Source organism: Ranitomeya imitator, chromosome 5, assembly GCF_032444005.1.
Source record: "Ranitomeya imitator isolate aRanImi1 chromosome 5, aRanImi1.pri, whole genome shotgun sequence".
Classification (NCBI taxonomy): domain Eukaryota; kingdom Metazoa; phylum Chordata; class Amphibia; order Anura; family Dendrobatidae; genus Ranitomeya; species Ranitomeya imitator.
In genome coordinates this window covers 121,341,714-122,495,146 of record NC_091286.1, presented here as the reverse complement: position 1 = coordinate 122,495,146, position 1,153,433 = coordinate 121,341,714, and the positions used below count along the sequence as shown (strand labels likewise).

Below are 1,153,433 nucleotides of genomic sequence, written 5' to 3'. Positions count from 1 at the left end.
TACACCTACTTCATATTGCGATTATGTCTTGGAGTTGGGATTACCCCTTTAATGAAGGAAAAAATCCTATATAGCTGTGCCACTACTTCTATAGGTGTAAAAATATGCTGACAAGGGGTTGACCATTAATTTGTTTTTTTTTTGTTTTTTTTTTAAAGTTGACCTAAGTGCTGGAAATGGTATCACTTTCCCGCCTCTCCTGCGTTACCACTTTTCTAGTACCTGGCGGTTCTTGCACCTATGTTGTTTCATATCTCAGACCACTGTAGCCAATTGCGGACCCCCAACGACCGTTTGCTATATGTGTATACATCAGTGTTAAGCCCAATGATTGGCTGCAGTGGTCACTTGTCTAATGTGTGACATGCAGCAACAGGCATTTACTGATTATGGATATTTTATACAGTTTCATAAATCCCTCTACACAGCAGATTTCTTTTATGCTTATTTAGATTATTTGTTGGTAAAGTCCTGGCTGAATCCTTCTGTTGTGGTTTTTTTTTTTTTGAATGGAAAAGTATCTAATCTGTGTAATTTTTTTTCTTTTTTTTTTCTTTTCTATGTAAGTATTGGCTGGTTAAGGCTTTTACATCATTGCCTCACTCATATCAGTGAATTGGAAACCATGATGGCAAGTGCAGCAGCCCCCACAGCCAACCTGTTACAGACGTGTGCCGCCTTGCTGATGTCTCCGTATTGTGGTATGCATTCACCCAACATTGAGGCGGTGCTGGTTAAGATCGGCCTTCAGTCCACCAGGATAGGTCTTCGCCTCATTGACATCCTTCTGCGGAACTGTGCTGCTTCTGGCAGTGACCCTGCAGGTATGGCCCGGCCCTTTCCGTGATGATGGGTGATTATTAATAGTTGGGGCCTGTTCAAATTTTTTTCCATTCAGTAAGTGTGCTGGGAAAGAACCCTATGTACGCACTTAAATATGTTTTTAGGGTTACAGTTTAAGGCAAACAATGTCCTTTTGATTTGTGTCTGGCCCATATATCTCATAATTTCATAGAGAAAAGTATGGAACAGTGTAGTTGATTATGGTATATGATGTCGGTATATTATTTTTATTTCTAATAAAGCCCATGTGTGATAGAAGGCACAGCATGGCATCCAGTACAATAATTTATTTGCTTTCTATAATGTATATCGATACAGTTATAGCCTAGGGTTGCCTAACCATGTCCTAGAATATATTTGCATCTGTTAAATCAATCCATCATGGAAACCGACTGGAAAAGCTCATGATGTATACATTAACCATTCCTACAGTAGTATATGGATAACTCATGGCCCTGTAGGAATCCTCAGTTTTCTTTTAAAATATACGTCAGGTTGTGGTCAGAGTCTTAATTCGTTTTGATCTTTTTCACAGATTTAAATAGCCCTCTGCTATTCGGAAGGCTTAATGGGTTGTCCTCAGATTCCACAATTGATATCCTCTACCAGTTAGGGACTACCCAAGACCCTGGAACCAAGGATAGGTACGAAAACCTCCTGGATATGTTTTTTTGTGTGTATGTTTGTTTTCTAACATGTCGAAATGAGTTATGCCATTTTGATGTTTACCATCCATGGGGGCAGCACGGTGGCTCAGTGGATAGCACTGCAGCCTTGCAGCGCTGGAGTTCTGGGTTGAAATCCCACCAAGGACAACATCTGCAAGGAGTTAGTATGTTCTCCCCGTGTCTGCGTGGGTTTCCTCTGGGTTCTCCGGTTTCCTCCCACATTCCAAAGACATACTGATAGGGAATTTAGACAGCAATGATATTGTGTGTAAAGCGCTGCGTAACATGATAGCGCTATATAAAAATAAAGATTATCATTAAGATTAGATTATAATCAGACTCGTGCTTTCTATAGGCTTCTGTACTTGTATAACTTTGCCAGCACTTACTGTTTGAGATAAGTTGGTTGATTTGTTACTTACTGGTCATGTATAGGTTACAATGTGAGACTCCATCAGGTATGATGTACTTAAGGTGAGAGAAGGATTTCACTTTGATATTGGGGCATCCAGCAGTCGCTGATATGTTGTCTTCTGCCTTTTATCACTTCAGGATACAAGCGCTGTTGAAGTGGGTGAGTGATTCTGCCCGAGTGGCTTCATTGAAAAGAAGTGGACGAAGCACTTTCAATCCCCCAAACAATTCTCCAAGAGAGTTTGGCCTTTTGATGCCCTCCCCTTCTCATTTGCACTGCGTAGCCGCTATTCTGTGGCACAGTTATGAGCTTCCTGTGGAATATGATTTGCCTGGTTTGCTGAACAGAGATCTATTTGAGTAAGTACATCACATTTGGGTCCTTACAATCCATGTTATTGGCCGAGGTCGCAAAATCGCCGATCATCACCCTACATAAGAGACAAATCTAGGCATAGAAAAATGGAGGGAGTAATTGCATGTTTTGTATCACAGATTCAAGACCTTTTCCTTTTAGATCCATGGTTTTATATTAAGCAGAGAAAAAAAATGTATACACGCGACAAGTATAAAGTACTTTATATGTTTATGCACCTCAAAGATTCATCCAGCCCATCCATAAAATCCTATTATTTTTTTTTCAAATTTGCATGAGAATTACGTGTAATTTACACGCTAGTTTGTCATGGTCTCTGCCCTCCTCCGAATGTTATTTCAACCTCCTTGGTTCTTTGTCAAGGCATGCAACCGTGTGAGGAGGTTCTGAGCAAATGGAGGTCTGATTAATGTGGTGGGCTCTGTGCTGGGCCTTCCCTCTGGTGGACCCAGTTATATGGATTATTTGCCTATTTATTTCAGTCACCAGCATGTATTAGATGGGCATTGCAGGATATGGTTGGTCTGGCTTTAGTTTTCCCCAATGAAAATTGTTGATTTTAAAGTTAATCAGATGATGGTCCAGCTTGGGTTCAAGAATCGTTTTATCGCAACCATTTTGTTCTGCTCAACTAGATGGAATGAGTAGAATTGAAGGTACAATTTAGACAACAATCTGCAAATCTGTGTCTTTGAGAACGTTCTCTCCGGATTATCAGCCCATAGCATGTAAACATTCGGTGATCACCATCATTGTCAATAGCGCATCACCCCATGTAAACCAGATGTGCTGCTGATAACATGATCGTTTCATCAATCATTCCTTTCCCACCTCGATTTGTAAACCAGTAAATGAGCACCAACTAACTTTAGTATATGGTCAACCTGCGCTTAACAATAGATTAAAACCGACCCACTGAAATGCCCTTCAGACAAGTATGAAATACAAAGTTCCTTCTCACCCTGATATATATAGATATATATATATATATATATATATATATATATATATATATATATATATATATATATATATATATATATATATATATATATATATATATATATATACTAGATGGCAGCCCGATTCTAAAGAATCGGGAGTCTAGAATCCATATATACTTTATTTATTCAAATGTAAGAATAATAAAATTAATAAATAATAGTAAGAAAGAACAAAAAATGGCTGCACTCACCAGCTCTTGACAATTCTTGTTATTTAAGGTACAGTTACACAGGATCCATGAACATGCTTATGAGGGGAGGGATGAAAGACATCAGACGACAACTTTGCGTGTTTGAATGCAGATATTAATAAATAGGCAGTTTATATTGCAGAGAAATTGCTGGGCAATAATGGACAATGTCCTTATGTGGCAAATAATAGAGCAATATACCCAATGTGGCAAAGAAGAGGTTAATAAACGGCAGTCTCTCAGTATAACAGTCAGTGAATAATAGGCAGTATATGGAGAAAACACCAAACAAAAGTTCAAAATTGGTGTGAAAATGTCACTGAACCACTTCACAACTAAATATATATAGTTTTGGTAAATGGTATTATCATTTTTTTGACGAAATTCGGCAGGAGCTTGAAGAGCAACGTCACTGGGCCCGCCTCCACGCAGTAGAAACTTGCTGTGAGGTAAAAATTCAAAAATCACACCAAAATGGCGGGCGGAGTGTGTCACAGTACGGCACGTTTCTGATTGGTCGCTCGCAGCAGGCGGCAACCAATCAGACACTGGACACTGTTGACGTCACTTATCTCCGGACATTAGCTCCGGACATTAGCTCCGGACATTAGCTCCGGACATTAGCTCCGGACAAAGCCACGGAAGTTGGCACAAATTGCAGGAATTAGTATTCTAGGCAATTAATCTCCGGACATTAGCTCCGGACATTAGCTCCGGACAAAGCCACGGAAGTTGGCACAAATTGCAGGAAGTAGTATTCTAGGCAATTATATATTAGACTAGATGGCAGCCCGATTCTAAAGAATCGGGAGTCTAGAATCCATATATACTTTATTTATTCAAATGTAAGAATAATACAATTAATAAATAATAGTAAGAAAGAACAAATATAATAGGCAGTATATGGAGAAAACACCAAACAAAAGTTCAAAATTGGTGTGAAAATGTCACTGAACCACTTCACAACTAAATATATATAGTTTTGGTAAATGGTATTATCATTTTTTTGACGAAATTCGGCAGGAGCTTGAAGAGCAACGTCACTGGGCCCGCCTCCACGCAGTAGAAACTTGCTGTGAGGTAAAAATTCAAAAATCACACCAAAATGGCGGGCGGAGTGTGTCACAGTACGGCACGTTTCTGATTGGTCGCTCGCAGCAGGCGGCAACCAATCAGACACTGGACACTGTTGACGTCACTTAGCTCCGGACATTAGCTCCGGACATTAGCTCCGGACATTAGCTCCGGACATTAGCTCCGGACATTAGCTCCGGACATTAGCTCCGGACATTAGCTCCGGACATTAGCTCCGGACATTAGCTCCGGACATTAGCTCCGGACATTAGCTCCGGACATTAGCTCCGGACATTAGCTCCGGACATTAGCTCCGGACATTAGCTCCGGACATTAGCTCCGGACATTAGCTCCGGACATTAGCTCCGGACATTAGCTCCGGACATTAGCTCCGGACAAAGCCACGGAAGTTGGTACAAATTGCAGGAAGTAGTATTCTAGGCAATTATATATATATATATATATATATATATATATATATATATATATACATACATACATACATACATACATACATACATACATACATACATACATACATACATACATACACGCACCTATACATATATATATACATACAGGGAGACCTTGGTATGTACATATATGAATTCAGCAGGAAAAAAGAAAGAAACCAGAACGTATCGTTCCTAATCACGTCTGACCACTTTTAACTAACAACCCAGTATAGCCAGCCACTAGACTCTAAAACTTAACATTTAATATGTATACCTCTAAAATTATGTGTACTTTAAAAACAATTAGGTGCTCATGTTTAAACGTGCACTAGACAAGAAAAATGGCATGATCTCACCCAATTGCTGTCTCTCTTCTTGTTGTAGATTCTTGTGCCTCATTCAGCGGCGTCCTCCATGTGAGGATAAGGCAGTCTGGGACTGCCTTATCCTCACATGGAGGACGCCGCTGAATGAGGTTATGTCTGCCACTGCAGAATACCTCCATTAACCTGGACATTTAACCTGGACATTTTATTCCCCTGATGAACCCCCGTAACGGGGAGGGAAACGCGTTGGGAAGAGAAAGAGGACATATCATCCAGGGTGGTTATACTAACCAAAGGGCTTCATTAAGTAGGCTCAAACTTGGGGACTGCCCTTGTTAGGGCGGGAGTCTTATACACGGGGCACGACAGGGAAGATAGCTTTAAACCCTTCCCCCCCACCTACCTATATTTTTTTTTTTTTTTTTTCTTTTTTTCTCCCCCCCATTGGAAAAGGTTTATTGGTCTCCATCCCATGCCGTGCTCTCAATAAGCACAAGAATCTACAACAAGAAGAGAGACAGCAATTGGGGGAGATCATGCCATTTTTCTTGTCTAGTGCACGTTTAAACATGAGCACCTAATTGTTTTTAAAGTACACATAATTTTAGAGGTATACATATTAAATGTTAAGTTTTAGAGTCTAGTGGCTGGCTATGCTGGGTTGTATGTACATATATACATTCATGCCTGCGATGAAAAGCTAGTAGTTGTCACTCCGTGTCCAAGTTCTCCATTAGGGAAGCCTCCTGACCTGTCCTACCCTGCAGATGCATTGTGAAAGAGGCCTTAATAAGAAAAAAGTCAGTCTTACCTTTAGAGCAGACATGTTGGTGGATCCTATTTATTCAGCACTCTCCCGTCCCCCAATCTTTTTATGTAGTTTGGAAGACTGATTCTTACAGAATCTTGGTCTTTATATTTTTACAATGCTAATCCTCAAGGGTTTTTTGTGAGACAGCCATCTCCTTCATAATACGCTAACACCTATGACGTCTGATTTTAGCTTTACTTGTACTGTATTCTTTGGCTTATCCACACTGTTTGTAGTCTGGTTGGCTTATGCGCAGGAATCTCCTAATTTAAACACGTCCACAGGACCCCATTGAAGCTAATGTACCGTATATTTTAACTTGGGAGCCTATAGGTGCTGGACGCAACTCTATTCAGTGGCATCTGTCAGATGTATGCACCAGGAAATCCTCCTGACATACACCTGCGGCCTATGCTACAAACATGGACTTAACCATTAATGAAATATGCTATCTAATACTGTTCTCTTTTTTTCCAGGTCCTTGTATAAATGGTCAATGTCTTTACCGTGCAACATGGTCCTGAAGAAGGCTGTAGATGGACTGCTCTGCTCAATGTGTCACATCCACCCGAGTTATTTCTCTTTGCTCATGGGCTGGATGGGTATTACCCCTCCTCCGATACAAAGCCAGCACAGACTGTCTATTACAGATGATAGCAAAAAGCAAGACCTTAATGCTGCTCTGACCGATGACTCCAAAAATGCACAAGCACCTCTTGCACTTACAGAGTCTCATCTGGCCACACTTGCTGCTTCGTCACAGTCTCCTGAAGCCATCAAGCAACTGCTGGACTCTGGTTTACCCTCACTTCTAGTTAGGAGCCTAGTCAATTTTTGCTTCAGTCACATATCTAATTCAGACTTTGCTGCGACCTCCACAGACGCCACACAGGAGAGATTCCGGCGGCAGCACTCATCTCAGCACTTTAGTAGGATGCCAGTCACGGCAGACCTGGTGGCACCTATTCTCAGGTTTCTGACTGAAGTTGGCAATAGCCATGTTATGAAGGACTGGCTTGGAGGTTCTGAAGTTAACCCCCTGTGGACAGCACTTTTGTTTTTACTTTGTCATTCTGGTGCCAGCTCAGCCGGTCATGTGAATGGCTCACAGCAGACCAATTCTAGGTGCACTTTACTAAACTCAACTACAGGAAACGGTCTGACCACCCAACAAAGAACCGCTGTGGAGAACGCAACCGTGGCCTTTTTCTTGCAATGCATATCTTGTCATCCAAATAACCAGCGATTAATGGCACAGGTATGAGAATGGGACCCGAGGGGTTTCTATTGGTTTCCTCTTAAGAAACTGGAATGGGCATTTTCTATACAGTCATTGTTAGAGATAACATTGTGATCTTGAATCTTACCAGTCCAGACTAGTATGCAGGTCTGTTGTATTAAATGATTGTATGCCCCGTGTAATTACAATTCTGGAGCATCTTTTCTTAGGACTTTGTATTGTGCCTTGGTTCTGTCACTTCTCCTGTGGGAAGACGTGTGATTGGACGGTATGAGACTATATAGGGGTAACTCCCAGTTGTCATTTTATTCATTTTTTATGGAGAATAAGAGAAGCAGCACATTGCAGAAATCTGAGAAAAGTAACTCCACAGCTTTTCATGAGTTCACCACTGCTGTGGCCCATCGTACAAAATTGTCATTCCTCAAAATCAGAAAAGTTTGCTTGTCACGAAATTTGCATCAGAAGTTACAATCACTGTAATTATTTGGTTCTTTTTCCACTCACTCCAAATGGCGGCCAACGTAAGATGAAGGATATAGCCCTATATGTATTGCAGTTATCATTTTTCATGTTTAGTGCCGCCTTAGGTTTTGGGAAGTGCCTGTCATGAGAAACTTCTGATACTCAGCTGTCTATTCTGTTTTTCTCTATCGCCTCTCATTGGAGGACACAGGAACCATGGGACACAGGAACCATGGATTGGCCCAGGAGAGCTTGGTTCGCGGAGCTCGTCAACCTTCTCGCGGACGCTCCCTGGCGCCTTCCAGACAGGCCCGATCTGCTGTCTCAGGGTCCGATCTGCCACCCGAATTCTCGGTCGCTCAGTTTAACGGCGTGGCTGTTGAAACCGCAGTTCTAAGAGCGTCCGGCCTTTCGGACCGGGTGATTCACACCATGATCCAGGCTAGAAAGCCTTCGTTCCTGGGCCAATCCATGGTTCCTGTGTCCCATGGTTCCTGTGTCCCCCAATGAAGGCTCCGAGAAACAGATTTTACGGTAAGCAACCAAAATTCCTGTTTTTACTGCCCTAGCCCAAACATGCTTACCCAATGTTCCTTTCTATTTAAAAAAAAAAAGGATTGTGGTGTAGATCCAGCTCATCATTAAAGCCGCTTGTGTATCGGGCGGTCTGGAGTTATGATCTTTATGTTCGGTTCATTGAAGTTTAGGGAGTAGTGATGAGCGAACATGCTAGAATGAGGCGTTATCTGAGGATGCTCGTGTGCTGACGAGTGTCTTCAACGTGCTCGAGAAATATGTTCACGTCCACGCCGCTGCGTTTTTGATGGCTGTTCTACAGCCGCAATGCCTGCAGGGATTGCCTAACAAGCAGGAAATCCCTGCATGTGTTCGACAGCCGTGAGACATGCAGCTGTGGGGACTCTCACATATTTCTCGAGCATGCTGAAGACACTCATTAGATAACGACTTATCCTAGCACGTTCTCTTAATCGCTACTAGGGAGCAAAAAGTTATTTAAACCAATTCAGAATCCAAAAAGTTGCCAAGTCTCCAAAACTCCAGCATTTGCTTAGAATCATGCCTCGGCTCTGCTTATGACCTTCGCACGTGGCCGTATGTGTCTTTAATCGTGACTTAATGAAGGATTGAACTTTCTGTACTTTACCCGGTGCTGGAAGTTTATCAACTTTGATTATTAAAAGTGTGAATTGAGCATAACGGACAGAAACAACTATTTGTCAGCAGTCATCTCTTGTTTTCGGTTCACACCTCTTTCGGCGCAGCAGGTCAGTTTACACAGCATAGAAGGAGCAGCAAAGTGGGCAGGAGATTTCTAGAAATCCCATCCACTGTGCTTGTAATGTAGAACGCAGTGTTTTGGACCTAGTGAGAATACGCTGAATCCAAAACACTACTACTACTGATCGTGGTTAACCATATCCACCATGTATTTCACAGAGGCAAAGGCAAATTAATGTACTATTAAAATTCAATAATTTATTAAACAAACACTTATTAAAATAAAACAAGCGAATTCCACATAATTTCTGAGAGTTAAAAACCGTGGACGATGAGAAATGAGACATATATAATTCATGAAGCACACTATTCATTCATAATATAAATTGGTATATAATCAACAATATTTAATAAAAGTGCTCAGTGATACAAATTATTGCCATAATGCCCAACTTATGATGTTATCATAACATGCTATTCACTAAATGTAAAGTGCCTAGTTCTAAAAGTGCTATATCATGCGCTATTGTCCATATCTCACAACCATCATTTACTTACATAAGTGTTTGTCCCTGTGTGAATACCCTCCGGTACCCCGACAGCGCCGTTTCACCGTATTGGCTTCCTCAACAGGGGGCATGTCAGATCGTGGGCACGCAGCCCTAACACATCCGTTTGTCATGTATGGTTTCTGACTGCAGTAAATAGGAGAAAGTTATATTTATTTTTGAATTTGAAAATCGCTGATAGCAAAAACGGACACAAAGATCAAACACTGATAAAAAGAAAAAAATCAGATGAGAAACACTGAGGTCACTTGGACCGTTTTTTGCATGTGAGAAAAACTACAACCTCTGAATGAAGCAGCAGAACCACAACGTAGGAGGCGGGTGGACCTGTATTTTGGGAACAGAACTTCTGAAGGGGTTATCCACTTTCAAATCTTTGTCTCTGAGCGGGACGTTTTGTCTACACGGCAGAGATGCTGGTCTCATCTGATTGGCTGCTGCATTGTCGACATGACGCCAGTGCCAAACACAGAGCCGCGGCAGAGACTCTGGTGGACCTGGGGACGGTCAGCACCGTGCAGTTTTGCTATCTTTTAACAAACTGCAACTAGGGCACAAATGATCTGAAAAGGAACATCCCCAATCAAACTTTCACTTTTATTTTTATAATTTTGGCAGTCATCTTTTAATTCTATATTTTGAAGAAGTCCGGTACAGATTTTGTTAGAGGCTTCTTAAGTCTGGTCATTTGTCCTTGGTCAATAGTCACTTTTTGGGAACAAGTGCACCATTTAGATCATTTGGTTTGCTGAAACGTGTGTTTTTGAAACAGTTTTTAATAACTGACAAAAATGTCTAATCTTTAGCTGTGTTTTCATTTATCAGCGCCTGACTTAGGCTTGTTTCACACTTGCATTGGGCAGAGCTGCGGATGCGCCAAACGCAACAAAATGCAACATGTTGCGTTTGGCGCAGCATCAAAACGACCCGTGGAGGCATCTGCATACATTCGCATGGCCTGCGTATCCATTGTTAGATAGGTATGCAGGACGCATGCTGACGTAGGCGGAGCTGAAGGAAGAGGCGCGGTAGTCGGCAGGACTTAACGGAAGAACTACGCAGTCCTCAGCACCTCTGCCCAGTGGAGTGGACTGGTCAGTGTCTTCTTTCCAGTAAACCCTCTGTACTTGTGTTACAGGTTCTCTGCGAGCTTTTCCAGTCTTCTCCACAGCGTGGGAATCTCCCGGCCTCTGGAAACATCTCTGGCTTCATCCGAAGGCTTTTCCTGCAGTTGATGTTGGAAGATGAAAAAGTTACCATGTTCCTTCAGTCCCCCTGCCCTGTAAGTATTGCTGGCCGCTGCATCATGTCAGTGGGCGCCTGAGATGTCTCTGGGTGGAGTCTTTCGGAAGAGATGTGCTTCTCAATGTTCCTGCCCTTGTCTTGTGAAGTCATTTGCTGCCAGTTCTATTTTTGCAGTGTCCTTCGTAGATGTGAGATCTCTAAATGGTTTGTCTGGGTCATCTTGTAGTCCATTTCAGCTTTTATTGCCATTTTTGTCTTGTTTCCCATATCAAAATGCAATAATGTCGCTTCTTCCAGCCAGCCGTTGTTCACAGTCTAAAAGCATGCCCCCAAGTAATCATATGAGCTCTGCCACATTGGTAAAGTCTATAAAACTAAGCCCCATATCTCTGAACCCGTATGATGGATTTAGGAAAAAAAAATACAGAAAAATAAGCGGACTACTGAAAGAAGCAGCAGGAAAGGATTGACAAAGAACTTGCCACTTTTCACCTGGCGACAGATGCTCTTTTATGTTTATTGTAAATTCTCTTTACACCGTTTTTTGTTTTGGGTGTTACATTTTTGACATTTGTAGGTTTTTATTTTTTCCTAATATTCAGCTATTCCTATAGGAAGGCGGCTGCACAAGTATGTAAAAGTATAGAAATGTGTTGGAAATGCAGAAAACCGATGCCAGCTCTTTTATGTCTTCACTTAGTGCCACTGCGCTTTTTAACCACATCCTGTCACCTCACTGGTTTTTCCCGTCTTAATAAATGTGCCACTTTCATTACTATGTGAGACTAATGAAAAGCCAGTGAGTCTTCACCCCAAGATCGTAATTTCAGGGTTAAGGATTTAATTCCTCCCCGCTGGCGATGTATAACCCTAGCAGACGAGATAAAGCTCTGCACTGCAGAAGTAGGAGTGTATGATCAATGCCATCAAAAGGTCACATGTTCAGGTGTACTTGTGAGACTAATCAATGATGGTAACATTTCTAATATGATTTGCGTTTAAAAATAAATATAGACAATTTTTCAGAATAAAGCATATAATAACGCGCCCACTCTCCCAAATGGATTCATATCTGGTTTCACCTTGTCATGCCGTGTAGCAACCAGTACAACTAAAATACATCATAATTTGTCCCGTCACAAAAAAAAAATACTAAAGACAATAGATGTCTTTTTTTTTTTTCTTCAACACAACTCACATTAGATACAAAATGGTCAAAAAGTCTTAGTTATTCCAAAATGGTATCAATAAGGCTATGTGCCCACGTTGCAGATTCATGTGTGGAATTTTCCGCACCATTTTTGCATAATCCACAGGTAAAACGCATTGCATTTTACCTGCGGATTTACCGTGGAATTCCTGCGGTTTTAGTGCGGATTTCACCTGCGGTTTTACACCTGCGGATTCCTTTTGAGGAGCAGCTATAAAACGCTGCGGAACCCGCACAAAGAATTGACATGCTGCGGAAAATAAACCGCAGCGATTCCGCGTGTTATTTTCCGCACCATGGGTACTGCGGATTTTGTTTTCCATAGGTTTACATGGTACTGTACAACGCATGAAAACAACTGCGAATCCACTGTGGATCCGCAGCCAAATCCGCAACGTGTGCACATTGCCTAAAAACTACAGCTTTTTATGCAAAAAAAAGCTCTCGTAGAGCTCTGTACTCAAAAAAACAAAAAAAAAAAAAACAAAAAACAAAAGAAACAAAATGTTTTGGCTCTCAGAATATAATGCAGGAACATTTTTTTTTTTTTCAAATTAATTTCCACCCCCCATTCCATTTCTCAATTAATAAAATAAAATAATTTTTTTTTCTCACACAAAAAATAAACCCTCATATTCCTCCGTTGCCAGAAAACAACATATTTGTTAAACTTGTGACTCAGAATATGGAAACACAAAGACGAATTGTTTCTGTTTATAAAAGAAACAACAATATATATTTATAGTATTAAAATAATAAAATGAAGTAAATTTGCTATTAATCAAGTTAGCCCACAAAATAAAGTTAACGATTTATATGTGTAGCAAATGAAAAGTGTAGCCTCTTGCCTAGCCATATCAGATCTCATACTTTGCACTGATGAGGGGCAACACCCCGAAACACTGCCTGCAAATAGAAATTCTGATTTGGCTTTTTTTCCTGAGTCATATAACAAGGCTCATTAAAGGGTCGATATTGACTTATCGCTACTGGTAGGTAGCAGGATTGCTACTGCCAATAAGCAGCGCCACAGATCAAGTCCTCGTCCACTCTGAAGAGGCAATTTGCAAATGAAAAGCATAAACTTTAAAATGCGGGAGAAAAAAAACAACTATTTCTTTCCCCTATTTCTTCCTGTAAATATTTAATAAAAATGAGATAATGGGATTTATTTAACCCAAAATGATGCCACTGAAAAATACAACTCGTGCCTCTGATAACAAGGAAAAAAAAGTTATTGCTCTTGGAATGTGACAATAATAAAAGTGTAAACAAGGGCACCTTAGGCCCGGCCTTTGAAGAGTTAATACCAGTTATCAGTATATTATTCTGTATTACTGAGCATATTTCTTACTCTCGTGTTATGCAAAATATATAATTAAAGGGAACCTGTCACCCCCCCAGGCGTTTGTAGCTAAAAGAGCCATCTTGTGCAGCACTAATGCTGCATTCTGACAAGGTTGCTCTTTTAGTTATTATTCGTTGCACTGCAGAGATAATCGATTTTGAATTTGGTCCCTCATACCTGTGAAATTGCCAGGGAGGCAGGTCTTTCCCCCTCATCGAAATGCCTCGCAGCCGTCACTCTGTGAGAAGGGCGCTGCCTCCTAGGCGTTATTCAGTTGTCCAGGCGCCTGTGTGGTCATATTCTGCCTTGGGCATGCGCAGTTCGCGCTGACCGACAACTGACATCACTTGATGTCTTGTTTACTGCACCTGCGTGCATGCGCGGCCCGAAAGTCACCTTGTCAGATTGCAGCATTAGTGCTGCACAAGATGACACTTTTAGTTACAAACGCCTGGGGGGGTGACAGGTTCCCTTTAAATTCATGGGTCAATTTTGCTTTAGAGTAGAAAACGGGGTATTCTGTAATGGTGCTCGGGGTAACCAATCCCCTCCCGTCATCCATGGCCCCGTCACTGTCTGTTCACGGAGTTCTAGTGATGGCATGGCACATCAACACTTGACTGCTGCAGGTGGCTGCACTATATCACTGTCAATACCACTACAGTAAGTGTTTGGCAGCAGCGATCATGCATCATGACACTTGTTCATTACTAGAACGGTGAACAGAAACCAGTGGGAATCCATGGAAGCATTGGCATGAGAACCGTAAGCCATTGGTAAGTATCACTCCTTTGTTATTTAGGGCGACCATTTCAGTACTTTACTGTCCAGCAGATGGCAGCAGACACCAGAGATTTAGATATAAAGCTTTGCTTTCCCAGGTGAGCACTATCCCCTCTCCAGGAGCATGATCTTTCAGAGACTCATTTATTCAGTAAACTACTGGAAAATGAGCTTCAAAACTTTTATCCAGGTATTTAGATACAATTTTTTGGGATTTTATACAAAACTTGTATGAATAGAAATGCTTTCCAGATAAATTGGCTTTATCGGTCAATAATAGATCTTCTGTTTCCATTTCAGCTGTACAAAGGCAGAATCAACGCCACCAGTCACATCATCCAACATCCCATGTATGGAGCAGGACACAAGTTCCGCACGCTGCACTTGCCTATCTCTACCACACTGGCAGAGCTGCTGGATCGGGTGTCTGGTAAGAGAGATGGTGTATATAATGATTCGGCGCTTGTGATTGGCACATGTCTGCATGTGAAAATGAACCTTCAGAGGCTTACCGGGGATGAAGCATATGTTCACACATTGTATTTTTGCTGTGTTTTTTTGTGCAAATGAAAATCTGCTCTTAACAGTACTAGAAAGGGCCATGAGCTGACAGAAATCTCCGGCACGCATTTTTTCCTGACTCAATTTGAGAACCGTAGCCTTTTTTAAATCTGCAACATGTAATTTCTTGCTGCGTTTGTTCACTTGTAGAAAGCAAGCAAGCGTGCAGAAACACAGTAAAAACCTAAATTTAAACATAACTAATAACGATTAGCCAGGTGGATGACCCTGGCTGCTGCATTAACAATGGACTGGAGAGGAGAAAGTAGAGTGAGGGGGAGGCCAATTAATAGAGCGTTACACTAGTCCAGGCGGGAGTGGATGAGGGTGACAATTAGGGTTTTGTTTCCATGGTGAGAAAAGGGCGGATTCTAGAGATGTTCTTAGGTGTAAGCGGCAAGAACGGGCAAGAGATTGTATATGGGAGGTGAAGAAGAAATTGGTGTTAAACATAACACCCAGACAATGCGCCGGCTCCTGGGGTGTTATGGTGCCACCCAAGAGCAAGAATTGAGAGTCTGAGTGCGCTATCACAGCCAGGTGTATTTTTCTCCTGGAACACTTCGGCATATATATACTGTAAAGTTCTGGCCAGAGACCAAGACAAGACTAGTAGACTAGACCAGCACCACCCAGACTAGTTAACAGGTGTCTCCCTTCTATATGCATAGGGAGAGACCTGTCAATCGCCTCTAGCAGCGCTGGATGAAGCCACCATGGTCTTTGGCTACATCTTCCAAAGAATATGGTCTCTGATACGCTGGGGTGTATCGGAGAAAAATGAGGCTCTGATTCATGCTGACCGCTGTTTGGGCAGAATGAGTCCTATGACTGATTCCCTTTAAAAGGAGTCTGATCAGTATGATTAACCCCACACACCCTCCCAAATTGCATGTATTGGGCAGGCAGATCTTTGAAATATCCATGTACACCTTTACATCTACTGTTGCTGCATTCTTGAGTAATTGGCATTTTCAGTCATATGCAAATAGATGTTAAGTGCTCTGAGAGTGACAGAACATTTAGGGTACGTTCCCATGGACGGTTAACGCAGCGGGTTGGATGCTACGTACATCCGCAGAGTCCAACCCACAGCATCCAGATGTTACAGCATAGTGGATGGGATTTCAAGAAATACCATCTCCACTATGCGTGCATCGACACCAGTGGCTTCCCTGCGGAGACGGACATGCAGCGTGTCTTTCCAGACCGCAGCATGTCTATTTATCTTGTGGAGACGCGAGTCTCCGTAACATAAATATCACCCATACAATGTATTGGACTCGCTGATTCCGCACGGTTCAATAATCACCTGTATTCAAAAGCGGAATCCCCTGTATTCAAAAGCCGGCAGCGCTTTGGACAGAGCGGACATGTCCTACGTCCACAGCGCTGCCTAATACTGACGGTGGGGACATACCATTATGGTGCCATTGTCCCCCTAGGTTTCCCTGCGCAGCACCAATCGCTTTAGCTCTGTAGCTCACTGATTTCCTTGCCTGACATCACAAGGGCAGTGAGCAATCAGTTAAAAGGATGGTCTGAAGGTCAAATAATCTAAATATCTATTTAGTGTCGTAATCTAAAAAATCAAACCCTAATAAACCTGTTATAAAATATTGAGCACTGTTTACTCTTTTAGACTATTGACTCAACCTGGATGGTGTTAAAATGTGGATGTTCAATTGAACTTTGAATGCCGGAGATGAGCAGCGTCATACCGTGTACTGATTTGTATCACGCCTCTGAGTGTTTGTGTTCTTCTGGCTTCTGTATAGGCCCTGTCACACTTAGCGACGCTACAGCGATCCCGACAACGATACGACCTGTCAGGGATCGTTGCTGCGTCGCTATGTGGTCGCTGGTGAGATGTCAAACTGTGAGATCTTCCCAACGATGCAGCAGCGATGCGGCAACATGTAGCGACCTGTACAACGATGTCACATGGCAGCTATTTCATGACGATTAACAGACCTCAATGAGGGACGTCCTGTCATGAGGTCGTTGGTAAGGTGTCAAACACAGCGATGTGTGCTACCCAGCGGGACCTCAACGACCAAAAAAAGGTCCAGGCTATTCCGACACGACCAGCGATCTCACAGCAGGGGCCTGGTCGCTGCTACGTGTCACACATAGCGAGATCGCTACTGAGGTCGCTGTTGCGTCACAAAAGTTGTGACTCAGCAGCGATCTCGCTTTGTGTGACGGGGGCTTAAGTCTGTAGTGCAGCAGAGTTAATTTATCTGGTCATTATTTATCGTGTCATTCCTGTCGGACAATGGACAGGGAAATGGATGAAATTCAAGTGTTTTGCATTTGTTATTTCATTATACAAGAAATGGCGATGCATTCCGTAATGGCTGCATTTACCCTCTGAGTCATGTCCATGAAAATGTCACAGATAAAACTGACTGCCGCTCCGCGACAAGAAGTCTGTGCAGAAAAGTGTGATTATGGGCTCAAAATATACGGATTCCTAAAATGTTCCAAAGTCAAGGACGGTGCGCTCCAACAAGGGCTCCGTGCAGCAAGTGTGATGGATTTCACATCCGCTAGGGGGACAGATATTGCTAGCGATTATTCTTGCATTGATAAAGCTTTCTCCTTTTAATGACCTTGAATAAGTGACTCGTGTTCCTTCCATGTCTGATGTGCAGAGATACTTACTTTTCTCCATCCTTCTTATATTAAGTATTGGGCCTCAACATCCTTACTAATTGTATTGCCCCTGTACATCTATAGGCAGATCGGGTTTATCTTCTTTATAGACCCCATTGTTATCAGTTGGCTTTATTTCATTGACCGATTGAGAATTGTTTTCTGTAACCTGTGGCTTTCCTAACATCCCATAAAAAGTAACCTGGAATTGAGATCGGATAAACATGGTGGTTATCTGTCCTATTTCTGATCTTACAGTACTTGCTGTTGTAAATGACTGGAAATATGAGATGCTGGTAACAGCATTTACCTTGTAGCCACTGTAAACTTTAGGTAGGCGCTGCTGGTGACATTGTGCCACAATGATAGTCCTTAAATAAGCAGCCTTTCTTTCTCTTTTTCAGTTTTTCCTTTTGCCTTCCTGTAACGTTGTTTTTCTGTTTGAGGGGGTTTGAGGTTTTTGTTTTTTTTTTGCATCACAAGTTTGGTTGTTTTTATTTTTATTTTTCTTTGTGATACTTAAATATCCTTACTGATATCTAAACACTTGGATGCTGCTGTCGCTCCTGACCACAGAATGTAAGGGATTACACTGCTATGGTTGGAGCTCATTTTTGACCACAGCAGGTGCTGGCTGTATGTGTGATATGGACGCGGCTATTGATAATGTTCTCTAAAGTGTAAGGATATTGTATCTATAATATAACGCTGGGAGCGTCACTCTGTCCGAAGCCTTTATAGACTGCGCAAGCGCCGGCGCAGTCTGGCCCCCACAGAGTGACGCTCCCAGGAGATCGCGGTATGCGTAAACACTGAACGCACACCACGATCTCCAACAGAGAAGCAGGGACCGCCAGGAGGGTAAGTATCGGCTATATTCACCTGGCCCCGTTCCACCGCTGCGCGCCGCCATCTTCTGGGTCCTCTGCCTGTGACATTCAGTTCAGAGGGCGCGATGAGGCGCTTAATGCGCGCCGCCCTCTGACTGACCAGTCACAGCCAGAGGACCCAGAAGATGGCGGCGTGCAGCGATGGAATGGGGCCAGGTGAATATAGCAAGTACTTGGGGGCCTGAACTAGCGGCGATACCGGCACCTGACCCCCACAGCGCGCCGGTGTCCCCGCCTGCTCAGGCCCCCCAGCACTCGGCGCCCAGTGACGATAGGTGAGTATGGTGTTTTTTTTTTTTTTTTTTTCATATATTGCAGCAGCATACAGGGCATATACCATGGAGCATCTTATGGGGCCATAAACCATAATGGAGCAGTGTACGGGGGCATATACAATGGAGCATCTTATGGGGCCATAAACCATAATGGAGCAATGTACGGGGGCATACACTATGGAGCATCTTATGGGGGCCATAAACCATAATGGAGCACTGTACGGGGGCAAACACACTGGAGCATCTTATGTGGCCATAAACCATAATGGAGCAGTGTACGGGGGCAAACACACTGGATCATCTTATGGGGCCATAATGGAGCAGTGTACGGGGGCATATACCATGGAGCATCTTATGGGGCCATAAACCATAATGGAGCAGTGTACGGGGGCATATACAATGGAGCATATTATGGGGGCCATAAACCATAATGGAGCAGTGTATGGGGGCATATACCATGGAGCATCTTATGGGGCCATAAACCTTTATGGAGCAGTGTACGGGGGCATATAATATGGAGCATCTTATGGGGCCATAAACCATAATGGAGTAGTGTTCGGGGTATATACAGTGGAGCATCTTATGGGGGCCATAAACCTTTATGGAGCAGTGTACGGGGGCATATACAATGGAGCATCTTATGGGGCCATAAACCATAATGGAGCAATGTACGGGGGCATACACTATGGAGCATCTTATGGGGGCCATAAACCATAATGGAGCACTGTACGGGGGCAAACACACTGGAGCATCTTATGTGGCCATAAACCATAATGGAGCAGTGTACGGGGGCAAACACACTGGATCATCTTATGGGGCCATAATGGAGCAGTGTACGGGGGCATATACCATGGAGCATCTTATGGGGCCATAAACCATAATGGAGCAGTGTACGGGGGCATATACAATGGAGCATATTATGGGGGCCATAAACCATAATGGAGCAGTGTATGGGGGCATATACCATGGAGCATCTTATGGGGCCATAAACCTTTATGGAGCAGTGTACGGGGGCATATAATATGGAGCATCTTATGGGGCCATAAACCATAATGGAGTAGTGTTCGGGGTATATACAGTGGAGCATCTTATGGGGGCCATAAACCTTTATGGAGCAGTGTACGGGGGCATATACCATGGAGCATCTTATGGGGCCATAAACCATAATGGAGCAGTGTACGGGGGAATATACAATGGAGCATCTTATGGGGCCATAAACCATAATGGAGCAGTGTACGGGGGCATATACCATGGAGCATCTTATGGGGGCCATAAACCATAATGGAGCAGTGTACGGGGGCATATACAATGGAGCATCTTATGGGGGCCATAAACCTTTATGGAGCAGTGTACGGGGGCATATAATATGGAGCATCTTATGGGGCCATAAACCATAATGGAGTAGTGTTCGGGGGCATATACAGTGGAGCATCTTATGGGGGCCATAAACCTTTATGGAGCAGTGTACGGGGGCATATAATATGGAGCATCTTATGGGGGCCATCAACCTTTATGGAGCAGTGTACGGGCATATACTATGGAGCATCTTATGGGGGCCATAAACCTTTATGGAGCAGCGTATGGGGCATATGGATGGGAGCAGCAAATTAAAGAACGGTGGCGCAGGATGGGAGCAACACATGTCAGAATGGAGGCGCAGGATGAGTGCAGCACATGTCAGAATGGAGGCGCAAGATGGGTGCAGCACATGACAGGATGGGGACGCAGGATGGAGCAGCACATACCAGGATGGAGACCATATACCAATATAAATGCTCAATATAGAATAATTGGAAATACCGCGCTACAAGTGGCTAGGACTGATTACCGTCCGTGATCCTAGAGTGACAGATAGAAACTCCTTATGATCATGGGCAGCAGCTACTACTATTTGTCCAGTTTGCCGGTTATTATATGCTTAGAAGAGGAGGGATGCATTGATCCTCTATATGCAACTAATTGTGGCTCACCTGCTGAGCCTGTATTGTAATAATACTATACCGCAACAGTAGGTGGTGACTAATGATATTCTATTACCTACTTAATGCAGCCGTGTGGAGATCGTTGAACGGCTGGGCTGCTTGCTTCGGGTTCAGATGTCGGACCTGCACACCCAGATATCCGTTGTCAGGAGGCTGTTCCCGTCCGCTTGGAGGGTGAGTATGCGGGTACCAGCGTTAGCCGATATCGGTGGCTGCGGGTACTGCAGGTGGAGACTGCGGGAGCTATGTTTCTTCACTTTTAATAAAAGTGAAGTTTTAACCTGTAGTAGGATAGGTTCCTTTTTAAATAAACCGCACCACACATTTGCAGTAATTAATCAAGCATAATGCCAGTAGTTTTTTAATTCTAAGTACCCAGCACACATGCAAATATAGTTTAATCTAATGTAGATCAGGAGACATTTTTATAATATATTACACACAGCGGGCGATCGTGTGCCTGCCTTCACGCAATGAAGGAAGAAACATATGGTTGCGAATATTGTATGGGGGACCATGAATGGATAGGAATATGCAGCTTTGTGAAGGTGTTGGTACAAAGCGGGGTGCGAGCAGGGTGCCTATATATATGGGGCTGGAGACAGTGGGCCTTAACCCTGATGGAGTGCGTGACACTTTGAAACGCGTAGGTTAGAATTGGCCCTACTGAGGCTCCATAGGCCAGTGACGTCACTCACTGCTCTGCAGTGTCGGCCATTTTTCCACGTGTATCCAGGGACACCTCCGGCCGGGACGTCTCTGGCGCTACACGTAGCTCCCGCAGTCTCCACCTGCAGTACCCGCAGCCACCGATATCGGCTAACGCTGGTACCCGCATACTCACCCTCCAAGCGGACGGGAACAGCCTCCTGACACAACGGATATCTGGGTGTGCAGGTCCGACATCTGAACCTGAAGCAAGCAGCCCAGCCGTTCAACGATCTCCACACGGCTGCATTCAGTAGGTAATAGAATATCATTAGTCACCACCTACTGTTGCGGTATAGTATTATTACAATACAGGCTCAGCGGGTGAGCCACAATTAGTTGCACTACGCATATAGAGGCTCAATGCATCCCTCCTCTTCTAAGCATATAATAACCGGCAAACTGGACAAATAGTAGTAGCTGCCGCCCATGATCATAAGGAGTTTCTATCTGTCACTCTAGGATCACGGACGGTAATCAGTCCTAGCCACTTGTAGCACGGTATTTCCAATTATTCTATATTGGTTTTTCATACTTTTTTGTCGGATTGGGCACATCATCTGACTGAGATACCAGCGGCACTTGTGTAGCTTACACCTATAGTTATAGCGCCAGTGTATTTTTTCGTCAATATAAATGCTCGCCACCCAGGCATAGAACGGGTTCAATAGCTAGTACAGTCTATATTGTTTCTAAGCACATTCCTGATCTTGCTGCTGAAGTCTCCCTGAAAGTGTATGCCTGTTTTAGCACTCATCTTCTTCATTGTATAATGAAATGGTGTGCATTTTTCTCATATTCTTTTTTTTGTTCAAATAGATTTTTATTAAGAACAAGGCAATTAACATGTTACATTCACATTTTCAATACCAAGTTTTTTTCTTTTCCCCCCTCCCCCTTCAAACAACCCCCTTCAATCCCAAGACCCCCCACCCCCACCCCACAAAGCAGCTCACCTTGCTAATTACTTCCATCATTAAGACAATAGAATATCCAATCCCTCAACCGATCGTATAAGCCACACTTTACATTACTATCCCATAGCCATCCATGAAGACCATAATTTATTGAACGTTTCAATTTTCCCTCTCTTCTTCTAAATCCCCTTTTCCAGTGTCAGGCCCTGTTTCATATACTGGAGGAACTCTCCTCTTGACGGCGGCTCTTCCCTAATCCAGTTTTGAGCTATTACCTTCCTAGCCATGTATAACAATCTGGCAATAGCTATCTTTAGGTGTTTATCTACTCCAATCTCATCCACGCATCCCAACAGACAACTGGATCCCTTGGCACCTTACATCCATACGCACCTTCCATACGACTCAAAACTACCACCCAGAAGGCAGCCAACCTCTGACATGTCCACATCATATGAAAAATATCAGCATCCGTAGATTTACACCTCGGACATTCAGAGTCATTACGCAATCCTGCCTTATATAGCACCATCGGAGACCTATAAACTCTGTGTATCACATAAAGCTGTGACAGTCTATACGGTTCACTCAGCGACAGTCTTGGGACCCATTCTAACACCGACTCCCAAGTCTCGTTATCTATTGGACCCAGATCCCTTTCCCATTTAGCTCTCGCCATTATTGGAAACCCCAATAGGAAGGTGTGCAACAAATCTTTATACAGAGTGGATATGACCCCTCCAGTAGTCCCGTCATTACACACATACTCCAGTACTATATCCCTTTGAATCCTAATACCTCCATCCCTACTCTGAGCTCCAAAGGCATGCCTCATCCGCAAATACTGATACTCCCCTGCAGTCCCAAGACCAAATTCCGCCTGCAATTGAGAAAATTATTTCAGTTCATCTTGCTCAATTATTTGGTACACATACTGAATCCCTTTGCCCAGCCACTCTATCAGTACCCCCAGTGCCTCAAATTCCTTCAGATTGTTATGCCATAGCGGCGAGTATCTAGTCAAGTCCGTGATCCCACGTATATGCCTTAATCTACTCCACAGCTTGCGTATCAACAGCACAGTTGGATATAACTTCCCCATAATCTCCAGGGATCCATCCTCCAAACATTGTACCACTGGCCTTCTTTTTGTCACCACTTCCATCAACCGCTGTACCGCTCCAGATGACCCTTCATGCGCCCAGCCCTTTAAATGTTGACTCAGGGCTGCAAGAAAATACAATTCAGGGTTAGGCAATGCCAGGCCCCCATCATCCTTGGGTCGCTGAAGTGTCTCCAGTCTGATACGCGGATGCTGTCTCCCCCATATCAAATTCCTAAACAGAGAGTTGATCTGTCTAAATTTCCCGCGTGGTATCCAAACTGGCGCATTGTGGAGAATATACAGTATTTTCGGCATCAGAATCATTTTGATAAGATTCACCCTACCTACCACAGATAGATGCAGCTTAAGCCAAGCATCCGCTTTTGCCTTAAGGACACCTAAGATTGGAGTCAGATTCTTATGTATATAGTCAGTGACCGGCATAGATACCCATATTCCAAGATACTTAAATTTACTAGTCTCCTCCAGTCGCCCATCCTCCAGTGGTTCCCCACCCATGTCGTCCACCTTAAACAAGATAGACTTACTCCAATTTATCCTAAGCAACGACACTGATCCGAATCGTTCAATAATCCCAATGGCTCCCTCCAAGGATGCAACTGGATCAGCCAGAAATAACAAAATGTCATCCGCATACAGCGCCACCCTTTCTTCAATCATCCCATATTTAAACCCCGTCATCTCATCAGATCATCGAAGCTTAGCAGCCAGTGGTTCCACAGCCAGAGCAAACAAAAGGGGGAATAACGGACACCCCTGTCTCGTCCCTCTAGCCAATCGTATGGTCCATGACAACTCCCCGTTCACCCTAACCCTGGCCATCGGCATCGAATGTATTAGTTGAATCCAGGATATGAACTGCGGTCCAAACCCCATTCTTCGCAACACCTGCCAGAGATACCCCCACTCCACACTATCGAACGCCTTGTGAGCGTCTAAAGATGCAATAACTCTCTGGCCACAGTTATCGGATCTGAGTTGCAAGTTCATATACAGCCTTCGTAAGTTGATCGCAGTTGATCTATCAGGCATAAAGCCAGATTGATCTGAGTGTACCAGGCCGGAAATAACACTTGTCAACCTCATCGCCAACACATTAGCCAGGAGTTTAACGTCTATAGTAAGCAAAGAAATTGGCCGATATGAGTCCGGCTGTGTCAGGTCTTTCCCCTCCTTAGGAATCACCACTATTGTGGCCTCCCGCATAGATGCCGGTAGCCTTCCACCATTCCTAGCCTCCTCCAGGACCGCCTTCAATTTAGGGATCAACACTTCCCCCAAGTTTTTATAAATTTCGGCAGGAAATCCGTCCACGCCAGGTGCCTTCCCATTAGCCATCGACTGCAATGCCCGTCCCTCCGTAATGGGAGCCTCCAAATCCTCCCTATCCATGTCACTCAGCCTTGGGAGCTCCAACTCCTCAAGGAACGCCACTGTGTCCTCCATTGACCCATCTACCCGAGTGGAGTATAAGTCTGCATAAAAATCTGCAAAAACCTCCAAAATCTCTGAAGTCTCAGAGACCGCAATACCACTCCCAGACACCAGAGAATGAACAAAGGAAGTATTTCTCTGGGCAGACGCCACCAGCGATAGCAAATGACCCACCAATTCACCCTCCTGATAATAGGCCAGATTCATGAATTCCCTCTTCCTTTCAGCCTTACTCAGCAAAACCGCCTCTAACTGACTCTGAGCTGCCTTTAACTTCCTCCCAGCCTCCAGAGTACCCGTTATTACCATCTCATCCTCCGCCACCCTCACCCCATCAATCGCCAACCTCTCTGCCTCTCTCGATTTCCGCTTACACTTACTAATATCCCTGAACAGCCCTCTCAAGTACGCTTTCATGGCTTCTCACACAGTAAGCACGTCTACACTTCCCTCATTTATCTCAAAAAATTCCACCAACTCCTTCTTAATCTTCTCCAAGTCTATACTGTGTAGCCAATTAGGGTGAATTTTCCACTCCCTCCTGCTCCCGGTCCGTGTCCCCACCGGCCGAAATTCCACTTCAACTGGATTATGGTCTGAGAGCACACTAGGCAAATATCTCACATCCCTTACCATCGTATCAGTAAACGGTTACCCAGTGCCAGATCAATTCTAGACAAAGTACCAAGAGCTGGCGAGTAGCATGAGTACCCCCTCTCCCCGATATGCCTAACTCTCCATAAATCAATCATGCCCACTTCCCCGACATAGGTCCCAAACGTAGTGATATGTCCCACTGTCCTATTCTGGGGGTTTTTGTTCTTATCCCAAAAGTCATCACATATATTATTAAGGTCGCCGATAATTAGTAATGGTAACGGTCCCCAACGCTCTACCCTCTCCAGCACCTCTCATCTTCTTTCTTGAGTATGGGGGCGGAATATACATTGCCGCTATACACATCAATACTCCATTCATTTTACATTTCACCACCACATACTGACCATCCACATCTTCCTTTACCACAACCTCCTCATACTGCACCCCCGCAGGAATCAACACAGACACACCCCTAGAGTACGTCGAGAAAGTAGAATGATACGCCCTCTGTATCCAGCGCTTATTCAATACGTTCACCCTCTCCCGCACTAAATGTGTCTCCAGCAGACATATCAGAGACCTTCTGCTCTCGAATATACTGTAGACTTGCCGCCCGCTGTGTTTTATCCGCCAGACCTCTCACATTCCAACTCAATATTTTAATATACTCTCCCCTCGTGTGGCTCATCATTTCTCATAGTATCCAATTTCCCAAGTATGAGCTGCCCTAACCCCCCCAGTGTAACGCATTCTTCCTTTCAGCAAGAGTGGGGCTCCACTGCCCACTGCGAACAGTCTCCCTTACTTAACCCTCTCCACTCGCGTCCCGCTGCCATAACAAACCTAATTTCCCCCAACTTTTCACTTTATTATATCTTAACTTTGCACTTATATGAACATATAAGAAAAGTACCAAACCAATTTACAGTACCCGCCATATCCCTCCTCCCCCACATTTAGTACACGGTACTGTCCCCTCCGGCCAGTCTTCAACATGGCCCAGCAAAAACCTCAGCAGTTGCTCAACTTTTTAACCAACGCTAACAAGCGTAAAACTCTCCGCCAACGACAATTTTTCTCATATTCTTATTGTATCTATTCTTTGAGAACCTCTGACAAGGCACAGAGACCCTGAATTTTGCGATGTCACTTACTGGGCAGCTTAGGCTACTTTCACACTAGCGTCGGTACGGGGCCGTGGGCCTGACGTACCGACGCAAACTGTGAAAATAATGAACAACGGGGGCAGCGGATGCAGTTTTACAATGCATCCGCTGCCCCATTGTAAGGTCCGGGGAGGAGGGGGCGGAGTTCCGGCCGCGCATGCGCGGTTAGAAATGGCGGACTCGACGCACAAAAACATGTAACGACGCATGTTACATGTAACTTTTTTTGTGCCGACGGTGCGCCAAAACACGATGCATCCATCGCACGACGGATGCGACGTGTGGCCATACGTTGCAATGCGTCGCTAATGCAAGTCTATGGAGAAAAAAAATGCATCCTGCAAGCACATTTGCAGGATGTGTTTTTTTATCCAAAACGACGCATTGCAACATACAGCAAACACCGCTAGTGTGAAAGTAGCCTAAGTGTATCTTTTATTATTTAAAAAAAAAAAAAATGTTTTTTCAACAGGAGATGATCACTAAAGGACTAGTAAACCTGCTGCCGTGTAGTTCTACCCCGCCTCCTCCACTGATTGGCAGCTTTCTGCCTATGCACAGTGTACACAGTTGCCAATCAGTGGTGTGGGCGGGTTGTTCAGAGCTCAGAGGAGATGCGCTTGTGGTTCTCCAGCACAAGCTTGTATTGCCTATTCAGATGAATCATATACGAGTTGTAACTAATAATAATCTTTATTTTTATATAGCGCTAACATATTCCGCAGCGCTTAACCGTTTGCACACATTATCATCGCTGTCCCGGTTGAGGCTCACAATCTAAATTCCCTATCAGTATTTCTTTGGAATGTGGGAGGAAACCGGAGTACCCGGAGGAAACCCACGCAAACACGGAGAGAACATACAAACACTTTGCAGATGTCCTTAGTGGGGCTTGCACCCAGGACTCCAGCGCTGCAGGGCTGCTGTGCTATCCACTGCGCCACCGTGCTGCCCGTAACTCTTACATTCCAGCGAGTATTTAACATGGGTGCTGAGTGTTCTTTACAGCATGTTGGATTTGAAATCTACAAATTAGAAATGAGTAGGAAATCACACTTCTGGTTCAAGTTCCACCAGTGATTCAACAAAACCTGCTTTATCTGGGGCACCTAGACAAGTACGTATGGGAAATGCTACCACACTGTTGTTGGCATTGAGAATGAGAACGGTAATAAATGACAGGTTGGTGTTGGGTTAGATCCCTGGTCAGAGGATTGGCTCTGGATTCTCACTTTGTAAGCTATACAGCTGTCTTAATAGGAACCAGTCAGTCACGCTGTGGTTATTTAATACACCAGAGGTTATACCAGATACAAGAGGGCTCCAATACCTGTGGGAATTTCTCCCAGTTGACATACCTCTCCTGGGTAAACGGGAGCGGATCGGCAGTACTCTGGGACAGACACGGACCTCTCCCGTGACCACATGACCTGCTAACAGCTCATCTCAGCTTTACCCCTAACCCTACCCCTAACCCTACCCCTAACCCTATTCTAACCTTAGTGGGAAAAAAAAAAAAATTCTTTTTTTTATTGTCCCTACCTATGGGGGTGACAAAGGGGGGGGGGGGGGGGGTGTGTCATTTACTATTTTTTTTATTTTGATCACTGAGATAGGTTATATCTCAGTGATCAAAATGCACTTTGGAACGAATCTGCCGGCGCACTGCGCATGCGCCCGCCATTTTGCAAGATGGCGGCGCCCAGGGAGAAGACGGCCGGACGGACACCGGGAGGCCGGGTAAGTATAAGGGGGGGGAGATTAGGGCACGGGGGGGGGGGGGGCATCGGAGCACGGGGGAGGGGGCATCGGAGCACGAGGGGGGGGGCCATCGGAGCACGGGGGAGGGGCATCGGAGCATGGGGGGGTGGGATCGGGGCAGCCACACTCCGCCCACGCACTTCCGCCCGCTTCCCCGCACTTCCTGCTGCAGCGGTTCTGCAGCACAAACCGCAATAAAACCCGCAGATATATTTTTGATCTGCGGGTTTTACTGCGGGTTTGACCTCACAATGGAGGTCTATGGGTGCAGAACCGCTGCGGCTCCGAAAAAAGAAGTGACATGGTACTTCTTTTTTCCCGCAGCTATTCAGCGCGGCTTTTTTTCCCGATTCCCGCATCATGTGCACAGTGGGTCCTGTTTTCCATAGGGTACATTGTACTGTACCCTGCATGGAAATCAGCTGCGGAACCGCAACGGCAAAAACGCTGCGGTTCCGCAGTAAAAAACGCACTGTGTGAACATGGCCTTAGGGCCGCAGTGTAAAGCATAGAGCAGCAGCCAAGCTTTGATGAGACAAGCTGTTCTCCAGACTCCGTCAGACTTTTACCAGAAGAAGGTATCCTAGGTTATGCAGACATCTGTAATATCAAAAACTAAAGGCCCCTTCACATTTAGCGACGCTGCAGCGATACCGACAACAATCCGGATCGCTGCAGCGTCGCTGTTTGGTCGCTGGAGAGCTGTCACACAGACCGCTCTCCAGCGACCAACGATGCCGGTAACCAGGGTAAACATCGGGTAACTAAGCGCAGGGCCGCGCTTAGTAACCCGATGTTTACCCTGGTTACCATGCTAAAAGTAAAAAAAAACAAACACTACATACTTACCTACAGCCGTCTGTCCTCCAGCGCTGCGCTCTGCTTCTCTGCTCTCCTCTTGTACTGTCTGGGAGCCGGAAAGCAGAGCGGTGACGTCACCGCTCTGCTTTCCGGCTCACAGCCAGTACAGGAGGAGTGCAGAGCGCAGCGCTGGAGGACAGACAGCGGTAGGTAAGTATGTAGTGTTTGTTTTTTTTTACTTTTAGCATGGTAACCAGGGTAAACATCGGGTTACTAAGCGCGGCCCTGCGCTTAGTTACCCGATGTTTACCCTGGTTACCAGTGAAGACATCGCTGGATTGGTGTCACACACGCCGATCCAGCGATGTCTCCAGGGAGTCCAGCGACGAAATAAAGTTCTGGACTTTCCTCAGCGACCAACGATCTCCCAGCAGGGGCCTGATCGTTGGTCGCTGTCACACATAACGATTTCATTAACGATATCGTTGCTACGTCACAAATAGCAACGATATCGTTAACAATATCGTTATGTGTGAAGGTACCTTAAGACGACCGACTAATTCTAAGTATTTTAGCTTTCTGAGTATCTGGTATCCGTATGCAGAGAATATCAGATCGGCACAGTCAGCCCTGGGACTCATAAGCATTCACGTCATCCATCCCATCTACTTTCCTGTGATGGCTTACTGTTGATTGAGTTTTCCAAAGTGACCTCCCTGTTTGTATCTCTTAATAGACACTCCGAGCATTACTGCTAAGTTGATCAGTGAGCAGAAAGATGACAAGGAAAAGAAAAACCACGAGGAGAAAGAGAAGGTGAAAGCGGAAAATGGATTCCAGGATAATTACAGTGTTGTTGTTGCTTCAGGTAAATGTGTATAACAGCATGTGAGCAAATCTTACACGCTTCATCCCTAAATCTAATTTACATGGTCAAAAAGGCACCTCCGCACAGCAGTGTGTAAATTGCCAGGTCACAAGTGCAGTCACGTAGCCCTGGAGTGCTGCTGAAGATAACATGATTGCTAACAAAATGGGAAAAAAGTGATACTTTGAAATCGATAGTGGCAATTTTTTCAGTGTAAATCCGTTTTGATAACTCTCCCAATATCTAATTGTATAATATATAAATATAAGAAGTGGTTAAAGGTATGAAGAATAATTTGTTCGTTTTTATGCCATTTATATGCATTATGTTACTCATCAATAGCTACATAAGAACCCACAGTTTTTTTTTATGAAGATTTTATGTAGCCTGAATTCTCTACATTGGCAGCAAAATTTTTCACGCATTGTTCTCAAAGAATATCTGTCCTTATCCATTTTTGTTTTATTTTAATCCAAAGGGTTAAAGTCCCAATCAAAGCGGGCTGTGTCCTCCACTCCACCTCGTCCACCATCAAGACGAGGAAGAGTAATGACTGATAAAGTAGGGGGCTCTTCCTCAGGAGTGGACTCTTCCAGCAAGACCATCAGCATCCCTGTGTTCCACCTCTATCATAAATTGCTGCCAGGTGGAGTTTCTTCACATAGTTTTACATATATTTAATATATGTGTGTGTGTGCGCACTCAAGATGAGCTAAAATTGCATTTCCTTTTTTGATTTGAACATAAATTGTTTCTGTTGTGCAGGTCAGCCCTTACCTCCAGAAATGACCCTTGCACAGCTCCTCACCCTCTTGTATGAAAGAAAGCTCCCCCAAGGTTTTCGTTCAGTAGATCTCACAGTTAAACTTGGTTCCAAAGTCATCTCTGATCCAAGCTTATCAAAAACAGATTCCTTTAAAAGACTTCATACCGAAAAAGGTTTGATTTTAATATATATATATATATGTATACTTGTTTTCATTTTTTCTTTCAGAAATTACGTTACATTAAAATGAACCTGTCATTAGTAATACTACCCGAATCACAGGCAACCTGAGTCCCAGCCTGGTTTCACGATTGTTAACGACTGTATTTTTCTGAAACTTTGGGAGATGACTATAGGAAGACACCCGTCTAGTCCGGTGCAGCCCCCAGCCGGCTACTCCCCGCCCTGCTTCAGTTGATTGACAGGTCTTTCCAGTGTTTGTTCCCTGCCGAATTATGTTTTCTGCCAGCATTTCAGAGAATTATAAGAGAAAACCGCATGCACTATCCGGATCAGGTGCCTTAGTAGGGTGCAAAGCCGTATATAGGGAAAGATATATATAGGCGCTCAACTTAAATGAGGTTTTTGTGATTTTATTGTAGTCATCAAAATATTTTGATGACTACAATAAAATCACAAAAACCTCATTTAAGTTGAGTGCCTAAGTTTATCTTTCTCAGTATTTCAGAGAAAGACAGCTAGCTGGAATTGTTCAACCAGGTTTTGATTCCAAGGTGTCCGCCTTGGGGACCTGTCGTAGGCCCCTGGCTGCCATAGTAACCCATCAGTACCTCTTGATTACTGGCAGATGATGCTTGGTAGCTGCAGTTAGTCCATTTATAAGCCACTGTCTGTTATGGAGAGTGACCATTATGTGGTTGAAGAGTAAGGATTGTAACCAACTTCAGTGCTGCTTCTACAGACAGATGCCAACTGTGTAGAACAGCTGACATGTGCTGCATATGAAGCGGACCAGGACTTCTCCACGGCCAATGTTGCAGAATCCAGCACACTAGCAACAAGTGCATCTCCATGAGTATATAGCTAGGTAGAGTTATTACATAGGAAATCTAGGAGGCAGAAACGCTGCGGTTATGAATATTAATCATGAAAAAGCCAATCTTATTGTTTGTTCTTCCTGTGTAACTTAACAGACAAAAAGCTTGTGAGGTTTTGAATTTGTGCATGGAAATATGGCGATAGCGGACCGCTGTACTCCACATAGTCCCATAGACTGTAAATGGAGCAGGAGTGTGCGTGTTCCACTAACGCTCTATTCCATTACGTCACTTGTTTTCACTTACCCTTTTATCACCACTTCTCTGGTTAGATAACTAGCATATGGGTGGGGGTCTCACCCCTGGAACCCGCACAGATCGGAAAAGCAGGGAACTTTTATCCCTGTTACAAATTGGAGCGACTTTGCGCATGTCCGACCACTGCTACATGCATTCTACATGTGGCTGCCAGAAAAAGCCGAGTGCAGCGCTCGGCAGCCACATAGAGCATGAATTGAGTGGTGGTCCATCATGCGCACTGCCACTCCATTATAACGGGGATAGAAGTTCCCCATTGTGCAAATCCCCGCTGTCTAATACTGTAGGATGGTTTCACACACACGGATAATGACCATTTTGATGCAGGTATTTGAGCCAAAGCCAAAAGTGGTTGCCATAAGAGGTAGTTTAGAGACAATCGTTGACAACATGCTGTAAACCAGGGGTGTGAAACTGCATTCCTCGAGGGCTGCAAACAGGTCATGTTTTCTGGATTTCCTTGTACTGCACAGGTGATAATTTAATCACCTACAGAAATAATGAGTTGGTGATTAAATTATCACCTGTGCAGTACAAGGAAATCCTGAAAACATGACCTGTATGCAGCCCTCGAGGAATGCAGTTTGACACCCCTGCTGTAAACAACAAAAAAAGCGTTAATATGCCAGCTGAAAACTTTAATAAGCAATCAAATTACTTGCATGTGGAAATATTCCTTTATAAAATTAGAATAACCCTTAAAGTCATCCCAGTATAATTTTCTTTCTTTTTGAATCCACTTCTCACTTTGGCTTAAACTGTATCAGAAACGGCAGTAGTATTTCTCCAGAATTGTTCTGTGTGACCCCAGCCTCAGCCTCTGTACAAGAAATGTCCATCTTTATATGAAGTCATTGGAAGGAATCCATACGTTATCACAGTTCTAAAAATGGAAAGTTTAATTAAAAAATGTTTCATCTTTTTGTGCCTAATTGGGAACAGAGTTGGCTTGGGGGTCCTGTCTGTTCATGAGCGACAGATTAAATACAGTTGTTATGACTGTGACAGAGCACTTCATTCTGATTTATAGCTGCAACCAGAGGCCTTTAAGTCGTTGTTTTGCTTGCCCCGTTTTACTTAGGCATAAATAGCTAGTTTTGCGCAATTACCAATTTTTTATACTACGGTTGGGAAATCGTTTGGTCTTTGCTGGCAAGAAATACACAAAACAGTTTTCCTAAAGGGATTGTACATCCCCCTTTACAACAAGCTGCTATATGGCCTGTTATATATTGCAACGAGCCACGGTGTTTCTTCCACATTATCACCATTTTAATTAGCTAAGATTCATATTAACTCATCAATCATTAAATTTCCATTGCTGCCTAAATTTAGATCCAGTTGTGTTTTTCATATATATTTTAATTGGATGTTTTATTTGGAGATGAGGAAATAAAGGTGGCCAGCTTCATTGCTGCATTTAGGCTGCAATGGCACAATAACATTGCTGCAAAAAGGCAATGTGTGAACACAGGTTGATGAGCAGGAACTAAAGAACTTCATTCATATTAACAAATGCATATTTGCTATTTAAAAAATAAAAATTCCTGAAATATTGCAGTTTTCACACTGGCCTTGAGCCTCACAGTAGGCTGACCATTTAATGTAAATTAGCATCTTGTGCATGATTTAGCAATACGTATGATGCGTTTGCATATTCATTGATCATTCATTTGTGGTACTTGTCTATCTTGCAAAAGAACACGGCGATCTGCTTGGCGCCTGCCCTGAAGATGACGTGTTGAGCCCAGGAGATGAATGCATGGAATCTGTTTTAGATGAGTCTTTCTTGGAAACCTGTCCAATACAATCACCGTTGCAGGTGTTTGCAGGAATGGGTGGGCTGGCGCTGATCGCTGAGCGTCTTCCCATGCTTTATCCAGACGTCATTCAGCAAGTAAGTGGTGGATTTAGAATAATGGCACCTTTAATGTACATGAAACCTAAAAATGTGTTCCCATTAGGGATTTTTATAGCTTATACTAGGGGCATACAATAAATCTCTGATGCGTGGTGCTCCGCAGAGACCTGCTTCTCGAGATTGGGGACCTATCACGTACCGCCGGGAATGGAGAGGTGGACTTGTACCATTCTCTTCATTTATTTGCATAGACATTCCTAGCTATAGTTCTCATATCTATAAGACTTTTATGGCACACCACGAGGATGTCATCAATGGCCCAGAGAGAAGTTTCCATTTCTGAGTGCAATGTGAGTGTTTTAGCAGATCAGATTTTATAAAAATAATATGAACTGGTGATTTGAATAAAAGGAACATTTATTTAGAATAAATTTACAGTGAAAAGGGATAGATAAAGGTAAGATATAAAATGTGTATACAGGACCCCTATGAATGTGAGAGAAAGATCTGACCTGTTGCAAAAGGGTGCATTATTTAAATGAAGGTTCTCGCTCGCAGCCATGGAGTTTGACCATGCTCAGACCCAAGAGTTTTCAACATCAGTAATAATTAAACCATTCATAAGCAAAATAAATACAATTATTAGTTTTCAATTATAACTATGGCGCAAAAGACTTTTGAGGCATCTTGTCTCTGTGAGCACGTCTTATCTACAGAATGGCATCTTATCTTATATAGTTGGAATATAACAAGTGATATGGCATATTGGCCAATTATAGATTGTAAGAACTGTATTGATGAGTTTGTTTTCACTACAAAGCCTAGAAGTACCTATAGACCTTTGATAACCTCCGTCTCTTCTAGTTTCCCTGTACACTCAGCTTGGCTCTAATCTAGGGTAAACTGTAGGTGGTTTTTGCATTTCTAATGTGGCATAGCCATCGTTTTCTCCATTGACATGATCTGTCGAGGGAGAGTCTGACCATTAGGTGGTCTTCAGATCCTAAGATTTTATGGAATACAGCCTTACTGTAAAATTTATAGTAAAAATGTATTTTCCATTTTTTTCCTGTAGGTCAGTGCCCCTGTGGTTACCTCAACAACACAAGAAAAACCAAAGGATAGCGATCAGTTTGAATGGGTTACCATTGAACAGTCTGGCGAGCTGGTCTACGAAGCCCCTGAAACCATTGCTGCAGAGCCCCCTCCCATCAAGTCTGCCGTGCAGACCATGTCCCCCATCCCGGCTCACTCCCTTGCTGCATTTGGACTCTTTCTCCGTCTCCCTGGTTATGCTGAAGTTCTGCTAAAGGAAAGGAAGCACGCACAGTGCCTACTTCGCCTGGTTCTGGGGGTAACGGATGATGGGGAAGGAAGTAAGTGCCATGATGCCGGCTGGTAATGAGCCCTTAGACATAAGTTAATACATTCATGATTTAATATATATTTAATTCTGTAATATAAGCACTGTGGGGTTTCAGTGATTTTGAGATTAGACATTGCCTTCCGGTGACCTCCTTTAGTTTGAGGTTATTAAACCCAGAGGCAAAATCTGTCTAAAATAGTTAAATTTGATTCTTTCTTTAATGTGCAATATAGCACTTCTGAAGCACCGCTTATGAGCAATTGTATGCAGCTCATCTAACTTCAGCTTTCATGATTTTGATATTGCGCAGCACTGTGACCGCACTTATATTCTGTCACTGTGGTTTTATGATATGGGGAGGAGGATAATCCTCTTCTCAGCTTAGCAGGTTATCATCTTATTTAATTCTGTGCTGCTGAAGAGACTGATTTCATGTATGATCTTTTTGTGTAATTCCGACCATATCAGATCATCTGAGACAGAATAGTATGCAGTAATTTAGGCAAAGTAAACATTAAAGAGATGATGTGACCTAATTAGACATCAAAGGCAAGAATGGGGTTAAAATGGCAATCTCTCATTTTCTCCTGCAGTCGCCTCTCTGGATTCAGTATTGGACGCACTGATACCTGTGCTGGCATCTGAAGCAATGATCTCGCCATTCTTTTGTCACTGGACCATTATGATTGGCTGCAGTGGTCGGGTTACTAGAACAGCGCATCATCATTAAAACATCCAGTGACATGGTCTCAACATCCCTATAATAGAACAACGGTGGCATCATCTCTTCCAGTGCCAGTGCAGAACACCAGAGTGGTCTCCACAGGAGTGACAGCAGGTGGGTATTCCACAAAGGTTGTTCCAGCACTTCACTTAAAATGCATAGTTTTATTCCATAGATAAAAGTACTTGCACAAAAAGAATCCACATCGTCAAATAATCGGCTGTAACATCCAAGGAAAAAGTCCTAAAGAGGGATGAGAGATTAGAGTCTTGGTTGATACGTTTCGGAGTAAAACTTCTTGGTCACAACCTGAACTCATTAATGGACGATGCGGATTCTTTTTGGGCAAATACTTTTAGCTATGGAATAAGACTATGCATTTTAATTGAAGTACTGGATCAACCTCTTTTCTCCTTCGCCACATTGGGGGACACAGAACCATGGGTGTTGTTCTGCTGTCGCTAGGAGGCTGACATTAAGTTGAGACAAAAAAGGTAGCTCCTCCCCTGCAGTATACACCCTCATGCTGGCTCCCAGAGACCCAGTTCAAGCTTAGTGTCTGTAGGAGGCACACAGGGTCTGCTATCCAGACCAGAATCTTTTATTAATTTTTTGATTTTATAATTTTTACCCGGATGAAGGGGCGACGGAACTTTTCAAGGCTCCGATCTCCCCGAGCCAACAGGTGAGCACAGAGTGTCGCCTCTCCGTATGCTCTGCTGTGACATGGGATGCCATGCCTGCGCTGATTTGAGGGGCGACGGGTCCCTTCAAGGGCACCGATCTCCCCAAATCTCTTAACAGACGAGCACATGGAGTGTCACCTCCATGTATCCTCCTCTGCAGCCAGGCCTATTGCCGGACATTTTGCCCTGCCCACCAGGTCATACCCTTGGATGATCAGTGGCACCCTCCATCGTGGCGTCCGTGCAGCCACCACTGCATCACCACTGAAAAAAGCTGACGGTGGAAGGAGGCCGACGGTTCCTCTCCACCCCCCTTTTAGGGGGATGGTGGATCGAGGCTCCCCCCAACCCTGCACCGTCCTAACTACCCCAGGCACAGCTCTAACCTGCTGCACAGCTGCTCTTCAATCCCCTTCAATACGGGGTAAGTGCCACCCAGGGGGGTCGTTTTCGGTGGTTATAGGAGGGCTCCATAGCGGCAGGAACGTCACAGGGCTCTGCGGCGTCTTTCCCGGCGTAAATTTAGTCCCCGGCTTCGGCCTAGTGCGGGCTGCCTCCCGATAGGCCCCGCCCGTCGCTTGCATCCCTCTAGCGGCTCCGCCCCCAGACCTGGCGCTTCTCGCTCCATGCAAGAATGTCTCCCAACTCTTGGTCGCCATCTTTCCAGCAAAGCACCGCTCTGCTCCGACTGCCTTCTGCACGTGTCAGCAGTCCTGGACGCTGGTCTTCCTCTACTCAGCGCCATCTCATCAGATTGCGGGACGCAGGACCTGGGTAAGGAGACTGCACTAGGTGCTTCCCTACAGCTTTACCCCACATCGCTTCCACTAGCAGTTTTTAACTTATATTGGGGTACATCATGTCGCAGTCAAAAGCTAAAAAGACTGCAAAAGTACATACCACCTTTTTCACTGCGTGTACCACCTGTCAGGCTCCTCTCCCTCAGCCTCAAAGCTCCCCTCTCTGCCCGCTTGTGATACCCAATGTGCTCAGGAGCCCTCCGCCACTACCGACCCCAGTGTATCTAGCCCCCCTCGGAGTGGGCCGCGTCACTGTCACAATCCATGGCTTCGTTGGCCAAAGCGATTGAATCCCTTCAAGACCCCTCCGAGGAGCGGGGTAGTCGTCTACCTGTGTTAAGAGACTCCCCCCTTACAGGGGAATCATCGGCCAGCAGGGGCTGCTCTCACCTGAAGGAGGTACGGACATCAGAAAACGGATCCGCACTACCTCACTTGAGCATTCACGCCATTCAGCCTCTGGTAGCTCCACTTCTAGCTCACCCTCTCCAGGGGTTTGCAGCGATCATGTCTCAGAGTATGAGTCTGAGGCATCTCTGGACACGGATTCTCCGGAGTTTCAATCGACTGTGGATTCTCTCATTGAAGCCGTCAATCATGCGCTAAAGATTGACGACGACCCTAGTTCGGCTCCGGATCGATCATGCGGTGTCTTTTAAAAGAACCAATCGATCCCATTGGGTGTTCGCTTTTCAGCCTGAGTTTTTCAGACATAGTCCAGCGACACAGGGAGCGAACGGATAAGCGCTTTACGGGAAAAAAAGTCCTTGGAGGCAAAATATCCTTTTTCGCCAGATCTTATCAAGGATTGGACGGAACCTCCATTAGTGGATCCTCCGGTGTCGCGTTTAGCTACCAAAACGCTTTTATCCTTATCTGATGGGGCTTCTATTAAAAATCCTACAGACCGACAAATAGACTCCCTTGCTCGCTCTGTTTACGAAGCCTCTGGTTCCTCCCTCTCCCCTTCTTTCGCTGCGGCATGGGTCGCAAAAGCAATGGTTTTCTGGGCAGATGCCCTTGCAAAATCATTCAGGACCAGGCTCTTCCGTCTGAGGCTGCGGATCTCGCCAAACAAATTGCCTTGGCTGGGGACTGTGATGTATGCATCCCTAGATGCAGCGAACTTCACTGCACTTGCAGCTTCAAACGCCGTCACCATTAGGAGAGCTCTATGGCTTAGAGAGTGGCGAGCGGACTCCTCTTCTAAAAAGTCCTTAATTTCTCTGCCTTTTCAGAGCGGACGTCTGTTTGGAGAAAAGTCAGATCAGCTTATTTCCGATGCTACAGGAGGGAAAAGCAAATTCCTCCTCCAGCAAAGGCCCAAGATTACTTTTCAGCACCAGCAACACTTTCGCTTTTGGCTCTTTCGCAGGAGCCCGTTTTGGCCTACTCCCACAGCCTCGTGACGATCACCATGTGCAGACAGAGTCCCGGCCCTTATACAGGCCAAACCAGTCCTGGCGAGGTAAACCTCGGCAACCCAGAACCAGGGGAACCAGACACTCCAGGTTCTCCTCACAATGACTCGGAGTCATCCGGTCGACACCACCAAAGTAGGCGGTCGCCTCCTTCTTTTTCAGCATGTCTGGCTTTCCGTCATCCACGACAAATGGGTCAGAGACCTGGTGTCTTCTGGTTACAAAATAGAATTCTCCACCCCCCTCCGGCATGGATCTTCCCTTCTCGCCTCCCAAATTCAGAGGCTCAGGCTCACGCACTTCACTGCGCCATTGAAACTCTCCGGCGAAACAGGGTCATTGTTCCGGTTCCAGAACACGAGAGATTCAGAGGTTTTTACTCGAACCTCTTCGTCGTTCCAAAGAAGGACAGGGTGGTGCGCCCCTTTTTGGACCTAAAGTTGTTAAACAAGTTTGTCAAGGTCCAACACTTCATGATGGAATCTCTCCGGTCAGTCATTTTTTCAATGGAAAGGGGAGAATTTCTGGCATCCATTGACATCAGGGATGCTTATCTCCATATACCAATCTTTCCGCTGCACCAAAGGTTCCTGTGTTTTGCCATTCAGGAGGACCATTTCCAATTCACGGCCTTACCCTTTGGCCTCACCATCACACCCAGGGTATTCACGAAGGTCATGGCAGCAGTCATGGCCATTCTTCACTCCCGAGTAGTGGTCGTCTTGCCATACTTGGACGACCTCCTCATCAAGGGACCGTCCTATCATGCTTGCGACACATGCGTCTGCATTACCTTGGATACTCTTTCACGCCTGGGCTGGCTGACAAACTTGGACAAGTCCTCCCCCGTTCCAGCCCAACAGATCTCCTTCCTAGGCATGATCCTGGACACATCCCAGGGGCTGGTTCTGCTCCCTCTGTCCAAGGCCCAAGCCCTTCAGCAGGGAACCCGGACGCTTTGTCGTCCCTCCCCTCATTCCATCCGGTTTGAGGATTCAGGGGAAAATTGTGGCAGCTATAGAAGCAGTCCCTTTCGCCCAACTGCACCTTCGCCCTTTGCAACAGGCGCTTCTGGACATTTGGGACAGGAATCCCTTATCCCACGATCTTCCATGTCCTTTGTCCCCGCGGATCAGGCAAGCGCTTAAATGGTGGACATTGCAATCGTCACTCAGCCAGGGAAGGTCTATTCTCCCAATCCACTGGCTGGTTGTGCCTACCGACGCCAGTCGCTTTGGTTAGGGAGCAGTATTTCGCCACCACACTGCCCAAGGGCGCTGGACGATTCGGGAGTCGAGACTTCCGATAAACATCTTAGAGATTCAAGCGATCAGGTTTGCCCTGAGACGTTTCCATTCCCTCCTTGCAGGTCACCCCATTCGAATTCAATCAGACAACGTCACAGCGGTGGCGTACATAAAGCATCAGGGGGGTACGTGCAGGAGGGCGGCAATGCGCGAGGTGTCCCACATCCTCCGTTGGTCCGAGATCAACCTCTCTATAATTTCTGTAGTGCATATTCCAGGTGTCGAGAACTGGACGGCGGATTTTCTCAGCCGTCAGGGTCTCACCTCAGGAGTGTGGGAACTCCCATCCGGAGGTCTTCCAGCAGATTTGCCTTCGCTGGGGGACTCCGGACGTGGATCTGATGGCGTCCAGACTGAACGCAAAAGTTCCCAATTTCATAGCACGATCTCGGGATCCACAGGCCATCGGGGTAGACGCACTGGTCTCCCTATGGCATCTTTTCCATCTCCCGTACGTGTTTCCTCCGCTTCCCTTTCTACCGAAGGTTATCTGGAAGATCAAGATGGAGGGGGTTCCTCTGATCCTAGCCGCCCCAGAATGGCCACGTTGCGCGTGGTACTCGGAGCTAGTACAACTTGTCTCCGACATTCCCTGGTGACTGCCAGATCGCCCAGATCTGCTTCACCAAAGGCCGATTTGCCACCAGAGCTCAGTGGCCCTACGTTTAACGGCTTGGCTGTTGAAACCTGGATCCTAACTCAAGCTGGTCTCTCCCAGCAAGTAGTTTCCACCATGATTAATGCTCGCAAATAGTCATCGGCTTGCATCTACCACCGCATCTGGAAAGCCTTCTTCTCATGGTGCAGGCACCGTGGACGTCCTCCTCTCGTCTTCTCGGTTCCCTCCATCCTGGAATTTCTCCAGTCCGACTTGGAATCCGGTCTGGCGCTCCGCTTCCTCAAGGGTCAGATTTCGGCGTTATCCGTATTGTTCCAACGTAAGATTGCTTCTAACTTACAAGTGAGAACTTTGATTCAGGGGTCTCCCACATAGTACCTACCTATAGGATGCCATTAGAGACCTGGGATCTTAATTTGGTCCTGAGTGTTCTTCAGGAGTCTCCTTTTGAACCTTTTCAAGCTGTTTCGCTGACTGTTCTCTCCTGGAAAGTTGCCTTCCTTGTGGCAGTAACCTCTATCAGACGAGTCTCAGAGTTAGCTGCCCTGTCCTGCCGGGCGCCCTTTCTTACCTTCCACCAGGACAAAGTGGTCCTTCGCCCATCTCCCTCTTTTCTGCCCAAGGTGGTTTCATCCTTCCACCTTAATGAAGATATAATTCTTCCCTTCTTCTGTCCACAGTCAAGACATCATGTTGAGAAGCCCTTTACACCTTGGACATAGTAAGGGCTCTCAGGAGGTACATTTCGAGAACTGCCCCCTTCCGTAAGTCGGACTCCCTCTTCGTGCTCCCTGAGGGTCACAGAAAGGGTTTAGCCACTTCTAAAGCCACGATAGTCAGATGGATTCGGTCAGCTATTCAAGAATCTTACCGGGTCAGAGGCAGACCTATCCCGGCGGGGATTAGGGCACACCCAACTCGATCGGTGGGCGCTTCCTGGGCCATTCGGCATTAGGTGACGGCAGAACAGGTTTGCAAGGCTGCAACGTGGTCCAGCCTGCATACTTTCTCGAAGCACTACTATGTCCATACTGAATCATCTGTCGATGCAGCCCTTGGCAGACGTGTTCGGCAAGCGGCTGTAGCGCATTTATAGTCCGTTGGTACATGGAGCTATTCAGTTGTCGTTGCCCACCCAGGGACTGCTTTGGGATGTCCCATGGTTCTGTGTCCCCCAATGTGGCGAAGAAGAAATAGGTATTTTTGTGTACTCACCGTAAAATCCTTTTCTCCGAGCCACTCGTTGGGGGACACAGCTCCCACCCTGTTAGCCTTATGGCTTGTTTCTTTTTGGCTCTTTGCTTACTCTGACATTTTGTACTCTAATATGATGTTATATGTTGTTAATAATTTCCTACTGCTTTTACACTGAACTGGATCTCCGGGAGCCAGCATGAGGGTGTATACTGCAGGGGAGGAGCTAACTTTTTTGTCTCAACTTAGTATCAGCCTCCTAGCGACAGCAGAATAACACCCATGGTTCTGTGTCCCCCAATGAGTGGCTCGGAGAAAAGGATTTTACGGTGAGTACACAAAAATCCCAATTTTTTTGGTGGACTGCCTTCCCTTGGATTTAGGATCGCGGGCACTCATGGATAGGTGAGCTGATCATATTCTCTCATCAAAGCAGGTAGGCATACCAGATCTTGTGACTTTTCATCCCCAACCATGTACCCAGTTTTAATTAGACCAGACAGCCCCTTTTAAAAGCGTACCTGTTGGCATGTTGTTTACATTTATATACTGGTGCTGCCACCTAATATACATTGTACTGCAAATCCTTACACCCTTTTACATAACCCTGCGGTAATACAGCACTCCTTTGAAAAATAGTTTAATAAAGGTCTCTCTGTGCATGCAAATCTTTGCCGAGCAGTCCGATGAGTGTCTCTTGCTGTGCTAAAGACCACCTCTCTGCCCACGATCAGATCCCCTCTTCATTTGATTGACATCTCCATGAAATGTGGAAGGGCAGCGATTGCAGGCAAAGAGGTGGTGCCCAAGAGCTGTTCAGAGACACTTAATGGACTGTCGGCACAGATCTGCATGCAGAGCAGGACGCTTGTGAAACTATTTATCTAAAGGTTTCCTCCAGGCACTCCGGTTTCCTCCCACATTCCAAAGACATACTGATAGGAATTCTAGATTGTGAGCCCCATCGGGGACAGTGATGATAATGTGTGCAAAACTGTAAAGCGCTGCGGAATATGTTAGCGCTATATAAAAATAAATTATTATTATTATTATTATTAAAGGTGTGCTGGGATCTAGAGGGGTTGTAGAAACACGTATATAATGTTGTGTCAGCAATATATAAAGAGAAATCCTGCCAACAGGCTCCATTCTATGGTTTCCAATATTTTCACTTTGGCCAGTAGATTAACTTGAAGAAAATTCTCTTATTACTTATTTTGTTTTTCCTTTTTTAGGTCACATCTTACAGTCACCATCTGCAAATGTCCTGCCAACTCTTCCTTTTCATGTTTTGCGCACCTTGTTCAGCACAATGCCCCTCACCACAGATGATGGCGTGCTCCTGAGGCGTATGGCACTAGAAATTGGAGCGATACATCTCATTCTTGCTTGCTTGTCTGCCCTGAGTCACCATGCTCCCAGGATCCCCAACTCTAGTTCCAACCCAGCGGAGGTAGGTGTGAAGACCACCCATAACTACAAAATCACTTCTGTGTAGGGACAAAATGCAGGATCATTATTTAGCCCTTGAGACTGTTTTTTAATCATGTATGATTTGCATATTTTTGTCAAGAACATAAAAACATCTCAAATAGAGTTGGAGCTTTGTGCACAGGCATTTTTTTTTCCTTTCAAGTGCTTTATTTTTACTTCCGTGACCAAAATAAATTTTTCAAATCTTGCGTCACTTTATGGTAATACTTTTTTCAACATGTCCCAGTGTTTGAGATTTTTTTTCATTATTATTATTATTTATTTATATAGCACCATTGATTCCATGGTGCTGTACATGAGAAGGGGTTACATCAAAATACCAATATCACTGATATAAATTAATAATAATCACTTACAGTAGACAAGCTAACAAAAAGGTAGACTGGTATAGAGGGAAGAGGACCCTGCCCTTGAGGGCTTGCATTCATTACATCTTGTACTTTGTTGTTTGTTAGTGGTAAGTTTTGTTCTATATTTTTTGCATTTATCATAATATTGAAAATTTGGCATATTACTAAAAATTAGGAATATTGCAACTTTGAATGTTTATGCCCTTAAATCAGATGATCATACTACACAAAACAAGTTAAAGGGGTCCTCTATATCTGGTCTGTGAGGGTGCGATACCAAGTACCCCCGATGATCAGCTGATCCCAGGTGACTGCCAGATGTGCTCAGTTGCAAAGCTAAACTGTACAGTTCCCGTCAACCGCATAGTGGCCATGGCTAGGTTCAGCACATCCGCCTCCTATTGTTCAGTTCTGCAACTCGGCACATGCAGCTGGCAGCGGGAACACATGATTGGCGGGGTTGCCAGGTGTTTCACCCCCAACGATCAGTTACTGAGGACCTATCCTAAATATAGGCCATCATTGTAAGAGTCCCGGACAACCCCTTTAACATTTCCCATATGTGTACTCTACATCAACACCTATTTTTTTAACATTTAAAGTTTAGCAGTGATTTCAATAAACTACTCAGGTTTGAAGTAAAACTATTTTAAAAACTAAACCTCTCAAAGATTTCAAAACAGCCAGGAAGTTTTTTAAACTTTCATGGGCTTCATAAGACCTAACGCAAAGTGGAATGAATGGAATAAAAAACTACATCGAAACAGGCCACCATGGGTGGCAGACCATGTGGCTCTTCCTAGCCCTCAGGTTACAATGACAACCATCAGGACCACACAATAGAAAGTACAGGGAGCTGAGGAGGTAAAAAAGAGCCCTCAACCTCTGTTAACAGACTAGATGCTGCTATTGCTTTTGACAGCAGGAGGTTAATCGGCCTCGATCAGTGCTTACACTTGCTGTGACCAATGGCAGCAGGAGTTTGGCTTTAGTGTACATCTGACATTCTATGCATTTTCACCCACCCTGGGGGCACTATTCCCTTATTTTTCAGGTTAGTATAAGGCGCATTGTCAGTCATTAATGGGATAAGAATTGATTCCTTCAATAAACTTTTGACAATACTTTTTTTCAGCACTCTGGTAGATGCTAGTGCACACACAGGGATCCGATTCTAATGTTAAAATAGTGAGTGGTTTATTGAAAGTTAATAAACGGTCACTGCTCACAAAACAGCCTTTTCTCGGCATAAAAAGTAAAAATAATCAATTCACATAACTGCATTGGCTCATCCGTTTTGGATAAGAGTCCTACTCTGAGTATGCTCTGTGTACAAGTTGATCTTTCCACCTCCACACACAGACAACTTTGAGGAAGCTCTGTTGCCTTTCAAAGGAATTGCAAAGCCTTGATTAGACAGTGAGAACCACCGTCCCCGCTCAGCTCTTGTAGTTGTTCCTAAAGCCTGGACCAAAAATCTGAGCCCATTATAAAAGACCCCCTCACCATTATGAGTTCTGCAGCCTGCTCCTCCAGGTTTCACATCACCAAGGCTAGGCACCTCTGTGAGGCACCACTCCCAGGAGATGTGCAGCTGCATTCCTACACCGTGTGAAGCTTTCATTTATTTAAAGCTTCCTTTCCCACTACTTCCCCTCTTCCCTGTCTCATGAACATGTCATATTCTGTTAAAAAAAAAAAAAAAAAACAGCTGAAGGCCATTTTCCTCAGAGGAGACAGACTACAGGGGTCACATGCTACAGTCCATTATATACTACTAGCTATTGACCCCGTTCTACGCCCGGGTGGCGAGCATTTATATTGGTATATGGTCTCCATTCTGACATTTGCTGCACCCATCCTGCGCCTCCATTCTGTCATTTGCTGCTCCCATCCTGTGCACCCATCCTGCGCCCCTATCCTGTCATGTGCTGCTCCCATCCTGTGCACCCATCCTGCGCCCCTATCCTGTCATGTGCTGCTTCCATCCTGCACCCCCATTCTGTCATGTGCTGCTTCCATCCTGCGCCCCCGTTCTGTCATGTGCTGCTTCCATCCTGCACCCTCGTTCTGTCATGTGCTGCTTCCATCCTGCACCCTCGTTCTGTCATGTGCTGCTTCCATCCTGCACCCCCGTTCTGTCATGTGCTGCTTCCATCCTGCACCCCCGTTCTGTCATGTGCTGCTGCCATCCTGCGTCCCCGTTCTGTCATGTGCTTCTCCCATCCTGTGCCCCCGTTCTGTCATGTGCTGCTCCCATCCTGCGCCACCGTTCTGTAATTTGCTGCTCCCATCCATATGCCCCATACGCTGCTCCATAAAGGTTTATGGCCCCCATAAGATGCTCCATATTATATGCCCCGTACACTGCTCCATAAAGGTTTATGGCCCCCATAAGATGCTCCATATTATATGCCCCGTACACTGCTCCATAAAGGTTTATGGCCCCCATACGATGCTCCATATTAGATGCCCCGTACACTGCTCCATAAAGGTTTATGGCCCCCATAAGATGCTCCATAATATATGCCCCCGTACACTGCTCCATTATGGTTGATGGGCCCATAAGATGCTCCATACTATATGCCCCTGTACACTGCTCCATTATGGTTGATGGCCCCCATAAGATGCTCCATAGTATTATATGCCCCCGTACACTGCTCCATTATGGTTGATGGCCCCCATAAGATGCTCCATGGTATTATATGCCCCCGTACACTGCTCCATTATGGTTGATGGCCCCCATAAGATGCTCCATGGTATTATATGCCCCCGTACACTGCTCCATTATGGTTGATGGCCCCATAAGATGCTCCATAGTATTATATGCCCCGTATGCTGCTGCGATATATTATATATATATATATTATATATATATATATATATATATATATATATATATATATATATATATATATATATATATATATATATATATATATATATAATCCCATACTCTCCTATCGTCGCTGGGCGCCGAGTGCTGGGGGGCCTGAGCAGGCGGGGACACCGGCACGCTGTGGGGGTCAGGTGCCGGTATCGCCGCTAGCTCAGGCCCCCCAGCACTTGCTATATTCACCTGTCTGTCCCCCGTTACAGCGCTGCGTCCGCTCCATGTTCCGGCTCCTCTGGCTATGACTGTTCAGTCAGAGGGCGGCGGCGCGCATTAAGCGCGTCATCGCGCCCTCTGAACTGTGAACATCACAGGCAGAGGACCCGGGAGATGGAGCCGCACGCAGCGCTGGAACGGGGGACAGGTGAATATTGCTATACTTACCCTCCTGGCACGTCCCTACCTCTCTGGTGGAGATCGCGGTGTGCGTTCAGTGTTTACGCATACCGCGATCTCCTGGGAGCGTCACTCTGTGGGGGCCAGACTGCGCTTGCGCAGTCTATAAAGGCTTCAGACAGAGTGACGCTCCCAGCGTTATATTATAGATAAAATGGGGGGAAAAGGAGTGAGGATCAGCAGAGGTCCACTGTAAAAATAAATATATATAAAAAAAATCTTGCAGAGCTCTGTAACAAGTGTTTTATTTCACAACAGAGATTGTTTCAGATCTACACAGCTCAGCTGTGCTGTATAATGTTCTCCATGTTGGTGCAGCTTGTCTCTGCAAGAGAAAAAGTGAATGAAGAGCAGGAACCCCCCTCTGTGCTATCGTCTACAGTAGAAATACTGCAGCTCATCTCCTCCACCCAGCAAACCGTGAATAGAAGTTACAGATAAAGCATGGAGAGAGTAAAACTGGCGTTATTGCAGGATATAATCACAATAGCCTAAAGTGTTATTCCTCGTGTACTCATACAGGACAGCTTATTCAAGAAAAGTTACTGGAAGAGTTACAGCACTGTTACCCTTGAACGGAGAATCAATCAGCTCTCTACAACGGTCTGTCAGCGTTTGCAACTTTTCTAAGGCCAAGTACACATTTGCATTCGGCAGCCCTGCGTAGGACCGCATACTTTTTCCCTTCATATATGCACAGCTGTGCATGCGTCATGCTTACCTATCTTTAACATTGGGTACGCAGGGACGCCGACTGCACAGGAATGCAACATGTTGCATTCGGCAGCACATCAAAACGACACATGCAGATGCATCGGCAGACAAACGCATGTCCCTGCGTGCCCAATGTTAAAGATGGGGACGCTTGCGCAGCTGTGCGGATATGAAGGGAAAAAGTATGCAGCCCTACGCATGACTGCCGAACGCAAATGTGTTCTTAGCCTTATATCTGTGTTTTCTGAGCCTCTCTCGCCTGATATATGACCACAGACAAAATCAAAGTTGAAAGTGCTAAGAAACCAAAGGGCTTTAGAACCAAAACTGTGCAAAATGTTTAATGAAGCCCATTTGTAAAAATGATTTTTAGCCCAAATACATTCATTTAAGTCAGTTTTTGAAGGAGGACAGCTTTCTTAACTCGATGCCAAAATAAAAGTATGGTCTTACTGAATTCATCAAATGTCGTGGGACTGTCCCTATTCTCATTGCTCTTTTTGAATACACTTCTTATCTTCATCAGCATTCTGCTGGCAATATAGGTACTGGAACTTCCTTGTGCGTTGCACCTGCCGTTGATCAATGACTTACCTCCCCTAAATTGAAACTGCCTCTATAATATGCCTGTATACAGTTTTATGGACAGGAGAGCGCAGGAACTAAGAAACGTAGCCCATGTTTACTATTACCCGTTTAGGGGTCTCAATACTGATAACATATCTAGTTGAGGAAAGTTGAGTTGGAGTTGAGTGCATAGCCAATTTATCGTTTTCCCTTCTTGATTATGGCGTTTGGTAGCAGGCATAAGGTTTATACTAAAGCTTTTCCAATATCTAGAAAAACGTATGTTACCTTTTTCTTTCATCAATGTCCATAAATACTAAAATTCATAAATTCCTACTGCATCCCCATTTAGACATGCTGTGTTCTGTGGGGTTTATCATAATTGTCTCCTAAAGAGACTGACAAACTGCTGTTATGGTTTACTAAACTTGCAGGACACATCAGGTCATTAGCTTTTAACTTCTTCCCTCAAGGCCAGTGTTCAGTTTTGCATGTTCGTTTTTTTCCTCTTGTTCTTCCAAACGCCTTAACTTTTTTTCAGTCTATATATCCATGAGGGCTTGTTTTGTTGGTAGAGGGATTTGCAAAATAAGTTGTTTTGATTGACCCCATTTAATTTATCATACAATGTACTGAAAAATGGAAACAAAACACCAAGTGCAGTGAAATGGTGACGAAAACGCATTTCTGCCATTGTTTTCTTATTTTTTTTTTTTTTTTATGTGCAGTAAACAGGGCTGTGGAGTTGGTAAGCCAAACCTCTGACTCCACAGCACTGGTCACTACTTAGCATGTACATAAAGTGCAGCACAGATTCATCTCCACTCCCGACCCCACAGCACTGCCTCACTACTGAGCATGTACATAAAGTGCAGCACAGATTCATCTCCACTCCGACCCCACAGCACTGCCTCACTACTGAGCATGTACATAAAGTACAGCACAGATCCATCTCAAAGCCGAGATCCTTAGATCAGGAACAGAACAGACATTTATAGGACATTTTATAACTTTCCCAAATTTTTATGAAAACATTTACAGCACATCCTGCATTGTGCTGCTGTGCCAGTGATATTGTATATTTTATGAGTCTGTCCATTGCATACCCACTCCACCAAAATGGGCAATGACTCAGACTCCACAGCCCTGCCAGTAAAAACCTGCCTACGTGATTCTCCAAGTCCAATACAATTATGATGATACCAAACTTGTGTAGTGTTTTTTTTTGTTTTTTTTTTCCCTTTGTCGATAAGCATATGTGAGGGTATGTTGCACAACGAGCTGCAATTTTATTTTATTTTTTTTTTATACCATTCTGGGTATTGATCAAAAATTGACCAATATTGACCAAAAATTAAAAAAGTTATGGCTCTGTGAAGGAGAGCAAAAAGCAAAACCGCAAAAACTGAAAACCCCCAGGTTGTGAGGAACACAAATAAATGAGTCAGACATTGTCAGTGGCTTAAAAAAAAGTGATCCCATCCCTTTTGCACCCCTTGGAGCAGCATTCGTTTTATTTGCCAATCTCATTGTAGGAAGAGTCGCGGCTCCCTTTTTTCATGTCCACCCATTTGGATGCCGCGGTCACTATTGACTGCAGTGTCTAAGGGGTAGAAGCACTGCAACAACCAAGACCCTGCGCACTTGTGACTGATGTACATGAAATGTTGCCACAAGGCTAGCCATCCCATGATGTGCTTGGCACGGCTATGCCATACTACCTTGTTTATAAACATTACATTGACTCTGACCAGCGCAGAGCGCTTTACTCTCACACTCGTTAGGTGCCTCACTTTCTCGGGCAGAATACAGTAGGTTGTACGCAGTTGATACAAGCTTGGCTCTTGCTGTCCTTTCTGGCAGCCATTTCCGATTTGTTAGCACACGCTTAACCCCCTGGTTTTATGAAGCGGGCCAAAAATCAGGCTCTGAGAAGGCAACAGCCAAGTTTCAGGATAAAACTAATTATATGTCAGTCTTATTAATGTTTGTGCATGCGAAGGAATTAACCCCTGCAGACCTGCAGTGATGGCGAGAGTAAGAAAGAAGCCCAGTGACCAGATTACTGTGTAGTGTGGCTCACACTGTTACCCGTCTAAATTCTGCTGTCATATATAACTAGAGGAGTAATCTGTGGGTTAATGCGCTAAACCGCGAGTACTTACAACTAGGAATTGGCCTGATGTTATGAGATTAGGCAAAGCCTCCACAATCCCCAACAATCCCTTTAAACACCAAATGGGCTTCGGAATAAAATCCGATATGATGCCGTCTAATTGCCAGGCAGCGTTTCTCGCTATTCGGTATAGATGTACATATCCTTTCAGACTAGTTATTGAGATTGCTTTTTATTGCTACAAGTTTTCAAACCTCCATTCACAGATGGCAGGAAAATTAGCATGCTGAAGATTGAGGATACATGCATAAATCTGCAACAGATTTAATAGCAAAATCTGTGGTGTGAACTTACCGTATATACTTGAGTATAAGCCGAGATTTTCAGCCCATTTTTGGGGGCTGAAAGACCCCCTCTCGGCTCATACTCGAGTCATACATGGGGGGTGGGCAGGGGAGGGGAGCGGGGGCTGTCTAATTATACTCACCTGCTCCTGGCGCGGTCCCTGCAGGTCCCTGGCTTCCCGGCGCCTCAGCTTTTTCCTGTACTGAGCGGTCACATGGTACCGCTCATTACAGTAATGAATATGTGGCTCCACCTCCCATAGGGGTGGAGCCGCATACTCATTACTGTAATGAGCAGTAACGGTGACCGCTCAGTACAGGAAGAAGCTGCGGCGCTGGGGAACCAGGGACTGCACAGCGCCAGGAGCAGGTGAGTATAATGGAGAGGGGGAGCGCTGCGCGATAATCACCTCCCCGTTCCAGGCGCCGCTCCATCTTCAGTGTCTTCTGCAGTGACGCTCAGGTCAGAGGGCGCGATGATGTGGTTAGTGCGCGCCCTCTGCCTGAAAGTCACTGCAGAAGACGTTGAAGATGGAGCGGCGCCGGAAAGAAGTCAGGTGAATATTGAAAGTGCCGGGGGCCTGAGCGACGGAGAGGTGAGTATGTGATTTTTTTTTTTTTTATCGCAGCAACAGCAAATGGGGCGAGTGTCTGTGCGGAGCATCTTATGGGGCCATAACGTTTGTGCAGCACTATATGGGGCAAGTGTCTGTATGGAGCATCTTATGGGGCCATGATCAAAATTTGTGCAGCATTATATTGGGCAAATGTGTCTATGGAGCATCTTATGGGGCCATCATAAACTTTATGGAGCATTATATGGGGCTCCTGATTCAATATGGATATTCAAAAACACGTAATCTACTGATGTCTCAATTAATATTACTTTTATTGGTGTCTATTTTTACTTTTGACATTTACCGGTAGCTGCTGCATTTTCCACCCTAGGCTTATACTCGAGTCATTAAGTTTTCCCAGTTTTTTGTGGCAAAATTAGAGGGGTCGGCTTATACCCGGGTCGGCTTATACTCGAGTATATAGAGTACGTTAAATGTTTTTTCCTAATCTTATTGCACTTTGGCATCAGTTCTGCTCACCGCAGCTTTTCTTTAAGTCACAGGTTTCCAGCACGCACAGCAGTGGCACTTGTGAAGAACAGCAGCTTTATTGGGCTAAGGGTACTGGATTTGGCACAGGATCTACAGCTTCCGGCTGGGATGTGGAGCAGGCCCTTACAAAGCAGAGACTGGAGGAGGAGCACGTCACCTGCTTGTTACTGGTAAATGTCGCTGCTTCTTTATCAAGCAGCTATTATTGTAATAGTTTTTTTATTTGCTTGTATCCATGCTTATTTGCAATAATGGATTTAATATATCTGGTGCCCGAAGGCATCATGGAACCTTACAGTTCGGGCAAGAACATTGCAATATTGCAGATTTATATCATGCTTTTGTTATTCCAATACTCTCCAGACTTCCAATTATTTGTCTCACATAACTTAAAGGGATGGTTCAGTTTAGAGAAAATAAAGTTGTGTGTAGGTAGGCAGAAAGTCATTACTGCAGGACAGTGATCAAAGAATTATGGGTCCATCACAGTAAGCGATAATTTCCTTGGTGAGTTTGTTATATTCATATGTCGTCCTATTCCCTGATTTGTGGCCATTTGTTAAAAAGACACGGACAAATTCTTTGTCTTTCATGTAAACACTCAGTTTTTACTTGCTGTACTGTTTGATATGTTGTAGCACCAACAGATCCGATCCCTTAGCACGGTGCAGAAATTGTCATTACTTCTGTTGGTTCCAGTGTCCATTGGTGCTCAGTACAAGTTCCTAGTTAATCTATCGCTATGTTTTTGGAATGTGGGAGGAAACCAGAGCACCAGGAGAAAACCCACTCAGGAACAGGGAGAACATACAAACTCCATGCAGATAATGCCTTTGGGTCAATTTAACCCCGGACCCCTGTGCTGCACGGCAGCAGCTAACCATCGATGGTTTATGAGGGGCAGATATTACTCAAGACCCAAAGAGTTTTTTTTTTTTTTTCTCAAAGTTTGAATTTCTCTGGTTTCAAGAAGTTTAGAAAATCTCGAAAGATTTGCATTGTAATAGTTGAATGTCTCATCACTGCAATTCAGTGTGTAGCAACATTGGAGAATCCTGCATCTGAGCTCAGCCAAGGAAAGCGGTGGTCTATGGAAAGGCCAATTCGATAAACTTCCCGCTTGAGAGATTCTTTTAATCTTTCTAAAATGCAGTATGAGGGATTTAGAAAAGGATTGCAAGATTGGATTGCTTTCCTACAGATCCATATAATTGAGTGAAGGGATTCATCTTGCAGTGTAGCCGTTTTTCTAGCCTTGTAATGAACCTTCTACGTTTTCTGGCATACACCTCAATGCGCTGCATGAATTCTTTTCGCTAAAAAAATAAAGTTTGCTTGAGAAACATTACTGAGTAAATGAACAGACATTCCTCAACATTAAAATTGCAACACAATGAAGGAAAAGTCATCAAGTCATGAAATTATGAAAATCACAGGATACATGTTAGTGATATGCAAATGGTGAAAAATGGAAGCATAATTTTCCAGTTCACCACCTGACAGCACACTGGAGGACGTCCTTCTTATCCTTGATGGGACAGGAACACGAGAGGTTAAAAGGACCCTCCCCCTACCACCCTTCAGTGTTTTTCCTGTCCCATCAGGGATAGGAACGGACGAGAAGATCTGCCGTTCTGTGCGGGGGGAATGTGGATCGGGGGGCCTTGGCCTCACCCTTCCCTCCATGAGACACCTGCTGGCTGACACCCGCCCGAGGGTCCCTCGGCCTACCAGTGTAGCGCTGCTCCTGGTTTGGGGATTGCTTCTCCCTGGCGGGGGCTCTCGATCTCTCCGTCCGTCCCCTGGTGCGCGCGATCCCAGTGGCGGCCTCTGCAGTTGGCGGTGTCTCCATGCTGCCGCTGGGGGAACCAGATCATCGCCGCACCTTCCTCTCTATCCGGCCGCACGTCACTTCCGGTTTGCGGCTGAGGGGGATGGACGGCGTCTCTGCAAACAGGAAGTGCAGGGAAAAGAACGGTGGAAAGTGCTGGAGCGCTGTTTTGAGGATGAGGAACAGAATAAAAGGTATGGTGCAGGGGCAGTAGCGATCTCTAGAGCATCATGGAGGACGCAGCTAGAGCAGAGGGGCAGGAGTCAGCAGCGCTAGTAAGTAGGGAAACCCTAAAAAAAAAAAAACGCTAGTGGTTTCTATATATATATATTTATTTTCATAGGCAGCCTCCTTATCCGAGAAAACTGTAAAGAAGCCCGGTAGGAATAAGAAGTGTCCTATCTGTGCGGTTAAGCTAAAGGATTCCTGGCAGTAACCCTTATGTGAAGCATGCACCTGCAAAGTCATAGGAGAGGAACAGGCGTCTCTTATGTCAAATATGAGAGCCATGATAAGGGAGGAAGTTCAGGCTTCAGTTTCAAGTCTGGTACTCCTTCAAGTCTCACCTTCACCTTCGGAGAAGCCAAGGAAAAGGCCGAGGGTCGAGTAATCTTCCGTAGAGTCATCATCCTGTGGGTCGGAGGTAGAGGAGGAAGATGAGAATAGAGATCCCCTGGAGAAAGGGAGAAGATATTTGTTCTCCGCCACAGAAACAGGAGAACTATTGGAAGCAGTGCGGCATACCATGCAGATCGAGGAGCCGCAGCCATCTTGCTCCGTTCAAGATTGAAATGTTTGGGGGCTTGCGCTCACAGACTTCTAAAGTCTTCCCTGTAAACTCCCATATCAGATCTATGATTCTGGAGGAATAGGAGGAAGCCGAGAAAAGACTGAATATCCCTAAGGACTTCAGACTTCGCTTGCCGTTCGATCCAGATGAAGTTAAAGAATGGGTCGATATACCAAAGATAGACATACCTTTGGCTAAAGTATGCAGAAGGATGGCGATTCCGTTTGAAGACTCTTCCAATTTAAAAGAGCCCATTGACAGGAAGGCAGATGGCCTTCTAAAAAGGGCCTGGGAAAGTTCCTCGGCGATTATTGGGGCTAATATTGCAGCGACATCAGTGGCCCGCTCCATGGACCTTTGGCTAGATGATCTTCAGGATCAACTGGTAGCCAAGACTCCCAGAGAAACTATTCTAAAGTCCCTACCTTTGCTAAAACTAGCAACTACCTTCTTGGCAGACGCATCTGCAGAATCGGTCAGGTTCGCGGCTAGAGGGCAATCTCTATATAATGCAGCCCGTAGAGCTATTTGGCTTAAGAGCTGGTCGGGGGACATGCACTCTAAAAATAAATTGTGTTCTATACCCTTTTCCGGGGGAAGGGTCTTCGGACCGTTCCTCGACGATATTCTAGAAAAAGCCGCAGATGTCAAGAAAGGTTTTCCGGAAGAAAAGCCTAAAAAATTCCAGCCCTTTCGGAGACCCCGCTATAATCAAAAACCCGATTATAGGGGTAAGGGAAAACAGGGTAGGTGGAGCTACCAGAAAGGAGGGGATAACAGGTCTAAAAATAAAGAAGCGAGCTACTCGGGACCGGGGTCTAGCTACCGCAGGAAATGACGCCATCAGAGTAGGAGGTCGTCTGACAGGATTTCTGGGAGGATGGAGGGAGATCACAACAAGTCCATGGGTTCTACAGATAGTATCCCAGGGGTACAAAATAGAATTTACATCCCTTCCTCCCAAAAGATTCCTGGTATCCAACTCTCATCTAAAGCTGTCATCCCCCATGTGGTCAGATATTCAAGACCTTTTAAAAATGGCGGCTATCGTTCCGGTACCCCCTCAGGAAGAGTGCCGGGGTCACTACTCCAATCTCTTCTCGATAACAAAACCATCGGGAGAATCGAGAACGATTATAAATTTGAAACATCTGAACAATTGGGTCCTTTACAAAAGGTTCAAGATGGAGTCGATTCGGTCTACCATCCCTCTGTTGGGAAAAGACATGGTAATGTGCACTCTGGACTTAGAGTGCATATTACCATGTACCAAATTTATCTAAATCATCAGAGGTTCCTGCGGTTCGCGGTAAACTTGGAAGGAAAGATCTTCCATTTCCAATTCCGCTGTCTCCCCTTCGGCCTGGCTTCCGCTCCCAGGGTTTTTACAAAACTTATGGTGGAAGTAGTCGCTTTCCTGAGGAATCAGGATATAATGGTGGTTCCCTACTTAGACGACTTCTTAATAGCGGCAGACTCAGAAGTCCAGCTCAGGATCAACTGTCAGTCCCTCATCTCAACATTACAGAATCTGGGATGAATTATAAATTGGGAGAAATCAGATCTAATCCCAAAACCCTGGGATACTTTGGAGAAAGAATTTGCTGTACCACTAGTTCACCAGCCAAATCAATCTGACGAGCTGTTAGTGTACCTAAAATGAAAACTATAGGGGTTCAGTGCTGTCCGTGTGATGAGTCCCCTGAGGTTATTTTCCCACACAGCATCAGGTTCTGCAGCTTGATAGCTCACTCTCTGTGACGCCAAGCACTACACAAGGAAATCAGACATTGAGCTATCAAACAAGCTAAAGAGGCTGTACAGGCAGGACAACAAACGTTGGAGGCAGAGGCTTGCTAGGTGCTCTTACACGCCCAGGGCATTTAATGCTCCATTTCCATGTGAATTAAAGGCTCTAGTTCCCCAGGAACGCAGAAACTCATAGAAGATATAAAGGTGTTGATGGCGTCAAATTTCAATCACCAGCATACCTATCTATACATTGGAAAGAAGGGGGTTATCTCTGACCTATTCCATTTAGTCCATGTCAGACAGGGCTTTGCTAGTTGCTAGGGATGAGCAAGTGGCTTCAGATAACTGCTTATCCGAATAGCTATAGCGCTTACCGAAGAAGCTGCAGCGGGAACCCGGCTACCTGGAGCGCTCCTGTTAATCAGTTGCTTGTGTCGCGGATGTGACAGTCAGGACACATGCATGGAGAGCCCAACAAGCAGGCTGCCCATGCACGTGTCCTGACTCACACAGCCGCGACACATGCAGCTCCAGGTATTTGGGTTCCCGCTGCAGCTTCTTCGGTAAGCGCTATAGCTATTCGGATAAGCAGTTATCCAAAGCTATTCACTCATCCCTACTAGTTGCTATTCGCCACCCACTGGACAAATGTTTATGGTGAATATGATCTCTCTGAACGAAAGTGAAAACTTGAGTTGTGCACAGGTTTACCAGATTCACCCAGTCTGCATTAGGCCACGTTCAGTATTTGGTCAGTATTCCAGATAAGTATTTGTAAGCCAAAACCAGGAGTGGGTGATAAATCCAGAAGTGGTGACGTGTTTCTATTATACTTTTCCTCTGATTGTTCCTCTCCTGATGTTGGTTTACAAATACTAGGAGGTAAAATACTGAACGTGTGAACGTGGCCTAACACTGATGAGCAGTTTTTCCATTATGAAACCATGTTTGCCTTAAATAAGTAATGGAAAGCGATATCTGCAATTGTTCTTTTATCTTCGTTTTTGTGCCTCTAGTGGAAATATTTGACTATTTACAATAAATTACATTTTAGCTCCAATCTTTCTGCCACTTGTTAGTCTCTTATTCTATTCCAGCAGATTTTTATACCAAACATACGGTAATTATATTTTTTTTCTTTTAGTATTTTTTCAAAATAGCGAATTTCCAGTGAGCATATGTGCTGCAAATCTGAATATTCTGGTTTCTTTTTACAGGTTCTTGCTAGCTATATAAATCCATCTGGGTGTGCAATTAATGGAGAATTGCCAGCCAATGAGAGTCGAGGGCAAAACAGTAACGCGCTTCCATCTGTCTTGTTGGAACTGCTAAGTCAATCCTGTCTTATACCGGCTATGTCATCATACTTGCGGAATGACTCAGGTACTTTTCCTAACAAAGTGTTAATCAAAAAAGTTAATGATGCATTTTCCATATATGTCTCACAGAATGTGTTCTGTCAATGGTATAAACGGTTCAGTTTGTCACATTATTCTAACATTGTAGTGTATGCAGATCTGGCATTATCCTTTGTGGCGATATATATTGGTTTTGTGAGCTCATCTAATGTTCTGCCTAGATGAAAGTATCCTTCTATATATCTACTAGATGGTGGCCCGATTCTAACGTATCGGGTATTCTAGAATATGTAGGTAGTATATAGCATTGGCTACGTACTATATTGCACAGTGACATAGTATATAACACAACCAACGTAGTTTATAACAGCTACGTAGTATGTAACACAGCCACGTAGTATATAACATAGCCACGTAGTGTATTGCACAGGCACGTAGTATATTGGTCAGCCACGTAGTATATAGCAGAGCCACGTAGTATATTGCACAGCGACATAGTATATAGCATAGAGATGTAGTATATAACAGAGCCCACACAGTATGTAACGCAGCCCGCGTAGTATGTAGCAATGTGGGCACTATATGCATGGTTAAAAAAGACTTAAGTAACTATCTGCCTGTAAGTTCTCCGCCCCATAGACAAAAAACCTGGGTTTCCCCTTTAGGGAGATCCAGATGTTTACATACACATGCTCTATTCTGCTCTATTTCATCCATGGCAATACAAAAGGCAGAATGTAGAAAATGTGCATGCTGTATATGCAGTATTTGGTGTAAATTTGCTGGCCTGTTAGGCTGAAAGATATCTTTGGGGAGCCTGCAAGCTTGGTCCCTGATAATCATAAAAGGCTGGTATACCTGGTGACACTCGCTATGAGGATGGAATATACGGTAAACTTTAAAACTTGCAGTGTTTTACGTTATGACAGATTATTACAAGCATTTCTAGAACTCGACCAATAGTATAGCTTATGATGAGAAGCAGTTATGTAACTATAAGGGTAAGTTCGCACAGGGCATTTTTTTTCAGCGTTTTTTTTTTTCCTGCAGCAAAACCTGATCTCTTGGCAGTAAAGAAGCTGCAGAATAAAAGCATGTTTTTCTTGTTTTTTTGCTGCATTTTTATGTGGTTTTTGCATTTTTTTTTCCCTGCAGTTTTGGCATGGCAGATTTCTCTTCAGCGTGCTGATAGCTTAGTGTTGGACAAAGTAAAGTCCTTCTCTATATGATCAGATTTTAACACAAAAAAATGCAAAAAAAAAACCTGATACCTGCAGGTTTTTCAGAATTTTTTTCAGTAACAATTCATTTCAATGGATGAAAAATGCTGAAAAGTGGTGGCATTGTCTATTCTGCAAAAAAATCATGCAAAGCGCAAAATCCTGATGACAAAAAACGAGCTATGTGCATGAGATTTCTGAAATCTAATAGGCTTTGCTGGTTCTTTCATACGCAGCTGAAAATTTGCATTAAAAAAGCATTTTAAAAAACGCTGCAAAAACACCTAGTGTAAATTTAGCCTAAAATACAAACTTCGTGGGATTTATCACCTCTCCACAGTAAAGGATGTAAATGTCTGAATGCTGGGGTCCCGCTGATCAGTGTCCTAGTGCCAGGACTTTCACTGCTGTACATACAATGCTCACTGACGGCACCCCAATCGGATGTAAACTGTACAGAGCTGGAACAGCACGGCTCTGTGCAGTGTGTGCGGCAGTACCTGAGAATGACCACCACAGTGTATGGCGCTATGACTCCGTTCAGTTGACACAACCGTTCCAAAGTTTAGAGTCACGTAGAAATGTCCTTATTTTTTTTAAATAAAAGCACAGTTTTTTCCAATGAAGCGAACATTAAATGATTCAGAAATGCACTCTATACATTAATGTGGTAAATGACTATTCTAGCTGCAATCGTCTGGTTTGTAATGCAATATCTTCATAGGTGTATAGAGGCCCATTTCCAACAACCATCACTCCAGTGTTCTTATGGTACTTTGTGTTTTCTAACTGTGTAAGAAGGCTATTGAATGGTTAGAATACCCCTGAACACCCTTGTGCAAGTATTTTAGCGTAGCTGAAAACAGTTTGACTGATTAGAGAACCTATAAACCTGACCTTCCTTTGAGCTAGTTGACAATCTGGAGCATTACATTTGTTGGTTCCATTAAACTCTCAAAATGGCCAGAAAAAAATAACTTTCATGTGAAACTCGACAGTCTATTCTTGTTCTTAGAAATGGCAAGAAACTGAAGATTACCTTCAACGGTGTGTACTACTCCCTTCAGAGGAAGGCACAAACAGGATCTAACCAGGGTAGAAAGAGAAGTGGGAGGCCCCGCTGCACAACTGAGCTACAAGACAAGTACAATAGAGTCTGTAGTTTGAGAAATCGACGCCTCACAGGTCCTCAACTGGCAGCTTCATTAAATAGTACACGCAAAACGCCAGTGTCAACGTCTACAGTGAAGAGGCGACTCCGGGATGCTGGCCTTCAGAGCAGAGTGGCAAAGAAAACGCCATATCTGAGACTGGTTAATGAAAGGAAAAGATTAATATGGGCAAAAGAACACAGACATTGGACAGATAAAGATTGGAAAAAAGTGTTATGGCAGACTAATCCAAGTTTGAGGTGTTTGGATCACACAGAACAACATTTGTGAGACGCAGAACAACTGAAAAGATGCTGGAAGAGTGCCTGACGCCATCTGTCAAGCATGGTGGATGTAATGTGATGGTCTGAGGTTGCTTTGGTGCTGGTAAAGTGGGAGATTTGTGCAAAGTAAAAGGGATTTTGAATAAGGAAGGCTATCTTTCCATTTTGCAATGCCATGCCATACCATGTGGACAGCGCTTCATTGGAGCCAATTTCATCCTACAACAGGACAATGACCCAAAGCACACCTCTAAATTATGCAAGAACTATTTAGGGAAGAAGCAGGCAGCTGTTATTCTATCTGTAATGGAGTGGCCAGCACAGTCACCAGATCTCAACTCCATTGAGCTGTTGTGGGAGCAGCTTTGACCGTATGGTACGCACAAAGTGCCCATCAATCCAAGCCAACTTGTGGGAGGGGCTTCTGGAAGCATGGGTGACATTTCTCCAGATAACCTCAGCAAATTAACTGCCGTGATTGCTGCAAAGGGAGCATTCTTTTACAAAAGCAAATTTTGAAGGAGAAAATTATTTGAAATCTTTTTTTTTTGAACCTTGTCAATGTCTGGACTAGATTTTCAATTCATTTGGCAACTCATTTGATTAATAAAAGTATGAGTTTTCATGGAGAACACAATTGTCTGGGTGACCCTAAACTTTGGAACCGTAGTGTACATCTGGCCACCGTTAGAGCTGATTACAGCTGACCAGAATGGTGATAAAATTATTAAAGTAACAAACTGCTACAGGTTCTCACCTGTGCAATACTAAGAAAATCCTGAAACATGATGTGTTTGGGACAGAGAGGACGGGTTTTCAGAAACACTGATCTATCATAAGGTTAGGTCATCAATCATACTCCTGGTCACCCTTTCATTGTGACAGAAATGCGTTTAAAGACTCTTTCTTAATAAAAAAGAAATTGATGTCAATAGGAACCCTGTGTAATGTGTTTTCCCCTGTTTCTTCATAACATGTATTTGATATACAGTGTGTCCGTAAAGTCATGGTGCACTTTTGACCAGTGACTGGAAAGCAACAAAAAACAATAGAAATGTGAAATCTGCTCCAAATAAAAGAAAAACTCTTCCAGTTTCATACCTATCACCTTATGCATCATGCCACACCACACGTTCACTTTAGGGGTGTGACGTTCGTGCTCAACGTAGACATGAGGATGTTCAGCAGCCTATATTCTGACATTATGGCGATGAACATGTCCACAGATATGGAAGGTCGCCTCATCGCTAAACACAATCTTCTGCAAAAATCTTGCATCATTGTCGATCTCATGAAGCATATCTGTAGCAAACGCGCATCGTGTGGGTCTATCTGCTGGTTTGATAGCATGCAACAGCCGCAGTTTGTACCCCATAAAACAGAGACGTTTCTTTAACACCTTATGAACTGTAGTCTTGGTTAGGTGTAATTGTCAAGCATATTCACGCACTGATTTTTTTTAGGGCTCCTTAGGTAGCTATCCCGTATAGCCTCTACAGACTTGTCACTGACTGATGGCCTACCAGAACGGGGTTTCTCCACCAAACTGCTGGTTTCCTTCAACTGCTTATAACACCGAGTAATGTTATTCCTATGTGGTGGTACTTCGTTATAAACACGCTGATATATGCCGACGTAGCACTTTGGTCACGGATTCGAATTTGGCGAGCTACCGAACACACTGAACTTTCCTCTGTACCGTCCACATATCGACTGGCATGGAAAACCACACAGCTGGCATAAGCTTGTGATTGCATGATGTCACAGACCTGGCAGTGTATTAATCAGAGTTAAGTTTATCCTGATAAATCTAGTTAATCTGACTGGGGGCTCAGCAACAGCTTAAATGAGTTTGTGTTGTTTGGTTCTTGTCATCTCTCCTCATGAACAGGTCTGATATGATTGGGCCAGAGAAAGGGTGTCAAAACGTAAACTATAAATAGATCCTGTGACTGGTCAAAAGTGCACCATGACTTTACTGACCCACTGTATTGTCAGGAAATAGGGTAGTATTAAAAATTGTTGTTAGGAATCCGGCTACACAGGGTTTCCTTGTTGTCTGTTACCATGGAGACGCATAGGTCTGTGTGCATCAAGACAGTGTGATATTTTTATTGACCATCAATTACAAAGTTATTTTATTTTTCCTTTTAGATGCATTAGAGTACTTTGAAATGCTCTTTTCCCACTAGTGTCATGGTTTTGTAACACGTAATTAACAGTTTGACTTATAACAGATCAGAGCCATTTCAAAGCGGTTTTCATGGATATTGTCTCCCTTTTATAATGGCAGCAGATAAGAATGTTAAATGGAATGTGTTACAAGGTTTTTGCTATGTATTGTGAGAGCAGAGGTGGAGACCTGGATGTAGAGGTGGAGACCTGGATTCTCATGTCACTGGGCTGCTTGGTTCTGTGTTGATAAAATCACAGTTTTCGTTGATGCAGATCTTGCAGTTCTTTGAATGCTGAGATCTGTATAACCCCGCCCACACCACTGATTGGCAGTTCTCTGTGTATACTGTTCATAGGCATAAAGCTTCCAATCAGTGGTGAGGGTGGAGATACAGTAGGACTACATGGCACAAGACAACTAGTCCTCTACTGATAAATTCTTATTGATAACTGTTTTTTTTTTTTTTTAAACTACGGCAGGCAGCCTAGTAAGTGACTGATCTCTGAAATTGGGTCTATGCCCTTACTTCATGCTGCTCTAAGATTAAATTACAAATACCTTCTGGCAGATTCCCTTTCATCAAATTATCCTCAACATTTATTTTAAGACCACTACCACAGGCTCTCCAGCAGAAACAGAATTTGGAAACCGCTAGATTTTGGAATGGAGGGGGTGCTTTTAGATCTTCAATTTAAGTTGAATTCACAGCTTGCAGTATGTATATGAATAATGTCCTTTTTATAAGTTCCCTTCCGGAGATGACATTTTTTAAATGGTTACGGTTTTGCAGTTTCCTGTATTACTGATCTGTCACTTCTTATCCACTGCATTATATAGCTAATCACTTGTTGAGCGTCCTCGTATATAACATTTTCATTTTGTACTGGCGTTCACTGTAAAATGCTGATGGCACCCATTACCAGACGATGAATTGGTGTGAATCGCTCGTTTCACCTTCCCTCAGAACTGCTAACCGAAACACTAATCGGTTAACTTTAGAATAATTATTTTATTAAGATCATGAACAATACATTTTAGCTTTGTTCATCAGTTTTCCTAGGCTTGAAATTCCATTTGTTAAAGTGGAAACTGCATAAAAGTTGAAGAATACCGTATATACTTGAGTATAAGCCGACCCGAGTATAAGCCGACCCCCCTAATTTTGCCACAAAAAACTGGGAAAACTTATTGACTCGAGTATAAGCCTAGGGTGGAAATGCAGCATTTACCGGTGAATTTCAAAAATAAAAATAGATCATTATTTCCCCATAGCTGTGCCATATAGTGCTCTGCACCGTTCATTATTTCCCCATAGATGTGCCATATAGTGCTCTGCACCGTTCATACTGCCCCATATCTGTGCCATATAGTGCTCTGCACCGTTCATATTGCCCCATATCTGTGCCCCATATAGTGCTCTGCACCGTTCATTTTTGTCCCATAGCTGTGCCCCATACAGTGCTCTGCACCGTTCATATTTCCCCATAGATGCTCCACATAAATCTGTGCCGCTGCTGCTGCTGCAATAAAAAAAAAAAAAAGCCATACTCACCTCTCTTGATTGCAGCTCCCGGCGTCCGGTCCCGGCGTCTCTCCGCTCTGACTGATCAGGCAGAGGGCGCCGCGCACACTATATGCGTCATCGCGCCCTCTGACCTGCAGTCAGAGCGCAGATAGATGCCGGGAAGATGGCGCGGCGCCCGGCGGCTGGAACGTGGACAGGTGAATATGACATACTTACCTAGTCCCAGTGATCCTGGCGCTCCCCGCCTGTCCCACGGTCTTCTGTGCTGCAGCCTCTTCCTGTCAGCGGTCACTGACACCGCTGATTAGAGAAATGAATATGCGGCTCCACCCCTATGGGAGGTGGAGCCGCCTATTCATTTCTCTAATGAGCGGTCCCACGTGACCACTGAAGAGGGGAAGAAGCTGCAGCACAGAAGACCGTGGGACGGCAGGGGGAGCGCTAGGATCGCTGGGACTAGGTAAGTATGCCTCAGCGCCCTCTCCCCCTCACCCGCCGACCCCACCGCTACCGTGACTCGAGTATAAGCCGAGAGGGGCACTTTCAGCCCAAAAATTTGGGCTGAAAATCTCGGCTTATACTCGAGTATATACGGTATATTTTGTCACATTGGCACTATTAATTGTGGTCTTTAAACTGTATATTATTCATATAAAAAAGTAGATGCAACTGTCCTTCATCCCATCATCACAAAAAAAAGCAGTACTAATCACTATTGATGTGAATGTCCGTCGTGCACTCACAGTTATGTACCTAAAGCTGTATGTAGTCCATTCCTTTAGTTCTTACTTTTACTCCCATAATTCCTCTTGCGCACCCCACTCAGCAGTGACAAACACAGGAGGCCCGTCCTTGTTTCCACCAGTTGAGTGAAGCTGACTATTCAAATAAGACGAATATCGGCCGAACGTTGGCTCTGTAGACAGTGGTCTCGCCAGACTCCCCCATACAAAGCACTCGGGTCAGCCTAGCACTCATGTCATAAGTGAGGAGAGAAGAGTAAGTCATCACTATTAGACACTTCTGTCAGTGGCAGATCTTCCCTGAAAACAGAATGACCGGGCATTGACAAATCCTTATCTCCCCAACATCTGTCTAGGAAGAGTCAAGGTGGGGAAGAGAGGAATCTTGTACACATCAGATGTTCTGGTATAATTGGTGGATTTGGCCAATTTCCATATCATGTGTATGGGGTCCTTTGAGGATTCTGCCTGAAGTGACAATTGGTGCTGATTTAGCTCCATGGCTTAGTCGATAACTGTACTTTACCAAATAAATGTTTGGGTGATCATTCATTTACATACAATTTTGTTGTAAGCACCACATTCCCATTTACATGGGGTGATGTGCTGCTGCAAAGCACAATTTGAATGTCCGCAATGTAGCTTCATTTGATCGTCCATAGTGATGAGTAAACGCACCCAGATAACGTGTTATCTGAAGCGTGCCCCGGATGTTATCCGAGCGTGCCCCGGGTGTTATCCGAGCGTGCCCCGGGTGTTATCCGAGCGTGCCCCGGGTGTTATCCGAGCGTGCCCCGGGTGTTATCCGAGCGTGCCCCGGGTGTTATCCGAGCGTGCCCCGGGTGTTATCTGAGCGTGCCCCGGCTGTTATCCGAGCGTGCCCCGGGTGTTATCCGAGCGTGCCCCGGGTGTTATCCGAGCGTGCCCCGGGTGTTATCCGAGCGTGCCCCGGGTGTTATCCGAGCGTGCCCCGGGTGTTATCCGAGCGTGCCCCGGGTGTTATCCGAGCGTGCCCTGGTGTTATCCGAGCGTGCCCCGGGTGTTATCCGAGCGTGCCCCGGGTGTTATCCGAGCGTGCCCCGGGTGTTATCCGAAGCGTGCCTTGGATGTTAGCCGAGCGTGCCCCGGCTGTTATCCGAGCGTGCCCCGGCTGTTATCCGAGCGTGCCCCGGGTGTTATCCGAGCGTGCCCCGGGTGTTATCCGAGCGTGCCCCGGGTGTTATCCGAGCGTGCCCCGGGTGTTATCCGAGCGTGCCCCGGGTGTTATCCGAGCGTGCCCCGGCTGTTATCCGAGCGTGCCCCGGGTGTTATCCGAAGCGTGCCCCGGGTGTTATCCGAAGCGTGCCTTGGATGTTATCCGAGCGTGCCCCGGCTGTTATCCGAGCGTGCCCCGGCTGTTATCCGAGCGTGCCCCGGCTGTTATCCGAGCGTGCCCCGGCTGTTATCCGAGCGTGCCCCGGGTGTTATCCGAAGCGTGCCCCGGGTGTTATCCGAAGCGTGCCCCGGGTGTTATCCGAAGCGTGCCCCGGCTGTTAGCCGTGCGTGCCCCGGCTGTTAGCCGTGCGTGCCCCGGCTGTTAGCCGAGCGTGCCCCGGCTGTTAGCCGAGCGTGCCCCGGCTGTTATCCGAGCGTGCCCCGGCTGTTATCCGAGCGTGCCCCGGCTGTTATCCGAGCGTGCCCCGGCTGTTAGCAGTGCGTGCCCCGGCTGTTAGCCGGGCGTGCCCCGGCTGTTAGCCGGGCGTGCCCCGGCTGTTAGCCGGGCGTGCCCCGGCTGTTAGCCGGGCGTGCCCCGGCTGTTAGCCGGGCGTGCCCCGGCTGTTAGCCGGGCGTGCCCCGGGTGTTATCCGAGCGTGCCCCGGGTGTTATCCGAGCGTGCCCCGGGTGTTATCCGAGCGTGCCCCGGGTGTTATCCGAGCGTGCCCTGGTGTTATCCGAGCGTGCCCCGGGTGTTATCCGAGCGTGCCCCGGGTGTTATCCGAGCGTGCCCCGGGTGTTATCCGAAGCGTGCCTTGGATGTTAGCCGAGCGTGCCCCGGCTGTTATCCGAGCGTGCCCCGGCTGTTATCCGAGCGTGCCCCGGGTGTTATCCGAGCGTGCCCCGGGTGTTATCCGAGCGTGCCCCGGGTGTTATCCGAGCGTGCCCCGGGTGTTATCCGAGCGTGCCCCGGGTGTTATCCGAGCGTGCCCCGGCTGTTATCCGAGCGTGCCCCGGGTGTTATCCGAAGCGTGCCCCGGGTGTTATCCGAAGCGTGCCTTGGATGTTATCCGAGCGTGCCCCGGCTGTTATCCGAGCGTGCCCCGGCTGTTATCCGAGCGTGCCCCGGCTGTTATCCGAGCGTGCCCCGGCTGTTATCCGAGCGTGCCCCGGGTGTTATCCGAAGCGTGCCCCGGGTGTTATCCGAAGCGTGCCCCGGGTGTTATCCGAAGCGTGCCCCGGCTGTTAGCCGTGCGTGCCCCGGCTGTTAGCCGTGCGTGCCCCGGCTGTTAGCCGAGCGTGCCCCGGCTGTTAGCCGAGCGTGCCCCGGCTGTTATCCGAGCGTGCCCCGGCTGTTATCCGAGCGTGCCCCGGCTGTTATCCGAGCGTGCCCCGGCTGTTAGCAGTGCGTGCCCCGGCTGTTAGCCGGGCGTGCCCCGGCTGTTAGCCGGGCGTGCCCCGGCTGTTAGCCGGGCGTGCCCCGGCTGTTAGCCGGGCGTGCCCCGGCTGTTAGCCGGGCGTGCCCCGGCTGTTAGCCGGGCGTGCCCCGGCTGTTAGCCGGGCGTGCCCCGGCTGTTAGCCGGGCGTGCCCCGGCTGTTAGCCGGGCGTGCCCCGGCTGTTAGCCGGGCGTGCCCCGGCTGTTAGCCGGGCGTGCCCCGGCTGTTAGCCGGGCGTGCCCCGGCTGTTAGCCGGGCGTGCCCCGGCTGTTAGCCGGGCGTGCCCCGGCTGTTAGCCGGGCGTGCCCCGGCTGTTAGCCGGGCGTGCCCCGGCTGTTAGCCGGGCGTGCCCCGGCTGTTAGCCGGGCGTGCCCCGGCTGTTAGCCGGGCGTGCCCCGGCTGTTAGCCGGGCGTGCCCCGGCTGTTAGCCGGGCGTGCCCCGGCTGTTAGCCGGGCGTGCCCCGGCTGTTAGCCGGGCGTGCCCCGGCTGTTAGCCGAGCGTTTACACAGACCTCATGTTTACACAGACCTCTGGTTGGGAGCAAACAATTCTACCCATGGTTGGTAGCGAACATTTCCACTAATGTTATTTGACCTGGTCATTTATATGCCACATCAACTTTAAATACAAAACTGACAACTGCTCATCACATTTCTGCCTTTACAAATAGGTGGTCAGTGGCATACCAGCACTTAATTCCAACATGTGGCCTGTACAGTGAATCACTTTTCAGACCTACCTGGACTTGCCCATTACTTTATTATCTTTGACTTGTCATTCATAGAGGTACCTTTTATTTATTTTTTTAACTGAGAAGGAAACATTGAAATCATTAATAATTTCAGTGCCTTCTTTGGAAAGTGTCATCGGTATGGCTCAAAGGCTAGACTGGTCAGGTGGTTGTGAGGAATGTCCCAGCTCATGGTGTAAGAAGGTGTCCAGATATGAACTTTCAGTGTCCAGATGCAGAGCTGTAAAAGCATTCCCACAGGCCCCAATCCAGGGTAACGTGAATGTCTCAACCTTACCTGTGTGTAAAGATTGTTTTTTTTATGTATGGCAGATATGGATCAGCCCTGCATGTTTAGTAAAAGTGGATTTAAATAACAGTTCATACATGTTCTTAAGACTCCTACTACCTAGACCCAGTGACTGCTTGACTTGAATATTGTCAGGCACAAATTCTTTCTATTTTTCATTTGGGCTAAAAAAATGAACATGCCAGGAGTTAAATCCTCTTTCGATTTGTCATGACTTCATCAATAATGTAACTTGTCTATGGGTTATTAGTCCAATCATTTGGAAAGCTCAGTATGTTACATGAATTACCATAATCTTTCTGTTTCAAACATTATTGCTTCCATGTCAGGTGTATACTTGGACACTTGGTGTGGAGTGAAAATATTTTTAGTTTAATTTGATCAAAAATTGAAATGTACAAATCCAGGTTTAATTATCAAAGTCAATGCAATGTATATATGTACATATAGTTTGCTTTATAGCCCGTTTAAGGCTGGTTAGACCTGAGGGCTACAAGTAGCTCTATCTTATGGATTGATGGACCATCTCAACCTATGCTGATACCTGCAGCACGTGTGTATTACTGTAAGTTGCACTTGTGACCTTTTGCATTAAGAAACGCTCTTAGGTAGGTCCCGTGTCGGGATGGTTCCACCTACATATCCTTGTTTTGGCCATGCAACTATAGAAACAAAACCTTCTATCCTCTCTTTTTGGGTAAGCTGAATTGCATTAATGAAGGCCCACAATTGAAAACTGTTTTCACCTCTTTATTTTGTTGGCCATCTTGACCTGCACATTTAGGGTCACATTATGTGAATATATTAAACAACTGCAAAGAGATTTTCATAAAAGAACCTGAATTCGTTGACCTGTTCTGACATTACCCATTGTCTTATTGTAATAACTTAATACATGGCTTTTCTTATGGAGTGCACAGTGCTGCAAATCCAATTCCACAACCAAAGCAATGTAAAGGGTGGTGACATGACTGCTTAGCTAGCAGAACGTCTCCACTTGTGTATGTGCGGTCCATAGTTGAGTCATGTCAAGCACCAGCTTCGCTGATCAAGAAATCATATTTCTACAAATTGACCTGAAATGACAATATGGCAGACCTACGTTAACAGCATAGTTACACCTAGAAGAAACTGTCAAGCTTGCTCTGGTTGTTCAAGATACATGAACGGTTAGTAAGCAATATCCATCCCAAGCATTTCTCACAATGGTCCATGTTAGTGAAACTGGTGCTTTGTTATAAATGGTACTTGGTTATAATTTCAATGTGTCAGAGCTATACGTGACACCTCAAATTGGTGAAGCATTAGTTAGAATAATGGGTATGAGGTTTAATACACACTTTGCTAAATTTACACATCTCCATCTCCCCCAATAATGCTAGGCTTTGGGTGTTTCCATGCCATACATAGTCCCATATTTTAATCTCAGCGATTCTAGCATTCCCAATAGAAGTTATATTGTATTCCTCCTGAATTATCACCTGTCCACACGCTTAATAGCTTACACATCGGCCACCAATGCCTCCCATTGTCTCGAACATCCATGACGTGATGTGACCTCGTTCGCTTTGTCTGCCAAGTTCTTGATGGTAAGTAACAAAACGTCGGTGACAAATTTAGTAAAGCGCCTTAGAAAATTATATAATCGGGGAAACAATGAATTGCAACAAAAATGTAATCCAGCCATGATTGCGCCGTTCTGGAAGAATATAATTGAGAAGTTATACATGGAGTTTAAGAAAATGTCTTGAATGTTTTTGCCTGTTGAGTGAGTGAGATGCCATAAGATGGACACAACTGTACAAATATTTCCTGTATCTTGGGTATTATGGCAGTATCACAGCACTCATGGGCTTGTAGAAAGGTGATGCAGAGTGGCATCTTTGTACATGAGTCCTGTCTTCTCAGCTTGGTTTTGTACTCCTATCTACATTGGCATATGCGCTCCACTGCCCATGGTCCACCTAGGCACTTAGCATTGGAATGTATTGGATGGTCTGGGGAGTCCCTTCTTAGAATTGTCTTGTCCCCGGCCATCATTTATGTAATCACTGAGGAGTCACCCTCCCCGGATAAGCACCCGGCGTAGAGAGAGACCCTCAGAGGGTGGTGTAGACGTACACAAACACAATGACAAAGAGATTGAGCACAGTCCCTATAATTCCCAGCATGGCTAAGATGGACTCCTCTTTCTCTTCTTTCTCCTCTTGCTTCTTCACTTCTGCTGCTGCTGCCGTGATAGCAGATGTGACCATGTTTCCCAGAAATGTCTTCAGCAATCCACCGAAGACTATCTAGAAGAAAAGCAATGGAAGAGAGAGCTGGATTTTACTTTCAGTAGTGTAGCTACTTATACAGCATTCATGCAGGTGTTACAGAAGGTCAAGGCGATAAGTTACTCAGATGCTAAGGAACAAAGCATAGTCCGACTGGTGTCGTCCCGAATCTCTCAGGGGCACGGTCAGGAATCACCCACTGAATCATCTAAAGGCAAAGGAATAACTGAACTAAAATTGATGTTAAAAAGTTTTAAAGTCCATAAGCAAAGGGTTAATATAGTCACAACAGACTGGCTAATGTTAAGTGCAGAAAGTATTAGTATATACTAGGCACGTGCAGCCAGTCATCCATTGTGTATTTGTGTTTAATGTATGGTCCCATCCCTTGTAGTGGACGTGGCTCTTGACATGCTGATAAATTGAGTGCTCTATAATCCATTTGTACACTTGGGATTGAATTGCCAATTAACCATCTCTGGAGAGCTCAGATTTGATCAATTTGGGGGCCCTTCACCAGAGGAATACGGCTGTTTCTAGTCGCTTGCCCTGCCACACCATATCGTTATGTTACAAGTGTTGATCTAATTACCATTAATCAGATATTACTGCATATTTCTATAATCCCACCCCCAGTCAGTTTACAAGTTTATCAGACTTAATGAGAGGTTTTCTGCAGCTTTTTGACGCTGCCATTTTTTTTGATCAAGCTACTGGGCTTGTACAGTCACACACAGCATGCATGCTTTTGTACATGTGAACATTCCTTTGTCTAAAATGTAGCTGAAAAAGGTACTGAAACTGCACTTTAAGGTAAAAATAAGTGATCACAATTGTGATCATGGCAGTGTTGCATTCATAGCATTTTTTACATGTGTGGAAACCTGAGGACATCCATGTAGCAATTCTGATTGTCTCATGCAGCAGCAAGTGTAACCCTTGTTACATTAGAGCCCTCCATTTCATACAGCCCCTTCAGTGGGTTACCAGGGTGTAAACTGTTTTGTGTGCCCCCTGACCAAGCCGTTTCATTCTAAGCATTTGTGGCCTTCTCGTGATGAATAATTAAAACTGGCTATCATTAATAAAGCTTGGTAGTGGGAGGTGTGGGCTGTGTGCAATTCTTTGTCTCCATTGCTGAGGGTACTGTAGTTCAGCGTGCGAGATAGAAGCTGGAGCGATTGCCAGTGACAGTCAGTGGAGGGAATCCTTTTGTTCTCGGCATGCAAACATTGAAAATGAGAATAGCTCCTTACCCTACTCTGCATCAGGAGTACAGTGGCATCAGGCATGCTTCTGTGTCCTCAGCACAATGGAAAGCCAAGGATGTCTCCTCCAGCAGAGCCGTAGCACACATGTATACATGCACTGTCCCTCTCCTTTTCCCTTCTTAATAATGAATGGCAAAAGAGCGACAAAATTCACGGCTGCTCAGTCTATCATTAATCCAATGAATCCAGGCGACGTGGAAAAAATGCTACTCTCAATATTGATCCACAGCGTGAGAAAAGCTTTCCAAGAGGCTTGTCCTCAGTTCAAATCCAAGTTGTGTTTTTTTTTTTTTCCTCCCCCTCTTCGATAGGCAGCCCCCGCTGATGGATGATTTGTTTATTTCACTGTATACGGAGTTTGGTCTCTCATTGACTTTGTGGATTTCCATTCCAAGATTTCCTCTTCCCCATTCCTCTCATATTTCTTATTCCTGGGAACATGGTTTTAGGTCCAGGAGGTCTAACTGAGCTCCATCCCAGGCTTTGCTGAAGGTCCGTGTACTGTAAGCGATGGATGGAGTTCCCAGTTCCAGGCACGCTTCACACCTAAGCAGGCATTAGTGGTAGATAATTCCAAGGCGTCATCCTGGACATGGCATAACTCAGCAGCTAGCCCCAGTAGAGAGGAGTGACCATGTTCTGGGTTGCGTTACAGTAGTGAGCCGTGACATTGACTAAGCACGCACCTGGCACTTGCAGAATAAAGGAGCTACAAGCTGCCCTCCCAGACAGTGAGTTGCATAACAATGCGCAGCGGCACCATTGTCAGGCCAGGCACATTTGAAATCTGCAGCCATTCCAGCGAGTAGCTTGTGCATACAGCAGGGGAGGGGAGTAAGAGTTAACCCCAGTCCTGTAAGCTCCAAGGGAAAGCTGCGTGACAAATGGTGACATTAGAGCATTGGAGCTGAAAAGCTGCTTCTCCCTTTTTTTTTTTTTTTTTTAAGTTTTATTATTCTGCTTCCTTTTTTGTTGTTTTTTCCATGCCTTGTTACAACGAGCATATTGTTTGAAGGGAGGCACTACCTCTTTTATAGTCACTCCTTTCAAGCTCGCCACCCAAATCAGATGGGTCACAGTGTGTGCGTCATCGAGCGGTAACCAATGCTGATGACTGGAGGGTAATGTCCCTCGAGCATCTGTTTATGGAAAGCAATTATTTGAACTAACCTTCTGAAAATTAGAAAGTGTATGTGTGCGCCCTTATGCTTGTGTGAGCTTACGTCGGAGAAATTTGTATCAAATTTTTATGCAATTTTTTTTCTCTTTTGCCTCCGCGTGAACATCTTATCCTTTTGGGTTTTATTAAAACCTCGTGGAAGCCTTTAATGATTGAGAATCTAGAGCAGCGCTGCTGACCTACAATGCAAAGGTCATATAAATATGCTGACTTGCTTTCCATGAAATGGCTCCATGTCTCACATGTGAATGTATCCATCTACCGTAAATAAGTAATTGAGTAATGGCAAAGATGCCTGTCCTAGCAGCACAAATGACTTGAATTTTGTTAGGCAATAGAAAGAAAAAGGCAAATAGGTTTATACCTTATTTTACGATTGTTATTGGGAAATGTTTTAGAAAATAAACATTCAGTTATATGAAAGTCTTTGAACAGTAAGAGCATGTAGGAATATACATTATTACTGTGTAGAAGATTTTTGTTTCTCAATTTCCACTATACAGATGTAAGATGTAGAATGTATTGGATATATATTACTATCCTATCAGCAAAGCAATAAAATGATTAACACTAGGACTACTGGTGTAGTCATTTTGACTACTTGCACTTCAGTAGTTCTAGTCGGGGTCACGAGTCCAGTAGTCCTAGTGTTAAATTGCTGCATTTAGAAAGTGTTGCGGCTCTTAAATTCTGATGAATGGAGTCCCAATGCAATGTCATAGCCTTCCGTTTGTGGAAACGCTCATTAAAAATGGGGAAAATATTCTAAGGCTATTTCTGAATGCTTGCACTAAAATGACAAGCATACCATGATGGGAGATGATTGTCTCATAGAAAATTGCCTTGCTTCATTTGTGCAGGTCTTGCTTTTTGTCTATACAAAAAGTGCAATAACTAAAGTCTCTGGCCCCAGTTCATCAAGATTGGCATTTTCCAAACTGGTTTTGATGAGTAGGTGTGCTGGTCAGATGTGTTTTGATTCATTATTAAGCGAACGCCTCTTTAAAGGGATTCTGTCACCCCTGGGACACCTCATGGCTGTTGCTGAGAAATAGACTTTTAAAGGGAACCTGTCACCCCGTTTTTTCAGTAGGAGATAAAAATACCGTTAAATAGGGCCTGAGCTGTGCTTTACAATAGGGTATTTTTTGTCCCCTGATTCCCTACCTATGCTGCCGAAATACCTTACAAAAGTGTCCTTTTTCGCCTGTCAATCAGGCTGGTCAGGTCAGATGGGCGTGGTCACAGCGTTGTTTCTCCCCCAGATCTTGCTTATGTTCCCGTTGGTGGCGTAGTGCTTCTCGCACGCGCAAGTGCCGAATGCACTGCGCAGCTGTAGAAAAAGAGCGCGCCCACCGAGAAACCGCTGAATAGCGGCGAGCGCGCTCTTTTTCTACAGCTGCGCAGTGCATTCGGCACTTGCGCATGCGAGAAGCACTACGCCACCAACGGGAACATAAGCAAGATGTGGGGGAGAAACAACGCTGTGACCACGCCCATCTGACCTGACCAGACTGATTGACAGGCGAAAAAGGACACTTTTGTAAGGTATTTCGGCAGCATAGGTAGGGAATCAGGGTACACAAAATACACTATTGTAAAGCACAGCTCAGGCCCTATTTAACGGTATTTTTATCTCCTACTGAAAAAAACGGGGTGACAGGTTCCCTTTAATCTTTCATGTTAATTAGTTCTTCCAGGCTCCGGGGCGTGTGATGCCTGGAAGAAAATTCTGCCTCCAGTGTTCGTTTTTCTTACCACCCCCCTCCCATGCAGGTCACAGTGCCATGTGATGTGCAGTTGTTGCACGAGAATCCCACGCCTGCATTTTGCCCTAGTGCGATTATGCGTACCTTTTCCGCCCTGCCATGGGCATTGGCTTCATTGTTTTTTCTGAGCAGGCACCAGTCACTGCTACTGAAATAGTAGTGACTCGCCTGCACAGGAGACCGGTGGCGTGCAAATTAGCACCGGAGGCAGAGTTTTCTTCCTGGCACCATACACCCCAGAGCCTGGAAGAACTAATTAACATAAAAGATTCCAAATCTATTTCTCGCCAACCAGACCAAAGCTATGAGACATACAGGTTGGACTATTTAACAATTCTATCACCTGTATGCCCATAGTAATAGCTGAAAAGCATCCCATAGGGTGACAGATTCCCTTTAATGAATCTGGCATGTCTAAAAAATCTCTCCAATGGGGCACAGGAGTAAAATTTGTGGTGTAAGATACGCCACTGCACATCATGTATTTGATGAGTGGGGGTTGCTGTGCCCCTGTTCCACCCACTTTATCAGAGCTGGCTGAAAATGGTATGAGAATGCCAAAAGTATCTAAATTATTGCGCAGCCTTCTGACACACCCAAATTTTGTGACTTTTCAAAGCTTTTTATTTAAAAATTCTGCATAAAAGCATTGATGAATTAAATTCTCATAAGCAAATGGTTGAAAAATTAGAGTGAACGTGTTCCTCAGTGAAATTGATAAGAGCTGGCATGCATGCTATGTAATTTTTCATTCACGCAATACATCCAGAAAATGTGCCCCATATTTATTCATTTTTGGCATTATGTTTCAGAGTTCTATTCTCTGATTTTTATTTTGTTAAAGGTTGATTGATTGTAGAATGCAGTGCGCTTGTTAGCGATCACTTGCTTTCCTGGCTGTTCATCAAAATGGCAGTTGCGACCTCCTTGGAGAGCAAAACTGCTGAGATGAAGTTCTTTTCTTAAGCTTGTTGGCTGAAGTGTCTCATACACCTGTTCCTCTGGCCATAATATACTACAGAAGGATCTAAAATGGAAAGTGGTCGGGTTGTCTGATTCCTTGCTTTCCAATGCTCTATGTAGAAATTCCCAGTAAATCGTAACTCTTACTGCCTGGAGGGGAAAAAGTTAATGTCCATGTACATACAATACACAATTATCGCTGCCCTCCAGATGATCATGTGCTGTAGTCACTGGCTGATACAGACAGAAAAGTGCCACTGTGCAAGAACAATATATGGGTCCCTTGCAGTCCAATAGCTTATCATAAACCACAATTCCACCTGCTTTGGAGGTGGAAATGGGCCCCTTACCTCTTGGGTCCCTGTGCAGCTGTTCAGGTTGCACCAATGATATGTCTGGGCCCTAGCTGTAGCCTAAACAGACTGCCAATCCTCCAACAAAAGAGCAAATTGCTTATTCGTCGGATAAAGAGGCCTTGTGCTGCTGAGACGAATGGCAGCTTATGCAATGAACAATCTGTTGCAGGTTGTGCACTGTCCATCTGAAGCATGGTGTAACCAGGCTATTAAATGAGGGCCACAGACAAGTGTGTTGCCATTTGCCGGTTGTTGCACACCACTCATCTTGCAGTGGTATTGCACCCATAGGCACTATTTACACCTGCAGGCCTCTGACCAATGTCCTTGTGGCTATAGAAATCTAAGCTGAGCCTTGCTGTGTCTTGCATTCCCATCAACCTAAAGAATGAGTTGAGCCTATTATAAGTCTGTATGAATTTACAACTAGCCATACATTTCCAATATATTCTAAAAATGATGGCCATCCATGTAAGACATGGATGGATTGGGTCCATCAAAGCCAACCCCCTGATAGTTCTTAGATCTGCCTCTTCGGAGATGGTGTAGAGTAAGGAAGCCAGTTCTATCAAAGCCACATACTATAAAAAGATTGAATGAGATTCCTGAGAGCTAAATAAGCTGGATATTTGTCTTCATATAAGCTTCAGGTATCAATACGAAACGTTCAGAAGGACTACAGTCAAAATGTGTATTGTTGGTTTTTGCTTTTCTTTTTTTTTTAATATATAATTCCTTGTTACAATTCTTCTCAATTTATATAATTCAGACAGTATACCCTTATTTAGTCTTTTATTTCTTTCTGAAAATTCATGGTGTACTTTGTCAGTTAGGTCACGTGATCTCATAGTGACCCCCTGGGGATTACATACTTTATATTGTTGAAGGCAGCTGCATGGACTGGAACAGTGAAGTTCATCACAACTTATCAAGGATATAGAGGAAAGGATCATCACAATCATTACCACAGCAGGCTGAAATATTTCTAGCTGCCCACCTGCTTTGTTTCCATCGATCTCCACCATTCTCTGGTCCTATGAAGCCAGAGCTGTCAATCACAGAGGGAGGTGGAGATTGAGGGGGGAAAAGCAGGTTGAAAGGTGTATTTAAATGATTTACCTGGCCAAGAAGAACCGACCGATGGTTGCTAGTTTGGACAGTCATTCTCTGCTGACAGTACCTTGAAAGACACCTTCCATCCTGGGACTGAAATGTGTTAATCTGAATGGACCACATAGTGGAACTGCTACAGCATGTGATAACCAAACGTAGTACAGCATTAAAGCAACCCTCCACTCTGTGGCTGAAAAGTGGCAAAGCATTTCACATGTTTAGTCACCCTGCCTGGTGCCCTCCATTTACCTCTCCATCTCCAAGCTCAGATCTGCGTTCTGTTCCTCTTACTTCCAAGATGGCCACTGCAGTGGTATGGGTGATGCACGTGTACACCTAAACCACTACTTCCATTCTACTTGCGCAGCACATGAGTCGTGGATTACACATAACACTGCACTCACTATGCCACAGTGGAGATCCTCTTTGAAGCATAAAGGAATGATATGAGCAGAGAATGCAGCAGGAGACACGCGGAGGGAACCGTGTAGGGTAACTATACATTTGAAATGGAGAATTCTTTTAATGCTGAAATACATTCTCTCATCACTCATTGTAAGGCCTAATTCAAGCGTTCGTTTTTCACGTACATGTTCTATGATTGGTTTTCACTGATGGCCCCATAGAAGAAATATCCATTATAGTCTGATTATGTCCGTATTTTTTAAATTAGTCACGGACAGGAATTACCCATACAATCTATGGGTCTGTTAAAATCAGACAGCTCACGTATGGCATCAGTGTAGAGTCCGTGATTGATACTGTAATGTATAGGAGAAGCTTTGTCGTTTGTTATTTTTTTCCCATCAGTGAAAATTCCTGATGTAAGACTGATGGTAAGATCTGAATCATGGATACTCATACCGTTATCTGCGTCAAGGAAAAATCAGTGACGTCTCAATGAGGCCTACCAGTGTGAATGTTGTAGCACCCATTCCCAGATGGACATCTTGCCTGAATACTGATTATTTGCCTTTTCATTGTCATGGTAATAGTATTTTTCCAGCTTGAAATGGGAGAGATTCATATTTTTTTTCTACAGTTGGCAATTTCCACTTACCGGTATCGGCTGAATATAACCTTAATGTATAAATAGGATAGGTAATGGCCAGACTAAGCAGTCTGCCAGTGACCGGAGAGGACGTTAAGCTGTCATAAGCCATTTCTCTGTTGTGCCTTGCAGATTACAAAGGTATCATATTGTATGTAACACTAGGTTCACATTTGTGTTGGAACCTGTCCTGATGTGTCATTTTTGCTGGGAGGAAAGCACCGCTTGCTACACTTATTTGTATTGCAATGACTGCCTCTTCAAGGAAAGCCTGATGCACCCCATTCTAGTCAAGTTAGCCAAAGAAAAAATACATTTTTTTGTAGTTGTGCTTTTCTATACAAAAAGACGAGAACGGCACTCAGAACTTTATTTTACACCTAGCCTGAGAGTTACCAATATAACCCTATGGTATGGGAGAAACCTTGTGTTCCACAGCTGACATGTAGTGAAAGAGGATTAAATAGAAATATATGTTGCCTTTATGGAATTGTTTGCCTTATTTCAATTTTTTGTGGCCGTTGGAAAATGATTTTTATTGGTTTAAGGTTTTGTTAAGAGGTGGATATGGATCAAGGATATTGAGACCGACATAAAGGGATTTTTGTTTTGCTTGCCCTTACAAACTTTAATGAGATAATTGGATGCCTAAGGAAGTGTGAGCTATTACACGTTCATAAGAAACGTGTATTGACTATGGTATAAATTCTATTGATACTTTTTCTGCTGCCTAGACTCTGATTTCATGTTCTATTTTGCGGTTTGGTTTGTTGACCTGTTATTGCTAACTGTTTTAACATAAATTACACGGGTCTGCAAAAAATAAAATTTCAAGAGCTGTGATGATTATTCCACGTAATCTTTGTTTTTTGGTGCGCTGAATCCGAAAATGACTTCCGTTTTGTCATAAAATATCACTTTTCCTGACAATTTACGTAACTATTTTAAATAAGGCAGTACCTTGAAATAAATGAAAATAGACTTCTAAAAATTATTTTTTATTACAAATTTTTCATGAAAATCATTTTTGAACTGAAACGAGCTCACTAACACTCACTAAAATCATTGATTTTTTTTTTTTTTACCCTGTGAGGCTCCTTTTGGTACATTTACGCTTGTGAGTAGCATCTGGAATGTCTCTCTGAAGCATCCAACAGTAGTCTGCCATCATTGTAATGCTACATTTTCCCTGGTATCTTCTTTCCATCTCTTTAATGTCCTGGTGGAATCGTTTACCTTGCTCTCCACTCAAGCTCCCAAATTTTCAGGAAAGTAGTCAAGGTGGGAATGGAGGAAATGGACTTTCAAACTCATCAGGCAGCCTAAACCTTAAAATGCTTTCAGCATTTGTCCGACAATCTTTTTGTAGTCAGGATCTTTTGTTATTGCCTACATTTTTTTCTACGACCTCTTTAAATGCAATCCACCCTTCTTTTCAAGGATCCGTCATGGTATTGACAAACTCTTTATCAGTTATAAGCCTCCTAATGTCTGGTGCGACGAACACACCTTCCTTCAATTTTGCCTCCGAGAGGCTTGGAAACTTGGCGACCAAGTATTAGAAGCATTCCCCATCTCTCGGATGTGATTTTATTGTATCGTCAATTGCATTTATTGCAAGTGATTGCATCATCAAACCCTATTTTATGTGGAGAAGTGGTAGAACTTTATAGGGAGGTACCAAAGTTTCTCGGAGGACTTTTTTTTTTTTACTGTGAGCACCCTCGGCTGCCAACTCGTCTTGGTCCAGTAATTTTGTTGGACTCGACTGTCCCACAGACACACAAAGCAACGGTGTTTGCTATACCCAGCGTGTTGCACGAGCAGCATGCACAAGACCTTCAAGTACCCACACACTTGCCAACCATGGTTTTCATATTTAAGTTTACAAAAGAAGCAATTCCAAGTTCTTCTAGGTTTCCTTCAAATGTACAGAATGACCTACAGGTATAGAAGCGTAAAAAACATCGTTGTGGAGTAAAACTGCTTTGAGACTTATTTTTGAAGGATCTATAAAAAGACACCATTGCGCTGAACCATATTGGATTTTGAATTGACCCATCAAACCTTCGACATCAATGCAATAAACCAACTTATCTTCCTGGGCAAAGTAAGGACAGAACTCCTTTTCAAGATGTCTGAACCATGATAAAGACACTCCTGGCAACATTAAATTCCTGCTTTTGAGCCTTCATCCGAGTAACTCAGCAACATTTTTGGGGAGATTCAAGTCTCTTACTAAATCCTTAATCTTCTCCTGGGGAAAAAAAATGTGGTTATGAAAAATTCTCAGTCAGAACTTGATCCGTCATCTGGTTCAGGTATGATTCCACCTTCATCCCAGCAAGGTAGCAGGGCCCTTGGGTACTGGTATATCTGTGCCATGGGGAATGGGACGAATTGCTGAGTGAAGATTGAGGTATGACATGGAATGCTTCCATTTAGAGTTATACCCTTTCACATTGCATGAACAAAAGTAACAGTCGTCACTATGGTTCTTTTGCTCTCCCCATACCATACGATTACCATAACGGAAAGCTTTTTTTCTTACCCTTGAACCAATTTTGGAGGTCCTCAACACACCGTTTGATCTCCAAGTTTTAGTCCACAGTTTGCGAAGTATACTTTTTTCACAAAGTCAGTAATATTCATCTGTTGATTCAACACTGTATATTCACCACAAATGAAACCGAAACGGTCAGGGGAATTAATACACTTCTGCAAAGCCATAACGCTAATTTAGGGAAACACAGTTGATGAATTAAATTCCAATGCAAGTTTCTTGAAAACATAATGACCTTTCATTATGTGACTAAATCACTTGACTGCCAACAGCCAATCACAAAGTTCATATTAATGTTAATGGGGAAAGAAAATAAGTTGCTTGCCGATTCACACCAGAGTTTACAGAAGAACCTATAGGTTTGTGGCAAATCCTGACATTTAGCATTTTTAAAAAAAAAAAATTTTCATTATCAAAACAACAAAATACATGGAAATTATATGAAAATAATCAAACCGCTTTTAAGTCGCAGACCTGTTATTATTACTAGCATCATTATTACTTTTATTACTATTTTTATTGCTAATAGTAATAGTACTATTTTTATTATTGGTAGTAATACTATTACTATTTTATTGTTACTATTATATTACTATTATTTTTACTATGAATATGTTTTTGTATTTCTATTTTTCATTTCTACTGTTAGGCTATGTGCATACGTTCAGGATTTCTTGCAGAAATTTCCTGAGCAAAACCGGATATTTTCTGCAAGAAATCCGCATGCCTTTTTTTTTTTTTGCGTTTTTTGTCCGTTTGTAATGCGTTTATTTGCGCTTTTTTGATGCGTTTCCCAATGCATTAAATAGCGGAGAAAACGTGAAAAATCCGCAAAATTAATGAACATGCTGCGTTTTTTTTACAGCGATGCGTTTTTTGTTTTTTTTTTTCGTGGAAAAAAACGCATCATGTGCACAAATTGCAGAATGCATTCTAAATGATGGGATGCATAATGTATACGTTTTTATGCGTTTTTATAGCGAAAAAAACGCAACGTGTACACAGCCTTACTGTCATTTCTATTACTACTGTCATAGAAATTAAAATCAATAAGACCTCTCCAGAGAGGAGATCACCCTCACATTGAACATGTGTAACTAAATCTAACTAGGGAAGAGGGAAACAAATTAAAATAGGAAGTGTGAGAGAAAGACCTAACATTTCAACCTCAATTGTAGAAGGAGCGTGACAGCAATGAGAATTGCTGAGAAAAGACAGTCAGATTCGCTTACACAGAGGCGAGAAAGTACGCTTCCAAACCAAACAGCTTCCTCTGGTCAAATCTCTCTAGACCTTTTGAAGCCAGCGGTCAGTGATGAATATTGGGGTCTGCATCGATCTGATAATAATGGGACATATATTTTTGGCGTCACAGCAAATGGACGTACATAACGCATTCAATCATTTCACCGTAGGCCAGCAGAACCCCTCCAACTTAATATTGGTCCTATGGATGGTGCTATCCATACCATGTTTCATATCTATAGGCAGAAAAAAATCACGGTAAGAAACATGACGACAATATCTACCACTTTGGACCTCCAGGGATGAAGATATCCCGAAAGTTAGGAATCTCATATAATTCTAACAGACCTAGCACATCCCTATCCGGCCCTCACATGAGCTCACCAAGAGGGAGGTATGAGGGTGTAACCTTGATTTAATAAAAAGCAGAATTTGGATGTCTGTCTTTGTTCATTTGGGAAGAGGTTCTCTGTGACTGTTCCATTTTCTCAGTCAAAGTGCTTCGCTCCATAAAGATAAGAGCCATTCCTGTAACATCAGGTTTAGTACTTCTTTCTATATTCCTTTTTATGTAATGTAATTGTATATACCACATTGTGGTTTTCCCATTTTGTAATATCTTTGTATATTTTTAATAAAGCCTGCCTACCTTTCTGGATTAAATATATAAAATGTAATAGCTCTGCCCCGCTTGCTCCTTAAACTGCAACCCTGAAGCCATATGCTACCTGTAACAGGTGTCCACTCGTCCTGTATAATCGATTGGTGGTGGCAGCTAGTATTGGTTCTTTATTTATTTTTTTATAAATATTTTCTTTTGTTATTGTGGAGCTGGCATTGACCGTAACGTGATATATACCGGTATATATACTCTATGCTCTGGAATTGGAGGTGTATATGCCATGTGCTCACTGTGACTTCCCCAATAACCGTCCTAGTAGTGGAAGCGGCCGCGTCCTTCCCTCGACAGTCACTTGCGCAATTGTCCTGCAAGGTTGCGTCCCCCTGACAAACTGGTGACAGTGATGAGAGCGCTCTGATGTCTTATGTGGCAAAGGGGTAACAGCGGTGTTATCAGGGCCAACCGCGATTATTTTAATAATATTAGCAGTAGTAAACTGTAAAATGAATAAACGTCTTTAGTTGGTTGTGCGGTCTTTCAGTAGTATAATACGGACTTTAATCTTATAAGACAAATTAGTTTCTTTCTGACCCTATATACATGTTACTTTCATTGACTGCATTTTATTAGCGTTCCTGCTAAATAATCAAATTTATGTGGAATCAATCCTATGAAAACTTACTTTTGATGTTTCTTTGGGGCAGGATAGTAAATTTTATTTACAGCTTCTTTCTAGGAACCTAATGAAAACTCACAGCTCCTTCATTGATCTCTTTAATTACCTTAGCCACGTATGAACTTCAGCAAAACATATTGCCTACGCGCTGTATACAGTAAATACGCTGATATTAAGAGGATTTCTTGTCTTCTCAACAGTACCTGAATTTATTGTCTGTAAGGTGAAAGTGTGGTCATCAGGGTGTAAGCGACTAATTGAGTGAGTTTTCTGTTATAGCATGTTATAGGCACTATTATTTTACAATAAATACTCTTTTTAGGACAGTTTCACATTTTGTTTTCTGCCTCCATCAGGGGCTTTCTTCTGAATCAGTTTGCTACACTATTGTGCACAGCATAAAAGACAGACAACAATGAGAAAAAACTGTAAAACTGAGTCAAAATTCTTATTATACAGTTATATGAAAAAGTTTGGGCACCCCTATTAATCTTAAGCTTAATGTTTTATAAAAATTATTATTTTTTTTTTTTTTGCAACAGCTATTTCAGTTTCATAATTCTAATAACTGTTGAACACAGTAATGTTTCTGCCTTGAAATGAGGTTTATTGTACTAACAGAAAATGTGCAATCTGCATTCAAACAAAATTTGACAGGTGCATAAGTATCGGCACCCTTATCATTTTCTTGTTTTAAATACTCCTACCTACTTTTTACTGACTTACTAAAGCACTTTTATTTGTTTTCTAACCTCATTGAGCTTTGAACTTCATAGCCAGGTGTATGCAATCATGAGAAAAGCTACTTAAAGTGGCCACTTGCAAGTTGTTCTCCTGTTTGAATCTCCTCTGAAGAGTGGCATCATCATGGACTCCTCAAAACAACTGTCTAATGATCTGAAAACAAAGATTCTTCAATATAGTTGTTCAGGGGAAGGATACAAAAAGCTGTCTGAGATTTAACCTGTCAATTTCCACTGTGAGGAACATAGTAAGGAAATGGAAGAACACAGGTACAGTTCTTGTTAAGGCCAGAAGTGGCAGGCCAAGAAAAACATCAGAAAGGCAGAGAAGAAGAATGGTGAGATCAGTCAAGGACAATCCTCAGACCACCTCCAGAGAGCTGCAGCATCAACTTGCTGCAGATGGTGTCACTGTGTATCGGTCAACTATACAACGCACTTTGCACAAGGAGAAGCTGTATGGGAGAGTGATGCGAAAGAAGCAGTTTCTGCAAGCATGCCACAAACCGAGTCGGCTGAGGTATGCAAAAACACATTTGGAGAAGCCAATTTCTCTTTGGAAGAAGGTCCTGTGGACTGATGAAACCAAGATTGAGTTGTTTGGTCATAAAAAAAGGCGTTATGCATGGCGGCCAAAAAACACTGCATTCCAACAAAAACACTTGCTACCCACAGTAAAATTTGGTGGAGGTTCCATCATGCTTTGAGGCTGTCTGGCCAATGCCGGCACCGGGAATCTTGTTAAAGTTGAGGGACGCATGGATTCCTCTCAGTATCCGTAGATTCTTGACAATAATGTTCATGAATCAGTGACAAAGTTGAAGTTACGCAGGGGATGGATCTTTCAGCAAGACAATGATCCAAAACACCGCTCCAAATCTACTCAGGCATTCATGCAGAGGAACAATTAAACTGTTCTGGAATGGCCATCCCAGTCCCCAGACCTGAACATCATTGAACATCTGTGGGATCATTTGAAAAGGGCTGTCCATGCTCGGCGACCATCAAACTTAACTGAACTGGAATTGTTTTGTAAAAAGGAATGGTCAAAAATACCTTTATCCAGGATCTAGGAACTCATTAAAAGCTACAGGAAGCGACTAGAGGCTGTTATTTTTGCAAAAGGAGGATCTGCTAAATATTAATGTCACTTTTCTGGTGGGGTGCCCATACTTATGCACCTGTCAAATTTTGTTTGAATGCAGATTGCACATTTTCTGTTAGTACAATAAACCTCATTTCAAGGCAGAAAAATTACTGTGTCCAACAGTTATTAGATATATGAAACTGATATAGCTGTTGCAAAAAAACTATTATTTATAAAACAATAAGCTTAAGATTAATAGGGGTGCCCAAACTTTTTCATATAACTGTATTAGGGATTCCGTTATTCTCATTATACTCAGTGGTTTACTTGGGGTTCCATCAGAGTCTGATCTTTTGGGTCTTCAGACAAAAGACTTTGATGGAGACCTCAAAGAATTCATAACTGTAATATGGAACTAACCTTATTCTAGTTAAACTCGGACATTGAACTTCCCTTTTTTTATTTTGTCTAGCATTATGAAAGCTTTCTAATCACTTTATTAAAGCATTTATAATTTCTTTAAAAAAAAAATTGCATCCGAGGGTCTTCCAAACCTCGGCGTTATCACAGTCTGTTTGCCTGACTTTAGCGGCATTGATATCCAAACATACTCAATTGGACTACAGATGATGGCATTGAAGGGTCAGAACCTGTGTCCTCCTTCAGTGGTCTACTTCCAGAGCAGTCTCTTGCAAAGGTTTAGCCCCAGAACTAGGGAGCTCGGCCAGCGTTCCTTTCCCATCACATTGCCATGATAAAGACCACCCACAACACGATCTCCTGACATTCCACTAAGCTAATGCAGACCCTCACTGCCACCTGTGTACTGTAATGGAAGCATTGATTTTGCTTCCACCTGCATGCTGTATGTATCACTGGAGGCATAATGAATACAGTGTGGTTGTGGAAGTAAATCCAATACTTTCAGGAGTTTTTTTTTCGGTAAGTACAACACTCAGAGGAGGTCGCAGGTGCTGATCCTTTCACTGCCATCATCTGTTCGCCAACTTGACATGTTCTGATGTCCATGCAGGTGAGATCAGGCAAATAGACTGGGGAAAATCAGGAGTTTGGAAGCCAAATAAATTTTTTTGTTTTAGAGATATAAAGACACATTCCCTAATAAAGTGATTAGCCAAGTTTCATAAATTTTCATGTTGGGCGCAATAAAAAATAATAAAAGCTTTTCAAAGTATTGGAGCATTTTAATGGGGTGGCGGATATTTTATGATCTAAGTAATGTACGCGTATCGCCACTAAAGAGTGGCTTCGTCACCCGTTACCCGCCCCTGACGAAGCCACTTTATATTCTGTGCATTTTGGTGGTCCCGGTTCATAGCATGTCCTCTTTTCTTGTTTCTTGTCTTATTTTAATTCATAACATACATTAGAGAGGGTGAAATATACTTTAATACGTGTATGTATGTGCAGTGGGGGGGTGTGTGTGTATATACAGTGGGGGAAATAAGTATTTGATCCCTTGCTGATTTTGTAAGTTTGCCCACTGACATGAACAGTCTGTAATTTTAAAGGTAGGTTTATATTAACATTGAGAGAGGGAATATCAAAAATAAAATTCAGAAAATCACATTGTATAAATTGTATAAATTTATTTTCATTTTACAGAGAGAAATAAATATTTGATCTCTCTGGCAAACAAGACTTAATACTTGGTGGCAAACCCTTGTTGGCAAGCATAGCAGTCAGACTTTTTTTGTAGTTGATGGCGAGGTTTGCGCACATGTCAGGTGGGATTTTGGTCCACTCCTCTTTGCAGATAATCTCTAAATCATTAAGATTTTGAGGCTGTTGATTGGCAACTTGAAGCTTTGACTCCCTCCATAGGTTTTCTATGGGATTAAGGTCTGGAGACTGGCTAGGCCACAATCCATGACCTTAATGTGCTTCTTTTTGAGCCACTCCTTTGTTGCTCTGGCTGTATGTTTTGGGTCATTGTCTTGCTGGAAGACCCAACCACGACCCCTTTTTGATGTTCTGGCGAAGGGAAGGAGGTTGTCACTCGGAATTTTACGGTACATAGCTCCATCCATTCACCCATTGATGTGGTGAAGTAGTCCTGTGCCCTTAGCAGAGAAACATCCCCAAAACATAAAGCCTCCTGGCTTGACAGTGAGGACGGTGTTTTTTGGGTCATAGGCAGCATTTCTCTTCCTCCAAACACGGCGAGTTGAGTTAATGCCAAAGAGATCAATTTTTGTTTCATCTGACCACAGAACTTTCTCCCAATCAGTCACAGAATCATCCAGGTGTTCATTGACAAACTTCAGACAGGCCTGCACATGTGCCTTCTTGAACAGGGGACCTTGCAGGCAGTGCAGAATTTTAAACCTTTACAGCGTAATGTGTTACCAATAGTTTTCTTGGTGACTGTTGTCCCAGCTGCCTTGAGATCATTAACAAGTTCCCCCATGTAGTTTTAGGCTGATCTCTCACCTTCCTCATGATCAAGAATACCCCACGAGGTGAGATTGTGCACGGTGCCCCAGATGTCAACTGACAAGTCATTTTGTATTTCTTCCATGTTCTTACTATTGCCTCAACAGTTGTCTCCTTCTCACCCTGCATCTTATGGTTTTGTAGCCCAATCCAGCTTTGTGCAGGTCTATGAACTTGTACCTGATATCCTTCTAAAGCTCCTTGGTCTTGCCCATGTTGTAGAGGTTAGAGTCTGACTGATTTATTGAGTCTGTGGCCAGGAGACATTAGGTGACTATGTAAGACAGCTGTCTTTAATGCAGGTAACGAGTTGATTAGGAGCATCTAACTGGTCTGTTGGAGCCAGAACTCTTAATGGTTGGTAGGGGATCAAATACTTATTTCTCACTGCAAAATGCAAATACATTTATATAATTTATACAATGTGATTTTTCTGGATTTTTTTGATATTTTATCTCTGTGTTAAAATTAACCAACCCTTAAAATTATAGACTGCTCATGTCTTTGTCAGTGGGCAAACTTTCAAAATAAGCAAGGGATCAAATATTTCCCCCACTGTACATGCTTATGTATGTAAGTGCAGTGTGTGTGTACATTCCGGCCAAAGGTGTACACTTGTAAGATTCCTAATTTATTAAGTGGTGTGCATCTGTTAATGAATTTGGTGTGTCTTACTCCAGCGGCCTCGCTCATTAAGATAAACTTGCATAAATCCAGTGTTAAAGAAACACAACCATGGTTCTCGTTAGTACATTGCTCGGTGTAAACAGGAGATGTGCTGCTGACAACATGATAGGTATGGAAACAGAAAGATCTATAGTTCTAACCATATCGTTCTTCATCACTTGGTGTTGTCGATTGTTGTACATGGAAAAAGTAAATGGGATGTCATGAAATTCATGATGGAATTTGCAGTTTGGAGAGTTGTTGATATTCCGGAATGTGATAACATGATTATATTTAAATAAATGTTGCATTTTTGTTCAAGAATATCGTACGTTTGGATTATTGTTGATGAAAAAATAAATGACATTCCAAAAAATAGCCCTAATATATCTTTCAGTGACAAAAATTTATATAAGACCATGTCTTATTTTTGGAGAAACATGGTAGCTTAGAATTTTGACCACTGCTACATCTACAAAAGAGAAAACAGATTCTATCAAAACTGCAGCAAGCAGCCCAGTAAGGCTACGTTCACATTTGCGTTGTTGAGCGCAGCGTCAGAGACATGACGCAACCAACAACGCATGTGCACAACGCAGCGTTTTGCGACGCATGCGTTGTCATAAGATCCTACAGATCAGGAATTTCGGCGCAGGGAAAACACTACAAGTAGCATCCTCTGCGCCCTGTCTTGTGCGTCTATATGACGCATGCATCATAAAACGCAGTACAACGCATACCGGCGCATGTCCATGCGCCCCCCATGTTAAAGATAGGGGCGCGTGACGCATGCGTCGACGACGCTGCGCCCAACAACGCAAATGTGAACGTAGCCTAAGTGACGCATGCCTGGAATCAGGCTTTCTTGCTTTATACTAAGCTGTTAGATTATATTGCTAAAACCTGCTGATAGATTCCCTTTAACTAAACATGTATTCATATACAATCTCTTAAAAATCTCCTGCTTTTTGACTGAATAAACTGGCAAGCTCATTGAAGGGGAAAAGCAGGACTATTTAAAAACTGCGCAACTTTTGTATGCTGCATATTAAGCCCCACCACTGAGCACTAATAAACGCCTTAACATTACCTAGCATCCTATATGCGGGTATCTTGATGTGCACAAAGAGGATGTTCTGTTTATGGGAATGTCATCTTCGCTTCTTTTGTGAAACTGGATAGTAGATACTTGATTGCTTTAATGGTTCGGCTCCTGAGTGTTTGTAAACTGGACTATATTGTAGAGTCTACTGGAGTGCAAATTAATAGCTAATCTGGCTCTATCAAGGAGAAGCTTCACAAGATCAGCAGACAGGCTGCTTAATATTCTGCCAGCCACGTTCTGGATATCACAGTGCTTCATGTTAATTCAATAGGCGTGCTGCAAAACCGCCTCTAGTTGTAATGAATCTTGTGGTTTGAAATAATGAAATTGAGGAAGCTTCTGCCGCTTATCTAATTATATTTATTTTTTACTTCATCTGTAGTAGACCCCCTAAAGATGATGTAAAATTTGTATCTAAGCGCCATGCATACTATCTATTTTATAGCACACTAGTGGTAAATTGACATGCGGACAGTTCAGTGACACATGCTCATGGATTTTTATAAACCCCATTCAGATACAGTTTAACATCTTTGAATCGCCTACATAAGGTGGTGTTGGAAAGTTTTTTTCACTTAGGGTACCGTCACACAGTGGCATTTTGATTGCTACGACGGCACGATCCGTGACGCTCCAGCGTCGTAGACTGCTGTCACACTTTGCAATGTACGACGCTGGAGCGATAATTTCATGATGTATGTGCGATGTAGAAGCCGTTGGTTACTATGCGCACATCGTATACAATATCGTGCACACCTTTGTTACACCATGCGATCATGCCGCCACAGCAGGACACTAGACGACGAAAGAAAGTTTCAAACGATCTGCTACGACGTACGATTCTCAGCGGGGTCCCTGATCGCAGGAGCGTGTCAGACACAACGAGATCGCTGGAACGTCACGGATATATCGCTGGAACGTCACAAATCGTGCCGTCGTAGCGATCAAAATGCCACTGTGTGACGGTACCCTTAAGAGCGGTGGTCCTCTCAAAGATAATTTCCAAGGTGCTGATTGTATAATGACACGGAAAATCTGTTGCTGTCACGGGAACGGCCCTAGGGCTGGTCTTTCTGAAAGGTGAAAGTAAAACCGGAATTTCTACAATAAATATGCAAAGTTTTAACATACCACATAGTGGCTAAGAATAGGACTAATACAAGATGTATTGGCGCCTTATATCGGTTAACTGGTTTCCTATTTATAATTCTGTTTCATAACATCTGTAAGGAGTTTGTATGATCTCCCTTTGCGTGGATTTCCTTCCGGGTTCTCCCACATTCCAAAAACATACTTATAGGGAATGTAGATTGTGAGCCCCCAATGGGGACAGTGGTGATAATTAGAGATGAACGAACATCGTCTGCACCCTCCTTATTCGGCAAGCTATAGCGCTTACCCAAGAAGCTACATCTGGAACCCGGCTACCTGGAGCGCTCCCGATAATCAGCTGTTCGGCGCCGCAGCTGCATGTGTCCTGGCTGTGTGACAGTCACAACACCCAGGCTGTCCATGCAGGTGTCCACGATAATAGGCTCTCCCATCCTGCTGGCTCCCCGCAGGACAGGAGTACCCCTGGAGGAACCCACCTGAGCTCAATATTACGTTCAACTAAGATTATAGCTTATAAAAAATAAAAATTTACTAACTCTGGTATGTCGGCATTGTGTAGGCACGTACTTTCTGGATTCCTGATTTCCTAATTGAGATGCCTTCTGAACATGGCGAATGGTGTGAATTGTTTAATTTCCTTTGTGACATGATTTATAATATGGAAGCTAATCATAGCAGACACTTCTAACCATTCGTTGCAGTTATAACATTTTTGTGCTATATATTACTTATTTCTGTTCATTAAATCTATTTGGACCTGTCACAATGATTCATCTTATTGTCCTTGCAGTTTATCAGTCGAGAACTTAAAAAAAAAAAAAGTAGTAGTTAGCTGTGCACAGAACAAAAATAAATGATCACGTGCCAATCTAGAGGTAATTCCGAGGAGGGTCTAAACCGTGTACTTTATAAAGTCTCTATCACAGTGAATTAAAGGTTTAGTCATGTATCATATGTAAAAGGGAATTTCAACACAGACCCCTCCCTTCCGTGTCTTTATTACAGGGGATGTCTTAAGGGTCCCCCTACACATAAGGAAAAGAGTATTTTGTAGTGGTAGAGGAGGTTGACCAGAATTTAAAAAAAGCTGCCTTCCGCCAAAAAAAGTGCCATCCCTGTCTCGTCTTTTATTGCATCTCTGCACCTTTCACTTCAACAGAGCTAAACTGCAATACTAGACACAAGTTGTGAACAGGAATGGCGCCATTTTTGAAGGACCAACACAATGTTTTCATAACTTTGGTCAACACTTATAAATTTCAGTGCCCAAATATTTTGTCTGAAGGGGGTGAAGCGGTTTACTGGTTGATTCTCTGGCCATCAGCAGTTGAAGGTGTATGGTAGTCTTGAGTCATTTTAAATTGACAAATGCCAGACCACAGGAACATGGGAGGTGGACTCAGTACCTGATGTGCTCAAATCTTTCAAGATCTTCTCTTCTAATGGCATTTACTTTTTCATATAGTGTAATGTCATCAGTATGTGAAATAACCATTGATAGCTGTAAGGATGGTCACTTCCATTTGGAACCAGTATGGATTTTAGTAGTGAGTAATATAAATTGAGAATGCCTAAAAATTATCGTACATTAGGCTTATTCAGTGGTTTGTCTCCTAATATGCAGATAGCTGTCAAATTAGGGCAGGAGTAACCAGTTACACCTTCAATTAAAATTGTAATTTGCTGCCAAAATGCACGATGGCACGACCACCACTTATGATACCTTGTTCAGAGTGCGTCAGCCTCTAATACTGGGAACTCAGGGGGTACATAGCATAGTCTGGTAGGCACATTTGATGGAAGCTTTGATGGTGGTTCCATCAAAGAGGCTTGCCAGCTACCATTGCTTAGAACCTCACAGAAAATAGAAGTCCAGTGGGCTCAATGGATGTCCTCCACCCAATGTAACTTCGATCGTTTCCGTTATCCAGAAGACAAGTAGCCCTATTATCAATGCTGGATATATGGCATTGGAGAAGTTAACATTTTAGAATGAAAGGGCTTTAGTAAATTGGCAAAATGAGAGAACTTACAGAGAAGGCAGATGATACCATATTGCTTTGATGAATGGAAATGGGACATCATAAAGTTGCACCGCTCCATATAACCATGTGAGGCTAATTTCTGAGCCACCTGATCTCTCAAATGGTGTAGAGAGGCTCATTTACCTTCACTGTCAGCCGAACACTTGTGATGTGAGGGGAGAGTCGGGAAACCTCTGCACTTTAGATGTTTGGCCGATCATGCTATGTATCCAGACACCAGGGCACCTTGTTGCTTTTACTTTGAGATTTTTGATATTGTGCCTAATGCTGCTATCATAAGGCGTGTCGATATTTGATTAGTATAAAGATGTTACCTTTGGGTATGATGGATGATGTATTTTTCTTCTTAGCACTCCTGTATTTTATGAACCTCAGTAGGAGTTGGCAAACCCTATGTGACTGCCACTAGACATTTAACTGAGCCCCTGGGAGCCACAACCTCCAATGCTATAGACATACTATGGCAAATGCCTGTGACGACGAGTCGTGACTTATGAGTTTAAAATGCAGCAGAGCATAAAACGCGTGGAAGTGACATGATGGCCAGAAGCGCACACGACCACATTCATATGTTTGGAAAGGTATAGTGATGAGGACTGGGAAAGCCTGCAGTGCTGAATTATTTAGCATCGGTAGGAGGAAAAGCTGAGCCCTAAAGGAAATGAACTACCTGAGCTATTTTATGCGTCTGTAGCAACTGTGGAGAGTTTAAAGCTTTTAATTAGAAAGGTTTTGTATTGTACGGTGCGGTTAGCCTGTGGTTCCCAGCGTACTGTAGCTGCTATACCTTTGTGTTACTCATGGAAGTGATCCTGCTGTGCCACCTTATTACACAACTTGGAATCTTAATGAGTTTCTTAACTCTGAGATGATGCCAGCCTGGAAGATGGCGCTGGTTTGTCAGGGGAATTATCATAGTCTATAATAACACAAAGTTAAATTGGTTCGATCCCTACCCAGCAGCACCATTGCAGGTATTAATGCAGAATCCAGTGCTCGCAGCTCTTCAACAATCTCCTTTGTATTTCTTCAATGTAACTGGATCGTCGTCCTCATCCAATTAAGCTGTATTCAAGTTGTTAAACGATTTGGAAAAAAGGAGTTAGCGCTGCTCAATATTATCCATTTACCAGCCCATTAGGTTTGGCTTTTTTATACTTATATCTTTATAGTTATTTCTGCACTAGTTGTTATACATCTCCAGCATTGTGCTTTGAATACCATATAAAACCTGACTCCAGCGCCGAAAATAGTGTTACCTGCTACACCTGCTGTTTGGGTGACCTCCTTTCAACCTTCAAGCACAGATATCTACAATGCAGCGTTACATTATATAATATACTAGCTGAAGAGCCCGGCGTTGCCTGGGCATAGTAAATATCTGTGGTTAGTTATAGCACCTCACTTCTCTTATTTTCCCATCACGCCTCTCATTTTCCCAATCACATCTCTCATTTTCCCCCTCACATCTCTCATTTTCTCCCTCACACCTCTCATTTTCTCCCTCACTCCTCTCATTTTCTCCCTCACTCCTCTCATTCCCCCCTAACACTTGTCATTTCAACCTCACATCTGTCATTTTCTGATCACTCCACTATTTTTCCTCACTCCTCTCATTTTGCACTCACACCTTTTCATTTTCACCTCACACCTCTCATTTTCACCTCATCACCTCAGTATATACATGTTTGTCATCTCACTTATATATAGTATACATCTGTATGTCATCTCCTGTATATAGTATATACCTGTATGTCATCTCCCCTGTATATAGTATATACCTGCTGTGTCATCTCCCCTATATATAGGATATACCTGAATGTCATCTCCTTCTATATATAGTATATACCTGTATGTCATCTCCTCCTGTATATAGTATATACGTGTGTCATCTCCTCTGTATATAGTATATATCTGTGTGTAATCTCCTGTATATAGTATATACCTGCATGTCATCTTCTATATATAGCATATACCTGTATGTCATCTCCTCCTGTATATAGTATATACCTTTAGGTCATCTGCTCCTGTATATAGTATATACCTGTGTGTCATCTCCTCCTGTATATAGTATATACCTGTATGTCATCTCCTCCTGTATATAGTATATACCTTTAGGTCATCTGCTCCTGTATATAGTATATACCTGTGTGTCATCTCCTCCTGTATATAGTATATACCTGTATGTCATCTCCTCCTCTATATAGTGTATACCTGTGTCATCTCTCCTGTATATAGTATATATCTGTGTGTCATCTCCCCTGTATATAGTATATACCTGTGTGTCATCTCCTCCTGTATTAGACCTCGTTCACACGTTATTTGCTCAGTATTTTTACCTCCGTATTTGTAAGCTAAATTGGCAGCCTGATAAATCCCCAGCCAACAGGAAGCCCTCCCCCTGGCAGTATATATTAGCTCACGCATACACATAATAGACAGGTCATGTGACTGACAGCTGCCGTATTTCCTATATGGTACATTTGTTGTAGTTTCTGCTTATTAATCAGATTTTTATTTTTGAAGGATAATACCAGACTTGTGCGTGTTTTAGGGCAAGTTTCGTTTGTCAAGTTGTGTGTGTTGAGTTGCGTGTGGCGACATGCATGTAGCGACTTTTGTGAGATGAATTTTGTGTGGCAACATGCGTGTAGCAACTTTTTGTGTCGAGTTGCATGTGACAGGTTAGTGTAGCAAGTTGGGTGCAGCAAGTTTTGCCCATGGTGAGTTTTGCGTGTGGCGAGTTTTATGTGTGGTGCCTTTTGAGTATGTGCAAGTTTTGTGTGAGGCAACTTTTGCATGTGTTGCAACTTTTGTGCATGTGGCAATTTTTCCGCGTGTGCAAGTTTTGCGTGTGGCGAGTTTTCCATGAGGTGAGTTTTGCACTTGTGGCGAGTTTTGCAAGAGCCTAGTTTTTGCATGTGGCGAGTTTTGAGTGACGACTTTTGTGTCTCGACTTTTATGTGGCGAGGTTGGTGTATTTGTGGTGAAATGTGTGCTGAGGGTAATATGTGTTCAAGCACGTGGTAGTGTGTGGCGCATTTTGTGTGTGTGTTCATATCCCTGTGTGTGGTGAGTATCCCATGTCGGGGCCCCACCTTAGCAACTGTACGGTATATACTCTTTGGCGCCATCGCTCTCATTCTTTAAGTCCCCCTTGTTCACATCTGGCAGCTGTCAATTTGCCTCCTACACTTTTCCTTTCATTTTTCCCCATTATGTAGATAGGGGCAAAATTGTTTGGTGAATTGGAACGCGCGGGGTTAAAATTTCGCCTCACAACATAGCCTATGACGCTCTCGGGGTCCAGACGTGTGCCTGTGCAAAATTTTGTGCCTGTAGCTGCGACGGTGCGGATGCCAATCCCGGACATACATACATACATACACACACACACGCACACACATTCAGCTATATATATATATATATATATATATATATATATATATATATATATATACATACATATACATATACGCTGGGAGCGTCACTCTGTCCGAAGCCTTTATAGACTGCGCAGGCGCAAGCGCCGGCGCAGTCTGGCCCCCACAGAGTAACGCTCCCAGGAGATCGCGGTATGCGTAAGCACTGAACGCATACCGCGATCTCCACCGGAGAGTCAGGGACCGCCAGGAGGGTAAGTACATTCACCTTTCCCCGCTCCTCTGCTGTGACAGTTAAGAGGGCGCGTTGACGCGCTTAATGCGCGCCGGCGCCGCCCTCTGACCAGTCACAGGCAGAGGAGCCGGAGTGTGTCTTCAAGAAAATGGCATCGGAAAGCGCGGACTGCGCAGGCGTCGATTCCTGCTGCCGGAATCGGCGCCTGCACAGTCTGAGCTTTCCGGCGCCATTTTCTTGAAGACACTCCGGCTCCACTGCAGGTGTGTCTTCAAGAAAATGGCGCCGGAGAGTGCGGACTGCGCAGGCGCCGATTCCGGCAGCAGGAGGACGAAGAAAATAGGCGGAAAGGAATGGCGTAAGTAACAAATTGCTGTGGCATGAAGCTGTGACACTTCATGCCACAGCAATTTGTTATTTACGCCACCTGATTTCTTTCCGCCGCCATTTTCTTGGTCCTGCTGCCGGAATCGGTGCCTGCGCAGTCCGCGCTTTCTGGCGCCATTTTCTTGAAGACACACTGCTGGAGCCATTTTCTTGAAGACACACTGCAGGTGTGTCTTCAAGAAAATGGCGCCTGAAAGCGCGGACTGCGCAGGCGCCGATTCCGCCAGCAGGAGGACCAAGAAAATGGCGGCAGAAAGGAATCAGGTGGCGCAAGTAACAAATTGCTGTGGCATGAGGCTGTGGCACTTCATGCCACAGCTATTTGTTACTTACGCCACCTGATACGGGGCATATACTATGGAGCAGCGTATGGGGCATATGGATGGGAGCAGCAAATTAAAGAACGGTGCCGCAGGATGGGAGCAGCACATGACAGAACGGGGGCGCAGGATGGGAGCAGCACATGACGGAACGGGGGCGCAGGATGGGAGCAGCACATGACGGAACGGGGGTGCAGGATGGGAGCAGCACATGACAGAACGGGGGCGCAGAATGGGAGCAGCACATGACAGAACGGGGGCGCAGGATGGAGCAGCACATGACAGGATGGGGACACAGGATGGAGCAGCACATACCAGGATGGAGACCATATACCAATATAAATGCTCGGCACCCGGGCGTAGAACGGGTTCAATAGCTAGTATATATGTATGTATGTATATATATATAGAGAGAGAGAGTACTAAAGACGGTAATACACATTACAACAATCTGTTTAAGGTGTCTGACAGTAGAACACACATGTGCAGGAAGAATAACTTTCTTACCCCTTTTATATCCCCCGCCGTACGCCTTCCAACAGATGGCCACACCAGCCCAACAAGTTTAGTGTGTAAGTGACATCCTGGAGCCACGAACGGCAGAATTTCAGTTTGCCTTTGCATTGTTCCCAAGGTAAATAAGCCAGCAATCGAGGCATGTAGCAGTGGCTTACTCCCCTCACCCCACAAACATGCGCTTGTCAATCTAAGACAAACCCTCTAACTTTGGCATGATTTCAACGCCCTAAGGTATTACCCTCAGTGTCCTGGTGGTTTTTACAAAAATCTGCCCATTGGTTGGGAGGAATAAATGCTGACTGAGCATTAGAGGTGTATTTGTATGGTTAATGTATGGTGGCTATATATATTTGATTTGATATTGGAAATCGGTTTTGGCTTTAGTATATTATTTAATACCAGCTAATGAGGGCACGGTAGGTGAAACGCTTTCAATTTTTGCATAGGTAATTTTCTGTCCCGTTACCCTTTGCAGCTGTGAGAACAAGTTGCTACTGGCTAAATCAATGTGTATTAGAGATCAGTAGTAAAATCCGAATGACTGATATCCTATATGGCCTTCTTTGACATTTTTTGTACATGAGCGACGATTGCATTCTTTTTTTGCTCGGAAATGTATAGTTCTCTGCTTTATTCACAATCCACCTTCTGTCTTGTGATAGAGCCAATCTGAATAGACATCCAGTTTAATTATCGTTCTTATGAATGTTCTCCGGTTTCCTTACTTTGGTTACGTGCTTGCGTTCCCATTATCAATGGCACATTACTTATTTTCATGGGTTTGTGTTTAAAGCTGTATTTTTCTATTTTGGGGTCATAGCAAGGGAAGAGCTGACAGTGCATGTCTCCCATGTCACTTTTCTTGTCCATGGTACTTAGAAGTGTGGGTGTAGGTCCAGCAACAATGACCTGGAATCTGATCTTTCTCTCACATGTTGATGGACACAGTTGACACATGATGCATGTTTGCAATGTATATACTTGCAGTCACATGCTAAGTCTCATCCCGCCTCTCTTATTAATTGAATATTTTGAGAACCTGTTTGAGATTTGTCAACCCATCATCTTCAACTTGCATGGGAGTACAGTTTACTCAGCGCACACACTCACAATTTGGCATTCACGTAGTCTTCAAACGGACTGCCCCTTTAAAACAACAATCTGGTGCGCTGTGTCTAAAAATGTAACCCATATATTGGAAAAAAAACAGAAGTGATACTATTTTAAAAACAGCACCTCTGAACGTATTCAAAACTGCGGTCAGGTAGTACAGTAATACAGTAGGATATGTGCACACGTTGCAGATTTGCCTCTGGAATTTTCTGTGCGGATTCTGCATCTCTTGGCAGAAAAAGCAGGTGCAGATTTGATGCGTTTTTCTTGCGGCCTTTGTGCAGTTTTCCTGTGGATTTCATGCGTTTTTTTACCCCTGCGGATTTCTATAACGGAATGGGTGCAGAAACTTAGCAGATCTGCACAAAAGAAGTGAAATGCTCCTTTCTTTTGATCTGCTGCGTTTTCCGTGCAGATTTTTCTGCACCATTAGCATAGCATTTTTTTTTGCCATTGAGTTACATTGTACTGTAAATCACTTGCAGATCTGCAGTGTTTCTGCACGGAAAAAAAGGTGCTTTTCAGGAATGAATGCAAAGTGGTGCAACAGGAAGGAAAAATGTTATTTTCACCACCTAAATGTTGCTAATTTCTGAACAGGTTGCTATAGCCGGCAGACTAAAAGGCCATTATTTGGCCATGAATTACTATGGCAAACATCAGGACCACACAATCATGATCTCAGGGTGCCGCTGGGGGTTAAAGAGGGAGCCCCCACACTCTTAACCTTCTAGATGTCTTGGTCACTATTGACAGCAGCGTCTAAGGGGTTAAATGGCCATGGTCGGTGTCGGCTCTAGTGTCACATGTAGCATTTTCACCTGTCGTGGGAAGCTATTCTCAGCTCACAGCTCAGTAAAATGTATTGGTGGTCATTGAGGGGGTAAATTTAAAAACTGTTAAAGGGGTTTTCTGGATTTTTTTTTTTTTTTTCCTACTTTTTAATCAATGAGCTCACGTCGAGTCAAAATAAACATAAAAAGCAAGACAAACACTGTAGGCTGCTATGGGATTGTGTAGTCATAGTATCATATACGGTCATATTCTATAATCAGCCAATACATGGAAGAGTGTGGGACACACTATTGCTAATAAGCTGAACCACTAAAAAAATAGTGCCAAAGTCCAATGATAAAGAAATCCATAGAAAAAGTTTATTAGATAAACAATATGACAAAGAACATGGTCAGTAAAGTAGGGGATGTGAAACAACAAACTACATTGAAACTAGGAAAAAGGCAATGATCCCCAAATAAGAGCCAATGAATAGTACCATAGAGGCACATCATATACAATGCATAATGAGTTCACATTAAAAATCATATAGCAATGTCTTATAATGGTGTCGGGAATATACTGTATTGAATCAGGAATGTATAGAATAACAGTATTATACAGCTGTTCACATAGTATAACGATGTCATACAGAGAAATCCCAGACATGCATAGATGAATAAAATGAATATATGAATCTACCACTAGTAAATGGGGGATCACGCCAGCTCCTGCCCACCCCGACGCGCGTTTCGGTATAGTCCTTCCTCAGGGCGCATTCAAAACAAGTTTTTGTTAAAAGTTTTACATATATATATATATATATATATATATATATATATATATATATATATATATATATATATATATATATATATATATATATATATATATATATATATATATATATAGTTATATATATATTTTTTTTTTTTTGCAATGATTTTTTTCCCAATATCACAATCTTTATTAAAAATAAAAAAAGATTTCTTTCAGTTTTCATCCTGACCACTGGGGCTTTTTTAGACTCTTCCCTTCCTAATTTTAGGAGGTACATTAGCCACCGTGAACAGACTCTGACCTCGTTTTTGTACTGAAGCATCTAATGTGAATGTACCAAGGTCATTGTGAAAGGACGGGGAGCAGGGTCAGTTGCGGCAAAGCCTAATGTGATTGCTGGGTCCTGTGTCATCAGCTGTGTATCGAGATTTTGCCTGTCATTGTAATCTGCCTCCGATGATGAGGAGCCTGCTGAAAACTCTAATTGAAAGGACAGGAAGTATGGCCAGTGTGAAAATTGTATACTATAATTATAATACATGTACATATAAATGTAGTTATGTAATTATAATGTGTGTAGAATTTATTTCACACACAAATCTGACTTGAAACCATAGGTAATTTTCAGCTGATAGCTTTCTTATAATAAATGATAGTTTTTCTGGTATACATAAAACTCTACACTTGTGTGTAAATTATATTTTTCACTATCATATTAAATTCAGAATTGCCAGAAACAATTGGAAATGTGTAACATTTTCTACAACCATGGTCTCCCATTGATTTTTTTTCTCATTTATATACTGGTTTGCGGCCGTGGATGACTCCTCTCAGGGTGACTAAGTATCCTTTCCATGACAGCAGCCCATGTTGGTGACATTGACCTGTGTACCATTTCTCAGCATGTAATAAAATCATGCAGTGTGCTGCACGTACCACTTTCTTCCTTGCCTGTATTCACTTGTAATTTGTAGTGCTTGAGGCCAAGGGAAAGTGTCTTCGGCAGGGTCACCGGTGGGGGGGAGTTCATACTGCCGGCTGTTCCCAGCCCCTAATATCATTATTGACAGTGGAGCATGGCAGGGGTGGCGCTGGGCGTAGAAGCCGTCCTTCTGAGCATCGCGGTTATCTGTATAGATAATTCCATCTCTGAAAGTGAAGGATGGTTCTGTAGGAAATATCCCTGCTCTGCGGGAAATGTTTGTTGGTTGTGGAGGGGAATTGGACGGGGCAGTCAGTTTTCTCGTCCGTACAGTAAAAGTAAGGTTTGTTCACATGTGATGAGCCATAAGTGCTGCATGTAATTTTTTTTTTAAAGATTCATCAGCAGAAATTCGCTGCTGTTAGTTTTCTGCCAGATATTCCTGCAAAGCATGAGCCTCATTATGTGGGGCTGATCTGCTGCTTTTCCATCTGGGATTCATAGAAATGCTAACCATGCTGAATATTAGGGATTTTTACATCTTCATGCAGAATATTGGCAGATTTGATAAGGAACTAAGGGGCTGAATTTGCATCTACTTCCTCACCACGTCCTGCACATGTGAACATAGCCTTAGGAGGTTTAGTGCACAGGAGCGACATTACACAGTTTTATCATTATCCACTATTATATTTTTCTTTCCATTTTGACAATGTTTTGGTGCGTTTCAACCGAGCAGCAAGTCTACATTCTGCCTTATGCCCATGTGTCAGGCTGCTGGCTACATTATTGTTCTCTGTCGTTATAAAGAGGAGAGAAATGATTCCGCTCGCTCTCCTCCTATCAGCCAGCAATCACTGGAGCACTTGGGAGAGTCGGTCCCACACAGAAGGATCCGGCACACGAGAATTAAGATCAATGTTTCTTCCAAAATTGTACAAAACCTCTACATCAGTGGATTTACCGTACCAATGTTGGGCAAAAGGTCCATACAACATGGGAGTGATTACGGTACTCGTTTTTGAGCACCCTGGGGCTGACCATAGTGTTCTATAATTCACTCCTTAGTCTTTTTACATCAAAGAACCGTTCCTTACCATTAAAGGTTAATTCTTTGTGACATTAATACATATTCTGTTGCATTCTGTGGTCCCAGCGCTGAATTCAGCTGATGAGGTCAGGTCAGAGGACCTGCGGCCAGTCTGAAAATCCGTGTCCTACAAGGACCAGCAAACACACGTGAATGCACTACTCCCATACTTGCAGCAAGAATACCAAATTCGACTAATTTATGTTCCCGTTCCAAAAGTCCCACTTCTGGGTGAGATGTTAGTAAGCCCCACTACTTTTGAGGTCTGATTTGCAGGATTGTCCTGGTAGAATCGGGACTGTTGGCAATTATTGTGTATTTGATTGGACCGTTACGCTCAGTGATACCCCTTGTTCTTATTGTGCACAGGCAGTGAGTGTAGTGATTCCTGTTATGCTGGGCTGCCAAAAATAATTTGCACTCTTGGTGTATGTTCACTTTGAGTTTTTTCAGTGAGTGGAAACTCTACAGAAACTAGAAGGTGCTAAATGGAATCACCAGATTTTTGCTTTCCCATCTGAAAGCAGCATAATGTAGGGGCAATGACCGATTCCAGCGATGTCACTTACTGGTTTGATCTCATTTTTGATAAAATAACGTTTTTTTCTGCTGCAGATCTACCAGTTCTCTGACTACTGAGCAGTGATAACCCCGCCCCCACCACCGATTGGCAGCTTTCTGCCTATGTACAGTGTACACAGAAAGCCGCCAGTCAGTGGTTGGGGGCGGGATTATACAGAGCTCATGAATATGGAGGACTACATGTCAGCAGGTTTGCTAGTCACTAGTGATGAGCGAGTGTACTCATTGCTCGGGTTTTCCCAAGCATGGGTGATCTTCGAGTATTTGTGAGTGCTCGGGAGATGGTTTTTGTTGACGCAACTGCATGATTTGCGGCTGCTAGCCAGCCTGAGTACATGTGGGGATTATCTGATTGCTAGGGAATCCCCACATGTATTCAGGCTGTCTAGTAGTCGCAAATCATGCAGCTGCGTCAACAAAAACGAAATCTCCGAGCAGTCACAAATACTCGAAGACCACCCGAGAAACGAGTACACTCGCTCATCGCTACTAGTCACCGAAGATATCTTCAGCAGATCATCATTCCATGCTGGCATTTATTTTTAATACGTCTTTGCCTAATTGCAGTTATTGTCTCCCCATGATTGGGGGAGTTTTGTTTTATAAAGAAAGTTTCCACAGTGTGTTCGCATTCTTTATGACTAAGGCCGCACACAGCACCAAAATCGCGTAACTGTTTTTTTCTATCACTAACGTGTGGATTTTAATTTTGACATATATGGAATAAAATTTGAAGATGTTTTCTATTTTTTTATCTGCCGAGCAATTTGATTTTTCTTGGACTACACAGCCCAGTAAGTGACACATTGGTGACATCAGGGTCTATACCTCTACAATATGCTGCGCTCTGATTAGGGGACAGATGCCCTTTAATAAGCCATGCGTTTTGATTGGATAATTGCAGAGTTTCTGCTTTGAAAACTCAGCAGTGTGAACACTCACTCCCTTAGTAACTTTCACCAGCAGAACCAAACCCCTTTGGTGGAACCGCAGGGAGTGCCATGCATGTTACCGCAGTACTGATCCCTATAAAGTGTGTTTGTGTGATTTTACGTCGAACATTTATTTTCTGCACAACTCCCTTTTAAATGAAATTTTCAAAAGGCCATTACCACTTTGCATCACCGATGCTCCCCTATTAACTGTAGGCAGAATATAAAGTCTTCTTTTTTTTTTCTGGAGCGTTTGGGCTCTTTTCTGTGCCTTTGTTCTATTGATCATCTTAGATGATTAACTCTTACTAACATGTATATTCAATATATTTTGTCTTAATAGTGTTGGACATGGCTAGGCATGTGCCTCTGTACCGAGCCTTGCTGGAGCTGCTGCGGGCTATTGCTTCATGTGTCGCCCTAGTACCTCTGTTACTTCCTCTGTCTGGAGGAGAGGAGGAGGAGGAACAGTCTGAGTCGCAAGCATCTGTGGGGACTTTGCTGGCAAAAATGAAAACCTGTGTTGACACCTATACTAACAGATTAAGGTAAGGCCTGGTTTTGACACCAAAAGCATATCTGTTTTTACATTTATAGTCTGCAGTCCGCAAGTCTTTTGCTTACTGTTCTTGACACGTAAAATAGCAGATTTTCGTGTAAAAAAACAAAACAAAACAAAAAAACACTGATTTTGGGATACTGCAATGGCTTATTCTTCACAGACCACCCCTTCTCCTAACAAGCAACCCTTTTTCTCCAGTGCAGTATGAGCTACTGGCACAATTAAATTTCAGATTCTTTTCTGTAGCTATTTTTTAGTATTCCTGCTTATGAATATAATAGTAACACTATCCTATATTGGGAAATATAAGATGGATATGATTGAAGATACTAATCCTGGAGTCATTAGGAAATCAAATTATCATATCCGTGAAAAAGTAAAGCACTGCACCTTTATTGTATCCTTAAAGGGACTCTGTCAGCACAGAATGACTGTACATACTAAGTACCGTCGCTCGGTGCTTCACGGTGGGGCCAATCATTTATATACCTGCTTATTTTCCCACTATCCCCACCCGCCTCTTCTTTCATTGACAGGAGTGGCTTCATAGCGCCTGAGAAGGGCAGCAATAGCTGGAGACCAAACCGGTGGGAAGGTGTATATAAATGATTGGCCCCGCCAATGAGCACCAAGTGCTGGTCCTGAGTGCCAGCGGCAGTGCCGGGTATTAATTTGAAAGACTCGTGCAATTTTCTCGAATTGTACACGCAAGTGTGACCCCGGCCTTAAAATGAAACTCTCATGTCAAAACATGCTGTTAACCTGCAGATATGGGGTGAATATGCAGGTTAATAGTGTTCTAAAGCCGTGAAGCCGCTGCACTGAAAGCCCAGTAGAAAATGAACTTTGTTCCCACAGCTATGTCATAGAGGTGCTGCCAGCATGGCTTCAATCACCACTAGTGATGAGCGAATATACTCGTTGCTCAGGTTTTTCCGAGCACGCTCGGGTGACCTCCGTGTATTTATGACTGCTCAGAGATATAGTTTTCATCAGGGCAGCTGAATGATTTACAGCTACTAGCCAGGCTAAGTACATGTGGGGGTTGCCTGGTTGCTAGGGAATCCCCACATGTAATCAAGCAGGCTAGTAGCTGTAAATCATTCAGCTGCCGCGATGAAAACTAAATCTCCGAGCAGTCATAAATACTCGGAGGTCGCCCGAGCGTGCACAGGAAAACCCGAGCAACGAGTAAACTCGCTAATCACCGGTCAGTACCGAGTGAGTGACGGCTGTTACCATGCCCGGACACTGTACAGCCGGCTGACAGTCCGTATTGGGACATAGTTATAGACTAGAGCCTGAAGCCACGCCTCTATGACTGAAAGCAGGGGGCTGCTTTAAGAAATATTAATTTCCTCCCTGCCGCAGGGCTTTAAGTTCGCTGGCCACTCTGCTTTTAAAAGGCTATTTACCTGCAGATTAACCCTAGATCTGCAGATTAATAGCGTTAGTTTTACATGACTGTGTCCCTTGAATTATTATTGCAAATTAGAACAGAGAAGACATTGTCTGGAAGATGGATATGCCAATCAGGTCTCTAAAATGAAGAGCTGTGTATATCATATATACGTATTGCAAAAATTAATTTTTACATGACCGCATGTATAATTCATGGAGCTACATGTAGAAGGCATGGATGTCAGTGTTTGCCACTAGCTAAATTAACAGTGTAAGTTATTAGCCTCTTCTCAGCCCTTCACTTCCGCCTGATATATTGCAATGGAAATGCTACTTTGTATTTCCAGTGATGGGCAGTGCAGGAAAGACATTTTTATTGAAACTAGAACTTTAATTCATAAGGCAACTCATATGTTGCCAAAGGGGATTTGATACAGAAATTCTTATCACGTTACAGTCAGAACTTTTATTTACATAAACTAAAAACCTCAATGACCCCGAGACATATGGCCATTTGTGAGATTGTTAGGAATTTAGAAAGAAAATAAAATCTGTTTTATTTAAATGGAAAGTGTTTCTGGATAATAGTAATTGGGGTTGTAAAAATGTTGTGTATAGTGTGTGTACAGGGCAGTGTTAAATTAAGGCTACTTTCACACATTCGTCCCACGCCGTCACACATAATCCGGCGGAGGGAAGGATTGCTGGATCCGGCGCAATTAATGTAAAAACTGATGGCGCCGGATCAGCTTTACTTCCAGATCTGGGATAAAGATATAATGTAAAAAAATAATAAGCAAAAATCATTATATTCTCACCTTCCGGCGTCCCCCGCAGCCTTCCCGTTCTTCACGATGCTCCCGGTCCCAGTAATGCATCAATTTATTTACTATGTAATACAGTAGTAACAACGTGGATGAAATTTGGCCAAATGTTACCCATTTGCTACAGAATTGGATTTTTATCACAAATTAACTTGGAGTATGAATATTTTTAAATTCTCTACAAGTCAGTTTTTATTATTGAAAACAAAATTAATCAGCTTACTACTTCAGGGTAACAATAATAGCTTGTTGGCTGCGGATCACAGGCAAGGCTGTGGACCAATTCCCAGGTTGTAAATAAGGTAAAGTAGATAATTCCAGCATCCGCAATTAAAAAAAAAATGTCAAAGAAGTTTGCAAATTGTCTCTTCAAAGAGGGAGGACTAGAACTCTAGTGCCACCTATTGGAAGTAGCAATCCTTACAGTCAATGTCGACCCTTTAGGGCAGGGCTCCCCAACCTGTAGCTCGGGAGCCACATGTGGCTCGCGGCCCCATGAATTGTGGCTCGCGACTGCCAGCTTGATGCATTAGGTCCAGGTCTAGCAAACAGGTATAAAGAGCACATCTCAAAATGGTGAATTTTGTGAGTAGCCCTGCACAGAATTGCAGATCTGGATGCACATTTACTGGTCTTAGGGGTTTAGAGATGTTTTAGGTATGGTAAGCTGGAGGTTTGTACTACCTGTTAGAAGAGGTGCTCAAAGCTGGATGTGACAGTGTGTTGGGAGAATACCCATGGATCTTAGTGTACTGCTCTGGAGTGATTTCTGTGGAAAAGCTTTGGTTATCATTATACCTGTAATGGGGGCTTTGGTTGACACTACTTTGAAGGAGGTGGGAGCTGGATGTGGCTCGCGACCCTCTCTCAGTGCTGAATGTGGCTCGCGGCCCTCTCTCTAAGCTGAATGTGGCTCTCAAGGTCAGAAAGGTTGGGGACCACTGCTTTAGGGTATGTGCACACGTAGAATGATCCTCTGTGGATTTTTCCACAGCCGATATGATAAAACCGCAGGGCAAAAGCTACGCGTTTTTCCTGCGGATTCCACTGCGGTTTTACACCGGCGGTTTTCTATTATGGAGCAGGTGTAAAATCGCTGCGGATTCCACCCAAAGAATTGACATGCTGCGGAATATAAACCGCTGCGTTTCCGCGTGTTTTTTTTCCGCAGCATATGCACTGCGGATTGCGTTTCCCATAGGTTTACATTCTACTGGAAATGCATGGGAAACCGCCGCAATGCTCTTCTGGGAAACAAAGAAGTTGAAACAAAATATTTGGCATACTCGTTTCAAACCCAAGTAGGGACCTTAATTGTAGCTGTGATATCACTATGACTTGGGGCCCTGCATGGGCTTGAAACACAGTCCTAGTGCATCTCAGTAGTGAGGCAGTGCTGTGGAGTCGAAGTGGAGATGAATCTGTGCTGCACTTTATGTACATGCTCAGTAGTGAGGCAGTGCTGTGGAGTCGGAGTGGAGATGAATCTGTGCTGCACTTTATGTACATGCTCAGTAGTGAGGCAGTGCTGTGGAGTCAGAGTGGAGATGAATCTGTGCTGCCCTTTATGTACATGCTCAGTAGTGAGACAGTGCTGTGGGGTCGGAGTGGAGATGAATCTGTGCTGCACTTTATGTACATGCTCAGTAGTGAGGCAGTGCTGTGGAGTCAGAGTGGAGATGAATCTGTGCTGTACTTTATGTACATGCTCATTAGTGAGGCAGTGCTGTGGGGTCGGAGTGGAGATGAATCTGTGCTGCCCTTTATGTACATGCTCAGTAGTGAGGCAGTGCTGTGCAGTCGGAGTGGACATGAATCTGTGCTGCACTTTATGCACATGCTCCGTAGTGATTGGTGCTGTGGTGTCAGTCTGAGTCTGTCTCCACAGCCCTGGTTTGTAGTATGAAATTAATTTGTGGTGGATTGTCCCCACTGAGGTAATAAGGGATAAAGAAATCTGCAAGCAAATCATTTTGTTGAGGGGTTTTTTGCAGATTCAGAGCAAGATCCACAAGTTTAGAAAAGTTTGAAATGAAAAAAATTAAAATACTGGTTTCTGCACACCAAGCCTTCAGCTTCGATGGGTCGTGTTGTGGCTGTTTATAAAGAAACCAGTGGGGCAGAAGAATAGCATTGAGACAGAGGCTTCAGAGGAGGTGAATACACGTTTTGTTTTTTGTCTTATTTTTGACACTTGTCTTTTTTCCCCACGGGTAAGTCTGCCTTAGAAGTCACTTGCTTTTGTGTGGTTTTGTCATGTCTATTTCCCTAAAATGTCCTCTAGATTTTCTGCACTAAATCCAATACTCGTGAACCTTTCCGCTTCAGAAAGAGTGCAGGTTAAACACTTCTTCATGGTTCCCTGGACACTTCCAACAAAGTTATGTTCAATATATATTGAGATTTGTGGTGTTTTTTGTATTAAAAGCATGTCTCACTATGACAACCCCTTCTCACATGCTGTAATAGTGCATATGAGCATCACAGGACACAGATGTATTACATCTTTTTCCAGTGTCCCATTGTGGAGGAGGAGAAGACGGAATAGCTTGATGCTAGATTATGCAAGGATTTCAAATGTCTAGGCATAGACTTGAATATCTGTATGGAGAAGAAAGCCACAAGTCACAGCTGAAGTAATGAAGGGTGCTTGTCAAATCAGATCTCTCACCAAGTTTCACGATACTGCATGCACTACTAAACACATCTTGGGCCTGATGATCATGGTGCACCTACTTTGAAAATCCCAACTTCATAATCTTGACATTAAATGGAATCTGTCACCAGGTTTTTGCAACCTGATCTGATCAGCATGAAGTATGGATAGAGACCCTCACTCAAGTGATGTATCAGTTACTTGGCTGTTTGCTGCAGTTTTGCTAAAACAATTATTTTCTCTGCTGCAGATCTATCCGTTTTCTGAATGCTGAGCTGTGTATAACCCTTTCACACCACTGATTGACAGCTTTTTGTATACTGTGCATAGGCAGAAAGCTGCCAATCGGGGGCGGGGTTACAAAGAACTTATGAATACGGAGGACAATATGGAAGCAAGTTTACTAATGATAATCTGCTGATAAAACAGTGATTTTCTCAAAGTAGTCCGGGCAAGTGACTCAACTCTGGCATTGGGGTCTCTGTGCATTATGCTACTGTCAGATAGGTGGCAGAAACTGCTGACAGATTCCCATTAACCCCTTCCCGACCCATGACGCCACGTAGGCGTCATGAAAGTCGGTGCCATTCCGACCCATGACGCCTATGCGGCGTCATGGAAAGATCGCGTCCCTGCAGATCGGGTGAAAGGGTTAACTCCCATTTCACCCGATCTGCAGGGACAGGGGGAGTGGTAGTTTAGCCCAGGGGGGGTGGCTTCACCCCCTCGTGGCTACGATCGCTCTGATTGGCTGTTGAAAGTGAAACTGCCAATCAGAGCGATTTGTAATATTTCACCCATTATAACGGGTGAAATATTACAATCCAGCCATGGCCGATGCTGAAATATCATCGGCCATGGCTGGAAATACTAGTGTGCCCCCACCCCACCCCTCCGATCGCCCCCCCACCCCCCCGATCTGGCCGGTACACTGCTCCGGCTCCCCTCCGTCCAGTGCTCCGCTCCCCCCCGTGCTCGTGCCCGCTCCCCCCGTGCTCCAATCACCCCCCCGTGCTCCAATCACCCCCCCTGCACTCCGATCCACCCCCCCCCCGTGCTCCGTTCCACCCCCCCGTGCTCCATTCCAGTCCCCCCGTGCTCCGTTCCACGCCCCCCGCGCTCCGTTCCACCCCTCCCGCGCTCCGATTCCTCCCCCCGTGCTCCGATCCCCCCCCCCGTGGTCCCCCCCCCACCCTATCATACTTACCGATCCAGCCGTGGTCCCGTCCGTCTTCTCCCGGGCGCCGCCATCTTCCAAAATGGCGGGCGCATGCGCAGTGCGCCCGCCGAATCTGCCGGCCGGCAGATTCGTTCCAAAGTGCATTTTGATCACTGAGATATAATCTATCTCAGTGATCAAAATAAAAAAAATAATAAATTACCCCCCCCCCTTTGTCACCCCCATAGGTAGGGACAATAAAAAAATAAAGAATTTTTTTTTTTTCCACTGTTAGAATAGGGTTAGGGTTAGGGGTAGGGTTAGGGGTAGGGTTAGGGGTAGGGTTAGGGGTAGGGCTAGGGGTAGGGTTAGGGGTAGGGTTAGGGGTAGGGTTAGGGTTAGGGCTAGGGTTAGGGTTAGGAATGTGCACACGTATTCTGGTCCTCTGCGGATTTTTCCGCTGCGGATTTGATAAATCCGCAGTGCTAAACCGCTGCGGATTTATGGCGGATTTACCGCGTTTTTTTCTGCGCATTTCACTGCGGTTTTACAATTGCGATTTTCTATTGGAGCAGTTGTAAAACCGCTGCGGAATCCGCACAAAGAAGTGACATGCTGCGGAATGTAAACCGCTGCGTTTCCGTGCAGTTTTTCCGCAGCATGGGCACAGCGATTTTTGTTTCCCATAGGTTTACATTGAACTGTACACTCATGGGAAACTGCTGCGGATCCGCAGCGTTTTCCGCAGCGTGTGCACATACCTTTAGAATTAGGCTATGTGCACACGGTGCTGATTTGGCTGCGGATTGGCCGCTGCGGATTCGCAGCAGTGTTCCATCAGGTTTACAGTACCATGTAAACATATGAAAAACCAAATCCGCTGTGCCCATGGTGCGGAAAATACCACGCGGGAACGCTGCGTTGTATTTTCCGCAGCATGTCAATTCTTTGTGCGGATTCCGCAGCGTTTTACACCTGTTCCTCAATAGGAATCCGCAGGTGAAATCCGCACAAAAAACACTGGAAATCCGCGGAAAATCCGCAGGTAAAACACAGTGCCTTTTACCCGCAGATTTTTCAAAAATGGTGCGGAAATATCTCACACGAATCCGCAACGTGGGCACATAGCCTTAGGGTTAGGGTTGGAATTAGGGTTGTGGTTAGGGTTAGGGGTGTGTTGGGGTTAGTGTTGTGGTTAGGGGTGTGTTGGGGTTAGGGTTGTGATTAGGATTATGGCTACAGTTGGGATTAGGGTTAGGGGTGTGTTGGGGTTAGTGTTGGAGGTAGAATTGAGGGGTTACCACTGTTTAGGCACATCAGGGGTCTCCAAACGCAACATGGCGCCACCATTGATTCCAGCCAATCTCGTATTCAAAAAGTCAAATGGTGCTCCCTCACTTCCGAGCCCTGACGTGTGCCCAAACAGTGGTTTACCCCCACATATGGGGTACCAGCATACTCAGGACAAACTGCGCAACAATTACTGGGGTCCAATTTCTCCTGTTACCCTTGTGAATCTAAAAAAATGCTTGCTAAAACATAATTTTTGAGGAAAGAAAAATGATTTTTTATTTTCACGGCTCTGCGTTGTAAACGTCTTTGAAGCACTTGGGGGTTCAAAGTGCTCACCACATATCTAGATAAGTTCCTTGGGGGGTCTAGTTTCTAAAATGGGGTCACTTGTGGGGGGTTTCTACTGTTTAGGCACACCAGGGGCTCTGCAAACGCAACGTGACACCCGCAGACCATTCCATCAAAGTCTGCATTTCAAAAGTCACTACTTCCCTTCTGAGCCCCGACGTGTGCCCAAACAGTGGTTTACCCCCACATATGGGGTATCAGCGTACTCAGGAGAAACTGGACAACAACTTTTGGGGTCCAATTTCTCCTGTAACCCTTGGGAAAATAAAAAATTCTGGGCTAAATAATTATTTTTGAGGAAAGAAAACGTATTTATTATTTTCACGGCTCTGCATTATAAACTTCTATGAAGCACTTGGGGGTTCAAAGTGCTCACCACACATCTAGATAAGTTCCTTTCAGGGTCTAGTTTCCAAAATGGGGTCACTTGTGGGGGGTTTCTACTGTTTAGGCACATCAGGGGCTCTGCAAACGCAACGTGACGCCCGCAGAGCATTCCATCAAAGTCTGCATTTCAAAACGTCACTACTTCAATTCCAAGCCCCGGCATGTGCCCAAACAGTAGTTTACCCCCACATATGGGGTATCACCGTACTCAGGAGAAACTGGACAACAAATATTGGGGTCAAATTTCTCCTGTTACCCTTGGGAAAATTAAAAAATTCTGGGCTAAATAATTATTTTTGAGGAAAGAAAACGTATTTATTATTTTCACGGCTCTGCATTATAAACTTCTATGAAGCACTTGGGGGTTCAAAGTGCTCACCACACATCTAGATAAGTTCCTTTGGGGGTCTAGTTTCCAAAATGGGGTCACTTGTGGGGGGTTTCTACTGTTAAGCCACATCAGGGGCTCTGCAAACGCAACGTGACGCCCACAGAGCATTCCATCAAAGTCTGCATTTCAAAACGTCACTACTTCACTTCCGAGCCCCGGCATGTGCCCAAACAGTGATTTACCCCCACATATGGGGTATCAGCGTACTCAGGAGAAACTGGACAACAACTTTTGGGGTCAATTTCTCCTGTTACCCTTGGGAAAATAAAAAATTGCAGGCTAAAAGATCATTTTTGAGAAAATAATTTTTTTTTTTATTTTCATGGCTCTGCGTTATAAACTTCTGTGAAGCACTTGGGGGTTCAAAGTCCTCACCACACATCTAGATTAGTTCCTTTGGGGGTCTAGTTTCTAAAATGGTGTCATTTCTGGGGGATCTCCAATGTTTAGGCACACAGGGGCTCTCCAAACGTGACATGGTGTCCGCTAATGATTGGAGCTAATTTTCCATTTAAAAAGCCAAATGGCGTGCCATCCCTTCCGAGCCCTGCCGTGCGCCCAAACAGTGGTTTACCCCCACATATGGGGTATCAGCGTACTCAGGACAAACTGGACAACAATATTTGGGGTCCAATTTCTCCTATTATCCTTGGCAAAATAGGAAATTCCAGGCTAAAAAATCATTTTTGAGGAAAGAAAAATTATTTTTTATTTTCATGGCTCTGCGTTATAAACTTCTGTGAAGCACCTGGGGGTTTAAAGTGCTCAATATGCATCTAGATAAGTTCCTTGGGGGGTCTAGTTTCCAAAATGGGGTCACTTGTGGGGGAGCTCCAATGTTTAGGCACACAGGGGCTCTCCAAACGCGACATGGTGTCCGCTAACAATTGGAGCTAATTTTCCATTCAAAAAGTCAAATGGCACGCCTTCTCTTCCGAGCCCTGCCGAGTGCCCAAACAGTGGTTTACCCCCACATATGAGGTATCGGCGTACTCGGGAGAAATTGCCCAACAAATTTTATGATCCATTTTATCCTACTGCCCATGTGAAAATGAGAAAATTGAGGCGAAAAGAATTTTTTTGTGAAAAAAAATTACTTTTTCATTTTTACAGATCAATTTGTGAAGCACCTGAGGGTTTAAAGTGCTCACTAGGCATCTAAATTAGTTCCTTGGGGGGTCTAGTTTCCAAAATGGGGTCACTTGTGGGGGAGCGCCAATGTTTAGGCACACAGGAGCTATCCAAACGCGACATGGTGTCCGCTAACGATGGAAATAATTTTTCATTCAAAAAGTCAAATGGCGCTCCTTCCCTTCCGAGCCTTACCATGTGCCCAAACAGTGGTTTACCCCCACATATGAGGTATTGGTGTACTCAGGAGAAATTGCCCAACACATTTTAGGATCCATTTTATCCTGTTGCCCATGTGAAAATGAAAAAATTGAGGCTAAAAGAATTTTTTTGTGAAAAAAAAGTACTTTTTCATTTTTACGGATCAATTTGTGAAGCACCTGGGGGTTCAAAGTGCTCACTATGCATCTAGATAAGTTCCTTGGGGCGTCTAGTTTCCAAAATGGGGTCACTTGTGGGGGAGCTCCAATTTTTAGGCACACGGGGGCTCTCCAAACGTGACATGGTGTCCGCTAAAGAGTGGAGCCAATTTTTGATTCAAAAAGTCAAATGGCGCTCCTTCCCTTCCAAGCCCTGCCGTGCGCCAAAACAGTGGTTTACCCCCACATATGAGGTATCAGCGTACTCAGGACAAATTGGACAACAACGTTCGTGGTTCAGTTTCTCCTTTTACCATTGGGAAAATAAAAAAATTGTTGCTAAAAGATAATTTTTGTGACTAAAAAGTTAAATGTTCATTTTTTCCTTCCATGTTGCTTCTGCTGCTGTGAAGCACCTGAAGGGTTAATAAACTTCTTGAATGTGGTTTTGAGTACCTTGAGGGGTGCAGTTTTTAGAATGGTGTCACTTTTGGGTATTTTCAGCCATATAGACCCCTCAAACTGACTTCAAATGTGAGGTGGTCCCTAAAAAAAATGGTTTTGTAAATTTCGTTGTAAAAATGACAAATCGCTGGTCGAATTTTAACCCTTATAACTTCCTAACAAAAAAAAATTTTGTTTCCAAAATTGTGCTGATGTAAAGTAAACATGTGGGAAATGTTATTTATTAACTATTTTGTGTCACATATCTCTCTGGTTTAACAGAATAAAAATTCAAAATGTGAAAATTGCGAAATTTTCAAAATTTTCGCCAAATTTCCGTGTTTATCACAAATAAATGCAGAATTTATTGACCTAAATTTACCACTAACATGAAGCCCAATATGTCACGAAAAAACAATCTCAGAACCGCTAGGATCCGTTGAAGCGTTCCTGAGTTATTACCTCATAAAGGGACACTGGTCAGAATTGCAAAAAACGGCAAGGTCTTTAAGGTCAAAATAGGCTGGGTCTTGAAGGGGTTAAAAGGAGCAGAACTGGAGTCATGAAATGTTCAGCCATAATACAGCCATTCTGATGCAGATTTTCAAAGCAAGTCTACCAAGCTCATCAGGTGTGCAATGTATTTTTTTAAAGGGACACTGTCACCTGAATTTGGAGGGAACAATCTTCAGCCATGGAGGCGGGGTTTTTGGGTGTTTGATTCACCCTTTCCTTACCCGCTGGCTGCATGCTGGCTGCAATATTGGATTGTTGTTCATTCTCTATCCTCCATAGTACATGCCTGCACAAGGCAAGATTGACTTGTACTACGGAGGACAGAGAATGAACTTCAATCCAATATTGCAGCCAGCGGGTAAGGAAAGGGTGAATCAAAAACCCCAAAACCCCGCCTCCATGGCTGAAGATTGTTCCCTCCAAATTCAGGTGACAGTGTCCCTTTAAATCAGATAGATTTTTATTGAGCATAATAAATGGTATCCACTCATATTTAATAGTGTATGCAGTGTCTGTTGTGAAATATGGTGACTGATCCACTTTAGATTAGTAGTTGTAAGCGTGTGCTAGCAGGAAATGTAAGGAAAAGACGTCTGGAAAGTAAAGGATTGTAATCTGAAGTACAGCCGTGGTCAAACACAAATGAAACAAATAGAACTTTCTGTGGCCGCGGATCACACCAGAGCCCATTGTAAAGGTTTGAAGATGATTAATTTTCTTCTTTTGCCAAGAACGATCCTCACTAGGCCAAGTGAGGGAGCTTTAATGTTCATGAGTTTTTAATGTTTTTTTTTTCTTTTGTGATGTAGACAAAAAATTGAGATTTTTATTTTTTGTAAATCCCAAGGCAAAATATAATTCTTTTCTGATCTCAAGAGACAGATGTAAACTACTTTCTGCTGCACCAGCTCTCTGCTTACAAAGAAAGGGGCTGGGGGATAAAAAAAAAAAAAAGAAAAAAGTGCTTGCTGGCATGAAATTTAGCAAAACATATTTGTAAAGAAAAAGTGCTGTGCAAGAAGAAAGTGGCATGTTAGCCAATTAATTCATTTAGTCTAATCCCCAGTCATATTTGTTTTTATTTCTGTGCTAAAAATGCTCTTATGCCAAATTGTTCCCTTGTCCCGCAAGGATATACCGCAGTGTGCTTTCTCTAACTGCCTCATGATGACTGATGCCAAATTGGACAGCAAAATGTCAGGCTACAGATTTTCGCTTTTATGGCTGCAGATTTCCATGGCATAATCCCTTCCTAAAGGCTGAAAAGTGCAATTAAAATGCACGTGACTCTGTAGTATTGATCAGCAAGAGAAGCGACTTGTGTAAAGCTGACAGTACTATTGTTTGCTTCCATCTACCCGAAAAAACTTCTTGTGCAGTACATGTCCTGACAGCTGTTGGCTCCGGTGATTTCTAAGAAAATGCCTCAAAAGTCTGGTATATCAGCAGAGCGACAATGTGCTGAATGCAGGGAAACTAGGAAAGCTGATTACGGAGGAATACGGTAGTATAATTTATTGTCGGTGTCACGGAAACGGCTGTGTACACCTTCCCCAGGTCTTCCCTCATCCTCATGGGGTCTACCCTAATCATACAGCAAGTGAATTTATCTTGTAATGCTCTCTGATAATATAGTGCTGATGCGATTTGTGACTTCCTCGTCTCCCCCAAAGATTTCACAATTTGATAACTCTGTGCTTCCTATAGCAGCGTTTCAGCATTTCCAAAACTTTGTTTTCCTTTAGTACTTTAATTCTAGGAATGGCTGCAAGGCCTCATTCAGACATCGGTCTGTTTTTTTTTTTCTTTAGTACGCAAATAAACTCAATGAGATTCATCAGTGGTTCTGATTCAGGTGTCATCAGTGTTTGCTCAAAATGTACGTTTTTTTACCATCACAGTTTGGCCTCATTCAGACGTACGTGTTGCACCTGTTTTTTAATGGTTTCAACACATGCCCCTTTTAATCTATGGTGCTATTCACATGTCCGTTTTTTTCACAGACCGCATGTCCGTGCAAAATATCCATGACTTTTTTTTCTGTCAGCATGGACGACAAGGGCTCGTATAAGTCTATACATCCATGAAAAACACATACAGCAAAGGAATTGCATCAGAGTGCTGTAAGGCTATGTTCACACGTTGCGTTTTGCAGCAGTTTTTGCTGAATTTTTTTTAAAGCAAATTAAAAGTTTCTTTTTACAGTACCAGCAAAAGCTAAAAGATTTCAGAAATCTCATGCATAAGATTTTGTTTTCGTTTTCCTGACGGAGTTGGAAAACTTCTTTTTTTGAAAACTGCAACATGTCAATTCTTTCAGTTTTTTTGTTGAATAAAAAAAGTTATTAAACATGTACAGTAGATAAATTACACCTATAACGAGCACTAAAAACTCCCCCAAAAAAATTATACAAAACCTGCCATTTGTAATCTGCTTCATTACTGCAGAGAGACCAGATTCTGCCTGCAGAAAAAAAAAATGCCACTACGGAATATGTGAACATAGCCCAATAATGCCATAATCTGAGCATACTTCCATAGTTGATTTGTCTGTTGCAGCTGGATGTTAGTTCAAAAAAACCCTCTTGAAATCTGCTAATGTTTGGCTTTCAATGCAAATAAATGGGGGGTTTTATCTCCCACATTTTCATTTTTCTTTATCCCCCATGACAGCACCACAGAGATAGGGGATCCGCTCTTCAGGGACAGGTAACCTACAGATAAAAGGGCGGTACCTCTCACTTGCATCAGTTGGCTTCCTGTCCCTAAAGGATGGGTTACCTTCAGTTTGGACAGTACCTTCAAAAAACAGAAGATCTGGGGCCAGCCAGTCTGAATACTGGCAGCGGGGAGGCCCCTGCCACGGCTGGTGCGGAGCCAGAAGCCGCCACTGCTGGGTCCGACGTGTCTTGCAGGGTGAGTGAGGTGGAAGCGTGGCCGCCGCTCCGGAGAGGATGCAGGGGGTCCGTTAAGGGCACACGCAGATAGCGTGCGCCCTGAGGATGAGTGAGCGGGTGGAGCAAGATGGCCGCCGCTCAAAAAATGGATTACTCCTTCCGGGTCCCGGGCCAGCGCATGCGCAGCTGAGATGCTCCCCGGGTGACGTGACGTCACACGTGTGGCAAATTCAAAAAGAACATCAGAGGAAGCATTCCTTGCTGCCTGCAGTCCTCTGCAAGATGGAAGACTGCGATCAGCAGCTACAGCAGCAGCCGCCTCAGCAGCAGCAGAACCACCACAAACAACAGTCAGATGCAGAAAAGAATCGTGCTTCTTCAGACAAGCTTTCCAGCCGGTCCAGCAGCCACTCCACACAGCGCAGCAGGAAATCCGGCTTGACTAATAAGTCACCATCTCTGAAACATCCTTTCCAGGATCCTGTCCCTCCTCCAGAACCGGTACCTGCGGCTGCATCTGGCTGGTGAGTGACATTCGAGAAAGTTCACCATTGTAATGGGGCTCACTTGTCTTTCTTTTTATTAGGTAAGGAAGAGATTGGGAACAACGAAAAACAGGTGCTGCCCCATATGCTAGAGCCTTGCCTGTGCCCTGGAATAAGAAGCTCTGCGATTCTTGTATAGGACAATTGCTCTGAAGAAATCCCAGACTTCGCCTCCGAACTTAGATCTGCGATTAGATCGGAGGTCCAGAGTATTTTAGAGGCATCCACATCTTGGGACAAAGCCCCAAGGCATGACTTTGCTATGGCCAAGGCCTCTAAAATATTCGTCCTCCCCTTTGTGGACATGGGTATACTTAAAGACTCCTTGGACAAAAAAAGCTGACACCTTTCTTAAAGGGGCCTGGGAATCAGCAGGGGGAAACCTTAGACCAGCCGTAGCAGCAACATGTACCTCCAGATCCCTAATGGTATGGGTGGAACAGCTCGAGAATCAGCTGAGGGAGGGTGCACCCAGGTTAAGATTAGAATCCATTCCCATGATGAGATGTTCAGCGGCCTTTCTGGTAGACTCCTCGGCTGATTCTGTCTGGTTAACATCTAAATCCACAGCTCTCTCAAATGCAGCCCAAAGAGCCCTATGGCTAAAATGCTGGCTGGGAGATTTACGGACAAAACTCAAGCTTTGCTCTATACCGTGTGAGGGCCAATTTTTGTTAGAGGAGATACTGGACGATATCCTCCAAAAGGCGGGAGATAAGAAAAAGGGATTTAAATGTTCCTTTCGGAACAAAAAGGTTTTTTGCAGGAAATGCCCGAGGGAGCAAAATAGATGGGATGAGGGTGGAAGAGTTCCTCTTTGGCATTTCCTCCCAGAATAAAATATCCTCGAAGTGACGATCCTCCCAGGGTGGGGGGAAGAAACTTAGTCAAGTCAGGCTTGACTTTCTCTCTCTCCCCTCACAAAACTATGTAGTGACTCCCTTAAGATCATCCATGAGAGAACAAAAGAACCCTCGAATGTGAAGTCATGAACATTGTACAAAAAGCAGTCCTTCAGGAAGTCCCACCTCAGGAAATGGGGAAGGGAATTCTAGTCCCCGCTATTTCTAGTGTCCAAGCCGGACGGCACCTATCGGGCGATAATAAACTTGCTGAAACTGAATGGCTATGTGAGAAATCAAAAATTCAAGATGGAGTCAATAACATCGACCATCAAAATACTGTTTCCGAACTGTTTTTCGGTTTTATGACCGTCTTGGATCTCAGCGACGCATACTACCACATCCCCATTCACGAAGAATCCCAGAAATTCCTCAGACTGGCCATTTCCATAAAAGGGGAAATAAGGAAATTTCAATACAGATCCCTGCCCTTGTTTTCACCAAACTAGTAGCAGAAATGATGGCTCATCTCGGGGAACAAAACACTTTCATATTCCCCTACTTGGACAATTTTCTAATAGCAAGAGACTCAGCCCAACACTGCAGAGAGCAGAGGGACAGAGTAATGAATACCCTAGTGAACCTAGGCTGGCTCCTAAACCTAAAGAAATCAAGGCTAGAGCCCAGCAAAGTACAGGAATTCCTGGGGTTAACTTTGGACTCGGAAACAAGAGTACTGCCTTCCAGCTCACAAAAAAGAGATGATTATATACATTGTGTCAAAAGCATTACAAAATCCCTCCATGTCGCTGAGAAAGGCGATGTCTCTATTAGGTTCCCATTCTGCCTGTTTACCAGCAGTCCAGTGGGCACAGCTGCACACAAGGGATCTCCAGTGGGACATATTAGAAAAACCAGACCACATTAAGGGGGCACTTAAGGGCCACATAACTCTAAATTCAGTTACTATTCAATCCCTGGGTTGGTGGAAAGATACCGGCAACCTATCCAAAGGGATCCCGTGGGTAACAGAAGTGTATCGCATAGTTACCACCGTTGCAAGTCCCATGGGATGGGGAGCTCACCTGGGCGACAGGGTCACTCAGGGGGTGTGGAAAAAAACAGGAGCTAGAGGCTTCTTCGAACCAGAAAGAACTTTGGGCAATGGGTTACGCTCTATCAAGTTTTCTACATATTCTGCAGGGTCATCATGTCCGAGTATTTTCGGACAATCAAGTAGTAGTGGCTTACATAAACCAAAGGGGGGAACCAGATCCCGAGCCCTAATGAACACCACATCTAGGATCCTCAGCCTAGCAGAGAGCAATCTTCTATCCCTTTCTGCATTACAGAAAACTAAAAGGCAGATTTTTTTGAGCCGCACTCAACTGAGACAGGGTGAATGGGTCATACCCCTTCACCCCCGGAGCTTTTTTCGTTTTTCACTCCCCTTCTTTCCAGATCATAACTTTTTTGTTTTTCTGTCAATATGGCCATGTGAGGTCTTATTTTTTGCGGGACGAGTTGTACTTTTGAACGATACCTTTGGTTTTACCATGTCATGTAATAGAAAACGGGAAACAAATTCCAAGTGTGATGAAATTGCATAAAAAAGTGCAATCCCACACTGTTTTTTTGTTAGGCTTTTTTGCTAGGTTCACTAAATGCTAAAACTGACCTGCCAGTATGATTCTCCAGGTCATTACGAGTTCATAGACACCAAACATGTCTAGGTTTTCTTTTATTTAAATGGTAAAAGAAAAATTCTAAAGTTTGCTAAAAAAACAAAAAAAAAAAATTGTACAATTTTCCGATACCCTTAGTGTCTCCATTTTTCGTGATCTGGGGTCGGGTGAGGGCTTATTTATTGCATGCCGAGCTGACGTTTTTAATTATACCACATTTGTGCAGATACATTCTTTTGATCACCCGTTATTGCATTTTAATGCAATCTCGCGGCGACCATAAAAACTTAATTTTGGCGTTTTGATTTTTTTTCTCCCTACGCCGTTTAGCAATCAGGTTAATCCTTTTTTTTTCTTGACATGTCTGGCGATTCTGAACACGACGATGCCAAATATGTGTAGGTTTGATTATATATATCTATATAGATATCTATATCTATAATATAACGCTGGGAGCGTCACTCTGTCCGAAGCCTTTATAGACTGCGCAGGCGCAAGCGCCGGCGCAGTCTGGCCCCCACAGAGTGACGCTCGCAGGAGATCGCGGTATGCGTAAACACTGAACGCATACCGCGATCTCCACCGGAGAGTCAGGGACCGCCAGGAGGGTAAGTATATTCACCTTTCCCCGTTCCAGCGCTGCGTGCGTCTCCGTCTCCCGGCTCCTCTGCTGTGACAGATCAGAGGGCGCGATGACTCGCTTAATGCGCGCCGGCGCCGCCCTCTGACTTACCAGTCACAGGCAGAGGAGCCGGAGTGTGTCTTCAAGAAAATGGCGCCGGAAAGCGCGGACTGCGCAGGCGCCGATTCCTGCCGCCGCAATCGGCGCCTGCGCAGTCCGCGCTTTCCGGCGCCATTTTCTTGAAGACACACCTGCAGTGGAGCCGGACGATGGGTGAGTATGGTTTTTTTTTTTTTTTTTATATGGCAGCAGCATACGGGGGCATACACACTGGAGCGTCTTATGGGGGGCATATAATACAATGGTGGCGCAGGATGGCAGCAGCACATGACAGAACGGGCGCAGGATGGCAGCAGCACATGACAGAACGGGCGCAGGATGGGAGCAGCACATGACAGAACGGGCGCAGGATGGCAGCAGCACATGACAGAACGGGCGCAGGATGGCAGCAGCACATGACAGAACGGGCGCAGGATGGCAGCAGCACATGACAGAACGGGCGCAGGATGGCAGCAGCACATGACAGAACGGGCGCAGGATGGAAGCAGCACATGACAGAACGGGCGCAGGATGGGAGCAGCACATGACAACAGGGGAGCAGGATGGGTGCAGAACATGTCAGAGTGGGGGCGCAGGATGGGAGCAGCACATGACAGAACGGGGGCGCAGGATGGGAGCAGCACATGACAGAACGGGGGCCTTTAAGGTTCCCTTTAAGTGCAGTTCATAATTATTCAGGCCTAGATGGCTCCCTATATAGTCTATTAATACAAGTTAAAGTGTGATAGTTAGATTTACCTAGAACGGTATCCACAAAAAAGTCGTGTGCCCCTTCACCCCAATGTGCGTTTCGCTCTTCTTCCGCGATAGAAGTCTTAGTAACTTCCTGAACTTTATGCTGTGAATTCCTATTATGAAGTCATGTAAGCAGACTATTAAATGGATCCTAATGGAACGTGTTAGTGATGACATATTGATAGGATAGGGAAAGTCATGGTCATGAGTATGATGGGAATACCCCTTTAAACGTTATTAATATATGGTAATACAACAATAATTGATGAATTCCCCTTAGTGGTTTTAACGGTTGCCTTTTAGCGCTGCTGTTTTGGATATTCTGATTTCTCGCACACTCTAAAAACTGGTCTGGTTGATCAAATGGCTTCCTATGAAATTTGCTGTAGTGTGCATGTCTAAGTGGCTCAGAGGCTGAAGACCACCATACACATTAGATGAGTTAGCTGAATCCACTGATCTCAGCCAGCAGGATCTGACCAATGATATGATCGGACCTTCCCGTCTCTTACCCGCATAGTTGGAATCTCTACGGAAGATAAGCCACTTACAGAGCTTTCTGCTGGCAGCTTTCTCCTACTTCCCCCATTGAAATCCTATGAACGCCTGGCAGTCACCCCCTTATGTGTATGGGGGAATGGAGAATGTTATCTGCTTAACCAAAATTGGTCTGTTGACTATCATGTGTAAGGCCATTTTTAGATTGTGGTTTAGGGTCTGAGCTTTTTTGTGACAGGGACTGATATGATGATGACCATCTTTGTGCAGCGCTTGGATTTATATTGGCGCTATATAACCAACTGGAATAAATATGTTTTCAGATCTTGTTTTTGACACAACCTGGCCTCTTGTCCTGTGCTGATTGGACAGTGCGAAATATAAGACTTTTTTACACTGTCCTCCTTAGTTCTGCTTTGTTAAAAAAGAACATGGCAGAAATTCTGGGTCATTTTGTAGTGTATCTGAATGGACTATATCAAGTTAATAAGCTTAAATGAAGGCAGCTTCAATCACAAGGAAAAGAAAAAAGACAGCTCACCTAATGAAACACAGGTGCATGGAAGTCCGTCCTGGTCAGACGTAAATGCAGAGCAAAAACGAGTGACATTTCTTTCAGCTCCTGAGATAAAATTCAAAATTTCTTTATTTGAAAAACATTAAAATTCCATAGAAAATTACAGGACATACAATATCGGACAGTCCAAATGAGCGACGCGTTTCGATCACCGAGGTAATCTTTGTCAAAGAAAAAATTAAATATTTCTATCTCAGGAGCTGGAAGAAATTTCACTTGTTTATGATCAGCTTCAATCACAGCCTGGCTGCACGATTACCAGTTATATTACTCTGTGGCTTTTCAGAGGAAAAACTTTGGAGACCATAGCCAGAGACCAGACTAGGCCTGTCCCTCCCCGGCTGGATCTTCTTAGCGCAGTTGAATAACCGGCCTCTATCTGGTCCATCACCTACAGCAGTGCTGAGATCTTCAAATTATGTTTTTTTTTCTGAAACGCTTAAGCATTTCAGAGAATAATATACCTGGCTCCAACAGAAGCTGCCCACAGTTTGGATGGGATGAATTATTTGACAGTTTCCCTTTAGCAATAAATATGGTTTATATTATGACATCTGATGAGAGATCGGCTTTCATTGCAGTTTTATGCCACAGAGTGCCAAGTAGTACTGCAGTGGCTCTGGTGTTAGCGGGCCTGTTATCTGAAAATGTATTAGAACATAAGTCTTTAGGAAAAAGCTGTGAAAAGATTTGGTATGTTCAAGCCTTTGATGTGATTAATGCATTTTCCAGAGGGCTTCATGACTGTTGTGCTGTGCAGGACTCTTCCCAGATAAATGATGTTGTGTCTTCTTGGTTCTGGGATGTCACCTTCTCTTTTATATCCTTCCCAAAAACTCATAGGTCCAAAAAAGATAAGGCTAAAGCTGGAGTGAAAACTGATGCATCCGATCCTGAGCCAGAAGGACTAACACTGCTGGTGCCAGACATTCAGAGAACGGCTGAGATAGTGTATGCCGCCACCACCAGCCTTCGTCAAGCGAATCAAGGTAAGACCAGTCATCTTAGGACCAGCTTCACCCTGCACAGACCTGTGAGATGTTTCAAAGTATTGAGGATTCAATGTTTTTGTTATATTCATTAGTTTTAGTTGTACTCACAAATAATTATGGTAAAAATACTTAGATCTGCAACTTGGGCGGCCTGCAAATAGTACAGGTGCATAATACCTGCCTGTTACGCCCACGACTTAACAGATGTCTGTTGATCTAATGTCATCGGCCCTGATCACCTCCCTGAGCCCAACTGCATTACCTTTTTAAGGCTGGGGTCCCTTACTTTAAAAGCTATTTTTAATGGGCCGGGGTGAGATAATAGACATATTTACGCACCTCCTTCACCCACAGTGTGCGCCTCTACCGTTCGACTGGCATCCTAACCACTGCAGCCAATCAATGGCTGCTGATAGGCTACAGACTTCAGACTTTATCCACGTAAGGAGGCCTGTTTGGATCAAATGTATTAAATTCCACAAGTTTTTATTTTAATGAGCTTTTGTTTGCATTAAAAATAAAAATCCAAATTATGTAACAGGAAAATGAAGATTACCGTAATTAGTTAAAAACCTGTTTAAGTGGAGAATATGCTAATAGAAACATATACAGGTGGCAGCTTTTATATATACGGTAGAGTTTTAATCCATTGCTACAGACAGCTGGTCAACTTTTATTGTGCATTATCCTCTTCTACTATATAATTGTCTAAGGGTCACTTCTGTCTTTCTGTCCTTCTGTCTGTCTCGGATATTCATTGGTCGCGGCCTCTGTCTGTCATGGAATCCAAGTCACTGATTGGTCTCACCAGCTGTCTGTCATGGCTGCCGTGACCAATCAGCGACGGCCACAGTCCGATTAGTCCCTCCCCGCTCCATACTCCCTGCAGTCACAGGGTTAATGCCAGCGGTAATGGACCACGTTATGCCGCGGGTAACTCACTCCGTTAGCGCTGCTATTAACCCTGTGTGACCAAGTTTTTACTATTGATGCTGCCTATGCAGCGTCAATAGTAAAAAGATCTAATGTTAAAAATAATAAAAAAAATTAAAAATCATTATATACTCACCTTTCGCGACGCTCCAGTGACCGCTCCATGCAATTGGCAGGTTCCGGTGCTAAGGATGGTATGCGACAAGGACCTGCCATGACGTCACGGTCATGTGACCGCGACGTCATCACAGGTCCTGCACGAGAAGGACCTGCCATGACGTCACGGTCATGTGGCCGCGACGTCATCACAGGTCCTGCGCGAGAAGTACCTGCCATGATGTCAGTCATGTGAACGCGACGTCATCACACCCTGGGACCGGAAGCTGCACCGTGCACAGGTGACAGAACTACAAGGGGCCCTCGGATCGGAAGGTGAGTATATGTTTATTTTTTAACCTGTGACATACGTGGCTGGGCAATATACTACGTTGCTGTGCAATTTACTACGTAACTGGGCAATATACTACGTGACTGGGCAATATACTACTGCATGTAGAAAAGCCGTGGAGACACCATCACGTGTTTCTCAACGCTAGCAATAAATAGCCAGGTCTTTCACCGGGAAGGAACAACCACGGGAAGGGCAGCATCCAAAAAGGAAAACCACCTATGGCAAAACATGGAAGCCATCCACAGACAGCTGTTTCGGGGTATTTGCCCCTCATCAGTGTGGAGTAAGAAACTGGCTATTAGGAGCAGTGCCTAGTAAAAGGACTATAAACATAAGGATGAATGACCTCGGGGAGATCAAAACATCCAACACCGCGGAGACACCATGACGTGTTTCTCAACGCAGTGATACATAACACTGCCCCCATCCCTTATGGGAAATATGCAAATGCATGTAGAAAAGCCGCGGAGACACCATCATGTGTTTCTCAACGCTAACAATAAATAGCCAAGTCTTTCACCGGGAAGGAACAACCACGGGAAGGGCAGCATCCAAAAAGGAAAACCACCTATGGCAAAACATGGAATCCATCCACAGACAGCTGTTTCAGGGTTTTAGCCGGGGTATGCTTTTCTACATGAATTTGCATATTTCCCATAAGGGATGGGGGCAGTGTTCTGGATCACTGCGTTGAGAAACACGTGATGGTGTCTCCGCGGTGTTGGATGTTTTGATCTCCCCGAGGTCATTCATCCTTATGTTTATGGGCACTACGAGGCTGGGCAATATACTACGTGGCTGGGCAATATACTACGTGGCTGTGCAATATACTACGTGGGCTTTGCAATATACTACGTGGGCTGTGCAATATACTACGTCGCTGCGCAATATACTACGTCACTGCGCAATACACTACGTGGCTGGGCAATACACTACGTGGCTGGGCAATACACTACGTGGCTGGGCAATACACTACGTGGCTGGGCAATACGCTACGTGGCTGGGCAATACGCTACCTGGCTGGGCAATACGCTACCTGGCTGGGCAATACGCTACGTGGCTGGGCAATACGCTACGTGGCTGGGCAATACGCTACGTGGCTGGGCAATACGCTACGTGGCTGGGCAATACGCTACGTGGCTGGGCAATATACTACGTGGACATGCATATTCTAGAATACCCGATGCATTAGAATCGGGCCACCATCTAGTTACGTCTGTATATTTAGTTGAAAATAAATTTGCTTTATAAAATAGTAATACATTTTTAATTTTGTTTGGTTTCAATTCTTCCTCCAGAAAAAAAGATGGCTGAATTCTCCAAAAAGGTCTCTGTGAAATCTAAACCTTTCTCAGTCTTGCGGTCCTTAGAAGAGAAATATGTAGCTGTTATGAAAAAACTCCAATTTGGTAGGAAAAATACAAATTATTTTTTTTTTCTGGAAATTATTTTCATTTGTACATTTTATTTGTCATTTGCCTTGAGTTTAGTGTTTTATCATCTGCAGTATGATCTGTTCTCCCTGCAGCACAGAAATAATATGCCCTGTGTTTTGCTTCTTTTACACTTGCCGTGATTTTGTGGCCCCAATAGATTTCTATGGGGCCGCAAAAACGGGCCACATAAATTTGTTGGAGCGCCGTATTTACGGCCGTCAAAAATTATCGTGCCTCCTCGATATTTTTCACTGCTTACGGACACTGCCCGGGCCGCAAAAACAACGGAAGATTGTTTTTGCGGTGCACCGTCAAGAACGTATTTGCGGATCGCCTGTTTCCCCCCCTTCTTTTTCCCTACTATTCTAAACCAGAAAAACGTCGATCCACAAGATTTTTGTGGCCTGTTCTTGCAGCAGACAGTGAAAATTACGGCAATATGGCCCCCAAAAACGGACCGCAAAAATCATTGCAAGTGTAAAAGAAGCCTTATTGCATATTAATATGCTCCTGGTGCAGTAGTCCCTGATCATCTGCATGTATAGTATAATGGTCATATTAATGGAATTGTCGGTTTACTGGCGGTATAAGACTTCTATGCCTCCTGAGGGTGGCGTAATGCTCATCTTGAATGTCCATAGTTTTCAATTATATGATTTGACAATTTTATATAAAATGCTTCTAGGACCTAAATCCTGTGCGTCCTGGTTTTCCTCCTTCCTCAACAAGTACTTGGTAGCGGGGGTTTTTTTTGTATACAGGAAGTGCTGCCAATAATAATTTGAGGAGGGGAACACAAGTGTTTATCTGAGTGCTGCCAGGATTTTAATAGTTTTTTTTTTTTTTTTACATGAATTAAAGAAGCTATGTAACCCTCAACAATACATTATCCATGTTAAATATATACCTTTTAGGTTGTCTTTGGGTATGTGAAAGACTAGCTAATCTTTTTTTTTTTTTCTTTTAAATATTGATCAGTCTTTGCAAAGTTTTTAATTTTTGTAATGTACATCATTGCCTTATCTTGCTTGCTTTTTCTCAAATCTCCATGCTGAAATGTCTGTTTCAACTGCCTGAACTGCAGGTCTAGCAATTTTTCAGTACTTCTTTTTTTCTGCTCCCCTTCCCCATGTTAAGACTCGGTTTACAAGCTCTGTCTGAGAATGGGGAAGGAGAACAGAGAAGTTCACACAGTAGTATACATAATTGCTAGACCTGCAGTTCAAAACCGCTACTCTGTGCCAGGACAAGGCAGTTAAAACCGCCTGCTCAGCATGAGGTTTGAGTGAAAAGAACGCAGTATAAGGTCATGGAGTAAGTTACAAAGATTTGTAACTTTGCACAAACTGATTAATACATTTAAAATAAAAAGTTGAATTACTCTTTTTAATTGAAAGGATTATTCACTGCTACGACACTCCCTTGTGCCAACGCCATTCCTGCGGTGTCATCACTCCCTCTCCCAGGGCTGCCTTCAGACCATACGTAATTAACAGGATGTTAGAGCTTCGTTTGTCTGCTCAACCCCTGTTAATTATACGTCTGAAGTCGGGGACAGTAACGCCAGCGGTGATTGTTCTCAGAGCTCATATGGACCCCGAGAGAGCAAGTCCCGACACTTCTGCAACACTTCTGACACAGGAGGTGTTTTTATGTTGATTGGAAATGAAAAGGGATTGTCATAGTAGTGGACAACTCCTTTGATTTCTTAATTTGGAGTTGAATGTACTACCTATAACGCCACTAAACCCCTCTCTTTCACCTCTGACCTCCTTATATTCTTTAATACAATGCGGTCATCCAATATAGAGATGAGCAATTACTTCAAGGGGTTTTTTAGTTCTAGCTTTTTGCCCCATATTTGCCTTGACTTAATTAAAATTATTTAACAGTTATAAACCAAAACCCCCCTTTAAATTCCCTTATTATAATTTATCACACCTTTCATAAAAATGTAAGCTCTTTTATAATTAAAATGTAAGTTTTCACCATCTTTTAAGAAGTTTATCCCTAAAGATTCTCCCACAATGGGAATGCTGACCCAGTTCTCTGGAGATTCTCTTACAGAGGGAACACTCGGAATGACCCAATTACACAGTCTTGTTAGCTCTGTTGTCAGACTGCACATAAATTCAGCAGCAGACGTTTCAGCGTGCCCACTAATGGACAAAATGAGGTCAAATTATTGTCTGGCTGTTTAGTACAGTGAAAAAACTGGCCAATCATTGCCCATTTACAGGGATTATATACTATTACAACCAAAGAGAAGTGGTAGAACGATAGGAGGAAAGTTTCATGTCTGACAGGTGATCTCTCCATGACAGGTCGGAGGGATATACAGTGTCGATCACAATAGTTATTACTTAGAAGGCACCAACCAAGTAATGGTCTTGGTCATATAATTGCCTCTGATTGGTTTGCATCTGTGTTTTTAGATACCTTTGAGATGGTGTCTGAAGATGATGATGGAAAGCTGATGTTCAAAGTGAATTATCACTACATGTCTCAGGTGAAAAATGCAAGTGATGCAAACAGTGCAGCCCGAGCCCGCCGCCTTGCTCAGGAGGCTGTGACGCTTTCTACATCATTACCGCTCTCGTCTTCATCCAGCGTCTTTGTCCGTTGTGATGAAGAACGGCTGGACATAATGAAGGTAATGTATTCTCTGTAAATGAATAAAATGTTAAGCTTAATAGTGTAATTTGGATGCTTTTCATATCCCAATATATCTAGCCTCCATCAGTGTGTTGCATATATCCAAGGCCCCCATGCACATTGGGCTAAGGTGCGGCCTATCCCAACGATAGTCTATGTATGAGGGCATTCTGACGCGTACCCGTTAAATGATGTCTGGCTGGGGCCAAGTTGAACGTTCCTGTGTAATGGGTGTTGGGAGAGAGTCAGCCAAGCTGTCTAATGTGTTTGGGGGCTTTAAATGCTGTGAGAGTACATGTAATGCTCAGATCCAGAACTAAATGGACAGATACAAGCTTATCTGATAGGTATGATATGTTAAAGCAAGTATCATCTTCATCTTATAGCGAAACGCGCGTTGGGGTTCCTCTCCCTCGTGCTGCTTTGAGGTTGGTTTATTTATGACACCCTGATTTTACCACATATACTAATAACGTTTATTTGTTTTTCAATTTCCTTAGCAATCATGATCTGACTTGGTTAGCCTTGTGTGGAATGGCAAAACTAATTAGGTTTTTATGAGATGGTCTTTATCCAAACCTTGCATTGCACTGTGCTCTTATCACTTTATATTTATATCTGAATTAAGGTCCTTATGTACATTCATAAATATCCTTTTACTTGCTATCTCACTGCTACCTTTTAATATCCATTGTGCTGCTTATTTATCAATTTACCAACGATGGAAACATCATATATGCATATTTTTATGTGATTTAATTATGCCTCTTTAATTTAACCAAACTCTCTTTGAACGTGGCGCTTAGGCGTCACTGCTTTTAAAGGCAGCCTGTCAGTCATCTCATGACTCTCATACCACATGTAGTAAGAATCGGAGCCTGGCTTCACTATTTCTGTCTTCAAACTAGCTTTAACTTGATAGGCTCTAGCTTTTCAGAAAAAAAAACATCTGGCTGCTATCGTGCAGCCAGGCTCTGATTCTTGCTGCCCGTGGTTTGAGCAGCATGAATCAAATGACAGGTTCCCTTTAACCCCTTTCTGACCTCGGACGGGATAGTACGTCCGATGTCAGATCCCCTGCTTTGATGCGGGCTCCGGCGGCGAGCCCGCATCAAAGCCGGGACATGTCAGCTGTTTTGAACAGCTGACATGTGCCCGTAATAGGCGCGGGCAGAATCGCGATCTGCCCGCGCCTATTAACTAGTTAAATGCTGCTGTCAAACGCAGACAGCGGCATTTAACTACCGCATCCGGCCGGGCGGCCGGAAATGACGTCATCGCCGACCCCCATCACATGATCGGAGGTCGGCGATGCTTCTCCATTGTAACCATAGAGGTCCTTGAGACCTCTATGGTTACTGATCGCCGGTAGCTGTGAGCGCCACCCTGTGGTCGGCGCTCACAGCACACCTGCAATTCTGCTACATAGCAGCGAACAGCAGATCGCTGCTATGTAGCAGAGGCGATCGTGCTGTGCCTGCTTCTAGCCTCCCATGGAGGCTATTGAAGCATGGCAAAAGTTTAAAAAAAAGTAATAAAAAATGTGAAAAAAAATATAAAAGTTTAAATCACCCCCCTTTCGCCCCAATCAAAATAAATCAATAAAAAAAAATCAAATCTACACATATTTGGTATCGCCGCGCTCAGAATCGCCCGATCTATCAATTAAAAAAAAGCATTAACCTGATCGCTAAACAGCGTAGCGAGAAAAAAATTCGAAACGCCAGAATTACATTTACATTAAAATGCAATAACGGGCGATCAAAAGAACGTATCTGCACCAAAATGCTATCATTAAAAACGTCATCTCGGCACGCAAAAAATAAGCCCTCAACCGACCCCAGATCATGAAAAATAGAGACGCTACGAGTATCGGAAAATGGCGCAATTTTTTTTTTTTTTTTTAGCAAGGTTTGGAATTTTTTTTTCACCACTTAGGTAAAAAATAACCTAGTCATGTTAGGTGTCTATGAACTCGTACTGACCTGGAGAATCATAATGGCTGGTCAGTTTTAGCATTTAGTGAACCTAGCAAAAAAGCCAAACAAACAAGTGTGGGATTGCACTTTTTTTTGCAATTTCACCGCACTTGGAATTTTTTTCCCGTTTTCTAGTACACGACATGCTAAAACCAATGATGGCGTTCAAAAGTACAACTCGTCCCGCAAAAAATAAGCCCTCACATGGCCAAATTGACGGAAAAATAAAAAAGTTATGGCTCTGGGAAGGAGGGGAGTGAAAAACGAACACGGAAAAGCGAAAAATCCCAAGGTCATGAAGGGGTTAAAGGTTTATAGATAATCTGAATGACAGGGCTACAATGTTTTGCCTGTTTTACTCTCAGCATTAGAGGACCTCATTTAAGTGATGAGTAATTTACATATTACTAGTTGAGTGAAATTATATTGACTCTTTAAGGTTACTCTTCCAAAATCATAATCTGGTGTCTTAATCAGCTTGTATGTACTGATCTAGCTGCATGCAGGGCAGCACATAAAGTTTATGCAATGACTATTCGTTATTTTCAGAACTCTGGACAACTGCTTGCAAGATTCATGTATTTAATGTGGCATTTGCTTTCCGTAGGTTTTGATAACCGGACCAGCAGACACTCCATATGCTAATGGGTGTTTTGAATTTGACGTCTACTTTCCTCAAGATTACCCAAATTCACCGCCGCTTGTGAATTTGGAGACAACGGGCGGACACAGTGTTCGATTTAATCCAAACCTTTACAATGATGGGAAGGTACAAGACTGTCTTCATAGTATTAGTATTTTTAGTATTAGTACTATACTTCTTAGTATTTTTGCTCTTAATCATGATGAGATGTGTTATAAGACCACTCTCTTTATGTGGGGTGGTAATGTCTAAAAGCGATAATGTATGATAGGCATATGTCCACAATGGTCATGTACTTAAGAGGGTTTTCTGAATGGAAACTCCACTGCATATTGTAGCAGCATTATGCATGAGATTTTACATATCAAGATTTCATTAACGCAGTCATCTCAGCACTTTTAATTTCTCCAAACCTTACCATTATGTATGTAATGTAATACTTACCTGTCGTCGTCCTCCTGGTTTCCAGCACCTCTCTGTTCTCTTCTGGACCTCGTGACCTGAAATCAGACTAACCAGATCACACTGGACTCTGTGTGGAGTGGATTTTGCTTTATTAATTTGTCTACGGAGCAGCGTTTTGGTTCTCATCACATTGTAACCCCTTAATGACCGCCAATACGTCTTTTAACTGACCTGAGATATAAGAGAATAGTATCCCCATACTGGTGACAATCCAGTAGCTGTCAGCTGTACACTATAGCTGACAACTTGCTGCATCAGCCATGATCAGTGTTTGCACCGTACATATCTGTTTAACCCCTTAGATGCTGCTGTCAATAGTGACTACATCATTATAAATGGTTAACAGAGTGTGGGAGCTTCTTCTTTATCCCAATTGGTGCCCTCAGATCATGATTTTGTGGTCCTGATGTTTGCGATGGCAATTCACGACCAAATAGCGGCCTTAGAGTCTGTCGGCTGTTGTAACCTGTTCAGAAGTTACCGAGATTTAGGTGGTAAAAATACACATTTTCATTTCTGTCATGCCACTTTGCAATAATTCCTGTAAAGCACCTGAAGAGTTAATAAACTATCTGCCCGCAGTTTTCAATATGTCAGGGGGTGCTGTTTTTAAAATAGTATCACTTTTGGGGGTTTCCCAATATATGAGACCCCTAAAGTCAATTCAAACATCGATAGTTCCCTAAAATAATAAATGTTGTAAATTTCCTTGAAAAAATGGAAAATTGCTGCTTCATTTTTAAACCTCCTCAAATGCTAACAAAATAAAAGAACATTTTACAAATGGTGCTGATGTAAAGCCGACATGTGGGAAATGTTATTTATTAATGGTTTGCTGTGGTATGACCATCTGGATTAAAGGGATAATCATTCAAAGTTTGAAAACTGCTAATTTTTTTACATTTTTCTCAAATTTTTGATATTTGTTATAAATAAACACAAAACATATTGACCTAAATTTACCATTATCATAAAGTATAATGTGTCACGAAAAAACAATCTCAAAATCACTGGGATTTGTTGAAGTGTTGCAGAGTTATTACCACATAAAGTGACACTGGTCAGATTTCAAAAATTTGGCTCGGTCACTAAGGGGGTAAAGGCTGCTTTGCCCCACACTGTGATCCGGCAGAGCGTTCACGTGGTCAAGAAGAGAATCGGACCAGTGCTGTAAACCTAGAAAGATGGCATCGGTAAGTATTTTAATACACTTGCAGCACATTTTATAATTAAGGGAGTTTAGGGAATAATATTAGACACCCCTTCTGTCGTTTGCCTGACACTGCAGATTTGACATTCACAGCATGTGGATTTATGGTGGTGGATTCCACGGTGGATTTTACCCTTTGCAATGTAAAGGGTGCAGATTTTTCCACTGCTTTTGGGCTGCAATTCCATCCAGTGATGAGCTAGCGTGCTCTGATAAGGTGTTATCTGAGCATGCTCATGTGATATTAGATTGTCTTCGGCATTCTCTAATACTATGTTTGAGTCCCCATTGCTGCATTGCCTAACAAACATTCAGTCCCTGCATGTGTTGTGGCTGTTGAGTAGCCGTGAAACATGCAGCCACAGGGAATCGAATATAGTATTCGAGTACACTGAAGAAACTCTATTTATTTTTATTATTATACATTTTTATAGCGCCATTTATTCCATGGCGCTTTACATGTGAATACGAGGCAAATATAGACAAATACATTAAACATGAGCAGATAACAGGCACACGGGTACATAAGGAGGGAGGACCCTGCCCGCGAGGGCTCACAGTCTGCAGGGGATGGGTGATGAAACACTAAGGAGAGGGTAGGGCAGGTTGCGCGGCGGTTCAGTAACTTCAGGAACACTGCAGGCTGTAGGCTTGTCGGAAGAGGTGGGTCTTCAGGTTCTTTTTGAAGGTTTCTATGGTAGGCGAGAGTCTGATGTGTTGGGGTAGAGAGTTCCAGAGTATGGGGCAAGCACGGGAGAAGTCTTGGATGCGGTTGTGGGAAGAAGAGATGAGAGGGGAGTAGAGAAGGAGGTCTTGAGAGGATCGGAGGTTGCGTGTAGGTAGGTACCGGGAGACCATGTCACAGATGTATGGAGGAGAAAGGTTGTGGATGGCTTTGTATGTCATTGTGAGGGTTTTGAACTGGAGTCTCTGGGCGATAGGAAGCCAGTGAAGGGCTTGACATAGGGGAGAGGCTGGGGAATAGCGGGGAGACAGGTAGATTAGTCGGGCAGCAGAGTGTAGGATGGATTGGAGCGGTGCTAGAGGGGAGTCCAGAAAGTAGGAGGTTGCAGTAGTCGAGGCTAGAGATGATAAGGGCATGCACTAGCGTTTTTGCGGTGTCGCGGTCAAGGAAAGCACGGATCCGGGAAATATTTTTGAGTTTGAGACGGCAGGAGGAGGCAAGGGCTTGGATATGTGGCTTGAAAGAGAGGGCAGAGTCAAGGATCACCCCGAGGCACCGGGCGTGTGGGACTGGGGAAAGTGAGCAGCCATTGACATTGATGGATAGGTCTGGTGGAAGGGTAGAGTGAGATGGGGGAAAGATGATGAATTCTGTTTTGTCCATGTTCAGTTGTAGAAAGCGAGCAGAAAAGAAGGCTAAAATAGCAGACAGACAGTGCGGGATTTTGGTAAGTAAGGAGGTGAGGTCAGGTCCGGATAGGTAGATCTGCGTGTCATCAGCGTAGAGATGGTACTGCATACCGTGGGATTCTATGAGCTGTCCCAAGCCGAAAGTGTAGATGGAGAAGAGTAGGGGTCCTAGAACAGAGCCTTGAGGAACACCGACTGACAAGGGGCGAAGTGAGGAGGTGGTGTGGGGGAGGGAGACACTGAATGTTCGGTCTGTCAGATATGACGAGATCCAGGAAAGGGCCAAGTCTGTGATGCCAAGAGATGAGAGAATTTGTAGCAAAAGGGAGTGGTCCACAGTGTCAAAGGCAGAAGACAGGTCCAGAAGAAGGAGGACAGAGTAGTGTCGCTTGCTCCTGGCAGTTAGTAGGTCATTGGTGACTTTAGTTAAAGCAGTTTCAGTTGAGTGATGGGGACGGAAGCCTGATTGTAACTGATCAAAGAGGGAGCAGGAGGAGGGGTGGGAGGACAGTTCAAGATGGACGTGTTGCTCCAGCAATTTGGAGGCATAAGGGAGAAGAGATATCGGGCGATAGCTAGACACAGAGGATGGGTCGAGGGAGGGCTTTTTGAGGATGGGTGTGATCTTGGCATGCTTGAAGGATGAGGGGAAGACACCTGTTGTGAGTGAGAGGTTGAAGAGGTGCGTTAGGGTTGGGATGAAGACCATGGAAAGGTTAGGGATGAGGTGGGATGGGAGCGGGTCAAGCGTGCAGGTGGTGAGGTGTGATCTTGACAGGAGGGTGGAGAGCTGATCTTCTGTCATGGTGGAGAAGCTGGTTTTGGAGGAGCAGGGTTGAGCAGCTAAGAGGAGCAGTGGGCGCTGTGGGCCAAAGCTTTCTCTGATCGTATCGATCTTCTGTTTAAAGAAAGAGGCGAAGTCATCAGCAGAAATGAGGGGGGAGGGAGGAGGTGCTGGGGGACGGAGTAGAGAATTGAAAGTGTTGAAAAGCTGTTTAGGGTTGTGAGACAGGGAGGATATGAGAGATCAGAAGTAAGTTTGTTTTGCGGCAGTGAGTGCAGACTTGAAGCTGGCGAGGGACTGCTTGTATGTAGTGAAGTGGTCGGCAGAGCGGGATTGCTTCCATCTCCGCTCAGCAATCCTGGAAGCCCGTCTTAATTCTTTGGTCAGGCTGGTCAGCCAGGGCTGCCTGTTAATTGTACGAGTTTTACTATGCATGAGCGGGGCGGCCTAATCGAGTGTTGCTGTTATTGTGGTGTTATAAAAAGTGGCAGCAGCATCTGTGTCATGAAGGGAGGCTATGTCTGTGAGAGGGAGAAGGGACTCAGAGAGTGATTGTAAGTTGAGATGTTTGAGATTTCTGCGAGGGAGTTTGTGGAGTGGGGGTTGCACATTAGGAGAGGAGAGGGAAGAGAATGTCAGTAGGTTGTGGTCAGACAGGGGGAGGGGTGTGTTAATGAGATTAGTAAGGGAGCAGAGGCGGGTGAAAATGAGGTCCAGCGTGTGGCCATCTTTGTGAGTGGCCTCAGAGGACCATTGAGTGAGGCCAAAGGAGGCAGTCAGTGATAGAAGTTTAGAGGCAGCTGAGGTGGAAGTGTCAATGGGAATATTGAAATCACCCATGATGATAGTGGGGATGTCGACAGAGAGGAAATGAAGTAGCCAGGTGGTGAAGTGGTAGAGAAAGGTGGAGATGGCTAGTTCTGGGGGGCGGTAGATGACAGCCAGCTGGAGGTTGGAGGGGGAGTAGATGCGGACAGAGTGCACCTCAAACGAAGGAAGATTAGCGGAGGGTGGTAGCGGGATTGGAGTAAAGGAGCAGGTGTCGGACAGGAGCAATCCAACGCCTCCACCACGTTTGTGAGCATGGTCAGATAACACCTTATCTGAGTGCACTTGCTCATCAGTAGTTATATCCCATGTGGACGTTTCCTAGTAAAATCTGCTCATTCTCAGATAGGGATTTGGAGGGCGGTATTGCCTTGAATTTGAAGGTGCGTAAGGTATTTTTGGGATCTCTAACACCTTGTAAAGGGCTTTTCTGTATTGCACATACCGGTAGACATTCAGCAGGCCCACCTGAGTGAGCTGGTGCGGATACGAGACTATATATCGCCATGCTTGGCATGAGAAGTGCGCTATTCATAGAATTACCATAAGTAGTGTACTGCTTTTATAGTGGTAATTAAATCCATGTAATCCTGTTACATCAGCAAGGCATGAATCCGCTGTATACCGTGGGCCTGTATGTGCTCACGTCAGTCTCCATTAGGACATTGGACTGATTACATATTGTTGGCTTATCTCTATGTAGGATAGAGGCCAGATAATAAAACCATAAGCCGTGGCATGCTTCATTAGGGTCATTGCACTGCTCACCAAAGAATGAATCAGCTGGGTTATATAACAAGATTTTCTGCTCCTGACAGAAATCTGTCCTCCGCACACCACCAGCCCCCATCCCCCATGCGCACAGACACGGCTTTCCTAATGTGTAAAGTGGAATTTTACAGGTATTTTCTTCATTTAACGAGATTGAGCCGTCCAAATATAGCACCTGCATCCCCGCGTGCTGACGATACGCTTTCTGTTAAACCTTTTGACTACCATTGCACGGGTCTGCTATATATAGAAATGCCTGAAGTACAGGGAGCAGCGGCAGCACAGAGGTCTCTCCGTAACAGCAGGCCTCCGAGTGTTTAACAAACCAATTAAAAAATCGGGCTGGCAAGGCGTTTAATGTTCAGGTGACAGCTATCCAGGGATAAATTCCTTCGAAATCTTACTGCCATTGCATATTATACCGGCCGCGTCTCTGACAGCTCTTTCCAGCCAAGGAAGTGGTAATGGAAAAGATGTGTAGCTGCTTCAAAATGACCACTCGCTGGATATCTGAGGGGTCCTTATTACATTTACTAATTTGTGGCCTCCATCAGATTTTTACATCTATGTTGAAAGAAAAAAAAACAATGCGGGGCATTCATTGTTACATGCAGCAGAATCCTGTCGTATTGGTAACTTGCACCATATTTATTGAGCATTAGACACTTGGGGGTTTTTTTGCATCCAAGAAGAGGCGTAGACTCACCAAAAAAGGATGGCTTAGAGCAATGTTCCTCAACTCCAGTCCTTCGTCTTGTACTTGCCCTGTCGAGGAATTGGACAGTATTGGCAAATCTGTCCCATTTTCTTATTTAGGTAACAAATATATATGGTTAATCTTTGTTTGCATCTACGTTGGTGCTGTGTAACTGTAACATGTCCATATGGACTTTTGAGCCTCCCATTAAGCAAGATACTGTATTTATGGCATATCTTTAGTCATTGGGTGCTGCTGTACTAAAATGAGTTAGAGTACATCACTAAGCAATTTTGGAGAGTACCGTATATACTCGAGTATAAGCCGAGGTTTTCAGCCCATTTTTTTAGGCGGAAAGTGCCCCTCTCGGTTTATACTCAAGTCATTGTCCCAGGGGGTCAGCCTGGGAGGGGGAGCGGCAGGAATGGCGGCTGTCACATCATACTCACCCCTTCCTGGCACATCTCTGCACGTCCCTGCTTCTCAGATAGTCGCTGGCGACGGCAGCTCTTCCTGTGTTCAGCGGTCATGTGGTACCGCTCATTAAAGTAATGAATATGGACGCGTCTCCACTCCCATAGGCGTGGAGCGCATATTCATTACTTTAACCCTGCTGTTCTGTTGGTCAAAAATGACCGACTTTGAACTTCAATATTCTTTAAAATATTCATGATGCGGCTCTGAAACCCGTGGCCGACCGACCCATCCTCATTTAAGTCAATCAACCACAAGTTTCAGAACCGCATCTTGAACACCCCAAAAAATACCAAAGTTCAAAATAGGTCTCCCCAGACCGAACAGAACAGCAGGGTTAATGAGCGGTACCACGTGACCACTGAAAACCGGAACAAGCTGCTGGCACCAGAGACCATCGGAGAAGCAGAGACGTGCCAGGAGGGGATGAGTATGACGGGGGAGGGTGAGCCATGCGATATTCACCTGTCCCCGTTCCACCGCCGGGCTCGGTCTTCCGCGTCCTCTGGCTGTGACGTTCAGGTCAGAGGGCATGATGACGCATTAAGTGCGTGCCCTCTGCCTGGACAGTCACAGCCAGAGGACACGGCAGAGACAGCGGCGCGTGGTGGTGGAATGGGGACAGGTGAATATCGCAAGTGCCGGGTGCCTGAGCCAGCAGTGGCACCAGAACCTGGCCCCTAGCAACGAGTGGTGAGTATTTTTTTTTTAATCGCAGCATCAGCAGAGTTATATTATTATGGAGCATCTTATGGGGCCACCAACCTTTATGAGGCAACATATGGGGCATATTATTCTATGGAGCATTTTATGGGGCCATCAACCTTTATGGAGCAGCATATGGGGCATATTATTCTATGGAGCACCTTATGTGGCCATCAACCTTTTATGCAGCATTATAAGGGGCATATTTTAATATGGAGCATCTTATGGCACCATTATTAACCTTTGTGCAGCATTATATGGGGCATATTTTTTGTATGGAGCATCTTATGGGGCCCATCATGAACTGTATGGAGCATTATATGGGGATCCTGATTCAATCTGGATATTCAAAAACACTTAACCTAACCTACTGATGTTTCAATTAATTTTACTTGGTATCTATTTTTATTTTTTAAATTTACCGGTAGCTGCTGCATTTCCCACCCTAGTCTTATACCCGAGTCAATAAGTTTTCCCATTTTTTTGTGGCAAAATTAGGGGTCTCGGCTTATATTCGGGTCAGTTTATACCCGAGTATATACGGTATTTTATTTTTTTTTAACCCCTTCATGACCCAGCCTATTTTGACCTTAACCCCTTTACCCCCAAGGGTGGTTTGCACGTTAATGACCAGGCCAATTTTTACAATTCTGACCACTGTCCCTTTATGAGGTTATAACTCCGAAACGCTTCAACGGATCCTGGTGATTCTGACATTGTTTTCTCGTGACATATTATACTTCATGATAGTGGTAAAATTTCTTTGATAGTACCTGCGTTTATTTGTGAAAAAAACGGAAATTTGGCGAAAATTTTGAAAATTTCGCAATTTTCAAACTTTGAATATTTATGCAATTAAATCACAGAGATATGTCACACAAAATACTTAATAAGTAACATTTCCCACATGTCTCCTTTACATCAGCATAATTTTGGAACCAATTTTTTTTTTTGTTAGGGAGTTATAAGGGTTAAAAGTTGACCAGCAATTTCTCATTTTTACAACACCATTTTTTTTTAGGGACCACGTCTCATTTGAAGTCATTTTGAGGGGTCTATATGATAGAAAATGCCCAAGTGTGACACCATTCTAAAAACTGCACCCCTCAAGGTGCTCAAAACCACATTCAAGAAGTTTATTAACCCTTCAGGTGTTTAATAGGAATTTTTGGAATGTTTAAATAAAAATGAACATTTAACTTTTTTACACAAAAAATTTACTTCAGCTCCAATTTGTTTTATTTTACCAAGGGTAACAGGAGAAATTGGACCCAAAAAGTTGTTGTCCAATTTGTCCTGAGTACGCTGATACCCCATATGTGGCAGTAAACCACTGTTTGGGCGCATGGGAGAGCTCGGAAGGGAAGGAGCGCTATTTGACTTTTCAATGCAAAATTGACAGGAATTGAGATGGGACGCCATGTTGCGTTTGGAGAGCCACTGATGTGCCTAAACATTGAAACCCCCCACAAGTGACACCATTTTGGAAAGTAGACCCCCTAAGGAACTTATCTGGATGTGTGGTGAGCACTTTGACCCACCAAGTGCTTCACAGAAGTTTATAATGCAGAACCGTAAAAATAAAAAATCATATTTTTTCACAAAAATTATATTTTTGCCCCCAATTTTTTATTTTTCCAAGGGTAAGAGAAGAAATTGGACCTCAAAAGTTGTTGTCCAATTTGTCCTGAGTACGCTGATACCCCATATGTGGCAGTAAACCACTGTTTGGGCGCATGGGAGAGCTCGGAAGGGAAGGAGCGCAGTTTGACTTTTCAATGCAAAATTGACAGAAATTGAGATGGGACGCCATGTTGCGTTTGGAGAGCCACTGATGTGCCTAAACATTGAAACCCCCCACAAGTGACACCATTTTGGAAAGTAGACCCCCTAAGGAACTTATCTAGAGGTGTGGTGAGCACTTTGACCCACCAAGTGCTTCACAGAAGTTTATAATGCAGAACCGTAAAAATAAAAAATCATATTTTTTCACAAAAATTATATTTTTGCCCCCAATTTTTTATTTTTCCAAGGGTAAGAGAAGAAATTGGACCTCAAAAGTTGTTGTCCAATTTGTCCCGAGTACGCTGATACCCCATATGTGGCAGTAAACCACTGTTTGGGCGCATGGGAGAGCTCGGAAGGGAAGGAGCGCCGTTTGACTTTTCAATGCAAAATTGACAGGAATTGAGATGGGACGCCATGTTGCGTTTGGAGAGCCACTGATGTGCCTAAACATTGAAACCCCCCACAAGTGACACCATTTTGGAAAGTAGACCCCCTAAGGAACTTATCTGGATGTGTGGTGAGCACTTTGACCCACCAAGGGCTTCACAGAAGTTTATAATGCAGAGCCATAAAAATAAAACAAAATTTTTTTCCCACAAAAATTATTTTTTAGCCCCCAGTTTTGTATTTTCCCTAGGGTAAGAGGAGAAATTGGACCCCAAAAGTTGTTGTCCAATTTGTCCTGAGTACGCTGATACCCCATATGTGGGGGGGAACCACCGTTTGGGCGCATGGGAGGGTTCGGAAGGGAAGGAGCGCCATTTGGAATGCAGACTTAGATGGAATGGTCTGCAGGCGTCACATTGCGTTTGCAGAGCCCCTAATGTACCTAAACAGTAGAAACCCCCCACAAGTGACACCATTTTGGAAAGTAGACCCCCTAAGGAACTCATCTTGATGTGTTGTGAGAGCTTTGAACCCCCAAGTATTTCACTACAGTTTATAACGCAGAGCCATGCAAATAAAAAATATTTTTTTTTCCACAAAAATTATATTTTAGCCCCCAGTTTTGTATTTTTCCAAGGTTAGCAGGAGAAATTGGACCCTAAATGTTGTTGTCCAATTTGTCCTGAGTACGCTGATACCCGATATGTGGGGGGGAACCACCGTTTGGGCGCATGGGAGGGCTCGGAAGGGAAGGAGCATCATTTGGAATGCAGACTTAGATGGATTGGTCTGCAGGCGTCACATTGCGTTTGCAGAGCCCCTAATGTACCTAAACAGTAGAAACCCCCCACAAGTGACCCCATATTGGAAACTAGACCCCTCAATGAACTTATCTAGATGTGTTGTGAGAACTTTGAACCCCCAAGTGTTTCACTACAGTTTATAACGCAGAGCCGTGAAAATAAAAAATCTTTTTGTTTTCCCACAAAAATTATTTTTTAGCCCCCAGTTTTGTATTTTCCCAAGGGTAACAGGAGAAATTGGTCCACAAAAGTTGTTGTCCAATTTGTCCTGAGTACGCTGATACCCCATATGTTGGGGTAAACCCCTGTTTGGGCACACAGGAGAGCTCGGAAGGGAAGGAGCACTGTTTTACTTTTTCAACGCAGAATTGGCTGGAATTGAGATCGGACGCCATGTCGTGTTTGGAGAGCCCCTGATGTGCCGAAACAGTGGAAACCCCCCAATTATAACTGAAACCCTAATCTAAACACACCCCTAACCCTAATTCCAACGGTAATCCTAACCACACCTCTAACCCTGACACACCCCTAACCCTAATCCCAACCCTATTCCCAACTGTAAATGTAATCTAAACCCTAACCCTAACTTTAGCCCCAACCCTAACTGTAGCCCCAACCCTAACCCTAGCCCTAACCCTAGCCCTAACCCTAACCCTAGCCCTAACCCTAACCCTAACCCTAGCCCTAACCCTAACCCTAGCCCTAACCCTAGCCCTAACCCTAGCCCTAACCCTAGCCCTAACCCTAGCCCTAACCCTAGCCCTAACCCTAGCCCTAACTCTAGCCCTAGCCCTAACCCTAGCCCTAACCCTAGCCCTAATGGGAAAATGGAAATAAATACATTTTTTTTTATTTTTCCCTAACTAAGGGGGTGATGAAGGGGGGTTTGATTTACTTTTATAGCCAGTTTTTTAGCGGATTTTTATGATTGGCAGCCGTCACACACTGAAAGACCCTTTTTATTGCAAAAAATATTTTTTGCAATACCACATTTTGAGAGCTATAATTTTTCCATATTTTGGTCCACAGAGTCATGTGAGGTCTTGTTTTTTGCGGGACGAGTTGACGTTTTTATTGAAAACATTTTTGGGCACGTGACATTTTTTTATCGCTTTTTATTCCGATTTTTGTGAGGAAGAATGACCAAAAGCCAGCTATTCATGAATTTCTATTGGGGGAGGCGTTTATACCGTTCCGCGTTTGGTAAAATTGATAAATCAGTTTTATTCTTCGGGTCAGTACGATTACAGCGATACCTCATTTATATCATTTTTTTATGGTTTGGTGCTTTTATACGATAAAAACTATTTTACAGAAAAAATAATTATTTTTGCATCGCTTTATTCTCAGGACTATAACTTTTTTATTTTTTTGCTGATGATGCTGTATGGCGGCTCTTTTTTTTGCGGGACAATATGACGCTTTCAGCGGTACCATGGTTATTTATATCTGTCCTTTTGATCGCGTGTTATTCCACTTTTTGTTCGGCGGTATGATAATAAAGCGTTGTTTTTTGCCTCGTTTTTTTTTTTTTTTTCTTACGGTGTTTACTGAAGGGGTTAACTAGTGGGACAGTTTTATAGGTCGGGTCGTTACGGACGCGGCGATACTAAATATGTGTACTTTTATTGTTTTGTTTTTTTTATTTAGATGAAGAAATGTATTTATGGGAATAATATTTTTTTTTTTTTTTCATTATTTTGGAATTTTTTTTTTTATTTTTTTTACACATTTGGAAATTTTTTTTTTTACTTTTTTACTTTGTCCCAGGGGGGGACATCACAGATCAGTGATCTGACAGTTTGCACAGCACTCTGTCAGATCACTGATCTGACATGCAGCGCTGCAGGCTTCACAGTGCCTGCTCTAAGCAGGCTCTGTGAAGCCACCTCCCTCCCTGCAGGACCCGGATCCGCGGCCATCTTGGATCCGGGGCTCGAGCAGGGAGGGAGGTGAGGAGACCCTCGCAGCAACGCGATCACATCGCGTTGCTGCGGGGGGCTCAGGGAAGCCCGCAGGGAGCCCCCTCCCTGCGCGGTGCTTCCCTGCACCGCCGGCACATCGCGATCATCTTTGATCGCGGTGTGCCAGGGGTTAATGTGCCGGGGGCGGTCCGTGACCGCTCCTGGCACATAGTGCCGGATGTCAGCTGCGATAAGCAGCTGACACCCGGCCGCGATCGGCCGCGCTCCCCCCGTGAGCGCGGCCGATCGGCTATGACGTACTATCACGTCCAGGGTCAGATAAGCCCAGGGCACCTCGACGGGATAGTACGTCTAAGGTCACAGAGGGGTTAAAGACCTTGCCGTTTTTTGCAATTCTGACCAGTGTCCCTTTATGAGGTAATAACTCAAAAACGCTTCAACGGATCCTAGCGGTTCTGAGATTGTTTTTTCGTGACATATTGGGCTTCATGTTAGTGGTAAATTTAGGTCAATAAATTATGCGTTTATTTGTGATAAAAACGGAAATTTGGCGAAAATTTTGAAAATTTCGCAATTTTCACATTTTAAATTTTTATTCTGTTAAACCAGAGAGTTATGTGACACAAAATAGTTAATAAATAACATTTCCCACATGTTTACTTTACATCAGCACAATTTTGGAAACAAAATTTTTTTTTGCTAGGAAGTTATAAGGGTTAAAATTTGACCAGCGATTTCTCATTTTTACAACGAAATTTACAAAACCATTTTTTTAGGGACCACCTCACATTTGAAGTCAGTTTGAGGGGTCTATATGGCTGAAAATACCGAAAAGTGACACCATTCTAAAAACTGCACCCCTCAAGGTACTCAAAACCACATTCAAGAAGTTTATTAACCCTTCAGGTACTTCACAGCAGCAGAAGCAACATGGAAGGAAAAAATGAACATTTAACTTTTTAGTCACAAAAATTATCTTTTAGCAACAATTTTTTTATTTTCCCAATGGTAAAAGGAGAAACTGAACCACGTAAGTTGTTGTCCAATTTGTCCTGAGTACGCTGATACCTCATATGTGGGGGTAAACTACTGTTTGGGCGCACGGCAGGGCTTGGAAGGGAAGGAGCGCCATTTGACTTTTTGAATCAAAAATTGGCTCCACTCTTTAGCGGACACCATGTCACGTTTGGAGAGCCCCCGTGTGCCTAAAAATTGGAGCTCCCCCACAAGTGACCCCATTTTGGAAACTAGACGCCCCAGGGAACTTATTTAGATGCCTAGTGAGCACTTTAAACCCTCAGGTGCTTCACAAATTGATCTGTAAAAATGAAAAAGTACTTTTTTTTCACAAAAAAATTCTTTTCGCCTCAATTTTTTCATTATTACATGGGCAATAGGATAAAATGGATCATAAAATTTGTTGGGCAATTTCTCCCGAGTACGCCGATACCTCATATGTGGGGGTAAACCACTGTTTGGGCACTCGGCAGGGCTCGGAAGGGAAGGCGCGCCATTTGACTTTTTGAATGGAAAATTAGCTCCAATTGTTAGCGGACACCATGTCGCGTTTGGAGAGCCCCTGTGTGCCTAAACATTGGAGCTCCCCCACAAGTGACCCCATTTTGGAAACTAGACCCCCCCCCAAGGAACTTATCTAGATGCATATTGAGCACTTTAAACCCCCAGGTGCTTCACAGAAGTTTATAACGCAGAGCCATGAAAATAAAAAATAATTTTTCTTTCCTCAAAAATGATTTTTTAGCCTGGAATTTCCTATTTTGCCAAGTGTAATAGGAGAAATTGGATCCCAAATGTTGTTGTCCAGTTTGTCCTGAGTACGCTGATACCCCATATGTGGGGGTAAACCACTGTTTGGGCGCACGGCAGGGCTCGGAAGGGAAGGCACGCCATTTGGCTTTTTAAATGGAAAATTAGCTCCAATCATTAGCGGACACCATGTCACGTTTGGAGAGCCCCTGTATGCCTAAACATTGGAGATCCCCCAGAAATGACCCCATTTTGGAAACTAGTCCACCAAAGGAACTAATCTAGATGTGTGGTGAGGACTTTGAACCCCCAAGTGCTTCACAGAAGTTTATAACGCAGAGCCATGAAAATAAAAAAAAAAATTATTTTCTCAAAAATGATCTTTTAGCCTGCAATTTTTTATTTTCCCAAGGGTATCAGGAGAAATTTGACCCCAAAATTTGTTGTCCAGTTTCTCCTGAGTACGCTGATGCCCCATATGTGGGGGTAAACCACTGTTTGGGCACATGCCGGGGCTCGGAAGTGAAGTAGTGACGTTTTGAAATGCAGACTTTGATGGAATGGTCTGCGGGCGTCACGTTGCGTTTGCAGAGCCCCTGGTGTGCCTAAACAGTAGAAACCCCCCACAAGTGACCCCATTTTAGAAACTAGACCCCCCAAGGAACTTATCTAGATATGTGGTGAGCACTTTGAACCCCTAAGTGCTTCATAGAAGTATACAGGTCCTTCTCAAAAAATTAGCATATAGTGTTAAATTTCATTATTTACCATAATGTAATGATTACAATTAAACTTTCATATATTATAGATTCATTATCCACCAACTGAAATTTGTCACGTCTTTTATTGTTTTAATACTGATGATTTTGGCATACAACTCCTGATAACCCAAAAAACCTGTCTCAATAAATTAGCATATCAAGAAAAGGTTCTCTAAACGACCTATTACCCTAATCTTCTGAATCAACTAATTAACTCTAAACACATGCAAAAGATACCTGAGGCTTTTATAAACTCCCTGCCTGGTTCATTACTCAAAACCCCCATCATGGGTAAGACTAGCGACCTGACAGATGTCAAGAAGGCCATCATTGACACCCTCAAGCAAGAGGGTAAGACCCAGAAAGAAATTTCTCAACAAATAGGCTGTTCCCAGAGTGCTGTATCAAGGCACCTCAATGGTAAGTCTGTTGGAAGGAAACAATGTGGCAGAAAACGCTGTACAACGAGAAGAGGAGACCGGACCCTGAGGAAGATTGTGGAGAAGGACCGATTCCAGACCTTGGGGAACCTGAGGAAGCAGTGGACTGAGTCTGGTGTGGAAACATCCAGAGCCACCGTGCACAGGCGTGTGCAGGAAATGGGCTACAGGTGCCGAAATGGGCTACAGAGAAGCAGCACTGGACTGTTGCTAAGTGGTCCCAAGTACTTTTTTCTGATGAAAGCAAATTTTGCATGTCATTCGGAAATCAAGGTGCCAGAGTCTGGAGGAAGACTGGGGAGAAGGAAATGCCAAAATGCCTGACGTCCAGTGTCAAGTACCCACAGTCAGTGATGGTGTGGGGTGCCATGTCAGCTGCTGGTGTTGGTCCACTGTGTTTCATCAAGGGCAGGGTCAATGCAGCTAGCTATCAGGAGATTTTGGAGCACTTCATGCTTCCATCGGCTGAAATGCTTTATGGAGATGAAGATTTCATTTTTCAGCACGACCTGGCACCTGCTCACAGTGCCAAAACCACTGGTAAATGGTTTACTGACCATGGTATTACTGTGCTCAATTGGCCTGCCAACTCTCCTGACCTGAACCCCATAGAGAATCTGTGGGATATTGTGAAGAGAAAGTTGAGAGACGCAAGACCCAACACTCTGGATGAGCTTAAGGCCGCTATTGAAGCATCCTGGGCCTCCATAACATCTCAGCAGTGTCACAGGCTGATTGCCTCCATGCCACGCCGCATTGAAGCAGTCATTTCTGCCAAAGGATTCCCGACCAAGTATTGAGTGCATAACTGAACATTATTATTTGATGGTTTTTTTGTTTGTTATGAAAATACACTTTTATTTGATTGGATGGGTGAAATATGCTAATTTATTGAGACAGGTTTTTTGGGTTATCAGGAGTTGTATGCCAAAATCATCAGTATTAAAACAATAAAAGACGTGACAAATTTCAGTTGGTGGATAATGAATCTATAATATATGAAAGTTTAATTGTAATCATTACATTATGGTAAATAATGAAATTTAACACTATATGCTAATTTTTTGAGAAGGACCTGTATAATGCAGAGCTGTGAAAATAATAAATACGTTTTCTTTCCTGAAAAATAATTATTTAGCCCAGAATTTTTTATTTTCCCAAGGGTTACAGTAGAAATTGGACCCCAAAAGTTGTTGTTCAGTTTCTCCTGAGTACGCTGATACCCCATGTGTGGAGGTAAACCACTGTTTGGGCACACGTCGGGGCTCAGAAGGGAAGTAGTGACTTTTGAAATGCAGACTTTGATGGAATGGTCTGCGGGCGTCACGTTGCGTTTGCAGAGCCCCTGGTGTGCCTAAACAGTAGAAACCCCCCACAAGTGACCCCATTTTAGAAACTAGACCCCCCAAGGAACTTATCTAGGTATATGGTGAGCACTTTGAACCCCTAAGTGCTTCACAGACGTTTACAACGTAGAGCCGTGAAAATAATAAATCATTTTTCTTTCCTCAAAAATGATGTTTTAGCAAGCATTTTTTTATTTTCACAAGGGTAACAGGAGAAATTGGACCCCAGTAATTGTTGCGCAGTTTATCCTGAGTATGCTGGTACCCCATATGTGGGGGTAAACCACTGTTTGGGCACACGTCAGGGCTCGGAATTGAGGGAGCACCATTTGACTTTTTGAATACGAGATTGGCTGGAATCAATGGTGGCGCCATGTTGCGTTTGGAGACCCCTGATGTGCCTAAACAGTGGTAACCCCTCAATTCTACCTCCAACACTAACCCCAACACACCCCTAACCCTAATCCCAACTGTAGCCATAACCCTAATCACAACCCTAACCCCAACACACCCCTAACCCTAACCACAACCCTAATTCCAACTGTAGCCATAACCCTAATCACAGCCCTAACCCCAACACATCCCTAACCCTAATCCCAACTGTAGCCATAACCCTAATCACAGCCCTAACCCCAACACACCCCTAACCCTAATCCCAACTCACCCCTAACCCTAATCCCAACTGTAGCCATAACCCTAATCACAACCTTAACCACAACACACCCCTAACCACAACCCTAATTCCAACCCTAACCCTAAGGTTATGTGCCCACGTTGCGGATTCGTGTGAGATTTTTCAGCATCATTTTTTAAAAATCCGCAGGTAAAAGGCACTGCGTTTTACCTGCAGATTTTCCGCGGATTTCCAGTGTTTTTTGTGCGGATTTCACCTGCGGATTCCTATTGAGGAACAGGTGTAAAACGCTGCGGAATCTGCACAAAGAATTGACATGCTGCGGAAAATACAACGCAGCGTTTCCGCGCGGTATTTTCCACACCATGGGCACAGCGGATTTGGTTTCCATATGTTTACATGGTACTGTACACCTGATGGAACACTGCTGCGAATCCGCAGCGGCCAATCCACTGCGGATCCGCAGCCAAATCCGCACCGTGTGCACATGGCCTAATTCTAAAGGTATGTGCACACGCTGCGGAAAACGCTGCGGATCCGCAGCAGTTTCCCATGAGTTTACAGTTCAATGTAAACCTATGGGAAACAAAAATCGCTGTACACATGCTGCAGAAAAACTGCACGGAAACGCAGCGGTTTACATTCCGCAGCATGTCACTTCTTTGTGCGGATTCCGCAGCGGTTTTACAACTGCTCCAATAGAAAATCGCAGTTGTAAAACCGCAGTGAAAGGCGCAGAAAAACCGCGATAAATCCGCCATAAATCCGCAGCGGTTTAGCACTGCGGATTTATCAAATCCGCAGCGGAAAAATCCGCAGAGGACCAGAATACGTGTGCACATACCGAAACCCTAACCCTAGCCCTACCCCTAACCCTAGCCCTAACCCTAACCCTAACCCTATTCTAACATTAGTGGGAAAAAAAAAATTCTTTATTTTTTTTTATTGTCCCTACCTATGGGGGTGACAAAGGGGGGGGGGGGGGGGGTCATTTATTATTTTTTTTATTTTGATCACTGAGAGAGGTTTTATCTGTGATCAAAATGCACTTTGGAACGAATCTGCCGGCCGGCAGATGCGGCGGGCGCACTGCGCATGCGCCCGCCATTTTGGAAGATGGCGGCGCCCGGGGAGAAGACGGACGGACCCCGGCAGGATCGGTAAGTATGATAGGGTTGGGGGGGAGCACGGGGGGGGGGGGGGGGGATCGGAGCATGGGGGGGTGAATCGGAGCGCAGGAGGGGTGGAACGGAGCACGGGGGGTAGAACAGAGCACGGGGGGGTGGATCGGAGTGCGGGGGGGTGATTGAAGCACGGGGGGAGCGGACAAGAGCACGGGGGGGAGCTGAGCACAGGACAGAGGGGAGCCGGAGCAGTGTACCGGACAGATCGGGGGGCTGGGGTGGCGATCGGTGGGGTGGGGGCACATTAGTATTTCCAGCCATGGCCGATGATATTGCAGCATCGGCCATGGCTGGATTGTAATATTTCACCCGTTATAATAGGTGAAATATTACAAATCGCTCTGATTGGCTGTTGAAAGTGAAACTGCCAATCAGAGCGATCGTAGCCACGAGGGGTTGAAGCCACCCCCACTGGGCTAAACTACCACTCCCCCTGTCCCTGCAGATCGGGTGAAATGGGAGTTAACCCTTTCACCCGGCCTGCAGGGACGCGATCTTTCCATGACGCCACATAGGCGTCATGGGTCGGATTGGCACCGACTTTCATGACGCCTACGTGGCGTCAAAGGTCGGGAAGGGGTTAAAAGGTCATTTTGCCATTAGTTCTCCCCTGATGATTTGAGCTCAGTTTATAAAGGAGGTCCTGCAAATTGTCCTTTGCACTCTACAGTACTAGTCTGATGAGGCCTATGGTGGATAGCAGGCTTTTCCCAACATAAAAGGTCTTATGTCATAGTGAATACATGTGCTGCAAATTGGCGCAAACTCTGAAGGAATATTGCGTAAAATCGGAACATTTGTCCTGCCACATATTATACTTTCTATATCCATAAATACACAATTAATGTGCTGCTTGTGGTAAAGTAATGTGCATATTCTTTCATTCACACAGGTTTGTTTAAGCATACTTAACACTTGGCATGGGAGACCAGAGGAGAAATGGAATCCACAGACATCAAGTTTTTTACAGGTACTTGTATTTAATAATCTGAGACTTATTTGAGCTTATTTGACTAAGAAGTCTTGTGCCTGGAGCCAGGGGTGGAAGTTTATCAATGCCAGTATACTAATTTTCTGCAAAATATATTGCACACAAAAGCCATTTTATAATGAAGGAACTTTGATACAAATTAAAATAGTTGTTTGTGTCAGAGGCATGGCGACTTAAAGAAGTTTCCAGGATTACCGAAATATCTGAACAGTAGGTTCACAACCGATCAGGTTGGATCAGTAGATTCAATATTTTTAAAAAGTTACTAAATCTTTTGAAATATGTTTGTTTCTTTAACATTTCATTTATTAACAAGCAAATTTTGGGGATCTTGAGAACCTCGCAGATTGCTCAAATCACCCCACCACCGGCTCCCCTTTTTCTCCCAAGAGATTTTTGCCCAGTTCCTGCCTGAGCTCGTACACAAAGCAGGCTACGAATCCTATGCTTTTGATTATATCCAGGCTACGTGCACTCTCAGGCAGGAGCTGTCATCTACACTGCGCACTTCTCGGTGAGTAAAGGAAGGTAGGGGAAGTTGAGCAGCATATAAAAAGGCCTTCATCAGTGGCCAGATTTTGCTCTTATTTTATTCTCTCTGCTCCCAAGCATTACATTTTTGGAGTCTTTAGAAATCAACCCCAACTGTTCCATAGATATTGGCCTTTTAATTTATGGGGGGGGGGGTTTACCAAGGGGGCGTGGCTCATAGTATTTTCTGGAGTCGCGCCTATGGCTGATGTGCATAATTACCCTGTGAGCACCGCCCCATTGGTATAGACCATAATAAAAATATATATGTGTGTGTATATGTATATGTATGTATGTATATATATATATGTATGTATGTATGTATATATATATATATATATATATATATATATATATATATATATATATATATACACAGAGAGAGAGAGAAAAAAACTTTTTCTCCAGCGATCAGTCCAATGGTAGAGTAAAATATACCTTTTATTTATCCATTAAAAAGTTCCAGATTTCTTCAGTAACAATATTGCATAGAGTCAATCCCAACAGTGTCACCGGCAAAGCACCCCCACACCATCACACCTCCTCCTCCATGCTTCACGGTGGGAACCAAGCATGTACAGTCCATCTGTTCACCTCTTCTGCGTCGCACAAAGACACGGTGGTTGGAACCAAAAATCTCAAATTTGGACTCATCAGACCAAAGCACAGTTTTCCACTGGTCTAATGCCCATTCCTTGTGTTCTTTAGCCCAAAAAAGTCTGTTCTGCTTGTTGCCTGTCCTTAGCAGTGGTTTCCTAGCAGCTATTTTACCATGAAGGCCTGCTGCACAAAGTCTCCTCTTAACAGTTGTTGTAGAGATGTGTCTGCTGCTAAAACTCTGTGTGGCATTGACCTGGTCTCTAATCTGAGCTGCTGTTAACCTGCGATTTCTGAGGCTGGTGACTCAGATAAACTTATCCTCAGAAGCAGAGGTGACTCTTGGTCTTCCTTTCCTGGGGCGGTCCTCATGTGAGCCAGTTTCTTTGTAGTGCTTGATGGTTTTTGCCACTGCACTGGGGGACACTTTCAAAGTTTTCCCAATTTTTCGGACTGACTGACCTTCATTTCTTAAAGTAATGGTGGCCACTCGTTCCTCTTTACTTAGCTGCTTTTTTCTTGCCATAATACAAATTCTAACAGTCTATTCAGTAGGACTATCAGCTGTGTATCCACCAGACTGCTGCACAACACAACTGATGGTTCCAACACCATTTATAAGGCAAGAAATCCCACTTATTAAACCTGACAGGGCACACCTGTGAAGTGAAAACCATTCCTGGTGACTACGTATTGAAGCTCATCAAGAGAATGCCAAGAGTGTGCAAAGCAGTCATCAAAGCAAAAGTTGGCCACTTTGAAGAACTTAGAATATAAGACATATTTTCAGTTGTTTCACACTTTTTTGTTAAGTATACAATTCCACGTGTTAATTCATAGTTTTGATGCCTTCAGTGTGAATTTACAATTTTCATAGTCATGAAAATACAGAAAAATCTTTAAATGAGGTGTCCAAACTCTTGGCCTGTACTGTGTGTGTGTGTGTGTATATATATATATATATATATATATATATATATATATATATATATATATATATATATATATACACATATACATACATATACACGCAGATATATACACACACGAGCAGCGAGAATACTGTAAGAGCTAAAGCTGCCTACTTTTTACCTGGTGTCTTTTTTAATATTTCTATATTGCTGCATATAATACACATCCATGTTACTGTGGACTGCAGGACACTCACATGCAGCCTTTGAAGGAACCCTGCTTGTTTTCATGTGGTTCATGCACTGTTTCAGCGAAAGCCAGCAGGACATATACGTAGTATAAGTCTGATAAACGATAATGTGTAGAGCCATGCACGTGCAAAGTATTACACTGGAAAAAGAATTGGGCCCACATGACTAATTTGTCAGATTGCTATTCCCTCATTGTAATAGCCCTTTAGTTTGTATATCATGCTGAAACGTACAGCTGTCTGTCCAGAAATCGGTCATAATGATGACTTATGCTCTCCCCGAGCAGTCTGGAGAGGAGCCTGTGATTTCAGCTGTCTTGCTCCAACTTTGGACTCATTAGTTAGAGCAGGGTATGAACTGCTTTCCCATTCTTTCCACATGCCACTGCATAGGTAATCCGTATTTCTGACCGCTGATCTCCGAAACTGACCGCTATTGTTAAAGGAACACAAAGCCTAGAAATGAATAGGATAAAAATGCCTATTTGTCAGTCTCCAAGAAGTCTAGCAGTGTCATGCTGGAGAGGAAAGTCCATTACCTGGTCTTTAATCTGCTTAGTACCCTCAATGTAAATCGTGTAGTTGTGGACGTTCCTGCTGTCGCCTGGTGAGGATTGATCTGAGCTGAGATTTCTGAAAAGGAGGAAGAGAAAAAAATCCTTATGTTAGTTGACATTCGTTTTTTGGGGACTTTTATGGTGGTGACTGAAAGTTGCAGCCAAAAGCACTGCAGTAGAAGGCTTTACACCTCATCCAAACTTGTTACACTCATAGGAAAAATGGGAATTAGGAGAAATGTCTCCATACACAGAGACTCCAAAAGTAGCATAAGGCCGGGTTTCCACGTATTGTGAGTGTGCCATGCCACAAAACTGCGCATTTTCTACCTTCAAAGTGCTGGAGTTTGCAAAGCGGTTTTAGGAAGCACAATTTCAACAAAACATACATGGCAGATATTCTTTGTAAAATATAGGTTTGTTTGTTTGTTTTTTTCTCTTTTCAACTTTATACTCAGCCACAGTGCTCATTACTTGTATGTGAAAAGACAGCCATAAAGTGGAGGATGATATCATGGTACCGTAATTTGGTTATTATATATGGTCTTAGACATTGTAGCTGACCCATTGGATCTGCTGTACATGTCCTCCTAGTACAAGTTAGGCATGGCGGGCACCCACTGAGCTTTTCTGTGATGAATGGACGAATTTTATTTCCAGTGCGACACATTTCACCACTTGATCTAACACTTGTTAGCTTTATGGAATTTCTTATGCTCTGTATAAGGAATTCCAAAAATTGACATTCACAGTGCATTAAAATTCAGCTTGTGCTTCTCATTCTCCTCTTCCCAATTCTTATGTCCTCCTGTAATTGTAGTAAATGTTGATTTCTCCTTGATTGTAGGTATTAGTGTCAGTCCAGTCCCTTATCCTTGTATCCGAACCATACTTTAATGAGCCGGGATATGAGCGTTCTAGAGGTACACCAAGTGGCACACAAAGCTCCAGAGAGTATGATGGGAATATCAGACAGGCCACCGTCAAGTGGGCCATGCTAGAACAAATTAGGAATCCTTCACCATGTTTTAAAGAGGTAAGTTTCCAATGGATTATATACTTTGGGTTTCATACAGTCGTTCCTTCCTTTTATAGAACTATTATGTTTAGAGTGAATTCACACTCTGCAGATTTTGTTGTTGCGACTGAATAAGGTTCCAATCGTATGAATTGGATTTTTTCCAATAAATGGAGCAGTTGTAAAACCTTATGCAAAAAGAAAATCAACAAAGTTGGATTTCACCCTTAAAAGGTGCAAATAGATCTAAGGATTCAGTCTCAATGATTTGATGTATACATTTTTGTGACTCTCATTCACATGGGCGGATTTAGTAGAAATTCACGCACATTCTGTAGAAATAACTCTAATATTGAGTGTTTTTTGTAGTTGTGGTCAAGCATTTTGTATTGATCCAAAAAAAAGGAACTAAACTTTGAAATAATTTTGAATACGTTATAGATCTGTTTTGTACGATTGATTCCTTAAAGGGAACCTGTCAGCAGGATTGTGCACAGTAACCTACACACAGTGTCAGGTCGGCGCCATTATACTGATTAAAATGATACCTTGGTTGATTAAATCAGTCTTAGTCCGGGGTCACACTTGTGAGTGCAATGCAAGAAACGCACACACCAACACTCTGAGCGTGCGACTGCATATAGCTGAACGCTCTGGCCCCTAGTGCCGGCGGCAGTGCCGGGTATTGATGCTAGAGACTTGCAGCCGTGCCTGCGCAATAGTGGATATCTGTGTATGTAGCTGTAATCCAATAGCCGCTACTGCACATGCGCCGGTAACGCCATCTTACTGGTGAAGAAAAAAAGATTCTCCTTCAAGATGGCGTCGCAGTAACCTCTATCGGAGATCATAAATAGCTGCTACTCTGCAGGCCTGCGCTATCTTAGAGGAGGAATTTTTTTTTTCTTCTCCATCAAGCGCAGTTGCAGCTATGGGATCACAGCTATATACACCGATAGCTGCTACTGCGCAGGTGCGGCGGTCGTCATTTTCAAATTTATTATTATTTTTATTATTATTATTGCTGAATAACATGAAGAACAGTTATTATCGGCACATAAAACATGCAATTATGCTATAGAGCGGGTGCCACGGCCGGCAGAAGGTTTTTTTTTTTTTTTTTCTTCAGTATGTATAGATATTCATTATGTAAACTAGGGGGCGAGTGACTGAGGGATAAGTGACCTGTCAGCAGTCTGCATTATGAATATCTATTAAGAGCACCACATGAAGACCCCCACCTCCAGGCCCGCCCTAGGGCACGAACAACCATAAGAAGGATTTCATCAACCAAGGTTTCATTTTAATCAGTATATCGGCGCCGACCTGACACTGTCTGTAGGTTACTGTGCACAATCCTGCTAACAGGTTCCCTTTAAACACGTTGCTCATACTAGAGGATGAACTGAGTTTTTAGCTGTGTGACCACTTGTCTCAGGACCTCGACCCCCATCAACCATTGCTACTGAATAGAGGCAATGGCTTATCCTAATCTCTTATGTTTTTTCGGATTATAAGACACATTTTTTTTCCCCAAATTTGGAAGGAAAATGGGAGTGCTTCTTATAATTAGAATACGCCTTACTGGCTGCGGTGAAGCGGGGTCCCAGGGTCGCTGCTGGCAGAGACTGAGTGGAGCGATGCTGCGGACCCAAGGCTGTAAGGAAAAGGTGTTCAAAGGTGCGACGCTGCAGGTGTTCTGTGATGCGGGAGCTCTGCCAACATTTTGTGAAAACCCGGAGCGCCCGTACTTCCATAGTTTACATTGCGGTTGACTCCAGTAAAATGGCCGCAGGGGTTGGCGCATATGCAAATGGAGATCTCGGCACCAAGATCTCATGAATCGAGATTTCAGCACCGAGATCTCCTCCATCTTAGCATGTGCGTCCCAGGTGGCCATTTTCCCAGAGTCCACCGCAATGTAAACCATGGAAGTGCGGGGGCAACAGGCTCTCACAAAATGTCAGAGGAGCCTCTGTACCACCAAACACACAGTGTCGCACCTCTGAACACCCCTTCCTTCCATCCTGGGGTCCGCAGCATCGCCCCACTCCTGCCCCTGCCAGCAGCAACCCTGCTTCACTGCAGTCACCACCCTCGGTAAGCATTGAGATGCACAGATTATAAGAAGCACCACCATTTTATTAAAAAAGGGTTTTCCTATTTTTCTTTTGAAGATTTGGGATGCGTCTTAAAAGCTGGTACGTCTTATAAACTGCAAACGGTATTTAGGGTTTTTTTTAACAGTAACATCAAGTACTTCAAGACAATCCTACAATAAGACAGCTGTCAACTGAAACAACTGAATGATGATCTTTCCAACATTTATCATCCCATAGAAAAAACCATTACACAACCAAATATTCATGTTAATTTAATAGCAAGTTCTTATTTGCCATGGAAACAACTGGATCTTATAGGAAACATTTACGGCAAGTGCCTTGTACAGTTGAAGGTTAATATATTGAATTGACCTATGTTATCAGAGTGCGCTGTTTGTGGTGACCATACACATTAGATGAGTTTTTACAAAATTCACTAATTTTGACCAGACTGGCGGCTAATTTAATGTCTAACAGGGTGTAGAATTTATCTCCCCCAACAGACCTAACGACAGATGTTAACTAGGGGGATCCTAGTTAATATCAAACTTACCTTGGAGCAGCCAGTGCCAGGCAGCAGCTGTTAAAAGAGGTTTGGATACACATAATGAGAGCATTATACTGCCTCTGTACAAATCCCTGGTTAGACTGCACATGGAGTACTGTGTACAGTTTTGGGCATCGGAGGGCAACAAATTTAATAAATGGGATGGGGAAACTACAATACCCAGAGAGATTAGCAAAATTAGTATTAGTTAGTCTACAAAAAAGACGACTGAGGAGTGATCTAATAACCATATATAAGGGGACAATACAAATATCTCTCCAAGGATCTGTTTATACCAAGGAAGGTGACGGTCATTAGGGGACATTATCTGTGTCTGGAGGAGAGAAGGTTTTTCCACCAACATAGAAGAGGATTCTTTACTGTTAGGGCAGTCAGAATCTGGAATTCCTTGCCTGAGGAGGTGATGATGGTGAACTCAGTCGAGGGGTTCAAGAGAGGCCTGGATGACCTCCTGGAGCAGAACAATATTGTATCTTACAGTTGTTAGGTTCTTTAGAAGGATGTAGATCTGGGGATTTATTCTGACAGAATATAGGCTCAACTGGATGGACAAATGTCTTTTTTCGGCCTTGCTATGTTACCATTGGTGCAAAGAAAATTTGGGGATGTTGTGTCTTAGCATGCCAGATCCTTTGGTTGTCACAGGAGATAAGCTGTCACCAGTGGATTACTAGCCATTCAAAAAAAATGCACTCTTGGCCTGAGCCCAGTGTCAATGCGACAGTCAGATGGGTCCTTATAAAGTCTCTTGGTCTGTATCAGCCTGGACTCTTGTTTCCTGCTTATGGACTCATAAACTGGGCAATGGAGTAATGCACTATAAAAATAAACTTCAGAAGGTATTAAATGACCTTTAAGGTTAACACAATCAAGACTGAATTAGCAGAGCCATTCATACCGAAGTCCATATAGCCCCAAGGCTCTGCGGCACATCAGACGCCAGTTTCATGGTGGTAGAGGCAGCAGAGAGCATAAGAAGCCAGCAGCACTTAGCGGATAATGAGGTGTGAATGTGCTGAAAAGATTACCAAGTAGTGTCTTGTAATGCTGCTCTGTGTTTGTTGTTGTCAGCATGGAAATGAGGAGCGCAGAGGCCAGCACAGGCAAGTCACTTAGTTTTGTAGCCATCTGTACCGCTGGTTGTCTTAATAACTTGTACAAGTGCGGCTGACACCCGGCCTCTCCCTTAGAAAGGTGGAGGAGTGAGATAAATCCAGATGGATATAGCCTGGTGGTAAGGCAATTGCTCACTGCGAGCAGATAATGACTTTTACAAAGTGCTTGTCTCTCCAGCTGCCTGCCTCTGTGAACTGGATTTGATGGGAATACATTTTGCTGAACGCAGAACCAGAGGCTTCACGAGTCAGACATTAAATTACACTACATCTCCCAAAGGAAATATTCTTTGACTGTTGGATAACAATTTTACTTCACAAATAAATTTGTCAGGTTTTGTGAAAATTCATATATTCAGAATAAAGGGACATTACTGTTTTTCTTTATCACACCGTCACACTGTATAGTTTCCTCTATCTTTCGCTGACATCTTTTATTTGCAGCTGTGCACCCAAATACCGTGATCTGCAAACACACTTTTCCTGATAATGACTCAGATCCATAAATATAGGTTCCTTGACTTACAATATGTAAATCTTTTCTAAACTGGTCGAGGAGTATTCAGAGTGCAAAAAAGTGTAAATCCCTAATCTACTTATTTTAGACAACTATTAAAATAAAGCTTTGTTTGGAGTTTGTATATAGTGTGTGAAGGAAATTCCTTTATAGCACTTCCTTTAAATTCCAACCTATGGTTCAAAAAGTTTATTATTATTATAATAATAATAATTATTATTATTATTATTACAAGTTGGATATAACAAGTGATGTACAGAAATAAACTGCTGAACATTTCACCATATATGCCATATGCAACATTGAGATTGAACATATTTAACCTCGTATACTCAATAAGTAGAGGTTAACATTATTAACATCGGCATTTATTCAATAGAATAAAAAAAAACTGTTTAAAGAAAATGTTAAGTGAGAAAATATATTTCCCCTTTTTCTCTCATCACCCCCCTTAAAAAGGAGAGGCTATCCAAGTTTTAGATTCAGATGAATCTGTGAAAGGGGTACAAAGCAGCTTAGCTCTCATTTATTCATATGAGCCTGCCCATAGCCAACTGTCGGGGACTAGAAGATCCTCCATATGAACCAGGTTATCCACGAACCTCTCCAATTTAGATGGGATAGAAGTTAGTGATGAGCGAATTTACTCGGATAACGTCATCTTCGAGCACTCTTGAGTGTTATCCAGAGTACCTTGGGTGTGCTCGTATATTATGTTTCTGTCCCCATGGCTCCATGTTTTGCGGCTGTTAGACCGCCTTAACAATAGGATGCAGGGATTGCCTGTTTAAGGAATCACTACATGTGTTGAGTCTGTCTAACAACCGCAAATCATGCAGCACCACGAATATAATGTACGAGCATGCCAAAGGTACTCGGATAACACCTGAGCATGCTAGGATAAGATGTTATCCAAGCACGTTCGCCCATCACGAATAATAGTTGATCTCCTATATCTAGGGATAATCTGTCTCATAGTTACTAAAAATATTCTAAAAATGCCCATTTTTGATGGAGTAAATGGACAAAGGCAGAAATGAGTGTAGCGCCACTTCTGGAATATTTTGAAGAGTAGTACCAAAGAGTTTGTTGTAGAGGTCAAAAATTTCTGTCCAGAGTCTAGAGATTCAAGGGCAAGACCACTAAATGTGGGTCATATTGCCAATGGCAGAGTCATACCTTCAACACTTATTTCAGACATTGGGAAACATATGTTATATACAATCTCTGGTCCTATACCACCTGGATATGATCTTGTAATTTGTCTCCTGGATATGACATTAGGTGGAGTGCTTATGAGTAAAGACAAAGGCCCTATTCCACTCAGACAAGAAGAAATATCCCACAAGTTCCTATTCCAAAACAAATTGGAATGGGAGTGGGGAGTTTAAGGTCTCCTTCCTCTTCAACAAGTCCGCACATCAAAGAGACAATGGGAGGGGGGTTCTTCCCTGATACAAATTTTTTTTCAAATTCAGTTAAAGGTCTTGTCCAGTTTTCACAAGAAGGGATTGCGTAGAGGAGACTATGGACATAGTGGTAATCCAACCAGGCCTGACCGTAGGTGGATTCGTTGGAGATAAGGTCCTCGAATGGTTTTAACTAGTGATGAGCGAATGTACTCGTTACACGAGATTTCCTGAGCACGCTCAGGTGTCCTTCCGAGTATTTTTTTAGTGCCTGGAGATTGTTTTTTCATCGCCTCAGCTGAATGATTTACATCTCTTAGCTAGCATAAGTACATGTGGGGGTTGCCTGGTTGCTAGGGAATCCCCACATGTAATCAAGCTGGCTAGTAGATGTAAATCATCCAGCTGCGGCGGAAAAAATTAAATCTCCGAGCACTAAAAAATACTCGCAGGACATCCGAGCGTGCTCGGGAAATCTCGAGTAACGAGTATATTCGCTCATCACTAGTATTAACCCATTTGACGAGACAACAGGTGTGTAAAATTGCTGTGTTCAAGTGGAAAATGTATTAGAGATAATTGACCCGGAAATGGTGAAAGCCTATATTCAGAAGCCAGTATATCCCAAATATTTAGTAAGGTGCGGTAAAGAGGAGACAAGGGAGATGTTTCTGACCTGAGTGTTTTTCCACCCCACAGCAGATCAATGAATGAAGTTGGGTTTAAGTGTTCTTCTATTTTGGACCAAATTCTATTGAGCGGGTTTATGACTATATTCAAGATGCAGCGAAGTATTGAAGCTTTTTTGGTAGGCCATAAAGTCAGAGACACACATGCCACCCCCTGATTTGGGTCAAGTTAAGACGGAGTGTGAGCTCCTGGATTTTGATAGCAAGCCACGCCTCCCCCTAAATTCCAACTTAAACCAACATCTCTATGGAGTTTTTTCTCGGTAATCTGGTTTGCAAAATAAAAGGGATTTCTTATCAATAGTATATTCGCTTTTCGTCTGTTGGTCCTTCTTGCCTATTTACAGTGGCTGCAGCAACTTGCAGTAATGTGATTGAGCCAACCCCCCAGTTAGGGTGTATTCTGTGAATATGCCACGTGTCCCAAGAGAAGCATAAGCTTGAAGAGACCATCCCATATTGCATCTGGACACTTAATGCCTTAAATTTCGTCATGAAAAGGTACAGTCATGGCCAAAAGTGACAAAAATTACCGTATGTATTTCTCCCAGAAAATTATTGCAATTACACATGTTTTGTTATACACATATGTATTTAGTTTATATTATAGCAATTGTAAAAAAAAGGGAAAAGGCAAATTGGACATAATTTCATACAAAACCCCAAAAATGGTCTGGACAAAATTGTTGGCACCTTTCCAAAATTGTGGGTCTACAATCTTGTTTCAAGCATATAATGCTTGCTCAAACTCACCTGTGGCGAGTAACATGTGTTGGCAGTATGAAAATCACACCTGAATCCAGATAAAAGGGGGAGAAGTTGATTCAATCTTTGCATTGTGTCTGTGTGGGCCGCAATAAGCATGGATAGCAGAAAAGAAGACTGCTTGAGGACTTGAGAACCAAAATTGTTGAAAAATTTAAAGGATACAAGTCCATCTCCAGAGATCTTGATGTTCCTTTTGTCCATGGTGTTCATCATAATAAATAAGTTTACAACCCATGGCACTGTAACTAATCTCTCTGGACGTGGACTAAAGTGATAAATTGCTGAGAGGTTGAAATGCAGGATACTCCGGATGGTGGGTAAGCAGCTCTAATCAAGTTCCAAAGAAATTCAAGCTGTCCTGCAGGCTCAGGTTGCATCATTGTCAGCGCAAACTATCCGTCGACATTTGAATGCAATGATCGCTATGGCAGAAGGACTCGACGACTGACAGAGACATAAAAACATTAGACTGCAGTCTGCCAAAACGTACTTTAGCAAGCCAAAATCTTGATGGGAAAGTGTCTTGTGGCAGGTGAGACCAAGATGGAGCTTTTTGGTAAAGCACATCATTCTACTGTTTACCGAAAACAGAATGAGTCCAAAATAGAAAAGAACACAGCCAAATATGGTGGCTGTTCAGAGATGTTTTGAGGTTGTTTTCTACCTTTGTGACTGGATGCCTTGACTGTATGCAAGGCATCATGAAATCTGAAGATTACCAAAATATTTTGGGTCGCAATGTAGTTCCCAGTGTCTGAAAGCTGGTTTAGCTAGATCATGGGTCTTCCAGCAGGACAATGACTCCAAACATACTTCAAGAAGCACCCAAAAATGGATAGAAACAAAGCACTGGAGAGTTCTGAAGTGGCTAGCGATGATTCCGTATCTAAATCCCATTGAACACCTGTGGAGAGATCTTAAAATTGCTGTGAGGAGAAGGCACCCTTCAAATATGAGAGACCTGGAGCAGTTTGCAAAAGAGTGGTCAAAAATTCTATTTGAGAGGTGTAAGAAGGTGGTTGATGGTTAAAGGAAGCGATTGATTGGTATTTTATTTTAAAGATTGGGAAACCAAATATTAAGTTGATGGTGCCAACAATTTTGTCCTTCCTATTCTTGGGCTTTCATGTGAAATGATATCCAATTTTGCCTCTTTTTTTAAAATTTTTTGTTGTTGCTCTTACAGTACGCACAAAATAAATAAATGTGCATAATGAAACCTGTAATTGCAGTAACTTTTTGGGAGAAATACTTAGTTTTTTTGGAACAATTCCACGGGTGCCAATAGTTTTGGCCATGACACTGTTATAGACTATACTACCAAACGGCTGTCTTATAAAATGTTCCAGACTTCAGGGCTCGTGTGATGTCATGGCACAGATGGAGATTGTGTTACCCCCACTTTGGGGACTCTTGTGATGCTCTACAACATAGTGAAACCCATCTGGGGTGGAAGTAGGAGAAATATGAGATTTTTCACAAAATCAGAAATTTCCAGAAAAATGACTAAGTCCCAAGAACTCTTTGAGCCAAACGTCTGGAACTGTTTTAGGTACTCGTGCTGACATTTTCCCCTCTCTGGAAGTCTGATACATGTCTGAAAAACGACTAAGCCCTAAAATAGCACCTTTTTTTTTTTTTTTTTAAAGCCCCCAATTTTTTTTTTTACACCCATCAAACAGGCTTCACCTCCTATATATATATTAAAAAAACACACACAAGCCTGATTTGATCAATAGTTCAGTAAATTAAATTATCACTCCAGATACTACAGGTGATGGCATATTGCCTGTCTTATAGTCCGTCCCCTAGCCTTATACTAGGCATAGACGTTTCCCAGTCCTTTAAAACAAGTGCAATTTTTTCATGCCCATGATATCTTGTCTCTGGTTTGTGCTGGGGTTTTGTCTATGCTTCTATGTCCTCTGTGTTACCTCTAGGCACAGGTAATGATGGCAGAACACCTGTGCTGCTCCCATACCCCATAAACGCTTCCCTGGGCTCTATGGTCATAATGTCTGGTTTCTTAGCTATAAGTCTGATATACATGTCATTGTAATGCTACGTTCACATTTGCGTTGTTGGGCGCAGCGTCGTCGACGCCACCCACAATGCATATACACAACGCTGCGTTTTGTGACGCATGCGTTGTCATAAAATAGTAAAGGACAGGAATTTTGGCGCAAGGAAAACGCTACAAGTAGCGTTATCCGCGCCCTGTCTGGTGTGTCAAAATGACGCATGCGTCGTAAAACGCATTACAACGCATACCGGCGCATATCCATGCGCCCCCAATGTTAAAGATAGGGGCGCATGAAGCATGCATCGGTATCCGTCGACGACGCTGCGCCCAACAACGCAAATGTGAACATAGCGCATAATGGCCTTTTATTTTATGTGAGGACATAAGTATGCACCCCCACCCCTCTCTTACCTGAATGTTTTACTGCCTGTACACAATCTGGTTTTCTTTGTGCCGTATATGTAAATATTGTAGGGACATAATATTTGTTGCATGTGATGGGCTCGGCAGAGCGGCTGCTCTGTATGTGCTTTTATTTTCCGATTCAAATTAAGATAACCGGTCCATGTTTTTATTTATGCACTCTGCCTATAGTAAATGTTAGTAATTATGCCACAACCAAAGTTATTTTGACACTGGCCATAAATTTTCCTGGGCAATTTCACATGTCTAATTGAGTGTAAAGGTGCGTGAGTGTCAGAAATACCGGGTTTATATCTTCCCGGAGGTATAATTGATAACATCTTGCCCCTCTTCCAAGAAACGGCTCAACCAAGAAAATTGAAAGATGAAATATTGCCTCCTGCTTTAAAAATAAAATGGGATGTTAAACATGTTAGACATCGTATGTCCAGCAAAGAAAGATAGCATCTACCTCCAGGCATGTTGCCGGTCAAAGACCCTGAAAAGAATGAGGACTGATTTATAATCTGCCGGCATAAATATTGGATAATTGAAGTAATTTCTGCTGAAATTATTAGTGGCTTGCATATTTCTTTATAATGGAGAGCCGGAATGACTTATCACAAGCATAACAATTAGCAGAAAATAGTTCAAAGCAGTTGGGTGAACTTGATACATAATTACATTCTAATCATTGCCAATAAAATATAATGAAGAGAAGGCTTGGCAAATAAGACCTAATTCTGTAGTCCAAGATGGGTCAGTGTTTATATGAGCCGATCCTTGTAGTCCAGCCTGTGTTTTATGTTTGCTTTTTTTTCCAGTTTACATTCAGTCTTGCCAAGCTGCCGTAAGGAGACTTATTGGCCATGCAATGCTCCTCTGGGAATTTTAAGTATGCAAATCGCTTGTTCAGAAGGAAGAGAAATTGATCCTTCTGAAGAGGTTATTTGCATATTTAAAATCCCTGAAGTGCATTGCATGGCCAATAAATCTCCTTACTAGTGATGAGCGAGTGTACTCGTTGCTCGGGTCTTGGGTGACCTCTGAGTATTTGACTGCTCGGAGATTTAGTTTTCATCGCGGCGGCTGAATGATTTACAGCTATTAGCCAGGCTGAGTGCCTGGTTGCTAGGGAATCCCCACATATAATCAAGCAGGCTAGTAGCTGTAAATCATTCAGCTGCCTCGATGAAAACTAAATCTCCGAGCAGTCATAAATACTCGGAGGTCACCCGAGCACGCGAAAACCCGAGCAACGAGTACACTCGCTCATCACTACTCCTTACACCAGTTTATTACTCTGAGCAAGGAGAAACGTTCCCCTTAAGGTACCGTCACATTAAGCGACGCTGCAGCGATATAGACAACGATGCCGGTCGCTGTTTAGTCGTTGTGTGGTCACTGGAGAGCTGTCACATAGACAGCTCTCCAGCGACCAACGATGCCGAAGTCCCCGGGTAACCAGGGTAAATATCGGGTTACTAAGCGCAAGGCCGCGCTTAGTAACCCGATGTTTACCCTGGCTACCATTGTAAATGTAAAAAAAAAAAAAAAACCACTACATACTTACATTCCGGTGTCTGTCGCGTCCCCCGGCGTCAGCTTCCCTGCACTGTCAGCGCCGGCCGTAAAGCAGAGCGGTGACGTCACCGCTGTGCTCTGCTTTACGGCCGGCCAGCGCTGACACAGTGAACCGCGGGTGATCCAGCGACGAAATAAAGTTCCGGACTTTCAGCAACGACCAGCGATGTCACAGCAGGATCCAGATCGCTGCTGCGTGTCAAACACAACGATATCGCTATCCAGGAAGCTGCAACGTCACGGATCGTTATTGTTCTAAAGCTGCTCAGTGTGAAGGTACCTTTAGTCTCCCAGTCAGAGGCCTCTCACTTAGCCAAATCAGATCTCCTGCTTTGTACTGAGGGGTTGCAACATCCTGAAATGTGTGTCTGCAAATGGAGTTTCTGCTTTGGCTTTTTATCGTGGAAAAGCTCGTTAGTCAATATTGACTTTTAGGATTTCTACGTCCAGTTGACAGCGCTAGAGATCAAATCCTCTTCCTTTTGAAAAGGCTAGCTGCATGTAGAAAGGGTTAGTATTTCTCCAATATCAGAGAGTTTACATTTAAAAATCTAATTGTTAAAAAGATGTTTGTGAACCCTTTGGCCATACACCAAAGTGCTCATGCAAATAGGTCCGGTCTCGGTCTTGCACGAACTCGCCTCGGCTCTCTCAACCTGAACGTCCCAGCTTCATATATTTCTATGAGGTGGGCCCGCTCGGGTCAGTAATCAAACAGATTTGCACTGATGTCTGCATGAGCCCAAAGATACTAATCTGCAGATCGGTTGCTAATCTTAAAGCTCTCCCCCATACACTTTAAATAGCTGTCAAACGATCTTTCAGCCAGCAGCTATTTACCTTGACTTGACCATAGTCAGGAGCACTCCGTTTACCAAGCACTCCTGTGTTCTCTCTGAAAGAGCCGCTATTCAACATCTATCTTATAGCTTATTATTATTTATTATTATAGTGCCATTTACTCCATGGCGCTTTACATGTGAGGAGGGGTATACATAATTTTAAAAAAAGTACAATAATCTTAAACAATACAAGTCACGACTGGTCCAGCAGGAGAGAGGACCCTGTCTGTGAGGGCTCACAATCTACAAGCTCATATTATACTCTTGAGAACAAAAGGATCAGTAATCAGGCATGCCACATCCTTTTGTCCTGTCGTCCCCCCAATTACAAAAGACATGTAAAAACTAGTCAATGGGTCCATTGGAAAAAAAAAAAAAACTGATAGCCATCCATGTGTCACACCTGTTGTTTTTTTTCTACTGTTTAAGGTGTAACAGATTGTTGGAATTTTTAAAAAATGTTTAATACTGGACAAATGGATCCCACACCTGTGGTAATAATGGATACTATTACCAAAAATGGATGCAGATCTTGTACAGCAAAGTAATGGTAAACTGTTTTTTCTATTATGCAAAAAAACTGAAGTCTGGCACAGACATCATACTCAGCAGATCATGCTGCCTGAATTGATATGGTTTTCCCAAATTTAAAGGGACACTGTCACCTGAATTTGGAGGGAACAATCTTCAGCCATGGAGGCGGGGTTTTGTGTTTTTGATCCACCCTTTCCTTACCCGCTGGCTGCATGCTGGCTGCAATATTGGATTGAAGTTCATTCTCTGTCCTCCATAGTACACGCCTGCGCAAGGCAAGATTACTTTGTGCAGTCATGTACTACGGAGGACAGAGAATGAACTTCAATCCAATATTGCAGCCAGCGGGTAAGGAAAGGGTGAATCAAAAACCCAAAAACCCCGCCTCCATGGCTGAAGATTGTTCCCTCCAAATTCAGGTGACAGTGTCCCTTTAAGGCTGCATTTACACACCTTTTTGCACACAGATCCATAGTGTCATTGATCTATACACACACCTGTTATATAAACAGATCCTTGTGTCCAGTCTGTAAGACTCGGCGCAGGTCCTTTTTTCATTTGTAGAAAATCGGAGGAAACAAGAGTGTTTAGGGTTTAAAAGAATTTACTTTATTATAAACGCATCAAGTGACATAAATATACTCCAAAAAATGTAATAAAAACGGATGATGTGCCAGATCATCAGCGCCACCCTATACCCCAATAGTGCACAGTACATCTAAAAAAGTAGAGGTATGCTCCAAATGCAGTATATACTTGTTAAGACCAAGTGGTCTGAATATGCAAGAACATAACAGGAGCAACACTTACCAAAAGTTAATGGGGAAAGTGGCCCCGGATCGCATCCAAGAGCGTCTCAACGCACGTTTCACCTATTGGTATAACAGCTTTGTCAAGGGGATAACTCTATAGCTCTGCAAGGACCTTTTATATCCCATTGGTGGTAATTGTGGAGCCGGTCACATGTTGTGAACCGGCCAATCCCTCCAGCTTGTACGGCGCGTGCGCACTGTGAGCCGCAGGTCCTGCACCGGCCGTCGGCGTCAGGCGCCACCGCGCATGCGCAGGAATGTGAATTCACTGCGCAGCTGCAGAAGGCCATAGAGACGCCGAGGCAGGAGGAGGAGCCGCCGCATCGACCACGCGCACAACTGGGTAAGATTAACCCACACAGCTCCCTGTGACATTTCGCCACCAATACACATGCATAATCATAAATAAATAAAAAGTCCCAAATCATTCCTGGTCTTTATACGATCCTCCAAGAGGAAATCCTCTTTCCATCAAATGACGCATGCATCTTGGATATTGGAGGCAGGGATGCCGCTGTATCAGGCTTACATGTAGGAGACTTGGGGTCCGGCTGGAGACACATGAGGATATACAGGGTGGAGCGCGGTAATTTGCTTTTTTGCACTGCATGCTGTGGCGGCACTGTCGGTCGAAGAGAGGGGAGAGTGGGTGTGGCTTACAGTGGCTGATGGGAGATTTGTATTCCTCTGCCTTTCAGTTGCCATCATGCAGTGGACACGTGAGGAGAGGTCATTTTGTGTTGAAGCGTATTTTTCAAATGCCCACTCGATCATTGCAGTGCAGCGTGCTTTTCGTTTACAATTCGCTGTTCCTCCACGCGGACGTGTTCCTGGACGGCAATCAATTGTAAATTGGGTGAATGCATTCAGAACAGCAGGGAATGTGTCATGTGTACGAAGGGGACCTGAGAGAAGGATTACAACACCACAAAACATCGAGAGAGTTAGAGCAGCAGTACTGCAATCTCCGAAACGCTCTGCTCGGAAGCAATCATTTGCTCTTGGCATTTCACGAGTATGCATCATTGGTCCTTACTTTTTTCAGGATAATGGTCGTGCCATAACTGTGAACTCCGAACGGTACTTGTCTATGATACAGGATTATTTTCAGCCGGCTCTTGAGGCAATGGAACTAGAGGATACATGGTTCCAACAGGATGGTGCCACTGCACACACAGCGAGGGTTACCATGAATTGTTTGAGGCAAATGTTTCCTGGACGGCTTATCTCTTTGAGGGGAGATGTGAACTGGCCAGCACGCTCACCAGATTTAGCCCCATGCGATTTTTTCCTTTGGGGTTACATGAAGTCTAAGGTGTATATCAACCGTCCCAACACCTTGGAAGACCTAAGGAACAATATTGAAGCTGAAATTGGCAGAATACCAGTGGACATGCTTGTTAGAGTTCATGAAAACTTCAGAAAACGTATGCAGCAGTGTGTGGATAGCGAAGGTCGACATTTGCCAGATACACTATTTAAAACCATGTAATTTAAAAATTCCATTACTGTTCAGTATAATTAAAATATAAAATAAATTTTTCTAATGATCATAATTTTTTTATTTAATTCCCAAATCAGCAAATTACCGCGCTCCACCCTGTACATAGGATACTCTGATCCATGCACAATTTCTTAAAAACTAGAAAAGTAATAGAAAAAAAATAATAAAAGTTAAAAACATGAAGAGCATTACTAGGATCCAATTCTATGATCCAAGGGGTGCACAATGATGGCAGAAAAAAAGGGACGACCTGATGAGCCCCAGAGTATGGTCTCTATGTTACAAAAAGGACGAGAAGCTCAGTGCCTCATTAAGCCCGTTAGGTACCATAGTACTGAGGCAAACTATCCAGTTCGCCTCTCGTTGGGCTAAGAGTTTTTTATAGTTTCCACCCCTCACCCCCAGATGAAGACTATTTTCATTTGTGTAGCGAATAACTTGGCCATTAAAGTCTACAGGGTTTCATTAGGCACAAATGAAAAACTGAAGACTTACTTTGTGCTTCAGTGCTCCATCCGTGTTTCATTCAGTTTTCCTTGATAGTCAGTGGATAAATAAGTTTCACCAGTCAACTTCAGTTTTAAAAAAAAATTTCAAAACTCCGGCAATACCGGATGACACAAGAGAGTTAGAAGGAGCCTTTTACACTGATGTAAAAATACAGATGTGTGACTGTAGCTGCTGGATGTCTCCCTGCTCCCACCATCGGCTCAGCACGGCGCTTTGTAGAGCCTTCACAGGAGGAATTCATGCTCATAGGAGTAAAGCCATTGTCTGGCAGTTTCCTGTATGGATGTGCATTGGGGTCTCCCGAGATGTTTGCACTCAGTCTCCAGTCTGGTGTATAGATAAATGATAGGCACCCCCATTAACTCTGGACAGATCAGAGCAAGTTCTCTAAACCAGACAATGCTATAAAATAGAACCGCATTCACACAGTCTGTATAGCATCTACTCCTGCATTGTGGGGACCAGACGGCTAGCCATCTTAGAGAACTACCACATATGTATTTGCATTCAGGAGCGATCATACAGTCCTATCCAGGTGCCATAACCTTGCCCCTCCAGCTACAAATAAAATTAGCTCTTTATTACATAGCAATAACATTGTATCTGCAGAAAACACAGGTAAATCCTGTCCATCAGTAATTGAGCAGCTTAGCGTCTCTAGGCACAACACGTTATGTTCTTTTAAGGGTTTGTACCAGTATTATAAGTCATCACCTATCCTATAGATCAGAGGTCCCCAACTCCAGTCCTCAAGGCCCACCAACAGGTCATGTTTTCAGGATTTCCTTAGTTTTGCCCAGGTAATAATTGCATCACCTGTGCAATGCAAAGGAAATCCTGAAAACATGACCTGTTGGTGGGCCTTGAGGACTGGTGTTGGGGACCTCTGCTATAGATGAGGCAAAATCCATTTTAATTAACATGTTTTGGTCCTAAATGGGCGAGATTAATTGTTGGAGAATTAGGAAAATTGACATCTTCTCTGGTTTGTGAAACCAAAGGCAAGAAGAAGTGTAGTACATAAAAATATTTATAAAGCTATGTGTTATCTATATATATATATATATATATATATATACAGGTCCTTCTCAAAAAATTAGCATATAGTGTTAAATTTCATTATTTACCATAATGTAATGATTACAATTAAACTTTCATATATTATAGATTCATTATCCATCAACTGAAATTTGTCAGGTCTTTTATTGTTTTAATACTGATGATTTTGGCATACAACTCCTGATAACCCTAAAAACCTGTCTCAATAAATTAGCATATCAAGAAAAGGTTCTCTAAACGACCTATTACCCTAAACTTCTGAATCAACTAATTAACTCTAAACACATGCAAAAGATACCTGAGGCTTTTATAAACTCCCTGCCTGGTTCGTTACTCAAAACCCCCATCATGGGTAAGACTAGCGACCTGACAGATGTCAAGAAGGCCATCATTGACACCCTCAAGCAAGAGGGTAAGACCCAGAAAGAAATTTCTCAACAAATAGGCTGTTCCCAGAGTGCTGTATCAAGGCACCTCAATGGTAAGTCTGTTGGAAGGAAACAATGTGGCAGAAAACGCTGTACAACGAGAAGAGGAGACCGGACCCTGAGGAAGATTGTGGAGAAGTGGAAACATCCAGAGCCACCGTGCACAGGCGTGTGCAGGAAATGGGCTACAGGTGGCGCATTCCCCAGGTAAAGCCACTTTTGAACCATAAACAGCGGCAGAGGCGCCTGACCTGGGCTACAGAGAAGCAGCACTGGACTGTTGCTAAGTGGTCCCAAGTACTTTTTTCTGATGAAAGCAAATTTTGCATGTCATTCGGAAATCAAGGTGCCAGAGTCTGGAGGAAGACTGGGGAGAAGGAAATGCCAAAATGCCTGAAGTCCAGTGTCAAGTACCCACAGTCAGTGATGGTGTGGGGTGCCATGTCAGCTGCTGGTGTTGGTCCACTGTGTTTCATCAAGGGCAGGGTCAATGCAGCTAGCTATCAGGAGATTTTGGAGCACTTCATGCTTCCATCGGCTGAAATGCTTTATGGAGATGAAGATTTCATTTTTCAGCACGACCTGGCACCTGCTCACAGTGCCAAAACCACTGGTAAATGGTTTACTGACCATGGTATTACTGTGCTCAATTGGCCTGCCAACTCTCCTGACCTGAACCCCATAGAGAATCTGTGGGATATTGTGAAGAGAAATTTGAGAGACGCAAGACCCAACACTCTGGATGAGCTTAAGGCCGCTATTGAAGCATCCTGGGCCTCCATAACATCTCAGCAGTGTCACAGGCTGATTGCCTCCATGCCACGCCGCATTGAAGCAGTCATTTCTGCCAAAGGATTCCCGACCAAGTATTGAGTGCATAACTGAACATTATTATTTGATGGTTTTTTTGTTTGTTATTAAAAAACACTTTTATTTGATTGGATGGGTGAAATATGCTAATTTATTGAGACAGGTTTTTTGGGTTATCAGGAGTTGTATGCCAAAATCATCAGTATTAAAACAATAAAAGACCTGACAAATTTCAGTTGGTGGATAATGAATCTATAATATATGAAAGTTTAATTGTAATCATTACATTATGGTAAATAATGAAATTTAACACTATATGCTAATTTTTTGAGAAGGACCTGTGTGTGTGTATATATATATATATATATATATATATATATATATATATATATATATATATATATATATATATATATATTATATATAGTGAAAAAATTGGAACAGCATCAAATTACTACCTTACAAGGCATGCAGAGCTCTCCCGACCAGCAATCCAATGGTCAAAAAGTAATAAACTCAAAAAAAGGAAAAGCAGCACAAAATAATTGAAAAAAAGTGGACTTTAATGCCTGAACGGCGTGGCAACGTTTCGGATGTGTTATCCTTTGTCAAGCCAAAGGATAACACATCCGAAACGTTGCCACGCCGTTCAGGCATTAACCCCTTCCCGACCTGTGACACAGCATATGCGTCATGAAAGTCGGTGCCAATCCGACCTGTGACGCATATGCTGTGTCACAGAAAGATCGTGTCCCTGCAGATTGGGTGAAAGGGTTAACTCCCATTTCACCCGGCCTGCAGGGACAGGGGGAGTGGTAGTTTAGCCCAGGGGGGGTGGCTTCACCCCCCCGTGGCTACGATCGCTCTGATTGGCTGTTGAAAGTGAAACTGCCAATCAGAGCGATTTGTAACATTTCACCTAAAAAAACTGGTGAAATATTACAATCCAGCCATGGCCGATGCTGCAATATCATCGGCCATGGCTGGAAACACTAATGTGCACCCACCCCACCCCACCGATCGCCCCCCCAGCCCCCCGATCTGTAGTCCGCTCCCCTCCGTCCTGTGCTCCGCTCCCCCGTCCTCCTGTCCGCTCCCCCCGTGGTCCAATCACACCCCCCGTGCTCCAATCAAACCACCCCGCACTCCGATCCCCCCCCCGCACAGCGATCCCCCCCCCCCGTGCTCCGATCCACCCCCCCCCCCCCCCCGCACAGCGATCCCCCACCCCGTGCTCCAATCCCTCACCCAGTGTTCCGATCCACCCCCCCGTGCTCCAATCCACCCCCCCCCCCCCCGTGTTCCGATCCACCCCCCCCGTGCTCCGACGCCCCCAACCCCCCCCCCCCGTGCCCTGATCTCTCCCCCTTATACTTACCCGGCCTCCCGGTGTCCGTCCGTCTTCTTTGCTGGGCGCCGCCATCTTCCAAAATGGCGGGCGCATGTGCAGTGCGCCCGCCGAATCTGCCGGCCGGCAGATTAGTTCCAGAGTGAGTTTTGATCACTGAGATAGGTTATATCTCAGTGATCAAAATAAAAAAAAAAGTAAATGACCCCCCCCCCCCCCCCTTTTGTCACCCCCATAGGTAGGGACAATAAAAAAATAAAGAATTTTTTTTTTTTTGTTCCACTAATGTTGGGGTAAGAACTAGGGGTAGGGTTAGGGTTCGGTATGTGCACACGTATTCTGGTCCTCTGCGGATTTTTCCGCAGAGGATTTGATAAATCCGCAGTGCTAAACCGCTGTGGATTTATCGCAGATTTACCGCGGTTTTTCTGCGCATTTCACTGCGGTTTTACAACTGCGATTTTCTATTGGAGCAGTTGTAAAACCGCTGCGGAATCCGCAGAAAGAAGTGACATGCTGCGGAATGTAAACCGCTGCGTTTCCGTGCAGTTTTTCTGCAGCATGTGTACAGCGATTTTTGTTTCCCATAGGTTTACATTGAACTGTAAACTCATGGGAAACTGCTGCGGATCCGCAGCGTTTTCCGCAGCGTGTGCACATACCTTTAGAATTAGGCTATGTGCACACGGTGCGGATTTGGCTGAGGATCCGCAGCAGTGTTCCATCAGGTTTACAGTACCATGTAAACATATGGAAAACCAAATCCGCTGTGCCCATGGTGCGGAAAATACCACGCGGAAACGCTGCGTGCGGATTCCGCAGCGTTTTACACCTGTTCCTCAATAGGAATCCGCAGATGAAATCCGCACAAAAAACACTGGCAATCCGCGGTAAATCCGCAGGTAAAACGCAGTGCCTTTTACCCGCGGATTTTTCAAAAATGGTGCTGAAAAATCTCATACGAATCCGCAACGTTGGCACATAGCCTTAGGGTTAGGGTTGGAATTATGGTTGTGGTTAGGGGTGTGTTGGGGTTAGGGTTGTGGTTAGGGGTGTGTTGGGGTTAGGGTTGTGATTAGGGTTACGGCTACAGTTGGGATAAGGGTTAGGGGTGTGTTGGAGTTAGAATTGAGGGGTTTCCACTGTTTAGGCACATCAGGGGGTCTCCAAACGCAACATGGCGCCACCATTGATTCCAGCCAATCTTGTATTCAAAAGGTCAAATGGTGCTCCCTCACTTCCAAGCCCCGACGTGCGCCCAAACAGTGGTTTACCCCCACATATGGGGTACCAGCATACTCGGGACAAACTGCGCAACAATTAATGGGGTCCAATTTCTCCTGTTACCCTTGAGAAAATAAAAAAATTGCTTGCTAAAACATCATTTTTGAGGAAAGAAAAATGATTTTTTATTTTCACGGCTCTGCGTTGTAAACGTCTGTGAAGCACTTGGGGGTTCAAAGTGCTCACCACATATCTAGATAAGTTCCTTGGGGGGTCTAGTTTCCAAAATGGGGTCACTTGTGGGGGGTTTCTACTGTTTAGGCACACCAGGGGCTCTGCAAACGCAACAAGACGTCCGCAGACCATTCCATCAAAGTCTGCATTTCAAAAGTCACTACTTCCCTTCTGAGCCCCGACGTGTGCCCAAACAGTGGTTTACCCCCACACATGGGGTATCAGCGTACTCAGGAGAAACTGGACAACAACTTTTGGGGTCCAATTTCTCCTGTTACCCTTGGGAAAATAAAAAATTGCGGGCTAAAAAATCATTTTTGAGAAAACAATTTTTTTTTTTTTTTTTTTTCATGGCTCTGCGTTGTAAACTTCTGTGAAGCACTTGAGGGTTCAAAGTCCTCACCACACATCTAGATTACTTCCTTTGGGGGTCTAGTTTCCAAAATGTGGTCACTTGTGGGGGAGCTCCAATGTTTAGGCACACAGGGGCTCTCCAAACGCGACATGGTGTCCGCTAATGACTGGAGCTAATTTTCCATTTAAAAAGCCAAATGGCATGCCTTCCCTTCTGAGCCCTGCCGTGCGCCCAAACAGTGGTTTACCCCCACATATGGGGTATCTGCGTACTCAGGACAAACTGGACAACAACATTTGTGGTCCAATTTCTCCTATTACCATTGGCAAAATAGGAAATTCCAGGCTAAAAAATCATTTTTGAGAAAAGAAAAATTATTTTTGATTTTCATGGCTCTGCATTATAAACTTCTGTGAAGCACCTGGGGGTTTAAAGTGCTCAGTATGCATCTAGATAAGTTCCTTGGGGGGTCTAGTTTCCAAAATGGGGTCACTTGTGGGGGAGCTCCAATGTTTAGGCACACAGGGGCTCTCCAAACGCGACATGGTGTCCGCTAACAATTGGAGCTAATTTTCCATTCAAAAAGTCAAAAGGCGCGCCTTCCCTTCCGAGCCCTGCCGAGTGCCCAAACAGTGGTTTACCCCCACATATGAGGTATCGGCGTACTCGGGAGAAATTGCTCAACAAATTTTAGGATCCATTTTATCCTATTGCCCATGTGAAAATGAAAAAATTGAGGCGAAAAGAAATTTTTTGTGAAAAAAAAGTACTTTTTCATTTTTACGGATCAATTTGTGAAGCACCTGGGGGTTTAAAGTGCTGACTAGGCATCTAGATAAGTTCCTTGGGGGGTCCAGTTTCCAAAATGGGGTCACTTGTGGGGGAGCTCCAATGTTTAGGCACACAGGGTCTCTCCAAACGTGACATGGTGTCTGCTAAAGAGTGCAGCCAATTTTTCATTCAAAAAGTCAAATGGCGCTCCTTCCCTTCCAAGCCCTGCCGTGTGCCCAAACAGTGGTTTACCCCCACATATGCGGTATCAGCGTACTCAGGACAAATTGGACAACAACTTTCGTTGTTCAGTTTCTCCTTTTACCATTGGGAAAATAAAAAAATTGTTGCTGAAAAATCATTTTTGTGACTAAAAAGTTAAATGTTCATTTTTTCCTTCCATGTTGCTTCTGCTGCTGTAAAGCACCTGAAGGGTTAATTAACTTCTAGAATGTGGTTTTGTGCACCTTGAGGGGTGCAGTTTTTAAAATGGTGTCACTTTTGGGTATTTTCAGCCATATAGACCCCTCAAACTGACTTCAAATGTGAGGTGGTCCCTCAAAAAAATGGTTTTGTAAATTTCGTTGTAAAAATGAGAAATCGCTGGTCAAATTTTAACCCTTATAACTTCCTAGCAAAAAAAAATTTTGTTTCCAAAATTGTGCTGATGTAAAGTATACATGTGGGAAATGTTATTTATTAACTATTTTGTGTCACAAAACTCTCTGGTTTAACAGAATAAAAATTCAAAATGTGAAAATTGCGAAATTTTCAAAATTTTCGCCAAATTTCCGTTTTTATCACAAATAAACACAGAATTTATTGACCTAAATTTACCACTAACACGAAGCCCAATATGTCACGAAAAAACAATCTCAGAACCGCTAGGATCCATTGAAGCGTTCCTGAGTTATTACCTCATAAAGGGACACTGGTCAGAATTGCAAAAAACGGCAAGGTCTTTAAGGTCAAAATAGGCTGGGTCATGAAGGGGTTAAAGTCCACTTTTTTTTCAATTATTTTGTGCTGCTTTTCCTTTTTTTGAGTTTATATGTATATGTATATATATATATATATATATATATATATATGTATGTATATATATATATATATATATATATATATATATATATATATATATACATATATATATATATATATATATACATATATATATATATAGCATCGTGATTACTTGCTAATCCCGCCCCCTGCACAGTAGCTCCGCCATCACCACACATAATCCCACCCCCACCACATTACCACACACAATCCCGCCCCCACCACATTACCACACACAATCCGCACCACATCACACATAATCCCGCCCCCCACCACATCACCACATAATCCCGCCTGCCCCCCACATCACCACACACAATCCCGCCTGCCCACCACATCACCACACACAATCCCGCCCCCCACCACATCACCACACATAATCCCACCTGCCCAACACATCACCACACACAATCCCGCCCCCCACCACATCACCACACATAATCCCACCTGCCCACCACATCACCACACACAATCCAGCCTGCCCACCACATCACCACACATAATCCCGCCCCCCACCCCATTACCACACACAATCCCGCCCCCCACCACATCACCACACATAATAATGCCCCCCCACCACAACACCACACATAATCCCGCCCCCCACATTACCACACGAGGCTCCGTCCACACACATTACCACACGAGGCTCCGTCCCCACACATTACCACACGAGGCTTTGTCCACACACATTACCACACGAGGCTCCGTCCCCACACATTACCACACGAGGCTCCGTCCCCACACATTACCACACGAGGCTCCGTCCCCACACATTACCACACGAGGCTCCGTCCCCACACATTACCACACGAGGCTCCGTCCCCCCACATTACCACACGAGGCTCCGTCCCCCCACATTACCACACGAGGCTCCGTCCCCCCACATTACCACACGAGGCTCCGTCCCCACACATTACCACACGAGGCTTTGTCCACACACACCACACGAGGCTCCGTCCACACACATTACCACACGAGGCTCCGTCCCCACACATTACCACACGAGGCTTTGTCCACACACATTACCACACAAGGCTCCGTCCACACACATTACCACATGAGGCTTCGTCCCCACACATTACCACACATAATCCCCCCCCCCCCCCCCCCCACATTGCCACACGAGGCTCCGTTCCGACACATTACCACACGAGGCTCCGTCCCCACACATTACCACACGAGGCTCTGTCCTCACACGTGATTGTGTTTACAGAGAAATTTTAACTTCATTTATGTTTCGTTATGAAATTTGTTTAGATGCTGGAATGAATAAAAAAATGCACATCTTACTGAATCCAGTTTGTTTTTCATTTTACACTGTGAATAAAATGTATTAGTAGTATTCAGATTTTTAATGATTATTATTATTAACTTTTTAAGTTAATTTACCACCTGCGTAAACACTATTGAATGTTGTCATTATTTACTTTAGTTTAATCACCAGCAGCGTTAATTAGATAGCAATGAGCGTGCCGAGCGTTAGCTGGCTGGAAACAGCTAGTATAAATATATGAAGAGTGGCTCCAACGCCTCCGTACCTCTATATAGTCCCTGTTGGTTTTTAATGTTTTAGGTATTACCTCTCACTGCCAAACACATTGATAAATTGGCTTTTTATGAATTCGGTCCTATTGTGTGTTTGTGTCCTTGCTCCTGAGAGGAAAATTGGATTCCTATTCCCAAGGGAAATTCTTCTGGGAACTGCTGCGTGAGATCTCTGTGTCCACAGCTCTACCACATCCCGGCATGTGTTTCTCCAGGACATAAGAAGTACATTTCTAGTGTGATCTCTATTGCAGCCGCAGATAATAGGATTGTTCTCTTGCTGTGTCCCCGGGACGTTCCTGCCAGTACATCTCAAGGGTACAACGCAATGGTGCACAATACTGATGCAACCGTCCATTTAGGCCATGATGACCTGTAAATGGTTTCCTCCCACAGAGTGCAGCAGTCTAACGTCTTCTCCGCAGACGAGATGAGGCTGAGCTCACAGATATTTACTCATTCCCTTCGTCCTGCTTCCCGCAATCACATAACCCTTCTATTTTACTTCTCTTGTCAGGTCTGACTTTGAAAAGGGCACACGTTTATTCCAGGGATCTAAAAATAAGTAGTCTCTCCTCTGATTTATGTCTAGAATAATTATAAGGGTCACTACTCAGCATTACGATCAGACATGCATTTCTGTTTTATTAGTACACACCGCCAAGGAGAGAACATGTCTAGGTTTTTTCCTCTTATATTAACAGGTCCGTCAGATCAGTGACAAGACAAGGCGCTCTTGAAACTGTATCGAGTCCTTTGCAGAGGCTAGGGATGACCTCCAGTGTACTCCTAAGGAGGGCACATCAAAAATTTGCAAACTGGTTTGACTCCAGAAATTTCCTATGCTACAGAATTCAATTAAGGTGTTGTCAATAGGGAGAGGAAAATAATCTGTAGCGAACACCTCTGGCTGCAAATATTTAGTGATGAAGAGCAGTATTCCAAATCCTTATTTCCCCTGACGTCTGCTCTTTGAGATCAGGACGTCCCTGTACATAAGTCATCTGGTCCCATTGAAAACCGCAATTTTTGCGAGCCATTGTTTAATGTGCATGGGCACGTGTAACATGCCATGAATGCTGAAATATCAGCTGTACAATATACCCAAATTGTCAGTTCTTCCCCATATCATGCTTCAGCCTTTACTTGCCAATCCCTTACCATCCAAATAAATCTTGTACTTCTGCTGATTTACCCTTTACCTGTAGAGGGCTGTAATTTTGAAAATTCTGTATTAACAGTGAAATTACTTTGAACCTGACATGTCTAACCTTTTTACTGCAGCTCTTGAGCGTACAGATTGATCATGTGACCAAAAAATGTCAATTCCAGTGATATGTCACTGGACTGCTTGGTGTAGTTCTGATAAAATCAGTTTTCTCTGCTGCAGTCCTAGCGGTTCTCTGAATACGGAGCCCTGTATAACCGCCCCCACACCACTAATTGGCAGCTTTCTGAGTACTGTGCATTGCCCGAAAACTGCTAATCAGTGGTGGGGGGAGGACTACATGGCACAAGACAACTGGACCTTTATTGATGATCCCCTGCTGATGAAACACTGATTTTATTGTAACACACCCAGTAATTGACACATCTCTGGAATTGGGCTTTTAAGGATCTGTATTGAAGACATTGGAAAACTTAGAGAGATTTCTGAGAATAGGTTTTCAAGAACCTCACCATGTTTGTCCATGGACTGTGCGGTATTGAAACTCAACCTTAGTTTTAGAGCTACAATCATAGACAAAAAATAAGACGCTTTCTCGATGTTGATAATAGCCTTGCCAGTGCGTGGGAAAGGGAAATGTATTGCACAGAATGGACTCTCCAGACTGGGTGAGACCACCTTTACAAGGCTCTCCTTTTTTTTTTTTTTTTCTTGCGTAGGGGGGTCTAACATTACCAATACAAGCCCTAACTGGGTATATAAAAAAGAGCTTGGGATGGTAAATAACAGTCAAAAAAAAGTCAGATAATAATGAATGACCATAAACAGTTAGGCAGTCCCCAATAAATATGACAAAAGTTCTTAGTTGTAGTAGCTAGTATATCGGGTACCTTCCTCGGGGGCTGCCTATGTTAGTGCAGGTGACTCAATGCCCAGATTGTGGCTAATGCAGGCACCAAAGGGAGCACCTGCAGCCACTGGCTTAGCTACGCATGCAGAGTTGCGTGCAGTGAAGTGTGCAGGCTGTCAGTGCTAGTGCCAAGGTATCAGGCGTTATGCAGAGCCAGGGATTCCCCGGCCAGTGTTGTCCCTGGATACCAAGCAAGGAGGAAAAAAAATGGCTGACAAGCCCTGCCCGTATGTGACGTCACAGTGGAATTTACTGTCCTATGGGGGCGATCTGTATACTCTGGGCATCATTCTTATTTGCATCAGCCAATGTCAGTAGCACTGTGTGGTGACCCTATGTGCAAGGTTGCTTTTTAACAATCACGTAGTAAGCCCCAGCGGCACTTCTAAGTTTCAATCTTTCACATTGTAGTGCACCACGTTGGATCATTAAATGAGCACTGGTTTGCTCCTTTCTCAGTACTTTTTGTTAATTTATCCTTTAGCGTGGCATCATCTTATATCACTTTCCAGTCTTCTGTTTGACAGAATTGGCACTTAGTCTTGATCCCAGCAGCTGAGGATTTTTGTGGTGGTTGAGTGCTAGTGTGTTTATTACATTTGTTGTCTGTTACATACTTATTTCTGTGAATACAGACCCCTGGAATAGTTTCTAGACTTCATCCACAGTAGAGCAGTCTTCTGAATTAGCCCAGCGCTGAGTACATTATCATATTCTCCTGAAAGGAAGTAAAATACCTTTTATATAGCTGCAAGGTGAAGACCACAAATACGGCAAAGCCCACCTATATATTGAGATCTCCTCTTCTGCCATTGGAAACAGTGTTGCAGATTTTTTCCCTTCCTTACTGTGTGTATAGCTCAGACATTGATATTCCAGTCATGTTCCGGTTGTGTATCGGAGCAGAGGTTGCTGTGTTTTTCAATGTTTCGGGCTAATGGGATGGTTCATGTGGCACAGTCTTCATCCTTCCTGCCAGAGACACATTCCACTGGAATAGACTTTTCATTTGTATCTCTTCCTTTATCCCACCTCGTAAAATGAAGCTGCTCGTCATTAATTATAGCAGCATTTGTGTGATTGTTTTCATTTTGAACCGTCAGTTTATGTCAAGGGTGAAGATTTCAGAATCTGTTCTTTCCGTAAACAAGTATCCCACTGCTTTAATTGGTACTCTAGTGGAAAAAACGAGGTACTAAGGTTGTGGCTGCCGACTGCTCAGACTATTCACATTTTATTGTCTGCTCTTAAAGAGGAAATTAATATTGATAAGAAGTTTCCCTCTGGATTATACTAGGAAGGTTATTCTAAATATGACTCGAGGAGCATTAGCTCCGCTAATAGGAGTGCAGAGAACTGTCATTTATGTGGCCCGTGTAAAAAAAAAAAATTTGGGCTTCGTCCTGCAATTATAATTAGCAAATGATAACCGCGATCAACACATGTAATATCAATGAAAAAAAGGAAATGAAATAAATGCCCATGAAAGCCCAGATACATCAAAATATGTGACAGTCTTTATTAACGATCAGGTGATAATAGATTAGTAAAAATGACCATATAAAACAAGCATACCCAGGATAATAAAAACCATAGGTCTTGAGGGAGTGAAGTAATCATACGTAGATAGAACGCTAGTGAGCACACTCCACTATATACAGTATGGCATGGGTAGTATCCGGTGTCCAAATCTAAAGGTATGTTATAGTATAAGGACCATAAACATGCATTAGTGCCTCGTGCAAAATTAAATGTTAGGTGCGGGCAACGCTCAGTGCTAAATATAAATAGGAGTGAAGGTGACAGCCGAAACGCGCGTAATGGTGGACACCAATTATATTCAGCATTGCCTGCACTGATCCATTTGATTTTGCACAAGGTACTGATGCAGGTTTATGACCCTTATACTAGAACAACTTTTACATTCGGTCACAGGATACTAACCATGCAATACTGTATATAGTGGCGAATGTTCACTAGCATTATCTTTTCATATGATTACTTGACTCCCTCAAGATATTTGAGTTTTATTATCCTGTGCATTCGTGCACTAGTATTCGTGTATTTTTTTATTCAAAGTACTTTTTTTTCTAAGTACTCGGCAGTTATAACATGGCAGTTAGACAGGGCAGGAGACAGGTAAGACAATCTAAATCTATTCCCTATTCACTTGAAATAGCACAAATACTCACCATATTTATTTGTATAATCTATATCCTGGCTGCTTCATTCACTCACATTCACCACCCTTGCATTAACTCTTTACACTCCATCCATATCGGCCCCTCTGTCCTTGCCTCTCCTATGTATAGCACTCATGCTCTGTTCACATTGCTCAACAGCACAGAACCATTCAGTCCCACCATCCAACACAAGAGACGCTCTCACAAATCACTTAACCATCTGCTCACTCTTTCGATCCTCCTTCTCCTAGTCGCTGGAGACATCTCTCCAAACCCCGGCCCCCCATGTTATAGCCAGTCAAACCTCCCAACTGCTACACTCAGAAACCCCTCTAACCTTATTAATGTTCCCTGCATGTCTTCTGTCTCTTTGAATTGTGCCCTTTGGAATTCTCGTTCTGTGTGTAATAAACTCTCCTTCATTCATGACTTCTTCCTTTCTAATTCTCTTAATCTCCTGGCTCTTACTGAAACCTGGATCCAGCAGTCAGACACCACCGCTGCTGCTGCTCTTTCATATGGTGGACTACACTTTTCTCATACCCCAAGATCAGACAACAGAGCAGGTGGAGGCGTTGGTCTGCTCCTTTCACCCAAATGTACTTTCCAAGTTATCCCCCAAGTACCCTCACTTGTCTTCCCTTCTTTTGAGGTCCATGTGGTCAGACTCTACGTCCCCTTCTCCATGCGAGTGGCGGTGGTGTATCGTCCTCCCGGCCCCTCTCATCAGTTCCTGGATCACTTTGCCACCTGGCTTCCACACTTTCTCTCCTGTGACACCCCCACCCTTATCATGGGTGATTTCAACATCCCCATTGCCTCTCCCCATCTGCTTCTCACCTTTTATCTCTATCCTCCCCTTTCGGCCTCTCGCAGCATACTAACTCTCCAACACATGAAGATGGAAACTCCCTTGACTTGGTCTTCTCCCGGCTTTGTTCAGTGGATGATTTCACAAACTCCCCTCTCCCACTCTCTGACCACAACCTTCTTTCATTCTCTATCAAGAACTGCCATCCCGCTCAGGTCACCCCCACTTTCCACACTTATAGAAACATACAGGCCATTAACACCCAGAAACTTATGAAGAACTTGCAGTCCTCATTGGCCCCAATCTTCTCCATCTCATGTCCTGATTCTGCTCTGAAGCATTACAATGAAACCCTGCAAAGTGCTCTGGATGAAGCTGCTCCTCCTATACATAAAACAACTCGGCACAGACGGCAACAACCGTGGCACACGCTGCAAACACGTTTCCTGCAGCGGTGCTCCAGGTGCGCAGAACGTCTGTGGAGAAAATCTAATCTACCCGAAGATTTCATCCATTATAAGTTCATGCTAAAGACATACAATTCTGCCCTTCACCTCTCCAAACAAACCTACTTCAACACCCTCATCACTTCCCTGTCCATTAACCCTAAACGTCTCTTTGACACGTTCAAGTCCCTACTCAACCCAAGAGAGCAGGCCCCAACCACGGATCTCCATGCTGACGATCTGGCCAATTACTTCAAAGAAAAAATTGACCACATTCGACAGGAAATCATCTCCCAATCTCTTCATACCATGCACTGTCCTCCCTCCCCCACTGCATCTAGTTCACTCTCTGACTTTGAAGCAGTTACAGAAGAAGAAGTAAGCAGGCTCCTTGCATCTTCTCGCCCGACCACTTGCACCAGTGACCCCATTCCGTCACATCTCCTCCAGTCCCTTTCCCCGGCTGTCACCTCTCACCTAACAAAAATATTCAACCTTTCCCTCACTTCCGGTATTTTTCCCTCCTCATTTAAGCATGCCATCATACATCCATTACTTAAAAAACCATCCCTCGATCAAAACTGTGCCGCTAATTATAGACCTGTCTCTAATCTTCCCTTCATCTCTAAACTCCTCGAACGCCTGGTCCACTCCCGTCTTACCCGCTATCTCTCAGATAACTCTCTTCTCGACCCTCTTCAATCTGGCTTCCGCTCTTTACACTCTACTGAAACTGCCCTCACTAAAGTCTCTAATGACCTACTAACAGCTAAATCTAATGGTCACTACTCCATGCTAATTCTCTTGGATCTCTCTGCAGCATTCGATACTGTGGATCATCAGCTCCTCCTCACTATGCTCCGCTCCATCGCCTCAAGGACACCGTTCTCTCCTGGTTCTCCTCCTATCTCTCTGACCGCTCCTTCACTGTATGTTTTGCTGGTTCCTCCTCCTCTCACCTTCCCCTTACTGTTGGGGTTCCTCAAGGATCAGTCCTAGGTCCCCTCCTCTTCTCGTTGTATACTGCCCCTATTGGACAAACAATCAGTAGATTTGGTTTCCAGTACCATCTCTATGCTGACGACACCCAATTATACACCTCTTCTCCTGTTGTCACGCCGACCTTTTTAGAAAACACCAGTGATTGTCTTACCGCTGTCTCTAACATCATGTCCTCCCTCTATCTGAAACTAAACCTGTCAAAAACTGAACTCCTCGTGTTCTCTCCCTCTACTAACCTACCTTTGCCTGACATTGCCATCTCCGTGTGCGGTTCCACCATTACTCCAAAGCAACATGCCCGCTGCCTTGGGGTCATCCTTGATTCTGACCTTTCATTCACCCCCCACATTCGATCACTGGCTCGCTCTTCTTACCTGCATCTCAAAAACATTTCTAGAATTCGCCCTTTTCTTACTTTCGACTCTGCAAAAACTCTTACTGTTTCACTTATTCATTCTCGTCTGGACTATTGTAACTCTCTACTAATCGGCCTCCCTCTTACCAAACTTTCCCCACTCCAATCTGTCCTGAATGCTGCTGCCAGGATCATATTCCTCACCAACCGTTACACCGATGCCTCTACCTTGTGCCAGTCATTACACTGGCTACCCATCCACTCCAGAATCCAGTACAAAACTACTAACCTCATCCACAAAGCACTCCATGGTTCTGCACCAACCTACATCTCCTCTCTGGTCTCAGTCTACCACCCTACCCGTGCCCTCCGCTCCGCTAATGACCTCAGGTTAGCATCCTCAATAATCAGAACCTCCCACTCCTGTCTCCAAGACTTTACACGTGCTGCGCCGATTCTTTGGAATGCACTACCTTGGTTAATACGATTAATCCCCAATCCCCACAGTTTTAAGCGTACCCTAAAAACTCACTTGTTCAGACTGGCCTACCGCCTCAATGCATTAACCTAACGATCCCTGTGTGGCCTATTTATATATAAAAAAAACAAAAAAAAAAACAGGTTCCTCGCATCATGTTCTCATTCACTTTATGCAGTTAATAGCCCTCTGTGTCTGTACTGCTACATACTTAGGCAGTTAACTGGTTCATGCAGCTTTACATGAACACCCGAGCCTTACACTATGGCCGGTCCAAATAACTAAAGCAATTGTTACCATCCACCTCTCGTGTCTCCCCTTTTCCTCATAGTTTGTAAGCCTGCGAGCAGGGCCCTTATTCCTCCTGGTATCTGTTTTGAACTGTATTTCTGTTATGCTGTAATGTCTATTGTCTGTACAAGTCCCCTCTATAATTTGTAAAGCGCTGCGGAATATGTTGGCGCTATATAAATAAAAATTATTATTATATTATTATCCTGGGTGTGCGCCCTTTGTTTTAATATGGTAACTTCCTGTAATTTTTTGTCCTCGTTAATAAAGACTGTGTTTTCATATGTCTGGGCTTTCATGGTCAAATTGTACTTAACTTTTTTCATCCATGTTTTCCACCGACTGTCCGGTTTCTCTTGCCATAACAGACCAATTTTATGTGGATTCATTATGTGCACTGTATTGATGCATGTTTTGAACAATTTCACATTTTCACAATTTCCACATACCAGTATGCCTATTTTTCCCTAATTCTTCATCTTATATGTAATATTAAGGATGGAATCTACCATGTTTTGTGTCTTCTGTAGTCTATACAGTCATGAGTTTAACGGGGTTGTATAGGCAGGTTCAAAAATAAATTAGAAAAGCAATAAATATTTCTCTCACCAATCCCAGTTTTGACACTGCCTGATTGCTTGATGGTCGTTGCTTCCCGCTGTAGTGATGCATTGGCTGTAGTTAGATCATTGGCTGCAGTGGTAACATGTCCATCACGTCACATGTCATCACTTAAAAGAAACTCTCAGCAGGTTTTTGCCATGTAATTGAAAGACAGCAGAAAATAGAAGCTGAAACACAAAATTCAGGGATGTGTCACTTGTCAGCTAACGCTGAAGGATTTATCACTAAGAGATGAACATTGCCGGACTACATTAGTCCAGCTATGGCCCCTCCTGCTGTGATAAGCAGCTCACTGTCTATGGACTTTGTGCATGCAGAGCCTGGTGTGGGTGGGGGCAGCTTTATCAGCTCTGCTTCGTTGTAAATCTAAAAGCTCTGATTTTGACAGAATGGCTGCACTTCGTAATCTAAGTGATACATCGTTGGGTTCAGCTTCTCTTCACCTACATTATGCTGTTACCAGATGAGGTAAGAAAAACCTGCTAACAGATTCCTTATAAGCAGTGGACTAGGCAGTGTAGGAACACAAGTGGTGGTGGGATTGTTGAGGTCAGTCGTTGCTTGTTTTATACGTTTTTGACCAATATGAGCATTTTATAATAAAGCTCCTTTACTCCCCCAGACCACCTCTTTTTTATACGATCACTTATGGATGACTGGATTTTGGATTATAATTAACAATAACTATTCTTGCTGCATTTTTCACTGGAAATGTTGGATTCAGTCTGGATCCGATGGAACTAATGATATTTTCTTGAACATTGTAGGTGATTCATAAACACTTTTACTTGAAGCGAGCAGAGATCATGGCTCAATGTGAGGACTGGATAGTAGATATTCAGCAGTTCAGCAGTGACAAGCGCGTCGGCAGGACGATGTCACACCATGCAGCGGCGCTAAAGGTAAGTTGTTTGATCTGACTATTGAGACCTAGTTGTTCAAGCGAATTTACGTCTATGACTAGTGTAAGTCATTCTCAGAATTCCCCCTTGCATGATCAGCACATCCTTTCACCTGTTGATGCCGGGAGGTCCCTGGGGCTCCTCGGAGTACGCTTTGCGTACACAGTGACTTCCATGCAGCACTGTGCTTTGTGGCTCTAGAGAGAACAATTTATTACAATGACATGCTGACCATACTTTTCCTTCTGCTTTGTGTGCAGCGACATACGGCTCAGCTCCGGGAAGAGCTCTTAAAGCTCCAGTGCCCCGAAGGCTTGGACCCAGACGCTGATGAGTCTACAGAAAAATGCCTTGCCACAGCGAGCTGCGAGGAGGCTTCATTGCACGAACAGGTCAAACCCAGCAGCAGTAAAGACAACCCTGGTGACTTCAAATTCTGAGCTGCATTGGCATGGACTTTACACACACAGGCTTTGAAGCACAGCCAAATATGTCCATATTTGTATGTAAGAAGCTAATTATGTAATAGTTAATGAAGCTAAAACTATTCTATGCCCTTAAGGTTATACAGATGAATTCAAGATGATCTTTTACCTGTAAAAGAGTGTAAACTTTTTTTTGTGCTTTTATTTTTTCAATTGTGAGAACCACTGATTGGTATGTTTAGCATATGTAAACAAGAAAATGGTGAAATCACTGAAATAAGGGAAATATTCCTTACGAAAGAATGTTTACTGAACGAATTCCTTTTTTTTTGTTTTGTTTTTTTTACTGATAGATTGAGGGCGTTGTAACAAAGAATATATATTGGTCATTCTTATTACTATAACTATTTAAAAACTGCAAATTTTCACAGATTTGATAGGTTTTGGCCATACCTTCATTGTCATTTTTTTGATTTCTACAGACAACTGCATTATTCAATAAACTTTAAACAGACCTGCTCCCTAATAAAAGAATTACTGGTACATTTTTCTTTTTTCTTTTTTTTTTTTTTTAAGAATTAACTATGGAAGAGACCTTAGAACTGGAGACTGCTCTTGTTAGACTGAATTTATCACAGTCTGTTTTATTTGATGCACATGAAATAAACGGACATGGTTTTACCTTCAGATCTTGCAGTTTATCGCTGGGTTTTGTTCAATATTATTACAAATTGGCAGTCATCATAAAACCAATTTCACACATGTATAATGAACCGTCTAAGTATAGACCGCCATGCCCTGCCCAGTTAATGGTTTCCTGACTGAAACTCGATGCTTTCATAGCTTCCATAGAGGTTGTGGTCAGGAGAGCAATGGCTGGTCTTGACATGGTGCTCTGTACTTGGGGAATGTCTGATGTGTGAAACCTGCCTAATAAGGTGGCCAAGGACACGAGTATACAGGTCCTTCTCAAAAAATTAGCATATAGTGTTAAATTTCATTATTTACCATAATGTAATGATTACAATTAAACTTTCATATATTATAGATTCATTATCCACCAACTGAAATTTGTCAGGTCTTTTATTGTTTTAATACTGATGATTTTGGCATACAACTCCTGATAACCCAAAAAACCTGTCTCAATAAATTAGCATATCAAGAAAAGGTTCTCTAAACGACCTATTACCCTAATCTTCTGAATCAACTAATTAACTCTAAACACATGCAAAAGATGCCTGAGGCTTTTATAAACTCCCTGCCTGGTTCATTACTCAAAACCCCCATCATGGGTAAGACTAGCGACCTGACAGATGTCAAGAAGGCCATCATTGACACCCTCAAGCAAGAGGGTAAGACCCAGAAAGAAATTTCTCAACAAATAGGCTGTTCCCAGAGTGCTGTATCAAGGCACCTCAATGGTAAGTCTGTTGGAAGGAAACAATGTGGCAGAAAACGCTGTACAACGAGAAGAGGAGACCGGACCCTGAGGAAGATTGTGGAGAAGGACCGATTCCAGACCTTGGGGAACCTGAGGAAGCAGTGGACTGAGTCTGGTGTGGAAACATCCAGAGCCACCGTGCACAGGCGTGTGCAGGAAATGGGCTACAGGTGCCGCATTCCCCAGGTAAAGCCACTTTTGAGCTACAGAGAAGCAGCACTGGACTGTTGCTAAGTGGTCCCAAGTACTTTTTTCTGATGAAAGCAAATTTTGCATGTCATTCGGAAATCAAGGTGCCAGAGTCTGGAGGAAGACTGGGGAGAAGGAAATGCCAAAATGCCTGAAGTCCAGTGTCAAGTACCCACACTCAGTGATGGTGTGGGGTGCCATGTCAGCTGCTGGTGTTGGTCCACTGTGTTTCATCAAGGGCAGGGTCAATGCAGCTAGCTATCAGGAGATTTTGGAGCACTTCATGCTTCCATCGGCTGAAATGCTTTATGGAGATGAAGATTTCATTTTTCAGCACGACCTGGCACCTGCTCACAGTGCCAAAACCACTGGTAAATGGTTTACTGACCATGGTATTACTGTGCTCAATTGGCCTGCCAACTCTCCTGACCTGAACCCCATAGAGAATCTGTGGGATATTGTGAAGAGAAAGTTGAGAGACGCAAGACCCAACACTCTGGATGAGCTTAAGGCCGCTATTGAAGCATCCTGGGCCTCCATAACATCTCAGCAGTGTCACAGGCTGATTGCCTCCATGCCACGCTGCATTGAAGCAGTCATTTCTGCCAAAGGATTCCCGACCAAGTATTGAGTTCATAACTGAACATTATTATTTGTTGGTTTTTTTGTTTGTTATTAAAAAACACTTTTATTTGATTGGATGGGTGAAATATGCTAATTTATTGAGACAGGTTTTTTGGGTTATCAGGAGTTGTATGCCAAAATCATCAGTATTAAAACAATAAAAGACCTGACAAATTTCAGTTGGTGGATAATGAATCTATAATATATGAAAGTTTAATTGTAATCATTACATTATGGTAAATAATGAAATTTAACACTATATGCTAATTTTTTGAGAAGGACCTGTATATGGTAAGTGCACACATTATATAGTATGAACACTCAGCAAACAAAAGAGGTATAAGCTTTGCACTTTGAAACCATGTTCCCACAGTGTAAGTGCTGCATTTTTCCTACTTTTTTTGTGAAAAAAAATCCTCCACTTGACAGTTAAAGAAAAGTGGATATGAATTCATAAAAACTAATGCCCACTGTGTTTCAAGCCATTAAACTGTGCATTTTGTAGTGATTTTTTTTTTCCACGAAAGCACAGTAAATTATATTCTCACCGGCATAAAAAAATGTATCCTCAAAAGAAAGCACATGGGAACATGGCCTGATATTTCTGCTTATTTAGATACTATGAAAACTAGGAAAGAGTACAAATAGTGTCTTATCTGAGAAGGTTAAAAGGTTAATCCATAGGATTGCACTCACCAGATGTAGCTGAGTTGAAGCATTGAAAGGATTCGATGCAGCAGATCCACAAGTCCAGGAAGGACCAGCCATTAGATACAGATTGGGATAATTGTGGTAAATGTCTGCCCTACTGAATCACTAGAATTCCAAAATTATTAGTACACGTGGCTTTATTATTCTACGAGTTTCAGAGTTCAAGACGACTCCATCTGTGGTGTCTCCTGATGGAGTCTTGAACTGTGAAACGCGTAGAATAATAAAGCCACATGTACTAATAATTTTGGAATTCTAGTGATTCAGCAGCGCAGAAATTTACCACAATTATCCCAATCTGCTTATTTAGATTGTGATTAATCAAAAAAATTACAACGTACAGGACACACCTTCTCATTTAACCCCTTACCGGCATCGGACGTACTATACCGTCCGATGCCGGCTCCCCTGCTTTGATGCAGGGCTCCGCGGTGAGCCCGCACCAAAGCCGGGACATGTCAGCTGTTTTGAACAGCACATGATCGGGGGTCGGCGATGCTTGTGAATGGTAACCATAGAGGTCCTTGAGACCTCTATGGTTACTGATTGCCCGTCGCTGTGAGCGCCTGTGGTCGGCGCTCACAGCACACGTGCAATTCTGCTACATAGCAGCGATCAGCAGATCGCTGCTATGTAGCAGAGCCGATCGTGCTATGCCTGCTTCTAGCCTCTCATGGAGGCTATTGAAGCATGGCAAAAGTTTAAAAAAAAAGTTTAAAAAAATGTGAAAAAAATAAAAAAAAACATAAAAGTTTAAATCACCCCCCTTTCGCCCCAATCAAAATAAATCAATAAAAAAAATATCAAATCTACGCATATTTGGTATTGCCGCGCTCAGAATCGCCCGATCTATCAATTAAAAAAAAGTATTAACCTGATCGCTAAACAGCGTAGCGGGAAAAAAAATTCGAAACACCAGAATTACGTTTTTTTGGTCGCCGCGACATTGCATTAAAATGCAATAACAGGCGATCAAAAGAACGTATCTGCACCGAAATGCTATCATTAAAAACGTCATCTCGGCACGCAAAAAATAAGCCCTCAACCGACCCCATATGATGAAAAATGGAGACGCTACGAGTATCGGAAAATGGCGCAATTTTTTTTTTTTTTTTTTTTTTTTAGCAAAGTTTGGAATTTTTTTTCACCACTTAGATAAAAAATAACCTAGTCATGTTTGGTGTCTATGAACTCGTAATGACCTGGAGATTCATAATGGCAGGTCATTTTTAGCATTTAGTGAACCTAGCAAAAAAGCCAAACAAAAAACCAATGTGGGATTGCACTTTTTTTGCAATTTCACCGCACTTGGAATTTTTTTCCCGTTTTCTAGTACACGACATGCTAAAACCAATGATGTCGTTCAAAAGTACAACTCGTCCCGCAAAAAATAAGCCCTCACATGGCCAAATTGACAGAAAAATAAAAAAGTTATGGCTCTGGGAAGGAGGGGAGCGAAAAACGAACACGGAAAAACGAAAAATCCCCCGGTCATGAAGGGGTTAAAGATTTTTCTGTATTTTCATGACTATGAAAATTGTACATTCACACTGAAGGCATCAAAACTATGAATTAACACATGTGGAATTATATACTTAATTTCAGTTTCACACTTTTTTGTTATGTCTCATATTCTAGGTTCTTCAAAGTAGCCACCTTTTGATTTGATGACTGCTTTGCACACTCTTGGCATTCTCTTGATGAGCTTCAAGAGGTAGTCACCAGAAATGGTCTTCCAACAGTCTTGAAGGAGTTCCCAGAGATGTTTAGCACTTGTTGGCCCTTTTGCCTTCACTCTGCGGTCCAGCTCACCCCAAACCATCAGGTCATCTGGCATAGCACCTCATCACTCTCCTTCTTGGTCAAATAGCCCTTACACAGCCTGGAGGTGTGTTTGGGGTCCTTGTCCTGTTGAAAAATTAATGATGGTCCAACTAAACGCAAACCGGATGGAATAGCACGCCGCTGCAAGATGCTGTGGTAGCCATGCTGGTTCAGTATACCTTCAATTTTGAATAAATCCCCAACATGGTCAACAACAAAGCACCCCCACACCATCACACCTTCTCCTCCGTGCTTCACTGTGGGAACCAGGCATGTAGAGTCCATCTGTTCACCTTTTCTGCGTCGCACAAAGACACGGTGGTTGGAACCAAAGATCTCAAATTTGGACTCATCAGACCAAACCACAGATTTCCACTGGTCTGTCCATTCCTTGTGTTCTTTAGCCCAAACAAGTCTCTTCTGCTTGTTTCCTGTCCTTAGTAGTGATGAGCGAATATACTCTTTACACAAGATTTCTCGAGCATGCTCTGGGGTCCTCCGAGTATTTTTTAGTGCTCGGAGATTTCGTTTTTATTGTCGCAGCTGAATGATTTACATCTGTTAGCCAGCATAAGTACATGTGGGGTTCCCTAGCAACCAGGCAACCACCACATGTACTTATGCTGGCTAAGGCTACGTTCAGACTAGCGTTGTGCTAGTCTGCGTCGGCGCCGCGTCGGGCGACGCAGCGGCGACGCACGCGTCATGCGCCCCTATGTTTAACATGGGGGACGCATGCGTTTTTGCTTGTTGCGTTTTGCGACGCGTGCGTCTTTTTTGCCGCAAGCGTCGGACCAAGAAAACGCAACAAGTTGCATTTTTCTTGCGTCCGATTTTCGGCAAAAAACGACACACGCGTCGCAAAACGCAGCGTTTTTGCGTGTGTTTTACCGCGTTTTTCGGTGCGTTGTGCGTCGCGTCGCCGACGCAGCGGCGCACAACGCTAGTCTGAACGTAGCCTAACAGATGTAAATCATTCAGCTGCGGCAAGAAAAACGAAATCTCCAAGCACTAAAAATACTCGGAGAACCCCCGAGCATACTCGAGAAATCTCGAGTAACGAGTATATTCGCCCATCACTAATCCTTAGCAGTGGTTTCCTAGCAGCTATTTTACCATGAAGGCCTGCTGCACAAAGTCTCCTCTTAACAGTTGTTGTAGAGATGTGTCTGCTGCTAGAACTCTGTGTGGCATTGACCTGGTCTCTAATCTGAGCTGCTGTTAACCTGCGATTTCTGAGGCGGGTGAATCGGATAAACTTATCCTCAGAAGCAGAGGTGACTCTTGGTCTTCCTTTCCTGGGGCGGTCCTCATGTGAGCCAGTTTCTTTGTAGCGCTTGATGGTTTTTGCCACTGCACTGGGGGACTCTTTCAAAGTTTTAATTTCTTAAAGTAATGATGGCCACTCGTTTCTCTTTAATTAGCTGCTTTTTTCTTGCCATAATGGAAATCTGCAGTTCCAGCAAAGGTAATCGGTTTTTGACAACTATGAGAGACAATTATCTTTCACAACTGGTTCAGGACCCAACAAGAAGGGGGGCACTGCTAGACCTAATATTAACCAACAGGCCAGACCGCATAGCAAATATAAGGGTTGGGGGTCACTTGGGAAATAGCGATCACAAAATAATTTTTCATGTATCCTTTAAAAAGATGTGTAATCGAGGGGTTACAAGGACACTAAACTTCAGGAGGGCAAATTTCCAACGGATGAGAGAGGATCTTGGTGCAATTAACTGGGACGATATCCTGAGACACAAAAATACACAAAGAAAATGGGAGACATTTATTAGCATCCTGGATAAGACCTGTGCACAGTATATACCGTATGGGAATAAACATACTAGAAATAGGAGGAAACCAATATGGCTAAAAAGAGCTGTAAGGGGCGCAATAAGTGACAAAAAGAAAGCATTTGGAGAATTAAAGGAAGTAGGTAGTGAGGAGGCATTAAATAAATACAAAAAATTGAATAAATTCTGTAAAAAGCAAATCAAGGCAGCAAAGATTGAGACAGAGAGACTCATTGCCGGAGAGAGTAAAAATAATCCTAAAATATTCTTTACATAAATAGTAAGAAACTAAAAAATGATAGTGTTGGCCCCCTTAAAAATAGTCTGGGTGAAATGGTGGATGAGGATGAGGAAAAAGCCAATATGCTAAATGACTTTTTCATCAGTATTTACACAAGAAAATCCCATGGCAGACAAAATGACTAGTGATAAAATTCCCAATTAAATGTCACCTGCTTAACCCAGCAGGAAGTGCGGTGGCGTCTAAAAATCACTAAAATTGACAAATCTCCGGGCCCGGATGGGATACACCCTCGAGTACTGCAGGAATTAAGTACAGTCATTGATGGACCATTATTTTTAATCTTTAAAGACTCCATAATAACAGGGTCTGTACCACAGGACTGGCGTATAGCAAATGTGGTGCCAATATTCAAAAAGGGGACAAAAACTGAACTCTGAAATTATAGGCCAGTAAGCTTAACCTCTACTGTGGGTAAAATCCTGGAGGGCATTCTAAGGGATGCTATACTGGAGTATCTGAAGAGGAATAACCTCATGACCCAGTATCGGCACAGGTTTACTAGGGACCGTTCATGTCAGACTAATTTGATCAGTTTCTATGAAGAGGTAAGTTCCGGATTGGACCAAGGGAACCCAGTGGATGTAGTGTATATGGACTTTTCAAAAGCTTTTGATACGGTGCCACACAAAAGGTTGATACATAAAATGAGAATAATGGGGATAGGGGAAAATGTGTAAGTGGGTTGAGAGCTGGCTCAGGGATAGGAAACAAAGGGTGGTTATTAATGGAGCACACTCGGACTGGGTAGCGGTTAGCAGTGGGGTACCACAGGGGTCAGTATTGGGCCCTCTTCTTTTTAACATATTTATTAATGACCTTGTAGGGGGCATTCAGAGTGGAATTTCAATATTTGCAGATGACACTAAACTCTGCAGGGTAATCCATACAGAGGAGGACAATTTTATATTACAGGATGATTTATGTAAACTAGAAGCTTGGGCTGATAAATGGCAAATGAGCTTTAATGGGGATAAATGTAACGTCATGCACTTGGGTAGAAGTAATAAGATGTATTATGTGCTTAATTCTAAAACTCTGGGCAAAACCGTCAATGAAAAAAACATGGGTGGATGACAAACTCATATTCAGTGGCCAGTGTCAGGCAGCTGCTACAAAGGCAAATAAAATAATAGGATGCATTAAAAGAGGCATAGATGCTCATGAGGAGAACATAATTTTACCTCTATACAAGTCACTAGTTCGACCACACTTAGGCTACGTTCACATTGGCGTTCCGCCAATGTGCGTCGCTGTTGCGCCGGCGACGCAGCGGCGACGCGCCCCTATGTTTAACATAGGGGACGCGTGCGTCGTTTTGGTGGCGTTTTTCGCCACGTGCGTCGTTTCCGACGCTAGCGTCGGACGCAAGAAAACGCTACATGTAGCATTTTCTGTGCGTCCGATTTTCGTCGGAAAACGACGCACGCGTCGCAAAACGCGCGCGTTTTTGCGTGCGTCGCGCGTTGCGTCGCCGACGCACGGCGGCGCAACGCTAATGTGAACGTAGCCTTAGAATACTGTGCACAGTTCTGGTCTCCGGTGTATAAGAAAGACATAGCTGAACTAGAGCGGGTGCAGAGAAGAGCGACCAAGGTTATTAGAGGACTGGGGGGTCTGCAATACCAAGATAGGTTATTACACTTGGGGCTATTTAGTTTGGAAAAACGAAGACTAAGGGGTGATCTTATTTTAATGTAGAAATATATGAGGGGACAGTACAAAGACCTTTCTGATGATCTTTTTAATCATAGACCTGAAACAGGGACAAGGGGGCATCCTCTGCGTTTATTATGCTTAAGCCTTTTTTCCTCCAAACGCGGATTCTTTACTGTAAGAGCTGTGAGACTATGGAACTCTCTGCCGTATGATGTTGTAATGAGTGATTCATTACTTAAATTTAAGAGGGGACTGGATACCTTTCTGGAAAAGTATAATGTTACAGGGTATATACACTAGATTCCTTGATAGGGCGTTGATCCAGGGAACTAGTCTGATTGCCGTATGTGGAGTCGGGAAGGAATTTTTTTCCCCAAGGTGGAGCTTACTCTTTGCCACATGGGGTTTTTTTTTGCCTTCCTCTGGATCAACATGTTAGGGCATGTTAGGTTAGGCTATGGGTTGAACTAGATGGACTTATAGTCTTCCTTCAACCTTAATAACTATGTTACTATGTAATACAAATTCTAACAGTATATTCAGTAGGACTATCAGCTGTGTAGCCACCAGACTTCTGCACAACACAACTGATGGTTCCAACACTATTTATAAGGCAAGAATTCCCACTTATTGAACCTGACAGGGCACACCTATGAAGTGAAAACCATTCCCGGTGACTACCTCTTGAAGCTCATCAAGAGCAGAGGTGTCAAACTGCATTCCTCGAGGGCCGCAAACAGGTCATGTTTTCAGGATTTCCTTGTATTGCACAGGTGATAATTTAATCACCTGCACAGAATGATTCCAGCACCTTGTGCAATACAAGGAAATCCTGAAAACATGACCTGTTTGCGGCCCTCGAGGAATGCAGTTTGACACCTCTGATCAAGAGAATACCAAGAGTGTGCAAAGCAGTCATCAAAGCAAAAGGTGGCTACTTTGAAGAACCTAGAATATAAGACATATTTTCAGTTTCACACTTTTTTGTTAACTATATAATTCCACATGTATTAATTCATAGTTTTGATGCATTCAGTGTGAATGTACAATTTTCGTAGTCATGAAAATACAGAAAAATCTTTAAATAAGGTGTGTCCAAACTTTTTGGTCTGTACTGTAAATCCCAATAAATGAAAAGCCTAGCCTGTGGATAGACCATCAGAGATAGCAATGGCTATTCCTATTGGATTTTGCCAGAGTCCTGGATAGCCAAACATTTTACTTATTGAACGTCTCTCTAGATTTGGCTCACTTGAAGCTTCATGGGACAACCACTTTAAAACGTATTCACACCTATGAAAAGTGAGAAGGATTGTGACAGGTGGCTTTGTTTGGCTCTGCATCTTACTATGTACCATCATTAGAGTTGAGCAAAATGATTTACAAGGTCTTGGTTCAGCAACCTCACTTATAAGTACTCCATAGCTGCCATAGCATTGTGAATGTCCTACTGTCTGCTGCATCCTTTGCACATCTTCTGAATAGTAGGCCCCTGCGATGTCATGACATGTATAGTGCCATGACATAACAAGGCTTACTAATTTGCGAAAGCACCAAGGCTGCAGCAGATAGTAGGGAGTTTGTGTGATCCTGTCTGACTGCCGTGGACTTACCAACATGGCTTGTAGAACATGATCATGCAGATGTTTCTGCTCAATTTTACCATCACTTTGTCATTTAATGAGTTTAAGAAAAGGTAATTCTGCAAAATATACAAATAAAACTGACAGCTTCTGATTACAAGCTACCTGTGAGGCCATGGCAATGGTAATTGTCTATATAACTATTACAATGGTTCCTGTATTGGAAACTCAATATCTTAGGGATCCTGGACTTCATAACGAATCAGATTACAACTTTCTATCACAGACATGAAACTAAAAAACAAGATTACTTTGGCTGTTTCAAAGCCAAGGGAACATATAACCGTAATCTGTTAAATTACAGGCAGCATCTCCACAACATAGATCTTGGAAATTCCTTCTAAAAATATCCACTTGTAATGACACTTTAAAGAAGTTTTCCTCTACTTTATCATTGATGACCTATCCTTAAGATAGGTCATCAATGTCAGGTTGATGGGGTCCGGCACCCCCACCGATCAGCTGGTCTTGGTGTTGGCTGCGACCGCCGGCAGGAACTGCTCCATCCTCTGGTAGTGGCCGCTGCAGGGTACTGCATATCCGCCACCTATTAATTTGAAAAACAGGCAGATGTGCAGTACCCTGCCCTGGCCACTATCCTTAAATGGAAAAGCTCCCCAATTGAGCAGTTGCGGCAGCCACCGACAACAAGAACAGCTGATCGGCGGGAGTGTTCAGCATAGGTTTCCTTCAATATATGTGACCATATTAGATTGGCAATCCCAGAGGGACCTGCCCTAGCAAGACCGAGTGGAAATTGGGATTTTGCTCTTTAAAAGCATCATAGGAGCATAAGAACAAGCAGCTTGTATTACATACATTACCTAATACTACTCATAACTGTTAGGGTGTCCAGGTGGATTTATTCTTCTCATACTTTCCATTATTTAACCTTTACTTCGACAGCCAGTTGTGACCTTCAAAATCTGGCATTCCCACATGACTATCTGGTAATCGCTTTTTAATGCTTTTACTCTTCCAAGTGACGTGAAGAATATTTGGTTACCGATACATTTTGGGTGATAATTCCTTGTTTATTTACTGGGGGGGGGAAATTGCAACATTTTTGAAATATGTTATTTCAGAGTTGAAATTCAAAGACAACTCACCGAAAATAGTCATACACTACATCTTCTTTGTGTTGGCATTTTAGAGAGAAACTTTTTTCTTTACAGTAATTAAACTAAAGTGAAGGTGACTTTTTAAACCCTTTCTGCCATTGGACGTAATATTCCGTCCATGTGGGGTGGGCCTTAATTCCCAAGGACGGAATATTACGTCCAGCGCGATCGGCCGCGCTCACGGGGGGAGCGCCGCCGATCGCGGCCGGGTGTCAGCTGCTTATCGCAGCTGACATCCGGCACTATGTGCCAGGAGCGGTCACGGACCGCCCCCGGCACATTAACCCCCGGCACACCGCGATCAAAGATGATCGCGATGTGCCGGCGGTGCAGGGAAGCACCGCGCAGGGAGGGGGGTCCCTGCGGGCTTCCCTGAGCCCCCCGCAGCAACGCGATGTGATCGTATTGCTCCGGGGGTCTCCCACCTCCCTCCTGCAGCAAGCCCCGGATCCAAAATGGCCGCGGATCCGGGTCCTGCAGGGAAGGAGGTGGCTTACCAAGTGCCTGCTCAGAGCAGGCACTTGGTAACGCTGCACTGCTCTCAGACAGATCGGTGATCTGTCAGAGTGCTGTGCAAACTGGCAGATCACCGATCTGTGTTGTCCCCCCCTGGGACAAAGTAAAAAAGTTTTAAAAAAAATTTCCAAGTGTGTAAAAAAAAAAAAAAATCCTAAATAATGAAGAAAAAAAAAAAATATTCCCATAAATACATTTCTTTATCTAAATAAAAAAAAAAAAAACAATAAAAGTACACATATTTAGTATCGTCGCGTCCGTAACAACCCGACCTATAATGCTGTCCCACTAGTTAACCCCTTCAATAAACACCGTAAGAAAAAAAAAAAAAAACGAGGCAAAAAACAACGCTTTGTTATCGTACCGCCAAACAAAAAGTGGAATAACACGCGATCAAAAAGACGGATATAAATAAGCATGGTACCGCTGAAAGCGTCATCTTGTCCCGCAAAAAACGAGCCGCCATACAGCAACATCAGCAAAAAAATAAAAAAAGTTATAGTCCTCAGAATAAAGCGATGCAAAAATAATTATTTTTTCTATAAAATAGTTTTTATCGTATAAAAGCGCCAAAACATTAAAAAAATGATATAAATGAGGTATCGCTGTAATCGTACTGACCCGACAAATAAAACTGCTTTATCAATTTTACCAAACGCGGAACGGTATAAACGCCTCCCCCAAAAGAAATTCATGAATAGCTGGTTTTTGGTCATTCTGCCTCACAAAAATCGGAATAAAAAGCGATCAAAAAATGTCACATGCCCGAAAATGTTACCAATAAAAACGTCAACTCGTCCCGCAAAAAACAAGACCTCACATGACTCTGTGGACCAAAATATGGAAAAATTATAGCTCTCAAAATGTGGTAACGCAAAAAATATTTTTTGCAATAAAAAGCGTCTTTCAGTGTGTGACGGCTGCTAATCATAAAAATCCGCTAAAAAACCCGCTATAAAAGTAAATCAAACCCCCCTTCATCACCCCCTTAGTTAGGGGAAAATAAAAAAATTAAAAAAATGTATTTATTTCCATTTTGCCATTAGGGTTGGGGCTAGGGTTAGGGTTAAGGCTACAGTTAGGGTTGGGGCTAAAGTTAGGGTTAGGGTTTGGATTACATTTGCGGTTGGGATTAGGATTAGGGGTGTGTCTAGGTTAGAGGTGTGGTTAGGGTTACCGTTGGGATTAGGGTTAGGGGTGTGTTTGGATTAGGGTTTCAGTTATAATTGGGGGGTTTCCACTGTTTAGGCACATCAGGGGCTCACCAAACGCGACATGGCGACCGATCTCAATTCCATCCAATTCTGCATTGAAAAAGTAAAACAGTGCTCCTTCCCTTCCGAGCTCTCCCGTGTGCCCAAACAGGAGTTTACCCCAACATATGGGGTATCAGCGTACTCAGGATAAATTGGACAACAACTTTTGGGGTCCAATTTCTCCTGTTACCCTTGGGAAAATACAAAACTGGGGGCTAAAAAATAATTTTGAGGGGAAATTTTTTTTTTTTTTTTCACGGCTCTGCGTTATAAACTGTAGTGAAATACTTGGGGGCTCAAAGTTCTCACAACACATCTAGATAAGTTCCTTGGGGGGTCTAGTTTCCAATATGGGGTCACTTGTGGGGGGTTTCTACTGTTTAGGTACATTAGGGGCTCTGCAAACACAATGTGACGCCTGCAGACCATTCCATCTAAGTCTGTATTCCAAATGGTGCTCCTTCCCTTCCGAGCCCTCCCATGCGCCCAAACGCTGGTTCTCCCCCACATATAGGGTATCAGCGCACTCAGGACAAATTGCACAACAACTTTTGGGGTCCAATTTCTCCTGTTACCCTCAGGAAAATACAAAACGGGGCTAAAAAATTATTTTTGTGGGAAAAAATTTTTTTTATTTTTACGGCTCTGCATTATAAACTTCTGTGACGCTCTTATTGGGTCAAAGTGCTCACCACACATATAGATAAGTTCCTTAGGGGGTCTACTTTTCAAAATGGTGTCACTTGTGAGGGGTTTCAATGTTTAGGCACATCAGTGGCTCTCCAAACGCAACATGGCGTCCCATCTCAATTCCAGTCAATTTTGCATTGAAAAGTCAAATGGCGCTCCTTCCCTTCCGAGCTCTGCCATGCGCCCAAACTGTGGTTAACCCCCACATATGGGGTATCAGCATACTCAGGACAAATTGTACAACAACTTTTGGGGTCCATTTTCTCTTGTTACCCTTGGTAAAATAAAACAAATTGGAGCTGAAGTAAATTTTTTGTGAAAAAAAGTTAAATGTTAATTTTTATTTAAACATTCCAAAAATTCCTCTGAAGCACCTGAAGGGTTAATAAACTTCTTGAATGTGGTTTTGAGAACCTTGAGGGGTGCAGTTTTTAGAATGGTGTCACACTTGGGTATTTTCTATCATATAGACCCCTCAAAATGACTTCAAATGAGATGTGGTCCCTAAAATAAAATGGTGTTGTAAAAATGAGAAATTGCTGGTCAACTTTTAACCCTTATAACTCCCTAACAAAAAAAAAATTTTGGTTCCAAAATTGTGCTGATGTAAAGTAGACATGTGGGAAATGTTACTTATTAAGTATTTTGTGTGACATATCTCTGTGATTTAATTGCATAAAAATTCAAAGTTGGAAAATTGCGAAATTTTCAAAATTTTCGCCAAATTTCCGTTTTTTTTCACAAATAAACGCAGGTAATATCAAAGAAATTTTACCACTATCATGAAGTACAATATGTCACGAGAAAACAAGGTCAGAATCACCGGGATCCGTTGAAGCGTTCCAGAGTTATAACCTCATAAAGGGACAGTGGTCAGAATTGTAAAAATTGGCCCGGTCCATAACGTGCAAACCACCCTTGGGGGTAAAGGGGTTAAAAAAATTTTTTACAGATATCCATTTTAATATTCAATCCATTTTATTATTCTTGCACACTAAGTGTCTGAGGCAAACAAATCTACACCCCTCCAGAAATGTAATCTAGGGGTGTAGTGAGCTTTGTAACTCTCGAAGCTGTGAAAATGAAATTTTTCCCCATAATCTGTAGTTCATTTTCACAAGGAATATAGGAGAAAAAGCACCCTACAATTTATAGTGGAATTTTTTTTTTTTACAAAAAACACCTGTCATTGTACACAACTATGTGGGCACACAGAAGGGAAGGCGAGCTATTTGTCTTTTGCAGCACAGATTTTAATCATGTATTTTGGCAGCTTGTCACATTTGCAGAGCTAACTGAAAACGGCTGAAAAGTGACTCCACTTTGGAATCTACATCACTGAACATTTTTTTCCTGGAGGGTGCTAATATAAATTTTTACCCCTCACAACTTTGAGATTTTCAATTTTTTGCTTTTTTTTTTTTTTTTTGCTCCTTTTCTTCCTTGAGCCATAACTTTTTTTTTTCCCCCATCAATATGGCCGTGTGATGGACTGTTTGCAGGACTAGTTGTACTTTTGAACGTCACCATTGATTTTACCATATAGTATACTGAAAACAGGAAAACCATTCCAGGTTCGGTGAAATTGAAAAAAAAGTGCAATTCTACAACAGTGTTTTTTGTTTGTTTTTTGGGGAGGGGGGGCGAGGCTTGTTATACCATGTTTAATAAATGCTAAAACTGATCTGCTATTATGATTCTTCAGGTCATTACGAGTTCACAGATACCAAACATGTATAGGTTTTTTTTTATTTAGTTGTAAAAAAAAACCCGCTATTTTCTATGACCTGTAGCGTTTTCATTTTTGGGGGGCTGGATGAGGGATTACTTTTTGCGCTCTGAGCTTACGTTTTTATTTATGCCATTTTGGGGTACATACCATGTTTTGAAGTGTTCAAAAAAGGAAAAAGCAGAGCTGCACAACCATACATCAGTGCCAGCCACAATCCATCTGTGGTGTGATAGGAGAGCCCGTTCTTCAGAGCGGAGGTGCTCGCATGAAAACAAGTGGTGAATCCATAGCAATGAAAAGAAAATGCGGCAGCACTCACCGGTCTTTGTGCGGTCCAAGTCCTTTATTTGAGACAATTAAAACAACAGCATTTTCACTGCTTGGGGGAGTAGAAACAAAAGGGAGGTGAGCAGGGATAGACGATGGCCATTTCGCGCCTACAACAGCGCTTCCACGGGTCTCTAGTGTCGGGAAATGACGCTAACAAGAAATAGGTGAGTGAACAATAACCACTCCCACCCCACGCCCATGCTGTCGTTTTAATTGTCTCAAATAAAGGACTTGGACTGCACAAAGACTGGTGAGTGCTGACGAATTTTCTTTTCGTTGCTACATATCATGTTTTGATCGCCTGTTATTGCATTTTATTATAATGTTGCAGCAATCAAAAAACATTTGATTCTGGCGGTTTTGATTTTTTTCTTACAGTTGATTTGATCTTTTTATATATGGTATTTTTTAATATTTTTAAAAACATTACTTGTACTACTTTTTTTTTTTTTACTGACTTTAACCCCTTCATGACCCAGCCTATTTTGACCTTAATGGCCTGGCCGTTTTTTGCAATTCTGACCAGTGTCCCTTTATGAGGTAATAACTCGGGAACGCTTCAATGGATCCTAACGGTTCTGAGATTGTTTTTTTTTTTGTGACATATTGGGCTTCATGATAGTGGTAAATTTAGGTCAATAATTTTTGAGTTTATTTGTGAAAAAAATGGAAATTTGGCTAAAATTTAGAAAATTTCGCAATTTTCTAATTTTGAATTTTTATTCTGTTAAACCAGAGAGTTGTGTGACACAAAATAGTTAATAAATAACATTTCCCACATGTCTACTTTACATCAGCACAATTTTGGAAACAAAATTTTTTTTTGCTAGTAAGTTATAAGGGTTAAAATTTGACCAGCGATTTCTCATTTTTACAACAAAATTTACAAAACCATTTTTTTTAGGGACCACCTCACGTTTGAAGTCAGTTTGAGGGGTCTGTATGGCTGAAAATACCCAAAAGTGACACCATTCTAAAAAATGCACCCCTCAAGGTGCTCAAAACCACATTCAAGAAGTTTATTAACCCTTCAGGTACTTCACAGCAGCAGAAACAACAGACTTCCACCACCACCGTCAGAGCTTGTATAACAGTGGAAACTGAATCTCTCAAGGAATTAATTTTCGATGTGTTGTTGTCATTTTGATCTCTTTTGTGTAGTCAATAGGGATTTGACCACTGCTGCATCTAAAGGGTTACATGGCCCTTATTGGCATAACTGCCAATTCTTACCCAGCTGTCAGTTAGGGCTTGTTCAGGCAAATGTATTTTTGGTCCGTGTGCAAGTGCACAAAGTCAATGTTCCATAAGGACTGATGATCTATATGGAAAAGTAAATATCACATTTTATGGACCTTTAAATAGTGCTTGCAATGGAAAGTGGCTCATACACCTAGTCACAATGAAGACAAGCACACAGTTAATCACGTTTCCAGAGGTGACTAGCCTGATTTTTACCTACACCGGTCTGCAGCTAGCATTACAGTTCTTATGGTGATATATCCCAATGACATACAGTATTGGTCAGCAGTTTGGACACACCTGTTTTCATTGATCTTATTGGAATGTGCAAATGTAGATTCAGCCTGATAGCAGCTAAACAATGAAAAAAAACATATTCTGGTTTGTTTTACTCCTTGTTTTTGTATGTTAAATATTAGATTCCTCAAAGTACCCATCTTTTACTCAAATCGAAGCTTTTAGACGCCTTTAACATTCTGTCAAACAACTTCATCGGGTAGTTACCTAGCATGACTTCAACAGCCTTCAATGATTTTCCCAGATGTGCTGGTCACTTGTTGGCTGCTTTGCCTTCACTCTGCAATTCAGCTCGTTCCAAAGTACAGGTGCTTGTCAAAATTATAGACTATCATAAAAAAGTTAATTTCAGTTCTTCAAAACAAAAAGTGAATCTCATATAGAGTTATTACAAACAGAGTGATCTATTTCTGTTAATGTTGGTGATTTTGGCTTACAGTCAATGAAAACCCAAAAGTCATTATCTCAGTAAATTAGAATAATTAACAGAAAACACCTGCAAAGGCTTCCTAAGCGTTTATAAAGGTCCCTTAGTCTTTTTCAGTAGGCTCCACAATCATGGGGTAGACTGCTGACTTGACATGTCCAGAAAGCAGTCATTGACACACGCCACAAGGAGAGAAAGCCACAAAAGGTCATTGCTAAAGAAGCTGGCTGTTCAGACTGCTATATCCAAGCATTTTAGTGGAAAGTTGAGTGGAAGGAAAAATTGTGGTTGAAAAAGATGCACAAGCAACTGGGATAACCGCAGCCTTGGGAGATTCACAAGGAGTGGATTGCTGCTGGAGTTATTGCTTCAAGAACCCCCACAAACAGACATATCCAGGACATGGGCTACAAGTGTCGCATTACATGTGCCAAGCCACTCATGACCAATAGGCACTGGCAGAAGCGTCTTACCTGGGCCAAGGAGAAAAAGATCTGGACTGTTGCTCAGTGTCCAAGGTGTTGTTTTCAGATGAAAGTAAATTTTGCATTTCATTTGGAAATCAAGGCCCTAGCGTCTGGAGGAAGACTGGAGAGGCACACAATCTAAACTGCTAGTGTGAAGTTTCCACAATCAGTGATGGTTTGAGGAGCCATGTTATGTGCTGGTATTGATCCACTGTGTTTTATCAAGACCAAAGTCAGCGCAGCCGTCTACCAGGAAAGTTTAGAACACTTCATGCTTCCCTCTGCTGACAAGCTTTTTTGGAGATGGAAGTTTCATTCTCCAGCAGGACTTGGCACCTGTCCACACTGCCAAAAGTACCAATACCTGGTTTAAAAACAATAGTATTACTGTACTTGATTGGCCAGCAAACTCGCCTGATTTTAACCCCATAGAGAAACTATGGAGTATTGTCAAGAGGAAGATGAGAGACACCAGACCCAACAATGCAGACGAGCTGAAGGCTGCTATCAAAGCAACCTGGACTTCATCAACACCTCAGCAGTGCCACAGACCGAGCATCTCCATGCCGTGCTGCATTGATGCAGTAATAAATAATAATACTCTTTATTTTTATATAGGGCTAACATACGAGGGGCGATCCAAAAGTAATGATAATCAATACTAAACACAATGAATATAGTCAAAAAATAAATTTATTTTTCTACATAGTCTCCTAACAAGTCTATACATTTAGTCCATCTCTTTTCTAAACTTAGAATTCCCTTCGAAAAAAATTCTTGATCTTGACCCTCAAAAAATTCCCAACAGCGGTTATCACGTCGCTATTGTCAAATTACTTGCCCCGGAGGTGTTCCTTGAGCCGAGGAAAGAGAAAGAAGTCACTGTGGGATAGATCTGGTGAATAGGGGGGTGTTCCACCAGTTCAAAGCCTGCTTCTTAAATGGTAGCCATGGTAACAGCAGCTTTGTGAGCCGGCGCGTTATCTTGGTGAAACAACACTCCAGCCCGCAGTTTGCCGCGCCTTTTCTCCTTGATAGCCTCCCGCAATCTTATTTGTTCTGTGTAGTAGGAGCCCGTAAAAGTGGCTCCCTTCTCCAAATAGTCCACCATAATAATTCCTTCAGCGTCCCAAAAAACGGACGCCATAACCTTCCCTGCTGAGCTTGACACTTTGAATTTCTTCGGCGTCGGTTCGTTTCCATGTCATCGATTGTTGCTTAGTTTCGGGATCAAAGTGGTGGATCCAGGTCTCGTCCATGGTCAAAAAACGTGACAAAAAATTTTCCTTGTCTGCTTGGAACTTTTCGAGATTTGCTATTGAAATGTCAACTTGTTTCTTCTTTTGTTCGTCGGTTAACATTTTTGGCACCCAACGCGCGGAGACCTTTCTCATATGCAATTCTTTTGCAAGGATTCTTTGAATACTGCCATATGAGATCCCTGTGACCTCAGCTACATGCCTGATAGTCACTCTTCGATCTGCCAATACAACTTCTTCAACTTTTTTCACGTTTTCTTCATTGAGGGACGTGGATGGGCGTCCTTCACGATGTTCATTTTCCGTCGATGTTCTTCCCAGCTTAAATTCCTTGGCCCAGCGTGCAACTGTGGAATATGGAGGAGAAGAGTCCCCCAATGTTTCCACCAAGTCGCTGTGTATGTCTTTGGTAGTCATTTTTTTCAAGCAGAGGTATTTGATGACAGCTCTGAGCTCGTTTTTTTTCCATTTTGATGTTCACTCCTCGGCAGTTCGTATTCAAATGAATGTAGCGCCCGGGAATCGTGGTCTATTTAAGTAATTTTTTTTCCCTGGACTAGTGGGTACCTAAGAGAGAAGAAAACATTTTATTTTAATTTCTGTGTGCAATAGAAATAACCGATTATCATTACTTTTGGATCACCCCTCGTATTCCTCAGCGCTTTACAGTTTGCACACATTATCATCGCTGTCCCCGATGGGGCTCACAATCTAAATTCCCTATGAGTATGTCTTTGAAATGTGGGAGGAAACCAGGAGAACATACAAACTCCTTGAACATGTTGCCTTTGGTGGGATTTGAACCCAGGACTCCAACGCTGCAAGGTTGCACCATTGAGCCACCGTGCTGCTGTGATGCAAAAGGAGCCCTGACCAAGTATTGAGTGAATTTACTGAACATACATTTCAGTAGACCAACATTTCAGATTTTAAAATCATTTTTCAAGCTGGTGTTATAAAGTATTCTAATTTACTGAGATAATGACTTCTGGGTTTTCATTGGCTGTAAGCCATAGTCATCACCATTAACAGAAATAAACACTTGAAATAGATCACGCTGTTTGTAATGAATCTATATAATGAGTTTCACTTTTTGTATTAAAGAACTGAAATAAATTAACTTTTTGATGATATTCTAATTTTGTGAGAAGCACCTGTATCTCAAGTGGGTTTGGCCATGTTATCTGACTCGAAACTCAATGCTCACCTTTTTGGTCAATTAGCCTATAGGTATATTTTGAGTCATTGTTTTATGAAACGCAAGTGATGGTCCCACTAAATGCAAACCAGATAGGACGGCATGCCATTACAGAATGTGTGCCTTGAATTTGGAATAAATTGCCAACAATGCAACAAGCAAAAGAGCTCCATCCCACTCTCCATGTTTCAAGGTGGCACCATCACACTCTTTCCATTCTTCATGATGGCACCACACATGTTGAAACCACCTTTTCACTTTTTCATGCGTATCACAAAGAAATGGCGTTTGGTGCCAAAATGATTACATTTTGAATCATAAGACCACAGTACAAATTTCAACTGATCTAATATCCAGTTATCAATTTGCTTGGCTCAAATAAGTCTTTTAGTCTGCTGTCCTCCACAGTAGCTTCTTTGCAGCAATGCTACCATAAAGACCTGCTTATTGCAGTCTTCTCTGCATAGTTGCTGTTGGTATGTGTCTGATACTTTGACCTTACATAATTTTCTGAAGACTGTTATCTGAGTTGGTGTCAATTTTTGGTTTCGGATGCTAATAACTGATGAACTTATCCTCTGCAGCATAACTAATTCTTGGTCTTCCTTTTCTGAAACAGTCCTCATGAGTCAGTTTCATCTGAGCAATTGATGTTTTATAGTATATTGTTGTTTATTAGTATATTGTAGCCTTCACCTAGCTCCATGGATGGAAAAATTAAAAAGTGACAGGTCTAAAACAAATAGCGCCGCAAACAAAAATAAATATATTTTTTAAAAGGTTATGCATTTTTTTAACCACTAAAATATAAAACAAAACAAAAAATCACCATAAATATACTGATCTGGAGAATCATGTTGTTAGGTCATTTTCTCCACAGAATGAACACCAGAAAAAGCTTAACCCCAAAAAACAATTGTGGAATTAATTAGATTACATGGTAAAATGAATGGTATCATAAACTACAATTCGTTCTGCTTAAAGGTACCGTCACATTAAGCGACGCTGCAGCGATATAGGCAACGACGCCGATCGCTGCAGCGTCGCTGTTTCGTCGTTGTGTGGTCGCTGGAGAGCTGTCACACAGACAGCTCTCCAGCGACCAACGATGCCGAAGTCCCCTGGTAACCAGGGTAAACATCGGGTTACTAAGCGCAGGGCCGCGCTTAGTAACCCGATGTTTACCCTGGTTACCATTGTAAATGTAAAAAAAAAAAAAAACAGTACATACATTCCGGTGTCTGTCCCCTCGCCGTCAGCTTCCCGCACTGACTGTGAGCGCCGGCTGGCCGTAAAGCAGAGCGGTGACGTCACCGCTCTGCTTTACGGCCAGCCGGCGCTCACAGTTAGTGCGGGAAGCTGACGGCGAGGGGACAGACACCGGAATGTAAGTATGTACTGTTTGTTTTTTTACATTTACAATGATAACCAGGGTAAATATCGGGTTACTAAGCGCGGCCCTGCGCTTAGTAACCCGATGTTTACCCTGGTTACCAGTGAAGACATCGCTGAATCGGCGTCACACACGCCGATTCAGTGATGTCTGCGGGAGATCCAGCGACGAAATAAAGTTCTGGCCTTTCTGCTCCGACCAACGATGTCACAGCAGTATCCAGATCGCTGCTGCGTGTCAAACACAACAAGATCACTATCCAGGACGCTGCAACGTCACGGATCGCTAGCGATATCGTTGGTAAGTTGTTCAGTGTGAAGGTACCTTTAAACATGCGCTCATATGGCTAGGGTAATGGCAAAATAAACAAAGTTATTGGTTTTAGAAGAAGCTAAGGGAAAAATGCAAATATAAAAAGAAAAACTGGCTGTGGGGGCAAATGGTTAAAATAAACTGAACGGAGGATGGGGGTTTAGAACTTTGGATTGTGCAGCCCCCTTCTATTACTATTGGGAATGTATAAATAAATTGCTAACTGAGTGTTGCAACACACATATGTCCATGAGTGCACAGACTATTGAGAAAGGTAACACCTAGTGTTTTAGATCTGCGGTTTTGCTGCGGATGTGCCTGCGAGAAACGTTGCAGATCGGGAGGGGGAAGAGTGTGTGGGCGGATACTGTGTGTGTGTGTGCGGAGAAGATGTGCCTGTCTGTGTGCTGGTGTTTGTGTGTCTGCGGGGCTGTGTGTGTGTGGGGCTGTGTAGGCAAGCATCATCCGATGGGACTACTATTCCCATCCGGCTATACCTGCTACAGTGACAGCTAACTGGATGATGAGACAGTAGTAGTCCCATCTTCCGGCTACTATGTTCAAGTGTAAAAAAAAACATACACATATACAGGACATACAGCACATTCAATATACAGTACATACCATACAACTAATCCCCGAAGCCCTCGATCACCTGAAAAAAAATAAATAAATAATAAACCAACAGTATACTCTCTGATCCGATGTAATCCATTTAATAACGAGGGGCCCACGACGATCTTCCGTGGAGAGCTGTCACCGGCAGATGCGATCGCTCTCCAGGGGCTCTGGGATAGAATGACGGAAGGTATCCTTCCGCACTGTATCTCTCCGCCGTCATAGGTCGCTGTCACTTGCGGCACCGCTGCATGGGAAAATTCTCACGCAGCAGTGCAGTAAAGTGAGAGGCCATTGAACCTCAGTGATAACACTGCAGGAGCCATTGTCTTCTGTCAGTGTGTCACTGGAGGCCTATAGAGCTGTCACAACTCCTGATGTGACAGCTCTATAGGGGAGATCGACATGGGACACTAGTTATTAAATGGACTGTGTCAAACCAGGGAGTATTTGTGTTGGTTTTATTTTTTTCCAGGAGATCGAGGGCATCACATGGATTACCAGTAACAAGATGGCAAAACTGTGTTTTTTTTCATTAAAATACTTTATACTGCATGTGTGTGTGTTTAACCCATTAACAACTATAGGATTAGTAATGGATAAGTGTCTTATTGACGCCTCTCCATTACTAAGCCAGCTTGATGTCACCTTACAATTCAAAGGTGACATGGTTAAGTGCTAGAATTGGCGCATCTGTAAGATGTGCCATTTCTGAGGCGGCTGTGAGCTGGTGTTTGTAGCCGGGGGGTGCAATATTCATGGTCCCTTCCTATGAATATCAGCCCGCAGCTGTCTGCATAGCCTTTTCTGTCTATTAATTATGGGGGACCCCATGTGGTTTTTATTGGGGGGTCCCCCTATTTTAATAGCCAATAATGGCTAAAATATATAGCTGCGGGCTTCAAAGGAGTATGTAAATGAAGAGGATGGACAAGAAATTATATCACAATTCTTTTTTTTGTTCAATAATAGATCTTTATTCAAAAACGCATAAAAATCCGCATCAAATCGGTGTGGATTTTTACCTGCATTTTCTTCCAAGAGATGCAGAATTTGCGCAGAAAATTCCACAGGCAAATCTGCAATGTGTGCACATACCCTAAGGGTAATGCAAGTGTTTTAAATGGCCGGTGATGGGAACGTTGACAGAGCTCTTGTCCTAAACATTACTTACCCTATAGAGAAACAGAAATTACCCACCAAGTGTCATATACTATATGCCTAGAATTAAAAAAAAAATGCATTTGTTACAAGGCTTCCAATATACTTCCATCTGTTCTGTTAGTTTATCCATGCTTCACGCTAACCTGTCAGCGACACTAGGCTGCCTCTTACTTACTATTTTGTTACCGTGCATCATTTCTAGTGACCTCTTTAACATTGCTTCAGAGCCATTTCATTCATTCATATTCTCCCTACAGCAAATGTACAAGGAGAAATCATGTATTAATTCAAACAGTCTTGGTTTATGGAATGGACAAATGTCTCACCAGCAAGCTCCTTCTTGAATTTTTATGAGATTCATGCTAAATCATGGGCAAAAGGTATCAGACAGTAGCTGAATAATTTAATCTGTATATGTTTTATTTTAAATGCTGCAATGTTTCAAAGAAAACATACAGTACTTTGAAAAGCTGGATGAGAGTAATGAGAATAGGTTAAGTAGGCAAGGGAGGTCCCTGAAGGCTTCTCCCCACACCCCGCCTTTTCTGTTTGACTGACAGGTCACTCCATATGTGTGTTTATGGGGATAGAACTATGAAATTAAAGATGAGGCACAGGAAGAAGCTGCCAAGGACCATCCAAGACACAGTTCCCAGATGGCATTTCAAAGCATGTTTTCTCAGAAACACCACAACATTTCAGAGTAAAATATAAGCTAATGAGAGCTCAGCCAGTGTCTGATTCATTCCAACTGTTAGCTGGGCAGCATGGATCATCTGAAAGTTTCTTATTAATATAAACCAAATTAACATAATACTAAAATCACTTGTCTAATATTTTGTATGACCTCTTTAAGTGGCGAAATATGGACTCCATGGATCAGACTGTATTTCCAGCACATCCCGTAGAGACCACAACAGATTGATATCTGAGGAATTTCAGAACCTGTCACCTCCTTGAACTGTAAGGGCACTTTCACACTGTGCTTGTTCCATGTTCGGTGGCCCCAATGGGGCTTACATCCTAACCTTCTGCAAAGCGGGATTCTGTTGTATGCGCTGACAGGGCCATTGACTATAATGTTGCAGACGGAGTCCGTGCATTATTTTTGGCAGTATATGCCTATTGGAGGTGGACAACTAGATGTAGTAGACTATGGGGCCACCGATCAAGGGAAAGAATGCAGTGTGAAAGAGCCAGTAAGGTAAGTGCATGCAGCGTCTTTTAGATGCCAGTGTTCTCTCATCATTTTTTAATCAGTAGACACTTTAGGAGTACACTGGATATTTTTTCCCTGAGGCACCTTTTCTGATGTCCATTGCCACCATTTTTTTTAACTTCCAAGTAGAAGCTGCCAGAAAAATGGACTAATGACTTATTTTAATCCGTTGACGGCTTTCAAAACACGAAGGGGTTAAAATCATGTTACAAAAATATTCTTGAATATTTTTTCAGAGGGCTAGGGGGACTGTATGCCGCTGAAAGAAGCCATTGTCGTTATTGAGTATTATTTCTAGGAAGCTCTGGGGTGGGGCAAAACATATGAGTGGGCCCCTAACCAGGCAGCCCTGATTTCAACTACAGTGGCAAACCCTAATAGTAGGTATAGGTGAACCTCAGCAGTTGACCGAGCTGTTACTCAAAATACTTTTCTACACAAAGGCCAACACTGATATTACCACCAAATAGTGGTAGATATAAGTCCTGCAGAACATGTAAAAGATTACAGTTCAGTTATAGATGGTGACTTACAGCTGACGTTCTTTCTGGTGGATTTGTTTACTTTTCCCGTTTTTTTTTTCATCTGGCCCAGACCGGCATGACGACTTTTCCAGCCACAACTTGTCTGCACAGATTACAACAAAGACACATGTGACTTCTCACATTTCCTGCACTGTCCTCGTCTATTCCCAACCTGCACAAACTCTTCATCCTGCTGATACCCCAATGATGAGCCACTGCTGTCGTACTTATCCCTATAACTGCACCTTGTGTGGTCCTTATTACTGCCCTTTATAATAATGCCCACCACTGTGCCCCTTACATAGAAAAATATTATCTAGATAGCCACAACACTCTTGAGTGTCCCTATAACCATAATGCTTAAGTCCCAACTTAACAATAATGTCCTGAGTCCCCCATGTACAGTTCCCCTTTACACAGTATAATGCCCCCACAACGCCCTTATACACAGCATGATGGGCCCACAGCTCCCCTATACACAGTATGGTGGGTCCACTACTCCCTTATACACAGTATAATGCCCCCACAGCTCCCCTGTACATAGTATGATGTGCTCACTGCTCCCCATAAACAGTGTAATGCCCCTCACAGTAGTCCTCACACTGTATAATGTTACGAACACTATATTTTGGCCAGCTCTGTACTACCCCACACTTCATGACGGTTCACAGTATTCCCCCCTTTAAAGGTCCCAACATTATCTCCCATACACTATATTATAGCCACCATATTAGTCCCTATACTGTATATTTACCCCCACATTAGCTTCCATAGTGTATGAGGGCACCCCACAATAGACTCTACACTTTAAGGACCCCAACATTACCCCCACACTGTATGAGGGACCCCACAATAGTCCCTACACTATATGATGGTCCCCAAATAGACCCCCACACTGTATGATGCCGCCACAGTTACACCAAAAGTTTTAAGTAAAATGAAAAATGTCATATACTCACCTAATCCAGGATCCTGACAAGTCCACCAGGCAGACCAACACATTGATGTCCCTTCACTACCTCTCTCAGCCACGGCAGGAAGATACAGTGGCCAAAGGCTTTGGCACATGCACAGGATGTCAGAGTCCAGAACTTGGCGCGATAACATAACTGTGCGATGTCGTCACCACACCAGGACTATGACCTTCCTTTCAGTGCGCCGGCGTGTTGCCCATTGCATTATCCTGCAGTGACTGAGAGCAGTAGTGCAGGGAGATCGTGTCTACTTGCTCTACTGCAGAACTTAAATATATATGCACGCTGCGCACGCCGGTAGAGTTGAGAGTAGCGTAGCTCCAGGTGGACCTCTCTGAGCGCAGGGCCAGTATTAACTTTCTAAGCAATGTGTTTTACATTAGTCTTCCTGTGGAAATGAGCCACATTAACTACAAGGACGGTTCAACTGCTGCCTAATATATCTAATCCTTTCATAGATGCCAGTGTCACATGAAAATGAATTTATTTTCTTTCCTTGTTAGTGGTTTTAATGTTATAACTGATCAATGTATAATTTGTATTTTTTATGAAGCATTCAAATACAAAATATCAAAATTGCTACATTTAAAATGTAAAGACTAAGATGGGCATAGCCAATAATAAAGAAATGGTGAAAAGAATGCGCACTTCTGGCATATTATTCATGAATGCTAATGGGACTATATGGGGTCAGTGCAGTAAACAAACCTGATCTTTGTCCAGAACATCGAATAGTTTAACAAAAACAGATGTATACATGGCCTTCATATCTTACTTATAATCAGGAAATGGTCCATGAGTGCTCGAAGCAATATTTACTCACACTGATGCCCGGAAAATATTTGGAAATGCTGTATCCTGCTAACATGGTTCCTAAAACTTTGAAATTCAGCTGTAAATGCAGAAAACCTTCATCCATCCCATTCTTAGCCATGTTTCACTCAAACTGGCCAGGAAAATGAAATTTGAGAACATTGCCTGAGTTCTCAAACTGGAAATCTGATTATCAGTGATCAACAAAACATTTCCTAATATAGGAAATGTGAAACATAATAACAGGTTAAACAGAGACAAACTAGACATGTCTAGAATAGCAAAGGACTAGGCATTCCATAGTAGACAACCCATGTACAAAAGCTTTTTCCTCCATTTGGATGTTCCCTTTCAGACTGTATGTCAGAATGGAGAGCCATTGTGAGATCACTTTATTTCTATAGCACCAAAATATTCTGCAGCACTTTACATTTTAGAGGGGACTTGTACAGACAATAAAAGACATTACAGCATAACAATAATCACATAAATCAACAGATACCAAGAGGAATGAGGGCCCTGCTTGCAAGCTTACAATATATGAGGAAATAGGGGAGACACGAAAGGTGGATGGTAACAATTGCTTTCATTGTTCTAAACAGCCATAATGTAATAAATCGGGTGTTCATGTAATGCTGCGTGAAACAGTTATCAGCCAGCAAATGTAAAAGCACAGACAGAGAGCTATTAAATGAATAAAGCATGGGAGAACATGATACGAGGTTCCTGGTTATGAAGAAAAATTTTAATGGGCAACACAGGGATGGTTAAATAAATGTGTTGAGGCAGTAGGCCAGTCTGAAGAAATTCGTTTTTAGGGCACTCTTAAAACTGTGGATATTGGGGATTAATCGAATTATCCTGGGTAGTGCATTCCAAAGAATTGGCACAGCACATGAGAAGTCTTGGAGACGGGAGTAGGAGGTTCTGAATAGTGAGGATGTTAACCTTAGGTCATTAGCAGAATGGAGGGCACGGGTAGGGTGGTAGACTGATATGAGAGAGGAGATGTAGGGTGGTGCTAAACTGTGGAGCACTCTGTGGGTGAGAGGGATCAGTTTATATTGCATTCTGGAGTGGATCGGTAACCAGTGTAATGACTGGCACAAGGTAGATGCATCAGTGTAATGGTTGGAGAGGAATATGATCCTGGCTGTAGCATTCAAGACAGATTGGAGAGGGGAGAGTTTGGTAAGAGGGAGACCGATTAATAGAGAGTTACAGTAGTCTATACAAGAATGAATAAGAGCAACAGTAAGAGTTTTTGCAGTCGAAAGTAAGAATAGGTTGAATTCTAGAAATGTTTTTGAGATGCAGATAACAATAGCAAGCCAGTTAATCGGATATGGGGGTGAATGAAAGCTCTGAATCAAGTATGACCCCAAGACAGTGGGCATGTTGCTGGGGAATAATGGTAGAACCACACATGGAAATGGCAATGTCGGGCATAGGTAGGTTAGTAGAGGGAGGAAACACAATGAGTTCAGTTTTTGATAGACTCAGTTTCAGATAGAGGGAGGACATGCTGTTGGAGACAGCGGTAAGACAATCACTGGTGTTTTGTAATAATACAGGCATGATGTCAAGAGTAGAGGTGTATAATTGGGTGTCCTTAGCATAGAGATGGTACTGGAAACCAAATCTACTGACTGTCCAGTAGCGTCAGTATACAAGGAATAGAGGAAGGGGCCTAGGACTGATCCTTGAGGATAGTAAGGGGAAGATGAGAGGAGGATGAGCCAGCAAAAGATACAGTGAAGGAGCGGTCAGAGAGGTAGGAGGAGAACCAGGAGAGAACAATGTCATTGAGGCCGATAGAGCGGAGCAAAGTGAGGAGGAGCTGTTGATCCACAGTGTCGAATGCTGCAGAGAGATCCAGGAGAGTTAGCATGGAGTAGTGACCATTAGATTTGAGATTGACGCAATCATGTATTAAATGGTTGTTCTAGTATGTACGTAAGTGCCCTTTATCAAAATATAAAATTGGCTTCCTTCCATATGCTGGCACAGTTAACATCCCAAGAGGATCAAATGTTGAGTCTAGTGTCCTCTTATGATAGCTTATGTTACTGAAACCATGAACAGGGCAGCTTTCTACATGTTCCGCCATTAGGATTTTTGCCCATTCCTCAAGGCAAAACTGTTCTAGCGCCTTCAAGTTAGATGATTCCCTCTGGTGAACAACAATCTTCAAGTCTGACCACAGATAATCAATTGGATTTTAAGGTCTGGTTTTAGAGTGGCCTAGTCAGTTGCTTTAGCAGTATGCTTTGGGTCACTGTCTTGTTGGAAGGTGAACCCCCATCCCAGTCTCAAATCACTAACAGACTAAAACAGGTTTTGCTCAAGAATATCCCTGTATTTCGCACCATCTATCTTGATGTCAACTCGGACCATTTTTCCTTCTCAGATGTTGAAAAACATCCCCCGCAGCATGATACTATCACCACCATGTTTCATTGTCATTATGGATGTTCTTGGGGTGATAAACTGGGTTGGTTTGGCGCTAGACATTGACGTTTACCTTGGTGGCCAAAAAGTTCAATTTTGGTCTCATCTGACCACAGCACCTTCCTCCATACATTTGGGGAGTCTCCCACATGTCTTTTGGCAAGCTCAAAACAAGCCTTACAGTTTTTTTAAGTAAAGGCTTTTTTCTGCCCACTCTTCCATAAAGGCCACCACTATGGAGTGTACCGCTTATTGTGGTCGTATGGAAAGATACTTTAGTCTCTGCTTGGGAACTCTGCAACAACTTCAGGGTTACCTTTGGTTTTTGTGCTGCCTCTCTGATTAATGCCCTCTGTGCCCGGGCTGAGAGTTTTGGTGGGCGCCCTCTCTTGGCAGGTATGTTGTGGTACCATGTTCTTTTCCATTTGATGATAATGGATTTCATGATGCTCTGGGGGATCATCAGAGATTGGGATATTTTTTTATAACCCAACCCTGATTTGTACTTCTCAACAACTTTGTCCCTGACTTGTTTGGAGATCTTCTTGGCCTTCATGGTGTTGTTTGGTTAGTAGGGCCTCTTGCTTAATGGTGTTGTAGTGGCCTTTCATAAAAGGTATGTATTTACTGACAGACCATGTAACACTTAGATTGCACACTTCCTTTCACTAAGCATGTGACTTATGAAGATAATTGCATGCACTATGAAAGGAGTGAGTATATATACACATTCCAATTTTTAGTTATTTAATGTCATACATTTAATTTATGCCTATATTGTTCTCACTTCACTAACTTATACTATTTAGGGCTGATAGATATATCACACACATCGGGTTACAAAAATATGTAAACACAGGTTGTAATGTAACAAAATAGATAAAAAGCCAAGGGGTGTGAATATTTTTGCAAGCCTCTGTAATACTCCATGTCACCTTATAAGAACTGAGAAACAAAACAATCAGCCAGTGACCAAGGTGGCTTCATTCTATACCTGATTAATAAAGGTATGTTTATTTCTGTACTCCAACAGTCCATATAGAGTTGAATGAAAGAGTGTTTGCCCCTTCAAGATTTCCTATTCTTTTGCATGTTTGCCACGCTTAAATGTTTCAGAACACCATTTTTATTGCTCATCAGTTGTTGTTTTTTCTTGGAACTCTGCCACCCAGGCCATTTTTGTCCGGTCTCTGTCTTATGATGGAGTCATGAACACGGACCTTAACTGAGGCACGTGAGGTCTGAATTTTTTTGGATGTTGTTGTGGGGTCTTTTGTGACCTCTTGAATGAGTCATCATCTTGGGCTAATTTTGGTCAGCCGACCACTCCTGGGAAGGTTCAGAACTGTTCCATGTTTTAGCCATTTGTGGGTAATGGCTCACACTGTGGTTCGCTGGAGTCCCAAAGATTTAGAAATGTCTTTATAACCTTTTCTAGACTGATATATCTCAATTAATTTGTTTCTCATTTGTTTTGGATTTTTTGTTTTAGCGTGCGGCATGATGTCTAGCTTTTGAGAATCTTTTGGTCTACTTCATTTTGTCAGGCATGTCCTATTTAAGTGATTTCTTGATTGAGAGAAGGTGTGGCTATCAAAATTGAACTCAGCTTCCCAAAGATGTGATAAACCAGAGTTAATTTATGGTTTAAGGGGGAAGGATCACTTTATCATACTGGGCCCTGTATGTTTGGATTTCTATTTCCTTAATAATAAAAAACCTTCATTTAAAAACTGCATTTTGTGTTTACTTGTGTTATCTTTGTCTAATATTTAAACTTGTTTCGTGATCTCAAACATTTAAGTGTAGCAAACATACAAAAGAATAGGAAACCCGGAAGCGGCAAACACTTTTTCACACAACTAAACATACCTCAACATTTAAACTGGCAACATCAAAAAGGAAAAGGTGTAGTATTCTGAAAACCGCAGAATAGATAGAAATGTTAATGGTATGTAAATTATTGTAACACTTTTTTTTAAAAAACATCTTAATTTATTCAGTATGAGATCCAAGTTCAGAAATGCATGCACTTAATTTGCATGCTATCAATAAACTTATTAGTGAAATAAGTGTAATAACCTATCTTGGTATTGCAGACCCCCCAGTCCCCTAATAACCTTGGTCACTCTTCTCTGCACCCGCTCCAGTTCAGCTATGTCTTTCTTATACACCGGAGACCAGAACTGTGAAAAGTATTCTAAGTGTGGTCAAACAAGTGACCTGTATAGAGGTAAAATTATGTTCTCCTCATGAGCATCTATGCCTCTTTTAATGCATCCCATTATTTTATTTGCCTTAGTAGCAGCTGCCTGACACTGGCCACTGAATATGAGTTTGTCATACACCCAGGTCTTTTTCATTTTCTTTTGCCCAGAGTTTTAGAATTAAGCACATAGTTATACATCTTATTACTTCTACCCAAGTGCATGACCTTACATTTATCCCCATTAAAGCTCATTTGCCATTTATCAGCCCAAGCTTCTAGTTCACATAAATCATCCTGTAATATAAACTTGTCCTCCCCTGTATTGTTTACCCTGCAGAGTTTAGTGTCATCTGCAAATATTGAAATTCTACTCTGAATGCCCCCTACAAGGTCATTAATAAATATGTTAAAAGAAGAGGGCCCAATACTGACCCCTGTGGTACCCCACTGCTAACCGCAACCTAGTCCGAGTGTGTTCCATTAATAACCACCCTTTGTTTCCTATCCCTGAGCCAGCTCTCAACCCACTTACACATATTTTCCCGTATCCCCATTATTCTCATTTTGTGTATCAACCTTTTGTGTGGCACTGTATCAAAAGCTTTTGAAAAGTCCATATACACTACATCTACTGGGTTCCCTTGGTCCAGTCCGGAACTTACCTCTTCATAGAAGCTGATCAAATTAGTCTGACATGAACAGTCCCAACAGACAACCTTGGCACAATAACACTACTAACAAGCTGCGGCAAGTGTCCAGGGTTGCAGTGCGGCGTTGGAAGAAAACACACTCGCAAGAAGACTTCACTGCATTCAAACAGGCAATACTCGCTTTTAAATCTGCTCTCACCTCTGCTAAACAGGCCTACTTCACAACCCTCATATCTTCCCTATCCTACAACCCCAAACAGTTATTCAAAACCTTTAACTCCCTCCTCAGCCCCCTGCAACCTCCCTCATCTCTGCTGAGGACTTAACCACACACTTTAAAAATAAGATCGACCAGACAAGGCAAGGCTTCATTGTTCAACCACCACAACCCCTTTGTATACCAGACCAATGCCCAAACCCCATAACCTCCCTATCCAACATCACTGAAGGGGGGCTTAATTGTCTCCTCTCCAAATCGCACCTCACCACCTGTGCGCTCGACTCTGCCCTGTCCTTCAAACCGCACATCCAAACTCTGTCCACCTCCTGTCGCCTCCAGCTCAAAAATATCTCCAGAATCTGTCCTTTCCTCAACCGTCTATCTACTAAAATGCTTGTGCATGCCCTCATCATCTCCCACCTTGACTACTGCAACATCCTTTTCTGCGGCCTCCCTGCTAACACCCTTGCACCTCTCCAGTCCATCCTTAACTCTGCTGCCCGACTAATTCATCTCTCTCCTTGCTACTCCTCCGCTTCCCCCCTTCTGCAAATTTCTTCACTGGCTCCCATTCCCTCAGCGTATCCAGTTCAAATTACTAATCCTGACCTACAAAGCCATCCATAACCTGTCTTTTCCATATATCTCTGAACTAATCTCCCGATATCTTCCTCACATAATCTCTGGTCCTCCCAAGACCTCCTTCTCTCCTCCACACTTATTCGCTCCTCATCCAACCGCCTCCAAGACTTCTCCAGAATATTCCCCATCCTCTGGAATTCTCTGCCCCAACACGTCTGACTATCAACCACATTTGTATCCTTCAGATGGAACCTGAAAACCCATCTCTTCAGGAAAGCCTACAGTCTGCACTGACCCCGCTGCCTCCTCATCACTACTGGAGATACTGCCTCACCAACACCGGAGCTCCTGCAACCCTCAACCTATTGTCTCCATCCCCATAATCCTGTAGAATGTAAGACCGCAAGGGCAGGGTCCTCGGCCCTCTGTATCAGTCTGTCATTGTTAGTTTGTTTACTGTAAGTTATAGCTGTAACTTGTATGTAACCCATTCTCATGTACAGCACAATGGTGCTATATAAATTAATAATAATAGTGAAGCAAAAGATAAGCAGCACAAAAAATAACCAAAATTATTGATCCCTCAAAAATCATCAAAAATCAGCAGAAAATTGGGAACATAAAACTTAATATTAACATTAACATATCACGACACAACACACATAGAAATCATATATTGGCCAGCAGCTGCCTAGGGCCCACACTGCTCCAGGGCCCCCCAGCCAGTGATGTCCCACTATTTGGGACACTGCGGCTTTTGCCGCTGTCCCCTGACTGCTGCGCCTTCCCCCACTCTTGTTAGTCAGAGATCTCCCATTCAGTGAGGCCAGGCTGAATATGGGGCTAACTCCCCACGGAGGGGGCGGGGCTTATCTCCTGCTCTTGGCGCCGGGAAGCACTGAAGCCACATCCGGATGCCTGGACCCGGACCTGTTGAGCAGCCGGTGTTATGGACCTGCTGGAGAGTGCGGTGAGGGATAGGATCGGCAGGGAAGGCAGCGCTTGGTTAGCAGCTTTGCTGACCAGGAGCGACTCCTTCCCTGCCATGGTGCAGGCGGCGCCGCCGGAGGGTCGGCGCTCTCGCAGAGCCACCCTGCCTCCGGCACGGCTGAGCCCGCCAGTGAATTCAAAAAAGAGTGCGCGCAGCTCTCGTGCGCGCGCCCCTGCTGCTCTCGGCGCCAGTGGGACGGGAGGAAGCGTGTTAAAGCAGGTGGGGGAGACACAAGGGTCGGGACGAGCAATATAAGCTGTATTCGCCCTTCTGCCCCGGGGACACTAGGAGGGAGTGCAGGTCTGCAAGTGCCAGCATTGTTAGCCGGAGCTGAGCACTTAATTAGAAACAGCATGGGGGGGGGGGGTCCAGGGAACGTCAGCTTCCTCGCAGGACTCGGGCTCAGCAGGGAAGGAGACTGAGGCTCCGCAGGGAGGTATTCCTCCACTTTCAAGGAACGCAGGGGAAGCTATTGCTAATACTGACAGGAGCAAGGACACGGCAACTGTAGCACAGCAGAACGCGGGATCATCTCACATAATATTAGCGCCAGGTCAGCGCGGTGCATACTCCCAGGCTAGTATAGGGGGCGAATCACAGTTTCCACCTTACCCAATTATCTTTAGTACTCCGTATTCGCAAATACCGGGCGGGCAAATTACTCCCTCTCAGGTGGCAGTAGTTGAACACCAGAACGCCCCAGCGTCAATGTCACTGATGGCAACTGGTGTTCGTGCCCCAATTCAGGGTGCTGGCACCCCGGCTCTGGATAATAGACAGAGTGCGGGTATCCGCCCCACGCGCAGATCATCGTCATCCCCTAGAGAGCATCGCAGAAGCAGACATAGGAAGCGCGATCGTCATGTTAGCAAACGGCGTTCGTTTAGATCTAGGTCCAGCCGGCGTAGTAGACGGTCTAGAGCCTCGCGGTGGCGCTCGCCTTCTTCAGCCGATAGTTCTTCAGGCAGGTCACACAGGCAGGAGTTCTCTCGTCGTAGGTCCATACAGCGCATGGAACGGCAAGGTCCAATGACTCCCGTGGCACGGGAAGCAAGCTGTCCGGATGCCAATGCACCGACCGGTGAGTACCCCTTTATCGGGGCATGGGGAGGGGAGAGAACCAACGCCAACCTTTCAGACACAGTAGCAAATGCAACCACAGGAAGCAGGATTTATGTCAACCCAAAATTGCTACAACCAGCGGGATGCGGCAGACAACCCCCTCCTCCCCGCCCGGAGGTGTATAAGGATGGCCTATTCTGTGGAGTTCCTCCGTTAGGGGCCCACTTGGATAGCACCATCAAGGAACAAATTTGGGCCAATGCTTTCATTGCCATATGGTCCCTGGTTTCCATGGACCAGCACTCGGTTGATAGAGAGAGGCGGTTGGGGGATAGAACCTATGAACGTAAACCAAAAGTTGCAAAAACCATTAATAACTGGTTGCAAGCGTTTGCGGTCCTGGGATGTGTTATGGGGGAGAGGCACCCCGAAAGGTGCTCCGAGCTATTTATATATCTAGATAGCATCTACAATTCCTATAAGGCACACGGGGGATCAGCTTGGTGGAAATATGATGAAGATTTCCGCCGTCGTTTGGCCGCCAACCCCCAATTAGGCTGGGGTATGAAAGCCACGGATTCGTGGCTCCGCCTGATGATGGCCAAAAGAACAACCCAATCATTTCACGGGCCCGCTGCCAGGTTTAGTAACAACGTGGCAGCAACAGCCATTCGTAGACCAGGTTCATGCTGGTTATTTAATGAGGGACACTGTAAGTTCTACGGGCTCTGCAAATATAGACATGAGTGTTCAGCGTGCGGAGGCCCCCATCCCGTGGCAAAATGCACACGACCGCCCCAAAAAGCTAACTCAGGAAAAAAAACCTCTACAGGTGAGGCTAACGACACCAGTGAGCGTAAAAAGTATGGGGCCGTGGCTGGACAAATACCCCAATAAATCGGCCGCGGCGCAACTTCGTTTCGGTTTCTCCTATGTTTTTTTCATCCCGTTTGATTGGTCCCCTGAGCCACAATCGGCCCCAAACTTACAATCCGCAAAAGAATTACCTAACGTACAAGCAGCAAAGTTGGGTAAGGAAATCAGGTTGGGTCGCTTTCGCGGTCCCTTCAATTCCCCACCTTTCCCTAACTTACGGGTTTCTCCCCTGGGTATAGTTCCCAAAAAAGTCAGGTAAATACCGTTTAATTCATCACCTGTCATACCCCAAGGGTATGTCCGTCAACGATGGTATACCCAGGGACGAAACAGCCGTCACTTATATTTCCTTTGACAAAGCGGTTGACCTAGTCAGGAATGCTGGCCCGGGGGCCCTTGTGGCCAAATCGGACATAGAATCCGCGTTCCGGCTGCTTCCGGTACACCCGGACTGTCACCACCTACTGGGAGCAAAATTTGAGGGTCTATACTATTACGACACATGTCTCCCCATGGGGTGTTCAATTTCCTGTTTTTATTTTGAATTATTTAGCACGTTCTTAGAATGGGTCGCTCGCAAAATCACCCGGCAAACCGTCATCACGCATTATCTCGATGACTTTTTGATAGTCGGTCCAGCTGGATCAGATGTATGCTCCACAGCCCTAGCCCAATTCAAAGATGCCATGGAACATTTCGGGGTTCCACTTTCCCCCGAGAAGACGATAGGGCCAGTATCAGTGATCACATTCCTTGGGATCTAAATCGATTCGGTCGCCATGGAATTTAGGTTGCCGAAGGAAAAAATTGAGAAACTGCTGGATCTCATCAGCGGATGTATCTCGGTTGGTAAAGTTACATTAACGCAAATGCAGTTGCTGCTTGGCTCCTTAAATTTTGCCTGTAGGGTCATGCCAGCGGGCAGGATCTTCTCGCGCAGATTGATGTTAGCCACGAGAGGAGTGAAACAACGCCACCATAGAATCAGGATTACAGCACATCTACGTTCTGATTTAAACACATGGAGGCTGTTCCTCAGCAATTACAATGGTAGGACTTGCTTTCAGGAGGCAGAATGCTCAAATGAGGACATGGGTTTGTTTTTTTGCAGCGTCCAGCCACACGGGTTTCAGCGTTCGTTTTGGTAACAAATTGTGTTCAGCGAATTGGCCTGCTTTCTGGGTTTCCAGGAAGTGGTACGCAGACCCAACCTTGATCGACCTTCTCCCTGTGGCAGTGGCCATGGAAATCTGGGGTCCACAATTGGCCAACAAGCGTATTCGTTTACACCTTGAAACCGTGGCGCATGCCATCAACTACCTAGCATCTCCTTCACCGCTGGTTTCAGACCTAATTAGGTTCATAGTATTGAAATGTTTAACATTTAATGTTTGGTTCAAAGCGAATGCACTAACCGTCGGTAATGAGAATGTTTCTGAGTTATTAACTGGGTCTTACTCGCAGGATGCACTGGGACGGCGCCTTCAGGAGCAATTGGAGGAGGTGGATTGCCCACATTCGATCTGGGATGTCCTGGGGACTTGATGCCGTTAATACGATCATCGATAGCCCCGTCGACCTGGAAAGCCTATGGTAAGGTGTGGGAGGAGTGGTGTTTTTAGCAGATGGAAAACCAGTGGGGTCTTCGGAGGATGCTTGAATGCAGATGACCATGGCGTTTTTATCCAAAATGCATGCAATGGGTGTGTCGGGTTCAGTGGCGCGCAACCGTGTGTCGGCGCTAGCTTTCCATTTCAAACTGCGAGGCTGGCCAGATTCCACAAAACATTATTTGGTTAGTCAGCTGCTGAAAGGTTGGCGCCGAGCGGATAAACAAGTTGATAACAGGCGTCCTATCTCCTTTGATTTGCTAGCGAACTTGGTTAAGGCCGCGGAATCTGTTTGCGATTCTAAATACGAAGCTGCGCTAACATCAGCGGCGTTTGGCCTAGCATTTTTTGGGGCCATGCGGGTCAGCGAGATCGTTCCTACTGCTCTGAATAAACCGGGTGGCCTTAGGCGAGAGAACATTCTAATTTGTGACGACGGTCTAAGGATCAGAATATGTAAATCCAAAACCGATCAGGAAGGTAGGGGAACTTGGTTCCCTATATTTGCCATCAACAAGGACATCTGCCCATTAACGTTAATTACGAACTACATGCGAGTCAGAAAGGATGGCTCTCAATTTTTCGTTCATGAGAATGGGCTTCCCCTAGTGTCGGGCCAATTTTTAGCTATATTGAGACGTGCGTTGTCACTATTGGGAATGCCCACAGCAGAATTTGGGACTCACTCATTTCGAATAGGCACAGCAACAGAAGCATCTAGAGCGGGTTTGTTTGAATCAGAAATTCAAAGGGTGGGTAGATGGAGATCCCGCTGTTTTACTAGATACATCAGGCCTGATTTATTGTTATAAAGTTTTGGTTAATTGATACTATTATAATATGGGAGCAGCTTCTGTAAAACATCGTGTAATTTACTTGGGGTTGTTGGTTTTTGGCTAACCGTATATTTTATACCTAGATGGGGTGCGACCCAGCGTCTGGATAGTGGGTCACTCATACGTCTATTGGTCTGCTCGACGCGCCGAATTGGGCCCAGGAGGGCGATCTTTGGGCTTCGACGATGTCGACGTAATATGGCGTGGCATGAGAGGCATGATGTGGTCCCAAGTCCTTCCGGAGGTTGTTCATATCGCACGGGTGGCTTCATCCCCTACCATTGTGGTTATCCATGCCGGAGGAAACGACCTGGCTTCGTCCCCACTGGCCGAACTACTTACGCTGATCAGATCAGACATGGACAAGTTTCCGAGTTTCTTCCAGTTGATGCGTCTGGTTTGATCCGAAGTAATCCCAAGGCTGGTGTGGCAAGGGGCCAGGGAATGGAATGCCATGGAGAGATCCAGACGCACGCTGAATCAGAGGATATCGCGATTTGTAAGGTTTAAGAATGGCATAGTTGTTCGGCACCATCGGCTGGAAGGGGACAATTCCGGTTTTCTGCTTCCAGACGGAGTCCATTTGAATGAGGCGGGAATAGATATCTTCCTCAATGGTATTAGAGAAGGTGTGGTTCAGGCAATGCATTCGTTGGGGGGGGGGGGGGGGTTAGTAGCTCTCTAGGTTCGCTCCTCCTTGGCGGAAGGGTGGAGTTTTGTTGGTGGTGAAGATACCTGCCCGGGAGACCGGAAGGCAGTAATCTCCCTACACCCCATTTGTTGGCAGATATTGCCGGTTTAAGCTGCGACCTAAAATATTTACCCAAAGTAAAAGATGGAAATGTTATGAGTATATTTCCCAATAAAAGTTTTAAAAGTTCTGATAACTGTTGTGTGTGTCACTTAATGGGAGAAAACGGTTATGGGTCGTAGCAGTCTTTGGGACACTGCGGCTTTTGCCGCTGTCCCCTGACTGCTGCGCCTTCCCCCACTCTTGTTAGTCAGAGATCTCCCATTCAGTGAGGCCAGGCTGAATATGGGGTTAACTCCCCGTGGAGGGGGCGGGGCTTATCTCCTGCTCTTGGCGCCAGGAAGCACTGAAGCCACATCCGGATCCCTGGACCCGGACCTGTTTCCCGCCCTCCCTCCCCTTTTGTTAGAGGTTGGTTAAGTTGCAGCTGCGGAAGGGTGGAGTTTTGTTGGTAGTGAAGATACCTGCCCGGGAGACCGGAAGGCAGTAATCTCCCTACACCCCATTTGTTGGCAGATATTGCCGGTTTAAGCTGCGACCTAAAATATTTACCCAAAGTAAAAGATGGAAATGTTATGAGTATATTTCCCAATAAAAGTTTTAAAAGTTCTGATAACTGTTGTGTGTGTCACTTAATGGGAGAAAACGGGTCGTAGCAGTCATAGCGGCACACCCAGCTTCTATGGGGCCCCTGAGTCAAGGGGGGTCCTTCCTGTGCTAGAGAGCAGCAGCTGGAGTGTGACGTCTAAGGAGGGGCATGCTACGAGAGTGGACCCTCTGGGTTGCGGCACTGAAGCTCCTACGAGCAAGCGAGCCAGGGATAGCCGACCAGAGCTATAGAGACAGGGCCACCAAGACGGAATACTTGGATGCAAGTACAGGCTTAGGTGACAGGGTGAAACAGAGGTAGGACAGGGCAGGTAGACAGGACTGGACAGGTAGTCAGGACGGGACAGGACGACAGGAAAAGGGCCAGAACAGCATACAGTAAGCACACGGTAATCAGGCGCCGCCAATATGGAGAAGCCGCCTGATATACCCTGTACCGACACCTAATTGGAGCGCAAATGCCTCTGGGAAGGTGCAGATAGGGTTAAGAGGGCAGAGGAGCGCACGCCGGTGACCTAAAGGTGCATACACGGAGCTGAAACAGACCGGAAAGAGAGAGGACACCACGCTGGATCCCCCTGGGGGGCAGGATGACAGGATGGGGAATCAGTGAGGCACCTGGAGCAGGGAGCAGGGAAGAGAACCCGGGAGCGGAGGTAGCATCGGCAGCTGGCGCTGGCATGACATGGTGACAGGAGCCTGTCCCTGCTGCTAAAGAGAAATAAATATTCACGCTTCCCCACGCCCCCATGGGCATGGAGAGGAGTGAATACCAGGCATGTCAAACACGCGTCCCGAGGGCCGCATGCGGCCCTTCACAGGCATATCTGCGGCCCTCACAAAAGTCTCAAACTTTGTCTCCAAACACAAAGTTTGAGACTTTTGTGCTGGTCGCAGATGCTCAAAACTTCACGATCAGCACTTCCAGCTCTTCATTCATTGGCCCATATCCCTGCATATGACCTAGTACTAGGTCAACTCCGTCCGTCTCTACTCACCCTTCAGCCTTCATCTGGCTGACATTAACATGCTAGTAATAACATGCTAGTAACCCGATGTTTACCCTGGTTACCCGGGGACTTCGGCATCGTTGGTCGCTGGAGAGAGCTGTCTTTGTGACAGCTCCCCAGTGACCACACAACGACTTACCAACAATCACGGCCAGGTCGTATCGCTGGTCGTGATCGTTGGTAAAACGTTTAGTGTAACGGTACCCTTACATATTACTACTTCATATCTTGTTTTCATTGACTGCTGTTAACATACGTGTGTGACATTAGCTGCTGTGTGCGGCCCTCGCAACAACCTCTTGTTACTCATGTGGCCCTCGGGGTGCCCTGAGTTTGACATGCCTGGTGAATACCATTTCACCTTAACAGCGGGTAGCGGCTGAGGCTACCACTGCCCACTGGTGCTGCTGAATCAGGGCCCTGGAGGTGGGTCCCTAAAGGGCAGCGAACCTTGATTGCGATCCCTGCAGCTTGGGACCAGAGCGCAGCTGCAGGGATACAATGTTGTCATCCTTCCTGCCCGCCTGCCTGGCACTTTCTGTCTGACTCAGCATGCCTGGATGACGTCATCATTCAGCGCAGCTGTTTCAGAGAGGAAGCTGCCGGGATGTGCTGTGACTTCTGGAAATGTGCAGAGAGGTGAGTGGGTGCTGTGTGTGTTTGTCTCTGCCTGCCTGCGTGTGTGATGCCTTTTTTATATGCAGTGCGGTGCTTTGTGTGTGTGTGTGTGAGAGAGGTGTGTGGTGCTGTATGTGTGATATTGGTGTTGTGTGTTTGTAATGTAATGATGATGATGGTGGTGGGGGAGGCAATGATGATGGTGGTGGGGAGGCAATGATGGAGGTGGTGGAATGGGCAATGATGGGGTGATGAGGAAAAGGCAATGATGGCTGTGGTGGAAAGGACAATGATGATGGTGGTGGGGGAGACAATGATGGTGGTGTTCGAATGGGCAATGATGAGGTGGTGGGGGAGAAAGCAATGACGGTTGTAGTGTAAAGGACAAAGATGATAGTGGTGGAAAGGGCAAAGGTGGTGGGGGAGGAGGCAATGATGGAGGTGGTGGGTGAGAAGGCAATAATGGAGGTGTTGATGAGTACAATGATGGGGTTGGAGGGGGGCTGCATTATACCCTTTCAGGGGGGCTGCATTATACCCTATGAGGGGGCTACATTATAATTCTGTGGGGGCTGCATTATTCTCTCAGGGGGCTACATCATACTATATGAGGGGAGCTGCATTATGCCCTATGAGGGAGCTACAATATATTCTATGGGGGGCTGCCTTATGAGGGGGTTGCATTATACTCTGAGGGGGCTACATTATATTCTGTGGAGGGGCTGTGGAGCACCCCCATGGGGCCGTGGGGTACTCGGTACTGGGTCCTTCAGTTCACAGTGGATGTCACGGTGGCTGACCCGGTCCGTGGCCCTGGTACATCCTTGTAAAAGGGAAAGGTCTTTAAAGGGATAAAATTTGTGTTCGTGACGCCACCTATGGTATTCGGTCAGGGTGACCGACGCTGCTTAAAGGGGTCTGCTGGGGAGATGTTATGGCAGCTAGATGGTATACCTTCCCACAGGTGAAGTATATCCCCATGGCTTCCCGCTGTGTAGATGGTGGATGGTGAGAGGGACAGCTCATAGAATCCCACGGTTTACAATATCATCTCTATGCTGATGACACGCAGATCTACCTATCTGGACCCGACCTCACTTCCTTACTGACCAAAATCCTGCAATGTCTGTCTGCTATTTCATCCTTCTTTTCCGCTTGTTTTCTAAAACTGAACATGGACAAAACAGAATTTATCATCTTTCCCCCACCTCACTCTACCCCTCCACCCGACCTATCCATCAATGTCAATGACTGCTCACTTTCCCCGGTCCCGCACGCTCGGTGCCTCGGGGTGATCCTTGACTCTACCCTCTCTTTCAAGCAACATATCCAAGCCCTTGCCTCCTCTTGCCGATTCCAACTCAAAAACATCTCCCGGATCCGTACATTCCTTGACCATGAAACCACAAAAACAGTAGTACATGCCCTTTTCATCTCCCGCCTTGACTACTGCATCCTCCTACTCTCTGGCCTCCCTTCTAAAACTCTGGCACCACTCCAATCCATCCTAAACTCTGCTGCCCGACTAATCCACCTGTCTCCCCGTTCTTCCCCAGCCTCTCCTCTCTGCCAGGCCCTTCACTGGCTTCCTATTGCCCAGAGGCAACAGTTCAAAACACTAACAATGACATACAAAGCCATTCACAATCTGACTCCTCCATACATCTGTGACATGGTCTCCTGCTATCTACCTACACGCAACCTTCGATCATCTCATGATCTCCTACTCTACTCCTCTCTCATCTCTTCCTCCCACAACCGCATCCAAGACTTCTCCCATGCTTCCCCCATACTCTGGAACTCTCTACCCCAACACATCAGGCTCTCACCTACAACGGAAACCTTCAAAAGGAACCTGAAGACCCACCTCTTCCGACAAGCCTACAACCTGCGGTGATCCCCAGTCTACTGAAGCACCACATGACCAGCTCTACCCTCACCTAGTGTATCCTCACCCATCCCCTGTAGACTGTGAGCCCTCGCGGGCAGGATCCTCTCTCCTCCTGTACTTGTGTGTGCCTTGTTTTACTCATGTTTATTGTACTTGTCTATATTTGCCCCATTCACATGTAAAGCGCCATGGAATAAATGGCGCTATAAAAATGAATAATAATAATAATAGTAATAATAATTATTTCCCTTCTATAACCTCAGTGTTGCACATTTTATTGCTGGCTGTATAATGATACCATCTAAGAATCCATCAATGAGACTGAAGTCTTTATAAGGCCGGGATCACACTTGCGAGAAATACGGCCTGAGTCTCACATGTTAATACCCGGCATTGCCGCCGTCAGCGGAGCGTGCGGCTGCATGTATTGCTATGCGGCCGCACGCTCCGCTTCTGAGTGACGGCAGCAATGCCGGGTATTAACATGCGAGACTCAGCCGTATTTCTCGCATGTGTGATCCCGGCCTAACTCTTATCTTCTCACTTCTCAGCCAATTTAGGACTACAAAAATCAGCTCAACTTTCATGTGGTGATAATAATGATAAATTTGCTGATTTGAGCTTAGAAGAATGAAGATAAGAGTTACAAACTCTCCCATCAGACCATGCTCACTGGCAGATGCTCATTTATCTAATTCAGCTATAGAATATGCAACAAATGGTGCAAAATATTTAATGAAAATTACAGAAACGATTTTTTCTTTACTAAAAGGAAATATGCATTTAAGTGAAGAAATGCCCCAAATGTGTCCATATGCTTTAGGATTGTTAAAGCTGAAAAATTAGGCTAAACTATTTACCTTTGCCATGGTAACAGATTGGGGAAACCGATCTGGGGCAGCTGGGGGCCTTTTAGAGTCCCCCATCACTGACATCTTTGTACATCTATGAAGTCCAGCACCAGGCTGAAATATTATAGTATATAGCACATGTGATCAAATGATTGCCGGTTCTAGCCCCATAGGGCTAATAAATAAAATAATAAACATACAAAATTTGAATCACTCCCCCATTACCCCATCTGAACATATAGAAAAAATAAACATATTTAGTATCCTGGGTTGAAACTCCACCAAGGACAATATCTGTAAGGAGTTTGTATATTCTCCCCGTATTTGTGTGGCTTTCCTCCCACACTCCAAAGACAAACTGACAGGGATTCCGGATTGTGAGCCCCAATGAGGACAGTGTCAATCATGTCTGGAAAGCGCTGTGGAATATGATGGCGATATTGCATTGAGTAAAATAAATAGAGCATGTAAAAGTCTGATCTATGAAGATAGGATTAAAGAAGACATAAGGTAAATTGAAAAAGAACTCAAAACACGAGAATTGCCTTTTTCAGTCACTTCACTTCATCCTAAAAAATGCAAAAGAAAGTGTCAAAATTAGTAATGTACCCCAGATTGGCACCAATAGAAATGGCAGATTGCCGTGCTAAAGCCAAGCCCTTACAAAGGTTCACCATAGTGTCAATTAAAACTATGACTCGTTTTTCAGAAAAAGCAAGCCTACATAGAGAGAAAAATAAAAGTTATGGTTCTTGGAAAACGGGAAGGGAAAAAATTAAAGCATAAAAATGAAAAAATGGGTCGTTTGGGGGTTAATGCCTAAGGTTTTGTAATGTGATGTCTATCGATGGGATTGTTGCATGTGTGATGGAGGGTCCCATGTCTTCATGAAGTCAGAATGGTCTATCGGTATTCTGTGCTTATTAAATATCTGATCTGCATGTACAATGATCCCTCGATGGCCGCAAACTAAGAGAGGGGAAATTAGAATTCGGATGAATTAAATGTTTTTGGTTTAGAAGGAATTGGCCTCATCAGAATAGGAGCAGTGACTATACAATCCCCATGGCTTTGAGCGCCTTATTGTAAAAGAGTTTAGCTTCCATCTTTCTCCTGCTGTCATAGAATGTGCTTGCAGCATTTGCGATATTAAATGAAGCATGTTACTAATGTGAACTTGTAGATTTCTATATACCAGAGTCAATTCCGTGTGCGTCATCACAGCAAAGCATCCAACCACATGAGACCAGTTTGTGTTTTACACCTACAGATTTCAGATGCACAATCAATAGTGGGCACTTACAGGGAAGCACATGCTAATATTTCCTACGTTGGGAGCTGTAAGCTGCAGAAAAAGAAGCTGAAAACTGCACTTCAGTTTTGTTTCAGAACCTATTGCTATCATGTATATGTGTATACGGTATTTGTTATATGGCGGACACCCGCTGATACAGCCTCCTCTGCTGCATGCTCTGTTGGGAGCATTCCTTGCTTTGACAACAATTATTGAGGAAGATGTCATTCTTTTATCAGACAACCCTCCAGTAGTTTGGAAAATACACCTACTCTCTGACATTTACTCTCTGTCACATCTACTCTCTGACATCCAATTGGTGGTCATCTACCCACCTTTTGCTCTTGCCGCCACCTTTATGAACAGCGTAATTATAGGCTTCTTTTGTCACCAACCATTCAGCTGCGTCCAAATTTCAATCAACTAATTCTCCCTTCGGCCCCTCCTAATAGTTGTCCAGTCACTCAGGAAGGACAATCATCAGACCTTATCTTCATCTGCATCAGTTCCCTAAGAACTCCTTAATCTTGCCATACATCCAGTGTCGGACTGAAGCACCTTGGGCCCACTAGAGAAAATCATTCTTGGGGCCCACTATGTAGCTACATATAAATAAATTCAAGACCATCAATTGTGTGGTAAAACAATGGAATGTGTTGAGAACAATAAAACCTAAATTTATCAACGTAAATCACAACTAATATCCCACAGAGGTCTGGAGTTGGAATGATGCTCAAAATCAAAGTGGAAAATGAAGTTACAGGCTGATCCAACTTCAGTGGAAATGCCTCAAGACAAAGAAATGATGTTCAGTAGTGTGTGTGGCCTCCAAGTGCCTGTATGACCTCCCTACATTGCCTGGGCATGCTCCTGATGAGGTGGCGGATGGTCTCCTGAGGGATCTCCTCCTAGACCTGGACTAAAGCATCCGCCTACTTCTGGACAGTCTGTGGTGCAACGTGACGTTGGTGGATGGTGCGAGACATAATGTCCTAGATGTGTTCAATTGGATTCAGGTCTGGGGAACGGGCAGGCCAGTCCATAGCTTCAATGCCTTCATCTTGCAGGAACTGCTGACACACTCCAGCCACATAAGATCTGGCAATGTCCTGCATTAGGAGGAAACCAGGACCAACCGCACCAGCATATGGTCTCACAAGGTGTCTGAGGATCTCATCTCGGTACCTAATGGCATGCAGGCTACCTTTGTCGAGCACATGGAGGGCTGTGCGGCCCTCCAAAGAAATGCCACCCCACACCATTACTGACCCACTGCCAAACCTGTCATGCTGAAGGATGTTGCAGGCAGCAGATCGCTCTCCATGGCGTCTCCAGACTCTGGCATGTCTGTCACATGTGCTCAGTGTGAACCTGCTTTCATCTGTGAAGAGCACAGGGCGCCAGTGGCGAATTTGCCAATCCTGGTGTTCTGTGGCAAATGCCAAGCATCCTGCACGGTGTTGGGCTGTGAGCACAACCCCCATCAGTGGACATCGGGCACTCAGACCATCCTCATGGAGTCAGTTTCTAACCGTTTGTGCAGACACATGCACATTTATGGCCTGCTAGAGGTCATTTTGCAGGGCTCTGGCAGTGCTTCTCCTGTTCCTCCTTGCACAAAGGCTGAGGTAGCGGTCCTGCTGCTGGGTTGTTGCCTTCCTATGGCCCCCTCCACGTATCCTGGTGTACTGGCCTGTCTCCTTTATTTTTTTGAGCAGTGTATAAGGTAGTACAAGTCTTAATTATGTAGCAGTGGTTGGGGTAGCCCCCTCATAGAATATAAAGTAGCCCCCCTCATAGAATATAAAGTACCCCCCTCATAGAATGTAATGTAGCCTCCCTCATAGAATATAATGCAGCCCCCCTCATAGGGTATAATACAGCACCCCACAAATATAATACAACCCCCTCATAAGGTATAATGCATCTCCTGCATAGAATATAATGTAGCACCCTCATATGGCATAATGCAGCCCTTGTCATATAATATAATGCAGCCCCTCCACAGAATATAATGTAGCCCCCCAGAGTATAATGCAACCCCCTCATAAGGCAGCTCCCCATAGAATATACTGTAGCCCCCTCATAGGGCATAATGCAGCTCCCCTCATATAGTCTGATGTAGCACCCTGAGAGAATAATGCAGTCACCCACATATAATATAATGCAGCCCCCTCCAAGTATAATGCAACCCCCTTGTAAGGCAGCCCCCCATAGAATGTACTGTAGCCCCCTCATAGGGCATAATGCAGTTCCCCTCATATAGCATGATGTAGCCTCCTTAGAGAATAATGCAGCCCCCCACAGAATTATAATGTAGCCACCTCATATGGTATAATGCAGCCCCCCTCCACCACCATCATTGTTCTCCCCTCCACCCCATCATTGTACTCCTCACCATCTCCATCATTGCCTTCTCACCCACCACCTCCATCATAGCCTCCTCCCCCACCACCATTGTCCTTTCCACCAATACCATCTTTGTCCTTTACACTACAACCATCATTGCTTTCTCCCCCACCACCGCATCATTGCCCATTCGAACACCACCATCATTGCCTCCCCCTACCACCCCATCATTGCCCATTCCACCACCTCCATCATTGTCTCCCCCACCACCATCATTGCCTCCCCCACCACCCCATCATTGCCCATTCCACCACCTCCATCATTGCCTCCCCACCATCATCATTGCCTCTCCCACCATCATCATCATTGCCTCCCCTCACCACCGTCATTGCCCCCCACCACCATCATTGCCTTCTGCCCCACCACCATCGCCTCCTCCCACCACCATCATTGCCTGTCTCCAATACTGTATCTCGAATACACACACACAACACCAATATCACACATACAGCACCACACACCTCTCTCACACACACACACATACACAGAGCACCGCACTGCATACACAAAAGGCATCACACACGCAGGCAGGCAGAGACACACACACACAGCATCCACTCACCTCTCCGCACTATCACACGTACAGCACCACACACAGCACCACTCTCACACACACTCACACACACACACACAAAGCACCGCACCACACCACATACACAGCTGCACACACGCAGGCAGGCAGAGACACACACACACACAGCGCCCACTCACCTCTCCACACGTTCCCAGCAGCCGCAGGACATCCCAGCAGCTTCCTCTCTGAAACAGCCGTGCTGAATGATAACGTCATACAAGAAGTGCTGGGCAAGAAGGAGGATGGCATCAGATCCCTGTAGCTCCGCTCTGGTCCCAAGCTGCAGGGATCGCAATCAGGGTTCGCCACCCCTTAGGGGCCCACCTTCAAGGCCCCGATTCAGCAGCATTGGCGGGCAGTGTTAGCCTCAGCTTGCGGCTAATGCTTCCCGCTATTAAAGTGAAGTGGTATTCACTCCTCTCCAGGCTCATGGGGGCCTGGGGAAGAATGAATATTCATTTCACTTTAGCAGCGGGGACAGGCTCCTGTCTCAGGCTGCTGCTCTGTGGCACCGGGAGGGCCCCCTTGACTCAGGGCCCCATAGCAGCTGGGTGTGCCACTATTAGCAACACATCACTGGCTAATGGGCCCCTGTAGCAATGGGGGCCCTAGGCAGCTACTGGCCAATATGGCAGCAGGTGTCAGTGCCTGGGCCCACTGGAGAATCCTCCGATTCTCCGGTGGGCAAGTACAACCCTGCATACATCTTAGATGGCTGTTGGCCAAACAATACATTGGCAGAGCATTCGTCCGAAAGCCATCTCAACCATCACTCCCATGCATCATCCCATCTATCTCAAGTGTGCCTGACCACTTTCCTCATCCATTGAACAGTTTGACTATGCTATCTGAACCCCATTTAGTTACTGTATCTTCACTTATTCTCCATTGGTCAGATCCATTTCCACATTATTCATGGATTCAATCACAGGACTTGCTTAAAGGGAATCTGTCACCCCAAAATTCACCTATAAGCTAAGGTCACCGGCATCAGGGGCTTATCTACAGCATTCTGTAATGCTGTAGATAAGCCCCCAATGTAACCTGAAAGAGAAGAAAAACAAGTTAGATTATACTCAACCAGGGGCGGTCCCGATGCGGTCCGGTCCGATGGGCGTCGCGGTCCGGATCCAGTGCCTCCCATCTTCATATGATGACGTCCTCTTCTTTGCTTCTTGCCACGGCTCCTGCACAGGCGTACTTTATCTGCCCTGTTGAGGGCAGAGCAAAGTACTGCAGTGCACAGGGGTCGGGCCTCTCTGACCTTACCCGGTGCCTGCGCACTGCAGTACTTTGCTCTGCCCATTCTGCAAATTCAGCGCGCAGATCTGGCATCAGTCGAACATTCCTTCGGCGGATATTAGCTACTCACAAATGCCACCCCTACAAAATCCAGCAGCTGCTGCATCTCAACGAGGGTGACCCAGATCAGTGCGCTGAATTTGCAGAATGGGCAAAACAAAAATTGGAACAGGACCCTAAGTTTAAACAGAACATTATGTTCAGTGATTCAGCAAACTTTTTTGGGTGGCCCATTTATATGGATACACATAAATAACATGGGAATGGTGACATTTTTCTTGCGTAGGGTGTCTTGCATTGAAATCTGCTGCAATGACCCAGGTACTGCACTCACCAGACATCAACATAATTTCTATCTGCTCCTCACGTGTTAACCTCTGTGACATGTCAATGACTGTAAACAAAGAGAAATTTGTAAATAACTCATGAAAGAATATAGTTACATTAAAACCAAACACACCTTTGTTTTTCTTGTGACATTCTCAATAAGCTTGATGTGTCACATGACCCTCTTTCCATTGGAAAAAATAAAGTTGGATAAAAAATGGCCGACTTCAAAATGGCTGCCATGGTCACCACCCATCTTGAAAAGTTTTCCCTCCCCATATACTAATGTGCCACAAACAGTAAGTTGATATTACCGAACATTCCCATTTTATTTAGGTGCATCCATATACATGACCCACCCTGTATAACCTGTATACACATATTAATAGTTCAGATAGGTGAAATGTGGTGACAGATTCCTTTAAGAAAGACTGTTGGATGTGGCTTTGGGTCATTATCTTGCTGGAGGACATAAGATCTTTGACTCAAACCTAGTTTTCTTACACTGGTTAGGACATTTTGCTCTAAAGCCTCTTGATAATTCTCTGATTTCATTATTCCAGTCAAGGCCTACAATACCATGTGCAACAAAGCAACCCCACAGTATTATGGATCCTCCACCATGGTTAACTGTTGGTAGGGTGTTCTTTTCCCTATAAGCTTCATTGCACCGTCTGTAAACAAACTTTTGCTTTGCATTTACAAAAAGCTCTATTTTTGTTTCATATGACCACAGAACATTTTCCCCGAAGGCTTATGGTTTGTCAAGCTATTCTTTGGCAAAGATCAGTTGTTCCTTTTTATGTGTTTTCTTCAGCAAATGTTTCTTCCATGGCCTTCACCCATAAAGCTCTGCTTAGTTTAGTGGGTGGTGTATGGTATTTGTTGAAACCATGACCCCACACTGTTCCAGGTTGGCCTTCATGTCTTTGGATGTTTGACGTGGTGTTTCTTTTTCCACCATTTGCACCAACCTTTGAAAACATCTCTAGTCAATTTTCCCTCTTTCCCCCAAGTCCAGGGAGGTTCTTAACATTTCCATGCTTGGAAAACTTTTTAATAACAGTGCACACTGTTGTAACTGGGATACTAAGGTCTTTGGAGTTGGCCTTAATCCCTTTGGAAGTCTTGTGTTTGCTAATAATAGAAGTTCTAATGTCCACAGGCAGCTCTTTTGTCTTCACCATTGTGACAAAGGAACAGGGTCTACCATGTGGCTTTTTAACACACTGAAATCATTCATTGGCTAATTCATGTCACATGGGCATTGACAATTAATCACAGGTGATTCTCATTTGTGATTTCCCACAGGTGAGTAAAAATCTGTTTCCATACTAATTTAATGTAAAGGATGCCAATATTAGTGTCACAGCAAGCGTTAGTTTTTCTATTTTTCCCTCCCATTGTTTTTTGTGTTAAATTATTGTTTATCATTTGCACTTTTGTATTTAGCACAAGTGCTCTATGCAAAAAAACAGTTTCACTTGATTCATTTTTTTCAGGAGACATTCCACATTATGTACTTACACTTCATGGGTGCCAATAACGATCAGCAGGTCTGTATATAATGCCATAATATTCCACAGCACTTTGCAGATATTATCATCACTGTCCCCATTTGGGGCTCACAATACAATTCCCTATCTGTATCTTTGGAGTGTGAAACCCACAAAAACATGGGAAGAACATACAAACTCCTTGTAGATGTTGTACTTGGTGGGTCACCATGCTACCCCTTATACAGTATTATCTAGTTATTGATCTGTCTTATTATATACCGTATTTTCCGGCGTATAAGGTGACTGAGCGTATATATGACTGTTATGAACTGGTGATTCAGAAACACAATGGACCTGGTGGTTAAGAGCACACAAAGTGACCTGATAGTTACTAATAACATAGGACGAGCTCTGGGACGTGGGAACTCTGCTGACCGCAATCCCTAATCCTATCACACCACACTAGAGGTAGCCGTGGAGCGCTCCTGACCAGACCTAGGCGCCTTGGGCACAGCCTGAGAAACTAGCTAGCCCTGAAGATAGAAAAATAAGCCTACCTTGCCTCAGAGAAATTCCCCAAAGGAAAAGGCAGCCCCCCACATATAATGACTGTGAGTAAAGATGAAAATACAAACATAGAGATGAAATAGGTTTTAGCAAAGTGAGGCCCGACTTACTGAATAGACCGAGGATAGTAAAGATAGCTTTGCGGTCAGCACAAAAACCTACAAACAACCACGCAGAGGGCGCAAAAAGACCCTCCGTACCGACTAACGGCACGGAGGTGCTTCCTCTGCGTCCCAGAGCTTCCAGCAAGCAAGAAAAACCAATATAGCAAGTTGGACAGAAAAAATAGCAAACAAAAGTAACACAAGCAAAACTTAGCTTATGCTGGGCAGACAGGCCACAAGACGATCCAGGAGAGAGCAAGACCAATACTGGAACATTGACTGGAGGCAAGGAACAAAGAACTAGGTGGAGTTAAATAGAGCAGCAACTAACAACTTAACCTCGTCACCTGAGGAAGGAAACTCAGAAGCCGCAGCCCCACTCACATCCACCAGAGGAAGCTCATACACAGAACCAGCTGAAGTACCACTCATGACCACAGGAGGGAGCCCGACCACAGAATTCACAACAGTACCCCCCCCTTGAGGAGGGGTCACCGAACCCTCACCAGAGCCCCCAGGCCGACCAGGATGAGCCAAATGAAAGGCACGAACCAGATCGGCAGCATGAACATCAGAGGCAAAGACCCAGGAATTATCTTCCTGACCATAACCCTTCCACTTAACCAGGTACTGGAGTTTCCGTCTCGAAATACGAGAATCCAAAATCTTCTCCACTATATACTCCAACTCCCCCTCAACCAAAACCGGGGCAGGAGGATCAACGGATGGAACCACAGGTGCCACGTATCTCCGCAACAATGACCTATGGAATACATTATGGATGGAAAAAGAAGCTGGAAGGGTCAAACGAAAAGACACAGGATTTAGAACCTCAGAAATCCTATACGGACCAATGAAACGAGGCTTAAACTTAGGAGAGGAAACTTTCATAGGAATATAACGAGACGACAACCAAACCAAATCCCCAACACGAAGTCGGGGACCCACACAGCGCCTACGGTTAGCGAAACGTTGAGCCTTCTCCTGGGACAATGTCAAATTGTCCACCACATGAGTCCAAATCTGCTGCAACCTATCCACCACAGTATCCACACCAGGACAGTCCGAAGACTCAACCTGCCCTGAAGAGAAACGAGGATGGAAACCAGAATTGCAGAAAAACGAGGAAACCAAAGTAGCCGAGCTGGCCCGATTATTAAGGGCGAACTCAGCCAAAGGCAAAAAGGACACCCAATCATCCTGATCAGCAGAAACAAAACATCTCAGATATGTTTCCAAGGTCTGATTGGTTCGTTCAGTTTGGCCATTTGTCTGAGGATGGAAAGCCGAGGAAAAAGACAAATCAATGCCTATCCTAGCACAAAAGGCTCGCCAAAACCTCGAAACAAACTGGGAACCTCTGTCAGAAACGATGTTCTCCGGAATGCCATGTAAACGAACCACATGCTGGAAAAACAATGGCACCAAATCAGAGGAGGAAGGCAATTTAGACAAGGGTACCAAATGCACCATCTTAGAGAAGCGATCACAAACCACCCAAATGACCGACATCTTTTGAGAGACGGGGAGATCCGAAATAAAATCCATAGAGATATGTGTCCAGGGCCTCTTCGGGACTGGCAACGGCAAAAGCAACCCGCTGGCACGAGAACAGCAGGGCTTAGCCCGAGCACAAATCCCACAGGACTGCACAAACGAACGCACATCCCGCGACAGAGACGGCTGTTATGAACAGGTAATTCAGAACCACAATGGACATTGAAGTTCAGAGCACACAAAGTGACCTGACAATTACCAAAAAACATAGGACGAGCTCTGAGACGTGGGAACTCTGCTGACCGCAATTCCTAATCCTTTCCAACCACACTAGAGGTAGCCGTGGAGTGCTCCTGACCAGACCTATGCGCCTAGAGCACAGCCTGAGAAACTAGCTAGCCCTGAAGATAGAAAAAAAAGCCTACCTTGCCTCAGAGAGATACCCCAAAGGAAAAGGCAGCCCCCCACATATAATGACTGTGAGTTGAGATGAAAATACAAACGAAGAGATGAAATAGATTTAGCAAAGTGAGGCCGACTAACTGAACAGACCGAGGATAGGAAAGATTGCTTTGCGGTCAACACAAAACCCTACAAACAACCACGCAGAGGGGCAAAAAGACCCTCCGCACCGACTAACGGTACGGAGGTGCTCCCTCTGCGTCCCAGAGCTTCCAGCAAGCAAGAAAAACCAATAAAGCAAGCTGGACAGAAAAAATAGGAAACAAAAATAACACAAGCAAAACTTAGCTTATGCAGAGCAGACAGGCCACAGGAACGATCCAGGAGGAAGCAAGACCAATACTAGAACATTGACTGGAGGCCAGGAACAAAGCACTAGGTGGAGTTAAATAGAGCAGCACCTAACGAGTTCACCACATCACCTGAGGAAGGAAACTCAGAAGCCGCAGTACCACTCACATCCACCAACGGAAGCTCATAGACAGAATCAGCCGAAGTACCACTTGTGACCACAGGAGGGAGCTCTGCCACGGAATTCACAACAATACCCCCCCTTGAGGAGGGGTCACCGAACCCTCACCAGAGCCCCCAGGCCGACCAGGATGAGCCATATGAAAGGCACGAACAAGATCGGCAGCATGGACATCAGAGGCAAAGACCCAGGAATTATCTTCCTGACCATAACCCTTCCACTTAACCAGATACTGGAGTTTCCGTCTCGAAACACGAGAATCCAAAATCTTCTCCACAATATACTCCAACTCCCCCTCCACCAAAACCGGGGCAGGAGGATCAACAGATGGAACCATAGGTGCCACGTATCTCCGCAACAATGACCTATGGAATACGTTATGGATGGAAAAAGAATCTGGAAGGGTCAAAAGAAAAGACACAGGATTAAGAACCTCAGAAATCCTATACGGACCAATGAAACGAGGCTTAAACTTAGGAGAGGAAACATTCATAGGAATATGACGAGATGACAACCAAACCAAATCCCCAACACGAAGTCGGGGACCCACACAGCGTCTGCGATTAGCGAAACGTTGAGCCTTCTCCTGGGACAAGGTCAAATTGTCCACTACATGAGTCCAAATCTGCTGTAACCTGTCCACCACAGTATCCACACCAGGACAGTCCGAAGACTCAACCTGCCCTGAAGAGAAACGAGGATGGAACCCAGAATTGCAGAAAAACGGCGAAACCAAGGTAGCCGAGCTGGCCCGATTATTAAGGGCGAACTCAGCCAAAGGCAAGAAGGACACCCAATCATCCTGATCAGCAGAAACAAAGCATCTCAGATATGTTTCCAAGGTCTGATTGGTTCGTTCGGTCTGGCCATTTGTCTGAGGATGGAAAGCCGAGGAAAAAGACAAATCAATGCCCATCCTAGCACAAAAGGCTCGCCAAAACCTCGAAACAAACTGGGAACCTCTGTCAGAAACTATGTTCTCTGGAATGCCATGTAAACGAACCACATGCTGGAAGAACAATGGCACCAAATCAGAGGAGGAAGGTAATTTAGACAAGGGTACCAAATGGATCATCTTAGAGAAGCGATCACAAACCACCCAAATGACCGACATTTTTTGAGAGACGGGGAGATCCGAAATAAAATCCATAGAGATATGTGTCCAAGGCCTCTTCGGGACCGGCAAGGGCAAAAGCAACCCACTGGCACGAGAACAGCAGGGCTTAGCCCGAGCACAAATCCCACAGGACTGCACAAAAGAACGCACATCCCACGACAGAGACGGCCACCAAAAGGATCTAGCCACTAAATCTCTGGTACCAAAGATTCCAGGATGACCAGCCAACACCGAACAATGAACCTCAGAGATAACTTTATTCGTCCACCTATCAGGGACAAACAGTTTCTCCGCTGGGCAACGATCAGGTTTATTAGCCTGAAATTTTTGCAGCACCCGCCGCAAATCAGGGGAGATGGCAGACAAAATTACTCCCTCTTTGAGAATACCCGCCGGCTCAGACAAACCCGGAGAGTCGGGCACAAAACTCCTAGACAGGGCATCCGCCTTCACATTTTTAGAGCCCGGAAGGTACGAAACCACAAAGTCAAAACGGGAGAAAAACAGCGACCAACGAGCCTGTCTAGGATTCAACCGTTTGGCAGACTCGAGATAAGTCAAGTTCTTGTGATCAGTCAAGACCACCACGCGATGCTTAGCTCCTTCAAGCCAATGACGCCACTCCTCGAATGCCCACTTCATGGCCAGCAACTCTCGATTGCCAACATCATAATTTCGCTCAGCAGGCGAAAACTTCCTGGAAAAGAAGGCGCATGGCTTCATCACCGAGCAATCAGACCCTCTTTGCGACAAAACAGCCCCCGCTACAATTTCAGAAGCATCAACCTCGACCTGAAACGGAAGCGAAACATCTGGTTGACACAACACAGGGGCAGAAGAAAAACGACGCTTTAACTCTTGAAAAGTTTCCACAACAGCAGAAGACCAATTGACCACATCAGCACCCTTCCTGGTCAAATCGGTCAATGGTTTAGCAATACTAGAAAAATTACAGATGAAGCGACGATAAAAATTAGCAAAGCCCAGGAACTTTTGCAGACTCTTCAGAGATGTCGGCTGAGTCCAATCATAGATGGCCTGGACCTTAACAGGGTCCATCTCGATAGTAGAAGGGGAAAAAAATGAACCCCAAAAATGAAACCTTCTAAACACCAAAGAGACACTTTGATCCCTTCACAAACAAAGAATTAGCATGCAGGACCTGGAACACCATTCTGACCTGCTTCACATGAGACTCCCAATCATCCGAGAAGACCAAAATATCATCCAAGTATACAATCAAGAATTTATCCAGGTACTCTCGGAAAATGTCATGCATAAAGGACTGAAACGCCGATGGAGCATTGGCAAGTCCGAATGGCATAACTAGGTACTCAAAATGGCCCTCGGGCGTATTAAATGCAGTTTTCCATTCATCGCCCCGCTTAATACGCACAAGATTATACGCACCACGAAGATCTATCTTGGTGAACCAACTAGCCCCCTTAATCCGAGCAAACAAATCGGATAACAGCGGCAAGGGGTACTGAAATTTAGCCGTGATCTTATTTAGAAGGCGGTAATCTATACAAGGTCTCAGCGAACCATCCTTCTTGGCCACAAAAAAGAACCCCGCTCCCAATGGCGACGATGACGGGCGAATATGACCCTTCTCCAAGGACTCCTTCACGTAACTCCGCATAGCGGCGTGCTCAGGCACAGATAAATTAAACAGTCGACCTTTAGGAAACTTACTACCAGGAATCAAATCGATAGCACAATCACAATCCCTATGCGGAGGTAGGGCATTGGACTTGGGCTCATCAAATACATCCCGGTAATCCGACAAGAACTCTGGGACCTCAGAAGGGGTGGATGACGAAATAGACAGAAATGGGACATCACCATGTACCCCCTGACAACCCCAGCTGGACACAGACATTGATTTCCAATCTAATACTGGGTTATGGACTTGTAGCCATGGCAACCCCAACACGACCACATCATGCAAATTATGCAACACCAGAAAGCGAATATCCTCCTGATGTGCACGAGCCATGCACATGGTCAGCTGGGTCCAATACTGAGGCTTATTCTTGGCCAAAGGCATAGCATCAATTCCTCTCAATGGAATAGGACACTGCAAGGGCTCCAAGAAAAACCCACAATGCCTAGCATACTCCAAGTCCATCAAATTCAGGGCAGCGCCTGAATCCACAAATGCCATGACAGAATAAGATGACAAAGAGCAGATCAAAGTAACGGACAAAAGAAATTTTGACTGTACCGTACCAATGGTGGCAGACCTAGCGAACCGCTTAGTGCGCTTAGGACAATCGGAGATAGCATGAGTGGAATCACCACAGTAGAAACACAGCCCATTCTGACGTCTGTGTTCTTGCCGTTCAACTCTGGTCAAAGTCCTATCGCACTGCATAGGCTCAGGTTTATGCTCGGATAATACCGCCAAATGGTGCACAGATTTACGCTCACGCAAGCGTCGACCGATCTGAATGGCCAAAGACATAGACTCATTCAGACCAGCAGGCATAGGAAATCCCACCATGACATCCTTAAGGGCTTCAGAGAGACCCTTTCTGAAAATAGCTGCCAGTGCAACTTCATTCCACTGTGTGAGCACGGACCACTTTCTAAACTTCTGACAATAAATCTCTATCTCATCCTGACCCTGACACAGAGCCAGCAAATTTTTCTCTGCCTGATCCACCGAATTAGGTTCATCGTACAGCAATCCGAGCGCCAGGAAAAACGCATCAATATTACATAATGCAGGATCTCCTGGCGCAAGGGAAAATGCCCAGTCTTGAGGGTCGCCACGTAATAAAGAAATAATAATCCTAACTTGTTGAACTGGGTCACCAGAAGATCGAGGTTTCAAAGCCAGAAACAGTTTACAATTATTTTTGAAACTCAGAAATTTAGCTCTATCTCCAGAAAACAAATCAGGAATAGGAATTCTTGGTTCTAACATAGAATTCTGAACCACCAAGTCTTGAATATTTTGTACTCTTGCAGTGAGATAATCCACACATGAAGACAGACCTTTAATGTCCATCACTACACCTGTGTCCTGAACCACCCAAATGTCTAGGGGAAAAAAAAGGCAAAACACAGTGCAAAGAAAAAAAAATGGTCTCAGAACTTCTTTTTTCCCTCTATTGGGAATCATTAGTACTTTGGGCCTCCAGTACTGTTATGAACAGGTAATTCAGAACCACAATGGACATTGAAGTTCAGAGCACACAAAGTGACCTGACAATTACCAAAAAACATAGGACGAGCTCTGAGACGTGGGAACTCTGCTGACCGCAATCCCTAATCCTATCCAACCACACTAGAGGTAGCCGTGGAGCGCTCCTGACCAGACCTATGCGCCTAGAGCACAGCCTGAGAAACTAGCTAGCCCTGAAGATAGAAAAAAAAGCCTACCTTGCCTCAGAGAGATACCCCAAAGGAAAAGGCAGCCCCCCACATATAATGACTGTGAGTTGAGATGAAAATACATACGCAGAGATGAAATAGATTTAGCAAAGTGAGGCCCGACTAACTGAACAGACCGAGGATAGGAAAGATTGCTTTGCGGTCAACACAAAACCCTACAAACAACCACGCAGAGGGGCAAAAAGACCCTCCACACCGACTAACGGTACGGAGGTGCTCCCTCTGCGTCCCAGAGCTTCCAGCAAGCAAGAACAACCAATAAAGCAAGCTGGACAGAAAAAATAGCAAACAAAAATAACACAAGCAAAACTTAGCTTATGCAGAGCAGACAGGCCACAGGAACGATCCAGGAGGAAGCAAGACCAATACTAGAACATTGACTGGAGGCCAGGAACAAAGCACTAGGTGGAGTTAAATAGAGCAGAACCTAACGACTTCACCACATCACCTGAGGAAGGAAACTCAGAAGCCGCAGTACCACTCACATCCACCAATGGAAGCTCATAGACAGAATCAGCCGAAGTACCACTTGTGACCACAGGAGGGAGCTCTGCCACGGAATTCACAACAGACGGCCACCAAAAGGATCTAGCCACCAAATCTCTGGTACCAAAGATTCCAGGATGACCAGCCAACACCGAACAATGAACCTCAGAGATAACTCTACTCGTCCATTTATCAGGGACAAACAGTTTCTCCGCTGGGCAACGGTCAGGTCTATTAGCCTGAAATTTTTGCAGCACCCGCCGCAAATCAGGGGAGATGGCAGACAAAATTACTCCCTCTTTGAGAATACCCGCCGGCTCAGGCAAACCCGGAGAATCGGGCACAAAACTCCTAGACAGGGCATCCGCCTTCACATTCTTAGAGCCCGGAAGGTACGAAACCACAAAGTCAAAACGGGAGAAAAACAGCGACCAACGAGCATGTCTAGGACTCAACCGTTTGGCAGACTCGAGATAAGTCAAGTTCTTGTGATCAGTCAAGACCACCACGCGATGCTTAGCTCCTTCAAGCCAATGACGCCACTCCTCGAATGCCCACTTCATGGCATAACCAGGTACTCAAAATGGCACTCGGGCGTATTAAATGCTGTTTTCCATTCATCGCCCTGTTTAATACGCACAAGATTATACGCACCACGAAGATCTATCTTGGTGAACCAACTAGCCCCCTTAATCCGAGCAAACAAATCAGACAGCAGCGGCAAGGGGTACTGAAATTTGACTGTGATTTTATTTAGAAGGCGGTAATCAATACAAGGTCTCAACGAACCATCCTTCTTGGCCACAAAAAAGAACCCTGCTCCCAATGGCGACGACGACGGGCGAATATGACCCTTCTCCAAGGATTCCTTTACGTAACTCCGCATAGCGGCGTGCTCAGGCACAGACAAATTAAACAGTCGACCCTTAGGAAACTTACTACCAGGAATCAAATCGATAGCACAATCGCAATCCCTATGCGGAGGTAGGGCACTGGACTTGAGCTCATCAAATACATCCCGGTAATCCGACAAGAACTCTGGGACCTCAGAAGGGGTGGATGATGAAATAGACAGAACTGGAACATCACCATGTACCCCCTGACAACCCCAGCTGGACACAGACATTGATTTCCAATCCAATACTGGGTTATGGACCTGTAGCCATGGCAACCCCAACACGACCACATCATGCAGATTATGCAACACCAAAAAGCGAATATCCTCCTGATGCGCAGGAGCCATGCACATGGTCAGTTGGGTCCAGTACTGAGGCTTATTCTTGGCCAAAGGCGTAGCATCAATTCCTCTCAATGGAATATGATACTGCAAGGGCTCCAAGAAAAACCCACAGCGCCTAGCAAAGTCCAAGTCCATCAAATTCAGGGCAGCGCCTGAATCCATAAATGCCATGACAGAATAGGATGACGAAGAGCAGATCAAAGTAACGGACAAAAGAAATTTCGACTGTACCGTACCAATGGTGGCAGACCTAGCGAACCGCTTAGTGCGCTTAGGACAATCGGAGATAGCATGAGTGGAGTCACCACAATAAAAACACAGCCCATTCCGACGTCTGTGTTCTTGCCGTTCAGCTCTGGTTAAAGTCCTATCACATTGCATAGGCTCAGGTTTATGCTCAGATAATACCGCCAAATGGTGCACATTTTTACGCTCTCATAAGCGTCGATCGATCTGAATGGCCAAAGACATAGACTCATTCAGACCAGCAGGCATAGGAAATCCCACCATGACATCCTTAAGGGCTCCAGAGTGACCCTTTCTGAAAATTGCTGCCAGCGCACACTCATTCCACTGAGTGAGCACAGACCACTTCCTAAACTTCTGACAATATATCTCTACCTCATCCTGACCCTGACACAGAGCCAGCAAATTTTTCTCTGCCTGATCCACTGAATTAGGTTCATCATACAGCAATCCGAGCGCCAGAAAAAACGCATCAATATCGCATAATGCAGGATCTCCTGGCGCAAGGGAAAATGCCCAGTCTTGTGGGTCGCCACGTAATAAAGAAATAATGATCTTAACTTGTTGAACTGGGTCACCAGAGGAGCGGGGTTTCAAAGCCAGAAACAGTTTACAATTATTTTTGAAATTCAGAAACTTAGCTCTATCTCCAGAAAATAAGTCAGGAATAGGAATTCTAGGTTCTAACATAGATTTCTGAACCACAATGTCTTGAATATTTTGTACTCTTGCAGCGAGATGATCCACACAAGAAAACAGACCTTTAATGTCCATCACTACACCTGTGTCCTGAACCACCCAAATGTCTAGGGGAAAAGAAAGACAAAACACAGTGCAGAGAAAAAAAATGGTCTCAGAACTTCTCTTTTCCCTCTATTGAGAAGCATTAGTACTTTGGGCCTCCAGTACTGTTATGAACTGGTGATTCAGAAACACAATGGACCTGGTGGTTAAGAGCACACAAAGTGACCTGATAGTTACTAATAACATAGGATGAGCTCTGGGACGTGGGAACTCTGCTGACCGCAATCCCTAATCCTATCACACCACACTAGAGGTAGCCGTGGAGCGCTCCTGACCAGACCTAGGCGCCTCGGGCACAGCCTGAGAAACTAGCTAGCCCTGAAGATTGAAAAATAAGCCTACCTTGCCTCAGAGAAATTCCCCAAAGGAAAAGGCAGCCCCCCACATATAATGACTGTGAGTAAAGATGAAAATACAAACATAGAGATGAAATAGGTTTTAGCAAAGTGAGGCCCGACTTACTGAATAGACCGAGGATAGTAAAGATAGCTTTGTGGTCAGCACAAAAACCTACAAACAACCACGCAGAGGGCGCAAAAAGACCCTCCGTACCGACTAACGGCACGGAGGTGCTTCCTCTGCGTCCCAGAGCTTCCAGCAAGCAAGAAAAACCAATATAGCAAGCTGGACAGAAAAAATAGCAAACAAAACTCACACAAGCAAAACTTAGCTTATGCAGGGCAGACAGGCCACAAGACGATCCAGGAGAGAGCAAGACCAATACTGGAACATTGACTGGAGGCAAGGAACAAAGAACTAGGTGGAGTTAAATAGAGCAGCACCTAACGACTTAACCTCGTCACCTGAGGAAGGAAACTCAGAAGCCGCAGCCCCACTCACATCCACCAGAGGAAGCTCATAGACAGAACCAGCCGAAGTACCACTCATGACCACAGGAGGGAGCCCGACCACAGAATTCACAACATATGACCCCCCAACTTTTCCAGTTAAAATATAAAATCTTAAAAGTTGGGGGTCTTCTTATATGCGATGTGTCGTCTTATAGGGGGAGTGACTAATGTGCCTTTTGGGGGGGTGGTCCCGGTGACGAAGAGAGGTGGCGTCTCACAGTGAAGTGTGGGTGGAGTATCCCCTTATTACCTCATTGTGGCAACGTGGGGTCTCTGTCTTGGAGAGCTGCGGCGGCTCCTCTTTGTGCCGCGTGGGTGCTCTGTGCTGTGGGGCGGTGGCAGCGTATCTTCGTGCAGCGTTGGGGCTCTGTGCTGTGGGTCGGCGGTGGTGGTGCATCTTCGTGCAGCGTCGGGGCTCCGCCGGCATTTCCTCACAGCTCAGAGGCACCGACAGCTCAATTGCTGCAATGCGGTGGCCTCTGGGAAAATGGCCGCTGTGGGCGGCGCATGCTCAGATTCAGATCTCGTCTCCCGAGATCTCGGGACGAGATCTGAATCTGAGCATACGCCGCCCCCAGCGGCCATTTTCCCGGAGGCCACCGCATCGCAGCAATGGAGCTACCAATGCCTCCGGGCTGTGAAGAAATGCCGGCAGAGCCCCGACGCTGCACGAAGATACGCCGCCGCCACCCCACAGCACAGAGCACCCACGCGGCACAAAGAGGAGCCGCCGCTTACTAGCACAGAAACCCCACGCTGCCACAATGAGGTAATAGGGGGATACTCCACTCACACTTTCCTGTGAGACCCCCCCTCTCTTCGTCATCGGGACCACTCCCCCCAGCCACCATATGCACATTGGTCTGTACCCGGCGTATAAGATGACCCCCGACTTTTAAGAAGATTTTCAGGGGTTAAAAAGTCATCTTATACGCCGGAAAATACGATATCTTATCTATTTAGTACATATTGGCCTCTTCTATATCTATTTCTAAAGGAATTAAATGCCCATGATATATTAAAAAATATACAGTATATATGACTGAAAAAAAATGAAAATACAATTGTATAATAATTAGAAAATGTAACTAATAATAATATAATTGAAATATTGAAGATAAAAAAAAGTTTATAGCGAAAAAAGCATTAAACTTAGTAATGCAGTAAATTGAAGCATTCTCTTGTCTACAATCACTTGTTTCCAGCAGCGAAGGGCAAGGACATATTGATTACTTTTCCATGCGCTGCTTGCCTGATGTCTGGGGACATATCATGCAAATCACGTTCTGTGATGTTTTTCTCTACGACTCCTTGAATCACTTCACCTCTATTCTACATCATACCAAATATCCAGTATCAAAGCCCAAACTAACATTGCAAATTTGCTCACGGACTTGGTGGCAGATGTGAGGCACATTCTAAGACATAACAAGATTAACAATATCCTTTCAATGTTGCGCGACTTTCCTTTTGTCTGAAGAATACTTAAACATTTAACCATCGATCAATCTTCCTATTCACCAGATATGATTAGAACAGTTATAGTGTGTTAGAGGACGAAGGCACCAACGTCTGATTTATAGTTTTATATCACCAAGCCTCTGTATTCAATAGGGGAATGTCATTTCTGGATTCTGAAGCAATGTCGGCTACTGGAGTTCAATGGTGGCCCATCCATTTTATAGCTGAATGACTATTTCCTGCAAGGTCAAATTACAGTAAAAGGATCAAATCTTTATTTCATTGTTGGTGCATGAAATTGAAAACATGCACCCAAGCATTCATAGTAAATAATTAACAAAGATAGGTTAGAGCTGCGCTGCCCTAGTCTGACGTCCAGTTTTGTCTGCGGTGGCAGTCAGAGCAAAACAGTTTTCACCTCTCCACTGGGCATCCTCGGCTCGGCATCCTGGGTGTCTCTTGTTCTTACTAGTTATTAAGCCTCATGTGATGTCATAACATAGCGGGATCTAGTAAGCTAAAGAAACACCCAGGATGATGGGCCATGTATGCCGGATGCAAAAGTGAAGACTTGCACTGGTCTAGCGTCCATGGAGAATTGTACTGCATGACTGACCAGGTACCGTAAATTTTTTTCACTCAACTCAGAGGTCAAATTCAGGTTGTACCTAGATTGACAATATAAGACAAGACATGGTAGACTGCTGGATCGAAAGAACTTGTGCAAGAATCTTCCTTGCAAAGGAAATGCATTGTTAACTAACAAATGATCAGGAAATTGGCCAATGGATCATGAAAAAGGACATTGAGATATTAAAATGGTTGTCCTCTAGTTTAAAGGTGAACCCTAGTGGGCCCAGGATGGGTCCACTACTCACATACTGGATGAGTGCCACTCCTCAATGTTCTGTACTCTATCCCTTGCTGTTCTAACATCCGGCAAGAAGCATGCTGCAGCCAAAGAGCGGCCGCAGATTGGATGCAATCTTCACATCCTGTCTGGACAGTACGAAACATCCTACCCTATGAGAGGTTGATAGTAACAGGAAAAGGGAACTTAACTAGAAACAAAGTTCCGAGTTTCCCTCCACCCATAAAACCTTCCTAGGAATTGTGAATAACAACTTTTTTTTATCAAAACCAATCAGTCAAAGGATTGTTTGGGTATTACTGCTGGGACCACACCGATTGGTCGAATGAGGCATTTTACCCTCATTAGCTTGGAGCAGCAGTGCACATACCTTGCTCCAGTCATTTGCCTAGAGGCTACCAAAAAGAGTCAAACACAGGACTCAGGAGTCCTAAAGGAAATTAATAACAGTGCCTCCTCCTATCCACAAGTTATCCCTTATACTACAAATACATAGTTAGCCATGCACAAGTAACAGCTGTTGCCAACATGGTTGTTTTTCTTATTTAGCTAAGCATGCATGTTTACTTCAGTAGGCAACAGGACCAAACTCCTCAGACAATAGTAATGAAAGATTAGGCATGTTGAAGTCCGACATGCGTGATACCTCTTTTCTCTGATATTCTGCTATTGGAAGAAAGAAAATTAGATGACCATAGAATCTCATAGAAATGAGGAGGTTCAGCAGACAAGAGTTATTTATTTTGGTAACTTATAGATCACCATCATATTCCGCTTCGTTTTACAAACTTCATCACTGTCCCATTAGGGCTCACAATCTAAATCCCTATTAGTATGTATTTTGAGTTTGGTAAGAAATCAGTTCAAGGAGGAAACCTATGCAAATACCAGGAGAACATACAAACTCCTTGCAGATATTGTTCTTGGTGGGATTTGAGCCCAGAACCCCAGCACTACAAAGCAACATTTATAACCACAGAGACACCATGCTGTCCAATGAAAACCTATGAAATGACTCAGATTATTAATATTATACACAAAATAAAAATCATATTGAAGTGTAAACCCGTTTAGGATGCAAGAACACAACATGGTTCTGTGATTTAATGTTAGGAAACCATAATTTCATTTCTGGTTGTATCACTTTGCCAGACTTGGAGAAAGTGCGCCCTGCAGGCCACATGCTTTTCTTTGACTGTTCCTGTGTGGCCTGCGGACTAGGACAGCCAGAAGGCTAGAAACAGTGATGTCCTGTATCACGTAGCTGTAATGCAGGCGATCTGAATGCAACAGCGGAGACAACAGGTGCGATCAACAATCTAGTTCTACTTTATTCCCTTAACGGTCAAATGCGGGAAAGATTATGATCACAGATAAATCGCACAAGAACAATATTCACAATATTATTTACAGGCAGTTATGTGCGTAGAGAATGAGATATATTGGTTAGTACATTACAAGAGAAATGTCCTCGAGATCAGTTCGAGGTATACAGTCCAACCTTGGTATAATCAGGAAGGTGGTATCCGCTGTATTTGGCGGGAACAGTCTTTCGGGCACCCTTAAAGGGACACTGTCACCTGAATTTGGAGGGAACAATCTTCAGCCATGGAGACGGGGTTTTTGGTTGTTTGATTCACCCTTTCCTTACCCGCTGGCTGCATGCTGGCTGCAATATTGGATTGAAGTTCATTCTCAGTCCTCCGTAGTACATGCCTGCACAAAGCAATCTTGCCTTGCGCAGGTGTGTACTATGGAGGACAGAGAATGAACTTCAATCCAACATTGCAGCCAGCATGCAGCCAGCGGGTAAGGAAAGGTTGAATCAAACAACCAAAGACCCCGCCTCCATGGCTGAAGATTGTTCCCTCCAAATTCAGGTGACAGTGTCCCTTTAAGGATTTCCAGGCCCTGACAGTCTAATAACACTTTTTGGGCCGCTTTAGCATCAGACAGACCTCATCTCATTTGCAGCCTCCCCCCTGCCCACACCCAGTACCATGAGCATGTGCTGGAAGCAACTTCTCACTCGCATCCTCTGATCACCTGCCTAGGTGAGAGTCTCTGTTCTCATATTCTCTAGGTGCTTGACTGCCAACGGGCATCTCCTCGATCAGGTAAATTGGGGGCTGGTCCTCAACTGGCATCATCTGGGTGCCGGGTCTTGACTGGCGTTGCTCTGATCTTCAGTACTTGACTTGTGTTTGTCAACTATCTGACCGGGACGGATAAGGACTGGACCTTCGGTCTTGACCAGTGTAGTCTGGATCCCAGGCCTCAACTGGATCTTGCTCACTGACTCACAATGTCTCTCCCAGTAACTGAGCTGCGGCGTCTCTAGGACCTGATTTTGCTCTGGTCATGGCATTCCGCTGAAGTGGGGCATAAATCTTCCCATGAATTCAGGCCTTCCAGAATCTACCGCTCTCATGCTCTTCTTTGGCTGTAAGCCTATCTCGCAGGCATACAACCTGCCCTGGTGCAGGTTCTGACACCAACTGCCTCTTCTCAGCCTGGCCAGGCCTTCTATCTCTAGTCATTGCAGCACAGGTGTCACTTGACCCGGTTGTCGTCCTTTTTAAAAACTCTTCCCCCTGGGACTATGTATTTCCTTCTTGGTTCCTGCTAACACAATTCTGTATTTTTTTTTACTTTCACTTTCAGCAGATGGCAAGAGAAATTGCGTAACTTTAAGCAAACAGTGCCAACTCTCTACATTTCTCCCTGCTTTACACTCGCCAGTCCTCGGGCAAGAAAAGTCTTTGTGCCCCTTATTGTTTTTTCGGAGGCGGGCTAGATGCCCACAGTTTATGTGCCCATTCCTGCGTCTCTTGCACTACATTTTGACAAAGTGAATAATTCTGCACGTATCTCATGGGTGGGACGCCAGTGTGGACTTGGTGAGTTCTTCAACACCTGTCTTGAATTTCCTTGTCAGGAGTACTCAGAACTTGAGGTACCTCATGTGGAAGATTGACTTCTTGTTCTTCTCCATGGGACGCAGTGATCTCTTCCACTAAGTCATCTAACTACACTTCACTATCAAGCCGCAGACCTCACTAGCCCCACAGCCATCAAGAACATGGAATGACACACTCGTACTCAATACCTCCTTCAGCTGCATTACTGTGCTGTCCCCAACACCTAACTGCACTAGGTGTGAGTCCTACTTCCTCCTCTTCTCAGGGGCCACCATCATCTTCAACTTCTGTGGCCCACACCGGCTCCACCTGAGTCGCTTCCATGCTCCAGGGTAATACAGAGATTTCCCTGCAAGCAAATGATGCAGTCTCAATCACTTCTTGGTGCCATGCACCATGACTCTGCCTTGCTCTGGGTAAGGCTTCACTCTGCTCACTATTCCGTTTCCTCCAGATCTCCGTCTGTCCTCAGTGGTCACTCTGCAATGGGCAGACCTTCTCTCTCAACTCTATCCTATGGGGGATTATTCCTTTCCAAGGGTCAACTCCTCCATGTGCAGCACTCTATCCAGTAGGCATGACTCTCGGACAAATGGGCGAATCTTCGTAGTTGGCTGTCTCGCGTGGGGCAGCTCCTTGAAATGTGTCCCATTTTTCCACAAGTCCAAAACTCAATTTTTAACCTGTCTGGTGGGTGCCTCGGTCTGTATTGCTGTCCTCCAGGAGAGGGATACCCCCTGTGTAATCGTTCTTCATCCAGTATATGGGATTAGATTCCAGGGTAGCTGCATGGGTTTTTCTTATTCTCTGCATCTCTCCTCTAATTTCTCGCATTTCTTGCCATAAGTTACCAGAGGTACGGGATTGGATTCCAGGGTAGCAGCAAGAGGTACTAGTACCAGTGTGAAGGTGATCTGTAGCTCACAGGGACTCCGACTCCAATGTACGTTTCGCCTCAGTGGCTTTTTCTCCTTGATCACCTTCACACTGGTACTAGTATTTCTCCAAAGACTTTAATGCACCTTGCTGTCTTGATAGACCATTTATTATATTTTGCACAAGCACTTTATTGAGTCTGGCTAGACGGCTCATTATTGTTGTACATGTGGGTTTTTTCTCCCCTGGAGTATATTTTGTCTGGTATCCTGTATTATATTATTTGGATCTGTTTTGTTCACTTATTATTTATTATTATTTTTTGTAATATGATATTGTACAGTTCTTTTGTCAGTTTTTCGGTTTTATATCTCATTTAAAATAAAATTGGTTTTTATAATTATTTGATGCTTTAGTTCTTGTCCATTTTAATATAGGTTTTGTATTGTTTGGTGTAAGTTATTCACTGTGGTGAATTGTTTCTCTGTTGAATAATATGATAAATTATGGCTGCAGCCAGTAGTGGGGGCCCTTATCAGAGACCAATTATTTCTTTATAGTGATTTGTATGAGGGCTTCCATTCTCATATCTCTATTAAGTCTTTCAAACCTTTGTTCCAATGATATCAGACTCCAGCGAGGAGTATCACGAGTCTTACTTGTGTCTAGAATATGGTGAAATACTTTTTATAATTGCCCTGTAAATAGCATAGTAGATGGGGACAGTGCTACAGAATCTGCATGAGCTCATGATCTTCAGGTTGTACCTTTGAATACCAGATTATAATGGAATGGAATTAAACATATCCTAAATCTGATCAAAATACGTTAAATAGTATGTGACCCCATAAGTAGGCTATGCAATAAGTCTCCAAGATTAAAGAGCATGCATCAAAATAATTATTGACGCGTCAGCTGTTCATTAATTTGGTAATTTAGAAGAAAATGTTTAGAACCAAAATATGCCAAACCTACCTGGAAATTTCACTGAGTGCAATAAAAAAAGATAAAACAAAACCAAAAGTAATGAACTGGAGTATAAGTTGGTATACATGCAAAGTGTAGAAATACTGTTTTCGATTAAAAAAAAACAAAAACTAATAAAAAAAAACATCCCACCAGTGCCATGGTGTACCCAGCCAGGATGGTAGGATGGCTTTTATGCATTTTTGTTTAGTAAAAAATAGTGTTTGCTAAGTACCCAATGTTGTATATGCACAATTGCTTTTCACTTACTTATATCAGGGTAAAAGTTCATTTTATTTCTATCTTAGGTTTTGGCTAAGTACAATAAATTTTACACATTTAGGCCACATACACACGTTGCGGAAAGTGGTGTGGATTTTTCCGGACTGATTTTGGTAATTCCGCAGGTAAACCGCACTGCGGATTTACCGCGATTTTTTTGCAGATTTTGTGCGGATTCCTATTATGGAGCAGGTGTAAACCGCTGTGGAATCCGCACAAAGAATTGACATGCTGCGGAATAAACAACGCTATGTTTCAGGGCGTTTTTTTCCGCAGAATGTGCACTGCGGATTTTGTTTTCCATAGTTTTACATGGTACTGTAAACTCAGGGAAAACTGCTGCGAATCCTCCGCAGCGGCCAATCCTCTGCGGATCCCCAGCAAAATCCGCAACGTGTGCACATACCCTCAGGCTGAAAAAAAAAATCGTTCCTTAAACACATAATTGATTTCCAAAATATATACTGTTTCACCATTTTAATCATTTTGATTTAGGTCTTAAGAAGAGAGTGAGTTATCCCGCCGAGTGATTAATTGATTAGTTTGATAAACAATCCCTTGCCATTAGTTTGTTATTGCCATAGGTGGGAGCGCAAGTCTCTGGTGAGTAATTCTGCATGAATATTTATGAGACCTCTACAATCTTATTGGGAGAAAGTACGACTAATTAGTATTGACACTTGGAAACACAATGTCTCATATAGGCAGACACCTTTCATTACTGAGGCTATGTCTGTGTTGCCACGTCTTTGGGTAATAGAAGTTGGGTCATTAAAGCGGATTTCACAGCACATCCTAATATCCCTTCAACTTTCTTAGTAAGAAAACAGGACAACTGTTATATTAGTAGTGATAAATTGTAAGACGCTATTGATGACCACAATCATAAATGATCTAAATTATTAAAATTTTAATATTATTCTTGTGCTCATGAAACCATCGGTATATGGACAAAAGTATTGGGACTCCTACACTTATGTACTACATACCTTGGGGAAAATAAGTGTTTGATACACTGATGATTTTTTATTTTTTTGAAATTGAAATACATTTTTAAATTTTTACAGAAAAATTAATACTTTTCTCAATTTTTTGAGACATAAGTATCTACAGAAAAATAAAATAGATTTTTTGCCATTTTAAATTTTCCCTATAATTCATAGGTTGTCAACCAATCCTATTCTATAATATAACTTTAACCCCTTAACCCTCCAAGGGTGGTTTGCACGTTAATGACCGGGCCAATTTTTACAATTCTGACCACTGTCCCTTTATGAGGTTATAACTCTGGAACACTTCAACGGATCCTGATGATTCTGACAATGTTTTCTCGTAGCATATTGTACTTCATGATAGTGGTAACATTTATTTGATATTACCTGCGTTTATTTGTGCAAAAAATGGAAATTTGGCGAAAATTTTTAAAATTTCGCAATTTTCCAGCTTTGAATTTTTATGCCCGTAAATCACAGAGATATGTCACACAAAATACTTATTAAGTAACATTTCCCACATGTCTACTTTACAGCAGCACAATTTTGGAACCAACATTTTTTGTTAGGGAGTTATAAGGGTTAAAAGTTGACCAGCAATTTCTCATTTTTACAACACCATTTTTTTAAGGGACCACATCACATTTGAAGTCACTTTGAGAGGTCTATATGATAGAAAATACCCAAGTGTGACACCATTCTAAAAACTGCACATCTCAAGGTGCTCAAAACTACATTCAAGAAGTTTATTAACTCTTCAGGTGTTTCACATGAATTTTTGGATTTTTTTTAAAAAAATGAACATTTAACTTTTTTTTATCACAAAAATTTTGGATCCAGGGCCTGCAGGGAGGAGGAGGTAGGAGACGCTCGGAGCAACAATCACATCAATCACATCGCGTTGCTCTGAGGGTCTCAGGGAAGCCCCCTCCCTGCACGATGCTTCCCTATGCCGCCAGAACACTGCGATCATGTTTGATCGCAGTGTTCTGGGGGTTAATGTGCCGGGAGCAGTCCGTGACTGCTCCTGGCACATAGTGCCGGATGTCAGCTGTAATAATCAGCTGACACTCGGCGGCGATCGGCCGCGCTCCCACTGTGAGCGCAGCCGATCACTTATGATGTACTATCCCGTCACTGGGAATTAAGTCCCAGGTCACCTCGGTGGGATAGTATGTCATATGGGATAAAGGGGTTAACATTCGGTTACATTTTCAAGTATGTAAAGAGTAAAAGCTCATGAACAAACAAACACGTAGACTCAGACAAAAGGAAAGGGGGAAAAATGATATAGAATGTTGTGACCTACTAATATCCATCTCATAGAGGTCATATATTAAACATGGCTCAAAAGGAATCCCAAGGAGACCAAACAAGATTAAATCTCTCTCCAGTATTGTCATTAAGGGCTGCCCGGTACTCAAAATTCCTGATATCCTTGATGCAAGAAAATAGATCCTGTTCGGAAGGTGGAGAGATTTGCTTCCAATGGTAGGCAATCAAACACCGTGCTGCTGTCAGTATATGTAAAAGCAACCTACTGTATATACTCGAGTATAAGCCGAGATTTTCAGCCCATTTTTTTAGGCTAAAAGTACCCCTCTCGGCTTATACTTGAGTCATTGTCCCAAGGGTCGGCGGGTGAGGGGGTGTGGCGGCTGTTAATCATACTCACCTGCTTCCGGTGCGGTCCCTGCTTCTCAGATTGTCTCTGACGTAGGCAGCTTGCTCCTGTGTTCAGCGATCACGTGGTGCCCCTTATTAAAGTAATGAATGTGGATGCGACTCCACTTTCATAGGGGTGGAGCGCATATTCATTACTTTAATGAGCAGTACCATGTGACCGCTGAACACAGGAACAAGCTGCCGGCGGCAGAGACCATCTCATTGGAGAAACAGGGACTGCGCCAGGAGGGTGAGTATGACAGGGGAGGGTGAGCATTGCGATATTCCTCTGTCCCCGTTCCACTGTCGGGCTCCTCTTCCGCATCCTTTGGCTGTGACGTTCAGGTCAGAGAGCGCGATGACGTGTTTAGTGAGCGCCCTCTGCCTGAACTGTCACTGCAGAGACCTGGAAGACACAGTGTCGCGCAGAGGTGGAACGGGGAAAGGTGAATATCGCAAGTGCCGGGGACCTGAGTGAAGAGAGGTGAGTATGTAATTTTTTTTTTAATCGCAGCAGCATATGGGGCATAATCTATGGAGCATCTTATGGGGCCATCAACCTTTGTGCAGCATTATACGGGGCATAATCTATGGAGCATCTTATGGGGCTATCAACCTTTGTGCAGTGTTAAATATTAATTATTAATTGAATTATTCTTATTCTCATTTCTGTACTGAGCACATTGTCTCTCGCTGACATTACATGAGTTGTTTCTGTATACTTAGCTCAGAGTATAGTCAACACCACATAGAGAGAACACGTAGTCTGTGGGACATATAACCGAGACTCACAGAAGGGTGGGGGCTGTCACCTCCTGCCTGCTTCTCCATCATTCTCCATAGACTTTAAACAACTCACAGAAGGAATGAACAACTGGTAGCCATGATGACTTCTATTCCATGACAGACACGCTTTTTACCATCTGTCACGATTCCCCTGACCGCTGTCACCAATTGGTCAGGATTCCCACCGTGACCGTCACCCCTACATCAAGGATTGAGGTGACTTTAGGCCAACAGACGGCTATCACATGTGCAGGGGGGCTTATCTTAGTTATCCCTCCACTCCACGATGTGATGAAAAACCACACACAAGGCTATTGACCTCTTAGTTTACAGCAGGGGCTTATTCTAGGTATCCCACTGCTTTTCTATATACCACGAACTGCAGGGATTTATGTATATCCCGCTTACAGTTCCACTTAACACTTGCAGCTCTCTGGCGCCCCCTTACTCTCAGGTCAGATTAGGTACTGCACCCTGGGTAATTAGTCGCCAGAAAGGCTGCCTGCTATGTACTGGCTATTGGGCATGCTGCAGCGACGCGATAACTACTCCCACTCAGGCAGGAACAATAATTATTAACGCCGCAGCCGCTATAACGCCACCCAACTACCAGTACAAAATGTATGCTGCCACCAGCTTCGATTAAACGGGTCCGAAGCTAACCCAAACACAGTAGCGTAATTCTCTTCAAGAGACAGGGTACATTTAGAGCATGGATGAACAAACTAACATTAAATATTATATCCCATAAAAATAATTAGGCAGTGCTTTATCAAAAATATTTTATAAAGAAGTTACAAATAAGACAATTGCAAATATGTACAAGGGTAATTATGAAATAAACAGGGATTAAATATGAAAAGTATTACTCACATGTTCAAAGCATTGCAGGAAACCAGGCTAGTGGAGTTTTTCCCATACGTCCCAGCTCATTTGGACGTGTGCAGGGCTCTTCCAGGAGAAGACAAGAAATCAAGCAGAAAGAGACTCCTCAGAGCCTGCCAGACACTTAAAACATTAAGGCTGTGACATCACAGAAAGGCTGGCTTATCCAGACCCTCCTCTCTCTACATTCTGCCTAAACTTTAAACTATTTTCTCTGATTTCTATAACTTCACTACAAAACATGTCAGAGTCCTAACATACTCCTCATTCATCTCGGATTAACGTGAGCATTCTAATGAGATCAAATATGTCCTATCTGGGATACATATTTACAGAGAAAACCCTACTTCTTTACCAGATGGAGTTAGAAGCCCGAGTTTCAAGGGATGGGTAGGTACACCGAGTGAGAATAAGAATATATATTTTCGTATGTCTAGCTTAAATCGTTTGCCTAATATCTAACAAAAACTAAACAAAGAATCTTTCATGGATCCTCGCAGTTTCTACTTCACTTATAGCTGAACAAGAGCTTACACAGGAAGTGCCGGTCGTAAATAGCTTTGGCTCTCCTAACCCCCACACTCTCTGAGAAGGAAAGCCAGGAATTTGCAGCTACAACTGTTGCAGTATCACTCCAAGAAGGGGGGCTTAGCCCACGCAGGCTAGCAAGAGAACTACTTATGATATTTCATATCATATCGTGACACCTCCCCCTTTTGGTGTGCACTAGGGAGGCAGTACCCCACGGTATGCCTCCATGGGCACCTCAGTAGGTTCACCCTGGTGGGAGAGTCCATCTGCATTCCCATGCTCTTTGCCTGTTTTGTGTTCAATGGTGAAGTCAAACTGCTGAAGGGCATGGCTCCAGCGTAGCAACCTGCCGTTGGTTCCACACATGGTGTTTAGCCAGCGCAGAGGGTCGTGGTCGGTCACCACAGTGAAGGTGCGACCGTACAAGGTAGGGCTGCAAGCGCTGCAGGGCCCAGACTATGGCCAGGCACTCCTTCTCGATGGAGTAGGCCACTTCCCTCGGCAAAAGTTTCCGGCTCAGGTATAACACGGGGTGCTCTTGGTCCTCCGAGTCAACCTGGCTGAGCACAGCACCAAGGCCAAACTCACTGGCGTCGGTCTGCACCAAGTACGGTCGACTGCTGTCGGTTGCTTTCAACACAGGGGCGTTGCACAGTGCGGTTTTCAACGCCTGGAAGGCCCCCTCACAGCCATCTGTCCAGTTGACGATGTGGGGTAGCTTCTTCCTGGTGAGGTCCGTCAAAGGTTTTGCCAGGCTACTATAGTGCTGTACGAAGCGCCTATAGTACACTGCAGTGCCCAAGAAGGACATCACCTGTTTCTTGGTCACGGGAGTGGGCCAGTTCACGATCACTCCCACTTTGTCAGGCTCTGGCTTCAGGCTGTTCCCGCCTACCCGGTGCCCCAGGTAGTGAACCTCCCTCATGCCCATCTGACACTTTCCCGGCTTGATAGTCAGTCCTGCTTGGTGAATTCGCCTGAGCACCTCCTCGAGATGCTGCAGGTGTTCCTCCCAGGAGGGACTGAAGATAGCAATGTCATCCAAGTACGCCACGGCGTATGTCTCCAGTCCCTGAAGCAGGAGGTTGACCATCCGCTGGAAAGTGGCAGGGGCATTCTTCATGCCGAAGGGCATGACCGTGGACTCGTACAGTCCAAAGGGTGTGATAAAGGCGGACTTTTCCTGCGCCTCGGGGCTCAGGGGAATCTGCCAGTATCCTTGACTCAGATCCATTATTGTTAGGTAATCTGCGCCAGCTAACTTCTCAAGCAGCTCCTCGATGCGTGGCATTGGGTGCGCATCCGAGGCTGTGATGGCGTTGAGCCCCCTGTAGTCCACGCAGAACCGGGTGGTCCGGTCCTTCTTTGGCACGAGAACTACAGGTGATGCCCACACGCTCTTTGACCGTCGAATCACCCCCAGCTGTAACATCTCATCGATCTCTTGGCGCATAGTCTGCTGCACCTGGTCAGAGATTCGATAGGGTGTTCGCCGTAGTGGGGCGTGATTCCCGGTGTCCACCTCGTGGACGGCTAACTCAGTCCTCCCAGGTCGGTTGGAGAACACGACCCGGAAGGGTTCCAGTGTGGTTTGCAACTGCAACCGCTGGGATTCAGTTAACGAGGCGCTTACCTCCACGTCCTCGATGGACCCATTGGCCTTGGCTTGGGCCAGCATGTCCAGGAGGGTGTCTTCCACACCGTCTTCGGGCACGCTGCAGACCGGTAGGACGAAAGGTTCACGTTCGTGATGAGCCTTCATCATGTTGACGTGAAAGGCCTTTCGCCTACCCCGAGCGTGGTCAAGCGTGACCACGTACGTGACCGGGTTGAGCTGTTGGTGGATGACGTACGGGCCCTCCCAGGCTGCCTGAAGCTTATCCGTTGGTACGGGGACCAGCACCCACACCTTTTGACCCACGTGGTAGGTCCGCTCCCGGGCGTTCTGGTCGTACCAGTGCTTCTGATCAGCCTGAGCCTGCGTCATGTTGTCATGCACCAACTGCGTCAAGGTCTGCATCTTGTCACGGAAGCGCATGACATACTCCACTATGGACACTTCAGAAGGGTTCGGCTCCTCTTCCCAGGATTCTCTTACCAACCCCAGGGGTCCCCGGACTCGACCGCCGTACAGGAGCTCGAAGGGGAGAACCCCGTCGAGGCCTGCGGAACCTCTCGGTAAGCAAACAGCAGGTGTGGGAGGTACCGCTCCCAGTCGCGCCCTTGAGTCTCAACCAGCATGCGTAGCATCTGTTTGAGGGTACCATTGAAGCGTTCACACAAGCCATTGGTCTGTGGGTGATACGCACTCGATACCAGGTGCTTCACCTGCATTCTCTTACAGAGAGCCTCCATTAGGCGAGACATAAATTTGGTCCCTTGATCAGTAAGCATTTCCCTGGGAAACCCTACACGTGAAAAGATAGCCAACAGGGCATCTGCCACCTTATCTGCCCTAGTTGACGACAGAGCTACTGCCTCTATGTACCGGGTAGCGTAGTCTACCACAGTAAGGATGTATTGCTTTCCAGAGCTGCTGGGGACGGCCAGCGGGCCCACAATGTCCACCGCGATCCTCTGGAAAGGCTCCTCTATCACTGGCAAAGGGATCAGGGGAGCCTTAAGAGCAGGCCCCGCCTTCCCCACTCTTTGACAAGTGATACAGGAGCGGCAGAAGTTTGACACATCTGTCCACATCTTAGGCCAATAGAGGTGTTGAGACAGCCGGGCCTTAGTTTTGCTGATCCCCAAGTGTCCAGCTAGCGGGATCTCATGGGCAATCCGCAACAACTCACCCCGGAATTGCTGCGGGACGACCAGCTGTCTTTCCCTCAACCACTCCTTTTGTGATTCTCCGGGTACTGTCTCCCGGTACAACCTTCCTCGTTCCCAGAACACCTTCTCCTTATCAGCCTCAGAGAAGTGCGTCCCGGCAAGTTGTCTCAAACTCTCTAGGCTCGCATCTGTGTGCAGAGCGGCCTGAAACTCCTGGCTAGGGGAAGCCAGAAGCGACGTCAGGGTCCCTTCCCCACGGGAACCCTCTTGGACCTGCTCTGGGTCCACCTCTGGTTCAGTCACAGTAATGACTGAGGAGGGTCCGGAAGGCCGACAGTTATCTGCGTTCCGGGCACTCTGACTGCGGGTGACAGCAGCTACGTAGGCTGTCTCCCCGGGGATTTCTAAAGACCCATCAGCCGGCGCTGCTATGGGCTCTACCTCCTCATCCACCCCCAACACTCCAGGGGCAGTGCTACTTATGGGCCAGTTACCTTCCTCGGTGGCACTGGTCACTTTCATGGCATCACCTTCCTCATGGTTCCCATGCATCTCCCCATTTCCTGTAGCACCGACACTTGCCCCTGTTAGGGGTTCCTCAGCCGTCTCACTCCGCAGAGCGACGTGGCTGAGCACACCTGTACCTATGGACACATTAACCTTCACAGAAAGATCATCATCAGGTTCAGCTGGCACAAGTACAACATTTTCACCATCAATCCTAGGACAAAAATGGTTAACAGATGCATCATTACAAGATAAAGCATGGTCAGGTAACACATGCGATTTCCCATCATCATCATCATCAGGGTTAACGTTACCCTCATTAGTAGATTGGGGAGGGGTATCAGTGACGAAGTGGGCAACCATCCTCCCCAAATCAGTCCCCAACAAAACATCAGTGGGCAAATTATCAGACAGCCCCACTTCCTTCACCCCGCTCCCGGCACCCCAATCAATAAAAACCCGGGCCATCGGTAAGTGACAGCTGATGCCCCCAATCCCAGTGACAGTTAGGGTTTTCCCCGGAATGATTTCTTCAGGGGCTGCCAGTTCGGGTCGGATGAGGGTTCGTTCAGCCCCGGTGTCCTTGAGGCCTGTAGCAACATGGCCTCCCACAGTGATGGGCTGTACGTTGTCACACACCCTCCCAACCACACCACCCACCAAAAGAACCGCTGCATTAGGCCCTGGGGCCTTGGCTGGGGGTTTCTTCGGCCTGTCTGGACAGAAGGTACTGATATGCCCAGGCCGCTTGCAGTAGTAACACTGGCGAGGTTCGGTGGTAGGTCTGGTGTTGTTGGCCACAGGGCCAGGACCTCTGGTGTGTTGGCTGGCAGGGGTACTGGCGTTGGATGCAGGCTTACCCCCTCTCCAGCTGGTGGCGACTGGCTTCCGCGCTTCCGATCTACGGTTGGCCTCATAGGCATCGGCAATCTGCGCTGCTTTCGTCACGTCTTTGGGTTCTCTGTCCATCACGAACTGTCGCACCTCAGCTGGGCAAAGATGAAGGAACTGGTCTTTGATCATCAGGTCTCGCAGCTGTGCAAAGGTGGTCACTGACAGTCCTTGGGTCCACTGGTCAAAGTGGGTCCCCAGTCCATGCACCACATCACTGTAACTGTCGTGTGGGCCATGTTGGAGGGTCCGGAACTTTCTACGGTACACCTCGGGTGTAAGCTGGTACTTGGCTATCAGAGCCTGCTTGATGGCCTCATAGTCACCATCTTGTTCTTGAGGGAGGGCAGCAAACGCCTCCAGAGCTTTACCTCTCAGCCCTGGTGTCAGGTATCGGGCCCATTCATCTGTAGGCAGCCGGTACTGTCTGCAGGCTTTCTCAAAGGCCCGCAGAAAAGTGTCCAAGTCTCCGTCCTTCTCCATAACAGGGAAGTGATCGGGCCGGGGCTTAGGTATCTGAGCGCTGCTGGGCTCACGGCTGGACTGGGACGACCCCTGCATTTGCAGTTGGGCTAACTGCAGCTGGTACTCCCGCTCCGCTTGCCGCTCGGCTCGCTGGGCCTCTCGCTCGGCTCGCTCGTGGTATTGCTGAATCAGCTGCCGACGTCCCTCTAGGTCATCTGCGGCGCATTGTTGCAGAGCCAGCTGCAGGAGGAGGTCTGCACCCCCCTGGTTGCCAGTAGGGCCCGTATTCAGTGGTTGGACCTCTGCTGCAGCACCATGTTCGCTTGTGCTGGCTTCTGCGGCAACTGGGCTTTGTGGCCTGGCTTGGTCTGCTTCAAATTGCACCAGTTCAGCGACCATTTGAGTCTTGGTCTTACCCTGGGGGTTCAGGCCATGGCACGTGCATATCCCAGCAAGAAAGTCCTTCTTCTGGTGGTTGTACCAGGCTTCCCCTTTCGCAGCCATGGTTGCCAAATAAAAGATAGAATAGAAAAACGAAGAGAAAGGGAGGGGATAATTACCCGCACACAATTGTCTCAAGACTAATAAAACACTGAGTTCGTTCTCCAAACTTATTTGCGCAGAGTCCTCGCAAGAACTTTCTGCAAGTTTTTAGTGAGAGGAATGATTACTCAAACCAAATCACTAATGCTCTAAGATATCCCACCGCTGCCACCAATTGTCACGATTCCCCTGACCGCTGTCACCAATTGGTCAGGATTCCCACCGTGACCGTCACCCCTACGTCACGGATTGAGGTGACTTTAGGCCAACAGACGGCTATCACATGTGCAGGGGGGCTTATCTTAGTTATCCCTCCACTCCACGATGTGATGAAAAACCACACACAAGGCTATTGACCTCTTAGTTTACAGCAGGGGCTTATTCTAGGTATCCCACTGCTTTTCTATATACCACGAACTGCAGGGATTTATGTATATCCCGCTTACAGTTCCACTTAACATTTGCAGCTCTCTGGCGCCCCCTTACTCTCAGGTCAGATTAGGTACTGCACCCTGGGTAATTAGTCGCCAGAAAGGCTGCCTGCTATGTACTGGCTATTGGGCACGCTGCAGTGACGCGATAACTACTCCCACTCAGGCAGGAACAATAATTATTAACGCCGCAGCCGCTATAACGCCACCCAACTACCAGTACAAAATGTATGCTGCCACCAGCTTCGATTAAACGGGTCCGAAGCTAACCCAACACAGTAGCGTAATTCTCTTCAAGAGACAGGGTACGTTTAGAGCATGGATGAATGAACTAATATTAAATATTATATCCCATAAAAATAATTAGGCAGCGCTTTATCAAAAATATTTTATAAAGATGTTACAAATGAGACAATTGCAAATATGTACAAGGGTAATTGTAATTATGAAATAAACAGGGATTAAATGAGAAAAGTATCACTCACATGTTCAAAGCATTGCAGGCAACCAGGCTAGTGGAGTTTTTCCCATACGTCCCAGCTCATTTGGACGTGTGCAGGGCTCTTCCAGGAGAAGACAAGAAATCAAGCAGAAAGAGACTCCTCAGAGCCTGCCAGACACTTAAAACATTAAGGCTGTGACATCACAGAAAGGCTGGCTTATCCAGACCCTCCTCTCTCTACATTCTGCCTAAACTTTAAACTATTTTCTCTGATTTCTATAACTTCACTACAAAACATGTCAGAGTCCTAACATACTCCTCATTCATCTCGGATTAACGTGAGCATTCTAATGAGATCAAATATGTCCTATCTGGGATACATATTTACAGAGAAAACCCTACTTCTTTACCAGATGGAGTTAGAAGCCCGAGTTTCAAGGGATGGGTAGGTACACCGAGTGAGAATAAGAATATATATTTTCGTATGTCTAGCTTAAATCGTTTGCCTAATATCTAACAAAAACTAAACAAAGAATCTTTCATGGATCCTCGCAGTTTCTACTTCACTTATAGCTGAACAAGAGCTTACACAGGAAGTGCCGGTCGTAAATAGCTTTGGCTCTACTAACCCCCACACTCTCTGAGAAGGAAAGCCAGGAATTTGCAGCTACAACTGTTGCAGTATCACTCCAAGAAGGGGGGCTTAGCCCACGCAGGCTAGCAAGAGAACTACTTATGATATTTCATACCATATCGTGACACCATCTCAAGAAAGATGAGGAACAAACAATGCTATGGACAAATGGACAATCTGTTCGTAATTATTTCACCTATTTTATGTTTTGCTGCAATGTGGTTTTTCTGTGGACAATCCAATAAACCACTACATTTTTTATGAAAATATCATGACATTTTTTCTTTAAGAGTAACGCATCTGGTAAAGAGTCCTGATTAACCCCTATCTGACCTCAGACGGGATAGTACGTCCGAGGTCAGATCCCCTGCTTTGATGCAGGGCTCCGCGGTGAGCCCGCATCAAAGCCGGGACATGTCAGCTGTTTTGAACAGCTGATATGTGCCCGTAATAGGCGCGGGCAGAATCGCGATCTGCCCGCACCTATTAACTAGTTAAATGCCGCTGTCAAACGCAGACAGCGGCATTTAACTACCGCTTCCGGCCGGGCGGCCGGAAATGACGTCATCGCCGACCCCCGTCGGCGATGCTTCAGAATAGTAACCATAGAGGTCCTAGAGACCTCTATGGTTACTGATCACCGGTGGCTGTGAGCGCTACCCTGTGGTCGGCGCTCACAGCACACCTGCATTTCTGCTACATAGCAGCGATCAGCAGATCGCGGCTATGTAGCAGAGGCGATCGCGTTGTGCCTGCTTCTAGCCTCCCATGGAGGCTATTGAAGCATGGCAAAAGTAAAAAAAATAAAAGTTAAAAAAATGTGAAAAAAATAAAAAAAAATATAAAAGTTTAAATCACCCCCCTTTCACCCCAATCAAAATAAATCAATTAAAAAAAAATCAAATCTACACATATTTGGTATCACCGCACTCAGAATCGCCCGATCTATCAATTAAAAAAAAGCATTGAGAGGAATCGCTAAACGGCGTAGCGAGAAAAAAATTTGAAATGCCAGAATTACGTTTTTTAGGTCGTCGCGACATTGCATTAAAATGCAATAACGGGCGATCAAAAGAACGTATCTGCACCAAAATGCTATCATTAAAAACATCATCTCGGCACGCAAAAAATAAGCCCTCAACCGACCCCAGATCACGAAAAATGGAGATGCTACGAGTATCGGAAAATGGCACAATTTTTTTTTTTTTTTTTTTTAGCAAAGTTTGGAATTTTTTTTCACCACTTAGATAAAAAATAACCTAGTCATGTTAGGTGTCTATGAACTCGTACTGACCTGGAGAATCATAATGGCAGGTCAGTTTTAGCATTTAGTGAACCTAGAAAAAAAGCCAAACAAAAAACAAGTGTGGGATTGCACTTTTTTTGCAATTTCACCGCACTTGGAATTTTTTTCCTGTTTTCTAGTACACGACATGCTAAAACCAATGATGTTGTTCAAAAGTACAACTTGTCCCGCAAAATATAAGCCCTCACATGGCCAAATTGACGGAAAAATAAAAAAGTTATGGCTCTGGGAAGGAGGGGAGTGAAAAACGAACACGGAAAAACGAAAAATCCCAAGGTCATGAAGGGGTTAAATAAATATGCGAAATAAGCATATTTAACATGCAGCATTATATGGGGCATAATCATCTATGGAGCATCTTATGGTGCCATCAGCCTTTGTGCAGCATTATATGGGGCATAATATTCTATGGAGTATCTTATGGGGCCATCATTGACCTTTTACGCAGCATTGTATGGGGCGTTTTTGTTTGGCGCATCTTATGGGGCCCATCATGAACTGTATGGAGCATTATATGGGGCTCCTAATTCAATATGGATATTCAAAAACACTTAACCTACTGATGTCTCAATCAATTTTACGTTTATTGGTATCTATTTTTATTTTTTAAATTTACAAGTAGCTGCTGCATTTCCCACCCTAGGCTTATACTCAAGTCAATAAGTTTTCCCATTTTTTTGTGGCAAAATTAGGGGTCTTGGCTTATACTCGGGTCAGCTTATACTCGAGAATATACTGTAATTGATCTCATAGATACAGCGGCATACCGCTGCTATGTGGCCGGTGAGCTGGGGAGGGGGACCGGTGTCAATGGGGGGTGGAAGAGTCTGCTGATACTCCCTCCTCCATAATCATTGTTCGCGCTGAACACAGAAGGTGGGTTCCGGCCGTCAACCCAAGCAATGAGGAGGGAGCATCAGCAGATGCTTCCACCCCATTATTCTTTCTCGACGTCTGATGTATCAGAGCAGCGGGCGCGATGGCGTAATTACATCAGACCCGCTGTTCTGAGAAGTGCGGCGTTTCACGCCACAGGCTCAGAACACCGGAACATCCGATGAAATGAGGGGTGAGTATTCTGTTTATTTATTTAAAATCAGTGGCTGGTCGCCATAATAGCATATGGAGGACCATGGGAGGGGGGTGCATTATATTGTATGGAGCACCATAGAGGGTGCATTTTATTGTATGGAAGACAGGGCTCAGAAAGGAAGGAGCGCCATTTGACTTTTTGAATGTAAAATTTGCCAGAATAATTAGCAGACGCCATGTCTCATTTGGAGAGCCACTGATGTGTCTAAACAGTGGAAGCCCCCACATGTGACACCATTTTGGAAACTATACCCCTTAGGGAACTTGTCTAGATGTGTATTGAGAACCTTGATCTACTGTTTGGGGTCATGGCAGGGCTTGGAAGGGAAGGCACGCCATTTGACTTTTTGAATGCAAAATTTGCTGGAATAATTAAGGCACACCACTTATGCAGATGTGTGGTAAGCACCTTGAACCCCAAGGTGCTTCATATAAGTTTAGAAGATTGAGCTGTGAAAATTTAAAAAAAAAAAAAAAAATCACATTGTTCCCACAAAAATGTTTTTGCTCCAAATTTTGCATTTTCACCAAGGTAACAGGAGATAATGGACCCCAAAATTTGTTGTGCAATTTTTTCTGAGTACACCAAAAACTACTTTTGACTTAAGGTCCAAAGCTCAGAAGGGAAGTAGCCATACTGGAGTTCAGATTTTGCTGGACTGGTTTGACAGTGCCATGTAACATTGGTAGAGACCCCCCATAACTGACCACATTTTACAAACTACACTCAGGGCTGCCACTAGAAATTTTGGGGCCCCATACTGGCAACATTTTCGGGGCCCCCTTGAGACTCCGCCCAGGCTCCACCCCTCGAACTGTCCACAGTCCCACCGCTCTCTCTTGGAAAAACTCCACTTCTCACCTATCACACATTAACAGTTCCCATCACCAGATCACACATATAGCCAGCAGCTTTTGTTTTGGCCAAAAGATTTTTTTAAGCCACCACAACACGGTAGACACTTTTGGCCGGGCCCTACTCTTCTGTAACCTACTAAATATTTGTTAAAATATGCAATACAATTTAGGTATATTTTTATTTGTTTTTCAATTTTTAAAATGACCAATAATATCACATACAAGGAACAAATACAACACCATGCCCAGACCACATATTACCACCAGTGACCGAATAATATCACATACAAGGAACAAATACCACCGCACCATGACCAGATCACATATTACCACCACAAAGTGCCGAATAATATCACATACAAGGAACAAATACCACCGCACCATGACTAGACCACATATTACCACCACATAGTGACTGAATACAATACTGATCAGTAATAAAAAAAACACAATACTAATATCACCATCAGTGCTATTATACACAGGAGATGTGTACTTAGTATGCAGTGTCTGTGTACAGGTTATACAGTGATCACCGGTGACATTATACACAGGACCTCTGTATATAGTATACAGTGTATAGTGTCAGTGTATAGGTAACACACTGACTCACCAGTGACGTCTCTAGGTGAAGTCCTTCATCTTTCATCCAGCACAGACTGCCATCACTTCATCCAGCCAGGACTCGTCTCTGCAGGAAATAACACAGTTATCTCGAGCTCCGCTTGCAGAACACATTACTTAATTTTTTCCAACTTCTACATTACACCACATGAAGAATAAAAGGCGACATAGTGTCACTCTACACCAGGGGTCCCCAACTCCAGGCCTCGAGGGCCGCCAACAGTGCAGGTTTTCAGGATTTCTTTAGTATTGCATCGGTGGTAATGTGATCATCTGCACAGGTGATGATTCCAACCCCTGTGCAATACTAAGGAAATCCTGAAAACCTGCACTGTTGGCGGCCCTCGAGGCTTGGAGTTGGGGACCACTGCTCTACACAGTAACAGGACCGCCCCCCATTTAAAACAGTGTCATCAAAAATTAAAATAAAAACATCACTGCAGTAATAATATCCCTTAATTAGCCCCTATGGTAGTAATAATATCCCCCACCCTGGCACGGTGTGTCTCATTCCTGGCTTCAGCCATATGTTCACCCATCCTGCCCTCATGAGTATCCATCCTGCCCCATATGATCTCCCCATCCTGCCCCATCAGTCTCCATCATATCCATCCTGTCCCATGATCCTGCACGATCTGTCTCCAACCCTGCTCCATCTGTCTCCAATCATGCCCCCATGTCTTTCATCCTGCACCGTGTCTCCAATCATACCGTGTATCTCCATTCTGCACCGTGTCTCCAATCGTGCCCGTATCTCCATTCTGCCCCCTATGGCTCCAATCATGCCCCCATGTCTCCATTCTGCCCCATCTGCCTCCAGTCATACCCCCAGTGTCTCCATTCTGCCCTGGTGTCCAGCATTCTGTCACTGTGTCCAGCATTCTGCCCCTCTATCCAGCATTCTGCCCGTGTCTCATAGTCTGCCCCTCGTGTCCAGCATTCTGCCCCCGTGTCTCACAGTCTGCCCCTGTGTCCAGCATTCTGCCCCCGTGTCTCACAGTCTGCCCCTCGTGTCCAGCATCCTGCCCCCGTGTCTCACAGTCTGCCCCTCGTGTCCAGCATTCTGCCCCCATGTCTCACATTCTGCCCCTCATGTCCAGCATTCTGCCCCTCGTGTCCAGCATTCTGCCCTTGTGTCTCACAGTCTGCCCGTGTCCAGCATTCTGCCCCCGTGTCTCACAGTCTGCCCCTCGTGTCCAGCATTCTGCCCCCATGTCTCACATTCTGCCCCTCATGTCCAGCATTCTGCCCCTCGTGTCCAGCATTCTGCCCCTCGTGTCCAGCATTCTGCCCTTGTGTCTCACAGTCTGCCCCTTGTGTTCAGCATTCTGCCCCTCATGTCCAGCATTCTTCCCCATGTCCAGCATTCTGCCCCCGTGTTTCACAGTCTGCCCCTCGTGTCCAACATTCTGCCCCTCATGTCCAGCATTCTGCCCCTGTGTCCAGCATTCTGCCCCTGTGTCCAGCATTCTGCCCTCCGTGTCCAGCATTCTGCCCCCGTGTCCAGCAGTTTGTCCCCTGTGTCCAGCAGTTTGTTCCTGTGTCCAGCATTCTGCCCCCGTGTCCAGCAGTTTGTCCCGTGTCCAGCAGTTTGTTCCCGTGTCCAGCATTCTGCCCCCGTGTCCAGCATTCTGCCCCCGTGTCTCAGTCTGCCCCTCGTGTCCAGCATTCTGCCCCTCGTGTCCAGCATTCTGCCCCCGTGTCCAGCATTCTGCCCCCGTGTCTCAGTCTGCCCCTCGTGTCCAGCATTCTGCCCCCCATGTCCAGCAATCTGCCTTTGTGACTCCCAGGAGACCAGGGTACCCAGCACCGGACCAATGGGGTCTGTCTCTTGAGGGAGATGTCATGGGTGGCTTGACCCGGTGCTGTGGCCTCAGGCAATGCACAGTGTAAGGGGTATCATGAGGGAACAGGCACTTACTTGATCAGCAGCAGGTTCTCTCAGCGGTGATGATCCTGATCCTGGATAGATAGCTATTGTCCAAATGAAAGTCTGAGGCACTGAAACGTTTAACCAGTTTACTTCAACATAAAGGGATTTACAACCAGTCCTGTCACCGGAGTCTGTATGGGAACTCTGAGTTACTTTGACCCTGCCGGGGTCTTCGCTTCTTATTGTACGCAGTTTCTGTGTGGCCCTGCTGCTGTATGTGAACTGGCTGCTGGCCCAATCTGTCCCCTCCGGGTCCTGGTTCGACGGGCAACCCGAGTCCTTTTTTCGGCTTACCCCCTCCAGGAGTACCGCTGAACTCTGTGTCTGTTGCTGCGTCCGGCCCTAGTGAAGCTGATATCACCTCACGTTTTTTCGGTTGCTGTATTATATATAATGAATACAGCCACGGATCCGGTATCCGTCTTTGCGCCTGTTCTGGGTAGTGATTAATGCTACCCGGTTCTCACAATGTCCTTTTTCTCCGTCCCTTATCTCCCCAGGCCGGTGATTTGGGCCTGGAAACCGTCATAGGGCTGTTAGAAATTCAGCTGTATGACCTCTCACTTTCAGCTCCTTAGCCCAACTGCCAGTTCTTCTCTCAGACCAGAATGGATCAAGGGGAGTCTCTGGAGCTCCCCCTTCTGGCCGGAGGTGGTAGTGCAGTCTTGCTATTTTAGTATTTGTATTTAGTGTCAGTAACTGTTTTTGTGGCAAATACCCCTAGGGGTGCCACATTCCCCCTTAGTTAAGAACAGTACTCCAGGACTGTGGGACGATAACATTTTGAAATAACAATTAATATGTACAGAGTCTTAAAAATGAAAAGTTACAAAAACCACTCAAGGAAACAAAAATAGAGTTCTGTAAAAAGTCATTTCAAATAGCGTCCATTAATACAGTTCTATCCTTGAAGGTACTAGGAAAGGCACTGCACTTTGTGTCCAAGAATTTAGTTCCATTTTTCCAACGGAGTTACCAATATAAAGTCTAAAGAAAGTTCAAAAAGAGCAAAAAGCAAAGTTCAGAAAGCAGTCTTTCCGGAGCTTTGATTTAGTGCCTCCGGGCTGATAAAAAGTTCAAGAATATGCAATAAGTTCATACAGACAAGTCTCTGTAGGTACTGGGCTTAAACGTTGCAGAATGATAACAATGACTATAGTTTTATAGTTGGTAATCCGCATACCTGGCCGGTAATTGACCCTGGGTACTACGCTGTGATCTACGTAATAGCGGTGTCTCTTCATGTGGTGTACTACTGTCTACTGCGGATGTAGTATCTGCCCGCTCTGCTAAAGATAATTCCACGACTATGGAGTTGGCAAGTCCACCGTGAATGGGATTACTCTGATCAGGAATCTGTTCTTCCTGGCCTGGAACCTCCCGTAGTACGGGGTCAGCCTCTTCCTGTCTTGGGACTTCTGGTATTGGGTTCGGTGTTGGGTAAAAGGCCACCATGGGAACCACTACTGCACCATGGTATGTTAGTAGGGTTTTGGGAAAGTCTCCTATACAGGTGTGATACATTTCCTCTTCTTTTTCCTTTACTGGTTAGACCTGCATGGGTTGAATAACTTCTGGTTCTGGCTGGACAACTTCTGGCTCTTTCAATGCATCCGGACATAATTTAAGATTGTCTCTTGACACTAGTACAGATGTTAAGCCTCCGTTTTTGCTAATGATACACATTTTAGGATTATCCATTCTTGTTGGTAAAACTGTGTAGGGTACGGCTTCCCACTGATTGTCTAGTTTATTGGTTCGACGATTTCTCTTGAGCACTTGGTCACCCAGTCTTAATGGGGTCGCTAGAGCATTCTGGTTGAAAGTTCGCTCTTGTCTTTGTCTAGTTTGCTGAAGGCTTCTTTCCACACTCTCTTGCACTTGGCGATACTGCTTTTGCCGTATGATATCCCAATTGGAGTCTTGAACTTCTGCGTCTGGTTTCAGAATTCCTATTTCTAGATCGATTGGTAATTGGCCGGGTCTTGCACGCATAAGGTAAGCTGGGGTGCAGTTGGTGGAGCTCACCGGGACATGATTATACAGATCCACCAAGTCAGGCAATTTCTCTGGTCATTGATTCCTTTCTGTCTCAGGTAAAGTATTTAGTAGGTCTATTACAATATGGTTCTTCTTCTCGCATAAGCCGTTCGTTTGTGGATGATAGGCCGTCGTCCGGATCTTTTTGCAACCATACATATTACAGAATTCTCTGAAGATCTCTGATTCAAAGGCTGTACCTTGGTCGGTGAGAACCTGTTCCGGATATCCATGGGGTCTACAAAAGTACGTTTGGAACGCTTTGGCTGCTGTTTTTGCTGTCAGATCTTTTACGGGTACTACTACCAAGAAGCGTTAAAAATGGTCCACGATGGTCAAGGCATAGACATAGCTGGACCGGCTTGGTGTCAACTTCACGTGGTCTATGGCTACAAGTTAGAGTGGTTGTTTGGTGATAATGGGCTGCAGTGGTGCTCTTTGGTTCTTTTGATCGTTTCTTCTGAGGTTGCACGGGCCACAATTTCTGCACCACTGTTCGATTGATTTTCTCATCCCGACCCAATAAAATCTTTCTCTTAGAAGTACTTCTAACTTTTTCCAACCGAAGTGACCAGCACCATTATAGTAAGCTTCGAGGACCATCTTCACATCTTGTTTTGGCACGATAATCTGCCAAACCAATTCATGTGTTTTCGGATTGGTGTACCTTCTACAGAGCTTCCCTTGATACAGGAACATTTTGCCTCTCTCTTTCCAGAGTTGATGCGTCTCTTCTGGGGCATCCTCATCGAGATATGCACTTTGCTCAGTCAGCAGTTCCTTCACCAACTTCACAGCCGGATTGCTGTCTTGGGTGTCAGCCCATCTATGGTGTGCTAACGGATTAAAATTCACCTCTTGTTGTTTCTGATAGGTACTTGACTGATGATGTTTTGCCTTGGGATGATGGAAGGCTGGTAGTTCAATTTCTTCAAGCTCCCCCGTTTCTTCTTCTACATCTCTCAAGTGTGGCATCCGGGATAGGGCATCGGCATTTCCATTCTTGCGACCTGCTCGATACTTGATTATGAAGTTGTAATTAGATAACCGGGCTATCCATCGCTGTTCTAACGCACCTAATTTGGCTGTGTCCAGATGGGTCAACGGATTGTTGTCAGTATAGACAATAAATTCTGCAGCGGCCAGATAGTGTTTGAAACGTTCAGTCACAGCCCAAACTACTGCCAGTAGTTCCAATTTGAAGGAGCTGTAATTTTCTGAATTTCTTTCAGTTGGCCGGAGCTTTCTACTTGCAAAGGCGATGACTTTCTCCCGACCTTCTTGCTTTTGTGACAGCACCGCTCCTAGTCCCACATTACTGGCATCGGTGTAGAGGATGAAAGGTTGATGGTAATCTGGGTATGCCAGAACCTCTTCTCTGGTTAGTACCTTCTTTAGTTGTTCAAAGGAGTCTTCCCTTTCGTCGTTCCACTGAAAAGGAGGGTTTCGGTTTGAAGGTTTCTTCGTCTGCCCTACCAAGGCGTCTTGCAAGGGTGCTGCCAACTTGGTAAATCCTTTTATAAATCTGCGATAGTAACCCACCAATCCCAGGAATTGCCTCACTTCTTTTGCGTTGGTAGGTCTTGGCCAATCCCTTATGGTGCTTATTTTCTCGGGATCCGGTGCTACTCCCTCCGAACTCACGATGTGTCCCAGGTACTGTACCTTTGGCTTGAGAAGGTGACATTTGGATGGCTTGATTTTCATGCCATACCTGGATAAGGCTTCGAACACTTCTGCCAGGTCTTTTAAGTGTTGTTCGTAAGTCTTTGAGTAGACGATCACATCATCTAGGTACAGGAGGACGGTCTCGAAGTTCTTGTGTCCGAGGCAGCATTCTATCAGCCACTGGAAGGTACCGGATGCGTTGCAGAGTCCGAATGGCATGCGATTAAATTCACATAGACCCATTGGTGTGGTGAATGCCGTCTTTTCCTTATCTCTCTCAGCCACAGGGACTTGCCAATACCCGCTTGTTAAGTCTAAGGTGGAAAAATAATTAGCAGATTTCAAAGCAGTCAAGGACTTTTCTATCCTAGGCAAGGGGTAGGCGTCTTTATGGGTGATGTAATTAATCCGCTGGTAGTCTACGCACATTCTCATGGTTCCGTCCTTTTTTTTTGACAATCACTAGAGGGGCCGCCCAGGGGCTACAGCTGTCTCTTATTACCCCGGCCTGTTTCATCTCCCTCAGCATATCTTTTGCACATTGATAGTGAGCGGGCGGTATGGGTCTATATCTTTCTTTTATTGGGGGATGGTCACCGGTGGGGATTGTGTATTCTACCCCTTCTATCCGTCCGAAGTCCAATGGGTGTTTACTGAAGACTTGTTCATATTCCGTCACTAGCCTATACACCCCTTGTTTTTGATGGGTAGGTGTTGAATTTATGCCCACGTGTAGCTGTTGGCACCAATTCTCCAATTCTCCATCTGAGCCGTTGACTTCCACCTGACAGGTTGGTTCTAAGGGCTCAATGGTTGTGATGGCATTGTTGTCAACAGTATATAGCTTTGCCACTGTAGCATACCTTGGCAAAGTGACCTCTTCCTCTCCACAGTTCAAAAGTCGTACCGGCACTCGTCCCCGGTGTACCTCGACTACCCCTCGTGCTGTGAGTATAGTGGGCCTGCTGTCGGTGTACACTGGTTCTATTAAGGCTTGATAATCTCGTCCCTTAGTACCAATGGCTGCTCTACACCATACCAGCATTTCTGTTTTTGGTGGGATTACAATAGACGTTGGATCACTTACCCTCACACTGCCGATTTCTCCACCTGCAACTTCTACCTGTTGCCTTAACATCAATACTTTTATTTCCCTCCGGAGAACTCTCTGCTGGTAGGATTGGGCAGTTTCAGCAATTTGCTGTAAGACAGAAATAACTTCGGCAAAGCAGTTCTCTAACACATTCATTCCTATCAATACAGTTGGTTCACAGTTCCGCCGGTCAACATCAATAACAATTATACCCTGTTTCTTCAATTCTACTTTACCAATCTTTATGGTCATCTCCCTGAATCCTAGTTTCGGTACCAACTTACCATTACTGGCCCATATATCTAGTTCAACATCAGAGGGCCCTTTATCAATATCTGCATCAGCCCAGTACCTCTTATAAAGGATATACGGTATAGATGAAATCTGGGAACCTGTGTCCAGCAAAGCGTTGAGGGGAATTCCGTCCAGCACGATAGGGATAATGGGTCGTCCTCCGATGTACCTGTCGTGCCAGGGTGTTGGGCCTTGAAAGTTCATTCCTGTGAAGCGGCCCGCATTCCCAGGGGATTCCCGTTTAAATCACAATCTCGTGCAAAGTGGCCTGGCTGCTGGCAACAGCGGCAAATGGGCTGTCCATCCGGTTGGTAGCGGTCGCGGGGTCGTCCTCTCCATGTCGGGTATTTCCGGGGTCTCATCCATGGAACATCCTCTCTACGGTTTGCAAACTCCATCTTGGGTCCTCTCATCTCCTGCATGGTTTTAGCCATTGAAGCAACAACATCAGTTAAAGAGTCAAGCTTTTGTTGAAGAGCCTCATTAGTACTGGGCCCCAGGGGCTTAGCAATGGCCCCGGACATAGCTGATGTCACTTGCACTCCCTGTTGTTGAGGTGCCTCTGCCATGGGTTGCGCAGGATCCTGATCCCGAGGTGCCTCTGCCAGCTGGAGACGTATAGCGCTCTCCTTTAATTGGGCAAATGTCAATTCAGGGTTCTTAAAAACAAGCATACTCACATGCCCCCGGTGAGAAGGGGTGTAGAGTCCCTCAATAATTTGATCTCTTAGCAGTTTATCCGCTCCGGTGTTAAAAATGGGTTCAGCCAGTGTAAGTGATTTAAGGGCTTCCTGCAGGTTTAAGGCAAAATCTCTCACGCCCTCATTAGCTTTTTGTTTGCAATTAAAGAATCGTACTTTAGCTTTGCTGCCGGCAGTGGTTTCAAATGTAGCTTTTAATCCAGCAAATATGCGTTCAACAGTGCCTTTTAGATCAGCTGCCCATGCTGTGACTTCTCGCTTAGCATGGCCACTTAACTGCATCATCAGGAGACTAACACGCTGAACTTCACCCACGGGGAACATGTCAAAATGGGCCAGCATCTTTTCTCTGAAATCGTCAAGGGTATTAGGCTCACCTTCATACATTGGAAGCCACGGGCCACCCGGGGTATATGGCATCAGCACCGGCATGATGGGTGCCACTCCTTGCACCGCTGCGCTACCGGACTCTCTATCGACACTCTGTCTTTCAGCTGCATTAGCGTCGCCGGGTGCTGCGGCGTCTCCGTGCTGCGACATACTGTGCCCCCTTAGTTAATCCGGACCCTTCCGGTCCTCCACTTCCGTCGGGATAGTGTAGATTCGTTCCGCTGTGCAGCAGGATTGGTTTTCCCCTTGCTCTGACGTCAGAGCGCTCAGCTTGGTGCGCCCACAATGACACGCCCCCTGCTGCTCCCGCCCGCCACGCGCTCTGTAATGGCGGATTCTGAAGTTTTTCAGTCAGACTGGGGCTCAGGTAATGGCGTAGCTCAATTAACAGTCTCGTGCCTAACGGTTATGAGGTGATGGCGGCCATCTTTACTCCATTATAACCAATGGGGAAAAGTCACTTTCAATAGTTTTTAATGGGAAATGGAATTTTCTTTAATAAAGTCAATTTTCAAGATTTTTCATCCAAGTTTTCACAGTTTTGGGCTCCAATCACGGCACACAATACCCGGTATACGGGCTGGCTGAATCCTGTTCGTGACGCTAATTGTGACGCCCAGGAGACCAGGGTACCCAGCACCAGACCAATGGGGTCTGTCTCTTGAGGGGGATGTCACGGGTGGCTTGACCCGGTGCTGTGGCCTCAGGCAATGCACAGTGTAAGGGGTATCATGAGGGAACAGGCACTTACTTGATCAGCAGCAGGTTCTCTCAGCGGTGATGATCCTGATCCTGGATAGATAGCTATTGTCCAAATGAAAGTCTGAGGCACTGAAACGTTTAACCAGTTTACTTCAACATAAAGGGATTTACAACCAGTCCTGTCACCGGAGTCTGTATGGGAACTCTGAGTTACTTTGACCCTGCCGGGGTCTTCGCCTCTTATTGTACGCAGTTTCTGTGTGGCCCTGCTGCTGTATGTGAACTGGCTGCCGGCCCAATCTGTCCCCTCCGGGTCCTGGTTCGACGGGCAACCCGAGTCCTTTTTTCGGCTTACCCCCTCCAGGAGTACCGCTGAACTCTGTGTCTGTTGCTGCGTCCGGCCCTAGTGAAGCTGATATCACCTCACGTTTTTCCGGTTGCTGTATTATATATAATGAATACAGCCACGGATCCGGTATCCGTCTTTGCGCCTGTTCTGGGTAGTGATTAATGCTACCCGGTTCTCACAATGTCCTTTTTCTCCGTCGCTTATCTCCTCAGGCCGGTGATTTGGGCCTGGAAACCGTCATAGGGCTGTTAGAAATTCAGCTGTATGACCTCTCACTTTCAGCTCCTTAGCCCAACTGCCAGTTCTTCTCTCAGACCAGAATGGATCAAGGGGAATCTCTGGAGCTCCCCCTTCTGGCCGGAGGTGGTAGTGCAGTCTTGCTATTTTAGTATTTGTATTTAGTGTCAGTAACTGTTTTTGTGGCAAATACCCCTAGGGGTGCCACACCTGTGTCTCAGTCTGCCCCTCGTGTCCAGCATTTTGCCCCCGTGTCCAGCATTCTGCTCCCATGTCTCACAGTCTGCCCCTCGTGTCCAGCATTCTGCCCCTCGTGTCCAGCATTCTGCCCCCCGTGTCCAGCATTCTGCCCGTGTTTCAGTCTGCCCCTCATGTCCAGCATTCTGCCCCCCGTGTCCAGCATTCTGCCCGTGTTTCAGTCTGCCCCTCGTGTCCAGCATTCTGCCCCTCGTGTCCAGCATTCTGCCCCCGTGTCCAGCATTCTGCCCCCGTGTCTCACAGTCTGCCCCTCATGTCCAGCATTCTGCCCCTCGTGTCCAGCATTCTGCCCCATGTCCAGCATTCTGCCCCCGTGTCTCAGTCTGCCCCTCGTGTCCAGCATTCTGCCCCCGTGTCCAGCATCTCTGCCCCAGCATGTCCAGCATTCTGCCCCGGGGCCCCCTGCATCGGCGCTCTCAAAAAAAAAATTAAAAAAATTTACCTGGCCGCGCTCCTGCGGCGGGCGAAGCTCACTCCCTCCACGCAGGTGAAGCACGCACTTGCCGGCAGCTGACAATGACGTCAGACGCCGGCGAAGTGCGCACTGCGGCTCAAGTCACCTGCCAGCCTCCGACTGGCTGGCGGCTGTTAACTATTGACGCGCGGGCCCACACGTCAATAGCGTGCCGCAGTGCCTGTAGGGGGGCCCGGTGAGCAGATGTGAAGGGGCCCAATGCGGGCCCCCTCTGCCCACCGGGCCCTATACGCCAGTCATGGCTGTAATGCCCTGAAGGCGGCCCTGACTACACCTCTCAATGAATTCATCTAGGGGTGCAGTTATCATATTGACACTACAGGAGTGTCACAGAATTTTATACCATTGGACAGTGAAGAAAAAATAATTACCAACAAGATTGTGTGCTAGCCCCAGATTTTGCATTTTCATACTTGGAAATGGGTAAAAATGGCACCAAAATGTGTCCCATAATTTCTGTAGAAATACAGCAGTGGATGTTGCTGTGTGAAAGTTACTAATAAGCTATTGTAGTGCCCAACCAAAGAGAGAAAGGGAAGCACAGCTAAATGAACAAAATAATAATGGGGTGCAGCACCATGCATTATTTGAAGTGTGTAGAAGAGGAAAAAAAAAGGGGATGCAAGAGTGATGCGCACACCTCATATCATGACCATAAAAAAACAAACATTTTATTAATCAAACAAGTGACATAAAAACAACCATGACACAAACTGATTTGTATAGGAGATAACTTATATCGATCTAATCCCAGACACCCCACGTGTATCGCTGTATAACACAGCTTCATCAGGGAAATTGTCAGTCAAACATTGTAGTGCAGCACGGTGGCTCAATGGTTAGCATTGCAGCACTGGAGTCCTGGGTTCAAATCCCACCAAGGACAACATCTGCAAGGAGTTTGTATGTTCTCTGCGGGTTTCCTCACACATTCTAAAGATATACTGATAGGGAATTTAGATTGTGAGCCCCATCAGGACAGCGAAACTAGAAAGCGCTGCAGAATATGTTAGTGCTATATAAAATTAAAGATTATTATTATTATAGTGACCAGTACGTTGTAGTGTCCAGTTCGTTATGCCCAGCTCATGCTTCTGAAAACACGCATCCATAAATTAGACAGTTAGACAGGCTCTCATCACTACAGAAATGCCAAACATGTGGACGCTAAATGTGGTTTAAGCACATAGGGATTCAGAAGGGAGGGGGCATTTGGATTTGGGAGTGCAGAATTCACTGATTTTCTTTTGGGGGGTAAGGTGCCATAGCGCTTTTCCAGAGCCTTTGTACTACCAGTAGCGTGGAAGCCCCATAAATTTACGTTAACAGATGACGGACCTGTGTCGGGACTTTCTTTTTTTGTGGATTGAGTTGATGTTGTTATTGGAAACATTTTACATAACATTTGGGATCACTTTTATGTGCCGCTCTATGCTGAGCATATAATTTGGAGTTTCATCTAAATCTCCGATTAATGTGACAGATAAAACTCCTGAGGGATCCATTCACTATAATGGGGCAACAGAGTTACTCTGGACTCCGTCTGGCCTGTGTTCAGCGGTGCCGTTTTTTTCACAAGTGCACAAAACTGTGGTCGACCGCGTTTTTATGCTTGCCTAAAAAGAAGTCCTATGGCATCCCCAGTGCCTCCATCTGCCTCATTATAGGGAATCTTTCGGTCACGGCTTTGCCGGGACTGAGAGGAGCCAGAAGATCGCAGAATCTGATTTCTCCTACTCCTGCACTGGTTAGAAACACTTCACCTACATATTAAATGGTGTTAATTTCTTTTAGCAGTGCAGGGTTTAATCTGCTCAGTTCAGAGCTCCTGTAAGCTTTCCTGGGTTAAGGCTCCCAGCTTTACACTGTTAACCACTCCCATCTCCTATATAAGCTGGGTATTGGCTAGCACTCATTGTCAGAGAAAGCTTATGCTGCATGGCAGCAGATTGTTGGCGGCTGTTGTTAGAGAAGGTGTTTGGTGGATTTATCTATGACTGTTGCTAGGTTTTGCGTGTGTGATAATTCCCTTTCTTCTCCTCCTTTGGTTTCACCCCATCCTCCACTCCCCGGTGTTTACCTCTGTTGTTTATGTGTGTATATTTGTATGATTAATATTTTCCTTTATCCCTCTTCGTATTACCTTGTTAGTCTGGCTGGTGTATTACGGTACACTTCTACTCCTCTCTTCCCTGGGTGGGATAAGGGTGCAGACTGAGGGCAGATTCAGGAGCTAAGGCAAGGTAGGTGGCCCTAGCATCTTCACTATCAGAAGAAATCCAGGGAATAGGGCAACCTAGGGCATCCCTATCGTTAGGGACAGGGAAGAAACCCCTGGTCCTGGTACAGCCAACAATAGAGTCGTGACACTTCCACCGGGAGTTCTGTCTGAATCATGTATTTCAAACAATTACACGAAAACCCCGATGTAAGCTCTCAGCGAAGGATAAATGTGAGTGGAGCCATACTATGATCTTTGGGATGCAGAATGAACAAATCAACTGCAGGTGAAAAACTGTTTTTATTTATTTGTTACGTTATTCCCCGTGTGGTACAAGTGATTAGACAACTTTATTCTTTGATTCAGTGCCATTACAGCGATACCAGATTAATATATTTTATTATATTTGGCTGCTGTCACACACTAAAAGACGCTTTTTATTGCAAAAATTAGATTTGTCATCCCCATTTAGACAGCTATAATTAGTCCATATTTCATCTGAGAGAGTCATGTGACTTTTTTTTTTTTACAGGATGAGCTGACCTTTTTATTTGCACCATTTCCAGGCACACAACATTTTTTATCGCTTTCTATTCCGATTTTTGAGAGGCAAAATGAACAAAAACAAGCAATTAAGGAATTTTTTTTTAGGGGTTTTATACCGTTTCACATGTGGTAAAATTGATAAGGTAGCTATATTCTTCGGGTCAGTACAATTACAGCGATACCACATTTATATAATATTTTTATGTTTTGATGCTTTTACACAATAAAAACTACTGTATTTTTCGAACTATGACACACTTTTTTCCCTCTCACATTTGAGGGGAAAATGGGGGTGCTTCTTATAGCTGGAATATACTTACTACTAGTGTGGCGGCAGCAGGAGTCCTGCGATTCTGCAGTGGTCCAGCGCTACAAGGCAATGATTTTACTCCCATCCCAGGTTGGTGTGGCAGTATTTGGTGGCGCAGGGGCTCCGCTGACATTTCGTGAAAGCCCAGAGCCCCCCCCCACTTCCAAAGCTGCAATGCTGTGGCCTCCGGGAAAATTGCCGCTGGATTGTGTGTATTGTATTCCCTTTCCCTCTAAAAATTTTCAATAAAACAATTTGATGAAAAGCATGTAAATCTCTGAGTGGGAACGATATCGGTAAAGTCTCAAAAAGATTTAAAAGTTTTGGGAGAATAGTAATTTTTATTGCTGAAATGTGGCCAAAAAGTGAGAGAGGGAGTGATATAAATAAAGAGATTATAAGTATTTCCATTTCGTCAATAAGGTTTGCATTTCTTTAAATAGTGGAGGGAAATTGTCCTTGTATAGAGTGGAGTACGAGGTTGTGAGATTGATTCCTAGGTATTTGAGAGAGGTGGTGGTATTTAAAGTCACTCTGGAGACAATCTAGATGGGGGTCATTTAAGTGGGAGGGCTTCAGTTTTAGTTCTATTTGCTTTATAAACTGATAATTGGACAAATTTTAAAAGCAGTGAATGGAGGTTTGGGAACGATGTAAGGCCTCTTTCACACTTCCGTCTTTCAGCTCCCATCACAATCCGTCGATTTTTGAGAATGCAGGATCCTGCATTTTCCCATAGTCTTGTATTAGCGATGGATTGTGACGGATGGCCATCCATTTCATCTGTCGTGCACTGGATCCGTTGGAAAATAGCGGTCTGTTGTGCTGAGAAAACGTTCAGAGGAACGTTTTCTCTGCACGTTGGAAAATGGAAGCCTATGGACGCAGGATCCGTCGCTGACCGTCACACAAGAAATCCAGCGACATATCACGTTTTTCCCTTCTGAGCATACCCGGAAGGATTTTCAAATCCGGGAAAAAGTCTCTCTCTCTCTGAAATTCTGGCAACAACACAAACGACGCATCCGTCATTACACTGGATGCATCACACACGTTTTTCACTATTTTCATAACGTCCGTCGATACGTCATTTTACTGCACAACGACGCACAGCAGAAGACGGAAGTGTGAAAGAAGTCTAAGAGGTTTTGTGAGTGTTAGGAGGATATCATTGACAAAAAGGGATAATTTGAATTCTTTGTCTTTAACCAATACTCCCTTAATGTCTGGTGATGCTCTGATATGAGCAGCCAAATTCTCAATGCAAATAAACAAAAAGTGACCAAAAAGGGAGAAAGTGAGCAACCCTGTTTGGTGCCATTTTTAATCTTAATTGGTTTAGAAGAGCTATGAGGAAGATATATTGTAGCTGAGGGACTGAAGTATAATCCCTCAACAGCATTTAAAAAGAGCCCTTTATGCCATACATCTCAAGGTCTTTAAGGTCAACTGAGGCGATTAAAGCCTTGCCGGCGTCCAAGCTCAGGAGGAGAGTGGATTCTCCAGATTTTTAGACTATTTCTATGAGTTCAACTGCCCTTCTGGTATACATACCGATTTTGCAAGTTTTCCCATCTACAAAGAATGGAGAGGTCTATAATTTTTATTGTAGGTACACTTCAACTATGACAGAAAGAATCTTAAGAAAAATCCAGGAAATTATATTGTATGATTTTTACATAATTAATTTGCATTTTATTGCATTAAATAATTATTTGATACAATAGAAAAATAGAACTTAATATTTGGTACAGAAACCTCTGCTTGCAATTACAGAGGTCAGACGTTTCCTGTACTTCTTGACCAAGGTTGCACACACTGCAGCAGGCATTTTGGCCAACTCCTACATACGGATCTTCTCCAGATCTTTGAGGTTTTAGGGCTGTCACTGGGCAACATTGAGTTTCAGCTCCTTCCAAAGATTTTCTATTGAGTTCAGGTCGGGAGAATGGCTAGCCCACTCTAGGACATTGAAATGCTTCTTAAAGGGACACTGTCACCTGAATTTGGAGGGAACAATCTTCAGCCATGGAGGCGGGGTTTTTGGGTTTTTGATTCACCCTTTTCTTACCCACTGGCTGCATGCTGGCTGCAATATTGGATTGAAGTTCATTCTCTGTCCTCCGTAGTACATGCCTGCACAAGGCAATCTTTCCTGCACAAGGCAATCTTGCCTTGCGCAGGCGTGTACTATGGAGGACAGAGAACGAACTTCAATCCAATATTGCAGCCAGCATGCAGCCAGCGGGTAAGGAAAGGGTGAATCAAAAACCCAAAAACCCCGCCTCCATGGCTGAAGATTGTTCCCTCCAAATTCAGGTGACAGTGTCCCTTTAAGGAGCCACTCCTTAGTTGTCCTGGCTGTGTGTTTCAGGTCATTGTCATGCTGGAAGACTCAGCCATGACCCATCTTCAATGCTCTTACTGAGGTAAGTAGGCTAGCCAAAATCTCACAATAAATGACCCCATGCATCCTCCCTTCAATATGGTGCAGTCACCCTGTCCACTTTGCAGAAAAGCACCCCAAAGAATGATGTTTCCCCATCATACTTCATGGTTGGGACAGTGCTCTGTGAGTTGTACTCATCCTTCTTACTCCAAACACGGTGAGTGGAGTTGATACCAAAAAGTTCTATTTTGGATTCATCTGGCTACATGACCACCTCCCATGTCTCTGGATCATTCAGATGGCAAACTTCAAACGGGCCTGATCATGTGCTGGAGTAAGCAGGGGGACATTCATTTTGTGTTTCTTCTATTTTATAATAATTGTGCCAACAGTTGTTACCTTCTCACCAAACTGCTTGCCTGTTGTCCTGTAGCCGATCCCATCCTTGTGCAGGTCTACAATTTTGTACCTGGTGTCCTTAGACAGCTCTTTGGTCTTGGCCATGGTGGAGATTCTGGAGTGTGAATGATTGTGTGGACAAGTGTCTTTTATACAGGTAACACGTTCAAACTGGTGCAATTAATACAGGTAATGAGTTCAGAGTAGGAGGGCTTTGTAAAGAAAAACTAACAGGTCTGTGAGAGCCAGAATTCTTGCTGGTTGATAGGTGATCAAATACTTATTTCATGCAATAAATGCAATTTAATTATTTAAAAATCATACAATGTGATTTTCTGATTTTTATTTTTAAATTCTGTCTCTCACAGTTGAAGTGTACCTACGATAAAAATTACAGACCTCTATTCTTTGTAGGTGGGAAAACTTGCAAAGTCGTCAGTGTATTAAATACTTATTTATCCCCACTGTATATGACCTTCCATTCTAAATCTACAAGAATTATTATTGAGTTGGTCACCATTTAGCAGTTACAACAGATCCCACTTTTCTGGGAAGGCTTTCTATTAGATTTTGAAATGTGTCAGTATTTCTGAGGTCAGACATTGATGTTGGACAAAAAGCCTACCTCTCAATCTACAATCTAGTGCATCCTAAAAGATGGGATTGAGGTCACGATTCTCAGTAAAGTTCTTCCACACCAAACTCATTCAACCATACCATTATGGAACACGCTTTGTGCACTGAGGCCTTTCCCAAAACTGTTATAACAAAGATGGAAACATACAATTGTCCGAAATGGTTTATGCCGAACCATTATGATTTCCCTTCACTGGAACTAATCAGCCTACACCAATCCCTGAGAAATTACCTCACAGTTTTAGCCCTCATTCACCAAATCATGCAGTGCAGGTAATGTTCTCTTGGCATTTGTCAAATCATACCTCCAAATAGAGAAGCGTGATTCATTACTCGATGGAACGCATTTGCACTGTTCCCGAGTCCAGTGGAAGCATGCTTTACAGTACTATCCATCTGGCATAGTGCTTGGAGATATAAGGCTGTGTGCCCACGTTGCCTTTCTTTTGCGGGAACGCTTAAAAAAGGCTTAAAAACGCATTCCCATGCAATCCTATGGGATTCCCCAGTTGCTGTGCCCATGCTGCGAATTTTCCCGCTGCGGAATCGCATAGCAGTAAAATCCGCAGCATATTCATTATTTCTGCAGATTTTCCGCCGCCATAGGATTGCATTGAAACGCTCACTTTACGCATGTGGCTATGCCCGCCATGCGTAAAATGAGCGCTTCATATGTGGATGGTACCCAGGGTCTGGAGGAGAGGAGACTCTCCTCCAGGCCCTGTGTACCATATTCCTGTAAAAAAAAGAATTAAAATTAAAAAAAGGAATATACTTACCTTCTGATGGCCCCTGAAGTCCTCCTGGTTCTCAGCGGTGCATGCGGCGGCTTACGTTCCCAGGGATGCATTGTGCGAATGACCTGAGATGACGTCGCGGTCACGTGACCGTGATGTCACAAAGGTCCTTTGCGCAAAGCAGCCCTGGGAACGGAACATACCGGGAGCGCCGCTGAGGAGATCGGGCCGTTGGAATGTGAGAATAACCATATTTTTTATTTTTTTTATTATTTTTAACATTCTATCTTTTACTATTGATGCTGCATGGGCAGCATCAATAGTAAAAAGTTGTTCACACTTGTCAAGCACCATGCAAATTCCACATGCATTTTACCCACGGCAGGGAATTGCGGAAATGCTGCGGACATTTCCGCAGCATTTCTGCAATGTGGGCACATAGCCTGAGACTTGTATTCAGCTACTCAGTTTAGCAAAATCATGACACGAAGCTCCCAATGTACAATGTTTCTGCTGATATTAATGCCACAGAAGATTTGCAAGGCTCCAGTTATCCGAGTTAGCTAAGCAATAGTTAGTTGTATAAACTATCTTATCAACCCGGCAATCCCGCTCTAACTTTATGTGCTCTGCCATGACAGCAGTCACTCATCTTTTAAATGATGTTGGCATGTAAGGCATGTGGCCACAGAGGCGAGTCATAGGCTGCATAGGTTACATGGTACACTCTGTGTACCACCAGAGTTGCTGACATTTTCTGAGCTACTTCTTAACGTCCGTGGGCTAAGACAATGAGGTATCTCATATTTTCCCTAAACTTTTGGACATAACACAATTGGAACCTCTTCTGTGAGGAAGGTGCCCTCCCAAATCTCTCACACCAGCTCCAAATGAACTCATACTTTTCTACCATACAGCGATTCGGAGATAGAGAACCCAGTAGAGTCCTGCAGCACCACTCAGTAGGCAAAGAGGAGATGTTGCAGGTTCTTCTCCCAGTCTCCCTCCTCTGACCTCACATACCGGCTAATGATGAGTTTGAGCATTCCGTTGAAGCACTCATGCAACCCATTAGTTTCAGTGTGGTAGGGAATGGAGTACAAGGGGCGGACCCCATGTTTCTCCCACAGGGTCTGAATCAGCTCGCTTTGAAACTGGGCCCCCTAGTCATTCAATACCTTGTGCAGAAACCCTATTCAACTAAAGATGTCCAGTAGAGCTTTAACCATGTGCTCCGCATCTATGGATGACAGGTCAATGACATACGGGTAGCAGATGGCAAAGTCGACCAGGGTGAAGATGAACCTCTTTCCGCTGTGGCTGGGGATGGTTAAGGGGCCTACTAACTTGATGGCAACCCTCCGGAATGGGTCACCTATCAAGGGCATAGATTGGAGTTGGGCACAACAGTGTACTCCCCCATCTGTTGACACACTGGACTAGAGGTTCATTATTTCCACATCTCTTGAGTAATCCTCAGCCAAAAGAAAATACGCAGGAGATGAGACCTGGTCTTTTTGACCTCCATGTGCCCAGCTGCAGAGACGTCATGGGCCAAGCGCAGCAGTCGGGGTCAGTACTGCTGGGGTACCATGAGCTGATGGATATGGGTGGGGTTCATGAGTTGAGCTTCCTAAAATTTCTTGGGATCTCTCTCCACCCAGTTAATGGCCACAGTCTGGTCAGGTGTCCGCATCGTCGCCAGCTCAGAGGAGGATGATGGAGGCATGAAGTACGGGTTATCCTCGGAAGAGGTGGCAGAAGGATCTGCATCAGGGTGCTGCTTGGCTTGGTTATGGGTAATGACTGTGACAAACTGAATAGACAGCCCTTGTCCTGGGTTGTTCCCCAAAATAACAGCGGTGATGAGGCCATCCATAAGCTTCACTTCAACCTATCCCTAGTCGGTCCCCCAGTCCAACTGCACATGTGCCAGAGGGATGTCCGAGCACAGACCTCCGGCCAGGGAGATAATCCCTTGGAGGACTTGGAAATGATGTTCTGAGCTGACCAGGGTGATGGAAGACCAAGTGTCCTGACGTCCCTGGGCCTGGATGTCACCAACCTTGATCAGCTGAATGCTGCAATGGAGGTTCACTGGTGTGGTGTGGCCAACACATCGTAGAGTGTGCATGGGATTTATCAGATCCTCCTCTGCTGGTACTGTATATCCTGGGGATAGCGTCCTACAGACCTTGATGGCTCATGTTGGCAGATGTTGACCGGCTGGGCCAGCACACTGCTCCAGGCATAGGGCCTGACCCTGGAGACAATATTAGCCATGTGTCAAAGACACCTGCACGTATAACAGCATGTAGAACAGCATCATAGGTTGGGCAAGTCATGGATCCTGTTTGTAAACTTTTGTCTTGGTGGGGTTTCTGTTGGGTAGCAGGATAGTCCTGCTCTAGAGGCTGGTGGGATCAGTGGGCACATTGGGTCTCCAGTGGGGTCCATTGGCTGTAAACTCATTGGGCTGCTTGCTCTGGGATGTTGGGCTTTCGGCTGGCTACCCACTCTCGTATTTCTGAGGCCATCTTCTCCATAAATTGCTAGAGCATGATTAAGCCTCGGAGGGCAGCAGTGTAGTGGGCATCCCAATCTTCAAGGCAGCAGCACCGTCGAAGTTGACTGCCAAATTCTACATAGAAGGCCCCCTGGTGAGACAACGTTCGGAACTTTGTGTGATATCTCTCGGGGGTAATGGTAAAAAGGGCCAACAGGGTGTCCTTAATAGAAAACATCAAGAATAGAGTACTATACAATATATAGAGTTAATCAAAAAACTTTATTTTCTTAAAATACATATTGGTAAAAATCACCATATAAAACAATGCAGATAATAGTTATGACAAGGACAAAACCCTTAGTAAAAAGCACAAGTCCGGAGTATATATAAAAGGTACAAACAGATACTAATCACAAAAGTTATTTATTTCAGTTCTTCCATACAAAAAGTGAAACTCATATTATATGAGTCATTCCACCAGAGTGATCTATTTCAAGTAATTATTTCTGGGATCCCTATCTGAAAAAGCTACCGAGAAATGCGCATCGGGACGGAGCATGGCTCCTGGTTATATTCACTTGTACATTATGGGTAAGCTTTTAACCTTTTTTGGGGGATCTGTTATACCTCTTGGGTATTCAAAATGATGTTTTATAGCAGTCTGACAGGGTCTGGTCTCTGGTACCATATGTAGCAGGACAGCATATTTATAATTATGTGCACTTGCTCTTCTCATTTTATTATAATTTTTTGTATACTACTGCCTTTGATACACTGGTTTATCATGGAACAGGTTCCCTTTTGACTACTATAATGATGTGATTTACTATGACTACATATATACCCAGACTTGTGCTTTTTACTAAAGGTTTTTTCCTAGTCATAACTATTTTCTACATTGCTTTATATGGTGATTTTACCAATATGTATTGTAAGCAAATAAAGTTTTTTTTAATTAACTCTATATATTGTATAGTACTTAATTTTTTTGTGTTTTCTGATATACAGGAGTATACAATCATTATCTATCCAAAATACATGGGTTATCATAAATATTTGGTGAATATAATAAGCTTCCAATCACATAGTATTAACAAAATTTCTGTGAGTTTTTTCTTTTTAGGGTGCCCTTAATAGTCCATGCAATTCTATGGACCAAGCGACCGGACAGCATCCTGGGCCCGGCCAGTCAAACTAGTTCACAGGTATTTGGTACCTGTTGCATCAGCATCAGGGTCTCAAAACTTTGCAGATGTTCATCAGCCTCGTTGTTGGACACACCTCTGTAGCGGTTATGATTTCTTTTGGTGGTGAACCATCATGGAGGTAGGGTCAGTGCTGGCAATAGGCAATCTGGAACTCCCAAAACTGATTCCATAACACAAGCCCTCTCCCCGCTTAAGGCTCCAGGCTCCAGTGCAACCAACAACTTCTGGATTTGGGCTGCTTGGGACTGGGTTGTTGATTCCAGACTGCCACTGGATCCTTGATCTCGCAAGCAGTTCAATTCCTCCAACCTTGTCATCCTCCACAACATTCTGGGCATCCCAATGGACCAATTCCTGACCGAGTGTCTGTGGCCCAGTATCCGATCTATATAAGCTGCTACAGCTCCTGTAGTTGCCATTTCCTGTTGCGGCTGTATATCCACTGCAGTCCTTTTCCTAAGGCTGAGCTGGTGGGGTTTGACATTGTGGCATCTAAAACCTTCTGTGTATACCTGATCTATTGCCTGCTGGGTCTGCCTGTATGCCTCCCTGGTTGTGGAGCCTTTGGACAGTTAAAGCTCACGCAGATCAAACGGGCTGAGTAGCATTCCACCGCTGCCACCAAGTGTGGAGACACTAGAGTCAGTGGGTGCTTTCATCCACTGCCCTGCATATCTTTAAAAAGCCCACATGGGCCGGGAATCATCACTCTGAATTCTCGTACTTCTTGCCATGGGAAGAACACTACTCAGACAACACAGGGTGGTAAGACTTTATTGGATCACCAACAGTCAACAACATATGTTACATTCCCAGAACATACACAAGATTGTCATTTAAACAGAGTCTCACCCTTCCACTAGAACCTCTGTGACTTAGAGAAATCCAGGGCCAACAACCTGTTTTCCACCAGCTGGAACTGTGGTTCCTAGGCTAACGTCCTGTAGAGTCACAATGGTGATAGGAGCACTGAAAACAGAATGAGGGTACAAAGAAAAGAACACAGTACATACAGTCAAATATGGTGGAGGTTCAAAAATGTTTTGGTGTTGTATTGCTGAATCGTGCACTGGGTGTCTTGACTGTGTGCATAGCATCATTACATCTGAAGATTACTAAAGGATTTGGGGTCGCATTGTAAAATCCAGTGTCAGATCATGGATCTTTCAGAAGAAACATGATCCCAAACATACTTCAAGAAGCACCCACAAATGGATGGAAACAAAGAACTGCGGAGTTCTGAAGTGGCCAGCAATGTGTCCGAATCTACTGTAAATCCAACTGAGCACCTGTGGAGAGGTAGTAAAATTGCTGCTGGGAGAAGGCACCCTTCAAATATGAGAGACCTGGAGCAATTTGCAAAATAAGAGTGATCCAGAATTCCAGTTGAGAGGTGTAACAAGCTTGATGATGGTTATGGGAAATGATTGATTGCAGTTATTTATTCCAAAAGGTGTGCAACCAAATAGTACAAACACACGAGTGAAAGAAACGTGTATAACATAACATTTGTAATTGCAATAATTTTCTGGGCTAAATACTTCATTTTGTGGAGAAATTTCAAAAGTGCCAACACTTTTGGTCATGACAGTGTATATATATCGACAGATTTATGCGGGGCACGCAAGGATCTGATGGCTTCCAGCGCAACAGACATCCTTCTACAGCTTAGCAGTCATCCTTCAGCATAGCAGTAATATCCCTGGACTGGAGATTGAACACGTGCACCTACAGCCAGCACATAAACCAGTGAGTACTAATTCACTATAATCTCTATAACACCATTATTATACATACTGGTATACCCCTCTTTTCATTTAAGGTGCCGCCCCAGCTTAATGCAGGGCACACCTAATTTAAGATACCACACTCCCTCCCTACTATCGGTAATATAACCAATTGCATAGAGTTTAACTCTCTCTATATCTGACTGCCAAGATTGATTCATTTTGACCAACTAGGGGAAAACCCACGAAACTTCTGGACCATCACAACTTTTAATGAGCACCTTGTATCAAATCAGGAATCACGGCTTAACAGGAGTAAGTTCTTATACATTCCATGAACCATTTAGTTCTATTTCTCATGTTAATATATATATATATATATATATATATATATATATATATATATATATATATATATATATATATATATATATATATATATATATATATATATATATATATATAGAGCAGCGCGGTGATTATTATTGTTTTTTCACCATATATTTATATATACTCTGAGCTCAGTGATTGGAGCTGTTATGACCTGGTGGTTAGGACAATAATGGACCTGGTGGTTAAGAGCACACGGAAAGACCTGATAGTTACAATAATACAGGACAAGCTCAGGGACGTGGGAACTCTGCTGACCGCAATCCCTAATCCTATCACACACACTAGAAATAGCCGTGGATTGCACCTAACGCTCCCTATGCAACTCGGCACAGCCTAAGAAACTAGCTAGCCCTGAAGATAGAAAAATAAAGCCTACCTTGCCTCAGAGAAATTCCCCAAAGGAAAAGGCAGCCCCCCACATATAATGACTGTGAGTAAAGATGAAAATACAAACACAGAGATGAAATAGATTTAGCAAAGTGAGGCCCGACTTACTGAACAGACCGAAGATAGGAAAGGTTACTTTGCGGTCAGCACAAAAACCTACAAAAAAAACACACAGAGGGCGCAAAAAGACCCTCCGCACCGACTCACGGTGCGGAGGCGCTCCCTCTGCGTCCCAGAGCTTCCAGCAAGCAAGACAACAAATTAAATAGCAAGCTGGACAGAAAAATAGCAAACCAAAGAAATACAAGCTGGAACTTAGCTTCTGATGGGAAGACAGGTCACAAGAACGATACAGGAGTGAACTAGACCAATACTGGAACATTGACAGGTGGCATGGAGCAATGATCTAAGTGGAGTTAAATAGAGCAGCCAGCTAACGAATTAACCTCGTCACCTGTGGAAGGACACTCAGAAGCCGCAGCCCCACTCACAACCACCAGAGGAAGCCCATGGACAGAACCAGCCGAAGTACCATTCATGACCACAGGAGGGAGCTCGACAACAGAATTCACAACATGGAGCATTGGCAGAGACTGGGAACTGGACCTGGGCAGTATAAGTACAGCATGGTTTGTTTGTTTTTATAACAAACTGCGACTGTGGACTGAGATGTTTTGAATGGGGACAGACACTTTAATATTGAACAGAATTGCTTTCAGCCTATTGGTTTGGCCCTCCACAACTGTTACAGTTTCTCAATTGGCCCCTCAGGAAAATTAATTACCCTCCCTTGTTCTAGATAGATAGGCCCTTCAGGGCTACACATGTGCCAAATTTATATTCTTTGGTATATAAAAGCGCTGTACCGCTGCTCTTTTGCTTCGGATTCCGGGTCTTATGTTTAGATGAGAGTGAGACATCACTGGCCTTTTCGTCAAAGAAATAAACTCGTATGCTGCCACCGCTCATAGTAGTAATGAGATAATTAACCTTTTCTCTCTTGCTGATACTAGAAGGGTAATTACCCTTTTCACTGCTGATGATGAATATTGGACAGTTCATTTTTTTGCGGCTTTCCAACCTATGCAATAGCAATGTGCTGACTAGTACTTTCATTACTGGTTATGGTAAACTTAATGCTTTAGTCACAAAGAAAAAGATTGGATTTGTAATTGTTTGAAAGGGCTAGTAATCACAGAAAAGTCTTATCATTGCTATTAGAACACTACTTCATACACAGCATACGATCAATAAAAAAGTCTACACATTCCTTTAACCCCTTCAGCTCCCAAGCCAGTTTTCACCTTCATGACCAGGCCAAATTTTACAATTCTGACCAGTGTCACTTTATGAAGTAATAACTCTGGAATGCTTCAACGAATCCTACTGATTCTGAGAATGATTTTTTCGTTAAATATTGTACTTCATGATAGTGGGAAAATGTATTCGACATAGTTTATTTATGAAAAAATTGGAAATTTGGCGAAAATTTTGAACATTTTGCAATTTTCAAACGTTTAATTTTTATGCCCTTGAATCACAGACATATCACACAGAGTGGTTAATAAATAACATTTACCACATGTCTCCTTTACATCAGCACAATTTTTGAAACAAATTTTTTTTATTAAGTAGCTATATGGCTGTGTGCCCACGTTGCAGAATAGAAGCAGATTTTTCAGCATCAAAACCGCACACCCTTGCCAAGGAAAATGCATGTGTATTTTGAAGTGTTTTTGATGCGTATTCGACGCGATTTTCATGCATTCTTGACGCGCTTTTCAAGCATTTTTTCCAATACAAATCTATGGTGTGGAATCGGCGCAATTCCGCAAAATTACTGAGCATGCTGCATATTTTTCCGCGATGCAATTCCGTTACGGAAAAATGCGCACCATGGGCACAGCAATTGCGGAATGCAATTAAAATTAATGGGATGTGTTTTGTTAGCGTTTTTTTAAGCATTTCCGTAGCGGAAAAATGCAGCAGAAATGCTTAAAAACGCAATGTGGGCACACAGCCTAAGGGTTAAAAGTTGACCAGCGATTTCTCATTTTTCCAACAAAATTTACAAAACTATTTTTTTTAGGGACCACATCACTTTTGAAGGAATTTGAGGGGTCTATATGACAGAAAATACCCCAAAATGACACCATTCTAAAAACTGCACCCATCAAGGTGCTCAAAACCACATTAAAGAAGATTATTAACCCTTCAGGTGCTTCACAGGAATTAATGGAATGAGGAAAGAAAAAATGAACATTTAACTTTTTTTCACAAAAAAAATTTAATTTAGACCCAATTTTTTTATTTTCACATTGGTAACAGGAGAATATAGACACCAAAAATTGTTGTGCATTTTCTCCTGAGAATGCCCATACCCCATATATGGGGAAAAAACACTGTTCGGGTGCACAACAGGGCTCAGAAGGGGAGGAGCACAGTTTGACTTTTCGAACGCAAAATTGGCTAGAATCGAGAGCGGCTGTCGTGTTTGGAGAGCCACTGATGTGCCTAAACAGTGGAAACCCCCCCACAAGTGACAGCATTTTGGAAACTAGACTTCTCATGGAACTTATCTACAGGGCCGTATTTGCCACTAGGCACTCGAGGGCACGTGCCTAGGGCGGGGACGATGCGGGGGGCGGCACCCGAGTAAGGGTTTTTTTTTCACCTCCCTACCGCCCCAACCCCCCGCATATTCATGAGCCTTAATGAGCGGTATCATGTGACCACTCACGCAGGAAGAAGGTGCTGCGCCTGTGCGCCGGGAGTCGGGACAGAGCCGGAGGGATGTCGGCGCGCCCGCTCGGTGTGAGACAGCTGACAGGTGAGTATAAGGGACAGAGGACAGGGGGGTGAAGGAGGACGGTAAGCTGCCCGCACCATGCAAGATGAGAAAAGGAGCGGGGAGCGTAAGGGGGTGGTGGAGTGATGAGCCATGCATGGGGGGGTGGAGTGATGAGCCATGCATAGGGGGAGTGATGAGCCATGCATAGGGGGGTGGAGTGATGAGCCATGCATACGGGGCCATAGGGGGAAACTCAGAAACACCCACCAGAGGAAGTCCATGGACAGAAGCAGCCGAAGTACCATTCATGACCACAGGAGGGAGCCCGACAACAGAATTCACAACAGTACCCCCCCCTTGAGGAGGGGTCACCGAACCCTCACCAGAGCCCTCAGGCCGACCAGGATGAGCCAAATGAAAGGCACGAACCAGATCGGCAGCATGAACATCAGAGACAAAAACCCAGGAATTATCTTCCTGACCATAACCCTTCCACTTGACTAGGTACTGGAGTTTCCGTCTCGAAACACGAGAATCCAAAATCTTCTCCACCACATACTCCAACTCCCCCTCAACTAACACCGGGGCAGGAGGATCAACGGATGGAACCACAGGCACCACGTATCTCCGCAATAACGACCTATGGAACACATTATGGATGGCAAAAGAAGCAGGAAGGGCCAAACGAAATGACACAGGATTGATAACCTCAGAAATCTTATACAGACCAATGAAACGAGGCTTAAACTTAGGAGAGGAAACCTTCATAGGAACATAACGAGACGACAACCAAACCAAATCCCCAACACGAAGTCGGGGACCCACACAGCGCCGGCGGTTAGCGAAACGTTGAGCCTTCTCCTGGGACAATGTCAAATTGTCAACCACATGAGTCCAAATCTGCTGCAACCTATCCACCACAGTATCTACACCAGGACAGTCTGAAGACTCAACCTGCCCTAAAGAGAAACGAGGATGGAAACCAGAATTGCAGAAAAAAGGCGAAACCAAAGTAGCCGAGCTGGCCCGATTATTAAGGGCGAACTCAGCCAACGGCAAAAAGGACACCCAATCATCCTGATCAGCAGAAACAAAGCATCTCAGATATGTTTCCAAAGTTTGATTAGTTCGTTCGGTTTGGCCATTTGTCTGAGGATGGAAAGCCGAGGAAAAAGACAAATCAATGCCCATCCTAGCACAAAAGGATCGCCAAAACCTTGAAACAAACTGGGAACCTCTGTCAGAAACGATTTTCTCCGGGATACCATGTAAACGAACCACATGCTGGAAAAATAATGGCACCAAATCAGAGGAGGAAGGCAATTTAGACAAAGGTACCAAATGGACCATCTTAGAAAAGCGATCACAAACCACCCAAATAACCGACATCTTTTGAGAGACGGGGAGATCCGAAATAAAATCTATAGAAATATGCGTCCAGGGCCTCTTCGGGACCGGCAAGGGCAAAAGCAACCCACTGGCACGAGAACAGCAGGGCTTAGCCTGAGCACAAGTCCCACAGGACTGCACAAAAGAACGCACATCCCGCGACAAAGACGGCCACCAGAAGGATCTAGCCACCAAATCTCTGGTACCAAAGATTCCAGGATGCCCAGCCAACACTGAACAATGAATCTCAGAGATAACTCTACTAGTCCATCTATCAGGGACAAACAGTTTCTCCGCTGGGCAACGGTCAGGTCTATCAGCCTGAAATTTTTGCAGCACCCACCGCAAATCAGGGGAGATGGCAGACAAAATTACCCCCTCTTTGAGAATACCCGCCGGCTCAGGAACACCCGGAGAGTCAGGCACAAAACTCCTTGACAGGGCATCAGCCTTCACATTCTTAGAGCCCGGAAGGTACGAAACCACAAAATCAAAACGGGAGAAAAATAACGACCATCGAGCCTGTCTTGGATTCAACCGTTTGGCAGACTCAAGATAAGTCAAATTCTTGTGATCTGTCAAGACCACCATGCGATGCTTGGCTCCTTCCAGCCAATGACGCCACTCCTCGAATGCCCACTTCATGGCCAACAATTCACGATTACCAACATCATAGTTACGCTCAGCAGGCGAAAACTTTCTAGAAAAGAAAGCACATGGCTTCATCACCGAGCCCTCAGAACTTCTTTGCAACAAAACAGCCCCTGCTCCAATCTCAGAAGCATCAACCTCAACCTGAAACGGAAGCGAAACATCTGGCTGGCACAACACAGGGGCAGAAGAAAAACGACGCTTCAACTCCTGAAAAGCCTCTACAGCCGCAGAAGACCAATTGACCACATCAGCACCCTTCTTGGTCAAATCAGTCAACGGTTTAGCAACAGTAGAAAAATTAGCGATGAAGCACCGATAAAAATGAGCAAAGTCCAGGAACTTTTGCAGGCTCTTCACAGATGTCGGCTGAGTCCAATCGTAAATGGCCTTGACTTTATCAGGGTCCATCTCGATAGTAGAAGGGGAAAAAATGAACCCCAAAAATGAAACCTTCTGAACTCCAAAGAGACACTTTGACCCCTTCACAAACAAGGAATTCGCACGAAGGACCTGGAACACCATTCTGACCTGCTTCACATGAGACTCCCAATCATCCGAAAAGACCAAAATATCATCCAAATACACAATCAGGAATTTATCCAGGTACTCTCGGAAGACGTCATGCATACAGGACTGAAATACTGATGGAGCATTGGAAAGCCCGAATGGCATAACCAGGTACTCAAAATGGCCCTCGGGCATATTAAATGCTGTTTTCCATTCATCGCCTTGTTTAATACGCACAAGATTATACGCCCCTCGAAGATCTATCTTGGTGAACCAACTAGCCCCTTTAATACGAGCAAACAAAACAGACAGCAACGGCAAAGGATACTGAAATTTGACTGTAATTTTATTAAGAAGGCGGTAATCAATACAAAGTCTCAAAGAACCATCCTTCTTGGCCACAAAAAAGAACCCTGCTCCTAACGGTGATGACGACGGGCGAATATGGCCTTTCTCCAAGGATTCCTTTATATAACTCCGCATAGCGGCGTGTTCTGGCACAGATAAATTGAACAATCGGCCCTTAGGAAACTTACTACCAGGAATCAAATTAATTGCACAATCGCAATCCCTATGAGGAGGTAGGGCACTGGCTTTGGGCTCATCAAATACATCCCGATAATCCGACAAAAACTCTGGAACTTCAGAAGGAGTGGAAGACGAAATAGACAAAATGGAACCTCACCATGTACCCCCTGGCAACCCCAGCTGGACACAGACATAGATTTCCAGTCCAATACTGGATTATGCACCTGTAGCCATGGCAACCCCAAAACGACCACATCATGCAGATTATGCAACACCAGAAAGCGGATATCCTCCTGATGTGCAGGAGCCATGCACATGGTCAATTGGGTCCAATACTGAGGCTTATTCTTGGCCAAAGGCGTAGCATCAATTCCTCTCAATGGAATAGGATACTGCAAGGGCTCCAAGAAAAAACCACAGCGCCTAGCATACTCCAAGTCCATCAAATTCAGGGCAGCGCCTGAATCCACAAATGCCATAACAGAATAGGATGACAAAGAGCAAATCAGAGTAACAGACAATAGAAATTTAGACTGTACCGTACCAATGGTGGCAGACCTAGCGAACCGCTTAGTGCGCTTAGGACAATCGGAGATAGCATGAGTAGAATCACCACAGTAAAAACATAGCCCATTCTGACGTCTGTGTTCTTGCCGTTCAGCTCTGGTCAAAGTCCTATCACATTGCATAGGCTCAGGCCCATGCTCAGATAGTACCGCCAAATGGTGTCCAGCTTTACGCTCACGCAAGCGTCGATCGATCTGAATGGCCAAGGACATAGACTCATTCAGACCAGCAGGCATGGGAAACCCCACCATGACATCCTTAAGGGCTTCAGAGAGACCCTTTCTGAAGATTGCTGCCAGGGCACATTCATTCCACTGAGTGAGCACAGACCACTTTCTAAACTTCTGACAATATATCTCCGCTTCATCCTGACCCTGACACAGAGCCAGCAAGATTTTCTCTGCCTGATCCACTGAATTAGGTTCGTCATAAAGCAATCCAACGCATCAACATCACGCAATGCCGGATCTCCTGGCGCAAGGGAAAATGCCCAGTCTTGAGGGTCACCACGTAACAAATAAATAATGATCTTTACTTGTTGAACGGGGTCACCAGAGGAGCGAGGTTTCAAGGCAAGAAACAATTTACAATTATTTTTGAAATTCAAGAACTTAGATCTATCACCAAAAAACAAATCAGGAATTGGAATCCTAGGCTCTGACATCAGATTCTGAACCACAAAATCTTGAATGTTTTGTATCCTTGTAGTGAGATTATCCATCCAAGAGGACAGACCTTGAATGTCCATGTTTACACCAGTGTCCTGAACCACCCAGAGGTAAAGGGGAAAATAGAGACAAAACACACTGCAAAGAAAAAAAAATGGTCTCAGAACTTCTCTTATCCCTCTATTGAGATGCATTAGTACTTTGGGTCACCTGTACTGTTATGACCTGGTGGTCAGGACAATAATGGACCTGGTGGTTAAGAGCACACGGAATGACCTGATAGTTACTGATAATAAGGACGAGCTCTGGGACGTGGGAACTCTGCTGACCGCAATCCCTAAACCTATCAAACACACTAGAAATAGCCATGGATTGCGCCTAACGCTCCCTATGCAACTCGGCACAGCCTAAGAAACTAGCTAGCCCTGAAGATAGAAAAATAAAGCCTACCTTGCCTCAGAGAAATTCCCCAAAGGAAAAGGCAGCCCCCCACATATAATGACTGTGAGTAAAGATGAAAATACAAACACAGAGATGAAATAGATTTAGCAAAGTGAGGCCCGACTTACTGAACAGACCGAGGATAGGAAAGGTTACTTTGCGGTCAGCACAAAAACCTACAAAGACCACACAGAGGGCGCAAAAAGACCCTCCGCACCGACTCACGGTGCGGAAGCGCTCCCTCTGCGTCCCAGAGCTTCCAGCAAGCAAGACAACAAATTAAATAGCAAGCTGGACAGAAAAATAGCAAACCAAAGAAATACAAGCTGGAACTTAGCTTCTGATGGGAAGACAGGTCACAAGAACGATACAGGAGTGAACTAGACCAATACTGGAACATTGACAGGTGGCATGGAGCAAAGATCTGAGTGGAGTTGAATAGAGCAGCAGCTAACGAATTAACCTCATCACCTGTGAAACTCAGAAACACCCACCAGAGGAAGTCCATGGACAGAACCAGCCGAAGTACCATTCATGACCACAGGAGGGAGCCCGACAACAGAATTCACAACACTTCCCATAATCCAGTGCATTGTCTCGACTGAGGTCCAGGTAGGCCTTCTGGGCCCACCGGGTCATTGGCAAGCTCTCCCACTCTGCTGTGAGTTCAATCACAGTGAAGAAGGCCTCCATATCGTCCTCAGGACTCATCTTCCTTAAGGCTGACCAAACTTTCTACCGTGCCTCCAAACAGATTTAGGTCGCTGGTGGGGCTGACTCTTGCATAGCCACGATCTGCTGCATCAATAGGTTATTTGTCTGCTGCAATTGGTGCTGCTCCTGCTGCCATTGCTGCTGCTCCTGCTGCCATTGCCCTTGTTGGCACTGAAACTGCAGCTGCATTTGGTGCTACTCTTGTTTCCGCTGTTGAGTGGGGACCAACTGCTTCAAAAGCTCATCCATCTTGTCAGCAGGCTAGAGCTGTAGTGTTGCAGGCTTAATTACTGACATACAGAACACTTTGGGGTATGCCTCAGTTCACTCTGCCCGCATTCTAAAACGATATGTAGTGCTGCGGTGTCCACACTGTGCAGTGATGAGGCAGTGATCCAGGAAAGTTCAAAGTAAACGTAGTTTTAATGTCCAAAACTTGTACAAATGTACAAAACAAACTGTATTCTCTGGATCTCAGCCGGGGAAAAAGATAATCTGTAACTGGGACCGGTTGCCGTGGGCAACTGCACCGCTGTGCACAGTGAGGGATGCCAGGTCTGTTGGCTCCGCTTGTCTCTGTGTTGCTTCACACAGGTTGGTTCTACAGAGCCTTCTGCTCTGCACGCTTGCAAAACCAAAACTAACACACCCAAGCTTCTGCTTTAGGGGTTTGTACAAGGAACCTGTGGCCTTAGGCCACATGGAAATCCTGGTCGGGAAAGAAACGGACCACCCCACTACCATCCTGTAGTCCATTTAAAAAATAAATGCCCAGAGCAGGTTTTCTTAAATCTGCCTCGGACAAATAGCTTGCCCTAGGCAAACACTCACTTTTATTCTGCATTGCAATCACAGCTAGGTCTGTGACTGCAATGCACTCCCACGGCCCCCATATGCTTCTTTGCATGTCCTGAGGGACACATAGCGACCCTCGCATATAACACCAGTCACTGCCTCACATACCCCCCCTCTGTTCACACTTGTGGGGTTGAACACTGGTCACTGCCTCACAGCTGATAATCCATATGTGGAGGAAAACTACTGTTTGGGCGGATGACAGGGCTCAGAATGGAAGGAGTGACATTTTGGAATGCAGACTTTGATGGAATGGTCTGCGGGCATCATGTTGCTTTTGGAGAACTCCTGATGTGTCAAAACAGTGGAAACCCCCCACGTGACCCTATATTGGAAATGATCTAGTGTGTCTTGATATGTGAACTTTATAATGTGGTGGCTTATGTAAATTGTGTACTGTGCATCAGGTTGGCATGTTCAAATTGTGTAGTGTACATCAGGTTGGAATACGTGACTTGTGTAGTGTATGTCAGGTTGGCATACATGAGTTGAACAAGTCATAAATTAATTTAGTGGTCCATGGGTGTGTGGTACAGTCCAGACTTAGCCAAAAGCGAGCAAGGGTGCCAAGAAATGGTGTGTATCTGATTAGCAACTCAGTGGCTGTCGGACGCACACACGGAGTGGTGCAAAGGAAAGGGGGAGAAAAAAAAATAGACAGACAAGAAAAAGTTGTGGAAAACAGCGAGCATGGACGCTGATCAGTGATTTGTGTCACTGATCAACTCTCAGCACACACGGAGGAGGTACAAAGGGAGGGGAATAGACAGGGCAAAAAAAGTCATCCAAAACAGAGAGCACGGACGTTTATTAGTGATTGCATCACTGATCAAAGCTCGAGGGCTACAAGACACACACAAAAAATATAGTTCTTACCGATAACGGTATTTGTCTGAGCCCATGACGGCACCACGGAGAGAGGGGATCCGCCCACCAAGGACAGGAAACCTACAGATAAAAAGGGCGGTACCACTCTCCCGCATCAGTTGTTTACTAGAGAACAATGGGAGACTATGGAACAGCTTATTAGTTTCAATATTACTTAACTTAATTGAGATACCGCGTGACCTGTCATAAATAAACTATGGCACTATATTAACGTGCACACCCATGAGTGAAGGGAGGGAAGTACGGGTGCCGTCATGGGCTCAGAGAAATACCGTTATTGGTAAGAACTATATTTTTCTCTGTCGCCCATGACGGCACCACGGAGAGATTTGTACATTCAGGGAGGGACCACCACTTCCAGAACCCTTTACCGAAAGTAAGGTCCGAAGAGGAGATAAGGTCCAATCTATAGTGCCTATAGAATGTGGAAGGTGATGACCAAATAGCAGCTCTACATATCTGGTCAATCGATGCTCCGACCTTCTCCGCCCAAGAAGCTGCCACTGCTCTCGTTGAGTGAGCCTTGACCTCCACTGGAACAGACATTCCACTTGATGAGTATGATAGGCTGATAGCATCTGTGATCCATCTCGCCAGAGTAGCTTTGGAGGCCTTTTTCCCCTTCCAGGGATCCTGAAAGCACACAAAAAGAGAGGCATCCTCCCTACTCTCTCTGGTGGCTTCTAAGTACTGTATGAAGCATCTCCTGACATCTAGTGTATGCAATGATTCCTCCTCCCTATTTTTAGGGTTAAGACAAAAGGAGGGTAGAGATATCTCTTGAGTTCTGCGGAACTGGGATGCCACCTTCGGGAGGTATGCTGGATCTATTTTGAGAGTAACACTATCCTCTAAAAACTGTGTATAAGGAGGGTTAGCAGATAGTGCCTGTATGTTGCTTATTCTACGAGTAGATGAGAGGGCGACGAGCAGGGATGTTTTGAGGGATAGGAGTTTTAATGGGATATCCTCTAAGGGTTCGAAGGCGGTTTAGACAGGGTTTTAAGGACCGAAAATAAATCCCATTGAAGGGAACTTTACTGGAAGTGGCCTCGAACTACCTGCTGCCCTGATGAACATGGAAACCCACCGATTCATAAAGTGATGTTTTAAGGGACAGATTCCCAGAGAAGCCTCTGACCGGGGTTCCAAAGGAGGTTTGGATAGGGATATAATATCCAAGTTTAAATTCCAAGGAGGAGTAAACCGAGAGGGGATGGGTCTAGACCTGGCCAACGCTTTGATGAACCTGGATATCCCCGATACCCAGCCGGGTCGTAATTGTACAGGGCTCTTAAAGCCAAGACCTGAACTTTTAAAGTATTTGTGGCTAGTCCCTGTTTCAATTCCTTGCAGAAACTCTAAGACAGTTGTTATTGGAAACTCCCTCTTCTAACTTGGAACCTGAAAGGAAGTTCCTCCAGGTATCCCTCCCCCAGAAGTTTGGTGGTTCCTATATGGTCTTCTCTACTCCTGGAAAGATTCACGATCAATATTATGGCTAATATTCTGAGGAGTTGCACCAGAGAAGTCTGGGTGACCAGCCTTTTGACCATTGCCACATATTAGGGCTCAGAGTAACGGCCCCCGACCACCTGCTCTATATTTCTACGAGGAGGGGACTTGGAGAAGCAACATGTGCCTTTTCAGACTGGATTACCCAGTCATGCACCGCGGCGTCTGCTTGCGTCATAAGGGCGCGCTCTCACCCTGCGCGTGCGCACTAGCCTCCGGTCCTGGACTGCGGGAAGATCAAACCAATAACAGTTAGTACATGGATAATGGCAGAGCATTAGGATGTACACACATTACTCATCCAGGAGATCACGTCTAAACAAACCCTAAACAAGAGTCAGGTGTTATTGCAACTAAGGAATACACAATACGGCAGGTAATATTTTCTAACATTACCAGAGTTGGCCTCTCATTAGAAACGTTGAAAGGGAAACGTGGATCATCACTCCTATTTTACTGATATTACACGCATATACATATCCTAAGAGGCAAGCTTGTCAGTATTATCTATCCACCCAGACAGCCATGGAGGGAGTAGCCATACTCTATGGCTAGAGAAAAGCAGGATTCTTCCCACCAGAGAGGTGCTGATTCGCCACAAGGTGCCAAAGGCAGACATGCCGTCCCTGGTAACCATTATACAATAGACTTATGGGACGAGAATCTGTCTACTGGATGTTAATCAAGGAAACCAGCCCGATTGTCACATGTGGAATTGGGAAGGATTTTTTTCCTTCCACCTCTTGGTATTTTCTGCTCCCAGGACAGTAGTCTGTCTCTTTATAGGTTGAGAAAAACTGTTCCATACGGAAGAACTGCTAATTTACTCAGGCAATTCAAGCAAAGCTGCTTGCTCAGCTAAGCCCTGTTGTAAAGAATGAATCAACAGAAGTTAGACCTGGGTACAAAACCACTAGGACTCTTTAAGCCAGGGTTGGGGCCACAAGACAAAAATGTGAAATGGTAGACCAACGATATGCCTTGTGCGTGGCTGCATAACCTAAATCGGAAGGTCTAACCCAGAGCCAACCGAAGTACTAGAAAGCACAGAGGCACTATGATACTAATGATACCCCCTGAGCACAGGGGCACTGAAGTAATATGATGCAAGATGACCGTAAGCACACATTTTGATGCATGGAGGCGCTATTGATGCAATGTGAAGCAAAAAATCTCAATGAAGCATCACGATGCAATATGAAGCACTATGATGCGACATGATGTAATATGATGCACAGAGGCACTGTCAACTATGATGCACAGAGGTAATAAGAAACACTATAATACAACATGATGCACAGAGGCACTATGATGCAATATGATACAGAGGCACTCGATATGATGTATAGAGGCACTAAGATGCAACATGATGCACAGAGGCACTCAATATGATGCATAAAAGCACAATGATGCAATATGAAGCAGAGGTACACAATATGATGCATAAAGGCACTATAATGCAACATGATGCACAGCGCACTCAATATGATGCATAGAGGCACTGATGCAACATGAAGCACAGAGGCACTTAATATGATGCATAAAGGCACCATGATGCAACATGATGCATAGAGGCTTTCAATATGATGCATAGAGGCACAATAATGCAATATGAAGCACAGAGGCACCCAGTATGAAGCATAGATGCACTATGGTACAATATGACACCCAGAGGCACTCGGTACGATGCATAGAGGCACAATGATGCAATACAACGCGCAGAGGCACTCAATACGATGCCTGGAGGTACCCTGGTAGAACATGATACATAGAGGCATGCAATATAATGCATAAAAGCACTATGATGCAATATAATACACAGAGACATGCCATATAATGCATAGAGGCGCCAAGATGCAATATTATGCACCGAGGCACCTAGTATAATGCATAGAGGCACTATGATGCCATATGACGCACAGAGGCACTCAGTAAGATGCACAGAGGCACCATGCTGCAACATGATGCAGGCACGCAACATAAGGCATAGAGGCACCATGATGCAATGTGATACGTAGAGGCATGTAATATAATGCATAGAAGCACTATGATGTGACATGATACAGAGACACGCAATATAATGCATAGAAGCAATATGATACACAGACACGCAATATAATACATAGAGGCACCGTAACACACAGGGGCACTCGGTTAGATGCATAGAGGCTCTAAGATGCAATATGACCCACAGAGTCACTTGATACGATGCACAGAGGAATCATAATGCAACGTGTTGCACTCAATATAATGCATAAAAGTATCAACATGCCATACGATGTCCAGCCACAAACAATATAAAGCATAGAGCTACAGTCATACTTGAAGATGTCAAACCGGCCCATAGTTAAAAGCAAAAGAACAATCTCTCAAAGATACTGATAAGCCTCCACTTTGAATAGTATATCTCATTTGTCAGACTGACCCCACCCGAAGGAGCTAACTAATGAGCCTCAGCTGAAAGGCAGTCTTCATGGAGACAAAGTGCTTCACTAACACTATATGTCCTCCCAAGGCATAGAGTAGTTAAGTTGCAAAGAAAAGTGAGACACCTGTTTATCAGACCCCCCAAAAAAAGAAAACCATGCTTCCAAAGGTCACTTTGAAGTCCAATCATAAGGCTCTGCGCGGACAAGACATGCAACTAACTTAAGCCAAATCATGAGATGTAGCCTGGACATATGGCCTTATTATAGCCTAGAGGTCCAAGGTCTGGCTGTGTATATGTGAAAACATACCTCGCATATGAAGCTCTAGCACAACGGTATGAGCTATCAACAGAACATTCCGCCATGCACTTACCTGGGCTGGCTCCATATCTGCTAAAAAACAGAGGGAGCTGATAACGCCGAGAGCCCATCATTCGGGAAGCGGCGTCCCATCAGGAATGCTGTATTGCTGTCAATGATTTTCTCTCCCCCATGAGGTCCAGGCCTGGCAACCGAAGTAGCGGTGGCTTGCCAGTCGGCGTTGGCGCAGAGTGCCTCCACTGCGGGCGGAAGCGCTCCACCCAGGAGTCTTCACTGGTCTCTGTGGCTGAGGGACCAAACCCCCCCCCCCCCCCCCCGGAGGGTTTCAGCCTCGGGCTCAGCTCCGGTGCTTCTCTGGAGAAGATTCTGGGAGAGGCAGCATGCGGCTTTTTTTTTTTTCACGCTGCACACCTGGGGCCCCGGCTTTAGCAGATTGCAGGCTTACGCTTCAGGAGGGAGAGCGCCACTCTCCTCTTAATCACAGAGGGACCCCCTTTATGTATATCGCTGCTGCTGCATCTCTTTTTTTTTTTGTGGCTAGTACTGCGGTTTGCGCTGCGGCTCCTTTAACCGCTTGATTCTTCCGGCGCCTGCGCAGGAACGCTGTCTGCCGACGCCTGCGGAATGTGCCATTATCGCTCTTTCCACCAGCTCGCGCAGTTTGCTCAAGATGGTGCCGCACATGACCCGCTGCCCACCGGAGCTCCCGGTCTCTTTGCAGCCTGCCCTAACGCGCGGTCCCTGCACCCCGGTCGGCTATGCAGTGTGCAGGCTGACGCTTCCAAAGGGAGAGCCGCGCCGCTCCTCCCGCAACCACAGAGGGACCCCCCTGGATGTTGCCGCTGCTGCATCTTACCTGGGGAGGTGACCGTGAACTCCATGTCACCTCCCCCACACACCCTGAAGGCCTACTAGCCCTAGCGGTGGTGCCTCGGGTCACCACACCAGCCGAGGCAGAGGGACCCCAGCTGCTGGAGTCGGACTGATTGGCCCCGGAATCCCACGACGATCTTCCTTCTGGTAAGTCTGTAGGTCTCCCATCAAGGACAGGAAACCAACTGATGCGGGAGAGTGGTACCGCCCTTTTTATCTGTAGGTTTCCTGTCCTTGGTGGGCGGATCCCCTCTCTCCGTGGTGCCGTCATGGGCGACAGAGAAAAACTGCCAAAATGCAAATGATCAAGTACTGATCAGTGCTCAGTGGCAGAAGGGGGGCGGTGACAAAGGGGAAAAAGGGAGGGAAAGGTGGGAAAGGGAAATTGGGCTGAATTAGGAAAGATCAGTTAAGGATCAGAGAGGGATCAGGAACTCCTCTTTGTTTCTTCAGCAGCAGCAGCAGGTACGTCAGTATTGATGGCACAGGCATGAAAAAGTCTGTGGCACCACAAGGCCCAGCACAGCATGACAGAAGTCTCAGTGACTGCTCTCCTCATGCCTGGAACCCGGAATGAGGAAGCTCAGAGCGGTCACTGAAAGTTCAGATCGTGTCTCTGCACACTGATTGTGCAATTGGACAATGATGCCGATCACACCTATCAGAGCTGGCCCTGTTGACCCTGGCATTGCTAGGCTCCAGCCTATAAGTGCTCTTAGAGCACTGATCATAATGTGGGCATCAGTGTTTCAGGCAATCTGATTGCCTGAAACACTAAGAAGTGCTGTGATTAACTGTTCAAAATTGAACAGCCAATCACACAGCGATTGTAGTCACGGGGGTTTGGAGACAGCCCCGGGGATGACAACTCCATGTGCGCTGCTGCAAGATGGCACCAGAATGTTAATGTAATCACCGCAACTGCGGCGCCGGTCGTGGTGTCACATTAAAGATATGATGTATCCATACATCCAAGATCGGCAAGTACCAACCAACCTGGAAGCATGGATACGTCAAAGGTCAGGAAGGGATTAAAATATCAGGTTTTTGTCATATAAAAAAAATCCTACCAAAAAGAATAATTTCAGAACTATTTCTACCTTCAATGTCACCTGTGATCTGTACAATTCAAATAAGCAAATGTTTCTGGTTGGAAATATAAAAATATAAGGCCATGTTCACACGTTCCTGATTTCCCTGCTGTTTTTTGTGCACTAAAAACCGCAGCTCTTGGCAGAAAACGCAGGTGCGTTTTTTGGTGCGTTTTTTGATGCGGTTTTTAGTGCGGTTTTTTATGCAGTTTTCTCTGCAGAGTCTGTGTGTTTTCTAGGAAGCTTTTTTAGGGTTAAAATGGCTGAAAATACCCTAACCCTACCCCTAACCCTAACCCTACCCCTAACCCTAGTTCTAACTGTAGTGGGGGAAAAAAAAAAACTCTTTATTTTATTATTGTTACTACCTATGGGGCTGATAAAGGGGGGGGGGTCATTTACTTTTTTTTTAATTTTGATCACTGTGAGGTTACCAGTGATCAAAATGTGCCTGGAACGAATCTGCCGGCCGGCAGATTCGGCGGGCGCACTGCGCATGCGCCCGCCATTTTGGAAGATGGCGGCGCCCAGTGAGAAGACGGACGGACGGACACCGGGAGGCCCGGTAAGTATAAGGGGGGGAGATGAGGGCACGGGGGGGGCGTCGGAGCACGGGGGGTGGCATCGGAGCATGGGGGGGTGGGATTGGAGCACGGGGGGCAGCTACACTCCGCCCACGCACTTCCTGCTGCAGCGGTTCTGCACCACAAACTACAGAAAACCCGCAGATATTTTTTTCGTCTGCGGGTTTTACTGCGGGTTTGACCCTCACAATGGAGGTCAGTGGGTGCAGAACCGCTGCAGTTCCGCACAAAGAAGTGACATGGTCCTTCTTTTTTACCGCAGCTATTCAGCGCGGCTTTTTTAGTGAATTTCCGCATCATGTGCACAGTGGTTCCTGTTTTCCATAGGGTACATTGTACTGTACCCTGCATGGAAAACAGCTGCGGACCCGCAGCGGCAAAATTGCGGCGGTTCCGCAGTAAAAAACGCATTGTGTGAACATGGCCTAAAACTAAAATAATGTGGTTGTTTGAATATCCACACCCTTTAACTAATACTTTGTTGAAGTACCTTTGAATTTATGACAGCATTCAGTCTTTTTGGGTAAGAGTCTATCAGCATGGCACATCTAGAATCGGCAATCTTTGCCCACTCTTACATGCAGTAGCTCCAAATCTCTCAGATTGTGGGGGCACATCCTATATACAACCCTCTTCAGGTCACCCACAGATTTTCAATTGGATTCAGGTCCAACCTTCTCCTGGCGAAGTCAATATTTTGTTGATTTGGAGCTATGTTTAGGGTCCTTGTTATGCTTAAAGGTGAAATGCGATACGGCCTTCCCAAAACCCTGTCTGATGACAAATGCACACATAGCAGGATGCAGCAGGCCTCCACTGATAAAGGCTAGGAGCGGCACAGGTGCAAACTACTTGATAAAAACAACCACCCTAACCAAACATTGCAGGGTTTGGCTGCCTAGCAGAAAAAATGCACATTGATATAACTCACATAGGACGCCAGTCACACTGATAGGTGTGGTGCACAGTGTCTGGTATGCAACCTATTAATGTCACCCCTTGTATTAACAGGCGGGCTGCCCAGCACTATAATATGCAGAACACAGTGACAGACGCCCCAGAAAAACCTAGCCAACATAAAGAGGCCTGGCCACATCCTGCAAAAAAGGATATGATATAGTGCAAAAAAATGCATGCGCATGATACGTTGTTAGCAATTCACAGTCTTTGCAATAAATCACAGTTCAAGCACAATTCCAACACAGTTCCAAGGCACACATGACCTGATTCTTCAGGCTTAAGTACGATCCTGTTCGTGACGCCAAGATGGAGCGCCCCCAGACGCAGGGCCACGGGGTACTCGGTACCGGTCCTCTCTGTCTCGGTTCTAGGGTTGTCACGGTGGCTGGACCCAGTCCGTGACCCTGCTAAGGGGCGTCCAATGAAAGGGTGATGAAGGTTGGTCAAGGTTTCGTGACGCCACCTGTGGTATTCGGTCAGGGTGACCAACGCTGCTTGGGGCCCACTGGGGTGATGGAATGGCAGCAAGATGGTATACCTTCCCACAGGTGAAGTATATCCCCAGGGCCTCCCAGTAGTGTAGGTGGTGATTATGTGAGGCGCGGTTAATAACGAGGACACAGGTTTGCAGTCTCTTTACCTTTTTACTGAAGACTTCGGGATCCGCAATCCAGAGCACTGCTAATAGGGCTGGCTGAGTCTGGCTGGTCCGAAGGCACATCCAGAGTTCCCTTTGCAATGCCTACCAACTAGCGCCTGTGTGTTGTAGTTCTTCCCTGCTGACCATTCGGGATAGTCCTCACAACTTTCATATTCGTTCTTTCTCTCTCTGTCCCCCAAGTATATCTGGCTAGGACGCACCTGTTTGACGGGAAGGCTCGGAGCTATTCTGGGACCCTAGAGACGCCCCTCTCCACGTTTGCCCCCTATGTCTGCTTAGGTGATGTAAGGTAGACAGCCAACCTATAATCAACTGTCCTGCTGCTGTTTGAAGTAATGCTTGGAGTCAGTTACTTCCTCGGCGTTTCGGCCACGCGCCTTGGTAGGATGTTGCTGATCTCGGGGCACGACTCCTACTGGTTCTCCTTTGTGCTGTGATCTCGTTTCTCACTTCTCCACAATATCCTTCGCTTCGTGTCCTTCCTTAGGATGCCGCCGCAAGGTAGTGCAGGCGCAGTTCCGTCACGTTCTGTCCTTTCTGCTAGGTACCTGCCAGGAACCCACCCCTGGCAGGTCCTCCCTGGAGCTCTCCCAGGCTGCGTTCTGTCTAACTTCCTATCCAACCCCTAGTTTTACCAGAGTGTGAGGAGTGGCCTAATACATAGTGCCTTTTGCTCCCCCTGGTGGCCGGAGTGTGAAGTGTAATGTGTGACTGTGATACCTGGTCAGGTGAACTCCTTTAGTGCAATCAGACATAACATCACTCCCCTTAGTGGCAGAGTGACATTACTGCAACGACCAGGACTTTGGGGCGCTGCATTAAAATAAAGGGTTAAACCTTGGAAAAAGCTGGCGTGGGCTCCCGTGCAATTTTCTGCGCCAGATTGGGAAAGCCAGTGACTGAGGGCAGATATCAACAGCCCAGAGAAGGACCATGGTTATTGCTCCCCCCCGGATCTTAGCCTCTCTCTTCCCACTCCCGAGTAGCGGTGGGATATGGGGTAAAAAGGGGGTTAATGTCACCTTGATATTGTAAGGTGACATTAAGCCTGGTTAATAATGGAGAGGTGTCAATAAGACACCTATCCATTAATAAGCCACTAGTCTGAAAGGGTTAAAAAACACACACACACATTAAGAATAAAGTATTTTAATTAAATAAACACATGGGGTTTTAAAGGGAACCTGTCATCCTCAAACTGCGCCCGAGGCATAACATAACAGCGCAGGCGCCAGGACAGTTCAAACCAACGCTAAGGAGGCGGCGCCCCGGGGCCAAGAGGGTATAAGTGACAGCGGTGATGCGTCTGCATTAGGGGGGAAAGACCTGCCCCCAGGACTGTTTCAAGGTATTTTGGACAAATTGCAAAATCGATTATTTCTGCAGTTACAGCACCAAGAACTAAAGAGCCACCTTGTCAGAATGCAGCATTAGTGCTGCACAAGGTGGCTCTTTTAGTTACAAACACCTTGGGGGGGGGGGGGGTGACAGGTTCCCTTTAAGTGACAAAAATCTGGCATTTAAACAGGTGTGTAGACTTTTTAGAACCACGGTATATGTCTACTATAAGTTTTCATTAGTGAACAGAATAAAACGCTAGTGATTTCAAAACACACAGAAGACTCAAAAGAAAGACCAGCTGCTGAGGGATAAAAATAAGGTCCTAATTTAATTAAGAACAGAACTGTGGTTTAAATTCCAATAAATAATCAACCTCCAAGTTCAATCCATTTGCGCTGTAATATATTTAAATTAGCAAAGGTAAGATACTACAGCTTGATTGGCGTAAAAACATCCAAACTTTAGCCTGCAGTCAGATGGGACAATGTCTGATTGTCTTGGTAGAGCTATAATGCAATGAACTTACTTAGTTGCCTGATTTACATGTGAAGATTCTGTACTCAGGGTGCACAGTGAGCTCTGATGTAAAGTGCTTGCTGAAAATCCAGTTCTGCTTGTAGTGATGGCAGGTTTCACTGGAATAGCAGATACAATGTCCATGAACCAGGACATTCTGACTAGTAGCGTTGCTCGTATACACATGGGTGAAGTCCAAGCATTGGCAGATGAATCAAAACTTATCAAGCCTTTGATTCAGCTGCTATATTGGGAAAAGTTAAACATGCTAAATAGAACAATTCCTTACTAAGAAGCATGGTGGTTACTTGGTAGTGCTCTTGAGCTGCTTTTTTTTTCTGGAAACCTCAAGAATGTAGAGGACAAGATAGATTCAATCAAGTATCAAGAAATCCATGGACAAAATGTCATGTCATTTGTGAGGAAGCTGAAAGTCTTGGGAGTTATTGGTCCTTCCAAAATGACTTTTATCCCAAACGAAAAGTCCACCAAATTTTGGTTTCAGAAAAAATCCTGGAAAACTGGCCATCATGGTTACCTGACTTGAACTCTATGGAAAATCTCTGGTGGGACTTGAAGGAGAAGTTTGCAGCCTGGAAACCCTAAAATCTTAGTTAACTGGCAGCCCATGCCCACATTTTTGTGAGGAAATTGTAATTTTATTATTTTCACGGCTCAACGTTATAAACTTCTCTGAAGCACCAGGGGGTTTAAGGTGCTCACCATGCATCTAAAAAAATTCCTTGATGGGTTTAATTTCCAAAAATGAGGTCACTTGTGGGAGGTTTCCACTATTTAGGCACATTGGTGGCTCTCCAAATGGGACATGACGTCCGCTAATAATTCCAGGAAATTTTACATTCAAAAAGTCAAATGACAATTCTTCCCTTCCGAGCCCTGCCATGCACCCAAACAGTAGTTTTTTCACTCATATTAGGTATGGTACAATTTCTCCTGTTACCCTCATTTGTGCAGAAAGTTAGATTTTTTTTATTTTTGTGGCTCAACATTATAAAGTGCTGTGAAGCACATGGGGGTTCAATGTACTCACCACACATCTAAATCAGTTCCCTGAGGGATCTAGTTTCCAAAATGGTGTCACTTGTGGGGGATTGTCACTGTTTAGGCATATGAGATGCTCTCCAAAAGAGACATGGCGTCTGCCAATTGTTCCAGCAAATTTTGCATTCAAAAAGTCAAATGGAACTCCATCCCTTGCGAGCTCAGCCGTGCGCTCAAACAGTGGTTTTCTCCCTCATGGGGTATCTGTTTGCTCAGGAGAAATGACACAACAAATTTTGGGGTCCATTTTTTCCTGTTATCCTTGTCAAAATAAAAAAAAATTGGATCTGAAATAATTTTTTTGTGAAAAAAAGTTTGTTTTTCCACATTCCAAAAATTCCTGTGAAGCACCTGAAGGGTTAATAAACTTCTTGAATGTGGTTTTGAGCACCTTGAAGGGAGCAGTTTTTAGAATGGCATTACTTTTGGGTATCTTTTATCATATAGACCCCTCAAAGTGACTTCAAATGTGATGTGGTCCTTAAAAAAATGATTTTGTAAATTATAGGAAAAATGAAAAATCACTGATCAAATTTTAACCCTTAAACTTCCTAACAAAAAAACTGGTTACAAAATTGTTCTGCTGTAAAGTAGACATGTGGGAAATGTTACCGTATATACTCGTGTATAAGCCGAGTTTTTCAGCACTTTTTTGGTGCTGAAATGCCCCCCCTTGGCTTATACACAAGTCATTGTCTCAGAACGATGGCGGGAGAGGGGGAGCGGCGGGTCACAGAGGCAGGGCCCGACCGCTACAGCTAAACCCTGTGCCCACTACTAAAGAGAAATGAATATTCATGGCGCTCACAGTGAATATTTATTTCTCTTACAGCGCTCAGTTACAGCCGCCAGCTTCCAGCACACATACTACATACTTTCCCTGCGCGCCCTCGCTGCGTCTTGTTCTGGCCAATGCCAGCAGCTCTTTCGGCCGAGCGATCATGTGGCCCCGCTATTAAGGTAATGAATATTCACGTTTGTCCACTCCCATAGGCATGAAGTGAATATCCATTACCTTAACCCCTTTCTGCCTATGATGTACTATCCTGTCGAGGTGACCTGGGACTTAATTCCCAGGGACAGGATAGTACGTCAAGGGAGATCAGCCGCGCTCGCCGCTGGGTGTCAGCTGATTATTACAGCTGACATCTGGCACTATGTGCCAGGAGCGGTCACGGACCGCTCCCGGCACATTAACCCCTGGAACACTACGATCAAACATGATTGCAGCATTCCGGCGGCATAGGTAAGTATCCCCTCCCTGCGCGCTTCCCTGAGACCCTCGGAACAACGGAATGTGATCGCGTTGTTCTGAGCGTCTCCTCCCTGTAGGCCCCGTATCCAAGATGGCTGCAGGGCTCCTTCCGGGTCCTGCAGGGAGGTGGCTTGCAAGCGCCTGCTGAGAGCAGGTGCCGGAAAGCCTGCAGCACTGCCTGTCAGATCGCTGAACTGACAAAGTGCTTTGCAAAGTGTCAGATCAGCGATCTGAACATATACAACCATGTCTCACCCTGGGACAAAGTAAAAAAGTTTTAAAAAAAACATTTACATGTGTAAAAAAAAAAAAAAAAATCCTAAATAAAGAAAAAAGTTTTTTGTCCAATAAATACATTTCTTTATGTTAATAAAAAAACAATAAAAGTATACATATTTAGTATTGCCGCGTTCGTAATGAACCGACCTATAAAACTGTCCCACTAGTTAACCCCTTCACCGTAAAAAAAAAATCGAGGCAAAAAACAACGCTTTATTAGCATACCGCCGAACAAAAAGTGGAATAACACGCGATCAAAAAGATGGATATAAATAACCATGGTACCGCTAAAAACGACATCTTGTCCCGCAAAAACAAGCTGCCATACAGCGTCACTAGCGAAAAAATAAAAAAGTTATAGTCCTCACAATAAAGCGATGCAAAAAAAATTATTTTTTATATAAAAGTTTTTATCGTATAAAAGTGCCAAAACATAAAAAAATTATATAAACGAAGTATCGCTGTAATCATACTGACCCAAAGAATAAAACTGCTTTATCAATTTTACCAAACGTGGAACTGTATAAACGCCCCCTCAAACGAAATTCATGAATAGCTGGTTTTTGTTAATTCTGTCTCACAAAAATCGGAATAAAAAGCGATGAAAATATGTCACGTGCCCGAAAATGGTACCAATAAAAACGTCAACTTGTCCTGCAATAAACAAGACCTCATATGACTCTGTGGACCAAAATATGGAAGAATTATAGCTCTCAAAATGTGGAGATGCAAAAACTATTTTTTGAAATAAAAAAGCGTCTTTTAGTGTAAGACAGCTGCCAATCATAAAAATCTGCTAAAAACCCTCGCTATAAATAGTAAATCAAACCCTCCTTCATCACCCCCTTAGTTAGGGAAAAATATTAAAATTATTTTTTTTATTTATTTCCATTTTCCCATTAGGGTTAGGGTTGGGGCTAAAGTTAGGGTTGGAGCTAAAGTTAGGGTTGGGGCTAAAGTTAGGGTTTGGATTACATTTACAGTTGGGATTAGGGTTAGGGGTGTGTCAGGGTTAGGGATGTGGTTAGGGTTATGGTTGGGATTAGGGGTAGGGGTGTGCTGGAGGTAGGGGTGTGGTTAGGATTGGGGTTAGGGGTGTGTTGGGGATAGGGGTGTGTTGGGGTTAGGGGTGTGGTTGGGATTAGGGTTAGAGGTGTGTTTGGGTTAGGGGTGTGGTTAGGGTTATGGTTAGGGTTGAGATTAGGGTTAGGGGTGTGTTTAGGTTAGGATTTCAGTTAGAATTGGGGGGGTTTCCACTGTTTAGGCACATCAGGGGCTCTCCAAATGCGACATGGCGTATGATCTTTATTCCAGCCAATTCTACGTTGAAAAAGTAAAACAGTGATCCTTCCCTTCCGAGTTCTCCCGTGCGGCCAAACAGGGGTTTACCCCAACATATGGACAAATTGGACAACAACTTTTGGGGTCCAATTTCTCTTGTTACCCTTGGGAAAATAAAAATTTGGGGGCTAAAAAACTAATTTTTGTGGGAAAAAATGATTTTTTTATTTTCATGGCTATGCGTTATAAACTGTAGTGAAAGACTTGGGGGTTCAAAGTTCTCACAACACATCTAGATTTGTTCCTTGGGGGGTCTAGTTTCTAAAATCTGGTCACTTGTGGGGGGTTTCTCCTGTTTAGGTATATCAGGGGCTCTGCAAATGCAATGTGACACCTGCAGACCATTCCATCTAAGTCTGCATTCCAAACGGTGCTCCTTCCCTTCCGAGCTCTGCCATGCGCCCAAACGGTGGTTCTCCCCCATATAGGGGTATCAGCATACTCAGGAAAAATTGAACAACAACTTTTGGGGTCCAATTTCTCCTGTTATCCTTGGGAAAATAAAAAACTGGGGGCTAAAATATAATTTTTGTGGGAAAAAAAGATTTTTTATTTTCACGGCTCTGCGTTTTAAACTGTAGTGAAACACTTGGGGGTTCAAAGTTCTCACAACACATCTAGATAAGTTCTTTGGGGGGTCTAGTTTTCAATATGAGGTCACTTGTGGGGGGTTTCTGCTGTTTAGGAACATCAGGGGCTCTGCAAAAGCAATGTGAGGCCTGCAGACCAATCCATCTAAGTCTGCATTCCAAAAGGCGCTCCTTCTCTTCCGAGCTCTCCCATGCACCCAAACGGTGGTTCCCCCACACATATGAGGTATCAGCGTACTCAGGACAAATTGGACAACACTTGGGGTCAAATTTCTTCTGCTACCCTTGGGAAAATAAAAAATTGGGGGCTAAAATATCATTTTTGTGAAAAAATATAATTTTTTGTTTTTACGGCTCTACATTTTAAACTTCTGTGAAGCAGTTGGTGAGTCAAAGTGCTCACCACACATATAGATAAGTTACTTAGGGGGTCTACTTCCCAAAATGGTGTCACTTGTAGGGGGTTTCAATGTTTAGGCACATCAGGGGCTCCCCAAACGCAACATGGCGTCCTATCTCAATTCCAGTCAGTTTTGCATTGAAAAGTCAAACGGCTCTCATTCCCTTCCAAGCTATGCCATGCGCCCAAACAGTGGTTTACCCCCACATATGGGGTATCAGCGTACTCAGGACAAATTGTATAACAACTGAAGTATAGTGAGACACACACTCGCTAACTCGCAAAGGATGAATCACTCCCTCAGCAGCAGGAAACAGGACAGGTAGGTGCCACCACTGTCAAATAAAAGACCAATAAATATAAATGTAACTGAATCCACGCTAAAGGGGTACCAGAATGCAAGAAGAATGAAAATATAGACTACTGTGATAGTACAAACAAAATCCCCATCAAATCCCTGTGATGGGCACTAAAGTCAGGGGATATGGTGAGGCTGCAGGGAATAAATAGTGTGCGTGCTATAATACCCTGCAGAACACAAGTTATGGTTTACCCAGTGCAATACAGGGAAGAAAGGGCGGGCACAAAGCTGAAAACACAATTAGTGCCACAACGGGCCGAAACTCAACAAGGTAGAAGAGCAGCGTAGAATAACGAGGTGAGGTCCGTCCTGATTCAAGGTAGAAAAACAACGTTGCATAACGAGGTGAGGTCCATCTTGATACTACGGTGAGAGGTCCAGCATGAAGGAGTGCAGGCAGGAGAGCAGGCAGGTGGGAGTAATTAACCGCAGCACAGCAGCACAACGAGGAAGCTGCGTAGAGCCAGGGAAAGCAGCGGCCGGTGGCGTCCCTGGATACGAGCAACGCATTTTTAAGGAGTTGGGTCCTTCTTCTTCAGGGTTATCGGTCTCTAAGTGCGCCCAAACATATATGCACATAGGTTGTCAATCAAATTGAAAAAGCACCGCCTAGCCATTTAACTCCTTGCTGCAGTGTCTGCTGTGATGGTAATAGGCTCATAGCTAAATGATTGCGGGACCCAGGCACCGTAGATGAAAATGGAAAAAAGCTATCCTAACACATGACATATAATATACTGAATTAAGGGGTGTGACAGCATTGCGCCAAAGTGTGTTAAAATGTGAATCTAACCTCTGCTTATAAGGCTTATAACCATAAAATAGAAAGACTGCTTATAAATAATTAAATAATTAAAAACTAACCTTTAATAAATAGTAGGATAAAAAATGTAATAAATGTGCGCCTAAAACGTATAATGCATGGAGATAAAAACGAAAAAATAGTCATACTGGTAAAAAGGACCACACCAATGAAAATATATACTCCTATAAAATTGTACATAAACATATATGGGTAACATAGTGACAGACCCACGTGGGGGGGTCTGTATATGATCTGGAAAGGGAACCCAGGTCGTAACAAATGAAATTGGATAAAACCGCGGGGTCGAGGTACCATAAAAATGAAAGATGAGGGAATGAAGGAAAATAAAATAAGAGTAAAAGTGGACTCGTGGATCTAATTGGTGGCCTCAAACAGTTTGCAGGGGAAGGGGGGGGGGGAATCACGGACCAGGGAAGGGGAGACAGCATGGAAAAAATAGAAACCAGTACTGGAAGGATATAAAAACAAATTACTAGTTAGAAGGCATATACTGTACCTCTATCCCGTGATTGAGGCCTTTTGGGGCAAGACTGTCGAGTGAAAAGATCCACTGGGATTCAGCCCTGGACATGGCTTGTATTAAATTGCCCCTCTTAGATCTTGTCTAATTCTCTGAATGCCCCCAAAAAGGGTACCTTTAGTTGATTTGTTGTGTCTCTGACTGAAATGATGTGAAAGTGAATGACCCATGAAGCCTTTCTGGATGTTGGTAAAATGCTCCTTAATTCAAACCATAAGGGACCTCTTAGTACAGCCTACTTATAGTTTCTTACATGGACATTCAATTAAATAGATGACCTTTGTAGTAGAGCATGATACTAAATTCATTCTTGGCATCAGAGTCGATAACCGTGGAGCGGCATGTTTTTTTGTTTTACATTTTTTTTATGCTTTACATTTATATAAATTGTATAACAACTTTTGGGGTCCAATTTCTCCTGTTACCCTGGATAAAATAAAACAAATTGGAGCTGAATTAAACATTTTTTTAAAAGTTACCGTATATACTTGAGTATAAGCCGACCCGAGTATAAGCCGACCCCTCTAATTTTGCCACAAGAAACTGGGAAAACTTAGTGACTCGAGTATAAGCCTAGGGTGGGAAATGCAGCAGCTACCGGTAAATGTTAAAAGTAAAAATAGATACCAATAAAAGTAAAATTAATTGAGACATCAGTAGGTTAAGTGTTTTTGAATATCCATATTGAATCAGGAGCCCCATATAATGCTCCATAAAGAATATGATGGCCCCATAAGATGCTCCATATTAAAATATGCCCCATATAATCCTGCATAAAGGTTAATAATGGCCCCATAAGATGCTCCATAGACACATTTACCCATTATAATGCTGCACAAATGTTGATTATGACCCCATAAGATGCTCCATAAAGATATTTGCCCCATATAGTGCTGCACAAACCTTGATTATGGCCCTAAAAGATGCTCCATACAGACACTTGCCCCATATAATGCTCCACAAATGTTTATTATGGCCCCATAAGATGCTCCACATTTGCCCACTATAATGCTGCACAAATGTTGATTATGACCCGATAAGATGCTCCATAAAGATATTTGCTCCATATAGTGCTGCACAAACGTTATGGCCCCATAAGATACTCCATACAGACTTTTGCCCCATATAGTGCTGCACAAACTTTATGACCCCATAAGATACTCCATACAGACATTTGCCCCATATAGTGCTGCACAAACGTTATGGCCTCATACAGACACTTGCCCCATATGGTGCTGCGCAAACGTTATGGCCCCATACAGACACTTGCCCCATATAGTGCTGCACAAACATTAGGGCCCCATACAGACACTTGCCCCATATAGTGCTGTGCAAACGTTATGGCCCCATAAGATGCTCCATACAGACTCTTGCCCCATATAGTGCTGCACAAACGTTATGGCCCCATATGATGCTCCATACAGACACTTGCCCCATTTGCTGTTGCTGCATTAAAAAAAAATTACATACTCACCTCACCGTTACTCAGGCCCATGGCACTTTCAATATTCACCTGACTTTGTTCCGGCGCCACTCCATCTTCAGCATCTTCTGCATTGACGTTCAGGCAGAGGGCGCGCACTAACCACGTCACTGCGCCCTCTGACCTGAGTGTCACTGCAGAAGATGCAGCGGTGCCCGGAACGAGGAGCAGGTGAATATCGCGCTGCGCTGCGCTCTCCTCCCCGTTATACTCACCTGCTCCTGGCGCAGTTCCTGCTTCCCGGCACCGTACTTCTTCCTGTACTGAGCTGTCACCGTTACCGCTAATTACAGTAATGAATATGCGGCTCCAGCCCTATGGGAGGTGGAGCCGCATATTCATTACTGTAATGAGCGGTACCATGTGATCGCTCAGTACAGGAAGAAGCTGGGGCGCCAGGGTGCCGGGGACCTGCAGGGACCACGCCAGGAGCAGGTGAGTATAAATAGACAGCCCCCGCTCCCCCTCCCCTGCCGACCGCTGGGTATGACTCGAGTATAAGCCGAGAGGGGGACTTTCAGCCCAAAAAAATGGGCTGAAAATCTCGGCTTATACTCGAGTACATACGGTAAATGTTCATTTTTTAACATTCCAAAAATTGCTGTGAAACACCTGAAGGGTTAATAAACTTCTTGAATGTGGTTTTGAGCACCTTGAGGGGTGCAGTTTTTAGAATGGTGTCACACTTGGTTATTTTCTATCATATAGACCCCTCAAAATGACTTCAAATGAGATGTGGTCCCTAAAAAAAATGGTGTTGTGAAAATGAGAAATTGCTGGTCAACTTTTAACCCTTAGGGTACGTGTCCACGTTCAGGATGGTCGGCGGTTTAGACGGAGCGGCAAAATCGCTCCGCCCAAAGCTCCGCCCCCTTCTGGGGACGCGATGATGCCGGATGTGTTCATTGCACACATCCGGTATCATCGCACCCCACACAAAGGGACCTGTGTTAATACCTTGTGGCGGCGCAGCATCGCCGCAAGGTAAACGGACATGCTGCGATCTAAAAAGATGCGCCGCATGTCCGGAATCGCAGGGCCGCCGGATGCGGGTTACCACGCATAGTGGAGACGGGATTTCATGAAATCCCCTCCATTATGCTGTAACATCTGGACACTGCGTGTTTGACGCTGCGGCTCTATACAGCGTCAAACACGCAGCGTTTCCTGAACGTGGAAACATACCCTTATAACTCCCTAACAAAAAAAAATTTTGGTTCCAAAATTGTGCTGATGTAAAGTAGGCATGTGGGAAATGGTACTTATTAAGCATTTTGTGTGACATGTCTCTGTGATTTAAGGGCATAAAAATTCAAAGTTGGAAAATTGCGTAATTTTCAAAATTTTGCCAAATTTCCTTTTTTTTCACAAATAAACGCAGGTAATATCAAAGAAATGTTACCATTATCATGAAGTACAATATGTCACGAGAAACAATGTCAGAATTATCAGGATCCGTTGAAGCGTTCCAGAGTTATAATCTCATAAAGGGACAATGGTCACAATTGTAAAAATTGGCCTGGTCATTAACGTGCAAACCACCCTTGGGGGTTAAGGGGTTAATGGGCGGTGACACGTGATCGCTCTGCAGGAAGAGCTGCTTTTGTTGGAAAGAGATGCAGCGAGGTCACGCAGGGAAGGTAAGTAGGATGTGGGTTTTTTTTTCTTATAGGAACCATGCATACAGGGATAGGGGATAAGGAGCCATGCATACAAGTACGGGGATAAGGAGCCATGCATATAGAGACGAGGAGCCATGCATACATGGACAGGAATGGTGAGCCATGCATACCAGGCTAGGGATGAGGGGACCATGCATACCTAACTTATACTAGAGTCAATAAGTTTTCCCAGTTTTTCGTGGCAAATTTGGTGTCTCGGCTTATTCTCGAGTATATACGGTATTTATTAACTATTTAGTGTGACAATTGCTAAATTTTCGTCAAATTTCCATTTTTTTCACAAATAAATGCAAGTCATACCGAAGAAATTTTACCACTATCACAAAGTACAATATGTCAGGAAAAAGAGTCTCAGAATCACCAGGATTTGTTGTAGCATTCCAGAGTTATTACCTCATAAAGTAACAGTGGTCAGAATTGTAAAAATTGGTCATTAACATGCAAACCGCTTTTGGGGGTAAAGGGGTTAAAGTGGTTATCTGCCACAGCTCACTTCTGCATTGGAGGGGAGAAGTGACAAGAATAACTTCTCAACTGCCAAGACACGTACATGATTGGCATGTATTGTGCTTGTGTCCTAGTATAATAAACAGGACATGTGCATAATAACTGCAGATCATGCACATGTCTTGGCAGGTGTGTGAGGTTGTAACATTGTCAGTATCAATAATCTCCAATGTGAATGTGAATACCATAAAGTTCAAGTAAGAACAATATGCCAGAGAAAAGATTACAAAATGCTTATGTACATCCTGGAAAATCTCTAAAACTTTATATCCAGCAGATCAGAACATATACAGTATATGGCATTGTTTGCTATATGTATCACTTATGTATATGTTTTACAATGCACTGCATGAAGTGGAAGATAGATCAGTCTATTTCAATCACTGGCTTGGCAGTAGGTTTCAAATCTTGGCAGATACAGATATTGTTGTACACCATGTACACAGTGACGCTGCTACCATGAGGCGATTTGAGCTCTTTGGCTCAGGCGGCAGAAGAGAGGGGGCGGCAGATTCTGTAGTATTATACTCATCTACTCCCGGCGCGGTCCCTGGAGGTCCCTGCTTCTTCCAGAGCTGCAGATTCTTCCTGCACTGAGCGGTCACATGGTACCGCTCATTACAGGAATGAATATGCGGCTCCACCTCCACCTCGCATAGGGGTGGAGCCGCATATTAATTTCTGTAATGAGCGGTAACTGTGACGCAGCGCCAGCAGTAGGTGAGTATACGGGGAGTGGCAGCGCAGCGCTGCGCAATATTTACCTCTCCTCGTTCCACTGCAGTTCCGTCTTCAGCGTCCTCTGGCAGTGACGCTCAGGTCAGAGGGCGCGGTGACGTAGTCAGTGCGCGCCCTCTGCTGAACGTCAGTGCCGAAGACGGAGCCGCACGAGGAGCGGTTAAAAGTGCCGGGGTCTTGAGCGAAGAGAGGTATGTGATTTTTTTTTTTTATCGCAGCAAAAGCATATGGGGCAAGTGGCTGTACGGAGCATCTTATGGCGCCATAACACTTGTGCAGCATTATATGGGGCAAGTGACTGTGCGGAGCATCTTATGGGGCCATAACACTTGTGCAGCATTATATGGGGCAAGTGACTATACGGAGCATCTTATGGGGCCATAACACTTGTGCAGCACTAAGGCTGTGTGCACACGATGCAGATTTGGTGCAGAATTTTCTGCATAAAATCTGCACTAAATCTGCATCTCCTGGCAGAATCCGCAGGTGATTTTTTTATGCGTTTTTGATGCATTTTTGATGCGTTTTTTGTGCAGATTTTACCAATGGATTTCTATTATGGAGGGGTGCAGAAACGCTGCAGAACTGCACAAAAGAAGTGACATGCACTTCTTTGAAATCTGCAGCATTTCTGCGCAGATTTTTCTGCACCATGTGCACAGCTTTTTTTTTTCACATTGATTTACATTGTACTGTAAATCACAGTGCAGTTCTGCAGCGTTTCTGCTGCAGAAAAATCTGCTGCAGTTCTGCACTAAATCTGCATCGTGTTCACATACCCTAAGGGGCAAGTGGCTGTACGGAGCATCTTATGGGGCCATAACTCTTGTGCAGCACTATAAGGGGCAAGTGGCTGTGCGGAGCATCTTATGGGGCCATAACTCTTGTGCAGCATTATAAGGGGCAAGTGGCTGTATGGATCATCTTATGGGGTCATAACGCTTGTGCAGCACTATATAGGGCAAATATCTCTATGGAGCATCTTATTACCCTTTATGCAGGATTATATGGGGCATATTTTAATATGGAGCATCTAATGGGGCCCATCAAACTTTATGGAGCATTATATGGGGCTCCTGATTCAATATGGATATTCAAAAACACTTAACCTACTGATGTCTCAATTAATTTTACTTTTATTGGTATCTATTTTTACTTTTGACATTTACCGGTAGCTGCTGCATTTTGCACCCTAGGCTTATACTCGAGTCATTAAGTTCTCCTAGTTTTTTTGTGGCAAAATTAGGGGGTCGGCTTATACTACTCGGGTTGGCTTATACTCGAGTATATACGGTAACTGGATTTGCGCTGCTAGGTTTTTTTTTATTTTTTTATAAAACTCCGGGGTCAAGTGCCCGCCCCCCCTCCTCCCTCCCTCCTTCCTTCACGCCCCCCCTCCAGCAGGGACTGTGGTGGGGGGCGCCATTTTTCCGTTCGCCTCAGGCAGCAGAGAGGCTAGGTTCACCCCTGCATGTACACAACTGTATTTATATACATTGACATTAGTTTCAAAATGAGGATGCTACATACTATTACATTTGTTTTCTACCAATTCTTATCGAATTCACATGAAGTAGCCTTACAAGTGCAAAAAAAAGTTTGGGGACTTAGTGATTTCAATAAACTCATAAATATAATAAAATGAAAAAAATGCTAGCCCAAGAAATAAGCCTGAAGGACATCTAGTGCTGTGCCCTGCAACTTACTTTGGATTTACTACCTTAGGCTGGAGTCACACACGTGTAAAAAAAAAAAAAAAAAAAAAAAAAAAAAAAAAAAAAATCGGTCCATTTTAGACGGACAAGAATCGCACAAATATTTCCTGAACAGTGATCCGTCTGTCATCCGATTTTAATGCGAGAATGCGATTTTATCGCATCTGAGTGTCCGTTTGACATCCATTTGACATCCGTCTTGCGATATTTTGTCGGCGCCAAACAAAATGGACAAATAACGGTTATTAGGTCTGAAAGTAATTTAAATCATCAGCCACACCTCTATTTATTGCCTCTACAACAGGCATGAGCCCCCAAACTTTGCAGAAGAGTCCTTGCTTGGTTTGTGTTATTTCTGCTTTGTGGCAAACATGAAAGACAGACTGACATTTAACACCACTGAGCAGGTGCTTTACAATTGGGTTTTATCCTGAGGTTTTGGGGAGCCATACCCTGTGATTGTGGATCCGAGAAGGCGGAGAAGAATGTGGGCCATCCATTTTTGAGGTGAAGGATAACAAAAGGCCATTTTCACAGTCTATACTTGTCTCTGCGGAGCCATCCGGACAAGTTTTTTCAATATTGTCGGATGACCATTCTTACGTTTGATATTTTGTTGGAGATTGTGCGCCCTGGGATCACGTTTCAAGACACCAGGATGCGCAAAGCTATTTCTGCTGAGGAGCGGCGTATCCTTACTTTACGGCATGTCTGACAACGATATGTTGATGTTTCAATCAGCATAGTAACTTTCCTGCCCTTGAACCTTACTTATTGTATAATTTTCGGAAAAATTTTTTTTTTAACAACAAGTAGCAGATTATAGGCTTGCGTATTATAAAAACAAGCCATGGCGTCTAATTTTATGTTGTGCAGGCATGCTTTAAAACTTAGCCAGTGTAAAAATGTAACCAATGCTTTGTCTGTTGTTTGTTGGCATTTTTTCAATTTTTTTTATTTTTATTTTTAGCTTCCTTTCAACTGGCCTTTCATATGCAGCTCTGCATTTAGAATTTTTAATAGGCACGTCAACAATATCAGGCATTGTCCGCTCAACATGTTCAGAAATGTGGTCCCGGCTTCATCTAGAGGTCATGCCAGAGCCAAAAATGGCTGACTGGTTGCGCATATCCCGTGGTTTTCAGGACACGTGCCAGTTTCCACAACGTATTGGTGCCCTGGATGGAAAGCACATCCGTGTGCGTAAGCCGCCGAACTCAATTCTATAATTATAACCAATATTTTTCTGTAGTGTTGTTGGCCCTGGTCGATAGTCAGTACAGGTTTATAATTGTAGATATTGGGGCCTATGGAAGAACTGGAGATTCCAGGGTCTTCAAGTCTTCCATTATGGGTCGGCGGCTGTGCAATAATGAGTTGGACCTACCACCACTTAAGCTTCCAGACTCCAATCTTGAACCGGTGCCTTATATACTTGTAGCAGATGAGGCTTTTCAATTGACCTGTCATGTCATGAGGCCAAATCCCCGTAGAAACCTTGACCATCAGCGCCAAATATTTAACTTGCGACCATCACGTGCTCGGCGACTGGTGGAGTGCGCCTTTGGGATTCTTTGTGCCAAGTGGCGGGTACTCCAGTCAGCCATTCAGCTGAGTGAAGCTACTGTAAATGTGGTAATCCAAGCATGTGTGGTCCTACACAACTTCACCCATGAATGCTCGTCATCTGATGGTGCTGATGTTGTGTCTGGCAATGAGTCTAGGCCTGGGACACATGTGATCCCTTCCCATCGTCCCCTCTCTGGACTTAAAGTACGTGATGTTTTCACTACTTATTTTGTTTCACCTCAGGGTGCTACTCCCTGGCAAGAGGATGCATTATCTAGGTAGTGTTTTTTGATTTTGCCATCATAAAATATTTAAAGTTTAACTTTTATTTGTTGTTGTTTTGCTACTGCTCTCCTGTTAGCTTTATCTAACAAATTACATAACATGTTATAACATCATCAAGCAGTCATTTTGAATTATAATTTTTAATTCTTATATATATTTTTTTTAAACAAAAAATTAAAGAACCATATTTGAAACATATGGCATAATGTTACAATCACATTTTTCGGAAAAAATAGAAAAGATAACATCAAAATATCCTTGGTCCAAATTTAAGGCACTCACTGTGTCACAAAAGAAATCCTACAACTGATGGTATGTCGGGGGTGGGGAAGGCGGTGGTCCAGATTGTGTGGTTTGGCTATGTTGCTGGACAACCTCAGTGTCACCATGTATGCTGGCAGACAGACCTGTATTCTGTTGGATTCTGTCAGGATCCAGTTGTGGGTTTTGGTAAGGATAATTTTGTAAATGTTGTTGGTTATCCTGAGTGCAGGGCTGCCCAATGTGACTGTATCCCCCAATATGGCCATGTCGCCCATACCCATGTTGTGGCCAGCCTACAACATTGGGTATGGGCAAGTGGCCATAATGGGCATGTGCACTATGGCCCATATATTGGACCTGTTGAGGCACATTTGTAAGGATTTGTAAGGATTGATGGCGGAGGTGTTGGCATCTGTGCAGGAGGAGGAGGAGCGGGAGGAGGATGAGAGGCTGATTCACCCTGCACTTGTTGGCTTCCCATCGTATGTATTTGATTATCATTTGAAAGCTGCCACCTTTCTAAAAAATTAAATACAGTGCTGGGATTATTTGGTGGGGTGCCAGCATCCAGGACAATTTGTATTGCCCCTCTGGTACGCAGCCTATACTCACGGGGAATAGCCCTGAGATACCGTGCCAGACTGCGTCCATAAGCTTCTTCCCCATCATCATGAGCAGCTGTGGCCAAATAATCTAAAACAATTTTGTCCACCTGCCTCCTTGTGCCAGAAGCTGCTACCTCTCTCCTTCTCCAGGCTCGCCGTGGGATGGCTGAAGCCTGGGGAGAGGCATCCAGAGGCATAGTGGGGCTGCTACTGATGCCCTGTTCCTCTGGATGTGCTGCCTGGTTTGCAGATTGCAGTGGTGGTGGTGATCTTGGTGGTGGAGATGGTGGCGCTTGGGTGCACCTTGAAAGCGATGGAGGACCAGCCTGCTCATCAACATCACCCACTGGATCTATTTGCACCTCGGAGTCGGAAGCAGTCTCCCTCTCTGTAAGGTTTGACTCGGTGCTATATTTATAATGAAATAAAAAAACAAAAAAAAACAAAACATTACTAGTTGACACCAAAATAGAATCTAAACCTTTATAAAGGCCTGCACTTACGGTCTCAGAGCCATCACCGGAGCTAGGAAAATCAGGCGGTCGATGTAGAGGTATTTCCTCTTGGTGGTTGCATCCGTTCCACTCTGGGCCCGCAGCTGTCTCTCCCTCCTATATGAGTCCCTTCAGCTGCGCCAACGCTTTGTCACATCATTCACTGCAATGTAACACAAAACACAAGTGTTTTAACCACAAATATGGATCTGTTCTGAGCATAAAAACATTTACTTTGCATTCATTACAAAAATTATAGTTTTTTTTGATAATCAGCTCCAGATAAATAATCCAAAAGTAGTAACTATATCAGGGGGAAAAAGGACCTTCATCACAACATACTTGAAAGGAAAATTACTACGATGATGTTTTGAGGTATGGGTAAGGACATCTATTATTACTTAAGGCCAAAGCATTCACCTATATACTGACTAAGATATGGGCAAAACATCAACAAGAAAAGCAACACATTTGTTGTGTGCTAAATTTTGGAATTATTATTATTTTATTATTATTATACATTTTTATAGCGCCATTTATTCCATGATAACAAGGCACACGAGTACATAAGGAGGGGGGACCCTGCCCGCAAGGGCTCACAGTCTGCAGGGGGTGGGTGAGGATACACTAGGAGAGGGAAGAGCTGGCTGTGCGGCTGTTCAGTAGGTTGAGGATCACTGCAGGCTGTAGGCTTGTTGGAAGAGATGAGTCTTCAGGTTCTTTTTGAAGGTTTCTATGGTAGGCGCGAGTCTGATGTGTTGGGGTAGAGAGTTCCAGAGTATGGGGGAAGCACGGGAGAAGTCTTGGATGCGGTTATGGGAAGAAGAGATGAGAGGGGAGTAGAGAAGGAGGTCTTGGGAGGATCGGAGGTCGCGTGTAGGTAGGTAGCGGGAGACCATGTCACAGATGTATGGAGGAGACAGGTTGTGGATGGCTTTGTATGTCAGTGTGAGGGTTTTGAACTGGAGTCTCTGGGCGATAGGAAGCCAGTGAAGGGCTTGGCACAGGGGAGAGGCTGGGGACTAGCGGGGGGACAAGTGGATTAGTCGGGCAGCAGAGTGTAGGATGGATTGGAGTGGTGCCAGAGTGCTAGAGGGGAGTCCAGAGAGTAGGAGGTTGCAGTAGTCGAGGCGGGAGATGATAAGTGCATGCACTAGCGTTTTTGCAGTGTTGCGGTCAAGGAAAGCACGGATCCGGGAAATATTTTTGAGTTTGAGACGACAGGAGGAGGCAAGGGCTTGGATATGTGGCTTGAAAGAGAGGGCAGAGTCGAGGATCACCCCGAGGCATCGGGCGTGTGGGACTGGGGATAGTGAGCAGCCATTGACATTGATGGATAGGTCTGGTGGAGGGGTAGAGTGAGATGGGGGAAAGATGATGAATTCTGTTTTGTCCAGGAATTACTGCATTTCTGAAATAATGGGGACAACATACAGGGATCTAGAAATTATATTGTGTAAAGATTAACACATAACAATCTGGTGTCTTACTTTTTAAACGGTTTAGCTGAATAGGAGGCCACATTTTTAACCCCTTTACCCCCAAGGGTGGTTTGCACGTTAATGACCAGGCCATTTTTTACAATTCTGACCACTGTCCCTTTATGAGGTTATAACTCTGGAACGCTTCAACGGATCTTGGCGATTCTGACATTCTTTTCTCGAGACATATTGTACTTCATGAAAGTGGCAAAATTTCTTTGATATTACCTGCGTTTATTTGTGAAAAAAATGAAAATTTGGCAAACATTTTGAAAATTTTGCAATTTTCCAACTTTGAATTTTTATGCAATTAAATCACAGAGATATGTCACACAAAATACTTAAGTAATATTTCCCACATGTCTACTTTACATCAGCACAATTTTGGAACCAAAATTTTTTTTTTGTTAGGGAGTTAAGGGTTAAAAGTTGACCAGCAATTTCTCATTTTTACAACACCATTTTTTTTAGGGACCACATCTCATTTGAAGTCATTTTGAGGGGTCTATATGATAGAAAATAACCAAGTGTGACACGATTCTAAAAACTGCACCCCTCAAGGTGCTCAAAACCACATTCAAGAAGTTTATTAACCCTTCAGGTGTTTCACAGGAATTTTTTGAATGTTTAAATAAAAATGAACATTTAACTTTTTTTCACAAAAAATTTACTTCAGCTCCAATTTGTTTTATTTTACCAAGGGTAACAGGAGAAAATGGACCCCAAAAGTTGTTGTACAATTTGTCCTTAGTACACCGATACTCCATATGTGGGGGTAAACCACTCTTTGGGCGCATGGCAGAGCTCGGAAGAGAAGGAGCGCCGTCTGACTTTTCAATGCAAATTTGACAGGAATTGAGATGGGACGCCATGTTGCGTTTGGAGAGCCACTGATGTGCCTAAACATTGAAACCCCCCACAAGTGACACCATTTTGGAAAGTAGACCACCTAAGGAACTTACCTAGATGTGTGGTGAGCACTTTGACCCAAGTGCTTTACAGAAATTTATAATGCAGAGCCGTAAAAATAAAAAAATCATATTTTTTCACAAAAATGATCTTTTCACCCCCAATTTTTTATTTTCCCACGGGTAAGAGAAGAAATCGGACTGCCAAAGTTGTTGTCCAATTTGTCCTGAGTATGCTGATATCCCATATGTGGGGGGGGGAACCACCATTTGGGCGCATGGGAGGGCTTGGAAGGGAAGGAGTGCCATTTGGAATGCAGGCTTAGATGGAATGGTCTGCAGGCATCACGCTGCGTTTGCAGAGCCCCTAATGTACCTAAACAGTAGAAACCCCCCACAAATGACACCATTTTGGAAAGTAGACCCCCTAAGGAACTCATCTAGATGTGTTGTGAGAGCTTTGAACCCCAAAGTGTTTCACTACAGTTTATAATGCAGAGCCGTGCAAATAAAAAATATTTTGTTTTTCCACAAAAATTGTTTTTTAGCCCCCAGTTGTGTATTATCCCAAGGGTAACAGGAGAAATTGGACCCCAAAAGTTGTTGTCCAATTTGTCCTGAGTATGCCGATACCCCATATGTTGGGGTAAACCCCTGTTTGGGCGCACGGGAGAGCTTGGAAGGGAAGGAGCACTGTTTTACTTTTTCAACGCAGAATTGGCTGGAATTGAGATCGGACGCCATGTCGCGTTTGGAGAGCCCCTGATGTGCCTAAACAGTGGAAACCCCCCAATTATAACTGAAAGCCTAATCCAAACACACCCCTAACCCTAATCCCAACCCTATTCCCAACCGTAAATGTAGCCCCAACCCTAACCCTAACTTTAGCCCCAACCCTAACTGTAGCCCCAACCCTAACCCTAATGGGAAAATGGAAATACAGTTATAGTTAAAATATAGTTTTTTAATTTTTTAATTTTTCCCTAACTAAGGGGGTGAAGAAGGGGGGTTTGATTTACTTTTATAGTGGGTCTTTTAGCAGATTTTTATGATTGGCAGCCGTCACACACTGAAAGACGCTTTTTATTGCAAAAAATATTTTTTGCATTACCACATTTTGAGAGCTATAATTTTTCCATATTTGGGTCCACAGAGTCATGTGAGGTCCTGTTTTTTGCTGGACGAGTTGACGTTGTTAATGATAACATTTTCGGGCATGTGACATTTTTTGATCGCTTTTTATTCCGATTTTTGTGAGGCAGGATGACCAAAAACCAGCTATTCATGAATTTCTTTTGGGGGAGGCGTTTATATCGTTCGGTAAAATTGATAAAGCAGCTTTATTCTTTGGGGCAGTACGATTACAGCGATACCTCATTTATATAATTTTTTTATGTTTTGGCGCTTTTATACGATAAAAACTATTTTATAGAAAAAATAATTATTTTTGCATCGCTTTATTCTGAGGACTATAATTTTTTTATTTTTTCTCTGATGATGCTGAATGGCGGCTTCGTTTTTTGCGAGACAAGATGATGTTTTCAGCGGTATCATGGTTATTTATATCAGTCTTTTTGATCGCGTGTTATTCCACTTTTTGTTTGGTGGTATGAGAATAAAGCGTTGTTTTTTGCCTCTTTTTTTTTTTAACGATGTTCACTGAAGGGGTTAACTAGTGATATAGTTCTATAGGTGGGGTCGTTTCAGACGTGGCAATACTAAATATGTGTACTTTTATTGTTTTTTTTTATTTAGATAAAGAAATGTATTTATAGGAAGAATATTTTTATTTTTTTGGAATTTCTTGGGGAATTTTTTTTTATTTTACACATGTGAATATTTTTTTTTTTTTACGCTATAACATTGACCCAGGGGGTGCATCATGTTATAGTGTAAGATCGCTGATCTGACACTTTGCTGTGCACTGTGTCAGATCAGCGATCTGACGTGCACTTCTTCTGGCTTCCCGGCGCCTGCTCTGAGCAGGCGCAGTGAAGCCACCTCCCTGCAGGACCCGGATGCCGTGGCCATGTTGGATCTGGGCCTGCAAGAGGAGGAGGAGGTAAGAGACCCTCGCAGCAACGCGATCATATCGCGTTGCTCCGGGGGTCTCAGGGAAGCACGCAGGGAGAGCCCCCTCACCTCACAATGCTTCCCTATACCGCTGGCACACCGCGATCATGTTTGATGTGCTGAGGGCGGTCCGTGACCGCTCCTGGCACATAGTGCCGGATGTCAGCTGCGATAGTCAGCTGACACCCGGCCGCGCTCCCCCCATGAGCGCGGCCGATCGCTATGACATACTATCCTGTTGGTTGTCATACGGGCCCACCCCACCTCGACGGGATAGTACGTTACATGTCAGAAAGGGGTTAAAATCCAATATAACATAGGAATATTGTACATTTAAGTTTGCAGAAACATTTTAAAAGTTCTATTTGAACATTTTGACATTATTTTACTTACTAATTCTCTCCTGGTCCTCCCGAGATCTGTCTGCACAACCTGGGAACATTTGGCAACAAATTGTTCTCCACGCTGCCACCTTGCATGCCCGGTCGGCATTGTGGGCATCTCTCTGATCCCATAGTTCAGGCCTCTCTTGGACCAGAACTATGAGCATTTTGATGTTAGTAAGCCTCAACATGCTTGTAGGAATCCGTGGAGGCGTTGTTCCATTTTTTTTTTAATCTGTTCCTGGGTAATTTGCATGCCAAAGCTTCCTGACAATGCCTGATGCAATTTCCTGTCACCTGGAGAAGTCTTGCGATTTTAAAGTCACACTTGTGGTTCGTTTGTAATCCGATTTTTCATCGCACCCATAGACTTGCATTGGTGAGTCCGATCCAATAATCGGTGACAATCGCAGCATGCTGCAATTTTCTCGGACTCAAATCTTTACTATGTTTTATTGGACATAAAATGAATAATTACACTTCTAAATCCCTTCTGGATTTCATTCCCTGAACACTTTATTGTATTTTATCAGTGATTTTTTTTTCAGTCTGTTTTTCTTTCATATTGTATTTATGTCCCCATCCAGGTTCTCATATTGTAGTTATATCCCCATCCAGGTTCTCATATTATAGTTATGTCCCTATACTGCAGTTATGTCCCCATCCAGGTCCCCATATTGCATATACAGTATGTCCCATCCAGGTCCCTATATTCTAGTTATGTCCGCATCCAGGTTCTCATATTGTAGTCATGTCCCCATATTCAGGTACCCATATTGTACTTTTGTCCCCATCCAGGTCCTCATATTGTAGTTATGTCCCTTATGTCCCTTGGTCTTAAAGGAGGAAAATAGAAAAAAAAAGTGAAGCCAAAAATGTGGTCAATTCTGTACTAATATGGCCCATCCTGTAGTGTGTGTATATATATAGATAGATATGTATGTATATCCCCAATCCAGGTATACATGGCCCCCTCATCCCTATCCTGGTATGCATGGCTTCCTCATCCCTATCCTGTATGCATGGCTTCCTCATCCCCATCATGGTATGCATGGTCTCTTCATCCCTATTCCGGCATGCATGGCGTCGATTCCCATCCTGGTATGCATGGACTCTTCATCCCCATCCAGGTATGAATGCCCCCCTCATCCCCATGCTGGTATGCATCGCCCCCTCATCCCAATCCTTGTATGCATGGCCCCAATCAGAAAAACATTAAAAAAAAAACAACCATCATACTTACCTTCCCTGTGCTCCCTCACAGCATCTTGTTCTAATGCCAGCAGCTGATTTATGCTTGTAAGCAGTAGATGGCAGTGATGTCGTGTGCTGCTTACAAGCAGAGGACAGCTGACGGAATATTCACTTCTCCCTGTGCTGGGACTATTGCAGTGGAGAGCAGTGAATATTCATTGATCTTTATATGGCGGCAACAGTTGCCAGCTTCCTGTGGCCGGGCGATCATGTGTGCCCGCCAAATAAGGGAATGAATATTCACTGCTCATCACTCCCATTGTCATGGAGAGCAGTGAATATTCACTTCTTTTAGCAGTGGGCATAGGGGTTAGCTGTGGCAGCCGGCCCTGACCTCCTGTGACCTGCAGCTCTGCCGCTGCTGCTCCCCCACTTCCCACAACAGCAGATACATCATTTCAAGTGACTGTGCGTCTAAGGACACACATTCAGCTGAAATAAAATGCTGCAGTCAGCAGATCCTCTGAACCGGGCAGGGATACCAAGGGGTCTACAGTGCCTGTAGGCCACATTAAGAGACCCCAGGGGGCGCATGTGGCCCGCAAGCAGCCTGCTTGAGACCCCTGATCTAAAGGATTAAGGTTGTGCTCAAGTACCCTGCACAGCAGTGACTCAGAGTACCCCATAGTAGTGACAACTGGTGTAGATAGTGGTAGTTTCAGCAAGAACCAATACAATTACAAAGTAATAACATAACAATATGATTTTTACTCATTGAGGCTGAGCAGCCACAGCAAACACAGCCACAGATATATGCTCCAATGGTTATAAATTGATGACTGAGAACTTGACTTCTGATACATGCTGCCTAATACTAAGGGTTGGTGTTTGCGGCAGGCAGACGCCTGGGGCCCCTGACTCAAAGGAGGCCCCCTACATCTGCAGCTCCTTTATGAAGTGACAAGAGGGTGTACAGCAGTGAATAATGTTGTGCATCCTCTGTAGTGCCAGTGCATCTCTCCCAAACCCCTCTCCAGCCCCTGTCTCTTTCTCCATGCAGTCAGGTTAGAAGTGGAGAGGGGGAGGGGCCGATTACAGCACAGCAGACTGAGGTCAGAGCTGGACCAGGAAGATGCCTGCAGCCCTGTGTGTCTGTGTCCTCATCATGGCTGCTTCTAGCACTGTCCTGGGAATGGATCTGTACAAGTAAAGCCGCAGAACCTGGTAAGTATACATCTATATGTGTATCTGTGTGTGTACATGTGCAGTATATGTAGGAAGGAGAGCCAAGTTAAGGCCTCTCCTGTGTGTCTGGGCTGGAACCGTAGGGGCTGTCACCAGTGTTGCAGGGGGAAGAGATTGCTGACCGGAGTAGTACAGGGCACCTGACTGATGGGGCGGGTCCGATATAAATAGCAGTTTGAGCGGGAAGACAGGACATTTGGCGGGGACCGAACTTGCGGGTAGAAAGACAGTTAACTCCCTCTTCATGGACCCATGTCCGCTAGCTGTGCCTATACCCCCAGCTAGCCAGACTGCCGACGCGCCCTACCCTCAGCCCAAAGACTTCCTCACCAGGTAGTGACCAGGATAGTGTACGAACCTTTGCTCCGCTCACCACCGCGGAGGCACTGCTTAGTCCATCCTTGCAGTGCCTGCTGAGGACCGGCCCGTGCCTGTGTCCGCTGGACTGTGTGCTCCTACTGCGGCCTTGATCACTGAACTCTCTTCTCCTTCTTATGCGCTGCCTACCATCACCCCTGCCTTACCGTGTGCACGGATCAGGAGATCGCATGATGAGGCATGATGAGAATGCACCCCATGACCCCTGCGCTGGAGGCTGAGGTGGCCATTATGGCCCTGGACGGAGAAGCCAGGGATTCAGTAATGTTACTGACACCACGAAACCGGGATACCTTTAATAAGGTGCTGCAGATCTTGGAGGAGAGACACGGGGACCCCACTGATGTAGGGGAACTGAGAACATGACTTTTTAGTAGGATGCAGAAGGACGGGGAGACCGTGACCCAATATATGAATGCCTTGCAAGAGCTACACACCACAATTATTAGGAAAGACGGCAGGGGAGTAGGACCCACAGACATGCTACGAGACCTAGTGACAGGCAAGAGAGACGTGCTGACAAAGCAAGCCCTGCGAGTACATGTACGGGTGAACCCCCAAATGACTTTCCCTGAAGTAGGGAGTGAGGCACGCATGCGTGAACAGGAGCAGGGGGTGACAGTCCCGGTGGGGAAGGTCCAGAGCATGGGGGTGTCTGTAAATGCTATTGCTGAACCCCAGTGGGTAGAAGAACTGAGAAGAGAACTTCTGAGTGTGAAAGTAGAACTGACTGACAGCGAGAAAAACGGAGGCTACCAGTAACCCTTCAGAGGGCAGGGAAGGTCCGGAACCCCGCCATGACTCCAGAATATTTTGCCGGCTGAGGCTTATCACATGTTACAACTGCGGAGAGAGCGGACACATTGCACGGGAGTGCCCTCGCCATGGAAGAGTAACGTCTCGTCGCCCGTTAAACATGAGGGCTCCAAGCCGGGGGGATGCTGCCAGGAGCCAGAACAGGTGAGGAGAAGTAGTGGAAGTCCCGCAAGTTTAGTGTCAACATGCCCTCTGATATGGGCAGAAATGGACGGACGTGCAGTACGATGCGTGGTGGACACAGGCTCGCAGGTGACAACAATGCCAGAGGCTTATTACCGGCAACATTTTCCCTAGGCAAACTGACCCGAATGGGGCTCTGAGATAACATTAATGGCAGCCAACCAACTACCCATCCCGGTCGCAGGGGTGGTATGGATGCAAGTGTCCATCTGTGGGAAAGACCTGGGATGGAAAGGTGTGGTACTGACATAGGGAGAGGTGAATTATGTATCCGATGTCACCTTGGGGATGAATGTGCTGAAGTTTGGAAGCCTTCTCCTCAGAGGCCCCTCTAATGAGACTCTGAAACAATGGGGGCCACACACACCACAGAGAAGAATTTTCCAACAACTGGCATGAGTACAGGAGTCTAACTATGAGGGGGGAGTGTTAGGAAAAGTAATTGTTCTGGCCTCCACCAAAATTGTACTTCCACTAGGACAAACACTGCTGTCCCTGCCAGTTCGTGCTTGTGTCCCCCTGGAGGGGGTTGAGGTCCAAATCAAACCATCCTCTTCGGAACCACTACCCACGGGACTCCTAGTAGTACGTTCGCCAGTGTAAGGGAAGTAACTGGTCCTGTGTGGTGCATTAACTTAGATTAGGACATTACTGTTGTTCCCAGAAGTATGGTGGCCCAAATCATGAACCTACCAGAAGAAGTAATGCCCCGTCGAACAGTGAAATTGGAGCTACAACCCGGAGACTCCTGGACTGTGTCAGTGAACTCCATTTCAGTGTCATTACATCATGGCTGACCCATATTGGAACAAATGCGGGATGAACTGGCCGAACTCGAACCTGCTCAGGTGCGACATGTAGAAGCTCTGCTGGGGAAGCATAAGTCTTCGCCCTCCACAAAGATGCTTTTCTCTGCACCACGGCCATTGCGCATGAAATAACAACTAGAAGCACCGTGCCCATACGAGAGCTTACTGGCAAATATCTCCACAGTTGTACCAGGAAGTGAAAAACCATGTTGAATCAGATGTTGCAGGCCATTGTGATCCGGGAGAGCCAGAGTCCGTGGGCTGCCCCAATTGTGTTGGTACGAAAGAAAGATGGCACCTTGCGGTTCCGTGTGGACTACCGAAAGCTTAACGCCTGTACAGTGAGGGACTCGTACTCGCTGCCCCAGATTGAGGAGTCCCCGTCTTCTCTGGGGAAAGCCAGGTTTTTCTCGACACTGGACCTCGCCAGTGGCTACTAGTAAGTCCCCATGTCTGAACAAGATCGAGCAAAGACTGCCTTCATTCTCCCCATGGGTCTGTACGAGTTCAACCGCATGCCGTTAATAGAAGCACAAAAAACAAAAGAGAAAAAGACGCAGCACCGCTGTAGTGCACTCACCCCTCGTGTGTGGAGCTTGTCCGGAAAGCTGAGACTCCAAACATCCAGGCAATCAGTCCTAAGAGGGTGCAGCATCCATGGAAAGCCAGTCACTGTAAATGCCAAAGAAGAAAGTGGAGCGCACTCCTCGATACGGACGAAGAAGTAATCTTTATTGAGACATCTTACAAGGAGGAGCGGACGGGAGAAAAATGTGTTCGGGAAAAACGGGACAACAGCTGTTTCGCGCAGCAAGCGCTTCAACAGGTCCTATGGCAGACGGGGATGAGGAGGAGGAACTTAAAGACCCAAAACAGGTGAAAATACCTCCCCTCATCAGCCGTGCACCAGACGTATATACGTGACCAATGTTAAAATGGCAAGCACTACAGAGAGTGCTTATCACACAATAAAAAAATATAAAAAAGAGATATATACAAACATGAGATGTGCTAAATACAATTACAATAAGAAAGAACGGGAGAGGAAGTACAAAATACAATAAATTCCAGACCACTTACAAAAAAACCGACATATCAAGGCGTTCATTTAACCCCATAGGGCCGGTAGCATTGGTACGCATTATCCAGCGGGCTTCGCATTTTAAAAGAAGTCGATGCATATCCCCGCCATAAGGAGGTGGATACACCCGATTAATGCCTGCAAAACGTAAGGTCTTAATATCACTTGCATGGCATGATCTAACGTGATTAATTAAGCGGGGGACTCCTTTACCTGTCCGTACAGAGGAAAAATGTTCCTTTATACGAATGTATAGGGGACGGATAGTTTTACCTATATAAAAGAAACCACACTGGCAGAAAATGACATAAACTAAATAAGCCGTTTTACAGGAGATGAAATCTTTAACGACATGCTTGATTGGCCCTATCTGTATCGTGTTACCCGTTATGTGCTGTGTACAAATATTGCATTGTCCGCATCTATAGTTGCCTTTGGGGGTATCCCTGCTGAGCCAATTTGTATGGTCAGTAGTAATACGATTACGTACCAGGATGTCCCCTATATTTCTACTACGGCGACTAGCAAACAAAGGGCCCTTCTCAAGTCTATCTGTTAATACTTCATCCCTACCTAAGATATGCCAATTCTTCCTTATTATGGACCTGATATGTGTATCCATTGGGCCAAATTTAAAACTGAAAACAAAAGGTTTAACTTCACTTGTATTTTTTTGGGACACCGATTTTTTAAGGCAGGGGATTTCCTTATCCGCCCTCATCAGGGCCGCATCAAGAAGAGGGCGTGGATAGCCTCGATTCTCAAAGCGCTTATATAGTTGTTGCGATTGTTTCTTAAAACCTGCTGTCGTGTTGTTAATTCGCTTTACCCTTAAAAATTGACTATAAGGCAAAGCCTGTTTTGTATAAAAAGGATGAGCGCTTTGATAATGGAGGAGTGCATTAGAAGAAGAAGGCTTGCGGTACACTTCTGTATTAATTTCACCTGCTATAATAGAGATTTTTACATCTAAAAAATCTAGAGACTGATTCCCATACAGGGAGGTGAAATTCATATTCATAGAATTATTGTTGGATAAAAAGCGCACAAAATCGTTAAAGTCATCCAACAAGCCGTCCCATACCACCAGGATATCATCCACATAGCGAATATATAATTTTATATGCTTCAGGTAGGGATTATCCTCCGAATATACATATTTGTCCTCAAAAAATGCCAAATATAGGTTAGCCAGGGTACATGCGACTGACGTACCCATGGCTGTCCCTTCCTTCTGTATATACCATTGGTTGTCAAACAAAAAGGCATTATGTTCTAGGACAAAAGTCAGACTATCACAGATGAAACTGATGGTCTGGGCGTCTGTTGGTGTTTTTTGTAAAATCTCTCTTACGACATTAACTCCTAGATTTTGTGGGATCCTGGTGTACAAGCTTTCTACATCAATAGAAGCTAAACTGAAGGTTTCCTGCCAAGTAAAGTGCCTTATTACACGTAAGAGGTGGTTGGTGTCTTTAATATAGGAGGGTATATCTTGAAGCAGGGGACGCAGGAGCCAGTCCAAATATCTTGATAAGGGCTCAGTGAGAGAGCCTACCCCTGAAACGATTGGCCGTCCTGGCGGTTCAATAGATGATTTATGAACTTTAGGCCGATGATACCAGTGCGGCTTATTTGGTAAAACCGGTATTAATTTTTCTGCTTGTCTTTTTGATAGTATACCCCCCTCAACATAAGTCCTCAAAAGGGATCTCAACTCATTCTGAAATTTTAATGTAGGATTACTTTCAATTTTCTCATATGTCGTATCATTTGTCAACTGTCTAAGGGCTTCAGACATGTAATAACTTTTTGTCAGGAGAACGATATTACCCCCTTTATCGGAAGCACGGACTACTGTATCCTGCCAATTTAATATCTCTTTTAGAGCCCTATTTTCAGTTTCAGACAAATTTGATGGCAATGACGGATACAAAAGCGCTTCTATTTCTTTAACAACCTGTGCCTCGAAGATATCCACAGGATTGCCTGGGGCAACCTGTGGAACAAATGTAGATTTAACACCTCCCATAAACGGCTCCATTGGAGGTTTATTTTTGTATATTGATTCTGCAACAGGATCTGTAAGATCCAATAGCAGAAGTGCGTCATTATGTGTATCTTCCGTTGTGTTATTCAAGGGCATGAAACCAAGGGGACCTATTTGACATGGAATTTCTCCAGGTAATGTTACTATGTTATTTTTATTACCACTGGTTTTGAACATTTTATATAAATGTATTTTTCTTACTGCTTTATACATATCGATCTTAAAGTCCACCAGATTAAAATGTTCAGGGAGACAGAAATTGAGACCCTTAGACAACACGGAGAGGTGTGGAGATTCCAAATTGTGAGTAGTCAAATTTAATACAGCGTTTGGGAGTATAAGCTCTATGTCATTGGCTTCCAAGAGACCTGCTTCCTTTTGCTTTTCCTTTGCGATCTTATTGCGGTACCTGCGGCCTCCCCGCCGCGTGCGCCGTCCAAGGGGAAAGATTGTCCCACAGATGCCTCCTCTGGATCCGTTGCTGGGGCTGAATCTTCATTTGCACTTGAATCAGAGTCTGTGGTCAGGTAATCCCATTTGGTATAAAGTTTATTATTTTTATGGTACGGTGTATATCTATGAGATCTTTTGATGAAGGCTCGATTGCCCTGTCCAGAACTTCTTTTGTTCCAATTGAAGATGTTGCCTGACTCAACCGCATGCCGTTAAGCCTAGCCAACGCTCCCGAAACTTTCCAATGTCTCATGGAGAGATGCCTGAGGACATGAACTTCGAGTTGACACTCATCTATCTGGATGACAGTCTTCGAGGCTTCATTTGAGGAACATCTACAACGCCTGAAACAGGTGTTGGCCCGCCTTCAGAAGCACAGACTAAAGATGAAGCCCCAGAAGTGCCATTTGTTCTGCATACAGATTGAATACCTGGGTCATGGGCAAAAGTGGACGAGGGCTGTAGAAAGTGTCGAACGTGTGAGCTGGCTATGCCGCCAGAACAGAAGGCTAACGTTCAGTCAATTATAACTTCCGCTCCCCTGGAACTCTTGACAATAGACTATCTAACCATCGGCTTGGCCCATCAGGGCTACGAACATTGCCAGGTAATGGTAGATCATTTTACAAAATTCGCCGTGATGACACGGGATCAGACTACAGAGTCCGCTGCATATGCAATATGTAAGAACTTCATTCAACCCTATGGGTGTCCGAGAGAATTCAATCCGACCAGGGAGCTTGTGTCTTGGGAAAAGTAATGGATGAATTGCACCGTCTGTACCGGATTGACAAGTCTCACATCACACCGTACCACCTTCTAGGTAATAGTGCATGTGAACGATTCAACGGTACACTGATCCAGATGTTAAGGACTCTAGAGGAAGATTGGAAGGCTCGGTGGCTAGAGTACATTTCTGAACTGGTGTGGGTGTATAATAATCGAATATACTGAACTACACCTTACTCTCTTCTGTTCAGCTGAGACGGAAAAGGAATCACCAAGTTGGCGTTGGACCCAGAAGAGGACTACCCACAGATGGGGGTGTCCTCCTGAGTTAGAGAACATCGACACCGCCTGCAGACCTTACACTGGTTAGTCCAGGCAAGGTTATAGGAGCTAGAGCATGCAGAGAGGACCTCGTCCGGAGCAACAGTTTCAAGCTGGAGACCGTGTCTTAGTACGGGAGAAGCGCATTCGAGACAAGCTGGAAAATCGTTGGGAGAAAAACCCATCTAGGGTGAAGAGAAGAGTTAGTCCAGAGGGACCTGTCTACAAAGTTCAACCTGAAGGAAAAGATGCCCTCACTCAAATTCTTCATCGAAATATGCTCCGGCCCTGCTTATCCAAGAACCTTGTTCAAGTAGAAGAGGAGCCAGAGGCTCCTGAAATGGTCCATATGCCTGTAGGTAGAAGGAAAGGACGAAGAAGGGGGTGAAGGATTAAGCGCTGAGAGCTTAGAACCGGAGGATGCAAGCTTCTCCATGGCTCTTCCCCCACAGCCGGATTCGGCCCCAGAAGAGTGCTCCACTACTTTTTCTGGACGGAGACGCTCCGAGCAAACAACAGCTGGCAAGCCCCCCGATCGCTATGACAAAGAGAACTTCATCTGGCAACAATTTGCACAGAGAAAGAGAAGACGGCCATACACTTCTCGAAGAGCCGCTCCCGTGGAATGGCGAGGAAAAAGAGCGGGGGCCATTTGGGCGCATGGGAGGGCTTGGAAGGGAAGGAGTGCCATTTGGAATGCAGGCTTAGATGGAATGGTCTGCAGGCATCACGCTGCGTTTGCAGAGCCCCTAATGTACCTAAACAGTAGAAACCCCCCACAAATGACACCATTTTGGAAAGTAGACCCCCTAAGGAACTCATCTAGATGTGTTGTGAGAGCTTTGAACCCCAAAGTGTTTCACTACAGTTTATAATGCAGAGCCGTGCAAATAAAAAATATTTTGTTTTTCCACAAAAATTGTTTTTTAGCCCCCAGTTGTGTATTTTCCCAAGGGTAACAGGAGAAATTGGACCCCAAAAGTTGTTGTCCAATTTGTCCTGAGTATGCCGATACCCCATATGTTGGGGTAAACCCCTGTTTGGGCGCACGGGAGAGCTTGGAAGGGAAGGAGCACTGTTTTACTTTTTCAACGCAGAATTGGCTGGAATTGAGATCGGACGCCATGTCGCGTTTGGAGAGCCCTTGATGTGCCTAAACAGTGGAAACCCCCCAATTATAACTGAAAGCCTAATCCAAACACACCCCTAACCCTAATCCCAACCCTATTCCCAACCGTAAATGTAGCCCCAACCCTAACCCTAACTTTAGCCCCAACCCTAACTGTAGCCCCAACCCTAACCCTAATGGGAAAATGGAAATACAGTTATAGTTAAAATATAGTTTTTTAATTTTTTAATTTTTCCCTAACTAAGGGGGTGAAGAAGGGGGGTTTGATTTACTTTTATAGTGGGTCTTTTAGCAGATTTTTATGATTGGCAGCCGTCACACACTGAAAGACGCTTTTTATTGCAAAAAATATTTTTTGCATTACCACATTTTGAGAGCTATAATTTTTCCATATTTGGGTCCACAGAGTCATGTGAGGTCCTGTTTTTTGCTGGACGAGTTGACGTTGTTAATGATAACATTTTCGGGCATGTGACATTTTTTGATCGCTTTTTATTCCGATTTTTGTGAGGCAGGATGACCAAAAACCAGCTATTCATGAATTTCTTTTGGGGGAGGCATTTATATCGTTCGGTAAAATTGATAAAGCAGCTTTATTCTTTGGGGCAGTACGATTACAGCGATACCTCATTTATATAATTTTTTTATGTTTTGGCGCTTTTATACGATAAAAACTATTTTATAGAAAAAATAATTATTTTTGCATCGCTTTATTCTGAGGACTATAATTTTTTTATTTTTTCACTGATGATGCTGAATGGCGGCTTCGTTTTTTGCGAGACAAGATGATGTTTTCAGCGGTATCATGGTTATTTATATCAGTCTTTTTGATCGCGTGTTATTCCACTTTTTGTTTGGTGGTATGAGAATAAAGCGTTGTTTTTTGCCTCTTTTTTTTTTTAACGATGTTCACTGAAGGGGTTAACTAGTGATATAGTTCTGACACTTTGCTGTGCACTGTGTCAGATCAGCGATCTGACGTGCACTTCTTCTGGCTTCCCGGCGCCTGCTCTGAGCAGGCGCAGTGAAGCCACCTCCCTGCAGGACCCGGATGCCGTGGCCATGTTGGATCTGGGCCTGCAAGAGGAGGAGGAGGTAAGAGACCCTCGCAGCAACGCGATCATATCGCGTTGCTCCGGGGGTCTCAGGGAAGCACGCAGGGAGAGCCCCCTCACTGCACAATGCTTCCCTATACCGCTGGCACACCGCGATCATGTTTGATGTGCTGAGGGCGGTCCGTGACCGCTCCTGGCACATAGTGCCGGATGTCAGCTGCGATAGTCAGCTGACACCCGGCCGCGCTCCCCCCATGAGCGCGGCCGATCGCTATGACATACTATCCTGTTGGTTGTCATACGGGCCCACCCCACCTCGACGGGATAGTACGTTACATGTCAGAAAGGGGTTAAAATCCAATATAACATAGGAATATTGTACATTTAAGTTTGCAGAAACATTTTAAAAGTTCTATTTGAACATTTTGACATTATTTTACTTACTAATTCTCTCCTGGTCCTCCCGAGATCTGTCTGCACAACCTGGGAACATTTGGCAACAAATTGTTCTCCACGCTGCCACCTTGCATGCCCGGTCGGCATTGTGGGCATCTCTCTGATCCCATAGTTCAGGCCTCTCTTGGACCAGAACTATGAGCATTTTGATGTTAGTAAGCCTCAACATGCTTGTAGGAATCCGTGGAGGCGTTGTTCCATTTTTTTTTTTATCTGTTCCTGGGTAATTTGCATGCCAAAGCTTCCTGACAATGCCTGATGCAATTTCCTGTCACCTGGAGAAGTCTTGCGATTTTAAAGTCACACTTGTGGTTCGTTTGTAATCCGATTTTTCATCGCACCCATAGACTTGCATTGGTGAGTCCGATCCAATAATCGGTGACAATCGCAGCATGCTGCAATTTTCTCGGACTCAAATCTTTACTATGTTTTATTGGACATAAAATGAATAATTACACTTCTAAATCCCTTCTGGATTTCATTCCCTGAACACTTTATTGTATTTTATCAGTGATTTTTTTTTCAGTCTGTTTTTCTTTCATATTGTATTTATGTCCCCATCCAGGTTCTCATATTGTAGTTATATCCCCATCCAGGTTCTCATATTATAGTTATGTCCCTATACTGCAGTTATGTCCCCATCCAGGTGCCCATATTGCATATACAGTATGTCCCATCCAGGTCCCTATATTCTAGTTATGTCCGCATCCAGGTTCTCATATTGTAGTCATGTCCCCATATTCAGGTACCCATATTGTACTTTTGTCCCCATCCAGGTCCTCATATTGTAGTTATGTCCCTTATGTCCCTTGGTCTTAAAGGAGGAAAATAGAAAAAAAAAGTGAAGCCAAAAATGTGGTCAATTCTGTACTAATATGGCCCATCCTGTAGTGTGTGTATATATATAGATAGATAGATATGTATGTATATCCCCAATCCAGGTATACATGGCCCCCTCATCCCTATCCTGGTATGCATGGCTTCCTCATCCCTATCCTGTATGCATGGCTTCCTCATCCCCATCATGGTATGCATGGTCTCTTCATCCCTATTCCGGCATGCATGGCGTCGATTCCCATCCTGGTATGCATGGACTCTTCATCCCCATCCAGGTATGAATGCCCCCCTCATCCCCATGCTGGTATGCATCGCCCCCTCATCCCAATCCTTGTATGCATGGCCCCAATCAGAAAAACATTAAAAAAAAAAACAACCATCATACTTACCTTCCCTGTGCTCCCTCACAGCATCTTGTTCTAATGCCAGCAGCTGATTTATGCTTGTAAGCAGTAGATGGCAGTGATGTCGTGTGCTGCTTACAAGCAGAGGACAGCTGACGGAATATTCACTTCTCCCTGTGCTGGGACTATTGCAGTGGAGAGCAGTGAATATTCATTGATCTTTATATGGCGGCAACAGTTGCCAGCTTCCTGTGGCCGGGCGATCATGTGTGCCCGCCAAATAAGGGAATGAATATTCACTGCTCATCACTCCCATTGTCATGGAGAGCAGTGAATATTCACTTCTTTTAGCAGTGGGCATAGGGGTTAGCTGTGGCAGCCGGCCCTGACCTCCTGTGACCTGCAGCTCTGCCGCTGCTGCTCCCCCACTTCCCACAACAGCAGATACATCATTTCAAGTGACTGTGCGTCTAAGGACACACATTCAGCTGAAATAAAATGCTGCAGTCAGCAGATCCTCTGAACCGGGCAGGGATACCAAGGGGTCTACAGTGCCTGTAGGCCACATTAAGAGACCCCAGGGGGCGCATGTGGCCCGCAAGCAGCCTGCTTGAGACCCCTGATCTAAAGGATTAAGGTTGTGCTCAAGTACCCTGCACAGCAGTGACTCAGAGTACCCCATAGTAGTGACAACTGGTGTAGATAGTGGTAGTTTCAGCAAGAACCAATACAATTACAAAGTAATAACATAACAATATGATTTTTACTCATTGAGGCTGAGCAGCCACAGCAAACACAGCCACAGATATATGCTCCAATGGTTATAAATTGATGACTGAGAACTTGACTTCTGATACATGCTGCCTAATACTAAGGGTTGGTGTTTGCGGCAGGCAGACGCCTGGGGCCCCTGACTCAAAGGAGGCCCCCTACATCTGCAGCTCCTTTATGAAGTGACAAGAGGGTGTACAGCAGTGAATAATGTTGTGCATCCTCTGTAGTGCCAGTGCATCTCTCCCAAACCCCTCTCCAGCCCCTCTGTCTCTTTCTCCATGCAGTCAGGTTAGAAGTGGAGAGGGGGAGGGGCCGATTACAGCACAGCAGACTGAGGTCAGAGCTGGACCAGGAAGATGCCTGCAGCCCTGTGTGTCTGTGTCCTCATCATGGCTGCTTCTAGCACTGTCCTGGGAATGGATCTGTACAAGTAAAGCCGCAGAACCTGGTAAGTATACATCTATATGTGTATCTGTGTGTGTACATGTGCAGTATATGTAGGAAGGAGAGCCAAGTTAAGGCCTCTCCTGTGTGTCTGGGCTGGAACCGTAGGGGCTGTCACCAGTGTTGCAGGGGGAAGAGATTGCTGACCGGAGTAGTACAGGGCACCTGACTGATGGGGCGGGTCCGATATAAATAGCAGTTTGAGCGGGAAGACAGGACATTTGGCGGGGACCGAACTTGCGGGTAGAAAGACAGTTAACTCCCTCTTCATGGACCCATGTCCGCTAGCTGTGCCTATACCCCCAGCTAGCCAGACTGCCGACGCGCCCTACCCTCAGCCCAAAGACTTCCTCACCAGGTAGTGACCAGGATAGTGTACGAACCTTTGCTCCGCTCACCACCGCGGAGGCACTGCTTAGTCCATCCTTGCAGTGCCTGCTGAGGACCGGCCCGTGCCTGTGTCCGCTGGACTGTGTGCTCCTACTGCGGCCTTGATCACTGAACTCTCTTCTCCTTCTTATGCGCTGCCTACCATCACCCCTGCCTTACCGTGTGCACGGATCAGGAGATCGCATGATGAGGCATGATGAGAATGCACCCCATGACCCCTGCGCTGGAGGCTGAGGTGGCCATTATGGCCCTGGACGGAGAAGCCAGGGATTCAGTAATGTTACTGACACCACGAAACCGGGATACCTTTAATAAGGTGCTGCAGATCTTGGAGGAGAGACACGGGGACCCCACTGATGTAGGGGAACTGAGAACATGACTTTTTAGTAGGATGCAGAAGGACGGGGAGACCGTGACCCAATATATGAATGCCTTGCAAGAGCTACACACCACAATTATTAGGAAAGACGGCAGGGGAGTAGGACCCACAGACATGCTACGAGACCTAGTGACAGGCAAGAGAGACGTGCTGACAAAGCAAGCCCTGCGAGTACATGTACGGGTGAACCCCCAAATGACTTTCCCTGAAGTAGGGAGTGAGGCACGCATGCGTGAACAGGAGCAGGGGGTGACAGTCCCGGTGGGGAAGGTCCAGAGCATGGGGGTGTCTGTAAATGCTATTGCTGAACCCCAGTGGGTAGAAGAACTGAGAAGAGAACTTCTGAGTGTGAAAGTAGAACTGACTGACAGCGAGAAAAACGGAGGCTACCAGTAACCCTTCAGAGGGCAGGGAAGGTCCGGAACCCCGCCATGACTCCAGAATATTTTGCCGGCTGAGGCTTATCACATGTTACAACTGCGGAGAGAGCGGACACATTGCACGGGAGTGCCCTCGCCATGGAAGAGTAACGTCTCGTCGCCCGTTAAACATGAGGGCTCCAAGCCGGGGGGATGCTGCCAGGAGCCAGAACAGGTGAGGAGAAGTAGTGGAAGTCCCGCAAGTTTAGTGTCAACATGCCCTCTGATATGGGCAGAAATGGACGGACGTGCAGTACGATGCGTGGTGGACACAGGCTCGCAGGTGACAACAATGCCAGAGGCTTATTACCGGCAACATTTTCCCTAGGCAAACTGACCCGAATGGGGCTCTGAGATAACATTAATGGCAGCCAACCAACTACCCATCCCGGTCGCAGGGGTGGTATGGATGCAAGTGTCCATCTGTGGGAAAGACCTGGGATGGAAAGGTGTGGTACTGACATAGGGAGAGGTGAATTATGTATCCGATGTCACCTTGGGGATGAATGTGCTGAAGTTTGGAAGCCTTCTCCTCAGAGGCCCCTCTAATGAGACTCTGAAACAATGGGGGCCACACACACCACAGAGAAGAATTTTCCAACAACTGGCATGAGTACAGGAGTCTAACTATGAGGGGGGAGTGTTAGGAAAAGTAATTGTTCTGGCCTCCACCAAAATTGTACTTCCACTAGGACAAACACTGCTGTCCCTGCCAGTTCGTGCTTGTGTCCCCCTGGAGGGGGTTGAGGTCCAAATCAAACCATCCTCTTCGGAACCACTACCCACGGGACTCCTAGTAGTACGTTCGCCAGTGTAAGGGAAGTAACTGGTCCTGTGTGGTGCATTAACTTAGATTAGGACATTACTGTTGTTCCCAGAAGTATGGTGGCCCAAATCATGAACCTACCAGAAGAAGTAATGCCCCGTCGAACAGTGAAATTGGAGCTACAACCCGGAGACTCCTGGACTGTGTCAGTGAACTCCATTTCAGTGTCATTACATCATGGCTGACCCATATTGGAACAAATGCGGGATGAACTGGCCGAACTCGAACCTGCTCAGGTGCGACATGTAGAAGCTCTGCTGGGGAAGCATAAGTCTTCGCCCTCCACAAAGATGCTTTTCTCTGCACCACGGCCATTGCGCATGAAATAACAACTAGAAGCACCGTGCCCATACGAGAGCTTACTGGCAAATATCTCCACAGTTGTACCAGGAAGTGAAAAACCATGTTGAATCAGATGTTGCAGGCCATTGTGATCCGGGAGAGCCAGAGTCCGTGGGCTGCCCCAATTGTGTTGGTACGAAAGAAAGATGGCACCTTGCGGTTTCGTGTGGACTACCGAAAGCTTAACGCCTGTACAGTGAGGGACTCGTACTCGCTGCCCCAGATTGAGGAGTCCCCGTCTTTTCTGGGGAAAGCCAGGTTTTTCTCGACACTGGACCTCGCCAGTGGCTACTAGTAAGTCCCCATGTCTGAACAAGATCGAGCAAAGACTGCCTTCATTCTCCCCATGGGTCTGTACGAGTTCAACCGCATGCCGTTAAGCCTAGCCAACGCTCCCGAAACTTTCCAATGTCTCATGGAGAGATGCCTGAGGACATGAACTTCGAGTTGACACTCATCTATCTGGATGACAGTCTTCGAGGCTTCATTTGAGGAACATCTACAACGCCTGAAACAGGTGTTGGCCCGCCTTCAGAAGCACAGACTAAAGATGAAGCCCCAGAAGTGCCATTTGTTCTGCATACAGATTGAATACCTGGGTCATGGGCAAAAGTGGACGAGGGCTGTAGAAAGTGTCGAACGTGTGAGCTGGCTATGCCGCCAGAACAGAAGGCTAACGTTCAGTCAATTATAACTTCCGCTCCCCTGGAACTCTTGACAATAGACTATCTAACCATCGGCTTGGCCCATCAGGGCTACGAACATTGCCAGGTAATGGTAGATCATTTTACAAAATTCGCCGTGATGACACGGGATCAGACTACAGAGTCCGCTGCATATGCAATATGTAAGAACTTCATTCAAGCCTATGGGTGTCCGAGAGAATTCAATCCGACCAGGGAGCTTGTGTCTTGGGAAAAGTAATGGATGAATTGCACCGTCTGTACCGGATTGACAAGTCTCACATCACACCGTACCACCTTCTAGGTAATAGTGCATGTGAACGATTCAACGGTACACTGATCCAGATGTTAAGGACTCTAGAGGAAGATTGGAAGGCTCGGTGGCTAGAGTACATTTCTGAACTGGTGTGGGTGTATAATAATCGAATATACTGAACTACACCTTACTCTCTTCTGTTCAGCTGAGACGGAAAAGGAATCACCAAGTTGGCGTTGGACCCAGAAGAGGACTACCCACAGATGGGGGTGTCCTCCTGAGTTAGAGAACATCGACACCGCCTGCAGACCTTACACTGGTTAGTCCAGGCAAGGTTATAGGAGCTAGAGCATGCAGAGAGGACCTCGTCCGGAGCAACAGTTTCAAGCTGGGGACCGTGTCTTAGTACGGGAGAAGCGCATTCGAGACAAGCTGGAAAATCGTTGGGAGAAAAACCCATCTAGGGTGAAGAGAAGAGTTAGTCCAGAGGGACCTGTCTACAAAGTTCAACCTGAAGGAAAAGATGCCCTCACTCAAATTCTTCATCGAAATATGCTCCGGCCCTGCTTATCCAAGAACCTTGTTCAAGTAGAAGAGGAGCCAGAGGCTCCTGAAATGGTCCATATGCCTGTAGGTAGAAGCAAAGGACGAAGAAGGGGGTGAAGGATTAAGCGCTGAGAGCTTAGAACCGGAGGATGCAAGCTTCTCCATGGCTCTTCCCCCACAGCCGGATTCGGCCCCAGAAGAGTGCTCCACTACTTTTTCTGGACGGAGACGCTCCGAGCAAACAACAGCTGGCAAGCCCCCCAATCGCTATGACAAAGAGAACTTCATCTGGCAACAATTTGCACAGAGAAAGAGAAGACGGCCATACACTTCTCGAAGAGCCGCTCCCATGGAATGGCGAGGAAAAAGAGCGGGGGAGTGTAGGGAGGAGAGCCAAGTTAATGGCCTCTCCTGTGTGTCTGGGCTGGAACTGTCGGGACTATCACCAATGTTGCAGGGAGAAGAGATTGCTGACCGGAGAAGTACAGAGCACCTAACTAATGGGGGAGGGTCTGATATAAATAGATTGAGCTGTAAGACAGGACACCTGATGAGGACTGAGCTTGTGGATAGAAAGACGGTTAACTCCTTCAGGAACCCACGCCCGCTAGCTGTGCCTATACCTCCAGCTAGCAAGCTCACCACCGCGGAGGCACCACTTAGTCCTATCCTTGTGGTGCCTGCTGAGGACCGGTCCGTGCCTGTTGCTGTGTCCGCTGGACTGTGTGCTCCTACTGCGGCCTTGCTCACTGAACTCTCTGCTTCTTCTTCTCTGTCGCCTACCATCACCCCTGCCTCACCGTGCATACGGATCAGGAGATCGCGTGCCGAAGAACCCAGAGGATTCGTCATTGCCAGGAGAAAGTGCATCGCTCATCTGCGGGACCGAATCGGAGACATCTCGTGCTGCCTGAGGCGCCGCCGAGGGATCTTCCAGTGCACAGAGACTGATAAGGTAACCTGTTACATTCTATTGCATTTTACTTTTCCCCCGTCCTCCAATAACATCCTTTACCCCTCTGCATATACAATTGATGTTCCTATATATAAAGAACCTGTTAACTCTTGCTCTGCCTTCTGTGTGTCACTGCATCCTACACATACAGTGTGCGTGTTTATACACTACCATTCAAAAGTTTAGGATCACCCAGACAATTTTGTGTTTTCCATGAAAACCCATACTTTTATTAATCTAATGAGTTGCCAAGTGAATTGGAAATCTAGTCCATACATTGACAAGGTTCGACAAAAAGATTTTTATTGGAAATAATAATTTTCTCCTTCAAACTTTGCTTTCATCAAATAATGCTCCCTTTGCAGCAATTACAGCATTGCAGACCTTTGGCATTCTAGCTGATAATTTGCAGAGGTAATCTGGAGAAATTTCACCCCATGCATTCAGAAGCCCCTCCCACAAGTTGGTTTGGCTTGATGGGCACTTTTTGCATACCATACGGTCAAGCTGCTCCTACAATAGCTCAATGGGGTTGAGATCTGGTGACTGCACTGGCCACTCCATTACAGATAGAATACCAGCTGCCTGCTTCTTCCCTAAATAGTTCTTGCATAATTTGGAGGTGTGCTTTGGGTCACTGTCCTGTTGTTTGAGGAAATTGGCTCCAATCAAGAGCTGTCCACAGGCATGGCATGGCGTTGAAAAATGCAGTGATAGCCTTCCTTATCCAATATCCCTTTTACTTTGTACAAATCTCCCACGTTACTAGCACCAAAGAAACCCCAGACCATAACATTACCTCCACAATGCTTGACAGATGGCGTCAGGCACTCTTCCAGCATCTTTTCAGTTGTTCGGTATCTCACAAATGTTCTTCTGTGTGATCCAAACACCCCAAACTTGGATTTGTCTGTCCATAACACTTTTCCAATCTTCCTCTGTCCAATATCTGTGTTCTTTTGCCCTTATTAATCTATTTCTTCTATTAGTCAGTCTCAGATTTGGCTTTCTCTTTGCCACTCTGTCCTGGAGGCCAGCATCCCGGAGTCGGCTCTTCACTGTAGACGTTGACACTGGCGTTTTGCATGTACTATTTAATGAAGCTGCCAAGCTGCTAGTGGAGGACCTGTGAGATGTCGATTTCTCAAACTACAGACTCTAATGTACTTGTCTTGTTGCTCAGTTGTGCAGCGGGGCCTCCTACTTCTCTTTCTACTCTGGTTAGAGCCTGTTTGTGCTCTCCTCTGAAGGGAGTCGTACACACCATTGTAGTAAATCTTCAGTTTCTTTGCAATTTCTCACATCGAATAGCCTTAATTTCTGAGAACAGGAATAGACTGTCGAGTTTCACACGAAAGTTGCTTTTTCTGGCCATTTTGAGAGTTTAATGGAACCAACAAATGTAATGCTTTAGATTCTCAACTAGTAGGGTTGAGCGAAACGGATCGGTCAATTTCATAAGTTGCCGACTTTTGGCAAAGTCGGGTTTCATGAAACCCGACCCGATCCCTGTGTGGGGTCGGCCATACGGTACGCGACTTTTGCGCCAAAGTCGCGTTTCGATGATGCGTTCAGCACCATTTCTAAGCCAATGAAGGTTGACGGAGAGTGTGGGCAGCGTGATGACCTAGTTCCTGGTCCCCACCATCTTAGAAAAGGGCATGGCAGTGATTGGCTTGATATCTGCGGCGTCACAGGGGCTATAAAGGGGCGTTCCCGTCGACCTCCATCTTACTGCTGCTGATCTGAGCATAGGGAGAGGTTGCTGCCGCTTCGTCAGAAGCAGGGATAGTGTTAGGCAGGGTACATTAACCCCCAAACCGCTTGTGCTGTAGCGATTTCCACTGTCCAACACCACCTTTTGTTTGCAGGGACAGTGGAGGGTACATTTTTTTTTTAAAAGAATACTCAAAACCAAATATATAGGAATCAAAAACTATAGTGTGCGCACATATAATCCCTTAAAACTTTACTTTTATTAATATAAGATATAAAACCCAAAACCGGCACACGCTAAGTTACCCTATTTATCAAGAGAGGGTTTTTTTTATTGCTACTGTGTGGTGTTTGGTCTAATTATTGGTGGATATAGGACCGTTACAACTACGGTTGAAGTGCAATATTTTTGGATACTATAGGGGATATCTGTGCAATTAGTGCGTTGTGCTGTATAGTTTGTGTAATTGTCTGGAGATACCTATATAGGTCCTTATGATGGTTTTTCCATTAATTTAGCTGTCTATTTTTTCACCACTGCTCTTTTTTCTATATTGTTTTCCCACCTGCATGGAGAGGGACATTGCAGGGGAGAGAGGGAGAGCCGGCGTTGAGTGGGGGCCCCAAAAAATCGTTCCTTAGGGTGTCAATCTCCACAGCAAGGCAGGCATGAGCAGTAGGTGTATCTAGGACCAGAGATAGGATAGAGTGTTTTTTGTGACATATTTTGATATAGTAACATAGTAACATAGTAACATAGTTAGTAAGGCCGAAAAAAGACATTTGTCCATCCAGTTCAGCCTATATTCCATCATAATAAATCCCCAGATCTACGTCCTTCTACAGAACCTAATAATTGTATGATACAATATTGTTCTGCTCCAGGAAGACATCCAGGCCTCTCTTGAACCCCTCGACTGAGTTCGCCATCACCACCTCCTCAGGCAAGCAATTCCAGATTCTCACTGCCCTAACAGTAAAGAATCCTCTTCTATGTTGGTGGAAAAACCTTCTCTCCTCCAGACGCAAAGAATGCCCCCTTGTGCCCGTCACCTTCCTTGGTATAAACAGATCCTCAGCGAGATATTTGTATTGTCCCCTTATATACTTATACATGGTTATTAGATCGCCCCTCAGTCGTCTTTTTTCTAGACTAAATAATCCTAATTTCGCTAATCTATCTGGGTATTGTAGTTCTCCCATCCCCTTTATTAATTTTGTTGCCCTCCTTTGTACTCTCTCTAGTTCCATTATATCCTTCCTGAGCACCGGTGCCCAAAACTGGACACAGTACTCCATGTGCGGTCTAACTAGGGATTTGTACAGAGGCAGTATAATGCTCTCATCATGTGTATCCAGACCTCTTTTAATGCACCCCATGATCCTGTTTGCCTTGGCAGCTGCTGCCTGGCACTGGCTGCTCCAGGTAAGTTTATCATTAACTAGGATCCCCAAGTCCTTCTCCCTGTCAGATTTACCCAGTGGTTTCCCGTTCAGTGTGTAATGGTGATATTGATTCCCTCTTCCCATGTGTATAACCTTACATTTATCATTGTTAAACCTCATCTGCCACCTTTCAGCCCAAGTTTCCAACTTATCCAGATCCATCTGTAGCAGAATACTATCTTCTCTTGTATTAACTGCTTTACATAGTTTTGTATCATCTGCAAATATCGATATTTTACTGTGTAAACCTTCTACCAGATCATTAATGAATATGTTGAAGAGAACAGGTCCCAATACTGACCCCTGCGGTACCCCACTGGTCACAGCGACCCAGTTAGAGACTATACCATTTATAACCACCCTCTGCTTTCTATCACTAAGCCAGTTACTAACCCATTTACACACATTTTCCCCCAGACCAAGCATTCTCATTTTGTGTACCAACCTCTTGTGCGGCACGGTATCAAACGCTTTGGAAAAATCGAGATATACCACGTCCAATGACTCACCGTGGTCCAGTCTATAGCTTACCTCTTCATAAAAACTGATTAGATTGGTTTGACAGGAGCGATTTCTCATAAACCCATGCTGATATGGAGTTAAACAGTTATTCTCATTGAGATAATCCAGAATAACATCCCTCAGAAACCCTTCAAATATTTTACCAACAATAGAGGTTAGACTTACTGGCCTATAATTTCCAGGTTCACTTTTAGAGCCCTTTTTGAATATTGGCACCACATTTGCTATGCGCCAGTCCTGCGGAACAGACCCTGTCGCTATAGAGTCACTAAAAATAAGAAATAATGGTTTATCTATTACATTACTTAGTTCTCTTAGTACTCGTGGGTGTATGCCCATATATACATATCATTCTCCTTTTATTAGGTTTTGGGTTTTATATCTTATATTAATAAAAGTAGAGTTTTAAGGGATTATATGTGCGCATACATTTTTTTTTCCTCAGCACTGTAGCTCATTGGGCTGCCCTAGAAGGCTCCCTGATAGCTGCATTGCTGTTTGTACGCCGCTGTGCAAACCAACTGCTTTTTTCAAAGCACAAATCCTGTTGCTCCTTCCTTTCTGCACAGCTTTCTTGTTTGTTTGTCCACACTTTTGACTTTTTTGTGCAGCAGTCCACTTCTTGTTATTGCTGCCTGCCATACTTTGCTGAGATTAATGCAGGGAGATAGTAATTGTAGTACAGTCCCTTTTTTTCCCGTTATATCTCTTCAAGCCACTTTCTGCCACAGAAAATATACTCTAATACAGTGGCCCAGATTTATTCACTAGTCTCCCTGAAGAAAAAAAAAAAAAAGGGTGCAGATTAAAATTGGCAAATCTGCATCAGTGGCAGTCCTGTGTGTGGCATCTGTGTCTCATTTTCTGGCACAGAAAACATACAGTCTAACAGTGGGCCTGATTTCTTGCCAATTCTCCCATAAATCAAAAAAAAATAGTGGGAGATTAAGATTGGCAATTCTGCCTCAGTGCCAGTGCTGTGTGTGGCATATGTCTCTCATTTTGTGCAACAGAAAACCTAGTGTGTAACACTGGGCCTGATTTCTTGACAATTCTCCCACAATAAAGTAAAACAAGTGGGAGATTAAGATTGTCCATTCTGCCTCTGTGCCAGTCCTGTGTGTGGCATCTGTCTCATTTTGTGCCACAGAAAAACTAGTGTGTAACACTGGGCCTGATTTCTTGACAATTCTCCCAGGAAAAAAAAACTAGTAGGAGATTAAGATTGGAAATTCTGCCTCAGTGCCAGTCCTGTGTGTGGCATCTGTCTTTCATTTTATGCCACAGAACATATACTGTATAAGAGTGGGCCACATTTCTTCAATATTCTCCCTGAAAAAATAAAAAAGGGGGAGATTTTTATTGGTAGTGTGTGCATCTGCGTCAGTCCTGTTAGTGGCATATCTGTCTGCCACTGAAGCTGTGTACTGTTATACATTGGGCCTGATTTTCCCTGCAGTCTCACCCACCTATAAAGGGATATATAAATCCAACAGAAGTTTGAGTTCACCTTGTAACTGGTTGTACAGTAACAAATACCGTTAGTTTGGTTACGTTTTTCAAACAATGAGGAAGTCTGGTGGAAGAGGTCGTGGCCGTGGGCGGTCATTGCCAGCTGGTAATGATGGTAGTGGTGGTGGAGCATCAGGTGGTCGTGGGAAAAGCAATATAGCACCTAAGTCTTGAGTTGTTGAGCCAGCTTCGTCGTCTGGCTACACAAGGCCTTGAATGCTCCCTTTTCTGGGAGTAGGAAAACCGCTTTTAAAGCCGGAGCAGCAAGAACAAGTTTTGGCTTTCCTTGCTGACTCTGCCTCTAGCTCTTTCGCCTCCTCTTCTGAAATTGCTAAATGTAAAAGCAGCGCGTCGTTAGTGGATGTTCATGGTCAGGGACAAGTCGCTTCCTTGTCTTCTTCACCAAGAACAACAGAGAAGGATGCGTCAGGCGACACAACAGGTAACTCCATGGAGCTCTTTACATATACTGTTCCTGGGTTAAAAAGTGAAATAGTTAACAGGTCATGCCCATTACAAGTTGAATCGGACATGGAGTGCACAGATGCACAGCCACAGCCAGATTACTATGCTGTTCCTTTGACTCAGACCAGAACATTGCCCTCGCAGTGTACGGATCCAGAATCTGACCCTGATGAGACTATGGTGCCCCGTCACGAACGCTATACCACCGGCTCACACAATGACATAGATGAAGTTGCACACGAGATAGAAGAGGAGGTCAAAGATGACCCAGTTGTTGACCCCGATTGGCAGCCATTGGGGGAACAGGGTGCAGGCGGCAGTAGCTCTAAAGCGGAGGAGGAGCCACAGCAGGCATCAACATCGCAACAGGTTCCATCTGCCAGGCCCGTATCTGGCCAAAAACGCGTGGCAAAACCAAAACCAGTTGTAGGACAGCATGGCCATCCGGTTAAAGAAGCTCAGTCTGCAATGCCTGAAAAGGTATCCGATAGTAGAAAGAGTGCAGTCTGGCATTTTTTTAAACAACATCCAAATGATCAGCGCAAAGTCATCTGTCAAAAATGTTCAACTACCTTAAGCAGAGGTCAGAATCTTAAAAGTCTAAATACAAGTTGCATGCGTAGACATTTAACCACCATGCATTTGCAAGCCTGGACTAACTACCAAACGTCCCTTAAGGTTGTAGCACCCTCGGCCAATGAAGCTAGTCAGCAACGCTACATCCCTTCCCTCACTAAGCCCACCATTTCCCGCACCACCTGCAGTAAATGTGCAGGTTTTGGCACCAGGCCAAAGCAGTCAGGCCAGGTTCGTGGTAGGAAACACTGCATGTAGGGCACCAGCAAGAATACCATCTCCAACCCTCTCTTAGTCTGCCATGTCCACCGGCACCCCCGCTAGTTCCACTATCTGCAGCTCTCCAGTCCAGCTCACCCTACATGGGACTCTCGTTAGGAAAAGGAAGTACTCATCCTCGCATCCGCGTACACAGGGTTTGAATGCCCACATTGCTAGACTAATCTCATTAGAGATGATGCCCTACCGGTTAGTTGAAAGCAAAGCTTTCAAAGCTCTGATAGACTATGCTGTACCACGCTACGAGCTACCCAGTCGACACTTCTTTTCGAGAAAAGCCATCCCAGCCCTCCACCAGCATGTAAAAGACCGCATCGTCCATGCACTCAGGCAATCTGTGAGTACAAAGGTGCACCTCACAACAGATGCATGGACCAGTAGGCATGGCCAGGGACATTACGTGTCCATCACGGCACACTGGGTTAATGTGGTGGATGCAGGGTCCACAGGGGAAAGCAATATTGGGACAGTTCTGCCTAGCCCACGGTCTAGGAAACAGTTGGTTGTAGGCATTCGCCCCCCTCCTCCTCCTCCTCCTGCAGAAGCAAGAGCTCGTCCACAGACCGCAGTCGCACGAGCACTCCATCCACAGCTGCCACTGTTGCACACGAGGTGTCCCATTATGGGACAGCTAGTGGCAAGCGTCAGCAGGCTGTATTGGCAATGAAGAGTTTGGGCGATGACAGACACACCGCAGAAGTTCTGTCCGAGTTCTTGCAGCAAGAAACTCAGTCATAGCTGGGCACTGTACATCTTGAGGCAGGCAAGGTAGTGAGTGATAACGGAAGGAATTTTATGGCTGCCATAGCCCTTTCCCAACTGAAACACATTCCTTGCCTGGCTCACACCTTAAACCTGGTGGTGCAGTACTTCCTGAAAAGTTATCCAGGGTTACCCGACCTGCTCCTCAAAGTGCGCAGACTTTGCTCGCATATCCGCCGTTCGCCCGTGCACTCCAGCCGTATGCAGAACCATCAGCGGTCTTTGAACCTTCCACAGCATCGCCTAATCATCAACGTTGCAACAAGGTGGAACTCCACACTGCACATGCTTCAGAGACTGCAAACAGAGGCGTGCTGTTATGTATTTGTGGGAGGATACACATACACGGGCAGGCAGTTGGATGGCAGAAATGGAGTTGTCAGGTGTGCAGTGGTTGAAGGTACAAGACCTGTGTCAAGTACTTCAGTGTTTTGAGGAATGCACATGGCTGGTTAGTGCAGACAGCGCTATAATAAGCATGAGCATCCCCCTAATGCGTCTGCTGATGCAAAGTTTGACGCACATAAAGGAGCAGGCGTCTGCAGCCGAGGAAGAGGGAAGCCTTGATGACAGTCAGCCATTGTCTGGTCAGGGCAGTCTACAGGACGAGGTAGCGGGCGAAGAGGAGGAGGACGAGGATGATGGGGATGAGTATTTTTTGAATGAGGAAGCTTCTCCGGGGCCAATAGAAACTGGTGGCGTTGCAAGGCCAGGTTCAGGCTTTTGGAGGGAGACAAGTGACGTAGATTTGCCAGAAACTGCCCCTCAACCCAGCACAAGCGCAGATTTGACAACTGGAACTTTGGCCCACATGGCGGATTATGCCTTACGTAATCTCAAAAGGGACCCACGCATTATTAAAATGATGACCGATGACGATTACTGGTTGGCCTGCCTCCTTGATCCTCGCTATAAAGGCAAATTGAAAAATATCATGCCACATGAGAACCTCGAACAAATATTAGCAACCAAACAAGCAACTCTTGTAGACCATTTGATTCAGGCATTCCCAGCACACAGCGCCGGTGATGGTTGTCACATGAGCTGCAGGGGGCAACAGGGCACAGGTGTTAGAGTTGCACAAATCAGAAGTGGCGTTGGACAGAGGGGTTTTCTGACCAGGTTGTGGAGTGATTTTGCTATGACCGCAGACAGGACAGGTACTGCAGCATCAATTCAAAGTGACAGGAGACAACATTTGTCCAGTATGGTTACTAACTATTTTTCATCCCTTATCGATGTTCTCCCTCAACCGTCATTCCCATTTGATTATTGGGCATCCAAAATAGACACCTGGCCTGAATTGGCAGAATATGCATTGCAGGAGCTTGCTTGCCCAGCAGCTAGTGTGCTATCAGAAAGAGTATTCAGTGCTGCTGGTTCAATATTGACCGAAAAAAGGACTCGTCTGGCTACCTAAAATGTTGATGATCTAACCTTCATTAAAATGAACCACTCATGGATTTCGAATTATTTTGCCCCACCTTTCCTGGCTGACACCTAGCTTTCCTATAAAAAGGTCTTGCTTGTGGACTGGTCTTACTGACTGTTCCAATCTCTTAATTCGTAGCTGCTGTTTGTCCAGCATACGACATGATTACACCTCCCTAAATGGGCTAACTCCCCCCACGGGGCCGTGGTCTCGCCACTTGGCGCAAGCATCCGTGAGAGTGCCGTTTGTCTGAAGAGGTGGGTGTGCCCACTTTTGGTCGACGGCACTGCCACTGGGTCCCTCATAGTACAATAAAGTGTCTCTGGCGGTGGCGGCGCGCAAACAACGTCAGACACACCGTTGTAACATGAGGGGCCCTGGGCCTGTACCGCCGGCCACAAGAGAGTCCCCCCCCAGCTCAAACAGTGCTCTACCACTTGCAAAATTATCTCTTACAGCTCCACCAATGTTTAGTCTATGCGCTGACATCCTTCAATGCCTGGCACTGACAATACCAATTTGTTGACATGTATGATGCTAGTTAAAATAGTCAGGGTCAGTGTCCTATATTGACACCAGTAAATACTTAGCGCCAAATTACTATGTCTGAAACTCAGCAGAGGAGCCCACCGTTGTACCCAAGTATGCCACCCTTTTTTTTTTGGTTTTGTTGATTTGCGAGACATTGACATCTATTTCTTTTTTGGGAGTACAAACTGTGTCAGACACTCCTTCCAATCGTCCTCCGCTGACCACACCGATGCTGCCTGTGTACCCCTGCCACATAATCGAAGGTGCTTTGAGCCTATTTTTTTTTATTTTAGGCCTACTAAGTCTGTCTGCGGTCCCTCCTTCAAATTTTCCTCCGCTGAGCACACCAATGTTGCCTGTGTACCCCTGCAAGATAATTAAAACTGCATTGAGCCTAATTTTTTTTATTTTAGGCCTACTAAGTCTGTCTTCGGTCCCTCCTTCAAATTGTCCTCTGCTGACCACACCAATGCTGCCTGTGTACCCCTGCAAGATAATTAAAACTGCATTGAGCCTAATTTTTTTTATTTTAGGCCTACTAAGTCTGTCCTTCCAATTGTCCTCCGCTGAGCACACCAATGCCGACCGTGTACCCATGTAACCTTTTTTCAACCTGCAGTGAGCCAACTTTGTGGTGTAAGGCTTACTAGCAGTGTCTGTCTGCGCCACTTAATACAGCTGTGCTCCTCTAAAAAACAAAACAAAACACAATTGTCTGGTTTTCAGCCTGTCAGAATTATAAAACTGCATTGGGGCCACAAGTTTCGTTGTGGTCTACAAACTCAGTCTTCCGCTCCAAGGTGTTCTCTATGTTGCCTCTCCCTCACTTCTATCTTGAAGCTCTTGTTAAGTAGTTGTTGAAACAACACTGCATTAGGCCTACAAGTTGGGTCTGGGTTGTAGAGATGGTGTCTGCTGCTCCAAGGTGTTCTCCAGGTTGACTCTCGATAGCTTCTATCTTGAAGCTCTTGTTAAGTAGGTGTTGAAACAACACTGCATTTGGCCCACAAGTTGGGTCTGGGTTCTAGAGACGGCGTCTCCCGCTCCAAGGTGATCTCCTGGTTGCCATATAATCGAAGCTGCATAGAGCCTACTTTTTGATTTTAGACCTAGTAAGTCTTTCTGCGGTCCCTCCTTCCAATTGTCCTCCACTAAGCACACCAATGCAGACGGTGTACCCATGTAACCTTTTCTAAACCTGCGTCGAGCCAACTTTGTGGTGTAAGGCCTACTAGCAGTGTCTGGCTGCGCCACTCAATACAGCTGTCCTCTTTAAAAAAAAATGACCTGCAATTATCAGGTTTTCAGCCTATCGGAATTTTAAAACTGCAGTGGGGCTATTAGTTTGGTTGGGGCCTACTGACATTGTCTGCCGCTCCAAGGTGTTCTCCTGGTTGCCTTTCCTGAGCTTCTATTTTCAGGCTCTTGTTAAATAGTTGTTAAATGGAACAACTGCATTTGGCCTACTGTCACGCACGCGCCCAGACTGGTTGGCGCGGGCATACAGGGGTGTGGCCCCACTGGACCACAGACCAAACTTTCCTGGAAGGGGCGTAACTAAGTAGCTTCCTAGGTGTTCGCTGGAGCCTCGGATGGTGAGGTCAGACTTGTGCAATAGGAAGCTACCAGGTGCCACTCCAGGGTGATGTCTGGCTGTGGCTGCTGATCCCACTAAGGAACGGAGCGGGCAAGGCTGGCACTCTGGCTGACAGGCGGGCACGGCTGGGACACAGGCAGGCAGACGGGTACAACAGAGACACTGGTGGGTAGGCGGACACGGCTGGCTCTCTGGTAGGCAGGCGGGTACGGCTGGAACATAGGAAGAACCGGTAGGGACCGGTCTGCAGGCAGGTATGTGAAACAGGTAGGAACCTGTTCAGACAGGAGGACTAAGTACCAAGTAGAGAAAGACCACAAGAGCGGATGCAGAGCGAAAGCACAAGAGCTAGAACCAAGAACAGAAACGCAGGAGGCTGAGTACAACTAGAAGGTGGAACTAAGAGAAGAGAAGGCAGAGCCAAGGACGGAGCCGCAAGAGGCGGAGCATAGAGCGGAGATGCTTGAGGCGGAGCCAAGAGCGGAGACGCTGGAGGCGGAGCCAAGAGCGGAGACGCTGGAGGCAGAGCCAAGAGCGGAGATGCTGGAGGCGGAGCCAAGAGCGGAGATGCTGGAGGCGGGGCCAAGAGCGGAGAGACTGGAGGCAGAGCCAAGAGCGGAGACGCTGGAGGCAGAGCCAAGAGTGGAGAAGCTGGAGGCGGAGCCAAGAGCGGAGATGCTGGAGGCGGAGCCAAGAGCGGAGACGCTGGAGGCGGAGCCAAGAGCGGAGATGCTGGAGGCGGAGCCAAGAGCGGAGACGGAGCCAAGTGCAGAAACACAGGAGGCGGAGCCAGGTAGAACCGCAAAGAACGGAGCCAGGTAAAACCGCAAGGAGCGGAGCCACAGAGCAAAGCCACAGAGTGTGGAGCAAGGTCAGAGTGCAGAGCAAAGTTACAGAGAGCAGAGCTGAGGGAAAAGCTGAGAGACACAGAAGCACAGGTAGTGGTAGAACTGAGCAAAGAGAAGCAGAGCCACAGACAGTGGCGAACAGAGCAGAAAAGGCAAACCAAGACAGATATAAACAGACAGTGGAATAGGACTAGACTAAAGACAGAGTAAGGAACGAGACAAGACACAGAGACATAGACACAAGCCAGGGTATGATGCCCCTCTGGGTGGCAGACATAGGCCAGGGTACGAAGCCCCGCTGGGTGGCTACACAAGACAGAGACCAGGGTACTAAGCCCCACTGGGTGGCTACACAGGACACAGACTAGGGTACAACGCCCCCCTGGGTGGCAGACAAGAGAGATTAACCGAGACAGGACCTGGCACCTCAGCAGCTAAGAACTGACTGAGGGAGTAAGTTGCACAGGCCCAGACCACAGGGTGGAGCTGCACTATATACAGGAGGCCTCTTGGTAATTGGTCAGGAACTGATTAGACAGATGCACCTGATTCCTATAAGAACCAGAGAGTTCAGGCGCCGGCCCCCTATACACATAGCCATGAACTGTCCTGAACTTCCATTTTCAGGCTCTCGTTAAGTAGTTGTTAATATTACACTGCATTTGGCCTACTAGTTGGGTTGGGGCCTACTAACGGTGTCTGCTGCTCCTTGCTGTTCTCCTGGTTTCCTGTCCTGAACTTCCATTTTCAGGCTCTCGTTAAGTAGTTGTTAATATTACACTGCATTTGGCCTACTAGTTGGGTTGGGGCCTACTAACGGTGTCTGCCGCTCCTTGCTGTTCTCCTGGTTTCCTGTCCTGAACTTCCATTTTCAGGCTCTCGTTAAGTAGTTGTTAATATTACACTGCATTTGGCCTACTAGTTGGGTTGGGGCCTACTAACGGTGTCTGCCGCTCCTTGCTGTTCTCCTAGTTTCCTGTCCTGAACTTCCATTTTCAGGCTCGCGTTAAGTAGTTGTTAATATTACACTGCATTTGGCCTACAAGTTGGGTCTGGGTTGTAGGGACGGTATCTGCCGCTCCAAGGTGTTCTCCAGGTTGCCTCTCCCTAGCTTCCATCTTCAAGCTCTTGTTAAGTAGTTGTTGAAACAACACTGCATTAGGCCTACAAGTTGGGTCTGGGTTGTAGAGACTGTGTCTGCCGCTCCAAGGTTTTCTCCAGGTTGCCTCTCCCTAGCTTCTATCTTCAGGCTCTCGTTAAATTGTTTTTAATATAACACTGCATTTGGCCTACTTGTTTTGTTGGCCCTACTAACGGTGTCTTCTGCTCCTTGATGTTCCCCTCCACTGAACAAACCAGTGCCGCCTGTTTACTTCTGTTACCAATTTTGAACTGCATTTAGCCTACTTACTGATTTGGGCCTACTCACTGTGTCAGCCTCTCATTACAGTTGTACTCCACTGAACAAAGCAATGCCCCCTGGTTAGTCCTGTTACCAATTTTGAACTGCATTTAGCCCACTTTATTCTTTGGGCCTATATCTGTGTTTCCTCCTCATCCTGCCCATTGCCCAGCCAGTGATAGATGAGTCTGCTGGTACATTGACTCAGAAAGCTACATTCCCCGTGCACGCTACACAGCCAGAATGTGACCCTGCTGAAAGTCAGGTTCCCCTTCCCGCATACCATACCACCTTACACGGGGACAAAGAGGAAGGTGCACATGAAAGTGCAGGTTCCTTTATCAGGTGGGGGTGGAATACTCGTTGGCGACGTCACTGGCACAGGGCCCCTCGTAATACGCAAAAGTGTCGCTGCTGGTGGGAGGCGCCCCCGCCGTGCAAACACACCGCCGTACTTTGAGGGGCCCTGTGCTAGTGCCAATGCCAACCAGTGGGCCCCCCCTGCTTGCTCAGGATCACAGCACTTGCAAAGTTGAAATACTTACCTCTCCCTGCTCCACTGCCGTGATGTGGTCCACATTTTCTGGGCCCACTAAATACTTGAACCAGCTCTACCCCCCACAACTTTAGCCAAATGACCCCCAATTTCCAATGCCGAACTATTATTATAAGGTAAATTAAGATTGACAAGCTTCAGTAACAAGAATGGATGTTTTTGCCATTAAAATGGGCACTGTAGGGGTTTTCCTGGCCTCCACTCACTGCCGACTATGCTTCCCCATTGACTTGCATTGGGTTTCGTGTTTCGGTCGATCCCCGACTTTTTGCGATAATCGGCCGATTTCACTCGACTCGACTTTTGAGATAGTCGGGTTTCGCGAAACCCGACTCGACCCTAAAAAACTAAAAGTCGCTCAACCCTATCAACTAGCTCAAAAGAAGGTCAGTTTTATAGGTTCAGCCAAACTGTTTTCAGCTGTGCTTACATACTTGCACAAGGGTTTTCAAGGGTATTCTAACCATCCATTAGCCTTCTCACACAGTTAGCAAACACAAAGTACCATAAGAACACTGGAGTGATGGTTGTTGGAAATGGGTCTTGTGGTGGTGGGATATGGTATGTGGATATCATTTTATTTGTATTAGTATTTTACTCATTTTCATGGTGTTTTCTTGTAGGATGCGTTATTTGCTAATTGATGAATGGCTGTTGTTGCCATCTGTTATCAGCCCCCACAGTACTGTATTGTTGTCTTCTCACAGGATCAGTAAATAATTCTGTTTGCCAATATGCTAATGTCGTATTGAACTAGCTTGTTGAAACAATAAGGCCCTGCGACCCACCACCCCTAACCTGTGAATCAGGGTGGTGAGACACAGATCAGTCCTGTGTGCAATAATGATGTGTTCACAGCACCTACGAGAGAAAGAAGAGTATATGAACTATGTTATCCTCTGTCTGCTGGATTGTTGGACTTTTATCCTGTTACTGAACTGCATTCAGATTCTGGACTATTTTATCCTTTGTGTGGTGGATTATTTATGGACCTTTTTCGTTTTGCCTATAATAAAGGTCTTTGGATTGTTCATGTGGTCATCGGACCTGTCGAAGTGCTGCATAGCACGAAACAGCTGTCGTCCTGTATGCGTTCACTACCCTCCCTGCATCACGTAACTATGTGTTAATAAATCGCTGAAGTTCACCACCGGTGAGTGCGCTTTCATTTTTCTTTCTTTTGGACACTTCTATATGAACTGTTTTTTCTTGGAAGCGGCACCCAGGTGGAATGCCCATGGCGATTGATGTTTTATTTTGACAAAAGGCATATACGGTACATTGCATATACCCCTGAGTCACAAGGGTCTAACTAATTACGGCAGTGCGGGTGTCATATCTCTTCAGTTTGGATTTGGATTGTTCACACTTGCCTAGCTCTGTTGATTGTGTGGTATCGGAGAAGGACCCCGTGACAGGCCTCTATACAACTATGAAGATATTGCATTACAAACCAGACGTTTGCAGCTAGAATTGTCATTTACCACATTAACAATGTATAGAGTGTATTTCTGAATCATTTAACGTTAGCTTCATTGGAAAAATTGTGCTTTTCTTTCAAAAATAAGGAAATTTCTAAGTGGCCCTAAACTTTTGAACGGTAGTGTATGTGTATACAGTATGTGTACGCATATATACAGTATATAGTATGATTGTGTATATCTGTGGTGCATGTAAGTGTGTATATATATATATATATATATATATATATATATATATATATACACATACACACACACACATACACACAGTATATAGATAGGTATTATATATATACTGTATACATATATACAGTATATACACACACATGTACTGTACATAGAGTAGATAGTATGTGTATGTATATTATATCTGTATACTGCATGTGACTGTATACACAGTGTACTGTACAGTGTGTGTTTCTATATGTATAAAGTATATATAATGTTGGACATGTATAGTGTGTATCTGTGCATATGTGCTGCATATATAGTCCTGTAATTGTAGTGTCGCTATAATAGGAATCAGTGGTTTACGTATCCCAAATTTTGAGGAGAAAAATAGGGAAAAAAACTTTTTTTTATAAAATGGTGGTGCTTCTTATAATCCATGCATCTTATTTCTTACCAGGGGTGGTGGCCACGGTGAAGCAGGGTCCCAGGGTCGCTGCTGGAGGAGGCAAAAGTGGAGCGTTGCTGCAGGTTGGAATGAGGGGGTGCTCGGATGTGCGGCGTGCCACTGCGGGTGTTCGGTGCTGCGGGGGCTCTGACGACATTTTGTGAAAACCAGAATCCCCCCATCCCCCCAGTTTATTCATTTATTTTTACTCATTTATATAGCGCTATTAATTCCACAGCGCTTTACAGACATTAGTGGCACTGTCCCCCAATGGGGCTCACAATTTAAATTCCCTATCTATGGAATGTAGGAGGAAACCGGAGTACCTGGAGAAAAACCATGCGAACACGGGGAGATCATACAAACTTCTTGCAGATGTTGTCCTTAGTGGAATTTGAACCCAGGACCCCAGCGCTGCAAGGCTGCAGTGTTAACCACTGAGCCACTGTGCTGCCCCAGTTGCATGGTATGGTTTCCTATGCGGTGGACTCCTGGGAAAATGGCTGCCGGATGCAGCGCATGAGCAGATGGAGATCTCGGCACCAAGATCTCGGGAGATGAGATCTCAGCGCTGAAATCCAGAGTTCACCCCATAGGAAACCATGCAACTGTGGGGGCTTTTGCCTTTCACAAAATGTCGGCAGAGCTCCTGCGGCACTGTAGACCCGCAGCACCGAACACTCGCAGAGGCGCACCTGCGATCATCCCAGCCTGCAGAAACCCTGGACCCCGCTCCACCGCGGCCAGTAAGGTATATCTGCATTATAAGACGCATCCCCATTTTCCCCCAAAATTTTTGTGAAAAAAGTGCGTCTTATAATCCAAAAAATACGGTATGTCTAATTCCTGTGTCTTACATTAGGGCCTGTTCACACTGCAGGGTACTTGCTCATTGTTTTAACCTAAAATACATTACGCTACCCTAACCTATTTATAAATAATAAATAATTAACCCATGATTGTTCTGCAAGATTTACAATTATTATTACCTCTGTGATATGATTACTAGTTCACTAACTATTCAAGATATGTATATGTAAGGGTTGTGCTCGGGACTAAGTTGTGCCCTGCATCCCTGTGCGCATCTTTTTAATAAAATCGGGTACGTGTTGCGTATAAAGTGTCATGCAATCTGATATTGTTTTATTGTGCATTAACATTTCAAAATGTTCATGCGTTGTGTAAATTATATATCTTTACTAGATGGAGGCCCGATGCTATCATATCGGGAGGGCAGTAATGTCATGATGGGGGCAGGCTGTGCAGCGTTGAGAATCTCTCCCCCATGTGCTCACCAACCTATCCACTCTCTCTTTCCCCATGTGCTGACTTCTTCCGTCTGTGCTCTATTCTTTGACCCGTCTACCCCATGTGCTGTCCCCCTTGTCTGCGGTCTCTCTCCTTCCTGTGCTGTGTTCTCCCCTCATGTGCTGTCCCGTTTGAGCTGTCTCCCCCCTGTGCTGTCTCTCTCACCCTTGTGCACTTTCTCTCTCCCCATCTGCTGTCTTCTCCTCTCATGTCATCTCTTTTTTTACCTGTGTACCCCATTTGCTCTCCCCCTTATCTGCTCTCTCTCCCCATCACTGTGCTGTCTTCTTCCCTCATGTGTTCTCTCATTTGAGCTGTGTCCCTCCTGTGTGTCCTCTTTCCAATGTGCACTCACCCCTCCCCCTGTGTTCCGGCAGCGGTGTGTTCGTGATGGTGTTCCGCTGGTGGTATCGCGCAAGAGCTGCGTATGGTGTATACAGTGTGTGTGTGTGTGTGTGTGTGGTACGACGGTGTTCCACTGGTGGTACCGCGCAAAAGGCTGGCACCACCAGCAGTTTCCATATTGAGACACCCATCACTTGGGTGTCCAATATGGAGGTCGGTGAAATTCCGCCGCTTGGAACTCTGGGATCCGGACACATCTGGATGGAACAGGATGTGAAGACATTACAAGGTAAGTATTTATTAAGATGGGTTAGGGATAGAGATAGGGAGATATAGTAAGGTTCAGTGTTAGTAAGGGTTAATATAGGACTTGAGCTGTGGGGGGCACTCTAGATTAGGAGATTAGATTGAGATAAAGTGGAGAAACAGCCAGCGGCTAGACTTAGGGGAAACGTCCGTGATGTCCAAGACCTAACGTCTGACAAGGATTGGCAGCGGCATCCTTTACTTTCGCCCAGGATGGGGAAAATGGAAGAGGAGCACCAGGAACAAGCTAGTTCAGCTACTCAGGGAGCTGCGGTACCGAAGGATACGGTACAGAAACAAATGGTGACAGGAAGAACCAGGGACAGTTCAGGGGAAAGAATGTCCATCCTGTTTGAAGATTGCTTTTTGGTGTCTGTATCTAAACTGGATGAGCTAAGTAAAGCTGTTATGTTTGAATTGAACTTGGACTCTGATGGTTATTGTGTGTTGCTGCAGAAGACCAGTACTCTGCAAGTTGAAGAAGTCTCTGATTCCCAAGTGAGTGAAATACTTTGCACACACAGCACACACCAGAAAGGACACTTTGCTAATGCAGTGTGGTACTGAGGTGTGCCGAAGCAGCAGCCCCTCGCCACAACAATCACCCCGCCCCCCGGTACATATATACACCAGTGCTGTATAATGACAGATATGGAAATGCACATTTTCCTTGGTTAGATCAAGGTCCTTCTTTTTATTGACCTGATTTCATCTTGGGGAGAGACATTGACATGCAACCAAGTTTAAATTCACCTTATGTTCACTAATTGTAAACTTACAGACTGAAACTGAACTTAAACGCCACTACATAAGTGATCTTCAAGAGGTGGAGTTAAATTAAATAAATATACTCCTATTTTCATGCTCAAACAGTTGTGCCTTAGGCATTTGCTTAGTATTTCTAGATGGCAGGCACTAGGTATATTCAGAATTGTGAATCCCCTCTTTCCTCTGCACAAGAAGTATGTAATTAGTAAAATCTTGCTCATCTTTTATATTGACAAGGAGAGACCTACCGTCCACGAGTTCAAAATTTCACATTGTTCTCTTGTATTTGAGAACATTCAGTCTTCCAGCAAATCCACAATTGTAATCGTATTTTCTAAACAATTGACAAATTCACAAATATTTCACCTTCCTTATAATTAGTTTGCTACTGTTCATGAATTAAACAACTTGACATAAGGAGAAACAGAGGTGGAGAATATGGCACCAGCCAATTTTTCCACTTCATTGTTTTTTAGTTGGACAGTGATATATTGCATTCATGAAATAGGGTATAAAACATCTGCTACCTGTAGAAGCAACAGCTTTCAACTCTCTTCAAATTATTTACACATTATAGGTGCCGCAATAAATCTGTGATCCTAAAGTTGTTCATTGCATTGACTCAAAGAAAATGTAGATGTTCACAAGTAACAATCTAATCACTTAAAGGACTACATACCATAAAATGCACATCACAATAAATAAAAAAAATTAAACCTTATATAATATCCTTCATGTCTTGTTTCTGGTTTGCCTGATTTTACAATTAAAGTTTTAAAAATAATAAGGTTGTGTATTCTTCATTCAGGAAGTTACCTTGCATCCCTTATGGTTGCAAACGTGACCAAGAAATTTAAGAGGAACGGCTGAGACTATGCGGTTAACTTTTTTGTCTACTCAGTAATCATGGCCATTTTGAAGGTAGCAGATGTCTAATAATCTTTCTCAGGTTTAAAAAAAAAAAGGCAGGAAAACGGTAATTAATCTTACCGATAATTGTATTTCCAGGAATCCATCCTGACAGCACCATGGAGGACGTCCTTCTTATCCGCAGTGGGACAGGAAACACGAGAGTTTAAAAGGACCCTCCCCCTTCCACCCTTCAGTGATTTTCCAAAGTAACACATCTGGATGGATGCAAACAGAAAATTTATTTTGAACATAACAAGAATAACACAAATGTTACTTCACATAAGTATAACACATTTACATTAGGGAGGGAACTATCCATGCTGTCAGGATGGATTCCTGGAAATACAATTATCGGTAAGATTAATTACCGTTTTCCAGGTCACCACCTGACAGCACCATGGAGAAGTACTAAAGGAGACTTCCTGGTTTAGGGTGGGACTACCGCTTGAAGCACCTTTCTGCCAAAAGCTAATTGGGAAGAGACTACATCTAATTTGTAGTGTTTTGAAAAGGTGCTAATGTTAGACCAAGATGCTGCCTTGCAAATTTGATCTATCGAAGCTCCCCCTTTTTCTGCCCAAGACACGGCCATAGCCCTAGATGAGTGAGCTTTAAGGCTATCTGGAGGATCTTTTCCCTGTGCCTGATAGGCTATGGTAATAGTGGATCTAATCCACCTGGCAATAGTGGATTTTGATGCTTTCTTCCCCTTATTAGGACCCCCATACAGGACAAAGATTATTATCCTGTCTCCAGGCCCTAGTCATGTCCAAGTATTTAAGTACCGTCTCCCTGACATCTAAGTTATGGAAGAAAGATTTTTTGATTTTTAGGGAACTGGCAAAAAGATGGAAGAACAACTTCTTGGTTAATATTTGAGACTGAAGCTACCTTGGGAAGAAACCCTGGGTCAAGCCTTAAAACCAACCTATCATCAAATATCTGTAGATAAGGGTTCTGGATGGATAGGGCCTGAAGTTCCCCCAATCTCTTGGCTGATGTAATGGCCACTAAAAAAACTGCTTTTAGGGAAAGATTAGAAATATGTATCTCCTTCTCTATATCAAAGGGCTCCTTACACAATTCATTAAGGACTAAATTAAGGTCCCAAGGAGGGACAGTCTTCCTGATTAGAGGTCTCAGCCTCATAACTGCTCTAGAAAATCGAGCGATCCAAGGGTGAGCAGCAAGGGAAGAGTCGTAAAATACGCTGAGGGCTGCTATCTGAACCCTCAAAGTACTTGGTCTGAGCCCCTTCTTGAACCCCTGCTGTAAGAAATCAAGAATCCTAGGTATGTTAGGGTGATCAACATCGATTGTTGTGTCTCCACAAAAACTGCAGAATTTCTTCCAGATTTTGAGGTATATTGTCGAAGTCACCGGCTTCCTACTTGCTTGTAGGATGGAAATCACTCCTTCTGATAGGCCTCTTGCCCTTAGGATCTGCCGTTCAGGATCCACGCTGCTAATCGCAGCTTCTCTGGGTTCTGATGAAGGATCGGACCTTGAGAAAGTAAGTCCCTCCTGACTGGAAGATGGTAAGGACTGTCCACTGCCAGCTTCCTTAGAAGGGGGAACCAGCTCCTTCCGGCCAGAAAGGAACCACCAAGATCACCTGAGCTCTGTCCTTGCAAATCATTCTGAGTACCCTTGGTACTAATGCTAGAGGGGGAAAAGCATATAGCAGACCCGTGCTCCATGACAGAGAGGGCATCTACCCCTGCCGGATTCTCCTGAGGATTTAGTGAGAAAAAGGTTCTTATTTTTGCATTTCTTCTGGTTGCGAATAGGTCCACAGTCGGGGTTCCCCAGCGCTGACACAGGGTATCGAAAATTTTGCTGTTCAGTTCCCACTCTATGGGTGATAGTTTTTCTCTGCTCAGAAAATCCGCAACCTGGTTTCTTGAGCCTTCTAAGTGAACGGCCGAAATCGAAAGTACCGATTTTTCTGCCCATGCGAAAATCTGATCCGCCAGATGTAGCTTCGGATGCCTTGGGCCCCCCTGATCGCGAAGGAAAGCTACCGCCATCGTGTTGTCCGATAAGATCTTTAGATGTTTGTTCTTTAATAGGGTCTGGGCTGAACACAAAACTTTCCAAACCGCCTGTAGCTCTCTGTGGTTTGAGAAATTGTTGCTCTCTTCCGAATTCCATTGTCCCTGGTAGTACCTGGCTGCCCCAACCTTGTTGACTTGCGTCCGTGGTTACCGTGACTGCTGGGGTCTGGATCCATGGGACCCCCACCTGAAGGTTCTCTGACACCGTCCACCATCGCAGGGATTTCCTGACTTGATAGGATAGGACAAACTGTCTGTCCAACGAAGACTGTCTTCTGTCCCATGTTGTTAGAACCGCTCTCTGTAATTGACGAGAATGGAATTGGCTCCAGCTGACGCATGGGATACAGGCTGTCATTAGGCCTAGGACCTTCATTGCATCTCTTATTGTTACCCGAGATCTTGCAAACTGTCGAACCCTCTATCAGGTCTGACCGCCTTTTGTCCGGAAGAAAAGATTTCCTGATCTTCGAGTCTAGTATTACACCTAGAAACTGTCTCTTTGATCTTGGAGTTAGGTGTGATTTTTCCCAGTTCAACACCCATCCTAATTTCTGCAGTGTGGAGATCACCAACTGAGAATCGATCTTGAGTTGCCCCACCAAGTCTGCCACTAACAGGAAATCGTCCAGATAAGGTATTATAATGATATCTCGCTTCCTTAGATAGGATACGATCTCAGTGATGAGTTTTGTAAAAACTCTTGGAGCCGACGCCAATCCGAATGGAAGGCAACGAAACTGATAGTGGAAGATTGAACCCTCCTTTTCTATTGCAAATCTTAGGTATTTTTGATGGTGTGAAAAAATTGGCGCGTGATAATATGCACTTTTTAAGTCCAAAGTGCACATTACCACGTCTTTTCCGAACAGGGGAATCGTGGAGCGATGGACTCCATCTTGAACTTTTTGTACAACAGCCATCTGTTTAGCAGCTTGAGATTTATGATGGTTCGGGATTCTCCTGACGGTTTTATTATAGAAAAGAGACCCGAATAGTGACCTGTACCTATTTATTGAGGACGTACGGGAGATATTGCCCCGATCTGGAGGAGATCCTGAATGTCTGACCACATAGGTGAGATCGAAGAGAGATGGGCGTTGGAAATGACATATCTTTCTGGGGGAAGGGAGTCGAACTCTATCCTGGACCCCTGAGATATAACCTGAAGGACCCATGGACTTGAAGTAATTTTCCTCCACTCCCCCAGGTAATTCAACAACCGGCCCCCTATCCTGGTGGCGTCATTTCCTCCGGAACTCAGACCTAGGGTTTGAGGGACCTGGATCTCTATTTCGGTTCCTATTTTCTCCCCCTTTCTGATAACTCCATCTCCCTTGTTTACCTTTACCCCTATAGTCTGATCTCTGACTGTAATAGGGTCTACGAAAGGGCTGGAATTTTTTCTTTTTCTCTTCTGGAAACCCCTTTTTTTCATCAGAAGCTTTCTCCAGAATATCATCTAATACAGGCCTAAAAACTCTGCCTCCTGAAAAGGGAATGGAACATAATTTGTTCTTAGAAGGAACATCTCCTGACCAGCTTTTTAACCATATGGCCCTACGGGCTGCATTTGATAGTGATTGACCTCTAGCTGTGAACCTGACAGATTCAGCAGTAGCATCTGCAAGAAAACCCGTAGCTAGTTTTAATAAAGGGATAGCATTGATAAGAGTCTCCCTAGAAGTTTTGGCTGACAATTGATCTTTTAAGTCGTCAACCCATAAATGCATCGCTCTCGCCACAGATGTCGCCGCTATATTTGTGCGGATCACTGCGGCCGAGCTTTCCCAACCTTTCTTTAGGAGACCGTCTGCCTTTCTGTCCATAGGCTCCTTTAAATTCGAGGAGTCCTCAAAAGGTATGGCCGTTCTTTTAGACACCTTCGCTAGTGGGATGTCAATTTTCAGTATGTCTTCCCAGTCTTTAACCTCCTCATGGTCAAAGGGAAGACGGAGCCTAAAGTCTCTCGGAATCGATATCCTTTTCTCTGCCTCCTCCCACTCTTCCAAAATCATTGAGCTGTGGGAAGAGGTAAAGAAGGGGTTAACGGCTGCAAACTATGAGCAAAACCAAGACTGAACTCGGACTCACCGAATGTGGGCATTAACCGGAAAGACTTTTGAAGTCTGCGAACGCAGGCTCCCAAACATCTCATCTTGGACAGACTGAGAGGTCGAAGGTTCTTCAATTTGCATAGTTTGTATGACCGCACCCAGCAGCTCGTCGATATCGTTGGAAGAAAACAAATACTTTTTCTCCTTATGAGGAGGGTCTCTACACACTTCCTCCATATCAGATTCGGATGGACTGTCTTCAGATGACAGATCTGACTCCCTCTGCCTTTTCCTAGACCTGGGAGGATCCTGGAACTCAGACTCGATTGACTGGGAGGCAGAAAAGTTAGATATTGAAGTCTGCACTTCTTCTCTAACCATAGCTCTCATGCTTGTTATTAGGGAGGCCTGTTCCTCTCCTACAATACGAGCGGTGCAGGACTCGCAAAGAGGCTTTTGCCATGAGACATTAAGCTTTGTGGCACAGATAGGACACCTTTTAGTCCTGCCCGTCTTCTTATCCCCAGATGAAGGACGCCCCTGGAATAGACAAAAGGACCACTAATAGTACCTTTAATAAGGCTATAGGGAGCGCACCATTTAGTGGGGACTCACATGGGCCAGGGAATTCTGCTTCTCTGGGACCTCCGTGCTGACTGCAGGTATAGCACTTGGTTCCATAACTCAGCTGCTGCGGTGCCTAGTGCACGCTACCTAGCCCCCACATACCTTATATCCTTTTGCTTGTGTCCCAGCACTCCCACAGGAGCGACGAGGATGACCGCCCCCTTGCTGCCGACCGTGACCCGGAAGTGACGCGGCAGCGGTGAACCGGAAGTTCATTGCGCCCATACTTGCCGCCGAAGAACACCTGATGTCCGGCGTTCTCTATCAGCGTTCTGCCGTACCTGCCTCCTCCCGGCACCGGAACGTCTGCGAAGGGATCACCCTTGCAGAGACCACCTGCAGGTACGCTGGGTTGTCATCTAAGGTAGAGAGCCCCCCCAGGGGGAAGCGACCTTCCTCACCAGGAGCAGCGCTGCACTGGTGCCGCTGAGGGACCCGATTACTTGGGTGTCAGCGATACAGAGAATATCCCGTGGGAAGGAAGAGGCCGAGCCCCCCCCCGATCCACACGCTCTGCAGGGACAGCGAATCTCTCGTCGTTCCCATCCACAGTGGGACAGGAAAAACACTGAAGGGGAAGGGGGAGGGTCCTTTTAAACTCTCGTGTTTCCTGTCCCACTGTGGATAAGAAGGACGTCCTCCATGGTGCTGTCAGGTGGTGACCTGGAAAAATAGTTTTCTACAATTTTTACACAACATGTTTCAAAAGTATTGTATGTAACCACTTGACAGTTGTGCTACATACTCTAACTAAACACATAGTAAATAAAAACAACAAGAAGTGAACAGCCCCTTTAATTATAGTCAGTCAATAGGGACTAAGTCTTGTCCTCTCTCCTACAAACTTCTCATTTCAACTGTGACGTCATGCAGGTGTACACTGCTCATACCAGCTAGGCTCTGGTCAAGGACAGGGGCACCACTAGACATTTAGAAACGGGGCCCAGACACAGGATCAGAAGTGCACTACCCCAAATCTCCGGTTAACTTTTTTTTTTTAAATAAACTTCCCGCAAAAAGCAGTACTAGTACGGCACACCGATCGCGCAGCCTCACGCTGAGCGCCGCGGCAATCGAGTGTGGGTGTCAACTCTATGTGACAGCTGACACCCCGCAGCAATGCCCACAATCGGTGATAGCACCGATCATGGGCATTTAACCCCTCTGATGCCGCTGTCAGTAGTGACAGCAGCATAAATAAGCATTGTGCAGGGAGAGGGCTCCCTGCACACTTCCCTCAGAACAACGCAATGCGATTGTGTTGTTCTAATGGTCTCCATGGAGACCCTCGGCACCAAGATGGCCGTGGGGTTCTTCCAGGTCCTGGAGGGAGGTGGCTTGTGAGCCCCAGCATACCTCCTTCTCTTCTTGTCAGATCGTTGATCTGATTCTCTGCAGTCAGCGATCTGACATTATATAGTGATGTCCCATACTGGGACAATGTAAAAAAGTTAAAAAAAAGAAAATATTAGAATGCGTAAATAAATAAAAATATATATACAGTATATATAAATACATTTATGTAAATAAAAAAACAATAAAAGTACACATATTTGGTATCTCCGCATCTGCAACGACCCACTCTATCAAACTATCCCACTAGTTAACCCTTTCAATGAACACCGTAGAAAAATAAATTAAAAACGAGGCAAAATACAATGCTTTATCATCGTACCGCCGAACAAAAAAATGCAATAAAACACCATAAAAAAGACAGATATAAATAAAAATGGTACCACTGTCAACTTGTCCTGCAAAAAACAAGCCACAATCGAGCTCAATAAGCAGAAAAATGAAAGTTATATCTCTCAGAATAAAGCAATGCAAAAATTATTATTTTTTCTATAAACTAGTTTTTATTGTGTAAAAATGCCAAAACATAAAAAAATATAACTGTGGTATCGCTGTAATTGCACTGACCCGAAAAATAAAGCTGCCTTACCAAATCTACCACATGCGGAACGGTATAAAAAAAACAAAAAGCAATTCCTGAATTGCTGGTTTTTGTTCATTCTGTCTCCCAAAATCAGAATAGAAAGCGATCAAAAAATGTCATGTGGCCGAAAATGGTACTAATAAAAACGTCAGCTCGTCCCGCAAAAAAACAAGCCAAAACCTAACTGTCGGACGTAATATGAAAAAATTATAGCTCTCAAAATATGGTGATGCAAAAACTAGTTTTCACAATAAAAAGCGTCTTTTAGTGTAGGACAGCAGCCAAACATAAAAATGGGATATAAATCTGGTATCACTGTAATCCCACCGCCCCGAAGAATAAAGTCACCTAATCGCTTATACCACACATATTGGGTATCTGCATACTCAGGAGAAATTACACAACAAATTGTATGGAGCAATTTCTCTTTTTACCCTTATGAAAATGCAAAATTTGGAGCTAAAAAAGATTTATCTGGGAAAAATGTGATTTTTTTTATTTTCACAGCTTAATGTTATAAACTTTTGTGAAGCACCTGGGGGTTTAAGGTGCTCAATAGGCACCTAGATAAGTTCCCTAAGGGGTCTAGTTTCTAAAATGGTGTCACTTGTGGGGGGGGGGGGGGGGGGTTCCACTGTTTAGGCACATCAGTGACTCTCCAAACCTGACATTGCAACTGCTAATTATTAATATCTATGTGTCCTAAATTATTAATTGTTAGACACTTCAATCAAGGGCGGCACGGTGGCGCAGTGGTTAGCACTGCAGCCTTGCAGCGCTGGAGTCCTGGGTTCAAACCCCACCAAGGACAACATCTGCAAAGAGTTTGTATGTTCTCTCCGTGTTTGCGTGGGTTTCCTCCGGGCACTCCGGTTTCCTCCCACATTCCAAAGACATACTGATAGGGAATTTAGATTGTGAGCCCCATCGGGGACAGTGATGATAATGTGTGAAAAATGTAAAGAGCTGCGGAATGTATTAGTGCTATATAAAAATAAAGATTATTATTTATTATTATCAATATACAATAACAAGGGGTCTGTTGTGGTGCCATTGCCACCAGACAAGAAATGATTCCAACCAGATTGAAGCTAAAACTACAGAATTTATTAATAATCAATTTAAAATAAATGGATATATACAACTACACAGGGCTAAAACCTCCACGTAGAGGGGGAGACACAGCACTATATCCTAGCACTATGGGTTAAGTGATGACAGAATAATAATAAAGATGTCAATCAATAAGAAGTTATAAACTTCAAAAGAGTACGTGTGTCACTAATAACAATAAAGAAACACTTAGTGCAGGAAAAAGATGAGCCTATATGCTAGTACCTAAAATAGGTTTACCTGACAAATAGCTCAGGATAAACGCACCACAATATATGATAAATGCATAATCAATATACTGGATAGGCATAAAATATCCCCTATAGAACATTCATTACCTTAACCCCTTCATGACCTTGGGATTTTTCGTTTTTCCGTGTTCGTTTTTCACTCCCCTCCTTCCCAGAGCCATAACTTTTTTATTTTTCCGTCAATTTGGCCATGTGAGGGCTTATTTTTTGCGGGACGAGTTGTACTTTTGAACGACATCATTGGTTTTAGCATGCCATGTACTAGAAAACGGGAAAAAAATTCCAAGTGCGGTGAAATTGCAAAAAAAGTGCAATCCCACACTTGTTTTTTGTTTGGCTTTTTTGCTAGGTTCACTAAATGCTAAAACTGACCTGCCATTATGATTCTCCAGGTCAGTACGAGTTCATAGACACCTAACATGACTAGGTTTTTTTTTATCTAAGTGGTGAAAAAAAATTCCAAACTTTGCTAAAAAAAAAAAAAAAAAAAATTGCGCCATTTTCCGATACTCGTAGCGTCTCCATTTTTCGTGATCTGGGGTCGGTTGAGGGCTTATTTTTTGCGTGCCAAGCTGGCGTTTTTAATGATAGCATTTTGGTGCAGATACGTTCTTTTGATCGCCAGTTATTGCATTTTAATGCAATGTCGCGGCGACCTAAAAAACGTAATTCTGCCGTTTCGAATTTTTTTCTCGCTACGCCGTTTAGCGATCAGGTTAATGCTTTTTTTTAATTGATAGATCGGGCGATTCTGAGCGCGGCGATACCAAATATGTGTAGATTTGATTTTTTTTTAATTGATTTATTTTGATTGGGGCGAAAGGGGGGTGATTTAAACATTTATATTTTTTTTATTTTTTTCACATTTTTGTAAACTTTTTTTTAAAACTTTTGCCATGCTTCATTAGCCTCCGTGGGAGGCTAGAAGCAGGCACAACGCGATCGGCTCTGCTACATAGCAGCGATCTGCTGATTCTGCCCGCGCCTATTACGGGCACATGTCAGCTGTTCAAAACAGCTGACATGTCCCGGCTTTGATGCGGGCGTACTATCCCGTCCGAGGTCAGATAGGGGTTAATAGGACTGATAAATAGGTTGTGCAGCTGGAAGTACCGGGGCGTGTGCTAATTATTCCAGCAAATTTTACATTCAGAAAGTGAAATGGTGCTCCTTCCCTTCCGAGCCCTGCCGTGCGCCCAAACAGTAGATTTCCCCCACATACTGTATGGGGTATCGGCGTGCTCAGGAGATATTGCACAACAAAATATATGGTTCGTTTTCTCCTGTTACCCTTGCAAAAGTAAAAAAAAAAATTAGGTCTAAAGAAAATTTTTGTCAAAGAAAAGTAAATGTTTATTTTTTCTTCCACATTCCAAAATTTCCTGTGAGGCACCTGAAGGGTTAATAAACTTCTTGTATGTGGTTTTGAGTAACGAGGGGTGCAGTTTTTAGAATGGTGCCATATTTGGGCATTTTCTGTCTATTGGCCCTCAAAGTCACATCAAATGTGAGGTGGTCCTTAAAAAAAAAATGGTTTTGCAATTTTTGTTGCAAAAATAAATCGCTGATCAACTTTTAACCCTCATGACTTCCTAACAAAAATAATATGTTTCCAAAATTGTGCTGATGTAAAGTAAAGTAGACATGTGGGAAATATTATTTATTAACTATTTTGTGAAATATGACTCTCTGATATAAGGTCATGAAAATTAAAAGCTTGAAAATTGCGAAATTTTCTACATTTTTGCCAAATTTCTGTCTTTTTAACCAATAAACGCAAGTCATAGCAAAGAAATTTTACCACTAAGATAAAGTACAATATGTCACGAGAAAACCTTCTCAGAATCACCGGGATCCATTAAAGCGTTCTAGAGTTATGACCTCATAAAGTGACAGTGGTCAGAATTGTAAAAATTGGCCTGGTCGGGAAGGTGATAACAGACTTCCGGGTGAAGGGGTTAAACATAAATGCTGATGTCAATCACGGAATGGTGATCCCAAGGAGCTGATGAGTTACCATTGCAACCGCTGGGGCTGCTGAAGGCCTCCCTCACTGTCAGTTTAGTGTTCAACTACAGGCTGAACTTCATAGAACAGCAATTTCACCATACATTGCAGTACTCCGGTATTGAAGTATATAGCATAAAAACAACTTTAAAAAAAGTATATTTTTCATTTTTGAATCAAAAATGTTTGGCATCCTCATGACCAAAAACGTCCGATCAATAAAAATTAGAAATGATTTAAAACTTTTGTTAAATGCAGAAAAGGAAGGAAAATAAAGCACTGAAAATGGGCCGCTGATCTTTTTAACCAACGCAACTGGTCAAAGATAAAAGAATGGTGTATTACACTTAAAAGTTTGTAAGGATCTTAGCTCAGTTATGGCTGTAGCCCAATTGATAATTTTTAGAGACACTCACAAGATTGACACAAGGCTAATACAGTGCCAATTTTCAAAAAGAGCCATAGATTTTTCCCAGGTAATTATAGACCTGTAATTTTAACAATCATTGTAGGAAAAATGTTTGAGATGTTTGTAAGGAATTATATTCAAGAATATGTGGTAGCAAAATAACTATATAAGTGACATACAGTCAGTTTGGTTTACAGAGCATCAGAGGTCCTCCAGGTTAGAGACAACAGGAAAATATACAATTTTAACATATTGCTTAGCAGGATTACACCATGTCTATAATCAAAATACACACTTCATATAATAAGGTGCTCACCGCACACGTGACGGGGGTGGTGGAATAAGCAGGTGCTGTCATGGGCTCTGAGAAATACCGTTATCGGTAAGTAACTATGCTTTTCTCAGTTGCCCATGACAGCACTACCAGAGAGATTTGCAGAGATTATTGCTTTAGGGAGGGACCACAGCCTGCAAGACCCTTCTTCCAAAGGTTAAGTCAGATGAAGAGGCTAGACCAAAGCGGTAGTAGTGTCTAAAAAAGGATGAAGGTGATGACCAGGTGGCCGCCTTACAGATTTTGTCTATTGATACCTCCGACCTTTCGGCCCAGGACGTTGACATAGCTCTTGTAGAGTGTGCTTTGAGCCCATCAGGAACTGTGTTTCCAGTGGACGAGTACGCCAAGTCTATAGCATCTGTTACCCAGCGAGCTATAGTGCTTTTGGAGGCTTTGAGTCCCTTCCTAGGTCCCTGAAAACAGTTAAAGAGAGACCCTTCCTTCCTATGCTGTTGGGTGGACACCTTCTCACATCTAATGTGTGAAATGTTTCCTCTTTCTTATTTTTAGGATTTGAACAGAAGGAAGGAAGGATTATCTCCTGGGACCTGTGAAAATTGGAAGCAACCTTGGGTAGATAAGTGGGGTCTGTTCTTAGTATTACCCTATCGTCCATGATTTGCGTGAAGGGAGGATTTGCAGATAGAGCCTGGAGATCACTTATTCTACGGGCAGATGTTAAAGCTGTGAGAAGGGCCGTTTTAAGTGATAAGGTTTTAAGTGGTATTGAATCTATGGGCTCAAATGGGGGTTCTGTTAGAGCTGACAAGACTAAATTTAAGTCACAGGTTGGTCGTCTTTTAATGTTTATGGGTTTAGACCTTACAGCAGCTTTAATAAACCTTGTTACCCATGGGTTAGCGGCTATATTCTCACTGTATAATGCACCGCCGCTATTTGCACTTTTAAGGTGCTTCCCGAGAGGCCTAGATCTAAGCCTTTTTGTAGGAATTCTAATACTTTAACAACTGGGACCCCATCTTGCAATTTTACCCCAGAGGTGGACAGAAACTTTTTCCAGGTTTTACCGTAGATTTTAGTTGTTACTGTTTTCCTACTTTTCAATAGCGTGGACACTAATTTATCTGAAAAGCCCCTTGCCTTTAGTAGTGACCTCTCAAGTTCCATGCTGTCAAGTGGAGACTCTCTGACTGAGGGTGGAACACCGGTCCCTGCGATAGGAGGTTCGGGAAATCCGGAAGAACCCAGGAATCGGTGACCGAGAGCATCCTCAGCCAGGAAAACCAGGTCCTTTTTGGCCAGAAGGGGGCTATTAGGATGAGTCTCGCCCTGTCCTGTCTGATTTTCCACAGAACTGCCGGGATAAGTATATGAGGGGGAAAGGCATATGCGAGACCTTGAGTCGAGGGAATCGTGAATGCATCCAGTGCCCGAAGGCCCCCCTGGGGTCCAGAGAACAGAATTCCTTCACTTTCCTGTTTTCTACACTGGCAAAAAGGTCTATTACAGGGACCCCCCATAGTTTGGTGATCTGATCGAAGACGCTTTGACTCAGTGTCCATTCCCCCTGTTTTAAATGGGTACGGCTTAAGAAGTCAGCTTTTTGGTTCTCTACCCCTTTTATATGTAGCGCAGAGAGGGATAGGAAGTTGTTTTCTGCTAAGGTGAAGATTTGGGAAGTGGCCTTCATTAGGGCTTGGGACCTCGTCCCCCTGGTGGTTCAGGTAGGCTACCACTACCTGGTTGTCTGAAAAAACCCGGACATGATGCCCTTGCAGGCTGGGAAGGAAAAATGATAGAGCGCGGCTCACCGCCCAAAGTTCTTTTTAGTTTGATGAAGCTCCGTATTCTTGACCTGTCCAGACTCCCTGAGTGATACTGTTGCCCAGGTGAGCTCCCCACCCCATGGGACTGGCATCCGTGGTAACTATCCGAGATATGTCTATTACCCAAGGAACCCCCTTTGATAGGTTGTTGGAATCCAACCACCAGGCTAGGGAACGAATAGTGTCTGAGTTTAGAGTCATATGTCCTTCTAGATGTCCCTCCAGTGTAATCTGATTCCTCAGAATATACCACTGGAGGTTCCTCATGTGAATTTGTGCCCACTGTATTGCTGGAAGACAGGCAGAAAGGGACCGCAGTAGTGACATCGCCCCTCTTAAGGTCATATGAGGGTTTGAGCAAGCTCTTGAGACAAGATTTAATATTTTTTTGTTTTTTTCTGGTCTGGAAGACGACATTCCTGTGTTATCAATTCCAAAGTTAGGCCCAAAAACTCTTGAACTCTGGTCGGTACTAGTTTTGATTTTTGGAGATTTAGAAGCCAGCCTAACACCGCTAAGAGTTTTTATTACTCTGTCGCATTGTTGGCGACAGTGTTGGGCTGAGTTGCTGACATTTAGAAAGTCGACCAAGTATGGTACTATTAAAATGTCTTTGTCTCTTAGATGGGCCATCATTTCTGCTATCAATTTGGTAAATATACGGGGTGCCACTGAAATGCCAAAGGGAAGGGCTTTGTACTGGCATTCCCTTATTTCTCCTCCCATGACCACTGCTAGTCTGAGGTATTTCTGGGAGTTTTTGTGGATAGGGACGTGATAATACGTGTCGCTGAGATCCAACACTATCATGAAGCAATTCGGAAACAGGTTTTTGATTGTTGATTTTATTGATTCCATTTTGAAACTTTGGTTCTTTACATAACTGTTAAGCTTCCGCAAGTTTATTATTGTGCGGATGGAACCTGTTGTTTTTCAAACGTTTTTATTGGTATTTTCAATTTTAAACAGGTAGAAATGAGAGAAAGGGGAAGGAAATAAACATAGGGTAGGGAAAAGGAAAGGAATCCCCAAGTGAAATGGGGAATGAAATATCAGGCATTAGAAAACAGACCATAAATTGGTAGCTTAAATATACTACATATATATGTCACTAACAAAGGGACGAAAATTAAATTAGTCTTGCGATGCAGTATAGTAAAAATAAGCATTAGCAGTAAAGAAAAATGTTGCTTAATAACTAGGCCCAAGAGAATAGACAAAAGTATACAAGTCAGAATTAAAGTAGCCTGTGCGATGAAGTAGAATAATAATAAGCATTTACAGTAAAGAAAAATGTTGCTTAATAGCTGGGCCTAAAAGAGAAAACAACCATATACATGTCGGATTCAAAGTAGCCTAAGTATAGAGATATACTGTATGAATATGATGCCTACTTATAAACACAATAAGTGGAATATCAAATAACGTCGCTGAAAAGTCAATATTATATGATGCTCAGTAATATTAGTATACACATTTTTTATAGCCTGTGAGATAAAAGTAGATTAAAGGTCGCATAATGTGTGAAATAATGCCTGCCCAAGTCCCAGAGTGCACATGGCACCCCTAAGACCTAGTGGAGGAAAGTTCGGTTTCGATCCAAGAAACAATCAAGTAACGAAAAAAAATTAAAAAAAAACTTTTAAAGTGGAATTAAGTTGTTACAGCTAGTCAAATAACAGATCTTTGTAGATTGTTCAACCAGAACAGTTACCCTTCAAGTTGTTGGTAGGGAACTGGATGTGGCTTCAGAGGAGTTGATTCCAATGCGTTTTAAAAATTCAATACCCTCGTCCGGAGAGGCAACATGAAATAAACCTGACGGAAGTCTCACCCGGAGGGTTGATGATCTTGTCCAGGAGTAAGAGAGGCCTGCACGCAGTAGTTCTCTTGTGGTATGCGAAAAAACTCTCCTGTTTTGGAGAGTGACTTTAGACAAATCCTTATAAAAAAAACAGTTGCTTGTAAGGGGAAGAGAGAAATCTCGGATTTTTTGAGATACCTAAGAGCGCGTTCCTGACCCAATTTGGGTAAAAAGTAACAATGACGTCACATGATAAATCCCTGGGAAGCGTGGGTGGTCTGCGTATTCTGACAACCTTTTCTATCAAAGGGCCTTCGGTAGAGTTAGGAAATAAGTTAGAGATCATTGATGATACATAACTCTCCAACTGGGAAGCCTGAATTGAATCTGGTATACCCCTGATCTTAACGTTATTCTTCCTTCTAAAATCCTCAAAGTTGTTTAAATTGGCCTTTAGAAGATCCATTTTTTTCTGAATCCCCTCCAATAATTCTGAAGGCTTAGAGATTGCTTGAGATAAGTTTTGTTCGTTTTTTTCAAGTTTGTTTTTATATGCAAATTATTCTTGAGCAAGTGAAGTTCCAGTAGCTATGCTAGGGGGGATTGACTCAGTGACAGAGTTTACAGATTTTATTATCTCTTGGAAAAGCTTTTTTATAAAAGCTTGGGAAGCCTTTGAATTAAATGATTGTTTAGGATCAGGGATGACATCTTTACCACAAATATTCACAGTGGTCAAAAATGATTTGAGGAGATACACCATAAAACCCTCAGTTGGATAGTCATCAGATGCTGGGATCCCTTCCAATGTTAATAAAGCAGGGGAAGAGTTTTTAAAGCTGCGCTTTTTAGGCAATTTAGATGACTCACAGGGAGCCTCACTTGATGTAGAATATCCGGAATAATTATCCGTTTCATAGTCAGAGAAATTAAAGCCCTCACTATTCACAGATGACTCGTTTGATATTGAACGCTCTGATCCCTCTAAGGATCCATTACAGCTGTTAGATATATTAGTCATTACATCTTCTACTTCTTCCCCTTCCCCCTCCTGCTTTCTTCCTGTAGCTCTGTTTCTATTAAAGTAAGTAATTAGGGACTCATAAAACTCAGAATTAAACCCAAGATCATCCATTATCATTTTTTGACTCCTAGATATTTCCCCTAGTGGTGTTTCATTGGGATTCTCTCTCTGCAGCTCTAAGATGTTATGGCAGGGGGGCTTACAACAGTAGGGCTGTGCTGTAATTGTACTTCAGTAGTGTCATGTTTCCCCTTAATGCTGGTAAACCCAGCTAAGCCCCCTGCGGTGCTATTGTAAGGAGATGACTGTTCATTTAAAATGGGGTAGTGCAGCACATTGCTTACCCACGCAGAAGTCCCTTGATCCTCTCCATTCTCAAGTCCGTTTGTTTTATAATCCACTCCTGTAGTAGTAGCGCATTCTTCTTTATCCAGGTTCCCTTGGTTCAGCAACCTGTCGCTCCTTTCCATATGCAGCAGCGCTCCCTCTTGTAATTCCAGTGTGAAACTTCCCTGGGGCGATCCCGTTACTGCTTTCTCTGCATAGAGCGGCATTCCTTTCTGTGACCCTCTTTGTTCTCATCTGCTGCTTGCTTCATCCCCGCGCCCAGTTCCACCACAGCTCCTTGCTTCTTTCTGCTGCCACTCACCAGTGACAGCACAGCTGGAAGGGGAGCTTTCTTGCTGGTCTGCACCCCAGAGATCAGCCTTACTGCAGGAGTCCTTGGTTTAGCTGGGGTCTGACAGGGTGTCGGCTTCAGCTGTGCAGATCCTCCATGCTTTCCTCCTTGCAGGGACAGCACTCCTCCAGAGCCACGGCTATATTTCTGTCCTGGAGAAGGTTTTCTCTTCACAGGACTGGGTCCATTCTTCTTGGAGTCAGTTCCAGGCATGTTGATAGAGCTTTAGGACCCAAATAATCCACTTTTTGTAGCTTTTTAGTAGCTTGGATCTGGGAAATTACAGGAGCTCCTGTAAAGTAGGTCTGCTCCTGCTCCCGTGCAAACCACGCCCCCCCGGATGGAACCTGTTGTGAATTCTGTGGCAGAGCTCCCTCCTGTGGTCACAAGTGGTACTTCGGCTGATTCTCTCTGTGAGCTTCCGTTGGTGGAGGAAAGTGGTACTGCGGCTTCTGAGTTTCCTTCCTCAGGTGATGTGGTGAAGTCGTTAGGTGCTGCTCTATTTAACTCCACCTAGTGCTTTGATCCTGGCCTCCAGTCAATGTTCTAGTATTGGACCTGTTTCCTCCTGGATCGTTCCTGTGGCCTGCTGCTCTGCATAGCTAAGTTCTGCTTTGCTATTTTGTTTGCTGTTTTTTTCTGTCCAGCTTGTCTTTTTGTTTTTTCCTGCTTGCTGGTAGCTCTGGGACGCAGAGGGTGTACCTCCGTGCCGTTAGTTCGGTACGGAGGGTCTTTTTGCCCCCTTTGCGTGGTTTTTGTAGGGTTTTGTGTTGACCGCAAAGTTACCTTTCCTATCCTCGCTCTGTTCAGAAAGTCGGGCCTCACTTTGCTAAATCTATTTCATCTCTACGTTTGTCTTTTCTTCTTAACTCACAGTCATTATATGTGGGGGCTGTCTTTTCCTTTGGGGTATTTCTCTGAGGCAAGGTAGGCTTATTTTCTATCTTCAGGCTAGCTAGTTTCTCAGGCTGTGCCGAGTTGCATAGGGAGCGTTAGGCGCAATCCACGGCTGCCTCTAGTGTGGTTGGAGAGGATTAGGGATTGCGGTCAGCAGAGTTCCCACGTCTCAGAGCTCGGTCAATGTTTTTGGGTTATTGTCAGGTCACTGTATGTGCTCTGACCTCTATGTCCATTGTGGTACTGAATTACCTTATCATAACAGATGTGACGGTCAGTTTTTTGAAATGTATTCTTTAGCCTTCTGATCGAGCACTCCGCCTCCTAGCCATAGGTGTTTTAATTACAGCAGGTCCAATACCCCTCCACAGAGAGAGAGAATTTTAGTCTAAGAAGAGGTTTCACAGGTACCCATTCAGATAGCGACGTTTATTCTCAGCGAGGAAAGGCAAGTGTAGGACCTGGTATAGGAGAGATGCCGTAAAGTGGCTACCAGGTACACATAAAATTGGCCATTTTTATGCGCTAAACGCTCTCATTTTTCATATTTCTAGTGCAGTAATGCAGTTCAATTTTCGTGTTTCATGTTTGCATGTTTTAGCGCTGCAGTGTGCTGCCTTATTTACTTGACTATATACGAGTTGGCGACTCTAGGTTCAGCACCTGTTCACACTTAGTCTATGTTTGGATGTGACGGTCAGATTTTTGAAATGTATTCTTTAGCCTTCTGATCGAGCACTCCGCCTCCTAGCCACAGGTGTTTTAATTACAGCAGGTCCAATACCCCTCCACAGAGAGAGAGAATTTTAGTCTAAGAAGAGGTTTCACATTTACCCATTCAGATAGCGACGTTTATTCTCAGCAAGGAAAGGCAAGTGTAGGACCTGGTATAAGAGAGATGCCGTAAAGTGGCTACCAGGTACACATAAAATTGGCCATTTTTATGCGCTAAACGCTCTCATTTTTCATATTTCTAGTGCAGTAATGCAGTTCAATTTTCGTGTTTCATGTTTGCATGTTTTAGCGCTGCAGTGTGCTGCCTTATTTACTTGACTAACGGTAGCACCGACCAGCGGCACTCGATGTCTCGACGAAGTCTGTGACAAACGGGGATCCAACATTGGCACTGACAACAGCGGTGCGTGGCATCTTGATGTAGTCTTTGAGGAGAGAGTAACTTTCCCGTGCTCACATGAGTCTGGCACGGTACGGAGTCCAACATATGAAACCACCAGAACAAGATTTTGCTTTGCAGTGTACACTGATCATGGGTAACAGAGCACGGGCCTGGACGCCTGTCTCTCAAGGTGTCGCACACACGGTGCAGTCTGTGGTGTCAAGTCTAGGTCACCTCCAGGCTTGGAGGATGGCGGGGGATTGCCGGTTAGTCGTCCACCAACAGTGACCTGTATGCTTGGATACAGGCGGGTCTGTCTGTAAAAACAGATCACTCTACCCTGTCAGCGGACACAGCACCCAACTCACTGCTCAGCTTTCCCACCCACACTCTGTCTCCTCTCTTGTGTGCAGAGCTATTTAAGTCAGCCCCGCCTACTACAATCACATGCAAGGGTTCATCCTGGAATGAAAGTCTTCCTCCCCTGCAACATGGGTGACAGCCCCAGCAGTTCCGAAGCTGGTGGGAGCAAGGTACCCCCATACTGGTTCTTCCTCTTACATTCCCTCTCTTTTAGCTTGCCATTCCACGGGTGAGAGTTTCTTTATCTCCCGATGACATTCTTCCAGACCTTGAACTATCTGCCGCCAAACTGGTCTTGATTGTAGCGAATAGGGGGTACACCTGTCGTGGAATGTTTGGAGCGCCGTAAAGTAGAAGGAATAGTAGATTCCATTAGAACAACTGAATCAGGTTGTCCTTGGGGACTGGTAGACATACTTTCCTCAGCCGAATTGTCGCCGTCGGACTCTTCCTCTTCATCTCTCACGAGGACTGTTGGAACTTTATTTGGAGCATCCAGTATCTCCTGTCCAGGGTTGGGATCTCTTGATAAGCAAGGCTGTAAACATGTTCCAGTGAACCATGCAAGTAGGAGCACCCTAGCATCGACTCTTCGTCACACCCGGCATGGGTTCTTCTCCCACCAGGACTCCAGCTTGTCCCGAGGACAACTCTCTCATACCAGAACATGGTCCCCAGCTTGTAGAGCTGTGCCACGTAGAGGAGTGGTCCTGGGATGTTCCAGTTTTTGGAGCAGACGATGTAAGGTCTGCAACTGATGTCGATGTTCACGAACCCAGGTAGACATTCCCATCCGTGGGTAGTATTCCTCAGGCTCTAGCTCCAGCTATGTAATTCCCCTCCCTCGACGACCGAACAGAAGAATGTAAGGCGTGTTGCCGGTAGTACTGTGTTTTTGGTTGTTGTATATCCACATTAGCTCGGCCATATATTCAGGGCATTGGGCCTTTCTATACTCTTCCAAAGTTCTCAACATCTGGATTAGGGTATGGTTAAACCATTCGCAGGTCCCATTTCTTTGGGGATGGTAAGGCATCATCCAGGACTTCTCAATCTGATACAAGCAATGTAGTTCTTCCATCACTTTTCCAAAGAAACAAGTGCTGTGATCTGAGTGTATGCGTTTTGGACACCCGTACACCTGAATGAAGTTCTTCCAGATGTCATAGGCGGCCGTTTCAGCCATTTGATCTCGCGTTGGAGTCACAACAGCAAACTTCGTGAAGTGATCCGTCATTACTAAGCAACCTTCGTATCCTTGATGTGCTGGGCCAATGGTCAGATAATTTATCCAATGGAGCAGACTTCCTTATGGCTTGTATGGGGGCCCTCTGTTCAGGTCGCTTAGCCAACTTGCAGCTCCAACAACATTGACAAGTTTCTTCCACTGCTGATTTCAAATGAGGATGATACACCAATCGCTGTAGCCACTGAAAGGTTTTCTCCGGTCCGAAATGAGCCCCTCTTTCATGTGCCTCTGTGGCCACTTGGGACAGCAGCATCTCAGGAATCACTGTTTGCCAGGTGACATCCAGTTCCCGTGGCAGTAGAACTTTCCGGTACAGAATCCCATCACTCAATTGCAGACTTTCCCAGTGCCGCAGCATCTGCAGGACACTGTGGGACAAAGCATCTCTCTCTCTTGCTGACTAAGTAACTGTCTGGAAGACACCCATTGTCTAAGTAGAGCCAGTCCCTCGTCCTCCTGTTGTATTCGGAGCCATTAATCGCGTGACTATAACAGTAGATAGGCTCGAGTCGACGTCTGCACCTGCTCCAACGTGGCTGTCACCGTCCTGGCAGAATCTCTGAATATAGGAACCTCCTCAGCCTCCAATTCTTTGTCACGGTTAGGCGTGGATTTCCCATAGTCCACTCTGACAAGGCATCAGCATGAGTATTCTCTGCTCCTCGCTTATAGGTTATTTTGTAGCGGAATTTTGCCATCCGAGCGACCTAGCGCTGTTCCAGTGCCCTAAGTTTTGCCCTCTCCAAGTGGGTCAATGCATTGTCGTCTGTACGCACATGGACTTTGTAACCGGACAGATACTCAGCCAACAACTCCAGCTTAAAGGAGCTGTAGTTCTCCGGGTTCTTCTCGGAGTCATGTAGGGAATGATTCACATAGGCTATCACTCACTCTTCTCCCGTCTGGATTTCGGACAGCACTGCTCTGAGTTCATGCAGACTCCCATCTGTATGCAGAATGAATGGCAGCGTGAAGTCGGCATAGGCCAGCACTGGTGTCTCTACTAAGGCCAATTTCAAAGCTCGAAACGCTTCCTCTTGTAGTTCACCCCACTGTACAGTTCTGTTTTTTGCACTAGATGGTACTCCCTTTAATAACTCCAGCAATGGATTCACAATGTGGGTGAAATTCTTTACGAAGTGTCTGAAATATCCCATGAGGCCTAGAAAAGCTTGCACATCTTTCACGGTCTTTGGGGTAGGCCAATCCTGTACCACAGCAATCTTTTCACGAGATCGTCTCACTCCTTTTGCGGAGACGACATGTCCTAGATATTCGATTTGAGTGCAGAACAGATGACACTTCTGAGACTTCACTTTTAGTCCGTGTTGTTGCAGGCGACTCAGTACTCGTTCCAGTCTCTGAAGATGTCCTTCAAGAGAGGGAGCAAAAACAATAATGTCGTCCAGATAAATCAGGGTGGACTCAAAGTTTAAATCTCCCAAGCATCTTTCCAAGAGCCGCTGAAACATGCCTGGGGCATTGGCAATGCCGAATGGCATCCAATTAAATTCAAATAACCCCATGGGGAGTATGAAGGCTGTATTGGCTCAGTCCTGCTCGGACATAGGCACTTGCCAGTATCCACTGGCGAGATCCAGGGTGGAAAAGTACTTAGCGTTCCCTAGAGCAGACAAGGACTCCTCAATCCTCGGCAACAGGTACGAGTCCCGCACCGTACAGGCGTTAAGTTTGCGGTAATCCACACACAAACATAATGTCCTTCTAACACACCAACACAATGGGGGCAGCCCAGGGGCTCTGGCTTTCCCAAATCACCCCCCTCTGAAGCATCTGAGACAACATACCCTTGACCTAATGATACATTTGAGGAGGGATCTGATGATAAAGTTCTCTTATGGGCGCAGCATTTCCAGTGGGAATCTCATGGGTGATTGCCGTAGTTCACCCAAAATTGTCCTCGTGTTTTGCAAACACATCCTGGTATTTTCCTAACAGGGCATCCACCTGCTGTACTTGTTGGGGCGCGAGTTCAGTCAGTTCTGCTCTCATCTGTACTAGAATTCGACATCCCTCTTTCAGTTGCTGTGTGTCCGGTAACAATGCCGTGTCCACGGTCACCATCCAGGGATCTCCTTGTTTGATGGTTAGCTGTATGGCCTGCGGTGACACCAACTCTTCTGGCATGCCCATGACATGGGCGAATTCACTCCTGGGGGGTAAGATTATGTCTTTTTCCCCCAAATTCACACAGCATACAAGCACTGCTCCATCTCGCACCATGGCCAACGTTCATGTTACAAGAATTCCTGACGGTAGCTGGTCTGGATTGCTCGGCTCAATTTGAACTTCCACGCCTTCCAGGGATGTACAAGCATGGACGAGCAGGGTCAGCACGGTTTGTCCGGGTGGTAGGACTCAATTGAATGAAGTAGGGGCAATTACCTTCCCCAAGGTCTTTCCTCCACTGGCGGTCTCTTCAGCTTGGGCTGCTCTAATTAGCTGTTGAAAATTTTTTGTTTGGGGCGTTTGAGTTCTCCCTTGTTTAAGGAATCTATCTAGGGACTCATGGATAAGGAGACTTCCAAACTCTTTCAGCACATTCATGCTCAGCATGACAGTATGTTCTTTATTGACCTCTCTGGCTGTCAGCACCACCCCTTTCCATCCCAAGTTTTTTTCCACAGGCCACTATATTCATCCAGACCACCCCTACAACCGGGATGAGCAATTGATTTGGGCCTGGTGATCAAGCTCACGGTGGCCATTCATGCCGCATCGCTTCAGTAAAGTGCCGGCGGAAATATACTTCGGGCATTGTGGTCACCTCAGAGCCCATATCAACCAAACAGCGTACGGCTCATCAGTTCATCTTTTCCCAGACTAGGGGGCACACAGACACCGGCTTTGTGGGACTTCTAGTACTACTTCTTAATGGAACAGACTCGAGGCAGCATCCCCCAGACTTGGAGTCCGTTAGTTTAACAGGCGGCTCTGGAGAGTCCTTCCCCTTTTGGTGCACCACCGGGCCACATGCCCTAACTCTCCACAGTTATAACATGCGGGAGGTCCTCCTCCGCAGCCCATTCTCATCGCTCACTGGGGGCAGGATCTTTACGATTTTCAAGATAGCTACTTCCGGGGGGTCCTTTTAGTCTCAGCCAATTCTTTGTGTATCTGGCAAATCTTCTACCCATTGGGGTGCAGTAATTGTGTTGGCGGACACCTCTCCACTCCGGACCGTCCCCACCGGAACTTGCCACCCCTTGTTCCTGCTCGCGTGTGCGTGCTTCACTTTCAATTTCAGAGGTCATACTGGTTTTGACTCTTAGGCATTCCCGTAAAGCTTGCTTCTGCATCACGTCACATAGGCCTTTCACTAGCTTGTCTCGCAGCACGATGTCAATGAACCCTACGCCTACTCCATCTTTGCGAGCAATGGCAGTATGGAGTTCCTGCAGCGCATTCAAAATTGGGTCACCGACTCTCTTTGAACCCGGCCAAACAGATGCATGCACAACTCTCCTATGTCCGTAGCGTCCCCATGCGTCTCCTCAGGAATTAGAACTTTATCCAGGGCGTTCCTCACCAGTGGGGGCCGGAGCATGACAGAATCCCTGGCCTCCCCATCCAAAGCCATCATAGCCACTTCTGCTTTTAGGGCCAGAGTCATGTGATGCATCTTCATCATCACTCTTATACGCTCTGTCCAACTCCAGAGCATGGTATTACTCCCAGTGATCTTCGGGAGATTATTTAACAAGGCCCCCAGGGAGATGGTAGCTCTAGGGCCCCCTCCAACTGGTTGATCTGTCGCCTCCACACCATTGAATGACATCCTGCCCACTGCCCCAAGTGAAGAAATCGCAGGAATGCGGAATGTAATCATGGACAGGAGGCAGATCAAGAGTTAGGTTTTATTTAACATTAAAAACACTCCACGCAGGGAGGAATACATTGCAGGGTAGTGATAGGGAGTAGGGTGGAATAGGGAGAGTGGCAGGTTAGGACAGGGACGAATGATAGTTCAGTAACTAGAGAGGTGAAACTTATCAGACTGTAGTCTTCTTGTTCGCGGCATCTCAGGGTTCCAACAGTGGCACCGACAGCAGCGGCACTTGATGTCTGAACAAAGTCTGTGACGAAAGGGGGTCCAACAGTGGCACCGTCAACAGCAGCGCATGGTGTCTTGACGTAGTCCAAGTTCAACGTATGAAACCACCGAAACAAGATTTTGCTCTGCGGTGTACACTAATCCTAGGTAACAGAGCACGGGCCTGGACACCTGTCTCTCACGGTGTCGCACACACAGTGTAGTCTCTGGCTTCAAGTCTGAGTCACCTCCAGGCTCGGAGGATGGTGGGGGATTGCCGATTAGTCGTCCACCAGCGGTGGACCTGTATGCTTGGATACGGGCGGGTCGGTCTGTACAAACGGATCGTTCTGCCCTGTCAGAGGACACAGAACCCGACTCACTACTCAGCTTTCCCACCCGCACTCTGCCTCCTCTCCCGCGCGCAGCGCTATTTAAGTCAGCCCGCCTACTACAGTCACATGCAAGGGTTCGTCCTGGAATGAAAGTCTTCCCTCTGCAACATGGGTGACAGCCCCGGCAGTTCCAGAGCCAGCGTGAGCAAAGTACCACTGTACTTTTTCTTCCTCTTACATACAAACGATATACCATCCCTTTAAAAGATAGACATTATTGATTAAGCCGCCCCATTATCTCTGATTATCTCCTGAAGATGCATATCTGCCTGAATGCCCTAATGTGTCTGTGATGTCTTTTCTTTATAATTATGTAAAATATACACTTCTGTATTTGAGAGATTCTGATTTTATCGTTTGTGAATGAGGGAAATAGATGGGGAGAATGGTTTTCTGAAAATGATAGACATGGACTTTCGTGGTGTCCCTGTTCATGCAATGGAAAAATAGAATTTAAGTGAAACACGAGTCTGGATGTTTTACCCTGGATATGGATTTGTATTCATGGTTATATTCTAGCTTTCAATATATTTATGAGTTTAAGCCCATCTATAACTTGTTTGAAGCCTTTACGATGTTGCGTTCTGATGATCCTACCATTGTTTTGTTTTCTATTTTAATCTACCTCCATTGTGTGACTCTCTCTCTCTGAATTAGAGAATTGCTATTAACCCCTTTACAACTTTTGACACACATTTGTCAAAAGTTGTGTCCCTTCCTTTGATGTGCACTCGCGCGCCAAGCCCACATCTTTCTCAGCAAATGATGGCTGATTTAAAGGGAATCTGTCACCCGAAAACATCCTGTAAACTAAGGTCACCGGCATCAGGGGCTTATCTACAGCATTCTGTAATGCTGTAGATTAAGCCCCCGATGTATCCTGAAAGTTAAGAAAAATAGGTTAGATTATACTCACTCAGGGGCGGTCCCGATTCTGTTTGGGTCCGATGGGAGTCACTGTCCGGGGCCTCCCATCTTCATACGCTGATGTCCTCTTCTTGTCTTCTTGCCATGGCTCCTGCGCAGGCGTACTTTCTCTGCCCTGTTGAGGCAGAGCAAAGTACTGCAGTGCGCAGGTGCCGGGAAAGGTCAGAGAGGCCCAGTGCCTGCGCACTGCAGTACTTTACGCTGCCCTCAACAGGACAGACCAAGTACACCTGCGCAGGAGCCGCGGTAAGCAGACAAGAGGACGTCAGCGTATGAAGATGGGAGGAGTCGGACCCGAACAGAACCAGAACCGCCCCTGGGTGAGTATAATCTAACCTGTTTTTCTTATCTTATTGCAGAATGCTGTAGATTAGCCCCTGATGCCGGTGGCCTTAGTTTACAGGCCTTTTTAGGGTGACAGATTCCCTTTAATCAGCCATCATGTGCCTTTAAAAGCCGTGGGTGCAGTAAAATGCAAAAAGAGTCGATCAAAACATCATATCTACCCCAAAATGGTATCAATAAAAATGTCACCTGAGTGTGCAAAAAAATTAGCCCTCACAGAGCTTCATATCCCCCAAAAACACCAAGGTTACTTACTGGTAGCCGTTTTTTCCGGAACCCATGACGGCACACCTGAGAGAGGGGATCCGCCCAGCCAGGACAGGAAACCCTACTGAAAATAAAAGGGCGGTACCTCTCGGTCGCTTCAGTTGGTTTTCAGAGCATGAGAGGCCCCCTGGTTAGTACACATGGCAATCCAACACCACATCATATTAACTAAAAGCACCCAAAACAATTGTGCACACCAAAAGGGTGATAAAGGGGGGGAATATATGGGTGCCGTCATGGGTTCCGGAAAAACCGGCTACCAGTAAGTAACCTTGGTGTTTTCCCTTCCCCCATGACGGCACACCTGAGAGACTTTTGTAGAAAGAAAAAACCTTAGGGAGGGACCACTGCTTGGAGTACCCTTCTACCAAAGGTTAGGTCAGCAGAGGAGGAAAGGTCTAGCCGGTAGTGTTTGAAAAAAGTCGAGGGTGAGGACCAGGTAGCGGCCTTGCAAATTTGGTCAATTGATACCTCAGCCTTCTCTGCCCAGGAGGTAGCCATAGCTCTGGTGGAGTGAGCCTTGATGCCATCAGGAACCGGAGTGCCACTTGCAGAATAGGACAGACTAATGGCCTCCCTGATCCATCTAGCAATGGTACTTTTAGCTACCCCACACCCCTTTTTACTACCCTGAAAGGCTACAAATAGGGTTTGATCTTTCCTCCACTGACTAGTCATGGTCATGTATTGTAACATGGATCTCCTCACATCTAACATATGGAACTTTTGTTCCCCCAGATTTTTAGGATTATTACAAAATGATGGTAACGTAATCTCCTGACTCCTATGAAATTTTTGGACTACTTTGGGGAGATACGCTGGATCTGGTGTTAGGATTATCCTGTCATCAAGAATCTGAGTGTAAGGAGGGCATATTGATAGAGCTTGTAAATCGCCTACCCTACGGGCCGATGTTAGAGCTACTAGTAGGACTGATTTCAGGGTGAGCAATTTAGGTGATATGTCCTGCAAAGGCTCAAAAGGATCTTTGGTTAAAGCCTCCAAGACCAGATTTAGATCCCAAGAAGGAATTTTGGGGATAATAACCGGTCTAGACCTGCCACAGGATTTTATAAATCGTGAAACGCACCTATTAGATGCTAGGTTGCAATTATATAGGGCCCCTAGGGCTGAAACCTGAACCTTAAGGGTGCTAGTTGCTAACCCTAGTTGCAAACCCACTTGTAGAAATTCTAGGATGGGACCCACTGGAGCTACATCCCCTAACGGTTCACCCAAGAAGTCTAAAAATTTCTTCCAGGTCCTACCGCAGATTCTGGATGTTATAGGCTTCCTGCTTTTTAACAGGGTGGAGATTAACCCTGGGGAGAATCCTTGGCGACTCAGTAACGCCCTCTCAAATTCCAGGCTGCCAGATGGAAGCCCTTCACCTGAGAGTGTGTCACTGGTCCCTGGGTTAACAGGTCCGGCACATCTGGCAGGATCCACGGGTCTGTTAACGACATCTGCCTTAGAAGGGAGAACCATGGTCTTCTTGGTCAGAATGGAGCGATGAGTATTATTTTCGCTCGGTCTTCTCTGATTTTCCGGACTACTGTTGGAATCATCACTATCGGGGGAAAATGCGTAAGCCAGAGAGAATTTCCACGGTATTAGTAGGGCATCTACCGCGAAAGGATGTTCCTTTGGGTTCAGTGAGCAGAACTTTTTCACTTTCTTGTTGTGTGAGGTGGCAAATAAGTCTATCTCTGGTGTACCCCAGGCCTGTACTATTTGTTGAAATACTCCAGGATTCAGGGACCACTCCCCTTGTCTCAGAAATCTGCGACTCAGAAAATCTGACCGTGAGTTTTCTACACCCCTTATGTGTAGTGCTGTTAGGGAAGATAGGTGTTGTTCTGCCCAATGAAATAGTAAATTTGACACCTCCATGAGGTTCCAAGACCTCGCCCCTCCTTGGTGATTGATGTAGGCCACTACTGCTCGATTGTCTGTCATAATTCGAGCATGGCGGCCCTGGAGCAGGGGAAGAAAATGTTTCAAGGACTTTTCTACTACCCATAGTTCTTTTACGTTTGAGCCATAGCTCTTTTCTTGGGAGGACCAAGTTCCTTGAACTGAATGGGATCTTAAGTGAGCTCCCCAACCTAAACCGCTTGCGTCGGTCGTGATGATGTCCTCGACTGGTTTCTGCCACTGGACTCCCATAGTGAGATGTTCCTCTATGGTCCATCAGACTAAGGAATCTCTTCCATCCCGATGAAGACGTAGATTTCCTTCCAAACGCCCTTTTAACAGTCTTTGGGCTTACAAAACTTCCCACTGTAGTTGTCTCAGGTGGAATTGTGCCTACCCTACGGCCGGAATGCAAGATGTTAACGAGCCTAGTAGGGACATCGCTTTTCTTAGGGTCATCTCGGGTTGGTGTATTGCTGCAGTGGTCAAGTTGATTATTTGCCTACCGTATATACTCGAGTATAAGCCGACCCGAGTATAAGCCGACCCCCCTAATTTTGCCACAAAAAACTGGGAAAACTTATTGACTCGAGTATAAGCCTAGGGTGGAAAATGCAGCAGCTACCGGTGAATTTCAAAAATAAATAGATGCTCCATACCGTTCATTATGGCCCCATAGCTGTGCCATATAGTGCTCTACACCGTTCATTATTGCCCAATAGATGTACCATATAGTGCTCTGCACAGTTCATTATTGCCCCATAGCTGTACCATATAGTGCTCTGCACCGTTCATTCTTGCCCCCTAGCTGTGCCATATAGTGCTCTGCACCGTTCATTCTTGCCCCATAGCTCTGCCATATAGTGCTCTGCACCATTCATTCTTGCCCCATAGCTCTGCCATATAGTGCTCTGCACCGTTCACTCTTGCCCCCTAGCTGTGCCATATAGTGCTCTGCACCATTCATTCTTGCCCCATAGCTCTGCCATGTAGTACTCTGCATTGTTCATTCTTGCCCCCTAGCTGTGCCATATAGTGCTCTGCACCATTCATTCTTGCCCCATAGCTGTGCCATGTAGTGCTCTGCACTGTTCATTCTTGCCCCATAGCTCTGCCATATAATGCTCTGCACCGTTCATTATTGCTCCATATATGCTCCTTATAAAAGTTGTGCCATTGCTGCTGCTGCTGCAATAATAATAAAAAAAAAAAAAGAAGCCATACTCACCTCTCTTGATTGCAGCTCCCGGCGTCTCGTCCCGGCGTCTCTCTGCACTGACTGATCAGGCAGAGGGCGCCGCGCACACTATATGCGTCATCGTGCCCTCTGACCTGCAGTCAGAGCGCAGAGACGCCGGGAAGACAGAGCAGCGCCCGAAGATGGAGCGACGCCCGGCGTGTTGAACGCGGACAGGTGAATATAAAATACTTACCTAGTCCTGCCGCTGCCCCTGCCTGTCACACGGTCTTCGGTGCCGCAGCTCTTCCTGTCAGCGGTCACTGGCACCGCTCAGAGGAATGAATATGCGGCTCCACCCCTATAGGAGTGGAGTCCATATTCATTTCTCTAATAAGCGGTCCCACGTGACCGCTGAACAGGGGAAGAGCTGCGGCACCCGGAGACCGTGTGACGGCAGGGGGAGCGTCAGGAGCGACAGGACTAGGTAAGTATGCCTCAGCGCCCTCTCCCCCTCACCCGCCGACCCTGCCGCCCACCGTGACTCGAGTATAAGCCGAGAGGGGCACTTTCAGCCCAAAAATTTGTGCTGAAAATCTCGGCTTATACTCGAGTATATACGGTACTTTGTTTTCCGGGAGGAGGCAGAGCTGACATTCTGAATCTAGTATTAACCCTATGAAGGACTGTACCTTTACTGGAACGAATTTCGATTTGTGAACATTTATCATCCAACCCAGCTCTATTAGAGTTGATGTCACTACCGCTATCTGATGGGAGCAATCGGCCTCTGTCTTCCCTATCACAAGAAAATCGTCCAAATACGGGACAAATCACGACATTCTGGGAACGGAGATATGACATTACCTCTGCCATCACCTTGGTCAAGACCCTGGGAGCTGTAGATAGGCCGAATGGAAGGGCTGTATATTGGTAATGTTTCACTTGGTTTTGTATGTAGAGTGCCACTCAAGTATCTCCAGTATCCGCGATGTATTGGAATATGGTAATACGCCTCCTTCAAGTCTATTACTGCCATGAAGCAGTGAGGAAACAGAAGCTTTGTGGTTGTATTGATGGACTCCATCTTGAAGGAGTGATTGTCTATTGAATGGTTGAGTTTTCCTAGGTTGATTAGAGTAAAACCCCCTTCCTATTTCCTAAACAGGGACTTCTTGCAAGACTTTTTTTTTTAATCAGACCAAGGACTTCTGTTTCTAGAGCTAATTGTTCCTGCTGGACTTTCCTCCGAGGAGTTATTACAAAATTGTGCCTGGGTGGATGGATACATTTTATTTTTAGGCCGTCTTTTATAATATTTAGAACCCAGGTGCTCAGGGAGATGTTTATCCAGGCTGGATAGAAGAGGGAAAGTCTTCCTCCAACCTGTGATTTAATGTCATTGGGGGGATTTTTTTGCTGAGGTATGGGGCCCTTTGAACATATAGCCCGATCTCCTTTTATCTTTGAACTCCCAATTTCTCCTATCTCCTGGAGGTCTGCCTCTATTATATCTTCTCCGAAAAAAGGGTTTTTTAGAATTCTTAGGGAAGGTTGGAAAGGCTTTATTTTTGTCTCCTGCCTGTTCCAATATCTCTTCTAACTTTTTCCCAAAGAGGAGTTGACCGTCGCATGGGATGGAGCAAAGCTTATGTTTTGATGGCAAATCTCCCGGACACCCTTTCAGCCATAAGGCTAGGTTCACATTGCGTCAAGTACATGGCGTTAAACGGATGCGTTAAACGCATGCACAGAAAAGGAGCAAAAATATGTGAAATTCGTCGTCACGGTAACGCTAGCGTTAACGCATGTGATCGCGTTTTTTCATTTTGATGTCCGTTTACGAAGTATCCGTTTGTCACTGTCAATAAAGTTTTTTTTTTTTTTTTTCCCTTTTGTCATTGTCGGGTGTGGGCACAGACTCATTCTCCATTTTGAAAGCATTGAGTGAACTTCTGCTAGCAAGATGTTTGTGTCTGAGCTCGTCAGATTTCACTTGATGCGGTTGCGACTTCGGCAGAGAAAGCGTAGTTCGCAAAGGAGATATTGGATCCACGAAGTGAATTTCTTGCGGAGTACATATGGTGCCTTTCACACCCTGTATGTGCAGCTTCGGGATCATCCCTTCAAATTCCAACGCTATCTACGGATGTCCATTGAGACCTTTGATGTTCTGCTCTCGCATGTGAAGGATGAGATACATCATCATCGCAGCACTTTTCGTGAAAGCATCAGTGCGGAGCAACGTTTAGTAGTGACTGTGAGGTAATTATACATTTTTTTTATCATTCTATTGACAAAGACTAGATCTCGGTATCGTGTGGCCTAATGTTCATTTAGCAATTGTATATTCTATTGTAACTAGCCATTAGATGATCATTAAAATCCTAATTTTTTTTGCTTTTTGTTTTTGAATGTCGACAGATATCTGGCTACCGGAGAAACTTTTGCGTCACTGCATTATCAGTTTAGACTTGGGAAGTCAACAATTTGTCAACTGGTTCGGGAAACTTGTGATGCCATTTGGAACAACTTGCAACCACTTGTGCTACCAACACCAACATCAGAAATGTGGCTAGCGATTTCCCAACAGTTTGAGGATGTGGCTAATTTCCCCAATTGTATTGGTGCCGTGGACGGAAAGCACATTCGGATTCAGAAACCTGCGCATAGTGGTTCCCTCTACTATAAGAAATACTTTTCTATAGTATTGATGGCGATTGCGGATGCCAGGTGCCGTTTTCTTGCTGTGGATATTGGTGCTTATGGCCGGACTAACGATTCCAGAGTATTCAGAGACTCCAACATGGGCCGATGTTTGTACAGCCAACGTTTAAACATACCCTCATCACGACCTCTTCCGGGGACCGAAGGCCCAAGTTTGCCCTATGTTTTAGTTGGTGACGAGGCCTTCCAACTAGGACAAAATCTCCTCAAGCCCTACTCAAGCCGTAGTCTAGACTCCAGCAGGCGCATTTTTAATTATCGCTTGAGCCGGGCTAGACGTTATGTGGAGTGTGCCTTTGGGATTTTGACATTAAAATGGCGGATTTTTCTAACCTGCATGCAACTGCAACCAGAAAATGTGGACCGTGTTGTGAAGGCGTGCATCTGTCTGCATAATTTTGTGGCGAGACATGAACCCCTGGTGGTAGACCCCGATGATTGCGAGTCGAACCTCAGTAGCATTGAATCGAATGCAGTTCGGTCAACAGCACAAATAATGAGGATTCGTGATCAATTTGCACATTATTTCACACATGAAGGCCATGTTCCATGGCAAGACAGATACGTGTGAAAATATTGTAAAGTCTTCCTGATGTCGTGTAAAAAGTTACGTAGTGTAAAAAGTTACCTTATGTCGTGTAAAAAGTTGTTTAACCTGATGTCGTGTAAAAAGTTACCTTATGTCGTGTAAAAAGTTATGTTGTGTTAAAAGTTAAAGTCATACAAGAATCTTAAATTTGAAACACTTTACTAAATGTTTATGGATTTTTCCAACAAACTGTTGGTACACAGGTTTAACATATGATATCCCATAGGGATGAAAAAAAAGGAAAATAGAAATTCACAACAAAAAACATAACAAAAAAAAAAAAGAAAACTTGCAACGCGGTAATTGCACCTGGCTGGGGACAGTGAACGGTACTAAAGACTTTGGTACTGCACGGGAGAATTGTCTGCCCAACTATATGATGGACTGCTACATTGTCTATGAGGTTCCACGCTCGTTTCACCCCGGCCTCTATATTGAGGGTTGTAGGCCGGCATGTCCATTCTTCTTGTTCCCGATGGAGCGGGTTCCTGGGGGCCCACAAATTCCTCTAGAAGCTCGTTCAGTCTTTGTCTAAACATAAGGTTTCTATGTGCCGGGATATTTTGTGCTACAGGCACATAGGATAAGAAAAGTAGCTTCTACTCATTAGCAGAGTATACAGACTCGCGTGCTTGCAGCTCGGTAATTTCTCGCCTCAGGTCTTTGAGCTCACTGCGACACATGTCCTCTACCCGTTGGAGTCCATCCACGATAATTGCATCAGCTTCATCTTTTTGTGATGCTCACTTGCGTCCACGCTGTGATTGCAACCGGGCACTCACACCTGCAGCAACAGTGCTTCTATCCGCAGATCGTGGCTCGCTGATGCCAGACACATCTTCAGGTTGCGTTGGTTCCACTGGAGAAGGCTCCAGTTCCTCTGTCGGTCTAGGAGCAGCGGTACTGCATATCGGGCTGTAACCCAAAAAAAAAAAAAAAGTAAAAGTAAATTAGTTTCCTTTAAACAATTTTGTCTCGCACACAGACCTATTTGTACTTACGAGCGCTGAGACAATGTTTTTTGAAGAAAGAGCAGTTGGTCGTAATGCACATACGGGGTCACCCGTTTACCACTGGATCCGCTTGGTGCATTCTGACTGTTCCGGTAGTCACGGACAAAGCGATCGCGGATGGACTTCCAACGGGTATGGACAGCATCGGCTTTAAATTTAAAAAAAAAAATATATATATATAAAAATAGTAGATAGATAGTTTTAAGATATAGGAAACATTTTTCATAGTTTGCTAGGATAGTTGACATATAAATAGTAGATAGATAGTTAAGAAATAGTTTAGAAATAGTGTATAGATAGATAGATATATAGTGTACAGATAGTTGATAATTGAGAGATAGACAACAAGTGGATAGGTTGATAGGATAGAATTTTTTTTTTTTTGGTTAACATTTTCCGATGTTACGTCACCAATATTTACCAATTTTTTTCTTTGAGGTTGTCGACTTCTCCATGTATCGGGGATCAAAGTGACAGATTATTTGATCCCACAACTTCCGGTTCTTCACGATGTCATGGTGGGAGCTGTCGCTCTGGTCCCATATGGAGGGGTTGGCTTCCACAAGGTTGATCAGTGTCTCGTTGTGGATAGTCAATGGCTCTTCGTCAACGACAATCCTTTTTTTTTTGGCCGCTGACTTGGACTATGTAAACACAAAAAGTTATGTTGATAGTGTCAATTTCACTGGATGGCCATATTCATATATACAGAGATAGATAGATACATAGATATAGATAGATAGATATAGATACATAGATATATATAGATACATAGATATAGATATATAGATACATAGATATAGATAGATATAGATAGATACATAGATATAGATAGACAAATAGATGGAGCGATATAGTTGATAGTTTATAGGTATAGTAGATAGAAAGTGAATAGATAGATTGTTGATAAATATTGGATAGAATATTTCTAATTTTATATTTACCACTGGCAGTTGTGGCGACGACAGACAGCTAGGGACCTTCTTTCTTTTGTGTCCTCCGTGTGCCACAACCTATTGTGTATGTAAAAAAAATTTTTTTAACATTAAATAATGTTAACATTCATTGGATCAATAAATTTATGCCTGAAAAATTCAACATGTGTGCTATGTACCTTTGTGCTTTTAGCATGTTTTTTGGGGGGTGGTCTAGCAGCCTCGGGCTCAGAAGACTCCTATTCACAATAAAACAATAAACAGGATTGTTATGCCTAGCTCAATACAATGGAGTTTCACACAACATTATAGTGGTTTTTTAAAGTGCAAGCCTACCGACTGTGACGAAAAAAATCGCAGACACGCTGCTGCTGCTGCTGACATCTGTGTGCAACAAAGCAATACATGTTTAGTACACACACATCCGACGGACATTACAGACTCCCATGATGTATACTGAGATATATATATATAGAAATGTACTTACATTTCAGGAGAGCTATTGCAACACTCTGTCACGTGCAGTAAATGTGTGGGTGGTATATTCCTCCTTTAATGGCCGAAATCACATTTCCTGTCACATGACACATGTGACCACCCTCAAACGCTATTAAAACGTGTGGTCCTAAATGGAAATTTTTCATGATTTGCGTCTGACTGCGTTTGCCATAGCCTTCTATGGCAGAATGAACGCTTCCGTTAGTAGTGCGTTAGCTTGGCCGGACCCGAGAACGCTGCAAGCCGCGTTTAAGGTCCGTAAGAAAAAAAAACGTTATGTGACAAACGCATACCAATTTAGGGATGCGTCATGATGCGTTAGACAATGCAAGTCTATGGGCGCGTATGTGCGTTACATTGCGTTTTTACTACTTAAAAACGAGTCCGTTAGACGGACACACCTAGCGCAATGTGAACCCAGGCTAAGGCTCTCCTGGCTGCGTTGGACAGGCCCGCTGCTCTAGCCGTTAACTTTGCAGTCTATGGAGGAATCTGCCAAGAAGGCTGCTGCCCCTTGAACTAGGGATATGTTTGCAAGAATGTCATTCCTAGGAACTTTATTCCTTAGCTGGTCTTCAATTTGTTGTAACCAGACCATTAGGGCGCGAGCTGTACATGTTCCAGCTATAGCTGGTTTCAGGCCTCCTGCCGCAGCTTCCCAGATGTGTTTCAAGAACGCATCTGCTTTTTTGTCTAGTGGATCTTTTAGGACCCCTGAATCTTCTAACGGAAGGGATGATCTCCTCAAGGATTTGGCTACTGCACTGTCAATCTTAGGGATTTTCTCCCATGATTCGGAGTCTTTCTTCAAAAGGATATCTCCTTTTTGATGAAGAAGGTAGGGTACCCATTTTTTCAGGTTTCTTCCATTCTTTTTCGATCAATGCCTTGATTTTTGCATTGACCGGAAATGTTCGCTTCCTTTTTTCATCTAAACCGCCAAACATGACATCCTCAAGTGACCTAGGCGTTTTTTCCCTCTTTAAGACCCATAGCAGTTCTGACCGCTTTAACTAATTTTTCTACATCCTCAGTTGGCAAACATGGACACCCCCCTGTATCACTATCTGAGGAGGAATCTGAGGACTGGACAGAGGCGGAAGAGGTAGAGGGAGACCGGGATGATTTTTGACTCCCTTGTTTCTGAGAGGCCTCCGAATCCGTAGACACTTTACGGCTTTTCCTCCCAGCTTTTTTGAGGGCCAATTTTAAGGAGTCTTTTATCTCTGCCTGAATTATGGCTTTAAGGCTCGTGGCAAAATTAGGGGTCTCTTCCTGAATAGTTCTATTAATACAGTCAGCGCAGAGGTCCTTCTGCCACTGAACTGCAAGCGGGGCTTTACAAAGGGCACATTCACGGTTCTTTGTTTTGCCGCTAGATTTCCTCGACCCCTAGTGATCAAACAGAAAAAATGGACCCTGTTACCATAAGGGTGACATTCACGTAGATCACTCACCACTGCCGACCGTCAAGGGTACCGATTTTGGAGGCTGGACAGATGCACGTGTAGTGTCCTTCCTGGACGCTGAAGAGTCTTGCCGGACGGGACGGCCGCCACTCCTACCACTTGAGCGGCTGCTCCTGTGCTGGTGGCTCGGCAAGGCATCTGAGAGCTCCTGACGCTGCTGCTGCTGTAATGGCGGCAGCTGCTGCTGCTCCTGTTGTCCCACTTCCATGTTGAAGCTTGTGGACATGAGCGCGTCTTCTGTGGTCAGACACCTTTTTATGGGGGACCACTGCACTCCCCGCCTCCTCCGGTGCCCAATAGTGATCCCTCCCCTCCTCTGCCGTGTCGCCGGAGTCCCATTCCACCGCCCGGCATGTCTTCATGGGCGCCGCCATCTTGGATCCGGCGCCCACCCCCAATGTCACATGGGCACGCCTATTCCCAGCGTGCCCTGCGCGTGACGTTAGATGGGCGACCCGGAAGCGGCCGCCGCACCTGGACGCCGGCAGAGGGAGGGCGGCGCGGCAACCACGGAAGGAGCTGGAACCTCCGACCGTGCTGCAACGCCCGCACAGACGCAGAGACCCGAGGGACCTGCGGACGGCGCTTCCAGACTCCCGAACCCGACGCACAGGCGTGCCTGATTCTTCCACGCCGGGACGGGACCTGGGTAAGTGGAATCACCGCCGTGTTTCAGTATGAGGGTCCCTATCAGGACAGGAAACCCAACTGAAGCGACCGAGAGGTACCACCCTTTTATTTTCAGTAGGGTTTCCTGTCCTGGCTGGGCGGATCCCCTCTCTCAGGTGTGCCATCATGGGGGAAGGGAAAAAAACGTTATGGGTTTTGGAAAATGGCAACATAGGCCAACAAAAAGAATTTCTTACAATTTTGTGAATTTTTTTTCACCACTATGCATGATTATGCAGAAGTCAGACCTGCAGCAATCCTACATTTATCCACTATACTGTGGATGGGTGATAAAAACATTTAGTGGGACAATGCTTAATGTTAGCTTTTATTTTAGTCTATTGATGACAACACTTAAGATTCCTTTCAAATAATCAGTAAATGAATGTAAATTTTTTGTCTTCTCAAAACGATGAAAGCTCATGCTAGAAATGTTTTAGTTGATTTTTTTTTATCCAAATCACTGGAAATGTGAATCAAACACAATAATTTCAACAGCTGTAGGAGAAAGTATTTTCCGCAATGTTATTCATGAGGGGCAAATTTATCATTTTGCCAAATTACTTCATCTGTCATTTTTTTTGCCTGGTCGTAGAAATCAATTGCAAACAAAATTACTTCATTTGGACATTTGACAGATATCTCATCAATGTCATAATCATTATAAATATACTAAGGAGATAAAAATAAATTAACTTTTATATGTTATTTTCAAACAGCTTTTGATCACTTCCAATGACATTTGATATTTGTGATGGAAGAATGAGAACACTAATTAAAGTTTTAATTTAAGCAATACTAGCCCTTGTGTCTCATTTCATTTGAGAACAGCTTGTTCTGTATTTCACAGTCTGTGCAATAACTTACCTTTACGGAGAAACATCGATCATGTCTGATTTCTTCCATGGCTTCTTGTATAAACTTCTTTAAACAGAAATATGGTACCATCTGTGAGAACTAAACGACTTTCGAGTGTCCAGCCATCAAGTTGCTGAGCAAACAAAATAATAAACTATAGCAGACATTTCTCGATTCCTCTCCTCTATGCTATTCAAAATAAACATTGCAAAAAAAACAGCATTACATTAAAATATTAATCAGCCTAATACATTAGACTTCAACTGTGCTGCATAAAACTTGCAGTCATTTAGGAATAAGTTCAACTGAATGTACATGCAACTTTGGAAGTCCACAGCTTCCAGGCTCCACTATAAAGAAAAAACACAAGTGGAACATCCATTGTGTAACTCAACACATGAGACTCATCAGATAGATCTAGAAGAAATGTTTGTTCTTCAAGCGTCTCTCTCTTCTGATTTGGCCATAGCTATTAGAAACCAGCTCGAGCAAATGTTCACATTTTTCACAGGGAGGAAAAAGCTAGAAGAACAAATAAAAGGATCAACAAGTGAGACTGGAGTCTCGCGTACAAGCCAGATTGTAGTCCAGTCCTGTCGAAATTTACAGTGTGGGTTAACTTTCCAGTTAAAGGGTTTTATACAATTGGAAACATTGTGTGTAAACTAATTACAATGTAGAAAAAAGGTCAATAACGATATTATGATGGACTTGGTTTTAAAAGTGCAATTAAAAAAGTTATTAGGCTTAAGGGAGAAGCTAACATTTTCACATAGTTGATGTAGTGGTTTCTATTTTTTTTTTTTAAAAGAGCATTTTCACTCAAAATTGAAATGCTGTGTCGTCACAGTCATTAATAAATCTTAATTATTCAGACGTCTTTTTTCTGTAAGCCAGAAGGCATAGACTTTTAGCTATATGTTGACTTTTGAATTTAAGCGTTTCTTCTTTGGTTGGTCAAGAAAGTGCAGACGTTTGTTCTTATACACCTGTAATATTGACTTTTAAGTTGACGTTTGTTGTAACATACAGTATGCGCTGTCTGAGTAGTATTATGCTCATGGTAAAAGGGTAGTGGGCGTTCGGTCGGATGAGCTCTGGGTCATGCGGTTTCAGGCTAGCGGACTAGAGCACCCACTGACCCCCCATGTCTCCACAATGCCCATATACCAGTGATGGCGAACCTATGGCACACGTGCCAGAGAGGGCACGCAGAGGCCTCTCTACAGGCACGTGGCATTACATCAGCCCAAGTGTATCGCCACTTTGAACTGCTAGCGTGATCATGCTAGCAGTTCAAAGCTGTGTCAGATTGGAGGAGTCATTGCTCCTCGCTCCAACACTCACTCTCCTGGGCCGCAGGCCTGCGACGTAAGGACAGAGAGCATCATTACGCTTGGCACCATCAAATGACGTCATGCGGTGTCATAACATCTTGTGCCAGAAGACAAAGGAACGGTAGAGTGAGAGCAGGAAGGCGAGTACGATTTTTGTTTTTAAATTTCTAACCATACAGGGGAGAAAAATGATGAGGCACATTTCTACATGAAGGGGATCATGATGGTGCACATTACTAAAATAAGGGGATCATGATGGGGCACATTACTAAAAGAAGGGGATCATAATGGTGGACATTACTACAAGAAAGGGAGCTGGATGGTAGACATTACTACAAGAAGGGGACCAGGATGGGACGTTACTACAAGGGGATCAGGATGGGAACATAAATACTGGCTATGGGACCATACTAATTGTGCAGGTGGTGAACACAGTAATTAAAAGATAACGTGTGTACCTTTTACTAGTTTGGCAGTTGTTAGCAATCTCAGCACCTGGATCGCCAGTGATCTAAACTTTTGACAGGTCCCATTTAAGTTTTATATATTATTTTTTATCAAATGTGGAGTCAGCAGCAAATATTTATACTTTTTCAGTTCATGGTGAAGCCTCCTAGCCTGCCATTCTTGCTAGCTGCTATCCACAAGCCAGCCATCTCCAAGTCAGCCCAGGATTCAGAAGTCGGCAGCTGCCAGAAACAGTAATTGTTATCACATGTGTGACTGTGGCTAGAGATTAGAGATATTCATACTTTGAAATGTAGAAGTGGATTTCAGCGTGGAATCTGCTTGCATTCCATGCTAAAATCTATCTGTCATTCTGCATTTTTTTCCATAAAGAATAAGATCATTCTAACTGCTGTCTGGAAAGAGCAGTGTGAGTGGCTCAGTTTCAGTGTGTGATAAGTAGTGTTGAGCATTCCGATACAGCAAATATCGGCCGATACCCGATACTTGCAGTATCGGAATTCCGATACAGAGTTCCGATATTTTTGTGATATCGGAAATCGGTATCGGAGTATGGTTCCAAGGGTCTGGAGGAGAGGAAACTCTCCTTCGGGCCCTGGGATCCATATTAATGTAAAAAATAAAGAATAAAAATAAAAAATATGGCTATACTCACCCCTCGGACGAACCCTGGCTGTCACCGCTGCAAGCATCCGCCACCGTTCCTGAGAATGTAGTGAGTGAATGACCTTTGATGACGTCGCGGTCAGGTGAGCGGTCACCTGACCGCGACGTCATCGAAGGTCCTTCACTCTCTGCATTCTCAGGAATGGAGGCGGACGCTTGCAGCGGTGACAGGCAGGGTCCTTCGGAGGGGTGAGTATAGCCATATTTTTTTTTTTTATTCTTAATTTTTTACATTAATATGGATCCCAGGGCCTGAAGGAGAGTTTCCTCTCCTTCAGACCCTGGGAACCATCGAGGATACATTCAGATATTTGTGTCCCATTGACTTGTATTGGTATCGGGTATCGGTATCGGTGAGATCCGATATTTTGCCGGTATCGGCCGATACCATCCGATACCGATACTTTCAAATATCGGAAGGTATCGCTCAACACTAGTGATAAGCATGAATGAACTTGAAGCCCCACTTCTGAACAGAAAAGGACACTGCAAAGGTAAGCTTAACCCCTTAGTGACAGAGCCAATTTGGTACTTAATGACTGAGCCAATTTTTACAATTCTGACCACGGTCACTTTATGAGGTTATAACTCTGGAACGCTTTAACGGATCCCGCTGATTCTGAGACTGTTTTTTTGTGACATATTGTACTGCATGTTAGTGGTAACATTTCTTCGATATTACTTGCGATTATTTATGAAACAAAAACGGAAATATGGCGAAAATTTTTAAAATTTTGCAATTTTCAAACTTTGTATTTTTATGCCCTTAAATCAGAGAGATATGTCACGAAAAATAGTTAATAAATAACATTTCCCACATGTCTACTTTACATCAGCACAATTTTGGAAACAAAATTTTTTTTTGTTAGGGAGTTATAAGGGTTAAAAGTTGACCAGGAATTTCTCATTTTTACAACACCATTTTTTTTTTTTTTTAGGGACCACATCACATTTGAAGTCATTTTAAGGGGTCTATATGATAGAAAATAACCAACTGTGACACCATTCTAAAAACTGCACCCCTCAAGGTGCTCAAAACCACATTCAAGAAGTTTATTAACCCTTTACGTGCTTCACAGGAACTGAAACTATGTGGAAGGAAAAAATGAATATTTAACTTTCTTTTGCAAACATTTTAATTCAGAACCATTTTTTTTTATTTTCACATGTGTAAAAACAGAAATGTCACCATAAATTTTGTTATGCAATTTCTCCTGAACACGCCAATACCCCATATGTGGGGATAAACCACTTTTTGGGCGCAACGCAGAGCTTGGAAATGAAGGAGCGCCCTTTGACTTTTTCAATGCAGAATTGGCTGGAATTGAGATCGGACGCCATGTCACGTTTAGAGAGCCCCTGATGTGCCTAAACAGTGGAAACCCCCCACAAGTGACACCATTTTGGAAACTAGACCCCTTAAGGAACTTATCTAGATGTGTGGTGAGCACTTTGAACCCCCAAGTGCTTCACAGAAGTTTATAACGTAGAGCCGTGAAAAAAATCGCGTTTGTTTACACAAAAATGATCTTTTCGCCCACAGATTCTTATTTTCACAAGGGTAACAGGAGAAATTAGACCACAAAAGTTGTTGTGCAATTTCTCCTGAGTACATCAATACCCCATATGTGGGGGTAAACCACTGTTTGGGTGCACCGCAGAGCTTGGAAGAGAAGGAGTGCCGTTTTACTTTTTCAATGTAGAATTGGCTGGAATTGAGATCGGACGCCATGTCGCGTTTGGAGAGCCCCTGATGTGCCTAAACAGTGGAAACCCCCCACAAGTGACCCCATTTTGGAACCTAGACCCCCCATGGAACTTATCTAGATGTATGGTGAGAACTTTGAATGCCCAAGTGCTTCACAGAAGTTTAGAATGCAGAGTCATGAAAATAAAAAATATTTTTTTTTCCACAAAAAAGATTTTGTAGCCAAGTTTTTATTTTTACAAGGGTAACAGGAGAAATTGGACTCCAAAAGTTGTTGTCCAATTTAGTACGCTGATGCCCCATATGTTGGGGTAACCCACTGTTTGGGCGCACGGCAGAGCTCAGAAGGGAGGGAGCACCATTTGACTTTTTAAGCGCAAAATTGGCTGTCGTGTTTGGAGACCCCCTGATGTACCTAAACAGTGGAAACCCCCCAATTCTAACTCCAACCCTAACCCCAACACACCCCTAACCCTAATCCCAACCCGATCCATAATCCTAATCACAACCCTAACGATAATCACAACCCTTACCCCAAAACAACCCTAATGTCAACCATAATCCTAATCAAAACCCTAAATCCAACACACCCCTAATCCTAACCTCAACCCTAACCCTAATCCCAATACACCCCTAATCCAAACTCTAACCTTAACCCTAATCCCAAACCTATCCCTAATCCCAAGCGTAACCCTAATGCCAACCCTAATCCAAACCCTAACCCCAACTCTAACCCTAACTTTAGCCGCAACCCTAGCCCTAAATTTAACCCTAACTTTAGCCCCAACCCTATGGCTTCTTTCACACTTGCGTCGTTTGGCATCCGTCGCAATCCGTCATTTTGGACAAAAAACGGATCCTGCAAATGTGCCCGCAGGATGCGTTTTTTGCCCACAGACTTGTATTGCTGACGGATCGTGACGTGCACTGGATCAGTTGCAGGGCCGGCATCAGCACCCGGCGTACTGGGGTAAATGCCGGGGCCCTGAACAAATTGGGGGGCCCACTCATGGCCGGGATACCAGGGAGCCCGGGCTGCTCCTCCAGCAGCTTCGCCACTACTTGAGCTCAGCCGTCACTTAAATAAACATGGCCGCGCACAGTGCACTCTGCAGCGATGTCTCTGCTTCTGCTATTAATGACGCGGCCGGGCGGACACACAAGCAAAGTTAAAGGCACAGTGTCTGCCTGACCGCATCATTAGTAACAGACACAGCTGCAGCGTGCAGTGGGTGGCCATGTCTGTTTAAGTGACGGCCATTGATCAAGCAGCACTCCCTCCATATCTACATGCCAGAGGAGCCTGATGGGTGACAAGCCTGGGGGAGGTGAGTGAGGCTTGTGTGTTGTGTCTGTCTGTATGTCTGTGTATGCCTGTATGATGTGCATATCTGTGTAGATCAGCGTGTTTGACTGTACATATTTATGTATTTTTGTGAATTTGTCTTCAAATATATGTATGTAAATATCTGCGTATTGTGTGTGTGCGCGCATGTCTGCGTATTGTGTGTGTGTGCGCGCATGTCTGCGTATTGTGTGTGTGCGCGCGCATGTCTGCGTATTGTGTGTGTGCGCGCGCATGTCTGCGTATTGTGTGTGCGCGCGCATGTCTGCGTATTGTGTGTGTGCGCGCATGTCTGCGTATTGTGTGTGCGCGCATGTCTGCGTATTGTGTGTGTGCGCGCATGTCTGCGTATTGTGTGTGTGCGCATGTCTGCGTATTGTGTGTGTGCGCGCATGTCTGCGTATTGTGTGTGTGCGCATGTCTGCGTATTGTGTGTGTGCGCATGTCTGCGTATTGTGTGTGTGCGCATGTCTGCGTATTGTGTGTGTGCGCATGTCTGCGTATTGTGTGCGCATGTCTGCATATTGTGTGTGTGTGTGCATGTCTGAGTGCTGTGTGTGCATGTCTGCGTACTGTATGTGTATGTCTGCGTATTGTGTATGTATGTCTGCGTATTTGTGTGTGCATGTCTGCATATTGTGTGTGTGCATGTCTGAGTGCTGCGTGTGTGTGTGTGCATGTCTGAGTACTGTATGTGTGTGCAGCATGTCTGAGTACTCTATGTGTATGTCTGCGTATTGTGTGTGTGCATGTCTGCATATTGTTTGTGTGTGAGTGCGCATGTCTGCGTACTGTAGATGTGTGTGTATGTCTGCGTATTGTGTGTGTGCATATCTGCCTATGTGAAGGATGAGGGGGAAGGCTAGGCCCTGTGTAATATATCTATATTTCTCCTCCGTATCTGTGCATCATGAATCGTGGTATGTGGGCCCACTGAGACTCTTTTGCCCGGGGCCCACAAAATCCTGGAGCCGGCCCTGATCAGTTGTGTTTTGGCGGACCGTCGGCACAAAAAAAATCGTTCAATGTAACTTTTTTTGTACGGCGCGTCCGCCATTTCTGACCGCGCATGCTTGGCTGTAACTCCGCCACCTCCTCCCCAGGACATAGATTGGGCAGCGGATGCGTTGAAAAACTGCATCCGCTGCCCACGTTGTGCACAATTTTCACAACGTGCGTCGGTATGTCGGGCCGACGCATTGCGACGGCCCGTACCGACGCAAGTGTGAAAGAAGCCTAACCCTATATTTAGCCCCACCCTAACCCAAAATTTAGCCCTAACCCTAATTTTAGCCCCAACTGCTTTCTCCTGCCGGCCGGCAGATGGCGACAGATGGCGGGCGCACTGCGCATGCGCCCGTCATTTTGTTTCCCAAAGAAGACGCCGGCGGGCAGAGAGGACGCAGGAGGACCCAGGGACACCGGTAAGTATAATAGGCTCCCCGAATCCCCCTAGTTATCTGTCCTCTGATGTGCGATCACATCAGAGGACAGAATTACACACCACTTTTTTTTTTTGCGATCGCCGGTAAAGTTAATTACCGGCGATCGCAAAACAGGGGTCGGTAAAAAAACCCCCAAATCATGTTCTCTGGGGTCTCGGCTACCCCCGGCAGCCGAGACCCCAAAGATCCTCCCGGTGCCGGCCGGCGGGCGCACTGCGCATGCGCCCGCCATTTTTTTGCCGGAAAAAGATGGCGGCGCCCATCGGGAGCCACGAGGAGCACCCGGGGAGACAGGTAAGTATTGGGGGGCTATCTGGGATCCCATTTCTCTGTCCTCTGATGTGCAATCACATCGGAGGACAGCGAAGTTAAAAGGGAAATCGCTTTTTTTTTTGGCGATCGCCGGTAAATGGTTAATTACCGGCGATCGCAAAAGTGGGGTCGGTAAAAATCCCCCCTAATCATGTTCTCTGGGGTCTCGGCTACCCCCGGCAGCCGAGACCCCAGAGAAAATCAGACTCTGGGGGGCGCTATTTACTTTTTCCACAACGCCGTTAATCAACGGCGCTGTGGTTTAAGTACCCTTAACTGCCACCGTTAAAAGGCGTATCGGCGGTCGTTAAGGGGTTAAAATCAATGAATTGTTTACATAATAGAATTGATCATCAGGGTTTAGGGACAGCAAGCGCTATACAGGGAAGAGAGCTGGCAGTTGCTGACTCTCCCCCTGTGCAGTGCTTATGACGGTCACTACTGAGTAGTTCTCATTCATTTTGAATGAGGGCAGCGCTGCAGTATCTCGAGACTGCCACTACACATTAAATTAATTCTGTGACCCGAGTGAAACACTCGAAGAAGATAGAAGGGATGGAAAAGGACAGAACAGTGAGTTCTGAAAATGAAATCCTTAAAGTGTGGAATTCTCTGCCAAATAATTTTAAGTCAATAAAAGCACTCGTGATTGCTTTACTTACTCTCTCTTTGAGTCATCATATTCTTGTGAGCAGCTGTTTTCAGCTTTGAATTATATAACATCTGACACCAGAAACAGACTAAGGCTGGTGTCACACTTGCAAATGCAATTTAAGAAACTCAATCGAGTCTCTCGCCTCAATAACCGACACTGCTGCCGACACTCTGGACCGGAGCATTCCGCTGCATAGAAATACATGTAGCCGCACACTCCGGTCCCGAGTGATGGCATCAGTGCCGGATATTGAGGCAAGAGAGTCATGCGAGTTTCTCGCATTGCAGTTGCAAGTGTGACACCGGCCTACCAGATGACATGAGTGCTCCATGTGTTGCTCTCAAACTTACAAAGTATTAGCCAAGGGTAGACAAGTAATCAGCATTCATGCAACAGCAAAAATCCATTAATTGTTCAAAAGCATTGCAAAAGTTAAAGTTCTGCTATTCAGGTTAAATTGCCCTGTTGTAATCAAAACACCCCTTGACAAAGCCATAGCAAAACATGCATTAGGGACTCACTCCGGGTCGTGGCATCTGTATTTTTTGTTAAATGTATGTTATGTACCCGATACTGTTGATTAACGGCATGCTGATTCATAGATTGTATTATGTTTAGACATGTACTTCCTTGTTTCAGCTCATGTCTAGCTGTTTCTGAGATTGTTAGTTTACTTTTTTTATACACTTGGACTTTTGTTGTGATATATAGGAATTTGTATACCATATTTTTCCTATTCAATTGATTACTCTTAGTATGATGCTAATGATGTATTCCAGATTCCTGGAGTTTTTTTGCTTAGATCTCCTCTCCATTTATATTTTGTCTGTTTATTATTGTATTTAATAAAGTTTTTCTATATTTTATGGAACTTTGTACTCCAGTGTGTTCCATTGATAATTTAAATTGCATTGTTGGCACTTCATGATACATAATTGGGTTTTAGGTTGCAGTTTGGGCGCTCGGTCTCAGGTTCAGCATCACTGCCATTTACTATACAATAATTAAAAGTTATAGTGAATATGACCGCACTACTTAGATTGGATTTTTTTAGCTTTACAGCGACAGTTACTTTTTTATATATATAAAAAAAAAATAAGGTGCAGTCATACTCCTTGTCAACCTAAATGACATATTGCTTAACTACACTGCTCAAAAAAATAAAGGGTACACTAAAATCCCACATCCTAGATATCACTGAAGTATTCCAGTTGTAAATCTTTATTCATTACATAGTGGAATTTGTTGAGAACAATAAAACCTAAAAATGATCAATGAAAATCACAACTAATATCCTACAGAGGTCTGGAGTTGGAATGATGATCAAAATCAAAGTGGAAAATGAAGTTACAGTCTGATCCAACTTCAGTGGAAATGCCTTAAGACAAGGAAATGATGCTCAGTAGTGTGTGTGGTATCCCTCGTGTCTGTATGACCTCCGTACAATGCCTGGGCATGTTCCTGATGAGGGGGCAGATGGTCTCCTGAGGGATCTCCTCCCAGACCTGGACTAAAGCATCCACCAACTCCTGGACAGTCTGTGGAGGAATGTGACGTTGGTGGATGGTGCGAGACATGATGCCCCAGATGTGTTCAATAGGATTCAGATCTGGGGAATGGGCGGGCCAGTTCATAACTTCAATGCCTTCATCTTGCAGGAACTGCTGACACACTCCAGCCACATGAGGGCCAACCGCTCCAGCATATGGTCTCACAAGGGGTTGGTTTCTAACCGTTTGTGCAGACACATGCACATTTGAGGCCTGCTGGAGGTTATTTTGCAGGGCTCTGGCAGTGCTCCTTGTGTTCCTCCTTGCATAAAGGCTGAGTTAGTGGTCCTGCTGCTTGGGTTGTTGCCCTCCTACGGCCCCCCTCCACGTCTCATGGTGTACTGGCCTGTCACCTGGTAGCGCCTCCAGCCTCTGGACAATACGCTGACAGACCCAGCAAACCTTCTTGCCACAGCTCGCATTCATGTGCCATCCTGGATGAGCTGCATTACCTGAGCCACTTGTGTGGGTTGTAGAGTTTGTCTCTCTCATGCTACCACGAGTGTGAAAGCACAACCAACATTCAAAAGTGACCAAAACATCAGCAAGAAAGCATTGGTACTGAGAAGTGGTCTGTGGTCCCCACCTGCAGAACCACTCCTTTATTGAGTGTGTCTTGATAATTGCCAATAATTTCCATCTGTTGTCTATTCCATTTGCACAACAGCATGTGAAATTGATTGTCAAACAGTGTTGCTTCCTAAGTGGACAGTTTGATTTCACAGAAGTTTGATTTACTTGGAGGTATATTCTGTTGTTTAAGTGTTCCCTTTATTTTTTTGAGCAGTGTATATGGCAACTTCAAAACAGGGCAATGGTACTACGTTCAACAAGAGTTCAGAGCCATATAAAGATATATATTAAAAATGAATCAACCCAAATTGAAGCCAATTTTTTAAATTTTAAGCTTCCTATTTCTGTTATGCTGCAATCAAAAAGAGTAAAAAAACGGATTATTCTTCCCCGGATAGTAGACTGAAACAGAATTATTGTAGCACTTTTTGGGAAAAGTGCAAAAATAATATTACATGAAATAGATTAGCTGAGCTACTTAATTGTTTCCTTTCCTATTATTTTGGTAAAGTCACAGAAATCTAAATGATGAAAAATTACATTCCTTTAAAGTATACAGTATAATTTTTTTTTTTTTTTTTTTTACAAAAGGTTAGCTTCCCAGCTCTACAAACAGTAATGCAATTCAGTTTTCAATTCTCTTTCGTGATAAGAAAATGTATGATTTAAGAAAAATTTAGGCAGCTTGCTAAATTAAATTAGCCTTGTGTGTGTCCTTTTGTGTTTGATATTACAATAGCAGCAGACTTTTAAGTTCTTTAATGTTTAATCATTTTTTTTTTATTAAGTCAGACTTTGTGTTCGGTAGTGCTTTATGGTTAGAGAAAGTACAGTATATAAAGCAAGTACTCAGAGAAGAAAGACACAATGTATTTACTCTACTCTACAGTAAGCTTTGGGGATTTAGGCTTCAATTCATTAAGGGTGTATTACTTTTGGCGTTTAAAGGAGGTAGCATGGACAGGACAAGGTGGGATGGGTGTAGGAGGCTATGCCCATACATCAACTTCATGAAAAGAGTGGCATAAGATACTATAATGGGTAACCTACCACTTATAGTAATCTGTCTCTGGTAGATCGAACAATTCATCTCTAGTGATGCAAGGAGTTCTTGTCACCTTGCAGTAATCTATTATGATTAAAAAAAGCACAGTGGCAAAAAAAGTATGAATAAATATGCCTAATGATCCAGTGGTTTAACACTATCACTGTGCTAGTAATGAGATGAATTATCCATTGCATCCATTTGATTTGCATGTAATCCCTTCCCACCCTATGAGGTACTATTATGACATTAGCAGGTGGGATTTAACGTATATGCAGTGCCCAGGGGGGAACTAGCTGTAATTAGTAATGCCACAGGCGGGATTGTGGCGTGCTAGCCCTGTGTCACTCACAACTTTACAACGAGAACGACAGCGATCCGTGACGTTGCAGCGTCCTGGATAGCGATCTCGTTGTGTTTGCCACGCAGCAGCGATCAGGATCCCGCTGTGACATCGCTGGTCAGAGCTAGAAGTCCAGAACTTTATTTTGTCGTCAGGTCGGCGTGATTTGTCATGTTTGACAGCAAAAGCAACGATGCCTGCAATGTTTTTTCATGGAGCTAACAACCAGCGAGAACGATAAGTACGTCACTGGATCGCTCCTGCATCGTTCAGTTGTTGCCGGTGTTTGACGTCTCCTAGCGACCTAAACAGCGACGCTGCAGCGATCGGCTCGTTGTCTATATCGCTGCAGCGTCGCTTTATGTGAGGGTACCTTTAGTGTGTGCGCAGTTTTAAGGATGAATGCTGGCAATGGTATTAACGTAATTAAAAGTGAGTCTTTACTGTGTTCACTTCAAAATACATATAGTCCATAGCGATGGTATCACATTCTTTCATACAAGCTTGAAATATTAGCTAGCAAGAGAGATGCTCAGTGTGACTGTTAAGATGGAATCCTCCCAGTTAATGGCTTAAATAAAGTTATCGGCTGACTGACGGTTATATACTAGGTTACCATCTTAATTCACAGTCCTTCAGTTATATTACTATCAAGGATGGGCCTAGATAGTTTGGTTCACTGTGGAAATAGTGCTCACTGCTTACTCACGATTAAGTCCTGATACGGGTCTCTGTCGCAGTAGAAGATGCAGTAGAACATGAGGCACTCACGCTGGCAGAACCATTAAAGACGTGGAGTGTAGCAGAAGAGCCCTTAACTCAGTTGCCCTTAGCAACCAATCAGATTCCACTTTTCATTCTTCACAGACTCTTTGGAAAATGAAAGTTGGAATCTGATTGGTTGCTAAGGGCAACTGAGTCAGTTTCACAGATCCAATTTTCACAGATAAATCTCCCCCAAATCTGTTTTCTTTTCAGATAATTCAGATAACCCATAATGGCAAATAATTTAAATACAGATCAAAGAAAATGGATTTTAAAAGAGTATTGGAAATCTCAAAATGCTGAAACAGAGCAAATTGGGTTGAAACATTTGGTACTCATGCCCCAAAGAGACAAACCATTTACTGCATTCGTGACAAATTCGATGCCACTGGCTCAATCCTTAATGCTTCAAAAACTGGTCGACCAAAAACAGCCTGTACAGAAATAAATAAACAGCTTGTTGCTGAAACATTTGTTCAGAGTCCAAAAAAGTCCACCAGAAGAGTCTCTTTAGAATTGGGAATTTCACGAGCTTCAATCATTCAAATCCTGAAATCTATTGAGTAGTAAGCTTATAGTCCACATCTAATTCATGGTTTATTGGAGGATGATCCAGACATTCGGCTGCAATTTTGTGAGATTATGCTTAACAAAATTGAAGAAAATCCAGTCATTTTAGATAACATTATGTGGAGTGATGAAGCTTCTTTCAAATTATCTGGCAATATTAACAGACATACCGTATGTACTCGAGTATAAGCCAACCCGAGTATAAGCCGAGACCCCTAATTTTGCCACAAAAAGCTGGGAAAACTTAATGAATCGAGTATAAGCGTAGGGTGGAAAATGCAGCAGCTACCGGTAATTGTCAAAAATAAAAAGGTACAAATAAAAGTAAAATTAATTGAGACGTCAGTAGGTTAAGTGTTTTTGAATATCCATATTGAATCAGGAGCTCAATATAATGCTCCATACAGTTCATGATGGGCCCCATATAATGCTCCATACAAAATACGCCCCATATAATGCTCCATACAGTGTATGATGGGCCCCATAAGATGCTCCATATTAAAATATACTCCATATAATTCTGCACAGTGTTCTGTTCTCTGGCTCCACTTCATCTCCTCTTCCTCTCACTGTCGGGTACCTCATGCCTCAGTCCTTGGCCCCCTTCTGTTCTCTCTCTACACGGCCCCAATTGGACAGACCATCAGCAGATTTGGCTTTCAGTACCATCTTTATGCCGACGACACACAACTATATACGTCATCCCCTGACCTTACCCCCGCTGTACTACAGAACGCCACTGACTGTCTGCAGTCTCCAACATCATGTCCGCTCTCTATCTGAAACTCAACCTCTCCAAAACTGAACTTCTTCTGCTCCCGCCATCTACTAACCTCCCTAAATCTGACATTTCACTCTCTGTGGGTGGTACCACAATAACATCCCGGCAGCAGGTGCGCTGTCTGGGTGTTATGTTTGACTCCGATCTCTCCTTCACCTCCCATATACAATCTCTTGCCTGCTCGTTCCGCTTACACCTAAAGAACATCTCTAGAATCTGCCCTTTTCTCACCATGGAAACAACAAAAACCCTCACTGTCGCCCTGATCCACTCCGACCTGGACTACTGTAATGCTCTAATTGGCCTCCCCCTTACTCGACTTTCCCCTCTCCAGTCTATCCTTAATGCAGCAGCCAGGGTCGTCCATCTGGCCAATCGTTACTCGGACTCGTCCGCTCTTCGCCAGTCGTTACACTGGCTGCCAATTCATTACAGGATACAATTTAAAGTACTTGTTCTCACCCACAAAGCTCTCCACAGTGCGGCACCCCATACATCTCCTCCCTCATTTCTGTCTATCGGCCTAACCGACCGCTGCGCTCTGCAAATGACTTTCGACTAACCTCTGCACTAATCCGTACCTCCCACTCCCGACTCCAAGACTTCTCCCGTGCTGCACCAATCCTCTGGAATGCTCTACCCCAAGATATTAGGACCATCCACAATTTGCATAGTTTTAGGCGCTCGCTCAAAACACATTTGTTCAGAGCGGCCTATCACATTCAGTAATCAGTCATTTTATGTTTGTGTGTGTGTAAGCCCACTCACTATCTCCATCTATCCCCCACCCCTGAAGATGGCTGGACCATCATTGTAAATACACACCTGTACTTTGCATCTCCCCCACCTCATTGTAGATTGTAAGCTCTCACGAGCAGGGTCGTTTTATTTCGCTTTAATTATTGTATTGTTAACGTTGTTACTGTTTGTTTGAAACTGTTAAACTGTAAAGCGCTGCGGAATATGTTGGCGCTATATAAAGATTATTATTATTATTGCACAAATGTTGATTATGACCACACAAGATGCTCCATAGAGACATTTGCTCCATACAATGCTGCACAAATGCTGATTATGGCCCCATAAGATGCTCCATAGACACATTTGCCCCCATATAATGCTGCACAAATGCTGCTTATAGCCCATAAGATGCTCCATACAAATATTTGCCCCATATAATGCTGCACATGGCCCCATGAGATGCTCCATAGAGATATTTGCCCCCATATAAAGCTGCACATGGCCCGATAAGATGCTCCATAGAGATATTTGCCCCCATATAACACTGCACATGGCCCCATAAGATGCTCCATAGAGATATTTGCCCCCATATGCCATTGCTGCCTCTCGTCACTCAGGCCCCAGCACTTGCTATACTCACCTTTCTCGATCCACCGTCGGTGCCGCTGTGTCTTCCCCATCCTCCGCACTGACGCTCAGGCAGAGGGCGGTGCACAGACTAATCGAGTCATCGCGCCCTCTGACCTGAGCGTCACTGCCGAAGACAGAGCGGTGCCAACGGTGGATCGTGGGACAGGTAATGAATATGCGGCTCCACCCCAATGGGAGTGGAGTCAGGTCCATATTCATTACTGTAATGAGTGGTACCATGTGACCGCTCAATACAGGAAGAAGCTGTCAGCGCCTGGAGAAGCAGGGACCGCGCCAGGAGCAGGTGAGTATTATTAGACAGCTGCCGCACCCCCTCCCCTGCCGACCTCTGGGAGTGACTTGAGTATAAGCCGAGAGGGGCAATTTCAGCCTAAAAAAATTCTTAGCTTATACTCGAGTATATACGGTAATTGTATTTACTGGTATAATGAGAACATGCATTTAACATTAGAGCAACAACTAAATGAGCCTGGTGTCAATGTTTGGGGTGGTATTTCAAGTTTTGGTGTTTCTGGACCATTTTTTTTATGGAACAGTCACAGATAAGTATCTCGAAATTCTAATGAATCAAGTTGTTCCCCAGTTACAGCAACAGCCTAATTCAAATGACCTTTATTTCCAACAAGATGGGGCCCCTCCACATTTTTCAATAGTAGTCCGCAGTATCTTGATGAAACATTTCCCAATAAATGGATTGCCGAAGAGGCCCACTTGATTGGCAGGCACGTTCACCAGACTTGACCCCAATGGATTTTTTCTTTTGGGGAGTACTCAAGGACAAAGTTTATAGTTGAAAACCAAAAAGTGTCAGTGATTTAAAAAATTACATAAGAGATGCATTTCAAGAAATTAATACCCAAAGAGACTTGTGCAAAAATGTTTGTCGAAGTGTTAAGGTACCGTCACACTAAGCGACGCTGCAGCGATGCCGACAACGATCCGGATCGCTGCAGCGTCGCTGTTTGGTCGCTGGAGAGCTGTCACACAGACAGCTCTCCAGCGAGCAACGATGCCGGTAACCAGGGTAAACATCGGGTAACTAAGCGCAGGGCCGCGTTTAGTAACCCGATGTTTACCCTGGTTACCAGCGTAAAAGTAAAAAAAAAAAACAAACACTACATACTTACATTCCGCTGTCTGTACCTCGGCGCTCTGCTTCTCTGCCCTGTGTAAGCACAGCGGCCGGAAAGCAGAGCGGTGACGTCACCGCTCTGCTTTCTGGCCGCTGTGCTTACACAGGGCAGAGAAGCAGAGCGCCGAGGGACAGACACCGGAATGTAAGTATGTAGTTTTTTTTTTTTTTACTTTTATGCTGGTAACCAGGGTAAACATTGGGTTACTAAGCGTGGCCCTGCGCTTAGTTACCCGATGTTTACCCTGGTTACCAGCGAAGACATCGCTGAATCGGCGTCACACACGCCGATTCAGCAATGTCAGCAGGAAGTCCAGCGACGAAATAAAGTGCTGGACTTTCTGCTGCGACCAACGACATCACAGCAGGATTCTGATTGCTGCTGTGTGTCAAACTGAACGATATCGCTAGCCAGGACGGTACCTTAAGAGGCAGACTTAAAAGCTATGCAAATTGTGATGGAAAACAGTTTGAGCACCTGCGTTGATAAAATTTAAGGGCTTTTGTATTATTGTTCAGAATAAAATTTAATTGTCAATGTTATGCTTGTGTTAGTAAATATAATTTTATATATAAAATCAAAATAAATGTTACTATTTTCTGTCCACCTAGTTTTGGACCACCCTGTACAGCTCCGGCAAAAATTAAAGAGACCACTGCAAAATGTTCAGTTTGTCTGATTTTTCTCTTTATAGGTATATTTTTGAGTAAAATGTAAATTTCAAAGCAATAAATTTTGTATTTTTTTCTGATAAAGAAAAATGGTCAAAATGAAAAAAAAAAATCCCAGTGCTTACAGACCTCAAATAATGCAAAGAAAACACGCTCATAATAATTTAGAAACAACAATACTAATGTTTTAACTCAGGAAGAGTTGAGAAATAAATATTTTGTGGAATAATCATGATTGTTAATCACAGCTTTCATGCGTCTTGGCATGCTTTCCACCAGTCTTTCATCCCGCTTCTGGCACAAAAATGTAAGCAGTTCTTCTTTGTTTGATGGCTTGTGACTATCCATCATCCTATTTATTACATTCCAGAGGTTTTCAGTGGGGTTCAAGTCTGGAGATTGGGCTGCCCATGACAGGGTTTTGATGTGGTGGTCTTAATTTTTGCCGGAGCTGTACTACCTCACCATTACAGCAGTTGGGTTGTGCGGGCTTAGTAGCTGAGCCCCTACTTGAAGTGTGAGCGCCAGTAATTACAGACCGCAGACACTCTGCTGTAACTGCTGGTTCAGTGCTAACACTAATCCTCTCAGTTGAACCTTTTAGATGCTGCAGTCGATAGTGGCCACTTCATCTATCTAGATGGTTGACAGAGGGAGAATGTGATCATGAATAAGGGTGCCGAGCACATCAAAAACATGTTGATTTCTAAATTATAGACTATAAATGCATGTCAAATTATTTTAATAATGCGCTAATAAAGCTGAAGAGTTTTTACTCCGTTGAGCTGGATCTCCTGACTATTTATCTGATTGTTGTTGTTTCTGAGAGTGAGGTATGCTCCGAAATTGGTGTCTATCCTTGTGGGATGCACTTACATAGTGATGGGCAGCCCACCTAATTAACAGTATGGGTGTCACTAATAGGCTGTAAGCCAGACATTGTGTGCTGCATGTGTGTTTGGTGCCTTATCCATGTGCACTTATAACACTAGACAATCCCCACTCACTATGGTTGATGTGTGAGCCGATGTTCCATCAGTAGTTTGCACCTGTGCTACCTCCACCTGCCAAGGCTGATGGTGTCCGATGCAGCAAGTTGTCAGCTATAGTGGACAGCCCACAGCTGCTGGAGTGTCTCCTGTATGGGGGGCTATCCTCATATCTCAGGTCACGCAGAGACCTATTGTCGGTCATTAAGGGGTCGCCGCCCCCATCCATAGCACTCTCTATAGGCGGTGTATACAGCACAGCTATTCCCAGCAGTCATCACCGACCCTACAGACAGGAGACGCCATACTGGATCGGGAAGAACAACGGACCCCGGTAGCAAAGCAACAAGACCCCGAGGGAGGTGACCGGCTGTAACAGACATTCTCTGCCTGCAGCGCCCGTCCTGGTATCGGGGGGCGCCACAGCTTCCTACTGCCGGCTCTGGAGCGTAACGTCAGCCAAGCTTACATCCACTGACATCAAGCAGGGCTGGGACAGCGGGACCTCTGCTTCCACATGGGATAACTGCAGCCTATACGCCGCGGCCTGTGCTCAGTGACGGCGGAGCTCGCCCTGTCAGCCGGACGTGTACACCTGGGACACTGCGCACACTTCCACCACCTCAGCTTACCCGCGGCTGTACTCTGGAGATAGAACTTCACTGCGCGTGCGCCCTCTGCTGGGCTCACATGACCGCTCCCAGCGTGCTCTGCGGCAGTGTCATGGCGGCGCACTGAAGCAGGCGAGCAGCACATGTGTACAGGTGAGAGTCATCACAGCTCCTCACACAGGCCTGGTGCTGATGGACTGACAGCTGTCCCGACATCCGTCACTACTGTCACGACATTTCTTTCTATAGATTTCTGATCCATCCTTTTTGTGTATCATTATAATTGATCTGGTACGGTCATCACAGCCCTCCACCATGGACATGGTCTGCTACTTGGGGAGTTTTGCTTTAATGCCTGTGAGACGTATCCCGCTATAAACTTCATAACGATTAGACACGGGCTGTTACACAGTGGCTGAGGTGTATTCCCCACCTGACGTATTCCTTCCCTGGTGTATTTCCCCCCTGGCGTCCACCCCCCCGGCGCATTCCTCCCCCCTGGCATATTCCTTCCCTGGCATATTCCTCCCCCCCTTCCCGCCCGGCGTATTCCTCCCTTCCCTGGCATATTCCCCTCCCCCCAGCATATTCCTCCCCCACTGGCGTATTCCTTAACCCGGCATATTCTCCCCCTGACGTATTCCTCCCTGGCGTATTCCAACCCCCCCTGGCATATTCCCACCCGCCATATTCCTCCCCCCCCAGCATATTCCCCCTGGCATATTTCTCCCCCCCCCCCAGCATATTCCTCCCCAACTGGCGTATTCCTTACCCCGCCGTATTCTGCCTCTGGCGTATTCCAACCCCCCCTGGCATATTACTCCTCCCCAGGAATATTTCTCCCCCCCCAGCTGGCATATTCCTCACCTCCACAGAGAAAAAATATATATCTATGGGGACATCTATCTTTAACAAATTCACAGAAACAAAAAAAATCCCCAGTGTAAACTAGATAAAAATATCTTTATTAGTTAGTTTTAAAACCTATCAAAAACAATAATAATAATAATAAGTGCACTTAACGTAAACTGTTATGCTGTGCTATCAGGCAACACAGTCTGCAGTAATCAGCGCACATACAGTGATATGGCAATAACCCAAAAACAATAGAACAAGCTCTGAGACGTGGAATCTCTGCAGACTGCAATACCTGAACCTATCCTCACACAACTAAAAGCAGCAGTGGATTGCGCCTAACACTACCTATGCAACTCGGCACTGCCTGAGGAGCTGACTAGCCTGAAGATAGAAATACAAGCCTGACTTGCCTCAGAGAAATACCCCAAAGGAATAGGCAGCCCCCCACATATAATGACTGTTAGCAAGATGAAAAGACAAAACGTAGGAATGAAATAGATTCAGCAAAGTGAGGCCCGATATTCTAGACAGAGCGAGGATAGCAAAGAGAACTATGCAGTCTACAAAAAACCCTAAAGCAGAACCACGCAAAGGGGGGCAAAAAGACCCACCGTGCCGAACTAACGGCACGGCGGTGCACCCTTTGCGTCTCAGAGCTTCCAGCAAAAGAGAATAGCACAGCTGGACAGAAAAAACGGAAACAAAAACAAAGAAACACTTATCTAGCAGAGCAGCAGGCCACAGGAAAGATGCAGTAGCTCAGATCCAACACTAGAACATTGACAAGGAGCAAGGAAGACAGACTCAGGTGGAGTTAAATAGCAAGGCAGCCAACGAGCTCACCAAAACACCTGAGGGAGGAAGCCCAGAGGCTGCAATACCACTTGTGACCACAGGAGTGAATTCAGCCACAGAATTCACAACAGTACCCCCCCCTTGAGGAGGGGTCACTGAACCCTCACCAGAACCCCCAGGCCGACCAGGATGAGCCACATGAAAGGCACGAACAAGATCTGGGGCATGGACATCAGAGGCAAAAACCCAGGAATTATCCTCCTGAGCATAACCCTTCCATTTGACCAGATACTGGAGTTTCCGTCTAGAGACACGAGAATCCAAAATTTTCTCCACAATATACTCCAATTCCCCCTCCACCAAAACAGGGGCAGGAGGCTCCACAGATGGAACCATAGGTGCCACGTATCTTCTCAACAACGACCTATGGAATACATTATGTATGGAAAAGGAGTCTGGGAGGGTCAGACGAAAAGACACCGGATTGAGAATCTCAGAAATCCTATACGGACCAATAAAACGAGGTTTAAATTTAGGAGAGGAAACCTTCATAGGAATATGACGAGAAGATAACCAAACCAGATCCCCAACACGAAGTCGGGGACCCACACGGCGTCTACGATTAGCGAAAAGCTGAGCCTTCTCCTGGGACAAGGTCAAATTGTCCACTACCTGAGTCCAGATCTGCTGCAACCTGTCCACCACAGAATCCACACCAGGACAGTCCGAAGACTCAACCTGTCCTGAAGAGAAACGAGGATGGAACCCAGAATTGCAGAAAAATGGAGAGACCAAGGTAGCCGAGCTGGCCCGATTATTAAGGGCGAACTCAGCCAACGGCAAAAATGACACCCAATCATCCTGGTCAGCGGAAACAAAACATCTCAGATATGTTTCCAAGGTCTGATTGGTTCGTTCGGTCTGGCCATTAGTCTGAGGATGGAAGGCCGAGGAAAAAGATAGGTCAATGCCCATCCTACCACAAAAGGCTCGCCAGAACCTCGAGACAAACTGGGAACCTCTGTCAGAAACAATATTCTCAGGAATGCCATGCAAACGAACCACATGCTGGAAGAACAAAGGCACCAAATCAGAGGAGGAAGGCAATTTAACCAAGGGCACCAGATGGACCATTTTAGAAAAGCGATCACAGACCACCCAAACGACCGACATCTTTTGAGAAACGGGAAGGTCAGAAATGAAATCCATCGAAATATGTGTCCAAGGCCTCTTCGGGACCGGCAAGGGCAAAAGCAACCCACTGGCACGTGAACAGCAGGGCTTAGCTGTTGTGAGTTCTGTTTTTGGGCTCCCTCTGGTGGTTACTGATGGTACTGGGTGACTTGTCTTTCCTGGGTCTCTGGGTTCCACCTGTTCCATCAGGATATGGGAGTTTCCTATTTAACCTGGCTTTGCTGGCATTTCCTCGCCGGTTATCAATGTATCCAGTGTGTCTTGTTACCTCTGCTCCCTGCTCCTAGAATCTTCTGGTCAAGCTAAGTTTGGATTTTGGTGTTTTGCTTTATTTGGTTTTTAGTCCAGCCTGCAGATATGTGATTATTGCTGCTGGTTGCTCTAGTGGGCTGAAATTGCTCCTCATGTACCATGAGTTGGCACATGAGTTCAAGTAATTTCAGGATGGTTTTTTGAAGGGTTTTTCGCTGACCGCGCAGTTCACTTTTGTATCCTCTGCTATCTAGCTTTAGCGGGCCTCATTTTGCTGAAACTGTTTTCATACTGCGTATGTGCTTTCCTCTCATTTCACCGTCATTATATGTGGGGGGCTGCTATTTCTGTGGGGTATTTCTCTGGAGGCAAGAGAGGTCTGTGTTTCTTCTAATAGGGGAAGTTAGATCTTCGGCTGGAGCGAGACGTCTAGGATCATCGTAGGCACGTTCCCCGGCTACTTTTATTTGTGTGTTAGGTTCAGGGTCGCGGTCAGCTCAGGTTCCATCGCCCTAGAGCTTGTTTGTATCTGTGCTTGTCCTTTAGTGATCCCCTGCCATTGGGATCATGACAGTATAACCGGCCCACAAAGTGTTAATTGTATTGGCTGAAGTAGGAGGATAAGTAGTCTGAGGAAGTTTTTTTTTTTTTTTTCCCTCAGAGTTTGCTGCCTAGCCTTATTGCAGCCTGGCTACTTCCTCCTCCTCTTAATCTTTGAATGGCTCTGATCCCAGCTGTTTATCATGGACGTCCAGAGTTTGGCTTCCAGCCTGAATAACCTTGCCGCTAAGGTTCAAAATATACAGGATTTTGTTGTACATGCTCCTATGTCTGAACCTAGAATTCCTGTCCCAGAGTTTTTTTCTGGAGATAGATCTCGTTTTCTGAATTTTAGGAACAATTGCAAGTTGTTTCTTTCTTTGAAATCTCGCTCCTCTGGAGACCCTGCTCAGCAAGTAAAGATTATTATATCTTTCCTGCGGGGTGACCCTCAGGATTGGGCATTTGCATTGGCACCAGGGGACCCTGCGTTGCTTAATGCGGATGCGTTTTTTCTGGCATTGGGTTTGCTCTATGAGGAACCTAACCAAGAGATTCAGGCTGAAAAAGCTTTGTTGGCCCTCTCTCAGGGGCAAGATGAAGCAGAAATTTATTGTCAAAAATTTCAGAAGTGGTCGGTGCTTACTCAGTGGAATGAGTGCGCCCTGGCTGCAAGGTTCAGAGATGGCCTTTCTGAGGCCATTAAAGATGTTATGGTTGGGTTCCCTGCGCCTACTGGTCTGAATGAGTCTATGACTATGGCTATTCAGATTGATCGGCGTTTACGGGAGCGCAAACCTGTGCACCATTTGGCGGTGTCGTCTGAACCGTCACCTGAGATAATGCAATGTGATAAAATTCAGTCCAGAAGTGAACGGCAAAATTATAGGCGGAAAAAAAAGTTGTGCTTTTATTGTGGTGATTCAGCTCATGTTATATCAGCATGCTCTAAACGCACAAAAAAGGTTGATAAGTCTGTTGCCATTAGTACTTTACAGTCTAAGTTCATTCTGTCTGTGACTCTGATTTGTTCATTATCATCCATTTCCGTTGATGCCTATGTGGATTCAGGCGCTGCCCTGAGTCTTATGGATTGGTCATTTGCCAATCGCTGTGGGTTTAGTCTGGAGCCTCTGGAAGTCCCTATTCCTTTGAAGGGAATTGACTCTACACCTTTGGCTATGAATAAACCTCAGTACTGGACACAAGTGACCATGCGTATGACTCCTGTTCATCAGGAGGTGATTCGCTTCCTGGTACTGTATAATTTGCATGATGTCCTAGTGCTTGGTCTGCCATGGTTACAAACTCATAATCCAGTCCTTGACTGGAAATCGATGTCTGTGTTAAGCTGGGGTTGTCAGGGGGTTCATGATGATGCACCTCCGATTTCTATCGCTTCATCTACTCCTTCTGAGATTCCTGTGTTTTTGTCTGACTATCGGGATGTTTTTGAGGAGCCTAAGCTCAGTTCGCTTCCTCCTCACAGGGATTGCGATTGTGCTATAAATTTAATTCCAGGCAGTAAATTTCCTAAAGGTCGTTTGTTCAATCTGTCAGTGCCAGAGCATACTGCTATGCGGGATTATGTTAAGGAGTCCTTGGAAAAGGGACATATCCGTCCATCTTTGTCCCCTTTGGGAGCAGGTTTTTTTTTCGTGGCCAAAAAAGATGGTTCCTTGAGGCCTTGTATAGATTATCGTCTTTTGAATAAGATTACCGTAAAATATCAGTATCCTTTGCCATTGTTGACTGATTTGTTTGCTCGCATTAAGGGGGCTAAATGGTTCACTAAGATTGATCTTCGGGGTGCGTATAATCTTATACGTATAAAGCAAGGTGATGAGTGGAAAACCGCATTTAATACGCCTGAGGGCCATTTTGAGTATTTGGTAATGCCTTTCGGACTTTCTAATGCTCCTTCAGTCTTCCAGTCCTTTATGCACGATATTTTCCGTGAATATCTGGATAAATTTATGATTGTGTATTTGGATGATATTTTGGTTTTTTTCTGATGACTGGGAGTCTCATGTTCAGCAGGTCAGGAAGGTGTTTCAGGTCCTGCGGGCCAATTCCTTGTTTGTAAAAGGCTCAAAGTGTCTCTTTGGAGTCCAGAAGATTTCTTTCTTGGAGTATATTTTTTCCCCTTCTACTATTGAGATGGATCCCGTCAAGGTTCAGGCTATTTGTGACTGGACGCAGCCTACATCTCTTAAGAGTCTACAGAAGTTCTTGGGCTTTGCTAATTTCTATCGTCGTTTTATAACTAATTTTTCTAGTGTTGTTAAGCCTTTGACGGATTTGACTAAGAAGGGTGCTGATGTTGCTAATTGGTCTCCTGCGGCTGTGGAGGCCTTTCAGGAACTTAAGCGCCGGTTTTCTTCTGCTCCTGTGTTGCGTCAGCCAGATGTTTCGCTCCCTTTTCAGGTTGAGGTTGATGCTTCCGAGATTGGAGCGGGGGCGGTTTTGTCACAGAGAAGCTCCGATGGCTCAGTGATGAAGCCATGCGCGTTTTTTTCTAGAAAGTTTTCGCCGGCTGAGCGGAATTATGATGTTGGTAATCGGGAACTTTTGGCCATGAAGCGGGCATTTGAGGAGTGGCGTCATTGGCTAGAGGGTGCTAGACATCGTGTGGTGGTCTTGACTGATCACAAAAATTTGATTTACCTTGAGTCTGCCAGGCGTCTGAATCCTAGACAGGCTCGTTGGTCACTGTTTTTCTCTCGTTTCAATTTTGTGGTTTCATACCTGCCAGGTTCAAAGAATGTGAAGGCGGATGCTCTTTCTAGGAGTTTTGTGCCTGACTCCCTTGGAAATTCTGAGCCCTCTGGTATCCTTAGGGATGGGGTGATTTTGTCTGCTGTCTCCCCAGACTTGCGACGTGCTTTGCAGGAGTTTCAGGCGGGTAAACCTGATCGTTGTCCGCCTGAGAGACTGTTTGTTCCGGATAATTGGACCAGTAGAGTCATCTCCGAGGTCCATTCTTCTGCGTTGGCAGGTCATCCTGGAATATTTGGTACAAGAGACTTGGTGGCCAGGTCTTTTTGGTGGCCTTCCTTGTCGAGGGATGTGCGTTCTTTTGTGCAGTCTTGTGAGGTTTGTGCTCGGGCTAAGCCTTGCTGTTCTCGGGCCAGTGGATTGTTGTCACCTTTGCCTATCCCGAAGAGGCCTTGGACGCACATTTCCATGGACTTTATTTCGGATCTCCCTGTCTCTCAAAAAATGTCCGTCATCTGGGTTGTGTGTGATCGCTTTTCTAAAATGGTTCATCTGGTACCCTTGCCTAAGTTACCTTCCTCCTCTGAGTTGGTCCCTCTGTTTTTTCAGAATGTGGTTCGTTTGCATGGGATTCCTGAGAACATCGTTTCTGACAGGGGATCCCAGTTTGTGTCTAGATTTTGGCGGACGTTCTGTGCTAAGATGGGCATTGATTTGTCCTTTTCGTCTGTATTCCATCCTCAGACGAATGGCCAGACTGAACGAACTAATCAGACCTTGGAAACTTATTTAAGGTGTTTTGTTTCTGCTGATCAGGATGACTGGGTTACCTTTTTGCCGCTGGCCGAGTTTGCCCTTAATAATCGGGCTAGTTCTGCTACCTTGGTTTCTCCTTTCTTTTGTAATTCGGGGTTTCATCCTCGTTTTTCCTCTGGTCAGGTGGAGCCTTCTGATTGTCCTGGAGTGGACATGGTGGTGGATAGGTTGCATCGGATTTGGAGTCATGTGGTGGACAATTTGAAGTTGTCCCAGGAGAAGGCTCAGCAGTTTGCTAATCGCCGTCGCCGCGTGGGTCCTCGACTTCTTGTTGGGGACTTGGTGTGGTTGTCTTCTCGTTTTGTTCCTATGAAGGTCTCTTCTCCTAAGTTCAAGCCTCGGTTCATCGGTCCCTATAGGATCTTGGAAATTCTTAACCCTGTGTCGTTTCGTTTGGATCTCCCGGCATCGTTTGCTATTCATAATGTATTCCATCGGTCGTTGTTGCGGAAGTATGAGGTACCTGTTGTTCCTTCGCTTGAGCCTCCTGCTCCAGTGCTGGTGGAGGGAGAATTGGAGTATGTTGTGGAGAAGATCTTGGATTCTCGTGTTTCCAGACGGAAACTCCAGTATTTGGTCAAGTGGAAGGGTTATGGTCAGGAGGATAATTCTTGGGTGGTTGCCTCGGATGTTCATGCTGATGATTTGGTTCGCGCTTTTCATAGGGCTCATCCTGGTCGCCCTGGTGGTTCTCGTGAGGGTTCGGTGACCCCTCCTCAAGGGGGGGGTACTGTTGTGAGTTCTGTTTTTGGGCTCCCTCTGGTGGTTACTGATGGTACTGGGTGACTTGTCTTTCCTGGGTCTCTGGGTTCCACCTGTTCCATCAGGATATGGGAGTTTCCTATTTAACCTGGCTTTGCTGGCATTTCCTCGCCGGTTATCAATGTATCCAGTGTGTCTTGTTACCTCTGCTCCCTGCTCCTAGAATCTTCTGGTCAAGCTAAGTTTGGATTTTCCTGTTTTGGTGTTTTGCTTTATTTGGTTTTTAGTCCAGCCTGCAGATATGTGATTATTGCTGCTGGTTGCTCTAGTGGGCTGAAATTGCTCCTCATGTACCATGAGTTGGCACATGAGTTCAAGTAATTTCAGGATGGTTTTTTGAAGGGTTTTTCGCTGACCGCGCAGTTCACTTTTGTATCCTCTGCTATCTAGCTTTAGCGGGCCTCATTTTGCTGAAACTGTTTTCATACTGCGTATGTGCTTTCCTCTCATTTCACCGTCATTATATGTGGGGGGCTGCTATTTCTGTGGGGTATTTCTCTGGAGGCAAGAGAGGTCTGTGTTTCTTCTAATAGGGGAAGTTAGATCTTCGGCTGGAGCGAGACGTCTAGGATCATCGTAGGCACGTTCCCCGGCTACTTTTATTTGTGTGTTAGGTTCAGGGTCGCGGTCAGCTCAGGTTCCATCGCCCTAGAGCTTGTTTGTATCTGTGCTTGTCCTTTAGTGATCCCCTGCCATTGGGATCATGACACTTAGCCCTAGCACAAATCCCACAGGACTGCACAAAAGCACGCACATCCTGTGACAGAGATGGCCACCAGAAGGATCTAGCCACTAACTCTCTGGTACCAAAGATTCCTGGATGACCAGCCAGCACCGAACAATGAAGTTCAGAGATAACTTTACTAGTCCACCTATCAGGGACGAACAGTTTCTCGGCCGGACAACGATCAGGTTTATTAGCCTGAAATTTCTGCAACACTCTCCGCAAATCAGGAGAGATGGCAGACACAATGACTCCTTCCTTGAGGATACTCGCCGGCTCAGATAACCCCGGAGAGTCGGGCACAAAACTCCTAGACAGAGCATCCGCCTTCACATTTTTAGAGCCCGGAAGGTACGAAATCACAAAATCAAAACGAGCAAAAAATAACGACCAACGGGCCTGTCTAGGATTCAAGCGCTTGGCAGACTCGAGATAAGTAAGATTCTTATGATCAGTCAATACCACCACGCGATGTTTAGCTCCCTCAAGCCAATGATGCCACTCCTCGAATGCCCACTTCATGGCCAGCAACTCTCGGTTGCCCACATCATAATTACGCTCAGCAGCAGAAAATTTCCTGGAAAAGAAAGCACATGGTTTCAACACTGAGCAACCAGAACCTCTCTGTGACAAAACCGCCCCTGCTCCAATCTCAGAAGCATCAACCTCGACCTGGAACGGAAGAGAAACATCTGGTTGACACAACACAGGGGCACAGCAAAAACGACGCTTCAACTCCTGAAAAGCTTCCACGGCAGCAGAAGACCAATTAACCAAATCAGCACCCTTCTTGGTCAAATCGGTCAATGGTCTGGCAATGCTAGAAAAATTACAGATGAAGCGACGATAAAAATTAGCAAAGCCCAGGAATTTCTGCAGACTTTTCAGAGATGTCGGCTGAGTCCAATCCTGGATGGCCTGGACCTTAACCGGATCCATCTCGATAGTAGAAGGGGAAAAGATGAACCCCAAAAATGAAACTTTCTGCACACCGAAGAGACACTTTGATCCCTTCACGAACAAGGAATTAGCACGCAGTACCTGGAAAACCATTCTGACTTGCTTCACATGAGACTCCCAATCATCAGAGAAGATCAAAATGTCATCCAAGTAAACAATCAGGAATTTATCCAGATACTCACGGAAAATGTCATGCATAAAAGACTGAAAAACAGATGGAGCATTGGCAAGTCCGAACGGCATCACCAGATACTCAAAATGACCCTCGGGCGTATTAAATGCCGTTTTCCATTCATCTCCCTGCCTGATTCTCACCAGATTATACGCACCACGAAGATCAATCTTAGTAAACCAACTAGCCCCCTTAATCCGAGCAAACAAGTCAGATATCAATGGCAAGGGATACTGAAACTTAACAGTGATCTTATTAAGAAGGCGGTAATCAATACACGGTCTTAGCGAACCATCCTTTTTGGCTACAAAAAAAAAACCCTGCTCCCAATGGTGATGACGATGGGCGAATATGTCCCTTCTCCAGGGATTCTTTCACATAACTGCGCATAGCGGTGTGTTCAGGCACGGACAAATTAAATAAACGACCCTTAGGGAATTTACTACCAGGAATCAAATTGATAGCACAATCACAATTCCTATGCGGAGGTAGGGCATCAGACTTGGGCTCTTCAAATACATCCTGAAAGTCAGACAAGAACTCTGGGATGTCAGAAGGAATGGATGACGAAATAGACAAAAATGGAACATCACCATGTACTCCCTGACAACCCCAGCTGGTTACCGACATAGAGTTCCAATCTAATACTGGATTATGGGTTTGTAGCCATGGCAACCCCAACACGACCACATCATGCAGATTATGCAGTACCAGAAAGCGAATAACTTCCTGATGTGCAGGAGCCATGCACATGGTCAGCTGGGCCCAGTACTGAGGCTTATTCTTGGCCAAAGGTGTAGCATCAATTCCTCTCAACGGAATAGGACACCGCAAAGGCTCCAAGAAAAATCCACAACGTTTAGCATAATCCAAATCCATCAGATTCAGGGCAGCGCCTGAATCCACAAACGCCATGACAGAATACGATGACAAAGAGCATATCAAGGTAATGGACAGAAGGAATTTGGACTGTACAGTACCAATGACGGCAGAGCTATCGAACCGCCTAGTGCGCTTAGGACAATTAGAAATAGCATGAGTGGAATCACCACAGTAGAAACACAGCCTGTTCAGACGTCTGTGTTCTTGCCGTTCAACTTTAGTCATAGTCCTGTCGCACTGCATAGGCTCAGGTTTACTCTCAGACAATACCGCCAGATGGTGCACAGATTTACGCTCGCGCAAGCGACGACCGATCTGAATGGCCAAGGACATAGACTCATTCAAACCAGCAGGCATAGGAAATCCCACCATGACATCCTTAAGAGCTTCAGAGAGACCCTTTCTGAACCAAGCCGCCAGTGCAGATTCATTCCACAGAGTAAGTACTGACCACTTCCTAAATTTCTGACAATATACTTCTACATCATCCTGACCCTGGCATAAAGCCAGCAAATTTTTCTCAGCCTGATCCACTGAATTAGACTCATCGTAAAGCAATCCAAGCGCCTGGAAAAACGCATCAACATTACTCAATGCAGGGTCTCCTGGCGCAAGAGAAAACGCCCAGTCCTGTGGGTCGCTGCGCAAAAAAGAAATAATAATCAAAACCTGTTGAATAGGATTACCAGAAGAATGAGGTTTCAAGGCCAGAAATAGCTTACAATTATTTTTGAAGCTCAGGAACTTAGTTCTGTCACCAAAAAACAAATCAGGAATCGGAATTCTTGGTTCTAGCATCGATTTCTGATCAATAGTATCTTGAATCTTTTGTACATTTATAACGAGATTATCCATTGAGGAGCACAGAGCCTGAATATCCATGTCCACAGCTGTGTCCTGAAGCACTCTAATGTCTAGGGGAAAAAAAAAAACAAAAAACTGAAGACAGAGCTGAGGAAAAAAAAATGATGTCAGGATTTCTTTTTTCCCTCTATTGAGAATCATTGGTTTGGGCTCCTTGTACTGTTATGCTGTGCTATCAGGCAACACAGTCTGCAGTAATCAGCGCACATACAGTGATATGGCAATAACCCAAAAACAATAGAACAAGCTCTGAGACGTGGAATCTCTGCAGACTGCAATACCTGAACCTATCCTCACACAACTAAAAGCAGCAGTGGATTGCGCCTAACACTACCTATGCAACTCGGCACTGCCTGAGGAGCTGACTAGCCTGAAGATAGAAATACAAGCCTGACTTGCCTCAGAGAAATACCCCAAAGGAATAGGCAGCCCCCCACATATAATGACTGTTAGCAAGATGAAAAGACAAAACGTAGGAATGAAATAGATTCAGCAAAGTGAGGCCCGATATTCTAGACAGAGCGAGGATAGCAAAGAGAACTATGCAGTCTACAAAAACCCTAAAGCAGAACCACGCAAAGGGGGGCAAAAAGACCCACCGTGCCGAACTAACGGCACGGCGGTGCACCCTTTGCGTCTCAGAGCTTCCAGCAAAAGAGAATAGCACAGCTGGACAGAAAAAACGGAAACAAAAACAAAGAAACACTTATCTAGCAGAGCAGCAGGCCACAGGAAAGATGCAGTAGCTCAGATCCAACACTGGAACATTGACAAGGAGCAAGGAAGACAGACTCAGGTGGAGTTAAATAGCAAGGCAGCCAACGAGCTCACCAAAACACCTGAGGGAGGAAGCCCAGAGGCTGCAATACCACTTGTGACCACAGGAGTGAATTCAGCCACAGAATTCACAACAGTAAACTGTCACCATGACAACAACATATAATAGAAAAGACCAGGGTGATGCCTAGCCCTATACTGCACTACCTGCACCCTACCTACCAGCGGAGGTTGGCACCCTATAATCCTGCGCAGTTGGCGCCCCCGCTCACCGTCGACTCTCCCTCCTACCCCTATTGGGCCCTAATAGGATGGGATGGAAACACATAAACAATCATACAGAAATGATATAGTAAATATGATAGAAAGAAAGGGGGAGTCTATATTACTAACTGCTCTACCCCTACCTGTCAGCGGAGGTTGGCACCCTATTATAGTCCCTATTAGGGCCCAATAGGGGTAGGAGGGAGAGTCGACGGTGAGCGGGGGCGCCAACTGCGCAGGATTATAGGGTGCCAACCTCCGCTGGTAGGTAGGGTGCAGGTAGTGCAGTATAGGGCTAGGCATCACCCTGGTCTTTTCTATTATATGTTGTTGTCATGGTGACGGTTTACGTTAAGTGCACTTATTATTATTATTGTTTTTGATAGGTTTTAAAACTAACTAATAAAGATATTTTTATCTAGTTTACACTGCATATTCCTCACCTCCCCCAGCGTCCCCCCCCCCCCCAGCATATTCCTCCCCTACTGACGTATTCCTTACGCCGGCGTATTCTCCCCCCAGCGTATTCCTCCCTGGCGCCTCCATTTGGGATCCTTACGTAGACTTGTGTGATAGATGGGCACTGCGATTTACTGACGATGCTGAACTCGCTTACTAGTGATGAGCAAAAGTGCTCGGATAAGATGTTATCAGAACCCGCTCAGGTGCTAATGGAGTGTTTTTGTCTTGCTCGAATACTCTTTGAGTCCTCGTGGCTGCATGTCCCACCGCTATTTAGCAGCAGCCACACATGCAGGGATTGGCTGTATTTTAGGAAACCCCGGCATATGTTGCGGCTGACGAACAGCCACGAAGACTCAAACATAGTATTACTACTATACGCATGTGCTCTGATACATAGTACAAGCAACTGCATGTTTAGGTCTCTTTTGGGGACTGAAAAATGGAGTGAAAAAAAGTTTTTAAATATTAAAATCTGAATCACCACACTTTCCACATTTAAAAATCAGAGGGAAAAGCATATTTGGAATTGCTTCATCCATAAAAGTCGATCTATGGTCCAAAAATAAAACTCATAAGGTAAACGGTGTACAGGAAATTAGGTGTGTACTCCAAAATTAGTGGTTTGGTTTTGGTCATGCCACCTCTCGCAAAATAAATGCACTCAAAACGTTGTAGCATTTAGGGTATGTGCACACATTGAGTACGATATTTCACTACAGAAATTTCTGCATCGTTTCTGCAGCTCTAGGAACTTGTTGGCTGCAATGAATACTTTTTGGAGCTAAATAAAGATATTTGAAAATAGCGAAAAAAAGTTTTGTCATGTAATTTCCTTGTTCAACACCTTCTTTTTCATTCTTATTTGCTCATGTCCCAGACTAAAAATACCAGCACTCAGCTCTCCCAGAAATGGCACTTCATATTTGAAGCGCCAGTTCTGGCACTTACCCCAGGCTCTTTCCGATGCCCGGGTGCAGTTGTATCTGCGTAATGGGATTAGGCCGGCGTCACACTAGCGAGTTTTACGGACGTATGAGCGCAGAAAATACGTCCAGATAATACGCATTGCACACGGCCCAATGATTCTCTATGGGGCAGCTCCTATCTGCCGTATATTACGCATCCGTAATATACGGTATGTTACAGGCGTAGAAAATCGCAGCATGCTGCGTTTCTCAGTGTATTGTGCAAAAAATACGCCAATGAAAGTCTATGGGGGCAAGAAAATTATGGATTACATATGGACCATGCGTGTGACTTGCGAGAAATACGCAGCGGTGTTCTATAGAAAAGCCGGCAATTCAGTGCGGTGTACAGTAAAATCACACTGACAGAATAGAATAGGTAGAATAAATGTGTACACATAGTATAGGTATCTATAATTGTCTAAGGGGTTTTCCGTCTGTCTGTCTGTCATGGAAATCCCGCGTCTCCGATGGCCTGGCGGCCTCGACCAATCAGCGACGGGCACAGCGGCGATGATGTCATAATGGTTGCCATGGCGACGATGATGTCATAAAGGTTGCCTCGGCCAATCAGCGACGGGCACAGTCTGCCGCGAATTCTGGAATCATCATTATCCATATACTACTGGGACATGCATATTCTAGAATACCCGATGCGTTAGAATTAGGCCACAATCTAGTATATGTATATATATATATATATATATATATATATATATATATATATATATATATATATATATATATATATATATATATACACTAGCTGAAGAGCCCGGCGTTGCCTGGGCATAGTAAATGTCTGTGGTTAGTTATAGCACGTCACTTCTCTTATTTTCCCATCACGCCTCTCATTTTCTCCCTCACACATCTGTCATTTTCTGATCACTCCACTATTTTCCCTCACTCCTCTCATTTTGCACTCACACCTTTTCATTTTCACCTCACACCCCTCATTTTTACCTCAGTATATACATGTTTGTCATCTCCCTTATATATAGTATACACCTGCATGTCTTCTCTTGAATATAGTATATACCTGTATGTCATCTCTCCTGTAAATAGTATATACATGCTGTATGTCATCTCCTCCTGTATATTGTATATACCCATGTGTCATCTCCTCCTGTATATATTTTATACCTGTATGTCATCTCTTCTGTATATACTATATACCTGTGTGTCATCTCCTCCTGTATATAGTATACACCTGTATGTCATCTCCCCTGTATATAGTATATGCCTGCTGTATGTCATCTCCTCCTCTATATACCTATGTGTCATCTCCTCTTTTATATAGTATATACCTGTATGTCATCTCCTCCTGTATATAGTATATACGTGTCATCTCCTCCTGTATATAGTATGTACCTGTAAGTCATCTGCTCCTGTATATAGTATATACCTGTGTCATCTCCTCCAGTATATAGTATATACCTGTATGTCATCTCCTCTTGTATATAGTATATACCTGTGTGTCATCTCCACTGTATATAGTATATACCTGTGTGTCATCGCCCCTGTATATAGTATGTACCTGTATGTCATCTCCCCTGTATATAGTACCAGGTTGTCCTCTCCTCCTGTATATAGTATATACCTGTATGTCCTCTCCTCCTGTATATAGTATATACCTGTGTGTCATGTCCTCCTGTATATAGTATATACCTGAATGTCATCTCCTCCTGTATATAGTATATACCTGTGTCATCTCCCCTATATATAGTATATACCTGTGTGTCACATCTCCTCCTGTATATAGTATATATCTGTGTGTCATCTCCTCCTGTATTAGACCGCGTTCACACGTTATTTGGTCAGTATTTTTACCTCAGTATTTGTAAGCTAAATTGGCAGCCTGATAAATCCCCCGCCAACAGGAAGCCCTCCGCCCTGGCAGTATATATTAGCTTACACATACACGTAATAGACAGGTCATGTGACTGACAGCTGCTGTATTTCCTATATGGTACATTTGTTGCTCTTGTAGTTTGTCTGCTTATTAATCAGATTTTTATTTTTGAAGGATAATACCAGACTTGTGTGTGTTTTAGGGCGAGTTTCATGTGTCAAGTTGTGTGTGTTGAGTTGCATGTGGTAACATGCATGTAGCAACTTTTGTGAGATGAGTTTTGTGTGGCGACATGCGTGTAGCAACTTTTTGTGTGTCGAGTTGCATGTAACAGGTTAGTGTAGCAAGTTTTGTACAGCAAGTTTTGCGCGTGGCGAGTTTTATGTGTGGTGCGTTTTGAGTATGTGCAAGTTTTGTGTGAGGCAACTTTTGCATGTGTTGCATCTTTTGTGCATGTGGCAATTTTTCCGCGTGTGCAAGTTTTGCGTGTGGCGAGTTTTCCATGAGGTGAGTTTTGCATGTGTGGCGTGTTTTGCTGAGCCTAGTTTTGCATGTGGCGAGTTTTGCGCGTGGCGAGTTTTGAGTGGCGACTTTGTGTTTCGACTTTTATGTGGCGAGCTTGGTGTATGTGTGGTGAAATGTGTGCTGAGGGTGGTATATGTGTTTAAGCACGTGGTAGTTTGTGGCGCCTTTTGTGTGTGTGTTCATATCCCCGTGTATGGTGAGTATCCCATGTCGGGGCCCCACCTTAGCAACTGTACGGTATATACTCTTTGGCGCCATCGCTCTCATTCTTTAAGTCCCCCTTGTTCACATCTGGCAGCTGTCAATTTGCCTCCAACACTTTTCCTTTCACTTTTTCCCCATTATGTAGATAGGGGCAAAATTGTTTGGTGAATTGGAAAGCGCGGGGTTAAAATTTCACCTCAAAACATAGCTTATGATGCTCTCAGGGTCCAGACGTGTGATTGTGCAAAATTTTGTGGCTGTAGCTGCGACGCCTCCAACACTTTTCCTTTCACTTTTCCCCATTATGTAGATAGGGGCAAAATTGTTTGGTGAATTGGAAAGCGCGGGGTTAAAATTTCACCTCAAAACATAGCTTATGATGCTCTCAGGGTCCAGACGTGTGACTGTGCAAAATTTTGTGGCTGTAGCTGCGACGCCTCCAACACTTTTCCTTTCACTTTTTCCCCATTATGTAGATAGGGGCAAAATTGTTTGGTGAATTGGAAAGCGCGGGGTTAAAATTTCACCTCAAAACATAGCTTATGATGCTCTCAGGGTCCAGACGTGTGACTGTGCAAAATTTTGTGGCTGTAGCTGCGACGGTGCAGATGCACACACATACATACACACATACACACACACACATTCAGCTTTATATATTAGATATATCTCAGTGAGGCACACACACATACATATATATATATATATATATCAGTACAGACCAAAAGTTTGGACACACCTTCTCATTTAAAGATTTTTCTGTATTTTCATGACTATGAAAATTGTAAATTCACACTGAAGGCATCAAAACTATAAATTAACACATGTGGAATTATATACTTAACAAAAAAGTGTGAAACAACTGAAAATATGTCTTATATTCAAGCCACCTTTTGCTTTGATGACTGCTTTGCACACTCTTGGCATTCTCTTGATGAGCTTCAAGAGGTAGCCACCGGAAATGGGTTTCACTTCACAGGTGTGCCATGTCAGGTTTAATAAGTGGGATTTCTTGCCTTATAAATAGGTTTGGGACCATCAGTTGTGTTGTGCAGAAGTCTGGTGGATACACAGCTGATAGTCCTACTGAATAGACTGTTACAATTTGTATTATGGCAAGAAAAAAACAGCTAGGTAAAGAAAAACGAGTGGTCATTACTTTAAGAAATGAAGGTCAGTCAGTCTGAAAAATTCGAAAAGCTTTGAAAGTGTCCCCAAGTGCAGTTGCAAAAACCATCAAGCACTACAAGTAAACTGGCTTACATCAGTAAAAAGGAAGACCAAGAGTCACCTCTGCTTCTGAAGTTTTTCCGAGTCACCAGGCTCAGAAATTGCAGGTTATCAGCAGCTCAGATTAGAGACCAGGTCAATGCCACACAGAGTTCTAGCATCAGACACATTTCTACAACAACTGTTAAGAGGAGACTTTGTGCAGCAGGCCTTCATGGTAAAATAGCTGCTGGGAAACCACTGCTACGGACAGGCAACAAGCAGAAGAGACTTGTTTGGGCTAAAGAACACAAGGAATGGACATTAGACCAGTGGAAATCAGTGCTTTGGTCTGATGAGTCAAAATTTGAGATCTTTGGTTCCAACCACCGTGTCTTTGTGCGACGCAGAAAAGGTGAACGGATGGACTCTACATGCCTGGTTCCCACAGTGAAGCATGGAGGAGGAGGTGTGATGGTGTGGGGGTGCTTTGCTGGTGACACTGTTGGGGATTTATTCAAAATTGAAGGCATACTGAACCAGCATGGCTACCACAGCATCTTGCAGCGGCATGCTATTCCATCCGGTTTGCGTTTAGTTGGACCATCATTTATTTTTCAACAGGACAATGACCCCAAACGCACCTCCAGGCTGTGTAACAGTTATTTGACCATGAAGGAGAGTGATGGGGTGCTACGCCAGATGACCTGGCCTCCACAGTCACCAGACCTGAACCCATTCGAGATGGTTTGGCGTGAGCTGGACTGCAAAGTGAAAGCATCTCTGGGAACTCCTTCAAGATTGTTGGAAGACCATTTCTGGTAACTACCTCTTGAAGCTCATCAAGAGAATGCCAAGAGTGTACAAAACAGTCATCTAAGCAAAAGGTGGCTACTTGGAAGAACCTAGAATATAAGACATATTTTCAGTTTTTTCACACTTTTTTGTTAATTATATAATTCCACATATGTTAATTCATAGTTTTGATGCCTTCAGTGTGAATGTACAATTTTCATAGTCATGAAAATACAGAAAAATCTTTAAATGAGAAGGCGTGTCCAAACTTTTGGTCTGCACTGTATATATATTTAATTCAACGCTAGATAGCAGAAAAGACGGTAATTCAATTGCCGGCTTTTCCTATCTCCTTCACAAACCCGACATGATATGAGACATGGTTTACATACAGTAAACCATCTCATATCCCTTCTTTTATTACATATTCCTCCTTAGTAATGTAAGAAGTGTCTTTGTGTCAAATTTGGGGTCTCTAGCTATTAAATTAAAGGGTTAAATCCCGGAAAAAATTGGCGTGGGCTCCCGCGCAATTTTCTCCGCCAGTGTGGGAAAGCCAGTGACTGAGGACAGAAAGTAATAGCCTGGAGAGGGTCCATGGTTATTGCCCCCCCTTCCCCCTTGGCTAAAAACATCTGCCCCCAGTCACCCCAGAAAAGGTACATCTGTAAGATGTGCCTATTCTGGCACTTGGCCTCTCTCTTCCCACTCCCGTGTAGCGGTGGGATATGGGGTAATGAAGGGTTAATGTCACCTTGCTATTGCAAGGTGACATTAAGCCAGGTTAATAATGGAGAGGCGTCAGTTATGACACCTATCCATTATTAATCCAATAGTACGAAATGGTTAATAAAACACACATTATTAAAAAGTATTTTAATGAAATAAAGACACAGGGTGTTGTAATATTTTATTATACTCTTTAATCCACCTGAAGACCCTTGTCACCTGAAACAAAGTTAAAAAAAACAAACAATAATATTCCATACCTTCCGTCGTTACAGTCTTGTCCCACGATGTAAATCCATCTGAAGGGGTTAAATCATTTTTCACCCAGGAGCTCTGCTAATGCAGCTGTGCTCCTGACTGTAAAACTTGGTGAATGAATGGAATGCAGGGGAATGTACTGTAGTTACCTCGAGTCGCGGTGATGCGTCCTCTGCTGGATGAACTTATATGAACTCGAGCCTGGGAACTTTTCACAATATTTTCCCATGCTCGAGGTTCATACGAGTTCATCCAGCAGAGGGCGCATCACCGCGACACACCCCTAACCCTAATCCCAACCATAACCCTAACCACACCCCTAACCCTAATCCCAACCGTAAATGTAATCCATACCTTAACCCTAGCCCCAAGCCTAGCCCTAACCCTAACTCTTACCCTAGCCCTAACCCTAATGGGAAAATGGAAATGAATGGGCAGCACGGTGGCTCAGTGGTTAGCACTGCAGCCTTGCAGCGCTGGAGTCCTGGGTTCAAGCCCCACCATGGACAACATCTGCAAGGAGTGTCTCCCCGTGTTTGCGTGGGTTTCCTCTGGGTTCTCCGGTTTCCTCCCACATTCCAAAGACATACTGATAGGGAATTTAGATTGTGAGCCCCAAGGGGACAGTGATGATAATGTGTGAATACTACAGTAGCGCTGCGGAATATGTTAGCGCTATATAAAAATAAAGATTATTATTATTATAATAAATACTTTTAATTTTTTGTTTTTTCCTAACTAAGGCGGTGTTGAAGGTGGGTTTAATTTACTTTTATAGTGGCTTTTTTAGCGGATTTTTATGATTGGCAACCGTCACACACTAAAAGAAGCTTTTTATTGCAAAAAAATATTTTTTTGCGTTACCACATTTTGAAAGCTATAATTTTTCCATATTTTGGTCCACAGAGACATGTGAGGTCTTGTTTTTTGCGGGACGAGTTGACGTTTTTATTGGTAACATTTTCGGGCACGTGACATTTTTTGATCGCTTTTTATTCCGATTTTTGTGAGGCAGTATGACCAAAAAACAGCTATTCGTGAATTTCTTATGAGGGGGTGTTTATACCGTTCCGCGTTTGGTAAAATGGATAAGGCAGTTTTATTCTTCGGGTCAGTACGATTACAGCGATACCTCATTTATATAATTTTTTGGTGTTTTGGAAAAAAATAATTATTTTTGCAACGCTTTATTCTGAGGACTATAACTTTTTTATTTTTTCGCTGATAATGCTGTGTTGAGGCTCGTTTTTTGCGGGACAAGATGACGTTTTCAGCGATACCATGGTTATTTATATCCGTCTTTTTGATCGCATGTTATTCCACTTTTTGTTCGGCGGTATGATAGTAAAGCGTTGTTTTTTTGCCTCTTTTTTTGTTTTGTTTTACGGTGTTCACTGAAGGGATTAACTAGTGGGACAGTGTTATAGGTCGGGTCGCTACAGACGCGGCGATACTAAATACTGTATGTGTACTTTTGTTGCTTTTTTTTTAGGTAAAGAAATGTATTTATGGGAACAATATATATATTTTTTCTTTATTTAGGATTTTTTTTTTTTTTTTTACACAACTAAATATTTTTTTTTTACTTTATAACATTGCCCCAGGGGGGGCATCATGTTATAAGGTCAGACACTTTGCAGAGCACTGTGTCAGATCAGCGATCTGACAAGCAAGGCTCCTGGCTTACCAGCGCCTGATCTGAGCAGGCGCTTGTTAAGCCACCTCCCTGCAGGACGCGGATGCAGCCCTGCGGCCATTTTGGATCCGGGGCCTGCAGGGAGAAGAAGGTAGGAGACCCTCGGAGCAACGCAATCACATCGCGTTGCTCCGAGAGTTTCAGGGAAGCCCGCAGGGAGCCACCTCACTGCGCGATGCTTCCCTATACTGCCGGAACACTGCGATCATGTTTGATCGCAGTGTGCCGGGGGTTAATGTGTCGGGGGCAGTGTGTGACCGCTTGTGGCACATAGTGCCGGATGTCAGCTGCGATAGTCAGCTGACACCCAGCCGCGATCAGCCGCGCTCCCCCTGTGAGGGCGGCTGATCACGCTGGACGTACTATCCCGTCACTGGGAATTAAGTCCCAGGTCACCTTGACGGGATAGTACGTCCAATGAGAATAAGGAGTTAAAGGGAACCTGTCACCCCGAAAATTGCGGGTGAGGTCAGCCCACCGGCATCAGGGGCTTATCTACAGCATTCTGTAATGCTGTAGATAAGCCCCCGATGTATCCTGAAAGAGGAGAAAAAGACGTTAGATTATACTCACCCAGGGGCGGTCCCGCTGCAGGCGCCGGAAAGGTCAGAAAGGCCCAGCGCCTGCGCACTGCAGTACTTTGCTCTGCCCTCAACAGGGCAGACAAAGTACGCCTGCGCCGGAGCCGTGGCTGAAAATCAGAAGAGGACGTCTTGGAATGAAGGTGGGAGGTGCCGCAGCGGACCAGAGACACCCATCCGACCGGACCCAAAGCCGGACCGCCCCTGGGTGAGTATAATCTAACGTCTTTTTCTCCTCTTTCAGGATACATCGGGGGCTTATCTACAGCACTACAGAATGCTGTAGATAAGCCCCTGATGCCGGTGGGCTTACCTCACGATTTTCGGGGTGAAAGGTTCTCTTTAATAACCTATGCAGTCAGCTGCAGGCTGATATTGATAGTCTAGGAAGAGGCCATGGTTTGTGACGCCCTCCCAGACTAAAAACATCCGCTCTCAGCCACCCCAGAAATGGCACATTCATAAGATGCGCCAATTCTGGCACTTATCCTCGCTATTCCCACATGCCCTGGTGTGGTGGCAAATGGGGTGATAGTATTAGGGTTGTTGTCACCTTTGTATTGTCAGGTGACATCAAGCTGAGAGGTTAGTACTGGAGAGGCATCTATAAGTTGCCCCCATTACTAACCCCATAATGCTATTATTAAAAAACATACGCCCAGAGTAAAGTGCTTTATTTTAAATAAAGACACTCTTTTCTTGAATATAAATTAAACCATACTTTTGTCATCACCCAATCCACTGAAGCTAACGTCTCCTGTAAATGAATTAAAATAATAAATAACAATATTCCTCACCTCTCCGAAGTGAAGAGATAATCCATAACGTCCCACTACGATCCTGATGACTTTGAGAGCAGTCACTGATGTGGCTGCTCTCAAGAACAGCTGACTACACACTGACATAGCAGGTAATCGCTCCTGCAGTGTGTAGCACTGATGAGCCCCAGTGATCTCACTTACAGCACCTTTGCTGCGTGACAACTTTTCATCAGCGGAAATATTAAAAAGTTATAGTTCTCAGAATAAAGCGATGCAAAAATAATTATTTTTTCTGTAAAATAGTTTTTATTGTGTAAAAGCACCAAAGCATAAAAATTGTATAAATGAGGTATCGCTGTAATTGTACTGACCCGAAGAATAAAGCTGCTTTCTAAATGTTACCGTAATAGGAACGGTATTAAAAAAAAACCAACAAAAATAGTTCCTGAATTGCTGTTTTTTGTTAATTCTGCCTCTTAAAAGTCGGAATAAAAAGCGATCAAAAAATGTCATGTGTCTGAAAATAGTACCAATAAAAATGTCAACTCGTCCCGCAAAAAATAAGCTGTCACACGACCAAAATATGGAAAAATTATAGCTGTCTAAATATGGCGCTGCAAAAACTAGTTTTACAATAAAAAGCATCTTTAACTGTGTGACAGCTCCCAAACATAAAAACCCGATATATATATGATATTGCTGTTATTTTACCAGTGGTAACATTGCCGCTGATCAGCAGCTGCTGCGCCGGTGTTTCTCGCGCTATAACACAAATGACAGCTTGGGAAACACCTGATATGAAGTCCGTAAAAACACAAGCAAATCTCAGCAAATCTGCAAACATTTTTATACCTGCATTTTTGCTGCGTATTTAACTGACTTAATTGAAGTCAGTGGGTGAAACGCTGCAAAAATGACAATGATTTGACATGCACAGCGAACCCTTAAAGGGACACTGTCACATGAATTTGGAGGGAACAATCTTCAGCCATGGAGGCGGGGTTTTTGGGTTTTTGATTCACCCTTTCCTTACCCGCTGGCTGCATGCTGGCTGCAATATTGGATTGAAGTTCATTCTCTGTCCTCCGTAGTACATGCCTGCACAAGGTAATCTTGCCTTGCATCTCCCTTGGCCGAGTTTGCATCTCGGCTTTGGGAAAATGGCCGCCGCGATCTCTAATGCGCACGCGCGGCATCCCGCGGCCATTTTCCTGAAGCCCCGTGCAGCAGAGCACTCGATCTGCGCACGCGCGGCCCCAGGAAGATGGCCGCCCCCACCGACGAAAGGGATGACAGCGCAGATCGCGCGCTGCTTGTTCACCACTACGCCACTACGCCACCAACGTAAAGCTGAGGAAGAACCAGCGATGTCACCACGCCCTCCCGACCTGACCAGCCTGATTGACAGGCGAAAACGGCGACTTTGGTAAGTTATTTCTCAGCATAGGTGGGGAATCGGGGTACACTACATACACTATAGGAACACACAGCGCAGGCCCTATTTAACAGTATTTATAGCTCAATCTCAAAAAACGGGGTGACAGGTTCCCTTTAATTATAAGGCAACTTCCTTTCCTTTGGCAAAATGGGTCAGAAGAGAGATTTGACGGGCTTTTAAAAGTCCAAAATTGTGAGATGTCTTGCAGAGGGATGCAGCAGTCTTGAAATTGCCAAACTTTTAAAGCGTCATCACTGAACAATCAAGCGTTTCATGGCAAATAGCTAACAGGGTCGCAAGAAGCGTGTTGGGCAAAAAAGGCGCAAAATAACTGCCCATGAATTGAGAAAATCAAGTTTTGCCATATTTCAGAGGTGCAACGTTATTGGAGTAACAAAAAGCACAAGGTGTGCGATACTCAGGGACATGGCCAAGGTAAGGAAGGCTGAAAAACGACCAACTTTGAAGAAGAAACATAGAAAAAAAAGGCAAGACTGGGCCAAGAAATATCTTAAGACTGACTTTTCAAAGGTTTTATGGACTGATGAAATAGAGTGACTCTTGATGGGCCAGAGGCTGGATCAGTAAAGGGCAGAGAGCTCCACTCCGACTCAGACGCTAGCAAGGTGAATGTGGGGTACTGGTATGGGCTGGTATCATCAAAGATGAACTTGTGGGACCTTTTCGGGTTGAGGATGGAGTGAAGCTCAACTCCCAGACCTACTGCCAGTTTCTGGAAGACAACTTTTTCAAGCAGTGGTACAGGAAGAAGTCGGTATTGTTCAAGAAAAACATGATTTTCATGCAGGACAATGCTCCATCACATGCCTCCAACTACTCTACAGCGTGGCTGACCAGTAAAGGTCTCAAAGAAGAAAAAATAATGACATGGTCCCCTTGTTCACCTGATCTGAACCCCATAGAGAACCTGTGGTCCCTCATAAAATGTGAGATCTACAGGGAGGGAAAACAGTCCACCTCTCGGAACAGTGTCTGGGAGGCTGTGGTGGCTGCTGCACGTAATGTTGATCGTAAACAGATCAAGCAACTGACAGAATCTATGGATGGAAGGCTGTTGAGGGTCATCATAAAGAAAGGTGGCTATATTGGTCACTAATTTTTGGGGGGTTTTGTTTTGCATGTCAGAAATGTTTATTTCTAAATTTTGTGCTTCTATATTGGTTTACCTGGTGAAAATAAACAAGTGAGATGGGAATAAATTTGGCTTTTATTAAGTTGCCTAATAATTCTGCACAGTAATAGTTACCTGCACAACCAGATATCCTCCTAAGATAGCCAAATCTATAAAGACCCCACTTCAACTTCCAAAAATATTAAGCTTTGATATTTATGAATCTTTTGGGTTGATTGAGAACATAGTTGTTGATCAATAAAAAAATCCTCTAAAATACAACTTGCCTAATAATTCTGCACACAGTGTACTACTATTTAGAATAGGTTCTTAGTGCATAAATAGCTGAGTCATGTGTGCACCAGCCATGACAAGCTCTTATAGGACCCTAGACATAAAGCACAACTCACTGGAGTGATGTCACTAATGCATGTTCTCTGCATTTACTGTCATACTTCACCTTATATCTGTGCCCCTCCAGTCAGTCTCCAGCAGTTTATGACCTGTCAGATCGCTTTGCTATTTGCTGACTGTTCTACAAGGCACATGTCAATGAAGTCTATGAGACAGAACGAGGCTCTCATAGACTTACATTGAGAGCTAGTGACTGTTAAAGGGAACTTGTCACCCCCAAAATCGAAGGTGAGCTAAGCCCACCAGCATCAGGGGCTTATCTACAGCATTCTGTAATGCTGTAGATAAGCCCCCGATGTATCCTGAAAGATGAGAAAAGGAGGTTAGATTATACTCACCCAGGGGCGGTCCCGGTACGATGGGCGTCGCGGTCCGGTCCAGGGCCTCCCATCTCCTTACGATGACGTCCTCTACTTGTATTCACGCTGCGGCTCCGGTGCAGGCGTACTTTGTCTTCCCTGTTGAGGGCAGAGCACAGTACTGCAGCGCGCAGGTGCTGGGGCTCTCTGACCTTTCCCGGAGCCTGCGCACTGCAGACAAAAGTATGCCTGCGCTGGAGCCGCAGCGTAAGTACAAGAAGAGGACGTCATCGTAAGAAGATGGGAGGCCCCGGACCGAACCGCGACGCCTATCGGACCGGACCGCAGCGGGACCGCCCCTGAGTGAGTATAATCTACCTAACCTCTTTTTCTCATCTTTCAGGATACATCGGGGGCTTATCTACAGCATTACAGAATGCTGTAGATAAGCCCCTGATGCTGGTGGGCTTAGCTCACCTTCGATTTTGGGGGTGACAGGTTCCCTTTAACGTTTGACTTCTGGGTAGTTAGACCTTATTATCACAAGATGGTGGATTAGGACTGGAGCGACACCAGGAAGAGCTGAAGACAGCAGCTGGTAAGCATAATGCTAGGGGCAGTCATTAGTGGCGCCGCTGGAGTGGTGCTTTAATATTTAGTAAACCTACCTCTCCTGTGCCAAAAGCCTACAATTGAAAAGGGCAAATACCCTGAATGCATACCTCAACCTTTGTATACTGCAGCATCCAGTTACCCAATCCCTGACTGAAGCATCCCCTTATATACAGCAGGTCATACACAATTGCCATGGAACGTCTGCTAGGATCGGACATGTTCCTTTTCTGTGCATTCACCATTAGATTCGGTGCTCTGTCCGCGCACACTCAGGGGAATGGATAATATCCCGCTTTGTTACCAGAAGTAAATTGCTAGCCTGGCACAAGGACTGTGTAATTACTGTTCAGCACCATCGTTCTGTTCTTTGTGTGAGGGATCGGCTCTCCAGTAGATGCTGGTTCACACACAGGATTTAGTTAATTGGTTCAAAACAAACAAGTGGTTTATTAAAAGTTCATAACATGGTTAGCAAGGCCAAAAAAAGACATTTGTCCATCCAGTTCAGCCCATATTCCATCAGAATAAATCCCCAGATCTACGTCTTTCTAAAGAACCTAATAACTGTAAGATACAATATTGTAATTCTCCAGGAAGACATCTAGGCCACTCTTGAACCCCTCAACTGAGTTCGCCATCACCACCTCCTCAGGCAAGGAATTCCAGATTCTCAATGCCCTAGCAGTTAAGAATCCTCTTCTATGTTGGTGGAAAAGCCTTCTCTCCTCCAGAAGCAGAGAATGCGCCCTAATGACCGTCACCTTCCTCAGAGAGATATTTGTATTGTCCCCTTATGTACTTATACATGGTTATTAGATCGCCCCTCAGTCGTCTTTTTTCTAGACTAAATAATCCTAATTTTGCTAATCTCTCTGGGTATTGTAGTTCCTCCATCGCATTTATTAATTTTGTTGCCCTCCTTTGTACTCGCTCTAGTTCCATTATATCCTTCCTGAGCACCGGTGCCCAAAACTGTACACAGTATTCCATGTGCGGTCCAACCAGGGATTTGTACAGAGGCAGTATAATGCTCTCATCATGTGTATCTAGACTTCTTTTAATGCACCCCATGATCCTGTTTGCCTTGGCAGCCGCTGCCTGGCACTGGCTGCTTTAGGTAAGTTTATCATTAACTAGGATCTCCAAGTCCTTCTCCCTGTCAGATTTACCCAGTGGTTTCCCATTCAGTGTGTAATGGTGATATTGATTCCTTCTTCCCATGTGTATAACCTTACATTTATCATTGTTAAACCACATCTGCCACCTTTCGGCCCAAGTTTCCAACTTATCCAGATCCATCTGTAGCAGAATACTATCTTCTCTTGTATTGACTGCTTTACAGAGTTTTGTATCATCTGCAAATATCGATATTTTACTGTGTAAACCTTCTACCAGATCATTAATGAATATGTTGAAGAGAACAGGTCCCAATACCGACCCCTGGTCACAGTGACCCAGTTAGAGACTATACCATTTATAACCACCCTCTGCTTTCTATCACTAAGCCAGTTACTAACCCATTTACACACATTTTCCCCCAGACCAAGCATTCTCATTTTGTGTACCAACCTCTTGTGCGGCACGGTATCAAACGCTTTGGAAAAATCGAGATATACCACGTCCAATGACTCACCGTGGTCCAGCCTATAGCTTACCTCTTCATAAAAATTGATTAGATTGGTTTGACAGGAGCGATTTCTCATAAACCCATGCTGATATGGAGTTAAACAGTTATTCTCATTGAGATAATCCAGAATAACATCCCTCAGAAACCCTTCAAATATTTTACCAACAATAGAGGTTAGACTTACTGGCCTATAATTTCCAGGTTTACTTTTAGAGCCCTTTTTGAATATCGGTATCACATTTGCTATGTGCCAGTCCTGTGGAACAGTCCCCGTCCCTATAGAGTCCCTAAATATAAGAAATAATGGCTTGCAAAATAAAGCAGCCTCTTCCAGGTAAACTAAGGTATAGCAGAAGAGAACGCAAAATAACAAGTTCATATAACACATGGCTCAGCCGCTTAAATGTGAGTCTTTCCCTCTGACTCCAGCAGGGTCTGAGCTGCACATACAAGGCTTCCTAACTTTGCAAAACACACAGACCCCGTGAGAGAGCCCAGCGAAATAATTTTTTCTTCACTTCCCAATGGTATAAAAGTCTGTGACCCTCTTGTGGTGTCAATATAATCACTGCACCCCTAGATGAATTTATTGAGATGTTTATGGGGGTTCTACTATTCTGGCATCTCATGGGCGCAATGTAAGGCTACTTTCACACATCAGGTTTTCGCTGTCACGCTCAATCCGGCTAAATTTAAAAAAAACGGATCCAGCGAATGTTGCCGCCGGATCCAGTTTTTTCCCATAGACTTGTATTAGTGCCAGATTGCGCTGGATGACATTGCGTTTTGTCCGTTTTTTTGCTGGATCCGGAAAATCTGCCATTTCCGGTCTCTGGAAAAACGTCCATAGCAACGTTTTTTGTCTCCGGCGAAAAAGCCGGAAGCGCCGAATTCGGCTCTTTGCTAGAATGGGAGCCGAAAGGTGCCGGATCCAGAAAATGATGGATTCCGGTGCCGGATTCCGTTTTTTTAAACTGAGCATGCTCCAATTTTTTTTTTATCCAATAATCTAGATATGCTAGTCGGATCCGTCGAAAAAACAGATCCGTTGCACCAGTTTTTCACAATCTGCGCCGGATCCGGTTTTTCCAACATTCGCTGGATTGTGCCTGATGCAAAAAACCTGATGTGTGAAAGTAGCCTAACATGGCACTCTCAAACAAGTGCAGCATAATCTGCACTGTAATATGGCGCTACTTCCCTTCTGAGCTTTGCACTGTGCCTCAAAAGTAGTTTTCGGCCATATATGGGGTATCGGTGAACTCGGGAGACATTGCACAACAAACTTTGGGGTCCATTTTCTCCTTTTTCCCTTGTTAAAATACTAAATATGTAGGTAAAAAAATTTTATGGAAAAAAAATGTTTTTTTTATTTTTACGGCCTAACCCGATAAACTTCTGTGAAGCACCTGTTGGTTCAAGGTGCTCAATACACATCTAAATAAGGTCCCAGAGGGGTCTAGTTTCCAAAATGGTGTCATTTGTGGGGGTGTTTCCACTGTTTAGGCACATCAGGAGCTCTCCAAATGTGACATGGCGTTCGCTAATTGTTCCATCAAATTTTGCAATTATGTTTCAGAACTTGTGCTGATGTAAAGTAGACATGTGGGAAATGTTGTTTATTAACTATTTTGTGCGTTGTGACTCTCTGATTTAAGGGCATAGAAATAAAAATTTTGAAAATTGTGAAATTTTCAAAATTTTCGCCAAATTTCCGTTTTTTTCACAAATAAACACAAGTGATATAAAAGAAATTTTACCATTATCATAAAGTACGTCACAAGAAAACATTCTCATAATCAGTGGGATCCATTGAAGCGTTCCAGAGTTATGACCTCATAAAGTGACAGTGGTCAGAATTGTAAAAATTGCCTTGGTCAGGAAGGTGAAAATAGGCTTCAGGGTGAACGGGTTAAAGACATATTTTTCTGATCGTTGAGCTTTAACTTGCAGCATTTTGCCTACACAGTGGTTGAAAAACTACCATCTGGATCTCTCTGAGGAGAGTCTTTACCTTCAGAGAACATCAGTAGAGTGGACATGTCAGTATCAAACCTTTGAGATATAACGAGACCCCATCATTGTAACCTGGCGCATAGACTAGTTGTGCTGCTCCCCACTCTGACCTCGGTTTGTTCCAGCAGGTGACCTATGACATTGGCATCCCGTGACTCGCTATTTACAGTGTCCCTTTTAACTACACATTAAGTCTCACTGACTTTTGCACCTCTGTGACTTTACCATCACTATATCGGTTGGTTGCACAGTGCCGTACAATGCCACCATCCTATGACACCTCAGTCTGTTTCTGAGGGCACACTTGTCACCAACTCTCCCTCAGAGGGAGATAAGACTCTGCCCTCCATGCCCTTGTTCTAAACTGTGATCAGCGATGCAATAACTTGTCCTGTTCTGGTTCGTACGTGAATTCACTGTTCTTTTTATATGTGTGTTCATGTTTCAGGCGTCTGAGTTTTCATCAAGCCGTGATCGACTGTTGTCTGCTGTCCCACCTCTTCTCACCTGTGTCGTCCTGCACTGATCAGTGTAAATGCAGGCCACGCTGGAGCTGGACGTCCTCAGGGGCTTTCAGTCATCTCCACAGAATGATCAGTATGAGGCAGAAGCAAATGTTGGTAAGAAGCACAGCCCTTATACTAAGGATTTCCAACTTCTAGTGTATCATGATTTGGCGATATGGTCAATGACTCATTGTCCTCAAATCTTTCTGATGGTCGCACAGAAACTCAAGTCTTGTTCTTATATTCTGCAAGGAGACGTATTTACTTGGATCGTGTTATATTAGTGTGTGGGGCACAGGAGAATAAAGGGATTATGAGCCATCAGAAATCCCACCTCCAGTTTATGCGCACCAGCCGGGCAAGTAGCTGATGCTTTTGAGTTGCCAGATCTGAGCACTTTGCTCAGAAATACTGAGCCTTTTATACTGTGACATAATATTTTGATTTTGCTAGCCGCCGCAAGGTTATTATATGAGAACACCCTACATTGTACCGCATCACTAGGATGTCCATATTGTGAGTAACTGCTAGGACAGTTTCATTTTTCTTACTTGTATTGTTGGGCCAAGTTAAGGGGGTTGACCGGGACGAACATTGATAGGATTACTCATCAATCAGGATCTGGGGTTGTGTGAAGTGATCCGCTCATCTGTAGTCCTCGCTCATTACATACGGCAAAAGAGCTATTCTGGACCATGTCTCCCTCACCAGAAAGCTCAGAAGGACCTTTTGGCCGCTGTAGGAGAAATTTGTAGCCGTCTGTAGCCCCCCCAGTGATAGAATTTAGTAACTGGGGGATTTCAATGTCTAGGCGTGAAGTAACCTGCAGTTATGGTAGGGTTCGTCCATATTTCTAACAATCCACTTTAAACGAAAACTACAGTTTGGCTAAGGCCATGTTCTCACTTATGTTGGAAGCCAAATTTGATGGAAGGACAGCACAGAATGCAGCACTATTATTGAGGCAGAATGCCATCTTCTCCATAAAGCTGTTATAGAATTTCTGCCTTTAAGCGCCATTATAAAGTGGACATCAGCTGAGTCATGAAGCTGAAGACCACAAACTCTGCTGCAACAACTATGATAAAACCACTAGTGATGTCGCTTTGCTTAGGAAAATTTAGAAAGGTCCGCCAGCGTTATAAAGACATTGCGTGCACATAACGTAAGTCATACACTTCAGAATTGTGTGAGCAGTGGCATGTCAGATCTTGGGAGCAGAGCATCTCAATCTTTTCAATCTATTGTGTTTTTGATGAAATTCCCAATTACAATGGAGCTGCTGTCCCACAGATAACGAGTAGCACAGCGGTGCTCTTGTGCGGCCATCGCTCCACTCTAACAGGGCAGGTCAGAGCTCCGTTCTTGGGAATGGTGGGGTTCCCAGCAGCCATTAATTGGCAAGACATTTGAGTTTTTCAAAAGACAAGATAGATCATATTTATTACTTGAGCTTTTTAATGGTTAAATATGTTTTATTGGGTTATAAATTTTTTACACATACCAAACATAAATCAGAACATTAAACAATTGGGAAAAGAAGGGAAGGAATTTTGGAGGGAGGAAGGAAAATAAACACATTTTTATTAAGGGAGAGTAAGGCTACTTTCACACTAGCGTCGTTTGGCCTCCGTCGCAATGCGTCGTCTTGCAGAAAAAACGCATCCTACAGGATGCGTTTTTTCTCCATAGGCTTGTATTAGCGACGCATTGCGACTCATTGCCACACGTCGCAACCATCGTGCAACTGTTACGTCGGACCGTCGGCACCAAAAAACGTTGCTTGTGATTTTTGGTGCGCCGTGTCCGCCATTTCCGACCGCGCATGCGCGGCCGGAACTCCGCCCCATCCTCCCCGCAACTCACAATGGGGCAGCGGATGCGTTGTAATAATGCATCCGCTGCCACCGTTGTGCAGCTTGAGACACGATGTGTCGGTACGTCGGCCCAATGCACTGCGACGGGCCGACGCTAGTGTGAAAGTAGCCTAAGAGTAGAGGCATGGTAGAAACAAAGGGAAGAAATAAAGAAGTAGTCCCTAAATAGGGACAAAGACAAGGGTACACTATATTTCTAATCTTAGAACAAGTCCCAAAATATATTTAAGCAGCTTTCTAAACTTAATGATTAGTTAACAAATCGTAGTGAGGAAGTATAATAATTCATTATGATAGCTGCAGAAAAAGCTGGACAAATAATAGGCCAAATCGCTGAAATACATAGAGAACAACAGAGAACACAAAACGATCAAAAAGGCCAAGTTCATAAAAAATAGAAAAAACTTTATTTAAATATATAACAGGCAAAACAGTGGGTACTCCCATAGGGAATCTGTGCAATCTACAAAGAAACGCGGGACATGGAAAGGCCAGTGGCTTATAGTACTATAGTCGTATTAGAATGTCTAATATCCTGATAATATCCCATCACAAAGTAATAAATATGAGGTACACCTGCATAATATATAGAAATAGAGGTAGCGATATAGTCATAAACAGACCAAGGTATAGATGGAAAAACCAAGTCTTATCTGTCACAAATAAATAAGCTCATAGATGTGCTTAGAGCAAATCCTGATAGTTTTCTCATACCTGAATCAAAAAGCAGGAGACCTCTGAAATAATAGATGGGGGAGTCGGTAGCACGATCCACGTCACCCCGATGCGCGTTTCGGCAAAAGCCTTCGTCAGGGGCATAGCTAGTGACTAATGGTGCAGGTTTATATAGGACGCCGGAACCAATACCCGATGACCCGGAAGTGTCCTGCTATTGCTATGGTGACCGAATGGTTACCCAGGGCCGTAGCACACAAGCCGATCATAGCGGCTCATAGATAGTTAAAACCGTGAAAAACTACATCTCAATGGCTCGAATATCACTGACCACTCGGACTCCCGGCTCTCGGCGTCCGAGTGGTCACGTGAGTCAGGTCACATGCTTGTGTCCTGGCTCCGCCTCCCGAGGACGCTGATGCCGTGTGACAGGGTTTAGACTACGGCTGCGCATGCGTCGTTCTTGTAGCGGTGTGCAACTTACCACATCCACGCTGATTTATTATGTATCTCTGATGTTCGAGCCATTGAGATGTAGTTTTTCACGGTTTTAACTATCTATGAGCCGCTGTGATCGGCTTGTGTGCTACGGCCCTGGGTAACCATTCGGTCACCATAGCAATAGCAGGACACTTCCGGGTCAACGGGTATTGGTTCCGGCGTCCTATATAAACCTGCACCATTAGTCACTAGCTATGCCCCCTGACGAAGGCTTTTGCCGAAACGCGCGTCGGGGTGACGTGGATCGTGCTACCGACTCCCCCATCTATTATTTCAGAGGTCTCCTGCTTTTTGATTCAGGTATGAGAAAACTATCAGGATTTGCTCTAAGCACATCTATGAGCTTATTTATTTGTGACAGATAAGACTTGGTTTTTCCATCTATACCTTGGTCTGTTTATGACTATATCGCTACCTCTATTTCTATATATTATGCAGGTGTACCTCATATTTATTACTTTGTGATGGGATATTATCAGGATATTAGACATTCTAATACGACTATAGAATAATACGACTATAGAAAAGCCGCTGGCCTTTCCATGTCCCGCGTTTCTTTGTAGATTGCACAGATTCCCTATGGGAGTACCCACTGTTTTGCCTGTTATATATTTAAATAAAGTTTTTTCTATTTTTTATGAACTTGGCCTTTTTGATCGTTTTGTGTTCTCTGTTGTTCTCTATATATTTCTAATCTGTAGTATCAGGTATACACTGTTGATTTTTAATCATAAGTAACAGCTTAACCGCTTTCTGACCTCGGACGGGATAGTACGTCCGAGGTCAGAACCCCCACCTTGATGCGGGCTCCGGCGGTGAGCCCGCATCAAAGCCGGGACATGTCAGATGTTTTGAACAGCTGACATGTGCCCGCAATAGCGGCGGGTGAAATCGCGATTCACCCGCCGTTATTCACTAGTTAAATGCCGCTGTCAAATGCTGACAGCGGCATTTAACCAGCGCTTCCGGCCGGGCGGCCAGAAATGAGGGCATCGCTGACCCCCGTCACATGATCGGAGGTCAGGGATGCTTCTGTATATTAACCATAGAGGTCCTTGAGACCTCTATGGTTACTGATCCCCGGTAGCTGTGAGCACCACCCTGTGGTCGGCGCTCATAGCACACCTGCATTTCTGCTGCATAGCAGTGATCTGGTGATCGCTGCTATGTAGCAGAGCCGATCGAGTTGTGCCAGCTTCTAGCGTCCTATGGAGGCTATTGAAGCATGGCAAAAGTAAAAAAAAGTTCTGAAAAAAATATATAAAAGTTTAAATCACCCCACTGAAACATCTTTATGCACATATTTTCATTAGGGGAGTTTTCTGTTCCCTTCTATTTCCCCCTTTTTTCTCCCTCCCGTCTTTTTTATTACACATTGATGTATGATTTGTCATTATTGTATTTATATTATGTATTTTCATTGATGTTATGCACTTTTTTTTATTTCATTGTTTTTACTACTTTACACACACTATTTGATGTGTTAAGTCCGTAGAGCAGGTCATAACATGTATATAGGTATATTCACTTTATATGCACTTGCACTTTATTAGCGTTTCTCACTTACATAGTGTCGTATATATTTACCTTAAAGGAGGGGGTAACTTTGTATTGATATTCCTATTGGGGACCTGGTTGCCCATTAAAAACATGGCGTCAGGTGTTTAGTGATCCGCTCTTGTGGCTAGTGCGCATGTCTCCGGCACGGGTTTGGCCGTGACATCACTTCCGGCGTCTTTACATGACGCATGCGGCTCAGTGACGTTATTGGGGACTTCCCCGTGAGCCGCATCACCATTTTGACACCGCGCTTGATGTTACACGCAGCTCCCGTTAGACCGGCCACATGCACCACCAATGACAAGAGACCATGAACTATTTAAGGATGACAATGGATATTGTATATACCACAGCCCCCCGAGGAAGCCATTGCGAAACGCGAGTCGGGGTGCGTAGCTACAGATGGACATCAATATGGGTGAGACCACTTACAATATGTATGGACCCTTAGTGTTTTAGGTGGTGAGTTTTCTATGACAGGTCACTGACCGAAGAACAGTGAGAAATCTCTGTTACTACTATATACTTACCTCCAGGACTCTTAGGATTTGGCCATCCCTATATCTCTGGAATATATGCGCTGGCACTTTAGCTTGGATTGATATTTTGATTGGGGATATTGCTGATGATTATGTATTACTTCTGCCCATGAGTATGTTTTGTCTGTAGCAATTGTACATCTTGGCATCTGTGGCCATATATTCGAATATCTCGGTTTTTACATATTTATAACTTAATGACTTTTGTTTTTACTCAATTTTTGCAATAAAAGAATACAATTTTATTTTAATCAAGAAAACTTTTTCTTTGATTTTTTTTGGTGATGATTATGCTCCATGTTTTGGTGGTGAATGCATTAAAAAAAGAACTGGATATTGGGACCCCCATTTTTGTAATCAATGGAACCCCAGCAATCAGACATTTGTCACCTGTCCTTAGGAAAAAGCACTTTAAAACTTTCAACTTGTATCCATCATCATTGAACCTATAACACAAATGGTGGCCGTGCAGCACATCATGACCATGTCAGAAGACCTTGTAGATAAAAACTATATAATCGCACTCCAAGGCAATTTGATAGGTTTGATAATTGAAGACCCTTATGACAAATGCATGCATATTACGGTATTAATGTATGGTCCTTGCAGGTCCATCCCCCTTCTGTTGATGCTTCCATTTTAATAAAAAATAGGGTTAATCGATCCCTGATTATCTGTAAAAGTCAGAAAGTAGATAAGCGATGAAGGCGGAGAGGCAGAGAGCAGTGGCGGTGCTTGTGTTCTGGTTTTCTCATAGTCTTTAGGGCTTTCATTTAATGTCCCGATTTTGAACTTTCCACAGGATATGTGATAAATGCATGATCTTTGGGAGCCATAATCTCTAGAATGGTGGACCCAATTCTGTCATTTTTTTGCTATGGGTTTCTGAGGATTTAGTGGAACAGAAGTGCACATGCTTGACTGCTGCACAATCCTCCTCACCCGTTATAGTTGTTGATGGGACCCTGAGGTTACACATGCTGCATGGATGACCTGTATAGGATGTTTTCTTTTTTTTGAGCGCCTATAAACTTGAATACGTGAGTCTCATCTGTAATACAGATGAGACTGGTGCTTGGAATTTTTTTCATGTGGACATTTAGTCCATGTAAAGAAGCACAGTCATCTGAACAGCTCAATTGAATAAGGCTGATCTGCCTGCTGTACGAGAGATGTCTGTTTTGTCAATGGACCCAATGGACCGCACTGGTGCCGAATATACAGTACGGTTGTGTGAACATAGTATTAGTGAGCCATTAGCTTCTTGAGAAGCTTAGATGACATAGACGTTCGAGAACTGACAATGTTTTTGCTGGTCTTTTTTTTTTTTTCAAAGAAAATCCATAATTGCATTTTCAGGGCTTTGAAGCGTGTGCTTAGCAAGCAGACATATACTGTATAGTGACAGCGCGGATGAGTCCTTAGGTCACCTCCTGTTACTTAGGGAGAAATGAGATAAACATGCACCAACCTTGACCACAAGTTGAGCTAAAATACTGCGAGCAGTGAAGCGTGCTTCCTCCTATTGACTGCTGCTGGGACAGTCGTGAATGTGCATGGTTAGGACTAATTTCATACTGTCCGTTTTATTTATTCATAAGAGGCTGCTGTCACAAAAAAGCAAAATCCATTTTCTTTTTTTATCGATTTATGGGGTCACGTTGAAAAATCTGCAGATCAATCTGGAGTTGTAGCATAAATGTGCTTGCATAACAGGCTATTTATATTTTTTTTAAAGGTAATCTGTCACCCCAAAAATTGTATATGAGCTAAGGCCACCGGCATCAGGGGCTTATCTACAACATTCTGTAATGCTGTAGATAAGCCCCCGATGTAACCTGAAAGGTAATTAAAACAGGTTATATTATACTCACCCAGGGGCGGTCCCGGTTCGTTTCGGGTCCGATGGGCGTCACAATCTGGGTCCGGCGCCTCCCATCTTCATGGAATGACGTCCTCTTCTTGTCTTCCTGCTGCGGCTCCGGCGCAGGCGTACTTTGTCTGCCCTATTGAGGTCAGAGCAAAGTACTGCAGTGCGCAGGGCCTCTCTGACCTTTCCTGGTGCTTGCTCAATTTTGGTCCACTCCTCTTTGCAGATCATCTCTAAATCATTAAGATTTTGAGTCCGTTGCTTGGAAACTTGGAGCTTCAACTCCATCCATAAGTTTTTTATGGGATGAAGGTCTAGAGACTGGCTAGGCAAACTCCATGACCTTAATGTGCTTCTTTTTGAGCCACTCCTTTGTTGCCTTAGCTATATGTTTTGGTTCTTTGTCTTGCTGGAAGACCCAGACACAACCCGTTTTTAACACCTTAAGCACCAAAGATGGTTTGCACGTTAATGACTGGGCCAATTTTTACATTTCTGACCACTGTCCCTTTATGAGGTTATAACTCCGGAACGCTTCAACCTTTCCCAGTGATTCTGACATTGTTTTCTCGTGACATATTGTACTTCATGATAGTGGTAAAATTTATTTTATATTACCTGCGTTTATTTGTGAAAAAAACGGAAATTTGGCGAAAATTTTGAAAATTTAGCAATTTTCCAACTTTGAATTTTTATACCCTTAAATCACAGAGATATGTCATGCAAAATACTTAATAAGTAACATTTCCCACATGTCTACTTTACATCAGCACAATTTTGGAACCAAAATTTTTTTTTGTTAGGGAGTTATAAGGGTTAAAAGTTGACCAGCAGTTTCTCATTTTTACAACACCATTTTGGTGTACGGTTTTGAAACGTACACAGCGCTGAGGGGGCGGCGCCAAAAGCACAGGAAGATTGGAGTGACGGCAGAGCAGCGGTTAGAGCTGGGGAGTGAGGACCCGCCTCCCTGGCTAGAGACAGGAATTGTGGCTAAGTATAAAAACGCTTTATTTGGGGTATACTTCAACCTAAAACTAAAAGAGCCACCTTGTTAGAATGCAGCATTACTGCTGCACAAGGTGGCTCTTTTAGTTTATAACGGCTGGAGGGGGGTGACAGTGGCCCTTTAAGGACCACATCTCATTTGAAGTCATTTTGAGGGGTCTATATGATAGAAAATAACCAAGTGTGACACCATTCTAAAAACTGCATCCCTCAAGGTGCTCAAATCACATTCAATAAGTTTATTAACCCTTGAGGTGTTTCACAGGAATTTTTGGAATGCTTAACCCCTTTCTGCCATTAGACGTACTATTCCGTCCATGTGGGGTGGGCTTTACTTCCCAAGGACGGAATAGTACGTCATAGGCGATCGGCCGCGCTCACGGGGGGAGTGCGGCCGATCGCGGCCGGGTGTCAGCTGCTTATCGCAGCTGACACCCGGCACTATGTGCCAGGAGCGGTCACAGACCGCCCCCGGCACATTAACCCCTGGCACACCGCGATCAAACATGATCGCGATGTGCCGGCGGTGCAGGGAAGCATCGCGCAGGGGGGTCTCCCTGCGGGCTTCCCTGAGACCCCCGCAGCAACGCGATGTGATCGCGTTGCTCCGGGGGTCTCCGTACCTCCCTCCTGCAGCGAGTCCCGGATCCAAGATGGCCGCGGATCCGGGTCCTGCAGGGAGGGAGGTGGCTTACCAAGTGCCTGCTCAGAGCAGGCACTTGGTAACTGTTCTGTCTTCCTCCACGTAGGATGCTGTGTGGATTCCAACATACGGCTAAACCTTCATCCACATCCCAGTAAACAGACTGTGTTGATGCTTAAGTCTTATTTATTAGGGTGATGATAACCAAAACTATAACGTTGAACAACAATGGTGGACAGTATTCATAGTAGATGATCGAATAGTGAATGATGTTGATGTACAAAGTGGATGTTCAGTGAATAATCATAGTGGATGACTGATCATAGTGGATGACTGTTGAAAAACTGTAAAGAATAACAGCATTTCAGTATATGCACATACAGGGTGCAATCACATAAATAACTGGGACATAACAGCAAGAATTATACAGAGTGCATTACACAGTAATTCTAACAGCACTGCCCTATTCTATACAAGAATGCATCTATCTAAATGCAGAGTACACATTAACCTAACTGCAAGCTGCAAAGCACATCTGCCTAACTATATCTGACTATAGGAGCTGCATAAGGCTTAAATACTAACACAAACATAAGATGCATTAAACCTTTATAAACGTACCGAGATCCGTTAGGACAGGGGTAAGAAAGTAAGCGAGACAGGAGCACGTGTGCCTCTCTGCAGATCTGAGGAAAAATGGCTACTGAAGCTTGTCTTCACAAGAAGAATGTGGGCGGAACTAACCCATAAGACATTGCTCTTAGGAGGGAAAGGTTGGTACACAACATGAAAAGTAGGCAACTGATGACCTCCAGTGGCCACAACTTGAATAACATGATAATTAACTCTCTGCACATTAAGATGGGCAGAACACTCCCCGCTTGGCGTCAACAGATGTCACAATTAGGTTCTTTTGGGGAAAATAATAATACAAGCTCGGTAACGGGTCTGAGGAACAGTTTGTTTTCTCCAAGCTTGCACACTCTGACCTCTACTTTCCGCACTTTCCCATCTTTACTGGGCAGGGTCTTAATGACTAGGCCGAGTGGCCACTTGTTCCGATGTGACTGACTGTCTTTGACGAGTACAACATCGCCAGATTGAATGTTTGGGCGGTCTTTCTGCCACTTTGTCCTGCTTTGCAGAGTGGAAAGATACTGTTTCCTCCATCTATTCCAGAAGACGTTGGACACGCTTTGTACCTGCCTCCATTGTCGTCTGTAGAGGTCTTTGTCATTGAATTCTCCGACAGGTTTTCTGTGTGAGTAACATTGCAGGAGTAAGGATGGATAAATCTCCAGAATCACTAGAAAGTGCTGTCTTGTAGGATTGGGTTACATGAAATAGACAAGCTATAGCTCGAACAAGTGACTTCCATGTGGAGAACCTGCTGAACCGGTGAGATTCGAGGTGGCAGCTTGAAATCTCTGTATGTAGAGCAGACACTTGAGTCGGATCTCTTCATCTGTGTCTGGACCCACTAGTTTGAAAGTTTCAGGCCTGCTGATGTGGGACATCGAACGGTACAAAGAGGTAGGACCTGTGAACCATGAAATGTCCTTCAGATGACTGGGTGCAACGGATCTAGTCGCGTGGTCCGCAGGATTGTGGTGAGTAGGTACGTAGTGCCAACTGATTAGGGTCGGTGGATCTTCTTACCCGAAGTACCCGGTTGCTGACGTAGACGTAGAAGCGTCGTGTCTCGTTACAGATGTACCCCAGTACCACCTTGCTATCGGTGTAGAACTCCGCATCCCCAATCTTCAGGCCCATCGCATCCGAGACCAGCTCGGCCAACTCAACTGCGAGGACAGCAGCACAGAGTTCCAGTCTGGGTATCGTGTGTTCACGAAGTGGCGCCAATTTCATCCGGCTCATAACGAACCCGATATGGCATTGTCCGCTTACGTCTGTGGATTTGAGGTACGCTACTGCTGCAATCGCTTTGACTGATGCATCAGAGAAAATACAAAGTGTTTGCATTTTGACCTCTGTGGATGGCACAGGAGCATACGGTTGTTTCACACGAAGGTTGGTCAGGGCTTCAAGAGACTTCCTCCACTCTGCCCACAGGTCAGCCTTTCCCGCTGGAAGTGGATCATCCCAATCAGTAGTGTCTTGGGTGAAGTCCCTGAGCATCAGCTTTCCTTGGATGGTTACTGGAGCTACGAACCCCAAGGGGTCGTATAAACTATTCACGAAGGAAAGAACTCCTCTGCGCGTGAAGGGTTTCTCATCCTTGCTGATCTGAAAGGTGAAGGTATCTGTCTTCAGGTCCCACAGCAATCCAAGGCTCCGCTGCATAGGAAGGGGGTCGATGCTGAGGTCTAAATCCTTTAGATCGCTGGAATAGTCTTCAGAGGGAAAGGCTTCCATCAACTCTCGGCTGTTGGAAAAAATCTTGTGTAACCTTAGGTTAGACTGAGCGAGCATGTCACGAGTCCTCTTTAGTAGACTGATTGCGGCCTCACTTGTCGGTGTGGACTTCAAACAGTCATCCACGTAAAAATCCTTTTCCACAAAGGACCTGACGTCCGAGCCATACTCTTCTTCACCCTTTTTGGCAGAATGTCGGGGGCCGTAGATTGCGACCGCTGGGGAAGGACTGTTCCCAAAGATGTGTACCCGCATCCGGTACTCTGCGATGTCTTCGTCCGGGTCGTTGTCACGGTACCAGAAGAACCTCAGGTAGTTTCTGTGTTCCTCTTTGACGAGAAAACAGTGGAACATCTGTTGTATGTCGGCCATAAATGCCACTGAATCTCTACGGAAACAGAGTAATACTTCCAGAAGTCTGTTGTTGAGGTCTGGGCCCGACAGTAAGACATCATTCAATGACACGTCTTCGCATTTGGCACTTGAGTCGAATACCACTCTAATTTGACCTGGCTTCTTAGGATGGTACACTCCGAAGATGGGCAGGTACCAACACTCCTCTCTGTGTCGAAGTGCAGGTGCAATCTCTGCGTGGTTGTTCTGTAATATCTTTCCCATGAAGGTAAAGAAATGTTCCTTCGTCTCAGGTGACTTCTGAAAGGGAACCTGTCACCCCGTTTTTTCAGATTGAGCTATAAATACTGTTAAATAGGGCCTGCGCTGAGTGTTACTATAGTGTATGTAGTGTACCCTGATTCCCCATGTATGCTGAGAAATACATTACCAAAGTCGCCGTTTTCGCTTGTCAATCAGGCTGGTCAGGTCGGGTGGGCGTGTTCACAGCGCTCTTTTCTTCCCCAGCTTTCCGTTGGTGGCGTAGTGGTGTGCGCATGTCCAATTTCCGAATTCCCTGCGCCCACGTGAAGACACAGCGCGCGATCTGCGCTGTCATCCCTTTCATCGGTGGGGGCGGCCATCTTCCTGGGGCCGCGCGTGCGCAGATGGAGTGCTCTGCTGCACGGGGCTTCAGGAAAATGGCCGCGGGATGCCGCGCGTGCGCAGAAGAGATCGCGGCGGCCATTTTCCCAAAGCCGAGATGCAAACTCGGCTTTGGGAAAATGGCCGCCGCGATCTCTTCTGCGCACGCGCGGCATCCCGCGGCCATTTTCCTGAAGCCCCGTGCAGCAGAGCACTCCATCTGCGCACGCGCGGCCCCAGGAAGATGGCCGCCCCCACCGATGAAAGGGATGACAGCGCAGATCGCGCGCTGTGTTTTCACGTGGGCGCAGGGAATTCGGAAATTGGACATGCGCACACCACTACGCCACCAACGGAAAGCTGGGGAAGAAAAGAGCGCTGTGAACACGCCCACCCGACCTGACCAGCCTGATTGACAGGCGAAAACGGCGACTTTGGTAATGTATTTCTCAGCATACATGGGGAATCAGGGTACACTACATACACTATAGTAACACACAGCGCAGGCCCTATTTAACAGTATTTATAGCTCAATCTGAAAAAACGGGGTGACAGGTTCCCTTGAAGCTTGTGTCTTAGGGACATGAATCTGCTGTAGACCAATTCCTTGTTGTTGGGTAGGCGTCTCCTCTGAGGTCGAAATGGTAGAGGTGCGACCCAACTATTCGCCGTATCCTTGACTATTTGTTCGTCCATGATGTCCAGGAATATCTTGTCTTCTATAGACATCGCTACCTTGTTGTCTTCCTTCGTCCTGTGGAAGACTGTACATCCTATGTGGTCTTGTTCACCTTCACAGGCGTGGTCTTTGTTGATAGGAACTGAGAAAGGGCAAGGTAGGGGAGTGCTGCTCGGTAGTTCCTTTACCAGCAGACTATTGTGACACGGCGGGAAGAGAGATGGACGTCCATTTTCTAGTGTGCTGGTAAGCATACTGTTGACTGAGACCGGCTTGTGTGCTCCTCCTAGACAGACATCTCCTACAATGACCCATCCAAGGTCTTGCCTCTGCGCGTATGGAGCATTCAGTGAGCCGTTGATATATTCTCTAGTCTTGTGGACTCGTAGTATATCTCTTCCCAGAAGTAAAGCTATTGGCGCTTCTGGTTCCAACTTGGGTATCAGGTGGGCTATACGCTTCAGGTGGAGGTGATACGTTGCCACCTCTGGTGAAGGTATCTCAGACCTGTTGTCAGGAATCTGGTTGCACTCCAGGATGGTCGGTAGTGACAGACAGGTCTGGCCATCCATGGACTCCACTTTGTATCCGGTTGCTTTCCTCCCCGCCGTCTCGACGGTACCTGAACATGTCCTAAGGGAGTAGGGAGAACTGGGGCCTACAATGCTGAAGTTGTCAAAGAAGATGGACTTGGCTAAAGAGCTATTACTTTGGTCATCAAGGATTGCATATATCTTGAGCGCTTTGTCTCTGTGGCCTGTTGGATAGACTCGGACAAGGCAGATTTTTTTTTTTTTAACCAATAAATTTTTATTGAGAAATTACATGTTAAACAGCACATCAGTGAACTTCGGGAAGAGGGGGGGAGGAAGGGAGGGGAAGGCGGTCAGGGAGGGAAAGGGGACGAGGAAAAAAATCCAGTACAGAATACATGAAGACCACAACGTAATCAATACAAAATACATAATTACAGTGTCAGTTACAGCAAAAAAAAGGAAATTAAAGAAACATACGTTTTAAATGAGGGCAAGAGCAGACTGAGAGATGTATGCGGAGGACACCCAGGGGTCCCACCACGAGAGGACCCTAGTTTTCCTCGACAAACCCTGCGCCATAACAACCTCATAGCAGAAGTGCAAGTCGATTTTGGCAGTCAGTTCGGCTCTGGAGGGGAGGTCCGCGGACTTCCAATGTTTCGCAATACATTGTCTGGCGGCAACTAGGACATTAGAGACCATGGGTCGGAGAGGGGAAGGGAGGTCGATGAGGGAAATACCTAGGACAGCGAGCTGGCCACTCAGCGCCAGGGGGAGATGAGTCAAATCGGTGATCAATGCCTCCACCTCACGCCAGAAAGCCCGGATCCGCGGGCATGACCACCAGACATGGGAGGAGGACCCCAGGGCGCCACATCCCTTCCAGCAAAGAGGGGAGGAAGACGGGGAGAATTTCGCCAGGCGGACCGGGGTAATATACCAATGCAGCTGAATCTTTTTCACCTGTTCCAAGTGGCCAATACATGAGGAGAATTTAGAGGGATGTATCATTGCAAACTGCCAATCTTCCAAGGCGGCCTCAAAGCCCAGCGAGGACTCCCAGGAGGTCATAAATTGAAATTTGTCAGTGGAGCCATGGGATATGAGGGCTTTGTAGATAATGGAGATGCCATGGGGCAATACAGTGGCTGGTCTGAAGAACCTATGAGCCGGGTCCTCTATTAAAGGCGGGGGCGCCCCGAACGACCGACGTGACCTGAGGAAACTACGGAGCTGAAGGTATTGGAAAAAGTCAGAGCTATTTAGGGAGAATCTCCCTGAGAGGTCCTCAAATGACAGAAGGCCATCCGATCCAAATAGGTCCGCCACCCGGAGCACCCCACGACTTCTCCAGGAGGAAAGAGAAATGTGCCCGATAGCATACTCCAGAGCCTGCAAAGAGACATAATCATACATGAACCCCAGATGGAAGGAGCTAAGCAGCGCCCAGAGTTTAGCAGCATTCCTAACAGAGCGGAGACACGGGCCCACAAGAGGGACCCGAAGCAGCTGAAGTTCTAATAGTAATTTAAGCGAGTTTTGGGGGGCAAATTGAGACTCAATATGGAACCAGGGCAAGCAAGAGTTCCCCTCCCACCAAATTTTAAGGGGCTCAATGATCGCCGCCCTATAGTAAGACTGCACCGCAGGGGTCCCCAGCCCACCCATAGAGTACGGTAGGGACATAATCCGACGTCTGACCCTGTGAGGCTTCTTGTTCCAGATAAACCGATCTATAAGTGATTGGAAAGCTGAAATAAACTTCGAGGGGATAAAAAGGGGTAGGCAACGGAAGAGGTACATAATTTTAGGCAGGAACAGCATTTTAGCGGTTTGTATACGGGCCATCCATGAGAGGGTCGCATTCGATAACTGATCCATGCCCTTCCTGACCTCCGCGAGAGTTTCTTCACAATTTGCGCGAACTATATTGTCTAACTTAGTTATCCTGATGCCTAGGTACGTGAAGCCCAGGGGAGCCCAAATGAATGCGTATTGTGATTGAATTTGGACCTGTAGGGGAGCCGGGAGAAAAAGGGGAAAAATTGTGGATTTAGTCAAGTTAACCCCTTTACCCCCAAGGGTGGTTTGCACGTTAATGACCAGGCCAATTTTTACAATTCTGACCACTGTCCCTTTATGAGGTTATAACTCCGAAACGCTTCAACGGATCCTGGTGATTCTGACATTGTTTTCTCGTGACATATTGTACTTCATGATAGTGGTAAAATTTCTTTGATAGTACCTGCGTTTATTTGTGAAAAAAACGGAAATTTGGCGAAAATTTTGAAAATTTCGCAATTTTCAAACTTTGAATATTTATGCAATTAAATCACAGAGATATGTCACACAAAATACTTAATAAGTAACATTTCCCACATGTCTCCTTTACATCAGCATAATTTTGGAACCAATTTTTTTTTTTGTTAGGGAGTTATAAGGGTTAAAAGTTGACCAGCAATTTCTCATTTTTACAACACCATTTTTTTTTAGGGACCACGTCTCATTTGAAGTCATTTTGAGGGGTCTATATGATAGAAAATGCCCAAGTGTGACACCATTCTAAAAACTGCACCCCTCAAGGTGCTCAAAACCACATTCAAGAAGTTTATTAACCCTTCAGGTGTTTAATAGAAATTTTTGGAATGTTTAAATAAAAATGAACATTTAACTTTTTTACACAAAAAATTTACTTCAGCTCCAATTTGTTTTATTTTACCAAGGGTAACAGGAGAAATTGGACCCAAAAAGTTGTTGTCCAATTTGTCCTGAGTACGCTGATACCCCATATGTGGCAGTAAACCACTGTTTGGGCGCATGGGAGAGCTCGGAAGGGAAGGAGCGCTATTTGACTTTTCAATGCAAAATTGACAGGAATTGAGATGGGACGCCATGTTGCGTTTGGAGAGCCACTGATGTGCCTAAACATTGAAACCCCCCACAAGTGACACCATTTTGGAAAGTAGACCCCCTAAGGAACTTATCTGGATGTGTGGTGAGCACTTTGACCCACCAAGTGCTTCACAGAAGTTTATAATGCAGAACCGTAAAAATAAAAAATCATATTTTTTCACAAAAATTATATTTTTGCCCCAAATTTTTTATTTTTCCAAGGGTAAGAGAAGAAATTGGACCTCAAAAGTTGTTGTCCAATTTGTCCCGAGTACGCTGATACCCCATATGTGGCAGTAAACCACTGTTTGGGCGCATGGGAGAGCTCGGAAGGGAAGGAGCGCCGTTTGACTTTTCAATGCAAAATTGACAGGAATTGAGATGGGACGCCATGTTGCGTTTGGAGAGCCACTGATGTGCCTAAACATTGAAACCCCCCACAAGTGACACCATTTTGGAAAGTAGACCCCCTAAGGAACTTATCTGGATGTGTGGTGAGCACTTTGACCCACCAAGGGCTTCACAGAAGTTTATAATGCAGAGCCATAAAAATAAAACAAAATTTTTTTCCCACAAAAATTATTTTTTAGCCCCCAGTTTTGTATTTTCCCTAGGGTAACAGGAGAAATTGGACCCCAAAAGTTGTTGTCCAATTTGTCCTGAGTACGCTGATACCCCATATGTGGGGGGGAACCACCGTTTGGGCGCATGGGAGGGTTCGGAAGGGAAGGAGCGCCATTTGGAATGCAGACTTAGATGGAATGGTCTGCAGGCGTCACATTGCGTTTGCAGAGCCCCTAATGTACCTAAACAGTAGAAACCCCCCACAAGTGACACCATTTTGGAAAGTAGACCCCCTAAGGAACTCATCTTGATGTGTTGTGAGAGCTTTGAACCCCCAAGTATTTCACTACAGTTTATAACGCAGAGCCGTGAAAATAAAAAATCTTTTTGTTTTCCCACAAAAATTATTTTTTAGCCCCCAGTTTTGTATTTTCCCAAGGGTAACAGGAGAAATTGGTCCACAAAAGTTGTTGTCCAATTTGTCCTGAGTACGCTGATACCCCATATGTTGGGGTAAACCCCTGTTTGGGCACACAGGAGAGCTCGGAAGGGAAGGAGCACTGTTTTACTTTTTCAACGCAGAATTGGCTGGAATTGAGATCGGACGCCATGTCGTGTTTGGAGAGCCCCTGATGTGCCGAAACAGTGGAAACCCCCCAATTATAACTGAAACCCTAATTTAAACACACCCCTAACCCTAATTCCAACGGTAACCCTAACCACACCTCTAACCCTGACACACCCCTAACCCTAATCCCAACCCTATTCCCAACTGTAAATGTAATCTAAACCCTAACCCTAACTTTAGCCCCAACCCTAACTGTAGCCCCAACCCTAACCCTAACCCTAGCCCTAACCCTAGCCCTAACCCTAACCCTAGCCCTAACCCTAACCCTAGATGCAAACTCGGCTTTGGGAAAATGGCCGCCGCGATCTCTTCTGCGCACGCGCGGCATCCCGCGGCCATTTTCCTGAAGCCCCGTGCAGCAGAGCACTCCATCTGCGCACGCGCGGCCCCAGGAAGATGGCCGCCCCCACCGATGAAAGGGATGACAGCGCAGATCGCGCGCTGTGTCTTCACGTGGGCGCAGGGAATTCGGAAATTGGACATGCGCACACCACTACGCCACCAACGGAAAGCTGGGGAAGAAAAGAGCGCTGTGAACACGCCCACCCGACCTGACCAGCCTGATTGACAGGCGAAAACGGCGACTTTGGTAATGTATTTCTCAGCATACATGGGGAATCAGGGTACACTACATACACTATAGTAACACACAGCGCAGGCCCTATTTAACAGTATTTATAGCTCAATCTGAAAAAACGGGGTGACAGGTTCCCTTGAAGCTTGTGTCTTAGGGACATGAATCTGCTGTAGACCAATTCCTTGTTGTTGGGTAGGCGTCTCCTCTGAGGTCGAAATGGTAGAGGTGCGACCCAACTATTCGCCGTATCCTTGACTATTTGTTCGTCCATGATGTCCAGGAATATCTTGTCTTCTATAGACATCGCTACCTTGTTGTCTTCCTTCGTCCTGTGGAAGACTGTACATCCTATGTGGTCTTGTTCACCTTCACAGGCGTGGTCTTTGTTGATAGGAACTGAGAAAGGGCAAGGTAGGGGAGTGCTGCTCGGTAGTTCCTTTACCAGCAGACTATTGTGACACGGCGGGAAGAGAGATGGACGTCCATTTTCTAGTGTGCTGGTAAGCATACTGTTGACTGAGACCGGCTTGTGTGCTCCTCCTAGACAGACATCTCCTACAATGACCCATCCAAGGTCTTGCCTCTGCGCGTATGGAGCATTCAGTGAGCCGTTGATATATTCTCTAGTCTTGTGGACTCGTAGTATATCTCTTCCCAGAAGTAAAGCTATTGGCGCTTCTGGTTCCAACTTGGGTATCAGGTGGGCTATACGCTTCAGGTGGAGGTGATACGTTGCCACCTCTGGTGAAGGTATCTCAGACCTGTTGTCAGGAATCTGGTTGCACTCCAGGATGGTCGGTAGTGACAGACAGGTCTGGCCATCCATGGACTCCACTTTGTATCCGGTTGCTTTCCTCCCCGCCGTCTCGACGGTACCTGAACATGTCCTAAGGGAGTAGGGAGAACTGGGGCCTACAATGCTGAAGTTGTCAAAGAAGATGGACTTGGCTAAAGAGCTATTACTTTGGTCATCAAGGATTGCATATATCTTGAGCGCTTTGTCTCTGTGGCCTGTTGGATAGACTCGGACAAGGCAGATTTTTTTTTTTTAACCAATAAATTTTTATTGAGAAATTACATGTTAAACAGCACATCAGTGAACTTCGGGAAGAGGGGGGGAGGAAGGGAGGGGAAGGCGGTCAGGGAGGGAAAGGGGACGAGGAAAAAAATCCAGTACAGAATACATGAAGACCACAACGTAATCAATACAAAATACATAATTACAGTGTCAGTTACAGCAAAAAAAAGGAAATTAAAGAAACATACGTTTTAAATGAGGGCAAGAGCAGACTGAGAGATGTATGCGGAGGACACCCAGGGGTCCCACCACGAGAGGACCCTAGTTTTCCTCGACAAACCCTGCGCCATAACAACCTCATAGCAGAAGTGCAAGTCGATTTTGGCAGTCAGTTCGGCTCTGGAGGGGAGGTCCGCGGACTTCCAATGTTTCGCAATACATTGTCTGGCGGCAACTAGGACATTAGAGACCATGGGTCGGAGAGGGGAAGGGAGGTCGATGAGGGAAATACCTAGGACAGCGAGCTGGCCACTCAGCGCCAGGGGGAGATGAGTCAAATCGGTGATCAATGCCTCCACCTCACGCCAGAAAGCCCGGATCCGCGGGCATGACCACCAGACATGGGAGGAGGACCCCAGGGCGCCACATCCCTTCCAGCAAAGAGGGGAGGAAGACGGGGAGAATTTCGCCAGGCGGACCGGGGTAATATACCAATGCAGCTGAATCTTTTTCACCTGTTCCAAGTGGCCAATACATGAGGAGAATTTAGAGGGATGTATCATTGCAAACTGCCAATCTTCCAAGGCGGCCTCAAAGCCCAGCGAGGACTCCCAGGAGGTCATAAATTGAAATTTGTCAGTGGAGCCATGGGATATGAGGGCTTTGTAGATAATGGAGATGCCATGGGGCAATACAGTGGCTGGTCTGAAGAACCTATGAGCCGGGTCCTCTATTAAAGGCGGGGGCGCCCCGAACGACCGACGTGACCTGAGGAAACTACGGAGCTGAAGGTATTGGAAAAAGTCAGAGCTATTTAGGGAGAATCTCCCTGAGAGGTCCTCAAATGACAGAAGGCCATCCGATCCAAATAGGTCCGCCACCCGGAGCACCCCACGACTTCTCCAGGAGGAAAGAGAAATGTGCCCGATAGCATACTCCAGAGCCTGCAAAGAGACATAATCATACATGAACCCCAGATGGAAGGAGCTAAGCAGCGCCCAGAGTTTAGCAGCATTCCTAACAGAGCGGAGACACGGGCCCACAAGAGGGACCCGAAGCAGCTGAAGTTCTAATAGTAATTTAAGCGAGTTTTGGGGGGCAAATTGAGACTCAATATGGAACCAGGGCAAGCAAGAGTTCCCCTCCCACCAAATTTTAAGGGGCTCAATGATCGCCGCCCTATAGTAAGACTGCACCGCAGGGGTCCCCAGCCCACCCATAGAGTACGGTAGGGACATAATCCGACGTCTGACCCTGTGAGGCTTCTTGTTCCAGATAAACCGATCTATAAGTGATTGGAAAGCTGAAATAAACTTCGAGGGGATAAAAAGGGGGAGGCAACGGAAGAGGTACATAATTTTAGGCAGGAACAGCATTTTAGCGGTTTGTATACGGGCCATCCATGAGAGGGTCGCATTCGATAACTGATCCATGCCCTTCCTGACCTCCGCGAGAGTTTCTTCACAATTTGCGCGAACTATATTGTCTAACTTAGTTATCCTGATGCCTAGGTACGTGAAGCCCAGGGGAGCCCAAATGAATGCGTATTGTGATTGAATTTGGACCTGTAGGGGAGCCGGGAGAAAAAGGGGAAAAATTGTGGATTTAGTCAAGTTAACCCCTTTACCCCCAAGGGTGGTTTGCACGTTAATGACCAGGCCAATTTTTACAATTCTGACCACTGTCCCTTTATGAGGTTATAACTCCGAAACGCTTCAACGGATCCTGGTGATTCTGACATTGTTTTCTCGTGACATATTGTACTTCATGATAGTGGTAAAATTTCTTTGATAGTACCTGCGTTTATTTGTGAAAAAAACGGAAATTTGGCGAAAATTTTGAAAATTTCGCAATTTTCAAACTTTGAATATTTATGCAATTAAATCACAGAGATATGTCACACAAAATACTTAATAAGTAACATTTCCCACATGTCTCCTTTACATCAGCATAATTTTGGAACCAATTTTTTTTTTTGTTAGGGAGTTATAAGGGTTAAAAGTTGACCAGCAATTTCTCATTTTTACAACACCATTTTTTTTTAGGGACCACGTCTCATTTGAAGTCATTTTGAGGGGTCTATATGATAGAAAATGCCCAAGTGTGACACCATTCTAAAAACTGCACCCCTCAAGGTGCTCAAAACCACATTCAAGAAGTTTATTAACCCTTCAGGTGTTTAATAGGAATTTTTGGAATGTTTAAATAAAAATGAACATTTAACTTTTTTACACAAAAAATTTACTTCAGCTCCAATTTGTTTTATTTTACCAAGGGTAACAGGAGAAATTGGACCCAAAAAGTTGTTGTCCAATTTGTCCTGAGTACGCTGATACCCCATATGTGGCAGTAAACCACTGTTTGGGCGCATGGGAGAGCTCGGAAGGGAAGGAGCGCTATTTGACTTTTCAATGCAAAATTGACAGGAATTGAGATGGGACGCCATGTTGCGTTTGGAGAGCCACTGATGTGCCTAAACATTGAAACCCCCCACAAGTGACACCATTTTGGAAAGTAGACCCCCTAAGGAACTTATCTGGATGTGTGGTGAGCACTTTGACCCACCAAGTGCTTCACAGAAGTTTATAATGCAGAACCGTAAAAATAAAAAATCATATTTTTTCACAAAAATTATATTTTTGCCCCAAATTTTTTATTTTTCCAAGGGTAAGAGAAGAAATTGGACCTCAAAAGTTGTTGTCCAATTTGTCCCGAGTACGCTGATACCCCATATGTGGCAGTAAACCACTGTTTGGGCGCATGGGAGAGCTCGGAAGGGAAGGAGCGCCGTTTGACTTTTCAATGCAAAATTGACAGGAATTGAGATGGGACGCCATGTTGCGTTTGGAGAGCCACTGATGTGCCTAAACATTGAAACCCCCCACAAGTGACACCATTTTGGAAAGTAGACCCCCTAAGGAACTTATCTGGATGTGTGGTGAGCACTTTGACCCACCAAGGGCTTCACAGAAGTTTATAATGCAGAGCCATAAAAATAAAACAAAATTTTTTTCCCACAAAAATTATTTTTTAGCCCCCAGTTTTGTATTTTCCCTAGGGTAACAGGAGAAATTGGACCCCAAAAGTTGTTGTCCAATTTGTCCTGAGTACGCTGATACCCCATATGTGGGGGGGAACCACCGTTTGGGCGCATGGGAGGGTTCGGAAGGGAAGGAGCGCCATTTGGAATGCAGACTTAGATGGAATGGTCTGCAGGCGTCACATTGCGTTTGCAGAGCCCCTAATGTACCTAAACAGTAGAAACCCCCCACAAGTGACACCATTTTGGAAAGTAGACCCCCTAAGGAACTCATCTTGATGTGTTGTGAGAGCTTTGAACCCCCAAGTATTTCACTACAGTTTATAACGCAGAGCCATGCAAATAAAAAATATTTTTTTTCCACAAAAATTATATTTTAGCCCCCAGTTTTGTATTTTTCCAAGGTTAGCAGGAGAAATTGGACCCTAAATGTTGTTGTCCAATTTGTCCTGAGTACGCTGATACCCGATATGTGGGGGGGAACCACCGTTTGGGCGCATGGGAGGGCTCGGAAGGGAAGGAGCATCATTTGGAATGCAGACTTAGATGGATTGGTCTGCAGGCGTCACATTGCGTTTGCAGAGCCCCTAATGTACCTAAACAGTAGAAACCCCCCACAAGTGACCCCATATTGGAAACTAGACCCCTCAATGAACTTATCTAGATGTGTTGTGAGAACTTTGAACCCCCAAGTGTTTCACTACAGTTTATAACGCAGAGCCGTGAAAATAAAAAATCTTTTTGTTTTCCCACAAAAATTATTTTTTAGCCCCCAGTTTTGTATTTTCCCAAGGGTAGCAGGAGAAATTGGTCCACAAAAGTTGTTGTCCAATTTGTCCTGAGTACGCTGATACCCCATATGTTGGGGTAAACCCCTGTTTGGGCACACAGGAGAGCTCGGAAGGGAAGGAGCACTGTTTTACTTTTTCAACGCAGAATTGGCTGGAATTGAGATCGGACGCCATGTCGTGTTTGGAGAGCCCCTGATGTGCCGAAACAGTGGAAACCCCCCAATTATAACTGAAACCCTAATTTAAACACACCCCTAACCCTAATTCCAACGGTAACCCTAACCACACCTCTAACCCTGACACACCCCTAACCCTAATCCCAACCCTATTCCCAACTGTAAATGTAATCTAAACCCTAACCCTAACTTTAGCCCCAACCCTAACTGTAGCCCCAACCCTAACCCTAACCCTAGCCCTAACCCTAGCCCTAACCCTAACCCTAGCCCTAACCCTAACCCTAACCCTAGCCCTAACCCTAGCCCTAACCCTAGCCCTAGCCCTAACCCTAGCCCTAACCCTAGCCCTAGCCCTAGCCCTAACCCTAGCCCTAACCCTAGCCCTAACCCTAGCCCTAGCCTTAACCCTAGCCCTAACCCTAGCCCTAACCCTAGCCCTAACCCTAGCCCTAGCCCTAACCCTAGCCCTAACCCTAGCCCTAATGGGAAAATGGAAATAAATACATTTTTTTTTATTTTTCCCTAACTAAGGGGGTGATGAAGGGGGGTTTGATTTACTTTTATAGCGAGTTTTTTAGCGGATTTTTATGATTGGCAGCCGTCACACACTGAAAGACCCTTTTTATTGCAAAAAATATTTTTTGCAATACCACATTTTGAGAGCTATAATTTTTCCATATTTTGGTCCACAGAGTCATGTGAGGTCTTGTTTTTTGCGGGACGAGTTGACGTTTTTATTGAAAACATTTTTGGGCACGTGACATTTTTTTATCGCTTTTTATTCCGATTTTTGTGAGGAAGAATGACCAAAAGCCAGCTATTCATGAATTTCTATTGGGGGAGGCGTTTATACCGTTCCGCGTTTGGTAAAATTGATAAAGCAGTTTTATTCTTCGGGTCAGTACGATTACAGCGATACCTCATTTATATCATTTTTTTATGGTTTGGTGCTTTTATACGATAAAAACTATTTTACAGAAAAAATAATTATTTTTGCATCGCTTTATTCTCAGGACTATAACTTTTTTATTTTTTTGCTGATGATGCTGTATGGCGGCTCTTTTTTTGCGGGACAATATGACGCTTTCAGCGGTACCATGGTTATTTATATCTGTCCTTTTGATCGCGTGTTATTCCACTTTTTGTTCGGCGGTATGATAATAAAGCGTTGTTTTTTGCCTCGTTTTTTTTTTTTTTTTTCTTACGGTGTTTACTGAAGGGGTTAACTAGTGGGACAGTTTTATAGGTCGGGTCGTTACGGACGCGGCGATACTAAATATGTGTACTTTTATTGTTTTTTTTTTTTATTTAGATGAAGAAATGTATTTATGGGAATAATATATATTTTTTTTTTTCATTATTTTGGAATTTTTTTTTTATTTTTTTTACACATTTGGAAAATTTTTTTTTTACTTTTTTACTTTGTCCCGGGGGGGACATCACAGATCAGTGATCTGACAGTTTGCACAGCACTCTGTCAGATCACTGATCTGATAGGAGTGCAGGCTGCTTCACAGTGCCTGCTCTGAGCAGGCTCTGTGAAGCCACCTCCCTCCCTGCAGGACCCGGATCCGCGGCCATCTTGGATCCGGGGCTCGAGCAGGGAGGGAGGTGAGGAGACCCTCGCAGCAACGCGATCACATCGCGTTGCTGCGGGGGGCTCAGGGAAGCCCGCAGGGAGCCCCCTCCCTGCGCGGTGCTTCCCTGCACCGCCGGCACATCGCGATCATCTTTGATCGCGGTGTGCCAGGGGTTAATGTGCCGGGGGCGGTCCGTGACCGCTCCTGGCACATAGTGCCGGATGTCAGCTGCGATAAGCAGCTGACACCCGGCCGCGATCGGCCGCGCTCCCCCCGTGAGCGCGGCCGATCGGCTATGACGTACTATCACGTCCAGGGTCAGATAAGCCCAGGGCACCTCGACGGGATAGTACGTCTAAGGTCACAGAGGGGTTAAGCTTGTAGTATGAAACCGCTGAGAACTCAGTTAAGATGGAGGTGATAGCGTTCAACGAGGTTAAAGGTGAAGTGCAGGTCAGTACCACGTCGTCGGCATAGAGACCAATTTTGTGTTCAGATCCCCCCACCACAATTCCCTTTATATCCGCACTTTGCCTGACCATCGCAGCCAAGGGCTCCATGACCAGAGCAAAGATGATCGGGGAAAGGGGGCAGCCCTGACGTGTACCATTACGAATGGGGAATGTCCGGGACCCAAAACCCGCCGATCGAACCGACGCGCAGGGGTTGGAGTACAATGCCATAACCGCTCTACCAATTTGCCCGGTGAGCCCAAATTTCTCCAGTGTGAGTTCAATATATCCCCAGTGCACCCTGTCGAACGCCTTTTCGGCGTCAAGTGACAGAAATACACTGGGGAGGCCCCCCCTCTCCACCACATCCAAAAGGTCTATCAGGCGCCTGGTACCATCCCTGGTCTGCCTGCCAGGGACGAACCCAACCTGATCTGGGTGTATGAGACTGGGAAGAACCGAGAATAGTCTGTTGGCCCAGATCTTTGCATAGATCTTAACGTCACAGTTTAAAAGTGCTATCGGACGGAAGTTCCCCGGGGATATTGGGGGTTTCCCTTGTTTGGGGAGAGTCGCAATGGAAGCCTCTAACCCCTCCGCCCTAATACTGCCCGACGACAACCAATTATTAAAAAGCCGCAAAAGATAAGGGGAGAGGACAGGAAAGAACTGTGCGTAGTAAAGAAAAGAAAAGCCATCTGGCCCAGGGGAGGAACCCTTGTTGGCCTCTCTGACAATCTGCGAAAGTTCAGACTCGACAATGGGAGAGTTTAAGAAAGAGAGCTGCTCCGGGGTGACCGAGGGGAGATTAGCCCTCTCCAAGAACGCCAAAATTGACTCCCGCGAAGGCTGGGGAATTCCTAGGTCAGACCCGAGGTCATAGAGCGAGGAATAATAAGAAGCAAACTCCTCAGCAATCTGAATCGGGTTGCGCACCTGGGAGCCGTCAGGCCTGAGCAAGAATGGGATCTTGGATTGAGCCTCTCTCTTCCTAACACGTCTGGCCAGAACAGCACCCGCTTGATCCCCCATTGTGTAGAATTTCGCTCTAGTTTTCCTCAGGGTCTTCTCAGCTCTATGAAGGAGTAAATTGCGAACATGCATGCGAGCTTTAGAAAGGTCAGAGAGAAGGGCTGGAGTAGGAGATAGTTTGTGGGCAGACTCCAGACGAGATAATTCCTCTAGGGCTGAATGGAGGGCTGCATTGTACTTCCTTTTGGCCTTTGCCGCCAGCTTAATGAAGTGACCCCTAATTACCGCCTTGTGGGCGAACCAAAGGGTGTCGTCACCAATGTCAGGGGTATCATTGGAGGCAAAAAATTCCCCCAAGGCCTCCTCTATACATTGGGAGTAGGATTGGTCAGCAAGGAGATGGGCGTTGAGACGCCAGTTCGCGGGGGGTCTGATGGCCAAGGGGTCTTTCAGGGAAAGGGACACCGGGGCATGGTCCGACCAGGTAATACCGCCAATATCTGCTGAGATGCAGTGAGGGAGAGCCACGTCATTCACCAGCACAAAGTCAATCCTGCTATAGGAACCGTGTCTGGGAGACAAGAACGTGTAGTCTCTCTCGCCGCAGTGCAGATATCTCCAAATATCATGCAAGTTAAAAGAATTAGTTAGGGGACCTGCTTCGCATCTTGACAGGGAGGAGGCAGAACAGTCTAGATCCCTAGACATTGGAGCATTGAAATCACCAGCAATCAGTTTGTGACCGTGTTGGATGTCGTGCAAGATTTGGAAAACCTCCTCCAGAAATCTGAGCTGCCCTACATTAGGGGCATAAATCGAGGCAATGGTGTAGGGTGCATTGTTAATAAGGCATAAAACCACAATAAACCTACCCAGCGGATCCGCTATGGAGCGAACCAGCTGGAAGGAGTTGGCCCTGCTAAAGAAAATGGCTACTCCCGCCTTTTTTGATGGACCGTTAGCAAAAAACTGGTGCGGGTATAAACCTGAGTGCATTCTGTGATTATCACATTCCAGCAGGTGTGTTTCCTGAAGACACAATATATCGTGGCGGGATCTACCCAACTGACGCCACACAACAGACCTCTTGCCCGGAGAGTTGAGACCATTAACATTAATTGAATACAACGAAATACTCATAATGAGGTCATATGAACAGTTTTGCAATCATCTAGACACCGACAACCTGTGTATGAGAATAGACGACATGTGGTCAGTAAACTAGAACATACATGTGGGAAGACCGGAGGAAGGGGAGATAAGGACGGGAGGACACGAACAAGACACACGACAAATAACAAATAAACCAGTGGACCGAAGTCCATTCAGGGATACCCTGAGTCCAAAAGGTGAGAATCAGAAAAACAGTCCACCTGTGGGGCAAACAAAGGCTGCGGATACACTCAAAAGAGGGACCAGCGCAGCTTAAAAACAAGAAAAAGGAAAACAAAGTAAATCCGTGCGGGAAAATAGCCAGGAACCATAGTTGCAGTGGGCTCAGGCCACCTCCCAGTCCGGTGTAATGCGGGCCCTGGGGCCTCCGCCACCTCCAGACCTAGAAAGGGTCCCCGAGACCGGAGAGTCAGGAGTTGAGAGTCCCCATTTGGAGAGGGCGGTAGCTGCGTGTGCCGGAGTCAGGCAGGTGGTGATCGATCCATCTTTGCGGATAAGAAGCTTGGTAGGAAATCCCCAGCGATACTGGATGCCTTTCTCTCTGAGGATAGTGGTATAGGGGCCAAAGGCCCTCCGAAGAGCCAAAGTACCCGGGGAGAGATCCGGAAATACAGAGATGCGTGTAAATCTTTCAGGGAGAGCTGGATTCTTCCTTAGAGCCTGGAGAAAATCCTCCTTCATTTCGTAGAAGTGTATGCGGGCCAGCACGTCTCTTGGGACGGAGGGCCCCAGGCCAGACGGTTTCGGGATCCTGTGTATACGGTCGATTATGATATCCTTTGGAGCAAACTGAGGGAGAGCTGCAGCCACAAAGTCCTGCAAAAATAGCTTCAAGTCTCCTGCAAGGACAGATTCCTCAATGCCTCTGAGTTTCACGTTATTTCTCCTGGACCTATCTTCCAGGTCCAGGGCTTTAGAGAGGGTTTTAGTGGCCAGGGTTTGCAGGGCCTCATGAGCGTCCCAGAGTTCGTTATGGGAAGAGACCAGCTCCGCCATCTTACGCTCCAGGCGGTCAGTGCGATTACCCAGTTCCACTACTTCCCCTTTTAATTCCGCCAGCATAGTGCGCATATCCTCTTGAATGGAGGTTCTGAGGTCTCCAAGAAGGCCCTTGAGGAGAGCAGCAGTCACCGGACCGTCAGCTGAATCCGACGCCGCAGCGCCTGAATGCGACGCTGCTCCGCCTGAATGTAACGCTGCTCCGCCTGGATGCAACGCTGCACCGCCTGATTGCGACGTCTGAGCGTTACGTTGTGAAGAGCGGGAAGGCCTGGGGGAGGACGGCGCCATCTTGGGTTTCGGCGGTGGCTGCAAAGAAGTCAGGAATTCTCCTGGAGGGATCACGGGCGCCCGCTTTAGCTTTCCCCATACACTCACCACCGCACCGGGGACCGGCACCGATAACGTGGAGGCGGACGAGAGCGCCGAGGAGGTAGATATGGGCCGCTTTAAGGTTCCTGGCTGAGGAGCTCCCGCTCTGTGCGACCTACTCCATCGGCAGTTAGGCCACGCCTCCCGACAAGGCAGATTTTTGAGCAGGATCTTCCTCCCTTGAGTCCCTTACAGATCTCCGTACATTGAGAGGTGACCGCAGGGGTGTCTTCGTCGGTGTTCTTCTGTTTCTCATCGTGCTCCTCTGCTTTTGACAACACTCCTGGAGGTGGTCCAGGATGCAAGGCTGTATTGTGATCCGTGCTGCTGCATTCTGCACATTTCACGCTAGCTCCACAGTTCCTGGCGAAGTGAGAGGTCGTAGCACAGCATTTGAAGCAGATGTTGTTTTCCTTGAGGAAACCTTTGCGATCCTCTAAAGTCTTCTCCCTGAAGGCTCTGCACTTTAGTAGAGGATGTGGTTTCCTGTGTAGAGGACACTGCTTACTGACATCCTGAGGTTTGCTCTCTTCCGTAGGGGGCTTAGTTGTCTTGTGTGGAGGACCTGTGGAATCAATATCAGTTTTATGGACTGCCACGGGTGTCTTACTGGGTTTGACACCAGGGGTAGTGGAACATGACAGAGTGAAATCAAAACTAGGGTCATTTCTGATCTTGGCTTGCTGGGTGACAAACTCAACAAATACAGCAAAAGGAGGGAATGGTACATTATGAATTTGTTTATACCGTGAACCATGTATAATCCACCTTTCTTGAAGATTGTAAGGAAGTTTTTGTACTATTGGATTGACACCCCTAGCAGTGTCTAAGAATGCCAATCCAGCCAAGTGACCTTCCTTCTGGGCGACCTGTAACTCTATCAATAAATCATTCAATTCTCTAAGTCTTTGATAACCCTTGGGCCCTATCTTAGGGAAATCATCAATTCTTTTGAATAAAGCATTCTCTATTACTTTTACGGACCCATAGCATTCGTCAAGTCTTTCCCACACTTTACGTAAACCTATGTGTGGGTATTCTATGTTAATGTCTCTTAGTCTTTTAGCATGCTCGACCGATTCAGTTCCAAGCCACTTTACCAGGAGATCTAACTCCTCACTACTAGAAAGGTCCAGTCCCTGAATGGTGTTCTGGAACTAAGCTCGCCACGACCTGTAGTTTTCAGCTTCGTCAGTGAACTTTACAAGTCCTTTTGTTACCAGTTCTCGGCGGGCAAAGAACTTTGCCAAGTCTATGGTGGCTTGATCAGTGTTGGTACGAGCCGGTATGTTATAGCCATGTCTAGTGTGTGGTGCATCACCATACCTGTGAGACGCTCTTGGCTTCGGACAGTCTGCATAGTACCTTTCTGGTGAAGAAGATGTCTCTTTAAGGTGAGGTGGGAGCTGTACCTTCTTCTCAGTGGAACGGTAGCTGTGGTCGACTCCTCTGTGTTGGACGTCTTCTTGTTTGTAGTAGTGAAGTTCGGGGTTGGATCGATGATAATCGGCGTAGGCTGATCGTTGTAGTCTGTCGAGGGTGTTGTCCATGCTGGAGTGTCGATGAACGTACTCTGCGACGCGCTGAGCTGGATCTTGCTCTAGATCTGTTCCAAGAACGTTGCTGCGTCTCTCATAATCAGGATCCTTCATGGCTTCCAAGTACTCTGCCTTAGCTATTGCAGCTGCTGCCTCTTTGTCTACCATAAGTCTTTCTAGAGACACTTGCAGGCGCGCACCTTCTGCTTCTTGCTCTGCCCGCAAACGTGCAGTTTCGGCTTGCAGGCGTGCAGTTTGTTCTGCCTGCAAACGTACCTTTTCTGCCTCATGCTCTGCTTGTCTCAGCTTTAGATGTATTTCTTTCTCGGCAAAGGAGGACCTCGCTTTGGCTGCTTCAGCTTCAGCACGAGCGATAGCAGCCAGCTCTGCTAATGATGACCTGTTAGAGCTTGCTCGTGACCTCGTCTTGAGTGAGGATGTGCTGTTTCGAGACATCGTGCGCTTAGCTGCGTACTGCTGAGTGTTTTGGCGGGAAACTGAGTCTAGGTGCGGTGAGCTTCCGCGTGGCGGGAATGATGTAGCTCCTCTTGGCGGGCTGCAGTATAGTCCCGCAGCTGTATGGCGGCTGCTGTGATACCCGAATGCGGAGCAGTGTGGGTGTTAGCGGTTCCGTACAGTCTGAACAACTACAGCCTGCGACCGGCTATCAGTTTCACTGAAGGCAGCTAATCTGTTCTTACTTTACAATCACCGCCTGCGACTGGCGGTCTCGTTTTTCACTGTTCTGTCTTCCTCCACGTAGGATGCTGTGTGGATTCCAACATACGGCTAAACCTTCATCCACATCCCAGTAAACAGACTGTGTTGATGCTTAAGTCTTATTTATTAGGGTGATGATAACCAAAACTATAACGTTGAACAACAATGGTGGACAGTATTCATAGTAGATGATCGAATAGTGAATGATGTTGATGTACAAAGTGGATGTTCAGTGAATAATCATAGTGGATGACTGATCATAGTGGATGACTGGTGAAAAACTGTAAAGAATAACAGCATTTCAGTATATGCACATACAGGGTGCAATCACATAAATAACTGGGACATAACAGCAAGAATTATACAGAGTGCATTACACAGTAATTCTAACAGCACTGCCCTATTCTATACAAGAATGCATCTATCTAAATGCAGAGTACACATTAACCTAACTGCAAGCTGCAAAGCACATCTGCCTAACTATATCTGACTATAGGAGCTGTATAAGGCTTAAATACTAACACAAACGTAAGATGCATTAAACCTTTATAAACGTACCGAGATCCGTTAGGACAGGGGTAAGAAAGTAAGCGAGACAGGAGCACGTGTGCCTCTCTGCAGATCTGAGGAAAAATGGCTACTGAAGCTTGTCTTCACAAGAAGAATGTGGGCGGAACTAACCCATAAGACATTGCTCTTAGGAGGGAAAGGTTGGTACACAACATGAAAAGTAGGCAACTGATGACCTCCAGTGGCCACAACTTGAATAACATGATAATTAACTCGCTGCACATTAAGATGGGCAGAACAGTAACGCTGCAGCGCTGTTTGACAGATCGGTGATCTGTCAGAGTGCTGTGCAAACTGGCAGATCACCGATCTGTATTGTCCCCCCCCTGGGACAAAGTAAAGAAGTAAAAAAAAAAATTTATAAGTGTGTAAAAAAAAAAAAAAATACTAAATAATGAAAAAAAAAATATTATTCCCATAAATACATTTCTTTATCTAAATAATAAAAAAACAAACAATAAAAGTACACATATTTAGTATCGCCACGTCCACAACAACCCGACCTATAAAACTGGCCCAGTTAGTTAACCCCTTCAGTAAACACCGTAAGAAAAGAAAAAAAAAAACGAGGCAAAAAACAACTCTTTATTATCATACCGCCGAACAAAAAGTGGAACAACACGCGATCAAAAAGACGTATATAAATAACCATGGTACCGCTGAAAGCGTCATCTTGTCCCGCAAAAAACGAGCCGCCATACAGCAACATCAGCAAAAAAAATAAAAAAGTTATAGTCCTCAGAATAAAGCGATGCAAAAATAATTATTTTTTCTATAAAATAGTTTTTATCGTATAAAAGCGCCAAAACATAAAAAAATGATATAAATGAGGTATCGCTGTAATCGTACTGACCCGAAGAATAAAACTGCTTTATCAATTTTACGAAACGCGGAACGGTATAAACGCCTCCCCCAAAAGAAATTCATGAATAGCTGGTTTTTGCTAATTCTGCCTCACAAAAATCGGAATAAAAAGCGATCAAAAAATGTCACGTGCCCGAAAATGTTACCAATAAAAACGTCAACTCGTCCCGCAAAAAACAATACCTCACATGACTCTGTGGACTCAAATATGGAAAAATTATAGCTCTCAAAATGTGGTAACGCAAAAAATATTTTTTGCAATAAAAAGCGTCTTTCAGTGAGTGACGGCTGCCAATCATAAAAATCTGCTAAAAAAACCCGCTATAAAAGTAAATCAAACCCTCCTTCATTACCCCCTTAGTTAGGAAAAAATTTAAAAAATGTATTTATTTCCATTTTCCCATTAGGGTTAGGGTTAGGGTTAGGACTAGGGCTAGGGTTAAGGCTACAGTTAGGGTTAAGGCTACAGTTAGGGTTGGGGCTAAAGTTAGGGTTTGGATTACATTCCAGCCAATTCTGCGTTGAAAAAATAAAACACTGCTCCTTCCCTTCTGAGCTCTCCCGTGTGCCCAAACAGGAGTTTACCCCAACATATGGGGTATCAGGGTACTCAGGACAAATTGGACAACAACTTTTGGGGTCCAATTTCTCCTGTTACCCTTGGGAAAATACAAAACTGGGGGCTAAAAAATAAGTTTTGTGGGAAAAAAAAGATTTTTTAATTTTCACGGCTCTGCGTTAGAATCTGTAGTGAAACACTTGGGGGCTCAAAGTTCTCACAACACATCTAGATAAGTTCCTTGGGGGGTCTAGTTTCCAATATGGGGTCACTTGTGGGGGGTTTCTACTGTTTAGGTACATTAGGGGCTCTGCAAATGCAATGTGACGCCTGCAGACCATTCCATCTAAGTCTGTATTTCAAATGGCGCTCCTTCCCTTCTGAGCCTTCCCATGCGCCCAAACGGTGGTTCCCCCCCACATATGGGGTATCAGCGCACTCAGGACAAATTGCACAACAAATTTTGGGGTCCAATTTCTCCTGTTACCCTCGAGAAAATACAAAACTGGGGGCTAAAATATAATATTTGTGGGAAAAAAGTTTTGTTTTATTTTTACGGCTCTGCATTATAAACTTCTGTGAAGCTCTTGGTGGGTGAAAGTGCTCACCACACATCTAAATAAGTTCCTTAGGGGGTCTACTTTCCAAAATGGTGTCACTTGTGGGGGGTTTCAATATTTAGGCACATCAGTGGCTCTCCAAACGCAACATGGCGTCTCATCTCAATTCCTGTCAATTTTGCATTGAAAAGTCAAACGGCGCTCCTTCCCTTCCGAGCTCTCCCATGCGCCCAAACAGTGGTTTATCCCCACATATGGGGTATCAGCGTACTCAGGACAAATTGTACAACAACTTTTGGGGTCCATTTTGTCCTGTTACCCTTGGTAAAATAAAACAAATTGGAGCTGAAGTAAATTTTTTGTGAAAAAAAGTTAAATGTTCATTTTTATTTAACCCCTTTACCCCCAAGGGTGGTTTGCACGTTATGGACCGGGCCAATTTTTACAATTCTGACCACTGTCCCTTTATGAGGTTATAACTCTGGAACGCTTCAACGGATCTCGGTGATTCTGACATTGTTTTCTCGTGACATATTGTACTTCATGATAGTGGTAAAATTTCTTTGATATTACCTGTGTTTATTTGTGTTGTCCAATTTGTCCTGAGTACGCTGATACCCCATATGTGGAGGGAAACCATTGTTTGGGCGCTTGGGAGGGCTCGGAAGTAGTGTTGAGCGATACCGTCCGATACTTGAAAGTATCGGTATCGGATAGTATCGGCCGATACCCGAAAAATATCGGATATCGCCGATACCGATATCCGATACCAATACAAGTCAATGGGACATCAAGTATCGGAAGGTATTCTCATGGTTCCCAGGGTCTGAAGGAGAGGAAACTCTCCTTCAGGCCCTGGGATCCATAGGGAGGTGTAAAATAAAGAATAAAAATAAAAAATATTGATATATTTACCTCTCCGGCGGCCCCTGAACTCAGCGCGGGTAACCGGCAGGCTTCTTTGTTCAAAATCAGCGCTTTTAGGACCTGAGAAACACGTCCCGGCTTCTGATTGGTCGCGGGCCGCCCATGTGACCGCCATGCGACCAATCACAAGCCGCGACGTCACCGCAAGCTATTAGCGCGCTCATTTTTTAAAAATGAGCGCGTTAATGGCTTTCAAAGACGTAGCGGGTTGTGATTGGTCGCGGCCGCGACCAATCACAAGCTGCGACGTCACCGCAAGTTATTGACGCGCTCATTTTTAAAAATGAGCGCGTTAATGGCTTTGAAAGACATAGCGGCTTGTGATTGGTCGCGTGGCCGCGACCAATCACAAGCCGCGACGTCACCGCAAGCTATTGACGCGCTCATTTTTAAAAATGAGCGCTTTAATGGCTTTGAAAGACATAGCGGCTTGTGATTGGTCGCGTGGCCGCGACCAATCACAAGCCGCGACGTCACCGCAAGCTATTGACGCGCTCATTTTTAAAAATGAGCGCGTTAATGGCTTTGAAAGACATAGCGGCTTGTGATTGGTCGCGTGGCCGCGACCAATCACAAGCCGCGACGTCACCGCAAGCTATTAGCGCGCTCATTTTTGAAAAATGAGCGCGTTAATGACTTTCAAAGACGTAGCGGCTTGTGATTGGTCGCGGCCACGCGGCTTGTGATTGGTCGCATGGCGGTCACATGGGCGGCCCGCGACCAATCAGAAGCCGGGACGTGTTTCTCAGGTCCTAAAAGCGCTGATTTTGAACAACGAAGCCTGCCGGTTACCCGCGGACTCACCAGGGGCCGCCGGAGAGGTAAATATATCAATATTTTTTATTTTAATTCTTTATTTTACACATCTCTATGTATCCGATACCGATACCCGATACCACAAAAGTATCGGATCTCGGTATCGGAATTCCGATACCGCAAGTATCGGCCGATACCCGATACTTGCGGTATCGGAATGCTCAACACTACTCGGAAGGGAAGGAGCGCCATTTGGAATGCAGACTTAGATGGAATGGTCTACAGGCATTGTTGGCGCTATATAAATAAAAATTATTATTATTATTATTATTGCGTTTGCAGAGCCCCTAATGTGCCTAAACAGTAGAAACCCCCCACAAGTGACCCCATATTGGAAACTAGACCCCCCAAGGAACTTATCTAGATGTGTTGTGAGAACTTTGAACCCCCAAGTGTTTCACTACAGTTTATAACGCAGAGCCGTGAAAATAAAAAAATCTTTTTTTTCTCCCCACAAAAATTATTTTTCTCCTTCGCCTCATTGGGGGACACAGACCGTGGGGTGTATGCTGCTGCCAATAGGAGGCTGACACTAAGTGATACAAAAAAAGTTAGCTCCTCCCCTGCAGTATAAACCCTCCTGCTGGCTCTCAGCTAACCAGTTCTTGCTTAGTGTCTGTAGGAGGCACATGGGTCTGTTTCAGACCCCAACGTTTTTATTTTATTGTTTACTTTTCTGTAAATTTTTATTTTTTAATTAACAGAGTGAAGGGGGCGACGGTTCCTTTCAAGGTTCTGATCTCCCCCGAACCATGAACAGGCGAGCACGGCGAGTATACCTCCCCGTATCCTCTCCTGCGACGTGGGAAGCCATGCCTGAGCTCACTTCAGGGGCGACGGTTCCTTTCATGGTCCCGATCTCCCCACACCAGCAGCAGGCGACCACATGGAGTGTCGCCTCCATGTTTCCTCTCCTGGAGCCAGGCCTAATGCCGGACAACTGGCCCTGTCCACCCGGACTGAACTCCGTGGCTGTACAGAGGCCCCTCTCTATGGCGTCCGAGCAGCCCCCACTGTCCCACCACTGTGAAAGCGGATGGCACAAGGAGGCGGACGGTTCCTCTCCACCTCCCTAACAAACGGATGATGGATTGAGGTTTATCCCTGCACCGTCCACGCTGCACAGAACAGCGCTGAAACCCACATCCGCGGCGGCTCCATGCCGGGACGCGCACCAATGGTGAGTAGATCCAACTTCAGTGGGATATCCACATGCTGACAGGCGGTCTCAGCCACTTCCCTGTGGCCCACCTCTCTGAGGTAACGCTCTGGATGGCTGCAAAAATTTAGCCCCTGGCTTCGGCCGATTTGTAGGCCGCATCCTGGAAGTCTTGCTTGGAACGACCCACTGGTGACTTCCACCAGCTACAGAAATTTAGGCCCCGGCTTAGGCCTATTCAACATCGTGTCTGTGGCTCCGCCCCCCAAATTGGCGCTTCTCGCTCTCTGCGAGATTTTATCAACTCTGCAGCTCCCGGTGGCCATCTTGGTCCACCCGGCCAGCTCACACTGGGGTGACCGTATTTTTGCATTAAAGGGGCACATCGACTCTACATCAGTACCTGGGTAAGGAAGTACCTGGTCTTAAAGGCACATGACCAGTATTTCCTGGTCTTAAAAGCACATGACCAGTATTCCCTGGTCTTAAAGGCATGTGGCCAGGATTCCCAGTCTTAAAGGTGCATGACCAGTATTTCCTGGTCTTAAAGGCGCATGACCAGTATTCCCTGGTCTTAAAGGCATGTGGCCAGGATTCCCAGTCTTAAAGGCGCATGACCAGTATTCCCTGGTCTTAAAGGTGCATGACCAGTATTCCCTGGTCTTAAAGGTGCATGACCAGTATTCTCTGGTCTTAAAGGTGCATGACCAGTATTCTGTGGTTTTAAAGGTGCTTGACCAGTATTCTCTGGTCTTAAAGGTGCATGACCAGTTTTCTCTGGTCTTAAAGGTGCATGACCAGTATTCTCTGGTCTTAAAGGTGCATGACCAGTATTCTCTGGTCTTCAAGGTGCATGTCCAGTATTCTCTGGTCTTAAAGGTGCATGACCAGTATTCTCTGGTCTTAAAGTTGCATGACCAGTATTCTCTGGTCTTAAAGGTGCATGACCAGTATTCTCTGGTCTTAAAGGTGCATGACCAGTATTCTCTGGTCTTAAAGGTGCATGACCAGTATTCTCTGGTCTTAAAGGTGCATGACCAGTATTCCCTGGTCTTAAAGGTGCATGACCAGTATTCCCTGCTCTTAAAGGTGCATGACCAGTATTCCCTGCTCTTAAAGGTGCATGACCAGTATTCTCTGGTCTTAAAGGTGCATGACCAGTATTCTCTGGTCTTAAAGGCGCATGACCAGTATTCCCCGGTCTTAAAGGTGTATGACCAGTATTTCCTGGTCTTAAAGGCGCATGACCAGTATTCCCCGGTCTTAAAGGCGCATGACCAGTATTTCGTGGTCTTAAAGGCGCTTGATCAGTCTGAGGAGCCCTCCGCCGCCGACCCCAGCTTTATCCTCTAGTTCCCCTCAGTGGACTTCTTCACTGACCAATCCATGGTTCTCGGACCAAGAGATTGAATCCCTCTGTGTACCCTCTGTGTTTGGAGTGCTCGCAGGACCAATATACATGGTCCCTATCCTACATGGGAGCCATCGGCTAGCAGGGGCCGCAAGTATTCTAGAAACGTGCAGGCGTCTAGAAACATACAGGCTTCTAGAAAACGGAAGTTTTTCGTTTCCTGCTCCCTCACCAATGATTTGATGACAACAAGGCTCTGAATATGGATTGGATATTGCCTGAGCTTGCCAGAGCTTCAGAGACTAAACTCCCTTGAGAGCATTTGCCATTCAATTCGGATAAGCGATTCACTGGACAGAAGCCTCTACGTGGGATGCCATGCCTGGCCTGTTTTTTAAGGGCGACGGGTCCTTTAAAGGGCACCGATCTCCCCACGCCATCAACAGACGAGCACACTGAGTGTCGTCTCCATGTTTCCTCTTCTGCATCCAGGCCTAACGCCAGACAACCTGTCCTGTCCACCTGGAGACCTGAACTCTGTGGACATATAGAGGCACCCTTTTTGGCGTACGAGCTCCCCCCTGTGCATCACCACTATTTAGTGGATGATGCAAGAGGGCGGACAATTCCTCTCCACTTCCCTGTTAATAGGTTGGTGGATCGAGGGTTCCTAATTTTTATCTCTGCACCGTGAAAAGAGGAGATGGCAAGAGACTATGACCTGCTGGATGCAGCCGCACATTCTGCCATGGGGCAGTTTAACCGGGTAGAATCTCCTGTGGTATACCTACCAGTATCCCTACCTGATGGGTCATCAAATAAAAATACCACGGACTGTCAGATAGCAAATCTGGTTCGTTGCGGCTTCGGGTCCAGCGCTCTATCCTCCCTAGCGGCCGCATGGATTGCTAGAGCAATGGTCTCATGGCTGGAGACCTTAACTACCTTGATTCACACCAGCAACAACTGGCCAATCAAATCTTTTGAGCGGGAGACTGACAAAGGATTGTATAAGGATTGTCCAGCACAGTCTAGATCTAAGGGATCTTGGTTCCAAACAGGGGAACGAAAAGTAAGATCGACCCTGGACCTCAAACTTCTAACAACCTTTGACATGGTCCTCCTTCTTTGGATGGAGTCCCTCCGCTCAGCCATTACTTCAACAGAAAAAGGTGCAGTTTCCGGCATCCATCGACATTCGGGTTGCTTGCCCTCTGCAAAAATTCCTTCGCCTTTCCATTTGTCAACAGCATTTTCAAGTCACAACCTTGTCCTTCGGCCTTGCTTCCGCACCCAGAGTGTTCGCTCGAGTCATGGCGGATGTCATGTTTCTCTTGCACTCTAGAGGTGTGCTCGTCCTGCCCTGTTTGGTCTGTCTAGCCGCCCTTCCAGGACTACGCTGAGTCGTCTATATCTCTTGCGATACCTTCTCTCCTGAGCTGGCAGCTACACTTAGACAAGTTCTCCTCATTTCCAGCCCAGCAGATATCCTTTTTGAGGATGATCCTGCACACTTCTAGAAGGATGGTAATTCTTCCTCGAGACAAGGTCATGGCCCTTCAACAGGGAGCTCGCGCAAGGAGAGTTCTGAGGACTTGATTACTCACCCCCTCATTTCATTCGATTTGCTAAGAGAGTTCTGAGCAAAAATGGTGACGACAATGGAAGCGGTTTCCTTCGCTCCGCTCGTTTTCAGCAAGTCAAGCAGACTTTCAGACAATAGTCTCTGAGCTCCTTCTTCATCCAGGGCCTTTCTCCCGGTTCAATGGTTATTAGTAACTTCCAATGCCAGTCTTCTTCTCCCCATCATTGTTCTGGAGATCCGAACGGTAGTCTTACAGCAGGTCCACTGCCTTCTGGCGGGTCTCCCTATCCAAATTCAATTGGATAATGCTACGGCGGTGCCTTACGTCAGTCATCTAGCAGGTACCCACGGTCAGGCGCCATGACCGAGGTACCTCACTTTCTCTGATGGGCTGAAGTCTATTATTTGGTGATCTCGGCAGTATATATCCCAGAAGTAGAACTCTGAACGGCAAACAAATTCAGCCGTCAGGGTTCCGCCTCAAGTCAGTGGGAACTTCACCCCGAAGTCTTCCATCAGATCTGTCCTTACTGGAGCTCTCCAGTTGTAGGTGGGATGACATCCAGACTGAAGGCCAATGTACTCGAGTTCGTGGTTCGGCCTCGAGATCCAAGATACATCGCTCTCCATGATCTGGTTCTGCCGTGGTACCAGTTTCCATAACTCCCCTTCCACTGCTTCCGAAAGCCTTTCGGAAGCAGAAAGGGGCCCCAGTGATCCTCAGAGATCCGCACTGACCAGGTCCGTTTTTTTGTTTGCGGAGCTAGTATCTTCTCGCCTTATCGCAGCACAACCGCAAGTAGGGACTTTCTCACAGGGAGTTTTCACACGTAGTTCTTCCCTATCGCATACCGTTAGATCATTGGGACCTTATTATTCCTAGGAGCCTTACAGTAGGCTCCTTTTTCATCCGGGCAGACTTTACTATCAGGGAAAGTCGTCCCGTTCTCCTCTGCGATATTCTCACTCTGACGAGTCTTCGGAGCTAGCTTCTCTGCTCTTTCAGACTTTTTTCCCTTATTTCCTTCGAGGCAAGGTTGTCCTCAGGCCATCTCCATCCCTTGTTACCAAGGTGGTACTGTATTACCACTGTTATGAGGGCATAGTTCTTCCCTCATCTCTTTTGGCTCCAGTCCACAAAATGGAATAAGATCCCCCATATTCTGGACGAAGTGAGTGCTCTGAGTAGGTACGTCTTGAGGACGGCGTCCTTCTGAAGGTTGGACATTATATTTGGGCTTCCTGACGGTAGAGGAAGGCTTCCTGACATTTTCAGGAAGGGTTTAGCCGTTTCATCGACAATGATAACATGGTGAATTCTTTTCACCATCCAGGAGTCCTTCCGTGCTAGATGTCAGCCTATCTCCCTGTCTATCAAGGGTTCTAGGCACCAGACGTCAGCAAGGCATGCCTGCAAGCTTGCGGATTCGTCCAGTCCGCATGCATTCTTGAAGCACTATAATTCCCACACTTCCACAGATGTGAGTCTGGGCAGGCGGACTCTGGAGGCCGCGGTGGCGCACTTGTAAGTAGCGGTTACACAGGGCCTGATCTGTTGTTGTCCCCACCCAGGGACTGCTTTGGGACGTCCCACGGTCTGTGTCCCCCAATGAGGCGAAGGAGAAATAGGGATTTTTGTGTACTCACCGTAAAATCCTTTTCTCCGAGCCATTCATTGGGGGACACAGCTCACACCCTGTTATTAGCTTATGATTGTTTTTTATAATCTGACATGCTATACTCTCATATATAATATGACATGCTATACGCTCATATATTGTTATTGATCTCCTACTGCTTTTGCACCGAACTGGTTAGCTGAGAGCCAGCAGGAGGGTTTATACTGCAGGGGAGGAGCTAACTTTTTTTGTATCACTTAGTGTCAGCCTCCTATTGGCAGCAGCATACACCCCACGGTCTGTGTCCCCCAATGAATGGCTCGGAGAAAAGGATTTTACAGTGAGTACACAAAAATCCCTATTTTAGCCCCCAGTTTTGTATTTTCCCAAGTGTAACAGGAGAAATTGGACACCAAAAGTTGTTGTCCAATTTGTCCTGAGTACGCTGATACCCCATATGTTGGGGTAAACCCCTGTTTGGGCACACGGGAGAGCTCGGAAGGGAAGGAGCACTGTTTTACTTTTTCAAAGCAGAATTGGCTGGAATTGAGATCGGACGCCATGTCGCGTTTGGAGAGCCCCTGATGTGCCTAAACAGTGGTAACCCCCTAATTATAACTGAAACCCTAATCCAAACACACCCCTAACCCTAATCCCAACGGTAACCCTAACCACACCTCTAATCCAGACACACCCCTAACCCTAATCCCAACGGTAACCCTAACCACACCTCTAACCCAGACACACCCCTAACCCTAATCCCAACCCTAACCTTAACCTAGCCCCAACCCTAACTGTAGCCTTAACCCTAACCCCAACCCTAACCCTAGCCCTAACCCTAGCCCTAACCATAGCCCTAACCCTAGCCCTAACCCGAATGGGAAAATGGAAATAAATACAGTTTTTAATTTTTCCCTAACTAAGGGGGTGATGAAGTGGGGTTTGATTTACTTTTATAGCGGGCTATTTAGCGGATTTTTATGATTGGCAGCCGTCACACACTGAAAGACGCTTTTTATTGCAAAAAATATTTTTGGCGTTACCACATTTTGAGAGCTATAATTTTTCCATATTTGAGTCCACAGAGTCATGTGAGGCCTTGTTTTTTGCGGGACGAGTTGACGTTTTTATTGGTAACATTTTCGGGCATGTGACATTTTTTGATCGCTTTTTATTCCAATTTTTGTGAGGCAGAATGACCAAAAACCAGCTATCCGTGAATTTCTTTTGGGGGAGGCGTTTATACTGTTCCGCGTTTGGTAAAATTGATAAAGCAGTTTTATTCTTGGGGTCAGTACGATTACAGCGATACCTCATTTATATCATTTTTTTATGTTTTGGCGCTTTTATACGATAAAAACAATTTTATAGAAAAAATAATTATTTTGTATCGCTTTATTCTGAGGACTATAACTTTTTTTTTTTCGCTGATGATGCTGTGTGGCAGCTCTTTTTTTTGCGGGACAAGATGACGTTTTCAGCGGTACCATGGTTATTTATATCCATCTTTTTGATTGCGTGTTATTCCACTTTTTGTTTGGCGGTATGAGAATAAAGCGTTGTTTTTTGCCTCGTTTTTTTTTTTTTACGGTGTTCACTGAAGGGGTAAACTAGTGATATAGTTTTATAGGTGGGTCTGTTACGGACGCGGCAATACTAAATATGTGTACTTTTATTGTTTTTTTTTTTATTTAGATAAAGAAATGTATTTATAGGAACAATATTTTTTATTTATTTATTTTTTTTTTTTTGGGGGGGGGGGGGGGGGAATTTTTTTAAATGTCGCAAGGACGCATGCACCCGCAATCACCCAGACGCATGCAGACATGCACGAAAGCACACAGGCGCAGGCATAACGCAAACACACACACAGATGCACACACACAAAAGCACACAGGCTTATGCAAACACACACAGATGTAAAGCAAATAACCCTTCATTTTCTATGATGATATAGATAAAACATCAAGTTTATTACATTCAATTAAAACCATGACACACCTACAGCCAGATATACACATAAATCACACAACCGTGCACTCTAGATAACCCTGTTAATAGCACCTATATACAATTCCTGCCTATCAGCGGAGGTTGGCACCCTATACATACAAACGAGACTGGCGCCCCCGCTGGCTGACCCTGTGACTCCTACTATATACCCTGTTAAAGGTGTCACAGATACCTCGTCATATATTCAACCGGAAAGAGATAGGCAGGATAACAAGAAGGCTAACTAGTGTGTGTGTGTGTGTATATATATATATATATATATATATATATATATATATATTATATATATTATATATAGATACACATATATCTTGGCCTTTAGTGTGTAACAGGATAAGATACACGGACGCAAACAATAGTGTAGACAAAACAGTGCTCGTGCTTAAGACTAAAAAACAACTCACTACCTCTGACTCCTACTGCTATGCACCTGCCTGACTGTGGGGTGCTATGCACCTGCCTGACTGTGGGGCTTGGCACCCTACTTGTCAGCGGATATGGCACCCCCACTCACCGGTGGCTGACCCTGAGATACCCTATTAATGAGCTGATGATAATTCTCAGATTAATAAATTAAAAGTAGCCACACATATACAGTTAGGTCCATATATATTTGGACAGAGACAACATTTTTCTAATTTCGGTTATAGACATCACCACAATGAATTTTAAACAAAACAATTATTATTATTATTTATTATTATAGCGCCATTTATTCCATGGCGCTTTACATGTGAGGAGGGGTATGCATAATAAAACAAGTACAATAATCTTTAACAATACAAGTCACAACTGGTACAGGAGGAGAGAGGACCCTGCCCGCGAGGGCTCACAATCTACAATTCAGATGCAGTTGAAGTTCAGACTTTCAGCTTTCATTTGAGGGTATCCAAATTAAAATTGAATGAAGCGTTTATGAGTTTCAGCTCCTTAACATGTGCCACCCTGTTTTTAAAGGGACCAAAAGTAATTGGACAGATTCAATAATTTTAAATAAAATGTTAATTTCTAGTACTTGGTTGAAAACCCTTTGTTGGCAATGACTGCCTGAAGTCTTGAACTCATGGACATCACCAGACGCTGTGTTTCCTCCTTTTTGATGCTCTGCCAGGCCTTGACTGCGGTGGCTTTCAGTTGCTGTTTTGTTTGTGGGCCTTTCTGTCTGAAGTTTAGTCTTTAACAAGTGAAATGCTGCTCAATTGGGTTGAGATCAGGTGACTGACTTGTCCATTCTAGAATATTCCACTTCTTTGCTTTAATGAACTCCTGGGTTGCTTTGGCTTTATGTTTCGGGTCATTGTCCATCTGTAGTATGAAACGACGACCAATCAGTTTGGCTGCATTTGGCTGGATCTGAGCACACAGTATGGCGGCTCTGAATACCTCAGAATTAATTCGGCTGCTTCTGTCCTGTGTCACAACATCAATAAACACTAGTGACCCAGTGCCACTGGCAGTCATGCATGCCCAAGCCATCACACTGCCTCCGCCGGGTTTACAGATGATGTGGTATGATTTGGATCATGAGCTGTACCACGCCTTCGCCATACTATTCTCCTTCCATCATTCTGGTAGAGGTTGATCTTGGTTTCATCTGTCCAAAGAATGTTCTTCCAGATCTGTGCGGCTTTTTAGATGTTTTTTTTAGCAAAGTCCAGTCTAGCCTTTTTATTCTTGATGCTTATGAGTGGCTTGCACCGTGCAGTGAACCCTCTGTATTTACTTTCATGCAGTCTTCACTTTATGGTAGGTTTGGATATTGATACGCCGACCTCCTGGAGAGTGTTGGTCACTTGGTCGGCTGTTGTGAAGGGGTTTCTCTTCACCATGGAGATTATTCTGCGATCATCCACCACTGTTGTCTTCTGTGGGCGCCCAAGTCTTTTTGCATTGATGAGTTCACCAGTGCTTTCTTTCTTTCCCAGGATGTACCAAAATGTAGATTTTGCTACTCCTAATATTGTAGCAATTTCTCGGATGGGTTTTTTCTGTTTTCGCAGCTTAAGGATGGCTTGTTTGACCTGCATGGAGAGCTCCTTTGACCTCATGTTTACTTCACAGCAAAACCTTCCAAATGCAAGCACCACACCTCAAATCAACTCCAGGCCTTTTATCAGCTTAATTGAGAATGAAAAAATGAAGGGATTCTCACACGTGTCCATGAAATAGCCTTGGAATCAATTGTCTAATTACTTTTGGTCCCTTTAAAAACAGAGTGGCACATGTTAAGGAGCTGAAACTCCTAAACCCTTCATCTAATTTTAATGTGGATACCCTCAAATGAAAGCTGAAAGTCTGAACTTCAACTGCATCTGAATTGTTTTGTTTAAAATTCATTGTGGTAATGTCTATAACCAAAATTAGAAAAATGTTGTCTCTGTCCAAATATATATGGACCTAACTGTATATACCCAAAACAGCAGTGCAAGGAAAATAGCACTAATCAGCTCTAATCTGCAGCTGAACATTGCATGATATATCTGAGATAATAGCAGAGGGTGAGAACATATACTTATCAGAGTTGATGTATAATACGCCTCAACGCGTTTCACCTCAGCGGATCATCAGGAGGCCATGATATGTAGATGCATCTACATCTGCACTTTGTCAGATCAGCGATCTGACATGCACTGCAGGGAGGCTTACCGGCGCCTGCTCTGAGCAGGTGCTGGTAAGCCACCTCCCTGCAGGACCAGGATGCAGCCCCGCGGCCATTTTGGATCCGGGGCCTGCAGGGAGAGGAAGGTAGGAGGAGACCCTCCTAGCAACGCGATCACATCGCATTGCTCCGAGGGTCTCAGGGAAGCCCGCAGGGAGCCCTCTCCCTGCACAATGCTTCCCTATACTGCCGGAACACTGCAATCATGTTTGATCGCAGTGTGCCGGGAGTTAATGTGCCAGGGGCAGTCCGTGACTGCTCCTGGCACACAGTGCCGGATGTCAGCTGCGATAGACAGCTGACACCCAGTTGCGATCGCCCCCCCCCACCCCCACGTGTGCGCAGCTGATCGCGCTGGACGTACTATCCCGTCACTGGGAATTAGGTCCCAGGTCACCTTGACGGGATAGTACGTCCAATTGGATTAAGGGGTTAATGTCCTGGCAGAGGTAAGGAGGTGGTCACTCAGGATTTTACGGTACATAGCTCCATCCATTCTCCCATTGATGCGGGGAAGTAGTTGTGTGCCCTTAGGAGAGAAACACCCCAAAAACATAATGTTTCCACCTCCATGCTTGACAGTGGGGACGGTGTTCTTTGGGTCATAGGCAGCATTTTGATTCCTCCAAGCACGGCGAGTTGAGTTAATGTCAAAGAGCTCAATTTTTGTCTAATCTGACCACAGCACCATCTCCCAATCAGTCACAGAATCATCTAGGTGCTCATTGGCAAACTTCAGCCGGCCTGCACATGTGCCTTCTTGAGCAGGGGGACCTTGTGGGCACTGCAGGAATTTAAACCTTTATGACATAATGTGTTATCAATGGTTTTCTAGGTGACTGGTCCCAGCTGCTTTGAGATCATTAACAAGTTCCCCCTGTGTAGTTTTAGGCTGATCTCTCACCTTCCTCATGATCAAGGATACCCCAGAAGGTGAGATTTTGCATGGTGCCCCAGATCAATGTCAATTGACAAGTCAGTTTGTATTACTTCCATTTTTTGAATATTGCACCAACAGTTGTCTCCTTCTCACCCAGTCTCTTACTTACGGTTTTGTAGCCCATTCCAGTTTTGTGCAGGTCTATGATCTTGTCTGTTGTGAATTCTGTTTTCGGGCTCCCTCCTGTGGTCATGAATGGTACTTCGGCTGGTTCTGTCCATGGACTTTCTCTGATGCCTGTGGGTGTTTCTGAGTTTCCTTCCACAGGTGACGATGCTAATTCGTTAGTGGGCTGCTCTATTTAACTCCTCTTGGATCCTTGTCCGATGCCAGCTGTCAATGTTGTAGCATTGGTCTAGTTCGCTCCTGGATGTTCCTGGTTACCTGTTTTCTCCAGCAGAAGCTAAGTTTTGCTTTGCTTTTTTCTTGTTTGCTATTTTTTCTGTCCAGCATGCTTATGTGAATTTTGCCTTGCTTGCTGGAAGCTCTGGGACGCAGAGGGGCGCCTCCGCTCCGTTAGTCGGTGCGGAAGGTATTTTTCCCTGCACTCTCTGTGTGGCTTTTTTAGGGTTTTGTGCTGACTGCAAAGTGACCTTTCCTATCTTCTGTCTGTTTAGTAAGTCGGGCCTCTCTTTGCTAAAGGTACCGTCACACTAGACGATATCGCTAGCGATCCGTGACGTTGCAGCGTCCTGGCTAGCGATATCGTCCAGTGTGACAGGCAGCAGCGATCAGGCCCCGGCTGTGCTGTCGCTGGTCAGGGAAGAAAGTCCAGAACTTTGTTTCGTCGCTGGACTCCCCGCAGACATCGCTGAATCGGCGTGTGTGACACCGATTCAGCGATGTCTTCGCTGGTAACCAGGGTAAACATCGGGTTACTAAGCGCAGGGCCGCGCTTAGTAACCTGATGTTTACCCTGGTTACCATCGTTAAAGTAAAAAAAACAACCGCTACATACTTACCTACCGCTGTCTGTCCCCGGCGCTGTGCTTCTCTGCTCTGGCTGTCAGCACAGCGGCCGGAAAGCAGAGCGGTGACGTCACCGCTCTGCTTTCCGGCTGCCTGGCGCTCACAGCCAGAGCAGAGAAGCAGAGCGCCGAGGGCAGACAGCGGTAGGTAAGTATGTAGCGTTTGTTTTTTTACTTTTAGGATGGTAACCAGGGTAAACATCGGGTTACTAAGCGCGGCCCTGCGCTTAGTAACCCGATGTTTACCCTGGTTACCGGGGACTTCGGGATCGTTGGTCGCTGGAGAGCTGTCTTTGTGACAGCTCTCCAGCGACCAAACAGCGACGCTGCAGCGATCCGGATCGTTGTCGGTATCGCTGCAGCGTTGCTTAGTGTGACGGTACCTTTGATCTATTTCATCTCTGTGTTTGTGATTTCATCTTACTCACAGTCAATATATGTGTGGGGCTGCCTTTTCCTTTGGGGAATTTTCTCTGAGGCAAGATAGGCTTATTTTTCCTATCTCTAGGGCTAGCTAGTTCTGAGGCTGTGACAAGGCGCCTAGGTCATGATAGGAGCGCTCCACGGCTATTTCTAGTGTACGTGATAGGATTAGGGATTGCGGTCAGCAGAGGTTCCACTTCCCAGAGCTTGCCCTGTATAAATGTGCTATCAGGTCTTTTCTGGTGCTCTAACTACCAGGTCCACTATTTGTTCTAACCACCAGATCATAACCGTACAGCTGGCCAAAAGTATTGATGCATCTCAATAGAGGGATAAGTGAAGCTCTGAGACCATTTTTTTTTCTTTGTAGCGTGTTCTGTCTCACTTTTCCCCTTTACCTCTGGGTGGTTCAGAACACAGGTGTAGACATGGACATTCAAGGTCTGTCCTCTTGGATGGATAATCTCACTACAAGGGTACAAAACATTCAAGATTTTGTGGTTCAGTATCCGATGTCAGAGCCTAAGATTCCAATTCCTGATTTATTTTTTGGTGATAGATCTAAGTTCTTGAATTTCAAAAATAATTGTAAATTATTTCTTGCTTTGAAACCTCGCTCCTCAGGTGATCCTGCTCAACAAGTAAGGATCATTATTTCTTTGTTACGTGGTGACCCTCAAGACTGGGCATTTTCCCTTGCGCCAGGAGATCCGGCATTGCGTGATGTGGATGCGTTTTTCCTGGTGCTCGGATTGCTTTATGACGAACCTAATTCAGTGGATCAGGCAGGGAAAATCTTGCTGGCTCTGTGTCAGGGTCAGGATGAAGCAGAGATATATTGTCAGAAGTTTAGAAAGTGGTCTGTGCTCACTCAGTGGAATGAATGTGCCCTGGCAGCAATCTTCAGAAAGGGTCTCTCTGAAGCCCTTAAAGATGTCATGGTGGGATTTCCCATGCCTGCTGGTCTGAATGAGTCTATGTCCTTGGCCATTCAGATCGATCGGCGCTTGCGTGAGCGTAAAGCTGTGCACCATTTGGCGGTACTATCTGAGCATGGGCCTGAGCCTATGCAGTGTGATAGGACTTTGACCAGAGCTGAACGGCAGGAACACAGACGTCGGAATGGGCTGTGTTTTTACTGTGGTGATTCCACTCATGCTATCTCCGATTGTCCTAAGCGCACTAAGCGGTTCGCTAGGTCTGCCACCATTGGTACGGTACAGTCAAAATTTCTATTGTCCGTTACACTGATTTGTTCTTTGTCTTCCTACTCTGTTATGGCATTTGTGGATTCAGGCGCTGCCCTGAATTTGATGGACTTGGAGTATGCTAGGCGCTGTGGTTTTTTCTTGGAGCCCTTGCAGCATCCTATTCCATTGAGAGGAATTGATGCTACGCCTCTGGCCAAGAATAAGCCTCAGTACTGGACCCAATTGACCATGTGCATGGCTCCTGCACATCAGGAGGATATCCGTTTTTTGGTGTTACATAATCTGCATGATGTGGTCGTTTTGGGGTTACCATGGCTACAGGTCCATAATCCAGTATTGGACTGGAAATCTATGTCTGTGTCCAGCTGGGGTTGCCAGGGGGTACATGGTGATGTTCCATTTTTGTCAATTTCGTCTTCTACTCCTTCTGAAGTTCCGGAGTTTTTGTCGGATTATCAGGATGTATTTCTGAGCCCAAAGCCAATGCCCTACCTCCTCATAGGGATTGCAATTGTGCAATTAATTTGATTCCTGGTAGTAAGTTTCCTAAGGGCCGATTGTTCAATTTATCTGTGCCAGAACACGCCGCTATGCGGAGTTATATAAAGGAATCCTTGGAGAAAGGCCATATTCGCCCGTCGTCATCACCGTTGGGAGCAGGGTTCTTTTTTGTGGCCAAGAAAGATGGTTCTTTGAGACCTTGTATTGATTACCGCCTTCTTAATAAAATTACTGTCAAATTTCAGTATCCTTTGCCGTTGCTGTCCGACTTGTTTGCTCGTATTAACGGGGCTAGTTGGTTTACCAAGATAGACCTTCGAGGGGCGTATAATCTTGTGCGTATTAAACGGGGCGATGAATGGAAAACCGCATTTAATACGCCCGAGGGCCATTTTGAGTACCTGGTGATGCCATTCGGGCTTTCCAATGCTCCATCAGTATTTCAGTCCTTTATGCATGACATCTTCCGAGAGTACCTGGATAAATTCCTGATTGTGTATTTGGATGATATTTTGGTCTTTTCGAATGATTGGGAGTCTCATGTGAAGCCGGTCAGAATGGTGTTCCAGGTCCTTCGTGCTAATTCCTTGTTTGTGAAGGGGTCAAAGTGTCTCTTTGGAGTTCAGAAGGTTTCATTTTTGGGGTTCATTTTTTCCCCTTCTACTATCTAGATGGACCCTGTTAAAGTCCAGGCCATTCATGATTGGACTCAGCCGACATCTGTGAAGAGCCTGCAAAAGTTCCTGGGCTTTGCTAATTTTTATCGTCGCTTCATCGCTAATTTTTCTAGTGTTGCTAAACCGTTGACTGATTTGACCAAGAAGGGTGCTGATGTGGTCAATTGGTCTTCTGCGGCCGTGGATGCTTTTCAGGAGTTGAAGCGTCATTTTTCTTCTGCCCCTGTGTTGTGTCAGCCAGATGTTTCGCTCCCGTTTCAGGTTGAGGTTGATGCCTCTGAGATTGGAGCAGGGGCTGTTTTGTCGCAAAAAAGTTCTGATGGCTCGGGAATGAAGCCATGTGCTTTCTTTTCTAGAAAGTTTTCGCCTGCTGAGCGCAATTATGATGTTGGTAATCGAGAATTGTTGGCCATGAAGTGGGCATTCGAGGAGTGGCGTCATTGGCTTGAAGGAGCCAAGCATCGCGTGGTGGTCTTGACAGATCACAAAAATTTGACTTATCTTGAGTCTGCCAAACGGTTGAATCCGAGACAGGCTCGATGGGCGTTATTTTTCTCCCGTTTTGATTTTGTGGTTTCGTACCTTCCGGGCTCTAAGAATGTGAAGGCTGATGCCCTGTCAAGGAGTTTTGTGCCTGACTCTCCGGGTGTTTCTGAGCTGGCAGGTATTCTCAAAGAGGGGATAATTTTGTCTGCCATCTCCCCTGATTTGCGGCGGGTGCTGCAAAAATTTCAGGCTGATAGACCTGACCGTTGCCCAGCAGAGAAACTGTTTGTCCCTGATAAATGGACTAGCAGAGTTATCTCTGAGCTTCATTGTTCGGTGTTGGCTGGGCATCCTGGAATCTTTGGTACCAGAGATTTGGTGGCTAGATCCTTTTGGTGGCCTTCTTTGTCACGGGATGTGCGTTCTTTTGTGCAGTCCTGTGGGACTTGTGCTCGGGCTAAGCCCTGCTGTTCTCGTGCTAGTGGGTTGCTTTTGCCCTTGCCGGTCCCGAAGATTCCCTGGACGCATATTTCTATGGATTTTATTTCGGATCTCCCCGTTTCTCAAAAGATGTCGGTAATTTGGGTGGTTTGTGATCGCTTTTCTAATATGGTCCATTTGGTACCCTTGTCTAAATTGCCTTCCTCCTCTGATTTGGTGCCATTGTTTTTCCAGCATGTGGTTCGTTTACATGGCATTCCGGAGAACATCGTTTCGGACAGAGGTTCTCAGTTTGTTTCGAGGTTTTGGCGATCCTTTTGTGCTAGGATGGGCATTGATTTGTCTTTTTCCTCGGCTTTCCATCCTCAGACAAATGGCCAAACCGAACGAACTAATCAGACGTTGGAAACATATCTGAGATGCTTTGTTTCTGCTGATCAGGATGATTGGGTGTCCTTTTTGCCGTTGGCTGAGTTTACCCTTAATAATCGGGCCAGCTCGGCTACTTTGGTTTCGCCGTTTTTCTGCAATTCTGGTTTCCATCCTTGTTTCTCTTCAGGGCAGGTTGAGTCTTCGGACTGTCCTGGTGTAGATACTGTGGTGAATAGGTTGCAGCAGATTTGGACTCATGTGTTGGACAATTTGACATTGTCCAAGGAGAAGGCTCAACGTTTCGCTAACCGCCGGCGCTGTGTGGGTCCCCGACTTCGTGTTGGGGATTTAGTTTGGTTGTCATCTCGTTATGTTCCTATGAAGGTTTCCTCTCCTAAGTTTAAGCCTCGTTTCATTGGCCCGTATAGAATTTTTGAGGTTCTCAATCCTGTGTCATTTCGTTTGGCCCTTGCTGCTTCTTTTGCCATCCATAATGTGTTCCATAGGTCATTGTTGCGGAGATACGTGGCGCCTGTGGTTCCATCCGTTGACCCTCCTGCTCCGGTTTTGGTTGAGGGGGAGTTGGGAGTATGTGGTGGAGAAGATTTTGGATTCTCGTATTTCGAGACGGAAACTCCAGTACTTGGTCAAGTGGAAAGGTTATGGTCAGGAGGATAATTCCTGGGTTTTTGCCTCTGATGTTCATGCGGCCGATCTGGTTCCTGCCTTTCATTTGGCTCATCCTGGTCGGCCTGGGGGCTCTGGTGAGGGTTCGGTGACCCCTCCTCAAGGGGGGGGTACTGTTGTGAATTCTGTTTTCGGGCTCCCTCCTGTGGTCATGAATGGTACTTCGGCTGGTTCTGTCCATGGACTTTCTCTGATGCCTGTGGGTGTTTCTGAGTTTCCTTCCACAGGTGACGATGCTAATTCGTTAGTGGGCTGCTCTATTTAACTCCTCTTGGATCCTTGTCCGATGCCAGCTGTCAATGTTGTAGCATTGGTCTAGTTCGCTCCTGGATGTTCCTGGTTACCTGTTTTCTCCAGCAGAAGCTAAGTTTTGCTTTGCTTTTTTCTTGTTTGCTATTTTTTCTGTCCAGCATGCTTATGTGAATTTTGCCTTGCTTGCTGGAAGCTCTGGGACGCAGAGGGGCGCCTCCGCTCCGTTAGTCGGTGCGGAAGGTATTTTTCCCTGCACTCTCTGTGTGGCTTTTTTAGGGTTTTGTGCTGACTGCAAAGTGACCTTTCCTATCTTCTGTCTGTTTAGTAAGTCGGGCCTCTCTTTGCTAAATCTATTTCATCTCTGTGTTTGTGATTTCATCTTACTCACAGTCAATATATGTGGGGGGCTGCCTTTTCCTTTGGGTAATTTTCTCTGCGGCAAGATAGGCTTATTTTTCCTATCTCTAGGGTTAGATAGTTCTGAGGCTGTGACAAGGCGCCTAGGTCATGATAGGAGCGCTCCACGGCTATTTCTAGTGTACGTGATAGGATTAGGGATTGCGGTCAGCAGAGGTTCCACTTCCCTGAGCTTGCCCTGTATAAATGTGCTATCAGGTCTTTTCTGGTGCACAAATAAGGAAGTTGGGGGTGGCGGTGGCATGGGGGGTGGGGTCAGAACAGTTCATAATTTAAGAAATAGAAGTACAGAGAGGAACATAAAGTGCATGTATACTAATGCCAGAAGCCTCGCCAACAAAATGGACGAATTAGAACTAATGTTGTTGGAGCATAATTATGACATGGTGGGGATATCTGAAACGTGGCTGGATGAGAGCCATGACTGGGCTGTTAACTTGCAGGGCTATAGCCTGTTCAGAAATGACCGTAAAGATAAGCGAGGGGGAGGGGTGTGTCTATATGTAAAATCATCCTTAAAACCCATCCTGCACGATAATATAGGTGAATTTAATGAAAATGTAGAATCCCTGTGGGTGGAGATAAGGGGAGGGGGAAAAATAATAAATTACTGATAGGGGTTTGTTATAAATCTCCAAAAATAATGGAAGCAATGGAGAATATCCTCGTAAAGCAAATAGATGAAGCTGCGACTCAAGGAGAAGTCATTATTATGGGGGACTTCAACTACCCTGAAATAGATTGGGGAACAGAAACCTACAGTTCCAGCAAAGGTAATCGGTTTTTGACAATTATGAGAGACAATTACCTTTCACAACTGGTTCAGGACCCAACAAGAAGGGGGGCACTGCTAGACCTAATATTAACCAACAGGCCAGACCGCATATCAAATATAAGGGTTGGGGGTCACTTGGGAAATGGCGATCACAAAATAATAAGTTTTCATGTATCCTTTAAAAAGATGTGTAGTAGAGGGGTTACAAGGACACTAAACTTCAGGAGGGCAAATTTCCAACGGATGAGAGAGGATCTTGGTGCAATTAACTGGGACGATATCCTGAGACACAAAAATACACAAAGAAAATGGGAGACGTTTATTAGCATCCTGGATAGGACCTGTGCACAGTATATACCGTATGGGAATAAACATACTAGAAATAGGAGGAAACCAATATGGCTAAATAGAGCTGTAAGGGGTGCAATAAGTGACAAAAAGAAAGCATTTAGAGAATTAAAGGAAGTAGGTAGTGAGGAGGCATTAAATAAATACAGAAAATTAAATAAATTCTGTAAAAAGCAAATCAAGGCAGCAAAGATTGAGACAGAGAGACTCATTGCCAGAGAGAGTAAAAATAATCCTAAAATATTCTTTAACTACATAAATAGTAAGAAACTAAAAAATGATAGTGTTGGCCCCCTTAAAAATAGTCTGGGTGAGATGGTGGATGAGGATGAGGAAAAAGCCAATATGCTAAATGACTTTTTTTCATCAGTATTTACACAAGAAAATCCCATGGCAGACAAAATGTCTAGTGATAAAAATTCCCAATTAAATGTCACCTGCTTAACCCAGCAGGAAGTGCGGCGGCGTCTAAAAATCACTAAAATTGACAAATCTCCGGGCCCGGATGGGATACACCCTCGAGTACTGCAGGAATTAAGTACAGTCATTGATAGACCATTATTTTTAATCTTTAAAGACTCCATAATAACAGGGTCTGTGCCGCAGGACTGGCGTATAGCAAATGTGGTGCCAATATTAAAAAAGGGAACAAAAACTGAACTCGGAAATTATAGGCCAGTAAGCTTAACCTCTACTGTGGGTAAAATCCTGGAGGGCATTCTAAGGGACGCTATACTGGAGTATCTGAAGAGGAATAACCTCATGACCCAGTATCAGCACGGGTTTACTAGGGACCGTTCATGTCAGACTAATTTGATCAGTTTCTATGAAGAGGTAAGTTCCGGATTGGACCAAGGGAACCCAGTGGATGTAGTGTATATGGACTTTTCAAAAGCTTTTGATACGGTGCCACACAAAAGGTTGATACATAAAATGAGAATAATGGGGATAGGGGAAAATATGTGCAAGTGGGTTGAGAGCTGGCTCAGGGATAGGAAACAAAGGGTGGTTATTAATGGAGCACACTCGGACTGGGTAGCGGTTGGTAGTGGGGTACCACAGGGGTCAGTATTGGGCCCTCTACTTTTTAACATATTTATTAATGACCTTGTAGGGGGCATTCAGAGTAGAATTTCAATATTTGCAGATGACACTAAACTCTGCAGGGTAATCAATACAGAGGAGGACAATTTTATATTACAGGATGATTTATGTAAACTAGAAGCTTGGGCTGATAAATGGCAAATGAGCTTTAATGAGGATAAATGTAAGGTCATGCACTTGGGTAGAAGTAATAAGATGTATAATTATGTGCTTAATTCTAAAACTCTGGGCAAAACCGACAATGAAAAAGACCTGGGTGTATGGGTGGATGACAAACTTAAATTCAGTGGCCAGTGTCAGGCAGCGGCTACAAAGGCAAATAAAATAATGGGATGCATTAAAAGAGGCATAGATGCTCATGAGGAGAATATAATTTTACCTCTATACAAGTCACTAGTTCGACCACACTTAGAATACTGTGCACAGTTCTGGTCTCCGGTGTTTAAGAAAGACATAGCTGAACTGGAGCGGGTGCAGAGAAGAGCGACCAAGGTTATTAGAGGACTAATAACCAAGTGCAATACCAAGATAGGTTATTACACTTGGGGCTATTTAGTTTGGAAAAACGAAGACTAAGGGGTGATCTTATTTTAATGTATAAATATATGAGGGGACAGTACAAAGACCTTTCTGATGATCTTTTTAATCATAGACCTGAAACAGGGACAAGGGGGCATCCTCTGCGGTTGGAGGAAAAAAGGTTTAAGCATAATAACAGACGCGGATTCTTTACTGTAAGAGCAGTGAGACTATGGAACTCTCTGCCGTATGATGTTGTAATGAGTGATTCATTACTTAAATTTAAGAGGGGACTGGATACCTTTCTGGAAAAGTATAATGTTACAGGGTATATACACTAGATTCCTTGATAGGGCGTTGATCCAGGGAACTAGTCTGATTGCCGTATGTGGAATCGGGAAGGAATTTTGTTCCCCAATGTGGAGCTTACTCTTTGCCACATGGGTTTTTTTTGCCTTTCTCTGGATCAACATGTTAGGGCATGTTAGGTTAGGCTATGGGTTGAACTAGATGGACATATAGTCTTCCTTCAACCTTAATAACTATGTAACTAACTACCAGGTCCACTATTTGTTCTAACCACCAGATCATAACACTTGTCCCTGACATCCTTATAAAGCTCTTTGGTCTTGTCCATTTTTGTAGAGGTTAGAGTCTGACTGATTAATTAATGAATGATTAATGATTAATGAGTCTGTGGAGAGGAGTCTTTTATAAAGGTGACTGTCATGATCCCAATGGCAGGGGATCACAAAAGGACAAGCACAAAAACTAAACAAGCTCTAGGGTGATGGAACCTGAGCTGACCGCGATCCTGAACCTAAACACACAACTAGCAGTAGCCGGGGAACGTGCCTACGATGATTCCTAGACGTCTCGCGCCAGCCGAAGGATTAACTTCCCCTATCAGAAGAAACACAGACCTCACTTGCCTCCAGAGAAACACCCCACAGAAATAGCAGCCCCCCACATGTAATAACGGTGAAATGAGAGGAAAGCACATACGTAGTTATGAAAATAGAATCAGCAAAAATGAGGCCCGCTAAAGCTAGATAGCAGAGGATACAAAAGTGAACTGCGCGGTCAGCGAAAAACCCTTCAAAAAACCATCCTGAAATTACTTGAACTCATGTGCCAACTCATGGAACATGAGGAGTAATTTCAGCCCACTAGAGCAACCAGCAGCAAGGAATCACATATCTGCAAGCTGGACTAAGACAAAAATAAAGCAAAACGTGGAACAGGAAAATCAAAACTTAGCTTGTCCTGAAGATAACAGACGCAGGGAGCAGAGGTAAAAAGTCACGCTGATTACATTGATAGCCGGCGAGGAAATTACAAAAAAGCCAGGTTAAATAGGAAACTCCCATAACCTGATGGAACAGGTGGACACCAGAGACCGCAGAGAACACAAGTCACCCAGTACCATCAGTAACCACCAGAGGGAGCCCAGAAACAGAACTCACAACAGGTGACTATGTAAGACAGCTGTCTTTCATGCAGGTAACGAGTTGATTAGGAGCGTCTAACTGGTCTGTAGGAGCCTGAACTCTTAATGGTTGGTAGGGGATCAAATACTTATTTCTCACTGCAAAATGCAAATAAATTTACCGTATATATTCGAGTATAAGCCAAGATTTTCAGGCAGTTTTTTTAGGCTGAAAGTGCCCCTTTCACCTTATACTCAAGTCATTGTCCCTGGGGGTCTGCGGGGGAGGGGGAGCGGCAGCTGTCAAATCATACTTACCTGCTCCTGGCGTGTCTCTGTATGTCCCTGCTTCTCTGACACCCGCATCTCTTCCGGTGTTCAGTGGTCAGGTGGTACCGCTCATTAAAGTAATGAATATGGACGCGACTCCACTCCCATAGGGGTGGAACGCATATTCATTACTTTAATGAGTGGTACCATGTGACCGCTGAACACAGGAACAAGCTGCCGCGCCCGGAGAGACCATTGCATCGGAGAAGCAGGGACCGCGCCAGGAGGCTGAGTATAACGGGGGAGGGTGAGCATTGCGATATTCACCCGTCTCCGTTCCACCGCCGCGCGCCCCTGTGTCTTCTGCATCTTCTGGCTGTGATGTTAAGGTCAGAGAGCTCTATGACGTGTTTAGTGTGCCTTCTGCCTGAACAGTCACTGCAGAGGAAGCGGAAGACAAAGTGGCGTGCGGCGGTGGAACGGGGACAGGTGAATATCGCAAGTGCCAGTGTCTCCGCCTGCTCAGGACAAGAGGTGAGTATGTCATTTTTTTTTATCGCAGCAGCATATGGGGCATATGTTTCTATGAAGCATCTTATGGGGCCATAATCAACCTTCACGTGGCATTATATGGGGCACATTTTCTGTGGAGCATCTTATTGGGCCATAATCAACCTTTGTGCAGCATTATATGGGGCACATTTTCGATGGAGCATCTTATGGGGCCATAATCAACCTTTATGGAGCATTATATGGGGCACATTTTCTATGGGGCACATTTTCTATGGAGCATCTTATGGGGCCATAATCAACCTTTGTGCAGCATTAGGGCACATTTTCTATGGAGCATCTTATGGGGCCATAATCAACCTTTATTCAGCATTGTATGGGGCAAATGTTTCTATGGAGCATCTTATGGGGCCATAATGAACCTTTATGCAGGTTTGTATGGGGCACATGTATCTATGGAGCATCATATGGGGCCATAATCAACCTTTGTGCAGCATTGTATGGGGCATATTTTTGTTTGAAGCATCTTATGGGGCCCATCATAAACTTTATGGAGCATTATATGGGGAATATTTTATTATGGAGCATCTTATGGGGCCCATCATGAACATTATGGAGCATTATATGGGGCTCCTGATTCAATATGGATATTCAAAAACACTTAACCTACTGATGTCTCAATTAATTTTACTTTTATTGGTATCTATTTTTATTTTTTTAAATTTACTAGTAGCTGCTGCATTTCCCTCCCTAGGCTTATACTCGGGTCATTAAGTTTTCCGTTTTTTTGTGGCAAAATTAGGGGTCTCGGCTTATACTCGGGTCAGCTTATACTCGAGTATATACGGTATACAATTTATACAATGTGATTTTCTGGATTTTATTTTTGATATTCTATCTCTGTGTTAAAATTAACCTGCCCTTAAAAGTATAGACTGTTCATGTCTGTGTCAGTGGGCAAACTTACAAAATCAGCAAGGGATCAAATAATTATTTCCTTCACTGTAGGCATTTTGCTGTTTAATTTCCTTGCACCTTAATGTTTGTGCTTGTGAGAAAAATACATTAACGTGGTCATCTGAGGTCTTGGAGACATGTCAGAAGGTCATACGAATGTAGTCTTAGAGCTTACACTTCAAACTCTGTAAACTCTACTCTGTGTTACGCTTTGGGCACTGTATCCCCCAGGAGTGCATTGTGGCTAGTGGCAATAGTACTGGTATTCTGATTATAAGGCAAGGGACCTTTGGGCCACCATGGGCTCCAGGGCCCGTGTGCGACTGACACCCCTTCACCCACTATAGCTACCCTCCTGCGTTACACAGTCAAAATCTGTTTAGCACATATATTTTTAATACCTTTTAAAGAGGATTGTTTACCTGGATTTTTTTTAATTTAAACCTAGTCCATCATCCAGTTGCTGTTGTTCCACTGACTCTGGAACAGTTTTTCTTTTGTGCCCCTTCCTTCAGAAGTTATGCCCCCCGAGAATAAAAATGCAGATTTTTTTTTCTTCAACCAATTGACCTTGTAGCACAGAGCTTCTATGTGGGTGTTGCCACGTTTTGATTGGCCAGTGTCAACGGAGAGAAAGCAAATGCCCACGGTGACGTTCTGTGCTATACACCCAGGTAAAAGGAGAATTGGGTGTTTGCACCGTTATTACCAGGGGCATAACTTTGGAATACAGGGGCACAGAAAAAAAATAAATACTGTTCAGGAATCAGTGGAGTAGGTCAAATTGGAGGAGGCCCTCAGTGTAAATTTAAAAAATCCTGTAAAGGATCCTCTTCAAATGGTGAAATTACTATTTTATTATTGAATAGCCTCTTTATGTTTAAATTAATTGTCTAATAGCAGAAAACTTTCTAGAGTCTCACATACGAAGGCAAGAAAAAGAAGATCTGAGTAGTAGTAATCTACATATTGTCCCCAAACAGCAGGTAATAAGGACGATCATATGTCAAGAATCATTATGTCTCAGATCAGTGCTCGGGGACCTGAGCTTATATACCGTATGTGCCCCATAATAACGTTCAGTCTCTTCATGCATCGTGATTTTGCCATTCTTGCATTGCCTGTCCCTTCTCCGCTTAGTACTAAACGGCAGCAGTAGCACTTGTGATCTTCAGTCACTCACATTTCAGATATTAGCGCTGTTCATCATTATTTTAAATTGCTGCTAGACAATCTTTTTTATAGTGCTATTTCTCAGAACGCTCCAGTCTAGCTGTGATCATGTAGGTGGATGTGAGTTATGGCTACCCATTATTCCAGGGCTCTTGAGTTTGTCATAATGTAATAATTTCTTGACTGACCCAAGGGAGTAGATTTTTGTTATAAAGTCTTCCCCTAGGATCCAATTGATGTAACCATCCTAAACTGATTGATATTGTTCTCCTACTGCAGGGCTATAGGATAATCACCTCCATTATTCCACCTATTAGCACTAATGAGGCTCTTTGCTTCGATGCCAAGTTGTAGGCTTAGACTTCATAGAGTACGGTATTCTCAATAGAAAAATCCCAATAATGAGTAGCCTATTAATATTATTATTATTATTATTTATTGTTATAGCGCCATTTATTCCATGGCGCTTTACATGTGAGGAGGGGTATACGTAATAAAAACAAGTACAATAATCTTAAACAATACAAGTCATAACTGGTACAGGAGGAATGAGGACCCTGCCCGCGAAGGCTCACAATCTACAAGGGATGGGTGAGAATACAGTAGGTGAGGGTAGAGCTGGTCATGCAAGCGATTTGGTCGATCGGTGGTTACTGCAGGTTGTAGGCTTGTCTGAAGAGGTGGGTCTTCAGGTTCTTTTTGAAGGTTTCGATAAACCTCCAAAGTAATCACTTCACAACTAACCATTGAGGTTGTTTTCTGCTAATGTTTTTGTAAGTTCTGATTGTTGAGCTACAAAAATATAACGTAATATGTAATAGTGACTGAAGAGTGGAATAAGAGAGAAAGACTTTCTACTTAATTTTGCCTCTCTGTTGTGGACATATTAGCAAAGTATTTGGTCCCTGATTAGTTATTTTTTTTCTGAAATCCGAGAGGATGTTATCAGAGCATTTTCAATGGGGGTGTGCAGTTCTTCCTCTTGTATGATGTTGACCAATCATAAGCTGACAGCAGCATAAGAGAAAGAACTATGTGCTCCTGCAATAGCTCAGAACTGGCTTCTCCTGTGTGAGATGTAATGACAGCCTGATCTCAGTGCAGAGTAATTTCAAGTTGAGCACAACAGACGTAGGTGTGATTACTGACCCCTTTGTCTCATATCTTAACAGGCAGTGTGGGGGAGATGGGTAGTAGAACAGAAGTGATTGTGCTAAAAGAGGAGAAGAGCTTTTCAATGTAACACAGCTAAACTCACCTGTACTGCTCCTCTAGGAACATTGACTGTCAGGATATAAAAACTCAAAGGTGTCAGTAATCACACTTATGTCTCTTGTACACACAGCAACTAGTAATCACTCTATAGTAAGATCAGGCTGTCTGTCATTACATGCCACACAGGAGTAGCCAGTTTTGTGTTATTGTGGGGTGTGTTCTTTCTCTTGAGTGTTGCTGCTTTCCTATGATTAGGCTGTGTCATACAGGGGGAAGAAAAACACGCCTCAGTGAAAACTCTCTGACAATGCTCACTTGGACTAAATGAAAAATAACTTCTTAGGTGTCAAATACTTTGATTACTGATATCTTCACAATGAAGAGTTGGGTGAAATAATAATAAAAGTTTTATTCTGATCTTTAACCATTACATCTTGTGACAAGTTGAACATTTAGTGAAAGGTTCTTTTTAAAACCTGAGCATTTAAGGCATAAAGGAAATGCATTGTTATGTATTGATTGCCTTGGTGACAAAGTGATCATAACTATTGTGCTAAGCTAGACTAAAATAGTTAATTAATTTGCTTTTCGACACACATTATGAGTTTTCTGGCTAGTAAAGCTATATATTTTCTTTTTTACAGAAATCGTAGCATTGTTACATTTGCTATTTGACGGTAATTTTGAGGGTATTGTGCTAAGTCAATTCATACATGAGATCTTTGGAGCTCCAGAGCCAGAAGAAAGTTTTGATTTGTATATGGAAAGACAGATTGCTGCCTACCTGGACTCACCTGCAGATCTAAACAACGACAGGTAATTCACCAGCTATTAATTTATTGTGCATGTTTTTTCTGCATTCATTATACGGTATATACAATGGGGCAAAAAAGTATTTAGTCAGTCAGCAATAGTGCAAGTTCCACCACTTAAAAAGATGAGAGGCGTCTGTAATTTACATCATAGGTAGACCTCAACTATGGAAGACAAACTGAGAAAAAAAAATCCAGGAAATTCAATTGTCTGTTTTTTTAACATTTTATTTGCATATTATGGTGGAAAATAAGTATTTGGTCAGAAACAAAATTTCATCTCAATACTTTGTAATATATCCTTTGTTGGCAATGACAGAGGTCAAATGTTTTCTGTAAGTCTTCACAAGGTTGCCACACACTGTTGTTGGTATGTTGGCCCATTCCTCCATGCAGATCTCCTCTAGAGCAGTGATGTTTTTGGCTTTTCGCTTGGCAACACGGACTTTCAACTCCCTCCAAAGGTTTTCTATAGGGTTGAGATCTGGAGACTGGCTAGGCCACTCCAGGACCTTGAAATGCTTCTTACGAAGCCACTCCTTCGTTGCCCTGGCGGTGTGCTTTGGATCATTGTCATGTTGAAAGACCCAGCCACGTTTCATCTTCAATGCCCTTGCTGATGGAAGGAGGTTTGCACTCAAAATCTCACGATACATGGCCCCATTCATTCTTTCATGTACCCGGATCAGTCGTCCTGGCCCCTTTGCAGAGAAACAGCCCCAAAGCATGATGTTTCCACCACCATGCTTTACAGTAGGTATGGTGTTTGATGGATGCAACTCAGTATTCTTTTTCCTCCAAACACGACAAGTTGTGTTTCTACCAAACAGTTCCAGTTTGGTTTCATCAGACCATAGGACATTCTCCCAAAACTCCTCTGGATCATCCAAATGCTCTCTAGCAAACTTCAGACAGGCCTGGACATGTACTGGCTTAAGCAGTGGGACACGTCTGGCACTGCAGGATCTGAGTCCATGGTGGCGTAGTGTGTTACTTATGGTAGGCCTTGTTACATTGGTCCCAGCTCTCTGCAGTTCATTCACTAGGTCCCCCCGCGTGGTTCTGGGATTTTTGCTCACCGTTCTTGTGATCATTCTGACCCCACGGGGTGGGATTTTGCGTGGAGCCCCAGATCGAGGGAGATTATCAGTGGTCTTGTATGTCTTCCATTTTCTAATTATTGCTCCCACTGTTGATTTCTTCACTCCAAGCTGGTTGGCTATTGCAGATTCAGTCTTCCCAGCCTGGTGCAGGGCTACAATTTTGTTTCTGGTGTCCTTTGACAGCTCTTTGGTCTTCACCATAGTGGAGTTTGGAGTCAGACTGTTTGAGGGTGTGCACAGGTGTCTTTTTATACTGATAACAAGTTTAAACAGGTGCCATTACTACAGGTAATGAGTGGAGGAAAGAGGAGACTCTTAAAGAAGAAGTTACAAGTCTGTGAGAGCCAGAAATCTTGAATGTTTGTTTCTGACCAAATACTTATTTTCCACCATAATATGCAAATAAAATGTTAAAAAAACAGACAATGTGATTTTCTGGATTTTTTTTTCTCAGTTTGTCTCCCATAGTTGAGGTCTACCTATGATGTAAATTACAGACGCCTCTCATCTTTTTAAGTGGTGGAACTTGCACTATTGCTGACTGACTAAATACTTTTTTGCCCCACTGTATATAGAGAGAGAGAGAGAGAGAGAGAGAGAGAGAGAGAGAGAGAGAGAGAGCTATAGTTAAAGGGAACCTGTCACCCCGTTTTTTGAGATTGAGCTATAAATACTGTTAAATAGGGCCTGCGCTGTGTGTTCCTATAGTGTATGTAGTGTACCCCGATTCCCCATGTATGCTGAGAAATAACTTACCAAAGTCGCCGTTTTCGCCTGTCAATCAGGCTGGTCAGGTCGGGAGGGCGTGGTGACATCGCTGGGTCTTCCTCAGCTTTACGTTGGTGGCGTAGTGGTGAACAAGCAGCGCGCGATCTGCGCTGTCATCCCTTTCGTCGGTGGGGGCGGCCATCTTCCTGGGGCCGCGCGTGCGCAGATCGAGTGCTCTGCTGCACGGGGCTTCAGGAAAATGGCCGCGGGATGCCGCGCGTGCGCATTAGAGATCGCGGCGGCCATTTTCCCAAAGCCGAGTTTGCATCTCGGCTTTGGGAAAATGGCCGCCGCGATCTCTAATGCGCACGCGCGGCATCCCGCGGCCATTTTCCTGAAGCCCCGTGCAGCAGAGCACTCGATCTGCGCACGCGCGGCCCCAGGAAGATGGCCGCCCCCACCGACGAAAGGGATGACAGCGCAGATCGCGCGCTGCTTGTTCACCACTACGCCACTACGCCACCAACGTAAAGCTGAGGAAGACCCAGCGATGTCACCACGCCCTCCCGACCTGACCAGCCTGATTGACAGGCGAAAACGGCGACTTTGGTAAGTTATTTCTCAGCATACATGGGGAATCGGGGTACACTACATACACTATAGGAACACACAGCGCAGGCCCTATTTAACAGTATTTATAGCTCAATCTCAAAAAACGGGGGTGACAGGTTCCCTTTAAGAGACCACTGCAAAATTTTCATTTTGTCTGATTTTTCTCTTTTATATTTTTGAGTAAAATGTAAATTGTTGTTTTATTCTATAAACTACTGACAACATGTCTCTGAAGTTCCAAGCAATAAATTTTGTATTTATTTTCTGAAAATGAGAAATGGTTAAAAATTACAAAAAAATGCATTGCTTGCAGACCTCAAATAATGGAAAAAAACAACAACTTCATAATCATTTAGAAACAACAATACTAATGTTTTAACTCAGGAAGAGTTCAGAAATCAATATTTTGTGGAATGACCATGATTTTTAATCACAGCATTTATGCGTCTTGGCATGCTTTCCACCAGTCTTTCACACTGCTTTTGGGTGACCTTATGCCACTCCTGGTACAAAAAGTAAGCAGTTCTTCTTTGTTTGATGGCTTGTGACTATCCATCTTCCTCTTGATTACATTCCAGAGGTTTTCAATGGGGTTTAGGTCTGGAGATTGGGCTGGCTAAAGGTACCTTCACACATAACGATATCGTTAACGATATCGTTGCTTTTTGTGACGTAGCAACGATATCGTTAAGGAAATCGTTATGTGTGACAGCGACCAACGATCAGGCCCCTGCTGGGAGATCGTTGGTCGCTGAGGAAAGTCCAGAACTTTATTTCGTCGCTGGATCTCCCGCTCACATCGCTGGATCGGCGTGTGTGATGCCGATCCAGCGATGTCTTCACTGGTAACCAGGGTAAACATCGGGTTACTAAGCGCAGGGCCGCGCTTAGTAACCCGATGTTTACCCTGGTTACCAGCGTAAACTTTAAAAAAACAAACAGTACATACTTACTTCAGCTGTCTGTCCCCGGCGCTCTGCTTCTCTGCACTCCTCCTGCATCCTGGGTCATTGCCGGCCAGCCGGAAAGCACAGCGGTGACGTCACCGCTCTGCTTTCCGGCTGACCGGCGCTGACAGTGCAGAGGAAAGCAGAGCGCAGGAGGACAGACAGCTGAAGGTAAGTATGCAGTGTTTGTTTTTTTAACGTTTACGCTGGTAACCATGGTAAACATCGGGTTACTAAGCGCGGCCCTGCGCTTAGTAACGCAATGTTTACCCTGGTTACCGGGGACTTCGGGATCGTTGGTCGCTGGAGAGCTATCTGTGTGACAGCTCTCCAGCGACCAAACAGCGACGCTGCAGCGATCGACATCGTTGTCGGTATCGCTGCAGCGTCGCTGAGTGTGAAGGTACCTTAAGACAGGGATTTGTGTCCTTCATCCACACCTTGATTGACCTAGCTGTATGGCATGGCGCATTGTCCTGGTGGGAAAAAACAGTCCTCAGACTTGGGAAACGTTGCCTAAACAGAAGGAATCAACTGTTTTTCCAGGATAACCTTGTATGCGGCTTGATTCATACGTCCTTCGCAAAGAACAACCTGCCCAATTCCAGCCTTGCTGAAGCATCCCCAGATCATCACCGATCCTCCACCAAATTTCACAATGGGTGCAAGATCAGAGTGGCCCTGTCAGCATTTTCTATTTACAGGCGAAAGCTCGTGTCTATTATGACCCCCCCCCCCCCACCAGTGGCCGTAAAATTCGTCTCAGACAAGATGCTAGCGGCAGGGCAGCACAACACCTCCAAGGCATAGATGGGCACCTCATGCCAGGTGTCCAGCTTAGAGACCCAATAATTGAAGTTCATAGCGGAATTAGTATGCTGATTTTATCGGCCAGGTATTGCTTGACCATCTTTAAAAACTTTTCCCTTCTAGTCAAAAATACTCGGTAATCAGGGACTGAATGCTGGGAGGATGTCAGGAAATTGGCCCAGACCTTTGACCGCCTACCCCTTCCCCTCTTGTACCTGGTGTGTGTCTCCCTCGCCTCTCTTCCTTGGTTGGGCAAGGACGCTTGCCACCTGCCACTGGCGTTGTCTGATGGGAATTTTTTCAACATATTTTCACAGTGGCCTTCTGGTATAGTACCATTTTAGTAGACCTCTCCACCTTAGGAAGTAGAGATGAGAGGTTCTCTTTTTAGCATGGGTCTGGCAGGGTGAACAACCAGTACTCTCTTTTTTTTTTTGGGCCAAGATAAATATAATGCAAGGCAGCGGTACATAAATTCCGCCATTTGTGCCAAGCTCCCTACAGCTAACATTTCTGTGTCTCCACCATGATGACTACTCTCCTCATTCTCCCTCTCTTCCTCCTCAATTCTCCTCAGCCCATCAATATAGGAGAGACGGCTCGAAGCTTGTGTGGGTACTAGCCTCCTGTTACTCCTCCTCAGCGTCAACCTCCTCATTGTTACCCAATCCGTGCTGAGCAGATGAGATGAGGGTTGGCTGTGTAGAATCTCCCAGTCTCATGTTTTCCTCCATCTGGAAGCATTATCTGCTATCAAATCGACCACCTGTTTGCATTGGTCTGTCTCGTGCCTCCCTAAAGTGAAAAAGGAATCTGTGTGTCGTTGATGGGTGTGTTGCTTGTGCTCCAACAACAGGTGCAGTCGCACCTGCCTCACATCCTCGCCATCTGTGTGCATCATCTTCAGCACTTCCACTTCCCTGTGCCTTACACATTTTCTAATTGCTAGGTCTCTGAAGCTTCCTTGATTAATTGAGCTATATATTTAGCAACGGACTGAAAAGCTCTAAGCCCTGCCTAAAGGCTGGATTCAGCTACTCTCTCTGCTCCAGCTGTCCCTAGGATAAATGCAGAATATATCATGTAGAAACAGCAAAGCAGAAGATTAGCCTTAAGAAGGACTTTTAGTATGATGATTCCGCAAAGCATCATGACTAGAGATCTCTGATTCCTAAAATTGTGCACATAAGCCTGGACATGTACTCCCTCCCTCCATTTAGAACTGTCCCTGAGCTGTGCAATGGCGTCAGTGAGCCGAGCGTGGCGGCACCAGTTCTTTTATAATTTCTCATGAAGTAATACAGCATCCAATCACAGTAATGCCACTACCCAGATGGCTACAGCATTACAGTGACTGGCAGGCTGCATATTTATTGGTTGTGTAACAGGCGCCAACAGGGCCGGCGTCAGCACCCGGCGTACCCGGGCAAGTGCCGGGGCCCTGGCGAGATGGGGGGGCCCATTTACGGTGAAGCAGGAATACTCACCTCCAGGAGTCGGGACCATCACCATGGATACGCAGAGTGAGTCACTTCCGGACCGGGCGTGGGACTGAGTTTCACGCAGTTGCAAAACTCACCAGTCAAGGCCGGCGCCGCCATCACCATGGATACGAGTCACTTCCAGGCCGGCAGTCGCTCTGTCCTGCCACTTCCGGTCGTGTGAGAGCTCAGAGAAGAGATCCAGCTGCAGGCGCAGGCAGCGCCAACCAGAAAGAGGAGCAGGAGCAGCAGTCAGGTGCACGGACGGTGCACCCGGTCCCAGGCTGTGTCCACAAAGGAACGTAAGCAACGGCGAAGTGAAGCAGTGAGTGAAGAGTGAGTCTTCCTCCAAGTTTCTGGTCCCAATGCATTGCGGGGGGTGGGGGGTCGGATGCAGCCTGCTGTGAGCCTGGTTGTAGAGAAGCCATATTGCTGATAGGGTAGAAGTGCTTAGCCCATCAGCTACAGTATAATGGATATGTCTGCACTCTGTGTCACTCTACGCAGAATACATTCACTTCAGAAGAGATATTTAGTATGGCGGCTGGTAATGACAGGCTTGCATATGGAGCTGGTGTTTGGAAAACATGGCAGCATCAGGACACTGCCAGTCTTACGCATTCTATCAAGCAGGTGTAGCATTGACATAACATTTAGGACCCCCTCAGGACCTAGAAAAAGTGGCACACTGTGCTTCCTAAGCAATTGTTCTGCAGAACAGCGTCAGGACGCTTTTCTGGTGCTTGGATGAATGTGCGCCTCACTAAAAATCCTTCAGGTGTTCAGTTCATGCCCAAGATGGCTATGCGCTCCTGCTTAAACCTCCTGTGCTTCTATGGCGCTAAGGGAGGCTCTCTCCTACTATAACGGGTCCCATCTGGGCATGTCTGCCTTGTTCAGTCAGCCTCTTGTATGCTGATGGCCTGACTCTTCCAGGGGCCATAGTTTCTCCTATCCCACTCTGTTTTTCAGGAATTTCTCCCAACCAGACATGGTTGCAGAAGTGCAGCGTGTGCACCAAACATGCTGACTTTCCTGACATACAGTTAAACCCCAAGTCCATAACACGGGCTCCATGTCAGTAATACCGGTTCAACTGGTGTCAGCAGCACACCCTCAATGTAGACAGAAACGCAAAACACTTTCGCCTCTGACCCCTCGTTGGCAATGGCTTTATGTGTAGAAGTCACTACAAACTCTGTCCCGCTCACGCAGAAGCATCATCCAATCACAGCACAGACTTCCTCACAATCGGAGTTGTCCTTTGACTAGATCATGGGGTATCCTGTCTTTTGTGCTATGTAAACTGTTGTCCTCAGTGACTGACTATGCCCAAGCCTTGACTCGGTCTCACAGCAAGTTTTTCTGTTTCTCGTGCGTTTGCTGTAGACCTATTTATATAAGGTGCGATCACACATTATAGATATATTTCAGTCCTACCTACCAACCATGTGGCACAATGTAAAAATCACCATAATGTGAGAAGGTGGGCTCAGAGGTAATGGCCTCTTCTGACCGACACATTGTCCTGCGGGATGACCACTAGGATCGCTGCGAGGCCGCGATTTGCCAGCGCCTACTGCATCTAAATACATGTGGTGTAACTTATCAAATATCACAGTTTATCATTAGTACACGTAGACTCAGCAGTTACCAAGGCCAGTCCTAGCCTAGACTGTCTGTATATACTAAATGGCTGGCTGAGTTATATACTACGTACGAGGGCTGTGTTATATACTACGTCACGGCCCGGGCCTGTGCTATATACTACGTGGGTGGCTGTGTGTTATATACTACGTGGGCTGTCTGTGCTATATACTGCGTGGGCTGTGCTATATACTGCGTCTGCGTGGGCTGTGCTATATACTGCGTGGGCTGCTATATACTACGTGGCCTGTATTATATACTGCATGGGCAGTGTTATATACTACGTCTCTGTGCTATATACTACGTGGCTGTGCTATATACTACGTGGCTGTGCAATATACTATGTGGCTGTGCAATATACTACGTGGCTGTGCTATATACTACGTGGCTGTGCTATATACTACGTGGCTGTGCTATATACTACGTGGCTGTGCTATATACTACGTGGATGTGCTATATACTACGTGGCTGTGCTATATACTACATGGCTGTGTTATACGCTACTTGGCTGTGCTATATACTACTTGGCTGTGCAATACACTACGTGGCTGCAATATACTACGTGGCTGGGCAATATACTACGTGGCTGGGCAATATACTATGTGGCTGGGCAATATACTATGTGGCTGGGCAATATACTACGTGGCTGTGCTATATACTACGTGGCTGTGCTATATACTACATGGCTGTGCTATATACTACGTGGCTGTGTTATACACTACTTGGCTGTGCTATATACTACGTGGCTGGGCAATATACTACGTGGCTGTGCTATATACTATGTGGGCTGTGTTATATACTACGTGGGCTGTGTTATACGCTACTTGGCTGTGGTATGTTTCTCTGCTGTATCTGCATCATGAATCGTGGTATGTGTTAAAGAGGGGGGGGCCCACTGAGACTCTTTCGCCCGGGGCCCTCAAAAACCTGGAGCCGGCCCTGGGCGCCAAGCATGTGGGTCAGTGATTTGAGCATTCTATCCAAGCTCCAGACATTTCTCGACGAATGCCGAGCACATCCCAGATACACGAGTAATATCTGAGAATCACTGAGCACGTTCGCCCATCACTAGTGTATTGCAGTAATTGTCCTGTCTGACCTATTCATTCTATTTAGATTTGAGTGTCCTCAGTGGTTGATGCCTTTTTAATGGCTAAAAAAAAAAAAAGATGTTAACAAGTTGCAAACTTTCAAGACTACTCCGGTCTCTTCATCAGGCATAGACTAATACAAAATCTGAAGAATCACATATTTATATAGACAACACGGCACATAAATAATGCAATAGATAAGGCAAGTGACGTGAAGCAGAATTGTCTGCCTGACAAGTCCACAAGAGCAGATGACCTGATACCAGAGAGTCCAAGAATAGGGACTCCACAACTCTGGAAATCCAGGAAGACCAATTATTTCATGTGTGGGCACCCTTACTGAGCAGGTTTCTGGATGGCCAGAGGGTATTCTTAACCCCTTTTCCCCCAAGTGTGGTTTGCACGTCAATGACCAGGCCAATTTTTACAATTCTGACCACTGTCCCTTTATGAGGTTATAACTCTGGAATGCTTCAACGGATCCTGGTGATTTTGACATTGTTTTCTCGTGACATATTGTACTTCATGATAATGGTAAAATTTATTTGATATTACCTGCGTTTATTTGTGGAAAAAAAAACAAATTTGGCAAAAATTTGGCAAATTTCGCAATTTTCCAACTTTGAATTTTTATGCAATTAAATCACAGAGATATGTCACAAAAAATACTTAATAAGTAACATACCCCACATGTCTACTTTACATCAGCACAATTTTGGAACCAAAAATTTTTTTTTGTTAGGGAGTTATAAGGGTTAAAAGTTGACCAGCAATTTCTCATTTTTACAACATCATTTTTTTTTAGGGACCACATCTCATTTGAAGTCATTTTGAGGGGTCTATATGATAGAAAATACCCAAGTGTGACACCATTCTAAAAACTGAACCCCTCAAGGTGCTCAAAACCACATTCAAGAAGTTTATTAACTCTTCAGGTGTTTCACAGGAATTTTTGGAATGTTTAAATAAAAATGAACATTTAACTTTTTTTCACAAAAAAATTACTTCAGCTCCAATTTGTTTTATTTTACCAAGGATAACAGGAGAAAATGGACCCCAAAAGTTGTTGTACAATTTCTCCTGAGTACGCCGATACCCCATATATGGGGGTAAACCACTGTTTGGGCGCATGACAGAGCTCGGAAGCGAAGGAGGGCAATTTGACTTTTCAATGCAAAATTGACAGGAATTGAGATGGGATGCCATGTTGCGTTTGGAGAGCCCCTGATCTGCCTAAACAGTGGAAACCCCCACAAGTGACACCATTTTGGAAAGTAGACCCCTAAGGAACTTATCTAGAGATGTGGTGACCCACCAAGTGCTTCACAGAAGTTTATAATGCAGAACCGTAAAAATAAATAAATCATTTTTTTCACAAAAATCATATTTTTGCCCCCAATTTTTTATTTTCCTGAGGGTAAGAGAAGAAATTGGACCCCAAAAGTTGTTGTACAATTTGTCCTGAGTACGCTGATACCTTATATGTGGGGGTAAACCACTGTTTGGGCGCATGGGAGAGCTCGGAAGGGAAGGAGCGCCGTTTGACTTTTCAATGCAAAATTGACAGGATTTGAGATGGGACGCCATGTTGCATTTGGAGAGCCACTGATGTGCCTAAACATTGAAACCCCCCACAAGTGACACGATTTTGGAAAGTAGACCCCCTAAGGAACTTATCTGGACCCACCAAGGGCTTCACAGAAGTTTATAACGCAGAGCCGTAAAAATAAAACAAAAATTTTTTCCCACAAAAATTATTTTTTAGCCCCCAGTTTTGTATTTTTCCGAGGGTAACAGGTGAAATTGGACCCCAAAAGTTGTTGTCCAATTTGTTCTGAGTACGCTGATACCCCATATGTGGGGGGGGGGGGGGGGGGACCACCGTTTAAGCGCATGGCAGAGCTCGGAAGGGAAGGAGCATAATTTGGAATGCAGACTTAGATGGATTGGTCTGCAGGCGTCACATTGCGTTTGCAGAGCCCCTAATGTACCTAAACAGTAGAAACCCCCCCCCACAAGTGACCCCATATTGGAAACTAGACCCCCAAGTAACTTATCTAGATGTGTTGTGAGAACTTTGAACCCCCAAGTGTTTCACTACAGTTTATAACGCAGAGCCGAGAAAATAAAAAATCCTTTTTTTTTCCCACAAAAATTATTTTTCAGCCCCCAGTTTTGTATTTTCCCAAGGGTAACAGGAGAAATTGGACCCCAAAAGTTGTTGTCCAATTTGTCCTGAGTACGTTGATACCCCATATGTTGGGTAAACCCCTGTTTGGGCACACGGGAGAGCTCGGAAGGGAAGGAGCACTGTTTTACTTTTTCAACGCTGAATTGGCTGGAATTGAGATCGGACGCCATGTCACGTTTGGAGAGCCCCTGATGGGCCTAAACAGTGGAAACCCCCCAATTATAACTGAAATCCTAATCCAAACACACCCCTAACCCTAATCCCAACGGTAACCCTAACCATACCTCTAACCCAGACACACCCCTAACCCTAATCCCAACCCTATTCCCAACCGTAAATGTAATCCTAACCCTAACTTTAGCCTCAACCCTAACCTTAGCCCTAACCCTAGCTCTAGCCCTAGCCCTAACCCTAGCTCTAGCCCTAACCCTAGCCCTAACCCTAACCCTAGCCCTAACCCTAGCCCTAACCCTAATGGGAAAATGGAAATAAATACATTTTTTTATTTTTTTTTTATTTTTCCCTAACTAAGGGGGTGATGAAGGGGGGGTTGATTTACTTTTATAGCGGGTTTTTTAGCGGATTTTTATGATTGTCAGCCGTCACACACTGAAAGACGCTTTTTATTGCAAAAAATATTTTTTGCATTACCACATTTTGGTGAGCTATAAATTTTCCATATTTGAGTCCACAGAGTCATGTGAGGTCTTGTTTTTTGCGGGACGAGCTGACGTTTTTATTGGTAACATTTTCGGGCACGGGACATTTTTTGATCGCTTTTTATTCTGATTTTTGTGAGGCAGAATGACAGAAAACCAGCTATTCATGAACTTCTTTTGGGGGAGGCGTTTATACCATTCCGCGTTTGGTAAAATGGATAAAGCAGTTTTATTCTTCGGGTCAGTACGATTACAGCGATATCTCATTTATATCATTTTTTTATGTTTTGGCGCTTTTATACGATAAAAACTATTTTACAGAAAAAATAATTATTTTTGCATCGCTTTATTCTGAGGACTATAACTTTTTTTTTTTCCGCTGATGATGCTGTGTGGCGGCTCGTTTTTTGCGGGACAAGATGACGTTTTCAGCGGTACCATGGTTATTTATATCTGTCTTTTTGATCGCGTGTTATTCCACTTTTTGTTCGGCGGTATGATAATAAAGCGTTGTTTTTTGCCTCGTTTTTTTTTTCTTACGGTGTTTACTGAAGGGGTTAACTAGTGGGACAGTTTTATAGGTTGGGTTGTTACGGACGCGGCGATACTAAATGTGTGTACTATTATTGTTTTTTTTAATTTAGATAAACAAATGTATTTATGGGAATAATATATATATATTTTTTCATTATTTAGGAATTTTTTTTAAATTTATTTTTACACATTTGGAAATTTTTTTTTAAACTTTTTGACTTTGTTCCAGGGGGGGACATCACAGATCGGTGATCTGACAGTTTGCACAGCACTCTGTCAGATCACCGATCTGACTTGGTGCTGCAGGCTTACCAAGCGCCTGCTCTGATCTGGGCCTGGAGCAGGGAGGGAGGGAGGTAGGGAGATCCTCGCGTTGCTGCGGGGGGCTCAGGGAAGCCCGCTGGGAGCCCCCTCCCTGCGCGATGCTTCCCTATACCGCCGGCACACTGCGATCATGTTTGATCGCGGTGTGCCAGGGGTTAATGTGCCGGGGGCGGTCCGTGACCGCTCCTGGCACATTGTGCTGAATGTCAGCTGCGATAGGCAGCTGACACCCGGCCGCGATCGGCCGCGCTCCCCCCGTGAGCGCGGCCGATTGCTATGACGTACTATCCCGTCGAGGGTCAGATAGGCCCAGGGCACCTAGACGGGATAGTACGTCCAAAGTCAGAGAGGGGTTAAACCACTGGTATAAAAAACCCCTGCTACATTCAGGACACAACTGACCTATTGAATAAACTTTCAGCAATAGGTCCTCTACCAGAAGGAACCATCCTGGGCACCATGGATGTGGAATCTTTGTACTCTAATATCCCACACCAGCATGGATTACATGCCTGCAAAGTCATCATGGAAAGCACAGGGACTGATGCTGATTCTGTGGTAAAACTTATAAAATTCATCCTCACCTACAATTACTTTGAATTTGATAACAAGATATATCTACAGGAGACAGGCACAGCAATGGGAAGTAAAATGGCTCCACAGTATGCAAATCGTTTCATGGCCAAGCTTAAAAATAACTTTTTGTCCTCATGTCCCATCAGGCCTCTGGCCTACCACCGTTATATTGATGATATTTTGAGTCTGAGCCACAGCTAAAGACTTTCCATGAACAATTTAATCAATTTCATCCCACCATCAACTTAACACTCAACTACTTCTGTACTGAAATTAACTCTTTGGACTCTATGATTAAGCTACAGAAGAATGAAATAGAGACATCCCTTTATAAGAAGCCTACCGGCCGTCCAACATATCTTAAATGGGACAGTTTCCATCCAAAACACATAAAAAAACTATTGTCTACATCCAAGCAATCAGATACAATTGAATATGCTCCAACCCCATGGATAAAGACAAACACATTGGTCACTTCAGAAAGACCTTTTTGAATCCGAGCTCCCATCCAAGAACTACTGAAAACCAATTTATAAGAGCCACCAGAATATCAAGGAATCACCTGCTACATTATAAAGCTAAAGAAGAAAATAACCGGGTACCTCTAGTAGTTACTTACAATCCAAATTTGGAGGTGCTAAGGGGAGCTGTACAACAATTACAACCTTTACTACAAAAAGATGCCCGATTGCAATCCATATTGACCTCCCCCCCCCCCACTACTGTGTTATAGACAGCCCCCAAATCTAAGAAGCATCATTGTCAGAAGCTCCCTGTCCTCTCCAACAGCTGCAGGAACCTTTCCTTGCAACCAGAAAAAATGCAAAACCTGTCTATTTATAATGACCACGGACAAGATAAAGATCCCCAATTCACATCAGGACTACAAGATCCCAGGTACCTTCAGCTGCAACACTTCTAATGTGCTGTACCTAATTATTTGTACTAAATGTCCAACTGGGGGTCTGTGTTATGAAAGGTAATTCAGTACCACAATGGACATAGAGGTCAGCGCACATACAGTGACCTGGCAATAACCCAAAAAACAAGAACGAGCTCTGAGACGTGGGAACTCTGTTGACCGCAATCCCTAATCCTCTCCAACACACTAAAGGCAGCCGTGGATTGCGCCTAACGCTCCCTATGCAACTCGGCACGGCCTGAGAAAGTAGCTAGCCTGAAGATAGAAAATAAGCCTACCTTGCCTCAGAGAAATACCCCAAAGGAAAAGGCAGCCCCCACATATAATGACTGTGAGTTAAGATGAAAAGACAAATGTAGAGATGAAATAGATTTAGCAAAGTGAGGCCCAACTTTCTGAACAGAGCGAGGATAGGAAAGGTAACTTTGCGGTCAACACAAAACCCTACAAAAACCACGCAAAGGGGGCAAAAAGACCCTCCGTACCGAACTAACGGCACGGAGGTACACCCTCTGCGTCCCAGAGCTTCCAGCAAGCAGAAAAAAACAAATTGACAAGCTGGACAGAAAAAAACAGCAAACAAATAGCAAAGAGGAACTTAGCTATGCAGAGCAGCAGGCCACAGGAACGATCCAGGAGGAAACAGGTCCAATACTAGAACATTGACTGGAGGCCAGGATCGAAGCACTAGGTGGAGTTAAATAGAGCAGCACCTAACGACTTCACCACTCACCTGAGGAAGGAAACTCAGAAGCCGCAGTACCACTTTCCTCCACCAACGGAAGCTCACAGAGAGAACCAGCCGAAGTACCACTTGTGACCACAGGAGGGAGCTCTGCCACAGAATTCACAACAGGTCTGTATGTGGGGGATACAGGGCAAAAGCTGAGAAAAAGGATGAATTTTCATCACCACACAAGAAGAGAAAAAAGAATGGGTCTACCTGTGGGCAAACATTTTTGTAGCCCTGATCACAGCACAATCTAAATGAAATTACTTGTTGAGAGGATATGGCTGCTTACTAAAGACTATAGGACAAATGGACGTGGAGCGGAGACTTTTTCCAGCACGAAGCACCGGTTTTGTTGTGTTTCATTAGATATTTTCTTGCTGTTTTTTATTAGTGATTTTCTTGCTCGTCAGTTCATCCTCGGGAATCAATGTTTCCAATCAGTGACAGTAAGCAGAGGAAGAGGAGCAGGCTAGATCTTATGTATAGCTAAGGCCAAACAGGAGACTGGTAAAGGCAAATGTAAAGCAATCATCTTACATCAGCCCCAGGTGATGGAATATTCTCTGTTCTGTAAGCTAAAGAAAATTCTTTTAAGGGGAAGGGGGTGGGGGGTGGGGAAGACACATAAATTGAATCAGGCAGTGGTTGGAGGGACTACGAAGTGAGAGAGTATCCAAGCTGGGATGGATGGACTGTGGTCTATGGAGTTTTGGAGATTGAATGTTGGCTGGAGGGATATCCATGAGCTATGGTCGTGATATCCATCGTCTAGAGGAACATAGGCTGTGACTGCACACTATACCGGCTGGAGGTACCAAAAGCTGTGGGCCAACCAAAAGTAGAGACACAGTGGGTATCGCCTGGAATGGGCCCAGTGGAACTACCGGTCTCAGACTGGTAACCTGTGGACAGAGGACATTGTATTTTGGCCATCTACATGGATTTGTTGTATAATCATGGATGTATGGAATAAAAATAGTTGCATCATTAACCTGCCTAGGTGATTTTTATAACCCACAACCTCAGACTCACACTTTTAGTAAAAGGTAACCTCAAATCTCAGAGAAGACAGAAGGGACTCATGACAACCTTTGACACACTCAGTGCAGGAATGAATGTGTAGCATGGATTTAAGTCTTTTTACATCATTTAAGGAATTTGCTCCTCAGACCTTATGGAGGCATCACAACACAGAACCAGACCCCAATCAATAAAACTTTCACACTCCTTATCTATGAACTGTTCCAATATTTATGGCCACAAGTGTTTATCTCTCTCCCATAAGGATAGTTCTGCTTCACGTCACTTGTCTTTTCTATTGCAGTATTTCTGTGCTGTGTTGTATATAAATGTGTTTCTTCAGATTTTGTGTTTTTCTATGCCTGATGAAGAGACCTTAGTAGTCTCGAAAGCTTGCAATTTGTTACCATCTTTTCAGTTAGCTATTAAAAGGTATCAACCACTGAGGACTGTCAAATCTTAATATTTTTCTATCTACTGGCTAAGATAGTACAAAGATATATATCTCTCATATTCACTCTAAGCATTTGGTGTGAGCACATTATTCAATAGAAGATCTCTATGTGCAATGCATTTCGCAAGATGTGTCTAGATACCATATGGCCGCTTACAAATTACTTGGGTCCTAACCGTACTGATTTGTACTGGTGTCTTGAATTATTTAGTAGATTTGGACATTTAATTTGTTTTGCTTTGATTCTTATGAATCCCCTGGGGAATATAGAATCATATCCCGTTCTTGGATTCATATGCTATCTCCTAATCTCTGGTCACATTCAGCTGTTTGGGTTTTGTGCCTATAAAACTTAGTATAATATTGTACAAATGTGCGTGTTACGTTTTTTCTGTTATAGGGCAAGATTCACATTATGTTTGACCCTATGCTTGTCCCCATTGGGGCTCACAATCTAGATTCCCTGTCAGTATGTCTTTGTAGTGTGGGAGGAAACCGGAGACCCTGGAGGAAACCCACGCAAACTCGGGGAGAACATACAAACTCCTTACAGATGTTGTCCTTGGTGGGATTTGAACCCAGGATCCCTGCAAAGCAACAGTGCTAACCACTGAGCCACTGTGGCCCAGTCAGCTCATATACCCAAAGCCTGTTTTGCGAGGGTTTGGACATAAGCCCCTATGGGGCCATTTAACATAGGGTCAAAGATGATGTGACCATAGCTTTAGTCACCACTGCAGTGATCAGAATGTGCAAAATTGTTCCCATTTTTGTGTGTACTGTTCTTGCATTTTCATCTTTTACAAGCAATTAAAGTTTTCTGTGATAAAGTGGGAATCAGTGGTTTGATACTTATGGTTTTGTATGGTAAATATGGAAGAAATCTAATCCACTGACTGTGTCGCTCTCCAGTCTCCCTGTCGCTGCCTCCTCCCATATACTCCAGGCATTCAAGCAGAAGCCTACGGATGTCCTAATCAGTTGAGGTTTGCATAAGTTGTACCCTCCAGTCTCACACACATGGAATATTATTTTTATTATTATTTATTTTTAGAGCAGCATTGACTCCATGGTGCTGTACATGAGAAGGGTTTACATACAAGATAGAAGTATAAAATATGGTGAACTAACAAGGACAGATTGGTACAAGGGGAGAGTCCGGACATATCCTAAATGCATTTCCCTGGAAACCTGACACTGGAACTGTAAACATAGAAAATTCAATAAAATTAAATTTCTTCCTTAATCTCCTTTCTTCCTTTGATCCTGTTTTGTCTCTGATTACAGATTAAGGGGACTCTGTCAGCACAGAATGTCTGTTCAAACCAAGTACTGGCTCTGTGACTGCAGACTTATGAATCCCCCCAGTGTATTCACTATGCGCTGTGGAGATCCGCCGGTTTCTGAGCCGGGACTAGAGGGTATGTATGAGTTATATATACTCCAGGCCAGATCCTGGCCAGTAGGCGCAGCCTCACTCCATACCAACTGGACGACCGTGTCACTAGTCGGGGCGCGGCACATTGGAAGGGCTCTGGCCTGGAATATGCATAATGCATAAATATCCTCCGGTCCCGGCTCAGAAACCGACGAATCCCTGAGCGCACAGTGCATATGCTGGGGGGATTATAAGTCTGCAGTCACACAGACTGTCAGCAGACTTATTGATATAGACTGGAAAACCCCTTTAAGAGCACCTTCCCATCACCTTGTATTTTGTTTATTCCCCCAACTCCCTCTTTAATTGACAGCTCTTGCTTTATAGAGCCCCAGACGGGTGGAGATAGATGGAAAACAAGCAGGTGAGAAGGTGCACTTAAAAATCGGCCACACCAAGGGTGCACTAAACACCTGTACAGTCATTTTGGACTGACCGACCTCCCTTACACAGAGAAATATATAAAGGAATCCTCTGTGTGGCTGTAGAACTGGTTCCAGTTAGAGCCTCTCCTCTTTGCTTTATCTGCAATGTGACTAATAGTAAACCACACCCACTTGGCAATCCACAGCTGCTGCTTCTACTAGATGCTCAGTTTCAGGAATATACAGAGGATACTGGAGGGGTCACATTTATTTTCGGTTTACTTTTGTCATTCATTTCTAGGGCTTATCATTAAAGGGAACCTGTCAGCAGGCTTTTGCTATATGTTCGGAGAACAGCATGAGATAGGAGCCAAGGCACTGATTTCACCGATGGATCACTTACTGGGCTGTGTTTTCCTGTTCCAATGAATTCATTGTTAAATCAGCTGGAGATTACCACTACAGGACAAGCTGCCAGGCTCAGCACTGATTAGCAGCTCTCTGTGCTGTGTATACATTGTACACAGCAGAAAATCAGTGCTGGGGGCGGAGTTATACACGGCTCAGCATTCCGAGCTCTGCTAAATCTGCTGCAGAGAATACTGTGATTCTGTCACAACCGCTGCACTCAGTAAACTAAGTGATACATCATCATAATTGTGGTTTCGGCCCCTACCTCAGGATGCTGTCAGATTTCTTAGAGAAAACCTGCTGACAGATTCCCCTTAAATACCTGACAATGTAAAGGACATCCTCAATTTGTTAAAAAGGAACACATTCCAATTAGAACACAGTGACCCTCCTATGTGCAAGGATTTCTAGAACCCAAACTCATCGCTGTGAAAAGGCAAAGTCCAGTTCCTCAGGTATTGCCTTATAGGCCAAGAAGACCTACATTTAAGGCCAGGTTTGGGACTGACTATTATGTTTGAGGTAACACTGCCTGTTAAGTACTTTGTATTTTTTTTATGTAGGCAACTACAGGTGTTTCTTCTGGGAGTCGGCTGCCTCCACCTGTTTGCGCAGAGCAATTGGACGGGACCCCCTGTGCTCTCGGAGCCTCAAGACTTTTTGCCATCACAACTGTTTGAGCGCTTTACAGAGGTAAGAAGAAATCTCTGCTGTAATATATAGCGACTGTGTGATGTACTGCGGAACCAATCACATCTCATGCTTTCTAAAGGGAGTGCTGGCTTGTTATAGTGGGCGGTCTCCATAAGATCTCAGTAATTTCAGTAACGATGGCGTCAGATTCTGTCACCACTGCAGCTCGGCTTATCCACAATTATTGATTTGGAATCATTTCATTGAAAAAAAAAAAGACTTCAAGAAAAACTCAGACTTTGTTTTGCCTGGATCCACCATGCTTTGGTGCAAGCATGAGGGGAAGATGATGTGTTGCGGAGCATGGCATGCCAATGGTTAATCCTACCTTCCATTACAGACATTTATGGCACATACAGAGACGCTCCAAGTGTCTGATAGATGTGGGTCCCATACCTAACTTGAGAACAGGGGTTCACCACATTTATTTTTGCCTGTATGTGACAATGGAGGACCGCCATTATGGAGTTCGGTGGGACCCACATCTATCGGACATTTATGGCATATCCAGTGGAAGTATCTTGATTGTCTGAGATATTTATAACTCTTTACAGGGGTTGCCTAAGATCAGGCAAAATTGGGGCAAAGGCATGCAACAGGGTCAAATAACAAAATAAGCATTTCTTATGTATTGACGTCCCACCTCCCACCATCATGGCCAGTGCTGGCTCTCTGCTGCTCCGCACTGGTCTTTATTTACTGGGCTTCAGCAGTGATGTCTCCATCCACAACCTTGTGAATACTGCAGTCAATCACCGACCTCTTCACCAGTCATTCACTGACAGTAAACTAATATCTTGAGAATTTGAAAAACAAACCAGATTAGAAGCACTTCACACATTTTTTTTTAAATGGTGATTAAAGGGGTTGTCCTATCTACCTACTCACTACCATGGGAATTCGGAATACAGCTAAGCAGATTGTATTACGATTTTTTCAACTTCGTTTCTTTCTTCCTTTCTCTCTTTTTCTTCTTCTCTCTTCTCTTTTTCTTCCTCCCCTCCTCTCTTTTTCTTCCTCCCCTCTCTCTTTTTCTTCCTCATTTTATTTTTTTCTTCCTCTTCTTTTTCTTCCTCATTCTCTTTTTCTTCCTCCCTCTCTCATTTTCTTCCTCTTCTTCTCTTTCTTCTTCTCTCTCTCTCCCTCCCTTTCCTTTCCTTTCTTTGTCCTTCCCTTCCTCTTTCCTTTCGTTCTCACTAATTTCTTTGTTTTTCTTTCTCTCTCTCCTTTTCTTCCTTCCCCTTTTGCCTCTTTCTTCCCCTCTCCCTAGCCTCCCTTCCCACTTTTTTCCACTCTTGCTTCTCCGTCTTCATTCCTCCCTTAGTCTCTTATTACACCTTTGCTATCTTCCTCCTTCTTTCTTCCTCCTTCCTTCTTCCTCCTTCCCTTTCTTCCTCCATACTTTTTCATCCCTTCCTTCCTTCCTCCCTTCCTTTCTCCTTTCCATCCTTCCTCTCTCCCTTCGTCCTTCCTTTCTCCCTTCTCTCCCTTCCATCCCTTACTTCCTGTTTACACATAACCATAATCTAACACATGCCGGTCATAAGATGTATAATTTCAGTATTACCATTGATCTGCTCACAGGATTGCTGGGAGAGTCCTCTCAGCATGTATATATTCCCGGCCGGTTTCACATTAGTGTTTACCTGATCTGCGGCGGGCTGCGGACTTCCTCCATGAAGCCCCGCCCTCGGCCGCACCTCCGTCTACTTCTGCATGTGGCCTGCGTACCTATCTTTAACATTAGGTACGCAGGTCGTGCGGCTGTATGCGGATGGTGCCGCATGCGTCGTTTTGACGATGCGGCGACCAGCGTAGGATGCAGCCTGTAGCATTTTTTTTCCTGCATCATCAAAACGACGCATGCGGCAGCATCCGCATATAGCCGCACGATCTGCGTACCTAATGTTAAAGATAGGTACGCAAGCCGCATGCAGAAGTAGGCGGAGGTGCGGCCGAGGGCGGGGCTTCACGGAGGAAGTCCGCAGCTCTCCGCAGGTCAGGTAAACGCTAGTGTGAAACTAGCCTAAGCCTCCTCCATTCAGATCCCGTTGCAGACCATCACTCTCACTTTGAGCGTTGCTTATCATATTTTGTGAGTGTGATCTGAACATTTCTGCTCCCTTTCACACCATGAGGATCGATCCGACCCTGTGCGGTGCAATCTCTTTGACATGGCACTATGCAGCGCGATATTTACCCCAGTGTGAGGTATATACTGTATCAAAGTAAATAACCAGATTAGTGACTTAAGGAGTCAAAGATGGTCACAAAGAACATGTAATAAAGACATTAAAGTACCTGTACAGATGACCAGTTGTAGATCTTTGGGAGATTTATGATGTTTAGAATTACTTTTTAAATGTTCTAATAATTTGCAGATCAAATTTTAAAACTACTTTTTTTTTGCTTAAATTACATTTCCCTGATGTAAGTAATGGTCCTCGTGGAAACCATCGGACTGCACTCTGATGACATCAGAGAGCAGTTTGATTTCCCCGCACTGATACAGTGGAGAAGATGGAGAAATTTTGTTCTCCATCTTCTCCTCATCCAAGAGAATCGGATCACATTCTGATCAGAGTTTGATCCGTGTGTCACTTGCATAATTGGCCTGATTCTCTCGGATGAGCATGGAGAGATGCAGGGAAGATTTCCCTTTTTTCTGGAATATTTATATAATTTGCCATAAATGCATTGTCCTTTCTCACAATTTTTCTATCTTGTTAGAGAATTCCCAATTTCTCATGAAGCAAATACATGAAAATGTCGCACCGTATCACAACATGCTAGCAAAACCCTTGACTAAGTGCAGTTCTCATCGTATGGTGAGGCAGAGCACAAGATAAGTATCTGATTGGGGAGCAGGAGGTCGGGCCGCTCACCAACCCCAAGAACAAGGGTGCTGGCTTGGAGTGATGGCTGCTTTTGGATGATCAGTCTGGGAGTAGTCAAGTGAGGATGCTCATTTCTTGCATTTTGATTCAGTGTGCACTGAAGACTGACTCCTTATATAAAACCACTTTGTCACATATGAGAGGGACAGAAATCTATATAATCGGGATCCTGAGATTCCCACAATGTCACTTCAATGTCAGGTCAATGTGCTGGAAATCTCTTGAGAAATGGAAGAAAAATGCCTTAAAAAAGCAAGAAATAAGTGAAATAATAGAACAAAAGAACTCACACCTTTACTTAAATGTTGGTTACTAATTATTCCATTAATCTTTCTATACATTTCCCTTTATAGCAGGAATGCCAGTTTTATTTTTGTCGTGAGGGCACATTTTCTGTAGGAGAGACCTCGTCACAGGCCAGACGGCACACCAACAGACAACGGACACAATCTTCATATCGTAAATCAAAGTTTTAACCCTGCTGTTCTGTTGGTCAAAAATGACCGACTTTGAACTTCAATATTCTTTAAAATATTCAAGATGCGGCTCTGAAACCCGTGGCCGACCGACCCATCCTCATTTAAGTCAATCAACCACAAGTTTCAGAACCGCATCTTGAACACCCCAAAAAATACCAAAGTTCAAAATAGGTCTCCCCAGACCGAACAGAACAGCAGGGTTAAAGTGATGCCTACTTTCTGCCATTCCTAAAAGCTTTTCATGACAAGAGACCTGATATATTGGCTTGGATAGATATAGTTGTTGGTCATTAATAGTCCAAACACACAGCCGCCTGGTAACCACGTAGCAGAATGCTAGTAGAAGAATGCTATAGAACCGGAAGGCGACGATAAGCATATTTGATGACTTGTTTGTCCCGAGAGATAGGACGTCCCGGCACACAAGCAAGGCTTAGTGGGTCTCCAACCATGACGTGCGATTTCCATATGAACCCAGCTGGAATAAAACTGAATTACCCTTATCTGGAAAATGAGCGATCTGTTTTTTTGATGAACGCTCAGCGCTTTTGATTATACTTAATTGAAATTTTGTATTTGTGGAATGAAAATGATTTATCACTTTGCTCTTGTGCATATCCACAAGGTCTCTCCTGTCTAATTTATTCTGAGCGAGCTCTATCTCTATTCTTTGTTTGCCAAGAGTGGCGAGTCCCCCCATGAATAAACTGTTGATAATAAGTTGTAAAAATGTCTGGTGGATTAAAAATTAGGCTTTTGGACGGAGACAAGGTGGATATAATCAGCTGTGCTGGAAATGGAACATTTAAGTAATCGCACTCGCAGTACAAAGGGCTGTATGTCTTGCATGGATAGATCATTATTATTTCATTTCTTCTCTGCTGGTTAAATGACTCCTCCACGTGTTAGGAATATTTTTATGCTGTGTAGGAACATGGGTGTAGCAGCTATAATAAATGTGGTATTTATTGTTCCGGTTGCATGTGTATAGATTTATGTAGCTCATATTATCACAATCCAATTATAGTCAGTACTGGAGAAACATGCATTCTCAATTAAAAAGCTGAACACTATATCTGGAAATCTATGGATTGTAGCAGATTAATTCTCTCTGCCAACAAGCCGCAGAGGTCTGAGGTTCCCCGACCATACGCTTTCTATCTGTCCTACCATCTATTCTGTGTGGTGTCTGCCTTCTTTTTTTATACTGATTTCATTGTGGCTTACAGTTTTAGTGAAGCCTATGTCTTGGTGCCAGATCAGCGAGCAATGACACTCAATTGTCACCATTGATGATGAAGTCTGTTGGGTTCCACTGTGCTGTCCATGGGTTTGATGGGGAATAAAAGTCATGAATTTAATGGTATGTTTCCTGCTAAATGTCAATCTACTATAGATGCTCTTAATGGAGCTTCTCGCCCAGCTATGAACAGTGAATAGTGACCATAGATGTCTGCTGTCTCTTCTGACTGCTCCATGTGAACACTACATCATCTATCGGAAAGAATTGAAAGTCCCCCATGCACATTTGATGTCATTCAACTGGAGGGGTCGGCTGACTTCTATCCAATATCTATGTGGTCTTTAGTGTCCCATTTTCTTCTATCTTGGTACAGCTATTCTTAACGACCAACTTGCTTCATTCATCTTCTGGCACTACTGAGATTGCCAAAAATTACACAGAAGGCTGAAGTCATTATACATTATTCCGTTTACACATCAGTTTTAAAAGACAAGTTTAAAACCTGAATCCTTTAAAGGATTGTCTAATCTTCTTTCTTCTGGAGTGCACCACTCCTCGGCCTTCCAACTTCCTTCTTGCCAGGGGAATGTGTGCTACTGAAGATTGACCGTTTGAACAAGCTGGAGTTTTTCCTCTGTAGCATTGGCAGAGTACCAGGGCAATAATGCTGGCCAAATCTGCGCTTACAACAATGCTCCTTCCATAGGAAACTGGCCATCTCTGATCGACTGCAGTAGCGGCCTGTATCCTAGGCACCAAGAGGCTATGAAATTAAAAATCCCTCTGTTCTTGAGAATGAACAGAATTTTTAATGAGTTAAAATGCAAAGTTACTTTTTTTTACAAGCATTTTACAGTTATATCCATTTAAGAAGCCGAGATAAACCCTTTAATTAGTCTGTGAAATATGACCATAAGTAACATGCCAATATCATGCCATTTAGGTACATTTCCTAGACAAGCTGCACCTGCACGTCTAGCACACCCTCAATGCAGTCCGTGCACTCCCAGCAAGTAATAGTTCAGTAAGCTGTACCAGCAGGTAGTACTACCATTGTGGTACCCATCACTCCATAAAATAGTTTCCACCACCATCTCCTTGCTTTTTTTTCAATTCATGGAATAAAGAGAAAACCTTACCTGCTGATAGTAGAAAAGATGGGGCACACAGTAGTCCAAAAAATAGTGTTCCATTTGTTAAAAACAGCAAGAAGATTGTTGTCTCGACCACGGGACATAGTAAGTTTTTCCAAAATATAAATGGAATTATGGTCATTGGTCCATTCTAATATAGATGGTAGATCTGTATCTTTCTAATGTCTTGCTACAATCATTTTCACAGCATTGATGAAGTGAGAAATGATAGAGCTGTCATTTACCGTAAGTGTGTGTGAGAACTATCAAGGTTGAGCAGAAGCAGATTGGCTGTTGCCTCATCTCGAAACTTCTCTTCTCTCTCTTAATTGATGTTACAGTGTCTAATTCTTGTTCAGTCATGTTATTCTGGTAATGTATGTACAAAAATAATATATATATATATATATATATATATATATATATATATATATATATATACACAGTACAGACCAAAAGTTTGGACACACCCTCTCATTTAAAGATTTTTCTGTATTTTCATGACTATGAAAATTGTACATTTGCACTGAAGGCATCAAAACAATGAATTAACACATGTGGAATTAAATACTTAACAAAAAAACGTGGAACAACTGAAATTATGTCTTATATCCTAGGTTCTTCAAAGTAGCCACCTTTTGCTTTGATGACTGCTTTGCAGACTCTTGGCATTCTCTTGATGAGCTTCAAGAGGTAGTCACCGGGAATGGTTTTCAATTCACAGGTGTGCCCTGTCAGGTTTAATAAGTGGGATTTCTTGCCTTATAAATGGGGTTGGGGCCATCAGTTGTGTTGTGCAGAAGTCTGGTGGATACACAGCTGATAGTCCTACTGAATAGACTGTTAGAATTTGTATTATGGCAAGAAAAAAGCAGCTAAGTAAAGAAAAACGAGTGGCCATCATTACTTTAAGAAATGAAGGTCAGCCAGTCTGAAAAAATGGGAAAACTTTGAAAGTGTCCCCAAGTGCAGTGGCAAAACCATCAAGTGCTACAAAGAACCTGGCTCACACGAGGAGCTCCCCAGGAAAGGAAGACCAAGAGTCAGCTCTGCTTCTGAGGATAAGATTATCCGAGTCACCAGCCTCAGAAATCGCAGGTTAACAGCAGCTCAGATTAGAGACCAGGTCAATGCCACACAGAGTTCCAGCAGCAGACACATCTCTACAACAACTTTTAAGAGGAGACTTTGTGCAGCAGGCCTTCATGGTAAAATAGCTGCTAGGAAACCACTTCTATGGACAGACAACAAGCAGAAGAGACTTGTTTGGGCTAAAGAACACAAGGAATGGACATTAGACCAGTGGAAATCTGTGCTTTGGTCTGATGAGTCCAAATTTGAGATCTTTGGTTCCAACCACCGTGTCTTTGTGCGATGCAGAAAAGGTGAACGGATGGACTCTACATGCCTGGTTCCCACCGTGAAGCATGAATGAGGAGGTGTGATGGTGTGGGGGTGCTTTGCTGGTGACACTGTTGGGGATTTTTTCAAAATTGAAGGCATACTAAACCAGCATGGCTACCACAGCATCTTGCAGCGGCATGCTATTCCATCCGGTTTGCGTTTAGTTGGACCATCATTTAACAGGATAATGACCCCAAAAACACCTCCAGGCTGTGTAAGGGCTATTTGACCAAGAAGGAGAGTGATGGGGTGCTACGCTAGATGACCTGGCCTCCAAAGTCACCGGACCTGAATCCAATCGAGATGGACCGCAGAGTGAAGGCAAAAGGGCCGACAAGTGCCAAGCATCTCTCGGAACTCCTTCAAGATAGTTGGAAGACCATTCCCGGTGACTACCTTTTGAAGCTCATCAAGAGAATGCCAAGAGTGAGCAAAGCAGTCATCAAAGCAAAAGGTGGCTACTTTGAAGAACCAAGAATATAAAACATAATTTCAGTGTATATATATATATATATATATATATATATATATATATATATATATATATATATATATATATATATATATGAAAAACCGCATAAGAGGATGGGTACACAACAGACATTTGTATATGCGTACAAGATAATCAGTTATCTATAATCAGTTATCTATCCACCATCTTCTCACTGCTTTTAACAAATGGAATAAAGAGAACATATATAGCAGCACGGTGGCTCAGTGGTTAGCACTGCATCGCTGGAGTCCTGGGTTCAAATCGCACCAAGGACAACATCTGCAAGGAGTTTGTATGTTCACCCTGTGCTTGCGTGGGTTTCCTCAGGGCACTCCGATTTCTTCCCACATTCTAAAGACATACTGATAGGGAATTTAGATTGTGACAGCGATGATATTGTGTGCAAACTGTAAAGCGCTGCGGAATATGTTAGCGCTATATAAAAATAAAGATTATTATTATAGTTCATGGGTGGGTGATTGCAATGTTTCCACTATCCACAAGTCATGTCATTGGCTTATCTACATAACTGTCCTAAATTATTATTTATTATAGCGACATTTATTCCTTGTCGCTGTACATGTCAAAAGGGCTATAGAAACAAAAAACAAGCACAATAATCTTAATACGACTGGCCCAGTAGGAGAGAGGACCCTGCCCACAAGGGCTCACAATCGACAAGTATATAAATGTCAGAATATACACTGCTCAAAAAAATAAAGGGAACGGTAAAATCCCACATCCTAGATATCACTGAATGAAACATTCCAGTTGTAAATCTTTATTTATTACATTGTGGAATGTGTTGAGAAAAATAAAACCTAAAAATTATCAACATAAATCACAACTAATATCCCACGGAGGTCTGGAGCTGGAATGATGTTCAAAATCAAGGTGGAATCAAGTTACAGGCTAATCCAACTTCAGTGGAAATGCCTCAAGACAAGGAAATGATGCTCAGTAGTGTGTGTGGCATCCACGTGCCTGTGTAACCTCCCTACAATGCCTGGGTATGATCCTGATGAGACAGCGGATGGTCTCCTTAGGGATCTCCTCCCAGACCTAGACTAAAGCATCCGCCAACTCCTGGACAGTCTGTGGTGCAATGTGACGTTGGTGGATGGTTCGAGATATGATGTCCCAGATGTGTTCAATCGGATTCAGGGGAACGGGCGGGCCAGTCCATAGCTTCAATGCCTTCATTTTGCAGGAACTGCTGACACACTCCAGCCATATGAGGTCTGGCATTGTCCTGCATTAGGAGGAACCCAGTGCCAACCACACCAGCATATGGTCTCACAAGGGGTCTTAGGATCTAATTTCGGTACCTAATGGCAATCAGGCTACCTCTGGCGAGCATATGGAGGGCTGTGCGGCCCTCCAAAGAAATGACACCCCACTCCATTACTGACCCACTGCCAAACCTGTCATGCTGAAGGATGTTGCAGGCAGCCGATCGCTCTCCACAGCGTCTCCAGACTCTATCACGTCTGTCACATGAGCTCAGTGTGAACCTGCTTTCATCTGTGAAGAGCACAGGGCACCAGTGGAGAATTTACGAATCTGTGGACGTCAGGCACTCAGTCCGTTTCTAACTGTTTGTGCAGACATATGCACATTTGTGGCCTGCTGGAGGTAATTTTGCAGGGCTCTGGCAGTGCTCCTCCTTTTGCTCCTTGCACAAAGGCTAAGGTAGTGGTCCTGCTGCTGGGTTGCTGCCTTCCTATGGCCCTCTCCACGTCTCCTGGTGTACTGGCCTGTCTCCTGGTAGCGCCTCCAGCCTCTGGACACTACGCTAACAGACACAGCAAACCTTCTTGCCACAGCTCGCATTGATGAGCCATCCTGGATGAGCTGCACTACCTGAGCCACTTGTGTGGGTTGTAGAGTCCGTCTCATGCTACCACGAGTGTGAAAGCACAACCAACATTCAAAAGTGACCAAAACATCAGCCAGAAAGCATTGGTACTGAGATGTGGTCTGTGGTCCCCACCTGCAGAACCACTCCTTTATTGAGTGTGTCTTGATAATTACCAATAATTTCCATCTGTTGTCTTTTCCATTTGCACAACAGCATGTGAAATTGATTGTCAGACAGTGTTGCTTCCTAAGTGGACAGTTTGATTTACTTGGAGTTATATTCTGTTGTTTAAGTGTTCCCTTTATTTTTTTGAGCAGTGTAGTTGATGTATGTAGTATTCTTATCTTGTAGAGTTACTGGAGTGGTTGACCAGTTCCTCTGTCTGCCCCTCAGATCTTCAGATTTGTGGTATTCCATTCACATTATGAGCACCGCAGATGTGACCTTTATCCAGTAGCCGCACATTATATCCAGCGTCCTGTGTTCTTCATTTGCAGCTGACAAGGGGCTGTAGGTGAAAAGTGAATATCTACACTATGGAAAACGTGCATCCGGAAAGAGGAGCACGTGCAAGGAGCCAAGTACCTTTACGTACAGTACACTAATGGAATCGGGAACCAATGGTCGTAGAGGGAGCATCCCTTGAATATTTGAGCCTCCTTCATCACCAGTTCACCAACAATGGCACTAAACCTTATTTATAACCATTAAAGACTGTTGGCGCAGTTTTTGGAGCTAGTCTAGGCTACTTGTTTCTCATTATTTCCTCTACCACATGATGTTGTGCTGGTTGATTCACTAATTAAAAATTACAAGATGGCCTGGATGCCTCTTTTAAAAAAAATAACATCACTGGGTAGGGGTACTAGATTCTGTGATGGCGTGTTGATACAAGGAACTAGTCTGATTACTATACGTAGATTCGGGAAGGAATTTTTTTCCCTATATGGGGCAATTCGCGTCTGACTCATAGGCTTTTTTGCTTTCCTCTGAGTCACTATGTTAGGTTATAGGTTGGACTCCATAAACTTACCTTGACAGTTCAACCTTAAACTTTGAAACTATTATGTTAGTGGAAGCAGTGACCTTGATACTCATTGCTTGGACTACCAATTTGATCAAATTAGAACCTACTAGATGCTTGTTTGATTTGTTAAACATAAGTCAGAACTGGAGGGTACAATTTAAAAGAAATCCATTGTACATCTCATATTTCTGCCATACGGTTTATCTTTGTTTAATCGACAATATTCCATTACAACCAAAGCATTAGATTATATAGTATTGTTAGAAAGAAAGTCCTACTGAAAGTCATACTGAATGATATCTGACACATTCATAATTCAGAACTTCACTGTGTGAATCCAGACTGAGGAATTTAATCATCAGATCTCCATCAGAGGTTCCTGGTAACATGATTTCTTGGCACGTACGTTTGTTATGTAAATATGCATTAATTCTATTTGCTCATATCATGAATTGCCCAGAACTGACCCTTTCCACATGGTTGAAATCTCTCAGCATGATGTAGATGACAGTATTCTTGCATTAGTGGCATATGAAGTGAATATACTCAGCGGTTGGTCTTCCCCATAATATTAAGTGTTAGCTTCTTTTGCTTTCTTATTGCCTTGTTTCGGTTATTCTAGCTATTGATTTTACATACCTTATGTATCCGTTCACCATAGTAGTATTTAATTTACTATTGCCCGAGAACATACATGTACATTTATACTTATGTTTATATCTACTATATAATTGTCTAAGGGTCAATTTTTGTCTTTCTGTCTGTCTGTCACGGAAATCCCAAGTCGCTGATTGATCACGGCCAGCTGGCCATGACCAATCAGCGATGGGCACAGTCTTGCCGCGAAATGGCCACTCCCTACTCCCCTGCACTCAGTGCCCCTTCCATAATCCCCCCAAGTCAGCGCCCGCCACCCACATAGCGTTGTAGCAGTCCGTTAAACCGACTGCGTTACACCGCGGCATAACGAGGTGTAATGCAGTCTGTTAACGCTGCTATTAACTCTATGTGACGAACTTTTTTCTATTGATGCTGCCTATGCAGCATCAATAGTAAAAAGATCTAATGTTAAAAAAATAAATAAATCGTGCTATTCTCACCTTACGGAGCTTTTCCCATTCCTCGCGACGCTCCGGGCTATGCATTGCGATCTCGTGAGATGATGACGTAGCGCTCTCGCGAGACAGCTACATCATCATCTTGCGAGACTGCAATGCATTCTTGGGACCGGAGCGTCGCGAGGAGCATCGCTAAACGCCTCGCCTGGATCCTGGGGCTGCCGGAGGGTGAGTATATAACTATTTTTTATTTTATTTTATTTTTTTAACGGGGATATGGTGCCCACACTGCTATATAGTACTTGGGCTGTATTATATACTGCGTGGCTGTTATATACTGCGTGGGCTGTTATATACTACGTGGGCTGTGTTATATACTATGTGGGCAGTACTATATACTACGTGGGCAGTGTTATATACTACGTGAGCAGTGTTATATACTACGTGGGCAGTGTTATATACTACGTGGGCTGTGTTATATACTACATGGGCTGTGCTATATATTACGTGGGCTGTGTTATATATTACGTGGGCTGTGTTATATACTACGCGGCTGTACCATATACTACGCAGGCAGTGTTATATACTAAGTGACTGCTATATACTACGTGGCTATACTATATACTACGTGGCTGTGCAATATACTACGTGGCTGTCTGTGTTACGTAGGCTGTGTTATATACTTTCGTGGGCTGTGCTATATACTGTGTGGGCTGTGTTATATACTACGTGGCTGTGCTATATACTATGTGGCTGGGCCTTATACTATGTGGCTGTGCTATATACTATGTGGCTGTGCTATATGCTACGTGGGCTGTGCTATATACTACGTGGGCTGTGCTATATACTACGTGGGCTGTGCTATATACTACGTGGCTGTGCTATATACTACGTGGCTGTGCTATATACTACGTGGCTCCTATATACTATGTGGCTGTGCTATATACTACGTGGCTTTCGGTGTTAAGTGGGCTGTGCTATATACAATGTGGCTGCTATATGCATACATATTCTAGAATACCCGATGCATTAGAATCGGGCCACCATCTAGTGTATATATATATATATCTACTATATAATTGTCTAAGGGTCACTTCCGCCTGTCTGTCTGTCTGTCACAGAACTCCCGCGTCGCTGATTGGTCGCGACGGGAACACTGCGATCATGTTTGATCGCAGTGTTCCAGGGGCTAATGTGCCGGATGTCAACTGTGATAGTCAGCCGACACCTGGCCCCGATCGACTGCGCTCCCCCCATGAGCGCGGCTGATTGGTGATGACGTACTATCCCGTCGGTGGTCATACGGGCCCTTACCCCCTCAACGGGATAGTACAGCAGATGTCAGAAAGGGGTTAAAATGCAATAACGGGCGATCAAAAGAACGTATCTGCACCAAAATGGTATCATTAAAAATGCCAGCTCGGCACGCAAAAAATAAGCCCTGCCCCAACCCCAGATCACGAAAAATGGAAACACTACAGGTATCCGAAAATTGCTATTTTTTTTTTTTTTTTTTTAGCAAAGCTTGGATTTTTTTCTCTCCACTTAGATTAAAAAAGAACCTAGACATATTTGGTGTCTATGAACTCGTAATGACCTGGACAATCATAATGGCAGGTCAGTTTTAGCATTTAGTGAACCTAGCAAAATAGCCAAACAAAAAACAAGTGTGGGATTGCACTTTTTTTGCAGTTTCACCTCACTTGGAATTTTTTTTCCTGTTTTTTCTAGTATGCGACATGGTAAAACCAATGGTGTCGTTCAAAAGTACGTCTCGCAAAAAATAAGCCCTCACATGGCCATATTGACTGAAAAATAAAAAAGTTATGGCTCTGTGAAGGAGGGGGAGTACAAAACCGAAAATAGCTTTGGGGGTTAAGGGGTTAAGCTGCTCTGAGATTAGATAACAAAAATCTAGTGATAGTTTCCCTTTAAGGGTAGAATCAAAGCTTTTCTGTACTAACAATACACATTAAAAAAATGCTGCTTCAAATCTGCATTTGAAAAATAAAAGTAAAACAAAAAAGCAGCAAAAACGCAATTATCAAAGAGGATTGTTATTTCGTATTATGTGGACACCTGCAGAAAAATGGCAGGATGTGTGTTACATGTGAACACAGCCTAAAAACAGCATTTACACGCTGTGAACACTGAGTTTTCCTGAGTATAACCCCTGTGATTGGTCACCTGTAATAATGACGGGCAACATTTTGGCTTGAGACTTTCTGATGGTGCAGTTACATTCATTCGTATGATGTGCCGACTCCATTTCTGTAGCGGATACGCCCTACATGCGCAGGTCTGCTTTTTACCAGCGGATTTTCCTACATCTTATGCAATTCTATGAAGAAACTGTACAAATGATGACATATTGTTGATTTAATGAAAAACGCACCGTGGGGCAGTCTGTGCTGCCCAGCGGGAGATTTCTATAATTCACATTCACTTTGCAGGAACTATAAGATGAAGGATGATTTGCTCAGCAAAAATACGAAGTGTCAATAACTTATCATGGGAGGTTTGCCATAGAGGGGCGGCAGAACTGTAGATTCAGAAGGGGATACATTACATGTAGTAGGACATTGGGAGACGTCAGAGTATTGTACAAGCCGGACTCCAGCAATTATTAGGATGCACTTGCAGGCAACATAAGTAAAGGTTTAGTTACTTGATTATTCTTTGCTTTAGTGCCAGTGTTGATTTTATGAAGACTGAAGGCAGCGAGGCTTCACATTCAGCATAATGCAAGTGTGCGCTATTGTGTTATGCTCTGCGGCAGCTTGTCACTCCTTATCATTTTCATCCAGCTTCTTTTGTTTTCACAAAATAGCCTGTAATCTGCAGAATCAACAGATCCCAATGATTAAATGTAAGGATTATACAAAAAAAATTGGGCAAAACCTTCCCTGTTCTTTATTGCCTTGTGTTGATGCACTGTTGGGAGTCATTATAATAACACGGAGCATCTGAATGCCACTTACTTCTAACCATTCACCATAGCCGAGGGACAGTCACAAAACGGCAAAACACACAAGGGTACATCAGGGACACTTTAACAAAGGTGTGCTCTGTCGGTAGGGAATGGAGAATGGACACCTCCTGCACTCACCTGAAGATGTGTCCTGCTCTTACTAGCGTCCCTATACGGGTTCTTTCAACCCGTCGCCGAGCAGGATACCTAGTCCCTCACTTGCCCTGCACCTATCCCTAAGTAGGGAACTGGCAGGTGAGAGCACTGGTCCCACCGCTGCACTAATGCAACACAAGGTAAGGTAAGACAAACACCACAGGGCAAAGGAAACACAAAACCACACTTAGCTTTCTCTGCTGAAATGCACCGCCCAGCAGGGTAAGGCACCAAATTACAGCATTCTGCTGAAGCACCACTGCACTAGCAACCTCCAGTCTTCAGCACGGTTGGTATCCAAAAGGACGTGTATAACCAACCGTCAGCTGATGCATCAGGTGACCTTACGACGGACGGTGGGAGTGGTCACCACCCACATCAGCAGTCTAGGCAGCAATATAATTACACCAGCGGCCACCAGGGGGGAAACTGCATTAACCCCCAATAGCCTGAAAGGAAAAAAGTTTTAATCTGAGAAGCCAGATCTGCCACAGATCCAAACATGGATCGTGACACCTATATTGTATGTAGTTGTTACTAGTCAAGCATTAATTTTTTTGGTGTGGTCCTCATTTGCTCTTGTACTAAAGATGTTTCATACATACTCTATATGTATAGGCTGAATGCTGGGGTCTGCAACTCTTCTGTGAGACCCCTGGCACATTGCAAATTGGACCTTTTCATTGCAAATTATTTAGAGGCTAATATAGAAGCGATATCGAGGTGAACTACAAGAGTTCGGGACCATCCCGACTGAGAGCACCTTGTTGTGGTGGGATGGCTTTTACGCTCTTTTGATCAAAATAGTGTGTGCTAAGTATCCTAAGTTATTTACAGGTACTATTAATATTTATTTACCTACTTGCTGCAGGGTATTTGCTCATTTTTACTTTAGGTACTGTTTTTTAAATAACCACAGTATGAATGTGCATCTACCCATTGCATTCATGCCAACATATGTTCCGGCTCATTTCCTTGGTTTTTATAGAAGCAATGTAGAGAATTGCAGGGATGTGAAATCGGTAAGCCACACCTAAATCTTCTTACCGTATTTTTCGGACTATAAGATGCATCGGACCATAAAACGCACCTAGGTTTTAGAGGCGGAAATTAGAAAAAAAAAATTGAAGCAAAAAATGTGGTCAATTCTATACTTAATATAGACATGTCCCCCTTATCTCTATCCTGGTATGCAGGGCCTCCATCTCTGCACAGGTATGCATGGCCCCATCCTTATCCTGGTATGATTGACCCCTATCCTGGTATGCAGGGCCCCTATCTCCGTCTTGGTATGCAGGGACCCCATCTCTGTCCTGATATGCATGGCCCCAATCCCCATCCTGGTATGCAGGGACTCATCCTTATCCTGGTATGCAGCGCCTCCATCTCCGTCCTGGTATACATGGTCTCCTCATCCCTATCCTGATATGCAGGGACCCCATCTCCATCCTGCCATGCATGGCCCTTTCCTTATCCTGGTATGATTGGCCCCCGCACCATTCCTATTTTGGTATGCATGGCCCCATCCTTATCCTGGTATGATAGGCCCCAATCCCTATCCTGGTATGTAAGTACCCCATCTCTGTCCTGGTATGCATGAACCCATCCTTATCCAGGTATGCAGGGCCCCATCCTTATCCTGGTTTGATTTGCCCCAATCCCTATCCTGGTATGTAAGTACCCCATCTCTGTCCTGGTATGCATGAACCCATCCTTATACAGGTATGCAGGGCCCCATCCTTATCATGGTATGATTGGCCCCAATCCCTATCCTGGTATCTAAGTACCCCATCTCCGTCCTGGTATACATGAGCCCATCCTTATCCAGGTATGCAGGGCCCCATCCTTATCCTGGTACTAGATTGTGGCCCAATTCTAATGCATCGGGTATTCTAGAATATGCATGTCCCCGTAGTATATGGACAATGATGATTCCAGAATTCGCGGCAGACTGTGCCCGTCGCTGATTGGTCGAGGCAACCTTTATGACATCATCGTCGCCATGGCAACCATTATGACATCTACGTCGTTACTGTGCCCGTCGCTGATTGGTCGAGGCGAATTCGCGGCAGACTGTGCCCGTCGCTGATTGGTCGAGGCAACCTTTATGACATCATCGTCGCCATGCTGTGCCCGTCGCTGATTGGTCGAGGCCTGGCAGCCTCGACCAATTCAGAGACGCGGGATTTCCAGGACAGACAGACAGACAGAAAAACCCTTAGACAATTATATATCCTGGTATGATTTGCCCCAATCCCTATCCTGGTTTGCAGGGACCCCATCTCCGTCCTGGTATGCATGGCCCCATCCTTATCCTTTTATGATTGGCCACCTTCCCCACCCTGGTATGCATGGCCCCAGCAGGAAAAAAAAATCTTACCTTCCCTGCGCTCCCTCGCAGCGTCCTACTCCTGTGCCCACAGCTGCTTTATGCTTGTAAGCAGAGCTTGACAGTGACGCCATGCGCTGCTTACAAGCTGCCGAGGACAGCTGCCAGAATACTCACTGATCTCCACGCCGGGACTATGTGCGTGGAGCGCAGTGAGTATTCATTGCTCTTTAGCGGGCACAGTGTGAGCCACAGCCGCCGGGTTCCTGCAGCTGCCGGGCTTTCATGTGTGCGGCTACTAATGAAAAGGGAATATTCATTGCATTCCATGCCTATGGGAGTTGACTGCAGTGAATATTCATTGCCTTAAGGGGTTAATGTAAAAGTGTCCAATAAACCCCATTTTTCCCAGTGTATTTGCCTGTCTTTAGTTGCCCTGATGTCAGAACATTCTCATTTGGAGTACAGATGATGTCAGTTAAAGGGTCAGCATCAGTGTCCGCCTCTGATATTCTGCTTATCATGACTCCTGCGGCAGCTTCAGAGTTAGTGAGACACAGTTACTGAACTGAATTATTAAAATAATACAGGTTTAGTTTCTCTTTAACCCCTTCATGACCCAGCCTATTTTGACCTTAAAGACCTTGCCATTTTTTGCAATTCTGACCAGTGTCCCTTTATGAGGTAATAACTCAGGAACGCTTCAATGGATCCTAGCGGTTCTGAGATTGTTTCTTCGTGACATATTGGGCTTCGTGTTAGTGGTAAATTTAGGTCAATAAATTCTGTGTTTATTTGTGATAAAAACGGAAATTTGGCGAAAATTTTGAAAATTTCGCAATTTTCACATTTTGAATTTTTATTCTGTTAAACCAGAGAGTTTTGTGACACAAAATAGTTAATAAATAACATTTCCCACATGTATACTTTACATCAGCACAATTTTGGAAACAAAATTTTTTTTTGCTAGGAAGTTATAAGGGTTAAAATTTGACCAGCGATTTGTCATTTTTACAACGAAATTTACAAAACCATTTTTTTGAGGGACCACCTCACATTTGAGGTCAGTTTGAGGGGTCTATATGGCTGAAAATACCCAAAAGTGACACCATTCTAAAAACTGCACCCCTCAAGGTGCACAAAACCACATTCTAGAAGTTAATTAACCCTTCAGGTGCTTTACAGCAGCAGAAGCAACATGGAAGGAAAAAATGAACATTTAACTTTTTAGTCACAAAAATGATTTTTCAGCAACAATTTTTTTATTTTCCCAATGGTAAAAGGAGAAACTGAACAACGAAAGTTGTTGTCCAATTTGTCCTGAGTACGCTGATACCGCATATGCGGGGGTAAACCACTGTTTGGGCGCACGGCAGGGCTTGGAAGGGATGGAGCGCCATTTGACTTTTTGAATGAAAAATTGGCTGCACTCTTTAGCGGACACCATGTCACGTTTGGAAAGACCCTGTGTGCCTAAACATTGGAGCTCCCCCACAAGTGACCCCATTTTGGAAACTACACGCCCCAAGGAACTTATCTACATGCATAGTGAGCCCTTTCAACCCCCAGGTGCTTCACAAATTGATCCGTAAAAATGAAAAAGTACTTTTTTTTCACAAAAAAATTATTTTAGCCTCAATTTTTTCATTTTCACATGGACAACAGGATAAAATGGATCCTAAAATTTGTTGGGCAATTTCTCCTGAGTACACGGATACCTCACATGTGGGGGTAAACCACTGTTTGGGCACATGGTAAGGCTCGGAAGGGAAGGAGCGCCATTTGACTTTTTGAATGAAAAATTATCTCCATCGTTAGCGGACACCATGTCGCGTTTGGAGAGACCCTGTGTGCCTAAACATTGGAGCTCCCCCACAAGTGACCGCATTTTGGAAACTGGACCCCCCAAGGAACTTATCTAGATGCCTAGTCAGCACTTTAAACCTTCAGGTGCTTCACAAATTGATCCGTAAAAATGAAAAAGTACTTTTTTTTCACAAAAAATTTCTTTTCGCCTCAATTTTTTCATTTTCACATGGGCAATAGGATAAAATGGATCCTAAAATTTGTTGAGCAATTTCTCCCGAGTACGCCGATACCTCATATGTGGGGGTAAACCACTGTTTGGGCACACGGCAGGGCTCAGAAGGGAAGGCGCGCCTTTTGACTTTTTGAATGGAAAATTAGCTCCAATTGTTAGCGGACACTATGTCGCGTTTGGAGAGCCCCTGTGTGCCTAAACATTGGAGCTCCCCCACAAGTGACCCCATTTTGGAAACTAGACCCCCCAAGGAACTTATCTAGATGCATACTGAGCACTTTAAACCCCCAGGTGCTTCACAGAAGTTTATAATGCAGAGCCATGAAAATCAAAAATAATTTTTCTTTTCTCAAAAATGATTTTTTAGCCTGGAATTTCCTATTTTGCCAATGGTAATAGGAGAAGTTGGACCACAAATGTTGTTGTCCAGTTTGTCCTGAGTACGCAGATACCCGATATGTGGGGGTAAACCACTGTTTGGGCGCACGGCAGGGCTCAGAAGGGAAGGCACGCCATTTGGCTTTTTAAATGGAAAATTAGCTCCAATCATTAGCGGACACCATGTCGCGTTTGGAGAGCCCCTGTGTGCCTAAACATTGGAGCTCCCCCACAAATGACCCCATTTTGGAAACTAGACCCCCAAAGGAACTAATCTAGATGTGTGGTGAGGACTTTGAACCCTCAAGTGCTTCACAGAAGTTTATAACGCAGAGCCATGAAAATAAAAAAAAAAAATTGTTTTCTCAAAAATGATTTTTTAGCCCGCAATTTTTTATTTTCCCAAGGGTAACAGGACAAATTTGACCCCAAAAGTTGTTGTCCAGTTTCTCCTGAGTACGCTGATACCCCATATGTGGGGGTAAACCACTGTTTAGGCACATGCTGGGGCTCGGAAGTGAAGTAGTGACGTTTTGAAATGCAGACTTTGATGGAATGCTCTGCGGGCGTCACGTTGCGTTTGCAGAGCCCCTGATGTAGCTAAACAGTAGAAACCCCCCACAAGTGACCCCATTTTGGAAACTAGACCCCCAAGGAACTTATCTAGATGTGAGGTGAGCACTTTGAACCCCCAAGTGATTCACAGAAGTTTATAACGCAGAGCCGTGAAAATAATAAATAAGTTTTCTTTCCTCAAAAATAATATTTTAGCCCAGAATTTTTTATTTTGCCAAGGGTTACAGGAGATATTGGACCACAAAAGTTGTTGTCCAGTTTCTCCTGAGTAAGCTGATACCCCATGTGTGGGGGTAAACCACTGTTTGGGCACACGTCGGGGCTCAGAAGGGAAGTAGTGACTTTTGAAATGCAGACTTTGATGGAATGGTCTGCGGGCGTCACGTTGCGTTTGCAGAGCCCCTGGTGTGCCTAAACAGTAGAAACCCCCCACAAGTGACCCCATTTTGGAAACTAGACCCCCAAAGGAACTTATCTAGATATGTGGTGAGCACTTTCAACCCCCAAGTGCTTTACAGAAGTTTATAACGCAGAGCCGTGAAAATAATAAATACGTTTTCTTTCCTCAAAAATAATTTTTTAGCCCAGAATTTTTTATTTTCCCAAGGGTTACAGGAGAAATTGGACCCCAAAAGTTGTTGTCCAGTTTCTCCTGAGTACGCTGATACCCCATGTGTGGGGGTAAACCACTGTTTGGGCACACGTCGGGGCTCAGAAGGGAAGTAGTGACTTTTGAAATGCAGACTTTGATGGAATGGTCTGCGGGCGTCACGTTGCGTTTGCAGAGCCCCTGGTGTGCCTAAACAGTAGAAACCCCGCACAAGTGACCCCATTTTGGAAACTAGACCCCCAAAGGAACTTATCTAGATATGTGGTGAGCACTTTCAACCCCCAAGTGCTTTACAGAAGTTTATAACGCAGAGCCGTGAAAATAATAAATACGTTTTCTTTCCTCAAAAATAATTTTTTAGCCCAGAATTTTTTATTTTCCCAAGGGTTACAGGAGAAATTGGACCCCAAAAGTTGTTGTCCAGTTTCTCCTGAGTACGCTGATACCCCATGTGTGGGGGTAAACCACTGTTTGGGCACACGTCGGAGCTCAGAAGGGAAGTAGTGACTTTTGAAATGCAGACTTTGATGGAATGGTCTGCGGGCGTCACGTTGCGTTTGCAGAGCCCCTGGTGTGCCTAAACAGTAGAAACCCCGCACAAGTGACCCCATTTTGGAAACTAGACCCCCAAAGGAACTTATCTAGATATGTGGTGAGCACTTTCAACCCCCAAGTGCTTTACAGAAGTTTATAACGCAGAGCCGTGAAAATAATAAATACGTTTTCTTTCCTCAAAAATAATTTTTTAGCCCAGAATTTTTTATTTTCCCAAGGGTTACAGGAGAAATTGGACCCCAAAAGTTGTTGTCCAGTTTCTCCTGAGTACGCTGATACCCCATGTGTGGGGGTAAACCACTGTTCGGGCACACGTCGGGGCTCAGAAGGGAAGTAGTGACTTTTGAAATGCAGACTTTGATGGAATGGTCTGCGGACGTCTTGTTGCGTTTGCAGAGCCCCTGGTGTGCCTAAACAGTAGAAACCCCCCACAAGTGACCCCATTTTGGAAACTAGACCCCCCAAGGAACTAATCTAGATATGTGGTGAGCACTTTGAGCCCCCAAGTGCTTCACAGACGTTTACAACGCAGAGCCGTGAAAATATAAAATCATTTTTCTTTCCTCAAAAATGATGTTTTAGCAAGCAATTTTTTATTTTCTCAAGGGTAACAGGAGAAATTGGACCCCAGTAATTGTTGCGCAGTTTGTCCTGAGTATGCTGGTACCCCATATGTGGGGGTAAACCACTGTTTGGGCGCACGTCGGGGCTCGGAAGTGAGGGAGCACCATTTGACCTTTTGAATACAAGATTGGCTGGAATCAATGGTGGCGCCATGTTGCGTTTGGAGACCCCCTGATGTGCCTAAACAGTGGAAACCCCTCAATTCTACCTCCAACTCTAACCCCAACACACCCCTAACCCTAATCCCAACTGTAGCCATAACCCTAATCACAACCCTAACTCCAACACACCCCTAACCACAACCCTAACCCCAACACACCCCTAACCCTTACCACAACCCTAATTCCAACCCTAACCCTAAGGCTATGTGCCAACGTTGCGGATTCGTATGAGATTTTTCAGCACCATTTTTGAAAAATCTGCGGGTAAAAGGCACTGCGTTTTACCTGCGGATTTACCGCGGATTGCCAGTGTTTTTTGTGCGGATTTCACCTGCGGATTCCTATTGAGGAACAGGTGTAAAACGCTGCGGAATCCGCACAAAGAATTGACATGCTGCGGAAAATGCAACGCAGCGTTTCCGCGTGGTATTTTCCGCACCATGGGCACAGCGGATTTGGTTTCCATATGTTTACATGGTACTGTAAACCTGATGGAACACTGCTGCGGATCCGCAGCCAAATCCGCACCGTGTGCACATAGCCTAATTCTAAAGGTATGTGCACACGCTGCGGAAAACGCTGCGGATCCGCAGCAGTTTCCCATGAGTTTACAGTTCAATGTAAACCTATGGAAAACAAAAATCGCTGTACACATGCTGCAGAAAAACTGCACGGAAACGCAGCGGTTTACATTCCGCAGTAGGTCACTTCTTTCTGCGGATTCCGCAGCGGTTTTACAACTGCTCTAATAGAAAATCGCAGTTGTAAAACCGCAGTGAAATGCGCAGAAAAACCGCGGTAAATCTGCGATAAATCCACAGCGGTTTAGCACTGCGGATTTATCAAATCCTCTGCGGAAAAATCCGCAGAGGACCAGAATACATGTGGACATTCCTACTCCTAACCCTACCCCTAACCCTACCCCTAACCCTACCCCTAACCCTAACCCTACCCCTAACCCTAACCCTAGCCCTAACCCTACCCCTAACCCTACCCCTAACCCTAGTTCTTACCCCAACATTAGTGGAACAAAAAAAAAAAAAAAATTCTTTATTTTTTTTATTGTCCCTACCTATGGGGGTGACAAAGGGGGGGGGGGGGTCATTTACTATTTTTTTTATTTTGATCACTGAGATAGGTTATATCTCGGTGATCAAAACTCACTTTGGAACGAATCTGCCGGCCGGCAGATTCGGCGGGCGCACTGCACATGCGCCCGCCATTTTGGAAGATGGCGGCGCCCAGCAAAGAAGACGGACGGACCCCGGGAGGCTAGGTAAGTATAAGGGGGGCGTCGGAGCACGGGGGGGGGGTGGATCGGAGCACGGGGGAGGGGTGGATCGGAACACGGGGTGGGGGATTGGAGCACGGGGTGGGGGATCGCTGTGCGGGGGGGGTGGATCGGTGTGGGGGGGGGGTCGGAGTGCGGGGGGGTTTGATTGGAGCACGGGGGGTGTGATTGGAGCACGGGGGGAGCGGACAGGAGGACGGGGGAGCGGAGCGCAGGACGGAGGGGAGCGGACCACAGATCGGGGGGCTGGGGGGGCGATCGGTGGGGTGGGGTGGGTGCACATTAGTGTTTCCAGCCATGGCTGATGATATTGCAGCATCGGCCATGGCTGGATTGTAATATTTCACCAGTTTTTTAGGTGAAATATTACAAATCGCTCTGATTGGCAGTTTCACTTTCAACAGCCAATCAGAGCGATCGTAGCCACGGGGGGGTGAAGCCACCCCCCCCGGGCTAAACTACCACTCCCCCTGTCCCTGCAGGCCGGGTGAAATGGGAGTTAACCCTTTCACCCGATCTGCAGGGACGCGATCTTTCTGTGACACAGCATATGCGTCACAGGTCGGATTGGCACCAACTTTCATGACGCATACGCTGTGTCACAGGTCGGGAAGGGGTTAAAGGGATTGTCTGGGACTGACTTATTCATCATCTATTTGGATTACTGATCATCCGTTTCAGAGCAGTGGGGGTCCGACACCTGGCACCCCTGCCAGTCAGCTGTTATCTGCTGTGCATATTAGCGGGTAAAGCACATCATGTCCATACATTGTCTAGTGGCCGCGGCCTGTACTGCACCTTATGTCCTGTTCATCAATGTGTAAATCCCAGACAACCCTTTTGTAATAATACAATAGCACATTGACCCCAGGGGCCTTTCACAGGAGAGGGCGCCTGTTGCCCACTACAATATAGTATGTATAGAAGGAAGGTTTGTGAACATTTTGTCCTGAGTTATATAGAAATGCTAAAATGCCCAAACTTGCATCCCTGTCCAAGTATTTCTGGACCTAACTGTATATTAGCCTTATGCCAATTTAAATGCGGCTTTTCTTTAAATGATATTTGAGAAATCATTTCCATTCAAGCTAAATATAAAATCTTGAAGTCTTCTTTGCAGCCATTATCCACTGCAAATGTTACATTGGATATTTATAGGGTTTGAATTATATCTGTCTTATGATCTTTGCGTTTAAAGAGTTAACCACAGTACCACACTTTATCCAGTATCACTATGAAGTCGTCTACATAACACCAGGTCAGCGCAATTCTGCCTTATTAAAAATAAAAAGTAAAAGTCAGGAAACCCCGGGGTTGAGCGCTTGTTAATATTTTATCCTTTACACTGGCGCTTAGGCTGTCTAATGCAAAAGCCATTAACTGCTTTTATTCGCTGCAATGCATTGCAAGTCCCTTATGCCAGATAAAGGGCTGAACTAGCTGCAAAAACACATTGATTTCCTCACTAAAAAGGAAATGGGACATTTTTATTTACACAGTTGTAGAAGTGGAGCAGGTGTGTTTTATTTCTTCCACTAGCAAAAAGTGACTTTATTTTATGTCGCAATTTCTGACTTTGCTATTCACTTTGATATTAAGCCATTTTTAATCCAATTTCATTACTTTAAGTAACAATGTAATGTATCTTTTATAGATATATGTGTAATACAATACATGCACTGTTAGTTTTACCCCAAATTGGGCTCTGTTAACACTGGCATCATTGTTTCCTTTTTTATGGGATTCATTTAAAGGGAACCTGTCAGCAGATTTTGCCACTATAAGATGCGGCCACTGCCTTTCATGGCTTATCTACAACATTCTATAATGCTGTAGATAAGCCCCCGGTCCGACCTGCAAGTGAAGAAATATACGTTTTATTATACTCACCTGGTGGGCGGTCCGGTCCGATGGGTGTCGCAGGTCCGGGTCCTCACATATTGTTGTGACGCGCAGGTGTAATTCTCTGCCCTGTTGAGGACAGAGTAAAGTACTGCAGTGCGCAGGCGCCGGAAAGGTCAGACAGGCTCAGCGCCTGCAGGACTTTGCTCTGCCCTCAACAGGGTAGAGAAGTACACCTGCGCCGGAGCGTGATGGCGGGGAGCCTGTGTGGATGACAAAGGGAAGCGTCATTTACTGGAAGCAAGCAGGAGAATGGGGATAGTAAGAAGATGGGAGGCTCCGGACCAAGGAGAGCGACACCCATCAGACCAGACCGCCCCGCAGGTGAGTATAATAAAACTTTCTTCTCTTACAGGTCAGATCGGGGGCTTATGTACAGCATTATGGAATGCTCTATATAAGCCCTGAAAGGGGGTGTGCGCATCTTATATTGGCCAAACCTAGTGACAGATTCCCTTTAAAGGGAATCTATCAGTAGGATCAAGACTCTTAAGCCGTCTATATGGGCATGTTGGACATAGGAAGCTGAATAAAATGAAACCGTAATAACTGCAATCTGATGCCTGATTCCTGAGAAATCCACATTTTTCTTAATAAAAATTAAAAAATGCTATAACCAAACCATTAGTTTATATCTACTTTTTATCCACTCTGTATGAATGGACTTGAAAAATATACTGGTACGCTGAGTGCTCTGGTGACCCTTGTGTTACTTCTGTAGAGAAAGCTCCGCCGGCAGAGGCACAGCCCCTCTTTGCTCCTTTGCTAATCCTGTTATCAGTGAATACATAGAGCCAGCCTTTAGAAATATAGAAATAAGTGACCGATCGGTTCTCAAGTTTAGTTTATTGACTAAACCTTCAAAGAACTGGTGGAACTCCTGTATTCTACCCTCAGGATGGAGCCATGCTGAAAAATTGTTTGCGAAAGGCATAGGTAAATCTCCTTACGTGCAATCAGGCCTGCAATTGACTTTGGTAAAACCATTTCACATCCTGTGGCTTTTAAAATTGAAAGGAAAGGCCAGCTGTGAGGTAGATGGAAGAACTTCTTTGTTCACAAGACTTCGGACTGGAGAATTTTTCAGCTTTCCTGGATTATTTTTCTATTAGGTTTCTTTTGTGGAAAAAACTGTATCTCGCTACTGATATGACAAGGATCGTCTTTAAAGATATATTTACTATTTGTAAAAATGTGAGATTTTCTTTTTAGATGGGTTTTGCGTGACTTATTTTATTTACTAAGTATTGTGGCCAATTTTTGCCTGTTTTAACTATGCAAATTGCATCTTCAGAGAGGAAGCACACTAGAACTCTAGCGCCACCTATTGGAAGTAGCAATCCTTCAAGTCAGTATCAACCCTATAGCGAGCTTTGCCCTATTACTCACTGTAGGCTATAGCAAAACTTGTTAAATGATCAATCTCTGCTTTTAGAATTGCTGCTTCCAATGGTTGGCACTGAAGAGGCACTTTGCATATTTACTTTCCCAGAGGAGCATGCATGGCATATAAGCCTCCTTGGACCACGTTCACACTAGCAGTATTTGGTCAGTATTTGACATCAGTTTTTGTAAGCCAAAACCAGGAGTGGGTGATAAATACAGAAGTGGTGATGTGTTTCTATTACGCTTTTCCTTGGATTGTTCCTCTCCTGATTTTGGCTTAAAAATACTGATGTAAAATATTGACTAGATATTGAACGTGTGAACATGGCCTTACACTGACATGCCAGGCATGCCACTCTCCACAAGGAAAAGCGTTAATCCTTAATCCCTGTTTTTACTAGTAAGCCATATTACAAAATTTTAAATTAAAGTGTCATTCTTTTTCCTGCATTTCTCTAGGCAACATATTTTATATATTAATGTATATGTGCTCCAAAATGGTGTCTTAGGGTATGTGCTCACGATCAGTAGTTGCTGTGGATTTGAGGCTGCGTATTTATGCACAAAAGAGCAAGGACATTTTTTAAAAAAAAAAGCATGAATCCCTGAAATTGATGAAAGAAATTAGCAATAATGGGAACCTGAAACATAACATTTATTGAAATATTATTAAAATACAGAGACACAACAACAAAAATTGTCAAAGCCTCTCTCTGGACAAGCCAAAGAATTAGCTAAAATTGTCAAGTCTATCAGTCTATCAAGCAACCACCATTACCAGTACCACTAGCAATGTAGCAAAAATAGACTTAGTGAACCAAAAGATCCAAAACCAGGTGCAAACTAAAAACAGATAGCTCACTTTGCCCCATAGTTACAATGAAGATCCATATAAATAGAATAAACTGGAACAATCTCACCCATCCAGTAGGGAATAGGACCTCCAAAGTAGTTCAGAGAATCTCCTGCAGAGCTGAGGGTATTAAACTGTAAAAACAGACCTCCAGGTCAGGAGAAAAAAGATTTAGCATGCCATTCCAACTGGGGACTGCCTCCCAACGCGTTTTGTCCCATTGGGACTCTTTCGGGGATATGGCAGCCAGGGCAGAAGGGCTCCACCATATCAGGTAATATTCAAGAGCCTCCCGAATGCGTATTTATGCAGCATCAAGCCCGCAGCGTCCAGATGTTACAGTAAAGTGGATGGAATTTCAAGAAATCCCATGTCCACTATACGTCCATAGACGCCTGCAGATCACCCACGGAGGCTGACATACAGTGCATCTTTCCAGACCGCAGCATGTCAATTTCACCAATAGAATGTATTGGATGCAGGAAATCCGCATGGTTCAGTGAACACACGTGGATTTACTCAACAGACGGCAGCACTTTGAACGCCCTGAACATGCGCTGTGTCCAAAGCCAGCTAGTTCCGGATCGTGGGCACTCAGCCTAAGAAGCTAAAGGTTTATTGATTAGGGTATATTAAAGGGATTTATCTGGGACTTTACTTATTTTTTCCTGTCCTCATATCTCATGTTTCTGATGTCATTACGTACGTCGACAGAGCAACTTTTCCGTTCTGCTGATTTCATGTTTGCTGACAGCTGGCTCCTCGCTACTTAACTGCATTGAGCCAGTTGTCAATCAGCATGACGTCAGCAGTGTGGGCTAATCTACAGAGCTGAAGAGAAAGAGCTCCTCTGTTGACGTGAAGTCAAAGTAAGCATGAGTATCACCACCTGAGCAGAGCTCATTGCCAGGCAGAACAGGCAGACAGCAGTTACCTGCCTTTAAGTTCTTAGCCCCATTGAAAAAAAAACCAAAGTTCTGGATAACTCTTTAATATAAAAACCCAGAAGATTGTTTAGGAGAAGAGAGATGAGCGTCGCGAAGCTCCCATCAAATCAAGTCTAATAATTTACTGTCAACTCATTCTTAAGTTTTCTATGCACTATGATGCATAGAGGCTGTAGAAGCCAAATGGTCCAAGATTTTTAGTGAGACCCAGTTGCAAAACTGTTTTACAGACCAAAAACACATACATTTAGGAAAACAATACCATAAAGGTGTCCATATCCTTTAAAACAAACTAAACTGTTGGGTAGTAAATCCAAAATTAGCTTAAATCCCTAGGAGTTAAGGCAGTCCAGTTGGCAATGTTAATATGCAGTCTGACTGGCATAAATATTCATTGGGGAACTCCAGTTGGCACTGTGATAAATCCTTATGTCAGTCACTGTTATAGGAACGCTCTTACCATGATGAAGAAGCACAGAGTATTCCATAGTGGTATTTTTAAAACAAAATGAAGAGGCTATACCCTCCCTTATAATTTTTTAAGGGGTTAGCCCGCAGAAAAAGAAAATAATTTCCCACCTATGCACAGTCTGATTGCTGGGGGCTCCAAGAGTAGTAGTTACGCACGCCCATGGCTGCTCTTTTCGACACCCGTGGGTCTGGTACAGAGAGCATAGTACAGCGCTTTGCTATCTCTATAAAGAAGATGGATGCAGCTATATATGCCCATGGTTTCTCATTCAGGGTAAGGGGGATTTATTAACAGTTCACTATGAAATAGTTAATTGTATTATTTTTGTAATTTTTTTGTGAATTTGAATTTTGATTATCTACATGTATGTGGGACCTTAGACCCCGTTTACCCATTACATTCTCCTTATTGCTCATTTAATACACTTTATAATCCCCCTCTTACACGGACACTTTTAGTACCTCATAGCTTATCCTCTGTGTACTATGTCACTGTTCTTTTATAGTGCACAAAATATTATTAGCATGCGCTTACATAATGTAGCTAAAACATGTAAATGGCTTTTTAAATAGAGAGAAGCAATCTGGGAGCAGATTTCACTGATCTGAGCCTGCATTGTTATTTCTGGTGTGTGATTTCTCTCTCTGTAATGTTCCTGTGTGCTATAAATTCAGGACATCGCTAGAGGCATCACTCATATTTTATAGGATGAGACAACCAGAGCTGGGTCTTCCCTCGGAAAACCTATTTTTATTTGGCTGTGTTGATGCCGTGGGGCAATAGGCTGGGAAAAGAGAGGAAAGATGGCTTTAGGAACGCTGAGTACAGAGGAGTCAATACTCTCCAGTTGTTTTCAAATTAAAAAACCGGACTGCTTTCCAGTGATTCTGATAGCATTCTCATTCTGAAATGTTGCCGGCGTTCAGCGAGAGCTCCCTGCCGGCCTCGGAGAATCCAGTCACACTTGTTTTCCCCTGTTTTTCAGCTTGGTGCAAATCTACTATATAATTGTCTAAGGGTCACTTCCGTCTGTCTGTCTGTCTTTCTATCTTTCTGTCTTGTCACGGAAATCCCAAGTCGCTGATTGGTCGCGGTAAAACAGCCACGACCAATCAGCGACTGGCACAGTTCGGCGTCAAAATGGCCGCTCCTTACTCCCCTCCAGTCAGCGCTCACACAAGGTTAATGGCTGCGTTACACCGCATTATGCTGCGGTGTAACGCACTTCGTTAACGCTGCTATTAACCATGTGGACAAACTTTTTACTATTGATGCTGCCTATGCAGCATCAATAGTAAAAAGATCTAATGTTAACAATACTAAAAAAAATATTATATACTCACCTTCTGTCGGCCCCCGGATCCAGCCCAGGCCTTTCCCGCTCCTCGCAACGCTCAGGTCCATGCATTGCGGTCTCGCGAGATGATGTGCCGGTGTCGCGATACCACTACGTCATCATCTTGCGAGACCACTACGTCATCATCTCGCTAGACCGCAATGCACTGCGCGACCAATCAGCGACATTGCCGCGGGATTTAAATCCTGCTTCGCTGATTGGGAGCGCCCCCTGATCTAGCACTAATGCTCCGGTGGTCCTGGGCTCTTTGCTACCCCTGATCCACCACTGATGTTCTGCTGAGTGGCGTGGGATTTCAATCCCGCTTCGCTGATTGCTCGCGCCTAGCCGGCGCAACCAATCAGCGACATTGACGCGGGATTTCAATCCCGCTTCACTGATTGGTTGCGCCCAGTAGGTGCGCGCGACCAATCAGCGACATTGGCGCGGGATTTAAATCCCGCTTAGCTGATTGGGCGCGCCCCCTGATCCAGCAGTGATGCTCCGGTGGTCCTTGCCTCTTCGCTACCCCTGATACAGCACTGATGCTCCGCTGATTGGCGCGGGATTTAAATCCCGCTTCGCTGATCGCTTGCGCCCAGCCAGCGCGACCAATCAGCGACATTGGCGCAGGATTTAAATACCGCTTCACTGATTGGTCGCGCCCTATCAGCGACATTGCTGCGGAATTTAAATCCTGCTTCGCTGATTGGTCGCGCCCAGCCTGCGTGCGCGACCAATCAGCGACATTGGCGCGGGATTTAAATCCTACTTCGCTGATTGGTCGTGCCCCCTGATCCAGCACTGATGCTCCGGTGGTCCTGGCCTCTTCGCTACCCCTGATCCAGCACTGATGCTCCGCTGATTTGCGCGGGATTTAAATCCCGCTTCGCTGATTGCTTGCGCCTAGCTAGCGCGTTCAATCAGCGACATTGCTGCGTGATTTAAATCCTGCTTCGCTGATTGGTCGTGCCCAGCCGGCACGACCAGTCAGCGAAGCGGGATTTAAGTCCCGCACCATTTCGCGGCTGGACTGCACCTGTCACTGATCAGCAACAGGCGTGGTCCGGCCGAGAAATAGGCGCGGGATTTGAACCATGCTTCAGGCCGGACTGCTCCTGTCTGATTGGTCACGGCACGCCGGCGGTGACCAATCAGCAAAGCGTGATTTAAATCACGCGCCAATTCGCGGCCGGGGGTGGGACAGGCCCAGTCCGGCCGCGAATTGGCGCAGGATGTGAACCAGGCTTTTCTGATTGGTCGCGCCTGCTGGCCGCGACCAATCAGCGATATTGGCGCGCAATTTAACCCCCACTCACAGCAAGACGTAGTTCACTGAAGTTTACTGAATAAGTTCTGTCAGGTCAGTCACGGTGCCACGTAGTTCAGTCAAATTTAATGAACGCTTTCTGTCAGTCACAATGTGACATAGTTCAGTGACGTTTAATGAACATTTTCTGTCAGTCATAGTGCCACGTAGTTCAGTCACGTTTAATGAACACTTTCTGTCAGTCACAGTGCCACGTAGTTCAGTCACGTTTAATGAACATTTTCTGTCAGTCATAGTGCCACGTAGTTCAGTCACATTTAATGAACACTTTCTGTCAGTCACAGTGCCATGTAGTTCAGTCACGTTTAATGAACATTTTCTGTCAGTCATAGTGCCACATAGTTCAGTCATGTTTAATGAACATTTTCTGTCAGTCATAGTGCCACGTAGTTCTTTCACGTTTAATGAACATTTTCTGTCAGTCATAGTGCCACGTAGTTCAGTCACGTTTAATGAACACTTTCTGTCAGTCACAGTGCCACGTAGTTCAGTCACGTTTAATGAACATTTTCTGTCAGTCATAGTGCCACATAGTTCAGTCACGTTTAATGCACATTTTCTGTCAGTCATAGTGCCACGTAGTTCTTTCACGCTTAATGAACATTTTCTGTCAGTCATAGTGCCACGTAGTTCAGTCACGTTTAATGAACACTTTCTGTCAGTCACAGTGCCACGTAGTTCAGTCACGTTTAATGAACATTTTCTGTCATAGTGCCACGTAGTTCAGTCACGTTTAATGAACATTTTCTGTCAGTCATAGTGCCACGTAGTTCAGTCACGTTTAATGAACATTTTCTGTCAGTCATAGTGCCACGTAGTTCAGTCACGTTTAATGAACATTTTCTGTCAGTCATAGTGCCACGTAGTTCAGTCACATTTAATGAACACTTTCTGTCAGTCACAGTGCCATGTAGTTCAGTCACGTTTAATGAACATTTTCTGTCAGTCATAGTGCCACATAGTTCAGTCATGTTTAATGAACATTTTCTGTCAGTCATAGTGCCACGTAGTTCTTTCACGTTTAATGAACATTTTCTGTCAGTCATAGTGCCACGTAGTTCAGTCACGTTTAATGAACATTTTTTGTCAGTCATAGTGCCACGTAGTTCAGTCACGTTTAATGAACATTTTCTGTCAGTCATAGTGCCACGTAGTTCAGTCACGTTTAATGAACATTTTCTGTCAGTCATAGTGCCACATAGTTCAGTCATGTTTAATGAACATTTTCTGTCAGTCATAGTGCCACGTAGTTCTTTCACGTTTAATGAACATTTTCTGTCAGTCATAGTGCCACGTAGTTCAGTCACGTTTAATGAACATTTTTTGTCAGTCATAGTGCCACGTAGTTCAGTCACGTTTAATGAACATTTTCTGTCAGTCATAGTGCCACGTAGTTCAGTCACGTTTAATGAACATTTTCTGTCAGTCATAGTGCCACGTAGTTCAGTCACGTTTAATGAACATTTTCTGTCAGTCATAGTGCCACGTAGTTCAGTCACGTTTAATGAACATTTTCTGTCAGTCATAGTGCCACGTAGTTCAGTCACGTTTAATGAACATTTTCTGTGAGTCATAGTGTCACGTAGTTCAGTCACGTTTAATTAACATTTTCTGTCAGTCACAGCGCACTGAACAGCTACTTCTTTACTGTACGCTATCTCGATTTACGCTTTCTGTCTTAGAATGGGTCGTAAGCGAAAATACGCCAATGAGGATGACAGAAAAGCAGCAGCAGCAAGGCAACGACAACGTCTAGAGCAACAGACACTTCAAGAAATTGCCGCCAGACAAGCCCAGGATGTGGAATCTCACAGACAACGTCGGCGACATGAGACATCACAACAAACTGCCGCCAGACAAGCCCAGGATATGGAATCTCACAGACAACATCGGAAACAGGAGGCATCACAACAAACTGCCGCCAGACAAGCCCAGGATATGGAATCTCACAGGCAACATCGCCAACAGGAGACATCACAACAAACTGCCGCCAGACAAGCCCAGGGTGTGGAATCTCACAGACAATGTCGGGAACAGGAGACATCACAACAAACTGCCGCCAGACGAGCCCAGAATGCGAAATCTCACAGACATCGTCGCCAACAGGAGACACCACAACAAACTGTCGTATGACAGGAACAACATGATCGCCAAATTCATAAAAAACGAATGCTCTACCAACTAAGGCAAGCTCAGGACAATATTCAACATCTTGCACATTAAGTAACAGACAATGAAAGTACAATTATTGAACACTACTGTGGGAATATGAATGCAGTTTGCTCTAAATGCGACTCTCAGAATTTCATTGATGAAAAACCATCTGACAATCAGTTCACTCAATGCTGCCAAAAAGGAAAAGTTATGTTACCGAGACCTCACTACTCAGATCTGTTTGAGCAGTTGATGAAAGGAACGCATCAACACAGTAGAAATTTTATGGAAAATATCAGAAGCATCAACAGTTCTCATGCCTTTGCTTCATTTGGTGCCAATATTGCACCCCCTGGATTTGGACCATATTGTTTTAAAATTCACAGCCAGATCTACCACCTCACTGGAACACTTCACCCAGAAATAGGACAACCACCAAAATTTGCACAATTATACATCATTGATATGAAATGAGTCTACAGAACAAAGGATGAACCTGAAAGAAAACGAAAAGTGTGATGCTGAACTGATGAACCAAATTGCTGTACATTTACAAAAAATAAGCCCATTTGCTGCCGCATATCGCATTCTAAAAGACGTCAAAGCTGAGGTGGAACAGAAGGCTATACAAAATGGTACTGAAATGCCTTCTGTTGTCATGGCCATTAAACAAGTACGTAAACAGGATCCCCGACTTTACAACAAACCACGTGTAAGTGAGTCGCAGTTATTTTTCAAAACGATGATGGAGAGCCTCCTTTTCAAAGGGATATATTAGTCCATCTTAAGCCAGACCAAAACAATCCTTTGGTTCCTAAGACACAACGAATTAGCATTTTGCACAGCAACCTTGATGCTCTTCTGTATCCGTTATTCTTTCCAAGAGGTGATCAAGGGTGGCATGAAAACCTAAACCAGCAAGGAACTTCAAGAAGAATTACACAGCTGCAATACTACAGTTTTCTTCTGTCTGTCCGAAATTACTTCAATCCTATTTTAAACGGTGGGAAACTGACACAACAGTACTTAGTTGACGCATATGTTAAAATTGAAGCTAATCGTCTAAATTTCATCAGAATGAACAAAAAACAACTTAAAGTTGAAGACTACTGCGTTCTTCAAGAACATTTGGAAAAACAATCAATTGAAAAAGGAATTCCAATTGGAAAAACAGTAATTCTCCCATCATCGTTTGAAGGTAGCCCCCGCAACATGCAACACCGTTATCAAGATGCAATGGCAATAGTAACAAAGTATGGAAGACCTGACATTTTTGTGACGATGACCGGTAATCCTAAATGGACGTAAATTACCGAAAATCTAGAATCCTTGCAAAAAGTTGAACACAGACCGGACTTAGTTGCACGCGTATATCGACTGAAGCTCAGCAGCCTTTTGAAAGACATAAAAAATGGGCTTTTTGGAACAGTCGTAGCAATGGTACACGTCATAGAGTTTCAGAAATGAGGTCTCCCACATGCGCATATACTAATTATCTTAGACGCAGATTCCAAGTTTCGTACGGAGGAAGAAATTGACAACATAGTGTGGGCTGAAATTCCTAACCAAGAAAAGTATCCTGAACTGTATAATATTGTAGTCTCTCATATTGTTCATGGCCCATGTGGTGTAGCAAATCTAAAAAGTCCATGCATGGAAAACGGAAAGTGTACAAAAGGGTTTCCAACGGAGTTGAAACAGCACACTATTAAAGACTTGGATGGCTACCCATCCTACCGGCGACAACACATTGATAACATTGTTTGCAACAAAAAAATTATAAATAACTCATGGATAGTCCCATACAACCCGTACTTATAAAAACGCTACAACTGTCACATCAACGTAGAAATCTGTGCTTCAATAAAAAGTGTAAAATATCTTTTCAAGTATATCTACAAGGGACATGACAAAACTAACATCGAAATACAACAGAAAACAGTCAATCATGATGTCACGGGGAGCCTAGGTCGGCTAAAGCTAATAACCCGGGCCCCTGCGATTTCCCTAAGACTAGGGAAACCCTGTCTGTCCCTCTCCCAGAGATTACACTGATGGTGTGCTTGTCTGGGCCGCCAGGCCTGACCCTGACTCCTGATTCAGTACTAAACTGAAACCTCCACCCTCCACCCATTGATAATCCTCACACCAACCTACACAGAAAGTACAGACAGGGAAAACCAAAAACGCACCACGCCGCAAACACACTCAGGAAAACACTATAATGTGCACAGGGCAAAACTAACATGAATATAGGAAGGAGAAATGACAAAGGATCATACACCACCAGATATGATATTTTCACTCCAAGACCACCACGCCGAACCGAGATCACTAGGCACAAGACACAAGCTATAATCGGCGACGCCCAAAGTTCAGAAGAACTATTTAAAGGGAACCTGTCACCCCGAAAATCGCGGGTGAGGTAAGCCCACCGGCATCAGGGGCTTATCTACAGCATTCTGTAATGCTGTAGATAAGCCCCATATGTTACCTGAAAGAGGAGAAAAAGACGTTAGATTATACTTACCCAGGGGCGGTCCCGCTGCTGGTCAGGTCAGATGGGTGTCTCTGGTCCGCTGCGGCGCCTCCCATCTTCTTTCCATGACGTCCTCTTCTGATCTTCAGCCACGGCTCCGGTGCAGGCGTACTTTGTCTGCCCTGTTGAGGTTAAAGGGAACCTGTCACCCCGTTTTTTGAGATTGAGATATAAATACTGTTAAATAGGGCCTGTGCTGTGCGTTACTATGGTGTATGTAGTGTACCCTGATTCCCCATGTATGCCGAGAAATACATTACCAAAGTCGGCGTTTTCGCCTGTCAATCAGGCTGGTCTGGTCAGGTGGGCGTGTTCACAGCGTTCTTTTCTTCCCCAGGTTTCCGTTGGTGGCGTAGTGGTGTGCGCATGTCCAAGGTCCGGATTCCCTGTGCCCACGTGAAGACACAGCGCGCGATCTGCGCTGTCATTCCTTTCATCGGTGCGGGCGGCCATTTTCCTGGGGCCGCGCGTGCGCAGATGTAGTGCTCTGCTGCACGGGGCTTCAGGAAAATGGCCGCGGGATGCCGCGCGTGCGCAGAAGAGATCGCGGCGGCCATTTTCCCAAAGCCGAGTTTGCATCTCGGCTTTGGGAAAATGGCCGCCGCGATCTCTTCTGCGCACGCGCGGCATCCCGCGGCCATTTTCCTGAAGCCCCGTGCAGCAGAGCACTACATCTGCGCACGCGCGGCCCCAGGAAGATGGCCGCCCGCACCGATGAAAGGAATGACAGCGCAGATCGCGCGCTGTGTCTTCACGTGGGCACAGGGAATCCGGACCTTGGACATGCGCACACCACTACGCCACCAACGGAAACCTGGGGAAGAAAAGAACGCTGTGAACACGCCCACCTGACCAGACCAGCCTGATTGACAGGCGAAAACGCCGACTTTGGTAATGTATTTCTCGGCATACATGGGGAATCAGGGTACACTACATACACTATAGTAACGCACAGCACAGGCCCTATTTAACAGTATTTATATCTCAATCTCAAAAAACGGGGTGACAGGTTCCCTTTAAGCAGCAACCACAGATCCACCAATCACTATATGCCAATAAATAATAAAATCAATACTAGATAAAACTTGAATATTAATGCCAGTGACTAGCGTCCTGTGGAGAGAAAATGTGGAAACCACCACCGTACCAAGAAAAAGCAACCACAGCCAATATAGGATAGTCCAAGAAAATCTACCAAGCAGGGATAAGATATTAAAATGCCTTTATTGTATTTAGATGGCAAATATTAAATAGAAATAAAATATTAACAAATGTGCGCACAACAGGACAATATATTTGATAAATAAAACCAATATGAACAATGGTCCAGGCTGACCCTAAAAAAATTATATATAAATGACAGGCTCATACAACCCCCCAAAAAACATATATGAATAACTGGAATTATATAGCACAAAAATTGCATATGCCCAAAAATATACACCTTGGTATGATATGTGCAAAATATAGCATAGATGGCAACTATGCGTGCAAAACTACAATAATTTGCCCCTCTCAGTTTATACTCGAGACACTGTGGGTGGAAGGGTCGGCGGGTGAGGGGGAGAGGGCGCTGAGGCATACTCACCTAGTCCCGGCGATCCTGACGCTCCCTCTGCCCGTCACACGGTTTTCGGTGCTGCAGCTCTTCCCCTGTTCAGCGGTCACGTGGGACCGCTGATTAGAGAAATGAATGTGCGGCTCCACCTCCCATAGGCAGAGGGAGCAGGACAGGCAGAGGGAGCGGGACGCCGGGAGCAGGTGAGTATATAATATTCACCTGTCCGCGTTCCACACGCCGGGCGCCGCTCTGTCTTTGCGTCCTCTTGCTCTGACTGTTCAGGTCAGAGGGCGCGATGACTCATATAGTGTGCGCTGCGCCCTCTGCCTGATCAGTCAGTGCGGAGAGACGCTGGGACCGGACGCTGGGAGCTGCAAGCAAGAGAGGTGAGTATGGCATTTTTTTTTAATTGCAGCAGCAATGGCACAGCTTTATATGGCACAGCTATGGGGCAATAATGAACGGTGCAGAGCACTATATGACACAGCTATGGAGCAATAATGAACAATGCAGAGCACTATATGGCACAGCTATGGGGCAATAATGAACGGTGCAGAGCACTATATGGCACAGCTATGGGGCAATAATGAACGGTGCAGAGCACTATATGGCACAGCTATGGGGCAATAATGAACGGTGCAGAGCACTATATGGCACAGCTATGGGGCAATAATGAACGGTGCAGAGCACTATATGGCACAGCTATGGGGCAATAATGAACAGCGCAGAGTACTATATGGCAGCTATGGGACAATATTGAACGGCGCAGAGCACTATATGGCACAGCTATGGGACAATAATGAACGGCGCAGAGCACTATATGGCACAGCTATGGGGCAAAAATGAACGGCGCAGAGCACTATATGGCACAGCTATGGGGCAATAATGAACGGTGCAGAGCACTATATGGCACAGCTATGGGGCAATAATGAATGGCGCAGAGCACTATATGGCAATAATGAATGGCGCAGAGCACTATGGCACAGCTATGGGGCAACAATGAACGGTGCAGAGCACTATATGGCACAGCTATGGGGCAATAATGAACGGTGCAGAGCACTATATGGCACAGCTTTCTATGGTACATCTATGGGGACATAATGAACGGTGCAGAGCACTATATGGCACAGCTATGGGGCCATAATGAACAGTATGGAGCATCTATTTTTATTTTTGAAATTCACCGGTAGCTGCTGCATTTTCCACCCTAGGCTTATACTCGAGTCAATAAGTTTTCCCAGTTTTTTGTGGCAAAATTAGGGGGTCGGCTTATACTCGAGTATATACGGTACTCATATTTGCAACAAAATTGTTGGCATATCTAGATATATAAGGAGAAGATCCTAAATCCCCAAAATAACCCCCAAAAGAGAACCAAAACCTCTTGTAAACCAGCCTAAGTATCCCATACCTAACAAATATCGCCGCTGTGGCCGCGGATATGTAAGGAAGAAGCCAGCACAGAATGAATGGTACTAAATGAGGGTAAAGGTGAGGAGTGCCAAGAGGAGCAACATGAGTAAAATGCCACCTGGCGTGAAGAGCGCCCCTCCCGGGACACAAGTTGTGAGCGGATCTTACCCAATAGATGTAATACCTGGATAGAGCGCTACCCCCTCAGTATACTCATATTTGCAACAAAATTGTTGGCATATCTAGATATATAAGGAGAAGATCCTAAATCCTCAAAATAACCCCCAAAAGAGAACCAAAACCTCTTGTAAACCAGCCTAAGTATCCCATACCTAACAAATATCGCCGCTGTGGCCGCGGATATGTAAGGAAGAAGCCAGCACAAAAGGAATGGTACTAAATGAGGGTAAAGGTGAGGAGTGCCCAGGGGAGCAACATGAGTAAAATGCCACCTGGAGTGAAAAGCGCCCCTCCCGGGACACAAGTTGTGAACGAATCTTACCCAATAGATGTAATCCCTGGATAGAGCGCTACCCCCCATCCATGGAGATCTCCGTCCATGGCCTACTGGGTACCTCGAGAGGAAGTAGTGTGCCAGCAGGACGGGGACGGTGATCTCAATGGATTTTATCACAGACTTGCCCTCCTCAGCTGGGAACACGGTCATCTTGGTGATTGTTGATCGGTTCTCAAAGGTGTCGCACTTTGTGTCCTTACCTTCGTTGCCTAACGCTAAGACTGGCTCAGGTATTTGTGCAGGAGGTGGTCAGGCTTCATGGGGTCCCGTCTGACATCGTGTCTGATAGGGGTTCTCAGTTTGTGGCAAAATTTTGTAAAGCATTTTGCTCACCGCTGGGGATCAAGTTGTCACATTCGTCGGCGTTTCATCCTCAGCTAAATGGTCAGACCGAGCGGATGAACCAAAATTTGGAGCAGTACTTACGCTGCTTTGTTTCTGACAACCAGGAGGAGTGGTCGACGTTCCTTCCTTTGGCTGAGTTTGCCATAAATAATCACCGCCAGGAATCTTCTGGGGAGTCTCCGTTTTTTTTGTGTTTACGGGCACCATCCTAAATTTTGTACTTTGAGTCAGGGTGGCTCTTCCAGCGTCCCGGAGGAGGACCAGTTAGGAGCACAACTGTCATCAGTCTGGAGGAGAGTGAAACAGCACCTGGGGCAAAGTACAAACGTGTGGCTGACAATAGACGTGTGCCAGGTCCGGACCTGAGTGTGGTTGACTTGGTGTGGTTGTCCACAAAAAACATAAGACTCAAAATACCATCCCTTAAATTGGGTCCAAGGTTTATTGGTCCGTTTAGGGTCATTGCCATCATTAACCCGGTAGCCTACCGATTGGAGCTCCCTACGGTATAGAAGATTCACAATGTGTTCCACAGGTCTTTATTAAATAAGGTGGTGGGTTCCATGGACGCGGCGCCGATGCCACCTCCAGTTTTGGTGGATGGCAATTTAGAGTTTGAAGTCTCCAAGGTGGTTGATTCTCGTGTAGTGCGCCACACTTTACAATACCTGGTACACTGGCATGGTTATGGGCCTGAGGAGAGGTCTTGGGTACCAGCCTCGGACATTCATGCGGATCGGCTGGTCAGTATGTTAGTATGTTTCACCGCCGCCATCCGGACAAGCCAGGTCCTATAGTATTTAGAAAACCCAAGGAACCGCTGAAGCGCTTTTAGGTTATCAGGCCATTCCCAACGCAGTACCGTTTGCACCTTAGCGGCGTCCATTTTACACCCAGAAGCGGACACAATATAACCCAAGAAAGGCAACTCCTGAACCGAAAATACACATTTCTCAAGTTTTGCATAAAGCTTATTCTCTCTGAGAAGCTGTAACACCTTGCCTGACATGCTCTAAATGAGTATCACGGTCGCAAGAATATATGAGAATGTCATCAAGGTACACAATAACGAATTTCCCCAAAACATGCGAGAACACATCATTTATGAAATGTTGAAATACTGCAGGCGCGTTTGTCAACCCAAATGGCATCACCAAATTTTCAAAATGACCCTCTGGAGTATTAAAAGCCGTCTTCCACTCATCACCTTGACGGACTCTTATGAGGTTGTACGCCCCCCTGAGGTCAAGCTTGGTAAACCACTTAGCACCTGCCACCTGGTTGAACAAATCAGGCATCAGTGGCATAGGGTATGGATCACGAACCGTAATCAGGTTTAACTCCCTGAAATCCAGACACGGGCGTAGTCTGCCATCTTTCTTCTTATCGAAGAAGAACCCCGCTGCCACCGGCGAGGACGAAGGCCTGATGTGCCCTTTGCTCAAACTTTCAGCAATGTAGTCCTTTAACGCTTGCCTCTAAGGACCAGAGGTGTTAAACATCCTTGCTTTCGGCAAATTGGCCCCTGGTTTAAACCTGATAGTGAAGTCATAGGGGCGATGTGGTGGCAATTCAGAGCAACCCTTCTCTGAGAACACATCCGCGAAATCCAGCAGTGACTCAGGAATGCTAGGAGTCACAGCGGACACACATGTGGCCAGGCAATTCTCCTGGCAGAATTCGCTCCACTGAATTATGTCCTGAGTTTTCCAGTCAGTCACTGGGTTGTGCATAGATAACCATGGAAAACCCAAAACCATTTGTGCAGGAAGATTACTGAGCACCATACATGTAACTTGCTCAGAATGTAGGACTCCAATGTGGAGTTTGACCTCAGCCACAAACTCAGTAATCTCCCCCTGTGGGAGAGGAGCAGCATTGATGGTAACCACCCGGATAGGATGAGGCAGTTTTTCGATCCTGAAACAGGCTGTGTGCGCAAACTCCTCATGAATGAGATTAGTGGCAGAACTACTATCCACAAAAACAGTGATTGGCAGTTCTTTGCCAGCGATCATAACTTTGGCTGGGAGCATGCATTGAGAAACCACCATGGAGGATATGCATAAGCTCAGATTGGCCTCCTCCACACCCTCTGAGCTTAGTAGTTTTCCGCCGTTGTGCTTTTCTTAGACAGCAGAGGACAAGAATTTACATAATGACCAGTTTTACCACAGCAAAAACAGGCTCCCTGCTTCCTGAGCAAAGGGGCTCGATGTTTAACATGTGACACCCCTGCGATTTGCATAGGCTCCGTGGGCTCACCTGCAGAAACCTCACGCGTACCTACGCCCTCTCCCATAGGCGGCGTCTCTTGCTCCCCCTGATGCAAACGGCGATCAATGCGGACAACAAGACTCATAGCGGACTCTAGAGAAGCAGGAGTCTCGTACATCAGGAGGGCTTTTTTAACCTTTTCTGAGACCCCACGAACAAACTGACTCCGCAGCGCGGGATCGTTCCATTGTGTGTCGACCGCCCAGCGGCGAAATTCAGAACAGTAGTCCTCCGCCATACGCTCCCCCTGGCGGATAGCGCGAATTTTAGATTCTGCTAGGGCCATTCTGTCAGGATCATCATAAATGAGTCCAAGAGCAGAAAACAAACTCTCCACTGAGTTAAATGCAGCTGAATCAGATGGTAACGAAAACACCCATGCTTGGGGGTCCCTGTTGAGTAATGACAACACCAGGCCCACACGCTGAGCCTCATTACCTGAGGAGATCGGGCACATACGAAAATAAAGTTTGCAAGCTTCACGAAAAGTAACAAACTTACTGCGTTCCCCAGCAAACCTTTCAGGTAACGGAAACTTAGGTTCAGCAACTCTACCTGCGGATTCAGCTTGCACATTCGATACTACTAGACCCTGTTGCCGAACTGCTACCTTCAACTCAGTGACCTGTAGGGACAGCGCCTCCAAATGGCGGGCTATGGAAGTCATGGGATCCATGGAATACAAAAATATGGGCCGATTATAATGTCACGGGGAGCCTAGGTAGGCTAAAGCTAATAACCCGGGCCCCTGCGATTTCCCAAATTCTAGGGAAACCCTGTCTGTCCCTCTCCCAGAGATTACACTGATGGTGTACTTGTCTGGGCCGCCAGGCCTGACCCTGACTCCTGATTCAGTACTAAACTGAAACCTCCACCTAGTGATAATCCTCACACCAACCTACACAGAAAGTACAGACAGGGAAAACCAAAAACGCACTACGCCACAAACACACTCAGGAAAACACTATAATGTGCACAGGGCAAAACTAACACGAATATAGGAAGGAGAAATGACAAAGGATCATACACCACCAGATAGGATATTTTCACTCCAAGACCACCACTCCGAACCGAGATCACCAGGCACAAGACACAAGCTATAATCGGCGAAGCCCAAAGTTCAGAAGAACTATTTAAAGGGAACCTGTCACCCCGAAAATCGCGGGTGAGGTAAGCCCACCGGCATCAGGGGCTTATCTACAGCATTCTGTAATGCTGTAGATAAGCCCCCGATGTTACCTGAAAGAGGAGAAAAAGACGTTATATTATACTCACCCAGGGGCGGTCCCGCTACTGGTCTGGTCAAACGGGCGTCTCCGGTCCGCTGCGGTGCCTCTCATCTTCTTTCCATGACGTCCTCTTCTGATCTTCAGCCACGGCTCCGGCGCAGGCGTACTTTGCTCTGCCCTGTTGAGGGCAGAGGATAGTACTGCAGTGCGCAGGCGCCGGAAAGGTCAGAGGCCCGGCGCCTGCGCACTGCAGTACTTTGTCTGCCCTCAACAGGGCAGAGCAAAGTACGCCTGCGCCGGAGCCGTGGCTGAAGATCAGAAGAGGACGTCTTGTAATGAAGATGGGAGGCGCCGCAGCGGACCAGAGACGCCCCTTTGACCTGACCAGCAGCGGGACCGCCCCTGGGTGAGTATAATCTAACGTCTTTTTCTCCTCTTTCAGGTAACATCGGGGGCTTATCTACAGCATTACAGAATGCTGTAGATAAGCCCCTGATGCCGGTGGGCTTACCTCACCCGCGATTTTCGGGGTGACAGGTTCCCTTTAAAGGCCGTGGGCATGCCCCAGCCTCCAATCCGAGTACCAGCTAGGTTAACCCCGGACAACCTAGATAAAATCTAGCCGGCGCCACTGAGCGCATAGTGGACGAATACAGAATTACCGATGTCTGTCGGACGCCCTAGTGTGAATAGCGTCCGACATGACACATGATGAATCATCAACTTTTGTTGACTCAAGATACATCAGTGCTCCAGAAGCTGCTTGGAGGATGTTTGCATTTCCAATGCATTCACAGTCCCATGCCATTATACGTTTAGCTATTCATTTACCAAATCAACAGCAGCTTTATTTCTTTGAAGATGCTGAAGTCAATGATGTCTCAAAAACTTTAAGCACGACGTCAACATTAATGGAGTTGTTTTTGCTGAACCAACGTGACGAAAACGCAAGGCAGTATTTGTACCGAGAGATTCCAGAGCATTACGTTTGGAATAAAACTTGGAATTCAAGACAACAAGGAGTTGGCAGAATAATCGGACGCATGTATACTGTTAGTGTCAAGGATCAAGAAAGATATTGCCTTCGGCTGTTATTATTGCATGTCAAAGGAGCTACAAGTTATGAGGATTTGAAAACAGTTAACGGAGTATTGCAGGACTCATTTAAAGCTGCAGCTTTGGCTTTAGGACTTCTATTGGATGATAGTGTGTGGAGACTTACTTTAGAAGACGCAGTTACCCTACATATGCCTAAGCAACTTCGTGAATTGTTTGCCTACATCTGTGTATTTGGACCACCTACAAATCCGGCTCAACTTTGGGCAAATTTTAAAGAACATCTAATCGACTACAACTCAAAGTTGGAACAATCATAATGTTGCTGCGGAATCTAAATACAAAAAATGGTCTATGTAATGGAACTCGCCTTGTTGTTACTGGACTCCATTCTAACGTCATTCAAGCAAGAGTGATCACTGGATCAGGAAAAGGAGATGAAGTGTTCATTCCACACATTGATTTATGTCCTTCAGACACCGGTCTTCCATTTAGGCTTCGGCATCGACAGTTTCCAGTTAAACCAGCTTTTGCCATGACAATTAACAAGTCACAAGGTCAAACTCTTCACCGTGTTGGCATATATCTACCGGAGCCTGTTTTTGACTCTACGTAGCATTTTCAAGAGTTAAAATGAGATCCAACGTCAAGGTGCAAGTTCTTCCTACCCCGTTACAAGGAAAGTTGCTTATAGGTAGTCAAAAGGTATTCAATAAAAATATGGTGTACAAAAATATTTTGGGTTGATATTGGTAACATATATATTGGTGTCGATGTACTTCTTTTATTCGATGATTTATTTAAATTCCGTTAGATATTCATGTAATGGCTTATGTATTTTGATGATCTGTTTCATAATTTCATTCAATTGTATTAAGTTCTATGAGCAATAAAATTTAATGATAATAAATATATTTTACCCAGAAAATCCTGTGTATTCATTGCATTATTCTGAAATCTTCATAATTAAACTACATACATATTCTAGAATACCCGATGCGTTCGAATCGGGCCACCATCTAGTATAGAATATATTAATAAAGAAGAGTGCATATACGCTGAAAGTGCAGAAGCTGTACACAGACAGATATTCATGAATAAAGCCCACTGAGTTTACTTTTAAAGATGTTTTCCATGCATTAAAAAATAATAATTAAACAGCGTGGCTGTCCCTATAATGAGTCATCAATCCTCTATCACCTTTATTTTTGTTTTTTATCTTCCTTTCAGGCCCCTGCAGCCATCCTAGTTTGTTCTTGTTTACGTTCTGAATTTCCCGCCATCTCTTCCGATTTTCCTCTAGACTACATTTCCAAGAGGCAGTGCAGTATTTGTCCCACCTTTTAGTGTTCGGCCACTCCACATGCAAAAAGCACTATCCTGAGCTTCCTAATCAGTCTCAAGATGGATAAATCATTACTCAAATTGCTGTTTCTCCTTCCTAACATCTCTCCTGATTCCTGTAATATGTGCTATCATGACACTCTCCTGCATTCAGTTATGTGACTGCTAGCTTATAGGGATAGATACAGAGCAGCACTCACCACTGATGTTTCCATGAAGTATGAATTTATTTGGTCACTAGATGGTGGCCCGATTCTAACGCATCGGGTATTCTAGAATATGCATGCCCACGTAGTATATTGCCCATCCACGTAATATATTGTCCATCCACGTAGTATATTGCCCAGACACGTAGTATATTGCCCAGTGACGTAGTATATTGCGCAGCCACGTAATATATTGCCCAGTGACGTAGTATATTGCCCAGTGACGTAGTATAGCTACGTAGTATATTGCCCAGTGATGTAGCATATTGCCCGGTGACGTAGTATACAGCACAGAACCACGTAGTATATTGCACAGCGACGTAGTATACAGCGCAGAGCCACATAGTATATTGCACAGCGACGTAGTATATTTCCCAGCGAAGTAGTATACAGCACAGAGCCACATAGTATATTGCCCAGCTACGTATTATATTGGCCAGCCAGGTTTGTCACAGGTTAAAAAATAAAAAAAAAACATATACTCACCTTTCCGAGGGAGCCCTTGTAGTCCGCTGCAGCTTCCGGTCCCAGGGTTGGTATGAGCGCAGGACCTGTGATGTCGCGGTCATATGACCGTGACGTCATGGCAGGTCCTTCTCGCGCAGGGCCTGTGATGACGTCGTGGTCACGTGACCGTGACGTCATGGCAGGTCCTTCTGCTACCAGAACCTGCAATGGAAGATGGCGGCCGGCGCTAGCTGCTACGGAGGGTGAGTATAGCAGGTTTTTTAGTTTTTTATTATTTTTAACATTACATTTTTTACTATTGATGCCGCATAGGCAGCGTCAATAGTAAAAAGTTGGGGACACACAGGGTTAATAGCAGTGGTAACGGAGTACGTTACCCGCGGCATAACGTGGTCCGTTTCCGCCGGCATTAACCCTGTGTTAGCGATGACCAGAGGGGAGTATGCGGGCGAGAGGCACTGACTGCGGGGAGTAAGGAGTGGTCATTTTCTTCCGGACTTTGGCCGTCGCTGATTGGTCGCGGCAGCCATGACAGGCAGCTGCCGAGACCAATCAGCGAATGAATAACCGTGACAGACAGAAGGACAGACGGAAGTGACCCTTAGACAATTATATAGTAGATTGCATAAAGCATGGAGACATGAAGTGAACTAGAAACAGCCTTCTCGCTTGAGCACATGCTTTTCCGTGTTTTGTCTGATGACCTAATAAATTAATACTTTATGGAAATGTCAGAGCAAACTGCAGAGCTGCTGTTTAAACCAATCATAGCACAGACAGGAAATCTCTGTACTCTGCTTTTTAACAGATTATAGCAGGAATAAGGAGCTGGAGGTCAACATAACCACGTGTGACAACTTAGGAACACACCAGAATTTTAATTGCAAGTAAATTATGAAGTTTTTTTCATTTCTGATATCATAGCTGTGGAGTCGGTAAGCCAAACCTCCCACTCCGACTCCACAGTCTTGCCTCAATACTGAGCATGTGCATAAAGTGCAGCACAGATTCATCTCCATTCCGACTCCACAGCTCTGCCTCACTACTGAGCATGTACATAAAGTGCAGCACAGATTCATCTCCATTCCGACTCCACAGCTCTGCCTCACTACTGAGCATGTACATAAAGTGCAGCACAGATTCATCTCCACTCCCGACTCCACAGCCCTGCCTCACTACTGAGCATGTACATAAAGTGCAGCACAGATTCATCTCCACTCCCGACTACACAGCACTTGTCACTACTGAGCATGTACATAAAGGGGAGCACAGATTCATCTCCACTCCTGACTCCACAGCACTTCCTCACTACTGAGCATGTACATAAAGGGCAGCACAGATTCATCTCCACTCCGACCCCACAGCACCGCCTCATTACTGAGCATGTACATAAAGTGCAGCACAGATTCATCTCCACTCTGACCCACAGCACTTGTCACTACTGAGCATGTACATAAAGGGCAGCACAGATTAATCTCCACTAATAGCCGAGATTCTTAGATCAGGAATAGAACATGCAAACATTTACAGCACATCCTGCATTGTACTACTGTACCCAATTTATTGTATATTTTAGGAGTCGGGCTATTTTATACTGACACCGACTCCATCAAAATGGACACAGACTCGATCTCCATGACTCCATCTCCGCAGCCCTGTCTGTTAAGCTTTACATTGCTTTAATAATCTGTGTGCCTAGAAAACCCCTTTAATTCTTTTATAGTTTTTTGATTGTTTGGTCATCATTAGCTCCCTCAGGGTTAGCTCTGCTGATTGCTAAAATATCTAAAAAAACAAATACTCTTGTCTCCTCCCAACTCCTTGCTTCATAGTGAAGCACACGGTGGGGGACAGTGGGACAGGATTATAGGTAGGTAATTTAGCCTGGAGACCATCAGACTGACTTGTACTGGAATGATGGAATACAATGATGATTATAGTTTTTATTAGATTATCACATACACCACATTTTCAGTTTTTTTTTTTTTTTTTTTTTTTGGGGGGGGGGGGGGGGTGTGGTGGGGAGTGAGACAACAGTTTTAAACTGCAACCGTTTTAATAGGTGACTTTTCAGAATAAGTTGTTGCGCATACAAATGAGGATTAACACTATTTCTGTCCAGTATATCACATATCCTTAATTTTTGCCAGTTCTCCACTGGGCAGGATGGATTTGGGTAGTTTTCAAGAGTGAAAGATGAGAATAACAGTCATTTTAATTTTTATTTAATAAATCTGTAGTACATGTCAAAATAAGCAACTTTGTACTAAATCATATCAGAGAAATATGCCCCTTTCTCTGCCAGAATTGATCAGTCATCAAAATTCTCAATTTTTAGGTAAAATCTGTATTCAGTGAAGACAGAATGTCACTACTCTGTTGTATGGTGCCTGGGACCAGGGGCTCCTTCCCTGTCCCTAACGCTAACTCTAGGGGCGCCCTAGCTCGCCCTGTTCCCTGGATTACTTCTGATGGTGAAGATGCCAGGGCTACGAATCTTGCCTTAGCTCCTGAATCTGCCTTCAGTCTGTACCCCTTACCCCACTCACCCAGGGAAGAGGCGAGTAGTAGTGTACCATAACACAACAACCAAGACTAACAAGATAATACAGACAGGGGTAACAAAAAATACCAAACATACAAATATTCACACAAATAATAGAGGGATGCATTTGAGAGTGGAGGATTGAGGTAAACAAAAGTAGGAGAAGAAAGGAAATAATCACACACTCAAAACCTACCAACAGTCACAGATAAATCCACCAACCGCCTACTCCAATAACCACCACCATCAACCTCCAAACCATGCAACAAAAGCTAGCTCTGACCATGAGTGCTAGCCAGGGCCCAGATTATAGAGGACATGCGAATGTCTAACAGTGCATAGCTGTGACCCTTATCTCCAGGAGCTCTCAACAGACCAGATTAACCCCCGCACTGCTAAAAAAAAATCTACAGTGTTTAATTTGAAGTGCTTCTAATCCGTGCAGGAGTAGGAGAAATCAGACGCTGTAGTCTTCTGGCTCCTCTGTGATGTAAACCAGTGACACAGGCATTCCCATTATTGGGATAGAAGATAAAAGCTGCTACTGATAAGATTCTATGTAGAAGGGAAGAGGGAGGAGCTCTGCCTCTAGCGCCTCCTATCTCTGTGTAGAATATTATTAGTAGTAGCTGCCAACCCCTATCTCAGTAATGGGAGAGTCTGTCTTCACTTAATACAGATTTTACCTAAGAATTGAGAATTTTGCTAATGACTGATCGATGCTGGCACAGAAAGAAGCAGATTTATCTGATAAGATATATTGCAGAGTTGCTTACTTTTATGTGCACTGTTGATGTGTGAAATTAAAATTAAAACGACGGTTACACTTTACAGAAAAAGTAATAAGTGGAGCAAGAAGCATATTTCTCTAATAAGATCTATTACAATGTTTCTTATCTTTTATTTTACTGTTGATTTGTAAAACATTTTAAATAGTGTTCAATAAAGATTACAGATTTCTGTCACATATATCAAGTAAAACTAACAATGATGACATTTTGTTACTGTGTTTGAAAATGTACAGCTTCAAAATACTTTATTTCCATGCTTCATGTACCATCTTGAACCCATAGTTAAATTCTTTTGTTACAGTTTTAATGTTAACATTCTGTAAGCCATATGTATTGGTGTTATTTTCCAGGGCAATACTGTGAGAGCTGCAATTCTGGGCACGCTTGTTCTTGATGGAGAATCAGTCTACAGCTTGACAGCCAATCCAATCTTCTTACTTCTGGCCAGAATAATCCTTGTGAACCTCAGGAACAAACTCGCGGCATTCCAGGTAAGAAATGATCTGCAGCTTTTTTACGTGCCCAGCATGGACAAGTTCTTGTCAATTATATATGAAGAAAATATAACAGATTTTTAAATGCATTTCAGTTTATTGTTTTATTCCAAGGTATTCTATATTATATTGTTACTTAAAGGGGTGGTCCAAAAGGCAAAAGTAAATTTTATCTTAGTCCTTGTCTATTTGTTGTAAAAAATTCTATACTGTTCCCTAACTGCTAGTCTTTTTTTTTTTTTTTTTTTTTACTTCCTGCTTAATGACAATTTGTTGACACTCATTTCAGGAGCAGTGCGATGTGCACAGTGACAGCACCCACCCTCTTGTCGGGTCAGATTTGCAGTAATGAGCCGACAACACAGCTGTGTTACAATACCCGGCGTGCAGGAGATCAGCGTGGCCCCCCGTAGGTGACGTTAGTGGTCTCTGCCGGGTATTGTTAAACCGCTGTATTACCAGCTCATTACTGCAGAACTGAGCCGACGCGAGAGCGGGTGCTGCCACTGTGCACATCGCTTTGTCCCTGAAACGAATGTCACTGAGGACACATTGTTTCAGGAAGGGGGCAGGGGCTATGCCAGTGACCACAGCCTCTGCCCTCATGATTCTTCGTTTGAGTTGGGGGCTCTCAAATGAATCGTCATAAGACAGGATGTGATAAATAAAATAAATAAACTAGCCGGAAAATAGTGTATCTAGGGAACTGCTTGGATTTTTAAATCCAGTATGTTAGATGAAAGCTTAGATTATGGCATCTATTCCCTTCAAACTTAGGGGTAGGTATTGAGGTGCCTGTGTGCTATCCTTTTTTTTTTAATTAAAACTACATGTAAATGCCATCCAGGCAAGCATTTATGTGGCCAGGTGTTGGTGGGCCACACTTAATATCATAGCGGGCCGCAGGTTGTGCACCCCTGCTGTATTGCTTCTAGGGCAAAAAACTCAAATGTACATTATATAGTGTCGCGTGCTCCAATTGTGTCTGCCACACCCCATACAAATCCAACTGAGAAAACATCACAGAATGCTCTAATTCTGTTTCAATCGAAGGCACATGGCAATACCGTAAGGCCCCATCAAATTAGTGCTTTATTCTGGCCCCATACTGTGGTACAGTAATGCACATAACATAAGGCTAGCTACAAGACACATTTTTTTTTAGCAAAACAGTATAAATATGTAAAACATTAACCTTAATTCACCTTAAAGGGAGTTTGCCAGCTCCTAAACTGTGATGAACTAACTTCCTACCTATATCGGACTTAGCCCCTATAAAAATCATACCTTTTAGTTAATCTGTCGCTTTAGACCAATTTGGTAAGTAGAGTGCTCGGGGCATCCATAGCGTGGCTGAGGGGCTCAGTGCACCTATTCACCTCCACCTTTTACATTCCACCACTTCCTTCTTTGGTGATTGGAAGCGCTGGCTTGCCAGGAGTGAGCGCTGGCTGAAGAGACAGTTCGGCATGTACACCCTCTCAGTCCTGCCCTGCTCTCTGCTGCACTTCCAGGAGTAGCTGTGTAATTAGCAGGCACATCAGAGAGGAGAGATGAGTGTGTGCACCCTGGCACTCCTACAGTGAATGCATGCTCTAATTAGAATATTGGATTAAAGAGGACCTGTCTACCGGTCAGAAGTGGACAGTTTTTGCTCTTATGTTCTTTTTCCTGCTCCCCTGACTATTCCACTTTTTTAAAATCTCTCTTATGTTCCAACAGATATGTGCTCCTGTAATTAGTGCGTCCAGTATGCACATTTTATGGTTTTTACAGGGGGGCAAAATTCCTAGGATTCTATGGGGCGTGTCTTTAGGCTGCTTTGCATAATTAACATATTAGCTACGCCCCCCTGTGAAAACTATAAAAATTTGCAAAGATTGGGATCTAGGCAGTTCCTTTTTAGAGAATTTTCAGCAGAATGGAGGGACAGATTAACCCCTTGTCAACATTTGATGTTCAGTTATGTCATATGTCGGGTCCCTGACTTTGATGACTTTGATACAGGCTCGCAAGTAGAGCCCGCATCTTTCTTGGCAGGTGATGGCTGAATTATTCAGGCATCATCTGCCTCTAACAACCACAGGTTGAGCAGCGCTTCGCATGTGGCTGTTAACCTGATAAACACCACTGTCAGTCTCTGACAGCCGCGTATAACGAGCAATGGCAGAGGAGTGCATCATTCTATATGCCCATTGGAATGCCTGCGACGTGATTGCGGGGCATCGATGGGTCTGCTGAAAACCACTATGTCTGTGATGACGTTATTTCTGTGAAAGCCCAGCCGGTAGCTGGTGCTCATAGGAGTCCATGATTTTCACTATACACAGCAATGCTGTAGCACTTCTATGTGTAGCACAAGTGAAGAAATACAGTAGAAAAGAAATACAGTAAAAAGTGAAGAAACATGTTTTAAAAAGGGCGAAGAAAAAAAAAATTCACTCAGACATATTTGGTATCGCTGCTTTCATAAAAGTCCGAACAATCAAAATATAAAATAAATGATTCCGATTGGTAAACCGCATAACAACAAAAATCATATAAACAACAGAATTACATATTTAACTGCTGCAGCACTGAAATAAAATGCAATAAAAGGTGATCAAACCAGTGTATCTACCCCAAAATGATATCCGTAAAAACGTCAGCTCAGGATGCAAAAAAAATAAGCCCTCACACAGCCCTATATCCCAAAAAATTGAAAATGTTATGGGTTTTAGAAAAATGGCAACACAAGCAATTTTTGTTTCTGTTTATAAATTTCCAAATTTTTTTCACCATAACGACATGCGCCGTACTAGTGCGGCGCATGTCGTGTCTCCCCCTTTGATGTGGGCTCCGGCGCTGAGCCCACATCAAAGTCGCGACATGTCAGCTATTTTGTACAGCTGACATGTGCGCGCAATAGCGGCGGGTGAAATCGCGATTCACCCGCCGCTATTAACCTGTTAAATGCCACTGTCAAACGCTGACAGCGGCATTTAACTACCACTTCCGGCCGCGCGGCCGTAAATGAGCGCATCGCCGACCCCCGTCACATGATCGGGGGTCAGCGATGCTTCAGGATGGTAACCATAGAGGTCCTTGAGACCTCTATGGTTACTGATGCCAGCCTGCTGTGAGCGCCACCCTGTGGTCAGCGCTCATAGCAAGCCAGCGATTTGATGTAGCAGAGGTGATCCAGTTGTGCCAGCTTCTAGCCTCCCATGGAGGCTATTGAAGCATGGCAAAAGTAAAAAAAAATGCTTTAAAAAATAGGAAAAAAATAAAAAAATATAAAAGTTTAAATCACCCCCCTTTCACCCCATCCAAAATAAAACAAAAAAAATTCAAACTTACACATATTTGATATCGTCGTGTTCCGAATCGCCCGATCTATCAGTAAAAAAGCATTAATCTGATCGCTAAACGGCGTAGCGAGAAAAAAATTTGAAACGACAGAATTACATTTTTTTGGTCGCCGCGACATTGCATTAAAATGCAATAACGGGTGATCATAAGAACGTATCTGCACAAAAGGGGTGTCATTAAAAACGTCATCTCGGCACGCAAAAAATAAGCCCTCACCTGACCCCAGGTCACGAAAAATGGAGACGCTACTGGTATCGGAAAATGACGCTTATTTTTTTTAGCAAAGTTTAGAATTTTTTTTCACCACTTAGATAAAATATAACCTAGACATGTTTAGTGTCTATGAACTCGTACTGACCTGGAGAATCATAGTGTCAGGCCAGTTTTAGCATTTAGTGAACCTAGCAAAAAAGCCAAACCAATTTTTTGCAATTTCACCACACTTGGAATTTTTTTCCCATTTTCTAGCACAAGACATGGTAAAACCAATTGTGTTGTTCAAAAGTACAACTCGTCTCGCAAAAAATAAGCCCTCACATGACTATATTGACGGAAGAATAAAAAAGTTATGGCTCTGGGAAGGAGGGGAGCGAAAAACGAAAACGCAAAAACGAAAAAGGGCCGCGGCGTGAAGGGGTTAGATTAAAAAAAAAAAAAAACAACTATGCATGTTTGCCATCTGCGTAATTGTACTGACCTAGAAAATCAAATTGCCAGTTCAGATTTACCATAAAGTGAGCAGTGTAAATTAAAAAATAAATAAATAAATAAATAATTGTGGAAATGACCTTTTTGCAATTGGGATGTACTTTTGTTCCCACTTTCCAGTATATTACATGATAAAATGAACAATGTCATTGAAAACTACAACCCGTCCCGTAAAAAAACAAAAACCCTCACATGGCTATATTGGCGGAAAAAATATAGTTATGGCTCTTGGAAGAAGCGGAGGAAATAAATGAGAATGAAAAAATGGAAATTGGCCGCGGCGTGAAGGAGTTAATACAGTAAAGATTTTATAGGGGCTTTGTCCCCTTTGTGACTGGGGAGTTTAAAATGTGTCTTGGGGCTGACTCTCTTTAGTACTGTAATTATTTTTAGAGAAAAAAATGACTACCGTATCTTTGGCCAAACTGTTTTCTACTTGTACCTCTGTCCTAAAAAAGTAAATGCATTTTTCAGCAACTGATGTCACGCGGTCATCCCCTAAGTATTCCAAACTGTGAGATTTCTTGCTCTTGGATCGCTCTAGCATTATAAGTAATGCTTTAATGGGTGTAGTCATACGAGATACACAGGAAGAATTTAGTACAGCCCATTTAACAAGGAGGCAATGTCTTGCTTTTATGTAAAAAAAAAAAAAGAAAGAAAAAATCATACAGACCAAGAGAGCGTCAAACGAGGCCTGTTCTTGGAGGGGAAAGATTCCCATTCGTCTGTTCACAGAGCAGCCATTTGTATCACACGGCAGAGAAATGATCTTTATGTAATGTTATGAAAGGCTAGCCCGCCAAGGTGTAAAGTCCCGCACGAGCCTGGCAAATCTTGGATTTAAAAAGCCGCTGCTTGTGACTTTCTACTTTGCACATGAATATGTTTGTTGCAAATGCGTGAAATTATGCCCTGAGCAAACGGATAAACAACAGACATCTTAGCTTTGTCACTGCCTCAAAAAAGTAGTAAAATGCTTTTAGACGCTACTAAACTTTGGGCTAACAATGCCATCAGGCTATAACGGGGTATTAGGCATTAGCCTGGAGAAAGTAATGGGAACAGATGATTGAGTATATCATTCCTACCTAGTTACAAACTCTACACCTAAATAGCGATACAATGTACTATCCCCTGCCAAAGATCGTATTATTTACATGATACTCCTTTACTCACTTGTACGTTGTTTTAATGCCTCCTACTTAAAGAGCTGGTCCACTATTTTTACATTGATGACCTATCCTTACGGGTCCTGACCCGTAGAAGCGCGGCAGCACGAAACGGCCGTCGTCCTTTCTGTCCACGTTCTCCCTGTTGTCACCTGCACATTTTCTAAATAAAGGATTGGTGTTTTTCCGGATCGGTGAGTGCACTTCTGTTTTTTCTTCATTTTGGACTCATGTATGTCGGCCTGCTTTAAGTATGGCAACTTGTAATTTTGTGATTTTTCTCTTCAAACCAAAATCCCTCTGTCTCCTGCCCTTGGAATAGTCCAGGAGAATACAAATGATTCATTCTGAGCATTTTATACTAGTTTAATTTTCTTCTCATGACTGTGTGGCCTCAGGCAAATCTAAAAAATAATAAAAGAAAACGAATATTCCAAAGAATATAAAAGATTCTCTGCTGTTTAAAGTGTAAATTGCATTTTAGCAGAGCTGGTCTTTGTACAATGCGGACGGATTTCTTGAAATTGTGATATGCTGTTTGAATTATTCAAATAGAAAAAAAAAAGACTAAAATGTAATGGGTTTTACTTTATTTTAGGCTAATACATAGTTTGCCTATTATATTCACATTCAAGCTCAATTTATATTCCATTTACTTGGCATGATTATCTTTTATGTGTTAAAATACACTATTTGTCTTGCTTGTGTTATTTTTACAGTGACTAAAGTCCGATAGCATTTTTCCTACCTTTTCTTATATAGTGTTGTCTCTAGGACACCGTGTAAGAGTTCAGCTGCACGGGCGTAGCACAGCTCCGTATAAGCTCAATTTTATCGCTCATCACTCTCCATGGGGCAATTTATCTATAAAACAGCACCACTGAGCGGCACATGGACTTCTAGTAACTCTGTGTTATAAAGTTGTAGGGACTTTAGGTGCCGCATTTGGTTCCATTCACATGTGCATAAGTCCTTACAATATGTGGAACCATGTCTAAGGCCGGTGTCACACTTGCGAGTGCAATGCATGAAATTCGAGCAAGTCTCTCACCTCAATACCCGGCACTGCCGCCGGCGGTTCCGACTGGAGCGTTCAGCATAGAAATACACGCAGCCGCATACTCTGGTCCCGAGTGCTGGCGGCAGTGACGGGTATTGATGTGCGAGTTTCTCGCATTGCATTCGCAAGTGTGACCCCGGCCTACATATACAGTTTTTATATTTTTAGTGGCTTTTATTCATCGAGAAGGTGAAGTCCACAGCAAAAGTCTGAATAGCGTGGCTCCACTAATCCAAAGGGAGTATATATTTGAATTTATGGTTAAAGAAGACCTCCCTCAAGACTTTCTATTGCCTATACCTGTAGTATAAGGTAAGGTTTCCAGCGCCACTCCGGTCCTCTTCTCACCCACGTGACTTCTATTCCGACTTGCAGAAAGGTCTTTTGCTTTTACCATGTTAGTCTATGGATCCTCGTTCTGATGATCACACATAAACCCCAGGGTGATCTTGCAAGTTGAAGACCGCAGCGGTGCTGGAAAAAAAAAGGAAAACGGCAGTCGGTCAATATACGAATGCACGGACACTACACCCCATATACATTTACTCAGGATTAGGCAGTAAAAAGATTGTTGGCAGTGCTTCTTTAATGCAATTAACTGAACATTTTTTTGCAAAACTTTTGCTATTGGAAAGTACAATTTTTTATTTCTTTTTACACACTTTTTTAGAACTACTTGTTTCTTGTTTTTCTTTTCCTCTTTAATTTCGTACATTTTACACAGTTTGACGAGTTCTAAATGCTTATCCAATCCCCCCTTCCAGGTATTGCCTTGGTGGACCTTAAGATGTGTGAACATTCACCAACGGCTTTTGGAAGAGCGTTCTCCAGAATTATTAACTGTTGCGCAAAACTGTATGGAAGGAGGTAGGTGCTGTTATGTTATTGTATGCTTTGTGTCCATATCAAGTCAGATGATGAGCGCTGTTTTGTGTGTTTTTAAACTATCACAATACCTAGAATCACTTATTGCTTATACAAAAATACAGACAAAAATTTGTTACAACTGCTGTAAAGGAAGCCATCAGAAAATGACCTATTAGTTAATTCAGGTTTTCTCGTTACATGTTTGTAAAAAATATTGGCTATCTTTCTATTTATTTTCATATTGCAATCTTTATTAAAAAATAGTAATTTGCAATTTTCACTGTTCACTGGGGCTCCTACTTCTTGTTCTTTCAGGAAGAGTTTTCAGCAGGCTCCTCATCAGCAGTGCCAGGGTTACAATAACAAGTCCCATCCCTATAAAGAGCTGAGCTGATAGTATAGGATCCACCATTCACAATAGGAGATATCACAGCTGTCCCTGCTCCCCCTCCCTTTATAATGATCTTTGTTCACGCTCGTTAGATGCTTCAATACAAATAACAGGGTCCGAGTCTGTTCATTGTTGCTAATGTACAAGTGTTGTTTCCTGAAACAACATGAAGTAAGAGTCTAAAGAATCTCCAGTGGTCAGTATGAAAATTGCAAGAGTTCTCTTTTTTACTTTAACCCCTTCACGACCTTGCCCTTTTCCGTTTTTGCTTTCTCGTTTTTCACTCCCCTCCTTCCCAGAGCTATAACTTTATTTTTCCGTCAATATGGCCATGTGAGGGCTTGTTTTTGTGGGACAAGTTGCACTTTTGAACGACACATTGGTTTCAGCATGTCGTGTACTAGAAAAGGGGGAAAAAAATTCCAAGTGCGGTGAAATTGCAAAAAAAGTGCAATCCCACACTTGTTTTTGTTTGGCTTTTTTTGCTAGGTTCACTAAATGCTAAAGCTGACCTGCCATTTTGATTCTCCGGGTCATTATGAGTTCATAGACACCAAACATGTCCAGGTTACTTTTTATCTAAGTGGTAAAAAAAAATTCCAAACTTTGCTAAAAAAAAATAATAAAAAAAAAATGTGCAATTATGTTAATACCCGTAGCGTCTCCATTTTTCGTGATCTGGGGTCAGGTGAGGGCTTATTTTTTTGCGTGCTAAGCTGACGTTTTCACCCCCGTGAAATTGCCAGGGGTGCAGGTCTTTCCCCCCTAATCCAGATGCCTTCCAGCCATCACTCATGGCCTCTGCGCGTCGGGCGCCGCCTCCTCTTCCTTCAGTAGCGTCCCCGGCGCCTGCGCTGTAAGTTCGAAGGGCAGTGCAAATGCGCGTGCCCGAAAAGAAAAAACAACTGCGCAGGCATCGGGGACGCTACTGAAGGAAGAGGAGGCGGCGCCCCGCGCGCAGAGGCCCTGAATGACCGCTGGGAGGCGTCTGGATTAGGGGTAAAGACCTGCCCCCCCCCGGCGATTTCACAGTATGAGCGACAAATTTGATAAACGATTCTTTCAGCAGTGCCAGAGACCCGAACTAAAAGAGCCACCCTGTCAGAATGCAGCATTAGTGCTTCACAAGATGGCTCTTTTAGTTACAAACACCTGGGTGGGGTGACAGGTTCCCTTTAAAATTGAAATAGCACTGTTTGAAGCAGGAAACTCCAAATGGTGATTAAAGAAGAACCACAAAACATATCTATTCACCAAAGGTATCAGTATAATCTGTATCACAGCGCTATTGCAACCTTTCCTTTATTTTACATGACAAAATTGTGCTGATAGGTTGTCTTTCAGTGTACATTAAAGCTAGGTATGGTCCCTTATCAGTCAGACATTTTTGGTAAGTCTTGATTTCTTATTGGGAGAAGGCATTATTAATGACTATGTGTCTTATTGTTATGTTTGACTTATCAGGTGGTTAGTTTAGGCTAGGATCTCAAACCGTTCTCTTCACTGAACATTGCATTGTGATTTCCGTCGTAATCCCCGAAAAACAGGATTCAGACAGGAACCCCAACGGAGCCATTCACATGAATGAAGAAGTCACTTTGGACCCACTCTGGCAGAACAATGATGAAATCACTTTGGACACTGTGTGGTCTCCACACTGGCAGATCAATGAGGAACTCACGTTGGAGATTGTCTGGTCCCCATACTGGCAGATCAATGACAAAATCACTTTGGACATTGTCTGGTCCCCACACTGGCAGATCAATGAGGAAATCACTTTGGACATTGTCTAGTCCCTACACTGGCAGATCAATGAGGAAATCACTTTGGACATTGTTGGTCCCTACACTGGCAGATCAATGAGGAAATCACTTTGGACATTGTCTGGTCCCCACGTTGGCAAATCAATGAGGAAATCACTTTGGACATTGTCTGGTCCCCACACTGGCAGATCAATGAGGAACTCACGTTGGAGATTGTCTGGTCCCCACACTGGCAGATCAATGACAAAATCACGTTGGACATTGTCTGGTCACCACCCTGGCAGATCAATGAGGAAATCACTTTGGACATTGTCTGGTTGGTCTCCACACTGGCAGATCAGTGAGGAAATCTCTTTGGACATTGTTGGTCCCTACACTGGCAGATCAATGAGGAAATAACTTTGGACATTGTTGGTCCCTACACTGGCAGATCAATGAGGAAATCACTTTGGACATTGTCTGGTTGGTCTCCACACTGGCAGATCAATGAGCAAATCACTTTGGACACTGTCTGGTCCCCACACTGGCAGATGAATGACAAAATCACTTTGGACATTGTCTGGTCCCCACACTGGCAGATCAATGAGGAAATCACTTTGGACATTGTCTGGTCCCCACACTGGCAGATCAATGAGGAAATCACTTTGGACATTGTCTGGGCCCCACACTGGCAGATCAATGAGGAAATCACTTTGGACATTGTCTGGGCCCCACACTGGCAGATCAATGATGAAATTACTCTTGACACTGTCTAGCTCCCACCGGCTCAGTATTTGTTTAAATCCTGTTTTTCGGCGATTACAATGGAAACCTCAATGCAGTGATGAGCGGAGCGCACTTTGTGTGTGAACGTAGTCTTACTACAGTGTTTCAATGGAAGTTAAGAGGTCAGCAAAAAAAATCTGCAAACAACTTAACTTTCTGAATTGTTAACTTGTATGTTTACGCCTCTAGCTGTTTACCGTGCTGCCAGTTTCAGATCATATCTAGAGGTGTCTCCAAATTTCTTGTTTATATTGAAAGCTGGGATTTCTGTGCTTGTCTGATATGCGATGAGTGATGGAACTGTCTTTTTTTGATGATAATAAAATAAGCTTGTGTTCTGAATACTAATTATATTGTGATGAAGTGAATAAGCCGTGATATCCATTTATATCAGTCTAGGCAAAGTATGAATAGTTGAAGTATGTTACTGATTGACGTCAGTACAGATCTAGATCCCTTCTGCATTGGAGACTCATGTGGGCAGAAAACAGCACACAGGTTTTTTTTTCAGGGAAAATGGCCGACCCCATTATGATCCATGAGATAAATAGCCAGGCTGTTTGGCCATAAAAACATACAAAAAAATACAAGAAAAAAACATTACAGGGAAAATTGTAATAAGTTAGAAAAAAATCTAGTGTGTGAACATTATTGTGACTTCACAGTTGTATGAAAAAAAGGATCTCGCATTGATTTGTACAGTGATCTATTTCTGGTGAAATGCGCTTTTGTAATCCTTTCACGGAGTGTTAGCGCTTTGTTGTGGCCATTGTTGCTATATTGCCAAGGCTGCTAGCAGGTGTCTGTTAGGCTGCTGGGTCATTTCCTTGTAGGCGCTGTGTTGCGGCGGTTGCCATACAGTACTGTACTTGAAGGTGGACCCCTTGTCTTGAAATGACTGGTGGGCTTATAATCTTTCATCAGTCTATCCATTTGTATGCATTTTGTTTAGCATCTGTATAAAATGTGGATGCATACTCCATGTCTTTTGTTCTCCAAGTGTGGCATGATACTTGCACAATATGGAAGAAGTCATTAAAAACAACCTCTGCGCACCACCTTTACGACTAGGGATAACCCATAAAGCATGGTATCCTGTCATTATGAGAGATGCACGAAGGGAAACGTGGGAAAAGGATCACTATTTGTCAGAATTGTTGTCTGACCCCTTAAACACTGTAGTGATGAAAATATCTTAATCAGCAACACCATGGACACAAATTTACAGACAATATTATTTTGGAGTAGTTGCTCCTCATCTGTACAGTGCAAGGTCCTGATTGTCTGTGTAAAATAAACTCTGAACATCTATAGGATACACAAAAATCCTGTGGCTCCAGAGCAAAACTCTATCCCTGTGCGAGCTCTGTTCCAGATGTAGTACAATTTGGTTTAATGCTCCATGCACATCAGAAACGCCAGCCGAACCCACTGATATTGATGGGTTTGTCAGACATGTAAAGTGTGTGGGGGAAATAAGGATTCAGCATGTCTGATTTCAGACTGCCAATCCTTTTGTTCTCTAAAGACCTCCATAAAAATTTGACCAATTTTGGACAAATCCACTAATATTGACAGGTTCGGCTGATAGCCAAATGTTTATGGGGTGTGAGCTAGCGCTACCGGAGTGGGCTGGGGGGCACTCTCTTGGCAACGGGATTAAAGCACACAGGAACGTTTTCTCACATAAACAGTCTATTTGGTTTATTAACTCCGCATAAATCACAAAACATAAAGTCCATTTCATTACATCCACGAACATATCATGACCACCAGTCTGTTCATGTAGCAGATAAACCTCTCTGCTGTATATTACAACCCCCCTTGTCTGGGGTTACCTTCCAGGAGCACCGCTCCTCAATCTGACTCCTTGTCAGTCCTGGCTTCGCCAACACAGAAGCCGTCCCAGGCTCTGCAGGAACACGGTCTCACCTCGTGCTCTTCAGGGATCTGTCCTACTCCCAGGACCTCCCAACACAGAGGCCATTTAGGATCACAGCATCACTAGGTGCTCTTCAGGGATCCAGTCCCCACTCTGGACCTCCCAACACCCAGGCCTTTCCTCTCACAGGACCTTACAGCCAAGAGCCATTCAGGTCCATACACTCAGACCATGTGACCCAAACCCTGGTCACATTAAGTTGTAACCACTCCCAAAGGTGGGAGGTCTGTGTGGTTAGCCAGTCACGCCCAGCTCTCAGACTAACCCTGCAAGCCTCCCTTTCAAGTAAACAAACATAAAAACTTGTGGGACTTAAGATCCCAGAGCAAACTTAATTCAGGCTTACAGCGCAGACTACCTCTGCGACACATACCGGCCATTTACAATCCTGACGGTCACTGTTTCACCATTACAGATATGGCTCCATGTGCATCCTGAGCAACACATACAGCACCCCCTGGCTGTAACATGGGTCACTGCATCACGGGGCATTGGTCGACTGATGGCCAGGAGAGATGTTGTTCGGGTATGTCTGACTTCGCATTGCTAGAGATAAGAAGCCGGACGATGTAAACAGTCAGCGGCTTCCTCATCGAGAACACTGGAGCACTTGGTTGAGTGAGCTGTATTTGGGACAGTCGACTGAGATGGCGGTCTCCCGAAGCATCGTTTGGCCAGCTTTAGAGATAACTGCCACCAGAGAGGTCTTCCTGCGGCTTTCTCATAGAGAACACAGCGTGCGGCAGAGTGAGAAAGGGAGAGTTACACCCGTTGGTTGGCTGACAGATATATAAAGTGTATGGGGGTGGGTTTAATTGCCAAGATAGGTCTTTTCAAACCAAATGAGCTTTGAACCACATGGAAGCCCCACCCAAATTTACTCAACTTAATAAATGTGATTTTCACTTTGAAAAACAAATTTTTTACATCATACAACTGACATAAATACACTGATACAGCTATCCCATGCATTAACTGACTTTTTGCAGCCACCACTCATGGGCATTTACTGTATATTAATTGATGTAACTACTATTGAGCTCAATGGAAGCTGTACAAATCGCTATGCTGAAAGCTACCTCTGGTAGTGGTGGCAGTAGAATGAACCAGGCCCCTTCTCACCGTGCGTCGCACAGCAGTGTAGCATCTTCGGCCTCCGTCGTGAGTATGCCACTGTGGTATGCCTCATAAAAGCTAGTTTTGTTCTTTGCTACTGACCGAGAGATGTTTCGAGCTGTAGATTCAATTTCATAGACTGTGAAAAGGTTACCTCTGTCATTCTGAAGTAACAAGTAACCCGAAATACCGCCTCAGCCCATCACCCAGTGATTGGCCGAGTGGCATTTTCTGTTTGTCAAGACAGGACTAGAAAGTAGAGACCAGTGAGGACTGGGTAAGCATCAGTGGTCTATCGATGCCCAATGTGGGCGAGTATCCTTTTTTTTTTTTAAATCAATCTTTACTCGCTTTACAACTGTTTTATGTCCTTGTATTAAAACATATGTTTTGTGTTATTTTAATAGCATTTTATGCACTTTTCTGTCATGTAGACTTTGCTAATATGAGCTGTTATCAAAACTCACATAACTGCTTTATTTTTAGATTTTGGATTCACTTTTACAAGAAACTGTACAAGATTAGCTATTTGTCCATAGAAGAATAATGTGGGCATAGCAGTGGTTAGGAAGCAGGCAGCATTACAGAATGTGATAACATGGCCCAGTAAGGGAGTTCAGGTTTTCCTAAAACACTGTGAAGCTTTGAAGTTTAGGTGATAGGAATAAGAGGAATGTTCTGAAGCATTTTTGTAGGTGGAGTAGGTGGAGGGAGTGCAGACAAGGTTAGGTGATGAAAAGCATAAGTCCTCTGTAGACTAAAGAGCTTGTTATCACGATTTATGGAGGCAAAGTAGAAATTCTATGATCCAGCAGTCTTTCAAGTAATTTTGATCATAATTTAAAATCAAAAGCTGGAAACAGACACCTTAGTTATTGAAAGGTTAAAGTAAAAAAGACAAAAAGAACTTAAAAAGCATCTAAATATTATTTAGCTGGATAGATCCATTGATTTATTTAAAGGGAACCTGTCAGCAGTTTTGGCCGTTTGGCGGTCACCGCCTTTCAGGGCTTATCTACAGCATTCTATAGAATGGTCTGGCTCCTCTCATCTTCTTGCGATGCCGCCCTCCTGTTGCTTCATCAATCCCCGGCATCGCGCTCCTGCACAGGTGTACTTATCTGCCCTGTTGAGGGCACAATAAAGTGCTGCAGTATGCAGGCGCTGGGCCTCTCTGACCTTTCCCAGCTCCTGCGCACTGCAGTACTTTGGCGGCATCGCAAGAAGATGGGAGACCCCGGACCTGCTACACCCATCGGACCAGTCCGCTCCGGTGAGTATAATAAAACTTATTTTCCTTAGATGGTGAGCGGACTGCAAAGTACCGTATGTCCTACAAGGAAACATTAAAAGTGTTACTTTGTAGCGCTGTAGTTCTAGTTTCATATCCCACCAAGAACAACATTTTCCAGGAATTTGTATGTTCTCCCAATGTTTGTGTAGTTTGTGCCGCATTCTCTGGTTTCTTTCCACTCTTAAAAGACATACTGATAGGGAATTTAGATTGTGAGCCCCGATAAAGTGATGATAATGCCTTTAAAGCATTGAAAAATATCCTGGCGCTATATAAGCAAGCAAAATTAAATAATTGGCATCAGTTATTTGTCAGTGCATCTGCATAGTGAGGCAAAGGCTTTTGGAGACTTGTCTTATGTTGAAGAAGTCAATTCTCTGCAAGAAAAGCATCAAGGTCAGACTGGTTTTCTGCGGGAAGTGCAGGGATTGGACTGCAGAGGACTGGGGTAAAGTCATCTGCTTTAGTACATCTGGAAAAATGATTGTCCTGAGAATAAAAAGTGAGCGCTGTCATGAGTCCTGTGTGATGTCAACAGTAAAGCATCCTGTGAACAATCACTTGTGGGGCTACTGAGTCCCTAGACTCAGAAATGTGTCTAGGGACACTGCCATGAATAAACAATGGTATCCAAACATCCTCCAAGATCAACTTCTCCCAACATTCCAGCAGCAATTTGCTAATGAAATATGCTTTTTCCAGCATGTTGGGGCACCATGTCGGTCATGACCAATGAGTAGGATATCATACAGTATTGTCGCTGTTACACTGCTGTGAAATATTTTTGCTTTTTAGACGTTTGTCCCGTCTCTCTCCCTGTAGCCCAGCTCTGATGTCAGTAACCACTCCCTTCCCCAGTTAGTGTGAACACAACATTTAAATTTGGGGTCCATGGCCAGGAAATTCCCCTGATCTAAATCACACTGAGAACCTGTGATCAATCCTTAAAATGTGAGTGGACACGCAAAAGCATAGAAATCGTGATAAACTCTCTGTGTATGTTAGCGTAACAGCAAAACTGTAGCTGTGATTGTTAGGGTTTGTTCACTTGGCTTTTTTTTTTGCTAAAAAAATATCTGAGACTGACTCAAGGATTTTTGCTGCTGATTTGCAGTTTGATGTCGTGCATATCGGTATGTGAACTTGCCACAGTTAGGAGGACAGATCCACTTTTGGCAACTCTAGCGATGAGCCATAGCAGTTTCTGGGTGTTAAATACCCACCGATTTGATATTGATGACATACCCAAAAGATAGCCCATCAGTATCAGAGACATGGACAACCCCTTTAAGTCTGTCCTAAGGTACAACATATGCAATAGTCCAGGAGAGATTCTGCAAACTACACTACAATGCTCTATTTCTGGATTGGACGGTGTCCATTGTCTGGATATTTGGCCTGAGGAGACTCCTGGGTATTTGTGAAATTGCATAGACCCTGAAATACAGATCATGGAGAGAGCAGCAAATAATCCACAGCTGTGAATTGTAAACTGCTGCCTATCTCTAAAGCTTTATGTCATTCTCAAACCATTCGAGACATTTTCTCGTGAAGTCAGGAATGATATATACCCTGGCCATGATGCAAGTTGCAGTGGACCATGCGTCTCTGGAGTTGCTGTCTGACAGACGTGATAACGAAAGTAACCGAAATATAATAACCCCTGCATTTTTTGTTCCCAGTCTGCGTTTGTGATGATTGTGTAAGACGATGGAGTCCTGACATTAGTGCTTTTCTTCAGTCTAGGGTTATTGTGTTCTTTGTTAGGCGATAATCAAAGAAAGATTTGATTAACTATAAAAGTTTGGCATTAGTGTCCTCATCTCCAAAAATGGCGACAATGTTTAGAAAAATGTGCAGGTTGTGTCTTATTAATCTGAGCAATATTCTTAGCTTTTATATTGCCCACCAGCTATCCACACATTAGACACTTGACACAGATCAGTTATAACTGGTATTTCTGTCTGCCACATTGAACGATGCAGGGCACACGCATAACCACTGCTCCATGCAAACTGCTAGGGAATCCCCACATGCACTTATGCTGGCTAACAGATGTAACTCATTCAGCTGCGGCAAGAAAAACGAAATCTCCGAGCACTAAAAAAATACTCGGAGGACCCCCGAGCATGCTCGAGAAATCTCGAGTAACGAGTATATTCTCTCATCACCAGTTAAAGCCAATGGTGTTGTTCAAAAGCACAACTTATCCTGCAAAAAACAATCCCTCACATGGCCATATTGACTGAAAAATCAAAAAGTTATGGCTCTGGGAAGAAGGAGAGCAAAAAATGGAAAATAGCCCTGGGGTTAAGGTGTTAAGTACCTTATGCTGCCATGTGTGCCTGTGAGCAGCGCTATCGCTGATCGCTCAGTCCGCATCGCGTGACCCTGGCTGCAGCCGCAGCTGATATCCGCTGATGTCACGTCAACTTCTGGATTTCCTGGATACACCCAGGTGTGACCCAGTCGCACACACCGCCCCTGATTAATTGGGCTGTGGGCGGCGTTTCACCGCATGTCACAGCCCAGTTTCCAGTGAGCGCTTGTGGACAAGCAGAAAAAAGAGGAGGGAGGAAAAGTGCGCACTGGATGCTGGGCTGTGATGTGCGGTGAAACGCTGCCCACAGCTCAATTAATCAGGGGGTTGTGTGCGACTGGGTCACACCTGGGTAAATCCAGGAAATCCGGAAGTTGACGTAACCTCAGTGGATGTCAGTGGTGGCTGCAGCCAGGGTCATGTGATGCAGACTGAGCGAGCAGAGATAACGCCGCTCACAGGTACATATGGCAGCAGAAAGTATTTAAATAATGTAAGTAATGAAAGTAATGAAAAGGTGTCAGCTCGACACCTTTATCACTAAGCCGACAAGTAAACACAAACACACACACTGTAACGCCTCCTATAGTTGACCCTCTGAGTCACGGTACCAATCCCTCCCCGGGTGAGCTAACCTAGTGGAACCAAAGCCTATGCATGGATCATCAGGGGCAGGCCAAGGGAGGTCGAATAACATGACAACCGATATCAAGGGGGCGGCTCATAGGAGACGAAGAAGTAATGTGAAAATCTTGTGGGAAGAAAGAGGGCACCGGGGAACAAGGAGACAAGGAAGAAGGGCAACGGGAATGCAGGATCCAGAGGTGGGAGAAAGAAACGGGATCTGAGGACCAGAGACCGAGGGAACGGAGAAGAAACTGGAAACCTCCAGGGACTTAGGCGAGGACAGGCACTGGAAGAGAAAATAAGCAAAGCAGGATAAAACAAGAGCTTGACAAGCACACTGGGGAGTACACAGAGGACAGAGTTCTGATACAAAAACACTGGGGAGTACACAGAGGCCAGAGTACTGTGACAAGCACACTGGGGAGTACATAGAGGCCAGAGAACTGACAGCACTAGAAACGGCACTAGAGAAATAATCAGGCTCCTCCTCAAGGAGGAAGCAGCCTGATATACCTGGCACATACTGCCTATTGGCAGGGCGGCACTTCCAAGTCAGGACACCACCGCAGTATAAAGAACAGAAGAAGCTCGTGGCCGCAACCTAAGCTGACCAGGTAGCATGCGTGAACAGTGGGATCCCTGGGTGGACAGTGGGATCTCTGGGTCGACAGAGAGACCGGAAGCGCTGTCAAGACATGGCGGGATCCCCGCCTTAGCAGCACGCCGGGACACTGGAGCGAGAAGATCAGGGTAAGTATCGTGGGTCTGGGTGGATGGGGCTGTGACACACACATATTGTCACCAGCCTATGTAGGAGCGTTAACAGAACAAACGTACATGGGCTGTAACCATACAGCAACTGTTAATTTTAAAGAAAAAAAATGAAAATAAAAAAATGCGTGGGCTCCTGTGTAATTTTAATAACCAGCAGAGGGAAAAGCCCGACTGCTGAGGGAAGGAGACAATAGCAATAAAGGTTCCCAGTGTCACGATCCATGTTTGGATCTGTGGCAGATCTGGTTTCCCTCTGATTTAAACCTTTTTTCTTTTCTGGTCATTGGGGGTTAATGCGTTTCCTCCCCCCCGGTGGCCACTGGTGTTATTGCATTGCTGCTGGGTCAGCTGACGTTTGCGACCACTCCCACCATTCTTTATAAGGTCACCTGGTGCATCAGCTGACTGTTGGTTATACAGGTCCTTTTAGGAGACCAACCTCGCAGTAGCAGCTCCCTGGTGTCAGCCTAGTCTGGTGTTTAGAACTCAGTTGCTGAACTATCTGCATTGTGAAGTCTGCAGCGGCGTGCACAAGCTAAGTTCTGAGTTTTGTTACTTTGTCGTTTGTGCATTCACCTTTTTGGTATTGTGTTCCCTTCACTCTCATATTGTTTATTCCTGTTTATTTGCTTTGTGGTGCTGTTTACACTGTTCACCTCCTTAGGTGGGGGTTTAGTTCAGGGTTTAACAGGAGACAGGGACAGGTCGGTGACTTGGGCCTCCCTACCTTCAAGGGTACCTCCAAGTTAAGGAAAGACAGGGCTTCCCCTAGCCTGAGGGGCAGTTCAGGGGCCCAGATTCCTAATCTCATGTCTTCCTATTTTTGTCTCGTGACACCCAGGCTGTTACTATCAGCTTACAGCAGTTTGCTTAGCCTTTACTGGCTAGTTTACAGGGGGACCCCAGAAAAGAATTGACATAGGGTTCCCCTATAAAATCTAACCAGCAAAGGCTAGACAGACAACTACGGGTTGATATTAACAGCCTAGGAAGGGGCCATGGATATTGACCCCTCCCAGACTAAAAACATCAGCTCTCAGCCGCCGCAGAAAAGGCGCATCTATAAGATGTGCCAAATCTGGCGCTTAGTCTCGCTCTTCCCACTTTCCCTGTAGTGGTGGCAAGTGGGGGTTCATATTTGTGGGGTTGATGTCACCTTTTGTATTGTTAGGTAACATCAAGCCCACAGGTTAGTAATGGAGAGGTGTCTTTAAGACACCTCTCCATTACTAACCCCCTAGTGATATTGTATAAAAACACACACCCAGAATAAAGTCCTTTATTTGAAATAATGACACAGGCTCCTCTAATGAATCTTAATTAAACCATACTTACTGAATGCCTAATCCCCCAAAGCCAACGTCTCCTGCAACAAAAATAAAATAATAAACATCAATATACCTCACCTCTCCACAGAGAAGGTAATCCATAATGTCCTATGACAATTCTGATCACTTTGACAGCAGACACTGATGTGACTGCTCACAAAAACAGCCGGCGATACACTGACAGGAGGTAATCGCTCCCGCAGTGTATCACTGAGCCACTTGTGAGAGTTTACCAGAGTTCATCAGCTCCATTGATCTCTCTTACTGCACCCACTGCTGCTTGGGAAAGTTCTCACGCAGCTGTTCCGTAAGTGAGCGCATCGGAGCTGATGAACTCCGGTGACCTCTCATGGCAGCTCAGTGATACACTGACAGGAGCTAATTGCTCCCGCAGTATATCGTCGGCGGCTGGTTAGAGCAGTCACATCTCCTGATGTGACTGTTCTACACTTGAGAATGCCGTGGGACACTCATGATTACGTGGACTACGGAAGACAGGTGAGTATATGGTGGTTTATTATTTAACATTATTTCTAGGAGACGAGGGTATTGGGGATTGGGCGTTAGGTGAGTATAATGGGTTTTTATTTTTATATGAATGTGTATGTAATTATTTTACTTTTTTTTTCAACTGTGAGCACAGGCGCCGGTAGATGAGACTATGTCTCCCATAAGTGGCACCTGTTGTCACTGTTATCAGTGACAGCAGACATAGCTTGATGGGAGCCGTAGTCTCATCTGCCCACGCCTGCTGATCAGCGGTAAGCTTCTGGTCACAGTCACAGCTGTGGGGTCACACTGACATCTAACAGCATGGTCCCTCAGCGCTCTGACTGATGGTCTTACCAGCGGTCGCGTTACGGATGATAAGAACTACCGCATCGATGTTTCACACGCTGTCACGCAGATGACGGCGTGGAAAACACCATAGGAAGCTGGTAACGCAAAAAAAAAAAACTCAGCAAATCCGCAAACATTTTTATACCTGCGTTTTTGCTGCGGATTTGACTGACTCAATTGAAGTCAATGGGTGAAAAACACTGCAGAAACGCGCAAAAAATTGACATGCTTCAGAAAAAAAGGCACTGCAAATACTTATGGAAATTTACTGATCATGTTCACAACACTTCAGGATTGCCATTGAATTAGCTTGCATAATGATTCCATAGCATTTTTGGCCCATTTCCTTGTAGAAAAAACGCACTGTGTACATATAGCCTTAAATGTAATGCATTGTCAGAAAATTATGTCTATTGATGATCACATCACTTGCCTTATTTCCTGCACTATTCCTGTGTCCTGCTGCATATAAATATGCAACTCTTCAGATTTTATGCCCAATGAACAGACCTGAGTAGTCTCAAAATCTTGCAATATATTACCATCTTTGCGGTTAGCCAGTAAGAGGTATCAGCTACTGAGGACTCTAGATTTATTTTTGTATTGATCTGGATAAATGAATCCAACTTTCTCAATGAAAGTTCTGTACAGGCTGGTAAACACGAGCATAGCCATTCTTGCCGTATTGATAACAATTTGAATCCTGTCCTAGAAAAGCATGTGCCCCTATTTAGTTAGGTGTATCCCAAAAGCTAATAATTAGAGCAAATCCCCTTGATCCCATCCTTTTATCAGACGTCCGCAGGCTTAAATATTCCGGTTCCAAACATGACTATTGGCAGCAACTCACATGAGAGCTTTGTGGTTAGTCTGATTTCTGGTTGGACTCTTGTGATGATGACATCATTAAAATGGCACTAGGCTTCCACATCCTTGTCTTACTATGTTATTGTAAGTTTATATCCCAAGGAACCCAGCCAGTCTGCCTCAGTTGAAAGTAATTAAGGTGACTGCCACTCACTTCATATTTCCAGGTCAGCAAGTACAAAACATTTTCCCTTAAGGTAGCCTCAAAATAGTTTCTTTTTTTATTCCATTTTATTTAACTCTTTTCCCCTGGTTTCAAATGCATTACTGACACATTACTCAATCTTATCTGGAATATCTAGGGGCAAACCTAGTTTTAAAAATATGGTTGTGTACTTTGTATCTGTTTGACTGTTATTGCCGTACCTACTTTGAAAGGGTTGTCCTTTTTATAGTAAAGAAGCAGTTTCTGAATCCTGGCTACATTTTTTAAATATGCAGTTAAGTCCATATATATTTGGACCGGGGCAACATTTTTCTAATTTTGGTTATAGACATTATCAGAATGAATTTTAAACAAAACAATTCAGATGCAGTTGAAGGTCAGACTTTCAGCTTTCATTTGAGGGTATCCACATTAAAATTGGATGAAGGGTTTAGGAGTTTCAGCTCCTTAACATGTGCCACCCTGTTTTTAAAGGGACCAAAAGTAATTGGACAATTGACTCCAAGGCTTTTTTATGGACAGATGTGGGCAATCCCTTCGTTATGTCATTCTCAATTAAGCAGATAAAAGGCCTGGAGTTAATTTGAGTTGTGGTGCTTGCATTTGGAAGGTTTTGCTGTGAAGTAAACATGCGGTCAAAGGAGCTCTCCATGCAGGTGAAGCAAGCCATCCTTAAGCTGCGAAAACAGAAAAAACCCATCCGAGAAATTGCTACAATATTAGGAGTGGCAAAATCTACAGTTTGGTACATCCTGAGAAAGAAAGAAAGCACTGGTGAACTCATCAATGCAAAAAGACCTGGGCGCCCATGGAAGACAAGAATGGTGGATGATCGCAGAATAATCTTCATGGTGAAGAGAAACCCCATTACAACAGCCAACCAAGTGAACAACACTCTCCAGGAAGTCGGCGTATCAATATCCAAATCTACCCTAAAGAGAAGACTGCATGAAAGTAAATACAGAGGGTTCACTGCACGGTGCAAGCCACTCATAAGCATCAGGAATAAAAAGGCTAGACTGGTCTTTGCTAAAAAACATCTAAAAAAGCCAGCACAGTTCTGGAAGAACATCCTTTGGACAGATGAAACCAAGATCAACCTCTACCAGAATGATGGAAAGAGAAAAGTATGGCGAAGGTGTGGTACAGCTCATGATCCAAAGCATACCACATCATCTGTAAAACACGGCGGAGGCAGTGTGATGGCTTGGGCATGCATGGCTGCCAGTGGCACTGGGCCACTAGTGTTTATTGATGATGTGACACAGGACAGAAGCAGCCGAATGAATTCTGAGGTATTCAGAGACATACTGTGTGCTCAGATCCAGCCAAATGCAGCCAAACTGATTGGTCGTCGTTTCATACTACAGATGGACAATGACCCAAAACATAAAGCCAAAGGAACCCCGGAGTTTATTAAAGCAAAGAAGTGGAATATTCTTGAATGGCCAAGTCAGTCACCTGATCTCAACCCAATTGAGCATGCATTTCACTTGTTAAAGACTAAACTTCAGACAGAAAGGCCCACAAACAAATAGCAACTGAAAACCACCACAGTGAATGCCTGGCAGAGCATCAAAAAGGAGGAAACACCGCGTCTGGTGATGTCCATAAGTTCAAGACTTCAGGCAGTCATTGCCAACAAAGGGTTTTCAACCAAGTACTAAAAATGAACATTTTATTTAAAATTATTGAATCTGTCCAATTACTTTTGATCCCTTTAAAAACAAGGTGGCACATGTTAAGAAGCTGAAACACCTAAACCCTTCATCCAATTTTAATATAGATACCCTCAAATGAAAGCTGAAAGTTTGAACTTCAACTGCATCTGAATTGTTTTGTTTAAAATTCATTGAGGTAATGTCTATAACCAAAATTAGAAAAATGTTGTCTCTGTCCAAATATATATGGACTTAACTGTATATTACCTTACCCACCCCATCGCCATGTCATTTAAGGTGAGAATTAGCGTACAGGTTTGTAGGAGTGTGTGGTAGTTCAAAGGCTTCCTTATCGTAATGGGTTTCAGAATTATTGAACGAGACCAACTCTTCTCCAAGTAGCCTGAGAACCATCTATGTAACAAGAAATGTTTGTATTATTTGAGGTTCATTAGATTATTTCAGTATAAAAGGGCTTTATTTAATGTAGTTGTACCACACTTGCATCGGTCACCAAGTCATTAGTTGAAAGGAGTAATGGTCGCACATGCCCACTGATGCTATATTGATAGGGGTTTGTTGTGAGTTCCGTTCTGGAGCTCCCTCCTGTAATTGCTAATGGTATTTTTGCGAGTTCTGCCCTTGGGCTCCCTCTGGTGGTTTCAAGTGGAACTGCTGCTCCGTTAGTTAACTGTAGCAGCTGTCTTCACTAATCGCCTTGCCTGGGTTTGTTATTTAAACCTGCTCTGGGCTTTAGTCCTTGCCTGCTGTCAATGTTCTTGGTTGGATTTGATTCTTCCCTTGGATTTCTCATATGGCCAGTCCTTGTCTGCAAAAGATAAGTTTTGCTAGTTTCGTTTGTCCATTTGTTTGGACTCTATTGCTTTGCATTTTGTCTCTTTTGTCCAGCTTGTCACTATGTCTTATTAAGGCTAGCTGGAAGCTCTGGGAAAGCAGATTTGCCCCTCCACACCGTGAGTCGGTGTGGAGTTCATTTTTGTAAACTCTGCTTGGATTTTGCAGTTTTTAATACTGACCGCACAGTATCTTTTGCTCTCTGTCTATCTAGTTTAGTTTTGGCCTCCCCTTTGCTGAAATCTAATTTCATTTCTGTGTTCGCCATTTCCCTCTCCTTTCACAGTCAAAATTTGTGGGGGGCTGTCTTTCCTTTTGGGGGTTTCTCTGAGGCAAGATAGCTTTCTATTTCCTTCTTTAGGGGTAGTTATATCTGAGGCTGTGACGAGGTGTCTAGGGAGTGTCAGGAACATCCCACGGCTATTTCTAGTTGTGTTGTTAGGATTAGGGACTGCGGTCAGTAGAGATACCACCTTCTCAGAGCTCGTTCCATGTTGCATTTTTAGCCACCAGGACATATCAGTGTGGCCTCTTAACCACCAGGTCATAACAGTACAGCAGGCCAAGAATGAATTGAATGCATCTCAAAAGAAGGAAAAAAGAAGAGTTCTGAACCATTTTTTTTTCTGTGCTCTGTTCTGTCTTCTTTTTCCTCTTGATATCTGGGTGGTGCTGGATATACGCTCTGGTATGGAGGTTCAGGGTTTGTTTTCTCGTGTGGATCAACTTGCTGCAAGAGTCCAGAGTATCCAAGATTATATTGTTCAGACTCCGGCTCTAGAGCCAAGAATTCCTACTCCTGATTTGTTTTTTGGGGACAGATCCAAGTTTTTGAACTTTAAAAATAGCTGCAAATTGTTTTTTGCTTTGAAACCCCGTTCTTCTGGTGATCCCATTCAGCAAGTGAAAATCATCATATCGTTACTAGGTGGTGATCCTCAAGACTGGGCATTTGCTCTTGAAACAGGGAATCCGGCATTATTGAATGTAGATGCATTCTTTCAGGCGCTCGGATTGTTGTATGACGAACCTAACTCTGTAGAGCATGCTGAGAAAACACTGTTGGCCCTGTGTCAGGGTCAGGAAGCGGCAGAGTTATATTGCCAGAAATTTAGAAAATGGTCTGTGCTCACTAAATGGAATGAAGAGGCGCTGGCTGCTATTTTCAGAAAAGGTCTTTCTGAAACCCTTAAAGATGTTATGGTGGGCTTTCCTACACCTACCGGTTTGAGCGAATCTATGTCTCTAGCTATTCAGATTGATTGGCGCTTGCGTGAGCCAAGGCGGTGCACCATATGGCAGTGTCCTCTGAGCAAAGTCCTGAGCCTATGCAATGTGATAGGATTTTGACTAGAGCAGAAAGGCAGAAATTCAGACGTCAGAATGGCCTGTGTTTTTACTGTGGTGATTCAGCTCATGCTATTTCTGACTGCCCTAAGCGTACTAGGAGGGTTCCTGGGTCTGTTACCATTAGTACTGTGCAGCCTAAATTTCTCTTGTCTGTTACCCTGATTTGCTCATTGTCGTCCTTTTCTGTTATGGCATTTGTGGATTCTGGCGCTGCCCTGAACTTAATGGACTTAGAATTTGCCAAGCGCTGTGGTTTTTCCTTGGAACCTTTGCAGAGTCCTATTCCCTTAAGGGGGATTGATGCTACGCCATTGGCCAAGAATAAACCTCAGTACTGGACACAGTTAACCATGTGCATGGCTCCAGCACATGAGGAAAATATTCGTTTTTTGGTGTTGCATAATTTGCATGATGTTGTTGTGCTGGGTTTTCCATGGTTACAGGTACATAATCCAGTGCTGGATTGGAGATCTATGTCTGTGACTGGTTGGGGTTGTCAGGGGATACATAGTGATATTCCTTTGATGTCCATTTCCTCGTCCCCTTCTTCTGAAGTTCCTGAGTTTTTGTCGGATTTCCAGGATGCATTTGATGAACCCAAATCCAGTTCCCTGCCTCCTCATAGGGACTGCGATTGTGCCATTAATTTGATTCCTGGCTGTAAGTTCCCTAAGGGCCGACTTTTCAATCTGTCTGTGCCAGAGCATGCCGCTATGCGGAGTTATGTAAAGGAGTCCTTGGAGAAAGGGCATATTCGCCCGTCTTCGTCACCGTTGGGAGCGGGATTTTTTTTTGTTGCCAAGAAGGATGGCTCCTTGAGACCCTGTATAGATTATCGCCTTCTCAATAAGATCACTGTCAAATTCCAGTATCCGTTACCTTTGCTTTTTGATTTGTTTGCTCGGATTAAGGGTGCTAGTTGGTTTACTAAAATCGACCTCCGAGGGGCGTATAATCTTGTGCGTATTAAACAAGGTGATGAATGGAAAACAGCATTTAATACGCCTGAAGGCCATTTTGAATATCTTGTAATGCCATTCGGGCTCTCTAATGCTCCATCGGTATTTCAGTCCTTTATGCATGACATCTTCCGGAATTATCTGGATAAATTTATGATTGTGTATTTGGATGATATTTTGGTTTTCTCCGATGATTGGGAGTCTCATGTGAAGCAGGTTAGGATGGTGTTTCAGGTCCTTCGTACTAATGCGTTGTTTGTGAAGGGGTCTAAGTGCCTCTTTGGAGTTCAGAGGCTTTCTTTTTTGGGTTTCATTTTTTCTCCCTCAGCTATTGAAATGGACCCTGTTAAAGTCCAGGCCATTCATGATTGGACTCAACCTACATCTGTAAAGAGCCTTCAGAAATTTTTGGGCTTTGCCAATTTTTGTCGTCGCTTTATTGCTAATTTTTCTAGTGTGGTGAAGCCTCTGACCGATTTGACGAGGAAGGGCGCTGATGTGGTGAATTGGTCCTCTGCGGCTGTTGTGGCCTTTCAGGAGCTTAAAGGACCACTGTCACCCCCCTCCAGCCGTTATAAACTAAAAGAGCCACCTTGTGCAGCAGTAATGCTGCATTCTAGCAAGGTGGCTCTTTTAGTTTTTGTTTCTGTTATTCCCACAATAAATGTATTTATAATTTCGCTGAAATACCTATCTTTGTCCATGGAGGCGGGACTGAAGCCTCCTCTTAGAAGCGCCCAACTGCCGTCACTCATCTCTTGTGTATATTTTCGCCGCCCCCTCAGCGCTGTTATTGTGTGAATTCCGGCGCCTGCGCTCTGCTCTTCTGCCTTGCGCTTCTGCAAAGAGCATTTGCCGTCCTAGCGCTGTTGCCGGGTTCCGTTCTGCGCCTGTGCGGGAAGTGAGGCCACCCTGTTACTGAATCCCCGCCCCGCACTGTGTTATGCATTATGCACAGTGCGGGGCTGGGATTCCTGGGCATGCGCACTGCGCTTCTCAGACGCTCCCCAGGTCCCCCGCCTTTCAGCGTTGCCGGAATATACAGGTATCCTTGCCGGCGTTTGGAACAGCCGCACAGAACAACGCTGGAAGGTGGGGGACCTGTGGAGCGTCTGACAAGCGCAGTGTGCATGCCCAGGAATCCCATCCCCACACTGTGCATACTGCATAACACAGTGCGGGGCGGGGATTCAGTAATAGGCTGGCCGCACTGACCGCACAGGCGCAGAAAGGAACCCGGCACCAACGCTCGGACGTGTAATGCTCTATGCGCCTGCGCAAGGCAGAAGAGCAGAGCGCAGGCGCGGAAAATCTACACAAGAGATGAGTGACGGCAGTTGGGCGCTTCTAAGAGGAGGCTTCAGTCCCGCCTCCATGGACAAAGATAGGTATTTCAGCAGAATTATAAATACATTTATTGTGGGAATAACAGAAACAAAAACTAAAAGAGCCACCTTGTTAGAATGCAGCATTACTGCTGCACAAGGTGGCTCTTTTAGTTTATAACGGCTGGAGGGGGGTGACAGTGGCCCTTTAAACGTCGTTTTACTTCTGCCCCTGTGTTGCGTCAGCCAGATGTTTCTCTCCCTTTTCAGGTTGAGGTTGATGCTTCTGAGATTGTGGCAGGGGCCGTTTTGTCTCAGAGAAATTCTGATGGCTCTTTGATGAAACCTTGTGCCTTCTTCTCCAGAAAATTTTCGTATTCTGAGCGTAATTATGATGTCGGCAATCGGGAGTTGTTGGCTATGAAGTGGGCATTTGAGGAGTGGCGACATTGGCTTGAGGGAGCCAAGCATCGCGTGGTGGTCTTGACTGATCACAAGAATCTGATTTACCTCGAGTCTGCTAAGCGGTTGAATCCTAGACAGGCTCGGTGGTCTTTGTTTTTCTCACGTTTTGATTTTGTGATCTCGTATATTCCTGGATCTAAGAATGCGAAGGCTGATGCCCTTTCTAGGAGTTTTTTGCCTGATTCTCTGGGAGTTCTTGAGCCGGCTGGGATCCTCAAGGAGGGGGTGATTCTTTCTGTCAGCTCCCCTGATTTACGGCGGGTACTTCAGGAGTTTCAGGCTGATAAACCTGACCGCTGTCCTATGGGGAAATTGTTTGTTACTGATAGATGGACTAGTAGGGTGGTGTCTGAGGTTCATTGTTCGGTGTTGGCTGGTCACCCTGGGATTTTCGGTACCAGAGATTTGGTGGCTAGGTCCTTTTGGTGGCCTTCCTTGTCGCGGGATGTGCGTTCGTTTGTGCAGTCCTGTGGGACCTGTGCTCGGGCTAAGCCTTGCTGTTCCCGTGCCAGCGGGTTGCTTTTGCCTTTGCCTATTCCTGAGAGGCCCTGGACGCATATATCCATGGATTTTATTTCTGATCTTCCTGTTTCTCGGAAGATGTCTGTCATCTGGGTGGTTTGTGACCGGTTTTCTAAGATGGTCCATTTGGTGCCGTTGCCTAAGTTGCCTTCCTCTTCTGATTTGGTTCCATTATTTTTTCAGCATGTGGTTCGTTTGCATGGTATTCCGGAGAATATTATGTCTGACAGAGGTTCCCAGTTCGTTTCTAGGTTTTGGCGGTCCTTTTGTGCTAGAATGGGCATTGATTTGTCTTTTTCTTCTGCATTCCATCCTCAGACAAATGGCCAAACGGAGCGAACCAATCAGACCTTGGAAACCTATTTGAGATGCTTCGTGTCTGCTGATCAGGATGATTGGGTGACCTTTTTGCCGTTGGCCGAGTTTGCCCTTAATAATCGGGCTAGTTCGGCTACCTTGGTTTCGCCTTTTTTTTGTAACTTTGGTTTTCATCCTCGTTTTTCTTCAGGGCAGCTTGAGCCTTCTGACTGTCCTATTGTGGATTCCGTGGCGGACAGGTTGCAGAAAATTTGGACTCATGTGGTGGACAATTTGACGTCTCAGGAGAAGGCTCAGCGTTTTGCTAACCGTCGTCGGTGTGTTGGTCCCCGGCTTCGTGTTGGGGATTTGGTCTGGTTGTCTTCTCGTCATGTTCCTATGAAGGTTTCTTCCCCTAAGTTCAAGCCTCGCTTTATTGGGCCTTATAAGATTTCTGAAATTATCAATCCAGTGTCTTTTCGTTTGGCCCTTCCAGCTTCCTTTTCCATTCATAATGTGTTCCATAGATCCTTGTTGCGGATATATGTGGTACCTATGGTTCCCTCCGTTGATCCTCCTGCTCAGGTGTTGGTTGAGGGGGAATTGGAATATGTGGTAGAGAAGATTTTGGATTCTCGTTTTTCGAGGCGGAAGCTTCAGTATCTGGTCAAGTGGAAGGGTTATGGCCAGGAGGATAATTCTTGGGTTGTTGCCTCCGATGTTCATGCTCCCGATTTGGTTCATGCTTTCCATTTGGCTCATCGTGATCGGCCTGGGAGCTCTGGTGAGGGTTCGGTGACCCCTCCTCAAGGGGGGTTACTGTTGTGAGTTCCATTCTGGAGCTCCCTCCTGTGGTTGCTAATGGTATTTTTGCGAGTTCTGCCCTTGGGCTCCCTCTGGTGGTTTCAAGTGGAACTGCTGCTCCGTTAGTTAACTGTAGCAGCTGTCTTCACTAATCGCCTTGCCTGGGTTTGTTATTTAAACCTGCTCTGGGCTTTAGTCCTTGCCTGCTGTCAATGTTCTTCGTTGGATTTGATTCTTCCCTTGGATTTCTCATATGGCCAGTCCTTGTCTGCAAAAGATAAGTTTTGCTAGTTTCCTTTGTCCATTTGTTTGGACTCTATTGCTTTGCATTTTGTCTCTTTTGTCCAGCTTGTCACTATGTCTTATTCAGGCTAGCTGGAAGCTCTGGGAAAGCAGATTTGCCCCTCCACACCGTGAGTCGGTATGGAGTTCATTTTTGTAAACTCTGCGTGGATTTTGCAGTTTTTAATACTGACCGCACAGTATATTTTGCTCTCTGTCTATCTAGTTTAGTTTTGGCCTCCCCTTTGCTGAAATCTAATTTCATTTCTGTGTTCGTCATTTCCCTCTCCTTTCACAGTCAATATTTGTGGGGGGCTGTCTTTCCTTTTGGGGGTTTCTCTGAGGCAAGATAGCTTTCTATTTCCTTCTTTAGGGGTAGTTATATCTGAGGCTGTGACGAGGTGTCTAGGGAGTGTCAGGAACATTCCACGGCTATTTCTAGTTGTGTTGTTAGGATTAGGGACTGCGGTCAGTAGAGATACCACCTTCTCAGAGCTCGTTCCATGTTGCGTTTTAGCCACCAGGTCATATCAGTGTGGCCTCTTAACCACCAGGTCATAACAGGGGTTGTCCAGTACTGTAATTTTTTTTTTACTAATGATCAAAGAACCAATCGACAGAACAGCAGCTTCTCTTCTGCTCTACTTTGTTGAAAGGGCGTGGCTGCTGATGTCATGCTGATTGACAGCCAATTCCTAGCTGCCTAAGTGTGGGGAGACCGCTGTCAATCAGCATGACGTCGGCAGTCACAACCCATTGACAGAGCAGCCTGTTGACATGGAGCAGTTGAATCGCTAGCAGGATTGGTAAGTGATCGGTCTGAGCCCGTACTGGAGAGAACAGGCAGGTAGTAATTACTTACCTGTTAGTTTTTTATCTTACATTATCAAATAATATATGCCTGGATAACACCTTTTAAGTCTATGGGACTGATGGAGATGCCCAAATATTGTACAGTGCTCAGCTATGTTTATCAGTCCCCTAAGCAATAAATGGATCGTCAGTGAACATTCTCATTGACCTTAGAATTCACATATGAGAATGAGTTTCTTAATGCTCATCTCCCACTGTCCCCATGTCTCCTGGATATCCTGTCATACTGCATGCATTGTACTGTATACGTTGCTGTGATTATTTAATTTCTCCTCCGTATACTCAAGACCTTGAATGAGAGTCCCGCATCTGCTTGTGCTCTGTATATTGCATACATTCATTCATTTAATTTAAATGTTCACTTTTTGTGAAATGTTGTCACTACTGGGATTAAAACTCACACTCTCTAGAAGGCAGGAAGCAGCTATATATGTGAGCCACAGGCTATACTACCAAGGATAGGAGAATTTTATCTGCCTAAGGCCACGCTCACACGTTCAGTATTTTACCTCAGTATTGTAAGCCAAAACCAGGAGAGGAACAATCAGAGTAAAAGTATAATAGAAACATGTCACTACTTCTGCATTTTTCACCCACTCCTTGTTTTGGCTTACAAATACTGATGTAAAATACTGAACATGTGAATGTGGCCTAAGAGGCAGAATACCAGCTGAATAACACAGTTGACACCATCTTCTGAATTCACTCTATATACCCACATTCTATACCATTATCTCCTTGGGAGGCAGGGCCGGACTGGCCATCGGGCACTTCTGGCAAATGCCAGAAGGGCCGATGCCAGTCGTCGATCCGCCTCCCCCCTCCGACTCACCTGTTATGAACTGGTGATTCAGAACCACAATGGACCTGGTGGTTAAGAGCACACAAAGTGACCTGATAGTTACTAATAACATAGGACGAGTTCTGAGACGTGGGAACTCTGCTGACCGCAATCCCTAATCCTATCATACCACACTAGAGGTAGCCGTGGAGCGCTCCTGACCAGACCTAGGTGCCTCGGGCACAGCCTGAGAAACTAGCTAGCCCTGAAGATAGAAAAATAAGCCTACCTTGCCTCAGAGAAATTCCCCAAAGGAAAAGGCAGCCCCCCACATATAATGACTGTGAGTAAAGATGAAAATACAAACATAGAGATGAAATAGATTTTAGCAAAGTGAGGCCCGACTTACTGAATAGACCGAGGATAGGAAAGATAGCTTTGCAGTCAGCACAAAAACCTACAAACAACCACGCAGAGGGCGCAAAAAGACCCTCCGCACCGACTAACGGTATGGAGGTGCTTCCTCTGCGTCCCAGAGCTTCCAGCAAGCAAGACAAACCAAAATAGCAAGCTGGACAGAAAAAATAGCAAACCAAGAAACACAAGCAGAACTTAGCTTATGCAGGCCACAAGGACGATCCAGGAGAGAGCAAGACCAATACTGGAACATTGACTGGAGGCCAGGAACCAAGAACTAGGTGGAGTTAAATAGAGCAGCACCTAACGACTTAACCTCGTCACCTGAGGAAGGAAACTCAGAAGCCGCAGCCCCACTCACATCCACCAGAGGAAGCTTATGGACAGAACAGCCGAAGTACCACTCATGACCACAGGAGGGAGCTTGACCACAGAATTCACAACAGTACCCCCCCCTTGAGGAGGGGTCACCGAACCCTCACCAGAGCCCCCAGGCCGACCAGGATGATCCAAATGAAAGGCACGAACCAGATCGGCAGCATGAACATCAGAGGCAAAGACCCAGGAATTATCTTCCTGACCATAACCCTTCCACTTAACCAGGTACTGGAGTTTCCGTCTCGAAATACGAGAATCCAAAATCTTCTCCACTATATACTCCAACTCCCCTCAACCAAAACCGGGGCAGGAGGATCAACGGATGGAACCACAGGTGCCACGTATCTCCGCATCAATGACCTATGGAATACATTATGGATGGAAAAAGAAGCTGGAAGGGTCAAACGAAAAGACACAGGATTAAGAACCTCAGAAATCCTATACGGACCAATGAAACGAGGCTTAAACTTAGGAGAGGAAACTTTCATAGGAATATAACGAGACGACAACCAAACCAAATCCCCAACACGAAGTCAGGGACCCACACAGCGCCTGCGGTTAGCGAAACGTTGAGCCTTCTCCTGGGACAATGTCAAATTGTCCACTACATGAGTCCAAATCTGCTGCAACCTATCCACCACAGTATCCACACCAGGACAGTCCGAAGACTCAACCTGCCCTGAAGAGAAACGAGGATGGAAACCAGAATTGCAGAAAAATGGCGAAACCAAAGTAGCCGAGCTGGCCCGATTATTAAGGGCGAACTCAGCCAAAGGCAAAAAGGACACCCAATCATCCTGATCAGCAGAAACAAAGCATCTCAGATATGTTTCCAAGGTCTGATTGGTTCGTTCAGTTTGGCCATTTGTCTGAGGATGGAAAGCCGAGGAAAAAGACAAATCAATGCCCATCCTAGCACAAAAGGCTCGCCAAAACCTCGAAACAAACTGGGAACTTCTGTCAGAAACGATGTTCTCTGGAATGCCATGTAAACGAACCACATGCTGGAAAAACAATGGCACCAAATCAGAGGAGGAAGGCAATTTAGACAAGGGTACCAAATGGACCATCTTAGAGAAGCGATCACAAACCACCCAAATGATCGACATCTTTTGAGAGACGGGGAGATCCGAAATAAAATCCATAGAGATATGCGTCCAGGGCCTCTTCGGGACCGGCAAGGGCAAAAGCAAGCCACTGGCACGAGAACAGCAGGGCTTAGCCCGTGCACAAATCCCACAGGACTGCACAAACGAACGCACATCCCGCGACAGAGACGGCCACCAAAAGGATTTAGCCACCAAATCTCTGGTACCAAAGATTCCAGGATGACCAGCGAACACCGAACAATGAATCTCAGAGATAACTCTACTCGTCCATTTATCAGGGACAAACCGTTTCTCCGCTGGGCAACGGTCAGGTCTATTAGCCTGGAATTTTTGCAGCACCCGCTGCAAATCAGGGGAGATGGCAGACAAAATTACCCCCTCTTTGAGAATACCCGCCGGCTCAGGCAAACCCGGAGAGTCGGGCACAAAACTCCTAGAAAGGGCATCCGCCTTCACATTCTTAGAGCCCGGAAGGTACGAAACCACAAAGTCAAAACAGGAGAAAAACAGCGACCAACGAGCCTGTCTAGGATTCAACCGTTTGGCAGACTCGAGATAAGTCAAGTTCTTGTGATCTGTCAAGACCACCACGCGATGCTTAGCTCCTTCAAGCCAATGACGCCACTCCTCGAATGCCCACTTCATGGCCAGCAACTCTCGATTGCTAACATCATAATTACGCTCAGCAGGCGAAAACTTCCTGGAAAAGAAGGCACATGGTTTCATCACCGAGCCATCAGAACTTCTCTGCGACAAAACAGCCCCCGCTTCAATCTCAGAAGCATCAACCTCGACCTGGAACGGGAGCGAAACATCTGGCTGGCACAACACAGGGGCAGAAGAAAAACGACGCTTCAACTCCTGAAAAGCTTCCACAGCAGCAGAAGACCAATTGACCACATCAGCACCCTTCTTGGTTAAATCAGTCAATGGTTTAGCAATACTAGAAAAATTATTGATGAAGCGACGATAAAAATAGCAAAGCCCAGGAACTTTTGCAGACTCTTCAGAGATGTTGGCTGAGTCCAATCATAGATGGCCTGGACCTTAACAGGGTCCATCTCGATAGTAGAAGGGGAAAAAATGAAACCCAAAAATGAAACCTTCTGAACACCAAAGAGACACTTTGACCCCTTCACAAACAAAGAATTAGCACGCAGGACCTGGAACACCATTCTAACCTGCTTCACGTGAGACTCCCAATCATCCGAGAAGACCAAAATATCATCCAAGTATACAATCAGGAATTTATCCAGGTACTCTCGGAAGATGTCATGCATAAAGGACTGAAATACTGATGGAGCATTGGAAAGCCAGAATGGCATAACCAGGTACTCAAAATGGCCTTCGGGCGTATTAAATGCTGTTTTCCATTCATCGCCCTGTTTAATACGCACAAGATTATACGCACCACGAAGATCTATCTTGGTGAACCAACTAGCCCCCAATCCGAGCAAACAAATCAGACAGCAGCGGCAAGGGGTACTGAAATTTGACTGTGATTTTATTTAGAAGGCGGTAATCTATACAAGGTCTCAACGAACCATCCTTCTTGGCCACAAAAAAGAACCCTGCTCCCAATGGCGACGACGACGGGCGAATATGACCCTTCTCCAAGGATTCCTTTATGTAACTCCGCATAGCGGCGTGCTCAGGCACAGACAAATTAAACAGTCGTCCTTTAGGAAATTTACTACCAGGAATCAAATCGATAGCACAATCGCAATCCCTATGCGGAGGTAGGGCACTGGACTTGGGCTCATCAAATAGATCCCAGTAATCCGACAAGAACTCTGGGACCTCAGAAGGGGTGGATGATGAAATAGACAGAAATGGAACATCACCATGTACCCCCTGACAACCCCAGCTGGACACAGACATAGATTTCCAATCCAATACTGGGTTATGGACTTGTAGCCATGGCAACCCCAACACGACCACATCATGCAGATTGTGCAACACCAAAAAGCGAATATCCTCCTGATGCGCAGGAGCCATGCACATGGTCAGTTGGGTCCAGTACTGAGGCTTATTCTTGGCCAAAGGCGTAGCATCAATTCCTCTCAGTGGAATAGGATACTGCAAGGGCTCCAAGAAAAACCCACAGCGCCTAGCATACTCCAAGTCCATCAAATTCAGGGCAGCGCCTGAATCTACAAATGCCATGACAGAATAGGATGACAAAGAGCAGATCAAAGTAACGGAAAAAAGAAATTTCGACTGTACCGTACCAATGGTGGTAGACCTAGCGAAACGCCTGGTGCGCTTAGGACAATCGGAGATAGCATGAGTGGAATCACCACAGTAAAAACACAGCCCATTCCGACGTCTGTGTTCTTGCCGTTCAGCTCTGGTCAAAGTCCTATCACATTGCATAGGCTCAGGTCCATGCTCAGATAATACCGCCAAATGGTGCACAGTTTTACGCTCACGTAAGCGTCGATCGATCTGAATGGCCAAAGACATAGATTCATTCAGACCAGCAGGCATAGGAAATCCCACCATGACATCCTTAAGGGCTTCAGAGAGACCCTTTCTGAAAATTGCTGTCAGCGCACATTCATTCCATTGAGTAAGCACAGACCACTTCCTAAACTTCTGACAATATATCTCTACCTCATCCTGACCCTGACACAGAGCCAGCAAATTTTTCTCTGCCTGATCCACTGAATTAGGTTCATCATAAAGCAATCCGAGCGCCAGAAAAAACGCATCAATATCACATAATGCAGGATCTCCTGGCGCAAGGGAAAATGCCCAGTCTTGAGGGTCGCCACGTAATAAAGAAATAATGATCTTAACTTGTTGAATTGGGTCACCAGAGGAGCGAGGTTTCAAAGCCAGAAATAGTTTACATTTATTTTTAAAATTCAGAAACTTAGCTCTATCTCCAGAAAATAACTCAGGAATAGGAATTTTAGGTTCTAACATAGGATTCTGAACCACTAAATCTTGAATGTTCTGTACACTTATAGTGAGATTATCCATCAAAGAGGACAGACCTTGAATGTCCATGTCCACACCCGTGTTCTGAACCACCCAGATGTAAAGGGGAAAAGAAAGACAAAACACAGTGCAAAGAAAAAAAAATGGTCTCAGAACTTCTCTTTTCCCTCTATTGAGAAGCATTAGTACTTTGGGCCTCCAGTACTGTTATGAACTGGTGATTCAGAACCACAATGGACCTGGTGGTTAAGAGCACACAAAGTGACCTGATAGTTACTAATAACATAGGACGAGCTCTGAGACGTCGGAACTCTGCTGACCGCAATCCCTAATCCTATCATACCACACTAGAGGTAGCCGTGGAGCGCTCCTGACCAGACCTAGGTGCCTCGGGCACAGCCTGAGAAACTAGCTAGCCCTGAAGATAGAAAAATAAGCCTACCTTGCCTCAGAGAAATTCCCCAATGGAAAAGGCAGCCCCCCACATATAATGACTGTGAGTAAAGATGAAAATACAAACACAGAGATGAAATAGATTTTAGCAAAGTGAGGCCCGACTTACTGAATAGACCGAGGATAGGAAAGATAGCTTTGCAGTCAGCACAAAAGCCTACAAACAACCATGCAGAGGGCGCAAAAAGACCCTCCGCACCGACTAACGGTACGGAGGGGCTTCCTCTGCGTCCCAGAGCTTCCAGCAAGCAAGACAAACCAAAATAGCAAGCTGGACAGAAAAAATAGCAAACCAAGAAACACAAGCAGAACTTAGCTTATGCAGGCCACAAGGACGATCCAGGAGAGAGCAAGACCAATACTGGAACATTGACTGGAGGCCAGGAACAAAGAACTAGGTGGAGTTAAATAGAGCAGCACCTAACGACAGAACCAGCCGAAGTACCACTCATGACCACAGGAGGGAGCTTGACCACAGAAATCACAACACTCACCCCCCTGCCGTCGCATTCAACTATACTGGCGTCTATGACGCCGGTACAATTGAATGCAATGATGGAGGAGAGAGCGTCTACAGTCACTCCCTCTCCCATCATTCCTCTGCCACTGACGCTGCGGGTGCACGATGACGTCATATCATCGCGCACCTGCTGTGTCCCGGGCAGACTGCAGCCGCCGAGACAGGAGACAGGAGCAGCGCGGGCAAGAAGAAAGGTGAGGAGAGTGTTTTTTTTTTTTGCTGGACTGTGGGGACATTCTCAGGGGGAGGAGGAGAGATGTGGGCTGTGCTGGATATACCACTGTGCAGGCTGTGCTGGCTATACCACTGTGCGGGCTGTGCTGGATATACCACTGTGCGGGCTGTGCTGGATTTACCACTGTGCGGGCTGTGCTGGATATACCACTGTGCGGGCTGTGCTGGATATACCACTATGCGGGCTGTGCTGTATATACCACTGTGTGGGCTGTGCTGTATATACCACTGTGCGGGCTGTGCTGGATATACCACTGTGTGAGCTGTGCTGGATATACCACTGTGCGGGCTGTGCTGGATATACCACTGTGCGGGCTGTGCTGGATATACCACTGTGTGGGCTGTGCTGTATATACCACTGTGCGGGCTGTGCTGTATATACCACTGTGCGGGCTGTGCTGTATATACCACTGTGTGGGCTGTGCTGGATATACCACTGTGTGGGCTGTGCTGGATATACCACTGTGTGGGCTGTGCTGGATATACCACTGTGCGGGCTGTGCTGGATATACCACTGTGCAGGCTGTGCTGGATATACCACTGTGCGGGCTGTGCTGGATATACTACCGTGCAGGCTGTGCTGTATATACTACTGTGTGGGCTGTGCTGTATATACTACTGTGTGGGCGTATATACAACTGTGTGGGCTGTGCTGTATATATTACTGTTTGGGTTGTGCTGTATATACTACTGTGTGGGCTGTGCTGTATACTGCTGTGTGGGCTGTGTAATCTACTATGCGGCCTGTGCTATATACTATGCGGGCTTTACTATATACTATGGGGAGTATATTCTCTTCTATGGGGAGGCCATGTTATGTACTATGTGGCTGTGGTATATACTGTTGTGGGAGTATATTATATTCTATGGGGGAGGTTGGGTTATATACTATATTATGGGGAGGTGGGCTGTATTATATTTTATGGGGTTACATTATACTCTGTGGGGTGGCTGCATTATACTCTGTGGTTGCCGCATTATATTCTGTAGGGTGGTGGCTACATTATACTATATGTGGGCTGCATTATACTGTATTGAGGACTATGGGGAATACGTTATACTATATGAAGAGCTATGGGGTGCATTATACTATGGGAAGTGAATTGTACTACATCGATGACTATGGCGGTGCATTATACTATATGGAGCACTATGAGGAGTGTATTATGCTATATGGAGGGCTATGAGGAGTGTATTATACTATGTGGAGGACTGAGCAGTGTATTTTAATATATGGAGGACTATAGGGAGTGTATTATACTATATAGAGGACTGTGGGGTGTATTTTACTAAACAAGTAAATGCTGCATATTCAGATTGTTTTTGCCGTAACAAAAATCATTGTTCTCAGTAGCACATCGCCGCTCTAAACTGTAGATGTGCTGCTGATAACATGATACTGTATGGGGATCGGTTAGTGATCTGTTAGTGATCGTTCTGTCCCAGCATTCTTTCTCAGATGGTGGAAAGAGGCCGGGAAACAAGTGTTGAACAACTTCAGTATTGTCGATCAAACTCATTTAGCGGCCTGAACTCAGCGCTTGTAAATACAACCGAAATGCTTTTGTGTGATGTGCAATATGTTAGCATTTTGGGCCCCATTTTAAACTTTGCCTAGGGCCCCACTTTGCCTAAAACCGGCCCTGCCTACAAGTGTACAAAGATATTATACAGTCACCATGTGACAAGTGGGCCTGTGTAACTTCAAATGCCAGGGCTGAATTTTAGTCCCAGTCCGGCCCTGTTGGGAGGGAAGGTGTTAAAGTAAGTTTACCAGTCTCATCAGGTCTAGGAAATCTATTTAATATTAGCAGTTTGTAATGTGAACTTTGGTAACCAAGTGACAAGTCAGCATGCAAGTCAAAGATGCTACAGGATTTTTACAAGATAAAAAGGATGAAATGGTCAAAAACAACGTTGAGAAGGCCGAACTTTTAAATTTCTATTTTGTATCTGTGTACTCTAAGAAAGCAAATTTAACATCAACCGATATTCATGGTGCCATCGAAAGAATAAAATAATGCACACTATATATAAACAGAGAGATGGTACGGGAACACTTAATTAATTTAAATTAATTTAAATCTGGTTCAGATTAATTATATCCTACAGTACTGAAAGAGTTAGCTGAGGAAAATGCAGAACCACTAGCCGGAATCTTTTGAAAATTCCTGGTGAACAAGAGAAGTCCCAAAAGATTGGAGAAGGGTAGATGTTGTTCCTATCTTAAAAAAACAGGAATGAAAATGGAGACAGGAAATTACAGGGCCTCACTTCTATACCAGGAAAGATATTTGAACAAATTATGAAACAGCATGTATGTAAGTACTTGGATAAGAATACAGTAATTAACCAGAGCCAGCATGGGTTTGTAGTCATGCCAGCCTATTCTAATTTCCTTTTATGATGGAATCACTGACTGAGTGGATCAGGGAAATGCGGTAGATATAGTATATCTCGACTTCAGCAAAGCATTTGATAACGTATCTCATACTATCCTTATTTTTAAAAAATTTCCAAGTATGGGATTGACAAGGCTATGGTTAGGTGGATTCAAAACTATGTAAATAGTATTTTTCTTCATTACAGGCACAAATAAGTATGTTCCAAAAGATACATCTCTATATACCTGTATGTTAGGGGTAAAATAAAAGAAAAAGATTTTATTTCCCTGCATAACTACTAAAAAACATTTTGAATAATCAGATTTCTTACTTATTTTTTTTAAAAAGGAAAATGATCACAAGACTGCAGATAGTATGGACATAATTGGCATACCTGTAATTATAAGGGGTTTTCTGTGAAATTCTAGCATTTTTTTTGCGGCCAATGTGGACTGCAATGGTAATTGGGTGTGGCTAAAGGCACAGCCCCAAAATGTTGTTGCAGTGCACTATGCACACACTATCCACGTAATCTGTCCTTTCTGATCTTCTGTGAAAATTGGAGGGGAATTCTTAACGCCATACTCCACAAATATGCCACGTATTAAGTCTGGAGGAACATGAGCATCTCGGACAGATCATTGTTCTGTTCTGACAAATTCATGACACTGTAAGCAAGGTACCTTCTTCAGTTACATTTTTATATCCTAATAGGGCATATTGACAGTGATTTTCTGCTTGTGACCTTATACTTCTAAGGGTTATTTGCATCACAAACATATCTATCAAAATATTAAAAACTTTTGATTGATTTCAAAGTGTAGTTTAGGTAAAGGTTACACTAAATTTCCAAGTCATTTTAGGTCAATTGTCCTCTGTTAATTAGCTTACTTCTTATACTTTGAGTCCAGCATCATGCAGACATCCATTTATTTTATATAAAACCTGTTCCTTCTGCTCTTTGTTCATCTCTGAGAAGCGAGCCGTATGCTGTGTTAAGCAGAGTTGCCTAATGTAAAATATCCTTTTCCCTCAGATTGTAATCTTTAATTTTCTACTTTTTTATTGATGTGCCAACTTCAATACTCGTCAGAAAGCAAAAGGTAAATGAAGGTTTTTATCCAGAAATCACAAGATCTCTCTGAAGGAGGATTCAGTTACTGCACTTTTCTGCAGCCTCATTCTGGAGATGTGGTGTTATTCATTTCATGGCTTTTAAGTGTTCCTGCCACAAAAACATTCAAATGCCTCGGTCACCTTGAATGAACCCAGCCTTTCTATACGTTACAATTATGGTAGATGACTTGAAATAACTTTGTTTTTTATTTAATGTTTTTGGTAACGCACTCTGAAATGAAACTTCTCTGCTAGTTTGTCGCAAAATGAGATTGTACTTAACAATTATCTGTAAATTTCAGAATATAATGTCATCATTGGAATCGCTAACTAGATATTTTCTAATATTAATTTTGCTAGGAATTTTCATATTTTTGTTATTCAGCAGAATGGAGAACTGGTTACAGCAGCCTGAAGAAGCTGGTTACATCAGTCTGCAAAAGCCTGTAACATCAGCCTGTATTCTGCATGTAGAAAGCTCAGAGAGGCTTCTGCATTGCCTCAAATAACATTGGTACCGTAGTTGATAAATTTTAGTCATTTTATCATCACTGGAAATTGACAGGTACATGTTCACACATTGATTTTTTTTGCTGCCTTTTTTTTTTTACAGCTAAAACCTGCTCTCTTGGCAGTAAACATGCTGCCTATATAAAGCAGTTTTTGCTGCTTTTTTGGTTAGTATTACCTGTGTTTTTGGTGCAGATCATGTGTTTAAAGGGAACCTGTCACCCCCAAAATGAAAGTTGAGCTAAGCCCACCGGCATCAGGGGCTTATCTGCAGCATTCTGTAATGCTGTATATAAGCCCCCGATGTAACCTGAAAGAGAAGAAAAACAAGCTAGATTATACTTACCCAGAGGTGGTCCGGTCCGATGGGCGTTGCGGTCCAGGTCTGGCACCTCCCATCTTCATACGATGACGTCCTCTTCTTTGCTTCCTGTCGCGGATCCTGCGCAGGCGTACTTTGTCTGCCCTGTTGAGGGCAGAGCAAAGTACTGCAGTGCGCAGGCTCTCTGACCTTTCCCGACGCCTGCGCACTACAGTACTTTGCTCTTCCTTCAACAGGGCAGACAAAGTACGCCTGCGTAGGAGCCGTGACAGGAAGCAAAGAAGAGGATGTCATTGTATGAAGATGGAAGGCGCCGGACCCAGACTGCGATGTCCACCGGACCGTAGCGGGACCACCCCGCATCAGACCGCCCCTGGTTGAGTATAATATTTTGTTTTTCTTTCTCTTTTTCTTCTCTTTTAGTTTACTTTGGGGGCTTATCTACAGCATTATAGAATGCTGTAGATAAGTCCCTGATGGCGGTGGCCTTAGCTTATAGGCCTAAAATGGGTGACAGATTCCCTTTTAAACTAAAATTTTCTCCCCTGTGTGTTTTCTCTTGTTTACTGGATTAGTAATTGGGGTGTCTGATAGACTCTTCTCCATTACTAACCTCTGGGCTTGATGCCAGCCGGAACTACAAAGCTGACATCAACCCCATACTATTACCCCGATTGTCACTTCACCAGGGCATTTGGGAAGAGCCGGATGAAGTGCCAGAAATGGCGCATATAATGGATGCGCCAATTCTATGTCATTTGCTGCCTTGTATTTTTAACCTTGGAAGGGACCAATATCCATAGATCTTCCCAATATAAACCCCCAGATGTCTGCTTTACCTGGACTGGTTACCAAAATTAAGGGGGAACCCACGTAATTTTTTAAAATGATTTATTAGGTTTTACAAGAATTCAAGGCACTAATTAATCTCACGAATATCTAAATCATATCTATCTCATATCTATCTATCTATCTATCATATCATATCTATTTCACGCGTTTTTGCCACATAAAAAAATGCAAGTGAACAGAGGTGCAGAATACATATGGAAATTTGCCTGTGTCAAAGTCTGAACAAACACTAATTGTGTGCACATACCTGTAAAGGACCTATAATTACTGAAGCTTATGTAGCTTTTCATTCTTTTTCTTCTCTGCATTACTTATGTTTAATTATATTCAGACCCCCCCCCCCCCCCCAGAGTGTAGAATGATCGCAAGCTTTTTACCTCTATATTAAAAAGTTAATTACGGTAAATACTTTTGAAACTAAATATGGTATAAGTATAAGCAACATATGTTTTAAAATAGCATAAACGTGTTCTGCTCTGTAAATTTTAATGTGCAAATAAAATGAACTGTATAAAAAATAATATAACTTCGTATACCGCTATAACGATGTGGATTTTTTTTCTTTGTTTTCTTGTTATTTTTATGTAATCCTAGACTTAGTCTGATGTTTTCCTGTTACTTGGCTGCATTAGACTTATCTCAGCTCCTCCCTATGTAAATCATCAACCAAAATATGGTGATTTTAGTGCTGGATTAATGAAATATTCTTAATGTCCCCATTAAAAGGCACACGGTGCCAAGCCAGCTGTACAACGCCCAGAGAGTGTTGTAGTTTATTATAATTAATGTCCAATATTAGAATATCATTTCTCTTGTAGCTCCAACCTAAAAGTGTAATATGATTTTTAGATCCCAGTATTGTAGAGATATATATGATGGTTTTTCATAAAAAACTCCAGGTCTTTGGGTACAAGTTGGGATGAGTTGACCTTCAACTACAGGGGTTATCCAGTGAAAACAAGTGGATAGTTCATCAGTGGGGGTTCGACTATTGGAACCTACCATCGATTGGCAGAAATGGGAATTTTTATCCCTGCTAGGAATCATGCAAATGTTTGTGCAAATCGGTTTGAGCACTTACTACTAATACATGGACTAGGCGCAGCTTTCCCATCCCGAGCGTGAGAGCCTCATAGAAATATATGAAGCTGGCACAATCAAGTCGAGAGAGGCATGGCCAGTTCATGCATTGTGGTCTGAGATCAAACCAAAATCCACAGACATCTGCATAAGCCCTTAGACTGCAAATGCTCGAAGGCTGCTCCATTCATTCCCTATGGGACAGACGAGTGCTACTTTCGACTTTTTCCAACTGGCTCATATAGAATGCATGGAGCAGCGGTTGGGCTTGTGCACTGCCGCCCCTTTCTAACAGGCATGAAAGCTCCCCGTTGGGGATGAAAGTTCTCCATTCTGCTGATCAGTTGTGGGTCAGACATCGACCGATCAATAAGTTATCATCCATCCTGTGTAGGTGATAACTTCAGTGGAAAACCCCATTACGTACATTTGACTTTGGAAGATTCTAGCTTTGTGTATGCCTTATAATAGAGCTTATAGCTGTGGTCTGCTTTATATACAATACAATATATAGCCTAAACTCTGCTATTTTATTATATTATAAAAGTCCATTTGTTATACAGGTCTGACTTCTCAGTGACGGCATCACTGCCCTCGAGACAGGAAATACATACGGTATTTCTTTTTTTTCCTTTCAGTTTTTTAAGAGGTTAACAGCTTTAGAAGTAGACCTCAAGGCTTTATAAACCAGTGTGAGCACATCGGGCATGCTATACTTTACAAGTCTTTAGTTCTTGAATATATTCTGCAAGAACTGCAAAGCATCTGCACATAAAGGCAAAATACCATGAAATCACCCGTAAGCCCAGACTTATCATTCACTCGTGTATGTTAGTTTATCGGCTCATCTTATTTAAGGAACAGCTCTCAAGGGTCCACCTGGCCGGTTCTTGGAGCAAAGATAAATTCCAGTAACTGCACGTTAGGCCACTATAATAAATAAGGGATGCCTGCTGTATCAGACATTAGAGGAGGCAGGTTGTCTGTAGGTCATTGTATAGTATAGTAATTTTTATTCTCATGTTAATCTCAAGGTTCACAAATTCTAACACGTAAAGTCCTTAGAAGAGAGCGACATGGCATTTAATCCCACAAAATAAGCTTGAACCTATAGCCATTGCTTCCCATTCAAGAGGACCTGCCGCCCTATCAAAAGTGGCCAAGTTTTGCTCATATTCATTCCCGCGCCTCTTCTCGGTATATAGTTCTTCTTGTTTGGTGAATAAAGAAAAAAGCATACGGTTTCAGAAAGATGTGACATTTTTTAAAAATTCTTATTTTTATGGTCTTTACCAAGGAGACGTGGCTGTAGGCCGCTCTGCATTATTAACCTGTAAGCAACTCCCCCTTGGTTAAAACCATAAAATGTAACTAAAGATAAAAAGGTCCATATCTCTGGAACTGTAAGGCGGATTTAAAAAAATAAGTAAAGAAGTGTAAAAATGCCAAACTTGGGAGAGCCAGGTGACAGATCCTAAATAAAGGATCTGGAAATCTGTATTAGGCTGGCGTCACACTCGCCCGGGTCTCTCGCATCAATACCCAAGTCTCTCGCATCAATACCCGGCCCTCTAGACCGGAGCGTTCAGTGGAATTATGCATTATGATGAGCTGTTGGACTCCAGAAGGCCCATATACTGTTCTTGCAGAGGGGCCGTCTTCTGTATGTGTCCGGCAGTGATCAGCTCGACCTAAAGTTCCTGCAGGCAAAAGCATAGGCTGCTGAAATCCAGTGTACCGGATGCGTTTTTCTTTGGCTGATGTCAGTGGGGTTGGGCTGACTTAAACCTAATGTGTATTTTGGCCTTAAATGGATCGTCTAGTAAAAATACGTTGGCACTTATCCTCAAGTGCTAAGTCCAGTATCTGCACACAAGCAGGAGTATATAATGTATATACAGCAGTGTTTGTGTGTCTATTTTCATACTCTCATTCAGGGATTGAATATACAGTATTCATCTAGTAACTGTATATTTTGTATTCTTTAGTCCCAAAGATTGAAGACCTATTTTTGGAACAAGGGGCTCAAGACTTACTTGTGCAGCTCCATCTTGAGTGTGAATATGTATGCCTCCATTTCTATGAGTACAAGAAAGCGAAGGAGCATCTTAGCCGAGCAAAGGACTTATGCAAGCTTCAAGTTAATTTAACAGGTAAGAGTCTGGTTTCTCATATTGGACTTATGTGGGATGTTTCATCGCTGTTAGTTAGATGGAACATGCTCATCAATTATAATCAAATCATCATTTGTGTTTTTTTATTGCACTGTTTTTTTTTTTTTGTCTTCTCGTATTCATTGATATTTTTTTTTTTTTGTGCTAAATTCTTCATAATAACGCATTTGGTTCATAAATTTTGCACAAAAACAAATGTTCTTCGTTATTCATCATTATTTCTTCACTGTTTTTTAAAATAACAAAGTAAACAGCGCTTACCTGCCCAAGCCCCTGCGCCTCCTTTCCTGTTCCTGCAGGGTTTATTAACATATCAATGCATTGAACAAGCAATCAAAGTATGAAAGTATGCTTTATTGACATAAATGGACAGAACAAGGAAATCTAAAACTACAAAAATTGCAAAACAGCCGCACACCTGAATGCACAATAATAAGACAACCATACGTAGATGGTAATACACCATGTAAGTACAGTAGATGATATTAGGTACCGGTGCCAATAGAATAAACGGAATGACACCAAGATTAATGATGATGATGATAAATAAAGTCAGTTTAATATGTAATGAAAGTACAGTGCCGGCAAAAAAAAAACTCTACAAGTTCAACAAAACCACAAAATCTTAACATTCAACCAATCAGAGTGCAGCTTTCATTTTAAGAGAGCATTCTGAAAAGTAAAAAGCTGAGCTTTGATTTGTTGCTGTAAATAAAGACAATATCACCATATCCCAGGAAAGATGATAGAATACCAGAATAAAAGAAGTGATTACACAATCCCAAAACAATATATAAATGTATTAAATAGTTGCTCAATACAAATGTGAACAAGTAAGAGAATTAGAAACAGCTGTGCCTCAAAGAAAAGCACAACGGGAAATGTCTGAAAACAGTAGTGTCATCATATAAATTGTAAATGCACATAGCGTAGAAATGGTTCTTGTTAGCAAATACAAGAAACTCAAATTCCCATTGTGCATACATACATGTAGTAAACATGCAGTATCAAATAATGTGGAGATAAGGGTATTTACCTATAGACACTGGAATGCCTATCAGCTCTACAGAGATTATAACAAGCACCGCGTCAATTCCCCGACGCGCGTTTCGCTTTTCTGTCCTGTCTCTTTCGTTGAGGTATCTCTGTCTTAATGCTTTTACTTATTCACATACATATTGGGCAATCATTTAATAAATGTACATATTGTTTTGTAGTTGTGTATTTACAAGGGAACCTGTCAGCAGGATTGTGCACAGTAGCCTACAGACAGTGTCAGGTTGGTGCTATTATACTGAGTACAATGATACCTTTGTTGATGAAGTCCGTCTTGTGGTTGTTGTTTAATCTTTATTTTCAGTTTTGAGTTAATGATATGCTCGTGCTCCAGAGCGGCCTGTGGGGGTCTTCATGTGGTGCTCTGATTACGTATTCATAATGCAGACTGCTGACAGGTCACTGATCCCTCATTGGCCTGCCCCTAGTTTACATAGTGAATATTATATACTAGATGGTGGCCCGATTCTAACGCATCGGGTATTCTAGAATATGCATGTCCACGTAGTATATTGCACAGCCCACGTAGTTTATTGCCCAGCCACGTAGTATATTGCCCAACCACGTAGTATATTGCCCAGCCACGTAGTATATTGCCCAGCCATGTAGTATATTGCCCAGTCACGTACTATATTGCCCAACTACATAGTATATTGCCCAGTGACATAGTATATTGCCCAGCCACGTAGTATATTGCCCAGCCACGTAGTATATTGCCCAGTCACGTAGCATATTGCCCAGTCACGTAGTATATTGCCCAGTTACATAGTATATTGCCCAGTCACGTAGTATATTTCCAAGCCACGTAGTATATTGCCCAGCCACGTAGTATACAGCACAGAGCCACGTAGTATATTGCCCAGCCACGTAGTATATTGCCCAGCCACGTATGTAACAGGTTAAAAAATACTTAAAATAAAAAATAAACATATACTCACTTTCCGAGGGGCCCTGGCGCTTGTGTGTGGTGCAAGTGGCAGCTTCCGGTCCCAGGGTTGGTATGAGCGCAGGACCTGTGATGACGTCGCGGTCACAAGACCGTGACGTCATGGCAGGTCCTTCTCGCATAGCATCTTTGGCAGCGGAACCTGCCGCTTGCACTGCCGAGGAGAGGGCGCACGTCGGAGGGTGAGAATAACGTTTTTTTTTATTATTATTATTATTATTTGTAACATTAGATATTTTTACTATTGATGCTGCACACGCAGCATCAATAGTAAAAACTTTGTCACACAGGGTTAATAGCGGCGGTAACGGAGTGAGTTACCCGCGGCATAACGTGGTCCGTTACCGCTGGCATTAACCCTGTGTGAGCGGTGACTGGAGGGGAGTATGGAGCGGGTGCTGACTGCGGGGAGTATGGAGCGGGAGCCGGGCACTGACTGCAGCGGAGTAGGGAGGGACTAATCGGACTGTGGCCGTCGCTGATTGGTCGCGGCAGCCATGACAGGCAGCTGGCGAGACCAATCAGCGACTTGCATTTCCATGACAGACAGAGGTCGCAACCAATGAATATCCGAGCCAGACAGACAGAAAGAAAGACAGAAGGACAGACGGAAGTGACCCTTAGACAATGATATAGTAGATACAGTGGGGCAAAAAAGTATTTAGTCAGTCAGCAATAGTGCAAGTTCCACCACTTAAAAAGATGAGAGGCGTCTGTAATTTACATCATAGGTAGACCTCAACTATGAGAGACAAACTGAGAAAAAAAAATCCAGAAAATCACATTGTCTGTTTTTTTAACATTTAATTTGCATATTATGGTGGAAAATAAGTATTTGGTCAGAAACAAAATTTCATCTCAATACTTTGTAATATATCCTTTGTTGGCAATGACAGAGGTCAAACGTTTTCTGTAAGTCTTCACAAGGTTGCCACACACTGTTGTTGGTATGTTGGCCCATTCCTCCATGCAGATCTCCTCTAGAGCAGTGATGTTTTTGGCTTTTCGCTTGGCAACACGGACTTTCAACTCCCTCCAAAAGTTTTCTATAGGGTTGAGATCTGGAGACTGGCTAGGCCACTCCAGGACCTTGAAATGCTTCTTACGAAGCCACTCCTTCGTTGCCCTGGCGGTGTGCTTTGGATCATTGTCATGTTGAAAGACCCAGCCACGTTTCATCTTCAATGCCCTTGCTGATGGAAGGAGGTTGGCACTCAAAATCTCACGATACATGGCCCCATTCATTCTTTCATGTACCCGGATCAGTCGTCCTGGCCCCTTTGCAGAGAAACAGCCCCAAAGCATGATGTTTCCACCACCATGCTTTACAGTAGGTATGGTGTTTGATGGATGCAACTCAGTATTCTTTTTCCTCCAAACACGACAAGTTGTGTTTCTACCAAACAGTTCCAGTTTGGTTTCATCAGACCATAGGACATTCTCCCAAAACTCCTCTGGATCATCCAAATGCTCTCTAGCAAACTTCAGACAGGCCCGGACATGTACTGGCTTAAGCAGTGGGACACGTCTGGCACTGCAGGATCTGAGTCCATGGTGGCGTAGTGTGTTACTTATGGTAGGCCTTGTTACATTGGTCCCAGCTCTCTGCAGTTCATTCACTAGGTCCCCCCGCGTGGTTCTGGGATTTTTGCTCACCGTTCTTGTGATCATTCTGACCCCACGGGGTGGGATTTTGCGTGGAGCCCCAGATCGAGGGAGATTATCAGTGGTCTTGTATGTCTTCCATTTTCTAATTATTGCTCCCACTGTTGATTTCTTCACTCCAAGCTGGTTGGCTATTGCAGATTCAGTCTTCCCAGCCTGGTGCAGGGCTACAATTTTGTTTCTGGTGTCCTTTGACAGCTCTTTGGTCTTCACCATAGTGGAGTTTGGAGTCAGACTGTTTGAGGGTGTGCACAGGTGTCTTTTTATACTGATAACAAGTTTAAACAGGTGCCATTACTACAGGTAATGAGTGGAGGAAAGAGGAGACTCTTAAAGAAGAAGTTACAGGTCTGTGAGAGCCAGAAATCTTGATTGTTTGTTTCTGACCAAATACTTATTTTCCACCATAATATGCAAATAAAATGTTAAAAAAACAGACAATGTGATTTTCTGGATTTTTTTTTCTCAGTTTGTCTCCCATAGTTGAGGTCTACCTATGATGTAAATTACAGACGCCTCTCATCTTTTTAAGTGGTGGAACTTGCACTATTGCTGACTGACTAAATACTTTTTTGCCCCACTGTATATATATCTTGGGGAAAAAAAAACCCTTCTGCAGGCAGGTGCCAGCGTTGGCGCCTGAGCTGCAGCATGATTGCATATGTAATGTTTTTAGAATTAATCTATTTGCTGTTCTCCTGATGTTCCTAAAAAAAAAAAAAGGAAATCAGTTTGAAAATGGTGCTGGCCACATCTGCGCAGTAGCTATTTGTGATCTGATAGCACAGGTGTCGGCGGCGCCATCTTCCTAGAGAAAAAAAAATTTCCTCCTCCAAGATGGCGCCTGCGCAATAGCAGCTCTTGGCGATCGCCGATAGCTGCTTCTGCACATGTGCCTGTGGTTCCATTTTCAAACGGACTATTTTTTTTAAGGAATATCAGAAGATTAGCAAAGAAATTAATTATAAACACAATACATATGTAATTATGCTGCAGCGCCAGCACCACCGCTGACACCTGCCTGCAGAAGGTTTTTTCCCCCAAGATTTATATAATATTCATTACGAAAACTAGATGGCAGGTCAGTGAGGGATCAGTGTCAGAAGTCATACCCATGAATACGTAATTAGTGCACCACATGACAGCCCCCCACCGGCCGCCTCTGAGCATGAGCATATCATTAACTCGAAACTGAAAATATAGATTAAACAACAACCACAAGACGGATTTCATCAACCAAGGTATCATTTTAATCAGCTTAACGGCGCCGACCTGACACTGTGTGCAGGTTACTGTGCACAATCCTACTGACAGGTTCCATTTAAAGTTATGGCTCTTGGAAGAAAGCAATAAAAAAGACGATAAAGGCGCAAAATTAATAAATCACCTGGATTTAAGGGGTTAATGTTGTTCACACAATTTTATATTTTATATATTATGTTATGATGTTGTGGAAGTAGTTGCTATAGTAGGGGTACATGTTGTATGGTAGATTGGATTCCGGTGGATTTGTGTTATTTCATTGTTTATGGATGAAGATGGTGTAAATTGCCTTCTGGATTTGTTCTGATTAGAATTCCACAGTTAATATGTTCCTATGCATTTCCACAGCAAACGCCGACCTGCAGCCAAGACACGGTGGTAGATCCTGTAATGTTTTCTATTATTTCAATGTTGCAAATTATATAGGAATGTTCTGGCAGATCGGAGTATGTTGTGAATAATGTGCAGAAATGCCGGCGTCTCACCAGCAGAGTTCTTTATAGAGGCCTATACATGGTGGATTATCAGTAAAATACAGCATTTTTTTTATAATCCCAGCAATAGAGACTAAAAAGTGGCACTGACCTTTTTTTTTTTTAAACAAAGCTTTATTCCACAATAGCAGACGTATACATAAAGCCGTCTATAGTGCAGACAGACCTGTTAGGAGTCAGTTGTAACTTTGCCACCATTTGTTCTAGCCTGTGTTTCCAGCCTGCGACATCTGCAGAGTGTGGGTCTTATTTAGGTGGTGCTGGTTTTCCATGGCTCACATCTTTTTCTTGAAACTAGTAGTGTTGTCAGGGCTGTGTATTTTTAAATAGCCCCTTATAAAGGGCCTGTGACTTGCTCCGAAAAATTGAGTTCCATTCCTTGTAAAGATCCCTACGCTCCCCTGATTCATTTTTTGTTCTGTTTTGCACTGTATTGCTCCGTTGTGGAGATATTCACAGTTCTTAATTCTGGAGCTCAGTATGTGACATCTCAGCTTGTAGTGCAACTGTGCATTTCTGCCGTCTTTTCCGTAATCACAGCTTGGCTCAGCGTCACTCCATTACATACATATTCACATTTGTTGCTTTTGGAGCGCAATATATGAAAACTCTGCTTGTAGAGTTCTAGAAACTGGGCTTTTCTTCAGAGTTTTCTTTAGGGGTGTATTTCTTCGCCCCCTCCTCTTCCCAGGCCCAGCAACTGATGTTAACCTATTATGGAGTGTCTGTAATATATTTGGCCTGACAAAACTTTTTGTTTGTTGGGGCCTTTAATTTAATTATTTAGTGCTATTATGTTCTCTGCTTTAGTATTATTGTTTTCAACTGATGTTAACCTGTAACAGTTTTAGTGATTGCAGAGCTATGATTGGAGCGTCTGGTTGGGAGGGTTGAAAGCACGCAGCCTCAGACAAGACTCTGAAGATATGTCCAGTTGAACTACAGCAGAGATTTCACATATTGCACTCCAAAAGCAACAAATATGAATATCTCTACAATGGAGTGGCCCAGTGCAGTCAGGGAGCGCAAGGATTTTTCCATGGAATTTAACTATTTTTTTTAGTAAGTGACAGGCTTTCCTTAATTAGTGCTTGTAGGACTTCAAGCATCTACTGCTATTATCTTGATACCAGATGCCACCGGACACATTCAGATGTCTTGTTGAGTACATAACTCCATGGTTGAAAGCGGTTTTAGCTTCACTAGGGGAACCCAAGCGATAATATTCAGGTTGTTTCAATGTTATGGCTGACCATTGTATATTTGGCGCAGTGTTGTGTTTTGTTTTTTTTTTTACATTTCCATTTTAATGCATTGCGGTTGCCTACGTAGTTTATATACATATGTGTGTGTGTGTGTGTGTATATATATATATATATATATATATATATATATATATATATATATATATATATAATTTTATTCTTCACACTTTGCAATTTACATTAACATTTGCTTAATTACTTGGATTCTATTGATATTAGGCAGGCGAGGATCATAGAAATATTACTGAAGACTGTTGTTCAGTCATTTGTAGTGAGGAGCGGCCGTGCTCTGATAACGTTTTATCCGAACATGCTCGGGTATTATCCGTTATCTGGCGTGCTCGGATAATATGTTCGAGTCCCCGCAGTTGCATGGTTCCCTAACAGACAGGCAATCCTCGCATGTGTTGCAGCTGTCAGCCAACATGTAGCCGCAGGGACTCAAACATATTTTCCGAGCACGCCTAAGATACCCGGATATCACCCGAGTATGCTCGCTCATCACTAGTCATAAGTAGCAGCAGCTTCGGGGGAGCCCAGCAATGGATGAGGGCAGCTCCTGCTCCGGCAGGCTGTGGACTATGCTCCTACTTGGGATGCTCTCTGTGGCCGCGGTACGCGGAGCAGTCGGCTTTTACCCCAGGTTCTCACCTTTCTTTTTCCTGTGCACCCACCATGGTGAGCTGGAGGGGCACGGAGAGCAAGGAGAGGTGCATCATTTGGGAGGCACGGTGGCGCAGTGGTTAGCACTGCAGCCTTGCAGCGCTGGGGTCCTGGGTTCTAATCCCACCCAGGACAACATCTGCAAAGAGTTTGCATGTTCTCTCCGTGTTTGCGTGGGTTTTTCTGGGTAGTCCGGTTTCCTCCCACATTCCAAAGACATACTGATAGGGATTCTAGATTGTGAGCTCCATCGGGGACAGTGATGATAATGTGTGCAAACTGTAAAGCGCTGCAGAATATGTTAGCGCTATATAAAAATAAAGATTATTATTATTGTTGCTATACCTAAATATGAATCTTATCAATGTTGTGATGTGGTGTTTTACATGGAATATTGCATATATTTCCATCAATCCAATTATCTTCTGCAAGAACATTCACATGTTAAATGATTTTCATGAGTTTTAGTATTTGGATTTTGGCTGAGCTGCACATGTATAGCTGCCATCTATTGTTAATTACCAGTGAAACAACAACACTAGGGGTCACCATCGGGCTTTTGTTGTCTCCAGTCTGTATGTATATTTTGTATGTCGTTGCTTACTCTTCCTTGGGTATTCACTTCACAGCACCACTGTTATTTGCTTAGCTGCTCAGCGTTGTGCTATACTTAGGCTATGGTGCAATCAATAATACATTCCTGTCCATAATGATCAAGCAGATGTGTATTGTTTTTTCTTTTTAAAGACCACTGAAGAATATAAGAGCAGGTCACATACTGTAGACGGTTCCATAGTTTTCCTGATGTTTGTGTTTTTGCCTATGTAACAGAATTAGAGTCAATGCTACCAACTATTTTTTGCTAATTAGGTGTCGGTTATTTTGAGGATCTAATGCATTGTGTCCTGAGGAGCCATTAGTTATACATAGATTAGAACTAACCTCTACCCTTAGGTTAGCAATAGTCGGTGTAACATTGACTCTGCTGAGCAACCGCAAATTACGGTATATTCATGGTGGTTGCTTTCTATTTAAGTTCATAGGGGAACAGTAACAACCCAGTCAATGTGTTCTGCCTTTTTGTATCTCCTATGACTAGAATACGGTTGGGAGATCACATGTGTGGTCACCTTTCCAGGGATCCTGGTCTTCGAATCTGTTCATACAGTTAAAACTGAATCTGTCAGCATGTTTTTGCTATTTAATTTGAGAGCAGCTTAATATAGTGCCCAAGAGGCTGATTACAGGGAAGTGGTGTTACAGAACTTTAATACAGAACTAGAATAGAATGGGGGAAAACTGACCCTGCACTGAGACTAGGCTGATACCCTACGATGGAGTGGGCGACCCATTCCTTGCGAATAGACCCACCGATGATCCTAGACAAGGGGGAAGGAGGTCCCTGAAAGATCTAAGACTTACCAGGCACTGCTCCTAATAGCCAGTTTCCTACTCCACACTGATGAGGGGCAAATACCCTGAAACAGCTGTCTGTGGATGGATACCATGTTTTGGCATAGGTGGTTTTCCTTTTTGGATGCTGCCCTTCCCGTGGTTGTTCCTTCCCGGTGAAAGACCTGGCTATTTATTGCTTGCGTTGAGAAACACGTGATGGTGTCTCCGCGGCTTTTCTACATTTCTACATGTACCTGAAAGATCTAAGGACTGGGTATAGACACAGGTCACCTCCTAATAGAAAACACAGAGACGGATGCAGAAACCAACTGAAAACATAAACTAAGGATAGCAGAACCAGAACTGCACGATATCAAACACAGAAAGCTATCAAAGCACCTAGCCAAAACTCTGGCAGATTAACACTGTTGTCCAGCAAGGACTGGGAGGCAGGTGCTGGTGATACAATCACCTGACCTGAGCCAACCCAAGGGAAAAGACCAGCAGCCAGAAAACCACAACAAGATGGCGGATGGTCAAAAAACAAAACAGATTCTAACATATGTCACCATCTAGGCTGTGTGTTCAGTATTTTAGTAGTAGGAGAGCATCACTGCAGGACTATATCTCAGGTGCACACTAGTCAGGTTAATCTGTGTAACCCCGCCCCTTGATTAGCTGCTTGATGGCAATGCTCAGTGTACACAGGAAGCTGCCAGAGGTGTGAACAGAGTCCTCCACAGTCCAGAGGTCTTAGCTCTGCTACATCTACGTCAGACAAACAAGGATTCTATGAAAGCTGCACTAAAGCAGCCCAGTAAGTGACACATCCCTGCTCTATGTTATGCTGCTCTCAGATTGATTAGCAAAAGCCTTTGACAGGTTCCCTTTAATAGGTAAAATACTGTTGAGTGCACAAATGTACATGGTTATCCTTGGGTTGCCAGTTGCCCATCAACTCCTTATTCTTGCAGAAGGATGGCAGAAGTACCAACTAGATCTTGGCATACTGGGGACCTTATATAGTAAATGTTACTTATCCAGGCATAATCATATGTTTCATTTTAAAATTTACGTGCACTTTTCTACTTGCCAGATATAGTGTTAAATTTGCTAGCAATCATTGGCCTTACCATGTCACCACTAATGAAACCTCTGTATTTCCTTTCATGTATAATGGACGGCATAGTCTTCCAAAGTGAAGGACACATTTCCAGCACAGGATCATTATGTCACTATTTATTTAACCTCAGAATATGGTTTAGGATATCAGAACAGTCTGCGTCTTCTGACAATAATCTGGCAATTTTACAAGACTTAAAAGATTTTCTGACAAATTTCCAGCCTCGGCTTGCCAAAGTCACGAGCAGCGAACATTATTTCTATACATATACAGAAGCACACGCTAAGATAGAACAACCATTCCTAAATGGGCTAAAAAATGTATTTTTGTTTAAACAATTTCAAAATATACAATAATGATCATATACGGTAAATTTACACCAATAAATAGAGCACAAGAGGGGATACATAGGAACAGGAATAGGAAAAAGGTGGAAGACCTGGATGTAGCAAAGCAATGTGTAAATATAACACAAGTATCAGTTGCCTATTCCCAGAGGAGTATTAAGTGCCTATACGTACAGAGTGTCCATACTGGCGCTCACTGGATCCCAGTCCCAAAGGTGGTGCATATAGCTCATGTCCACAGCATAACTTAAATGCGTGTCATTAATGATGATGCCTTAAATCATCAGGTCACATCACAAATTATGCTTTTTTTCACACATTAATCATTTCCCCACTTATCGTACCTAATCTATGATTTAAAGTGATAATCACACAGATTATTCATTACTTCACTATAAGTAGAAATCATGTTACTCCATTTCCCCACAATCTTATACATAGGTATAAACCATGATATATATCTTGGATATACCGTAGAGCAGGGGTGTCAAACTGCATTCCTCGAGGGCTGCAAACAGGTCATGTTTTCAGGATTTCCTTGTACTGCACAGGTGATAATTTAATCACCAACTCATTATCTGTGTAGGTGATTAAATTATCACCTGTGCAGTACAAGGAAATCCTGAAAACATGACCTGTTTGCAGCCCTCGAGGAATGCAGTTTGACACCCCTGCCGTAGAGGTTATATATAGAAAGATCCCCCATAAGGCCCTATTATTCTAGGCCCATGATTCAATACACTCAACATCTCTTAGGTGAGCATCACACTAGTCTCTCTCTCTGTATATATATATATATATGAAGACAATAATCGTTAAGCATTTGATGCAATAAGTGGCCGAGAGCATGGTCACAATCTACCGAAGAAAACGCTCTCCCTATCATCAGACAATAAAGTCATATACACGGGAGTGTCACTCCTCAATACAAATATACTACACCAGCGAAAGGAAGGGGAGTATCGACACCAAAATTTAGTAGAGAAAATATACACATTTTTTATTAATAAATAAATACAAAGCAAGTAACATATACGTACAAAAGCATGAAGGGCTATTAAAAAATTCCACCATGCGGAGAGGAGGAAAAACCAACCGGTACACTAATGGTAAAGCACACAGATGCAAGTGTTCCCCTTTGAAAAAGCTATTAACGCGAAACGCGCGTCAGGGGTAGTGGGAAGGCCACGCCTATGCAGACTTATGATGGGTAAGTGCAGAAAACTCTGGTGATATGTTGCATCCAGGATTGTATGATCTGTTAACATTACATGGGGCCTATGTGGCATCGGGGGGATGATCCCTCATTACTGATATTCTTCTAAATCCTGGTTTACTGTTATCCTCTGAACTATCTACCCAGGTCGTATGTGCATCTGTGTGCTTTACCATTAGTGTACTGGTTGGTTTTTCCTCCTCTCCGCATGGTGGAATTTTTTAATAGCCCTTCATGCTTCTGTATGTATATGTTACTTGCTTTGTATTTATTTATTAATAAAAAACTTGTATATTTTCTCTACTAAATTTTGGTGTCGACACTCCCCTTCCTTTCGCTGGTGTAGTATATATATATATATATATATATATATATATATATATATATATATATATATATATATATATATATATATATATATATATACAAAGGGTAGAAAAAAAGTGTGATGACAGTCTGTATTAATTATTTTTCAAATGAAACAGCCATATGTGAGTTGTTCATTAAGCCCCTGTCTGTCTCCCTGACTACAACCTAAAGATCCACCTGGTTTCTTTCTGCAATGTTAGTTTGTCCCATTCTCCCTGTCTTATACTCGCCCTAACCACTTCCAATACAAAAAAAGAAAGGACATCTCCATTTTCCAAAATATAAATAATATGGAAATATGGAAAAATAACTAGCTTTTCAATTCCATTTCCTCCACACCTTTTATTACTATATTTAGAAATAAAAGATTTTCCAATTAAGTCCAGGTACCATAACTAGTGATGAGTGAGTGTGATCAGATAAGGTGTTATCTGAGCATGCTCCTGTCTTAATTGAGTATGTACGTTGTGCTTGACAAATATGCTTGAGTTTCCGCAGCTGCATGTATCACGGCTGTTCGACAGTGGAAACACATTGCCTCTTTGTTAGGCAATCCCTGCATGTATTCAGGCTGTCTAGCAGCCACAAATCATGCAGCTACGGGGACACAAACATAATCTACGTGCACCCCCAAGATACTCAGAGACCACCCGAGCATGCTCGGAAAACCCGAGTAACGAGCACATTCGCTCATCACTAGAGGTCAACTAAAATACCAACTATTGTGGACGTAATAGACGAGTTTCAACTCATATTACCTTTGAATTTTCCTTCGTGATATGAAACAACTCCCTCCAACACTACAATAATACATGGTACTTGTGGAATATAAAACTTCCCTCCAAAGTAATTACCTCTGCTACACAAAGGACCTGACCTTTCCAATTATTAAGAATTTTCAGTTTGCTATAACACTTTTACTGTCTTTTTCAGTATTAAAAATAAGAAATACTTTTGAAATAAAAGTGTAGTTCTTGGTGACCTTTCTGTTTCCCTTGGTGTCCCCCCCACTTCTTTATCCCTCCTCTCTTCCTCCTTTCCCCTCCCCTCCTCTCTAGCCCTTTCTTAATTCCCTCAGTTCTGTTACATGTAAATTTGTTGTGGAGTTTAGTAAATGCTGATTTTTCCCCTCTTCCATTATATTGTAAAAATCCCTTACTACAGACAATTTGCCAAAATCTGAATCTCAGGAGTTTAAGAGAGGGAGCTGCCTCGCCCAGCAATACTGACTAGCCAGGAATTACCCCCAAGCTTTACGTATCTGCAAGTCTCAGTAGTAAAGCGGGGCTACTATATAGTCGCCCGATGATCGAAGTAGAGATGGAGGGTACAGGCACTGGCACAGACGTCGCAATATGTGAACATTGAGTACTTGAATACATTTGACATGCCCATCTCCCAACGACAAGTCGCTCTTTGTAAATGGGAGGTTGCTATCAAATTTACCACTCCTCTCACCCAAGTCTGGCACTGGTTCCCATTAATGTATTCATTGTATATTTTCTGGTACCTTTGTGTGCTCAGAGCCTGGTGGTATTGGTCTGCTTGTATACTACGTCAGAACTTACAAGGGATGTTTTCCCAAAATGACAGCTATTCTTTCAAAGCAGACTGCCCTTAACCCTGCTGTTGTCTTTGGTCAAAAACGACCGACCTTGAACTTCAATATTCTTTAAAATATTCAAGATGCGGCTCTGAAACCCGTGGCCGACCGACCCATCCTCATTTAAGTCAATCAACCACAAGTTTCAGAACCGCATCTTGAACACCCCAAAAAATACCAAAGTTCAAAATCGGACTCCCCAGACCGAAGACAACAGCAGGGTTAAGTTATTGGATATTTTTCTATAATGGTTTTCATACTGAAAGCATCTCACATGATAAATTCACTCTAAATTCTAGGGCCTGGAACGTATGAAGATTCCCTCATTCTTTTTATTGAATTCTGAAAAAGTTGGTAAAAAATGCCAGACCTAAGTTGTGGTTTTGTTTTGTGTTTGTTGTTATGCACGGTGACAGAGATACATCATTCTTTATCCTTTAAATGATATTTCCTTTCTTTATTCCAGTCATACATTCATACCTAAATCACCCATTTCATAACAAACATCACATTTCCCAGCTGGCATGCATTTTCATGGAAAACTTCATGTTATAAAAATTTGACTCTTGTAACAAAATTGTAAGCCAAAAACAAACAAAATCGATATTTTGACAGGGAAGTCAAACTCCCAGCGCCTCATTGTCCACGTAGTCCCTACCTGGAGCCTTTGTCTGTATGAATGGGAGGTTTGTACAGTCCTATGTGGGGCTGCACGGAGGGTATTCCTGTGGTATTATAGTGGTCAATTGTGAAGTCTCTATTCTGAGAATTTGTTTCTCTAACGGTAGAAGTGAGAAAATGTTCACTTCTGTAATGTATTAACCAGCTCCAACGTTCTGGAAATGCAGCTTTGATTACTATAACATTCTTCATCTTCCTAATATATTTTATGTCTCACGGCCACACTATTTTGCTGTCAGTGAATAATACCATTCTTCTTTTCAGCTTTGGGTACATTCATATTTCTCTTTTGTTTACACCCTCACGACCAAGCGATTTTTAGGTTTTTTTAAATGTTTTTTTTTTCTTTAACTCCCCCTTATTCCAAGAGCTATAACTTTTTATTTTTTATTTTTCTGTTCACATAGACCTATGATGGTTTGTTTTTTTGCTGGATGAGTTGTATGACATAATTTATTTCATCATGTGATGCATTGTAAAGTGGGGGACAAAATTCCAATGCAATTTCAAGCACAATTTTGGGGTCGCGGTTATTTACCATGTTCACTATATGGTAAATCTGACCAGGCAGTATGATTCTCCAGCTCCGTACGATTACGCAGATGTCAAACATGTACAGTTTTTTTTAAAACTTTTTTTTTCTTGGAAAGACAAAAAACCAAACAAACTTTGTATTGCCATTTTTTAATTTTTGGACCATGGAGCTCTGTGAGGGCTTGTTTTTTGCGCCATGAGCTGACATTTTTACTGACAACTTATTGAGGTACAAATAGCAAAAGACTGACATTCATTTCCTAAACAGAAAACAGATGTGTACATGTGCTTACTAACAGTAGCCATCTCCATATATACCCAACAAATAAAGCTGCGCTCTGTAGTGCTACAGCCTGCAAGCATGAAATATATGAAATTTGAATTGCATTACTGCTGCAGAAAATTGGAAACATTGAGAAAATAAATTGGCCAATTCATGTGTACCTGGCAGTGACAATAAGTCAATTCTCGTTCTGGGAAGGTAGGATCATCATCAGTCGTTTTTAATTACAGCAGGATCCTTCCTTGCCATATAAATGTAGGCTTCAGCTTAAAAGATGATTCACATTAGGTAGGTTCCCAGCAACAAGAATCGCATTATCGTGGTTGCTGGGTACATATGAATTGGCTAATTTATGCGCTAAGTAGTCTAAATTTTTCCAATTTTCTAGAGCAATAATGCAATTCACATTTCATATACTTCATGTTTGCATGTTGCAGAATGCAACTTTGTGTGTTTTCCCCAAACAATTTTATTAACATTTTCAACCAAAATAAGCATAGATATCTGTAGATATATACATAGTTAACCATTGCTTAAATACAACACCTGAAAAAAAAACAGTTTGAGTAGTATATGGAACAAATAGGGATAATTCTGTAAAGTAACAAAGTCAAGCGTCACTTAACGAAAATATAACAAAAAAATTGCTTAACCCCTTAATCCCATATGACGTACTATCCCGTCCAGGTGACCTGGGACTTAATTCCCATGGACGGGATAGTACGTCATATGCGATCGGCCGCGCTCACGGGGGGAGCGCGGCCGATCGCGGCCGGGTGTCAGCTGCCTATCGCAGCTGACATCCGGCACTATGTGCCAGGAGCGGTCACGGACCGCTCCCGGCACATTAACCCCCGGCACACCGCGATCAAAGATGATCGCGGTGTGCCGGCGGTGCAGGGAAGCATCGCGCAGGGAGAGGGCTCCCTGCGGGCTTCCCTGAGACGATCGGTACACGGTGATGTGCTCACCGTGTACCGAGCGTCTTCTCCCTGCAGTCCCCGGATCCAAAATGGCCGCCGGGCTGCATCCGGGTCCTGCAGGGAGCACTTCCGGGTCAGGATCAGGCTGCAGCTGCAGCTCTAATCCTGCCCGGCTGTATGTCAGATCACCGATCTAACAGAGTGCTGTGCACACTGTCAGATCGGTGATCTGTGATGTCCCCCCCTGGGACAAAGTGAAAAAGTAAAAAAAAAAATTTCCACACTTGTAAAAAAAAATAAAAAAAAAATTCCTAAATAAAGCAGAAAAAAAAAAATATTATTCCCATAAATACATTTCTTTACATAAAAAAAAAACAAAAAAAACAATAAAAGTACACATATTTAGTATCGCCGCGTCCGTAACGACCCGACCTATAAAACTGGCCCACTAGTTAACCCCTTCAGTGAACACCGTAAGAAAAAAAAAAAAAAAACGAGCCAAAAAACAACGCTTTATTATCATAACGCTGAACAAAAAGTGGAATAACACGCGATCAAAAAGACGGATATAAATAACCATGGTACCTCTGAAAACGTCATCTTGTCCCGCAAAAAACGACCCGCCATATAGCATCATAACCAAAAAAATAAAAAAGTTATAGTCCTGAGAATAAAGCGATGCCAAAATAATTATTTTTTCTATAAAATAGCTTTTATCGTATAAAAGCGCCAAAACATAAAAAAAATGATATAAATGAGGTATCGCTGTAATCGTACTGACCCGAAGAATAAAACTGCTTCATCAATTTTACCAAACGCGGAACGGTATAAAAGCCTCCCCCAAAAGAAATTCATGAATAGCTGGTTTTTGGTCATTCTGCCTCACAAAAAATCGGAATAAAAAGCGATCAAAAACTGTCACATGTCCGAAAATGTAACCGATAAAAACGTCAACTCGTCCCGCAAAAAACAAGACCTCACATGACTCTGTGGACCAAAATATGGAAAAATTATAGGTCTCAAAATGTGGAGACGCAAAAACTTTTTTGCTATAAAAAGCGTCTTTTAGTGTGTGACGGCTGCCAATCATAAAAATCCGATATAAAAAACTCGCTATAAAAGTAAATCAAACCCCCCTTCATCACCCCCTTAGTTAGGCTAGGTTCACATTGCGTTAATGGGTTAACGCTAACGGACAGCGTTGCACGGCGAAAATGTCACAATTAACGCCGTGCAACGGGTCCGTTAGCACAACCATTGACAGCAATGTGATTTTCGGGTGTAGCGCATCGCTAGAGCGTGCCATTTTCGGCTCGCGCTAGCAAGGTGCCGTTCTTTTGTGGCGCGCCTCAGACGCTGCTTGCAGCGTCCGCGGCGCGCCCGAGGTCCGATCCCCGATCTTCCAGAGCGGGGACGTTAACGCGACCACTAAACACGACACCTAAAAAGACATTGCGTTAGTGCAATCCGCTAGTGCTAAACGGATTTCCCTAATGCAATGTGAACCTAGCCTTAGGGAAAAATAATAAAATTAAAAAAAATGTATTTATTTCCATTTTCCCATTAGGGTTAGGGTTAGGGCTAGGGTTAGGGCTAGGGTTAGGGTTTGTATTACATTTACGGTTGGGATTAGGGTTGGGATTAGAATTAGGGGTGTGTCAGGGTTAGGTGTGTGGTTAGGGTTACAGTTGGGATTAGGGTTAGGGGTGCGTTTGGATTAGGGTTTCAGTTATAATTGGGGGGTTTCCACTGTTTAGGCACATCAGGGGCTCTCCAAACGCGACATGGCGTCCGATCTCAATTCCAGCCAATTCTGCATTGAAAAAGTAAAACAGTGCTCCTTCACTTCCGAGCTCTCCCGTGCGCCCAAACAGGGGTTTACCCCAACATATGGGGTATCATCGTACTCGAGACAAATTGGACAACAACTTTTTGGGTCCAAGTTCTCTTGTTATCCTTGGGAAAATAAAAATTTGGGGGGCTAAAAATCATTTTTGTGGGAAAAAAAAGGATTTTTTATTTTCACGGCTCTGCGTTGTAAACTGTAGTGAAACACTTGGGGGTTCAAAGTTTTCACAACACATCTAGATAAGTTCCATGGGAGGTCTAGTTTCAATATGGGGTCACTTGTGGGTGGTTTCTACTGTTTGGGTACATCAGGGGCTCTGCAAATGCAACGTGACGCCTGCAGACCAATCCATCTAAGTCTGCATTCCAAATGGCGCTCCTTCCCTTCCGAGCTCTGCCATGCGCCCAAACAGTGGTTCCCCCCCACATACGGGGTATCAGCGTACTCAGGACAAATTGAACAACAACTTTTGGGGTCCAATTTATTCTGTTACCCTTGTAAAAATACAAAGCTGGGGGCTAAAAAATCATTTTTGTGAAAAAAAAAAATAATTTTTATTTTCACGGCTCTGCGTTATAAACTGTAGTGAAACACTTAGGGGTTCAAAGTTCTCACAACACATCTAGATAAGTTCCTTGGGAGGTCTAGTTTCTAATATGGGGTCACTTGTGGGGGGTTTGTACTGTTTGGGTACATCAGGGGCTCTGCAAATGCAACGTGACTCCTGCAGACCAATCCATCTAAGTCTGCATTCCAAATGGCGCTCCTTCCCTTCCGAGCTCTGCCATGTGCCCAAACAGTGGTTCCCCCCCACATATGGGGTATCAGCGTACTCAGGACAAATTGGACAACAACTTTTGGGGTCCAATTTATTATGTTACCCTTGTGAAAATACAAAACTGGGGGCTAAAAAATAATTTTTGCGAAAAAAAAAAAAAAATTATTTTAACGGCTCTGCGTTATAAACTGTAGTGAAACATTTGGGGGTTCAAAGCTCTCAAAACACATCTAGATAAGTTCCTTATGGGGTCTAGTTTCCAAAATGGTGTCACTTGTGGGGGGTTTTAATGTTTAGGCACATCAGGGGCTCTCCAAACCAACATGGCGTCCCAACTTAATTCCAGTCAATTTTGCATTGAAAAGTCAAATGGCGCTCCTTCCCTTCCGAGCTCTGCTATGCACCCAAAAAGTGGTTTACCCCCCACATATGGGGTATCGTCGCACTCAGGACAAATTGCACAACAACTTTTGTGGTCTAATTTCTTCTCTTACCCTTGGGAAAATAAAAAATTGGGGGCGAAAAGATCATTTTTGTGAAAAAATAAGATTTTTTATTTTTACGGCTCTGCATTATAAACTTCTGTGAAGCACTTGTTGGGTCAAAGTGCTCACCACACATCTAGATAAGTTCCTTAAGGGGTCTACTTTTCAAAATGGTGTCACTTGTGAGGGGTTCCAATGTTTAGGCACATCAGGGGCTCTCCAAACGCAACATGGCGTCCCATCTCAATTCCAGTCAATTTTGCATTGAAAAGTCAAATGGCGCTCCTTCCCTTCCGAGCTCTGCCATACGCCCAAACAATGGTTTACACCCATATATGGGGTATCAGCGTACTCAGGACAAATTGGCCAACAATTTTTGAGGTCCAATTTCTTCTCTTACTCTTGGGAAAATAAAAAATTGGGGGCGAAAAGATCATTTTTGTGAAAAAATATGATTTTTTATTTTTACGGCTCTGCATTATAAACTTCTGTGAAGCAATTGGTGGGTCAAAGTGGTCACCACACATCTAGATAAGTTCCTTAGGGTGTCTACTTTCCAAAATGGTGTCACTTGTGGGGGGTTTCAATGTTTAGGCACATCAGTGGCTCTCCAAACGCAACATGGCGTCCCATCTCAATTCCTGTCAATTTTGCATTGAAAAGTCAAATGGCGCTCCTTCCCTTCCGAGCTCTGCCATGCGCCCAAACAGTGGTTTACTCCCACATATGGGCTATCAGCGTACTCAGTACAGATTGTACAACAATGTTTGGCATCCATTTTATCCTGTTACCCTTGGTAAAATAAAACAAATTGGAGCTGAAATAAATTTTGTGTGAAAAAAAGTTAAATATTCATTCTTATTTAAACATTCCAAAAATTCCTGTGAAACCCCTGAAGGGTTAATAAACTTCTTGAATGTGGTTTTGAGCACCTTGAGGGGTGCAGTTTTTAGAATGGTCTCACACTTGGGTATTTTCTATCATATAGACCCCTCAAAATGACATCAAATGAGATGTGGTCCCTAAAAAAAAATGGTGTTGTAAAAATGAGAAATTGCTGGTCAACTTTTAACCCTTATAACTCCCTAACAAAAAAAAATTTTGGTTCCAAAATTGTGCTGATGTAAAGTAGACATGTGGGAAATGTTACTTATTAAGTATTTTGCGTGAGATATCTCTGTGATTTAAGGGCATAAAAATTTAAAGTTGGAAAATTGCGAAACTTTCTAAATTTTCGCCAAATTTCCGTTTTTTTCACAAATAAACGCAAGTTATATCGAATAAATGTTACTACTAAAATGAAGTACAATATGTCACGAGAAAACAATGTCAGAATCGCCAAGATCCGTTGAAGCGTTCCAGAGTTATAACCTCATAAAGGGACAGTGGTCAGAATTGTAAAAATTGGCCCGGTCATTAACGTGCAAACCACCCTCGGGGCTTAAGGGGTTAAATCTGCAATCTGAAAATAAGAATACACATTAGCATAGATAATGCGAAACGTATAAACTGTATGGAACACTAAAATAAAAGTTGCTTGAGAGAAAAAATTCACTTGAGTATGTCAGTTAAACTTAAAGTATGAAGGATATGATGGCTTCTCGTGTCCGAATCATCTCCAGATGACCCTGAGACCTTGTTGGGGGGAAAGTTCGGTTTATTCACAGGCTACATTGTGGAATATATGGAAAACAGTTTCACTGGGCATTTACATAATATTTTTCACTTGGGACGAAGGATTGATTTGGACATGGAGGTGAATCCTGATGAGTTTCTGGGGGATGTTACACCAGCACGTTTCAAAAAGTCTGCTGCCTCCACTGGGGAAGAAAAAACGATCCATTTAGTTGCGAATTTCACCTGTAGATTAGAGAGTTCAATTGTAGGGTATACCGGCCTGTCGGAATCCACAAGTAGTATACTGAAACATTCTCCCCTTTTGCAAGGTATCTTTACATAAATCCTTAAAAAAGGTTAAGTGGCTAAATGGAGAGGAAAGGAATCTTGGCTCTTTAGATACACCGAACAGTTATCCAGTTAGGGTAGAAAGAAACAACAACATCTGTAGCTACATCAGACGGAAGAGTGTAGATGGCCTGCGAACTTAGCCTTTTCGACTAGATTTTCCCCTTGCACGTTAGGAAATAGTTGAGAAATCATTGAGGAGATATAATCTCTTAAACGGAACTGTTGGATCGACTTCGGGATCCCTCTGATCTTTATGTTGTTTTTTCTTTTGAAGTCCTTAAAACTAGTTAGACTATTCCTGAATGAAGTGATATCTTTTTGGAGGTTTTCCATTGAAACTGAAAGTGTAGAAATATTCTGTACTTCTCTAGAACATGAAGTCTCATGAGATTTGTATGAGGAGTCAATTTTTCCAGGGACATAGGAAGATCTGTCAGAAGCCTCATTAAAGTTTGAAAGTGTGGCATCAACTATGTGCGAAAAAGAGTCTTTGAAAAGTTTCTTGATAAAAGTCTCGGATGCCTGAGAGCCTTGAATCAACTGGCTCTGTTTCGATTTCAGAAGATATTTTGGAGTTGTCATCTTTGCTAGGGCCATTTCTTAGATTATCCACCGAACCACACAAGTTGACCATAAATCTTTCTGATGGGTAATCATCGGTGGCTAGTATATTGTGGATCAATGATTTATTAGAACTTTTCCTTTGTAGCATTTTTCTATCTAATTTTCCAGTATCATCTTTTTGTAATTTTTTTCCTGTAAATTCAGAATTATCATAACTAGCTGTATCTTTCAAAGAAGAACAAGAGAATGACGACAACGAAGATGATGATGATGTTGAAGTCTCATCTGGAACCATATCATCCGAGGAAAAACCACCCTTATAATTAAAAGAATCAATCTCCTCAAAAAATTCCCCAGAGTGAATGCTTTCCAATTGCTCCAGGGAATTGAGTGACCCATCTGATTGATCTGATTCATTTTCTTTATTATATTCAGGAGAGCAAGAAGTTATATTAAGAGGCATCCTTTTAATCTCTAATATGCATTCTTTGGTGGTGAGAAGAAAGGAATCAAAATCTATATTTTAAATGCTCTCTTTGATATGGTACTCTCTCCAGGTGCAAAGTCTGTCCCATTAGATTTATTCTCAACCCCATTCACCTCCATTTCAAACAAGTGCTCCTTCTTTTTAGTGACATATGTAATATTAGGAGTATTAAAAGATTCATCTCCTGTACTTAGTTGGTTATTGTATAGACTTTTTGTATGTACATGGTTCATTTTTGTAAACTCTGTGTTATTTGGGCTTTTATATGAAGAGTTATTAGTGGCACAATCCATTGCAGTAAGAGTTGATTTATTACTGTTATAATTGAGTGACAGTATTTTGTTGACTGCACCTGATGATCGCCAGTTAGTGTTATTTCTCTGATCTCTCTCTTTTATTATGTCTGATGTACGTATGAGGGTTTTTTCATCTGTGTTCCAGTAAATTGATTGATATCTGGAAGGCTCTCCCTCCATCCAACCAGAGTGAGGTGTCTCCTGCAGGCTCCGTATTTGCATAGGATCTCTCTCCTCCCCCATCGTCATATCCAATGTCCGGCCTTTTTTATCCCCATCTGTCTCAGGCATGAACACTGGCACATCATGCCTGAGTTTACTTCTTTGGACCTGGAGAGCTGCAGAGGTCTCTCCGTGTCCGTGCAACGCCAAAGCCAACGAATGAAGCGCAGCTGCTGTACCAACAGTTATAGGTTTGCAGAGAAAGCAGTGAAATTGACACAATTGTTTAGGGCTAAATGAGATGTAGAAACAATTGTTAGTGAAACGTGGCACTATAGAGTTTAAGTCCTCTTTTTCTCAGAAGAGGCAATTTGCATATTCTATTTCCCAGAGGAGCATTGCACGGCGAATAAGCCTCCTTACCTTGACAAGCCAGAGATGGTATGTCACTCTCCATAAGGAGAAACGATACCTCTTAGACCCCAGTCCAGAGCCTCTCACCTAGCCAAATTAGTTCTCATGCTTCGCGCTGACGAGGGCCAACAGCCCGAAACACCGTGTCTGCGAATTGAGATATTAATTTGGCTTTTATCCGAAGTCATATTGCACGACTCCTTAAAGAGTTGATTGTGACTTGTAGGATCGCTACTTCCAACAGGTGGCGCTATAGAGTTTAAGTCCTCTTTTTCTCAGAAGAGGCAATTTGCATATTATATTACACATATACTAATCCACCACTATTAGGCTAGGTTCACATTGCGTTCGTGGGTGTCCGCTAACGGACTCCGTTACATGGCGCAATTGTCGCAATTAACGCTATAACTATTGACTGCAATGTGCTAACGCATCGCAAACGTATGCCATTTTTGGCATGCGTCTGCGATGTGCCGTTAGTTTCGGATGGACCTCGAACACTGCTTGCAGCGTTCAGGGTCCGTTCCTCGCTAGCGCAGATCGGGCATCTGCGCTAGCGGGATTGCCGAACGCAATCCCTTTTTGGACATTGCGTTAGCGCAATCCGTATCCGCTAAACGGATTGCACTAACGCAATGTGAACCTAGCCTTACACATCAAGTCTACAACAATTTTCTTCTTTCTTTAATTTCTGTAGTAGAGCAAATTCAAACTAAAATCAAAGTGTTGTTTGTGTTTCATCACTGAAGTCGTCAAGGCAGGTGATGTTAAAATCACTAGAATTGATTACATATAATGGATAGTGGACGGGTCTGCGTCAAAATAATTGACAGGCTCTGGTCAGGTGAAACAATCCTTCAGGCTTAGTGTTTGAGAAAATGCTAATCCTAAAAGCCTCAATTGAGGAATAGTTACCATTTGGCATGTTTTTCCCTCAAACATGTTTTTCTTGTCATCTAATCCTCTTCTTGAAAAGATCTGTATTACCTTCTGCATTATCTCCCATTATTTGAGCTTTCCTGTTGCTTTTCTGTACATCAGACAATATTCTTTTAGTTTTTCTTAGAATTCTTATATTCCCTTATTAGCAGAAGTTTGTAGTTCAGTATCATGGTGTCATTAATAGTAGTACACCTGTGCACATCAATGCTGCAGGAGTCTTGTGTAGATACATGTAGATGAAGATGAGCTCCCATGCCGTGCCCAATGTTCACACAATTTTGTAAGGAAAACTGAGTTAATGCTTTTAAAATAGTGTGGCTCTCAATTTGTGTGCGTTTGTTGATGATGGCCGTGGCATACCGCAGTTTGCCGCAGACCATATGGCCACTACGGAGGGCTTGTACCAGCGCCCGTACCGGGCACGCACCCAGCATTGTACTTTCAACTGTATCGGCATCCTGGATGCCAATATAGTTGAAAGCAGCGATGGAACAGTTAGCCGTCTGCTCCCTCTTCAATCAATCTCCCTCTGCGAGCTCTGATGCCTCAGCGCAGCGGGCGCAATAATGTTCTACATCACACCCACTATGCCGAGCAGTGCAGGTCTTCAGAACACACACTATGGAGACGTCACGTACATCAGTGGGTGTCAGCGCTATACAATAGCTGACACTCTGTAGCAACAGTGACATCGATCGACATAGCAGAGGGAGGTAGCTCCAATCAGCACAACGTGATGGTCTCCATGATAACCTGTGCCAAAAGATGGTCGTGGGTCATCCAGGTAAGGTGGCCTGTAAGCTCCTGCTCAGAGCAGGAGCTAACATGCCTCCTCCCTGTGTGCAATGCACTGAGTATTAGATCAGCGATCGTGGCAGGGAAAATGTGAAGCTTCAAAGAGAAGGAGAACCTGTAAAATGTTTGTTAGTAAGTGGCATCAACTCATGTCCTGAACACATTTGATAAAATTAAGATAAAGTGGAAAACCCTATAAAAGAAAAGAAAAATGTATATTGGACAGCGACATATGCTTGGTTCTAATTTACGCAGCATTGATTCTTGTTTTTGGGTGATTTTGGGTCCTGTAGACCAGTGCTGTCCTGTAGACCAGTGCTGTCCTTTAGACCAGTACTGTGCTGTAGACCAGTGCTGTGCTGTAGACCAGTGCTGTGCTGTAGACCAGTGCTGTGCTGTAGACCAGTGCTGTGCTGTAGACCAGTGCTGTGCTGTAGACCAGTGCTGTCCTGTAGACCAGTGCTGTCCTGTAGACCAGTTCCGTGCTGTAGACCAGTGCCGTGCTGTAGACCAGTGCCGTGCTGTAGACCAGTGCCGTGCTGTAGACCAGTGCCGTGCTGTAGACCAGTGCCGTGCTGTAGACCAGTGCCGTGCTGTAGACCAGTGCCGTGCTGTAGACCAGTGCTGTGCTGTAGACCAGTGCTGTGCTGTAGACCAGTGCTGTGCTGTAGACCAGTGCTGTGCTTTAGACCAGTGCTGTGCTGTAGACCAGTGCTGTGCTGTAGACTACTTCTTCTTATGCCGTTTCTTGTACACAACTGTAACGTAGACCAGTGCTGTGCTGTAGACCAGTGCTGTGCTGTAGACCAGTGCTGTGCTGTAGACCAGTGCTGTGCTGTAGACTACTTCTTCTTATGCCGTTTCTTGTACACAACTGTAACGTATCAACAAAAAAAATGCCCTATAGTCTTTAATATGTTACTGTCTGCTTTTCACATCATGAAGATGGTAGTCTCGTAATTGCAGCTTGTGTGGCTCCAATGTGGATGTCAAGTTTTCACTTAGAAAAACGTTGGTGTTTGTTTGTTGTGACTAAAAGTGGAAAAAATGAAAATAATAAATTACATTTCAATACAAGCACCCACAGAAAGACATTGCAGCCAAGGGATGAGTGAGCAGAGAGCTGGTACTGAAGTTGGCATCAAACCGTTCCTGTCTGGGAGGCTGAGATTTTCTCATTTTCTAAAGAAATTTCAAATAATGTTATTTATTTTACTTAAAAAGGACCTGTCACCAGAAAAAAACGTTATTAACCTGAAGATATGGGTTTCAATCTGCAGGTTAATAGCTTGATCAACCTACCCTGTGCCCTCACGTAGTTCAACGATGCAGGGAGAAATAGAACTTTATTCCTCCTGGCAGCATTCTGGTTTCAGTCACTGGGGCAGTGCTGGCATGGATTCAGTCAGTGCTCTGAGTATACAAAGTGGCGGCTGTAACTTCAACCCCAGCCCTGACTGGCAGCCAGCCCTAATGCAGAGCCAGGGTCAGTCAGTGCGGGGGCGCGTTTACAGCCATCGCTATGTATACTCAGAGTGGTAATTGAACCTGTGCCGGAACTGCCCTCGTGACTGAAACTGGAACGCTGCCGTGAGGACTAAAGTTCAATTTCTCCCTGCAGCGTTTGGCTAAATTCGGGTGCCGGGCAGGTTAGTAGCGCTGTTAGTCTGCAGAATAACCCCATTTCTGCAGGTTAATAGCAGGTTTTTTTGGTGGCAGGTTCCCTGTAACCCCTTCACCCCAAAGCCTGTTTTCACCTTCCTGACCAGGCTAATTTCTTCAATTCTGACCAATGTCACTTTATGAGGTAATAACTCTGGAACACTTCAATGGATCCCGGTGATTCTGAGATTGTTTTTTTTTTTTTTAAATATTATACTTCACGATGCTGGTAACATTTCTTTAATATGACTTACATTTACTTGTGAAAAAATTGTAAATTTGGCAAAAATTTGAACAAGTTTGCAATTTTCCAGTTAATTTCATGCCCTTAAATCAGACTTATGTCACACAAAATAGTTAATAAATAACATTTCCCACATGTCTACTTTATATCAGCGCAATTTTCGAAACATAATTTATTTTTGTTAGAAAGTTGTAAGAGAATGCTTCAACAAATCCCAATGACTTTGAGATTGTTTTTATGTGGCACTTTGTAATTTATGATAATGGTAAATTTAAGTCAATATGTTTTGTGTTTATTTATAAAAAAAATATCAGAAATGTGAGAAAAATGTAAAAAAATAGCAATTTTAAAACTTGAATGATTATCCCTTTCATACCACAGAAGAACATTAATAAATAACATTTCCCTCATGTGTGCTTTACATCAGCACCATTTCTAGTATGTTCTTTTTTTGTTTGCATTTTAGGAGGTTCAAAATTGTAGCAGTAATTTTTCAAGGAAATGTACAAAATGTATATTTTTGAAGGACCTATTCAAGTTTGAAGTGACTTTGAGGGTCCTAAATATCGGAAAACCTCCAAAAGTGATACCATTTTAAAAACAGCACCCCCTAACATATTGAAAACCTCTGTCAGGTAGTTTATTAACCCTTCAGGTGCTGTTAAGGAATGAATGCAAAGTGACATGACAGGAATGAAAAAGTGTATTTTTACCACCTAAATATCACTAACTTCTGAACAGGTCACTGTAGCCGGCAGACTCCAAGGCCGCTATTTTGCAGTGAATTGCTGTAGCAAACATCAGGGCCACACGATCATGAACTTTGGGTACCACTGAGGTTAAAGAGGAAGCCCCCACACTCTGTCAACCATTTATATGATGTAGTCACTATTGACAGCAGCATCTAAGGGGTTAAATAGATGTGGACAGGGTTTTTCACAAGGACACACGGTCAGTGCAAAAACCTGACATGTGCTCAACACCATTGAATACAATGGATGTGCGTGTGTTCATATCTGTGGTCCTTAAAATTTACCTAATGGTATCATGTGCTGCCTAATTTGATTATATCATTGCCTTTTTGATGACATCAGATTTCTCCGGAGCTTTATGCATTAACTTAGTGCACATTTGTATTTTAAAAGCTTATTTTACCAAGACATGCCAGAAAGAAAAATTCAGACATATCGTTACCTACCAGTGTATTTGCTGTGGTGGAACAAGCCCGATTCCGTTTCCTTTATTGTAATGCACAATCTTCCTAGAAAGTGTGAGTCTTGTCATGGTGTCATGGTCACAGGGGTCTAATAATGCAGCTGCGGCACATTTTCCTGTCTGAAGGTATTTGTACCTGCTGACACTGATTAGGCCAGACATGGCACAATCAGCTGAGCGCACACATTATGCTTATTACATTTTTACAGAATGTAGATTAAGATTTATAGACCTATTAAAGAATAACAAATGCGGCAGGGCTTATGTCACATGGATTACTGATATACAGCTTCCTTTAATATTCCAATACTGCAGATAATATTTTTGTAATTATGTTTCTAAACTAAATACAAGTATGTGGACAACCATAAATCAAATCCACATGGGCTTGTGGAACTACTTCCAAAACAAGAACATTAAAGAGGATTTCTGCTTTGGAGAGTCCCCACTAGGTAATTAAAAAGGTCCTTTGACATTGAGTTTTCCGTTGCTGGGATCTCCATCATTCAGCTGTAATAATCTATGGGGAGTTTTGAAGTGAAGTAAGCATTGGTTCAATTACATTGCACAATTATCATGTACAAGTGTTCCTTGAAATGCTAATTTCCTAATAATTGTGTAATCTATGCTGACTTTCAGTTACCAGATGAATGAACAAAACTCTCATTCCTCGTGTGAAATTATCTTTTTGGACTATATACAAATTCACTGTATTTTATAGTGCATTGTCCCGTGTAAACAGGACCTGTGCTGGCAGCCTATGCAACTCTAATCGATCCATTAGATTTTTCTGTACACGTCTGAAGCCATTTAGGCCTGTGTAAGCAGGCAAGTAAACAACTGCCAATCAACAAACAAGTAGCTAATCGTTGGTCATTTAGTGCCACAAGTTGCCTAATTTAAAAGAACCTTAAGCATTACTCATGTCCATTGAGATATTTGGGTTGACTGCATATTGCAGTTGGTGCCGATTCTAGGTTTTCTGCTGCCTAAGGAAAAAAGTTTAAATGACACCCCTTCCTGCAGTGCACTTTAAAACTGTAGGGTACAAATTTAATTTTGTCATTGTTTTGGGGGGTTTGCTTTTACTTCACTCATTCATTCATTCATTCATTTATTCCTCTTAGAGGACGTGAACATGTGATCCTTTGATTGCTTATATTATACACTGCAATACTAAAGTATATGAAGCAATTAAATATCTCCTATAAAGGAATACATCACCAGAACCACATTGCCAACATGGATATAGCACCATAATCACCATCAGTACATGAAAACATCACCTGAACTATCATCAGTAAATGATAATAGAATAAACACACTGGCACTCAGGCCCCGAGAAAAACAACCCTCAGCTGCTGGGATCAAGATATTTAGGCTATGTGCACACGTTGAGGATTCTCTGCGGATCCGCAGCGTTTTTTTTGGTGCATAAACGCTGCAGATCCGCAATTGATTTACAGTACAATGTAAATCAATGGGAAAAAAAAAGCTGTGCACACTTTGCGGAAAATCCACTACGGAAACGCTGCGGCTTAAAATAATTAGCATGTCACTTCTTTTTTGTGAATCTTCAGCTTTGTTGTACCCATTCCATTATAGAAAACCGCAGGGGTAAAAAACGCAGCAAATCCGCGAGAAAACCACAGCAAAAACGCTCAAAAAACGCTGCGGAACCGCACAAAAACCGCGACAAATCCGCAGGTGCGTTTTCTGCCAGGAGAGGCAGAATCCGCACCAGAAATTCCTAAGCCTAATCCTCAACGTGTGCACATAGCCTAAAGTGCCAAATCTGTCAAATCTACTATATAAAGCTGAATGTGTGTGTGTATGTGTGTATGTCCGGGATTGGCATCTGCACCGTCGCAGCTACAGCCACAAAATTTTGCACAGTCACACGTCTGGACCCCGAGAGCGTCATAGGCTATATTGTGAGGCAAAATTTTAACCCCGCGCGTTCCAATTCACCAAACAATTTTGCCCCTCTCTGCATAATGGGGAAAAAAGTGAAAGGAAAAGTGTTGAAAGCGTCGCAGCTACAGCAACAAAATTTTGCACAGTCACACGTCTGGACCCTGAGAGCGTCATAGGCTACGTTGTGAGGTGAAATTTTAACCCCGCGCTTTCCAATTCACCAAACAATTTTGCCCCTATCTACATAATGGGGAAAAAAGTGAAAGGAAAAGTGTTGGAGGCGTCGCAGCTACAGAAACAAAATTTTGCACAGTCACACGTCTGGACCCTGAGAGCGTCATAGGCTATGTTGTGAGGTGAAATTTTAACTCCGCACTTTCCAATTCACCAAACTATTTTTCCCCTATCTACATAATGGGGAAAAGTGAAACGAAAAGTGTTGGAGGCAAATTGACAGCTGCCAGATGTGAACAAGGGGGACTTAAAGAATGAGAGCGATGGCGCAAAAGAGTATATACCGATCAGTTGCTAAGGTGGGGCCCCGACATGAGATACTCACCACACATGGGGATATGAACACACACACAAAATGCGCCACACACTACCACGTGCTTGAACACATATACCACCCTCAGCACACATTTCACCACACATACACCAACCTCGCCACATAAAAGTCGAAACACAAAAGTCGCCGCTCAAAACTCGCCACGTGCAAAACTCGCCACATGCAAAAACTAGGCTCACGTAAAACTCGCCACAAGTGCAAAACTCACCTGATGGAAAACTCGCCACACGCAAAACTTGCACACGCGGAAAAATTGCCACATGCACAAAATTTGCAACACATGCAAAAGTTACCTCACACAAAACTTGCACATACTCAAAAGGCACCAGACATAAAACTCACCACGCGCAAAACTCGCCATGCGCAAAACTTGCTGCACACAACTTGCTACACTAACCTGTTACATGCAACTCGACACACAAAAAGTTGCTACACGCATGTTGCCACACAAAACTCATGTCACAAAAGTCGCTACATGCATGTCGCCACACACAACTTAACACACACAACTTGACAAACGAAACTCGCCCTAAAACACACACAAGTCTGGTATTAGCCTTCAAAAATAAAAATCTGATTAATAAGCAGACAAACTACAAGAGCAACAAATGTACCATATAGGAAATACAGCAGCTGTCAGTCACATGACCTGTCTATTATGTGTATGTGTGAGCTAATATATACTGCCAGGGGAAGGGCTTCCTGTTGGCTGGGGATTTATCAGGCTGCCAATTTATCTTACAAATACTGAGGTAAAAATACTGAGCAAATAACATGTTAACGAGGTCTAATACAGGAGATCACACAGGTATATACTATATACAGGGGAGATGACACACAGATATATACTATATAGAGGAGGAGATGACATACAGGTACATACTATATACAGGAGGAGATGACATACAGGTATATACTAAATACAGGAGGAGATGACACACAGATATATACTATATACAGGAGCAGATTACCTACAGGTATATACTATATACAGGAGGAGATGACATACAGGTATATGCTATATATAGAAGATGACATACAGGTATATACTATATACAGGAGGAGATGACACACAGATATATACTATATACAGGGGAGATGACACACAGGTATATACTATATACAGGAGGAGGTGACATACAGGTATATACTATATATAGAAGGAGATGACTTACAGGTATATACTATATATAGGAGGAGATGACATACAGGTATATACTATATATAGGAGGAGATGACATACAGGTAGGAGATGACATACAGGTATATACTATATATAGGAGGAGATGACACACAGCAGGTATATACTATATACAGGGGAGATGACATACAGGTATATACTATATACAGGAGATGACATACAGGTGTATACTATATATAAGGGAGATGACAAACATGTATATACTGAGGTGAAAATGAGAGGTGTGAGGTGAAAATGAAAAGGTGTGAGTGCAAAATGAGAGGAGTGAGGGAAAATAGTGTAGTGATCAGAAAATGACAGATGTGTGAGGGAGAAAATGAGAGGCGTGATGGGAAAATAAGAGAAGTGACGTGCTATAACTAACCACAGATATTTACTATGCCCAGGCAACGCCGGGCTCTTCAGCTAGTAGAAGATAAAAAAGTAGCGAAAAATGATACCATTCTTGAGGGTGGGTTTGTAGGGAAAGATACTAAATAAACAAACCACTATCAATTGGATGATCCTTCACTGCAAGAGTGATCATTGTAGGCAACCTAACACATAGGGTTACCTCATGGTGCTCCTGGCTCAGACACATGTATTAAATGCCCAAGGTATTGCAGTGAAGGATCATCCAGTTGGTAGTGGTTTGTCTATTTAGTATCTCACCCTACAAACCCACCCTCAAGCGCGGTATCATTCATCAAATGAATAAATAACCAGATAACCATCAGTACATGAATGCATCACCAAAACCACCATTGGTAAATTAATACATCACCAGCACAAAACTTAGAATAGTGAATAATTTCAATGTCAGTTCATCCCCCGCAATATACATTAATATGAATGACCTACAACAACTCCTAGTATATCCGTAACAATGGTAAGTAGATACTATGAGTTGTTGTAATCAGTCTGAGGACCATACAGGAAGCACGGTATTGATTAAATGCAGGCAGTATCACAAAAAAAATATTTGAACCCAGGTACCTTTACTGGTGGCTTCTTCTTTAATTGAACTTGTTCTGATCCTTTTAGTTTTTATTTGGTTCAGACACCATAATGACTTTACACATCCCAGCATGATGACTGTGAAGATAAAAGTGTCATTACAATGATTCTGCATAAAAATATTTGCCTAAGCTGTACCACTGAATAATTATTGCCTCTCACTATGCTCCCTGCACAAAATTGTGACTCCCACGCTGCCCTTCATATGATACACAGCCTCTGCATCATCTATTCTTATGAGCTATAAGACACCAAGATCCCTAATGAGCTGTAACCACTAACCATCACTACCTTTGCTCTTATGCTTTCTTGTAATAATAATACCCTTGTGCTTCCCTATAATGACAATGATCCCCCATTGTACTTCCTTATAATGGTGTCCACCAGTCCCCCATACACAGTTTGATGTGCTCCCACAGTTAATTACCCCGTACACAGTATGACCACCACAGCCACTTATACACAGTATGATGTCCTACGCTGCTCCTTATATACTGTATGATACCTGCTATATACAGTATAATGGACCATAGCCTTTGCACAGAATGATGTCTGATAGACCCAGAAATACACACTGCGTTGCCCCCAGGTCCCTTCATACAGTGTGATTCCCACAACTTGATATGCAGAATATGATGGTCCCAACTGCTCTCTATACACATTCAAACACCAAAACATGGAGCAAAGACACCACAAAAAGACCCAAATATTTTTATGAATAGAATAAAATATTATATTCTTTAATATCAAAATAGATAAAAACAGTCAATAAACTAATAATGTATATAAACAGAGCTATTCGAATATGGCCACAGATGCCAAGATCTAAGACATAATGCTACAGACGAGACAAAATCATGGGAAAAGGTAATGCATAGTTATCAACAGTATCCCCAATCTAAATATCAGTTCAAACTAAAGTGCCAGTGCATATTCTCCAAAGATATAGGGATGACCAAATCCTAAGTGGCATAGAGATAAGTAATACTATAATAGCATGAAAATTTCTCACAGTTCTCCGATCAGTGACCTGTCACATAGAACTCACCACCTAATCCATTGGGGGGCCATAAATATTATAAGTGATTCTCACCCATATTGATGTCCATCTTTAGCCACGCGCCTCGATGCGCGTTTCGCAATGGCTTCCTCAGGGGGCCGGGATGGTACATAAAGTCCCCATTGTCATCCGTAAGTAGTCCATGGTCTATTGTCATTGGTGGCGCATGTGGCCGGTCACACGGAAGCTGCGTGTAACATTAAGAGCAGCGTCAAAATGGCGTTGCTGCTCAAGGGAAAATCCCTAATGACATCACTAAGCCGCATATGTCATAAAAAGACGCCGGAAGTGATGTTGTGGCCCAACCCGTGCCGGAGACAGGCACACTAGTTACATGAGCGGTTTATTCTACACATGGCGCCATGTTATTAGTGGGCAACCAGGCCCACAATAAGAATGCCAATACATAGTTACCCCCTCCTCTAAAGCAAGAAATATATTTTTATATAGATGAAACACGCTGGTAAAGTGTAAGTGCATATAAAATGGATATACCTAGGTAATTAATAATACATATTATGACATAATTAAGGAATTAATACACCAAATAGTGTATGTAAAGGGATTTTTGTTTTTAAATAATTTTTCACCGATGGATCTGCTGCTGGATGCCTTTCCTTCTTTGATATTGCTCGTTTGCTGCTAACACAAACTTCTTTATGTGCACGGCCATTGGATTCTACTGCATTGAGCTGGATTTTTTAAATTTATTTTTCTTCTCCACTAAGTTTTTTGTCGTTCCTATACACAGTATGATGCACTATGGCCTTGTATATACAGTATGTGATGGCACAATAAAAGCCTAATTGTACCCTAATTCTGGTTCTTCTTCCATCGCAGCATCCATTTCTTCTTCTGACTTGACTAACAGTCGACCGGCATTTGCTGATGTGCTACTCCAGCACCCCCCCTTGAGAGACGTCCCAGACCACTACCTATGGAAAAATGCTCTTCTCGCCTCATGGCAGAAGCAGGCCTGATTGCAGGACAGATACTGCAGCGCTAAAAACTCTCTTTGACTTCAATGTCCAATGGCTAGGAGATGAGGATCCTCAACAGAGAAGGCCCCACTATTATCTCAAAAACCAATAGGGTTATATAAATGTTTTCTAAACTAGAAAATCCCTTAACCCCTTTCTGCCATTAGACGTACTATTCCGTCCATGTGGGGTGGGCCTTACTTCCCAAGGACGGAATAGTACGTCATAGGGGATCGGCCGCGCTCACGGGGGGAGCGCGGCCGGGTGTCAGCTGCTTATCGCAGCTGACATCCGGCACTATGTGCCAGGAGCGGTCACGGACCGCCCCCGGCACATTAACCCCCTGCACACCGCGATCAAACATGATCGCGATGTGCCGGCGGTACAGGGAAGCATCGCGCAGGGAGGGGGCTTCCCTGAGCCCCCACGCAGCAACGCGATGTGATCGCGTTGCTCCGGGGGTCTCCTACCTTCCTCCCTGCAGCAAATCCCGGATCCAAGATGGCCGCGGATCCGGGTCCTGCAGGGAGGGAGGTGGCTTACCAAGTGCCTGCTCAGAGCAGGCACTTGGTAACGCTGCAGCGCTCTGAGACAGATCAGTGATCTGACAGAGTGCTGTGCAAACTGTCAGATAACCGATCTGTATTGTCCCCCCCTGGAACAAAGTAAAAAAGTAAAAAAAAAAAATTTACAAGTGTGTAAAAAAAAAAAAAACCTAAATAATGAAAAAAAAAAAATTATTATTCCCATAAATACATTTCTTTATCTAAATAAAAAAAAAACAATAAAAGTGCACATATTTAGTATCGCTGCATCCGTAACGACCCGACCTATAAAACTGTCCCACTAGTTAACCCCTTCAGTAAACACCGTAAGAAAAAAAAAAAAAACGAGGCAAAAAACAACGCTTTATTATCATACTGCCGAACAAAAAGTGGAATAACACGCAATCAAAAAGACGGATATAAATAACCATGGTACCGCTGAAAGCGTCATCTTGTCCCGCAAAAAACGAGCCGCCATACAGCAACATCAGCAAAAAAATAAAAAAGTTATAGTCCTCAGAATAAAGCGATGCAAAAATAATTATTTTTTCTATAAAATAGTTTTTATCGTATAAAAGCGCCAAAACATTAAAAAAATGATATAAATGAGGTGTCGCTGTAATCGTACTGACCCGAAGAATAAAACTGCTTTATCAATTTTACCAAACGCGGAACGGTATAAACGCCTCCCCCAAAAGAAATTCATGAATAGCTGGTTTTTGGTAATTCTGCCTCACAAAAATCGGAATAAAAAGCGATCAAAAACTGTCACGTGCCCGAAAATGTTACCAATAAAAACGGCAACTCGTCCCGCAAAAAACAAGACCTCACATGACTCTGTGGACCAAAATATGGAAAAATTATAGCTCTCAAAATGTGGTAACGCAAAAAATATTTTTTGCAATAAAAAGCGTCTTTCAGTGTGTGACGGCTGCCAATCATAAAAATCCGCTAGAAAGCTCGCTATAAAAGTAAATCAAACCCCCCTTCATCACCCCCTTAGTTAGGGAAAAATAAAAAAATTAAAAAAATTTATTTCCATTTTCCCATTAGGGCTAGGGTTAGGGCTAAGGTTAGGGCTAGGGCTAGGGTTAGGGCTAGGGTTAGGGCTAGAGTTGGGGCTAGGGTTATGGTTGGGGTTAGGGCTAGGGTTAAGGCTACAGTTAGGGTTAAGGCTACAGTTAGGGTTGGGGCTAAAGGTAGGGTTAGGGTTTGGATTACATTTGCGGTTGAGAATAGGGTTGGGATTAGGATTAGGGGTGTGTCTGGGTTAGAGGTGTGGTTAGGGTTACCATTGGGATTAGGGTTAGGGGTGTGTTTGGATTAGGGTTTCAGTTATAATTGGGGGGTTTCCACTGTTTAGACACATCAGGGGCTCTCCAAACGTGACATGGCGTCCGATCGCAATTCCAGCCAATTCTGCGTTGAAAAAGTAAAACAGTGCTCCTTCCCTTCCGAGCTCTCCCGTGTGCCCAAACAGGGGTTTACCCCAACATATGGGATATCCGCGTACTCAGGACAAATTGGACAACAACTTTTGGGGTCCAATTTCTCCTGTTACCCCTGGGAAAATACAAAACTGGGGGCTAAAAAATAATTTTTGTGGGGAAAAAAAAAGATTTTTTATTTTTACGGCTCTGCGTTAGAAACTGTAGTGAAACACTTGGGGGCTCAAAGTTCTCACAACACATCTAGATAAGTTCCTTGGGGGGTCTAGTTTCCAATATGGGGTCACCTGTGGGGGGTTTCTACTGTTTAGGTACATTAGGGTCTCTGCAAACGCAATGTGACGCCTGCAGACCATTCCATCTAAGTCTATATTCCAAATGGCGCTCCTTCCCTTCCGAGCCCTCCCATGCACCCAAACGGTGGTTCCCCCCCACATATGGGGTATCAGCGCACTCAGGACAAATTGCACAACAACTTTTACGGTCCAATTTCTCCTGTTACCCTCGGGAAAATACAAAACTGGGGGCTAATAAATTATTTTTGTGGGGAAAAATTTTTGTTTTATTTTTACGGCTCTGCATTATAAACTTCTGTGAAGCTCTTGGTGGGCCAAAGTGCTCACCACACATCTAGATAAGTTCCTTAGGGGGTCTACTTTCCAAAATGGTGTCACTTGTGGGGGGTTTCAATGTTTAGGCACATCAGTGGCTCTCCAAACGCAAAATGGCGTCCCATCTCAATTCCTGTGAATTTTGCATTGAAAAGTCAAACGGCGCTCCTTCCCTTCCGAGCTCTCCCATGCGCCCAAACAGTGGTTTACCCCCACATATGGGGTATCAGCGTACTCAGGACAAATTGTACAACAACTTTTTGGTTCCAATTTCTTCTCTTACCTTTGGGAAAATAAAAAAACTGGGGGCGAAAAGATAATTTTTGTGAAAAAAAAATGATTTTTTATTTTTACGGTTCTGCATTATAAACTTCTGTGAAGCACTTGGTGGGTCAAAGTGCTCACCACACCTCTAGATAAGTTCCTTAGGGGGTCTACTTTCCAAGATGGTGTCACTTGTGGGGGGTTTCAATGTTTAGGCACATCAGTGGCTCTCCAAACGCAACATGGCGTCCCATCTCAATTCCAGTCAATTTTGCATTGAAAAGTCAAATGGCACTCTTTCGCCTCCAAGCTCTGTCATGCGCCCAAACAGTGGTTTACCTCCATATATGGGGTATCGGCGTACTCAGGACAAATTGTACAACAAGGTTTGTGGTCCATTTTCTCCTGTAACCCTTGGTAAAATAAAACAAATTGGAGCTGAAGTAAATTTTTTGTGAAAAAAAGTTAAATGTTAATTTTTATTTAAACATTCCAAAAATTCCTGTGAAACACCTGAAGGGTTAATAAACTTTTTGAATGTGGTTTTGAGAACCTTGAGGGGTGCAGTTTTTAGAATGGTGTCACACTTGGGTATTTTCTATCATATAGACCCCTCAAAATGACTTCAAATGAGATGTGGTCCCTAAAATAAAATGGTGTTGTAAAAATGAGAAATTGCTGGTCAACTTTTAACCCTTATAATTCCCTAACAAAAAAAAATTTTGGTTCCAAAATTGTGCTGATGTAAAGTAGACATGTGGGAAATGTTACTTATTAAGTATTTTGTGTGATATATCTCTGTGATTTAATTGCATAAAAATTCAAAGTTGGAAAATTGCAAAATTTTCAAAATTTTCGCCATATTTCCGTTTTTTTCACAAATAAACGCAGGTAATATCAAATAAGTTTTACCACTACCATGAAGTACAATATGTCACGAGAAAACAATGTCAGAGTCACCGGGATCCGTTGAAGCGTTCCAGAGTTATAACCTCATAAAGTGACAGTGGTCAGACTTGTAAAAATTGGCCCGGTCCATAACGTGCAAACCACCCTTGGGGGTAAAGGGGTTAACCCAAATTCGAAGTTTACTGTTCTAATAGCTCTCACTTTTTTTTAGAAAGGTTTTTGTGTGCGCGCATGTGTGTGTCTGTGCATATGTGTATGTGTTGTGAGGCAGTGACCGGTGTTACATGCGAGGGTCGCTCTGTGTCCCACAGGATGCGCACAGAAGCGTATTCAGGCCTCGGGAGTGCATTTCAGTCACAGGTATAGCTGTCATTGCAATGCAAAATAAAATTAAGTGTTGGTCTTAGTCAAGCTATTTGTCCAAGGCAGATTTAGGGAAACCTGCCATGGGCTTTTATTTTTTAAACAGACTTCAGGATTGCAGTGGTGCGGTCCGTTTCCTCCCGACCAGGTCTTCCATGTGGCCTACTGCCACAGGTTCCTTTTAAAAACCCTACAACAGAGGGTTGTGTGTTGTGAATTCTGTGGTCAAGCTCCCTCCTGTGGTCATGTTATGTTAACCAATTCAGTAACACAATGGACATAGCGGTCAGAACACATACAGTGATCTGACAAACACCCAAAATTAAAGAACGAGCTCTGAGACGTGGGAACTCTGCAGACCGCAATCCCTGATCCTATCAAACCACACTAAAGGTAGCCGTGGAGCGCTCCTGACCAGAACCTAGGCGCCTCGTCACAGCCTGAGAAACTAGCTATTCCTGAAGATAGAAAAATAAGCCTACCTTGCCTCAGAGAAATTCCCCAAAGGAAAAGGCAGCCCCCCACATATAATGACTGTGAGTAAGATGAAAACACAAACATAGAGATGAAACAGATTTAGCAAAGTGAGGCCCGACTAGCTGAATAGAACGAGGATAGGGAAGATAACTTTGCGGTCAGCACAAAAACCTATAAATAACCACGCAGAGGGGACAAAAAGACCCTCCGCACCGACTAACGGTACGGAGGTCGTCCCTCTGCGTCTCAGAGCTTCCAGCAGGCGAGAAAAAACCAATAAAGCAAGCTGGACTGAAAAATAGCAACAAAATAACAAAAGCAAAACTTAGCTTTGCAGAGCAGCAGGCCACAGGAATGATCCAGGGAAAAAACCAGTCCAACACTGGAACATTGACAGGAAGCATGGATCAAAGCATCAGGTGGAGTTAAGTAGAGAAGAAGCTAACGAGCTCACCAGATCACCTGAGGGAGAAAACTCAGAAGCTGCAGTACCACTTTCCTCCACAAACGGAAGATCCCAGAGAGAATCAGCCGAAGTACCACTTGTGACCACAGGAGTGAACTCTGCCACAGAATTCACAACAGGTCATGAGTGGTACTTCGGCTGGTTCTGTCTATGAGCTTCCTCTGGTGGATGTGAGTGGGGCTGCGGCTTCTGAGTTTCCTTCCTCAGGTGACGAGGTTAAGTCGTTAGGTGCTGCTCTATTTAATTCCACCTAGTTCTTTGTTCCTGGCCTCCAGTCAATGTTCCAGTATTGGTCTTGCTCTCTCCTGGATCGTTCTTGTGGCCTGTCTGCCCTGCATAAGCTAAGTTCTGCTTGTGTTACTTTTGTTTGCTATTTTTTCTGTCCAGCTTGCTATATTGGTTTTTCTTGCTTGCTGGAAGCTCTGGGACGCAGAGGGAGCACCTCCGTGCCGTTAGTCGGTACGGAGGGTCTTTTTGCGCCCTCTGCGTGGTTGTTTGTAGGTTTTTGTGCTGACCGCAAAGCTATCTTTCCTATCCTCGGTCTATTCAGTAAGTCGGGCCTCACTTTGCTAAAACCTATTTCATCTCTGTGTTTGTGTTTTCATCTTTACTCACAGTCATTATATGTGGGGGGCTGCCTTTTCCTTTGGGGAATTTCTCTGAGGCAAGGTAGGCTTATTTTTCTATCTTCAGGGCTGGCTAGTTTCTCAGGCTGTGCCCGAGGCACCTAGGTCTGGTCAGGAGCGCTCCACGGCTACCTCTAGTGTGGTCTGATAGGATTAGGGATTGCGGTCAGCAGAGTTCCCACGTCTCAGAGCTTGTCCTATGTTATTTGTAACTATCAGGTCACTTGTGTGCTCTTAACCACCAGGTCCATTGTGTTTCTGAATCACCAGTTCATAACAGTACTGGAGGACCAAAGTACTAATGCTTCTCAATAGAGGGAAAAGAGAAGTTCTGAGACCATTTTTTTTTCTTTGCACTGTGTTTTGTCTTTCTTTTCCCCTAGACATTTGGGTGGTTCAGGACACAGGTGTAGTGATGGACATTAAAGGTCTGTCTTCTTGTGTGGATAATCTCACTGCAAGAGTACAAAAAATTCAAGACATTATGGTTCAGAAATCTATGTTAGAACCTAGAATTCCTATTCCTGAGTTATTTTCTGGAGATAGAGCTAAGTTTCTGAATTTCAAAAATAATTGTAAACTGTTTCTGGCTTTGAAACCCCGCTCCTCTGGTGACCCAGTTCAACAAGTTAAGATCATTATTTCTTTTTTACGTGGCGACCCTCAAGACTGGGCATTTTCCCTTGCGCCAGGAGATCCTGCATTATGTAATATTGATGCGTTTTTTCTGGCGCTCGGATTGCTGTATGATGAACCTAATTCAGTGGATCAGGCAGAGAAAAATTTGCTGGCTCTGTGACAGGGTCAGGATGAGGTAGAGATATATTGTCAGAAGTTTAGGAAGTGGTCTGTGCTCACTCAATGGAATGAATGTGCGCTGGCAGCAATTTTCAGAAAAGGTCTCTCTGAAGCCCTTAAGGATGTCATGGTGGGATTTCCTATGCCTGCTGGTCTGAATGAGTCTATGTCTTTGGCCATTCAGATCGGTCGACGCTTGTGTGAGCGTAAAACTGCACCATTTGGCGGTATTATCTGAGCATGGACCTGAGCCTATGCAGTGCGATAGGACTTTGACCAGAGCTGAATGGCAAGAACACAGACGTCAGAATGGGCTGTGTTTTTACTGTGGTGATTCCACTCATGCTATCTCCGATTGTCCTAAGCGCACTAAGAGGTTCGCTAGGTCTGCCACCATTGGTACGGTACAGTCGAAATTTCTTTTGTCCGTTACTTTGATCTGCTCTTTGTCATCCTATTCTGTCATGGCATTTGTGGATTCAGGCGCTGCCCTGAATTTGATGGACTTGGAGTATGCTAGGCGCTGTGGGATTTTCTTGGAGCCCTTGCAGTATCCTATTCCATTGAGAGGAATTGATGCTACGCCTTTGGCCTCAGTACTGGACCCAGCTGACCATGTGCATGGCTCCTGCGCATCAGGAGGATATTCGCTTTTTGGTGTTGCATAATCTGCATGATGTGGTCGTGTTGGGGTTGCCATGGCTACAAGTCCATAACCCAGTATTGGATTGGAAATCAATGTCTGTGTCCAGCTGGGGTTGTCAGGGGGGGGTACATGGTGATGTTCCATTTCTGTCTATTTCATCATCCACCCCTTCTGAGGTCCCAGAGTTCTTGTCGGATTACCGGGATGTATTTGATGAGCCCAAGTCCAATGCCCTACCTCCGCATAGGGATTGTGATTGTGCTATCGATTTGATTCCTGGTAGTAAGTTTCCTAAAGGTCGACTGTTTAATTTGTCTGTGCCTGAGCACGCCGCTATGCGGAGTTACGTAAAGGAATCCTTGGAGAAGGGTCATATTCGCCCGTCATCGTCGCCATTGGGAGCAGAGTTCTTTTTTGTGGCCAAGAAGGATGGTTCGCTGAGACCTTGTATTGATTACCGCCTTCTAAATAAAATCACGGTCAAATTTCAGTACCCCTTGCCGCTGCTGTCTGATTTGTTTGCTCGGATTAAGGGGGCTAGTTGGTTCACCAAGATAGATCTTCGTGGTGCGTATAATCTTGTGCGTATTAAACAGGGCGATGAATGGAAAACAGCATTTAATACGCCCGAGGGACATTTTGAGTACCTGGTTATGCCATTCGGGCTTTCTAATGCTCCATCAGTGTTTCAGTCCTTTATGCATGACATCTTCCGAGAGTACCTGGATAAATTCCTGATTGTATACTTGGATGATATTTTGGTCTTCTCGGATGATTGGGAGTCTCACGTGAAGCAGGTCAGAATGGTGTTCCAGGTCCTGCGTGCAAATTCTTTGTTTGTGAAGGGGTCAAAGTGTCTCTTTGGTGTTCAGAAAGTTTCATTTTTGGGTTTCATTTTTTCCCCTTCTACTATCGAGATGGACCCTGTTAAAGTTCAGGCCATTTATGAGTGGACTCAGCCAACATCTCTGAAGAGTCTGCAAAAGTTCCTGGGTTTTGCTAATTTTTATCGTCGCTTCATCAATAATTTTTCTAGTATTGCTAAACCGTTGACTGATTTAACCAAGAAGGGTGCTGATGTGGTCAATTGGTCTTCTGCTGCTGTGGAAGCTTTTCAGGAGTTGAAGCGTCGTTTTTCTTCTGCTCCTGTGTTGTGCCAACCAGATGTTTCGCTTCCGTTCCAGGTCGAGGTTGATTCTTCTGAGATTGGAGCAGGGGCTGTTTTGTCGCAAAGAAGTTCTGATGGCTCGGTGATGAAACCATGCGCCTTCTTTTCCAGGAAGTTTTCGCCTGCTGAGCGTAATTATGATGTTGGCAATCGAGAGTTGCTGGCCATGAAGTGGGCATTCGAGGAGTGGCGTCATTGGCTTGAAGGAGCTAAGCATCGCGTGGTGGTCTTGACTGATCACAAGAACTTGACTTATCTCGAGTCTGCCAAACGGTTGATTTCTAGACAGGCTCGTTGGTCGCTGTTTTTCTCCCGTTTTGACTTTGTGGTTTCGTACCTTCCGGGCTCTAAGAATGTGAAGGCGGATGCCCTGTCTAGGAGTTTTGTGCCCGACTCTCCGGGTTTGTCTGAGCCGGCGGGTATTCTCAAAGAGGGGGTAATTTTGTCTGCCATCTCCCCTGATTTACGGCGGGTGCTGCAAAAATTGCAGGCTAATAGACCTGACCGTTGCCCAGCGGAGAAACTGTTTGTCCCTGATAAATGGACGAGTAGAGTTATCTCTGAGGTTCATTGTTCGGTGTTGGCTGGTCATCCTGGAATCTTTGGTACCAGAGAGTTGGTGGCTAGATCCTTTTGGTGGCCGTCTCTGTCGCGGGATGTGCGTTCGTTTGTGCAGTCCTGTGGGATTTGTGCTCGGGCTAAGCCCTGCTGTTCTCGTGCCAGTGGGTTGCTTTTGCCCTTGCCAGTCCCGAAGAGGCCCTGGACACATATCTCTATGGATTTTATTTCGGATCTCCCCGTCTCTCAAAAAATGTCGGTCATTTGGGTTGTTTGTGATCGCTTCTCTAAGATGGTCCATTTGGTACCCTTGTCTAAATTGCCTTCCTCCTCTGATTTGGTGCCATTGTTCTTCCAGCATGTGGTTCGTTTACATGGCATTCCGGAGAACATCGTTTCTGACAGATGTTCCCAGTTTGTTTTGAGGTTTTGGCGATCCTTTTGTGCTAGCATGGGCATTGATTTGTCTTTTTCCTCGGCTTTCCATCCTCAGACAAATGGGCAGACTGAACGAACCAATCAGACCTTGGAAACATATCTGAGATGTTTTGTTTCTGCCGATCAGGATGATTGGGTGTCCTTTTTGCCTTTGGCTGAGTTCGCCCTTAATAATCGGGCCAGCTCGGCTACTTTGGTTTTGCCGTTTTTCTGCAATTCTGGTTTCCATCCTCGTTTCTCTTCAGGGCAGGTTGAGTCTTCTGACTGTCCTGGTGTGGATACTGTGGTGGATAGGTTGCAGCAGATTTGGACTCATGTGGTGGACAATTTGACATTGTCTCAGGAGAAGGCTCAACGTTTCGCTAACCGCAGGCGCTGTGTGGGTCCCTGACTTCGTGTTGGGGATTTGGTTTGGTTGTCATCTCGTTATATTCCTATGAAAGTTTCCTCTCCTAAGTTTAAGCCTCGTTTCATTAGTCCGTATAGTATTTCTGAGGTTCTTAATCCTGTGTCTTTTCGTTTTACCCTTCCAGCTTCTTTTTCCATCCTTAACGTATTCCATAGGTCATTGTTGCGGAGATACGTGGCACCTGTGGTTCCATCCGTTGATCCTCCTGCCCCGGTTTTGGTTGAGGGGGAGTTGGAGTATATAGTGGAGAAGATTTTGGATTCTCGTATTTCGAGACGGAAACTTCAGTACCTGGTTAAGTGGAAGGGTTATGGTCAGGAAGATAATTCCTTGGTCTTTGCCTCTGATGTTCATGCTGCCGATCTGGTTCGTGCCTTTCATTTGGCTCATCCTGGTCGGCCTGGGGGCTCTGGTGAGGGTTCGGTGACCCCTCCTCAAGGGGGGGGGGGGGGGGTACTGTTGTGAATTCTGTGGTCAAGCTCCCTCCTGTGGTCATGAGTGGTACTTCGGCTGGTTCTGTCTATGAGCTTCCTCTGGTGGATGTGAGTGGGGCTGCGGCTTCTGAGTTTCCTTCCTCAGGTGACGAGGTTAAGTCGTTAGGTGCTGCTCTATTTAACTCCACCTAGTTCTTTGTTCCTGGCCTCCAGTCAATGTTCCAGTATTGGTCTTGCTCTCTCCTGGATCGTTCTTGTGGCCTGTCTGCCCTGCATAAGCTAAGTTCTGCTTGTGTTACTTTTGTTTGCTATTTTTTCTGTCCAGCTTGCTATATTGGTTTTTCTTGCTTGCTGGAAGCTCTGGGACGCAGAGGGAGCACCTCCGTGCCGTTAGTGGGTACGGAGGGTCTTTTTGCGCCCTCTGCGTGGTTGTTTGTAGGTTTTTGTGCTGACCGCAAAGCTATCTTTCCTATCCTCGGTCTATTCAGTAAGTCGGGCCTCACTTTGCTAAAACCTATTTCATCTCTGTGTTTGTGTTTTCATCTTTACTTACAGTCATTATATGTGGGGGGGCTGCCTTTTCCTTTGGGGAATTTCTCTGAGGCAAGGTAGGCTTATTTTTCTATCTTCAGGGCTAGCTAGTTTCTCAGGCTGTGCCCGAGGTGCCTAGGTCTGGTCAGGAGCGCTCCACGGCTACCTCTAGTGTGGTGTGATAGGATTAGGGATTGCGGTCAGCAGAGTTCCCACGTCTCAGAGCTTGTCCTATGTTATTTGTAACTATCAGGTCACTTGTGTGCTCTTAACCACCAGGTCCATTGTGTTTCTGAATCACCAGTTCATAACAGTTGGGTGAGATTTTGGTTTTGCAAGCATGCAAAGCAGGAGGCTGTGCAGAGCTCATCCTGTGTGAAGCAACACGGAGCCAAGCCAACAGGCCTTGTACCCTCAGCGTACATGGCGGTGCAGTCGCTCACGGCAACCTGTCCTGGTTACGGACTATCTTGTTTCCCGGCTACGATTCGGAGGATGCCATTTGCTTTCTATTGTTAGCACGCTGACCATTAAAAGAGACTTTGTTTTGAACTCTCCTGAGTCACTGCCTGTGTGTCACACTGCTTCAACCCTGTGGCACTACATATGGTTGGAGAATGCAGGCAGTGTGAACTGAGGCATACCCAAAACCCGCTGCTTGTCATTAATTAAGCCTGCAACGCTACAGCTCAAGCCTGCTGAAAATATGGAGGAGCTACTCCATGGAGGGAAAGGAGGGAATTTAGATTGTGAGCCCCAACGGGGACAGCGATGATTATGTGTGCAACTTGTAAAGCGCTGCGGAATATGTTAGCGCTATATAAAAATAAAGATTATTATTTATTATTATTACTCAAGCAGTTGGCCCTCATGCAGCATCAGCAGCTTCAGTTTCAGCGGCAGCAAGAGCAGCAGCTACAGTTCCAGCGGCAACAACAAGAGCTACGGCAGCAGGAGCAGCAGCAATGGCATAAGAAGCAGCAGCACAATCACCAGCAGCACCTGCTGTATCAGCAGCAGAAAACAAATGAGCTGATCCTGCAACAGATAGCGACTATCCAAGATGCACCCTCACCAGCGATCCCGATCCGTTCTCAGGCCCGGTTCAAGGTACGGTCAGTGCTAAGGAAGCTGAGTCCTGAGTATAATTTGGAGGCTTTCCTCACCGTGTTTGATCGCACAGCAGAGCGGGAGAGCTTGCCGGTGTCCCTGTGGGCTGAAGTGATGGCCCTCTTCCTGACGGGAGATGCCCAGAAGGCCTCCCTGGACCTAAGTCGGGAGGATGCCCTGGACTATAAGAAGCTGAGAAGTGAGATCCTTGCCCGACTGGGGTTTAACACATATGTATGTGTACAGCAGGTATTCCAGTGGGCTTTTGTGGAGTCTCGTCTCTCTAGGTCTCAGGCATATGACTAGCTACAGCTGGTAAAAAATGGCTCCAGCTTGAGACCTTAACTCCTTTCCAGATGTTAGAGAGGGTGGTGGTCGACCGGCTGGTGAGTGCTCTGCCAGCAGCTATACAGCGCTGGGTGGTGCAAAGGGACCCAGGCTCTCTGGACCAGGTGATTGGCTGCATACCGCTCAACCAGTCCAATCAGGACTTTTACGGGACACTGCTCCATTTCGGCTGTAACTTAATGCCCTGGAAAAGTCCACGACCCTCCACTGGGGCCAATCAGGACCGAGCCTGCACTGAGGGGATATCCCGAAGGGAGAGTGACAACAGACCCATGTCCCCTAAATTGGCCCCAAGGTTCACTCGTGCTGCAGCTATTAAGTGTTTGCGGTGCCAAAGGCCCGTACATGTGGCAGCCAACTGCCCCCTAATAGCTGAACCCATAGACTGCGTGTATACTCGCCGAGTGTCTATGTATGCCCAGCCCGTCTGCACCACAACTACAGGCACCGCCGACAGCGAGCCCCAACTGTGTCATGTACTTATCAACGGGTACCAGACGGAGGCTCTCTTGAACTCGGGGAGCTTAGCGACTCTGGTCCTTGAGTCCCTTGTTGCCAGGGGCAACCTCAATGGACGGAAAGTGGGGTTGGTGTGTATCCATGGGGAAGTCCAAGAGTACCCGACTGTGGAGGTTACTTTTTCCACATCATGTGGAGAAATCAAATGTTGTAGGAGTGGTGAAGACCCTTCCATATGGGGCTGTGTTGGGAAGAGACTTGCCACTATTGTGGTCCCCGTGGGAGACCGGGGTTAGCATTCCCAAGGTAACGGTTATTCTGGGCGCGGAACCCAAAGATCCTGAGTCAAAGATACCTGCCATATGGGTCGCCAACCTAGGGACAGTGTGTAACACCGATAGGTTTCCCCTAGAGGTATTGGCAGGAGAGGTCGAGGAGACCCCACCGATCCCCTAGCTGGAACTGTCCCCTGGTTCTGGACAGTGCAGCTCCAGGATCCCACCCTGGTACAGGCACGAGAAAGGGTGGTGGAAATAAATGGGGTGGCTCATTACTCGGGGGAAGAAACGTTTTTTCCTCACATGGCGGTCAACCAAGACTTATTGTATAGGGTTGAGAAAATTCAAGAGCAAGTGGTAGAACTGTTAGTGGTGCCCCAGTCAATACCGTAGGGCCGTGCTAGACATGGCACACACACCCACACATGCTGGGAGGACACTTAGGGGTAAAGAAAACCCAAGAATGCATATTGCAGCGGTTCTTTTGACCCGGAGTATATGTGGGGGTACAATGGTATTGTGAGTCGTATCCTGAGTGCCAACTAACCACACCCATTGTGAAGTTCCGGAGTCCATTAGTGCCCTTTGAGCGGATAGCTATGAATTTGGTAGGCCCTATAGTGAAATCTGCTTGGGGCCACCAACATATTCTGGTCGTAGTGGATTACGCCACGTGGTACCCACTTCAGCACACCTCGGCAAAACTAATCGCCCGTGAGCTGTTTATAATGTTTTGTCCCCCTGGACTGCCAAAGGAGATCTTTACTGTTCAGGGGACCAGTGAGCTATGTAAGCTGCTCCTGATCAAACAGTTAGGTACGTCAGTGTACCACCCACAAACCGATGGGTTGGTGGAGAGATTTAGTAAAACCTTTAAATCCATACTTAAAAAGTGGTCTCCAAAGACGGGAGGGATTGGGACATGTTCTTGCCCTATCTAATGTTCGCTATCCGCGAGGTACCACAGGCGTCCACAGGTTTTTCCCCGTTTCAGTTATTGTATGGCAGGCATCCGAGGGAGTTGCAGGACATAGCCAAGGAGACATGGGAACAGGAGCCAACTCTGCATCAGAGTGTGATTGAGCATGTGGCGAGCGTGCAGAATCGGATTGCGGCTGTCAGGCCTATAGTCAAGGAGCATCAGTTGGATGCCCAGGCCATGCAGAGCCACACGTATAATAAGAGAGCCATGGTCAGGAGCTTTAAAGAAGGGAAATGGGTGTTGGTTCTAGTGCCCACTACAGAGAGAAAGCTCATGGCCAAGTGGCAAGGGCCATATGAGATATGCGGGAAGGTGGGAGAAGTGAATTATAGGGTGTACCAACCCGGAAAAAGGAAACCCGAGCAACTGTACCATATCAACCTGCTAAAAGCCTGGAAGGGCCGGGAATGTTTGGGCACGGGGGCGACTACGGTCGTACCCACGGGGAACCCTCCGGCACCGGCCAAGGACACAGCCAGGGGTCAGGTTAAAATGAGTGATGCCCTCACCAAACAACAGCGACTGGAGACTCTGGTTCTGGTGCAACAGAATACGGACATATTCTCAGAGCTGCCAGGGTGGCCATCGGTGATCCAGCATGACATTGTCAACGAGCCCCGAGCCAGGGTACGGATGAAACCATACCGAGTGCCAGAAGCCTGGTGGCAAGCCATCATGACCGAAGTGAAACAAATGCTTCAGTTGGGAGCCATCGAGGAGTCCCGGAGTGAGTGGGCTAGACCCATTGTGCTAATTCCAACGCCAGACAGATCATTATGCTTTTGTAATGACATCATAAAATTAAGCATAAAATTAAATGAGATATCAAAATTTGAACTCTATCTAGTGCCCCTGGTGGACGAGCTAATTGAGAGACTGGAGGGCCAGTGCTTCACCACGCTCGGTCTCACCAAAGGTTACTGGCAGGTCCCGTTAAACGAATCTGCAAATGAAGAGACTGCTTTTATAACGCCAGAGGGTCTCTATCAATATGTTGTCTTGCCTTTTGGGTTACATGGGGCTCTGGCCACATTCTAGAGGCTGATGGACATAGTGTTAGAGCCTCATCGGAAATACGCATCAGCGTATTAAGATAACATAGTCCTCTTTAGTGCGGACTGGAGTACCCACCTGTCCCAGGTACAAGCAGTGCTGGAGTCTCTCAAAATCACGGAATTAACAGCGAATAAAAAAAAAATGCGTGATTGGACTCACAGAAGCCCGGTACTTAGGTTACGTGATCAGCTGCAGGGTTATCAAACCCCAAGTAAACAAGATCGAGGCCATTCAAAACTGGCCCAAGCTGTTTAGTACCAAACAGGTGAAGGCGTTCCTCAGCATCATTGGGTACTACCATCGGTTAATACCTAATTTTGCTGTAAGGTCGGCACCCCTAACTGACCTGTTAAAAGGTAAGTCCCTGAAGTCAGTGTTATGTGAACAGCCGGTCCTCATCAGCCTCATCTTCAAGAAAACCTTCATCATGCAAACAGATGCCTCAGAGGTAGGCCTAGGAACGGTGCTGTCGCAGGAGGTGAATGGGGATGAGCATCCAGTTGCCTGCTTGAGCAGGAAACTGACCCGGGCAAAGAAAAATTATAGCGTTGTGGAAAAGGAATGGTTGGCGATTAAGTGGAGTCCCTATGCTACTGTTTGCTCGGGTGTCAGTTTTGTTTAGTAACGGACCATTCACCCCTCGTTTGGATGAGAAACGCAAAAGAGAGAAATGCTCGAGTCACCAGATGGTTCCTGTCCCTACAAAACTTCAGTTTCTCAATGGAACATCAGGCAGGGAACTCACAGGGAAATTCGGATGCCCTGTCACGGGCTTCCTGTATGGTGATAAATGTTCAACCCCACAATTTTGAACAGATGGGGGTTATGTGAGGCAATGACCTTTGTTATATGCGATGGTCGCTATGTGTCCCCCAGGATGCGCACGGAAGCGTATTGAGGTCGCGGGAGTGCATTGCAGTCACAGGTATAGCTGTGATTGCAATGCAAAATAAAAGTAAGTGTTGGTATTGGGCAAGCTGTTTGTTCAAGGCAGATTTAGGAAAACCTGCCATGGGCTTTTATTGTTTAAACGGACTACAGAATGATAGTGGCGCGGTCCGTTTCCTCCCGTCCTCCATTTGGCCTACTGCCACAGGTTCCTTGTAAAAACCCTGCAGGAGACTGTTGGGTGTGTCCGTTTTGGTTTTGCAAGCGTGCAGAGCATGAGGCTCTGCAGGGATCAACCTGTGTGAAGCAACACAGAGTCAATTGGAGCCAAAATGCCTGGCATCCCTCAGCGTACACAGCGGTGCAGTCGCCCACAGCAACCGGTCCCGTTACGGACTATCTTGTTTCCCAGCTGCGATCCGGAGGATACTATTTGCTTTCTGTTGTGAGTACGCTGACCATTAAAAGAGACTTTGTTTTGAACTTTCCTGGGTCACTGTCTGTCACACTGCACCATCCCGGCGGCACTACAGTGCGCGTGTGCATGTGTGTGCGCGCTCATGTGTGTGTATGTGCATGTGTGTGCCTGTGTATGTGCGCATTTGTTTACGTGTCTGCGTGTGTGTGTGCACGCATGTGTGTATGCGTGCGTGCTTGTGTGTGTTTGTGTGTGTGCAGATGTACATTGGTATGTACCACTCGGTGCACTCTCCTGTAATATCCGTGTGTCATTATATTTGTATTAGAGCAGTAAATGATTCCATAACATAAACTGAAGATTCACATGAACAGACGCCCACTTTCCATCAAAGCCCTTTATTTTATTTTATTTTTTTTTCTAGCTTTCATGAGCCTTTTTATGATGAATCCTGCACAGAAATAACCCAATCTATGCATGGGAGAGACGCAGTCATTAGGCCATTATTTCTCTATGAAAGTGCAGTTTCTATAGGAAGCTGACTGGTAACCTCATAAATTTGTGATTATTTTTTCACGTTGGCCACATTTAGAACAAAGGAGGATGCAAGCTGGCGTCTCTCACTATGCTGTGTGGGAGCGTCCCCACGGAATGATTAGGTGTGAGCGGTATAGAAACCTTACAACGCTGCACAGTGACTAGGAAGAGACCTGGTCACTTGTCACCTGCAGTGTCTGTGGATGCATGCACCATACACACTCCTGGCATTCCACACTGGAAGAGTTAACTGTCTCAATGGCGGCATTTTCTTCTGCTGTAAAGCAAAAGACTAAAAAAAAAAAGAGGAGCTGAGACTGTTCCCTGATGGGCAGTAAATTGATGTGAATTGTGTCTTCATTTCCTGCAGGTGCTTTGGGAAAACGGACACGGTTTCAGGAAAACGACTTGGCTCAACTTGTTCTAGATGTGCAAAGGGAAGGAGATTCCTTCTTACGCAATGGACTAACGCCCGCTCCAACCCCTGTAGAGAACTTGCCTAAGGTATGAAAAAGAAAAATGATCAGTTGTGCTCACATCTTGGTTAACCATTTCATCACTGCAGCGCATCCCATGCATTTAACCCTTTCCTTCCATCCCCAAAATGTTCACGAGCTGCTGAGTGTTGTCTGAATACAATTTATTTTGTTCTCTGTATCTATGGCCCAATGTTAGATAATGGACATGCAGTTACATATATTGTTTTCATTAAAACACAGATAATAAAAAATATATATTTTATTAATAATGAAGATAATATTCCAGTTTTCCTCAAGGATCATCTAAACTGTAAATCACTAATTTGTCTGAATCTTCTGTTTGCTATCTTATGAGGTTCTTATATAGTTAATTGTTTCATATCTAGAAGTATGCAGCTTTTGAAAAATAGCCTGGCTTCTCTTTCCTTTGCATTTTCCTTTAAGTGGTAGAGTGCAAGCGGTGTGAAGACATTTCATTTTCCGCAGGTCGTGTTTACTGCATGATGATTCATTCTCTGCACTGCCATAATGTGATTCTAAGTGAACCTTGGTTTCCCGTAATCATACAGAAATTGATCGGCCAATTTTCAATGACTGCTTTTACCTGTGTATCCGATCTTCCGACTGAGGGCAGATTCACACATCTGTGGTTTGGTGTCCTAGCACGGACAGTGATGCATCGACTTACTACGGGTCTCCTGACCCAATTTCGAAAGTCTCATATATGCCTATATGGCTGTTGAATACAAGTCAATGGACAATCTAAAGTGTTAATTTTGCCTAATTATGGAAGGACTGGGGAGTAAATAAGCGCAAATAGGGTCTTATCCGACTATGATTTTTTAAAAACAGGATATGCTAACCTGATATAGTTGTATATGCAACATTTAGTGAGTGATCAGATCCACAATCACCAGACCAGATGCAAATGAGAACGAAAAATTGGTGGATAATTTAGTGCTGCTGGAGAAATGATGAAAAGACAGTATACAAGAAGCTATAGTTATACGGTTTTTATTATCGCCGTGTTTCGAAGGTTAGCACACTTCTACCTTGGGATACAACCACATAATTTGGCCTAAGGCGAAGTACATTCAACGTCTGTGCTCTTAGCCAAATGTATATGCAAAAAAAAGTTTCTGGCATGTGCCTTAATATTCCCATAGGCCCCCGTTCAAAGTGTACTTTTTGCCTATGTCTAGTCAGTATGTGTCTACAAATGAGAGCCATGCAAAAAGACATATACAATTGATGTATATGGTTTATTTTGCAATTTATCCCTATAGTTGATAAAACCAAGCAGGGCTGTGGAGTCGGAATCGTGGAGTAAGAGTCGTGGAGTCAGTGTCCATTTTGGTGGAGTTGGTATCAAATGGACCGACTCCTAAAATATATAATAAATTGGGTATGGCACAATGCAGGATGTGATGTAACTTTTTTTCATAAGAATTTGGGAAAGTTATAAAATATTCTATAAATGTCTGTTCTGCTCCTATTGTACGGATCTCAGCTTTTAGTGGAGATGAATCTGTGCTGCACTTTACGTACATGCTCAGTAGTGACCAGTGCTGTGGAGTGGGAATCAGGGAAACTGAGGAGTCTGAGTCGGAGCTTTGGCTTACCGACTCCACAGCCCTGGAAGCAAGGATAACTAATAGGCATAAACACTCTACAGTGGCTCGAAATACAGTGCACACTTATCCTTAAAGGGGTTTTCCACTGGATAATTTATCACTTGTTGATTAGTGGGGGTCCAACTGCTGGGACCTGCACAAATCAACAGAATGGACAACGTCTATTATCCCCGTTAGAATGGAACGGCAGTGCTAATGTGCAATCTGTACCTTGTTTATTCTCTATGTGGTTGCTCACAATGGCGCTTGGCTTTTTCCAGGAGGTCCATAGAGAATGAATGTATGTATTAGAGATATGGAGATGCCACTGTCGTTGGAGAGACTAAACTACGTAGTACTGATAAGAGAAGTACTCACCTCTGTTTTTACTGGTGCTGGCAATTATTAGGGTGACTGCTAAAACCTGTTCAGTTAGTGGATTTACCTGGGTAGCAGAATGTTTTAAAGGTGGTTCAGGATGCAGTGAGCGCGTCATTATCCAGGAGGTGAATTATACTGCTTTCCTTGAATCATTGAATCCAATATAAAGTTTCCTAAGGCCCCATTCACACGTTCGTGTCTCCAATACATGTGGTGACAGTTTTCACACGTGCGGAGACACGTACACATGTAGACCCATTCAAATTAATGGGTCTGTGAACATAGTGTGTTTCCACAGACCATGTATCCGTAGGCAAAACACGCTGACATTTCTGTTTTTTGCTGTCAGCATATAAGGCAAAACGCCCTGCACATGTGCACACAGAGAACACACTTTGATGTCCTCCTTGTGACACGGACGGCCACTGGGGAAGAAGCGCTACAGTAAGCACTGTTCCCCGGGGGCTGGTGCTGAAGCCGGCTGTCATCATTCTCCCCTGCTCTGTCGGCGAGCAAAGGAGGATGATGAGCGTTATATTAAAGTCTGAACGACAGCAGGTGGTGGCTTTTGTGACTGTTACCCCCATCCCCACCTGATGCCGCTAATAACAGTGACAGTAAGTGCGGACGATCGGGGTATTCCACAGCCACTGGCCGAGATCGTTCGGAAATAAGTGAATGAAAATCCTGACGTGGGTTCCCCCCTATTTTATTAACCAACCAGACAAAACTCACAGCTGAGGGCTGCAACCTCCTGCTGCCAGTTCCTGCAAGGTTGGTTATCAAGAATATAGGGGTCCCCCACGCTGTTTTTTTTGACTATTTTAATAAATAATTTTAAAAAATGGCATGGGGTTTCCCCCATTTTTGACAACCAACCTTGCTAAAGCTCACAGCTGGGGGCTGCTATTCTCAGACTGATAAAGGGCCATTGATATAGCTCCCCCAGCCTAAAAACAGCAGCCTGCAGCTGCCTAGAAAAGGCACATCTATTAGATGCGCCTTTTCTGGCACTTTGCCCGGCTCTTCCCACTTGCCCTGTAGCAGTGGCAAGTAGGGTATTTTTTGTGGGGTGATTTCAAGCCTACGGCTTAGTAATGGAAAGGCGTCTATAAGACACCTATCCATTACTAATCCTATAGTTGTAATGTTTAATAAAGACATGGCCAGAATAAAGTCCTTTATTTGAAAAAATAACTGGACTGTGGGAAAAAGCTGGTGATGATGTATCTGCTGGATAATAATGCTGCACTCTCAGCAGCTCATTCACCAGTGGTTTTCAGTCGGGACAGTCACATCTTGGCACCGTCCTGGTTGAAAACTATTTATACCCCAGACTTGGATTACAGCGTGGGACACAACGACGTACAGGTATGGCATATTGATGGTTTATTATTTTACTTTCATTACAGGAGATCGAGGGTGTCGGGGAATTAGGTGTTGCAGTGCGTATGGTTTCTTTTCGAACAATAAAGGTGTCTGTGTAATTTTTTTCAAATAAAGGACTTTATTCTGGCCATGTCTTTATTTAACATTACAACTATAGGATTAGTAATGGATAAGTGTCTTATAAACGCCTCTCCATTACTAAGCCGGTGGCTTGATGTCACCTGAAAGGTGACATCAACCCCGCAAATATTACCCCACTTGCCACCGCTACAGGGCAAGTGGGAAGAGCCGGGCAGAGCACCAGAAAAGGCTCATCTAATAGATGCTCCTTTTTATGGGCTGCTGTTTTTAGGCTGGGAGGGCTTATATCTATGGACCCTTACCAGTCTGAGAATAGCAGCCCCCACCTGTGAGCTTTAGCAAGGCTGGTTGTCAAAATGGGGGGGACCCCACGCTGTTTTTTTAAAAAACCCAGAAAGGTTCCTGTTGGGACCAAAACGTCGCTTTCTGGGCTGATTAAATAAGCTCTTTTTCACTACAAACAGTGTGCTGCCTCCATCTTTTCTTTTTTAGAATTGAGGTTTGGTATTTGCCTGGGGGGCTATGCACCCGGACTTTTTTCTTTGTGCTGCTCTAATTCTCTTCTTTTCTTATATTGATAGATAGATATATAATACCAAGCCCGATGTTTGGTAATAAACATTATAAAATGGTACATAAACAGTTAAATAAAGACACACACAAAATCTGCATTAGGCTGGGGTCACACTTGCACGATTCTCGCACCTCAATACCCGGCACAGAGCGTTCAGCTACATACGGTAGAAATACAGTTAAGTCAATATATATTTGGACAGAGATAACGTTTTTCTAATTTTGGTTCTAGACATTACCGCAATGAGTTTTAAACAAAACAATTCAGATGCAGTTGATGTTCAGACTTTTAGCTTTCATTTGAGGGTGTCCACATTAAAATTGGATGAATGGTTTAGGTGTTTCAGCTCCTTGACATGTGCCACCCTGTTTTTAAAGGGCCCAAAAGTAATTGAACAGATTCAATAATTTTAAATAAAATGTTAATTTTTTGTACTTGGTTGAAAACCCTTTGTTGGCAATGACTACCTGAAGTCTTGAACTCATAGACATCACCAGACACTGTGTTTCCTCCTTTTTGATGCTCTGCCAGGCCTTCGCTGCGGTGGTTTTCAGTTGCTGTTTGTGGGCCTTTCTGTCTGAAGTTTAGTCGTTAACAAGTGAAATGCATGCTCAATTGGGTTGAGATCAGGTGACTGACTTGGCCATTCATGAATATTCCACTTCTTTGCTTTAATAAACTCCTGGGTTGCTTTTGCTTTATGTTTTGGGTCATTGTCCATCTGTAGTATGAAACGACGACCAATCAGTTAGGCTGCATTTGGCTGGATCTGAGCACACAGTATGGCTCCGAATACCTCAGAATTCATTCAGCTGCTTCTGTCCTGTGTCACATCATCAATAAACACTAGTGACCCAGTGCCACTGGCAGCCATGCATGGCCAAACCATCACACTGCCTCCGCCATGTTTTACAGATTATGTGGTATGCTTTGGATCATGAGCTGTACCACGCCTTCGCCATACTTTTCTCTTTCCATCATTCTAGTAGAGGTTGATCTTGGTTTCATCTGTCCAAAGAATGAACTGTGATGGCTTTTTTAGATATTTTTTTTTAGCAAAGTCCAGTCTAGCCTTTTTATTCTTGATGCTTATGAGTGGCTTGCACCGTGCAGTGAACCCTCTGTAATTACTTTCATGCAGTCTTCTATTTATGGTAGATTTGGATATTGATACGCCTACCTCCTGGAGAGTGTTGTTAACTTGGTTGGCTGTTGTGAAGGGGTTTCTCTTCACTATGGAGATTATTCTGCGATCATCCACCACTGTTGTCTTCCATGGGCGCCCAGGTCTTTTTGCATTGATGAGTTCACCAGTGCTTTCTTTCTTTCTCAGGATGTACCAAACTGTAGATTTTGCCACTCCTAATATTGTAGCAATTTCTCGGATTGTTTTTTTCTGTTTTCGCAGCTTAAGGATGGCTTGTTTCACCTGCATGGAGAGCTCCTTTGACCGCATGTTTACTTCACAGCAAAACCTTCCAAATGCGAGCACCACACCTCAAATCAACTCTAGGCCTTTTATCTGCTTAATTGAGAATGACATGACAAAGGGATTGTCCACACCTGTCCATGAAATAGCCTTGGAGTCAATTGTCCAATTACTTTTGGTCCCTTTAAAAAACAGGGTGGCACATGTTAGGGAGCTGAAACTCCTAAACCCTTCATCCAGTTTTAATGTGGATACCCTCAAATGAAAGCTGAAAGTCTGAACTTCAGCTGCATCTGAATTGTTTTGTTTAAAATTCATTGTGGTAATGTCTATAACCAAAATCAGCAAAAAAGGTTGTCTCTGTCCAAATATATATGGACCTAACTGTATGTGCAGCTGCACACTCCTGTCCCGAGTGTCGGCGGCAGTGCTGGGTATTGAGGTGCGAGGTTCTTGTGAGTTTCGAGTGTGACCCTGGCCTTAAAGGCAATATCTGTTTTATTAAAAAAAGATAGGAAAAAAATGGCTTGGGCTTCCATGCAATTTTCTGCGCCAGAAAGGGAAAGCCAGTGACTGGGGGCTGATGTTTATAGCCTAGGAAAGGGTTTCACACCCATGGATGTTCCCAGGCTATGAATATCAGCCTGCAGCTGTATATTTACTTAAATTACTGGCTATTAAAATAGTGACGCCCACCCCCCACCCGTTCAAAAAAATGACCTGGGGTCCCCCTATAATTATTAGCCAGAAAAGGCTATGCAGACAGCTGCGGGCTGATATTCATAGCCTAGTAAGGGACCATGGATATTGCCATTCCCCCCTGGCTACAAACACCAGCTCACAGCCACCCCAGAAATGGCGCATCTCTAAGATGCGCCAATTCCGGCACTTAGACTCTCTCTTCCCACTGCCCTGTACTGGTGGCATATGGCGAAATAGGGGGTTAATGTCACCTTTGTATTGTAAGATGACATCAAGGCGGCATAGTAATGGAGAGGTGTTAATAGGACACCTATTCATTACTAATCCTATAGTTGGTAAAAATAAACACAGTCAGAATAAAGTATTTTAATGAAATAAAACACTAAACACATTTTCCCATATTTATTTTTATGCTAATCCATGCGATGCCCTCCATCTCCTGCAAAAAAAAAAACAACAAAAAACAACACAAATACTCCCTAGTCCGACGCAGTCCCGTTAATAACGAGTGTCCCGTGACAATCTCCCCTATAGAGATGTCACATCAGGAGATGTGACTGCTCTATAGGCCTCCAGTGACACACTTACAGGAGACAATGGCTCCTGCAGTGCATCACTGAAGAGGTTACCTGAGTTCAAGCTCTCACTTTACAGCAACGCTGCTTGAGAATTTTCCCATGCAGCATTGCCAGTGACAGCGACCTTTGACATCGGAGTGATACACTGCGAGATCATTGTAGGACACTCGTTATTAAATGGATTACATCGAAACAGTAAGTATACTGTTGTTTTTTTCTTTTTTTTTTTTTGATCGAGGGGATTAGCTGTGTGGTGTGCATATACTGTATATGTGTGTATGTGTTTTTTTTTTTTTTACACAGTAGCTGAACGATGGGATTACTACTGTCCCATCATCGGCTAGCTGTCACTGTAGCAAGTAGTCCCATCGGATGATGCCTGCCTACATACAGACCCTCACACACACACGCAGACCCCCCCCCCCCACACACACACAGATACACACAGACACGCACATCTTCTCTGCACTGACACAGTCTCCGCCCACACACACACAGTCTCCGCCCACACTCCCCTCACACTCTCTTCCTCCTCCCGATCTGCAGCGTTTCTCGCAGGCAACTCTGCAGCAAAATTGCATATCTTTTTAAACCTGCGGTTTTGCTGATGATTTGCCTGACTCAATGGTAGTCAATGGGTACAGAAATGCTGTAGATCTGCAAAAAGATTTGACATGCTGCGGAAAATAAAACGCTGCAAATCCGCGGGTATTTTTCCGCAGTACGTGCACAGCAATTCTCAATTTCCCATTGACTAACATTGGTGGTGCACTACACTGCGGATTTGATGCAATTCCATGCGTCCAAAAATGCTGCGGAAACGCATCAAAATCCGCAACGTGTGCACATATCTTAAATGTAAAGATTAAAGCTGATCAAAGCCTTGTGTTTTCTACAATATTCATTTTGGTTTACTTTGAACCAAAAGTTAGTAATAATAATGGTAGACTTCCACTGCAGGGGGAAAGTAGTATTACATGGTGGCCTGACTTTTCCATTTGACAGCCTTGTTTGCCAGAGCAAGTGTGTCTCTGTGGGTCTTCACTGTGGCTCATAGATTGTAGTTCCATATGGGAACCCCTTTATGAAGTCTGTCTTTGGCTGCTTGCTTACTTAGGTAAGTTCCCAAAATGAGTTTTTGATACTGCGTATTTTAGCTGTGAGAAAAAGAAAACGCAGCGTTCCAGCAAAGTGAATAGGATTTATATGCTGAACAAAAATATAAACGCAACACTTTTGTTTTTGCTCCCATTTTTCATGAGCTAAACTCAAAGATCTAAGAATTTTTCTATGTACACAAATGGCATATTTTTCTCAAATATTGTTCACAAATGTGTAAATCTGTGTTAGGGTATGTTCAGACAATCAGGCAGAAGCAGTGCTTTGTATGCAGCGCGTGTTGGCTGCATCCAAAGCGCTGCCGTCTATTGAACGCAGGTGAATCCGCATGTGTTCACTGAACCATGCTGATTCACCATGTCCAATACATACTATTGGTGAAATTTCTCACAGTCTAGCGTCTCCGCAAGAGAAATTGACATGTGTGGAAAGATGCGCCGCATGTCCGTCTCCACGGGTGAGCCAGGGGCATCTGTGGACGCAAAGTGGGCATTAGATTTCTTGAAAGTCCATCCACTACGCCGTCACATCAGGCCGCTGAGGATTGGATGCTGCACAATTACGCAGCTTTTACTGATCGTCTGCACATATCCTTAGTGAGCACTTCTCCTTTGCCAAGAAATTCGCACTCACAAGCAAATTGAAAAGAAATGCAAGTAACCTTATTTAGCTCATAGGTGCAGAAAATCTATAACATCAAAAACTCACCAAATACTCCCTGTGGGAACAAAGCCTTAGGGTAAGTTCACACAGGGCGTTTTTGCAGCAAAACCTTATCTTCTTGGCAGAAAAGAAGCTGATGCAAAAAGGCAGGTTTAGGTGCATTTTTGGTACGTTTTGTTGCAGATTTGGTGCGTTTTTTTCTCTTTGTCCATGCTAATGTTCTTGACTTGTCAGCAGTAAAAACGCAGCAAATAATGACACCTGCGTTTTTGCTGCGTGTTTGCTGCATTTTTGCAGCGTTTTTTTTTAACACCCATTCAAGTCAATGGGTCAAAAACGCTGAAATAACGCTGAAAGAAGTGACATGCTCTATGTCCAAAAAACGCAGCAAAGCACAAAATCCTGATGACACAAAAAGCCAATGTGTGAGCATGAGATTTTTGAAATCTCATAGGCTTTGCTGGTACTGTAAAAAGCAGCTGAAAATTACCATAAAAAAACGCAACAAAAACGCCCAGTGTGAACTTACCCTTAGGGTTCTTAGAGTTGAGTACCTTTTTTTTAATTTATTTTTTTGGTTTTACTACTTGACAAACACTTTTGAACTTCTCTCCTGCTCATCATACCATAAAAAAGTACATACCTCTCTGCTGGACCTACGAGCAGAGGAGCAGCGCCAGTCCTGGAGTAAGTATGCCATTTGTTTCATTCTATGACGGATAATGGAGCTGTTGAAGGGTTTTCCAGTAGTGTCCAACCTTTTTATTATACACTTTTTGTTTCAGAAACAGAACACATCTTTTAATCAATATTCATAAAAACACCATAAATCTCATAACATTTGTTGTCTGTAGGCAAGAATGACTTGCTGGATGAGGCACTTTAGACAATGCTGTATCTGTGGTTTCTGTCCATATTCTAGTTTTGTGAACCGGGCAGACAAAGTCTAATCAAGTTTATCTGTAACCAGACTAAATCTCTGTAAGAATTGTTGTGTGATGTTACAAGATCTTCACATTTATGGTTTCAATTATGACTTTTCCCTGACAGAACCAAGAGTTACAGGATGACACGGTCCTTAATAAAATCAAGCTAGCAGATCCAGATCAATTCCAGATGCCTGATCTGTGTGCAGAAGAGCTGGCTCTAATTCTTGGGGTTTGGTAAGTGGTAAATGATTCTTTTTCATTTTCTTATATAAATGTAATAATATTGCACACTATTAACTAAAGTGCTTACAATGAAGAACGTCTGTAAATACTAAAACCAACCCATATTACACTTTGTACGTTGGCACTGTTTTGGGTATGAATTAAAAAAACCAAGGTGATTACAGAACTTGCAATTATATACCCCCTGTATAGGATATACTGTTGCTCATGACTATTAAAAACAGCAAAGTGTACATTGAGCCTTAGCAGTTTATGAAACTTTGGCTACCTTTCTGCTTTTGGTGCACACTTTAACAGTAAGAATATATTGTTGTTCTTGTAGTCCTTCGCTTAACGCGATATGGTGGATTTGTATTAGATTTTTGTTAAGGATTCTGCACTGAATATTTATGATAAATTACAATAATATATAGGACGTGTGAAAAGGGTTATCAATAGTTTATCCACAAATAGCAGAAAAAAAAGTGTCTTTTTGGGGGGATTTTTGCTGCCTATTTTATGTCTTCAGTTGAAATCTACAGCACAATCTGCCCATATTACTTGATGTTGCCTGGCATTGAACCGAGGTCAGAAACCAGCCTTGCTGGCAGAAGTATTCTGGAAATACAGCAGACTACTTGAAGGATTTTAAGGGGCATTCCAGGCATGACTCACATCAAGCGTGGTTCTCCCGTAGTTTGTGGGTCGTGCTAGGCCAGGCACAATGCAACATCCATAGGCTTCCATTCCAGTAAACGACGGACAGCGCTGTCCGATTTTTCGACGGACACAAAAAACGTTACTATGTTCATTGCCACCTGCCGCCGGACTAACAATTTTCGACAGATGAAACGTGAGGCCATTTGTCGCTAATACAAGTCTATGAGAAAAAAACGGATCCGGCGGCATCGACGGATTGCGACTTATGGCAAAAAACTGATGTGTGAAAGGGGCCTAAGGCAGGCTTGGAGAAATATTACTGAGGCTTGGGTTGCAAGAGCATTTTCCCATAGTAGAGCAGTGGCTTGTATGCACCACAGAAGTTTTTTACCCACCTCTTATCATGGCAGGTTTTACAACAGTGCCCGTTATCCCCAACCAGTGTCCCCTAGCACTCACAGCAGTACATCGTCCCTATTCCCATATTTCCTTTTACACTCATGCTTCCACGATCGGCTCTGTGCTGGGAGTAAACTGCATATGGGCAGGTTACCATATATTCTGCTGTAGCATGTAAATTCTGAGCCCTGTGTAATTCTGGGTGATTTTAATATTGAAGCAATAGCTGCCGTCCTCTGACAAACCCTATTCTTGCTCGTGTGGATTTACATGGGGAATGATGGAGACTAATGTAGGGAGAGGTACCCAGCTGCCGAATACCATAGAGTTGCCGTTGCCAGACCTAGTTTTCTAGTTGCCATAGTAAAGTTGTGAGAGCCCATAAACAATAGGACGCATCTGTAATGGGAATGTAATAACATTACGGCGTGTTTGTATGAAATGCAGTGTTGCAAGCAAGAAATCAGGCGAAATAGCCCAGTCCAGCCTAACTGCATCACTTCAATGCCAGAGAAAACCAACTGACCAAAAGTAAAGGGTCATAGCAAATAATTTTGTTTTAAGAGATTGTTTCTGATTGGTTTAGAATTTGACCTTTAATTGAATTCCACACTTGTAGCACTGTGGAAAAAATGCTGCAATGTAAGAATTCTTTAAAAATAGGAGTGTTAGTAGTTTATTTGTATCAATTCACAAAATGCAAAGGGAATGATCAAAAGATGAAATCTAAATCAAATCAGTATTTAGTGTAAACACGCTTTGCCTTCAAAATAGTATCAATTCCTTTAGGTACACCTGCACACAGTTTTTTAAGGAACTTGTCTGGGATGTTGTTCCAAACATCTGTGAGAACTAACCACTAGTGATGAGCGCAAGTGCTCGTTACTTGAGTTTGTCTAGGGTGCCCAGGTATGCACTGAGTATCATAGGTGCTTTAGTGACATGTTTGAGTCCCCGCGGCCCCATATTTTGCAGCTGTTAGACAGCCACAAAACATGCAGGGGTTGCCCATGATTATCATGTTTTGTTAATGTCTAATAGCCGTAAAACATGCGGCCGCCGGGACTCGAACTTGTCACTTTAGCACCAGCAATAGTCGATGCATACTCGAGCATCTAGCACTTGCGCTCATCACTACTAACCACTGATCTTTTGCCTCTTTGCTAGGCAATCCCTGCATGTCTTGCGGCTGTTGAACAGCCACGAGACATACAGCTGTGGGGACTCGAAGATATTTTTCAAGCACACTGAAGACACTCTCTTAGCCCACGAGCATGCTCGGATAACGTCTTATGCGCGCACGTTCGCTCATCACTTGTGTTCACACTATGTGTTGATTTGATTTAAGCTTCTCTTATGTTCATTCACTTTGCATTTTGTTAATTATTCAGAATAAACTGTTAATGTTTCTGTATTTTAAAGCATTCTTGCCTTGCAGAATTTTTTCCACACTTGCCTAAAACTTGCACAGTGCTGTATGACCCATGACACTTGGACAATGATGTCTCACCAACAAAGATCTATTGAAGGTAAGGCTTCAACATCCCACAGTCATCTTCCATCCCATGTAGCATTGCCTGATGTCAGTCCTATGCTTGGAACAGGTGCTGTAGTCTTTGTATGCAGAGTTATAGTTTAAAATCATTTTCCACTTTATTTTTAATATGGGCAGTTTTAGGCTAACATGCTGAAAGAAAAACAGAAGGCATACTTATCGTCACAATTCGACCCCCACTCCAACGGTGCCTCTCTTATGGTCTGTACCAGACCGGAAGCAATGGTGTCCCAACCAGCAATGACCACTAATGAGCTACATAGTCAGGTGACTGGTGGTCAGGATGTAAAAAAAATATTTAAACGTTTTAGTTAGTACAATCTAAAACCAAAATTGTATGCATTAAAATGTAACTTCTCTTTGACCAGCTGAAACCCTCCTCAATCATTTATGACTATGAAGTGTTAAGTGAGAGGGAAAAAGCCCCCCTACCCTGGGCAAGACATGCTTTTTCTTTTTGAAGTTCCCTTTGATTAGAAGAGTCCAGCAATATATCACTTACTGGATTGCTTACTGCAGTTTTGCTGAAATCATTGTTTTATGAGCAGGAGATTATCACTAAAGAACTAGTAATTCTGCTGCCGTGTAGTTCTCCATATTTATGAGGTCTGTATAACCCCACCCTCAATACTGATTGGCAGCGTTCTGCCTATGCACAGTGTACATTGCCAATCAGTGATGTGGTTGGGGTCATACAGAATTCAGCAGCCAGAGAACTGCTAAATTTGTAGATGATAAAACAGTGATTTTATCAAAATTGCAGCAAGCAGCCTAGTGAGAAATACAGTGGCTTGCAAAAGTATTCACTCTCTTGGATTGTTACCTATTTTGTTACATTACAACCTGTGTTTAAAGTGAACCTGTCAGCAGTTTTGGCCGATATAAGATACGGCCACTGCCTTTCAGGGCTTGTCTACAGAATTCTATAATGCTGTAGATAAGCCTCCTCTCTGACCTGAAAGATAAGAAAAATAAGTATTATTATTCTCACCGTAGGGGGTGGGGGATAGGTCCGGTCCGATGGATGTCGCAGGTCTGGGCCCGGCGCCTCCCATCTTCTTGCGATGCCGCACTCCTGTTGGTTCATCGCTCCCCGGCTGCGCAGGCATACTTATCTGCTCTGTTGAGGGCAGAGTATATTACTGCAGTGCGCAGGCACTGGGTCTCTTAACGTTTCCCAGCGCCTGCGCACTGCAGTACTTTGGTCTTTCGCCTGCCTCTGTGTGACTCCCCAGTAGTCCTCGGACCCGGTTCCTATCCTTTAGGGTCCATGTCCTTGGCTCTCTGTTCCCATCCTCTTCCTCACCAGTACCCCTAGGTCACCTACGTTTCCCAGTCTCTTCTCGGATCCCTTTCTGCTACCCCACCTTACCCTTGCTTTCTTACAAGCCGCCCCTCTCGGTATCGGCTGCTGTGGTATTAGTCTCCCGGCCTTGCCCCTTACGGTCCCTGTATAGGGGTCTGTCCCACTAGGTTCTGCTCGCCCAGGGGAGGGTCAGTTCCACGGTCCAGAGGGTCCATTCTAGGTAGTTCGCCCCCTCTTACACTAGGACACAATTCTTAGGTCGCAAAGCAGCAAATTTTGAAAATCCTATTTTGGCAGTGAATTAATACAAAAATATTAAATATTGTGATACCCCATGTAAAAAAACAAACAAAAACGTATTCTTACCTCCCGCACAGGGTGCGACGTGAGTGCTGCAGTCCATTAGGAGCTACTGATTGCTTACAGCTCTCAAATGGCACAAAAATGTCTCTTAAGTCCCAGGAGACCTGGCACCAACATCTCTGGAATGGCGCTGATGTTGCAAGTGAGCACAGGCAGTCACTGGGTTACAAGTTAGGTAGGTTCTATAGGTTTATTCGTAAAGTTAGTACAGGTGCAGTTAGAAGAAAAAAAAACAATCCTAAAAATGAACACCTCATTGCTCACCTCTCTAGCTGCCCCACTTCTCATTTCCTGCCATCCAGTCCTCTTCTTTTCGCTTTTGCACTCTGCATCTACAGCCTGTTTGGTATAGGACAGGACTTTCGGCTGCGTCCAGGCCTAAGCGGTTGTAAGGTGATGACGGTGTGTAGTGACCTCCGAGGACTGGGTGTAACCGGAGTTCCTGTTCTATAGCGAAGAGGCTGGAGATAGATGTGTTGTGCAGGAGATGAAAGAGAGGACTGGACGGCCAGCAGCGGGGTGAGCTATAAGGTGAGTATTAGTTGTTTTTGTTTATTTTTTTCACATCTTATGTTTGTAAGTATAAGTTGTACATAAGGTGGATGTTCATAACTCAGGAACTGCCTGTATATGTTTTTTTTTATTTCACATGGCGGACTAAAGCATTCGAGATGATGTTGTCCAAGCTGTCGGCAACCCCTTTAATCGAAGCAATGCATGTTTTTTCATAATGAAAGTACATTTTCATAGATTTGTATTTAAAAATGTAAAACATGAATCAGCAGACACCAAAGAAGTAATAAAAATGCTCTAAAATGTGTAAACTGGTCCAGTGGGAATGAGAACATCTGTGCCTATGTAGGTTTTTTAGTGCAAACATTTTGAGAATTCGAGACACATACATCATTGATAGGCTACATTTTGAAGGAGTAGCCACTAACTAGAAGCATAAATCACTATTTTCAATTCACTTTGAGGATATTGAACATTGTTTCCAGAGACTGGACATATGCATGCAATCAAAGCTTGCAGATAAAAGTCCTGAGAAATTTCACCAATGATCCCATTTTCGATTAGCTGCTATTTAACCAATGTAATGGGTTGTCTTCAGAGAACATATGGCAGAACACAACGTTAATTAATGTAGTTCAGTGCTGCCACTAATTGCTGTACTTGACCTTGGGTCTGGCATAGCAATATAGGGAGCAGGTCTCTCTGACTTTAATGGGATTGTCTCCCTTTTTTGTACCGTTTTAACCCTAACATGAGCGTTCAACCTTCTTTGGTGTGAGTGCCAAATTATTACATTGTTCCACTGCAAGAGACTGCAAAAAAAGTTAAAGGGGTATCCCCACATGAGATATTTTAACCATATATGATTGCCATAACTATGCTGTAAGCAGGGGTTCTGTTTCTAGAACCTTCCATTTTCTGGAGAAGTATAAACACAGCTATCTCTATTGCAGTTTTTGAGAGCTCTAAAAATAATGGAAATGAGCATGTCACATCACATTAGTATTTTTCAGCTTATCCCCTTCAATCATAAGCTTAGTGTTCTGGTGTGCTATACATGTGCATACTGCGCGTGTGCCACTATTACCAGCAAGGACGCAATTCTCAGGTCACAGGTTAGCACATTTTGAAAATCCTATTTTGGCAGAAGTTAACCCCTTCCCGACCCATGACGCCACGTAGGCGTCATGAAAGTCGGTGCCAATCCGACCCATGACGCCTATGTGGCGTCATGGAAAGATCGCGTCCCTGCAGATCGGGTGAAAGGGTTAACTCCCATTTCACCCGATCTGCAGGGACAGGGGGAGTGGTAGTTTAGCCCAGGGGGGGTAGCTTCACCCCCCCCCCCCCCCGTGGCTACGATCGCTCTGATTGGCTGTTGAAAGTGAAACTGCCAATCAGAGCGATTTGTAATATTTCACCTATTATAACGGGTGAAATATTACAATCCAGCCATGGCCGATGCTGCAATATCATCGGCCATGGCTGGAAATACTAATGTGCCCCCGCCCCACCCCACCGATCGCCCCCCCAGCCCTCCGATCTGGCCGGTACACTGCTCCGGCTCCCCTCTGTCCTGTGCTCCGGCTCCTCCCGTGCTTTTGTCCGCTCCCCCCGTGCTCCAATCACCCCCTGTGCTCCAATCACCCCCCCTGCACTCCGATCCACCCCCCCCCCCCGTGCTCCGTTCCACCCCCCGTGCTCCGTTCCACCCCCCCGTGCTCCGTTCCACCCCCCCGGTGCTCCGTTCCACCCCTCCCGCGTTCCGATCCACCACCCACGTGCTCCGATCCCCCCCCCCCCCCCGTGCTGCCTCCCCACCCCATCATACTTACCGGTCCTGCCCGGGTCCGTCTGTCTTCTCCCTGGGCGCCGCCATCTTCCAAAATGGCGGGCGCATGCGCAGTGCGCCCACCGAATCGGCCGGCAGATTCGTTCAAAGTGCATTTTGATCACTGAGATATAATCTATCTCAGTGATCAAAATAAAAAAAATAATAAATGACCCTCCCCCCTTTGTCACCCCCATAGGTAGGGACAATAAAAAAATAAAGAATTTTTTTTTTTTCACTAATGTTGGAATAGGGGTAGGGTTAGGGGTAGGGTTAGGGGTAGGGTTAGGGGTGTGTTGGGGTTAGGATTGTGATTAGGGTTATGGCTACAGTTGGGATTAGGGTTAGGGGTGTGGGGGGGTTAGTGTTGGAGGTAGAATTGAGGGGTTTCCACTGTTTAGGCACATCAGGGGTCTCCAAACGCAACATGGCGCCACCATTGATTCCAGCCAATCTTGTATTCAAAAAGTCAAATGGTGCTCCCTCACTTCCGAGCCCCGACGTGTGCCCTAACAGTGGTTTACCCCCACATATGGGGTACCAGCGTACTCAGGACAAACTGCGCAACAATTACTGGGGTCCAATTTCTCCTGTTACCCTTGTGAAAATAAAAAAATGCTTGCTAAAACATCATTTTTGAGGAAAGAAAAATGATTTTTTTATTTTCACGGCTCTGCGTTGTAAACGTCTGTGAAGCACTTGGGGGTTCAAAGTGCTCACCACGTGTCTAGATAAGTTCCTTGGGGGGTCTAGTTTCTAAAATGGGGTCACTTGTGGGGAGTTTCTACTGTTTAGGCACACCAGGGGCTCTGCAAACGCAACGTGACGCCCGCAGACCATTTCATCAAAGTCTGCATTTCAAAAGTCACTACTTCCCTTCTGAGCCCCGACGTGTGCCCAAACAGTGGTTTACCCCCACACATGGGGTATCGGCGTACTCAGGAGAAACTGGACAACAACTTTTGGGGTGAAATTTCTCCTGTTACCCTTGGGAAAATAAAAAATTGCAGGCTAAAAGATCATTTTTGAGAAAATAATTTTTTTTTTTTATTTTCATGGCTCTTATAAACTTCTGTGAAGCACTTGGGGGTTTAAAGTGCTCAATATGCATCTAGATAAGTTCCTTGGGGGGTCTAGTTTCCAAAATGGGGTCACTTGTGGGGGATCTCCAATGTTTAGGCATACAGGGGCTCTCCAAACGTGACATGGTGTCCGCTAATGATTGGAGCTAATTTTCCATTTAAAAAGCCAAATGCCGTGCCTTCCCTTCCGAGCCCTGCCGTGCGCCCAAACAGTGGTTTACCCCCACATATCGGGTATCAGCGTACTCAGGACAAACTGGACAAGAACATTTGGGGTCCAATTTCTCCTATTACCCTTGGCAAAATAGGAAATTCCAGGCTAAAAAATCATTTTTGAGGAAAGAAAAATTATTTTTTATTTTCATGGCTCTGCCTTATAAACTTCTGTGAAGCACCTGGGGGTTTAAAGTGCTCAATATGCATCTAGATAAGTTCCTTGGGGGGTCTAGTTTCCAAAATAGGGTCACTTGTGGGGAGTTCCAATGTTTAGGCACACAGGGGCTCTCCAAACGCGACATGGTGTCCGCTAACGATAGAGATAATTTTTCATTCAAAAAGTCAAATGGCGCTCCTTCCATTCCGAGCCTTACCATGTGCCCAAACAGTGGTTTACCCCCACATGTGAGGTATCGGTGTACTCAGGAGAAATTGCCCAACAAATTTTAGGATCCATTTTATCCTGTTGCCCATGTGAAAATGAAAAAATTGAGGCTAAAAGAATTTTTTTGTGAAAAAAAAGTACTTTTTCATTTTTACGGATCAATTTGTGAAGCACCTGGGGGTTCAAAGTGCTCACTATGCATCTAGATAAGTTCCTTGGGGCGTCTAGTTTCCAAAATGGGGTCACTTGTGGGGGAGCTCCAATTTTTAGGCACACGGGGGCTCTCCAAACGTGACATGGTGTCCGCTAAAGAGTGCAGCCAATTTTTCATTCAAAAAGTCAAATGGCGCTCCTTCCCTTCCAAGCCCTGCCGTGCGCCCAAACAGTGGTTTACCCCCACATATGAGGTATCAGTGTACTCAGGACAAATTGGACAACAACTTTCATGGTTCAGTTTCTCCTTTTACCATTGGGAAAATAAAAAAATTGTTGCTAAAAGATAATTTTTGTGACTAAAAAGTTAAATGTTCATTTTTTCCTTCCATGTTGCTTCTGCTGCTGTGAAGCACCTGAAGGGCTAATAAACTTCTGGAATGTGGTTTTGAGCATCTTGAGGGGTGCATTTTTTAGAATGGTGTCACTTTTGGGTATTTTCAGCCATATAGACCCCTCAAACTGACTTCAAATGTGAGGTGGTCCCTAAAAAAAATGGTTTTGTAAATTTCGTTGTAAAAATGAGAAATCGCTGGTCAAATTTTAACCCTTATAACTTCCTAGCAAAAAAAAATTTTGTTTCCAAAATTGTGCTGATGTAAAGTATACATATGGGAAATGTTATTTATTAACTATTTTGTGTCACATAACTCTCTGGTTTAACAGAATAAAAATTCAAAATGTGAAAATTGCAAAATTTTCAAAATTTTCGCCAAATTTCCGTTTTTATCACAAATAAACGCAGAATTTATTGACCTAAATTTACCACTAACATGAAGCCCAATATGTCACGAGAAAACAATCTCAGAATCGCTAGGATCCGTTGAAGCGTTCCCGAGTTATTACCTCATAAAGGGACACTGGTCAGAATTGCAAAAAACGGCAAGGTCTTTAAGGTCAAAATAGGCTGGGTCATGAAGGGGTTAAATTAATAAATAAAAATTCATAGGTCTTTTTCAAATTGGCAAGAACCAGCCTCTTTTAGACATGTTTTCTTTCCAGACATAATTCTTCTCACTTTATCACTATTGTAAAAACCTTTCATTTTATCCACTATAGAGTTATCTAATGAGTTGCCTGGCTTAGGATCAGCACAAGACATGAACCTTTTTTTTGCATTTGGAAAATATAGACGTTACACTTTCAGATCACAAGTGGAACAGATCTGAATTCAAGAATTTCAAATTGACAAGGTTCATATAGCTATGTTTTGAAGTCTGATCCCTTTGAGATCTCAACTTGAATTTTGGTACAGATGTGGGTAGGAGCATAGGAGGCACGTGTAAAAAAAAAAAAAAAAAAAGTTTTAAATCACTTTTTTTGGAAATGTTTTTCAAAATTTTGCGTTTGAGTCCGCATGGGTAAAATATTAACAAAGATTGTGACATATCAGGTGGAAACCTGTATAGTTCTGAGTGGAATGGTGTTTTACCCGTTTCTCTATCTTGGTTCTGGCCCGAGTTATGAGGAGAAGCGTAAAGGTATGCAACACTTTTAAGAAAGCTAACGTATATAGAACATTTGTTTCTCCACGTCTTGCTTTTTCTAACACACTATTACCAAAAAACTAAATCTCAAAAGAATTAAAAACATTCGGTAGAAAATTGCATTGGTTTATTTGAAATGGAATGATCCTTTTTTGTAAAGAACTTCTCCTGTGATCTCAAAAACATTTCAGTGATAGTGTCAATCTCCATTTTACCGCCACTGCCTCTGTGATTTATGGAGAGTCTCTTTGTGTGTTTCATACCATTCATTGTATTTCTCAATATTGTCGTTCTTTTTTTTTTGTTCCACTCGGTAAACGCTTGACACAATCTGTTAACTACAACATAGACTACTTTTTTTTAATGCTTTTCAATTAGACTAGACGTACCAAATAAACATTTCCGCTTTTTTCATTCTTCGTTTTTTTCTTCATCAACTGCTTGTGTTAAAATACCATTGCACACTGTAGATTTTGCTATATATATATATATATATATATATATATATATATATATAATATATAAGGCATTGTGATTACTTGCTAATCCCGCCCCCTGCACAGAAGCTCTGCCTCCCACATCACTACACACAATCCCGCCCCCCACCCCATTACCACACACAATCCCGCCCCCCACCCCATTACCACACACAATCCCGCTCCCCACCCCATTACCACACACAATCCCGCCCCCCACCCCATTACCACACACAATCCCGCCCCCCACCCCATCACCACACACAATCCCGCCCCCCACCCCATCACCACACACAATCCCGCCCCCCACCCCATCACCACACACAATCCCGCCCCCCACCCCATTACCACACACAATCCCGCCCCCCACCCCATCGCCACACACAATCCCGCCCCCCACCACATCGCCACACACAATCCCGCCCTCCACCACATCGCCACACACAATCCCGCCCCCCAACCCAATACCACACACAATCCCGCCCCCCACCCCATCACCACACATAATTCTGCCCCAACCACATCGACACACATAATCCCGCCCCCCACCACATCGCCACACACAATCCTGCCCCCACCACATCATCACACACAATCCCACCCCCAACCCATTACCACACACAATCCCGCCCCCCACCCTATTACCACACATAATCCCGCCCCCCACCACATCACCACATCACCACACACAATCCCGCCCCAACCCATTACCACATACAATCCCGCCCCCCCACCCTATTACCACACATAATCCCGCCCCCCACCACATCACCACACATAATCCCGCCCCCTACCACATTACCACACACAATCCCGCCCCCCCACCACATTACCACACATAAACCCGCCCCCCCCACCACATTATCACACACAATCCCCCCACCACATTACCACACATAAACCCGCCCTCCCACCACATTACCACACACAATCCCGTCCCCACACATTAAATTGTACTTGGTAGAAGTCAAGGAAAGATCTTTGAAAATGACGAAAATGACTATACATTTAATTGTGTTTACAGAGAAATTTAAACTTAATTTATGTTTCGTTATGAAATTTGTTTAGATGCTGGAATGAATAAAAAACGCACATCTTACTGAATCCAGTTTGTTTTTTATTTTACACTGTGAATAAAATGTATTATTAGTATTATTCAGATTTTTCATGATTATTATTATTAACTTCATTTTAAGTTAATTTACCACCTGCGTAAGCGCTATTGAATGTTGGCATTATTTACTTTAGTTTAATCACCAGCAGCATTAATTAGATAGCAATGAGCGTGCCGAGCGTTAGCTGGCTGGAAACATCTATTGTGTATATATATATATATATATATATATACTCAAGGTAAGCGTAATAAGTGTTTATCACTACGCCATTGCAAATATCCAGCAAGCCGCAAAATAAATTTAGTCCTTCTTGTCCAACACCTAAGGCTATGTCACACGTTGCGGATTTTGATGCGTTTCCACAGCGTTTTTGGACACCCGGAATTGAATCAAATCCACAGTGTAGTGTACCACCAATTTTAGTCAGTGGGAAATTAAGAATTGTTGTGTACATGCTGCAGAAAAAAAGCGTGAATTTGCAGCGTTTTGTTTTCCGCAGCATGTCAATTCTTTTTGCGGATCTGCAGCGTTCCTGCACCCATTGACTACCATTGAGTCAGGCAAATCCGCAGCAAAACCGCAGGTTTAAAAAGATCTTCTGTTTTGCTGCAGAGTTGCCTGCGAGAAACCCTGCAGATCGGGAGGAGGAAGAGTGTGTGGGTGGAGACTGTGTGTGTGGGTGGAGAAGATGTGCGTGTCTGTGTGCGGGTGTTTGTGTGTGTGTGCGGGGTTGTGTGTGTGTGTCTGTATGTAGGCAGCCATCGTCCGATGGGACTACTAGTCCCATCCGGCTATGCCTGCCACACTGACAGCTAGCTAATGATGGGACAGCAGAAGTCCCATCATCCGGCTCCTGTGCAAAAAAACCAAAACACTTACACACATACAGTACATACATATACATATACAGTACATACTCACCAATCACCTAGTCCCCAACGCCCTCGATCACCTGTAACAAAAATAATAAACCAACAGTATACTCCCTGTTCCAATGTAATCCATTTAATAACGAGTGTCCCACGACAATCTCCCGTGGAGAGCTGTCACATCACATCTCCAGGGGCTCCGGTGATACAATGACAGGAGGTAATCCTCCGCACTGTATCCCTCTGCCGCCGTGAGTTCTGCAGAGTTCATACTGACACTTGCAGCACCGCTGCGTGGGAAAATTCTCACTCAGCAGTGCCTTAAAGTGAGAACATGAACCCTCAGTGATAACACTGCAGGAGCCATTAGCTCCTGTCATTGTGTCATGGGAGGCCCTGTAGAGCGGCCACATCTTTTGATGTGACAGCTCTATAGGGGACATCGTCATGGGACAGTCATTATTAAATGGACTACGTTGGAGTAGAGAGTATTTGTGTTGGTTTATTATTTTTTTTTTCTTAGAGATGCACCATTTCTGGGCCGGAAGTGAGCTGGTGTTTATAGCCGGGGAGGGGGGGGGGAGTGTCAATATCCATGTCCCCTTCCTAGGATATAAATATCAGCCTGCAGCTGTCTGCATAGCCTTTTCTAGCTATTAATTATAGGGGGACCCCACGTCTTTTTTTGGGGGTGTCCCCCCTATTTTAATAGCCAGTAAAGGCTAAATATACAGCTGCGGGCTGATATTCGTAGCCTGGGAAGATCCATGGGTATTAACCTCTTCCAAGGCTATAAACATCAGCCCCCAGTCACTGGCTTTCCTTTTCTGGCGCAAAATATTGGGCTGGAGCCCACAGCATTTTTTTTGTTCAGTTTTTATTTTTAATTAAACAGATATTGCATTTAAGGCCGGGGTCACACTTGCGAGAAACTCGCACGAGTCTCGTACCTGAATACCCAGCTCTTCCGCCGGAACTCGGGACCGGAGTATGCAGCTGCATATATTTCTATGTAGCTGAAAGATTTGGTCCGAGTGCTGGCGGCTGTGTCGGGTATTGAGGTGCGAGACTCGTGCGAGTTTCTCGCAAGTGTGACCCCGGCCTAACGCAGATTTTGTGTGTGTGTCTTTAACTCTCTATGTACCATTTTATTATGTTTATTACTAAACATCGGGCTTGGTATTATCTATCTATCTATCTATCTAAGGGTATAAGAAAAAATGCAGGCAACACTCCATAGCTTAGAGGTGAAAAAATGTGGTTTTATTTCAAACCCACATGCTGTGGCAACGTTTCGGCTCAAATGAGCCTTTCTCAAGCAGTGACTAGCACACGTGGGTGAGTTTATATACATAATTTTTAACAATACTTATTAAAGGGCCACTGTCACCCACTCCAGCCGTTATAAACTAAAAGAGCCACCTTGTGCAGCAGTAATGCTGCAGTCTAACAAGGTGGCTCTTTTAGTTTTTGTTTCTGTTATTGCCACAATAAATGTATTTATAATTCTGCTGAAATACCTGTCTTTGTACCTGGAGGCGGGACTGAAGCCTCCTCTTAGAAGCGCCCAACTGCCGTCAGTCATCTGTTGGGTTGATTTTCGCCGCCCCCTCAGCGCTATTATTGTGTGAAATCCGGCGCCTGCGCTCTGCTCTTCTGCCTTGCGCAGGTACATAGAGCATTATCCGTCCGAGCTCTGGTGCCGGGTTCCTTTCTGCGCCTGTGCGGTCAGTGCAGCCAGCCTGTTACTGAATCCCCGCCCCGCACTGTGTTATGCAGTATGCACAGTGCGGGGCTGGGATTCCTGGGCATGCGCACTGCGCTTGTCAGACGCTCCACAGGTCCCCCGCCTTCCAGCGTTGTTCTGTGCGGCTGTTCCAAACGCCGGCAAGGATACCTGTATATTCCGGCAACGCTGAAAGGCGGGGGACCTGGGGAGCGTCTGAGAAGCGCAGTGCGCATGCCCAGAAATCCAAGCCCCGCACTGTGCATAATGCATAACACAGTACGGGGTGGGGATTCAGCAACAGGGTGGCCGCACTGCCCGCACAGGTGCAGAACGGAACCCGGCACCAGCGCTAGGACGGCAAATGCTCTATGCGCCTGCGCAAGGCAGAAGAGCAGAGCGCAGATGCCGGAATTCACACAATAACAGCGCTGAGGGGGCGGCGAAAATCTACACAAGAGATGACTGACGGCAGTTGAGCGCTTCTAAGAGGAGGCTTCAGTCCCGCCTTCATGGACAAAGATAGGTATTTCAGTAGAATTATAAATACATTTATTGTGGGAATAAGAGAAACAAAAACTAAAAGAGCCACCTTGTTAGACTGCAGCATTACTGCTGCACAAGGTGGCTCTTTTAGTTTATAACGGCTGGAGGGGGGTGACAGTGGCCCTTTAAGTTGTATTCTATCAAAAAAGTGTTAAAATACATGTTCCAAGACAGCAATGTCAAAGTGCAATAACCTCATTACAAAAACTTTTTCATATAAAGTGACACGTGCAATAAAGTGACTCCTGTGTCATATATAATGCTTAAAAACACTTAATTAAGACTAATTATACAGTGCATACATATGTGCAAATTTGGACTTACATCACACCCATAAATAAACACCGTGTGCACTGCTATATTGTGGTGCAGAGACTAGGTTCCCAAACCATCAGTAACTAATACAAAAGTCTCGCACTCAACTTAAATCTTATATATTGGTGGATTTTATTGGTGCTAAGGTAGCACTGGAAACGTTTCAGCCCTTATCGAGCTTTCATCAGTCACTACAATGTTTGAAGAAAAAATATACATGAAAAACAGTATATAAACAAAAATAAAAATGAAAGCAACCAATTATATAAAAAAACAAAGTATATACAAATTTTTACAAAGTTATACAATAGCCAGGGAAATATTGCATAAATTCATTAGACGTGTCACGTGGCAGTAAGAATATGCATATAAATTCTCGCTCGATATGAATATGGTGGATGAAAGAAACACACATACCGTGCTGTGCCTTAGAATGTGTACCAATTGTGTCATAAATTGGGATGCAGATCGTGCCTGATGCCTAGTATAGCATGAGAGAAGGATTTTATAGCAGTACAATATGGAACTGAAACAATGAAGCCCTGATAAAACGAACAAATACTTACAGCCAAATGACTGCTAAGAGATAAGGTGGTGATCTCGTGTAGTACACAAAAAATAGAGATTAGAAGAGCTGTAAACAAAGGTGGGGGAGAGAGAAGGTTCATAATCATATATAAAAGGGGCTGCATGTTGTGCTAATAACCTAATGTGTGATTTACCTTATATATGTAATGTAAGCAATAGGAGGTAATGACCTCAAGGGCGGCCAGCCTAAGAGCAGGGGCTATAAGAAATAGAAATCAGGGAATGACGAATCCATATGGATCCACTTGGAGGGGCTGTAGCAGGGAGCGATATAACATACCTGGAGGGAAAACCGCCTGAGTGCGTGTGATGTCCTCTGAGACGCGGAGTCCACCGCTTGTCTGGGGTATGTGTGGAGAACCGCGCTTTTTAAACCCAGCACTGACACAGTGATGGAGCGCCGAGACCGGAAGTGACGTCAGAAGTCCCGGTCAGAGCGGAAGTAGATGGCCGTGCGTCTCACTGTGTGGACATGCGTTCCACCAGTAAAGCGCTATAATGGATGTGCATGAAATTAGTATACAGCGCTAACGGACCGTGCCGCCATGAGAAATATTAGTGGGGATGCGTGATAAATGTATGTTTGACGTAGAATGATAATGGTGCATAAGGTGGGAGGGATGGAGGGAGGGGTAATGGGAGGAGAATTGTTGCAATGTAAGGGAGTATAGCAGAAGTAAATACTATGGGATAAAAGGGCTACGTAACGGGAATAGAACGTATATATTATATGATCCATGTTACCATAATGTAGCACAAAGTATGTGCGTGTTATGCTGTGTCTGATGATCTATAATGATAGACATACACAGATGGAGCAAGACAGTGGCAGCAGTGTCATTCACACACAGGTACGTTTTCGTGGTGAATAGTGGCACAGATAGTGGTGCTTCAGGTGGTGATTCGTGACGTGCCATTCATCGTTAATATAGACGACTCTAAAAGACAAAATTCAAAGTCAGTACATAGATCAACCACATTCATATTCATAATACATAGACATGGCAAGCCCTTTATACAGTATCCTCATATAAATGCAGACAGCTCATAGTCCCTGTTAAGACCTCTGGGTGATAGGGTGTCCAACGTGTGGATCCAATATGCTTCACGTCTCTTAAGCATAAGTATTCTATCTCCCCCCTACGTTGTACAGGGACTTTCTCTAGGACCTGAAATTTTAATTGTGCGATACTGTGTTTCAATGCATGGAAGTGATGGGGTAATGGTAGTAAAAGATTATTACAGCGAATGGTAGATTTGTGCTTCGACACTCTGTCCCTAATAGATTGTGACGTCTCCCCCACATACAGCAAGCCACACGGGCATTTAATCACATATATCACATACAGTGGGGCAAAAAAGTATTTAGTCAGTCAGCAATAGTGTAAGTTCCACCACTTAAAAAGATGAGAGGCGTCTGTAATTTACATCATAGGTAGACCTAAACTATGGGAGACAAACTGAGAAAAAAAAATCCAGAAAATCACATTGTCTGTTTTTTTAACATTTTATTTGCATATTATGGTGGAAAATAAGTATTTGGTCAGAAACAAACAATCAAGATTTCTGGCTCTCACAGACCTGTAACTTCTTCTTTACGAGTCTCCTCTTTCCTCCACTCATTACCTGTAGTAATGGCACCTGTTTAAACTTGTTATCAGTATAAAAAGACACCTGTGCACACCCTCAAACAGTCTGACTCCAAACTCCACTATGGTGAAGACCAAAGAGCTGTCAAAGGACACCAGAAACAAAATTGTAGCCCTGCACCAGGCTGGGAAGACTGAATCTGCAATAGCCAACCAGCTTGGAGTGAAGAAATCAACAGTGGGAGCAATAATTAGAAAATGGAAGACATACAAGACCACCGATAATCTCCGTCGATCTGGGGCTCCACGCAAAATCCCACCCCGTGGGGTCAGAATGATCACAAGTACGGTGAGCAAAAATCCCAGAACCACGCGGGGGGACCTAGTGAATGAACTGCAGAGAGCTGGGACCAATGTAACAAGGCCTACCATAAGTAACACACTACGCCACCATGGACTCAGATCCTGCAGTGCCAGACGTGTCCCACTGCTTAAGCCAGTACATGTCCGGGCCCGTCTGAAGTTTGCTAGAGAGCATTTGGATGATCCAGAGGAGTTTTGGGAGAATGTCCTATGGTCTGATGAAACCAAACTGGAACTGTTTGGTAGAAACACAACTTGTCGTGTTTGGAGGAAAAAGAATACTGAGTTGCATCCATCAAACACCATACCTACTGTAAAGCATGGTGGTGGAAACATCATGCTTTGGGGCTGTTTCTCTGCAAAGGGGCCAGGACGACTGATCCGGGTACATGAAAGAATGAATGGGGCCATGTATCGTGAGATTTTGAGTGCAAACCTCCTTCCATCAGCAAGGGCATTGAAGATGAAACGTGGCTGGGTCTTTCAACATGACAATGATCCAAAGCACACCGCCAGGGCAACGAAGGAGTGGCTTCGTAAGAAGCATTTCAAGGGCCTGGAGTGGCCTAGCCAGTCTCCAGATCTCAACCCTATAGAAAACCTTTGGAGGGAATTGAAAGTCCGTGTTGCCAAGCGAAAAGCCAAAAACATCACTGCTCTAGAGGAGATCTGCGTGGAGGAATGGGCCAACATACCAACAACAGTGTGTGGCAACCATGTGAAGACTTACAGAAAACGTTTGACCTCTGTCATTGCCAACAAAGGATATATTACAAAGTATTGAGATGAAATTTTGTTTCTGACCAAATACTTATTTTCCACCATAATATGCAAATAAAATGTTAAAAAAACAGACAATGTGATTTTCTGGATTTTTTTTTCTTAGTTTGTCTCCCATAGTTGAGGTCTACCTATGATGTAAATTACAGACGCCTCTCATCTTTTTAACCCCTTCCCGACCCATGACGCCACGTAGGCGTCATGAAAGTCGGTGCCATTCCGACCCATGACGCCTATGTGGCGTCATGGAAAGATCGCGTCCCTGCAGGCCGGGTGAAAGGGTTAACTCCCATTTCACCCGATCTGCAGGGACAGGGGGAGTGGTAGTTTAGCCCAGGGGGGGTGGCTTCACCCCCTCGTGGCTACGATCGCTCTGATTGGCTGTTGAAAGTGAAACTGCCAATCAGAGCGATTTGTAATATTTCACCTATTATAACGGGTGAAATATTACAATCCAGCCATGGCCGATGCTGAAATATCATCGGCCATGGCTGGAAATACTAATGTGCCCCCACCCCACCGATCGCCCCCCCAGCCCCCCGATCTGGCCGGTACACTGCTCCGGCTCCCCTCCGTCCATTGCTCCGCTCCCCCCCGTGCTCTTGTCCGCTCCCCCCGTGCTCTTGTCCGCTCCCCCCGTGCTCCAATCACCCCCCCGTGCTCCGATCACCCCCCCGCACTCCGATCCACCCCCCCCCCGGTGCTCCGATCCACCCCCCCCCGTGCTCCGTTCCAGCCCCCCCGTGCTCCGTTCCACGCCCCCCGTTCTCAGTTCCACCCCTCCCGCGCTCCGATTCCCCCCCCCCATGCTCCGATCCCCCCCCCCCCCGTGGTCCCCCCCACCCCATCATACTTACCGATCCAGCCGGGGTCCCGTCCGTCTTCTCCCTGGGCGCCGCCATCTTCCAAAATGGCGGGCGCATGCGCAGTGCGCCCGCCGAATCTGCCGGCCGGCAGATTCGTTCCAAAGTGCATTTTGATCACTGAGATACATTATATCTCAGTGATCAAAATAAAAAAATAATAAATGACCCCCCCCCTTTGTCACCCCCATAGGTAGGGACAATAAAAAAATAAAGAAATTTTTTTTTTCCACTAATGTTAGAATAGGGGTAGGGTTAGGGCTAGGGTTAGGGCTAGGGTTAGGGCTAGGGGTAGGGCTAGGGGTAGGGTTAGGGGTAGGGTTAGGGGTAGGGTTAGGGGTAGGGCTAGGGTTAGGGCTAGGGTTAGGGCTAGGGTTAGGGTTTCGGTATGTGCACACGTATTCTGTTCCTCTGCGGATTTTTCCGCTGCGGATTTGATAAATCCGCAGTGCTAAACCGCTGCGGATTTATGGCGGATTTACAGCGTTTTTTTCTGCGCATTTCACTGCGGTTTTACAACTGCGATTTTCTATTGGAGCAGTTGTAAAACCGCTGCGGAATCCGCACAAAGAAGTGACATGCTGCGGAATGTAAACCGCTGCGTTTCCGTGCAGTTTTTCCGCAGCATGTGTACAGCGATTTTTGTTTCCCGTAGGTTTACATTGAACTGTAAACTCATGGGAAACTGCTGCGGATCCGCAGCGTTTTCCGCAGCGTGTGCACATACCTTTAGAATTAGGCTATGTGCACACTGTGCGTATTTGGCTGCGGATTGGCCGCTGCGGATTCGCAGCAGTGTTCCATCAGGTTTACAGTACCATGTAAACATATGAAAAACCAAATCCGCTGTGCCCATGATGCGGAAAATACCGCGCGGAAACGCTGCGTTGTATTTTCCGCAGCATGTCAATTCTTTGTGCGGATTCCGCAGCGTTTTACACCTGTTCCTCAATAGGAATCCGCAGGTGAAATCCGCACAAAAAACACTGGAAATCCGCGGAAAATCCGCAGGTAAAACGCAGTGCCTTTTACCCGTGGATTTTTCAAAAATGGTGCGGAAATATCTCACACGAATCCGCAACGTTGGCACATAGAGTTAGGGTTGGAATTAGGGTTGTGGTTAGGGGTGTGTTGTGGTTAGGGTTAGGGGTGTGTTGGGGTTAGGGTTGTGGTTAGGGGTGTGTTGCGGTTAGGGTTGTGATTAGGGTTATGGCTACAGTTGGGATTAGAGTTAGGGGTGTGTTGGGGTTAGTGTTGGAGGTAGAATTGAGGGGTTACCACTGTTTAGGCACATCAGGGGTCTCCAAACGCAACATGGCGCCACCATTGATTCCAGCCAATCTCGTATTCAAAAAGTCAAATGGTGCTCCCTCACTTCCGAGCCCTGACGTGTGCCCAAACAGTGGTTTACCCCCACATATGGGGTACCAGCATACTCAGGACAAACTGCGCAACAATTACTGGGGTCCAATTTCTCCTGTTACCCTTGTGAATCTAAAAAAATGCTTGCTAAAACATAATTTTTGAGGAAAGAAAAATGATTTTTTATTTTCACGGCTCTGCGTTGTAAACGTCTGTGAAGCACTTGGGGGTTCAAAGTGCTCACCACATATCTAGATAAGTTCCTTGGGGGGTCTAGTTTCCAAAATGGGGTCACTTGTGGGGGGTTTCTACTGTTTAGGCACATCAGGGGCTCTGCAAACGCAACGTGACGCCCGCAGAGCATTCCATCAAAGTCTGCATTTCAAAACGTCACTACTTCAATTCCAAGCCCCGGCATGTGCCCAAACAGTAGTTTACCCCCACATATGGGGTATCACCGTACTCAGGAGAAACTGGACAACAAATATTGGGGTCAAATTTCTCCTGTTACCCTTGGGAAAATAAAAAATTCTGGGCTAAATAATTATTTTTGAGGAAAGAAAACGTATTTATTATTTTCACGGCTCTGCATTATAAACTTCTATGAAGCGCTTGGGGGTTCAAAGTGCTCACCACACATCTAGATAAGTTCCTTTCGGGGTCTAGTTTCCAAAATGGGGTCACTTGTGGGGGGTTTCTACTGTTAAGCCACATCAGGGGCTCTGCAAACGCAACGTGACGCCCACAGAGCATTCCATCAAAGTCTGCATTTCAAAACGTCACTACTTCACTTCCGAGCCTCGTCATGTGCCCAAACAGTGGTTTATCCCCACATATGGGGTATCAGCGTACTCAGGACAAACTGGACAACAATATTTGGGGTCCAATTTCTCCCATTATCCTTGGCAAAATAGGAAATTCCAGGCTAAAAAATCATTTTTGAGGAAAGAAAAATTATTTTTTATTTTCATGGCTCTGCGTTATAAACTTCTGTGAAGCACCTGGGGGTTTAAAGTGCTCAATATGCATCTAGATAAGTTCCTTGGGGGGTCTAGTTTCCAAAATGGGGTCACTTGTGGGGGAGCTCCAATGTTTAGGCACACAGGGGCTCTCCAAACGCGACATGGTGTCCGCTAACAATTGGAGCTAATTTTCCATTCAAAAAGTCAAATGGCGCGCCTTCCCTTCCGAGCCCTGCCGTGTGCCCAAACAGTGGTTTACCCCCACATATGAGGTATCGGAGTACTCGGGAGAAATTGCCCAACAAATTTTATGATCCATTTTATCCTACTGCCCATGTGAAAATGAAAAAATTGAGGCGAAAAGAATTTTTTTGTGAAAAAAAAGTACTTTTTCATTTTTACAGATCAATTTGTGAAGCACCTGAGGGTTTAAAGTGCTCACTAGGCATCTAAATAAGTTCCTTGGGGGGTCTAGTTTCCAAAATGGGGTCACTTGTGGGGGAGCGCCAATGTTTAGGCACACAGGAGCTATCCAAACGCGACATGGTGTCCGCTAACGATGGAAATAATTTTTCATTCAAAAAGTCAAATGGCGCTCCTTCCCTTCCGAGCCTTACCATGTGCCCAAACAGTGGTTTACCCCCACATGTGAGGTATTGGTGTACTCAGGAGAAATTGCCCAACACATTTTAGGATCCATTTTATCCTGTTGCCCATGTGAAAATGAAAAAATTGAGGCTAAAAGAATTTTTTTGTGAAAAAAAAGTACTTTTTCATTTTTACGGATCAATTTGTGAAGCACCTGGGGGTTCAAAGTGCTCACTATGCATCTAGATAAGTTTCTTGGGGCGTCTAGTTTCCAAAATGGGGTCACTTGTGGGGGAGCTCCAATTTTTAGGCACACGGGGGCTCTCCAAACGTGACATGGTGTCCGCTAAAGAGTGGAGCCAATTTTTGATTCAAAATGTCAAATGGCGCTCCTTCCCTTCCAAGCCCTGCCGTGCGTCCAAACAGTGGTTTACCCCCACATATGAGGTATCAGCGTACTCAGGACAAATTGGACAACAACTTTCATGGTTCAGTTTCTCCTTTTACCATTGGGAAAATAAAAAAATTGTTGCTAAAAGATAATTTTTGTGACTAAAAAGTTAAATGTTCATTTTTTCCTTCCATGTTGCTTCTGCTGCTGTGAAGCACCTGAAGGGTTAATAAACTTCTTGAATGTGGTTTTGAGTACCTTGAGGGGTGCAGTTTTTAGAATGGTGTCACTTTTGGGTATTTTCAGCCATATAGACCCCTCAAACTGACTTCAAATGTGAGGTGGTCCCTAAAAAAAATGGTTTTGTAAATTTCGTTGTAAAAATGACAAATCGCTGGTCAAATTTTAACCCTTATAACTTCCTAACAAAAAAAAATTTTGTTTCCAAAATTGTGCTGATGTAAAGTAAACATGTGGGAAATGTTATTTATTAACTATTTTGTGTCACATATCTCTCTGGTTTAACAGAATAAAAATTCAAAATGTGAAAATTGCGAAATTTTCAAAATTTTCGCCAAATTTCCGTTTTTATCACAAATAAACGCAGAATTTATTGACCTAAATTTACCACTAACATGAAGCCCAATATGTCACGAAAAAACAATCTCAGAACCGCTAGGATCCGTTGAAGCGTTCCTGAGTTATTACCTCATAAAGGGACACTGGTCAGAATTGCAAAAAACGGCAAGGTCTTTAAGGTCAAAATAGGCTGGGTCATGAAGGGGTTAAGTGGTGGAACTTGCACTATTGCTGACTGACTAATTACTTTTTTGCCCCACTGTATGTGGAGTCACATGTGAAGTACCCTCTGATTTTAAATTCTTTACCAGAATGTGGGTGTCTGACTGCATTACCTTTTTGAACATTGTTGCACTGGACACAACGTAAACAGGGTAAAGTGCCCTCTCTTGGTGTACCCAGGAATCTTTGCCGTGTGATAGTATTCGTGCCAATATCCACCTTCACTAGATTGTCACGCAAACTCGGGGCTCGTTTAAAGCATGGAAGGAATGGATTTTGAAATTCCTTAACATTGGGATAGGCATTTGAAAGGATTGGCCAATTGCTACGTACAGCTCTATGTAGCCTGTACATAAAGGGGTGGAATGAATGTACAAAAGGAATACGGGAGGTGGTGTCAGTCCTAGGTTTGTTAGTGGTGATTCTGGATTCCTCAAGTAGGGATGAGGGATAGCCTCTAGCTCTAAACTTCTGGGTCATCTCTTGTATGCGTAATTCTCTGGTATCAATGTTGGAGACAATACATTTTACTCTCTGGTATTGTGCCTTGGGTATTGATCTTTTGGTGGATGGGGGTGAAAGCTGTTAAAGTGTAAAAGATTGTTACGGTCTGTATTCTTGGAATAAAGATCCGTACTCAAAAGACCAATCTAGTGAAGGCGGATATTGGCACGAATACTATCAGACGGCAAAGGTTCCTGGGTACACCAAGAGAGGGCACTTTCCCCTGTTTACGTTGTGTCCAGTGCAACAATGTTCAAAAAGGTAATGCAGTCAGACACCCACATTCTGGTAAAGAATTTAAAATCAGTGGGTACTTCACATGTGACTCCACATATGTGATATATGTGATTAAATGCCCATGTGGCTTGCTGTATGTGGGGGAGACGTCACAATCTATTAGGGACAGAGTGTCGAAGCACAAATCTACCATTCGCTGTAATAATCTTTTACTACCATTACCCCATCACTTCCATGCATTGAAACACAGTATCGCACAATTAAAATTTCAGGTCCTAGAGCAAGCCCCTATACAATGTAGGGGGGGAGATAGAATACTTATGCTTAAGAGACGTGAAGCATATTGGATCCACACGTTGGACACCCTATCACCCAGAGGTCTTAACAGGGACTATGAGCTGTCTGCATTTATATGAGGATACTGTATAAAGGGCTTGCCATGTCTATGTATTATGAATATGAATGTGGTTGATCTATGTACTGACTTTGAATTTTGTCTTTTAGAGTCGTCTATATTAACAATGAATGGCACGTCACGAATCACCACCTGAAGCACCACTCTCTGTGCCACTATTCACCATGAAAACGTACCTATGTGTGAATGACACTGCTGCCACTGTCTTGCTCCATCTGTGTATGTCTATCATTATAGATCATCAGACACAGCATAACACGCACATACTTTGTGCTACATTATGGTAACATGGATCATATAATATATACGTTCTATTCCCGTTACGTAGCCCTTTTATCCCATAGTATTTACTTCTGCTATACTCCCTTACATTGCAACAATTCTCCTCCCATTACCCCTCCCTCCATCCCTCCCACCTTATGCACCATTATCATGCTACATCAAACATACATTTATCACGCATCCCCACTAATATTTCTCATGGCGGCACGGTCCGTTAGCGCTGTATACTAATTTCATGCACATCCATTATAGCGCTTTACTGGTGGAACGCATGTCCACACAGTGAGACGCACGGCCATCTACTTCCGCTCTGACCGGGACTTCTGACGTCACTTCCGGTCTCGGCGCTCCATCACTGTGTCAGTGCTGGGTTTAAAAAGCGCGGTTCTCCACACATACCCCAGACAAGCGGTGGACTCCGCGTCTCAGAGGACATCACACGCACTCAGGCAGTTTTCCCTCCAGGTATGTTATATCGCTCCCTGCTACAGCCCCTCCAAGTGGATCCATATGTATTCGTCATTCCCTGATTTCTATTTCTTATAGCCCCTGCTCTTAGGCTGGCCGCCCTTGAGGTCATTACCTCCTATTGCTTACATTACATATATAAGGTAAATCACACATTCGGTTATTAGCACAACATGCAGCCCCTTTTATATATGATTATGAACCTTCTCTCTCCCCCACCTTTGTTCACAGCTCTTCTAATCTCTATTTTTTGTGTACTACACGAGATCACCACCTTATCTCTTAGCAGTCATTTGGCTGTAAAGGTACCGTCACACTAGACGATATCGCTAGCGATCCGTGATGTTGCAGCGTCCTCGCTAGCGATATCGTCCAGTGTGACAGGCAGCAGCGATCAGGCCCCTGCTGTGCTGTCGCTGGTCGGGGAAGAAAGTCCAGAACTTTGTTTCGTCGCTGGACTCCCCGTAGACATCGCTGAATCGGCGTGTGTGACACCGATTCAGCGATGTCTCCGCTGGTAACCAGGGTAAACATTGGGTTACTAAGCGCAGGGCCGCGCTTAGTAACCCGATGTTTAACCTGGTTACCATCCTAAAAGTAAAAAAACAAACGCTACATACTTACCTACTGCTGTCTGTCCTCGGCGCTCTGCTTCTCTGGTCTGGCTGTGAGCACAGCGGCCGGAAAGCAGAGCGGTGACGTCACCGCTCTGCTTTCCGGCTGCCCGGCGCTCACAGCCAGACCAGAGAAGCAGAGCGCCGAGGACAGACAGCGGTAGGTAAGTATGTAGCGTTTGTTTTTTTACTTTTAGGATGGTAACCAGGGTAAACATCGGGTTACTAAGCGCGGCCCTGCGCTTAGTAACCCGATGTTTACCCTGGTTACCGGGGACCTCGGGACCGTTGGTCGCTGGAGAGCTGTCTGTGTGACAGCTCTCCAGCGACCAAACAGCGACGCTGCAGCGATCCGGATCGTTGTCGGTATCGCTGCAGCGTCGCTTAGTGTGACGGTACCTTAAGTATTTGTTCGTTTTATCAGGGCTTCATTGTTTCTGTTCCATATTGTACTGCTATAAAATCCTTCTCTCATGCTATACTAGGCATCAGGCACGATCTGCATCCCAATTTATGACACAATTGGTACACATTCTAAGGCACAGCACGGTATGTGTGTTTCTTTCATCCACCATATTCATATCGAGCGAGAATTTATATGCATATTCTTACTGCCACGTGACACGTCTAATGAATTTATGCAATATTTCCCTGGCTATTGTATAACTTTGTAAAAATTTGTATATACTTTGTTTTTTTATATAATTGGTTGCTTTCATTTTTATTTTTGTTTATATACTGTTTTTCATGTATATTTTTTCTTCAAACATTGTAGTGACTGATGAAAGCTCGATAAGGGCTGAAACGTTTCCAGTGCTACCTTAGCACCAATAAAATCCACCAATCTATAAGATTTAAGTTGAGTGCGAGACTTTTGTATTAGTTACATCACACCCAGTCAGGTTTCCTTACTAGCACATGGAGGATGCTAGAAAAAGCCATAATCAGCGTCTCAAAACACAAACTACGCATGTCAGAGCGCATAATTGCATCAACATAGGCTGCTGGCCAATCAACAGAATTGTGTGGCATAATCCAAGTTTGCGCATGCGCAGTAACGCTTTCTGGACATGTCAACGCCATCTTGGATCTGGAACCAGATTTCCTTATGAAGAGTCGATCTCATTACATTATTTACAAGAAAAACTTCCCAAAGTATACACCATTCATATGTAAAAAGCTGTTCTTCTCTGCTGTCTGTCAACATGTGTGAAAATTCACACTTAAAGGTGTACTAACACCAACCACATTACTTTGCATATTATAATGCAGCCCTCCATTTCTTAAGGGAGCATCTTCCATTTTTACCATACATCATTTATGCAATCTGTAACATGGATACATCTTTCAAAATTAAGGAAAAATGTGTGCTTAAAGGGATACCTATACCAATATATGCCCTGACTCCTAGGAATGCCACCTATTTCTAGGAGGCATCCTATTGTCTGTGCCACTGGCGGGAGGTATATACCCTTAAAGGGTGGGTCCCTCAACCCTCCAGTAGTCACACAGGCAAAAGTATTGATCAGAGCACTATCCTTTCTTTTTCTTATTGACCAGCTCATCATATTGTGTAATAAAAAGCCAAATATTCATTATTCATTTTTATTATAGTATTTTCTAGTTAATAAATTAAAAAAAAAATAGTTTCAATATATTAATAAGAAAGCAATTTCACAAAAAATAATGCAAAAAATATTGAAAAAAATATATAAAAATGTATATATCTTGCCCTCCATACAACTGTTTTTCCAACTTGGGTTAATTGCCGTGCTTCTGTAGCAAAAAATAAAAAGATTAAAAATACACCCTGTATAAATTAAAAACATATACTGATTCAGAGCCTCAAATACCGTATCAAATAAGAGAGATATAGCTTATACTTTCAAAAAAATTTACCTAATAGAATGCACCTTAAAATCAACATTCAATCCTTTTGGTTTCAAAGTATCCAATTCATAGATCCATTTTAGTTCTCCCTTAAAAGGTGTTCTCTATCACCCCCTCTATTTTGTACTGAGATTGTGTCTATAATTCTGAAACGCAATTGTTTCTCAGTATGATTAAGCTCCGTAAAATGTTTTGAGACAGGGAGATCTAACCGTTTTTTTCTTATGGTGTATTTATGACGATTAATACGTGTCTTAAATTCGCAAGTAGTCTCTCCCACATACAGTGGGGCAAAAAAGTATTTAGTCAGTCAGCAATAGTGCACGTTCCACCACTTAAAAAGATGAGAGGCGTCTGTAATTTACATCATAGGTAGACCTCAACTATGGGAGACAAACTGAGAAAAAAAAATCCAGAAAATCACATTGTCTGTTTTTTTAACATTTTATTTGCATATTATGGTGGAAAATAAGTATTTGGTCAGAAACAAAATTTCATCTCAATACTTTGTAATATATCCTTTGTTGGCAATGACAGAGGTCAAACGTTTTCTGTAAGTCTTCACAAGGTTGCCACACACTGTTGTTGGTATGTTGGCCCATTCCTCCATGCAGATCTCCTCTAGAGCAGTGATGTTTTTGGCTTTTCGCTTGGCAACACGGACTTTCAACTCCCTCCAAAGGTTTTCTATAGGGTTGAGATCTGGAGACTGGCTAGGCCACTCCAGGACCTTGAAATGCTTCTTACGAAGCCACTCCTTCGTTGCCCTAGTGGTGTGCTTTGGATCATTGTCATGTTGAAAGACCCAGCCACGTTTCATCTTCAATGCCCTTGCTGATGGAAGGAGGTTTGCACTCAAAATCTCACGATACATGGCCCCATTCATTCTTTCATGTACCCGGATCAGTCTTCCTGGCCCCTTTGCAGAGAAACAGCCCCAAAGCATGATGTTTCCACCACCATGCTTTGCAGTAGGTATGGTGTTTGATGGATGCAACTCAGTATTCTTTTTCCTCCAAACGCGACAAGTTGTGTTTCTACCAAACAGTTCCAGTTTGGTTTCATCAGACCATAGGACATTCTCCCAAAACTCCTCTGGATCATCCAAATGCTCTCTAGCAAACTTCAGACGGGCCCGGACATGTACTGGCTTAAGCAGTGGGACACGTCTGGCACTGCAGGATCTGAGTCCATGGTGGCGTAGTGTGTTACCTATGGTAGGCCTTGTTACATTGGTCCCAGCTCTCTGCAGTTCATTCACTAGGTCCTCCCGCGTGGTTCTGGGATTTTTGCTCACCGTTCTTGTGATCATTCTGACCCCACGGGGTGGGATTTTGCGTGGAGTCCCAGATCGAGGGAGATTATCAGTGGTCTTGTATGTCTTCCATTTTCTAATTATTGCTCCCACTGTTGATTTCTTCACTCCAAGCTGGTTGGCTATTGCAGATTCAGTCTTCCCAGCCTGGTGCAGGGCTACAATTTTGTTTCTGGTGTCCTTTGACAGCTCTTTGGTCTTCACCATAGTGGAGTTTGGAGTCAGACTGTTTGAGGGTGTGCACAGGTGTCTTTTTATACTGATAACAAGTTTAAACAGGTGCCATTACTACAGGTAATGAGTGGAGGAAAGAGGAGACTCTTAAAGAAGAAGTTACAGGTCTGTGAGAGCCAGAAATCTTGATTGTTTGTTTCTGACCAAATACTTATTTTCCACCATAATATGCAAAAAAAAATGATAAAAAAACAGACAATGTGATTTTCTGGATTTTTTTTCTCAGTTTGTCTCCCATAGTTGAGGTCTACCTATGATGTAAATTACAGACGCCTCTCATCTTTTTAAGTGGTGGAACTTGCACTATTGCTGACTGACTAAATACTTTTTTGCCCCACTGTATAACAAATTGCATGGGCATTGTAACATATATACCACATAGTCCGAGTTACATGTCAAAAAGTGATCAATATCGTATGCTTTGGAAGTGCGAGGATGTTGGAAGCTTGCACCCTTCATCATGACGGAACAGTTTATACAAAACAAACAGAAAAAAACTCTTTATAAACTTGCCTGTTATCAAGAAATTTGCTATGACTTCTTAAATGACCCAATGTATGACCTAATAATGTGATCCCTAATGCTCTTACTCCTTCTATATGAATGAAGTAGCAGCTCTCTATAAGGCCGGGATCACACACAGCGAGATACGGCTGAGTCTCGCAGGTTAAAACCAAGCTCTGGCACCGGCACTCCGGAGCGTGCGGCCGCACAGCAATACATGGAACCGCACGCTCCGCTCCGGAGTGCCGGTGCCAGAGCTTGTTTTTAACCTGCGAGACTCGGCCGTATCTCGCTGTAGTGTGACTCCGGCCTTACTTTCAATATGGGGAAAGCATTTAGACAACATCCCCCAATGTCTTATTAATTTTACCACCTCAATACTTTCTTCCGAAAATGTCGAGACAAATAGAATTCTATTCAAACCTCTCTTTTCCCTTCTAGTATTAATTAATGTTGATCATTCCCTCTGTAATACCAACAAATCCTTAGGATATCCCCTATCCAAGAATTTCCTAACCAGGCTATCCAATACCCCCTCGACCTCCTCTTTCTCACTTACTATACGACGCACCTTCAATATTTGGCTCAATGGTATAGATCTAACCATACTATGTGGATGCTGACTATTATAGAGCAATAAATTATTTCAGTCAGTTTCTTTTACAAAAAGGCTAGTTTTTAACTTGCCATCTACTTGCCTAACCAATACATCCATGAAATACATTTACTGTATATACTCAAGTAGAAGCCGAGATTTTCAGCCCATTTTTTGGGGCTGAAGGTCCCCCTCTCGGCTTATACTCGAGTCATAACCAGGGGTCAGCAGGGGAGGGGGAGCGGGGGCTGTCTAATTATACTCACCTGCTCCTGGCGTGGTCCCTGCAGGTCCCTGGCTTCCCGGCGCCCCAGCTTCTTCCTGTACTGAGCAGTCACATGGTACCGCTCATTACAGTAATGAATATGTGGCTCCACCTCCCATAGGGGTGGAGACACACATATATATATATATATATATATATATATATATACAGTGGGGCAAAAAAGTATTTAGTCAGTCAGCAATAGTGCAAGTTCCACCACTTAAAAAGATGAGAGGCGTCTGTAATTTACATCATAGGTAGACCTCAACTATGGGAGACAAACTGAGAAAAAAAAATCCAGAAAATCACATTGTCTGTTTTTTTATCATTTTTTTTGCATATTATGGTGGAAAATAAGTATTTGGTTAGAAACAAACAATCAAGATTTCTGGCTCTCACAGACCTGTAACTTCTTCTTTACGAGTCTCCTCTTTCCTCCACTCATTACCTGTAGTAATGGCACCTGTTTAAACTTGTTATCAGTATAAAAAGACACCTGTGCACACCCTCAAACAGTCTGACTCCAAACTCCACTATGGTGAAGACCAAAGAGCTGTCAAAGGACACCAGAAACAAAATTGTAGCCCTGCACCAGGCTGGGAAGACTGAATCTGCAATAGCCAACCAGCTTGGAGTGAAGAAATCAACAGTGGGAGCAATAATTAGAAAATGGAAGACATACAAGACCACTGATAATCTCCCTCGATCTGGGGCTCCACGCAAAATCCCACCCCGTGGGGTCAGAATGATCACAAGAACGGTGAGCAAAAATCCCAGAACCACGCGGGGGGACCTAGTGAATGAACTGCAGAGAGCTGGGACCAATGTAACAAGGCCTACCATAAGTAACACACTACGCCACCATGGACTCAGATCCTGCAGTGCCAGACGTGTCCCACTGCTTAAGCCAGTACATGTCCGGGCCCGTCTGAAGTTTGCTAGAGAGCATTTGGATGATCCAGAGGAGTTTTGGGAGAATGTCCTATGGTCTGATGAAACCAAACTGGAACTGTTTGGTAGAAACACAACTTGTTGTGTTTGGAGGAAAAAGAATACTGAGTTGCATCCATCAAACACCATACCTACTGTAAAGCATGGTGGTGGAAACATCATGCTTTGGGGCTGTTTCTCTGCAAAGGGGCCAGGACGACTGATCCGGGTACATGAAAGAATGAATGGGGCCATGTATCGTGAGATTTTGAGTGCAAACCTCCTTCCATCAGCAAGGGCATTGAAGATGAAACATGGCTGGGTCTTTTAACATGACAATGATCCAAAGCACACCACCAGGGCAACGAAGGAGTGGCTTCGTAAGAAGCATTTCAAGGTCCTGGAGTGGCCTAGCCAGTCTCCAGATCTCAACCCTATAGAAAACCTTTGGAGGGAGTTGAAAGTCCGTGTTGCCAAGCGAAAAGCCAAAAACATCACTGCTCTAGAGGAGATCTGCATGGAGGAATGGGCCAACATACCAACAACAGTGTGTGGCAACCTTGTGAAGACTTACAGAAAACGTTTGACCTCTGTCATTGCCAACAAAGGATATATTACAAAGTATTGAGATGAAATTTTGTTTCTGACCAAATACTTATTTTCCACCATAATAGGCAAATAAAATGTTAAAAAAACAGATAATGTGATTTTCTGGATTTTTTTTTCTCAGTTTGTCTCCTATAGTTGAGGTCTACCTATGATGTAAATTACAGGCGCCTCTCATCTTTTTAAGTGGTGGAACTTGCACTATTGCTGACTGACTAAATACTTTTTTGCCCCACTGTATATATAGTAACATATAGTAACTTAGTAACATAGTTAGGCCGAAAAAAGACATTTGTCCATCCAGTTCAGCCTATATTCCATCATAATAAATCCCCAGATCTACGTCCTTCTACAGAACCTAATAATTGTATGATACAATATTGTTCTGCTCCAGGAAGACATCCAGGCCTCTCTTGAACCCCTCGACTGAGTTCGCCATCACCACCTCCTCAGGCAAGCAATTCCAGATTCTCACTGCCCTAACAGTAAAGAATCCTCTTCTATGTTGGTGGAAAAACCTTCTCTCCTCCAGACGCAAAGAATGCCCCCTTGTGCCCGTCACCTTCCTTGGTATAAACAGATCCTCAGCGAGATATTTGTATTGTCCCCTTATATACTTATACATGGTTATTAGATCGCCCCTCAGTCGTCTTTTTTTCTAGACTAAATAATCCTAATTTTGCTAATCTATCTGGGTATTGCAGTTCTCCCATCCCCTTTATTAATTTTGTTGCCCTCCTTTGTACTCTGTCTAGTTCCATTATATCCTTCCATTATATATCCATTATATCCAGTAATATTCATTACTGTAATGAGCGATAACGGTGACCGCTTAGTACAGGGAGAAGCTGCTGCGCCGGGGAAGCAGGAACTGCACCGCGCCAGGAGCAGGTGAGTATACGGGGAGCGCTGCGCGATATTCACCTGCTCCTCCTTCCGGGCTCTGCTCCGTCTTCAGCGTCTTCTGAAGTGACGCTCAGGTCAGAGGGCGCGGTGACGTGGTTAGTGCACGCCCTCTGCCTGAACGTCAGTGCAGAAGACGCTGAAGATGGAGCGGTGCCCGGAACGAAGTCAGGTGAATATTGAAAGTGTCGGGGGCCTGAGCGACGGAGAGGTGAGTATGTGATTTTTTTTTTTTTATCGCAGCAACAGCAAAAGGAGCAACTGTCTGTATAGATCATCTTATGGGGCAATAACGTTTGTGCAGCACTATATGGGGCAAGTGTCTGTATGGGGCCATAATCAACGTTTGTGCAGCACTATATGGGGCAAGTGTCTGTATGGGGCCATAATCAACATTTGTGCAGCAATATATGGGGCAAGTGTCTGTATGGATCATCTTATGGGGCCATAATCAACATTTGTTCAGCACTATATGGGGCAAGTGTCTGTATGGAGCATCTTATGGGGCCATAACGTTTGTGCAGCACTATATGGGGCAAATATCTTTATGGAGCATCTTATGGGGTCATAACGTTTGTGCAGCATTATATGGGGCAAATATCTTTATGGAGCATCTCATGGGGCCATAATCAACATTTGTGCAGCATTATATTGGGCAAATGTGTCTATGGAGCATCTTATGGGGCCATTATTAACCCTGCTGTTCTGTTCGGTCTGGGGAGACCTATTTTGAACTTTGGTATTTTTTGGGGTGTTCAAGATGCGGTTCTGAAACTTGTGGTTGATTGACTTAAAGGATGGGTCGGTCGGCCACGGGTTTCAGAGCCGCATCTTGAATATTTTAAAGAATATTGAAGTTCAAAGTCAGTCATTTTTGACCAACAGAACAGCAGGGTTAACCTTTATACAGGATTATATGGGGCATATTTTAATATGGAGCATCTTATGGGGCCATCATAAACTTTATGTAGCATTATATGGGGCTTCTGATTCAATATGGATATTAAAAAACACTTAACAAAATGATGTTTCAATTAATTTTACTTTTATTGGTATGTATTTTTATATTTTTGACATTTACATGTAGCTGCTGCATTTCCCACCCTAGGCTTGTACTTGAGTCATTAAGTTTTCCCAGCTTTTTGTGGCAAAATTAGGGGGGTCGGCTTATACTCGGGTCAGCTTATACTCGAGTATATACGGTAATACATTTAATTCCTCCTGGGTACCCATCCATAGGAGGAAGACATCATCTGTGTATCTCCACCACAACAGCACATGCCGGAAGTGGTTGGTCACATAGACAAGGTCCTCCTCCATGGCCCCTATGACTAAATTTGCCCCCATATTGTCCCCCATCAAGGTCCCCCGTCGTTGTAAGTACTACTTATCTCCAAACAGGAAGTAGTTACGCCTCAAAATTATATTTAAGATTTTTAACAAAAATTCTCTACCTTCTGAGGACATTGTTTCTTTTTTTAACGTTATCAACTGCTCTAATTTCACTATCATGTTGTATAGATGTGTATAATGATACTACATCAAATGATGCCAATATAACCTCACCTTTCAACTGTATTGCATGTAGTTTGTACAGAAAATCAGTAGTGTCCTGAATATATGACTTCAATCCTTTAGCTATTGGATTAAGAATCTTATTTAAAAATGTACCCAGATTACAAAAGATGGAATCTACTCCCGACACTATGGAACGTCCTGGTGGATTTTCTAGGCACTTGTGTACCTTTGGAATGATATACAAAACAGGAGTACTAGGGGATTCCCCCCATAAATAGTCCCGCAAATCCTCATCAATTAACTGCAGTTCCAAAGCTTCACTCAAACATTATTTTTATTTTTTTTTTGCAAATCTGTTTATTAGATTTTAAAGTTTTTCCAAGACAAACAATCAGTAGTAATAACAATAACAAGATGATTTTGTAACCCAAATCCCACCCCATGCCCACCCCAGCCCAAAACCCTTTCTCTGCATGCGCAAAACCATCGAAATGTGTTATGGAATTGGTGTGTTGCCACCTATCCGCTGTGGTAAATACCATTGGGTGTTTTCAAATTGCGCTCTCAACTTCTCCCTAGTCTCCAGAGGAAGAGACGGAATGAAAGTAGACCATGTAGATAGGAATCTACCTGACATCTTCTCCCCGTTGGTCAATGCGTCCATCCATTCCATCCTAAATATGAATTGAATCTTAGTGCGGATAAAGGAGAGCGATGGGATTGTTGGATTCAACCATTGATGCAATATGCTTTTCCTGGTCGCCGAAGCCCATATCATGAGTGTTGCTTTGATGTGTCTGGGCAGTTTGTGATGTGCCTCATCTAGAATGTTAAAAATAGCCCATTGTGGAGTAAGCGTGAAACTGATTCCACACAGACTCTGCAGTTCATCATGAACAGCACCCCATAACTCTTGAATTTTCGGGCAGCTCCACAAGTGGTGGTATATATAAGTGTTGCGAGATTTGCATTTGGAACACAAGTAAATAGTGGAGGGAGACTTCCTAGATTGCAGGCAAGGCGTGATGTAGGCTCTGTGAAATATTAAGAGTGCCATGTCAGTGTAGCTACTATATGACAAAATTTTTCTTTGTGCTATTGTAGCGTCAAGGAGATCTTCCACCCTGAGGCCCGGAAGGTCCCTCAACCACCCTGCCACTCCCGTGGTTTTCACTTCCCATGACCATTTTTTGCGTATCACCGAGTAAATGCTACTTATAGAAGCCGGTTGGGATCTTGCATTTCAGATAAACCCATCCAGGTTAATCCTCCCCTCCCCCACCCCTCCAATCGACTGACACTTCTGTACTAAGCTACGCGCCTGAAGGAATAGGAAAGGACTATTGCTAAAAATTGAGAAACGCTGTGATGCTGTTTCAAAACTTAACACCGAGAAGTTAAGGTCTAGTAGATCGATTACCTGCCTACAACCCTGGGAGGCCAGATGTTTGTAGAAAGATGGTGCAGCGCCCCTCAAGAATCCAGGATTACCCAGGAAAGGCTGATATGGGGATAGACCAGCCCTTAGTTTACAAATCTTACTACAGCGTCTCCAAGTCAGTATCGTTTGCCAAAGTGACGGGTGTTCCTGTATCTCCGTTGGAAGATCCTCCCCATTCAGATGTAATAAAGCCGACAACGAGATATGTGGGTAGAATTGTTGCTCCAGGCCGAGATTAGCGAAATGAGAGATACCCCTTATCCAATCGATGGCATATCTAAAATTAGCTGCCAGGTTATATCTTCCTAAGGGTACCTTCACACATAACGATATTGTTAACGATATCGTTGCTTTTTGTGACGTAGCAACGATATCGTTAAGGAAATCGTTATGTGTGACAGCGACCAACGATCAGGCCCCTGCTGGGAGATCGTTGGTCGCTGAACAAAGTCCAGAACTTTATTTCGTCGCTGAATCTCCCGTGGACATCGGTGGATCGGCGTGTGTGACACCGATCCAGCGATGTCTTCACTGGTAACCAGGGTAAACCTCGGGTAACTAAGCGCAGGGCCGCGCTTAGTAACCCGATGTTTACCCTGGTTACCAGCGTAAAAGTAAAAAAAACAACCACTACATACTTACCTTCGGCTGTCTGTCCTCTGGCGCTGTGCTCTGCACTCCTCCTGTACTGGCTGTGAGCGTCGGTCAGCCGGAAAGCAGAGCGGTGACGTCACCGCTCTGCTTTCCGGCCGCTGTGCTCACAGCCAGTACAGGAGGAGTGCAGAGCAGCTGAGCGCCGGGGACAGACAGCGTTAGGTAAGTATGTAGTGTTTGTTTTTTTTACTTTTAGGATGGTAACCAGGGTAAACATCGGGTTACTAAGCGCGGCCCTGCGCTTAGTAACCCGATGTTTACCCTGGTTACCGGCATCGTTGGTCGCTGGAGAGCTGTCTGTGTGACAGCTCTCCAGCGACCAAACAGCGTTGCTGCAGCGATCCGGATCGTTGTCGGTATCGCTGCAGCGTCGCTTAATGTGAAGGGGCCTTAAGTCGGGGAAATTGATTCCGCCTTCTGCCCTTGTCGCCTGCAGTTTTACAAGGCCTATGCGCGTTCTACCTCCAACCCCCCAACCCCTAAACAAATTTACGGAAATTTGAGTTTAATAAACTAAGATCTGTTCTAGACAGGAGGAGGGGCAACGTCTGAAAGGCATATAGCAATTTAGGAAACACTATCATCTTAATTAAATGACATCTCCCGGAGAATGACAATGTGAAATGTTTCCACGAATGGAGGAGACTAATTATGGAGGAGATTAGTGGTTTATAATTGGCTCTATATAAAATGGATGGGTCCGCAGGCAACCGTATCCCCAAATATTTGATAGATTCCTGGCTCCAATGAAATGGGAACGAGGGATCACCCAACTTCCCAGATCTGAAAACTGCCAAGGCCTCAGATTTACCATAGTCAACTTTAAACACAGAGCATTTGCCAAATTTCTCTAAAATATTCATGAAAGCCGGGATTGCCTGAGCTGGGTTGGCAATGAATAAAAGAACGTCATCAGCAAAAGCTGAGATCTTTATAGATGCAGCTCCCACTCTCACCCCTTCAAATGTCGCCTCATTCTGCAGCGTCCTCAGGAATGGATCTAGTGCTAAATTAAACAAAAGGGGAGACAGCGGGCAACCCTGACGCGTCCCCCGTTGGATCTCAAAGGGCCCAGATAAGGTGTTATTTACAGACATCCTAGATATCGGGTTTTTATAAATTGCTTTGACGGCCTCACAGAAACTCAAACATTATTTAGTTTCTTTCTTGATTTCAAATTTTGGATCGCCATCTAACTCAGAATATACATCCACATCATTCAATTGTCTATACACTTCCACCAAGTATTTTACTCTGTCCATGATGATGACAGTGCGCCCCCCCCATCAGCGGGTTTTATCACGATGTCGTCATGGGGCAGTTCTTTTAAAGCTAAATGCTCTTCTTTTGTAATATTCAGGTGCTTAAAATTTCCTTGAAAAAGGTTCACTGCTTTGGACCGAAACATCACTGTCATGGGTTGAATAAAATAGCTCTCTTTTCACAAATAACGGTATGCTGCTCCTGTTTTTGGATTCATGCATATAAGGTTTGGTCTTTGCCTTTGGGAGCTTTTTTGCACCCGGACTTTTTATTTGTCTTTTGTGCTGCTCTGTTTTACCTCTACATATAGATAGATAGGTAAATAAATAAATATATAGATAGATAGATCTATTGATAGGGATATAGATCTATCTATTACCTATCTATAAATCTATCATCTATCGATCTATATATCTATCTATAGATCTAGAGAGAAAGAAAATTAGAGCAGCACAAAGAAAGAGCCCGGCTGCAGAGCCCCCCAGGCAAATACCAAACCTCAATTATAAAAATCCAGAAAAATTGGAGGCAGATAGATCTATCTATCTATCTATCTATCTATCTATCTATCTATCTATCTATCTATCTATCTATCTATCGATCGATCTATGTGTGTAAACATTATTCTTCAATGGAGTATGTAAATGAAGAGATTGGACAAGAAATGACTTCACAATTCATTTTTTTTGTTAAATAATAGATCTTTATTTAGCTTACAAAAACGCATACAAATCCGCATGAAAATCTGCATCATTTTTACCTGCATTTTCTGCCAAGAGATGCAGAATCTGCGCAGAAAATTCCACAGGCAAATCTGCAATGTGTGCACATACCCTAAAAGTCGAAAAACAAACATAAAGCGATGGTTGATTTCAAATGCCTCTTCACTAATTGGCGAGGTATCATTGTGGCAATGCCTGTAAAGCACTGTGGAATTAATATAATAGATACCGTATATTCTAGAGTATAAGCCGACCCGAGTATAAGCCGACCCCCTTAATTTTGCCACAAAAAACTGGGAAAACTTAATGACTCGAGTATAAGCCTAGGGTGGAAAATGCAGCAGCTACCGGTAAATGTCAAAAATAAAAATAGATACCAATAAAAGTAAAATTAATTGAGACATCAGTAGTTTAAGTGTTTTTGAATATCCATATTGAATCAGGAGCCCCATATAATGCTCCTTAAAGTTTGATGGGCCCCATTAGATGCTCCGTATTAAAATATGCCCCATATAATCCTGCATAAAGGGTAATAAGGGCCCCATAAGATGCTCCATAGAGATATTTGCCCTATATAGTGCTGCACAAGCGTTATGACCCCATAAGATGTTCCGTACAGCCACTTGCCCCATATAGTGCTGCACTAGTGTTATGGCCCCATAAGATGCTCCGTACAGCCACTTGCCCCATATAGTGTTGCACAAGTGTTATGGCCGCCATAAGATGCTCCGTACAGCCACTTGCCCCATTTAGTACTGCACAAGTGTTATGGCCCCATAAGATGCTCCGTACAGCCACTTGCCCCATTTAGTGCTGTACAAGTGTTATAGCCCCATAAGATGCTCCGTACAGCCACTTGCCCCATATACTGCTGCACAAGTGTTATGGCAACATAAGATGCTCCGTATAGTCACTTGCCCCATATAGTGCTGCACAAGTGTTATGGCCCCATAAGATGCTTCGTATAGTCACTTGCCCCATATAGTGCTGCACAAGTGTTATGGCCCCATAAGATGCTCCGTATAGTCACTTGCCCCATATGCTTTTGCTGCGATAAAAAAAAAATCACATACTCACCTCTCTTCGCTCAGGACCCCCGACACTTTCATAAATTTACCTGCTCCTCGTGCGGCTCCGTCTTCGGCACTGACGTTCAGCAGAGGGCGCGCACTGACCATGTCACCGTGCCCTCTGACATGAGCGTCACAGCCAGAGGACGCTGAAGACGGAGCTGTACTGGAACGAGGAGCAGGTAAATATCGCGCAGCGCTGCGCTCCCCCTCCCAGTATACTCACCTACTGCTGGCGCTGTGTCCCTGCTTCTTCCACCGCTGCATCTTCTTCCTGTATTGAGTGGTCACAGTTACCGCTCATTACAGTAATGAATATGCGGCTCCACCTCTATGGGAGGTGGAGCCGCATATTCATTACTGTAATGAGCGGTACCATGTGACCGCTCAGTAGAGGAAGAATCTGCAGCGCTGGAAGAAGCAGGTACGTCCAGGGACCGCGCCGGGAGCAGGTAAGTATAATTAGATGAACCCCGCTCCCCCTCCCCTGCCGACCCCTGGGTATGACTCGAGTATAAGCCGAGAGGGGGACTTTCAGCCCCAAAAAATGGGCTGAAAATCTCGGCTTATACTCGAGTATATACGGTAAATGGATGAACATCGTTACAGCAGCACTTGACATTAATTTTAAATACTACATCTCTATGTGGCGTCTGAGAGAATTACACATTCTTTTTGTAAGTTTTGCATATTACGAGTGATGCAATTGTCGAAAACATTGAAAAAATTGAAAATGCATTGACAAAATTCTCTCGAAATGGGCAACTCCATATTTTTTTGAAGTCTTATTTTTTTTGCTGATGTGCCCGCAAACTGTGAATCTTGTTCACCTGTGTGTTGATTACCTCCAAATATCCGTTTTTTAAAACAATATGGATGCACGTTATAATCTCTTTACTTTTTTTTTTTTTATTAATTTCCACAAATTTTTTAAACTTCTAAAATTCACAAGTAACTTTGTTAGCGTCCACTCGCCTCTACGTCCCACACAGATCAAGACACAGCAACCAGAGTGCCATTTACAACATTGAAGCTGCTGAGGTAATGTGAAAGATGAGCTCTGATTGGTTGCTATGGTTAACTGGAACAGTCTGCCTGTGAGGAAGCTTTTATAACTGAAGTTTGAGATAACTCAGGATAGACATTTTCTGCTATGTATATATCTAATATATAATTGCCTAGAATACTACTTCCTGCAATTTGTGCCAACTTCCGTGGCTTTGTCCGGAGCTAATGTCCGGAGCTAATGTCCGGAGCTAATGTCCGGAGATTAATTGCCTAGAATACTACTTCCTGCAATTTCTGCCAACTTCCGTGGCTTTGTCCGGAGCTAATGTCCGGAGCTAATGTGCGGAAATAATGTCCGGAGCTAATGTCCGGAGCTAATGTCCGGAGATAAGTGACGTCAACAGTGTCTGATTGGTTGCCGCCTGCTGCGAGCGACCAATCAGAAACGTGCCGTACTGTGACACACTCCGCCCACCATTTTGGTGTGATTTTTGAATTTTTACCTCACAGCAAGTTTCTACTGCGTGGAGGCGGGCCCAGTGACGTTGCTCTTAAAGCTCCTGCCGAATTTCGTCAAAAAAATGATAATACCATTTACCAAAACTATATATATTTAGTTGTGAAGTGGTTCAGTGACATTTTCACACCAATTTTGAACTTTTGTTTGGTGTTTTCTCCATATACTGCCTATTATTTTTGTTCTTTCTTACTATTATTTATTAATTGTATTATTCTTACATTTGAATAAATAAAGTATATATGGATTCTAGACTCCCGATTCTTTAGAATCGGGCTGCCATCTAGTATAATAATAATCCTATTAGATATATGATCAGAGTGAGCTAATTACTGAGGGCCATAAAACTAAGCACTGTGTTTTAGTATGCTGCCCCAAAAACGACCGTGTATTGGGCAAGTTAATTCAAAACCTAAGAAAGCATACACGCACACAAGGTCAACTGAATGTTCTAATGTGCACCACGCGGTCCAAGTGCCGAGCGTGCGCCAGAGATCGGTCCCTATAAGGTGCTATAACTTTATCAATTTCTGAATCGAGCTAAATCGTTTTGCGGATATATTCTATACACTAAATACATTAAAATATTTTTAAAGAAATCTCTTTCCCTGATCCACTAGATTAGAAGTCCCCTTTAAATAAGAAGAAAAATGTGTGTCCAAAGGGACAACACCTTTAGTTTTATACATCTGTTTTCAATGGACACAGCTGAAACACCTGAGCCCAATACATAATAGGGTTTCCCACATATCTTTAGCCGTATAGTGTACATCTGTAATTATTGAAAAAAAAAGTTATTACAAATGAGACACAAAATCTCAGGTTGAGATCTCAGCAATGAAGTCCAATGGCTCCATTTGCATGCAATTACTAGGACACCTTTTGTTTCATATATGACATTTACAAAGTTTGATGTATTATTTTCTTTTGACCTGTGCTACAGTAGACCTCAGTAATGTAGGTCATTTCCTCTAATGCCCTGAATGTCCTTTGATGATCGGGTTTGATCTCTGAAGCATAAACCATTTTGTAAGGCTTAACAGTCTGATATTCTTGAAATAAAGGATATCCCGTTTCATAAGCTGACCACAGAAAGTTTTTATATATGTCTGAGTCACTCACAATGTTGCTGAGGTTCCTGTGAAGATAAAGATTACTGCATAGTATTTCTTGTCATCGCTGAAACATGAATTAAAGAACTAATGATGGGTAAATCCCATATTTATTTTGCACTCAAATATCCATTAGCATCTTTAGAATCGTGTCAAATGGTTCCTACATACACAGGTCAATTATTTTAACAATTGACTGATGAAAGGTTAGCTAGTAAAAAAAACATTAAAAGCGGCAGCAAATGTAAAACAGGCAAAATTGGAAACTTTTTTTTTTTTTTTTTTAACGAATGACTAACATGTGACTGCTGCAGGCAATCAGTGCCCACAGCAATCATGTTCCATATTACTGGCAGCAAAGCTCATGTTGAAAAAGCAATAATTCTCTTTTTGTTTTACAGCACTTGTTGGTGTATTTGTTTGTTTTTATAAACGGGATAACCCCTTTTTTATGTTTTTCCTTTAATGTTTGATTTATGAAGTCACAGTCATCTAGTTGAGGGAGGGGCAAAGGTAATTGGGCCTTATTATATTCCAATTGAAGCCTATACATTATGGTACTTAATGCCAAAATAATAGGAGCAGCCTAAAAAAAACAAAAAAACAAAACAACATCAAAATACTCACTACCAGAGCTGATTTTCACTTTTCTGCTCACTGAGGTGAAAATGTACATTACATTTCTCCTTTACCCGCATCCAAAACACCGTCCAGCAAAGAGTAAACTGTGCACACAAATATATCAGTATGAAGAAACCGTAAACATAGGTATATACCAGCATGAAGCACTGAATAAATCATTCACATAAATATATATTGTATTTTTAAAATTATAAGACACACTTTTCCCCCCCAGATTTTGAAGGGGGAAATGGGGGTGCGTCTTATAATCCGAATTGTAGCTGTGGTGGAGCTTACCGGCTGCTATAAGAGTGGGTTCCCAGGGTCGCTGCTGCCAAAAGCTTCTGGCAGAGGCTGAAGTCAGGCAATGGCTGTGGGCCCCCGGCTGGTATGATGAGATGTTCGATGGTGCAGGGGCTCTGCCGACATTTTGTGACAGCCCAAAGACTCGCACTCTCCATACTCTTCTATGCGGTGGACACTAGGAAAATGGATGCTGGAAGCTGTGCATCCGCAAATTGAGATCTCAGCCCCCACACCACTAAACACCTCGTCACACCAGGCTGGGGCCTCTACCACTGCTGCCCCCCAGGTAAGCTACTGCAAAAAGAGATTATAACATAACAAGATTTATTTAAAAAAAACAACAACAAAAAAAACATTTTTTTCCCTCCATTTTGGAGTACTTCTTACAATCCGCAAAATACAGTATATCAAACAGTGAAAAAACAAGCATACACCTGCAGCGGTAAAGTACTGGAGGGGAGATAAGTATCACTGAGGTTGTTGGCTTCAGTGATATGAACCAAAAAAAATGCTTTAGCACACTAAGTGCTGAGAGGGTTTAATCGGTCATGCTAAGGGTTAGATTTATTGAAAAGCTGTAGATTTGGTGGGAGGCTGTTCACCATATCTCGACCCCACTGTGTGGTTTAGGAGGTAAATAGCCTTCTGAGTCATTCTGTTTGGGTGAAGTTGAACCTTTTTCCCCCACCCCCCTGTGTTTCTTTCCTGAGTGGGTGGATCCCCGCAGCAACGTGGACTGTGCCATTTGTTTTTTTTAGTTTCCTGTTAGTCCAGAAAGGCCATATTTATGTTGCTAACCCTGCCCTAGTTTGTGCTGTATCTAAATTAGCCAGTGAACAATGTAAAGATTCAGCGTTCTTATGTCTACCTCGATGAGCAGCTGAGTGATCCAATCTACCACACAGCATTCAGCAGTGAATAAATCATTGACTCAAATATATATCTGCATGAAGAAACCATATACAGAAGTTTATATCAGCATCCAGTGATTACAAACACTCACACATAAACATATATCAACAGGTAGTAGAGAATAAACCAATATACAATATATACTCGAGTACAAGCCGACCTGAGTATAAGTCGACCCCCCCTAATTTGCCACAAAAAACTGGGAAAACTTAATGACTCGAGTATAAGGCTAGGGTGGGAAATGCAGCAGCTATTATAGTGTCTGTAATGCGCTGTAGAAATTTATGGTGCAATATAAATGAGTAAAATAAATACTTCACGGGTGGCGCACTGTATGTACCGCCATGCCCCTCATGATAGGCGCAAACCTGGTCGCCACACTCACAATTTAAACAGTCATTATTTTCAAGATATTACTAATTACCAGACATCAATTAATGCCACAAAAGTTCACATAATTCTTGTGGGCAAAATATTTTTGGTGTACAGGTGTCCCCTTTCGCTTACATACACATTGTACCAAATTATTATGCAAATTACATTTTAGTCAGATTTTCCTAAATGTTCAGTGCAAATGACAGTCAGTCTAATAAACGTCTTCACCCGTTAAGATTATACATCGAATTTTATTGAAGAAACCTCCCAATGATAACAGAATAATCTCCAAAATGAATAAAAACTCAAAATGCGCTTTTCCAAATTATTAGGCACAGTAGAATTTCTAAACATTTGATTTGTTTTAAAGAGCTGAAAATACTCATTTATGGAATTTGCAGCATTAGGAGGTCACATTCACTGAACAAAAAAGCTATTTAACTCCAAAATATTCGAACAGGCCAAGTTACATGTTAACATAGGAACCCTTCTTTGATATCACCTTCACAATTCTTGCATCCATTGAACTTGTGAGTTTTTGGAGAGTTTCTGCTTGTATTTCTTTGCATGAAGTCAGAATATCCTCCCAGAGCTTCTGTTTTGATGTGAACTGCCTCCCACCCTCAGAGATCTTTTGCTTGATGATACTCCAAAGGTTCTCTATAGGTTTGAGGTCAGGGGAAGATGGTGGCCACTAGTGATGAGCGAGTGTACTCGTTGCTCGGGTGACCTCCCGAGATCAAGAGATTTAGTTTTCATCGCAGCAGCTGAATGATTTACAGCCACTGGGTAGCCTAAGTACATGTGGGAGTTGCCTGGTTGCTAGGGAATCCCCACATGTAATCAAGCAGGCTAGTAGCTGTAAATCATTCAGCTGCCTCGATGAAAACTAAATCTCCCAGCAGTCATAAATACTCGGAGGTCACCCGAGCGTGCTCAGGAAACCTGACCAATGAGTACACTCGCTCATCACTAGAGGCCACACCATGAGTTTATCTCCTTTTATGCCCATAGCAGCCAATGACTCAGAGGTATTATTTGCAGCATGAGATGGGGCATTGTCATGCATAAAGATGATTTTGCTCCTGAAGGCATGTTTCTGCTTTTTACACCATGTAAGAAAGTTGTCAGTCAGAAACTCTCTATACTTTGCAGAGGTCATTTTCACCCCTTCAGGAACCTTAAAGGGCCCTACCAGCTGTTTTCCCATGATTCTGGACCGAAACATGACTCCTCCTTGCAGACGTCGCAGTCTTGTTGGGACATGCCGGCCATCCACCAACCATCCACTACTCCATCCATCTGGATCATCCAGGGTTGCTCCACACTCATCAGTAAACAAGACTGTTTGAAAATTTGTCTTCGTGTATGTCTGGGCCCACTGCAACCGTTTCTGCTTGTGAATACTGTTTAGGGGTGGCCGAAAAGTAGGTTTATGCACCACAGCAAGCCTTTGAAGGATTCTCCACCTTGAGGTTCGAGAGACTCCAAACGCACCAGCAGCTTCAAAAAACTGTTTGCTGATTTGTAATGGTATTTTGGCAGCTACTCTCTTAATCCAATGAATTTGTCTGGCAGAAAGCTTGCTCATCATGCCTTTATCTGCATGAACTCTGTATGTGCTCTGTTTCAGTCACAAATCTCTTCACAGTATGATGATCACTCTTAAGTCTTCGTGAAATATTTGATGTTTTCATACCTTGTCCAAGGCTTTGCACTATTTAACAACGCTTTTCAGCAGCAGAGAGATCCTTTTTATTTCCCATATTGCTTGAAACCTGTGGGCTGCTTAATAATGTGGAACATCATTTTTAAATAGTTTTCCTTTAATTACATTTACATGGAAAACAAATTATCACATGTGTTTAAGATTGATTTCAATGATCCATTGAGCCCTGAGACACAATACCATCCACGAGTTTATTTGAAAAACAAAACAATTACGGTAAATCTTTGACACTTAGATCCAATTTGCATAATAATTTGGAACACAGTGTATGCTTACAGGTGTATTGTCCTCTCTATAGGCTGACTTCACAGATCCACAATTCTCAGTATATGTTCAGATGCAATATCCAGACCTGCTGGGGGTATCCTGACCCTAAATCAGTTATCATGTCTTAGTTTATCCCATTTGAATATGTAAAAACTGGAGTAAACCTAACAGGTCTTCTTGGAAATGCAGAGTTCTAATCACCACAACCTCACATTTGTTCTGAATCTTTTCCCGCAAAACTATATGTCTGTGTGCTTCAATCCATCTCCTCTATAACATGTGTTATAGAATCCTGCAGATCAGATTCCATGTTGTTCTAAGTTGTTTGCATAAAATAAAAATGTGTTTTTCCTTATTTTCATTTTAGTTAGTTATTATTGAATTATTCAAATCATTTGAAACTTTCCAATGTATTGAACAGATAGGAAATCTTGGTGGATCTTTATCAATCATTGCATTAAAATAGATTAAGTACTACAACATCGATCATCGATAAGAGGAGTCACACTGCCTCTTGCGTCACTTCTGTATCTCCACTTCCTTTAGGTTGGGTCCATGACAGATTGTCTATAACTGTCTTTATAATAAGTAAAGTACGGTACCTTTAAATTGACCTTTAAAGGTTAGTTTCAAGAAGATGATTGGACATATCATTATAAAGAATCGTACAAAGATTTCTGCAGAATCTTTGCTACATGCGGTGATTTGTCGCTATTGTTATTAGAAGTACCAGCAATAAATCACCGATGCTAAGTGCTTACTTGGGATAGACTAGAATCTGGATATCTAGGACAACATCACAAGCATATGATTAGAGTCTAGGAATTCATTGATGCTCATATTTTACTTTCTAATAGGCAGAGAAAAAGCGTATGTGATGCAGACCACATGGAGATTAAACAATAAATAAATGACGTTTTCTAATCTCCACAAGCCGTAGTAGGCTGAGCTGCATTTAACAGTGAGACATACAGTTCAGCCAGATTTAAAGTCAAGAATGTCAACAAGCGCAGTTGGACCTTACGTATACATGTCTGTTTTATAAAATATGTTATGACATTAGGAACAATCAGGATTTTTCTGAGATGCAGTCATGTTTTCTATTTCATCTGCAATATTTCTTTTTCCTTACATTTTGATCTGATGGTGCTGATTGTAACTACATAAGTATCAACACAAAAGAAGTCTCTGATCATATAATCTGAAAAATGGTTCTTAGAAATAAGTAGCAGAGTTGGTCAAATATTCGATTATAATGTAGAATTAGTCTACGGGTTGACGTCTCTCCTTGTGGAGAGTGACATGCCTGACATGCCAGTGTAAGGAGATTTATAGGCCATGCAGTTCTCCTCTGGGAAATTAAATATGCAAATTTTCTCTTCAGAGAGGAAGATGACTTTAACTCTAGTGCCACCTATTGGAAGTAGCAATCCTGAAAGTCAATATCCACCTTTTAACGAGCTGTACCACATGACTTGGGATAAAATCCAAACCAGAATCACTATTTGTAGACATGTGTTTTGGGATGTTGCCCTTCCTCAGTGCAAAGGGAGATATCTAATATATAAGTAGGTATCTGAATGTGGCCATATAGATTCTTATATGAGAGCACCAAGTCTCTTGACATCATTCACAAATTGTGTGTACCCAATGTAAAGGCTCACGTATTTTGAAATTGTCTAAACATATCAAAACTATCATAGTGATGAAAGTTATCTATTGTAGAATAATGTTGTGTAGGTCTCTTTGTGGAGTTCTGGGGGAGGCTTATACAGAAATTCATGGTGCTAGCTTTTCTGGTTAGCAGGTTCTTGTGAACACTTTGGTTTTTATTTTCACCCTGGAATATGGATCTTGCCTCTGCTGCAAATACCCCAGGGTTGTCCATGAAGTTGCTGAGAGCTTGAGGAGCACGTTCGCAGAGCTATGGTCCTGTTGTCGTGTCAAAGCCAGAGTAATATGGACAAGGGTAAAATCGGGGAGGAGGATGAGGTCAGAAAGGTAACTGGCATTGTAATCGGGACAGCAGAGGCAAGTACAGCAGGAAAACAAAGGATAAATCAGTCTAGGGTCAACAATAGCAATTCGAGGGTCAGTTAGGGATCAATAATAGTGCAAAATGGATCAGTATTTAGAGTTATAACTGGCAAGGGGCAAAATGTTCATATACGATTTAAATAAGACACAGTGTGCCCTGATTGGCACCTGAACCTACCCTGATATTAGCTTGCTGACTGGCTTCTTCCACTGATAGGCAGGCAAACTTGAACCGTGCTTCCCAGGAAAGAGAGGGAATGTGTGTTTGGCTTTGCAGCGAACACATTGCCCAATAGAACTAATGGAAACTCACCACTGATCTGTGAGGCAAGCCATGATGTCACTACAGCCTATTGGGTCAATGCGGTGACACCTGTCAACAGAGGTGGACAGCAGAGATTGTGGGCTACGTGAGCATGTGACACATGGGCTTTATTTGACACAAGACGGAGACAAACTTTCGGACAGTAATCACCATCGCTGACAATTCACTGCATTAGCAATGGAAACATAAGGTGTTAATTTACAGTAGTATCACCAAGTAAATGTAATGTGTTGTGACTTATTGGTCAGTATTATACAATCGTACATGTAACATTCCTGCCGGCGTCACTGCATGGCCTTCCATCCCCCTCCTGCTTGTTACATCAACTCACTCATCCTGTGCCATGCTGTGAGATCTGTCTGCTTCCGGCTCCATGCCCTGTGCTTCATGGCCGCTTGCTGTGTGTACACTTCTGTCTGTTTGCATAGGGGGGCCGTGCCAGTAACTCCTGTTTCTCATTCAGTCTGTGTGCACTTCCCTAAGGTGTCTTCTGGCCAAACGCCTAGAGGCCTCTGATTCTTAAGGCGTCCTCACCCATTGGAGGACGCCGGAGCAAACTTACTTCCACAGTCAGTACTTTGCTGCTGAGGTGTCTGATTCGGTCACTGTGTCCGCCACCCAGTGGGGTGTAGTACCCTGGTCTGTGTTCGCCTTCCAGTGGGGCGTCGTACCCTGGTCTGAATCTGTGTTGTTACTTCTTTGTCTGAACTCTGGTCTATGTCCGTTCCTGTCTGAACTCTGGTTTATGTCTGTTCCTGCTTTGGTTGTTGCCATTCCCACTCTGCTGTGTGTATCTCTGTGCTATCCTCGCCACTACCTGTGGCTCTGTGCCTCTTTGCTTTGCTCACCACAACCTGTGGATCTGTGCCTTCCCATCTCCGCTTTTGTCTCTGCCACTAGCATCTCCGTCCTTAGCTCCTCCCTCTCCTCTGCCTTCTCCCTCTTTACTTTTAGCTCCGCCTTTCTCTTCTCTGCTCTTAGCTCAGTCTTCTCCTTCTCTGCTCTTTCCTGCATTTCTGTTCTTGGCTCCGCCTCTTGCTCCTAACTCCACCTCCTGCGGTTCTGCTTTGCATCCACTCTTACGGCTTTCCTCTATCTCTGTTCTGCAACTTGCTTTACAGTTCTTTACGTGTCTCTTTATATTCACCAGTCCGAAGAGGTCCCTACCTGTTTCCGTATACCCTCCAGTCTGAACAGGATCTTACCTTTCTCCAAATATCCGCCTGTCTGCCAGAGTGCCAGCCGTGCCCGCCTGTCTGCCAGAGTGCCAGCCGTGCCCGCCTGTCTGCCTGTATCTCCGTCAAACCAGTCTGCCCTTCATCGCCTTTGCTGTACCCGTCCGTCAGCCAGTGTCACATCCGTGCCTGCCTGTGTCTTGTACCCCGGTGAGATCAGCATCCACAGTCAGACACCACCCTGGAGTGGTAACTGGTAGCTTCCTATTGCACAAGTCTGACCTCCCCATCAGAGGCTCCAGCAAACACCTAGGAAGCTACTTAGTTATGCCCTTTCCAGGGAAGTCTGGTCTGTGGTCCAGTGGGGCCACACTCCCGCACGCCCGCGCCAATCAGTCTGGGCGCGAGCGTTACAGTACACTTTATAGTGAAACACATGGTTGAGAAACGTTTGTTTTTTTTTTATGTTCAGATGTTCTCTGTATGGTTAAAAATGTCAACACCATCCTAATTATTGATTTCAGGGGTTTGTGCCACATCAATTGTAAACAGGTGCATAAAATCAAGAACACAGCCATGTAAGCTCCATAGACAAACATTGTTCATATGAAGAACTTTGTCACTAGGTGAATTTTCATTTTTGCTGCTTTTTTTTCATCCCCTTCCAAGAGCCATATTTTTTTTCATTTTTCTGTCAACAAAGCTATTTAAGCAGTTTTTGTTTTTTTTGCTTGACGCACCATTCATTTTAGATGATTAATCAAATTGAAGTCTGGTCACCACTTGACTGCATCTGGATTTTTCCCCCTGTTTTTCAGTTGTCTGTGTGTGTGTCTTAAATCATTTTCTATTTTCATAGATCGATACTTACATACATACTGACATTGAAGGTTTGTGTTTTTAGTTTTTAAACGGGGTGATTTAAATATGTATATGCTATTTTATATCACGTGTTGGGAAATAGTTAAACATTGAGCTGGTATAGGATGCCACATTTCCGACAAGTCATTTCATGATATTTCTGACAACTTCTGTACTGGAAACCTACTTTCACACTAGCGTCAGAATCTCCCCGTCGCAATGCGTCGGGCAGAGATTCCGATGCTAGCGGTTGACGCACTGCACAACGGGTGCAGCGGATGTATTTCTCCGGCACATCCGCTGCCCCATTGTGAGGGGAGGTGGGGGCGGAAAAAGCGGTCCATCAGGAGCATGTAACGTTTTTTGCTCCCGGCGGTCCGCCACAACACGGCGCAACCGTCGCACGACGGTTGCGACGTGTGACAAAGCATCGCAATGCGTCGCTAATGTTAATCTATGGGGCAAAAACGCATCCTGCAAACAACTTTGCAGGATGCGTTTTTTGCCATAAACGACGCATTGCGACGTCTGGCAAAAAACGCCAGTGTGAAAGTAGCCTTAAGTGCAATTATTGTAAAGTGAAAGTGAAAGTGGCTTGGTCCCTAAGTGGTAGACCACGGACACTGGCATAGCAGGGCATCTATTCTCTTTCGCGTCATTTACACCACACCCGTAAGTTACTTCAGCACTAGAGCTGACCATTAGGAGCTTCGAGCTGTGGCTTTCCATGGCTGAGCATCAGGGATGATTTGTGTGATATTCTCTATGGTCTTTTGGAGAGGATTTACTATACTCTATTTCCAATTGCACTGTGTTGCGCAATACAGTCTTACTTCTATTCATGTTATGTCTTTGTAAGTTAAATATTCTGATTTACATTTCTTTTTACACATTTTCAAACCGTATACGACTTTAAACCTGGTAATTACTTTCAGCTTGTACTACTCTCCATCTATTCTGCATAATTCTGTTGAATGAGCCATATGATGGACCTCTTTATGTTCCTTTGCCAGAAGTACCACAATGCCTACTAATGTATTTAACAAATACCTTTGTAGACCAGATTTAGCACATTTTTTTTTTTTTCACTCTGCGAATTTAGAGATTTTCTTGCAGAAAAGGCCTATACAAGTGGCTTTGATTACAGCTTGCAGAGTTTTATATTACCAGTCGGAACTTCATAATTTAACATAAATGAGTGCACTTGAGAAAGAAATGAAATGTTGCGTTTCAGGAATTAAGTCTCATTTAAGGGATAACTTGAAAGCTGTGGCGGCCGGGCTGCTTTAATATATATCCAAGTATTTGGATAGAAAGATTAAACTCGGCCTTTATAAATAAAGGTCAGGTTCAGTTAAAGTGGCCTTGAACTTCTGAGGCTCAATTTTGGAAAACACCTTTTCAGATTTTAAAGTATCAGATCTTCAGATTTCCAAAAGTTTTAATTGTTAATAAAAAGTTTGAATTCGGTATTTTTTGGATTGCTGTATGTGCTTTTACCCTTTATTGGAAGATGTGAGTACTTTTGATAACATAGTCTGCTGTCTAAAGGTACCGTCACACTAAGCGACGCTGCAACGATACCGACAACGATGTCGATCGCTGCAGCGTCGCTGTTTGGTCGCTGGACAGCTGTCACACAGACAGCTCTCCAGCGACCAACGATGCCGGTAACCAGGGTAAACATCGGGTTACTAAGCGCAGGGCCGCGTAAAGTAAAAAAAACAAACACTACATACTTACCTAACGCTGTCTGTCCCCGGCGCTCAGCTGCTCTGCACTCCTCCTGTACTGGCTGTGAGCACAGCGGCCGGAAAGCAGAGCGGTGATGTCACCGCTCTGCTTTCCGGCTGACCGACGCTCACAGCCAGTACAGGAGGAGTGCAGAGAAGCTGAGCGCCGGGGACAGACAGCGGTAGGTAAGTATGTAGTGTTTGTTTTTTTTACTTTTACGCTGGTAACCAGGGTAAACATCGGGTTACTAAGCGCGGCCCTGCTCTTAGTAACCCGATGTTTACCCTGGTTACCAGTGAAGACATCGCTGGATCGGTGTCACACACGCCGATCCAGCGATGTCTGCAGGGAGTCCAGCGACGAAATAAAGTTCTGGACTTTCCTCAGCGACCAACGATCTCCCAGCAGGGGCCTGATCGTTGGTCGCTGTCACACATAACGATTTCCTTAACGATATCATTGCTACGTCACAAAAAGCAACGATATCGTCAACGATATCGTTATGTGTGAAGGTACCTTTAGGCTACTTCCACTCTAGCTTCGGAATTCGGCCCGTTGCATTGCGTCAGGCCGAGATTCCGACGCTAGCGTTGTTAGCGCCGCACAACGGGTGCAGCGGATACATTCTCCGGCGCATCCGCTGCCCCATTGTGAGGTGCAGGGAGGTGGGGGCGGAGTTCCGGCCGTGCATGCGCGGTCGGAAAAAGCGGTCCGTCTGGAGCAAAAAACGTTACATTTAACGTTTTTTGCTCCCGGCCGTCCGCCACAACACGGCGTAACCGTCGCACGACTGTTGCGACGTGTGTTAATACGTCGCAATGCGTCGGTAATGTTATTCTATGGGGCAAAAACGCATCCTGCAAACAACTTTGCAGGATGCGTTTTTTCCCCTAAATGACGCATTGCGACGTATTAAAAAAAACGCCAGTGTGAAAGTACCCTAAGGCTACATTCACAGATCAGTTTTTTGCCGTCAGGCACAATCTGGCGAATTTTGAAAAAAACTGATCCGGCAAAAGTTGCTGCCAGATCCGATTTTTCTCATAGACTTGTATTAGCGATGGCTTGCGACGGATGGCCTCACGACGTTTCATCCATTTTTCCGCCGGATCTGTCGAAAATTTGTTTTCTGGTGGCTGGAGAAAACGGACATAGGAACTTTTTTTGTGTCGCCATCCGTCATTTGCTATAATGGAACCCTATGGCACCGGATCCCTGAAATGACGGAATCTGGCGACGGATTCCATTTTCTTAAACTTAGCATGCGTTTTCCATTCTGGCCTCTCTCTATCTTTTCTTTTCTCTCCTCTCGTCTCTGGATCACCTAGTCGGATCAGATGAAAAAACGGATCCGTTGCATCAGTTTTTCACAATTTGCAACAGATCCGTTTTTGTTTTCAAAATTCACCGGAATCGGCCTGACGGCAAAAAACTGATGTGTGAAAGTAGACTTGCAGTACATTGTTTATCATTTTATTACTCTAATAAATAACTCTACTAGCTCTATACTTTCTTTGGCTGATTCTAGGACTTCTCTTGTTAGGGCTAGCGGAACGCACCAAATAATTAAATAGATATAATAAGGTGCGTTCGCAGCCCGGGGTCCACCGTGCAGAGATGGAACCTGCTGCTAAGTAATGACGGACTATATGGCGGTACAATGAGGATACACACATGGGTTAACTTCACCCTGTATGAAGAAAGTGATCCCTGTTAAGTCACAGGGTCGCGGTACCGCACAGAGAGCGCAAGCAAGGAACCACAGAACTCTATCCCAGGACACAGGATTAGAGTTAGTGTAGACCTCTTGCGATCGACACCACAATTGGGGTATCAGAGGAAACTAATATGCACAGAAGTGCATGCTGTGCCACACTAGCGGACGCCACTAACCACCCAGACTTGGGTAAGGTAAGCGCTCTAATAGCGCACGGCGCTGCACTGGCAGTCACAGCAGTTAGATGCTGTTTCGTGTGTTAACGCTGTGAGTTCAGCCGGGCACTAGATTGCAGCCATACACCTTACGTGAACAGTTATACACAAGGGATGGTTTTTTTAAGGAACGACTTGCTCTCATCAACACACACACGATAACAATTGTATACTAGCGCATGGCCGTGCGGCCATGCAAACCTTTTATAGCTGCAGCAAGTACAAGACCTTCCGAGAAGGACCAATGGGAGTCTGCCACAGAAGAAGAACACCTTTAGGACCTTCCTAGAGGACCAATGGGATTAGCTGCAGTATTCAAGCATGTGACCCCCGACCTCAATGGGAGGTCATCCCGTTGGGCATGCTCAGAAAGGGAAAATCTGGACTTAGTCCCAGAAAGACGTGCTTGCTACTGAACATTGCTGGCTACAAGAACAGAGCCTGGAAGGGCAGTAGTAACCAGTTGTCCAGTATTAGCCTGAGCTAGACACTGGGACCGACGTCTCCGCTGAGCAGACTCCACTGCGGCTGGAGAAGAATGGGAGACCGCAGCGGAGATGGTTCGAGATTCCCCCTGTGCAGAGGCGGGAACTCGACACCTAACATCTCTTCACGCCGATTAAAGGGATTGTCCATTTAGAATATGCACGCTGAATGGAGCTACATGGCCGCTGGAGCTTGTAACAGCTGATCAGTAGGGGTGCCCGGTGTTGGGGTCTGATATAGGTCATCATTACATTCTGACCAGACAAATCTTTTAACCCTGCTGTTCTGTTGGTCAAAAATGACCGACTTTGAACTTCAATATTCTTTAAAATATTCAAGATGCGGCTCTGAAACCCGTGGCCGACCGACCCATCCTCATTTAAGTCAATCAACCACAAGTTTCAGAACCGCATCTTGAACACCCCAAAAAATACCAAAGTTCAAAATAGGTCTCCCCAGACCGAACAGAACAGCAGGGTTAACATATAAATCCTTATCTATGACTCTTAGCAAGAAATATGTGGTTGATTAGAAATTACACCTACTTCCTAAAAATAGGCTCAAAACAAATGTAAACACAGAATGACATGAGGGCTGACTCTTGGCCACAGAGGAATTTTTAGAAAATATTTCAGAAGAGGCAACACAAGGACATCAGACTCCACATACATGGTGACCAAGTTGGGTTTAGACTCAGGACCCCATTGCCTGTTCTTTGCTTTTGTTGATATTTATTTTTGGTTTCTAGCTCTTTGTCTTTCATAATTTGGGTTGTATTATGAGTTTTGGATTTAATATTGCAGTTCTATTACTGCGTTGTAACTCGAGTTTGCTTTATTTGGCAGCACATACTGTTAACAAGGGCTGAAAAGGGATGATTTGCCTACAGATTGATCCAGCACAGTAATAAGCAGTTTTCTGGCAGCTGCACCTCATAGTACTAACATACACAATCCATTACAGCCACATCAATCTTAAAGATGGAAGCCCTGTGAGATCCTATCAGTCTGATAGTGATCCCTGACATTCCCAAGTGATGATGACAGCTTTGCCAGACGCTGATTGCAGCCAGAACCTGATTGTAATGAATTGGCTAAAGACTGTAAGCTGCTTTAACATATGAATGAGATAAGCAAATGTGACATGCCCTTGAAGTTGAAAAATGAGTGGTATAGCTTGAGAAAAGTTCGATTTATTTTGATGGAGCTGGACACAGCGCTAATACCGCGGTATTTATTTTTTGTCTTTGCCTACTGTAAAAACATTTGACCACTTTACAATTATTTTACCGCTATTGCTAAAAAAATGCATTGTGGAATAATAGTGCTGATTTATAAAGAGAATTACATTTTTTTTTTTCATTTTTACTTGGTCCAGATGGGCATCTTGTGCAGTGGAATTTATTGTCCAATCATTTGTTGGGTGACAGGTGACCTTTCCTTTATGTAGCATCATTACATAGACACCCATTATAATCCTTGACTGGCATCTTATGAAGGTGTCATATAAAAGCTGCATTGAACTCAGCAATTTTGATGGCTGTAACAATGTAAACATTTTTATTTTTCAGACGTTTCTTGTAATATGTAAATCAAGTCTTTATTATAAACAGTTTTGATAAATTTGTAAGTATTTTTTATCATATGACTTCAGGTAAAATACATGACATATTCCATTTTAACACTTATTATGAGAGAACATACAATGTCTGGAAGTTTCCTGTTTAATGCAGCTTGCTTGATAACTTTACTGTGTAGACTGGTATAGAGTCAGCAGGGATGGATTGCAGCATTGCTTTCCTGCTAGAAGCCTGAATATGGCAAAAGAGAAACAGTATTCACAATATATACAATATGTTCAGATTCCCAGCTACATGTGTGTATCTATGCTAGTCTTTATACAGCTTGTGTATGGACTTCTTTGCTGTCATCCATAGGTAGTAAGACCTCTCTTCTCCCAATAAGGTAGGGTCCCGGAGGTGGGCACCTATCAGGCATACTTTTTTTAAATGCTTTGTTTGAATTTGAGAGAAACTCAATCAACAAGTATTAGTACATTATGTCCAACCTGAATGGATAAACCACCAACATAACCTATATGTTTCAAGGTGGGTTATAGTCATAGCACATTCTAAATAAAATGATATGTGCTGTTTAATGGGCCACAAAGAACAATAGACCTTAGTGTGTCAGCAGTCAGATTTTATATATTGATTTATTTTCTGACTTCTGTATAGAGGTGTAATTTTTGAGGTGGGCGTTCTGTTGACCAGTGTCCTAAATTACTTGCATCTTCTGGTTGTTATGGAACATATTGCATATGTACTAATCATATTCTTTTTTATTGATACTAGATATCCACAGTAATATCTTACACTATATTTTGTAATATAACTGTTGTAATTTTGATTCGATAAGAAAATTCACGGTATAACATTGAAATTACAGCACCAAGAAGGAAGGAAAAGTCATGGAACCGTGGAAATCACAAGATTGATAGAGACGTTAATGATATGAAAATGATGAAAAAATGGAAACAAAATTTTAAAAACATCTACATTTATTCAGTATCAGGTATAAGTGCCACATGCAGAAATACACATACTTACACTCCTTGGTATGCAATTAATGAGGTTATTAAATGCTGTCTGAAAAATGTTCTGCACTTGGGCACACACATCCTCAAGTTCTGTTAATAGCATTTCCTTTGCAATTGCCACATAGTGACATCCTAGATGTGTGTGATAATGATACAAGTCTGGAGATGTTGGAGGCCACTGTAGCAGTTAGGCGACATATCCTGGCATTGTCATGTTGAAAAAAATTGTTCCAGGGACACTTTAATGAAATGGCCATACACTGGTTCCACAACAAATTTAATGCAATGGCGAGCTGTTAGAGCACCTGGAATGAAGACTAGAGGGGTCCACCTACTGTTGATTATGACATCCCCACACCATAATCCTGGGATATATATATAATCAGAAAAGGAGTCACCAAACTGCCATTAAAGGTATATAAAATCCATCATTTATTAATAACCATAACAGTAAAATAGTCAGATGACATACAGAAAACTCGTAGTCATAATTGGGTAATAATGTGATTAACGGACATAGGTAACAGGCACCAAATACCACACCCAAAGTATACGACTAGAGGTCACAAGTTCGCTAACCAAGTCCTCCTATACGTAAAAACACATAGAAAATCCCTATGAAAAGTGTAACCTTACAGCGGTATATAGGACTGGACCTCACCCAGCGCTACCATCTACACACCACGACTAACATGGGTGAGGTCCAGTCCTATATACCGCTGTAAGGTTACACTTTTCAATAACTATTACAGGTTCTCTCACATGTGCAATACTAAGGAAATCCTAAAAACATGACGTGTTGAGGACTGTGAAGACGGGGTTTGGGAAACGCTGCTCTGCACCATGATAATCTTTGAGAGCGATGGTATGAGATCAATAGAACCCCTGTAGTTGGACATCTTGCTCATGTCACAATGTCCTGCAAACGCTTTCTTATAGTTTGCATAGACACTGTTCGATGCCTTACACTTGGTATGTGACATTGCATTTTGACTTGCAGTACAGAATGAATTAATTGTGATTCGGTCATTTCTACATTGTGTTCCAGGATCCAAGTTTGAACATAACACCAGACCACATGATGTTAGTGCTGCTTTAAGAAGCCTACACGGCCTAAATGTGGTACCATGGCCTGCAGCGTCTCTGTACTTGAAACTCAATTAATTGAGATGTTTTGAAAAACTTGTTTCCATTTTTTCGTTGTATGCATATCATTAACATGTCTATCAATTCTATGATTTCCAAAATATCACGGTTTTTGCTTCTTGATGTTGCAATTATAATGTTGAGAAGTGTAGAAAAAATATTATTCCGCATTCAGCCTGTGAACTCATTAAGATCAGTCATTTTTTCCCTCCAAAGTAATAATTTCCCCTTCAGTATTAATGAGAAATGAGTTGTAACCTCATTTTTCTGGGGTCAGAAGTTATGCATGTGTTTGTGCAATAACATTTAATTATAGCTGTCTATTTGTGATGATCTATGTACATGAGTCAATTTGATTTTCAGGGTTCCTGCACTAGAGCCATTTATGTAACTGTACTCAGCATCCCAGCCTGTGTTATTAGCTGTCAGTACTGGCATTGCTATTCGAGTAGAATGTGACATAAACTGAAAGTAGGAATATTGTACGTGTAGTACCATAGTACCTTGATGATTTATTCTTTGAACGGTACCATTGCTTGCCCTGTATTGTATAGGCACTGACATTTAGTTCCGTTCACATTCCTGAATTCGTGAGGACCCGAGGAATCGCATCCCCACGGATCAACAAGCTATAATGTCGTACTAGATGGTGGCCCGATTCTAACGCATCGGGTATTCTAGAATATGCATGTCCACTTAGTATATTGCCCAGCCACGATGTATATTGCCCAGCCACGTAGTATATTGCCCAGCCACGTAGTATATTGCCCAGTCACGTAGTATATTGCCCAGTCACGTAGTATATTGCCCAGCCACGTAGTATATTGCCCAGCCACGTAGTATATTGCCCAGTCACGTAGTATATTGCCCAGCCACGTAGTATATTGCCCAGTCACGTAGTATATTGGCCAACCACGTAGTATATTGCCCAGTCACGTAGTATATTGCCCAGCCACCTAGTATATTGCCCAGCCACGTAGTATATTGCACAGCGACGGAGTATACAGCACAGAGCCACGTAGTATACAGACTTAAAATAAAATAAACATATACTCACTTTCCAAAGGCCAATTGAAGTCATGGCCCTGTGTACGGTGCACGCGGCAGCTTCCGGTCCCAGGGTTGGTATGAGCGCATGACCTGTGATGACGTCGCGGTCACATGACCGTGACTTCATGGCAGGTCCTTCTCGCATACCATCCTTAGCACCGGAACCTGCCGCTTGCATGGAGCAGTCACCGGAGCGTCGCGAGGAGCGGGAAAGGCGGCGGAAAGTGAGTATATAATGATTTTTTTTTTTAATTATAATTTTTAACATTAGATCTTTTTACTATTGATGTTGCATAGGCAGCATCAATAGTAAAAATTTGGTCACACAGGGTTAATAGCAGCGTTAATGGAGTACGTTACACCGCGGCATAACGCGGTCCATTAGCGCTGCCATTAACCCTGTGTGAGCGCTGACTGGAGGGGATAATGGAGCGGGCACTGACTGCGGGAAGGAAGGAGCGGCCATTGTGGCGCCGGACAGGGTCCGTCGCTGATTGGTCATGGCTGTTTTGCCACGACCAATCAGCGAGTTGGATTTCCGTGACAGACAGAGGCCAACTCATTATTTATGTAGGTGATTAAATTATCACCTGGTGCAGTACAAGGAAATCCTGAAAACATGACCTGTTTGCAGCCCTCGAGGAATGCAGTTTGACACCCCTGGTGTACCCCATATGGGTGCTACATTTAAAAGAAACTGTTCCTGTCATAAAAAATCCCAGCGTTTCTAGCATAATAATGTGTTTCAGGTTATTTAAAAACTACACTGCTTAAAAAAATAAAGGTAACACTAAAATACTACATCCTAGATATCACCGAATGAAGTGTTCCAGTTGTAAATCTTTATTTATTACATGAAAACAATGAAACCATGGAGGTCTGGTTTTGGAATGATACTCAAAATCAAAGTGGAAAATCAAATTACAGGCTGATCCAAATTCCATGGAAATGCCTCAAGACAAGGAAATTTATATTCAGTAGTGTGTGTGGCCTCCTCGTGCCTGTATGACCTCCCTACAATGCCTGGGCATGCTCTTGATGAGGCGGCGGATGTTCTACTGAGGGATCTAATCCCAGACCCGGATTAAATCATCAGTCAACTCGTGGAAAGTGTGTGGTGCAACGTGTCATTGGTGGATGGAATGAGACGTGATGTTCCAGATGTACTCGATTGGATTCAGGTCTGGGGAATGGGCAGACTAGTCGATAGCATCAATACCATCATCATGCAGGAACTACTGATACACTTCAGCCACATGAGGCCTAGATTTGTCATGCATCAGAAGGAACCCAGGACCCACTGCACCTGCATATGGTCTCACAATGGGTCTGAGGATCTCATCCTGATATCTAATGGCATTCAGGGTACTTCTGGCGAGCACATGGAGGTCTGTGCAGCCCTCCAAAGAAATGCCTCCCAACACCATTACTGACTCACTGCCAAATCGGTCATACTGGAGGATGTTGCAGGGAGCACAACATTCTCCATGGCAGCTCCATACTATGACACATCTGTCACATGTGCTCAGTGTAAACCTGCTCTCATCCATGAAGAGCACAGGGTGCCAATGCCGAATCTGCCCACATTGTTGTTCTCTGGCAATTGTCAATCGGCCTGCACAGTGTTGGGCTGTAAGCAAACACCCACTTATGGATGTTGGGCCCTCATACCACCCTCATGGAGTCTGTTTCTGACAGTTTGAGCAGACACACAGATGTTAGTGGCCTGCTGGAGGTAATTTTGCAGGGCTCTGGCAGTGCTCCTCCTGTTCCTCCTTGCACAAAGGAGGAGGTAGTGGTCCTGCTGCTGGGTTGTTGTTCTCTTATGGCCCCCTCCACATTTGATGTAGTGGCATGTCTGCTGGTATCAGCTCGCACTGATGTGCCATCCTGGATGAGCTGCACTACCTGTGCAATGTTTGTGGGTTGTAGACACTGCCTCATGCTACTATACAGTACCTCTAGGGGTGAGAGCAGTGACAAAATGCAAAAGTGACAAAAAGGATGAGAGCAGAGAAATGGTCTCTGGTCAAGCCCTGCAGAACCACTCCTATCATTGCCTATCATTTCTACCTGTTGTCTGTTCCATTTGCACAACAGCATGAGAAATTGATTCACAATCGGTGTTGCTTCATAACTAGACAGGTTGATTTCACTGAAGTGTAATTGACTTGGAGTTACATTGTGTTCTTTTAAGTGTTCCCTTTATTTTTGAGAAGTGTATATCCCACTACCACCATATCATATTCTGTAATAACAGCAAATTGAGACTCTTCAGGATATCTATAGCTGAGATTTTACTAATGCATTATTATCGTTGTACATTACTTTCTATGCTGAGAGCAGTAAATGATGAACATTGTAGGGTAAGGGCCGCATATTTCTACAATGAACCTGCAATCTATTACAGTCACTTTGGAGTAGTCTGGCCAAAAGTGTGTTCTTCATTTCAAAATGTATAGTTTAATAAGTGTAGAATCCACCATGTGCCAAGCTTAAGGAAATACTTGTTATCCCCCTTAGGACAAATTATTTTGGAATGCAGCATTATAAATGTATGAAAGTGGTATGCACATTACACAGAACGAGTCCGAATTTATGTGCATAAGAAATTAGATTTGGCAAACTGACTTCTAGCCAAATATCCCTTATTTAATACTCTCTCTCACTAAGTCTTTTAATTGCAGAAAGACCATATATTTCGTATGTCAGCCTATTATTTTTATCCTACGTGTTTATCCTTTCCAGGCTCTAGGGCTCATATTTTCTTTAAATTACACTTACTTACTAAATTGCATTGGTATCTAGAAATGAATATACAAAAATTGGGGCTTTTTATGGGATTAGACTGTCTCAGGAGTAGATCTTAAATTGGCTATACACCCACAGTTATTTTTCAGACATACAGTTGAGCACGTGTTTTCCATGCGGTTGGATAATTAGTCGCTGTAGGACACCTACTGTCGTGGGATAGTTGAGATATCCTCATGCACGTTAGATAATCAGTCGTTCCTGACAAAATTGGTGGGCTTGGCTGTCTTCGTATGTGAAAGGGCATGTCTTAATCTCCAAATCATAGTAAATCCGCATCATTTTGCCTCACTTTTCCAACACTTTGCAATGTGTGAATACAATGGAAAAACACAAAAGTTGAGCTTGGTTTGAGTTGGTATACATGCAACAGATAAACGTATGTTCACATTGGCCATAAAACCTACAAGAAACAAAATGAGCAAAAACCCTGCTGTAACTAAATAAGTAAAAAGCAAAAGTGCATCTAAATAACACAGAGTTCTTAGTATTAATGTTTTTGATCAAAAATAGCAGAAAAGCCATGCCACCTCGACAAGGTAACTCTGATCGGGACGGTCCTATGCTGTCTAATATTAAAAACCTTACCATGTGTCAAAGTTGACCTCAGTGTGTGAATAAGGGCAGACAAACGGACCGGGTCCTAACCAGTGAAGTCTGGGGAAGCCTTTAAGTGTAATTTCCAGCTCAGAAAAGGGAGACCACACCCCGGTTTGCACAGAGTGCAAAAATACTATGAAAAAACACAAAAATTGAGCTTGGTTTGAGTTCGTATACATGCGGTACGTAAACTCATATTCACATTGGCCATAAAACATACAAAACCTATAAGAAACAAAAGGAGCAAAATCCCTGCTGTAACTAAATAAGTAAAAAGCAAAAGTGCATCTAAATAACACAGAGTTCTTAAAAATAGCATAAAAGTCATCCCACCTCCACAAGATTTTTGATTGGAGCACACAGACAGCACACTCACCCGTGTTATTCTATAGTGCTGCTCAGATGAATAATTTTTCTCTTGGCTCGACTACCCGTGAGAAAAAAATCCCCGCATGCACTACTTTCTTCCAAATGAGACTCACGCATTCAAGTCTATGGGTTCTTTAAAAAAAAAAAAAATCTCCCCTGGAAGTGTGGCATCCGAGTGGCATATGATTTTTACAGATACATTTCTATTATAAAAAAATTGTTTAACATTTGTTACTGTTGATGAATGAAACCCAATCGCACATAGACGTAAAAACTGACACTCAGCACACAGACTTGGGATGTGTCACTTACTGCTAAGGTTAGTGTAGTTTTAACAAAATCAATGTTTTATAAATAGGAGATTATCACTAGAGGACTAATAAACCTGCTGTCATGTAGTCCTCCATATTCATGAGCTTTGTATAGCCCTGCCCCCACTACTGATTGGCAGCTTTCTGCCTATTCACAGTGTACACAAAAAGCTGTCAATCACTGGTGTGGGTGGGGTATACAGAACTTAGCATTCAGAGAATCTGTAGATGTATAGGAGATAAAATAGTGATTTTATCAAAACTGTAGCTAACAGTCCTGTAAGTGGTACATCACTGGAAACCGGGTATCTACCTTTACATCATACAGCTTCCAGATACGGTAGCAAAAACTTGGTGACCGATTCCTTTGAAAAAAAAAATACAGTATACACCATGTATAAGCCAAGTTTTTGAGCCCATTTTTTGGTGCTGAAAATTCCTCCTCGGCTTATACTCTAATCATTGTCCCAGAAGACGGCGGGGGAGGGGGAGCAGCGGACTAGCGGGTGACAAGAGGCACAAGCCGACTATTGTGGCTAAAACCTGTGCCCACTGCTCAAAAGAAATGAATATTCACTGCACTTGCAGTTAGCATTCATTTCTCTTATAGCACACGCACAGTGTCAGCAGCAGTCGCCGGCTTCAAAGCAGCTGCCGGTCTATCACTGGTGCCCGCTCATTAAGGTAATGAATGTTCACCTCTCTCCATTCCAATAGACGCGGAGAGAAGATAATATTCATTAACTTAATGAGCGGGGACACGTGATCGCACGGCCGCAGGAACTGCTGACACTAGAACAAGATCCTGCAAGGGAGTGCAGGGAAGGTAAGTAAGATGTTTTTTTTTATGCTTTTCTCATGGGGGCCTTACATACAAGGATGGGGATGAGGAACCATGCAGACAAGGATGAGAATAAGGAGCCATGCATACAATCTATATATATAATTGTCTAAGGGTTTTTCCGTCTGTCTGTCTGTCTGTCCTGGAAATCCCGCGTCTCTGATTGGTCGAGGCCGCCAGGCCTCGACCAATCAGCGACGGGCACAGTGACGATGATGTCATAAAGGACGTAGACATCCCGCGTCTGATTGGTCGAGGCCGCCAGGCCTCGACCAATCAGCGACGGGAACAGTATCGACGTAGATGTCATAATGGTTGCCATGGCGACGATGATGTCATAAAGGTTGCCTCAACCAATCAGCGACGGGCACAGTCTGCCCCGAATTCTGGAATCATCATTTTCCGGGGACTACGGGGACATGCATATTCTAGAATACCCGATGTGTTAGAATCGGGCCACAATCTAGTCTACTTTATAATTGTCTAAGGGTCACTTCCGTCTGTCTGTCTGTCACGGATATTCATTGGTCGCGGCCTCTGTCTGTCATGGAAATCCAAGTCGCTGATTGGTGGTGGCAAAAGAGCCACGTCCAATCAGCGACGAGCAGTCCAGCGGCAAAATGGCTGCTCCTTACTCCCCGCAGTCAGTGCCCGCTCCGTACTCCCCTCCACCGCGAATTGGCGCAGGATTTGAGCCACGCTTCGCTAATTGGTTGAATCCTGTGTATTCAATGTATTCTAAAATCTTCATAAATAAACTACATACATATTCTAGAATACCCGATGCATTAGAATCGGGCTACCATCTAGTGATGATAATAAAGAGCCACGCATACAAGGATGGGAATAACGAGCCATGCATAGAAATATGGGGATAAGGAGCCATGCAGACAAGGATGGAAATAGGGAGCCATGCATACCAGGATGGGAATAAAGAGCCATGCAGATAAGAATGGAGATGAGAAACCATGCTTACCAGGATAGGGATGAGGGGACAATGCATACCCGGCTTATACTCGAGTCAATAAGTTTTCCCAATTTTTCAAGGCAAAATTAGGTGCCTCGGCTTATGCTCGGGTCGGCTTATACACGAGTGTATACGGTGAGATATATATATATATATATATCTATATATATATATATATAGATATATATATATATATATCATATTTTTCGGCGTATAAGACGACTTGGCGTATAAGACGACCTCCAACTTTTCGGGGATCATCTTATACCCCGGGTGTTGTGTTATACAGCATGTGCAGGGAGCGGTCCCGGATGGTTCCTGGGGTCTGGAGGAGAGGAGACTCTCCTTCAGGCCCTGGGATCCATATTCGTGTAAAAAAAAAGATGCATCCCTGGGAACGGAAGCCGCCGCATTCACCGCTGGGAACCGGGAGAACTCCGGGGGCCATTGGAAGGTAAGTATATCCATAATTTTTATTTTTATTCTTTTTTTTTTTTTTACACGAATGTGGATCCCAGAGCCTGAAGGAGAGTCTCCTCTCTTCCAGACCCTGGGAACCATCCGGGACTGCTCCCTGCACCATATGCGGCAACCTCAGAGCTCCGCACATGCTGTACCCCGGCGTATAAGACGACCCCCGGCTTTTGAGAAGACTTTCAGGGGTTAAAATTTGCCTTATACACCGGAAAATACGGTATATATATATATTTTTTTTTTTAAACTTTATTTAATCTATGACACTAAAATGAAATAAATGAGATATTCTTTTTAACAAGCATTGTTCCATTTGAAGATTTTTTCCTCTGATGCTAAGAATATTTCCAGCTTTTCACAGTGCATTGAGCATAAATTGTTTTAGTGGATTCCTCCTCATCAAGTTTGTTTCCATAAGGATGAGAAGGAAAAAAGACCAAGGGTGTGTCTTGTGAAGTGATATATGGATGAGCAGTTCCATGTTTTGGATACTGCTTACCTGGAGAGTTTTTTCTATGAGGAGTAATACTCTACGTGTCTCAGTATATCGACCTGTTGATCCCAAGCTTTGTGGTATCTGGCACTGGTCATTTTTAATATTACCAGTTTAAAAGAGGCACAAAGAATTCTGGTATTTGGGTTGGCGGTAAGTTTCATCTAATAATATATATCCACACTAGAATTAGGACAATAATATAAAGCAATTTTATTTTGTTATTGTTTTAGGTAACTTTGCACAATAAGCTGACAATGGTCATTACATGACTTGTAACCTGCATTTTCACCTCTGACCTAGCGGGTGGAGATTAGCTGTTATGATGTCTCTCATACACAGTACATAGAGACATGAGGGATTTCTGCATTTCTTTCTCAGTGTAGCACATGTTCAAAACTTGCTATGATTTCTATATCAATATACAACTGCATGAAGGACATTATACAACAGTGCTCAGCTGTGTGGCTGTGAATTCTGCTCTACACTACACCCCCACAGTTCCATCGTAATCCTCATCAATCCCTGACTCTACTACATTAGAAGGCTATGATTAGCGTTGACATCAATATATATGCATCATAGTACTTCATTGTTCCTATATGCATAATAGTGCTTCATATTGCCTTTGTGCATAATATTGCATCATATTGCTTCATGGTTCCTTTATGCATCAGAGTGCTTCATATTGCTTTTCTGCATCATATTGCATCATATTGCTTCATGGTTCCTATATGCATCATAGCGCTTCATAGTGACTTTGTGCATCATATTGCATCACTGTTCCTATATGCATCATAGTGCTCATATTGCCTTTGTGCATCATATTGCATCATATTGCTTCAGGGTTCCTATATGCATCATAGTGCTTAATATTTCCTTTGTGCATTATATTACAGCATATTGCTTCAGGGTTCCTGTACGCATCATAGCGCTTCATATTGCCTTTGTGCATTATATTACAGCATATTGCTTCAGGGTTCCTATACGCATCATAAGCGCTTCATATTGCCTTTGGGCATTATATTACAGCATATTGCTTCATGGTTACTATATGCATCATAGCGCTTCATAGTGACTTTGTGCATTATATTACAGCATATTGCTTCATGGTTCCTCTATGCATCAGAGTGCTTCATTGTTCCTATATGTACCATAGCGCTTCATAGTTACTTCATGCATCATATTGCATCATATTGCTTCATAGTCCCTATATGCATCATATTGCTTCATTGTTCCTATAGTGCTTCAGATTGCCTTTGTGCATCATATTTCTTCATAGTTGCTATATGCATATAGCGTTTCATAGTGACTTTGTGCTTCATATTGCATTGTATTGAATCAGATTACTTAATAGTGCCTTTGGATATCATATTGCATTATATTGCTTCATAGTTCCTATATGCATCATATTGCATCATAGGGTTTCGGTGCCCTTTTGCCTCAGTGGGTATCATTAGTGTGTCGGACTTGGTGCCTTTTTCGCCTCTGGCTGTGAGCCACTGGGTTAGACCTTCTGTCTGGTGCTTTGTTGTGTGGCCACACATTGTATCATCGGCCTACCACTTTACATTTTTGTTTTGGGCCTCAACTCGGGATATGGAGTCCTTGCAGGGCCGCGCTTAGTAACCCGATGTTTACCCTGGTTACCAGCGTAAACATTAAAAAAACAAACACTACATACTTACTTTCCGTGTCTGTCCCCGGCGCTGTGCTTCTCTGCACTCCTCCTGCATCCTGTGTCAGCGCCAGCCAGCCGGAAAGCACAGCGGTGACGTCACCGCTCTGCTTTCCGGCTGACCGGCGCTGACAGTGCAGAGGAAAGCAGAGCGCCGGAGGACAGACAGCTGAAGGTAAGTATGTAGTGTTTGTTTTTTTAACGTTTACGCTGGTAACCATGGTAACCATGGTAACCCTGCGCTTAGTAACCCGATGTTTATCCTGGTTACCGGGGACCTCGGGATTGTTGGTCGCTGGAGAGCTGTCTGTGTGACAGCTCTCAAGCGACCAAACAGCGACGCTGCAGCGATCGGCATCGTTGTCGGTATCGCTGCAGCGTCGCTGAGTGTGAAGGTACCTTAACTTCATTCTTTACAACAAGGCTTAGTCAAACAAACAGATATGCTTGAATTGGCTTAGTAAAATTTGCATTTCTTCTGTTTGGAACAGATCTCTCAGGTAAGTTCTACCTTGAGTGCTAAAGGCAAGTCTATTACATAATTAGCTTTAAAAGATTACATACGTCATTTTGGTACATCCTATAATCCTATAAAAGGACATACTACTGTCCCGGGAGCGGAAAATCCAACGAGTTGAAAGGAAAGATTCCTTCCGCCTCGGAATGCTTTGCCCTAAGATATTAGGACCATCTACAATTTGCATAGTTTTAGGCGCCCCCTCAAAACACATTTGTTCAGAGCGGCCTATCACATTCCCTAATCAGTCACTTTGTTTGTGTGTAGCCCATTCACTATCTCCATCTATCCCCCACCCCCGGAAGATGGCTGGGCCATCATTGTAAATACAACATTGTTGATACACACCTGTACATTATATCTTCCACGCCTCATTGTAGATTGTCAGCTTTCACAAGCAGGGTCGTTTTATTTTGCTTTAATTATTATGTGGTTGTTACTTATGACTGTTGTGTTTGAAACTGTCAAACTGTAAAGTGCTGCGGAATATGTTGACGCTATATAAATAAAGTTTATTATTTATTATTGTTGTTATTATTATTAATCCTCCCCAAACTCCACATTCGGCAATCAGATAGACAGACAGATTCTTGTCCCATAAGTCTGTATATAGATGTATTATAGATGTATATCAGACACTCACTACAGTGATTTTCTTTGCGGATCTCTTTAGATATCTATGGTTTTTCTGATCTTTCAGATCTTTTATATATCTAGTCTGATTTTTGACTGGGACTTTGATTCCTGGACTTCTGTACCCACCCTGGGAGAGTTGCTTTGGTATTCTCCATGGTGCTGTCCTGAGGGACGTAATGGAAAAAGGGAATTAGACCTACCGGTAATTCGGTTTCCAGGTAGTCCCTCAGGACAGCACCCATAGTTCCCTCCCTTATGTTTCTCTTTTTAGGCTTGAACGGGATTAATCTACCGGCAGATCGTTCGTCCTTTGGGTCACCATGGCTCGAAATTAAGATGAAGCCGTTAAATGGTTTACTACACACCTGTTTGTAAGGGCACGTTTAGACCATTTATTTCCATCCTTCGGTGGTACTTTGAAAAAACACTGGAGGGTGGAGGTGGGAGGGTCCTTTTAACCTCTCTATGATCCTGTCCCGCTATAGGCCAAGGAAGGACATCCTCCATGGTGCTGTCCTGAGGGACTACCTGGAAACCGAATTACCGGTAGGTATAATTCCCTTTTTTTAGTACTTGGTTGAAATCCCTTTGTTGGCAATGACTGCCTGAAGTCTTGAACTCATGGACATCATCAGACGCTGTGTTTTCTCCTTTTTGATGCTCTGTCATGCCTAAACTGTGGTGGTTTTCAGTTGCCGTTTGTTTGTGGCCTTTCTGTCTGAAGTTTAGTCTTTAACAAGTGAAATGCATGCTCAATTGGGTTGAGATCAGGTGACTGACTTGGCCATTCAAGAATATTCCACTTCTTTGCTTTAATAAACTCCTGGGTTGCTTTGGCTTTATGTTTAGGGTCATTGTCCATCTGTAGTATGAAACGACGACCAATCAGTTTTGCTGCATTTGGCTGGATCTGAGCACACAGTATGTCTCTGAATACCTCATAATTTATTCGGCTACTTCTGTCCTGTGTCACATCTTCAATAAACACTAGTGACCCAGTGCCACTGGCAGCCATGCATGCCCAAGCCATCACACTGCCTCCGCCGTGTTTTACAGATGATGTGGTATGCTTTGGATCATGAGATGTACCACGCTTTCGCCACACTTTTCTCTTTCCATCATTCTGGTAGAGGTTGAGCTTGGTTTCATCTGTCCAAAGAATGTTCTTCCAGAACTGTGCTGGCTTTTTTAGATGTTTCTTAGCAAAGTCCAGTCTAGCCTTTTTATTCTTGATGCTTATGAGTGGCTTGCACCATGCAGTGAACCCTCTGTATTTACTTTCACGCAGTCTTTTCTTTATGGTAGATTTGGATATTGATACGCCTACCTCCTGGAGAGTATTGTTCACTTGGTTGGCTGTTGTGAAGGGGTTTCTCTTCACGATAGAGATTATTCTGCGATCATCCACTACTGTTGTCTTAAGTGGGCGCCCAGGTCTTTTTGCATTGATGAGTTCACCAGTGCTTTCTTTCTTTCTCAGGATGTACCAAACTGTAGATTTTGTCACTCCTAATATTGTAGCAGTTTCTCGGATGTTTTTTTTTCTGTTTTCGCAGCTTAAGGATGGCTTGTTTCACCTACATGGAGAGCTCCTTTGACCGCATGTTTACTTCACAGCAAAACCTTCCAAATTCAAGCACCACACCTCAAATCAACTCCAGGCTTTTTATCTGCTTAATTGAGAATGACATAACGAAGGGATTGCCCACACCTGTCCATGAAATAGCCTTGGAGTCAATTTTCCAATTACTTTTGGTCCCTTAAAAACAGGGTGGCACATGTTAAGGAGCTGAAACTCCTAAACCCTTCATCCAATTTTAATGTGGATACCCTCAAATGAACGCTGCAATTCTCAACTTAAACTGCATCTGAATTGTTTTGTTTAAAATTCATTGCGGTAATATCTATAACCAAAATTATAAAAATGTTGTCTCTGTCCAAATATATATGGACCTAACTGTATCTCACTGACCTCTATCTATGTATCTATCATCTATTCTCTCTCTTTGCACATCTAACACATAAACATCTGTCATTTCTATTCGTACGTGTCACAGGCATGGATGACATCGGTACTGATATTTCCTGTACCGGAAATATCAGGATGTGTGAAGGAGGCCTAAGAAGGTGTGGATATTGAGTTTTGGAGAAGCAAAAGCTGATTTCTCTGAAGACATGTATTATAACCTTTTTATATTCACTTTCACTATTGATTAATACAAAATTTGCTGAATTGATAGGAACATCTAAATAAAATATTAGAATCAGTCTATTCACATACATCTGGTCCTTCCTGATTTTACAGGGCTTTCAATGTATATTCAAGCATAAAATAACACGTTTTGTGTTGGAACCGAACACTTCCTCAGGTCTAGCTGGATACAGAAAGCTCTGAATCAGTTCTCTACAAGTTTATCCTTGATTGCCTTTTTCATTTCTTGTTATTCCATTTGGACAGCTTTATGATTGATTTTATGTCTCCAGAGCATGTAAAAGAATTAGCGAATGTGACAAGATTTCTGCCGTACATGGAAACTTTCAAATTATTCTGATGTTTCATCATAAAGCACTTATCCAGGCTGTCCAAGCCAAATATTCTTTATTTGTAGACTGAAGTCTGCAAGCTAGTACACAACCAATGGATGTCACCTGTTCCTGGTGGATGGGCCATTGAACATTAGATTGCCGTTCCTGTCCTCTGGTCATTTTAGCTTTGTCAAGTTACATCACAGTTTTAGATTATAGTCCTTGAAATATTTTTTTTAAAGAAGCACTCCCATTAACTTTCTTTTTTTTCCTTTAACCCCTTCAAGACCCAGCCTATTTTGACCTTAAAGACCTTGCCGTTTTTTGCAATTCTGACCAGTGTCCCTTTATGAGGCAATAACTCAGGAACGCTTCAACGGATCCTAGCGGTTCTGAGATTGTTTTTTCGTGACATATTGGGCTTCATGTTAGTGGTAAATTTAGGTCAATAAATTCTGCATTTATTTGTGATAAACACGGAAATTTGGCGAAAATTTTGAAAATTTTGCAATTTTCACATTTTGAATTTTTATTCTGTTAAACCAGAGAGATATGTGACACAAAATAGTTAATAAATAACATTTCCCACATGTTTACTTTACATCAGCACAATTTTGGAAACAAAATTTTTTTTTGTTAGGAAGTTATAAGGGTTAAAATTCGACCAGCGATTTGTCATTTTTACAACGAAATTTACAAAACCATTTTTTTTAGGGACCACCTCACATTTGAAGTCAGTTTGAGGGGTCTATATGGCTGAAAATACCCAAAAGTGACACCATTCTAAAAACTGCACCCCTCAAGGTACTCAAAACCACATTCAAGAAGTTTATTAACCCTTCAGGTGCTTCACAGCAGCAGAAGCAACATGGAAGGAAAAAATGAACATTTAACTTTTTAGTCACAAAAATTATCTTTTAGCAACAATTTTTTTTATTTTCCCAATGGTAAAAGGAGAAACTGAACCACGAAAGTTGTTGTCCAATTTGTCCTGAGTACGCTGATACCTCATATGTGGGGGTAAACCACTGTTTTGGCGCACGGCAGGGCTTGGAAGGGAAGGAGCGCCATTTGACTTTTTGAATCAAAAATTGGCTCCACTCTTTAGCGGACACCATGTCACGTTTGGAGAGCCCCCGTGTGCCTAAAAATTGGAGCTCCCCCACAAGTGACCCCATTTTGGAAACTAGACGCCCCAAGGAACTTATCTAGATGCATAGTGAGCACTTTGAACCCCCAGGTGCTTCACAAATTGATCCGTAAAAATGAAAAAGTACTTTTTTTTCACAAAAAAATTCTTTTAGCCTCAATTTTTTCATTTTCACATGGGCAACAGGATAAAATGGATCCTAAAATGTGTTGGGCAATTTCTCCTGAGTACACCAATACCTCACATGTGGAGGTAAACCACTGTTTGGGCACATGGTAAGGCTCGGAAGGGAAGGAGCGCCATTTGACTTTTTGAATGAAAAATTATTTCCATCGTTAGCGGACACCATGTCGCGTTTGGATAGCTCCTGTGTGCCTAAACATTGGCGCTCCCCCACAAGTGACCCCATTTTGGAAACTAGACCCCCCAAGGAACTAATTTAGATGCCTAGTGAGCACTTTAAACCCTCAGGTGCTTCACAAATTGATCTGTAAAAATGAAAAAGTAATTTTTTTTCACAAATAAATTCTTTTCGCCTCAATTTTTTCATTTTCACATGGGCAGTAGGATAAAATGGATCATAAAATTTGTTGGGCAATTTCTCCCGAGTACGCCGATACCTCATATGTGGGGGTAAACCACTGTTTGGGCACTCGGCAGGGCTCGGAAGAGAAGGCGCGCCATTTGACTTTTTGAATGGAAAATTAGCTCCAATTGTTAGCGGACACCATGTCGCGTTTGGAGAGCCCCTGTGTGCCTAAACATTGGAGCTCCCGCACAAGTGACCCCATTTTGGAAACTAGACCCCCCAAGGAACTTATCTAGATGCATATTGAGCACTTTAAACCCCCAGGTGCTTCACAGAAGTTTATAACGCAGAGCCATGAAAATAAAAAATAATTTTTCTTTCCTCAAAAATGATTTTTTAGCCTGGAATTTCCTATTTTGCCAAGGATAATAGGAGAAATTGGACCCCAAATATTGTTGTTCAGTTTGTCCTGAGTACGCTGATACCCCATATGTGGGGGTAAACCACTGTTTGGGCGCACGGCAGGGCTCGGAAGGGATGGCACGCCATTTGGCTTTTTAAATGGAAAATTAGCTCCAATCATTAGCGGACACCATGTCACGTTTGGAGAGCCCCTGTGTGCCTAAACATTGGAGATCCCCCAGAAATGACACCATTTTAGAAACTAGACCCCCAAAGGAACTAATCTAGATGTGTGGTGAGGACTTTGAACCCCCAAGTGCTTCACAGAAGTTTATAACGCAGAGCCATGAAAATAAAAAAAAAAATTATTTTCTCAAAAATGATCTTTTAGCCTGCAATTTTTTATTTTCCCAAGGGTAACAGGAGAAATTTGACCCCAAAAGTTGTTGTCCAGTTTCTCCTGAGTACGCTGATACCCCATATGTGGGGGTAAATCACTGTTTGGGCACATGCCGGGGCTCGGAAGTGAAGTAGTGACGTTTTGAAATGCAGACTTTGATGGAATGCTCTGTGGGCGTCACGTTGCGTTTGCAGAGCCCCTGATGTGGCTTAACAGTAGAAACCCCCCACAAGTGACCCCATTTTGGAAACTAGACCCCCAAAGGAACTTATCTAGATGTGTGGTGAGCACTTTGAACCCCCAAGTGCTTCATAGAAGTTTATAATGCAGAGCCGTGAAAATAATAAATACGTTTTCTTTCCTCAAAAATAATTATTTAGCCCAGAATTTTTTAATTTTCCCAAGGGTAACAGGAGAAATTTGACCCCAATATTTGTTGTCCAGTTTCTCCTGAGTACGGTGATACCCCATATGTGGGGGTAAACTACTGTTTGGGCACATGCCGGGGCTTGGAATTGAAGTAGTGACGTTTTGAAATGCAGACTTTGATGGAATGCTCTGCGGGCGTCACGTTGCGTTTGCAGAGCCCCTGATGTGCCTAAACAGTAGAAACCCCCCACAAGTGACCCCATTTTGGAAACTAGACCCTGAAAGGAACTTATCTAGATGTGTGGTGAGCACTTTGAACCCCCAAGTGCTTCATAGAAGTTTATAATGCAGAGCCGTGAAAATAATAAATACGTTTTCTTTCCTCAAAAATAATTATTTAGCCCAGAATTTTTTATTTTCCCAAGGGTTACAGGAGAAATTGGACCCCAAAAGTTGTTGTCCAGTTTCTCCTGAGTACGCTGATACCCCATATGTGGGGGTAAACCACTGTTTGGGCACACGTCAGGGCTCAGAAGGGAAGTAGTGACTTTTGAAATGCAGACTTTGATGGAATGGTCTGCGGGTGTCACGTTGCATTTGCAGAGCCCCTGGTGTGCCTAAACAGTAGAAACCCCCCACAAGTGACCCCATTTTAGAAACTAGACCCCCCAAGGAACTTATCTAGATATGTGGTGAGCACTTTGAACCCCCAAGTGCTTCACAGACGTTTACAACGCAGAGCCGTGAAAATAAAAAATAATTTTTCTTTCCTCAAAAATTATGTTTTAGCAAGCATTTTTTTAGATTCACAAGGGTAACAGGAGAAATTGGACCCCAGTAATTGTTGCGCAGTTTGTCCTGAGTATGCTGGTACCCCATATGTGGGGGTAAACCACTGTTTGGGCACACGTCAGGGCTCGGAAGTGAGGGAGCACCATTTGACTTTTTGAATATGAGATTGGCTGGAATCAATGGTGGCGCCATGTTGCGTTTGGAGACCCCTGATGTGCCTAAACAGTGGTAACCCCTCAATTCTAACTCCAACACTAACCCCAACACACCCCTAACCCTAATCCCAACTGTAGCCATAATCCTAATCACAACCCTAACCCCAACACACCCCTAACCACAACACTAACCCCAACACACCCCTAACCCTAACCACAACCCTAATTCCAACCCTAACCCTAAGGCTATGTGCCCACGTTGCGGATTCGTGTGAGATATTTCCGCACCATTTTTGAAAAATCCGCGGGTAAAAGGCACTGTGTTTTACCTGCGGATTTTCCGCGGATTTCCAGTGTTTTTTGTGCGGATTTCACCTGCGGATTCCTATTGAGGAACAGGTGTAAAACGCTGCGGAATCCGCACAAAGAATTGACATGCTGCGGAAAATACAACGCAGCGTTCCCGCGCGGTATTTTCCGCACCATGGGCACAGCGGATTTGGTTTTTCATATGTTTACATGGTACTGTAAACCTGATGGAACACTGCTGCGGATCCGCAGCCAAATCCGCACCGTGTGCACATAGCCTAATTCTAAAGGTATGTGCACACGCTGCGGAAAACGCTGCGGATCGGCAGCAGTTTCCCATGAGTTTACAGTTCAATGTAAACCTATGGGAAACAAAAATCGCTGTACACATGCTGCGGAAAAACTGCACGGAAACGCAGCGGTTTACATTCCGCAGCATGTCACTTCTTTGTGCGGATTCCGCAGCGGTTTTACAACTGCTCCAATAGAAAATCGCAATTGTAAAACCGCAGTGAAATGCGCAGAAAAAAACGCGGTAAATCCGCCATAAATCCGCAGCGGTTTAGCACTGCGGATTTATCAAATCCGCAGCGAAAAAATCCGCAGAGGACCAGAATACGTGTGCACATTCCTAACCCTAACCCTAGCCCTAACCCTAACCCTAGCCCTACCCCTAACCCTACCCCTAACCCTACCCCTAACCCTACCCCTAACCCTACCCCTACCCCTAACCCTAACCCTACCCCTAACCCTAACCCTATTCTAACATTAGTGGAAAAAAAAAAATTTCTTTATTTTTTTATTGTCCCTACCTATGGGGGTGACAAAGGGGGGGGGGTCATTTATTATTTTTTTTATTTTGATCACTGAGATAGATTATATCTCAGTGATCAAAATGCACTTTGGAACGAATCTGCCGGCCGGCAGATTCGGCGGGCGCACTGCGCATGCGCCCGCCATTTTGGAAGATGGCGGCGCCCGGGAGAAGACGGACGGGACCACGGCTGGATCGGTAAGTATGATAGGGTGGGAGGGGGACCACGGGGGGGGGGGATCGGAGCACGGGGAGGGGAATCGGAGCGCGGGAGGGGTGGAACGGAGCGCGGGGGGCGTGGAACGGAGCACGGGGGGGCTGGAATGGAGCACGGGGGGGTGGAACGGAGCACGGGGGGTGGATCGGAGTGCAGGGGGGGTGATTGGAGCACGGGGGGGTGATTGGAGCACGGGGGGAGCGGACACGAGCACGGGGGGGAGCGGAGCACTGGACGGAGGGGAGCCGGAGCAGTGTACCGGCCAGATCGGGGGGGGTGGGGGGGCGATCGGAGTGGTGGGGTGGGGGCACACTAGTATTTCCAGCCATGGCCGATGATATTTCAGCATCGGCCATGGCTGGATTGTAATATTTCACCCGTTATAATGGGTGAAATATTACAAATCGCTCTGATTGGCAGTTTCACTTTCAACAGCCAATCAGAGCGATCGTAGCCACGAGGGGGTGAAGCCACCCCCCCTGGGCTAAACTACCACTCCCCCTGTCCCTGCAGATCGGGTGAAATGGGAGTTAACCCTTTCACCCGGTCTGCAGGGACGCGATCTTTCCATGACGCCGCATAGGCGTCATGGGTCGGATTGGCACCGACTTTCATGACGCCTACGTGGCGTCAAAGGTCGGGAAGGGGTTAAACCTATGTAAATTTTACTGTCTTGTCAGTGTTTTCATACACTCACTGATCACCGTCTTCTCCGGTGTCAAGCGCTGCCCCTCTTCGCTTCTGTTTCACCTGTCACACTGACATAGATCTCATTGTGATCCTGCAAGTCTGAATTGCTGTCAAGTGACTCCGAAGCAGAACAGCAGTGGACATTGGTTAAAATAGGCAGCACGGTGGCTCAGTGGTTAGCACTGTAGCCTTGCAGCACTGGGGTTGTGGATTCAAATCTCACCAAGGAGATTCAAAATAGGTGAGTATTGAATTTCCTTCTAAGGGATGTGTGTAATAAGTGCAACACACCTCAGGAATTTTAGGCGCCCCCTGATGAAGTATCCACGAAACGTGCGTTGGGGGTGATAGGTTCTTCACTGGCTTCATTTGTAAGTTTCCTTCTTTACAGTTTTACTTTTGTTAAACAAGGTGTGTTCAAATAGCAATGCTGCTTCCAGGCCACATATACTCAATTGGTTTTAACCTATATAGTGATTGAGCCATGACTAGGGGCACCATTTGCATTTCCTTTTCAGCCTGAAATTACTGAAGAGTGTTGCACTTATTACAGACATCCCTTAGAGGGAAATTCAATATTCACCTATTTTTTTGCACAACTTTCCTGTGATTATTGAAGATTTTTAGTAATCTTCGTTTTTTGCACCAAGAATGTTTATTTAATTTTGCACATTGCACTTTATATAATCATTTACCTAGCCAGTGCGATCCTTTTTGTGTAGCTGGGCAGCTTCTGAAATTCATTTTTTAAGGGAATTTATTTGTGTGATTATTATTATTAAAATTTAATACATTGGATTATACTCTAGCTTGTTTTTGATTGAAAGTTTGTACTAACATTTACACAGGTTTAACGCCTTAACGACCGACAAAGCGTTTTTTTAACACCGCTGAGAAATGAGTTATACCTCCTCCCAGCGTCTGAAAATCTCTGGAATCTCAGCTACAGGGCTTATCTGAGACCATGGAGAACATGATCAGGGCTGGTGTTTACTGCCCTTGTCACGTGATCGCTGTTATTCACTAAATAACGGCGATCACAAAAAACATCCGATTTACAATTCATTTCTCTTTTCCCTATGATCTAGCATATCAGAGAAGAGAGAAATGGGGTCCCCTGAGATCTCCCATTACCTCTGCCATCAACGGACCCTCCTGCTCCGTCTCCTGGTCTTCTGAGTCATCTTCCTGGAAGAAAATGGTAGGTGCATGCGCAGTGCACCTGCCGAGATCTGCCGGTCGGTACACGGCAACAATAGGAAATTTTTCCCATTGTTTCGTTTTCATCACTGTGATAGACCCTATCACAGTGATCAAAAAAAAAAAAAATAGTAAATCAAATACCCCTTTGTCTGAAAATTATAAAATAATTTTTTTCCATTCTTTACAGTTAGGGTTGGGGTTAGGGTTATGTTAGGATTAAGGTTGGTGTTAGGGTTATGTTGGGGTTAGAGTTGTGTTGAGGCTAGGGTTGTATTAGGGTTAGGGTTGTGTTGGGGTTAGGGCTGTGTTAGGGTTCTGATGGGGTCAGGGGTGTGTTAGGGTTAGGGTTGTGTTAGGGTTGTGTTAGGGTTTTAGTTAGAATTGGGGTTTATTGTTTTTTCAAAAGTTAAAAAAAAGGCGATGACGATATGGCGGCTAGTGTCGAACGCAAGTGCTTGCCACTTGAGTTTGCATCAGATGCTCTGGTATGCACAGAGTATCGAATATCCCTGCATGTTTCTTTGGGGGTGTCTTAACAGTTATAAAACATACAGGGCAGGGACTCAAGCATGTAACTCGAGCAACCGTGACATTCGGTGCATACCTAAGCGCCTGATTCAAACTGGAGTAGCGAGCACTTATGCTCAATACTAATAACTAGATTTGAGTGAATTTGTCAAAATTCGGTTCCGATTATGATCAGCAGTGAATATTGTTTTTCCAATATTAGCTGAACACAGATTGGCGCGCTGAATTTGCAGAATGGGCAAAACAAAAATTGGAACAGAACCCTCAGTTTATACAGAACAATATGTTCAGTGATGAGGCAAACTTTTTTGGGTGGGCCATTTATATGGATACACCTAAATCAAATGGGAATGGTGACCGTTTTCTTGCGTAGGGTGTCTTGCATTGAAATCTGCTGCAATGACCCGGGTACTGCGTTCACCAGACATCAACACAATTTCTATCCGCTCCTCACATGTTAACCTCTGTGACGTGTCATTGGCTGTAAACAAAGAGAAACTTGTAAATAACTCATGAGAGAGTAAAGTTACATTAAAACCAAGCACACGATTGTTTTTCTTGTGAAATTCTTAATAAGTTTGATGTGTCACATGACCCTCTTGCCATTGGAAAAAATAAAGTTGGATCCAAAATGGCCACCATGGTCACCACCCATCTTGAAAAGTTTTCCCCCTCCCATATACTAATGTGCCACAAACAGGGAGTTGATATCACCAACCATTCCCATTTTGTTTAGGTGCATTCATATACATGGCCCACCCTGTATATATATGTCATCTGTTTATCAACAAACCACAATCTTATGACTAAGGACCATAATCTTATTAAAAAGATTGTCCACAAACTGTATCTTTCTACTGTGTTGGATTTTTCTACGTTTGTGAATACAGGCTGAAGATTTTAATTCAAAGCAGGATTCTCATTTTTCCTTTGGTTAAACCACAATATCTGACAGAAGAGAGCGATATTGTTTTGTAACCAAGTGTTTTTGTGCCGCATACCACCACCACCAGTCCTTTATACCGACATGCAATTATACATGGTCCTGTGACATAACTAGACAAGATTTAATTTGCACCGAAGCTACTGTAACCTATATTTGGCTGCTGATGTTACTATTTATGTTTATTTTTAGTTCTACATTTGTTCTTTTTTATTGTACTCCAAGATGCAACACTTCTCACAAATTTATATTACCCTTTCTTTTTTTTCCATTTGTTCATACAGATGTAGCAAGCACCAAATGAATGTTCATTGGGCCAAACAAACGTTTGTTTTGCTCGGTGGCACGCTAAGTTTGTTTTTATTTGTGTTGTTTGGCCCTACAATGCAGATTTAACGAGAGTGGCAAAGCTACATAAATAGTGTGCACATGAAACAAACCTTTGTCGCTCGATACATCTGTGAAAAGACTTTGCTTTATAATCATTGTCAGGATACAGAAGCACATGGTTTTTAACCTCTTCATGAAGCCATAAAAACTATTGGCTTTTGTGCTACACTTTGCCACTTTTCTGTTTCTTTGGAATATTTAGAGTTTTGTAGTAGATAGATAGGTTGTTAAAAACAGCACAACTAGTCTTGGACGCCCGTTCAGATACCGTGCTTTATTGCTAGAATATACATTTTCAATCTCTATTAATGACCTTATAGATGGGACTGAGAGCAAAGAGTCAGTATTTGCCGCTGACACAAGACTTTATGGGACAATAAAAAATAAGCATGGTAGTATAATGTTATGTAGCGACCACATGAATACTGGAACCCTAAACGTCGCAGCACAGCATTGCCCAGAGCATAAAACTGCATATTCTGGCCTCTTCCCATGGTGCAATCTCTTCCCCAGGTGAGCAATGCATACTCACCCGACTGTCCAATTATGTAGACCGGGCTACCTTCTACCTACTGATCCATGGTTTAGTTTTTGTTTTGTTTTCGTTTGTGGAATTTTATTACATTTTTCAAATTGTCTCTTCAGAGAGGAAGAGAACTAGAACTCTAGTGCCACCTATTGGAAGTAGCAATCCTAACAGTCAATGCCGACCCTTTACCGAGCCTTGTCACATGACTTAGGATAATAGCCAAACCAGAATCTCAATTTGCAGACACTGTGTTTCGGGGTACTGCCCCTTGTCAGTGCAAAGTTGGAGATCTGGTTTGGCTGATTGAGAGGATTACATTTTTCAAAAATAAAAAAAAATGACAAAGTCCACCGATTATATTAGTTTTAAACATAACATCAATTCACTGAGTGATTCATCAGCATCAATATGTGAACTCAACGCTGGTAGTTACAAACAGGGCTATGGAGTCGGTAAGACACAGTTGCGACTCCGACTCCTGGATTTTATCAGGTTCCGACTCCGGCTCCGACTCCTTCATAAATGGCCAATCCGTAACAATAAATTTACTGTTGTCAAATATTAACATCGTGCTTATTCAGTTTCTCACCATCATATAAGTAATCAGACCACTTAGAGCAAAAACTATATTTATTAGAATACAATTAGAATATAGCAAATAACTTTTATAAACTTTTCTAAAGTCTTGTAAGTAAATATGCAATAAACACTGTTATGCAGTTAATAAGAAGAAATCTATACACTGTCAGACATAATGTTTTCTATCTTGAGTGATGGTGAAATGTTCAAATACAGCTGATTTAATGTGATGCTTCTTTGACATTCTCAGGTTTTTAATTCTGCATTCACAATCCAAATGACAATTGTTTTTCCTAAAAACAATTGTTCAAAATTATTGCCAGGTCGTACAACTGATATAGTGGTCAGTAATACTCTTATTCCTCATGTACTCACAGTTAACTGATGCAAAGTTTGTTGAAAGGATAATACTTCTTACAGTCTTCCTCTTCTGAGTAGCAGCTGTGAGATGCTTGGAAGACGCACACCAAACATCTAGTCTAGAGGAGGAGCTTTACTACTAAGAATTTGCAACACATTTTCACTTTCAGTTTCATACATTGTAAGTAGGGGGGTTGAGGCAGCATGAGGTTAACCAAGTATGAGATTAGATAAGGGCAGTGGAGAACAGTGACACACAAGAAGTAAGAAATGTCTTTATCTCCAGCAGAACTGCTTATCACTGTTGTTCATAGTTTGATAGAAAATATATATTTGAGTAACATTTATAAAATTCATATGAAAGTTCAATTATGAAATATTAATACATTTTTTTTAAAGCTGGAGTCGGAGTCGGTACATTTGTACCGACTCCGACTCCAACCAAAACTAACTCCGACTCCGACTCCACAGCCCTGGTTACAAATATACCTGAACAATGATATGACAAGACTATGACACAGAAGAGGGTGGAATTAAAGAGCAGTTCCAATTCATCATCTATTATCCAGACCACGATCCGTGGTTCTTATGGTCACCTGCTCATTGTAGGTTCTTTCGGTAGGTAAGCAGGGGCACTGTTGCCTGTCAAAAAGCTGCACTCCACTACTGCGTGATCTGACAACTTGCCAACATTAACTTTGATGCTAATTTATGCCACAGTAAAGCTGCATTCTTACAAACGCTAATTCGCGATTATCTTGCATGTAAACAGGCTTCCAATGACCCAATAAACAAGCAAAATAGTCTTTCATGAAATGATCTTTTGTGTAGTGTAAAACATGCGCACTGAGCAATCTAGTATTGATCTATCACAGATCGTTTACATCGTTTTGTTTGGTCTGCTTGTTAGCAGGCTGTTAAACAACCATCGGCAAATGTTTACCGAATCATGCGGCCAGTTGGTCCTTATAAATGACCCATGGTCCTTGTAAATGAACCCTAACTTTTTTTTAGTGGTATCAAAAAAAGTATTCACCAAACCATTTAAAGCTTTATTAGATCTATTAGGTCACATACCTGAACAGACTTGGGTACTTACTATTAGAACAATGATCAGACCTGATGTTTCATCTTATGGTATGGAGATGAGCATGTTCTTACCAGGATTTTTTACCTGGACTCATAAAGTGCTCATTGTAATATCATTCGGGAAAACTTTCAAAAGAGTACAGCCATTCTGACTTAGGTTTGTAAAGTATGTACACCAATCTCAGCAGGTCTAATAACATGTGCATTTTGTATTGTATTATCATTTGTTAGATTCCCTTTAATAGTGGCTGATAGTTTTTTATCTGAAGTATGCATTATCGTAGGTTAATATTTTGTTTAAAAAAGGTGCAATAACAAGTTCTTTTTTATTGTAGCAAAGAAAGAAAAAAAAAAAAAGATATTCCCAAAAAATTACTTTTACAAAGGTCCACTCTTAATTCTAACTGAATATGGAATTTGGAACTTAATAATTATCTTTTTATTTTTTCCCTTCTGTATTCATTGTACAACAGCTAAAAAGTTGGTCTTAGGGTACCGTCACACTATACGATTTACCTACGATCACGACCAGCGATATGACCTGGCCGTGATCGTAGGTAAATCGTAGTGTGGTCGCTGGGGAGCTGTCACACAGACAGCTCTCCAGCGACCAACGATGCCGAGGTCCCTGGGTAACCAGGGTAAACATCGGGTAACTAAGCGCAGGATCGCGCTTAGTTACCCGATGTTTACCCTGGTTACAAGCGTTAAACTAAAAAAAAAAAAACAGCACATACTTACATTCTGGTGTCCGTCAGGTCCCTTGCAGTCTGGTTCCCGCACTCAGTGACTGCCGGCCGTAAAGTGAAAGTGAAAGCACAGCCGCTGTGCTCTGCTTTCACTTTACGGCCGGCAGTCACAGTGCGGGAAGCAGACGGCAAGGGACCTGACGGACACCAGAATGTAAGTATGTGCTGTTTGTTTTTTTTTTAGTTTAACGCTTGTAACCAGGGTAAACATCGGGTAACTAAGCGCGGTCCTGCGCTTAGTTACCCGATGTTTACCCTGATTACAAGCGAACGCATCGCTGGATCGCATCGCTAGATCGCTAGATCGGTGTCACACACACCGATCTAGTGATGACAGCGGGAGATCCAGCGATGAAAGAAAGTTCTAAACGATCTGCTACGACGTACGATTCTCAGCAGGATCCCTGATCGCTGCTGCGTGTCAGACACAGCGATATCGTAACGATATCGCTGGAACGTCACGAATCGTACCGTCGTAGCGATCGAAATGTGACGGTACCCTTAGAGATCTGTACGGAATGTTTCTGGCCTTCAGAGATTACCACCTGCCTTATCTCTGGCGTTCAGCTCCCATCTCTAGCTCCAATCATTAGACTTGACTTATGAAGTGGTTGTAAATGACAATGACATATATTTTAAAGAGGATCGAAAATCAAATCTGAATTTGAAGCATTTGCATATTAGAGAATTTATGCAAGTAAAACTGTCAAGTGCCAAAAATATAACTTTCTGGGGCATCATTCTTAAGAACAGCCTATGAATAATTCAAAGAAGAAAACCGAAGAAATCCAAAATTACTTTGTATTTTCTGTCAACATATTTATTGTTTATGAAGAGCTACTTATAACCTAAGTATCATTGACATTGGGGTTGGAGTATAGTAGGTGTTTGTACATATTCAGATGGTACATGATTTCTTCTAGGATATGGACAACATTTTGCTCTACTTTTTCATGGTATGTTTTTTTTATTTCATGAGACAGATATACTGTGGATTTTCCATTCTAATTGTTGGATGCCCTAAGTTGAGATATGAAAAAAATCACATTCACATGCTGTGGAAATTTTCTGCAGGGAAATTTACATTCATTTCTGTTTTATGAATCCACAGCATGTTCATTTCTCTTGTGGGCTTGGTGCAGATTTATTTTATCAAATGGGTTGTTCCGGTTCATGAAAACGTAATCCCCTCCTGCAGCTGTTATAAAGAAATAAGCCGTTTTGTATTCATTTTGCCCAGGGGGAGTTTCCCCACTGCTACCGCTGGTTGGCTTTGGCTGCCGCTGACGTCACATCAACTGATCGGCAGTACATGTACGCGGAACGCCCCACTTAGAGCCACCGAGCTCACTGATTGGCTATTGAGGTGACGTCAGCATTGCAGCCAAAGCCTGACATCGGGAACAGTGGTGAGGACTTGACGGCGGATCTGGGAAAGGTGAATATGCCTCCACTTGTTCCTTTACAACAGTTTACAGCCAGGGGTTAACTTTTAATGAACGGGAACAGCCCCTTTAAGTTCAATGGGGAAGTCAAAATCTATGAAATTTCAGCACCTACTGTGTGTTATGCCTGCATAGCAACTCACTCTCAAAAATAGGTTATACACTAAAATCTGCAACTGACCCATAATGGCAGGTCAGTTTTAGCATTTAGTGAACATAGTTAAAAAAAATAACTGTGTAATCGCTCTTTTTTTTGCAATCTCACCGCACTTGGAATTTTTTTTCCCGTTTTCTAGCACACGACCTGATAAAACCAATGGTGTCGTTCAAAAGTACAACTAGTCCCGCAAAAAGCAAGCCCTCACATGGCCATTTTGACTAAAAGATAAAAAAGTTATGGCTCCGGGAAGAAGCGGCGCAAAAAAACGAAAATGCCAAAATGAAACTACCTCCAGTCATGAAGGGGTTAAAGGATTTGTTCCCCTTCAGATACTGTTTGGAATTGGCTGCAGTTTGTTAAAAATAACAAACTACACTGTACTCACCTTCCCCAGGTCCTCTAGGGAGTCTCCACCGCTGCCCTGATGGCTGGCTATGGCTGCAGCAGCCAATTACTGAGCTCGTTTCTCTGAAGTACGTGTTCTGTCTACATGGGCTGAGCTCACTGATTGGCTGCTGCACTGTCAATGTGACATCGGTGCCGTATCCGATGCTGGACACCAGGAGCAGCGGTGGAGACTCGCCCAGGAAATGCGAGTACAGTGAGGTCTGTCTCACAAAGGGAAATAACCTCTGAAACTGCAGGAGTGGAGAGATAAGGGCTACAGACTAGTGATGAGCGAATATACTCGTTACTCGAGATTTCCCGAGCACGCTCGGGTGTCCTCTGAGTATTTTTTTTAGTGTTTGGAGATTTAGTTTTTCTTGCCGCAGCTGAATGATTTACATTTGTTAGCCAGCTTGATTGCACGTGGGGGTTGCCTGGTTGCTAGGGAATCCCCACATGTACTTATGCTGGCTAACAGATGTAAATCATTCAGAAAAACTAAATCTCCGAGCACAAAAAAATACTCGGAGGACGCCCGAGCATGCTCGGGAAATCTCGAGTAACGAGTATATTCGCTCATCACTAGTACAGATCAAAGCTCATTGACTTGTTTAATTGTTAATGCGTTCTGCACTCTGCTAATTAGGATACACTGGCTCTAAAAAAAACAACTTTCCCCTCCAAGAAATAAAACCCTGTTTAAAAAAAATTAAGTATAAAAAAAAGCCACCAAATACGTCCATATCATGTAAATCTAATTTGTAACGTTTAGAAAATCCTTCTAATTTTAATGTTCTCTCTGTGTGGAAACTTCCTGAAGAAGAAGCCATGAGCTTCGAAACGCGTTGAATAAACCACCCGAACATCTTACAAGTATATCTGGATCTATTATTTGTCGCAGCAGCGCGGATGTAATCCACATTTCATCTATTATAACGGTTCTAATTTTAATGTGACAGATGTTACTACTCCATAGTTTTCAACTTTATATACGATTTTTTTCTTTGTTTCCCTGAATAAAAAAGGACTTTTTTTTAATACTTTGAAATTGATAAGCCCTCCTACCAAATGTCATACATGTACAAGTGAAGGTTGCTGTGACGGCTTTGCAATTCGCCAGGCGGCCACAGTTCGGGTTCATTTTGTTGATGGCAGATGGGCACACGTAATTTGATGAAAATGTGCACTAAGAACATCAAAGTAACGTAGGTAATGTAGAAGTAACACACCTCAATATATATATATATACAGTGTCCACCTGCACCTTAGTGCTCCGCGGGCGGTTGTATTTGTCTGGTTGCATTCCTTTAGGGGTCGGAAGGAAATTATTATTTATTTTTTTAAGAATTCGTAGTTGAACCGGATACTGGTCTTTTGCGGTCTCCTATCAAGATAATGGCAAAATAACATCTGTAATTGGAAATTTGTATGACAAACATTATGATAGAACATTAAGCAGCTAATGTGAGGAAATATTTGGGAAATTTAGTCCTAATGACATGACATCATTTGTGTTTAAAGTTAAATTGACTGTTTAACTGCACCCACAGCACTAATCACAGGTCATACTTCTAATTCCAAAATGATGAAAAATAGAAAGTTTTGCAAAGTTGGTCAATTCTGGCAATTCACTGACATAGCTTGTTTCCAGCTATGGTCAAAAAAGGGCATTACTGTATATTCCAGGATAAGATGCCTAGATATATGTTAAAGGGAATTTGTTAACAGGTTTTTACCATGTCATTTGTTGGTAGCAAGAGATAGAGGCTGAGCCACTGATTTCACTTATTAGGCTGTGTGCTGTTGTTTCAATACCACTAATGTTTTATCACCAGAAGATTATCACTACCAGGACTATAGCTCAAGTGAGACCGGGTCCAACCACACCCCTTCCTCTAATAAGTAGCTCACTGTCAATAGACAATGTACACAGAAAGCTGTGGTATGGGCAAGGTTAGCTTCCTTTGCTCTGCTACATGCTGCCTCTAAAAACTCTGATTGTATCACAACTGATGCACCCAGTAAAGTAAGGGATGCATCGCTGGAATCGGCGTCTCTTTTAGTACCTTGTGCTGCTCTCAGATGAGAGAGCAAAAACCTTTAAATGGAGACCAATAGGCTATAATAGGTCCTCCAGGGTGAAAGACCCTCTCTATAATCACTTTCAACAAGGATATGAGGATCCTGATCAAAGGACTCTATTTTATCAACTCAGAAACCCCTAATAGGATGTAGAAAAATGGATAGCTTGGGCTATGTTAATACAGTGTTTTTAAAATACGGACATCTGAATCCCCTTCTCTAAAACTTCAGACGTAAGCCCTGACGGAGCCACTGACGGAAACCTAAAAACCTACATGAACATAGTCTTAAGTCCAAAGAAAGTACCGTAATTTAATTTTTCAATTAGCTTTAAAATGTTTAATGTTTTATTTATATTTTTTGTAAGAGGTAGTGTAGGCTAAGTTATATTATTATGAAAAGAAAAGCGTAGTAAAAGACAATACTATGTGTTAGAAGCCAAGATTATCTCAGTATTTATTCCGTTAGGGTTTTTTCATAATTGATATATTATCTCCCTGACCTTTCAAGGGGATACACAGTGGGGAAAATAAGTATTTGATCCCTTGCTGATTTTGTAAGTTTGCCCACTGACAAGTAAAAGTAAAATCCAGAAAATCACATTGCATAAATTATATAAGTTTATTTGCATTTTGAAGTGGGCAAACTTACAAAATCAGCAAGGGATCAAAGACTTATTTCCCCTACTGTATGAATTTTACTAGTTGCACTACTAGTTAAAGTATAGTGTACCCCCTGAGAAAAAGGGAATTATAATTTTCGTAAAATCAAGATCCAAAGTATGGAATGTGTCAGTTAGTACTCTGGATAAGTGAGACTGGCATTGACTTTTGATTACTACTTAAAGGGAATCTGTCAGCAGGTTTTACTATGTAAACTGTAGGCAGAATGAGGTAGGGACTGAGACATTGATTTTAGCGATGTGTCACTTATTAGGCTGTGTGCTGTTGTTTCAATACAATGACGGTTTTATCAGCAGTAGATTATCACTGCCAGACTAGGTGCCCATTAGGAAATGAGCGTGGTTGGATAACACCTTATCGGAGCACGCGCGTTCATCATTCTTTTGCATGCTTGACTGCAGTGTGGCCCGATGGAGGGTAGCTGCAGCACTCCTTGGCTCACATGTGTTTCCCGCTGATATCATTGTTATTATTTCTTCCAGGAGTGAGATATTACTTCTGACAGTGTTTGTGCACGCATGTCTGTCAGTGTGGAATCGTGCACATACATGTGTATACAGCTGTTTGCGTGTCGAGCGTTTTGGTAATGAATGTAAACACTCTGTTGTCTGACCGGAGACCGGATCACGTCCTGCGAGTGAGCGCATGTCATCGTATTTTACATTATGCAGTGTGGTTCCATATTTCTGACACTTTTATTCATGTCTTGCTAAAAACAGATTTATAACATTGTGTTCTGTACAGTGTAAAAATCCTTCCAACATGTATACCGGGCATGGGGCTGTAGCATATGCGACTCATTGCAGATAAAATACCATTTTCTTGAGCTATTTCTGCATCATTAACCCCTTCCCTACTGCATAATTTTTCCATTTTTGCGCTTTTGTTTTTTTTCCTCCACTTCTTCCTAGAGTCAGAATTTTTATTTTTGTGCTGTCAACATAGCCGTGAAGGACTTGTTTTCTCGCGGGATGAGTTGTACTTTTGAATGACACAATATATTTTATCACCATAAATTTTCTCATGTGATGTACTGGAATGCAGAATACAAATTCCAAGTGCGTCAGAATATTAAAAGAAAAAACGCAATTCCATAATTGTCTTTTAGGTTTTTTTTGACAGTGTTTATTATATGGTAAAAATGACCCTATGATATTATTCTCCAGGTAAATATGTTACAGCGATACCAAACATGCTTAGTTTTAGTTTTTCACTGGTGAAAAAAAGCAGAAATTGACCCCCAAAATTAACCCCTTCCCGACCTGTGACACAGCGTATGCGTCATGAAAGTCGGTGCCAATCCGACCTGTGACGCATATGCTGTGTCACAGAAAGATCGCGTCCCTGCAGGCCGGGTGAAAGGGTTAACTCCCATTTCACCCGATCTGCAGGGACAGGGGGAGTGGTAGTTTAGCCCAGGGGGGGTGGCTTCACCCCCTCGTGGCTACGATCGCTCTGATTGGCTGTTGAAAGTGAAACTGCCAATCAGAGCGATTTGTAATATTTCACCTAAAAAAATGGTGAAATATTACAATCCAGCCATGGCCGATGCTGCAATATCATCGGCCATGGCTGGAAATACTAATGTGCCCCCACCCCACCCCACCGATCGCCCCCCCCAGCCCCCCGATCTGTGGCCCGCTCCCCTCCGTCCTGTGCTCCGCTCCCCCGTCCTCCTGCCCGCTCCCCCCGTGCTCCAATCACACCCCCCCGTGCTCCAATCAAACCCCCCCGCACTCCGATCCCCCCGTGCTCCGAACCACCCCCCCTGCACACCGATCCACCCCCCCTGCACACCGATCCACCCGCCCGCACACCGATCACTCTCCCCCATGCTCCGATCCCTCCCCCCCCGTGCTCCGACGCCCCCCCGTGCCCTGATCTCCCCCCCCTGTGCCCTGATCTCCCCCCCTTATACTTACCGATCCTGGCGGGGTCCCGTCCGTCTTCTTCCCCGAGCGCCGCCATGTTCCAAAAAGGCGGGCGCATGCGCAGTGCGCCCGCCGAATCTGCCGGCCGGCAGATTCGTTCCAATGTGAATTTTGATCACTGTGATATAATCTATCACAGTGGTCAAAATAAAAAAACAGTAAATGACCCCCCCCATTTGTCCCCCATAGATAGGGACAATAATAAAATAAAGAATTTTTTTTTTTTTTCACTAAGGTTGGAGTTAGAACTAGGGGTAGGGTTAGGGGTAGGGTTAGGGGTAGGGTTAGGGTTAGGGTTAGGGGTAGGGTTAGGGGTAGGGTTAGGGGTAGGGTTAGGGGTAGGGTTAGGGGTAGGGTTAGGGTTTCGGTATGTGCACACGTATTCTGGTCCTCTGCGGATTTTTCCGCAGCGGATTTGATAAATCCGCAGTGCTAAACCGCTGCGGATTTATGGCAGATTTACCGCGGTTTTTCTGCGCATTTCACTGCGGTTTTACAACTGCGATTTTCTATTGGAGCAGTTGTAAAACCGCTGTGGAATCCGCAGAAAGAAGTGACATGCTGCGGAATGTAAACCGCTGCGTTTCCGTGCAGTTTTTCCGCAGCATGTGTACAGCGATTTTTGTTTCCCATAGGTTTACATTGAACTGTAAACTCATGGGAAACTGCTCCGGATCCGCAGCGTTTTCCGCAGCGTGTGCACATACCTTTAGAATTAGGCTATGTGCACACGGTGCGGATTTGGCTGCGGATCCGCAGCGGATTGGCCTCTGCGGATCCGCAGCAGTGTTCCATCAGGTTTACAGTACCATGTAAACCTATGGAAAACCAAATCCGCTGTGCCCATGGTGCGGAAAATACCGCACGGAAACGCTGCGTTGTATTTTCCGCAGCATGTCAATTCTTTGTGCGGATTCCGCAGCGTTTTACACCTATTCCTCAATAGGAATCCGCAGGTGAAATCCGCAGTAAATCCGCAGGTAAAACGCAGTGCCTTTTACCCGCGGATTTTTCAAAAATGGTGCGGAAAAATCTCACACGAATCCGCAACGTGGGTACATAGCCTTAGGGTTAGGGTTGGGTTGGAATTAGGGTTGTGGTTAGGGTTAGGGGTGTGTTGGGGTTAGGGTTGTGGTTAGGGGTGTGTTGCGGTTAGGGTTGTGGTTAGGGTTACGGCTACAGTTGGGATAAGGGTTAGGGGTGTGTTGGCGTTAGAATTGAGGGGTTTCCACTGTTTAGGCACATCAGGGGGTCTCCAAACGCAACATGGCGCCACCATTGATTCCAGCCAATCTTTCATTCAAAAAGTCAAATGGTGCTCCTTCCCTTCCGAGCCCCGACGTGTGCCCAAACAGTGGTTTACCCCCACATATGGGGTATCAGTGTACTCAGGACAAACTGGGCAACAATTACTGGGGTCCAATTTCTCCTGTTACCCTTGAGAAAATAAAAAATTGCTTGCTAAAACATCATTTTTGAGGAAAGTAAAATGATTTTTTATTTTCACGGCTCTGCGTTGTAAACGTCTGTGAAGCACTTGGGGGTTCAAAGTGCTCACCACATATCTAGATAAGTTCCTTGGGGGGTCTAGTTTCCAAAATGGGGTCACTTGTGGGGGGTTTCTACTGTTTAGGCACACCAGGGGCTCTGCAAACGCAACGTGACGCCCGCAGACCATTCCATCAAAGTCTGCATTTCAAAACGTCACTACTTGACTTCCGAGCCCCGACATGTGCCCAAACAGTGGTTTACCCCCACATATGGGGTATCAGCGTACTCAGGACAAACTGGGCAACAATTACTGGGGTCCAATTTCTCCTGTTACCCTTGAGAAAATAAAAAATTGCTTGCTAAAACATCATTTTTGAGGAAAGAAAAATGATTTTTTATTTTCACGGCTCTGCGTTGTAAACGTCTGTGAAGCACTTGGGGGTTCAAAGTGCTCACCACATATCTAGATAAGTTCCTTGGGGGGGTCTAGTTTCCAAAATGGGGTCACTTGTGGGGGGTTTCTACTGTTTAGGCACACCAGGGGCTCTGCAAACGCAACGTGACGCCCGCAGACCATTCCATCAAAGTCTGCATTTCAAAAGTCACTACTTCCCTTCTGAGCCCCGACGTGTGCCCAAACAGTGGTTTACCCCCACATATGGGGTATCAGCGTACTCAGGAGAAACTGGACAACAACTTTTGGGGTCCAATTTCTCCTGTAACCCTTGGGAAAATAAAAAATTCTGGGCTAAAAAATTATTTTTGAGGAAAGAAAACGTATTTATTATTTTCACTGCTCTGTGTTATAAACTTCTGTGAAGCACTTGGGGGTTCAAAGTGCTCACCTCACATCTAGATAAGTTCCTTTCGGGGTCTAGTTTCTAAAATGGGGTCACTTGTGGGGGGTTTCTACTGTTTAGCCACATCAGGGGCTCTGCAAACGCAACGTAACGCCCGCAGAGCATTCCATCAAAGTCTGCATTTCAAAATGTCACTACTTGACTTCCGAGCCCCGACATGTGCCCAAACTGTGGTTTACCCCCACATATGGGGTATCAGCGTACTCAGGAGAAACTGTACAACAACTTTTGGGGTCAAATTTCTCCTTTTACCCTTGGGAAAATAATAAATTGCAGGCTAAAAAATCATTTTAGAGAAAATAAAATTTTTATTTTATTTTCATGGCTCTGCGTTATAAACTTCTGTGAAGCACTTGGAAGTTCAAAGTCCTCACCACACATCTAGATTAGTTCCTTTGGGGGTCTAGTTTCCAAAATGGGGTCATATGTGGGGGATCTCCAATGTTTAGGCACACAGGGGCTCTCCAAACGTGACATGGTGTCCGCTAATGATTGGAGCTAATTTTCCATTTAAAAAGCCAATTGGCGTGCCTTCCCTTCCGAGCCCTGCCGTGCGCCCAAACAGTGGTTTACCCCCACATATGGGGTATCAGCGTACTCAGGACAAACTGGACAACAACATTTGCGGTCCAATTTCTCCTATTACCCTTGGCAAAATAGGAAATTCCAGGCTAAAAATCATTTTTGAGGAAAGAAAAATTATTTTTTATTTTCATGGCTCTGCATTATAAACTTCTGTGAAGCACCTGGGGGTTTAAAGTGCTCAATATGCATCTAGATAAGTTCCTTGGGGGGTCTAGTTTCCAAAATGGGGTCACTTGTGGGGGAGCTCCAATGCATAGGCACACAGGGGCTCTCTAAACGCGACATGGTGTCCGCTAACAATTGGAGCTAATTTTCCATTCAAAAAGTCAAATGGCGCGCCTTCCCTTCCGAGCCCTGCCGTGTGCCCAAACAGTGGTTTACCCCCACATATGAGGTATCGGCGTACTCGGGAGAAATTGCCCAACAAATTTTAGGATTCATTTTATCCTATTGCCCATGTGAAAATGAAAAACTGAGGCGAAAAGAATTTTTTTGTGAAAAAAAAAGTACTTTTTCATTTTTACAGATCAATTTGTGAAGCACCTGAGGGTTTAAAGTGCTCAATATGCATCTAGATAAGTTCCTTGGGGGGTCTAGTTTCCAAAATGGGGTCATTTGTGGGGGAGCTCCAATGTTTAGGCACACGGGGGCTCTCCAAACACGACATGGTGTCCGCTAACGATGGAGATAATTTTTCATTCAAAAAGTCAAATGGCGCTCCTTCCCTTCCGAACCTTACCATGTGCCCAAACAGTGGTTTACCCCCACATGTGAGGTATCGGCGTACTCATGAGAAATTGCCCAACAAATTTTAGGATCCATTTTATCCTGTTACCCATGTGAAAATGAAAAAAATTGAGGCTAAAAGAATTTTTTTGTGAAAAAAAAGTACTTTTTCATTTTTACGGATCAATTTGTGAAGCCCCCGGGGGTTCAAAGTTCTCACTATGCATCTAGATAAGTTCCTTGGGGCGTCTAGTTTCCAAAATGGGGTCACGTGTGGGGGAGCTCCAATTTTTAGGCACACGGGGGCTCTCCAAACGTGACATGGTGTCCGCTAAAGAGTGGAGCCAATTTTTCATTCAAAAAGTCAAATGGCGCTCCTTCCCTTCCAAGCCCTGCCGTGCGCCCAAACAGTGGTTTACCCCCACATATGAGGTATCAGCGTACTCAGGACAAATTGGACAACAACTTTCGTGGTTCAGTTTCTCCTTGTACCATTGGGAAAATAAAAAAAATGTTGCTAAAAGATAATTTTTGTGACTAAAAAGTTAAATGTTCATTTTTTCCTTCCATGTTGCTTCTGCTGCTGTGAAGCACCTGAAGGGTTAAAAAACTTCTTGAATGTGGTTTTGAGCACCTTGAGGGGTGCATTTTTTAGAATGGTGTCACTTTTGGGTATTTTCAGCCATATAGACCCCTCAAACTGACTTCAAATGTGAGGTGGTCCCTAAAAAAAATGGTTTTGTAAATTTCGTTGTAAAAATGAGAAATCGCTGGTCAAATTTTAACTCTTATAACTTCCTAGCAAAAAAAAATTTTGTTTCCAAAATTGTGCTGGTGTAAAGTAGACATGTGGGAAATGTTATTTATTAACTATTTTGTGTCACATAACTCTCTGGTTTAACAGAATAAAAATTCAAAATGTGAAAATTGCGAAATTTTCAAAATTTTCGCCAAATTTCCGTTTTTATCACAAATAAACGCAGAATTTATTGACCTAAATTTACCACTAACATGAAGCCCAATATGTCACGAAAAAACAATCTCAGAACCGCTAGGATCCGTTGAAGCGTTCCTGAGTTATTACCTCATAAAGGGACACTGGTCAGAATTGCAAAAAACGGCCAGGTCATTAAGGTCAAAATAGGCTGGGTCATGAAGGGGTTAATTACACAAATAAATAAAATTTGTGTTTTTTTCGCCATTTTTCCGATATTTCCAATTTTTGGGTGATGTAGCTGTGATTTTGGTGCCTCCAGCTAATGGGGTTCTTTTTATACTATTTTGAGGTTGATACAATATTTTGGTCACATCTTATCGCGTCACTGTGTGCTGTAGCGGCAGTCAAAAACCTGCTATTTTGGCATTTAGATTTCTTTTTCATTACGCCGTTTACTGTTCAAGTTAATTTTATATTTTGATAGATCAGAGTTTTATGGATGTGAATATACCACGTGTGTATTTTTTATTTCTTAATTTTTAATGGGGGAAAAGTGGGATGAACTTTTTGTAATTTTTGTTTTTCATATTTTTTCTTAAAACTTTTTTTTTTCAGTTTTCACTGTATTTTGTAGATCCTTTTAGGCGACTTGAACCTGCCATTGTCTGATTGCTGTAAATAGCAAAAATGTAAAGAAGTACAGTCATGACAGCCACAGGGATCCTTAACATTTCTATTTTATACTCTGTGGCTGAAGGCAGCTCTCATCATTGTCTCCTGCTCAAGCTCAGATCACCGCGACCAGGATACGATGAACGGAGTTGTATGCAGCATCAGCTGTGTCAAATAATTAAACAAATAAAGAATATGGCGTGGGCTCTCGCGCAATTTTTATAACCAGTAAAGGGAAAGCCCACGGCTGGGGCTGATGTTAATAATCTGGGACTAGGGACAATACCCATAAGGATCCCAGGCTGTTAATAACAGCTTACAGATTTTTGCTTAGCCTTCCCTTTTAAATTTATGGGGACCCCAGAAAAAAAATAACATAGGGTCCCCCTATAAATTCAAACCAGCAAAGGCTAAACAGACAGCTATGGGTTGATAGTTAGCAGCCTGGTAAGGGGTCAGAAATATTGCCCTCCCCCCCAGGGTTTTGAGAGTTGACCAGAACGGTCAATAAAAAAAAAAAAAGAAGAGAAGAGATAGATGAAAAGCAAGTAAGTGGGAAGGTAGCCTAAACTTTGTCCATGCTGAGGGAGGAATGAACAGACGTCCCCTTACTCAGCCACATGAACTGCCCTGCTTTGAATACGCTACAACCATTAGTATTGTATTATATCAGACATACAACACTGATTATTTTTATTTTTCTTCACAGCATTGATTTACAGAAGAATAATCCAGTGCACAAGTTAACAGAAGAAGAACTGCTAGCCTTCACAACAGTAAGTACTGTGGGGTTTTTTTCTACTAACATGGAAAGGCGCATTATATGGATAATTTTTTGCTATTTACCGTATTTTTCGGACTATAAGACGCACCGGACTATAAGGCGCACCCAGGTTTTAGAGGTGGAAAATAGGGAAAAAAAATATTTGAAGCTAAAAAATGTGGTAAAATATTTAATAACATAAATGACATACTATTATATGTGGTGTTATTATATATAATAGTATGTTATTATGTTGGAAGCTGCGGGACAAGTGTGGTGTCTGTACAGTACTATATGAAGATGCTGGAGGGTGAGTATAAGAATGGGGGCACAGGGCTTATATTTAAAGCACCACTCCAGCACTGCAAAATAACACTGGAGTGCTGCTTTAAAATCCCATTTGAGAACTATAACTCCCAGCATGTCCTGCAGATCCTATGACATGCTGGGAGTTATAGTTCACCAAAGGAGTGGCAGAGTGCTTTATTGTGTATTGTAAAGACTAACCTCTTAAATGTGACAGCCAGCCACACTATGGTGAGGTTAAAGCTGGAGCGTCCCATTACTGTGCACAGAGCAGTCCCTCTTTCATTTCCATAGCACAGGTTATGAGGAAGCTGCAGTGGAGACTGGAGAGCCTGAAGGACCTGTGATGATGTCAAGAAGAGGGATGGCTCTGAGCTGCCATGTGATGCTCCAGCCCGCCCACTCCTGACATCATCACAGGTCCTCCTGCACAGAACTCAGCGTCCAGCCCAGGCATGGCAGGCAGGTATGCAGCCATCTCCTCTCTCCCTTGGCCCCTGCTGCTGCCTCCTCTCCCCCAGACACACAGACCTGCCCAGCTGCTGCAGGAATCAGCGCTGGAGAAGCCATGTGTGTCCCTGCTTAAGCATTTGCTGCTCCCGGCTCACTGCTCAGCTGATAGGTGGGCGGGGAGCCGCTAATGAATATTCACTGCACTTAATCGTCGGGAGCACATGGTTTCTCCAGCACTGATTCTGGGCAGTGGGGACATCCTGAAGTGGGATAACAGTGCGATCCCACTCACTGCTGCCTCCCTCCCCACATGCTACATCCGTACCATAAGACGCACCCACACTTTCCTCCCAAATTTGGAGGAAAAAAAGTGCGTCTTATGGTCAGAAAAATACGGTAAACTATTTAAATTTTAACTATTCAAAACCTTATTCTGATTCTAACTGCATTTGCTCTCAGTGGTATCAGTTTGTTATCTATACAGTTGTGCTCAAAAGTTTACATACCCCAGCAGAATTTTTGCTTTCTTGGCCTTTCTTCAGAGAATATGAATGGTAACACCAAAACATTTTCTCCACTCGTGGTTAGTGGTTGGGTGAAACCATTTATTGTCAAACTACTGTGTTTTCTATTTTTAAATCATAATGACAGCCCAAAACATCCATATGACCCTGATTAAAAGTTCACATAGCCTGGTGATTTTGGCCTGATAACATGCACAGAAGTTGACACAAATGGGTTTCAATGGCTACTGAAGGTAACATCCTCACCTGTGACCTGTTTGCTTGTAATAATCAGTATGTGTGCATAAAAGCCGAGTGAGTTTCTGGGATCCAGACAGACTCTTGCATCTTTCATCCAGCCACTGATGTTTCTGGATTGTGAGTCATGGGGAAAGCAAAAGAATTGTCAAGGGATCTACAGGAAAAGGTAGTTGAACTGTATAAAACTTTACTACATTTCTAATTGGAGGTATTTGCTAATATTATTATTATTACTTCTACTACATATTGGGGTAGGATCTTGGAGACGGTAATATCCCCTTAAGTGATTTGGGGTTACACTATCAGATTAATCTTTTTTTGTATTTTCCATTTCCCATCCTTGACCCCAGCAGGCTTCTGCCATATTTGCTAGGATGACATCTTTGGCCTGTAGTTGGTCGCAGTGGTCATATGGATGTACCGCATGTCATTGTTGCAGATAATTAAAGACTCAGGGAACACGAGAGCATCAATCTGAAAGTACAGAGGATAGAATGGAGAGTATTGGTTATTTTTCATTTCATTTCATTTCCTTCTGTTCCCACAATGTTTTACATCCCAAACAACCCCTTCAATAGGATGTGATTCCATAATGTTTGCTTGCTTTATTTTGGGTCAGTGATGTTTTAAGCCATTGCTTGAAGGGTTAGCAACCTGTAATTCCATTCAGAGACACAACAGCCTGGTTGTCTGTGACTTCTGATGTTTCTGTACCCTATCTATAAACATAAAGGAGCCCCCTTCAGTTGCCTGATTATATACAGATCTATGCCCTGCAATCCCTGCTGTTAAGACCCCATTATGCATTCAGACAGCCATGTAATGTGTGTAGCACCTTCCATACTGCTCTCTGACAGATCATATTGGTGGTCAGTAGGTCCGGTGTTTGGAATGCAGTCCCCCAATCCTTTCGTTTGACAGTGAGATTGATTCCACATAAGACAGTGGCTCTCTCACAGAGAACACAGGAAGGTTGTGCCATGGATTTATATTTCTTTCTCTTTTTAATAGCCTGTTTTTAATTATCTATGTGGACTATGTAGTAAGATTTCATGTAGCTTTGTGTAGGTCTTATCAACAATCTTATGTAAGTTTTGTAACAAATCCCTTACCTTATCTTAGAAATATATATTTGTTCAATATCAATTGTCTATCATGTTTTGTGAGCAGACATTTCCAGTAGGCCACGTTCACACGTTCAGTATTTGGTCAGTATTTTACCTCAGTATTTGTAAGCCATAACCAGGAGTGGGTGATGAATACAGAAGTGCTGAGGTGAGTCTGTTCTACTTTTCTTCTGTTCCTCTCCTGGTTTCGGCCTACAAATATCAATGTAAAATACTGATAAAATATTGGACTTGTGAACGTGGTCTTAGGACATCGTTTTAGTTCACCTTTTGGCCTCATTTTGCAACATATTTCTAGAAAGCACAGGAAATGCCTCTGTGGAAAATACCCTTTGTTTAAGGGTGTTATCTTTGCATTAGTCTTCAGAGGCCAGTGGGCACCAGAATATTACTGCTGGAGCTCTCGCCGCCAAGTCATTACAGTAGCTCCGACTCTTCAGTAATGCGTGTTCCAAGCCATATCAGGAAACTGAATGAATCATTGTGAAAATACACTATATTGTTTTACATCGGCTCCCTGCCTTTTTACTATGCTCCACAGCTGGTATCAGTGCACCTATCTGCAACGTTTCCATACACGTCAGCCAAATCTATCCCAAACCCCAGTCACTTTAATTTCCCCTCATTGTTACTGATGTGGAATTTTTTCCTTCAGTACAGGTGTTTGTTTCATGTTTCATTTAAAGGCTTATTCTGGTAAATTAATGCTGATTAGTTAATGTTCCCATTTTCATCTAATAATATTTTAGTTTCTCCATGACATATTTCATAATCCACTGAAGCATAGGTTTAGTATCGCTAAGATTTGCTTGCTGTATGCCATTTATTCTTGAAATCCCTTTTCACTAAAATCTGAGCCAGACTGTACCTACTATATAAATTATTTTTTCCAGTTACTTAAAAGTTATGTCCTGCACTTCAGATAAAAGCTTCTATATGCAGCATAGGACAGAGGCTGAATGCTGGCCTGAGTGAGAGGAGATAGATTAACCCTTGCAGGCGCAACCCCCAGTCATGTGCTGAGAAGCAGGTACATGACAGGTTGAATTCCCTATTTCTTGTAAACAATGTCAAAGACTAGAGCTGTCTGAACAGACCATTAACGCTACTATTGCCAAGTAGTATCGGTCATTAGGTTGCTATACTGTCCCTAGAGTCTTTGGCAATCCTGCCTTAAGTAGTTGCAATATTGTGATTAAGAGGCTTGCGGCACATTGAACAGTTTAGACTCTTCCAGCATGTGATAGAATTAGGAGCATTGATGAGAAGACTCGTAAAACACACACTGAGCAAAGCAGGGCTGTATGAGTTAAGGCCAAGTAGGACCCCACTGCTTAAAAAAAGAATTAAAAGGAATTACTGATCTTTGCTAAAATTACATACACAAACCACTTTCCTTCTCAAAAAATGTCCCATCAACAAAAATTAAACAAAGGCTCTTCGACAAGGCATTTCTCCATTACGCTATATTTATTGACTACATTAAGCTTATAAAGAAATATGTAACCTACAGTCAAACATGGTGAAGGATCAATAATGTTGTTGAACTGTTTTTCTGCCTCCTCCGCCTAGAGGACATAAATGTGTTGCCGAAACAATGAATTTGCAGGATTTTAGAAAATTTAAAAGCACAATGTGCTCCCAAGTGTAACGATCTACTACAAGATGGGTCCTATGGCAGGATGATAAACTACAATTGCTTCTATGGCTTCACTGTCTGACTACCATGTGTGATAGCTATGCAGAGCATTTGAATATCTTCTATACGTGAGAGCTTGCAAACGTGCTTAGCATCTAGTTTTCCTTTGAATACTTTAAAGCAGACGTGTGTATTACAAATAGAATACCGAGCACACCACTCAATTCTGATTAATTGTTCTAATTTTTCTGTAATGCAAGGATGTAATAATGTAGGTGAATCAATAATATATTGATGTATCAATGTACAAAAATTATAAAGAAAATATTTGAAAGTATTGCTATCTATTGGTTGAAAGTCTATTGCTTTTAGATGAGAATGACTCTATAGAGTGGTACACAGAATGTAGGGAGGTCCATAGCTTGGGACCACCCGGACTCCATGTGTCATACTTATAATTATAATAATTCAAGTATCTTGTTCATTCAGGGTTCTGTTTGATTGCCAATAATGATTTATCAATAGATTTTTCCATGTTAAAGTGAATGTCAACCCTTGAAGACCATGCTGTAGTTACAGTTTGTTTGTTTTTTGCACAGACATTACATTTCTTTGGATCAAACATTGTGTAAATTTAAAAGTTGGAAATCAATGGTTGATACTTTGTATCTATTTGAATATCATTTTTTTTAACTGAAAAATGAAGAATAAGAATTCTGCCATTTCTAATGTCTTCTGTTTTCTGCTATATGCAGTAATTCTCGTGAAGCTGTGTGTGTGTGAGCAGGCATCTTCTCAGCCTACACGTAGATTGCCCGATCTGCAGGCTGGTAAGATGGTTGTCATACATTCATCTGACATCTGCTGAACATGACAGTACTCTCTCAGAATACTTTCTTCAAGATATTTGTTTTTGTTTGGATGAATGGAAAATTGTTCATGTAGATTTTTAATCTGATGGTATTTTTTGTATTATCTATGTATGTATTGTCTTTGTACACTGATTTAAAAAAAACATTATGGTTTAAAATAAAAATATTTTATTGGAGAAATAAAGTAGTAAATTTTCAAAAATGTTTAATTTGATAGCATAATTGTCCAGATTGATTTACTATAGTTGGGTCCAGAAATTTTTGGACAATGATACAAGTTTGGGCATTTTAGCTGTTTGCCAAAACTTATTTAAAATACAGTTATACAATTTTATGAAAAAGTTTGAGCACCCCTATTAATCTTAAGCTTAATGTTTTATAAAAATTGTTTTTTTTGCAACAGCTATTTCAGTTACATATATCTAATAACTGTTGGACACAGTAATGTTTCTGCCTTGAAATGAGGTTTATTGTACTAACAGAAAATGTGCAGTCTGCATTCAAACAAAATTTGACAGGTGCATAAGTATGGGCACCCCACCAGAAAAGTGACATTAATATTTAGTAGGTCCTCCTTTTGCAAAAATAACAGCATCTAGTCACTTCCTATAGCTTTTAATGAGCTCCTGGATCCTGGATGAAGGTATTTTTGACCATTCCTCTTTACAAAACAATTCCAGTTCAGTTAAGTTTGATGGTCGCCGAGCATGGACAGCCCTCTTCAAATGATCCCACAGATGTTCAATGATATTCAGGTCTGGGGACTGGGATGGCCATTCCAGAACAGTGTCTGCATGAATGCCTGAGTAGATTTGGAGCGGTGTTTTGGATCATTGTCTTGCTGAAAGATCCATCCCCTGCGTAACTTCAACTTTGTCACTGATTCATGAACATTATTGTCAAGAATCTGCTGATACTGAGAGGAATCCATGCGTCCCTCAACTTTAACAAGATTCCCGATGCCGGCATTGGCCACACAGCCCCAAAGCATGATGGAACCTCCACCAAATTTTACTGTGGGTAGCAAGTGTTTTTCTTGGAATGCTGTATTTTTTGGCCACCATGCATAACGCCTTTTTGTATGACCAAACAACTAAGTCTTGGTTTCATCAGTCCACAGGACCTTCTTCCAAAAAGAAATTGGCTTCTCCAAATGTGCTTTTGCATACCTCAGCCCACTCTGTTTGTGGCATGCTTGCAGAAACGGCTTCTTTTGCATCACTCTCCCATACAGCTTCTCCTTGTGCAAAGTGCGTTGTATAGTTGACCGATGCACAGTGACACCATCTGCAGCAAGTTGATGCTGCAGCTATCTGGAGGTGGTCTGAGGATTGTCCTTGACTGATCTAACCATTCTTCTTCTCTGCCTTTCTGATGTTTTTCTTGGCCTGCCACTTCTGGCCTTAACAAGAACTGTACCTGTGTTCTTCCATTTCCTTACTATGTTCCTCACAGTAAAAATTGACAGGTTAAATCTCTGAGACAGCTTTTTGTATCCTTCCCCTGAACAACTATTATGAATAATCTTTGTTTTCAGATCATTAGGCAGTTGTTTTGAGGAGCCCATGATGCCACTCTTCAGAGGAGATTCAAACAGGAGAACAACTTGCAAGTGGCCACTTTAAGTAGCTTTTCTCATGATTGCATACACCTGGCTATGAAGTTCAAAGCTCAATGAGGTTAGAAAACCAAAAAAAGTGCTTTAGTAAGTCAGTAAAAAGTAGGTAGGAGTATTTAAAACAAGAAAATGATAAGGGTGCCCATACTTATGCACCTGTCAAATTTTGTTTGAATGCAGATTGCACATTTTTAGTACAATAAACCTCATTTCAAGGCAGAAACATTACTGTGTCCAACAGTTATTAGATATATGAAACTGAAATAGCTGTTGCAAAAAACAATTTTTATAAAACATTAAGCTTAAGATTAATAGGGGTGCCCAAACTTTTTCATATAACCGTATAATCAATGTGGATTTAAAGTGCAGACTCTCAGCTTTAATTTGAGGGTATTCACACCTAATTGGTGTAATGGTTTAGGAATTACAGCTCTTTAATATGTAGCTGCCTTTTTTAAATAGATCAAAAGTAATTGGACAATTATCTCAAAAGCTCTTTAACCCCTTTCTGATGTTGGGCATAATAATACACCCACTTGGAATCCATCCCTTTGATGTCGGCTCCGGCGCTGAGCCAGCATCTTTCCCGACACGTCAGCTGTGTTGAATAGCTGACATGTGCCTCTAACAGCCGTGGGTGAAATCACGATCCACCTGCGGCTGTTAACCTGTTAAATGCCGCTGTCAATCTCTGACAGCAGCATTTAACTCGCACTTACCAAAAGCGTACCGGATATCCTGCCTATTGGAGACTCTGTCAAAAGATCACATGTCACCAATGGGTTGTCATGAGAACAAGAGGCCTCCAGCAGACCTCTATGGTTGTCATAGCCAGATTGCTATGAGCGGCACGTGGTGGTCAGCGCTCATAGCATGTGAGCATTTCTGCTACACACAGTTGATCTGATCATTGCCTGCGTTTAGCACAGGAGATCAAAGTACTGCAACTTCTAGTCTCCCATGGAGACTATTGAAGCATGTCTAAAGTAAAAAAAAAAATGTTTATAAAAATATAAAAAATATAAAAGTTTAAATCACCCTCCTTTCGTCCCATTCAAAATAAAACATTAAAAAAATCAAACGTACACATATTTGGTATTGCCGCTTTCAGAATCCCCCGGTCTATCAATATAAGAAAAGAATTAATCCAATCGGTAAACAGCGTAGTGAGAAAAAAATCGAAACTCCAGAATAACTTTTTTTCGTCGCTTCAACATTGCAATAAAATGCAATAACGGGCAATCAAAAAATTGGATACACACTAAAATGGTATCAATAAAAACGTCAGATTGCCGAGCAAAAAATAAGCCCTCGCCCGGGCCCAGATCCTAAAAAATGGAGACGCTATGGATATTGGAAAATGGCAAGATTTTTTTTTTTTAACAAACTTTGGAATTTTTTTTTCATCACAAAATAAACCTAGACATGTTTGTTGTCTATGAACTCGTAATGCCCTAAAGAATCATGTTGGCAGGTCAGTTTTAGCATTTTGTAAACATGGTTAAAAAAAAAATCCAAAACAATTGGGAAATTGCACTTTTTTTTTTGGATTTCAATTGCAATTGGATTTTTTTTCCCTCCATTTTTTAGTACAGGATATGGTAAATTCAATGGTGCCATTCAAAAGCACAACTCCTCCTGCAAAATACAAGCCCTCACATGGCCATATCGACGGAAAAATAAAGTTATAGCTGTGGGAAGAAGGGGAGCAAAAATGGAAATACCCCTGGTCCTTAACTGGTTAACCCCTTCACCCCCGGAGCTTTTTCCGCTTTTTCATTTTCGTTTTTTGCTCCCCTCCTTCCCAGAGCCATAACTTTTTTGTTTTTCCGTCAATTTGGCCATGTGAGGGCTTATTTTTTGCGGGACGAGATGTACTTTTGAAAGATACCATTGATTTTACCATGCCATGTAACAGAAAACGGGAAAAAAATTCCAAGTGTGATGAAATTGCAAAAAAAGTGCAATCTCACACTTGTTTTTTGTTTGGCTTTTTTGCTAGGTTCACTAAATGCTAAAACTAACCTGCCATTATGATTCTCCAGGTCATTACGAGTTCATAGACACCAAACATGTCTAGGTTATTTTTTATCTAAGTGGTGAAAAAAAATTCCAAATTTTGCTAAAAAAAACAAAAAACAAAAATGCGCGATTTTCCGATACACGTAGCGTCTCCAAATTTCGTGATCTGGGGTCAGGTGAGGGCTTATTTTTTGCGTGCCGAGCTGGCGTTTTTAATGATACCATTTTGGTGTAGATACGTTCTTTTGATCGCCCGTTATTGCATTTTAATGCAATGTCGCGGCGACCAAAAAAACGTTATTTTGGCGTTTTGATTTTTTTTCTCGCTACGTCATTTAGCGGTCAGGTTAATCCTTTGTTTTTATTGATCGGGCGATTCTGAACGCGGGGATACCAAATATGTGTATGTTTGATTTTTTTTTTAATTGTTTTATTTTGATTGGGGCGAAAGGGGGGTGATTTGAACTTTTATATATTTTTTATTTTTTTCATATTTTTAATCACTTTTTTTTTTTAATTTTGGCATGCTTCAATAGCCTCCATAGGAGGCTAGAAGCATGCATAACTCGATCGGCTCTGCTACATAGAGGTGAAGTACAGATCACCTCTATGTAGCAGAAATGCAAGGTTGCTTTGAACGCCGACCACAGGGTGGCGCTCAAAGCAATCGGCCATCAACAACCATAGAGGTCTCAAGGAGACCTCTGGTTGTTATGGCGATGCACTGCTGACCCCCGATCATGTGACGGGGGTCCGCAGTGCGAGGATTTCCGGCCGCGCGGCCGGGAGCGCTAGTTAAATGCCGCTGTCAGCGCTTGACGGCGGCATTTAACTAGTTAATGGGCGCGGGCGGATTGCGATTCCGCTCGCGCTCATTGCGCGCACATGTCAGCTGTACAAAACAGCTGACATGTCGCGGCTTTGAGGTGGGCTCACCGCCGGAGCCCACCTCAAAGCAGGGGATCTGCCAGCTGACGTACTATTCCGTCAGCTGGCAGAAAGGGGTTAATGGTTGAAGTGATGTTCTTTCCCTGAAATTCTGTGTTCTTTTTTCTCCACACATACCTTTGGTCATTGTGGCCAAAAAGTTATATTTTAACCTCATCGGTCCACCCGAATTGTTTCCAAAATCATACTTCTGACACTGGATTTTATGGTGAGGAAGCAGGAGAGGTTTTCTTCAAATGACTCTTCCATGAAGGCCATATTTGAGCTGGTGCCTCTGAACAGTAGAACAATGTACCACATTTCCAGAGTCTGCTAAATCTTTCTGAAGGTCTTTTGCAGTCAAGCATGGGGTTCTGATTTACATCTCTCTAGTAATCCTACTATCAGCTCTCACTGAAATTTTGCTTGGTCTACCAGACCTTATCTTCACCTCTACTGTTCCTGTTAACTGCTATTTCTTAATTACTTTGTGAAAGGGAAACTTGAAAACGCTTTGCCATCTTCTGCTTTGTGCGCCTCCACCATTTTCATTATTAAAGTGCTAGGCAGCTGCTTAGAAGAATCCTTGGCTGCTGTTTTTTGGCGCAAGGTTAGAGGAGACTGTTTTTTTTTTATAAAGCTGGGAAATCACCTGGCCTTTCCTAACGATGATGAACAAACCATAACCCTAGCAGGCTAATTAAGGTCTGATGTCTTGGTCAAAGTTGTCTGAGCACACAAATCCCCAACGGCACATCGGCCCATTTCTCTTTTTTATAATTTTTAAAATGAAAAGAATCCAACATTTTTGTTTTGCCTAAAATACAAGGTAAATGTGTCATCTTTAACGTTAGGCCTTTTAGAGACCATTTCATCTTCAACTTGCTTAACTGTTCACAATAGCAGTAATGTCGACCAGGGGTGCCCAAACTTTTACATGCCACTGAGTATGGTAACACATGTAGATCAAGACACGTTAGACCCTCCCAAATTACTCTGTAAAGCGATATGACTGCCTTTGGGACTTGTCGGTAATGACCTACAACTCTAATATTTCTCCATTAAAAATATTCAGATATTTTTTTTTTCTTGGTCCTTTTCGTTACGTGAAAATAGAAACAGCAGTGGCATCTTGAGTCCTGAAAAAATGCACCACACATAAATAAAGAAGACAAATTTTATATGTATAGAAACGTCTTCCATATAATGCTGACTACACGCTCAAACTATCCAGTTTCATAGTCTAAAATAATGCTTTGCAACCCAGCTGTCTGGCTGACACGAGAGGTTAAAATAGTACAGTAGCCTCCAGAATGTATGGCGAACCTTTATATTCAATGTCTCAGTCCGGTAACATTTACCAAAGCATTTGCCATATATTAGATGTGTTCTACGTTCTATTTTTAAAATATTCTACAATTAGGCCCGCCACCAGTGTAGAAATATGTACTAAGGTCAGCAGCTACTTTTTTTTTAAGACATAGCAGAGGATGACAAAAAAAACATACACCACATTCTTTTTATTTTCGTTCTTGACGTGTTTGGTTTCTGTTGCGGTCTATGTTTTATTTTCTTATCACGAATATTTAACCTTTTATTGTTCATGTCAAGGTCTACTAGCTATGTCTTCTAACAAATCCTGAAATAAAGACATATGTTTCCTTTAGAAATTACCATGCACATTTGTCTTTCAAGGGAATCTGTCACCTGGTTTTTGCCACCTAATCTGAGAGCAGGATAATATATAGACTGAGACCATGATTCCAGTGATGTATCACTTAATGAGCTGCTTAGTGTTGTTTTTGTTAAAATCACTGTTTTATCAGCAGGAGATTATCAGTAGAGGAGTAGAGGACTAACCAGTAAACCTGCTGCCATGTAGTCCTCCATATTGATGAGCTTTGTATAACTCCACCCCCATCACTGATTGGCAGTTTAGTTTTCTGCCTATGAACAGTGTACACAGAAAGCTGCCAATCATTGATGCTGGCGAGTTATACTGAGCTCAGCATTCAGAGAAATGGTAGATCTTCAGCAGATACAACGATTTTATCAAATATCCTGCAAAAGCAACGGAGCTATTGTCTAGAAAAAGTGTATTTTCAGAAAAAAGTTTATTTAAATAATTAGGCATAAAAAAATGACAAGACACTATATATGCTATGCAAGTCAAACAGATACAACACAAGTATCATATACAGGCCTGCAGCATTGCATAGCTGAGATAGTCAAGTGGAACACCGAACAAGGATGTAAGAGGTAATCAGATGGAAGAACAGCTTACCCATGAATGTGCTATGGAATGCGGCAGGCCTGTATATGATACTTGTTGTATCTGTTTGACTTGTATCGCATATATAGTGTCTTGTCATTTTTTTTATGCCTAATTATTTAAATAAACTTTTTTCTTAAAATACACTTTTTCTAGACAATAACTCCGTTGCTTTTGTAGGATATATGGTATTGGGAGTGTCCATATGCACCTTATGCTGGCTTTTTTAGATTGGCATTGCCAGCTTACATGGATATTTAGGATGTTTCAGTGGTTCTTGCTTCTAATGATGTTATCAAAACTGCAACGAGCAGCTAAGTAAGTGACACATCGCTAGAATCGGGGTCTCTGCCCTTTTGCCATGCATCTCTCAGATGGTGTCGCAAAAATCTGTTCAGAGATTACCTTTAAGGCAAAAGTTGACTTTGAACTGTCCCACAAGCGAAGTTTATTTTAATCAATAGATCTTATAATAATAATTTCCACAATTGGATGTGTTTAAATAATGTTCCTGTGCTGAGATAATCTTATAAATGTGCCCCTGCTGTGTACTGTGTAATGGCCGTGTCTGACCGTGCAGGAACATGGTCTGATCATACCACAGCTCCTGGGCAGGGGAGGAAGAAAAAAAAAAAGTATACAGACATTACAGCAGGGTATCACAAATTAATGCTTTATCTCACAAAAAGAATCAGCCGTGATCCTATGCTGTCCTGTCTGTATACTCTTTTGCTTCCTCCCCTGCCCAGGAGCTGTGGTATGATCAGACCATGTCCCTGCACGGTCAGACACAGCCATCACACAGCACAGTTCCTGTACACTCCCTATTGTGCTCCTGTGCTGCTTGACATCTTGTCACTAGGTAATCTTTCTTTTATAGTCTTGTGACATTACTGGGATCTATACATTACTTAATGGAGTTGGGTTGGTGCACTCATTTGATCTCTGAGGACTATGACCTCTCTGCCAGCCTATCATTCATGATCCTTCTATCCATTTTAAGGTAGAGGTTATATCTACATTCAGATCCTTATTACGTATGGGCTACATCCTTCTTTACATGCCCATCGTTAGTGGGGTGGCTCATATTTCTATGGCACACTATTGACCTCTAGGTATTTATTATGTTCCCTCACATATTGTATACACATGTAATGCAGGACACATCCACTCTCTGGTAATGAATACTTCTATTTCCAGCTTTACTTCCTTCTATTGCAGATGCCGTTTACTGCTGATTTAGCTATGACCATATAGCCAGTATTCATCTGGCATTTTCAGACCAACAGCAATTTATATATTTCTCATTACACTTTCTTACAAAATATGATTGGTATAATGCATATCACTTTGTTCAGGGTACTTACATCCCCAACTCTATATCTATGTGCCGTAAATACTATCATGTGCATGTGATTATTAGCCTGTGTTTCAGTTTGTGTCCCGCTCTTTGGTTCAGCCTGTGTGTTTTTTTAACCTTTGAGTACTGATTATTAATCAATTATTGTTCAAATAAAATGTATACATTTTTAATCTATTTTTTCTTATATGGTATTTTGTGCACCAGTCCTTTATATGATCTGCATATTAATATATGCGTGACCTACGGTCCTATATTCTTGTGATGCTTCACAATTTGTTCAATATCTGCCATTTTTATACATATGTGGTCAAAATTGTTGGTACCCCTTTTTTAATGACAGAGAAACCCACAATGGTCACAGAAATAACTTGAATCTGACAAAAGTAATAATAAGAATTTCTAATGTTTTATCACTTCTGTAGGGGATGCTGAAGACTAAATCATATAAAACCCCAAGAAACTTTATTAAGTATATTAATATTAAAAAGGCCACCAACCTGTGGCTACACCAAACAAACCAAAAAACACACCGTGAAAAAACTAGTGTATGGAGAAAGGAAGTCCCTAGAACGTATCTATACTGATTACTGCCTAACAGCGGGGGTTGGCGCCCTAGGGGGAACGTTATGGCGCCCCCGCTCAACGACGGCTTACCCTAGAATCCCTGGATAGCCCTAATATTACCAATGGTTCCCTCTACCCGTACAATGATGATATGCTAAAGGTACCCCTAATAGGCTAGACAGATGACACACCTATCCATAGGGAATCCTACACCCCAACACAGTGAATATAAAATCAACAATGAGCACATGCAGTGGGCAAATGACGAGCATGCAAAATATAGAGTACCAAGTTGATTCTACTCAAATATACAGCTACTTAGTACTAGTAGCTACAGTTAACCTGTGTGGTGGGTCAATCAGTGTCAAGTCTTTCAGATTCATTTATGGGTCACAAAAATCATAAATGAAACTGCATAGTTAGTACTCATCCTTCCGTCAGCCCACTGTCATAAAGAAGGATCCTTCATTATCGAGACACATGACTAATGTATCGGGCCTCCTGATGAGCCCGAGAGGCGAAACGTGTTGAGGCGGTGTATGACAGTGGGCTGACGGCATGACATCGAAGGATGAGTACTAACTATGCAGTTTCATTTATGATTAAGTGACGTGGAAAGGGGTCTTTCGGCTCTATATGTGGCACTGTTGATTTTCATAGGGGTTTCTCTGTGCTGCATTTAGTATCGGCATGTATCTTTGCATGGTAGGTCACTCTTTATTGGGCAGGGGGCCCATTTTTGTGACCCATAAATGAATCTGAAAGACTTGACACTGATTGACCCACCACACAGGTTAACTGTAGCTACCAGTACTAAGTAGCTGTATATTTGAGTAGAATCAACTTGGTACTCTATATTTTGCATGCTCGTCATTTGCCCACTGCATGTGCTCATTGTTGTTTTTATATTCACTGTGTTGGGGTGTAGGATTCCCTATGGATAGGTGTGTCATCTGTCTAGCCTATTAGGGGTACCTTTAGCATATCATCATTGTGCGGGTAGAGGGACCCATTGGTAATATTAGGGCTATCCAGGGATTCTAGGGTAAGCCGTCGTTGAGCGGGGGCGCCATAACGTTCCCCCTAGGGCGCCAACCCCCGCTGTTAGGCAGTAATCAGTGTAGATACGTTCTAGGGACTTCCTTTCCCCATACACTAGTTTTTTCACGGTGTGTTTTTTGGTTTGTTTTGGTGTAGCCACAGGTTGGTGGCCTTTTTAATATTTATATACTTAATAAAGTTTATTGGGGTTTTATATGATTTAAAAGTAATAATAACTAAAAAAATCTATGAAAATGGACAAATGAAAGTCAGACTTTGCTTTTCAACCATGCTTCCACAGAATTAAAAAAACTCATGAAATAGGCCTGGACAGAAATGATGGTACCCCTGAAAATATTGTGACAAAAGGGACATGTTAAATCAAGGTGTGTCCACTAATTAGCAGCACAAGTGTCTACAATCTTGGAATCAGTGAGTGGGCCTGTATATAGGGCTACAGATACTCACTGTGCTGTTTGGTGACATGGTGTGTATCACACTCAACATGGACCAGAGGAAGCGAAGGAAAGCGTTGTCTCAGGAGATTAGAATGAAAATTATAGACAAACATGTTAAAGGTAAAAGTTATAAGACAATCTCCAAGCAACTTGATGTTCCTGCGACTACAGTTGCACATATTCAGAAATTTAAGATCCATGGGACTTGTCATGGTTAGGACATGGTTAATGCCCTGTTCTTTCAGGATTAATATTGCTGGCCTCCCTTTGGATATGGGAGGGGTATTTATACTCACTTCAGACTAGGATTCCCTGTTAGCTATACTTTCGTTCTAGTCTGTGTGCCTGATCCTTGGAGTGTGTGCCCGGTTTGAAATAGTTTTCCTTGCTCTCCGTGCCTTACTCTGCTTGTTCATTCTTTTGGATTTCTGACCTCTGGCTTCTCTTCTGACAATCCTGTCTCACCCCTTTGGTACCTCGTGATCTCCTGGCTCTGATCTTAGCTTGTTTGACTACTCTCCTGTGTTTACCTCTCCTCTGCACCGCGGCATCTGGCTCCGCCCCCGGACAACCTCCTACTCTGTCACATGTTACAGGTCCTGGTTGTTACCTGTTTAGCTCCCGACACTTTGCTCAACTCCCTTGCTGCTGTAAACACAACCAATTGTGGAACTCATTATTTCAAGATCTATTGATTAAAATGAACTTTGATTCATGACGTAGCTCTAGGGATGTGGGTCCTACACACTGTTGCCATGCTTTCCTGTGTGACACGGGGATATCTCTGTCCTATGATGCACTGAGAAAGGAATTCCCAGACACAACATGCTTCAGACTCAGATGAAATCATGATTGACCCTGGTGCTGCTTGTGTCACTCGTCATAGGGAAAAATTCACTTGCCACTAGACTAGATCTTTTAACCCCTTCAGAAAAGCCGAACGTTAAATAACTGTCAGTGCTTGATGGGCTTTGTGCAATACCGACAATTCTCTTAGGTCGGCGGTCTTGCAGCTCTTGGGACTCCCAGAGTCCTGCAAGCGCTAGGATTCCGGTGCAGAGCGATTTGGTCAGAGCCCGATGATGTTAATCCTGTATTAGCTTCTAGATGCCGTGATCAATAGCAATCAAGGCATTTAGAAGTTTGTGAGCGGTAGTGGGCTCTATTCAACACCCCCCCCCCCCCGGCACCCAGCACAACGTGATCACGGGGGAGCCAAATGTTGTCATGACTGTCGGAGGTAAAATGATGACTTCCTGATCTGCCACCCACAGTGGCCTGTGAGACCCAGCCAACCCTAAACCTTTCAGTGAACATTAAAGAAAAAAGTGGCAATAAACTTTGGTTTTTCATAGTACTGCAAAGCACAAAAAGTGGAATAAAATGCAATCAAAAAGACAAATGTAAATAAAAATAGTATCATCTTGTGCCGCAAACAAAAAAGCCATCAAACAGCTCCATCAGTGGAGAAATAAAAAAAAAATTATACATCAATTTTTTTCTATAAAATAATTTTTATTGTGTGAAAGCGCCAAAATATAACAAAAAATCTATATATATAATTGTATAAGGGGTACTTCCGTCTGTCTGTCTGTAACAGAAATCCCGCATCGCTGATTGGTTGCAACCCCCAGGCCGCGACCAATCAGCGACGGGCACAGTCCGGCTGAGAATTAGTCCCTCCCTACTTCCGTCCAGTCACTGCCCGATGCACGCTCCATACTCCAATTCAGTCAGCGCTGACACAGGGTGAATGGCAGCATTAACGGACCGCGTTATGCTGCGGGTAACGCACTCCGTTAACGCTGCTATTAACCCTGTGTGACCAACTTTTTACTATTGATGCTGCCTATGATACTGCGTGGGCTGTGCTATATATTACGCGGGCTGTGTTATATACTACGTGACTGTGTTATATACTGCGTGTCTGCTATATACTACATGGCTCCTATATACTACGTGACCTGTGCTATATACTATGTGGCTGCTGTATGCATACATACATCTACTATATAATTGTCTAAGGGGTACTTCCGTCTTTCTGTCTGTCCTTCTGTCTGTAACGGAAATCCCGCGTCGCTGATTGGTCTCGCCAGCTGCCTGTCCTGGCTGCCGCGACTAATCAGCGACGGGCACAGTCCGGCCGAGAATTGGTCCCTCCCTACTTCCATCTAGTCAGTGCCCGGTGCCCGCATACTCCCCTCCAGTCAGCGCTCACACAGGGTTAATGACAGCGTTAACAGACCGCGTTATGCCGTGGGTAATGCACTCCGTTAATGCTGCTATCAACCCTGTGTGTCCCCAACTTTTTACTATTGATGCTGCTTATGCAGCATCAATAGTAAAAAGATGCCATGTTAAAAATAATAAAAAACAAACAAAAAACCTGCTATTCTCACCTTCCGTAGTGCCCCGAGGCGCACGCGGATGCCGCCTGTTGTGAATTCTGTGGCTGAATTCACTTCTGTGGTCACAAGTGGTATTGCAGTCTCTGGGCTTCCTCCCTCAGGTGTTTTGGTGAGCTCGTTGGCTGCCTTGCTATTTAGCTCCACCTGAGTCTGTCTTCCTTGCTCCTTGTCAATGTTCCAGTGTTGGATCTGAGCTACTGCATCTTTCCTTGGGCCTGCTGCTCTGCTAGATAAGTGCTTCTAGTTTGTTTTCTGTTTTTTCTGTCCAGCTTGCTATTAACTTTTGCTGGAAGCTCTGAGAAGCAAAGGGGTGCACCGCCGTGCTGTTAGTTCGGCACGGTGGGTCTTTTTGCCCCTTTGCGTGGTTTTCGTTTTAGGGTTTTTTGTAGACTGCATAGTTCTCTTTGCTATCCTCGCTCTGTCTAGAATATCGGGCCTCACTTTGCTGAATCTATTTCATTCCTACGTTTGTCTTTTCATCTTGCTAACAGTCATTATATGTGGGGGGCTGCCTATTCCTTTGGGGTATTTCTCTGAGGTAAGTCAGGCTTGTATTTCTATCTTCAGGCTAGTCAGCTCCTCAGGCAGTGCCGAGTTGCATAGGTAGTGATAGGCGCAATCCACTGCTGCTTATAGTTGTGTGAGGATAGATCAGGTACTGCAGTCTACAGAGATTCCACGTCTCAGAGCTCGTCCTATTGTTTTTGGTTATTGCCAGATCTCTGTATGTGCGCTGATTACTGCACGCTGTGTTGCCTGATTGCCAGCCATAACAGCCGCCATCTTCCGTTCTCAGAGATGCATTGCGAAATTACCCAGAAGACTTAGCGGCTAAGTCATCTGGGTAATTTCGCAATGCATCCTGGGAACAGAAGATGGCCGCAACCGCGCGCGCATCGGCACAGCTTCGCAGGATCCCGGCGGGTGAGTATGTAACTATTTTTTATTTTAAATATTTTTTTACAGGGATATGGTTCCCACACTGCTATATACTACGTGGCCTGTGTTATATACCGCGTGTCTGCTATATACTACCTGGCCAGTGTTAGATACTATGTGGGCAGTGTTATATACTGCGTGGACAGTGTTATATACTGCGTTTGCTGTGCTATATATTACGTGGCCAGTGTTATATACTGCGTGGCCTGTGTTATATACTACGTCGCCTGTGTTATATACTACGTGGCTGCTATATACTGCGTGGGCTGTGTTATATACTGTGTGGGCTGTGTTATATACTGCGTGGGCTGTGCTATATACTGCATGAGCTGTGTTATATACTGCGTGGGCTGTGCTATATACTGCGTGGCCAGTGTTATATACTGCGTGGGCAGTGTTATATACTGCGTGGGCAATGTTATATACTGCGTGGGCTGTGTTATATACTGCATGGGCTGTGCTATATATTACGTGGCTAGTGTTATATACTGTGTGGGCAATGTTATATACTGTTTGGACTGTGTTATACTGCGTGGCCTGTATTAACGCATCCGATATTCTACAATATGTATGTATGTATATAGCAGCCACATAGTATATAGCACAGGCCACGTAGTATTTGTCTGCTATATACTACATGGCTCCTATATACTACGTGGCCTGTGCTATATACTATGTGGCTGCTATATTAATTCATACATACATATTCTAGAATACCCGATGCGTTAGAAGCGGGCCATCATCTAGTATTAAATAAATGTAGTACTGACTAGTGACCTCCGAGTATTTTTTAGTGCGCGGAGATTTCGTTTTCCTCACGTCAGCTGAATGATTTACATCTCCTAGCCAGCTTGATGACATTTGGGGATTCCCTAGCAACCAGGCAACCCCCACATGTACTTATGCTGGCTAACAGATGTAAATCATTCAGCTGCGGCGATGAAAACTAATACTCGGAGGTCACCCAAGCGTGCTCAGGAAATCTCGAGTAATGAGTATATTCGCTCATCACTAGTACTGACCCAAAAAATAAAGCTGTCTTATCACTTTTACCATATGGTGAATGTCATAAAAAACTAAACAATTCCTGAATTGCTGTTTTTTGTTAATTCTACGTCTCAAAATTCTGAATACAAAGCGATCAAAATTGTCATGTGCCTGGAAATGGTACCAATAAAAATGTCAGCACATCCCAAAGACAAAGCCCTCACATGATTCTGTTGGCAGAAGTATAGAAAATTTATAGCTGTCAAAATATAGCGATGCAAAAACTTTGTTTTGCAAAAAGCATCTTTTAGTGTGTGACAGCAGCCAAATATAAAAACCAATATAAATCTGGTATGGCTCTAATCACACAGACCCGAAGAATAAGGTCATCAAATCACTTATACCGCACTAGGAACAGCGTAAAAAATAAATAAAACGAATTCCTCACCTGCTGAATCCCAAAGATCACAGTAAGGGGTCGGCTTACATTTATCCTGTGCTGAGCGCTTACATCATGGTTTCCATGTAAATCTCTGATACAGGAAAGGTAAATATCTTGGTACCGTGTTAGCCAGTAGATAGAAAAATATTTAGAATTGAGAGTCCTCAGTGGTTGATACCTTTTAATGGCTAACTGAAAAGATGGTAACAAATTGCAAGCTTTCGAGACTACTCGAAATACTAAATATCACTAAATATGTGATTCTTCAGAATTTGCTTTAGTCTGTGCCTGATGAAGAGACCTGAGAAGTCTCGAAAGCTTGCAATATGTTACCATCTTTTCAGTTATCCATTAAAATGTATCAACCACCCAGGACTCTCAATTCTAAGTATTTTTCATGTAAATCTCTCAAATTCACATGGAAACCTCAGCAGAAGATTCCCTCTAATGAGGCAGGTGGAGGCACTGTGGACGCCATCTGACCTGTGATCCGGCGGTGTCCGTCTTTTTAGGCATGCATAAAAGTGCGGTCGCCACAGTTTTGTGTACTTATGAAAAGGAGGACAATGCTCAACACAGGGCAGGTAGAATCCAGAGTAACTCTGCTGTTTCATTATAGTGAATGGATCCCTCGGGGGTTTCATCTGAATCACATCACTCGGAGATTTAGATGGAATCTCCGTTGTAAGTGCTCAGCATAGAGCTCAGGATAAATGTGATCCCAAACATTATGTAAAAAATTTCCAATTAAAGCTTCAAATCAGTCCACAAAAAAAGGCAAGTCTCCACTCAGGTCTGTCATCTGTTAGTGGAAAAATGATGTGCAAAAGGTGCTGTCATTCAGATAACCTATCATAGGTTTTTGTCCTGATGAAGAGGTCGTGCAGAACCTTGAAACGCTTTGACTTGTAAAACCTCTATTATTAAATTCCTTTGATTTTATCTCGACCATCGAGCTTTTATCAGCAGCGCAGTTTAATGACACCACCTTTTGCACATCGTTTTTCCTGTGGTATTTCTGACCGGTGTCCTGCAGAAGCTGTTACATTTGCCCTTCTTATGTTGCTAGTCTGCAACCTTATCAGATGAGTGGTCCCACATTTCTATTTTCTCTGTACCATCGGATAAGACCCAATTGTGATTTTTGTCTCCTAGCTTTCTCTCCATCTGTTAATGGAAACATAGAGGGCTTCCATGTTACTGGTAGTACAAAGGCCTTCGAACAACGCTATGGCTCCCTCCCCCTCACCTTCTACGCGCCCCCAAAAAATCCAGCCTATTTTGCACTCCCAAATCCAAATGCCCCCCTCCCTTTTGAGCCCCATAGTCCCTAAACCACATTTAGCGTCCACATGTTTGGCATTTCTGTAACGATGAAAGCCTGATTCATTTTTGGGTGCATGTCTCCAGAAGCACAAGGAGGAGGGGGGGGGGGGGGGCGGTTGGGTTTATTCTGCTCTTTTGACTCTTATGGCCTCTGTATAGAGTCTATAAACTATTCTGCGAAAATTTGTTCTCCATGAGTCAAATAGCTCTCCGTTTCTTCTGAGCCTCGCTGTGTGGCTAAGCAGTACTGTACAGCCCCATGTGTGGTGTGTTGACGCTCAGCAGAAATTGTGGGACACATTTTGGTGCCATTTTTACCCATTTCCCAGTGTGAAAATATAAAATGTGTGGCTAAAACAAAATTTTTGTGGTAAAATGTAATCATTTTTTCTTCACTTCCATATGGTATAAAATTCTGTGGCAAACCTGTGTTGTCAATATGATCACTGCACCCCTAGATGAATTAATTGACAGTAGCTTGTAAACTGGGGTCTCTTATGGGGGGTTCTGCTATACCGGGACCTTAGAGCCTCTGCCAATATGAAATGGCACTCTTAAACCATCACAACAAAATCTGCACTGTAATATGGCTCTCCTTCACTTCTGAGCTTTGCACTGTGTCTCAAAAGTAGTTTTCGCCCACACATTGGCTTACTCAGGAGAACTACTAAATTGTACTGTTCGTTTTCTTCTATTACGCCTTTTGAAAATTACAAACTTGGGGCCAAAGCAACATTTTAGCATTTCAGTGGAAAAAATGGTAACATTTAATTTACTCAGCCCAATGTTGGGTGACAGAAGGCCGAGTAGAGGGAAGAGTTCCAGGAAGGCTAGTCCTGATCTGGCACACCCCAATAAGTTAGCTAAGTTGGCAGATGAGGGGGGTACCAGTACAGGGGTAGCACTGCTGCAGCAAGGCATGTCCTCTGAAAGCCGGAGGAGTGACTGCTACAGTAAGGAGGGAAATAGGAGAGCAGTGCAGGCCAGACAGGTGCTGGTAGTGGGGGACTAAATTATTAGGGGAACAGATAGGGCAATCTGTCACAAAGACAGTGATCGTCGAACGGTGTGCTGCCTACCTGGCGCTCGAGTCCGACACATCGCTGATCGGGTGGACAGATTACTGGGAGGGGCTGGTGAGGACCCAGCAGTCATGGGGCACATTGGCACAAATGACAAAGTTAGAGGTAGGTGGAAGGTCCTTAAAAACGAGTTCAGGGAATTAGGCTGCAAGCTGAAAGCAAGGACCTCCAATGTGGTATTTTCTTAAATACTGCCTGTACAACGTGCAACGCCAGAGAGGCAACGGGAGATTAGGGAGGTTAATAAGTGGCTCAAAAATTAGTGTAGGAAGGAGGGGCTTGGGTTCCTGCAGAACTGGGCCGACTTCTCAGTTGGCTATAGGTTCTACGCTAAGGACGGGCTGCATCTCAATGGGGAGAGTGCAGCTGTATTGGGGGAAAAAATAGCTAGAAGGTTGGAGGAGTGTTTAAACTAGCGAATGGGGGGGGAGGGTATTCATTTTATAGGAGAGGAAGATAGTGCAGATAGAGACCTGGGCACAAATAAGGAAGTTGGGGGTGGCGGTGGCATGGGGGGGTGGGGTTAAAACAGTTAATAATTTAAGATAGAATAGAGGTGCAGAGAGATACATAAAATGTTTGTATACTAATGCAAGAAGCCTCGCCAACAAAATGGATGAATTAGAATTAATGTTGTTGGAGCATAATTATGACATGGTGGGGATATCTGAAACTTGGCTGGATGAGAGCCATGACTGGGCTGTTAACTTGCAGGGCTATAGCCTGTTCAGAAATGACCGAATGGATAAGCGAGGGGGTGGGGTGTGTCTATATGTAAAATCGTCCTTAAAACCCATCCTGCGTGATAATATAGGTGAATTTAATGAAAATGTAGAATCCTTGTGGGTGCAGATAAGGGGAGGGGGAAAAATAATAATTTACTGATAGGGGTTTGTTATAAATCTCCAAAAATAATGGAAGCAATGGAGAATATCCTCGTCAAGCAAATAGATGAAGCTGCGACTCAAGGAGAACTCATTATTATGGGGGACTTCAACTACCCTGAAATAGATTGGGGAACAGAAACCTGCAGTTCCAGCAAAGGTAATCGGTTTTTGACAACTATGAGAGACAATTACCTTTCACAACTGGTTCAGGACCCAACAAGAGGGGGGCACTGCTAGACCTAATATTAACCAACAGGCCAGACCGCATATCAAATATAAGGGTTGGGGGTCACTTGGGGAATAGTGATCACAAAATAATAAGTTTTCATGTATCCTTTAATAAGATGTGTAGTAGAGGGGTTACAAGGACACTAAACTTCAGGAAGGCAAATTTACAACAGATGAGAGATGATCTTGGTGCAATTAACTGGGACGATATCCTGAGACATAAAAATACACAAAGAAAATGGGAGACATTTATTAGCATCCTGGATAGGACCTGTGCACAGGATAAACCATATGGGAATAAACATACTAGAAATAGGAGGAAACCAATATGGCTAAATAGAGCTGTAAGGGGCGCAATAAGTGACAAAAAGAAAGCATTTAGAGAATTAAAGGAAGTAGGTAGTGATGAGGCATTAAATAAATAAAGAAAATTAAATAAATTCTGTAAAAAGCAAATCAAGGCAGCAAAGATTGAGACAGAGAGACTCATAGTAACATAGTAACATATTTAGTAAGGCCGAAAAAAGACATTTGTCCATCCAGTTCAGCCTATATTCCATCATAATAAATCCCCAGATCTACGTCCTTCTACAGAACCTAATAATTGTATGATACAATATTGTTCTGCTCCAGGAAGACATCCAGGCCTCTTTTGAACCCCTCGACTGAGTTCGCCATCACCACCTCCTCAGGCAAGCAATTCCAGATTATCACCACCCTAACAGTAAAGAATCCTCTTCTATGTTGGTGGAAAAACCTTCTATCCTCCAGACGCAAAGAATGCCCCCTTGTGCCCGTCACCTTCCTTGGTATAAACAGATCCTCATCGAGATATTTGTATTGTCCCCATATATACTTATACATGGTTATTAGATCGCCCCTCAGTCGTCTTTTTTCTAGACTAAATAATCCTAATTTCGCTAATCTATCTGGGTATTGTAGTTCTCCCATCCCCTTTATTAATTTTGTTGCCCTCCTTTGTACTCTCTCTAGTTCCATTATATCCTTCCTGAGCACCGGTGCCCAAAACTGGACACAGTACTCCATGTGTGGTCTAACTAGGGATTTGTACAGAGGCAGTATAATGCTCTTATCATGTGTATCCAGACCATTGCCAGACCATTGCCAGAGAGAGTAAAAATAATCCCAAAATATTCTTTAACTACGTAAAGAGTAAGAAACTAAATAATGATAGTGTTGGCCCCCTTAAAAATAGTCTGGGTGAAATGGTGGATGAGGATGAGGAAAAAGCCAATATGCTAAATGACTTTTTTTTTTATCAGTATTTACACAAAAAAATTCCATGGCAGACAAAATACAGAAAAATCTTTAAATGAGAAGATGTGTCCAAACTTTTGGTCTGTACTGTATATGAGGGGACAGTGCAAAGACCTTTCTGATTATCTTTTTAGTCATAGACCTGAGACAGGGACAAGGGGGCATCCTCTATGTCTGGAGGAAAGAAGGTTTAAGCATAATAACCGACGCGGATTCTTTACTGTAAGAGCAGTGAGACTATGGAACTCTCTGCCGTATGATGTTGTAATGAGTGATTCATTACTTAAATTTAAGAGGGGACTGGATGCCTTTCTTGAAAAGTATAATGTTACAGGTTATATATACTAGATTCCTTGATAGGGCGTTGATCCAGGGAACTAGTCTGATTGCTGTATGTGGAGTCGGGAAGGAATTTTTTTTCCCAAAGTGGAGCTTACGCTTTGCCACGTGGGTTTTTTTGCCTTCCTCTAGATCAACATGTTAGGGCATGTTAAGTTAGGCTATGGGTTGAACTAGATGGACTTAAAGTCTTCCTTCAACCTTAATAACTATGTTACTATGTTATAAAATTCTGTGAATCGCCTGAGGGTTAAAAATACTCACTACTCCCCTAGATGAGTTCCTCAAGAGTTGTTGTTTCCAAAATTGAGTCATTTGTTTGGATTGCTGCTGTTTTGGCATGTCAGAGGATTTTCAAATGTAACATGGCATTCCTTCCTTTCCGAGCCGTGCTATGCGCCCAAGCAGTAGTTTTCTTCCATATACAGGGTATTGGTATACTCAAGAGAAATTGCACAACGAATTGTATGATCCATTTTCCCATTACCTTTGTGAAAATAAAAAAAATGGGGATAAAGCAATATTTATGTAGGAACATTTTTTATTTTTTTTATTTTCATGGCTCAATGTAATAAAATTCTGTGAAGCACCTGTGGGCTCAAGGTGCTCACCACACATCTAGATAAGTTCTTTCAGGGATGTAGTTTCCAAAATGGGGGTCACTTGTGGGGAGTTTCCCTGTTTAGGCACATCAAGGACTCTGCAAACGTGACATGGCGTCCACTATCTGTCCAGCCAATTTTGCGTTACATAAGTCAAATTGTAACCGCCTACAAGGAGATACATCACCAGAGCTATTTGGAATATAAACAGTAATCTTTATTGAATGAATATAAAAAATTAATAAAGGGGAAGGGAGGGATATTCTACAAATAAATTAAAACCATAAATACCGTATTTTTCGCTTTCTAAGACGCTCCGGATTATAAGACGTACCGCAAATTTTGAGGAGAAATATAGGAGAAAAACTTTTTTTAATAAATTGGTGGTGCTTCTTTTAATCCATGCATCTCGCTGCTGGAGGAGGCAGGAGTGGAGCGTTGCTACAGGCTGGGATGAGGGAGTGTGCAGGTGTCCTGTGCTGCAGGGAGACTCCTGTGCTGAAGGGGGGCTCCTGTGCTGCAGGGGTGTCTCTAGTGCTGCAGGGTGTCTCCGATGCTGCAGGGGTGTCTCCGGTGCTGCGGTGGGCTCTGCTGATATTTTGTGAAAGGCCAGAGCCCCCGGGCAGTTCGTCCATGCTTTCCTGTGTGGTGGACTTCGGAAAAATGGCCGCTGGTAGGCGGCGCATGCGCAGATGGAGATCCTGGGACCAAGATCTCGAGAGATGAGATAGCGCGGAAATCTCATCTCCCGAGTTCTTGGTGCCGAGTGCTCTATCTGCGCATGCGCCGCCTCTCGGCGGCCATTTTCCCGGAGTCCATTACACAGGAAAGCATGGACGAACTGCCGGGGGGCTCTTGCCTTTCACAAAATGTCGGCAGAGCTCCCCGCAGCATCGGAGACTCCATCACCCTGGGCAGCAGCGGACACCCTGGGCAGCGGCGGCGGACACCCCCTCATCCCAGCCTGCAACAGTAAGCTGTATATCCGCTTTGTAAGATGCACCCTAATTTCCCCCCCAAATTTGGGGGAAATCAAGTGTGTCTAACAAAGCGAAAAATACGGTACATCAAATGGTGAGAGGTACGATAATTCAAAATATGCAATGCATCATGTATAAATATCTGTTATTGTAGAAATAGAAGAAGTGTATATTTCATGTAAGCAAAGTAAACGCTGTCATAGAGTCAACAGGAGATATGTATAAAGCGCATAGTGCTTCAAGTAAATTTTTCCCAAAGAATTGAGAAAAAGTGACTATATAGATTGAAGATGGCATGGTAGAGAAAGGTAATGCACTGTCAATACATTATCAGAACCAGTAGATGTATAAAACATTGGAGTATATGATTTTAAAGTGAATACAGGCCTCACACCATGAGCATGTTTCCAATGCACGTTTCACCGGCGGGTTCCCTCGTGAAATCTATATTTTTTAATTACTGTTTATCACATTTTCGCAAACTTTCTACAAACTGGGAACCTTTTCTTCATGATTTTGCAAGAATTTATTGGGGATGACTGCAGGTTTACACTTCACAGGGTATGCTAGTAGTATATAACCCAGGAGAAACATCGATGTGCAGAGGGGCTGTAAACACAAAAATTACAGGATATATATTGTTTATAACATTTCTTTAATTTGAATGTATTTGATCAATAAAAATGTTATTATAAAAATGTAGGAATTCATTATGTTTGAAACATTCTGTACGGTAAACTAAACGTTGGCAGTATGACTTTCATCATGGATTAAGGAGTTTAGTATTCACCTTTAGGCAAAGTGCAAGGTATCACGGAGGCGCAGGGACTGCATCTGTTTTTTGTCACTTTCACAACTTACTTGCATTTAATATCACGTTACAGTGATTCGTAGTTTAGCTCCGCTAAGCCATTAACTCTTCTCTGTGTTTATGTAATTTTGATTTCTCTGGAGATATATTACTGCATACGTATACATAATGCTTCAATTATTCTATGGCTCTGTTTCTCGGAATATTGAAAATGGGGAGATATAAAATGTAATCTCACAAATATATGGCACAATTATTACATTCCAGCCTTCTTGTTATCTCATTCTGCAGTAATGCGGATTCACAGAATATCAGTCTTTTATTCAATTATAGATTTCACTAATACCAAACAGTAAAGCGGAAGTTAGAGTTCTGTGGGATGTCAAGATCTAGCCCTGAGATTCCTACTTGTAGGCGCGTTAATTTTGATCACTGTAATAGACCCTATCACAGTGGTCAAAATAAAAATAAAATAGTAAATCAAACCCCCCTTTATCAGCTCCTTAGGTAAAAATAATAAAATAAATAAATCTATTTTTTTCCAGTAGGGTTAGGGTTGGGCTTGAATTAGTGTTGGGGTTAGAGCTAGGGTTAGGGCTAGAGTTGGAGCTAGAGTTATAGTTGGGCTAGGGTTAAGGTTGTGGCTAGTGTTAGTGTTGTGATGGGGTTAGGGTTACGGTTGTGGTGTTGGGGTTACAGTTATGTTGTTGGGGTTCTAGTTGTGTTGGGTATATGGTTGTGTTGGGGTTACAGTTGCGTTGGGGGTTACAGTGTTATTGGGGTTGGGGATAGGGTTGGGATTAGGGTCAGGTGTAAGGCTTTGTTAGGGTTGGAGTTAGAATTGGGGGGTTTCCACTGTTTAGGTACCTTAGGGTTAGGGTCAGGGGGTCTCCAAACGCGACATGGCACCCGCCGTTGGTTCCAGCGAATTTTGCATTCAAAAAGTCAAATGGTGTTCCTCCCTTTTGAGACCTGCCATGCGCCCAAACAGTGGCTTTCCCCCACATATGGGATATCGGCGTACTCAGGAGAAATTGCACAACAAATTTTATGGTCCATTTTCACCTTATACCCTTGTGAAAATAAAAAAAAGTTTTGTTCCAAAGTAAATTTTTTGTGAAAAAAAAGTAAAATGTTCATTTTTTCCTTCCACATTGCTTTAATTCTTATGAAGCACCTGAAGGGTTAGTAAACTTCTTCAATGTGGTTTTGAGCACCTTGAGGGGTGCAGTTTTTAGAATGGTGACACTTTTGGGTATTTTCTGTCATATTGACCCCCCAAACTCACTTCAAATGTGAGGTGGTCCCTAAAAAAAAGGCTTTGTAAATTTTGTTTGAAAAATGAGTCCACTTTTAACCCTTATAGCTTCCTAGCAATAAAATTATGTTTCCAAAATTGTGCTGATGTAAAGTTGCCATGTGGGAAATGTTATTTATTACCTATTTTGTGTGATATATCTCTGTGATTTAAGGGCACAAAAATGAAAAGTTTTAAAATTGCAAAATGTTCAAAATTTTTGCCAAATTTCCACTTTTTTTCATAAGTAAACACAAGTCATACCGAATAAATTTTACCACTAACATGAAGTACAATATGTCACGAAAAACAACTGTCGCGGAATCTGTGGGATACGTTGAAACCTCATAAAGTGACCGTAGTCAGAATTGTAAAAATTGGCTTGGTCATTAAGGACAAAATTGGCTCTGTCACTAAGGGGTTAAAACAATAGCAAACAATCACATGTCATGCCTAACCAGGCAAGGGACTGGATTTCTGCTAACCAGGCAAGGGACTGGATTTCTGCTAACCAGGCAAGGGACTGGATTTCTGCTAATCAGGCAAGGGACTGGATTTCTGCTAACCAGGCAAGGGACTGGATTTCTGCTAACCAGGCAAGGGACTGGATTTCTGCTAACCAGGCAAGGGACTGGATTTCTGCTAACCAGGCAAGGGACTGGATTTCTGCTAACCAGGCAAGGGACTGGATTTCTGCTAACCAGGCAAGGGACTGGATTTCTGCTAACCAGGCAAGGGACTGGATTTCTGCTAATCAGGCAAGGGACTGGATTACTGCTAACCAGGCAAGGGACTGGATTTCTGCTAATCAGGCAAGGGACTGGATTACTGCTAACCAGGCAAGGGACTGGATTTCTGCTAACCAGGCAAGGGACTGGATTTCTGCTAACCAGGCAAGGGACTGGATTACTGCTAATCAGGCAAGGGACTGGATTTCTGCTAACCAGGCAAGGGACTGGATTTCTGCTAATCAGGCAAGGGACTGGATTTCTGCTAATCAGGCAAGGGACTGGATTTCGGCTAATCAGGCAAGGGACTGGATTTCTGCTAATCAGGCAAGGGACTGGATTTCTGCAAAAAAATCATGAGTGAAGATAACGGTCTTAAATAAAAAATGTATCTGATATTTTCACGAGGATGCAAGATCAGCCTGCCATAATAGAAGTTCTTCAGGAGGCGCACGCTTAGTTTGTTGATTCAATCAGATGCCATACAGAGACACAGTATAGCCTCTGATTTTTACATACACATTGCAATTCTATAATATGGGACATGGTAAATGGACATGTAAATTATAGCTGCTGTAAAAAAAAACAGATTGTGTACGGACTGCACACGGATGACAAAGGAGAAAAAAACTTGTCCCGCTTTTCTGGATGAAGTTGATCGATTTTTCTACGATCATGTGAACATACCTTTAAGGATCTCTATAAGTACAGAATGACTGTTCAAACCAAGTACAGGCGCTCGGTGCACCCTTGATCTGGCCAAACATTTAAGTGCCCTTTCTCGTCTACTTGTTTTCACTCTATTTCCATCCACTCCCTCTTTGATTGACAGCTCATCAAAAATACCGATGTGTGAATAAAGTCTTGGATAAATCTGTCTAGCAACAGTTTTCTGCAGAGCCAGGGCAGCAGGCCACTTTATTCTTGGGATCGGTGGAGGCCCCAGAGGTCTGACCCTTGCTAATCATAAAGCGATGGCATATGTATACACATCTGATATTCCTTATTTAATAACACGGTAGCTATTGACTGCACATTTTCTATGAATTAATGAATGGACTCCACTTACTGTGAATCGGATTATTAAGAATGACAAATATATATATTTTCTCCGCACAGTCTGCTGTACGTGGTGATGTATAGTCTGATGCAGTGTCGGTGGCACCAGGCCATATTCCTGGAGGTAAGGCCTGGAAACACTGGGGGCCCTGGTCTCCGCACATTCGGCATAAGATTGCACCTGACTGTAGGTCCGATGGGATTTTCTTTCCTCTTGGTGTGAGAGCCAGCACTGGTTGAAGGCCTGGAGGAGCCATGGGGCTCGAAGTTATATATGTCTCTTTGATCTCATACGTTTACAGCTCACTCAACGCTGTGGCCTTGTGTTTATGAACACGCGACCTGGGCCATTCCTGCCTTGTAGTGTCACTTGCAGGGGAGCCTGCTAGTGTTTTAGTTGGAAAGATCGGAAGTCGGGAGTTTGATGTCCTCTATAAACAATAACAAAGTTATAAATTGCTGCTCGCCTATCATAAACGTCTTCCAAGGCTCAGATTAACTTCCGAGGACCTTGGACAAGTTGTGTAATGTTTTATTAACTACATTTAGCCTCATGATGAAAGTGGATCTCTGAGAATATACAGAAATAGGTGACAGCATTACAGGGTCATCTGCACGCTCAGATTTATGTCACCTGTGGAAAATGTATTTCCCATGGTAACACCTATCAGACAATATACAGGTATGATCACAGGTGGAACGTGCTGGAGCCATGGCGACTACTGGGAAACACACTTTCCATATATTTGACTTGTAAGTTCTCGAGTCTATATGGCACCATAAGATTAGTGTCCAGCGGATCATTTCACACAGCTTTTCTATTTGATTCTTTGTGCACAATATTACAATGATTGTCATATTACAGCATCATACAACTCGGAAGATGTAATGGGCTATAATGCAGACAAAAGCAAAAGACTTCTAGAGTAACAGATTCCATTTTTATTTTTCATAAATCAATAGTACACACGAAATAAGTAACTTTATAATATATCATATCAGAGAAATCGGCTTATTTGTCTTTCTGGTCTGATTATGCATTCTCGAAAGTCTCAATTTTTGGGTACAGACCTTCCCATTACTGAGTTAGGAGAAGACAGTTGGTGCTCATAAAGTTCTATGAAGAACTGTAATTGTCGTTTCCAGAAAACTCGCAGCAGAATGTCCACGTCTGCATCTAGCTCTTCCCTCCTTTTCCCACTGTCTGTAGAATTTTAAAAACACCATCTGCCATCTCTAGACTCAGGAATGTGAAAATCTGTCTTCACTGAATACACATTTTACCTGTGAATTGAGATCACTCCAAGAGGAATACAAGCAGATTTCTCATAACATTTATTACAAAGTTGCTTATTTTAATGTATTCTATTGATTTGTGAAATAAAAGTCAAAATAACAATTACTTTTTAAATGTAACCTGTCCGCTACAAAAACACTATTTACCTATAGATATAGTGGTAATCTGCAGGTAAAAGTGTTTTAAACATGTCTGTCAGAATTACTGGAAGAGTGACTACACGGAGAAACAACAGTTTTGTTCTAAGCAGCTGCTCTGCTCGCTTCCAGTCATCGGTAACCGTCACTGCTCAGCACACAGGGAGCATGCTGTAGTTGCCCGAAGTGCACCATGATGTACAGCCTGCTCGCTTCCAGTCATCGAGTGCTGCAGGGTAATGTAACAGTTACTGCTCAGTACACAGCGAGCTTGCTGTAATCGCCTCCACTGCACTATGACTGACAGCCTGCTCTGCTCGCTTCCAGTCATCAGGCAGTGCAGGGAGGTGTAACAGTCACTGCTCAGCACTCAGCGAGCACGCTGTAATCGCCTCTACTGAAATTTGACTGACAGCCTGCTCTGCTCACTTCCAGTCATCGAGCGGTGCAGGGAGGTGTAACAGTCACTACACAGCGAGTACACAGCAATCGCCCACGGTGCACCATGACTGATAGCCTGCTCTGCTCGCTTCCAGGCATCGGTAACAGTCACTGCTCAGCACACAGGGAGCACGCTGTTGTTGCCCCAAGTGCACCATGACTCACAGCCTGCTCTGCTCGCTTCCAGTCATCGGGTACTGCAAGGTGATGTAACATTAATTGCTCAGTACACAGCAAGCTTTCTGTTATCGCCTCCACTGCACTATGACTGACAGCCTTCTCTGCTCCCTTCCAGTCATCAGGCGGTGCAGGGAGGTGTAACAGTCACTACTTAGTACACAGCAAGCACACTCCAATCGCCCCCAGTGCACCATGACTGATAGCCTGCTCTGCTCGCTTCTAGTCATCTGTAACAGTCACTGCTCAGCGCACAGGGAGCACGCTGTAATTTCCTCAAGTGCTCCATGACTAACAGCCTGCTCTGCTTTCTTCTAGTCATTGGGCGGGGCAGGGAGATGTAACAGTCACGTAATGCTCAGTACACAGCGAGCACGCTGTAATCGCCCCCAGTGCACCATGATGGACAGCCTGCTCTTCTCACTTCCTGTCATCGGGCGGTACAGGGAAGTGTAACAGTCACCTCTCAACACACAGTGAACACGCTGTAATCACCTCCAGTGCACCATGATGGACAGCCTGCTCTGCGCTGTGAACCTTCCCCAACTTTGCTTTTAGTACAGAGGTGACGTCTGTGCAGCTACTAATCTCACCAGGGAAATTGTAGTAGATTGTGGTACTTTCAGTTGCACAAACTGCTCTCTCTTCTAGATGGTGGTCCTGAGCAGAGAAGTCCTAATGTCTGCCTTCCCTAATGGAAGGAATGGCGTTATCCATATGGCGGCTAAATTAACCATTTTACCCCAAAATAAATATTTCTAAGAAATATCTGATTAATTTCTCATCTGTGCTATTTCAGCATATGACATTGTGATGATGTCGAATTTGTACCGCTTGTTAAAGGGAACCTGTCACCTCCAAATTGGAAGTTGAGCTAAGCCCACCGGCATCAGGGGCTTATCTACAGCATTCTTGAATGCTGTAGATAAGCCCCCAATGTATCCTGAAAGATGTGAAAAAGAGGTTAGATTATACTCACCCAGGGGCGTTCCCGCTGCGGTCCGGTCCGATGGGCGTCGTGGTCCGGTCTGGGGCCTCCCATCTTCATAGGATGACGTCCTCTTCTTGTCTTCACACTGCGGCTCCGGCGCTGGTGTACTTTGTCTGCCCTGTTGAGGGCAGAGCAAAGTACTGCAGTGCGCAGGCGCCGGGACTCTCTGACCTTTCCCGGCGCCTGCACACTGCAGTACTTTGCTCTTCCCTCAACAGGGCAGACAAAGTACGCCGGAGCTGTGGCGTGAAGACAAGAAGAGGACGTGGTCGTAAGAAGATGGGAAGCTCCGGACCGGACCGCCCCTGGGTGAGAATAATCTAACCTCTCTCATCTTTCAGGTTACATCGGGAGATTATCTACAGCATTCCAGAATGCTGTAGATAAGCCCCTCAAGCCAATGGGCTTAGCTCAACTTCCATTTTGGGGGTGACAGGTTCTCTTTAATACTTCTATTAGGCGTATATTTGGATTACATCGGTGAAGTCATTTGAACTTTTCAACTGTGTAGACAAGTAGTTGATAGGAGCTTGTGTAACACCCCTCGGCTGAAATCTGTATTTGTGTTTCATCGCATAGTGAACAATGAGGATAAAGCCATGTCATTCTGGGTATGGAGCTACCTGCCCTCCGGCCACGTAGCAGACCACCTGCGTGCTAAGAGCTGTGCACAATATCTTATATACAAAGTGCCTAGATTCCTTGCATTCAATTGAAGTTACTCATCCTCTTCTATAATATCTTTCTAGGATTTTGAAGCTTTTGATGGGTAGAATATTTTGTAAAAGGTTTCAGAATTTTCCTTAAAGTTAGACTATGACCATAATGTGTGATCACAGGATTAACACCTTTAGTGCATATGGACATAACAGCTTGTCTGCCCTGGGGTCCACATGTGTGTAGAAGGCTCAGGAGCCCACCTCTCTCCATGTAGTGGATGTCTCTACAAGAGTGGCTAGAACTACGGTCCGATCACTGCTGTTAACCAATTAGATGCCACTGTAAACCCCTGACAGCTGCATTGAAATGGAATGTGCACTGGCTCCCATTGGCTCCCCGCAGCTTGATCGTGAGGTACCGACGGGTTACCATGGCAGCCAGAGGGCCACTGAAGGTTCCAATGGATCTCTGGGGAAGTTCCATGGAAACCGATTCATATTATATAGTTCAGTACTGTCAGTATAAAGATCAAGCTGTTAAAGGAGCAGGTTCATAACTCCAACTCATCCCAACTCCCTGATCTGGAATGGTGCTTACAATCCCCCTTCCATAGACCTATTGGGTCCACTCATTGGCAGGGGTATGGACTCAATCTGGCTTGTTTAACTTTGTTGATATAATCAACTATAAAATGGAAATTCTACAATCCTATGATGAGCTGAAAACAACATTCTCCCTCCATTCTCTTACATTATATCAGTATATTAAAATTAGGCACTTTGCCTCATCATTATTCCACTGTTATGGCTGGCAATCAGGCAACACAGCGTGCAGTAATCAGCGCACATACAGAGATCTGGCAATAACCAAAAACAATAAGACGAGCTCTGAGACGTGGAATCTCTGTAGACTGCAGTACCTGATCTATCCTCACACAACTATAAGCAGCAGTGGATTGCGCCTATCACTACCTATGCAACTCGGCACTGCCTGAGGAGCTGACTAGCCTGAAGATAGAAATACAAGCCTGACTTACCTCAGAGAAATACCCCAAAGGAATAGGCAGCCCCCCACATATAATGACTGTTAGCAAGATGAAAAGACAAACATAGGAATGAAATAGATTCAGCAAAGTGAGGCCCGATATTCTAGACAGAGCGAGGATAGCAAAGAGAACTATGCAGTCTACAAAAAACCCTAAAACGAAAACCACGCAAAGGGGCAAAAAGACCCACCGTGCCGAACTAACAGCACGGCGGTGCACCCCTTTCCTTCTCAGAGCTTCCAGCAAAAGTTAATAGCAAGCTGGACAGAAAAAACAGAAAACAAACTAGAAGCACTTATCTAGCAGAGCAGCAGGCCCAAGGAAAGATGCAGTAGCTCAGATCCAACACTGGAACATTGACAAGGAGCAAGGAAGACAGACTCAGGTGGAGCTAAATAGCAAGGCAGCCAACGAGCTCACCAAAACACCTGAGGGAGGAAGCCCAGAGACTGCAATACCACTTGTGACCACAGAAGTGAACTCAGCCACAGAATTCACAACAGTACCCCCCCTTGAGGAGGGGTCACCGAACCCTCTCCAGAACCCCCAGGCCGACCAGGATGAGCCACATGAAAGGCACGAACAAGATCTGGGGCATGGACATCAGAGGCAAAAACCCAGGAATTATCTTCCTGAGCATAACCCTTCCATTTGACCAGATACTGGAGTTTCCGTCTAGAGACACGAGAATCCAAAATCTTCTCCACAATATACTCCAATTCCCCCTCCACCAAAACAGGGGCAGGAGGCTCCACAGATGGAACCATAGGTGCCACGTATCTCCTCAACAACGACCTATGGAATACATTATGTATGGAAAAGGAGTCTGGGAGGGTCAGACGAAAAGACACCGGATTGAGAATCTCAGAAATCCTATACGGACCAATAAAACGAGGTTTAAATTTAGGAGAGGAAACCTTCATAGGAATATGACGAGAAGATAACCAAACCAGATCCCCAACACGAAGTCGGGGTCCCACACGGCGTCTGCGATTAGCGAAAAGCTGAGCCTTCTCCTGGGACAAGGTCAAATTGTCCACTACCTGAGTCCAGATCTGCTGCAACCTGTCCACCACAGAATCCACACCAGGACAGTCCGAAGACTCAACCTGTCCTGAAGAGAAACGAGGATGGAACCCAGAATTGCAGAAAAATGGAGAGACCAAGGTAGCCGAGCTGGCCCGATTATTAAGGGCGAACTCAGCCAACGGCAAAAATGACACCCAATCATCCTGGTCAGCGGAAACAAAACATCTCAGATATGTTTCCAAGGTCTGATTGGTTCGTTCGGTCTGGCCATTAGTCTGAGGATGGAAGGCCGAGGAGAAAGATAGGTCAATGCCCATCCTACCACAAAAGGCTCGCCAGAACCTCGAGACAAACTGGGAACCTCTGTCAGAAACAATATTCTCAGGAATGCCATGTAAACGAACCACATGCTGGAAGAACAAAGGCACCAAATCAGAGGAGGAAGGCAATTTAACCAAGGGCACCAGATGGACCATTTTAGAAAAGCGATCACAGACCACCCAAATGACCGACATTTTTTGAGAAACGGGAAGGTCAGAAATGAAATCCATCGAAATATGTGTCCAAGGCCTCTTCGGGACCGGCAAGGGCAAAAGCAACCCACTGGCACGTGAACAGCAGGGCTTAGCCCTAGCACAAATTCCACAGGACTGCACAAAAGCACGCACATCCCGTGACAGAGATGGCCACCAGAAGGATCTAGCAACCAACTCCCTGGTACCAAAGATTCCTGGATGACCGGCCAGCACCGAACAATGAAGTTCAGAGATAACTTTACTAGTCCACCTATCAGGGACGAACAGTTTCTCGGCCGGACAACGATCAGGTTTATTAGCCTGAAATTTCTGCAACACTCTCCGCAAATCAGGGGAGATGGCAGACACAATGACTCCTTCCTTGAGGATACTCGCCGGCTCAGATAACCCCGGAGAGTCGGGCACAAAACTCCTAGACAGAGCATCCGCCTTCACATTTTTAGAGCCCGGAAGGTATGAAATCACAAAATCAAAACGAGCAAAAATTAACGACCAACGGGCCTGTCTAGGATTCAAGCGCTTGGCAGACTCAAGATAAGTAAGGTTCTTATGATCAGTCAAAACCACCACGCGATGCTTAGCACCCTCAAGCCAATGACGCCACTCCTCGAATGCCCACTTCATGGCCAGCAACTCTCGGTTGCCCACATCATAATTACGCTCAGCAGCAGAAAATTTCCTGGAAAAGAAAGCACATGGTTTGAACACTGAGCAACCAGAACCTCTCTGTGACAAAACCGCCCCTGCACCAATCTCAGAAGCATCAACCTCGACCTGGAACGGAAGAGAAACATCAGGTTGACACAACACAGGGGCACAGCAAAAACGACGCTTCAACTCCTGAAAAGCTTCCACGGCAGCAGAAGACCAATTAACCAAATCAGCACCCTTCTTGGTCAAATCGGTCAATGGTCTGGCAATGCTAGAAAAATTACAGATGAAGCGACGATAAAAATTAGCAAAGCCCAGGAATTTCTGCAGACTTTTTAGAGATGTCGGCTGAGTCCAATCCTGGATGGCCTGAACCTTAACCGGATCCATCTCGATAGTAGAAGGGGAAAAGATGAACCCCAAAAATGAAACTTTCTGCACACCGAAGAGACACTTTGATCCCTTCACGAACAAGGAATTAGCACGCAGTACCTGGAAAACCATTCTGACTTGCTTCACATGAGACTCCCAATCATCTGAGAAGATCAAAATGTCATCCAAGTAAACAATCAAGAATTTATCCAGATACTCACGGAAAATGTCATGCATAAAAGACTGAAAAACAGATGGAGCATTGGCAAGTCCGAACGGCATCACCAGATACTCAAAATGACCCTCGGGCGTATTAAATGCCGTTTTCCATTCATCTCCCTGCCTGATTCTCACCAGATTATACGCACCACGAAGATCAATCTTAGTAAACCAACTAGCCCCCTTAATCCGAACAAACAAGTCAGAAATCAATGGCAAGGGATACTGAAATTTAACAGTGATCTTATTAAGAAGGCGGTAATCAATACACGGTCTTAGCGAACCATCCTTCTTGGCTACAAAAAAGAACCCTGCTCCCAATGGTGACGACGATGGGCGAATATGTCCCTTCTCCAGGGACTCCTTCACATAACTGCGCATAGCGGTGTGTTCAGGTACGGACAAATTAAATAAACGACCCTTAGGGAATTTACTACCAGGAATCAAATCGATAGCACAATCACAATTCCTATGCGGAGGTAGGGCATCAGACTTGGACTCTTCAAATACATCCTGAAAGTCCGACAAGAACTCTGGGATGTCAGAAGGAATGGATGACGAAATAGACAAAAATGGAACATCACCATGTACTCCCTGACAACCCCAGCTGGTTACCGACATAGAGTTCCAATCCAATACTGGATTATGGGTTTGTAGCCATGGCAACCCCAACACGACCACATCATGCAAATTATGCAGTACCAGAAAGCGAATAACTTCCTGATGTGCAGGAGCCATGCACATGGTCAGCTGGGCCCAGTACTGAGGCTTATTCTTGGCCAAAGGTGTAGCATCAATTCCTCTCAACGGAATAGGACACCGCAAAGGCTCCAAGAAAAATCCACAACGTTTAGCATAATCCAAATCCATCAGATTCAGGGCAGCGCCTGAATCCACAAACGCCATGACAGAATACGATGACAAAGAGCAAATTAAGGTAATGGACAAAAGGAATTTGGACTGTACAGTACCAATAACGGCAGAGCTATCGAACCGCCTAGTGCGTTTAGGACAATTAGAAATAGCATGAGTAGAATCACCACAATAGAAACACAGTCTGTTCAGACGTCTGTGTTCTTGCCGTTCTAATTTAGTCATAGTCCTGTCGCACTGCATAGGCTCAGGTTTACTCTCAGACAATACCGCCAGATGGTGCACAGATTTACGCTCGCGCAAGCGACGACCGATCTGAATGGCCAAGGACATAGACTCATTCAAACCAGCAGGCATAGGAAATCCCACCATTATATCCTTAAGAGCTTCAGAGAGACCCTTTCTGAACAAAGCCGCTAGTGCAGATTCATTCCACAGAGTGAGTACTGACCACTTCCTAAATTTCTGACAATATACTTCTACATCATCCTGACCCTGGCATAAGCCAGCAGATTTTTCTCAGCCTGATCCACTGAATTAGGCTCATCGTAAAGCAATCCCAGCGCCTGGAAAAATGCATCAACATTACTCAATGCAGAATCTCCTGGTGCAAGAGAAAACGCCCAGTCCTGTGGGTCGCCGCGCAAAAAAGAAATAATAATCAAAACCTGTTGAATAGGATTACCAGAAGAATGAGGTTTCAAGGCCAAAAATAGCTTACAATTATTTCTGAAGCTCAGGAACTTAGTTCTGTCACCAAAAAACAAATCAGGAATCGGAATTCTTGGTTCTAGCATCGATTTCTGATCAATAGTATCTTGAATCTTTTGTACATTTACAACGAGATTATCCATTGAGGAGCACAGAGCCTGAATATCCATGTCCACAGCTGTGTCCTGAAGCACTCTAATGTCTAGGGGAAAAAAAAGACTGAAGACAGAGCTAAGAAAAAAAAATGATGTCAGGATTTCTTTTTTCCCTCTATTGGGAATCATTGGTGAGGCTCCTTGTACTGTTATGGCTGGCAATCAGGCAACACAGCGTGCAGTAATCAGCGCACATACAGAGATCTGGCAATAACCAAAAACAATAAGACGAGCTCTGAGACGTGGAATCTCTGTAGACTGCAGTACCTGATCTATCCTCACACAACTATAAGCAGCAGTGGATTGCGCCTATCACTACCTATGCAACTCGGCACTGCCTGAGGAGCTGACTAGCCTGAAGATAGAAATACAAGCCTGACTTACCTCAGAGAAATACCCCAAAGGAATAGGCAGCCCCCACATATAATGACTGTTAGCAAGATGAAAAGACAAACGTAGGAATGAAATAGATTCAGCAAAGTGAGGCCCGATATTCTAGACAGAGCGAGGATAGCAAAGAGAACTATGCAGTCTACAAAAAACCCTAAAACGAAAACCACGCAAAGGGGCAAAAAGACCCACCGTGCCGAACTAACAGCACGGCGGTGCACCCCTTTCCTTCTCAGAGCTTCCAGCAAAAGTTAATAGCAAGCTGGACAGAAAAAACAGAAAACAAACTAGAAGCACTTATCTAGCAGAGCAGCAGGCCCAAGGAAAGATGCAGTAGCTCAGATCCAACACTGGAACATTGACAAGGAGCAAGGAAGACAGACTCAGGTGGAGCTAAATAGCAAGGCAGCCAACGAGCTCACCAAAACACCTGAGGGAGGAAGCCCAGAGACTGCAATACCACTTGTGACCACAGAAGTGAACTCAGCCACAGAATTCACAACATTCCACCTTCTACAGACCTCCATTCCTACCTCCTTTGAGAGACTGTGCAAGAATAGTTCAACAACAAGAGGTTTAATATCTAGTATTTACAGGCTCCAGACACAGATTCCGTAGCTAGACACTCTTATATGCTCAAATGGGAGGAATATCTTGGTAAAACACTGACCATGGTAGAATGGAGAAATGTTTGGACCAGATCAGCCAAGACTGCATCTTGTATTTCATACAAAGAAAATCAGTACAACATCCTTCATCTCTGGTACCATACACCTGAATTTTTACGTAAAATGGACCCATCTATTTATTCCCTTTGCTAGTGTTGTGTCCTGTCTAGAGGTTCTATATTTCACATTTTTGGGACTCTCCACTGATTAAACCATTCTGGTTGATACTGCAACTCCTCATTAAGCAAGTTGTGGAGTGGATCTCCCATTAAGTCCTCAGCTCTTTCTATTAAATATTTTTCCTGAATCCATATCCAAGAGATCCATTAGACTGCTTTTACATATGTTAACAGCAGCACACTGTTTGATTGCCTACCATTGGAAGAAAACCTCTCCACCTTCCCAACTAGATCTATTTGCAAATCTTTATTATTTACATAGGGGAATGTGTTGAGAACGATAAAACATAAAAATGAGCAATGTAAATCAAAATGAATATCCCATGGACGTCTGGATTTGGAATGATACTCAAAATCAAAGTGGAAAATCAAATTACAGACTGGTCCAACTTCAGTGGAAATGCCTCAAGATGAGTAAATTATGTTCTGTTGTGTGTGTGTGGCCTCCAAGTGCCTGTATGACTTCCCTACAACGCCTGGGCATGCTCCTGATGAGGCGGTGGATGGTCTCCTGAGGGATCTCCTCCCAGACCTGGACTAAAGCATCCGCCAACTCCTGGACAGTCTGTGGTGCAACGTGACATTTGTGGATGGTGCGAAACATGATGTCCCAGATGTGTTCAATCGGATTCAGGTCTGGGGAACGGGCGGGCCAGTCCATAGCTTCAATGCCTTCATCTTGCAGGAACTGCTGACACACTCCAGCCACATCTGGCATTGTCCTTCATGAGAAGGAACCCAGGGCCAACCGCACCAGCATATGGTCTCAAAAGGGGTCTGAGGCTCTCAACTCAGTACCTAATGGCAGTCAGGCTACCTCTGGCATGCACATGGAGGGCTGTGCAGCCCTCCAAAGAAATGCCACCCCACACCATTACTGACCAACTGCCAAACCTGTCATGCTGAAGGATGTTGCAGGCAGCAGATCGCTCTCCTCAGCGTCTCCAGACTCTGTCACGTCTGTCACATGTGCTCAGTGTGAACCTAATTTCATCTGTGAAAAGCACAGGGCGCCAGTGGCGAATTTGCCAATCCTGGTGTTCTGTGGCAAATGCCAAGCATCCTGCACAGTGTTGCACTGTGAGCACAACCCCTATCTGTGGACGTCGGGCACTCAGACCATCCTCATGGAGTTGGTTTCTAACCGTTTGTTGTAGACACATGCACATTGGTGGGCTGCTGGAGGTCATTTTGCAGGGCTCTGGCAGTGATCCTCCTGTTCCTCCTTGCACAAAGGCTGAGGTAGCGTTCCTGCTGCTGGGTTGTTGCCCTCCTACGGCCCCTCCACATCTCCTGGTGTACTAGCCTGTCTCCCGGTAGCGCCTCCAGCCTCTGGACACTATGCTGATAGTGATAGACACAGCAAACCTTCTTGCCACAGCTCGCATTGATGTGCCATCCTGAGCCACTTGTGTGGGTTGTAGAGTCTGTCTCATGCTACCACGAGTGTGAAAGCACAAGCAAGATTCAAAAGTGACCAAAACATCAGTCAGGAAGCATTGGTACTGAGATGTGGTCTGTGGTCCCCCCCTGCTGAACCACTCCTTTATTGCGTGTGTCTTGATAATTGGCAATCATTTCCATCTGTTATCTATTCCATTTGCACAACAGAATGTGAAATTGATTGTCAAACAGTGTTGCTCCCTAAGTGGACAGTTTGATTTCACATTCTGTTGTTTAAGTGTTCCGTTTATTTTTATGAGCAGTGTATTGACCTCTATGAGATGGCTATAACTAGGTTGTAACATTCCACCTCATTTACCCCCTTTCCTTTTGTCTGAGTCTGTGTGTTTGTAAAATTTTAATCTTCATCTACTTGAAAATGTTTAGCTATTACTATAGTATAAGATTGGTTAACTTATAAATGATAGTGAAAAATCTAAAATACCTAATTATTTTTTCTTTTCCTGTAAAATTTGAAGCATTTCAATAAAAATTACATATTTTTTTTAAGGAGCAGGTTCAAATCCCCTACGACTAAAGAAAGAGAGTAAATATAAAAAAAATACATATTTCAAGATACAGTTTTAATCAGCCCTCTTTTTACCCATTAAATAAAACAGATTTGGTATCACCCTGACTATAAGAGAACAGTCTGTCAAAAATATAAAATTATTTAACCCATGTGGTAAACGGTGTAAAAAATAAATAAATCAAAACTCCAGATTTGCTGATTTCAATCACCACATTTTCCTAAAAAAATACAATAGAAAGCTATTAAAACATTAAATGTACCCAAAAATGGTATCAATGAAAATGTGAGCTCACCATGTAAAAAAAAGCCATGACGCAGCTCCAGCAACAGAAAAATTCTCACTTTTTTTTTCTAAGTTTGCAAGTTTGGTATCACCGCAATCGTACTGACCTGAAGAATCACATTGTCGGGTCATGCTTACCATACAATGAACGCTGTAAACACAATTTATTGCATTGTTTTTCTTTCACCATTTCATCTCGCATTAATTTTTTCCCCCCTTTTTTTTACATACATTGTATGGGAAAGTTAATGGTGTCATTTAAAACTGAAACTTGCCCCCTCAAAACAACAACTACTATCTCTATAGAAAAATAAAAAAATGATGTCTGTTTAATGTAGTGGAGGGAAAAAGTGCAAAAATGAAAATTTTCACCGTTCATAAGGGTTAAGTTTGATGGTGACCTTGCCTTTTTTTTTCATCTATAGAACCATAAACTCCAGTCACTCTTTACATGGCACAATGTTGGAGTAACACAGCATAACAATTCCAAAAGACTGCAAGGTACGGGTACATGCAACTATGTAACATCATTTACTTTAGATGCCAAATGGGTTAAATATGAAATACCTGTTTTCTACTTATATTTCATTATCATCACTTACAATAGGGGTCCCCAACCTGTAACCAGAGGCTATGTATGAGTTGTACAGACTCCAGGCCAGATCCTGGCCAGTGGGCGCAACCTCACTCCATACCAACTGGACTGCCGTGTCACTAGACGGGGCGCGGCACACTAGACGTACTCTGGCACAGTGCCTATGCTTGGGGATTTATAAGTCTGCAGTCACACAGAGTAACTGCAGACTTATTGATTTGGACTGGACAACCTCTTTAAGTATGGTGCACTGGAGATGGGATGATACCAGCTGTCAGAGGAGGTGCTTCAAGCTGGATGTGACTGTGTTGGGAGAGCTTGATGGGAGAATGCTGAATGGGGCTATTGTGGGAACCCCTGGATTTTGGTATTCTGCTTTGGGATGATTTCTGTGGTAAAGTTTTGGTTATCATTATACCCGTAATGGGGGCTTTGGTTGCCACTGCTATGAGGGGCGCAGGAGCTGGATGTGGCTCAAAATCCTGTCTCAAAGCTGAATGTGGCTCTCAAGGCCTGAAAGGTTGAGGACCTTTGACTTACAATGTCTAATGCCGCTACCAAGAGGAAGCAAGGTAAAGACAGGTTTATATGGACTCAGTTTCTGTGACCTTCTTCACATTGTATAATCAATGCAGTGTTACACCTATCAGTGTGGGAGCATCACATAATGGACATAAATGATGCCCGACTGACCCAATTTACTATTATGTGTTCTGTAATGTTTCCCTGTGTCAGTCATTTTACTGGGAAAAATAGAACATTATGATTATTTCTGGTATATAAAATGGAATCTGCAACAGAGCCTTCTGTGTAGATGTGAACACAGCGTAGAAATCAGCTTTCTCTCCATATGGTGCACCTAGACTAGTAGATAATCAGCAAAGGAAAGCAGATAATTAGACAGTTTTGCCATTTACAGAATCTGCTAAAATGGACCACAATTTTGTTTAGTATTGGAATGTGTAAATCGGTTATCCATGAATAGAAAACAGCACGTCTCTTGCCCACTGGTTAGATCTGATCCCTCTGCCCTTCCTTTGGAACAGCGGCTTAACCATGTGGCCGGTTCAAACTGTTACTTTCAGGAGCGCACCGCCACCACGTAAACAGGAAGCCCAGTAGGCTGGGGAACGGTGCTCTCACTTCAAGGTACATGGAACAAATCTCAGTACCAGACCATTTTCCACTTTGCCGCATGTTGTTTGAATGAAATGGATCTTAGTTGCTTTGACTTTGTGTTACAACCTCAATTTGTCTTACAATCCCCAATTGTGGTAGATAGCGTCTACTAAAGCCAAAATGCAATTAATGAGCATTGGCTCCGGCTATGAATGTGTGTGGCACATCCAATTTCATTGCTCTTTACAAAAGACACAGCTTTTAACCTTTTGTGTTTTTTTTTTTTAAATTCAGTCTTTGATACCAAGGAAGATAAAGCAATTAATATGAATAGAACGACGATCGTGTTGGTTAATAGATGTTCTCTGCATTGTCAGTGTTAAACTAGGGGAATTTGCTGTATTCATAAACAAGAAACTCATCTGCTTAACTTCTCATTGCCCTAATGTGTCCTTGGGAACATTTCTCTTAGTCATTTTGGGGTAAAGCAGTGTAAGGCTACGTTCACATTTGCGTTGTTGTGTGCTGCGTCGGCTACACAACGCACGCAAAAACGCATGCAAAACGCTGCGTTTTGTGACGCATGTGTTCATTTTTATAGCGCAAAAAAATGCAACAAGCAGCGTCCTCTGCGCCCTGACGCTTGCGCCCAAAAAAAGCATGCGTCACAAAACGCATGTCCATGCGCCCCCCATGTTAAATATAGGGGCGCATGCGTCGCCGCGGTTGCGCCCGACGCACCGCAAATGTGAACGTAGCCTAACATTTTAGGAAAGGACTCTGCACATTTGATGGGAAATCAGAGCTGTGGGTTTCATACAGTTGTGGAAGTGCTGCTCAAGAATTGGAAATGAGCCAGCTGGGTAGGAAAAGGAGAATATTTGAGGGTTAGCCAGTTAGGCTTCATATACCCATGATAAATATATTCTTACCTGATATAAAGTATAAAAAGAGTTTTACTATCCATAGGTCACATGCCTTTTAACCCATCACTAAACTTAACGGGGTTGTTCCCTTTCAATTAAATTTCTTTCATGGCAGCAGTTTGTTATAAAGCAACAAACTGGCTCGCTCACCTTCCCCAGATCCACCTTCAATTTCCCACCACTCCTCCAGTTCTTGTCACTGACCACAGCAGCTATTCAGTGAGCTCAGCGACTCTGCCAGTGTAGATGCTGAGCTCACTGATTGGTTTTCAGTGTGGTGCCGGAGTCCGCCAGCATCGGGAGCAGCGGCAAACACTCGCTGGTGGACTCGGGGAAGTGGAATACAGCACAGTTTGTTTTATACCATACTGCTAAGATGGTAGAAACTTAATTGAAAGGGGACAACCTCCTAAATTGTCACATAGAAACATCACGTGTGAGGTTAGTGCCCGGATGTCATCTCTTCATAACTTATAGGGTACTATTTCTATATTTCATTACTTTCTGGCAAAAAATATACAATATTCCAGAAAATCCCTTTGATACATATTTCCAACTAATTACAAAATCTTGTAAATAAGTTATAAGTAATTTTTGTTTCAATTAAACAGTCACAAAATTACATCCTGTAGTTGGCTCTGGTACAGAACGCGAAATTTCTTGCAAAAATTTTAGCCTCTTTTGTATCAACCAACTTTGCCTAAATCAAAGTGAATATAAGATACTTTGTGATTTACTTTAACCTTTTTTTCACTTATTCTCTACTACATCCTCTTTATTTTCATTTGTCACCTAAAAGGTTACAAGCAAGTGTTGTTTTTTTCTACAAGTTGTAAAGGGAATGCTGGGAACAGTGGTGTAAAGAGGGATTCCAATCTCTGAGGTCATATCATGTAAAAAACATTTGTTTGATGCCTTCTCTTTAGACACATTGTCGACATGCTACAGGTATAGGTCATATGATGGTGACATTTGGGTAGGTTAAACTCTATATTGTGCTCCGTGCTGAGCAGTGCATAGGGGTTTCCATCTAATTTCCTGAAAAAATGTGATTCAGATGGAGGCTCTAATGGAGCCATGGAGTATAATGGGGCAGATACACATAGTAACATAGTTAGCAAGGTCGAAAAAGACATTTGTCCATCCAGTTCAGCCTATAATCCCCCTTGTGACCGTTACCTTCCTTGGTATAAACAGATCCTCGGACAGATATTTGTATTGTCCCCTTATATACTTGTACATGGTTATTAGATTGCCCTCAGTCATCTTTTTTCGAGACTAAATAACCCTAATTTTGTTAATCTCTTTGGGTATTGTAGTTCCCCCATCCCCTTTATTAATTGTGTTGCTCTCCTTTGGACTCGCTTTAGTTCCATTATATACTTCCTGAGCACCGGTGTCTAAAACTGTACACCGTACTCCATGTGCGGTCTAACAGAGGCAGTGTAATGGTCTCATCATGTTTGTCCGTGGCATTGGCTGCTCCAGGTAAGTTTATCATTAACTAATTCCCAAGTTCTTCTCCCTGTCAAATTTACCCAGTGGTTTGCCGTTTAGTGTGTAATGGTGATATTGATTCCTTCTTCCCATGTGTATAACCTTACATTTATCATTGTTAAAACGCATCTGCCACCTCTCGGCCCAAGTTTCCAACTTTTCCAGATCCATCTGTAGCAGAATACTATCTTCTCTTGTACTGACTGCTTTACAGAGTTTTGTATCATCTGCAAATATCGATATTTTACTGTGTAAACCTTCTGCCAGATCGTTAATAAATATATTGACAGGAGCGATTCCTCATAAACCCATGCTGATATGGAGTTACACAGTTATTCTCATTGAGATAACCCAGAATAACATCCCTCAGAAACCCTTCAAATATTTTACCAACAATAGAGGTTAGACTTACTGGCCTATAATTTCCAGGTTCATTTTTAGAGCCCTTTTTGAATATTGGCACCACATTTGCTATGCGCCAGTCCTGTGGAACAGACCCTGTCGCTATAGAGTCCCTAAAGACAAGAAATAATGGTTTGTCTATTACATTACTTAGTTCTCTTAGTACTCGTGGGTGTATGCCATCCGGACCCGGAGATTTATCTTTTTTAATCTTATTTAGCCAGTTTTGTACCTCTTCTTGGGTTAGACTGGTGACCCTTAAGGTTTTCTTTGTCTCTCGGCATTTCACCACAGCATTTCTCTTAGACCATGCAAGACAGTAGGCCAAGTGGAGTCAAAGTGCCCCACCATACTGAAAGGTCCATTCAGCAGATTCTGTCTGAGCCCAGTCAAGCAGTGATGTCACTAAGGGATGGATGGAAGCAGCTAATATTTCCTTCTACTGGGGTTTATCAATTTAGTGTAGGCAAGAAGAACAGATTTGTCAGCTTACCGCTGAATATCAGATCCATGCCACTCATTCAGTCCTGAAGGTGGAAAAAACAGTTCTGTTTTGCTTTTAAACAATAAACATCCAGTTAAAGAGAACTTTTCATGTCCCTAAATACCTTAGGCCTCCTTCATATGTCTGAATTAAACACATACATGGAAAAAATGTACTGATGTCATCAGTGTTTTTACATCAGTGTGTACGTTTTTACCACCAGTGTGTCATCCGTGTGTGGTTTTACCATCAGCATGTCATCCGTGTGTCCATTTTTATCATCAGTGTGTCATCCCTGTGTCTGTTTTTACCATCAGTGTGTCATCCTTGTGACCGTTTTCACTATCAGTGTGTTATCCGTGTGTCTGTTTTTAACATCAGGATGTCATCCATGTGTCCATTTTTACTATCAGTGTGTCATTCGCGTGACCCTTTTTACTATCAGTGTGTCATCCGTGTGTCCGTTTTTACCATCAGCGTATCATCCGTGTGTCTGTTTTTACCATCAGTGTGTCATCCGTGTGACCGTTTTTACCATCAGGATATCATCCGTGTGTCTGCTTTTGCTATCAGTGTGTCATCTGTGTGATCGTTTTTACCATCAGTGTGTCATCCGTGTGTCTGTTTTTACCATCAGTGTGTCATCCGTGTGATCATTTATTCCATCAGTGTGTCATCCGTGGGTCTGTTTTTACCATCAGCGTATCATCCGTGTGTCTGTTTTTACCATCAGTGTGTCATCCGTGTGACCGTTTTTACCATCAGGATATCATCCGTGTGTCTGCTTTTGCTATCAGTGTGTCATCTGTGTGATCGTTTTTACCATCAGTGTGTCATCCGTGTGTCTGTTTTTACCATCAGTGTGTCATCCGTGTGATCATTTTTTCCATCAGTGTGTCATCCGTGGGTCTGTTTTTACTATCAGTGTGTCATCCGTGTGTCTGTTTTTACCATCAGTGTGTCATCTGTGTGATCGTTTTTACCATCAGTGTGTCATCCGTGGGTCTGTTTTTACTATCAGTGTGTCATCCGTGTGTCTGTTTTTACCATCTGTGTGTCATCCGTGTGTCTGTTTTTACCATCAGTGTCATCCGGGTTCCCATTTTTACCATCAGTGTGTCATCCGTGTGACCGTTTTTACCATCAGTGTGTCATCCGTGTGTCTGTTTTTAACATCAGTATGTCATCCGTGTGACCGTTTTTACCATCGGTGTGTCATCCGTGTGACCGTTTTTACTATCGGTGTGTCATCCGTGTGACCGTTTTTACTGTCAGTGTGTCATCCGTGTGACCGTTGTGAGATAATGCTACCTGACTGGGTTGGGGAAACTCGTTTGGCAATGGGAATTAAAGCACTTAGGCACGGTTTCTCCACATAAACGGTCTATCCTGTTTATTAAACTTCATAAACCGTGTCACAAACAGTTCATTATATACATCAATGGAACACGTTAACCACCGACAGTCTGTTCCAATGGCAGATAATTGCCCGTAACCCCCTTTTTATCTGGAGTTACCTTACAGGAGCTCCGGCTCCACACACTGACTCCTGTCAGTGCGGGTTCCCAGAGGAAAGCTGCCTCACTGGGGTCACCGTCCTTGTGACCAGGGCACCTCCGATAGTCCAGACCCGCAGTAGGAACTGTAGCTTCCCCAACACAGTAGCCATCCCAGGCTCTGCAGATACAGCCTCTCTGTGCGGTATTCAGGAAGTCCAGTCCCAGGCACTTCCAACACAAAGGCCTTCAGTCCATGGTCTCACCGTGTGCTTTCAGGAATCCAGTCCATCCCAGGACATTCCAGCACACTGACCATTCAGTCCATGGTCTCACGATGTGCTTCCAGGAATCCAGTCCATCCCAGGACATTCCAACACACTGACCATTCAGTCCATAGCCTCAACAGGTGCTTCCAGGAATCCAGTCCATCCCAGAACATTCCAACACACAGGCTATACAGGAACTCACACTCTGACCCATGTGACCCAAACCCTGGTCACATTATGTAGCTGTAACCACCCCATAGGTGGGTGGTGTCTGTGGTTAGCCAGTCCTGCCCAGCTCACCAGCTAACCCTATAGGCTCCCCTTATAAGTAAACACAACAAACACTTGTGGAACAACAAGTCCTAGCATAATCATATCATTTTGGGCTTACAGCGCAGAGCACCTCTGAAACACATACTGGCCATTTACAAAAATGCCAGTCCCTAATTCACCATCATAATTATGCCCCCAAGCTCATCCTGAAGCACACGCACTGCGCCCCCCTGGTTGTAACATGGGTTACTGCACCACACCGTTTTTACCATTGGTGTGTCATCCGTGTGTCCTTTTTTACTACCAGTGTGTCATCCATGTGTGCGTTTTACCATTTGTGTGTCATCAGTATTTTTCCAGTATGGATAAAGGTAGAAGCAAGTTACAAAGCTTCTCCTATGCTTTGCAAACATGGGCGGCACACGGGTGCCAGCTGTGTGTTGTACAAGTTTATCACAGACTCACAAACTTATATTGACCCTTGTCATCCATTGCTGACGAAAAACAACAGACGGACATGTGCATAGTACCATAGATTATACTTGCGATATGCATAAAGAAAACAGATACCATATGTACTGGACACACGGATGTGTGAAGGAAGCTTTAATATGCAGGTAGTGGGTAAATATTCAGGTTTCTAGCTTTATAATGATGTGTTGTGTTCCTCCTGCGTGCTGCTGGCTTTCAGAGTCGTGCTTGCACAGCTACTGTCACCACTCACAGCATTGTAAGCACGCCCCAGCACTTTGAATGACAGCCGTCTCTGCACAGATGTGCCTCAGAGTGGTGCATCTGTGCAAGCAACGTGCTGTGTCATGCCTACACCTGCCGCTCCGTGTGTACTGATTGTATCCAGTCTGTGCACACCTCTGAGTGGAAGTCGATGGCTCCCGGGAGGATGAAAGTTCATTTTCTCCCAGTAGTCGTGGTTTTAGTAAGGTGGCCGGACAGCATTGTGGCACCTACAGATTAAGGTTGTTTTCACATTGCCTTCTTTGTCCCTGTTGGGGCATACGTCCAAAATCCCCCATAAAACAGAGTCTGAACACATTCACCTATGGGGTCTGTAGACTGCAATAGTGATGAACTAACATGTGCTCTGTCGTTCACTTTTTCGGGAGTGCATGCTTACAGGAGGTGGCCACGCAAACACAGTCTACTATGTTGTTCACCCTGCCATCACCATTGCAGTTGGCCCCATTGGCGCATGCATCCAGACCCGTGCTTGCTTGGGATTTCAGACGTATGCCCGATGGGGACACAATGCAACGTGAAAGCACCCTTAACCCTATTTCTGCAGGTTAATCGCTTTGCTGTAGCCTCTAATGCCAAAAATTAGATTAAAACATCCAAGCTTTTTTTCATTATTTATAACAATTAATCATACAGACTTCAATGGATTGTCTACTACTCAGACAACCAATTATGAATCACTATGCTTCCCCTAAGTAAAATAACAGCAGGTGTTCTCACCTCCGGTACGGGCGCCATTCCAGCGGTGTCGGCACTGACTCTCCTGACAATGTTATGTTACGCGATCTTTGCAGCCAGTTAGCTGCTGCTTCATGATCCCCTCCTTCAGACATAACTGACATACACAGATAGTCAGAGCTGCGGATTCTTCATCAATCCTTTTGTTAGTTTCATCTGAAGGAGGATGGAGTGAAGCAGATGCAGGGATCATTGTTATCACGTGAGCCCCTGGTGAGACAGTTCCTACACCGCTACAATGGCGCCTGCAGCAGAGCGGAATATAGGTGTTATTATTTTACTTGTGGGAAACATAGTGCTTGAGAAGGGGTTGCCTAGGTAGTGGAATACCCCTCTAAAAAAGTGCCAGCGAATACAAAATTGTGCTTTCTGGGACTATTTACCGTGGCTGTACGGATTCTCTTAACCATATGAACTAAAGCTTGGAAGCTTCATCGTACTTTGAGCTTGACGCTGCTGCAACAAAGTTTAATTGGAAATGCATTAATTTATCATGTACGGTATATGTCTGGATAAATTAGTTCAAAAGAACTTGGAACCAAATCACTGAAAATATCTATGGACTAAACTACAAGATATCCTATATTCAATAGTGCTAAAAGTGCACATCTACTGGGGCATCAGTCAATAATCACTGTTGTATTCCTATGTTACTAGTGACGGCAAATAAATATCCTCGTCACAATTGCTGATTCTTGCCTCAGCAGGTCTGCACTTGTAGTATGTTTTCTAGGTTTTTAACACTATTGAAAAAAGGGCGTTTATCAATTTAGTGGCTAAGACAAAAAAACACCTCTTGTCTTCCACACCTTGAGACACTTACGCTAAGCAATTTATTCTTAAGTCTCTGGAAATACACTTTAATTCCATAATAAATAAGGTGCCCGGATGACCTGAATGCTATATCACACAAAATAGTGGCAATTATCAAATTTATGCTGATGGACCCCTGATGATGCAAGTACAGAAACGCGTGGGATCAGAGAATTCTGAAATTAGGCAGGAAGTTTTTGAGAGAGAACGCAATACTTTTTGTCTTCCTTTTGATGGGAATAGGACAAAATTCTCTTCTAGGAAAACACTGGTCAGCTTTTTTCGGTTTTCTGCTTGGTTATGATAATAATAGGGAATGCTACTGTAACGCCTTGGCTACTATAATAGTCAACACATGTCTTTGTTAAGAGAGAGAAGTGCTATGAACAATATTTTAATGAATATCAAAAAAATGAAATTGTTTTTCTAGCCAGTTACATTTCTTGATTAAAAAGCCTCAGACCAGTTACAGATAATATCAGAAATTATATTCATGCTCAGCAATTCCCTGCCTGTCCCATTTTGGAACTTACCCGATTCCTGCTGGTTTGTGCTTCCTGCTTCCATCCTCAACTCATCAGAAATAGTCACATAGTCAGTCACTGGGCGCAGCAATGGCCCACTTTACCCAGTGATGGGCTGACTAGTAATCTCAGGCCGTTTCCGATGTGTCGAGCACAGGCCAGCAGGGACAGTATAAGTGCCACTTACAGACCACTAGGTAGTATCCGGTATCAACATATGTGGCCTCAGTTTGGCTACATATTTGTTGTGGAATTCACTGCATTTCACTCCTCTACATTCAAAGGAGAGACATCCATATCGAAAGCAAAAGAAAGTGAAATACTCTGGAATTAAAGAAGCAATCCTCCCATCAAAATTGTAATCCTCTTAATATATTGCATTCATCCCATTATATAGCACTGTGTATTTACAATTGCTCATTTTGCCCTTCTACCCAATTAATTCTTCTGTTTTCCATTAGGTCTATGACATCACATGATTAAAAACTGAGTAGCTGAATCCTTCTAAGCTGTATGTAGAAACAGGAGGTCAATTTTCCTTGTATGAGTCATGTGGACAATAACGTTAGGGTATATGCATACATCTGTAAGACGTGTGTGAACATAGCAAGTTTTTCAGGAACATAACACTTCAGGACAGGCCATCCTCTTTTGATCTTAATTGTCTTATGTGGTATTTTTTTTGTTTGTTTTTGCAACATCTTTTGTCTCCATTTTTAAAAAACTTTTATTGAATAAACGGGTGAGTGGCTTAAAAGCAAAAAAAGCTTGAAGATTGGTCAAGTCACTTTGGAAACCTGAAGCGGTTAAAAGAAGCTTAAAAGACTGAACATGTGCACATCAAGTCATTTATTTTATGCGCAATGCGTATGTTCATTCTTTTATAGTATGTATTTAGTACCTTTACTGGTGAATTATGGAGCATACCCAGCTGAAAATATCATTGGGTGCACCACCAATTGCATCATAAAATAGAAGTAAAACAGACGCTTTCTGCGCTGCACCCAATGTCCACAATCATGTGGTGCCATGAGTTTTGGGAGGATATGTTCCCCATTTCTCTATAGAAATGGCCCTTGCTCCACGGCCCGGCCTGCCACTCAGGTTGGTTTCCGGGGAGACGCGTCACTATTTACCCGTGTTCCCCAGGCAGCCTGTCTGTTCGACAGATGCGCGTGGTAGATGCTGTGCGGCGCAGGTTCGCGTCATCCCTGGGCGTGTCTCCAATCAGGTCACGTGACGAGACGCGATCCCGGGGTGGCGCTGGTGCGCATGCGCTTCACTGCCCTGATGCCTGCTGTTCAGTGTGGACGCCGGTGGAGTCCGGTGATGATGCGGGAGTGCACAGGATGTATGGGGGAATTTGATTGGGGTACGCATAGTAGCCTTAATAAATGGATTTAATAGATTGGCTATATGAAGCTTTTGGGGCCAGATTGCCTCATAACAAACCACTATACAGGAAGCTCATTAAAGGAAATACCCCATTGGCCGCTGATCACTATGGCAACAGGGACGCAAAAGTATATCTATGGAGGAGAAGTGAAAACAAAGCTCTATTATGTATATATGCACATAAGTGTCTGATGTTCATTATGTATACCCCTCCTCACATGTAAAGCGCCATGGAATAAATGGCGCTATAACAATAAATAATAATAATAATAATAATGTCTATTTATATATTTTTTTAGTAATATATTGTACTATGATGTAAGGTGGGTGGTACTGGATGGTGGTTGGCTCTCTGCGTGTCGTCCACACTATTTCAGACCGCCTTGCCGCCATGTTTGTATGCTTGAAAAAGACCAGCATATGGTCGAAACGTCGCTGATGCTATATGGCTAAATAAAGATTTCTTTGGACTATTACACCCGGTGGAGCGCTGTTCTTCTGTGCAGATATTTACGTTTTACCCAGGAGGGTTCCCTGGATATGGAACGAGCGCCCGAATGAGTGAGTGCTGTCGGTCACTTGTATATTCTATCCCCATTTCTCTATAGACTTTGAATGGCAAAGACATTGGCATTGTAATGTAGCGTTACCCTTTAACCCCTTAATGGCAGCCAATACGTCTTTTAACTGACCTGAGATATAAGAGAATATCATCCCCATACAGGTGACAATCCAGCAGCTGTCGGCTGTACACTATAGCTAACAACTTGCTGCATCAGCCACGATCAGTATTTACACCTTCCAAATCTGTTTAACCCCTTAGATGCTGCTGTCAATAGTGACTACATCATTATAAATGGTTAACAGAGTGTGGGGGCTTCCCCTATATCCAAACTGGTGCCCTCAGATCATGATTGTGTGGTCCTGATGTTTGCCATGGCAATTCATGGCCATATAGCGGCCTTACAGTCTGACAGCTCTGGTAATCTGTTCAGAAGTTAGAGGCATTTAGGTGGTAAAAATACATATTTTCATTTCTGTCTACCACTTTGCATTAATTCCTGTAAAGTACCTGAAGGGTTAATAAACTACCTGACAGCAGTTTTCAATATATCTAGGGGTGCTGTTTTTAAAATGGTATCATGTTTGGGGGTTTCCCAATATATGGGACCCCTAAAGTCACTTCAAACATGGATAGTCCCCTAAAAAAATAAATTTTGTAAATTTCCTTGAAAAAAAATGAAAAATTGCTGCTACATTTTTAAACCTCCAAAAATGCTAACAAAATAAAATAACATTTTACAAATGGTGCTGATGTAAAGCCAACATGTGGGAAATGTTATTTATTAATGGTTTACTGTGGTATGACTATCTGGATTAAAGGGATAATCATTCAAATTTAGAAAATTGCTAATTTTTTAACATTTTTCTCAAATTTTTTATATTTTTTATAAATAAACACAAAACATATTGACCTAAAGTTACCATTATCATAAAGTATAATGTGTCATGAAAAAACAATCTCAAAATCACTGGGATTTGTTGAAGCATTGCAGAGTTATTACCACATAAAATTACACTGATCAGATTTCAAAAATTTGGCTGTCACTAAAGGGTTAACTATTCTACAAGTTCTATATTAGTTCTATCCATGAACCAGGACTCCCAGGGTAAACAAAGCTGTAAGCTTCATTCGGCATTGGAAGTGCTGCTCAAAAATAGCAAGTTTTCCCTTTTTAATGAAACATCCAGTAATAAAAGGAGACTATTTGAGGGTTACCCATATTTAGGCTGCTGTTCTGCAGCATAATATGCCATAATTGTAAGTGAAGGATGAATTCTTTTTTATACAGGGACACAGAAGGATAACGATAAAGTAATGAAAAGGTACTGGAGACGTGACTGCTGCCTTTTGTTAGAAACATTTACGGTATATTCTGTAGCTCCAAACTGATGGGAGGACGGATTAAGGAATTGGCCTCTGACTTTTTCCCATTTAATGGTTGATATGCAGTTTGCATGTTTCAGTCCGGAGCTGCCCAAAGGCCTATGTAACTGTACAAGAAAGAAAGGGAGATGATAATGAGCAGCAGATAATGGTGTACTTTTTAAACCCTGTAGTATGCATAGTCTGAGCCGCTGTATCCTCAAAAGAAAGAATAGACAGGGGTGGTGAATTTTCATGGTGGGGGCCACTTTTTCACCCTTCAATTGACATATGTCAGGATGTGGGAGGAGAAGGTGCTTTGTGAGTGGAGTCCTGTCTTGGAAACAAGTCTGGCCATGCCATTGTGTTATCTTTTATAATGAATTACTGTACTTCACTTTCCTCAGTCAAATGAGAGCCCATCATTGTAATTACCTCCCAGTGAGACCACCGTATAGTTATAGCCAAACCAATGCAAAGCGCCTTGTAATGTAGGCAGCTCCAAACGTGTGAGCCATGGAGAACCAGGTCTTCTAATTGTTCAAAGATTTTTGTATATCCAATAATATACAATATATTTCAGCTGGCGAAACACAAATCATTATGATATGTTAAAAATTAAGTGCCACTGTAGCGCCACAGTAGATCTGCTGGTGCCACCATGATTGTCCCTATGCCAATGTAAAGGGTCGCACATGGAGTCCTCTCCAGCTCCAGTTATAAGAACAATGGGTGCCATGTCAGAGAAATGTTTCCATAGAAGCACTGTCTCCTCTATACAGCATCTGAAGAAGCTTTTCACTTTTCATTATATTGGATTCTTATTAAATCAGAACCTTGTGAAAATGTAGTAAGAACCATGCCCATAATCACCTGACTTTAATGTAGAAAAAATGATAATTTTGCATCTGAATTGTCACCTGTATTTTTTACATCTACATGACATGCGTTTTTATACATCGGCAGTGATTAAAATTTACAAGATCAAATACAGATTTCTATGTTAAAGGGGTTGTCCGCTACTCGGTCAACCACTTCTCACTCCGTGCGTTTTCCCCCAGTAAAATAATTACACTTATACTAACTCCGGTGCTGGCGCTGTTCCTGTTCCAGTGGTGTCAGCACTGTCTCTCCCGGGGCTCGTGAACATTGTTAAGTCATGTGATCCCTGTGGCCAATCAGTGGCTGTTTCACTCTCCCCTCCTTCAGATGTATCAATACACTTGGAGGAGGAGGAAAGGGCAGGAGCACTCGCCTCCCCCGGATGTAAGTGATTTGTCGTGTAAGCATCAGGAGACACCGTGCTACTACCGCTGGAGCAGTGCTAGTACCAAAGGGGAGTATAAGTCTTACTCTTTTAAGGGTTGTCCGAGTAGTGGAAGACCCCTTTAAAAAAATGCAACTTATCCTTGTAAATTTCATATTATATGGATGATTTGTATGGGATCTGTTTTTTTGTGTACCCATAAGCTTGAATAGGTGAGTATCATCTGAAATGCGGAAGAGACTAGTGCATGCTGCGATTTTTTTCATGGGGCTATTCGCTCACCTGAACAGCCCAATTGAATAACATTGGTCCAAGTGCTTTCAGTTTTTCTCATGGGCAACATCTGGACCAGAAATATGGTTTTGGGAACTTAGACTAAAATTGGACATGGTCTTTGAACAAGAATGGCATTGCTTCTAGAATGTGAGTAGACACGTCGTCTTCTAATCCCACACAGCCACACTATATGGATTGTACAGCAACAATTTCCCGTCCGATGGTTGGACAACCACTTATATATAATATAGATGCTACTGCCTGATGGTTGTATTTCTGCTGACACAATGGTCCAGTTGCCAGTGTGCGGTCTGTATTCTATAGGATCTGTTTGCAATTTTCAACCAGATTTTTGACTATTTTTCCCAGTTTCTGTATCTGCCAGCATGGAGTTACATCTCATTACGCCCAATCTCAGATCAGGTGAGAGCCTATGTCTGTAGCTTTATGGTTTTACAAGGCCTTTTAATAAATGCAGTGTTTGGGACGTATCTCGGGGGAAGTTTTTCTTATTATGGTAATTCAATACCAAATATACATGAAGTACTACAGAGTCATCAATAAGTCAGGTTATAAAAGGAAGCTAGGTGGGAGTTGTAATCTCCTTACTGAGATTATTTGACCCCCCAAGTCCCTCTCCTCATTCAATGATGCATGTACGATACCTCTCCACGGAGATCAATGGTAGCATCATGAATGGCTGAACAAGCTTATTCCCATGTTATCAGCTGCCCACTTACCTCTATGGAAAGGGGCACATATCCCGAGAACTGGGACTTAGAGCCCCTACTCCTATTAATTTACTTTTCTAATTAGGCTTTTCACAGGCAGATTTCCAGTTGCAGTTATGACTTGAGGACCTGAGCCCTGAGTGATGCTTTTGGATTGATGCCTTTTTTCCATATTTCCTATCTGCTCCCATTACTGAATTTCATCTCGGTACTTTTAAACTGATGTCACTTTCTAGTTTTATACATTGAACATTTTGTTTTTTTTGTTTTTTTCTTTCTGAGTGTAAAATGATGTTGTGTGAGTAGATGACTTTTTATCCCATGGGAATTTCTGTAGTAAGAAGCTGTTGATAGCCTGGGAAGGGCAGTGGATATCCCGAGCAGAAAACACCCACAGAACAGGAACCCAAGCGCTGCCAACACTCCCTGCCCACAGATGAGGCCGATAAACAGAAAGCCAATAAATTACATTCCTGACTCTTTCCTCGGTCGGAAAGCTGCATAACCTTTTTTATGTATTAGATCTTAACCATTTCATCACCATTGTGTTTTATGCCTGAATAACCAGATGCCATTACCAGACCCATAATTGCAGCTGCAGATCCCATTCCAAAAGCTGGTCTGATAATGAGATCTAACCGCTTCATGTTCCATGTTTCTGTTCTCAGACTTGGTCATGCTCAGGTTTAGGGCTGTACTACCAACATTGGCCGTAGGCAACTACAATGGGCATCCCTCTGTGTAATGACTACTGCACCCTTTGCAGGATCAGGACACCCTGTTGTCGGCTTATAGTGAATATGTTCTGTAATAATGACTCTTTGCACAATTCATGCTCATTAATGTATACTATGTTTTGCATATTTTATATATTTTCAGTATTTTTTCATTGTATTTATTGGCTGAGGATTCATTTAGTTTGCACAAAATTATAGGATCGCTACTTCCAACATGTGGCGCTATAGAGTTCAAGTCCTCTTTTTCTCTGAAGAGGCAATTTGCATATTAAATTTCCCAGAGGAGCATTGCACAGCAAATAAGCCTCCTTACCTTGATAAGCCAGAGCTGGTATGTCACTCTCCACAAGGAGAAACCTTACCCCTTAGACCTCAGTCCAGAGCCTCTCACCTAGTCAAATCAGTTCTTATGCTTTGCACTGACGAGGGCCAACAGCCCGAAAGACCGTGTCTGTGAATTGAGATTCTGGTTTGACTTTTATCAAGTCACATTGCAAGATTCGTTAAAGGGTTGATGGTGACTTCTAGGATCGCTACTTCCAACAGGTGGCGCTATAGAGTTCAAGTCCTCTTTTTCTCTGAAGAGGCAATTTGCACACAAAATTCTATACCCTCAATAAAATCTGAAACTAAGTGTACTGTCATATATATATAAGTATAATTTGTGTTTTATCGTTCTCTTTTTAGTCAGTATCATACGTGTAATTATCTTCTTTGATTTCAGTGTTTGCTTTCTCAACCCAAATTTTGGGCCATCCAGACATCTGCACTAATACTGAGGACCAAATTAGAGAAGGGAAGTTCTAGACGTGTGGAACGCGCAATGCTGCAAACTCAGGTAAGACTGATTCTTTATTACTGATGGCTGTTATATATCGATACCTGGTTATACAGGTGATGGCTCTTATATAGTGACGCCTGGCTATAGAGATGATGGCTCTTATATAGTGATGCCTGGCTATAGAGGTGATGGCTCTTATATAGTGATGCCTGGCTATAAAGGTGATGGCTCTTATATAGTGATGCCTGGCTATAAAGGTGATGGCTCTTATATAGTGATGCCTGGCTATAGAGGTGATGGCTCTTATATAGTGACGCCTGGCTATAGAGGTGATGGCTCTTATATAGTGACACCTGGCTATAGAGATGATGGCTCTTATATAGTGACGCCTGGCTATAGAGGTGATGGATCTTATATAGTGACGCCTGGGTATAGAGGTGATGGCTCTTATATAGTGATGCCTGGCTATAGAGGTGATGGCTCTTATATAGTGATACCTGGCTATAGAGGTGATGGCTCTTATATAGTGACTAGATGGTGGCCCGATTCTAACGTATCGGGTATTCTAGAATATGTAGGTAGTATATAGCATAGGCTGCAGCAGATCCACAGGTCCACTGATGACCAACGAGTGATAATTTCCTGATGAAGAAGTCTGAGAACATTGAAACGCGTTGGATAAAGCCACATTTTATTATTTACGTCCAAACCTCAGTTATTCAGCAGCGCAGAGTAAATCCACGTTAACACAATGTGAAATATATGAAATATGAATAGCAATACGGATTTTGAATATTAATTTAAAAAATGAGACGCTCAGCATGGAATTTGGCCAAATTATATCTGCCCATCAACAGTTGTCAAGGTAGTCTCAAAGACAGATGGGTCCCTACGTGTGTGAATACCTCTCTTGATGGGCAGATATAATTTGGCCAAATTATATGCTAAGCGTCTCATTTTTTAACCTAATATTCAAAAGCCGTATTGCTATTCATATTTCGTATATTTCACATTGACATGCTTTTGCACGGTAGAGTGCAACTTTTTTTGTATAGTGTATATCTTAGTGCAGAAATGCCTACTTTTTTTCTGCAATTGTCCTTACCAAAATATGTAATGGCACTCTGCTCTGATTATTGCAGTTGTAAATGGCTTTTGATGGGGTTTTCCCTGTATTTTATGTATTTGTGTTTAATTTTTAATACATTTCTTAATGCAGAAGTTATGGGATTCTACAATTGCATATTTTACATGCATTTTTTCAGACTCCCCTTTGCAGCCTGTAGGGTAAAAACACATAAACCCCCCGATGTTCCACAGCATCGTCCAATCACAGCCACTTCGAACTGTTAAGGCCAGCAGAGATTACACTACATGGGGTCATGGTAGCAGCACCACAGAAGATCTTACCCTGGTCATTGACATATACCAATCATTTGGACAGTGTTGTATATAAGTATGTTCTACATAGGTAAATATTTCTGCAGATACATTGCTTTCTTTATCTTACAATACGCTACATTTTTCAAGCTGTGTTCTAATTCCGAGCTGCACTTACAACTTCAGTGCTCACACCTGACAACTCCCGCCATTCTTTCCTGCGGGGATAGAGATTGACATGGTTTTTCATATTCTGAGATTGGTAATCCTCATACAAGACAATGGACAGTAGTGTGATTTAGGGTGAAAAAAAACAAATGTCCCACTTCCCGTCTGTCAACTTTTCTCAGTGACAACCCACAGCTATTATGGTCAGTATAAGATAAGTGCAATGTTTCACTCAACTTTTTATTGTAGCTAAATTATATATATAAACTCTAAAATGTTGTTTTTTTTAAAAGTCCTTTTCTAAGACCAGGTTGATCTTTTCTTTATACTTTTGAAGTTCAGCTAAATTACAGAGGTTGTCTCATCTTGTTATATGGAAAGAATGGCAAAGTACAGGTAACAACAAGCAGCTTTGCAATTTGCTTCTTATTGAAGGATTTTCTGGTGTCTGAAACCCCCTCTCCTCTGGCTGCAGTTTGTGTCTGTGCTTTACTCACTCTTCCCGGGTCCAGCGCTGAGTCTCTTACTCCACTCGCAGTGTCTGCTATTGTCTGCAGCGCTGACGTCACTTAAGAGCGCTGCAGACAATAACAATAGCTCAGCGGCTCTACATGAGTTGACAGCACAAACCATTCAGAGCTGCTGATTAGCTGCAGTGCTGTCAATGTAATGCCAGCGCTGCAGACAAAAAAAGACACCAGGAACAGCAACGGAGACTCGGTGCTAGACCTGGGGAGCGTGGTTAAAGCTGAGTTTTTTTAGTTTTGTTTTTTAAACAAACTGTATAAAGGGGACAAGGGTTTTCCAATTTTGGGAATAAAACTCTAAGGTTGACATGAACATAAGGATTTTTAATTTTAGAGTTTCTTGCTTGTTACCTCGGTTACCAGCCACCTGTGCATTCTATCAGTCATGGCCGGAGCAAGGAAGGAGGCATCAATGGCAAGTTCTTTGCTATAGAGCTTGTAAGTTCTGCTCTGATGTTGACTGGTTGCTGGATCCGGCCAGCGTCTGTGCCTCTATGTTCCTCTGATGCTGCAAAAGCAAAGCTGTGGGTGCTTGAAGCACCAGAGAGAAAAGAGTTCTGGGGGCAGGGAAATAGTCCTCCTGAAGAAAGATCATGAAAATAACCCTTTAATGCCTGTCACGTTTGACGGGGTTAGGCAGCCATCTATGGGGGCCTCCTAATTCTTCCCAAACGTCAGATGTTAGGTGATGAAATATTACAGACAGAAGGACTGTAACATGCTCAATCTATCTAGTCTAATGTGAGTTAAACCACCACCAAAGATCTGTAGCAGTAGGTTACTCCCCTTTCTCCATGCAGAACACATACCTGCGCCATCAAGAGTGCATGTACATCGGGGACTCAAAAGAGATGGCTGTCGGCTGACTGATCGCAGAGGTGTCCTATGTGTAGGGCCACCCTTAGCCTCTAAACGGGTTATCTACTACTGGCTGACAGCCTTTACAGTGACCATGGGGTTGTTAACAAGGTCTTCACAGACTTTAAATGGAACCTGTCAGCAAGAATTTGCTAAGTAAACCACAGGCACTGTTGGATTGCTGCTGCTATACTGATTAAAATAATACCTGGGGTGAAGAGATCCGTCTTGTGGTTCTTGTGTAATCATTGTTAGAAATTTTCAGTTAATGATATGCCCATGCTCCGGGGAGGGACTGTAGACAGTCTTATCTTCCTGCTCTAAGCCAGGGAAACCAAGGAAGGATCTGCCAATAGGCCGCCCCATTGTGTAGATGCATGTCTTCTACTACTCTGTATGTGATCGTTGACACTTGTCATTATAGTTATCCTGCTCTGGTTCATAAAGAGAATTCAATAAGCAGAGCGGTAGATCTAGCCCCGAGACAACATTGACTTAACCTGCAGGAGGACAGATACAATCGGAATTTATAGGGTAATAGGAATTTTCTTAAATGAAAACACGCGATTATCATCAATAAGCAGTGGTGCGCAGCACATCCCTACGGATTGTGGCCTCTAGTTAGGTATGCCTCTTTCCTTGCATTGAATTACTGCCTGCACCTAATATTTAACTTGCAGGTATTGATTTTGGATTGTAACTCTGTATTGTTTAGCTGACGTCCATCATACGCCGCCCCACACCCTGTTGTTAATTTTCTGTAAGTATTTTGTTTTGTCTGGACATATCATTCCTGGCAAGCGAGCTGGGGTCTGCGTATAATAATATAATGCCTATTCATTGCTCTGTTATGTAGATCGCATATTAGAAAGACTTGGCTCGGGTCCAGTGCGCTTTGAAAGCATTACATTGTTCCAAGATTTTTTTCCAAGTCCTTTTTTTCGTCAGCTTAGTGCCAGCGTCTATGCATTACTGCTCACTGTCTCTGCATGTACAAGTCAGACGCTCTTTGTCTTACTTACAGTGGAAACAAATGATTCCTCCCTGTAATTATTGAATGTAGTCATATTATTTCCAGAAATGTGACAGGCGGAATTCCTGAGGCATTGTCATTACATGTGTGGTACAGAGGAGACGTCTTTAGGCTCAATTAGCTAATGCTGACAATACAGATGGATGTGGATGGAGGCTATTTCTCTTGTCGGCGCTGCCTCCTGTGCTGGTAGACTGTAATCGTCATTTGTTCCAATCACCGGTCTATACACATTTCTGTCCGATATTAGTAACTGGTGGAATGCTAAGGCTATGTTTACAGATTTTTAGGATTTATTTTTTTTGATAATTTGGGGGCATGTCACAATTCAAGTCTAAAATCAAGGCTAAATTTGCAATAAAATCCTAACTTTCTGGAAAGAGGCTTCGTACGCTGTGCTGAGGCATTGCTTGTGCTTCGAATTTGCATGTTAATCACGTACTTCTACCTACTGTTCAGTAATAAACCAGCACTTTAATAATAAAGTGTACCTCTCTTTTCCTGTAATCTTTCAGAATAAGCTGTTGTGTTTACATGAGGAATAACACTATTTCTGTTTTTTTATATGACTTTTCTTCTCATGCATTCCCAACAAATTTTCAGGTACTACATGTAGGCAGTAGCCGCATAGCGTACATTATACAGCAGTACTGAGCTGTGTGGCTGTGAATCCAGCACCAAAGTGAAATATATTTGCTGAAAACTTCATCAAATTCTGCCTTTGTGTTCCCTAGTCTTTCACTGTGCTGAGTATTCCTCACCCCTCCATCCTCTCCGCTTTTCATAGGTTAAATATTCTTTTATAAACGCTGACCCCTCTTTGTGCTGTCAGTCCATCTTGCTTTGACCAATATAGATTTGAGCTGTTTGATGGTGAGCTCAGGAGACAGAGGGGAGGGGAAGAAGTGGTTCATACATAGACAGAGATTCAGCCGACTGATGATAAGATATGCAAATTTTCTTGTACTAGTGATACATGTAAAGTTAGTTGAAATGACGTTAGCAATTTACAGGAAAACTTTCATCTACCATGGCCACCATGGCAAATCCTAGTAGCCATTTAGCATTTGTCCATATGAGTGTACAATTGTTTTATGCCTTCGATGCTCTCACTGGTATGTTAGTCTAACACTAATATTGGCTACTGGATGAATATTGCATGTCTCAATATTTTGCTCATTTCTATCCTAAGTGGATGAGACCCTATTGTCACTTTAAGAATTTGATTGGGGTTTTGTCATGGACTCTACACTGAAATAAATAATCCCCATATAGCGCAAGTAAGTTAGGTAGCCCTTTTTACACACCCAAAACAACATTTCAACAAATCTTCCATGAATTTGTCCTGCAGATCCCATAGTAAATACAGTGATTTGTGAAAATACTTAATGTTTGACTATTATTATTAAAAGGTTTAGATCTGATTGGCTCAGTAGCAAAATCATTATAAGATCCATCATCAGCTATGTATTGTGTTTTGATTGCAGAATGTCTATCATGGAATGTTCTGTGTTCCGCCATCCATAAAGTGATGTCGTACACTCCTTACAGCTTTTTGTTGATTTTTCGAAAGTTTTCGTAAGAATTACCGTTCTTCACCTCTACAGATTTCTCACTCTGGATAGTTGGAAGCATTTCAGTGCTGGTTTGTGGTGAGACCATAAAGCATCTAATTGTTGCGTAAAAATTTTGAGCATGTTGGAATAACTCTGGCCACTGCCAGGCAGGGTATTGTTTGGTTTTGCTTTCACTCTGGGTCCCGTCTTTATCCTAAATTGAAGTAGCAAGGCAGTTCAGTTACATCCAGGTAATCTGAGGACGTGAATTCACTAGCGGAGTTATAAAGTGCTTAGGAATGCAGCAGAAATAAAACATACCACTGAATATGTTGGCTGGATATCTATCATTAGGAACTGCTTTAGGAATTATCAGTAAAACCTGCTGTGTCTGTATGCCAATGTCAAGTAACCTGGCACAAGACGGCTCTTCAATCTTTTTATAATGTAATTATTGACAATGTAAAAATAGCGGTTGTACAGGATTAGTAAAATATGGCAGATTTTTTTGTTTGCTTTGCCCCCCTAAGTACTACATCTGTTCATCTGCTTGCATTATATTTACATGTTGTGATGTTTTCTACCTGATAAAGCTTCCAGTCAGTATTTCAAGCAGAAAGTAGCAATATGGGCTGCACGGTGGCTCAGTGGTTAGCACAGCAGCCTTGCAGCGCTGGTGTCCAGGGTTCAAATCCCACCAAGGACAGCATCTGCAAGGAGTTTGTATGTTCTTCCCGTGTTTGTGTGGGGTTCCTCCGGGTATTCCTATTTCTTCCCACACTCCAAAGACATACTGGAATTTAGATTGTGAGCCCCAATGGGGACAGTGATGATAATGTCTGCAAAGCACTGTGGAATTAACGGCGTTATATAAGTGAGTAAAATAAATATTTTCATTGTTTTGATCTTCAGTTCTTGGTCATGGACCCTATACCGTGATCAGTGCTGTACTGACCCGGGTTGTTCATTGCTTGCTTCTTGGTGAAACTGGAAACACCTGATCAGTGGGGTTGCGGAGCATCAAACCTTCAAAGATCTGATATTGACGACCAATCCAAAGGATGGTCCTCCTGAGGGCCGGGACAAGGTACCGTATATACTCGAGTATAAACTGAGAATTTCAGCCCATTTTTTTATGCTGAAATTGCCCTTCTCGGCTTATACTCGAGTCATACCCAGGGGTCGGCAGGGGAGGGGTAGCGTCAGCTGTCTAATAATACTCACCTGCTCCTGGCACGGTCCCTGGACGTCCCATAGGGGTGGAGCCGCATATTCATTACTGTAATGAGCGGTACCATGTGACCGCTCATTACAGGAAGAAGCTGCCGGCGCCGGAGAATCAGGGACTGCACCGCGCCAGGAGCAGGTGAGTATAACGCAGTGCACGATATTCACCTGCTCCCCGTTCCACCAACGGCCGCCGCTACGTCTTCCCCGTCCTCTGCACTGACGCTCAGATCAGAGGGCGCGGTGACGCGATTAGTGTGCGCGCCGCCCTCTGCCTGAGCGGGAAGACACAGCGGCGGCCGTCGGTGGACCAGGGAGCAGGTGAATATAGCAAGCAGCGTCGGACTGGAGTAGTTTGGGCCCACCCGAGAAAATCATTCTAAGGGCCCACCATGCTTAAGGGGTACTAGCTGCAGAGTCATCCCTTTTTCACTGGATCTTGCATTAAAAAAACGGTCCGTCGGGCAGAGAAAACGTTCAGAGGAACGTTTTTTCTGAATGTCGGAAAATTGGTCAGCGACGCATCCTGCGCTGCCCGTCACTGGCTACAATGGAAGCCTATGGGTGCAGGATGCATCGATGCCTGTGAAAAGCGGGAATCCAGCAACGGGGCCCATCTTTTCAAAGAGAGCATGCGTGAAAGAATTTCCTGTCAGGGAAATTCTTTCTCGCTCGCTCTCTCTCTTTTTACTATTGATGCTGCCTATGCAGCATCAATAGTAACAAGATATAATGTTAAAAATAATTTAAAAAATAAAAAAAAATCGCAGTATTCTCACCTACCGGTGTTCCCGCGCAGCGTCACCAATGCTCCCGGCAGCAAGCGTTCCTAGTAGGGTTGAGCGACCTTGACCTTTTTAGAGTCGAGTCGTGTTTCGCGAAACCCGACTATCTTAGAAGTCGAGTCGAGTGGAATCGGCCGATTATGGCGAAAAGTCGGGTATCGCCCGAAACACGAAACCCAATGCAAGTCAATGGGGGAGCATAGTCGGCAGTGAGTGGAGGCCAGGAAAACACCTACACTGCCCATTTTAATGGCAAAAACATCCATTCTTGTTACAGAAGCTTGTCAATCGTAATTTAGCTTATAATAATTGGAAGCATTTGAAATTGGGGGTCATTTGGCTAAAGTTGTGGGGGGTAGGGCTGGTTCAAGTAATTAGTGGGCCCAGTAAATCTGGACCACGTCACGGCAGTGGAGCAGGGAGAGGTAAGTATTTCAACTTTGCAAGTGCTGTGATCCTGAGCAAGCAGGGGGGGCCCACTCGTTGGCATTGGCACTGGCACAGGGCCCCTCAAAGTACAGCGGTGTGTTTGCACGGCGGGGGCGCCTCCCACCGGCAGCAACACTTTTGCGTACTATGAGAGGCCCTGTGCCAGTGACGTCGCCAACTAGTATTCCTCCCCCCACCTGATGAAGGAACCTGCACTTTCATCTGCACCTTCCTCTTTGTCCCCGTGTAAGGTGGTATGGTATGCGGGAAGAGGAACCTGACTTTCAGCAGGGTCACAATCTTGCTGTGTAGTGTGCACGGGGAATTTTGCGTTATGGGTCAATGTACCAGCAGACTCATCTATCACTGGCTGGGCAATGGGCAGGATGAGGAGGAAACACAGATATAGGCCCAAAGAATAAAGTTGGCTAAATGCAGTTCAAAATTGGTAACACAGGACTAACCAGGGGGCATTGCAGTGGAGGACAACTGGAATGAGAGGCTGACACAGAGAGTAGGCCCAAATCAGTAAGTAGTCGAAATGCAGTTCAAAATTGGCAACCGTAGTAAACAGGCGGCACAGCTTTGTTCAGTGGAGGAGAACAGCAAGGAGTGGCAGACACCGATAGTAGGCCCCAACCCAACTAGTAGGCCAAATGCAGTCTAACATTAACAACTACTTAACGAGAGCCTGAAAATGGAATTTCAGGACAGGAAACCAGGAGAACAGCAAGGAGTGGCAGACACCGATAGTAGGCCCCAAACCAACTAGTACGCCAAATGCAGTTGTTCCATTTAACCACAATTTAATGAGAGCCTGAAGATAGAAGCTCAGGAAAGGCAACCTGGAGAACACCTTGGAGTGTAACACACCGTCTCTCTACACCCCATACCCAATTTGTAGGCCTAATGCAGTGTAGTTTCCAACAACTACTAAACGAGAGCCAGAAGATCGAAGCAATGGAGAGGAAACCTGGGGAACACCTTGGAGTGTAACACACCGTCTCTCTACACCCCATACCCAATTTGTAGGCCTAATGCAGTGTAGTTTCCAACAACTACTAAACGAGAGCATGAAGATCGAAGCAATGGAGAGGAAACCTGGGGAACACCTTGGAGTTGAACACACCATCTCTCTACACCCCATACCCAATTTGTAGGCCTAATGCAGTGTAGTTTCCAACAACTACTAAACGAGAGCCAGAAGATCTAAGCTGAGGAAAGGCAACCTGGAGAACACCTTGGAGTGGAACACACCATCTCTCTACACCCCATACCCAATTTGTAGGCCTAATGCAGTGTAGTTTCCAACAACTACTAAACGAGAGCATGAAGATCGAAGCATTGGCGAGGAAACCTGGGGAACACCTTGGAGTGGAACACACCATCTCTCTACACCCCATACCCAATTTGTAGGCCTAATGCAGTGTAGTTTCCAACAACTACTAAACGAGAGCATGAAGATCGAAGCAATGGAGAGGAAACCTGGGGAACACCTTGGAGTGGAACACACCATCTCTCTACACCCCATACCCAATTTGTAGGCCTAATGCAGCGTAGTTTCCAACAACTACTAAACGAGAGCATGAAGATCGAAGCAATGGAGAGGAAACCTGGGGAACACCCTGGAGTGGAACACACCATCTCTCTACACCCCATACCCAATTTGTAGGCCTAATGCAGTGTAGTTTTCTACAACTACTAAACGAGAGTCGGAAGACCGAAGCAATGTGGACAAAACCTGGGGAACACCTTGGAGTGTAACACACCATCTCTCTACACCCCATACCCAATTTGTAGGCCTAATGCAGTGTAGTTTTCTACAACTACTAAACGAGAGTCGGAAGACCGAAGCAATGTGGACGAAACCTGGGGAACACCTTGGAGTGTAACACACCATCTCTCTACACCCCATACCCAATTTGTAGGCCTAATGCAGTGTAGTTTCCAACAACTACTAAACGAGAGCATTAAGATCGAAGCAATGGCGAGGAAACCTGGGGCACACCTTGGGGAGGCAGACACCGTTAGTAGGCCCTACCAAAGTTGTACCCCCAATGCAGTTTTAAAATTCCTAGAGGCTGAAAACAAGACTATTGACGCTCAGCTTTTTTCAAAGGAACACAGCTGAATTGAGTGGCGCAGACAGACACAGGTAGTAGGACTTAAACCAAAAATGTGGCTCACTGCAGCTTAAAAAAGTTACAGGGGTACACAGGCAGCATTGCTCTGGGCAGTGGAGGACAATTTCAATAGTGGACCGCAGACAGACTTTGTACGCCTACTATTAAAAAAAGGATGCTCTATGCAATTAAAAATAGGTTCCAGGGGTCCACTGGCAGCAGTGGTGTGGTCAGTGGACGAGTATTGGAAGGAGGGACCGCAGACAGGCGTAGTAGGCCTAACATAACAAAATTAGGCTGTAGACACTGTAAAATTGGTTCCAGGGGTACACGGGCAGCAGTGGTGTGGTCAGCGGAGGAAAATTGGAATTAGGGACTGCAGACAGACTTTGTAGGCTGTCCCCTGTGGACCATGCATCCAACACATTAACCCAGTGCGCCGTAATGGACACGTAACTTTTTGTGGACATGCCTACTGGTCCATGCGTCTCTTGTCAGGTGCACCTTTCTACTGTTTGATTGCCTGAGTGCTATGACAATGCAGACTTTTTCATGCCGCTGGAGGGCTGGGATGGCTTTTCTCGCAAAAGAAATGGGTAGCTTGAACCGTTGCACAGCGTAGTTCATCTGGGCTTTCTAAATATAAAACAAAGGAAAAAGGAGGCTACATGCACTTTCAGCTGAGTTCCAGGGGTACACGGCCAGCATTGGTCTGGTCAATGGAGAACTATTGGAAGGAAGGACCGCAGACAGGCTTCGAAGGCCTAACATAATAACAGATGGCTGTAGGCAATTTTAAATTGGTTCCAGGGGAACACGGGCAGCAGTGGCCTGGTCAGTGTAGTAGTAGTAGAAAGAACGGACCGCAGACAGGCTTCGAAGGCCTAACATAAAAAAATTGGGCTGGCTGTAGGCAATTTTAAATTGGTTCCAGGGGTACACGGGCAGCAGTGGTGTGGTCAGTGGAGGCCTAGTGGAAGGAGTGACCGCAGACAGGCATCGAAGGCCTAACATAATAACAGATGGCTGTAGGCAATTTTAAATTGGTTCCAGGGGAACACGGGCAGCAGTGGCCTGGTCAGTGTAGTAGTAGTAGAAAGAACGGACCGCAGACAGGCTTCGAAGGCCTAACATAAAAAAATTGGGCTGGCTGTAGGCAATTTTAAATTGGTTCCAGGGGTACACGGGCAGCAGTGGTGTGGTCAGTGGAGGCCTAGTGGAAGGAGTGACCGCAGACAGGCATCGAAGGCCTAACATAATAACAGATGGCTGTAGGCAATTTTAAATTGGTTCCAGGGGTACACGGGCAGCAGTGGTGTGGTCAGTGGAGGCCTAGTGGAAGGAGTGACCGCAAACAGGCATCGAAGGCCTAACATAATAACAGATGGCTGTAGGCAATTTTAAATTGGTTCCAGGGGAACACGGGCAGCAGTGGCCTGGTCAGTGTAGTAGTAGTAGAAAGAACGGACCGCAGACAGGCTTCGAAGGCCTAACATAAAAAAATTGGGCTGGCTGTAGGCAATTTTAAATTGGTTCCAGGGGTACACGGGCAGCAGTGGTGTGGTCAGTGGAGGCCTAGTGGAAGGAGTGACCGCAGAAAGGCATCGAAGGCCTAACATAATAACAGATGGCTGTTGGCAATTTAAAATTGGTTCCAGGGGTACAAGGGCAGCAGTACAATGGTCAGTGGAGGCCTAGTGGAAGGAGGGACCGCAGACAGGCTTCGAAGGCCTAACATAACAAAATAGGGCTGTTGGCAATTTAAAATTGGTTCCAGGGGTACACGGGCAGCAGTACAATGGTCAGTGGAGGCCTAGTGGAAGGAGGGACCGCAGACAGGCTTCGAAGGCGTAACATAACAAAATAGGGCTGTTGGCAATTCAAAATTGGTTCCAGGGGTACAAGGGCAGCAGTACAATGGTCAGTGGAGGCCTAGTGGAAGGAGGGACCGCAGACAGGCTTCGAAGGCCTAACATAACAAAATAGGGCTGTTGGCAATTTAAAATTGGTTCCAGTGGTACACGGGCAGCAGTACAATGGTCAGTGGAGGCCTAGTGGAAGGAGGGACCGCAGACAGGCTTCGAAGGCCTAACATAACAAAAATGTCAATACAATGGTATTGTCAGTGCCAGGCATTGAAGGATGTCAGCGCATAGACTAAACATTGGTGGAGCTGTGAGAGATAATTTTGCAAGTGGTAGAGCACTGTTTGAGCTGGGGGGGGGGGGAACTGTCTTGTGGCCGGCGGTACAGGCCCAGGGCCCCTCATATTACAACGGTGTGTCTGAGACACTTTATTGTACTATGAGGGACCCAGTGGCAGTGCCATCGACCAAAAGCGGGCACACCCACCTCTTCAGACAAACAGCACTCTCACGGGTGCTGGCGCCAAGTGGCGATACCACGGCCCCGTGTGGGGAGTTTGGCCATTTAGTGAGGTGTAAACATGTTGTATGCTGGACAATCAGGTGCAGAAAATTACGAGATTGGAAAAGTCATTCAGAATAGTCCACAGGCAAGACCTTTTCATAGGAAAGCTAGGTGTCAGCCGGGCAAGGTGGGGCAAAAGATTTCGAAATCCAGTTGTGGTTCATTTTAATGAAGGTTAGATCATCTACATTTTGGGTAGCCAGACGAGTCCTTTTTTCTGTTAGTGTTGAACCTGCAGCACTGAATACTCTTTCTGATAGGACACTAGCTGCCGGGCAAGCAAGCTCCTGCAATGCATATTCTGCCAATTCTGGCCAGGTGTCTAATTTGGATGCCCAAATCAAATGGGAATGACGGTTGAGGGAGAACGTCGAAAAGGGATGAAATATAGTTTGTAACCATACTGGACAAATGTTGTCTCCTGTCACTTTGAATTGATGCTGCAGTACCTGTCCTGTCTGCGGTCATAGCAAAATCACTCCACAACCTGGTCAGAAAACCCCTCTGGCCAACGCCACTTCTGATTTCTGCCCCTCTAACACCTCTGGTCTGCTGGCCCCTGCAGCTCGTGTGAGAACGATCACGGGCGCTGTGTGCAGGGAATGCCAGAAGCAAACGGTCAACAAGAGTTGATTGTTTGGTTGCTAATATTATTTCCAAGTTCTCATGTGGCATTATATTTTGCAATTTGCCTTTATAGCGAGGATCAAGGAGGCAGGCCAACCAGTAATCGTCATCGTTCATCATTTTAGTAATGCGTGTGTCCCTTTTGAGGATACGTAAGGCATAATCCGCTATGTGGGCCAAAGTTCCAGTTCTCAAATCTGCGGTTGTGCTTGGTTGAGGGGCAGTTTCAGGCAAATCCACGTCACTTGTGTCCCTCCAAAAACCAGAACCCGGCCTTGCCGCGCCAACAATTTCCAGTGGCCCCGGAAAAGCTTCCTCATTAAAAATATAATCATCCCTATCATCCTCCTCGTCCTCCTCCTCCTCTTCGCCCGCTACCTTGTCCTGTACACTGCCCTGGCCAGACAATGGCTGACTGTCATCAAGGCTTTCCTCTTCCTCAGCTGCAGACGCCTGATCCTTTATGTGCATCAAACTTTGCATCAGCAGACGCATTAGGGGGATGCTCATGCTTATTATGGCGTTGTCTGCACTAACCAGCCGTGTGCATTCCTCAAAACACTGAAGGACTTGACACATGTCTTGAATCTTCGACCACTGCACACCTGACAACTCCATGTCTGCCATCCTACTGCCTGCCCGTGTATGTGTATCCTCCCACAAAAACATAACAGCCCGCCTCTGTTCGCACAGTCTCTAAAGCATGTGCAGTGTTGAGTTCCACCTTGTTGCAACGTCTATGATTAGGCGATGCTGGGGAAGGTTCAAAGAACGCTGATAGGTCTGCATTCGGCTGGAGTGTACGGGCGAACGGCGGATATGTGAGCAAAGTCCACGCATTTTGAGGAGCAGGTCGGATAACCCCGGATAACTTTTCAGGAAGCACTGCACCACCAGGTTTAAGGTGTGAGCCAGGCAAGGAATGTGTTTCAGTTGGGAAAGGGAGATGGCAGCCATGAAATTCCTTCCGTTATCACTCACTACCTTGCCTGCCTCAAGATCTACAGTGCCCAGCCACGACTGCGTTTCTTTCTGCAAGAACTCGGACAGAACTTCCGCGGTGTGTCTGTTGTCGCCCAAACACTTCATTGCCAATACAGCCTGCTGATGCTTGCCAGTAGCTGCCCCATAATGGGAGACCTGGTGTGCAACAGTGGCAGCTGCGGATGGAGTGGTTGTGCGACTGCGGTCTGTGGACGAGCTCTCGCTTCTGCAGGAGGACGAGGAGGAGGAGGAGGGGGTGCGAACGGCTACAGCCAACTGTTTCCTAGACCGTGGGCTAGGCAGAACTGTCCCAAACTTGCTGTCCCCTGTGGACCCTGCATCCACAACATTCACCCAGTGTGCCGTGATGGACACGTAACGTCCCTGGCCATGCCTACTGGTCCATGCATCTGTTGTCAGGTGCACCTTTGTGCTCACAGATTGCCTGAGTGCATGGACGATGCGCTCTTTAACATGCTGGTGGAGGGCTGGGATGGCTTTTCTGGAAAAAAAGTGTCGACTGGGTAGCTCGTAGCGTGGTACAGCGTAGTCCATCAGGGCTTTGAAAGCTTCGCTTTCAACTAACCGGTAGGGCATCATCTCTAACGAGATTAGTCTAGCTATGTGGGCGTTCAAACCCTGTGTACGCGGATGCGAGGCTAAGTACTTCCTTTTTCTAACCATAGTCTCATGTAGGGTGAGCTGGACTGGAGAGCTGGAGATCGTGGAACTAGCGGGGGTGCCGGTGGACATGGCAGACTGAGAGACGGTGGGAGATGGTATTGTTGCCGCCGGTGCCCTAGATGCAGTGTTTCCTACTACGAAACTGGTGATTCCCTGACCCTGACTGCTTTGGCCTGGCAAAGAAACCTGCACAGATACTGCAGGTGGTGCGGAAAATGGTGGCCCTACACTGCCGGAAGGGATGTTGCGTTGATGACTATCTTCATTGGCCGAGGGTGCTACAACCTTAAGGGACGTTTGGTAGTTAGTCCAAGCTTGCAAATGCATGGTGGTTAAATGTCTATGCATGCAGCTTGTATTGACATTCTGCCCTCTGCTTAAGGTAGTTGAACATTTTTGACAGATGACTTTGCGCTGATCAATTGGATGTTGTTTAAAAAAATGCCAGACTGCACTCTTTCCAGCATCGGATACCTTTTCAGGCATTGTAGACTGAGCTTTAACCGGATGGCCACGCTGTCCTCCAACAGGTTTTGGCTTTGCCACGCGTTTTGGGCAAGATACGGGCCCGGCAGATGGAACCTGTTGCGATGTTGATGCCTGCTGCGGCCCCTCCTCCTCCGCTTCAGAACTGCTGCCGCCTGCACCCTGTTCCCCCAATGGCTGCCAATCGGGGTCAAGAACTGGGTCATCTATTACCTCTTCTTGTAGCTCGTGTGCAACTTTGTCTGTGTCACCGTGTCGGTCGGTGGTATAGCGTTCGTGATGGGGCAACATAGTGTCATCAGGGTCTGATTCTTGATCATTACCCTGCGAGGGCAATGTTGTGGTCTGAGTCAAAGGACCAGCATAGTAGTCTGGCTGTGGCTGTGCATCAGTGCACTCCATGTCAGATTCAACTTGTAATGGGCATGGACTGTTAACTGCTTCACTTTCTAAGCCAGGGACGGTATGTGTAAAGAGCTCCATGGAGTAACTTGTTGTGTCGCCTGCTGCATTCTTCTCTGTTGTTGTTTTTGCTGAAGAGGACAAGGAAGCGACTTGTCCCTGACCGTGAACATCCACTAACGACGCGCTGCTTTTAGATTTACCAGTTTCACGAGAGGAGGCAAAAGAGCTAGAGGCTGAGTCAGCAAGATAAGCCAAAACTTGCTCTTGCTGCTCCGGCTTTAAAAGCGGTTTTCCTACTCCCAGAAAAGGGAGCGTTCGAGGCCTTGTGTAGCCAGACGACGAACCTGGCTCCACAGCTCCAGACTTAGGTGCAATATTTTTTTTCCCACGACCACCTGATGCTCCACCACTACCACTACCCTCATTACCAGCTGACAATGAACGCCCCCGGCCATGACCTCTTCCACCAGACTTCCTCATTGTTTTAAAAACGTAACCAAACTAACGGTATTTGTTGCTGTCACACAACTTACACGGTGAGCTATAACTTCAGTATGATTTAGCTACCCCTTTACAGGTGGGTGAGACCACAACGAAAATCAGGCACAATGTTACACACTCTGTTTTTGGTGGCACCAAATGAGAGAGATGCCACACACGCAGGACTGTCACTGAAGCACAAATGTAAATATTAATCTCCCACTGTTTTTTTTTATTTATTTATTTTTTTTCAGGGAGACTTTAGAAACAAAATAAAATAAAATGATTTTTTCAGGAAGAATTTAGAAACCAAATAAAATAAAATGATTTCTTCAGGGAGAATTTGGAAAACAAATAAAACAAAAAATAGGCTTTTTATGGCCCACTGAGTGAGAGATGACGCACACAGGAGTCAGGAGTGGCACACAAGCCCAGAGGCCATTATTTTTCTCCCAATGATTGATGTAGTGATTTTTTCAGGTAGATTTTGGAACCCAAATCAAGCTAAAAAAAATAATAGGCTTTCTATGGCCCACAATTGGAGAGAGAGAGAGAGATGGCACACCCAGGAGTCAAGACTGGCACACAAGCAGAAAGGGCAATATTTATCTCCCACTGATTGATTTATTGATTTTTTCAGGTAGAATTTAGAACCCAAATCAACCAAAAAAATAAATAGGCTTTCTATGGCTCACTATCAGAGAGTGAGAGATGGCACGCTTAGGACTGGCACACAAGCCCAAAGGCCAATATTAATCTCCCTTTTTTTTTTTTCAGCGAGAATTTATAAAACAAAAAAAAATAAATAAATAGGCTTTCTATGGCCCACTATTTGTGAGAGAGATGGCACGCTCAGGACTGGCACACAAGCCCAGAGGCCAATATTAATCTCCCACTTTTTTTTTTCAGGGAAAATTTATAAACCCAAAATAAATATAATAAATAGGCTTTCTATGGCCCACTATCTGAGAGAGAGAGATGGCACGCTTAGGACTGGCACACAAGCCCAATGGCCAATATTAATCTCCCTTTTTTTTCCAGGGAGAATTTATAAAACCAAAAAAAAATAAATAAATAGGCTTTCTATGGCCCACTATTTGTGAGAGAGATGGCACGCTTAGGACTGGCACACAAGCCCAAAGGCCAATATTAATCTCCCACTGATTGATTTATTGATTTTTTCAGGTAGAATTTAGAACCCAAATAAAGCAAAAAAAAAAATAGGCTTTCTATGGCCCACTGAGTGAGTGATGATGCACACAGGAGTCAGGAGTGGCACACAAGCCCTGAGGCCAATATTTTTCTCCCACTGATTGATGTAGTGATTTTTTCAGGTAGATTTTGGAACCCAAATCAAGCAAAAAAATAAATAGGCTTTCTATGGTCCACTGACTGAGAGATGGCACACACAGGAGTCAGGAGTGGCACACCAGCCCTGAGGCCAATATTTTTCTCCCACTGATTGATGTAGTGATTTTTTCAGGTAGATTTTAGAACCCAAATCAAGGAAAAAAATAAATAGGCTTTCTATGGCCCACTGAGTGAGAGATGGCACAGACAGGGATGGCACTCTAGCAGAAATGCCAATCTTAATCTCCCACAGAAAAAAAAAAAAAAGGAACTGTCCTTCAATTACAATCTCCCTGCAGTAATCTCAGCCAGGTCTGGCAGGCAGCAATAAGGAGTGGACTGATGCACAAATTAAATAAAAAGTGTGGACAAACAAACAAGATAGCTGTGCAGAAAGGAAGGAACAAGAGGATTTGTGCTTTGAAAAAAGCAGTTGGTTTGCACAGCGGCGTACACACAGCAATGCAGCTATCAAGGAGTCTTCTAGGGCAGCCCAATGAGCTACAGCGCTGAGGAAAAAAAAAAATGTAGCTTCCACTGTCCCTGCACACCGAAGGTGGTGTTGGACAGTGCAAATCGCTACAGCACAAGCGGTTTGATGGTTAATGGACCCTGCCTAACGCTATCCCTGCTTCTGACGAAGCGGCAGCAACCTCTCCCTAAGCTCAGATCAGCAGCAGTAACATGGCGGACGGCGGGAAAGCCCCTTTATAGCCCCTGTGATGCCGCAGACAGCAAGCCAATCACTGCAATGCCCTTCTCTAAGATGGTGGGGACCAGGACCTATGTCATCACGCTGCCCACACTCTGCGTTTACCTTCATTGGCTGAGAAATGGCGCTTTTCGCGTCATTGAAACGCGACTTTGGCGCGAAAGTCGCGTACCGCATGGCCGACCCCGCACAGGGGTCGGATCGGGTTTCATGAAACCCGACTTTGCCAAAAGTCGGCGACTTTTGAAAATGAACGACCTGTTTCGCTCAACCCTAGTTCCTAGTAATACATTGCGACTTCTCGCGAGATTTCGCAGTGTATTACTAGGAACGCTAGCTACCAAGAGCATCGCTGCGCGGGAACCCCAGTAGGTGAGAACACTGCGATTTTTTTTATTTTTTTTTACCTGGTTTGTGTTGTGTATGCGTTTTCGCAGCGGAAAACCGCTGCGAAGACGTATACACAACAGGTGCACATAGCCTCGACGGGTCCGTCAGAAAGACGGGCCCAGTGCACACGTTTTCCACAATCTGCACAGGATCCGTCATTTCAACGTCTTGATGGATCCTGTGCAGATATTGAAGATGGAAGTGTGAAAGTAGCCTTAGTTTCCATCTAGTTAAGCACCCTTACCGCCAGCAGATAATTTTATGTAAAACCTATAACAATGATATTCTATAAGCACAGAAAGGTTTTATTATTTAGACATGTGCCACATACACACAATAGACACGACACATACACACCAGTCACACGCTAGACACAGGATACATACGTGTGACACACATACCAGTCACACGCTAGCCACATGACACACTCACGCACCATACATACACCAGTCACACACTAGACACAGGATTAGAGATGAGCGGACCCCTAGATGTTCGGGTCCGGCCGAACAGTTAAAAATGAGTCCAGGTTCGGGTACCAGAACAGTACCTGGACCCTATTCATTTGAATGGGGGGCCAATACATCCAGTGTTTACCACTCTGTCAGATGCAAGACAGAGCGGCAAACACTGCTTCTGATCGGCGGTAAAATCATTACCGCCAGTCAGACAGCTGATGTTCACACGCTGTCAAATGATACGAGCCAGCAGCTGTGATCGGAAGTATAAAGTTTACCTCCAGTCACTGGCGTCGGCTAACCTCATCGAGGTTATGGCAAGTCACTGAGGCTATGTTCTCAGCCAGGCCTCTGAACTGCGGTGACCTTGGTGAGATCCTCACTAGCGCAGTGAGAAAGTCCACAGTGCAGAGGCGGTGAACTCACCAATGGGCTTTTTCTCACTCCCCCCTCTTCTCCACACAGCCCCAGATCACCTCTTTTTCCACAAAGCTCATCATCATCCCCCCTCTTCCACACAGCCCCCTCATCATACCTCCTTTTCCACAAAGCTCATCATCCCTCCTTTTCCACACAGCCCCTCATCATCCCTCCTTCTCCACACAGCCCCCTCATCATCCCTCCTTCTCCACACAGCCCCCTCATCATCCCTCCTTCTCCACACAGCCCCCTCATCATCCCTCCTTCTCCACACAGCCCCCTCATCATCCCTCCTCCACACAGCCCCCTCATCATCCCTCCCTCTCCACACAGCCCCCTCATCATCCCTCCTTCTCCACACAGCCCCCTCATCATCTCTCCTTCTCCACACAGCCCGCTCATCATCCCTCCTTCTCCACACAGCCTCCTCATCTCTCCTTCTCCACCCAGCCCCCTCAGCATCCCTCCTTCTCCACACAGTCCCTTTCAAGTTACATCAAATAAATTCATTCTCTGACCACTCAAACTGAGTCCTGGGTCTTCATTTCTATCTGTGCGAGGGTCCATTATGCAGACCCTCATTCCTCTCCTCCCACAGTTCTATAATGCAGCCCCCTTGGTCCTCTAGTAGTCACAGGGCTCCAGCAGCCTCAGTCAGCACAGCGCTGCTTCCTGCTATCAGGTCACTGGTCTGATGGAGGCCCCGCCCCTTCCAGTGACATCATGCCCTCAAAAAATCAACTCCATTCTAGACGCTGTGTGCAGTGTCTCACAGCCTGTGGCTCTGTGCTGTGCGTGGTGCTGTGCGGGTTATTCTATACCCGGTGCTTGCCGCCTGCACTGCTCAGTAACATGTGATGTGAGGTGAGAACTTTCCATCACCTGCTGCTGCCGCTTCTATTGATCTCATGAGCACTGCGCAGCTGAGAGAGCGGCGCCAAGACATCAGTAGAAGCCGCAGCAGGTGATGAGAAAGCTCTCACCTCACATCACATGTTACTGAGCAGTGCAGGCAGCCGGCACCAGGTATGGAATAACACTCACTGTGCTGGGTGCATGCAATCATAATGCGCTAAAATACAGGACAGAGCAGGAGTCTGGTGAGGCGGAGGGCCCTCTGGGGGGTGGGCCCACCGGAGGATTCTCCGATCTCCCGGTGGGCCAGTCCGACACTGATAGCAAGTGTCGGGGACCTGAGCGACGAGAGGTGAGTATGTAATTTTTTTTTTTTTGTTAATCGCAGCAACAGCATGTGGGGCAAATGTCTGTATGGAGCGTCTTATGGGGCCATAATCAGCATTTGTGGAGCATTATATGGGGCAAATGTCTGTATGGAGCATCTTATGGGGCCATGATCAGCATTTGTGCAGCATTATATGGGGCAAATGTCTGTATGGAGCATCTTATGGGGTCATAATCAACATTTGTGCAGCATTATATGGGGTATATTTTAATATGGAGCATCTTATGGGGCCCATTATAAACTATGTGGAGCATTATATGGGGCTCCTGATTCAATATGGATATTCAAATACACTTAAACTACTGATGTCTCAATTAATTTTACTTTTATTGGTATCTATTTTTACTTTTGACATTTACCGGTAGCTGCTGCATTTCCCTCCCTAGGCTTATAATCGATTTATTAAGTTTTCCCAGTTTTTTGTGACAAAATTAGGGGTCTCGGCTTATACTCGGGCCGGCTTATACTCGAGTATATACGGTATTTTGGTGCCCTAGGCAGAGGAAGCCAATGGCACCGTTCTCCTCCCCCCCATTCCTGCCTCAAAGCAAAGAAATGTGTCAGAGACTAAGGTAACAGTGTTTGGTCAGTAATTCACATCAGTATTTGTAAGCCAAAATCAGAAGTCGAACAATCAGAGGGCAAGTGTAATAGAAACGCGTCACCACTTCGGTAATTATCCTGATTTTGGCTAATAAATATTGATGTAAAATACAGACCTCATACTGAACTTGTGACTGTACCTAAAAATTGCAATACGTGTACTGCACCTTCAAAACTACTTTAAGGCCACGTCCACACATTAGTATTTGTAGGTTTTGTAATTGTAAGCCAAAACCAGGAGTGAGTGATAAATACAGAAGTGGTGACGTGTTTCTATTAGGGTATGTGCACACGTTGCAGATTCTCTGCGGATCCGCAATTGATTTACAGTACAATGTAAATCAATGAGAAAAAAAACGCTGTGCTGATGGTGCGGAAAATTCTGTGCGGAAACGCTGCGGATTAAAAGAAGTAGCATGTCACTTCTTTTTTGCGGATGTGCAGCGTTTTTGTACCTATTCCATTATAGAAATCTGCAGGGGTAAAAAACGCTGAAAATCCGCATCAAAACCGCACAAAAAACGCTGCGGATCTGCACAAAAAAACGCGACAAACCCAGAGCTGCCTTTTCTCCCAAGACATGCAGAATCTGCAACAGAAATTCCTAAGGCCAATCCGCAACGTGTGCACATAGCCTTATACTTTTCCTCTGACTGTTCCTCTCCTGGTTTTGGCTTACAAATACTGATGTAAAATACTGACCAAATACTGCTAGTGTGAATGTGGTCTTAATCAAAGAAGCAGAATATAATGACAACCATCTATTACAAAGGGGCTTCAAATCCACAGTCACACCCAGCAAATGTGCTTCTCATATGGATCAGTGCAGCTTTCAAAGCTTTGTGAATATCTGTGAAACTGCACTTTTATTATCAAAAACTGCATAGATATTAATAATCTGACTGACTTGCAGTAATGGCACAAGTTGTCACACTTTGCAGCTGTATTAACTCCTTAATGGCATATGACGTGCTATCTGCGTCACATGCTGTCTCTTGCCAGCCCGCATGTTTCCCGGCAGATGATAACTGTGATAGTCAGCCATCATCTGCCTCTAACAGCTGTGGGTGGAGTGGAGCTTCAGCCGCATCTGTTAAACTGTTAAATGCTGCTGTCAGTCTGTGACAGTTTGTTGATGAATGCCATATTTACAAAGCTCTATAGCCTTATAAGGGTAAGTTCACACAGGGCGTTTTTGTTGCTTTTTTTTCCTGCAGCAAAACCTGATCTTCTTTGGCAGGAAAGAAGCTGCTTCAAAAACGCAGGTTTAGGTGCGTTTTTTTGGTGTGTGTTTTTTTTCTCTTTGTCCATGCTAATGTCCTTGAATTTTCAGCAGCAAAAACACAGCAAATAATGATACCTGCGTTTTTGCTGCGTTTTTTCAACACCCATTCAAGTCAGTGGGTGAAAAACGCTGAAAGAAGTGACATGCTCTATGTCCAAAAAACGCAGCAAAGCATAAAATACTGATCACACAAAAACCAATGTGTGTGCATGAGATTTCTGAAATCTGATAGGCTTTGCTGGTACTGTAAAAAGCAGCTGAAAATTAGCATAAAAAAACGCAGCAAAAATGCCCTGTGGGAACTTACCCTAAATGTGTGGCTGTTGCCGCTTCCGTTGGCTATACTAGCTGATCTCAAGTAGTCCCTGCTTACTTAATTGTGGACATCTACTTGGGCTCTCCTTTAGGAAAATGTTTGTATAATTCTGCTAAACACAGAAAATTTAAAAAATGTATATATATTCTCCTGTTCTTTGATTCTATTTTGTCTGATGTAATTAAACCTGAGTAATATTACAAGAAATGTTCAATGTGTCTCAGATCCGCCATAGCTCTCTCTTCCTCTTCACTGTTCTGTGTGAGAATATTACACAACTGACTGCAGTAGAAACCTCCCTCCTGTGCCTTTGGCAGTAGGACCAAGACTGTTAATCCCTCCCTGCCCCTTAACTAAGGGGACATACTTTCCATTAGCAAAAGTTGGAACTGATCAACAGTATTTCTTCTAGGTATTTTCAGAGTGAATCCTCTTTAATTTAAAGGGGTTTTCCCTGTTGTGAATTCTGTGGCAGAGCTCCCTCCTGTGGTCACAAGTGGTACTTCGGCTGATTCTCTCTGTAAGCTTCCGTTGGTGGAGGGAAGTGGTACTGCGGCTTCTGAGTTTCCTCCCTCAGGTGATGTGGTGAGGTCGTTAGGTGCTGCTCTACTTAACTCCACCTAGTGCTTTGATCCTGGCTTCCTGTCAATGTTCCAGTATTGGACTTGTTTTCCTCCTGGATCGTTCCTGTGGCCTGCTGCTCTGCATAGCTAAGTTTTCCTTTGCTATTTTGTTTGCTTTTCTTCTGTCCAGCTTATCTATTTGTTTGCTGGAAGCTCTGGGACGCAGAGGGTGTACCTCCGTGCTGTTAGTTCGGTACGGAGGGTCTTTTTGCCCCCTTTGCGTGGTTTTTAGGGTTTTGTGTTGACCGCAAAGTTACCTTTCCTATCCTCGCTCTGTTCAGAAAGTCGGGCCTCACTTTGCTAAATCTATTTCATCTCTACGTTTGTCTTTTCATCTTACTCACAGTCATTATATGTGGGGGGCTGCCTTTTCCTTTGGGGTATTTCTCTGAGGCAAGGTAGGCTTATTTTCTATCTTCAGGCTAGCTAGTTTCTCAGGCTGTGCCGAGTTGCATAGGTAGCGTTAGGCGCAATCCACGGCTGCCTCTAGTGTTGTTGGATAGGATTAGGGATTGCGGTCAACAGAGTTCCCACGTCTCAGAGCTCGTTCTATGTTTTTGGATTATTGTCAGATCACTGTATGTGCTCTGACCTCTATGTTCACTGTGGTACTGAATTGCCTAATCATAACAGTACAGGAAGCCAAAGTACTAATGATTCTCAATAGAGGGAAAAAAGAAGTTCTGAGACCATTTTTTTTTCTCTGCACTGTGTTTTGCCTTTTTTTCCCCCTAGACATTTGGGTGGTTCAGGACACAGGTGTAGCAATGGACATTAGAAGTCTGTCTTCATGTGTGGATCAGCTCTCGGTAAGAGTACAAAAGATTCAAGACACTATTGATCAGAAATCTATGTTAGAACCAAGAATTCCTATTCCTGATTTGTTTTTTGGTGATAGAACTAAGTTTCTGAGTTTCAAAAATAATTGTAAACTATTTCTGGCCTTGAAACCTCGCTCCTCTGGTGATCCAGTTCAACAGGTTTTGATAATTATTTCTTTTTTGCGTGGCGACCCTCAGGACTGGGCATTTTCTCTTGCGCCAGGAGATCCTGCATTAAGTAATATCGATGCGTTTTTCCTGGCGCTCGGATTGCTGTACGATGAGCCTAATTCTGTGGATCAGGCAGAAAAAAATTTGCTGGCTCTTTGTCAGGGTCAGGATGAGATAGAGGTATATTGTCAGAAATTTAGAAAGTGGTCCGTGCTCACTCAATGGAATGAATCTGCGCTGGCAGCTATGTTCAGAAAGGGTCTCTCTGAAGCCCTTAAAGGGAACCTGTCACCCCGTTTTTTGAGATTGAGCTATAAATACTGTTAAATAGGGCCTGCGCTGTGTGTTCCTATAGTGTATGTAGTGTACCCCGATTCCCCATGTATGCTGAGAAATAACTTACCAAAGTCGCCGTTTTCGCCTGTCAATCAGGCTGGTCAGGTCGGGAGGGCGTGGTGACATCGCTGGTTCTTCCTCAGCTTTACGTTGGTGGCGTAGTGGCGTAGTGGTGAAGACACAGCGCGCGATCTGCGCTGTCATCCCTTTCGTCGGTGGGGGCGGCCATCTTCCTGGGGCCGCGCGTGCGCAGATCGAGTGCTCTGCTGCACGGGGCTTCAGGAAAATGGCCGCGGGATGCCGCGCGTGCGCATTAGAGATCGCGGCGGCCATTTTCCCAAAGCCGAGTTTGCATCTCGGCTTTGGGAAAATGGCCGCCGCGATCTCTAATGCGCACGCGCGGCATCCCGCGGCCATTTTCCTGAAGCCCCGTGCAGCAGAGCACTCGATCTGCGCACGCGCGGCCCCAGGAAGATGGCCGCCCCCACCGACGAAAGGGATGACAGCGCAGATCGCGCGCTGTGTCTTCACCACTACGCCACCAACGTAAAGCTGAGGAAGAACCAGCGATGTCACCACGCCCTCCCGACCTGACCAGCCTGATTGACAGGCGAAAACGGCGACTTTGGTAAGTTATTTCTCAGCATACATGGGGAATCGGGGTACACTACATACACTATAGGAACACACAGCGCAGGCCCTCTTTAACAGTATTTATAGCTCAATCTCAAAAAACGGGGTGACAGGTTCCCTTTAAGGATGTCATGGTGGGATTTCCTATGCCTGCTGGTTTGAATGAGTCTATGTCTTTGGCCATTCAGATTGGTCGACGCTTGCGTGAGCGTAAATCTGTGCACCATTTGGCGGTATTACCTGAGCTTAAACCTGAGCCTATGCAGTGCGATAGGACTTTGACCAGAGTTGAACGGCAAGAACACAGACATCTGAATGGGCTGTGTTTCTACTGTGGTGATTCCACTCATGCTATCTCTGATTGTCCTAAGCGCTCTAAGCGGTTCGCTAGGTTTGCCACCATTGGTACAGTACAGTCAAAATTTCTTCTGTCCGTTACCTTGATCTGCTCTTTGTCATCGTATTCTGTCATGGCATTTGTGGATTCAGCGCTGCCCTGAATTTGATGGACTTGGAGTATGCTAAGCATTGTGGGTTTTTCTTGGAGCCCTTGCAGTGTCCTATTCCATTGAGAGGAATTGATGCTACGCCTTTGGCCAAGAATAAGCCTCAGTACTGGACCCAGCTAACCATGTGCATGGCTCCTGCACATCAGGAGGTTATTCGCTTTCTGGTGTTGCATAATCTGCATGATGTGGTCATGTTGGGGTTGCCATGGCTACAAGTCCATAATCCAGTATTAGATTGGAAATCCATGTCGGTGTCCAGCTAGGGTTGTCAGGGGGTACATGGTGATGTTCCATTTCTGTCAATTTCGTCATCCACCCCTTCTGAGGTTCCAGAGATCTTGTCTGATTACCGGGATGTATTTGATGAGCCCAAGTCCGATGCCCTACCTCCGCATAGGGATTGTGATTGTGCTATCAATTTGATTCCTGGTAGTAAGTTCCCAAAAGGCCGATTGTTTAATTTATCTGTGCCTGAGGACGCCGCTATGCGCAGTTATGTGAAGGAGTCCCTGGAGAAGGGGCATATTCGCCAGTCATCGTCGCCATTAGGAGCAGGGTTCTTTTTTGTAGCCAAGAAGGATGGTTCGCTGAGACCTTGTATAGATTACCGCCTTCTAAATAAGATCACGGTTAAATTTCAGTACCCCTTGCCGTTGTTATCTGATTTGTTTGCTCGGATTAAGGGGGCTAGTTGGTTCACCAAGATAGATCTTTGTGGTGCGTATAATCTTGTGCGAATTAAGCGAGGCGATGAATGGAAAACTGCATTTAATATGCCCGAGGGTCATTTTGAGTATCTAGTGATGCCATTCGGACTTGCCAATGCTCCAACAGTGTTTCAGTCCTTTATGCATGACATCTTCCGAGAGTACCTGGATAAATTCCTGATTGTGTACTTGGATGACATTTTGATCTTCTCGGATGATTGGGAGTCTCATGTGAAGCAGGTCCGAACGGTTTTTCAGGTCCTGCGTGCTAATTCTTTGTTTGTGAAGGGATCAAAGTGTCTCTTTGGTGTGCAGAAGGTTTCATTTTTGGGGTTCATCTTTTCCCCTTCTACTATCGAGATGGATCCTGTTAAGGTCCAAGCCATCCATGATTGGACTCAGCCGACATCTCTGAAAAGTCTGCAAAAGTTCCTGGGCTTTGCTAATTTTTATCGTCGCTTCATCTGCAATTTTTCTAGTATTGCTAAACCATTGACCGATTTGACCAAGAAGGGTGCTGATGTGGTCAATTGGTCTTCTGCTGCTGTGGAAGCTTTTCAAGAGTTGAAGCGTCGTTTTTCTTCTGCCCCTGTGTTGTCAACCAGATGTTTCGCTTCCGTTCCAGGTCGAGGTTGATGCTTCTGAGATTGGAGCAGGGGTTGTTTTGTCGCAGAGAGGTTCTGATTGCTCAGTGATGAAACCGTGTGCCTTCTATTCCAGGAAGTTTTCACCTGCTGAGCGAAATTATGATGTGGGCAATCGAGAGTTGCTGGCCATGAAGTGGGCATTCGAGGAGTGGCGTCATTGGCTTGAAGGAGCTAAGCATCGCGTGGTGGTCTTGACTGATCATAAGAACTTGACTTATCTCGAGTCCGCTAAGCGGTTGAATCCTAGACAAGCTCGTTGGTCGTTGTTTTTTGCCCGTTTTGACTTTGTGATTTCATACCTTCCGGGCTCTAAAAATGTGAAGGCGGATGCTCTGTCTAGGAGTTTTGTGCCCAACTCTCCGGGTGTATCTGAGCCGGCGGGTATCCTCAAAGAGGGAGTAATTGTGTCTGCCATCTCCCCTGATTTGCGGCGAGTGCTGCAAAAATTTCAGGCTAATAAACCTGATCGTTGTCCAGCGGAGAAACTGTTTGTCCCTGATAGGTGGACGAATAAAGTTATCTCTGAGGTTCATTGTTCGGTCTTGGCTGGTCATCCTGGAATCTTTGGTACCAGAGAGTTAAGGTACCTTCACACATAACGATATTGTTAACGATATCGTTGCTATTTGTGACGTAGCAACGATATCGTTAATGAAATCGTTATGTGTGACAGCGACCAACGATCAGGCCCCTGCTGGGAGATCGTTGGTCGCTGAATAAAGTCCAGAACTTTATTTCGTCGCTGGACTCCCTGGAGACATCGCTGGATCGGCGTGTGTGACACCGATCCAGCGATGTCTTCACTGGTAACCATCGTAAACATCGGGTAACTAAGCGCAGGGCCGCGCTTAGTAACCCGATGTTTACCCTGGTTACGATGCTAAAAGTAAAAAAAAACAAACACTAGATACTTACCTACCGCTGTCTGTCCTCCAGCGCTGCGCTCTGCACTCCTCCTGTACTGGCTGTGAGCCGGAAAGCAGAGCGGTGACGTCACCGCTCTGCTTTCCGGCTCCCAGACAGTACAGGAGGAGAGCAGAGAAGCAGAGCGCAGCGCTGGAGGACAGACGGCTGTAGGTAAGTATCTAGTGTTTGTTTTTTTTTACTTTTAGCATGGTAACCAGGGTAAACATCGGGTTACTAAGCGCGGCCCTGCGCTTAGTTACCCGATGTTTACCCTGGTTACCGGCATCGTTGGTCGCTGGAGAGCGGTCTGTGTGACAGCTCTCCAGCGACCAAACAGCGACGCTGCAGCGATCCGGATCGTTGTCGGTATCGCTGCAACGTCGCTAAATGTGAAGGGGCCTTTAGTGGCTAGATCCTTTTGGTGGCCATCTCTGTCGCGGGATGTGCGTACTTTTGTGCAGTCCTGTGGGATTTGTGCTCGGGCTAAGCCCTGCTGTTCTCGTTCCAGTGGGTTGCTTTTGCCCTTGCCAGTCCCGAAGAGGCCTTGGACACATATCTCTATGGATTTTATTTCAGATCTTCCCGTTTCTCAAAAGATGTCAGTCATTTGGGTGGTCTGTGATCGCTTTTCTAAGATGGTCCATTTGGTACCCTTGTCTAAATTGCCTTCCTCCGCTGATTTGGTGCCATTGTTCTTCCAGCATGTGGTTCGTTTACATGGCATTCCAGAGAATATCGTTTCTGACAGAGGTTCCCAGTTTGTTTCGAGGTTTTGGCGAGCTTTTTGTTGTAGGATGGGCATTGACTTGTCTTTCTCCTCGGCTTTCCATCCTCAGACTAATGGCCAGACCGAACGAACCAATCAGACCTTGGAAACATATCTGAGATGTTTTGTTTCTGCTGATCAGGATGACTGGGTGTCCTTTTTGCCTTTGGCTGAGTTCGCCCTTAATAATCGGGCTAGCTCGGCTACCTTGGTTTCCCGTTTTTCTGCAACTCTGGGTTCCATCCTCGTTTCTCTTCAGGGCAGGTTGAGTCTTCGGACTGTCCTGGTGTGGATACTGTGGTGGACAGGTTGCAGCAGATTTGGACTCAGGTAGTGGACAATTTGACCTTGTCCCAGGAGAAGGCTCAATGTTTTGCTAATCGCAGACGCTGTGTGGGTCCCCGACTTCGTGTTGGGGATCTGGTTTGGTTATCTTCTCGTCATATTCCTATGAAGGTTTCCTCTCCTAAGTTTAAACCTCGTTTCATTGGTCCGTATAGGATTTCTGAGGTTCTTAATCCTGTGTCTTTTCGTCTGACCCTTCCAGATTCTTTTTCCATACATAACGTATTCCATAGGTCATTGTTGCAGAGATACGTGGCACCTATGGTTCCTTCTGTTGACCCTCCTGCCCCGGTTTTGGTGGAGGGGGAGTTGGAGTATATTGTGGAGAAGATTTTGGATTCTCGTGTTTCAAGACGGAAACTCCAGTATCTGGTTAAGTGGAAGGGTTATGCTCAGGATGATAATTCCTCGGTCTTTGCCTCTGATGTCCATGCTCCCGATCTTGTTCGTGCCTTTCATGTGGCTCATCCTGGTCGGCCTGGGGGCTCTGGTGAGGGTTCGGTGACCCCTCCTCAAGGGGGGGTACTGTTGTGAATTCTGTGGCAGAGCTCCCTCCTGTGGTCACAAGTGGTACTTCGGCTGATTCTCTCTGTAAGCTTCCGTTGGTGGAGGGAAGTGGTACTGCGGCTTCTGAGTTTCCTCCCTCAGGTGATGTGGTGAGGTCGTTAGGTGCTGCTCTACTTAACTCCACCTAGTGCTTTGATCCTGGCTTCCTGTCAATGTTCCAGTATTGGAGTTGTTTTCCTCCTGGATCGTTCCTGTGGCCTGCTGCTCTGCATAGCTAAGTTTTCCTTTGCTATTTTGTTTGCTTTTCTTCTGTCCAGCTTATCTATTTGTTTGCTGGAAGCTCTGGGACGCAGAGGGTGTACCTCCGTGCTGTTAGTTCGGTACGGAGGGTCTTTTTGCCCCCTTTGCGTGGTTTTTAGGGTTTTGTGTTGACCGCAAAGTTACCTTTCCTATCCTCGCTCTGTTCAGAAAGTCGGGCCTCACTTTGCTAAATCTATTTCATCTCTACGTTTGTCTTTTCATCTTACTCACAGTCATTATATGTGGGGGGCTGCCTTTTCCTTTGGGGTATTTCTCTGAGGCAAGGTAGGCTTATTTTCTATCTTCAGGCTAGCTAGTTTCTCAGGCTGTGCCGAGTTGCATAGGTAGCGTTAGGCGCAATCCACGGCTGCCTCTAGTGTTGTTGGATAGGATTAGGGATTGCGGTCAACAGAGTTCCCACGTCTCAGAGCTCGTTCTATGTTTTTGGATTATTGTCAGATCACTGTATGTGCTCTGACCTCTATGTTCACTGTGGTACTGACTTGCCTAATCATAACATTTCCCATAAGCAAAATTAATTTTTAATCAACATTTTAATCGATAGATCTTTGAATAATAATAAGTTCCACAATTGGATGTGGTTTAAGAATAATGTTCCTGTGCTGAGATAATCTTATAAATGTGTCCCTGCTGTGTACTGTGTAATGGCTGTGTCTGCCCATACAGGAACATGGTCTGATCATACCACAGCTCCTGGGCAGGGGAGGTAGGAAAAGAGTATACTGACATTACAGCAGGGAATCACAGCTGATTCTTTCCTTGAAGTAAAACATTACTTAAAAACAGGCAGAAAAATGTTTTATCTCCTAGAAACAAGCAGCTGTGACCCAGTGCTGTAATGTTTGTATTCTCTTTTTTGCTTCCTCCCCTGCCCAGGAGCTGTGGTATGATCAAGCCGAGTTCTTGCACGGTCAGACACAGCCATTACACAGCAGGGGCACATTTATAAGATAATCTCAAAATGGGAACATTTGTTTTTTAAAACACCCAATTATGGAAATAAATTTTATCCTAAGATCTATTACCATGTTTTCCGGCGTATAAAACTGCTTTTTAACCCCTAAAAATCTTCTTAAAAGTCGGGGGTCGCCTTATACGCCGGGTGTCGTCTTGTACGCCGGGTGCAGACCATATATGGTGGGGGGGAGAGGTCCGATGACGAAGAGAGGGGGTGTCTCACAGGAAAGTGTGAGTGGAGTATCCCCCTATTACCTCATTGTGGCAGCGTGGGGTATCTGTGCTGGGGAGCGGCGGCGGCTGCTCCTCTTTGTGCCGCGTGGATGCTGTGCTGTGGGGTGGCGGTTCCTCTTTGTGCCGCGTGGGTGCTCTGTGCTGTGGGGCGGCGGCGGAATATCGTCATGCAGAGTCGGGGCTCCATTGCTGCGATGCGGTGGCCTCTGGGAAAATGGCCGCTGGGGGCGGCGAATACTCAGAATCAGATCTCGTCCCGAGATCTCGGGAGACGAGATCTGAATGTGAGCATGCGCGGCCCCCAGCGGCCATTTTCCCAGAGGCCACCGCATCGCAGCAATGGAAGTGCCAGTGCCTCCGGTCTTTGAGGAAATGCCGGAGGAGCCCTGACATTGCACGAAGATACACCGCCCCACAGCACAGAGCCCTGACGCTGCACAAAGAGGAGCCGCCGCCCCACAGCACAGAGACTCCACGCTGCTACAATGAGGTAATAGGGGGAGACTCCACTCACACTTTCCTGTGAGACGCCCCCTCTTCGTCATCGGGACCACTCTCCCCCCCCCCCCCCCCCCAAAAGGCACATTAGTCACCGGCCCTATAAGACGACACATGGCATATAAGAAGAGCCCCGACTTTTAAGAAGAGTTTATATTTTAACTGGAAAAGTTGGGGGGTCGTCATATACGCCCAGTCATCTTATACGCCGGAAAATACGGTAATAAAAATGTACTTTGCTGGAAAACCCCTTTAATGATTTATTTCTAGGGTTAGTGCTGGTATGTCCATTATCGGGTGTGGGTGTATGGAGCACGCTCAGGAGCTGTATAACACTCGCCTCTAATAGCAGCGACCAGAGTGATCTCCAGTCGCTGCTATTTATCCATTTAGATGCAGCAATCTCTGACAGTGGCAGTTAAGTGGTTGCTGTTTGCCTTGTGGCCATTGCTCCCTCATGACGTGATCGCAGAATAACAATGAGTTACTAAGGCAGATGGGAGCCTAATAAAAGCCCCCTGTCCCCACAATCTTTGTACTCCCATGAATCATCATCTTTTCTGTATACTGTAATATGAAGCATTGCCGAAAACAGTACAAGTAATCAAAAGGTATTAAAGAAAGTTTTAAATGATTAAAAACATAAAATATAAAAATGTATATAGCCCAATTCAAAGATAAAGAAATAAAAAAATCTGCAAAGCAAACATAGCTGATATCACTTTGTCTGTAAAAATAAGATCTATTAAAATTATAACATTGGAAAATAAACTCCAGAAATTGTATTTTTGTCATTTCAATATAGTGATGAAAACATCAGTCATGCAACAAAATTGTACCATTACAGCTTACCACAGAAACAAAACCATCTCACAATTTCATCGATGGAAAAATAGAAAAATTGTTTGTCTCAGCAAATGCCGATACCAAAGTTCTAAATTTTTAAAGGAAATGTGTCCATAAGATAATTCCTCCTAAGCCGTCTGTATGGGCATGCAGGTTATATGAAGCTGAATATAATGATATTTTAAGCTGTTCAGGACTATGGGCCCTACACTAATCTGCATGAGAATCTGCCTCCAGAGCTTATGTTAGATGAAAGGGAGGGGAGTTAGCAGTGTAATGGCCGCTCTCTGCTCTCCTGATCTCACTGCAGAGCTGTGTGTGATTATACCTGACACATCTGCAGGTTCCTCTCAGCTTTAGGTTCCACCTCATAGGCAGACAGTGTTGCAACATTGTTACAATACAGTAGAGCTGTGAGAGCTGCAGCAAATGTGTTTGTAAGGCTACTTTCACACTGGCGTTTTTTTTAATACGTCGCAATGCGTCGTTTAGGGGAAAAAGCACATCCTGCAAAGTTGTTTGCAGGATGCGTTTTTGCCCCATAGAGTAACATTACCGACGCATTGCCACGTATTGACACACGTAGCAACCGTCGTGCGACGGTTGCGCCGTGTTGTGGCGGACCGCCGGGAGCAAAAAACGTTAAATGTAACATTTTTTGCTGCCGACGGACCTCTTTTTCCGACCGCGCATGCGCGGCCGGAACTTCGCCCCCACCTCCCCGCACCTCACAATGGGGCAGCGGATGCACCGGAGAAATGCATCCGCTGCACCTGTTGTGCGGCGCATCAAGCGCTAGCGTTGGAATTTCGGCCCGACGCACTGCGACGGGCCGAATCCGACACTAGTGTGAAAGTAGCCTTAGAAGAAAAAATTCAATTCTACTGTTCTGTGTTGGTTACATGTCTCATATAAGTAACTCCCGCTATTATTAAAAATAATCTCTGGAGGCAGATTCTCATAGAATGATAGAATGGTAGAGTTGGAAGGGACCTCCTGGGTCTTCTTGTCAGGATTCACTAAACCATCTCAGACAGATGTCTGACCATCCTCTGTTTGAAGACTTCCATGTAAGGAGAGCTCTCGTGGCAGCCTGTTCCAATCACTGATCACCCTCACTGTCGAAAAGTTTTTTCTACTATCTAATCTGTGTCTCCTCCCTTTCAGTTTCATCCCATTGCTTCTAGTGTTTCCATGTTAAAAAAGAATGATGATCCTTCTACACTGTGACAGCCCTTCAGATACTTGTAAACCGCTATTAAGTCTCCTCTGAGGCTATGTGCCTACGTTCCGATGTAGCAGCACTCTGGACACAGCGTATTTTCACTGCATCCAAAACGCTACATGCAGGTAAATTCTCATGTGTTCACTGAACCATGCCGATTTATCGCATTCATTGCATTCTATTGATGTCATTTCTCTTGCGGAGACTCGTGTCTTCGCAAGAGAAATTGACATGCTGCGGTCTGGAAAGTCGCGCCGCATGTCCGTTTCCGCGGGTGACCCGCAGGTGCACAGATTAGCATAGTGGATATGGGATTTCTAGAAATACCATTCGATATACTGTAACATCTGGCCGCTGCAATTCCTGAACATGGAAACTTATCCTTAGCCTTCTTTTTTTGCAAGCTAAACATTCCCAGGTCCATAAAGCATTCCTTGTAGGATATAGTTTGCTCACATCCTGGAAGCTCTTCTCTGAACTTTTCTGATCCTGCAGATCAGTGTCTGGCCCATATACCTGAACAGCTCCTTTACATATAAGAAAAACATAAATTACTCTGGAGTAAGACATTGGATCCCAGATATTAAGGTTTAATGTTATTCTGCTTCCTATGACCTGCATGCCCATATAGATGGCTTAGGAGGTTTGATTCTACTGGCAGATTCCCTTTCACCTCTAAAATGTCACATAAAAACTATACAAGATTGGCATTGCCATGATTGTACTGATCTGAAGAATAGGTCATTTTTATGAAAATACACATTTTAAGAATTAAATATGAAGAACAATGGCGAAATTGCATTTTTGTCACCAATTCACCCCACTTTTTGTTAGTTTTTTAGTACATTATATGGAAAATGTAATGGTGTAATTCAAAAACTGCAACTTGTCCCAGATAAAAAACAAGATTTTCGGTATATGGGTAAATCGACAGAAAGCTAAAAAAAATGTACCGTAGTATCTCTTGGAAGAAGGGGAAGAAAGCATGAAAGTGCTAAAACAAATAATGTCCATGGCGCTAAGTAAATAGGGAAAATGAATTCATATGGTAAGATCCCAATCACTGCAGCATCACTACGGAAGATAACAGTATTGCAAACTGTTAATAGCCAACCACTGCATTTCTACTCAGCCTATTGTGCTTTGTTTATTAGAAATTATCCAAATTGTTATTTTTATCGTGAATTAACTTTGCTATTTAACTTCGATAAGATATTTAAATGTGAAAAACTGCTTTAAGGAATTTCTAATAAAGTGTCAGTGTATGAATATCATTATTTTATGATTAATGTGCAGTGTTAAGCGATTTCATCACCAGCCGTGTTGGCTTCAGCATGAAGAAGCAATAAGTTCCCCTACTCTAGTCATATAAATAAATGGGATTCACATTGTTCCTATATCATGCACAGTATGAAGGCCACGCAGGGTATTTTACAGTGCTGGAGATTAGCGCTGCCCTAGAAATAGATATACCTGTGATGCTGGACCAGGACCACCTGCTTTTCAAGAGATTAACATGATATGGCTTTCAATAAAACAGTTTTCCATTAACTTTAGCTTGTCTTGGAGCGGGTGAAAAGAAAATATTTCCTTTTTTTCAAATGTGACTCAACCAGATAAGTATGAAAAATGACTTTACTGGGTATTGACTTTTGTTCAAGAGGGAGAAGAGGAACATTAAATGTCCACCAGCCTTGTGTATGATTTATCTATCACTATGAATGTAAGGAAAATAAAGATAATTTCTCTGCCAATATGTTAGGATATCTGATGCTTCCAGTTATAAATAGTGATGAGCAAGTATACTCATTGCTCGGGTTTTCCCGAGCACGCTCGGGTGGTCTCCGAGTATTTGTTAGTGCTCAGAGATTTAGTTTTTGTCGACACAGCTTCATGATTTAAAGCTGCTAGCCAGCCTGAGTTCATGTGAGGGTTGCCTGGTTGCTAGGGAATCCCCACATGCATTCAAGCTGTCTAGCAGCTGTAAATTATGCAGCTGCGTTGACAAAAACTAAATCACTGAGCACTAGCAAATACTCGGAGATCACCCGAGCGTGCTCGGGGAAAACCCTAACAACAAGTATACTCTTCACTAGTTATAAACACATAATGCCTATTTTTCCAACATTTCTTGATTTTCTTGGTTTTTCAATGAAGAAAGTGCATTTTAATCAATGGATCTTGGAATAATAATAATTTCCACATTTGAATGTGCTTAAATAAAATGTTCCTGTGCTGAGATAATCTTATAAATGTGCCCCTGCTGTGTACTGTATAATGGCTGTGTCTGCCCATACAGGAACATGGTCTGATCATTTTCTTTAAAGGGAACCTGTCACCCCCAAAATCGAAGGTGAGCCAAGCCCACCAGCATCAGGGGCTTATCTAAAGCATTCTGTAATTCTGTAGATAAGCCCCCGATGTATCCTGAAAGATGAGAAAAAAAGGTTAGATTATACTCACCCAGGGGCGGTCCTGGTACGATGGGCATCGCGATCCGGGGCCCCCATCTTCTTACGATAACGTCCTCTACTTGTATTCACGCTGCAGCTCTGTCGCAGGCGTACTTTGTCTGCCCTGTAGAGGGCAGAGCAAAGTACTGCAGTGCGCAGGCGCCGGGCCACTCTGACCTTTCCTGGCACCTGGGGGCAGACAAAGTACGCGTGCATCGGAGCCGCAGCATAACTACAAGAAGAGGACGTCATCATATGAAGATGGGACCGGAACGCGACGCCGAGCGGACCGCAGCGGGAACGCCCCTGTGTGAGTATAATCTAACCTCTTTTTCTTATCTTTCAGGATACATCGGGGGCTTATCTACAGCGTTCCAGTATGCTGTAGATAAGCCCCTGATGCTGGTAAGCTTAGCTCACCTTCGATTTTGGGGGTGACAGGTTCAATTTAAGGCTTATTTAGATTGCATTACCATAAATATTGTTAAGCAGATTTTCCACTTAGGACTGTAGGAGAAAATCCCTACAGAAGTTGGAATGGTGGTGATTTACTTTTTTAAGTTTCAAAACTTTTTTATGTTAAAATCTGAAGAGGTCTTTGTAAAAATGGCAGGTGGGTTGATACAGTTTGATCCAAAAAATTGTATTTTTTTTTTTTTAATTTGCTTAGCAGTGTAAAAACCTGCAAAAATTAGTTGTGTGAACCTTGCTTTTCTCCATTTCACATTTAAAGGTTTTCCGATTTCGTAAATAGTATAACCAGCAGCTGCCAGTGGTTCAAACTAAGTAAAGGAGTGATTTTAAAGACGCCTCTCCAGTCCGCTGCCTGTTTGAGCTATGACTGGCGCAGCTAGTCACTTGTGGTATTGAGGTGTTCATTTCACGGGGTTGATCCATTGCCACCAGGTGAATAGCGAGGGGCAGGCAACCTCTGAAATTATAGTATTGAGGTGGATTCTTACAGCTCGACTACTCCTTCCCTTCTGTGCTGTTGACATTTAACAAACGACAAGCTATTGGAAGGTTTGCATTATCATGGTATGAAATTAATTAAGCATCAATTTAATGATTGCTACAGTTGTTTTATCAGCCCATTGGCAGGTAAACGTAAATACAATGGTTCTTCAACTTACGGTGCTAATTATTTCTTGGATGACCATTGTTCATTCATTGAAACCATATCTGTTTGGAAAGCTCGATCAGAAGCCCCAAAAATGGAAACCTCAAGTTAAAATAAATAAATAAATAAAGATTGCAAAATTATCATAAGCACAGACAGATAAAGCAAGTTCCAATTTCTTACATCTTTCAAAAGGAGCAAATGGAAACTGGTAATCATTTTTTCTACCAGGTCTGTTCTATAACAAAAAAAAACATTCACTGCTAAATGGCACTAGAGTGTTGAAGGAAGCGAGATGTGTAAAGGAATGGTGTTTTTCACAAAGTGACGGAAATATCTCTAGAATATGCCATCACTTTATGATCAATGAGACCTTTTGGGAAACTGCTTAGTCTTTCACTAAACAAGCAAGTGAGCTTTATAGAGAACTTAAAGGGGTATTTAAATCGTGTAAAGTGATGGTGATGCCATTCGGATATTCTATCATTTTATGATTAGAGAGGGTCTTATCTTTGGGAGCCTCACTGATTCAGACAGTCTTTTGCTATACAACTAAGTGAGCTTTTAATAAGAACTTAAAGAGATATTTAAATCTCACAAAGTGACAGCAATAACTCTCAGATATATCATCATTTTATGATCAGTGAGTGTTTGATCTTTGAGTACACCACCAATTCTGACATTCATTTCCTTTACAGACTGGTGTCTTGGAACGCTGGCATGCAGAAATGAACAAAGTTCTCATGATCGGTGGAGGTTTCACTGGTCAAAACTCCACTGATAAATTGTCGTAGCATAACTTAGTGATATTCCTTTAGTTATTGTGATGCTATGACCCCATAATGTTTAGGCTCCCTATGTTTGTGACAAATGTTTACCATTGAGGCCTCCCAGCACAGTACTCAGCAGAGGCATCCTCGCCCTTTTTCCACTCTCTTCAGTAGCAATAACTATCAAGGCTTTTCTCTACTGTAATCAGTCAATTAAAACATTGCCACTGCCTGCTTTCCATTCGCACCCTTACCCAGCATCGTCATACACTGAGACTATGTTTAGGTTATGGTGACCCCTTAGAGGCCATTGTAAGTTCAGTTGTTAGCATTCTGAGGCCCATTGCATGTTGGGGCTCACTTTTCCCTTCTTCCCTATTTTTTGTCGCCATCCTTCTGTAACCCTTTTCCTTGTGTATGAGAAAAGACAAGTGATGTGAGGATTTGGCATTACCAAGTGTTTTTCTTTACAGTGTAACTAAACATTACAAAAAAATGTTGATATGTTGTGACCACTGTTATGAGAGTCTGTGTCCTGAGAGCACCACCAAATGCTGACACCAAAGGGGTTTGAGCAATTCGACCTGGATTCCAACGGATTATCAGTACTTTGTAGAGGCTATGTCAAAAACATAGCTTGATCTCTCAGTTGGAAGCGGGGACCTCTCGTTCTCATCATGGTTTATTGAATAGAATAGTCGATATTCATAGTATGAAATATATGACGGCTTTGATGGGAGCGAGAGTGGACATCTTTGGAGCTGTGTGGACCCCTTGGGACTATTACTGGGCTCAAAATAATTGCTAGATAGTATGACTTTACAGATTCATGTGCCTTCCCCCCCCCCTTCCTCTCTTTGTGTCTTTCTTGTCTTTATATATATTTGTGGTCCATTAGCTTTCTTCTGTGTTGTAGACTCTGGGAAGGAGCTTGACGAAAGTGTTGTCAAATATAAGCTCTTCAGATATCTACTTGAAATTTAGAGCTTATGGTTTTTCTATGCATTGAGGTTTGTCATTTTATGGGATAGAACGCTAACTTACATTTTTTGTCGTGCTTCTTTCTTGAAGCTTTCTCCTTTTTTCCTTTTTATGAAGCTTCTTAAAGTTGTTTACTTACAGACATGTCTGATTGTAACTGTTGGCCTCTTGTGTTCTAATGTTAATTTTATAAAATCTAATAAATATTACAGTTTAATTATAAAATATATAGCTTGATTCAGGCTTTTTTTTCATCTCTAACTTGGTAAAGGGAGACATTTACATGTTGCTGTTTGATCTTTTAGTCACTTTCCATATCACAACGTTTTCAGTAATTTAAAATCCATAATGACAAGGTAAAAGTACCTGAAATAGTTTTCCTATCTGTTAGCTAAAAAGAAGTTGCCAGATAATGAGTCCTATATTCTGTTAATCACAGTGTACTTTTTATGTTTACTATCGCAGTTTCTTCATTGTTAGATTACTCTTTTTACTTTACACGTTATTGGGATTTTTAGTGCTACTAGTTGGATATAATCTTTCTAAATGGCACAAGGGCTTCTGCTGATCTTCTCCATTTCTGCCCGTTGGCGTATCAGTTTCTCGGGTTAAGACATCTATTATCTACGTATGATTGTCTATTAAACACCAGATTGGTATGATTTACGCCAGCTCCAAATTCATTCCAGAAACAATTTTGTTTTTTATCAAGTAGTATCTCTGGGGATTTGGATATAAGGATGAGGAGGAGATCTAATATGGTTACAAGGCAGCTATCTGAAGTTTTAGTTTAACTTGTCTCAATCAATTTACCTTTCCTAAATCAGCTGTAAATGCAGAAGGACAAGTTCCATGTGCTGTATTCCAGGACACACAGTGCTCTGTTCGGCCTTAAATTCATTTTTTAAATATAAGAAATATCATAAAAAGTTCCAATAATTCTATACAATTGAGTTGAAATTAATATCTTTACAAGTATTGTTAAACTTGTTTTTCTCATGTACTAGGTGTCACAGCTAAAAAGATATAGTAGTGATATACTTCTTACACTAATCAGTGATATAGCCACAGAAGCTCCGATTCGTCATTTGCATGTTTTTTTAAAGTTACTTTTTTTTTTGTCTTGTGACATTCATTGCTGTTTTTAGCACAAAATTCTTAAAAATGGCATGAAATCAAAGATGATTTTTGGTTCAATTTTTGTCTTTTACGTTTTTTGCACCTTTTTAGAACAAAAAGGTTCATGATCTTTTAAAGTGTCACACATTAATCATCAACTACTTAACAATAAAATTAAACTGATTTTTTACTCCACTAAAGTGCTGAAGTACAATTGCGCAAAACTTTAGCAAAATTGTAAAAAGTTGCGAAAGATAAATTAGGCTAAAAAGGAAAAACACGGAGTAATGGCTGTGTCTGACCGTGCAGGGACATGGTCTGATCATAACACAGCTCCTGGGAAGGGGAGGAGAAAAAGAGTATACAGACATTATAGAATGGAATCGCAAATGATTTTTTCTTTGAATTAAAGCATTGTTTTAAAATAGGCCTGGGAAATGTTTCACCTCACAAAAAGAATCAGCGGAGATCCCCTGCTGTAATGTCTGTATACTCTTTTTGCTAGATATTGGTTTTCCTGGATCTAAGCAGAACCCCACCATCAACCTTGTAATGCTGATGTAATTTAATATGGAAGTATAGGATCTCGATATGCACTGAGTAGCCTGGTGCCTGAAAACGTCTTCTCACTCACATGTAATGTAGATTGTTGTCATCATTTATACTAAATCGTGAGGCTGTGTACACACGATGCGGAATTAGTGCGGATCCGCAGCGTTTTTTTCTGCCCAGAAACGCTGCAGATCCGCAAAATGATTTACAGTACAATGTAAATCAATAGAAAAAAAATGCTGTGCTAATGGTGTGGAAAAATCCGCATGAAAAATGCTGCAGATCAAAAGAAGTAGCATGCTACTTCTTTTGTGCGGAACTGCAGCTTTTCTGACCCCTTCCATTATAGAAATCCGCAGGGGTAAAAAATGCAGAAAATTCGCACAAAATCTGCATCAATTCCGCAACAAAATCCGTGGCAAATCTACACCTGCGTTTTCTGCCAGGAGATGCAGATTTTGTGCTGAAAATTCTGCACCCCAATCAGCAACGTGTGCACATAGCCTAATGCAATGGCCATGAAAAGTGTAGAGTAGAAATAACAACTTTAAATGGTCTCTGTACTTTCAGGAAACCTTATCTCATTGGATAGGTAATACACTAAATCACATAATTTCAAACTTCTGTTTTCTTATTCCTGAAAAATTATTTGAAAATTCAGCCCACTAGGTCTTTCCCTTCAGTCTAACTTGTTGTCCACTGTCTCTTTTGAAGTGTAACTTGTCTCTAGTAGCAGAGGGGCCAAAACGGATTACAGTTAGTGGGGATAGGTCTTATTCAGGGGCGTATCTATGGTGGTACAGGGGTTGCAGTCAAATCCAGGCACTGGAGCCTAAGGGGGTCAAAAGGTCTCTTTAGCCCATATGGGAAAACCAATACTATTAAAGAACCATGATAGATGGGCGTTGCTGAAGATTTTTGCATCAGGGCCCAATAACTTCAGGTTACTCTACTGGTCTTATTCCTTGCTGCTCCTCTTCTGTCAAACTACATACAAGAGAAGCAAGCTTACTCTTTTGGGCAGGTGAACCATTTGACAACGGCAGGAGAAATACATTCTGGGAAGTGTAGAAATTAAAGTTCCAAGTTAGTGCTAGGTGAATGGTGATAGAGAGGAAGTAAGAGTGGACGGCACATTGCAGAGCAGGCGAGTCGGGACAGCTTCTGGAAGTCTTATATTGGTATGTCCACCAAAATCAGTTTTAATGTTCTGTAGGGGATGAGACCCGCAGGACAATGCGTTTCTACAGGTTTTGTATGGAAGGACAGATAAGCTATAAAGTGGAGCTGTAGGTATGTAGTTGAAAATGCAAAATTAAAAGATTCTCTCAGATTTACTAAAGCTGGTGTACCTCCTTTTAAAATTAAAGTCAGAACGGTTGATAATGTGCCAATATTAATATTCAGCAAGGAAATTTTTGTCAAGGATTAGACAGCCATTCTTACGAGGATTTTCAAAGTACACTAGTCTCACCAGGTCTAAGAGATCTGCTTGACGATAATGTATGCCGTTTGTTTTCTGAAATCTAGTGTCAGACTTGCTATAATATTAAGTAATGAAAACATAGATATGACCTGTGTAGAGCAATAATGCCATGTTTTAAATTTAGTAATTAATAGCCTTAAAAAATGAAGATTAGTGGTACAGTTTTTCTATTTTGCAACTATGTCACAGCCATTAAACATGTAAAGAAATAATAGCATTATTAGATGAAGTCATGTAGTTGCTGCCATGAAAGTTGTACCATTGAGGTCATCACCAGAGGACAATCTAAGCGGTAATGTTATTTTCGCAATCACTTTAAGTTAAAGGTCCTGAAAACATGATTTTTGGCTACTCATCCAAAATATCCGCTTCAGGAGGTCCTGTTTTCCATCTTGATGAATCAAACAAAAAGGTGTTTCTGGTGACTAATTGCTATAGAATACTGCTGTGAAAAGTGCTGGGGCTTAAGAAAATATGGTCCTTAGTTGCTCTTTTATTCCATTTTGTGTTGGTCTTGACATCCCCTCTACCCCATTGTACCTTTAATCTTGATCAAAGGAAGCTCATTTTAGTATTTGGTAAATAATTCCCTTTGTTTGGGTTATATTAGATCTGAAGAATGTAATTATACTCATTAGCTATTAAATGGACTGAAGCTGCGGTTCTTTAGAAATTGTATTCTTCATAAAGCCTAAATGGAATTTTATTATGCACAAGAAATAATAAAATGTAAGCGTATATAATAAAGTTTCAGTTTTGTTGTTCTAATTTCTAAGAAAATTATTCAAATGTTTCTTAAGAATTTCAAGTCAATTTTATGTGTTCTGTTATCAATTTTATCCCACTTACTGGGGCGTGTCTTGCATATATGGCTCACCCCCATGGAAAACAGAAACCAGACCACCTTAAATATTGGTGGTGGTCTCTTCTATAAATGTAGCCATTATCACATGTCATTATAGTTGCTGCTCAGCTTCAGGGTATGAGTATGACTGGCTGCACTTCTCCATGTTACTGAGGAGTGCCACGGATTTCAGGAGCCAACATGAGATGATCAAATGATCAGTGCGTCAGCTTGTTTTTTTTTTTTAAGTTTTTGTAATTGTAACCCAGCGTATGTGTGAAGGGAAAGAAACCATAGGATTTGGCATTCGGTGTCAAAAAAAATTAAGCAATTACAAAATATTAGACCCAGTTAGAAGAAAACATGATAGATGCATTTTAACGATTTAAAAAACAAAACCGAAGAAAAAATATGGCAAGCAAGGTAAGCACACAATTGGAGCAAAGGACTTTAATAGTAGGCTGAATTCGAGCTATAATATTTGTGTTTTGGAACTAATGTGAAGAATAATGGGCTGAAATAGAAATATAGGGAACCTGTCGTCAGGCGTAATCTCTAGCCGGTCTATTATATTCCTCATGCAGTGCCCTACAGCTAAAAATAGAGTAATGAAGCAGTTAAGTTGTCCAGCGCTGCAGTCTGATGGGTGTCTTTAGACCATGGTCAGTGCCACTGCTCAGTTTGGTATCGCTGCCCCTGCACACATCTACTTCAGTCAAACCTGAGCAAATGCGGGCTTTCTGCCAGTTGTGTACATCAATCAAAGCTTTTTTATGTACACGATACTGCCTGGGTAATATTATGGGCTTGCTAAAAAATTTGTAAAAAAGACAACAACGTGGTGACAAAGGAAACCTTGATGTCTGGTTCCTTTAGGATCAGGTATAGCTTGGGTATAACATCAAATGATGTCCAAGAACACTTTTTTTTGTTTCTTTAGGGTAACATCTACTAAATGTGTTGCATGTGTGTACCACATCCTGAGCCATGTGCCTTTGTAATGCAGAGTGTTTCAGTTATCACATTTAGGGCTTGTTTCCACTTGCGAGATATACGTCCGAGCCTCACATGTGGAAACGAAGCTCGGGCGCCGGCACTCCAGAGTGGAGCGTGCGGCTCCATGTGTTGCTATGCGGCCGCATGCTCCACTCTGGAGTGCCGGCGCCACAGCTTCGTTTCCACATGCGACACTCGGACGTATATCTCGCAAGTGGAAACAAGCCCTTAGATTAGAAGCGGTGTACTCCTTTTTCTAGAATAACATGTTTGTGCTTTGCACTGTAGATTTTTATATTTTTCTTTATTATTTCTTTGCAATACCAGTGCTCATGATAAATTGGAATTGATCTACAGATATAGTGAAAGTTTAAAGGTACCGTCACACTAAGCAACGCTGCAGCGATACCGACAACGATCCGGATCGCTGCAGCGTCGCTGTTTGGTCGCTGGAGAGCTGTCACACAGACAGCTCTCCAGCGACCAACGATCCCGAGGTCCCCGGTAACCAGGGTAAACATCGGGTTACTAAGCGCAGGGCCGCGCTTAGTAACCCGATGTTTACCCTGGTTACCATCCTAAAAGTAAAAAAACAACCGCTACATACTTACCTACCGCTGTCTGTCCCCGGCGCTCTGCTTCTCTGGTCTGGCTGTGAGCGCCGGGCAGCCGGAAAGCAGAGCGGTGACGTCACCGCTCTGCTTTCCGGCCGCTGTGCTCACAGCCAGACCAGAGAAGCAGAGCGCCGGGGACAGACAGCGGTAGGTAAGTATGTAGCGGTTGTTTTTTTTACTTTGACGATGGTAACCAGGGTAAACATCGGGTTACTAAGCGCGCCCCTGCCCTTAGTAACCCGATGTTTACCCTGGTTACCAGCGAAGACATCGCTGAATCGGTGTCACACACGCCGATTCAGCGATGTCTACGGGGAGTCCAGCGACGAAATAAAGTTCTGGACTTTCTTCCCCGACCAGCGACAGCACAGCAGGGGCCTGATCGCTGCTGCCTGTCACACTGGACGATATCGCTAGCGAGGACGCTGCAACGTCACGGATCGCTAGCAATATCGTCTAGTGTGACGGCACCTTAAGTTTACAAATAGCTCACCATCTTGATAACTTGTCCCAGAAGGTTATCTCACTTAAGAGGATGAAGATAACGTTACATTGTGTTGGGCACATGTCACGAAACTGACTCAGTTAAGTCCAATGGACAACACAACGAACACCAACAACGGGGATGGAAATGGGGAGACGAAGGCCCTACCAATAGGGAATGGTGGATGGGACACCTTCTGAGCTCCAAACTGAGCCTGTCCCTGCACTCTTAACGCCCTAAGCGGGTCCTTTCCCCCGCCATCGTCACAAACCTCATCGATCGCTGCCACCTCGCACATCCCTGGCTAGTGCAGTGCCCAGCAAAGGCGCTAGCCTCCCCACTGCAGATGGTACAATACAGGGGGTGGTGACAAACACGGGACAGACAAGATATAAACACAACACTCAGCTTCCAGACTCCACTGCTGCAAACTCCACTCAGCAGAGGATACGAAACCAGGACCTCAAACAGCTGATACACGCTGACACTAGAGAGCTCCTCACTCCTTGGCTGGTCTCACCAACAGTCAGCTGATTCATCAGGTGATCATTTAAAATTTAAAGGATGATGGGAGTGGCCACCACCCACATCAGCTGGCCTAACAACTCGGCAGTTGCAGCAAGCTGCCAGCAAGGGAAACTAACATTAACCCCTGCTGGCCTGAAAGGCAAAAAGCTATATTTAAATTATAGTGGAACCAGAGCTGCAATGCATCCAAAAATGGATCGTGACAGCACAATATGCAGAACAAGCAAGGTGTATAAGCCACTGACTGATGATGGGTCAGGTATGAAATTTCACTCTTCTGTACCTTGATTTCTCAGTGCTGTTTTATGTTAAGATAAACTTTGCTACATCAGTATGTAATAAATATGGTTCATGTAACAGTAATCTTTATTGTTGAGCGAATATACTCGTTACTCGAGATTTCCCGAGCACGCTCAGATGACCTCCAAGTATTTTTTTAGTGCTCGGAGATTTAGTTTTCCTCACCTCAGATGATTTATTCACATCTCTTAGCCAGCTTGATTACATTTGGGGATTCCCTAGCAACCAGGCAACCCCCACATGTACTTAAGGAAATAAATATGTGTATAACAAATGTGTAATTGCAATAATTTTTCTGGGAGAAATACATAATTTTATGGGACAACTTGAAGGGTATCAACACTTTCGGCCATGACTGTATGTTTACTCTTTCGAGCTGTTTCTGTCTGAAAAAGAGGTCATCTGTACATACTCTTGAAAAGTAGTTTAACTTTTTTTTATGGTGCTATTTTCACCTAACAGTTGTGTCTGGTAGTGCGGTTCACTACTCTGTAGTGCCAGAACTGTGACAAAATTCTGTATTTAACTTAGAAACAAATTAAGAAAATATTGGAAAACTTTGCAAAAATAGATAAAATCAACATATGTATTAAATTATTTGTATGCATAATTGTAATTGGAATGTTTTCCTTCAATGCAAAATGTCTCATCTTTTTCCATTACACACAGTATTCTTTCTACTGGCAAATATTAAGTATATAATGTTCTTGGGCTTGCATCCTGCCCGGATATAGAGAACAATACTTCGCTTATCAGCATTTAAAATGTTGTTCTTGCATACAAACATAATTTATTCAACATCATATACTGTACCGATGCTCTCCTCCGATTTTTCATTATTAATATTCATACAGTAACTCATCTCTGTCCATAATAAACTTAAGACTTGAATACTTTTTGCCTCGTAAGCCAAAATGAGCAGGCTGTGTAATAGTGTCTGAATTTAGCCTAATATTTAATAAGTTTACAAATAACAAAGGAGAAAGCTAAGCCTATGATGAAAGCGAGAACAGCAATTCTCTGCTGTCGGGTTAGTGAACAGATGTTCCTTGGATGCTTGCAACTTTTAAACCTTGAAAACTGGTAAAAGCGATTAAAAAGAGATGGCTCCGTCTTTAAACTTACATATGTTTTATTACTACCGTAAGTTAAAAATTACAGTATGTGTGGATTTTTTTTATGTATTTGTCTACAGGATTCAGAAATTAGCAAATTTAGGTTGAATCAGATAACTGTACCTTAAAGTTAACTCTCATATAGGTCAAATAATTTTAATTATTTTATAATCCTTCCAATAATTCAGCATCCTTAGGGATGATCAGAAGTGTCAAACTATTGGTATTAGCAAAGTCATCCTCATAGTACTTTGATACTTGGATTATATGGCAGGTGGTATGATTGCTTTCTGGCTGTAAACTGGACTATTAGGGGCGATTTGACATAATTCTCAGAAAACAATACATTTATATAAAAATACATAAAAAAATTTTCACTCACAGAAAAATCACAGATAAAACTTGTATGCGAAAATGGACTTCTGGAATAGACTAGTGACACTAGTCACTACTCACTTACACACCGTGAGGTGGGGAAGTCAGGGAGTCAAAAAGTCAAAAGCCAGGAGGGTACGACATAAACAGAGTTGTTAAAAAAAGGCATAATCAGGTCATCGTCTGGGGTTAGAATTCCAAGAAGATAGTGGATCAGGACAAAGCGGTTAGGGAAATGGATGGTCAAAGGCAAAATCCAAGGTCAGTCAGCAAAAGATCAAAATACAGAATTCACAGCACAAAGGCAAACTCGCACCAAGCAGAGCTGAGTTACAACTGGTAGAGACAAGAGACAGCCAGCCAGCTAAATAGCCTGAAAATCATGCCAGTTATTGGTTGGCTGTACTGTTAGGGTACCGTCACACAGTGCCATTTCGATCGCTATGACGGTACGATTCGTGACGTTCCAGCGATATCCATACGATATCGCTATGTCTGACACGAAGCAGCGATCAGGGATCCTGCTGCGAATCGTACGTCGTAGCAGATCGTTTGGAACTTTCTTTCGTCGCTGGATCTCCTGCTGTCATCGCTAGATCGGTGTGTGTGACACTGATCTAGCGATGCGTTCGCTTGTAACCAGGGTAAACATCGGGTTACTAAGTGCAGGACCGCGCTTAGTAACCCGATGTTTACCCTGGTTACCAGCGTAAATGTAAAAAAAAACAAACAGCACATACTTACATTCCGGTGTCCGTCAGGTCCCTTGCCGTCTGCTTCCCGCACTCAGTACCTGCCGGCCGTAAAGTGAAAGCAGAGCACAGCGGTGACGTCACCGCTGTGCTGTGCTTTCACTTTACGGCCGGCAGTCACTGAGTGCGGGAAGCAGACGGCAAGGGACAGACACCGGAATGTAAGTATGTGCTGTTTGTTTTTTTTTACGCTGGTAACCAGGGTAAACATCGGGTTACTAAACGCGGTCCTGCGCTTAGTAACCCGATGTTTACCCTGGTTACCCGGGGACTTCGGCATCGTTAGTCGCTGGAGAGCTGTCTGTGTGACAGCTCCCCAGCGACCACACTACGATTTACCTACGATCACGGCCAGGTCGTGATCGTAGGTAAATCGTATACTGTGACGGTACCCTAACTCACCACATTGACAGCTCACTCAGCATGCTCAAGCCTCATATTAGACGACTGAGCTGTCATTCACAATACTGACAACTCGGAACGCCCCTGCCCCAGATTGGACAGCTACGCTGTCTATCACGATACTAACAAATCGGCACGCCCCTGCCCCAGATTGGACAGCTGAGCTGTCTATCACGTGTAGTGTTTCCCTTACTTCGGGTCTTGGGGGACACTTAATTTGCACGGGAATAACGCATACAGGCACGATATCTCACACAAATTAAGTCCATTCTAGTTTATTAAAGCATCATAAACCGCATCATAAGCCAGGTTACACGTCACCAGCTTACACATAGTCTGTTACTTTAACAGGTGTGGCTTTACAAAGCATTCAATAGTCACGCCTTATCTCTCCAGTCACCAGGTGACTGCACAGTTCAGCAACTGTCATATGTTAGCGCACAGTTCATTGCAGTTCATTGTATGTATCAACGGAAGATATTAACCACCGACAGTCTGTTCCAATGGCAGATACGTCTCTGCCGTATATTACAGGTTTTTTCCCATACCAGGGGTTACCTCTCAGGAGCTGCAGCTCCACACACTGACTCCTGCCAGTGCTGGTTCACAGGGAATCTGCCAGTAGTGTAGCATACCCATCATTCGTCAAACTCAATCTGACAGGTGCCCCGCCCCTATCAAAGTGTATCAAAGTGTGTAACCCCTCCCCTCCCCTTGTCTGACGGCTGGTATCCAGCTGTCCCTCCTTGTTTGATTTCCCCCTTTTGATATAGTTTGATATATTTTAATTTGTTGCAGTTTGATATTATTCCCCGTATTTTGTTTTATATTAGATTTTATACGTAGTTCGAGCTTGATTCTGTAAGCTGTGTTTTATTCACAGTGTACACATATAGTGCAGAACTTTTGTTTTATAACACACCAAGCTGTTTATTTGTGAGGGGTCCTTTATATATATATATATATATATATATATATTGTAGGGGTTCCACTCACTCAGCTGCGACGGCTGACACTCAGGAGGCAGGTTCCTTTAAAGTTCACTGGGTTTATTGCTCCATAAACCATATGACAAAACAACAGAAAGCAAATAGCCTTTGGGTCAGGCAAAGAAAAACAAGGGTCCAGTTCATCCGGCTCAGTCCTGAAGCCGTAACACACTCAGGAGGGTTTCACCTCCACACCTATCTCTCTGTGTTAAGCATTAGGCTTTCTTTTATATGTCTAACCACACCCAGAACCCATCACATGACCAGACATGTGGTTGTGACATCACCACAGGTCCTGAAACACATATAGGTAGCTATGGTTACATCACAGTAGCAAACCATCTATAAGGGACATATCTCCCATCGATTAGACACCCTTTAGCCACGCTACATACCTCCCCCCTCTGCCTAAAGCCGTGGGGCTTGGCACTTTCTCCCACTAGACAAGGGATTCTTGACAGGGCATCAGCATTACCGTGCAGCTTTCCGGCCCTATGTTCCACATGGAAGCAGAAGTCCTGCAGGGCTAAGAACCAACGGGTGACCCTAGCATTTCTACCCTTCGTTTCCCTCATCCACCTAAGTGGGGCATGGTCGGATATCAGTCTAAATTTACGTCCCAGCAAATAGTATCGTAATGTGTCGACTGCCCATTTTATGGCCAAGCACTCCTTTTCAACGACTGAGTAGTTCTTTTCAGACGAGGACAGCTTCCTACTCAGATAGAGAACAGGATGCTCCTCTCCATGTAGTTCTTGGGAAAGGACTGCTCCCACCCCAACATCTGAGGCATCTGTTTGAAGAATAAACTCTTTCTTGAAGTTTGGGGCCATCAGAACGGGTTGCTTACATAAAGCCTCTTTCATTTCTTGGAAGGCTGAATCTGTTTATTCGGACCACTTAACCATTACTGATTTTGTCCCTTTTAGCAGGTCAGTCAGAGGCGCCGCCATTGTGGCGAAGTTTGGGATGAACCTCCTGTAATATCCCACGATTCCCAGGAAGGCTTTAACTTGCTTCTTGGAAACTGGTTTTGGCCATGTTTGAATTGCCTCCACTTTACTGATTTGGGGTTTTATTTCTCCATGACCCACTATGTATCCAAGGTACTTAGCTTCTTCTTTACCCAATGCACACTTCTTCGGGTTTATTGTAAATCCGGCCTCTCTTATAGCATCAAACACCGCTTGGACTTTCTCCAGATGACTCTCCCAGTCCGGGATAAAGATGACGATATCATCTAGGTACGCAGCAGCGTATGCCTTGTGGGGTGCAAGGACTCTATCCATAGCCCTTTGGAAGGTGGCCGGAGCTCCCTGTAGGCCAAATGGCATCCGGACATACTGGAAGCACCCATCTGGTGTAGAAAACGCCGTCTTCTCCTTGGCTTCCTGTGCCATGGGGATCTGCCAATACCCCTTCGTCAAATCCAAGGTGGTTATGTACCTGGCGGGCCCAAGCCTTTCGATGAGCTCATCAACGCGGGGCATGGGATATGCGTCGAACTTAGAGACCTCATTCAACTTCCTATAGTCGTTGCAAAATCTCCACTCCCCATCAGGCTTTGGGACCAGGACAATTGGGCTCGACCAACCGCTCTTGGATTCCTCAATGACTCCAAGCCTCAACATACGCTCCACTTCCTTGGAGATAACTTCTCGACGAGCCTCAGGAATACGATAAGGTTTCACATTCACCCGCACATGTGGCTCTGTTAGGACCTCGTGCTCTATGACCTTCGTGTATCCTGGCAATTCTGAAAACAGGTCCCTGTTTTTCTGGAGTAACTCCCGGCACTGCTGTTTCTGGGTCTTTGATAGCGTCTCTGCTATAGTAACCGCTCCAACCTCACCTTCTGGGTTGCTTAACAATGACGGAGTTACTGTCGGCTCTCTATCTTGCCATGGCTTGATGAGGTTGACATGGTAAACTTGGAATGGTTTCCGTCTTCCTGGTTGATGAATTTTATAATTTACCTCACCAAGTTTCTCGACAACCTCATATGGCCCTTGCCATTTGGCCAAGAACTTGCTTTCCACCGTTGGAACTAACACAAGAACTCGGTCTCCCGGATTGAACTGCCTCACTCTTGCAGACCGGTTGTAGACCCTGGCTTGAGCTTCTTGTGCTTGGAGAAGGTGTTCTTTCACGATCGGCATCACCTTTGCAATCCTCTGCTGCATTAGGGCCACATGCTCAATGACGCTTCTGTGGGGCGTGACTTCGGCCTCCCAGGTTTCCTTGGCTATATCCAGGAGTCCTCGTGGATGTCGGCCATATAGAAGCTCAAACGGTGAGAACCCTGTGGAGGCCTGTGGAACTTCACGAATGGAAAACATCAGATAGGGTAAGAGACAATCCCAGTCTCTACCGTCTTTCTCTATAGCTTTTCTCAGCATGCTCTTTAGTGTCTTGTTAAACCTCTCAACAAGGCCATCTGACTGGGGATGGTACACCGAGGTCCTCAACTGGGAGATCTTCAGGGCTTTGCACAACTCCCTCATCACCTTGCTCATGAAAGGTGTACCCTGGTCAGTCAGGATCTCCTTTGGCAGACCTGTCCGGGAAAAGACATGGACCAACTCGCGGGCTATGCTTTTTGAGGAAGAATTTCTCAAGGGAATTGCCTCAGGATAGCGTGTGGCATAGTCCAGGATGACTACTATATACTGATGGCCCCGAGCTGATTTAACTAAGGGACCGACCAAGTCCATGGCAATTCTCTCGAACGGTACCTCAATAATGGGCAGTGGCACAAGGGGGTTCCGGAAATGAGGAGTGGGAGCAGTTAGCTGACATGTAGGGCAGGACCTGCAATAGTTCACTATTTCCCGGTGACACCCAGGCCAATAGAACCTCTGCACAACCCGTTCCTGCGTTTTTTCCACCCCCAGGTGTCCACCCAAGATGTGTGAATGGGCCATGTCCAACACTTTCCGTCTATACGGACCCGGCACTATCAACTGCTCTACCAACTCCTCCCTTATTTTCGTGACCCGGTACAACAACTCCCCCCTCAACAGAAAATGGGGAAATCTTGTGTCTGCCCCCGGCTCCTGTACCACCCCGTCAATAACTGTGACATTATTAAAGGCTTCCCTCAGAGTGGGGTCCCTATGTTGGGCAGTCCCAAAATTTTCACCGGTAACTTCTAACTCCAAAATGTCAGATGTAGGGGATACTTCCTCCTCATCCCCAACCAGAACACAAAAAGGAAAGCTGTCTGCCTCTGGGTGTGGCGATACCCTTCCAGGGTTCACTGGTTCCCTGCCAGGGAGCTCAGAACCTTTTCCCCACAAATCCCAAAACAAACAGAAATCCCGGCCAATAATTATAGGATGCAACAAGTCCTGAACTACGCCGACTATGTGGGACTCAGTGCCACATGCCGTTTCAATGTCCACCCTGGCCATAGGGTAGTCCTTTGCATCACCATGTATGCACCGCACTCCGACCTTCTTTCCTGGGAGCAGGTGGAGAGGAAAAGTGGCCCTCACCAGGGTCACTAGGCTCCCCGAGTCTAACAGTGCCGTTACTGCTCGACCGTTCACCTTTACGGGACACGCTTGAGGTCCCTCGTTAGATGGAGAGTTCACACTACAGGCTGGATACGCATAGTATGAACAACGGCGTCCCATGCTGCAGTCCATCTGCTCAGTGGTTTGGGAACAACGGGCAGCTATATGTCCTGGCTTGTGGCACCTCCAACAAATAATATCACCCGTGGGGACCTTGGGCACCACCTCCCCCGCCCTTTGTGACCTTGGATGCACCACCCCTTTTTGGGACTCAGCTGCCTTCTGGGACCCCCAGTACGGCATGGGCTGCCTCCCGAAGGAGCCTTCCAACCCTTGGTATCTCTCAACCAGTCCGATCAGCTCGTCGGCATTCTGGGGATCACCCTGGGCAACCCAAGACTGTATAGGCCTCGGGAGGGAATGGACAAACCGATCCATCATCACCCGTTCTACCATCTGTGCAGGCGCAGAGGATTCTGGCTGCAGCCATTTCTGGACCAGGTGCAACAGATCAAACATTTGGGAACGAGGTGGTTTGTCCCGGTGATAGCCCCAGGAGTGAACTCGCTGTGCCCTGTCAGTCAGTGTCACCCCCAAACGTGCGATAATCTCGGCTTTCAATTTGTGATACTCTTTGGCATCCTGCAAGGTCAAATCATAGTACGCCTTCTGGGGTTCTCCTGTCAGGTATGGCGCAAGTACCTCTGCCCACTGCTCTGGCGGAAGTTTTTCCCTCTCAGCGACCCTCTCAAACACCGTCAGGAAGGCCTCAACATCATCCCCGGGAGTCATTTTCTGCAATGCGCGTCTTACCGTCTTTCGGACATGGGTGTCATCAGCCAAACCTGGGGTTGGGGCGCTCGCCTTGCCCTGGATGGCGGTTGCCAGAAGCTGCATCTGCTGCTGGCTCTGTTGTACCTGCTGCATCAACAGCCTGTTGGTCTCTTGCTGCATTTGCTCCTGCTGGACCAAGTGTTTCAGCAAGTCCTCCATTTTCTCCGGCAATGCTTGCTGGCTTGCAACAGCCTTGACCCAGGACATTCAAAAAATAAACTCACTTCTCCGCTGGGAACGCTGCTCGCATGTCTACCACCAATTGTAGGGGTTCCACTCACTCAGCTGCGACGGCTGACACTCAGGAGGCAGGTTCCTTTAAAGTTCACTGGGTTTATTGCTCCATAAACCATATGACAAAACAACAGAAAGCAAATAGCCTTTGGGTCAGGCAAAGAAAAACAAGGGTCCAGTTCATCCGGCTCAGTCCTGAAGCCGTAACACACTCAGGAGGGTTTCACCTCCACACCTATCTCTCTGTGTTAAGCATTAGGCTTTCTTTTATATGTCTAACCACACCCAGAACCCATCACATGACCAGACATGTGGTTGTGACATCACCACAGGTCCTGAAACACATATAGGTAGCTATGGTTACATCACAGTAGCAAGCCATCTAAAAGGGACATATCTCCCATCAATTAGACACCCTTTAGCCACGCTACAATATATATATATATATTGTAGCATGGCTAAAGGGTTTGTGGTCGATGGGAGGTATGTGCCACATAAGTGCCTGATTGCTGTAATGTAGCCCGGAGTATTCCTTTCTTGCACATAATCTTGTATATGTGTTTCAGGACCTGTGGTAATGTCAGACCACATGGCTAATCATGTGATGGGTTACTGGGTGGGGTTAGCTCTTTATAAGACTGGCTAATCCTTTACACAGCAGATATGTGTGGAGGTGAAACCCTCCTGAGTGTGTTACGGCTTCAGGACTGAGCCGGATGAACTGGACACTTGCTTTTCTTTGCCTGAACCAAAGGCCCATTTTGCTTTCTGTTATTTGCCACATGGTTTATGAAGCAATAAACCCAGTGAACTTTAAAGGAACACGTCTCCTGAGTGTCAGCCGTCGCAGCTGAGTGAGTGAAATCCTTACAATTGGTGGTAGACGTGCGAGCAGCGTTCCCAGCGGAGACGTGAGTTTATTTTTGAATGTCCTGGGTCAAGGCTGTTGCAAGCCAGCAAGCATTGCCGGAGAAAATGGAGGACTTGCTGAAACACTTGGTCCAGCAGGAGCAAAGGCAGCAAGAGACCAACAGGCTGTTGATGCAGCAGATACAACAGAGCCAGCAGGAGCAACGGCAGAGTCAGCAGGAGCAACGGCAGAGTCAGCAGGAGCAACGGCAGCAGATGCAGCAGAGCCAGCAGGAGCATCAGCAGCAGATGCAGCTTCTGGCAACCGCCATCCAGGGCAAGGCGAGCGCCCCAACCCCAGGTTTGGCTGATGACACCCACGTCCGGAAGACGGTAAGACGCGCATTGCAGAAAATGACTCCCGGGGATGATGTTGAGGCCTTCCTGACGGTGTTTGAGAGGGTCGCTGAGAGGGAAAAACTTCCGCCAGAGCAGTGGGCAGAGGTACTTGCGCCATACCTGACGGGAGAACCCCAGAAGGCGTACTATGATTTGACCTTGCAGGATGCCAAAGAGTATCACAAATTGAAAGCCGAGATTCTCGCACGTTTGGGGGTGACACTGACTGTCAGGGCACAGCGAGTTCACTCCTGGGGCTATCACCGGGACAAACCACCTCGTTCCCAAATGTTTGATCTGTTGCACCTGGTCCAGAAATGGCTGCAGCCAGAATCCTCTGCGCCTGCACAGATGGTAGAACGGGTGATGATGGATCGGTTTGTCCATTCCGTCCCGAGGCCTATACAGTCTTGGGTTGCCCAGGGTGATCCCCAGAATGCCGACGAGCTGATCGGACTGGTTGAGAGATACCAAGGGTTGGAAGGCTCCTTCGGAAGGCAGCCCATGCCGTACTGGGGGTCCCAGAAGGCAGCTGAGTCCCAAAAAGGGGTGGTGCGTCCAAGGTCACAAAGGGCGGGGGAGGTGGTGCCCAAGGTCCCCACGGGTGATATTATTTGTTGGAGGTGCCACAAGCCCGGACATATAGCTGCCCGTTGTTCCCAAACCACTGAGCAGATGGACTGCAGCATGGGACGCCGTTGTTCATACTATGCGTATCCAGCCTGTAGTGTGAACTCTCCATCCAACGAGGGACCTCAAGCGTGTCCCGTAAAGGTGAACGGTCGAGCAGTAACGGCACTGTTAGACTCGGGGAGCCTAGTGACCCTGGTGAGGGCCACTTTTCCTCTCCACCTGCTCCCAGGAAAGAAGGTCGGAGTGCGGTGCATACATGGTGATGCAAAGGACTACCCTATGGCCAGGGTGGACATTGAAACGGCATGTGGCACTGAGTCCCACATAGTCGGCGTGGTTCAGGACTTGTTGCACCCTATAATTATTGGCCGGGATTTCTGTTTGTTTTGGGATTTGTGGGGAAATGGTTCTGAGCTCCCTGGCAGGGAACCAGTGAACCCTGGAAGGGTATCGCCACACCCAGAGGCAGACAGTTTTCCTTTTTGTGTTCTGGTTGGGGATGAGGAGAAAGTATCCCCTACATCTGACATTCTGGAGTTAGAAGTTACCGGTGAAAATTTTGGGACTGCCCAACATAGGGACCCCACTCTGAGGGAAGCCTTTAATAATGTCACAGTTATTGACGGGGTGGTACAGGAGCCGGGGGCAGACACAAGATTTCCCCATTTTCTGTTGAGGGGGGAGTTGTTGTACCGTGTCACGAAAATACGGGAGGAGTTGGTAGAGCAGTTGATAGTGCCGGGTCCGTATAGACGGAAAGTGTTGGACATGGCCCATTCACACATCTTGGGTGGACACCTGGGGGTGGAAAAAACGCAGGAACGGGTTGTGCAGAGGTTCTATTGGCCTGGGTGTCACCGGGAAATAGTGAACTATTGCAGGTCCTGCCCTACATGTCAGCTAACTGCTCCTACTCCTCATTTCCGGAACCCCCTTGTGCCACTGCCCATTATTGAGGTACCGTTCGAGAGAATTGCCATGGACTTGGTCGGTCCCTTAGTTAAATCAGCTCGGGGCCATCAGTATATATTAGTCATCCTGGACTATGCCACACGCTATCCTGAGGCCATTCCCTTGAGAAATTCTTCCTCAAAAAGCATAGCCCGCGAGTTGGTCCATGTCTTTTCCCGGACAGGTCTGCCAAAGGAGATCCTGACTGACCAGGGTACACCTTTCATGAGCAAGGTGATGAGGGAGTTATGCAAAGCCCTGAATATCTCCCAGTTGAGGACCTCGGTGTACCATCCCCAGTCAGATGGCCTTGTTGAGAGGTTTAACAAGACCCTAAAGAGCATGCTGAGAAAAGCTATAGAGAAAGACGGTAGAGACTGGGATTGTCTCTTACCCTATCTGATGTTTTCCATTCGTGAAGTTCCACAGGCCTCCACAGGGTTCTCACCGTTTGAGCTTCTATATGGCCGACATCCACGAGGACTCCTGGATATAGCCAAGGAAACCTGGGAGGCCGAAGTCACACCCCACAGAAGCGTCATTGAGCATGTGGCCCTGATGCAGCAGAGGATTGCAAAGGTGATGCCTATCGTGAAAGAACACCTTCTCCAAGCACAAGAAGCTCAAGCCAGGGTTACAACCGGTCTGCAAGAGTGAGGCAGTTCAATCCGGGAGACCGAGTTCTTGTGTTAGTTCCAACGGTGGAAAGCAAGTTCTTGGCCAAATGGCAAGGGCCATATGAGGTTGTCGAGAAACTTGGTGAGGTAAATTATAAAATTCACCAACCAGGAAGACTGAAACCATTCCAAGTTTACCATGTCAACCTCATCAAGCCATGGCAAGATAGAGAGCCGACAGCAACTCCATCATTGTTAAGCAACCCAGAAGGTGAGGTTGGAGTGGTTACTATAGCAGAGACGCTATCAAAGACCCAGAAACAGCAGTGCCGGGAGTTACTCCAGAAAAACAGGGACCTGTTTTCAGAATTGCCAGGATACACGAAGGTCATAGAGCACGAGGTCCTAACAGAGCCACATGTGCGGGTGAATGTGAAACCTTATCGTATTCCTGAGGCTCGTCGAGAAGTTATCTCCAAGGAAGTGGAGCGTATGTTGAGGCTTGGGGTCATTGAGGAATCCAAGAGCGGTTGGTCGAGCCCAATTGTCCTGGTCCCAAAACCTGATGGAGAGTGGAGGTTTTGCAACGACTATCGGAAGTTGAATGAAGTCTCCAAGTTCGACGCTTATCCCATGCCCCGTATTGATGAGCTCATCGAAAGGCTTGGGCACGCCAGATATATATCCACCTTGGATTTGACAAAGGGGTATTGGCAGATCCCCATGGCACAGGAAGCCAAGGAGAAGACGGCCTTTTCGACACCTGATGGATACTTCCAATATGCCCGGATGCCGTTTGGCCTACAGGGAGCTCCGGCGACCTTCGAGAGGGCTATGGATAGAGTCCTTGCACCCCATAAGGCCTACGCTGCTGCGTACCTAGATGATATCGTCATCTTTAGCCCGGACTGGGAGAGTCATCTGGAGAAAGTCCAAGCGGTGTTGGATGCTATAAGAGAGGCCGGATTTACTATAAACCCGAAGAAGTGCGCCTTGGGTAAAGAAGAAGCTAAGTACCTTGGATACATAGTGGGTCATGGAGAAATAAAACCCCAAATCAATAAAGTGGAGGCAATCCAAACATGGCCAAAACCAGTTTCCAAGAAACAAGTTAAAGCCTTCCTGGGAATCGTGGGATATTACAGGAGGTTCATCCCAAACTTCGCCACGATGGCTGCGCCTCTGACTGACCTGCTAAAAGGGACAAAATCAGTAATGGTTAAGTGGTCCGAAGAAACAGAGTCAGCCTTCCAAGAAATGAAAAACGCTTTGTGTAAGCAACCCGTTCTGATGGCCCCAAACTTCAAGAAAGAGTTTATTCTTCAGACAGATGCCTCAGATGTTGGGGTGGGAGCAGTCCTTTCCCAAGAACTACATGGGGAGGAGCATAGTAACATAGTAACATAGTTAGTAAGGCCGAAAAAAGACATTTGTCCATCCAGTTCAGCCTATATTCCATCATAATAAATACCCAGATCTACGTCCTTCTACAGAACCTAATAATTGTATGATACAATATTGTTCTGCTCCAGGAAGACATCCAGGCCTCTCTTGAACCCCTCGACTGAGTTCGCCATCACCACCTCCTCAGGCAAGCAATTCCAGATTCTCACTGCCCTAACAGTAAAGAATCCTCTTCTATGTTGGTGGAAAAACCTTCTCTCCTCCAGACGCAAAGAATGCCCCCTTGTGCCCGTCACCTTCCTTGGTATAAACAGATCCTCAGCGAGATATTTGTATTGTCCCCTTATATACTTATACATGGTTATTAGATCGCCCCTCAGTCGTCTTTTTTCTAGACTAAATAATCCTAATTTCGCTAATCTATCTGGGTATTGTAGTTCTCCCATCCCCTTTATTAATTTTGTTGCCCTCCTTTGTACTCTCTAGTTCCATTATATCCTTCCTGAGCACCGGTGCCCAAAACTGGACACAGTACTCCATGTGCGGTCTAACTAGGGATTTGTACAGAGGCAGTATAATGCTCTCATCATGTGTATCCAGACCTCTTTTAATGCACCCCATGATCCTGTTTGCCTTGGCAGCTGCTGCCTGGCACTGGCTGCTCCAGGTAAGTTTATCATTAACTAGGATCCCCAAGTCCTTCTCCCTGTCAGATTTACCCAGTGGTTTCCCGTTCAGTGTGTAATGGTGATATTGATTCCCTCTTCCCATGTGTATAACCTTACATTTATCATTGTTAAACCTCATCTGCCACCTTTCAGCCCAAGTTTCCAACTTATCCAGATCCATCTGTAGCAGAATACTATCTTCTCTTGTATTAACTGCTTTACATAGTTTTGTATCATCTGCAAATATCGATATTTTACTGTGTAAACCTTCTACCAGATCATTAATGAATATGTTGAAGAGAACAGGTCCCAATACCGACCCCTGCGGTACCCCACTGGTCACAGCGACCCAGTTAGAGACTATACCATTTATAACCACCCTCTGCTTTCTATCACTAAGCCAGTTACTAACCCATTTACACACATTTTCCCCCAGACCAAGCATTCTCATTTTGTGTACCAACCTCTTGTGCGGCACGGTATCAAACGCTTTGGAAAAATCGAGATATACCACGTCCAATGACTCACCGTGGTCCAGTCTATAGCTTACCTCTTCATAAAAACTGATTAGATTGGTTTGACAGGAGCGATTTCTCATAAACCCATGCTGATATGGAGTTAAACAGTTATTCTCATTGAGATAATCCAGAATAACATCCCTCAGAAACCCTTCAAATATTTTACCAACAATAGAGGTTAGACTTACTGGCCTATAATTTCCAGGTTCACTTTTAGAGCCCTTTTTGAATATTGGCACCACATTTGCTATGCGCCAGTCCTGCGGAACAGACCCTGTCGCTATAGAGTCACTAAAAATAAGAAATAATGGTTTATCTATTACATTACTTAGTTCTCTTAGTACTCGTGGGTGTATGCCATCCGGACCCGGAGATTTATCTATTTTAATCTTATTTAGCCGATTTCGCACCTCTTCTTGGGTTAGATTGGTGACCCTTAATATAGGGTTTTCATTGTTTCTTGGGATTTCACCTAGCATTTCATTTTCCACCGTGAATACCGTGGAGAAGGTGTTTAATATGTTAGCTTTTTCCTCGTCATCTACAACCATTCTTTCCTCACTATTTTTTAAGGGGCCTACATTTTCAGTTTTTATTCTTTTACTATTGATATAGTTGAAGAACAGTTTGGGATTAGTTTTACTCTCCTTAGCAATGTGCTTCTCTGTTTCCTTTTTGGCAGCTTTAATTAGTTTTTTAGATAAAGTATTTTTCTCCCTATAGTTTTTTAGAGCTTCAATGGTGCCATCCTGCTTTAGTAGTGCAAATGCTTTCTTTTTACTGTTAATTGCCTGTCTTACTTCTTTGTTTAGCCACATTGGGTTTTTCCTATTTCTAGTCCTTTTATTCCCACAAGGTATAAACCGCTTACACTGCCTATTTAGGATGTTCTTAAACATTTCCCATTTATTATCTGTATTCTCATTTCTGAGGATATTGTCCCAGTCTACCAGATTAAGGGCATCTCTAAGCTGTTCAAACTTTGCCTTCCTAAAGTTCAATGTTTTTGTGACTCCCTGACAAGTCCCCCTAGTGAAAGACAGGTGAAACTGCACAATATTGTGGTCGCTATTTCCTAAATGCCCAACCACCTGCAGATTTGTTATTCTGTCAGGTCTATTAGATAGTATTAGGTCTAAAAGTGCTGCTCCTCTGGTTGGATTCTGCACCAATTGTGAAAGATAATTTTTCTTGGTTATTAGCAGAAACCTGTTGCCTTTATGGGTTTCACAGGTTTCTGTTTCCCAGTTAATATCCGGGTAGTTAAAGTCCCCCATAACCAGGACCTCATTATGGGTTGCAGCTTCATCTATCTGCTTTAGAAGTAGACTTTCCATGCTTTCTGTTATATTTGGGGGTTTGTAACAGACCCCAATGAGAATTTTGTTACCATTTTTCCCTCCATGAATTTCGACCCATATGGACTCGACATCCTCATTCCCTTCGCTAATATCCTCCCTTAAAGTGGACTTTAGACAAGACTTTACATAGAGACAAACCCCTCCTCCTCTCCGATTTTTACGATCCTTTCTAAACAGACTGTAACCCTGTAAGTTAACTGCCCAGTCATAGCTTTCATCTAACCATGTCTCGGTTATTCCCACTATGTCAAAGTTACCTGTAGATATTTCTGCTTCTAGTTCTTCCATCTTGTTTGTCAGGCTTCTGGCGTTTGCGAGCATGCTGTTCTCTATCTGAGTAGGAAGTTGTCCTCATCTGAAAAGAACTACTCAGTCGTTGAGAAGGAGTGCTTGGCCATAAAATGGGCAGTGGACACATTGCGGTACTATCTGCTGGGACGTAAATTTAGACTGGTATCTGACCATGCCCCGCTTAGGTGGATGAGAGAAACGAAAGGAAGAAATGCTAGTCACCCGTTGGTTCTTAGCCCTGCAGGACTTCAGTTTCCATGTGGAACATAGGGCCGGAAAGCTGCACGGTAATGCGGATGCCCTATCGAGAATCCCTTGTTTAGTGGGGGAAAGTGCCAAGCCCCACGGCTTTAGGCAGAGGGGGGAGGTATGTAGCATGGCTAAAGGGTTTGTGGTCGATGGGAGGTATGTGCCACATAAGTGCCTGATTGCTGTAATGTAGCCCGGAGTATTCCTTTCTTGCACATAATCTTGTATATGTGTTTCAGGACCTGTGGTAATGTCAGACCACATGGCTAATCATGTGATGGGTTACTGGGTGGGGTTAGCTCTTTATAAGACTGGCTAATCCTTTACACAGCAGATATGTGTGGAGGTGAAACCCTCCTGAGTGTGTTACGGCTTCAGGACTGAGCCGGATGAACTGGACACTTGCTTTTCTTTGCCTGAACCAAAGGCCCATTTTGCTTTCTGTTATTTGCCACATGGTTTATGAAGCAATAAACCCAGTGAACTTTAAAGGAACACGTCTCCTGAGTGTCAGCCGTCGCAGCTGAGTGAGTGAAATCCTTACAATATATATATATATACAGTTAGGGCCAGAAATATTTGGACAGTGACACAATTTTCGCGAGTTGGGCTCTGCATGCCACCACATTGGATTTGAAATGAAACCTCTACAACAGAATTCAAGTGCAGATTGTATCGTTTAATTTGAAGGGTTGAACAAAAATATCTGATAGAAAATGTAGGAATTGTACACATTTCTTTACAAACACTCCACATTTTAGGAGGTCAAAAGTAATTGGACAAATAAACATAACCCAAACAAAATATTTTTATTTTCAATATTTTGTTGCAAATCCTTTGGAGGCAATCACTGCCTTAATTCTGGAACCCATGGACATCACCAAACGCTGGGTTTCCTCCTTAATGCTTTGCCAGGCCTTTACAGCCGCAGCCTTCAGGTCTTGCTTGTTTGTGGGTCTTTCCGTCTTAAGTCTGGATTTGAGCAAGTGAAATGCATGCTCAATTGGGTTTAGATCTGGAGATTGACTTGGCCATTGCAGAATGTTCCACTTTTTGGCACTCATGAACTCCTGGGTAGCTTTGGATGTATGCTTGGGGTCATTGTCCATCTGTACTATGAAGCGCCGTCCAATCAACTTTGCAGCATTTGGCTGAATCTGGGCTGAAAGTATATCCCGGTACACTTCAGAATTCATCCGGCCACTCTTGTCTGCTCTTATGTCATCAATAAACACAAGTGACCCAGTGCCATTGAAAGCCATGCATGCCCATGCCATCACGTTGCCTCCACCATGTTTTACAGAGGATGTGGTGTGCCTTGGATCATGTGCCGTTCCCTTTCTTCTCCAAACTTTTTTCTTCCCATCATTCTGGTACAGGTTGATCTTTGTCTCATCTGTCCATAGAATACTTTTCCAGAACTGAGCTGGCTTCTTGAGGTGTTTTTCTGCAAATTTAACTCTGGCCTGTCTATTTTTGGTATTGATGAATGGTTTGCATCTAGATGTGAACCCTTTGTATTTACTGTCATGGAGTCTTCTCTTTACTGTTGACTTAGAGACAGATACACCTACTTCACTGAGAGTGTTCTGGACTTCAGTTGATGTTGTGAACGGGTTCTTCATCACCAAATTAAGTATGCGGCGATCATCCACCACTGTTGTCATCCGTGGACGCCCAGGCCTTTTTGAGTTCCCAAGCTCACCAGTCAATTCCTTTTTTCTCAGAATGTACCCAACTGTTGATTTTGCTACTCCAAGCATGTCTGCTATCTCTCTGATGGATTTTTTCTTTTTTTTCAGCCTCAGGATGTTCTGCTTCACCTCAATTGAGAGTTCCTTTGACCGCATGTTGTCTGCTCACAGCAACAGCTTCCAAATGCAAAACCACACACCTGGAATCCACCCCTGACCTTTTAAGTACTTCATTGATTACAGGTTAACGAGGAAGACGCCTTCAGAGTTAATTGCTGCCCTTAGAGTCCATTGTCCAATTACTTTTGGTCCCTTGAAAAAGAGGACGCTGTGCATTACAGAGCTATGATTCCTAAACCCTTTCTCCAATTTGGATGTGGAAACTATCATATTGCAGCTGGGAGTGTGCACTTTCAGCCCATATTATATATATAATTGTATTTCTGAACATGTTTTTGTAAACAGCTAAAATAACAAAACTTGTGTCACTGTCCAAATATTTCTGGCCCTAACTGTATATATATATATATATAATATATATATATGCTTTACACATATAGTGCAGAACTTTTGCTTTATAACACACCAAGCTGTTTATTTGTGTCTCTACTGATCATTAACTAAATGCTGGTCACCTTATTTACACAAACAGAAAAGTTATTTGTGTCTCTACTGACCATTAACTAAATGATGGTCACCTTATTTACACAAGTAGAAAATTTTGTGTCTCTACTGAGCATTAACTAAATGACGGTCACCTTATTTTCACAAACAGAAAAGACAGATTTTCTCTTTTGTACCTGTAGGGTTATGTAGGGTTATCTGCGGGTCAGTGGTTTATAACACCTCTCTCATTATATGTGTATATTATGTATGTGGTCATGTTACAACACACTCAAGTAAGAAGCGGTGTGTTTTATACGAATATAAAACCAAAGACACGTTATTGTAAAAATTTAAAAAAAATTTATTTCTCACAATAAAACAACATCTCAAAGACATTTCAATACTACAAAAATTCTTACAGAATATAAAAAGTAAAAAATTCTTACAGAATATAAAAAGTAAAAACATTAATACATCTCAAAGACATTTCAATACTATAAAAATTCTTACAGAATATAAAAAGTAAAAACATTAAATAGTACAATGAACATACATCATTACACTTCTTACAAAATAATTAATATAGCGTTACAAGGCGAGTACAGCATTTTAGCCAGTACATTCTTTACATCGTGAGCCACATGGTTTGTAGCATCGGTAGAGACTTTTTTTTAGGTAGCAGAGTTCCACGTGTGGTACCTATTGACGGGGAATGTAAAGATTGAATTGTACGGGGAGCCGCCGCTAACTTCAGCGGTGTAGATACAGAGCGTGTCTCACTGTTGGTAATTTTTAATTCATCTAAAAGCTTCCTAGTAGCGGTGTTACCCACAACTGTAGACGGCATATTTAGCTCGGCGATAGCCTGCATAAATGAATCCCAACCCGGCGGTAAATTTCTACTGTTGAGAGCATGGCTCTGCGTTGTACTACGTACCAAATCCAGTAAGTTAGACCCTGGTATTACGGATCCTTTGAAAATAAATTCAGCATTATTATTCCATGCTGTGACATTTTTATTCTGCAGCAGCCTGTTTAGTAAAAATTCAGCATTCTTTTTATATCTTTGGTTTATATGGCTGACAATTTCAGCGATCTCTTGATTTTTATCAGAGTCGGTATTTGGCAATTGTTGCTGACCAGGATCAGGAGGGCTAACGAGATTTAAAGCCGTTACTTCTTTTGAGCTGTGTCGCGTATGTACCAAGTAGCGTTGCAGCACAGAGCTATACATTTTAATTTTCACATCATCGGGAATGTCACGACGCTGTAAAATGTCGCTAATTTCACCATCAAGGCGTCGAATAACACTGTCGCGTATGTTATCTGTAGTACCGGGTCTTAGTTTGTCTAGCTCCTGTTTGGGGACTAGATACATTTTCGCTGCATGCTCCATTATCTTCCGGTGATCAGGCTTGTTTTATTGGAATTGCAAAAGCTAAAAGAGGTCCGATAAACCCGCCGGCCTGTTTTAGTAGTCGCTTCTTTTTCTTTATGGGCTGAGATCTGTCGCTCAGGGTTCTTATAGCTTTACGCCACTTCTTTAATATACCTTTTTGGCGCTCTTTCAGCGGAATCCTGCCTTTTAAGATATTTAAAGCAATCTCGCCTATGGCTGTAATTAAATCATTGCTTGCATCGCGCAAAATAGACTTTCTGACAGCGGGGGTTGCTTTCACTAGGGTTTTTAAGAGAGCCCAGTTACGCCGGAGCCTCTCAGACATCTTTACATCACAACGCACACAGCGTAGAATGTCTGATACCGGGTAAAATTCACTTTTTAGAAGTGTTTTTCTTCTGAACATAGACAGCGGGCAACGCAGGTGGAAACAACCCAGTCCTTAAACGCAGATCCTCAGGAGTATTAGCTCTCAAATCTACAAGCAAATACTTTTGGTTTTCTCGGGTATTGAAAAAGTGTGGAAAATGTCCTTTACCGCCTGAAAAGCCCATGGCCTGTGGTAATTTACTGAGTTTCATGGGGATAAAATTTAGAGAGTCTATGAACCTTATAGACAAATCGGGTAGCGACACACACAAGAGACGACCACCTTGGGTTATCAACTGTACTTGTAGTTTTTCAGAAATCAGTTCCTTAACAATAAATTATGCATCGTATCTTCCACCATTGTGGGCAATAAATGTATGATCTGAAAATTTGCCGCTTGTAAAGAACTGTACAAAGTCATGTGTACAGGTATCACCCTCAAATTCCCAGGAGGGGTGACCATACAGCGTTGTAGCATAAATGTAATTCGGAATGTGCGTGCCTGTCTCCTGCATACATTCAAAATCATAAAAGATATAACAATCTGACTCATCCTGTGCTACATACTTCCGCATGTAACAAAGATGGGCATCAAATTTATTTACACGTCTGCGACATACAGGACAGCGCAAACCATTATATTTATGCTCTGTTTCGCTATTTCTGGGGACAAAACGGTTGCATTTATCACAAAATGTTTTAAGTCTGCAGAATGCTGTGTCGCCTAAACCCAATTGTTTGTGATAATCTAAGCACTCGCTCGAGCGGCAATAAACTCTGCAAACAGGACATCTGGGTTGGTGGTCGGGACTGCTTTCTTCACAATTCTCTCTCTGACAGGTTTTACAAAAATACTGGCAGGAGTGATTGTTTTTATGGTGAAACACTGAATTGCAGAGCTCACAAAAGTGCTTAGCACCGATAAAACCCTTCATATTTTTGATACCGTAGTAGTGATTATCATGGAACAATATGAATACGGTTTTACCATTAGCTGTATTACCGCTCTGAAAGTAACGCCAATCGCCCTGACTATAGTACAGTACTTTAATGGTGACCCCCAAATATTTTTCAAATGCCGGGATGTCGCTAAAACTCACTAATTGATCATCAGGGATGCCCAGTGCTGCGTGTATGTTTTTAGAGCGGCTCAGTAAAACACGATCAGTGACATCCGTGTCGTCCATCAGGGCGCACACACTAGCAGCCAAACACAGATTTGTCGTCTAATTGTTAAAATCATACAGCCATTGTCTCTTTTGTTTAATGATCTGACTTCTAGCTATAGATTTCAAGCGTCTTTTTACACCACCGCGTCGGTTTTTAATGATGGTGACGACTAGCTTTAGCGAATTGGATGCTAATCATTCATTGTTACTTTGAAGTGCGCTGGCAACAGCATTTAAAAAAGATTCGGAATTAAAATCTTCACGGGTTTGTTTTGTAGTGAAAATAGGGTCTAAAGTATCGCCGGCATCAAACCTTAACTGTACAAAGTCGCCAGGTTCAATGTCCCTGATGATTCTATCCAGTAATGCCTGAATGCCTTCATGAACAATATTCAAGCCCTCTTCAAATGATCGTCCACGCTCCAAATTTACAAATCTAAAATGATCTGTATGTATATGGCCGTTGAAATTGCGGAGGGCCCTTTCATGATGATGGATGTGTTGCAAAAATACTGTATGATCGGGGCGCTGCACATTACCAGCAGCGTCAGCATCTGCGGCTTGTGAATTTTGTGTAGATGCATGTGCGGCATCTGCAGAGCTGCCTGGGCTATGTGAGTGCTGTTCTGGCTCTTGTGACGACGGCAGGGGTGTCTGTAGAGGCCCTGCAGGACACATGCCACCACGACGCCTCCTAGAGCATAGCGCCCGTCTAGCGCTGACCAACAATTTTAGAGCCCTCTTTATAACTCTAGCCCTATTATATCTGGGTAGTGTTAGTTTAGGTGGTTTATGCATGCCGGAGCCGACCATATTTAGTCATAATGGGGTCGCTGTAGTTGTTATCTCGCCATCCAGTAGCAGGCTCCGGAGTGCGTATAGTTCGGCCTTATTAGCCTGTGTTGGGCTTTGTGTTGATAATAATTTTTCAAAAGTATCACAAAAAAACCTTATTTTGGGGGCCCATAGTTTGTAACGTAAGTAGCGGACGAAGTGTTCCTGAAACACAAGCATTTCAGCGGGGCCCCAGCTGCGGGATTCATGCGGCAGATCTGTAGCTGGCGCATGAATCCTTGGCTTTTTACACACCTTAAGCTCTTAACACACCTTAACATCCACCGGTAGCGCTCTCTTTGGCCATTTCTTAACATTAACAGAGTTAGATGCACAGACATGAGATGGGCCGCCCAAATTAGAGGCTCCTGAGGGACCGAACCCAGAGGCATTAGTAGGTACAGTTAGACATGTCGCTTTCGGTTGCATAGTGTGGGGCATACGTATAATGAGCGGTTCTACGGATGATTGCTTACCATCAGCGAGCTGATCAATCTCGCGATCATACTCTTCACGAGTCATCGTGGCTGTGGCACCCATGGCGCAGGATGTGGTTGGTGGCTCTGTAATATGCTTTGTTTTTCGCTTATGTTTTCGGGGGGCCTCGACCACTTCTGGATATAGTAGCGCGGAGTCATTCACACGGTTGGTCGATGGTTGGCCGGTACTTGAATGGAGTATTTCACGATGGTACGACGGTACAGTGTTTCCTGCGCCCTGCACCACGCAGATCGGTGATAGCGGAGATGTTCTAACAGCTCCATTAGCCGTCTGTATTGCCGTCCACACTGGTGATGCGCCATTCTCGGTGATCTGTAACGGCTGTAGAGGTACTGGAGGTGTTTTTCTCATGACTTTGCATTTAGCTGCAGGAAAGATTATACATGTGTCAGATATGTGCGAGACCGCCGCAGGTCGCTGCGCGTAGCTGCATGAAAGATTATACATGTGTCAGATATGTGTGGGCCCTGGATCTCAATGGTGAAGCACGTGTATCATTGATTGTACAGAGACTGTGCATGTATACCAAAATATACACTTACGGGCTAGCGATGTGTGGTGAATGATTGCAGTGGCGTCTTCTGTAGCTTCTGCGAGGCTCTCCATTAGCTGCGGTATATTCTCTTTTTTGAAAATTCTTCTAGGCTTCAGTTTACAAGCTATAAATAAAGATATAGGCCTTAGTAGAGGCGTGGTGGATTTTCTCAGAGCTGTTGTGCAAAAACACGTTTTCATATGATTCTTACCTTTTCCTTTCTTGCCCTCCGGTCCGAGCTGTTTTTTAGGGGCTCTAGAAACAGGGCTGTTTCTCGGTGTGGGGGTCTGGTACATCAGTTCCTCAACAGGCATCTGATTGTGTTCCGAGGTGGTTGGTTCTGGAAACATGTCGACATCTGTAAAGAATTAATATATATATATTTACACGTCTAAATACTTTAAAGCTATATACACACACACACACACACATACAAGCAGACACACAACGCACCTATGATGTCCTGAGCCAAATCCCACACAGCAGCGTCACCTGCATTAGTGTTACTATACTCAGCTCCAGGTGTATCACACTCCAGAGTAGGTACGCTGAAGCTGATTAAAAAATCATCGCTGAAGTCCCTGATAAATTCATCTACAGCATCGGCGTTGTTCCTGGTAAATTCATCTACATTATCGGGGATGTTCCTGATAAATTCAACTTAAACAAGAAAGAATAAACAATATAAAGATAATATATAAAACAGTCCTTACTTAGAATGGGACACTAACAGATACATGTATATAAATCTTGAAACATACCTATTACCGAATCCTCAACTTGGCTGGAAAAAGCCGAAAAATTTTGGGATTCCATCTAAAATAAATTATCTGTGTAAATTTTTTGTGCAATCTATATTAACCAAAAACCACCACTCGTCAAACTCATTTATATACCCCAACAAATAAAACTGCTCCCCGTGTATAAATATGCTTATACTAAGCAAATCATGGGTAATACGGCTAAGTCTTTCTATATTAATTATGGGCCACAAATATGGTTTATGCAGTAAAACTATATTATACAGCACCACTAAATATGCCGCTACTGTATAAATATGACTATAAATATGTCTATGTTAGACAAAACATAGGTAGTAAGTAAGCGATACATACGCTAGTTAGGGCGTATTAACAGTTATTAACTACTGTATTACACAAATTATGTTATAATAGCTGCCCGCGGATAAGTCTTTCTATATTAATTATGTACCACAAATATGGTTTATGCAGTAAAACTAAATATGCAGCTAGCCTCCAGTATAACACTAACTTATTAAACAAATAACATCCTTAATTATGGTTTTAGAGATGCATAGTTAAATATAATAAAGCATTTGCGAATAATAAGACAACTGTCTTATATACTTACATTTAGAATAGCTCGGCTTCTGGTGGATGTCTGCTGTACTTAGTGGTACAGCCAGCTGTATTTATCCTGAGTGTCAGAAAACAACTCACCTGTTAACACCCAGAAACACACCCAGTTACGCCCCATCACACGCCTTCTGTTAACACCCAGAACACAACCATACATGCAATTAATGCATGCATTTTATACAGCTGAATTTCTGAAAGAAGCAGGCTGTTGATTAACGAGCCACAATCATTTTAATCAATCATGACGTCTAAATCGTATGATGCCATATTAGAAAAACAATATTTTACAAGCAAGGCTCCCGGATCATTCTCGGGTATTGACAAATTATTTAGAGCTGCAAGAGAGCGCGTAATAAAGAAATCTGATGTGATTGCTTGGTTGAATAAGCAAGACACCTACACGCTACACAAGCCTGCTAGAAAACGCTTTTTGACAAATAAAATTTACGTCTCGGCCATTGATGCGCAGTGGCAGGCGGATCTCGTAAGTTTAATTTACTATTCAAGGGAAAATGATAATGTCAAATACATCCTGACGGTGATTGATGTTCTATCGAGATACGCATGGTGCGTGGCCTTGACAAACAAGACAGGCGCTAGTGTCGCCAGATCGTTCGAATTAATATTTCAAAATGATAAGCGCATACCGAAGAAACTGCAGACGGATCGCGGCAAAGAATTTATAAATTCATCACTCAAACAACTATGTAATACTCACAATATTCATCACTTTTTTACAAACAATGATGTAAAAGCCGCTATGGTCGAGCGTTTTAATCGCACATTAAAAACCCGTATGTGGCGCTATCTTACGCATCATAATACCTTTAGGTATATTGATATTTTACCGGATTTGCTGCATAGCTACAACCATACGTACCACTCAACGATCCGCTGTAGTCCCGCGTCTGTGTCAGAGAGAAACGTGATGCAAATCTGGCGCAATATTTACAGTTCTACTATTACTAATAAACCGATTAAACCATCTTTAGCGGTTGGCTCTCATGTCAGAATATCGCGCTATAAGGGGCCCTTCTGTAAGGGCTATGAGAAGACGTACAGCGAAGAGATTTTTTTAATTACCGCCGTCTCCAATAAATTTCATAAGCCCCTTTATAAAATCAGTGATTTAGCCAGGGAGGCTGTAGAGGGGTCATTTTATAAGGAAGAGCTGCAAAAAATACCTATGGATGAGGATCGTGTCTACAGAGTAGAAAAAATTTTGAGAAAAAAACGTGTCAGGGGTGTGAGTTACTGCTTTGTCAAATGGCTGGGCTACCCCGAAAAATTCAATAGTTGGATCCCGGCCTCGGAGTTGACAGATATATAATCATGGAAGCGGGCTCGTTTTTCGTGACATTACCCAGTAATTCGTCAATTAAAATCTACCCTGAAAACACAATATCGGAGTACAATACCAAGTTAGCGCGGGCCGTTCATCTTTCAGCAGATTATGAGGTGGCGTTAACGGAAATACAGTACCCCCATACGTGGAACACGTTTGATGCTTTTGAAGGGAGCTTCTACGCGGCTAAACACGGCGAACCGTTAGTACAGTATCACAAAATCAGGATTTTACTCGTCCATTCCTAAGCTAGTTGGCGCGGTCAATGCCCGAATAGAAGCGCTGTATTTATCTACGCCTGCCTACAGAATACGGTATGATGAGCTACGCCGCGAGGTGATCCTGCCCGACCCATCCCCTATACAGTTTGCTCTGGGTACTAAGCTAAAATTTATTTTTGGACTGCAGACCATCGATGACTCCCCCGTTGCTTTAATGCCGTGGAATCGCCGCTTTTACCCCGATTCAAAGGCTGGTTTTTATTCGCTTTTTGTATACACTGATATAATTCAACATCAACTTGTAGGTGACAGTTACGTTCAACTGCTACGAACCGTAGAAGTTAGCGGCGATGATAATGATATTGTCACGGTGCGCTACTCACGGCCCGATTACATACCGCTGTGCAAGCAACACTTTGACTCCATAAACATTACAGTCATGTCGGACCAGGGCACGCCGGTTAAATTCAGATACGGCAAGTGTATAGTGCGATTACATTTTAGACCTCGCCAGCATTGACACGATAAAATGCTGTCTCAAATGGTGTATGGAGATCCTGCTGTTTATGCCCGCTACTATACTGCCCAGTCGGAGCACGGGCTAGAGGGATTCCGCGGGAGCGAGTACATGTATGGCTCTGGCCTGGCAGGGCTATTTAAAGGCTTATTTCGTCGCGCCGTGCCGCTTTTCAGAAAAGGCTTAGAATTAGTAAAACCACACGTTCGGACGGCTGCCCGGAACATCGCTGCAGATGCCGTGACATCAGCATCGACTGCCCTTATGAAAAGGATAAATACACCAACCCAGCAGGACGGCTCTGGGATAATCTATGTCGCTAAAAAAGCCCAAAAAAGAAAGAGGCGCGTTTGCCCTCCTTTACCGCCGATGCTCATGAATAAAACTACATCCAAGAGACGACCCCGCCAGAAACGAGTAAGACGCTCTGCGGACGACATCTTCTAATCAGTTATCATGGCTTTCCTGCATGACGCTTCTGTAGAGTGCGCAAAATCTGAACTGGATATTTTTGCCGTACCACCGACTCAAACAAGTATCGAGAAATCTCTATTTGTAGAAGTACAGCCGGTTGCTGCTCTGTCAGACAATGGACCAATGGAGTTTTACATATCTGGTAGCGGCGATTATTATTATGATCTGAACAACACGCTGCTGTACATAAGCTGTCGCATCGTGAAGCAGGATAATACGGACATTGCCGATGGTGCGCGTGTGGCGCTCATAAACTACTCTCTACCCACTCTTTTTAACCAGGTCGATATTACTCTGGGAGACCGACTTATCTCACAATCGGACAATCTCTACAGCTATAGAGCGTACAAAGAGACCCTTTTAAATTACAGTTCACAGACGCTGGCATCACAATTTACAGCCGGTTTGTTCTATAAAGACACTGCGGAGCATCATAATGACAGGCGCCTGGATGGCGCAAATGCGGGATTTATCAAAAGAGCCAGTGCCGCTTCTCGCTCAAAACCCATCGACCTTTTGGGACCCATTTTTGGGGATATATTTAACCAGCCAAAGTTAATATTGAACGGCCTTGACCTTAAGGTTAAGCTGTCAAGAAATAAGGATACTTTCTGCCTCATGTCCGCAGAAGCCGAGCCGCTGAAGGTGCAAATCTCGCAGGCGGCTCTCTATGTGAAAAGAGTGCAGGTATCTCCGGCTGTCCGAATCGGCCACAGCCAGGCCCTCCTAGCCGCAACAGCCAAGTACGCTGTTGACCGAACATGCCTGAAAGTGTACAGCATCGCCGCAGGGACCCGGATCACGGACCACGAGAACCTCTTCCTAGGACAGATACCAAAAACTGTTATATTGGGGTTTGTAGATAATGAGGCCTTCAGCGGTTCTTATACAAAAAACCCGCTGGACTTTCACCACTACCACGTCAACCACGCGGCATTATATCTGGATGGTCAGCAGATACCCACAAGGCCTTATAATCCTAATTTTAATGCTGATTTAGCCATCAGAGAATATATGGCGCTTTCCCATATATCGGGCAAGCAAAAGGCTGATTGTGCCTTGGCGATAGATCGTGAAGAATTTATGGCTGGCTTCACGCTATTTGCTTTTGATTTATCGCCTGATCAAGAGCCTGGAGGCCATTTCTCGCTTATTAAAACAGGTAATCTGCGTGCTGAAGTCCGCTTTGCGCTAGCAACACCCCACACGATAAATATGATTGTCTTTGCAGTCAACCACACCATTCTGGAAATTAATAACAGGCGAGAGATCTTGTACGATTTTAATTAAGCAACGATGGACAGTCTGCAGCTTACAGTTGTAGCGCGGGCCGATAATTATACAGACCGCATATTCGCCGGTGTGTTTCCGTGTGATTTGCTTCCGGAAGAAAGAGTGACTCAGAGACCCGCGGCATATATTGTGAATACAGACCCGGCGAATCAAGCTGTTCGCCACTGGATATTAATCGTACTCTGCGACGATAAGACGGGCATATTTTTTGACAGTTACGGCTTCCGTGCGGACAATATTATCTTTCCACGCGCTTTTGTGACATTCCTGAACAAGAATTGTTATTCTTATTGTTATCAGAGCGCGCAAATTCAGGATTTGTATAGCCGTGTATGCGGTCATTATTGCATATATGTATTATACCATTTAGCGCGAGGCTTTCCATTTAAGAAGGTTTTACAACATTTCACGTCTGACTTGCAGAATAATGATCGAATCGTACCAGGTTTTGTGACATCAAGATTTTCAGGCTCAGTCCTTTGTTCATCGTGTCGTTATCAGATACCGAAAAGATGCATTTGTCAGCATCATGCTGTTAGCTAACTTAAAATTTGAGCTGCTGTTTTATTGTGAGAAATAAAATTTTTTTAAATTTTTACAATAACGTGTCTTTGGTTTTATATTCGTATAAAACACACCGCTTCTTACTTGCGTGTGTTGTAACATGACCACATACCGTATTTTTCGGACTATAAGACGCACCGGACCATAAGACGCACCCCAAATTTGGGGTGAAAATTGCAGAAAAAAAGATTTTTTATAACATGGGGGTCCGTCTTATTGTCCGAATTTACAGTATCTTATGGCGGTGGCAGAGCAGGGTCACAGGAGGCAAGGTGGGGTGATGCTGGGATGAGGAGGTGCTGGGATGAGAAGGTGCTGGGATTAGAAGGTGCTGGGATGAGAAGGTGCTGGGTTCAGGAGGTGCTGGGATCAGGAGGTGCTGGGATCAGGAGGTGCTGGGATGAGAAGGTGCTGGGATCAGGAGGTGCTGGGATCAGGAGGTGCTGGGATCAGGAGGTGCTGGGATGAGAAGGTGCTGGGATCAGGAGGTGCTGGGATCAGGAGGTGCTGGGATCAGAAGGTGCAGTGAGAGGTATGGCGTGAGAGGGGTCCCTGGCGTACCATGCAGGCTTACCTAGGTGGCAGAGGTGCGGTGGCAGAGGTCCGGTGGCAGAGGTGCGGTGGCGGGGGTGTAGCAGCAGAGGAGGCGCAGGAAGCGGGGTCCCTTTCCCCGGTATGGTGATGCAGCAGGCCCGGTATGCAGCAGAGCCGGGTGAATCCTCTTGTTATCGGTGGGCGCGGCCATCTTCCTGAGGCCGCGCGTGTGCAGATGAAGCGCTCTGCTCCCGGGGCTTCAGGAAAATGGCCGCGGGAGGCCGCGCGTGCGCAGATGGAGATCGCGGCGGCCATTTTCCTGAAGCCCCGGGAAGCAGAGCGCTCCATCTGCGCACGCGCGGCCTCCGGAAAATGGCCGCCACCACCGATAACAAGAGGATTCACCCGGCTCTGCTGCATACCGGGCCTGCTGCATCACCATACCGGGGAAAGGGACCCCGCTTACTGCGCCTCCTCTGCCGCCACACCCCCGCAACCGCACCTCTGCCACCGGACCTCTGCCACCGCACCTCTGCCACCTAGGTAAGTCTGCATTGCGACTATTAGACGCACCCCCCATTTTCCCCCCTTTTTTGGGGGGGGAAAAAGTGCGTCTTTTAGTCCGAAAAATACGGTACATAATCTGTCTTTTCTGTTTGTGAAAATAAGGTGACCGTCATTTAGTTAATGCTCAGTAGAGACACAAATAACTTTTCTACTTGTGTAAATACGGTGACCATCATTTAGTTAATGGCCAGTAGAGACACAAATAACTTTTCTGAGAAAGCGAATACAAAAAACAAATGACCTAGGTGTTATAAACCACTGACCCGCAGATAACCCTACATAACCCTACAGGTACAAACAGAAAATCTGTCTTTTCTGTTTGTGAAAATAAGGTGACCCGCATTTAGTTAATGGTCAGTAGAGACACAAATAACTTTTCTGTTTGTGTAAATAAGGTGACCAGCATTTAGTTAATGGTCAGTAGAGACACAAATAAACAGCTTGGTGTGTTATAAAGCAAAAGTTCTGCACTATATGTGTAAAGCATAATATATATATATATATATATATATATATATATATATATATATATATATATATATATATATAAAGGACCCCTCACAAATAAACAGCTTGGTGTGTTATAAAGCAAAAGTTCTGCACTATATGTGTAAAGCATAATATATATATATATATATATATATATATACAGTGGGGCAAAAAAGTATTTAGTCAGTCAGCAATAGTGCAAGTTCCACCACTTAAAAAGATGAGAGGCGTCTGTAATTTACATCATAGGTAGACCTCAACTATGGGAGACAAACTGAGAAAAAAAAATCCAGAAAATCACATTGTCTGTTTTTTTAACATTTTATTTGCATATTATGGTGGAAAATAAGTATTTGGTCAGAAACAAAATTTCATCTTAATACTTTGTAATATATCCTTTGTTGGCAATGACAGAGGTCAAACGTTTTCTGTAAGTCTTCACAAGGTTGCCACACACTGTTGTTGGTATGTTGGCCCATTCCTCCATGCAGATCTCCTCTAGAGCAGTGATGTTTTTGGCTTTTCGCTTGGCAACACGGATTTTCAACTCCCTCCAAAGGTTTTCTATAGGGTTGAGATCTGGAGACTGGCTAGGCCACTCCAGGACCTTGAAATGCTTCTTACGAAGCCACTCCTTCGTTACCCTGGTGGTGTGCTTTGGATCATTGTCATGTTGAAAGACCCAGCCACGTTTCATCTTCAATGCCCTTGCTGATGGAAGGAGGTTTGCACTCAAAATCTCACGACACATGGCCCCATTCATTCTTTCATGTACCTGGATCAGTCGTCCTGGCCCCTTTGCAGAGAAACAGCCCCAAAGCATGATGTTTCCACCACCATGCTTTACAGTAGGTATGGTGTTTGATGGATGCAACTCAGTATTCTTTTTCCTCCAAACACGACAAGTTGTGTTTCTACCAAACAGTTCCAGTTTGGTTTCATCAGACCATAGGACATTCTCCCAAAACTCCTCTGGATCATCCAAATGCTCTCTAGCAAATTTCAGACGGGCCCGGACATGTACTGGCTTAAGCAGTGGGACACGTCTGGCACTGCAGGATCTGAGTCCATGGTGGCGTAGTGTGTTACTTATGGTAGGCCTTGTTACATTGGTCCCAGCTCTCTGCAGTTCATTCACTAGGTCCCCCCGCGTGGTTCTGGGATTTTTGCTCACCGTTCTTGTGATCATTCTGACCCCACGGGGTGGGATTTTGCGTGGAGCCCCAGATCGAGGGAGATTATCAGTGGTCTTGTATGTCTTCCATTTTCTAATTATTGCTCCCACTGTCGATTTCTTCACTCCAAGCTGGTTGGCTATTGCAGATTCAGTCTTCCCAGCCTGGTGCAGGGCTACAATTTTGTTTCTGTTGTCCTTTGACAGCTCTTTGGTCTTCACCATAGTGGAGTTTGGAGTCAGACTGTTTGAGGGTGTGCACAGGTGTCTTTTTAAACTGATAACAAGTTTAAACAGGTGCCATTACTACAGGTAATGAGTGGAGGAAAGAGGAGACTCTTAAAGAAGTTGTTACAGGTCTGTGAGAGCTAGAAATCTTGATTGTTTGTTTCTGACCAAATACTTATTTTCCACCATAATATGCAAATAAAATGATAAAAAAACAGACAATGTGATTTTCTGGATTTTTTTTTCTCAGTTTGTCTCCCATAGTTGAGGTCTACCTATGATGTAAATTACAGACGCCTCTCATCTTTTTAAGTGGTGGAACTTGCACTATTGCTGACTGACTAAATACTTTTTTGCCCCACTGTATATATATATATATATATATATATATATATAAAGGACCCCTCACAAATAAACAGCTTGGTGTGTTATAAAGCAAAAGTTCTGCACTATATGTGTACACTGTGAATAAAACACAGCTTACAGAATCACGCTCGAGCTACGTATAAAATCTAATATAAAACAAATACGAGAATAATATCGAACTGCAGCAAATTAAAGTATATCAAACTATATCAAACTATATCAAAAGGGGAAATCAAACAAGGAGGAACAGCTGGATACCAGCCGTCAGACAAGGGGAGGGGAGGGGTTACACACTTTGATAGGGGCGGGGCACCTGTCAGATTGAGTTTGACGAATGATGGGTATGCTACACTACTTCTGCCTCACTGGGATTACTGTCCTTAGGATCAGGGCACCTCGGATAGTCCAGACCCACAGTAGGAACTGTAGCTTCCCCAACACAGAAACCGTCTCAGGCTCTGTAGATGCAGCCTTTCCATGCGCTTCCAGGAAGTCCAATCACAGGCACTTCCAACACACAGGCCATCAGTCCATGATCTTTCCAGGTGCTTGCAGGACTCCAGTACATCCCAGGACAATCCAACACCCTGACCATTCCAGGATTCCAGGACTCACACTCTTACCAGGTGCTTGCAGGACTCCAGTCCATACCAGGACAATCCAACACCTTGAGCATTCAGTCCATAGCCTCAGCAGTGCTTCCATTGTTCCACGTCAGGACAATCCAACACCCATGCTATTGCAGGACTCACTCTTCAGTGCTTCCAGGACTTTTCCAATACCAGGAGACTCCAACACTGACTGTCCACTAGGTCCACGGTTTCAGGTGCTTCCAGGAAGACTCCACTCACAGGAGCTTCCGACACCGACCGTCCAGGACCTTGCACATGGACCAAACAGATCTATACACTCTGAACCCCTGTGACCCACACCCTGGTCACATTATCTAGGTGTAACCACTCCCCTGGGTGGGAATGTGGGTGTGTGTGGCTAGTTTGACCCTCCCATCTCTCATAACTAGCCCTGCCAGTCTCCCATTAGAACTACACCATAACTTGTGGGACTACAGGTCCCAGAACACCAACCTAACTTCAGACTGACAGCGCAGAGTGTCTTCCTCTGCAACACACACCGGCCATTTACACTCCTGCCAGACTTTGTCTCATCACATTTATGCCTCCAAGCGCATCTTGAAGCACACACACAGCGCCCCCTGGATGTCACGTGGGTCACTGCCCCACACACGATACTGACAAATCGGCACGCCCCTGCCCCAGATTGAACAGCTGAGCTGTCTATCAAACTACTGACAAATCGGCGTGCCCCTGCCCCAGATGAGCTCTCACTAATCACACTGAGAGGAGGAATCATGACAAGCCCTAACTATGTCTAAAATTGGAGTAACTCTTTTAGCAGATGGGTAAACGTGCAATGAACTTAACACCAGACTAGTACAGACACCCCAAATGTACCAGTAACTTGAATAACTCAAGTTTAGAAAATAGAAGCTCTGGCATCTATCATTACATACTAGGGTGTGAATTAGAGCAAAAAATAGGTCCTTCATTTACATGGTGGTGAAGCTTGAGTTTAGGGTAAAATTATAAATAATAAGGGTTTGCAAATGCTAAGACTTTCACAATATCTGAAAGTAATGAGACAATTCATTCAGCCAATCTTACAGTATATGTGCTCTTAAATCGGATTTTAAGAAAATAAACAAATAAGCCTGTTCGCTCCCAGCCTCTGCGGTATAAGGATAGGTGGCTGGATATATTTGAAGTCTTATAGGGTGTCTAATTCAATGAACTCAGAAAAGTTAATAACTTTTCTGTTGGTATTGCTAAAGTTTAGATCACAAATTGCTTCCAAATTTAATTGCCAGCAAACAAGTAAATGGAAACATTTTTATTGAAAAAGTAAATACAGATATTAATCTCCCTTCACAACCTGCTCAACTATGTAAGTTTATGGTGCATGCACATAGTAAGTACTGGCAGTTTCTTCTGCATCATGGAGCTTTTGATAGACTTTTGAGTTTACTGAAAAATATTGCATTTTGCTAATGCTACAGGCAATATACTGTTTTAATGGTACCATAAATTTGGGTCTAACATGATATTGCTGCTGCTGGTTGCTTATCCATGTCAGTAGTTATTTAACACAACCTGGTTGTAAATGCGTAATATACCTTGTGGATGGCCAGTGCTTTTCTATCCTTCCCTGGGTTGACATGCATGCCCCATAAATTGTTTTGTTTATTGGAGTATCTACAGCAAGTTTTTGTAACCGAATTCATACGTTTTGTCCATTTTGTTTTTGCTGTTTATTTTCCTAAAAAGTCATATTTTCAGATATTGCCTGTATATGCAAAAAATCTGAAATAATCTTTTAAAGTTTTCCCTATGTGTACTCAAGCACATACTGTATATTACATCAGGGCTTTGGAGTCGGTAAGCCAAACCTCCAACTCCTCAATTTCCCTGACTCTGACTCCAGAGCATCGTCTCACTACTGAGCATGTGCATAAAGTGCAGCACAGATTCATCTTAACTGAAAGCCGAGATCCTTAGATCAGGAACAGAACAGACATTTACAGGCTGTTTCAACATTCAGCACATCTTGCATTGTACTGTACCCAATTTATTATATATTTTAGGAGTCCGTCCAGTTTATTCCGACTCCTCCAAAATGGACACAGACTCCGTCTCCGACTCCACAGCCCTGTAGTTTATCCTGGAAGAATTTTTCTATACTTTATATGGACCAGATTAAGAATGGGTCCTGCTGTTCAACTCCATTGACCAATGTCACTATGTTGTAATTCTATGACAGTTGGATTAGATAACAGGTGGGAACATTAGGCGGAAAGTACTGTCTTCAAGTTAATGTGTTGGAAGCAGAAAAAATGGGCAGGTGTAAGGATCTGAGTGACTTTTGTAAGGGGCCAAATTATCTAGACCACTGGGTCAGATCATCTCCAAAAGGGATGGCTTTGTACAGCGTCCGGGTGCAGAGTGATTGGTACCTACTAAAAATAGTAGAGGGAGGACAACTGACAAGCTGATGGATGACCAAGTTTCTTTCATGTACGAGGATGGCAAAAGTTAGTCCGTTTTTTTCAGTCATACGGAATGGATAACAGCACACACTGCTGAAAAAATTATGTTGGTTATGATAAAATGGTGTTGAAATACATAGTGTATTGCGCCTGGGTGTACATGTGACGGCATAGTTGGTAGCCGGGTACCTATTTTTGCCTAGCTAAAGTTCCTACATTGGCCATGGAAGCATCAAAACTAGACCATGGAGCAATAAAAGAAGATAGACTGGTCGGATGATTTATTCCTCCTTTAACATCATGAGGACAATGGGGTACCTGTCCATCTGTTGCCTAGATAATGAGCTAGTTAAGCTGACAGAGGCCATGTAATGCCCTGGGCAGTGTTCTGATTGGTCTTTGCTTTCATATGTATATTTGACACATACCACCTATGTAATCATTGTTACAGACCAAGTACTTTTATTCATGGCCATGATATTCTCAAATAAAAGAGATATGTTTCAGCTGGATCATTCTCCTTGCTACACAGCAAAGAATGTTTAATAGAGTTTTCCAACAATGTAGTAAAATGGCGCCATCTCATAATTCAAACTTTTGTCAATCCTAGTCATGTGTCAGGACAGGCTATAGTCTGAAGAAACACTTCCTGAAACCTGTATCTCAACAGAGCAGTTGTGTCATAGGCACATACAACCCCTGGCAAAAAATTATGTAATCACCGGCCTTGGACGATGTTCATTAAGTTGTTTAATTTTGTAGAAAAAAAAGCAGATCACAGACATGGCACAAAACTAAAGTCATTTCAAATGGCAACTTTCTGGATTTAAGAAACACTAAATGAAATCAAGAACAAAAAATGTGGTAGCCAATAATAGTTACTTTTTCTAACCAAGCATAGGGGAAAAATTATGGAATCACTCAATTCTGAGGAAAAAATTATTGAATCACACTGTAAATTTTCATACCCAAAATAACACCTGCATCAAAATAGATCTGCTCGTTAGTCTGCATCTAAAAAGGAGTGATCACACCTTGGAGAGCTGTTGCACCAAGTGGACTGACATGAATCATGGCTCCAACACGAGAGATGTCAATTGAAGCAAAGGAAAGGATTATCAAACTCTTAAAAGGGAGTAAACCATCAGGCAATGTTGCAAAAGATGTTGGTTGTTCACAGTCAGCTGTGTTTAAAATCTGGACCAAATGCAAACAACATGGGAAGGTTGTTAAAGGCAAACATACTGGTAGTCCAAGGAAGACATGAAAGCATCAACATCGGAAACTTAAAGCAATATGTCTCCAAAAGAGGAAATGCACAACAAAACAAATGAGGAACGAATGTGTTGAAACTGGAATCAACGTCTGTGATCGAACTGAAAGAAACTGCCTAAAGGAAATGGGATTTACATACAGAAAAGCTAAACGAAAGCCATCATTAACACCTAAACAGAAAAAAGCAAGGTTACAATGGACTAAGGAAAAGCAATCGTGGACTGTGAACGACTGGATGAAAGTCATATTCAGTGATGACTCACGAATCTGCATTGGACAAGGTGATGATGCTGGAACTTTTGTTTGGTGCCGTTCCAATGAGATTTATAAAGATGACTGCCTGAAGAGAACATGCAAATTTCCACAGTCATTGATGATATGGGGCTGCATGTCAGGTAATGGCACTGGGGAGATGGCTGTCATTACATCTTCAATAAATGCACAAGATTTATGTTGATATTTTGGACACTTTTCTTATCCCATCAAATGAAGGGATGTTTGGGGATGATGAAATCATTTTTCAAGATGATAATGCATCCTGCCATAGAGCAAAGACTGTGAAAACATTTCTTGAAAAAAGACACATAAGGTCATTGTCATGGCCTGCAAATAGTCCGGATCTCAATCCAATTGAAAATCTTTGGTGGAAGTTAAAGAAAATGGTCCATGACAAGGCTCCAACCTGCAAAGCTGATCCGCCAACAGCAATCAGAGAAAGTTGGAGCCAGATTGATGAAGAGTACTGTTTGACACTCATTAAGTCCATGCCTCAGAGACTGCAAGCTGTTATAAAGGCCAGAGGTGGTGCAACAAAATACTAGTGATGTTTTGGAGTGATTTTTTTTTTGTTTGTTTTTCATGATTAAATAATTTTTTCCTCAGAATTGAGTGATTCCATAATTTTTTCCCTATGCTTGGTTAAAAAAGTAACCATTACTGACTACCACATTTTTTGTTCTTGATTTCTTTTAGTGTTTCTTAAAGCCAGAAAGTTGCCATTTGAAATAACTTTAGTTTTGTGCCATGTCTGTGATCTGCTTTTTTTCTACAAAATTAAACAACTGAATGAACATCCTCCAAGGCCGGTGATTCCATAATTTTTGCCAGGGGTTGTATACTTCGAAGAGCTGAGGAGAAGGGCTGTGATATCAAAAGAAATAAGTCTTCTGTGTAGAGTACAAAGAATTTTTTTTATCCTGTCTCAATCCTTCTGTCCTCAGTCACCCTAGGAGAAGATTTATTTTATTCTCCTGTCACACACACCTTTGGCAGACCTGGTGTGTGTTCTTTTGATAGGTCTCTTCTGTCAATTGAGACCCAGGTCTTGGAAGCTGTGTTTCTGCAAACTGGAGCTCAGCCTAACATGTGACTAGGAATTGCTGCTGTTTGAATTATGTGATGGGGCCGTTTTATAACATTAAACCCTTTTAAAGAATGATTGACTTGGCCTTTAAAGTTTCCAAATTCGTTTTGTGTGTTGTGTAGGAAAACGAGTACTACAAATGGAGACTTTGCAGCTTACAGGACCTACGTTTTTGCAGCTCACGTTTTTCTGACAGACACCCCAGAACCCTTTCAGAAAGGAAAATTTAAACTTCATTGTGCTATGTGTGATGTTATGGCTGATCAGTGAATGTTTGCTTGCTGGATGTACAAACCTCTTGAAGTAATTGTAACCTTATTGTATATATTAGACATTTGCATTCTAAATACTTCTAGATATACTTGTATTACTCTTATTCACATTTAACCCCTTAGTGACGGAGCCAAATTTTTTAAATCTGACCACTGTCCCTTTATGTGGCAATAACTCTGGAACGCTTCAACAAATCCCAGTGATTTTGAGATTGTTTTTTCGCGACACATTATACTTTATGATAATGGTAAATTTAGGTCAATATGTTTTGTGCTTATTTATAAAACATATTAGAAATTTGAGAAAATTGTTAAAAAATAAGCAATTTTCAAACTTTGAATGATTATCCCTTTAATCCAGATAGTCATGCTACAGCAAAACATAAAAAAAAAAAAACATTTCTCTCATGTCTGCTTTACATCAGCACCATTTGTAAAATGTTCTTTTATTTTGTTAGCATTTTAGGAGGTTTAAAAATGTAGCAGTAATTTTTCATTTTTTCAAGGAAATTCACAAAATTAATTTTTTTAAGGCACCTATCCATGTTTGAAGTGACTTAAGGGGTCCCATATATTGGGAAACCCCCAAAAGTGATACCATTTTAAAACCGGCACTCCTGACATATTGAGAACTGCAGTCAGGTAGAAAATTAACCCTTCATGTGATTTTCAGGAATTAATGCAAAATGACAAGACAGACATGAAAATGTGCATTTTTACCACCTAAATGCCGCTAACTTCTGATCAGGTTACAACAGCCGACAGACTCTAAGGCCGATATTTGGCCTTCAAGTGCCATCGCAGACATTATGACCACAAAATCATGATCTGAGGGCATCAATTGGGATAAAGAGGAAGCTCCCACGCTCTGTTAACCATTTATATGATGCAGTCACTATTGACAGCAGCATCTAAGGGGTTAAACAGTTTTGGACTGTCAGCTCTTAATGATCAGTAATCCTTCAACATACCTATGTGCTCAATAGTGTAATTCTGCCTCATTGCTTAGCTTTAGTGTTATTTTATGACACCGGAGGGCCCCTTTAACAGCAGCTCCCTTGGTTAGGCCAATAGCCTGTGGATGTAAGGCAGGTGGTTTGGTCATTTATTCTAGTGACGCAGCTATGTACACAACTAGTACTATGACAAATGAGTCTGATAAACCTACAGTAATAACTTAGCCATCATTAGTATAATAAAGAAGACACCGCCGTATCTGCAAATACACATTAGACTTGTATGAAATCACTAATGCTTATTTAGAACGAGAGGGGGATTTGGCGCGGTTTGCTTTGACGTCCATAATTATCCTGACTCACCGTCCATTTATTAAATTATCTTTTTCTCTGGACATTTCTGAAAAAGAGAGTGATTTATGACGGTGCATTAACCTAATCCCTAATTGAGTTGCTTAAATACTAACCTTGTGTATGAAATTGACTTGTAGCTTGTAAAGTGTGTGTTCTGTAAATACCGTTCCCTCCTTTTTTTTTTTCTTTCCTCTACATTTATCTGCTTCATTCTGTCAAAAATGGTCATTAAAATAACAAAAACATTTTCAGTGTTTCTTGCAAGGTCAGAAGTGAGTAAATTCCCATTTATATGGTAACCGCTTCCCACCATAAGTCAGTTGTCTGCCTGGTACAAGGATACATTTTTTGCTGGAACTCTGCTGATGAAAGAATATTTATGGGTTGACTTCTGACATGCTGATCGTCCAATAGTAAAGAAAAAAAGCTCACCGACACCAAAAGAGGAATTAAAAATCCTCCAAAAATTGAAAAAAGTCACAGAGTAAAAAGCAGCCAACACTGGATTGAAAGTGGTTGTTTCATCGGTATTTTTTGCACCTGTGTGTTTGCCATCATTAATCGGGTCCGCTGCACCCTGCCAGTGCATTTGGTTGGAGGCTTCAGCAGGTAAACATCTCTGCTTTTTTCTCCGTGACTTTTTTCCAAGAGTAAAGAACCCTGAAACCAAAATCTGCACTGCTAATAGAGCAGCAATGTGTTTTTAAGATGTAAAGGAAATCTGTCTCCAGGTGTTTTCCACCTAATGTGGGAGCAGCATAATGTAGGGACAGAGACCCAGATTTTGGCATTAGGTCATTTACTGGGCTGCTTGCTGTAGGCTTTGTTAAAATCACAGGAGAAAATTATCAGTAAAGGCGTACGAAACCTGCTGTCATGTAGTCCTCAATATAACCAGCTGTGATTCGTAGCTTTCTGCCTATGCACAGAGTACACAGAAAGCTGTCAATCAGGGCTGTGGGGGCTGTTATACAGAGCTCAGCATTCAGAGAACTAGTAGATCTGCAACAGATAAAACTGTGCTTGTATCAAAACTACAACAAGCAACCCAGTAATGTGATGCATGACTGGAATCAGGGTCTCTATTGTTTTTGTATTTATTTATTTTAATCTGCCATATGGTTCCAGAGATATTTATTGATCATTTTTAGAGTATTTACCAAGGAGGTGTGGCTCACAGGGTTCAATGGTGATGTACCTTTAGACTGATCAACATTATTACCCTGTGAGCAACACCCCCTTGGTAAATACATTAACAAAAAATCACTATATTAAAAGGCCCATATCTCTGAAATACTTTAGCAATTTCAAAATAAATAAATTAAAAATTAAAAAGAGCAGCAGTTATAAAATTAGAGCAAAAACGGCCCACTTTTGACCCAGTGACAGGTCCTCTTCAATAACAATCAGTGCTAACATTTACGATATTCTCTTATATTCTTGAACACTACATCGTGTTCCATTAACTAAACATATCTTTGCTCCTATTAAACCTCTAAACGGTTCTGACCAGTCTGAAGGGTGAACTTGCCATGTTCTCCATTCCTTAATATTGCGATCAATCATTTGTGCCATCATAAGCTATTAGAACCGACAGCTTGTCCACAACTATGTACTCCCATCTCCCAGAGGGAAATAAGCTGCTGTCAGACTCCTCTCTGAGCCTTAATACGAAGATCGATCATTAGTGCCATCATAAGCCATGGAAAGTAATAGTTCATCTACAGATTGCCCATCCTAGAGACATGTAAGGAAGATGGACTGCACTACAGCGTTCCTACCCCTGAAGTCACCAATCGCCTCAGTGTGTTGTATTGTAGTGTGAATAATGTCTTGCGTCTTTTGTATATATTGTGTAATGTGCATTGTAACGTATTGTGATATGGTTATGTATAGTAATGTAGGATAAGTAATGTGTAGTATAATGTGTATAGTGTTATAGGACAGATAGTATAGGAATGTAGATAGGTGACTGTAGCATACGTAGTGACAATAGGGTAAGTTAACATAGAGTTAATGTGTTAATGTACGGGACTAGCCCACAAGGGTGGAGTTAGTGTTTGGACAAGTGACTGCTTACTGCATGGTAGATAGTTCAAGTTTGGAGTGCAAAGTGAGCAGTGCTGACTAAAGGATGATCCCTACTGAGAGCAGACTAAGGCAAGGGACATTGTGATCCTGAATAAAAGTGACTGATGAGAAGCATAGCCTTCCTTAGAAGGACCCTTCGGGAGGCTCCGAGTCACGAGCCACAGAGCTTGTAACGCAGTAGGTGATGGACCTAAGCAGGACTGGGAGTACGATGGACTAGTCAGTGTTGATCTAGTGTGCCAAAGGCCCACCAGTAACCAACTTCAGGGCCCCTCTTTTTAGCTATATGTAAATGTGACATTATCCTCAATCACAAATTTATATAGCAATGAACTGCATAGATTGTTGAATGATTAAGACTCTGCCTTTGTCTGTACATAGTGATTCAAGTATATTGTGACAAGTACTGCTCAAGAGGGTGGTGGCCCAGTGTTGCACAGGGTTCCACCGGAGGATTCTCCTGTTCTCCTGTGGGCCAGTCCAAGCCTAAGTGGTAGGGTTTCAGGGTGCCAGTTGTAGAAGAAATAGGATGCGGAACTGCTGAGCAAGTAAGGAGACTTGCTGATCAGGACTGTGGCGTTATAGCTGGGTTGTGGCATAGTAGAGAGAAACAGTGTGCCTCACTAGCCCTGGAGTAAACTACGGAGGATGCATACTGTGGGGAAAATGCTTCATACTGTAAAGCAGGGGTGGGGAATCGTTTTTTCTGCCAAGTGCCATTTGGATATTTGTACCATCCTTCAGGGGCCGTACAAATTACGCACTAACTCTGCCCACAAAGTATGTCCTGACGCGGACACTGGTATCAGGTCGTATTCTTTCACTGCATGCACCTCAGCGTTGAGTAGTGAACACTGCGTATGCTCACAGAGCAAGAAGAAATGAATGATCATTAAAATACAGGTGCTGGTCCAAAGCACTGCAGACCACAGGAATCTACTTGGGGGCCGGATAAAAGGTCATCGAGGGCTGTAAATGGCCCGTGGGCCTGAGGTTCCCCATCCCTACTGTAAAGGAAACATCCATAGGACTTTGTACCCGCTATCCCTCGTAGATAACCTTTACCAAGTTACTGTTCAGTAAAAAGTTTGTTTTGGAACGTAAGTCTCCCTCATTGAACTGTGAAACACATGGTCCTGGCGAACTGTGAAACACTGGCTACAGGCGGCCTGCATGGGCTTAAGTCCCTCAGAGCACAAGTCTACACACCTAGCCAGGACCCACACTTTCAGAAAAAAGAAAAACTGTACAATTTTGCTTGTAGAGTATAAACATTTGATCCATACCCTAATGGAAATGTGCTGATTTTCTGGTGAGCTTGTGTATCGAGAGAGACAACGAATAAAAACCTAGCACTCAACTTAAATGCGTTTGCAAGAAGATTTATTGTAGTATACACGAAAACGTTTTGGTGTAATACAACCTTCTTCATTTACTACAAGGGTAAGTAGAATTACCCTTGTAGTAACTGAAGAAGGTCGCATTAGACCAAAACGTTTTTGTGTATACTACAATAAATCTTCTTGCAAACACATTTAAGTTGAATGCTAGGTTTTTATTCATTGTCTACATGGTTTGGGAACCTAACCTTAGCACCCACTCATAGTTGTGCTCACGGTGTCTTCTCTATGTGTGTATCGAGAGAAAACCTAATCTAAACAAACAGAGCTGCAGTCTAGAGAATTTGTGAAAGTCGTCACTAGTGATAAGTGTTTTCTAATGGTGCAAAATTAGCCAATAAACAGCACCTAAAAATGCTTTAAATGTATTTGCAAACCATTTTGGAGCCCTCACCTTAAAATTACATCAACCTGAATTTTAAAAAATGGAGAGAGTGGAAAATGAAGTCAACAGCAGAAAGGGATTCAAAGATGTGTCAATGTACATGACCAGGCAAGTCCATTGGTATTTCCTATGTTTTACTAGGATCAGCACAAGAGTATAGAGCCTGAGCAAAAACGGTCATGCTCGCCTGTTAGATGTTATCCACAGGTCGCTGGAGGCTTTCCTGTAGAGGTTTTATTACCTGAGGTGTGGAGCCGGTAGTGATTAGAATAATGCCTTGGTTGTGTGCGCGTTGTTTTAGCACATAATAAACAGCAAAGGGCTGGTTTATAGAGCGGGAAATACATCTAATTTACTCAGCGCTATTCTAGATGTATTACCCTAACAACGGCACATTTTTCCTGTTTTTGTTAGACAATTAAAGTTTTGATAATGCATTACCTTTCAGTGCTGGCTCCATGATGACTTTTTAATTGCTTTTATGTGGTGTATTATAAACATATGGTATCGCTCAAAGATTTGTTCAGAGGTGGGGGGAAATGTGGCAAAGGCAAGCAGTCTCCCTTTCATTAGTGATAGATTTCTATGAAGTAAAGCCAGACTGTGCTAGTGCTGCTCCGACCACTTCTGTTACTGAGCAGGCTAGTTATAGCTCAATTTGTACTGACCGGCTTGGTTTGAGGGGGGCTCTCAACTTGATGAAGAGCTCATGTCAAAATCAGTTTCCTCCTTTCACCAGAATGGAAACACAGGCTTTGGAAGAAGGGTCACAAGAGTGTTCCAAAACGTATAGGTTTTCCTCAAATTAAAAAAAAAAAAAACATAGAAAACAAGAAATATTTAAGTAATTTGTGATATTAAAATAAGGTAAAGCGTTCTCGGCCTGTTATTCACTCCTAATTCGCTGGTGAAATAATATTTAAAAGTTTGGCTCAAGTTTGTAATAAAAGTTCTTTTTATTGCGCATTGTCTAAAGCCAACACATGATTTAGGTGGCTATTCCAAAACCTGAGGGAATTTTTTTGTATATATTTATGGAAAAGCAGAGCACCTACATAACCTATCTTGGATTTTTTGGCTACGATGTCAGATGTGGAATGAACCAGAATTAATAACAATAAATAGTCTGATAATCCAACTTTTTGAAATATTGATACTCATTTAGTTGAAAAGGTTTAAAGTTTTATGTAAAGAACATCTAAATCAGTGTTTCTCATCTCAAGTCCTCAAGACTCCACAACAGGTCACGTTTTCAGGATTTCCTTAGTATTTCATCACCTGCTCAAGCATTAATTCCATCGCCTATGCAATACTAAGGAAATCCTGAAAACATGACCTGTTGTGGGGTCTTGAGGACTGGGGTTGAGAAACACTGATCTAAATGTTTAGTGTGTCCTAAAAGTTCTACAACTGATGTTATGTTTTAATCCATCTCCATTTTTCACATCTCTGCTTGCTGTTGCTAATGATTGTTGCGGTCATGGCAGGGTCGAGCAGACTGTTGCACCCAACTGTGGCGCACATGGATTTGTGGACCCACTATACCACAGGACTGGGTCTACTCAGGAAGGGGCGTAACTAAGCAGCTACCTTGGTGTTCACTGGAGTCTATAGTGCTGAGGTCAGGATTGTGCGGCAGGTAGCTGCCATGTACCACTTCTGGGCAGAACCCGTGTAATGCTGCTGCTGACCCCAAGAGTCAGGTACGCTGACACTTTAGGGCTTAGTTCAGTCACGCCGGTTTAGGATTCAGGATCAGGTTTAGGCCACTCATAGACCGGGGAATAGTGTTAATGCATTAGCCGCACTGGGACCAGGGGACTTCGGTAACAGGACTGCCCACTCTGGGACCAGGAGACAATATTCAGTCACTGGTGACTCTAGGACCAGGGGACGAAGTTTAGGCACTGGCCACTCTGGGACCAAGAGATGTGGTTCAGGCACTGGCTGCTCCAAGACCAGAGGATGAGGTTCAGGCACTGGCCACTGCTGGACCAGGATACAGGGTCTAGGCACTGGCCGCTGCAAGACCAGGAGACAAGGTTCAGGGCCTGGCTGCTCCATGACCAGGGGATGAGGTTCAGGCACTGGCCGCTCCAAGACCAGGGGAAAGGCACTGGCCACTCCTGGACCAGGGGATGAGGTTCAGGCTCTGGCCACTCCGGGACCAAGGGACAAGATTTAGTAACTGGCGCCCTGGCACCAGGGGACTATGAACACAGGACTGGCCACCCTGGGACCAGGAAATAATGTTGAGCCCCTGGCCACACCGGGACCAGTAGACCTTACAACTTAATAGCAGTACACCTTACTAGTTAATGATTTACTATGTTACTTGGTGACATCCCAGGGGAGAGGGTGTTTTTTGTACACTATGCCATCTTGCAAGTGTACTACTTATGCTAAATGCCTTTCAGCAACAGGCTGAGAGCATTTAAAATAATGCGCCCGCTGCCCCTTTAAAGGGAACCTGTCACCTGAATTTGGCGGGACCGGTTTTCGGTCATATGGGCGGAGTTTTCGGGTGTTTGATTCACCCTTTCCTTACCCGCTGGCTGCATGCTGGCCGCAATATTGGATTGAAGTTCATTCTATGTCCTCCGTAGTACGTATTTTTTGTATCCTCAAAGTGCCGGTGATGCTACAGGGAAAAAGAACAGTGGGAACGTGATCCTATGGATAGATCCTAAAGACGGTGCACTTGGGGATCTTAGTAGAGACGGTTCTGTGAAAAAAGATATAAATATGTTAATGAAATGTGCAGTCAGAAAACGCAACAATATCAGCGCAACATTGTGAAGCGAATGAAGCAATATAAAATTGTATTGAGCCCTAAATTGGACAGATGAGATCATTAAGGTTAAAATGATTGGATGTCATACTCCCTGTTCAGGCCTCGTGGGGCTAATGTTTGGAGCTCATGTATCCAGTAAGCTTCCCTCCTGAGGAGGCGAACCCTATTCCCACCCCTACGAGGTGGTGCCACTGAATCAATAACTTGGAATTTTAGTTGTGCAATGGTATGGCCGTATGTTATGAAATGGTTAGGGACGGGCAAAAGGAGATTCTTACATCTAATTGTCGACTTGTGCTTCGATATGCAATCTCGTATGGGTTGTGTGGTTTCACCCACATACCCGAGACCGCATGGACATTTTATGAGATAGATTACGAAGGATGAGTCGCATGTAAAGTATTTCTTAACTGTGTATTCTTTCCTTGTGAGGGGATGATGGAAAGTGTTGCCTCGTTTTACATTGTTAGATTGTGTGCATCTATTGATGTCATTACATCCATGATAAAAGCAGGACTTATTGGTGAAGAGCAAAGACCCCCATTCCATTGTCCATTGCAGTATTGCTCTGCACCATGATAGTCTTTGAGAGCGATGGTATTAAATCAATGGAATACCTGTAGCTGGACATCAGAAACGCGTTAGTCTGTACTTCATGATGTATACTGATTCTTATGCTTTTAATGTTTGCTTGTTTTTTAATAAAAATTAAAATTTATATAAGATGTGAATGTGCTGCTCACCCTGTATTTTTTGTAATATGTTGTACATACAAGTATATTAGTGCTTTCTCAAGGCTCTTTCACACATGGCAATTGTTCTGTTCTCGTATAGCATACATCTTATAGGCAGCCCATCCACTCTTTACATGAGATTATGTCCTGTAGACAATAATTTAAAGAGTTTGTCCACTACTAGGACAACCCCTTCTTGATCTAAATGTTTGGACCCGATACAAAAAAAAAAAAAAATTCACTTCCCGTGCCGGTGCCATTCCAGTGGTGTCAGCTCTTGTGGGGCTCTCGTGCTTTTGCTTGACACATGGTGCCTGGTGCCCAGTCAGCGCTGGCATCACTGTCTCCTACTTTATACAAATTGAACATGAAAAGGAAGTCCGGGCTGCAGCTGCTCTCTGACTTTCTCTTCATGTTTAATTCGACAGAATACAGGGTCAGTGACAACAGCGCTGATTGAGCGCTGGGCCCCACATGTAGTGCAACCGCACGAGAGCCCCAGGACCGCGAGTGCCGACTTCGCTGGACGGTTGGTGAGTATAACCTTTTTTATTTATCGGGGCCAAGCATTTAGATCAAGAAGGGGTTGTCCTAGTAGTGGACAACCCCTTTAAAAGCCTGCCAACCGTTAGCTGATCAGCAGTAGCTTTACGTGAGCCATTGATAGAGAACCATTATCCTTATGAACACTCTTTCTGTCTAATATTGGTGTACTTTATTAAGTGTATAACAAAAGGATAGGCTAGAGGGGAATTTGCTATCTCTTGTTGTTCTGCTTCCTCACTGTTTTCTTATGGATAAATATCATAAGCCACATCACAAACATTGTAAAAAAAAATCTAACATATTTTGATGTCTTCTATGGAACCCTATGTAATGATTCCACCATGACAATGACACTATGGAGCCTTAGTCTTAAAAAGACATATGCCGTATTTAAGAATCTTATTTAATAGAAAAAATATTCTGCAGCATTTCTTATCATAAGAAAACAGTTATTGGTAACATTGGTTGCAGATATACTTTGCTTTGAATGTTTTGTTTCAAAAGAATTTATTGGGTTTTCCAAACTTTTAACTGGGGAGGGTAGATCAGGGGAAGAGGAAGGGAGGGTAAGGGAGGGATAAGAGTGTAGGGAAAATACCCCTATAAAAATAGGGGAGACAGCCCGTCACATAATACAGTAAGAATATACAAAGTTGGAGTAGCATTAAGATAAAGCATCATAGTAGGTTTGTAGAGTAATATAGTGGCCGTTATTTTACATACAAGAAACAAATATATGAAAGTCACACCTAAGCTTGATTAGATAACTCTGACGATGTGTTGCAGCTCCAAATATACAACCTTAAAACAAAAAGGGTTAGTTAAGAAAGCATAGACATAATAAATGTATTAGCTCTGAAGCTGTTCAGTGATGGCATATTATATACGTAAATATAGATATCTCAAAAGTTGTTCAGTAGAGATGAAGATTATGTGAAGGCCTGTCAGCTCCCGGACATCATCAGATGACCTAAGGACTATGTGGGCAAAATGTTCGGTTCAAATACAGGCTGTGACATGGACTAAACGTAAAGAAATGAGATGTCCCTCAAAGTTCTCAATTTGGTTTGGGTATGGACGCAGGGCCAGGAGGAGATCTAGGAGGACCAATTCCCGCGCAATCTAGGAAGTCCGCCGCCCCGTCTGGAGAAGTGAAGGAGCGCCACTTTGCCGCAAAAAAGAATCTTAGGCTGGAGAACTGATGCCAAATGTACTGAATTCCAGCCTGCTGTAGTCTATAGGTGACGTGTTGGAATGATTTTCGTTTTTGTAGAGTATCCCTACACAAGTCCCTGTAGAAGGACAAGTGGCTGTATGGGGAAGAGAGAAATTTTGATTTCCTTGCGACATCGAGCAATAAGTCTCTTAACCAGTTGGGATAGAATGAGACAATTACGTCTGCAGCTAGATTTGACGAGAGAGACGGTGGTCTGGGTATCCTGAATATTTTCGCAATTAAGTTTTTCCCTTTCGTATCAGGGAGCAAGTAGGATGTCATAGATGAGACATAGTCTCCCAGTTGAGATTTTCCCACTGATTCTGGGATTCCTCGGATTTTTAGGTTGTTATTTCTTTTAAAGTTTTCAAAATCTGATAAGTTATTTTGAAATGTGTCTATATCCTTCTTTAGATTGGACATAGGATCTGGTTGTATAGGTTCACCTCCTGTATTATGGGAAGACTTCAACTCGTGACGTTCCCTAGAGGCGTCAAGCTTTTTCGGGGTGAGGGGAGGTTTGACAGAGGACACTTTAAGGTTTGAGGTTGGAACAGCATTCATTTGTGAAAAAATGTCTTTAAATAGTTTTTTGAAGATTTTCTCAGATGCTCTGGTTCCCGCTATGTCCATAGATGTTAGGAGAGCCTTACTTAGATTAACCATGAATTTCACTGAGGGGTAGCCGTCAGAGGCTGAGATTTTGTCTATCAAGGCGTAATTAGGGACCTCATAGCAAGACTGTTCATGCTCCATGTCGCTATTATCTGAGGACTTTGACATGTTGTCCGAGCCGCTCAAATCCTCAGTGTCGTTAGGCCCCTCTGAGTACCCGTCTGAGTCTGATAAGCCCTCATTGTCAAAGTCATCAGAGGAACCATTGTAGTCAAAGACAGAGGAAGCTGAAGATTCCACAAAGTTGTCTGAGTGTGCATATTTCTCTTCTAATGGTGACATAGGAGGGTCAGGGGTTAACTGAGAATAGTCAGTATTGGGCTGATCTTTAGATATCCCTCCAATAAGGGTTTCAAGTTGTGCGTTGAGCGAGTCAATAAATGACTGAGGCAGCTTTGCAGCAAGTTCTGCTATTTCTCTAATTGAAGAGGATTTATTCCTACACAAATTGGATTTGTTTTTTGAGGATACACAGTCATTGGTGGTGTTGAGCTGGATCCCCAGCTCCAGTGATAGTACCTCTTCCTCTTCTTCATTATGGCTCAGCATTGAAGGTGGGAGGGGGTTGTACCTGAGGCTGTAACCCTGTTTTGGATATGATTCTGCCCCATCCTCAGAGAGGTAGTCCCATTCTGATGGAATATGTTTAATGCCGCTTTTTTGGTCTGCTGACAGTTTCCCCCCTCTGCTCTGGGGAGGTGTGTAGCATCTAGGGGGCTTATCAACTGAGTGAGATGCAGCTGGCGATCCTTGCCGCAGCCCACTGTCTTCCCCAGCCTCCGCCGTCTCTCCCGGTGTCTGGCGCTGTCTGCCCCTCTCTCCTCCAGGTACGAACTCCATAGCGTCGTACCTTAATAAGCTGCAGCGCGCCGGGGGAGCCGTTCCACTGCTGGGCTGTTGTGCTGTCCTTGTGTCCTCCGTAAGCTCTCTCTGCTGCGCCGTGTCTTGCGGTGCCTGGGTGGTCCCTCGGCGCTGCTTCCTGTCTTCCCCGCACAGTTTCCATGTCTTGCCGGGCGCAGGGATTCTCGTCGGTGGCGCCGCTGTGTTGCTTAGGGTCTCCCTCCGCCGCGACGCTCCCCAGTGATTCCTCGCAGGTTCTCCGCCTCTTACCGGCTCACCCGCAGTCTGTGTCGGATTCCTCCGCCACGACGCTGCGTAGTGGAGCCCGGCGGTGTCTTTGCTTCTTACCGGCTTATCCGCAGTCTGTGTCGGGGTAGAGGCTGGGACAGGGGACCTCCGCACAGTCGTTTGGGTGGTCTTCAGTAATCTTTGGGGCTGTAGGTTCGCTGTATTCCGGCCAGCCGCTCCGCTGCTCTGAGTCCCGGAACTACTTCCTCTCTCTCCAGAAGGAAGCTTGCGGCCGCCATTATTGAGATTCTCCCGGGTGCTTCTGAGCCCAAATAAGGGAGATTTCGTCCTAGTGCCGACATTTTTCTTCGTCCCCCCTGGTCCTGACATGTTCTTGTTGGTTGGGGAGTAAGATAGTCCACGTATAAGTATGTTTAAATAGTAGCAAACAAGGGAATAGCAGGAGCTTCAGACAAGCACGTCTGCTCCTGTCCCTTGGCAAACCACGCCCCTTGCTTTGAATGTTTTGAGTGGGTACATTAAGATATTGGCATTATGCTTTTTTGTAAGGTCCATCACATAATGTTCTTTTTTGGCTTAATAATGTCAACTACATATAAATTAAATGTTTTTCCCCTCATTAGGCTTTAGCAGACCAGTTTGAAGAAAAGAGCCCTCCAGCCACTGAGCGAATGAAAGTTTTCTATTGCTCGCAGATGCCTCCAATCTGGGATATTCAGGTAGATAAAATCTTAAATGTTATTTGAATTTTATTTGAAGACCCTGTTTTTTATTCAATTTCTCTTAATTAATGTGAATTTTTCCTAGTAGAAATTGTTATGTACATGACACATTCATATTACAGACTTACAGTGGCATGTAAAAGTTTGGGCAACTCTGGTTAAAATTTCTGTTATTGTGAACAGTTAAACAACTTGAAGCTGAATTGATCTCTAAAAGGCCAAAGTTAAAGATGACACGTTTCCTTTATATTTTAGGCACAAAAAAAAAAAAATTGTAATTTTTTTACATTTTAGAAATTACAAAAAGGAAAATGTGCCGAAGCAAAAGTTTGGGTACACTTGGAGATTTGTGTGCTCAGACAATTTTGACTAGGGTTTCAGACCTTAATTAGCCTGTTAGGGTTATGACTTGCTAACTATCATGGTTAGGAAAGGCTAGGAAAGGACAGGAGATGCAAATTTCGAAGCTTTATAAAAACCCAGCCTCCCCTAACCTTGTGCCAAAAAACAGCAGCCATGGGTTCTTCTAAGCAGCTGCCTTGCACTCTGAAAATGAAAATGGTGGAGGCCCACAAAGCAGGAGAAGGCTATAAGAAGATAGCAAAGCGTTTCCAAGTTGCTCTTTCCTCAGTTCAAAATGTAATTAAAGGTACCGTCACACTTAGCGACGCTGCAGCGATACCGACAACGATCCGAATCGCTGCAGCATCGCTGTTTGGTCGCTGGAGAGCTGTCACACAGACAGCTCTCCAGCGACCAACGATGGCGGTAACCAGGGTAAACATTGGGTTACTAAGCGCAGGGCCGCGCTTAGTAACCCGATGTTTACCCTGGTTACCATCGTTAAAGTAAAAAAAACAACCACTACATACTTACCTACCGCTGTCTGTCCCCGGCGCTGTGCTTCTCTGCCCTGTGTAAGCACAGCGGCCGGAAAGCACAGCGGTGACGTCACCGCTCTGCTTTCCGGCTGCCCAGCGCTCACAGCCAGAGCAGAGAAGCAGAGCGCCGGGGACAGACAGCGGTAGGTAAGTATGTAGCGGTTGTTTTTTTTACTTTAACGATGGTAACCAGGGTAAACATCGGGTTACTAAGCGCGGCCCTGCGCTTAGTAACCCGATGTTTACCCTGGTTACCAGCGAAGACATCGCTGAATCTGCGTCACACACGCCGATTCAGCGATGTCAGCGGGAGAGCCAGCGACGAAACAAAGTGCTGGACTTTCTGCCCCGACCAACGATATCACAGCAGGGGCCTGATCGCTGCTGCCTGTCACACTGGACGATATCGCTAGCCAGGACGCTGCAACGTCACGGATCGCTAGCGATATCGTCCAGTGTGACGGTACCTTAAGATATGGCAGTTAATAGGAACAGTGCAGGTCCAGATAAGTCAAGATAAGATCTGGAAGACCAAAATTTCAGTGAGAGCTGCTTACAGGATTGCTAGAGGGGCAAATCGGAACCTCCGCTTGACTTCTACTATTCAGAGATACCTTCACAAATAAGGCCTTCATGGGTGAGTCATGAGAAGAAAACCTCAGCTGCATCCTTACCATAAAATTCAGTGTCAGAAGTATGCAAAAGAACATCTAAAGAAGCATCATGCAGCTTGGAAAGAAGTCCTGTGGACTGATGAGCTTAAAATAGAACTCTTTGGCCACAACGATCAAAGGTATGTGTGGAGAAAAAAAAGAGCACAGAATTTCAGGAAAAGAATATCTTGCCAGCTATTATGCATGAGGTTGGATCAATCTTGCTTTGGGGTTGTGTTGCAGTGCAGCCAATGGCACGGGGAACATTTCACCGTTAGAAGGAAGAATGAATTCAATGAAATTTCAACAAATACTTGATGCAAACATAACACCATCTGTTAAAAAGCTGCAGTTGAAAAGAGGATGGCTTCTACAAATGGATAATGATTTTAAACACACGTCACAATCCACAGTAGACTACTTCTAAAGGCACACGCTAAAGGTTTTACAATGACCCTCCCAATCCCCTGATCTGAAAATCATTGAAAATCTGTGGCTAGACCTCAAAATACAAGTGCATGCAAGCCGACCCAGGACTGGAAGAATTTTCCAAGGAAGAATGGATGAAAATCTCTCAAAAAAGAATTTAAAGACTTTTGGCTGGCTAGAAAAGGAATTTACAAGCTGTATTATATTACTTTGAAAATGGGGTGCTGCTAGGTACTAACTATGGTGGGTGCCCAAACTTTTGCCAATTTGGAAATACTTTGCTATCTTTTTATAGCCTTTTCCAGCTTTGTGGGCCTCCACCATTTTAATATTCGCAGTGCTAGGCAGCTGCTTAGCAGAACCCATGGCTGCTGTTTTTTGGCACAAGGTTAGAGAAGGCTGGGTTTATATAAGGCTAGGAAATTTGCATCACCAGGCCATTCCTAATGATGATGGCAAACAAGCCATAACCCTAACAGACTAAGTAAGGTCCGAAACCTTGGTCAAAGTAATCTGAGAACGCAAATCTACAAAGTTACCCAAACTTTTACATCAGCACATTTTCCTTTTTGTATTTTTAAAATGTAAAAGATGTCAATATAAATTTTTTGCCTAAAATACAAAGTACCTTTTGCCTAAAATACAAAATACAAAGAAAATGTGTCATCTTTAACTTTTTTAACTTTAGGCCTTTTAGAGATCATTTCATCTTCAACTTGCTTAACTGTTCACAATAGCAGTAATTTTGACTAGGGGTGACCAAACTTCTACATGCTGTTGTGTTATTGAACATCTTCTAGGAGATGATATTCTAGTATTTGGTCACCCTTACTGTAGACTAATGGTTATCCGTAAACTTTTAAATATTAAATGGATTCATCTTTTTTCTGTATAGCGACAACTTGCAGGCTTACTATTTGAACTGGGCTGCACCAGTTCTGCTCTACAAATTTTTGAGAAGCTGGAGATGTGGGAAGATACTGTTATATGCTATGAGCGAAGTGGACTACATGGAAAGGTGAGAAAGCAAAGGGTCATTTTAAATGTCACCCTAAGTTGAAGTATGAGAAATAATATTGATTATATGTAAATGTTCTCAATATCATTGTCATCTCTTTGGTTTTCTCTTATCAGTAACCTATTTATTTTCTCTCACATTTGTGATTATATTTTCATTAGTCTGAGGAAATTCTGAGAAAAGAATTAGAAAAAGAGGAGACACCACATCTGTACTGCCTCCTTGGAGATGTTCTGCGGGACCATCATTATTACGATAGAGCATGGGAACTGTCCAAACATCGCAGTGCTCGAGCTCAACGCTCCAAAGGACTTCTCCATCTGCGGAATCGCGAGTTTCAGCAGTGTATAGAGTGCTTTGAAAAATCTGTTGCTATTAATCCACTGCAGGTAAAGCTGAAAAAATGTCAACTGTGTGTTTTTGTAGATTTCCATGACTTCAGGATATGAGATGGACCCTCACTCATGACGAGCACATGGCCATAACAGTAACTATATGATCCAAGTAAAATGAAATGCACAACACTTTATTTTGGTGTCAAATAGAAACAGCTTTATATAAAACCAGATAGTTGTCAGTCCTAATAAGGGTCAGGTGAAATACTATTCAAGTAAATTCTGAGATTCATGGATACCATGATATCCCGACGCTCCCAAACATGCAAGAGGGGCAGACAGAAATCCAGGGGCGGCACGCTCTGACTTGTTACACTGATAAAATGAGACCCTACCAAAGAAAGATATTAATTCTTGTGTTAAACAGCTAAGCCTCCCCGGATGACGTTACCATTATCGCATCTTTCATGCTAGCCACCGAAGCTCAGCCTATTTACCACCACTGTTTAGCAGCTTCTATCAATTAACATTAATCTGCCAAAACTTGCCGCCCACTTCCACCTGACTCCCCAACCGCATCATCATAACTGGGACATAGTAGATCAGGCTATTTGTTTAAATCATTTCTCATTCTGTCTGTATTTATTTGGCCTGAAATATACATACATAATTATAGTCAGGCAAACATCTATAAAATTCACTAACCTTCATCTCACAAAGAGTCACCCCTTGTGGAGAAGACCTGTAGGAATCATGGCTGATTGATTGCACTTCACTTGGCTTAGGAGATTAAAGGGGTTGCATAGTCATCTGACAAATGTCTGTAGTCACTTTATGTGACTGCAGACTTTCAAATCCTGACAGCATATGGTGCGTATGCTGTTCGGACTTGCTGGTATTGCGAGTAACCGTGAACGGTCACGTGATTGCAAGTATGCGATTTGCATAATTCCTACTACATTCTGATTAGACATGCCTGGATATTCTCAATGCACATGAATTAAGAGAAACCGTGACTGCACGTATCCAAATCACATGCTTACAGTCACATGACTGTCTGCATTCATCAGCAATACCGGTGAATCCTGACAGTGTGCACACTGCACGCTGTCAGGATTCAGAAGTCTATAGTTACGTAAAGTGACTGAAGACTTATTAGAAGACTAAACAACCAAAATGGAAATCAGCATGAGGCTTTCAAAATTACATGATTGCATATATGCATGTAAGATTACGGATAAATATAGTATGCAGTGTGAGGTAAATCATCGTAAACAGGGCAAGAGAAATATCAAAGAATTGCACAGTAAAACAAGAAAAACAGGTGGATGAGAGGGAAATATTTCTACCATGTCTTCTGGTGAGACAAAGAGGAAAAGACAGTGAGACAAGAAGTTACGCATCTTCATGAAGCCTGAAGCCGACCTCCCTACAATAAAACACCAAGGCAGCACGGTGGCTCAGTGGTTAGCACAGCAGCCTTGCAGTGCTGGAGTCCTTGGTTCTAATCCCACCTTAAACAACATCTGCAAAGAGTTTGTATGTTCTCTCCGTGTTTGCGTGGGTTTCCTCCAGGTACTCCGGTTTCCTCCCACATTCCAAAGACATACTGATAGGGAATTTAGATTGTGAGCCCCATCGGGGACAGCATTGATAATGTGTGCAACCTGTAAAGCGCTGCGGAATATGTTAGCGCTATATAAAAATAAAGATTATTATTATAAGGACATAAACAGACTCCTATTGGTAAAACCTAGCCTAATTTCATCAACATAAATATTAGATAATAACTACTGCAGGAGTTGAGAGTTCCCCCATCCTCCAGTCATGTGCTTTTTTCATTTAGTACTCCTGTAACAACACTGTAAATTTCTTCGTTTTGAATAGGGGTATATTTTTTTAATTTTTAGTTTCTTCATATGGTGAGGACGCCGTGTAGTCCTTGAGTTCATGAAAGGTTTCTCATCACACTCAGCCAGGGCTGAGACAAGGGTGAGGCTAACAGACGTCTACAGAATTTCCAAAAATAGATCTGTTTTTGACAAAATACATATGGAAGAATCTCAGAGCACCAGCATTTAAAAAGCCCATAAACCCATAGACATGCACACAACACACATTTTCGTGATGGGAATGATACTATAATTCTTCATAAAAGAGGAACAAAACAGAGTAGCTACTTTTATTTGTTACTGGTCTGGTAACTTATTTAGTACCACACTTGGTGTCAAAGATCACGGTCATGGGAATGCTGAACCACCCCACAATTACCTTTTTTCACAAAGCCAAACAGATAAAAAAAAGTAATCTCCAGCTCATGCACAGCTCTCTGCCGCCCCCTATCGTCTGGACAATTACTTGATTGACCGATTAATGAAGGAGGTCGCTTGCTGTTCACACCAATAGTCCAATTCCAACTCATGGAATGTATGTACACCACCGGTACAGTCACTGCTAACCCCACGATAACCCAAGAACTACTCGCTGTCACCACCAGTCATTTATACAGGCCATTTGGACACCTGACAGGTAGCATACGGCTTCAGGATGTGGTTTACAGAACAAAAGGAAAAGAACTAGAAAAGTTGATATTTAATCAGGAACAACATGCAGTGTTTATAAAAATGTACCCAAGATTTTACAAAGGGGACACAACAATACAGTATATACAGTCACATAAAATAAAATGGATTAACAGAGAAACTTACTATGCTGGTCACAGAGATGGCTCAGCTAGCGCATGGAAACAATTCAATTGAAAATGTCTGATTAACATGGATTAAGCCTACACTGATATATACTTCCTTAAAATTGAACACTGATCAAAATTTGCCTTGTCCTTTTATCAGCATCTGAGTTACACCCACACGCCCCCCACTTGGTGTCCTCATGTGAGTCAGGTTGTTAGATGTTCTCAGCCCTTCATGATTTTATGAAATTCCCCACTTATGAGATATTTTTGCCTTTGAAGATTACAGACGTTCATGATCACCGCCATATTTTTTATTGGTATTTTATCTTTCCATAGATAATAAACAGGACATAGCTGGTGTCAGCGATTTGACCACTATTGACTTGGATTATAGGCAGGTGTCACAGTAATGAGAAAATATGCATTCTCTTCCCCGATTAGTCCTGAAGTTGAAAATGCATGTCTCATCAATATTGGATCTATACAAACTCCAATATTCATAACTTTCCACTGGTGCCAAACTGTCTATTGTAGATTTTTTGATGAAAGGAAGTTTATCATGGAGAGAATAATAGGTATCTGTTATGGACCTGGTGGTTAGGAGCACCCGAAAAGACCTGATTGTTAAACTAACAAAGGACAAGCTCTGGGAAGTGGGAGCTCTGCTGACCGCAACCCCTAATCCTATCACACACACTAGAAAAAGCCGTGGAGCGTTCCTGACTCTCCCTAGACGCCTTTTCACAGCCTAAGAGCTAACTAGCCCTAGAGATAGAAAATAAAGCCTACCTTGCCTCAGAGAAATTCCCCAAAGGTAAAGGAAGCCCCCCACATATATTGACTGTGAGTTAAGATGAAAGTCACAAACACAGAAATGAAACAGGTTTCAGCAAAGGGAGGCACCAAATAAGAGGAAGAAGGCAATTTAGACAAGGGTACCAAATGGACCATCTTAGAGAAGCGATCACAAACCACCCAAATGACCGACATCCTCTGAGAGACAGGGAGATCTGAAATAAAATCCATGGAAATATGCGTCCAGGGCCTCTTCGGGACTGGCAAGGGCAAAAGCAACCCACTGGCACGAGAACAGCAGGGCTTAGCCCGAGCACAAATCCCACAGGACTGCACAAAAGAACACACATCCCGTGACAAAGAAGGCCACCAAAAGGATCTAGCCACCAAATCTCTGGTACCAAAGATTCCAGGATGACCAGCCAACACCGAACAATGAACCTCAGAGATAACTCTACTAGTCCATCTATCAGGGACAAACAGTTTCTCCGCTGGACAACGGTCAGGTCTATCAGCCTGAAACTTCTGCAGCACCCGCCGCAAATCAGGGGAGATGGCAGACAAAATTACCCCCTCTTTGAGAATACCCGCCGGCTCAGGAACACCCGGAGAGTCCGGCACAAAACTCCTTGACAGGGCATCAGCCTTCACATTCTTAGAGCCCGGAAGGTACGAAACCACAAAATCAAAACGGGAGAAAAACAGCGACCATCGAGCCTGTCTAGGATTCAACCGTTTGGCAGACTCGAGATAAGTCAAATTCTTGTGATCCGTCAAAACCACCATGCGATGCTTGGCTCCTTCAAGCCAATGTCTCCACTCCTCGAATGCCCACTTCATGGCCAACAACACTCGATTGCCAACATCATAATTGCGCTCAGCAGGCGAGAACTTTCTAGAAAAGAAGGCACATGGTTTCATCACCGAGCCATCAGAACTTCTTTGCGACAAAACAGCCCCTGCTCCAATCTCAGAAGCATCAACCTCGACCTGAAACGGGAGCGAAACATCTGGCTGACACAACACAGGGGCAGAAGAAAAATAACGCTTCAACTCCTGAAAAGCCTCTACAGCCGCAGAGGACCAATTGACCACATCAGCACCTTTCTTGGTCAAATCAGTCAACGGTTTAGCAACACTAGAAAAATTAGCGATGAAGCGACGGTAAAAATTAGCAAAGCCCAGGAACTTCTGCAGGCTCTTCACAGATGTCGGCTGAGTCCAATCATAAATGGCCTGAACTTTAACAGGGTCCATCTCAATAGTAGAAGGGGAAAAAATGAAACCCAAAAATGAAACCTTCTGAACTCCAAAGAGGCACTTTGACCCCTTCAAAAACAAGGAATTCGCACGAAGGACCTGGAACACCATTCTGACCTGCTTTACATGAGACTCCCAATCATCCGAAAAGACCAAAATATCATCCAAATATACAATCATGAATCTATCCAGGTACTCTCGGAAGATGTCATGCATAAAGGACTGAAATACAGATGGAGCATTAGAAAGCCCGAATGGCATAACCAGGTACTCAAAATGGCGCTCGGGCGTATTAAATGCTGTTTTCCATTCATCGCCCTGTTTAATACGCACAAGATTATACGCCCCTCGAAGATCTATCTTGGTGAACCAACTAGCCCCCTTAATCCGAGCAAACAAATCAGACAGCAGCGGCAAAGGGTACTGAAATTTGACTGTGATCTTATTAAGAAGGCGGTAATCAATACAAGGTCTCAAAGAACCATCCTTCTTGGCCACAAAAAAGAACCCTGCTCCCAACGGTGATGACAACGGGCGAATATGACCTTTCTCCAAGGATTCCTTTATATAACTTCGCATAGCGGCGTGCTCTGGCACAGATAAATTAAACAGTCGGCCCTTAGGAAACTTACTACCAGGAATCAAATTAATAGCACAATCGCAATCCCTATGGGGAGGTAGGGCACTGGATTTGGGCTCATCAAATACATCCCGGTAATCCGACAAAAATTCAGGGACTTCAGAAGGAGTGGAAGGCGAAATTGACAACAATGGAACATCACCATGTACCCCTTGACAACCCCAGCTGGACACAGACATAGATTTCCAATCCAAAACTGGATTATGGACCTGTAGCCATGGCAACCCCAAAACGACCACATCATGCAGATTATGCAACACCAAAAAGCGAATATCCTCCTGATGTGCAGGAGCCATGCACATGGTCAATTGAGTCCAGTACTGAGGCTTATTCTTGGCCAAAGGCGTAGCATCAATTCCTCTCAATGGAATAGGACACTGCAAAGGCTCCAAGAAAAAACCACAGCGCCTGGCAAACTCCAAGTCCATCAAATTCAGGGCAGCGCCTGAATCCACAAATGCCATAACAGAGTAGGACGACAAAGAGCAAATCAGAGTAACGGACAAAAGAAATTTAGACTGTACCGTACCAATGGTGGCAGACCTAGCGAACCGCTTAGTGCGCTTAGGACAATCGGAGATAGCATGAGTGGAATCACCACAGTAAAAACACAGCCCATTCCGACGTCTGTGTTCTTGCCGTTCAGCTCTGTTCAAAGTCCTATCACATTGCATAGGCTCAGGCCTATGCTCAGAGAATACCGCCAAATGGTGCACAGCTTTGCGCTCCCGCAAGCGCCGATCGATCTGAATGGCCAAGGACATAGACTCATTCAGACCAGCAGGTGTGCGAAATCCCACCATGACATCCTTAAGGGCTTCAGAAAGACCCTTTCTGAAAATTGCCGCCAGGGCACACTCATTCCACTGAGTAAGCACAGACCACTTTCTAAACTTCTGACAATATACCTCCGCCTCATCCCGACCCTGACGCAAAGCCAGCAAGATTTTCTCTGCCTGATCCACTGAATTTGGTTCATCATAAAGCAATCCAAGCGCCAGAAAAAATGCATCTACATCACGCAATGCAGGATCTCCTGGCGCAAGGGAAAATGCCCAGTCTTGAGGGTCACCACGCAACAAAGAAATAATGATTTTTACTTGTTGAACGGGGTCACCAGAGGAGCGGGGTTTCAAAGCAAGAAACAGTTTACAATTATTTTTGAAATTCAGGAACCTAGATCTATCCCCAGAAAACAAATCAGGAATAGGAATTCTAGGCTCTAACATCGGATTCTGAACCACAAAATCTTGAATGTTTTGTACCCTTGCAGTGAGATGATCCACACAAGAGGACAGACCTTGAATGTCCATATCTACACCTGTGTCCTGAACCACCCAGAGGTTAAGGGGAAAAGAAAGACAAAACACGCTGCAGAGAAAAAAAAAATGTCTCAGAACTTCTCTTATCCCTCTATTGAGATGCAATAATACTTTGGGCCAGCTGTACTGTTATGGACCTGGTGGTTAGGAGCACCCGAAAAGACCTGATTGTTAAACTAACAAAGGACAAGCTCTGGAAAGTGGGAGCTCTGCTGACCGCAACCCCTAATCCTATCACACACACTAGAAATAGCCGTGGAGCGTTCCTGACTCTCCCTAGACGCCTCTTCACAGCCTAAGAGCTAACTAGCAAGGAAAAATCATGATCGCAAGCTGGACAAGAAAACAATGAACAAATAATAAACTATCGGGGACTTAGCTTCTGCTGGAGTAGACAGGTCACCAGTAAGATCCAAGAGTTCTCCAAGGACACCACTTACGAATACCATAAGTTTACCTTCAGTATTGGGTAAAAATTCACATGATTCAGATATTACAATAGAATCATAGAATGTTAGAGTTGGAAAGGACCTCCTGGGTCATCGGTTCCAACCCCCTGCTCAGTGCAGGATTCATTAAACCATCTCAGACAGATGTCTGACCATCCTCTGTTTGAAGACTTCCATTGAAGGAGAACTCGCCGCCTCTCGTGGCAGCCTGCTCCACTCATTGATCACCCTCACTGTCAAAACGTTTTTTCTAATATCTAATCTGTGTCTTCTCCCTTTCAGTTTCATTCCATTGCTTCTCGTGTTTCCATTTGCAAATGAGAATAAGGATGATCCCTCTACACTGTGACATCCCTTCAGATATTTGCAGAAAGCTATCAAGTCTCCTCTTAGCCTTTTTTGCAAGCTAAACATTCCCAGATCCTTTAACCATTCCTAGCAGACATAGTTTGCAGTCCGCTCACCATCCTGGTAGCTCTTCTCTGAACTTGCTCCATTTTTTCAAAGCCTTTTTTTTTTTAAATGTGGTGCCCAGAACTGGACACAGTATTCTAGATGACGCCTGACCAAAGAGGCGTAAAGGGGGATAATTACACTCATGTGCAGCCTTTGTGCATTTCTCCCCGACCATTCTATTAGTTGCTGCCCATTGTTCAATCTTATCTAGATTCTTCTGAATCCTTTCTCTGTCTTCTCTAAAGGTACCTTCACACTGAACAACTTAACAACGATATTGCTAGCGATCCGTGACGTTGCAGCGTCCTAGATAGTGATATCGTTGTGTTTGACACGCAGCAGCGATCTGGATCCTGCTGTAACATCGTTGGTCGGAGCAGAAAGGCCAGAACTTTATTTTGTCGCTGGATCTCCCGCAGACATCGCTGAATTGGCGTGTGACGCCGATCCAGCGATGTGTTCACTGGTAACCAGGGTAAACATCGGGTTACTAAGCGCAGGGCTGACTGTGAGCATCGGCCGGCGCTGACACAGTGCAGGGAAGCTGACGCCGGGGGACAGACACCAGAATGTAAGTATGTACTGTTTGTTTTTTTTTTACATTTACAATGGTTGGTAACCAGGGTAAACATCGGGTTACTAAGTGCGGCCCTGCGCTTAGTAACCCGATGTTTACCCTGGTTACCAGGGGACTTCGGCATCGTTGGTAGCTGGAGAGCTGTCTGTGTGACAGCTCTCCAGCGACCACACAGCGACAAAACAGCGACGCTGCAGCGATCGGTATCGTTGCCTATATCGCTGCAGCGTCGCTTAATGTGACGGTACCTTAACTTTCTCTGCCCTCCTAGCTTTGCATAGTCTGCAAATTTGATCAGTGTACCTTTAGTTCTCTTATCTAGTTCACAATAATATGTGGCAAATGACAGTCTTAGGCTATGTGCCCACGTTCAGGTTTTTTCGTGTTTTTTCACGCTAAAAAACGCTATAAAAACTCATTAAAAACGCATACATTATGCATTCTATCATTTAGAATGCATTCTGCATGTTTTGTGCACATGGATGCGTTTTTTTCCGTGAAAAAAACGCATCGCGGTATAAAAATGAGCATGTTCATTATTTTTGCGGATTTTCTGTGTTTTTCCCGCAATTCTATGCATTTGGGAAAAAACACACCAAAAACGCTGTAAAATCGCGGTAAAAAAGCATGCGGATTTCTGGAAGAAATGTCCGGTTTTTGTCAGGAAAATTTCTGCAAGAAATCCTGACGTGTGCACATACCCAATGACCTACAAATCAATATGTGTAAATTTTGATAGCTATGTACACAACCTGTGCATTCAGAAATAATAGCTTGTGTCTCACTCAGGTTGATTTTTGTTAGATGTCTTGCACATGTGTTCTGTCAATCACTGTACATGTTGAGAGGTTATGTAAATATATTTGATGACCTGTCTTTGTAAGGAAAGACTTTTCCTTTGTCTTATACCTTAGTGAATTTGTTCTATGTTCTAAATAGTTCTATGAATTCACACTGATTCCTATGTCACATTGGTATGTTACTGTTAGTTTATTACCATCTTAGCTTTTTTGTCATTTAACTGTTTGTTGGTAGTTACTTCCAATTTATCATTTTTGTCTGAGCTGTGACTTTCCTTATAGTTACATATATGATAGAACTTGCCCCCAAACCCCCTCCCCCCCCCCGAAGAAGCCGACGCGAAACGCGCTTAGGGGCTGGCAGTCCGCTTCCACTCTGTGACCAGTATGGGTGAGAATCAATCTTTGGCTGACCCAATTGACCAGTTGCTCTTTAGGGTGTACGCATATTACTATATGGTTCTTTAGCCTAAAGAACTTGATTTCTCTGGTCGGACTTTATTGTGTTTTCATCAGTGTGGTATTCTGGACTCTTTACCTGTGTCCTTCATGTTCTAGATACCCATTTGAATTTTGTGTGTGTCTATTTTCTACTTTTGTGCTTTTCAAACTATTCTTTTTGACTCCAATTTTTCTACTTTTGTATTGTAGTATGTAGGAACAAAATATGTTTTGTGAAAGTTAGTACATTATATGCAGACTTCTATAAAATATTGTTTTCAATATGAATATTTGATATTTGTGTTTAATACTCTCATTTCAAGCAGCAAAAGTTACTGCCTGAAATGCATCAGTTATGCACATCCTCCGCGCTGGCCGCAGAAGAGATTCTGCTTATAATGCACGGCTGCAAGCGCTCGTAATGACAGATTGCTGGAAATGACGGATACTATTTCAGAGCAAATAGCTACAGCAGGTTCCCACTTAATCCAGCAGTCAGTGTGTCAGAGCAATCATGGTTGAGTTCTCTGCTATAAATCCTGACAACTCCTCATTCACTAGGGTATTTTCGGTCTGTGAACCCAATGAAGGTGTTTTCATAATTTATATTTTTTTCGTAGTGATATGTAATCATTGACTGGCACGTACAGTTTGTCAATCAAAGGCCCAGGACTTACTGGACTCATGCTAAACTTTCACTTTCTTGTTGACCACAAACGTTCAAAAATGAGTATATAACCATTCTGATGTGGATTTTTAATGAATAATAATATTAGCAAATACCTCTAATTAGAAATGTAGTATAGATCTGGTTCACTATGTCGGTTACCCCATGTGCAGGGCATTGTAGTAGCTTAGATATCCATGGTGACAACAACTAACCATGTAACCTTAGATACATAAGCCACTGCACTGCTCTGCACATGGGGTAAGAGACATAGTGAGTTAGAACTACACTACATTTCTAATTGGAGGAATTTGCTAATATTATTATTATTACACCTACAACAATTTCCTGCTGGCGGCTTACAATATGAAATGCCATTATATTTTATATTATTTTATACTATTCTGCATCCAGAAAAGTCATCATCTGTGTTTTATTCATTTTTTTCCAATCTCTATTGGTATTCCATCATCAAGATTTATCCACTGCCACTGATACTATACAGCACTCTACACAACTTATTTATCACATTTGTTCCTGTTTCCAATCATAATTTAACTTCCCAATGTCTAAAATATATGTAGTTCCGAATGAAAAAATTCTTGACTAGAATGCCCTTCTTGTCTTTATCATTAATTTTTCCTATTTGGCTTTTCCAGCTTGGAGTATGGTTTTCATTGGGTTGTGCCTATATCACCGTACAGGGCTATGAAGGTGCTGCAAGAGCGTTTCAGCGTTGTGTGTCTCTAGAGCCCGATGTAAGTAAATCGTTTTACATATACTTAAAGTGGAGATCGATCCAAAACTTACCTTCTGACATTTCCTTTTAATTTCTATAGAGCTGCCAAACCTTATAGGGAATCTGTTACCAGGTTTTTCCCATAAAACCCATGGCCAGCACCTTTCAGCCCCATGTGACAGCATTCTAAAATGCTGTATATATGACTCCAATTCACCCTGTAAGGCAAAAAAAAACCATACGTAATGTTAAAAACTACCCTCCTACGTCATCCACATTTTTCCCCTTTGCGCTCCTGTGCCGGCGCACATCTCTCTGCGCTGTTGAAGACAGAGCAAAGTACTATTTTGTGCATGCACGGGGAAATCCAAACAGTGCCAGCACATACGCATTACAGTGGTTTGCTCTGCCCACGGCAGGGCAGAGAGATGTGCGCATACACAGAAGATCAAAGCAACACTCTGGCTGACGTAGGACGCGCCATCCACACAAAGCAGAGAAGGAGGATGGCATCGCAAGAAGAGAGGAGGATGAAGACCAGAGATGTCCATCGCATCAGTCCGCCCCGTAGGTTAGTATAACAAAAGATTTTGTTTTGCCTTACAGGGCGAATTGGAGTCATTTTAGGATGCTGTCACATGGGGCTGATAGTGTTGCCCAAAACCACTGTTGATGGCTTTATCGACTGAAAATCTATATAGTCAAGACAGAGAAGGATCTGGCTGGGGAACATTCTTCGACTCTCTCATAGTGGAAACAGAATCATTCAGCTGAGCCAAGTGTTCTCGTATGTATGGGGGAGGCGAGAGATAGCCATTGGCCAAATAATCGTTTGCCCGATGTTTGTCTAATGTCCATGATAGTTTCTTTGTATCTTTCCTTGATATACAAAGTACTGAAATACTAGGTGACATTATGGTGTCTAGTATTCTAATATTGAGTACTTTAAGAAATAAAAATTCTGAATATGAATTTTGCTTCAATAAATAATTTCTCTTTTCATTCCGCCATAAACTAAATATCTGTGAAGTCTTGTGTGAATGATACGAGAATGTGCACTCCTGCAATAATCCAGACTTCATAGGTGATTTGAATAAAAAGGAAGTTTGTTTAGAATAAAAGGTACAACTAAAAATGATATGATAAGAGGTAAAAGAAATATGCGTGTGAAGACCAAACGCTGTAGTGATATAGGTCTCGCTGCCCCATTAGAGGGTGGAGAAAAATCTAAATTCTGTCAGTCATGGGTCCTCTGCACGAGCCCAAACCAAAGGAATATCGCACATTACAAAGCATCAGGTTTGTATAAACATTTGCCAGGATTTCAATAATCATTTTTCCATCCAAACAATCCGCACTCTGCTCCCATACTGATAGTCAAGCCAGCATTTGTCCTTCAGCTATAGACAAGACATCTCTGTGCGAATATATACTAAGAAGCACATAATTACTAAGAAAGATAAGTAGTATTGGCAGCTTAAACATTATAGTAGCTTTATTTTCTCTATCACAACCCAGCTGGCACTTGTCTATAGTCCATATTTCTTCTAGATAGAATGAGTATGGCAGCAAACCAGTGTTTCTAACTTCGGCCTCACTCAGACGTCCATGTTGCATGTATCCCGATAGAGCCCATGCGGCTGTTCATGGGTCCAATTTTTATCGGCAGCAGGATTGAAAACTACCAATGCAAGTCTGGGTCTGTGAAAATCACAGCACATGGATGACATCAGAGTACAGTCTGCTTGCTGTCCATGATAAGCATTACAAAGGATAGGAGAACCTTTTGTGATTTGCTACATTATTTTTCCATACTTGAAAATCACTGATGAAACACTGGTGACACTCGGATGCAAAACACTGATGACACACTGACCAAGCACTGATGACACTCGGATACAAAACATTGATGACACACTGACCAAACACTGATGACACTCGGATACAAAACATTGATGACACACTGGCCAAACACTGATGACACTCGAATACAAAACATTGGTGACACACTGACCAAACACTGATGACACTCGGATACAAAACATTGGTGACACACTGACCAAACACTGATGACACTCGAATACAAAACATTGGTGACACACTGGCTAAACACTGATGACACTCAGATACAAAACATTGATGACACACTGACCAAACACTGATGACACTCGGATACAAAACATTGATGACACACTGGCCAAACACTGATGACACTCGAATACAAAACATTTATGACACACTGACCAAACACTGGTGACACTCGAATACAAAACATTGGTGACACACTGGCCAAACACTGATGACACTCAGATACAAAGCATTGATGACACACTGACCAAACACTGATGACACTCGGATACAAAGCACTGATGACACACTGACCAAACACTGATGACACCCGGATACCAAACATTGATGACATATCGACCAAACACTGATGACACTCGGATACCAAACATTGATGACATACTGACCAAACACTGATGACATTCTGATACAAAACATTGATGACACACTGACCAAACACTGATAACACTCCGGTACAAAACATTTATGACACACTGACCAAACACTGATGACACTCCAATACAAAACATTGATGACACACTGACCAAACACTGATGACACCCGGATACCAAACATTGATGACATACCGACCAAACACTGATGACACTCTAATACAAAACATTTATGACATACTGACCAAACACTGATGACACCCGGATACCAAACATTGATGACATACCGACCAAACACTGATGACACTCTAATACAAAACATTTATGACACACTGACCAAACACTGATGACACACTGACCAAACACTGATGACACCCGGATACAAAACATTGGTGACACACTGACCAAACACTGATGACACTCGAATACAAAACATTGGTGACACACTGGCTAAACACTGATGACACTCAGATACAAAACATTGATGACACACTGACCAAACACTGATGACACTCGGATACAAAACATTGGTGACACACTGGCTAAACACTGATGACACTCAGATACAAAACATTGATGACACACTGACAAAACACTGATGACACTCGGATACAAAACATTGATGACACACTGGCCAAACACTGATGACACTCGAATACAAAACATTTATGACACACTGACCAAACACTGATGACACTCGAATACAAAACATTGGTGACACACTGGCCAAACACTGATGACACTCGGATACAAAACATTGATGACACACTGGCCAAACACTGATGACACTCGAATACAAAACATTGATGACACACTGACCAAACACTGATGACACTCGGATACAAAGCTCTGATGACACACTGACCAAACACTGATGACACCCGGATACCAAACATTGATGACATATAGACCAAACACTGATGACACCCGGATACCAAACATTGATGACATACCGACCAAACACTGATGACACTCTAAAACAAAACATTTATGACACACTGACCAAACACTGATAACACTCCGATACAAAACATTTATGACACACTGACCAAACACTGATGACACTCCAATACAAAACATTGATGACACACTGACCAAACACTGATGACACCCGGATACCAAACATTGATGACATACCGACCAAACACTGATGACACTCTAATACAAAACATTTATGACACACTGACCAAACACTGATGACACACTGACCAAACACTGATGACACCCGGATACAAAACATTGGTGACACACTGACCAAACACTGATGACAATCGAATACAAAACATTGGTGACACACTGGCTAAACACTGATGACACTCAGATACAAAACATTGATGACACACTGACCAAACACTGATGACACTCGGATACAAAACATTGGTGACACACTGGCTAAACACTGATGACACTCAGATACAAAACATTGATGACACACTGACCAAACACTGATGACACTCGGATACAAAACATTGATGACACACTGGCCAAACACTGATGACACTCGAATACAAAACATTTATGACACACTGACCAAACACTGATGACACTCGAATACAAAACATTGGTGACACACTGGCTAAACACTGATGACACTCAGATACAAAACATTGATGACACACTGACCAAACACTGATGACACTCGGATACAAAACATTGGTGACACACTGGCTAAACACTGATGACACTCAGATACAAAACATTGATGACACACTGACCAAACACTGATGACACTCGGATACAAAACATTGATGACACACTGGCCAAACACTGATGACACTCGAATACAAAACATTTATGACACACTGACCAAACACTGATGACACTCAAATACAAAACATTGGTGACACACTGGCTAAACACTGATGACACTCAGATACAAAACATTGATGACACACTGACCAAACACTGATGACACTCGGATACAAAACATTGGTGACACACTGGCTAAACACTGATGACACTCAGATACAAAACATTGATGACACACTGACCAAACACTGATGACACTCGGATACAAAACATTGATGACACACTGGCCAAACACTGATGACACTCGAATACAAAACATTGATGACACACTGACCAAACACTGATGACACCCGGATACCAAACATTGATGACATACCAACAAAACACTGATGACACTCTAATACAAAACATTGATGACACACTGACCAAACACTGATGACACCCGGATACCAAACATTGATGACATACCAACCAAACACTGATGACACTCGGATACCATACATTGATGACATACTGACCAAACACTGATGACACACTATGTTTTTTTGTGTTTGTAAAAATCACTGACGTTTGAATGAGCCCTAAGGGTTCATGCACACTGGTGATTTTCTCATATGAGTGAATTGAATTTCATCAGGGTTTCTGATAATATTATCATCAGAGTTTCATCAGTTTTTTTTCTGATGAGAAAAAAAAATGTTTCTCCTCCTTCTCCTATCAGTCTGTTAAAATTGGACCCATTGACATTCATTACTGAGTTTTATCGGACACTGAGATCAACATCAGACGTGTCTCTTCAATTTTGCACAGACCACTCGGTCCGGAAAAAAATCATGGACTTCTGAACTATAGACTATCATAAGTAAAAGTGCTATCCATGAAGATGGCACTTGGTATGTGAAAAACTAACCTGTGAAGGAGAAATAAACCAACTCTTTGGGACCCAACAAGTTCCTACTTCCTTACAGTTGAATCTGTTGTGATGCAGCGATAGCACCGTACGCAGTGAAACGGCAGTGACCCAAGCAAGTTCAAACCAAACGTTCCTTTAATGTGTTACTTCACACAGTCCATTTAGAAATACACAATACACAGCTTTAGTTTGCAGTCCATAAGCAGACCGGACTTCCCTTTGTCCAGTTTCCCTGGGCGAACGCACGCCGGTACCAAGTCTCTGTACTCACGCAGTGCACAGCACTCTATCCTCTGGATTGCAGCCCAAGACGCAGGGTGTCAGTTTCTTTGGCTCCTCTTGCCCCTGTGTTGCTTCACACAGGGAGTGCTCTGCAGACAACTGTTCTGTCTGCTTCCAAGAACAACACTGACTACAGGGCTTTTTAATCAGTCACTGCTTCACCATTCTAATCACAGCTACACCTGTGACCGCAATACGCTTTCATGGCCTCACTACGCCTCCGTGCACATTCTGGATAGCACAAACAGCGCCCCCTAGCTGTAACGTGTCACTGCCTCACACTGTATACTGAAACATTTGGTTAGATTTATTCTTTCTGGGTGATTGAATGGATTTCTGCTTTTTCATTCATGCAATTTACTTCACAATGGAAAAAAAAAAATAAATTAGTTGATGTACTACACCACAAAGTCTAAAAATACTGTGTGATTTTTAACAAAGCAAAGATTTCTAGATCTCTCCACTCTATATTTTCTTAATTACTGTAATACAATCCCCCAAGACCTAATGCTGGTAAAAAAAATAAAACATTTGTGTGTTCTTCAGCCAGTTTTGTCATATAGATAGTGAATTCTTTCCAGTGTTAACGCCTATTATTATTATTATTTTAAATTTTTTATAGCGCCATTTACTCCATGGCACTTTACATGTGAAAAGGGGGCAAATATAGACAAATACAATAAACATGAGCAAAAACAAGGCACAAACAGGTACAGAAGGAGAGAAGACCCTGCCCGCGAGAGCTCACAGTCTACATTGTATGATAATTTATTAATTTCATGTTTATAAAAGTCTTAGCTACGTTTATGGTAATATTTCTTTATTTTATCTTGTGGAAATTCTTACATGTGTTGTTGTTTTCTGATTCGGCACCTGGCTAGAGTCATGTGTGGCTACCTCTGGTTGTGATCCGTTCTTACTGTAGTAGACAAATGAAAAATACTTAAGTCACTTCCCTTTTATTCCAAATGTAGATTTTGTGCCATAAAATTGTTCTCAGAAGTAAATTGCATGAGAAGACAAATCCTATTGATGTTCATCCAAAGATGACATAAACGTAATACTTGACTGATCTGAGATGTTAAATGTTCCCTCGAAGTCCACCTTTAAATTACTGGCTAATGCATTTGCAAGTGACATTTACAGGGCTTTTTATTGTCTTCTTTTGCCACCTCATTTAGAGGTCTCCACAAGGTGAGGAGTAGTCAATGGGCACACGCCTTGCAAGTAATAATTTAAATGGCTTTCATGCAGAACGTCTGAAATGGTTATTTTCCTTCTTTCTGTAGTTATTGCACTTTTCCTGCCCCTTTAATTAAACATTGAGTAGTATACCAAAATTCTGCCTCCAAGAAATATAATTTCATTGCCAATTTTGATTTGTGCCAAATAAACCACAGTTTTGAAATATGATGGTAAGTGCTGAAGGTAAAAAAATATTAAGGAGGATCGGTCCTCGAACTGTACTTCTCTAAGGGCAGCTTACACCGGGCAGGCCCTTTTTCTGATTAAGTCATCATGGCACCAAAAATGTTGTCCCATTTATCTGATAGGAGCAATCAAAGAATACACAGGACACCTTGTTACACAATGAGTCCGGTGTGTTCTTGAAGGGAAAGCTTACGATCACTCCCGCCTCCGGCTGCCCTCCTTAAAGCAACTGGTTCTTTACATGGAATGCAGATACGCCGAATCCAGGAACCAATCAGCACTCAGAGAATCGGAGAGAACACTTCCCTCATGAGCACAACTATGTACCCAATGTGTTTCGTCCCTCCTACTTGACAAAGGGCGCAACATTTTTGTATCGTTCTGTCCACAAGGAAATCCGGCCTGTGCCCATAGTATGCTTCCCTTACAACAGACAACCTTTTTTAAGCCATGAATCATAATCAATTAAAGGTCTCTGTGACTAGTTTTAGTTTGTATAGAATAGAGGTATAAAAGTGGTTGTGCACTCTTGACAAACCCTGTCTATATGCCCTGTTTGAGTGGAGAGTGCTTTTGATAGTATATGGCCCCGATACATCAAGATCGGTGATTTTCCCTCCGGTCTCGATGAAGAAATGTATTGCAGTCAGATGCTCCTAATTGATTAAGAGAAGCACACCTCTTAATGAATTAGGAGTGTGTGACAAGTGGTGTGTGCCTCGCTACCAATCTTACTCCAGTCAGGGACTATAGTAAGATTTCTGGTGTACGCCACAGCTCGTCATGGATAAGACTAACTGTGGCGTGACATGCTTGCCGTGCCAACGTCCTGCCCCAACTCCTCTCATTTTTGCAGAGCTGGGAGAAACTGGGGTGAAATTGCAACTTTTCAAAGCAGTTTACACCAGAATTATGTGTGTAATCTACCCTCATTCATCTGAATGGCCAACATGTACTACTAAATTTACAGAGGAAATAAGCAGCATGCCACACTTCTCCCCAGGAAAATCAGATATTTGCCAGTTTCTTGGCAGCTGAACCCACCGTAAACTTGATTCTTAAATAGAGGGTTTATCTGTGATGACTCGGCTCCTGTACAGAAATCCCAATAAACCAATATAAATCATTGAGAATAACCAGAAAAAATACATTGACACACAGTTGCCAAGACTGGCATTTCATATGCCAGTGTAAGAAAAAGGATAGTTGAAGTGACTTTCTACAAATGTATTAGAAGATACACAGCTTTTAATACATTTGACACAGATATTGAAATCTAACTTTGGAACCATTTTTAGAACAGCTATGGCAAAAAATTAAGAGACCACTGCAAAATTTTCAGTTTGTCTGATTTATTTTCTTTATTGGTATGTTTTTGAGTAAAATGTAAATTGTTCTTTTATTCTATAAACTACTGACAACATGTCTCCGAAGTTCCAAGCAATACATTTTGTATTTATTTTCTGAAAAATTAAATGAAATGGTCAAAATAACAACAAAAAAATGCATTGCTTGCAGGCCTCAAATAATGCAAAACAAAAAAAAACAAGTTCATAATCACTTAGAAACAACAATACTAATCTTTTAACTCAGGAAAAGTTCAGAAATCATTATTTTGTGGAATAACCATGATTTTTAATCACAGCTTTCATGCATCTTGGCATGCTTTCCACCAGTCTTTCATGAAACACTGCTTTTGGGTAACATTATGCCACTCCTGGTACAAATAATTAAGCAGTTCTTCTTTGTTTGATGTCTTGTGACTATCTATCATCCTCTTCATTACATTCCAGAGGTTTTCAATGAGCTTCAGGTCTGGAGATTGGGCTGGCCATGACAGGGATTTGTGGTGGTCCTTCATCCACACCTTGATTGACCTTGCTGTGTGGCATGGCCCATTATCCTGCTGGAAAAACCAGTCCTCAGAGTTGGGGAACATTGCCTGAGCAGAAGGAATCGACAGTTTTTCTAGGATAACCTTTTATGCAGCTTGATTCATAAGTCCTTTGCAAAGATTAAACTGCCCAATTCCAGCCTTGCTGAAGCATCCCCAGATCAACACCTGGTCGTCTAATGGTTAGATGGAGACTTGGAGAGGCGTACAAGCCATAGTGTCTTGCACCCACTGTGAAATTTGGTAGAGGATCGGTGATGATCTGGGGATGCTTCAGCAAGGCTGGAATTGGGCAGGTTATTCTTTGTGAAGGACGTATGAATCAAGCCGCATACAAGGTTATCCTGGAAACAGTTGATTCCTTCTGCTCAGGAAATGTTCCCCAACTTTGAGGACTGTTTTTTTCCAGCAGGACAATGCGCCATGCCACACAGCTAGGTCAATCAAGGTGTGGATGAAGGACCACCACATCAAATCCCTGTCATGGCCAGCCCAATCTCCAGACCTGAAGCTCATTGAAAACCTCTGGAATGTAATCAAGAGGAAGATGGATAGTCACAAGTCATCAAGCAAAAAAGAGCTTACATTTTTGTACCAGAAGTGGCATAAGGTCACCCAAAAGCAGTGTGAAAGACTGATGGAAAGCATGCCAAGACGCATGAAAGCTGTGATTAAAATCATGGTTATTCCACAAAATATTGATTTATGAACTCTTCCTGAGTTATTATTATTTATTGTTATAGCGCCATTTATTCCATGGCGCTTTACATGTGAGGAGGGGTATATATAATAAAAACAAGTGCAATAATCTTAAACAATACAAGTCATAACTGGTACAGTAGGAGTGAGGACCCTGCCCACGAAGGCTCACAATCTACAAGGGATGGGTGAGAATACAGTAGGTGAGGATAGAGCTGGTCATGCAGCAGTTTGGTCGATCGGTGGTTACTGCAGGTTGTAGGCTTGTCGGAAGAGGTGGGTCTTCAGGTTCTTTTTGAAGGTTTCGATGGTAGGCAAGAGTCTGATGTGTTGTGGTAGAGGGTTCCAGAGTAGGGGTGATACGAGAGAGAAATCTTGTATACGATTGTGGGAAGAGGAGATAAGAGGGGAGTAGAGAAGGAGATCTTGTGAGGATCGGAGGTTGCGTGTAGGTAAGTACCGGGAGACGAGGTCACAGATGTATGGAGGAGACAGGTTCTGGATGGCTTTGTACGTCATGGTTAGGGTTTTGTAGTGGAGTTTCTGGGCAATGGGGAGCCAGTGAAGGGATTGACAGAGGGGAGAGGCCGGAGAATAGCGGGGGGACAGGTGGATTAGTCGGGCAGCTGAGATTAGAATAGATTGGAGGGGTGCGAGAGTGTTAGAGGGGAGGCCACAGAGCAGGAGGTTGCAGCAGTCAAGGCGAGAGATGATGAGGGCATGGACTAGGGTTTTTGCAGATTCTTGGTTGAGGAATGAACGGGTTTGTGAAATATTTTTGAGTTGAAGTCGGCAGGAAGTGGAAAGGGCTTGGATATGTGGTTTGAAGGAGAGAATCGGTGTCAAGGATTACCCCGAGGCAGCGAGCTTGTGGGACTGGGGAGAGTGGGCAGCCATTTACTGTAATGGATAGGTTCGTTGGGGGGTCGCGTGAGATGGTGGAAAGATGAAGAATTCTGTTTTGTCCATGTTAAGATTGAGAAAATCTAGCGGAGAAGAATGATGAAATAGTGGACAGACATTGAGGGATTCTGGTTAGTAGGGAGGTGATATCTGGTCCAGAGATGTAGATCTGTGTGTCATCAGCATAGAGATGATACTGAAAGCCGTGAGATTCTATGAGCTGTCCCAGGCCAAAGGTGTAAATGGAGAAGAGCAGGGGCCCAAGGACTGAGCCTTGTGGGACTCTGACAGATAGGGGACGAGGTGAGGAGGTGGTGTGTGAGTGGGAGACGCTGAATGTCCGGTCTGTTAGGTATGATGAGATCCAGGATAGGGCCAAGTCTGTGATGCCAAGGGATGAGAGGGTCTGTAATAATAGGGAATGGTCCACATTCCCTATTAAAACTATAGTATTGTTCTTTCTAAATGATTTTGAACTTGGTTTTTTTTTTTTTGCATTTTGCATAATTTGAGGTCTGCAAGCAATGCATTTTTTTGTTATTTTCATCATTTCTCATTTTCAGAAAATAAATACAAAATGTATTGCCTGGAACTTCAGAGACTTGTTGTCAGTAGTTTATAGAACAAAAGAACAATTTACATTTTACTCAAAAATATACCTATAAAGAGAGAAATCAGACAAACTGAAAATTTTGCAGTGGCCTCTTAATTTTTGCCAGAGCTGTAGATCAGTTGACTGCTGGTCTGTCTGGAAAGACCTCCATTGCATAGAGTCAGAGTTTAAAGGGAATATGTCACCAGCTTCTTGCTGCCCCATCAGCAAGCAGCATGAGGTATAGACAGAAACACTGATTTCAGCAATGTGTCACTTACTGGGCTGCTTGTTGCAGGTTTGATAAAATCATTGTTTTATCTGCTGCCGATCTGCCAGTTTTCTGAATTCGGAGCTCTTTATAACCTGCTCACATCACTAATTGACAGCTTTCTGTTTACACTGTGCATAGGCATAAAGATGCCAGTGGTGGGGTCGGAGTTGTACAGAGCTCATGAATATGGAGGACTATATGGCAGCAGGTTCACCAGTCCTCTAGTGATAATCTTCTGATGATAAAACAGCGATATTATCAAAAATACAGCAAGCAGCTCACTATGCTGGAATTAAGGTCTGCCTTTAACCAGACACAGTACAGAAATGATCTTGTTCCTACCAGGCATATCTCTGTGAGGTGTACTGTCAGGGGCGTAACTAACACGGTCGCAGCAGTCGCCATTGCGACTGGGCCCGGGGTAGTCAGGGGCCCCGGCTGGTCAGATGCACGCCGACACCAGCAAAAAGTTAAAAACTGTTGCCGTGCAGGTGATTCGTCCCGCATGGCACCCACCTGACCTGCCAGGCGCACACATCAGATCAGCAGCTGACGCCTGATCTGAAAGGAAGAGCTGAAGATCCTGTGGTGACGTCATCACTATCATAGGTCTTTCACCATTTATCAGCTCCGCCTCCTGATCACATGATGATGACGTCACCACAGGTCCTTCAGCTCTCAGCAGCTCAGTCCTGGTTGTGTGCAGCCCGTGTTCTCTGGTATCAACCAGCAGCAGATTTCCGGTTCCTGCTGTTTTGGTGAGAGATGGATGGGGCAGAATGCGTAGTCGGATGGGGCAGAATGCGTAGTCGGATGGGGCAGAATGCGGAGTCGGATGGGGCAGAATGCGGAGACGGATGGGGCAGAATGCGGAGACGGATGGGGCAGAATGCGGAGACGGATGGGGCAGAATGCGGAGACGGATGGGGCAGAATGCGGAGTCGGATGGGGCAGAATGCGGAGTCGGATGGGGCAGAATGCGGAGTCGGTTGGGGCAGAATGCAGAGACGGATGGGGCAGAATGCAGAGACGGATGGGGCAGAATGTGGAGACGGATGGGGCAGGAGCATGGGCAGGATGTGGATTTGGGTGGAAAATGTTTTGGTGGGGGGGCCCCATTTGAAAGTTCGCACCGGGGCCCATAACTTTGTAGTTACGCCACTGTGTACTGTCACCAGGTCAGTTTTTTTATGTTCATAAATATTTATTTGGGAATATTCTGTGGTGTTTTCAGTATATGGAAGTAATACAGAAGTTCACACTCACCATTTCCATTTAGTGAGGTTTATACTGTTCTGTGACTGCAGGAGGACCAGCGCTATCTCCTGAACTTTTCACACATCCCATGGGAGCAATGAATACATGAAATTCTTAAGCCATCTTCTGATTTTGACTATGTATATGAATCATTTAAAGGCTTCCTATACGATAGGTGTGATATTTTGTGCAGTTTGGGTCACATTACGGGATGGAAGGAAACACTTATCATAACAGATTGCTTCCTGGATTTTATATGTCATTTTATTTATTTTATTCTAGAATGCTGAAGCCTGGAACAATTTGTCATCTGCATACATCAGACTGAGACAGAAGTAAGTACCCTAAATGGACTGGAGCCAGGCTAAAGCCAAAAAGCCTAGCTACGATAATTCTGATCATGCATTTTACAGTACTACAATCTATGAATATGTTTTCTGTTTTTTCTGCAGTGTCAAAAATATTAGGGTTAACAAGAAAAATACCATACTTTGCATGCCGCATTGTTAATGCTGTGATTTAACTTATACATGATATATGAAAATATATATTTTTTTTATCTTTTCACATACATATTTTTAAGATTATGCCTAAAATCTAATATATAATTGCCTAGAATACTACTTCCTGCAATTTGTGCCAACTTCCTGTCCGGAGCTAATGTCCGGAGCTAATGTCCGGAGATAAGTGACGTCAACAGTGTCCAGTGTCTGATTGGTTGCCGCCTGCTGCGAGCGACCAATCAGAAACGTGCCGTACTGTGACACACTCCGCCCACCATTTTGGTGTGATTTTTGAATTTTTACCTCACAGCAAGTTTCTACTGCGTGGAGGCGGGCCCAGTGACGTTGCTCTTCAAGCTCCTGCCGAATTTCGTCAAAAAAATGATAATACCATTTACCAAAACTATATATATTTAGTTGTGAAATGGTTCAGTGACATTTTCACACCAATTTTGAACTTTTGTTTGGTGTTTTCTCCATATACTGCCTATTATTCACTGACTGTTATACTGAGAGACTGCCGTTTATTAACCTCTTCTTTGCCACATTGGGTATATTGCTCTATTATTTGCCACATAAGGACATTGTCCATTATTGCCCAGCAATTTCTTAAATAACAAGAATTGTCAAGAGCTGGTAAGTGCAGCCATTTTTTGTTCTTTCTTACTATTATTTATTAATTGTATTATTCTTACATTTGAATAAATAAAGTATATATGGATTCTAGACTCCCGATTCTTTAGAATCGGGCTGCCATCTAGTATTAAATATATTGAGATCGCACCTGTGGGATTCTTATCTAGTTGTTCCCTCACCCCAAGCAGGACAACTACTGCTTCCAAGGGGTGAATAAATAGAAGTCTACCAGCGTATGTCTTCTACTGTAGCTGTATGGAATATATTGTACAGTAATGGTCTTGTTGAACATCTCTTACTAAATTTAGGGAATTGACGGCCTCAAGCTGAAATCATGGCTGACGTAAATTTCCACCATCATTTTCACAAGTGTCTGGTGTAGTTAACACTGAATTTTCCAGATTCTAATTAGCCATGCCGCCCTTTTGATAAGCCCCACTTTGTTTTGAAAAAGTTGTTGAGAACAGCGAAAAAACAGAAATGTTTCACTTTGTTCTCCAAACTTTGGCTTTTTTTGTACAGCTCTTGATAAATCCCGTTATATAAAGTTATTTACCGTGTGGGGTATTTTACTAAAGTCATTGAGGGTAAATGGCCAGGATCTGCCCTCAATATCAAATTGGTGGGGGTTTGTTGGCTTCAAAATCGTAACATCACATAAAAAATGCTATGGGGCTAATTCATGAAACAATTTGCGCCAGAAATCTTGCCGAAAAATAGTTTGAGATGTCACAGTTGCGCAAGAAATATGTGACCTTTTTTTACACCAGCGAAGCCAACTTTTTGAAAGTGGGTGGAGGTTAGCGAGGACTAAGCATGTCAGATAGTTCATTATAACTTACACCATAAAAGTGTTGGAAATTATGACAGAAATATTCTCCAAATGCAGTACATTTCTTACGCTGGCGCGTGGCAGATGAAAGGTGCACCAAATTAAGTAAGACTCGTATGCCTCCTAATGAATTTGGCGCATCCTATTCCGGTGTGTCGTAGAGAAAAAGTATGAAATCCATAAAGATATCTCCGGAGAGGGGACTTACGAGTTATCACCCTAAATTAAACATGTGGGATTAATTATAGCTGGTGAAGTGAGAGAGAACCAACACTTCAAACTCCATTGAAGTAGGACCTCCTGCAATGAACAGGTAATTGCAACAGAGTTCTGATCAGAACCAGCCAGAAAGACTAGGATTCAGATACTCGGAGGCAGAGAAGTACACTTCAGAGGCAAGGGTGCTTCTTCTGTTCATAGGATTTGTCTCAGACACTCTGCAGCCAGTGGTCAGTGATGAATATTAGTTTGCATCTATGGAAGATATATTTTCAACGTTGAAGCAAAGGGACGAACATAACGCATTCACTCAAATCACCGTAAGGCCGGCCGAGCACCTCCAACTTAATATCGGTCAAATGGATTATGATATCTATGCCATATTTCATCTGTATAGAAAAGGTAGAATTGTGATCGGAAGCATGACAACAATATCTCCCGCCTGGGACCTCTAGGGGCGAAGATATCCTGAAAGTTTATGAGATATCCCCATAAACTTCTAAAAGACCTAGAACATCCCTTGATCCTTGACCCCCATATGAGCTCACTAAGGGGAGATATGTGGGCGTAACTTTAATCTATTGAAAAGCAGAGTTTGAATTTTGGTAATTTGCCAGTCCTGGAAGGTACAACTTGCTGTGGCTCAGTCCATTTTCTTTAAAGGAGTACCTTTCACCGCTAATCTCTGATCTATTTCCGTGTCTCAAGTTTAGTACTTTTTGTTTGTTATCTCTTTCACTATTTGTAATTGTATATACTGTATTGTTCCCATTTTGAAACATTTTTGTATATTTTTTATAAACACTGGCTACCTTTCCGGATTAAAGATATTAAATGTAATAGCTCCATTCCTCTTGCTCTCTGAACCGCATCCTGAAACCACACACGCTACCTGTAACTGTGTCCAATCGATCGGAGGTATATATACCATACGCTCACTATGAGGTCCCCAATAACTGGCCTAGTAGTGGAAACAGCCATAGCCTCGTCCATCTTTCATCAGTCAATTGGTCCACTCCTGATGATTGGAGGCAGTGGAGTTGCATTCCGTGACAAAATGGTGGAATCTGCATGATTTTCCCTGCTGTTATCCCTGACACATTGTACCCTTCGTCAAGACAGAAGTACAAAATACTGGATTTGGTTATTCTGGTGCCTTTGTGTCTTCAGATTTTGAAAGCTCTGATCAGCTTTTTTTCATGTGGCTTCTGATGAGACATCAGTACCTGAATGGGAACAGTGCTTTTCTAGAGCTAATGCCACTTTGTTATAATGTTAATGGCTGGCATCACACCAATTGAATCCTTCTGATGGGACATTGTTGGCAAGATAACTCTTTTAATGCTAGAGGTCTGAGCAGTGGTTCCATTGGAACATATTCTTTTTGTACTAATGCATCTTTTTGCTGTGGTTGGATTATGTGCATCTCTTAAGATCTCTCTTCATGCAGGCTATATATTCTATATAAGGCCACCATCCATGCTGCATCACTTTCTATCATTTGTCATATCCTGTACCAAGGAGGAATATGAAAGGTGCATTCCACTTTAGTAATGTCTTCCAGCTGTAGCATTTGATTAACAGGCTGTATACTCTCACTTCATTCACTTTCAGACCAAAGATCAGACAAAGGGTCGGGGTCTTGTATAACTCATTGATTGAAAACATTTGTGATTCATTATTATCAGTTCCATTTTCCAGGTCTCTGTTCACACTACCATTATTCTGCTGGGAAATGCTCCATAGCACACGTTACGTGCTAGTAAACATGACCTCAGGCATATCTCCTGCCAGGGATGTTGATAGGTTGACTTTTTGCACTAGCATTTTCTGTAGCACAATTTATCATCGGATTTTAAAAATATGCCATAACGTTAAATCTTTGAAGTAAAAGGATCACAGTCACCATATTTCCTTGTAGGTTTCCATCGCTTTTACTAGCGGAGTATAAAAGTGATAGATGTTATGAAACAACTTTCAAAACTTGGTTGAGTTCTTTTTCAGATATGGAGCAGGGTGTAAATACGTAATGTAAAGCACCCCTGTGTAATGAGATGGCTCAGGAGAAGTACAATGCGATGGATGGAGCTCGCTTGCAAGCAGCTGTTGACAGTTCTGTGCAAACATATGCTCCAGATTTTCGTTTACAAGTTTAGTGACTTAGTACACCTTAACACAGAGGCATTAAGCAAGTTTACCTATGTGCAAAGTAAAGCACTTTCTAAATAGCCTTCATTAAAATGTTTTCAGCATTTAGATGCTGCAGAATGTCTGAGTCCTTTTATCAAGTTGATTGCTTTAAAGCGATGTTACAAACTTATCAGAGCTGCTCCTGACAACTCTTTGCTCTACCGCTCCCTCCTCTCAGTGTTAGAGCTAGCAGCAGGAATGGGGAGTGGGTTGTACACATATCTGCAGTGGACAGGGGCGAAAGCATCTTGGAGAGGGCTCAGAAAACAAGCTATAGAAAGGAGGAAAGAACATGGAAAGGAAATAATTGAGGTTCTGGAGCTTAGTTGACGCAAGAGAGCAAGTAAACACAGGATAACCCCGAAAACACAAAGCGATCACATCCAGCATGTATTCCAGGGAGGGACACTCCCACAAGGGAAAATATCAAAACTTCATTAAAATGTTTCTAGCATCTAGATGTGGCAGAATGTCTGTAAGTCCCACAAGAGAAAATATCAAAACTTGGATCAGAGGGCAAACTGCATATGAGGAGTCTTGAAGATTGTGGACCGAAACTAAGGCTATTTCTTTATCGCCTCTCATTGGGGGACACAGGAACCATGGGTGTATGCTGCTGCCACTAGGAGGCTGACACTATGCAAATAAAAAAGTTAGCTCCTCCTCTGCAGTGTACACCCCACCGACTGGCATTATACTCTTCAGTTTAGCTTAGTGTCAGTAGGAGGTGGATACGGGTCTTTCATTAGACCCTTATCTACCTCAATGTGCGTCGTTTTCTTTCAGGTTTTTCCGGAAGGGATACAGGGTGAGCAGTCACACCTGTATTCCCACAAGCGGACTATGAGTACGGCGTGTACTGCCACCCCGTATCCTCATAGATCCCTCACCAGGACCAAGATCCTAGCACACAAGTGTGCTCAGAAGTCCGGTCCTGGCTCCGTCCCCCACCCACTCGCCCACCAGAGCCTGTCGGTTGGAAGAGACGAGAACGTCCATCAGCTCCCTGGACGTCTCACCCCCTTTTAAGGTTAGTACCGGCGTGGGATGTTTTAGGTGAGTATTCCCCCATCCCATCCCAGATCCTTGTTAGGGGGGGTGCTTTTGTTAAGGGCTCCCAGACGGTGACCCTCTCTTACCCGGTCATCGCCTGTATCCTTGCAGCGGCCGATATTTTATCGGTGATCCTGGAGTTCCAGCATTTTTCACTATTCTGCAAGGGCCTTCTGCTCTCCAGCGCGGGGCCCCTTTGCTGGCCGCAGCGCTCTTATTCCGTGTCCAGCACCTTCTTTCTAGACAGCTCTTGGCTGCCGTACGCTCCTTTCCGCGGCGCACTACCAGCGCTGCGGTTTTTCACTGGGCACAGCCCTCAGCGCGGCAGCCCTGCAGTCTATCGCGCCGCTTCTCGCTGCGGCGCATTGCTCCGGCGCCGCAGGAGGTGGTTATCTGCGGTGCCCTTCAGCGGCGCTGCTTAGCAGGCTGCGGCGCCTGTGCCGCAGCCTCCCGTCGCGGCGCATTGCTCCGGCGCTCTATACCGGCGTCACGGCTCGCTTTCCCGGCCGCAGGTTCCTAATTTAGGCCCCGGCTTCGGCCGGGGCCTACTTCCGGTCTTCGGATCCCTCACTTCCGCTTCTGCGGGCGGGCTTTTTCCCGCCCGACATACTATGTCCGGCCCACCGGCGCCTCTGCGTCTGGCTCCGCCCCCTTCCTCGTGGGACACTCGTCTGGTGTGAGCATCGCTTCACACCACAGCAGCAGCAGCCCTTGCAGTGCCTAACGCAGCGCGCCACGCTCCTTCGCCACGCATCTTCTGTGAGCTCAGCATTGCAGAATACAGCACCTCAGGGGATTTCTCCACCGAGGACAAGTGGGACATCTTCCAGGACCGGGTCCGTGAGTAGCTGCACTGCAGACTGACACCCCCCTCTGCCCACTGTCCCCTAACCAACTGGCATCTTCAGGGTCCCTCAAAATGTCTACCTCTAAAGGGGGCCGCTCTCGCCCTCCTACTTCTTCTTCATCTACTGCCTTAGTCACGTACTTTGCATGTTCGTCCTGTAACAGCAAACTTCCCTCAGGTCAGTCCTCCCCACTGTGTCAGTCCTGCAGCAACCCGATTGTTCCCACCGCCCAGGATCCCCCGGCTGTTCCGCCCGAGAGTGATCCCCCCATCCAAGGCTGGGCCGCCTCTCTGTCACAATCGGTGGCCGATTTAACACGGGTGTCTCAAACCCTGGTGTCCGTGCTGTATCGGTTACCCCTGCAGACCCCTGCTGTGGCCAGCGGGTCGCAGGAACCGCCGCCCGAGCCCTCCTTGATTAGCCACAAAAGGTCCAGACAGGAACGTCGGTCTGAGTCCTCTTCTCGTTCCATCTCGCCGCACGGCCCTCCCCCGCGGTTGGTGTCCCACCGATCCTCCTCCCCTGAGTCAGGCGAGGCATTATCTGATGCGCCCTCGGAGGATATTTCGGAGCTGGATCCTAACCAAATCGCCACCATGAGTGAGACAGTCCAGAACCTCATTGGGGCAATAAACCAAACCTGTGGCATCAAGGATCCCTCTACGGAACCTGCAGATCAGGCGGTTTCATTTAGACGGGCCAAACCACCTTCTAAATTTTTCGCTCCTCATCCTGAATTCGAGGAAATCTTGTCCAGAGAGAGAGAGAATCCGACCAGACGTTTTCAGAGGGGAAAACGCCTGGGGGTGTTATATCCTTTTTCACCAGAACTTACCGCCAATTGGACGGTCTCTCCCTCGGTGGATCCCCCTGTTTCCAGGCTGTCCACCAACACGGTGCTTCCACTGTCCGGCGGAGCATCTCTGAAGGATTCTAACGATAGAGTTATAGAATCCTTCGCGAAATCTGCTTTTGAAGCGGCTTCAGCGGCTCTATGTCCAGCTTTCGCTTCCACTTGGGCTTCAAAATCCATCTCAAAATGGGCCAAGGATCTTCGGCGAGGTATCCTGGACGGGGCGCCTCCCGCGCAATTAGCGGAACTTGCCAACCAGATTTCCCACGCTGGTGAATACCTGGTTTCCGCCTCCCTGGATGTCGCGTCTTTTGCGGCTCATGCTTCCAGCAATGCCGTTGCCATCCGCCGGACTGTTTGGCTCAAGGCCTGGCAAGCGGACTTGTCCTCCAAAAAGTCCCTCACTAGTCTGCCCTTCCAGGGCTCTCGTCTCTTTGGTTCCCAGCTGGACCAAATCATTAAGGACGCCACCGGGGGTACAAGTTCTCTTCTCCCCCAGGCTAAGCCTCGTCGCCCTCTTCCTAGACGACAGTTTCGTTCTTTTCGGCCTTTTCGTCGCTTCGCTGCATCAAACTTTTTTTCCCAGCAGCAACAGAGGCCACAGGCACGTCAAGAAAAGAAGGCGGTGTCCTTTAGGCCCACTCCGTCTTGGCGTCCTCGCTTCTCCCAGGGTAGATCCTCCAGGCCCAGGACTGGAAGATCCACCTCGGCATGACTCTCGGCAAGACTCCAGCCCAACTCCCAGATTGGGCGGCCGTCTTCTCCTTTTCAGGGACGTCTGGATTTCCGCAGTAGAGGATGCATGGGTCAGGGAAGTGGTATCCTCGGGATACAAAATAGAGTTCGCTTCCTGACCTCGGGATCGTTTCTTCCAATCCCGTCCTCCAAGAGATCCCGATCTAGTTCCGGGCTTCTTCACAGCCATCGCTTGTCTGCTCAAATCCGGGGTAATCGTTCCTGTCCCAGAAAAAGAACGCTTCACGGGTTTCTACTCGAATCTTTTTGTGGTACCGAAAAAAGACGGCAAGGTTCGCCCCATTCTGGACCTCAAATTGCTGAACAGGAGAGTTTGCCTGAGACACTTCAGGATGGAATCCCTTCGTTCAGTAATTGCTTCCATGGAGGCTAAGGAGTTTCTATGCTCAATAGATATCCAGGACGCCTACCTCCATGTCCCGATATTTCCCGGACATCACCGTTTCCTGCGCTTTGCAGTGCAACAATATCATTTTCAGTTTGTCGCCTTGCCGTTCGGTCTCGCAACCGCGCCAAGGGTGTTCACGAAAATCATGGCGGCGCTGATGGCCGTCTTGAGAGTCAGATGCTTGGTCCTATTTCCATATCTCGACGACATCCTCATCAAGGCTCCGTCCTTTGCTCAGGCCCACAAAAGCCTGTCCATTGTTCTCGACACCTTAGCCCGTTTCGGGTGGCTGGTCATCCGGAAGAAGTCCTGCCTTATTCCTTCTCAGCACATCATCTTTCTGAGCATGCTATTCGACACTCGTCAGAGCAGAGTCTTCCTTCCCAAAGACAAGAGATCCACTCTTTGTCGGGACATACGCTTGCTCCAGGGTCCTCGGCCTCCCTCCCTCCGTTCGGCCATGAAGGTTCTGGGGAGGATGGTAGCTACATTGGAAGCGATTCCCTTCGCCCAATTCCATTCGCGACCCCTTCAGCAAGCCATTCTGTCTCAGTGGGACAGGTCGGTCTTCTCCCTGGATCGGCCGATCAGACTCTCTTCTCGGGTCAAGCGGTCCCACAACTGGTGGCTGATGTCACCTCTCATTTCCCAGGGCAGGTCCTTCCTTCCAGTTCACTGGCAGGTGGTGACAACGGACGCCAGCCTGATCGGCTGGGGTGCGGTTTTTCGCCACCTGACGGTTCAGGGCCGTTGGTCGTCGCAGGAGTCATCTCTGCCAATCAACGTCCTCGAAATTCGGGCCATCTTTCTGTCCCTCCGCCACTGGGAAAAGATCCTCAGGGGCCTTCCACTCTGGATCCAGACGGACAACGCCACGGCTGTGGCATATGTCAACCATCAGGGGGGGACTCGGAGCTCCTTGGCCCTTGCCGAGGTATCCAAGATCCTCCTTTGGGCAGAGGCAACAGTTCCGGTGATATCCGCGGTGCATATCCCCGGCGTGGACAACTGGGCGGCCGACTTCCTCAGCCGCGAGGGCCTCGCGGCAGGGGAATGGTCCTTGCATCCGGAGGTCTTCCATCAGATTTGTCTTCGATGGGGAACTCCGGATGTGGATCTCACGGTGTCTCGAATCAACAGGAAGGTTCCGCAGTTCGTATCCAGGTCCCGCGATTCTCTCGCAGTGGGCGTCGATGCTCTGGCCATTCCTTGGTCACAGTTCGAGCTGCCCTACCTGTTCCCATCCCTTCCATTACTTCCCAAACTGTTGAAGAAGATCAAAGTGGAAGGGGTGCCGGTCATCCTGATCGCCCCGGATTGGCCCAGGAGAGCTTGGTTCGCGGAGCTCGTCAACCTTCTCGCGGACGCTCCCTGGCACCTTCCAGTCAGGCCTGATCTGCTGTCCCAGGGTCCGATCTGCCACCCGAATTCTCGGTCGCTCAGTTTAACGGCGTGGCTGTTGAGACCGCGGTTCTAAGAGCGTCCGGCCTTTCGGACCGGGTGATTCACACCATGATTCAGGCTCGGAAGCCTTTGTCTTCCAGGATCTACTACCGCACCTGGAAGGCTTACTTCCGTTGGTGCGAGTCCAACCGCGTCCCGCCTATGGTTTTTTCCCTGCCTTCTCTTTTGGCCTTCCTTCAGGCAGGACTGGATTCGGGCCTGGCTCTTAGCTCCCTGAAGGGTCAGGTCTCTGCGCTTTCCATCCTCTTTCAGAAGACCTTGGCCTCTCGGCCACAGGTTAAGACCTTCTTTCAAGGGGTAGCCCACGCTGTCCCGCCGTACAGGGCCCCTGTGGAGGCATGGGACTTAAACCTGGTACTGGACGTTCTGAAGGTTTCTCCTTTTGAACCTCTTAGGGAGATTCCTCTATCAGTTTTATCTTGGAAGGTGGCCTTTCTCGTGGCCATCACGTCCATTCGCCGCGTTTCTGAGCTAGCGGCCCTGTCTTGTCGTCCTCCGTTTTTGGTCATTCACCAGGACAAGGTGGTCTTCCGGCCCCCACCTTCTTTTCTTCCTAAGGTGGTTTCCACCTTCCACCTCAACGAGGACATCGTTCTTCCTTCCTTTTGTCCAGCTCCGACTCATCCTCTGGAGCGATCGTTGAACAAGCTGGACCTTGTCAGGGCAGTGAGGATCTATCTGGACAGAACGTCCACTTTCCGGAAGACGGATTCTTTTTTCGTCATTCCTGATGGCACGCGCAGAGGCCAACCAGCTTCTAAAGCGACTATTGCTCGCTGGATCAGAATGGCAATTTTGGAGGCTTACCGGGTCAAGAACAGAGTGCCCCATCCTGGGATTAAGGCTCACTCTACCCGGGCAGTCGGCGCCTCCTGGGCGGTGCACCACAGGGCTTCCGCCCTACAGCTTTGCAAAGCGGCAACTTGGTCTTCCATCCACACGTTCGCCAAATTTTACAAGGTCCATACCTACGCTTCGGCAGACGCCAGCCTAGGCAGAAGGATCTTGCAGGCAGCAGTGGTGAGTCCTCTGACCTGATGGAAGTCTGTTTTTCCCACCCGTGGGACTGCTTTGGGACGTCCCATGGTTCCTGTGTCCCCCAATGAGAGGCGATAAAGAAAACAGGATTTTTGGTTGCTTACCGTAAAATCTGTTTCTTGAAGCCTCCATTGGGGGACACGGCTCCCTCCCAATGTTTCTGTTATCTGTTTTATGACTGTTCTCACGTTTACAGTTCTCAAGTTTGTGGTTATGGTTTTCAACCTTGTTCTTTTCTCCTACTGCTTTCTCACTAACTGAAGAGTATGATGCCAGTCGGTGGGGTGTACACTGCAGAGGAGGAGCTAACTTTTTTATTTGCATAGTGTCAGCCTCCTAGTGGCAGCAGCATACACCCATGGTTCCTGTGTCCCCCAATGGAGGCTTCAAGAAACAGATTTTACGGTAAGCAACCAAAAATTCTGTTTTTATGTTAAATGTAACCACGAACATATGTAAAAATCAGTTTCCTATGTCGAAAATGCTAATGGACAATAAAAGGAATGCTAAAGATTGGATGTAGTGTCTGTTCTATGTGAAGTAACCAATTTGATGTAGAACAGGGGTTAATTGTGTTGTATTTTTTAATAAGGGAGGGTCAGCTCTCCAGCGATCTGTTTCACTACATGTAGTTCTCATGAAATACTGACACTGGAACATCTTCTCTCAGAACTCTGCATTGTGCCTTTCCTCTGTTATTCATTCTGGAAATGCAGTGATAAATTTACAGACTGTCAGCACGGATTGGATAGTGTCAGAATATGTGGGGATAGCCTCCATTATTAAGGGGAGGTGTCAAGTCCAGAAGAGTAACAGTGGGATGATGCTATACTATAATTTACTACAATAGACGTGTAGAGATGACAGACATTCATTACGAGCTACAATACAATTTACTTTCACAGTGTTTTTCTGTGTTAAATTAGATACTGTATATTAACCTGAACAGCGGCCTTCAGTAAATGAAGCTTAACCACTTGTATTTTTCTAGTTTACATTATATCTCAATTCTCCATGACTTTCAGCATCCATACTAGTATCAGTAAATGAAATCAAGGCGGAAATGTCATCCTGACCTTGTCCTGCTTTCATTGGTTATGTGCATATTACAATGTGTAGATAGAAGTAAAGCAGTCAGGCACAATCCGGTGAATTTTGAAAAAACGGATCCGGCAAAAATTGCCACCGGATCCGTTTTTTTTTTTTAATTCACTGGGTTAGAAGTTAGGAGATATGTATTAATAGCGTTCATTGCACACAAAAAAATGACAACAACACTGTGACTTTCTAGAGCTGTGTAAAGTTAAAGGGGGTCTCCAAAACTATTCCCTGACTGCAGTTTGTTTTTGCGCTTTGCGGTGGTCATGCAGTCAAATGCAAACATGAAACTCCTCGCCGGAGGTGCCAGCATTCTAGGGGCTTATTTCAGCCGGGTCCCTGAATACACACACAAAACTCCTTGCCGGAGGTGCCAGCATTCTAGGGGCTTATTTCAGCCGGGTCCCTGACTGCATACAAAACATGACCACACTGGCGCTGAGCTCATACATAAATTGACACTAGCGCATGGCCGTGCGGTCATGAGAACCCTCTATAACTGTAGCACCTACAGGACCTTCCAAGAAGGACCAATGGAAGGCTGTCACAGAACTTGATCAGGTACAGGGCCTTCCTGGAGGACCAATGGAAGTTGCTGCAGTACCTGAGCATGTGACCCTTAATCTCCACTGAGAGATCTTGCCCTGGGCATGCTCAGTGTGTGCAAAGCAGGACTTAGTCCCAGAAAAGCCTGCTCACCGCAGACCAGTGCAGGGTACAATAGTAAAGCCTTGAGAGGCAGCAGTAACCCTTTGCACAGTATCAGATTCAGTGAGAAGCTGGGACCGATGTCTCCGCTGAGCAGGCTCCACTGCAGCCGATGCAGAATGGGAGACTGCAGCAGACATGGTTCGAGATTCCCCCTGTGCAGCGGCGGGAACTCGACTCCTAACACTGTGTGCACACGTTCTGGATTTTTCGTGGTTTTTTTTTTTTCGCTATAAAACCGCGAAAAAAACACTCACATTAAGCATCCTATTAAAAGAATGCAATCCGCATTTTGTATGCACATGCTGCATTTTTTGTCCTGAGCAGAAACGCATTCTGGAAAAAACCACCAGCATGTTCATTAATTTGCGGAATCGTGGGGTTTCCGCACACATAAGAATGCATTGATCCGCTTACTTCCCGCATGGGGCTATTCCCACCATGCGGGAAGTAAGCGGATCATGTGCGGTTGGTACCCAGGGTGGAGGAGAGGAGACTCTCCTCCAGGGACTGGGCACCATATCACTGTTAAAAAAAGAATAAAAAATAAAAAATAGTGATATACTCACCTTCTGATGGACCCCGGAGTCCTCCCGCCTCTCAGCGGTGCACGTGGCGGCTTCCGTTCCCAGGGATGCTGTGTGCGATGGACCTGGGAGGACGTCACGGTCACGTGACCATGACGTCATCCCAGGTCCTTCACACACAGCATCCCTGGGAACAGAAGCCGCCGCGTTCACTGCTGAGGAGATCGGGTGATGTCGGATGGTGAGAATAACCTTTTTTTTATTATTTTTAACATTGGATCTTTTTACTATTGATGCTGCATTGGCAGAATCAATAGTAAAAAGTTGGTCACACTTATCAAACACTATGTTTGACAAGTGTGACCAACCTGTCAATCAGAATTTCAAGCGATGCTACAGATCGCTTGGAAAACGCAAGCATTCTGCAAGCTAATTACGCTTGCAAAATGCTAGTGTTTCATGCCAATTCCGCATGCGATATACCCGCGGCAGGATTTGCGGAATTGCCGCAGAAATTTCTGCTGCAATTCTGCAATGTGTGCACTTAGCCTTACTGCGTAATCTGTTGCCAATGGTTTTCTTGGTGACTGTGGTCTCAGCTGCTTTGAGATAATTAACAAGTCACCCCCCATGTAGTTTTAGGCTGATCTCTCACATTCCTCATGATCAAGGATACCCCACGAGTTGAGATTTTGCGCCAACGGTTGTCTCCTTCTCACCCAGTGTCTTGCTTATGGTTTTGTAGCCCATTCCAGCTTTGTGCAGGTGTATGATCTTGTCCCTGACATCCTTATAAAGCTCTTTGGTCTTGCCCATGTTGTAGAGGTTAGAGTCTGACTGATTAACCCCTTACCGGCATCGGACGTACTATACCGTCCGATGCCGGCTCCCCTGCTTTGATGCAGGGCTCCGCGGTGAGCCCGCATCAAAGCCGGGACATGTCAGCTGTTTTGAACAGCTGACATGTGCCCGTAATAGGCGCGGGCAGAATCGCGATCTGCCCGCACCTATTAACTAGTTAAATGCCGCTGTCAAACGCAGACAGCGGCATTTAACTACCGCTTCCGGCCGGGCGGCCGGAAATGACGTCATCACCGACCCCCGTCACATGATCGGGGGTCGGCGATGCTTGTATATTGTAACCATAGAGGTCCTAGAGACCTCTATGGTTACTGATGACCGGTGGCTGTGAGCGCCACCCTGTGGTCGGCGCTCACAGCACACCTGCAATTCTGCTACATAGCAGCGATCAGCAGATCGCTGCTATGTAGCAGAGCCGATCGCGTTGTGCCTGCTTCTAGCCTCCCATGGAGGCTATTGAAGCATGGCAAAAGTTAAAAAAAAAAAGTTTAAAACAATGTGAAAAAAATAAAAAAAACATAAAAGTTTAAATCACCCCCCTTTCGCCCCAATCAAAATAAATCAATTAAAAAAAAATCAAATCTACGCATATTTGGTATCGCCGCGCTCCGAATCGCCCGATCTATCAATTAAAAAAAAGTATTAACCTGATCGCTAAACAGAGTAGCGGGAAAAAAATTCGAAACGCCAGAATTACGTTTTTTTGGTCGCCGCGACATTGCATTAAAATGCAATAACGGGCGATCAAAAGAACGTATCTGCACCGAAATGCTATCATTAAAAACGTCATCTCCGCACGCAAAAAAAAAGGCCTTAACCGACCCCAGATCATGAAAAAATGGAGACGCTACGAGTATCGGAAAATGGCGCACTTTTTTTTTTTTTTTTTAGCAAAGTTTGGAATTTTTTTTCACCACTTAGATAAAAAATAACCTAGTCATGTTAGGTGTCTATGAACTCGTACTGACCTGGAGAATCATAATGGCAGGTCATTTTTAGCCTTTAGTGAACCTAGCAAAAAAGCCAAACAAAAAACCAGTGTGGGATTGCACTTTTTTTGCAATTTCACCGCACTTGGAATTTTTTTCCTGTTTTCTAGTACACGACATGCTAAAACCAATGATGTCGTTCAAAAGTACAACTCGTCCCGCAAAAAATAAGCCCTCACATGGCCAAATTGACGGAAAAATAAAAAAGTTATGGCTCTGGGAAGGAGGGGAGCGAAAAACGAACACGGAAAAACGAAACATCCCCCGGTCATGAAGGAGTTAATTGATTCTGTGGACAGGAGTCTTTTATAAAGGTGACTATGTAAGACAGTTGTCTTTAATGCAGGTAACAAGTTGATTAGGAGCATCTAACTGGTCTGTAGGAGCCAGAACTCTTAATGGTTGGTAGGGGATCAAATACTTATTTTTCACTGCAAAATCCAAATTTATACAATGTGATTTTCTGGATTTTATTTTTGATATTCTATCTCTCAATGTTAAAATTAACCTCCCCTTAAAATTATAGACTGTTCATGACTTTGTCAGTGGGCAAACCTACAAAATCAGCAAGGGATCAAATAGTTATTTTCCCCATTGTATATTATAAAGGGGTATTTAGGGTGTATTATAAGGCTGTACGCTTCAGGAAGGAGCATCATGTAATTACAGACCAATGACGAGATTTCTTGAGTTAGCAGGTTTTGAACTAAAGCTGAGAGTAGACTATTGTCGGAGAAAACTGTATTTGCCCTCTAAAGCCTAAATTGTGCAATAAATCTTACAGAAGCGATGTGACCATTACCTCATTTTTGTGTGCTCTGGTTTAAGAGTAAGAGTGTTTCTCTTTTTCCTGTCAGTGCCCTCACATTTGGGGAACATTTCAAAGAATCAAAGCGTAAAGAATGTCAATTAGGCATGTAGAGGAGTGTTACACAGTGAGCGTTCTCTGAGCCTCCAGGAAACTTACTTCAACTTTAAAAAATTGCTTCTAATTAGACTAAATACAACAATAACCTGAGATCAATGTACGACCCGACCGTAAAACCCCAAACTTCCCTTCTCATAAAGAACATCTATATTTTATTACCAGCCATGTTCTCCTATTAATATGGCATTACCAAGTTTTACCAAGCAGAGTGCCTTAATTTTGCCATTTTCATTTTTAATGCTAGAAATAGAGCAGCTTCCACTATGTCATGTAGTACAACCATTGCACTAGTAAAACGTGTTCATCCCAATAATCTAATCATGTAGTTAAGTACAAATCATAAAATGCATTTGAAAGGTATCACTATAATGCCAAACAGAAGTCAGGAAACTGTGATAACATATATAAATGTGTATTGGAATTAGATTTGTAAAGAGTTAGGGGTCATGAAAAAAAGTACAGGCGGTTCCCAGGTTTAGAACTTGATAGGTTCAGTAGGTTTGTCCATAGCCCGTACTTGTAAGTAAGTTGAAGCAGGGCTGGAAAAAAAAGCAAAAAATTAATACTCCCTTACATGCATGTCTTGACATTGTGACTTTACAACTCACTGTTATTCTGAAGAGACCAGAGATGTGGTGGCCAATGGAATAAATAAGCAGCTGAGCGACCATAGAGGTGAGTATTATTATAATTGTTTTTTTTTACCAATACTCACCTCAATCCTCACCTCTATGGCCGTCTCGATCACCATTCCCCTGTCTTGTCTTCTTCTTTCTACCATAGCACACCTTATCTCCAGCCTCTTAACTATAAGCTAGAACTTCTTGCCACTTCAGACTTCTGAAGTCACAAGGTCCCGGAGCGCGTCTTCATGTCACACAACCTTACAATACGCAGTGGCCTCCGAGCCATGGAAGTAGCCAGACATCCTTACCTAAAATGAAGAGGCCGGACATGCGGAGCGAGACAGCAGAAGAAAGTGGACCAGATAGATAGATTTTTGAAAATATTTTATCATATCTTTTTATTGGACAACACTAAAGATATGCCCCTTAATGTAAAGTAATCAGTGTACAGCTTGTATAACAGTATAAATTTGGTATGCATTCTAAATAACACACAGCCATTAATATCAACAAAAGCATAAAAGTGAATACACCCCTCAAAATGGCTAAATTATGCCCAAAGTGTCAATATTTTGCCTTTATTTTTAAGCACTGCCTTAACTCTTTTGAGCATGGAGTTCACTAGAGCTTCACAGGTTGCCACTGGAACTCTCCACTCCTCCATGACGACATCACAGAGCTGGTGAACGTTACGTTAGAGACCTTGCACCCCTCCACCTTCCGTTTTAGGATTCCTCACAGATGCTCAATAGGGTTTAGGTCTGGAGACATGCTTGGTCAGCCCAGCACCTTTACCCTCAGTTTCTTTAGCAAGGCAGTGGTCGTCTTGGAGGTGTGCTTGTGGTCGTTATCATGTTGGAATACTGCCCTGCAGTCCAGTTTCCAAAGGGAGGAGATAATGCGCTTCTTCATTATGTCACACTACATGATAGTATTGATGGTTCTCTCAATTAACTGCTGCTCCCCACAGCTGGAAGCACACATGCAGCCCCAAACCATGACACTTGCACCACCATGCTTAACTGTATGCAAGAGACACATGACTTTGTACTCCTCCGGTTGCTGCCACACATGCTTGACACCATATGAACCAAATGAGTTTTTCTTGGTCCCATCAGACCACAGGACATGGTTCCAGTAATCCATGTTCTTAATTGGCTTGTGTTCAGCAAACTGTTTGCAGGCTTTCTTTTGCATCATCTTTAGAAGAGGTTTCCTTCTGTGACGATAGCCATGGAGACCAATTTGATGCAGTGTGCTGCGTATGGTCTGAGCACTGACAGGCTGACCCTCCTCCTCTTTAAACTCTACAGCAACGCTGACAAAACTTATACGTGTATTTTGGAAAGACAACCTCTGGGTATGACGCTGAGCACTCCCACTCAACTTCTTTGGTCAACCATGGCGAGGCCTGTTCTGAGTGGAATCTGTCATGTTAAGCCACTGTATAGTCTTGACTGCCATGCTTCTGCTCAGTGTCAGGGTGTTGGCAATCTTCTTCCAGCCCAGGCTATCTTTGTAGAGCAAAACATCTTTTCTTCAGCTTCTCAGAGAGTTCTTTGCTATGAGGTGCCATGTTGAACTTCCAGTGACCAATATGAAAGAATGTGAGAGTGATAACGCCAAATATAACACACCTGCTCCCCATTCACACCTGAGACCGTGTAATACTAATGAGTCACATTATATTGGGGAGGAAAAATGGCTAAGGCTACGTTCACATTAGCGTTGCGCCGCCGTGCGTCGGCGACGCAACGCGCGACGCACGCTAAAACGCACGCAAACGCGCGCAAAAACGCGCGCGTTTTGCGACGCGTGCGTCGTTTTCCGACGAAAATCGGACGCACAGAAAATGCTACATGTAGCGTTTCCTTGCGTCCGACGCTAGCGTCGGAAACGACGCACGTGGCGAAAAACGCCACCAAAACGACGCACGCGTCCCCTATGTTAAACATAGGGGCGCGTCGCCGCTGCGTCGCCGGCGCAACAGCGACGCACATTGGCGGAACGCCAATGTGAACGTAGCCTTACTAGGCACAATTTGGCCATTTTGACTTAGGGGTGCACTCACTTTTGTTGCTAGCAGTTTAGACTTTAATGACTGTGTTGAGTTGTTTAGAGGGCACACCAAATTTACAATGTTATACAAGATGTACACTGACAACTTTACATTATATCAAAGTGTTACAGCTTCAGTGTGGTCCCGTGAAAAGATATAGTAAAATATTTACAAAAATGGGAGCGGTGTATTCACTTTTGTGATATACTGTATATACTTGGATACATTGACAGAACAGCAAGTGTCATGGCTAACTAAGTAAACACTGCACTCGTGGGCCAGTCAAATATATTCGCTTATGAGGTATATGCCCACAGTATCCACAGTCTGAAGTGATGATGTACCATAGGGACATTGCAAAAAAAAATAACCCCTGTACCGTACAGCCCTTCATATGGGAGAACGCTATCTGCACTTTAAAGTCAAATTATATGCAGTTACATACCCACCAGATGGAGGTCACAATGACACAAATGTGTTCCAAGTGTGTGTGCACTACAAGAGGCACCAATAATTCTCTATGATTTGGCTTTTTATTTCGCTACTTTTATACTACTTTTATATATTCTGCACCCAAGAGCTGCATTCATAGTTCTGCTGCTCTTCCATGGAAATATTTTACAAGCTTTTCAACAAGCACACCGCTAACAGTTTCTTATATCCTGTAACTGCTTGTAACATGTTAAAAAGACTACACTATCCAGAATTCACATCAACAATGAAAGCTTTGTGCCATAACTGATCAAGCCTTCCAAATTGGGCATGGACATAGACTACAATTCATCCTGTGGCTCTGTCCAGTTGATACTGTAATATAATTTCAAAATTGCTCGACTTATGTGAATTAATAAGTCAAAATTGCTCGACTTATGTGAATTAATTGTAATTTAACCCTAAAATGCGTGACCATAGAAATCTACACTATTACGTACCTGGGGCCTTTGAGGCCTGTTTTCATATAACATGGAATAACTCAAAAAAAAATTTTTTTCAAAGTTATTTGAAAGTAAGCATGCATTCCCACTAGCTCTGGGGTCCGCCTGGATGGGATTTCGTAATGGATCTGACCTCCTGGTGACCCCGGCTAAGGCTGGTAGAACGCGTACCTGGGGCCTCGCAGGCCTGTCAGGTTACTTTTTTATTATTTTCTGTAAAACTACTTTAGTTACAATTTTGAAACTCTAGGTATTCCTCAGCTATATAGTTGTTAGTAATTTCCAGTTGTTCGTATATTTTTATGTTATAGGCATTTCGTATAGCAACGCTTTTTTTGTGACTACCCCATATTCACGTACCTGGGGCCTTTTAGGCCTGTGTGCAAATAACATGGAATAACTCAAATAAAAATACTTTTCAAAGTTTATTTTAAATTTGCAAAGTAAGGATGCATTCCCACTAGTGCTGGGGTCCACCAGGAGGGGATCCGTAATGGATCTGACCTCCTGGTGACCTCAGCTAAGGCTGGTGGAATCCCGGCATTCCATCAGCCTTAGCTGGAGTTACCAGGAGGTCAGATCCATTATGGATACCATTCTGGTGAACCCCAGCGCTACTTGGAACATAGCCTAAGATGTGTATAATTCCCAAAAAAAATTATGTACATAAAACAACAAAAATGTAACTAAACGGGCACGCCCAATATATTCACTCAGTACAATTTTTTATGATGGATACATTTTTTCTCATAAAAAGTTTTTACATAAAGTCTGTAGCAAACTTGGTGCAGGAATATTTATTTTCCACCTTACATATTCCCCCGACAATTCTTGCATATTATTTTTTCTTCAGAATATTCCCTGCATACATTTTGTCCGCAAGTAGAACAGAAACGCTCCGATTTTCTTTCTTTCTTTGCTGGACAAATATAGCAGCGCTTTCTTTTTTTTTCTCTTTGCTCTGGCTGTTCCTGTTCATTATTGGTGGAATTTCGCGGCGGTTTAGTCTCATTGTACCAACAAGTGTTAGTTGTTTCTGAAGCAAAAAATTGGCCAGTTCTAAATTAGTAAAATAATTATCCATAGTGATATTTTTTCCAGAATGGAAAATTGGTAAAGCTAGTGTTTTCACTATGTTGGAACATAGATCTTTCTGGACTGGAGTGTCAGCTTCTTTTCCACAGTAAATCATGCCATTCATCCCATAATAAGTTGCTGAATCGCACATCCAGAAAATTTTTATGCCGTATTTAGCTGGCTTACTGGGCATATATTGGATAAATTTGCAACGTCCCCTAAAGGCAAGAAGTTGTTCGTCCACTGTCACATATTCGCTAGAATTGTAAAGTTTGTAACAGTTCTTGATAAAAAGATTCCATATATAGCTAATAGGCGCTAATTTATCGGTTGCCAACCTCACAGGCCGAGTTCTCTTTTCATCAAAACGAATGCATCTCCGAATAGCCTCAAATCTATCTACGGACATAGTGGCTTTGTAATGTGGATCTGCAAATGGGTTCAGAAATAACTCTCTGATTGGCACATCATATGATTTAGTCGACCCTGCCAGAAGTGTAAGGCCAATATAGGCATATAGTTCCTCTTTAGTTAAATTTTTCCAAGTTTTTTTTTTTTTCCGAAGCAATACGTTTACCTTCCACATTCGTACACAAAACTACCTCATAGTCATAAAGACTGAGTCATAAGTTCTTCCCCAACAACAGTACAGACAAAAAGACTGAGGAGTACATGTAAGCCAAAGCAGGCCTCAAAGGCCCCAGGTACGTGAATCTGGGGTAGTCACAAAAAAGCGTTGCTATACGAGATGCCTATAACATAAAAATATATAAACAACTGGATATTACTAACAACTATATACCTGAGGATTACCTTGAGTTTCAAAATTCTAACTAATGTAGTTTTACAGATAATAGAAAACAAGTAACCTAGCAGGCCTGCGAGGCCCCAGGTACGCGTTCTAGGGTTAAACGTACACCATGTAAGATTAAAGCTTTCACAGTAAGAGAATGAAAGCAGATAGAAAAAGCAACCCAGTTGCAAACTTGCCTATTTTCATGTTAACTAACTAAACAAATTTCATTATATGAGAATGCATCTTTAACTGTATGTACTGCGATGTCTTTCTTGTGTGTTAGTTTCATAATGGCTACAACTGTACTTATGAAAACTGTAACGGGTCTACCAAGTGGCCTTGGCCACTGGGTATGCTGAGTCCGGTTGGGACATTGTCTTTGCAGGTGGCCCAGCTGACGGCAGGTGTGGCATCGCGCCCCAGGGGGACTGTGGTAGGCCGGGTTTCTAGCTGGTCCCCCTACAATCTTCGGTGGTTTCACATTGGGGGGCGCTGCACTGTTGTGTTCTATGATGGCTGCTATCAAATCCGCTTTTGTTTTGTTGGCGATCAACCCTCGGGCTTCCATCAGATCTTTTAATGTAGTCCTCTTTAACTTCTGGTAGTTGTTTTCTATTCATTCCTTTCCTCCTGTAGAAGGGATATCATATCCCGCTGTCTGCCACCAGTGTAACGGGGTCTACCAATCTGGGGTACCTTTTTCAGTACCACCCCGTGTTTTCGGAGGTCCACTCTGCTTTGGCTGGAGTCTGAATGAAGGACGCTGGCTGGAATTGCTTGGTTACATGGGCGCATATAAAAGATCACTGCTTCTCCACGTATTTCCAGTCTGACAACACTTTTCTCACCTGACACAGAATATAACACACAGATACAGAGGGCAGGCCAATAGAAAAGCGGCAGGCCAGACACATTACAATAGCCGCAGGTGGCCGGAGCCTGCCGATATTTACTGTGGGAATTACAAAGGTGGGGGGGCGGACAAAAGGGGAATATATCGTGTCCCCTCTGCCCAGGGGCGCAGCCTGTGGGCTGATGCATTAGGGACATGCATCTCACATGAAACCTATTATACATACATATTCTGGGTGCGGAGTGATTCCGTAACACGTAACAAAAACAATTGTTAATAATGGGGTAGTCATTTTCCATTTGGTTTTCTATTGCTAAGTTTTTTGGATCCTTAAACTCATTCTTATAAAACCAAATTTGTTTTGACTCATGTTCCCATCATGTACCATTTTTAAAATATGAAATAATAAGAATGAATTATTGTTCACTGCTATCTCAGTTTGAAGTTTCTTAAAAACACTAAATGTGATTTCATATTTTGTCTGAGACTTTATAATAATATGACAGATCGTCATTCAGAATACATGGGTCACAAAAACTCTTAGCTCATAAGCCACATTATATTTGGGGCCTGATCTCCTGGACCCCCACAGATTAGCTTTGTAAAGGTTTGTGCATGGCCACTGTGGCTCGCAGTATATTCGGCAGTGTCTTGTAATAAAGGTTATCCCATTCAAGTAGATGAGAATGCTGCAGGAGAATGGACAGCCACTCTCATATATAAGGCTCTGCCAGTGGAAACAATTAAAGTTGTGCTCATTTTATGCTTCTAAAGTATGTATCTGCAAATGCCCTATCCTTCCATTAAAGAACCGTTTAAATATACTAGTGAGTTGCATTGATTTTGTGCAGACATAAAGTGCGATTCCACAGAATCCAACTGTTATTTATCCCAGAGCCAATATACCTTCTAGTTCCTGTATTACTCTACTCATGTTAATGACAAAGCATGCATTCTATAATGTCATGACTACAAACATCACTCTTACAGAATATGTAAAACTTGATGGTCCTTAGACTTAAAGTTAGACTTAAACTTAGATGACCACTTATAAAGCAACTTGTAAAAACAATTAAACATAGATCAAAAATCCTTTGATTTATTTGCAGCCACAAGAGAGTACACATGGTCATTCTTTGTGGCTAGAAGAAAAAAGCTTTAATCTCCAAAAATAATAGATTTTGTTACGGCTTAAATTCTCGCAGTTAAATTGTCTCAGGAATAGTACATACAGTTGACGTGTTAGTCTCACTAAATAAAGTTGGCCCACCAATCAGCTGTAATACCACCAGTTGCACCTTTCTTATACTAGTGAATGAGCAGCTATTGAGTACGTAGCATGGTCAAATTTGCTGGGGAGAGACCTCCCCCCTTCATTTGACAACACATTTAACACAATTCAGAAAGACACTATACAGGCTTAGTGTTAGCCTCTTTTTCACATTGTGCCTGTACACACTGAGTGTCACGGGATTACAGTGACAGTGTGGAGACAGAAGACCGCAGCGTCTGATTGCTCCTACTCCGCCGCTGAGAAGAAACTTTTCTCCTTCATTTTACTTCATTTTAATGGTGTTTATTCCTTCTGGCAGAACAAGGGTAGTCGGCCATATTGGAAATCTCTGTGCTCGTAGCTGAGCTCGGTTAGCCACTCCTTTCCCCTTTATAATCTGGTCTCTGTTGCAAATACTTGTCAGAGCTAGTATTTGCTGCATGGCTTCCGGAGGGAGAGGTGTTCATATGAGAAGGAGTGTTGAAGAAGTTATCAGTGACTGTTGCTTTGTTTGCATTTGTGGTAATTTGCTATCCTTCTCTATTTTGGTTTATTCCCCTACCTCCACGCCCCAGTGCATTCCTCTGTTATATGTGAGTGAATATTTTGTATGCGTCTTGTGTTTCTCCCTTCTACTAACTTCACTCTACCTAACATTGAAATTACCCTGGAGGGTTCAACCATAACTCCCAAGCAGCATGCCCGCTGTCTTGGGGGTCATATTCAACACCAAACTTTCCTTTACTCCCTGTATTCGATCACTCACTCGCTCTTGTCACCTGCATCTTAAAAACATCTCCAGAATCCGACCTTTTCTCACCTTTGAAACTGCTAAGACTCTTACTGTCGCTATTATTCATTCTCGTCTGGACTACTGCAACTCTCTTCTGATCGGTCTCCCTCTTACCAAATTTTCTCCTCTCCAATCCATCTTTAATGCGGCAGCCAGGGTCATATTTCTGTCCAGCCGCTTCACCGATTCCTCCATCTTGTGCCAGTCATTACACTGGCTACCCATTCGCTACAGGGTCCAGTATAAACTCATCTGTCTCACCCACAAAGCTCTCCACAGTTCTACACCGCCTTATATCTCCTCTCTCATCTCCGTCTATCGCCCTACACTTGCTCTCCGTTCTACAAGTGACCTAAGACTAACATCCCCCGTAATCCGAACCTCGCACCTCCGTCTCCAAGACTTCTCGTGCTGCACCAGCTCTCTGGAATGCACTTCCCCAGACGATCAGACTGATACCTAGCCCCGACCTATTCAATTGCGCTTTGAAAACCCATCTCTTCAAACAAGCCTACCACATCAACTACTCAGTAAACTAACTTTGCCTTGTTCCCTCCTTCCAAATATTATTCTGAATCTGCACCCTACAATTCATCTGTCTCCACACCATCCATGCACATGATAACTGCACTTGATACTTGACTATTGCACTTAAACACACAGGCTGATGACCGGATCATGCAGCTTTATATGAAAATCCCTATTTATTATAATTGCCAGACCTGAAATAACAAGCACTTTTCACCTATTGTGTCCCCCCATTTCCTTGTAGATTGTAAGATTGCGAGCAGGGACCTCACCCCTAATGTCACTGTTTAAATTGTCTTAACTTGTATTGAATTTATTGTCTGTACATGTCCGTGCTTAATTGTAAAGTGCTGCGGAATATGTTGGCGCTATATAAATAAAAATTATTATTATTATTATGCATGGAGTTTTCTGTTAACCTTTGTTTGTGTTGCCTTGTTTGTCGGGTTGGTGTACTACGGTGCACAGTAGCGCCCCTCTTCCCTTGGTGGGGGAAGAGAACAGATGAAGGGCTGACTCAGGCAATAAAGCAAGGGTGGTGTTCCGGCATCTTCACCTTCAGAAGTATCCCAGGGAATAGGGTGAGCTAGGGTGCCCCCTAGTGTTAGGGACAGGGAAGGAGCCCCTGGTTCCTGGTCACTCATGACACTGAGACATTATTACATAAAGGGGTTGTCCAGTCTTAAATGAAAAGGGGTGAATACATATGCACATGCCAATTTTTAGTAATTTGATCCCATAAATTTAATGTACTGTATGTCTATATTTTTCTCACCAGGTTAGTGCTGATGCATCACACACAAATCGGATTACAAAAATATTCAAACAAAGGTTGTAATGTAACAAAATAGGTAAAAAGCCAAGGGGGTGAATACTCTCAGTAGGAGACACTGAGACTGTTGTGCAATGGCATGTAAAAGTATGGACACCCCTGATCAAAATTACTGTTATGGCTACTTTCACACTGGCGTTTTTTGCCAGACGTCACAATGCGTCGTTTATGGCAAAAAACGCATCCTGCAAAGTTGTTTGCAGGATGCATTTTTGCCCCATAGATTAACATTAGCGACACATTGCGACGCTTTGCCACACGTCGCAACCGTCGTGTGTTTTCTCATTTTGACTCTCATAGTCGTGATGTACCTATGATGTCAATTACAGGCCTCTCATCTTTTTAAAATGGGAGAACTTGCACAATTGGTGGCTGACTAAATACTTTTTTTCCCCACTTTACAGGCGATCTGATCATCGCCTGTATGTAGCAGAGCCGATCGGCTTATGGCAGCTTATAGTCTTCCATGGAGACTATTGAAGCATGCCAAAAGTAAAAAAAAAGAAAAAAAGTTTTTAAAAAGATATAAAAGTTCAAATCACCCCCCTTTCGCACCATTCAAAATAAAACTATAAAAAAAATCAAACATACACATATTTGATATCGCCGTTTTCAGAGTTGCCTGATCTATCAATATAAAAAAAGAACTAACCCGATCGCTAAACGTCATAAGGAGAAAAAAAAAGTAAAAACGCCAGAATTATGTTTTTTTGGTCACCGTGACATTGCATTAAAATGCAATAATGGCTGATCATATGGTATACCGTATATACTCGAGTATAAGCCGACCCCCCTAATTTTGCCACAAAAAACTGGGAAAACTTAATGACTCGAGTATAAGCCTAGGGTGGAAAATACAGCAGCTACCGGTAAATTTCAAAAGTAAAAATAGATACCAATAAAAGTAAAATTAATTGAGACATCAGTAGTTTAAGTGTTTTTGAATATCCATATTGAATCAGGAGCCCCATATAATGCTCCATAAAGTTTGATGGGCCCCATTAGATGCTCCATATTAAAATATGTCCCATGTAATCCTGCATAAAGGGTAATAAGGGCCCCATAAGAAGCTCCATAGAGATATTTGCCCTATATAATGCTGCACAAGTGTTATGGCCCCATAAGACGCTCTGCACAGCCACTTGCCCCATATAGTGCTGCACAAGTGTTATGGCCCCATAAGATGCTCCGTACAGCCATTTGCCCCATTATAGTGCTGCACAAGTGTTATGGCCCCATAAGATGCTCCACAAAGCCACTTGCATGCGCGGTCGGAAATGGTGGACCGTCGTAAGCAAAAAACGTTACATGTAACTTTTTTTCTCCCGGCGGTCCGCCACAACACAGCGCAACCGTCGCACGACGGTTGCAACGTGTGTCAATACGTCGCAATGCGTCGCTAATGTTAGTCTATGGGGCAAAAACGCATCCTGCAGACAACTTTGCAGGATGCGTTTTTTCCCCTAAACGACACATTGCGACGTATTGAAAAAAACACTAGTGTGAAAGTAGCCTAACTCTTCTTTCTAGCAAAAAAAATGATGCTTCAAAAATGATGCTGATTGAAGTAGACCTGTGATAAATGTTATTTCTCTTACCCCATGACGGCACTAACGAGAGAGAGGGATCCGCCCTCAGGGACAGGAAACCCACAGGTTAAAAAGGCGGGACCTCTCCTCCACCTCAGTTCGGTTTCCTGTCCCTGACGGGGATCCCACAGCTTACCATCCAGGAGTCCAGGGACCATCGGGCCGAGTTCAGGCAGCGGGGGGCCCTGCCACGGTCTCAGGTGGATTCCTCCCTGAAGGCGTGTTCCGGGATCGGCGGGCCTCGTGGATATGCGCGGAGGGGAGGCAGTGAAGAGGACCGAGCCTGCCTCTTCTCTTTTCAATGGGGTCGGTAATAGGTAGCGGCGGCTACCTGGAGGTTTCCTCCGCCGGTCCATGAGGCGCACAGGGGGTGGTGACGCCGGTCACCGACAAGCGGCAGGACGCAGGGTGCAGCGGCGGCTGCAGAAGCTCCGTCCCTCCTGTGAGCCGGCAAGTAGTGAGAGCGCGCGAGGTCCGGCGACTTACTGCGCAGGCGCGGGGGTCACTTCCGGGGTCGGCGCAAGGTACCTCTGGGTAAACCGGAAGTTATCTGGCGCCGCTCTGTCAGCATAAAACCGGAAGAGAAGGGGCATACCGCTGCTCAGTGATTACCACCATGAGTGGAATAGAGCAGTCGGTGGAAGAAATTTCACAGCCCCCTGTGACAAAGAACCCGAAGGAGCGCCATTCTTCGCGGAAACCTACGCAGCGCAGCAGAGGCTCTGGTGGATCCAGGAGGGAGACGGTGGTTCAAATGGAGGAGGCGTCCTCAAGACCAGAACCGGTATCTTCCTCACATTAGGAGGGTAAGTGACCTCCGTGAAAGTGTGTATTCTAATAGGGGTTTATTGTTTTCCTAGGGAAAGAAATGCCAGGGGAAAAGTAAACATAGAGTGTGTCCGCTTTGTTCAGCAGATTTGCCGGATTCATGGGTTAAAAAACTCTGTGCGTCATGCATTAAAAACACCATTAATGAGGAGACGCCGAGTTTCACATCTGAATTAAAAGACTTAATTAAAACCCAAGTGGCAGACGCACTAAAAAGTGTAAAAAACCGTAAAAGAAAACATAAAGAGAAAACTCCAGATTACAGCTCCACCGAGGGAGATAGCTCGAGTGAGGATTCAGATAGCTCTACAGCTTCAGCATCCTCCTCCGCATCTTCAGAAAGCAGTCGCAACTGTTTCCCAATAGATGAAACGGATGCGCTGGTAAAAATGGTTAGGGCGACAATGGGTCTGGCAGACACTCGTTCCAAAAAATCAGTACAAGATCTTATGTTTAGTGGCCTGGAACAAAAAAAGTACAGAGTATTCCCATTAAACGAAAAAATACAAGCCCTAATAAAAAAGGAGTGGAAGAGGCCGGACAAAAAAGTACTGTTAACACCCAAAAGAAAATATCCATTTGATGACCCAGCCTGCGCCTCCTGGGGAAAGGCGCCGAAATTAGACGTCGCTATCGCGAAATCCTCTAAAAAATTCGCCCTGCCTTTTGAGGACATGGGGACCCTCAAGGATCCTATGGATAAGAGGGCCGATGTCTTCTTAAAAGGGTCCTGGGAGGCCGCCAGCGGGGGGCTAAAACCCGGTATAGCTGCTACTTGTACAGCGAGAGCGCTGATGGTCTGGCTAGATCACTTAGAGACTCAATTGAAAAATAAAACCCCGAGAGAGTCTATATTGGACTCCGTGTCGGCGATGAGAGGAGCCGCTGCATATCTAGCAGATGCCTCAATAGACTCAGTTAGGCTGACGGCAAGATCAGCTTCTTTCTCAAATGCGGCTAGGAGAGCATTATGGCTGAAGTGCTGGCCGGGGGATCTGCAAACTAAAGCCAAGTTGTGTTCTATACCGTGTGAAGGTGAATATTTGTTCGGTCCCACCCTAGACGATGTCCTTGAAAAAGCAGTGGATAAAAAGAAAGCCTTTCCAGGATTCCCAAATCAGTCATACAGACGGCCCTTTCGAGGGAGGAGGTTCACACAAAGACGCCCCCCAAGAAACCAAAAGGAGGGGTGGGAAGATAGAAAATTCAAAAAAGGAGGTTTTATGTTTAACAAACCTGAAAAAAAAAAACAGCCACAATGAGGGTGCGCCCCAGGTAGGAGGGAGACTGACCCACTTTCTTCAAACCTGGGAAAAAATTTCTGGAAGTGCCTGGACTTTAAACATCATAAAGACGGGCCTAAGACTAATTTTTCACACGACGCCACACAATCAGTTTGTGGTTACACCACAAAGGAAGTCGGAGATCGAGCAGCTGAGTATCCAGAGGGAAGTTCTCAGTCTTCTGGAAAAGAAAGTCATACAGGAAGTTCCGCAACAGGAAGAGACGAGGGGGTTTTACTCTCCACTCTTTCTTCGAACGAAGCTGGACGGAACTTTCAGAGTAATAATAAACTTGAAACAACTAAACAAATACCTGGTAATAGAAAAATTCAAAATGGAAACAATAAAATCATGTGTCAGATCCCTTATCCCGTCTTGTTTCATGACTGTTATAGACTTAAAATACGCATATTATCATGTGCCAATCCATCCAGATTTCCAAAAATACCTCAGAGTTGCAGTGATGATAAAAGGGAAACTAAAACATTACCAATACAGAGCTCTTCCGTTCGGTCTAGCCATTGCCCCAAGGGTATTTACAAAATTAATGTCGGAAGTAATGGCCCATATAAGGGAACAAGACATATTGATTGTGCCTTATCTGGACGACCTCCTAGTGATGGGCAGTTCCTCTCTACATTGCAGCCAGCAACTGAGCAGAGTGATGGTAGCCCTATCAAATCTAGGATGGTTTTTGAACCTGGAAAAGTCCAGGCTTATCCCGTCTCAAGTGCAGTTGTACTTGGGGATAGTAATAGACTCGACAAAGCAAGAGTGTCGTCTGCCGGAAGAAAAAGTTTCCAATATGATACACTTAGTGAATCATTTGAGTCTCTCTCCCCTGATTACTCTAAGGAAAGCCATGTCCATACTGGGGTCAATGACATCCTGTATCCCAGCAGTCCAGTGGGCTCAGAGCCACTCGAGAGATCTCCAGTGGGAAATACTAGAGGCGGCATCCCACGCAGGAGGAAATTTAGAAAAGCGATTAAAAATATCCTCTCGGACAAAAGCTTCCTTAGCTTGGTGGACGAATCCGTCCAATCTCAGGAAGGGGGTTCCATGGGTGTGGCCGGTCTCTGTAATCCTGACCACAGACGCAAGTCCTTGGGGGTGGGGGGCCCACCTAAACAGGCAAATTGCCCAAGGTCCTTGGTCAGGGGAAGAAAAGGACCTTACTTCAAACATGAAAGAGCTTTTGGCAGTTCAGTATGCTATCAATCATTTTTTAACATCCCTCCGTTCCCATCACGTGAGAGTATTGACGGACAACAGGGTGGTAGTAGCATATGTAAATCATCAGGGAGGGACGAGGTCTCAATCCCTAATGAAAGTGACAAATTTCATCATGTCACAAGCAGAAGCCAACTTGTCCTCCCTGACAGCCCTTCACATAAAAGGGTCAGAAAATCAAACTGCAGATTTTCTAAGCAGAACCCAATTAAAACAGGGGGAATGGGAGTTAAATACAAGAATATTCAAACGCATAGTGGATCTTTGGGGGGCCCCGGATATAGATCTATTTGCAAACAATCAAAATCGGAAAACGGAGGCCTTCTGCTCGATAGATCCTCGGGGGAGTCCAGTGGCTATAGACGCGTTGTTAATTCCATGGAAATTCCATCTAGCTTATGTGTTTCCTCTGATAGCTCTAATTCCCTTAGTCTTGAAGAAAATCAGGGAGGACAGAGCCAAAGTGATATTGATAGCCCCGTTCTGGCCGAAAAGAGTATGGTTCCCATGGCTACGCCTAATGTCCATAGCGGATCCATGGGTACTCCCAGATATCCCAGACCTTCTGCATCAAGGGCCAGTGAATCACCCACAAATAAAAAGTTTACATATGACGGCCTGGCTTTTGAAAGGGAACTGTTAACAAAAAGGGGGTTTTCTTCAAATCTAATTTCTACCCTGCTGGCTAGTAGAAAACCTATAACTACCAAAGCATACGGCAAAGTCTGGAAAAAGTTCCTATCCACATCAGCAGTTACCCTATCAGATCAGATGCCAATCCAGGAAATTCTAGAATTTCTGCAAAAAGGATTAGAGAAAGGCCTGGCAACAAACACCCTGAAAGTTCAGATTGCAGCATTGGGTGCCCTTTATAATCAGGATTTGGCGGGGAATCACTGGGTAAAAAGATTTATTAGAGCATCTACTAGGTACAGACCAGTTATACATCTCACCGCTCCTCCCTGGGATCTGAACTTAGTCCTTTCAGCACTAACTAAGGCGCCGTTCGAACCTTTACCTCAGGCTTCACTGAAAATAATATCTTGGAAAACCTGTTTATTGGTGGCCCTAACCTCAGCTCGCAGGATTAGTGATCTGCAGGCCTTATCAGCCTACCCACCTCTAACACAAATATTAGATGACAGAGTAATCCTCAAAACTGACCCTTCTTACCTTCCCAAAGTGGCGTCAAAATTCCACAGATCTCAAGAGATAGCGTTACCATCTTTTTGCCCCAATCCAAAAAACAAAAAAGAGGAGGCTCTACACACACTAGATGTAAAGAGATGTCTAACACACTATCAGCCACAAGGGAGTGTAGAAAAGGAAGGGCTCGGTTTGTCTGCTTTCAGGGACCAAATAAGGGTCACAATTCATCGAAAGCCACGTTGGCGAAGTGGGTAAGAGATGCCATCAAGATGTCATATACCTCTTCCGGAGAACAAGCTCCGGACACAATTAAGGCCCATTCAACCAGGTCGGTGGCAACCTCTTGGGCTGAACGTGGTGGAGCATCAATAGATCAAATATGTAGAGCAGCCACTTGGTCTTCCCCTCTACATTTTTCAAGCACTATCAGCTTAATCTATCTTCTCCCTCAGACTTAACTTTTGGTAGGAGAGTTCTTGAGGCAGTGGTCCCACCCTAAAATTTTCATTCTTTGAAATTCTCTCGTTAGTGCCGTCATGGGGTAAGAGAATATCGTAGTTACTTACCGATAACGGTATTTCTCTGATCCCATGACGGCACCTGTATATTCCCTCCCTTCACGTATGGGTGTCCACACTACTTATAAATTAAGTCACGAGGTGTGCATAAAAAAAAAAAAAATATATAAAAAAAAAAAATGTATATATATATATATATATATATATATATATATATATATATATAGAGGAGCTTATATAAGTTATATAGTTATATTTTGTTGTGTAAAAATAACCAATTAAGTTACAGCAGAAATTCCCTGCAAGGCTCTGTAAACCAACTGAGGTGGAGGAGAGGTCCCGCCTTTTTAACCTGTGGGTTTCCTGTCCCTGAGGGCGGATCCCTCTCTCTCGTTAGTGCCGTCATGGGATCAGAGAAATACCGTTATCGGTAAGTAACTACGATATTCTTGTCTATTTTGTGTGGTATAACTATCTGGCTTAATGGCATAAGAATGAAAAGTTTGAAAATTGCAAAATTTTCCTGTTTTTTTGTAAAATTTTCGATATTTTACATAAAGAAGTACAAAATGTCATGAATAAACAGTCTCAGAATCACTGGGATATGTTGAAGCTGTCCAATTATTATCTCGTAAAGTGACTTTGATAAGAATTGTATAATTTGGCCTGGTCAGGAAGGTGAAAACGGGTTTAGGGTTGAAGAGGTTATAAAGCCGCATTTAATGAAACAGTCTGAAACACCAGGAAAAGTAACATTCAACATAAAACGTAGAAAATGAGCTAGACAACTTTAAAATAGGTCCACATCCTTTGATGAATTTGTTGCAATTCAGTTTTTCACTCCAAAATTCTGACGAAAATGCAATAATTAATATGACCCATAAATTTTTAAGCTAGACAACCTCTTTAATTTCTTACTTTTTGGGTATTTTTATAGGCAATGTCTCGGTCAATATAGGTAAAAGCATTATAAGAGTAAGTTACACTACTGTCCTCCTCCTGGACCTGTCTTCTGCCTTTGACACAGTGGACCATTCTTTCCTGTTACAGATTCTCTCATCTCTTGGCATCAAAGACATGGCCCTATCCTGGATCTCATCCTATCTAACAGACCGGACATTCAGTGTCTCTCTCTCCCACACCACCTCCTCATCTCGTCCCCTGTCTGTCGGTGTTCCCCAAGGCTCAGTTCTAGGGCCCCTGCTCTTCTCCATCTACACCTTCGGCCTGGGACATCTCATAGAATCCCACGGTTTACAATATCATCTCTACGCTGATGACACACAGATCTACCTATCTAGACCTGACCACTTCCTTACTGACCAAAATCCCACAATGTCTGTCTGCTATTACATCTTTCTTTTCTGCTCGCTTTCTAAAACTGAACATGGACAAAAACAGAATTCATCATCTTTCCCCCACCTCATTCTACCCCTCCACCCGACCTATCCATCAATGTCAATGGCTGTTCACTTTCCCCAGTCCCGCACGGTCTGTGCCTTGGGGTGATCCTTGACTCTGCCCTCTCTTTCAAGCCACATATCCAAGCCCATGCCTCCTCCTGCCAATTCTAACTCAAAAACATTTCCCGGATCCGTACATTCCTTGATCATGAAACCACAAAAACACTAGTGCATGCCCTTATCATCTCCCGCCTCGACTACTGCAACCTCCTACTCTCTGGCCTCCCCTCTAGCACTCTGGCACCACTCCAATCCATCCTAAACTCTGCTGCCCGACTAATCCACCTGTCTCCCCGTTATTCCCCAGCCTCGCCAATCTGCCAGGCCCTTCATTGGCTTCCTATTGCCCAGGGGCTACAGTTCGAAACACTAACAATGACATACAAAGCCATTCACAGCCTGTCTCCTCCATACATCTGTGACATGGTCTCCCGATACCTACCTACACGCAACCTTCGATCCTCTCATGATCTCCTTCTCTACTCCTCTCTCATTTCTTTCTCCCCCCAATGCATACAAGACTTCTCCCGTGCTTCCCCTATACTCTGGAACTCTCTACCACAACAAATCAGGCTCTCGCCCACCACGGAAACCTTCAAAAGGAACCTGAAGACCCACCTCTTCCATCAAGCCTACAACCTGCAGCGATCCTCTGTCTGCTGAACCGCCGCATGTCCAACTCTACCCTCTCCTAGTGTATCCTCACCCATCACCTGTAGACTGTGAGCCCTCGCGGGCAGGGTCCTCTCTCCTCGTGTACTTGTGTGTGTCTTGTTTTACTCGTGTTTATTGTACTTGTCTATTTTTGCCCTATTCACATGTAAAGCGCAATGGAATAACTGGCGTTATAAAAATGTATAATAATAATGTGTGCATCATTAGTATCTGAATGTTTGCTGTTTTCTGAATAACAGAAGATAGGTGTCCTTACATTTCTCTTTAACATTTCTACTGCTCATTTAGAATTACAGGATGCCAGTTTAGAGCAGTTGTTATGTTTCTTTACTTTATGATGGTGCACAGGGTCATATTTCTCCTAGATCGGGTGACTGACTGGTCAAGCATAGGAAAATAACTCATCTGGTGTTCTAATAATTAAAGCATAGTCGTCTCTTGTTTTCTAAGGCACAAAGCATTCCGAACACTTCAAGAAGCCATCAAATGCAACTTTGAACATTGGCAGATATGGGAGAACTATGTATTAACCAGCACAGATGTCGGAGAGTTCACAGAAGCCATTAAAGCTTACCATAGACTAATGGACCTTAGAGACAAATATAAGGATATTCAGGTTGGTCATTGATCATATATCATAGCAGTATTTGGTACATGAAGCTTCTGTTTGCAGCCACCGTAAATATTGTTTATTGGAAAATCATGAGCAGTAACTAATAATAATACTTCGTGACCCATAAAATGTTAACCCCTAAGCACAAAATCATGTACATGTATCACATCTGTTAATGGTGGGATGATCATGTTTGGAGGTGGCTGAGGAGCAAACATCTCTCCAAAGGCGGTACATGCCAGTTGTGATACATATACAGTGCTGATTTTTCAAGTATTCCCACCTACAAATAATGGAAAGGTCTCTAATTTTTATCATAGGAAAACTTCAACTGTGAGAAACAGAATCATAGAAAAAAGAAAATCACATTGCATGAAATAAATATTTGATAGAATAGAAAAACAGAACTTAATATTTGGTACAGAAACCTTTGTTTGCAATTACAGAGGTCAGACATTTCCTGTAGTTCTTGACCAAGTTTGCCCACACTTCTCCAGGTCTTTCAGATTTTGGAGTTGCCGCTGGGCAACTGTCACGACTCTGTTGTCCGGTGCCCTGGGACCAGGAGCTCTTTCCCTGTCCTTAGCTTGACCTGTTTCCCAGATTACTTCTGATAGTGACGACGTGGGGCCATGTACCTTGCCTTAGCTTCAGTCTGTATCTTTCCCCACCCAGGGAAGAGGGGAATAGTATTGTACTGTAATACACCAACCAGACTAACAAGGTAATACGAACAGGGGAAACTAAATATACCAAACATACAAATAAACTCACACATACAACTGAGGAATGCATCAGGAAGTGGAGGATGGGGTTAAACCAAAGTAGGAGAAGAAAGGGAATTATCACACACTCAAAACCTAGCAACAGTCACAGATAAATCCACAACCGCCTTCTCCAATAACCACCAACAACAACCTCCTGCCATACAGCAAAAAATAACCTCTGACAATGAGTGCTAGCCAGGACCCAGATTATATAGGAGACTGGAGTGGCTAACTGTGCACTGAAAGTCGGAGCACAGGAATGCTTCCAGGAGCTCTCAACTGAGCAGATTAAACCCTGTACTGCTAAAATAAACTTACACCGTTTAACATAAAGGTGAGGTGCTTCTAATCAATTCAGGAGTAGGAGAAATCAGATGCTGTGGTCTTCCGGCTCCTCTCTGTCGCAGTAAACCCGTGACAGCAACATTGAGTTTCAGCTTCCTCCAATGATTTTCTATTGTTTGGGTTAAGGTCTGGAGACTGGCTAGGCCACTCCAGGACCTTGAAGGCTTCTTACGGAGACACTCCTTTGTTGCCCTACCTGTGTGTTTCAAGTCATTGTCATGCTGGAAGACCCAGCCACAACCCATCGTCAATGCTTTTACTGAGGGAAGAAGGTTGTTGGGCAAAATATAGCAATACATGATCCCATCCATCCTCACTTCAATACGGTGCAGTCTTCCTGTCCCCTTTGCAGAAAAGCACCCCCAAAGTATGATGTTTCCCTCATTATGCTTCATAGTTGGTACCCCGTTTTTGGGGTTGAACTCATCCTTCTTCTTCCTCCAAATGCAGGGAGTGGAGTTGATAACAAAAAGTTCTATTTTGGTCTCATCTGACTACATGATCTTCTACAATGCTACCTCTGGATCATCCAGATTGTCATTGGCGAACTTTCAACGGGCCTGGACATGTGCTGGCACGAACAGGGGCACATTGCAGCCCTGCAAGTTTTGAATACATGACGGCGTAGTGTGTTACTAACAGTTATGTTTGAGACTGTCGTCCCAGCTCTCTTAAGGTCATTGAACAGGTCCTCCCTTGTACTTCTGGGCTGATTCCTAACCTTTCTTGGAAACATCCTTTTCCCACAAGGCGAGATCTAGCATGCAGCCCCCAGACCGAGGAAAATTGACAGTCATCTTGTGTTTCTTCCATTTTCTAATAACTGTGCCAACAGTTGTTGCCTTCTCACCAAGCTGCTTGTCTATTGTCCTGTAGCCCATCCCAGCCTTGTGCAGGACTCCTTTTTGTCCCTGGTGCCTTTAGACAGCTCTTTGGTCTTGGCCATAGTGGAGAGGTTGGAGTGTGAATGATTGAGCGTGTGGACAGTCTTTTATACAGGTAACGAGTTCAAACAGGTGCAACTAATGCAGGTAATGACTAATGAGTGCAGAGTAGGAGGACTTCTTAATGAAAAACTAATAGGTCTGTGACAGACAGAATTCTTGCTGATTTGTAGGTGATCACATACTTATTTCATGCAGTAAAATGCGATTTAATTATTTAAAAGTCATGCAATGTGATTTTCTTTTAAGATTCTGTTTTTCATAGTTGAAGTGTACCTATGATAAAAACTACAGACCTCTCCATTCTTTGTTAGTGGGAAAATTGCAAAATCGGTAGTGTATCAAAAACTTATTTTGTCCACTCTATAATATATGGAAATTTCACTCTATATATATATATATATATATATATATATATATATATATATATATATATATATATCTATAGTTATGTAAATATACAGAGGTTGGACAAAATAATGGAAACACCTAACGTTTTGGCATCAAACCGTGACATATGGTAATGTTTTGTAGTTGATTATTTGTGTTATGTGATATGTGTATGTAAATTAACTGTTTGTTTTGCATAATTGTAAGAACATTGATGAGAACCTGATACCAATGGCTGACCTCTCGGATTTTCAAAGAGGCCAAATTGTTGGTGCTCGTATGGCAGGCGCTAGTGTACCAGAAAGTGCCCGAATGCTTGGCGTGTCAAGAGGTACGGTCTCCAAAGTAATGACTGCGTTTGAAAGAGAAGGAAAAACGTCCGCAGCAAAACACAGGTCCGGCCGAAAGTCAAAGTTGACCGAGAGAGACCGTTGGACTCTAAAGCGAATTGTAAGAGAGGATCGCAAGACCACGGCTCCGAAAATCACTGCTGAGCTCAATGAACACCTACAGAACCCAGTTTCTACGAAAACTGTTAGTCGTGAACTGCACAAACTGGATTCCACGGAAGAGCTGCAATTAGAAAACCTCTCAATGACAAATGTTTCCAAGCGTTTAGAGTGGTGTAGAAACTTCCAGAATTGATCCCTCGAGCAGTGGAAACATGATATTCTCAGACGAATTATCGTTTACCCTATTTCCGACCTCTGGCCGAGTGTACGTTTGGTGACAGCCGAAAGAAGCTTTCCATCCAGACTGCCTTCTCCCAACTGTAAAACATCGCTGAGGTTCTGTGATGATCTGGGGTACCATTTCGTAGAGATCCGTCGGGCTAATGATATCCCTTCATGGAAGAATTAACAGCCGAGATTATTTAGGCATTATGGGCGACCAAGTGCATCCAATGGTTCAAGCATTGTTCCCGGAGGGGAACGCCATCTTTCAGGATGATAATGCACCAATTCCTACAGCTAGAATCGTTAAAGCATGGCACAAGGAACATTCTAATGAAGTTGAGCATCTCATCTGGCCCCCACAATCCCCAGACCTCAACATTATTGAGCATTTATTGGCGATTTTAGAGATTCAAGTTAGACGTCGATTTCCGCCACCATCGTTGCTCAAAGAACTGGAGGATGTTTTAACTGCAGAATGGGCTAAAATTCCTTTGAAAACAATTCACATCTTGTATGAATCCATACCTCGGAATATTGAGGCTGTAATCGCCGCAAAAGGTGGACCTACATCATATTAAACTAACTTTTGTTGATGTTTCCAGTTGTTTCCATTATTTTGTCCAACCCCTGTATGTAAATACACAGTTCATGTGTATGTATATATGTCTTTCTGAATACATATGTGTGCGTGTATATATGTGAGATATGTATATTAATAGTACTAGCTGAAGAGCCCGGCGTTGCCCGGGAACAGTAACAAACTGTGGTTAGTTATAACAAATTATAATGATTATATTGCACATAAAAACATTTCACATCATATATTCAACACTACAGATTTGCAACACAAACGCAGTAAGATGCAGAGTGACCGTCTGCAGCCTCTGGGACATCCGTGACATTAATACTCTGAAAAATGCTTACACTATCATAACCGACCAAGTGTGAGTGATCAGAGCACAGCAGCTTGAAGATTACTCTGCTGCGCTCTAAACACCTGCAGTGACAGCAGTGATGAACGGTGATGAGTAGCCTGAAACTGTACTACTACTGTCAGGCTGTGAATTCTGATCACTGCTGCCAATACTCACCTCATCCTGGACCTCCCGTCACTGCTTGCACTGAGCACTGTGGGCGGTGACGGGGAAAGTGAAGCTCACAGCATAGCTGTGGGCTTCAGTGAAATGGTGTTGATCTCCTCCCACAGCTTTGACCTGGACAGCCCAGGGGGCTTGCCCAGATCACAGTTGAAGGCAGTCACAGTGTACGAGATGCAGTCAGACAGCCACGAGAAAATACAAATGGCAGCCCCAGTGGCTGAATAATAAATTAAAGGTGGTACCCTGCACTTTGTAAAAAAATTAAAAATGTGCCTAAGCACTAACAGGCAGGTGGTAGTTGCTACCTACCTGTCTGTTGTTCCCAGCGCCGTTCTACGCTGACACAGAACCTTTACAGAGCATTCCTGCCAGAGGATTCAGCTGTTTCTGCTGACATCATATCGACAGAGCTGTGTTTTTTTTCCTCCCGCTCCACAGGGTGTGTCTGCTGACGTCATTCTGAATGACAGCCAAGTCCTCACCGCCTAACCGGGTGAACTGGCTGTCAATCAGCATGACCTCGGCAGTCATGTCCTGTCAGCAGAGCAAGGCGGAAAAGAAGTAGAGGTAGTTGAATTGCCGGCAGGAGCAGTTAGTGACCACTCTGTGCTGACAAAGAACGGCACCAGGTAGCAACTACCACCTGCCTGTTAGTGCTTAATCACTTTATTAAAAGGGAAATCCCTTTAATAAATAAAACCAGCTAAACTAGTGCATTAAATTTTGTATTAAAAATAATTGATTATATAATCAATAATTTTAATGCAAAAATAAAAATCGTGGCACTTTCCCTTTAAGATCAAGCACAAAAGTGCAAGATTTTTATGGACTGTCCTGCAATTTCTGGACAGTTGGCAGCCTTGGATATCATGCGGGGGAGGGCAGTCGTATGGTAAAGCTGTGGTAAATGTATGGTAAATTTCCTGGTAGACGGCTGTGCTGACTTTTGGTCTTGATAAAACACAGTGGACCTACACCAGCAGATGACATGCCTCCTCAAACCATCACTGATTGTGGAAACGTGACACTAGACCTCAAGCAGGTTGGATTGTCTGTCTCTCCATTCTTCCTCCAGACTCTGGGACCTTGATTTCTAAGGTCTAGTGTGAAGTATCCACAATCAATGATGGTTTGGGGAGCCATGTCATCTGCTGGTGTAGGTCCACTGTGTTTTATCAAGACCAAAGTCAACACAGCCGTCTGCAAGGAAATCTTAGAGCATTTTATGCTTCCCTCTGTTGACAAGCTTCTTGGAGATGCAAATTTAATTCTCCAGCAGGACTTGGCACCTGTCTACGCTGCCAAAAGTACCAAATCTTGGTTTAAAAATAACAGAATCACTGTGCTTCATTGGCCAGCCTCGCCTGACCTTAACCCCATAGAGAATCTATTTAGTATTGTCAAGAGGAAGATGAGCTGAAGGCTGCTATCAAAGCAGCCTGGGCTTCCATAACTCCTCAGCAGTGCCTCAGGCTGATCACCTCCATTCCACGCCGCATTGATGCAGTAATTGATGCAAAACGAGCCCTGACCAAGTATTGAGTGCATTTTCCGAACATACATTTCAGTAGGCCAACATCTCGGATTTTAAAATAATTTTTTCAAGCTGATGTTATAAAGTATTCTAATTTAGTGAGAAAATGACTTTTGGGTTTTCATTGGCTGTAAGCCATAATCATCAACATTAACAGAAATAAACACTTGAAATAGATCACTCTGTTTGTAATGACTCTATATAATATATGAGTTTAACTTTTTGATTATATTCTAATTTTGTGAGATTCATCTGTGTGAGGGACCTGGAGCAGTTTGCAAAAGAAGAGTGGTACAAAATTCCAATTGAGAGGTGTAAGAATCGTGTTGAAGGTTATAGGAAGCGATTGATTGCAGTTATTGATTCCGAAGGATGTGCAACCAAATAGTAATTGAAAGTGCCAACAATTTTGTCTGGACCATTTTTGGGGTTTTGTGTGAAATTATGTCCAATTTGCCTTCCTTCGTTTTTTTTGTTTTTTGTTTTTTTTTTGTGGTGTTCCAATACACATAAAGGAAATAAACATGTCTATAAGAAAACACTTTTCATTGCAATAATTTTCTTGGTGAAATACTTCATTTTCTGGACCAATTTCTAGGGCATCAACACTTTAAAATGCTAAAATTTGAATCACCCCACTTTTCCCTCTTTAAAATTAAAAAATGAACATACCGTACTTGGTATCGCCTGCCTTATGCTTGTCCACTCTATCAAAATATAAAATGTATTATTACATATGAAAACGCTATAAAGACCAAAAGAATATCAAAATGACTGAATTGTGGGTTTTATGTAATCACAGCACCCTAAAAGAATTCAATAAGTAATACCCAATATTGGTTTATTAACCAAAATTGATATCAATAAAAATGTCTGCTCAGGGCACAAATATCAAAAGTTCATACAGCTGCATTAATGGAAAACTAAAAATGTTACTGGTCTTGGAAATTGATGACACAAACCCCATTTTTCTTTTTTACAAGTTCAAGAATTTTTTCTATATTTAGCCTAATTTTTCAGTTAATAATTTAAGGTAATTTAAGTTTAAAACGCCCATTAGAGAAAGACTGTGTCAGTAGTGGGAACTTGAGCCCGTTTAGCATACAAAGCCATCCACAACCTGTCTCCTCCAAGCATCTGTGACATGGTCTCCCGGTACTTACCTACACGCAACCTCGGATCCTCACAAGATCTCCTTCTCTACTCCCCTCTTATCTCCTCTTCCCACAATCGCATACAAGATTTCTCCTGCGCATGCCCCTACTCTAGAACTCTCTACCCCAACATATCAGACTCTCGCCTACCGTGGAAACCTTCAAAAGGAACCTGAAGACCCACCTCTTCAGACAAGCCTACAACCTGCAGTAATCACTGATCCACCAAACCGCTGCATGACCAGCTCTATCCTCACCTACTGCATCCTCACCCATCCCTTGTAGATTGTGAGCCTTCGCGGGCAGGGTCCTCTCTCCTCCTGGACCAGTCATGACTTGTATTGTTTAAGATTACTGTACTTGTTTTTATTAGGTATACCCCTTTTCACATGTAAAGCGCCATGGAGTAAATGGCGCTATAATAATAATTTGTTGTACTTTATTTAAAGGGATTAGCCACTGTCAGACAATGTTTTTTCCTGATCACAGTTTGTTAAAAACCATCAAACTGCGCTGTACTCACCTTCTCCGCTGCTCCTGGTGTTGGGCATAACCTGTGGCAATGACATCACATTTATAGCATGGTAGCTGATCCGTACATTTTCTGGCTCTTAAGGCCGTGTCACCCACACTGGCACAGCCACTGAACTCTCTGATAGGCTGCCATGCTGTCATTGTGACGTCAGCGGACAGTGGACCCTGGAAAAGTGAGTACAGCGCAGTTTGTTTTGTTTTTTTTTAAAACCTGTAGTCTGGTCAGAACCTTGTCTGAAGGGGGACTATCGCTTTAAATACTTGTGATTTCATGAAATTATTTTTAATTAGCTACAACCCATAACCTTTAGGACGCTTGTAGGAATCAGATTTCAGCCAGGGTTGTAGGAAGCATAATGTGTGGTGTTATGCAGGCTCATTATGTGAAATATTCAGCAAGTATTGATTGATGCCGGTCAGTTTTTATTTAAATGTTCCATGAATTATTGATCACTATTTGATATATTTTATTACTCATGCTGAAAACTAGAGCTATTTTATTAGTGTAATTACTCATTGAGCCTGTAATTATTGCATTGCTGCCGTTGTAAAGGTTTTCTAACATTTAGTGCTCCAACTTGATATATTGTCTGTAAAATTTGGTCCTAAATGCTGATCTCTGGGACTCCAGCTGCAGGCGCTAGGATTGGTGCTGTGATTAGTGATATACAGTATGTCTTTTCTTTATAGATTTAACATATTGATAAACGGTTGCAATGCAGGATAGTCCAGATGGTAGATAAGCAGCCCCAATCAAGTTCCATAGAAACTCAGGCTGCAGTGCAGGCTCAGGGTGCCTCAGTGTCAGCGTGAGATTCCTTCGACATTTTAAATGTCCTCATAGTAAATTGTAAAATTTGTAATTCTCCTTCAGGTCACCTAGAGAGAACATCATTGATCCGTCTGAGACTAAAGCTGTGACTCTTCCATCATTTTCTGTAGGTCCTGAAGGTTTTGGTCAGAGCAGTGGTGGAAGGAATTGAGGATCGTAGAGGAGAGTCCACCAGTAACCTGAAGACCAAGGTACAGCAGCTGTTTGGAAGAATAACAGCACGGGACTCTAGTGATGCTGAGATTTGGAAAGCATATGCCAAACTGTACGGGAATGGGGAAAGTGAAAAAGATGAAGAGAATGAAAAGGTAACGTTCTGTGTTACGTGTATACTACACATTTACATTAAGTTGGGATTATCTTTTCTCTATCTAGTAAAATCCCTTTTCCAGGGCTCACCGCCAACACGCATCACTTCTTGTATGTCCAGGCTGCAGAATTGTGAACATAATTGAGGCTTAAGCCAATGGTTAGGGCACATGTCTGGATAACCTGCGTTAGGACATGTATTTCCTCACTGATCTCCAAGATGCCGTCTTTTACATTTAATGCCATTGGATGTTCTGATTTCTTGAATGATCCATATTCTCAACCTAGAATTGTTCTGATTAGCTGCAATTGTTTAGTAACGTGGATCATATCTTGCCGTCTAGACAATTTTTTTTTCAGAAGCCCACTTATAAATCTCTCTCTGTTGAGCATATACATTTAAACATCTGTCGTACAGCTGTAGGACACAATTTCGCTATAACTCTGCTCCAGCCTTCATATATTTTTCATAGGCTGTGCGATGTAAAAAAGCTGAAAGCCATTAAAAATACAAATACGGTATAAGAACAGAATCAAATCTGATCTAGCCAGTGCTATAATGTGATCACAACATACGCCTGTTGTACGGGATATTTTTCTAGATGTAACACTGACTTGTGGTATGTTTTTCAGTTAGGTCTATCCAAAAACTTTGTGGGGCTGAGTTGTGTGTCTTTTCCCTCCTGTGTTTATCAGTCCTGTAGAATTTCCAAATAATGTTGAAATAGTGGCCACCCAAAAGCTGATGAGTGGGCTGGAACATAGCCTGCCATGTGCACTACTTTCTGTGAGCCTTGGTGATCAATTAGCAAAGCCAAGAAGAGCTTATTGAAAGGCCTGTCTATGTCTTGTTTATTGCTTCACCTTAGACTTCTTTTTATTAAAGGGAACCTGTCACCCCCAAAATCGAAGGTGAGCTAAGCCCACCAGCATCAGGGGCTTATCTGCAGCATTCTGTAATGCTGTAGATAAGCCCCCGATGTATCCTGAAAGATGAGAAAAAGAGGTTAGATTCTACTCACCCAGGGGCGGTCCGGTCCGATAGGCGTCGCGGTCCGGTCCGGGGCCTCCCATCTTCTTACGATGACGTCCTCTTCTTGTCTTCACGCTTTGGCGCAGGCGTACTTTGTCTGGCCTGTTGAGGGCAGAGCAAAGTACTGCAGTGCGCAGGCGCCGGGAAAGGTCAGAGAGGCCCAGTGCCCGCGCACTGCAGGACTTTGCTCTGCCCTCAACAGGGCAGACAAAGTATGCCTGCACCAGAGCCGCAGCGTGAAGACAAGACACTTGTAGTTCTTGGATGTCCAGGATGGTTTGTATTAAACTGTGGGCAGCTGCTTTTATGGAAGATAAGTGATATCTTCATTATAGATGACGGCTTCTTAAAAAATGTAATCTGCCATAGTGTCATCTTAATGTCTACCAATCTCTTTCCTTTATAAGGCTTTACAGTTCCTGACAAAGGCTCATAAATGCGATACTCAGAAAAGTGGCTGGGAAAGTGACATTCCGACATTCAAGGAAATAATTAGAGGGGCAATCAACCTTGCTCATGGTAAGTTAACACTAAAGGGAATTTGTCAGCAGGATTTCACCCCCCCCAAAAAAAAAAACTATATGCATATGTAACTCTTAGGCCGAAGTCACACTACAGCGAGATACGGGCGAGTCTCGCAGGTTAAAAACCAGCTCTGGCACCGGGACTGCGGAGCGGAGCGTGCGGCTCCATGTATTGCTGTGCGGCCACACGCTCCGCTCTGGAGTGCCGGTGCCAGAGCTTGGTTTTAACCTGCGAGACTCGGACGTATCTCACTGTGTGTGATCCCGGCCTTACACAGACAAGTCCAGCTATACTTTTAGTTAAACGGTCCTTTCCTCCTTTACTTTGAAAATTTGCTTTTGGTTTAATATTAAAATGATGCTGAGGACTATGGTAGATCTGAAGCTCTTTTTCCCGCCCAGCTCTGCCTATTCCTGCTTGGCTCACATCTCGTTTGCTTGAAGACACAAAGTATAGATGCTGTCAGCTAAGCAGGAGGAGGCGACACTGAGCACCTAAATAGAGCCTAAGTCACAGATGCTTGTAAGTTTTTCCTTACTATGAAGGTCTTCAACTTCAATACTGTTCTTGGACAGTAAATAAATATATCAGTTTAACTATACCAGATGCAGAGTACAAGGAAAGATTTATCTGAGTGGTGACTGCTTGCTTCACTGGTGTGAAGACAGAATTTGCTATCAGGAATAATGGGCCACCATAGTTAAAGGGGATGCATCACTAGGTTTTTGCTATGTATTCTGAGAGCAGCATTATGAAGGGGTTGAGATCCTGATTCCCACGATATGTCACTTGCTGGTCCACATGCTGTCATTTTGATAGAATCACATTTTTTCTGCTGCAGATCTAGCAGCGCTCACTGAGCTCTGTATAACAACATCTACACCACTGATTGGCTGCTTACCAGTGGTGAGGGCAGGGTTACACAGATCAGCTGACTAATAGGCACAAAACACCTAGTCTTGTAGTGATAATCTCCCTCTGATAAAACACTGATTTTACTGAAACAGCAACACACAGCCTAGGAAGAGGCACATTTCTTAATTAGGGTCTATGTACCTACATCATGCTGCTCTAAGATTACATGGCAAAAACCTGCTGATATATTCCCTTTAACCCCTTTCTGCCATCGGACGGAATAGTACGTCTGATGGCAGAACCCCCGCTTTGATGCAGGCTCCGGCGGTGAGTCCGCATCAAAGCTGGGACATTTCAGCTGTTTTGGACAGCTATATGTGCCCGCAATAGGCGCAGGTGGAATCGCGATCTGCCCGCACCTATAAACTAGTTAAATGCCGCTGTCAAACTCTTGCCATCGGGCCGGAAATACGCGCACCTCTGACCCCTGTCACGTGATTGGGGGTCAGCGATGTGTCGGCATGACAACCAGAGGACTCCTGAAGACCTCTATGGTTGTTGATTCCAGATTGCTGTGATCGCCACCCTGTGGACGACACTCATAGCAATGCAGTAATTCTACTACATAGGAGCGATCTGAGCATCGCTCCTATGTAGCAGATCCGATTAGGCTATGCCAGCTTCTAGCCTCCCATGGAGGCTATTGAACCATGGCAAAAGTTAAAAAGAAAAATGTTTTTTTTAAAAAAAGAAAAAAAAATTCAAATCACTCCCTTTTTTGCCCCATTCAAACTAAAACGATAAAAAAATCAAACCTACAGATGTTTGGTATCGCCGCGTTCAGAATAGCCTGATCTATCAATAAAAAAAAGGATTAACCTGATCGCTAAACGATGTAGCGATAAAAAAATTTAAAATGCCAGAATTACGTTTTTTTTGGTCGCCGCAACATTGCATTGCATTGAAATGTTATAATGGGCAATCAAAAGAACGTATGTGCACCAAAATGATATCATTAAAAACGTCAGCTCGGCATACAAAAAATAAGCCCTCAGCCAACCCCAGATCACGAAAAATGGAGATGCCACAGGTCTTGGAAAATTACGCAATTTTTTTTTAAGCAAAGTTTGGAAATTTTTTTTACCACTTAGATAAAAAATAACCTAGAGATGTTTGTTGTCTAAGAACTCATAATGACCTGGAGAATCATAATGGCAGGTCAGTTTTAGCACTTACTGAACTTAGCAAAAAAGCCAAACAAAAATCAAGTGTGGGATTTCACTTTTTTTGCAATTTCACCGCACTTGGAATTTTTTTCCCGTTTTCTAGTACACAACATGGTAAAATCAATGGTGTCATTCAAAAGTACAACTCGTCCCGCAAAAAATAAGCCCTCACATATTGACGGAAAAGTGAAAAAGTTATGGCTCTGGGAAGGAGAGGAGCGAAAAACGAAAACACAAAACTGAAAAAGGCTCCGGGGGTTAAGGGGTTAAAGCACTTGGTTATTGAACTCATATTTGAAAGTTGGGTGACTGGGGGAAAAAATTAAAAACTTCTGAAAAGCATATAAAAAACAACTTTTTCTGCAAGTGAAGGTAACTAAACACTGTTAAAGCTACACACTAAGTTCCCACCGTTCTGAAGATCCATAGGAGATTTAACAGGTGGCTTCTTCACCACGGTTGTAAGTAGAGGTCCTATGCAGTTTCATGCCACCTGCGAACCTATAAAGGTCTGCAAACTCATGCCGAAGGAGAACATAGCTCTGTATTTCTCATGTTTTCCTACCCAGAGTACCTAATTACTGATTTCTTATATAATTAGCAGTTATTTTGTAGGTCTAAATAGTGAGGTATATGATAACAGAAAATCTTACCGCACATCTGGGACTTACATCCCATTGATATGGCGAGCAATGTGAGGACAAATTGAAAGAGAATTTCAAGTGAAGTTGTTCATTCTCTATATGTCTTATTATTGCAATTTTTTATTAGTCCCATAAAATGTGGAAAGGTTTTCATAACTGACTGCTATGAACTGGATATAAATGTTGGTGATTTGTTGTAATGCACCGTGGACCAGCAGAAATATACTGTAAATATCAAATTAAATTGCCACTTGTTTTATTTTCCAAGAAGAGGTATTATTATAATTCCTTTTCCAAGGTTTATGTTATAGGCATTTTATGGCCTTTATATTTAAAAAATGTACGAATGTTGGAACCCGTCACGTCATTTCAAGCATCTAAACTGTCCCCAGCGCACTGTTAATGATGCAGCGTGGATGCCCTATTTGAGAAAAGGGCTATGATGGAGAGACGCCATGCCGACAGTACAGATATTTTCAAGAAGAATATTTTATACAATATGGGTGCTTCGGGACAAGCAAAGACCTCTTATTTTGAGCAAATAAACCGACCTAGGATAGTCTATCATCCTGATTGGATGTAACATTTTGGGGTTATGTCAGAATGCTAGGTTATGGTGTTAATATCCAATAGGTGGGGTCTGACCTTTTGCAAACAACCTTTGATATAGGTTTCGCTTTGCTTCATGCAATATCACAGCTTGTCGGGATCACCGGCTGGAAAATCCGTATATTAAAACACAAAACTGAGTGCATTTTTTAAATAGGACCTGTCAATTGCTATAAAAAAATTGAGTTAAATTGCGTGTAGGTTGAGCTCCCCTGATTCTGCTTTACTTTTCCGTTTTGTGCTTCATCACTCCATTGCAGACATATTCACATTTATTGCTTTTGTTGCACAGTATGTGAGATTTCTGTTTTGCAGGAGAACTGGACGTTACTTCAGTCTTCTCAGTGGCCTTGTACTATCACGCCTCCCTCCCAGATGCTGCCAATCACAGCTCAACAGCATCTCAGCACATGTCCCAACAGAAGACTCTGAAGGAACATCTAGTTGGACTGTGAGCAGAAATTTCACATACTGCGCTCCAAAAGCAACAAATGTGAAGTAGCAATGCACGAAAAGGAAAACACTGGCATAACCAGGGAAGCTCAATGATTTTAACAAGACATTCAAATCAGTTTTTTGAAACACTTTATAGGTCCTCTTTAACATGCAAGTTCTATAAAACTGATGGAAATCACAATCCAGCGTTATAAGGATTTATATCAAAAGCGTAATCTCCAGACCTTGTACCACAATAGACTAATTAATGACACTGATAAGTCTGTGCTTTGTAGGCTTTCCTGCCATATGTTGCCAGATTGTGCCTGACAAAGTAGATTTGCTGCTTACTATGTAATTAGTTTGAGGAGCAGGAAAAGTAACCCATATGTTTTTGTTTTACTTACATGTTATATGATTGTCATCTTAACCAGATGTACATATACAATACCCCAGGCCGGAGCATTCATCATGTTTTGAGTTCACTTGATGGAGCAGGGTGTTAAGAAAAAGCAGAATGAAATTATTTTTTTCTTTTAAATACCAGCCTACATACTGTAACATATAGTCTAAAATTTAAAGTGTTACCATTCTTTTACACGTGCGACAGAGATGAAGGCATCACATCATTTTATTTCTGTAGTTCTGAATAAAAGATAGATACTGTATATCTTTTTTGCACAATCGTATTCAGCTGTGCTTTATTTGTATTTTTATTAATCATTCGTACGCTTGCGCCTAATGCACCTAAAAATCCTAAATAATGAATCCACAAATTAAGTATTGGTACAAGCCATATTAGAAAGTTAGCTAGACCCTAAAACAAGGACTTAGAGTGAGTGGTTGACCCAGGAGCACAAAAGTATTGTATCTTTAGGGTTAAGAGGCGCTTGTGTCAAAATTGCAGTAATCTTTAGGATTTGGACTATGAGGTTTCTTAGATCAAATAGATTTTGACATATTTTTCCTGACAAAATAAATGGCCTCAAGGCACTGCTTCAGGGACTTGATTACATTTAATTTCCTTACAAATCCAGCCCAATGACCTCACTTTATCGTAATATGGGTTACATATTGGCTAAGATTGTAGTATTAGAGATTAAAACCCCTAAATATTTGCTATATTGCATACAGGTTTAACGAAAAAGTGTGTTTTACTTCAAAGGAAAAGCATTTTTGAGCTTAAATTGCTGTCATTACCCTTGCTTTAAGGAATAGACCCCAGGGGTGTCTAGGCGTGAGGGCACCTCATAAAATATGGAATGCATGGTGGGCATGTGGTCCACATCAACCATACTTTACTAAGATGTAAGGAACAGGAAAAACTAAACATAAAACCCTACAAATATAATTGACATTTCCTTTCCATTTGGCAATTGACCTGCTGGAAAGGACAGAGATCTGTTCATTGTTCTTCTCATCAATTTGGAGCATTCTTTTGATCCATAGAAATTAGTCTCCCCAATCTTCTAAAGACTTTGATTTGCCTTAACATTCCAACTAAACACACGATTCATTCAGGGTTGTCACCCAATTGCATACAGTTTGGACAAACTAAATAAATCATATATACTGAAACAGAAATTTTTATCGAAGAAATATTTTTGTATTTCTAGTTTGGAGGTCCTAAAATAGCAATGAGAAGACATTAAGGCTGATTTATCAAATCTTTTCCAATAGAAAAATAGCATAAAAGTTTTGAAAAATCACAATTTTTTGCACAATATGGAGTTGCTCAAATATTTAATGACTTTTGCTATTTTCACGCCAGGTTGATTAAGCTTTGCTGAAATGGTGCTGTAGAGGAAATGTGGTGGGATGGGGCGTGATCATGTCTGCCTGCCCAGTTCATCAAATGTGCCAGAAAGGCTACTCCAGTCCAAACCACTCAGAAGATGCACCAAATGTATTAAGTGGCATACCCTCTGTATGAATTCAGCACCTCGTACTCCAGGAAGACTGGCATAGCGTGAGTGTGCGCTGACCCAGGGTTGATGAATCGCCTCATTTTCCTTCAGACATGCAGGTTTTGATTCATCAAGACCATCGTCTATCACTCTGGTCTTCATGAGGGGCAGAGTAGAGTGCAAGGCTCCTCATTCATTAAGAGGCACAATCTTACGTGAGTAAGGGACTAGAGTAAGATTTGTGACATGGCAAACTCTGCCACTTGTCATGAATATGATGAGTGAGGGCCACCATGCCCCGTTCTAGCTCTCTCTCTCTATGATAACACCAAAATTTGCTACATTTTTGTGAAAACTTTTGTTGCACAAAGATTTTGCTACTTTTGAAAGCTTTTTATTCCAGAATTCTGGGGAAAAATCTTTGATGAATTGGGGCTTAAGGGATTTGTCGATCTATCCTTAAAGGGAACCTGTCACCCCGTTTTTTCAATATGAGCTAAAATAGCGTTCAATAGGGCCTGAGCTGTGCTTTACAATAGTGCCTTTATTATCCCCTGATTCCCCACCTTTGCTGCCAAAATACCTTAGTAAACTCACCGTTTTCGGCTGTCAATCACCCCGGTCCGGTCCGATGGGCGTTGCCAAATCGCTGTCTCTCTGCCCACTCCTCAGCGTGTCAGACGTAACTCGATCCGTGAATAGCACAGATCGCGCTCATTTTTTGCTCTCGCATCGGATGCCATACGCTAGTGTGACCCGGCCTAAGAGTGAAAATTTATAGTGTTAGTGACCTAATTCAGCCATACTTTAAGAAATTATGTCTCCTAAAAACATTAAAAAATGTCTTCTGTACTTCCTAGATTTCTTTTCTAAATGATTATCAGTGTCTACAGGCAAAATTGTTGGTACCTTTTAAATCAAGAAAACCCCACAATGGTCATTAAAATAACTTGAAACAATCAAAAGTAATTTTTAATTTAAATTTACTAAATATCAACTAATGAGCTTCAGATATTGCATTTGAATTGTGCTCCAACAGAAACATAAAAAATGGTGGTGCCCATAGAGAAAAATGAATCAAATAATAAAGCTGGTGAGCTTTGGTCCTGATGAAGAGATTTGGAAACTTGAAATGCTATGACACAATAAACCGCATTCATACTTTAAACTTGTGTGCTACTGCACCTTTGAAATTTGGGCAGTGCAGACTCTGAACCCTCCGTATTCCTCTTTTTCTGCATGACATATAGAAAAATGACTATATAAAGGGTGAAAAGTAGTTATTGTACTGTTTTGAATCATGATGTTTACCACACTGAACATGTACCAAATAAATCTAAGGAGAAAGTTGTCTCAGGAGATTATGAAGAAAATTATAGTCAAACATGATAATTGTAAAGGCTATAAGACCATCCCCAAACAGCCTGATGTTCTTTTTACTACAGTTGCACATACTATTTAGTAGGTCTATGAGACTTTAGCCTACCTACCTGGATGTGGTAGCAAGAAGAAAATTGCTGAAAATTGAAAAAAAACAGATAATAAAAATGATAGCCAAAGATCCTAGAACAACTCCCAAAGAGATTAGAGGTGAACTCCCAAGTACTTCAGTGTCAGGTCACACCATCCATCACTGTCTTGGCCAAAGTGGACTTCATAGAACACGACCTAGGAGAAAACCATTGTTAAAAGCCAATCATAAAAACACAAGACAGGAATTTGGTAAAATGTGTTAATTGGGTTTTAACAGCATTGATATGAAAACAGAACATTCCAATTATGTTCAATAGCAACAGTAAAAAAGTTGTCAATATTAAGTTAACTTATCATTAAACATTAGAATATATGTATAACCAGCTTGATGAGGTATTAATATAAGCTCTAACATGAAACACTGAACCAAATAATTATGTGTGCGCTTCAGGAGTGTAAAGAAGGAATAAAGACGGGAAGAGAAAAATTAGGACGGAAAAGGAGGTGCAGGGAACATAACTTATTGAAACCAGCACTTCAGAGGAGACCACATTTACCACAACATTCTATTTTATGTATTATTTTTTGACAACTAGATTGCCTGGTCATTCCCCTCACTGAGTAATATCCAACATATCCATTGGTCAAAAAGCTTATTGACACACTACAACGCCTCTGTGAGAATGTCCTTTGGACAGATGAAGCAAAACGAGCGTTTCGGCAAGTCACATCAGCTCTGTGTTCATAGATGCAAAAATGAAACAAAGCAAAGAAGGTTGTAACTTCCGTGTAATATAGAGGAGGCTCGATTATGTTTTTGTGACTGCTTTGCTGCATCTGGCACATGGCAACTGAAATCTGTTCAGGGTGCAATAAAATCTCAAGTCTATCAAGGCAATCTGGAGCAAATTGGGCTGCCCAGTGTCAGAAATCTTGGTCTGTGTCACAAGTCATAGCTCCGCCAACAGGATAATAATCCAAAACACGCAGCTAAAAACATCCTTGAATGGCTAAAAGTAAAGCATTGGATTATACTTAAGTGTCCTTCTATGAGCCATTATCTACATCCTGTTGAACACCTGTGGAAGGAGAGAAGTCATACCTGAGACAGCTGGAGCAGTTTGCTCATGAGGAGTGGGCCAAAATAACTGTGGACTAGTACAGAAGTCTCATTGAGAGTTGCAGAAACCGTTAGTTTGTAGTGATTGCTTCAAAAGGTTGTGCAACAATGCATTAATTGAACATGCTATTTTTACTATTTGTAAATGTGCTTATTTGTGCCAGTGTCCACTTCCACAATTAGACAAGGGGGATAACAACATGTACCAGAAACCATGGTTTTAGTACTAGGGGACGTAGTTGTAGTTCTCAGTGATTTCTCAATATAATGAGCAAGCTGGTTTAGTCAGTTTAGTCATTAAGGCACACTGTGGTGCAGAGTTAAATGCAGAGTAAAAATGTATAGAGAGAGTTACCACTTTGACTCCTTATGAATATGCTGCAGTGCTAAATGCTGCAGTTCTAATATCTGTTCGTTCTCCCGAAATCATCTTATTCCAATCAGGTAACGTGGCTGAAGAGTTGTTTGGGGCTGAACGATGTTTACCGGAGCGTTGTCCTGGCTATGACATGCGCTCCGTGCCGCTCCTCCGGTCCTAGGTAAGCATGTGCTTGTGGGTACTATAGGTCCAATCTTCATAGCAGTGGCGTCCTTGTGGCTGCAGGACCTTCATGACACAGGCGACCACATGATGTAGAATCTCTGTGATGTAGATGGTCACGTGCAGCACATGTGACATATGCCAGTAAGGAGTGCTAAGAGGACCACAATTCATATGCATTTCTGAAAGCAAGCTTTTTCCTTCATCAGGGATGGCTCCATTCTTAGCATGACTTCTATATATACCCATGTGTGATGCTAGTTCACAGGTGTTAGTTAATCAATTAATTAGTTAATTCATCAGTGGAATGCAAACAGTTCCACCTCAATGTTCAAACCCTTTGGTTTAACAAAATCAAGTAGAAAAATGCAGCAGCTTTCAACACGCGACATGTGCTTAATGTAGTCACCATTATGCCAATGTTTATGAAAAATTTGTAGACCAGTTATTAATGCACCTTGTACAGACCCCCATGATGTGTCGCAAAATATTTCCATAAGGGATGACTCTTATATTTTTTTCTTTATATTCCCGAGGTGCTAGTGAATCCATATATTCATAGGGCATTTTGTACGTCCGATATATAATTTACTACATGGGCATTTGATGACATATATTACCCCTGTGGTGGTGCAAGTAATAAAATCCTGGATTTTATTTTCACTATCTCTTTTGTTGATGGTTGTTTGTTTTGTAATATGTAAGGTTCGGCAATTTTGGCATTTTTTGCAGGGAAAAAACCTTCCAGCTTATCCCCAAAAATGGATGAGGGAGGTTTATTTATACAGTTGTCCTGAACTGATGGGGCGATAAAATTTCCTAGGTTGCGAGCTTTTTTATATATAAACTTGGGTGTGCTGGGAGTTTGTTGCCTATAGTCTTATCATGCTTCAATATGTACCAGTTACCTTTTACGATTTTTTTTAAAGATATGAATATTAGAGTTAAATTGCGTGATAACAGCTGTATCTATAGTTTTTTTTGCTTATTTTGTCATTCCCTTTAATGCCAGAGAGGAGATTTATCCGTGGAGTCTCTTCTGCTCTCTTTCTCACTTCCATAAGAAGGTCCCTATCGTACCCTTTAGGAATTTTTTGTTAGTGTTTTGGCCTCATTATCAAAGTCATGGGATTTGGAGCAAGTGCACTCATATATTGGCTTCTAGGAACACTTGTTAGTCAGCTAGGTAAGTGGCAACTATCTATAGGGATATCGCTATTAGAATCTGTAGGATTATTAAAGGTACGTGTATGTATAGAGCCATCCTCAATGAAGATATTCAAGTCTAAGAAATTAACTGTTTGCCTGCTTGTTGTGGAGGTGAATGGTAAATAAGATTTGTTTTTATTAAAACCGACCAAATAAATAAAATATCATCTATGAAGCGTTGCCAGAGGAACAGATACGCGAGCAGCGCCCCACCGGGATAGATTGCTTCCTCCTCCCATCTCTCTACATAAAGGTTAGCATAGCTGGGTACGAACCTGGTCCCCATGGCAGTGCCCCATATTTTTACTATTTGTTATTATTATTTTTCTGTTGAACCAAAATTCATAAGCAACGTCTAATTTTCATTAGTTGATATTCAGTAAATTTAAATTGAAAATTACTTTTGTCAGTTTGAAGTTATTTCAGTGACCACTGTGAGTTTTTCTTACTTAACACCGTGTTCCAAATTATTAGAGAAAGAAAAAGGATCTCTCTGCTGCCGAAAAGTATCAAATAGTGCAATGCCTTGGTCAAGGGATGAAAACATTAGATATTTCCCGAAAACTTAAGCGTGATCATCGTACTGTTAAGAGATTTGTGGCTGAATCTTAGCACAGACATGTTTGTGCTGATAAAGGCATAATGAGGAAGGTTTCTGCCTGGCAAGTTCATCGGATTAAGAGAGCAGCTGCTAAAAAGCCATTACAAACCAGCAAGGAGATATTTGAAGCTGCTGGTGCCTCGGGAGTCCCTCGAACCTCAAGGTGTACGATCCTTCAGAGGCTTGCTTTGGTTCATAAACCTACTATCCGGCCACCCCTAAACAGTGTTCACAAGCAGAAACGGTTGCTGTGGGCCCAGACATACATGAAGACTAATTTTCAAACAGTCTTTTTTACTGATGAGTGTCGAGCAACCCTGGAAGGTCCAGATGGATGGAGTAGTGGATGGTTGGTGGATGGCAATCATGCAACGTCACCAAGGAGCAAATCCAGACTTTTTTTTTGCTGACATAATTATTTTTATGTCTAACCCTAATGAACACCTCCCAAAAGTAATTTACCTTCTATATGATTTCATATCCTACAGCTATCTCGCAGGGCGGACTGGCCATCTGGTAAATGCCAGAAGGGCCTGTCTGGTCATGGGCTGCCTTGTCTGTTACGTTGTTAACAGAATTGGTGTTCTCAAGATACCCATACTGTTATGAGTTGTGATGGAGCACAAAGTTGCTGACTCAGTCACTTACCCCAGTAGGCCACGGGTATCATTAGACATATTTGTCTTGTAAAAAATCTCCATCCAGGGTAATATTAGTAATATATGCCATCTGGTTCATGGGGACGGAGACAACATGGGCCTGTGTGATTTCAGATGCCAGGGCTGAATTTCAGCCCCAGTTCGTACCTGTGTATATAGAGGTGATCCTATAGCTGCCATTGCACAGGTGCCAGCGGTGCCATCTTGCTAGAGAAGAAAAATAATAATTTCCTCCTCCAAGATGGTGCCGCCCACACCTGTGCAGTAGCATCTATCAGCGATTGCCTCTATATTCACCGATAGCTTCTACTGTGCAGACGCGGCGGGCGCCATTTTAAAATTGATTTTTTTTAATACTCCTCAGGAAAACCTCAAGCACATTTATTAACAAAAATAGTAAACATGCGATTATGCTACAGGGCAGGTGCCACGGCTGGCACCTGCCTGCAGAAAGGTGTTTTTTTTTCTTCAGTATTTACAGATATTCATTATGCAAACTAGGGGCCAGGTCAGTGAGGGATCAGGTACCTATCAGCAGTCTGCATTATGCATACCTAATCAGAGCACCACAAGAAGACCCCCCACAGATCGCCCTGGAGCATGAGCATATCATTAACTCAAAACTGAAAATAAAGATTGAACAAGAAGCACAAGACAGATTTCATCAACCAATGTATCATTTTAATCAGTATGACGGCACCGACCTGACACTGTTTGTAGGTTACTGTGCACAATCCTGCTGACAGGTTCCCTTTAAAGGGGTTAATTCCTTAACCTATATGGATATACATTTTAAAATTGTCACAGCCCTGGCTGAAAAGTGGTACATGTTGAATGAAAATGATATCTGTTCATCTTGCAGTGTTCAATTCCCTTTAATGTGGTTTTCAAAGGAACAAGGTTTCCATTATGGGTTTTTCTTTCTCCAGATTTGTCTTGCTTAATTGATTCATTAAAGTTTCTGCCAGGCATCCTGTAATTAGTTTTTGTCCTACAGTTTCTTCCTGCCCCCAGTTCATTGTGTCAGCCACATCAGAAATTTTGCCCAGACGTGCGTCACATATTTCACTTGACCTGTGTTTCGAAAACCTATCATCAGCAGAATAGGCAATAGCTAATTACTTCATCCATTATAAACATGTAACAGACCCACAGTGCAGCTTGTATGCGTACACTCCATATGTCATCACTATGCATATGATTCATATATTACCACACTCCCCATCAACTCTGCTGCTGTTTATTTGTCTAATTAACTAATGCATTCTTAGCACTTTGTAGACGTGTAATTAAAAATGGACAGATGTGTTTCTCCATAACACTGTATGTTTAGCAGCTTCTTTTAAGAAGTCGAAACTTGAAAAAAAAATGTGTGCAAATGTTTAATTTAAGCTATATCCACCATTCTAAACTTTATTCAAATGTTGTTTCAAAACTTCATGTCGTCTTCTATTTTTAATGAGGGATGTTAAAAATAAATAAAGAGGCACACACCACTTAGTGAATTTGATGCATCTTATCAGTGGTGTGCACCCCACCAGAAATGTTACTCCAGTCACTGACTGGAGTAACATTTCTGGCATATGAAACACAGACAGGCTGATGTAGACATGCCCCAGGTCCTAACAAGTTCCACCAACTTTGGTGGAGTTGTTTGAGACTGGTCAAAAGTTGCAAAATTTTTGCACAACTCCACTCTGCAGAAACCAATGTGCTACTTTTTATGCCAGTTTTCTGGTGAAAACCATTTGATGAATCTCCTATTTGTTCAAATACAGTAAATATTTAAACTCTTTCCCATAATGTCAATGTAGGTTTTGCACTTTCTTTTTGTATAAGGGGAAGTTTTTTAAAGAAAGGCGCCAGACTGTCTTGACATACTTAGAACCAGATCCTTGATTTCAAACACCTTTGTCTGGAACCATCAGTGATGTTAGATCTTCTGCTTTTGTTCTCTAAAGTCTAATTCTAATTTATTTGTAGTACCAATCAAAATTTGGACACTTGTTCATGTAATGATTATCCTTGTTTTTATTAGAATGTGCACATTGTAGATTAAGTCTGAAGGCAGTAAAATGACAAAGACACATGGAAACAAGGAAGTAAAGAAACACTTGTGAAACAAATCAGAATATCTGTTAAACCTTGAATTTTTCAGAGTAATCCCTCATTTTACTCTGACAGCTTTAGTCACCTGTCATGGCTTCCAGTGAACATTTATGTATTGTCAGGAGTTCATTTGTGGAATGACCGGACATCAGAAATTGTTTGTGACTGTAGAGTATATTTTGCAGAGACATTGTGGGTTCACAGTTCCATAAAGTGCTGAGCCCTATTTCCATAACTGTTCTAAGCCAGAATTTGGCAAGAACCTGTAAACTAAGTAAAGAGAAGAGACAGTCCATCATTACATTAAGACATGAAGGTCAGTAAATCCGAAAAATTGTAAGAACTTTCAAGGTATTCTAAAGTGCAATCATGGAAGTTGTTATGATGAACATGTCTCTAATGAGGACCAGCCCAGTAGCGGACGACCAAGAGTTACCGTATTTTTCAGACTATAAGACTCACCGGACCATAAGACGCACCTAGGTTTTAGAGGAGGAAATTAGGGGGGCAAAAACTGAAGCAGAAAATGTGGTCATTGGTCCCCTCATCCCTATTCTGGTATGCATGGCCCCATCCTTATTCTGGTATGCATGGTCCCATTCTTATTCTCATATGATTGACTGGCCCCATCCCGTTCCTGGTATGATTGATTGTTTGGTCCCCATCCAGTTCCTGGTATGATTGATTGATTGGCCCCCATCCAGTTGCCAGTATGATTGATTGATTGGCCCCCATCCTGTTCCTGGTATGATTGATTGGCCCACATCCAGTTCCTGGTATGATTGATTAATTGATTGATTGGCCCCCATCCAGTTGCCAGTATGATTGATTGATTGGCCCCCATCCTGTTCCTGGTATAATTGATTGGCCCACATCCAGTTCCTGGTATGATTGATTGATTGGCCCCCATCCAGTTGCCAGTATGATTGATTGATTAGCCCCTATTCTGTTCCTGGTATGATTGATTGGCCCACATCCAGTTCCTGGTATGATTGATTGGCCCCAATCCAGTTCCTGGTATGATTGATTGATTGGCACCCATCCCGTTCCTGGTATAATTGATTGATTAATTGGCCCCCATCCAGTTCCCGGAATGATTGATTGATTGGCCCCCATCTAGTTCCTGGTATGATTGATTGGCCCCCATCCAGATCCTGGTATGATTGATTGATTGGCCCCCATCCAGATCCTGGTATGATTGATTGATTGGCCCCCCATCCAGATCCTGGTATGATTGATTGATTGGCCCCCATCCAGTTCCTGGTATGATTGATTGGCCCCATCCCCTTGCTGGTATGATTGGCCCCATCCCAGTCCTGGTATCCATGGCCATATCAGAAATGATTAAAAAAAAACAAGCCTTTACTCTTACCTTCCTCCACTCCCTTGCAGTCGCAGCATCCTGCTCCGGTGCCAGCAGCTGATTAATGCTTGTAAGCAGTGCATGGCAGGGACGTCATGCGCTGCTCACAAACAGAGCACATTCTGAATATTCATTTCTCTTAAGTATCGGCACACGTGACTGCCGCAGCAGCAGGATGCAGGCAGCTGACAGTGCACGCTACTGAAGAAGGAATGGATACTCACCGCTCTCTGTGCTTAACGGTCCCGGTGAGTGTTCCGAAAGCTGTGCTCTGTTAGTGAGCAGCGCATGACATCCCCGCCATGCGCTGCTTACAATTATTAAGCACCTGCTGGCATCGGAGCAGGATGCTGTGATGGAGCACCGTGTAGGTGAGTGTAATTTTTTTCTGATGGGGCCATGTATACCAGGAACTGGATGAGGGCCAATCATACCAGCAACAGGATGGGGTCAATCAATCATACCAGGATGAAATGAATATTCATTGCCCTCCACGCCCATGGGTGTGGAATGCAATGCATATTCATTTCTCTTTAGCAGTGGGTACAGCAGTTAGCCGGAGCCGCCGGCTCCTGCCTCTGTGACCCGCTGCTCCTCTGATACCGCTCCCCCACCTCCCCACCACAGCCAGAGCCAATACATCCAGACTATAAGATGCACCCCCCATTTTCCTCCACATTACGGTACCTCTGCCACAGAGAATAAGTTCATCAGAATTACCAGCCTCAAAAAATGGAAATGGACAATACTTCAGATGACAACCCTTTTAAATGATGCATAGACATCAAGTACCAGACACATCTCAACATCAGCTGTCCAGAGGAAGCCTACAAGAAGTAGGCTTTTATTGTTGAACTAGATGGTGGCCCGGTTTTAACGCATCGGGTATTCTAGAATATGCATATCCACGTAGTATGTTTCACAGCCCACGTAGTATATTGCCCAGCCACATATTATATTGCCCAACCACGTAGTATATTGCCCAGCCATGTAGTATATTGCCCAGCCACGTAGTATATTGCCCAGTCACGTACTATATTGCCCAGCCACGTAGTATATTGCCCAGTCACGTTCTATATTGCCCAGCTACGTAGTACAGTATATTGCCCAGCCACGTAGTATATTGCCCAGTCACGTAGTATATTTCCCAGCCACGTAGTATTGCCCAGCCACGTAGTATATTGCACAGCGACGTAGTATACAGCACAGAGCCACATAGTATACTGCCCAGTCACGTAGCATATTGGCCAGTCACGTAGTATATTGGCCAGCCACGTAGTATATTGCCCAGTCACGTATGTAACAGGTTAAAAAAAGACTTAAAATAAAAAATAAACATATACTCAACCTTCTGAGGGCCCCTTGTAGTCCTGGCGCCTGTGTGCGGTGCACGAGGCAGCTTCCGGTCCCAGGGTTGGTATGAGTACAGGACCTGTGATGACGTCGTGGTCACATGACCGTGACGTCATGACAGGTCCTTCTCCCATAGCATCCTTGCCACCGTAACCTGCCGCTTGCTCTGCCGAGCTCAGGGCGCGACGTCGGAGGGTGAGAATAACGTTTTTTTTTTTAATTATTATTATTTGTAACATTAGATCTTTTTACTATTGATGCTGCATAAGCAGCATCAATAGTAAAAAGTTGGTCACACAGGGTTAATAGCTGCGTTAATGGAGTGCGTTACACCATCTTTCTGTGAGGTAAAATATTTTTTAAAAACAGGCAGGAAAATGTTTTACCTCACAGAGAGAATCAGCTACGATCACTTGCAGTAATGTCTGTATAGTCTCTTTTGCTTCCTACCCTGCCCAAGAGATGTGGTATGATCAGACCATGTCCTTGTACGGTTAGACACAGACATTACACAGTACACAGCAGGGGCACATTTATAAGATTATCTCAGCACAGGAACATTTTTTTTAACCACACCCAATTGTGGAAATTATTATTATTCCAAGATCTATTGATTAAAATTAACTTTGTGGGAAAACCCCTTTGTTTTTGCAGGTGTGTTTTAGGCTATTGTCTTGTTGCAACACAAATTAACTTTGTGGGAAAAACCCCTTTAAGGGCTATGTGATCAAGAAGTTGTGGAATGGAGTGGTTCATCAGATAACATTGCCTCCACAATCACCCGACCTCAACCCAATTGAGATGATTTGAGAGTATTTGGACTGCAGAGTGATAGCAAAGCAGCCATCAAAAGCTCAGTATCCCTGGAAAGTCCTTAACCCCTTTTCGACATCGGGTGTAATAGAGGCAATCTGACCATCGCCTCTATGTAGCAGACCCGATCAGGCTATGGCAGATTATAGTCTCCCATGGAGGCTATTGAAGCATGCCAAAAGTAAAAAAAAAATGTTTTTAAAAATATAAAAAATATATAAAAGTTCAAATTACCCCCCTTTCGCCCCTTTCAAAATAAAACAATAAAAAAATCAAACATACACATATTTGGTATCGCCATGTTCAGAATTGCCCAATCAATAAAAAAGGATTAACCTGATCACTAAAGGTTGTAGTGAAAAAAAAAGTCGAAACGCCAGAATTACGTTTTTTTGGTCGCCGCAACATTGCATTAAAATGCAGTAACGGGTAATCAAAAGATCGAATCTGCATGAAAAAGGTATCAATAAAATGTATAAATACAAAAAGATGTACTGGTATAGTGATTTATCAGGCTAACAATTTAGCTAATACCTAAAATTAAATTTTTATTAATAACGATTAAAATTTCATAGACACAGGTAGAAAGAGGGAAAGCATAGATTGCTGACCCTCCAATCACCCCAGATACGTCCCTGCCTTGCTGCGGAGGTTGGCACCCTAAAATCAATTCGCAAATGGTGCCCCCGATCTTGTCCGCTCACCCTCGGTGACCCTTCACACTTACCCTCTCAACTCTCATAATAGATAGAGATTAATAACCCAACAGGGGGTGAGGGAACCACGTGTGAAGAAATCCCAAACACAGGGTGTATAAGATAATAGACAAGCCCAGATCATAGTACGCTAGAGAGTCTGCTTCAGGGTAGTGACAGGTGGTCAATCAAATGTCGGGACAAAAACAGCAAACAACAATCACTTGTGATCAATATGTTCTTCAATATCGAACTGTTTGCCATCAAACCAATGCCTATATAATCGCAACAACCCTCATTGGTGTGTTATCCAACAGTATCCAGTACCATGCCATGCGATTCCCTTATTGCACAATCCCACAAGGCACAGCAGCACTTTAAAGGTAAGGTACCGCATTTGTAGGTCATTAATAAATCACTAATGTAGCATAACATGCTGCTATAAGCAAGTTTGAAATTCATGTGAAACAGATTTCATGTGTTATATTAGTTTAAAGAATGCACTGGGGGCTGACATCTTGGTTTTGCAGCGGTAGCAGGGCACTATCAGTGTCAGATTACGGCACCCCATGGACATAGGGTCAGCGCCGGTCTATTATCTCCTATCTCTAACATTGTAGCAGCATTAGCAGTGAGCTGGGCATGCCTCTGTGGGCTGCACAACTCACTGCTGTAGGTGTGACTAGCTGCCATTTTATTATAGCCCTGTGCTATCTGCTGCGCTCCACTTACTCTCTATCGCAGGACAGAAGAAGCGCTCACTGGAGCCGGAGGATGGAGAGTGGGGAGTGCAGGTGATTTACCCATAGCTCCCAACCGTCCCTCATTGTGCGGGATTGTCCTGGATTTGATTCTTTGCCCCGCTGTCCAGCGCAGGACGCTCTCATCCCGGGAGACAGCAGGAGAACTCCGTCACACCCCCTTTTGTTAGGCCATGCCCCTTCCCCATGTTCCTGAGTCTCCCAGCATTACTGTTCAGAGAGGGAGAGAGAGGGGACTCACTTCTAGTTTGAGGTACGTAACAGCCGAACACAGCCTGGGTACCGGCGGCAATGTAAGCAGCAGACCAGTGTGAGTGGACTGGAGCTGCTAATTATAATGCCTGGCTAGTGTAATCGTGCTTGGAATGAGTGGGACTGAGCAGGGAGGGACGGACACACTCACAGCCTCCCTCTGTTTGCTTCCGCTGCTCAGTGCTCACTGCTGTGTTATCTGCAGATCAGTGTGAGTGAGTAGTGATGTCACAGATCGATGACTCACTGACATGTCTGTCTCCAGTCAGTGCATTTGAGGAGGAGCAGCTGCAGCTCCCTGGGAGAGGGTAACTACACGACCCTATTGTGGCTGCTATTTCCCCACGCATAAAAAGGGCTAAGCCAAAGCCCCTGTGACAGTCTGACACTGTAATGTAGCAGAGCCGTGTGTGTACAAGGTGTATGGAGCAGAGTCGTGTGTGTAAGACGTGTACGGAGCCGTGTGTATGAGGTGTACGGAGCGGAGCAGTGTGTGCAAGGTGTATGGAGCACAGTCATGTGTGTACGAGGTGTACGGAGTGGAGCCGTGTGTGTACGAGATGTATGGAGAGAAGCCGTGTGTGTACAAGGTGTACGGAGTGGAGCCATGTGTGTGCGAGGTGTACGGAGCAGAGCCATGTGTGTACAAGGTATATGGAGTGGAGCAGTGTGTGCAATGTGTAAGGAGCGGAGTCGTGTGTGTATGAGGTGTACGGAGCGGAGCCGTATGTGTATGAGGTGTACAGAGCGGAGCCGTGTGTGTATAAGGTGTATGGAGCTGAGCCGTGTGTGTGCAATGTGTACGGAGCGTAGGAACGTGTGCAATGTGTACGGAGCGGAGCCGTGTGTGTACGAGGTGTACAGAGTGGAGCCGTGTGTGTGCGAGGTGTACGGAGCGGAGCAGCATGTGCAAGGTGTATGGAGCGCAGTTGTGTGTGTACGAGGTGTATGGAGTGGAGCCATGTGTGTACGAGGTGTACGGAGTGGAGCCGTGTGTGTACGAGGTGTATGGAGCGGAGCCATGTGTGTACGAGGTGTACGGAGTGGAGCCGTGTGTGTACGAGATGTATGGAGAGGAGCCGTGTGTGTATGTATGAGGTGTACGGAGCGGAGCCGTGTGTGTATAAGGTGTGTGGAGCGGAGCCGTGTGTGTACGAAGTGTATGGAGTGGAGCCATGTGTGTACGAGGTGTACGGAGTGGAGCCGTGTGTGTATGAGGTGTACGGAGCGGAGCCGTTTGTATACGGAGCGGAGCCGCATGTGCAAGGTGTGTGGAGTGGAGTCGTGTGTGTGCGAGGTGTATGGAGTGAAGTCGCATGTATACGAGGTGTACAGAGCGGACGCTGGCTGTGTTGGATTGGAGCAGATATCCTTCTCGCTCTGACACTGCCTGGCACAGGAGACACGGAGGTCTTTATCAGTGGCGTATCACAGCTGCAGCGACGTGAGCAGTCAGCGGCGCAGCTGGATGACACCATTCAGCGCCGTGGGAGTGGAAGCTGCCTGTTGCTGCAAGGGAGCGCGGTGAAAGGTGTCTGTGTGTAGTGATGGAGAAGGCACTGATGGGGGTGGGGTAACCATGTGTGGCCATTATACTGCACCCAGCATTGTGTGGGGCCATTATACTGTACAAAGCATCATGTGGCGCCATAATACTGTATGGACCATCATGTGGGGCAAGTATACTGTACGCAGCATCATGTGGGGCCATTATACAGTATGGAGCATAATGTGGCCAATGGCCATTGTACACTATGGAGCGTCGTGTGTGGCCATTATACAGCATGGAGCGTCGTGTGTGGCCATTGTACACTATGGAGCGTCGTGTGTGGCCATTGTACACTATGGAGCGTCGTGTGTGGCCATTGTACACTATGGAGCGTCGTGTGTGGCCATTGTACACTATGGAGCGTCGTGTGTGGCCATTGTACACTATGGAGCGTCGTGTGTGGCCATTGTACACTATGGAGCGTCGTGTGTGGCCATTGTACACTATGGAGCGTCGTGTGTGGCCATTGTACAGTATGGAGCGTAGTGTGTGGCCATTGTATAGTATGGAGCGTCATGTGTGGCCATTATACAGTATGGAGCGTCATGTGTGGCCATATTTTTTGTTTATAATTATTGTTTACGAAACATTGTGATCAGAAGTGCTAAATGGGTGTGGTTGGGGTGTGGCTAGTTGTGAAATGGGTGTGGTCAGAGGTATGACCTAAAATTTGCCACGGCGCGCTGAGCGCGCCACTGACTTTGTCCCTCTTTCCCTTCTTTGAAAGTTGGGAGGTGTGGATTTACCTCCCTGCTCCTCTGTACTCCAGGCAGGCACATCCTGGGCAGACATCCTCTGCTCCTCACAGGCTGCCCTGTGTGCTTCTCCTGCTGTGTCTCCGCCTCCCCCTCACACACAGTCCCTGTGATCTCTGGTAAGCTGCACTCACAGCCTGCAGAGAGGGAGGTGACACCTGGAGAGAGAGCAGGGCAGCTGACAGGACAGGGATTAAGGTGGGGGAAGCGGGATGGCAAGAATGTTATTCACAAAAAATGCTGCTGAGCCCACTGTGTTCTGCTCCTCTGTAAACAAGCTGTGCCTCTGATGCAGCAACTGCTGGTGATAGCAGATCACATGGCAGTCACACACAAAATGGTGCTGCCCTGTGATGCTGCTCTTCATTCTGCCCCAGGGATATTTGACCACCCAAAAGGGGAGGGAAATGGTGATGTCAGCAGTTACTGCCCCAATTTTGCTGCTAAATCTTACTATAGCTGCTTGAGGTCTAAAATGGAAAATGCTCCCCCTAGTGGTAAATATGTATATTTGTAGAAAAATATATATTTTTCATATAGAAATGTTTGCAAACAGTGCAAACATCGCATTAATACATTTTAATTACTATTTTAAGCTTAATTTCACAAAAAAACAAAATACAAGAAAACTGGTGGCACCTTTCCTTTAAGCAAAAGAAAAAAAACATCTTATCTGAAGTCCAGATGATAAGCATATGCCTCTGCCTCAGAGGATAACCATTGCATGAATAGGTGTGGACTAACTTTTGACCTGTACTGTATACATCTGACATAACAAGATATGTGAATAACTTCAGTATTAACCCCTTAACAACCGCCAATACGCCATTTAACGGCGGCAGTTAAGGATACTTATTCCTCAGCGCCACTTATTAACGGCGCTGAGAAGCAAGGTAGTAGCACCCCCCAGCGTCGGAAAATCTCCGCGGTCTCGGCTACCGGGGGTAGTGGAGACCCCGGAGAACATGATTTGGGTTGGTACCCACCCCAATGTTGTGATCACCGTTATTCACGGAATAACGGCAACAGCAGAAAAAAACAAAGTCTGATTTCCTATTTATTTCTCTCTCTTCTGATATGATCTAGCACATCAGTGGAGAGAATAATGGGATCCCCCGAGTTAACGGGTACCTACGGTGTCCCTTGGTCCCTTCGGCTGTGTCCCGCGGCTCTCGGAGTCTTCTTCCGAAAAGATCTGCCAGCTGGCGCTCGGCAACAATAGGAGATTTTTCCTATTGATTCATTTTGATCACTCTCATAGACCATATCATAGTGATAAAAAATAAAAAAAAATAGTAAATCAAAACCCCATTTGCCACTCCCTTAGTTAGGTAAAAATAATAAAATTTTTAAAAAATGTTTTTTTTTCCATTAGGGTTTGGGCTAGGTTTAAGGTTATGGTTTGGGTTATAGTTAGGGCTGGGTTAGGGTTGGTGCTAGGGTTGGGATTAGAGTTTGGGTTGGGGCTAGGGTTGGACTTTGGTTAGGGTTGTGGTTTTGGGGTTAGGGTGGTGTGGTTAGGGTTATGGTTAGAGTTGGGATTAGGGTTATGGTTAGAGTTGGGATTAGGGTTGGGATCAGGGCTGTGTTAGGGTTGGAGTTAGAATTGAGGGGTTTCCACTGTTTAGGTACATCAGTGGGTCTCAAAACGCAACATGGCACCTGCCATTGATTCCAGACAATTTTGCTTTCAAAAAGTCAAAAGGTGCTCCCTCTATTCTAAGTCCTGCCATGCGCCCAAACAATGGCTTTCCCACACATACGGGGTTGTCGGCGTACTCAGGAGAAATTGCACAATAAATGTTGTGATCCATTTGGTTCCTAAGTACATTTTTTTGTGAAAAAAAGTAAAATGTTAATTTTTTCCTTCCACATTGCTTTAGTTCTCGGGAAGCACCTGAAGGGTTAATAGACTTCTTGAATGTGATTTTGCGCACCTTGAGGGGTGCAGTTTTTAAAATGGTTTCACTTTTGGGTATTTTCTGATAGTTGATCCCCCAAACTCACTTCAAATGTGAGGTGGCCCTAAAAACATGGTTTTGTAAATTTTGTTGGAAAAATTAGAAATCACTATTTAACCTTTAGCCCTTATAACGTCCTAACAAAAAAAAAATATGTTTCAAAAATTGTGCTGATGTAAGGCTACGTTCACATTTGCGTTGTGCAGCGCTGCGTCGGCGACGCAACGCACAACGCAAATATGAACGCATGCACAAACGCTGCGTTTTCCGACGCATGCGTCGCTTTTTGCATGGTTTTGGGCGCAGGAAAAACTGCATCATGCTGCGTTCCCTGCGCCCTGACGCATGCGCTGCAGCGACGCATGCGTCGCAAAACGCAAATGCAACGCATGTCCATGCGCCCCCATGTTAAATATAGGGGCGCATGGCGCGTGCGTCGCCGCGGCTTCGCCCGACGCAGCCGGGAGCGGCGCAAATGTGAACTTGGCCTAAACTAGACATGTGGGAAATGTTATTTATTAACTATTTTGTTGTATATGACTCTATGATTTAAGGGTACAAAAATTAAAAGTTTGAAAATTGCAAAATTTGCAAAATTTTTGCCAAACTTCCATTTTTTTTCCATTTATTTCATAAATAAGCGCAAGTCATATCGAAGAAATTTTACCACTAACATGAAGTGCAATATGTCACCAAAAAACATTCTCAGAATCAGTGGGATCTGTTGAAGCGTTCCAGAGCTATAACCTCATAAAGTGACAGTTGTCAGAATTGTAAAAATTGGCTCGGTCATTAAGTACAAAATTGGCTCTGTCACTAAGGGGTTAATGAACTAGGACAAGAGATATACTATTATTAAAAAAACAAACCTTTTGTTCCAAGTTCCTGTAGGGCACAGGGATAGTGTCTCACTGTGAAAGGCTATGTTAGGTTGTTATACTGCCCCGGTGTATGCTCTTCCTGTTCTTCTGCTAGTCTTTAATGTATAATGTGCCAGCTTTGCGGCTTATAACATTTGGTATGTCATCTGTATTAATAATATGTTTTGAATAGTTGGTATTTTCTATTGTTTATCGGCATAAAAAATAATATATTAATTTGACATTTACTGTTTTTATTAAGCATGGTTACCTCTATATTTTGAAAAATTTTTATACTTGTTTCTATTTTCCAGTGGCAATAAAATGCAGCAAAAATAAGTCTAACCCACAAGAAGCTGTACAGATGTTGTCCTCAGCTCGTCTTAATCTCCGTGGCCTATCGGCTAAAGCGAAGGTTTGTCCTTGCCTAATTTAGTACCTATTGTGCACAGCTCCTACATAGTAAACTACTACAAGCAAATATGCTTCAAGCGTGACAAAATTTTTAACTTTTTTATATATTTCATAGCCACTTTAATTGCTTGCAGATTGGGGGTGTTGCAGGGATGTCGGCGTTACATACTGTATTTTGTAGACTATAAGATGGGGAGGAGCATAGGAAAAATTGTTTTTCAATAAAATGCTGGTGCGACATATAGTACGATTTTACCGTATCTTACCGGGGCTGTATCTGCAGTGGAGCGGGGTCATGGAAGGCAGGGTCCCTGCTGCAGGAGTGGAGGAATGCTGCAGGGGCTGGGAGGAGGAGGAGGTGTCCCGGTGCTTGGTCGAAATCTTAATCTGCGCATGCGCCACCTCAGGCAGCCATTTTCCTGAAGTCCACTGCAGGAAAATCAATGGGAAAGTGCAGGGACTCCCCTCTATGCCAACATTTTCTGACAGTCCAAGGCCCAGCCTGGAACCTGCAGCATTGCCCCACTGTTGCCGGCGTTGGCCTCCTGCAGCAGCAACGCTGCTCCACCGCAGCCAGCCACCTCATCCTCCCCGGTAAGCTACATTCAGATTATAAGACTCACTCGCATCTTCATCCCGAATTTGGGAGAAAAAGTGCATCTTATAATCCATAAAATACAGTAATTATTCTGTGGCCACTGGACAGGATCTCTTCAACCACCTCCTACCTGATGGTATCCACAGTTCCATTTTAGACTATCCAGCCTGGATCAATATCATAGTTGCGGCGTTAAATTCGCGTGATGTCGCTCCTATTCCAAAGAAGTGTTGTGGATGACTTCAAGTAGGAGGTGGTTCGTAGAATGCAAATCCAGTCATAATATTTTGACCATTAAATTTTAGTTACGGTATTTGCATCGAAAGCATGTAACCATTCTTTAACAGCTATTAATTTCAAAACACATATGTCTCTCTCCTTATGGTATGATTCCACATAGAACAGAATTGCAACCTACATGTGGCCTTTGGACCTGTAGTTGAACACCCCTGTTGTTAAGGCAAAAAATGCTCATATAGTAACATAGAAGTATTTTGGTATCTTATATTTTATCATAGATCTACTTAGAACTATCCGGGCACACATTTGGTTAAGCAGCCTTGGTCAAAATAACTAGGATATTTGATTAGCTCGTTTGAGCTAATGAGGTAGTGGCGCCTCTCCAAATGATTGCTCTGTATGATCTACATTATACCCTGATCATCAACTAAACCTTTTGGTTTAATTGTAAGAGAAAACAGGAAATTCCATTCTGTTGACTATTCTCAGTGTTGTTTCCAAATTATGATATTGAAAGCTGGGAGCTGCTTTTATGTGCTCTTTTTGTTATTTTTATATCCTAGTACTTGCTTTCTAGGAACTTTAATGTAACGTTCATTTACTGTACTGGTGATTTCATCTGAATCTTTCAATAATTGCATGTCTATGGAGGCTTCCCTGCTCTTCTAGATATGAGACAGAGAATGAGGCATGTTGGATTATATAGTGACATCATTTGCTTTACCACTTAAAAAAAGCAATGGTGGCCCAGAGATTTTTTTCCCTTGTGCCTTTTTAAGAATAAACATACCTGTTTTCCCAGGCCATTTGTGCATTGGGTGATCTGGGATCATAACTACCAACCAAGTAACAGCCAGAAAAAAAAACTGTCTCTAATTAGGCAGGGTTATTTGAATCTAGTTATAAAGTATTCATTAAAGAGGACCTGTCATTAGTGGCCAGTTGTTGCTTTTATTTAATTCCCGATGCTTGCCTGAGTATTCAGGTATTTTTTTTTTGTTTGGTTTAAGGGTAATTTGTCACAACATTTGAGCGATCTAAGCTATTAATATGGCATACAGGTTGTAGACTGCTCAAAAAAGTCCTCCATTTATGCCTCATATCAGATTCATTGTTGTGGTAAAAATTAGCTTTTATTGCTTGATGTAAATGAGTTCTTCCAGGCTATGGGGCGACCACTGCACTGAATATAACGCTGCCTCCTCTCTTCATTATCCTATCTTTCTCCTCCCACATAGTCACTCTGTTCCTGTGACCTCCTGTGCCCACGCATTCCGACTGCCGTTCATTCTCTTCAGTGTTCTGCGCTTTTATGGGCATTGGCTTAATGTAGCTTCTGCGCAGGCGCTGGAGAGTCACTGGTGCTTCCAATCCCAGTGATTGTTTTAACCCCTTTCTGCCATCGTGCCTGCTTTGATAGTGACCCGGCGGGGACCCGGCATCAAAGCCGGGATATGTGCCCGCAAAGCTGACATGTGCCCGCAATAGGCGTAGGTGGAATCGCAATCCACCCGTGCCTATTAACTAGCTAAATGCCGCTGTCAAATGCTGACAGTGGCATTTAACAAGTGCTTCCGGCCATCGGGCCGGAAATGCGCGCACCGCTGACCCCCATCATGTGATCGGGGGTCATCGGTGCATTGGCATAGCAACTAGAGGTCTCCTGAAGACCTCTATGGTTGTGGATGCCAGATTGCTGTGAGTGCCACCCTGTGGTCGGCACTTTTAACAATGCTGTAATTCTGCTACATAGGAGCGATCTGAGCATCGCCCAATATAGCAGAGCCGATCAGGCTATGCCAGCTTCTATTGGCAAAAGTAAAAAAAAAAAAAAAGTTTTAAAAAATATGAAAAAAATATGAACGTTCAAATCACCCCCCTTTCGCCCCATTCAAAATAAAACAATAAAAGAAATTCAAACCTACACATATTTGATATCGCCGCTTTCAGAATCGCCCGATCTATCAATAAAAAAAAGGATTAACCTGATCGCTAAATGGTGTAGAGAGAAAAATATTCAAAACTCCAGAATTACATTTTTTGGTTGCCGCAACATTGCATTAAAATGCAATAACGGGCGATCAAAAGAACGTATCTGCACCGAATTATCATCATTAAAAACGTCAGCTCAGCATGCAAAAAATAAGCCCTCACCCGACCCGAGATCCCGAAAAATGGAGACACTACAGGTCTCAGAAAATTGCGCAATTTTTTTTTTTTTTTTAGCAAAGCTTGGAATTTTTTTTCACCACTTAGATAAAAAATAACCTAGACATGTTTGGTGTCTATGAACTCGTATCATACTGGCCAGTCAGTTTTAGCATTTAGTGAACCTAGCAAAAAAGCCAAGCGAAAAACAAGTGTGGGATTGCACTTTTTTGGCAATTTCACCGCACTTGGATTTTTTTTCCCGTTTTCTAGTACACGACATTGTAAAACCAATGGTGTTGTTCAAAAGTACAACTCGTCCCGCAAAAAATAAGCCCTCGCATGACCATATTGATGGCAAAATAAAAACAATTCTGGCTCTGGAGAGGAGGGGCGTGGAAAACGAAAATGCAAAACCGAAAAAAGCTTCAGGAGTTAAGCGGTTAAACTGGGGCATTGGAAATTATATTCTTAATCTGCAAGGAGGGAGGAAGGAGGTCCAGTGTGCACCTTTACTATGCATTGTAGATTACTGGTAGCAGAAGTACCAGTGACTCGCCTACGCAGAAGCTACTTGAAGCCAATGCCCATAGAAGGGCAAAACACAAAAAAAGAAGCGACAGCAGTCGGATTGATGATACAGGTATTACTTTTTTCAGCAGTCTATTACCCGTTTGCCTATATAAATAGTTTAGATAGGTCGATTGTAGTGACAGATTCCTTTTAAGTCTGCCTTATGGTTCCAGAGATATGGGCCTTTTTATTTAGTGCAAATATTTACGGTATGTTCTTTACCAAGAGGTTCTTCGCAGGATTCTCTGGGGCGTGCCTTTAGGCTGCTCTACATTATTACTGTGAGATACAACCCCTTGGTACGTCCATAAAAATTAGGACTAAATAAAAATGCACAATCTCTGGAACTCTATGTTGGAATTTTTTTAAAAAACAAAAAACTGAAAACTAAGAGGAGCAGTGGGAATAAGAGAAGAGGAAAATCTGACCTGGACTTCTTTTCTTCTGATGGTATTTTAAAGAAGTAACAATACTAAAAGAAGGATTTAAAGGGAACCTGTCACCCCCAAAATGGAAGTTGAGCTAAGCCCACCGGCATCAGGGCTTATCTACAGCATTCTGTAATGCTCCCGATGTATCTTGAAAGATGAGAAAAAGAGGTTAGATTATACTCACCCAGGGGCGGTCCCGCTGCGGTCCGGTCCTATGGGCGTCGCGGTTCGGTCCGGGACCTCCCATCTTCTTACAATGACGTCCTCTTCTTGTATTCACATTGCGGCACCAGCGCAGGTGTACTTTGTCTGCCCTGCTGGAGCCGCAGCGTGAAGACAAGAAGAGGACGTCATCCTATGAAGATGGGAGGCCCCGGATCGCGACGCCCATCAGATCGGACCACCCACCCAGGTGAGTATTATCTAACCTCTTTTTCTCATCTTTCAGGTTACATCGGGGGCTTATCTACAGCATTACAGAATGCTGTAGATAAGCCCTTGATGGCAGTGGGCTTAGCTCAACTTCCATTTTAGGGGTGACATGTTCCCTTTAAGAGTGATGGATGAGGGACACCATGATGTTTGCTAATATAATGCCATCTTAAATATTCACACTAAACCCTTTCCATGCTTTTGTAAATTTTAGAGGGGCTAGCTGTACCTAGAATGAGAGTACTACTGCCGAGCTCTGCGTTTTTTTTGGTGACACAAATTTTTTTTACTAATCACATATCCTAAATATCTTCTTTGAAAACTAAAGAAACAGAAGCTTATGGAAATAGTTGAACATTTCCGTGGTGGGTCAGTGCCAGATTAGGAATAGTTAGTGATTACAATTTGAGTTCCCTTCCCCTATCTTCACACCCCTATATAATTTATACATCAGCAAATGACCTTAGTGACATAGTATAAAAAAGAGTGGTTTATGTCTGACTTCTGAGTGGTCCTTGATGTTCTCCATAACAAGAGGAAGGAAAAAGGAAAACATCCACAGCGGTCAGGCTACTTAGAGCCAGACGTTCCTTCCTGAATACGTTTGTCTTCAGTTAAAATAAAACCTCAGTGAAGACTTTCATCTTCCGCATAATGATGGATGCTCATCCCTCTTTCCACCCACATTGATTAATATAATACTAGGACAATCTTGTAACCTATTAACATCATAGTAAAGAAATAATGTAATATCCAATAATAATTGAAACCATATGAAAGGAAGCTCCAGTGTGGAACCACCTTAGTGATAGAAAATTTGTTTATGAACAGCCCCCCAAAAAATGTTTACCTCCTTTTTAATAAAATTGATGGTGATGAAGATGCACTGATGATGCTGCAATATTTTTTATGTAATTCCTAATAAAATATTTTAAATGTGTTATATGAGACCGTGTACTTTAAAAAAGAACATATGAAGTGAAGGAAGTAATTATTTGATCCCTTGCTGATTTTGTAAGTTTGCCCACTGACAAAGACACAGTCTATAATTTTAAGGGTAGGTTCATTTTAAGATTGAGAAATAGGGTATAAAAATAAAAACCACAAAATCACATTGTATATATTATATTAATTTATTTGCATTTTGCAGTGAGAAATAAGTATTTGATCCCTCTGGGAAACAAGACTTATACTTGGTGGCAAAACCCTTGTTGACAAGCACAGCAGTCAGACGTTTTTTGTAGTTGATGATGAGGTTTGCGCACATGTCAGGAGGAATTTTGGTCCACTCCTCTTTACAGATCATCTCTAAGTCATTAAGATTTTGAGGCTGTCGCTTAGCAACTCGGAGCTTCAACTTTCTCCATATGTTTTCTATGGGATTAAAGTCTCTAGACTGGCTAGGCCACTCCATGACCTTAATGTGCTTCTTTTTGAGTCACTCCTTTGTTGCCTTTGCTGTACGTTTTGGGTAATTGTCTTGCTGAAAGACCCAGTCACGACCCATTTTTAATGTCCTGGCGGAGGGAAGGAGATTATCACTCAGGATTTTACGGTACATGGCTCCATCCATTCTCCCATTGATGTGGTGAAGTTGTCCTGTTCCCTTAGTAGTGAAACACCCCCAAAATATAATGTTTCCAACTCCACGCTTGACAGTAGGGACGGTTTTCTTTGTGTCATAGGCAGCATTTCTCTTGCTCCAAACACGGCGAATTGACTTCATGCCAAAGACCTCAATTTTTGTCTCATCTGACCACAACACCTTCTTGCAACCACTCACAGAATCATCCAGGTGTTCATTGGCAAACTTCAGACGGGCCTGCACATGTCCCTTATTGAGCAGGGGACCTGGCGGGCACTGCAGTATTTTAAACCTTTGTGGCATAATGTGTTGCCAGTGGTTTTCGTGGTGACTGTTGTCCCAGCTACCTTGAGATCATTAACAAGTTCCCCTCGTGTAGTTTTAGGCTGATTTCTCACCTTCCTCATGATCAAGGATACTCCAGGAGATCAGATTTTGCATGGTGCCCGAGATCGATGTCGATTGACAGCCAATTTTGTATTTCTTCCATTTTCTTGCTATTGCACCAACAGTTATCTCCTTCTCACACAGCGTCTTTACTTATGGTTTTGTAGCCCATTCCAGCTTTGTACAGGTCTATGATCTTGTCCCTGACATCTTTATAAAGGTCTTTGGTCTTGCCCATGTTGTAGAGGCTATAGTCTGACTGATTGAGTCTGTGGACAGGAGTCTTTAATAAAGGTGACTATGTAAGACAGCTGTCTTTAATGCAGGTAACGAGTTGATAAGGAGCAACTAACTGGTATGTAGGAGCCAGAACTCTTAATGGTTGGTAGGGGATCAAATACTTATTTCTCACTGCAAAATGCAAATAAATTTATATAATTTATACAATGTGATTTTCTTAATTTTATGTTTGATATTCTATCTCTCAATCTTTAAATTAACCTACCCTTAAAGTTTACCTCCGGTCACTGGTGTCAGCTGATGAAACCACAGCTCCCATGAGCTAACACTTCCTGCCGCTAATAACAGTGAGAGCAGGAGCAGCAGATGGGAGTATTTATCAGCCACTCCTGCGCTGTACATAAATAATTAAAAGAAAAACCTGCGTTGGTTCCCCTGTATTTTTGATAACCAGCCAGGCAAAACTCACAGCTGGGGGCTGCAACCCTCAGCTGTCAGCTTCAGCAAGGTTGTTTATCAAGAATAGAGGGGTCCCCATGCCGTATTTTTAATTATTTAAATAAATAATTTTTTAAAAAACAGCGTGGGGTCCCCCCTATTTTTGAAAACCAGCCTTGCTAATGCAGACAGCTGGGGCTGGTATTCTCAGGCTGGTAAGGGGCCATGGATATAGGCCCCAGCCTAAAAATAGCAGCCCACAGCTGCCCAGAAAAGGTGCATTTATTAGATGCGCCAATTCTGGCGCTTTGCCCGGATCTTCCCACTTGCCCTGTAGCAGTGGCAAATGGGGTTCATATTTGTGGGGTTGATGTCACCTTTGTATTGTCAGGTGACATCAAACCCACGGCTTAGTAATGGAGACGTGTCTATAAGACACCTATCCATTACCAATCCTATAGTTACATGGTAAATAAAGACACAGCCAGAATAAAATCCTTTATTAGAAAAAAGATTAAACGCAGTTTTCTATTTTATTTAAAAATAACAAACACAGTTATATTCACCCAATGCCTATTCCACCGAAGCCCTCGTTCTCCTGTAATAAAAATAAAAGAAAAAAACAACAATATACTATACCTGTTTGTCGTTCTGTCCCACACCGTAATCCATGTCTGGGGGATTAATAGTTTTCAACCTGGACGGCGCCAAGACGCGATCGTCCAGAATAAGAACCACTAGTGACTGAGCTGCTGGGAGCGCATGTCTGTGACCGGCGTTCACATCATCGAGGTTACCTACGGTCACTGGTGTCAGCTGATGGGACCACAGCTCCCATCAGCTAACACTTGCTGCCGCTTATAACAGTAAGAGCAGGAGCTGATGATAGGGGTATTCTTCCGCCGCTCCTGCCCTGTAAATAAATAATAAAAAAAAAACTGCATGGGTTCCCCCCTATTTTTGATAACCAGCCAGGCACAAGTGACAGCTTGGGGGCTGCAACCCTCAGCTGTCAGCGTTAGCAAGGTTGGTTATCAGGAATAGAGGGGTCCCCATGCTGATTTTTAATTATTTAAATAAATAATTTAAAAAAACAACGTGGGGTTCCCCCATTTTGACAACCAGCCTTGATAAAGCTAACAACTGGGGCTGGTTTCAATATCAATATGCTAAAAATAGCAGCCTGCTGCTGCCCAGAAAAGGCACAACTATTAGATGCGCCAATACTGGCGCTTTGCTCGGCTCTTCCCAGTTTCCCTGTAATGGTGGCAAGTGGGATTCATATTTGTGGGGCTGATGTCACCTTTTTATTGTCTGGTGACATCAAGCCCATGGGTTAGTAATGGGGAGGCGTTTATAAGACACCTATCCATTACCAACCCCATAGTCAAATTGTATAAAAACACACACACCAAGAATAAGTCCTTTAATTGAAAAAATGACACAGACTCTTTTAATAATCTTAAACCATACTTACAACCTCGCCACTAAAGCTCTCGTTCTCCTGTAATAAAACTAAAATAAAAAAAACAACAATATACCATACCTGTCCTTCGTTCTGTCCCACGCTGTAATACATGTCTGGGAAAGAAATAGTTTTCAACCTGGACGGTGGTAAGATGCGACCGTCCAGGCTGAGAACCACTGGTGAATGAGCTGCTGCGAGCGCAGCCTCAGTGACTAGCGGTGACGTCACTGAGGCTGTGTTCCCAGCCGGGCTGAACTGTGGTGACCTCTGTGAGATCCCTGCTAGTGCCGTGAGAAAGTCGCATGGTGCAGAGGCGAGTTCACTGCAGTTGAAATTCACCGCAGTGAAATTGTTCCTCATGTACAGGCATTCCATGACCTTGGGTATCTGTGGTTACGACCACTAGCAACTAGCTAACTGTCACAATATGAGTGGTTGTAACCAAGGATACCTAACATCCTGTAATGTCTGCACATGAAAAAAGAAACACAGTGAATTAGAAAAACTATTCTACATTTCTAATTGGAGGTATTTGCTAATATTATTATTATTACACCTACTACATATATAGAATCTTGAATCTGAGAATACCCCTTTAAGTCACAATGAATTTACAGTTATAAATTGTCAATCGTGTGCTTTGACGTACCTTAATTCCCATACATTGATATCTATTACATGTTTTTTATTTCCCCACCATAAAGGAAAATGTTACATTATGATTATTATTATTGAGAAATCCATTTTGATGATCCTTTATTGTATTCTTGTAGATTATTTTTTAGACTTCTTAAGACTTAAATGTCACATGTCTACATTAACCTCCTGAATTTTGACCTTTTCATATCTTTACGATGTCCTTTCAGCAACTTTTCACAGATGTGGCAACTGGTGAAGTATCTGCAGAATTATCCGATGAAGTGAAAGAAATGGACAGTCTTATCACAGAGATGCAAGAGAGCAGTAATCGGCTGCGGAATCAATACTGAGCGAACTTCAGGACAAGGAAGCCTATTGTATAATACATGTTTTCTTTATAAGAACCTTGGTATTTCTGCCTCTTATTCACACAGATCTGTAATCTGCTTGAGAGTCATGTGTTTGCCCTATATGTAATAGTTTTGGACACCCTGGAATGACTACAATTTTATTATTTATAAGGCACTTATTTGGGATTAGTTTTACATGAGTGCATCAAGTAATTGGCCGGAGTTCACTGAAAGAAACTGCTGATAGCTGGGAAAGCTTCAAATGTTCTTTCTATGGCATAGGCTAGGATAACATTTCGGATTTTGAGTGCTTAAAATATGGAGCCACAGAGGGCTAATAAAGAATAATGTATTTCATTTAACAAAACTTTGGACTGTCATTAATTCATAGCAACTTCTGTTATCGGTGCTACATAGAGAGTACGACAGACAGCTGTCATGGGACAGAACCGACTGGGCTTTCTATATTAATAAATGGAACACAACTGAAATTTTGAACAGGTAAAAAGATGAATTGAAAGAAAAATGTAAGGTACAGTTACTTATGTTTTTATATAGAGAACACTTGCACGGTGAACAATTCCTTGGACGATTCCGAACACAGAGCCCAGTCCTTGGGTATATGTAGCCTGTGAATATCTAATTCTTGGTGTAGGTCGGAGCCTTTCCCCTTATTTCTGATGTCCAATGGTTACTTTACTGCTCCATTAAATCCCCTGTAGGTGGAAAAAGTCATACTCATCTTGTCTTCGTACATATTTCCCTCTAACAGTGAGGGGTTTGCATTTTTGGATTATGTTTGGGGCTTGGGAAGTCCGCAGCTTGTCATTAACCATTACAAAACATTGAAGCAAAACTTTTTCTTAATTTCTAAGTACATTTTTATCATTTTTATAATAAACTGGGGGTTTTGTTCTCAGAAATAAGATGCATTGACGCTCACACAGTGTTTATTTTCATATAATAGTATTACAATAGAATGATAATATACTTCAATCAATTTAGTATTCCTTAAAGTGTTAAACCCTGTAAATGGCCACTTTTTCATAAACCAATGGCCCAGGTCAATTCTGTTTTTGCGTTCTATCCTACCATGTGTTATCTTCATTGACACTTTCAGTGTTTGTAAGTCACCCCGTGTGTAAACTATACAGTATGTGATAACCCATAACCACAAAGAATTTTCTTTTCAGTAGTTTGTTAGCGACTGTGTTAGGTTGTTCACTGTGAAGTCTGACCTGAGGGGCATATAGCGGACAAGGGTAAATGATGTCCTGCTGCTATTCCAAATGCCCCAGGGCATCAATAATAGTGATATATGCGGTAACATGCTGCTTCTCCCCATTCCCTGTTCTGGGCTGCAGAGTATTAGCCATTATGTAGATCGTACTGTACAAATCTCACAAGTTCTTATGCGATTCGGCAATGAACATTTCAAGAGCAATATTAAGATTACTGATCAATGAACCTATGAGTAAGCATTTTTCACACTTTCTTGAAGCAAGACAAGGAGCTTGACCACCTTCTTTCTGGTCCCTACTCTGAGGTTTCCTTGTAGATCTACTCTGTGGAACCTATTGATGTATGAAATTTAGTAGCCAGTTAATCTTATTCTTTAAATCTTGAATTATTGGAATTTTATAGAAAGTCTTGATATTTAATACAATTGTTTGTTTGTTTTTTTGACAATTGTAATCTGTGGTCTTGAATATTCAGCAGTTCCTTTACACTTACAGTCTCCCAACACCATGTTAGTGGTTAATATTTAGGCTTCATTTTGATACCTCATGTTCCACTGTTGGTGGTCTTATTTCCTCACTATGAAGACCTTTAAACTGCCAGAAATTTCAGATCCGAAGGTGAAAGCGTGGACACCACAGTGGTTAAATCCGCTTCCATTAATATGCACAGCACTTTATATTCCTACATATGAATGTAGAAGATGATATTGTGAAACAATGTTTCCTAGAAAGTGTGTGTTCTTTGTAGAACAGAAGGTTAAAGCCTGGAGAGCTCAATAATGTACTTCCCAAAAGCTTACACTAGGCTAGTCTTACTAATCTCCTTAGATAAATCTTCCTAAGTGACTAGGAAACTACAGCGTGAAAGTCTTACTGTAACGGCTGCCAGATGAATGCATCTTTAGTAGACAATTTCAATTTACATTTCAGAATATTTGTTACCACAGTACGTGGTGTCGCATTTGCCCAACATAATTTGTATCCATTTTTTTCAAATACCAACATGAATGTCGTTATATTAGCTGATTATTTTTTTATTATTATTTTTTTGGGAACTTTATAGAAGTTGGAGATTCATTTTTCAGGCACTGATACAAAGCTCCAAATACCCTGCACAGACAGAGTTAAAGGGAACCTCTCTAAACTGCCATCTTGTTTGTCCTGCACCTTATTTTACATTTTGATAAGCTTATTATTAGTGATTGTGAAATTAAGTTTTAATCCGCACTTGTGTAAATCTGTGTGGATGAGTGTGATGGGGTGAGGATTCCCCCAGAATAATCCTCCCTGCCCCCTCCCCATCTTGAAAGCATGTCACCTGGGACATGAGTAACATGATGTCACGGGGCTACCGCGACAGAGAGGTTCCAGAGAACCGCAGCGCTCTGGGCCTCGTTCACACACAGTGAACAGAAGCTCTTCACCTATATTCTGACCTGACTGCTTTGTGCCAGCAGTGCAGGAGTTAACCTTATTGCTGAGTTGCTGAGAGCTGGGTCTCTCTCAGCTGAAGTGGATTTTGTAATCTGATCCTCTATTTAGACCCAGTCCTGACTTCAACTATTGTCAGTGATCAGTTCTACTGCCTGGCTTGGAGGTTGAAGGAGCATAGTGTTGGTGTTGGAGGTTTATTTACAGAGATTGGTGTCTGCGGTTTTGGTTGCATGTTTAACCTGTTTTCCTTCCTAGTTTATTCCTTCTCTTCCCTTCTCTGTGTTTCCTCTGTGGTTGTGTGAGCATTTGGTGAGGTTGAGACTTTCAGTTACCTTGTCTGTTTACCCTGTTATTTGTTGTATTATTACACTGGTGCAGTCCACCTCCTTTGGGGGGAGAGGGGGCCACTGATAGGGCCTGCACAGGAGACAGGGATACGCTGGCGGCTCGGGCCTCCTAACCATCATAGGTACCCCCGAGATAAGGGAAAGCCAGGGCCCCATTAAAGTGGTAGGGACAGGTGCGGGTCCCAGTACGCCATCCTGCCCCTTTAACGCCGCTTACGGCGTGACACATGATTTGCAAGAGTGATGTCACTACTGTCAGATATTTGGAAATTTTGCGCATATGTGTGATGTTTTTACTCCCTGCGCATGCAACGTGTGCTGATGAACCCAGGGGCCATCTACTTAGCTTTATTACACATTCCCCTTTAGGCAGAATGAGATTCACCAAGAGTTGAGTGCAATGTCGCTTTTACACATCATGTTGCTTACGTCGCGGAGGAGTTGGGGGTGTGTGCTTACAAATTGGGAGAACTATTCCGGGTAAAATAAACGTCCTCACAGATTTGCATAACTCATGCACGAATTAAAAGTTGATTTTACAATTATAGAGAAATCACTAAAGAACAAGAAGGAGCTTATTAAAATGTAAAAATAGGATGCTTTAGAGACATGGTGGCTGTCTGGGCAGCACACAGGTTCCCTTTAAAAGATGAAATTCTGACTGCTTATAGCTTCCGCTTGATCTCTAAAAGAAAACGGGTATCTGCACATTGGTAAATGAGAAATAAACCTCATATTGTTGCACTAAGTGCTCACAGTTGGAAGCAATTGTATATGGTTGAGCTGACCAGTACCGTGAAAAAGCATGGTCTGCTGATATGACACTGTAGCTTGGTGTGACTGGTCTCAACGGTGTATGCACCTGAGGAAAGAGCCGGTCCTGTTTCGAAATGCATAGTGGTTTTACAAGCGCTTTGTCTCAAGAAAATTTAATTGCAAGCATTTATGCTGAGTGGGGCCATGTCACTACTATTTGGTCACAAAGTCCTCAAAATTGCTTCTAGTATTCACTTGTTGCGACAGGTTACACTGAGCAACAGCGCAAATTCATCAGATTGCGTTTTTTTCACTTTAGATCTGCAAATTGTCCCTTCAGATAGGAAGAGGACTCAAACACTCCACAAGGAGAAACATTACCCCTTAGACCCTCAGAGGCCTCTCATACAGTCAAATCAGATGCACTGAGGTGAGGCGACACCTCGAAACAAATGTCTGCAAATTGACATTCTGATTTGGCTTTTATCTTAAGTCATATGTTTAAGGGTCGATATTGACTTGTAGGATTTCTGGTTCCAATAGGTGGCACTAGAGTTGAAGTCCTCTTCCTCGCTGAAGAGACAATTATCATATTTAATTTCCCTGAGGAGCATTGCATGGCCTAGAAGTCTCCTTGCACTGGCATGTCAGATTTGCCACTCTCCACAAGGAGAAATGTTATCACTTAGACTTCACTTTGGATCTTTACAGCTAACACTAGGGGTAACTTAGTTTTACAGCATACTTTTTTATTATCGAGTTCAATGGATAAACAGTATGCAGTACACTCTATTTAGTGGTCGCATAAGACAACCAGAATGTTATCAATATTACAGTTGAAACTAGACATTTACAGACACTATATAAAAAGACACATATGCATGTTTTTCTCAATATCTGACATGAAATCAGAATAAACCTGTCATGGGGTTACCGCAACAGAGCGGAGCCAGAAGACCGCAGCGTCTTGTTTCTGCTACTGAGAAGAAGCACTTCTCCAGTTTATTAAACGTGTTTATTTCTTCCAGCAGAACAGGGGTCAATCAGCCATGTTGGAAATCTCTGTTCTCAGCTGTGCTCTGTTAACCACACCTTTTTCCTATAAAATCTGGGCTCTATTACGAAGTCCTTGTCAGAGTTAGCTCTTGCTGCATGACAAAAGGAGGGAGAGAAGTTGGTATGAGAAGAAATGCTGGAGGAGTTATAGGCGACTGTTGTTTGGTTTGTACACTTGATAATCCCTTATCATTCCCTGTTTTGCTTTCTTCCCCTTCCTGCACACCCTGGTGGATCCCTCTGTTATAGGTGAGAGAATATTTTGTGTGTGTGAAGTTTTCAGTTTCCCCTTGTCTTTGTTGCCCTGTTTGTCGGGTTGGTGTAGTGCTATGCACAGTAGCACTCCCTCTTCTCTGGGTGGTGGAAGGGGACAGATGAAGGGCTATCTATGGAAATAAGGCAAGGGTGGAGACGCCGGCGTCTTCATCATCTGAAGTATCCCGGGGAACAAGACAAGCTAGGGCACCCCCTTGTTTTAGGGCTGCGAAAGTAGCCCCTGGTCCCAGGTCACTATACAGCTGAGTCGTGACAAAACCTTTCCCGTTTTAGGTCAATTAGGATTACCATAATTATTCATATTTTCCAAAAGTCAGAAGAGAGAATGTTTTAAGGCATTTTTATTACTTACTGCTTTTCATTAGTATTTGGTACCATTGCCCTTAAACTGAATGACTTGGGTAAAATGTTTGGGATATCGTTCCACAAGCTTCTCACAATAGTTGGTCGGAATTTGGGCCTATTCCTCCTGACAAAACTGGTATAACTGATCCATGTTTGTAGGTAGCCTTGCTCGCACTTGCCTTTTCAGCTTTGCCTATAAATTTTCAATAGGTTTCAGATTACGGCCTTATGATGGACACTCCAAAACATCAACTTTATTATTCTTAAGCCACTTTGTTACCTTTTTGACACTATGCTTTGGGTCGTTGTCCATTTGGAAGACCCATTTTCGCACAAGCTTTAAATTCCTGGCTGATGTGTTGAGATGTTGCTTCAGTATTGCCACATAATCTTCTTTTCTCATGATGTCATTTTTTGTGAAGTGCACCAGTCCCTACTGCAGGAAAACAACCCCACAACATGATGCTACCACCCCCATGTTTCACAGTTGGGATGGTGTTCTTAGGCTTCCAAGCTTCTCCTTTTTTCCTCCAAATGTAACGATGGTCAATATGCCCAAAAAGTTCAATTTTAATTTCATTAGACCACAGGACATGTCTCAAAAAATTAAGGTCTTTGTTCCTATGTGCATTTGCAAACATTAATCTGCTTTTTTTATGTTTCTTTTGAAGTAATGGATGCTTCCTTTCAGAGTGGCCTTTCAACCCATGTTGATACAGTACTCATTTCACTGTGGATATTGACACAATCTTACCAGCTTCTGCCATCATCTTCACAAGGTCTTTTGCTTTGGTCTTTGGGTTGATATGCACAAGTCAGACCAATGCCTGTTCCTCTCTAGGACACAGAACCTGTCTCCTGCCTGAGCGGTATGATGGCTGGACATTCCCATCTTGTTTGTACTTGTATATAATTGTTTGTACAGATGAATAAGGCACCTTTTAGGTAACTTGAAATTGTACCCAAGGATGAGCCCGACTTGTTCACAATTCTCTTCCTGATATATTGGCTGATTTCTTTAGACTTTTCCATGATGCTACATAAAGAAGCATTTTATTTCAGGTGTGTATTAAAATACATTCACAGGTGTGTCTCTAGTTAGAAGCTTCCAAACACATGACATCATCATATGGGCAGTCCACAGTTGTTTAAAGGCACAGTAATCTTAGTGTACGTAAACTTTTGACTTTGCAGTAAGTAATAAAAATGCCTTAAAACATTCTCTCATTATTCTGGTATTTGGCAAATGTTAATAATTATGGTAATCCTAATTGATGGGAAAGGTTTATTTTGATTTCATGTGAGAAATTGAGAAAAACTTGCATATGTCTTTATATATATAGTGTATGTAAACTTCTAGTTTGAACTGTACATGTCAAAGCAGCAATTTTGACATATTTAAGTTAAAAAAAAATGCATTTGAATGGTGAATCTCCACTTTAAATAAAGTGAAATATACATTTGCACTATAGAATCACCTACACATATTTCCTTCATATCACTTAATCAAAGGGAATATAAACTCCAAGCGAATGTGATGCCGCACTTTTCTTTTATTTCCCTCGTTCCCTAAACCAGGGTATTTCTAAAAAATATATAAATAACTTAATCAGAAAGTTTGTCTATATTTATATAGTTATCCCTCAGTCTCCTTGCTAATTAAATGTATACTTATACAGTGGGGAAATAAGTATTTGATCCCTTGCTGATTTTGCAAGTTTCCCCACTGACAAAGACATGAACAGTCTATAATTTTAAGGGTAGGTTAATTTTAACATTGAGAGATAGAACATCAAAAATAAAATCCAGTAATCACATTGTATAAATTATGTAAATTTATTTGCATTTAGCAGTGAGAAATAAGTATTTGATCCCTCTGGCAATCAAGACTTAATACTTGGTGGCAAAACCCTTGTTGGCAAGCACATCAGTCAGACATTTTTTGTAGTTGATGATGAGGTTTGCACACATGTCAGGAGGAGTATTGGTCCACTCCTCTTTGCAGATCATCTCTAAATCATTAAGATTTTGAGGCTGTTGCTTGGCAACTCGGAGATTCAACTCCCTCCATAAGTTTTCTATGCGATTAAGGTCTAGAGACTGGCTAGGCCACTCCATGACCTTAATGTGCTTCTTTTTCAGCCACTCCTTTGTTGCCTTGGCTATATGTTTTGAGCCATTGTCTTGCTGGAAGACCCAACCGCGACCCATTCTTAATGTCCTGGTGAAGGGAAGGAGGTTGTCACTCAGGATTTTTACGGTACATGGCTCCATCAATTCTCCCATTAATGCAGTGAAGTAGTCCTGTGCTCTGAGCAGAGAAACACCCCTAAAACATAATGTTTCCACCTCCATGTTTGACAGTGGGGATGGTGTTCTTTGGGTCATAGGCAGCATTTCTCTTTCTCCAAACACGGCGAGTTGAGTTAATGCCAAAGACCTCCATTTTTGTCTCATCTGACCACAGCACCTTCTCCCAATCAGTCACAGAGTCATCCAGAAATTTATTGCCAAACTTCAGACGGGCCTGCACATGTGGTTTCTTGGGCAGGAGGACCTTGCGGGCACTGTAGGATTTTGAACCTTTACGGCGTAATGTGCTAGCAATGGTTTTCTGGGTGACTGTGGTCCTAGCTGCGTTGAGATCATTAACAAGTTTCCCCCAAGTAGTTTTAGGCCAATCTCTCCCCTTCCTCAAGATCAAGGATACCCCACGAGGTGAGATTTTGCATGGTTCCCCAGATCGATGTCGATTGACATTCATTTTGTATTCTTCCATTTTCTTACTATTGCACCAACAGTTGTCTCCTTCTCACCCAGTGTCTTGCTTATGGTTTTGTAGCATATTCCAGCTTTGTGCAGGTCTATGAATCTTGTCCCTGACATCCTTATAAAGCTCTTTGGTCTTGCCCATGTTGTAGAGATTAGAGTCTGACTGATTAATTGAGTCTGTGGACAGGAGTCTTTTATAAAGGTGACTATTTAAGACAGCTGTCGTTAATGCAGGTAACAAGTTGATTAGGAGCATCTACTGGTCTGTATGAGCCAGAACACTTAATGGTTGGCAGGGGATTAAATACTTATTTCTCACTGCAAAATGCAAATAAATGTATATAATTTATAAAATGTGATATTCTGGATTTTATTTTTGATATTCTATCTCTCAATGTTAAAATTAATCTACCCTTAAAATTATAGACTGTTCATGTCTTTGTCAGTGGGCAAACTTACAAAATCAGCAAGGGATCAAATACTTATTTTCCCCACTGTAAATTATGTTTTGCAACATAGGGATTAATTCAATATTGCTGAATCCTTTTTTTCAATACTTTGTATATTTGAGATTTGGTACAGATTTGTAATAGTACATTACAGAAATATGGGACGTTCAATGACTGTCTTGGTAATTCACAGTTTCCTGCATTACATTCTTTTACAATTCACCAAAATGCCTTTCTCATAAATAGGCTGCTGCTGAAAAGTAGATTATTCAAACCTGTGAGCAAATATACTAACTGCATTCATTGTGTAGATGAATTGCATAATCACAAAGCTACAGATCTGTAAGTATAATCTTTTAATGTAATGGTGAAGTAAAGTTTAATTTGAATGCAATAACAGTATAAAATTGTACAGATAACATTTGATACATTATGCAAGGCTTTAATGACTTACAGCTAAAAGATCCTTAAGTATTCTGCAGCTTGCTTTTGTGCAGGAGCAAAATGCTCAGAAAAGCAGAAATATTGGTTAAAAGGGAGGTCACTTTGGAGACAACTTTTTGAAAGGTTGCTTAAAAAGTACCCATCCTGTCACACAAAACCTATAAAAAAGAATGGTCTTTCTCTCCTCAACCCCGAAAATAATTTTTTTTTACTTTACATTCCAGTCAATTATGTCCAGATCCTCATACTCCCTAATGCTATTCACTCTTTTTTTCAGTACGAGATTCATACTCATCCACATTCTCATAGCACTATGCAAACCAAAGAGTGTAGAAGAAAACTGTATGCACTAAAATATATGCAAACATTCAATTTAAACTGCATTATTGTCATGCAGTATATACTTATAATATGAATGTTTAGTGCACAAATTGCCCCCAAAAATTAATGATTTGTAGTCAGAGCGTGGTCACACCAAATATTGACTTGATTTAGATTTCTCTTTTTGTTCATTCACTTTCACTGCATTTTGTGTATTGATAAAAATATACTAACACTTCTATTTTGGGAAGCATTTTTACTCCGCAGCATTTTTTCCTCGCCTGTCTAAACTTTTGCACAAGTACTGTGTATGCCAAGATTACTGTAAAACTCATAGATATGTGTAGTGGAATATGTATATGTATGGATGTATAACCAGCAGTAACTTAGCATCTGTTCTAGGCTGCAGGTCTTCACCTATGTTATCCTGAGAAAAAGATAGTCTTCCTAGTCTCACCCCAGGGGGGATTTCCTGAGAACACACACAAGTGGAAACATTTCACACCTTCTGACTCTTTTGAACAGACATGACAATTGCAGCATGACACTATTTACTATGAGAAAGGTCACACAAATAGCTTCAAAGAAAAATAATGTATTCATTGGTAAAATAGCCAGGATCCAGTCACAAACCAAAGATTAGAATATTAACCTGAGAGGCTGGTCTAGAAATTTGACCTCCAGGTTGACTCTATAAATTAGGCCTTTACACATAGAAAGGGGTCACAGTCTGAGGGACAGTCAAGCTGGTGTGAACCATTCCATATTCATCCCCACTCAGGGAGCAGCATACCAGACTGCAAAGTTCGATGTTTCTGTAAGTTTTCTCCCTTTTATTTTATCACTGTTTTTGCATATTTGTATGTCACTTTTATATCCTTTTTATTGTAAGCTCTGTACCTTTTCTATTAAAGCTTAAAACTTTAAGAAGTATGACCCTTCTCTAAACAATCCATAGCCTTAAAGTGTGTGATCCTGGTGATTAGCATATAGTCGTAGTTCTTCCGGGACTCATCGCCCGTGTGTTCGGTGAGTGGTGGCAGCGTGTATGAAGTGGGGTGCGTGGTCTGTGTCGGCATGTGATTTATGCTCCCATTGCAGTATTGGACAGAGGCTGAATGCTGGACTGAGTGAGAGAAGATAGATTAACCCTTGCAGGTGCAACCCCCGGTCACGTGCTGGGAAGCAGGAGCATGACAATATGATCTTCAGAAAGGTATAGCTTCTTAATTTTGCTTAAAGTGGGTCAGTGAATAGTAAGACTATGTTCACATAGACAGACATGACAACTGAGCCCAACAAACCCCATTGTAAGTAAATTTGCTCCTTGAGGTAGAAGCAGTATGCGTCATCCGAATGGAGAGGGCATCATTAACAGAAATCACAGCGTAAAGGTGATGATGGCTTAAAAGATTTGTCTTGAAGGAGGAAAAAAAAGCTTGCTTTTTCTTTGAGTGCCATTCCCGGCCAGAGCCGGGTCGAGGGCTAGGCAGGGTAGGCACCCGCCTAGGGTGCTGCCTCCCCCGAAGGGGACACACTTTGAAGACAAAAAAAAGTGCCATGGCAGAATACTTGCAGCCACTCAGCACTTTTCTCCGGCTGCAGACATTCGGCACAGTGACAGCCAGGGCGAAGGCACGGAGGTGAGTGGTGTCTGTCACCCCCTCCCTCTGTCTTACACTCCGGCCGTTGCTTCTTCCCCACATTCAGTTGCATTCGCGTCTGTGAGAAGTGAGTACAATTGATGTCAGAGCTAAGGGGAGACATATGTGGGGCTGGCTATGGGGGACATGAGTGAGGCTGGCTGCAGGGACATACTATATGAATATTATAATGCGGGATAAAACTTCATCAGACTGGGCAGGAATACAGTGCATGGGGTGAAAATACTCTCATTCAGACAGTATTCATGTGGTTAGAGACTTGCTTAGCTGTCATAGCTGCTGCCTGTCATCTATGTTAAAATACAAAATTATTGACCCTATCTGCATATTGCTTTTTCTGTCCTTGTCCTGGGTAGCATGTTGACCATTCTTAGAGGTGGTCTGCTTGTACTAATGGAGGTACTTGACCACGTTAACTTCAACAAGTATACCCTTCTTTCTATACATGGCGTGAAAGCTCTTCACAGCCTCCACACATGGGCCCTTACATTTTCTCAACCCATTATATCTGTTCCCAGGCAATAAATTAAGATGCAGACTCTCAAATGGTGCTGTAGGAGGCTATGTACTGGTTACAGAGAATGCCACATTTACACAACTACTGTCATTCTAGACAGAAGATTATTCAGAAGATATGAGAGATTGTCAAGGAGAACCAGATCTATTCTGACTCAGCAATTACACTGCACGTGTGAGGCTCTTGAGACACCGCTTCTGTGGATGTCTGTATGTACCAATGGTCACACAAAGTGATTTAATCAGATAGCTCAACTTGACTGTAGAAGGCACAAATGAAGTTTCTAGAAGGTTTATTTTCAAGCGGAATTCTTGTAGTTGTGCACAATTACAGTAGGTAAAAAGACAATTCTGAACCAGAGCCGTGTAGAGACGATGCTAGCAAGATGGATGATATACACTATCTGGGGAAGAAGGGAGGGATTAATTACATCACAATTGGGATACAGGGAGATAGAGAGGACAAAGTTCTAAAAAGCAAACTGATTACATAGCAGTGTAACAGAAACAATACAATGACAATACAAGACTGCATGATTCCCAAGTCGTGGGACTTGTCAAGACCCTAATGACTAATAATGTATTTTGGATCCTGAAGCCCTTGTGGGCTGGCATTCCATCCAGTTCGGTGCCAGAGGTGGTCTTCATTTGATGTGAAAATTCAAATTCCATTTTCACTGATGTCTTTAGCCAAGGATTACATTTCACCTTATGTGAGAACTTGAGTCTTGATCAAGGATTTCCTGAGAGAAGTATTTGAAGGCGACTTTGGACTCCTGCCTGCCATCGTTTATCTGTATACCCATTTATTAACCTGAATGGGTTGGAAATGCAATACCATGCACAGCCTATGGATAAAAGTGGCGCTATGTCTGGAAAATATAAAACTGACCCTTTTCTTCTTTTCTTTTTTTTCCAAACAAACCTTCTGACTTTGTATGGCATCTTGAAACATACACTGAGGCCAAGAAACTAGTTTACATGATAATATGGTTTGCGATTCATGAGCACATAGGAAAGGAGAAATTAATAAAAGGCATAACAGAACCATATGAACCAGAATAAATCTAAAAAGGAAGAGCAAGCAGGATAAATAACACAAATCTACTTACCGTAATTAGTGCTGTTCAAGTTGGATGATTTTTACTTACATTTTATTACATGTTTATCATGATAAAATCTCAATGATTGGAAGCAAATGTGAAGCTGATAATGAGTTTATGAAGCACATACATATTTTATGCATTTGTATGGTTACATTCTTCTCAGCAAATATATACCGTATTTTTCGGACTATAAGACGCACCGGACCATAAGACGCACCCCAAATTTGGGGTGAAAATTGCAGAAAAAAAGATTTTTTATAACATGGGGGTCCGTCTTATTGTCCGAATTTACAGTATCTTATGGCGGTGGCAGAGCAGGGTCACAGGAGGCAAGGTGGGGTGATGCTGGGATGAGGAGGTGCTGGGATGAGAAGGTGCTGGGATGAGAAGGTGCTGGGATCAGGAGGTGCTGGGATCAGGAGGTGCTGGGATCAGGAGGTGCTGGGATCAGGAGGTGCTGGGATGAGAAGGTGCTGGGATCAGGAGGTGCTGGGATCAGGAGGTGCTGGGATCAGGAGGTGCTGGGATGAGAAGGTGCTGGGATCAGGAGGTGCTGGGATCAGGAGGTGCTGGGATCAGGAGGTGCAGTGAGAGGTATGGCGTGAGAGGGGTCCCTGGCGTACCATGCAGGCTTACCTAGGTGGCAGAGGTGCGGTGGCGGGGGTGTGGCGGCAGAGGAGGCGCAGTAAGCGGGGTCCCTTTCCCCGGTATGGTGATGCAGCAGGCCCGGTATGCAGCAGAGCCGGGTGAATCCTCTTGTTATCGGTGGGCGCGGCCATCTTCCTGAGGCCGCGCGTGTGCAGATGAAGCGCTCTGCTCCCGGGGCTTCAGGAAAATGGCCGCGGGAGGCCGCGCGTGCGCAGATGGAGATCGCGGCGGCCATTTTCCTGAAGCCCCGGGAAGCAGAGCGCTCCATCTGCGCACGCGCGGCCTCCGGAAAATGGCCGCCACCACTGATAACAAGAGGATTCACCCGGCTCTGCTGCATACCGGGCCTGCTGCATCACCATACCGGGGAAAGGGACCCCGCTTACTGCGCCTCCTCTGCCGCCACACCCCCGCAACCGCACCTCTGCCACTGGACCTCTGCCACCGCACCTCTGCCACCTAGGTAAGCCTGCATTGCGACTATTAGACGCACCCCCCATTTTCCCCCCTTTTTTGGGGGGGAAAAAGTGCGTCTTTTAGTCCGAAAAATACGGTATATTCTAGCAAACCTCAGAGGAAAAATAATAGTAGTAACTAGAGTCCTATGGGCCCCAGGGCAATGTTTGGACCTTGGCCTCCCTCCACCCCACCGCACACCAGCATATTGCTCATTAGCGTTGATAGAGTCTGTGTTCTTCGACTATAAAAATAATAATACAGATGCAATATATAAATCTAAACAGAAAAATGAAGCAATAAAATAGTTTTCAAAGCAATTCTTTTAAATAGTACAGTTACTGAATAACAAATATTATCCCCATAATATTACTGAACAAATTTCACCATAGCAAGACTAATATACTTAAAATACCACATACAAGAAACAAATACCACCACACCATGGCCATATATTACAACTGTATAATGAGCAAATAATTCCACCAAACTGATTACTAATAAAAACTATTGTACTAATATTACACCCATACAATGATCCTATAGGGGAAAGTATCTATAATATAACGCTGGGAGCGTCACTGTTCGAAGCCTTTCTAGACTGCGCAAGCGCCGGCGCAGTCTGGACCCCACAGAGTGACGCTCCCAGGAGATCGCTGTATGCGTAAGCACTGAACGCACACCGCGATCTCCAACGGATAGCAGGGACGTGGCAGGAGGGTGAGTATAAGCTATATTCATCTGTCTGTCCCGTTCCAGCGCTGTGCGCCGCTCCATCTTCCGGGTCCCTCTGCCTGTGACGTTCACAGTTCAGAGGGCGCGATGACGCGCTTTATGTGCGCCGCCCTCTGACTGAACAGTCACAGCCAGAGGACCCGGAAGAAGCGGCACGCAGTGCTGGAACATGACAGGTGAATATAGCAAGTGTCGGGGGCCTGAGCTAGCGGCGACTCCGGCACCTGACCCCCACAGCGCGCCGGTGTCCCCGCCTGCTCAGGCCCCCCAGCACTCGACGCCCACCGACGATAGGTGAGTATGTTATTTTTTTTATATATATATCGCAGCAGCATACGGGGCATATAATACTATGGAGCATCTTATGGGGGCCATCAACATTTATGGAGCAGTGTACGGGGGCATATACTATGGAGCATCTTATGGGGCCATCAACCATAATGGAGCAGTGTACGGGGGCATATACTATGGAGCATCTTATGGGGGCCATCAACATTTATGGAGCAGTGTACAGGGGCATATACTATGGAGCATCTTATGGGGCCATCAACCATAATGGAGCAGTGTACGGGGGCATATACTATGGAGCATCTTATGGGGGCCATAAACCTTTATGGAGCAGTGTACGGGGCATATACTATGGAGCATCTTATGGGGGCCATAAACCTTTATGGAGCAGTGTACGGGGCATATACTATGGAGCATCTTATGGGGGCCATAAATCTTTATGGAGCAGTGTATGGGGCATATACTATGGAGCATCTTATGGGGGCCATAAACCTTTATGGAGTAGCGTATGGGGCATTTGGATGGGAGCAGCAAATTACAGAACGGTGGCGCAGGATGGGAGCAGCACATGACAGAACGGAGGCGCAGGATGGGAGCAGCACATGACAGAATAGGGCAGCACATGACAGAACGGGGGTGCAGGATGGCAGCAGCACATGGCAGAATGGGGGTGCAGGATGGAAGCAGCACATGACAGAACGGGGGTGCAGGATGGAAGCAGCACATGACAGAACGGGGCGCAGGATGGGAGCAGCACATGACAGGATGGGGGTGCAGGATGGGAGCAGCACATGACAGAATGGAGGCGTAGGGTGGATGCAGCACATGTCAGAATGGAGGCGCAGGATGGGTGCAGCACATGTCAGAATGGGGGCGCAGGATGGGAACAGCACATGTCAGAATGGGGGCGCAGGATGGGAGCAGCACATGTCAGAATGGGGGCGCAGGATGGGTGCAGCACATGTCAGAATGGAGGCGCAGGATGGGTGCAGCACATGTCAGAATGGAGGCGCAGGATGGGTGCAGCACATGACAGGATGGGGACGCAGGATGGGAGCAGCACGTCAGAATGGGGGCGCAGGATGGGTGCAGCACATGACAGGATGGGGACGCAGGATGGAGCAGCACATGGCAGGATGGGGCGCAGGATGGAGCAGCTCATGACAGGATGGGGACGCAGGATGGGAGCAGCACGTCAGAATGGGGGCGCAGGATGGGTGCAGCACATGACAGGATGGGGGCGCAGGATGGGTGCAGCTCATGACAGGATGGGGACGCAGGATGGAGCAGCACATGACCGGATGGGGACGCAGGATGGAGCAGCACATACCAGGATGGAGACCATATACCAATATAAATGCTCGCCACTCGGGCGTGGAACGGGTTCAATAGCTAGTTAGTATATATCAAATATGGACGAGGGACAGCCACAGGACGAGGGGTACAGCAACAATCAGCAGACATGCACAAAGATTAGATAATGTAATATGAATATTTACTAACCAGTTTATAAAACAAAGGAAATGATGGTAGGTAAACAGGGTGTCCGGGGCTTACCCCAACAGAGAGGATTCAAAAGACCGCAGCGTCTAATAGCTCCTACTCCTGTGATGAAAAGAAGCACTTCTCTTTTTTAAATGGTGTTTATTTCTTTTGGCAGAGCAGGGGTTAATCGGCCATGTTGGAAGCTCTGGGAGTCTGCGCTCTCGGCTGAGTTCGGTTAGCCACTCAAATCCCCTATATAATCTGGGTCCTGATTCAAACATCGTCAGAGCTAGCTTATGATGCATGGCTGGGAGGAGAGGTGTTTTGGTGTTTATTATGAGGAGTTTGGAGGAGTTATCTGTGACTGTTGCGTGGGTTTGTAAGTGTGATAATTCCCTTCCCTCCTCTTATTTTGGTTTTTCCTCATCCTCCACTCCCCAGTGCTTCCACTGTTATATGTGAGTGAATATTTGTATGCCTGGTGTTTTCAGTTACCCCTTGTTCGTGTTGCCTGTCCTTTGGGTTGGTGTACGGAAGCTCCACTCTTCCCTGGTGGGGGAAGGAAACAGATGGAGTGCTGATTCAGGAGATAAGGCAAGGGTGGTGGCCCCGGCATATTCACCATCAGAAGTATCCTAGGGGATAGTGCAAGCTAGGGCGCCCCCTAGTGTTAGGGACAGAGAAGGAGCTCCTGGTCCCAGGTCACTCGACAACTGAGTCGTGACACAGTGTATAAGTAACAAATACAATGACAGCACTTACTCTGAATAACACCGACTAAAGTGCACTTAAACAGAATTAACAGTTATATGCGAGCAAAATATAATTCGATTAACCCTTTCTATGCATTAATCAATAAAACGACAGTGTTGTGCCAGTACTTTAGTAATCGCCTATTTAACCCCTTCGCGCCATGCGCCGTACTAGTACTGCGCTGCCGGCACTGCATTAGTGCCAGCAGCAGTACTAGTACGGCGCATCGATCACCGCGGTCTCGCGCTGAGCGCCGCGGTGATCGGGTGTGGGTGTCAGCTGTATATGACAGCTGACACCCCGCAGCAATGCCCACGATCGGCGCTATCGCCGATCGCGGGCATTTAACCCCTCTGATGCCGCTGTCAGTAGTGACAGCAGCATAGAGGGGGATCGCGCAGGGACGGGGGCTCCCTGCGCTCTCCCACCGGAGCAACGCAATGAGATCGCGTTGCTCCGGTGACCCGGAAGGAGTCCCCGGATCCAAGATGGCCGCCGGACTCCTTCCGGGTCATGAAGTGACCTGGCTAGCCGGCGCCTGCTGAGAGCAGGCGCTGGAAGCCAGCTAAGCTGCCTGTCAGATCGTTGATCTGACAGTGTGCTATGCACAGTGTCAGATCAACGATCTGATCTAATACAGAGATGTCCCACCCTGGGACAATGTTAGAAAGTTAAAAAAAAAAAAAAATAGAATGTGTAAAAAAAAATTAAAAAAAATCCCCAAATAAAAAAAAAAAAAACATTTCCCAATAAATCCATTTATTTATGTAAAAAAAAAAAAAAACAATAAATGTACACATATTTGGTATCACCGCGTCCATAACGACCCGCTCTATAAAACTATCCCACTAGTTAACCCCTTCAGTGAACACCGCAAAAAAAAAAAAAAAAAAACAAGGCAAAAAACAACGCTTTATTATCATACAGGCGAACAAAAAGTGGAATAACACGCGATCAAAACGACGGATATAAATAACCATGGTACCGCTGAAAACGTCATCTTGTCCCGCAAAAAAAAAGCCGCCATACAGCATCATCAGCAGAAAAATAAAAAAGTTATAGCTCTCAGAATAATGCGATGCAAAAAACAATTATTTTTTTATATAAAATAGTTTTTATTGTGTAAAAGCGCCAAAACATAAAAAAAATTACATAAATGAGGTATCGCTGTAATCGTACTGACCCGAAGAATAAAACTGCTTTATCCATTTTACCACACGTGGAACGGTATAAACGCCCCCCCTAAAAGAAATTCAGGAATTGCTGGTTTTTGTTCATTCCGCCTCCCAAAAATCGGAATAAAAAGCGATCAAAAAATGTCATCTGCCTGAAAATGTTACCAATAAAAACGTCAACTCATCCCGCAAAAAACAAGATCTCACATGACTCTGTGGGCCAAAATATGGATAAATTATAGCTCTCAAAATGTGGTGATGCAAAAACTATTTTTTGCAATAAAAAGCGTCTTTTAGTGTGTGACGGCTGCCAATCATAAAAATCCGCCAAAAAAACGCTATAAAAGTAAATCAAACCCCCCTTCATCACCCCCTTAGTTAGGGAAAAATAATAAAATGTAAAAAAATGTATTTATTTCCATTTTCCCATTAGTGCTAGGGTTAGTGCTAGGGTTAGTGCTAGGGTTAGGGCTAGGGTTAGGGTTAGGGCTAGGGCTAGGGTTAGGGCTAGGGCTAGGGTTAGGGTTGGGGTTAGGGTTTCAGTTATAATTGGGGGTTTCCACTGTTTAGGCACATCAGGGGCTCTCCAAACGCGACATGGCGTCCGATCTCAATTCCAGCCAATTCTGCTTTGAAAAAGTAAAACAGGGCTCCTTCCCTTCCGAGTTCTCCTGTGTGCCGAAACAGTGGTTCCCCCCAACATATGGGGTATCAGCGTTCTCAGGACAAGTTGGACAACAACTTTTGGGGTCCAATTTGTCCTGTTACCCTTGGGAAAATAAAAACATAGGGGATAAAATATCATTTTCGTGGAAAAAAAAATATTTTTTATTTTCACGGCTCTGCGTTATAAACTGTAGTGAAACACTTGTTGGTTCGAAGCTCTCACAACACATCTAGATAAGTTCCTTTGGGGGTCTAGTTTCCAATATGGGGTCACTTGTGGGGGGTTTCTACTGTTTAGGTACATCAGGGGCTCTGCAAATGCAACATGACGCCTGCAGACCAATCCATCTAAGTCTGCATTTCAAATGGCGCTCCTTCCCTTTCGAGCTCTGCCGTGCACCCAAACAGTGGTTCCCCCCAACATATGGGGTATCAGCGTTCTCAGGACAAGTTGGACAACAACTTTTGGGGTCCAATTTGTCCTGTTACCCTTGGGAAAATAAAAACATAGGGGATAAAATATCATTTTCGTGGAAAAAAAAATATTTTTTATTTTCACGGCTCTGCGTTATAAACTGTAGTGAAGCACTTGTTGGTTCAAAGCTCTCACAACACATCTAGATAAGTTCCTTGGGGGGTCTAGTTTCCAATATGGGGTTACTTGTGGTGGGTTTCTACTGTTTAGGTACATCAGGGGCTCTGCAAATGCAACATGACACCTGCAGTCCATTCCATCTAAGTCTGCATTTCAAACGGTGCTCCTTCCCTTCCGAGCTCTGCCATGCACTCAAACGGTGGTTCCCCCCCACATGTGGGGTATCATCGTACTCAGGACAAATTGGACAATAACATTTGTGGTCCAATTTCTCCTGTTACCCTTGGGAAAAAAAAAATTGCGGGCTAAAACATCATTTTGTGGAAAGAAAAAATGATTTTTTAATTTTCACAATGCTACATTCTAAACTTTAGTGAAACAATTGGGGGTTAAAAGTGCTCACCACACATCTAGATAAGTTCATTAGGGGGTCTTCTTTCCAAAATGGGGTCACTTGTGGGGGGTTTCCACTGTTAAGGCACGTCAGGGGCTCTCCAAATGCGACATGGCGTCCGATCTCAATTCCAGCCAATTTTGCATTGAAAAGTCAAATGGCACTCCTTCCCTTCCGAGCTCTGCCATGCGCTCAAACAGTGGTTTATCCCCATATATGAAGTATCGACGTACTCAGGACAAATTGCACAACAACTTTTGGGGTACAATTTATCCTTTTACCCTTGGGAAAATAAAAAATTTGGGGCAAAAAGATCATTTTTTGTGAAAATTAATAAAAAATTTTTTTTTACGGCTCTACATTATAAACTTCTGTGAAGCACTTGGAGGTTCAAAGTGCTCACCACACATCTAGATTAGTTCCTTAGGGGGTCTACTTTCCAAAATGGTGTCACCTGTGGGGGTTTCCACTGTTTAGGCACATCAGGGGCTCTCCAATCGTGACATGGGCTCCGATCTCAATTCCAGCAAATCTTGCATTGAAAAGTCAAATAGCGCTCCTTCCCTTCCGAGCTCTGCCATGTGCCCAAACAGTGGTTTACCCCCACATATGGGGTATCGGCGTACTCAGGACAAATTGTACAACGACTTTTGTGGTCCAATTTCTCCTGTTACCCTTGGTAAAATGAAACAAATTGGACCTGAAGTAAAAATTTTGTGAAAAAAAAGTTAAATGTTCAATTTTTTTAAACATTCAAAAAATTCCTGTGAAGCACCTGAAGGGTTAATAAACTTTTTGAATGTGGTTTTGAGTACCTTGAGGGGTGCAGTTTTTAGAATGGTGTCACTTTTGGGCATTTTCTGTCATATAGACCCCTCAAAGTCACTTCAAGTGTGAGGTGGTCCGTAAAAAAATGGTTTTGCAAATTTTGTTGCAAAAATGAGAAATCGCTGGTCAACTTTTAACCCTTATAACGTCCTAACAAAAAAAAATTATGTTTCCAAAATTGTGCTGATGTAAAGCAGACATGTGGGAAATGTTGTTTATTAACTATATTATGTGATATAACTCTCTAATTTAAGGGCATAAAAACTAAGAGTTTGAAAATTGCTAAATTTTCATAATTTCCGACAAATTTTTGTTTTTTTCACAAATAAATGCAAGTCATATCGAAGAAGTTTTACCACTATCATGAAGTACAATATGTCACGAGAAAACAATGTCAGAATCACCAGGATCCGTTGAAGCGTTTCAGAGTTATAACCTCATAAAGTGACAGTGGTCAGAATTGTAAAAATTGGCCCTGTCACTTAGGTGAAAACAGGCTTTGGGGTGAAGGGGTTAAAGCAGCTTTCAAAGTGTCTCTTAGAGAAGCAGCCTTTTCTCCGAACTAACTGGACCTCTATAAGGCTATTTATATATGCGCATATATATTCAGATGTAAGATGGTACCTGTACGGCCTGAGACTGAAATAGAAGGGTCCTTGTTGGACCAAATAATCAGAAACATCTTGAAGCTCTCAGGAATAGAAACGCCGTTTTGAAGCTGTTCGGTAATGCCGATCTCTCCAGTGCAAGTCCTTAGAGATAGGGCCTCATGTAGGCTATCCCAAGATGCTGTGTACTTGGTTGTCCTCATCGAGTCAGCTCATGTCAAGCCGAACAACGTGTCTTAGTGTCACCAACAACAGATCCAGAGTCCCACCGCCATATCCAGACTTTCTCCAAGTATCCATAGCTTAACTTCTACCCAGACTCTCCTTCCAACTGCCCAAACAACCTCCAAAAACACCATGCTCCAATTCCAGCCTCTCGCTGCTGCCCTTTACTGGCCAAATTATTTATTACATCACAAATGTACAACAGTACAGTAAACTGTGATTAACCCTTACATATACAGTATAGGTGACTCACCAGTGATGTCTCCAATTGAAGTAATTCATTTTCATCCAATGTTTTCTTCATCCAACACCAACTACTACTACAGCTTCTTTGAGCTATGACTATAGCAAAATATAACTATTAGAGTACCTTTCCCACATTTCCACTTAATTTTATACTAACAGTACCTTCATTTTGTTCCTCAGTAGCCTTATCCCTAAAAATAAAATCCATTATTGTAGTGATGTTACCTTATGTGTCACCTATACAGTTGTAATGCTTATGTCCCTTATTGTGCGCAAATACAGTAGAATTGCCCCCATTGGGGCACCCATACCGTGGTAATGTCTACCGATTATGCCCCAGACAGGTGTCACATCCCTGTGGTGGTCACCACTTTGTAGTAGTATTCTCTTTTGTGGCCCATACATTAATAATGTCACCCACATGGCCCAATATATTAAAGGGAATCTCACCCAATTTTTGCGATATGATGGAAAAATATCATTAAATTTAGTGCCACATAAGCATTATACCATTACTTTTGATACCCCCTGACTCCCCACCTTTGATGACTAAATACCGTTTTTATCTCTCTTGCGGTGTATGTAAATCTCGGTCTAGTCCAATGGGCGGGGCTTATTCTCCTTCTCCCCCCCTCCTCGGCTTGCTGCACGTAATGTGATCTGTGAATATAACAGATCCCGTAGAGTTGCCACGCGTGCGCACTGATTTGGCTTTTCGCGCATGCGCAGTATACTTTGCCCAACTGTGGTCAAAGCATAAAATCAGTATTGCGCATGCGATGGCATTTTTCATTACGATCTATGCCCCGGCAGTCCAGGAACACACAATTTGCATCGCTAAAGACTTCCGGGGCATAGAACGTAATGAAAAATGCCGGCGCATGCGCAATACTGATTTTATGCTTTGCCCACAGTTGGGCAAAGCATACTGCGAACGTGCGAGAGGCCATTTCAATGCACATGCGCGGCAACTCTACGTGAACGCAGGAATGACAAGAAAGAAATGCGTAGAGCAAGACAGGAGGGGGGCGAGAAGGAGAATAAGCCCCGCCCATCGGACAGACCAAGGAGATTTACATACACCGCAGGAGAGAGAAAAATGGTATTTAGTCATCAAAGGTGGGGAGTCAGGGGGTATCAAAAGTAATGCTATAATGCTTATGTGGCACTACATTTAATGATATTTTTATATCATATCACAAAAAAATGGGTGACAGATTCCCTTTAATGTCCCTCTATGTGCCTCCCATAGAGTACTATTGCCTAGGTGGCCCCATATATTAATGTATGGGGCAAATTAGTAGACATTATTATTATATGGGAGCCACATAGAGGACGTTATTAATATATGGGTGCTATATAAGGGAGACTCGATTCCAGTTGAAAATAACCCTGATCTCCATGGGCATCACTCCCCATTGAGGCCAATGTGTGTGAATGCGATTGTTATGCCGCTCATTGCAATCTCAAAACTAGTGTGTAACTAGTAACGGTTGCCCACCTTTGTGGACATTTTTTTTTACTGAAAAGCAGGCATTTTCAAATTATATTGTCCACTGCTTTCTTGCTCTATTTGTCTATTGCTATCTGCTGTCACGCAACATGTAGGAAAGGCTAAGGGCAACACAGAGTGATAAGGGAAAGGGAACCAAACACTGGGGAAGGGAGGAGTGGAGACCACTAGACAGATCTAACATCACCCTCTATGGCCTATCGGCCCTATATAGGTTCCGCACCTATCGCCGAGCATGATGCCTATTCCCTGCCTGACCCTGGAGATAAAAACCCTGCATAGGGAAGGACAGGATGGGCGCTAGTCAATCCCTGCTACCACTAAAGACAGCTAGGATGAGCAAAAGATAGGGTAACACTTAGCTTGAGTAGACTCAGAGTGAAACACCAGCATCCTTCAAACTCCAAAGAAGACGCTAGCCGACTGCTGCAGCTCCAAGCCTCAACAGGAAGTAAAAATAGAAAATATCACCCAGCAAGTTGGTAGTTATAAACAGCCAGATCCAGATGTGACCATTATAGCCGGGGAGGGGGGAGGTGGTCACTGGTTCCTAGCGTCAGAAAGACCAGGCAGAAGTCTGCAAAGCAAACTGCTGAGATCTTCTGCAGACATGCAGTGCAACGGTCTGCAGCCTCTGACACACCTGTGACAGCTGCGGAATGGTTCATCTGAGAATTCATCAGTGAGCACCTTGTGATAGTCCAGTGTGATCATTTCTAATTTTTTTGTCTGTCTTTTTTTTAGCTTTTCTCAGAACTATAACCGCAGATAACATTAACATTGACAACACAGGAAAACAAAGATCTTGTGGAAGGTGCATTATTTTTAATTAAACCAAATTGCAAATATAATATTTAGCTTCAAATATATGTATTTATGTAAGAAAGAATAATGTCCCCCACAGGTGGGTAACCACTTAAAGGGAACCTGTCACCCTGTTTTTTCAGATTGAGATAAAAATACTGTTAAATAGGGCCTGCGCTGTGCGTTACAATAGTGTATGTAGTGTACCCTGAGTCCCCACCTATGCTGCGAAATACATTACCAAAGTCGCCGTTTTTGCCTGTCAATCAGGCTGGTCAGGTCGGGTGGGCGTGGTGACATCGCTGTTTCTTCCCCAGCTTTCTGTTGGTGGCGTAGTGGTGTGCGCATGTCCAAGTGCCGAATCCACTGCGCGCAGGTGAAGAAAAAGCGCGCGATCTGCGCTATTACCCTTGTCATCGGTGGGGGCGGCCATCTTCCTGAGGCCGTGCGTGCGCAGATGGATTGCTCTGCTGCACGGGGCTTCAGGAAAATGGCCGCGAGATGCCGCGCGTGCGCAGATAGAGATCACGGCGGCCATTTTCCCAAAGCCGAGTTTGCATCTCGGCTTCAGGAAAATGGCCGCCGCGATCTCCATCTGCGCACGCGCGGCATCCCGCGGCTATTTTCCTGAAGCGCCGTGCAGCAGAGCACTCCTTCTGCGCTCGCGCGGCCTCAGGAAGATGGCCGCCCCACCGATGACAAGGGTAATAGCGCAGATCGCGCACTTTCTCTTCACCTGCGCGCAATGGATTCGGCACTTGGACATGCGCACACCACTACGCCACCAAACGGAAAGCTGGGGAAGAAACAGCGATGTCACCACGCCCACCCGACCTGACCAGCCTGATTGACAGGCGAAAACGGCGACTTTGGTAATGTATTTCGCAGCATAGGTGGGGAATCAGGGTACACTATATACACTATTGTAATGCACAGCGCAGGCCCTATTTAACAGTATTTTTATCTCAATCTGAAAAAACGGGGTGACAGGTTCCCTTTAATCTGAGTTAGCTAAATTTAAAGATAGTATAAGTAATGCCATCCATTTACTAATTCACTCAATATATCTTGCAGAAATATTGCAAGATGAATAAAGCAATGACATTTGTAGGATCATGTACACTTACTCCAAAGATAAATGTATCTCGATGAAAGTGTTGCCTTATGGCGTGATATGATGAGTATTCTATATGATCCTTTAGCTTCTTGGCGGAGTATGATGGATGTTCTGGGTATATGAGGGTATGTGCTATTTCTGAATTTAATGGCTGAAGTCTACAGAGCGCTTCAGGATTCTTGGCTCTAGTAAAATCACATTATCTAATTTACTCATGTCCAGTCCAAATGACCTTGTCACTTCTGACACATGTGAAAGTCATGGACTGACTTATTAAAAGCCACTTGTAGCCAGGACAGTGCTGTTCATATGTAGCTGTATATAAGGAGCTTGTGGTTGGCCGTCTGTATTTGTTTTTAAAATGATCTCACAGAAACTCCCAAAAATAAATTGGAAAAGTGCTTGAGAACTCCCTAAGGAAAACAACAAAACACAGTTTACTGTATGTTCAGCCACAAGTGCCTGCTCCTCTGTAATTTGTTTGACTTGTCAAGAAAACACTGGTGAAATTGGTTCTTCTGAGCAATTCTATATTTGTAAATCTAATAAATGCGTAGTGTCTGGGAACAACTAAAGACTGCAAATGTGTCAGAGTCATTTGTCAATGTCAGATTATGAGCTTATAGGAGATCTCGGTAAACATTGCCCCACCTTGACAGAAGTCCTTTTATTTCCTGTAAAAGTTACTGAAAAAGGTTTGCAGGATCCTGGTCCATCATCGACATCAGTATTCCATCGCAGCCAGACCAGGCCGGCACTCTGGCGTTTTGAAGGCTCCCTGTTATGAACAGGTGATTCAGAACCACAATGGACCTAGTGGTTAAGAGCACACAAAGTGACCTGATAGTTACTAACATAGGACGAGCTCTGAGACGTGGGAACTCTGCTGACCGCAATCCCTAATCCTATCATACCACACTAGAGGTAGCCGTGGATTGCGCCTAACGCTCCCTATGCAACTCGGCACAGCCTGAGAAACTAGCTAGCCCTGAAGACAGAAAAATAAGCCTACCTTGCCTCAGAGAAATTCCCCAAAGGAAAAGGCAGCCCCCACATATAATGACTGTGAGTTAAGATGAAAATACAAACACAGAGATGAAATAGATTTTAGCAAAGTGAGGCCCGACTTACTGAATAGACCGAGGATAGGAAAGATAGCTTTGCGGTAAACACAAAAACCTACAAACAACCACGCAGAGGGGGCAAAAAGACCCTCCGCACCGACTAACGGTACGGAGGTGCTCCCTCTGCGTCTCAGAGCTTCCAACAAGCAAGAAAGACCAATATAGCAAGCTGGACAGAACATATAGGAAACAAAAGTAACACAAGCAAAACTTAGCTTATGCAGGGCAGACAGGCCACAAGAACGATCCAGGAGAAAGCAAGACCAATACTGGAACATTGACTGGAGGCCAGGAACAAAGAACTAGGTGGAGTTAAATAGAGCAGCACCTAACGACTTAACCTCGTCACCTGAGGAAGGAAACTCAGAAACCGCAGCCCCACTCACATCTACCAGAGGAAGCTCATAGACAGAACCAGCCGAAGTACCACTCATGACCACAGGAGGGAGCTTGACCACAGAATTCACAACAGCCCCCATGATTTCTTATAAATATTTTTGCTCAGCCCTATTTTCTTTTTATTTTCAAAAATTATATATTTTTTCAAATATTAAACAAAAAATTCTGTAGTACAAGGCAAGGTCCAACATCTTTAATTGATGGTTGAACAGGATGAATATTTAATTTACATAGTTAAATACATTATTATGAAGGTTGAAAAAAGACACTCTACTGAAACTGCCCTCACTAAAGTATCTAATGCTCTACTATCAGCTAAATGTAATGGTCACTACTCCATGCTAATTCTCCTAGATCTCTCTGCAGCTTTCGACACTGTGGATCATCAGCTCCTCCTCACTATGCTCTGCTCCTTTATCCTCAAGGACACCGTTCTCTCCTGGTTATCCTCCTATCTATCTGACCGCTCCATCACTGTATCTTTTGCTGGCTCCTCCTCCTCATCTTCCCCTTACTCTTGGGGTTCCTCAAGGATCAGTCCTAGGCCTCCACCTCTTCTCTTTGTAGACTGCCCCTATTGGATAAACAATCAGTAGATTGGGTTTCCAGTATCATCTCTATGCTGGTGACACCCAATTATACACCTCCTCTCCTGACATCACACCTGCCTTTTTAGAAAACACCAGTGATTGTCTTACCTCTGTCTCCAACATCATTTCCTCCCCCTATCTGAAACTGAATCTGTCAAAAGCTGAACTCCTTGTGTTTTCTCCCTCTACTAACCTACCTATGCCCAACATTCCCATTTCCATGTGTGGTTCTAGCATTACTCCTCAGCAACACACCCGCTGTGTATTATTTCAGGCACCTCTGCCCTATGGGAGGTGCCTGAGCAACATGTGCTTCCTGTTGCTATTCCCAGGTTCCCCGTACCTTGGTATCTGTATTCTGCTGGTATCCTACTAATTCCGATTGTCTCAGTGTGCCAGCCATGCCTCTACGCTTCCTAGGATGTTGCCAGTATTTCCTGCACCAGTTCTTACCCGATCCAGGCCGCTACCTGGCTCTTCGGTCTGCCTTCAGCTGAGTGCTTCACTACCCACAATACTTGCCAGTCCACCTGTTCCATTGGATCAGCCTCTACGTGTCTGGGGTCTAACTAAAGGTAGCACCTGCGTCCCTCAGGCATTCCAATCTGACCGTGTTTGAGGGGTCTTACTATGGTTGTCTGGGGTTCACACAGTCACGCCCCCTGGACAATGGTCCTGTGGTTCCACAAAATTGCAATAAACGAATGTACACTGCAACATCTGTGCCTCCGTTTCCACTCATTACAGTAGCCCATTCAAAATTTTTACCATTAACAGGTTCCTCATATCATGTTCTCACACACTTTATGCATTTAATAGCCCTCTGTGTCTGTACTTTTACATATTTTGGCTGATAACCGGTTCACGATTTCCTACATTATGGCTGGTCCGAACAACGAAAGCAAATGTTACCATCCGCCTTTCGTGTCTCCCCTGTTTCCTCATAGATTGTAAGCTTGCGAGCAGGGCCCTCATTCCTTTTGGTATCTGTTGATCTATTTGTTTATTGTTATGCTGAAATGTTTATTGTCTGTACGAGTCCCCTCTAAAATGTAAAGTGCTGCGGAATATGTTGGCGCTATAGAAATAAAATTATTATTATTAGGATATGTGCACATGTGACGGATTTTGATGCGGATCCGCAGCGTTTTTGGATGCGCGGAATTGCATCAAATCTGCAGGGTAGTGCACAACCACTGTTAATCAATGGGAAATCTAGAATTGATGTGCACATGCTGCGGAAAAATCGGAGCGGATTTGCAGAATTTTATTTTCCGCAGCATGTCAATTCTTTTTGCTGATCTGCAGCGTTTCTGCAGCCATTGACTTCCATTGAGTCAGGCAGGAAAACCGCAGGTGTAAAAAGATTTGCGGTTTTGCTGCAGCGTTGCATGCGAAAAACACTGCAGATAGGGAGGAGGAAGAGTGTGTGGGTGGAGACTATGTATGTGGGCGGAGACTATGTGTGTGCATCTTAAAGATGCGCCATTTTTGTAGTGGCTGAGATTTGGTATTTGTAGCCACAGTGACCAATATCCATGGCCCCTTCCTAGGCTATATATCAGCCCACAGCTGCCTGCATAGCCTTTTCTGGTTATTAATTGTAGGGGAACCCCACGTAATTTTTTTGGGGGGCTCCCTTATTTTAATAGCCAGAAAAGGCTAAATATACAGCTGTGAGCTGATATTAATAGCCTGGGAAGCTCCATGGGTAATACCCCCTTCCCAGGCTGGAAACATCTGCCCCCAGTCGCTGGCTTTCCCTGTTGTGGGATTTCAAATTTGTGCTGGAGCCCACTCAATTTTTTTCCCTTTTTTTGAAATTAAACAGATATTGCGTTTAATGACGGGGTCACACTTGCGAGAAACTCGCACGAGTCTCGCACCTCAATACCCGACACTGCCGCCGGCACTCGGGACCGGAGTCTGCGGCTGCATGTATTTCTATGCAGCTGAACGCTCCGGTCCAAGTGCCGGCGGCAGTGCCGGGTACTGAGGGTCGAGACTCGTGCGAGTTTCTCGCAAGTGTGACCCCGGCCTAACGCAGATTTTGTGTGTGTGTGTGTGTGTGTGTGTGTGTCTTTCATTAACTCTTTATGTACTATTTTATTATGTTCATTACTAAACATCGGGCTTGGTATTATCTATCTATCTATAGATATATCTATGTATAGATAGATAGATATATAGATATACAGTGCCTTGCAAAAGTATTCGGCTCCCTGGAACTTTTCAACCTTTTCCCACATATCAGGCTTCAAACATAAAGATACCAAATGTAAATTTTTGGTGAAGAATCAACAACAAGTGGAACACAATTGTGAAGTTGAACGAAATTTATTGGTTATTTTAAATTTTTCTTGAAATTCAAAAACTGAAAAGTGGGGCGTGCAATATTATTCGGCCCCTTTACTTTCAGTGCAGCAAACTCACTCCAGAAGTTGATTGTGGATCTCTGAATGATCCAATATTGTCCTAAATGCCTAGTGATGATAAATACAATCCACCTGTGTGTAATCAAGTCTCCGTATAAATGCACCTGCTCTGTGATAGTCTTAGGGTTCTGTTTGAAGCACAGAGAGCATCATGAAGACCAAGGAACACAACAGGCAGGTCCGTGATACTGTTGTGGAGAAGTTTAATGCCAGATTTGGATACAAAATGATTTCCAAAACTTTAAACATTCCAAGGAGCATTGTGCAAGTGATCATATTGAAATGGAAGGAGTATCATACCACTGCAAATCTACCAAGACCCGGCCGTCCCTCTAAACTTTCATCTCAAACAAGGAGAATGCTGATCAGAGATGCAGCCAAGAGGCCCATGATCACTCTGGAAGAACTGCAGAGATCTACAGCTGAGGTGGGACAGTCTGTTCATAGGACAGCAATCGGTCGTACACTGCACAAATCTGGCCTTTATGGAAGAGTTGACAAGAAGAAAGCCATTTCTCAAAGATATCCATAAAAAGTGTTGTTTAAAGTTTGCAACAAGTCACCTGGGAGACAAACCAAACATGTGGAAGAAGGTGCTCTGGTCAGATGAAACCAAAATCGAACTTTTTGGCAACAATGCCAAACGATATGTTTGGCGTAAAGGCAACATAGCTCATCACCCTGAATACACCATTCCCACTGTCAAACATGGTGGTGGCAGCATCATGGTTTGGGCATGTTTTCTTCAGCAGGGACAGGGAAGATGGATAACATTTAGGGGAAGATGGATGGAGCCAAATACAGAACCATTCTTGAAGAAAACCTGTTGGAGTCTGCAAAAGACCTGAGACTGGGACGGAGATTTGTCTTCCAACAAGACAATGATCCCCAGCATAAAGTAAAATCTACAGTGGAATGGTTCACAAATAAACGTATCCAAGTATTAGAATGGCCAAGTCAAAGTCCAGACCTCAATCCAATGGAGAATCTGTGGAAAAAGCTGAAAACTGCTGTTCACAAATGGTCTCTATCAAATCTCACTGAGCTTGAGCTGTTTGCCAAGGAAGAATGGGCAAGAATTTCAGTCTCTCGATGTACAAAACTGATAGAGACATACCCCATGCGACTTGCAGCTGTTATCGCAGCAAAAGGTGGTGCAACAAAGTATTAGCTTAAAGGGGCCGAATTATATTGCACGCCCCACTTTTCAGTTTTTGAATTTCCACAAAAATTTTAAATAACCAATACATTTCGTTCAACTTCACAATTGTGTTCCACTTGTTGTTGATTCTTCACCAAACATTTACATTTGGTATCTTTATGTTTGAAGCCTGATATGTTGGAAAAGGTTGAAAAGTTCCACGGAGCCAAATACTTTTTGCAAAGCACTGTATCTATAGATAGAAAGATATATCTATAGATATATCTGTCTATAGATATTCACTTATAATTGTTTTGTGTGTGTAAACATTATATTTGAACATGTTATGTGATGATATTATGGTATTCAATGGAGCATGTAAAAGAAGAGGTTGGACAAAGGAATTACATCACAATTCTTTTGTTTTTTGTTAAATAATATATCTTTATTTACAGTAGCTTACAAAAATGCATGCATATCCGCATAAAAAAACGCATGAAAATCCGCATCAAATCTGCATCAAAAACGCATAAAAATACGCATTAAAACTGCGAACTACATTTTCTGCAAAGAGAGGACAAATCTGCACAGAAAATTCCACAGGCAAATCCGCAATGTGTGCACATACCCTTATTATTAATAAAAGACTTAGCTTCATCAAGTTCAACCTTTGTCCACCAGTTGTACATTCTCTAGATTATTTATAACCCACAATACCATTTGTTATGAGAAAATCATCCTTTTTTAAAAGCTGATATAGTGTCTGCCATTACTACCTCCTGTGGTAGGGCATTCCATAGTCTCACTGCTCTAACTGTAAAGAACCCTATCCTATTTACCTGCCTATATCGCCTTTCTTCCACCCGTAATGAGTGCCCCCTAATCCTCAGTATTGTCTTTCGATGGATTAGGTCATGCCCCAGTCCTCTGTACTGACTACACATATATTTATACATGTAAGGCTAGCTTAATACTAGTGTTCTGCTGAGCTGCGGAGGGCTGCGGACTTCCTCCGTGAGGCCCCGCCCACGGCCGCACCTCCACCGCTCAGCTCCGCCTATGTCCGCATGCGAGCTGCGTACCTATCTTTAACATTAGGTACGCAGGTCGTGTGGATGTATGCGAATGCCTCCGTTTCATACGTTTTTCGCCGGATCAGTCGCTGGGCATTTTTTGGCCGGACAGAAAAAAAACGTTCCTCTGTACGTTTTCTCCGTCCGCCGGAAACAGCTTTTTTGATGGATCCGGCAAAAAACAGATGAAACGTGTGGTCATCAGGCACAATCCGGCGCTAATACAGCTCTATGAGAGAAAACGAATCCGAGGGAAAAAAAACGATCTGTTTTTTTAAAAACTCGCCGGATTGTGCCTGATGGCAAAAACCTGATGTGTGAAAGTAGCCTTATGCCTCCTTCACACGTGCATATAAAGCACGTACGTGAAAAACCAGTACTAATGTCATCAATGTTTTCTATCAATGTGTCATCCATGTGTCTGTTTTTACGATCAGTGTGTCATCCGTGTGCCAGTTTTTATCAGTGTGCCATCCATGTGTCCGCTTTTACATCAGTGTGTCATCAGTATTTTTCCAGTATGGATAAAGATAGAAATGACAAAGCTTCTCCTATACTTTGTAATTTTAGACAGGGACAGCACACAGATAAAGCATGGTTGCCATCTGTGTGCTGTACGTGTTTTTCTCAGACCCATAGACTTGTATTGGCCCTGTTCATCTGTGCTGATGGAAAAACAAACCTGTCTCCTTGTGTTTTGCATTGACACACAGTCTGTGTAAAAACACAGACATGTGAATAGCACCATAAGTTATAGTGGTTTTAAAAAGTATTCACCCCCTTGGCTTTTTATCTATTTTGCTACAACCTGTGTTTAAATATTTTTTCATCTGAATTGTGTGTGATACATCAGCACTGAATAGTCTAAGTTGGTAAAGTGAAGTGAGAAACATATAAGCATAAATTAAATTTATGGGATCAAACAACTAAAATTTGGCATGTGCATATGTTTTCTCCCCTTTTGCAATGAAGTCCCTAAAAATTTCTGATGCAAGCAATTACCTTCATATTTAAAGGAAGCCCCCTGTGTGCAATCTAATTGTCACATGGTCTGTCAGTATACACACGCCTTTTATGAAAAGCCACTGCAACACCATTAAGCAAGAGGCCCCACTAATCAAACAACACCATGAAGACCAAGGAGATCTCCAAACAAGTCAGGGACAAAGTTGTTGAAAAGTACAAGTCAGGGTTAGGTTATAAAAAAATTATCCCAATCTCTGATGATCCCCCAGAGCTCCATCAAATCCATTATCATCAAATGGAAAGAACATGGTACCACAACAAACCAGCCAAGAGAGGGCTGTTCACCAAATCTGTCAGCACGGGCACAGAAGGCATTAATCAGAGAGGCAGCACAGAAACCGAAGGTAACCCTGAAGGAGCTTCAGAGTTCCCAAGCAGAAGCTGGAGTATCTGTCCATTGTTCATACGACGACAATAAGCCGTACACTCCATAGAGATGGCCTTTATGGAAGACTGGGCAGAAAAAAAGCCTTTACTTACAGAAATTGTAAGGCTCGTTTTGAGTTTGCCAGAAGACATACGAGACACTCCCCAAATGTATGGAGGAAGGTGCTGTGGTCAGTTGAGACCAAAATTTAACTTTTTTGGCCAGCAGAGGAAACCATCTAACATGAAGGAGTTGGAGAAGATTTGCCTTGAGGAATGGGAACAAATCTTAGTGGCAAGATGTGGAAAGCTCATAGAGGCTTATCCAAAGTGACCTGCAGCTGTAATTGCTGCAAAAGGAGGCTCTACAAAGCACAGACTTTAGGGGGGAGAATAGTTATACACACTGTAGTTTTCAGCTATTTTGTCCTATTTTTTTGTTTGCTGCATAATAAAAAGAAAACCAAAAGTGCACAGTTGTAGGCATGCTCTTTACATAAACTGAGGCAAACCCTAAAAAAACAGTGAAATTCCAGGTTGTGAGGTAGCAAAAGCACAAAAAATGCCAAGGGTTGGTGAATACTTTCGCAAACCACTGTATAGTGGGTCCATATGGTATCCGAGAAAAAAACAGATACCACACATGCAAGAAACATGGACATGTGAAGGTGGCCTTATTCTTCTTACATAGTGTTATTCACTGTGCCACAAAAATACAAAAATGCACATTTTATATTATAATTCACCTGTTATAGTGTCAACATGCATTTGATATTGATTTCTGCTCCTGTCTACAGAACTATAAACATATACCACTGTGACCCCACAGAATAAAAGCCCTATCTGTCCAGCAAGCATTGGCCAGATCATCTAAAACACAACTGGACCTAGTGGGAAGGAAAAGACAAATAATAGAAATCCACAACCAGGACTCCTGTTACACAAGTGAAAAGTAGCCCACAGATTATCATTTTAGCTTAGATTAAGACCAGCGTTGTGTACATTTGTACGGAAAATCTAGACAAAAATTAGAGCAAAATATCTGCCTTGAAAAAGTTCAAGTCAGGTTTTGCTTTACTGTCCATCCAAAATCACCAGCACCTGCAATGAATTACCGGACAGCCTGAGAGAAGATGATGGAGCCGCCTGAGAGATATGTGCTGCTGACAGGAAAGCAACGAGATGTCCCAGAACAGTGCGTGAAGTCTTGGCAGCTGAAGCAGTCCACATATTTTAAGCAAAAACCAAATAGTTACATTTTGTCACGTGTTGCGAGAAAAAATTGTATTGCAATGTTTTATGTCCGTTCTTCATTGCGATTATTCTCCGATATTCAACATATACAGTGGGGCAAAAAAGTATTTAGTCAGTCAGCAATAGTGCAAGTTCCACCACTTAAAAAGATGAGAGGCGTCTGTAATTGACATCATAGGTAGACCTCAACTATGGGAGACAAACTGAGAAAAAAAAATCCAGAAAATCACATTGTCTGTTTTTTATCATTTTTTTTGCATATTATGGTGGAAAATAAGTATTTGGTCAGAAACAAACAATCAAGATTTCTGGCTCTCACAGACCTGTAACTTCTTCTTTAAGAGTCTCCTCTTTCCTCCACTCATTACCTGTAGTAATGGCACCTGTTTAAACTTGTTATCAGTATAAAAAGACACCTGTGCATACCCTCAAACAGTCTGACTCCAAACTCCACTATGGTGAAGACCAAAGAGCTGTCAAAGGACACCAGAAACAAAATTGTAGCCCTGCACCAGGCTGGGAAGACTGAATCTGCAATAGCCAACCAGCTTGGAGTGAAGAAATCAACAGTGGGAGCAATAATTAGAAAATGGAAGACATACAAGACCACTGATAATCTCCCTCGATCTGGGGCTCCACGCAAAATCCCACCCTGTGGGGTCAGAATGATCACAAGAACGGTGAGCAAAAATCCTAGAACCACGCGGGGGGACCTAGTGAATGAACTGCAGAGATCTGGGACCAATGTAACAAGGCCTACCATAAGTAACACACTACGCCACCATGGACTCAGATCCTGCAGTGCCAGACGTGTCCCACTGCTTAAGCCAGTACATGTCCGGGCCCGTCTGAAGTTTGCTAGAGAGCATTTGGATGATCCAGAGGAGTTTTGGGAGAATGTCCTATGGTCTGATGAAACCAAACTGGAACTGTTTGGTAGAAACACAACTTGTCGTGTTTGGAGGAAAAAGAATACTGAGTTGCATCCATCAAACACCATACCTACTGTAAAGCATGGTGGTGGAAACATCATGCTTTGGGGCTGTTTCTCTGCAAAGGGGCCAGGACGACTGATCCGGGTACATGAAAGAATGAATGGGGCCATGTATCGTGAGATTTTGAGTGCAAACCTCCTTCCATCAGCAAGGGCATTGAAGATGAAACGTGGCTGGGTCTTTCAACATGACAATGATCCAAAGCACACCGCCAGGGCAACGAAGGAGTGGCTTCGTAAGAAGCATTTCAAGGTCCTGGAGTGGCCTAGCCAGTCTCCAGATCTCAACCCTATAGAAAACCTTTGGAGGGAGTTGAAAGTCTGTGTTGCCAAGCGAAAAGCCAAAAACATCACTGCTCTAGAGGAGATCTGCATGGAGGAATGGGCCAACATACCAACAACAGTGTGTGGCAACCTTGTGAAGACTTACAGAAAACGTTTGACCTCTGTCATTGCCAACAATGGATATATTACAAAGTATTGAGATTAAATTTTGTTTCTGACCAAATACTTATTTTCCACCATAATATGCAAATAAAATGTTAAAAAAACAGACAATGTGATTTTCTGGATTTTTTTTTCTCAGTTTGTCTCCCATAGTTGAGGTCTACCTATGATGTAAATTACAGACGCCTCTCATCTTTTTAAGTGGTGGAACTTGCACTATTGCTGACTGACTAAATACTTTTTTGCCCCACTGTATGTCCTATATAGACCTCTAGAACTTGTCATTCACAATATCATGTCTGGCCTGCCTTTTGTTGCAAATATCGGATCCTGAATGCAGTATGCATCTTTTAGTGCAGAACAGAAGAATTTTATTAATCATATACAGTCATGGCCGAAAGTGTTGGCATTCTTTAAATTGTTCAAAGAAATTATGTATTTCTCCTTGAAAATTATCGTAATTGCACATGTTTTTTTATAATGTCATAAAAAAATACAGAGTAAAAAACATTTTAAAATCCCAGAAGTGAACAGGACAAAATTGTTGGCACCCTCAACTTAATATTTGCTTGTACACCCTTTGAAGTAAATAACTGCAATCAATCGCTTCCTATTACCATCAACAAGCTTCTTACACCTCTCAACTGGAATTTTGGACCACTCTTCTTTTTCAAACTGCTCCAGGTCTCTCATCTTTAAAGGGTGACTTAAACCAACAGCAAGTTTAAGATGCAAACCCAGCTTTCTGACACTGGGCACTACCTTGCGACTCAAAATAGTTTGGTAATCTTCAAATTTCAAGATGCCTTCCACATAGTCAGGTACCAGAGGCCACAAAACAACTCCAAAACATTTTTTAACCTCCACCACATTTGACTGCAGGTGCTGTGTTCTTTTCTTTGAAGAGTCATTCCGTTTTCGGTAAACAGTAGAATGATGTGCTTTACCAAAAAGCTGTCTCTGTGATGGCAGTGCGGTCCTTCTGACTCTCCTGTCATAGCGTTTCATTTCATTCAAATGTCGACACATAGTACGCGCTGACACTGATGCACCTTGAGCCTGCACAACTGCTTGAATTTCTTGGGAACTTAATTGGGGCTGCTTATCTACTATCTGAACTATCCTGCATTGCAATCTTTCATCAATTTTTTCTCTGCTGTCCACATCCAAGGAGATTAGCTACAGTACCATGGGTTGTAAACTTCTTGATTTTATTGCGCACCATGACAAAGGAACAGTAACCCTTTTGCACCCAAGCCTGTTTTTGCCTTCGTGACCAGGCCAATTTTTACAATTCTGACCACTGTCACTTTATGAGGTAATAACTCTGGAATGCTTCAACGCAATGGATCCCGGTGATTCTGAGAATGTTTTCTCGAGATATATTGTACTTTATTATAGTGGTAAAATTTATTCGATATGACTTGCATTTATTTGTGAAAAAATGGAAATTTGGCAAAAATCTTGAAAATTTGTCAATTTTCAAATATTTTATTTTTATGCCCTTAAATCAGAGAGTCATGTTGCACAAAATAGTTAATAAATAACATTTCCCACATGTCTACTTTACATCAGCACAATTTTGGAATCAAATTTTTTTTTGTTAGGAAGTTATAAGGGTTAAAAGTTGACCAGTGATAAATTTTTCAACAAATTTTACAAAACCATGTTTTTAGCGAACCTCACATTTGAAGTCACTTTGAGGTGTCTATATGAAAGAAAATACCCAAAAGTGACACCATTCTAAAAGAAGCACCCCTAAAGGTGTGCAATCCACATTCAAAAAGTTTATTAACCCTTCAGGTGCTTCACAAGAATTAATGGAATGTGGAAGGAAAAAATTAACATTTCACTTTTTCCTACAAAAATGTTTCTTTATCGCCATATTTTCCATTTTCACAAGGGTAACAGAAGAAAATTCACCATAAAATTTGTTGTGAGATTTCTCCTCAGTTTTAAGATACTACATATGTGAAGGAAAGCTACTGTTTGTGCGCACGGCAGGGCTTGGAAAGGAAGGAGCACCATTTGACTTTTGGAATACAAAATTGGCTGGAATCGATAGCGGACAATATGTCGCCTTTGGAGAGCCCCTGGCATGCCTAAACAATGGAAATCTCCAACAAGTGACCCCGTTTTGGAAACTAGACCCACCAAGGAACTTATCTAAATGTGTGGTGAGCACTTTCAACCCCCAAGTGCTTCACAGAAGTTAATAACGTAGAGCCGTGAAAATAAAAAATCATATTTTTTCCACACAAATTATCTTTTCAACCTCAATTTTTTATTTTCCAATGGGTAACAGGAGAAATTGGACCCCAAAAGTTGTTGTGCAATTTGTCCTTAGTACGATGATACCCCATATGTGGGGGGGAACCACTGTTTGGCATATGGCAGAGCTTGGAAGGGAAGAGCGCCATATTGGAGAGCGGGAATTGTTTGTGGGTGACATGTAACATTGTCAGAGCCCCTGAGGTGCCAGAACAGCATAAGCCCCTAAAAGTGACTGCATTTTACAAAATACTTCCCTAAATAAATTTTTCTAGTGGCGCAGTGAGCATACTGATGCCAAGGCTGTTCCATAAATAATTATACCATTTGACAGTGAAGAAAAAGTAATTACATTTTTACCACTAAAATGTTGTTTTCACCCCAGATTTTACATTGGAAAATACCAAGATAAGTAAATGGTCACTACACCAATAGATGAATTTGCAGAGGGGTGTAATTTCCAAAATGGGGTCACTTCAGGGTGGAATCTGCTGTTATGGCGCTTTGGGGATCCGCCAAGTGCCAGAACAACAGAATCCCCCCTGAAGTGACCCCATTTTGGAAATGACACCCCTCTGGGAATTCATCTATGAATATATAGTGACTATTTTCACTACATGGATGATTTCCAGAAACACGTAGTACACGTTTAAGGCCGGGGTCACACTTGCGAGTGCACTGTGAGAAACTGGCACGAGTCTCTCACATCAATACCATTTCAGAAACCTGACCTGCACATCCAAACATAGACTCAGTGTGAACAGGTGCTGAACCTAGAGTCGCCAACTCGTATATAGTTAAGTAAATAAGGCAGCACACTGCAGCGCTAGAACATACAAACTTGAAAAACGAAATTTGAACTGCATTACTGCACTAGAAATATGAAAAATGAGAGCTTTTAGCGCATAAAAATGGCCAATTTTATGTGTACCTGGTAGCCCCGTTACGGCATCTCTCTTATACCAGGTCCTAAACTTGCCTTACCTCTCTGAGAATAAACGTCTCCATCTGAATGGGTACATGTGAAAACCTCTTACTAGACTAAAATTCTCTCTCTCTGTGGAGGGGTATTGGACCTGCTGTAATTAAAACACCTGAAGCTAGAAGGCGGAGTGCACGATCAGAAGGCTAGAGAATACATTTCAGAAACCTGACCTGCACATCCAAACATAGACTCAGTGTGAACAGGTGCTGAACCTAGAGTCGCCAACTCGTATATAGTTAAGTAAATAAGGCAGCACACTGCAGCGCTAGAACATACAAACTTGAAAAACGAAATTTGAACTGCATTACTGCACTAGAAATATGAAAAATGAGAGCTTTTAGCGCATAAAAATGGCCAATTTTATGTGTACCTGGTAGCCCAGTTACGGCATCTCTCTTATACCAGGTCCTAAACTTGCCTTACCTCTCTGAGAATAAACGTCTCCATCTGAATGGGTACATGTGAAAACCTCTTACTAGACAAATTCTCTCTCTCTGTGGAGGGGTATTGGAACTGCTGTAATTAAATGCCGTAACGGGGCTACCAGGTACACATAAAATTGGCCATTTTTATGCGCTAAAAGCTCTCATTTTTCATATTTCTAGTGCAGTAATGCAGTTCAAATTTCGTTTTTCAAGTTTGTATGTTCTAGCGCTGCAGTGTGCTGCCTTATTTACTTAACTATATACGAGTTGGCGACTCTAGGTTCAGCACCTGTTCACACTGAGTCTATGTTTGGATGTGCAGGTCAGGTTTCTGAAATGTATTCTCTAGCCTTCTGATCGTGCACTCCGCCTTCTAGCTTCAGGTGTTTTAATTACAGCAGGTCCAATACCCCTCCACAGAGAGAGAGAATTTTAGTCTAGTAAGAGGTTTTCACATGTACCCATTCAGATGGAGACGTTTATTCTCAGAGAGGTAAGGCAAGTTTAGGACCTGGTATAAGAGAGATGCCGTAACGGGGCTACCAGGTACACATAAAATTGGCCATTTTTATGCGCTAAAAGCTCTCATTTTTCATATTTCTAGTGCAGTAATGCAGTTCAAATTTCGTTTTTCAAGTTTGTATGTTCTAGCGCTGCAGTGTGCTGCCTTATTTACTTAACTATATACGAGTTGGCGACTCTAGGTTCAGCACCTGTTCACACTGAGTCTATGTTTGGATGTGCAGGTCAGGTTTCTGAAATGTATTCTCTAGCCTTCTGATCATGCACTCCGCCTTCTAGCTTCAGGTGTTTTAATTACAGCAGGTCCAATACCCCTCCACAGAGAGAGAGAATTTTAGTCTAGTAAGAGGTTTTCACATGTACCCATTCAGATGGAGACGTTTATTCTCAGAGAGGTAAGGCAAGTTTAGGACCTGGTATAAGAGAGATGCCGTAACGGGGCTACCAGGTACACATAAAATTGGCCATTTTTATGCGCTAAAAGCTCTCATTTTTCATATTTCTAGTGCAGTAATGCAGTTCAAATTTTGTTTTTCAAGTTTGTATGTTCTAGCGCTGCAGTGTGCTGCCTTATTTACTTAACTATATACGAGTTGGCGACTCTAGGTTCAGCACCTGTTCACACTGAGTCTATGTTTGGATGTGCAGGTCAGGTTTCTGAAATGTATTCTCTAGCCTTCTGATCGTGCACTCCGCCTTCTAGCTTCAGGTGTTTTAATTACAGCAGGTCCAATACCCCTCCACAGAGAGAGAGAATTTTAGTCTAGTAAGAGGTTTTCACATGTACCCATTCAGATGGATACGTTTATTCTCAGAGAGGTAAGGCAAGTTTAGGACCTGGTATATGAGAGATGCCGTAACGGGGCTACCAGGTACACAAAATTGGCCATTTTTATGCGCTAAAAGCTCTCATTTTTCATATTTCTAGTGCAGTAATGCAGTTCAAATTTCGTTTTTCAAGTTTGTATGTTCTAGCGCTGCAGTGTGCTGCCTTATTTACTTAACTATATACGAGTTGGCGACTCTAGGTTCAGCACCTGTTCACACTGAGTCTATGTTTGGATGTGCAGGTCAGGTTTCTGAAATGTATTCTCTAGCCTTCTGATCGTGCACTCCGCCTTCTAGCTTCAGGTGTTTTAATTACAGCAGGTCCAATACCCCTCCACAGAGAGAGAGAATTTTAGTCTAGTAAGAGGTTTTCACATGTACCCATTCAGATGGAGACGTTTATTCTCAGAGAGGTAAGGCAAGTTTAGGACCTGGTATAAGAGAGATGCCGTAACGGGGCTACCAGGTACACATAAAATTGGCCATTTTTATGCGCTAAAAGCTCTCATTTTTCATATTTCTAGTGCAGTAATGCAGTTCAAATTTCGTTTTTCAAGTTTGTATGTTCTAGCGCTGCAGTGTGCTGCCTTATTTACTTAACTATATACGAGTTGGCGACTCTAGGTTCAGCACCTGTTCACACTGAGTCTATGTTTGGATGTGCAGGTCAGGTTTCTGAAATGTATTCTCTAGCCTTCTGATCGTGCACTCCGCCTTCTAGCTTCAGGTGTTTTAATTACAGCAGGTCCAATACCCCTCCACAGAGAGAGAGAATTTTAGTCCAGTAAGAGGTTTTCACATGTACCCATTCAGATGGAGACGTTTATTCTCAGAGAGGTAAGGCAAGTTTAGGACCTGGTATAAGAGAGATGCCGTAACGGGGCTACCAGGTACACATAAAATTGGCCATTTTTATGCGCTAAAAGCTCTCATTTTTCATATTTCTAGTGCAGTAATGCAGTTCAAATTTCGTTTTTCAAGTTTGTATGTTCTAGCGCTGCAGTGTGCTGCCTTATTTACTTAACTATATACGAGTTGGCGACTCTAGGTTCAGCACCTGTTCACACTGAGTCTATGTTTGGATGTGCAGGTCAGGTTTCTGAAATGTATTCTCTAGCCTTCTGATCGTGCACTCCGCCTTCTAGCTTCAGGTGTTTTAATTACAGCAGGTCCAATACCCCTCCACAGAGAGAGAGAATTTTAGTCTAGTAAGAGGTTTTCACATGTACCCATTCAGATGGAGACGTTTATTCTCAGAGAGGTAAGGCAAGTTTAGGACCTGGTATAAGAGAGATGCCGTAACGAGGCTACCAGGTACACATAAAATTGGCCATTTTTATGCGCTAAAAGCTCTCATTTTTCATATTTCTAGTGCAGTAATGCAGTTCAAATTTCGTTTTTCAAGTTTGTATGTTCTAGCGCTGCAGTGTGCTGCCTTATTTACTTAACTATATACCTGTTGGCGACTCTAGGTTCAGCACCTGTTCACACTGAGTCTATGTTTGGATGTGCAGGTCAGGTTTCTGAAATGTATTCTCTAGCCTTCTGATCGTGCACTCCGCCTTCTAGCTTCAGGTGTTTTAATTACAGCAGGTCCAATACCCCTCCACAGAGAGAGAGAATTTTAGTCTAGTAAGAGGTTTTCACATGTACCCATTCAGATGGAGACGTTTATTCTCAGAGAGGTAAGGCAAGTTTAGGACCTGGTATAAGAGAGATGCCGTAACGGGGCTACCAGGTACACATAAAATTGGCCATTTTTATGCGCTAAAAGCTCTCATTTTTCATATTTCTAGTGCAGTAATGCAGTTCAAATTTCGTTTTTCAAGTTTGTATGTTCTAGCGCTGCAGTGTGCTGCCTTATTTACTTAACTATATACGAGTTGGCGACTCTAGGTTCAGCACCTGTTCACACTGAGTCTATGTTTGGATGTGCAGGTCAGGTTTCTGAAATGTATTCTCTAGCCTTCTGATCGTGCACTCCGCCTTCTAGCTTCAGGTGTTTTAATTACAGCAGGTCCAATACCCCTCCACAGAGAGAGAGAATTTTAGTCTAGTAAGAGGTTTTCACATGTACCCATTCAGATGGAGACGTTTATTCTCAGAGAGGTAAGGCAAGTTTAGGACCTGGTATAAGAGAGATGCCGTAACGGGGCTACCAGGTACACATAAAATTGGCCATTTTTATGCACTAAAAGCTCTCATTTTTCATATTTCTAGTGCAGTAATGCAGTTCAAATTTCGTTTTTCAAGTTTGTATGTTCTAGCGCTGCAGTGTGCTGCCTTATTTACTTAACTATATACGAGTTGGCGACTCTAGGTTCAGCACCTGTTCACACTGAGTCTATGTTTGGATGTGCAGGTCAGGTTTCTGAAATGTATTCTCTAGCCTTCTGATCGTGCACTCCGCCTTCTAGCTTCAGGTGTTTTAATTACAGCAGGTCCAATACCCCTCCACAGAGAGAGAGAATTTTAGTCTAGTAAGAGGTTTTCACATGTACCCATTCAGATGGAGACGTTTATTCTCAGAGAGGTAAGGCAAGTTTAGGACCTGGTATAAGAGAGATGCCGTAACGGGGCTACCAGGTACACATAAAATTGGCCATTTTTATGCGCTAAAAGCTCTCATTTTTCATATTTCTAGTGCAGTAATGCAGTTCAAATTTCGTTTTTCAAGTTTGTATGTTCTAGCGCTGCAGTGTGCTGCCTTATTTACTTAACTATATACGAGTTGGCGACTCTAGGTTCAGCACCTGTTCACACTGAGTCTGTGTTTGGATGTGCAGGTCAGGTTTCTGAAATGTATTCTCTAGCCTTCTGATCGTGCACTCCGCCTTCTAGCTTCAGGTGTTTTAATTACAGCAGGTCCAATACCCCTCCACAGAGAGAGAGAATTTTAGTCTAGTAAGAGGTTTTCACATGTACCCATTCAGATGGAGACGTTTATTCTCAGAGAGGTAAGGCAAGTTTAGGACCTGGTATAAGAGAGATGCCGTAACGGGGCTACCAGGTACACATAAAATTGGCCATTTTTATGCGCTAAAAGCTCTCATTTTTCATATTTCTAGTGCAGTAATGCAGTTCAAATTTCGTTTTTCAAGTTTGTATGTTCTAGCGCTGCAGTGTGCTGCCTTATTTACTTAACCCTCCGTCACATACAATATTCGGACTAACGAGTTCACATACAATGTGCCTGTCAGGCGCCTGCTGGAAAAATACCTATAATATCTAATGTTTGCAATTTCAGTGCTCTAAAAGTGATCAGTGACCTTCATAGGGATGTAATAAAAGAGACTACACATAATCAGTTGCAAAAAAAAACATTTACTTAACATAAAACTAATAACTATGAAATACAAACTTTTCAAAACTCCCGCCAAATAGTCCCCAGTTCGACTCTCTCAAAAAAATGTACAAAGAAAATTTTTGAACACAAACTTAATTTTAAGGTACCTTAAGTACTATTAAAAACATATTCAATCAGAAGTAGATGCTGAGGTTTCCCCAGAAAAGTCACACTTGCAGAGCAAATAGCAAGAATTACACACCATTTTTGCATGTGTCAGGCAAATTGCTTTATGACATTTGAGACATTCATAATTTGAAAGCCTTCTGGTTCCGCTTTCCGTTTGGCAGGTGGTGCATCTCCTTCTTTTGTGAGGTGGTGCAGATGGTGACTTTTCACCATCATCTTCTGGGCGGAACCTTTTGAGCTGAACTTGAAGGCGAGAGGGGATACCGATTGTTTTCACGCTTCTCCTGCGTAGCTCTCCAAGTACTAGTTCATGGGCCAATTTTTTCAGATACAATCGTCTACGGAGTGGTTCAAGCTTGTTTTCAAGATAAATTACTTGTGAATTTATACCACCCAAATTCAACATAGCAAAAAATATGACCATTGGCCAGCGTTTGATGTTTCTGCTGACGTTGAAAGTGGAGCACATCTGATCTGCTGTATCCACACCCCCTTTGGTGGCATTGTAAAATGTAATTATCTCCGTTTTTTTTTCTGCCCCAGTCCCAGGATCGATGGCAGCATCATCATGAAGTGTTGATAGAAGAAGTACGATTTTTTTGGCATGTGGTACATAGGAAACTAAAGCCTTTCCATTATGGAATGCAAACATACTGCTGTACTGTTGTCTCTCTTTCACACTTACAAACTGTGGCGGCAATTCCCTTTTGTTTTTTCTTAAGGCCCCTTCACATTAAGCGACGCTGCAGCGATACCGACAACGATCCGGATCGCTGCAGCGTCGCTGTTTGGTCGCTGGAGAGCTGTCACACAGACCGCTCTCCAGCGACCAACGATGCCGGTAACCAGGGTAAACATCGGGTAACTAAGCGCAGGGCCGCGCTTAGTAACCCGATGTTTACCCTGGATACCATCCTAAAAGTAAAAAAAAACAAACACTAGATACTTACCTACCGCTGTCTGTCCTCCAGCGCTGTGCTCTGCTCTCCTCCTGTACTGGCTGGGAGCCGGAAAGCAGAGAGGTGACGTCACCGCTCTGCTTTCCGGCTCACAGACAGTACAGGAGGAGAGCAAAGCACAGCGCTGGAGGACAGACAGCGGTAGGTAAGTATCTAGTGTTTGTTTTTTTTTACTTTTAGCATGGTAACCAGGGTAAACATCGGGTTACTAAGCGCGGCCCTGCGCTTAGTTACCCGATGTTTACCCTGGTTACCAGTGAAGACATCGCTGGATCGGTGTCACACACGCCGATCCAGCGATGTCTCCAGGGAGTCCAGCGACGAAATAAAGTTCTGGACTTTCTTCAGCGACCAACGATCTCCCAGCAGGGGCCTGATCGTTGGTCGCTGTCACACATAACGATTTCCTTAACGATATCGTTGCTACGGCACAAAATGCAACGATATCGTTAACAATATCGTTATGTGTGAAGGTACCTTTACAGTTCCCACATATGACAGCTTCTGAATTTTCAGATAATCAATCAGATCACAACTTGTAAACAAATTGTCAGCTGTAATATTGCGACCCGATCCAAATAAGGGTTCAGCCAGTCTTTTTACAACATCAATGGGTTTGTTGCTCACACAGTAAGGACCTTCTGGTTGTTTTCCTGCATAAACTTCCAGGTTGTAAGTGTAGGTCTTACTGGCATCAACAAGGGCATAAATTTTTATTCCATATTTGTTTGGCTTTGATGGAATATATTGACGAAAGGCACATCTACCACGAAAACCAGGGAGCATTTCGTCAATAGTGAGATTCTCTCCAGGGTAATAACTTTGTTTACAGTTTACAACAAATCTTTGAAATATATCACGAATTGGAGCAAGTCGGTCATGTGTTTTGCGTTCGGTTCGGGTAGTTCTGTCGTCAAACCGAAGGCAACGAATTAGAATCTTGAATCTGTTTATGGACATAACAAGGCTAAATTTTTCAACTCCATCCCCATCTTTACCCCAAAGTTCCTCCAAACTTTGTCTATTTGCCCTATAAGCTCCTGCAAGGTACAGTAATCCAAAAAAAGCACGCAGTTCTATTTCATCTGTGGGCTTGATGGTTCTGTTGCAGATGTACTTGTCCTTTATAATGTCTATATATTGGTTGGTATATGTGACAATAGAGTCCAGAATGTCATCTGTAAATATACTGTTCCAGCATTCAACTGCAGTTTTTGCATTACGTGCAGTTCCTATTACTGCAGGAAGGTGAGTAATAATGTTTAAAGGTTCCCTACGTTTTTTCTGGAATGGCTTCTTGTTCCATTTAGTATTTTTATCTTTTCCAATATAATATGATCCAACTTCTTCATCCTCACCACTGTCACCATCTTGCTCTGTTTCAGAATCCAGGACACATTCTTCCACCTCATCATGAGAATCAATCTCACTTTCCTCTCCTAAATCCTCATTCAGTGTGAGGTCTCTATCATCTAACAGCATGTTTGTTACTTCCTCAACATCAAGTTGTTTGGATAAATTGTACATTTTCCTCTCCATTTCAGCAGATAATCTGAAGCAAGAGAAGGAATATGTTAGGGAACTACTGTATATGCCTGAGCAGCACACTTTCTTTTATAAAATCTCCCTTATTTCTATGAAATACTCACATTTTGTGCTATACATTCATAAAACAAGCTAAATAAACTATTGTGATGAATAAAAACATAAATACCAACCTTACTGAATGTGACGTATTCACATACAATGAGCCTAAGAGATCTGTGCAGCTATATCCTCTCCCCTGAAGCTCTGAAATCCAACTGTGATATCAGGTTTCACAGACCTTCAAGAGACAGGAGACTACCTGGAGGGAGGGGGTTTCCTCACAATCTGGTGAGCAAGGAGAAATGAAAGTAAAAGAGAAGCGCCTGTCAGATCAGTTGTATGTGACGGAGGGTTAACTATATACGAGTTGGCGACTCTAGGTTCAGCACCTGTTCACACTGAGTCTATGTTTGGATGTGCAGGTCAGGTTTCTGAAATGTATTCTCTAGCCTTCTGATCGTGCACACTCCGCCTTCTAGCTTCAGGTGTTTTAGTTACAGCAGGTCCAATACCCCTCCACAGAGAGAGAGAATTTTAGTCTAGTAAGAGGTTTTCACATGTACCCATTCAGATGGAGACGTTTATTCTCAGAGAGGTAAGGCAAGTTTAGGACCTGGTATAAGAGAGCTGCCGTAACGGGGCTACCAGGTACACATAAAATTGGCCATTTTTATGCGCTAAAAGCTCTCATTTTTCATATTTCTAGTGCAGTAATGCAGTTCAAATTTCGTTTTTCAAGTTTGTATGTTCTAGCGCTGCAGTGTGCTGCCTTATTTACTTAACTATATACGAGTTGGCGACTCTAGGTTCAGCACCTGTTCACACTGAGTCTATGTTTGGATGTGCAGGTCAGGTTTCTGAAATGTATTCTCTAGCCTTCTGATCGTGCACTCCGCCTTCTAGCTTCAGGTGTTTTAATTACAGCAGGTCCAATACCCCTCCACAGAGAGAGAGAATTTTAGTCTAGTAAGAGGTTTTCACATGTACCCATTCAGATGGAGACGTTTATTCTCAGAGAGGTAAGGCAAGTTTAGGACCTGGTATAAGAGAGATGCCGTAACGGGGCTACCAGGTACACATAAAATTGGCCATTTTTATGCGCTAAAAGCTCTCATTTTTCATATTTCTAGTGCAGTAATGCAGTTCAAATTTCGTTTTTCAAGTTTGTATGTTCTAGCGCTGCAGTGTGCTGCCTTATTTACTTATCTCACATCAATACCAGGCACGGCCACTGGCACTCGGGACCAGAGCTTGCGTTCCCGAGTGCCGGCGGCAGTGCCGGGTATTGATGCGAGAGACTCGTGCGAGTTTCTCGCATTGCACTTGCAAGTGTGACCCTGGCCTTAGAGCAAAAATTGCAAAAATGTCATTGTAGTGCCCAATATATTGTGCCCAGCTTGTGTCTCTGGAGACATCCCCCACCTATTCTCGGAAATTGTTAAGTCAGCTCTACTCAAATGTGTCTGTCACTAAATAAACCAAATGCTTGAATGTCAAAACAGTTTAGAAACGTGGTTTTGTGTGGAAGATTTGAAAGCAGTCATGGAGGCATAAGGCTGGCAATGATGGGCATTGTGGGCAATAATAGCGGGTATCATGCCTCATTCCTTTCTTGGAACATACACGACATCTTCTCTGGGGGTTCTTTTTTATTCCTGTTACTGGGATGAGTGCAATAAAATGTCACTCAGTTAGTCTTCTGACATCTTCAGATTCTAAAGTATGGGCGGGGACAAAATTTTCAAAAACAAGATTTTTAATGACCTTTTCCTGATAATCAAGGAAAGTATATGCTTTTCCGGCTTTTTTTGTATAACACAAAATAATTATATGTGGCCACCTGAAACAAATAAATGACTAACTTTTTATTCCAGGTATATGATTGTCTTGATATCTGGCATGGCTGTAGAACCTGATATGCAAGGTCCGCACCCCCCATATATTTGTTGTAGGCAATGACTGACACATATTTTTGCTTTGGAGAATCCCTGTTCTTCAGTGGCCCTTGTGGCATCTGTGTGGATCGAGCTCAGGATAAAAATATATTTTTTATCCTTATACTTAAGGGCAAGCAGCTCTCCATCGCGTAAAGCCCCTGACTGCCCCTTTCGGAACTGACCAACGATTGTAGAAACCCCTGACATTTTTTGGAGAATGGTCCCACAAGCCCCTATGTTATGTTCAACCAGACTTTTAAATAGGGGTATGCTGGTGTATTAATTGTCAACACACAGATTGTAGCCTTTTTGTAAAAATGGAGTTATCAGCTCCAGATGTCTCCAGATAAGTAGGGCATCCTTGTGGTTTAAGGTGGCTATCTTTCCTCCTTATAAATGCGAAAAGCTGATGTGTATCCGGTTGAACTCTTGCACATTTTATGAAGCTTTATTCAGAACCTTGCCCTCTTAGAAGGAATAAATTGCTTGAGGTGCAGTCTTCCTTTCAATTTTACAAGGGACTCATCAATGGAAAAGTTTTCTGTTGGGGTGTAGAGCTTTAAGAACTTTTCTGTCAAGTCTTCGATGATGGGTCTGATTTTGAATAGCCTGTCATGTTCTGGGGCATTTCTGAGCAGGCATTGACTATTGTCGTTAAAATTCCAAAATCTCATGAGCAATTAATAACGAGTCCTAGGAAGAACGCCAGAAAACATATGGATAGCTTGAACAGGGCTGTTGGACCAATAGGACCAAATGCTCGTTTTTTTAACAAGCCCCATAGCGAATGTAAGTGCTAAATTGTTTTTCATTTCCAGGACATTAGTTGGTGTGCATAAATTTGACCTAGCATAATAGGATCATGGATTCTGGCTGATGAAAACCGCCAACCATAGACAAACATCGGCTCTGCACAAAACCCTGCTATCGCCAACGTATATCTACCGTTGGCGGTCACGAAGCGGTTAAGATATCTGGAGATGGACTTGTAACCTTAAGATTCTTGATATTTTTCAATAATTTTGCTTCTCAAGTCCTCAGATACAGTAGTTGCCTTCTCCTCTTTCTGTTCTCTATGCTTAGTGTGGCACACATAGACACACAATGCGAAGATTGAGTCAACTTCTCACCTTTTTATCTTATTTCAGGCGTGAGTTTAATATTGCCCACACATGTTACTTGACAAAGGTGAGTGTGAACGATAATCACATGCTTGAAACAAAGTTGTTTTCCCACAATTTAGGAAAGGTGCCAATAATTTTGTCTGGCCCATTTTGGGGGTTTTGTGTGAAATTATGTCCAATTTGCCATTTTTCTCTTTTTTGTGTTGTTCCAATACACACAAAGGAAATAATCATGTATATAACAAAAACATGTGTAATTGCAATAATTGGGATAAATACTTCATTTTCACGAACAATTTCAAGGGTTCCAACACTTTCGGCCATGACTGTATCATCATGATGCCACCAGGATAAAGGTCTCCCAACTGATCCAAAACCAGTTATGATGATGACTTCTTAGTGGTTGTTTTTGCAGTGATCATATATACATAGTAATCTGCCTGCACAGTTCTAAAATATATACTGTACAGTATATATCACTATCTGTCTGCGTTACATTTGGGTATAAGGCTAAAAAGTGTCGCCAAGCGTGTCTCATATACAGTGTATATATATATACAGTGGGGCAAAAAAGTATTTAGTCAGTCAGCAATAGTGCAAGTTCCACCACTTAAAAAGATGAGAGGTGTCTGTCATTTACATCATAGATAGACCTCAACTATGGGAGACAAACTGAGAAAAAAAAATCCAGAAAATCACATTGTCTGTTTTTTTAACAATTTATTTGCATATTATGGTGGAAAATAAGTATTTGGTCAGAAACAAACAATCAAGATTTCTGGCTCTGACAGACCTGTAACTTCTTCTTTAAGAGTCTCCTCTTTCCTCAACTCATTACCTGTAGTAATGGCACCTGTTTAAACTTGTTATCAGTATAAAAAGACACCTGTGCACACCCTCAAACAGTCTGACTCCAAACTCCACTATGGTGAAGACCAAAGAGCTGTCAAAGGACACCAGAAACAAAATTGTAGCCCTGCACCAGGCTGGGAAGACTGAATCTGCAATAGCCAACCAGCTTGGAGTGAAGAAATCAACAGTGGGAGCAATAATTAGAAAATGGAAGACATACAAGACCACTGATAATCTCCCTCGATCTGGGGCTCCACTCAAAATCCCACCCCGTGGGGTCAGAATGATCACAAGAACGGTGAGCAAAAATCCCAGAACCACGCGGGGGGACCTAGTGAATGAACTGCAGAGAGCTGGGACCAATGTAACAAGGCCTACCATAAGTAACACACTACGCCACCATGGACTCAGATCCTGCAGTGCCAGACGTGTCCCACTGCTTAAGCCAGTACATGTCCGGACCCGTCTGAAGTTTGCTAGAGAGCATTTGGATGATCCAGAGGAGTTTTGGGAGAATGTCCTATGGTCTGATCAAACCAAACTGGAACTGTTTGGTAGAAACACAACTTGTTGTGTTTGGAGGAAAATGAATACTGAGTTGCATCCATCAAACACCATACCTACTGTAAAGCATGGTGGTGGAAACATCATGCTTTGGGGCTGTTTCTCTGCAAAGGGGCCAGGACGACTGATCCGGGTACATGAAAGAATGAATGGGGCCATGTATCGTGAGATTTTGAGTGCAAACCTCCTTCCATCAGCAAGGGCATTGAAGATGAAACGTGGCTGGGTCTTTCAACATGACAATGATCCAAAGCACACCGCCAGGGCAACGAAGGAGTGGCTTTGTAAGAAGCATTTCAAGGTCCTGGAGTGGCCTAGCCAGTCTCCAGATCTCAACCCTATAGAAAACCTTTGGAGGGAGTTGAAAGTCCGTGTTGCCAAGCGAAAACCCAAAAACATCACTGCTCTAGAGGAGATCTGCATGGAGGAATGGGCCAACATACCAACAACAGTGTGTGGCAACCTTGTGAAGACTTACAGAAAACGTTTGACCTCTGTCATTGCCAACAAAGGATATATTACAAAGTATTGAGATGAAATTTTGTTTCTGACCAAATACTTATTTTCCACCATAATATGCAAATAAATTGTTAAAAAAACAGACAATATGATTTTCTGGATTTTTTTTTCTCAGTTTGTCTCCCATAGTTGAGGTCTACCTATGATGTAAATTACAGACGCCTCTCATCTTTTTAAGTGGTGGAACTTGCACTATTGGTGACTGACTAAATACTTTTTTGCCCCACTGTATATATATATATATATATATATATATATATATATATATATATATGCAACTGTGTGTTTATGCCTTGTCAGGCATTTACTCCATTGTAAGAAATGTGTAAAGTCAATGAATTGGGCACAGACTGTTATGAAAGCTTAGAGCACATTGATGTGTACATCCATTGTTCTTCATCAAATATGGACATGCTAGGAACACAGCATTACATGTGCAGAACATGGATCTCTGTGTCTCCATATTCCTCCAACCAACACATCAGTTTTAAGAACGGACTGTTCATTTGCTACCTCCTATATATCCCACCCCATGACAGGTACAATTGCCACATGTAAAGCAATGTTCTTCATTTCACCAATGTTTGGTGTGTATGTATACCGCAGTGATAGGTATGGTGAACTGTATATGATCAAAATGATAAATGTAAATTTGCAACCTCCTTAATGGGAACCTGTCATGTTGAAAATAGTATCTGATCTGCAGGCAGGAGTTTAAAGAGCAGGAGGAGCTGATCAAACCGATATACATGTTTGTGGGAAAAGCCTCAATAAAACTTTCATTTTATTTATTAAAATCTCTGTTTTTTTGTATGTAGATGAGTCCTTAGGGCGGGACTACTCAGTAATTGACAGTGTTCCCTCTATGACTGAATATGCAGACATACTGTAGCTGTCAATTACTAGTAGGGCCGTCCACTGGACTCTTATGCATACACAAACCATGGATTTTCATGAAGTAAAGACAGGTTATACTGAAACTTTTCCAACAAACAAATATATCATTCTGCGCAGCTTCTCATTCTTTATACCATGCTGTCTACAGATCAGGCTGCATGTACAATGTTAACAATAGTGGTGTTTAGACACCATCAAGCTTCAATAACATGCAAATGCATGAATGATAAACGTGGGATGATCCGTTTTTCCCAAACAAAATCCAAGTAAAAGAAGGTGGCTTCAGCATTCAATAATGATCAACAAGCTTTATTATGGCAAACTTGATGAAGATCCAGACTTATACCGGGGTCAAAACTTTGCTGTTGATTCTGTATTTGTAATGTCATGATAAAGCAAGTTGATCATCATTAGATGCTGAAGCCACCTTGTTTTACTCGTATGTACAATGTGACAGATTATCTTTAAAGGGAACCTGTCAGCAGGATTATTCTAAATAACCTACAGACAGTGTCAGGTCGGCGCCGTTATAATGATTAAAATGATACCTTGGTTGATGGAATCTGTCTTGTGGTTGTTTAATCTTTATTTTCAGTTTTGAGTTAATGATATGCTCGTACTCCAGAGCGGCCTGTGGGGGGGTTCTTCATGTGGTGCTTTGCTTAGATATTCATCTGTATGGCTTATGACAGGTCACTCGATCCTTTAGTGACCTCCCCCCAATTTTACATATTGTTGTGAATTCTGTTGTCGGGCTCCCTCCTGTGGTCATGAATGGTACTTCGGCTGGTTCTATCCATGGAATTCCTCTGGTGGCTGTGGGTGTTTCTGAGTTTCCTTCCACAGCTGACGAGGTTAATTCGTTAGCTGGCTGCTCTATTTGACTCCACTTAGATCTTTGCTCCATGCCACCTGTCAATGTTCCAGTATTGGTCTTGTTCACTCCTGGATCGTTCTTGTGACCTGTCTTCCCAGTAGAAGCTAAGTGCCTGCCTGTTTTTCTCTGGTTTGCTATTTTTCTGTCCAGCTTGCTATTTTGTTGTTTTCTTGCTTGCTGGAAGCTCTGGGACGAAGAGGGAGCGCCTCTGCACCGTGAGTCGGTGCGGAGGGTCTTTTTGCGCCCTCTGCGTGGTCTTTTTGTAGGTTTTTGTGCTGACCGCAAAGCTACCTTTCCTATCCTCGGTCTGTTCAGTAAGTCGGGCCTCACTTTGCTAAATCTATTTCATCTCTGTTTGTATTTTCATCTTTACTCACAGTCATTATATGTGGGGGGCTGCCTTTTCCTTTGGGGAATTTCTCTGAGGCAAGGTAGGCTTTATTTTTCTATCTTCAGGGCTAGCTAGTTTCTTAGGCTGTGCCGAGTTGCATAGGGAGCGTTAGGAGCAATCCACGGCTATTTCTAGTGTGTGTGATAGGATTAGGGATTGCGGTCAGCAGAGTTCCCACGTCCCAGAGCTCGTCCTTTATTATCAGTAACTGCAAGGTCATTCCGTGTGCTCTTAACCACCAGGTCCATTAATGTCCTGACCACCAGGTCATAACACATATGCATAAAAAATTGTGTGGAAAAAATGAACATTCATCACGCAGATGCCTGCACTGTAGTATGATGCAATGGCTAATACGCCTATATGCATTTATTATTTTGTCAAATAGTATTATGGGGAGAAAAAAAATATTTTAATCAAAATGGCTCTGGCAGCCGCTCCTACGTAGTCACATCTATCGTGTTCCGATAGATTCTACTGCGCTGGTGCCAGCGCCATTTTGCTTCAGGAAAAAATTTTTTGGCTCCATCAAGATATCTCTGGTGGTGCCTGTGCAGTAGCATCTATTGCCATTTTGATGAAAATACATATTTTTTCTCCCCTCAATACTATATGACTAAAGCCACATAGATGAATATGTAATCAGAGCACCACATAAAGACCCCCCACAGGCCGCCCTGGAGCACGAGCATATCAATAATTCAAAACTGAAAATAAAGATTATTATTTTATAATATATAGTGTCATTTTAATCAGTATAAAGGCGCCAACCTAACACTGTCTGTAGGTTACTGTGCACATTCCTGCTGGCAGGTTCCCCTTAAATACTCTAAGCAATAGCTCCTAGACTTTTGCATGCCTCATAAAAAAAATTGTGTTTACTATTTTACCAATTAAAAGTAAGCTTTGCCCTGGGTGAAGCAAAGTCTAGTTAAAAATGTAGTCAAATCAAGACAAGAGAATGGAAACAAGAGTAGCAGCTTCTGAAAATAATCAATTTTTTTTTTGTTATGAAGCCCCCTAGCGAGGAATATATAAAAAAAAAAATCTGCTTTCAAACAAAAGCTGTGTGTGGAATTGCTGCTCGCTCTTATTCAAATCCATATAAACAGACTCCAGGATTTTTGACAACCCCTTTAAAATTATGTTATGTAATGCATACTGAGGAACGTTTTTTCTCATTGTAACAGTTTTTGCTTGTCTTGACGGTATGCAGGATAATAAAGAAAACCTGACAAGTTTCCAAATGCTGTTAAGTGCTGATATAAGGTTAATCTGCAGGTAAATAGTTACAATGCTGTCCAGGCGCCTTCCTGAAAGTGCGGCTACTGGGAGAAAATTAACTTTATTCCTCCTGGGAGCTGCTGGCTTTCAGTCATAGAGGCTTGGCCCGAACAGTTGCAGTTGTGGTCGGACAGCATTGTGAGGGTTCATTCCCACTTACGATGAAATCAGATGAATGTAATTTGATAAAAAAATTAGATTGAATTCGGACCAATGTTATTCTATGATTGTGTGCTTATCTGCACTTTTTTTTCCAGCTCGGATCGGATCACAATCGGACTGGGAAAAAGTTGCAGCGTGCTGTGATTGTAATCAGATTGCATCCCAATAGAAGTCAATGGGTGCGAGAAAAAAATCACACAGCACTCGGACCATGCGAGTACTGTCCGATTTTTGCACATCGATCGCATTTGAAATGACAGCAATTCATATGCAGGGTACAGTAAAATCACAGAATAGAATAGATAGAATAGATATATACACATAGAATATATATTTATACATATATAGATGTTATGGTCACACACATACAGTATATATACATACAGTATGTATTTATATTATATAGATAGATCGAAGAAAAGCCGGAAATTCAGCAGCCGCAGTAGTGTAAAATCACTGTAGAAGCCGACAGGATAGAAGAGATGGATTACATACAGCAAATACAAATAGAATAGGTAGATATATAGATGTCTGTGACTAATACAATTAGTGCAGTCTGTGTGCAAATTACTGTACATGTATTTAATTAATAAAAGATTATTTTTTGGAAAAAAATGGCGTTGGCTCCTGTGCAATTTTTGTAACCAGCAGAGGGAAAGCTGATGGTTGGGGCAGATGTTTATAGCTTGGGAAGGGGGTAGTACCCATGGAGCTTTCCAGGCTATTAATATTAGCTCACAGCTGTATAATTAGCCTTTACTGGCTATTAAAATGGAGGACCCTAAAAAAAATGACGTAGGGTCCCCCTATAATTAATAGCCAGCAAAAGCTTTGGAGACTGCTGCGGGCTGAGATTAATAGCATAGGAAGGGGCTATGGATACTGCCCCCATGCGCCAATTCTGGCATTTAGCCTCGCTCTTCCCACTTGCCCTGAAATGGTGGCAAGTGAGGTAGTAGTTGGGGTGGTTGATGTCACCTTTGTATTGTCAGGTGACATCAAGCCCCAAGGTTAGTAATGGAGAGGTGTCAATAAGACACCCCCATTGCTAACCCCATAGTCACATTGTAAGAAAACACAGACACCCAGAAAAAAAAGTCCTTTAATTGAAAGAATGACAGACTCCTTTAATATTCTAAATTAAACCATACTTACGACCTCGCCCATTTCCCTGTCTGAGGGCACCACGAATGTGAGAAAGTTCTTTGCCGTCTGACAGGTCCTGCGAGTTCAAGGCGAAGTAACTCACTTCATCCCCCAACCCTCCAACTATCACCGCACTTGCTACCGCTACAGGGTAAGTGGGAAGAGCGAGGCTAAGTGCCAGAATTGGCACATGGGGAGGCAGTATCCATAGCCCCTTCCTATTCTATTAATATCAGCCCAAAGGTGTCTGCCTAGCCTTTTCTGGCTATTAATTATAGGGGGACCCTACATCATTTTTTTGGAGTCCCCCATTTTAAAAGCCAGTAAAGGCTAATTACACACGTCAGCACAAAAAAAATATCAGCAAAGGTAATACGTCTGTTTTATGGAGTTTGATGTTCTGATTCCAAAAATATGCTTAGTTTTACTCTATGACGAGTTCCCTTTAAATCTTCCTCTTCTCAACCTTTTTTGTGGTTAATTATTAGCAACATTCACAAATTCACAAAACAAATAAAAAACATTGAGTAACATTTTCCCTTTTAAAATATTCCACATTCATTTATTTTTTTCCAACTTGTTTCGCTGTTCTTTTGCTTTAAACATTAGAACACAATGAAGCCAGTCAATCAGTAGTTCACGTGGAATGATTACAGTTGTTCCTGCAGGTATCTAATTACATTCTAAAAGGCGGTATTACAAATAACAGAAAATTAATAAGTGGTATAAAGAACAGAGTTGCAATATCGTATAATTAAAAAATTAGTCCATGACAGTGAATAATTGTAGAGGAAGAGAACATTTGTTCTGCGAGGAGACGAGCTACCTATAATACATTTTTATTAGAGGTGAGTGATTCTCCCAAAATTTGATTTCATTGCATCTGCAAAGGAGGAGGTTAAATAAATAACTTTTTATTCTCGTGGATATCACCGTAGCTCAGCGGTTAGCACTGCAGCCTTGCATAATATTTTATGGATGACTATGGGGGTGCATTATATTTTTTGTATGACTGCGGGGGTGTATTATATTTTTTGGATTAATATATGGTGTGCATTATTCTTTATGGATCATAATGGACTGTGTATTTTACCTTATGGATGACTATGGAGGTGCATTATACTTTATGGATGACTATGGGGGTGCATTATACTTTATGGATGACTATGAGGGTGCATTATACTTTATGGATGACTATGGGGTGCATTATACTTTATGGATGACTGTGGGGGTGCATTATATTTTATGGATGACTATAGACTGCATTATATTTTATGGATGACTATGGGCTGTGCATTATATTTTTTGTATGACTATGAGCTGTGCATTACACTTTATAGATGACTATGGGGTGTGCATTATACTTTATGGATGACTATAGGCTGTGCATTATATTTTATGGATGACTATAGGGGTGCATTATATTTTTTGGATCAATATGGGTTGTGCATTATACTGTATGGATCACTATGGATTGTGTATTTTACCTTATGGATGATTACGGACTGTGCATTATACTTTATGGATGACTAAAGGGGTGCATTATACTATATGGATGACTGTGGGGTGTGCATTATACTTTATGGATGACTATGGACTGCATTATATTTTATGTTTGACTATGGGGTGCATTATATTTTTTGTATGACTGTGGGGGTGCATTATATTTTTTGGATGACTATGGACTGTGCATTATACTTTCTGGATGACTATGGACTGTGCATTATACTTTATGGATGACTATGGAGTGTGCATTATACGTAATAGATTGCTATGACCTGTGCATTATACTATATGGAGGATTATGGGCTGTGCATTATGTTGTATGAAGGATATGGGCTGTGTATTATACTAATATGGATTACTATAGGATGTGCATTATATTACATGGATGACTATTGGATGTGCAGTATATTATATGGAGGACTATGAGGGGTGCATTATACTATATGGAGGACTATGGGCTGTGCATTCTACTATATGGAGGACTATGGGGGGTGCATTATACTTCTGCTATGCAGCCCCATGACTTCTATGTACACCCTTGGTGAGTATGATGTTTTACTTTTTTCTATACAATAAAGAAGGCGGGACATGTATGGGGGATATATGTGCGAGCATGGGGCCCAGGATAATGGACATATACCTGAATGGGCGATATATACCAGGATGGGGCCAGGATGGAGGGCGCATATACAGTTGTGCTCAAAAGTTTACATACCCTGGCAGAATTTTTGCTTTCTTGGCCTTTTTTCAGAGAATATGAATGATAACACCAAAACTTTTTCTCCACTCATGGTTAGTGGTTGGGTGAAGCCATTTATTGTCAAACTACTGTGTTTTCTCTTTTTAAATCATAACAGCAACCCAAAACATCCAAATTACCCTGATTAAAAGTTCACATACCCTGGTGATTTTGGCATAATAACATGCACAGAAGTTGACACAAATGGGTTTGAATGGCTACTAAAGGTAACATGCTCACTTGTGACTTGTTTGCTTGCAATCAGTGTGTGTGCATAAAAGCTAAATGAGTTTCTGGGATCCAGACAGACTCTTGCATCTTTCATCCAGCCACTGACCTTTCTGGATTATGAGTCATGGGGATAGCAAAAGAATTGTCAACAGATCTTCGGGAAAAGGTAGTTGAACTGTATAAAACAGGAAAGGGATTCAAAAAGATATTAAAGGAATTGATAATGCCAGTCAGCAGCGTTCAAACTGTGATTAACAAGTGGAAAATCGGGGGCTCTGTAAAAGCCAAACCAGAGTCAGGTAGACTAACAAAAATTTAATCCACAACTGCTAGGAAAATTGTTCGGGATGCAAAGAAAAACCCACAAATAACATCAGCTGAAGTACTGGACTCCCTAAAAACTAGCGGTGTGGCTGTATCAAGATGCACAATAAGAAGGCACTTGTAGAAAAATGGGCTGCATGGTCGTGTCACCAGAAGAAAGCCATTACTGCGCAAATGCCACAAAGTATCTCACCTACAATACGCAAAACAGCACAGAGACAAGCCTCAACACTTCTGGAACAAAGTAATTTGGAGTGATGAGATCAAAATTGAACTTTTTGGCCACAACCAAAAACGTTACATTTGGAGAGAGGTCAACAAGGCCTATGATGAAATTAACACCATTCCTACTGTAAAGCACGGAGGTGGATCTCTCATGCTTTTGGATGTGTAAGCTACAAAGGCACAGGAAACTTGGTCAAAGTTGAAAGAAAGATGAATTCAGCATGTTATCAGCAAATTCTGGAAGTAAATTTGCACTCATCAGCCCAGAAGATGCATGGGACCAGTAGCATAGCTACCAGGGGGGAAGAGGGGGGCGGTGGCCCCAGGACCAAAAAACATTTGTCATCAGACAGGGTTTTGGGAAGGCCGTATCTCATGGTATGTATTTTTTCTGAGTTTTTATTATGTTAGCTGTTTTTGATATTAGTGGTAGGACCCGCAATATTATGGGGACCCTTGATGTTGGGTTGCGGGCTTACTTTATTTTGGCCAAAATATTAAACCAATATCTCATATAGTGTATGTATTTATCATATGCATGCATTTTTTTGCACTATATCATATCCTTTTCTGCAGGATGTGGCCAGGCCTCTTTATGTTGGCTAGGTTTTTCTGGGGCGTCTGTCACTGTGCGCTGCATTTTATAGTGCTGGGCAGCCCGCCTGTTAATACGAGGGGCGTCATCAATAGGTTGCATACAGACACTGTGCACCGCACTTATCAGTGTGACTGGCGTCCTATGTGAGTTATATCAATGTGCATTTTTTCTGCTAGGCAGCCAACCCCTGCAATGTTTGGTTGGGGTGGCTGTTTTTATCAAGTAGTTTGCACCTGTGCCGCTCCTAGCCTTTATCAGTGGAGGCCTGCTGCATCCTGCTAAGTGTGCATTAGTCATCAGACAGGGATTTGGGAAGGCCGTATCTCATGGTATGTATTTTTTCTATGATAAAATGAACACCATTCCTACTGTAAAGCACGGAGGTGGATCTCTGATGCTTTGGGATGTGTAAGCTACAAAGGCACAGGAAACTTGGTCAAAGTTGAAAGAAAGATGAATTCAGCATGTTATCAGCAAATTCTGGATGTAAATTTGCACTCATCAGCCCAGAAGATGCATGGGACCAGTAGCATAGCTACCAGGGGGGAAGAGGGGGGCGGTGGCCCCAGGTCCTGTGCTCTGAGGGGATCCACCCGGAGCTACGGGGGTGCATTACACTACACAGGGTGGCTATGGGTGTACATTACACTACAGAGGGTGGCTATAGGGGTGCATTACACTGCAGAGGGTGGCTATGGGGGTGCATTATTCTACAGAGGGTGGCTATGGGGGTGCATTATACCACAGAAGATTGCTATGGGGGTACATTGTACTACAGAGGGTGGCTATGGGGGTGCATTACACTACAGAGGGTGGCTGTTGTGAATTCTGTGGCTGAATTCACTCCTGTGGTCACAAGTGCTACTGCAGCTTCTGGGCTTCCTCCCTCAGGTGTTCTGGTGAGCTCGTTGGCTGCCTTGTTATTTAACTCCACCTGATTCTGTCTTCCTTGCTCCTTGTCAATGTTCCAGTGTTGGATCTGAGCTTCTGGATCTTTCCTGTGGCCTGCTGCTCTGCTTAGATAAGTGCTTCTTTGCTTTTGTTGCTGTTTTTTCTGTCCAGCTTGTCTATTCGTTTTTGCTGGAAGCTCTGAGACGCAAAGGGTGTACCGCCGTGCCGTTAGTTCGGCACGGTGGGTCTTTTTTTTGCCCCCTTTGCGTGGTTTTTTGCTTTAGGGTTTTTTGTAGACTGCAAAGTTCTCTTTGCTATCCTCGCTCTATCTAGAATATCGGGCCTCACTTTGCTGAATCTATTTCATCCCTACGTTTTGTCTTTTCATCTTGTTAACAGTCATTATATTTGGGGGGCTGCCTTTTCCTTGGGGGTATTTCTCTGAGGCAAGTCAGGCTTGTATTTCTATCTTCAGGCTAGTCAGTTCCTCAGGCTGTGCCGAGTTGCATAGGTAGTGTCAGGCGCAATCCACAGCTGCCTTTAGTTGTGTGTAGGATAGGTTCAGGTATTGCGGTCTACAGAGATTCCACGTCTCAGAGCTCGTTCTATTGTTTTTGGGTTTTTGTCAGATCACTGTATGTGCTCTGATTACTGGCACACTGTGTTACTGGATTGCCTTCATAACAGGTGGCTATATGGGTGCATTACATTATAGAGGATGCCTATTGGGTGCATTACACAGTGGAGGGTGCCTATGGGGAGCATTACATTATAGAGGTTGCCTATGGGGGTGCATTACACTACAGAGGATGCCTATGGGGGTGCATTACATTATAGAGGATGCCTATGGGGGTGCATTACACTACAGAGGTTGCCTATGGGGTGCATTGCATTATAGAGGATGCCTATGGGGGTGCATTACATTATAGAGGATGCCTATGGGGGTGCCTTACAATACAGAGTCTGCCTATGGGGGTGCATTACATTATAGAGGATACCTATGGGGGTGCATTACACTACAGAGGCTATCTATGGGGGTGAATTACATTATACAGGCTGCCTATGGGGGAGCAGTACACTACAGAAGCTGACTATAGGGGTGCATTATGCTATAGAGTCTGCCTTTGGGGAGTTCAGTATACTATAGAGTCTGCCTATTGGGAGTGCATTATACTATATGGAGACCTATGTGGAGTGCATATACTATATGGAGACCTATGTGGAGTGTATTATACTATATGGAGGCCTATGGGGAGTGCATTATTCTATATGGAGACCTATGTGGAGTGCATTATACTAAAAGGAGGCCTATGGGGCATGCATTATACTATATGGAGGCCTATGGGGAGTGCATTATACTATATGGAGATGGTGGACCTATGGGGAGTGCATTATACAATATGGAGACCTACAGGGAGTGTATTATACTATGTGGAGACCTATGAGTAGTGCATTATACTATATTGAGGACTATCTGGTGTATTATGCTATATGGAGGCCTATACGGAGTGCATTATACAATGTGGAGACCTATGGGGGTACATTACACTATATGGAGACCTATGGGGAGTGCATTATGCTATATTGAGGACTATCTAGTATATTATGCTATATGGAGGCTATCTAGGGGCCATCATACAGTGTGGAGATTACAGAGAGGGGCCACCATACAGTGTTGGAGGCATTAAACAGTTTGGGGGGTATTAAGGGGTCAGTATATATACAGTGAGGGGGCATTGTACTGTGTATAAGAGAGCATCATACTGTGTATATGGGAGCTGTACAGGGGGGAGACTCAGGACATTATTGAATATAAAGTGGGCACTTATTTTTATAGGGGAATTCAGGTTAATGTGACTGTCAAAGGGGCACACACAGGACAATATTTCTTTTTAGGGGACAAAATGTGGGCACTGTTTTCTAGGGCACTTGCACCTGGCATTACTATATTCTAGAGGGTTGCTTTAGAATTTAGAGGTCTGAGCATTCCTACATGAACAGTTTCCTGGAAAGTGGATTGGTCGTCGTGGGCCAGTTGAATGGCCACCATGTTCTCCCGATCTGACCCCCTTCGACTTTTATCTTTGGGGTCATCTGAAGGCAATTGTCTATGCTGTGAAGATACGAGATGTGCAGCATCTGAAGCAATGGATACTGGAAGCCTGGGCTAGCATTTCTTCTGCGGTGTTGCTATCAGTGTGTCAAGAGTGGGAGAAGAGAGTTGCATTGACAATCCAACAAAATGGGCAGCATTTTAACACATTTTATAATTGGTCATAAACTTAAATAACTCATGAAAGAATAAAGCTATGTTAAAACCAAGCACACTAATGTTTTTCTTGTGAAATTCTCAATAGGTTTGATGTGTTACATGACCCACTTCCCATTGGAAAAAATAAAGTTGGATCCAAAATGGCAGACTTCAAAATGGCCACCACCAATTTGGAAAAGTTTTCCCTCTCCCATATACTAATGTGACACAAACAGGAAGTTGATATCACCAACCATTCCCATTTTATTTAGGTGTATCCATGTAAATGGCCCACCCTGTATTTTGACGAAAAAATGGCTTCACCCAACCATCAACAATGAGTGGAGAAAAAGTTTTGGTGTTATCATTCATATGCTCTGAAAAAAGGCCAAGAAAGGAAAAATTCTGCTGGGTATGTAAACTTTTGAGCACAACCGTATACCAGGATGGAGGATGCATATATAGAGAAATTATTCAGGATGGGGGATCCCTGGTTCAAATCTTGCACAGGGCCCATCAGACTCTAGTTACACCACTGACCTGAGCCGATCATATATAGTATTTATTGGCTCTTTTATAACCCAATATTTTAGCCCTGCACACATTCCTCCTTCATGAGCTAGACTTTTGACATTGCAGAGGAACAATTTACCGAGGGACATTTGACACATTACATTAATAGTGTTAACCTGGGAAATAAAGTGTAGTGGAAGGAAACTGCAATTAGAGTTACAGCATACAAACATTCATTATCTAAGACATTTGGATCCTAATTGTAGTCTGGCAGCACAACCACGTACATATCGAGCCAATGCTGAGCTTACAAGTAACACATCTGCTAGAACATTAAGTCACTTCTTACCCAGATGTTGTATTTATAGAATTAGAGATGTTCAAAAACAAGTAAGTTTTCAAGGATTATAACACTAAAGTCCATGTCTGGTAATGGACCACATGAAATATCCCTATTAAAGGGGTGGTCCGAAGGCCAATGTCATATTCCTCCTGAATCCCTATCTATTTAGTGCCATAATTTAATTTATTTTCTAATATAATTGCATAAATAATTCCCAATCCTTCCCTAACTACACTGTATAAATGCTTTTCTTTTTCTTTTATCATTTCACTTCCTTTTTGATGATGCTTGGTTTGAGAATCTTAGCACATGCTGGGATACTCAAACAAAGCGTCATTAGGGGTCAGAGGCTGTGGTCACTTGTGAAGTCCCTGCCCCCTCTCTCAAATGAAGTGTTATCGGTGATGCCCATTCCAGAGGCTTGGCTAGTCCTTGCCCAATGTGCACTGTGAGATGTACACAATGACAGCGGCTCAGATCAGCAATAACAAACCAGCAACAGAGTGCTTTGTCAGAATACCCAGCATGCAGAAACCAGCAATGCCTCCCCAAGTGATGTCAGTGGTCTCTGCATGTCGGGTATTCTGACAATGCACCCTGTTGCCAGGTGTTGAGCCGACAACAAAACGCACTGTCATTGTGCACACTGCAAAAGGACTAGCCCAGCCTCTGAAATAAGAGTGACCGATGAAACTTCATTTCATGTGTTGCAGCAGTGACTGCAGCCTCTACGCCCTGATGAAAACTCGTTTGAGTATCCCAGCATGCACTGTGAATTTTCAAACAAAGCATCATCAAAAAGGCAGTTAAAAAAATAGAAAAGTGGTTAGATCTTGTAGTTAGGGAAGGATACAGATTTTTTTTATTGAACAATAAACAAAGAGTACATAAATTATTCAGCAGCATTAGAAAAGATTTGACAAATAGGAGTTTTACAGTACTTTGAACATTAGACACACATCCACACCTTCATAGCACAATATCAATCAAGCCCAACAGGAATCCTGCCGTCAATTTGCTCTCTCATGTACCAGTCTGTAAATTGGAAGCAACCATGGATCGCCTGGTGTATAGATAATATCTGGGCATTAATAAAAGAAGACCATGTAAGGAAAAAACATTCAGGCCGGCGTCACACACAGCGTAAAACAATACGGTCCGTATATTACGGCCGTAATACGCTGAAAAGTCCCGAAAAAAGTGGTCCGTAGCTCCTCCGTAGGCAGGGTGTGTCAGCGTTTTTTGCGCATGGCATCCTCCGTATGTAATCCGTATGGCATCCGTACTGCGTGGTTTTCTCGCAGGCTAGCAAAACCAACATACCGCTATAGAAGTGATCCATGTGTCCCAAAAAGAAAAGAAAATATATATATACTGTCTATATATATATATATATATATATATATATATATATATATGTCAGTAGACACATATATTAGAGAGAAAAGCCGGTAATTCAGTGCGGTGTACAGTAAAATCACACTGACAGCTTACAGTAGAATAGGTAGAATAAATGTGTACACATAGAATAGGTATATATATATATATATATATATGTCAGTGAGACACATATATGTATATATATTAATATTTATTCCAGCGCTATACAGCTTGAAAGCCGGTAATTCAATTACCGGCTTTTTCTTTCTCCTTCCTAAAACCCGACATGATTTGAGACATGGTTTACATACAGTAAACCATGTCTTCTCTCCATTTTTTTTGCAGATTCCACACTACTAATGTCAGTAGTGTGTATCTGCAAAATTTGGCCGTTCTAGCTCTTAAAATAAAGGGTTAAATGGCGGAAAAAATTGGCGTGGGCTCCCGCGCAATTTTCTCCGCCAGAGTAGTAAAGCCAGTGACTGAGGGCAGATATTAATAGCCTGGAGAGGGTCCATGGTTATTGCCCCCCCCCTGGCTAAAAATATCTGCCCCCAGCCACCCCAGAAAAGGCACATCTGGAAGATGCGCCTATTCTGGCACTTGGCCACTCTCTTCCCATTCCCGTGTAGCGGTGGGATATGGGGTAATGAAGGGTTAATGCCACCTTGCTATTGTAAGGTGACATTAAGCCTAATTAATAATGGAGAGGCGTCAATTATGACACCTATCCATTATTAATCCAATACTAGTAAAGGGTTAAATAAAACACAAATACATTATTTAAAATTATTTTAATGAAATAAAAACAATGGGTGTTGCAGTATTTTATTCAACGCCCAATCCAGTCACTGAAGACCCTCGTTCTGTGAGTAAAAAAACATAATAAACCAACAATATACTTACCCTCCGCAGATCTGTAACGTCCAACGATGTAAATCCTTCTGAAGGGGTTAAAACATTTTGCAGCAAGGAGCTGTGCTAATGCAGGCTGCTCCTCGCTGCAAAACCCCAGGGAATGAGGCTAAAAATAGATCAATGATCTATATTTAGCTTCATTTGCGGTGAGGCGCCCTCTGCTGGCTGTTCATAGATCGTGGGAAATTACCTAGAAAGCTCCCTGTCATAATTGACGCCTCTCCATTATTAATTAGGCTTAATGTCACCTTACAATAGCAAGGTGGCATTAACCCTTCATTACCCCATATCCCACCGCTACACGGGAATGGGAAGAGAGTGGCCAAGTGCCAGAATAGGCGCATCTTCCAGATGTGCCTTTTCTGGGGTGGCTGGGGGCAGATATTTTTAGCCAGGGGGGGGGCAATAACCATGGACCCTCTCCAGGCTATTAATATCTGCCCTCAGTCACTGGCTTTACTACTCTGGCGGAGAAAATTGCGCGGGAGCCCACGCCAATTTTTTCCGCCATTTAACCCTTTATTTTAAGAGCTAGAACGGCCAAATTTTGCAAATACACACTACTGACATTAGTAGTGTGGAATCTGCAAAAAAAATGGAGAGAAGACATGGTTTACTGTATGTAAACCATGTCTCAAATCATGTCGGGTTTTAGGAAGGAGAAAGAAAAAGCCGGTAATTGAATTACCGGCTTTCAAGCTGTATAGCGCTGGAATAAATATTAATATATATACATATATGTGTCTCACTGACATATATATATATACAGTGGGGCAAAAAAGTATTTAGTCAGTCAGCAATAGTGCAAGTTCCACCACTTAAAAAGATGAGAGGCGTCTGTAATTTACATCATAGGTAGACCTCAACTATGGGAGACAAACTGAGAAAAAAAATCCAGAAAATCACATTGTCTGTTTTTTTAACATTTGATTTGCATATTATGGTGGAAAATAAGTATTTGGTCAGAAACAAAATTTCATCTTAATACTTTGTAATATATCCTTTGTTGGCAATGACAGGTCAAACGTTTTCTGTAAGTCTTCACAAGGTTGCCACACACTGTTGTTGGTATGTTGGCCCATTCCTCCATGCAGATCTCCTCTAGAGCAGTGATGTTTTTGGCTTTTCGCTTGGCAACACGGACTTTCAACTCCCTCCAAAGGTTTTCTATAGGGTTGAGATCTGGTGACTGGCTAGGCCACTCCAGGACCTTGAAATGCTTCTTACGAAGCCACTCCTTCGTTGCCCTGGCGGTGTGCTTTGGATCATTGTCATGTTGAAAGACCCAGCCACGTTTCATCTTCAATGCCCTTGCTGATGGAAGGAGGTTTGCACTCAAAATCTCACCATACATGGCCCATTGATTCCTTCATGTACCCGGATCAGTCGTCCTGTCTCCTTAGCAGAGAAACAGCCCCAAAGCATGATGTTTCCACCACCATGCTTTACAGTAGGTATGGTGTTTGATGGATGCAACTCAGTATTCTTTTTCCTCCAAACACGACAAGTTGTGTTTCTACCAAACAGTTCCAGTTTGGTTTCATCAGACCATAGGACATTCTCCCAAAACTCCTCTGGATCATCCAAATGCTCTCTAGCAAACTTCAGACGGGCCCGGACATGTACTGGCTTAAGCAGTGGGACACGTCTGGCACTGCAGGATCTGAGTCCATGGTGGCGTAGTGTGTTACTTATGGTAGGCCTTGTTACATTGGTCCCAGCTCTCTGCAGTTCATTCACTAGGTCCCCCCGCGTGGTTCTAGGATTTTTGCTCACCGTTCTTGTGATCATTCTGACCCCACGGGGTGGGATTTTGCGTGGAGCCCCAGATCGAGGGAGATTATCAGTGGTCTTGTATGTCTTCAATTTTCTAATTATTGCTCCCACTGTTGATTTCTTCACTCCAAGCTGGTTGGCTATTGCAGATTCAGTCTTCCCAGCCTGGTGCAGGCCTACAATTTTGTTTCTGGTGTCCTTTGACAGCTCTTTGGTCTTCACCATAGTGGATTTTGGAGTCAGACTGTTTGAGGGTGTGCACAGGTGTCTTTTTATACTGATAACAAGTTTAAACAGGTACCATTACTACAGGTAATGAGTGGAGGAAAGAGGAGACTCTTAAAGAAGAAGTTACAGGTCTGTGAGAGCCAGAAATCTTGATTGTTTGTTTCTGACCAAATACTTATTTTCCACCATAATATGCAAAAAAAATGATAAAAAAACAGACAATGTGATTTTCTGGATTTTTTTTTCTCAGTTTGTCTCCCATAGTTGAGGTCTACCTATGATGTAAATTACAGACGCCTCTCATCTTTTTAAGTGGTGGAACTTGCACTATTGCTGACTGACTAAATACTTTTTTGCCCCACTGTATATACCTATTCTATGTGTACACATTTATTCTACCTATTGGACTGTAAGCTGTCAGTGTGATTTTACTGTACACCGCACTGAATTACCGGCTTTTCTCTCTAACACCGCTGCGTATTTCTCGCAAGTCACACTGCTTGTCCGTGTGTAATCCGTATTTTTCACGCTTCCATAGACTTTCATTGGCGTATTTCTTGCGCAGTACGGTGACAAACGCAGCATGCTGCGATTTTGTACGGCCGTAGAAAGCCGTATAATACTGATCAGTAAAATACGGCAAATAGGAGCAGGGGCATAGAGAATAATTGTGCTGTATTTTTTGCGAGTTTTACGGACGTAGATTCTGCGCTCTTACGTCCGTAAAACTCGCAAGTGTGACGCCGGCCTCAGTGTATTTTTCTTTGTTCAATATGGACTCTATCCTGTCCATCTTGAAGAGATAGGCTACCTTCGTAGTAATTAAGCTCAAAGAAGGAGTATTATCTTGTGGTCATAAATGAAGAATACTTTTGCGGGTGGCTGCTGCCCAGATAAATGTAAAATACGGTGCTGCTGAACAGAAAGCTTCACCAACTGATCTTGTGGGAGAATGTTGAAGATGGCCCACTCCGGAGAAAGAGAAATAGATACACCAAAGGTATTAGTGAGATGTTGCCAGAGTGTATTCAAACCTCCCATATTTTTGGACAGTCCCAGAAACAATGATAAATATCAGCTGGAGAATGTAAGCATTTAGGGCAAGGAAAATCGCCTGAGGGGGACATTTCATATTTAACCTTTGGGGAGATATACGCTCTATGGAATATCATGAGGGTCATGGTTGTGGGATACGGAATTTTTAATGCAAATATATTATAAAATATTCTAGATTATAACACTAAACAGATAGGGATTTTTAGGAAGAAAATGACTTAGGCCTTCAGGCCACTCTTTTCATGCAGTGTTCATTTTCACAGAGGAATAAAAACATTAAGGCTATGTGCACACGTTGCGGATTAGCCTTAGGAATTTCTAGTGCGGATTGTGCCTCTCCTGGCAGAAAACGCAGCTGCGGATTTGTCGCGTTTTTTGTGCAGTTCCGCAGCGTTTTTTGTGCGTTTTTGCTGCTGATTTTTTGCGGATTTACTGCGTTTTTTACCCCTGCGGATTTCTATAATGGAATGGGTACAAAAGCGCTGCAGATCCGCAAAAAATAAGTGACATGCTACTTCTTTTAATCCGCAGCTTTTCCACACTGGATTTCCCGCAAAGTGTGCACAGCTTTTTTTTTTTTTTCTCATTGATTTACATTGTACTGTAAATCAATTGTGGATCTGCAGCGTTTCTGCACCGCAAAAAAGCTGTGGATCCGCAGAGAATCCGCAACGTGTGCACATACCCTAAGGCTTCTTTCACACTAGCGTCAGAATCTCCCCGTCGCAATGCGTCGGGGAGAGATTCCGACGCTAGCGTTTGCTGCATTGCACAATGGGTGCAGCGGATGCATTTTTTCGGCGCATCCGCTGCCCCATTGTAAGGTGCGGGGAGGTGGGGGCGGAGTTCCGGCCGCGCATGCGCGGTCGGAAAAAGCGGTCCGTCAGGAGAAAAAAACGTTACATGTAGCGTTTTTTGCTCCTGACGGTCCGCCAAAGCACGACGCATCAGTCGCAAGACGGATGCGAAGTGTGGCAATCCGTCGCAAATGCGTCGTCAATAGAAGTCTATGGGGAAAAAAACGCATCCTGCAAGCACTTTTGCAGGATGCGTTTTTTCTGCAAAACGACGCATTGTGACGGATTTAAAAAAACGCTAGTGTGAAAGTACCCTAAGGCTGTGTGCACACGTTGCTGTTTTTTTGCATTTTTTTCCACGTTTTTTCCCTGATAAAAACGCTATAAAACCGCAAAAAAAGCATACAATAAGCATCCCATCATTTAGAATGAATTCCACATGTTTTGTGCACATGATGCATTTTTTCCGTGAGAAAAACGCATTGCGGTAAAAAATGCAGCATGTTGATTAATTTTGCAGTTTTTTTGCGGATTTCCCACTACAAAATGCATTGGGTAAACGCTGCAAAACGCATGCAGATTTCTTGCAGAAAATTTCTGTTTTTTCTCAGGAATTTTCTGCGAGAAATCCTGAACGTGTGCACATAGGCTTAAAGGGAACCTGTCACCTGAATTTGGCGGGACTGGTTTTGGGCCACCCTGTGGTCGGCGCTCATAGCAATGCAGGAATTCAGCTACATAGGAGTGATCTGAGCATCTGAGCAGCTATTGAAGCATGGCAAAAGTAAAAAAAAAGTTTTAAAAAATATGAAAAAAAAAAAAGTTTAAATCACCATCCTTTCGCCCCACTTAAAATAAAACAATAAAAAAATTAAACATACACATATTTGGTATCGCCGTGTTCAGAATTACCCAATCTATCAATAAAAAAGGATTAACCTGATCGCTAAACGGCGTAGTGAGAAAAAAATTTGAAACACCAGAATTACATTTTTTTGGTCGCCACGACATTGCATTAAAATGCAATAACGGGCAATCAAAAGAACGTATCTGCACAAAAGTGTTATCATTAAAAATGTCAGCTTGGCACGCAAAAAATAAGCCCTCACCCAACCCGAGATCCTGAAAAATGGAAACGCTACGGGTATCAGAAAATTGCGCAATTTTTTTTTTTTTAGCAAAGTTTGGAATTTTTTTTACCAACTAGATAAAAAATAACCTAGACATGTTTGGTGTCTATGAACTCTTTATCACCTGAAGAATCATAGTGGCAGGTCAGTTTTAGCATTTAGTGAACCTAGCAAAAAAGCCAAACAAAAAACAAGGGTGTGATTGCACTTTTTTTGCAATTTCACCACACTTGGAATTTTTTTCCCGTTTTCTAGTACAAGACATGGTGAAATCAATGGTGATGTTAAAAAGTACAACTCGTCCCACAAAAAACAAGCCCTCATATGGCCATATTGACGGAAAAATAAAAAAGTCATGGCTCTGGGAAGGAGGGGAATGAAAAAAGAAAACGCAAAAATGAAAAAGGGCTGCGTCTTGAAGGTCCTTCCAGGTCTCATACCATAGTGCTGTCAGCTCTGGTCTTCCCCTTAGGCTGCCGTCACACTAGCAGTATTTGGTCAGTATTTTACATCAGTATTTGTAAGCCAAAACCAGGAGTGGAACAATTAGAGGAAAAGTATAATAGAAACATACGCACCACTTCTACATTTATCACCCACTCCTGGTTTTGGCTTACAAATACTAATGTAAAATACTGACCACATACTGCTAGTGTGATGGCAGCCTTACTCTGACTGATGGTGAGACGAGATCTGGAAATGTTTGTAATGATACATTCCTCACCTTTGATGTATCTGCATAGATGAGTGGATGTGTTCTTTTCTCCCCTGTTCTTTATTTCCTGTGTATTGCTGCCTGCCCATGGTTGGTCAATGTCATGCAGGAGAAGAAGTACACTCCCCCAGAGACAAATTTCTGGAAATTCCAAGTTGAACTTAGCATACTTCAAAGACATATTGATACAGAATTTAGATTCTGAGCCCCAATGGGGACAGTAATGATGCTATATGTAAAGTGCTGTGGAATTAATAGCGCTGTATAAGTGAGTAAATTAAATAAGTAAAATAATGCTCTGCAGCCACTATTCCACGATGTGACCAATTTAACATGTTCAAACTGATGAAAGGACCTATTTAACCCCTTTCTGACATCAGACGTACTATCCCATCGAGGTGACCCGGGCCCGTATGACCATCGACGGGATAGTACGTCATACGCGATTAGCCGCACTCATGGGGGGAGTGCAGCCTATCGTGGCAGGCTGTCAGCTGATTATCACAGCTGACATTCGGCACTATGTGCCAGGAGTGGTCACGGACCGCTCCCGGCACTTTAACCCCTGGAACACTGCGATCAAACAAGATCGCAGCGTTCCGATGGCATAGGGAAATATCACACAGGGAGGGAGCTCCCTGCGTGCTTCCCTGAGACCCTCAGAACAACGTGATGTGATCCCTTGGAAAAATACAAAATTGGGGGCTGAAAAATGTTTTTTTTATTTTCACGGCTCTACGTTACAAACTTTAGTGAAACACTTGGGAGTTCAAAGTTCTCATAACACATCTAGTAAAGTTCCTTGGGGATCTAGTTTCCAATATGGGGTCACTTATGAGGGTTTCTACTGTTTAGGTACATTAGGGGCTCTGCAAATGCAACGTGATGCCCGCAGACCATTCCATCAAAGTCTGCATTCGAAAACGGTGTTCCTTCCCTTCCAAGCTCTGCCATGTACCCAAATGGTGGTTTCCCCCACATATGGGGTATTAGCGTACTCAGGACAAATTGGACAACAACTATTGGGGTCCAATGTCACCTGTTACCCTTGGAAAAATGCAAAATTGGGATCTAAAAATCATTTTTGTGAAAAAAAATGATTTTTTATTATCACGGCTCTACGTTATAAACTTTAGTGAAACACTTGGGAGTTGAAAGTTCTCACAACACATCTAGATAAGTTCCTTGGGGGATCTAGTTTCCAATATGGGGTCACTTGCAGGCGGTTTCTACTGTTTAGGTACATCAGGGGCTCTTCGCAAAGTGACGCCCGCAGACCATTCCATCAAAGTCTGTATTCCAACGGCGCTCCTTCCCTTCCGAGCTCTGCTATGCACCCAAACGGTGGTTTCCCCTTACATATGGGGTATCAGCGTACTCAGGACAAATTGCACAACAACTTTTGGGGTCCAATTTCTCCTGTTACCCTTGGAAAAATTAAAAATTTGGGGCGAAAGGATCATTTTTGTGAAAAAGAAAATGAATTTTTTTATTTTAATGGCTCTACATTATAAACTTCTGTGGAGCACTTAGGGGTTCAAAGTGTTCACCACACATCTAGATAAGTTTCATAGGGGATCTATGTTCCAAAATGGTGTCACTCGTGGGGGGTTTCCACTGTTTAGGCACATCAAGGGCTCTCCAAATGCGACATGGCATCTGATCTAAATTCCAGCCAATTCTGCGTTGAAAAAGTCAAATGGTGCTCCTTCCCTTCTGAGCCCTGCCATGCGCCCAAACAATGGTTTACCCCCCACATATGGGATATTAGCATACTCAGGACATATTGCACAGCAACTTTTGTGGTCCAATTTCTCCTGTTACCCTTGGGAAAATAAAAACAATTGGGGATGAAAAGATCATTTTTGTGAAAAAAATATGATTTTTTTTATCTTTACTGCTCTACATTATAAACTTCTGAAAAGCACTTAGGGGTTCAAAGTGCTCACCACACATCTACCGTAGATAAGTTCCTTAGGGGGTCTATGTTCCAAAATCGTGTCACTTGTGGGGGGTTTCCACTGTTTAGGCACATCAAGGGCTTTCCAAACGCGACATGGCGTCTGATCTCAATTTCAGCCAATTTTGCACTGAAAAGTCAAACGGCACTCCTTCCCTTCCGAGCTCTACCATACTCCTAAACAGTGGTTTACCCCCACATATAGATTATCAGCATACTCAGGACAACTTGCACAACAACTTTTGGGGTCCAATTTCTTCTGTTACGCTTGGAAAAATAAAAACTTTGGGGCAAAAAGATCATTTTTGTGAAAAAAATATGATTTTTTATTTTTACGGCTCTACATTATAAACTTCTGTGAAGCACTTGGGAGGTTCAAAGAGCTCACCACACATCTAAATAAGTTCCTTAGGGGGGTCTATGTTCCAAAATTGTGTCACTTGTGGGGGGTTTCTACTGTTTAGGCACATCAGGGGCTCTCCAAACGCGACATGGCATCCGATCTCAATTCCAGCCAATTTTGCACTGACAAGTCAAATGGCACTCCTTCCATTCTGAGCTCTGTCATGCACCCAAACAGTGGTTTACCCCCACATATAGGGTATCGGTGTACTCAGGACAAATTGTACAACAACTTTTGTGGTTGAATTTTTCCTGTTACACTTGGTAAAGTAAAACAAATTGGATCTGAAGTAATTTTTTTGTTACAAAAAGTTAAATGTTCATTTTTTTTAAAACATTCCAAAAATTCCTGTGAAGCACTTGAAGGGTTAATAAACTTCTTCAATGTGGTTTTGAGCACCTTGAGGGGTGCAGCTTTTAGAATGCTGTCACTTTTTGGCATTTCCTATCATATAGACCCCTCAAAGTGACTTCAAATGTAATGTGGTCCATAAAAAAAATGGTGTTGTAAAACTGAGAAATCGCTGGTCAACTTTTAACCCTTATAATTCCCTAACAAAAAAAAAATGTTGTTTCCAAAATTGTGCTGATGTAAAGTAGATTTGTGGGAATGATACTTATTATGTATTTTGTGTGACATATCTGTGTGATTTAAGAGCATGAAAATTCAAAGTTGGAAAATTGCTAAATTTACACAATTTTCGCCAAATTTCCATTTTTTTCACAAATAAACACAAGTCTTATCAAATAAATTTTTACCACTGTCATAAAGTACAATATGTCAAGAGAAAAAAGTTGCAGAATCACCGGGATCCGTTGAAGCGTTCCAGAGTTATAACCTCATAAAGGGACAGTGATCAGAATTGTAAAAATTGGCCCGGTCATTAACGTGCAAACCACCCTTGGGAGTAAAGGGGTTAAGCTTTTCAGAACATTATTATTGTTGCACTATCCTTGTGCTAAGTCATCAATATCAGACCAATAGGGCTTAGGCATCCCCACAATCAATGAACTGAAGGAGAAACAGTGCAAATGAATGAGTGGGAGCTTTTGCAGTAACATTCATAGCTTTTATAAAATGTACGTAGTGCTGCCTTCTCTGATGCACCGTCATGTAACTAATATGGGGGTGCTAGGGGTAAGACCCCCAATGTGATATTGATAACCTATTTAAAGTGTAAGTTATTAATATTAATATCCTATAAAATAAGCAAAATGCCCACAAACTGCGCAAAATACATCATACAAATATGCAATATTATGAAAAGTAGAATCATGATATATTCAGGAGATTAAATATATTTTTTCTCTTCTTATTTTAGAGATGTTCATACATCACACATACTGTTTGTATGTAGTGATTATTATGCCCCAGGTTATAATCTGACACAGGAGATATGGTTGCTGCTCGGAAGAGCCTAGCCTGGAATGTTTTATGATACATAGCTCCATTGATTTGATGGATGGAGGTATTGTAATTAAACATGAGATTAAATGTGACAATTAGAGTTGAGCGACTTTTACTTTTTTCGGATCGAGTTGGGTTTCAAAAAGTCGAGTTGGGTGAAATCGGACAATTATTGCGAAAAGTCAGGGGCCGACTGAAACACAAAACCCAATGCAAGTCAATGGGGAATCAAAGTCGGCAGTGAGTGGAGGACAGGAAAACACCTACAGTGCCCATTGTAATGCCAAAAACATCAATTCTTATTACTTAAGCTTGTCAATCTTTGTTTACTTTATAATAATAGTTAGGCATTGAAAACTGGGGGTTATTTGGCTAAAGTTGCGGGAGGGGGGGGGGGGGGGGTAGGGCTGGCTCAAGATTTTCGTGGGCCCAGGAAACGCGGAATACGTCATGGCGGTCGAGCAGGGAGAGGTAAGTATTTCAACTTTGCAAGTGCTGTGATCCTGAGCAAGCAGGGGGGGCCCACTCGTTGGCACTGGCACAGGGCCCCTCATAGTACAGCGGTGTGTTTGACGGCGGGTGGCGCCTCCCACTGGAAGAGACACTTTTGCGCACTATGGGGGGCCCTGTGCCAGTGACGTCACCAATGAGTATGCCCCCCCACCTTATGAAGGAACCTGCACTTTCATCTTTCTCCCCGTGTAGGGTGGTATAGTATGCGGGAAGGGGAACCTGACTTTCAGCAGGGTCAGATTCTGGCTGTGTAGAGTGCAAGGGGAATGTAGTGGTCTTGGTCAATGTACCAGCAGACTCATCTAGCAGTGGCTGGGCAATGGGCAGGATGAGGAGGAAACACAGATATAGGCCCAAATAATAAAGTAGGCTAAATGCAGTTCAAAATTGGTAACAGGACTAAACAGGCGGCATAGCTTTGTTCAGTGGAGGACAGCTGTAATGAGTGGCAGACACAGTTATTAGACCCAAATAATAAAGTAGGCTAAATGCAGTTCAAAATTGGTAACAGGACTAAACAGGTGGCATAGCTAGGTACAGGAGTGGGCTCCTCTGCTGAGTAGCAGACAGTGGTAGTAGGCACAAAGTATTAACTGGTCTAAATGGAGGCCAGGGCCCCTGTATATTTTAGCTATCATCATTTCAACAAATTTGTATTGGCAGTGCCATTGAAGGATTTAACAGCACAGACTACACAGTGGTGGAGCAGGGAGAGGTAAGTATTGCAAGTGGTAGAGCACTGTTCGAGCTGGGGGGGAACACTCTCGTGGGCGGCGGTACTGGCACAGGGCCCCTCATATTACGACGGTGTGTCTGATGTTGGTTGTGCACCACCACCGTCAGAGACACTTCATTGTACTATGAGGGACCCTGTGCCAGTGCCGTCGCCCAAGAGTGGGCCCACTCACCTGTTTAGGCAAGTGGCACTTGCACGGGTGCTTGCGCCAGGTGGTGACCACGGCCCTGTGGGGGGAGTCAGCCCATTTAGGGAGGTATAAAAATGGAACTTTCTGAAGAGGAGGCGAAAGAGCTAGAGGCTGAGTCAGCAAGGAGAGCCAAAACTTTTTCCTGCTGCTCCAGCTTTAAAAGCTGTTTTCCTACTCCCAGATAAGGGAGCCTTCGAGGCCTTGTGTAGCCAGACGATGACGCTGGCTCAACACCTCCAGCCTTAGGTGCTATTGTGCTTTTGCCACTACCACCAGATGCACCACCACCACCATCAGTATCAGCTGGCAACCACCACCCACGGGCTCTTCCACCAGACTTCCTCATTTTTTGGAAAATCTAACCAAAATAATATATGGGACTGTAAAACAAGGTAGAAGGTGTATATAAACTTGTTGAGAATTTATATCTCCCTTTTTTTGGGGGAGACTGAACCAAAACTCAGGCCCAGTGTATATAACAACGCAATCTAAGTGGCAGAAAGTGGCTAGCTGATATACGACAAACTAACAGGACTGCAGTATACCCACTTTGTGAGAATTTGAATCTCACTTTTTCTTGGGAGACTGAACCAAAACTCAGGCCCAGTGTATAAAACAACACAATGTAAGTGGCAGAAAGTGGCTGGAAAATATATGAAAAAATACAAGGACTGTAGTACAATTTCAATCTCTCTACAATGATCTCAGGAAAAGTATGGCAGCAATAAAAAGGACTGCTGCACACTCTGCGTCCTCCTTCACTGGCTGAAAGATGGCGCTGAAAGCGTCATGCGAAATGCGACTTTTGTGTGCAGATCGCCGACCTCATGGCCGATCGGGTCGGGTTTCATGAAACCCGACTTTGCCGAAAGTCGGCGATTTTTGAATTTGTCCGATCCGTTTCGCTCAACCCTAGTGACAATGATTGCTTAGGGATCTAGAACACCTTGAGAAATAAGAATGTAGCTCAAGCTTGCAACTTTATTGTAGTCAGTCGGTTCTATGAACTGCAGCTGGATTTTAGGTATTTTTGTCTTAAAGGGTAACTGTCACTTTATCAGACTTTATATATGTTTCTGATTGGTAGGGTACTGCGGACTTCAGATTAGTGTATTGGCCAATTGGTGGGGGACAAAATGGTAGAAACATAAACTTCAACTTATCAGCTGTATTAAATGAAAAATATCACAATTATGTCTCTTTGAATATGAGGATAAAAAAAGATAAAACTTGGTCACTAAAATCAAATTAGGCCCAGTCATTGAGAAGTTAAAGGCCAAGACATTATTTTGACATCACTGTTCTCATCTCTCTAAAATCATGTAGTTAATGGTCCACGGAGCTATAATTGCAAGTACTGATGTCAGAGGAAAAAGGTGTGAAAATTCAATACAAATCACTAGGAAAGAATGGCAGGTATGGACTTTACAATATACTTTGTCAGCACTACATGACGCATTATGACATGTGTTTGGTGCTCTAGTCATCTTTTATTGTGCCAACCTCTAATACATTGGCATTAAAAAGGTCTTCACAGGAAAGCAGAGAAGCGTGACACTTGATATAGCCGTGCACGGAACGCAGAGCACGGTCAGAACTACACAGCAAGGCACAGAGCATTTCAAGCATGACTTTATATTTTATCATTGGCCTTGTCCTGCCAAAAGAAATCCATTCATATAATTAATACTGTATGTTGCTTTTCTAATGGTACTGACCTTTTTAACTAAAGCTTAGATCATCCTGATACTTCAACACTCGCTACTTCCCATAATAAACATTTATCAAAGGGCACTGTGTAATATCATTACAAAATGAATAAAGCCGTGACTGGAAGGGGGAAATGCCGCAAGTAAATGGTCATGAATGATCAAAGCTTGAATGTCCACTCTTGATCACCTTTATTATCTAAATATGTCCAATACTCAACATGGGCATAGTCAGGAAATTCTGGCACACACTAGATAGTTGTAATTAAAACTTGTCAGTAAAAAATAGGTGGATAAGTGTGCACAGCCCTGGGGGGTGGACAAACCCCCTAATGCAAAATGGAAGAAAACATATGGACAAGGCAAGCACCTTATTATTACTGAATAAATGATCAGGTTCTCAAATACGTCATGGCCAATATACAGACATATATATCAACACTATCCAACAGCACTCCACAATTAATGAATAAATGAATTCCACTATGGCTACTTGTGTAAGTAAACATCTTTGATGAGAAAATGTATAAACCATCCATCCTTCTGGTCTGTGGCCTGCCAAAGGCAAGGAACAATCTAGAAACATCAAGCTTTGCAATAAAATCAGTTCATTGCTCCGTCAATATGGCTAAGTGAGGGCTTGTTTTTTGCTGGTCAAGTTGTACTTTTGAACGACACCATTGATTTTACCATAGTTTGTACTGGAAAACAGGAAAAAATTCCAACTGCATTGAAATTGCAAAAAAAAGTGCAATTCCATAATGTTTTTTTTTTACCATGTTGACTAAATCCTGAAAGTGACCTGCCATTATGATTCTCCAGGTCATTGCGAGTTTGCAGATACCAAACATGTATAGGTTCTTTTTTATTTTTCTGGCGAAGAAAAAAATCCATAGATACAATGCTTATGATCGCCTGCTATTGCATTTTTGTCACAGGGTTACCGCACTCAGAGAAGAGCCAGAAGGCCGCAGCGTCTGATTGCTCCTACTCCTGCTCCGAAAAGAAGCAGTTCACCTTCTTTTTAAATGGTGTTAATTTCTTTTGACAGAACAGGGGTTAATTGGCCATGTTGGGAGCTCTGGGAGTCTCAGCTTTCAGCTGAGCTCAGTTAGCCACTGCTATCCCCTATACCAGGAGTGGAGGACCTCTGGCCCATGGGCCGCATGTGGTCCGCGGTGACTTTACATGCGGCCTGTGTGCAGGTACCCGGCGTTCTCAATGCTCGGGTGGCAGCCGTACCCTGCCGGCCCTTTAACCTCCAAGTGCACGGCACGCAGCGTTCATTATAGAACGCTGTCGGCCATGCACATGAATGATGACGTAGTCTGAGTGGGCGGTATTAGCACCGGGGTGGGCGGGGTTAGCACGCAATGCGCTCCCGTCCTCCTGTCCCAGAGGAGGAGCTGCTGCTGAGTCCAGATCGATCTATGTGCCAGCAGCTCTGTGCTGGTAGCTCTCTGCTTTTCAACTGGTGATATGTGCCCCCCCAGCTATGCAGCTATATGCCCCCCTATGATCTCTGTGACCCCCAGCTATGAGCCCCCATGTGATCTTTTTACCCCCTGTGATCTGTTCCCCCCAACTATATGCCACCCTGTGATCTTTGTGCCTCCCAGCTATGTGTCCCATGTGATCTGTGCCCCCCTGTGATCCCTGTGGAATGTATACCCCCTCCACAGTGCTGTATATCTCCCCCACAGATGTATGTGCCCCCAAGTGATGTGTATATTCCCCAGTGTAGCATTTACCCTAAAAGTGCTATATATCCCGGGGTAATTTTCAAGGTGATCATTTTTGTGTGGCCCCCGAATGATGGTAGAAACTTTCAAAAGGCCCCCGGCTGGAAAAGGTTCCCCACCCCTGCCCTATATAATCTGGTCTCCTGGCTGGAATACATCGTCAATGCTAGCTTATGCTGCATGGATTGGAGCAGAGCTGTTTTTCTGGTTATATGAGGAGTTTGGAGGAGTTACCGTATATACTCGAGTATAAGCCGACCCGAGTATAAGCCGACCCCCCTAATTTTGCCACAAAAAACTGGGAAAACTTATTGACTCGAGTATAAGCCTAGGGTAGGAAATGCAGCAGCTACTGGTAAATTTCAAAAATAAAAATAGATGCTCCATACCGTTCATTATTGCCCCATAGATGCTCCATATACAACTGTGCTATATACAATGCTCTGCACCGTTCATTATGGCCCCATAGATGCTCCACATAAAGCTGTGCTATATACAATGCTCTATACTGTTCATTATGGCCCCATAGATGCTCCATAGAAAGCTGTGCCCCATATATAATGCTCTGCACCGTTGATTATGGCCCCATAGGTGCTCCTTATAAAGCTGTGCCATATATGCTCTGCACCGTTCATTATGGCCCCATAGATGCTCCTTATAAAGCTGTGCCATATAGAATGCTCTGCACCGTTCATTATGGCCCCATAGGTGCTCCTTATAAAGCTGTGCCCCATATATATTGCTCTGCACCGTTGATTATGGCCCCATAGGTGCTCCTTATAAAGCTGTGCCCCATATATATATATATATATATGCTCTGCACCTTTGATTATGGCCCCATAGATGCTCCTTATAAAGCTGTGCCATATATATATTGCTCTGCACTGTTCATTATGGCCCCATAGATTCTCCTTATAAAGCTGTGCTGTATATATTACTCTGAGCCGTTGATTATGGCCCCATAGATGCTCCTTATAAAGCTGTGCCCCATGTATTTATTGCTCTGCACCGTTGATTATGGCCCCATAGATTCTCCTTATAAAGCTGTGCCATATATATATGCTCTGCACCTTTGATTATGGCCCCATAGATGCTCCTTATCACGCTGTGCAGTGCCATATAGATTGCTCTGCACCGTTGATTATGGCCCCATAGATGCTGCATATATAATGCTGCTGGTGCTGCAATAAAAAAAAAAAAAAATCACATACTCACCTCTCTTGCTCAGGATGCCAGCGCTTTCAATAATTACCTGCTCCTTGTGCGGCTCCGTCTCCAGCACTGACGCTCAGCAGAGGGCGCGCACTGACTACGTCACAGCGCCCTCTAACCTGAGCGTCACTGCTAGAGGACGCTGCAGACGGAGCCGCACCGGAGCGAGGAGCAGGTAAATATCGCGCAGCGCTGCGCTCCCCTTACCTGCTCCTGCGCAGTCCCTGCAGTCCCTGGCTTCCCCGGCGCTGCAGCTTCTTCCTGTAATTGAGCGGTCACAGTTACCGATCATTTACAGCAATGAATATGCGGCTCCTCCCCTATGGGAGGTGGAGCCGCCTATTCATTTCTGTAATGAGCGGTACCATGTGACCACTCAGTACAGGAAGAATCTGCAGCGCCGGGGAAGCCAGGGACTGCAGGGACGGCGCCGCAGTAGGTAAGTATGATTACACAGCCCCCGCTCTCCCTCACCTGCCGACCCCCGGGTATATGACTCGAGTATAAGCCGAGAGGGGGACTTTCAGCCCAAAAAATGGGCTGAAAATCTCGGCTTATACTCGAGTATATACGGTATCTGGGTTTGTAAGTGTGATAATTGCCTTTCCTCCTCTTACTTTGGTTTTTCCTCATCCTCCACTCCCCGATGCATTCCTCTGTTATATGTGAGTAAATATTTGTATGCCTGGTATTTTCAGTTGTCCTCGCTCGTGTTGCCTTGTTTGTCGGGTTGGTATACTGCGATGCATGGCAGCTCCCCTCTTCCCTGGGTGGGGGAAGGGAAGAGATGGAGGACTGATTCAGGAAATAAGGCAAGGGTGGTGACCCCGGCATCTTCACTTTCAGAAGTATCACGGCGAATAGGGCGAGCTAGGGTACTCCCTAGTGTTAGAGACAGGGAAGGAGCCCCTGGTTCCGGGTCACCTGACAGCTGAGTCGTGACATTAGCTCTGACCATAACCATTTTTTGAACCATTATGGATCCTATTACTGCTCTGACTGCAGCAGCACAGTCTGGAGGTGGCAGATCTACGCACTGTTGTTTTGCATCACTCTAATGCATCTGGTATAGGAATCATGTCTCCCAGGCGGGGCTGGTTTTAGACAAAGTGGGGCCATAGGTAAAAGTTTTAATTGGGGCCTAAAATGCTTACATATTGCACCATCACACAGAAACATTTTGGTTTTATTTACATGTGCTGAATTCAGGACACTAAACAAGCGCAATCGACGATATTGAAGTCGTTCAACTTTTGTTTCCCTGCCTCTTTAGGGTAGGTGCACACGTTCAGTAATTGGCAGCACTTTATTATTGGAAATAATTGTGAACCAGTACCTATCCTACAAAAATGGGTGGTTATAGCGCCTATATGCTTCGATCTTGAAAGATAGGTTGTTGATGCTCAGGGGGACGCCCCTGCTGCCTGTCCATTAGGTAAACTTTTTTTTTCCTGTGAATCTTCGTCTAAGAGTCCTTAGTGAACATCACGATTCGGTCTTGGCCAGACATTCTGGTAATAAAGCCACTACTGATCTACTTACTCATTGTTTTTGGTGGCCAGGGGTTCATCAAGATATCCGGGAGTATGTAGCCGTCTGCAATGTCTGTGCGTGTTCTAAGACCTCTCATACTCTTCCGTCGGTTGCTCTCCAACCATTGGAGATTCCCAGTAGATCTTGGACTCACTTGTTGGTCAATTTTATCACAGAGCTACCCGTGTCGGTGGGGAATACGGTAATTTTGGTGGTTGGGGGGTAGATTCAGTAAGATACCACATAAAACCCATTCTATTAGTCAAATTATAGAAAAAAAGGTCAGAGAGTAGGAGAATCTTATAATTTTTATTATTCAAAAATAATTAAAATTGAAACAATTCAGAGTAACACAAAAAGCAGGAATATTGGGGGATAGTAATATATCTACTCCAAAGAATAGAGTAACATATGCACCATGAGTATAGAAAGTGTATAGTACGAACTAAGAAAAATAGTAAATCAATATCATAGTTACAACAAAAGAAAGTCAAAACCGCACCCTTTTCTTTATAGATTGAAGGTCTCAGCGGACACAAGGGCGCACGTCCAAAACCAGGGAGCCCATCCCGGACAGTACCAAGACCACAAAGAACAAAAAGACAGCGCTGTTTTTTTTTTTTTGTGGTCTTAATATCATACTGTAGTTACATCTCAATATCAAGCAGTCCCATCAGGGATCCTAATAAAAATAGTAACAGTGTAGCAAGATTACTCCAGTAAAACATTGAATACTGTTTCCATATATAAGTCTGTCGAAAAGGAATCAGATGTAGGGGAATTACACTGGTGCGTACAGCATAGCATAGCAGAAGTTAAGTGCAATAGTGCGTGCTGTGTAAGTAGATTATATATGCATATGTATAAGTATAACTTACATGAAGTAAGAGCTGTGGACCCAAACCTGCCGCCTCAACGCTCGTTTCGCCGGTCTTCGTGGAGTAGATATATTATTATCTTACAATATTCCTGCTTTTTGTGTTAGTCTGATTTGTTTCAATTTTAATTATTTTTGAATAATACATTTAGAAGATTCTCATACTCTCTCACCTGTTTTCTAAGGTTTGACTAATGGAATGGGTTTTATGTGGTAATTTAATTGAGAGGCATTTGTTACCAATAGATGATACCGCTTTTTGGGTAAACCTTGTCTAATCATATTCAGTAAGATGTCTCATTTTATTGCATCATGAGCTTTACCAAACACCAAGTCCTTGGTGCAAATTTTCATCAGGGAAATTGTAAAATTACATGGGATCCCGACCAATATTGTTTCTGACCGGGAGTATAGTTTGTTTCCAAGCTTTGGAGGGCATTTTGCACCCAGCTGGGGATCCATCTGTCATTTTCTTGTGCATTTTATCAGCATTCTAATGAGCAGACTGAATGGTTAAAGGGAACCTGTCACCCGCAAAATCGAAGATGAGCTAAGCCCACCGGCATCAGGGGCTTATCTACAGCATTCTGTAATGCTGTAGATAAGCCCTGATGTATCCTGAAAGATGAGAAAAAAGAGGTTAGATTATACTCACCCAGAGGTTAGATTATACTCACCCAGAACTAACTAACAGGTCTTCTGTGGTTGTAGGATGGCATACATTCGTATAGCCCCATATATTGTAGGCTTTTTAGTCCAAGAGATGTGTCTTATCAAGACAGTGACCCAACTATAAGGTGCACATTGACGTTGCAATTGGGCTCATATACATTGGCCAACTTGTGTGCTAAGTACCTTCCTTTTACTGTAAATTTTCCTATAGCAATATTGCATTTCCAATTTTCCTAAATGCCATATGTACATAATATAGCACTTAATCAATTTTCTATGGCAGTAATGCAGTTCCAATTTTCTAGATTTAGCATTCTAAACACTCCAGAGTGCAGCTTTGTATTTTCTTAGAATTGTTATGTTAGCTGACACCTGTTCACATTAGTTCGGATGTGCTGGTCAGTTTTTCTGTTTGAATGTATTATGTGACATGAGGTTCGGCAATAGCTCGCGTACTGACAGCTCTTCATTAGAACCTTATTGCATCCAGACACATGTTTAATGTGTCCTCCATATGATACAAACCCCTGAAAATCACTGTGCTGGAAACCAATCAGATGCTTCTCTACGGCTTACTAGATGCAGCTATGTGCTATGAATTCCCAGGGATGACAGTGGAGCAATAAGAAATAAGGGGAAGTTGAAGAAGTTCAGCCGGGGATGCTTTGATGTGGAGATTCCTGGAAGGTAATCGATGCTCTGGGCTCAGATCTTGGTCTAGTGACAGGTGCGAAGTGCAGCATCCAGAGTGTTAAATAGATTGAATCATCGGTATGTGGGCAGAATCTCTGCAGCATGATGATATAGGACGGCTAAAAATAACCAGCGCCTCTCGCCTGCTATCTATGAAATTAGATCATTGCATTTTCTAGCCATGTTTGCACTTTATTGATCTCATTTTGTTCCACCATTGTTCATATTTTACCCCTGTAACACACAAAAACGTCCATCGTAAAATCATATATCTAGCTGTATATACTGTGCCTTATAGCGAGATGACTGCAGAGTTAAATCAACAGAACATCAATCGAGATTTTATTTAGTGCTCGTGTGAAAAGTGTGAAAAGATGGAGCAATAAAACCTGTATTCAAAAGAATGTGAGCACACAATGTATACAGTGACTTGCCTAAGGGGACTGTATATTCTGCTTATAGGGCTGCTTCACAATTTATTAGAGCAGTTCACATTTCCTACAGGTTTAGGAATAGATGAGTAAGATCAGACATCAGTATAGACGCTTGGCTTCTGCGCTGATACATTTAATGACAGTACAATGTAAAATATTCATGTGAGCTTATATTTTATCTATTTTTCATGTCAGGGGAAAAAGCAGCATCTAATATTGAAAGGCATGCAAGATTTAAATGGAAAAACTGTAAAAGAGATAACTGAGAAAATTCATGGCGTCATTGTACATATTAATGTTGCCTGTTTGAAGCCTCAATACTGTCTTCTGTTTACCAATTGTTGGGTGCTTAGCCCCTGTGTATGCGTTATGTGGTATAAATCATACAGTAGGTGCCGGTGTGAGTGTAAGAATGACAAAAGCAACCAAGGGTACCGGGGCCTAGATTTAGCTGGACATAGAAGATTATTATAGTTGTCCACTAGGAGTGAGACTAGGTGGAAAAAGTTTGAAAAGAGTTAGCATAGAAATTCAAAACAATATGAAACACACTGGTGCTAATTAAAAGAAGCCCTGAAACCGCTGACAAGTACTGTTCCAACTCTGTAAAAAAAATTGAAAATTCAGCGGATAAAGATAGATATCGCGCTAAAGGTTAAGGCCAATATTAAAATGGCTGTTGTGCCATAAAACCGCACTTGAACATGTGCCTCAATTATACTGCTTGCTATGGCACACCAACACAATGATAAGTGTTAATTAATAAAACTATTAATAGTAAATACTACCAATTTTGTACATATGAATGATATTCCAACTATATCCTGCTTATTAATACACTCAATGTATTTCAAGGGCTGAAAGCACTTAGTCACAGTGCCAGTGTTAGTGTGCAATGAGTCTGTTAGCAAGATATTACGAAAAATTTGGACCTGGGCCACCACTTGCATGTTGGTCCAATATATGGTCCCTTGTAGTGCAACGCACCCCTTGCAACCACAATCATTACGCCCTTGAAGCTGTGCCATGAAACGCCCTGACAAAAGTGAGAGGTGTCCCGAGGTGGACTGAAAGTACCACTTGTTGACTGTGTTAACATGTGCGTCCATGCTGCTCTGAAAGGAGGTCCCCAGCTAGGCCTGTCCTACTGTATTCTCACGGTGCTGCCATATATCATCTTGCATACCCTTTGCAAGTACATGAGATGATTAGATAC

General features: G+C 43.8%; 2 protein-coding genes and 3 long non-coding RNA genes across 9 annotated transcripts in view; 2 read left to right on the top strand and 3 right to left on the bottom strand.

The window, feature by feature from the left end:
- The window catches only part of BIRC6 (baculoviral IAP repeat containing 6), a 403,914-nt gene extending 213,243 nt beyond the window's left edge, over positions 1-190,671 (top strand). For 4 of the 5 annotated variants that reach the window (XM_069769114.1, XM_069769117.1, XM_069769118.1 and 1 more), the window contains exons 52-74: positions 568-824; positions 1,379-1,487; positions 2,064-2,285; positions 6,640-7,420; positions 10,814-10,957; positions 14,562-14,691; positions 29,877-30,008; positions 30,487-30,654; positions 30,774-30,947; positions 33,791-33,987; positions 35,027-35,327; positions 43,304-43,521; positions 52,057-52,221; positions 57,642-57,807; positions 104,235-104,439; positions 124,727-124,872; positions 127,558-127,668; positions 130,131-130,348; positions 132,937-133,098; positions 152,208-152,285; positions 156,001-156,189; positions 189,425-189,559; positions 189,820-190,671. In XM_069769114.1, coding sequence (XP_069625215.1) covers positions 568-824; positions 1,379-1,487; positions 2,064-2,285; positions 6,640-7,420; positions 10,814-10,957; positions 14,562-14,691; positions 29,877-30,008; positions 30,487-30,654; positions 30,774-30,947; positions 33,791-33,987; positions 35,027-35,327; positions 43,304-43,521; positions 52,057-52,221; positions 57,642-57,807; positions 104,235-104,439; positions 124,727-124,872; positions 127,558-127,668; positions 130,131-130,348; positions 132,937-133,098; positions 152,208-152,285; positions 156,001-156,189; positions 189,425-189,559; positions 189,820-189,999 — 4,588 coding nt within the window. In that variant the 3' untranslated portion in view covers positions 190,000-190,671. The remainder of the gene's footprint in view (positions 1-567; positions 825-1,378; positions 1,488-2,063; positions 2,286-6,639; positions 7,421-10,813; positions 10,958-14,561; positions 14,692-29,876; positions 30,009-30,486; positions 30,655-30,773; positions 30,948-33,790; positions 33,988-35,026; positions 35,328-43,303; positions 43,522-52,056; positions 52,222-57,641; positions 57,808-104,234; positions 104,440-124,726; positions 124,873-127,557; positions 127,669-130,130; positions 130,349-132,936; positions 133,099-152,207; positions 152,286-156,000; positions 156,190-189,424; positions 189,560-189,819) is intronic. The other variant, XM_069769115.1, reaches the window with a different exon arrangement.
- On the bottom strand, positions 69,288-73,107 carry LOC138681536 (uncharacterized). The gene is made up of 2 exons (XR_011321926.1): positions 72,086-73,107; positions 69,288-70,847 (listed from the first exon to the last, which is right to left on the bottom strand). It is a non-coding gene; the product is annotated as an uncharacterized lncRNA (long non-coding RNA).
- Positions 190,672-335,031: 144,360 nt separating the features above from the next.
- Positions 335,032-435,583, bottom strand: LOC138681534 (uncharacterized). The gene is made up of 3 exons (XR_011321925.1): positions 435,520-435,583; positions 336,276-336,429; positions 335,032-336,180 (listed from the first exon to the last, which is right to left on the bottom strand). It is a non-coding gene; the product is annotated as an uncharacterized lncRNA (long non-coding RNA).
- Positions 411,840-413,455, bottom strand: LOC138681532 (uncharacterized). The gene is made up of 2 exons (XR_011321924.1): positions 413,132-413,455; positions 411,840-412,858 (listed from the first exon to the last, which is right to left on the bottom strand). It is a non-coding gene; the product is annotated as an uncharacterized lncRNA (long non-coding RNA).
- Positions 435,397-1,065,959, top strand: TTC27 (tetratricopeptide repeat domain 27). Its single transcript, XM_069769113.1, has 21 exons — positions 435,397-435,651; positions 466,106-466,277; positions 528,118-528,289; positions 546,875-547,004; positions 597,313-597,453; positions 604,512-604,614; positions 643,291-643,455; positions 695,023-695,156; positions 704,711-704,823; positions 801,865-801,931; positions 862,476-862,589; positions 960,042-960,137; positions 962,999-963,121; positions 963,283-963,510; positions 974,215-974,313; positions 987,030-987,082; positions 1,021,599-1,021,764; positions 1,030,149-1,030,346; positions 1,031,788-1,031,899; positions 1,055,970-1,056,070; positions 1,065,476-1,065,959. The coding sequence occupies exons 2-21, from the start codon at positions 466,193-466,195 to the stop codon at positions 1,065,596-1,065,598; spliced, it is 2,523 nt and encodes an 840-aa protein (XP_069625214.1). The 5' UTR covers positions 435,397-435,651; positions 466,106-466,192; the 3' UTR covers positions 1,065,599-1,065,959.
- Positions 1,065,960-1,153,433: the final 87,474 nt, after the last annotated feature.

Coding starts and splice junctions, on each gene's coding strand:
- TTC27 (XM_069769113.1), top strand. CDS start 466,193: ATGCAGGCCACGCTGGAGCTGGACGTCCTCAGGGGCTTTCAGTCATCT. Junction 547,005..597,312: donor TGTTTGAGCGCTTTACAGAG/GTAAGAAGAAAT, acceptor GTTATTTTCCAG/GGCAATACTGTGAGAGCTGC. Junction 974,314..987,029: donor GTGTGTCTCTAGAGCCCGAT/GTAAGTAAATCG, acceptor ATTTTATTCTAG/AATGCTGAAGCCTGGAACAA.